Genomic DNA, 1,153,433 nt, shown 5'->3' on the forward strand with positions numbered 1-1,153,433 from the left:
CCTAACACTCTTTGTTTTTGTCCCACTCAGCTGTTTTCACCTTCTCAAAGGTGCCATCGTCCTCCTACCATTTTGGCACTGTCCCTGCTTTCTTTGCCCTTGGCCTGGGTGCACCCTCACATCTTCACCTTGTCTCCCCTCCCTGTAGTTTGAGATGGAAGCTCTTCCCCTGGGAAAGGCAGATGTTGCCTTTTCAGAAAAGGCTCCTTGTCTCCCCTTGAGGTCACCCCCCCCCCCTGTCATCTATACCATGAACACCTTGGATGTTTCCTTTGTAGCATTTATTCAGGTGGTAATTTGGTGTTCATTTCTGGAACTCTGATTTGTGTCCATTCCCCCAGTCAGACTGTAGTAGGCTAGGGAGATCTGGGGCCATTTGGGGTCAGGGTGGGGGGTGACGTTGCACTATTTTCTCACCACTGGGTACAACTCTAGGGCCACCCCCATGAAACGTCCCCTAGCAATCTACATGCTGTGTGCATAAGGCTCTCAATACATGCATTATAGACTGATTTCTTTTTTTTTTAATCTTTCAGCATTTTATTAGAGTTAAAAGTAATTCACATGCCACCATCACCATAGTGTTACATTATTCTGTATTTGTCTTCTCATTCACCCTTACCAATGAGATTTATGCTTTCCTGTGTGTTCCTACTCTCATTCAGCTTGTTTTCATGTCAATCTGGAGAACTTCCTTCATCGTTGCTTATATACCAGGTCCAGTGTGGGCAAACTCCCTTAGTTTTTGTGTCCTCTAAAAGGACATTCTCTTCATTTTTAAAGTAGAGTCTTCCCAGGTACAGTATTCTTTATGGACAGTTTTGTTTTACCTTTCAGACTTTGAAAGTATTCTTCAACCCTCTCCTGGCCTGCGATATTTCTGCCAAGAAAGTCACTGATAGTCTTCTTGCTGCTTTCAGAATTCTCTCTTTAACTTTTGACAATCTGATTACAGCATGCCTCAGTAAAAATAAATAAAATAATTTTAAAATAAAATAAAAAGAAAGAAACTTTACAGGATTTTTGCAACCTATGCATCGCAGGAGTCCCAGAAGGAAAAGAGAAAGAACAAGAGGTAGAAAGATTATTTAAAGAAGTGACCAATTGATATTTGAAAAAAAAAAAAAAGAAGTGACCAAACACTCCCGAATATTGAAAGGAAAATAGGCATCCAGATCCCAGAAGAACACAAGACCCCAAATAGGTTGAACATACAGTGGATTGATTAATTTTTAAAATAATTCAAGAGAGTGTGGGAGGTTTAGGATAGTAGAAGCCTTTTCCTATTTCTTAGAAGCTCTAGAATTAGCAGAGTACCTAGACTCTCTCAGGCTTTGGGAAAGCAACTCAACAGAGAAAATGTAGGCAGGGTTGTATAAATTTTTTTCTGGCAATTCACTCGTTGTGCCTGTTAACCTTTTTATCAGCAGAGCTAGAGCAAGGGGAGAAAAGGAGGTATTTCAGGCGGCCGTTGTGGATGGGAAGGATGGGTGGGAGGAGACAGGGGGCACTGGAGCAGGAAGGGTGGCCTGGGTAGAAGGGACGTCTTGGTGGGGATGTAGAGTAGAAGACTTAGTGTTACGAGTCAGGCCTGTCCATTCAGCTCCTTCTAAGCCCCAGCTGTGCTGGTCTACTTGTGGCTGGCCCACTTCCCAGGGCACTTTCTACCCTTCAGCCTCTATTTGTGGTCCTTGCCATGTTGTTTGGCCTCTCGCCCCTTTCCTGGAGGATTCCTAGCTTTTGAGATTCCACTCAAACTTCCATCTGTTGCCTTTCCTTTTCAGGCAAACTGACCCTTTCTTGTTTATGCCTGTGTTGTATCCACATATAATTCTATTCTTCTAGTTGTGTCTATTATAACTCATTGCTCTGGTTTATTTCCAGGTTTTCCCCTGCTGCTAGACTGTAAACTCCTCTGGATAGCTCCAGGTTTTATTTACCCTTTGTCCCTAGTACTAGCTCAATGACAAGCACACAGTAAAGGTTGCAGAAATGGTTATGGTTGGAACACATGAATCAATGAGGAACAGATGGTCAGGTGTGGCTTAGGTGGCTGGAACACCACCATTGATGTAAAAAGGGTGGAGAAGCCTTATGTGACGCATGGTAGGGATGACAAGCTATCACATAGCTATCAAATGTCAATGGAATGAATGCAGTAATGAAGGGAAGATAAAGAAGATTTGACTTCCTCTGTGGTCAGGGTGCTGATGGAGCAGAGAAAGATTGGATGGGATTTGTTAAGAGATAAAATGTGAGGCATATTTGAAAATCATTTGAAATCTTTGTACTGGAACAAAAAACTCCTATTCAGCGACTTTGCACTAATATGATCATGAATGCTATTACGATATGAACTAGTTTCAGACCAATTGGCTGATAGATAGTGTAAAGAATAAATATAATTGATATCTGCATGTAATTATCAGTATGTGGTGTGACCAAGTTACCATTCAGTGAAAATCAAAGCGATGTCTGGGTACAGAAGGTAGAGACTCTCCAATCCTGCTGATAGAGTGTAAATTGGTTCCATTACTTTGGAAGACAGTTTGGCAGTATCCATTCAAGTGAGCACACATATATTTTATGCCTCAGCAATTTCACTCCTAACAGTAAAGTGTGAATGTGGGCACCAAGGGATGTATATGAGAATGTTCGCAGTGGCGAACCATTCATAATGGTCCTATAAACTTGAAGCAATTTGAATGTCCATCACTAGTAGAATGGATACATTTTGGTAAATTTATGAAATGGACTTCTACATAGTCATGAAGACCAGTGAAATACTGCAGCATGAAACAACACAGATAAATCTCACAAACGTAACGTCAAAAGAAAGCAGCCAGACAGAAAAGAACACCATACTGGGAGATTCACCATTTATATGAAGCATAAAACAAGGGAAACTCCAGTGAATTTAAAGTCCACAAGTTATATTTGGGGGGACATTGGGGGCAGTTACTGAGATGAGGCTTGAAGGGGCTTCTGGGGCTTGGAGTTGTTCTATTTCTTGACTCAAGTGACAGTTACGTGGATGTCTTACTTTTTGACAGTTCATTAAAGTGTACACATGGGCCTTGTAAGGTCTCCATATATGTGTTGAGCTGCAATGAAAGAGCTTATCTTAAAAATATAAATGACATTTTGTATTTTAGTATGAAGACAGGTACCATCCTCAGGTTTCTTAATATTATTTCTTTGTGATGAACCAGTTCTTTGATGTTGTTCATAATTTTATTGACTTTTCTTCCCCGTATTCCTTTTCCTTATTTATTTGCAAATGGGTTTTCAAATGACTACTTTGATAATTCTAACCTGTGTTTTATACTTTATATACGTTTATCACGCAAAGGCTCTCCTTCCTTCAAAGATTAATTTGCTACAATGTATTCCTCCTCCCACCCCCAGCTTTTCTGACTCAATGGCACATATTTTTCTCCAAATTAATTTTCAGTTGATCAACCTATTCTTTTTCTCTTAAAGGATAAATTTACATTTTAATTGAATGCTGGTATAGACCAATTGATGGAATCGTACCTTTTCATACTCTAGCTTATTTTCCCCTCTGACTTAGACCATATCTAGTTCAATTTCTTAAAACACCCAAACGGAACACCACCACATAACTGAAAAAATGTTTGATCAGAGTCAATTAGAGCAGTGTTGCAGAAACAAAGTTATGGTATATTATAGCAAGAGATTGGATTCTACTACACTAAATAATTTGTGTTGCGACTACAGTGATATCTACATAAAGCAAATGAAAGGAATTAATATTCTCTCTAGTTAGCCAAGTCAGCAGCCTTTGAATTTCAAAGTGATCACAAATCTTGTGTTTTTAACCAAATGGCTGCATTTATATTTAGCTTTCCTTTAAAAGAGAAATTATAACTTCATAATGATTGTCAAAAAAATCAAAATCTCTTTGAGTATCTATAATGTATTGAACATTGGCGAGGGAGTATAGGGTATAGTATAGTATAAGAACACAGGCTTGGGATCACCCTGCTGATGTTTGAATTCCAGCCCATCGCTGAGACCTTGGGCAAGTCACTTACCCTTTTGATATTTTAGATTCTCTGTCTGGAAAAATGGTTCCCTGGTCTGTAAAAGATGAAAAGAGTTATCCATGCATAGCCCCTAGAAGAGTGCCTTGAATACAATGGGCACTCAGGAATGCACGTTGTCTTGTTGGTTTAGTTGCTATTGTTATATCTGTGTTATGACTGGTACACTATTATTTAGGACAGAGAGTGACTGTCAATTTAAAATGTAAAGCCACTTTAATTTGTGTGTAGTAAGAGTCCATGTGACAATAAAAAGGACAACTTGAATGATAGAGAGTGTATAAAAAATTTTTTGACGTACAGCTACTTCTTAGAAAAAGGTCAGTTATTTTGGAGCTAGCATTTAAATAAGGGTTATTAGCTGAAAGAAGGAAATTAGAGTTGGCAAGTAATGACTACTGATTGCCATTCTGACAGCCTAATAACAGTTGGGGTGACAGGACAGACGGCATCTATCCATTAGGATTTCTGCGGAATGGTACCTTAGTAATCGATAATAGCAATTTATGTTTCATCATGTAACAGTTAAGATCAAAAGGTATCAAGTTGCATATTCCATTATATTTACCCTAAGCACAGGAGAAAGTCTGGCTAAGAGCCTCAGAGTTGCCTCCCTAACCCACAGCTGACCATAGATGCATGTGTAAGCCCAGGCAAAGCCAGAAGAACTCGTAGCTGACTTGCAGACTCAGGGGAAATTAAACGCTTCTTGTTTAAGGCCCTCCTTACAAAGCCATGGCTCACTGATATAATCGATTTCACAGGGCTGAGGAGCTTTGCCTTAAGATATTGGTGATACGTCCTGAAAGTCTTTGAATTCTCCAGTGTCTGTGATCATGTACATGATGTCTATGGCATCAGTGCGAAGAATGCTCCTGGATCCCCCAGGTGCGCCTTCTAGTTTGTGCCTCTTTTGAGCTCTTACCTGACATATGGTATCTCTGATGATCAACTTGGTGTTAGTCTCTCCTTGTCAACAGGTATGCCTTTGTTTTGTATGCCAGACATCCCTTATCTGCCTTGGAATTCTCAAGATCTAGTTTTGGGCTAGCCCTTGATTTTAACTTTGCTACCCCAACATTGGCACTGGTAGCTGGACGGAGTCGGTGTTGTTGTCCACACCACTGGTTCATATCCAGGGGCAGTTTGGCCACTCAGCAGACATTTGGAAGTGTCGAGAGACATTTTTGGTTGTCACAGCTGGGGGAGATGGTGTCATTGGCATCAAGCAGACAGAAGCTATGGATGCCGCTCAACATTCTACAATTCCTAGGAGAGCCTCTGTACAACAAAGAATTACCCTGCAAACGTATCAGTAGTGCTGAGATCAAGAAACGCTAGTGTAGATCTAGCACAGAGAATGGTCCCCTCAGCAGTGAAGCCTTTAATCTCCCACAGCTGTGAGGTTGAGGCTTCCACCTCTGTGGCCCTGCTATTCTCATAGCAAGGCGCAGGAGCAAAGGTTCGCTCTTTCTGGTAAGTTGTGCTTCATCCAAACTGAGCCAAAACTCTTCACAAAGCAGGTGTCCTCCCCAGAGACCGTGAAAGTCTTTTCATGATCCCATCTCCTACTCAGCTCCACGACTCATCATCATACCAAAATTACTCAGAGACTAATCCGTAATTCCACAGCCTGGGGCCTCTGGAAAGATCCTTACAGACGCTAAACATTTTTACCTCTTTAATTATATTTTAAATATGACTGAGCTTAACAACTGGTTTAAAACACAACAATCATAGCTTCCTTCAATGGGGTTCAGGTTTGTGGAGTTTGAGTTTATTAATCCTTTTTCAGAGGACGATAACTTTGTTTTGTATTGCTGATAAAGGAAAAACCACACCAAACTCTGAAGAGGGACATCTCTGTCCCATTAGAGGGGTAGGGACATTCTGAGGATCTGTTTTTAATCAGTTATAAACAGTAGGTTCCACTGATACAGAGCCTCTGGTTATCTAGTGAGAGAATGCACATCTTGACCCCGTCAGAGAGATGGCTCCCACAGGCAGAGAGAAAGCTGCAGGCTTTCACCACACGATTTTACCTTCCTGCTCCTGCAACTGGTGGTGTATGCGTCACTGACATGCGTGGATGCGGCCGGAGTCATCTGTGCCCATTGCTGCCACCGCGTCTGGTTTCTGCAGGGATGGCTGAGCATGAGGCCACTGTAGGTCCACCAGGATGACAGTGGGAAAGGACCGCTGGATGCAGACAGGAGTTGGAGGAACTCAAGAGAGGCAAAGTGAAGCTTGCCCATGTCCCTTCCCAGCTCCATCCACACCAAGGGGGGACCTGCAGGAGAAGCAGATGCCCTCCACCATGAAGCTGCATGTGTGCCTGGTCTAGGCTTTGGACAAGCTGAAGAAATCTGCAATAATTTTTATTTTTTTCTTACTTTTACTATTATTTTTAAAATATTTTATTCCTTTATTTGGGAGAGAGAGAGAGAGAATTTGACAGCGAACATGAGCAGAGAGGAGGGGCAGAGGGAGAAGCAGATTCTCACTGAGCAGGAAGCCTGACGCAGGGCTCAATCTCAGGACCCTGAGATCATGACCTGGGCTGAAAGTAGATGCTTCACCAACTGAGCCACCCAGCCCCCCCCCCATTTTTATTTTTTATTTATTTATTTTTTTAAATTTTTTATTTATTTGTAATAGTCACAGAGAGAGAGAGAGAGAGAGAGGCAGAGACACAGGCAGAGGGAGAAGCAGGCTCCATGCACCGGGAGCCCGACGTGGGATTCGATCCCGGGTCTCCAGGATCGCGCCCTGGGCCAAAGGCAGGCGCCAAACCGCTGCGCCACCCAGGGATCCCCCCACCCTTTTTATTAAAAAAACAGTTTCACATTAATATATTATTTATATTGATTACTGAGTTTTGGTTCCTCAGTAAATTTTGCACCCTGGGACAAATGCCTCACTCTGCTAGTGAACACTGGGGAACTACCATCAAGGTGAGCCAGGAGGTCAGTGATAATGTTCATGTGCAGTCGCTGTGCCTGGACCCCAGCATGGACTCTCAGAGTGTAAAAAGATATAGCTGCTACTTCACTTTTGCATTCATTCCATGGCTCATGCAAAAATGTCTCTGTGGCCAACACTAGCCCAGAACCACATGGGGAAGAGAACACTGGGAAATGTGCTCTTAGCTTAGCTTAGCTGATGCAGTTCAAAGGCACTACAACATCCTGTTTTGCCCAATTTTATTTGCCTGTGTGAAAGATGCTGATGGGTGTCTCCAGGCTCCAAAAGTTTCTCTGAAAGCACATTCGCAGGATGTTGAGTTGCTCCCTGTATTCCAAGCCTTACACAGCCGCTATGTTTGGAACCTATTGTAACTAACACTTTTATAGCTATGAACCAAGAAAGATGATGTAATCACATGACCTACACAAAAATGACCCCAAACTAAAGACAGATAGATAGGTTCGAAAGGCTCATCTCATCTAAATGATTGACAGCTGCTGCTTAGATGCAAGTGTTCTTGGATCACGTCCACAGGCTGGGATTCCATGTTATTTGTCCAGTTCTGTTTAGATGCTCATGCATGTGGAGTCTGGTTAAGTAGCTCAAGGCGCTAATGTGCAAAAAGCAATCTAATGATCTTGATCAGTCTTCCAGGGACCATGTTCAATGACGTATCCTATAGGTGCTGGTGCTGGCTGTGGAGTAGAGTATCGAAAGGGAAACCTTCCAGCAAAGTGGAGAAATATTTGAAAACCTCTTGGTGTTTTACCAGCTTAACACCCTGGATGCAGTTCAAGATGAACCATTTTATAATGCATGCTACTCTCTGCTGAATTGTGCGATGTGGAGGTGATTGTATTTGTTTTCTGAACCCATGAATTGAGTGAGAGCCCCCAAATGACTCATGTTCCCCACACATGGCAGTCACAATGCTTCCCATTATTGGCTTTCTTTGGAGCCAGTTTTTGTGGATTATGCCTAATTCTGGGGGAAGAAAATGACAGCCACATGCTGTAATGTGTCCTCTTCCTCTGGTTCTTTCCTGTGGCAAGATTTTGATCCATTTCTATGTTAGGAGGTGAAAAACAGCTGAATTTAGGGCTCCTTCCTTCCCCCTCAACCTCTCAACCTATGATAGGAACTTGAAAGATGTGATACTCTATTGATGTTCAATTTGGGGAGTAGAAAGGAGTTGCCTTACCAAAAAAAAAAAAAAAAAAGAGGAAAAAGAAAGAACAACTTTTACACTTTTATCTCAGTGGGAATTTCATGCTGAGTTCTGATACATTAAGCGGTCCCTAGACAGAAATTTGAAAATACTTCCAGCTGTTTAATTTCAGTTGGCTCTGTGGAGATGAGAGCTGCCCAGAGCACATGCAAGTCAGCCATTCACCCAGAGGACAGCAGTTAACACGCCAGATAGCCCTGAGCAGCATGTCAGGGAACACTGTCACTGCCAATGACAGAATTAGTTCTGGGATGTACCCCTAAATGTATTAATCAGGAGACTGCATGTGTGTATTCTAATACCTATAGTTATGGCTATTCAAAGAGTACAAAGAACTGAAAGAGAGAGGTATATTTTGCATATATATTGAATTTTATTCACAGAGACAGTACTAAAATTTACTGGAAAGTTGGAAATATTTCTAAAATTTCTTTTATATCCAGAAAGAAGGAGGAAGAAGAATTAATCAATAGTTGGAAGTATGGTTTAGTGAGAAACCCAACTACATCCTACAACAATGAGAACATGCCTAAGTGTTCATTCCTCATGAGCAGTAGATTTCAAGAGAGGCCAGTTGTGAAAATATAGACCTCTGTGTTAAATTCCCATTTCAGGAGGAGTCTAACATCTGAGTAATTATATTTGAATCAGCAGCATTTGCAGACCGTGGTTTCCTATTCCTGTCTGAGGGGTTGTGCACAAAATATGGAAGAGGGACATTAAATGTGTATCTCTAGGACTCTATTCCTCATGGCATGTGTTGATGCATTTGGGAATACTTTGTATCCTGAGTATGCATCGTGCTTTTGTTCCTTTCCTTTACCTGAGTAAACGCTTCAGAACTGAACATGTGTGAGTGCTCAGTGCACTGCATTTGAACATGAGGAATATTATTTAAGATCTCTGCAGCTCTACAGCCTCCCTTTAGTTTCTGGTCCCTTCCTACTTCTGATGCATCTTCCACAGCTGTTGTCACTATCTTTTTTAGTCCCTCCTGGGAAGTGGTACCCATAACTTTTAAAATTAAGAAGTCATTAGGATGGTATGATTTGCATTTTTAGGTTAGCTCCTTCCATCTGTTTTCCATAAAAGATAATTCTGCAAAGCAAATTTGGCAAGATTTTATTTAATAATAATATATTTTAAAACCCACTAGCAAAGGCAATGATCATCACAAATAGAATGGGAGAAAGACGGTTCTGCTGGAATGTGACAGATTTTGCTTTAGGACTAGATGGAATGTTCCATGTGGCTTCAGTGAAGGATGGATTTCCTAGCCAAATTTGCAAGAGAACGATTATGGACATCAACAGTCATCACTACAGGGGAAGGAGACTGGCAGATCTGGAATTCCCATTTTAAGGATAATATAAAGAAATAAATACAGGAACTATCTTATTTGCTCTAGCCGGGTGTCCCCACATTATTTGAGTGCAGCAAGTCCACTGGTTCACTGTCTCAGAATATTGGCTGAATGTTTAAAACTTTCAAACATCCTTGAGTGTCATCCTTTCCCCCTATGCTTTGCAGGGGTTAGCTTCCCCAAGCACATGGCCAGTTTCCATGAGTTCCAGGTTCCTTGTTCTTCTGGAGTGTCTAGGCAGGATCTTTTCTTACCCTGTCCACTCTTCCCTGGATGTAGGGTTTCTGATCAGCACTGGGGGCTCTAGGTGCCTGGAGAGGGTGCTGCTCTCTCTGTATGTCTCATCAGACAGCTGGAGTGGGGCAGGGTCCCTTTCTTTTTTCTTTTTCTTTTTTTGTTGAATATGTTAATGTTTATTGAGTAAAATAACTAGCTGTTCCTGGTGTACCAATTTGATTAATATCTAAATTCTAATAAAGAAATGAAACTTGCTTATTATACAGTTTAAATATTTATGTTGGTAGACCAACAGAAAAGTTTTTTTATTTTTATTTTTATTTTTTTATTTTTTAATAAATTAATTTTTTATTGGTGTTCAATTTACCAACATACAGAATAACACCCAGTGTTCATCCTGTCAAGTGTCCCCCTCAGTGCCTGTCACCCACTCACCCCCACCCCCCACCCTCCTCCCCTTCCACTACCCCTAGTTAGTTTCCTAGAGTTAGGAGTCTTTATGTTCTGTCTCCCTTTCTGATATTTCCCACACATTTCTTCTCCCTTCCCTCATATTCCCTTTCACTATTATTTATATTCCCCAAATGAATGAGAACATACACTGTTTGTCCTTCTCCGATTGACTTACTTCACTCAGCATAATACCCTCCAGTTCCATCCACGTTGAAGCAAATGGTGGGTATTTGTCATTTCTAATAGCTGAGTAATATTCCATTGTATACATAGACCACATCTTCTTTATCCATTCATCTTTCGATGGACACCGAGGCTCCTTCCACAGTTTGGCTATTGTGGACATTGCTGCTAGAAACATCGGGGTGCAGGTGTCCCGGCGTTTCATTGCATCTGAATCTTTGGGGTAAATCCCCAACAGTGCAATTGCTGGGTCGTAGGGCAGGTCTATTTTTAATTCTTTGAGGAACCTCCACACAGTTTTCCAGAGTGGCTGCACCAGTTCACATTCCCACCAACAGTGCAGGAGGGTTCCCTTTTCTCCGCATCCTCTCCAACATTTGTGGTTTCCTGCCTTGTTAATTTTCCCCATTCTCACTGGTGTGAGGTGGTATCTCATTGTGGTTTTGATTTGTATTTCCCTGATGGCAAGTGATGCAGAGCATTTTCTCATGTGCATGTTGGCCATGTCTATGTCTTCCTCTGTGAGATTTCTCTTCATGTCTTTTGCCCATTTCATGATTGGATTGTTTGTTTCTTTGGCGTTGAGTTTAATAAGTTCTTTATAGATCTTGGAAACTAGCCCTTTATCTGATATGTCATTTGCAAATATCTTCTCCCATTCTGTAGGTTGTCTTTTAGTTTTGTTGACTGTATCCTTTGCTGTGCAAAAGCTTCTTATCTTGATGAAGTCCCAATAGTTCATTTTTGCTTTTGTTTCTTTTGCCTTCGTGGATGTATCTTGCAAGGAGTTACTGTGGCCAAGTTCAAAAAGGGTGTTGCCTGTGTTCTCCTCTAGGATTTTGATGGACTCTTGTCTCACATTTAGATCTTTCATCCATTTTGAGTTTATCTTTGTGTATGGTGAAAGAGAGTGGTCTAGTTTCATTCTTCTGCATGTGGATGTCCAATTTTCCCAGCACCATTTATTGAAGAGACTGTCTTTCTTCCAATGGATAGTCTTTCCTTCTTTATCGAATATTAGTTGACCATAAAGTTGAGGGTCCACTTCTGGGTTCTCTATTCTGTTCCATTGATCTATGTGTCTGTTTTTGTGCCAGTACCACACTGTCTTGATGACCACAGCTTTGTAGTACAACCTGAAATCTGGCATTGTGATGCCCCCAGCTATGGTTTTCTTTTTTAAAATTCCTCTGGCTATTCGGGGTCTTTTCTGCTTCCACACAAATCTTAAAATAATTTGTTCTAACTCTCTGAAGAAAGTCCATGGTATTTTGATAGGGATTGCATTGAACGTGTAAATTGCCCTGGGTAACATTGACATTTTCACAATATTAATTCTTCCAATCCATGAGCATGGAATATTTTTCCATCTCTTTGTGTCTTCCTCAATTTCTTTCAGAAGTGTTCTATAGTTTTTAGGGTATAGATCCTTTACCTCTTTGGTTAGGTTTATTCCTAGGTATCCTATGCTTTTGGGTGCAATTGTAAATGGGATTGACTCCTTAATTTCTCTTTCTTCAGTCTCATTGTTAGTGTATAGAAATGCCATTGATTTCTGGGCATTGATTTTGTATCCTGCAACGCTACCAAATTGCTGTATGAGTTCTAGCAATCTTGGGGTGGAGGCTTTTGGGTTTTCTATGTAGAGTATCATGTCATCAGCGAAGAGGGAGAGTTTGACTTCTACTTTGCCAATTTGAATGCCTTTAATGTCTTTTTGTTGTCTGATTGCTGAGGCTAGGACTTCCAGTACTATGTTGAATAGCAGTGGTGAGAGTGGACATCCCTGTCTTGTTCCTGATCTTAGGGGAAAGGCTCCCAGTGCTTCCCCATTGAGAATGATATTTGCTGTGGGCTTTTCGTAGATGGCTTTTAAGATATCAAGGAAAGTTCCCTCTATCCCTACACTCTGAAGAGTTTTGATCAGGAATGGATGCTGTATTTTGTCAAATGCTTTCTCTGCATCTAATGAGAGGATCATATGGTTCTTGGTTTTTCTCTTGCTGATATGATGAATCACACTGATTGTTTTACGAGTGTTGAACCAGCCTTGTGTCCCGGGGATAAATCCTACTTGGTCATGGTGAATAATTTTCTTAATGTGCTGTTGGATCCTATTGGCTAGTATCTTGTTGAGAATTTTTGCATCCATGTTCATCAGGGATATTGGTCTGTAATTCTCCTTTTTGGTGGGGTCTTTGTCTGGTTTTGGAATTAAGGTGATTCTGGCCTCATAGAACGAATTTGGAAGTACTCCATCTCTTTCTATCTTTCCAAACAGCTTTAGTAGAATAGGTATGATTTCTTCTTTAAACGTTTGATAGAATTCCCCTGGGAAGGCATCTGGCCCTGGACTCTTGTGTCTTGGGAGGCTTTTGATGACTGCTTCAATTTCCTCCCTGGTTATTGGCCTGTTCAGGTTTTCTATTTCTTCCTGTTCCAGTTTTGGTAGTTTGTGGCTTTCCAGGAATGCGTCCATTTCTTCTAGATTGCCTAATTTATTGGCGTATAGCTGTTCATAATATGTTTTTAAAATCGTTTGTATTTCCTTGGTGTTGGTAGTGATCTCTCCTTTCTCATTCATGATTTTATTAATTTGAGTCTTCTCTCTCTTCTTTTTAATGAGGTTGGCTAATGGTTTATCTATCTTATTAATTCTTTCAAAGAACAAACTCCTGGTTCTGTTGATCTGTTCCACAGTTCTTCTGGTCTCAATTTCGTTGAGTTCTGCTCTAATTTTAATTAACTCTCTTCTTCTGCTGGGCTTAGGGTCCATCTGCTGTTTTTTCTCTAGCTCCTTTAGGTGTAAGGTTAGCTTTTGTATTTGAGTTTTTTCCAGTTTTTGAATGGATGCTTGTATTGCGATGTATTACCCCCTCAGGACTGCTTTTGCTGCATCCCAAAGATTTTGAACGGTTGTATCTTCATTCTCATTAGTTTCCATGAATCTTTTTAATTCTTCCTTAATTTCCTGGTTGACCCTTTCATCTTTTAGCAGGATGGTCCTTAACCTCCTCCTGTTTGAGGTCCTTCCAAACTTCTTGTTGTGATTTAGTTCTAATTTCAAGGCATTATGGTCTGAGAATATGCAGGGGACGATCCCAATCTTTTGGTATCGGTTCAGACCCGATTTGTGACCCAGTATGTGGTCTATTCTGGAGAAAGTTCCATGTGCACTTGAGAAGAATGTGTATTCAGTTGAGTTTGGATGTAAAGTTCTGTAGATATCTGTGAAATCCATCTGGTCCAGTGTATCATTTAAAGCTCTCGTTTCTTTGGAGATGTTGTGCTTAGAAGACCTATCGAGGGTAGAAAGAGCTAGATTGAAGTCACCAAGTATAAGTGTATTATTATCTAAGTATTTCTTCACTTTGGTTATTAATTGGTTTAAATATTTGGCAGCTCCCACATTGGGGGCATATATATTGAGGATTGTTAAGTCCTCTTGTTGGATAGATCCTTTAAGTATGAGATAGTGTCCCTCTTCATCTCTCACTACAGTCTTTGGGGTAAATTTTATAAGGATATAAGGGATATAAGGATGGCTACCCCTGCTTTCTTTTGAGGACCATTTGAATGGTAAATGGTTCTCCAACCTTTTATTTTCAAGTTGTAGGTGTCCTTCTGTCTAAAATGAGTCTCTTGTAGACAGCAAATAGATGGGTCCTGCTTTTTTATCCAGTCTGAAACCCTGCGCCTTTTGATGGGGTCATTAAGCCCGTTCATGTTCAGAGTTACTATTGACAGATATGAGTTTAGTGTCATCATGATATCTATTCAGTCCTTGTGTTTGTGGATTGTTCCACTGAACTTCTTTTTAAAGGGGAATTTTAAAAGTCCCCCTTAAAATTTCTTGCAGAGCTGGTTTGGAGGTCACATATTCTTTCAGTTCCTGCCTGTCTTGGAAGCTCTTTATCTCTCCTTCCATTTTGAATGAGAGCCTTGCTGGATAAAGTATTCTTGGTTGCATGTTCTTCTCATTTAGGACCCTGAATATATCCTGCCAGCCCTTTCTGGCCTGCCAGGTCTCTGTGGAGAGGTCTGCTGTTACCCTAGTACTCCTCCCCATAAAAGTCAGGGATTTCTTGTCTCTTGCTGCTTTAAGGATCTTCTCTATCTTTGGAATTTGCAAGCTTAACTATTAAATGTCGAGGTGTTGAACAGTTTTTATTGATTTTAAGGGGGGATCTCTCTATTTCCTGGATCTGAATGCCTGTTTCCCTTCCCAGATTAGGAAAGTTTTCAGCTAGGATTTGTTCAAATACACATTCTGGCCCTCTGTCCCTTTCGGCGCCCTCAGGAACACCAATTAAACGTAAGTTTTTCTTCCTCAGGCTGTCGTTTATTTCCCTTAGTCTGTCTTCATGGTCTTTTAATTGTCTGTCTCTTTTTTCCTCAGTTTCCCTCTTTGCCATCAACTTGTCTTCTATGTCACTCACTCGTTCTTCCACCTCGTTAACCCTCGCCGTTAGGACTTCTAGTTTGGATTGCATCTCATTCAATTGATTTTTAATTTCTGCCTGATTGGATCTAAATTCTGCAGTCATGAAGTCTCTTGAGTCCTTTATGCTTTTTTCTAGAGCCACCAGTAGCTGTATAATAGTGCTTCTGAATTGGCTTTCTGACATTGAATTGTAATCCAGATTTTGTAACTCTGTGGGAGAGAGGACTGTTTCTGATTCTTTCTTTTGAGGTGAGGTTTTCCTTCTAGTCATTTTGCTCAGTGCAGAGTGGCCAAAAACAAGTTGTATTGGGAAAAGGAGAAAAAGAGAGAGAAAGAAGCAAAGAAAAGAGAAAAAGAAAAAAGAAAAGAAAAAAAGAAAAACGAGAAGAAAAAGAGAAAAAAAAGAAAGAAAGGAAAAAAAAGGGTGGGGGAAGCAAACAGAAATAAAAAAAAAAAAAACATGGGGGAGTATCTTTTGATTCTGTATACTTTAAGTCCCTTGACTTCCCCTGGAACTTGTCCGTCTAGCTGGTCTTCTGGGGGAGGGGCCTGTTGTGCTGATTCTCAGGTGTTAGCACTTGGGGGAGCTGCTCAGCCCCCTGCCTGGTGCAGGGCTCAGTGGGGGTTGTTTACCCCGTGAGGTCCCAGGAGGAACAACCGCAGTGGCGGGGCCAGCTCTGCAGCCCTGGAGTCAGCCCCCGCAGTAGCTCCGGATCTCTCTGTCTGCAGGGCCTGGAGGCTCCAGGCGGGGCCGCTGATCTGCTCAGCTCGGGGCAGGAGCGTCCTTGCTGTCCTGGGCCCTCCCGGCCTCTGCCTGTCCCGGGGGGAGGCCGGATCCTGGGCTGTGTCCCGGCGCCCTGTGCTCCGGGGCCTGCGCTGTTGGATTCGCGCTCCCGCCCGCAGCCCCCTCCGCAGTGCCTCTTCCTCTGCCCCAGCCCCTCCGAGCTGCTCCGGGTCCCGCCGTGCGCGTTGCAGCCCTTAGGGAGCTCGGCGCACTCTCCCGGGGCGCAGGTGTCTGTTAGTGTCCCCGGGAGTCCGAGGGCATCCCCGCCCTCCTGGGTCCTGCTCCACCTCCCTGCGAGCCCCTTTCTGCCCAGGAAGGTTGGTGCAGCTCCTGCTTCTCCGGGACGGGGCTCTCCTGTCCTGGGGACACTCACCCCAGCCTTAGCCTGGCTCCTCGCGGGGCCCCTCCCCCTTGGAGGCCTTTTGTTTCTTTATTTCTTTTTCCCCATCTTCCTACCTTGATAGAAGCACGAACTCTTCTCACTGTATCATTCCAGCTGGTCTCTCTTTAAATCTCAGGCCGAATTCGTAGATTTTCAGGGCAATTTGAAGGTTATCTAGGTAATTTGATGGGGACAAGTGACTTGGGGACCCTACTCTTCCGCCGTCTTGCCCCTCCCCCCTTTCTTTTTTCAACCTGGCTTCTTAAGTGCTCAGGAGCCACCACACTGGTTATATAGTGTCTTCCCTGAAGAGCTGGGGGCAATTTAAGATGAGAATTACAATGCAAGAATGGAGAGGTTAAATGTAGGTTCACCGTAGAGCAGTTGCCAGAGGTCTACAGAGAAAGCATGTAAAGGGTTAAAGCTTCTCCAAAAAAGTTCACCATAACCATCCTGTCCTCACTCCAGGGCTCACCTGTCATCCTGTCCAGTATGTAACAATAAATAAAAATCTCTTTCTTCTAGGGGTGCCTGGGTGGCTCAATCAGTTAAGCAACTGATTTTGGCTCAGGTTGTGACCTTAGGGTCTTGAGATGGAGCCCTGTGTCAGTCACCACGCTCAGCGGGGACTCTACTTGAGATTCTCTTTCTCCCTCTCCCTCTCCCACCCTGTCCCGCACATGCACACACTCTCTCCCTCTTAAAAAACAAAACAAAACAAAAAACAAAAAAAACCCTCTTTTTTCTAGCCTACCACAAAAATTGTTATTCCCTTTTGAGGAACAGTCATACTCCTTGTTCCTATGCATCTCCCCTCCCCTCCCAGCAGCCCTCATGTCTGAGACACTGGGTCATGGCTAACACCAGAGTTTTGGCAAGATGGTCAGGGCTGGCACTAAATTCCCCTTCTTCCCCACAAAGCCCAAAACAGTTTTCAGAGGGAGACTAGGTAATCTCATGCTACATAATGGACTTTGTGGCTCCCACAGCCCTCTGAAGCCCCACATGTGAATCCTTTCCTTATGCAGGAATTGGATCAAGCTAACAAAAGAGTGTGTCTCCCAAGGACCAATAACACTCTCAGTGACCAGTCTAGATATGAAGTTGCAAGTTGGCAGCAGGGGGCTGAATTCAGGTGATAGAATGAAGTTGTAAAAATATCTGAATTTGACTTTCTGTTGGCAGGTTGTCCCCTTTCCAGTTCACTATGGTCCTCACCACTCCCTGACGACTCTTGCTTGCTCCCCTGTTGATTTTACCTACCCAGGTCCTAAAGTCATTTCAGTGTGTGATCAAATGGAAGAGGAAGATGATGTCTAACTGCCTCCCCCTTCCATGAAGCCTGTGAAGGCGATGTGCACAGTAGGATTTCTTGCTCCTATTTGGACTTCACAGACCCAGAAAAGAGCCACCTCCCCCTTCGTGGTGTCTCTCTTAGAACAAGATATTTCGGAAGGGTGGTTATTGTCTGAACAACAAAAATCCCAGGTCTCAGGGGTAAGAGTCTTATGCTTAATGGACTGATTTAGTTTCAAGACCAAAAGTTGACAGAATCATATAAAAGGTGAGATCAAAGTATGATCTTTAAAAATCTTTCACCTGGACTTAGAAATGGAAACAGAGAAGATGAGGGAGATTGATCGCTCAGACAGAGTGGAGATTTCATGTAAAACTCCAAGTCCAGGGCTTTCACTTGTGTATCAGTAAATCTCCTGGCATGGGGACTCAGACACAACATGAACCCAAGTAAACTTTGGACCAGGAATAAAAATAATTTAAAAAAAGAAAAAAAAAGGGAAACCATCTGGCAGTGAGCTCTTGGTAGGACTTTGAGATTCCACTCTGGCCCTGATGGTCTAACTCAGAGCACAAAACACAACCTGAGTGTCAGCCTGATAAGTGGATACAAGGAAGCCAGTGAAGAAAAATGCAGTAGTCCTAGAAGTCTAGACTTCTAGATTTTGCAAATTTGTTTAAAGACAATCACAACAATAGTTCTTCCTGATGGGTATAGCATTGTCAACAACTTACTTTGCCGTATAGGCAAAGTTAAAAACAAAACAAAACTAGTGCCACCTACTAGCTCCATGATTTCCTAAGAGAAACGACTTTTAAAACCAAAGAAGTAGGGTTGACATAATCTGAAAGTGAGAACAATTCTTACACAGAAAAATAATTGTCCAACTTATACCAATAAGGTAAGAAAAATGAAGGGCACAGTTTAAAATATCAAATGTAAAAAAATATCAAATGCAGAGAAGATGCATTACATGAGTTTATGTTGTGTATTTTGCTTTTACAATAATTTTGTCTGGGAAGATATCGTAGATGCTATAAAATAAGGTGACCCTCAATTACCCAAATTGTTCCATGTTTTTATCACAGTCACTATTGAAGATGCAGTTAGTATGAGAGTTTTGATAGTATTTGCATATTTGGAATATTCTTGCAACCTGAGGGGAGGTCAAACAAACAAACGAAACAATAGCCCTTTTCCTCCAGTGGCTTCTCTGGCTCTCCCTGTGCAGAGCAAGAAAAAAGGAGGCTAGATACTTAGGGTTATTACATAGAATCCAAGAGGAGCCTTTTAGGATTGCCAGTCTGGAGTCCTGAGGGCCCTTTGGAGACAAAGCGAATATGCCAGCGAGATATGTTGGGAAAGGACTGTTGGGGGTAGCAGAATGATTTGCAGAGACATCTGCCATATTGACTTCAGGACTGCCACTCATTAGTTTCAAACTCAAGACAAGTTATGTAGCCTTCCAAATTCTTTGTTTCCTCAAATATAAAGTGAAATCCAGAATAGTCCTACCTCATTGGGTTGCTGTGAGGATTATCTGAACGGTGAAGTCTTTGAAGTTCTTAGGGGTGGTCCTGATGTGCCATAAACCCTCAAAAGATGGTTGCATTTATAATTAGGCCAAGTGTTATCTGACATATTAATGATTAATGGAATTAATGGATGACTTAACGATAACAGGGCACCAGTGAATTTTAAGATTAGACTTGCTATTTCTCCAAGTCAACATGGGTGTGCCTTGACAGGTAATGTGATTATGTCCTTTGCCTACATATATTAGTTCCCCAACTTAATTAACAAATTATTTCTTCATGTGCCAGAATTAGACTAATTAATCTACCTAACTAAACTTTTATTAGTTGTCTGAGAGTGGGATACATGTACAGGTGAAATTTATTTCCAGACATATCTGCCTTTCTTTATATTCATGTATCATATTTCAATTTTATTATTATTATTTTTTTAATAATAAATTTATTTTTTATTGGTGTTCAATTTACCAACATACAGAATAACACCCAGTGCTCATCCCGTCAAGTGCCCCCCTCAGTGCCCGTCACCCATTTACCGCCCCCCCCCCACCCTCCACACCTTCCACCACCCCTAGTTCATTTCCCAGAGTTAGGAGTCTTCATGTTCTGTCTCCCTTTCTGATATTTCCCACACATTTCTTCTCCCTTCCCTTCTATTCCCTTTCACTCTTATTTATATTCCCCAAATGAATGAGAACATATAATGTTTGTCCTTCTCCGAATGACTTATTTCACTCAGCATATTTCAGTTTTAGATAGAAAATCTCAAAGTTGTTGTAAAGGCAGTAGGAAATAAAAAGGGTGAGGACTATTTGAATATACCAAATTGAATGCCTAATTCTAGCCCATTTATTCTGCTTTCCAGGTTATAATAAGGATTTTGATTTTTAAATTATTACAATTATTACACTGGCTTCAGAAGAAGACTTTTTCAAAGGGGAAAATGATTATGAAAATTAGAACCTGTGGCCATATATATGATTCTGTCTTTGTTGATGTGAACTGCTCTGGGGGAATTCATCCTTCAATCTAGTTCATGGTAACAGTCTAGAAAGTAAAAAGTTACATAGTGGGGTGTGAATTACATTGCCATGTCTATATGCTGATTGCTAAGTTCTCTGAATTACGTGGAAACTTTTGAGAAAAATTGCAGGAAATATTTTCTTGTTTTTTGAGAACACAATACTATAAGAAGTGTCCATAAGCCTGGAAACAAAGATAAGTATATGTAAAGTTATTTTTGTTGATCTAGAGAAAAAGACTATCTACTATATTAGTATATTTAGATACACACACATACATTTATAACTTTATTGTATTTTTTTACATTTGTTTTTATTTAAGTTCGACTTACCAAAATATAGTATAACACCCAGTGCTCATCCCGTCAAGTGCCCTCCTCAGTGCCCATCACCCAGTTACCCCATCCCCACCCACCCACCTCCCTTCTGCAACCCTTTGTTCATTTCCCAGAGTCAGGAGTCTTTCATGGTTTGTCTCCCTCTCTAATTTTTCCCACTCATTTTCTCTCCTTTCCCCTAGAGTCCCTTTCACTATTTCTTATATTCCCCATATGAGTGAAACCATATGATGATTGTCCTTCTTCGACTGACATATTTCACTTGGCATAATACCCTCTAGTTCCATTCACGTCAAAGCAAATGGTGGGCATTTGTCCTTTCTGATAGCTGAGTAATATTCCATTTGTGTACAGACCACATTTTATTTATCCATTCATCTTTCGATGGACTTTGAGGATCCTTCCACAGTTTGGCTATTGTGGACATTGCTGCTGTGAACATTGGGATGCAGGTGTCCTGTCGTTTCACTGCATCTGTATCTTTGGGGTGAATCCCCAGCAATGCAATTGCTGGACCATAGGGCAGCTCTATTTTTAACTCTTTGAGGAACCTCCACAGTTTTCCAGAGTGGCTGCACTAGTTCACATCCCCGCCAACAGTGCAAGGGGTTCCCCTTTCTCCACATCCTCTCCAACATTTGTGGTTTCCTGTCTTGTTAATGTTCCCCATTCTCACTGGTGTGAGGTGGTATCTCATTGTGGTTTTGAACTGTATTTCCCTGATGGCCAGTGATGTGGAGCATTTTCTCATGTGCTTGTTGGCCATGTGTAAAACTTCTTTGGTGAAATTTCTGTTCATGTCTTCTGCCCATTTCATGATTGGATTGTTTGTTTCTTAGGTATTGAGTTTGATAATTTCTTTATAAATTTGGGAGACTAGCCCTTTATCTGATATAACTTTATTATATAATAATATAATCTACATTTTTAAAGTCAGCAATGAGTCAAGTTTATTTGCAGTCACTTTATTTCTATTCATTTTTTTTCTGCCCTGAACATATGTCCATATTGGAGATTTACTGTTTAATCCTTGTGTTTGTTAACAGTAGATTAATTATAATATTTTGGTTGAATTGCTCATTTCCAAGGATGTGGGCAGAGATCATGTCTTAGACATATTAAAATACTCAAGGCATTTTAGTGTGGTCATTTGCCCATAGAAAATGCTTGACAAGAGTGCCTAGATGGCTTAGTGGTTGGGCATCTGCCTTGGGCTCAGGGCATGATCCCAGAGTCCCGGGATCGAGTCCCACATCAGACTCCCCAGAGGGGGCCTGCTTCTCCCCCTCCCTGTGTCTCTGCCTCTCTCTCTGTATTTCTCATGAATAAATAAAGAAATAAAATCTTTTAAAAAAGAAAATGCTTAACAGTGGTTAAACTGAACAGCCACTATCAAGCAAGAGTTCTCCTCTGTCTGGGCACCATTTTGGACAAAGAAAGAATTTTAGGTGACACTTTTTCACACATGAAGAGACAAAATTTGTGAGGCAAAATTCCTCCCATAGAATGTGCTGAGTCTGAGCAGGGAAGGGGGGACAAGAAAGAGGGATTCTGTTGTTGCTATGGGGAGTTAGAACACAGGATCCTTATATCTGTGTCCAGGAATGTAGTTGAGTCAGGCAGAGTGGACACTGTGGCATGATTTGAGGGTTGTGGGAAAAGTCATTCATCATCTACTGGCTACAGGAAAACATGATGTTGATATGAAGGCAGCCAACCTCTGAAATGACAACTGTTCTTTATCAGCCTTGGAAAGGGCATGGTCAAACAGAGGCACTGCTCAAGTGCCTCTCCTTCCAACCTATAATCATCAAGAATTGTCCTAGGAAGAGATCTTACCTCTCCAGTTGGGATCTTTGGTTGGCTTCCTTATCTTAATTCTCCCCTTTTTAGGATTTCCTCTGACAGTCCTTTTTGCTCTCATTCCCTTAGTTGTCTCTAGAGCTTGAGTCTGACTCTTATCTTTTACTCTCATGGAAGGGAGGGTGCATACTGGCTGTTCTCATGAGATCTGACAGAGATAGACTTGTCCAGGGACTTAAATCACTCAAACCCTGCATCATTCAGCAAAAGTCTAGGAAACTATTTCCTGCTTATTTCCTTATATTCTTTTGATACTTGGGTTTTCAAAGTAGTTCTGTTTAAAGAAAATTAATAGCCTGAATTTTAAATTTGTTTAGTTCCTGCAATATTTTCTGTCATGGCTTTCCATAGGAATGGTGACTTTAACATGTCCCTTTCTGTCCATGGTACATTTCATCCTCTCATCCATCCTATCTTTATGGAGAAGAGCCACTGAACTTTCAAAGTGTAGCTCAAGCAACTTTTCCTCCATCTTCTGGGAAATCTGATCACTTCCCCTTTTGTGGGCTCACAGTAATCCTGACTTTGTTCTGTAATCACATGTATCATACTTCATGGTACTTATTCACTTGTATGTCTGCTGTTACTATTAATCCATAAAGTCCCGAAGATTAAGTGAGTCCATATATTAATCATTTTCATATTCCTAGTGTCTAGCAGAATGTATATAGTAGACAGTAAAGTCTTATTGTCTGAACCTAGAAAGCACCATTTGATAGATAACACTCAGGAGACCAAGGATGCAGACCTGTTGAGGAACAGAAGGCAGGGAAAAGTGGAAAAAGGAGGTGCACTGGGGAGAAGCATTTGGTTTGGTCTTTTCTGAGAATGCTGGCATGATCTGGCATTGGTAGTAACTCTGAGATTCCTGAGAGAGGCAGGCTGGTGGGGATCCTGATAGAGCCTGAACGGGAGAAAGAGAGATCAAGGCCAGAGCTGTAAATATGAAAATCCTTTTCCATAAGAGGTGTTTGAAGCCATAGGTGTGGATGAGATTGCCCAGGTAGAGAGGATAGAGTGAGAAGAGATGAGGAACCAGGAATCTAAAGCCATGTGCTTGCAGGTTTGTCAGAGGAAGAGAGCAAGGAGTAAAGCTGGTGGTAACTATGCTACAAAAGGGAAAGATAGTCATGTTTCTGAAAGAATGGATGGTCAATGATGTTGGTGATCCAATGAGAACCAGAGAAGTACTTAGTAAAACAATGAATACTCTTTCTTGGGGGCACCGGGATGGCTGAGTTGGTGAAGCCTGAAGCCCTTCTATCCAGGTCATGATCTCAGTGTCCTGGAATCAAGCCCCATATCGGGCTCCCTGCTCAAAGCTCCTTGCAATGAGCTTGCTTCTCCCTCTCTTTCTGCCCCTCTCCAGCTTGCTTTCTCTTCCTCTCTCTCAAATAAGTAAATAAAATCTTTTTAAAAAATGAATAAATAACAGGTCAAGTAAGAAAAAGAGTACCTCGAATTCAATGTATCCAAATCTGAAATCATTATTTTCCCCAATAGAGTTGATCTGTGCTGAAAGGTCCTCAAGAGCAGTGATGAACTAGAAAGACTAAGGGGCTAGCATGTAGTCATACCCATGGCTATGATCAATTATAGAGAAAGAATATCAATCATAAGTAGCAAAGGAACTTTTCCTTTGCTTCACATGGCGTGAAGTCTAGGGGAAACCAGGTGCCAGCTTCAAGAGTCCTCTCCCAGTGGATGCACACAAGATGCACTTAATGTCTCCCAGCAATGAGTTATGACAACACATGTGGAATGTTGCCATCCAGGGAAGCTCATTAGAACTTTAATGCCCAGGGTTTTATTGGGAGCTGATCACAATGTACTCTGTGTCTGGCATATACTCCAATTCCAGACTCCAAGAAGGAAGGCAGATGTTCGGCATAAACCAATTGTTATTAAAACAGTTTGGGCACAGTGAGTCACTCTTATCAGTTAATGGCAGGAATCTGCCTGAAATCAAGTTCCCAGATGACAGCCAAGGGCCAGCCTTGTAAACAGGCCTTCCAAAGGGCAGCATTCAGGCCTGCTATGTTAACTCTTCTCTGTACAGAGTTTTTATCTAGAATTCCTTGTTGTAGTGAATGAAATTATCATTAATTCTACCAAGCAAGTCAGAAACCTAAGTAAGCATCATCCTTTGCCACGATCTGCTTTTAGCTGACTGGGTGGTTTTGAATTTATGAGGAATAATGAAACAAAGCTAGAACACACATGCCCATATACATAGGCAGACCTACATTTGAAGGCTTCAAAGAGCTACCAAGGCAATGAGCATTTCTAGGACTAAGATATAGAAAAAATGAAAAATGAAGAGAGGTGTGGGTGCATTGCCCACAAGGCAAATGCAAAATCGGAAAAAAAAAGTGGCATCTGAGAGGTTAACATTCTGAGCAAAGTTTTTGGTAATGTCACAAGGCTGGACGATGAACAACTATAGTGTAGGACCTTCTTAGAAGTAGTCAATTACTCCAGATTTTTTTGTTGTTATGCTAATGGCTGCACCCTCAGAATAAAGCTGGACTGGAAACATTGCACAAGCTGCAAAGATTAAAAACCAACTTCCAACCAGCTTAATCCCCAAACAGAGATGATCTGTTAGAGGAAAAATTAAATCTACTCTGGAGGTGAAAACCTTGTCCAAAGCCTTGAATGTCTACATAATTTTTCATACACAACATTGGCACTCAATTAAAAAAAATTCTCCAGATAAACAAAAAGGTAAGATCTGACCAAAAACAAGAGAAAAATGGAGTTCTTGTACAGGAACATTAAATACATAGATGTGTTCATATGTTCATTAGGTATATATATAACATGTTCAAAAAATGTAATTGCAAGATGAAGAATTTCCCCAGATAATTCAGAACTATGAAAAAGAGGCAGTGGAATCATATAATGGAAAAATAAAAATAAATGAAATTCATCTCAATCAATGGGCATAATATTATACTGAAGTACTGTAGAAAGAATTGTTGAGCCAGAAATAAGTCTGTGAAACACATCCAGACTGAAGTATGTAAAGACAAAAGACCAGACAGAAAGAAAAGAAAGTAAGGGATGCACGGAACATAATGAAAAGATGTAATTATAGCTCCAAAAAGAGTGGAGAGAGAAGCAATAGCCAGAAGCAATATTTGAAGAAATAATGGCCAATAATTTCACAAAATTTTCAAAAACTGTTGAACAACATCAATCCTCAAAATCATGCCTGTGGGCCCCAAGAGGAAAAATATAAGGAAAGCTATGCCTTGGACACATCGCGGTAATTCCCACAGACCAAAGATAAAAGGAAATCTTAAAAGTGTTGGAGGTGTTGAAAAGACAGGTCTTTGAAACAGCAAGAACGACGACTGACTTCTTATGGGAAATCATGAGAATCATGATGCAATTGAACGATTTCCTCAAAATGATGAAAGAAAATAGCTATGAGCCTGAAATTCTTTACTCATCACAATATTCTTCAAAAATGAAGGTGAAATAAAAACACTTTTAGAGAAGCAAAAATTAAGATGACTTGCCAGGAGTACATCTGATCTGAAGGAGGCAAAACAGGGAGTTTTTATTCAAGAGGAAAGTGATCCTGGATGGAGACATGGAATTCTGACAGGAAGACCAACATAAATCGGAATGGGTATTGACAAAAATCAACAAAAATAATGTATTGAGATGTTTAACATACATGCTAATTACAAACATGAGAAGAACAGCATAAATCTTGGGAGGTAAGTAAGTAAGTGGAGTGGAAGTGTACCAAGGTCCTTGATTGTGAATCCACAAGCTGAGTGGGAAATTCGATCCTCCACAATGCATGACCTTGTTTTCTTGGTCTCCCATCCTGTATGTCTCTTGAATCTGTGTCCTCTTCTCCGTTCTTTCACCCACCCCAGTCCTGGCAGCCACGTTTCCTGAAAGACTGCAGCCATGTCCACCAGCTTCCTGCTTCCCCTGGGCACCTCACAGTGTTCTTCACCCTGCAGCTGGACCAATCCTGCAGAATTGCTTCTCTCAGTCCAGCCCCTGCTCTTCCTTCATCCCCCTAGAGGTGGTCACCCCTGCAGAGTCCCCTGACCCGAGGACAGGAGAAGAAATATAGAGGCCAACCATCCTCCTCCTTTGCTGAGTCACCACAAGGTTGCACCTTGCTGGTGCCCTTGTGATCACAGCCCAGGTCGGCAACTTGGCCACAGGGCAGTTTGCTTTCCCTCTCTCCACTTCTAGCAGGCCTTCTGTGGGTCTTGCTCCTCCACCTGTGCCCTGTGACTTGCCATTTTTCTGGAATACCTCATGGTTTCTGGTGTAACAAGAGTCCTTTCTTCTTTGCAATTATTATGTTAATGGGTTTAGTCTTTTCCACATGTAGAAACTGGGTCAGATGGTGTGCTGGCTGTAAGGCATGTCACCTCTGGGAGGGAAGGGAAACTTCTGCAGAAGCTACCTCTTCCCGCAGGGTGGGAAAGGTGGCATAAATATTGCCTCCCCCCTTTGGCGTGGGTGGTGGGCCACTCACCGACAGAGCAAGTCCCCCTGGTTGCACCCTCATGTGTGTGTTCAAGTACAACTGGTGGTCTGAGTCTTCTGCCCAGAGGAAAGCATGGCAGGATGGGGTTTACTCTTCCTACCCATAGGGGAAGTTGCCCTTAGCTTATTGTGCTGCAGCTCAGTCTTGTGAGACCAGTTGTCTTCAACTGGGTGGGGGTCAGAAAACTAGAGTTCAGATTAGAAAATCCCTATTGGCCTCACCATTAGGCTCTAGCTTTGGCTAGAGAACCCAGTCCTCTCTGCCAGTTGCTGGGGACTTCTCAGCCATTCATGAAGACCAGACCCTGGGCCCTATTAGGCTGACTGTCCTATGAGTGTGTTCTTTATTGACCAGAACTTTCTGAAGGCAAGGAGTGTGTTCATACGGGCCCTTGCATACCAGCGTCACCACCAAGGTGATGCCAACAGAGTGATAACTGTTTATATGAATATCTCCACAGTTTTCTCTCATTCCTGGGCTTCCAGGTTTGAAGCCATGTGTTTAGGAAAACAGAATATTGAGGATTGAGTACTGAGAGACCAATCCTCAGGAAACTGAGTCAGAAAACACAGGGGTAGTTCCCAGAAGTAGGGAGAAAAGGTTAGTGACTGTCTTTGGGCCTCAGCAGCTCTCTGTGCAATGAGAGAGGCTGAACTAGGTCAGCAGCACCTGCATCAGACTCTTTTTTGGAGGAACATGTTTAGTTTAAAAAGTCTACTTAATATTGCAGTACATTTTTAATTTAGGAGAAAACTGTTCCTTGCTTCCGTTATACACTCTATAGAATATAAAGCTCTAAAATCTATTGGCTGCTGTGGATATACAGTCAAAAGACTCTTTCAAGACAGAGATGGGGTAGAGCAAGGAGACATGTTGGGATCTTTTGAAGATGTGCACTTTTTTCTTATTAAAAGGTGATACGGTTTTAAAATAGGTCAAAGAGAAAGATGGTCCAACTGCTATCCAACTGCTAAGATTCCTTCTGTTCTAAAGTTGTGGGTTCTTTTAAATGAAATTAAATTAAATAATTTAATTTGGAAAGAACAATTCACATGAGATCTACCGTCTTAACAAATCTTTCAGTGTACATTATAGATGACTGTGGGTACAGTGTCACATGGCCAATCTCTAGAGCTCTTCATCTTGCTTGACTGAAGCTTTATGACCACCGATTAGCAACTCTCCACCACCTGCTCCTGGCAGCCACCATTCTGCACTTTATTCTATGGGCTCGACTATTTCAGATACCTCATGTAAGTGGCATCACGCATTATTGTCTTTCTATGATTGGTTCTTCTCATGTAGTATAACATCCTCAATTTTTGTCCATATTGCGTATTGCAGAATTCCTTTCTTTTAAATGGCTGAATAGTATTCCATTGTATGTATAAACAGAGTTTCTTTACTTTTTAGGCAAGGCATTGGAAGGGGCACAGGGAGAGGGAGAGAGAGAATCTTGATCTTGGGATCAAGGGCTTGATCTTGGGACACTGAGATCATGACCTGAGCCGAAATCAAAAGATGCTTAACTAACTGAGCCACTCAGGTATCCCTGTATATACAGAGTTTCTTTATCCATTCATCTGTCGATGGACATTGAGGTTGTTTCCATATCTTAGCTATTGTGGATAATGCTGCAGTGAACATGGGAGTGCAGGTATCTCTTTGACATTTTTTTTAAAACATAAGGTATAATTGACATATAACATTATATCAATTTCAGGTGTACAACATAATAATTCAATATTTGTATGCTGTGAAATCCTCACACAATAAGTCTAGCTAACATTTACCGCCACACGTAGTTATTTTGTTTTGAAGAGAACTTTTAAGATTTACTCTCTTAGCAACATTCAAATGTACAGCACAGTATTGTTAACTATAGTCACTATGCCGTACATCATATCCTTAGGACTTATTTATTTTATAACTAGAAGTTTGTACCTTTTTGATTCCCTTCATCTATTTGGCCCATCCTCCAACCTCCTCCCCTGTGGCAACCACCAGTCTGTTCCTTGTATCTGTGATCTTTGTTGTTTTATTTTCTATTCCACATGTAAATGAGATCATATTGTATTTACCTCTCTCTTTCTGACTTATTTCACTTAGTGTAATGCCCTCAGGGTCCATTCATGTTGTCATGAGTGGCACGATTTCATTCTTTGTTATGGCTGAACAGTATCCCATTGTATATATATATATACCACATCTTCTTTATCCATTCACCCATCAATGGACACTTAAGTTGTTTCCATATCTTGGCTTCTCTGAATAATGCAGTAGTGAACATAGGGGTGCATATATCTTTTCAAATTAGCATTTTTGTTGTTTTTGGATAAATATCCAGAAGTGGAATTGCTGGATCATAGGATATTTTAAATTTTTGAAGAACCTGCATACTGTTTTCCACAGTGGCTACACCAGTTTGCATTCCAACAGTGCACGAGGGTTCTCTTTCATCCCACATCCTTGCCAACACTTTATTTCTTGTCTTTTTGGTAATGGCCTTTCTGACAGGTGTGAGGTGAGATCTCACTGTGGTTTTGATTTACATTTCCTTGATGATGAGTGATGTTGAGCATCTTTCCATGTACCTGTTGGGCATCTGCATGTTTTCTTTAAAACTAGGTCTATTTTGATCTTCTGCCCATTTTTAATTGGATTGTTTGACTTTTTTTGCCATTGAGTTTGAGTTCCTCTATGTTTTGGATATTAAGCCCATATCAGACAGATGGTTTGCAGATATTTTTTCCCCATTTAGAAGGTTGTCTTTGAGATCTTGATTTCAGTTCCTCCAGGTAAATGTCCAGTGGTGGACTTGCTGGATCATTTGGGAGTCCTATTTTTTATTTTTTGAGTTCCCCTGATACTATTTTCCATAACAACTGCACTATTTTGCATTCTAGTGGATTCCTTATAAACCTCCTTAACCGTTGAACAGGAATATGTGACAAAACATATGCAAAGGCCTCTGTAGTCAGACACTTTGAAGGTGTTCTGCCAGAGTTACTGCCCTCTCTCCCTGACTGATTTTCTACAGATGAGGCCCACAGAGCAAGTTATCCAGAAACAGAAGGTTCTAGCTCTCTGCTTAGATCCAACGTTGATTTTTAATAGCAGCAAAGTGGGGTCTCAAAGCACAAACCTCTACTCATTTAGCTGGAAATGGATGCAGCAAATATAAGTGAGAAATAAGATGAAAAATGGACTCATTTTTAAAAACTTAACATTGCTTGTTTTTAGCAAGTAAAATGGACTTGAAGGAGCCCTATTTGCTCCTAATGGATTTGCCAGTCCCTCCCGCTATTCAGATGTATGGGCCTGCTGGCCTTTGTCATCTGTTAGTCATTTTTCAGAACCTAGTGAGACACCACGGGGGACTTGCCTCTGGCAGGCAGTTCTGCCCTGATTTCCACCATTTGTCCATGTGCCATTTTATGCCATTGGAGGCCCGCACATCACATCATCACAGAGCTTGAGTCTTTCCATTACACTTAAGCGTGTGTTAGCTCTGCGGTGAGGACCCCTCACACCCAGCTGCCCTGGAATGTGGCCCACTAAGTATTTTGTAGCCATGCTTCAGGCTGTGTAGGGGCCAAGGAAGGAGTGGAGATAAGCATGGTCTCCCTGTGCAAACCAACTCCTTCTTCCTCATCATGGGAGAGAAAGAAAAAATTCCTGCATGAGAGGATAAGATGTGCAAGGGTAGAACTGTTGCTGTGGCTCATACACCCTTTCTGCTCCATCCAGGGCTCCACATGTTCCTGAGAACAAGAATACTCCACTGCCGTGTCGGGGCTCTCATCTTCTTTCCTAGCTGCCGGCTTGGTCGCGGGTGTGTTGAACAAGGTTATGTCCTGACAAAACTTGGAAACAAGTGCTTTTTCTTCACCACTGCCAACCCAAACATTTCTTCCAACGCTCAGTGATGGTAGCACAACACGCCATTGGACAAATACTTACTTAGCAGCTACTATGTGCCTGGCATTGTTCCAAATCATTGATTGACATCAGTGATCCAATGGACAAAAGTATGCCCCAGAAATGCTTCTGTTCTGACAGTGACACACTCACAAATGCAGGCAATTCAAAAGTTCAAGTGACCAGCGTGAAGTGAATGGGTGGCATGGGCTAGAGGAAGCATCCAGGAGTGGCAGGGGTGGTGGCCTGCTGGACAGTGAAAGTACACCCAAGGGGACACTGATTTTTGGCTAACACAAGGGAATGTCAGCCTATGCATTTCATTTCAAGAAAAGTCTGGAAATCTGGATTTTTAACAGCAAAAATCTCTTGCTTTTAAAATGTTGATAAGTAGCTCAGAAGTTTTAAAGAACATCATTCAATCCTCAGATCCAAAAGAAGACAAATGGCAAAAATTAAAAACTGTTTTTCCCAGATTCTGCTCATTGCTGTCAGTTTGTGACCTCAGTGCTATGGTTTAAGCAATAAACATGGGCTTTTTAATGTCAGGTTACTAATAGATAAAGGAACATCTTTTTTTTAATTTTTAAAAAATATTTTATTTATTTATTCATGAGAGATACACACAGAGAGGCAGAGACGCAGGCAGAGGTTGAAGCTAGCTCCCCACGGGGATCCAGATGCTAGACTTGATCCCAGGACCCCAGGATCACACCCTGAGCCGAAGGCAGAGCTCAACCACTGAGCCACCCGGGTGTCCCAGGAACATGTTTCTTGAGAGGCGGCTGCCTGCTCAGACCTCGTTCTGCTGTAGGCAGAAGCAGCACTGAGTAGCGCTGGTCTGCTGCCCCTCCGCGTCTCCCCCCATTTGCACCACAGCGGGCCTGAGGGGGGGGGCGTTGAGAGGACCGGTGACCCGGCATGACCCCGGGCTCCTCCGGGGGCGACATTGGCTCCAGGACTGCCCGTAGTCCTGGCCAAACCGTCTTTCCTGCAGCCTGAGACCCCTGTTCGAGTTGTCCTCCTCCCCTGACCTCCCCCCACCCAGCAGCCCTGCCCTGCGGTGTCAGGCCTCCCGCTGCCTCCTCCCGCGCTCCCCACCGCACCCCCATCCTCGGCAGCCCCAAGCGAACCCAGGCAGCAGGAGCTCTGGTTGCAAGGGAGCTTTCTTCCTAGCCTGGGTTCCGTAGCTTGTTATTTCCTATTCGTTTTCCTATCGGGCTTGTCATTTGTGCCCTCGGAGTTTCCAAGGCGTCCGGAGCCTGGGGAGATGGTGCGGGGCAAGCAGAGGGGCGCTGGGAAGGAGAGGGGGAGGGCAGACCCGCCAGCCTCCCGGGGTGGGGGGCTGGGCGAAGAGGGCGGGGAGGCCAGACCTGGACCCCGGGGGCCGATGACCGGTGGTGCCTCTACTCGCAGAGGGCAGCGAAGCCTTTTCCCCAATACCCAGCCTTGGCACCGGATTCCTCAATGGTTCAACGGAGTGTTTGCTTCTGTAGTCAAAGGGTAGTTAGATCATGGTTTCTCCTTTATGTGTTTCTTCTTTGGATTCCTTTCCTGCCTTTCCTGCCCCCTCCGCCCCCCGGGCCACTTCCTTCACTTAAAACTAAATACACACACATACACACACACACACACACTCCTGGATTAGGTCTCTGGGTGTGCACAGCCTGCCGGACAATGTGTTACACTCCTAGGGTGGGCAATACACTATGGGATTGTTGACAATTGTTGATATTCCACAACAATGCACATGGTCCTTTTAGCTCCTTTTTTTACTACTGTTTTCAACTCATTTTTACTTATTCAGTTTTTCAGTGAATCCTGTGAGAGGAATGGATTACCGTCCTTGTCGTTCTAATTGTGACTCAGATGTCCACCCACTCGCTTGGGTTCTCAGGGCCGGGCATGCAGACAGTGAGAGATCTGTTGTCCATATATGTTTGTTGACAATAGCTGGATAAATATATTCAATTTTTGGAAGACATAAGCAGCAACTGAGGTTTCTAATGGCCAGCTTTTATCCGGTCCCTCGGCATTTTGCTGCTGTTGTGTGTGACTCAGGACAGAATTGCTTTGAAACCAAAACAACACACACTCAGTTAGATTAGATTCCAATAGATCTATGCTTGCAGGGAGCAGAGCACGATAATCAATGGAATGCTGTCCCAAAGCATCTGGGGCCCTTACATCAACTTGAAAATAATGCACCTGAGAAAGAAAGCTGAATTTTCAGTTCGTAAATGTGGATGAACGCACGGTCTGAAGAGCAAAACAGTTTGCAAATGGAAGAGTATCTTGGCTGTAGAAAGTTCTTTTTGTTGCTGTCACTTCCTGAAGCTTTCTTTTCATGATATCTCCTATGGCTCCGTATCTTTGCTTTTGTTTGATTGTTGTCGAGGCTTTCTTTCTCAACTACTTTGACCACATGCTGATTCCAGCTCCAGTTGGATAGGCCTGGAGGTCTATGCCAGGGGCCCAAGGGAGGGGCTGATGGAAGACCTTGGCTGCTGCTAGTGGGGGGGGGGGTAATTATCTCTGATAGATAGGAAAATAGAGCATTATAACGAAAATGTTCTCCAGTTTGGAGAGAATTGGTAACAAGTAAGATTATTACAGTTCTTGCATCTGACACGTTAAACACAGCTATTAAATCTGTCTCCCTCTTGGTGGCTGGGACGAAAAAACCAGCAGCCGACACTACGTCAGACACCCAATTAGGCAAGATTACACAGATTACCTGCTACCTACAAACTCTTGCTTTCATTTTTGAAGTCCAAGGCTTCCCAGACACATTCTTCTTATGTCAATTATTTTTCCTTGTTTTATTTTGAAATATAGCATATAGGAAGTGCATACAATCCAGATGAATTTTTGTTTGATGAACCCTTGTAAAGCAGACATCCCCATAACAGCCACAGAGTCTGAGAACATAGAGACTTACCAAGCTTCTAATTTCCTCTTCAAATCTATTGCTCCCTCAGAGGCTACCCCTGTCCTGGTATTTTCAATAATCACACCCTTGCTTTTTAAAAGGGTTTTTGTCTCTTATAAATGCATCCCTAAACAATCTAGTTGAGATTATCCTGTTCTTAAATTAAACATAAATGGAATCATAGTGAATGTATCCTTTTGTCTGATTTCATTTATTCAAAATTGTTCGCAAGCTGCATGAAGATGCTATGTGGGGCTGTTGTTCACATATTCTCATTACTATAAAATAATATTCTATCAAGTTAATATAGCACTTTTATTTTTTATTTTTATTTTTAAAATTTAAATTCAATTAGCCAACGTTAGTTTCAAATGCAGTGTTCAATAATTTATCAGTTGCGTATAACACCCAGTGCTCATCACATCACGTGCCCTCCTTGATACCCATCACCCAGTTGCCCCATCCCCCCACCCACCTCCCCTCCAGGTACCCTCTGTTTGTTTCCCAGAATTAAGAGCACCATTTAAAAAACTCTGGCTGAGTTTTGTTGGACTTTTAAGTTGCTTCCACTTCTACCTATATGGATATATATATTCTAGAAGTTTCTCTGGGTTTATGTCTAAGAAAAAAGCTACCCAGTCACAGGATATGTTTATCTTCAATTGTATTAGAAGATACAAAATTGTTTCACAAAGTAATTGTACCATGTACACTCTCTTCAGCATGGTCTGGGATGCTTCTTCACTGTACATCCTCATCAGTACTTGGTGTTGTCAGGCTTCAAGTCTTGCCAATGTCATTTGCATTCCCTGATTAGGAAGGAGCTGGAGCACCTTTTTTCACTGTGTATTTTGGACATTTGATTTTTTTTTCTTTTTGAAGTTCTTGTTCTGGTCTATCACTCTGTTTTCCCCTTTTGAGTTGCAGAGATCTTATATGTTTGTGGGTTTTTTTCTTTTTTCTTTTTTTCTTCTTTTTCTTATTGGTTTGTAGAAATTCTTTATATATTCTGTATAGCTGTTCTGGGGTATAAATGTAGCAAAAATCTTCTACTTTGTCTTTTTATGAGCCTTATAACAAAAATTCTTAAGTGTAAATCAAGTATTTTTATCAGTCTTTTTATGGTTTTTGCATTTTATGTCTTGTTTAAGCAATCCTTATCTACCTCAAGGGATCTGTTATGGGCTGAATTATGCCCCCGTCTCCAAACTTATACCTTGAAGTCTTAATCCCCAGAACTTCAGAATGTTGCATTTTGAAATAGGGCCTTTACAGAGGTAATTAAGGCTAAATGAGATCTTATGGGTGGGCCCTAATCCAACCTGACTGGTGTCCTTATTAGAAGAGGAAATGTGGACAGACACCAGGATACCAGAGATGCACACTGATAGGTCTGATGAAGACGCAACAAGAGGATGGTCGCCTGCAAGCTAGAGAAAGATTTCGGAGGAAACCAACCTGCTGGCACTTTGGCTTCAACTTCCAGCCTCCAGAACTGCAAGAAAAAAAATTCTGTTGTTTAAATCATCCAGTCTGTGGTATTTTGTTACTGCAGCCTGACCCGACTAATGTCATCAAAAATATGCACACATTATCAACTAAAAGTTTCATATTTTGGGTGTTGGCACTTAGATTTAAATTAGACTGGAAAAGAAAAAAGAAAAAAAAGGGAAAAAAGGGAAAAAAATAAAAAAAATAAATTAGACTGGATTTTGTTTTCTGTTTGTGGTATGAAGCAAGGGTTCCATTTCATTTTCCCCTATGGATATCTAATTCTCTCTGCATGGTTTGCTGAAGAGTTCATCTCCTCCTACTTATTTGCAATGCTACGCCTGCCATTTATCTGTCCACATGAGCATGTGTATGTTTTCAGGTTATATATTCCATTCCATTTGTCATTTTGTCTGTGTCCACAATCAGCACTGGTGGTTTCGTTACCTGAGATTTATAACCAGTCTTGATATCTATAGAGCACATCTTAACATCTTGTTCTTCTTTATCAGTGTCTTAGCTATCCTTGGTCCTTTGCATTTTCATCTGTGTTCTAGAATCAGCTCATCAACTTCCACTCATTCTCAGACCCCGATTAACCTGCTAATGTGTTGATTGGGGTTGCATTCTGTCTATCATTAATTTAAGGAATTGACATCTTTGAAATTCTGTAAAATATTGAAGTTTTTATTCCATGAACATGGTAATTCGCTTATTTAAGTCTTTCAATGTCTTTTGATAAAGTTTAATGATTTTTCTCTAAAGAAGTCTTATACATGTTTTGTTCTGTGCATTCTTTATATTTTTTGATGTTATTGTCCATGGCATCATTTTTAAAAAGTTTTATTTTTCGTTTATTGTGACATATGTGTAAGACTATTTCATATGTATGTAAGATAGATGTTTTACAACTGAAGTAAAATAACCATATGTATTTGAAGTCTACAACCTGTGGGCGCCTGGGTGGCTAAGTCAGTGAAGTGTCCGACTCTTGATTTTGGCTCAGGTCATGATCTCAGGGTTGAGATCGAGCCCTGTATTGGGCTCCACGCTCAGCAGAGAGTCGGCTTCAGGTTTTTCACTCCCCCTCTCCCTCTGCCCCTCCCACTCATGCTCTCTCTCTCTCTCTCACTAAAATAGATAAACGAATCTTTAAAACAAAACAAAACAAAAACCAAACAAGATCTTCTGGAGTTTGATTGGAAGTGCATTAGATCTTTGCACTAATCTGGAAGAATTGGCATTGAACTATACTGACTCCGTTGACATTATTGGGTTTAAATAATTTATTTAAAACATTTATCTAATGTTTAAGAACATGGCATATCTCTCCGTTAATTTATGTCTTTGATTTCTCTCAGCTATGTTTATAGTTTTTATTGTAGTGATCATCCTGCTTTTTTTAAAAATAGTTATTCTTGGTAATATTATATTTTTTGATCCTACTATAAGTGAAATTTTTAAAGAATTCATTTTTCAAATGTTTGATGCTGATACAACATACTAATTATATTAGTACAATAGAGCTTAGGTGGTTTTGATTTTTATATATCCTTTTATTTTATATTCAATTTATTTTTATATGGCCCTCATTGAGCAAACTTGCTAAACTCATTCATAATTTCTAATTAGCATCTTTACTGTATTTTGTGTTTTCTACAAATTCAATTATACTCTCTTTAAAGAAAGAAACTCCTTTTTAAATTTTTATACATTTTTTTATAGTATCACTATGTTGAATAGCACCTAGAATATAACTTTAAGCAGATATAGTGCTAAGAAGAATTATTTTTCTATTCCTGATTATAAAGCAAAAAATGTCATCATTTTACTTCCCAGTAGGAAGTGGATTTTAGATTCCTCTTATCAAATTCAGGAAACTCTCTCTTATGCTTTGTTTATACACGTGATTTTTTTTCTTTTTTTTTTTTCTTTTTTATTTATGATAGTCACACACACACACACACAGAGAGGCAGAGACATAGGCAGAGGGAGAAGCGGGCTCCATGCACCGGGAGCCTGACGTGGGATTTGATCCCGGGTCTCCAGAATCGCACCCTGGGCCAAAGGCAGGCGCTAAACCGCTGCGCCACCCAGGGATCTCCACGTGATTTTTTTTCATGATTAGATGTTGAATTTTGTCAGCAGCATTTATTGGGATAAGCTGTTGAAGATGAGGTGCATTAATTTCTAATATTAAATCAAGGTTGCTTTCTTAGAATAAACACACTAAAGGGACACCTGGGTGGCTCAGTCGGTTAAGTGTCTGACTCTTGCCTTCATCTTAGGTTATGATCTCATGGCTCATAAGATCAAGCCCCCCATTGAGCTCCTCCATGCATAGTGGGGAGTGTGCTTGAAGACTGTCTTCCTCTGCCCCTCCCCCTCTTCTTCACAAATAAATAAATCTTTTCTTTTTTCTTTTTAAGAACAGTCCCAGTGGGTTTATTCTTGAACATTAGGTACTCTATTTAAAAAAATAAATCACTGGATCAGTGTGCTGACATATGTTCAGAATTTTTAAGTCTTATAGTAAGACTTTGGGTTTTCTTGATTTTAATGATTTTTATTCATTCTCAGGAGAAGTTTTCCAAATAAGGTAGTATTTACCAGTTCTTGACATTATGATGGGGCAATATCTTTTTAGGAGCTATCATTCAGCCCACTATAGGCACATATGAATTAAAATATTTATGTCTTCCTGATGAATTAAATCCTTTATAAGAGAACCCTCTTTATCTGTAGAAATATTTATTGCCTTAAAGTGTATTTTACTTGGTGTTATACGAGCTGTAGATTTTCTTTTTTGGTTATAACCACATGGTATATATTTTTGAAACCCTTTATCCAATCTTTTTGGATCCTTATTTTGGATGGATCTATTATGCACAACATACAGAGGGATTTTAGAGCTCTATTGCATGATCTTTGCTTTCTCCTGGAATGTTTAATCCATTTAATTTACATTTAATGTATGTTAGAATTTAGATACATCATTGATTTGTTGTACTTTCAATTTGTCCTTTCTTTTTCTCTTATTTATTGTCTTTCATGTGATTGAATATTTCTTATCAATATATTTTTGTATCTTCTTGTTTTGAAGTGAAATATTATCGTTTTAAAGAGATTTCATAGAAATCACAACCTACATACTAATTGCAGTATGAACTTAGTATCTATCTTTTCTTTTAAGAGTCAGTGTTTGAGGATTTGAGAATATACAGCTCAACTCCTGTTATGTAGGATTCTCAACCGTGGTTGAGATAAGCTGGATATCCATCCATAAAAGCATAAATTGCCCTTTGGAGTGAGAAAATGCCAAAACTTTAGTTTGATAATTACACTTCATTTATTTACCCTTCCCTGCTTTTTGTATATTTATGTTGAATCCAATTTTACAACTTCCTTTATTCTTAGCTTTGATACTTGTTCCTGGTCCTTTTGGCTTGGTAATACATCAGACTTTCTTTTTTTGCTAGTGGGTTTCTGATTTCCTTTTTGCTTCTGCAGTTTGAGCATGTCCCTGAATCTGTGGTCTTATATTACATCAAACAGCCTCTATCCTTTATTATAACTCTGATTAAAAAGACCCTGATCCCCTGGCCTGAGAAGGAAGATACAGACTGTTATAGTTATTGTTAGTTTTTTAGGAAGAGTTATGAGTTGAATAGCACCCTCTTCAAATTTATATACTGAAGTCCTAACCCTCAATACTTCAGAATATGACCTTGGAAATAAGGTTATTGCAGATATAATTGGTTAAGATGAGATCATAATGAACAGAGTCAGCTGCTAATTCAATATGATTGCTATCCTTATTGAAAATTTACACACAAAGACACACACACAGCGAGAATGACATGTGAACATGAAGACAGAAATCAGAGCAATGTTTCTTTGGTCAAAGAACACCAAAGATTCCATCTAGCTGATCTCCAGTAGCCAGGAGAGTGGTCTGGTGCAGATTCTCCTTCATAGCCTCAGAAGGAGCCAACCCTGATAACATTTTGATCTTGGATTTCTGTTCTCCGGTGTTGTGAGATGACAAATTTCAGTTGTTTAAACCACCAAGTATGTGGTACTTTGTTGCAGAAGCTCTAGCAAACTAATATTGGGAGATTGCATGAGTTATGTTGAAATGAAGGGTGATTAAAAATAGGGAGAACCCTTTCAATTTAGGCCAATAGAAATTATAGGGACGTGGATTTGGGATTCAATACTTGTCAGTACCTTTCACCTCATCACTCTCAAGCATTGTTTCCTATTGTAGCCCTCCATTATTGGTCACTCTGCCTCCATTCTTCTGCCTTAAATACTTTTACATACCCACTTGCATCCTGTCAGGAGCCTCTGTTACCCCCAACAAAGTTACATTCCTGCGATGCCACCACTACTTTCCCAGTTTGAGGATCTAGAGACTGCTGATGGTTTTATGTGTATCCAGGGATGCAACAAATTTTCCATCCTAGAATATCAAAGATTATGTGGACCAGGAAAGGCAGAGCTATTTTGTCTTGAATGCCCTACCTTCCCTCCAGGCACAAAGTAAAAGAATGATTTTATTACATATTTTCCAATGCACCACATTTTCTGCACTAACTAACTCAGAAAACTTTGAGATGGTTACTTGGGAGAAGTGTCATCCTCATTCATTGACTGGGAATAATGCCAATGGAATAAATGAAGCATATTTTTGTTGTTGTTGTTTGCCTTCAAGAAGGAAGCCAGAGATAGAAGCCACCAGTTCAAGTCAAGTCAAGGTTGATAATCAGTGTCATCTGTCATCATCTGAAGCTGTGCAGGGGTGTCAGTGCTGTGGGTGAACCCACCAATCCTCATGGGCTATTCCCTAGCTGTCTCATTTTAGATAGGATTTATATTTTGGAGTCTTACTAGAGATTACTTCTGAGACAGATGAAAGGAAACAATTTATAATTGTTTAACATGTGTGCACAGGTCAACATATCTGCCCAAATTATCTGCCTTCTTAGGAATCACAGTTGTCTGGAGATTTATGGAAGGCACAGGGTTTCAATCACAGTATTAAATTTAGTGACCTTCAAGGGAAATGGGGAGCAAATTATAGCTTCTTCAACTTGTACATGCCAGGAGTTGGCCATTCATCCTGCTACCAGACAAATGAACATTGTAGTGACTTCCTTCCAGAGAGAGTAGAGGATGAAAAAAACATTTTGGCAGCAAAGTTGAGTTTGGAGACACTTATGATCTACAATTAAGTCATCCAAAGATCCTAATGTTAACCTCTTTGGACTAATTCTAACTGAAAAACGAATGAGTTCTGAATACTTTTGAAGATCTAAAAATGCATGTATATCAGTAAATAAAATTAGAAGTAAATTTCTTCAAAATCTTCTAAGTAAAACATCCCAGAGGTTAAGACTTGACTCATTATTAAAAATAATTCTTTTTCTTGCAGAAAAAGCTTTCAAGTATGACGGTGATGCACTGTAGAGCTGTATATTACTCTCCATTGTTTAAGAAATGGAGTATCTCAAGCTGTCACAGTGAGATATTCCTTCTACAGTGGGTGTTAAAACTTTTCTTCCTTTCTCTCTTATTCTTTCTTAATATCTCTGAACTGCATTCACAGTGGATACTTAATCCCCAGTCCAGCCTCTGGTGCTGTCTAGAAACAAAGAATGACTTTTAAAAAGCAGACAGTAAGTAGACTGGATGGATTTTATCTACAGAGAAGCACCTGACACCCCTAGCGTGACCAGCAAAGCCAAGGTCTTTAAGGCTCTCAGCTTCCAAATGGTATGGCTCCGAATGAACATTTATAGCCCATTTCTGGGATTGAGCACCTTCCAGTACTGGGCAGCATAGTGGTCCAACAACTGGGTCACCTGCTGACCATTGGACAGTTGTTTTGCCAGATGATCTGTTTTCCATTATGTGGCTTCCCCATGGTCCTGTAGCTATTTGGCGCATTCTGCAGATGACCGACTGGGAGACTCAAGCTGCACTTCTTGTGTTCCAAATGAGTCATGGGTACATTAGAGTTTGGAAGGTAAAAGCAAAAATACAAATCCCAGTGGAAGAAATTACTTTGAGATCTGCCCACTAAGTAGATCGATATTGTTCCTATCTGTCTTTATCGTCTCAAAAAAACCACACGACAAATCAAAACCGAAAAACAGAATTAAAGTGCTTTAGGTGGGATTATTTCTTTGTCAATTGCAAGCTTTTAAAATTGTAATATCCTCCAAAGGCCACATTGGCTGCTCCCGCAGCTGACTGTTTTGTCTAGCCAGCTCAGGCCATCAGACAATTAAGATAATCTCTGTGTTAATAAAGGTTTTCAGCTTGAGTTTGGCCATTACTGTAACCAGGTTCTCAGAATACGGTGGGCTATAGAATGCACTCTTCTCTCTAAACCTACACTGTTGGAATGTGGTTTACAGATCTTGGCTCAGATGGAAAGAGTTTAAACTTTTATTCACCCCTGTGTGAGGATACGCATCAGTCCCTGAGAGAAGTGTCTGGTGTCCTGCTGCCTTGCTGGCAGCCACAGGAGCCCCAGTCATGGATTTAGCTGCTGCTTAAAGTTGTGTCTTAAATCTGAACTCCACCTGGAAGGAGAAAGCATCTCTGAGCTCCACAGATGTCACCAATTCACACTTTAAAGGGAGATGGTATTTTCTTTCAGCTCTTTCTCATCCTCTCTCCCACTTCCAGGTCTGGGACTCTTTAATTAATGGACTCCAAAATTAGAATTCGAGAGTAATTCCTTTACAACACCTCATGTGACACAGCAGTATGCTTTTCTGCATGGATGGGGTGATGCCATGTATGAGAGACAAATCTTTTATTGGGAGCTCCAACCTGATGTGCATGCTTGCTACCCGGCACACTTACATTTGTGCCCATCTGTTTGGGTGGCAGGAGGCCTTTGGAGGGTGGCACAAGCCAGTTCTGAGAAGGCTCATTTGCCAACGGAGGTGCTGGCTCAGGGGTGCAGCCTGCAGAACACAGAGTATGCCAACACTCCTGCCAAGAGAACCTTCTGTTTGGCAACGGTACCTGAACAGGACCACGTGCTGCTCTACAATGGGCAACATCTGCTGATGGGAAGCTGGCGTTGATGTGCCCTCAGTGATTGATCCTGCTGCACGCTGTCACTCAACTCCCTTTAGAACAAGCTAACAGTGAATACCTCATTTAAGTAGGCGAGTTTTAACATCACTTATTCATGGTGGAAATATTTATCAAATGCCTACTATTTGCAAGTCATTGCACTAGCTGCTTCTGGATGGTATAGATGAATTTGACATGGATCCCAGCTTTAAGAGGCTGAGAGCAGCAACAGAAAAGGCATACATGTAAAACATTGGTTGACTTGAGAGGAATGCCATGAGCTAAACACAAACACACCAGAGTCAGAGATGTGCTGTTGAAGCCCAGAAGGGGGAAGAAGATTCTCAGCTGAGGAGAGGAGGCTGAAGGACACATGTGTGGACAGTGCTTTCAGGGTGGGAAGCATTTGCACCTGTGGTTAGAGTGGGAAGGGCCACTCGAGCTGAAGGAAACTGCAAGTTCTAGAGAGAACGTTGTGCTTGAGTGGGACATGGAGTGTTTAAAAAAGTCTAAAATAGATCCACTCGCCATGTATAATGTTTGATGTAAGATTAGATGTGGGGCGAAGGAAAAGATGTACAGATGTTTTCAGGTGGTTGAAACCTGATGTTTGTGAATATGGTAAGCCTCTTTGTTATAATGAGTGATTTGAGAAGGTTGTTTTGAGAGAGGAAGATCAACTTGGATTTCAGCTTATGAGGTTTGTGTGTTTTGGGGAAATCCATGAAGTTTCCTAAAGGGACCTACATAAATGGAATCTGAGAGAGGGTGAGTGGTCATGGCTAGGCTGTGGCTTTGGAAATCATTTGTAGTTAGACATTGGGGTTAATGATGCTATTGGGACATTGAGCAGCAAAAAGCAGAGGATCTGGTACAGAAATTTTGAGGCTGCCCTCAGTTATACCTGAAGGAAGCCAACTTTAGGAGAAAGTAGATAGACTCTAAATAAGATGGAAGGTTGGTGAGGCAGAAAAATGTGGCCCCAGTTTTGTCTTCAGTTGACCAGCTTAGTCTGGCACATATTGAAATATTGGTGTTATGAAGTTCTGAGCCCTCAAGAAATGTTAGGCTCTGTATGCGGTGTTCATTTTTGTTTGTTTGTCTTTGCATACATGTGTGTGTGTAGTGACTAATTCAGACTTGAGTAAACATTTTTTCTTAAATGCAGTTTCCCAGCAGAATGAAAAAATGTATTCGGAGAAGGTAAACGCTGATCACTTTTGCAGCGAAGATAGACATGCATGGATGGAAAGATGTGGGAAGGTGATGTGATGGTCTTTATTCTTGCCACTTCACCTTATTCCAAGAAGGAGGGGAGGCACACAACAAGGCAAATCCACAGAAGGCAGTGTCGAGGAGGCACAGAGAGCATGGCTCGGGGTTTGTTGGACATGAATTGTGTGTGGGGCACTGTGCCAGCCTCTGAGAGAGAGTCCAGGATGTGTAAGGCATGCTCATTGCCCTCCACGAACTTGGTTTCTTGACCCAGAGTGACAGAATCCTGTGCATGGAGACCACATCCTGTGGGCCGGTACTAAGTGTTCGTAGTTTCAGGACGTTGTCAACTCTGCATCCTGTTGATCTCCCCTTGCCATGCCCATTTTCCACATTCAAAGACCTACTTTTGTCTTCTTGCCTTTCATTTGGAAATCTTGGTTCATATAAAACTCATCTAATTATATTTATGTCCCCCCGTCTTTTTTTTTTCTCTTTTAAAAAATAGTTTATTGCTTCCATTTTCTCACTCCTTCCTTGCAGTAATTGGTCCCAGAGTGAAACATTATCTTTGAGCTTATGCTAATACATGAATAATATTTTTTCATTTCTTCTTTTAGATTTTATTTAGCATCTGACATTGCCTCTCATGTCTCTGTTTGGTTTGGTTTTATTTTTGTTCTTGTTTTGGATTGTTTTCCCAGAATGTGCCTCTTTATTTCCCAGGAAATGCTCGGTGCTATTATCGATAATGATTAAGTCCGTTAGTAAGCCAAATTAAAAAGAATAACAGTAATAATCCGTTGCATTTGGAGGACACTCTAAGCATTTTCTCATTTCATCACTTGCTCTGGACTTTAATTGAGGCTGAATTTGCAAATGGGCTCATTTTATTTTGGCTTCAGCCTCTCTTCTTCCTCTTCTCTTTTTTGCTCTCCTGTGTGGTGTCTAGTGCCTGTCTGTCACATTTCTGAGGTACTTGAGGCCTACTTCTACTTCAATTAATGCACCATCTTTGGCACCTTGTGTCTCTGTCAAATTTGACAGCTAAGACACAATGAATGTCTTTCGTATTCCTGGAGATGAATAACGTTACTTCTGCCTTCAACTGGGGCTCTCCAGATACTGATTTCACTTGCGACTAATTTCTTCAACAAATATTATTAAAAGTGCACTGGATAGGAAGCATGAGTCTAGGTTCTGTGGGGGAGATAAAGCAAAGTGGACTGAGACTTTGATGTAATAACACATAAAAACCTGGCAGACACATGTGTCCATGATACTGGGAACAAGGCTATATGGGTCAAGGCTCTATGAAAGGTACAAACTCCATGATATTGATTGCTGAACAAAAGAAATTGGTGGAATTCATTGATAGTGATTGTTTCTTCGCAAACAATGGAGGTGTTCAGCTTTGTTGTCTTTTGGGTCAGCCGACCCAGCCCATTTATATCTCAGTGTAGACAGTGGTGTGTTGGTAAATGTTGGCTCTCTGGAGTGTGTGGGAGTTCCTGTTGTGGCATTTGTCCATTTCCATGATGTAAATTCTTCCAGTATGGCTGACTTCAAGCTACCCGTGGGGTGTTACTAAATATGCAGTTGGGAAGAAATGCACAGAAGTGCCTTTTCTGAGCTAGTGGGAAGTGGCTTCAGTGCACCACGGGATGTGGGCCAGAAGTAGCTACTAATAGAATATTTTGAATTATCTTCCAACTTTCTAAGTTCTCCTTTGGTTCCTTGTAGGAACCAGGGAGTTAAACAAAGAAAAAGAATGCCATGGCTTTTGTAGAAGCAGGGGCGTTGTTTACCACTTTGTATCCTGAGAAGTGGCCTGCATGCAAACAGGGGAATAAGTGAGGGCAGTGGACCTAATCTGGAGGCCACTGGGACTCCGGGAAGAAAAACTGATGCAATGTATGACACTTGTGATGGGAGTGAGCTTTGGGGTTTCATCAGGCCCTAGATCACATTTGATGTTGGCCACTAAAAATGGATAAGATTTATTATTGTCAATTGTAAACAATTTTATTCTGTATTTAACAGTGGGGGGAAAACCAAGGTTCCATATAAAATGTAAAACCCCCCCTCTGAATATCTTATGATAGTCTTTTTTTACTTTTATTTCTATATAATATACTTTAATGGTGGTGACATTCACAGAGAATATAATATTTGTGTGTGTGTGTGTGTGTGTGTGTGTGTGTGTGTTTTAAATCAATTGCTGTTACTTTGCTTCAAGATTCCCAAGCATCCTCACAGTTTGCATTCCCTTCTTAAGGATTGATGTAGGTCGGTATGAGCTGAATAGTGAGAAAAATTCTTATGACATGGACACAAGTTGATAGACATGAGAATGAGCAAAGGCATCGAAATGGAAACACCTAGTCTGTGTGTGAGGAGCAGCAAAGTGCCCAGGAAAGCCTGGAATTTAGAGGAGTGTGTCTTATTCAGCTGGGGCTGCTTTATCAAAAGACCATTGACTGGGTCATGTAAAAGGCAGAATGTCATTTCCCACAGCTCTGGAACCTGGGTAGTCCAAGTTTGGAGTGTCCGCAGATTCGGGCCCTGCCTTGTAGACAGCCACCTCCTTGCTGTGTGGTCACATGGCCTTTCCTCAGAGTGTGCGGAGAGATGGAGACAGAGACAGAGTGAGCAAGCAAGCACATAATGACAATTAAGGATTTAACCCAAGAATAAGAATTCCAGGGGAACACAGATGTTCAGTCTGTAGCAGAATGTAATAGGAGATAAGTTTGGAAAAACTGGTTGGATCTCAATTAAAGAGGCCTTTTCAAGTCCAGTAGGGAATGTAGAAAAAAATCTGAAGATTATCAATGCTATTGAAGCCCTTGATCATGATGGTATCATGATCAGACCTCAGCTGTGGGAAAGTTTCCTGGCAGACATTTTCTTCTCAGACTCCGTTTCATCCTGGCTCTGGTCTCAAGAACCAGAGGGCTTGGGAAGTACTCTGACGAGATTCTTTCTCTTGTGGAAAAATGTATCTGCTGCAAAAGGCCTCAGGGATACACTGGACAGTTCCACAGAGAATACAGAATTCAAAGCCACTGAGGAAGCAGACCATGGTGCCAGTCAGATCTGTGCTGATCTACAAACTGTCTGCTACTGGTCTATAGTGACATAAGTATACTAATTGAGAGTAAGCATTTAGAACTGTTTGGGATTTAAAAAATATTTTAATTATTTATTCATGAGAGGCACAGAGAGAGAGGCAGAGACACACGCAGAGGGAGAAGCAGGCTCCTTGTGGGGAGCCTGATGCGGGACTCGATCCCAGGACCCTGGGATCATGCCCTGAGCTGAAGACAGACACTCAACCACTGAGCCACCCAGGTGCCCCACATTTAGAAACTTTTATATTAATTTGAGAGGACAATTTTATGTTTGCTGAATCTAAAAAAAATTCATATTTAGTATTATTTTATTTACCCTAATAGTTTATTTTTGTTGTACTTTACAAAGATTTTGGTCCATGGTTTCTTGGAAATTAAGAATGATCAATTGGACTACTGAGAGTTTGAGAAGCACTGACCCAATGGATCCATTAAGAGCAGACACCAGTGACTCGTGGGTGGCTCACTTGGTTAAGTGCTGGACTCTTGGTTTTGCCTCAGTTCATGATCTGAGGTCATGATCTCAGGGTTGTGAGACGGAGCCCTTTTTTGGGCTCTGCACTCAGCACCAGGCCCTGTGCTTAGCACAGAGTGTGCTTGAGATTCTGTTGCTCCCTCTTCCTCTGTCCCTGCCTCCACTAGCATTGTGCACTCTAAATAAATAAATAAATAAATAAATAAATAAATAAATAAATAAAATCTTAAAGGGGAAAAAAAGCAGACACCAGCATTCTTTCTATTTGTGTTCAAATCCTCATGCTGTCACTTGCTATCTGCTTAACCTTAGTCAAATTATTTAATTTCTGTGACTCATAATTCTTAGATAATAGTACCCATTTCATTGGATAGGGTTAATGTGAGGGTTAATTGAGATTATCTAACGTTGTCACTCCAATGTTAGGTGTTGGGCATATATTCTCTAATAGGTATTGTCTCAAGTACATGCCTGAATAGTGAAAAGAAATTTAGCAGAACCTGGATATTTTTAGAGGTGAGGTTTTCATCACAGAAATGCTCAAGTCTTTCCCTGATAATTATACCTTCTCCTTATTAGGTTCCTGTGAAAGTAACATCTGGAAATATAGTTAATTAGTAGTTAAAACACCACTTTATTAATAGGTGCACATACCTGATGCAGATAAGGTAAAAGCCCGAGTTCATCTGTTGACCAATTATTCAGTGAATGCAAATGAATCCTGAGGGTCTCCAGTATGCAAGATACAATGGACTGAACCAAGGACAGCATCTGAGTTTTATGGAGTTGAGTCACTAGAGGAGGCAGATGAAATGAAACCATGGTAAATAAGTGGATGCTATATCAGAAATCACAAAGGAGGTATATTTGGGAGTATGTAACATGGGATTTTTTCTCCAGACTAGGAATGTCAGGGAAACCTGCTAGAGGAAGTTAGGCTTAAATGAAAACTTTAAGAACTGGCACTTCCTAAGGAAAAATTACTTAGGAAGAAAAAAGAATGGTAGGGGACACACCAGTAGCATAGGTAAGAGACAAAATGGTAATGCTACAGGAGATGGAGAGGCCTATGCAGAGGTCCTGTGATAAGAAGGAATAGGGCAAACATAAAGGACTTAAAATATTGCTGGAGTACTGGTAATAAGGGGTGGCACAGCAGAAGATGAAAATAGAGGGCTAGGTTTAGATCACATGGGTCTTTATAAGTCATTCTAAGGAATTTTTTCCTAATAGCAATAGGAAGCCATTGGAGAGGTTTTTTGTTTGTTTGTTTGTTTGTTTTTAAGTAGACTCCATACCCAGCATGGAGCCCAATGTGAGGTTTAAACTCATAACCTTAAGATCAAGACATGAGCTGAGATCAAGAGTCAGATGGGTAGCCAACTAAGCCACCCAGGAGCCCCAGGAGAGTTTTAATCTGAAGAGGCTAATGTCATATAATTTGTGATTGGCAGACTTCCAAAATGATCTCTGCCCTGTGGTGTTACACCCAGTATAGTCTCCCTCCTTGAGTGTAAGTGGAACCTGTGACTGGCATCTAGTCAATAGAATATGGAAAAAGTGATAAGATGTTACTCTTATGGGGATCCCTGGGTGGTGCAGCAGTTTGGCACCTGCCTTTGGCTCAGGGCGGATCCTGGAGACCCGGGAACGAATCCCACGTCGGGCTCCCGGTGCATGGAGCCTGCTTCTCCCTCTGCCTCTCTCTCTCTCTCTCTCTCTCTCTCTCTCTGTGACTATCATAAATAAATAAAAAAATTTTAAAAAGAGTCTGTTTAAAAAAAAAAGATGTCACTCTTATGATAACATTGCATCATATAAGACTCCAACTTAATGAACTAGAGCAAGAAATTGTTCTTACTGGCTTGATGAAGTATGTAGGCATGTTGAAGAAGGCCACATGGCAACGGACAGAGTGAGACTCCAGAACCCTAGGGCAGCTTCTAGTGATCAACTAGCAAAAACATGGGGCCCCCTCTCATCCAGCTTCAAGGGAACAAATCTCACTAACAACTCGAATGATCCTGGAAGAGGATTCTTACCCAGTCAAGCCTTCTGATAAAAACACAGCCCATGTGACAATTATATTGTACTGTGGTGAGACCCAGAGCAGAGAACATATCTGAGCTGTGTTTGAACTTCTGACTCAGGGTAACTGTGCATTGTATTGTGATGCAATGTATTGCGATGCAGTATATTGTGATGCATTGCATTGACGATGCATTATATACATTGTATTGCTTAAAGGCCCTAACTTAGTGGCAATTTGTTACACAGCAGAGAAAACTAGTACTTTGTTTCAATGTAAATCCCTATGGTTGCTCTTAGGGAACAGATTAAAAGAAAAAAGAATGGTAGGGGACACACCAGTAGCATAGGTAAGAGACAAAATGGTAATGCTACAGGAGATGGAGAGGAGTGGAATGACTGGAGAAACATTAAGGAAGTACTGCACATGGAAGGTAAAGGAGAAGTGATATCAGAAGTGACTCATTGGTTTCTGTCCTGTGGTAGAACAATGGTTTCCTGAAAAATTGAGAAAAGATAGACTGGATATATTTTTTTAAAATCTGATTAAAGACATTTAAGAAATGCTAAAGCAACTAAGACTTGAAGGCAAATAATTCAGAGGTAAGGGACATAACTGAGAAATAAGTTAACACTTTATTAGCCACTTCTCTACTCAGAGCATTTACAGTGGGTGAGGAGTTGAGAAACCAGAACAGAGCCCTAGATAAGAGGCAGAAAAAGCAGCTGAACTTTCAGCGTGAGGCTGGAGAACCAAAATTTGTAATTCAAAGTTGCCAATAAAGGTAGAATGAAAGATACCAAGGTCCTGGAACTAAGCACGGCATGGAGAGGTTAAGTCCAACCTTTAGTGGTTTCCCTCTTTAGGTATTTACCTGATTATTAAGCCATACTGGGATAGATCTAAGAAGCAGAGTAGAAAGCTACTGAAAGCAGAGAGGAGGTTTTGGCAGGCTCAAGGTACTCAGGACACAAAAATTGGAGGTCAAGACTTATCAAGGAGGAGAGGCCCAGGTGCACAAGCTTCCATTCAACCCATGGAAACCTATAGCCCAGAAGCAGAGATGAACCAGAGATGACAGGGACTTAGAAAAACAGCAACCTTGCCTCAAATGAGTTTAGTGTCTAGTTGAATTTAGGTGGTCTGCTTCCACACACAGTGCCTACCAGAATATAGGAAAACTTTCCCTGGAGGAAGAGAATGTGTTCTAGAACCCTTGCTATTTTTAATAGATAATGTCTGACCTTCAAGAAAAAATTACCAGACATATCAAGAAATAGGGTCAAATAAAAAAAGAAAATAGAAACATACCCACAGATGATAGAGTTTTCTCACATGGACATTAAAATGCCTATGCTTGATTGTCTGGTCTCAAATTTGATTTTACCTTACTAATGAGCTCCTGTAATCTGCTATGTTTCGTGGATGATGGCAGAAGACATGAGACTCCCAGGTCAGAGAAAGGGCTTTACTGCACTCGGCTCAGCAGGCAGCCCCGGCATCGCATATTTACATTGCTTCTCCAGTCCCAAGTTCCACAGGGCAAGGTGACACGATTCAGAGGAATGCTACATGTGCAGTGGCCTTGCACGGCTGGCTGAGGGACACTGAACCTAGGGATCCACCACTTTATAGCTGGCAGTAAGAAAACCTGCTCTCTGTCCTGGAGAGAGCCACTAGGTCATCCCTGAAAATTATTGGCTGAAAACACAATCTTGAGAAATAGCCCGGGTAAAGGTTGGCCAGTGCCTTTTGTTTTTGGCATCTCCAGCAAGAACAGAAGATCATGCTTACAACCCATGAGAGATTGTCTGTCCCAACATGTTATGTTCTGGAAAATTGATAAGAGTGGAGAATGTTGTTAAGAACCAAAACTGAAAAAAAAAAAAAAAAAAAAAAAAAAGAACCAAAACTGATAGAATGGAATTATGTGGAGATTCTAGAACTGAAGTATTCAACAAATAAATTATAAGCTCATTTGATGAGTTTAATAGCAATTAGAAGCAATTACAAAAGGGAAGCAGCAAACTCAGACTAAGAGAGCAGAAAATATCCAGTCTAAATCACAGAAAAGCAAAAAGTTGAACGTACATAAATAAAGTCAGAAACATATGAAATACTGTGGAAAGCACTAAATAGTAGGTCACTGTTGTCCTGGAAGAAGAGATTAGGAAAGCGTCACCAGCAATATTTCAGGAGGAAATGACAGGTGACGCACATTCAGATTGTATTCAAGAAGCTCTGTGATTCTCAATCTAGACAAGTTCGAAGTAAAATTTCAGAAACCAAAAGACAAAGGGAAAATCCTTGAAAACCTCCATAGGGAAAAATTGTACACATTGTGCTCAAAAGAGCAAAATAAGGCAGCAACTGGCTTCTCAACGAACATGGTAGGATTCAGATGGTAAGAAAAAAATGACATCTCTAAAAGGCCAACCTAGATTTCTGTGTCTTGTGGAAATGTCTTTTAAAAGTCTATGTGAAATAAAAACATTTTAAGATAAATTAAAGCTGAGGGATTTTGTCACTAGCAGAACTTCACTGAAGAAATTCTAAAGGGAGTTCTTCTGGTAAAAGAAGACGAATCCCATCAGAAACAAAATACAGTAAGAAATGAAGACCAATAGAAGTGATAAATATAAGTGAATATCGACTAAAGAGAACAATAGCAATGTCTTGGGGTCTAACATGTGTGTAGAATACATAGAGTTACAATGCATGACAACAATTATTCAAAGACATTAAGCAACAAATGGAGTTCATGTGCTGTAATTGTATTGGATACTGGCAAAAAATCGTAATTCATGTTAGACTTTAAAAAATCAAGGGGACATGCACTAATTTTTAGAATCACTGCTAAAAGATAATGAGGTAGCTAAAACTAGAGGGGATAGAAGAAATTCGAAAAACAGAATGAATATTGGTGCCATTCATTGGGTGGTGAATTCTGGAAAGTTTTAAGAAGAGGGGTAAACTTGCTGGTTGGATAAATTCACTTGGATCTCAGAAGAGATGTCAGAGCTAGAGACAAAAATCTTTTGAGGCATCTGCTTTCCAGGGAAAATTGAAGAAGAGTGAGGAATATTCCATTTGTTCAGGGCAGTCTTTATTTTATCTCACTTTCTCTGTTGCTTGCATCGAAGTGATGAATGGAAGAGGTAGCAGATCCCCAGGAGGGAATTGGATGCAGCTGAAATACAAGGCAGTAAAGGACACAAGAGTCTACAGCTTTTACTGCATACTCATCTCGTTTGCTGATAAACTTGGTCCATCCAAAGGTGAGCAGAACTCACCTGACAGGGGACAAATGTCATAACACATAGTATATCACATTAAATATTCCGTATTAAAATGGCCAGAGTATGGATGCTTAATTGTTAAATATTCGAAAGCAAGAATAACAATTATGGTTTTAAATATATAATCACTTATAATGGCCTGCCTTTTTTTTTAAAGATAGATATGTTTATCTTTATTCCCTCTGACAGCACTGTACATAAAAAAAAAGTACCCATCTCTGGTTCAGCCTTACAAAATGCTCAGTACCTCTGATGTTAAGCCCATGAAGAATTTTGCTCATTCATTCTTTATTGACGTCTGGGATCGAGCTTCTAGTCATTTTGGATGTATTGGGTTCCTTGAGCACAATTTGTCATGTTTCAACATAGAAAAACACCCTCCCCATCGTGAGACTGTCATAAGTGTTGTGATAGTAATTTTAAGGAGTTTCATCACTTCCCTGAAAGCTTCTCTTCTTTATTTTGTCTTAAAAAAAAAAGAGTAATGGAATAGATTTCACTCACTCACAAGATCTGCTAGGATTTATAAATGACTAAGGCTGGTCTTCAGTGTATTGCATTGTTTTATAAAAAACAGGACGTTAGTTTTTGCTGGCATTATGTCTAAATTCTTACCCCTTGCCTCCTCATGGCTGCTAGGGTGTCACCAACTCGAGAATTCGGCCTAAATTATTTTTTCTTTGTGGGTGTCTGTGCTGGGTTTCCCTGGTCTTCTCCCACGTTCTCCGCTGCCCCCTGCTGCTGTGGCAAGACCCGGTTGTGTCCATCTGCTGGGACTCTGCAGGCGGCACACAGCCGCTGTGGGCCACTGCCGAGCAGCTCAGGTTCCAGCACGGTGGTGGTGACCCTGGCTGTCTGACGCTGCCCGTGCAGCAGACCTGAGCTCAGGAGTTCAGTGTGACACGTTAGGTCTTTGCACCGGCTCCTGTAGTCAGCGCCCCAGCCCACTCTTATCTATCCAGTAAGTCCAGATCTGAAACCCGAGCCTCTCGAGCTCCCACTGTGGACCGTGGGGTTAGCCTGTGGCTGATGCTTACGAGCACAGCAGGGAAAATGCTGAAGGTCAGTGTTCTCAATGTGAATCGTTTCCAGCTCTGCAGATGACCTCGAGGGGCTGAGCTTCCTTCACGATGAGATCACTGAACCTTCCTCTCATCCTAAAATATTCATATCCAAGAGTCTCTTCCCTGGGCTTGATATGATGCGATGCAGAGGACAGCAATGCTTTCAGGATGAAACTCTTATTCAGCTCTTAAAGCTCTCAGAACCTCTGATTGATTCCATCTTGGGAACTGTGGATGGGAAAATTGGAGGCAAATGTCAGTAATGACTCCAAGTTGCTGAAAAACAGGAACCTCTGCATCTCGAGGTGTCATATCACTTCTGCACAACTGTCACACCTGCAAGTGCTAGTTGCAGCTTTTTCTTTGCATATTTGGGGGTGAAAACGAAAGCCACGGCTCAAGAGCTATCTCAGCGGGCACGATGGGTGGACTTCTCCAGGCACACTTAGATTAGTTATGCTTCTACGGTTGAGGAATACTCTGTCCTCTTCTCCAGTCTGTTTTGTTCCCACACACTCTTGGTCCTTCTCAGACTTGGGCTCTGGGGAAGAAGAGGGAGTCCATGGACGCTCCTAGGAAAGAGCAAGGATAGAGTGAGGATGCCAAGTGTGGGTGGGCTGGTGCTCAGCTCTGGGCCCTTTGACAGATTCCTGGGCCCCACCCCAGAGAGAGAGAATTAGAACGTCAGAGCACTGTACCCCAGGATCTGGGCTCTTTCAAGCTCCCCTAAGTGATTCTGATCATTGTCCTGATTTGGAAACAACTTTCCAGGGCCACTTGTCCCTGTATAGTTGCCCATGGACTTGACAGCAATGCTCACCATAACCAAGGCTTGGTCAGTGGTATGATCAGAGTGAGGAAGGAAGCTGGGACTCAAAGATGTTAGTGCAAAAGGGAAACCACGAGAGACAGACTCTTCTCAGCCGCAAGCAGATGATCTAGTCATTCATTCAACACTTATTTACTGTGCATCTGCTATATACCAGGTGCTTTTCTTTTTTTCTTTTTTAAAAGATTTTATTTATTTATTCATGAAAGACACACAGAGAGAGGAACAGACACAGGCAGAGGGAGAAGCAGGCTCCACACAAGGAGCCCGATGTGGAACTCGATCCCGGAGGCTCTGAGATCACGCCCTGGGCTGAAGGAGGCGCTAAACTGCTGAACCACCCGGGCGGCCCACCATGTGCTTTTCTAGACACTGAGGATGTAGCAGTGAACACAACAGACAAAATCCCTGCTCTCCAGGACTATACAATCAGGGAGATACATAATAACCAGCCAAATACAGGGCTGCTCTGCAAGGGGGGGATTCCGTTTTGTTCACTTACAGAATCCCCCAAACTAGACAGTGCATAGAAGGCTGTTGCTGAATAAAGGAAGAAAGTATTTCAGATAAAGATAATGTTCCAGAGGATAATAGAACAAAGAGGGAGGCTAGGAGTCGGGGGTGAGAGGGTGGGAGGAGCCAAGTTTCTAGGTAGAGCTTCCCAGCAGGTCCTGAGCTCGGAAACTGGGTGAGGAGCTAACTCTCCATTTCGGCCACCATTTGCTCCAGTTATAAAGCTCAAGGGTCAATTTAGGGCACCACTCATCTGTTTTCTTGTAAGAGATACTCCGATCAATTAGCCACCACCTTAGATTCCTCTGGGTCAGACATTCTGACGACCACCTTATCCCTGCTTCCCGCGTGTAAATATGTCTTCTAGCGAAGTGCTACCACTTGGCCTCTGCCGTTCTGGGATCCCATCATGCCCATCTGAGTCACCCTGCCTGGCCTACAGAGAACAGCCACTGCAAAACTTTTTGAGGACATTGGTGTTCTTCTCATTTCTCAGTGACTCAGAGTCTTTGGGCATTCTCTGTGGATGCAGTGATGTGTGTGTGTGTGCTTGTGTCTGTGTGTGCATGTGATGCTCTCCAATATTCTATTTTCCTAGGCCTTTGGATTTGTCCTCTACAGCTTTCCAGGGGAGTTCTGATAACTCAGCCTCATTAAGAGTAGTCCATGGTTGAGTTTAATTTTAGCCAATACACAAAGTAAACTGTTAGAGCCACATTCATCTGCATGAATTAACACATTAAATTTGGAATCACTCATCAGTACACCCTGATTGATAAATTAGGACCGACCCAGTGTGTGTTCCATGCTCCCTAGCCTCCTGCCATCAGAACCTGTTCTCATGTACATTCTGCAGGTTTCTGATGTAAATGGGCAAAATCTTGCAATTCTTTTTGAGTGTAAGTCATTTCCTCCTGGCCAGACTTTGCTTTTGTCTCTGGAACATGCTGAGGCCTGACCCCAGTTACGGGTCCAGGGGCAAGCAGTGGCTTTCTTATTTATTTGTTTGTTTGTTTTTTATTTGAATTCCAGAATAGTTAATGTGCCATGTTATATTAGTTTCCGGTGTACAATACAGTGAGTCAACAATCGTATGCATCACTCAGTACTCAGCAGGATAAGTGTACTCTTTAATCCCCATCACCTGGAAAAGTTACTATTAACTATCAAAAAAAAGGCAATTTCCTGATTCTACTGTTATCTCAGTGTGTTTAATATGCAGTCTTTGGGAGTAAAGAATATTTTTTGCTGTCAACTTCCTAGCATCCCATGATAATATAAGGTGGTGGTTCTCAGCTGGGAGCAATTTCGCCCCATAGGAAACATATGGGGCAATGTCTGGAGACATTTTTTGTTTGTCACAACTTGGGGACAGGCATGGCACTGGCATCTAGTGGGTAGAGGTCAGGGATATTGCTGTACCTCCTATAATCATGGAATAGCCCTTCACAGCACAGGATTATTCAGCTCCACTTGTCAATATTGCTGGGGTTGGGAAACTGAGTATAAAGGGATTTAATGATAATAGAATTTACTCACTGTTGAAGCTCCAAATGACACACAAAAACTGGCTTTATCAGGGCTCTGATGATGAATTTATTCTAGAATCGGCTTGAACTAACATTTGCTGGCTTCCTACTGGATGATCCTTCCTGCATAATCATCCTGCAACATGAGCCCCTTTTTATAAAAAAGAACCGTAACTGAGAGAGGGTCTTGCCCAATGTCAGAGTGTCAGTGCGGGGGGGCGGGGGGTAAGGATCCTTTGAACTCAGGATCCTTGCTCCCGAGACCCGGCTCAGTGGGCAATAGCCATGGTGGTAGCACCGCAGTCCTTACTTGGCAGTGTTCATTCACGAAGCCTCGTTGGTGCTCAGGGTCTGGCTATATGATGTCATTCATGGTGTCAACACCCGTCTGAGAACTAGGGCTGAATTCCTTTCTTTCCAAATGGGCTCTGTTAGAGAGTGAATGGGTGACAGCAAGCAATTATTTCTTTCCCTCTTTTGCCTGTGTTCTCTGGTCTGATTCAGAGGCACAAAGGGAAACATTCTATAGGCATGGAGTGCCGGCGGGTTGCTGCCAATGGGTCTAGGCCACATGACATAGAATGAATGGGGAGCGGGCCGTTGCGAGGCATTTCTCACGTGAGGCTCTGTCCACTTGCTCCACTTCAAGAGGATGGTGGCTGAGGGGCTCCTCCTGGTCGCAGGGGATGGACACTCGGGGGCCCTGGCTTGGCCAGACCTTGGGCCCCAGAACATCACAGATCCTTGTGTGCACGTGTGTCTCCATCCCTGGACCGAATGTGGTCCGCTGCTGCTCTGCGCGGACTCCTTGAACCTTGCCACTGCCTTGGGAAAGGAAACTTTTCATTCCTTGGGCATTGATGAGCTTCTGAAAGGGGCGCAGATGTTTCTCGGAGCTGCAGCCCTGCCCCTAGGAGCAGGCGGGCAATCAGCGTCTCACCTGTTGCCAGGCAGCTCAGGCATCGCGAGGGAGACTTAATCTCCAACGATTAAACATTAAGTGCTTTCGAACATTTAAGCATTAGGCTCGTTTTATGATTGTGAGAGCAGCAGTAAAGCAAGAGGGAGAGAAGTTTACTGCTTCTTAACTTGAGCAGCAAATTGAATTTCTATCGATGAGGAGAAGTGCTTCTCCCTCTGGATGGAGAAGATGGGCAGAGGTTTGTGGGTTTAGAAAAAAATACAGTAATAACATTTATAGAGATGAAACTGTCAACACTACCCCTAATACCGCAGATTAATTTTGACAGTCATGTTTATAATGCAGGGGAGAGAGGGATCACCTATGTCCCTGAGGAATGTCTAGAGATGAAACTAGAAAACACAAGTATTTGCTGTGGTTGCTTTGCTGTATTTAATGTTTAATTTTTTTTCTCATTGTACAGACTTTCATCCATAGGTGTGAACATATTAACATAAATAACTCTGTACTCTGGGCGTATTTTTGTATCTGTTCTTACCAGGCACAGTTTTCTTTTCTGGAACTGCACATTCGCAGAAACGGCTAGCGTTTCTGGGTTTCTTCGTGTGCCAGGCACTGTTTGGTTGAGGGGCTCTGTGTGTGCCGACTCCACCAGGACTCCTGTAACCCTCTGAGGCAGGCTTTCTGTGGTTCCGTTTTCCAGGAAAGGAAGTGCAAGCAGGTTGTTGTAGAAATGCTGGGTAGCAAGCCGGGGACTTGAACCCTGGCACTCTGGCTCTTGGGTCTGCTCTCTGAGGGCCTTAAATTGGGCCCTGCTCCACTTGCTTCCCTCTTTCTACATGTGAGGGGACTCTGCTCCTACAGATTTGTGGGCTCCTGGCCAGGGGGTGGAGATGCGGTGGAGATTAGGGGTCATTGGTTGGGAGCCAAGTAATCTTCACATTGAACAATGGAATCGCCATCCAGGAATCACTCACTTAAGATGCCCTGCTTTGCTGCTTTACTTTTTTGGGGGCCAAGCTTGTACGTTGGCTTCACCCCAGGGAGTTTCGCACTATAGCAAAAGGCTCACCTTGAAGGATCTCAAAGGAAGTGTTTACACCTCATATATTAATTTATTTGGTTATATCTTTTGTAATCCTGCTTTATCGTCTTATAATTAACAGAGTTTGTGAGTTTGTCTCGTCACAACTTGCAAAGAAGAATCTTATGCAGCAGGGGATATTTCTAGCAACAGTGTTGGAAAAGTTTCAAAACCGCTTTATACATTGAGAAGTATTTTTAAAGCCCTTCGATTCTTTTATCAATATTTTGGCTTGCTGTGTCCTTTTCATGTCTTTCAACTAATCTTATTTCAAAGTCTGCCAGCTTGCATGGAATCACTTCCTTCGTCGACAAGTTTTGCTCACTTTTGCTTCTTACATGTGTGCAACGTGTCCCACAAGGGAGACCCTTTGAATATCTATGGTTAACTTTCTCTGCTTCAAGGAGTACTTGAGAAGAGGGGGTTCACGCAGAGAAGGCCTGGAGAGAACCAGCCTCAGGTACAGAGTAGCTGCTGGGAGAACCTTGGCTAAGAGTAGATGATGGCAGAAATGACCAGCCTTCCACTTTCTTGGGAGTTTTGCTTTTGGCCTCAATTCATGATTCGTCTTTTTAGTAAAATTGCTAACATCTATGCATAGCTATTTTCAATCATGAGTCTTAGACCATCTTTCAGGACAAGCACAATTATCCTTCAAAGGATTCTGTTAAAACCTCTCCAGTCTGTGAATAAAAAGGATGTGAGTGTGTCTAAAAAAATGGGAGGGAAATGTTGCTCATTATCTTGTTGAAAACCGGTGGACTGCAAGATATGCATTTTTTTTTTGCCCTTCTGTTTCATAAATATGTGAATGATGAGCACCAGACCCAGAGTAGGCTGTAGATCAGAGAGAGAAGGAGAGCCCAATGTGGGGTGCCCTGGGCTTGCAACAGGTCATGTAGGCAACACAGTAAGGGGAGAGACTGGCCACCATGCTCATTGGCACTTTGTTTCTCTCAGCCTCGATTTTTTTTTTCATAAAAAAAAAAAAATGTCAGAGTTAAACGGAAATAAGTCTAAGAATTTCCTGGCATCTTAGAGATCCTATGAGCTCTCTCCTAACATGTTAGAATTTTCTTCGGAAAGTTCTTAAAGAAGGACTAGAGACCTATCAGAGAAGGGTACCAAATGTAATTAAACACTTGGTTTGGTAAGACTGGGGAGAAAAGTTTTAAAGAGCAAGAATTATTTTGCCTCGGCAGAGGAGAGACCAGAGGTTCATAGTAGTACTCCACATTTAAGTGGTTACGCTCTCCAGCAGAAACACGAGGGGGAGAAAGATGGGCCCCCTCCCACCACCGTGTATCCCTCCTTGAGCCCTCTCACCCTTTTTTTTAATGAAGCAGAAACAAAAAAAACGATCGCATTCATGTGAGCAGTTGCATCTAAGCAAACTGGCTTCCAAAAAACGCTGAGTTTCACACTTGCTCCTTCTCAAAGGGGAATGCAGTGATCCTGCCCTGCCTTCTTCCACGAAGAAATAAAAAGTCTCACTGAAATAGTGTCATTCTGGTCTATGACTTGTTGAAATATGCATACAATGGACAATTAGCAGAGGATCTGCCAGCAAAAGCTTTAGCAAAAAACTTAGATTTAATTGCTTCTTCAGAGATACTTCTGAAAAAAACTAATTCTTAAAAATCACAAAGTACCTAGTACAGTAATCTAAAAAAAAAAAAAAAAGAATCTAGTAAGAAGCCTAGCTGTTCTTTAAAGTTAATATGTTTTGCTTTGAAAAAAAAATGCAATAAACTCATTAGAGAGAATTATAAATTGCCAAAGAATTCACATACACAAAAGCAAAAGCATAATTGTATCCCTCAAAATCACCTTTTAATCTTTCATTGGATTTTTCTCTTCGTATGGTTCTCTAGTTTAAAATAATCTGAACAGTGTTGCATGTTAAACAATTTGCTATCCTGTTATTTCAAATTTATATTAAAATAAGCATTTCTGGGGCAGCCGAGGTGGCTCAGCGGTTTAGAGCCGCCTTCAGCCCAGGGCGTGATCCTGGAGACCCAGGATCGAGTCCCACATCGGGATCCCTGCATGGAGCCTGCTTCTCCCTCTGCCTGTGTCTCTGCCTCTCTCTCTCTCTCCCTCATGAATAAATAAATAACATCTTAAAAAATAAAATAAGCATTTCTAAATGTTATCATTTTTGTAAATATTTTATAGCTCCATATTATTCTTTTGTGAGATTATTCTATAGCTTTTTTTTTTAATTTTTATTTATTTATGATAGTCATCAGAGAGAGAGAGAGAGGCAGAGACACAGGCAGAGGGAGAAGCAGGCTCCATGCCCCGGGAGCCCGACGTGGGATTCGATCCCGGGTCTCCAGGATCGTGCCCCAGGCCAAAGGCCAGCGCCAAACCGCTGCGCCACCCAGGGATCCCCAGATTATTCTATAGCTTATACAGCTATATAATCTTTTGCTTCTAGTCATAACCCTGTAGAAGACATCTTACATAACACTTTGCTCCCTATTTTCACTATTTCTTCTTAACAGAATCCTATTTCTGGGCTTCCCAGGTCCATGGAAATGCGCATGTGTGAGTCTGTCGATAATATTGTCCAATGGCCTTTTGGATAATATTGTCCAAAGAATTTTGTCTAGTTGCGTTTTCAACAGCGGTGTGCTTCCTAGTGTATGCTACAGCAGTTATAATTATATAATTTTATATTATATTTTAATTATATAATTATGTTATAATTACAGGCTAATTTGATAGAGAAAACTATTACTTGGTTCAATTCTTTTTCTTTTTTTCTCTCTCACACACATAGACACACACACCCTTTTCTATGTGCTTGTTAATAAGGTTTGGTTTCTTTTTTTTTGTTAAGTGTCTCTTCATGACCTTAGTCCATTTATTTGTTGAAGTCCGTGATTTTGACCAATTACCAGATGAACTTAGATTTTTTCCAAGGACACGCAAGCACGGCATAATTTTTCAAAAATCCACATGCATTGGAATGTGTTGGAAAAACTTATACCTCTGAGTGAATGCAGCCTCAAGGAAGATGCCACAGCTTGAGTGAGTCACTTTGCTTTTCTACAGAGTTGAATTCAACTGTGTTAAATAGGCATCAAATGAAATTATCTTTATGACCATGAAAATATGCTCTTGGAGAAGAAGGAGGCAAGAGACATCAGAGCTAGTGCCCTGTTAGCCAGAGATACCAGAGCAAGGACTCTGAATATATTGTCAGATAGCCTCCTCCAGATGCCTTCCAGCAAGTTTTCTACCAAGGAATTTTCTAGCAATAATTCAATAGTTTGATACTTATATGTGTGCCTTGCCTACCTCCATCATCTATCTATCGATCGATCAATCATCCACCAAATCCACTTCTGTCTTTACTCAAGAACTTTTTTTTAAATTTTTATTTATTTATGATAGTCACAGAGAGAGAGAGAGAGAGAGAGAGAGAGGCAGAGACACAGGCAGAGGGAGAAGCAGGCTCCATGCACCGGGAGCCCGACGTGGGATTCGATCCCGGGTCTCCAGGATCGCGCCCTGGGCCAAAGGCAGGCGCTAAACCGCTGCGCCAGCCAGGGATCCCTCAAGAACTTTTTGAGCAGACCTAGTGCACTTACAAGCCACGTCCCTCCATGGCTACAGCTGTGGTAGTCTGTATAACAGCCCCCTGCTAGCACACCTGTTGTTCAGGTAAGCTTCCCTCTCTGTCTCTTCTGAGTCCCCTTTTCCCTTCTGGTGTGCTGCCTATGGTTTTGACTTACACTTCAACTATATCTCTCTGTCCTAATCACTGAAGAACATCTTGCCTGAGCTAGTTGGACCATTCTGAAGGGGATGGGACTGCTCCCTGTCACTCCTGGGCCCACAGCCTGCCCCCTCAGCTGAGATTTAGCAGAACCAGCTTTCTGTCTTCTCAGCAGGGCACTGAGACAAAAATCACTGGCAGTCATTATTCTCCCTTGCAATTGAAAGCAGAAAAAGAAATATATCTGGATTCTAATTGCAACAACCAATGAAATTAATGGTTCCTCAAGAGATTTTCATTTTGAATCACATAAATGATTTTGGAGGACGAGAACTTTCCTTGTCTGTGATTGCAAACACAGGATAGTCTTGACACCCTGAGATGTTCTCAGAGGAAGAACCAGCTGGTATCTCTGGGTCTCTTCCCCATTCCACAATTCTTATTTCTCTTACCCATTTGCTATGGAATGGTGAAGGTCTGGCATTTTTTGTTTTCAGTGAGATTTTTTAGACCTCTGAGTTAATAAAACAAGAGCTGGTGAAGTTAAAATTTTAATGCTTTTGATTATTCAAAAATTTCTATTTCAGAGCTTTCGCAGAAATTTTAGCCTCTAGCTAAACAATCATTACTTCACAGTAATTTATTTTTCCCCTAGGAGTATATAGCCTTATATTCTCTGGCTTACCTTCCAACATAAATGCATTTATTTCAAGCTCTTAATGAAGCTGAGGTTCTTTATCAATCACTAATTATCACTCACACTATGCAGAAACACATTTCCTCTGTATTCATGACATAGCACTTCTATAATCTCAGTCTCATAGTGAATGTTCTGACAGAGAAAGGTCCGTATGCCAGGTAGATGTGATAAAGCTATTCTCCACCAACCTGAAGTAAAATAAAAGGCTATGACTTGTTTGGGGGTCTTGTTGTTATTAAGAATGATGTTTCAAGGCTGATACATCATCTCTGATTTATAGAAGCTTGACAAAATGAATCTATGATAAAGCATAATTTATAGCATTTAAGAATGGACAGCTGTTTACAATGCTCTAGAATCCAACTGTATCATACAGAATGAGTTCTGCCCCCCCCAACTTATCTCTACATGACTCTGCAAGTCAGGAATCACATGTGTTTTAGCTTCAAGCACATAAGAGTGAAGACATAAATCAAATTAAATCAAAAGTAATTGATTAATCAGATGCAAAGTTATCGATCTTAAGGAAAAATTCTGTTTGGAAAATACCTTGTTACCCATGAACTACCTAAATAATATTAATAGCTAACAGTTATTAAGAGCCTACCTCAGGTCAGTCCATCATCTTGGTGCTTTGGGGACATTTAACATTATATTCACGATGCATAATTCCCAGGCCCAGTTGTAGTAATTAGGATGAGACCTAAAGAATGAATATGAGCCAAGCATTTGAAAGAGGCGTAGAGGAGAAAAATTATACTCTAGGTAGAGGCAATAGCAAAAATATAAAAGCACTAGAAAATATTTGGAATTCTAAAAATAAAAGTTTAGCAAAGCTGAGTTGTAGAGGGGCTAATTGTTTGTAAATGGATAAATTAGTTTGGGGTGTAAATAGGTAAAGTTTGGACTTTATTGTAAGGATAAGTTATTGGATTTAAACCAGAGAAATGCTGAGATCTGGTTTGTGTGTTAAAATCATGATTCTAAGTACAGTGTGGAGACTGAGTCAGAATGAGAACTGGAGCCTGGAAGGGAGCCCAGTGAGGAGGTATTGGGGGGCCCAGACAACAGCTGATGCCCGTCTGCCCCAGCAGAGGGGCTGGGCCAGGCCAAATGGATGGGTTGTGATGCGGCGAAGCAGCTGGGATTGAGAGCATTTGGGATCAGCATGCCCTGAAGGTGGCTAAGAGAGGAGGTGACGGCACAAGGGAAGTCTGATGCTGAGGCCATTAGGTGCCATATCTGACACCAAGAAGACTAGGGGACAGAGGGAGGGGGGCAGGATGATGAACTCAAGTGGGTGCATTCTAGATGTCCAGTGTGTGTGGATGTGTCATGGAGACAGCCTGAGAGCAGTTGGATACGTGTGTTTGGGGCCCAGGAGTTAGGTCATGGGTAAAGTTACATAATTTAGATTCACTAATACATAGGTGGAGATTGAAACCAGGAGAGTGGATTAGATTGTCAATGGAAGGACTGCAGAGAGAGAAGCCTGGAGGATCATGAAGTACACTGGTATTTAAAAGATGGTGAGAAGAGAGCCTTCAAAGGAGCCTGAGTATCTGGGGCAGGAAAGTCAAGGGGTATGTTCCATGGAAGGGAAAACAAAAATGTTTCCAAAAGGAGGAAAAGCTGAATGCTGCCTTGAGAACACACTAGGTTAGGGCTGAGATGTGTCCATTAATAAAACAAAATTTTAAGTATGTTTTAAGATCAGAATTAGTGCAAGCTCACTGAAAAAAGACACCACAAAAAAACAAAACCAAACTTCTGCTTAGGTATAAAAAAAGATACCCTGTATAGGTTTTAAAGAGATGCTAACTTATCATTAACACATATTAAATGAAAATTCTGCTGTCTAGTAAAGTTAACTTTGCCAGAATAAGTAAGACATATTCTTACATCTTCTGTACATAGTCATGAAAACAAACAGTAGAAGAATAAACAAGAAACCCATGAAAATAGTTACCTACTGAGACATTTCGGTGCGTTCCTTTAGCATTGTTTTAACTTTTGACTTATAAAGGTATTAGTAATTTTAAGGCAAATTGAAACAGATATAATTGTCAAATTGGCGGCGTGACAGAGAATGGATTATTTCAAGTGACTTTAATATATAGTACTAAGTGTCAATCTTTAGTATGATACATCTAAAGAAAAAGAATTATAAAAATCGCAAACTTCAATTACTGGTTTTATTAATATTAGTATCATTATTTAGGAAGTATCTTATAAATATTGTAGGATAAAGCTAAGAACATTGTAATGGTAAAAATAAGTAGAATATCTTACCTCTTCAGTATTTTGTTTTATTACTTTAAAATTGATTACTGCAGTACAGTTGACGTACAGTATTATATTAGTTTCGGGTGTACAACATAGTGATTCGACAATCTATACCTTATGCAGCGCTCACCATGATAAGTGCAGTCATCACCTGTCACTATACAATATTATTACAATATTATTGACTGAATTCCCTGTGCTGTACTTTCCTTCTCCATTTTTAAAGTATGTTTTCTATTTCTGACCACTGAAATGGCCTAGAAACAATATCACCCCAACAGTAGTGAGCACCCCACCCACCCAGCTCTTGGCCTTATAACTCCACTCATCTCTGTAAGTAATTGAGACTCCTTAGAGAAGAGACTTATTTCAGGCCAGGAAAGATACTAGCTGAGGCTGGAACGGTTTGTGACTCTGGAAAATGACGAAGGGTTCTCAGATTGGTGGACATAAAGGGCATAGGATTAAGCTCAAAAGTGCTCCCATTGGCCAAAGTCATAACAGCTTAAGGATGAAAATGATTTTAGCTGATTTCTACAGAATGCCTATGTGAAAATCCATGAGCCTCTGATATCATTTGTGCGGGAATGTGTGGGAAAAGTCTTGCCGCTGTGTAGAGTACAGCCACAGACACACGTACAGCACATAAACAGGTACTCAGCACACCTGGAGTTTTCAAATCTCACGAGGAGAGGCGATTAGGGAGAAAAATGTCTAAAATGTCTAAAACGGCTCCCTATGCGGATGATGATGAAACAAGGAGGACACGCTGGGAGGCACGGTGACCTACTGCCAAACTGCCCAGAGTTCTACACTCCCACCAACAGAGGGAGACTCGTTTCCTTTCTAGCAGGTCTTCTAATCCAGAAAGACAGAAAATCTGTCTTGTGCACATTTTTTTTGCTTTTCTTAGTGATGTTTTATCGTTATTTTAAAAATGCACAAGTCATGTACCGTTCCTGTTCTGTGTTTCCAAGTTCAGGCCTTTGAGGGGGTGGAGAGGGTGCTTTCATTCTGAGAGAGGAGTCTGGTTAGGGCGCACTCGTCACTGTGATTAGGTAGATGGTGTTTCCCTGGCTTGCAGCTTTAGCCTTGCATTGAACCCTGAATCTCCTGCCATCCTATTCAGGCGTCTCCCCTTTATTATCAGGTTCTTGTTTTCTCATCTCAGATCAATTTAACTTCTGGGTATTCTGCAGGTATTTCAAAATAGCCAGGCCTTCTTTCATTCTACTGAAGAACAGTAACCGCAAGGTTTGCTGTCTAATGCAGAAGCTTCATCAAAGATCTGTTCGTGTATTGATCTTTCCAGATTTGAAGTGGTGTTTTCATTAATACTCATGATCAAACAAGGAAGCAGCTGTTCCAGTACAGTGCTTGCGAGGAGAGAAGGCAAGGGGGGGGGGGGGTGTTGTGCTTGAGACTTCTCTGCCCCTTGTGAGATGAATGGATCCCTCCTCCAATCCACAGATGTGCGGAGTTCCTGCTAGGATTCCCAGGCTCTAAGTCTTTCACCTAATGTACATCTGTTCTCCCAAGAGACCCCCTCCTTTGTGGTTTTCTTGTCACCAGACCCAATAAAGTACATGAAAAACTACAATTCTTGGCCTGTGCTGCTGTCAGGACTCCCTGTCTCTACCTATAAAGCTTTACCCCTGAAACATTATCAACCAGGAAGCACCGAGATTTTGCTGGCATCTCCTCCACCTTACTCCCTGCCAAGTTGTTTCCTAGATTTGTATTTCTGTGTAGATACATGTGACAATGGCAGGAGACTGCAGTAATGTTGGTGGCAAGTAAAGTCCGTTCATCTCCCAGTGCTTCCAGAGTGGCCTGGGATTATGGGCCCAAATGCTAATTAGTTCAGTGGTTTGGGACAGATGTCTGAAGGACGGAAAATAACTTCTTGTTTTACTCTTTTGTTTTTATTTTTAGGAGGAATTTGTTTCATAATGTAGAGTTTGAATTGGACATGAACTAAGCCTAGATGGATTTATCTTAATCATTCTTTGTGCCATCTATGGTTATTTCCTTCAAGATTGGAGATTTGGTCTGTCTGTCAGTCTATTCTTAGTACTTTGAGCTTTTGTGTTTGTGGGTATTTATGAGAGAGGGTGCAAGAGGCTAGACATGGTCTCAAACTGAAAATGATTTTGTAGTCTTGGTAACCATGCTTCCTGATGATTATATATTACTTTATACTTTTTAAAATATTATATATTATTTATTACTTTATATATTACTTTATTATTTATATATTACTTTATTATATATTACTTTATTATGATATACCATAATGACTTTCCTATGGTTAACCATTTAATGTTTTTCTAAATATTTATTATCATAATTGGCCCTTGAACAACACAGTTTTGAACTGCAGGGGTTCACTTATATGTAGATTTTTTTAAATAAGTACAGTACATTATCGTAAATGTATTTTCTCTTCTCTTGCAGTGTTCAAGGGTGAATTGTATTATCAATAATTCTACAATAAACATCTTTGTGCCTAAAACTTTTTCTAGGTTGTAAACACAGGTTTGATTATGGCAGGGAGTTCTTGTCCTACAATTTCTGTTTCTCCTTTTTCAATAGAAATTCAGCTCCCATGTCTGTCTAAAATAGAGATTTTTTAGAAAAAGATTTTATTTATTCATCAGAGAGAGAGAAAGGCAGAGACACAGGCAGAGGGAGAAGCAGGCTCCATGCAGGGAGCCCGATGTGGAACTTGATCCCTGGTCTCCAGGATCACACCCCAGGCTGCAGGTGGCGCTAAACCGCTGCACCACCAGGGCTGCCCAATAAATTTATTTTTTATTGGTGTTCAATTTGCCAACATACAGAATAACACCCAGTGCTCATCCCGTCAAGTGCCCCCCTCAGTGCCCGCCACCCAGTCACCCCACCCCCCACCCACTTCCCTTTCCACCACCCCTAGTTCGTTTCCCAGAGTTAGGAGTCTTCCATGTTCTGTCTCCCTCTCTGATATTTCCTACCCATTTCTTCTCCCTTCCCCTCTATTCCCTTTCACTATTATTTATATTCCCCAAATGAATGAGACCATATAATGTTTGTCCTTCTCCGATTGACTTACTTCACTCAGCATAATACCCTCCAGTTCCATCCATGTCGAAGCAAATGGTGGGTATTTGTCCTTTCTAATGGCTGAGGAATATTCCATTGTATACATAGACCACAGCTTCTTTATCCATTCATCTTTCGATGGACACGGAGGCTCCTTCCACAGTTTGGCTATTGTGGACATTGCTGCTATAAACGTCGGGGTGCAGGTGTCCCGGCATTTCATTGAATCTGTATCTTTGGGGTAAATCCCCAGCAGTGCAATTGTTGAGTCGTAGGGCAGATCTATTTTTAACTCTTTGAGGAACCTCCACACAGTTTTCCAGAGTGGCTGCACCAGTTCACATTCCCACCAACAGGGCAAGAGGGTTTCCTTTTCTCCGCGTCCTCTCCAACATTTGTGGTTTCCTGTCTTGTTAATTTTCCCCATTCTCACTGGTGTGAGGTGGTGCTGGGAAAATTGGACATCCACATGCAGAAGAATGAAACTAGACCACTCTCTTTCACCATACACAAAGATAAACTCAAAATGGATGAAAGATCTAAATGTGAGACAAGATTCCCTCAAAATCCTAGAAGAGAACACAGGCAACACCCTTTTTGAACTCGGCCACAGTAACTTCTGGCAAGATACATCCATAAAGGCAAAAGAACAAGAGCAAAAATGAACTATTGGGACTTCATCAGGATAAGAAGCTTTTGCACAGCAAAGGATACAGTCAACAAAACAAAAAGACAACCTACAGAATGGGAGAAGATATTTGCAAATGACGTATCAGATAAAGGGCTAGTTTCCAAGATCTATAAAGAACTTATTAAACTCAACACCAAAGAAACAAACGATCCAATCATGAAATGGGCAAAAGACATGAACAGAAATCTCACAGAGGAAGACATAGACATGGCCAACATGCACATGAGAAAATGCTCTGCATCGCTTGCCACCAGGGAAATAAAAAATTATTTTTAAAAAAGTATTCTGTTTTGGGGTTTTTGCAGCTGTGTGCAATCCTACAGTACACTTACACTAACATGAGGATCCTAGATTTCAATAAGTGATCAGTAAATGGCAAAAGACTCAAAGTAGAGATCCTAGAAAGTAAGGTAGGGATGTGCCCAATATATACTTGCCTATCTCAGGTTTTTACTTCTGTGATTGGCCAGATTTGTGGGATCTGCTTAGATGCACCTTAGACCAACATGCTACATCCATCCATGTCTACTGGTATTTCCCTTCAAACCAGATGGAGCCGATACAAATATCCCCATTTTTTACTTAATAAAATCAAACTCCCCCAAACAAACTGGAACACTTCCTAAAATTACTTTCCCATTAAACCCTTGAATTTAATGAATCATAGTATCTTAGAGTAGAGCCCAAGAAGTATTTGTAATGAGTTTACTGAATGATTCTGATGTGCAGAGATATTTGGCAAGTTCAGGTCTTCTTTATCTTAAGTTTATCATTTTGTATTACCAGTTATTTGCCCTCACTATATAAAATTAAGCAACATGAAATGGACCTGAGAAAACAGATGGCCTGGCCTGGCAGTCTCATTTTTGAGGGACAGAGAATGCAAGCACATAAATAGTTCTTTGCATTAAGAGCCAAACCCCAGCACTTTCCCTTGACTTGAACTCAGTGAATGTCTTCAATGGTCTAGCGACCCTCTCCAGATCTCTCTGAAACCCTCATCTAAAATCACATAAGGACAATCCCCTTTCTGTTGGAGCAAGCTCCCTTCTACCCACTTGAAACAGTAACTGAGGTGTTCTAAAGAGAAGTGGGTAAGGGATACAGATGTATTTCCGTTCACGCAGGGATGCTTTCCCTAGTGAAAACACATTCTCTCTGAATGATACATGGCTGTGAAGTCATTAAGTCATCATGGGCCTCACATTCCTCTGGGAAAATAACCTCTGTGAGTTCAGAGCCCCTGGATATTTATTTCCTTGTGTTCACAATTTTAGTCTCTGTTGCTAGAGTTGTGTATTGGTTGTTCTTGAAAAGTGGCCACCATTATTCCCATCCCTGTATCCCATGTCTGGCAGCATGACTCCAGGATTCACCTCCTATAGGAAGTGGAGCCTGCTTCCCCACCCCTTGGGTCTGGGCTGGCCTTGGGACTCAATCAGAACAGGAAAATGTGGATGAAGTGGACTTGCATGCTTCTCTTGTTCTCTCAGAAGGCTGCCCTGTGTGAACAAGCCTGGGCTAGCCTGCTGGACGAAGGACATGTGGCCCACTCACCTTGTCAGCCCAGCTCACAGCCAGTTAACCTACCTGACAGGCCACTGAACATGGATGCTGCATGAGCCCAGCTGAGCCTCAGCCCAAAAGGCTGACCTGTGGAATCATGTTATTGTTTTCAGTCACTACATTTGGGGATGGCTTATTCTTCACAAAAGCCAGCTGATCCAGGCATCCACATAGTTCCAGAGAGTGATGAAAGGCTTGGGGTGATCATATCTCAGGGATAATTTCACAAACATCCCCAACTCCAAACATCCCCTCAAGCCAGTGAGGATGTTTCTTGTCCTGGTGAGGTAAGAAAATGTCTTCCTTAAGAGTCTCTCTTGAGTATAGCCAAAAATATCTCCCTGTATGATGCAATTTGATTTAAAGAAAAGTCCTCCTCATGGGTAAGATGGCCTTAGGAAAACCATGGCCTCTGCTGGTTGTCTCAAGCGTCCAGTGTCTGTCCCCTCATCTTCTACTTTTGGGCTGGGAGGAAACATAGTGGTTAACAGTTCCAGATAATTCAGCCCTAAATCAGTGCTCCTTCCTTAGTGCTTTCTGGTTTTGTTTTGTTTCTGTTTATTTTCTGATACCTAATTCACAGAGGGTAAAATTCATAGTATATTCACAAGGTTGTGAAATTGTCACTACTCTAATTCTAGAACATTTCCATCACTCCAGAAAGAAACCCCAACTCATTACCTCAGTGACTTCTTAAACTCTTTTCAGTTTGCAGTTTCAAAGATTAATTTTTTCTGCATCGGTTCCCATTGTGCAATCAGAAAATGTGTGCATTTGTGAATCATGCAGGATTTTCATTAAAAAGTCAAACTTTTTCAAGGAAAACAGGAAGCTTTTTTTTAATAGAAGAAATATAGAAATAAAAGCAACACAGAAATATAAAAAAAATAGGTATGTGTAAAAGAGAAAGTAAAATCCACTCGCACTCCCATCTCCATGGAGACAACTGCTGTTTTTCAGTTTGGGGTATATTTTTCTAGGAGAAGAGGATGTTTTTACAGATATTAAAGCTCATCCACAGTGAGTTTTAATAGGACATGTTCCTTTGGCTTGGGACCTGTGGGTTGAAAGTAATTTTCATGATGTTCTGCTTACTTTTGTAGACCTCAGAATCTTATTGAAGACTTTGACTCACATAGATAAAGTGCCATATTTAGGGCAAAACTATTGAGATAGTGAAAATATTAGTAAGTTTGGAAAAACTCAATATGATATTGACATTTTTATTATGAAAATATTAACTACAGATTATAGAGAATGTGGAAACTCTGGAGAATTAAGCTAAAAATGGCCCTTAACCAGACCTACCCTAAGTTAACCACTGTTATTGTGTTGGTGTATTTCAACTTAAACATTTGTTTTGCACATTTTATTATTTTATGTTTTTATTTACTTATTTTTAAAACTTGATTTTTTATTTTTATTTTTTTAAAAACTTGATTTATTTATTTGAGAGAGAGAGCCAGAGAGAGAGAGAGCATGAGCAGGGGAGGAGCAGAGGGAGAAGCAGACTCCCTCCAGAGCAGAGAACGGGAAGTGGGGCTTTATCCCAGGACTCTGGCTGGGATCATGACCTGAGCAGAAGGCAGACGCTTAACCAACTGAGCCATCGAGGTGCCCCTTTTGCATATTTTAATTTAAGCTTCAACTTTAAGAATTATGATGAGCTTGGTAGAAAATTATATTTAAAATGTATACATTATTATAATTATTAAAATCATGAACTTCTTTGTTGTTTCTCGGTTCTCATTCATACTTGTGGGCACCTTTTACTAAAAACTTTTCAACAGACCAAGAGAACTTGATTACAATGCCTGTAGTTATATTGCTTTTCACCACCTAGTAATGAAATGTTTTTCCCTGAGAAGAATTATTTCCAACTATTTCTGATAAGCATCTCTTATGAGTGGTGGTATGTCATTATCTTGAGAAATGTCTACAGAGAAAAACAATAGATTTTTCAATTTATGCTTATTTGTGACTCAAGGCTGTTTTTATTACAGGGGTTTTATGTTGTGCTTTAATTCTGCTCCACTCCTGATTATTGTTTCATGCTTATTTTGGTTTTTAAAACCTTTTTTTAACAATAGAATGTTTCAAATTCTTACTGTCTTTGTTTGAAAGACGACGAGCAAAAACCCAATTGTAATGGTTCATCCTGCATAGTAGTATGTTATTTTATGGGCAGATTAACATGGTATACCATCTTTTCAGAACTAATGTGCTTGAATAAAACAACATATTCATATTTAATCATGTTGAAAAAGAGGAAAGCAAATAATCAAAACTGGTGACAACTGATAAATTATAGATTACAAAATATTCACTCGATGGAAATGTATTACTTTGTTTTACAACAAAAATATATAACCCTTGAGAGAGGACATTTACACCTTGATCAATTCATCCCCATTGACATATAAGAGTTAATTTCATGATCAACTTAGAGTAGGATTCCTTTACAGTGCTGAGTTGAAGTATACATGTATAGTAAAAAAGGATACAAATACTGGTTTCTATGATGGGTAGACTTTAAGAACGTTAATGACTTTAAAAGGGTGGCCACTTCTCATGTCTATAATTTCCAAGGAAGTGGGAGTATTGAATCCTGGGAAATAAATATTGATTTCCTTTAGCCTGAGCTTCATGAAGAGGGAACAATTTTGGAACAAACCCCCAAAATGTTCATTTTGTGGAGTTTAGTAACTAGTGTGCAAATGTAACCTGACAATAAGCTAACAATTTATGTGGGATGTTAATATTCATATTTATGTTTGTCTTTGTTCTACTAAGGTTCATTTGTTTGTTTGTTTGTTTGTTTTTACCAGGGAGCAACAAACAATACAGACTTCTTGAGACATTATTAATTGCTATGGAGCCTCTGCTATCTTTGCTAGCATGCATATGTAGTGGGGGCACTCTCTCACTAGGGGTCTGCAGATGTGTATAGCTTTCTCTCTTCTCTTTGTGTGTGTGTGTGTTTTAAAAGATTTTATTGTATTTTATTAGAGAAAGAGCACGTAGCAGAGGGAGGAGCAGAGGGAGACACAGAGAGAAAATCTCAAGCAGACTCCCTACTGAGCTCAGAGCCAGATTTGGGGCTCCATCTCACAACCCTGACATCATGATCTAAGCTGAAACCAAGAGTTGGATGCTTAACTGACTAAGCCACCCAGGCACCCCGCTTTTTGTGGTTTTAAACTGATATCTTGACCTTTTGCCATTACACAGAAAATAAGCTGTATTGTATTGTATATTTAGTTGTACGTGAGTGAAGAAGAGAGAGAGAGAAAGAGAAGTCACTTATACTAGTTGTCATCAGATCCCAAGGCTCCAGACATGGAGTTTTTTTCATGGATGTTGACAAGCATCTTCTCCATACTTCTGGTGCTTCTTCTCCATCCTATAACATCTTTGGATCACATCACATTAACTCTTTGGTGGTATCCCAATACACTCGTCATCTCCAGTGTCAAGAAATGTGATATACCACTTTGATCGGTTACGGCCTGCTTTCCTTCTCCTTCTTTAAAGGAAGTTTATTTTTGAAGGATTTTAGGAAGCTTAATTACCTTTCCTTTTTTCCACTTCAAAATAAATTAAAGAGCGTTTCATTTACATCGCCCATGTGTTCCCCATTCTGTCTTGCCTCCTCCGACATGCCATGTAAAGGGAGAAGGAGAAACACTGCATTAAATTATATATTTCATGCAGGAATTTCAAAATGTCCTGACAGATTGCAGAAATAAATGCTAAACAATAACAATGTTTACACTCAGTAATGAGATAATTTATTAGTAAATTATGGGACTTTGTTTTCCCTGTTTTGCAAATGAGGAAGCAAAGTCCCGGGAAGGATATTTTCTTTTCCCAAGGTCACACACTCTTTCTCTGACCAAAGCCAGGGAAAGAAGTATGATTTTTTCCATATTTTTCTTTTCTGCTTAGTCCATTGATAGGCTAAAATATTGTGAGTAAAAGTAGATCATAGGGAAGGTAAGTTATGTCATGGTTGAATGATTCAAATGTATCCATGTTACCCTTGATTCTAGAGCCAAACAGAATGTAGGACTGGCTGAAAAGTTTGCATCCGTAGACAAGTGCTTCAGTGAGTTTTAATTTTTATCTGGAATGTAGAATGGATCCTCTGTGTGAACTTTCATAGGATATTTGCTTGAGAAAGAGGTCAGGAACAATGGAATGGATCATAATAAAAACCCTGAAGCAACCCATGTTTGATGTCTCCAAATTTTCACTCATATATTCCAGCTTAGATAAGAGAAAATTCTTGCCATGGAGTTTCCTTAAAGTAAGACAGAATTTAATTAGCATTTTGTACTAGTATATTTTTTGCCTCTTTTTCTTTCACTTCTATTGATTAAGAAAAGTCAAGCATGTAGATATCAATTAACAATGGATCTGAATTTTAATGTTAAAAAAAGGCCAAAAATGTTCTAGCTGAATCTCATTGCCTCTGAATCCTACCTCAGGAAGAAGTCCTTCCTGTTTCAAGGGGTTCTTACTGCAGAGCAAAAGACATCAGAGTAGAGGTAGACTAGTGTTTCGGGAAAGTGCTTACCTATAATGAGGATGGCTTAGTCACATCCAGCTGTGCCTGTGTTGAAAAGGAAAGAAAAATAGAGCAGTGTCAGACTTGTGTTCCAGAAAGCATTTTGAACTTGAAAACCAGGTTGGAGTAAAATAAAGGGAACATCATGGCTGAAGGATAAGAAGGAAATATCTTGGAAGAGATGTGTTGAGTGGTTTGCAAACAGGCAGGGCAGTGCAGTCGACAATGAAAATGTAAGTCAGAGTTGATGAAATAATGAACCTGGAGATTTAGGAGACAGCAAGAGATATGACAAAATGCACTTTAAACTTTATAAATATGACGTATAATGTATAATAATGATGATTGGTCAAGTGTAGTTCACTTTTAAGCTTTCCTTGGCAGTAATGTAAGTCTATGTAGTGGACTGTGATGTAAGTAATGATAGTACTGATAGTCTGTTTACGGCTAGCCATGGCCTGTGTGCAAGATGTATAAGTTAGGACACAGGTTAAGCTACTGTAACAAAGAGACTCCAACACAGTGGCTTAGAAAAGATAGATTTTCTTCTATATGAGTCTAGAGGGGATCAGTCGAGGGTGCTCTGTCAACAGTGGTATGGCTCTGCCAAATCAACATGTAGCTTCCATGTCTGATCCAAGATAGCTGCTCCAGGTGGGCAGAGAAGGAAATGAGCCAGTAAGTTCACCCATGTTCCTTCCTGGGGTTATGAGCTGGAAGTGGTACTAAGTTGGCTAGGGCTGCTGTAACAAAGTGCCACAGAATAGGTGGTTTAAGCAATGGATGTTTATTCTTTCTCAGTTCTGGAGACCAGCAGTCCAAAATCAAGGCATTGGCAAGGTTGGTTACTTTGTAGGGTTGTGAGCAAGGGGATCTGCTGCAGAACTCTCTCCTTGTCTTGTAAATGTGCATCTTCTCTTTTATCTCTTCATAGTTTTCCCTCCATTCATCTGTGTCCAAATGTCCTCCTTTAATGAGACACCAGTTATACTGGATAAGAGCCTACCCTAATAACCTCATTCTAACTTGATTACCTCCATGAAGATCCTATCTCCAAATAAGTTCACATTCTGAGGTATGGCAGATTAGGACTTCAACATATGAGTTTTGGGAGTGACACAGTTCAGCCTATAATGGAATTCATCATTTCTGTTCTCATATTATTAAAACGGCCCAGGTCCACACCAAACTACAAGGGACACTAACACTTGCCCTATCTTGTGGCCCTAGAGCTTATATATTTTGTCCCTCTTACTTTTTACATTTAGGAGGATAACACCCACTCTGTGACCAGACCTCATGCTTTAGGTTTATGGGGCTTCTTAAAACATGGAGTCATGAGATGGAAAACAGACATAGTCTTGGAGCATAATTTGGTGAGTCAGTGTGTAAGGTGCTGGTGTGGACAGAAAAGATTCTCTCTGGTGTAGGTATAGACAAATAGAAGAGATCCATGTACAGACAAATGGAAGAGATCCATGTACAGAAAATTCTCTGTAGAAAGAAGCCTAGATGACTGTTAGGCAAGACTCAGCTCTTGATGATGCCCTGGGCACTCAAACAATGCTCCTTGCTGTGGGCCTCTGATGGGCTCACTTTCCCAGGGCTGCCTGGATTGTGGCTCTTCCCTCTTCTCACCAGTTCCCAGATATCAGCTCATCCCTACCATGGGTCCCATCTGGTAGCAATTTCTCCATTGCCTCCTTACCTCCACCAGTTCCATGTGCTTCCTCTTCCCCTACCCTCTTTACACCCCCTAATACCTAGAAACCTACTTTCTTCTTACTCGTCATGGCTCATTAAACTCAGAACCAGAACAAGTGAAGGTATGGATGATTTGCCTTTCCACAGAGAAGAGGGAAGCCTAGACTTCTAACCTCCCCTGGAGGTGAGGGGAAGCACTTGTATTTCTTCCCATTCATGCAGCATAAAATAAGTAGAAAAGAATGGCTCCAAGTCCATATTCATACAGGCTGAAACTTTCATAACCTGCCATAGTGGACTCTGCTAAGAGAGCAGAATGTTTTCCGAGATGGGAATGGGCCAAATAGTAATGAGAAATCAAGTAATATTCTCACTCACTTCCTCTGGATTTGACAGATGAAGGTTTTGGTGACCTTGTTGAGAGAAGTTTCTTTGGATGGCGGAAGAAGACAGATTTGGGTCCTTTGAAGATTGGTAGGAGTTTAGCTTTGTCTAGCATACATGCTAAAAGTGTTAAAAGTGTTAAAAAGTCTCTGTTGCAGAGACCAAAGAAAAATCAACCTGTGGTTCACATGGGTTCCACACACATGTGAATCAATAATAAAAATCAGGGATGAGTGAAGGAGAGGCTCCTTGGAAGGTTTAAGATCATGAATCAGCCTGATTGTATATCCAATAGCTTTAGTTGTTCAATTGTGGGCATGTCAGATAGTTGGCATCATCCAGGATTAAGGTTTGTGTGTGTGTTTTAATCAGACATTTTATTTTGAGACGATTATAGATTCACACGCAGCTATAGGAAGGAAAACAGAGAGATCCTATGTAAGGATGAAGGTCCTGATAGGCCTTGGTAATGAAGGGAGAGAGAAGACAAGACTGGAGGATGTGATCAAGGTGGTGGTTCTTATTAGTGGATGAAGGACTCTAAGCCAGACATACAGAGAAGTGAAAAGTGTAGAGGGTCAGTGGATGAGGTTACATGAGAAGACTAGATGCTTTGGTGCATGAAGAGTGCTGAACAAATATTCTAGAAGCTGAAGAAGAAGAAGTCTAATAATAGATGATGGGAATCAGGAGTTCTGATCAAAATTTCTGGCCATGACAAGGCATGACTATTGTGTAGGTGGCCGAGGTGAAGGGAAGAAAGGTCATTAGAGATGAGGAGACCAAGGGACCAACAGCAGATCAGGAAGTCTCAGGAGTTGTCCACAGGAAGCAGCAGTCATCCAAGCCAGAATTTTGGAGGTCATTCTAGAACCTTCCATTTCTTTACTAGGTATGTGCAAATTCATCAAGACTTTACCCTCCTGTTTCTTGTTTCTGAGCCTCCCTAACCACTACCTGTAACCAGTTTCTCTCCCACCCCTGCTGTAACTGCATACCTGGTTTCCTTGGCTCCAAGCTTCTCCTCATATTCATTCTCCACCCAGGCATCAGGATGATGACCTTTAAGTCACGACCCTCACAATGATGACCTGCTTGACAAAACCCAAGCTTGGCATCCATCCGAAGTACTGCAGGAGCTGCATTCCATCCCCTTGCTTTCCATCTGGTAAAGCAGAGCTGCTTGGAGGCATCCACACATCTGCTGACTCCTTCTCCTGTCCTATACTTGGCCAGTTCTTACGCATCCACTGCAGACCTAAATTCTCTGACAAGCCCTTTCTTTGTCCTTGACTATGTCAAGTACATTCCCCCTTATTCTTGACAAGATAGAGTCTCCGGTACAGCACCCCCAGTTTTGAAGAACACTTCTGTATTACATTGGAAATATGGGTTTGTGTGTCTGCCCTCAATAGACTATAAGCTCAGCATAGGTAGAAAACATGTCTCATCTACGATGATGTGAACCTAGATAAAATTATCTTCTGTCTACACCAGATCTCTCAGCCTCAATACTACTAACATTTGGGGCTGGATATTTCTGTTGCTGGGGGCTATCCTGTGTGTGGCAGGATGTTGAACAGCATCACTGGCCTCTATCCACTAGATGCCATTAGCATCCCCATTTGGGACAACCAAAAACGTCTTCAGCCACTGCCGGACATCCTTCGGGGGACAGAATTACCCCCAGTTTAAACCTCTGGTCTATGCTGGGAGTACTCCGAGGAGGCTGGCCGAAGGAGGAGTGAAAGCTGGTCTGTCATAAGGTTCGCAGCCAGGGCTGTGTGCGCAGGCCCCCCTGAGCAGTTTCTCCCTTTCCCCGTGGGCTAAATCTCTGTCTCACGTAGGCCAACCCATATTCAGGATGCTTGTTGGATATTTTTATGATAACAATGTAATCTTAAAACAAAACATTTCCACTGAAATACTGTGTCAGGAAGTTTATGATATCCTCAAAATGCCATCAAGAGGAAAATGTGCTTGAGCACAAACAGCTGTTGGCTCGTTTGAGGCTGGGATGGCCCTCAGGATCTGGCGCTCACCGTTGGGCAAGAACAGGTCTCCAGTTTCTTTAAAACTCAGCAAAAGATGCCACAAGATGCCTCTTTCTTTCTCCTCTTCTTCTTGGACTTACAAGCTTAATTAGGAGAATTATGCCCCCTAATTTAGTAATCAGTAACTGGCAAATTATTTCAGAGGATTCATGAAGTAACATGGTATAAAAAGACCCGGCTGGATTATTTCAGCAGAAGAAATAATTTGTTGTTTCCCGATGGGTATGTCTTCTTTGTTGCTCTCGTTGAAACAACAGGCTCTATGCTAACTGTGGGTCACCTGCTGGCACAAAGGCTGGACCCTCTGGCTCATGATGTAGTTACTTTGGGCCTTCTTAGCTCATCCTCCTGATGTGGTGCCACCTGGTCAAGTGTCTCTCCTTGCTTGGAAGACTATTGTGTTAGATGAATGGAGGGATGTGGTAGTCACTGATGCTTGCTGAAATAGTTTATACTATATGTGATATGGGTGAAAATTTCGGAGTGGAAGGGACTATATTTTGGAAAATATTTTGAGTGTGGGTGGCCCCCACTTTTTTTAAAGACCTAAAAAGGATATGAAGGAAGACCAGTGCTCTTCTCTCTATGCAGTGAGAAGGTATATTTGAGAAAAGCAGATGTACAGAGCTCTCCTGGCTGCTCATACATAGGGGCCAGTAAAATAAAATTGGCTTTCCAAAATCTCTTATGAAAGGACTTTGTCTTTGGCATCATTTGAAATCACTGCAAAGATGCCCATCAAAAGTAACTCGAGGGTGGGGCCCCAGGTGGCACAGTTGGTTGAAATCTAACTCTTGATTTCGGCTCAGGTCATGATCTCAGGGCCTGGGATTGAGGCCCGAGTCAGGCTTGCTGCTCAGGATGGAGTCTGCTTGTCCTTCTCCCTCCCCTAAAATAAATAAATAAATAAATAAATAAATAAATAAATAAATAAATAAATAAATAAAATCTTTAAGAAAAAAATAGGTAGAGCATAGTGAGAAGCAAGCACATGCACAGTGAAGGGAAGGTGAAAGCAGGCTCAACAGGAGAGGCCCGGTTGTACAGTTTGACTGTGAAGGTGAGCGCGGACAAGGCATCGTCTGAGCAGGGCACATGTAGGAGTGGGGTTTTGAGAGGCAAAGCAGGGAGGGACATGAATCCTAGAGCATACTGGGGAGTCTAGGAGAGACGTAGAGCCAGACCTGCCACTACCCTGAGTTCTGGGAGGCTTTCGTGACTTGTTCTACTTCACAGTGAGCCTCAGTTTTCTCATCTGTGAAATAGGGAGAGTAGGATCTGTCCCGTGAGGTCCTGCAAGGATCTCACAACTTGGTGATGCGGATCAAGGACCAGCGAGGTGCTCTGCCCTCCGGTCCCACGGGGCCCTGGTCAGGTGTCCCTCTGCAGTATGAAGGGATCTCAGCTGGACCGAGAGGCATGGTTATTTGAAAAAATTCACATGAGGATTTTTGTATTTGACTGAAGGAGAAAGAGGTAATTAGGGGCCATTTGGGAGGGGAGGAGATTGGGATGGGAACTGGGTCAGCCAGGAGGCGTCCAGACCCTGCTCAACCACCGATCCCGAGGCAGCCGGAGAGGGCAGGAGCAGTTGTTCCTGAAGTCCAGAGGACACTGGGGAGGGAAGGTCTGATGCTCCACAGGTATAGTGGTACAGCAATGCGCAGGGGTCCCCCTGGTCCCTACAGTGCCTTTGTTCAAATTAGAAAAAAGTGCTCCTCCTCTGCATCATCCTACATGGGGGCACTGAACTTAGCAAGCAGAACATGGAATGGAGTTCAGCTCTGACTTCCATCCCCTTGACTGGGTTTTGTTGTACAGTCAACAACCTGGGCAGCTGCATATGGAAGCTCTAGTGACCTAGCCCACCTGATGAGACTTAGTGGTGAGGGTGGGAACAGTGCTGCCTGGGGACTCCTCCAGATACATGGTGTGGACTTTTCCTGCTTCCTCATTGAGCATGCAGGAATAGAGCGATGGCAAGGGGGCTATAGTCCTTGATCCTTTGAAAAGGTGGGAGTTCTCCAAGGATGACCCTGCTTCCTTGCCTGCAGCTTGATGAGGGTGAGGCAGGCAGTAGGGTCCGAGTTTATGATGCCAACAGCAAGGCTGTTATCCAACGTGGGGGAAGTGGCACCACGGCCCGACTTAGAAGCAGAAGAGAAGCCCCCTCTGCCATTTGTGTACCTGCTTGAGAATTGAGGAGGTCAGAGGAGAGAGCCCACCGTGGCCCTGGTCCTTCCCTGGCCAGCTGCAGACATCCTCTGTGACTCTGTGAGACGCAGTTTGGAAGGAGAGCCCCTCCTGAGCGCTAACAGGGTGAGCCTGGGACGGAGAGTGTGTCAGCTATGTACGTGGTCTGGGGCCTGACTCACTGGGCCCCGGCACTCACTCCTGTAAACCAAAGTGAACTTCAAACACGGTTTGATGATTCTAAAGCAATGACGCAGGCCCATGAGTCAAGCTGGATTTGCTCTTCCTATTGAAATATGAGTAGTCCGTTAACCAAATCTCACAGCTTGAGAGACACAGAACCTGAGGGCTCCCATCACTTTACAGTTTGGGAAGCAGCCAGGAGCATATCGGTGTCTTGTCTTCAGTAATTCAGGTAATTACAGGTGGAATCTGGACTAGGATATGATGTCCCCACCCCACACGGTGAAGGGTTCTCTCTCTCTCTCTTTTTTTTAAAGATTTTATTCATTTATCTGAGACAAAGAGAATGAGCAGAGGGAGGGGAAGACGGAGAGGAAGAGGGAGAGGGAGAAGCAGGCTCCCCCGCTGAGCAGGGAGCCCGGTGTGGGACTCGATCCCAGGACCCCGAGATCATGACCGGAGCTAAAGACAGATGCTTTACCCACTGGGCCACCCAGGCGTCACTGAAGTGTTCTATCTATAATATTCTCTACTGAATACCGGCAAAAATGATCCTTGCAAGTCTAATGGATTTTTTGGTAAGAGCTTTAGTGAGGTATAATTTACATACCATAAAATGTACCTGTTTTAAATGTATAACTCGAGAGTTTTAGTATATCTATGGAGCTGTGCAACTGTCACCAAATCCAATTGTACAACATTTCCACTAGGGTCCCAGAAAGACCCTGCATGCCCATTGGAGTAAATCTCTGCTCTTGTTCCCTCTCACAACTCCAGGCAACCACCAATCTGCTATTTTTATAGATTCGCCTTTTGTTAAAAAAAACACTGGGGGTTATTCTGTATGTTAGTAAATTGAACACCAATAAAAAATAAATTAAAAAAAATCAAACAAAACAAAAAAAACAAAAACAAACAAACAAACAAAAAAACAACAACAATAACCACACATTTCATGTTAGTTGAATCGTATAATACATGGTCTTTTGTATCTGGCTTTGTTCGCTTAGCATCATGCTTCAAGGTGCATCCGGGTTATGGCCTGTGTCAGCACTTCACCCCTTATTACCGGATCGTATTCCGTTGTACGGACAGACCACATTTTGTTTATCCCTTCATCAGCTGACGGGCATTTGGATTGTTTCTAGTTTTTAGCTACTATGAATAATACTGCTAGGAACATTTTGAACCGGTCATTATGTGGACATATCCATAGACTGTTTCTTTTACAGTGAGTTTTCAAAGTGTTCCAAAGAGAGTTCAGGGGGCAGCTGGGTGGCTCAGTCAGCGAAGCCTCCGCCTTTGGCTCAGGTCATGACCCTGGGGTCCCGAGGTCGAGCCCCCTGTCATGCTCCTTGCTCCAGTGTAGAGTCTGCTTGAGATTCTCTCTCTCCTTCTCCCTAGAGTCTGCTTGAGATTCTCTCTCTCCTTCTCCCTCTGCTTCTGCCTCTCCCGCCTGCTCATGCTCTCTCTCTCTCTCTTTCAAATAAATTCTCAAAAAAAAATCTTAAAAACAAAACAGAAATAGAAAACTCAGAGTTCAGTATTGTGCTAAAAACTGTGCCCTGCACAACATCCTTTTAGCTTGTTTCTCTTTTAGTCATGGGGTGACATACAATTATGACAGAGAGAGGGGTCGCACAACCATCTGTGAGATCATTAGTGTCCCTAGTGCCACCGTCAACAGCCTTTCTTGGACACTAATTCTTCCTGGTACCTGGGATGGGGAGGGGATTTTTTTTTCCTCCATGGACAAGAATGTTTTGCTTTTAAGTCATATGCTCTTCCGTCTTTCTCTAAAAGGAAGGTGGTTTTCTCAGCCTTCATTAGAGAACATGACGAATGTACAAGCCTTGGGCCATGTTGTCCTCAAAGTCCCCTAAGGCTGAAGGACCAGTCTCCAAGAAAGCCTTCATCCCATCAACGCTCCTGACAGTGGATTCTTGGCTATGGGGGCCTACTAGCATTGCGGGGTGTGTTAGCAGCATCCCTGACCCCTACCCACTAGGTGCCAGTAGCAAACTTCCTAGCTGGGACAGCAACGTCTCCCAACATTGTTCCAGGGCAAGGGGCCTGGCGGGAAGCCCAGATTAAGGGACAAGTGTGAGGCTCACTTGTACCCTGCTCTTCCTCTAGCAGGGCTGGGGAGTGCGAGCCTCTCAGGCCCCAGGGGAGGATCCGGGGGTGCTGAAGGCTCCTAGATAAGACATCTATAAATGGAACCATGTCAGCCTGTGACTGTGGCAGCATTAGCTTTTTTTAAAATACAACGTCTGCCAAAAGGAGAGTCTTGTGGAGGGACACATGTTTAGGCGAGGAGGAGGTTGTTATGGGAAAGAAGGGGATGAAAACATCACAGCCTGAAGGACAAATAACTTTTCCTTTAACAGATTTGAAGCCAAATGCTGGCTGAGTCCAAAACAGCCGCCGACCGGATGACCGAATCTGCCACTGAGCAGGGGATGGCTGCCGTGTGCCCCAAGGGATGCTTCCATCTTTTGCAGAGAACAATTTTGTTCACACAGAGGTTTTTGTGTTTTCAAATGACACATTTTTTCAAGGACTTCTAGGCCACTCCCTTCGTTGGGCTTAGGAGCTCTGAATACTCCCACAGAAGAGGGAAATTCAGGGCTTTTTATTGGTAGGAAACAAAAGCATCCCAATTTTCAGGGTTTGAGAGATTTCCCAGGATGCAGGACTTGCAGAGCTTAACCCCACAGTTGGTCACCTTGCTTGGAAGAGACGGTGCGCTGCATCAAGTCCTACCCATGAGTCTGGCTGGCCCTACCACCTTGAAGAGTCCCCTCCCTACCCTGAAGCTGCAGCTCTTGTCAGGGAGGGCAGGTGTGCAGACACATCCCTGTGTCCCACTGAGGCAGGCACGTGGGAGAGGGGGGTGAGCAGTGAGTCAGTGGAAAGGGTTTTGTCCAGAGTGGAGGGCCATGGAAGACACATCATCTGTTCAGAAGGTATTTGGGTGCCTCCTCTGTGGTCTTGTCAAAATTAAGTCATCCTACTACACTTAACTACTCAACCTGTCATCTTAAAACACCTTTGATAACTGTGTCACTGTGCCTGACATGTCTCATGGTTGACTCCTTCACTGTGTAAAATTGACACTGGATCTTGAAGAGTAATCCTGAGGTCCCTGGCAGCCCCTGACATCTCTGTTAAGGCTTCTGTATCTGCCTGCCTTCAGAATCAGTTCAAAGGGATCCCAGGAATGGGACCGAGGTAAGGACATTTGGACAGTGAGGTAGAGCCAGAAAGTACCCATAGTGGTCGATTCCAACTTTTCTGACCATGGAACTGCTCAAGAATAGGATGGCAGCTGTGGATCCTCTCACCATTTACCCCAAATTTGGCAAAGAAGGTCAAGGATTCCCCTTGAGGGCCATTCATTGTCCACTGGGTACAGGGATCAAGTTAAAGTCCCTGAAACAGAGCTTAGGGGCTTTGACAGGCTGGACAGGGGTTCCAGATGGGCACAGGGAAAATCAAAGGAGAGGAATTGAAAAAAAGGACTAAAAAGCATTCTACTGTGCCAGGGATGGGTCTTCCAATGACTGAATATAACCAGGGAAGGCAGGTTATGCGTGAACCCATAGAGCCGCATCTTCTAAGCCTTAGAGATGCCGTCTGAAGTCCTCCCAGGGCTCCTGGCCTCCCAGTCTTGGCCATGTTTTTTCTTTTGAAGGAGTAATGCAGTGAAGGCTTGAGGCTAGAGCCTAAGAATAGGGGCCCATGTATGTGGAGCCCCAGCCTTGTGTACGCAGGGTGCTAAGCCCTTCTCATGTTAAAGAGCTTTTAGCTTTGAAGCCATTGCTTTTCTCTCTAGCTTCAAGGGGGAGAAATCTCCTAGAAATGGAGTGGTCTTAGCTGTCAGGTCCAAGGACTCTTGGCAATGATGTAAGTAAAGTGCCGAGCCTTCAGGTTTCAAGTAGACACAGAGAAGAGCCAGAATATAAATTGCTTTTTGGTTGCCATGTAGAAAACACTGATTAGACATGCCAGGGGGCATGCTTTTAAAAACCCAACTGCTAAAAATATCATTATTGCATTGTTGTTGTATGTAAGTTGAATGATTGCAACCTAGATGCTGTACTAGAGAAGACCGTCTTCAGTGTAGTAGGGACTTTAAAAGGAGCTGCAATGTTGGGATTATTCTTTCTCACTTCCAGTGGCTACTCAAGAAAATAAAACAACCCTACTTTTATTTCAAAGCAAAATGTGACACCTTTCTGAGCCTATTTGAGGTTTATAGTAATTTAGATTAAAAATAAAACATTTTAGTGAAGACTTTGTCTCAGAAAATACTATTTAGAATAACTTTTGTATAAATCAATGCTCAGTTTTTAATGCTGAAAATCAGTTTTCAAGTTAAACAAATGAGATTCACCTAAGTAATCAACCAAACTTAGAAACTTTCTTAAATTCCCTAAAGCATTTTAAAACTCTGTTTTCAAAATTTAATATGTCCAAAGGACTTCATATTTCTGTCAGGACAGACTTACAAACCCAACAAGCCAATTCCTTCTAAGCATTTACCTCTTATAAATGTACAGGTGGACACATCAAGCTCTCTTAAACCATCAAACACTCTTGGCTAACTTAATCAAATTCTCTTATTCCTTTCAAACTAAAACCACAAATCTACCATCAATTGAAAATTTCAAATCATACCCCAGGGCCAATATGTCACATATTCTAATATGCTGAAATCCTGTGTATGTTTCTAGTGACTTAAATGACACATATTTTGTTTTAAATGATGATTATATAGTTCATTCCTAAATTCTACACCAAAGAATTAACACTGTGAGTTAGAGCCACTTCGTTATCTCTAAGTGTTTTGATTCCTGTCCTGATTACAAAGTTGCTCAGTTGTCTGAGGGTCAGGGGGTGGGCAGCCTGTATCTCAGGCTCAGTAGTGGGATGTGGCTCAAGATCCAGGGAATGTTCTCAGGGTGTGGACCCAGACGCAGTATCTGGGCACCATGTTCAGAGCGATGTGCTCATAGGGTGATAGGACTTCTCCAAGCCTCACTTTTTATGCCTCTTGATGTTTTATGCTGTCTTCCTACCCAGTTTTTAAAAATAGCAACCTAATTACTCACAACTTTTAATTCCCTGACTTAAATTGATGAGACCCTGCTCCTCTTCAGGCTTGCATCTGGTTTCTTTTCTCTCTGACCACATCATGCATCTGAGGCCAAAGAGCTCCTCACTTCCAGACTGCAGGCTTGCTGATGTCCTGAACTGAGAACTGCAGCAGAGAATCTATACCACAGGTGCATAGATGGTATTTGGGCTCATTTTATTGTGTCTTCTGAGGGCTGTTTTACTTTACTACTACCCCCTCGCAAGCTCATAGTCTCCTCTCCATCTGTCCTCAAGGTTTTCCCATTTGCAGTATTTGGTTTCCTTTGAAGTGATCAAAGCTTGGTTTTTCTTTGTTACTTGAGTTGAAAGAACTACCTTTTACTGATTATCTCTTAACACCACAGATAGTATTGAGTTGTTTTGCAAACAATGATTCCCTAACATGGGTGTTTTATTCCCTTTTATCTTTACTTACCTTATGTAACTCTTAATTTCTACATTGTAGCTCAGTACATGTCCCATCTCTGTGAACTCACTATGACTCTCCTCCCCAAAAAATCCTACAAAGGAAAAGAATGCTTCCATTCTTATCAATAGCTCTACTTTCTGCTCTCTCTTTTCAAATTTTCGTCTGCTGAGCGTGGGTGGTCCTCTGCAGAGTCTCTTGACGGCCTTCACACTCTCCTTGTAGACAGGCCAGAGGAAAGTGGGCTTCGTGAGGGTGGTCTTTAGTGCTGTGCCATCCCCACCAGCACAATGAAGAAACTTGAGCTTCTCCCTTTTAGCTGTGGGGTCATCTTTCACTGCTGAGAACATATGGTTGGATTTGACGTAAAATGGATATATCTGATCAGAATATCACTAGTTTAGAGATGAAACGTGGAACTAGGTGAAGGAAGAAATATCATAGGGGGGACTTCATCCTCTTACTCCCAGTGAATCCAATTTTTTGTCTCCCAAAGTAGAAGCCAAGATTCATGTACAGATGGGTTTTTTCATTATGCTTACCACTTTCCCCATGAGATTAATGATCACTGCCACGCTTCCTCCTCCAGTGTCAAGCAGGAGTAGGCATTAGGGAACGTCCCAGAGATGTAGTATTGACACCTGAGCAAAGAAATATGGGCAAGCCAACATTCATCCTCACTTTTGAATTTTTTATCCTTTTGGATGAAATTTTGGATGAATTTTTTATCCTGTTGTCAGTAGCTCCAGTGAAAGTGATTTTTTTCACTTCAAAAGTCTGGATGATTGTTGCCAACATTTGTAACCCAACCTAAGATGGTTAGGCATTTCAAAGGTAGGATATATGAAGAACGTCTACTTGTTCCAGTAATGATGCCATCCTCTCCAGCATTTATATTTATAGACACCCAGACAGGACGGTGGGTTCACTCCATGTTTATGACTCTGACAACACAAGAGGCTTTTAAAAATGGCAGAGATTCACCATCTCCTCAAAATTACCACCTGTGATTATGAGTCTTCATGCATGTGTGTGTGAACACGCACATGTCTGAAACTCTCTTAAATTGTACTGCTTTAACTACCTGCAGAAGCAAGTATTATCAATCATGTATACGTAGTAAAAAGTCCTTAAATGGACAGAGAGAAAAATGATAATAACAACAAAACAAATAACATTCCAAAATCCTGCCCACTTGTGGTAATATTTTTACTGCTTATTTTCTAATGTAGTTTTAGGCTTCCCTTACATAGAACCACACATGTCACCATAAGATGGAGACATAAATTGGAAGCTGAAGAAGACAAACCAAATTCAGATAATATATCCTCTTATAAGTTCATTACGGGGGGGGGATCCCTGGGTGGCGCAGCGGTTTAGCGCCTGCCTTTGGCCCAGGGCGCGATCCTGGAGACCCGGGATTGAGTCCCACGTCGGGCTCCCGGTGCATGGAGCCTGCTTCTCCCTCTGACTATGTCTCTGCCTCTCTCTCTCTCTCTCTGTGTGACTATCATAAATAAATGAAAAAAAAAATAAGTTCATTACGGTGTGGAAATAAAAAATTGCCAACCCCCCACCCCAACAACAGCAACCCTAGATGTACTTGAAAAATACTTTGTGGAAGCCAAACTTAGTAAACTCCAGCGCCTCAAGGAATCCAGTTGGAAACTCCTAATTTTGGCTTGTTTACCCACATTCAAATGATATAAGGTAAAAGGCAACCTCTTTTTTTTTTTTAAAGATTTTTATTTATTTGAGAGAGAAAGAGAGAGATAGAGGGAGGGAGAGCATGAGCAGAGGGAGAGGGAGAAGCAGACTCCCCGCTGAGTGCGGGGCTCAATCTCAGGACATTGAAATCATGATCTGAGCTGAAATCAACAGTCAGATGCTTAACCGACCGACTGAGCCACCCAGGCACCCTAAGCCAATCTCTTTTTAACTTAAAATGATCAATAGCTCTTTAGAGGGATAAAGTGAACTAAAAACCATTCTAAAAATGTGTCCAAAAAGTAACACCTTGTCTCTCTATGGCACCTTAGGAAGCTTCAGGTCATAAAGAGCAGTTCTGTAAACCTCAAAAAGTATGGAGGGAAGACAGCAAGTGGCAGTTATTACTTTTAAGCCCATTTAACAAAATGGGGCACTGAGGCTTGAGGGCATTTAGCTGGTTTATTTAGGATTAAAGAAGAGATAATCCGGGTCTTTGGACTTGAAGTTAGTGTGGTTTCCTCACATTAGGTGTGGATGGGCTGTTTACACATGACATTGCATTCATATCAAATCCAGAGTCATTATGCTACTCTGATCCTAACTCCTGTCATCTCTAAACCCTATGTAACACATCTGTCTCTCTCCTGCCCCTAATTTGGGACCTATGCACACAGTGGCCCCCATGAAGGTGAGGACACTGATGCTCACAAGAGAGCTTGACGGCTCTGCTCCTAGCTCACACATAGACCTTCCTTCTGTGCCCTGTTGCACGCAGACCTCTGAATAGAAGCCCACCTGTACCCCACGTTAGTCAAGTGTTTGGTTTGGATACCCCAAACCAAATGAATCTCTGAGAGTGAAGCCCAGATATCAGTATTAAAAAAAAAAAAAAAAAAACTTCTCCAGGTGATTTTCATGTGTGGCCAGGGTTGAGATATCCAATCTGTCCTTGTCACCACACTCATCTTGTTGAATGGAGTAACCTCTGACACTCTCCTCTTGCCCCATATGCTGGAGCTCCAGGATGCAGGGAGGAGTGGGGAGGCAGCCCATTGTCTCCATGATCTGCGTGCATGCAGGTATGTGTGTGTTCACTCTGGTAGGGGGCACTTACAAGCTATGACACCAATGTCACTTAAAATACTACTTACCACTTAAATGGGCATGAGATCATCTGCAGATTTTGTTAATGTTCCAAGTCAGTGCGTCTTGGTTGCTGTGGGCAATTTTGCATTCCTAACCAGCAACCCAGGGGCATGAATAGCTCTGAACCACAGACTACACTTTGAGAAGCAAAGATGCAGAACATTTCAGAACTGATCACCCAATCTCCTTTTATACACAGCTACCACCAAATATCATATTTCATTGATTTTAATATACCTTTTTTTCACATCTCAACAAATGTGCAGTTGAAACACGTCTTCCAGATAATGATGTCTCAACACTTGGTGTTGACCAGGAAACAGCCGACACAGTTCCCATGGCCAGAGTGCGAGCAGACTTAGTCTTGGCTGTCACACTGATGGTGCTTCAATAAGTCCTGAGTGTGTTGGTAGCTCATGAATGGGCTTAAATGACACTTAAAATACCTCCAAAAATCACATATAATTTTGCATTTAAAGGAGAAGTTATGAAATACATAGAAATGTGTTATTGGTAGAGCAAATATTGCTCTTTGGTAGAATGATCATAGTCCCTAATTTCTTGCAAAGTGACCACCAGAGGTATATTGACAGATTATAATATTTGTTCAAAAGATTCGCTCCCCCTCCATTGGACCTCTCCCTATAGGGCCCCTCCTTCTAGTATCCACCTGTGGGAGGCACAGACTCCACACCCAAATCATGTCATGAGCCACTGACATGTCAGTAGAGTCATGTCCATAATTCTGAGCAGAATCCACAGGAGCCACCACACCCCTCTGCCCTTTCTCTTTCCTGCTGCTCTGAGGACAGTGTGGACCCCAGGATGAGGATCTGGGGAGCAGAGGTGCAGCCAGTCTGCAAAGCACATTTAACACAAATGAGAATGAAACCTTTGCTGCATTAAGCCTTTGTAATTTAGGTGGTGCTTGTCAGCATGGGATGATTTACTGAAAGCTGACTAACACAAGGACCTAGGAAACAAAGGAGGTGAAAGGGAATTAGCACTGTGATATATGCAGAAGGATTGCCTAGTGCAGGGTGACCAATGCAAGCAAAGACAGGAGAAATCCCTGAGGAAAGAATAAAGGTGCTTTGTTTTGCTTCTTAAATATGAGTGAAATCATCTGGTATTTGTCTTTCTCTGACTGACTTATTTAGTTTAGCGTGATACTTTCTAGCTCTACCATGTTGTTGCAAATGACAAGATTTCACTCTTTTTTTATGGCTGAGTGATATTCCATCACACACACACACACACACACACACACACACACACACACACACTTCAGCTGCTCCCATAATTTGGCTATTGTAGGGCAGCCCCGGTGGCTCAGCGGTTTAGCACCGCCTTTAGCCCAGGGCGTGATCCTGGGGCCTGGGATCGAATCCCACGTCGGGCTCCCTGCATGGAGCCTGCTTCTCCCTCTGCCTGTGTCTCTGCCTGTCTCTCTCTGTCTCTCATGAATAAACAAAATCTTTTTTTTAAATCTGGCTATTGTAAATAATGCTGCTATAAACATCAGGGTACATGCATCCCTTTGAGTTAGTGGTTTTGTATTTAGGGGGTAAATACCAGAGGTGCAACTACTGGATCATAGGGTAGTTCTGTTTTTAACTTTTGGAGGAGACTCCATACTGTTTTCTGCAAATGGCTGCACCAGTTTGCATTCCCACCAACAGTGCACAAGGGCTCCTTTTTCTCCACATCCTCACCAACACTAGTTGTTTCTTGTGTTGTTGAATTTAATTTTTCTTACAGTTGTGAGCTGATACTTTATTGTACTTTTGATTCGCATTTCCCTGAGGATAAACGATGTTCATCATCTTTTCATGGATCTGTTGGCCATCTGCGTATCTTCTCTGGAAAGATGAAGACATGAACAAAAAACATTTTTTAAAAAAATCTATTTTTAATTGGATTATTTGTTTTTTAGGTGTTGAATTGCAAAAGTTCTTTATATATTTTGAATACTAACACTTTATCTGGTATGTCATTTGCAAATATCTTCTCCCATTCTGTAGGCTGCTTTTTAGTTGTATTGATTGTTTCCTTTGCTGTGCAGAAGCTTTTCATCTTGATGAAGGCCCAATACTTCATTTTTTGCTTTTGTCTCCCTTTCCTCAGGAGACATATCTAGAAAAAAGTTGCTATGGCTAATGTCATAGAAGTTTATGAACACTGCCTGTGTTCTTTTCCAGGATTTTTATGATTTTGGATCTCTCATTTAGGTCTTTAATCCATTTGAATTTTTTTGTTTATTTAAAAGATTTTATTTATTTATTCATGGGAGACACAGAGAGAGAAAGAGGCAGAGACATAGGCAGAGGAAGAAGCAGGCTCCATGCAGGGAGCCCGACGTGGGACTCCATCCCAGGACTCCAGGATTATGCCCTGGGCCGAAGGCAGGAGCTAAACCGCTGAGCTACCTACCCATGGATCCTCCACCCCCCCCCAACTTTTTAAAAAATATTTCATTTATTTATTCATGAAAGACACACACACACACACACACACAGGCAGAGACACAGGCAGAGGGAAAAGAATTTATTTTTGTATATAGTGTGAGAAAGTGGTCCAGTTTCACTCTTTTACATGTTGCTGTCCAATTTTCCCAACACTATTTGTCAAAGAGATTTTTTCCCCATTGTACATTTGACTCCTTTATTGAAGATTAATCAACCATATAATTGTGGGTTTATTTCTGGTTTTTCTGTTCTATTCCATTGCTCTAGGAATCTATTTTTTTTTAAGATTTTATCTTATTACTTATTCATGAGAGACACACACACAGAGGCAGAGACACAGGCAGAGGGAGAAGCAGGCTCCATGCAGGGAGCCTGATGCGGAACTTGATCCCGGGGCTCCAGGATCACACCCTGGGCTGAAGGCAGGTGCTAAACCACTGAACCACTCAGGGATCCCCTTTATGAACCTATTTTTGTGCCAGTGCCATACTGTCTTGATGGCAATAGCTTTGCAATATAACTTCAAGTCTAGAAATGTGAGGCTTCCAGCTTTGCTTTGCTTTATGGAGATTGTTTTGGCTATTTGAGGTCTTTTGTAGTTCCATACAAATTTTAGGATTGTTTGTTTTAGTTCTGTGAAAATACTAGTGGTATTTTTTTAAGATTCTTAAAATTTATTTATTTATTTATTTATTTATTTATTTATTTATTTATTTATGAGAGAGAGAGAGAGAGAGAGAGAACGGCAGAGACATAGGCAGAGGGAGAAGCAGATTCCATGCAGGGAGCCTTGATCCCGGGACTCCAGGATCACTTCCTGAACTGAAGGCAGACACCTAACCGTCAAGGCACCCAGGCATCTCACTAGTGTGGTATTTTGATAGGATTGCACTAAATGTGTAAATTGCTTTAGGTAGTATAGACATTTTAACAATATTTGTTCTTCCAATCCATAAGCATGGAATGTCTTTCCATTTCTTCATGTCATCTTCAATTTATTTCATAAGTGTTTTCTAGTTTTCAGAGTATTGGTCTTTTGCCTCTTTGGTTAAATTTATTCTTAGATATTTTATTTTTGGTGTGACTAAATAGGATTGTTTTCTCAATTTCTCTTTCTGCTGCTTCATTATTGGTGTATAGAAATGCAACATATTTCTGCACATTGATCTTATATCCTGCAACTTTGCTGAATTCATTGATCAATTCTAGCAGTTTTGTTTTTTTTTTTTTTTTTGCAGAGTCTTTAGGGTTTTCTGAGAGCTTTTCCACTAAGGTCAAAGACAGGGACATCCACTCTCACCATTTTACTCAACATAGTACCGGCAGTCATAGCCACAGCAATCAAACAAGAAAAAATAAATAAAAAGCATCCCAATTGATAAGGAAGAAGTCAAACTCTCACTATATGCAGTGATATAGTACTATGTATGGATGGCAACTCTATTTATTTATTTATATTTTAATTCAATTAGTCAACATATAGTACATCATTAGTTTTAGATGTCGTGTTCCATAATTTTTCAGTTGTGTATAATACCCAGTTCTCATCATATCAAGTGCCCTAAATACCCTCCCAGTTATCCCATCCCCTCACCCACCCACCCTCTAGCAAACCTTAATTTGTTTCCCAGAGTTGAGTCTCTAATGGTTTGTCTCCCTTACTGATGACTTCCCATTCAGTTTTTCCTTCCTTCCGTTATGATCCTCTGTGCTGTTTCTTATATTTTATGTATGAGTGAAACCATATGGTAATTGTCTTTCTCCACTTGACTTATTTCACTTAGTGTAATACCCTCCAGTTCCATCACATCAATGTAAATGATATTTATTCTTTCTGATGGCTCAGTAATATTTCATTGTGTATATAGACCATATCTTCTTTATCCATTCATCTGTCAGTGGACATCTTGGCTCCTTCCAGTTTGGCTATTGTGAACATTGCTGCTATGAACATTGGGTTGCAGGTACCCCTTCAGATCACTACATTTGTATCTTTGGGGTAAATACTTAGTAGTGCAATTGCTGGGTTGTAGGGCAGCTCTATTTTTAACTTCTTGAGGAACCTCTGTAACATTTTCCAAAGCAGCTGTACCAGTTTGCATTCCCACCAACAATGCAAGAGGGTTCTCCTTTCTCCACATCCTCTCCAACATTTGTTGTCTCCTGTCTTGTTAATTTTAGCCATTCTGACTGGTATAAAGTGATATCTCATTGTGGGTTTGATTTCTATTTCCTGATGACAAATGATGTTGAGCATTTTTTCACATATCTGTTGGCCATGTGTATGTCTTCTTTGGAGAAATGTCTGCTCACGTCTTCTGTCCATTTCTTGACTGGGTTATTGTTTTTTTGGGTGTTGACTTTGATAAGTTCTTTATAGATCTTGATAGTAGCCCTTTATCTGATACGTCGTTTGAAAATATCTTCTCCAATTCTGTAGGTTGCCTTTTAGTTTTGTTGAATGTTTCCTTTGCTGTGCAGAAGCTTTTTATCTTGATGAGGTCCCAATACTTCATTTTTGGTTTTGTTTCCCTTGCCTCTAGAGATGTGTCTAGCAAGAAGTTGCTGTGGCTGAGGTGGAAGAGGTTGCTGCCTGTGTTCTCCTCTAGGATTTTGATGGATCCCTGTTTCAAATTTAGGTCTTTCATCCATTTTGAGTTTATCTTTCTGTCTGGTGTAAGAGAATGGTCCAGTTTCATTCTTCTGCACGTAGCTGTCCAATTTTCCTAGCACCACTTAGGGAAGAGGCTGTCCTTTTTTCATTGGATATTCTTTCCTTCTTTGTCAAAGATTAGTTAACCATAGAGTTGAAGGGTCCATTCCTGGGTTCTCTATTCTGTTCCTTTGACCTGTGTGTCTGTTTTTGTGCCAGTACCATGTAGTGTTGATTATCACAGTTATGTGATACAGCTTGAAGTCAGGCATTGTGATGCCCCCAGCTTTGGTTTTCTCTTTCAACATTCCTTTGGCTATTTGGTTTTTTTTTCTGGTTCCATACAGATTTTAGGATTGTTACAGCTCTTGAAGAATATCAATGGCATTTTGATAGGGATTGCTTTGAATGTGTAGATTGCTCTGGATAGCATAGACATTTTAACAATATTTATTCTTCCAATGTATGAGCATGAAAAGGTTTTCCATTTTTTTGTGTCTTCCTCAATTGCTCTTATAAGTGTTATGTAGTTTTTAGAGTAAAGCTCCTTTGCCTTTTTGGTTAGATTTATTCCTAGGTATATGATGGGTTTTGGTGCAATTGTAAATGAGATTGATTCCTTAATTTCTCTTTCTTCAGTCTCAGTGCTAGTGTTTAGAAATGCAATTGATTTTTGTATCCTGACATGTAGAATTCCTGTATGAGTTCTGGCAATTTGGGGGTGGAGTCTTTTAGGTTTTTCACATAAGTGAGGTGGCAAATCTTCTTAGATGCTATATGCTTCATGGAGGTAGGAAAAGTTGGGCAAGAGGATAGTATCTGCTAACTTGTTGCATTTTCTTTAGAGTAGGAAAGGACAGGTAGTATCATTATGAAATCATGATACATATAGGACATTGAGATTTAGGGTACATGGGTGTGTGTATAAATGCATTTGTTGTCCATGCATGGCCCTTGTGTATGGGTCGAGGAGGCAATAATTAATGAGACCATACTTCCTTCTTTCTTTTCTTCTCATTTTTTCCTCTATTTGGTGAAGAAAACTTACAAAGAAATTTTTTTCTAGTTTTAGAACACAAAATATTTTTTTACTTACAATTTCCACTCTGTATTCTTCTCTAAAATAAGCCTAATAGCTTTGAATGAGTTGTATGATGTTCAGCTGAAATTAAGCCACTGCTATACAAGACTCACTTTTCCCTCTGAGATGTAAGGCAAGACAAAGAGAACTATGATTATGTTTTCTTTGGTTCCTAGCTCCTCCTTTATCCCCCCCCCCTTTTTGTTAAAGAGACACAGATCTTAATAGAAGTGCTTCTCTCACATACCTGTTGGAAACTCTTTACATTCCAAGAACTAACTCTGGAAAATTTTTGGGTCAAAGATAAGGGTCGACCAGACTTGGTGAGCGACAACAAAATAACTGGATGCCGGCAGGGATTACTTGGTGGCTTTGAACCATATTAGGGATGCACAGTGGGAGCAACTGGATATGGACCATTCGTACAGCTCCAACTTGACTTGCCCACGTTGATAGAATCAGTTATCTCTAAGCTGCCCTCTAGGGCAAAGAATCAAATGAAATTCTGAAAATCAGCTGGTGTGTTTGGACAGTATAAGTAGCCAATTTAGATTATGCAGGCAGAGGACGCCAGTTTAAGCTCCCACATTGGGATTGGACATATGTATACCTATTCATGTGATTCTCCAGCAAGAAACCATTATGCTTTCTGGTCCTAGTTTCTCTACAGTATGATGGGCCTGAACGAGATGATCTCTTAGCTCCCTCTGAATGCTGACCACCCCACAATACTGTTCCCTCCTCACCCTGGGTGGCTGTTGACAACCCTCAGCAGGCTTGCCACATGCTTGGCATAGCAGAATTGCCTGGATTGTACCACATTAAACTTGACAGTGTACATAAAACATCTGCCATCCAGGCTGTCTTGGTCAAATTGCTGTCATTCTGCAAAGTCTAATTCAGAGTGCCACACGATTGCAAGAAACCCCCAACAAGAACTCCATCTTTCACAACATGTGCCGCACATCACTGGAGAACTTTGCCCTTTGCTTTGGCACCAGCACCATTTGCTCAAGTGCAGATACTCTCCAGGGGCCTCTTTCAGACTTGATTGTTTGTAAGGAGTTCTGACAGTGTCTCTTGTGAAGTTGCTGGATAGAGTAGCCTGAGGGTTGCTTAGCACACAGGAGATGCCAGGTCCTTAATTGTCTGGGAAGACAGTCAAGGAATAAATTACCAGGTTCTGGTATTTCTGAAGTGTCACTGCCATTTGGCTACTGAGCTTGCAAGAAATTGATTAGGGTGGGCAGCCAACATTTGCAGCTACATATTAGAGGGCATTGCAATCTCCCAAAAGGAAGGGGTTTCTTCTGTAGGACCACTTGTAGAAACTATCTTGTGTTTCCTTCAGTCTGGAAAAAAATACTGTGGCTACTAGGACATCTTTATGTTACTTGACGTCCTACAATAAGGACAAAGGGGGAAAATGCAAACAGATTTATAAACACCATATAAGATACAATTAACTTTACATCGCCCCCTTTCCCCATAGTGTTCTCCTTTAAGCTTTTGGGTGCAATCATTAACAAAGCAATTTTTTTTCTTAAACGTGTATGCCTGTCACTCATACTAAATGAGTAACTGATGCATGCTTCTTACCCCTGCCCTGCTCCCAGGCTTCATCTTAAACTCATTTACTTTGGTGTTTGTGATCACCAGCTACTGGCCTAGGAAATGGGAACTCAAAATGAACGGGGCAGCTGCTTGCATTAATTTTTTTCTTTAAGACTTATTTGAGAGAGAGAGTGAGCAAGTGGTGGGAGGGCAGAGGGAGAGGGCGAGAGAGACTCTCAAGCAGATCCCACACTGAGCATGGAGCCTGATGTGGGGCTAAGTTCCAGGACCCTGAGATCGTGACCTGAGCCAAAACCAAGAGTTGGCCACTTAACCCACTGAGCCACTCAGAAGTCCTGCAGTCTCTGCTTTTATGGTGACTTCTAAGGTCAAGTGGAGAGGCATGCACAAAACACATCATTAAATGCAATCCAGTGGGTCCAGACCTTAGGGGATCATAGGGAAGTCTCACTGAGATGGACCTCTTAGGCTGAACTGCAAAGAATGAGCAGGAGTCATTTAGGGGAAATTTCCTGGAAGACAGAAATCAGCAAAACAACAGAAGGAAAAAGTAAGGTGGTTAGGTGGCGAAAGTTCACTTCCCCTGCAGCAAGAGGGCGCAGGGAAGCCCCGGATGGAAGGCTGAAGAGCAAGGTTGGGAACAGACCATGGAAGGCTATGTTGCCACACAAACGAAGCTATTTCTCACTCTCAATCTTATCTTTTTTCGTAGACAGCCCTTCTAATTTTTAGCAAATGTTATCTCTTCCAGTTGAATCTTCTAGGGATGTGGGTCTCAGCCTCTGCTGAAGGTTAAGAGCCACATGAAGAGCTTTAGAGACGCTCAACGCTCAGGTGCATCCAGCAGCAATTAGTTGAGATGCGGGCATCAGCTCTCTTACAGCTTCCCAGGTGGTTGCAGCGTTATCCCAGGCTGAGAAGCACATCACTGTCTGCTATCTAAGGAAGGTAAGAAAGGCAAATTCTAGACACGACTCACTTTCCTTTGAAATTCACATCCCGTCCACTCAGTATTTGTCACAGTCACACACAAATTAATTGACAACTAAAGGAAACAGACTGCAATGGAACTTTCGTTTGGGGTTTTTATCAAAGACTCTCGATGATCTTTCCAGGAACGACACTGCTGGGGAGGGCGGGCACGCAGAGGGGCGTCCTGGTATAATTTCCTAGGTCACCGCTGTCCTCCCTCAGTTCAGTGCCTGGTATCCCTGGCTTCTGCCTCTCTCACCACTTCCCGATGACCCACTGCCCAGTCGCGTGCGAGCTGTTTCTCTTCCGTCCTTCAAAATTAGACCCTTACGTGTGACACATGTGAGTTGAAAGTTAAATCAACAATTTAAAATAAGCAAAGGAGGGTTAGAGCAGTTCTCTGCAGGATGGCTGGGGTCGTGGATTGGCTGAAATCATTTTTTTGGTCTGCTTCATTGCTTTATCTGTTTTTTTTTTTTTAAGTTTTTGTTTGTTTGTTTGTTTGTTTATTCATGAGGGACACACACATAGAGAGGCAGAGACACAGGCAGAAGGAGAAGCAGATTGCCTGCGGGGGAGCCCGATGAGGGACTCGATCCCAGGTCCCCGGGGTCATGCCCTGGGCCCAAGGCAGGCGCCACACCGCTGAGCGGATCCCCTGCTTTGTCTGTTTTCAATGGTCATGACATTTCGGAGCATGGATTTGGAAACAGGCACATCTCGACTTGCCGAGCCAGTTCTAGCAAAGGAAATGCTGTCTCTTACGAAAGCAGGTGCGGAGGAGAGAGATGGTCTTGGCGGGTAAACAGACGAGGGTTTGAATCCCGTCTATCTGCGAGCTGCACAGCTTGGGGCTCAGCCCTCCGAGCCCGCGCTTGCCCGCGGGAACATTCTGACGCCGTCAGGCTGGTGGGGTGACGGATGTGATGGCGTGTTTAGAGCACTGACGTGAGCCTCCGGGATGCTGGAATGTCGGTGTCCTTTCTGGGCAGGGGTAGCTTCTGCCCGCGGCGCGGGTTCTGCAGGACCTTCAGCTGCGGCGGAGAGCGCGTGCCTGGCCCACACGTGCTCCCATCTCGGTCCCCGGAAACAACGCGCCCGCCCCCGAGAGTCTTGAGATAAACGCTTAATTTTCAGCTAATGTCCACGCTGCAGAATATATCATATGCTCATTAAAAATAGAGACTTAGAGGTTTCTTAGTAAGTTTGGATAGCTTCTGCCCGATGCTGCTGTGTGAGAAAAGCAAGATTCAGAAAAGGCACCTGAAACGCTCTTAAAAAACAAAACAAACAAGCAAACAAAAACAGCGACAAAACCCTCCCCGGGACATGCACATTCACGTGAGTAGAGACCTACAAAGACGTGCGCAGGAGTCTTGGGTAGGTAGAGGCAGGTTGAGGACCTCCGCAGCCGGGTGTCAGCAGAGCTCGCCGCGGGGCGCAGGGTGGGGGCGCGGAGCACGGAGGCCTGGAGGATAAGCTCTGCTTCAGGAGAGGGTTACCTGCGCGCGCGGTTTCGGGAAGAGACGCCGTCGTTCGCTGTTGACAAGCTGCAGACTCCCCGGCTTCACACACGCCGTCACGGCTGAATCGCGTCTCCCAGAAACTCACACTGAAGTCCCGGCCGCCCGCGCCCCGGGCTGTGCCCTCGGGGACGGGGTCGCAGGTGCACAGGTGCACGCGCTGAGGCGTCAGGAGTGAAGGCGGCCGCGGGGGCAGGGCCAGGCAGGCGGGAGGGCGCTCGGCCTTGGGGGCAGCCCCGCCCTGCAGACACGGACTCGGGGCTGCGAGCAGATACACCTCCCCGTTCGCAGTCACAAGGTGGGTGGCACTTTGTCACAGCCGCCCTGAGAGGCCCACAGAGACGCAAGTCTTGATTCTGTTGTATGACCTGGCTTTTTTATTTAACAAAATATTGTGAACGCCTTTCCGTGTCATCGAAGCTTCGGCCGCAATAGCCAAGATTGAATTTTATTTCAACTCTGAATGTGCGACTGCATTTTGCATCCTGTAAACCGACCTTACAAAGGAAACCCGACCTGGCGGCTCCAGTGGGCTTCCCGAGGGCTGTCTGGGGGTTCGTGGCCGGGCGGGCGGTGCCCACAGGCCGGTGCGCGGTTCTCCTTTGCCTGCATTGAGCGCGGGCCACTCTCCGGGCCTTCTGCACACTAGTGGGAGGATCCCGCACGTGCCACAGTGTCCCACGTGTGCCCCGGCATGTGGCTTCTTGGGAAACCCGACCAGAGCCCAAGGCCCACACCAGCACAGGAGCCCTGGACCCACCTGCAGGTTGGGGGCCTAGCAGGGGTCTGTGTGGACAGACCCACTGACAGCCCAGCGCATCAAGGGCTCTTCCTTCCCCAGAGGAACCTCTGAAGACCAGAGCAGGTAAGCTTCCTGCTAGCCTGTTTAGACAGATGCTCAGAATCCCAATTATATTTACTTATAGAAAATTAAGAACTAGAGGTGCCTGGGTGGCGCTGTTGATTAAGCATCCAATTCTGATTTTAGCTCAGGTCATGATCTCAGGGTCTTGGGATCAAGCCTCCCCCATTGGGGCTCTGCACTCAGCACAGACACTGCTTCATATTCTCTCCCTCTCTCTCTCAAATAAATAAAATCTTTAAAAAAAGAAAATTAAGAATTAATGTTCATAGTAGACTTTTCTATGGCACAAAATGTTTAGTACTACCTGTATTCTTAGTTTATTAGCTTATTTAACCTCATGTTATGCTAATGCCCTACATACCATTATCATCCTCATTCTACTGCTAGATAACTGAAGCACAGAGAGGCTGAGCCACTTGCCCGAGGTCACAAAACTAATAAGGGATAGACTGGGAATTTGAGTGCAGGCAATCTGGCTATACGGGCTGGGTTTGCAACCACGTGCCTATGTGTACTTTCAACAATATTCTGGGCTTTCTAATGTGCTAACATACAATTTTGGTCTTCACATTTTAAAGTGGTAGAAATAACCAAGAGGAAAATATAAAAGGAAAAAAATGCAATAATGTTATTTCATTAAAAAGGTACAGAATAATTTTACTCTGGAGGAAGTCAGGCTAAAAGCTTGTCCAGTAATTTGAAGTGCAAAGGGGAGGGTATGGGCTTGAGGAATTTAGGTCAGACACGGGGAAGGACTTCCTGGTGGGCTGGCGCCAAAGGTCATTAAGTAGAACCCGGGGCTCCCCAGCCTGGCCAGCTGAGCTGAGATGGACACCCTCGAGGCCATCTGGTTCTGGAAGAACAAGTGTAGCTGGGGCGTTCTCCAGCCCCCGTGAAGCTGACCAGATGTTCTTAGGAGCAGCTCCTGTTTCAAGAGCCGGCTGGGCCAGTGGATGTCATGGCCTTTCTTACCTGCCAAGGAGCCACGGCAGCGTCATCGACATTGTCTCTCCAGAGGTCTGCGTGAGATGAGTTGAGTGTGCGAGGAGCCACAGGACGTCCTAACGGTTCCTTGGGGTAAAGGGGAGCTAGGCCAATGTGAGCATTTAAATGGCTGGATGTAAAGGCTAACCAGGTGCTCAGAAGCCACTAGGGCGAGGAGGAGGCGGAGAAGGCAGCGGGGCTGCAGGGAGGGGACTTGGCGAGGCTGGTACAGGCCTCCTGCGTGGCCCGGGGTGGAGGGTAGGGGAGAGCAGTCCACAAGGTTGCACTAGGGCCCCCGGAGCTCCAGGCTTGCTTAGAAGCTCCTGCCTCCCCCTGGCCTCCTTCTGACAGCTCGTCCTGCCTTTTACTGCCGCTTGTAAAATATGGCCCTATTGGTTTCCAGATAAGAATCTCTCCCTCTTCCCCCAAAGGAATTTTTTTTTTTAATAACTAGGAGTCCTTTTCCTGGACAGTGCAACACTGAGTTCTAGCATGAGAGAGGGGAGAGAGGGCTTGTGCCTTCCTGCGTGTTAGGGAGTCATGGGTGAGGTGGATGTGAATTCTGTTACACGTAACGTTAGTGTCCGGCCAACACGCACATGGGTGTGGGAAGGCCGAGGTCCCGGTGACCCAAGTAGGAGCAGCAGCCAGACCCGCGGTTCTCCACCCACACCCGATTCGGCTCCGTGGTGCTCCCCGATGTGCCCTGGGGGCCCACGTCTCAGCGGGGTCCTGCCCATGCCCGCCTGGGAGAGGTCGGCCTAATGTGAGCATTCGGAGTGGAAGCGGAAACGGTGGCCAGGGGACATCCATGAACTGGTCACTGTGTTGTTAAAACAGTGCTCATTTCAAAATCTTCCAGAAACCAGCCGAGCCCAGCCCCCTGTGCTGGGGGAAGAAGCTGATGGGAGAGCATAAGTGGGAGCAACTGGGTCCCTTTTCATCTCTGAAGACCCCCAGTGGTTGGAGAAGCTCTGCCGTGGTCTGAAGGCTTGCGACACCCCGAATTCACGACCCTAGTCCCCAGAGGTGACGGCGATAGGAAATGGGCCTTTGGGAGGCACTTGAGTCGTGAGAGTAGAATCTCATGAACGGGATCAGTGACCGTTAGAAAAGAGGGTCTAGAAAGATCCCTCACCTTTTCTGCCACATGAGGACAAGGTGAGATGTTTGCGACTCAAGCAAGGCCTTCACCGGACCGAGCCGCCTCGGGCACCAGACTCCATTTACAAGCCGCGCACTCTCGGGTTCTGCTGCCCCGATGCCGATGCGCTAAGACAGTGCAGAAAGACCAACAACTATATTCTATGGGGAAGGTAGACGGTGCCTGTAATGAGAGCACATGGTGCCAGTGAGATGGCTGTGAAGCCCAGGAAAAGTGAGAGCAGGGTGACGACGGTGGGGGCTGTGGCCGAGAGAAATAACATGCTCCCGGGGCCTTGCTGGGACAAGACATTCAGACAAAGGGCACCTGGGTGGTTCCGCGGTTGAGGGTCTGCCTTTGGCTCAGGTCATGATCCCGGGGTCCTGGGATTGAGTCCTGCTTTGAGTTCCCTGCAGGGAGCCTGTGTCTCCCTCTGCCTGTGTCTCTGCCTCTCTCTCTGTGTCTCTCATGAAATAAATAAAATCTTAAAAAAAAGAAAAAGACATTCAGACAAAGACTTGAAGGAAGCAGGGAGTTAGCATGTGGGGATCTGGAGAAGAATGTCCCTGGCAGAGGGAATATTCTGGGGTGCAGGCCCTGGATCACATCTGCTGTATTTAGGGAACATGAAGGCTCAGTGTGGTGAGAGTGGTCCACACAGAGGGCAGAAGGCAGTGGGGTCAGTCAGGAAAAGGGGATAGCTTCCTTGAGGCTGGCGGACCATGCTGAGACCTTCCCTCTTATTCTGGGCACAACACGTAGACATGGTGTGATCCACAGCAAAAGAATGGCTTGCCCCGGGTTGTGCAAGCACTGCTTCTGGGTTGAGATCGGAAGTGAAGGTGGGAGCCCTGAATTCAGAAGCTACTGCAGCAGTCCCGGGGAGAGGGGATGGGGCTGGGGGCAGAGGAGGAGGCTGAGGAGGGCAGGGGGCAGGGAGAGCCAACAGGACTGTGAAAGAGACTGTGGGCTGTGAAAGAGAAGCGTTAAGGATGACTCGGAGGCTTTGAGAACCAGGGACTGGGAGGATGGAGTTGCCGCCGAGTGAGGTGGAGAAGATTCAGCCTTGAAGGGATCCTTGTGTTGGATATCCAAGTGGAGGTGCCGAGCAGGCAGGTGCATACACAAGTCTGGGGTTCAGAAAACTGACCTGGATGAAAAATAGGAATCTGGGGGTCATGGCACATGGAAGGTGTGATGGTTATTTTGCATATCACCTTGGCTCCCCTACAGGATCCAGTTATTTAATCAAATGCTCACTAGCCGTTGCCATGAAAGTTTTCTGTAGATATAGCTAGACATAGCTGTGGTCACCCTTGGTACTGTGGGTGAGCCTAGTCTGATCAGTTGAAGGCCCTAAGAGCAAAAACAGGTTTTTCGTAGGAGAAATTCTGCCTCCAGACTGCAGCATCAACTCCTGACTGAAAGTTAGCTGATGTTTTATTCTTCTGTAGGATGAGATGACCAACAGCAAGTTTTTCAGCTGATGGGAGTGAGCTCACAGAGAGGGTGAGGTTGGTGATACAGGAGCAGAAGGTGGCCTTGCTGGAGCGGAGAGGGGTGTAGGTCGGTTTCTGATTGAAATGTGGACTTGTCTCCCGCAGTAGTTGTCAAATTTGCAAGTGCATCAGAACTGACCCGAGGGCTTGTGAAAACACAGAACTGTGGACTCCACCCCAGGGTTTCTGGCCTGCGATCTGACCTGTGAATCTGCATTTCCTCCAAGTTCTCGGGGGGGCCCCTGATGCTGTGGGTGCAGGACCACACGCTGAGAACCACAGACTTCCAGTGAGAACACGGGAGGCGGAACAGTAAACACAGATGCTCGGCAGCGAGGTGTGGTGGGGGCTGACGTCCCTCGGGGGCTCCCGATTTCCCAGTCAAGTAGAAAGCCGGGCCACTCGCTGGGCCGGGGGCACGAAGAGAAGGTTGTGGGAGCCTGAGGAGACAGGAAACCCTGGGGCAGAGGTCACTGAGGAGAAGCGGGACAGAGAGTAAACCGGGGCAGATAGATAATATGCTTGACCTCATGACAGTCCACTGGAGTGGCTCCATCCTGGATTTCAAGTGAGCTCGCAGCGCGCTGTGGTCTCTGCAGCGACATTCAACTGGCGGAGGGCTGCGTTTCAGAGTATGGCTCTGCTGAGTGAGAATGAGCGAACGTGATGAAGCATGAGGGCCAAGAAGAATGGCAGTGGGTGCTCCAGGAATGGGAGCTAATTAAGGAATTAAGGAGCGGGGAGGAGAAGGGAGGGAGGGAAGGGGGGGAGGGAAGGGAAGAGTGAGGGAAGGGAAGAGTGAGGGAAGGGGAGGAGGGAGAGAGGGAAGGGAAGAGTGAGGGAGGGGAGGAGGGAGGGAGGGAAGGGAAGAGTGAGGGAAGGGGAGGAGGGAGAGAGGGAAGGGAAGAGTGAGGGAGGGGGAGGGAAGGGAGTAAGGGAGAGAGGAGGGAGTGAGGGAAGGGGAGGGAAGGGAGGAGGGAGGGAAAGGAGGAGTGAGGGAGGGGGAAGGAGGGAGGGAGGGGGAGGAGAGGGGAGGGCAGAGAAAGGAGGAGGGATGGGAGGAAGGAGGGAGGGAGGAGGAGGAAGGGGGAGGGCAGAGAAAGGAGGAGGAGGGGGGAGGGCAGAGAAAGGAGGAGGGACGGGAGGAGGGAGGGACGGGAGGAGGGAGGGAGAGGAACAGTAAGGGAGGGGGAGGAGGGATGGAAGGGGTGAGGGAAGGAAGGAAGAAGAGAGGGAGGGAGGGGAGCAGGGAAGGTGGTAGGTGAGGCCACCGGGAGGGAGGAGTTCAGGGAAGTAAGCAAGACCTGGGGGCTGGAGGCAGGGCCTCTGCAAACACCGAATCAGCCCAGAATGAAGTAGGAAGGAGCGGTTTGGGACCGGTGACACTGATGTCGGCCGGAAACTGCAGGAAGGGTCGGCAGCCTGTCTGGGTCAGCGGGTAACATGAGCGGGTGAGGTGAGAAGGGAGGCCGGGGAGGAGAGGGCCACCACACACAGCAGGGACGCGGAGGCAGCGCCCGGCCCGCGCAAGTGGCAGGGTCCCCGCAGGGCCCTCTGAGCAAGGGACATCTGAGCGCTGGGAGGAGGCGGCCGGGTGAGGACGGCAGGTGGCCTGGGCAGCAGAGAGGCGCAGGCTCCTGGAGGCAGCCGTGGGGGGCTGGCCCGCAGGGCAGGCCCGTGGCAGGTGGGCTCCTGCGCCCCAGGAAGCCGCGTGGACACGATGCTCCAGGGCGGGGAAGCCAGGCCGGGCTGTGAGGCAGGGAGCCCTGGTTCGGGGGGCCTGGCCCCGGCTGCGCAGAGGGGGTGCACTGTGAGGGGCCAGAGGACGCACAGAGCCATCTGCAAGGCCGCTGAAGACCAGGAGCCCTGGGGACGGGGCTCCCTCTGTGCCCCCATCGTGCTTGGGCCTGTCAGAACCTGGGAGATCCCCAGCTCACAGCTGGGGAAACGGGGGCACAGAGATTTTCCTCCACTAAGTGGCAGAACCAAGGCTCACGCCTGGGCCCACAGTCAAGAGTCGGGCCCCCAGCGAGGCTGCATCTCATGGGCTCAGATGAGGGAGGAGAGAGGAAGGCTGGCCCGGAGACAGCAGGGGACAAGACGTTTTGAGGACAGGTCCGGCCACTGTGTGGGTGGTGCTGCCACCAGCCAAGGATAGGAAGTGCAGTGAAAGGAGCAAATTTGGAGGAGAAAATGATTGGCTTTGAGTATGAAAAGGTAGGAAAAAAAAAGAAAAAAAAAATAGGAAAAATAAGAAAAAAAAAAAGAAAAAAAAGAAAAGGTAGGGATGCCTTCCAGAAACTTACGTGCATCTGCGGGGTAGACAGTGGGATACGCTCCCAGAAGCTGGGGAGCAGCAGGTGCTGGAGAGGGGGCCTGAGGCATTGCCGGGTGCGGGCGGGGGGGTGGGGGGGGTGGGGGGGGCTGTAGACTGTGGGAAGGGAGGGGCGTAGCAGGAGAGCGGAGAGGAGGACTGGGCCTGAGCACCACTGGCCTGAGCCAGGGACGCGAGGGGCTTTCAGTCAAAGACAGTGAGGAGGGGTGGCCAGGCCGTGGGGAGAAACCAAGGGACGACTGTGAGCTCCTGGCCCTGGCCAGCCCGCCCCACCCCGTGGGACTTGCTAACTCCCTGTGTCTGTGCTGTCACCTCTGCCGAGGGGCCCTCCAGCGGCCCAACTGCGCCTTTCTGGCCGTGGCCGGAACAGACAGCAAGGGCCACCGAGCGGAGTGGAGCCTCCAGGGGCAGCCGTCGCCAGAACAGAAGGGCAACGCAGGCTCGGGCCCACTGTGGGCATCAGCCAGTGTGCAAGGTCTAGCCCACCTGGGGAAGGCCGCCCTGATGCGTTTAGCTGCCTGCCCTGTTATGGGGGCCACCGCAGGCTGCAGGATGGAGACTGATCCTTGATCGTGGTCTCACTGGGGGTCCTGAGACCCTTCCCACCAAGGTGGATCCTGGTATACTTTGAGGGGTCTGGAGGAAAATCCTGCATCATGGGCTGTTTCATGTTTATTTTCTGCCTCTTACCTTCTTTCAACATCTCTGTTTGTTTTCCATGAAGAAATCCCCAGCGAGGAGGGCCTGAGGTCTGCTTTCGTCTTGATCCTTAGCCAGCTTCAAATATTCAACAATATTCTAGACCACTCTTCCCTACATGTTTTGGTTTCACATATAAGCTGATTTGGAATTCAAAGTAAGCATTTGTGAACATTTATTTAACATTGTTTTGGGTTAAAAATATTAAACACCTACATAGTCAAGATTATCTACATTGTTGAAGGTTTTCACTGACAGAATTTAAATATTCCATTATGTTGCTTCTCTGGATGGATGATAATTATTTACTCCAAAAAAATACATAAGATCTTTGGCTTTTGTGCTGCATTCCTGCATAAAGCTTAACTATTTTATTTGGAAATGCAGAAGAATAAATCTGAAAGGCTAAGTAGCATTCTGGCTATGAACAGTTCAGCCCTCTGTGATCACAGAACCCCAGACAACAAGAAATGCATTCAGAGAAAATATTAATAGAATGAAAAGAAAACATATTTCTCATCGCCTTAGGCCGCCTCTACGTGCATTTAACACACTGATGCTTCTGTCTTAGGGTGACCTAGTCTGTGTCCTTGTGGGACATGAAAACACAGTTTTAATGATACGCTCTAAATTTATTTCAGAGGTACTGATGTGATAATTTGCTATTGAATTAGGTGCTGGATCGTTTATTCTTGTATTAGGTCTTCCATTATTTTCATCTGTTTGTTTTGCTGTGATGTTTCCGCTCTCGCCATGAAGGATCTCTTCATTGCTTTCCACGCCGCTAGCATCCATCAACAGGAGGGTTGTTTCCTGCATTTGGAAGCACCTCGCACATGGGAGGGGGTGCTACAGATCCACAGTGTGGGTGAGATATTTCTGTGCAGACAGAGAAGGAGCAACTGAAATACTCATCTGGAATGGGCTTTTTTTTTTTTTTTTTTGACAGATCACTGACTACTTCCATTGTAAGTATTTAGATTTGGCTACAGAGTATTCATACCTACTTTGTGCTAGAGTTGTATTCGGCACTTAAAATATGTCATTTTAATTGAATTATTCCACGTAATCTCATCCCAACCCAGGAGACGTCTATTCTCGCTTGAGATTCAGGAAAGAGCGATGAACTTGTCTCTGTCGATGCAGGAATATGTAATGGTCTCAGATCCAGGTTCAGTGTTGTTCAAAGCCTCACGATGGGCACTCCATTTGTGTTTTGTTTAAATAATTGAATACCATTTTTATTATTATAAAAGCTACATTATGCTCATTGTAGACAAATTTTAATGGTATAAGAGTAAAATTAAAGTTGTATTTCTGCCACCCAGAGACAACCACTGCTAACTCATTTATGTATTGACTCAGGCTTGTTCTAGGGGTGTGTTTTTGTGTGTATTGGGTGAGTGTGTGTGTGTGTGTGTGTGTGTGTTATTTTAACGTGTTTGGGTTTGTACTGTAAATAAATTTTATATTCTACTTTTTAATCACTTGAATCTGTATTGTGAGCATGTTTTCATGTTGTTAAATTTTTTCTAAAGCATGGCTTCTATAAGTAACTTCATGGCTATGTCATGATTTCTTAACATTCCCCTTGCTGATGATTGTTCAGGTGGTTGCCCGTTTATTTTTTGATTTTAAGAAGCTCCCATAAGCATATCTACCCATAAATCTTGGTCGAAATCTCTGGTTCCTTCTCTAGGTATGGTTTCTAAAACTCGGATTCCTGGATTCTATGCCATGTGGTCTTGTTTGAGACATCTAGAAAAAATGTTTATCATACACGATACTTCTCTGAGTTTGGACAGAGAGGCTGTGAATGACCTGGTGTTTTCTCATCTTCCTGGAGGTGGACAATGTTTGCATGTACGTTTACACATGTAAGGGACATACATGTTATGAACAGGCTAATTCTTCTCAGATTTCCCTCTTAGCAGAAATTTTTTCTAGACTGAAGTCATAAGCTGACTGTGAGTCTTCGTTTTGTTGGAAATGCAAGTTTTGCCTCAATAGATGGTCTTTGCAGGTATTTTCGTAAGATGTTGGGAAGAGCTCAAAAACTCTAGCCAGAAATTATTTTAATCTTAAAAACCCCAATCCTACCAGGGCACTTTAATCTGAAAGATACTTTCAAAGGTGATCTTTGAAGTTTCCATAGAACTAAGCATTTTCCTAAAAAGCAAACATGTGACAAATATGAGAAGTAAGTCCTAGAAGGGTACAGAAAAGTGACTGGCACACTGACACACTTCTGTGAAGATTTCAGACACATAAGTGATATATAATCCTTCTGGAATTAGGGGAAAATACGATGAACTTTTCAAAACCTTTGTCTCCTGTACATTCTCTATCATCCCCGTTTTCCCCAGGCCCTTTGTTATCCTTCCTGTCTGACTGGTTAAACACATAACCTTTTAATTTCTTTTTAAATAAATCCCTATGGACCTCTAGGAAGGATAAAGGCTAGGAGGTCATTTCAATTTTCTCTTCAATCTTTGTGCCTTCTCTTTTATCCTCCCTAAATTGTAAAGTAATTAGATTCTTGCATTGTTTTGCTTTTTGAACTTCTACAAACATTCACTTTTATTTTCCATATTGTTTTACTAGCTACACAATGCCTCTCTAGATTGGTTAGGAGTGCACAGCAATTCATTTGAAAATGGCCTGTTTTATGTTTATTTCCTCCTCCTCTTTTCCTTGCAGAGTCTAATGCCCCATCACTGTGGTTTTCATGGCTTTAATTCTTTGTGGTATGCTGGGGTTCACAGCACTTTGCTCTTCCCCATGCTTTCCTTTGTTCTGGTGCTTGCCTTTGCTTCCCACTCTGCCCCTTGGCAGAGCAGGTTTTCAGCTGTTGTTGCACATCTGGTCCATTTATAGACAATAACTTCCGACTGTTTGTTTCCTTTTCTAGGTTTTCGTTGGGATTCATGGAGTCATAGAGTGAATGCTGGGGTTGCTGTTTTCCCTCATACATAATATTTCTCACACCACTTTTTGTGACTTTCTTGATTCTACTTCTTCAATTTAAGTTTAAATCTACAAAATGAATCCTCCAAAGGGTAAGCTTAAGCAAGATTTTGATATGGGCATTACTTAGGGAGAGGGGCAATTTATACTTGCTCCTCAGTGGCTTCCTTCTGTTTTTACAAGTTCGTATACTTTTTTCTGTGATTTGGCTATGTATGAAGAAGGTTCCTGGAATATTATCTTTTGTTATCCTGGTGTGCATTTCTACAAGAGTATTCCATTGAGAAAAGGCAATAGGACATATTTTTTTCTTTCTTTTTGATAGGAATTCCCCGAAGAGAATTCTTTTCTGTTTCCAATTCAGACAAAGCCTCTCATCCCTGAGGAAATATTTCCTGTGCAAGGTTAGAGACAAGGAACTCTCACAAATTGCAATTCATTCTCCATTACCAGAAGGGTGTTTTTTGAAAGACATCCTCTCCCCAAGTGGTGTGAAGTTTGTCACCCTTTCTTTTCTGGATTCCAACAAGTAGGTGTCAAGCCTAGATTTGTTAGCAGCTTTTGTGCTATGTTTTAAAAATGAGGAATGAAAGGAAAAGATTCAGATCACTGCAAACTTTCACACAGAAACCCATTTTGGAAAAATGAAAGTTTTCAGGACAACTCATCAGTTCTATGCTGTGATGTACTCAGACACTCACCCACGTAGTAACACAAATGGTGTCTTTGTTCTGGTTGGGAAGGGCTGCATCACCAGCAATATAGTTTAGTTTGAAATGCTGTGAAATCTAATATTTTTCCCTTGGGAAGCTGGTGATATGAACCAGGTTTTAGTGATATTAATAACCCAAATTTGGGATCCTTTGACTCTCCCGAGAGATATAAAAGGTACGATATCATGTTTTGTGCATTTATATGCAGAAATTCTTTGAATAGATCTTTTATTTCTTAGGGTTATTTTATTTGAGAAGCTGTGTAGGTAGGTGTGAGAACAGTGAACAGAATGTTGGATAGGCTGAAGACCCACCTCTGGCAGGATCAGCATGCTCAGTTAAGTGTGGAAGGAATTAAGACAGGATATTCTTCTATTGTTGTCAAAGTGGGGCTGGTGAAAGGGTTTCCACATTCTTATAATGGAAGAGGAGGATGTGGTGCTCTGCTGTACACTTTTCACTTTTCAAAGGCTCTGTGCATCCAGGAAGATGATGGCGGGTGGTGCGAGGCTCATGGGAATGCACATGAACCAGCCCAAAGGTAGTGTCACTTAAAGTCATCCAGGTTCCCCTTGCTCAGTCTCTCCAGAGGAGTACATGGGACTAGCCTCGGGATTTGGAAATGTTGTCAGATCTCAGGGTTCTGGAAGATGGTTCAGTGGAGCTCCACAAAAAGCTGGGTAAAGTGGCCTTCACAAGCAAACACTGTCTGGAGCCAGAGCAAGGTGTAGTCTGAACAATTATGCCCAGTTTTACTGCAGCAATTACTAGCTGTTCAGTAACAGGGTAGTAATTACTATTGCAACCCTTGCAACTCTTATATTTGATGACACACACACCGTCAGGGAGTGAGCACAGAGAATCACAGCCCCCTGGATAACAGATAAAAGGCTATATAAAAATATTTCAAAGGGCAGAAGGAGTTTAGGGAAAATGACAAATAATTCTTCTTTAAAGTGAATACATAGCGCTGTTTTCTGGCTGTCACCATGGTGGGTGCAGAAGAGAAGAAAAAGAAGTTTCCTGCTGTGCCAGAAACCTCTAAGAAAAAGCGAAGGAATTTTGCAGAGTTGAAGATCAAGAAGCTGAGAAAGAAGTTGGCCCAAAAGATGCTTCGAAAGGCAAGGAGGAAGCTAATCTATGAAAAAGCTTAGTGTTACCAAAAGGAATATAGGCAGGTGTACAGAACTGAGATTCGAATGGCAAGGGTGGCAAGAAGAGCTGGCGACTTCTCCATACCTGTGGGATCCTAATTGGTATTTGTTATCAGGATCAGAGGTATCAATGGTGTGAGACCAAAGGCTTGAAGAGTTTGGGAGTTTCTTTGCCTTTGCCAGATCTTTAATGACACCTTTGATAAGCTCAACAAGACTTCAATTAACATGCTAAGGATTGTGGAACCATAAATAGCATGAGGGGACCCAAGCCCGAAGTGAATGAATTGATCTACAAGTGTGGTTGTGGCAAAATCAGTAAGAAGCCGATTGCTCTGACAGATAACACATTGATTGCACGATCTTTTAGTAAACAGGGCATCATATGCATGGAGGATCTGATACATGAGATCTGTACTGTTGGAAAATGTTTCAGAGCCTCAACTTTTTGTGGCCCTTCAAATTATCTTCTCCATGAGGGGGAACGAAGTAAAAGACCACCCGTTTTATAGAAGGTGAAGATGCTGGCAGTAAGGAAGACTACATCAATCAGGCTTATTAGAAGGGTGAATTAAGGTATATACCACAATTATTTTTGTAATCTGGTGCATGACTACTTTCAAACTGAAAAAAAAAAATAAAGTGAATACATAGGAAAGAAGAAAAGTATCAAAATTATTTTGCAAAGGTATTAAGGTAATATAATTAATTATATTAATTTCCTCTACCCTAAAATTTTAAAGTGACATAGAGATTTAAGTCTTCCATTTGTATAAAGGAAGGATAAGTTCCTATTTTCCTGGATCAAACTGTGAAGGGTTTTTTTGTTTTTTTTTTTTTCCTGATACAAAAGTATAACCATCAAGACCATCATTTTTAGTTAGGATATTTTCCCATTGAATCTTACTCTTAGATGACATCCTTCCTCTCATCCAATTCCAAAAAAAAATCTGAAGTGAGGAGTATAAAAAGAAAGAGCATATGTTGCACTATTTCTTTCAGAGGATTATTAATTTGTCAGGGTATTTTCTCCTCAATTTGGCCACAGCCTTCTCAGAGTGGCATGCCCATTTGTTTGGATTAACATTTTTCCACAATGAAAGAGAAACTATTAAAGAGAAAGAAATTTGCCTTTTGTGTATTAATTTTCTATCCTATTAGTTTGTTATGTTCTCTTATTAGTTCCAGGAGTTATTTCATGCATTCTTTGGCATTGTCTTTATAGACAATCATACTATCTGTGAATAAAGACCATTTTATTTCTTCCTTTTCAATACATATAACCTTTATTTTTTTTTTCTTGTCTTATTACACTATTAGGATTTCTAGTATAGTGTTGAACAGGAATGGTGAGAAAGAACATTTTACCTTTTTACTATTTTTAAAGGAAAAGTATCCAATCTCTCACCATTAAGTATGATGTCAGCTACTGGTTTGTTGTTGTTGTTGTTGTTTTGGAAATGTTATAAAATAAAATTGAGGAAGTTCCTCTTTCTTTTCAGTGTGCTGAGGTTTTTTTTTTTTTTTTTTAATCATGACTGGATGTTGAATTTTATTACATGCTTTTTCTGTATCAACTGACATGATTTTTCTTCTTTAACCTGTTGATGTGGTGGATTACAATGATTGCTTTTTATTTTTTTAAAGATTTTATTTCTTTATTCATGAGAGACACATTTATTCATGAGAGAGAGAGAGGCAGAGACACAGGCAGAGGGAGAAGCAAGCTCCATGCAGGGAGCCTGCTGTGGGACTTGATCCTGGGACTCCAAGATCATGCCCTGGGCCAAAGGCAGATGCTCAACTGATGAGCGACCCAGGCATCCCCACAATGATTGCTTTTTAAATGTTGAAAAAGTGTTGCATATCTGAAATATTTTCACCTGGCTGTAGAGTGTAATTCTCTTTACACAATTTTGGATTTTATTTGCTAACATTTTGTTGAGGATTTTTAAATCCGTGCTCATGAGAGATATTGGTCTGCAGTGTTCTTTTCTTGGAACGTCTTTGCCTTGCCTGTTTTGGCTATTATGATAATGCTGACCTCACAGCATGAGTTAGGAAGTGTTCTCTCTACTTCTATCTTCTGGAGGAGTTTTTAGAGAATTAGTATTATTTCTTCTGTAAGTGCTTGGTATAATTCACCAGTGAACCAATCTGGGTCCAGTGCTTTCTGTTTGGAGAGGTTATTAATTATTAATTTAACTTTTAAGAACAAATATATGCTTACCCAAACTACTTCTCATATAAGTTTTGATAGTTTGTGTTTTTTAAGGAATTTCTCCATTTCATCTAAGTTATTAAAATTGTGGGCATACAGTTATTCATAGTATTATTTTATTCACCTTTTAATGTCCATGGGATCAGGAGTGATGGTCCCTCTTTCATTTCTGATATAGATAATTTCTGTCTTCTCTTTGTTTGTGTTGGTTAGTGTGGCACAGGACTTATCACATTTATTGGTATTTTTAGAGAAACAGAATTTGTTTTTATTGATTGTCTTTAAACCATTTATAAGAAAGAAGGAAGTAAAAAGGCAATGTGGATGAGCATAGTGAATTGCACATTTATTCACAACTATTCTTTAGTGAGGCTGAGTGTATGGCTCAAATCATATGCCAGATATAATGAGCCATGTATCATAGAAAACTACCACTTTTGTTTATTTTTTATTTTTAAAATTATCTATCTATCTATCTATCTATCTATCTATCTATCTATCTGAGAGTTATCAGCATAGGGGTAAAGGGAAAAAGTGAATCATAAGCAGGCTCCATGCTCAGTGTGGAGCCTGACACGGGCTCCATCTCATGACCCTGAGATCATGACCTGAGCCAAAATCAAGAGTCAGACACTTAACCAAGGGAGCCACCCAAGTGCCTCTGAGAACTACCATTTTTAAAATAGTGACAAACTTATTTCTTCTCAACATTATTTCAGACATGATTCAATGTAGACGACCTGGGATCCCTGGGTGGCGCAGCGGTTTGGCGCCTGCCTTTGGCCCAGGGCGCGATCCTGGAGACCCGGGATCGAATCCCATGTCGGGCTCCCGGTGCATGGAGCCTGCTTCTCCCTCTGCCTGTGTCTCTGCCTCATTCTCTCTCTCTCTGTGACTATCACAAATAAATAAAAATTAAAAAAAAAAATGTAGACGACCTTTGCTTTGAAGGCAGTGAATAGTGTACCATTTACCAGAACAATTCCATAACTATTCTTTGATCATAACTGTTTTCTTCTCAGGAAAAAGTCAATACACTAAAGATTTTCCAACTTTAGTTTGTATAAGAATAATGTGGAGATTATTTAAAATGCAGATTCCTGGATCCCACCCAAATTCTGTTTGCTGTGTCTGTGGAAGGGACCAGAAATTTATTAATTGCATGGGCACCCAGGCATATACAACAGTTGCCTGATGACCTTTCATTAACAACATTCCCATTGACCTTGGAGCCAGAAAGGCCCTCAGAGGCCGTCTATGATGACTTTCATTTTATGAATGAGATACTAGACCTCTGGAGTTGGCCATGTAGAGTTTGTCAGTGTCAGTGTTGGAAACTGAGCCCCCGATTTCAGCCTCCCAGTACAGTGATGTATATCACTGCAGAACACTGGTGATGCTGGTTCAGCTTGATCATCCAACTTATTTAGTCAAACTTTGAATGTATTTTGATGATTAAAAAATCAAATTTTACATAATGAATGTTTTTAATTACTGCCAAAATTGCAAAGAACATGTGATAGATATGATGTTTCACACTAGGATAAGGGAATGGGTCACCAGTGCCTGCTCTAACATCTTCATTCCCAGTAGCTACAATTAAACGAAGCTGTGCAAAATTTTGTGGCTTACCAATCTGGCTGAACATTCTAAGCATTGATGCTTAACTATCAGAGTTCCCTCATTAATTGAGGAGAAAAACAAAATCTTTCACACCTGTTTATATTTCATGAGAGTCATGATTTGACCATTTGTATTATTATTTACTAACTTGAAGACACCACTTAGACATGAAGATTTACCTGACAAACTATTGATGGAGAGGTACATGTCATGGACTGTTCAAGCCTGTATGAGTTTTTCCATAGTTTCTCATCTGAGTTCAAAGTGACTTTAACATTGTGGATGCTCTATTTTATTTTATTCTTTTCCCCTGATTGAGTGTTTTTTGTTTCTGGTTCACACAGGTGGTCCACATGGGTGCTAACTTACTCTCCAAAGGAGACAGCAGTGATTGGAAATTTGGATCTATCATCTAGGATTTGTTGATTTCTACAGGTGGAGGGTAGTGATCTATTTTCTGTTGGGTGACAGACAATACGGAATTTTGTTTATTCACCTCTTGTGTTTGTCTATTCTGAGCTCTAATCAATTAAGACTTTCTGGAAAGGAGAACAACTCTTTGAGATCGAGGCCACAGAGTTTTGTTGTGTGTGTGTTTACTTAAGACTTGAGGCTGCTATTGTGGAACTGAAGCTACATATCCTCTATGTTTCTTCATGTCCATGTGTCTGAGAAGTAATTGAGAAAGGCTTCTTTTTGTCATGTTAGTCGGATTTTTATCCATCTCCAGAGGATATTAACAAATTAGGTTGTCATGTATCTTAAAGCAAAAGAGATCTCTTCTGATCATTTATTGAAATAAACACATACTTACATAAATAAAATATTTCTGAATCTTCCCCAAATGTAATGAAATTGAATTTCTAATAATTTAAGAAAGTTATAGTTAAAATGATTATTCTGCTGGATCAGAAACATTTTAAGAACTCAAGTTTACATAATTAAGATAAATCTTTGGTGAATTGGACTGGTTCAATCATTATGGTTTTCAAAAATAAATCTATGTTTGGTCTGATTTGTCAGTATTAAGCTTATATAAGCACATTTGTTATTTTACTTGGTTATTTTCTCATTCATGAGGAAAATAGTCAGTCTGAACTTCCTAAAATTATGGAGGTTTCAGGATCAAATACTCTAATAATACTCCTAACACATTGTTAAAGATTACAAAAAGTAATTTGTGCTCAACTAAATTGAGTCATTATTCTAACAAACTTTTTATATCAATAATAATTATGTTTTGTAGTGTGTCAGGTCTTCAGTAATTTAAAGCTTTAAACTGATATTAAATTGAGCTAATTAATACCTTGGGTATTACTTTGATATTTTCTTGGACACTTTAATATTTTCTATGTAATATGGAATCCTGAAATATTAATATCTAAGCATAATTTTAAGCTTCATGTGTTATCTTTGGGTCATGTTACTGAACAAGTTCACTTTTACCACTTTAAGAAGATATAAAAGAGATGGGTGTCGGTGTAGGATGTGTGTTGAACATATTTACAAGTTGTTATTCTGCTTAAACACTGCAAAATGACAGACAGTTCTCAATCATATACCCTCTAATTTTCTCTGTGAAATAGGAAATTTTCACATTGATACATTATAATTAATATACATGGTTGAGACTATACTACAAGCAATAATGACATTGAAATGCAAATGGATATGTGGTTTTGTTTTATAAGAAAAAGGAATAATTTTGTTCTACTATAAGAGTCTGTTTGTTCTAGAATATGAAAGAACTTCGTGCAAGACAAGACCTGGGCAATAAATTCTATTTGCCTTGATTTAAAACAGCTGAATCTAAAAAGAAGTCTTAAAATAAGTTAAAATTTTAGCTATGTTTGCTCATTTTTTGATGGGTTTGTTTCACTGGTTTGCTGATTAATACAATCATTTACAAGATAAAAGAATATTCTTTACTTTCTGTAAAATCTGTCTACATAGCAGAGAACTTGGGCCTCCCAGAACAATTTTCTGTGCTTTATGTTGACTTTATTATGTCCTTGATTGTTTAAAAGAAAAATCCAAAGAACAAAGTTCTCTCACTTGTGAAAGAGCTAAGGTTCTTTATGAGTGTGTTACCTTTTATGTGTATTTCAAAATATTTTGTTGTCACTTTGATTAAATAGGTCACCATGCAGTTGGTTCTCAGGCACCTGTGATCCAACCAAAATCAAGTGCCGTAGCTCTCCTCTGACCACTCTTTTGACTTTTCTTTACTAAGACTGGTTCCTAGCTTTAGAAAAAAAAATAAAAGAAAAATTTCAGGGTATCTTTTACACCTAAAACTATCATTGAGATTTCCCAAAGGCCCAAAGCAATCACAAAGATTTAGTTTTTACCATATAAAAAGAGAAATACTAGAAACAATTAAGTTTGTTTAATGTGCTAGGTATCTCTTAAATTAGTGCAATGCTACTGCAAGAGCTACAGGGGAAAAGTCATCAAATTAGAAGAGATGTTTAGCCTTTACTTGCATTTGTTCAGATGCAGTGTTACTAATATAAATATTTCAGAAAGTATATGCTTTATGAGAAGACTCTGGGGGTTGGTTTTACTCTCAGGGGACACATTGATCAAACCCTTATGAACTAATTATGCATCATACTCTGATAGGAAGTTTATCCTGCTGCATTCTGGTATTATTGATGACAGTAATAAATTAACTACAATCATTAAGTATTTGTCATCTGCAGATAATTTTTGTTTTTTTCCAGTGCTTGCCTGAAGACCTTCTCATAAGTCTCATTAGTCTTAGATCCTCGTAGAACTATAGCAGGTACTTTGAACTATTGATGCTTCTAAGTAGAGATACTTGGCACAGTATGTCTATTTCTGAACAGACATCACTTAGATACTGTCAAGCTGTACCACCAGATTGAGACAAGTTCACCTGGTTTCTCCCTCATCTGAAAGTAAATGGCTTCCTGAAAGCAGGCTAGTGACCCATGATCTAGCAGAACAAAAGAACAACGGAACCAATGACAAAAATTTTGTTGTGATTAGTTGCTTGGAATTTTTTGATGTTTTGTTAATGCTCTATTTTTGTATGTATATATTAAGAAGCACTTTTTCTGAATCATTCCTAAAGACATTTAGTTAAGTAGACTCTTCTTATGTAAAGGGAAGTGAAACATTTTTATTTATTTATTTATTTATTTATTTATTTATTTTTGTGAAACATTTTTAAATGATATCTGATTCCCACTGATCCCCCCAAATTCACCAACTCCTATCAAGTGCCTTTACTTCTTTTTTTTATTTTAAAGATTTTGTTTATTTATTCATGAGAAACACTGAGAAAGAGTCAGAGACACAGGTAGAGGGAGAAGCAGGCTCCCTATAGGGATCCCAATGCGGGACTTGATCCCAGGACCCTGGGATCACGACCTGAGCTGAAGGCAGATGCTCAACCAATGAGCCACCCAGGCACCCAAGTGCCTTTATTTCTCATGGCGAAATAATTAATTAGCTAGGTTTCGCATAAATCTATCCACTGTTTGACCAGAATATGACTGAATTGTGCAACCGAAGCCATTGAAGGAGTGTAATGTCTGAAAAGAATTCTTGCTTAATCAGGAATAATGACCAAATTTAAAGAAAAAAAAAAAAGGGTATCTTTCAGGGTTTACTTGGCTTAGGGTCCAGACCTACAGATGGTAAGGAAGGTCACTTCCAGGCAGGCCAAGAACCCTAGCAAGTTTGAAGGACTGTGAAGGGCGGAAGTCACCCAAATTTGCAGGTGCGGTAAGTGATAGTTGGTGGACAGTGTTTTGGATCTGGTTTCGTAGCTTCAGGATAGCAAATGGCACAGGCTTTAAAAGATAAAATTCCATCTCCTTATGAAAACTTCCACACAAGATTTAATTCTGTGGCCTTGGTAGTAACTCAGAATGGCATGGTTCTCAATTTACAAAGCAAATATATGGCTAATTAGCATTCCTGCAACAGCCATGGAAATAAGCAGGCCAAACCCAATGAGACCAGCATTTTTGTGATCAAGCGTAATTCTAGGAGACGGTGTTTATGATCTCCTGGGCAAGCTTATTGGGAAAATTTTTGAAAGCCTTTCAAATGGGCAGCAGATTACAGATTGCCATTTTAACAGTATTATGGAAATTGTCTAGCAGATCTTCCAGGGTTATCTCATTCTATAGGGGGCTGTGCTTTTGATTGTCTTTGACTAGACTATACTACAGCTCTGTAAATCATATAAAACTCGTAGAAATGCAAATTAATTTTGTCTGGTGGTGAGACAATTGATTTCTACCCTGCAAAAAGAAATGATCCAAGCATCATTAGAAAGATTACATTTTGTGCCTCGTTTTGCATCTATCAGAAATTCATTTCAGTATTTTTGATGTTTTAGATCTGTTTATCGCATTCTTCTTTGAGTCAGTTCAATATGTCCATTTAATATTTGCACAACAGTTATTACTTTGTGAATTTTAAAGTGATCCTTTTGAAAAATCATCTTTAACCCTTTCTAAGTAAACAAGGGCCTCCAGTTAATGGTCTGGTTGTACAGAGAACCAGAGGCCAGGCTGGAGCATTCTGATGTCCTAAATCATAATCTGGTGATTTTGTCTGGTTCACACTGCTCATCCAGTGCCAACGAGCTCACTGAATTTGCATGTTAGTCCATTCTTCAAGCACTCTTCCAATAATTCTGCTTTTGAGGCATGTAGGATTGGGGTAAGAACTCATAAACTTTGGAATTAACCCCCCTGACCAATCCAATGGCTCATCAAAACAACTTTAAAATGTAAGGTGGAAATTATAGGAAGATAATGGACAAGATTTTATAGATGATATTTTAGCTAAGAACACCCAAGTGGGAGTTCTGTGTTCAATAAAAAAAAAAAAAAAAAAAAAAAAATGTGTGTTAAGTGAGAGGCTTGAGCTGTGACACAAAGACCAATATTCACATGGGGGGTAGGAAAACCAGGTCAGAGAGAAGAGAGTGTAAAGGAAAAACAATTTTAGTCTCTAATGTATGTCCGTGGGTCCTGATCCTGTGTTTAAGTCACTTTATTTATTTATTTTTTTACTTTATTAAAATACTGAGTTTATTTCACACGTATATTTTTGTCTCCCCACCATTTCCATTTGTCTGACCACCACTACTACTATGTCCTATCATAACATTCCATACATAATTAAAACCAAGCAAAGGGTGGAGTTCCATCTTTAAAAACCAAACAGGCATTTTGGACAACACATTCTTGGCAATGGAACCTGGACAACATTTATCAGACAGGGTAGGGAAAGTGCTCACTCTGCATTATAAAAGGGACAGCCAGATATCAACTGTTACAGAAATGAAAGAAGACGGAAAATTTTAACAAACTGTTTAAACTATTTTCTTAAAGAGACTTCCTCCACTGCCAGAGATCTTGAATAGCCTCTTGGTCAGTCATCCGGAAGCAATTCTTCACATAATTGATGAACTTGGCTTCCACTTTGGGAAGAGAACCACCTTTTTCTATACTTGCTTGCATTTTTGCTTTAATGTCTTCTACAGAACTAGATCCTTTCGGTGTTTTAGGAGTCTTTTCCTGTTTTTTGAAAGATTCTTGACCTTTTGTTCTTGGTGTTGATGGTTTTGAGTCTTTTCCATTCAGGTTTGATTTTTGTGCATTTTTGGCTGGAGTATCTCGTATAGATTTCTTTACTGGAGCCTTTTCTTCAGCTTCCTCATCATCAAAATCATCATCATCATCATCTTCATCATCGTCGTGATCATCATCGTCGTCATCATCATCTTCATCAGCAGCAAGTTTTACTTTTTTCTGTGGAATCTTGCTACCACTTCCAGGGACAGAATGCTTACTAAGAAGTTTCACATCCTCTTCTTCTTCATCTTCTGACTCTGCATCTTCCTCTACAGCTACTAAGTGCTGTCCACTAATATGCACAGGACCAGAACCACACTTCAACCGTAAGACCACAGGTGGTGTTATTTCAAAGCCCCCAAGGGACACCTGGGTACAGACCTGTACAGTTGGCTGTACAGACATTTTCAAAGTTGCCAGTGTGACTTTAATTGGACTGCCTTCATAATTCATTGCCTCTGCTTCAACAATGTGCAATTCATCCTTTGCACCAGCTCCCAAACTGACCGTTCTTAAAGATAACTGGTGCTCATTTTCATCATTATCCACCTTAAAGTGGTAATCTTTGTCAGCCTTTAGTTCACAACCAAAAAGATAGTTCTGGGGCCGCAGGGGGCTCATGTCCATGTCCATCGAATCTTCCATGGGGCGGTGGCACGCACTTAGGTGGGAGAGAAGGCGGACGGAGATACACGACTACTGTTCCTCAGAACAGCCACGCAGGACGGAATCACAGCAGGGAATTAAATCACTTTAAACTTTATCATATTTCCTTTGTTTGCTTGGGAAACTATCAGCCATAATAATCTGACATTTTAAACTTTCCCAGATTGAAATTGGGGGAAATGAAGGCTGTGTAAGATTGTCTACACTGTTCTGCCAAGTATTTAATGCACAATTAGTCAAGGACCCAATTAGACTGCAAAGCAAAACTGAACCTATGGTTAATTAAGGTAAGTGGACAGTGACACGGAGAGCTGGCAGTTTAGGTACCTCAGGACATTGAAGTTAGAAAATTTGGTCCATTAAGAGTTGCTCATAACCATTTTAAAGTTTGTTCTTTGGAGAAGAGTTTGTGCAGAACAATCGCTAGTTATTAAAATAGGTGTTTTAGAATCTTGGCTCAAATTTGAGTTGCTTAACTAAAATGTGTCCTCTACCTTCATGTGGACGAGATTATCATTAACCTCTTGTTCTATAGTCCCTGGGAATAAAATGGAAATGTGGGATGTGAAGCAAGTGAAGGACTCATTATTGAGTAAATAATCAGAAAGAAAAACCCAGAAAAGATCATTTATATCAGATGTTTCTATAACCTTCTAGAATGACATATTCAAAAATTAGGAAAAATCAGATGCAGATTCAGGCTTACACACCTCTATTGAGCACCAACTGTACACTGAGTCTTCATACTGAGGCAATTTCATTGTTTTATGAGAATATATTGTGTGTTCTCATCGGATGAATATATTGACCAGAAATGACCAAAGGATCATCAAATGTTGGATCTGAAAGAACCAGTGGAAACCATCTAGCCCACTTTGTAAGCTTTTCCTTGAGGGGAGAGGTATGGGATGTTTTGGTGTCTTATGAAGCCTATGATTTTTTTGTTTAAAAAAGAAATACATATGCAGACATATTCTAAAATTTGCAAAATTTTACCAGAACTCATAAAATATATCCACTGATCTCAGGTTAAAAAACCCTTGATCCAGTTGCCTCAGCTTACATGTAAGAAACCAAGCTCATTGTGGCCCAGGACTCCCTGCTAGTTCCTGGAGAGCATGGACTGGGATCCAGAGTCTAGCACAACTCTCACCATCCTGCGTGCCTTCGGCATTTATGGACTATTCAGTGTTGGGTGTTATGTTTACCTCTGTTAGATTGTTTTAACCAATCAGCAGATAAAATATTTTAAAGATAGCGTTGTATTTCTGCCCCTCTGTGACAGTTGTATAATAGCTAAGTGAAAGCTACTCTGTGGCATTTTGTATGTGAGGACACATCCAATCAATATTGCATAAGGCCTGTGACTTGCCCTGCTTATTCTTCTAAAGAGCTAATGGGCAATCTCCTCTAACCTGAGAGGAAACAGCTATCTCAATCTGATTGCCAATTGGGTGGTTAATTTGGTAATTTTGTATTTGATCACTGCTTTTGGAAGTGCTCCAACTGTCTGCAGTCACACCAAAAAGGAATTATGATGAGTTATGTGCTGTTTCTAATGATGAAAATGGCAAAGTGACCATTTTTTCTCTAAGTATCACGTAAATCATGTTACATCTATTGCCGGGCCTCTGTGATAGAGACTTCTGGTCTTCACCAATATTGGGTTCTTTTTTCTCCTGGGTTATTGAGAGGATTCAACTTCCCCATCCCATAGGAGTCAAGCAGGGCATGTCTGGTCCACGATTCCAAGTGAAAGTGATGAGGGTCATTTTCAGAACAGAATATTTAAAATCTGGGTAATGAGGCAGGGGGCACCTGGGTGGCTCAGTAGTTGAACAATTGCCTTCGACTCAAGTTGTGATCCTGGGGCCCTGGGATCGAGTCCTACATTGGGGTCCCCATAGGGAGCCTGCTTGTCCCTCTGCCTATGTCTCTGCCTCTCTCTCTGTGTCTCTCATGAATAAATAAGCCAAACCTTTAAAAAAAATCTAGGTAATGGGAAATAGTTTAATAAAGGATGGGCTGGATTTTAAGTTGGCAATGGTTTTTGCAAAGGTGTGGGCTGGGTTTTAAGAAAATAATAAGGGATGGTGGTACACACTGGGTTGGCGACATTGGGGAGTCATTACAGCATCTAGGCTTTAAGAGGCACTAGAAAAGGCAGTTACCAGAACACAGAGAGAGAGGGAAAAAGAGAGCAAGCTCTGGTGCTCAGAAGAGGGATGCAGCAGGCTCCTGTGACCCCAGGGAGAGTGAGTAGAGAGATAACACCTGAAGTCACTCAAGTTCTGTCCTTGGATATCCTGCTGGAGTTCCCCACTGGTCAAGTCCAATGAGGACAAGATCACACAGATCAGACTTCTGTAACTCAGAACAGGCTAGAGAGTACTGGTGAAGGGTTCTGGAAGGGCAAAAGGAAATGTCTAGCACAGAAACCCTTCGTGCTCTCTTCCCCTGGAGACTCAGATTCACAGCAGTTGGAGGGCTAAGCCCTCACGTGGAAGATGGAGGTCCTGAAGGATGGTTGGATCCACCAATGACTTTGCACAAGCAAGAAATACTCCTGGTGTGTTAAGCCAGTGAGATTTTGTTATTGTTTGCACTTGACTGATAAGACAACCTCTCTGCATTGGCACTTTGATGAGAAGGGCTTTGATGTTCTTCTTGTTAATGTGCAAAGACAAGAATGCCTTCAATGCCTGGGTGGAGGAGTTAAATGCATCTTCTTATTTCTCTGTGGATTTACTAGCTTTATTAGCCCACACAGGTATTTTGTTACTGGTCCCACATAACCTCAAGTCTCCAATGAGTCATGTGGTCAATATTCTTGTTCATTCCTTTTGGAACCTTTTAGTACCTGGAGATTTAGTGTCTAAAAAATGCATATGCCATACATGGTCAATAATTCAAATTTTGTCCAGTGTCAGCCACAGCACTGTGCCACAGTCAATTTTTCAGAGTTATTGATCACCTTTTATCCACTTAACCCCTGTCCTTCTTTGGAGGCAGCCTTCAGGACTAGGGTGTACACTCCAGTGGGGATGACCATGCTGGGCCATTCTCCAACACTGACATCATATTTTACAAAAGCAACTCTTGTCATATTGATGAGATGGATGTGCCACAACTTAATAATGTGTGAGTTCTTTTTCCCTGTTCATTCTTTTTACTTTCTATCCCAGGCTTCCAGAAAAAATTCTATACCTGTTAGACCTGTTCCTGAACCATCCATGATGCAGATCTTTGAATCTGGAAAATGGATAGAGAGAAGCAAGTTTGAGAAGTAACGGAGAGAGAAAAGGATTTCATTCAAGAGCTTCAGTTTATCTTCATAATTGAAAGCTAAAGAGCAGGAAATGGGAGGAGGGTAAGGTAAGTGATCTCAAGCTGGATTATGGGGGACATTTTTAGGGTCTGATATTTGAGAAGCTCTGGAGAAGCTATGGGCATGAAAGATCTGTGGAGGAGTAGAGGGATATGAAAACTTTTTTCTGAGTATTGTAAATGAGTTCTTCCATAATGCTGAGCATCACATATGTTTGGAATCCACTTTGAAACTACATCAAACCATTGTATTATGGTTTTGAAAATTCGAATCTGTGCTGAAACGGTTATCACCTGAGAACTTTGGATTTGTTTTAAAAATTTGGTTTATGTGTTGGAACACCTCTTTTTGAAATTAAGCATTTAGATAACTTCATCATCTACTTAACAGAAGAACAAAAAGCCAGAAGATAGCAATGGCTTCAATTTTCCTCCATCAAACCTAAAAATTCACCTCTGACCACCTATATCCATCCTTTCCTCCCTCCCTCTTGTTACAGTGGAAGACAGATCTTATACCATCAGCCATAGCACATCCCTCCATCTCTGTTCTGGATTCATGCCATCTCCTTAAGGACCTTATGACACCTGTTGTCTCCTTGATGACATGAATTGTCAACTTTGTCCTCTCCACTGGCCCCTTCAGATCAATACTTTTTCTTCTTCAAAACAAATTTTCTTACAATTCCCTACCATTCCATTTCTTGCTGCTCTTTTTTAGTCCAGCTTCTTGAGAGAGGTGTCTCACTTGTTTTCCCTACTTCCTCACCTTATACTCACCCCTCCTTAACAAATTCTGGGATAATCTCCTTCCCCATTTTTCTACTAAAAATATTCTTATTCAGGTCCCTAATGGCATCAGCTTCATAAAATCCAATGCTCATGTTTCCACCTTGCTCCACCTCTTAGCATCATTTGGCACCTTGGATTACATCCACCATCTTGAAATCTTGTCTGTTAGCTATCATGACACTGAATTTTCCTGGTTTTCTTTTGCTCTGGCCATGGACTTAGTCTCCTATGTAGATTCCCCTGTTGTCCTGCCCCTTAAAATTAGTGTTCCTTGGAGTTCTTTCCTAAATTCCCAATCTATACACTTATCTTGGGTGTTATCATACACACTGACCTTTGTCTGCATTCACATATTGATGACTTCCAAATCTTTGTTGCTAACAAAATCTCTCCCTTGAGATGCAGACTAATATATCCAATTACTTATTATTATCTACAACAATCACTTACTATCACCTCCCCATTACAAACACAACACGTCCAACAGGACTCAACTTGTATGACCAACCATAACATAGCTCATAGTCCACCTGAATATCCCATACTCTGCACTCATTGAATGGCCATCATCTACCTGGTTGACCAAAGCCACTGTGATTCCCATTGACTATTTTTTTTTCCCTCCTCCAGTTGCCAACCCCTGTCAATATCACTTTCTAATCTTTCTTAGAATTTATCCACATTTATCCATGCCCTTGGTCATGATCCAAGGACAGGCCACTACCTCTCTCATCAGAGTTCCTACCTTGTCTGCCCACAACCTTTCTCAACCGAGTCAGTCTCTGTACTGTACCTGGAATGAGTTTCCACTAACACAAATATTATCATATCAGTTGCTTGGTGATGAAGTTTGCAACTTCTATTTCTGGCCTCATCTCTTAAACAGAAATCTATATTTTGAACTCTGAACAAGTGGATTTATCCTTTATCTAGTACAGTCACAGATTTCAAAGTTTCTCTGAAACTTCACCATGACATTGTACAAGTATTTAAAAGACATAATAATTGAGTCAAAAATGGAGAATTTAAACATGATAAGCACTGAATTTTGAGGTAGGGGTAAAATTGTGTTTAGGTTTTATTTTTGCCTAACATGTAACCTAACCCAGTCACAGGATCCAGGGTTTAGGACATGGGCATCTTTGGACATCATTATTCTGCCTCCCATAGCTATGAACAGTCAAACAAAACTTTCTTCCCCAATGGAGCTGTAATCTAGTGATACTATGTGAGATTCAGCTGCTTCTCCATGTACACCCAAGCTTATAATAAGTGATCTCCTTGATTACAAAGGTATTTCCAGACCCACATTGGCAAGCTTCAGTGAATATACTATGATGTGTGTGTGTGTGTGTGTGTGTGTGCGTGTGTGTGTATCTGGTTTTCAGGGTTGTGATCCCACCCTGCTGAAAAGAACACCTAGGCTTTAGCCAATATTTTTCTAGTCCTATTTTATTTCTATAGGATCTAAAGAATATGACATTTAATTTAATAATTTTCCTTACTCATACGTAATGAGTACCTCTGGCCTCTGAGCCCTATTTTGGACACAGAGGAAAGAGTCTGCAGAAGTATGGAAATTGCAAAAGATGCAACAAATACAGACAAAAACAGTTTGATAGTTATATCTTATAGAATATAAAAAGTGTCCAAGTGTGTGCTTCCCAGAATCCAAGCTGAAGAAGTTCAAAAATGAGAGAGAGCAGTGTGGCTTGAGCTGTTTTGGGTCAGACAGGAAGAAGGAAGACCATCGTGGGTAGAGGAATTCAGGCAACTGGGATGGGGTTGCAGAGTGTTCTGGCCCAACATTTTCGGCAAAAGTATTCAAACTTGAGTGATCCCGAGTAGTAGGTGATAGCAAATTAGATGCATTTGGCTTTAAACTCTGTTATTTTAAAAAGACTTTCTTTCGAAATTATATTCCATTTAGGAGAATATAAAAATGAAATTGCATGTCCTAAGTATAAAAGACACTGGCAATTTCATGTATTTTAAAATCGATTACAAAGAGAATATTTTCCCCCTCTCTTCCTCCTATTCACCTGCCTTCTGTAACATCTACCCAGGATATCTTTCTAGATTTCTAAATTGACAGGGTTTCCTTAGTCCAGAGGAAAAATCTTGGGACCCTCTGGAGGCAATTGCCAATTCCATGTCATGTACAATTTGTGACACTGCATAGGTCGCATAAAATATTCATATTTATGCAATTTTGTGTTGTATAATCCACACTCATTTATATTTCCATGACTTACTGGTAATGACACTAATTATGCAGTTGGCAGAGAGGCGTGAAGTGACAGTTATGATGATTTTGTCAACAGTGGGGTGTTTGACTGTAAACTGTTCCCGTCAAGAAACCCTCCACGTTAATTTGTTTTTTTCCTTATTGCCATTTGAAAAGTCTCAACAGAGACTGTGAAACTTAAAATCTCTTACTTCGTTAGCATCCAGAGTGAAAATCCAGGGAGAGAGAAGAGGGAAAAGAAGGGAGTTGCCTCTGGCTCTAATTAATGCTAAAGACGAACAACATAGTTGGTAAAGTTAATCTGGAACTTTTTGCAACTATAGTCTCTTTTGTGGATTGTCTGGTTGGAGAAAATGGAAGAGAAATGAGCTCAGGTGTTTTTCTGCATTACCTGTTGTCTTCACGCATCAGCGAATGCGGGCATCTCTTCTGAGTGGTCCCTGCCAGGATCCTGTTTTTGCTAATCCTATCGCCCAGGCAATGCCCACAGTTGAATTTGCCACTCTTCCTTCTGCCTCTCTGACTCTACCTCACTGACTTCTTCTTTTCAGGTCGAATCTAGACATGTATCTTTCCTTTATCTTTTGGGTTTTCTCCTCCCCTGCCATGTACAGCTTCAGGCAGGTGAAGTGTTTTAGGCACTTCTTGTGAATGACATCCGGTGAGAATCAGCCAAACCTCCCAAGACTGATGGAAGATTCCTTTTTAAGTCTTCTCAGCCCACAAGGTTATTAAAGTGGCACAGCAGGAATTTGAGTTAAAATAAAGTCATCTATGGGAAATAGAACAATGCAAGTATTTTTGTTTTTGTTGTTGCTGTTAATCAACACTAAATCTGTGGTAAATCTGTGTTGTTTTTCTTAGCTATAGAAGTGAGAAAAACTAGGAGCCTAGGGTCAAATTCAAAGTATTTGGCCCTTCTGAGATATCTGTCCCCAACCCTGAAAGCTTAGTGTTTTTTTCTGTATTAGCCTGTGACTGTATTTGCCAAATATTCCATTAGGAAGACTGAGGTTAGGTGTACGAGTATTTCCAGGAGAGTACAACTGTTTTGCGAAGGACTCACAGTCTGTATTTTGCATGATGCTTCAGGGGTAGGCATGCAGGTAGGAGTTTATCTCTATGGCACCTGGCTAAAATTTCGGGGTGGAGGGGTGATTCTCAGCCAGTGGGTGAGGTGGGTGAGTGCCCCCTTTCCATGCCTATTCATCCGAGATCATGTGTTAGCAAAACACTGAGAAATTAACAGGAAATCTTTTCTTTGAAATCTTGTTTGTGCAGCCATATGTTATGCGACCCAAGGGAGAAAGCCTCAATAATGATGTCATTTGCTCTGAAGACACATTGCACCTACAGACGGGAGCATATCTGAGGACCAGAGGAGCACCTGCAGCCTGAGAAGCTTTCTGGGGTTGATTGGCTCATTTCCTCCCTCCCCAGCTGCATTCGAGTCAGAAACTGGTTGGCCTATTTCACAGATGTGGGACTGAGACCCTGACAGGTATGGCATTCGCTGGGTAGCCTGGACCGGGTGAGGATAGATGACAGCACAGGTGTCCTGTCGGCCCTAGACGCCGCCAATCAACTCATAGTTCTGTTTTCCAATGTACACACAATAAAATCACTATTTTTTTCATGTGAATCTTCCTTTTGGTAATTTCCTAAGATCCCACAAATATCCTCATCTATGCATGTTATGTCAACATTCACCATTAATAACATTTTTCATTCTGGAAAAAGAATGGATGTATTGCTGTAGATCAGCAACTTAGAATGGCTCAAATCTGTTGGCAACTTCCAGGCACTGTTTCACTGAGACACTTTGGAGGGTTGTGGGCTGAAAAATTCACTGGAGCAGGAGATGGAGGGTATGGGTCACATTGACCATCTGTGGGCCTTTGGGGAGTCTCTTAATCATTTACTTGGATTTCAGTCTCTGATGAGTAAAACGAGGAGATTAAGGTAGACGGTCCCCAAGATTTTCTTCCGATTTTAAAGTTCTGTGAGTCCATGGATGTGGAAGGAATGTATGGTTGTCTTCTGGCCACCCTCTGGGACTCTGCATTAGCAGTGATTTGTGGTATTTTAGTGGAAGGAAAGATATAATGATCCTACACAAATGGCAGGGGCTGGCTGATGAAGAATGGCATGGGAAGAGAGAAATACCCAATTCCTGTTCAGGATTTAATGAGAGGTTGCTTTGGGGCTAAGCTCTGCTTATAGTGAATCCCACCTGGGACTGATTGTATTGTTAATAAATGTCTTTGACTTCCGCTTTTGCCACCAGGATGCATCAAAAGAACTAATTACTCAGATTTTTGTTTAATGGTGCTTATCTAAATAACTTAGGAGCTTTTGAGTGAAAACAATAAAAATGCAAATGATTATGGTGCAGTGCAGTGTAATAAGGATATTTTCATAATCAAAGGCAGCGGCAGTAACTGGAGGGTATTCTCAAAAGTTTTGCCAGATTCAAGGCACTAGGGACCTGTAGTAACAGGAGGTATTTCTGACTGTCTCTTAGCTTCTGCCTCTTAACCTCCATCTGCTCCAAAAAGCATGGATGCTCCCAAAACTGCCCTTGGGTCTTCGGAGGCAATTGGGTGACAAATTTCGTGGATATCGCATGAACTAAAAAAATTCCACAACCTAAGTGGTTGTTAATCTCCAGTGTAAATATGTCTTTAAGTTCCACTAATTTGAGATTCTTTGAAAAGTGCATTAGCAAAGAGACATCTATACCAAGGTGCCTTCCTTAGCTTCATTGAAAAATGCGTGAAATAGTGCGCGTGATGGAAGCATTGCTGGCTTTCTTATTATCTGAGTGTTTGGGGCAAATTGCATAATCTCTTGGGCTTCTTTTTCTCAGCATTTCTATTCACTTTCAAATTGGTCCCGGGGAAAAAGGCTTAGTGGTAGGGAAGTCCTGAACCAGAGAACACCCTGTTAACAAACACCTAATTTATTTCATTGTATCGTGGTGATTGAGAAAACTGATACATTTCCCGAACTTTGTAAACAATGGGATCTCTGAGAAATGGCTGGATGGCCTTTCCAATCCCTCTCAACGCCATGGGTTGGTCCAAAAGGTGAGATTTCTGCAAGTTTTGAAAAAAGCTCCTGGGAGATTAATTAAATCCCATACCAAAGTTAACCTGCTTTTAAAAAGACCTTGAATTCTGGAAGGACTCATTTAGTTACTGTATTTCATAGAATGTAAAATGCCACTGGTTATAAAAAGCACCATTATTTTACGTACTTCTAAGAAAAAAAAATTCTGCTAGTTAAACTATGACACGGCTTCGGTTGTAAGACTCGTCGTGATTTAGAGATATCTTAAAATCTCCGAATTCAAGGAGTGCTCATGGATTCAAAGTCAGGAAAGCTTGTGCCATCAGGCTTGAAAGGAGGAGCATTGGAGGGATTCTAGCACTAAAAGACCTTTATGCTCACATCTTCTACATAAAATTCTTGCATGAATGAATTTCACCATAACTCTACGAATCGCTGGGCATCTTCCTGGCCTTTTACGGGTGAAGCCATTAAGGTGTAACAAGGTTGTGCAGCACCAAGGATGACGGAATGAACTCCAGCGGGTTTTTTTGGATGCTGGTGTGGGTTGATGTGGCTTGGTATAATTGTAGCTACTTTAAAAATATCATTGTTTATTGGGGCGCCTGGGTGGCTCAGTTAGATGAATGTCTGACTCTTGATTTAGGCTCAGGTCATGATCTCAAGGTTGTGGGATTTGCCTCATGTACGGCTTTTTTTTTTTTTTTTTTTTTTAAGCACTCAGTGCTTGACTTACTGGCAAGATGTCACAAAAGTAGCATTCTCCCCTGTTTTTCACTGATCTGATTCAGAACATCAATAGTATCTCTGATTAAGGTCTCAAAGATCCCATCAGCTAGCTGCATATTCACACACAACTCATCCTCCTCATAGTTCACCCACGCACCCTGTCTCCTCTTCATGGAGCTCCCGGACCAGGAGTCATGGTGTCTGCTTGGGATTCTTTCCCTCTCCCTCTGTTCCTCCCGCTGCTCGCTTGCTCGCTCTCTCTCTCTCTCTCTCTCAAATAAATAAAATCTTAAAAATATATATCATTACTCATCAGTCCTTAGCTTTACTAATTCCTTCTTCAAGTGAGTAATCTGGAATCTAGTTTAGATTCCCCACTGTCTAAAAAATAAAGTCCCTCCTAGGGCAGGTTAGGGAATGCCCCTCCCGGGAACGTTAGCTGCCCAACCTGGGGAAGTTGCCTGGGGTCCCATGAGTCAAGAGGCCACCCGCTGTTCTCTGTGAGAGCTACCATTCACCAGGAAAAAACGCCAGAGGTAAGACAGCTTGATTTGAATGCATAGGGACAAAGGGGCCTGTGCTCTACAAATCAGGGAATATTAGTTGGTCTCTTGGGAAAGGAATATGAAAGTAAAGTGACCAAACTTCATTACCACAGCAGCTAAAGGCAGTCTTCTGTGTTTCTAATTTCTAGTTAGCTTTTTCTAGAAATAAACAGGCGTTGAAGAAAATTTGGTGGTTTTGTTTGTTTGTTTTTTCTGAACCAAGTTAAAATAGCTAGAAAAACATGATGACGTTAGATTGGCTTTTTCCAGCAGCTTGACATGGGAATTACTGATGGAGATTACCTCTATAGCATGAGGGAAAAAAATTAAACACAAGCTTTGGCATATGTGAACAGAGGGAGCAAGATTCCCAGAGGAATATTCGAGGGTCTAAAGACCCATCTATGCTGAAACTCGTTCTCTGTGGGCCTCCTGCAGCTACCATTTGGTTTATAAGTAATTCTTTTGAATCAGGACATGAGAGTTTAAGGTGGGTATGATTCCTATTGCTACCTTAGCATGAATTGGTCACCCACTAGTGCACTGAAGAAATAGAAATGATAAGTTTGAGTAATATGATAATCTTTGCTAGATGGGCTAGTGACAGAAGCCATTCTCAATTAGATGAAACAAATATGACATTACTAAAATAATTGTGGATTCAATATGCGGACCCAAACTAAGAAATGTGCTTTGGCCTCAAAAGACCATGGAGTGAGGGACGTGAAGGATGCAGGGGTGTTCTTTCCCCTGACTTCCTCTCTCCGGTCGGCTTCTTCCACTTCTCTGGTTCATTTATCAGAAAACGAGGCATCTGCCAGGGGCCCTAGGGCTCCCAGCCCAGCCCAGGGCACAGAGACTGGCTTCTCCTTTCCACTCGGTGCTTCCACCTGGCCCTGCTTGGATTAGGTTCTCATCCTTGAACTTAGAAACTCTGATGAGGGGTTGGGGATAACTCCTGGAAAGGCAGTCATTTCCCAGGAAGCAAAAAAAAAAAAAAAAAAGGAAAAAAAGGAAAAAAATGGACTGCCAAATCGGATGGTGAAGAGAAAAAAACTTCGAATCTTGCAGGAGGAGAGAGAGACAGAAAAGAGGAAAAAAGGCAGAGTTAAGGGATGATGGATGTTCTTTCAACAGGAGAATGAAGGCAGCTGGAGCATCGTAGGTCTGCCACCGGGTGGGAGGGTTGGAGACAAGGCTGCACTGTGCATGCTCTTCTCTGTGCTGTCTTGGGCTTGCAGTGGTCCGGATATGGGCTGTGGGGCAGGTGGGCAGGCTCCCAGTCCTGGCTGCCTTGGCCTCCCACGTACAAACCTGAGATAAAACTGCATGTCCCTCTGGGGACTTGGGTAGTGAACATCAGGTGGGGATTTTGTGTGCTAGCACTTGGTAGATCATGAGGGTGTCCCACATGGTAGATAAATCACCAGAGTTAATATTTGACCAAGTATCGTGGGGTGTTTTGTCTTTTATAAAAAAATAATTTTATTTTATACCGCTTCTGCGGTATATTGTATTTTCTTACACCTTGGGGATAAAAAATATCTTAGAAACTTCTCTTTCAGTCCATATGTACAGAAGTTCTCAAACAGAATTTTGGTTCAAATACAAGGTAATGAATTGAGATATCGATGTCGGTTCATTTCAGTGAAATCTATGCCAAAAAAAGAGCGGTGCGGGGGAGAAGTTTCCATTGATATGACAAAATGTTTCAAGATATCAAATGGTAGATGAAATTTGGGAATAATTATGTGGCAAAACTACCTCATTACAGTTTAAAGCTTCATAATATGCTCTTACCAGAAAAAAACAGCAATGTAATTTTTTTTAGTTTTTTTTTTTTTTTTTTTTAGCAATGCAATTTTTTAAAGGCTATTTTCTCCCCCTTTTGGAGATGATGATAAGCTGCTTAAAAGTGGAGTGAAAACCTGAGCCCACTTGCTACTTGCAAAAGTGAGCATGGTAGCTGTGGCTTGCCTTCAAGTGCCATTTTCATGCTCATGCAAATCTCTGCATCCTTCCTGTGAGATTTATTAGGGATCAGATTTATGTGCCAGAGGCCCCAAGCTTCAGCTTTTGAGCAGCAAGCTAATAGTTGCTTAAAGGTGAGCTGTTTTGAAGTCAAACGCAGACATTATGGGTTTCTTCTCCCCCAAAGTCATGTTTCATTATTCTTTAAAAGTTTTCTCAGATCTTCGCTGGGTTCAGACGTGCTAACTACTTTTATTTATTTATTTATTTTTAATAATAGGCTCCATGCCCAGTGCATGATGAGGGGCTCAAACTCATGACCTGAGATCAAAACATGAGCCAGGATCAAGAATCAGATGCTTAACTGACTGAGCCACTAGGGTGCCCCCAGACCTGCTAATAAGTTTGAATCCTGAATCTTGTCCACTAAGCCTCACAGTTGCTGTAAAGGGCCAGAGAGTAAATATCTTTGCTCTATGGGCCTCATTTCGCTTCTATCACAACTATTCAACTCTGCCGTTGTCACACAAAAGCTACCACAGACAATGCCCATATGAATGGGCGTGTTTGTGGTTCCAGAAAATTCCATGTGATAGGTGGTAGGGGGAATTTGGCCCACTGACTGGAGTTTGCTGGCCAACCCTGGAGTTATACCATCAATAAAATGTAGTGGTTTCTATCATACAATCACTTGGAGCTGTGTCGATGCAAAATAAACAAACCTCTTAGAATTTCTAAAAAAAAAAAAAAAAAAAAAAGGAAGAGAGTTTGATTCAAGACCAAGTGAGGACAGCTGCCCAGGACATACTATCTTCACAAAAGAGAGAAAGCCCCAGGGAAGGATGCTTAATCTGGGTTATGTATGGTTTTTTGTTACATCAAGAGTTACACTCATCACGATGAAGGACATTCCAGAAAATTACAAACTTTATCTTATGCTTCTAGTACGAGCAAGGTTGCAGGCTTTGGAAGGATAGCAATGGAACCTCATCAGATTTTCTCTTATCTTCAGTTTGAAATGTTTCTTTTAGGTGATTTGCTAACCACGCAGATGTACAATGTGTGCCCTGCAGAAATAGACACATGCTCTGAAGTTTGGTTAAGTCACTCTGACCTTGGTTAATGTTGAAGGGTAGCTTCCCTGGGAGCTCAGGAGCAGGATCCAGGAACATAACACGTTGAGAATTTCCTTTATCATTTCTCTCTTTTGAGCAATAATCTTTCCTCAGAAAGCATTAATGATCAACCTTATTTTTTTATGTCCCTTGGTGCCAGAGTGACTGCCTTGTTGCTAGAGTTCACCACTGTGGGGAAAGTCACGTAAATGGTGGGAAGCTTAAAAAAAAGATACATCTTTTCCTATTAAGTCCAGTTGACAGGCAAACACAGTACACATGTGCTTGGTTTAGATCCTCTAGTTTTACAGTTGATACAAAATTTATAATAAAGATACAGGACAGTAAAATAATTCCAATAGGTACAGTTTGAAGGAATGAATGTGGTGTTGGAGTATCCTTTATCAGCTGTGATGCTTTTTCTTATGGGTCAACTTAGCTAGGCTATAGTATCCAGTTATTTAGTCAAACCCTAATTAAGTTTTACTGGGAAGGGCATTTTGTCTGTCTGATGTGGGTAACATCTATGATCAGTTAATTGTAAGTAAAGGAGATTACCTTCAATAATGTGGGTGGGCCTCATTTAATCAGTTGAAGATTTGATGAAGGAGAAGAAGGAGAAGAGGAGGAGGAGGAAGGGGAAGAAGAAAAAGAAGAAACAAAACAACAACAAACCCTGAGTTCTCTCTAGAACTAAAACTTTTGCCTCAAGACTGCACTGTCTGCATGAGTTTCTTGCCTGCTGGCCTGCCCTAGAAATGTCGAACTTGTCAGCCTCCACAGTCACGTGAGCCAATTCATAGATACATCTCCTATTGATTTTTTTCTCGGGAGAACCTTGTGTGATATAGAAGAAATATGCCTAATGAATTACTTCTTATCCTGAAGACTCATTCTCCTCCGCTGTGTTATTATCTTTACATACTCATTTGTTTACTCATCCAGCCACCCCTCCATTCTTTTAACAATCTTTTCCATCTCAGTAAATGGAGCCACCATGTACAAGTTATTAAAACCGGAATCCTCAAAGGTACCCCAGTCTCCCATCTTTGCCTCTGAAGCATATCTCCTTTCCACTGTCATCTCATTTCATGGCGCCACCCTCTTCCAAGCCCCCGCTGAGGTCTGTACTTCTTCTGCTGCTCTGCACAGGTGTGGCGCACCTGCCTGCATTGGCTGCTCTGTAGCCATGTGTAAAACACATTTGATATCAGGCTTTGTGCTTTCTTTCCAGAAGGTCATCTTGTGAAGATGGAGCATTTGTCTTAATTTCCCTTTATGCAAAGCCAAGATATAAATATCTTCTCTGGGCCTACTTGCCAAACTCACTATGAGAGTCAAAGACAAGGCAATGGTTGCCATCCAAACCTTGGAGGAAAGAGCCTCGGGTATGATTTTTTCTCTGGGTTCTGTCTGAGACTCTTCTACATGTTGCCATGACATTTGGAATCCATATGCATTGAAATCACCCTTACATCGTGTGCAAAATTAATATCTAAAGACATATGTAGAAGAATAGCAATTATTAGCACCCTAAGCTATGATCTGATATTAGTATATTGCACAGTATGCCTTCTTTAAAAAATAAAAATAAGGAGTTAGTATTTGTATTTTTGTCATCTAAATTTCCTCCCCTAGGATTTCCTCATCTGAATTCCTGCCTCCTTTATCTACCTGTCCACCGTTAGAACATTTGGCACAATTTTTTTTTTTTTAAGATTTCAGTCATCTAATTCATGAGAGACACAGAGAGAGAGGCAGAGACACAGGCAGAGGGGGAAGCAGGCTCCCTGCAGGGAGCCCAATGCGGGACTCGATCCCTGGACCCTGGGATCACACCCTGAGACAAAGGCAGATGCCCAAACACTGGGCCACCCAGGTGCCCCATTGGGCACAATTTCATCACCCAAAATTATAAGACTAGGTTCATGGGTGTCACCACCAAAAGTGAGAAGAGGGAAAAAAGCTTAACTCTGCTCAATAAACTGTAACTCAAAACATGATACACTTTCCACTTTTCAGCAGAGGGGTCACTGAATCAGCCCACACACTGGCAGATTATCTTGCTCTTTCTGTCAAGTGAGTTGTTGAGGATGGAAGGGTCAGTGTCACTCTAAAATAGCAGGCAACCATCACTAACTTTTAAAAAGAACTGCTGGGCAAGCTGGACTTTCAAAAAACATTGGAAACAATGTGTGTGCCTACCTGCCACCTACTGTCTCTGGCTTTACTTACGTTTATTGTAACCTACTTGTCTCCATGCCAGTGAACAAAGGACCCTTTCCTGATTTTTGGTTTCTAGAATCTTCTTTACAACTTCCCAAACATTCTCAGCAAGGAGGACAGTGTAGCACGTCACCGGGGGCATACCCAGGAATAGAAAGGGGCTCCCTATTGAGGACAAAGTGGTGTCACATATGGTCAGAAAAGCAGAAATTAAAGCTGGCCATGAGCATCAGTTTCTCCAAACTGGTGTCTGGTCGAAGACAGAGCCCAGGCTACTCTGCCTGCCAGCCCCACCCTTGGGACAGACCCTCACTCTTGAGTGATGACCCTGTGATGTTGGAGACCACAGACCTCTCCTTGGGAGAGGCTGCCCCTTGGGCAAGAGGATGAGTTCCTTCTTTCTTAGACCCCCTGTTTCAGTAACGGACGGCCACCCCTGCCAGACAAATGCACACATTCGCGGTGAGCTGGTCTGTGGGTCGGTCAGACCTGGGTCCATCCTGGCTTCACCTCTGAGTGTGAGTTTTGTAAGATTGGATGAAAAGGCAGGGGTCAGAGGGTAAGAGAGGTGGGGAGACCTCGGTGGCACAGGAGGATGCTTGGTTTCCTCCTCCTGGCACCTGAGCGGAGTCCTGGTCTGGTGTCGCTGGCCAGCACTGCTCTCCCTCCTACCCATGTTAGGGGCGCTTTTAGGGTAGACAGGAGCAGATCCGAATGCCCCTGAGGGCCATCGTTTCTCTGCTGGATTCTTCCTTCTCTGCATTCCAGGAAGCCCCTCGGTTCCTCCAAGAAGCGAGTGTGTAGAGTCTTTCAAACTCCAAGCTCCTGGATCTTGCCACTCGGAGCTGGGAAGAGCACAGAAGAGGACACAGCTCTATTTCAGATGTACCACCTCTCCTTTGTCTCCACCACTTCTGGCCTGGGCCCAGCTGGGAAGGGGCTTCTCTATTCTTCACCCCCTGCCCCCCAGAAGCCCCCACTCCACATTCACTATTGCCATTTGCACAACATGGGCCACACTGAGTAAATAAGTTTTGTGCAAACTTGACTCCTACCAGACTTCTTAAAGAGTGCTGATCTTTTTTCTCCCTCGAATATTTGAAAGCACAAGCCCCACAATGCATCTTTGGCAGTGATGGTAGAGGGAAAGTTGGACTGTTCTGTCTACAGGTACTTGAATGTCAGGTAGTGAAAATCCTACGTAAACAGAATGCTGTGTTAGGATGTTGTTCATCCTTCCTCTTATTTTTTAAATGTCTCAGTTACAACTCCAGTGGACGCTGTGCTCAAATCAGATCTGATGTACCTTCATTTGCATATTTCAGGCGACATAGTTGTCATCACCATGTGGGTGTATTTCCATCAGCACAGTCCTTGTGTGCCCAAAATAGTATTTTGTTATTTTTATGATTTATAATTTAACTTTGGGACTCTGTTCCATTGAGGTGGTAGAAATTTTCCCAACCTCCGGCTACCTCAACATTTCTGGGTGTACTTAAGCGCTGATTGTGAGAGAAGACGGGGGAGAAACTTCCCGGCATTTACTCATCCAGAATTCTCAGCATCTCCTGTTGTATCTCTGGCCCTTGCATGCCAGCCCCTCCCTCCTGCTGCACACCAGCCCCCCACCTGCTCCTCCCACCCCCGTTTGCATGACTCATCTGTAGATCTAACGACGGCCTTACATCTGTAGCCAGGATGTGGCTGTGAGGTGACTTCTATGCCACACTTGGGTGCACGGAGCACTCAGCTGTGCTGCACCAGAACCCAGGGGCTCTGGAAGGTGCTGTGGGCCCTCGAGCAGGACACCTCCTGCAAGCATTTCTATCCTGGCTCTGGCTGCTTCCTTGGCCTCTGCCTGGGGCCACTCAAACCCCCAACCATCAGGAATTCTTGTCAGCACCCCTGAGGCTCAGTCTGAGGAGAGCACCGTGCCATCCTTTGCTCAGTGTCCGGAGGCTTGCCCTGACTGTCCCCCTGCAAGCCTGGGGATCCTAACTTCTCCCGGTGGGGAGGGTAGACAGGCTTTTTTACTTGGAACTTTGACTTGTAAAACCCCAAAGCATTTCACTGCTTTCTGCCATAACATGGCTCTTCCCTGAGCTCACACGCCCTGCACCCCCGGGGCCTCAAGGGGTCCCAGCCAATGTGGGGGGCTGGGAGTTGGGTCAGTTAGTGCTGAAGATATTATCTGAGACAGTTTCTTTCCCTCCTCAGCTCTGTCTGTTAAATGACCTTCACTGACGTCCTCTTCCTAATGGAAATGTACTAGAGTCTCAGAAAACACAGGTGAACCTAAGACAATCCCTCCATTCTGTAAGGCGAACAATTCAGGATGAAAATAAAAAAAAAAAAAAAAAAAAAAAGCAAACCCAGCTGCCTCAGTGAGACAAGCCTGATGAGAGGGTGTAAACCAGCACCCCGGTAAGCAGGTGAGGCCCCCGGCGTGCTATGCGAGCGTCTGCACTGTTTCTTAAGTATCATTTGGTGCTCGGGAATCGCTGTGTCCAGAATTCGAAATTACTGCTTTCACCGCTGATGCAAGGCAATTGGGTCATTCTTCCTGAAGCGATGGAGCAACACAATTTGCAGATCCCTTTTAAACGCTGCAAATGTGTCCCGCAGCTGCTCACGGTTTGCATGAAAAACTTTACCCGTAAGTAGGTACCCCAGCATGGGAACGGGTCTTGAATGCGTTGAGCAGATTAACACTTTCTTAGCAAAGAAAGCCTGCCTGATGAATCCTTAGTGTTGAGTCCCTGGTTTAAACTTGAAAAATCAATGAGAGATCACAACCACTAGGTTCTCGGATGCCATCACCCAGCTTGCCCATTTGCTCGGGGGTCCCCCATCACTGTGTACACCACATATTTAGGCAACTCATGGACCCAGGTGACCCATGACACTGACTTATTACAAAATCACACAAGCACCACACTGTGTTCCAAATGGACTGCCCAGTACAATGCCTTCCCTACTCCCAGGGATTAATATATACCTTCAGAGGATTCCTTAATTCTGAATGTATTGATTTTATCTCTGCTTCTGGAAGAATTACATTGCAATCAGTGGAAAGTCCTTTGAGAGAAGTTTCTCAGTAACTGTTTTCCAATTCTTTGCCCAGCATCTAGCCAGGTGGCTGCACATGGTCTGTGCTTCGGATTTGGCCCTGAAGCCATACTAACAGAAAATGCTTGCTTGTAAAACTCCCTCGAGGAAAAGTCATTTATGTTGAAGAAATGAGGTCATTCTTGTACCCAGTCTGATTCTGTGATACCAGGGACTTGTCAGTTACTACCCGTGTTCTGCACAAGGATATAATTTGCCTCAGTGGTTCACTAGAAAATGCTATATCTCATTGATAGATTTGCTTAAGAACAACACAAAGACTACATTTGTAGCTTATACATGAGGCAGAATTTAAAATAGATTTTTCCCTTGGAAATAACAGTTATGGAAACAAATTTCCTTTTGCACCTCCAGTTATTTATTTATGTTCTGTCTCATTGCAAAGGAAGATAGGAGATGGCTTAAGAAGATACAATATTTCAACATAATAAAAAATTTAGGAATATCTAAGAGGCATTTTTTAGAAAGCCAAATAAAGGATCAGGAGTCTGAAATTAAAATAAAGCCAGAGGGAGGGTCACCTGGCTGGCCCTACAATCTCATATCTGGTGGGAGGTGGACCACAAATTTGGTTCTAACTCTGAGGCTGGCGAAAAGATGAAAATGAAATCAGCCACAGTGTTGAATTTCAGAAAGTGCTTGAGTCAAATTTTAAAGGATGAGTAGAGTTTGCCAAAGATTCAAAAGCAAGGAGCATGGTTAGTGAAAGGTGGAGGGACCAGATTTTAGCAGAGGCAAGAAATATGCAAATGTCTTACAGCCATTCAGAGTAGGGAATAAGTACGACAATCCATATACAACACTTACACACTTAGTATAGTACCTGACAAAGAAGACATTGGTTTTATTTTCAATGGTACTGTTTGATGGTGATTGGTCCATTCGAGTGATGATGGTAGTGGTTGTGCTGTTGTCGTGGCTATTGGTGATTTTATTGCGGTGGTCAATGGAGGCCACGGTGGTCTTATTGTCACTGATGAAGACCAGGGTGATGGCTTTGTTATTGCTGTTCGTACTGACGGTTTTGTTACTGGTTTCAGTGGTAGTAGTGTTGGTGGTAGTTGTGATAATAATGGTGGTGGTTTTGTTGTTGATTTTCTTGGTTTCAGTGGTGATCATTATGTTATTGTTCTTGGTGGTACATACTGGTGGTGGTTTGGTTGTTCCTGTCATTGCTGCTGATAATGGTTGTGATGGTAGAATAATGAATTCTCCATGGCTGGACCATAGGGCACAAGAATGGCTGGGATTCAGGTTGGTTCAGGTCTTCAGTTTGATTGTCTAAATGTTCATAAAAATGTGCTGTTGGCCTATGTGACACGATGTGAAAATGAGTAATAAGATTTTGTGCTTCATGATCAGCGGCCCCGCCCCCGGAGCATCCAGGCCCCTGCAGACGGAGAGCTCTGTAGTTACTGCGGGAGCTGAATCAAGGGCTCCAGAGCTGACCGCCGCCACTGTGGTTGTTCCTCCTGGGGCCTCACGGGGTAAACAACCTCCACTGAGCCCTGCACCAGGAGGGGGCAGAGCAGCTCCCCCAAGTGCTAACACCTGAGAATCAGCACAGCAGGCCCCTCCCCCAGAAGACCAGCTAGACGGACAAGTTCCAGGGGAAGTCAAGGGACTTAAAGTACACAGAATCAGAAGATACTCCCCCGTGTTTTTTAAAACTCTTCAGAGTGTAGGGATAGAGGGAACATTCCTCAACATCTTAAAAGCCATTTACGAAAAGCCCACAGCAAATATAATTCTCAATGGGGAAGCACTGGGAGTCTTTCCCCTAAGATCAGGAATAAGACAGAGATGTCCACTCTCACCACTGCTATTCAACATAGTACTGGAAGTCGTAGCCTCAGCAATCAGACAACAAAAAGACATTAAAGGCATTCAAATTGGCAAAGAAGAAGTCAAACTCTCCCTCTTCGCTGATGACATGATACTCTACATAGAAAACCCAAAAGCCTCCACCCCAAGATTGCTAGAACTCATACAGCAATTTGGCAGCGTGGCAGGATACAAAATCAATGCCCAGAAGTCAGTGGCATTTCTATACACTAACAATGAGACTGAAGAAAGAGAAATTAAGGAGTCAATCCCATTTACAATTGCACCCAAAAGCATAAGATACCTAGGAATAAGCCTAACCAAAGAGGTAAAGGATCTATACCCTAAAAACTATAGAACACTTCTGAAAGAAATTGAGGAAGAAACAAAGAGATGGAAGAATATTCCATGCTCATGGATTGGCAGAATTAATATTATGAAAATGTCAATGTTACCCAGGGCAATTTACATGTTTAATGCAATCCCTATCAAAATACCATGGACTTTCTTCAGAGAGTTAGAACAAATTATTTTAAGATTTGTGTGGAATCAGAAAAGACCCCGAATAGCCAGGGGAATTTTAAAAAAGAAAACCATAGCTGAGGGCATCACAATGCCAGATTTCAGGTTGTACTACAAAGCTGTGGTCATCAAGACAGTGTGGTACTGGCACAAAAACAGACACATAGATCAATGGAACAGAATAGAGAACCCAGAAGTGGACCCTGAACTTTATGGTCAACTAATATTCGATAAAGGAGGAAAGACTCTCCACTGGAAGAAAGACAGTCTCTTCAATAAATGGTGCTGGGAAAATTGGACATCCACGTGCAGAAGAATGAAACTAGACCACTCTCTTTCACCATACACAAAGATAAACTCAAAATGGATGAAAGATCTAAATGTGACACAAGATTCCATCAAAATCCTAGAGGAGAACACAGGCAACACCCTTTTTGAACTCGGCCACAGTAACTTCTTGCAAGATACATCCACGAAGGCAAAAGAAACAAAAGCAAAAATGAACTATTGGGACTTCATCAAGATAAGCAGCTTTTGCACAGCAAAGGATACAGTCAACAAAACTAAAAGACAACCTACAGAATGGGAGAAGATATTTGCAAATGACGTATCAGATAAAGGGCTAATTTCCAAGGTCTATAAAGAACTTATTAAACTCAACAGCAAAGAAACAAACAATCCAATCATGAAATGGGCAAAAGACATGAAGAGAAATCTCACAGAGGAAGACATAGACATGGCCAACATGCACATGAGGAAATGCTCTGCATCACTTGCCATCAGGGAAATACAAATCAAAACCACAATGAGATACCACCTCACACCAGTGAGAATGGGGAAAGTTAACAAGGCAGGAAACCACAAATGTTGGAGAGGATGTGGAGAAAGGGGAACCCTCTTACACTGTTGGTGGGAATGTGAACTGGTGCAGCCACTCTGGAAAACTTGGAGGTTGCTCAAAGAGTTAAAAATAGACCTGCCCTATGACCCAGCAATTGCACTGCTGGGGATTTACCCCAAAGATACAGATGCAGTGAACGCCGGGACACCTGCACCCCGATGTTTCTCGCAGCAATGTCCACAATAGCCAAACTGTGGAAAGAGCCTCGGTGTCCATCGGAAGATGAATGGATAAAGAAGATGTGGTCTATGTATACAATGGAATATTCCTCAGCCATTAGAAACGACAAATACCCACCATTTGCTTCGACGTGGATGGAACTGGAGGGTATTATGCTGAGTGAAGTAAGTCAATCGGAGAAGGACAAACATTATATGTTCTCATTCATTTGGGGAATATAATAGTGAAAGGGAATAGAAGGGAAGGGAGAAGAAATGGGTAGGAAATATCAGAAAGGGAGACAGAACATAAAGACTCCTGACTCTGGGAAACGAACTAGGGGTGGTAGAAGGGGAGGAGGGTGGGGGGTGGGGGTGAATGGGTGACGGGCACTGAGGAGGGCACTTGACGGGATGAGCACTGGGTGTTATTCTCTATGTTGGCAAATTGAACACCAATAAAAAATAAATTTATTAAAAAAAAAAAGATTTTGTGCTTCAGAGTCTACAATGGCCCGTGAGCTCTCCCCTTAGGAAAAGACTGCAGGCCCATAACAAATAGGTGGTAAAGTCTTGGAGCTACAGAGCTCTAGACCTCAGCTGTTGTTTGATAAAAAGATGCACAATCTTTGTGGCAACAACCGAGAACCATTGAAACTCTTCCCAAGATCTAAGAAATTTTAAAATGTCAATCGATCTGCAAGATGGCTTAGCAAGCTCGGAGCCCTGGGTCAGCAGATGGTGACAAGCTCCCAAATGCCAATTTGACCCCAGACTGACATATTTCTGTGCACGCTCCTGATTTCCATCTTACTTTCATTCAGGTCCATCTGTTTCGGAGGCAAGTTGTTCACTCAAGAAGTGGGCGCTATCTTTGTAATGCGGCAGAGGCACAGAGCAGCGGCCTCTGCAGGGATCTGTAGGCCCATTTCGCAGCATGAGTGGCAACTTGTGTAGGCAGGGTAGGGAAGGCAAAACGGACAGCAGTTGTCCAAGACCTCATCCAGAGCAATGGTGCCGGGCATATTCCAGGCACCAGTTTTTCAGCCTTGGCATCGCTATGGGCTATGACTATACTTGCTCAAGTGTTTCTGATTTTCTAAACACTAGGTGGTATTTTTCTGTAGTGAGCTTGGATGATCATGCAAAGGATAAATAATGTAGAAAACAGCTCAAGCAGTGAAAAGAAAGAAGGTGCTGAATACATAGGTTCTGAATACAAGTAAAAAGAGTATGGGAGTTTAAACTTTAGCTTTGCAGCGTTGAGGACCAAGGTGATGCAGAAGCGTAGCATGCCTGTGTTTCAGAAGAATCCTTCTCCTTCATGACAGGCCCTGCCCCAAAGGCCAAGCATGGCAAGTGTTTTGGTGAGAAAGTGATCTACTGGGTTTCTCCAGGAAGCAGCAAATCTAACTTCATCATGTCTTAGAAATTAAACTCAAACTTTCCTATAGTGCTTACTACAATGCCGAAGGTTCTTTATCTACCGTTGCAAGAAAATCACTCTCAATCTGCTAGCCTAAAATGACAATATTTGTTGGCTGACTGTTTCTGTGGGTCAAGAACCTGGGCACGGTGAGGTTGTGTCCAGTGGCTCAGAGTCTCCGAGAGGTTGCAATCCGGGTCTTGGCATCAGCGGCAATGACCTCACAGCTCAACTGGGAAGCATCCTTCTGGGCTGCTGGTCTGAGGGCCTCAGATCCTCCACCCTCGGGCTTACAAAATGGCAGCTTGCTTCAGCACAGCAGACAAGCAAGAAGAACCAAAGAGAGATGGTGGAGACAGGAAGGAAGTCATAGTCTTTCAGCCTCATCTCAGGAGTGATACACCATCGTTTTTGGGACATTCTCTTTATTAGAAGCCAGTGATTGCCCGGCCCACCCGCAAGGGGAGAAGAGCAGCCAGGGAGGTAGGGATCCTTGGGAGCCATTTCAGAAGCGGCCTAACAGAGAAGCGGGTCAATATTTGACTGTGATTATTATGATTCCTTACCAGGTGCTATTTCGTGTAAGCTGAACATACAGCAAAGCAGAACAGTAAAAATAGTTCTTTCTTGAAAAATAGATTAAATTTTATTGAAATCATTTGTTGGACTTATTTGATAAATCTTTGATTATATCCTATTTCTTTCTCCTTCCTTTTCCTATTCCCTTACTACCCAGGGCAAGAGAAGGCCTTTAACCAGTGAATGTAAATTCTCCCTTGATTAGAGATATTCATTGTCCTTTGTAGTAGTGAGTTAAAATATTCAAAATCGAATTTGTCAAAATTGAGAAACACATCTGTGGAAAATAAGCAAGAAAGGAAAAAAAAAATCCTGCAACACTCAAAACATGATGATGATGGTACCTTTTGTTTGACTTTTTTTTTTTTTTTTTGAGATTTTATTTATTCAGTGCATACTATAGGTTAGTCTGGACACTAAGAGTTTTTGATAATCTTTTGTTTCACCCTTGCTAGAGCTCTGCAAGGTTAGGAAAGGCCTTATTTTCTAGATGAAGGAGTACAATCTCAGGAGAGTTAAGATGTGGTTAGCATCACAAGTGTTGTAACCCGGCCTAACTCCAGAGGCATTGTGTTCTACAGCTCCTCCACATTCTGGTTTGGGAATACACTTTCATACACAATTTCACGTGCAATTGGCTTCTTGACCATTTAAAAAAAACAAAAACAAATGCATTTAAAAATGTATGTAGCCCCAGTGTCAGACATGCTGTTTTCACAAGAACCTCCAAGGAGCCACTTCATGAAAAGCTCCTTTGCTCTTTCCTGGCATAGACTCTGCTCCTGGATGTCAGAGAATTTCTGCCAAAAAAAAAAAAAAAAAGCTTAATTAGTTATATAAATAAGCATATTACTCATTGGTAGGAAAAAACTCTCACAATCCTGGTTCTCTGCTACCACCATGGCAGAAAGAAAGGGCACCCAGAGGCCTCAGCCAAGCAGCTGTATCACCCTCAGGTTCCAGAGCATCACAGCAGCCACTGCACCTGCCTAAGGGAATGCACAGCGTCAGGAGAGGTGGGCGCAGCAGCCCCCCAAGTGGGGTATAGAACTCAGGAAGCTCCCCAGATATCTCCTCATGATTATGATATCAATTCCTTCAGTTATTTAGCCAGGAGTGGGATTGCTGGATCATACTGTAGCTCTAGTTTTAATTTTTTGAAGACTCTCCATACTATTGTGCATAGTGACTACATGAACTTACATGCCCACCAACGGTGTGCAAGCATTCTCTTTCTCTGCACCCTTGCCAGGCCTTCCTAGATCTCTTGTCTTTTTCATAATAGCCGTTCCAACAGGCATGAGATAACATCTCCTTGTGGTTTTGATTTGCATTTCCCTGGTAATTACTGGTGTTGAGCACATGTTCATATACCTGTTGGCCATTTGTATGTCTTCTTTAGGGAAATGTCTACTTAGTCTCTGTGCCCAGTTTTGAATTTAGTTATTTGGATTTTTTTGCTGTTGAGTTGTAGGAGCTCTTTATATGTTTTGTGTATTAAACCTTATCAGATAAATTATTTACAAATATTTTCACCCATTCTGTAGGTTACCTTTCCATTTGTTGATTATTTCCTGTGCTAAGCAGAAGCTTTTTACTTTCATGTAGTCCCACTTGTTTATTTTTGCTTTTGTTTCTTGTGCTTTAGTGTCAAGTCCAAAATATCATTGCCAGGGCATGTAAAAAAAATTTCCTTATATTTTCTTCTAGGAAATTTAGAGTTTCAGGTCTTATGTTTAAATCTAATCCATTGTGAGTTGACTTTGGACATGGTGTGATATAAGAGTTCAATTTCGTTCTTTTGCATGTGGATATCCAATTTTCTCAAATACCATTTATTGAAGAGACCATCCTTTTTCCATTATATTCTTGGTATCCTTGCCAAAGGTCAAATGGCCACATATGTGTGGGTTTATTCCTGGATTCTCTATTCTATTCCTTTGGTCTATATGTCTGTTCATATGCCAGCATTATATTGTTTTGATTACTGTAGCTTTGTAATATATTTTGAAATCAGGAAGTGTGATGCCTCCAGCTTTGTTCTTCTTCCTCTAAAACAATCTGGCTATTCCAGGTCTTCTGTGAATTTTAGGATTTTTTTTCCATCTCTGTAGGAATTTCCATTATGATTTTGATAGAATTGCATTGAATCTATAGAAGATTTTACAACTTTACATATTTTTAAATAAATTAGTTATACAAATCCTTTATTTTATATGTGTGTTGTAAATATTTTCATTTAGTTTGTCATTTTTTGACTTTGCCTATGTTGTATTTACAGCATCCAAAATTTTTATTTTATTTTTATGTAGTTAAATTCATCAATCTTTTATTGCATTTAATTTTAAGTCATAATTTGCAAGCTTTTTACTATACTCAGGTTATAGGAGAATTGACCTCTATTTTCTTCTGGTATATGTAATTTATTTATTTATTTATTTATTTATTTATTTATTTATTTATTTATTTATAACATTTAAATCTATTTGGAGTTTATTTTTATGTAAGGTTTGAGGAATGGATCTAATTTTATCTATTTTTCCAAATGACTACCTGATTGTATTGTCATTCATTAAAGAGATTATGGTTGCCCCTGTGATTTGAGAGACCTGTTTTGCATCTTTTTCTTTATTTTCAACTCCACTGTCCTGTCTGTTCACATGCCAGCCTTTCACTGTATAGGATTTGTATCATGTTTTACCGTCCAGTAGGCTTATTCCTCCTCCCACTCACCCCCACCCACTGAGTTAATTCTTCTGTGTTTTCCTGGCTTTCCTTGTGTGTTTATTTTTCTAACTAGCCTAGCTCCATTAAAAAGCTCCTTAGAATTTTTACTGGAATTGCATTACATGTGTAAGCTGACTTCCGGAGAAATGACATCTGGATCACATTGAGACATCCCAACCAGGATAAGAGATGTTATTCCGTTGGTTCAATTATTCCGCTGGAGACTTACTTTCCTCTTCTTATTTCCTTCTTTCCCTTCACTGCCTCATCTCCAAGGGGTACCATGTCTTCTCCATATACCTCTTTCTCTCCCACAAGTAATGCTTCTTCCAAGCTGCCCCCTCTGGTTCCACCCACTTGCCAGTGTCTTTTCCACAGCAGGACGAGGAACCTCCAGCTCCTAACTGGTGTTGAGTCATTTTGTGTGTATTGTTTCCCTTTCTCCTTCCGGGGGTGGTTTTGTCTGTAGTTCTTCTCAGCCCTCAGGTCCCTCTGCTATCCTTTCTACTCTTTCTGGCCCCCTCTCTGCTCCTCTGCATTCAGAGGCTCTCAGCAGCGGCGAGTGGGTGTGGGAGCTCTGTGGGAATCTGCTGCCTTTTCCGTCTACGATCAGGTAATGCAAAGGTCGCAGCATTCCCTCTCTTCTGGTAGTGCCAAATGCATGAGTCCTTTTGAGTTTCATCTGTTTTCCTTATTGACTTCATGGTTGTTTGGGGAAGGAGGTTGCAAACCAGACCACCATTATTCTCCCAATCCTGAGGGCTGTATTTTAACAAGCTTGATATCTAGGCAAATCTAGGGGTAGATCTCACATCAGAAGATGTCATTTCCCATTAGATAACTTGAGTATGTTCATAGACTATGGTATAAAGAGAAATACAATTTCAACTCATGAAGAAATCTGTGCCCCAAAGGGAAAGGGGTTCGTTGGGAGGAAAGTTTGAGGGCAGAAAAGAGGGAACACAGTTCCCAGGGAACCTAGATTAGTGATTAAGAGGAAAAGAATTTTGGAAGGAAGAGTAAGCGAGAGTTCTAAAACATTGGGTGGAAATCTGATTTTGACTTAATTTGATTGCAGTCCCTGGGGCTTTGTTCCATTATAATATAATAATTTAGACATTCCAAGTTAGGTTGTGTTTCAATTAATGTGATAGTCTCAAGTAAATGGTACAGACGAACTGAAGAGACCCCCCCCTCCCCGCCATGCCTTGGTTGTTCACGATAAAAAAGTATCTGACCTCTGAATTTGGGTCTGCTTGTCCCTGTCTGGGGGCTGCCATCACAAGATGACAGTGTATTTGGGGACTGGCTTATTGTGGCCTCTGAACTCAAAATATACAAGCAGAACATGGATTTATTTTTCTCCCACTTCTATTTTTAATTCTGCTTTGTGGGATTTCCCTTCTCTGCCCATGGAAGACGCCTTAGACAGACCCATACAGCTTTCTCGATGCTTCGGCTCACGTGACAAAGAAGGTCCATTGCTGGGCATTAAAAGTTCTGGTTAGACTGAACTCTTCAATTTCACATCTGGTGCAAAGCTGCTCCCAACCCCAGCTCTCATTGCTTCTCCGCATGTCCCCAGGACAGAAGCAGGGAAAACTTATTGGTAGAAATGGGACACATCTCCCCATGCTTGGTGCCATTGTGATCTACCTGTCCTGCACACATGGTTGGTCCCCCAGAGCTGGCACTCCCTTGGGAGGTGCCTCTGTGATGGTCTGGCAGTCCCACAGAGATCACAGATTTGTGATCTTCCCTCTGCTTTTGTCCTGATGTATACCCACAGCCTCCTGGTGATGGGACCGCTCACCACCGTACACTGCCCTATCAAGTGGGTGCTTCCAAACTGCTTGGCTTGACCATCTTCTCTACATCCTTGCCATTCAAGGGGGTCATGCACTGGGATCCCAAATGGGTCCCTTCTCTTTAGCTTCCATAGTATACTGCACCAGCCAGCTCTCTTTTTTGGAATTCTCAGGAGAGAAGCAGGCAATAGTCTCTACCTACAGGTACTCTCGAATTCCAAGAAACATACATTTAGCTCTTCCAGGACCACCACCCCCCACTTCATGTTTGCTCAGCATGTGGTGCATTGGCTGTAGGATGCCAATCTCCTACCCTTAATTATATATACTCTTTTCTGATATCTCTGCTGGAGCCTCCTTTCCTTACTTTGAGAAGGTGGTCAAGCACCCTACTTCCCTCTCATGATGGAGAATACATACTAATCTGCCCCTGGCTGGCAAATCTTGTTTTGGCTTATTGCCTTCAATAAACTCATTTCTTGGGGGATCCCTGGATGGCTCAGTGGTTTAGTGCCTGCCTTTGGCCCAGGGTGCGATGCTGGAGTCCCGGGATCAAGTCCCACATTGGGCTCCCGGCATGAAGCCTGCTTCTCCCTCTTCCTGTGTCTCTGCCTCTCTCTCTCTCTCTACGCCTATCATAAATAAATAAATAAATAAATAAATAAATAAATAAATAAATCTTTAAAAAAACCAACTCATTTCTTTCCATATATGTATCTGTGTATGTAAAGATTACATATTTTATATTACATACATACATTATATTCTGTATTATAACATTATGTTATATTGTATTATATACATATAGATATGGAAGTTGCAGAGTGCACACAAATTGAATACATCATGCTAGATACATAGTTGGGTTGCTAGACTGGCTTTTCAACATTTTGTTCATCTTTTATTTTTTAAATATTTTATTTATTTATTTACAAGAGACACAGAGAGAGAGGCAGAGGGAGAAGTGGGGTCTGTGCAAGAAGCCTGTTGTGGAACCCGATTTCAGGACTCCGGGATCATGCCCTGAGCCAAAGGCAGATGCTCAACCCCTGAGCCACCCAGGCACCCTGCTCTTCAATCTTAATAGGTCCTGAAGGAATGTGTTTAGAACTTTATTCTGGAATGGGAGGGGCTTTCCGCCTATTTGTTTGAAGCCTCCGCCAGAATCCTGGACCAGGGGGAATGGTGTCAGCCATATTTAGTTACCAACACTTTCTACCATTTGTGATCATCTACTGTGTGCCAATTCCTATTCTAAATGCTTGAACTAATTTCATCCCGTTCCTGTAAGAGAATGTTTCTTTACTTCCTTTTACAGAGTAAGGTATAGGGGTTCAGAGAGGCAGAACATCTTGCCCAAGATCACACATCTGGTGAGGCCAAGCCTGGGAAGGACTGGAGGGCTGTCTGATTGCCAAGCCTGCATTCTGTGCCTCATCACGGCGTCAGATGGTTAGACAGCATCAGATGTGTCCACTAAACTAAAACAGGCCTCATTCTCCCGAAAGTGCTGATTAAAAAGTTCAGTTGGGATGTTGTGTTGGCTATCATGAACATCGGTGTGGATAACTCTATATTCCCTAGAAACCATGGAGATATTATCTACATCCCGTTTACAAATGCAACCCCAAGCAAAGACTGCAAACTACTGCTCCTTAGGGAGGAAAACTAGCCAATCCATCACTAGAGACCTGTTCAAATTTCTAGTGTCTTAGTGAATGTCGGGTTTTGACATAAAGCTATTTGTGCACATGAGGAAGATGTTGTCAGTGGCCTGTGCTGCATGCAGGGCTCTGTGCTAGGTGGGAAAACTGTTGAATGTATAGGTCTGTCATTCAAAGAGCAGACCCAGTCACCACCAAAGCTTGCTTTATTTATTTATTTATTTATTTATTTATTTATTTATTTATTTATTTATTTTGGACATGTAGCTACCCCTCTATTGGTCTTAAATAATTTTTTAACAAGTAATTATACTTACAATAGGAACAAAAGGAATTCTATTTCTGAATTTGCTATTTTGTGGATACATGCCAGTACTTGGTCTTTAGTTGAAACAGACATTTAGCTATAAACCACTGGCCAGAAAGATCCTAAATGATCAATTTCCCCTGTTATTTTAACTCCCTTGTCTCTCCTAACTGTACCACGCACATTTTTCCTCACTGACCTTCCAACACATTCCCAGCTTTCATGAGCTTTGTACTTCAGTTATTAAATTACAAAAGAAATGGGGCAAAAGGACTAAAATATATTTCTCAGAAATACAGCTGTGCTAGCAACGGGCGCCGCATGTGAAGTATGTCTCTTATCCCACTTCTCCTCATCACATTTCAGCAAATAAATCCGACTCTCTGTGGAACAATTTTGGTGTTAGCACAAAGTAATTCGAAACAGTGGGGGGTGGGAGACGCATAATTATGACCAGCAGAAGATGCGTTTGCAAAAGCCGTGCATGAAATGATTGAGTTAGGAAAAAGCTTTGCCAGAGGCCCAGAAAATCCTTCTGTTTCCCCCTAAATTACAAAGCATTTATTCTATTCTGTAGTGATTTACATGATAATTCCATAAAACTACTTTGCCTAAAATTATTCTGTCTGTTTGTCCTCCTCAGTAATAATATGTTAGGATTCATCTGGCTTATTTATTCATTCATTGGATAGAATAAGAGAGAGTTCCTACTCTGGTGGGCCACATAAAGGAGGTCATTATATTTCAAGTTAGCACGTGGATCAAGAGGGCTGCAGAGCAAGCATCATCGGGGAGGACCACATATCCCTGTCTGCATGGTCATGAGAAGCTTCCTGGACAAGGTGATGGCAAGGCCGAGTCCTAGGGGAGGAGCCGGCATTGTTGAGGGTGAGGTAGGACAAGGTATCCTGGGTGTAAGGGAGTGGCATGACCAAGGACCATAGATAGGCATGGCCAAGAACATGGAAGATGGAGTCAAGAAGTATAAGGAACACAGTGGGTGGGTGTCTTAGTTGGCTTGGGCTACCATAGCAAAATACCATAAGCTGGGTGGCTTACACAGTGACTTACACAGTGGCAATCTGTTTTCTCACAGTTCTGAAGACTGAAAGTCCAAGATGAAGGTGCCAGCAGGGTCAGTGTCTGGTGAGGTCCCTCTCCTTGGATTGCAGATGGCTGCCTTCTTACTACACCCTCACATGGCCATTCTGTGTTCCTATGGAGAGAGAGATTGAGATCTCTACACTCTCTAGTCCTCTTCTTAGAAGAACTCTAATCTCATCATGAAGGCCCCAACCTCATGACTTAATCTAATTATCTCACAAAGGCTCCATCTCTGGATACCATCATAGTGGGCTTAGGACTTCAGCATATGAATCTGGCAGGACACAGATCAGTTGATGACAGTGTGTATATTAGTCAGGGTTCTCCAGAGAAACAGGACACACACACACACACAGACACACACACCACACAGATTGAAAGACACAATGTGGGAGTTGGCAAGTCAAAATGTGTTGGACAAGCCAGCAAGCAGGAAATCCTGATATGAGTTGAGGTTGCAGTCTTGAGTGTGAATTCTGTGTGGCCGACCAGGTGGGCTGGAAACTCAGGCAAGGTTTCTACATTTGAGTCTTGAGGCCAAATTCCTTCTTATTCGGAAATCTTTCCTCTTCAGGGCTTCAACTGATTAGATGAGGCCCTTCCACATTATGTGGAGCAATCTGTATTTTTCAAAGCCCACCAATTTAAATTAATCATATCTAAACTATATCTTCACAGCAACATCTAGACTAGTGTTTGACTAAATAACTGGACACCATAGCCTAGCCAGGTTGACACATGAAACCCTCACGGTGAGCAGAATGGGATGAATCAAAGAGGGGTGAACATGAGAAATTAATGGTCTGGGGCTGGATTCTAGAAAAGCTGGCCTGTGCTAGCTAGTGAACCACCACTGCCTTATAGATCTGGGATCATAAACACAGATGCCTAAGGGACCAGACAGGTAAGACAAATGAATGATTTGAGACCTGCTTATATTTCTTATATACACACCAAACACATGAGAATATTCTATTCTATTTTATAAAGAAAGATGTGCTTTCAATTTCTTTTTTAGTAGAGCCCTTTTGATTTATCTCTCATTTTCTCTCTTTTGATAGGGACAAGGATACACAAAAATATCTCTGTTATAACCAAATGATGGTATAGGCAAGGATAAAAAATGGCAACTGTCACATGCCCTGATTCCTGTTGATGGAGGAGTATTGGAGGACACTTGATATGTTGGAGGGAATCTGCTTTCTAAGGGGGATGGCCAGGCCACTGGCCCAGCTCATGGTACACTGTGGACATGTGGAGCTAGTGTGGCCAGATGTTCTGATGTTTATGTGACATGTTCTAATTTTGAAACATCAAAATATCTTAAAAGACTCTGTAGCCAAACTCCTCTCCTGGAAATGCCAAGCCTTCTGCTGTTCATGATGAGACCATTTTCAGGTTTTAGGTAGTGTGCTTTCAGGCGAAGTGAATTCAGTATCTATCACTGAATAACAGATTATCTCCCAAATTTTGTGGCACAAAACAATATTTATAAGCTTGCAATTTCTATGGATCAGAAATTGGAGCATTTTAGGTGGGTGGTTCTGGCTCAGGACTTCTTACAGGTGCTAGTGAAGATGTCAGCTGAGAGAGGCTAGAGGAACCACTTCCAAGCTCACTCACGTGGCTGTTGGCAGGAGGCCTTACTTCCTCATTATGTGGACTTCTCCACGGGATTGCTGAGCATACTTAGAACCTGGCAGCTGGCTTTCCTCAGTATGAGGAATGAGAGAGACCAGGATGGAAACCACAGTGCCTCTTATACTCTAACCTCAGAAGTGAAATCCCGTCATGTTTGCCATCTTCTCTTGACCGCATTGACCACCCTGGAACAATATGGGAGGAGACTACATAGCATGTGACTCTCAGAAGGCAAGGATCACTGGGGGCCATGCGTAAGGCTTACTACACAGTCGATTTGGGGTTGGTATGTGTGTATAGGATAGATTTGAGGTAGGGACCTTATTTAGGAGGATATTGGTTTGATAGAATGCTGATGAGGGCATATGGCAGTTAGAAAAAGGAAAAGAAAGTAAATTCACAAATACTTAAGGAATAAAATGTCTCTCAATTTTCCTGCCTTTGAGAATAACTGTGTGGGAACACAATGTATGGAGTTGTTGCAGTCATTTTGTGATAATGAGGTGACAAACGATTATGCTTGATGTGGTATGGTGGGCGGATGGACAGACCCTGGCTGCTTGATGACATTGCTGGGTCACCAATCACCCTTAAAATATCTCATCACATTAACAATAAAGACCTTAAGAATTTAAGCCACCATGAATGGGGCATTCTGTTATGGGCTGCTTTAAAAATACAGGGTGAGAGACAGAGGCATGAGTTCAAGCTCTGAGATTGAATGGTTTAGTGGAAAAACTATGAAGGTTTTCATTTCACAGATGATTAGATGGCAGTGATGCCAGAGGAAGTAAACATGATGGGAAGAAAGCAGATTCAGGGCCATGTGAGTCCTGTTGACCCTGGCCTGCTTGGGGGGGTAACTGCACAAGAGGGACCAGCACGCTTCATTCACCTCTATATTCCTCGTGGTGAGCATCATGCTTCACATATGTGAGGCCTCTAATAAATGTGTGCTGAGGAAGTAAACAAGTGAGTGGTTGGAAGGACGATGAGGCCCACACAGAGGTAGCAGTCACAGGTCTATGAAAGAAAACCAGTTATCCGTGTTTGGTGACAGAGCCTCAGTGTAGATGGCATGTCACAGATCCTGGCAAAGCCTTTAATGGTGTATTAAAAAGTTAGACTGAGGGCACCTGGGTGGCTCAGTCGGTTGGGTGACCCACTCTTGATTTCAGCTCAGGTCATGATCTCAGGGTTGTGAGATCGAGCCCCATGACCGGCTCTGTGCTGGACCAGCTTGGGATTCTCTCGCTCGCCTTCTGCCTCTCTCCTACACTGCTCGTGTGAACACTCATGCTCTCTCTATATTTAAAAAAAAAAAAGGTAGACTGTATGGAGAGACATCACTGTGTATGAAATGGATCATTCTATGGGGATGTTCATTTCTTTCCCCTCTATGTACGTATTTCTTTACATGGTAAATTGCCTTTGAAGAAAATACTGTCTCCATTTTTGCAGAAGAAAATTATATAGAAGAGAAGAAAATTAAGTGAACAAAATCAAACCTGCCACATGGCACAGGGTTTTCAAGGATTCTCATTTAAGAACAAAGAGAAGGTGATGGTCTGTAGCCACGTGGTGCCTGCCATCCATGCTACGCGCTTGCCCATGTAAACCAAGTAGCCCAGAAGCCTCAAAGTACCTGTTGGTCAGCTATTTTCATTTGAAGAGTATCCCATGGGTCCTTCTTTCTTCTCCTTTAGACTTTGAAGTTTATTTCCGTTTTCTGGGCTGCCTTCAAATGATGACATGCCCTCGCAGAAGCACGCGCCATAAAGACAGAATATTTATGGTTGAGTCCTTTGCCCTCATTTTCAGTAGACACTAGAAATAGGGTTTCAGACGGAGACCCCATGAAGGAGCTCAGCCAGCAGCCACGGTGAGCAGCACTGCAGGCAGTGCTGGCTGGGAACAAATGAGGTTTGGCCCAGAAAGTGCCATGGGGTCTTGGCAGGGTCTTTGCACTAGAGTTGGTTTCCATGGCTTCATTCCACAGTCAGCCCTGGTTCCAGAACTTTACATGGTGCAAAAGCTTGGAGGGCCTGAGCCAAGAGCTCCGTGGAGGCTGTACAGACATCACTTATCCCCCCATGGTTCCTCTGGGTGGCCAGGCTCTCTGGTCTTCTAAGTCTACTTGGGGTGTGGGCATGTTTGAGGCCATCTAGGGTCCTGAATGATGGGACCAGACTGCCTTGCCATAGTTCCCTCTCTGTGTCTGCCAGCTTGGCTTGGAATTTGGAGTGCCCTTGGTGGGGAGGTTCTCCTTGTGCTCCTATGTCCTTGCTCCTGTCCCCATCCCTGACTCTACCACCAACCACAGGGAGGGAATCCTTCCCTAGTCTTGAGGAAATCTTTCTCCTCTCAGGATTGTTGGCTATTCTGTCTCTGGATTCCTCTCATGGCTTTGGAGCAAGCCTGAAGACCCCTCCTCACTATAGCCAGGGTGTGTTTGGCCTTTTCTCTGCTCTCCTCAGAACTGTGGCCCAGCCATCTGAGGCTCCAGAAGTCACTTAGCATTCCCCATTGATCTACCTGGTGGTTCCTCCTAGGGCATGTCTTGGCCTCAGTGGAGCCTGATGGGCCTAGTGGTTTGGGTTGCTTGTCTTGAAGGCCACACCAATTCTCATACCTGTTTTCAAGTATGAGACCAGCTTGGTGCCTTTCTCCCCTCTGGGTGGGTGGTCTTGACATCCCGTCAGCCTGGGGTGACTGCATTTCAACTGTTAATGTGGAAAATGGTGCTGATTTATAGCAGTAGCCCCAGAATTACTTGTTGGGGGTAGAGGGAAGGCTTAAAGGTAAACACTCATCTTTGGGACCTAAGTTATGATACATATCAAAACATTACACGTATTTCTTTTTATCTTTCTTTTTTTTTTTTTTTTTTTTTAGATTTTATTTATTTGAGAGAGAGCAAGCACAAGCAGGAGAGGGGCAAAGGGAGAGGGAGAAGCAGACTCCTCACTGAGCAGGGAGCCCGATGCAGGACTCGATCCCAGGACTTTGAGATCATGACCTGAGCCGAAGGCAGATGCTTAACCTGAGTCACCCGGGGCCCCCATTGCATGTATTACTAACAGAGTCAATTGGGGAGAATGTGACTGAAGTATGAAGCCGAGGAGCTTGCCAACTCCTTCCCTCAAACTTGGACATGGCCTTAGAGAAACCCACCAAAGGAAACTCACTTATCTATGTCCCTGCATCTTCCCGGGCCAGCAGGGTGGCCTTCTTGTCACTGGACTGTCATGGTTTAGCACTGAAAGCCCTGTACCCCCCAAAACCTCTTGATCCCAGCAGGCAGGGTGGAGGGAAGGGGAGAGGGGGACAGGAAGCAAGTTGGTCATCGTAGACCCCTCAGCGGCCCTGGGCTCAGGACTAAATTGATCAAAGTGATGATTAGGATTTAGAGGCTTTCAGACACTGTCAATCAGCACCAAATTTCATTTTTAGCTTACATTCCTGACATGATATGGTATGGTTTCTTTTCATGAAATAATTGGATATTAGGAAAGTAATGTATGCATGCTCATAGGAAATCATCTAAACAGAACTGAAGAGTACATGTAGCAGTTAGAAGTCAGCCTCTCTGCTGACCTTCCCTGTTTTATATCTTCCAGCCAGGGACAGCCACATTCAATAGTTGCCAGGTGTTAGGCTACGAATATTCAATGCATACAGATGCCTCTTTATGCACAGTATAGGTGCATTGCAACTTCCTTTTTTAAATTTATTTTTTTGCTGCAACTCTGTTGTGAAGTTCCACCTCTAAGAACACCTATACATTTTTTTATTTAGGTTTTTAAAAATGACTATAGTTTTCTTCCCACCAAAAACCAACGTCCAATTGGCTTCTAGTGGATGTTTAGCTTATGCTTAGGTTCCTTCGATTTTGAACAATCTGCAATAAATAAACTAGAAGCACATTTGTGCACACATACCTACTGGATAGATTGCTACAAGTGGGATGGCCATACCACAGGGTATGTACGTTTTCCACTCTGATAACTAAGAAATGTGCGTCACTACATTGCATCCATTTACACTCAGGTTCACAGTGTGTGTGAATGTCTACTTTCAAACTTTCTTATCATCTCTGGGTATTATCAAACTTCTCAACCTGAGAAGCAAAAGACTGCAATTTTATTTGCATTCTTTTAGTTCTAAACAGATCTGAACTTCAGTTATATGTGAATTGGACACTTGTCCAATTTTTGTGTGTGGGCACTAATATTTCCTATCCTCTGTCCATTTTTCCCCTTCTTTTTTGAAATTGGCATGTTTCTGCTTCTTAAGAGAAGTGTATAGTTTTTAGATAATTTCATTTGGTTTCTTCATCATGAATTGCCTTTTGTTGTTCCTTGAGGGTATTAACTATGTACATTTAAATATTTAAGTCTTGGTGCAGGTCAGGAGCAGCCAGCCTGCAGCTCATGGGATCTATTTCGCATTACCAAATTAGATTTGTAATATCTAAATTTTTTTCTCAGTGGAGCTGTTGCTGCAGGAAGTAGATAAAGAACAAGGGTCAATTTAAAAAGGAGATACTCTGGGGTGGGGTAAGTTTTTGAGGGAAGAGATGGTAATAGCAAAAATAGCAAAAATTGGGATAAGCATAACATAAAAAGCTAAGGCACTCTTAAGCCCGTGGAATTCAACACTATGATCTGAATTCAAATTTCACCCCACCCCCACTTTTTGAAGTTTTAGGAAAATCATTGCATTTGTTTATGTCTCTTCATTTCTTTACCTATTAGGGTGTCACTTAATATTTCCTATTTAATCTAAATAGAACACAGTGCCATCAAAAAATTTCTAGAGTAGTTCAGGGAAAATGAGTATTTGCGTGATTTTTTTTTTTTTTACTACAGACCAGCATTATAACTTTATGATAATGGAAACTGATTGCAAAATGATCAAAATTGAATCTATCAGCCCTAAAATCTTGGTTTTAATGGGATGTCAGTGGTTCTTACAGCATGGATTTCATCTAGTGCCTAAGACACTTTGTCTTTGATAAATATGAGCATCGCTCCAATTGTCAGCATTGCCCCCGCATTCACTCAGAGCTGAAGCAAGGCAGCTATGGGCACAGCTGCAATGTCAGCAAGGTTCAGATCTTCACCCAGAGAGTGACATAAATGCCAGGTTTCCCCAAAGACCTTGTTCTTTCATGTTCTGAGGAAGGTTTCTTGGTGTCCATGTTAGTTCTACTCACGAACTGGCCATCCTGGCTTTCCAAGGATTTGTCTACCCTCTCCTGTTGAGTGAGGTGATCCCTTCTGCTTGGCTGTTCCTTTCTTGTCTCCATGGGACCCCTGTGACTTCCCCTAAATGCTTGCTGTATGAAGTGCAGGCCCCTAAATGACTGTCCTGCTATTGGTTGCCCAATGTGGCCAAGAGCTCCATTTCTAAAGCACTCATCGCTGTTATAGACTTGTTTATTCATTTTTTCCCAGCCTTCCCTTTGGAGGATGCTGGTTAGAGAAGTTCCAGAGTCTATGTCCCTACCTAACAGATTATATCACAAAGCTCCCAGGCCACAGATAAGCCACAGACGCTGATAGAATCTCGGAGGGATCCCTGAGTGGCTCAGCGGTTTAGCACCTGCCTTCAGCCCAGGACGTGATCCTGGAGTCCTGGGATAAAGTCCCACGTCAGGCTCCCTGCATGGAGCCTGCTTCTCCCTCTGCATGTGTCTCTGCCTCTCTCTCTCTATGTGTGTCTTTCATGAATAAATGAATAAAATCTTAAAATAAAAAAAAAAAGAATACCGGAGCCACCTCATCCTTGATATATTCCCTACCCAGAGGAGCTGCACTCTCACTGCTGGCAGAGGGGGTGCCCTTAATTGTGTTATTATGGGCACGGCTTGACTAGAGTCCCAAGTCACACTTACATCTTCTTCCAGGAGGCCAGCCAAGTCTTCAGGCCCACTCTGGTCCACGTGGCTAAAACCCAAGGCTAGAGTCTCACTCTGTTTTCCTCTAGGTGACACCTTAAAGGAGGTACTGCTTAGCTCCCTTTCACCTCTTTTCTCACCTGTCTCTTGCTTCAGATTATTTTCCCCCTCTTTCTTTTCACTTTCTTTTCACTTTCTCTTTTTTCTTTCTTGCCTCTCTTCACCCTCTTAGCTTGGTCTCCTTGATTTCATTCCCTCTGTCTGATGTCTCCAACACTTGTGCTGGCTCTGTCTGTCCACTAGCCCTTAATACTGCCTTTCTCCAGAACACCTTTCTCCCATCCTCATTTCCTGTAGCTATACAAGGTCATTCTGGGCACTGTTATCTGGGTGGTTTTATTTATTTATTCATGAGAGACACACAGAGAGAAGCAGAGACATAGGCAGAGGGAGAAGTAGGCTCCCCATGGGGAGCTCGATACAGGACTCGATTCCAGGACCCCAGGATCACAACCTGAACAAAAGCCTCAACCACTGAGCCACCCAGGTGCCCCTGGCTAATTTAAATGATCAATTTGTATCAGTTAGCTTTTTCTGCATAACAAATCACCCCAAACTTGAAATAATAGCTATTTAACTCATTGTTCTTCTGACTGGTCATTTAGGCTGGGCTCAGCTGCGTGAGTTTCTGTGCACTTTTAAGTTTCTACTAATCTATGAGTTTCCTTTGATTTCCAGAATTTTTTATCCCTGGCCCTATTGGAGTTTTAGACCAGATAACTCTTCACAGGAGAGGCTGTCCTGTGCATCGTAGAACATGGAGCCGTCTGTACCTGTTAGATGCTGGTAGCAAATCCTCCTCCTCAGTGCAACAACCCAAACTGTCTCCAGACATGGCAAATGTCCCTTGGACATTTGAGAGGTGGGGACATTGTCCGTGGCTGAGAAGCACTAATCTAACACAATACCCAGAAGAGTGAGAGCCAACTGCATATTTAATGAAAGAATTTTTTTTTTTACTCCTGCAGATGCAAAACTTTTAGAAGCGTTTGACACTTACCAGACAGACCTTTAGTAAGTAGGTTCTTACAAGGGTGAGTATTTCAAGGAAAGTGGAAGGAAATAACCTTACAACTGTCTGACTTGGAGAAATGTTACACCTAGAAACATGTAGCTCCAACAGTAGACCCGATGCTCAACATCCCTTCTAAGCTTTTATTGAGACAGGATATCTACATTTCATTTTGTTGTCTACAGGAAGTGATCCATTGGCCAGTTTTGCCCTCTGCAAGACAGATCCATGTCTCTCTAGCAGCAATTTTAATTATAATAGAAGAATAGTCCATTCTGTAAGAGGCTTTAATTTTTGTGAAGTGTTTTATCACGAACAGTAGCGATGTGATTGTGAGAAAAAAGAGAAATATAACTATCATGTGTGAATTTGATTTGGGAAATATCTCATAATCTTTCAAAACATATAGAACAGATCAAACCTGTTGTGATACAAATTGGAAAAAATTACTTTCCAACATACGAAGACATGCCTTTACAAAAGTATCAGGGGTTGGTACACATATAGATAGGCTCCAAAATTAGTATTTGTCAAAGCATCATTGATTCTGGCATTTAGATGTCCTCTAATTCATCTCTATTGATCATTGTTTCCTTGCTCATCTGAGAAACAGGTATCTTTTTTCTTTGTCATTGTACCAGGTTATGCTCATATGCAATATGAATAAGGCATTGAGGAGGACTTCTGAAACACCCAGTGTCACCCCATCACATTTCATTTTTCTTGTCAGAAAATTAGTTTGCTCCATGCGGTAACTCAAAGTCATTCAACCTAGTCTCAGAAAAGCTGCCATTCATCTTGTTGCCAGACTAGAAAGAGAAGGATTTCAGTCAAAGATGAGTTCAGGGAAGAAGCAGATGAATATCATTATGGGACTCCCTATGTGATGTGTCCGCCATATTGCCAATGAAATAGTAACCCCTTTCAGCAAGAACTGCTCACCACCCATGCACATGAAGAAGCACATTTTTCCCCCCATTTCTACTTTTTAGAGACTAATGGGTCAGTGATGTTCACCTCTATGAGAGGTACTGAACAGCCTCATCATTCCTTTGACAAATGTTGTAATGCTGATGCTTCCTATATGCTATGGACTGAATTATGGCCCCCACCAAAATGCATATGCAGAAACCCGAACCTCCAGCACCTCAGAATGTGACTGTACTTGGAAATAAGGTCTTTACAGAGATAACTAAGTTAAAAATGAGATCATCTGAGTGGGCCCTAATCTAATATGACTGGCTTTCTTTTAAGAAGAGAAGATTAAGTATGCGGACATACACAGAGGGAAGATTATGTGAAGACACAGGGAAGAAAGGCTTCAGAAGAAACCAACCCAACCAGCACCCTGATCTTGGACTTCTCACCCCTAGAATTGTAAGAATATAAACTTCTGTTGTTGAAACCACCAAGTCTGTGGTACTTTACTATGGCAGCTTGAACAAACTCACATGCTATTTTCCAAGACTGTTGCATGGTTGTGTGATATAGATTTGAGTTTCTTAGAATGGCCCTCCCAGTCTTTTCTGCTGCTTCCTGGCCAAGTACACAAATTGAAAATCAGAACAAAGATAATGAAGGGCATCTCCATGGAGGCATTTATATCTATATCCTTACATCTATGACTGGTCTGTAACTGACTTCTACATTGCCTACAATCATAATTTTCATTATTTGTTAAATTGTACCTACAGTGGAACTAGACTAGACACATGGTTTCTGGTCCAGGAACTTCATTATTTCAAAATTGTGAACATGATGATTGATTCCATTTCAATCATAAAAATATACGCGGGATCCTGAATCAGAGTCATTTTTAAAATGAACTCACTTAGAATCTTTTTTTAAAAAAAACTTTATTACCCAATTTTTGGGAAAAAAATATAAAAGATATTCCAGCACCGTAGTTCACTTTGTCTGTAATGCAGGAGGTACCACTTACGGTTCTTCAAAAGCAGACAATGTGGCTGGTGATGTTAAAAGCCTCAGTGTTCTATAAATAGAAATAAATTATAGAATCAGAATGGTGGTCAAATGACCTTTTTTTCAGAGATGAGAAAACTGGAAGAGACATAAAATGAAGGCTACCAAGATTATTTCTTCTCCCAAATATCTTTCCTATAATCTAAAATTTGGAAGGAAAAAATTTTTCCTCAATATCCTTTAAACATTTGCTTAATTTCATACAAAACTCTTCACATCCACAAAAGATACCCAGGAAGAGTAGAGGTAAATATAGATTTACACACATTGTTTGAGTTATTAAGATGATTGAAATTTGGCCTCGCCCACCCAGGTTTATTGAGAAATAAATGACATACACTGTGTAAGTTTAAGGCATACAGGATAATGGTTTGATTTACAGATATTATGAAATGATCACACAATAAATTCAGTTAACATGTCTTCTCATATATATATATATATATATATACACACAATAAAAAGAAAGGAACATTTTCTTCTTGTGATTAGAACTCTTAGGATTTACTCATTTAACAACTTTTAATAAATCTCACAGCAGGGTTAGCTATAAGCATCATGTTGTACATGACATCCCTAATACTTATTTACCTTCTACCTAAAATCTGTACCTTTCACACCCTTCCTCCAATTTCCTCTCCCACCATCCTTCAAGTTTGGTAACTATATACAGTCTGATCTCTTTTTCTTTGGTTGGTTTATATATTTATTTGGATTCCACACATAAGTGAGAACAGAACTTTCTCTGTCTGACTTATTTCACTTAGAATAATCGCTTCAAGTTCCATCCATGTTATTGAAAATGGTCAGATTTTCTTTTTTTTTTAATGACTGAATAGTATTCCATTGGCTATACATACCACAGCTTCTCTATCCATTTATCCATTGGTGGACACAGGTTGTCTCCATGTCTTGGCTTTTGTAAATAATGCTGCTATGACCGTGGAGGTACAGATATCTTTTCAAGTTAGCGTTTTCATTTCTTTTGGATATATTCCCAAAAGTGGAATTACTGGATCATATTGTAGTTCTACGTTAAATTTTTGAGCATCCTCAGTAGTGTTTTCCACAGTGGCTACATGAATTTTCAATCCCACCAACAATGCACAAGGATTTCCTTTGCTCCACATTCTTGCCCACATTTATCTCTCGTCTTCTTGGTGATGGCCATTCTAATTCACATGAGATGATATCTCTGTGTAGTTTTAATTTGCATTGTCTTAATGACCACTGATGCTGAGAATCTTCTCCTGTATTTGTTGGCCATTTATATATCTTCTCTGGAGATATATTTATTTGGGTCTTTTACCCATTTTAATTGGGTTATTTGTTTTTTTGCTATTGAGTTGTATGAGTTCTTCATGTATTGTGGATATTAATCCCTTATCAGATATTTGATAATAAACCCATCCCATGGGTTGTCTTTTTCACCTTGTTGGTGGTTTCCTTTGCTGTGCAAAGGCTTTTAAGTTTGATATAGTCCCATGTGTTTACTTCTTATTTTGTTACTTATGCTTCCTTATGTTGGTAACTACACGTTTGAGTAATCGGGCTCTTCTTCTAGACTTTGTAGGTTTACTTTGGCAGAGATAGTTCTTCACTAATTGTGCAGTTTGGGTGTTTGGGTGTGTTTGCTGGTAATTTCCTTGGCCAGATGGGCATTGCTATTATGGTCTATTTTGGGGTGAGGCAACTGAGCTCCAAGGATAGGGTGGGGGTGTGCCTCTGGCTGAGAACCACTGGACAGGACTGCTGGCTTTGTTTCCTACCCAAGGCAGGCAGTAGGATGGGCTCTGTAGTTGCCTAGATTCTCTGGTCAGGCTTATTCAGTAGTAGGTAGGGCTATGAATTAGTTTCCCTGCCCTGGCAGGGCAGCAGGACAGGACACAGAGTCTGTATAACTCATTGTTGGAGGACCTGATTCAGGCCAGAATGTGCACTGAATTCTGTGGTCAGATGAGGCCACCAGTTTTGCTATGCAAATAGCAGAGTTGTGGGCTATGCTCTCTGTTCAAGCACCTCCATATGTATGGCTATTGAATTAGCTATACAGCTTGAGGTGGTCTGGTTAGGTGCTCAAATTAGACAGCCTGGAGGCTATATTCAGCATGAACCAGGCTATGGGTGAGATTCTCTGCTGCATACAGTGGGAGAAGCAACCATAAAGCTGGTAAGGCTCTTGGTTCACTGTCTTAACCCAAGCTGACCTGCACCCCAAGTTCTCAGACAGAACAGGGCTACTGGCTATGCTCTGCGCACTGTCAGCTCTGTTCACCTGCCTGTTGGCTTGAGTGCTCCTGGACCACACAGGCTTTCTGGTCAAATGGGTCCAGAAGACACTCTTCATAGCAGGCAGGGCTGTGTCTCAGCTCCATTGCCTGGGCAGGAGGTAGAGGGGCAACTCCAGACTACTCCCCAATTCTCTGATTGGTGAGGCTGGGAGCTACCTCAGTCTTGGCTGTGAATTAGTCCCCCTGCCTGTGTTTAGCATGGGCACACTGGATACCTGTTCCTGGCTTTGGTATGGGGGCAATCAGCTCTGCCCACCTCTCTGCTCAAGCCCCACTGAGCTGCACTGCTTCCAGGAGTCATCACCAGCCTGTCTGATCAGAGGCTGCTGGAAGGCACTCTCCATGGCAGGTGGGGATGAGTCAGCTGTTTGCCTGGCTGTGGGCAAACCTGGATTTAGGGCCAGCAAAACCCCTCATTTGTGGACCTGAATGAGGCAGATCCGCACCTTGCTGAGCTTCCTGGTCGGAGTTTGCCCCTAACTTGGTTCTGCAGATGTTTGAGATTACTGTTTGAGCACTGCAGAATGGGTCTGCCAAGATCTGTGTGCTGGTTGTTGCAAGTTCTTCTCCCTTTCTCTCATCACACTCAGATCCCCAGTGGTTGAGTTCTACAGATTCCCCTGAGCCCATGGTAGGAGAACAGACTAGGGATTTCTGCATAGTGATCTAAAATGCAGGGTCGGAGGGAGAACTGGTTGTCCCCCTGGGTTCTCTTTACCCTCTAGAGGAACTGGAGGCTCAGTGGGGAGACCTCTCTGCCTGTTTTTGGGCTGACCTGGGAGACAGGCAACGTGATCAGCAGGTAGCCATTTCTCCTCCCTTCTAATAGTCTGGGCTTGGTATCTGTGGTGCAGGGGGCAGCCTCACCATCTGTGGCTGCAGACTTCAGCCTCATCCCATGTTCTCACAGGAGTCTCACAATGATGTCTTATTCTTGAATAGTTGTTAGTTTGTGTGTGTTGGGGTGGAGGTGGAGACAAAGTCAGGGACACCCTATATCACCATCTTAGAATCTTGATGAGATGACAGTGATGCAAAAGTTGGGGGGAAATCTCATTGTGTTCAGAATTTTTTGGATTAGTTTTATTTGTTTAAGGCAGAGGGAAGCTCTGTTTTTTTTACACATTGGGATTAGGTTAAACACCAGAATCTCTTTGGAATTAAAAAAAAAAAAAACCTGAAATAGGTTACCTGAGAAATAATGAGATATCTTCCTCTGAAGAACTTGGAAAAAAATTGTCTGATTCTTTTCTATCAAAGATTTGTAGTTGTGTTTCTTCCTTGGGCTGTTCATGCCCCAGAGACCCTACTAAATTTTTGTCAATATAAGAAAAAGGTGAATTATTACTTCAAAGATGCTACAGGCCTTTAGTAAGCAATGTCTTTGTAGAGGGCAAGTCGAGAACCAGAAACAGCATGTTGCAATTAAAAGAATATAGGCTTGTAGAGAGAAGAAAGGCAAGGAGGCCGATGGGCAGTCGGCTTGCAGCACATCAGGTTCCTATCACAGCTGCCCACAAATATGGCCAAACATCAGAGCACTTGCTTTTCCCATGAGTAATTAAGGTCCAAAGGGGAAGCGTGTTTAGATAAAGAATTTTAGATGCTAGAAAAAAAAAAATCACAGCATCCCTGAGACCATGTGAGTCTTGGTGATAGAATCTGACTTTGGCCTTTGGTATGAATCCCTTCTTTTTGGTAAGTGGTTCAAGGGCATTAGGTACAAGTAATAAAACAGGATTGTATTGTTTCAACTCATGAATCTTCACCAGAGGAGTAAACTATTCTTACAAGCCAGAAAGCTGTATCAGCTGCATGTTAATGGGAGCATGAAAGCGCTGAAGGGAACAGCTCATTCTGTGCGTGTTCAGCTTCATCACTTTGATTTTGGTCCATCGAGTTAATTGCACCTCTGATTGGACTTACATGTTAGATCACTTAGTATGTTTACATGAACTGGAGGCTAATCATTGTGTTTATTCTATAGTTTGCAGGTTACTGAAAGAACAAATTGGTTTTTTCATGTCTTGGTCTATTCTCTGTGACTTCACAGCTTACCTATATTACTTTTTTTAAAACAGCTTTGTTGAACTATAATTGATGTACAAAAAACTGCATATATTTAATGTAGAACATGGGATGAGTTTGAACATATGTGCACATCCAGGAAACTATCACTGCAATCAAGGTAATAAGCATATCCATCACCTACAAAAGTTTCTTGATGACCTCCCCTCTTTTTGGTGGTAGGAACACTCTGCATGAGATCTACCCTCTTAACAAACATATTAAGTACGCATTACAGCATCATTAGTTACAGGCGCTGTTTTGTACAGCAGATCTCTAGAAATTGCTCATTTGTGTAGCTGAAAGTTTATGCTTGTTGAACAACTCACCATCTTCCCCCTTCCCACAACCTCTGGCAACTTCCATTCGACTCTCTGATTCTATGATTTTGATTATTTTAGTTACCTCATGTAAGCAGAATCACATATTTTTCTTTCTGTGTCTGGCTTACTTCACTTAGCATAATGTCCTCTAGGTCTATCCATGCTATTGCATATGGCAGGATGTCCTTCTTTTTGTAATATTGAATAATATTCCATTTTAAGTGTATTTTCTTTATCCATTCATTCATGAGGAACACTTGGTTTGTTTCCATATCTTGCCTATTGTCAATAAAGCTGCAATAAACGTGAAGGTGCAGATATCTCGTCAAGATCCTGATTTTGATCTATTCTTTTGTACTGTACCATCTGACATTTCTCTTGACATTCTGATAGTTTAGCACTGTGCACACTGGTAAGCCAGAACCTGTTTTCAGCTCAGTTCTTAGGTGGGCAAGTAAAACTCATTTCCTGCAAAAAGAGTAAGATGTCACTCCATTTTCAATGGAAATGTTGTGGGATAGGATAAATAAATTTGGAACACAAAGACAAAGAACATATGTGAAATTTTTCTCTTCATTTTTCATTTAATTTTTTAAAAATGATATTCTTTCATGAATTCTGTAAAGTCTGGCCATATCTGTAAGCAGTGTAGCCACTTATCGCTGGTATTCAGAAGACTCACAAACTGCCAAAAATGGTGTTTCCAGAATATTCTCTGCCTTCATAGGTGTAATTACTAAAAATATATTCTTGTTAAAATAAAATTTGATGATTTCTCAGGTGGGTTTACATATCATATAGGTACCTACTTCCCCTCTTTTTGTGTGTGTGTGTGTGTGTGTGAGAGAGAGAGAAAGCCTGAGCATGGGGTGGGGGGTGGAGGGAGAAGGAGAGAGAGAATCTCAAGCAGACTCCGTGCCCACCATGGAGACTGACTCAGGGCTCGATCTCATGACCCTGAGATCATGACCTGAGCCAAAATCGAGAGTCAGATGTTTAACTGACTGAGCCCCCAGGCACCCCTCTACCTCCCCTCTTTTATGTTTTCCTGTGACAGCACATGTTCTAACTTTGAAAGTCAATGGAAAAATCTGCCTCTAGTTTACTAAAAACAAAATAGAATACTACAGCTTTACAGAAAGGTGATTTTTATAACCAATTATTAGATTAACTAGGAACTAAAGAAAAAATTAACCAGGAACTTTGGGATTTCAATTTTAACATAATATTGAAAACATTTGAGGATAGCATATATATTATTTTATGATATTGCTATAGCAGTCAAACCTAGATAATTCATTTGAAAACTACTAATGTAGAATATACCTAAGCTATTTGTACAGGCTTATTTTTTCAGGAGGTTTTGAATCATGTTTTCAAGTCCCAAGAAAAAAATCTATTGGGATTTTTATTAGAATTCCATTAGAACTATATACTCACTGAGGAAAATGGGCATATTAAAATATTCATCATGGGGACCCTGGGTGGCTCAATCAGTTAAGCATCCAACTCTTGATTTCACCTCAGGTCATAATCTCAGGGTGGTAAGATCATCAAGCCCCAGGTCAATCTCCACACCCGGCATGGAGCCTGCTTAAGATTCTCTCTCTCTCCCTCTCCCTCTCCCTCTGCCCTTTCCTCATTCTCTAAAAAAAAAAAATTCATGTTCTTATCTATAAATATAGCATATTGTTCTTTTATTTAAAAAAAATACATTTTCACAATAAAATTCTTCCTTTAATGAGGCTATTCCTTGATGCTTAGTGTTATGAATATGCTGAGAACAAGATCCCTACTTATTAAGACTTTTATGTTTCTGGGGCATAAGTTAAGGTGAATTTTTTCAACTTTATTGAGTTTCTTTCTTACACTTTAAGATTTTTCTCATTGATTGTTCTAGATTTTTAGGTCTATTTTTTGCAGTTTTTAATAACTTTTGCTTTATCCTTCCTTTTTTTAAAAAAATATTTTTATTTATTTGAGAGAGAGACAGAGACAGAGATAGTGAGAGAGTACATAAGGAGGGAGGTGAGGGAGTAGCAGACTCCCTGCTAAGCAGGGATCCTGACCTGGGCTCAATCCCAGGACCCCAGGATCATGACTTGAGCCAAAAGCAGACACTTAACCACTGAGCCACCCAGACACTCCTGCCTTATCTTTCTTAATGGTTACATTTTTATTTTTGTTTCAGATTTTATTGCATAAACCAGAACTTTCCGAATTATATAAAATAACAACAATGAAAATAAAATAAAATAAAATAAAATAACAATGATGATTATTATGTTCCTGACTTTAACCAGAACATGTTTAGCATTTTAAAATTAAGTGTGATAGCTGTTGGTATGAGACTTAAAAAAAAAATCATCCGAAGAAAATATTCTCTTTGTAGTTTACTGAGTTTTTTTTTTTTATACATATCAAATAGTGTTAAAATCCAATGAAATTTTTTTTTTTTTTTTTTTTTTTTGGTAAGTGATAGGAACCAGTTTTTCATACTGGTTCTCTTAACGCATAAAATTATATTAACAGATTCCCTAGTACTAAGCCAGTTTTGTGTTAAAGGGCTTAACCTTCTTTTATGAGGTGGATAAATTTTTCCTGTATAATTGAACTGTATTTAACATCCACGTGAAATTGGACTTAAGTTTTAATTTATTTTGCGTTATATTTTTAATATATTGGTCTAATGCTTTACTGCTAGCTTGAAAAAAATGGACTGGATAACTTTGACTATTTTTCTGTCCTTTGAAATCTTTACATGTTACATGGACTACTTCTTTAAAGTTTTGAAGAACTTATTTATAAAACAGTCCGGCTCCAAAGACTTTATGGTGTGTAGTCCATTGGTTGGTACACACATGTGTACTTGTTGTTTTCTCAGAAAAAATCCACTTATCAAAAAAACAATCAAGCTCCATCATAGGATATCACATGCAGTAATTTTTGCCCAGCGTTATTGAGATAGAATTGACAAACAACGTTTTGTAAGTTTAAGGTGTACAAGGTGTTGACCTGATTCACTCATGTATTGCAATATGATTACTACCATTGTGTCAGCTAACACCTCCCCTACATCACATAAGGATTTTTTTATGGTTAAAACATTTAAGATCTATTCTCTTAGCACCTTTCAACTATACGCTACAGTATTATTAGCTATAATTACTGTGCTGTGCATTACATCTCTGGAAATTACTCGTCTTGTAATGGGAAGTTTGTACCCTTAAACAACCTCTCCCCATTCCCCACCATTCCCCCCTCCAGTAACTACTATTCCATTCTGTTTCTATGAGTTTGGATCTTTTAGATTCCACATATAAATGATATCACACAGTACGTGTCTCTCTCTAACTTATCTCACTTAACATGATGTGCTCGTGTTCCATCCATGTTGTAAATGGTAAGATTTCCTTCTTTCTCATGGCTAAGTATTATTCCTGTGTGTGTGTATGTGAATATTTATCCTTTGACTGACATTTGGGTTATTTCTTTATCTTGGATATTGTGAGTAATGTTGCCATGAACATAAAAGTGCAGATACCTCTTCAAGATTCTTTTTCACTTTTTCCTTTTTTTTTTTTTTTGTATATACCCAGAAGTGAGATTGCTGGATCTCAGGGTAGATCTGTTTCTAATTTTCTGAGGAACCTCCATACTGTCTTCCACAGTGGTTGCATCAATTTACATTCCCATCAAGAATTCACAAGGGTTCCCTTTTCTCCATATCTTTGCCAACACCTATTATCTCTTTTTTTAAAATAAGCCATTCTAACAGGTATGAGGTGATGTTTCATTGCAGTTTGATTTGCATTTCCCTGCTGATTGCTGAGTTCATGTGTCTGTTAGCAATTTTTAGGTCTTCTTTGAAAAAAAAAAAGATGTCTATTCAGTTCCAATGCCCATTTTTAAATCACTTTTAAATAGTGCTTCTTTTGTTTTTTGTTTGTTTGATTTTGCCATTCAGTTGTATGAGTTCTTTATATATTTTAGATATTAATCCCTTATTGGATTCACGATTTGCAAATGTTTTCTCTCATTCTACGAATTGTCTCTCAATTTTGTTGATTGTTTCTTTTGCTGTGCAGAACCATTTTAGTTTGATGTAGTCTTGTGTGCTACAAAAAATATTGTCAAGACCAATGTTAAGAATCTTTTTTTCCTATATTTTTCTAGGAGTTTCACAGTTTCAGATCTTCTATATAAGTCTTTATAATTTGTTTTGAATTAATTTTTAAAAGATTTTATTTATGTATTCATGAGAGAGAGAGAAAGAGAGAGGCAGAGGGAGAACTAGGGAGCCTGATGTGGGACTCGATCCCAGAATTCTGGGATCACGCTCTGAGCAGAAGGCATATGCTCAACTTCTAAGCCACCCAGGCATCACTTGAATTAACTTTTGCAAGTGGTAAAAGGTAGGCATCCAATTTCATTCTTCTGTATGTGGTTATCCAGTTTTCCCAGCACCATTTATTGAAGGGAATATCTTTACTCCATTGAATATTCTTGATCCCATTTCCCAAATAATAGTTGACCCTATGCCAAGGTTCATTTCTGGGTTCTCTTCCATTGGTTACATTTTAATGCTGGGATCAAACTGTTATGATAACTATAGTTTGAAGTATAATTTGAAATCAGGAAGTGATACCTACAGCTTTGTTCTTTTTTCTCAAGATTGCCTTTGCTACACAGGATCTTTTGTAGTTCCATATCAGTTTTAGGATTTTTTCCCATTTCTGTAAAAAATGCCATTGTAATTTTGATAGGGACTGCATTGAATCTATAGATTGCTTTAGGTAGTACAGACGTTTTAACAATATTCATTCTTCCATTCCATGAACATTGGATATATTTCCATTTGTTTGTGTCTTCTTCAATTTCTTCCATCAAAGTCTAGTGTTATTTTAACTTGAAGTAAATTTTCTGTGTCTTGGGGAACAATTTCCTCTTCTTACTTTCCTGAAGTATTTTTTTCTAGAGGCTGTCTTTTTTTTTTTTTTTTTTAAGACAGCTTTTAGATTTGAGTTCAAATATATCCATGCAATTATATGTTCTTCCCTCCTCTTTCCTGTCATCTTTCTCTTCTTTGTCTTCTTCTTCTTTTCCTGGTTATCATGCTTTTTGAGTTTCTTTAGTTGATGACTTAGTTCACTTATCTTTGTTTTGTCTCATTCATAATGAAAGCATTTAAAGCTGCAACATTTAAAGCTGCAAATTTTCCTCGGATTATATACTTGGTTAGATGCTGTGCTGTTTTATATGTTCTATTCTCATTTAGTTATTATATTTGTAGCGTATAAATTTTATTTTGTTTTTAACCAAGGGCTATACAGAATATTTTATAATTTTGAAGAATTGGGAAAGTTGTATTTTCAAAAGTAATACTAAAATTTCTCCTTTACCCTGACTCTACTAGAGGTAATAGGAGAAAAGAATGCAACTGGTTTACTCTCTCCCTGCATTTAGTAAATACATTCTGAGACTTACAAAACACATTATTATCATTAGATTATTATTTTCAATCTTGCATATTTTTAAAAAGATTTATTTATTTGAGAGAGGAGAGAGAGAGAGAGAGCAAGCACATGAGTGAGAGTTTGGGAAGGGCCAAGGGAGAGAATCCCAGGCTGACTTCCCACTGAGCCAGGGTCCAATGCATGGCTGGATCCTAGGACTCTGAGATCATGACCTGAGCCAAAATCAAGAGTTGGGTGCTTACCTGACCAAGCCACCCAGTTGTCTCTTGCATATATTTTCTTCTGCATTGCCAGTAAGCCGCTTAAATTCATCTAACCATAAAATTGCTATACTTTCCACCCTGTTAATGTGGATTATTACTTTCTCTAGTATGTACTTTAATTTACCTCACTTAATTTTTTTTCATGTAATATGTCTTCATTTCATCCTGTGTTCCTTTCCCCAAAGCCTTTCTCTTCATGATTCTTTGTGTTGTTCCTCATTAGTGACGTCTTCTAGCTTCCTGCCTGTTTGGCCTGCCTCACACTCCATTTCCTGAACCCTGCTTCAGTGGCTGTGGAAAATATTTTAGTGAGATATGTCCCCTACTGAATCTTCAAGATGGTGTTCCCCTCACCTCATGTGGAGAGTTTTCTCACAGGCCCTGTCGAACACGAGGGCTTTGCTTCTAGTGGTCATGGAGACCTGCCATTTCCCTCAGTTTGAGTCTTTGTACACCAGATGGCCTTATGCCATGTCCTTGATACACCCATGCAGCTTTGTAGATATTCAGAGGGAGATTTTGTTGACCTTCAGAGCTTTAATACCCAGCAGCAAAGTCGATCTTTCCCTGGTCCCCCTACATTCATTCTATAGAGAATATAAAAGGTCATCCAAATTTTCTCTAAGCTTGAATGTAGCTCAGCCCAGTTCCACCTGTCTTGGAGTTGGTATAAACCTTTTCCCAATGCCAAAAACAGAAGCTCAACTCTGTCAGACCTGGATCTAGTTTATGGGTTTCCATGTTCCTCTGTATCTTCGTAGATGTTTTATTGAGAAGGATTTGAGGCTTTCTCAGGCCTGTGGCAAAATGACAACTGAAGCAACAAAAATAATAATAATGTTATTACTGGTTACAGTAATAATGGCAACAGAAGCAATCATTTTGTTAAGCGCTTTGCTGTACTAAGCACTAGGCATGAATTACTGAATTACTCTCTTCAAGGCACTCAGTGTGATAGATAGTATCATTCCCTCCTATTTACAGATGAGGAAAGCATCTCCAGAGATGAAGCAGGCCCTGCTGTCACAAAGCAGGTGGACAGGGGTGCTGGGAATTCAGCCAGCCAGCTTACCTCCAGAATCAACACTACTAACCATGCACTGGAAGTAGAAAGAGTTTTATGTGGTACTTAGTCTACTTCTCGAATTCAAGAATAAAACTCTGAACAATGTCACGGAATTGGGAAAGGTCCTTTAATGGTAAAGAAGTGAAACCAAATTATGGAACAATAGATGAGAAAGAGTTGAGGAATAATTGTTTTACCAATTTTTAAGTGAGTTTTCATATACCATCCTCTTCAGTGCTTATATTGTAGCTGACTGGACTTTCTTATCAAACATCACAACCTACAAAACTGGATTTAAAAGAGATTGAAAACTGAGATCAAACAGTTGAAACTCATTAAAAAGAAATTGGCCTTGTGACATTTTCTTTCTATTGATTCATGGGTGGCAAGAGGAGGTGATACACTTCAAACACAAGGTGACACCTATTGGAAGACCAAATGTTGGAAGCCAAAATTAAGAAAACCTTTATTTGATAAGTAGGGTAACAGACTCATTTTTTCTTCTTCCACCTTTATTTTGGGAAAACAAATGTTTGTGTTCTTCTCTTGTTTGATTTGCAACTACTGAAATCTTTTCTGATCTCATCTTAATTTCTTCCATATTTTTATGAATTAAGAACTTGTTTGATTTTGTTTTCTCCAATTGTTATAATTTATCATTGGCTTTCTTATTGTCAACAGCTGCAAACATCTTAGATGCTGTACTTAAAAGGGTCAACTTTGTAATTAATTTGTGTCTTAATTTTGGCAAAGGAACATAATTAGTTATAACTCTTCCCTCATGAATTACTAAGAAGCCGTCTCCCTTGTGTACTAACACTAGACCCGGGATAGCTTTATTAAAATTGGATGCCTCTCAGAGGAAAAAATAAAAAGCTAGTAATTCCTTTGAAGATAAACTATGGTTGATTCTTGGAGGTGAGGGTTATTGAGTTATAATAGTGAGTTTAATTCTAGTTGAAATGTATTACATCCCAAAGTGTTGTTGAGCATAACAACTGGCCATGTTTTTACACTGCTATCTGATGGCTGACATTATATACAAACCAGTCTCTAAAAGGACCCAAGCATTGGCTAACTGCTGTCTGTGTAATAAAACATTTTTAAAAAGGCAATGTAGTTAGCACACTCGGTTTGGGAACAGAAAGCTTCATGCGAGAGGTCATACTATAATTCGGCAAGAAATACAAAGAACTGTAAGAAATGTATTTGCCTCTTTATTGTGGCTCTCATTTTATTTTATTTTATTTTATTTATTTTTTTTATGATAGTCACAGAGAGAGAGAGAGAGGCAGAGACACAGGCAGAGGGAGAAGCAGGCTCCATGCACCGGGAGCCCGACGTGGGATTCGATCCCGGGTCTCCAGGATCGCGCCCTGGGCCAAAGGCAGGCGCTAAACCGCTGCGCCACCCAGGGATCCCTGTGGCTCTCTATTTTAAAAAAAGAGTTTTGGGGAAGCTTTTAAAATGCCTGTAAAAAGCCAAAAGTTTTAAATGGTCGCTGTATAATTTATTTATCTGATATTTATATATGTTTATTTTTCATTTGATAGACTGAAGGCAAACAGCCACCTCTGCTTCACTGTAAACCTTTGTGAGTGCTTTGCTTATTTCCAGAGGTGTATCCAACAGTAGGGAAAATAGTCTTTAAAGGCTTTTCCAGTAGAAGGAGTTGGGTGGGGAGTGGTGAGAGGAAGGAGAACAGTAAGAAGAGGAAGAAAGAAAGAGTGTCGAATTAGGGTTTCTTTTTTAAGATTTTATTTATTTATTTATTATTGGAGTTTAATTTGCCAACATATAGTATAACACCCAGTGCTCATCCCATCAAGTGCCCTCCTCAGTGCCCGTCACCCAGTCACCCCCAGCCCCATCCACCTCCCTTTCCACCACCTCTTGTTCGTTTCCCAGAGTTAGGAGTCTCTCATGTTCTGTCTCCCTCTCTGATATTTCCCACTCATTTTCTCTCCTTTCCCCTTTATTCCCTTTCACTATTTTTTATATTCCCCAAATGACTGAGAACATATAATGTTTGTCCTTCTCTGATTGACTTACTTCACTCAGCATAACACCCTCCAGTTCCATCCACATCGAAGCAAATGGTGGGTGTTTGTCGTTTCTAATGGCTGAGTAATATTCCATTGTATACATAGACCACATCTTCTTTATCCATTCATCTTTCGATGGACACCGAGGTAAAAGATTTTATTTATTCATGAGAGACACACAGAGAAAGGCAGAGACACAGGCAGAGAGAGAAGCAGGCTTCCCGTGGGGAGCCCAATATGTGTGACTTGATCCTAGGACCCCGGAGATCACAACCTGAGCCGAAGGCAGATGCTCAACCACTGGGCCACCTAGGTGCCCAAGAGCTTCCGAATTCAATACGAAGAGTCCCTATAGACAAGAGAAATGAATCCTTCTTTATCATAGGATTCACAGGTCCTCAGTGAACATCTTTCTTAGTAAATAAGTTTTTGAAAAGTAAATGAGAAAATCAGGATGAAGGAAAAACAATGATGAAGCCAATATGAGGCTTCTACAGGGGTGAGATGAGCTGCAAAGCCAGTTCCATGACAGTCAGGGAGGAGGACATGTTTTGTCATGTAATTCTTGATGCCTGTACTGCATTTTAAAACATTTTTAAAAAATAAAAATAAAAGAGAAAATCCATAACTTGATCAGGCTCTCAAACAGTATATGACCCCAATTTTTAAGAACCACCAATCTGGAGGAAAGGTGGTGTGGAACTCTCAGGCAATCCTGCCTAAGTATTTTCCTTCTGACTTAACCTGTTGTTCACTGTTGGCTGGTAGTAGGTTCCAGGGGCTCTCTGACAGGCACTTAGGGTGTGGATGCTCTTTGACATCAACCAAAGAAGGAGCACAAGCATTGGTCATCACTACAGCTGGGATTGGTATAGCATGTAAGCTAAGAAGCCACACACGGATACAATCCAGAGCCAAGGCCACTGTCCCTCTTCACGAGGGTCAGGAGAGTAACTGAGGACAGAGCCCAGACTTGCTGAGAATGGAACTCCATCGACTGCAGACAAGAGAGAAAGGAGGGGACAGCGGCAGCTTCTCCTGGGGTGTCAGAATGATTGGAGTCCAGACCCTGGGGCTGGAGGGAGGCTTCATCTCATGTTTGTTTTATCCCCCTGGAAATTATCATCTGATCTGCCTAGACCTAGTTCTCAGCTGCATTATTAAGAGATAGAAACTCTGCAGATTTTTTTTAAGTTTAAATCAAATAAGTTCTTAATAATTGAGTCAGAAACTAAGACTCAGATGAAGCACTACATATCTCGTTTTGTTTCACCAAGTAACGGGCATTTCAGCATCCCACATGTCCAACATATTCCCTCACTGGCACATTGCCTTCACCCCCAGTCAGCTCTAGCACCTGCTTTAGCCTCCTTCAGTCCACAAGTGTGTATTAGTTTCTTGTGGCCACCAGAACCACACTGGAGTGACTTACAGCGCCAGAAATGTATTCTCTTACAACTCTGCAAGCCTGAAATCTGAATTCAGGGTTGTCAATAGGGCTGCACTCCCTCCAAAGTCTCCAGTGGAGAGTCTCCTCTTCCAACCTCTGGTGGACTCAGGGGTTCCTTGGTCATGGCTGCATCACACCAAGCTCTGCCTCCATCCGCACATGTCCTTTCTCTTCCACCCCCTGTGTATCTGTCCCCTTTTGCTAGTCTTTCATACAGACACTTGGAAGTGGATCTGGGAGCCACCAGCATATTCTAACATGATCTCATCTTGAGATCCTTAATTATATCTTCAAAGACCCCTTTTTCCAAACGAGGTCACCCTCACTGGCCCCAGAAATTAGGACATGAACATATCTTTCTCGGGGGGGGGCATCATTTGACCCACTGAAGTACACAGCCCCACACCTCCTGCAGGACCAGGTTATCTGAGTTGCACACCCTTTTATAAAGAGTGTACCATGGTGCTAGATGGAAGGGCTTTGACCTGAGTTTGAATGGTCAGAGTTCAGATACATGCTAGACTGGGTAGTGAGGAGGGTGTGTTTTGTTTGTTCTGTATGACTCCACTTCTATCCCTTGATTGTTGTTGTTCTAAATGCCCCAGATTAGCAGGTGCAGGTGATGCTGATGCACTGATAGTCAGGGCCATCTTTGCTGAGCACGTTTTCCCAGGGCCCAGTTCAAAAACCATTTGTATCCAACCCCAAAGCAGCCAGTCCCCAAGCATGAAGCTGCTAACACAGGAAAGGCTCTCCAATTTTTCCATTCTTGCCCTGCTTTGCTTCTCGATAACCATCGTCTTTACAAAGTGGTGATGCAAGTGGGCTTCTGGAACTGGAGGGGATGATGATTCGTGGTGCATCCATGGGGCAAGGGTCTTTACATTCTCCAACTCCACCGCCATTGATGTTTTCCCGATCATAACGATGTGAACGTGAAGCCATCCAGAACCTAGGGAAGTCACCTTTGCTTGCAGGAGTGTGGGAAGGTGGACATCTACTTGATACAAAGATCCATCTGTCTGTCTTTCCTCTGTCTGCATACATTGGAAACACCCACATCCTACTCACTTATGGTCCTTGTTAAAAATGAAAATTCCTGGGCAGCCCAGGTGACTCAGTGGTTTAGCGCTGCCTTCAGCCCAGGGCATGATCCTGAAGGCTCCGGGATCGAGTCCCACATCGGGCCCCCTGTGTGGAGCCTGCTTCTCCTTCTGCCTGTGTCTCTGCCTCTCTCTGTGTGTCTCTCATGAATAAATAAATAAAATCTTTTAAAAAATGCAAATTCCTGCCTTGTTCCAGGTCTACTCAATCAGAATCTCTGAGAGATAACTGGGAATCTCTATTTATTTTGGCAAGCCCAACAAGTGATTCTTATATTCTGTAGACTTCAAGCATTCCTTTTTTTCTGGAAAAAAACCCCACATTTTCCCATAACCATGTAGGATTTCATTTAACCTGCCCAAGTGATTAATCAAGTCTCTGTCCATAGCAAGAATTTTGAAGCTTAATAAAGGTCACCCCATTAGTGGTTTAAAGGGTTCCTAGATTTCTATGGATAGCAAATTAGTATCACTTAGCATAGTCATCTCAGCACAGAGTCAAAAATTATGTTTTTATTCTGAGGTTTCTGGTACTCAAATCTCCTAGGCAAGGAAAAATACCTAATTTGCCACCTGAAGTCTTTGGTTACTTTTTTCCTCTATGAAGAGTCCATTCTACTAAGTCAATGACTTTTCTTGGGTTGGACCTTGGCACGTGTAGCACTGAATACCCATGAAGTTACCATGGATTCCTATTGATAGAAGGATTGCAGGCTTCTATTCATTACTCGCCTCATTCAATTAGAGTTACACAAAGCAAATACTAATTAAAGATCTACTGCAGGCAGAACATCCCAGAAGGCACTGCAGGAAACTGTTAAAGGGGAGTCTGACACAATCACTGCCTTCTGGAAGCTTGAGAGAAAGTACATGGATGAAGCTGGTGACACTGGAAAATTTATTGTCATTAGTTGAGCCTTTCTGTCCTGCTCTGTTGCATGGCTTTTGAAGATGCCTGGGGAATAAGGGGGCAAATGCTTTTGACTCTGGTGGCCACAGAGAGTAGAATAACAGAGAGTAAAAAGAGAAAGTCCATGGTGGGATCCTTAAATTTTCATCTGTGCACATGGCATGCTTTGCCTGGCCCTTCTGTTCACCACGACCATCAGTCAGGCTCCTCAACCATGGGGCTGCTCATGGGGCTGGCTCACTCACAGGAGGATCAAAAGATAAAATTGCATTGTAGACACCAGCATTACCTAAAAGTCAAAAACATTTTCCAAGTTGGGTGAAAGCATTGTGTTTCCCTCTTCACTGGTGGCTCTTGTTCCATCTGGCAATAAAAATAAGGAGTATGAGTAATAAAATCATGGATAGGATTTTGGGGAACCAGTGAATATTTATGTTTTTATGGCTCATTTTTAGTGATATACTGTTAACATAATGTGTTAGCTTCAGAGAGCTCATTGGGTATGCTAGACTCTGTAAATAGGCATACCAACTCAAGTTCCATTTGTTCTGTGGTTCCTATTTAAAATATATGCTATGTGGAATTAAGAAACAAAACAGAGGATCATAGGGAAAGGGGTGGGGGAACAAGACAAAATCAGAGACAAGCCATAAGATACTCTTAATCATAGGAAACAAACTGAGGGTTGCTGGAGGGGAGGTAGGTGGGGGATGGAGTAACTGGGTGATGGACATTGAGGAGGGCACTTGAGGTAATGAGCACTGGGGGTTATATGCAACTGATGAATCACTGAACTCTACCTCTGAAACTAATAATACATTACGTTATTAAGTTGAATTTAAGTAAAGAAATATATGTTAATGATTCAATTAGAATATATTATGTTAGAACATACAGTTGAAATATGTACTAATAATTCAAGCTATCTTTCTGTCATCTATTAAAATAATCACAATTTTCCATTTTAAAGGAATATTTTGCATGTATTTAAAACTCATGCAAAAAAGTAACTAGATATTTTGAAAATATATAGCATTTGTTATTTTACTTTTAAAGTAATACATGTTAATTTGAAGGGCAATATAGTATAATAACAAATACAAGAAAACACATAGAAGGAAATAAAGATAATCCACAAGTATTGTTACTAAGATATAGTTATTATTAATATTTAGATTCATATTTATAGTAATAATCAACGTTTTAAAATGAAATTGGAATTATTTGATGTGTACCACTTTAAATTCTACTTTTAAAAAGTTGACATTTTAACCTGTAGAAAATTAAGTTCTGAAGATATAATGCTTACGGACAACAATTCTGTATTATAACTTCAAAGTTGCTAGGAGACTAGATCTTAATTGTTCTCACCACAAGAAAGATATAAGCATATGACAGGATAGAGGTATTATTTAAGACTACATTGGTAATTATATTGCAATACATAAGCGTATCAAGTCAACATATCGTACACTTCAAATTTATTTAATGCTATATGTCAATAATAGCTCAATAAAAACAAATTTTAATTTTAAATGTTAAGATTTTGTTAGAATTTTTCAATAATATAAAGTTTTTGAAAAGCAAATTTTAGTAGGCATGTATTTTCCATTACATAGAGTATAATTTGCTCATTTCCTCCTATGATTCATTTCTTTTGACTTGTTTTTTCCCCCTTCAATCTTAGTCTCTTTTCTTCTTTCTCTCTGGTAAATAAAACTGCACTGAACATCAGATTACAGGCCTTGTATGTGATTAATTACATGACAAAGTACGTCCCAAGGAATTTCTTGGAATTAATGGCCACTAGGAAAGAGTTCACCCTGGGCTGGACCTCCCATCTGGTGACCAAAGCCTCTGGGAAATGCCTAGGGATAACATCCTTCCTGCTGAATCAACATTTTTTTTTCTTCCTCAAGAATAATGTATTTTTCAAAGTGAGATTTTCCCAGGGGCAACAGCTTTGTTGTGTCGATGACATGCTGGTACTCAGGGTGTTATCTATTATTGAGGTACTGATAAATAAATCCAGGGATTGAAGATTTTATAAAAGAGACGTATTCAATTGTAGTTTAAAAGACACAAAATGGTTTTCTCTACCTAAAGAATTTGCTTACAGTACTTAACAATATTTAATTGTGTATATAACACAATGCACTATGCTTTTGGTAAAAGTAATTGCTAGAAATAACTAGGCTTCTTCCTTGGCACTGTGGAGTGTGAATTATGCTGGAATATGTCATTTTATCAACAGCCATCAGCTCTGGCTGGGTGGTTTCCACAGATACTACACAAAGTCCTCAAGATCTGTCGTTACCATGTAACAACATCACTAATCTGAGTAGATTTTGACACAACTATTAAATATGTAAGCAATCACCATGGGCTGATGGTTCCTATACCTGATATCCAAAGGATGTTTTGCCCAATTCTATTTTTATAAATATATTTATGATATACTATAATACAATATAATGTGATACTGTAATAGATGTTACAAATATAAGCTGTATTAAAAATGCAATAATAAATTATTGTATCTAGAGCTCTCCAGAAGTGTTTTCCCTTGACATATGTTAGTCTAGATGGGACATTTTCTATGCTTCTGGAGTGTTGTATTATGTGGCCAATTAATCCACTTCAAAGAGCAGAGGTCCACTTTTTTCCAAGTCTCGCCTTTGGCTGTGTAAACAATTATGCTCCTCTACAGTGCTTTCACAAGTAGGGAAGAAATATTACCAGGTTATTTCCTACCCCATCTGTAGCTTTACCTTGATGCTTCTCACATCCCTGGTGCTGACCCGGACCCATTTTGTTCTCCAGACTCATACATGTGATGGCCCCTTGGGTGTCCCCTGCAAATTCATACTCTGTTCAGCAGAGACGACCTGGGTATGAGCCATGAGCTGCGGAGCCTGTTCTGATCTACACAAAGCCTCTGTCCCCAGGGTCCAGACTTCAGTGGAGGAGGATGGAAGGGGATGATGTACCAATACTTCGGACTCACTCAGTCCAAACCTGAAGTTATTCTGGCTTTGCCCAGACCTGCTATTCTCCCCTAATCTCCATTACAGGTTTTGGTGCCACCCTTCCCCTATTCTTCCATTCTTATGACAAAAATGTGCACCCTCTTGGCTGGATGCTGGGAATATGACAGTAAAGACCTTGAACTGACATCCAAAAGGGTGACAGTGACAACACGGTTTGCTGAGGCAAATGCATGCAGCTGTGTTTGCCAGCAAGAGGGGTAAGAGAGGAAGGACCCAGCTCTGGGATATCAGGCAGTTTTCATATTGTGCACAGAGTCCAATCAATTAATTGAGGCTGCCCTGAGCTCTGGGTTGAGGAGGCTAGTCTAGGTGGAAGCAGAGGACTGCTGTGATCAATTAGTAATGTCTGCCACGGGCAGTAGCTAAAGGTATATGATCATGAATGTTAAGCATTTACATCCTCTATTGCTAACAGGGGTTTCTTTCTTAAAGAATCAGGGGAAACCATCCCTGGGTGCTTGCCTGAGTATCAGATGGTTTGCTGGGTTTGTTTAAAGCCACCTGTGCCTCACTAAGGAGGGCTGTGCTCCCCCTGGGGTTCTTATATCAACAATCAAACCTTCCAAAATTGTAGCTGTTCATAAACTACACTGTGTGAGTTTTTGTTTTTGTTTTTTAAAGATTTTATTTATTTATTTGAGAGAGACAGAGATAGTCACAGAGATAGTGAGAGAGAGCACAAATGGGGAGGAGAGGGAGAAGCAGACTCTCCACTGAGCAGGGAGCCCAAAGTGGGGCTTGGTGCCAGGACCCCGGGATCATGACCTGAGCTGAAGGCAGACTTAAACCAACTGAGCTGCCTGGGCAGCCCCTGAGTGTGTGTTTTTAATGCACGTGCCCAGTGAGAAGCATCACTTTAATTTCTTAGGATAATATACACATGGGTCTTCAATCATGTGTTAAATGGATTTCCAAGAGACTTGGAGACTTACAGAGAGCAGTATTCTGTCTAAGGATTAAAATAACAGATTATTCCATGAGTTATTATGAGTTGTTATGTTATATATAATATGTTGTATACTTTAATAACACATCTTATACTATAACACATATGGCCCAAAGATTTTTGGAGAAAAACAAATTTTGTGCATTCAGTGGTACAGAAAAGGCAAAGAATAAGTAATACTTCAAATGATGTGGCTTTGAGCCCTTGCAGTTTTATGTTAGTCTACATTAAAGGATCTTTTCATGTTCCTGGCCCCATCAAAATTCTGCTTATTACTGCTGGTTTCTTAGGGTTCATCCCTATTCAATGGATTAAAGATGCCATTATATATCATTTTATGTAATTTTCTGGTCAGTAGAAGCAAAGGTGCTGGAAAGTGAGGCTGCCACAAGGGATGATACAGGGACAGTCCCCATACTCTTCAGTTTGTGTGGCCTAGCTGGGACTCTAGGCTGAGCTGGGCATTACCCACCATGCCTGGCTCACCTGGAAACCACAGGAGACAGATCAGATCAAGTTCAGTTCAGTGGCGGCAGGTCCAAGGGTCTCATCGTAAAGTAGGCAAAATTCTGCCCAGGCGAGCCCTCTTCAGCGTCCCATCACAGTGTCAGTCACAGGATCTTTGCCTGAGATTTTAGTTCTTCAAGATTGTAGCTCAGGGGAACCCTGGGTGGCTCAGTGGTTGAGCATCTGCCTTCAGCTCAGGCCGTGATCCCGGGGTCCTGGGATCGAGTCCCTGTGGGTAGCCTGCTTCTCCCTCTGCCTGTGTCTCTGCCTCTCTCTGTGTCTCTCATGAATAAATAAATAAAGTCTTAAAAAAAAAAAAAGATTGTAGCTCAAGTATTACATTTCTCTTTTCTCCCTTAGTTCCTATTTGCTCCTTTCCCTCCTGAATGTCCTTCTGTGAGTGGGGGTCCTTACCATTTCATCAGGGTAACCTACTATCCATGCACCACAGGCCACAGGGAACACAGTTGCCTGAGAATTTGGGAGAGGACCCTGAGCAAGTTGAAAGTGCACCTCTACTATATCCACTCTCTTTGGACTCTGCCCAGAGAGAGCAAGGTACAGGTCTGATCCTCCTCCATGACTTCAGTTTTATAAGAGCAGATTCCCACTCCCCAAAGGGAAGCCTGGATAAACTTTTTGTCTGTCTAATTCTGGGCAAAGTATAAAGAAGCTGGTTAGCTGTACAGCCAAGCCATCCTCTCCCAAATCAGCTTGGTCAGCAATAAATGGGATGTTTTGTACATCATCCGTCTGGCCATTGCCTGTCTCTCAGTTATTCCTAAATTTTGGCAAGGAAAAACGGAGTGTTAGGTATTCACCTGTGAAATTTATATAACTTTCCTGTACAGCCTCTCATTTCATAAATCCATTCAGTCCAATTTCCATGAACATCCCAGATACTGTGAAAATACTAGAGATAAAGGGAAAAAAACACAAATGAAACATGGGGCCTTGTCTTCGGTGACTTCATAAATTGGCGAGGACACACACAATTAAAAAATATCAGAGAACTACATGCTAAGGGCTTGGGGAGAACTAAATCCTGGTGCTCAAACATTTCCAAATGTAATATGGCTATAAATCAACTGGAGATCTTGTTAAAATGCAGATTCTGATTCTATAGGTTGGGATGAGGTGAGGGTCTGCATTTATTTATTTATTTATTTATTTATTTATTTATTTATTTATTTATTTATTTATTTTAGATATATTTATCATTTGAAAGAGAGAGTGCGGGAGTGGGGGGCAGAGGGAGACAGAATCTCAAAAAGACTCCATGCTGAGCATGGAGCCTGACATGGTGTTCCATCCCATGACCCTGAGATCATGACCTGAGCCAAAACTAAGATTCAGATGCTTAATCACCCAGGTGCCCCAGGGTCTGCATTTCTAACAAGCTCCAGGTGATTCCTTTGCTGTTGGTCCATGGACCACACACAGAGTAGCAAGTAGGAAGGCAATACACTGCACTTACTCACTGGTAGCCATGTTGCATGGAAGAGAGGCACCCAATCAATGTATTTTGGGAAAGCCTGAGAAGACTTCTCTGGAGAGGGGACAACTAAGTTAAATCTTCAAAGATGAGCCATTTGTCAAGAAAGATCTAGAGGAATGGAATGTCCAGAGGTGGGGAACTGTGGAAAGACTTGATGGTTTGCTGTAATTGTCTGAGGAGCCATGAAATGGAGAAAATAAGTTGGAAAGAGGAGAAAATAAGAGCTGGTATTCAGTGCTAATGATGCAGTTTTGATTTTATCCTGCAAGTAATTGGGACTATTTAAGAATTTAAAGTTTATTTTCAGCATTTAATTTTAATCTTTAATAGACTTGCATTTTTGAACAACAGTTTCAGATTCACAGAAAAATGTAAAAGATATTACAGAGGATTCTCATCTATGGAAACCCACTTTCCCCTATTACTAACATTTTACCTTAGTATAGCACATTTGTTATAATTGATGAACCAATATTGATACATTATTATTTATTAAAATCCATGGGGCACCTGGGTGGCTCAGTCAATTGAACATCAGTCTTCAGCTCAGGTTGTGATCTCAGGGTCCTGGGATCGAGCCCCGCATCGGGCTCCTCACTTGGAACCTGTTTCTCCCCCTCCCTCTGGCCCTCCCTGCCATTTGTGTTCTCTCTGGTGTGCTTACTTTCGTGTGTTCTCTCTCTCAAATAAATAAAATCTTAAAAAAATCCATACCTTGTCATATTTTCTTCATTTGTATCTAATGTCCTTTTTTCTGCTCCAGGATACACTAGATTTAGTTATCATGCCTCATTGGTTCCTCTCAGCTCTGACAGCTTCTGAGACTTGGCTTATTTTTGATGACCTTGACAATTTTGAGGAGTACTGCTCAGATATTTTGTAGGATGTCCCTTTGTTGGGATTTTTCTGACATTTTTATCCTGATAAGACTGGGATTATGGCTTATCCAGAGAAAGACCACGGAGGGAAAGTGCCACTTTCATCAGGTAATGTCAAGGGTACATAATATCAACATGAGAGGGAGAGAAGAATGAGTGGATGAAGTACAAGGATTTTAAGGCAACAAAACTATTCTGTAAAATACTGTAATGGAGGGCAGTCCAGGTGACTCAGCAGTTTAGCACCACCTTCAGCCCAGGGCGTGATCCTGGAGACTCAGGATCGAGTTCCATGTTGGGCTCCCTGCTTGGAGCCTGCTTCTCCCTCTGCCTGTGTCTCTGCCTCTCTCTCTCTCTCTCTCTCTCTCTCTGTTTCTCTCATGAATAAATAGAATCTTTAAAAAAAAAATAATGGTGAATACATAACATAGACAATTGTCAAAATCCATAGAATTTTATAGGACAAGGAATGAACTTTGGTGTATACAAATTTTAGAAAATCATTTGGAAGGTTGGAGGGGATCCCCATAAGAAAAGCAGATGAGACTAGGAATCTAAATATATTCTAAATGAATGAAATAACCATACTGAAAGGGGTGAGGGCAGGGGCACCTGGGTGGCTCAATGGTTGCGCATCTGCCTTTGGCTTATGTTGTGATCCCAGGGTCCTGGGACAGAGTCCCACATTGGGCTCCCTGCATGGAGCCTGCTTCTCCCTCTGCCTGTGTCTCTACCTCTCTCTGTAGGTCTCTCATGAATAAATAAAATCTTTTTTAAAAAGGGGTGTGAGAGCAAAGATGCTGACCTAAGTCACTCTGGAAATGAGCAGAATCTATAAAACTAAAAGCCAAAGGAACTGCACAGAAAGCCTGTCCTGTAGTTGATAAAGTTGTTTCCCATGGAGTGCGAATCAACCTGTAAATAGGTTACCTTACCCAGCAAAAGGGACTTTGAGATGTGGATTAGGATTCCCAATCAGCAGACTTTAAAATATGGAGATTATGCTGGGTTATCCAGGAGGAGCCAAAGTAATCACAGGAGCCCTTAGAAGTGGAAACAGGAGAGAAAGTCAGAGATATTCATGCACTGTTGCTGCCTTGGAGCTGGAGGAGGCCGTAGTCAGGGAAACCGGGACCTGGGTCCTACAGCCACCACCAACAGAGATGCGTTTGCAGGCAGATGCTTCCAGGAAGCCTCCAGAACGGAGCCCAGCCCAGTCAACACGTTGAATTTAATCTTGTAAGATTCTAAGCAGAGTAACCCGCCGTGCTGTGTCAGACCTCCGACCGAAGAGCTGTGGGATCGCAAACGAGTGCTTTAGCGTGAGAGGTTTGCGGAACTTGTTGCACAGCCCCCCATCCTAACATCCCGAGGGGAGTCGGGAACCTGATGAGTCAGGTTCCTCATGTGCAGAGAGGAGCTAAGGGAGATGTGCTCCTGGAAGGTTAAAGCAAGTGGTTAGGTGACAGTGCAGCGCGGTGCCGCAGCTCGGCAGACGTGCACCGAATGTGGGCGCGCTTCCCAGGTGCACAGAATTCACCGTGGGAGCGAAGAGCGAACCGAGAAAGTCTCCGTGGGAGAGGAGGCCCTTTAAGTGAACTTTGAGGGACGGACAGACTTTGATAGACAGTCCAGATTAAAATTAAACCCGTAGAGACTAGAACGGAGAAAACCCCAGGTTTACCCAAATCCATCACACGTTCCATTGAAAGATGAATTTGCATTTTAATAGGTAGAAGAAAATTAACTGATCTCAGACGGTGGCAGCTTCCAGAGGCAACTTGCAATCCTGAAAAGTGAAACAGGAGACAAAAATGAAGAGCAAGAAGGAAATCGGTGTAGACGACATACACGGTGCGGACAGCCCACAGCCCCGAGGCCTCCTGGCAGAGGCAGGGCCAGCGCGGCCCGTTTAGACTTGACTCTGGCTGCGGTGTCCTCTCAGCTCCAGCCCAGAGCTGCGAGGCTTCGTGGGACGCACGCGAGCCCCCTCCGCGCGGCAGGAGCCCCACATCCACGCTCGCGACCAGCCCCCGATGCGTGGGATAGAACGACCTCCGCTGACGCAGGACTCAGAGGCAGCCAGGCCGTGGAGGGCAACCACTGAGACTTTAAGTGTGAACTAAGTGTGAACTCAGAGACTACAGTTCTGCTGGCTTGTCGGGGAAGGCCACTAAAAAAAGGAGGCCTGGGGAGGGCGATCCTGGGTGACATGGGACCGTGCCAGGCTCCTAGGGTTGCCACAACATAATCTCCCAAATCGGCTGGCTGGAGACAACCTAAAAGAATCTGGGATCCCTGGGTGGCGCAGCGGTTTGGCGCCTGCCTTTGGCCCAGGGCGCGATCCTGGAGACCCGGGATCCAATCCCGCGTTGGGCTCCCGGTGCATGGAGCCTGCTTCTCCCTCTGCCTGTGTCTCTGCCTCTCTCTCTCTCTGTGTGACTATCATAAATAAATTAAAAAAAAAAAAGAATCTCTCCCGGCTGGGGAAGGGTGAAGCCTGGAATCGAGGTGTTGGGTGGCTGGCTCCTGCTGGAGGCCCTGGAGGAGAACTGGACCTCGCTCTGTCCCCACTTCTGGTGGCTGCTGGCAGTCCGTGGTGTTCCTCGGCTTGTACACACATCACTCCAGTCTCTGACTGTTTTCACGGGATCTTGTCTGCTCCTCTTCTCTCTCGTCCTTCCTTCGGTGGGAGTTTTCTCATGTGCCCAGAGACAGGGGAACTCAGATATGTTTGATAACAAGCAGCACAATATATATGCGCTCCCCCCCCACATATATACACCCCCTGACACACACATATATATGCACACACACCATCAATTCACATTGTTGTGTGACACAGACACTTCAAGTATTTCCTGCTATGGGGAATGCCATCACTGTTCCAAAACATTTCCTCTAACTATCAGTAAAGAAAGAACAAGATAGGCTGTTCTGTTCCTTTCCACGAGAAATTTTCATAGGACTAACTCTATCTTGTCTGTTCAAAGACAATAATTTAAGTTGAATTTCCCTGTCAAGGCCAGATTAGCTTTGATTAGAGGAAGTCCTCCCACTGCCTTGAAGGCAGGGGTGGTCATATAGCTGACTTTGGACAGTGACCTGGTTGGGAGCAGCACATGTCACTCTCAGACCGAAGCATTTAATTATCTAAAGACACTTCATTGCTATTTTTCCCTCGCTTATGATAACCAACACAGTATGCTCTGCGTGGAGGAGTAAATCCATCAACCTGCATTTCCAAATGAGGAATAACATGGAGCCGACCATGACGGACAGGCAGCGTGAGTAAAAACAAACCTTTGAGATTTGGGATTTTGCCAGATGATGAAAATAGCCATAAGTTCCTCCATCATCTTTGTAAGGTGACTTGTTGCCCTTCTCATCGAGGAGTGGATTTTCCTCCTCCACCCCCCAAAAGTGGGCTGAATGTGTGGCTTGCTTTGATCCGTAGACTGAGGGAAGCAAATTGGGAAATGAGAAAGGCCTCCTGGTAACCCCTCATGCTGCCCTCAGACCGCCTCTGAAGCCAGCATCCGTGAGGAGGGACCAGGTGCAGAGAGATCTGGCCGATGGCCAGCATCCAGCTCCGGGCATGCAACAGGCCCGCCTTGGACCACTCAACCCCAGATGACTGCACTGCACGAGTGACCCCAGGCGAAACCCACAGAACTGCCAGCTCAGCCCAGTCCAAAAGCTGTTGGACTGTGAGTGAAGAAAGTTTTGTTGTTTTGAGTCAGTAAGTTTGTGTGGTTTGCATGTGGCAATGGATAACAGATGCAACGGCAACTAGCTTGTTCTGATTCATGCATATATGTGCGTATGCACGAGTGTGCACACACTTGTATGTGGGTAATTTAAATCCTTGTCTGTATGATATACATCTCCACACACAGTGATATGTGGATATAGCAGACTGATTTTTATCAGCAAACTGGGTCAAGAATGTGATCCTGTTTTTATTTTATAAACAAAGAAATTCAGATGTTCCCTCAAATTTTCCTTATTTCTGTCAACATAATTTCAGCAGATGGTGAGATTAAAGTGGTTTTACAAAACGGACTTGAAGAAATCATGCTCTAATAGTTGATTTTTCCATAGACAAATGATATTAAAACCAGATTGTGAGGTTAGAAGATCAGTACCTTTGTGTTTCCCTCTTTGTCCTGATGCATTCCAGAATATTCTATGCAGTCATTGCCAGACATCGTGGAGACCACCTTCAGGATCAGAAATGATAGCATTCATTCGCCTTTTGGAGGTTAGGATTACATCACTCCTAACTGACACTGCTGTGATTAGTCAAGCTGGAATCATTTGGGCTAAAATAGAGCACGGAAATCCTGATGTTTTTAATACAGAAAGGTTAGTATAAAAAGTTATAATGACCTTTCTAAATTATTTCATCTGAGGAAGAGGGTTGCTTTACAAGAAGGCACCAGAATTCAGAACGATTAGTGTCTGTGGCTAGAAAGAATCGGATTGCCTAAAGTGGAAAACTTTTCATTTAAAAGGAAATTTGCTTGAAAACTATGTATTCTATTGCTGCCATAACAAGTGACCATTAACTAAGTGGATTAAAACTACATGGATTCATTTTCTCCCAGTTCTGGCAGTCAGAAGTACAGTGTGGGCCTCAGTGGGCTGTGACGGGGGTGTCCAAGGGGGAGTTCCTCACTGGAGATACTGGGGAGAACCCGTCCCCTTGCTCATTCAGGCACTGACATAATTCAGGTCATCATGGTTGTAGAACTGGGACCTCCATCTCCTTGCTGGCCATCAACTGGGAGCCACTTTTACCTCCCAGAATCCTCTCTCAGATGCTTTTTTTTTTAACATTGTATAAAACTTTATTATTTACAAATGTCATTTTGTAAGTAGTGAGGTCTATATATCTTAAATTTCCATCCTAGGACTACAGTTTTGGCATAGTAGCTCTGGGCAAAAGCTACTCTCTCAAGCTTAAAATTCAGATAGGCTGTGGACTCCTGAGGCAGCACTCTGGGCACTTATAAATGCTGTAAGTGAGGAGAAGAGAATGGGGCATGAGCCAGGACCTGGTGCACACCACCTGCCACGTACCAAGGCCCTAAGGAATTGACCCCACCTCTTGATCCTTTTCTTGCTGCCATCTGATTCACCCCCTTGCTATCTTCTTCCAACTTATGATGTCGTGTAATTAGGTTGGACCCATTCAGATAATCCAGGTAATTTTCTCATCACAAGGTGTGTTACCTTAATCATGAGTGTAAAGCCCTTTTGCCATGTAAGTGACATATTCAAGGGTTCCAGGGATTATGATGGATATCTCAGGGAGCCATCGTTCTGCCCCCTACAGCCTACAGGGAAGCATAGGGTCATTAGAGGTACATGTTTTGAGCATCTCGAGACCACTGGGTCTCACTTCCGGGGCTGGGCTGTTTGGGATGTGAGCTCAGGGAAGGAGTGCATTAGAGATCCTATGTACCTCTGTGATTGCTAGGGCATGTTCTGTGTGAGGATAAATGAGGTTCCTATTTTGTCAGTTTATTTAGAAATATTTGAGACTTTTCCATACCTTTTATTTATTCTTAAAAAGTATTTTTTAAACTGCTTCTATTTAGGGACTGCTTTATAGATGAATATTGACTGTTCATGTCCCAGTCTTGAGAAACTCACTGGTGAATCCAGGGCTCAGAGAATATGTGTGTCTTAAAGTTTGGTGTCCCTTCTGCAGAGTGGGACAACCCAAAGGATGTCACAGCCCCCTTTTCTGACTCTTGGGAATGGTCCTTAACCCAGAGACATTCTCTTCTTTTGTGGTGAATATAGAGGATAGGAGGATGCTCACAGGAAGGGAACTCATTTGGGGCTGCTGTATGGATCTCATTCAGAAGCAGCGTGATATAAAAGGGAAGCCAGTAATAAAGTGAAGATCTTCTATTGGGCCTGACCTCTTATGACCTAACAAAAGTGTTCACATTCTGTGTTCACATCCTTCTAATAGCTTAGGATGGTTGCACTATGGGGCCATCACTAGGAATGTGCCCATTCTCCGATCTCTCATGCATCAGATAGACCTGATGGGGAGCCAAGTCATGTCATGTGACTGTGTCTCCTGGCCACCAGCTTGCTAGCTCTCTAAGGCGTTCATGCAGACAGAAGACCTCATGACGAGAGGAACCAGCTCCTGTGCTACTGCTCTGGACTGATTGTTCCAAGTAGAGGAAGGTCCCCCTGAGACCTGTTATTTTTTTTAAATTTTTTTATTTATTTATGACAGTCACACAGAGAGAGAGAGAGGCAGAGACACAGGCAGAGGGAGAGGGAGAAGCAGGCTCCATGCACCGGGAGCCCGACGTGGGATTCGATCCCGGGTCTCCAGGATCGCACCCTGGGCCAAAGGCAGGCGCCAAACCGCTGCGCCACCCAGGGATCCCGAGACCTGTTATTAAACGTGGTACTGTCACCTTCCCCAGAGGGCAGCTAATCTAGGTCTTGAGGTGAGTCAAAATTAGGGATGTCGAAAAGGCCTTTCCAAAACCAACCTCCCCCACTGCAGTTCCCATGTTTTCAGCAAAGGATACTCTCCATTTCCTGGGGCAACAGTTCAGTGGTTTCTGTGCTCCTGGTGGTCACCCAAAGTCTGGGCTCAGCAGTCCACTTTGAGAGCCCAAGAACTGGTTTTATCAGTTTTCACAGAGGTTATCAAGCTTTGGGGGCTTGAGCCATGCAGGAAAATTAATAATAGACAGATTTATTAAATCTGAATGCTGATTTGCTAATTTGCCACAGGGGATAGACTATGCAGGCATAAGGATACTTGTATCCAAGGCAACCTCTTCTGGAAAAGCAGCTGTAGAGTGAGAGCAAGGGGAGGGTGAGGTTTCGTGGGATGCTATATTCATATTGTGTCTTTCGTGACTTCTGAAAATGAAGTTTTAGCGATTAGAAGGCCGTGTTGTGCTGTTATGGTGGTTTTACAGTAAATGATACTCCTTGGTTTGCCATTGCCCTGGACTCCCAGCAGGCTTGTCACGGGCACGCATTGCCTCATACTTGCCGCAATATAGTTGAATAAGTAACAATTTTTAAATTGGATTATCAGCCAACTTTGCTACCAATTACTTCTATATCAATAGCAAGTCTTTGGGGTAAATTAATTTGATCCACAAGTAACTCATGCATTATTGATTGTTTACTAGTTTAACTCCAGGAAGTAGCTGGTGTGCTTTGTTGCAACACTTGGAGGGTCTGCAGCACTACTCATTGCGTGGGCCTCAGCTCAGCACGGTCGGCACCGCCTGTGAGCTTGACAGATATGCAGAGTAATGATCTACTGAATCAGACTCCCTGAGGACAGAGTCCAGGACAGAGCTTTAAGGAAGCTTTTGGGTGATTCTTCTGTCCATGAAAGTATGAATGACATGGCTGTGATTGTTAAGAGTGTGGACTGATGGCCAGATGGGTGAAGTTTGTATTCTGACTATATCCACTGCAGGCTGGATGCCCTTGGGAACATTTCTTCACCTCTCCGAAACTCAGGCTTCCTATCTGTAAAGTGGACCTAATTATGATTCTTACTTCACAGGGCCATCGTGAGGGGTATCAGACACTCTGAGTGTTCTGAATGGCACCTTGCATGGGGAAGCAAGTTCTAAGTGTTTGCCATTATTTTTGCTTTCATTTGAGGGGTGATAGAGAGAGAATGGAGAAGTGTCTGCTCTACTTGCTCTGATTTGCTGAGTGCTCAGCATCTGAACAGTGGTGGGATGAAGGCAGAGGAGCCCAGGATGGGGCACTGGGAAGATAAGGCTTGCATCTTGGCCACTCACCTGTTCCATGGCCTTGACAGGATGACTGAACTTATCTGACTCTGGTTTCTTCACCATTGCAGGCCTGTTGGTTTTTAAGATCACTTTTGTCTTTGAAATTCTGCACCTAAACAACATCCCAGTCTCTTATCCTGCTAAGGCCACATTACGAGAAGTATAGGCGAATCAGTGTTGAGACCAATCAGAGCAGGAATATTTGTAGCAGAAACAAATGGAACTTTTTAAGAAAAGAGTGAATTTCAGCGAACTGCTTTTGATTGTGATCCAGTGTACACTGGAACCTCAAGGTGAGGTCTGTCTATTTAAGAAAACGGATCTTCCAAAGCACATAGTTAATGTTTTCTGTTCTTTAAAATTACACAAATGAGTCATGTTAACTGACATAAAAACTAGGAAACTCCACATTAGCAAAAGGAAAAAAATCGCCCATGATTCTGTTGCCCCAAGAAAATAGCATTTTTTAGATGTATGTTTCTCCAGCTTTTTCTGTGTCTATATTTCAAATTAAAATTGGATTATACTATAATTCTCCTTCTAACCGGCTTTTAAAATCTAACATATTGTGAGTGAGTGTTTAATATCAATAATTGTAGGTTATCATATATCACTGTTAATTATTGAATTATGTTTCATTGTAATTTATGGTTTATTTAATTACTCCTTTACATACTTAAAAAATATCTTTCCATCTTATAACCAATAAGCAATGAGGTCTCATGTACAAATATCTGACACTTATCTGATAATTTCCTTAGAGCACATTCTTAAAGGCTCAATTAGTAGATCAAGAGGATAATGCATTTTAATGGCTTCTATTAAATGTTGCCAAATCACCTTCCAAAAAAGTTTATGTCTATTTATACTTCCACCAGGAGGAGATAAAAATGGCACAATTTAAAAATTTTGCCAACACTGGATATTTTTCTTCATTTTAATCTTTCCCAATTTAAAAATGCTATCTCACCCTACCTAAAAGACACACAAAATATTTACTGAGTACTTGCCTGTCCCAGGCACTGTGCTAGGCACTCGGACTGTAGCCTCGTCCTTTCAGAGCTCCCATGGAGGCTGTTGGAAGACTGGCTGTTCATTACAGTAGGATGAGTGCTCTGTAGGAATCATGAGCAACACAGCAAGATGAAGCAGGCCTTCCTAATCAGAACAAGAGTCACGAGAAACTACCAAAGAATTGGGATCTTGAGGACGCATAAGACTTACCCAGACATCAAGTTGGGAAATGGTGGTCCTGGAGAAAGAATGGAAACGCCAGTGCTAGGAGATCACAGGGCAAGGTCAGGATGTGGCATGCAGTCATTTAAATTTGTCTCTCCTTGATTTCTAGACAAATTGAACATTTTGAATATTCATTGGTCTTTTTTTTCCTTGTGAACTGTTTCTTCATATCTCTTTTCTGTTTACTTATCCAAGTACTCTATTTATTTTGCTTTCTAGTTCTAAGAATCTTTCTATAGTAGGGATATATTAGCCCTTGGTCAACCACGTGACACATTTAAAATAGTGTTTCAGGCACATTGGCTTCTTTAATAAATTGCTTATCTTTTTAATCTTTGCTCATTTTCCTTTTGAAGTGTGTAGTGGGGTTTTTTTGTTTTTTGGTCTTTTTAGTTTTTTTTTTTTAATTTTTATTTATTTATGATAGTCACACAGAGAGAGCGAGAGAGGCAGAGACACAGGCAGAGGGAGAAGCAGGCTCCATGCACCGGGAGTCCGATGTGGGATTCGATCCCAGGTCTCCAGGATCGGGCCCTGGGCCAAAGGCAGGCGCTAAACCGCTGCGCCACCCAGGGATCCCGGTCTTTTTAGTTTTGAGATTTGTTTCTAAAATAAAGATATTAACTCAGTCTCTTATACATAATGATTTCTTTCTGGTCGTTAACTCATCTTTTAATTATTGTTTGTGGTTTTTTTGATCCTCTAGAAATTTAAATTAAGTAGTTATATTTGTCAGCCTCTTCATTAAATATTACACCCTCCACTACTTAATAATTTTATGAAGATATAATTGCCACTTAAGGTTTATAATTGAAAGAATTTGGCAAATCCATGCACCATGTAACCACCACTACAACCTAGACATAAAATATTGCCCTCATCCCAGAAACTGCCCTCATGGCCTGTTCCAGTCAATTCTTTCCACATCCCATGCCTTGACCACAGACCACTGCTATTCTGATTTCTGTCACTGCAGACTCATTTTGCTTATTCTATTTTACTTCATATAAATGCAATTATACATTAGGCACTCTGCATCTAGCTCTTTCCACTCAATGCAATGTTTTTGATATTCATCCATGTTGATGTGTGTAGCAGTATTTGTTCCTTTTAATTCTGAATAATAAGTCATTGCATGACTATATTTCCATGTAGTTATCCATTTATCCAAATGTCTCTCAGTGGACATTTGGTTTCTTTTATGTTTTTGGCTATTATGAATAGAGCTGCTATGCACATTCTTTGTATAAGCCTTTTTGTGGACATATGCTTTATTTCTCTTGGGTAAGTAGATAGGAATGAAATCACTGGATCACAGACTATGTGTATATTTAACTTTATAATAAGCTGACAAACTCGTCCAGAGTAGCCATATCATGTTCTAGTTGTTCTGCATTTTTACCAACACTTGTTTCATCTTTAATTAATTTCTATGTAAATTCTGAGATAATAGGTATTTAACTTCACTTTTCCTTGGGTGGTTAGCCACTTAACATTCATCCAATAGTCCGTAATCTCTCCATTTCTTTAAAGACAAGAATGATTTTATATACTTTTTTCTTTTTATGGACTATCCATTTATTCTCCTGGTTTTTCTAAGGCCAGCATCACTTAGTTTTAGTCATTACTGTTTCATAATATATTTCAGTATCTAATAGTGAAAGACCATTCTTCCTTACTTTTTCATTTTGTTTTTCCAAAACTTATCTGACTATTCTTATACATTTAATCTTATTTGAAATTCAAGATAGTTTTCTTAAAAATGTCATTTTTGTAAGTCAAGGGATAATGGAGGGATAGAGCATAAAATTGAGATTGTTCCATTCTTCTGTAAACTTTTGCCCAGGAAAATAACAACCCAACCCAAAGTCTTATTTTTTTAAAAAAAGTATTAGATATTATTCTTATACAACAAATGCAAGAGGATATATATTTTTTTAATTTCATACCTCGCTGAAGTTCAAGAGTCCTTTTAATTAGAGCTTCAGGCATGGAAATTCTTATGGAAAGTAATTTTAAATGTTCTAACTTCCTACAATCTATTTTTGGAGGGGAATTTACATTTCTTGTTAATCTGCTCCAGATATGGTTACAATGCTCTCAAGGCTTGCCACTAAAGGTCCCAAGTGCTTGGTGTATTTGCTTCACACAGCACTAAGTATGCTGTCAGACTCAGACCGAAGCTTGATGTTCTAAAGTTACCCACTAATGGAGCAAGTTTGTTACCAGAAGATCATTTACTAACCACAAAACCAACTGCAACCTTACCTTCATGCTCACAAATCACTGTATAACCACGAGCTGGGTTTTAGGAAAGTGATTGTGGCTCCTATCAAGGAAAGAACAGTGGACTTTGAATAGTTGGGAATTATTCTGCATTTGGGACTAATTTTCAGAGATATTGATTAAATTTAAGACAGTAAATGATGCAATACCATTTTGTTTCTTTTCTTGACATGTTCTGGAGGTTAAGATCCTAGGAAAGGAGACTGTAGAGAAACAGGAACACTGATGCCATATTGGTGAGAATGTAAAATAGCGCACCTGTTATGAGAAACATTATGGCCATTCCTCAAATAGTTAAAAATAGAACTATCATATGATCGAGCAATTCCACTTCTGGATATACACCTAAAATAATTGAAAATAGACTCTCCAAGAATTATCAGTACACCCATGTTCACAGTAGCATTATTCACAATGGCCAAAAGGTGGAAGCAACCCAAATGTCTATGGACAGATAAATATATAAACAAAATGTTCTCTCGACATACAATGAAATATCATTCAGCCTTAAAAAGGAAGAAAATTGTGACACATGCTATGACATGGATGAACCTGGAAGATATGCGAAATGAAAAACTCAAAAGGCCTGCCACGTGAGGAAAGCCATTTTAGATCTCTTTCTAAGTCAACATGACTGTACAGAAACTTTATGCAAACCAAAAGCCCAATTTATGGCTAGCCACGCATGTATTGTACATCTGCTTTGTGAATGACTAGCCTAAAGGAAAACCATTATGTCCTTGAGATATCGATCAGCGCTCCTACTTCTGCATTCCTTTTTGATAAAACTTGTGATTCCTGCCTATAAGCTAATCTATAATCTTTTGAGCTTTTACAAGATGTAAAAAGTCTATAACCCTGTAAAAATAAAAACTGTTCATTCTCCAGAACACTTTCTTCCCTTCGAAGAGCATGTTCCCAGGCAGCTGTCCTAACTTGGGTGTGAATAGAACTCTTTCATACTTTTACAGATTCTAAAAGGCTTGCTCCTTTTAGGTGAACACCAATCACAAAGGTTAAATACTGCATAATTCTACTGTCGATGGTAGTTAGAATGGTCAAATCCACAGAGGCAGGAACTACAATGATGGTGGCCAGAGGCAAGGGTGTGGTGGGGATGGGGAGTGACCATTTAATGGGGAGAGAGTTTCACTTTTGCAAGATGAAAAAGTTCTGGAGGTGAATGATTGCACAATAATGCGAATGTGCTTAATGCCAAACTGTACAGTTAAAAGTGGTTAAAATATTAACTTTTATATTCCTTATATTTTAGCATACTTAAAATTCATTTTTAAAAAGTAAATGAGACAAAAAAAGATCCTAGGACATTCAGATTCTGAAAAACCATGACAGGTCATTATGTTCGTCAAGGTACATCAACTGAACAAAACAATCCCAAAATGTAGGTGGTTTAGTGCAATAGAAGTTTATTTCTCACTCATATTTCTGTCCATCACGAATCTAGTGAGGGCAGTTCGGTAGTCTATTTGCTTCACACAGTCATTCAGGGAACCATACCCTGTGGTCTTGTGGCCTCATCCTCCTCTAGCTCCTTGGCATACTATTTACTGGGGAGAAGAGGAGGAACATGAAGACAGAGCTTGGGTAGTTTTTATGGGCCAGGGCTCAGAGTGGCACACATCAGTCCCAGTTATGTTCTACTAGGGGGTACTCTGTCACAGTGACACATATAACATGAGGGACACTGGGAAATAGAGTTCAGCTGCGTGTCCAGGACAAAGAGGGGTCTTAGATATGAGAACTGCAGCTCTCTGCTCCAGGTGAGTCCCACTAGAAGGGTGTATTTGAGAAATGTCTTGTGGGAATAAGATCTGTAATATTCTTAGAATCCTGTAGGAAAGATACTTCTTAGGGGAAACAAAGATTTACAATGTCTACGTGATTGGTCCCAAGTGCTTAGAATGATAATACATAGTCATGTGAATATACATATAATTATTTCAATTAATCCACACTTTGATCTGAAGATAGATCATTTCAATAACAGACCTCTAAATTGTCTCCTGACATTCAGGTGAAGAGTGACTCCTATGGTGATAATCATTACTAAGATCAAGTTTAGAGACGGGATGGTATGGAAAGCTAATTTGCACCACTGCTCAGCTTGGAATATAGAAACCCAGCCACTATGAACCAGCTCATCGTGAGGTTCTGGACGACATTTCCATCCTAGATGCCCTAGCACTGAAGTGAATGGGAGTGGACGGAGGGCTTCGAGAAGGCTACTGAGCCCCAGCCCCAGCTTCAGTGAGTCATAAGTTGGCTTCTGGCCTCTGGAGTGTTCTTCATCCAAACCTTCACCTGGGCTACTTAAGAAAGACCTGTGCAGGGACGCCTGGGTGGCTCAGTGGTTGAGCATCTGCCTTCAGCCCAGGGTGTGATCCTGGGGTCCTGGGATCCAGTCCCACATTGGGCTCCCTGCAGGGAGTCTGCTTCTCCCTCTGCCTGTGTCTCTGCCTCTCTCTATGTATCTCTCATGAATAAATAAATAAAATATATATAAAAAAAGAGAGAGACCTATGCAGGCATACCTCATTAACTGCATTTCACTTTATTGCACTTTATAGATACTACTTTATTTTTTTTACAAATTGAAGGTTCATGGTATCCTGCATCCAGCAAGTCTACCTGTGTCAATCATCCAACAGCATTTGCTGACTTTGTAACATCGTAAAATTTCTTACAATATTTCTAGGGTTTTCATCTTTATTGTATTTATTATAATGATCTTTGATCAGTGATTAGGACTTGCTGAATGCTCAAATATGGTTAGAATTTTTAGCAATAAAGTATTTTTTTTAATGAAAGTATGTACATTGTCTTTTCTAGACATGATGCCATTGCACATCTAAAAGGCTATGGTACTGTATCTACATGGAGCTGGAGTTGCATTTACTCAAATGGGGTGACTATAAATTTGCCTGTACTGACATTATATGTATATCCATAAAATCTTGGGTTTGGTTATACTCTTTTAAAAATGAGGTCTCTAGGGGCACCTGGGTGGCTCAGTCAGTTAAGTGTCTGACTCTGGATATTTTCCTCAGGGCATGATCTTGGGGTCATGAGATAGAGCCCTGCATTGGGCTCCGTGCTGGGCATGGAGCGTGCTTAAGATTCTCTCTCTCTATCTCCCTCTTCCCCTCCCCTCACTCTCTTTCTCCTTCTCTAAATAATAATAATAATAATAATAATAATAATAATAAAATAAAAACAAGGCCTTTAAACTTTGTTATAGATTTCTCTATTAAATGTGCCTATGTAAACTTGAACCATCTTCATGATATGCGAATCACTTCCCAACTTATCTTGTTCATCAGATCAGAATTTAACACATTGGGTGATTTTTAAGTAACATGAATGTTATTGAATTTTTTCACATTTTTCTGCTGGAAATTCTTTCATTGCCGATTTCTGGTTTGGCTATATCCTTCCCCAATCTAAGCCCTTATCTCCTTCCATACCAGCACCTATTCAAAGAATGATTGGTTCCATTGTTTTCCATCTGTCCAGATTCATATTTTTTTAAAAAAAGATTTATTTATTTATTTATGATAGACATAGAGAGAGCGAGAGAAAGAGAGAGAGAGAGGCAGAGACACAGGAGGAGGGAGAAGCAGGTTCCATGCCGGGAGCCTGACGTGGGACTCAATCCCGGGACTCCAGGATCACGCCCTGGGCCAAAGGCAGGTGCCAAACCACTGAGCCACCCAGGGATCCCCTGCCCGGATTCATCTTAATGAAATTCAATAGGTACACTGAGGATCAATTTAATGATATATTTATTAAACTGGTAACGTGTTCCTCCCTCAGGCTGCCCAGTTGACCATCTTGAGAACACCAGTCTGATAGAGTCTGATGATGGAGCATGTTTAGTTTTTCTGTTTGGGGTTTCTCCACACCACAGCATAACACAGGCTTTGACACTTTTCATACTTTGAGTCTGTCAGAAGCACATAGAAGTCTTGATAATTCCTAAGTGTTCAAAACAATAGCCATTGTAGGAAATGTTTCCCAGCCAATCTGCAAGCTGCATTCTCTCCTGGACCTCTCTACAATGTCACTGATGAACAGATGTATTTTTATTTTACTCATTTAGTTATGCAGTCATTCAACAAAGATTGAGCCCCTCTGGGTACCAAGCAGCATCTAGTTACTGGGGATACATTGATGGACAAAAATTATCTCTGTTCTAATGGAATTTTGGATGCTAGGAAGAGGAACAGATAATAAAAATTAACATGTCTAATAGTGATGAAGTGTTAGCGAAAAAAGAAAACAAAAAACAAAAGGAGATGAAGCAGGGGAAGGGGGTGGGGAGTGAGGGTGGTATGGTGGAGGAATCAGGTATGGCCTGAGGTAACACTTGATCTGAATTAGGACAGGGCACAGATCTTGAGGGTAGGGAAGAGTGCTCCAGCATTCTAAATCTCAGACTCTATAGAGGGTAACCTGTGCACATCATAGGGTCCATCCTAGTATTTGCACTGGACCCAGCAAAACCCAATGTGAAACTGTAGGCATAAAGTCACATGATCATCAGTGTAACAGAGCTGGGGTCCGCAGAAGATCTAAACCGTGCTATAGAAATGCCAGTGTGGATCCCTTAACCCTACACAGCCAGTAGAGCACAGGAAAGATGTCATACACATGCCACTTTTATTTTGTTTTGTTTCATACCATTTTTTTGCTCAGTGTTTTCCAGGGCAAACATGGATGCTGAATTAGCAAAAGCCCAACTTCTTTAATTTGGAAAAAAGTTTCCTTTGGTGAAGGCAGCCATAAACGAGTTTAGCATGTATATAATAAGATTATAATTCTTTTTTTTTTAAGATTATAATTCTTAAGTTATGTTAGAGCAGATTTTCTTTCTATTATCTAACTTAGAAACTGCAAATTTTTCTATAGCTATACACTTTATTTGTATATCTTGGGTAAGAATTGGCTGTCTCTAAAACTCATTCTTGGAAATCACTAAATGTCTTTTATTCCTCTATTACTAATTTTATTTTTCATATAAAAATTTCCAGGACCAATTGCAGACTGTGTAACTATTTCCATGTCGGCTATAAACTGCTTATAATTAAGTTTACTTTTTAATTGCAGGCCATTATATGTAGGCCATTATACCTGGTTCAAAATGCACATTTGGTAAGTATTCTCAGTTTTAGATAAGAAATAAATGCCTACTATTTTAAAAATGCAGACTTTTCCCCCAAAATGAGGGATATTAGCTATTCTATTGGTCATGAACCTAACTTTAATAAAATTTTCTTTTGCTCAAAGGTATTGACAAGAGTGGATGCAGTTTGCATATTTTGACCTCTTAAATAACAAATGCAAAACAAATGTAAATGTGGTTCCACTTTTAATACACTTTTGCATAGTGCAGAACAACTCACTGGAACATGCATGTGCATATTTGTGTTTCATTAAAAAGCATATTTGATATAGAACTCGCCCTAGGGCATGTTACTGCTGACTTCTGATTGAATTATAGGAAACTGAGAAAATAGAAACTGATAAACTTACATTCCATAGAGGTGATAGAGAAGCCATTACCTAAGAGTATTCTAGAAAGATAAGATGTAGCTAAAGTCTCCCTGAGACTGAGGTCATAAAATTAGAGTCAGCAAATTTCTGCACAAGTCTTTTGCAAATATTTCTAACTCTTGCTATTATATCCTCTACATAATATTTGCCACATTATGGCAGAAGCTAGTGTCAGATAACTTGCTTCAAATGCACTTGTGAATAGTTCCTTGGGTAGCTATATTAATTTTCTTAACATTCTGCTCCTTCCACACATTGCTGATGATACATATGAAGAAATGTGTAGGGTAGTAGCTGCCCAGTAAGTATTTGTTTGTTGGACAAACAAACAAGTGCAATGTCAAAGATTGGGGTGTGTCAAGATACTTGTTATATCTACAAAATTAAGTGGTGGAACTTGAAGGTTGCTCTGAATTGTAAAATTGCTCTTACACTGCTTGAGTCAGGTGTATTTGTGATGATGAGCCTCAGACGAAGGGAGTATTTCTAGCTTTATTCCAACAGTTGGAATTGTGGACATCACATCAAACACTATCAGAACACAAGATGAAGGAGTTTCACGTCACTCAGGAGTGAGCTGGTGGGAAAGGGGCTTTGGGGAGGAGAAAAGCTGAAGAGATCCCTCAGTGATGCCTTAATGCTGGTGCTGCTCCCTCCCTCCACACGAGAATGTGGGCCTTGCTGGGGCTGAATTTGGCTTGAGATCCAAATGTTTGCCAGGTGTCCTGGGGCATAGAATATGTGCTGCTGAAGCAAGTACTGTCCTGGGGCATAGATTGTTAGTCTAGATCCTTCCTAAATGATGATACAAGTTCCTAGCAGAAAAGGGCAGGGCACTATAGGAAATTGAGGTTTTCGTTTTGGCAAGACTCAGTCTTGCAAACAATGTGTCATTCACCCCTTGCTGCTGCCCCCACCCTGCCCCCAATATTAGCAGGTGTGGGACCAGTGGAAACTTACCTGAGGTATATGCTTCAGCTTGAGGGAACCATATCGTATCCCACAAAGCTCAGGGCATGGGAACTTAACTTCATCTTACAAAGGGCATGATTATGGCCTCTTCCTGTCAAACCAGTTCAACTCTTCCTCCCCAACCAGAATGATGCAAAAATAGTGCGGATCAACCTTATTGTAGATCCGATAGATTATTGGGGAGAAAAAAGTCATGATTATTTTTTCATAAATCAGTTTTTAAAGTGATTGGAAGCCAAAATGAGGTTTAAATGTTTGTATTCAGCAATCTGGGTCAACATGAGAAATTTGAGCTGTACTAATTATCAGTCCATATAATTAAGATCTTGTTTTTCTCACCCACGTTGGACTGTTCCCTTCTCCTCCTCCACTGCACACCACCATGGCCATGTTTCCACTGTCATACTTACTTTTTCTGTTTTAAAGCAAAGCATGTTGCACTTTGAATATATTTGATAACTATTACTTTTGGAATATACTTGATCTCATCTTGTTTTTTCAACCAAAATTGCTTATTTCATGGTTCTGTGAATTCTGAAGAGGAAGTCAGTTTTGTAAATCACTGTGTGAAGTCATACCCAGAAAAAAGAGAGTCCACTGAACCTAGGAAAAACCCTATTCCTGATTGCTTAATTGTTAACATTATCCAAATCTGTGCTGCAGTAGAATCTGTGATTGCCTAAATTGTGTTTCATACCAGGCAGAAAGAATAGATTTGAAAAATGGGTATTATCTACTTAATTGCAATAAGACCATACTCAGATTAGTGGATAATTGAGGAAGCATAAGATTTCATAAAATGAAACTTCTATATTATCACTTAATATGTATGGAGGGAGTCTTAAGTGTACAAAGATAATTATTAATGATGACAAGAAATTGGAATTTAAAGTTTCCCTTATGTTTCCCTTTCTAAATATATTATGGTTGCAATTTAAAATATGTTGGAGTTAAGAAAAATATGTTGGACCAATTTCACTCTATACAAATACCTGAAAAGCCTTGGGTACCATTACTGGATATTCTTTTCTTTTCCCTCATTTTGAGGAAGGATTGCAGATTCCTATGTGTATCCTTTGCAATCAATAGCAATGGGATACAAATACATGGGTGTGGAGTTTCTCCAGGTTTCCCCAAAAGTATCATCATTAGACATGTCTTGGGTGGACCTATAGGGACCACTGTCCCATCAACCGACTGCATTTTGTCATGCTCCCATGGAGGCTGCACTAGTCACAACCAGGTGAAGTAAATCCAGAGTTTGCCTTCTTCTAGAATACACATCTGACTATTCCCTAGACCAAGGCACAGGGCGTTATGCATCCTTTCTGAAATTCTATTTTCTCTTCTTTCATATAATAAAGAGCCACACAAGTCATCACTAATATCCTTTGCAGATATGACATAGTGTGGTTCTGCATTAAATTTACTGTATAAAATTTAAAAATCCAAGTTCATGTTTTTTCACACCCTCTGAATTAGTGAGATTCGCTTTAATTCCTGGTCACAGACCTAATTTTTCATCCTATTTATTTATCCCACAAATGCCCATAAAATGATATTAGTTGATGATGGGTCAGTGGAATTATATTTTCTGCTGTAGGAAAGACATTATGAAGTTTATGTAATACTCAATTTTTAATAACAACATCTTTCTAAAGATGAGAAGCTTTATTCATTTTACTCATTGCTGTTCATTCAGCAATGCTTATAGAGCATCTTCATATATATCCATACATAAATATCTGTCCTGGTACAGGGAATGGGGACAATTTCCCTACACCATGAAGTGAGAGACCATGAACCTTAGTCCCCGCTACTGGGGAAACCAAAGCAAGGAAAAATCATCTGGGTTTTCTAGGAATTGATAAAATTATGTCTGGAGAAAGTTGGCTCAGGGAAGAGAAAGAGAAACCAGGTGCCAGATAGCCTTGTTTTCAGGAAAACCTGGAATACTCAGTTTTAGCAAAAGAGATCTGGCTCCTAGGATGAGAGAGAGAACCATTCAAGACCAGACCAGGGCAGAAATGGCATTATGGGTTTCCAGACCACACGTGCACCTTTTCCAATCCTACAGTTGCAACCAGCATATATGTAGATGAATAGGTACTGTGTGGTCCAGTAGAGCCATAGATCCATCGATCTACTGGACCACACATCCTCTGGACAGAGGAGAGCCAGTCGGCATAGAATACCAAGGGTATCTTGTGCATTTGGAATGAACGAACCTTCTAATGCCCATATGGTGGCCTTATGCTTTGTTAACCCTTCTTATAGCAAATAAAATTTTGAGCTGTCAGAGTGAGTATATGAGGGGAAAGGAATAATTAAATATATAAGGGACACCCCAAAAAAGAAAGTTGTATTTTTTTCTTAAGAGTTCTTTTACAAATATGTTTGAGAAAACTATGGGTTCAGTGAATGGTGCAGTCAGCTCTAATTTAGAGATCACAGGTTTGGGCCCTGGGTATATCGTTAAATTCCCTGGCTTTGCGCAAAACACTTCTCTGGCTCCAATCCCTAAATGTGAAAAGTGGAGAGCACATCTTTGCCTTCCTATATAACCTGCAGCTGTTATATTCTAATACACCCAAAGTGACAAAAACCCACTTCAAGCTCACTTCAGCAAATGCTGGAAATTTATGGGTTCATTTAAATGTCAAGGCCAACAGGAAGTGAAGGCTGGCACTGAGCCCTGGTCTTGCTTTCTTTCTCTTCTCTGAGCCCTGCTGCTCTCTGCACAGAATCCATTCTTAGGTGTGTTCAGGTCTGCCTCTCATGGTGGCAAGACGGCTGCAGCAGCATCAGACAAACATCCTATCTTTGACAGAGAGGGACATTTTGCTCAGCCTGCTCAAGCAAAAGTTCTGGGATTACTTCTGACAGACAAAATTTGGGCCTTGAGCTCATTCCTGAACCGATCGCCCCTTGTCAGGTGAATGGAAATATTGGTTGCCACATCTGGGTCATGTGCCTATTTTTGGATTTAGAGATGGGGAATCCCATAGGACCCAGAAACAAGGATCGAGGAGAGGTGGTTCATCCAAAGAAAGTCAGGGTGAAGGCAGGGGGTAATAAATTCTGGGCAGAAAAAAATAGCAGTTGTGCAACCTTCATGTTAAAGCGTGGAAAGGAGTCTTCACTGTGGTTGTGAGCGCTAAGGTGAGAGGCCAGGGTACTGAGTCCTCAAGGACACACACATAGCATTTGAAGTCAGATTGTGGTCCATATCATGGAAACACTGTTTTCTACTTGCATGACTGGGGACGATTTCCAATCCTCTGTGCACCTCAGCTTAATAGAGTCTAAAGTGGAGATAATATTGATTCCATAGTGTTGTCAAGAGGGAAACACAGACTACGTCTGTGACTTGTTTATCGTTTTAAGAACGAAATAAATGGCAAATATTCTTCCCCTTCCCAAAAGCCCCTGGCCTCATAATCTTTCACTGTGAATTCTTTCCATTCTCCAAGAAACAGATAATTCCTATGCTATTTAAATTGTTCCGGTGCATAGAAAATAAGAAAAGCTTAACAATTTCTAGATAAATCCAGCATAACATGTATAATCAAATTTATCAAATAGAGGGCCAGAAAAATCTACAGACCAATCTGCCTTATAAATGAAGAAGTGAAATTTCTAAATGAAATAGCAAATAGAATCAGCCACATATAAAGAGATTAGGGTACCATGACTAGGGGGGTTGACTTCAGGGAAGCAAGTGTTAACTCATATATTTTGCTTTCATCAGACTTCCTTCCACAAAGAGGTGGCATCAGACGGTACAGTCAGGGTGACATGAATGCACAAAATATTCTGTTGCTTCTTTATAGGGCTCAGACACTCCTTTTGGCAATCTCTTCCCTACATAATCTTATCCAGTGTCATGACTTCACGCATAGACTGTCATCTATATGCAAGTAAATTCCAAATATGTATTTCCAGGTTTTGTGGCCCCGCAAATTCCAAATTTCTCACTCACTGCTTACTAACACCTCAACCTGAAATAAGCATTTCAGACAGATCATGTCCAGACCAGAGCTCTTGATTTGAATGTTCTTCCAATCTTCCCCTTCTTGAAAAATGGCACCGTCACTCACAAGTGGGTCATGCCAATGACCCAAGAGTAATTCTTATTGGTCTCTTTCTCCATCAAAGCCAAGTGAAATCTCCATTGGTCCTACCTTCAAAATATATTACAAACCCAGACACTTCTTTCTACCCTGTGCCACCGATCTAATTTAAGTCAACAACATTCTTCGCCTGGTCTACTGCCATAAGCCTTCAGATTGGTTTTCCTGCCCCCACTCTCGCCCTTTCCTGACTCTCAAATCTGTTGCTCAGAGTAAATGTTGTTTTTGGTTTTACAACAGCCAGAGTAAATGTTTTAGACACAGATCTGGTTATGATGAATCCCCCACCAGCACACACACTTGCACGCAAACCTTTCGATGGTTTCTCGTCACACTGAGGATGCAGGCTAATTCTTACTGTGACCCAAAGCCCTCCGTGTCCTGGCCATTCCTGCCCCCTCTGCTCTCCTCTCCTTGGGTCCTTCACCTTGCTCATGCTGCTCCAGCAACTCAAAGTTTGGCCCTCTGTGTTTCTGGAACACTTCAAGTTCTTTTTTTCTTTTCTTTTTTCTTTTCTTTTCTTTTCTTTTCTTTTCTTTTCTTTTCTTTTCTTTCCTTTCCTTTCCTTTCCTTTTCTTTTCTTTTCTTTTCTTTTCTTTTCTTTTCTTTTCTTTTCTTTCTTTTCTTTTCTTTTTGACTCAAGAGGGAATTGCTATGTCCCGCCCTCTCCATTTTGAATGTGTACCCCCTAGATATCCAGAGATTATTCCTTCTCATTCAATTCTCTTTTCAATGATCACCTCCTCTTGGAAGAAATCTATCCTCCCTGACCATGCTCTCTAGGATAGCATCCCTCTCTGTGTCCCCTGGACATATTGCTTTTATACTTGCTTAATTCTCATCTTCCCTACCAAATTTCCAAAATGTAATTTCCAAGATGACAGAGACTCTGTCTTGTTCACTACTATGTACTCAATACTTGAATAGTGCCCACCCCATAGTACACATAGTAAATACACGTTGACATATGGATAAAAGGAGGAAGGGAAAAGTAAAAAAAAAGAGAGAGAGGTAGGGAGACAACAGGGGAGGAAGAAGGGAGGGAAGGATTTGAAGTTCCATAGCTCACTTTTGAGCTGAAGACAAAATCATGAAGACTAGAGATCATTCGTGGGATACATGAAGCCTCTCTGGCTTGCCTTTCCACATCGTCACCAACAAGGGATTCTTGTTTGCCAAGCACTTTGGGTTCTTTACGTGTAGGACTTGAATTCAATGTATTATCACATTGCACCATGATTCCATATATTGCCAGGCAAATAAATGTCAGCATATCCAGCAGAGTAAGGAAAAGCCCAGAAATACACCACCAGGATACATAAAGGAAGAGAAGGGATAAATGAATGGGAATGACCTGAATATCAGAGACAAAAATTTTAGTCCGAAAGATCAAATGCAAATTCAAGTGGAGAGAAACAAAAGAACAGATTTAAAGAATGATTAGTCCAAAAGAACATGGAGCTTTTCACTTGAAACATTGTGAATTTTAGATGCCATAAAGTCTACATGCGCTTCGGCAGGCCTGAGCTCTGGTTCAGGAAGGTTCGGCAAGTATCTGCCCTGGTTTGCACAGGGTATGTTTCTTTCTTATTTGAACGATCTTATTAAATATACAATAATGTTAATACATGCACACGCTTCTAAGAGCAGGAATTGTTCCCTTGATAATGAAATGGGAAGACACACTGGGGAAAGGTATTAAAACTATCACTCACTCTCACGATGACTCTAATCTCAAAGTGAATGTCCGCGTGCCACTGGAAAGCAGGAAGATGATCACAGCAGCCTCCTACCTGGTGAAAAGCTCGCCACTGTCAATCTAAATGCCTGTGGAAAAAAAAAATCACACTTTATTTTGAGGAGCCGAATGGTTTGAATATAAATAAGCAACTCTTTCCGCCTGTCAGTTACCTTGAGAATATTTAGTGTTGTCTCTTTTAATGATCGCTCATTACAGATGAGTGCGAGTGAGCGGATTTAATCAGGGTAATACGGGGTAATCATCATGTGAATTTCTCCACATCGGGATTTGTTTCATCTGTTCCAAGCCATTTGTCCATGTAAAACTGTCACCACTTCCAGCCGATGACTGACAGGTGAGGCCAGACACGTTCGTTTTTCAGCTCAGACCCAGAAATTCTCTGACGTGTCCTTCTCACTGAAACAAACTGCTTCAAAGATGCAAACGGGTCCTGTATTCAGGACCTTTGTCTCTTCCGGTTTGTTGGGTTGCTCATTAAAATACTTAGCTCACTCTCACTTAGCACAAGAGCACAGCTAAGGTTACAGCTGTCTTGACTGATGCGCTGGCGTCTGGGGGCGGGCCGGGGTCCAGCACCTCGGAGAGCTCTCGGCAGCACCCACACGCAGCCCCTCCCGGCTTGGATGGGGCACCGGCTCAGCAGCCGCACAAGTGCTGCGCTCCTGGGACCAGACATCCTTTATTCTGCTTTCCTCTCGTGTAAGAAGTGCAAGTCTCGGGCGACGTGGTGGCCCTTGTCAGCCGCCTTTGTGTGTGCTCACTGAAGGGATTGGTGATGGAAATTATTTAATGAAAAAAATGTAGCTTAAGCCTCATGAATTTTTATTTTTTCCCTCAGTGGGATTTCCGCGTGAAAAGACCTCTATGAACTAAAGTTCTCTGTGAAGCATTGCCTTGACTCCCCGAGCTAGCTCTCACAGAAATTATAATAGAATATTTGGAAACTGCATATCCCCTCAAGATGCTTGAATCCAAAAAGACAAACAGCGGTCAATAGACACAAGTAGACATAGTTATTTCCTGTAAGTGTTTGGCCTACCCTGCGTTATCTCTGCTCGTTTGCGGTCACTGTTGAAACACTGGACTATGGTTTTAGACTCCATTGAATGTTTTCCCCTTTTTCTTTGCATCACCATGACTTTTCTGCAATAGCGAAGTGCCCAGATTTGCTTTTGGTGCATAGGGCACAGTGTGAAGGGCTCGGTGCATAAATGTCAGTATTGGGGTGGCAGGGAAGGGCTGGATGGTGGTCCCATAACCTGATGTCTCTAGGAATGGACATAAACCCAAAACTCTCTAGGTGACTTTGTAACATTTATCTCTCTTTTCCTTTGTTACAAAAAGCCTAATATAACCCGCTTTGGTTCTACTTTACGAAATACCCATATACCAAACGCCAAAGGAATGAGCGGGGCTCAGGGGCTGAGGAGAAAGCCCAGATGTGCCCTTAGAAAGCTGGGAATCACAGGCCACCATGTGACACGTACAAGCATGGGGTTTGATGGAGAACCAAGAAAGAGGTAGTTGCCACTCTTTCGAGAGTTCTTGGCTTCATCATTTCCTAGGTGGAGGCCCTTCTGTTTGTGCTTTTCCAGCCAACAGAAGGTAAAACCCGAAAGTACTTTTGAAGCACCTTTTTCTTTCCACCTGAGAGAGAAAAAGAAGCTTGACCGTGATTGTCATGCTTGAATCAGGATCCTTTTTGATAGAATCCACTCACGAACTGCCTCCCTTGGTGTCTCTTTCATGATGTTCCTGCTCCTTCCCTTCATCTCATTGAAGTTGCAACAAGAACAAAGTAGAGTCCCACACCACACAGACATTACACATTCAGAGAAGATTGATAAAGTAACCTAGAGATTTATTCTTACCACTAACGTTTTCACATGGTTTCTTTTCCAGTTTTCTAATGGTAAGATTCATTCTAAGCATCCTTTAGACACCTTTGGCCAGAGTGAAACATATCTGTAAGGACATGCCTCATTAGGGGGTCTGCTGGGAACAGTATGGTCAAGTGCTAAGTTGGAAAAGCTTCAATCCCCCCAGTGTGTAATAAACTGTTCCCTACTTTGCACTCTGGTGGTGAATTGTCCAAATACCTAATTTGGTTTTATGTCACACTGTACATGTGGTTGGCCTTTAGTCTCTGAGAGTTTTAAGGATAAAAACCATGTTCCATTCATCTTTTTCCTCCTAATATCTAGGACAGTGGTGTTCAACTGGAAGTTATGTGGCCACTCAGGGAGCATTTGGCAATGTCTGGAAGCACTGTTGGTTGCCCCACCAGAGGAGTGGGGTGTGTTCCCTGAATCTAGTGGGTAGAGGCCAGGGATGGTGGACATCTCACATCGCGCAGGGCATCCCCCCTCCAACAAAGAATTATCCAACCCAAAATGTCAACAGTGTGGAGACTGAGAAAACCTGGTTAAGTTCAACCCCCAGCACAGTATACATGCGAATCAATTCCAATTTAATTTTTCCAAAAATAGTCTGTTTGACAATTATAGCAGCAAATTGAATCAGATAGTCTTTTTTTAAATTTATTACTATTCCCCTGGAACAACCAGCTCATGTCACAAAAATCTCATAATATTGAGAAAACAACAGGAAGAGGTTTCAAATCCTGTGTTATCCCACGGATGGTTATGTTATGAACCGTGCTATGATTCTCTCAGTGGTACATTACCTTCCTTCAGACTCTGGACTGATTGTATGCGCATACATGTAAGCCTAATTCTTTGTCTCTACCTTTTGTGACCTTTTCTGTTTATCACATACATTTTATTACGCAACTGCTTTAAATTTTCAGTGGTCCTGAATCACTGAGTCATGGCATATTGGATAATTACTACTCAGAAGTCCTATGTTGCTGACCATCCTACGCAGTTACAGCAGAAGTGATCATTTCAAAGACGTGTCTTTTTAAAGAATGCCTCACTAACAGTAAGCGAAATTACACCTGCAGGCACAGTGCAGTGTTCATGGTGGGGATGAAGGATTGAGGAGCTTCCACTGATTATGTAGTGAAGGAGCCCTTCTCCCAGCCTGAAGGTGTCTGGTTCCATCATTTGCTTGGGATGACGCTGGAAGATAAGTAGATCTGGAAAATGCAAAAACTGTCACCAAGAAGAAAATTGTTGCTCAAGTATCTCTTTCTTATTTGACTGCCTTGGAACCAAATTGAGTAAAAGGTGATATAAGCAAATGTACACCACCTTCTTGCTTTATTGCCTTTATTGTCAGCGTCATGTTCCCCAAAGGGCTTTCCAGTCGAGATGAAGCAAAATAGAAAACTTGAATAATCCAAACTGTTCAAAAATCTATAAATACATCAATTTTTAAAGTAACTTATTTTTTTCCTTTTCAAAATGTTAGAGTTTTACCTTATTATCCATTTTCTTTTCACAGTGATGCAATTTCTCATCGGGGTTTTAGCAAATGGCATCATTGTGGTGGTGAATGGCACTGAGTTGATCAAGCAGAGAAAGATGATTCCCTTGGCTCTCCTTCTTTGCTGTCTGGCGATTTCCAGGATTTGTCTACAATTGATCATCTTCTTCATGAATCTGGGTACTCTCTTCTTGATTGAAGTCCCCCTACTTGCTGATAATTTTGTAATTTTCGTGTTTGTAAATGAATTGGGACTTTGGTTCGCCACATGGCTTGGGGTTTACTACTGTGCCAAGATCGCCCCCATAACTCACTCATTCTTTTTCTGGTTGAAGATAAGGATATCCAAGTGGATGCCATGGCTGATCCTCGGGTCCATGATGTATGCATCCGTCCCTTCTGTTTTCTGCAGCAAACAGATATGGGTTTATTCCCAAAACGTTTTGTCCAGCCTTTTTTCCCCAAACGCAACTCAAATCAAAGAAACATCTGCTTTACAGATTGCCTTTCTTATTAGGTTATTATTGCCACTGCTTATCTTTCTCGGTTCCACCCTACTTTTGATATTTTCCCTGGGGAGACACACCTGGCAGATGAGAAACACAGCAACAGGCCCCAGGGACCCTAGCACAGGTGTCCACGTGAGCACGATCCTGTCCGTTCTATCCTTCCTGGTCCTCTGCCTCTCCCACTACATGGCAGCTGCTATGCTCTCTTTTCAGATCTTTCAGCTCAGAAGCCTCGTCTTTCTGATCTGTCTCTGGGTGTTTGGGTCCTATCCTTCTGGACACTCTATGATCTTAATTTTAGGAAATCCTAAATTGAAACAAAATGCAAAGAAGCTCCTCCTCCACGGGAAGTGCTGCCAGTGAGAGAGAACTTTGATCCATGGGAAGAACAGGGGAGTCTATGTGTTCACAGTGCCTGCCATGCTTCCCTCCGTCAAACAAAGCAGTCTGCGCATAAATACACAAAACATCATCTAAAGACCGTTAGTCCAACCTCAGGCATTTTCATGGATTTTCTTCTTTTACAAAGGGTTAAATTGATTTTCAAAGCACAACACACACTGGCAGATTACATCAATGTCAATATCCTGGTTATGATATTAGACTGTCGGCTTGCAAGATATTACCTCATTGGGAAAGCCTGGGTAAGTGGTACAAGGATCTATCTGTTTTAGTCCTCACAACTGCATGTGAATCAACAATTATCTCAAGATAAAAAGTTTAAAGAAAAAGAAAAGGATGTTTGAGCTTGTAATGTCCAAATGCATGAATGCCATGGGGTGCCTGCACATCTGACACCTCATCTTAGATGCTCTATCCTGCAAGGCCTGGCTGCTCCTTCCTTGTCTACTTGCAGATTATTTTTGCTCTGTTTGTTAGTCACAGACAATGGAACCATTCTCCCTCATCAGATCTGAGAGGAAGCTGAGGACAAGCTGGCTCTCTCTGTCCTGTGTAAGCTTGCTCACTGACTCCACACTGCTGAGATGCTAGATGCCATGTTGACATGTCCCATCAACTGCTTAAAAAAAAAAAAAATAGGCAGATGGAAAAGGAAGAGGAATCCAGGGCTGGATTTTCCATTTCCCCTAATTGGGCACACTGACCAGAAAATAGCTTGCAAAGATGTTTCCTTTTGCATTTGCGTGGTGAGCTTTGGGACCTTTTCAACCGATGGTAACAAATTAGAACTCCTACCACATTGCATGTCTTCCCAACGAAGCAACATCAGTAGGTGGGTGGGCTGGGGGTGTCTCCATCTGCTTCAAGTCACAGATACATGTTCTATTTGAGTGATGATTTTAGATGCTAAGATATATATGTATTCCTAAAACAGCTTCAGAACCCTTTTGCTTCCAGCAAAGAAAAAAAGATGTTCTTCAGTTTGGCTATAGCTTGCAGTTCACGTGATGATGGAAAGCGTGTTTCGGTTTGGGTTTGCCAATTGCCAAGAATGCAGATTCAAAGAGTAGTTACAAGCCTAAAACGTGCAGGCTTGGTTGTACTAAACTAATAGAGGTCTTTGCTTCAGAAGATGCAGGAAAGCATTTATCTTCTTGGATGTGGAAACCGAGTTCAGAGACTGCTGTCCTCTTCCATGCATCTCATCCTTCATTCCCCAAGGAGCAAATTAACAGCCTTCATCTTCCTGCCATTTCATTTTCCTTCGTCCCAGTAGGTGAGAAGGTTTGTAGCTAATGGTGCACACAGGCAGCCAGCTCGGGGAACAGCAGTTGTGTCCTGCAGGTGATTATGGCTCCTGCTTTGAGAAGACACAGTGAAGAGTTACTTTTATTTTCTGTGCATCTCAAGTTTAGATACCGGCTCTTTGAATCATGCATGGTGTGTACACAAGTAGGTGGATAGAGAGAAAGAGAGTGGGGGCAATTTCAAACATTCCGGAAGAAACTCGTAAATATACAACTCTCGTGTGCTTTTTTCCTCAGACCAAATTCTGATTCCATTTCATGCAACTTATGCTTTTATAATCCTAGTAGATGAGATGAGTATTAAGGTAAAACTATTTGTATCCTTAGAAGTTACTAAGGAGTTATAAAAAAGAGAAGGCATGCTAAAGAAAACTATTCTAGAAACCTTTTCACAGTCTACTTTCCTAGAAATATTTCTTCCAGAAATGTTGCCTAGCTATCACATTGATGGATATTGTGTGGGACGCTAATTGCTCCATCATAGAAGCAAAACAGACTCAGCCTGTGGTTTCTCTCTAGCAGCCTCGTCTGGATTCCTTAGCCTGGACAGATTGTTTTCATCCCAGCCATCTAGCATGGGTTAGCCTCTGTAGTGATGCAGATTCTTCCTCTACCCTACCTCTCCATCTGTAAGGGTGGACTGGCCATCGTGGCCCCTGTGAGCCTTGGTTGGGGGGTCACATGTCCGTGTGTCAGGGAAGAGTGCTATGCACTCTTCACCCCCTGCCTAAGGCCCCCAGTTTGGAGGAGATCCAGCACCCCTACTCAGACAAGGGCAGAGGAGGATGGACTATCACGCAGGCTCTTACTGAGATGGGAGACAGCACAGTACCCCATTCCATTTCAGATAAGGGCTCAGAAAATGGGCCAAACCAGAATGCAAGACTTGCTGCATCGTGTCCCACTCCCCTTTCTGACATTGACTTCTTTGGGGGTCAAAATTGCAGGGTTTCTCCACAGCTTCCCATGACTAAACATGGTGGTGAAAAGGCACACAGATTAATATATTTGAAGTATAAATGCTGTAACAATTTGAATATTGTTGATGGTGAAAAGGCGCACAGATTAATATATTTGAAGTATAAATGCTGTAACAATTTGAATATTAAAAAAATAAATGCAATAGTCTTAAAAGTCTCACAAATTACAAATGCCTTTTAAATCATCCCTCATTCGAATATAATAACTACTTAAATGTAGAATGATCTGGACCTGAACATGCTAGGAACATATTAGCTTTTAATGTCTACCAGTCTTTAGGCTGATGACCACTCATTCCAGATAGATCATATGCCATGTATCCTTAAGTATAGTCATACTCATCAGACTATGAATATTCTAATCCTAGGCTTGGGGAACATGGTTGCCATAACTTTTGCCCACATAGACTTACATCTCTTTGGATAACAAGAGGGACAGGTAGTCAGAAATATCCAAGAGAGAAAGAAGCCAGGCAAATCGTCCAAATCGACTCTGGCAATCAACAGGCTAACAGATGTTACAAACAGATGGCACCCATACTGGAGAAAGCTCCAAGCGACAGGGGTAGGGAACCCCACATGTTTTAAAAAGTGTCCAGCTAGGGTATGAGTTTGGAAATCAGATTAGAGATCAAATTAACACGAACCTAATATCAATAGTATATTCTTTTAAAAAATTATTATTTTGCAACCCAATAATTGCAGACTGTCATCTGAAACCTTAATGCCAGGGGAAAGGGTAGGTGCTGGGGAAATCTGCTTCAATGAACAGAAAATATTAAGGTTTGGGGGACAGTCCACATAAATTCAGATGGCTGGTGGTCATTTGCTTCACTACCTTTCTGTAGAAAGACAGCATCTCCCTCTCCTCCCTTGCTACATCGAAGTACCTGATTTATACCTTCACAGGATTAAATACTGATTGCTTTTAAGATATTGATGTAAACATTTGGCTTCATATCTGTGACATCTGGATCTACTTCATTCTGGCTGGAGGTCAGGAGTTGGTGATTTTATCCTATAATTTAAAACATATTCAAATCAGTGAAGTGTGGGTTTCCTTTTTTCGGTTGTTTTATTAGTTTCTATTTTAAACAATTCTCTACAAGATCATCAACATGACATAATATTAAGTAAAACGGCCACTTATATGTCTGAAAATATGTCCTTTTTTAAAGATGATGACCAAGAATTCATTTTGTGTAAACCTCAACATTCTTGAGAAAAGAGATTCACTGTGACTCTCTATTTTTGAGGCTGGAATGCATGTACCTAAGTGAAATCTTCAGCTTCTTATAATAAACTCTCCTCTTCTCAGAGATTTGTGTAAGCAATTCATATAAGTACCTGCTGATGAATAACTGGGTAGAATTGGAATTTGGGAATATCTGAGGTCCTGTAGCTAAACAGGGCTAAGCACTTGGTAAGCCTACTCTGGATGACCTAAATTCCAGAACCACTGGGGAAACCAGATTCTTCTGAAAATAGGCAGGTGGATAAGGATTTGGAAAATAAATAAGTGGCTAACAATGGGATAGAATATTACATTACTAAATATATGGATTGCCCTCTGGCAGTAAACCCACTCATTTAGAAAGCAGATGTTGTACTTGTGATTGTAAATTAATGTTTTACTCCACTTAAAACCTAGGCAATTGGCTTCCAGAGAACATTGACCAGATATGGCCAGGAAGCTCAGTTTCATGATAAATATTCTCCAGCACATTCACTGCTCCTTGTCTGCTCTAATGCTTGGAATTCTTGAAATAAGGACTTGTGCCTTTGATCACAAAGGCATGATGTTTTTAATGGCACTTGTTGATGATAGATCTGGAAAACAGGCTCTGTGGAAGGAGAGAGGAAATCTTGAGCATAATATTTTAGATTCGGGAACCTAAGTGGATTTGTATATAATACCATAAAAAGATAGATAATTCGTCCACACACAAGCCAAACCACTGTGTTTCCAGGCTGATAACCTGGCTTCCCCTGTTCTCGCTAAAACCACACCTGCTGTTTTGGTCATTTAAGCAACCTCTGTGCAATGCAGTAAGCATAGTCATGAGCTGGTCCTCTCTTCCTTGATCTGTGAAATGGGGATATAAAGGATGGAGACCATGCACAAAGTTCCAGGTATATAACTGTGATGTAACTCCCAAGCCATGGGGACTGAAGTTTGTACTATCACAAGGACTGTCCAACAGTAGTAGTCTGGGAGAGGAGGAGAGCACATGGGAAGGAGCATGTTGAACAAAAGAGGGTCAACACGGAAGCTTGATTTGGAATCTAAATCCACCACCAATGAGCTGGGTGGCCTAAAAGACCTGCACATCATGTTTCCCCATCTTTGAAGAGGGGGGTGAATAATTGATTGATTCCAAGCTTTACGAGAAGAGTCGACGAGCTAGTGGAATCCATGCCTTGTTGCTGCCAGTGTTTTCAGTTGTTAAAACGTATACAACTGCTGATACATGATCACTTCTGACCTGCAGAAATAGTAGTTTTATATGTTTCATGCTAATCACCAATCAAACAATCGATCAGAGGGCTTGGAGGGGAGCTAATTCCAGAGAGAGGAAATAGCATGTGTAGAGTTACCTGGGGAAGAAAGGACATGCTGTTCTTGAGGCGGAGGGCAAGGAACAAAGCCTAAAGTTGTGCCATAATCACTCCCATGTCCAGGTGGCCAAACTCCAAAGAATGAGAGGAGGACATCCCCTCCCTTAGAGAAGGCAGCAACTATCTGGGAATAAGACCAATTCTACCAAACGGGTGAGTAATGACTTTGCTGTGCAAAACAGCTTGGTATTTCCTCAAAAAGTTAAACATAGAATTATGATATGACCCAGCCATCCCACCCAAGAGACTGAATACAGAGACTTGAGCCAACATCTGTATACCAGGGTTCGTAGCAGGGTTATTCACAACAGCTAAAGAGTAGAAATAACCCAAGTGTCAATCAACAGACGAACAAGTAAACTAAATGTGGTATGTCCATACAACGGTGTGCTATTCAGGCATAAAAGGAATAAAGTCCCGACCCATGATACATCATGGGTGAACCCTAAAAATACTGTAAGTGAAAGATGACAGGCACGAAAGGATCAACACTGTATGCATCCGGTTATATGAGGGACCTAGAGAAGGTGAATTTATAGAAACAGAAAGTAGTATGGAGGGTACCAGGGGCTGGCGGTGGGGAGGGCTCATGGGTACAGAATTTCTGTCTGCAATGATTATAAGTTCTGGAAACAGCAATGATGGTTACACAAAATTGTGAATGTACTTAGTGCCAGTGAATTGTATACTTAAAATGGTTAAAATGGTGAATGTTGTGCTCACTTCAGCAGCACATATACTAAAATGCTGAATGTTATGTATATTACCACAATAAAAATATCTACTGTGAAAGGAAAGAGGCAGAGGCTGGGCAGACTCCTGCTGCTATGTTCTGGTGCTGCTGCTCACGGGCAAACACAGGTGCCAGTCTCCCCTGGGGATTCACTCACTAGTAAATCAGTGCTCCTTAGAATCCACTTGCACTCAGGGTAATGGATAAACATTATGAACCTGGATACCTGAGAATCCAATAGATCATTACCATTCAAACACAGGCTCTTCTCCCTTCAGAGTCCATAAGGCATGTTACAGGCCACCAAACCTAGGAACGTGTGCTGGTTGCTAGAATAGAGCCAGGAAAACCTAAGTCCTTTGACATCTTCCTTAAAAAGAGGTTGGTTAGTGGAATTTAAGAAAATAGATGAACATAGGGGAAGGGAAGGGAAAATAAAACAAGATGAAATCAGAGAGGGCATAAGCCATAAGAGATACTTAACTCTGGGAAGCAAACAGGGCTGCTAAAGGGGAAGGGGGTGGTGGGAGGGGGTAACTGGGGGATGGGCACTAAGGAGGGCATGTGAGGTGATGAGCACTGGGTGTTATACACAACTGATGAATCATTGAACTCTATCTCTGAAACTAATGATACATTATATGCTAATTAATTGATATTAGCAAAATTTAAAAAGAGGTTAGTTTGATATTCATCTCAAAGATGGGACACAAATAAACCAAAAAAGTAGATGTCACTCTTTCTTTCTTCCTTTCTTCCTTTCTCTCTTTAATGGGTACTGACTGGGTCCTCAGAGGAAAATGACAGGGAAGAGAAATTCTAACCCCTCAGGGCATTGGAGCTGTGCTTGATTGCCTGTAGTCAAGAATTTTGAAGCCTGATTCAATCATTGGTGGCTAATTCACAGGGAGCAAACTCATTATGAGTGGTATGTTTCCAGAATGTTAAAAAGAAAAATGCCTCTGCCCTGGATGGAACCAGGTTCAGGTGAAGCCCCCCAGGGAGCATGCTGTGGGAGCATCTTTGGGGGGGTGGGGGTAGCCGTCCCTTCCAAATGGGAACCTGACCAGAGTTTAGCTCAGCGGGGCAATTTCATCTGAGAACAAACTACACTTTATTTTCCCGTGTTCTGTGTTTTGTTAGGCTCCAGGACTCCACCCCAGCAGATCACAGCGGCCTCGTCACGCTCCACGCCCAGATCTCCCAGGTGTGCTCATCAGGTGCAGGCTGAGTGCCATGCCTCCCAGAGTTCCCAGGGGGGTCCCAGGCATGAATAGCAACCTGTCTCCCTGTTTTTCCAGGAAGAGAATGAATGGGCCTCTCGTGAAGTCACTCTTCAATCTTTGGGATTTTAAATCGTATCTGAGAGAGCAAAAATTTTAAAAAGCAGAACAGTGTAGACAAGACAGCAGAGCCCTCCAGGGGAAGAAGCCTCCAGCCGGTGGGGCTAAGCCCTCTCAAGGCCAAGGCTGAGTGAGACCGGGCAGTTCCTGCCTCTGGAGTGCAGATCATCCTGAAGTGTGAGGTACAGAGAAGTCCTGTGATTCTCTTGCAGGGCGGCAGCAGTGGGAAATCTAATTTCTAATTATATTTCTTACGTATTGCAAATAATGTAAAATTGAATAATAGATAATGAAGAAGAAAAGCATCCAAAATTCATCATCTTAACATATCAGCAATTTTGATTTGCCCATGTGCCCATTCAAATGTTGTAAATAAAAATATTTAATTTTATATCATTATAATCATGACAAAGGTATATTTTTATAGATTTCATTTTTCTTATTATGTGAAGTATTTTCTCGTTGATCATTTTAATAACTACAGAATATTCTGTTGAGCTGATATAGAGCACTGTGCCCAGAAACAGGCATTTGGTAAATATTTGTTGAAAAGATGAATTAATGTACTTTACTTATCTACTTCCTTATTTGGGGAGCACTGGATGTGATTTCATTTCTACTATATGAATAATGTTTAATAGATATCTTTGTGATTATTGTTTTTCCTACCTTTTGCATAATTTCGTAGGGAAGTTCTCAGAAATAGGATTCCTAGGTCAGCGGCTATAAAATGCATCAGCAACTTGCCTTTTAAGGGAGACTGTACGGATTTGCTGTACTGCCGGTTAGCAATGCACGAGTCTGCCAGGTTTTTCATACCTTGACCGGCACTGCTATTTAAGTTTTGTTTTGTTTTGTTTGCATTTACTAATTTAACAGGTGTGGAAATTTTAAAATCTCTTTCTTCTAAAAGAACGATGGAGTAACTTTTGCTTTTTGTCTTCATTTTATGAGCCTTTTCCTGTGACCTGACACAGAGCCTAATCAGCTTTTAATGTTTCTCAATAAACTTCATTTTATTGCGTTAGACACCTTCCAAGGGAGCTCGTGGGGCATCTGGCACCCGCTCCGTTCTGCAAAGAGGACAAGTCTAGTCACTGGACTCTTCTGAGCCACCCTGAGCACAGAGCCTGTCATTGCATGTCAGGTAGGGCGGCTGCAAGGTGGCAGAAATGCTCTGAGGACAGAGCAGAGGCTGAAGACTCCGGACAGCTTGTGGCCGGCAGAGACCAGGTGGGCTGTGCAGTGAGGCCCTGAGGTTGTTACAGACGACCCTCCCTGGGGTGGGTCTCTTACTGTGGGCTGGGTTTGATCCTCCCCATGTGAAGGTTAATTCATCAAGTTGCCCCAGCAGTGTTAACGCAGCCTTATTTTCATTCTGCATTTCAAGATATGGAAACAGGGCGCTGGGAAACATAATTTGCCCACAATGCCTCAGCTGTCAGGATCCAGGCTCCCGAGATGTGATTCCACAGTCCCTGCTCGGGGGGCAGTCCTTGCTAAACTGAGGCCCAGGGAGCCCCTAGACTAAGGTGTGAGTCCTTCTGAGTATTAAGTGTAATAAAGTTTACACAGACGGGAGGCACAAGTACATTCCATGGTTATGCTCTGTCTTCCTATTTGTTTTTTTGTTGTTTTTGTTTTTGTTTTTAAGAAATTAATATTAAGGGGCACCTGGGTGGCTCAGTGGTTGAGCATCTGCCTTTGGCTCAGGTCATGACCCCCGGGGTCCTGGGATCGAGTCCCACATCGAGCTCCCGACAAGGAGCCTGCTTCTCCCTCTGCCTGTGTATCTGCTTCTCTCTGTGTGCCTCTCATGAATAAATAAATAAAATCTTAAAAAAGAAATTAATATTAAAATACGCACAATGATGATGATGTGCTCTGACTGGCTTGATCCTAATATTTTAAAAACTGTGACCTAAGGCAGGTATTGTTGATCGCATTAGCAATGAGGAAACAGAGACTCAGAGGCTGGTCTAGTGGCACCTTGAAGCCAGAGCTTCTAAGTCAGTGGTACAACGTGTTGCAGACCTCCGGGGTGTGCTGAGGGCCAAGTGCTCAGTACAGGGTACTCAGCCCAGTCCTTCCTGGAGACAATGAAGGGGATACAAGCAGAAGCCACCTGCACAAGAAGATGGACATGGAGGTGAGGTCCAGGGAATGTTTAGGGGGAGGAGGAGCCGGCGGGGAGAGGTTAGACCAACCCCACAAGTGCTGCTGGGCCTGCTGGAATGAGAGCCCATAGGACCAGGGTCCAGGGCCGGCTGCACTTCACCTTGGTCTGAGAAGGACCTGAGGAAGGAGGTGGAGCGGGGGTGGGCAGAACCACCTGCGGGGCAGGGAGCTGAGGATGGAGCCGCGAGACAGCGGGCGGCCTGGCACCCAGGAGCCCCTGGCACCCCAGCCACGGACAGGCTGCGACGTCCCCAGGCGTCAGCGTGGAGGACACTAGAGTCATGCTCTGTGGGTGACAAGGCCTGGAACGCGGAGCTGGCAGGTACCCCAAGCTGAGCTGATTCCCCTGGGCGCCCCCCACCGGTTTATGGACACCCCCCCAACACACATGGGTTTCCTTCCCCCTCCGGGTTGTCTCGGTTCAGGTCAACATTTTCCATCTTGGATTAAACTGGGAGAAAGTCTAAAGGGGACATGGAGGACACCTTCTCCTCTCTGTCCTAGACCGGTGGACATGCACCGGGGAGCCTGTGCTGCAGTGGCAGGCGCGCCTCCGGTGTCACCTGTTAGGGCGAAAACTGCGAAGCCTGGGGGACGGCGCGCTGCTGGTCCCCCAGCCCCCGAGCACACCGGCCCTCCTGGGGCAGAGCTTACAGGCCCTCTGTGACCCCGCTGTGCTCCTGCACTTACACCGCAGAGCCTCCCGAGAAAACTGTGAGGTGTGTCATTTGAACCCGATTCAAACCCAGTCCGGTTTCATCTTTCTCCCCGAAAATATCCCCAGGACGTGTCCTCTGTGGCTTTCTACTCCAAACCACCGCTTGCACCTCTAAACAGCAGCTGCCAGCCCCCCAGAGTGAGGGCGTCTCAGGGGTCGTGGCCGATCCCTGCATCTGGGGCTGATGTAGGGTTTAATAAGTTGGTGGGTCCCAAACTCAGAGCTGTTGGGACAAATCGAAAGGGAAGGACAGCTTTCCACGTGGATTAAGAAGTCTGTGGAGGAGGGGCATCCGGGTAGCTCAGCGGTTGGGCGTCTGTCTTCAGCCCAGGGCGTGATCCCAGGGTCCTGGGATCGAGTCCTGCATCCGGGACTCTGCTGTATCTTCTCTTCTGCCTGTGTCTCTGCCTCTCTCTCTCTCTGTGTGTCTCATGGATAAATACATAAAATTAAAAGAAAAAAAAAAAGAGGTCCATGGCTGAAGAACCTCTCCCTTTCATCTATAGTTCTGCTTAAGGAGAATGCTGTCTTTAAATCCTAGACCATATTCTCTAATGATCTGGGTGGGTTTTAGAGGCCACAGTCCAAATGGAGGCGACAACAGCTGGGGACGAGATTCTCAGCTCCTCTTCCAGACACCTGCGTGTCTGTTTGTAGGTTCACTGGGGGTGCAGACCAGCTTCTGCCCCGACTCAAGGGTGTCTCCGCCCGGTCATCCATCATTTCTTTAGACACGTGGAGGAAGATGTCAAGCCAAGCAGGCAGGCCTGTTGGTCATCTCCTGCCTGAGAAGTCATCTGTGGCCACTCCAGGGCTGGGGTCAGCCCTACCCCTGAGCAGGGCTCACAGCTTAGGGACAGAGCCTTAGGTGATGGGAGCCGGTGCGGCCCCTGCCAACAGAGCTGCAGGGTGGCTGCCCTGGAGACTTGACCCCAGGAGGAGGGCAGGTGTGCTAGGAGTGCTGGGGTGACGAGGAGGGCATGGAGTGTGACTACGTTTCACATTTTTCACACCAGAATACCACTGGCACTAAGACAGCCGGCTGGGCTAAAACGTAAATACAAGTCTTTCACCAACAGAAAGATAAACCGCATATTGGTGGAATTGGGGGTGGGGGAGGTCTCTCCGAGCAGAACCTTAAAGTCAAAAAACCCATAGAGGTGATGATATGAACATTTACAATCTCTCTGCCGAAAAAAATAAACTCAATGACAATCATCAGGATATTGGGAGACCAATCTCAACAGATAGAACAGAATTCATATTAACGTCGGAAGAGCTCCCAAAAGCAATCAGAGGAAGACAAGCGTGCCCGACAGAGTAGGCAAAAGATATGAAACAGGAGACTCAAAAAAAGCCAGAAAGTGCATGAAAAAATCATCACCAAAATGCAGTGGGAACAACAGCTGGGTGGCACCGTAGCTCACTGGCAGATGAGCCAAAGGGGAAGAGTGTGGCTGCCAGTGAGGGAGCGCGGGGGCGGCGGACCCAGCGCACCCGAGGGGGGACAGCAGCGCCGGGCCCACGCACCCAGAGATCACCGCGTGGGGCCTCCCACTTCGCCAGCCACAGCTAAGTACTGACTGTCAGGAAATAATGAGATCAGTGCCCCCGATGAGAACTTAGAAAGCCTCATCCCGTTGACATTCGCTGCTGGGGGGCTAACCCTTCAGGGGTGATGCAGGCTGTCCTGACACACGCCAAGCATGTGACAGGCTTTTTTATTAAAGTGAAAATGTGGAAAACCCTCAATGACCAGGAGAGTATTTACATAAACTACAGCCGAACCGTACACGCAATACTCGGGCGTCTATTACAAATATTTATCTTGACGTACGCGAGGATGTTTGTAAAACACTAAATGCAAAAAAAAATAGGCAGTGAGGGAAGATATATGATGATATTTATTTATTTATGGCTCTTTCTGCCTTCTGACTTTCTGCCTTACATTCAAAGCTGGGCCTTGGTCTGAATTTCCCTGACTCCCATGAGGCGCTCTCTCTCTCTCTCTCCCCCTCTCTCCCCCCCCTCCCCTCTCTCTTATTTTTCTCTTGCACACGTCCCATGTTCACTCCTACCCACCTGTTCCCTGGGGATCCAGCTCCTTCAGGCTTTTGATAGGACCCCAAAAACAAGTTCCCTGAAAGAGACTTGAAAGTAAAGAGGCCTATCGCACACTAGCGATCGTTTTAAAATATGTAGATCTGCTTTCTCCTGCTCCTGTTCAAATCCCTCCATTGTCTTTCTTTCATATTCAGAATAAAAACTACTTTCCCTGTACTTTATAAGATCTCATGAAACGTGAGCCTTCTCTGAGCTGTCTCTGAATTCTTTCCCCTTGTCTCTTTTCCTTACTTGGTCTACATTGAGCACATTTCCATGCTGTCCTTACTTAATATACCAAGGCTATGTCCACCCCAGGGCCTTTGCACTTGCTTCCCTTTACTCAGAATGTGCAGCCTGACTCTCTCCTTCACTTATTCAGGTCTCTGCTCAAACGTCACCTCCACGAAGAAACCTCTCCTGATCATACCATGTAAAACAAAACCTTCCGCCATCCTTCTGTGTCCTCTAACTCAGCCTTATTTTCCTCCTAGCACCTCAAATATCACCTGATGATAACTTATGCATTCAGTTTTTCTTTTGTTTATTACCTTTTCCCAAACAGAACAAAAGCTCCATGAAAGGGAGGCTTTGGCTTGTTCTTTGCTGCATCCGTGGCTCTGAAAAGAACATCTGGTCCATATTTTTTGGTGGAAAGAAAGAGAACAGTAGTATAAATGAAGAGACCAGAAATGAATTTTATCAGTGGTGACAAAGCAGGCAAAAGTCATAAGGGAAAAGTTTTAAAGATTTTGAAAGAGAGCCCTGACCAAGCTCGTATCAACAAACTAGAAGGCTCTGCTGGGGCTGGGACCCTGCTCTGCCCCAAAGCTCCCCTGGCAGCCCCCGTAAGCAGTGGGGACCACACAGACCAGCTGGGGTGGGGTTGGCCACTCAAACAGCATTGATGACCCAAGAGAAAGAATCACACAAAGGTGCATGCTAAAAAGCTGACAAATGCTACAAACACCGTAAAATCCAGACAAATAGCACGAAATTGTTATTAGTAGTAGTAACAGTAATTGACTGCCTGACACCCTCTGCAATGCTCATTTCTCTGTTTTTTTTTTTTTTCCCGGCATACTCTTTTATTGCCTCCTCCTATGAAAATAATTTTGTAATATCATTTTCTGTAGAGAGAATAGAAAACTAATTCCATCTTTCCTCTAGCAAGGCTGACAGAATTTGCTTTTTACTATTGAGAGTTTAGTAAAGCTCCTTGGACACCCCCTCTGATATGGGGCAATGCCACAGTGGTGACTTTCCCTAGAGTTTCTTGCTCCATGGGTCCTCCCAGCGGGACTGGGGAGGTATGCAGGGTCACGGGAAGCTCTCCGAAGACCTGGGTCTCTCTGGGGACTGGCATGGTGCAGGATCAGGCCAAGCCTCCAGAGCCCTCGTCCCCCAGGCTCTCTGGATAAGGCCTCCTGTGGCCACTGCCTGGTGGCACGTCCAGCCTCCCACCCCCAGGCCTTTCCTACCCCCCCCCCCACCAGCAGGGTGTAGAGGTGACTGTTAGGCTGAACCCCTGAATCCTCCCTGCATTGCTGAAACAGGACGCAGCTAGGGGAGGCCTTGTTCTCCTCTTGGCAAGCCCACCTTGAGTGGGAGCCAACCCGGGAGCAGGTGGGAAGAGCTGAGGAGCCCCACGGGGAGCGGTGGGACTGCCTGCTGGTTCAGCCTTCACTGCGGTGCTTCTGCTCCTTCCAGGTGTGTTCTCTCCGGCCGTGTCCTCACCACAGCTGCTCCCCGGGTGCTGGCCACCCACCGGCTCCCTCAGTCCCCTGGCATCGCGTACTGTGGGCAAGAATGTTCAGTCGGTTTCTACTTCTGCCATTTTACTGTTTGGTTTCTGTATGTTTGATGTCTTTTATTGTTCCTCCATCCCTCTATTACTGCCTTCTTTCATGTTAAGTATACATACTTTAGGGTGCCGTTATCATTCTCTTTCCATTTATTCACCTCTACGTGCTTTAGTTACTTTTGTTCCAGTTGCTCCAGGATTACAATTTATGCCTTAACCTCTACCAGTCTAGTTTGGATTAATACCAAGTTAATTTCTATAGTACAGAAGGATTTTGTTCTTATATAGTGCCTTTCCCTCCCTCTCCTTTGTGGTATTATTATCACAAATTCCGTCTGTGTAAGGGCACATTTCAGAGATATTGCGGGTTTGGTTCCAGATCACCACAATAAAACAAGAATGGCAATGAAGTGAATCAAATGAATTTTTTTGGCTTCCCAGTGCATATAAAAGTTATGTTTACACTATACTGTTGTCTATTAAGCGTCCAAAGGCATTACGTCTTAAACATGTGCATACCTTAATTAAAAATTCTTTTATTGCTAAAAAATACTAACCATCATCTGAGCTTTCAATGATTTATAATCACTGACCACAAATCACCATAACAAATATAATAATAATTAAGAAGTTTGAAATATTGTGAGAATTACCAAAATGTGACAGAGATGTGAAATGAGCAAATGCTATTGGAAAAATGGTGTGATAAAATTTACTCAACCTAGGGTTGCCATAAACTGTCATTTTACAAAAAACAACAATATCTGCAAAGTGCAATAAAACAAGGTATGCCTGTACATTCTATGCCCACCAACACACATTTATAATTATTTCTTTATGCTGTTGTCATTTAAATTAGATACGACAAGGATGCCTGGGTGGCTCAGTGGTTGAGCATCTGCCTTTGGCTCAGGGCATGATCTCGGGGTCCTGAGATTGAGTCCCACATTGCCCCCCCACCAGGGAGCCTGCTTCTCCTTTTGCCTATATCTCTGCGTCTCCCTGTGTATCTCTCATGAATAGATAAAATCTTAAAAATACACATATAAATAAATTAGATAAGAGAAAAAGTTGTAAGTAAAACATAAACATATATTTATGTATGTTTTTAACTTTTATTGGTGCTCTTTATTTCTTTTTGGATTCATGTTGCTGCCTAGTAGCCCTTCATTAAGGCCTAAAGAAATCTGTTTATTATTTTTTGTGGGGTAGGTCTGTTAGAGACAAATTATCTCCAATTTTCAAAATATGAAGGGGATCCTGGGTACACAGTCAGTTAAGTGTCCAACTCTTGGTTTCTGCTCAGGTCATGATCTCAGGGTTGTGAGATTGAGCCTGATGTTGGCCTCCAAGTTCAGAGGTGAGCCTGTTCAAGATTCTCTCTCTCCCTCTCCCTCTGCCCCTCTTGTTCATGCTCTCACTTTCTTTCTAAAATAAATAAACAAATCTTTAAAAATAAAATAAAATATGGGAATATGTTAGTTTCTCCTTCATCTCTGAATGATAGTTTTGCTAGATATAGAATTTATCATTGACAGTTTTTTCCTCAGGGCTTTGAAAACATCGTACCACTGACTCCTGCTGTTCGTGGTTTCTGGTGAGAAATTTTCCATCAATCTAAATGAGAATCCCTTGTACAAAATGAGTCACTTTTCTCTGCCTGCTTTCAAAATTCTCTCTTACTCTGTGGTTTTGGACAGTTTCATGATGATATGTACGAGTGGATCTCGAGTTTATCCTACTTGGAATGCATTGAGCTACTTGGATGTGTAGATTTCGGGAGTTTTTGGCCATTATTCAAATATCTATTCTGTCCCTTTCTCTCTCTCCACTCCTTTGGGGATGGCCATTATTCATATATTGAGAATCTTGACTGTATTCCACAGGTTTCTGAGACTCTGTTCAATTTTCTTCATTTTTTTCCATTTCTCAGACTGACTACTCTCATTTGGTTAGCTTCACATTCATTCTTTCTTTCTCCTGTCTGCTCAGATCTGCTGTTGAGCTCTCTAATTTTTCATGTTAGTTATTCTACTTTTAGCTATGGACTTTCTATTTGATTTTAAAAATTATTTCTATTTCTTTATTGCTATTCTCTATTTGGTGAGGAAGCCTACTTTCTTTTAGTTCTTTACACGTGGTCTTCTTTAGCTCTTTGATAAATAACTTATTTAAAGTCTTTGATCATTAAGTCTGATGTCTGATCTTCCTCAGAGACAGCGTCTATTGGTTACTTTTTCCTCACTGTGTAGGGACAATACTTTCTAGTTTCTTTGCTGGTCCCATAATATTTTCTGTTGAAAATCAGACATTTAAAATAATACAATGTGGCAACTTGGAAAATCAGACCTTTCTCTGCCTTGATCCTGATTTGTTATTATTGTCACTGGTTGCTGTGCTTATTGTTTATTTAGTGACTTTCTGTACTAATTCCACCCCTAAAAACTTGTGTTCTTTTTCATGTGTGGCTACTGAAGTCTCTACTCAGGTCAGTCTTTGGCTAAGGATTGGACAGATTTCCTCAAATGCCTGGAGCCAATAAGTCCCCCAGATTTTTCCAAAGGTTCTATACATGTTTTGGGACAATCCTTCGACACTCAATCAAGCAGTTGACAATATTGCCTTTGCCATCCTTTCCTGTCCATGCAAAGCTTCAAGGTCAGCCAAAGGTGAGAGTTTAGGACCGTCTCAAATTTTTCCAGAGCATGCACAGTACCCATGTGCGCAGCTCTAACATACACATGGTCTTCTAAATTCCCAGGAACACATCAGAGTTTTTCTAAGCCTCTATGAACTCATTTCCTGGCTTTTCCTCATAGGTTTGGTCAGTCTATAGTTTGTCCCCACTGTATCCACCACCTCAGGCAATGAAAAAGTAAACATCTCCCTTTAATGGTTTTCAACAAATACTCCTTGGGGAGGAGGATCTTTGCACTGGGCAAGCTCTAAGTCAGGTCAAATGCAGATAGCTTTGCAAGTAAGATCTTTACAGAACCATAGGAGGGGTCAGGTAGTGATAGTTCTTTGGAACTGGGGCTTTACAAAAGCTTCAGCTCTGTGTTGTTACCTCCAGTGGCTGCCAGGTTGCAATGGAACAAAGGCTTCCATCTCACATGGTTGTTGTAGAGCTAGAGAGCAGAGGATGGGCAAATGGGCAAGTTGAATGCTACAGAGATCACTGATCTTACTGAGATTTAGCCAGTTATTCTCTAATATGCTCCTTAGATTACTCCACACCTTTGGTTAATTTTCAGAGTTCTTTTTTTTTTTTTAAGATTTTATTTATTTATTCATGAGAGACACACAGAGAGAGAGAGAGAGGCAGAGACACAGGCAGAGAGAGAGGCAAGCTCCATGCAGGGAGCCCGACGTGGGACTTGATCCTAGGTCTCCAAGATCACACCCTGGGCCAAAGGCAGCACTAAACCAACTGAGCCACCCAGGCTGCCCAATTTTCAGAGTTCTAATGAAGTTGATTCTGACAACTTTTGCCATCTTTCTCATTGATTTTATGGAGAAGAGAATTTTTGGCAAAGAGAATTTTCTGCTTTTTTTATTGATCATTTAATTATGAAATTTCTTGATACATGAAATATCTTAATTGTGCTGCTTTTATGTAGCCTCAGCCTGACTTGATAGCTCTCTTTCTGAAAGGGGTTTACCCTGATTCTTGATTCTTAACTACTTATCTCTAAATCTAAGTTTTCATTGTTCTATAACATGAATATACCACTAAACTAAGTTGGGGTAAAATGTGTGCTTATTGAGGCACCCAAAGTAATATATATACATATTAGTACTGTTATTGTTTGCATACAGAAGTTTTACAGGAAGGATTATTCCAACTGAGGCTGCAACCAACAACGTGAGCAACACCTGTGAGTTTATTAGATATGCACATTCTCAGGCCCTAACCTGATGTATTAAACCAGAAACTGGGAGGCCCAACAAGAACTTCGGGTAACATTTATGCTCAGTAAAGTTTAACAACCACTAGAAGAAAGAAAAACATGTAATTTACACCAGTTAAACATGCTGATCACCTGAGTAGTCCTTTATTTTATTCTTTTTTAAGATTTTATTTATTTATTCATGAGAGACACACACAGAGAGAGGCAGAGACAAAGGCAGAGGGAGAAGCAGGTTCCATGCAGGGAGCCCGATGTGGGACTCGATCCCGGGACTCCAGGATCATGCCCTGGGCCAAAAGCAGGTGCTAAACCACTGAGCCACCCAGGGATCCCTACCTGAATAGCCCTTTATTCTCTACTTCCACGTAGTTGAGTGAACTTGAATGAATTACTTATTTTCACTTATAAGCTTTATATCTAAATCTATAGAGTGAAGAGGTTAATATATGATCAGAGAGACCATGGGGTTGTTTTGTTTTCTGTATGGCATTTGAATTATCAAACTTGTTTAGAAGTACTTCCCCATTAGATAGTTAAAAAACAAAAGCATAGCTCCTATATATAGTATCATGTCATTAAATGAATTTTATTTTCATCTAAATCTTTAATCCATCTTGAAATCATTTAAAATTTTGCATAAATGCATATGTATACCTTTAAAAATTTTTTAAAACTATTAACTATTTGTCCAAGTATCATATATCATATATCAAAAACTCAAGGATTTTTCGTTTGGTTTCTGGGTTCTATGTGCTTTTTTGCTCAATTTGTCTAATGCCATGACATATTGTCTTGGCTGCAGTGGCTTTAACATACATTTAAGTATTTGGAAAATAAACTCCCTATAATGGACATTCCAAATGTCCATTCTGAGAACATTCCAAAATGTTCTCAGAAATTATCAAGTTTTTTCTTCCACATAAAATTTATAATCAGTTTGTCTAATTCCAAAAGCCAGATCAGGATACACAAACAACTATTAGAACTCTGATTGGAGTTGCATGAAATGTATGCACTGATTTGAGAAATATTTACAACATTCAGTCTTCCCATTCAGGGATATGACATGTCTTCATTTACCAAAGCCTTCTTTTATGTCTTCTGTAAAATGTTAATATTGGATGATGTGTTCTAGTCTTATGACCTCCTTGATAAATTTATTTTTAGTCATTTTGTAGTTTTTAGTAGCTGTCATGAGTGGAATCTTTTGCCATTTCAATTGTGAAATGGTTGTTACTAGTACTAAGGAAAGTTGTTAAATTTTTCAAGTAGTTATCTTACAGACTGACATGTTCATGTGGTGGGCTTTTTTTAAATGAGTTCAAAGATGTTTTCTTTTTAGTTAAGCTTCCTGAATTTTCTAGGTATAAAATCATATTATCTGCAGAAAGTGGTACTGCTTTCATCTCTTTTCTAAAATTTACACCATTCACTTGACTCTGTCTTATCGCAGTAGCTAAAACTTCCCAAATAAGATTGAATTTTAGTGGGAGGTACCCATTTCCTTGTCTTGTTTCCAACTGCTGTAGGAATATATTTAGGATCTTACAATTTCATATCATGTTTTATAATGATCTCTGGTATCATTTAAAAATCATTTTAGGAAGTTTTTATTTTATCAGAAGTACTTAATAATTTTATCTTACTTAAAGTCTTTAATCACACAATTTTCTTCTCAATTAGATCAAATTTTCTCAGTATCTGAAAATTCTTTACTGAAATTACTTATTAATGTAATTAACTATATTACTGGATTCCTGAATGTTGAACCATTCCAGCAAGTGTGGACCTAGACTTTTATGTAGTCAGTATAGTAGAAGGTATCACAAATTATATTAAAAGATCAATGAGAGGCTCAGAGAAAATATTTGTAATACAATGCATACAAATGCAAACAAATGTATATGTTACATATGTTATATATATACATATTTATATACACACAATGAAAATATAAGGTCATCTTTACTGATTAGTAAAAAAGTAGAAAATAGGCAAAGGGTATGAATATATAAAGTACAAATGAAAAATACAAATGACAGGTAAATATGAGAAAATATACTCAATCTCATCAATAATTTTTGAAATATAAATTAAAATGAGATGCATTTTTGCTTTTCAAAATGGCAACATCTAAAGACTATTCATTTTCTCTTTCTCCCTCTCCCTCTGCCCCTCCCCACACTCGCACACTTGCACACACACTCTCTCAAATAAATAAATAAGTATTTAAAAGATTATTCACATCAAGTGCTAGAGAGAATGGGAAAAATTGGTGTCTTCATGCATTTATAGTGGGAGTATGAGTTAGGCAAGAGAAACAAAAGCAAAAATGAACTATTGGGACTTCATCATATCTTATCTAGAAGCTTTTGCACAGTAAAAGATACAGTCAACAAAACTAAAAGACAACCTACAGAATGGGAGAAGATATTTGCAAATGACATATCAGATAAAGGGCTAGTTTCCAACATCTATAAAGAACTTCTTAAACTCAACAACAAAGAAACAAACAATCCAATCATGAAACAGGCAAAAGATATGAAGAGAAATCTCACAGAGGAAGACATAGACATGGCCAACAAGCCCATGAGAAAATGCTCTGCATCACTTGCCATCAGGGAAATACAAATCAAAACCACAATGAGATACCACCTCACACCAGTGAGAATGGGGAAAATTAACAAGACAGGAAACAACAAATGTTGGAGAGGAGGTGGAGAAAAGGGAACCCTCTTGCACTGTTGGTGGGAATGTGAACTGGTGCAGCCACTCTGGAAAACTGTGTGGAGGGTCCTCAAAGAGTTAAAAATAGACCTGCCCTACGACCCAGCAATTGCACTGCTGGGGATTTACCCCAAAGATACAGAGGCAGTGAAACACCGGGACACCTGCACCCCGATGTTTCTAGCAGCAATGTCCACAATAGCCAAACTGTGGAAGGAGCCTCGGTGTCCATTGCAAGAGGAATGGATAAAGAAGATGTGGTTTATGTATACAATGGAATATTACTCAGCCATTAGAAATGACAAATACCCACCATTTGCTTCGACATGGATGGAACTGGAGGGTATTATGCTGAGTGAAATAAGTCAATCGGAGAAGGACAAACATTATATGGTCTCATTCATTTGGGGACTATAAAAAATAGTGAAAGGGAATAAAGGGGAAAGGAGAGAAAATGAGTGGGAAATATCAGATTGGGAGACAGAACATGAGAGACTCCTAACTCTGGGAAACAAACTAGGGGTGGTGGAAAGGGAGGTGGGCAGGGTGTTGGGGTGACTGGGTGACGGGCACTAAGGGGGGCACTTGATGGGATGAGCACTGGGTGTTATTCTATATGTTGGCAAATTGAACACCAATAAAAAATAAATTTATAAAAAAATAAAAATAAAATATAATTTCATTTCATATATTAAAAATTTTGTATGTATATATGATAATCCAACAATTTTACTGCTAGGGACCTATACAAAACCAGAATGTGAGATGGTCAAGATAAACATGTCAGTAGTAGATAAACTGCTACCTTGCATATAAAAGTTAAAATAGGAAAATCTCTTAAATGTAAATGAGTGGGGGGATCCCTGGGTGGCTCAGCGGTTTGGCGCATGCCTTTGGCCCAGGGTGCAATCCTGGAGTCCCGGGATCGACTCCCGCGTTGGGCTCCCGGCATGGAGCCTGCTTGTCTCTTTACCTGGGTTTCTGCCACTCTCTCTCTCTATATATATATGTCTATCATGAGTGGATAAATAAAATCTTTTTTAAAAAATGTAAATGAGTTGGGGGGTTGCTTGTTTAGCAAATTACGGTGGAGGGTATAATGCCACAGAATATTACGGAGTGGTTAACAGGAAAGGGTGGGTCTAAGCTAACTTAGTGTGTATATCAGAGTTCCATTCTTTTTGTTTGTTTGGTTTTGTTTGTTTGTTTTGTTTTGAGTCCAATTCTTAAATATAAAAATACATTATTGCTTTTATGTGTACTGTATATAGACTCTGTGGGCATGTTTTCGAAAGGATAGGATAGCCAGAATCAGAAAAGGTTATTAGCTGTAAGTAGTTAATTATGGTAGATTTAGCAGAAAAGAGTAGGCTGAAGAACCCACAGTATCCTTGAGAATTCTGGAGAAATAAGCTCACTGCTTCCAGAAATTGTGCCCCACACCAGTTACAAGAATGGCCTGGCAGTGGGATCTCTGCTGTCACTGAGCTGGGCATGCCTCCAGGCTCACCGCAGTTGCTGCTGCCCCACGTCCCATGTCACTTTTGTTCCAGGGACCAGCCAGGCACATATTGCTGCCCCAGGGGCTAGATACCTCTTCTGAAATCGGATTCCAGTAGAGCCTCCTTCCTTAGTCTGCTTCTCCCCAAAGTAGTGTGTGAGGACTAGCTTGGTAGAGCCTAGAAACATTTGGGATTCCACTACCAAGAGCTGGGACATCCCAAGTCCTCTCAGTTCTGCCTTCCGGAAGCGAAACTCACAGCAAACTCTCTCTCCTTCCTCCCCCCACCATTTCTCCAGCCCCTCACCTGCTTTACAGCAGGACCACCTGCTCTCCTACCAGAATCTTAGCTCCACAAAGAAAGGGACTCCTGTAGTCTGAATGTATGTATCTCCCCAGAATCCGTACATTGAAATCCTAACCTCCCAAAATGACAGTATTTGGAGGTGGGGCTTTTGGATGCACTTAGATCGATCATGCAGGTAGAGCCCTCGTGAACAGGATTAGTGCCCTTATAAGAGGACCTCCCACCCCTTCCATCATGTGAGGATACAGTAAGAAGGTGCAGGCTATGAATCAGGAAGAGGACTCTCGCCAGAACTTGACTATACTGGCACCTTGATCTTGGATTTCTCAGCCTCCAGAACATTAGATATACATTTCTGTTGCTTGTAAGCCACCTAGTCTGTGGTATTTTGTTACAGCAGCCTGAACAGATGAAGGGAGAGACACTGTCTAAGTCACTGACAGCATCAACACAGATCTTCAGTAAACAGGGATCGAAGGGATGATCTATGGCATTAGTCTGTGAGCTCACCATCTGGATTGCAGTATTGAATAGATTTGCTTCCTTTGTAGTCCTTTCCAGGCTTCTTTCCCATGGAATCCACCTCCTGTTGAACTCCTTATCACCCAAAGGTGTAAGGAAGCTGATCGTATTGCTGGTCCTGTGAGTACAGAGACCCTCTCTTCACCCTGTTTCTTCCATTGAGCTCCAGGCCCCCATTGCCTTATCCCACTTACAAGCCTGCTTAGGACAACCAACCACACAGACTCATCATAGGTGCCTCGGGCATCTCTGCACAACATTGTCAGTGGCTCAAAACTCTTTTTATCTGCCTCCTTGGGGTCACATTATCCACCTACAGTCTTCTGATAGCTCCTAATGGTGCCTAAGTAGGTTCTGCTCTTTGCTCTACATTTTCCAGTGTAATTCACTTCTAGATGTATAGACCTCAGATCAGCCACAAAGAAATTTCCAGAATTCATTCATTTTTTAACCAGTTGAAACCTGTATATGAATATCCACCCAGTTTATACACACTCAATATCTGAAAACATAGCTGTTGTTGGAAGAAAGTGCCGTGTCGTACAGTGTTCTTGCAGAGAAATTGCTCCTGGGCTTGCAGACCCCTCTCTCTGACCACACCAAGACTGTTTGCCAAGAAAATGCTCCGAACTTTTCCAGTTTTGATGGAAGCAAAAAAACCCAAATGCTTATATTTCTTTGTCTGATGTCTTATGCAGCAGAAGACACGAGGCTGCTTGAAAAACATATCCTGAGTCACTGTTGGACTCTTCCACTGTGTCAGTATAGTTCAGAAGTTGGCACCCCATCTTGGTGCAGCCACCTCTTTGATTACTGAATCGAATGTCTTATTGTGCCTTCACCTTCTGATGCCAATTGCTACAAGCCACTACAGTTCTATCAAGCGTGGAAAATAAAGGTGAGCATTGTTTCCATTATTCATTCTGTGCTTGACAGAGGGTGGAACATCACAGGAGAAATGAAAAATAAGAACCTTCACCACAAAGAATCTGTGGTCAGGGAAATCAGGAGTATGGCTGGATGATGTGGTTTATACAGGGCACTGAAGGCAAACATTCTCTCGGGATAGACCTTGAAAGAAGAGGACACCTGCTCCCTGCTGTCTCTGCCAGGGACAGGAGCACCAGGGTGGAAAATAGAAAACCCTGGGCAATCACCCATCTGGTTTAGAGTGAGTAACAGGACAGCCACTGCAACCAGGATCTGAAAGGATTAAGGGACAAAGGAAATATGACAGTTTGTAACTAGATGGCTTCTGCTTTTGCAAGGGTCTAGGCATAGGGGGAAGGAAACACAACCTACTTCTCTATCTTGTTTTAGGAATTCCATGACTTCCAGGCTGCATGCTGGGCAGATGAAAGAATGAAACCCATGTCACCCCCGAGGGAAGCCCATTGCCCAGCACGACAGAGCCATGCAGACAGAGGGGTTGCTCAATGTAATCATCGAGGGCTGTTTTTAAAGCAAAGATATTCTCCCTATGAAGAGGCTTCAGGGTCCATCTTCGGAAGTTCCTGGCAGCGCACCAGTTCTATTCCATAGCTCAGAGAGGTGACCATCTCTCATCCTTAGTGACCGCCAAGCATCTACACTCGTCTTCTAGGACTGGGACTTGCCTCCTGTGGTAGATGCCATGGTGGTGGCTGGTCCAGATGGCCTTCCTGGTGCCCCCCACTTTCCACACCTCCCGCTGCCTGGAGCTTGCATCAACCCCTAGAGCAGCCACAACAAAGTATCACGGACCCACGACTCTTATAAGGAAACTTTCTAAAGCTATCTGGAGTCTGATCGTTAACATCCTCTGAGTATTTGATCCCCCGAGGCAACTTCCTGGTCCCTACACCCACAACCACAAGAACTGCACTTCTAAAACTATAGCTACTTCCCCCCAGAGAGCAGCATCCTTCCCCCAGGGTCACTGAAGATGTGGCCGGGGAGGAACAGGATGTGGACAAGGAATAGCTTCCTCAAGAGCAGAACGAGAGCCAGGGAGACAGGGGACATGACAGACAGCACAGTTGTCCAAGAGCTCACTTTGCTGCCAAGGCAGGGCTGCTCTCACCCAGCGGGGGGGTGGAGGGTGACCTATGCCACCAACCAGTGACCTCCTGGGTGCCATCCCTACTCACCCCTTTCCTGAATAGGAGTTGAAGATGAATAAACAGCAGAGACTAAGTAGGACCCAAACAGACCCAAACAGTCCCATTTCCTATAGCTCCCATAGCTTTTCAGCAATTCCTTACAGAGTTGAAGGTGCACCTCAAAGCCTTGGGGTCCTGCGTGGGTATCAGGCTGAGACTGAGGCCTAAAGATGCCCAGGTCCTAATCTCTGGTACCTGTGACTATGTTACTTCATGTGGTGAAAGGGACTTAGCAAATGTGACTAAGTTAAGAAATTTGAAATGGAGAGATTATCCTGGAATATCAGGGTGGGTTCCATGTAAGCACAGGATCCTGATGAGGGAAGCAGGGGGTGGTGGCAGTGGCTAGAGTCAAAGAAGCTGTGACAAAAGAAGCATAACTCAGAGAGGAGAGAAAATACTCTCCCACTGGCTGGGAAGATGGTAAAAGAAGTCCCAAGCTAAGAAATGTAGGTGGCCTCTAGAAGTCGAGGCAGATTCTGTCTCCAAAGAAATGCGGCCCTGCCAACACGTCGACTTGGGCCCAGTGAGACGCATTTGGGGCTTCTGACCTCCAAACTGTGAGATCATCAATTTCTGTTGTTTTAAGTCGCCAAGTTTGTGGTAATTTGTTACAGCCACCATGGGAAACTAGTGCGGCGTGTAGCAGATATAAGTCTGTGTTACAGAGTTTAGTTCAAGAAACATCACATTATTTAACTTCCAAAATGTGCATCTTATTAGAAATATAAAATGTCATCTCATATTTAAAGCTAGAACTAACTGGCAAGAATGGGCATCGTGGAAAAATGTGGGATGCTGTCGTGATCAATCCCTCCCTCGTCCTAGGATCTGATCAGTACCCATGAGGACTGAGCGATCCAGAGAATTACACAAGATCTCCTAACTTCAGGCCATGATGGGGACAGCTGCACGCTCATCCTCTAAATCTGAAGTTCAAGCTCACAGTTCAGGGCTCAGCGCTCTTTTTTTGGGTGAAGAGCCAGAGAGCAAATATTTCAGACCTTGCCATCTCTGTCTGTTCTCTGCTCTTGGAGTGTGAGAGCTGGCGTAGATAGTATGCAAACCAGTGGACCTGGCCACATCCCAAAAAACTCAGTTCACAAAAATAGGCTGCAGGCTGCCTGTGGTCAGCCAGCCACGGCTTACTGATCTACCATAGGCCACCCAAAGACAGGCAAACTGCTTCTCACAACCTCCACTCCCCTTGATGAATTTGGCGGCTTAGATCTTCTATGCAGCCTCAAAGGGCACAGGTCTTAGGGGTAAGTCTTCAGGCCACCACAAACTCCTTAAATAGGTGACCGTCACCTGGGGTGCTGCCAGGGGCCCAGGTCTCCCAGCAGAACTCACCCCTCAGGCCCTGCCCAGCCCCAGTGACACCTGTCTGCGTGGGTTGCTCTGCTCTCCTCCACTACCCCTTCTTTACTCTTCTTCTTCTGCAAGAATTCAGCTTTCCATCCAAGAGTCCCTTTGCCTTTTGGGAAGAGAAAGGGAAAGGAAATAAGCTTCTTTTCCTTTCATAACCAGAGAAAAATTATTACTCTCCTCAATCAGATTATCCTGTACTTCCATATTATTTACAGCCTGTTGGATTTATGGTTAGACTTTGGTTTATTGTTTAGTAAACTATAGATAGTGCTCAGTCTACGAGAATGTTCAGTCAGTATCAGCCAATCCTTTTGTTGCCTAAAAAAATCCCAAGTCACTGAACCCCACAGACAGCAATACAGATAAACACCTAACTTGCGAGTCATATTGTTGAAAACAATGGCCTGGGTTCTCATGGTGGGAACTGCGAGGCTACATGACCAGCTTTCCTTCATGATGGCCCATTGACCAGGTTCGCTCCTGTCGGGTGCCCCCATCATATCATCCTTGACCTTTCCCTGCTCCCTTGCTCTCCTCTGCAGGTCAACTGCCTGGTTTTAGGATTCCCCACAGTCTCTGGTCTGGCAGGGATTACAGTTGTAGATGTGAACAATGCTGCGCTGAATAGGCTTATGCTGAGGAGACAAAGGGACTGTCCTGGGTTTGAACCACCTGCCTTTTCTTAGCATCAAAACAAAACAAAAATGAGCTCTTTGGGGCTTAGTACATAGACATCTATTCTTCGGCTTGCTAGTTCGTGCTATGCTGAGAGCTAATTTTTAGCATTTGGACAAATCTTTCCAATTGCTGTGTACTGGCCTTCATTAAAATAAAGAAAATGTTTAATAGGTTCATCTTGAACAAAATGGCGCACTTAATGGCAATTTTAAGAATGTTTTTACTCAACAAAGCTTTCTATTTGAAAGAAATACATGTATAGCTTCAAAAGAAAATTTTTAGTAAAGGTTGTAGAAATGGCAAAGTATGCTATTTTCTTCCCCTTTGTTCTCTTGCTATTCAACCTTCCCTCCTCCACCTGCACTTACTAAAGAAGAGCCCTTGCCTAACAACATGCTAGCTTACCTTCCCTGGCAAGAGCTGAGGAAGCAACAGGAGGGGAAGCAAGGCATCTGGAAATTATAGGTAGGTTTATCATCAAATCATATTTCTTGAGCATCCAGGAGGGGAAAAGCACTGTGCCAACGAATGGATGAGCTGAGTGAATGGGAAAACAGCAGAGACACGAGGGAGGCAAATTAATCTGTTGACCAAGGAAACAAGTTAACAATTGCTGCTTCTACAAATTTTATTTTATTTTTCAAATTTTAAAAAGAAACAGTACACATGTCTGTGATGTTAGCAGAAAACGATTTTTCTCATATTATCTAAGAATTTGCTTCAATTAACTTACCCGGTGAACTAGAAAACTTGAATGTTTGAAAGTAGGAACAATGGACTGTCTCCTATTCTTTTCTGGTTCTCCATCATCGTTCAATTTTTCTTTACATGGACTTAGAACAGGACAGACAATATGACAGAGTCGTGATGACATTGTTGATTAATTTTGTCACTCAAATTAAGGAGGAAGATAAGTATTGATTGTCCCATACAAAACACCAGGAGTATGTCTCACCCTGTTTTTATTAATTTAAAAAATAAATCTTATGGTTTCTCTTCATCTGGCAATCCAGGAATGCACTTTGCTGAACACACTGGTACCCTCAATTTAATGTATGTTGTATCAATAATCACTGAACAGAAAACTAGGATTGGAAAAGCAGACACTTGATAAGAGTATTCATTCCTCACAAGGCACCTACCTAGTTCCCTACACAAAGCTGGACACCACTTGAGGATCCTTCATTTTTTCTTCATAAAGTAGGAGCTATGGGCAGTAGGATAACTTATTCCCATTACTTGGGAATAGGCCAACCTTCTGGATGCTGCTGCTCAGGTGAGGGAGAGAAACTGCCAGGCCATTCAGGGGTGCAGAAGCAGTGGGGTGTCCAGGAGAGCTTGCCATGTGCTCCTTGCCTTCTCAAGAGGCCACTTGTCATCACGGAGAACGTTTATTCTTTTTTTTGCCAGAAACAAGTAAAAAATAGCCTTTATTTGTTGCATTACAAAGGCTCATAAGATTTCAATGCTCCATGAGAAAAATTAAGGACTGGGACACTGATACTTAATAAATCAGAATACCCCTTAAAATACATGTATTTGCTAAAGAAGGGGGAAGGTGCACAGAGGAGAAGCAAAATGTAAAATGAGAGGAAGAGGAAGAGAAAGAGAAAGTTCAAAGGGATCAAGGTGGGGTTAAATGGAGAAAAAAAAAGCATGTCTCTGTCTGTTCCAGCTGCTGTAACAAAATACCATGCCCTGGGTGGCTCTAACAACAGATATTCACTTCTCAGTTCTGGAGACTGGAAGCCCAAGGTCAAGTTGTTGGCAGATTCCCTGTCTGATGAGAACCCAATTGCTGGTTCACGGATGGCCGTCTTCTTGCTGTGTCCTCACATGGCAGATGGGACAAGGTTGCTGTCTGGGGTCACTTCTATAAGGGCACTAACCTCATTCATGAGGGCTCCACCCTCATGACCTAAGTCACCTCCCAGAAGGCTCCACCTGCTAACACCATTGTGTCGGGGGTTAGGTTTAACGTATGACTTCTGGAGGGACACAAGCATTCAGTCTGGAGAAAGGCTCAGAGAAATGGTGAGAGGGAAAAAAAGCAGAAGCTAAGCATAGAGAAGCCAGTAGTGGTGAGGGGAGGAGTTCCATGAAAAGGGGAGAATGAGCATAAGACAAGACATAGATGCTAATAGGAACTGGACCTGAGGTACCCCGGCTCCCCACCCCCACCCCCACAGTCTTTGAAGTAAATTAGAGCATGTTGTTATTAACAACTACCACATTGACTTCCACAGAGAAGTTCTGGGAAAACTGGTATTGGTATTCTGATTTATTAAGTATCAGTATTATTCATCCAGCAGATATGGACAGGTGTCTATTCTTCACTGGATGGTGCTTGAGGATCTGGGGTACATCGGTAAGGCTCACAGTCTTGTGCGGTGGGAAACTAGAAATGCTGCTTTCATCACTGCGAAATGTGGTGCATTTTTGCCAGAAAGTTCTGGAGTTTATATTCTAATAAGGATTAATTTACCATAAGTTACTTTAGCTTTCATACTCATAAGGATGATGGAGGGTTTAAAGTTGTAGCTTGGAACACTACCGAAGTCTAACTTTTTGGTAGAGATGTAAAATATTCCTTTACATTCGAAAACAACCAGATGGGTTTGTGATTGGATTAGGGGGGTTGCAGGGAGTGGGGGATGGGGGCCAGGATGGAATCATTCCAGGAACCTAAAGGTTACATTTGGAAAAACACTCATTTCATTGTCTTGGTCTTTTTTCCTCTGAAATCAAATCCAGATGTCTTCTGAGTCCAGTCAAGTGTCAGAAAGCAGAGCTCTTGGCACTATTTGGCGGGATATTAGGAAAACCTTCAGGTTAAATAAAGGAATGAAACTCAGTTCTTACTTTTGCAACTGCTCTTATCAAAATGTCAAGCTTCCCTGCACTGCAGCAGAGGGGATGCCAGGCCATACCACTGGGTCCCTGTGACAGATGGGGTGGTGGGGGGTGCACTGGACAGGGAGCCACCCAACAGTTCATTAATGGTGGTTCGTCCTTTAGCTCTAACTCTGTGCCCAGGACAGAGCACTCTGGGCTGTCCCCCTGGAGCTGGCCTGGGGCCAACGTGGCAGTTCCTTGGCCAATAGGATGGCGTTGCCCCAGAGACATTCTTGAAGGAGTATACACTGGAATGTGGGTGGTGAATGGGATTTCCAAAGGAAAATCCCTATGATTTCCTGTCCCCATGCTCCAGTAATTATTTTGATTAAAAAAAAATCATTTGATAAAATCATTTGGCAACAGACATTCATTTTCCCTGGGAAGCAAGATTTCTTTGAACTCTTAGAAGCGTCCAATTTTAGTCAGTAAAATTCTGGAACTAAATAGAGGTCCTGATTGGCACACTGTGGCAAATTGCATACTTAAAAAGGGTTAAAATGATTAGCTGTATATTATCTTTATTTTCCCACAATAAAAAAGTAGAGTTGGTCAATTTTATTATGAGACAAGCTGCAGCAATATTAGGCATCAATATAATAATACCTTGGTTTTAGATCAATGGGAGGAAAAAGTAAAATTTCGCCAAGTTTTGAAACAGTTGGATCCTAAACATTTCTGTATGATTTAATAATAACTGCAATGAGTTCACAATGGAAACTAATTCCTTAGCAGAACCAGAGCTTCTGAGGTCTTCTGATGCAAGAGTATTGAAATTGGGATGAAAACAAAGAGACAAAAGTTACCAGTAAAAATCCAGAGCTAATCATTTGTATCAGAAACTCAGAAGCAAGCAACTGAGCACCCAAGAGATAAATTGCACCATTTGGCATATAATCACTTTGTTTAGGAAACAGTAGTTCAGGGCGAATGGTATCTGCTACGGGAAAACATCCTTTTAATCTTATCAGAAGCCGCTCTGCACCTGGAGTTTCGAGCCAACCTCCTTTCCCTTCATTAGAGGCTCAGCTTCACAGTGAGGAACTCCGTTTGAGAAGAAGCAAAGCCATTTACAATAATTTTTCTCCCTTTGCAAGCTGAGAAGGGTGAGTATTGAGAAGCAGCTCTATCAGATCCCCAGGCAAAATAAGAGTTTCTAGAAAATGCGAAAACTTACTTTTATGATAAAATAATTCACCCGATAAAATTAACAGCTTACAGTGAGCCACCATCTGCAGAATAAAATTGATTTTTATTTTGTTTTCTTTAAACTTTATAGATCTGCAGGGAACATGCATATGCTCAGTGGGCTCCTCCTATAAAGAAGAGATGGACTGTTACATAACGAGCAAGGCCTCACTCAATGTTCCCAAGTTTGGCTGGTGGTGGGGCTGGAGAGAATCCTGAGATTAATTCGAAGATGCTCCATTGACCAGGATCTCAACATCTCACAATCTCCTTAGACAATGAAATGCGAAGTCAGCCCTTTCTAATGTGAAACCTAAGGTGACTCTGCTGTTAAAGAAATAATTTCTTTTTGTCTTCTTTCTAGGAAGAACAAGGAAAACTATTAACATATTATCAAGTCACCTACTTAATGGCTGCTGTTTTTTACCTTGAAGCTAATAAATACAGAACCCCTCACATCTCCATAAAGAGATTATTTCCCAATGTTTTGATTAGGTAATTCATCTTTATGTATTCCTTAAGGGACTCCAACTGGACAAGTTACATGTTGAACTAAGTTACTGTTGAACATCCACAAGCCCTTTTGAGCTTGTGGAGTTAATTCAAATACATTTATCTGGATGGACTATCAGCCAGTGTGACAACAGTCACCCACTGAGGACCAGGGTTGGGTCCACTGACCTGGCTGACTGGGTGTACATCCTGCCCCTCACTACTGAACGTGTTCCTATCTCAAAAGGACACCTGGGGAAAACATGTACATGATTACTGTCAACATCTGATGTTCCCTCTGTAGTGCCTCCCTCCCTTCCTCCTACTTCTCCCTGTAGAAGACTGCAACACACTCATTCAGTGGGCCTCTCGTGGAGGACAGACCATCCTTGAGGAGACCCATATGACTTGCCTCTTTGCCAATGAAATATGAGTGTTCTGGAGGGAAGCTTTAAGAGTCAGCATCTGTTCCCTTTTCCCTCATCTGTGATGATGGAGGGAGAGAACCCCTGGAAGCTTGGGTTCATGAGTAATTAAAATGAGCAGAGTCTGTAATAGGCAGTGTGAACAAGAAATAAACTTCATCAGTTAGCCACTGAGATGAGTGGCTAACAGTTAGCCAAATGAGATTTTTCAGGTTGTTTCTGTAGCATTACCCAATCCATCCTGCTACCTCACCAATCACAACTGGAAATATTGGTGAGTTTGTCTCTTTGGATTCCCTGGAAGAGTAATGACCGTCAGCAACTTTCAAGTTCAGTTGGTATCAGTATCTATTTGACCTACTGAGTTAATTGAATGAGGAGCTGGAGCATCTGGGATCAGCTCAGATGGCAATCTTCCACCCAACAGCAGCACAGATATGGCTTGATAGATCTCTTGTTTGACGAGACAATAAAGAAATTGCAAGTATAAAATAGGGCAGGGAGGAGGGCATCCAAAAGGAAGTCTTATGTGGGGTAGCAGCCAGAATGGCTGCAAGAAGTTTTAGGGCAGGATTGCTATTCTAGAACTCATGAAAATTTAATGTGGGAATGTATTAGTCAGGGCTCTCCAGAGAAACAGAGCCAATAGTTGATAAAAATGATATAGATAAAAATACAGATTTATTATAAGGAATTAGCTCATGTGATTGTGGAGGCTCAGAAGTCTGTTGTCTGCAAGCTGGTGACTCAGGAAAGCCAGTCAAAGTCTGAAGGCCAGAGAACCAAGAGTGCTGACAATATATGTCCCAGTCTGAGGGGCAGAAAACTGTATCCCAGCCAAAACATCCGGCAGAGAGAATTCTCTCTTCATTTGCCTTGTTGTTCTATTTAGGCCCTCAATGGATTGGATGATGCCCACTCACATCTACCAAATTAAATGCTAATCTAATGCAGAAACACCCTCACAGAAATACCCAGAAATGACGTTTAACCAAATAGCTGAGCACCCTGTGATCAGCCAAGTTGACATATAAAATTAGCCATCAAGGGACATTAGGACTATTTCCCAAGTCTGGTACTAATGAAATTGGGTGTGTATATATGCACATATGTTTTCACACATACTTCAGTGGGGGGCTAAACTTTTTGCTGAGGCACAACACACACCCAGAAATGCACACAGATCATAAGGATATAGATCAGTGAATTTTTTGCAAAGTGAACACACCATATAAGCAATACTTAGAAGAAACTCACTATTACCAGGACCAGAGGATCCTTTCAGGTCTCCTTCCCCTAATTAAGACTAGTTTCTTTCCTTTTTTTTTTTTTTTTTTTAAGATTTTACTTATTTATTCAAGAGAGACACAGAGAAAGAGCAAGGCAGAGACACAGGCAGAGGGAGAAGCAGGCTCCATGCAGGGATCCCGACTTGGGACTCGATCCCGGGTCCCCAGGATCACACCCTGGGCTGAAGGCAGCGCTAAATCACTGAGCCACCCGGTCTGCCCATCTTTCCTGACTTTTAAAGCAGATGACCTCTACCTGCTGTGTCTACTTCTTTTTCTCCATGTTGTCTTTGTGACATTCACGTGCACATAGATGTTCATCACAAGGCTTCCTAGCATGGCATGTGCACACATATACTGCAATTTATTTATCCATTCCACTATTGATGCCGTTGGAGTAGTTTCTACTCAGGGCCATTGGAGTAGTGCTGCTATGAACATTTTTGTACATGTCTAATGATGAACATACAAGTCCAGCTGTATGGGGTGCGAGGCCTTGCAGTAGAGTTGCTCGATCACAGGGTATGTGGCACCAGTTGGAATATTAATGCCAAGCCACTTTCCAAAGGATTTATGGTTCCATCAGTGGTATTTACCACTTGCTTGTTCCACATCCTTTCTAACCCTTGCTGTTTTTGTCCTCACGAATTTGAGATTTGAGATCCTGAATCACCATTTGGGTGATACCTTATGGTGATTTTCATGCACATTTCCCTGTTATTTCTTAAGTATCTTTTCATGTGTTTATTTGCCACTGGGAGTATCCTTTTAAAGTGCCTGCTCAAGTCTTTTGCCCATTTGCCCTTTGGCTTGTCCGCCAAAGATGATTGGCAGAATGATGATTCGTAGAAGTTCTTTATATATTCTGGATACAAGTCCTTTTTCCGATATATGTTTTATAATATTTTCTGTCATCCCATGGGTTTTCCTTGCAACCTGTTAATGGTATCTTGATATACAAACTTTGCTAATTTTAATGTATTCCAACGTATCATTTTATGATTAGCATACTACGTGTATTAAAAAGCTAAGTCTACTCCACAGTCATGAATATGTTTTGCTACAGTGTCTTCTGAAAGATTTATTATTTTTATTATTCACATTTATATCTGTACTCCATCTGTAATTGATTTTTGTGTTTAGTGGGACGTGAGGCTGAAGAATCATTTTTTCCATATGGATATCCAGTTGGCTCAGTGCCAACAATCAAAAAGGTCATCTTTTCCTCCTGCCTGGCAATGTCACTTTTGGTCACATACCAGGTGACTGCAGAAGTGTGGGTCTGTGTCTAGACTTTATATTCTGATGCATTGATTAATTCATCTAACCATGCACTGCATTGTCATAATTTTATAATCATGATACATATTGCATTTTTAAATTATTTTCTTAACACAAATTCACAGGAAAAGATGCACTGATTCAAATGACAGGGATCCTATTTTGGGAACTGTTAGCATAGTCAAAATGCCCTCAAAAGATTACACATCCCCTGACACTATTATTATTATTATTATTAATTTATTAGTATAATTATTATTTTACTTGTTTCACCTGATTTTGTCCACTTTTAGTTCTAATGCTTAAAAATAATTACACCAAATGCACCCTTCACCACTTAGGCTACTATGTGCAGGGTAATACGTTAGTGATTCTTTCAACAGATCTGCATGTTTGGTTTTCTGTTCCCCATTTTCCATGTTAGGAAACCAAGGTTCTAGACAGTTCCCTGACTCATCCACAGCTGCCCTGATAGTAAGCATCAGAGAGGCACCATCTGCCTTTCTCCAGAGCACTTCCCCCCACCGTAATATTGTATTAATTTGCAATTCTTTAGTTTCAGGTAGATGGAACGGCTTTCTCCTTATGGATGTAGATGTTCTATTCCCTCCTATTCTTCTGTCTTTGATCCTTGTACCTTTTTCAGGAGGAATGACAATTCGTTCTTACAGACTAGGGAAACCTTGCATATTTTATCCCCCACCCCACCTCTGGCCAGGAAAGAACAATTGTAAAGATCCCTTTCACATGGATATGCAACCCATTGGGGGGCTAGTGGTCTAAGGGAACTAGTTAGGCACAAATTTGGAAGATTTGTTGGCATTCTTCACATGTCTGGTGAAGAGAAAGATGTGTGGGTCGGCAGTTTGCAAGGGAAATTGAGAACACGTAGAGAGACAGCTATCCAAATAGCTGAGCATGGGAGTTGCAAAGGCTTCTAGGAGAAGTGGGCTTGAGGTTGGTTGGTTGACCCCAGAAGGAATTCTCAACAGACAGCATTCAAATAGGGAGGGCGAGCGGGGCCACCTTGGAAGTCCAAGGGTCACTGCCCACCCTGGAAACAGGCTTCAAAGGAGCATATGGACTGGTTCTTCGTCTAACATATATATTCTCTTTCTCACACACGCATCCACAAATCTCTCCCTGTCGCTCCCCTACACACTGACATTTGAGATCTCTGCCAATATTCTAAAAGGAATTTTGGCAAAAGAAGGCTCCGGTTCCTTCCGCAGCCTCTGACATATGTGCCTTGTTCTGAGCTGAGCTGTGCGAAGGCAGGAGGATGAAAGTGGGTAGAAGATCAGCAGAGGCGTGTGCCCTCTTTCCAGCTGCTTCATTATATAATTGCCATGGATTTGTATATTTTCCCCAGCAAAATTAATGTCATTTTTAGAAGAAGGTTGTGATGTGTAGCTAAAAAATATAGAAAACATGGTTACTAGATCTGGGAAGAACAATATCTGCAACCAACCCCTGTTCTTGGAGCAGATGTCAAGGGGCTCTTCTCCTTAAACTGAATCATGTGACTCTCAGAACCAGGTTTGTAAACTCTTTGAGCTCCTCCAGCATGTTGGGGGCTGGGGAAAGAAAGCAGCTAAGGGCTCCCATGGTCATCAGGACAGCTCAGCTTCCAGCTTCCTTAGATCTGACGCTGACATCTGTGAGTGAGCGAGGTTAGAAGCTGCAGGTTGCTGGGAGGACAAGAAAGACCAGGGGTGCCTGTGAAACTGGCCTGCTGGCTTGAAGCTCCCAGAATGGAGGGGTTGTTTACACTATTTTATTGGGGTAGCAGAACTAAGCCACTGGCACATCTGTAATTTTTTCTCCCTCTCTCACAGAGTCCTGTGTCCTCAGCACCAGCCATGTCGCTTTACATTTTCTTTCAATGTCAATGAGATAAAGATGTTCCTCCAAGGAAGCAGAAAGAAAAAATGAAGAGCGAGACCAAGTCTGGGCTCAGCCTGGGCTTGATGAAGTTTTGCACTGATTATAGAACTGGGGCTTTTATTTTACTACATATATATTTACAGAAATTGGAAGGAGGGAGTCAAAGTTGTTCAGGTCAGAGCATAAAATTGTGCCACCTGCCTAGAATGTGCCTCCTGCTTTTGCTGAATCAACTTTGGAGCACTAAGGAAATCCCCATTTGGAGAATGTACAATGCTCACGCCTTGGTGCTTTCCCATCCACTAAAGTCCTTAACCCTCACAACCCTGGAAGGCTGACATTACTTCCATTTTACAGTTGAGGAAACAAGCTCAGAGAAGTCTTTCCTTCCTTCGTTCCTTTCTTTCTTTTTTTTCTTTCTTTCCCCTTTCTTCCTTCCTTTCTCCCTCCCTCCCTTCCTTCCTTCTTTTCTTCTTGCTGACAATCATGCAAATAGTAAACAGTGAGGTTAAGATTTCTTCTAGGTCTGTCCAGCTCTAAAACTGATGTACAGTAAAGTTGATTCTGGTCTCAAATACAAGAGTCCTCAGGACGTAGATCCCATTAACCCTGTACACAATGTACGTCTATTTTACAAGCAGCTGTAGGTTCTCAGCAGATTGGTTTTCATGCTGGCTTTCCATATATTCCCATTTTTTACAGAACTTTTAAAATATTTTATTTTATTATTATTATTATTATTTTAGAACTTCTAAAATATTTTAAAGGATTGGTTTTCCAATCATGGATATATAGACAGTCTCAAGATTTCTGGGAGAACTAAAATATTCTTAGCACGCTGGTTCATTTTGACGTGAGTAGTTTAATCTCCTACCTTCACGACAGCAGAGCAATTGGCAATCCATCCCATTGTATGTTTAACCGTGCAGGAGGTCCATTCTGAAAGAGAAGAAACAAGTCAGGTGGCACAATTGTGTGGCAGGCAAAGTTGCCCACTCTGTGCCAGCAGGGGTAATCCCAGGAGTTCCTCCTTCACACCTCCACCCAGATCTGAGATCTGGAATCAAACTTGCCAGAGCTCTGGCTCAACTCTCTCAGTCTTGTCTAATTCACACAAAGTGTCCAGAGAAATCTGCCTCACTTGGCTTTGGCTGCAAATTTTAATAAATGAGTTTCTTAAAATTTGAGTATATCTGAATCCAAACAATTCCTTGACGTTCTGAAGCTGCTGAGTCTGCAATTCCTCAGATGCCTGGACCGTGAAAGGCATGGCAGGAAAGAACATTCCAAATGCACTGGCTACACGGTCTACACCTGATTATGTGTGATGTACAGGAGTCATCAACAGAGGAAGAAGGGGATGGACAACGTTCAGAATGTGAGGACCTGGAGGGCTTCGTAGTGAATTCTCCAATACCTACCATCGAATGGAAGTAGCTAAGCTTTGTTGAAAGTGGATATAAAACCAAAGACTGTAAGTAACTAGCCTGTGGCCACACAAATCAATGCTGGAAGCTGAGAATAGAAACCAGTCTTCTGACCTCTAGTCTGAGACTCTATCCATCATCGCTGTCTCCCTGGAGCTAAAATACACACTTCCCTTTAAAAAACAAATGGAACAGCATGACCCAATGAAATGGAGTCCTGTTGTAACCATTGTCATAGCAACCGGATTCAGAATTCAAGGTACAAACTTTTATTTTGTGGGTTCTTGGAGTGTGGGGGCCACTGGAGAGAGAGTGGTCACCCTGTTTCCAAAGACATAAAGTTGAATTCTTCTATGACATGATTCTTAATGCTGTCATAAAAAACTCCAGTGATTTGAGTTTTAAAACTTCTAGATGGATAAATATAATTTTCTCTCATAGATTTTTTTTGCTATTTTTTTTAACAAAATAAATTCCAATAATGAAAAGTATCTCCACATAGCTTAGTGAGAATCTTATTTTAATTCTATGGTTATCTTTATAGTGTCAAGGTTTTTTATAAGCTTGATGATTCAATATATAATTAGTACATTTTATAGGATTTCAAATAATCTCTAGCCAAGATGTAATTCTATATATCATCATAATGAATAGGCCAATGTTCTTCATTTTTTTTTTGTTTCTAGGGTTATATGATATGATTGCTTTCAAAAAGAAAATTGTCCTCCAATAGCAGTCTCTAATGCAAGTGCTTTACATGTGAAGAGGATATAGTTATATGCAGCAGAAATTCCCACTGTCCACTCCCCCATCGTCCTAGTTCTTAGAACCCCAATTTCATCCTCATCTCTTTGCTATCAAGCCAAATGACTATGTGGCCATGTCCATCAAAACAAAATGTGGCCGTGCATTTTGGCCAAAGAAATGTAAGTCAAAGTGCTTGTGCAATTTCCAGGAAGTGTCTCTAAATGGAGGAAGGTGACCTTCCTCCTTAGTCTCTGGCTGTGATGGCTGGAGCTCTGGCATTCAGCCAGGATGCTGAGGCTATGGGACATATTCTAGAGATAGCAGAGGTGTGTCTTAAAGACAGGAGAGCAGTCCCAGGCGAGCCCCCGCAGCCTATCTCGGGACTGTTTAAATAAATAAGACAAGTAACATTTCTACTTTGTGTAAACCACTGCCAGTTTGGGCTTTCTGTCCCATGGAGTGGATACATGTAGATACATGTAGTGGCTACCACATGTAAAATGATACTATCATTATTGATTGGATTATTCTGTTAAAAACTAACCTTCCAGAGCTAAAGAAAGGAAATAATCTATCCAGTCTTTTTTCCACCATACTCCTCTCCAACCACATCACAAACAGCACCTGGAGTCCACCTGATGTTCACTCAGGCGTCTCTGCGGCCATTTACTCAGGGAACGGATAAGAGGAGTTTTCAACCCTCTCTGCAGAAAGCAAACAGCCTTAGATGACAAAGACAAATTCCTAATAAACTAGCTGTCCACGAAGTGTGAGGACTGCCAGCTACTTCATCAAGGTGCAATCTCCAGCCTGTGAAGCAATCTTGTCCTTTGTCCTTTGGTACCTTGGTACAATTAATTTATGACCGTTTCTGAGCTCAAGTTCAGAACAACCACAGAAAGGGCCATCTAATGCAAGTGGGTGACAACCTGTGAGCACAGGTCTGGTGCACTTCTCGTCTCCTGGGGGAGATCATTGAGGTCTGGCCTACATCCCCAGACAGCACTGGGAGAGGCCCAGTACTGGTTAACTAGTTTGTTGACCCCTTGCATTTAGGAGTTGACCTTTCTATTTTTTTTTTTAATTTTATTTATTTATGATAGTCACACAGAGAGAGAGAGAGAGGCAGAGACACAGGCAGAGGGAGAAGCAGGCTCCATGCACCGGGAGCCTGATGTGGGATTCGATCCCGGGTCTCCAGGATCGCGCCCTGGGCCAAAGGCAGGCGCCAAACCACTGCGCCACCCAGGGATCCCAGGAGTTGACCTTTCTAAAGAAATACATTACCTTTATTAGATAACAAGTTACAAACAGACCTGAATTTTCTGAGCAACTTTATCAGGGAGACTGTCTCAGGCTTCATGCCTGAAAGCAGGTGGGAGAAAGTGAGGCCCAGCTGTGACCTGCGCTCTGGGCAAAGGTGGAGGTGACTGCCCAGAGGTGGATGTTGAAGCACCTCTCTAGGTGCTCTCTGAGTGCAGACCTCACATAAGCAGTTGGCAGCCCTGGCACAGACATGCCACCATCCACCAGACCCGGAAATTCTAATCCACAGCAAATCACAGGATTATTTTTATTGTCAATACAATTCACCTTTCAGATGAGAACATCTAGAGGCAAGTAACCCTTCTGGTGTTTTTTAGTACAATAAGATTGAGCAGAAAATAAGCATTTCTTTTTAATGTGAAAACTTCTCTTATTTCAGAAACAATCTTTTAAGGCAAAAAAAAATTTTATCAACAATACTACTTAAATATATGATCTCTGCATGAACCTCAATATGCATTTTATACAATGTTCTTGATGTTAACTGCTTATGGGGCAAAACATACACTTATATGTGAAGCTATGTCACAAATACCAATATTAACCTCATTTCTTCATATTAACTTTATTAATATAAAACCATAAGCTTAAAATCTTGGCCTTTAACAACTTATATTTCAGGAATAAGGGAATGCTGTTCCAATTTAATGATCAAACTGCTTGGGGTTTATATATGAATGATTATTACTAATCATTCAGATGTATCACAATTGTGGTTTACAGGTTTTCTGGGAAGACATTAATATATTTTCCTTGAAATCCTCGGGTGATATTTTAATTGAGTCTTTTTCTGCTCTTTCTCCTTGTTTTACCTGATTTAGCAAGTGGAGTGCAAGCTCTGTGTGAAACAAGGAGCCCATTGCTGTTGGTACAAAATCTACTGACTCTAGAAATGTTGCCGAATTGTACATTCTTCCAACGTGTTATGTCATAATATCAGTGCATTGCAAATTGATTACGCTTGTTCAGATGCACCTCTAGGGAGCCCACTCACACATCATTTTAAGTGTGTTTGGTTGTTTTCGCTGGTTTATAAATGTTCAGAAGAAAAAGAATCTGGATTTTGTAGAAAGCAGCATTCTAAAATGGAAATTTCTCACCAGGAAGGAAGATTTCTGAACCAGTAAGTTTTGCAGAAGAGGAAAAAGAGTCAATTATCAGTTCAGGTTGAGTAGTCGATGGTGCAAACACATGACCAGCAGGAAGAATTAAGAGGAGCAGGAGAAACCTTAGAATGCACTTGGCATTGAAAGGGACCATATGTTGGCTAATTGAATTTAAATTTTGAAAAAAGAAGAAAGAGACTCAGAATTGGGAGCAATAGGAGCATTAAAATGGTCTGTAGTGTCCTGGGAAAGACAAAAGATGATAGCTAAGTATAAAAATATATATATTTTGATCAAACATCTGATAAGCATTATTTTGTTATACTTTGTTATTAAAGCTTATATATTCCTTTTACCTTGTGCTCTCATTGAACTGTCCCACCTTTACAAGAGCATCTACTTTAATGAATACATATTTTATTTTCTTAATAAAGGGAATTGTGATCCTCTTAAAAGATGAGCCAGGAAAAAAAAAAAAAAAAAAAGATGAGCCAGGGAAATCGAACTGGCAGTTTGTTCTTCCTATAATTCAACAAAATTAATTGAGCAATATGTAGTTTTATATCTGTGTGTTTGACTGCTGAGTGATTTTCATGAATACTCAATAGTCTTTGTATCACCTTGAGTAACTAATGCAGTGTTTTGCTGCTTTATAAAGATTTGTGAAATGTATCAAATTTTATAGGGAAAAAAAGCACAAGTTCATGTGTAACCTCCTCTCACTTGAGAAGAGACTACTTAGGTTAGGCAGCTCCAATGATGGCTATCCAACATGAGACTAGGGGGGCCTGGCTGGCTCAGGTGGAAGGACAGGTGACCCTTGATCTAAGGGTCATGTGTTTGAGCCCCACTTTGGGTATAGAGATTACCAATAAACAAACTTTGTAAAAACTCCATAAAGCAAATCATATTTTTAGTGCTGCAAAGCTTACCTACCCGAGTTTAAAGCCAGGCATCATGATCTATTAGAACTATTAGTTCTATTAGTGTGACTTCAGAAAGTTAAATCTTTCTGGACCTCTTTTTCTTCATTTACAAGCAAAGGATAATTGTAGACACTTGCAATATGGTAAAGATGAGGTACTGGAATCATTGAGAATGACAAGTTTCTACCTGGTAGGTGTGTTTGGGTGCAAAGCCTGATGTTTGGGATTGCCCAAAGGACAGAGAAGAGGATTTCCTTGCCTTGAGAGAGCTTATGATTTAGTGTGGCAACTGGAAAAGGTACAGGGGTGCCTGAGTGGCTCAGTTGTTTAAGCTTCCAACTCTTGGTTTCAGCACAGGTCATGATCTCAGGATCATGAGATAGGGCTCCGTGTTGGGTTCTGTGCTCATCGCTCATCCAGAGTCTGCTTGAGATTGTCTCTCTCTCCCTCTGCACACATGCTCTCTCTTTATCAAATAAATAAATAAGTCTTAAAAAAAAAAAGAAAGAAAGGTACAAAAATTATAAGAAAAGATGCCTGACTGTGCAAGGATGACTATGAAGCTGCAGGGAAAGTATGAGAGGTGTTTCAGTGACAGCTTTCTGGAAAACAGAGTATTTCAGCTGGGTTATTTTTTTAAGATCTTATTTTTTTTATTTAAGAGAGAGATAGCAAGAGAGCACACAAGCAGGAGGGAGGAGCAGGCTCTCCACATAGCAGGGAGCCGATGTGGAGCTCAATCCCAGGACACCAGGATCATGACCTGAGCTGAAAGCAGACACTTAACTGAGCCACCCAGGTGCCCCTCAGCTGGGTTTTAAACTGAGATTCAGATTTAAAATCACTATGTGAGTTATACATATCCACAATTCTAAAGTTCAAAATTCTCCAGAAACCATTCTGTTTGTAACTCATGTGACTAACAACAACAACAACAACAACAACAACAACAACAACAACAACAAAAATGACCTAATGAACTCTTTAGGGAACACTTGACATGAACTGATGTGAGGCTCTTCACCATCTCTATTGCCCCACATTGTGACTATTTCTAGATTTTTCTGCAGAAATATTTGTGTGTTTGGTGATAGGGTGCTGCCCTAGACCCCACTGGTAGCATAGATTGGTTAGGTCTTGCTATCCATGAGCGACTACGAAACCTATGGCTGAAAGCAACAACCACCATTTGTGGTCTCTCTCTCCTCATGAGATCAAAGGTTGATAGGCAAGGCTGGGTAGTTCTTCTGTCCCACCTGGTGTCAGCTCTGAGTTGTGGTCATCTGGAGGCTCACCTGGGCTGAGACTTCTCAGATGGCTCACTCACATGGTTGGCAGTCAAGCCTGAGTTGGGCCCTACTGAAGATGAATCAGGTCTCCACCATGACCTTCTCCATATGATTCATTCAGACTCCTTCAGCAAGGAAGTGGGATTTGGGAAGGGTGAACTCTAAGAAGATTGAAGGAAAGCTGTAGCTTTCCCAGGGTGCAGGCTCAAAGTTTACAACGTCATTTACATTGCCTTCTAGTGGCCCCAACAAGTCACACACCAGCCCAGATTGAAAGACAAGGGAAACCTAGTACCACTCAGTGGGAGAAGTGGCAAAGAGTCTGGCTATTGATAACCTACCACAGGATGTTACGTACTCTGTGGAACAGAGTATGTAAGGCACCACCTTACCTTTGTAATGTATGATACGTTTCCAGCCCAGGAGCTTTGAGTAAGAGCGAGAAGATCTGTATGTCCTCCCACTGTGGGCTTTTAGTCCAGTCTGGTCCACTTGAACATGGAAATACACCAGTGCCATGGCTGGCACCTTCAAATATTTTTCCTAAAAGAATGATGAATGTATGAATGTTTCCTTTTGTGTATGTTAAACTTAATATCCAAATGTACTATCACAAATTTAACTAATTGCAAGGCTATAGTTTCAAAGGTCCTGTATATATTGGAAACTGAAAATATAACCTTAATATTTTCTCTTTTAAATGTATCCAGTGGAATCTAAATTCCTAAGTGATTTGATATCCACCATCGACTATTTTTAAACTATATGAACAAACTCTTCTTTTACCGGAGAACTTTTACATCATTTCTTTTGCTCATTAAATTTGCATTTCCATTATACTTCTCTACAATATAAATATGGGTATGTATTTAAATTTAATTTTCTAAAATATCATGTGATATTTTAAATACCCTGCTCTACAGCTTGAATAATTACTTCTGGATTTAGTTATCATTACAATAATTACCATTGCATAATGGAACAAAAATGAAAATGTCTCACAAATTTTGATAATTATATGAAAGAACATAACATTTTATTGAAAAATGCATCTTTAGTGAGATGGTACTTTTTTCTTCTTTTCCCTTTTTTTCTTTTCTTTTTTCTTTTAGTTCATATGTCTCTGGATGAAAATCACTTATTGCTAAAATAAAAAAACATTCAGTTCCATTTTCCATTTCTGTTTTTCAGTTTTATAAGTTCAAGTGCTTGGAGAATGCATCCACATAAATAGATGGAAATGGAAGAAAATTGTTCCAACAATGTCACTCAATTCTTTCAACTCTTTAAAGCTACCCTTCAGAAATCGTGCTATCATCTATCATCAAAAATTACTTTTAATGTTCTATCAGCTGACAATTTAATTAAGTTCTTTTGCAATTTGGCTGAAAACAGAAAAGATGAAATCTACCTGACTTATTACCAAGTCATTAGTATAGATTTCTTTCTCCATTTCTCACAGCATGCTCTCTGAGCTGGGCACATGGGAAGATGAAGGAATGGTGAGAGGAAGTCTTTTGTTCAGTGACATGGCTTTTCCTCCCTTCTAGGGCTGAGGAACTTGATCTGTTAGGTGAGTGGAAATCACAAGGAGTTGGGAGGATGTAGGTGAGGAATGTGGTGTCTGGTCTGTGAGTCTCTGTCCCACACTAGGAAAATCAGCTTAATGTTTATGCTTTAGTAAATAGAGCACTTCTGGGAGAATAGCCCCTTAGTTGACTAATAAGAACAGAGCATTTGGATATATTGGAGAGAAGGGTACAGAATCAATTAATGCAATTTATTTCCCTTTGAAAAATTCTTAACAAATTTACACTAGAAGTTGCAGGTAACTAAATTAAATATTTTACACTAGCAGAAATATGAAATGAGTCTTCATAGCTGGCATCTAGTAGAAGAGTAGTTAAGTGTTTCTGAATGAATGAATGAGATAACTGAAAATTATCTGGATTCTTTCTGTGTGAATAAGTTGCTGAAGTCATCAGATTTAATATTTTAATGCTATCTGAAAGAAGGAGTGTGTGATTTGCAAGATATTGTTTGCCTTCAACCCCAAATCATGAGTATAGACTGACACTCTCTGAGTCCAGTGATATTAGATGAATTTTAGTTAGCGAGTGTTACCCAACAGTGTTTTGAGAACTATAATACAAATTTTGTGTGTAGAAAGATAGAGTCAGATTGTTAATAATTCAGTGCTGTAGGGAGATGTTGCCTCTTGAATTTTGAAATAGAATTGACATAACATTGATATAAAAAGACCAATATGTTTAAATATATGAGAAGAAAACTTTCAAAATGTAATATCCTACAAGGTGATCGTGGCAGAAAAAGCTAGCTCTGAACCCAAAATGGTGCTGTCTTCCACAAGTTGATGCTTTCTGTAGGTAGTTGCCCAACTTAGAACATTTTCCAGATCAATTTTATACTTAGGTCTGGCCGTGAACCAGTTCTTTTCAATGAAGTATGAGTGGAAGTAATGTGTATCACTTCTTAGCTAGGGTATTTAGAGGCAGATGAGCCTTCTCTACTGTCTTCTTGCCCTTTTTCTGGTTGGAAAAAGAATACTTTGAGCTATCATAGCACCCAGTTATGGTGGCCCCACAAGATGGAAGATGTTAAGGTCTTTGAATCACAAGTTGGAAAAAATTGCCTACCAAACCAGGAATTTGCATTGGACTATTATATGAACAAGAAAAAATTCCATTATATTAAACAACCAAATGTTGTGTTTATTTGTTACAGCAGCTAATATTGCTCTAATAAAACAGACGTATAGATTGACTATATAACCACTTAAGTAAATTAATGCATGGTAGGTTTATATTTTATATTTAAGAGAATATAATATGTTTATGTTTAAGGAAACACTAGGTACCTGTGTGCTTAAATCTTTCCTATCAACTTAAGGGAATTAAAACATGCCTGTTTACTATTAGGACTCCATTCATACATGCTAACTTTCCAAACACCTGCAATTAAAAATGACGGGCACTGGGTGTTATTCTGTATGTTAGTAAATTGAACACCAATAAAAAAAAAAAAAAATACCAAAAAAAAAAAATGTTGAACTTGCAAGAGGAAACTATGGACTTTATCACATTATGAATAATTATTTGGAAAATGTCATTCCAGCATGCCTCCAAAAAAAAGTGCCAAGCAGCAGCATGTCACATTACTAAAATGATTAAGAGTTAGCAGCAAAGTCAGAGTGGTGGTATTGAATGAGACGGGAACGGTTGGTTGTTCTGGCTGTGGCATCTGTTAATTGCACTGGGTCGTGCTGCCACTGGCAAACACATCAGCATCTACAATTGGCAGTGGAAGAGGCTGACTGGCCGGAGCCCACCACCCATCCGTCTTCATTCAGCCTTCCTTCCCAAAGGCCAAGGTTATTGATGCTTTAACAAGCACACTGACAGCCTTTATCAAACTTCTGTTTAGAGTCCACTGATCACAGGAGGGCAGCAGTTCTCCCTGCAATTTATACAAACGGCTTTGAATGTGTTAGTTTTAATGATGATTTTTTTTTTAAGAGAACCTGTTGAAGTCTTCATATTTTTATTTGGTACAAAAAGAGAAGAATAGAACAAAGAATACCAGTCCATCAAATTCTCTCTGAAACTAACTTGTACTAAATAGGAGAGAAGTCAAATAGCATTTGAACCAGTTGCAGGTAGACACTCCATTCTAAATTGGCAGATAATTCAGCTAATGGAACTTCTGAAGTTTGCTTCACCCTTGAAAAGTCAGTTTTGATTACTCCCCGAGAAAATCACATGCAGCATACATTTGAGTTATATAGAGTGCAAGCGAGTTCTAATTACTATGATACCCCGAAATTCAAAACCATTACAAATTCTTATAACATCTGATTACAGTCAAACAATAGGAAGGCAGGCAACAACTTTAACTCAGCCCAAATTTCAGTCTGTAATCTGGATGTTGTGTTTACATGCTGCTAACCTTTCATCTCTCAGATTTTTTAAACTTTAATTGATGTAAACCTTTGACCATATTGACCTGATGCTTCACAGGCTTCCCTCTCCTTCTGTGAATAATCAACTACACAGAGTTGATTATAGAATCTAGCCATCAGTTTTTAGTCTATTTTGCTGCAGAAATGACCCATGTCTCTGGTTTATTTCTCGCTCACGGTCAGTGTCATTGGTGGGTCAGCTTCATGTATCTTCATTCCAGGATCAAAACCAGAGGAGCCGGCCCCTCTTGGGACAGAACATGGTCATTGCTGAAAGAAAATAAGGAAGGTGAGGCAAACACTCAGTGGCTCTTAAAGCTTCTGCTCAGATGTAGCCTCTATCCTACAGCCTCACAAAGTCAGATGGGGGAGGACTCTCACAGTGCAAAGGAGCCAATAGTTGGCAATAAAAATACTAGCTCTCAGTGGAGTCTCTTGGTCACAAATATTCACTTACACCTTCCCACTCCCACACCGCCGCACAAAACATACATCATCCTCTTGCAGAGGAAAATACCCTTCAAGTCCCCTTCACTCTGAGTCCAGGATTTCATGTGATCACTCCATCAGCTCTGCATCTGACTCCCCTTGATCTGGTTGCCTATGAACTACAACAGCAACAATGAACACATGACAGAAGTTATCTTTGAAGAAAAATGGCACAGTAATCAATATCATTTGTCAACGTGAAGTACTACTGTTCTGTTCCTTGGGCAAAATCTCCCATCCTCCCAACCTGGGGTAGGCTATTATGCTCCTTTACTGATAATTACACTTTGTTGGAACTTTGTTATTTCTCTTCCAATGGTGGTGCAAATGCAGATGGACCCTTTAGCAAGTGTTACAACTCTCATTTACAACTCCTTAGTCTGCCTTTAGGACATTTCCCCAGTAGCGGCTGGTCCGGTCTGCTGAAGCATCTCTTTCCAATGTTATGACAATAGACGATATGGAAGACTGACATGTGATGCATGGCAAGATTGTTTAATTATGTGACCTTAAATATTTAAGGGGAAAAGGGGAAATCTTACGATCATTTCCAGGCAATGACAATTTTGGGGGTTTATTTTAATATGTTTCATTCTCAAAGGTAGAAATGATAACTCCTTGGTATGCCTCTCTTTCCACTTTGTATCAAGATTGAACTACAGCCACGTCCCTAAACCACAGAGAGGAATCCAGAGCAGGAGATGAAACACTGAGGCTTTCATCACAGTGTAGGGAATCCCTAGTTCCAAAATCACGACTGTCAAGTATATGATTGACTCATACTCAGAGGACAGGTGAGTGTAGGATTGGATCAGATGAACTTATATTATTTTCTCTTTTCCTTTTTCCAACTATTTTACTCTTCTATCTTCTCCTGGCAGGTGGCGATGAGAAGACCCCTAAGTCAGACATAATCTTGGTTTAGAATTCAAAAAGATAAAGACACATGGTAAGTTCAGTTCCATGAAACTTACTCTGGTGGATCATAAATGTCTGACAGACCACAGAATGTGGCTACCCAGCAAGGAGCTCTTCATCCGGCTTTCCCCTCTATTTCTGAAGCTTGATAAACAGACCCCAGAAGAAAGATGAATTGACAGGAGGCTGATTTTTATCCATAAACCTGAAATGAGATCCAAAGTCTGTGCTTCCTAATTAGATTACGGTGATCGGGCCTGGAGCCCAGGAGCCTGGGGGAAGTGAAAAGACCTGTATTGAGGCCCTCTTCTGTGGTAGCTGGGGCGCAAGGAGTGCAAGAGCACCTGTCTCCGGGGCTCCCAAACAGACCAGGTCTGGCCACTTGCTGCTGACAAAATCCAAAGGTGAAGAAATGAGTGGCAGTAAAATAAGAAAGAAATTTATTTCAGAGAGGCCAACCCCTGAAAGACACCAGACTAATGTCTCAAAGACTGTCTCCCAAGTGCTGAAAATACCTGCAGGTTTATGTAAGGAAAATATGGGGCAAAGGTGGGTGGGTGCATGCAGGTGGGCCGTGAAGGTCAATCCATCATTATCTTGGAGTCACCCACAGGCAAGTCTTGCTGGCTGGGGGCCGTCCTCATGGTCTGTCTGAGGGATGGTGCAGGCTCTGGACGGCTCTCCTCGTGGTCTGAGGGATAGTTTCTGTTGCCATCAGGGGATCCTTTGCCCTCCGGGTCTTCCACCTGAGCGGAGACACCAGCGGGACAGGAGAACCCAACTGGGAAGTCTAAGGTCAAAATGGAGGCAGCCCAAGTCTTCTCACCCTATCTCCTCCATTCTGGCGCCAAGCATTTAAGCATTTTTCCCTTCGTGGTAATCTTCTTTCCCACTGCCGCCCGCCTCCAGCCCTCATCCTTCATTCTGCAGGCACCCTGGTCCCTCTAGACAGCCCATGAACCTCAGGTTCCCCAGAGCGTACCCTCTTAGAGACAACCACTCTCCTCTTTAACAATCAGAGTAAGAACTACCTGAGAATCAAGAGTTCAAACCACACCGTGGGGCGTGATGACTTCTTTTGTGAAATCAGCCTTAAAACATTGCATATTCTCCTGCTCTGTCACCCTCTCACTTTTTCTTTTTTCACTTTTCTACTTTCAAGACGACATTTTCACCACTGCTTGCTTCGTCATGAGTCCTTCTACCATCTGGAGCCAAAAGCAGTAAAATGTTGACATAACCTGAGTGTTAAATAATGTTCGGCCCTTGCAATGTTTGCATTTTAAAGGGGACCGCAGAGAGAGGAAGGAGCCGCATTCCGCTGGTGGGATTTAAGACTCACACTCAAGAGGCGATGAGATATTCGGCAGTTGGGGATTTTTCCAGTGAGCTCTCATATCAAGGCTGATTTGTGCAGTCCTACTTTACCCGTCCACCCACAACCGAATATTACTGAGCACGAAATATGGGTGAGGCACCATTTTCAGGACAAAACAGAGAAAAACTCCTGTCCTTATGAGAGCTTACTTTCTAGTGAAAGTATTCATTTACTAATAAAAGTAAATTAAAAAAAAAGTAAAATACATAGTTTGTGATAAGAAGATATGTGCCCTGGGGATGAAGGAGCCAGATAGAACATAGAAACAGAACTAGATGTATGGGGAGAGGGGGTGAAATTTTAGATGGACCCATCAGGCTTGAAGGAGGCGAGAGCGTGGAATGAAAAGTCTGACTCCACTTCTGATGTTTGCTGACAGCGACCAGGCCCACCACCTCACATCCTCCCATTCTGCCCCACATGTGGGTGGGACCAGAGTGCCAGTAGGAGGTGCAACCACACAAGCCCAGACCCCCTGCTGGAAGGGGCTGTGCAACCCCCATTCACATGGGCCCAGCCTCACACTGTCTCCACACTTGATTTAATGCTCTGCTGTCAACATCTCAAAATTCTTCATCATTTTTGAGCATGGGGCCCTATATTTTCATTTGCAATGGGTCCTGCAATTTATATAGATACCCCCTTTCTCCCAGATTGGAATCAGAGCTTAGAGGAGTTCTCATAGCAAATTCAAACTTGGTCTTCCAGGTTGTTAACAAAAGCATCACTTTTTAACTTTGGAGATAATTGTAATGATAACTTTTGAGATACATACAGAGAAAATTTTAGGTTCACATGCTTGTAGGAAAATCTTCAGAGAGATCCTAGATATGCTTTCTTCTAATGGTAACAGCTTGCATCAACAATATCTTTTTTTCAAGGTAGGAGGATAGAGCATCTATTCCTTAACAGCTTGTTAGTTGCATTTATATTTTAAATATTGAATCAAGTGAGCCTGTTTGTACTGTTCATTTTGTCTTAAACGTTAGGATTCCAGCCATGACCACCACCTTTTGCAGGAAAACTTCAAAAATAACTCTACACTCTTCTGTTTCTTCTCTCACCTCCACTCAGACTCTTGCCCCTCCACTCCCAATAGCTACTCCCAGCTACACACAAGGTCAAACCCAGCAGGCAATTCTCATTTAGCTGACCTCTTGGCAGAATCGGTAGAGCTGATTGCTCTCTCTTCCTGGACCTGCTTCCTTCACCAGGCTTCCAGCACACTAAGCAATCTCAGTTTTCCTCCTGTCTCATTGGACACCCCTCCATCCATTGCTGGTTTCTCCCCTCACCCCTCACCCCCCATTTCCCACCCCTCACTGTGTCCCCAGAATTTTAAGCCCCAGGACTCATTCTACACTCTGCTCTTCCCCTACCCTCTTCTCATCCTTTGAACTGAAGACTCTTAAACTCTCCTTGTGACTTTCAGACTTGACCATCCCAGCTACCTTCAGGAAGAATGCTTTGTATCATCACTTTGTGCCCAGAGAATGGCATTTCTTAAACCAAGGTTAAAGGTAGTATGACAGTATAAAAAGGATGGAGATTATATTAAGTAGTACTTTTTCTGGCCCATCTGCTAATCATTGTCCAAGAACAGCTAACACGCTTTGCTTTTGTCTCTAGATTATATTTTATTTTCCACTTTGCAAACTCCAGGAATGATTTGAGATGCATATTGCTTCTACTCCAATATGAAATACGTATTTTAAAATAGGATTTTCTGTTTCTATGTTATTTCCAGTCATCTGTAGCTTTTAACATTTGAATTAAAACATATTTCAAAATACCTTGCAAATCTAATCAACTTATAAAATATTGTGAAAGTTTTCGCTGCTTTTTCTTTTTAGGTGTATTGTTCTAAATTAAAGGCCAGATAAAACTGTTCCTTCTTATGTAAATGAAGCCTATTTCATTGTCATTACTCCAGTTGGACCTTCTAAATTGGTGGTTTAGATTAGTGGGAAAGTATTATTCTAAAACATTTAAGGGGTGGCATGCCTGGGTGATTCAGTAGATTAATCCTCTAACTCTTGATTTCAGCTCAGGTCATGATCTTAGGGTTGTCAGATTGAGCCCCACATCAGGCTCTATGCTGGACATGGAGTGTGTTTAAGATTCTCATTCCCATAAATAAATAAATCTTTAAAAAAAAAAAAAAAAAAAAGGGATCCCCGGGTGGCTCAGCGGTTTGGCGTCTGCCTTTGGCCCAGGGCGCGATCCTGGAGTCCCGGGATCGAGTCCCATGTCAGGCTCCCGGCATGGAGCCTGGTTCTCCCTCCTCCTGTGTCTCTGCCTCTTTCTCTCTCTCTATCACAAATAAAAATAAATAAATAAATCTTTAAAAAGATTCTCATCCCCCCCCACTCCCCCATTTTTCCCTGTCCTCCCTCTCTAAAAAGAAGAAAAAAACAAAAAACAAAAAACATTTGAGGGGTGCCTGGCTAGCTCAGCATGTGGCTCTTGATTTCAAGGTCATGAGTTTGAGACCAGTTGGGTGTAGAGATTACTGAAAAAAAAAGTTAAAAAAAATAAAAACATTTAAGTAAAATTCAACCAATCTGTGCTCATGTGAAAGCATTACTCAGAGCCTGTATAGCTCTGCCCAGCACCATCACCTGCATAGGGCAGCCAGTTAACAAGAATTTCTAATCAGTCAGGAAAAAGATTTTTCCACTAAAAGGGAAACCGATATAACTGAGGTGGATTAGAACAGTTGAAAATGCTTTCTATGGGGACACCAGAGTGGCTCAATAGGTTAAGCGTCTGCCTTTAGCTCAGGTCATGATCCCGGAGTCCTGGGATTGAGCTCCACATGGGCCCCTGCTGAGCAGGGATGGAGCCTGCCTCTCCTTCTCTCTCTGCCTGCTGCCCTCCCTGCTTGTGTTCTCTCTCTCTCTCTCTCTGTCAAATAAATAAATAAAATCTAAAAAAAGAAAGAAAGAAAAGAAAGTGCTTTCTATGGAAGTGAAAAATTGTTAAATATTGTCACTTTCATCTGGTTTAACCTAATATATACAGGAAACTCAACATGAAGAGTGATGGAATTGTTAACTAGCAGAACAACTCTGAAAGAGATGCTTCCAAACAAAGGAAAAGAAAAGCATAACAAACAAAACAAGAATGAGAACAGATCAGGGAACGCCCCAACCAGAAGTGGGGCTCCTCCAAACCCAGAGCCAACATGGCCTCCAAGGACCCTCCTGGGTGCTGGCTGCCCTCCCCTTGAGCATCTCTCCAGATGTGTGCATCAGGGAAAATGGGAGTAAAAACTCTAGAGCCACAGAAACCCAGCTGATAAAGACCATATAATCATAACAATGACTTTTATTGTCCTTTTCAATGAACATAAAGATAACCCATGTTTACTGTGAAAATTTTAGAAAATAGAGAATTTCACCTTGGAGAAAGTGGTGATCACTCGCGTAAATGTTCCCAGTTGTTTTCATGCACACATATGTAAATATATAAAAATCAGACTGTGCACTTTATATGCTATCTGTAACCTATGTTTTTCATGTGTGTCATAATTCTGCTATAAGCGATTTTCACAAGAATGTTATAAACAGTTTTCCATATCTTGAAAAAGGCTTTGAGAAGAACGTGAGACTCAGATGACGCCATCATAGCTATGTAATGGATGGAATAAAACCTATTTGATTATTCTATTGTGAGATACTTGTGTTTCTTGGGTTTCTTTATTGTGTATAAGAGTGCCACAGTGACAATCTCCGTCCTCAGCTTTTGTAAGTCTCTCATTATTTCTTTAAATTAATTTAGAATGAAATGGTATATCCATTTTAAAAGCTCTTCCTAAGTATTTGCCTTCGTAAAGTTTATACAAATGTACATTCCGACCAGTCAGACAAATAAGAGGGCAAACTTTACATTTGATCTTCTTTGTTAATTTGGCAAGATAAAAACAGTATCTTGTTGTTACTTTATTTTTTAATTTTTTGCAAAATTAGTTTTTATGATTGGTATCTATTTTATTATTCCTTTTCTGAATTATTATTTATTCATCATTTATTTGGGATTTTCTTTTTCTTAAGGACTCTACATATTTAGCATCACCCAGATCATCCATGTCTTGAAAATATAAAGTCACCTTAGCTTTAGGGGCTCAATCAATCAACGATGAGAGTTCAGTCACCACTAACTGATTGCCAGGAATCAGGTCACTACAAAGATTCCAGTCCCCATTACTTTTGGGAGACCCACATACCAATAATCCCAGCTAATGAGCTGCCTTCACTGCCTGCTTTCTGACTTCCTTGGGCTCCAACTTACCCAGTTATCATCATTGGTACATCATATTAGAAAGTCACACTGCTGCCACCAATGGTCAGGAATACTCTTGGAAGTTAACAGAGAAACTGTCTTCTCTATGGTAGGAAAACAGTAGTGCCAATCCCATCCTTAGGGTGCAAGACTTTGCCAGGCTTCAGAGATGAAGTGAGTAACTAGGGATGGGGGCATTTAGAGCTACTGTTTACCTCGGGGCATCTGGGATCCAGCTAAAATAACCAAATGTCCCCAGATACACAAGTATACTAAGTCTTTGTCTATAACAAATGTTGCAAATATTTTCTTTTCAGTCTGTTCCTTTCATTACAATTTATTAGGTTAAAGTATGTAACTTAGTTTGCTTCTACATAATTAAAGTGAGGAGTTGACTTCTTTTTATGAAAACAAGGTCTAGTAGATAATCTAAAGCCCTTCCCTCTACAGAACACCTGAAAAAGCTGGATAAAAATAAAGTTCACTCATAGTGGAATACAAGAAACAGCGCAGAGGATCGTAGGGGAAGGGAGAGAAAGCTAAATGGGAAGAAATCAGAGAGGGAGACAAACCATGAGAGACTCTTAATTTTTAAAAATATTTTATTAAATTTGATTTGCCAACATACAGTATAATACCCAGTGCTCATCCCATCAAGTGCCCTCCTTAATGCCGTCACCCAGTTACCCCATTCCCCCTCCTTCCCTTCTGGAACCCTTTGTTTGTTTCCCAGAGTCAGGGACTCTTAATTATAGGAAACAAACTGAGAGGAGAGGGGGTTGGCGGGGGGGGTGGGGGGGGGTGGGGGGGGTGGGCAGGAATGGGGTAACTGGGTCATGGGCACTAAGGAGGGCATGTGATGGGATGAGCACTGGGTGTTACATGCAACTCATGAATTACTAAACTCTACATCTGAAACTAATGATATACTATATGTTGGCTAACTGAATTTAAAGAAAAAAATAAATAAAATGCACACCTGAGCTATCAAGAAAGTGAGAAGACTCATAAGCACTGAAAATAAAGAGAATAGAATCTCACTGGGTTGTGTTTTATGAAATGGAGGAGAGGACATGTGGGGCATGCTTATCTTGGTAACCAATGATCAAGGGGCTCAAACTGTAATGGTCACAGAAAATAAGGTGTTGGGACATGCAGGATGATGAGACAAAATTGCTCCCCCACCCAACCCTGAAGGCCAGCCCTATTGATTGGCCACATCCTCAGTGAAAGGGTGTGTAAAACACCCATTGACCAGCAAAGAGATAATAAAGCTGTTTCCTCTTGGGTTCATGGTGGGAAAAACTCTTTCCTTCCTTAACAATTACAATCATGAGATTTATTTCATGAAGATTTTGCCTGATGTTACAATATTTGGGATCTCCAAAGGAAGCACTTAACAACAACAAAGGAGTCCCAGTCTAGGAGACTAGGATGCGCAACACTCTCTCCAAGGGACATATTTTATTTTATTTTATTTTATTTTATTTTATTTTATTTTATTTATTTTTATTTTTTTAATAAGTTTGAATTATATTTTTTTAATTTTTTATTTATTTATGATAGTCACACAGGGAGAGAGAGAGAAAGAGGCAGAGACACAGGCAGAGGGAGAAGCAGGCTCCATGCACCGGAAGCCCGACGTGGGATTTGATCCCGGGTCTCCAGGATCGCACCCTGGGCCAAAGGCAGGCGCCAAACTGCTGAGCCACCCAGGGATCCCGAAGGGACATATTTTAATTCAGGATGCTCAGGATTTAAACAGATAAAGCCCCACTGAGCACAGACTCAACAATCTAAACTTAAGAATCAGGAAAAGAACAATCCACCATATGCATGAGCCAGCAAAACACACAAACAGATTTCAGACACTGGAATAATAGGGCACTGATCATGAAATTAGCATACTCGAGAAGACTGATGCCACAGAGGACAATAGAAAACAAGCTCAATATTTTATAAAAAGACCATTCTAACAATGAGAATTATGTCCATTGAAAATAAAAATAAGTGGTATTGTATGCATCCAAAATATGAACTTTGAACAGTTACCTAAAGATTTTGTCACTCAACATCCTTTGTGGCACAGGAAGAGTAGGTGCTCATTGTTTGGGAATAAAGGGAAGCTCAAATGGTAGTAAAGGATCAGGACACCCTGATTTCAGTTTCAGATAAGGAATTTCTCACAATTTCCTTCTTGGCAAAATCACCAATATTCTAGATAGGGGAGATTTGGAGGTAGACAGTATAATTATGCTGCAATGACATCTATACACTAATTATAGGTTGTTTTCTAGATATTTATGCCTAACCTTAAACAGATTCCATAGTGCGGCAGAGACTGCTCATTTTCCACAATACTGACTTCCCCTCCTTCCATAGCAATAAAAACCCGGAGTTTTGTCTGGGCACCAAGCCATACATGAAGAGCAAGTTTATTCTCGAGATTAAATTCTGAATAATGGGATTGAGCAGAAAAGCTGTGTGAAATCTCCCAGTTGTGCTTAACAGTTGTGCCTCCTTCTGCCACCTTAGTGGTGAACATGATGGTAAGAAAGGTTGGATCATGAAGGCAAGACAGTCACCAAAGCACGGCAGAGCGACCAGAAGAAGGAGCCTAATGACCCTAGTGGAGCAGAGACCACAGTTCAGATGGTTTGTGAGAAAGAACTAAACTGTGCTTACACCATCAAAACATGGGGTGCTCTCTCCCACACCGCAATCTGGAGAGTAGAATTCCATACCTGGAGATACAACCTTGCCTTGTTAGAACCTAGAATGGATGTCGTTGGCTTAGAGGAAACATTCTGGCTGTGGGTGGCACAGACAGACCTCGGTGGCTGGGAAGCCAGCGATTCTTGCTCCGTGTCAACATGGTCATCTGCAATAGCTTGGGAGGGAGAAGACTTACTGTCACCAACGGTTAGGGACATGGTCAGAAAATTCAGAACGTTGGTGCATCCTGGCTGCTACTCGCCACACAAGAGGGAATTAAAACTGAAGGCAGCCAGATGTTAAGCAAAAATGGGAGGAACACAGCTCTGCTAAGTCCTGTGCTCTCTCAAGGAACAAACTCGCTTCCACAGAGTCAAGTGAGTTGAGTAAGTGTCCTCTTGGGACTCAGTAAGGGTGATAGATCTAAACTGGACCCCAAACTGAAAGGGTAACAAGAGGCAGTGCGGTGACACAGAGGGGCAGGAGGCAGGATGACAGAAGCAACAATTGTTCTCACGTTCCTCCTACGAGATTTGTCCTGTCAGAGAATGGGACATCGAAGAAGGAAACTTCCTTCCCATCAAGACTATTGTTCCAGACACTCTCCACACAGTCACCATTAACTTGAAATTTGGCAGAGCACAGAGGTGAAGAAATATAAAATGCTGAATTTTAAGGCTGCAATGGCCGTCACTGCTGAGTTTTTGAGGATGTTGCGTTGCCAAAGAAGCCACCAGGGAGCCTGCATACGGATGTGCTTGGCGGCCCCCACCCCCCGCCCGCTGAGGTGTGCATATGCCGCACAGGCTGAGGGACCGGCAGGCCCGCTGAGCAGGCCGAGCCAGGCGAGGAAGACAGTGGAGGCCACAGTCCTTCGCGGGCGCCCAGAGGCCTTCGCAATGACCCAGAGGCCACGCTGTGCCTGTGCAGAGGCTCTTCCGGAGGATGTAGACACTGGTCAGAACTTGGGACTGCCCTTTGTCTCCCACTAGGAGATGTTTTCTCATTGATGTCTTCTGCTCCTGCTCCACCAGGAAACACTGGATGGGTTGGGTGGGCAGAGACCTTAACCTTTTAGTTTCTAGCGAGTTGAGGGGACCAAGCCTGTGGAGCATAGCCCAGGGGAGAACCATGCCTATGGTGCAGATACCGTGGACTCAGGCCCCTGCCCATGATGTGGATACCGTGGACTCCCCCCCTGCCCATGGTGTGGAGAGCGTGGACTACCCCCTGTCTATGGTGTGGATACTGTGGACTCACGCCCCTGCCCATGGTGTAGATACCATGGACTCACGCCCTGCCCATGGTGTGGATACCGTGGACTCCCCCCCCTGCCTATGGTTGGATACTGTGGACTCACCCCTTGCCCATGGTGTAGATGGCATGGCCACATGGGAGAGAACGTGTGCTTCCTCCTCCGTCTCCCCTCTCTTCCCTCCTGGTACACTTTCTGGGGTGCGGTTAGCCGTGTAGGAGCGTGAAGACCGGGAAGCCCTCTGGATGGCAGAGCTACGGGGAGCAGGACACAGGAGGCAGCAGGTGTGTGTGAAGTCATGTCAGGTGGCCTTCCAGCTCTCCTTGCCCCGGGCACCTCTGGGGTTTCAGCCCCCCTGTATTTGGGGGTGTGTCCTATACGGCCCAATCCAATCCTCATTTGTACTCCACATGGCGAGGTTGAGTCATTCTTGATTAATTCTATTAGGGATTTTGTTTGATCCTGGGTTAGCAGGTCAAAGTAAATTGTCAAATTTCCCAAACTGGTGGACGAAATTAGCCTGGTGGCCCGGCAGCTACGGTGGCCAAGCTCGCTTGTGCTTTGGCGTCGGGGTGCGGCCACGCACGTGGGGGGAAGCAGTGGCGGAGGTCCTCTGTGGCGGGAAGGACAGCCGTCACTCCAGCCTCACGGTCCTCACGGGTGATGAGGCTGGAGGTCAATGATCTTGAAAATCCCTTCTGGCTCTCCCATCTTCTCTTGACATGAACAAAGTAATATTAATTTTGCAGTTTCATAATCTGCAATTATACATTCTCGTCTTCAACTCCATCTGCTTGCCGACCTCAGAGTGGGAGCCATTACACTTGGAATAAAAATGCTTAGAAGTTAAGTTTGCCTTTTCGTTATGAAATAAAATTAAAGTGCCGAGAGTGCTTTGTCAGTTCGAATTAACATCTGGACGCAGGAAAGCCGCGATGCGTGTGTACCTCGGACAGCAAGCGGTCTTTTCACGCTGCGGCTGTGCTCGGGCTTTCTCAGAATTGGGGTGAGTGGGGCGGGGGGGGGGGGAAGAAAGGTCATGCTTTGAAACTCAATGAGGTTCCCTTTTTTGAAATTCAAATCGTTTGGAGGACATTTTAATTTCCCACCCATTTTTCTAAATAAAGGCAACCGCAGAGCTCTGATGCCTTTATGGTCCCGCCAGAGCCCTGAGATTTGTAAGTAGCTTGGTCCTCGCCGGACACCTGGCTATTTACCCCGAGGGGGGAATCGACCCGGGCAGCCATCCTCTGTTCGAGCTATTTCTCAACATGTTCAGTCAGCCTGATCCCAATCCTTTAACTATAAGATCATTTATTGCCTAGGTTGATACTGCCTTTTCTGAGACCTGGAGCCTGCACCTCCTTCTATCCCTAGTCCCTGAGGAACAATATCTTGACAGGCAAGGGCTGCTTCTTATGGAGCATCTAACTCAGGGCAGGCTCCATATCATGTGACTTGGACAAAACTCAGGACTGTCTTCAAAATGTAGATTTTCCTTAAATGTGTGAACTGGAAAAAATGAGCTCCTTGTTCAATACAAATTATTTTCCCACACCAGGTACTGTCATTCTCTGAGTCAGAGCAATTTACCCAAATCCTTAGTATTTTTATCACATTTTAAAATTGTTGGAAATAACCTAACACAGCAGTACAGTCATTCATTTTATTTTCATTCTACAAGCAAACATTTTGAGCACCTGGTAACAGAAGCCACCGTGCCAGGCACTGTGAATACCAAGATAAAGTCCTGTCCCTGTCTGAAGAGCTCAGGTTCTAGAAAACAAAATTGCTGAATAAAGACTGCAAGGAAAAGAAAATGATGGGAACTCAGGCATAAGAATGGCGATATTTTATATTAATTCTGATTTGCTTTCAGAAGGTAATGGGCAGGCTGGTGTATTTGTTCACATTCCCCTGAGCCCCTAAGCCTGACTATCATCACCTGGAGACAGACTGAAACTATCAAGTCGTGGGCCTCACTCAAGACCTACTGAATCTGAAACTCAGGAGTTCTTGGGCACCTGGTTGATTTTAATAAGTCCTCCCAATGATTTTGAGACACTCTCAAGTTTGAGCACGCATGGTCGAGAGCAGGTCCCAACAACCACCCGGAGGAGGTGGGGGGCAATGTGGCTCTCCTCCTGCTTTTGTAAATCCAGTGTTAGTGAAACACAATTAGTTTATGTATTGGAATTGCAGTGGAGACTGTGTATTTACACAGAGCCTAAATATTTACTACTAGTGCTTTATAGGCAAACTTCTCAAATCCTGATCCAGGAGTGGAGATGGGGAGGATCCAGCCTCCAATGCCCCGAGTGGTGCCATCTGAATCCCATCCACCCCTTCTACCATTACATGAATGACACATTGCAAGACACTTCACTGGGAGCGCCTGAGCCTCAGATGTTTGTGCCTTCACCGATGCAGTTCCCACATTTGGATGATTCATGGAACATGCACTGTACAAGGCTCGAGGGAATGAAATAGAAGACAATCCAGCCTGCTCAGCATACCATTATTTAATTTGGTGGAAGTTGGAAGGTGTGGCACAATTTTTTTAGGAACGAGGTATCTACATGCCAATTCCTCACCTGCCCCAGGAGCCTGACATGTTTTCCTGGGGTGAGCAGGAGTGACATCATCTCCTGCGGGTAGGGAAAGGTGAAATAAATATTGTAGCTCTCATACTGGCGTAATTAAATAATCATGTCTGTGCTGGTTGAGCTGGGAAGTTAGGTAGAAGGGAAGTAAACTGGTCAAAATGGTTTTTGAGCAACGCAGTGGGGGAATGTTCTCAGTTCCTATCCCTTCCATTCATGCACAAACCTGGAAAATCCGATCTTAGCAGAAAAGAAAAGTTGCATGTGTGTGTTCGTGCGTGTGCGTGTGTATGTGTGTGTGTGAGAGAGACAGAGACAGAGACAGATAGACAGATGGATGAGAAATCCCCTTAAGATTGGCAGTCTCTAAAGTAATAAACTTGACAACATTTTACAGAAGGTATTACAGATAAGCAAAAAATTTTATAGAAATCTGTTGATGAAGGTTGATATTTCAGCGAATCTTTAAGCAAGATAAGCAACTACCAAGAATGTTCTGTGATCACATGAGATTCTGAACAGGAAAACATATCTGTTAATACAGCTTAGTCCGGAATGAGTTGTGGTGTAGGGTACTCAGAGCAAGAACCACAGAAATAGAGAAACACAACTGGGCACTTAAGTCTTTGTTCTCTTGGATCATTTCTTTCTCAGGATTGTCGGGACCACTCATGCTGTGAAGACAGGTGAGCTTTTTGTACTGACAATAACCCGAGGTGAATGGTTGTTAAGTACCTGGGTGTCAGACTCATCTTGGGAGCTTTCACAAAACCACATGTCTGCAAACATCCCCTGGAGGCCGATCACTAGGTGTCGGGGCAGCCTGGGCTTGTGTATGTTGAAAACACTCCCCAAACATTCCTGATTAGTCACATTGGTTAAGGGTTGTGATGACCAGAGCCGTCTAGAGAAGGTACTGGAAGGTTAGCATCAAATTCCATTGTTTAGTTGTTCAAGTTTACTGTGTTGAAACTTGTATAAGAAGATTGGTTACAGGAGAAAGGATATGGAGTTTGGAGTCCAACCCTTCTGGGTCCCTCTGCTTGTTAGTTTGGGAGTTGCTTCATAGAAGCATATTCTTTTTGGACCACATTTTCAAACTGTAAAATGAACAAAGCAGTGCCCTTTTGTTCATGGCTGCTGTCTCCTGAATTTCCTGTGTCACACTGCCTCATTCACTAAAGATTCCTCTTGGGGGCTTCTCCATCTACATGCATCACACATGAAAGAGGCTGGTCTCCCATGACCCATCTGTCCTTCCTTCCTGCCACAACCATTGACTTCTCCAGCTCAGGTCCCATTGTCATGGGCACATCTTGGGCCTCTGTACCTCCTGAATCTACCCTGCCTCATGACTTTTTCTGGTTCATCTTTTCCAGGCTCCCAGGGCAATGGTTCCTTGACCTCATCTTGTTCTCCATTGACACCATCTTTACCTTTGTCCCCATGTCCTTTTAGATAACTTACATTGTATGACCACCCTGAAAGTCACTTCCTGGCTAACAACCTCAGCTCTCCTGCTTCTCTCTTCTCCTGTTGACTGGCAACCATCTCCTGGTGGGACCCAATCGCCCTCTCTGCACTAGGGATGAGCTGCTAAACTTTGCTGGAGATGATCCCACTGTCAAGTGGATGGAGTTCTTTTTAGGAAGGTGAGCACAAGCCTTGGCTGGTCATTGAGTGCAGCATGGAGATTCCAGTAAGTTTGTTTTCTTGATTTCCAGGATGTTGACCTCATAGCTTCCCCTTTTCTTCTCTAACATTAATGCCTCTCCCAACTCCTCATCTGAACCCAATCCTGTACGTTATTCGGAAACAAAAGTTCTCAGAGAGGCCAGGCCCTCATCTACACCAACACAACTTCCATTCCCACCGGGCTCAATCCTATGACAGTCCTGTGACAGCCCCTGCTCTCTCCAAACCCAGATTCTACTGCCTCTTGTGTTTCTAAGGCCTTTGTTCCTACAATTAGCTTGTTTCTCTAGTGTGTGGTCAGTTTCTCTGTCCACAAAGTTATTTCAGTCAGTGTCTAAATATGCCTCAAATGACCCACTTTAAAAAATAGCCCTCTGTGCTCATGTCCCTCCAGCTGCTAGCAGGTTCTTTGTTCTTCTTCAGGACAAAACTGCTCTAATGAGCTTTCGCCCACTGTCTGTACTCCTTACTTCCCATTAACCTTCTTTACTGAATTATGAAATCTTGTGAGCGTACGGAAAAGGATAATCATCTAATGAACACCCACCCAACCGGCTCTATCCAATCTTAACATTTCTTAATATTTGCTTCATATCTTATTACTTTTCTCATGGAAAACAGAAGCACCATTAGAGTTGGCGGCCCGTATCTTTCCATGATCTCCCTCCCACCCACCCGGAGATAAACAATCTGAATGTAGCGTTTATCAGTTCTGTGCTATTGAACTGCTGTGTAGGCATCCGTGCATTATACAGATATGATGTTCGTTGTTGTTGTTTTCATACTTTACTTAAACTGACAGTATATTACCATGCTATGTCCTGCGCCACTTTGCCAACTGGGCTGTATGGAATGCACGCTTGCAACTTTGCAAGAGTGGCCAAAGTTCCTTCCCAAGTGACGGTACCAATTTACACCTCTACAGTTTCTCTCGCCAATATGTGCTAACAGTTGGTATTGCCAGACTTTTTCACTACTGCCAATCTGATTGATATGACATGGTGCCACGTTGTTCGAAACACACTTCCAGCAACATCAGGGAGGTTGTATTCTACTCTTCTGCTTGTTGGCCACTGAGCTTCCTGTTTCATTTGTACATTGTTCTCTTGTTTCCTCCTTCTCCAGTGGATTAGTAGGAGTTTGAAAGCATATTCTGTCTACCATCTTTTGTCATTCGTATGCATGAAATTTTCCTAGATATGGCTTGCTTTTTAAGTAGTATTTCATCATATGGAAGTTCTAAACTTTAATGTTGTTTGCTCTATTGATTTTTTCCCCTTTTCTTTATGGCTGGCCTTTGTATCTTATTTTGAAAACTGCTTCCCTACCCAGAGGTCATATATATAGCTTCTTATAGGTTTTCTTAAATGTTTTAATGTTTTGTTTCTCACTTTGGCTTTAATCTACTTTGGAGTTATTTCTATAAATGGCTTGAGGGAGGTATCTAATTCAGTGTTTTTCAATCAGGGTTCTCAATTGGCTTAGATTCATTTGCTGAGTTGTGCCTCTCCTCAGTGGCCCCCTTTGTCACCCATCAAAGATGGCATACATGTGGGCCTGTTTGTGGGCCCTCTGTTACATTGTTCACTCTGTGCCAATATCTCAATGCCTTAATCTCTATGGCTTTAAGAACAATGAGGACTCCAACCTACCCTGTTCATTTTCTGCAGAAATTCTTTAATCACTCTTACACATTTGCTCTTGCTTTGCTTATAACTTTTAGGATCTACTTAAATTCCATCTAGCCACTTGAGATTTTGATTGGATCTCCATTGTGAGAAAGGATGAATTTGGGAAATGTGGATATTTCTGAATAGTTCATATTCAGGATGTTACCTACTGAATCACTCTGCACATAAATGTGGGATATCATCAATTTATTTTGAAATTCATGGGGCGCCTGGGTGGCCAGTGGTTGAGTGTCTGCCTTCAGCTCAGGTCATGATCCTGGGGTCTTGGGATTGAGTCATATTGGGCTCCTTGTGGGGAGCCTGCTTCTCCCTCTGCCTGTATCTCTGCCTCTCTCTCTCTCTCTGTCTGTCTCTCATGAATAAATAAAGTCTTAAAAAAATTCATTGGAATCTTTAACTTTAGTTTTATACGTTTTCCACAGAGAACCAACATACCTTTTGCCAAAATTCCTTAGGTAATCTATCAATTTTTGTTGTTGTTGTTAATGTTATTTTTTCTAAACGTATTTGCTGCAGATTTATGGGAACAGAACTGATTTATATACTGAGATTCTACATAGGAAACTTGCAAACTTTCTGTTCTAATTATTTATCTGTAGATTTTTTTTATTAAAATATTTTATTTTTTCATGAGAAACACACATGAGAGGCAGAGACACAGGCAGAGGAGAAGCAGGCTCCATGCAGGGAGCCCAATGTGGGACTCAATCCCAGGACTCTGGGATCATGCCCTGAGTCGAGGGCAGATGCTCAACCACTGAGCCACGCAGGCATCCCTCTGTAGATTTTTTTAAAGGGTTTTATTTATTTGAGAGAGAGAGAGAGAGCGAGTGAGAGCATGTGTTTCCAAGTGGGGGAAGGGCAGAGAGAGAGGGAGAGGCAGACAATCTTAAGAAGACTCCCTAGTGAGCATGGAACCAGATGGATGCAGGGCTCCATTCTAGGACTCTGAGATCAGGATCTGAGCTGAAACCAAGAGTCAGGCGCTTAACCCACTGTGCCACCCAGACCCCCCTATCTGGAATACTTTTAAGTGGCTTTGTTGGAGACAATTCCATCGCTTGGGGCTCAGTTTGTTTCTTCCTTTCGACCATTGTTTCGGTTTTGAATGGAAGGGTGGATGTATGCTTGCTTGTCTTGATCTCTTTCAACTGAATGTCTCCAACTTTTTATGATTAAATGTCAAATTTTTAGTGGATTTTGTTTTTGGAAGATAGTCTATCAAATTGGGTAAACTCCCTTCTATTACTAGTATAATAGCCAAGAAGTTTGTTTTTAATTTTTAAAAGATTTTGCTACTTTATTTGACAGAGAGAGAGCGAGAGAGCACAAGCAGGGGGAGCAGCAGAGGGAGAGGGAGAAGTAGACTCCCTGTTGAGCAGGGAGCTCTATGGGGGGGGCTCCATCCCAGGACCCCAGGATCATGACCTGAGCAGAAGGCAGAAGCTTATGCTTAATGGCCTGAGCTACCGAGGTGCCCTAAAATGTTTTTTTTTTTAGATGATAAGTGCACATTGAATTTTATCAAAGTATATTAAATAGCTATTGAAATAATCATATGGTTTTTCTTAATTCTGCTGATGAGGTGATTTGTATTAGTATATTTTCCAATGATAAAGCATCTTTGAAGTTTGATGACTTTGGCCTATAATTTTTATATTCACTGGAATAACTTATAAAATAGGGATTAATTGTGCCTTGAATATTTGGTAAAATCTTTCTGGCAAACCATCACTTGGTAAGTATTTACTGACTCAGTTTCTTTAATGGTCACAAATGTATCTAGATTTTCATTTCTTTAGTTTCCTAGGCTAAATTTTCTGAGTGAATTATATAGCCTGTCAGATGTTTGTCTACTTTATCAATCTTTTATTTTTTAAAATAGCTTTGGTATTGTTGATTCTATTGTAACTTCATAGTTTATTTCATTAATACGTGATACTTACTATGTGATTACCCTTACTTTGCTCCTGACTTTTGAGCTGGCCATTGAGCTTGCTAATTTAAGTCCTACTTTCCTAAGTACTCAAGGCTTAATTTCTCTGTAAATACTACTTTAGGTTCATTACTTAAGTTTTCACACAGCATATAAATTTTCCTGATTACCATTACAACTTCTTTGTCACACATGCTATTGGAAATGTGGCTTATGACAGGCAGATGTAAAGTTTTCTCAATTAATTTTTAAATTATTAATTTGTAACCTAATTGTATGATGCTTATTCAAAATTCACCGAGGCTTGCTTTGTGACCCCAGACTTGCTTAATTTTTGTAAGTCTTGCTTGAACATTTAATATTTCCATTAGAATAATCTTGCTAATTGCTCTCTTAGGCTGTCTAAATTCATATTATCTTTCCCTCCCAGGGATTTATCAATTAGTGACAGGAATGTGCTTCATTGATGATTGTGGATTTGTTCATTTTCCTAATCATTCTGTAGATTTTTACCTTTCTTATTTTGAAACTCTTTTGTTAGTTGCATACACATTTATATATCTTAATGAACTGAATTTTTTCAATGGTGAATATTTTTACTGAAAAAGATTTTCGCCTTAGAATCTGTTTTTCTGATTAGTGTTTGTAAACTAGCTTTATTTTGACCGATAATTTGTCCGATGTTTTTTATTCCCCATTGTATTACTCTGCTTTCTGCTACAATGCAATTTTATATGGTTACTGATTTCTACTAGTTCTTCTCTATTTTTTTCTTTCCATTTCTGTCTTTTCTATTACATGATAGATCAAATTGTCTTTATTTCATCTTTTTTCTTATCTAACGTTTAATAAGATTGTACCTGTTGCTCTTCTTCTGCAATTACTATTACTATCCCTGGCATTTTAACAAGTGTGTTTGAGTTAAATTCTAAAGTTGGTATTTCCACTCTTCCCTGGATGTCACTCTTTTCTCCTTTTTTTTTCTTCTTTTAAAGATTTTATTTATTTATTCATAGAGACAGAGAGAGAGGCAGAGACACAGGCAGAGGGAGAAGCAGGCATCATACAGAGAGCCTGACGTGGGACTTGATCCAGGATCTCCAGGATCATGCCCTGGGCTGCAGGTGGCGCTAAACCGCTGCGCCACGGGGGCTGCCCCTCACTCTTTTCTCCTGAAGGACCCCTTCCCATTTTGTTTGTTGATAATCATCCTTTAAATGCCAGCTCAAATGCCACCTTTTCAATGACACCTGGAACTTCAACTACCATAATCAAGTTCCAGGCAGGAATCAGAAGACGGAAGGGCAAGAAAGACCATGCTGCTAGTTATTGGGCCCTTCTGTGCAGCCTTTCTTGGAACTGCACCAACTTTCATCTTATTTGTCACAGCTAGGTTCTGTGGTCTCACCTAGCTTCAAGAATTTTTTTTTTTTTTAAGCTAGGCAGAGTGCAATTCAAATAAAATCAGGAGGTCAGTGTTATGAAGGACGATGGGGATGACTATTTGGGGATGATCACTGCAGTGTTTGCTTCGGACTGGGAGTGGCAGGGAGACCAGTCAGTACGAGCTGCTGGGATTTGGAGTGAGAGAAGCTGACATTCTGAATTAAGGCGGCAGCACTGGAATGAAAGGAAGAGTCTGAAATGAGTTTTGGTGGATGGGAGACAGGACCTTTGACAGCTCGTCTTCCCACTGATGTACTTCAGGAGACACTTTGCCTATTGGTTTAAATTAACTTAGTAGATATTCTTTTCATTGAAGTCAAGATCATTAGGAGTTAATCTCCCAGGGAAATGATGGAATAAATAAAGGTGACTAATTTGTGTTTTATTTCTAAATCTATGCTGGACTAACATTGTTTTTGAAAATATGTTTCCAAAGTGACTTATTTTCCCCCAAAGCTCTATTTCCAAAGACAGAGGAATACAGAGGACACTGATTAAAGTATAGCCATTGTTTGCTTATAGACACTCAAGATATACTCGAGGCCCAATGTCAGAAAATGACACTTAGAAAACCATACGGATGTTTATTTCCATGCCACAAACCATCTGCATTTCCTCTAGGTATTCCAAAAGTCTTTTAAACCTAGCATTTTTCCTCTCTCCATACTAATAAAAAAGATGACTGAGGTGTTTTGAGCAGAGTTTTTTTTTTTTTACTTTCTTTTTTTTTCTTTGTTTTTGGGTAGAAATTGGGTTGCTAGAAATTTAACTATAAGAAAAGGCAAAAATACTTCCAGATTTCTAGAATACTTGGGTCTTCTGGATACACAGCTAAAGTAAAATGCAATGTCTTTTGTTAATAGGCCCTTACTGGAAGGGAGATGGGTTAGTAAACTTTTCTAAGTAAAAAATAGATGAGCACTTCTAGTTGAATGCATGCTCTGGCTGTTGTATCCTTGTTTTGGCTGTGGCTCCTAATGGGTAGGCTTTAAAAAGGCTGCTCCCCTGAATGTGGCCATGAGGTGTATCTTTTTTTTTTTTTTTTTTTTAAGGCTTTATTTGAGAGAGAAAACGAGCAAGAGACAAGAAGCAGGAGGAGGAGGAGGAGGAGGGAGGGGGACAAGCAGACTCTTGCTTGAGCAGGGAGCCCAATGCAGGGCTAGATCCCAGGATCCCGGGATCATGATCTGAACCAAAGGCAGATGCTTAACTGAGCAACCCAGGTGCTCCCAGGCTGCTGTTTTATTTATTTATTTTTAAAGATTTTATTTACTTATTCATGAGAGAGAGAGAGAGAGAGAGGGAGAGGCAGAGACACAGGCAGAGGGAGAAGCAGGCTCCATACAGGGAGCCTGATGTGGGAGTCGATCCGGGACTCCAGGATCACACCCTGGGTAGAAGGTGGCGCTAAACCGCTGGGCCGCCTAGAGATCCCCCACTGGCCTGTTTACCCCTGCCAGGGGAGTGAGCAGCTATAGTAAAGGGGGCGGCGTGAGCCTTTCTTGGGTAAAACCTGAAAGAGCTTCTGGTAAAGCTCAAGGGACTTGAGTCAGGGCTGAAGGCTCCCTGATACTCTCCCTACTTAGTGATTCTTTGTCAAAACTTAGGTTAGCATCCTCTGTAGCCCTATTCAAGGGTCTTCCAATACTTAGAACACATGAACAAAAAGCAGCAGCCTAGGCGATGGTAGTGAGGCATAAAATGGCACATCTTTTTACCAACATTTGGCTGCTTAAAAACAAAACTGATGGGGTTGTTCAGATGATCTAGCAGTTTTATTTATTTTTATTTTGTATTTTAAAAAATATTTTATTTATTTATTCATAAAAGACACAGAGAGAGAGGCAGAGACATAGACAGAGGGAGAAGCAGAATCCCTGTGGGGAGCCTGATGTGGGACTCAGTCCCAGAACCCCAGGATCATACTCTGAGCTGAAGGCAGGTGCTCAACCGCTGAGCCCCTCAGGCGTCCTGATCTAGCACTTGTATTAATTGTCAAATGCCATGGATCTAAAAGAAGGAAAAGCCAAGTAAAAGAATACTTGTGGCTCATGATTGTGATGTGTCCCCTGGCTCATCTGTAGGAAAATCCGGTTAAGATGTAAATGCCTGGAGGCTAAGATTTCTGGACTGAGGGTTTTCATGATGTTAATACACTCTTGTCCCGTCATTAAAGATCACAAATATCCAGGTTTCCCTCTAAGGGCGCGCCTGACCTACAGCGGCCTCTTCACTCTTCCAGGTCGTGTTCTGGGCTCTTTCAGCCCCTTCTGGGCTCTGCTACGCTGAGATGGAGGTGTCAAGAGCGGCGTGGCTGGAATTCAATCAGAAGGGAGGGAGGTACAGAGGACACAAAACTGGTTACTTATCTCAGTGACATAAGAGATCCCTCCTACCTCCACACATACATTAAGGTGAATCAGGAAATGGATGGCGGTTTTCAAGTCACGTGATCAGCGCCCCAGGGTTCATCATTTTCACCATGTGTTTGGCTGGGTTTCTCATTTTGTTTACATTATGTGCACAGCTCATCAGAAACTGTTCAGGGAGAGCTGTAGTTTTATCTCGAAAAGAAGAGAACCAAACAGTTTGGGTTTGAAATTATCACCTCTAGTTTTTTTTTTTCTCATTTAAATTCAATGAACCAACATGCAGTACATACTTAGTTTCAGATGTAGTATCACTTCTAGTTTTACAGGGATGAGAAGCAGCCCAAAGTAGGAGGAAGTCCTTCAGTGAGGAATAGTTTCTCAAGGAAAAAAAAAAAAAACCCAGAAATTTCATTTTGAAAAAGGAAACATCTGTGGATTTTTTTTTAAAGATTTATTTATTCATGAGAGACAGAGAAAGAGAGAGAGAGAGAGAGGCAGAGGCACAGGCAGAGGGAGAAGCAGGCTCCCCACAGGGAGCCCTATGCAGACCCGATCACGACGAAGGCAGGCGCCCAAGAAGGCAGGCGCCCAACCACTGCCACCCAGGCGTCCCAACATCTGTGGATTCTTTAAACTAATTTTATTTGTAAAGAGCCTACTTCTGTGCTGGGCCATGGCGAGGGTCCGCCTTGCCTCCTACCTCCTTCATGCTAAGAGAGGACACACTTGCCAGCAGGTTGGTTCAAGTTCCAGAGGAAAACAGTAGCTCAGGAAAGTAAAGGAGCTTTCCCCAGATCACAAGGTGAAATTATGCCCTCAGTTTGGGTTTATTTCTCTTTAAACTAAGGATGCACTCTCAATTATTATTTGGTTTCTCCTCCCCTCATCTCATTCTCATTATTAGTTTGTAATTCATCATCATGAAATATATATATTTTAACCATGCTTCCTTATAGCCTGTAAATTGCAGTAAAATTGACACTCCCCCATACACATAAAGTTACATATTAAACATTATGTTATGATCGCTCCTGGGTTATGGTGTAGAAAGCTATTTTCTTCCCAACGCTTAAGTCTCTATGTGCCATGAATTTTTTTTTTTTTTTTTGTTCTTTTTAAGCACACATGCCTTTACCTGTCCTATGGAGGGGCAATGACAAGAATTAGCTAAACACATTTGGGTCCTAATTTCTGTCCCCCTTTTTCCTGATGGCGAGGGGCCCTACAGGTCTGCCCACCCTGCAAGGTCAAGTGTAAGGCAGTGTCCTCCCTCCCCTTCCTCCCCCCCCAGGAGCACAGCGTCCAGATCTTGGCCGCCTCCTCCTCCCAGGGAATGCTCCTAGGCGGTTGTGCCACGTAGGCAGAAGAATCAATGGGAACGTCAGGAAGGAGCTAGTGCCAGGCACAGGAGAGAAGTGTTAAGCTTTTCACCATGGCTCGAGGAGCCAAGCAGCTGCCCTGCACCAGGCTGAGGTCCCCAGCACAAGCCAGGGGAGAACGCTTCTACAAAAAGGCCGTAGGACACTGACATTTCCTCTGGATATCTTACAGGAAACCCCAATGAGGCCTAGAGTACCCACAGTAGCTCCATCACTAAAGAGAGAGAGAAACTGGACGTTTGGGGCTGGGCTTCCTTCCATGCAAACCTTCAGAACTGCTTCTCTTTAGTTCTTTTATATAAGAATATTTCATTTGGAAATATTCTATAAAGACTATAAAGACAAATCAAGGTCACTTTGTATTTCTATGGTCCTCCTCTTGGATCTGCGTGGCTACTGTGTGAGCCATGATGCCTTCCAGCCAGTGACCTGTTTTTTGTTTTATAGATGAGCTCGATGGCACAGTTAAGGCACACTGGGGCCTCCTCGGTGGGACAAATCCCAAGAACCAGACTCGGGAGCGATTTTGCGAATGTGGGCCAAAGGCCCAAATGTGTCACTGCGGTAAGGGAGGACAGCGCTGGGGGGCGCGTTCAGGCGTTTCCTTACTCAAGGGAAACTACAGCCGCGGCCTGAGGCCGAGATCGAGGAAAAAAGGGCCCAAAGATACCGTTCCCCACCCCTACCCAGAGGGAAAGGGTCAGGCGGGGCCCTTCAGGGTTCCACGCGGAAGCTTTGCAACAAAGTATCCAAGTCTAGGCGCCTTAAAAGGTACTATGCTTTCCAGTGATGAATCTTTACACTTTAATACTTGCTCCCTGAGGCCGAAGGATCCGCGCAAAAGTGCAACAAGTTACATTTAGTCCAGAATTGGACAAGTTGACTTTGTCCGTTGGAGGGTTCCTTTCTTAAGGCTCAGCGTGGCTCTTTGGGGACCCCCTGACTCGCCTCCCTTGGTTGGTCGGATTTGTTCATTTCTCTAACTTCATTCCACTGAGATCCAGCCGAACTGGCCGGGAGGTGCACCCTCAAATAGCTCCTCCAAGAACCCGGAGCAACTCTCTCGGTCTTTTAGGAGTTTCCAGCTCAGAGCAGCAAGGCGAGGTCACACAAAGCAAACCAAATCTCACACTCGGCGTCCGGACGGCCCCGGCGGCCCCGGCCCACCCCCACCCCCACCCCCACCCCCACCCCGAGGCCAGATTCGGCCGGGGGACGCGCACGTACCTGGACGAGAGGCCGGCAGGGTGGGCGCGCCACGTCTCGGGGCTCGGCCCGCGCAGCCTGCGGCCTTTATAGCGCGCCCTCCCCCGCCCCCTCCCCCTCCCCGACAGCCACGTCGGAGCGGCCGGAGGCGGGGGCCCGGGAGCCACCGACGGTCTGAGGGCCCGGGAGAGGGAGTCACCGAAAGTAACGCTCGGGCGCGCGCGCGCGAGGGAAGGAGCCGTGGGGCTCCTGGGGCGCAGAGGGGCCCCCGGGCGCGGAGGGGGTCCCGGGCCGGGAAGGGCAGGGTCGGGGGCGGGGCCCCGGGAGGTCAGGCGCCGGGTGGGGCGCTCGGGTTTCACCCGGGCAGGCAGGAGGGGAGGAGGCGCGGCCGAGGGGCGGGGCGGGGGCGGGGCGGGGGCGGGGCGAGGGCGGGCCGGGCCGGGCCGGGGCGGGGCGAAGCGGCCCCGCGCTCCCCGCCCGCGCTCCCCGCCCGCGCTCCGCGCTCCGCGCTCGGCTCTACTCGCCGGGAAGGCGGCGCCGGCGGCGGCTGCTCTCGCTGCGCCCGCTCCCGCGCGCTGTCCTCCCGCCGCGGGTGGGCTCCGCAGCCCCCTGCCGGCCGCGGCCGTGCCCGGTGCCCGCTCTCCGCCTCCGCCTGCCCTGCGCAGGGGCGGCCCGGCCCGCGTGGCCCTTCCCGGGGGCTCCCCGCTCCTACCCGAGGCTCCGCTGCGGGGCTGGCTCCTGCACCCAACTTTGCCTTTCCTCGTCGGTCGCCCCCGCCGGGCGCGACCCTGCTCACCCCCGGCCCGGCCGCGCGCCCGGGGACGGTGCGCCCCGCGCGCACAGCGACGTCCCCAGCCCGGAGCGCCGCGAGCGGTGGGCGGCCCCGGGGAAGGGGCCGGGGGCGGCGGCGGCCGCTGCCTCGACTTCCCTCGCGGGCGCTGACGAGGGCCCACAGCGCCGCCCCGGAGCCCCCGGCGCTGGATGACTGGCACGAGGAGCGCGCCTCGCCCCCGGTGAGCGACCCCCGCCCGGTCCCCGTGGCCGCGGCCGCAGCCCCGACCGCGACCCGGGGCGGCAGTGGGCGGCGGGTGGGTCGTGGGGATCGCAGGCAGGGTCGACCCGCAGGCGCTGGGCGGGGACAGGACTGCCGTCCGTGCGGGCGCCACGGCTGAGCTAGCGCGCGGGCTGGAAGTTTGTGCCCCGTCGTGGCCGAGGTCGGCGCGTGCTGAGGTAAGGAGCAGAAGCGACGGGGTGGGCGACCTGGTGGTGGGCGAGGCGGGACCCCCGCCACACGCCTCGGGAAGGGGCGCAGGGGGCTTTGTGCGCGCACCCGGCGCGCGTCCAGGAGCTCGGTCGCGAGCGGTGCGCGGGGGTCCCCGCGGCTTGGGCTTCGCCGCCCCACCGGCTGGGGCGGGTTTTCGTGTTCGAGTTACACGGGGGTGTTGCGGCGCGCGCGAGAACCCGGGAGGCAGAGGGACTTGGGCTCAAGTCCGCCGAGCGCTTTGGTGGAGGGCGAGTGAGGCTGGGGATGCTGGGGATGCGGTGCTCGGGCCGCCTGACGGGCTGCGGCCGGGCGAGTCGCTTTCCGCCGTACGGCTTCGCGGCTGCACGGTTTCGCACCCCCTGGATCGGGGCTTCGGGGCCGGAGGTGCATTTGGTCCCCGGAGGGACCTGGCGCTCTCGAGATGTGCGGGGAGACCGCCGCCAAGGAGTGGAGCGGGCTCGCTTCCCGCGGCGCCGGTGCCCGGCTTACCGCAGGCCGAGCCGGATTCCCGGGGCTTTGGCGGGAAGCGCGCGCACCTCCTCGCCCTTTCCTTGCTTTGTACCTGGATGCGGCGGCTCAGAGTTGGGATTGAACTTTCCTGCGCCCGCGGCGGCCCGGGGATCGCCGGCAGGGGGCGCTGCGAGCGAGCGCTGGAAGCGGCGGAGAGGCTGCTGAGCGGTGCCGGGTCCTGGAGTCCCGGAGTCCTGGGTGGGTGGGTGGGTGGGGGTCCCGGACCCGGACCCGGACCCCGCGGATCCGGCCGTGATTTCAGAAGGGTGGGGGTGGGGCAGCGGATCCGTGAACCAGGGGCAGCTCTCAGCGTTGCCAAGGGAAGGACACGAGAGGTGGTTGCCGAACACAAGGTTTCTTCCAGAGACCAACGTATCCCTGCAAACTCCTCCTGTCTGTGCAGCTGTCTTCCTCCTTGTGAGTATTTTCTCAAAAATGAAAAGCAGTAACAGCAGCAATAATAATGTGAGTTATGTTTAATACTGACAAGGTTCTGCTCCTCGGGAGCCCGTTAGTTAAAATGCCAGGAGTTACAAATGGTTGTTGCACCTTGTTTTTAGGAAAAACAATCGTGTGTCACAGCGTATCCAGAAGAGCTCCGTCATATTGGCCAAGTTTGGAAAGAGCAGACACGTTAGTAATTTTACTGTTAGTCTTTGTTAAGTAGACACAGAAAAACAAGAACAGTCTTTACTAGAGAAGATTGTCACATCTAATTAGGATTGCCAAAGTAATTGCCAGTTGTGCTGATTTTATTATTGAAGAAGGTGTAATGTTTATCATGCAGTACTTTGGGTGACCAGTTCACAATTTCAGTTTTGGGGGATAATACCTTAAATTGTGTATGACTTAAATACATTTTTCTTGTCTATGCCTGTATTTATACCAAAGGAAACATTTTTTTTTATCCCAACCATTTTTCATTTTTGTTTTAAAAGAAAAAGCAGTCCATGATATAATTGTTTGAGCTACTTGAAACACAGATTTCTTTTCCCTTGAATTTCTTTCTTGTTAAAACTTTGCCACAAAATAGCAGCTCATCCGTGGTGTTGCAAGGTCACGTAGTTATTTGCCCGCTCCTGGACCCCCAGGGGTGATGAACTGGTACCTGCTTTTACGTGTGTTTAGCCTATCTATGCGTACTTGCCTTAATAGGGAGAAGACGGATGATGCTAATCATTTTATGCCTTTTGCGAATTGTGCTAACTTATTTGGTTGTTTTAATGGCAAACAGCTGCAAGATCCCTGCTGAGAGCAAAGACTTTGGTCTCCTGGGTGGTAAAGCTTGTCTCTGTCCAAAAGAAGTTTTTGAGATGTTCAGGATTCGGTAAAAATAAACCTGCATTCTTCACTGCTGCTTCCCTTTTAAAATTATTTCTTGACTGTTTCTGGACAGAATGAAACGGAAACATACAGTACAGTGACTGTTAAAAGTTGTTGGCTATGTGGCTATAATAAATATACGCACATTAGCATAAGCTTTTGCTTAAGCTCTAGAGGGTTCACAAACCTTCTGAAGCCCAATCCATGGCTTTGCAGTAAGAAATTTTGCTTGAGAGGCCCTTTGGACTCTTAATTCAGGGACAAATGTTAAAACCGCAAAAACTTTGCTTTGTGTTCTATGCCAGCTCCTTGGGACTATGTTGAATGCTCCTGGTGTTAGAGCCGCTTAACTGAACCTTCACTGCGTAGCCTTTACTAATTTGATGATTATTTTGAATGATTCCAAATGTCTTTCTTTTTGGTTACAGAATCATTGAAATGGAGGCTTTGTTTCTGATAAAAATAAAGGAAAGTCAGGGAGGGAGAAACAGAACTTTGGTAAATGTCCAGCCAAAGTTATAAAGGCATTCCACTGTATAAACAAGTAATTATGAACTCTAGAAATCACTAAGATAAGAAAAGAATCCCTACAAGAAGGTTTGCCTTGCAAATCATATAGTTTGCAAGATAGAACAAACTAATTAGGTAATTCCTGAGTCAAGGAATCCAGTTCTGTAGCAGTATATGGACAAGTGTTTGAGAAAAGTAGCCCTACATCCTGCAGTAAATCCTCCATAATTCTTGATTCTAAAATTATACCAAAGTTGTATTTGCAAATGCTTCTGAAATTGTTGCTATAGTTACTCAGACAAATTGCTTAGGGTATAATTATAACACCAAGGTGACAGATTTTTATGTTTAATGTTAAATAATTTTTAAAATGTAAATTACAGTGTCTAACAAATTGAGTTACACCCAAGTGCAAAGTGTGCGGTGTGGAACCTTGTACATTTCTGTCCGCCTGCATCCGTTTGCAAATTTATACAGTGAAAGTGAACTATTTTCTTGAGTACTAAGATATATATAAGTGCTTGTAGTTGTTTGTATTATCTTTTTGTACTGTTGTTGACAACACAGACATTTTCACATATGTTTCCAGCAACCCTTTAAAACTGAGATGCAGAAGTTTTGTTGAGAATTACTGGTGTTTGTCACTTTGCCTTGCTGCCTTGTAGAAATGATCTGCTGTAGATAGGGGGCAATCTGCTGTCTCTAATCCCTGCCCAAATTGGTAACGTCGTAATGATAAATTCAACAGGTGAGGAGTAGCTCATTGGGAAGCACTTTGAAGAAGCAGCTTTTTGTATGCTTGATAAATAGATCATTTATTTCTTTGATGAATTTGTTAGCTGGATATATAAAATCTATTTCTAATAGCAAGACAAGAAGAAAAAAACTAAAGTGGACTGGAATGTACATGGATAAACTTTTCACTTTCAGTGAGCTTACCCAAAACTTGTTTTGATTCAGAATTTAAGTCAAACAGAGTAAAGCAGATGAAAATTTGATCCAAGAGAATATAGTGTATAAGTAATTTATTATAATGTACTGATAATAGCACAATTAATCTATGCTGTCTAAAGCTTGTAGAGCTAATGAAACCTCCCTCTGAATTTCAGAGTGTTTTGAAGCCAGGCAACTTCAAAGACAAGTTGCATTTCACCTGGGGCATGGCATTTACAGTAGGGTCAACCCAACAGTGCACTCAAGAAAACAGAATTTTTTTCAAAAGAATTGCTGTTTTCTTTTTCTTTTCCTTCTTTTTTTCTGTCCAAGATTAATGGTTGTCTGACAAGAGCAAAGATGGACATACTTTATTTCTCTTTTTCTGAGTTTTAAAATTTATTGGCATAGTACTGTTGCATTTGGGAAAAATAAAATCATTCCATTCTTGGCTCTTTTTTTTCCCCCAGTGTGCTAGAACTGGTTTCCTGATTAATATTGAAAAACATTGTATTTTGAAAGAGAATACATTTTTCTAGGGCTGAATATCTTTTATTTCTGGAAGGCCATGAACCCACTAATCCCTTATCTTCCCATCTTTCATTCCTTATTTGTCACTGTGTCTCTGGAATTGGCCATCCTGTGGTTCATGTAAGATGATGAGGAAGTATATGTTGGAACAATTTTATTTTATGTTGCATTTTTATGTACATTTGTGAGTAGATCACATTACTGCAATAGGTAATTCAATTACAGATATGTATGATAAATAACCAGGAGAGTGATGGTTTGAGAAGCCAGCTCTACTGGAGAATAATGCTGTATTTGCTGAGATGTGAAATTAAATAAGTTCAAGGCAAGTGACAATCAGGACTGAGCAAGGACAGATTGTTCACAGGAAATAGAGCCTCTTTCAATCAGTTCAGATTCACCCAACATTTGACAACGATTTATGATGTGCCTATGCAAAGAAAAGCAGAGTCAAAAAAAAGTAATAAGAATTCTGCTAAGCGGTTTCTGTTGAGTTGTCTGCAAAATCATAAAACGGCTAGCGCTTGGCTTCAACTTCCTGGAAGAAATGTGTTCCTCACAGACTGACTCCAGATAAAATTCCACACAAAGAGCTTCCCTTTCTGTAACAAAGCTGGAGATGTGGCGCATCTGGGAGAGGGCATCCGAAGCTGTTCGCAGCCAGCCGCCAGGGATGCAGCTGCCGGCTGCCTGCACCGCTCTCGCCTTCCGCCAAAGGAAGGCATCGGATGCCAGGAACGTCGGCAGTTGGACATCCTGCGACCGAATGGATTCTAGAATCACGACTGGGGTCTGGGATTGCCGTCGTGGGACCAAGATTCCGATCTGCCATGAAACTTTACAGAGTTTAGAGGCGACCACGTTGTAACTGGTGGCGTAAAGCAAAGACGATCACTGCACGTTACGCCTTCTCTGTCCAGCAGATCTCGTGGCTGAGCCATCGGTAATGTCCGCTGCTGTGCAGCAGGAACTAACTAAGGACTTGCTTCTGAGATGTCTGTCGTGTAAATTCCCGGGTGCCGTCGCTGTGGGTGGACTTGGCTTTAAGAAAGTTCGAGGGAAGCTGGGTAGAATAATCACCAGTGGGTTCATGGAGCTGCTGGCCTCACTGGGCAGGGCAGTTGGGGGGGGGGCATCCACATCCGAGGGGGCACTCGCTGGCACTGGGGGGGTCCCACGGGGACAGGCCTGCATGCTGGAGACGGCTCTGCCGTGGGATCCGGGCCCGAGTGGCAGCTGGAGAGGGGGTGGCGTGGGCAGCAGCAGTTGACAGCGGTAAAACTGTCCCCGTCTGACTTGGCTGTTGATAGAGGTTGTGTTGAGGCCCCCACACGGAGTCTGCAGGTAGACCGTGTGGACGGACTTGGAGGTGGCCAAGCCTTGGTGCTGGGTCTGGGTCAGAATCCGACGTCTGCAGCAGGTCTTTGGGTCCTTATAGACACGGCTCTTCCAGAAGATAAAGGGGAGGTGGAGGGACTAAGTGTGGTAGGAGTGCCCTGCAGGAGTGGTTAGGGTGTTTGGTTACGAAGCTAGAACCTCAGGAATGATAATATGAAACACTGCTAGAACTAAGTCATGGCTGGGAGGACAGCTCAAGGGACAAGTCCACCAATTTGCACCCATTGACAGAACCAAGCGAGCAGGGCTAGCTGCTGCTGAGTGTGGGGCCAGGGCTTCTCAGATTGTGGCTGCCTAAGTGCAGGATGGGGTCCCTGGGCCTGGGACCTGCAGTGGGCACCGAATGATCCCAGCTAGGGGGAGATGTGTACCCTGGGCGGGGAAGCTTGACTTGCAAATTATCATAAAAACACTTTGTGTGTGTGTGTTTAAGATTTATTTATTTATTTGAGAGAGCACGTGCATGAGCACAAGCAGGGGCAGAGGCAGAGGGAGAGGCGGACTCCCAGCTGAGCTCAGAGCCCCACGTGGGGGGCAGTCTCACGACCCTGAGATCATGACCTGGGCTGAAATCAAGAGTCAGATTCTTAATGGACCGAGCCATCCAGGCGCCCCAAACACTTTATGTGTTTTAGAATTTTTTTAAAAAAAATTTTAATTTATTTGAGAGAGAGAGCGTGCGCAAGCATGCAGAAGGAGTGGGAGAAGCAGACTCCCCGATGAGCAGGGAGCCTGACATGGGGATGGGGCTCTATCCCAGGACCCTGAGATCATGACCTGAACTGAAGGCAGTTGCTGAGCCAGCTGAGCCACCCACACACCTCACTTTATGTGTTTAAGACATATATTAAAACATAAAAAATGGAAATTCAAGGACATTGTTTACTTATTTAAAGTAGCACCACACACAAAATTTTCAGGAAACGGGTTGTATCCTCATTAGATATCTTCACGCAATTACAGAGATTTTAGAAATTCTAGAATATTTTAGAAATATGGCAGACTTTCTGATTTTATTTCTGAGATTAGACCAATAAGCCTGGTCACTTAGTTGGATTTATAGATTTAATAAGCTGAAACAGATGAGTGGATAAACAAAACGTGGTACAGCCAGACAGTGGACTAGTATTCAGCAATAAAATTGATGAATTCTTGATATATGCTGCAGTATGTGAACTTGAAAATATTATGCTTAGTGAAAGAAGCCAGTCACAGAAGACCACATATCCTGTGATTCCATTTGTATGAAATGCCTAGAAAATGCAAGCCTATAAAGACAATGCAGGTTAGTGGTTGCCTGGGGCCAGAGATGGGGATTTGGGAGGCACTGACAGCGGATAGGCGGGTCTTTTTGGGATGATGGAAATGTTCTAAAACTGGATTGTGGAGAGACTCCTGCAACTCTGTACATTAACTAAAAATTATTGAATTGTGTACTTACAAGGAGTAAATTTTATGGTATGTAACTTATGCAGCAATGAAGTTTTTTTTTTATTTTAAAGAAAAGGAATCTGGGACATAATCTCTATAGCGAGAGTGCCTTAAACTGCCAGTGGCCTAAACAAATCCTGCTGTTTAGTGGGAATTGTATTCTGTGTTTCCATGAGTTTCACAAAGACAGGTACTGGGGCCGTAGAATGTTGAGGCTCTCTTTCTGGGAAGTATGTCTGAACGGTGATCTCTTTTATGAAAATGAGCAAACCTGGTTGCTTTCAGATGAGACCGTAGAACTGAATTAAATCCCTCCATGAAACTAACCGGCAAACCTGGTTTGGTACAGCTCTGTTCCCAGTCATTTGTTGTGTAGACTTCTCTTCTGCTGGTTTTCTAGTGTTGTGTAGCTCAGGGGGAAATCTTTCGAAACAGAGTCTCCTGGTATTGTCAGGGCTGCAGGGGTCTGAATTCCCAGAGTATTGCTCTACTTGACAAACTGTGCTGCTTTCCTGTGGCTGGGGAAAGCCTCATGATGCCTGCTGCTGCTGCTGCTTTTTTTTTTTTTTTAAGATTTTACTTATTTGAGAGAGAGCACAAGAGAGCATGAGCGGGAAGAGGGGAGGTACAGAGGGAGAAACAGAAGCAGACTCTCTGCTGAGTAGGAAGTCCATGGGGACTGCATCCCAGGACCCTGGGATCATGACCTGAGCTGGAGGCAGACGCTTAACCACTGAGCCACCAGGGGCCAGGAGCCCCATGATCCCTGCTTCAGTGTCCTTGTAAATTTCTGTAGCAGGGTACTTATTTTAGCTGCTGAGGCAGGTAGCTTCCAACAGCCCGGTCGAGGGGCAGAATGCAGATTTTTATTATTATTATTTTTAAAGATTTTATTTATATATTCATGAGAGAGAGAGAGAGAGAGAGAGAAAGAAAGAGACACAGGCAGAGGGAGAAGCAGGCTCCATGCAGGGAGCCCGATGTGGGACTCGATCCCAGGACCCTGGGATCATACCCTGGGCCAAAGGCGGGTGCTTAACCACTGAGCCACCCAAGGCGTCCCAAGAATGCAGATTTTTAAATGCCCAGGGCCTGAGCACTCAAATGAGAGTGTGCTGGTTTTTCACCCCCCCCCCCCCCCCCCCCCGCCTTTAGTAGGAGAAGAGTCCTAGAATTGCTTCTAGCTCTTTCTATCCTCCTTTGACAAGTTTTGCAGTTAAAGCACAAGCTGAAATTAGGTTATGCATAGAGATACATATGAATTGCCTGTAATTTCCTTGCTCTTTGACTGTTGTCTCTGGGTGAAAGTGTGTCTTTAGCTCTTCCCTCTTGTTTATTGCGACTTCCATCTGTTGAGTGCATGAAAATCCTCTCTGCCTCCTGCCATGGGGCTTCCTTGGCTGTTTCGTGGGCACCTTGCTCTCCCCCCACCAGTTGGTTTCCACGTGGTGACTTGCCGTGGGAGTGTTTACTTTGGCGCAGGCTGTCTGAGGCGGTCCAGAGTCCCCCAGCATGGCTTTCTGGAGCTGCTGTGACTCGCCAGCCTTCAGAGCTCAGAAGCCTCTCTCCGTTTGGTAACGAAGGATTTGTATCCAGCCCTGTGATGTTTCGGGCAAGCATTTTACAACGTCTAATTTCTTCGGTTCCAGTAGTTGTATGCAGAAACCGCGATTGACAAAAGTTTCAAATCCTAGTGCAATCGCTTTATTGACCTCATACCAATGTAATTTCTAACTGGCTCATTCTGAATTTGCCTCCTTGAGAACTTGCAGCCTGACCTAGACACAAATTACGAGTAATATTTATAAAATGACCATGTTTTTCTATTACCAATCCTAATTTATTATTACTCACCCTTGGTGAGTGGCAAGGAATTATTTTTGAGATTGCTTTAGTATTTCCTGCTGCTTATTAGAGGGCAAAAGGGTGGGTGAACTTTTTATTTTTGTTTTCTGACATTTTTATTTTTGATGTCACTTTTGATGGTTTTAATTGGTCGGTAATGTATACTGTTTAGGTGGGTATTTTTTAGTGGTTATTTTCTTTCATTTTCAATGAGCTAATGTTCTCTGGATTTCAAGAATAACTGGTTAGGCATTCTGTTAAACAGACTGACTGGTTACATGATTAGAGCAATTTCCATGTTGCTAGGACCGATATTTCATTTTGAAACATGAGGAATAAGTAATGATGTGATGTTCTCTTTGTTTTAAGGCCTCCTTTGGGGTTACCGTTGATTTGTATTGGATCTGATAGTTGGAGGTGATCATAATGAAAGTAACACAGAGTGTGACATAGAGAATGACGCGAAGACAATGTCCTCAGCCGGGGAAAATATATTAGACCTTTATTTTGGAAGAATTTTTTACTTTTTTCTAAACCATTTCCTCTTCTGGAAAGCATCCAAATGTTAACATCAAATACTGATTTTGGACACTAAAATGTATAGGTTCTTAACTTTATTCGGACAGTTGGGAACACAGGGAAGAGCCTGGAATGTTCACTTTATAGCCTGGGGCTGTGCTGTCCCTCCTCCCTGCTGGCTCCTCGGTACCTTCCATCCTGTCATTGCTCTGAAGTTTCAGATTGGGGGATCTTCACCAAACCTGTCAGTGAAGGAAAATGCCTTTAAAGTCTGAGCTAGGAGGTAAAGATAGGTACATTCATTACTTACGTTTGAGATTTCTGGGCTGTACATATAAAAGAAAGACCACATTTTCAGAGCAGGGGTCCAGTGCTCAGATGCCCAGTGTGGGAAGGGGAATACTGGACTCTGGTTTCCCTCTGTTCTGACAGGACTGCTCCTCACTTGTCCTATGGCTTTTTCAATTTCTCTGCTAACCCAGCAGCCTTTTAATTATTATGTTTCTCCCTCACCAGAAAGTTTTGAGCCTAGCTGTCTCATTTCTAATAGGACCCATCTCACTCTCTTTCCTTTCCCTTCTGTTTCAGTGCCCCCCTCCCCTGCCACGTGGGAGGGATTTGCCAGGTTTTGTCCCGGCTCTGATACTGTGTGGCGTCTCCACTATCTGACCCTTTGCTGAGGGGTTTCAGGGCTACTGCTGATGTGACCTGACGATGATAGACAGGTTCTCTCATGTTGTTCCCGTCATGTTCCACATTGGCTTGTGTAACCTAGACCTCATCTAGGTCAGTATGAGAGTCACAGGAATGTGATGGCTGTTAAGCCACATCCCAACATTTGTTTCACATGATGGTCTCTCAAGTTGGGAAAAGCATGCTTTTCTGCTTATCAGGTTTAAGGGGGAGAAGCATTTGCTCCAAGGCAGTGGGAAGCCCTCCCTCCCTGGGTCACTGTCCAGATAGAAGTGATCTGAAGCCTTGGAGCTATGCTCTCAGCCCCTCCCATTCTCCACCTTTGAATCTCTCCCATTTCCTTGGCCACTGGTCATATAGGTGATGCTCAGCAGGTGGGGATGCCTAAACCCAGGTACTGGAGTTGAAAGTATTTCCCCCTCTACTTGTTTATTTTATTTTATTTTATTTCATTTTTTTAATAATGCGTATCTTAAACAAGTGTTTTCCTTCAATTTTGTATATCTAAAAATGCCACCCTTGGATGTAAACTGTGTGGTGGTCGGAGGATGGGGCTGGGCGGTGAAGATGGGGAGGTGTGGGAAGGGGGGAGCCCTTTACAGAGCTACAAGCCCAGGCAGTGCCTCTTGGCTGTCTTCGCTTTCCAAGCAGACTCCAAAGTCAGGCCTGAAGCCAAATTTACTCTCCGTCTGCCAGCAGTGATGGAATTCCTAGGTCCTATCACCAGCTTGTGAAAAGAAATCATTCAGAAAACTGCAAGCTGGCAAGTAAGAACTGCAAAGATTCATTCACTCAAAAGCTTACACCCGCAAATGTTATTTAACTTTGAACAATTTCTCCAGGCCCACCTGCTGGGTTTCCATCTCATTGAGGTTTATCTTGGTACAGGGAAAGCCTGCGAAGGATTCACAGTGTGGCTCTGATGGAACATGCCCCAGGGGTGATCAGCAGAAGGGCCTTCCCCTGGTCCTAGACCTCACTCATCCCTGACCCGAGTCTGTGCACTTCTTCTAGAGAAGAATTTCATGGAGTGAATATAAATGCATGGACTTCAGTGGCTAAAGCTACAAACCGTGGGACAGTAGAGGGGAGCCTTAGTCTTCATAGTGGTCAGATACCCTGCCAATTAAAATACCTTGAAGACATTTTTTAAAATGAGGATCCATTGATGAATTAGTTGTTTATTGAGGTAGGCCCAAGGAAATCAATGCTTTCCACTTAGACCATGGTTAGGGAGAGGATGGACTTGACAAGCATGGGGAAGGGACTACAGGGAGTCATGAACCATAAATTTTTGGGAAGAAATGCATTTCCCAATGTCTACATAGTATTTACAGGGACTTTTTTTTTCTTATATAGTGGAAATTATAACCCAAAACCACACCCTACAGATTCGAACATAGTTTAGAAATGTATTTTATTTATTTCTTTTGGTTGCTAGAGGGGAGGAGTGCAGGCTTTGATGTGAGTTTAGGGAAAAGAAGGCCAGATAAGCATTTTTCATTTGATCTCTGTGACCTTGAGTTTCATGATAATTTTTCAGAAAACCCCAGGTGTTTTGTTTTGTTTTGTTTTTGGTGACCAATTACTATTCTTTTCTCTTAAGAGAGAAAAGAGTCATCATCACTTCTCAGCCAAGGCTTGTAGGTTAGAGAAGCTCAGTATGGTGCCGACCGGGTTTCATAAGGCTCCACGGTGTCTCTTCTCATGCTTTTCCTGCTTTAGGACATCCAACTCCATTGGTGGTTGGTTTGGGGTCAACATGCAGGAGGGACACAGAAAGGAAAGGATCACCGTGAGTAATGGAAACCCCACTGAGCTCTAGGGGATATTGGTTCCATTTCGTCTTTTTTTCTCATTTATTAAAGTCCACACTGGCCTTTTCTGTCCTCTTCCTGTGTCCAAGGCAGTAATCGTTTGCAAAAGCTGTGAGCCTTTTGGTTGTCGTTGAGCTAGTGATTTGCAGAAGAGCCACGGAGCATTGTGACAGTTTGCATGGGAACATGGCCCCCGTGGATTGAAACACTGGCCAGCCTGCCCCTCCGCCCCCCCGCCCCCGCATGGGCCCCATTGGGCCCCATGGCATGGGGCTATGAGTTCGCCCCCAATGATGTGTAATCAAGAGTCTCTTTAATGAGTGATGGTTGTACATGGACTTGAAGGCAGTTTTGGATTGAAAAGTAAGTGCTTTTCAATGACATTAAGAGGTTTTATTTTTCAATTAAAGTGTGTGTTCCCCAAAGAACTGGCTTTGGGGTCCAGATTTCCTGCCGTGGTCGTTGGAGGGAGTGGTAAGTGGGAAACATAGGACCATGACTAGAGGCTTGGCAAAATCTTTATCAAGAGGCCTGGACAGGGGGCGCCTGGGGGGTCTCAGCTGGTTAAGCTTCCATCAGGATCTCAGGGTTCTGGGATCAAGCCCCACATGGGGCTCCCTGCTCAGCAGGGAATCTACTTCTCCCTCTCCTTCTGCCCCTCCCCCTGCTCACACTCCTGCCCCCCCCAAAGTAAATAAATAAAAGTCTTGAAAAACAAAACAAAACAAAAAAAAGAAGCCTGAACAAAGTGTGCAGATAGTGAATGGCTTACTTTGGGGACTGATATGGGGGCCCTCAGGGGATCTTCTTTAATTGTACTTTTGAATGAACAGCTGGTTTAGTTAAGCCTGCAGGGGTAAATTTAGGAAGACAAATCAAAAGCACCTTTGGGAAGGCTGCTTGTTTCAAAGTGTGTAGAAATGCTCATGTTTACCTTTGTTCCTCTGCAGGGAAGGGCCAGGGTCTCTTTTTAAAGGTAGCTCTTGGTGTTGACTTTGACTTCTGCCAATTAGCCATTTTGCCTGATAATGTTACAGTGTATGTATATATGTATGTTACAGATGTGTTACAGCTTGTATCAAGTATTCATCAGTGCCAGACAGCTCAGTTCTTGTGTTCTTCCTTGGTGTGGGAAGAAAAGGATTTTGTAGGTATATTTCTATAAAAGAGTTTGGTGTTAGGTTTTAAGAATTGGTAGACAGCTAAAGGAATTCATATAAAGACATAATTAGAGTATGCAGGGAACATATAAAATATACATGTTTGAAATGCTTTGCTTTCTGAGCAATTGGGAGGTTGTTGGCTGTTTCTTTTTCTCACATTGGCTTCCAGATGATTAATTGGATTTACTTAATTAAACGCTCCACATTTAAGTGGAGTGGAGGCCCAGGCAGGGAGCATTCTGAAAATAGCATCAATTGTTTTCTATTGATCTACAATATATGACATGATTTGCTTATACTTAGAGCAAAGACATTCAGTTCTATATTAATAATCTTTCTTTTTAAATTATTTAACTTTAAGTTCTAAAGTGAATAATCTATTTAAAATATCTTATGGATGATCTCAAAAATCCTGTATCATGAAGTTCTATTCTTTTACTGTATTCCAGGGGAGTAAGCCAGCTTTGAAACTAGAAGCACGTTTCTGTTGGTGCCACAGTAAGTTGAAGTGTTTGGAGAGGGAGCTGGGCTATTTTTAGCAAGTTCAAATGTATCCTGTGGTGGCCAATTTCCAATGATCCAAAATTAGTCATGGGATCTTGGACAGCACAGTGTCAAGGGCTCAGAAAACCAGCCTGCTCAACATCTTTGCATTGTCAACCTAAATCTGACAGTAGGATTGATTGCTTTGGTCAAACAATACATCATTCTTTGGAGAAAACAAAAGGATAACCTCTCACTGTGAACAAAGGGGTCAGGAGCTATGGAATTAGGTGCTAGACAAAGTGGGTGCTGAATAAAAATGGCAGCAGTTCAAGCTACTGGAAGATGACAGGTTTTTGGTGATGAGGGCAGTTAAAAACTTAACAGGGTTTTTTAATTAAGTTAAATTAACTTTTTTATTGGGAGGGGCATAAAAGTGAATAGCTGAGATTTTTTCCTCTCCTTCGGTTTTGTTTACATGAAAAGAAGGTTAAAGTGCAACCCCTAGGGCAGGAAAATCTTGCTTATCACAGTGGCCTTTCATCTGTGGAAAAATGGAGAGAGGATACAGTTACCCGCCTGAAAAGATCTTTTACACAAGTTGCTCCCAATCATCTGAGAGCCAAATGACCTAATTGCTTTGAAAGAATCGTATTTCCATTTCTCCATGTCTAGAGAAACACTTCATTTTTAAATATATATGCAACATACAATTGTTCTTGGCAGTGATGTTGATGACTGTTTTTCCTTAAGGTTTTGTTGTTGTTTGCTTATAAAGTAGTTGGTAGTTTACAAGAAGATGGGCTAAAATTTAATAGAATTATCCTCACAAACTTTTTTTTTTAGAGAGAGAGCGCATATGCATTTTTGAGGGGAGAAGAGATGGAGGAAGACAGAGGGAGAGGTAGAGAGGTAGAGAGAGGCTCTCAAGTAGACTCCAAGCTGAAATCAAGACCTCCCCCTTTCGGTTGTCTTAAATCAAGTTGACATGGCATATGGGAGGTTGGTTTGATTCAAAGGAAGGACAGTGCATTTGGTTGAATCATAACATCCTATTTCTTGAATGTTGAGGCCTCCTAATGGATATAACCATTCCATAGAATTCCAGAATTTGGGAGATACTGAAGCTGTCCGGTATTGGTCTCCAGGCAGAGCCTTTTCTAAACCCCCATAGAAAGATGGTGATCTATTATGTTCTTAGAGAAGAGTTTATGTGGGGGCTCCATTATTGTATGGGCAGTTTATTTTTATTGTAGTCCAGGGGAGCCCAAGGATGAAAGGTAGGTAGGGTAGCATTTGGGCAACTAAAAAGTGTTGACCAGAAACTTCCTTTGGGCTAGAGCCCAGGCCCTGCCCTGTGCATATGCTGTGTTACAGGACAGAGAGAGTTTCTTGGTGCATGCTCTCTTGGTGCATGTTTTCAAGAACCTGGATGATGCTTCAGGTTCATTCAGACATTGAGGAATGTCTAGAACGCCAAAGCAGGAGGGCTGTAATAGCAGGTGGAAGAGCCAGGCGTGGGTGCAGTTGAAGTTGGAACAGTCTCTTGTCTCCGTGCCCTGGCTGAGCTTCCTCACTTACTGGGACTCAGGGAGCATGGAGGTTTGGAAGGTGTATGCCCAGGTGGCCTGGACCGCCGATGGGTACCCTCTGCCCAGGATGCTAGCAGCACTGTCAGAGCACCAGAGCACTGTCAGAGGGGTGTGGGGTCTTCAGACATCCTTCTCTAACAGCAGAGAGGGCCTGAAAATCAGGAGCGTCACAATAAGTAAGGATCTAAGTGTTCCCGCACTTCTTTTAGGATCTTTGAGGAGTTTTTAGTCATCCCTGTGGGATCCTGGATGCGGAGACCCCTGTTTGACCAGCTCACCATCTCACGGAGCTGCAAACTGTGTGGTGTGTTTCCTGATGTTTTCCAGGACAGAGTCACACAATCTACCCCCGATGCAGGACTGCCTTTTCCGGTGTTTAATGCACTTTGCTGTGAGGCAGAGAAAGTAGCCTTTCCTGAAATGGAAGAGCCTCAGGATATGCAGGGGAGAGTTGGTGCTGGAGCAGATTCAGGGAGGAAGGCTGCCAGCAAGCTGCTCACCTGCCATGCAGGTGGACTCCAGGCCCCAGAGCTCCTGAGCACCTCTCTCTACTCCCAGGTGTGTCCCTGACTCCTGAGGAGCTAAAGCTGCTGTCTCTTTAGAGGTTACACAGACCACTGGCTATGTTGGACCTATACTGAGTCCATTTGATCCTGATACTTTGGGTTTCACGGTGCTTGAGAGATAACTCCAGATCACTCTTCTGAAGATCCCAGTTCCAGATGATCCAAGGGGGAGTAAAAGCAGTGAGAATCTGGGTATCAAAGTAGCAGAAAGGGGGCTTAGCAGTATATTCAGTTGCCAAAAAGAACTTTTATTTCTCAATCCCCACTTCCTCTTCTTGCTGAAGAGCTTTAAAAAGAATGAATGATAATTGAAGGCTAACTTCACAGTTTCTTTGAAACATACCCATGGACTTTTATAGGGATTGAAATAGGAGGAGGAGGAAGCCAGTCTTTGAAAGCATGTTACTAGTTTATAATTTGGAAAAAAAAAATTCTGGCACCGGTTCAGTAGATGTTGGCAGAGGCCTAAGGGTCAATGTCTGAAATATTCCTGGCGTAAAGAGCTTGCGTGTTTTATTTTGTTTTAATTGAAGTTTATTAGTGGTAATTTCGGTTTGGTAGCTTAGCATGCAATGAAAGCCATGGTCCTGTATCCTGAAGCTGTTGGGAGGAGTCGCACAGCCAGTGGGGGAGCGGGCAGGGTGAGGGGGGGTGCTCTGCTGCCAGCAAAGGCAGGCTGCCTCGTGGGGCTCACCAAGTGGCATCCTGACCTCTCTGAAAGGTGCTGACAAGCCTGGCTGCCAGAAAGAAGACTGTGGGGACTTTTGTTTCAGTAACGTGGGCTGGAAGCAGTGAGAGCCGAGCTGACATACTGAGGCGGGCAGCTCTTCTCACCCAAGGCCTGGCTGCCAGCCTTAGGTGGTTCCTCAGACTGTGATGTGGATGACAGCTGCTTGTGCTTTCAGAACTGGGGGGGACGATGTGTAGTACCAGAGCCGCCTGGAGACAGTGCTCCCCTAGGCTCAAAGCTCGGAGAAGCTGCCTTTCGGCCTCTCTGAGGATTTCCGGAAATACAAAGACTTGCAGGTATAGTCATCATATCTTGAGAACAACCTAAATCACAAAGGCTTGCCAGAGCCACTAGATTTGGGTCCCCCCAAAATCTATAGATGCCTGGCCTCCAGGTTAAATTGTTTTAATACCTGGGATACAGGTAAATACTGTAGTTGTCTTTTTTCTAGGGCTCGCTTATCCTTGCTCTCTTCTCAAAAGTAGATATAATAAACCTTTGAACAATGTGGGGCCTGGGGACAATGACCCCACCATCAAAAACCTGCATATAACTTTTGACTTTCCCAAACTTGACTGTTAACAGCCTACTGTTGACCTGAAGCCTTACCAATAACATAAACAGTTGATAAACACATTTTGTATCTTTTATGTATTGTATACTGTATTCTTACAATGGAGTAAGCTGGAGAGATGAAAATCATAAGGAAGAGAACATATATTTACAGTTTGTACTTTAGTTACCAAAAAAACAAAAAAACAAAAAAACTGAAAAAAACAAACAAACAAAAAAAAAAACAAAAAAACTGTTCCAACCCATGGTTAAGGGTCACCTGTAGATTACATTTGTACATTTGTGTATTTCCATGCTCTATACTGTGCAGCACATTATCCCCTAACTGAGAAGCCGAGGACATTAATTTGTTATTTTATGACTCAGTCCTCTGGGTGGCTGGGCTCAGCTGGGTGGTTCTCCTTGGGTCTCTCATGCGGTGGCTGTCACATGGCTGGAGCCAGAATCATCAGAGGCTTCCCAGAGCTGGATGTTCACCATGAGTTCACTTGCACATCTGGCACCGAGGGTCCCTCTCTGTGGCCTCACTCCTTGTACCTGGCCTTCAAGGACAGGACACACAAGTTTCCAGGCCATGTAAGGCTGTGCCCAGCACTAGCTCAGACCACTTCCGCTCTGGAACATTGGTCTTGGGAGTCCTCGGGCTTGCCCACATTCCAGGGTAGGAGAAATCGAGTGCGTAGTGATGGGCAAGTGCCAAGGCATGCTTCAGAAGAACACGTGGGAGGGGATGTTGTGTGGAGGCCATCTGTGGAAAATACCATCTGCCACATCATGCCTCCTGTTCAGTGTATGGGAACCGACAAAATAAATGTGTAATCACTTGCTAAGGTCAATCATACTTGACGTCATCTCTATAAAGACAGGATTTGGAAGCTAACACGTGGGGTACTTCAGCAAATGCAACATGCAGAAGTCAAACAGAGATTACTAAATGAGTAGTCTTTTTTTTTTTTTTTCATTAAAATGGATTTTTTTTAACTCCACAGTGAAGATTATTTGCAGGATATCCTTAAATATCAGAGTCTTGTAGATCTTTTCAATATGATCATGAGGAGTGTAAATGTAGCCGTTACCAGAGTAGATTTTGGATCGGAGTGGCTGGATTTGTAGCTCAGTTCTATGGGAATTTGAGGAATGTCTCCATCTCTCTGGGCTACACTCTCAATTTTAAAAGAGCAGTTCCTGCCTGGTAGGCGGTCTGTGAAGATTCGAGACTGCATGTATGTGAATTGCCTGCTCCATAGCAAGTGAGCACCCTGTAGTGTTTGCAAGTGTTTGTGTCCTGAATAGAAATTCCCTTGACAAGCCCAGGTGTGGGTTAGCATCTTCCTCTACCTAAATGCACATTGCATGGTGCACTTGGATCGGCTTCTGTTACATCACCTGCCCAGGAATGCCCACATAGGAGTGGGGTGGGCAGAAAAAGGCATTTGCCAAAAATAGAAACAGGGCTGGGCATTGTTACTTGACTTTGCAAAAGAGCAAATATCTCTTGGTGTTGGGACAAAATTAAAAAAAAAAAAAAGATTGGTGATTTCAAACCTGTTTGTGGCGCGTATCTTCTGTTTCCCTTGTAGATCCTCCCTGGAATGTTCTCCAAGCTCAGGAGGTTGAGCTGCATGAAAGGCATCATGGGCTTGCTAGCCTTCTGCTTCTGGCTGGCTTCCTCCCATGGGAGCCCTGGAGGGGACAAAGGAGGGCTTGTGCCCTGAGGAGTGTGCCTGAATGGCCCCATCCTTCCACTGAGGCCTCTGTGCCCACCCGGGGGATCCTCTACACAGCCCCTTTGGGCTTGGCTCTCAGAACTGGAAAACGCTCCCTCCTTCCAGCCCAGGAGGCTTAGAGGTTACCACCTGAGCTGGCTCAGGCCTCAGAACTGTGCCTTCTGTTTCCTGCCCCTTTATCAATCCTCTCATTGGTTAGATACCCAAGTAGAGTGTGGCCTGAGTCCCTCAAAGCCCTGGCTACTCCACTTGCAGAATGATAACATTGACATCCTTTTTCAGTTGGTTTTGTGGTAGCTGCTCCTGCGAGCAAGGGGAAGAATGTGAGAAGTTAAGAACTCCATTATCTTTCCTAATGCCTGTAAAGAGCTGTTGAGATGTCCCGTTGAAGTCACAGACAACCCTCTATGATAGGTTGTTGTACATTATTTGAGAGTCCTGTAAGTCACACAAAGCTCAGCAGGGGTGAAGCAGATCGTGTGCCTGGAAATAGGATCATGCGCTGAAATGGGGCCAGAATCCTGGCCATCTGATTGCCATACCTCGCCAACCACCAGCGAGGAGGCACCAGGGATGAGAACTTTCTGTTTGAAGTCAAGCTGCCCCAAGACTTCCTGATCTTCTATCACTGATGAGTCTCTGGGAAGAAATTGCCTCTGGAGCTTGACTAGAGGCTGACGGTATTTCCATTAGAAAATTGAGAGTTTCTAAGCTAGACAATTCTTGGTGTGCAAGCTGATGTCTTCTCTGGGTAGTGGACAGCTGGTTTACATGATTAAAGACACCTGTATATGCTATGAATTAGTTTTGATAAAATCAGTAAACTGTATTATGCTGGGACAGACTTCCTAAATGGGGTCAAAGATATACTTAATCTCGGATATATAAACACATAAATATCTGTTTACCTATTGGTTTATACACACACATCCCACTTGGCTTTCTAGCTTAATCCTTAACTTTAAATGTTTGTTATTCCCGTTTTAGTTAATTGATGTGCGTGGAGAAGAAGAGGACTCTCCCGAGTTAGGCACATTCCCCCTTCCTTTCAGTATTTATATGACCGTGGGAAGCATTTGGTACCAAGAACTTTGCAACTCAACGTACAATGCAAGTTTTATTGCAGGTCACATTTTGGATGAAATGTGTGGCTTCTAATGAGAAAGAAATGCTCCTTTTGATTACTTTTCTAGTTATTAATAACCACAAAGGGATTCCCAATTCTCTGGAACTCCCCATAATTTTTAAAATTATAATTACTGCAATCATTGGAGTAATTATTTTTCCATAATGTGGCCCTATAAAGGACCATAAGGACAGATATTCCAGACAGTACAATTTTTGTTCAAGATTCAATTATTTCCCATCTCTAGAATTTAATCTTCTAATACAACACTTTTGTCATGCTGTGTCCTGCCCCTCTACTGATTCATGCTTAAAGGAAATAGATGCCATTTCTCAGTCTGCTTTGCGAGGAATTTCAGCCTCTTTGAAAACCTTCCCAAAATTTTCTCATTCTTGTTCCACTTTCCTGAGGAGTCTCAGCAGAGACAGTGCTTAGAAGTAAGTGGGGACATTTTTTTTTTTTAAGATTTTATTTATTTATTCATGAGAGACACACGTTGGGGGGGGGGGGCAGGCAGAGACACAGGCAGAGGGAGAAGCAGGCTCCATGCAGAGAGCCCGACGTGGGACTCGATCCTGGGTCTCCAGGATCATGCCCTGGGCTGAAGGCAGGTGCTAAACTGCTGAGCCACCTGGGCTGCTCAAGTGGGGACATTTTGGATTGTCTCAGTGACCAGGAGTGCTCCTGGCATCTGGGGCCCTAGGGCCAGCAGAATCATTATCCGTTGCCCTCGCTTGAAGAATCCTGGTACCTTTGGCTCAGAATCCATCTCCTTTTCAAGTCCTTGCTCAAGCCTGGGCTCTCAGGGAATGCACTGCAGTTACCTTGCCTGCTCCTGAAATTCTGTTGCCTTTGCTGTCTTTGCCAGTCATTTGATGTAAACACTAGATTAGCCAAGGGTTGAAAGAATTTTTTTGAAAAGGGTCAAAAGCACATATTTTAGGTTTTGAGAACTACATGGTCTGTGTCATGACCATGTAGTTGTGCTGTTTTCTGAAAGCAGCCATTGGAGCATGCAAAGGAATGGGTGGGCATGGTTGTGTTTCAATAAAAATTTATTTACACAAATAGGCAGGTTTGGCTCACATGCTAGTTTTTGAATCTTGGCTTTGAGCTTATATGAAATAGCTATTTTTGTAGTTCAAAAATGGTCAGCTATTGGAAGTTTCATATGATTCAGTGTAATATATAGCATATCGTGTTGCGAATCTCATTATCGTCTGAATGTGTGTCTCATTTCTACTCCAAATACATCTGTGTCTCTCTTCCTCTTCCTCTTTGTATGTTTGGTATCAGCCTGTTTTTATCCTTCTATGGTGTCTAAGTCAAACCCTGAAATATTTCGGTCATGCAATAGTTACACGTTTAGTAAGTATTTGAAATGCAGAGCCCTAAACTCAAAATCCCATCACTGAAAGAAAACTCATAGTTGATTAAATATTCTCTCGGTTACTCTACAAAGTATGTATGTATGTATTTGTACTTACATTAATAGCAGTTGAGATTTGCTGAGTCCTTATACTGTGACCAAGGGGATGTTCATTATTATTGTGGTGGTGGCTGTTGCCATCTGTACCTGTTTTCCTAGAGCTATCCCAGCACACACCTGGGGGCTTAAAGCGCGGGGGCTTTGTCCTCTTACTGTCTTGAAGGCCAGGAGTCTGAAATCGAGGTGTGGGCAGGGTTGCTTCCTTCCGGAGGCTCTGAGGCAGAATCTGGTGTGTGCCTCTTCCCAGTTTCTAATGGTTGCCCATGGCCCTTGGTGTTCCTGGTTTGCAGATGTATCCCTCTGGATTCCACCTCAATCGCCATGTGGCTTTATCTCTGTGTCCCTTCTTAGAAGGACACAGTCGCTGGGTCAGGGCCCACTTTCTTCTGGAATGGCCTCATCTTCATTTAGCTAATTACATCTGCAGAAACCTTGTTCCCAAGTAATGTAATGTTCTGAGGTTCCAGGTAGACACAGATTTCCAGGGACACCGTTCTGTCTGCAGCCCAGTGCAGCATCTGTTAGGGAGTGATGCAGAGTGCCGGGCGCCAGAGTCGGCACCTGCTGGCATCTTGACAGAGGCTGGCGGTTGATAGTGACCTTTCTGCCCCAAGGGGTGGTCCCGAGTTACTTGCTTGGGACCTAGAATGGAAGGTTGAATTTTTGAGTGCTTAATCAACATCTGCTGATTTCAGTTTGCCTGCAAGCTACTTCTTCCAGACCCACAGTCCACCAGGAGGTGGTTTGCTGTGGCGTTGGTGACTGATCAGTGACAGCTCCCTGCCCTGAGACAGAGTCAGGTCCCCTTGTCTTTGGGCCCTCCTTTTATCTTATTATATATTTAATAGTAATAATTTAGATGCTTAACGTAGATTGTATTTAATGGTTTTGATTTATGAGATTTTGTAAATAGTCTTACATAATACAGAATACTTGCAATTACAGCTAAGATTTGAAAAATATGCTATGAAGGTTTCTCACTTTCTAAACGCTTACAATTCCTGCATTTTTATGGGATTCATGAGCATGATTAAGTTTGTCGTTTTAGAAAATGAAGCCACCTTCTTTTAAGAGAGATAATGGTACAGGAGCTTGCATCTCCCACGGGACTGTGATAAGATAAGGCTCTGCCAAAAGAGGCGACATTTAGACATTGAAAATAGTGAGCCACAGCCAGTGTGCTTCATTTACTTCTACTCAAATCATAATTGTCCTTTGTGGGGACTCAGTGTGGCGATTACACAACTCCCTTATGTATGTTTCATTTATCAATTTCATTTTCCTCTTGAGTGGGAGAGTTAATTCCCATTTTATCTAAATAAAGAATAGATTTCTTCAGCTTATAATAGATTATAAACATTCTTGTATTAGCTATATAAATCAAATCACCTTTATTGCTTCCTAATTGCTTTCTTTTATAAAATTGTTTATATCTTTATCTTACTTAAGCTCAAAATATGCGTGTGCACAATAGTTTGGAAAAGAAAATTGGCCTCTGAGAAACCGCTTCAGTAGTGTTAGGAGCTGCGCCCGTCCAAACTATGCAGAAGGCTGTGTGAATTCAGTTTCAGTTGAAGATCAATCCCATCAAGAGCCATGTAGAAACTCTACAACTAAAACAAAGAAGGAGGAAATGAAATTGTATTAAGACTAGTTGTTGGAGACACTTTTGCTGAGTAGTGTTAATTTCCTAGTTATGATGAACGTCACAGGCACAGTTTAACTTTCCAGGTTAAAGCTGTTCATTTGAAAGTCCAGGAATTAAAACCATTTGGGAGAATGAGGCACACCTCCCTTTGTTTGCTCCCTGCCCGTGGTCTGTGCCCCATTTTCTCCCTTGTACATGTAACCTGGCTGCTCTAGATGTCTGAGATCCATGGTAGCCCAATCTTGCTTTTCTCCCCGGAAGTTGGCGGCACCCTTTGTGGAGTAATCCACGCATGTAGATGCTGTGTTAGGCTGGGAAGGTGCTGCAGGAGGGAGGAAGTGAGGCTCTGGGGAAGCTTCCCTCCCTGTAGATGGGGCCTCTTAGGGTGAGAGGCTGTCTGAGCCTGTGTTCTGGAGCCCCTCACAGTCTTGTTTCTCAGGGAACAGGTGTAGCATTGAGGGTGCTCTGGACCCCTGGGGAAGGTGAAGGGAGTCCTGAGCATCCACTCAGCATCCACTCAGATATCCCTGCCACCCTGCAGGGGCATCGTGCAGGCACTGCAACCTGTCACCTCCTCCCTGGAGGATGCCAGGCGTCCACCCTCCTTGGAGAGGATGACAACCACGGACATGCCAGGGACACACCGACACACACTGTTGGTATAGGCAAGCTCAGAGCTCAGCGGAGGCCAGGACCTACTTGAGTTGAAGATCTTTCTCACCAAAGAGATTGGTTGAACTGGTGAGAAGGAAGGGAGGTTTTCTTTGTCACTCGTGGCCTCCTAGCAAAGAATGAGGATCGGCGAGGGGAAAAAAACCTTAGTGATTTAGAATTATAAAGAAATGGGCTGGCTTTGAGGTCTCAAATGGGATTAATAAAGCACTTGGCAGGAATAAGCAGAGAGGCGTTAAATCCTGAGTATTTGGCCTCCAGTGTTGTTGCATATTTACCATTATTTTTTGTTTTAGTCTGTATTCCAGAATCATCATTTCTAGACAGAGGGCCTTTGCATATTTTAAACAAAATAAATTAAAAAAATTTAGGATAGTTTTGGATTTATAGAAAAGTTGCCAAGATACCACAGAGAGTGCTTGTATGCTGTGCACATGGGTCCTTCCCTGGAAGTGTCTTACCTCTGCATAGCCACAGTGAAAAGCCAACACAGGTACATTGTATGAATCAAAGTCTGGACCTCATAGGCACTTCCTCAGTGTTCCTCTTTCCACATCCTTTCTCTGTTCCAGGATCTTATCTAGAATCTCACATGATACCTAGTTGTCTCGTCTTTGCATATTTTAAACAAAATAACCTCACTTCCTCCCTCCTGAGTACCTTCCCAGCCTAACACAGCATCTACACACGTGGATTACTCCATAAAGGCTGTCAGTCTTGCCCTTGTTCTGGATGACCTTGGCGGCTTTGAGGCATGCTGGTCAGGTGGCTTGCAGAATGTCTCTCAGTTTGGGTTTGTCTGAGGTTTTCCTCATGACTAGGCTGTCGTTTGTGGGTTTGAGGAGGCAACCCGCAGGGGACGTGCCATTCCCATTGCATCTTATTGGGTACATATTATCAACTTGGCACTGATGATGCTGACCTTCGCTCACCTGGCTGAGGCCGTATAAATGTGGCGCTCCAATAGTAGTCCAGAGACTAGTACTAGTACTCCAAAGATGGGAGGCGCTGTGGGTCCTCAGTGAGCCCTGCCCTGGCCCCTCCCTTCCCTCTTCACCCTCCCTATCACAGCCCCTCTGACTGGCCCCAGAGGGCTGTCCTTCCAGAGGTTGTCTCAGGGCCCATTGGCCTCCTCCCCACCCCACTCTTGCTGCCCTTTGTCTTGCTCCATTTCCCCTTGGGCATCAACATAGGCATCCTGTGTAGGTCTGTCTCTGTGCCTGATGTCGCCTTCCCTAGAGGGTTGGCCCCAGGAGGGTGGGGAGTATACTTTCTCCACTTAGCCCTTGCTAAGGCGCCTGGCACATAGTAGGTGCTCAACAAACATTGAATGGAAAGCAAATGGATGAATGCTTTGCAGGAAGAAAGGTCACAGCATTTAGACCATGATCATCTACATTGGAGGTTACAATTTTGGGGTGAATGAAGACCAGTGCCAGATCATTGTGATGGGCCTTCACCAGGTACTATTCGGGGGCACCCATAGCACTTGCTATTTTCTGCCCTCTTTTCTTGCAGGATTAGGCTTTGAGAGCTGTGGGGTTTGATGATACCCTGTATACCCTCAGCACTTTTCTTCACAAAGGTTTGAACTGGCAGTTTTTGCATGAGTTGTGACTGTAATTGCAGAGGCGCATTGTCTGTGAGGGTTCACATGGGTTTCAAGCTGGGAAATGTATCAGAGTCCATCAAAAACATACTGTGATAGCAGAAGGAATAGGATAATATAATCAAGGTAATAAATAATGTATTAAAATACAATAATGATCTGGGACGCCTGGGTTGCTCAGTGGTTGAGTGTCTGTCTTCAGCTCAGGGCGTGATCCCGGGGTCCTGGGATCGAATTCTGTATCGGGCTCTCCACAGGGAGCCTGCTTCTCCCTCTGCCTGTGTCTCTGCCTCTCTCTCTGTGTCTCTTGTGAATAAATTAAAAAAAAAATGCAGTGATGAACTGACAGAATGCACTGAAACTCAGTTGGAGTTACAGGCCTGAAAAACCAGCCTGTGCAGTTCATAGCCTGGTCTTAGTGTGGTCTTAGTGTTAGGAGTTAGTTGGACAGTTAGGGGGTCTGGGTCCCCAACAAGAAAATGTGGAATCAGGATAGCTAAGATAAAACAGAAATGACATCCTGTTTTGCAGCGTTTGCAGAAATGACTTCTGCAGAATGTCCTAAAGTAAGACAATTAACCATAAGGCATTTGTCAGTATCAAGGGCAAGGGGCAGTTAAGACCTAAGCCCCCGATGTCAGCAAAAAAGGACCCTGAGCACATGGACATTATCCTAGTAGGTAGGCAGATAGAGACCAAAGCCGTGATTGGCCTGACTCAGCATACCCTGATTGCTGAAGAGAGTTCTGCAAAAGAGCTCAACAAGACCCTAAACTAGGAGACACTGGGGCAGCCCTCTCAGGCCCCCCTCCCTCTCTGGGAACTTTATACTCTTGATCAATAGACTTTGCTTTGCTGCCCAGCACTCTTGTTCTGCTCTACGTCCTCATTCTTCAAAGTGGTGTGACCAGAAACCCTGGGCACTAAGGGGACACAAGTCCTGCAATATTAGCAGAGTCTTAGAATGATCTTAGCAGTCTTAGCATGGCCTTAGTGTGGTCTTAGTTCTCTTACTATGGTCTTAGCGTGAATCTTAGCCCTTGCTTGTTTCAGCACTTAATTATGTGGATTTTGTGGTAGTTCATGGTTCTGGTTTGCTAGTCCTGGGCTTCAGTACACACATGGCAACTGGACACATCTAAACACTTTTTCCTTCCACTAAGACATAGAGTGCTCAGTGGTAAACCCTAAAAAGGCTCCTTTCAGCATTAATTATGTGACTAGAGAAAATAAAAGAGCAAATGAGAGAATTAACACCAAACTAAAAGGATCCTGGCATGGTCAAACAGCTAGTTCAGGTTGTTGTTGCATTTTGGTGATGGGAAGCTTTTTCTCACTTTGCAAACAGAACGGAGCAATGGAGGAGGTTCAGGAGCATTGTCCTTTTCTAATGCTATGTAAGACGGTATCAAACTTAAATCTTTTTGTTATTAATCCATCAACAATGTGCTATGCACAAAGTAGAATGCAAACATTTAACTTTGAAATGTTTTAGAATTCTTTAGACTTGAGTTGAAAGGAGGACAGTTACTTTAAAAAAAAAGCCGCGACCAGGAGGGGCTGTGCAAACAATGCCAGCTTTTCTTTGCACACTCTGTCAGTGCCTAATAACGTGGTGATAATTAGCAGTGATGTGTTTTACAGAGGAAGGAGGGAAACCCCAGACAGTCACACAAAATGAGGCAAAAACTCATATAAATACGCTAAGACGAATGGAGCCCAACTTTATATTTATGTGTTTATAACATGCCATAGTTATTAATTTAACCCTGAGATAGTAATTCGAGTGGCAACTGCCCCCAAATGAGCCTTCACTTATCAAGTTCAAAAAATATTCTCTACTCTGGTGTGGAATGAAAAAAAAATAGGTGAAAGATAAACATGTCATTCTGGGCTATAAAAGTATCATTGAGACTCCTATTTAAAAAATCTTTTTACCTCCTGTTGTGATTCAGTATCTGTCTTTTTTTTTTTTTTTTTAGTAAACGGTCATTCTCTCCTTTGGGGCATCCATTAAGCATCAGGCAGTGCATAAGCTGCTCTGAAAAAGAGTAAGTAATATCTGATCTGAAAGTAAGAGACAGCATCCAACAGATAAATAGGAAAATCTACAGGAATACACGGAGGCGGGGAGCCGTCTATGGCAGTGGAGCTGGATGGACCTCGCTAGGCCGCGGGTGGTTGGCGTCAGTGCTTTACGCCTCCCTGCCTTGTTTTCTGTCTGTGAATACTGTGGGAATGTATATTGATCCTTACATAGGAAATCTGCAGAGGACCAGCTCAGTAAACAGGTAATAGTCAGGGTCGTTGAGATCATTCGTCTTCCTAAGGTGTAAATTGGGTATTTTAGGAGTTACATGAATTTCTTAAGTCTCGAAAATTGGTAAGATCCCACTCCACTGACCTTCAGGCGTTGGTAGGGAATGTGGCTCACTGAAGGAATTAGCTGACTCAAGTAGGGGCCTTTTATATTTTCAGAATGTATGAAAATCTAGATTGAGTCACACGTAACCCAGTTGTTACAACGTGTGATTTAACAATTCCACTGCAAGCCACACAATCCGGGATGGTGCTTGCGTAAAACATTTGTGTTACCGTCTTCCTCAAATTCAGCTATTTCTGGGAATTTGCCCATAGTTAATTTTTTTGCGACTGAAATAGAGTTGCTTTGCCCTTTGTAAACTGTGGGTCATTTCTGAAGTTTTTGTCTGGTTTCCATAGTTACTGCTTATGTTTCTTTTTTTATGTGATGATGTAAATCATTGCTTTTCTTGACCTTTCTCACCTGTTGCTACCATAAACCATGACCAGAAGGGAAAAAAAACTCCTTTGTGTTAGTTTGCTTGCTTTTTTGTATGCATGTTCTCTGTCTGCAAATTTGAGTTGCTACGGTTACGGGAAATTAGATTGGAGGGAGTCAGCTCATTGGTAAGGTGCAGCCCCTGGATTCTTTTGTGACATTATTTCCTTCATAATGAGCTGGGGAAGTAGACTTTGTAAACTTTTTAGGATTACTGATGCATTAAAACTGTTTCACAGATTAATTATATTAAATCCCTTCTGTTAGCCAAATGATTCCAAGTCATAGGTGGGCCAGCTTCATGAATTGCAGAGATTAATTATAATCAATAGTACGAAAAAGTGAGCCACAGCAAGCGACTCTTTGTACTCCAGGTTGCACTCCTGGTGTTTACTCCACTGCTTCTCCTGAACGTAGGTGCGTGAAGAACATCCCAGGATTGTGTAAGGACGTGGATCCCAAAGCGTGGTACCAGGGTGCAGCCTGAAATTCTGCATTTCTGACCAGCTCCCCGATGATGCTGATGGCAGGGGCCTGGGGACCCCACTTTGAGTAGCCAGGATTATGCTGCACAAAACTGCAGAGCCATTTAAAACCTTGGAGAGAAATTCCTTTTTCCTCCTGCATAGATTTTAGTAAGCAGGTTAGGCAAGATTTCAACTGAATCTCACTGTTGTTCATTTAGAAAAACACATGGCAGGGGTGCCTGGGTGGCCCAGTTGGTGAAGCGTTCAGCTCATGTCATGATCTCAGCTCATGTCATGATCTCAGGGTCCGGGGATGGAGTCCCATGTTGGGCTCTCTGCTCAGTGGGGCATCAGCTTCTCCCTCTCCCTTTGCACCCGCCCTCCCTAGCTTGTGTGCTTTCTCTCTCAAATACATAAAATCCTTAAAAAAAAAAAAAAAAGAAAAAAACTCATGACAATTATCAACAGGCGTCAGAATTTGTTTTTCTGTTGATGCTGGTTTATATATGTATGTATATGTGGTATGTGAGTGGTGTGCGTGTGTGGGGGGTGTGTGTGTGTGGTATGTGCATATGGTATGTGTGATGTGTATGAGCAGTGTGTGTGTGTGTGTGTGTGGTGTGAGTGTGGTATGTGTCTGTTGGAGGGGTTTGTGTGGTGTGAGTGGGGTGTGTGTGCACGCACATTCTTGCAGGCAGGGCTGACGTCAGGTCCAGCTGGGCATCCTCTGAAGTACCTTGCACAGGGTTTTACACAGAGTAGATATTTAATAGATTTGTTTGGATACATTGAATTGAATGTATGAGTGCTGCGTTTGAACAAAAAGTGATAGTTGTTATAAGGAATTCACAAATCTCAAATAGCTGTAGCTAAGAAAGGAGTGAGTGAATTACTGAGAGAACAGAATTCCTGTACCCAGTTCTTCTGTGGGATCCCAGGGGCCTCACGGGGGGAGCAGTGAGGTTTACTCTGGCCTCTGCGCCCGCCAGCACAGCTGGATTCTTAGTGTACTTTTTGGGGGCAGGTTAAGAAATTGGAATTCCTATGATTGATTTGCTTCCAGATTTTATATTGCCATTAACATATTTACCTTTCCCTCTCTGATCAGTGGTTGCTAAGGAGTCCGACCCGAAGGGGATCCCGCAGCACCTTGCTGAGAGCTGGTAACCCCGGCCCAGTGCTGCTTAGCCCATTGCGCTCTGGCCTGCCCGGGCCCAGGCTGCTGTGAAACCTGCGGGTTGCATTTTGCTAGGGCCTGGGAGCTCTTCTGTTTGTGCAGCTCTTAGATGATTCAGGGTCATCGGGGCTGCTGCCCCTTCTCCCGGGTTTTCTGTTGAGCCCCTGATTGCCGTAACCGTGGCAGGCATGCATTTTCACACTTTAAGAAAAGGTTGCACGCGCTCGTGCGGTCACAGGAGCTGCCCTGTATCAACTTTAAAGGATGTTTCTGCTCAAGTTTTGATTGTGTGATGGACGAGAGGGTTTTGAGCTTGTACCCTCACATGCGCTATGCATGGTGCCTGTCTCCTGATAACAGGAAGTTTTAGATGCCCATCTTTTGGAAGTGGGGGGCAGGAAGGAAAGACCCTGTATTGTGGGGTGTGTGAGAGGAAGGATGAGCAGCTGCACCTCGTGCTGTCGTCAACATCTATGAGGACTGGCTCGGCCGGGCAGACGTGCTGTCCATCTCCTGAGTCACCAGATGCCCCGATCAGGTTTTGGGTTCTAGGGGAACCCTCCTTGTCCTTGAACTGGGAAAGGCTGATTTAAGAAAGAAATTAAGGGGCGCCTGGGTTGCTCAGTGGTTGAGCATCTGCCTTTGGCTCAGGGCATGATCCTGGAGTCCTGGGATCGAGTCCTGCATTGGGCTCCCTGCAGGGAGCCTGCTTCTCCCTCTGCCTGTGTCTCTGCCTCTCTCTCTGTGTGTCTCTCATGAATAAATAAATAAAATTAAAAAAGAGAGAGAGAGAGAGAAATTAAGTAGGAAATACAGGCATACTGTGGAGATACCAAGGCTCTGGTTCAGACCACCACAATAAAGCAAATATTGCAGTAAACGGAGTCAAATGAAATTTTTGGCTTCACAGTACATATATAAATTATGTTTACACCATACTGTAGTCTGTTAGATGTGTGATACTATCTAAAAAATACTTTAATTAAGGAATATTTTATTGCTAAAATTTATTTATATTTTATTGCTAAAAAATGCAAACTGTGACCCAAGCTGTTAGTGTGATATCATCACTATTATTTATAACTAAATTAATAGTTTGAAAATTTCGAGAATGACCAAGATGTGACACAGAGACACACAGAGAGCAAATGCTATTGGAGAAAGGGTGCTGGGAGACTTGCTTGATGCAGTTGCCACAAACCTTCCATTTGTAACAAATATGGGGGCTGTAAAGTGCAGCAAAGCCAAGCAAAACACAGTAAAATGAGGACATTGCCCCAGGAGAAGCATGCCACAGACATCCTCTGCAATGCCCAGGGGGATTCCGTACCCCCGTCGAGCTTGCTCCTTAACCTCCTAGTGTATGGCCAGTTAGAGATGAAAATACCTCCTTGCTGTGTACACCTTCTATAGAGATGGGAGCCTCAGCTTGGTGAGGCCACAGTTCCTCAGGTCAATGGCAAGACTAGAAATCCAGAAGCAGCTACACCTGACATTAAACATAATACATGTTTTTTCTCCAAAGAGCGTTTAAACCTTGTTTTAAAAGTTGAATTAGAATTAAAAGGTTTATATTTCACGTTATTTAAAGAACTATGTTATAAATCTATGCATGTAGGTAGATGTAATTTGAAATAAAATTTCCAGAAAAGAACATTTTGGAGTTTTGTTTTTAAAGCTAAAATTTTGTATTGAGGCATTTCTAGTTTTGTATTTGAATTTTGTGTAATAAGGAAGAGTATGAATCTATATATGTAACTTTTCTTACAAGTGAATCTGTTACCTTTTCTGTTCTTCCATGTTTTTTCTTACTTACTACTTATATTTTATTTCATTAGCTTAAGACCCTAGAATCTTTTTTTTTTTTTTTTTTTTTTTATGCCAATGCTAAGTGTGGTAAGTAAAAAAAAATTTAGGATAACACTTACAAGCATTCAATCTGGACACCGATTGTCTGGACCTGGCTCTGCCATTTACTAGCTGTGTGACATTGGGCAGGTGAGTTAGCCTCTCTGTGCTCAGTTTCTTTATCTGTAAAATGCAAAACATAGTGCTTATCCTTTATGAATTTTTTTTTTTTTTTTTTTTTTTTTTTTTTTTTTTAGGACTCACTGAATTAGTGTAGGAGTTAATACAGGAAAGCATGTAGAACTGTGCCTGGTGTATTCTATGTATGTATGTATTATTATTAATTATTGTCATCAACAGCAACATGATTCATCTTATTAAACATTAGAGACCACCGGTTACATAAAATATTTTGAGGGGGACTTCTCTTTGGAGCAGGAAGTATATTTCAGTCAGTTGTCCCTTAACCTAATGACAGTTATGTTAGACCTTGGCATCCAGGTGAGAGCCAGAAACCTGAATAGGGTTCTGCTTCTGCTCGCTCTGTTCCAGGAACTGCAGGACAGGAGGGGTGTTCTGGGCAGAATGTATGTCTTCTGCCCTCTGGAACTCAGCACAGAGCTGAAGAGAAGAGGTTCTCGTTCCAGAAACAACTGAGGACAGTGTGTCACCAAGGACAAGCAGAGCACTCTGAGGAGCAGGGACATTTGTGATAACAGAATAAATGCCACCAGAATGCTGTCTGTCCCTGGGGGTGATGGAGAAGGGGGAGAGAGTTTGTGTGGTGGGCGCAGGCGTTCAGATGCTCCTCAGCAGGTGAGGTGCGGGGACAGCTCATGCATCAGCCTGCGCCCTGGGAGACCAGCTCCAGACCTTCTGTGTCTCCCTGGGTTGTGACCTTCCTGTCAGAATGAGCTGGGGGCTCTGGAGTGGTTCACACCAAAGTTGGTTATTTCATCTGACCTTTGCTGAAATAACTTAAAATTAAAACTGGAAGATTTTATTTTTGCTGACCTGTTAATTAAAAATATGTTAATCAGCTTAGCAGTACCTTGAAGATAGCCAAGGGTCTGAGCTCAGATGTCCAGTTACTTATTTTGTGACCCAAATACCCCCATGATCACATTCAGATGATTATTTTTACTCTTCTATCCCATGATTGTAATGTCTTTGGGCAGTGGGTTAATCAATTTGACTGCACAGGCTGATGTTAAATTAGCAGACTTTTAATTTTTTAAACTTGAGATATAGGACCAATTTCAAGTTAGATTTTGGCTGCTGTTATAGAAATACAATTTGAATGTGGGAGAAAACATTTTGAGGAATCTGATTTTAAACTTTTCAACATCTTTCTTTTAAGAATGAAGGGATCACAGGATCCCATCCTATAATTTTTCTCCATGAGTTTCAGAATGTACAGGGCTAATGTTTAAGTTCAAGTGGAATGTAAACTAGCCAGGGGCACCTGGGTGGCTCAGTAGGTTAAGAGTGTGCCTTCAGCTCAGGTTGTGATCTCAGGGTCCTGGGATCGAGCTTCATGCTTGGCTCCCTGCTCGGTGGGGAGTCTGCTTCTCCCTCTCTCCCTATTCCTCCCCTCTGCTCAGGCTCTCTCCCTCTCTTTCTCTCAAATAAATAAAAAAAAAAATACTAATAAAAATAATCTAGCCAAAGATTTCAAAAACGCTGATCATTATGAGGGATTCTTAGAAAGCATATATCCATTTGTGAAGGTGATCTGGGAATAGTTGGGAGTGATAGGTGTTGCACCATAAACATCCTCTGCTATGTTGGCAGAATGGTGGCTCCCAGAGCTCTGCTGTCCCAGTCCCTGAAACCTGTGCATGTTACTTGGCAGATATGATTAAGTTAAGAGTCTTGAGATGGGAGGTTACCCCGGATTGTCCATGTGGGTTCTGGATGTGACCAACAAGAGGCCTTATGAGAGGGAGGTGCTGGAAGTCTCTCAGGGAGGAGGGGATGTGAAGGTGGGGCAGAGGGATTTAAAGATGCTCTGTGGGCTTGGAAGCAGAGCCCAGCCGTGGGATGTAAGAACACAGCCCTGGAAGCTGCAAAGGCAAAGAAAGGGATTCTCTCGTAGAGCCTTCAGAAGGGAGCATGGCCCTGTGGAGGTGTTGTTGTCATGGCATAGAAGCACTTTTTAGATTTCTAACCTCCAGAAGTGCAAGGGAAGAAATCTGAGTTGTTTTAAGCCACCTAGTTTATGATAATTGGTTACAGTGGTAATTGGTTTCATAGGAAAAGGATGTGCCACTCCACCAATTAGTAAGCTTTTGGCTGAAGTGCCTTGTGTTTTTAAAAGTAAAAGTAATGCCCCAAAGTATAAGGGGCCTGTATGAAACTGGAGTAGCTTTAGCGATTCAAATCAAGGAAGAATTAAAATGCAAGAAATTTAGATGTTGACTCTGGAGCATAGATTGTTTGGAAAAGCTGTGGGAATTGATGGAACTGGTGATTCTTTACTTTCTTGGCGTTTTATGACACAGCTGTGCGCTGTACCATCTGTTTTGTGGAGGAGCTGCTACTGCCGCAACGTTGTACAATCCAAGACTGTAAATTTTGCTGAGGACATGATGTCCTTCTCGACCTTTCCCTCCTTTGCTCTGTGTTCTCCTTCCAGACGCAGATACGTGTTCCCAGTGGCTGAAGTTTTCTGGAAGATGACTCTATAGGGTGTGCATTTGATTGTGATATTCTAGGGTGTGATTTGATTGAGCTATTCTAGAAAGAAAAGGAATTCATTTTTAAAGAAATTTGATGGAATGTCAAGGATTTGACACCTTCTTGGATGAAACGGTGATAGAATTCCCTCTGGCTTATTTATTTATTTTTTACTATAAAGATAGTGAAGTTCTCCAGCTTAATAATGTTGTAAGAGTGAATCGTTCACATCCTTAAATTTACTAAAAGCTACCTTTACCCCAGTCTTCTTACATTTTTTTCTTTATCTGTTTTTTTTTTTTTTTCGTTCTCGAGATGGGAGATTTATTTTCCTAAAAAAAAAAAAAAAAAAAAAAAAAATTAGTGGGAGAAGTCATGCTGCCACGTTGACAATACCGGACTTGATGTTAATCCCCACTTGCATATTTTTCTTTTGCATCTCATTTCGATGAAATAGGCAGAACATTTTTACTACTTGAACTTGGCTTCATTTTATGCTTTGTTTTCATTAATGCTTTTCTTGCTTTGGCACAGAACATTATTTGATTCATAACACTCTAGGAGGAATGCTTAATTACTGAAAAACTTTGACTGAAATGCAGGAAGAACATGCAGGGGAACATATTTGTTCAGGTTTGGTTTATGTGACTTTCAAAAATAGATTAAATCATTGCATCTAAACCAAATTGGTTCTTTCATTGAAAGGATTTGATTGTGTGTGGAATAGAAAGAGATAGTGTCGAAGGCTTCTTCTTTTAACTTCAAATGCCTTAAAAGGAGAAACAGAATGCATCACAGTGCTCCTGCTGGCAAGGGACCAGGGTCTTCTTGAGGCTTTTCCAGAATACTTTACATAGTGTGGCAGAACTGAACGTGATAATTGACTTTCAAATCCATTCTGTGTTCATTGAGACCGCTCAGTTACTAAGAACACCTAATTTAAAAACAAAAATAAAGAAAGAAAAACAACACTGGATTATGAATTAGAAGGCTAGGATTTCTGGTTTTGGAGTCATCAGGATTCATCACTTCCTGTCCACGTGACTCTAGACAAGGGCTTTCAGTGCGCCAAGCTTCCATTTTTTCATTTGCAAAGTAGCAATATCTGCCTTGCTTCCACTCAGGATTTTTTGGAAGATTTAGAGATTTCGTATATGGGAAAATTTCCTAAAATATAATTTTATATAAAAAGAAAAGCTTAATCATGAAGGTGTTTTGATCCTGCTGAAGTCAGAGAAAAGTAAACTTTTCACACACTTGTTTTTGGGTGGCATGAAGAAGAATCAGCTCTACTTTTAAGCTGTGAAGGGGGGCTGTGTTACCTCCTATGTCTTCTAGGAGCCACAGTTGTGATTTCCTCTAACTTTGGCACCAGGAACCTAAGATTGATGAATACCCTTTAGCCTTCATCCATCTCCATATGATGATGAAGGTTTCCAGATTCTTCCAACTTAAATCCCTGGCTAAGAGAGAACAAGGTGTCTGTGCAAAGAAGAACAAATGGGGAGAGAAATAAGATTTTTAAAAGAGATTTATTTATTTATTTATTTTAGAGAGGGGGAGAGAAACAGCATGGAGAGGAGGGCAGAGAGAGAGAGAGGGAGAATCTCAAGCAGACTCAGTATTGGGCATGGAACCTGATGCAGGGCTTGATCCCAGGACCCTGAGATCATGACCTGAGCCGAAACCAAGAGCTGGACACCTCACTGACTGAGCCACCCGGCACCCAGAGAAGTCACATTTTGATATAGGATAGTATTGTTTGCATTTGTGTTGCATACTGTTATTTGTCATGACTGTCCCTCAAATTGTTGGATTCCTGGTTATTAGCTGGGTGATATAGCTTTGCTTTTAGCTGATACCTGGGCCGCAGGTTCTGGACTAGAATATTTGCAGGTTACAGAGCTAGGTGTTCTCAAGTTCTTTCATTAGGCTGTTGTCTCCAGTACATCAAGATACTGTTTCCTTTGGATTCTGAATAGTGAGAAGCGATATTGCACAAGTAATTGTGGCATCAGATAGTTTTTACTCTTGACATTGGCTACTGAATCAGCTACATGAAAAAGTTCTGTCATAAAAAGAATGTATTTCCTTGACTTAGTGTAAACTAAGAACGAGATGTATTCCAATTTTGTATCATAGTGAATAATGGAGATGAGAGGAATTAATCACTATTACCACATCAGAAGTCTCTTGAACGTGATACACTTTTGACTGTAGGAGTATGTTGCATGGTGGGAAACACAGCTATACTGTTCATCACCTCAGGAGTTAAGGAATCTATTGTAATTATTTACTGTATGTGAATTCCATAAGGGTTTGGATGAGTTCATGAATTAAAGAGCCATTAGTGGCTACCAAGAGAACTCAAGAATATTTCCAGCTTTTAATATTGATGTGAGGAAAGACCGTATTTGGTACTCATGACCAGAACGTGGAGTGACATTTGAATGACTTAAGACAGCAGCAGCTTCTAATTATGTGTCTGTTGGAATTGTCATGGTAGACTAAATGGTTCTGATTCAGTTTATTTGGCAATTTTGTGTGTTTGTGTATAATGATTGTCATCAAAAATATGTTTCAAACCTGTTTAACTAGGTTTTTGAATTGATACTTGAAATTATATTGTATAGCATTCCAATCCCTCAAGAGGGATTGGAAAGATAATCCCAGGTTAAAATCCTAGTTGGAAGGTAAATGGAAAGGAGTCTGATATATACCAATACATGTAAAATATTGTGAGCTTTGCAGTAAATTGGAAGAAAGGTCTGAAGTATAAATTTAAGAACACGCAATTTCATTTATTTTAATGATCAGCTGTAAATGGAACAAAGCTAACAATGATTCTTTTAAAAAATCCCATAACCCAGAGATGAGACTCCTTTGCAACTGAAAACATTAGACTCTTGTAAGGATACATAAATGAGCAGTTACAAAGGACTTGAAAATGCACGTATTTAAACCATGTTATTTACCTACCAGTTGTTTGTACTTACCAATCCAGAATTAAAGCATCACATGTGAATCATGTGAAATTGCCATTTTGTCGGTCAAAGTCTGTCCAGTATTGGAGTACTTATGTGTTCAAATTCACATAATTCTTTCAAATTAAGCAACAATCATTTATTATATTATTATAATATAATAATGCCACAGTGCTTGGTGTCTTATAAATCCTTACTAGCCCTTTGTTAAAGGAATGAATGAGACAGTAAATAAATGGAAGTTTGAATGAGTGAATGAGTGTGAGTTTTGGGCTGGGCGTTGTGCTGGAGGTTATGGGGGATAAAATGGAAAATGGCATGCTTTTTTTTTTTTTTTTTTAGGATTTTATTTTTAAGTAATCCCCACACCCAACATGGGGCTGGAACTCACAACCCCAGGATCAAGGGTTGCACGCTCCACCAACTGAGCCAACCATATGCCCCTCTTAAGATTTCTTTCAAAGTTCTTTCCAGATTCCATGGAATTATTATTATTATTATTTTAAATCATTCTGGTCCTGCAGATGTTGCCTCCTCAGGGGGTCCGTTCCTGGGTGTCCTATCAGGAAGAGCCCATTGCCATGCCCATAAGAAATCTGCTTCTCAGTGTGTCTCTAGTTCCCTTCTGTCTCTTACCACTATTTGAAACAATATGCTTTCCAGTTTATAAAGTGATACATAGTTTTTATTTACTCCAGTGAGGTCCATGATTGGAATCACCTTGCTCATTCAACAGTGTATTCATTTCTCAAATAAATGAATAAATGGATTGTTTGAAAAGAAACCATCTAGTGAGATCTGCTGATTTGCCTAGAGGCATACCCAGAAGCGAAGTGTTAACGTGAAATTCTGACTTTTTGCAGAATTTAGGATATTAGAATGATGAGGCCTTGGGCCCATGTGAGTGGACTGACACCATAGTGCTGTAGGGATCCTGGGACTCTAGAACCAGTATTCACTCATTCAGCAGTTGTCTGTTGAATGCCTACTAAGTGCTCGGCACTGGATATTAGTGGATCATGGAAGAAATCTAAAAGTGGACTTTCCTAGTTCCAGCCTATTGCTCCTGTCATTGGTTGCCATGGTCACCTGCTTTTGCAGCTCTGGAGAGTGGTTGTAAGCTTCTGCTGACACCTACCTGATACCCACTGCTTGGCCAGAATTGGTACATGGTTGTAAGATTGCTTGGCTTCTTTTCTTTTTGAGGCATTGATTTCATTGCCACTCTATTCACTGTTGGACCTACAAGGGTTCTGATCAGCATCCTCTAGGGTTACCAGTGAGACTCTGTTCTATGGTTCAGTTCTTCCTTGTAATTCACTTTCCATTTGTCACATATCACTAAGCTGTTACTCTGTACTATGTACCAAGAGCATGGTGATGGACAAGGCAGACATGGCTGTGGAGTCCCACAGCACTTCCTTCATGCCAATGAAGATGGGAAGTCATAAAAGTTACAGCAGTGAGGTGGGAGGAGGCTATGGAAAGTCCAGAAGGTTGTGGGGTAGATAGCTAGGGGATAGCAATTGGAGGAGTTTAGGAAAGGCCTCACAGAGGCTGTGATGGGACACCAGGGGGAGGCAAGGGCCTGGGTGGGCTGGTGGGGAAGGCTGCTCCGTGCAGAGGGAGCTGCATAATGGGAGGCCAGGGTGCAAGAGAGCTTGGGGCAGTGCAGAACTGGATGCTCTCTGTCTGGCCAGTATCAAGCACTGTGTCAGCAGTGTGCCTTGATGGGAGCTTTACAAACCACCCATTTTGTAGCCTGGAGAATGGGCTGGGGGAGGACGACATTGGAGGCAGAGAGACCAGTTTGGGAGCATCTTCAGTGGCCCAAGTCTGATATGGTGCCAGGTGTTATTAGCAGCAACAGTGAGAGGGAAAGAGGTCTGTTGAACAGGAATGTCGGGGGCTCAGTGTATAGGATGCTGTGAATGCTGGATGTTGTAAGAGGAGGAGGCTTCATGATGAAGAGGGAGGTGACACTGGCTTCTTGCTTCATCTTTCAAAGAAGAGATGCTCCATTCCCAGGTGAGAAACCAGAGAAGGCGTGTTCATCATTGCTGGTGTTGGGGATGAGGGGATGAATTCAATTCTTTGGATTTTAATACTTGACCCACTCCCAGTGACTCATCTCTCCTCATTTGTTACCATGACCTCATAATCCAGTTCCAGAAGTGCTTCCCCACACTGCCTTTTGTACGTTTCCGCAGCCTTCCGTGGTGGCCTCTTCTAGGATGGAACCTGACTCCTGCCTGCGTCACTATCTGGCAGTTACAGGGCCTGTTTCCTTCCTTCGTAGGCTGACCTAGGGCTTACGACGTAGTCTTTACAGACGTCGCATCAAATTTGGAAGCCAAGGAAGAGGAAAGATCTCAGGAGCATCTCCTGTAAAATGTTATAAGCATCTGTAACCATCTGGTGGAGAAGGCGTGGCAAAGCACGTCTGATAGGAGAGCGGATGTACTCCTGTGGAAGGTGGTTGAGGCACGCATAGACCAGATGTGATGGTGGCATTGGGTAAACTGTGAATGAGAAGTCATACTGTGCCACATGGTATTTCTTTCTTTCTTTTTTTTTTAAATTTATGTATGAGAGACATAGAGAGGCAGAGACACAGGCAGAGGGAGAAGCAGGCTTCCCACGGGAAGCCTGATGGGGACTCAAACCCAGGACTCCAGGATCACGCCCTGGGCCGAAGGCAGACGCTCAACCATGGAGCCACCCAGGTGCTCCATGGCACAGCTTTCTAAGGCTGTGGACATCCCCTCTCTCCGAGGACCTGGGTGGTGTGTAAATCTGCACCAGGTGTTCTGGGATGGTTTTGACTTGAAAGTAACTTGATGATAATAGAGCTAGAAACCAGCAACTCTAGAGCGATGGTGAAAGAGCCACTGCTTCCTCATCAAATCACGTGCCCTTTTATTACAGTGATAAAACAGTGAGATCTAATTGTGGGAGAACTCCCCCACGTAGCCTGTTAAAATTATTTTATTTCGAGTAAAATAACACCTATGCTACCTTACAGATTTCATCCCACCTCTAACAGGAATAGACACTGATCGTTCTATGAGAAATTGACCCCCCTTTCATTGTTAGTTGTGCCAAGCATAACAGTAAGATCAGCTTTTAATAAATACTCAGTAATTACTTAATTTTGAAGATTATCTTGGCACAAGCCCAGGCTTCAGAACAGTTGCAGAGAAGGGCTGTCTGTAGGTATCATGGCAATCCTGGGGCAAGTGTGTGTGGTTTGGGGGGCATGGTGCCCACATGGTGGGGCACTTGTGGGTATGGAGGCTGACTGTCTTCTAGGACCTCAGAGCTGGGACCTGCTCTTCTGGGAGCTCGCCATTGGCTTTGGATGTAGAGACTTTTTTATTTTTCTTTTAAGATTTTATTTATTTATTTATTCATGAGAGACACACAGAGAGAGGCAGAGACACAGGCAGAGGGAGAAGAAGGCTCCCTGCATGGAGCCCAATGTGGGACTTGATCCCAGGACTCCAGGATCATGACCTGAGCCAAAGACAGATGCTCAACCACTGAGCCACCCAGGCGTCCCCAAAACTTTGTTTTTATGGTTTCATCACTCTCTCCACATGGCTGCTTGCTGTATTTGCCCACAATTAGTAAGGGCACAACAGACACACACAGAGATTTCCCACCCCATCAGCCTCTGATCCCTAATTTTGGTGTGCAAGAGACTCAGGGCCTTTGCTTTCAACCCTGCCCCGTGAGGTGCACTTTGTTGTACGTTAGACTTGGCCTCCTCTTTAAATAGGATTCTTGACAGTTGTCTCTCAAAAAACTGGGTCACGTAAGATTGATGATAGTTATTAGCAGCCCAAGCCAAAGTTTTCAAAAGAGACCCTTTATATTAATGTTTTGCTTAAAAAATTTGAACTTTAAGTATGTATGAATACATTTTATAGCAGTTAAATGTAGATCGGAACAAACTAAGAAGAAGTCAGGTAATTTTAGCACCTTCTGACCCATGGTTTGAAGTTAAAACTACATGTGTAGTCTGCTGAAAGAGTGTCCTCATTACAGCCAATATAAAATTAAAATTTTACAACTAAATTGACCCCTGTCTAATGCTAGTTCCATCTTTAAATGATTCTAAAAGAAAGTCTGAATTACCCGGTTCCTTCTATTCTTTCCTCTGTCTGTAGCCATCATGTAAATTATTCTGGTTAGATGTGTTAATTTAATTATACTGGAAACTTTCTCATGAGCTTGAGAATCCCTTCCCTCATCCACGATGCCATTCCTCTTGATATCTACTTAGGCTTTTTGGTTTTATTTTTGGAATGTTTCATCTGGCTCTGTCCTTGATGAATGTGGAGAGTAGCTGCTAGGGTGACAGTTAATCTGCCAGGACAGATTTCTGATTGCTCATTTAAGTCTCTTCTTATCACTGATCACTGAAATGATCAACCAGGAAGTCAAAGTCGATGAAGAACACCATGCCACCCATCCGTGAGCCTGCACTGTATCTCCTGGCAGCAATTAGAGCATAGACCACTGTCCTAGCTTTACGAATCCAGTCCCCCTGTTGGGAAGATCTGCTGGCAGAGGTATTTTGGGTGCTATTGTGCTCCCTCTCTGGGGTCCTCCCTCAGGGCTCAAGGTCTGAGGCTCTGTGTGTGAGGGCACTAGCACTCAAGCTGCTCTGCTTTCCTGAAGAGGGTGATTAACTCTTCTCCAAGGGGTTCAGGGAAGGTTTAACCGCCTCCCTTGTGTCATCAGAGTGTGTTCTGACAGTCTGTGTGCCTCCCCACAAGGGGGAGATGAGGCTGTGATCCATCTGGTAGCCTATTACCTGTTCCCCCAAACACGGAGGCTGCATCTGAGTTCTCCCCCTGGTAATTAGTAAAATGGCTGATGGAGTCAGGTTGTAATTTGAAAGTTTGAGTCACAGAAATGTGAAGTATAATTTAAAAACATTGCACTAAATGGATTTCTTCATTGGTTGAACCACACCCAGTGAGCTGTCTGTGGAAAGCGAGATGCTTTGGTCTTTTGGGAACTAATAAAGTGAGCGCTAGATCCAGGAGGGGAGGAGGGAAGTGGGCATCATATCCGTTGTCCCCCTGCCATATGAAACTGCTTATTACTATAATAATGTTGGATGTTTCTAGAACACTTTCCTCCTTTAAGTTGTATTTTTCTGCCCAAATAGAAGATGAACGGTGAAGCTAATAATTCAGACTTTTAATTCTTCAGCATTATGAAGAATGTTGCAATTTTTGTTCAGGAGAAATTATGAGGTGAAGAATTTTGATTTCTGTCAAAAATGCAGTTATAGGAATGCTGAAGATGGTTGGGCATCGGGCTGTTACACCAAGTAGAGGGGATTAGGAAAACAGAGAGGAATGTCTAAGCCTTTGGATGAGGTCATAGATTGAAAGAAAACCAACAAAATGCCCCTCAACCTTCAGTTGGCACCATGATGTAATCCACTGATGGCATCAGTAGCAATATGGCGTCTGTGCTCAGGACCCACCAGTGATGGAGCTTCACGTGGCCTGGCCCTCGGCCCTGTTTGTCTTCATTCACCACTTTCTCCCATGCTTCACCCTCCCGCTGCGGTCACCAACATGCTCTTCCTTTAACTGCTGAGGGATGCCCATGGTTTTACCTTCCCCTCTGCTCCAGCATCACCAGCTCAGGAGCATCACTGCTCTCTCTGAGGTCAGTCTGTCCCCTCACTGTCCTCTGTTCTCCTTCACACTTGTTATCACCCGCTGTTATAGCACGTACCTGTATTTATTGATTTGTTCTCTGTTCCCTCTCCTGCATCCATTCCCGGTGAGAACAGTGACTTCGTCCTCCTCCACTGCAGAAAGTTTCTGGGAAAGAATGGAGGCTCCGACACATCTAAAATGAGTACTGCATTTGTAAGAATTAACATCCTTTGTGGAAACTGTATTTGTGAAAAATAAACATTTGTGTTTCTTTGGTTTAATAACAGTAACATGGGGGAAGATTGTAATTCATGATCTGGGACCAATTAGTATGCTGGGAGAGTTGGCATCAGCTGCCTTTCCTTGAGCACTTTCTCTGGGCCTGGCATGACTCTGGACATTTACTGTCGTAAATGATACCAAGTGTTGGGTTTTGAAGAAATGTATGACTTGAAAGTAATCTTGGTCCCAGGACAACAAGCAGTTTTGTACTAGCCCTGGTGTCTGGGAAATGGACTTGTCTGTCTATAGTCAAGAATGATGTCACTCTAAGAGTGGGACCCTTGTGCTGACTTTCATCCATGACAAGGTATCCAGTGTTGGAAGTGTTCATAAACTTCAAATGTACGCAACTGTAGGATGGGATTTAAAATACAAAGGGATGGCTTCACGTGAATGTCAAACCACTTAGGGTTAGCCCTAGGACGTGGGCTGCAAGTCAGTGCAGTGGCATCTGATGGAACAAGCAGGCATTGTGATGCCGTGATGCCTGGCCCTGTGTGTGCTCTGCAGTCCGCCTGGTGGGACCTTGTATGGGAGACAGTCTCTGGGGACACCAGCTCTCAGGGGCAAAACAGGTGTCACCCATCAGCCTGCTGTGTGTTCAAGAAATAACCTGTGTCTGGGCCCTGGGGCTGTTTTAGTGCTCCCCCTCTGCTGGAGCCCTCCCTGCTGCCTTAGATCTCTCTCGATGTTCTCATGGGAACATCAGGCCCTGCGGGCACCAGGCACGGTGTCAGGGATGTCTCTCCCTCGTGGGGCGTGGAGGCCAGGAGTGCCCCTCTTGCCTGCTCTGAGTCTTGCAAATGGGTGAGAGCATTCAAACTGCTTTGAGTACTCTCCCTCTCTTGCTCCTTCTTCATTTAAATCCTGGAAAGGCCAGAGGTGCTATTCCTTTCAATGACAGCTGTATCCCAGGGATTCACGGATCTCCCAGATTATTATTTGTGCATGTACCGTATGCAGAGTACAGTGCAAAATGATCAAGGAAAGGGACGGGGAGATGGCCCACAGCTGCCCTGGTGCAGGAGAGGAGCGTAGGGGCGATGGCCTTGTACAGGGGGTGAGAAAGGGTACTGCTCCTGTTCAGAAACCTCCAATTCCCCACATGGATTTTGGACACTTCCTTTGCCACTTAATATTCTCTTTTTTATTCTGCACATAGAGAAGCACCCAGAAGAGTGCATGGCTATGTCTGTGTATATAGACATTATAATGTATATATAACGTATATATACATTACATTATAATTATTATGTATAATATACATTATATAGTATTATATATATACACACCTTATAAGAGTATTTTACACACATATTTTACACACACATTTTCTCATTCACACATACATATGTATATTTCAATATCTGTGCATGGCTATGTCTGTGTGTGTATATATATAATATACTATTATATAAGATATATATATTATATAGTATTATATATACACCTTATAATAGAGTATTTTACACACGCATATTTTCTTTCTCGTTCAGACACACATATGTATATTTCAATATCTGTCTTTAGGGTAAAAGATAATTTATCAGCAATTTAAGCTCTCTTATCTCAGCCACCTATAGTTAAAAATGTAAATATATGTGGATTTTATTTTTCTATGGTATATTAAAATGTCAATAACAGGCTAGAGCTTAATGTGTATTCTAAACATTTCAACACAGTTCTATGAAACTGCTAATGTATTTTGTGAATCAAATGTGTTTTAATTGGAGAAAACCTTAGTAGAAGGTTGCTAATTAATCTTTTTGCCTAGTCTTTGTAATATATCATCATAAATATCAGGAAAATCAGAGTAAGAAATTCTAGCCTTGCACAGTGGCCATTTAGATCAGTGTCTGTTTTTTTTTTCATAAAGGCAAGGACAGTTAATTTTTTTTTACTAGGGCTTTAGTTTGATGTTTGATGAGCAGTTTAGCTTCTTCTTTTTTTTTTTTTTTTTTTTAGCAGTTTAGCTTCTGAAGATGTTGATGAAAGATTCCTATGGAGTAAAGATCCAGCTTAGAAGCAATGTGTTGGCAAGAGCAAAAGGCAGGGAGAGACCCATGAGGGAGTAAGCGTACTTGACCCTAGACTGCAAATGTGTTCCTCTCCTGAAATAAATGCAGTGTGGGTGGGGCCAGGCATGGACCACAGCCTGGAGCTCTGTGCACAGAGTTGCCAGGTAGCAAATACTTTAGTGTAAGTGTTGCTCAAACATTGCAGGGGATATAGTTCTACTAAGACATTGTTCACTGGTTATCCCATAAGCAAATTTAACTGGGGGTCTTGGATTTTATCTGGCATCTGCTACTCAGGGCACCACTGTGTGGGCTCTTGTGCTTGGTCAGCCTGGATTAGCTCAGTGTCGTCCCTGGTGGCAGAGTGTTGAAGTCTGGATCAGCCTAGAGAAAATGAGTCATCTTGGTTGTATAACAAGGCACACATTGATGAAAAATGCATACATCAAGAGCTACCATGGTTAAATATTTGGTTCAGACAGCTCTTCACATGTGTCTTACAAGCAGAAGTTGCCTTATCATTTGGAAAGAATATTGCTTCAGAGGCCTCATGGGGATAGCATCTGCCCCACTGTCATGATCAATATATGGCAAATTTACAAATGATCGAGTCCGAACCATGTGTTGCATTTAGTAATGTATTATAGTAAACAAATTGAATTGAGGATTAATCAAAACTTCATAAATTGGTACTAAATTGACTTAGTGATTTGCAACTGGCTCTGTTTGGTGGTTGGCCTCTTGACAATAACTTATTAAAAAATAGCGATTTCTTCTTAATTGCATATGTTGTGCTGTAGGGTGATGCAGAAGATATTAAAATGTGAGTAACAGATGGATGCTTGCTAATGGTGCTTCACATCCTATACATTTTTTTCATTCTTGTTTTCCATTTATTTATAAACCTGTTTCGGTATAATATAACCTTCATTTTGCTAGACAGCACTAGCTTTGGCCTTTTAACTCACTTTTCCTACACTTTCTTATCCCAATTTCTTTTTGTTGTGTTATTACATGATGGAAGAATTTCTGTGCTCTGGAATCCATTTGGAGTTCGGTTTTTGTTATAAGTGGATGGAAGTTGATACATAATGAGGTTGAAACACTTTTAAGATCATGACAGTATTGGCATATTGATGATTGTGGCTTTGTTATTTATCTGTTATGGCTGTATTTTCTTTATCTGGTGATAAAAAATTAAAGAATCAAAGCATCCATTCTAGACCAGGGGAGAGAGGTCAGTTGTCAACCTTTGTTCTCCGATGTGAGCTTATTTGTAGGGCCTACTGTGCATAAAGCATTGACTGATATTTAGAGATATAGAAGGTATTTCTCTGATTTCAAATAGCTTGCAGTTTAATGGGGGGAAGAGAAAACATATCCAGACAATTAGATCAATGAGGCATTATTCATATTCCATTGGGAGCAAGGCTTCTTTGTGCCATTATTAATAGTACAATTTCTGTGATTTTGTACTGCATTAATTACCAAATACACCCATCATTTCTATCCATTTCTTGCCTTTTTTTTTAAATTTGGCATTCGATGACTTTTTTTTTAAGTAATGGAAAGTTGACTCAGATGGGGACAGAAAGAGAATATAGAACCAACAGTAACATATTTGATGTTTTCCCTAAAAATAATTGTTTTTCAATTGCCTCATAAAGGTTTGTGAAATTTTAAGAGTAGTAACACTTGGGACTCTTGTGAAGTCTCCTATTGGTGATGGTCGGGCAGTCATCCATTTTTGTGACTAGCTGGTCTGGTCTCTCTTGCTCCCCAGCAGGTGGCACCACCAAAGCACAAGCATCCTCTTCCCACCAGAGGGAAGGGCTGGGACCTTTCTATGCTTATGTTTATACCCACTGCTTTGCGTTTACTCATTTGATTGTGGCATTATCATAATTGCAGCATGCATACATTTTCATTATGTTCCTTTTAGCTTGCAGTAACTGATATATCTATTGATAGAGCGAGTTCTGTAATTGTTAATCACATACACAAAACAAACACAAAATACAGAACAAAAACACATGCTAACACTATTGAACCCAACCCAGGCCAAAGCATGGTAAACATTGGCTCTTAATGTTTGTGGTTTAAGTCCAACTCTAACACCAGTCTTGGGTCTCATTGGCCCCAGGCCTGACAAGTTCATTGGGTCACAGTTGGTTATTATAGCACATGTATGGCATACCCATGGGAAGTGAGCAGCTACAGAGAATATATGCTGATCGTTTTGTGGTATGAGGCTCATCTACCATTCCATGATGTTTTGCTCCCTGGTGCCTTATTGTGGGCTGAGAAATAGACTGGTGAATCCCATATCTGCATTGTGGCTGTGCCTCAGTGAGGATCCACACAACAGTCTGAGAGCGCTGGAGTATAACAACTCTGTCTTAAAAAAAAAAAAAAAAAAAAAAAAAGGCCTTAACTTCCAGAAATTTGTACGAAGGTTTCTAACATTTATTCCTGAACTGAAATAAAATAACAGCAAAGTTTGTTGTAATTTTCTTAAAAGAGACGGATGGATTGTGAATGAAAGTCATATTCCTTTAGGGCGGCAGTGCCATACTTTAGAGTCTTTATGTTTGTTTATGATAATGATGTTCTGAAATGCAATGTCGTGATTTTGTTGTTATTCTAGAAACTCTTTGGTATATAGGTAACAAATACATCTTTGAGCGTGGGCCCAGATTTTGTACTCTGTGGGCAATAATTGCATCCAGTTTCAGGAAATGGTTTCTCATTTCTGGATGAATGGATGAGATACTTCATCAGGGTTAATTTTGTATTAAGCATCGTAAGCTATGTTGGTTGATGGCAGGAAGCTTAGGAACACTTGACTCCTATTTCTGAGCATCTACCATCTGCCAGGATCTGGAAGGAAATAACAGTGCAGGAGCCAGGGCCAGGTACAGGAGCACTTTACTGGGCCTTTGCCCCAATTCCAACTTACTAGCTGCTGCCTGCCAGGCCCCTTTCCCCTCACTTCCTCTCCTTTCACCCCTCACCTTCATCTGAAGCAAGAGTAAATGTGTTGCTGGATCAGGGCCTAGATCCCAAAGCAGGCCACGTTTTCCTCTTTCCCCATTTCCCTGCAAACCTTTGTCTGAATCTTGACCTGACCCCTTTCACTATGGAGGAAAGGCTGACCTCCCCCAAAACATCAGCCCAGTCTACATAAAAGAAGGAAATATGGAACAAGCTTGCAGTTCCCAGTGCCCAGGACTTCTCTGGCTTTAGGGCTGATGCTTGGCTTCTCAGGCTGTGTGAATCCAGGTGGTCATACTGGTGCTCCTCTGGGTTCCAAAGAGGGGTGAGAGGCTGTGTGAGCCTACTCCTCACCTGGTGGACTCCTGCCCCTGTTTCTCCTTTCCCATCTAAGTCTGACTTTATGGAAAAGAAGCACTTGTCCTGGGGGCACAGTGAAACATTGATTTCGTGGAACACATCTGTTAAAAATACCTTTGAACTTGGGCACTCGCCTAGCAGACTGGGAAGGATGGGTGGGAGGAGCCATGAGCATCCTGAGCCAGCATCCATCAGCTGTGGCGTCTCTGGCCCTCCTGAGTGAGGGCAGGCCTTGAGAGCTCTGTGGTAGGTTGGAACACGTACGTGTAAGGTGCTCATGACTCTCTGTGGCAGCAGAGTGGTGAGAAGTGGTTCTCTCCAGCTATGCGCGTGACCCATCAGGTTTTTTAAATAATATCAATAGAAAAATGTTTTGGGGGCAATAGAAACATCAAAGGCACAGATTTATTCAATAATTTAAAAATCAGCTGTTACGTGTTTCTGTTGAGGTGACCAAAGGGACAGATCAGTGAACATTACTGATGCCTCCCATTTGGAGGTACAGGCACTTTAGTGACTTACAGGGTCAGCGGGACTGCATTGGGCGCGGGGGCCCCGGGCTTTGGCGGGGTCAACGTTGGCTGGCCTCTTTGTGTTCATTCCTGTTTGCAGCTTTGCCTACGCCGGTCTTCCAACGATGAACATCTAGTTCACCAAGTTAGAGCACAGTAGAGTGCATCTGCCTTTGAGTGCCAGCCAAGAGTCAAACAGGCCGTTACACAATGAGGAAAGAGGGACTGAGTCTGACACGTAGAGGCAAGATGTTCCCGAAGGCAGATCAGCCCAGTGGTTCAGAGCGGCAATGGCTTGAGAGAGGCTCGTGGCTGAATCACGACGCATCACTGTATTTGCTGTGTGACCCTGGGCAAGACACTGACTCCTCTGGCTCATGCTCCTCTTCTGCAAAATGAGGACATCTTTTGGGGCTCTTCTGAAGATGGATCATCACCCGCTGTAACATGCTTACATGCCTGGTGCCTTCAAGTGCTGGCTCAGTGTTAGTGGACACAGCCTTGATTGTGAGCCTCCTTTAGCTGGCACTATGCCACTCAAGCTTAAATCTCAGATATCATGAGGTGTGCCCGGTTATCGAGATGTCTGAGCTCCGGCTGCTTCCCCATCATCTCTTGCAGACTTCACCCCGAAGTAAGTGTGTCCAAACACGGTGGGCTCTGTCTTTGAAAATAACACAGGAAGGCAGCAAGCCTCAAAATGTGCAAGGCTTTATTATTATTTTTATTTTAAATAAAAAGATACTTGAGCAGAATGGTTTTTGAGGCAGTATGAACAAAATGGTCATGATTTTCTTGGGAAACCACTGATGTTAAGTATTTCTGGGCCGGTTATCTTTAGGAGCTCATCGTTCTCCGTCAAGTGTGGAAGCTGATTGTTTCCTTATCATTGGCTTCACTGGCTCCAAGTGTTCCGGAGAGAAATATCATGTCCCTAGAAGTCTCGAATACACTGAGCTAAAGGGGGAAAGACAAATGGCACCATATGATACTCTCTTTAATAAGGCAGTCCATTTAGAAGACCATACCAGATTAACTAATTTAAAAGACAAATATTGGATTCGTATGCAAGGCTATTTTAAGGCCTTTTTATTCATGCATATTAAAACACAAATGAGCAGTGATTATCTCAAATAGGCTGCTCAGAATATTGTCCTTCCTGGTAGCTGGTTGCAGGGTGTGTGTGGTTTTATGGGCTTTAAAAATATCCTTACAGAGTAATTTGTAAGTTATGGAAGTGTATACCCATCAATAAAAAGTGAAGAGTCAAAGCCGTTCTTCTAAAGACCCAGCCTTCTTCGGGTGGCTTACCAGATATTCCAGGATGATGGTTTTGGCCTGACCACTAGCAGGCGGGCTGGCTTGTATAGGGGAGAGAGCATAGGCTTCAGATTTTAACAACTCTGAATTTCAAATTTGACCCTGCCACTTACCAGCTGGGTTAAATTAGACATTTTTCCAATGTGAAAAATGGATATAATAATATTTATTTTGGGCTGTATTCACTGCAACTTCAGTCTGCTTCCAAACAGTCATGGCAAAAACAAAACAAAACAAAACCAAAAAACAGTCATGGCCTGAGTAGACAGTCTAGGTGGAAGTTTTCAGTGCTTCCTTCTGGAATAAATTGAAACAATTATATTACCCTTAAGCTTCCTCTAAAATGCATCTTATTAAAGCATGTATTAAACACATTCTTCCATAGTGGACTTTACTTTTGCTTAGAAGTTAATTGGAGAAATATTTAGTGCCCCCTATTAGGGCATGCTGGGGATACACCAGCTGACCTTCCTCCTGAAGCTTCCAATCTAGTTAGTGTGTGTGGATGTGGGTTGGGGAGCCAGTCATCCCTGACTATGGTTTGGTACAGTTTACAGTTTGGGAAAATTTGAATTTTGACCAGATGTTGGTTAGAAGACATGAGAAGTGATGCATTGGGCACTTTGGCTCAGGCTGAGTGGTCTGAGGGTGCCTGTGCTGGGCGGGAGCAGAGCATCTACTCTTACCTCTTATGCTTATGAAGGCACTCCTATGGCTATGACTTAGAGAATTGGTGTGGATCAGCATTATTTTCGCTAAGAAAGGAAACACTAGAGAAAAGCCCAAGGACACTCCCTTGTAGTGCTCTCTGTTGACCACTTAGCAACTAGAATGTCTTAGAAACCTTCAGCTGCTCATGAAGACAGTCATAAAATGGGAGTCTGTTAAATGGCCTCTTGGATTTTTGCACGAGCTGACTTCCTTCAAACTGGATGCTTCTTTTGACATAAAAGGATAGATAGTTTATTTGCACATATGTAGAGAATACACTTAGGGGTGCCTGGCTGGCTCAGTCAGTAGAGCAAGGGACTCTTGATCTTGGGGTTGTGAGTTCGTGCGCCATGCTGAGTGTAGAGATTACTTAAGAAAAAATCTTTAAGAAAAATAAAGAAAGAGAATATATTTAAAACTAGATTGGCAGCTCTGCCATTTTGGTGTGAAAACCAAGAATGTTTTGTGAACACCCACAGCATTTCATTTTTAAGTATCAATGGGAACATACTGAGTTCCAAGTGAACACTGTCCAGAATGAAGCCAGCATTTCTTCTTACCTGCACTTTCACAGTCAGTCAACCTTCTTTGTCTCTATAAGATATTGCCGTGCCCAGAAGAAAGGAAATACTAATTTTTTTCATCCTCAGTTTCTTTTTTAAAAATAATCTTACATCCCTTATACCGTGGTCTGAATGTTTATGTTCCTCCAGAATTCATATGTTGAAATCCTATCCCATAAGGGTGATGATAGTAGGTGAGGCCTTCGGGGTATGATTAGGCCATGAGGGTGGAACCTGTTCCCTCCCTCCCTTGAATGTGATGTGATTAGTGCTTTTATAAAAGGGATCCCACAGAACTCCCTGGCCTCTTCCATCATGTAAGGATACAGGGAGAAGTCTGTAACCTGGAAGAGGGTTCTCATCCCACTGTGATGGCACTCTGATTTTGGGCTTACAGCCTCCAGAACAGTCAGAAGAATATTCCTGCTGTTTCTAATTTTTGGTCTGTTGGTCTCTGGTATTTTGTTACAGAATCAGCAGATGAAGACACCATAGCAAACACTGCATACCTCAAACCACTTAGAAAGTCTAGTGGCTAGAGAACTGATTTGGGTTAGAATCTGATACTCTAGCCAGTTGGATGTCCCGTGTGGATATGAGGCCACAGTGCTAGTCCTTTACTTAGTTTCTATGAATAGGAATTGGTGGATGTGGAATGCAGTCACTGGCTTTCTGTCAAAAACTGTGAAGGGTCTGGGGTTTGGCCCTACTTGCAAGCTGATGGCTAACCTGCCACAGCTTCATGGATGCTGGCAGAAGGTATGAGACTCCTGGTTCAGAGATACAGAACTTCATTTCTATCAGCACAGCAAGCAGCATGAACCTCATGTTTGCACTGACTCTCATTGCTGACCCCAAACTCTAAGTCTCACAGGGATAGGCATGGAGGGTCCAGGTAAATTTTGTACATGTGGTGGATGTGCATCATGGCTGAGAAACCCCAAGTTTAAGAAATCCAGATCACTGATAACCACATGCAAATCCAACCAATGTTTGCCCCAGAAAGACATCTTTTATTACATGGGACAGTGATCAGATCTGCCCTCTGCTCTTGGAAAGGGACACTATCTCTGTCTTCCAAGACTTGTTTTACAAACATCCTTGGAAAGATGGTTCCGAACAAACTTTGTCAGTGCCTCTGTTGTTAAGATGTTTAGAAACATGAGATATCCAATGGTGGATTATTTACGAACACTCATATATGTGCATTGACAGCTCTTCAAATTTTAAAGGTTTGTGACTTTGTTTTTGCCCTCTTTTTTTTTTCTTTTAAAGATTTATTTATTTGAGAGAGAGAGAGAAAGAGTCCACAGAGGGAAGAGGCAGACTCTGCACTGACCATGGAGCTGGATGCAGAGCTTGATCTCATGACCCTGAGACCATGACCTGAGCCAAAACCAAGAGTCAGATGCTCAACTGACTGCGCCACCCAGGCCACCCCCATTTTTGCTCTCTTGCAAGTGATTATTCCTAACTTTAAAAATTAACTTTTTTTTAAAAAAAGATTTTATTTATTTATTTGATAGATAGCACGAGGCAGGGAGAGAGGCAGAGGGAGAAGGAGAGGGAGAAGGAGACTCTTTGCTGAGTAGGGAGCCCAAGGGGGGGTTCCGGGTGCAGTAATGATCCAAGGAGGTTCAGGGCTTGATCCCAGGACCTTGAGATCATGACTTGAGTCAAAGGCAGATGCTTAATGGATTGAGCCCCCCAGGTGCCCCTAAAAATTAACTTCTTTCTTAATTCTCCTTACATAGCTAGTCACTCTCTTCTTGTCCTTATACTGTATCATATTATGTATTTCCTTTTTATTCACACCAACTGATATGTTTTTCTGATTTTCTTACTAGGCCATGAACATCCAAAGGATATTCATGTCCAATGTCTAGTACTATACTTGCTGCCATAGCAGGTTCATGCAAATAAATGTCTGTTGAATGAATTGATGCATAGATGCATTCTAGATTCTCATTAGCAAAAAGAAAAATTTGGAAGATCCCGTTTAATTATTGATTCACAGCATAAGTAAAATAAAACAGAAGTATTAGTAGAAAATTATTTTGAAGGACTTGCAAATATATTTCAACTATAAGCCTTTAGCTAGACGTGTTAGATTTTGAGAAATGGCTAGGTTTTGCTCCCACATTGATCCCATACTGGTGATGTCTCATTGTCCTGCCCGCCTTGGCAGGCAGGAGCGTCGTGTATTCTGGGACTGTTAGCCTTCCTATTTACGGTGATGATGGGGAGGGTCTGAAGAGGTGGCATCAGGTACTATTTAAGACTAATGGGCTTATCCCACATTGTGGAAGGCAAACTTCTCTGATCCCAGCTTCTGCAGTCCATGACAGAGCCACAGGGCAGGGCGATAACTACATACTTTCTTATAATTCATGTGCGACCTCCTCCTCTTTCTTACTTTTACTCTGGGAATAAATTCTCATCTGTAGCCGTAAGTAAATATGCAGAAGAATCTTTGCAACTTACATTTAAACTGTAGCTTTTGAAATGGTAAGATGGAAAATTTAGTAAGAAATAATTATTACATTTTAATGATCAAATAACAAGTCACACATCTTCTACACATTAGCTGAAGAGCAGAGAGATTCAGAAATACAAATGAAGAAAATTACATTCTGAGTTTATTTCCTAGTTCTTGTAAGTAGCGGTCGGATAAGAAGTACAGATTGCTAAACTGGAAGATATAAGGATGACTTCAAATCGATTGATTTATTACGTACCTATTACCGTTCCTTTTTAAATGCAAAAAAATACTAGTTTGCTTTGTCAACTTTACAATTTATGAATATCCTTGGACCGTCCTGGCTTGGAGTGGCCCTACTGGTTCTCTCCTCACCCTCTCGAGGGCACATTCCATTTAGTGTGGCTTGTCTTGAGGAGGTAACATCCACTGGCTGGTTACTCAACCATGTAGGCTCAGTCTCATTCCCTCATATCCCAGCCTTTACTACAGCCCCAGACACTTAGTAAGGAGGCAACATACGTATTGATGATGGAACACACATATTCTATTTCTAGGCATGATCCTTACTGCAAATGGAAGACTGAACTTTCTAGCTTTAGGAATGTGTGAATTTTTTTTTTTTTAAGATTTTATTTATTTATTCATGAGACACACAGAGAGACACAGAGACACAGGTAGAGGGAGAAGCAGCCTCTATGCAGGGAGCCCGACGTGGGACTCGATCCCCGGGATCACAACCTGAGCTGAAGGCAGACACTCGACCACTGAACCACCGAGGCATCCGGGAATGTGTGAAGTTATGGGCAGTAGAGCATCGTATAAGAGCCAGTTTTTCCCACCCAGAACATTACCAGTTTTGGCTCATTTATCTTCTCTCCTGCGAGAAGGCTTCACCTTGAATTTGCTCTTGTGGGCTGTTGTTATCAGAGACCCCTGTCCTTGACCATGCCTACCCACCAATCCCTGGCAGTGGTCGTTTACTCCCGGACTCTGCGTAAGTCATCATCTAGTAGAGACTCCTGTATATTTCATGTATGACCAGAGGTGACACAGCCCCACAGCAGAGAAGGAACACAGATTTTTGTTTTACCTAAAATGCTGGCAGCCTCAAAGGGAATAAAGATTTGAAGCACTTTGATATAACTTACAACTACTTTGGTTTTGAGCTTGGTGCCCACACACATGTACAAATAACTCTTCTTTTTCTAGTGTGAACCAGGATGAATATTTTCTTATATATAGTCAGTTCACCAGAATCTTTAAAGTAAAAAACGCCAAGGGGTGCATCTGGTATTTTGTAGGAGCCTGAACATTCTAACTAGATACTTGGGAAAGGATAACTTTTTGTATTCTACTTGATGCCCTTAATACATGCTTATCTGTAGGACAAAATCTTGGAAATATATCTTGCACAATGTCTAACCTTAACCTGTGGTATTTATTATTTACTGGTTGCAAACAGGAACATGTCATATAGCCTGCATTTTCTCATCTAAAAAAATGGCAATAATCTCACACAAGATGAAAAATTAGAGCAAGGAAATTTTGCAAACTCTGAAGTGCTATGCACATATGTGGTTAATGGAAGGGAGGGACGCATGGGAGAGGCAGGAATTGATGGAAACTGACTCATGGAAGACCTAATAATTTGAGAGCCACGCACAGAAGTCTGGGCACCGTGTGAGCCGGGCTGCTCAGACAGCCTCTCCAGTGAATTGCCTTGGCTCATCAGCCCAGGTGAGTGGCCAAATTGGGGAACCACTGGCTTAACCTCTGTCTCTGCCTCCTCCATAAATTCTGTTCTCATCAGGTGTCCAATCTTTGGAAACTCACATGGAAAGCAGAAAGATTATATTTAGAAGGAGTGGATTTTACTACTTTCATTACATACTTTGTCAATTTTAGAGTAAATATTGTATTGCCTTCAAGTTCTATTTCCGATCGTCTTGAGTTTGAGAATTAACAGATTAACTGTATGTATCCTTTCGTCTTTCCTTCTGCCTCCATAAGAATGTATTTGAGAACAGGTTCTGTGTCTTGGATTTCTTTTATTTATTTCTACTACTGTAACACCTGGCTAATTCTGAAAAGGAAAGAGCTCTGTGGATAGTTGCCCACTTAATTTGGGTCTGTTAAAAGGGGATAATTAAGCTCAGTCTTCTGGAGAACATTTGGACATACAGACCCAGATAAGAACATGGCCCCCACTCACTTTTCAAAAACGTATTTTTAAAAAAATTTAACTATAAATAGGCACAATATTTAGCACATGCTAGTAATAGATAGTCCTTGTGAAAGGTATAATAACCCTGCATCTGTCACATTGAACCTGAGCACATTGAGGGAGAAATTCAAATGGATAATTTGTTGGGTCACTGCAGGGAAAATATTCTTTCAAACATTTCATTTCCATAAAGGTCCATTCTGAGCCCCTCCTGGTGAGTGTCCCTTCACGAGTTGCGGGTGTCATGCTGACATTTTGTCAAAGCTGTCATCCAGTTAGCACGTTGCATACTTTTTCCTGTGAGTCACAGACAGTGTAACAGGGGAGAAGTTCCTTACAAAGCCGCAATGCACATTTCTAAGAGAAGAGAAGACACAACGATATTGACTTAATTCTGTGTACTTGTAGTGGGAAGGAAAATAACTTTAATCCCATTATCAAGGGCTGTCAGGCCCTAATGAGATTTTTCTCTCCTCATTCGCTTGTCTCCTTAGTTAGTTCTGTTTTATAAATAGAAAGACTGTACGGACATTCTCCCCATAGAAATAAAGAAGTTAATAATTAATTATTAATGCTACCAGGGCATCATTATTGAGGAGTCTTGCAGCAATCAAACTAGGCATGTGTGGGTGAGATAAAGAGGAAGCCTATTTAAAAAAAAAAAAAAAAAGATGGGTAAGATTCTATAACTTCTGAATAGACATTAATAGTGATGATGACAGTATGCTTTTTAATGTTTGTTTTATATATTTTATTAATTGATAGACTTTAGTTTTTAGATTCACAGCACAAAGTCCAGAGTTTTCATATGCCCCTCGGTCCCCCTACGTACCCACCGGCTCTCCAGCATCAATATCCCACACCGGAGGGACACATTTGGTACTTTGATATATCGTTAACACCAAAAGTCCGTAGTCTACATTAGGGCTCACTTTGGTGCTGTACATTCTCTAGGTTTTGACAAATGTATAATGATGTGTCTTTGTAGCATCATACGGAATTGTTTCCCTGCCCTAAAAAATCCTATTCTTCCCTATACCCTAACCCCTGGTGGCAAGCACTAATCTTATCATCTCCATAGTTTTGCCATTTCCAGAGTGTCATCTACTGTAGTTAGAATCATACAGTACGTAGCCTCCAAAGATTGAGTTCATGCATTTAAGTTTCCTTGGAGTCTCTTTGGCCTGACAGCTCATTTTCTTTTTGCCCTGAATAAGATTCCATTGTCTGGGTGGACCACAGTTTATCTACCCATACACCTGCTGAAGGATATCTTTGTTACTCCCATGTTTTGGATATTATGAATGACAGTATGCCTATAGAGGAAGTCTTTTTATGCTGTTTTCTTCTAAATAAAGATTTCTGTAAAAATGAAAAGCATATGGAATTAGATTGTTGCAGACACCAAGGAGATGGTGAAGAGAGCTTGAGTGTTGGGGTGGTCAGTGGGCATTGATTGGGTCATCTGGTGTCCAGTTCCCATGTTGTTAAATTCTTCCCCCGATTGCAATGAGTAAAGCCTGGTTTCCCCATTCAGGTAGTTAATGAGGTCTCTTTCAGGATTGCCCAAGAGTCCAGCAGAGTAATGATTAGACAAATACTCTCTGATGTTATGCAGATGTGCCTTTGAATCCCTGTGTCAGCACTTAACCATTTGCTTGAAGTTAAGCATGTTTCTTAATCATCCTGAGCCTCAATTTTCTCTTCTAGAAAAGGTATCAATAGTGCCTTACTGATGGTAATGTGTACTCAAAGCCTTGCATAGAAAAAGTGGTCAGTGGGCAATTACTTTCCTCCATTGGACTTACTACTTTCCAACTTACGACATTTAGTTATTATCTTGTTTATTCCTTTTCCCTTACAAAAATATGAGCTTCATGAGAGCAGATATATTTATCTGACTTGTTACTTAATAAAAAGCTGTTGAACGAATGAATGAATTTTCCAAATGAACTGATGGACTCTGTAGAAGCTACTGTGTGCCTTTTGTCTGTATTCCAGGAGCACTGGCCACAAATTTGCCAATGAAAAGCATGAGTATTAACAAGTGGTGTTTTTCTATGAGTTGAGGACTACTACTAGCAAATCAATTAATTTTACTGTGATTCTTTCTTTCAATAAATTCATTGTTTTTTTTTTTTTTTTGTTAATAAGATTTTATTTATTTATTCATGAGAGACAGAGAGAGAGAGAGAGGCAGAGACATAGGCAGAGGGAGAAGAAGGCTCGATCCCCGGTCTCCAGGATCACACCCTGGGCTGCAGGCGGTGCTAAACCGCTGAGCCACCGGGCTGCCCTCAATAAATTCATTGAATTAGGATCCCTACTCATGATTGTAGAACTATCGAATTTAACCATAAGAAATTTGGGCACCGTGCCCTTTTCTGATGAGTGAAATGACAATGGTGATGGAATTTTTTTTCCTCCCTTTTTATTATTTTTGTGCTTTTAAAAAATATTTTAACATTTTTATAGTGGCAAGTTAAAGGTGATCTGATTAAAACCAAACACTAAGGTTGATGGTAGGCACCTAGGGGTGCCTGAGTGGCCCAGTTGGTTAAGTGTCCGACTCTTGGTTTCAGCTCAGGTCGTGATCTCAGGGTTGTTAGATTGAACCCCGCGTGGGGCTTCATGCTCAGCGGGGAGTCTGCTTGAGATTTTCTCTCTTCCTCTGCCCTTTCCCTGCCTGTCTCCCCCGCCCGCCAAAGGAAAAAAAAAAAAAAAGAAATCTGAACCTGACTTTAATCAAAGAATTTGACAGTGCTTACTGTCTGTTCATGAGCTTTTACTTTTTTTTCATAATTCCCTGCGTTTGTATCTGTTCATGACTTTGAATTATATGTACAGTCTAGGTATACAGATATAGAAGAACTTCAAAGACCCTGTTGAAGGTTAAGTGGCTGCTCTGTCCAGAGCACTGTGATGGGCTTCTCAGGTGGAGAAAACTGAGGCAAGGGATGTGTGGTCCAGGCCCAGCCCCATCTGACCGAAGCTAAGCTGGGGGGTGTCATGAGCCAGGTGCAAGCCAGGTGCAGGCCACGTGCGGCGGACCCCTATGGAGCACGGCCTGTCACTGGTTTGGGACAGAAGATTCCCCCATTTCTCTCCTATTGATCGGCCCCTAGGTTCTGACGCCTCAGGCCTCCTAGCCTCTGCTATACTCTGTTTACCCGGCAGAGGCCAGAGGGCAAGGCGGGTGGTGACAGCGGGGCAACAGGAGCATTGGCGTTGGGCTGACTGCCTCTTCTCACCAGATCTGAGAACGAAGCTGGAAAAAGGCCCGCGTCAAGGTTTGGGGGACACAGGAGGTTACCGCCAAGGACGCTGTCCCCCGGGGTCCTGGGTGGTGTGCGCAGCTTCTCCCTGCCAAGAGCAGGGCCTGGGGACGGTGCTGGGGTCAGGTGTCCGCGTCAGGTCCCCACGGCCCGGCCCTGTCGGAATGTTGTGCTCCCTGCCAGCCCGTGTGAGCGCAGACTGAAGGAGGAATGCAGTTATGTATGTATTACACATCTGTCTGAACAAATGCTTTTGAGATAAGCCACTGATGGCCAAGACACAATTTTCCTATAAAATTATTTTAATGGAGTGGTTTTTGTTATCCCCCCCACCCCCCCACCCCCGATGCGGAGAACTTAATTAATGATGGATCACATGAGAGAAGAAAATGATCTACTTTCCTATCTGACTTGTTTTGGAGAATCTCAGAATCTGTAAAAGCTGCTTTGTAAGGATAGGGTTGTGGCAGCCAAATCTTGTGTCAATTTAAATAAGATGTATTATGCTTGCCTTGTTTCTCTTCTCTGCTGTGTGGGACCTTTAAGGAATTTAAATTGGGCCCTTCTTAATGTTCTCAAATTGCAAACGTAGCTTTTTTTTTTTTTTCACATGAGCAGAAGAAAGTTGACAATCCTATTTGTTACGTGCATTTATGTTGAAGAAATGTGCTCAGACATTTTACATATGTTGGATTATTCTATGGACACATTCTTACCGAGGAGTTCAATTTCTTTGGGGAGCAGATGAGATTCATTCCCTTCTTTAATTATAAACTCCTCATATATTTATTTTGAGTAGACTGTGCTGAATGGCTCACTTGTGTAGCTTTTCCATGATCACATAGCAAGAAGAGTGTCAATGACAGCATAGGAGGGTAGGGTGGTGCCAACTGAAATTCAGCATTACATAGCTAAAAATTGGGTATCTTGAGTGGTGCTTGAAGGCACTGGATTTAAAGCAAATGATCACTTGAGTAGCCTATTACATAGAAATTTGTGCTTTGAATCGTAATGCATAATAATGTTAGAAATAACAGATCTGTCAGTACGTGGGGTTGTAATACCCATTCCCTCATCGGGAGCTGCTCCTGCCCTCGTGTCCAGGCTCTGTTTCAAGGGCACTTTCATTTCTGAAGTGTTAAGTACCTTCTTCACATTTTTATTCTGTTTGAATGATTTTAAACATGTTATTTGAAGAGTGGTTTTCCTCAAAACTTGTGCTTCTCAAATTGGATATTATGGACCAGACATATTCGCAGTGTAATCCACAATATCTAGTATGGTCCATTCAGTCGTGGCAAAATGTGTTCACCATCATCTCTGCGGTTCCCCTGGCTCTCTTCTCAATGGTGGCTTCTCCATTACCTTCTGTCTCACTTGACGTAGGGCCTGTCTCCTAGGAGGGCCGGAGCAGATCTGTGCTTTATGAAAGGGGGGTGGTGCACAGTTTTCATTAAAATCAAAGAAACTCTTGTGTTCTGGGCTTAGCATGGCACCTGCTATTGGGTAACTATCTCTGGATAAGTTTTATGAAAAAACTAACATATTGTTTTTTTCCCAACAATTTTCTTTAGACCTATGAGGAAACCTGCTTTGTATAGGTCTCAGCCTTTCGATAGGAATGCTTTTCTAGTATCAGCTAGATGTGCCTGGGGGCACCCACCTGGGCCCCAGTGAGTTCCACAGATATCCCCCTTTCCAAACCAAGACTGGACTGGCCCTTGTGGCTCCTATTATGTGATTGCAAGATGTTCCTCAGCAACAACCACCAGGAAACTGAAAAAATAGAGGTTTAATTCTTAAGAGGGGAAATTATATAACACAGTTGAGGCCACCCAGTGAAGTCACGGGTAGACAGTGTGCGGGCCTGGGATCCTCCTTTGACTGGGGTCGAGGGTGTGGGCCTACGGTCTTATGGGCTCATTTTTTATTGGTGGATTGAAAGCATAAGAGTGTGAATTTAAGGTGTGGGAAGAGAAATGATGAGTGGCCCAAATTGTGATCGAAATCAACCCAGATCTCTGAAACAAAGGACCCTTCAACTCGTGGCGGGGGAGGTGGCCTGGCTCTTGATCCACTTCTGTGTCTGGTAGTGTATGTTTATTCGAGAGAGTCCTCTTTGAGGTGGATGCCCAGGCAAACAAAGCTCAGTGTCAGGGCTTACACTGCAAACTCATTGTCGTTTGCTTAATTCTGCATTCAAATCTAGTTTTTTCTAGTTGGCCAAAGCTGCTGATGGACAGACACTCTTTGGATATAATGTTTGTCTGTGTCACCTGCCTGTCTGGCACTCAGGAAAGCCTGTAGAAAAATGCTGTGTGAGCCCCGCCTGAGATTTCAGGTTGTTGCAAGTGGGCTGATCATCATGAAACTATTAAGTGATTTCTCACTGGAGCTAAATGCAAAATAAATAACAACCAGAAACACCAACCAGTGAACATTTCAAAAGATGCTTTTTGCAAGCAAGTCTGTTTTGAGTTAAAATGCAAAAGAACACAAGAGGATTGTTCAAACTAAAGTTTATTGAATTCGGAAGGAATTTCATAGATTTTAAAAAATATTTTATTTATTTATTTGACAGAGACAGAGAGTGCATGCACAAGCAGAGGGAAAGGGAGAGGCGGACTCCCTGCTGAGTAGGGAGCCTGACTCTTGGATCCATCCCAGGAGCCTGGGATCATGACCTGAGCCATCCAGGTGCCCCAGGAAGGAATTTTGTAGATTTCTAACATTTCCTTTTGCACAATTTTTAAAATGCATGGTGGATTTCAAATAGACCTAAATATCTTTCTGTTTGCAGAAAAGACTCGGAAATGGGGAAATTTTATTCTAGAATACAACAAGTGAATATTGTACATAAATACTGTGATCAGACCCACAAACACCATGGTAGAGAGCCAGACCAGGGCAGCTTGGAAACTATTAACTTGAGAGGACATTGAATGCAGGTGTGTGCAAGAATATGCCCCCCCATGTGGACGATGGCATTCCATAGACACACGGTTGAGATTAGTCATTGATTTTCCTGACCTGAGGATAATAACGAATCCTGTTGGAAAGAGCAGAATATAGTCACATCACAATATGATAGGCCAAAGTAGTCTTTCACAACAAACTTACCTGTGAAAGACCGTGTGTATTTGCACCCGAGTCATGGTTCTGAATGCGGCTCCCCAGGTAATCCTCATGGATTTTGCTTTTCATGCTCATTGCTTCTATTGCTTCTGAACTTGGAATAGCTCTGGAGGGGAGGCACCACAGAGTTCCCCAGTAATCGTTTTTGTTTATTGTTGAAGCTGTGGTTTCTTTCTTCTGAGTAGGTGAGCGGATTTCCTTCTTGTCTTTCAGAGATTCCTCGCCTACATTGCCATTTTTCCATGTTTTCCTCTTGCACTTCCACGAACACTTTCTTTTATTTATTTTAAAGATTTTATTTATTTGGGAGAGAGAGGAAGCACAAGCAAGGGGAGGTGGTGGAGTGTGGGGAGGAGAGGAAGGAGTAGCAGGGTTGGGGCGGGCTCCATCCGGGGATTCTGGGATCATGACCTGAGCCAAAGGCAGACGTTTAACCTCCTGAGCCACCCAGGCGCCCCAACTCTTTATTTTAAATGCACTTATCCTTTGTCATTTCAAGGTCCACGGATGGGAAGAGGAGCCAGGTTCATGTACTCAGAGGGCCACCTTGGTCCCACCCTGGATCAGGACCTTGGGTTATACAAGCGTTCACACAGGCTTTTTGGATCAGGGTTGCCCAAGTAAATACAGGGTGCCTATTTGAATTTGAACTTCAGATTAACAGTGCATAATCGTGTCCATATAAATCTGTCTAAAAGTATCCGCTGTTTATCTGAAATTTACATTTAACCTGAAAAGCCCTGTGCTTTTTATCTGCAATTCAAATTCAATTGCACATCATGTATTTTTATTTGCTAAATCTGGCAACCCTCCCCCTGGTGTCTGGTGAATAGAAGCCACACTGCCTCCAGAGGTGCATGTGTGGTGGAGGGTGGGGGTGGTAGAGAGAGTGATCCACACCCAGGGACCCTGCAGCAGGGGCTCCTAGGGTCCTAATACTGCCGATGCAATAGGTGTCATCCACCTCGGGAGCTGGGTCAGATGACAGTAGTTGAACTTGAATGGACTTACCTGGTATCACTCCGATGCTTTCTTAATGCCAACTTCCTAATTATCTTAAGTTCATTCAGGCTGCTATAACAAAACACTGGACCATACTAGGTGGCTTATGAACAACAGAAATTTCTCACAGTTCTAGAGCCTGGGATTCAAGATTGAGGTGCTGGCAGATTTGGTGTCTGGGAAAAGTCTGGAACCAGACAGAACTGTTCTGTTCATAGACAGCCCTTCCTTGCTGTTTCTGCAAATGGCAGAGATAGGCTGAAGGATCTCATGGGAGCCCTTTCTGTATGACCTGGTCTCACTCCTGAGGGCTCCCCCAGGACCTGATCCCTGCCAAAGGCCCTGCGTGCCAACACTATCACCCTGGGGGTTAGGCTTCAACAAATGAATTCAATGGGCTGAGGACACAGTCAGGCCAGAGCCATAAATAACTGTAGGAATGATGCAGATACTTCACTGAAAAAAATGAATTTCTAGCAAGAAACATACCAATATAGAAGAATAAATGTGATTAGTTCAGATGTGATCCCATAAAGTCTACGGACGTGTTTCGAGCACTTTGTTTGAAATGCAAAATAATTCTCCTGCAGCATTATTCAAGCATGCTCTTTAATGACCGTTCTTTTAGTGTTTTCATTTAGTATGGTTCACTTCGAAGGTATTGGATGTTGACTGTGTCAGCCAACTCTGTGCTCACAGCGTCCTGATGATATGCTAAGTAAGAAGCGGTGTTTTGACGCTGAGATCACATAAAGAATTTTTTCTATCTCCCTGACCATGGGAGGCCTGTGAAATGATATTAGGGGCTAATGATTGTTGACATATTTGTCCAACGATTATAAAAACCATAGACCTCGCTTGCATTTTTATGAAGCAGAGGAACATGGGGACAGGCTTTGCCTTCATCTTTTCAAAAAAGTTTCTTATAAAATTGCTTGCATTTGAATGGTTTCAACTTGTGAATCTGTTTCTTCTGAAAAATCTGCAGATGTCAACAATTTCCAGTTTCCAGTTGTTCAGTTGTACATGTTCATTCTCTCTTTTCCTTATTCTTGGGAGTCAGAATTTTGACCCGAGACTTCCTGGGACTCCTGCCCTTGCAGAATATGACTCTGTGAACAGAGGATTGGCTCCCAGGAAGTGTCACATACAGAGTCCTGTCACCTGCTACCTGTCCCTGCACACGCTGGCAACACAATCTGCACTGGCTGAAAGCTGCAATCATCCTTGACATCATCTGTATCTTTAATAGGTCTTTATTTTCTGTCTGATTTCCTCCACAGCTACTTTTTTCCCTCCCCCAAGTCTTTGAATATTTATTTTTGTTGAACTGCATTCATTTTGTTACTGTAGCTTTGGAGTCATTGGGTCTGATTTGCTTTTCTCTTCTGCAACTTTTGATACCGAAGAATGTAATTTAAGAGCTTGGCTAGTGCACACCTTGGTCAGGGGACACCAGGATCTAAAGAGGAATAACCCTCAGAATTCTTACTGCAGCATTTCCAGCTAGCTTTATTTAAGTGGTTGCTAATTTACTCACCTGTGTAAGTTATAATAACCTTATTGTCCTGCAGGACTTGTTTTTGATACATACTATTAAGTCTGTAAGAGTACGGCAGACTTTGTTGTGCACTTAGAGCTTTGTTCAGGCTTTTGTTAGGGGTGGTATTTTGCTGTGCTTCCGTTCATTTACTTGTTCCTGTTCGCTCTGTAATCTGGCAAGTCACTCCTTTAAACATGCCTGGGAACCAGGGCCTGAGTTTCCAGGTAGTTTATGGGGATGGGGATCAGGATTATTGCCTCCCTGAGAAGTTGAGAGAAGGGTGGGAGAGAGGAGCGGGAGGAAAAGAGGGAGGGAGCCGGGAGGGAGACCAGAGTTGGGGAGGAGGACAGGAGAGACAAGGGAGGATGGAGAGAGAGGTGGGAGGAGTCTAGGAGTCTCCAAAGGAGAAGGTGAACCGCCTTTGTCAATAGAGGCCATTAACTCAAGTGCTTCTGAATCAAATTAGTGGCATGATAATTTCATGCAATATTTAATACAATAGGGTCACAACAGGAAAAATAATGAACAGTCCTCTGAAGTTGTGATTTAAGTTAATATGTGCTCTTCATGAATTTTTAAATTCCTTAGAATTTTATAAAGGCAAATGGAGAGAGATAAAGGAAAGAGGCTCCATTTAATTTCCTAGAATAAATGATCATTGTAGCTCCCTGTGTTGAAGCCCAGTTGAAGCTCTCTGCAGAGCAAATCTCTAAACAAGGGAAGTGGGTCTCAGGGCCCCGCCCACCGTGTGAGCCTTTTCCCCACCTCTGTGTTGGGTGGCATCCTCTGGAAGCCAGAGGTGGGCCATGGTGGGAGCAGCATGGACATTGGCTCTCTGGAAATCTAGTTATGAAACATTGACCAGCACACCACTGTATGCCCTCATGCCCTTCCAGTGACCAGTATCCATGGCGCTTGTTACTGGATGCCCATGATGGGCTATTATTCCTCTCACCTCCCTCTCGTCCAGAATGTCAGCTCTGAGGGTACCCACTCCAAGTCATGTCTTGTGTTCTTGACTGTCTTCCCTTTTCTCAATCAAGATGTATTTGTCCTGAGTTCTTTTCCTGTAAGCTGCTGCTCTAACGAGGACCCCCAGTGCTCTTGGTATGAGGCCCTGTGACTGTGTTGAATCAGTAGGATGTTTTCCCAGGTGACACAGGTGACAACACGGCCAGGTGGTCTGGACCGTCCGGGGTCCAGTGTATCCATGACCGCGGTGGAGGGAATGGCAGGCCTTGGCTCAGTCCTAGGTCACTGTGCTTGGCCCCTGCATCGGCCCATGTATGCCACTGGCCTTGGCGATCACAACCATAGCACGCTAAAGGACAAGAGAAAAATATGTTTGGGTTGACCAAGGTAATTTGGGGGGTCAGTGAAATTTCATGAGGAGCAGAGACCCTGCGTTTTGTTTACTGAATCATCAGTTCAATTTCAGTGAAACAAGATAGTTTGGAGATGTGATTTCCATTTTGTGTCTTCATTGGGGGCATTTCATTGACCCTCGTCCCCAGGGAGGCTGAAATAGATGTGTCTGTGCATTAGGATCTTTCAGGGGGCCTGGGGGCGGGGAGCTGTGCAGGGCTCTGCTCTTTGTTTAGATGGGAGGATGAGTCTGTGATAAAAGGCACCTCCTCACTGGAGCCTTGTCTGTGGCCTTTCGGTGAGCCCCTGGTCTCTGTGGACAGCTGACCTTCTGGAAGTTCAGAGCTTGCGGGCACCTCTGTCATTGTTCAATCTGGCTTCTAAACAAATGAGTGGAACGGAAAGAAAGGTCAGGGAGAGAGAGAAAGGGAAGTGGTAGTGAAATATAGACTGGAAATGGAAGGGCTCATGTTGTAAGGCCCAAAGAAAGAAAGAAAGAAAGAAAAGAAAAGAAAAGAATATCTCTAAATTTCTAGCAGTTTAGACAGAAATCTGTAAAATTTCCAGTGGTTTGTTTAATGAACAGAGCTATGTAGGTGTAGATAGATGTTTTTTTTTAGTAGCAATGTTTTCCCCTCCAGTTTGGCCATCAGAGTGTGCAGGACTCAGAGAGGACTCTGGGTTGACAACCAGAAGGTGACAGGCATATTGTGACCAATGCAACAGTTGCCCTGCCTGCCCCTGAAAAGGTCCCCTTCAGGGATCTGTAGTTCCCATACCCTAAACTGTGAAGGAGGCATACAAAGGATGTGTATATACCCGATGTATACCTCGTATGGTGTTTTCAGTCTCTTAGATGACGATTGTTCATCTCTAAATGGTAAAGAACTGTGTCTGTCCATGGGTGAGTGGATCTAAATTGTACCTGGTGTGATTCATCCTGTCTAGCCCGGGGTTGAGGCTGGAAGGTGAGACAGGAGTGGCGGGCAGCCCAGGTAATGTACACACTTGTCCTGCATCTCTGTTTCATGCCAGGTGGGTAGTTACCAGTCTGCCCTGCTTGTGAGCTGGTTTGTCCCTCCTCTGCAGGCTGGAGGACCACTTGTCCTCGCATCTCCCAGACGAAAGGCAAGAGGGGCAGACTGGTGATGTACAGTTTCCTGATTGAAGAATACACATGGCTTAGTCATAGTCACAAAAGCAGGGTTGCCACCCAAACCGAATCTAATTGGCTAAATAAATAACACTAAGGTCTTAGTGCCTGCAGCCTTTCCTTTATTGAATTATTAATGCTGGGTCCCCCTCAAGATCAGCAGCAGCTAGTGACGGATTTGCCTCAGGCGGTTAGTATTCTCCAATCAGTTGTAATAGACCTGATGACTTATTTTGCTAACTTATAGCTTATATCATTGGCTCATCTTTTAAAACAGCTTTGGAATTAAGCAATTTTCAGCATTGTGTGTGTATATATATGTGTGTATATATATATATATGCTGAAAAAATATATATACACACATGTATATATGTATACACATATGTGTATATATATTCTAATAAATATATCTGGTTGTTTTCCTATACTCTAAACCTGATGTTCTTAACTGGGAGTGACTTCTTTTGTGATGTCTAGATGCAGTTGTAGTTGTCACAACTTGATGAGAGAGAGCGTGTGCTAGTGGTGTTGAGTGGTTATAGGACAAGGATGCTGCTGAACTCCATCTAATGCACAGAATGGCCCCTGTCCCCCACAACAGAGACTGCTCAGACTCCAAATGTCTGTAGTGCTATGGTTGGGAACCCTTAGTTTCAACAGATTCTAAAGGAGAAAAAAAAAAAAAAAGCAATTCTCAGAAAGCTTCCTGGTGGACATGTCACTCATTCTTTCACTTAAGAGGTATTTTGTGAGCCCAGCTATCCTGAGGCACGGTGCTGGCCCTGGGGGGAATGATGGACGTGAGCACAAGTGTTGCCCTGCCTGCCCCTGAAAAGGTCCCTGCAGACATTCTGTTGGCAGCTCTGTCTGCACTGGGAGATGACCATCCCCCGGATGACGCCCCACCTGAATGCCACTTGAAATTAATAGATTGTAGTCATGATTCACGGTAGGGGCAGATACACCTTTCGTTCTGTATTCCTGGTGTGAAGTGAGAAATAACGCCCAAAGGGAGATTTTACAGTTTCACAGGGAGGCCCTGCTTTCTACTGCCCATAATAGGCACTTCTATTTTGTGCTGTTTGTGCATGAAAGTGCCAAGCACTGTACTTATCCATGCAGCATTCCTGCAGGGTCGCTGTTACTACAGATGGTGAAACTGAGGCTCAGGAATGGGAAGCTGTGTGTCCTACACTCACAGCTCACGAGCAGCAGAGGTGTCCACTACCTCTAGAGCCTGCCCCACTACCACTGCTCTCTGTCCTACCTTTGCGCCTTTGGAAGGACAAGCTGTGTTGGTTTCTAATGACAACTGGCATCTTTATTTGGTCTCATTAAAGGTTATGGTGAAGAATAATGGAGGGTGATGTCTGCTGGGATGATAAACATGCATTTAAAAAAGCAATAAAGCATATTGTCCAGCAGCCTAGGTAAGGTTAGGGATGAGTTAGGCTGGTTCAGCTCAAGAGGCAGAGCTCAGGGTGGACTGGACACTGACTCTGTACAGCCTCCTGCTCAGGGGGCTTGTTCTCTTCCAGCACCCCTCTCAAGTACTTAGCATCTTGCTTAGCATAGATGCATCAGAGAGTCTTTATTACTTAGAAAAGAAATATAGATGGCAGCTAACAGTAGGAAAAGCTGCTTAGCCTCACTCATAATGAAGGCAAATTTTAAAAAAGATTTATTTTAAGAGAGAGAGAGAGAGAGAGAGTACAGACAGGAAGAGCAGAGAGAGAGGGAGAGAGCAAATCTCAAGCAGACTCCATCACAGAGTCCAGTGTTCTGCTCGATCTCACAGCCCTGAGGTCACCATCTGAGCCGAAACCAAGAGATGCTTAATGACTGCGCCACCAGGTGCCCTCATAATTAATGTAATTTAAATTATCAACTGATTTTCACCTATCAGATTGGCAAAGATTTAAAAAAAAAAAGATATCACCAGTGTGTACAAGGGTTCATGTGAATATCACAGCCACTGGATGGCTTAAGAAATATCTAATATTAAGTGACCTGGTGATTCTACTTCTAGGAATTGATCCTGTATTTATGCTACATAATTGTGCCATGGTGGAGGACATTCATTGCTTTCTTTTTTATTTATTTATTTATTTATTTATTTATTTATTTATTTATTTATTTATTTATTTTTAAAGATTTTATTTATTTATTCATGAGAGAGAGAGAGAGGCAGAGACACAGGCAGAGGGAGAAGCAGGCTCCATGCAGGGAGCTCGACGTGGGACTCGATCCACGGTCTCCAGGATCAGCCCTGGGCTGCAGGCAGGTGCTAAACTGCTAAGCCATCCAGGGATCCCCCTGCTTTTTTATTTTTAATGGTGGGAAAAACCTAAGTGTCCAGAAGAAGGGACCTGGTTAAATAAAGTGTGGAGTAGTATATGGCCTTTTAAAACAATGGAGCATATCGATATTTGCAACATGTAGACTTATATCTGCAGTGTACTGGGTGAATGTCAGTTAGGAAACAGCATGTGTAGGCCCTTTGTGAATGTGTTTTTGGTCATAAGTGCATGGAAAAATCAAAGAATATACATCAACCTGTCCTCATTGGCTGCCTCTATAAAATGAATTGCATTTGGGGGGAATGGAAGGAAGGTTTTTTCACTTTCTGTAATGCTATACTTTTAACAACTATCACCATGTATTAGTTTAAAATGAAAAAGCTGCTCATTGAAACCACATTTATTGAGTATCTGTTAATTGCCAGGTGCTCTGCTTGGCACCAGAAACATAAATATGAACGAGACATTTTCCCTGCTATAGAAGTAGCTTCCACACAAACTAAAAAAAATAAAATAAAAATAAATAGAAATAATGGCCAGATAATCCCATTTTCTAGTTTTAGGTTAAAGTCTAGATAAAATCATTTGATAACTGTGCAGGTGAATTATTTTTTGCATTCTTCTAAAACAATTTTTGAGTCTTATAAAATAAGAATGCTTTTTATCTTATTTTTTTTCAAAGAAATGTTTTAAACGCTGTATTTTTCCTTAAAATTCATTCAGTGTGTATCATGGTCTGAGGTATTCTCTCGGACAATGTGTTCACAGAGAGTCGGCCACGGCATGGGCACCAGGGATATCTTGATGCCCAAGATGCATGTGGCCCTTTCTTTTTTGAAGCCTAGTTGGAGAAACAGAAAACAAATAAGGAAATATCTCACTAAACTTGAGATAAGGGCTGTGGAGCACATGTGTGGCGGCAAGATCTTGGCAGGGCTATCCACAAGGGCTCCTCTGCGGGGACGGCATTTCAGGTAGCCGTGAAGAAGGAGAGAGAACCATCCACAGAAGAAGGAGGTTGCATTCCAGGATGTAAGATCGCCGAGAGAGGCAAAGGCTGCCCATATTTCTGAATCCAGTGACCGGGAGGGCTGGCCAGGGTGGAGTAGCAGGAAGGCAGGGTGAGGTGACACTAGCACAGCCCAGAGTGGTCCAGCCGTTTTACCCTGAGGGTGGAAACAGCTCTGCCTTAGAGGGTTCATCCCAGGTAATGTGCAGGGAGATGAGTGACGCAGTGCTTTGCCCGTGGTGGGTGTTCCTGTCCTGATTACTTAGTAAGTGGAACATCATTTGTTTGTTTGTTTATGTATTTAAATTATTTTTAAAGATTTTATTTATTTATCCATGAGGGACACAGAGAGGTGAGACACAGGAAGAGGGAGAAGCAGGCTCCCTGTGGGGATCCCAATGTGGGACTCTATCCCGGGACCCCAGGATCACGGCCTGGGCCGAAGGCAGGTGCTCAACCACTGAGCCACCCAGGCGTCCCCAGCAGATACATCTCTTAAACTCATAGAGACACTTTCAGATGAAATGCCAGCATGTCTTTAAAAAAAAGTTAAAGTGCTTCTTGGACTTGCGTCGTACTCCCTCATCTGACTCCTGTTTGCTGGTGGGAGGGTCTGTCCTTGCCTTTGATTCGTGTCTGCTGCAGCTGGTGAGCCCCTGTGTCTAGCCCCTCCCCTTGAACCCCATTGCTGGCAGCGCTCTGGTTTAGCCTGGCCCGCAGGCTCAGCCCTGCTGTGTATGCCGCCTTCTGCGGTGGCCTAACTCTGAGGAGCCCTGACTCAGTGGAAGGTCACCTCTTGTGCCCGCATCTGACCTTTGGGGAGTCAGCCTTGAGGGGCCTGACTCTTCACAGGGAGACAGCTTCTTGCTCTCAACATCCACAGCGTTTTATTAGCATCTCCTTTATCACTTACAGTTTTCTAGTATTTAAACCCTTTGGCTTACTATTATTATTTTTTTGAGGGCAGAGGTCACTGGGGTCTGTCGTGCATGCTGCATAACTAACGATCGCACGTCTTGTGGAAGGGGCGTGATGATTGTGCTTTTCACCAGCTCCTTTGGACTCCTCCGTGTCACCGATGGGCTCGTCACTCTGTCTTTTGATCGCTTATTCCCGACTCTGCTATTCCAGCTGCCAGCATCTGGACTCCTGCCCTCTAATCTGACCTCCTGCTCTCAGGCCATGAAAACGTATCGCTTCTCCACCGCCTGGCTGTCGAGGCCCTGGGAAGGTGGGCAGATGTTCATGACCTTGCCTCGAGCCAGCTGGCCAGGCTGGGCTTTCCGTGGGCGCCCCGTGCCAGCCCAGCACGGGCCGTGCACACCACCTGCCGCAGCCCGTCTCCCTAGCTGCCTTCGTCCGCTCTTGCCCTCCTGCTTTCCCCACACCTTCTCCTTCCTTCTTCTTCTCTCATCTTCTATCTTCTACTCTCTCCTCCGTCTTCTCCCCTCTCCCCAGTTCATATACTGCATTGTGGGCTTGGCCGAAATATCACGGTCGCATCTTGGTGCCCCGCCTGCTTACTTCCTTGGCGGGGCCACCTGATCTCAGGAACTGGTCCTCTGGTGTCTGTCCCTGGAGAGTCAGAACCAGGACATGGTTCCTGGTGTTTTCCTGGTTCTCACTGGGCCTGCTGGTCTGTGAGTGTTCTTCATTCTTACTACTGATTTCCAAATTCAACCAATAGGTTGTATTAATGAAAGCTGTATAATTTGCTAGCAAAAATCTTGTCACAACAAGATTTTTAAGGTTCTGTTTATTGTTAAGTCATTCATGACTAGGTGACCTGGTGGTTCTTTCTCTGTTGACTTTTATCCTACTTGTTAAATATGGGAGTAGACAGAAAGAAACATAAAACAGGGAAGAGTTTAAAATATAGAGCAAAGAATTGCTCAGTAGCCAGGACACGGATGAACAGTGCTGCATAAATAACACGAGTATTATGCAGTTGTTGAAAATCCTGCTTTTCACAGATTTCACTATGTGTATGGAAATGTGTCTTATCCAGTAAACATCAGTTGTATAGACATTTGTATATTTCAGACATATTACATATATTTTAAAAAATAACTGGTTACTATAGGCAAGAGGCCAGAAAGAAACGTGTGGAAGTGACAATGGTGAGCATCTTTTGGTGGTCAGATTATGAATGTTTTTGTTTTTTTTTTGTATTTTTATACATTTTGTGCAATGGGTATGTGCAGATTACCCACTGAAGATAAAGAGACCTGTGAAAACGCTAAGTACATTTATGTAAGTAACCAAAAATTATTGTGCATTATTTAGTGTATTGTTATTTTTGTTTGGTTGGTTTGCTGCTTTCGCCCATCACCTAAAACCCTCTTCTTCCCCCGAGGGTCTGCTGTTTTAGTGAGTTCCTTCCGCTTTTGCCCCACCCCGTGCTAGGGATTATTTGGTGCCTGTACCCGATACAGGGAAAAATGTAGTAAGCTGCAAGAGAACTAACCCTGTCCTCTGAACACAGGGCAGGAACTTTTCATTTCATACCTTACTTGCACAGCACAGAATTGATTCCCTTTTTCTTTTTTTTTTTTAATTTTATTTATTCATGAGACACAGAGAGAGGCAGAGACACAGGCAGAGGGAGAAGCAGGCTCCCTGCAGGGAGCCTGATGTGGGACTCGATCCCGGGATCTCAGGATCATGCTCTGAGCCAAAGTCAGACTCCCATCGGCTGAGCCACCCAGGCATCCCCAGAATTGATTTCCAAAGTCACATAATGCTATCAGGGGGTGCTGTAAGAGAACGAAAATCAAAACAAAAAACTCTTCTGGAGCACTGTATGTTATTTTTTCTATGCTCAAGAGTGTCAAGAGGCAGATAGAAGAAAAACAAAAAGCAAAACCAGAACCAAACACTGCCAGGCATTTAGAGAAAAAGCAGAAGAAAAATTTCCCAAGGGATCGATGCCTTTACAAACCACATGACAGACTATGTATTTGAGAGACAAAGGCAGTGAGTTGATACCTTTTTTAAAATTCTGATTAAATATGTATGGCTCCGTTTGTAATAATTTTGTTATGGGTCTTATACTATAAAGAGCTTCATCTCATTTTACTAAGAATAACATGTAGGTACTTTTTTTCTACTTTTCTGCATTCTTGCTTCGAGTAAAAGTGTGCCACAGAGCATTTAATTTTGAGTAACCAAATTTGCTTGTAACTATATCCTTCAGGTAAGTGTTTAATGACTCTTAGCAAAGGAAACAGATATAAACTAACTGGTTGAGAAAATGGTTAATTAGCAACAGTTATTCAATATTATGCACACGACTATAAAAAGTTAGGTATGGTGCATGTTTTGGATTTCTACAAAAATCTCTCTGGCTTATTATTATTATTTTTAAAGATTTTATTTATTTAGTAATGAGAGACAGAGACAGAGAGAGAGGGAGAGAGAGAGAGGCAGAGACATAGGCAGAGGGAGAAGCAGGCTCCATCTCCATGCAGGGGGCCTGACATGGGACTCGATCCTGGGTCTCCAGGATCACACCCTGGGCCAAAGGCAGCGCTAAACCGCTGAGCCATCCGGGCTGCCCTCTGGCTTATTATTCTCATTGACCCAAAGACCTGTTACTTTGTTATCGATCTTCTGGAATTTCCCAAGGTCATGGCTAGTTCTGAATGAAGCGTTTCTCTTGGGACTGAAGCGCTGCCAGTCTTTCTGGTGGGTATGGACAGGGTCGGGGGGTGAGGGAGGCCACATTGTTCTCTCCCTTCCTCATTCACTCAATGACTCAGAACCTTGAGAGGTAGCTGTGCACATAGAGCAGGAGGAAATCTTATATCTCTGAGGAGCTTCTCCTGGTCCCCCCTCCGTCCAATGCCACGGGCAGACCCACACGTGCTCTCCTGCAGGGATCAAGAAATCAGCCTGGTTGTTTTCAGACCCCACCACTGGTCCACCCTCAAGCACGTACATCAACATCATGTAGATTTAGGGGTGTGATCGGTGGGTGTGACAGAATCAGGTAAAAGTAAGTAGAGTAACCCCAAGTTTACAGACTAGAAATATATTTGCATGCGTACAAATTCACAGGAAGCACGTATTTCCACATGCTACCAAGAATCACTTGCATCTACCACTGAGAGATCACTATTGTCATGTTTTTTTCCTTTTTTGTGTTTTTCAAAATGTATTACAATAAGTAGATATTCTGAAAAAATGTTGTACTTTATTTAAAGGAAGATTTCAAAAAGCACTAAGGAATGTTTAGTACCCATAGCTAAACTTTTTAGATTGCCATGGAAAGCGGTAGACTGCTAGAGGAGACCCAGGGAAGCTGCCCCAACTCTGGATGAGATTTGTCACAATCATAGTCTTCATTCCCATAGTGGAAGGGTCGGCCAGCATCTCAAGTCAGACATTTCTAATTTTGCAGAATTACTGTCATTTACTGTTATTAAAGCTACAGCAGAAAACAATGTCTGCTTCTTTATTTTGAATAAAATCTAATCACAAGTTTCTTACTGAGTAATGAAAGACTCTTGAGCTGACCCTCCCTACGTTTTTGGTAACAGCATGAGTCAGTGGAGCGAGGGGCAGCCTGCTGTTCTGAATCTGGACTCGGTGGTTACAGAGATGTGAGTAACACTGAGCTTCCCGTAGCCTGGAGCAAAGCTGCTTACCTCTCTGCTATCCATAAAATGGGGATAATAATGCTTATTTGCTTACCTAGCTCACTAGAGTGTTGTTAGGATTAGTTGGACTTTGTTAGTAAAGAGGCTTTGAAGTTTTAGTGCCCTGAATGGTGTTATTACTAATAAGCCTATAAAACCCTCCTCTGCAGTGTTCCCCTATTTGTAGCGTTTAGTAATTCTGCACAAGGAACCGGCCTCCTGCAGGCATGATGCCAGGCCCCACTGAGCGGGTCGGGCTCAGGCCTGCCTGGATCACACCGCCCACCTTGGCTCCCACCTCCAGGCACAGAGCTGCTGCTACCTGTCTTGGCTTGATTCTGGCTTGGAGGCTTCTGGGGCTTATTTACCAAATTCTGTCAAGGTAGAAAGCCACCCATGCTCACAACCCTCCTTTCTGTGCCAGGAAACAAACTTTTCCCCCATGTGCACACTTCGCTTGTTGTCAATTCTGCAAAATAGTGTGGCCAAACAGAGCCTGGGCATTGCCCAGCCAGTGCCATAAAGCTCCCACCTGTGGAAGTAGAAAGTGTCCAGAGTCATCATCTGGGAATAGGTGAATGCCCATGTGGTCTCAGAACAGTTTATGAGACTCACTTCCCTGTGCTTGGCATCTGGGTCCTCTTGTACATGTGGCTCATGAGATGGAAGGTCTGAAGCTTTGTGTCTGCAGAGGAGATGGATGTGGACAGTTGCCGATGAGGATGATTTTGCCCGTTGGTATCTTTGGTGCTCCCTAAGAATAATGAAACTCCTCTCTGCACTATGTTTGCCAAACCTCGTTCTCCTTTCCCCTCACATCTGCCCACTTGTGATAAATCTGAGACACACCGATCTGAAAACACAGCCTTCCTCCTGGCAGTGACTTTGGAGAGTATTTTAGAAATGCTTGTCGGGGGTGGATGCCAATTAATGCTGAGTGGGAAGAGGAGGAATGAGAAGAATCAGCCAACTACCCAGGTGAGACCAATCCCAGATCATTAACTCTGAAATATTTATGATAAACATTGAAAATAAGCACTTTATTGTAACATAAGAGCAGATTGTACTCATTTAATGACTCTTTGGTAATTGGATTGTCTTATCTTTGTCTATAAATACGTTTACCTACCTTCCCAAGCTAGAAATCTCAGAATCATTCTAAATGCTACCCTTTCTTTCATTCACCTTCTCTTATAGTTAGCTGCCAAATTCTGTCTTAAAAATACCCCCCACCCCCAAATATTCTAGCCCTTCCTTTCCATGCTCTCTAACCACATTGATACCTCTGAGGCATAATTCCTTCATGGTCTCATGACTGCTCTTACTCCCATTGGGTTAATCCTTGCTTCCAAATGATCTCTCTTAGTAACCAGGTTAAACTACCTCTGTCCACAGCCACTCAGATCCCAAGCTCACACAACTCACTGGTTTCCCAGTGCCCTTGAGATAAAGTAAGAAACAGATTGTCCTTACGTGCAGGTCCTTTCAAGAATGTCAAGAGAACACTGCCCTGGAGAAGTTCAAGACTTTGTAAGACTTTAGGTAGGGGTCATGACTGTTGAAATAGGTGTCAAGAGAGAGATTGAACTCCGTTCCACTCAAACAAAAGGGGGAAGTGTTTTAAAAACCTGGCGTGAGCTAATGGGAAACTACTGAAGGATGTTGAGGGGAGGTTGGTCAGTGGGATTGGGCCATCTGTGTTTGCTAATTGGTGCTTTTCAAGGGGAGGCTCCCCCTCATCCCACAGAGCCTGGGAGATAGGGGCCCTATCTTTCTTGATGATTACATTTCAAAGGGATGACTCCTAGGGCCTAGAGAAAACCACTCCTGGGTTTTAAAACTGGCAAGAGGCTGCTAAAAGATTTACATCTTGAAGGGGCAGAGAAGGAATTTACAATGGCAAGTTTTTCTAAAGTAAATGCTCTAAGGAAAGGGCCTAGATCAGGGAGGAATGGACCTACTGTTAGTCGAGAGAGGGGAAAGAACTTCTTTTGATCAGTGGCCTGACATCACTTTATCTCAATACTTCATCTGAATTCCCATCAAGGTCCCCTGCGTTGAAGCCACACTGAGCGTCTCACTGTCCTATGCTCGCCTTCCCACTCCACGGACTCGCACACACCCTGTCTTCATGCTTCCAGAACCTTTCCACCGTGGCACTCCAGGCAGTGACTAGTGCTTCTGCCCAAGGACCCCACACGGTGTAACGTAATTACGTATCTACACCACACTCAGCCCACTGGACTGTAATTATCTTGGCACATAGTGGGTGATTGAAACACCCTTTTCTGATGAGTAAATGTCTCCCAACTGTTTCAAGATTGATACATGGAGACTTTTAGAGAAATCCTTAGATTTTATACCTTGGGAAAGTCATTGTAATGTATATAAGATTCTGATTTTGACCCCTCAAAATCAAAGAAATTCGCAAATAAGCAGAAGGTTTATATGAATCACCTGTTGACTTGTGAAAGCTGAGACACCCAGGCCCCAGCCTAGGGATTCTGATTTAGTGAGCCAGGGGCAGGCCTGGGATATTTCCCTAGCCATTCTGATGGGGAACCAGAACCCAGACCCAAATGACCTCATGTCATGAAGCTTTAGAGTGCGCCTGGGTGATGGGCCTGGCAATCCTGAGACTAACAATGCAATGAGAGGTTTGTGGAGAATACTAGGAAATGTTTGCGGTGTGGACCCCTTACCCCATTAACCCAAGACCACTGCACACAGGCAGGATACCGCAAACTCTGGTCCTGAGTGAGTGTAAAATAACAGGTAGGATTTGCTGCCAGCATCTGTTCTAAAGGAAGCCTGAGTCCATTAGTCCTAAGGATCTTGTTCCAGGGCTAAGGTTGCCATATAGCAGGTCATCATTCCTGGGCACTTATGGCCCTCCCTGACATTTTCTCCTGATTTCCACTCAATGGAGGCAGTCTCAAACTTCATGCCAGGCCCCACTGAGATCATTGAATCTTTGGGCCCAGCTCCCCCACCTGAGGCTTTGGAGGTTCCAGTGGATTGGAGGGTCCTATTTAAACTCCAAATTGACTATAAAATAAAACCAAAAAATGAACCCTAGTTTTCTTTTTTCTGTTTTGAAAGCCTGTTGAAAGACTTCTAAAAATATGAGAACTTAATGAAAATTATTTCAAGAAAGGCTCTAAAGGAGTATAGAGTGTAACAAGCAATGCAAAACAGTAGAAAAGTATAAATGATCATTGCTCTTCAGAAGCAAGCACATTAAGTGTTTTTTGTTTCTTTCCAGAGGTTTTCTAAGCAGCTCGGAACATGCATGTGTATACATAGTCTTTATAAGAAATGAGGGCTTAGATATTGTTCTGGCCCCTGCTTCTTTTCATGTAACTCTATCTCAGAGAGCTGTAGGGCAGCATGTAGACTTACCCTATGCTCTTCAATGCCTGCATTTTGAAAGTTATACCATTATATGGATCTAGCACAGTGACTCTCAACCAGGAGCAGTTTTGCTCCCCAGGGGACATTTGGCAATGTCTAAAGACATTTTTGTTTTCACAAATTGAGAGGGCAGTGCTGGGTGTTACTGGCTTTCAGTGTAGGGGCCATGGATGCTGCTGATTCATCCTCTAGTGCACGGGCGGCCACTACAGCAGAGGATTAGCTGGCCCTCAGTGTCGGTGCTGCCAGTGTTGATAAAACCTGCAGTGGCATCACTAATTTTAAGACTGATGGATTTTGCCTTCAGAGTATAGCTTATCAACCAGTAACAACAATGTAAAGCAAAGTCACAGAATAAACACAGTGAAATGCCCTTTGGGGATGAGGGGCACTGCTTTTCCAAACAGAGCTGTGTGAGGAACATATTCCAGCGTGGGTTTGGTTGTTACATCTGTTGGTTTGGAACAGCCTGGGTGGTCTCAGCATCTACTACCTGAATATTAAATATACCTTGCCGTTTCCTGTGGCGTGGCTCCGGTGGAGGAGAGCAAGCTGTTTTGGGACAGAGGACTGCCGCGTTGGCAGCTGAGGCCTTGGCGGCTCCATGCACCTGCCGAACGTATAATTTTGCAGGCAAAATGAGAGTATCCGTTTTTAGCTCTAGAGTTTTAATTTTTTTTTTTTTTATGGTTTGGATTCTGAATGCTTTATTTTTGTAGTGGCTCCACTGTGTTTCCTTCATGCTCAGGATCAAGTCCTTTCTTTATACAATGATTGCAATGGACCAAACTTAGGAAAAAACCAAATTAGCTTGCTAGGAAAATCATACTTTACTATTAATAATATTGCCCTGACCTCCTGCCCTTCCCCAATATGCTGTTGAGGACATTTACTCTTTAGGCAATACCTTAAGTTTAGGTGTGGTTTTGTTTCCTCTTGTATGTAAATAAAGCAAGTCTTTGACAAGCAGTTTATCACCAAATCTCCCTTTCTCTTTGGTTGTTTGAAGGAGCTGTTAGTTTTATCAGAGAAGCTTGGCTTAGTCTTTGAGATCCTTTCTCTGGTTTTATTTAATTAATTAATTAATTAATTAATTAATTTATTAATTTATTTATTTATTTATTTTTCAGGCTGTGTCTTTCCCAAATAAGACTACCTTATTTAAAATAAATTAAGAGAGTTCCTTTTAATCTGAGTCTTTATGAGAGCTCATATGCGAGGTGCATCCTTATTTCTCTGACAATTTACCATCCATTAGTTATGAGATTTGGGATACAGATGCTCCCAGCACTAGAGTAGAAGAATGTTAGGCAGGTGAAGTTGGTCATAGCAGCCTTTACTCTGTAAGCCAAGATTATGTGTAGCAATGCAATCAATCATCATAACAATGGAAATAGGTAAAGGAATAATAAAACATTTGTGTGTGTTTTAACTTTTATGGTGTCATAGTCCCAGTTTGTTCTTCGTCTTTGGTTTCCTGGTTAGCAAGTCTAATTTGGAGATTATAGGATGAATGGGAAGTTATTTTCTAGCCGCATAGAATGGCAAATGCCAAGTATTTGGTACTACATGCATGTGTGTGCATGTGTAAGTGCACCAGATTATTTAGACTACACTTATATTTTTGTGAATTAAAAAAAATTGGTTGCCTGCCTTTTACTTGGCAGTCTGTGAAGGTCTGTGCGACGACAGTGTGCCCCATGTATAGTCGTGCAGTCAAGTGTCTGTAAATACGCCACTTTCTAAAGGTGTGTCTTTCAGGGAAGGGAAGTAGCTAGGTGTATTGGAATGACATTGTGGGGGCATTTCTGAGCAGGTATTGATGATCTGCATTTGGTTCTACTGTGAAAACCAGGTGACTATAGATGTTTACTAGGAAAACTGTTCCCCATGGCTTTGTACTGTTGGGTCCAGCATTACTTGGCAGCTAAGAATTGCTTTTTCAATTTCCAATGGAAGGTCTTGCTTTCCTTGGGTCATTAGTAGTGTTAGGGCTCAGCTAAGGTTTCCATGTGGCTGACCACTACTGTTGTAGATGTTCCCCTGTGGTGCCAGCTAAGCTGGCCCTTGATCATTACATTTGTTTTATCCTAAGTGATACCTTTGTTTCTCCCATGCCTCTGGGACAGTCTGGAAAATTTAGTGGGCACTCTGTATGAACCTGGAGGAGAAGGATAGTGTGAAATAACATCTAGGATTCAGCCTTCCCATCATTAGTTGAGATCTTCCCACTTTGCCCATGTAGTTCCATAAACTTTAAATATCGTTTCTGTGTGAGGAAATTTCTATGCATGGTGTAGATGGGAGAAGCCCATGACTAAAGAAATAAGCGTATCTGTGATTGATGTAAATTGCAATGAGACTGGCTGTATTCAGGTTTCTTAACCATCTTTGGGGTTAGGTCCAAAGAGAAGCCATATGCTACTTGTTCAGCAGGGTTCAAGGAAATCTAAGACAGCAAATAGAAGGAATAATTGGTAGGTACTCTTTATGAGAATGGCAAAATAGATAGTAGAAAACAACTACATTTAAGTCCTAATGCAATAAGTAAGCTATAATTTTTCAAAACACAATTACAAAGCCTTATTGATTTCTTATCAGTAGAAGAATATAAGTCTGGAATATAGTGCAGTTGACCCTTGGACAATATGGGTTTAAACTGTGATGATCTACTTAGATGCAGATTTTTTTTTTTTTTTTTTTTTACAGAACAATACTGTAAATGTGTTTTCCTTATGATTTTTTAAGGGACATTTTCTTTTCTTTGGCTTACTTTATTGTAAGACTACAGCATATAATACATATAACATACAAAATGTATTAATTGACTGTTTATGTTATTGATAAGGCTTTCTGTCAATAGTAGGCTATTAGTAGTTAGGTTTTGGGGGCTCAAAAATTATACATGGATTTTCAGCTGTGCTGTTGGGGGTGGGATGGGGTCAGCACCTCAGACTCCATGTTATTCAAGGCTTAACTGCATTTATTTTCATTTACTTATATTGTATATTTTCAGTGACAAGAGAAGAATGGATTTTACAAAACAAAGAATTTTATAATTTCTAGGAGCTAGAAAATATAAACTGGGAACATTTGGTTCTGTTTCAAATTGATAAACATGTCAAGATGAGGAAAACATTTTCCCCTCCTTACTCCTTAAAATGAAGATGTGATTGAAAACATTTTGCTCTGTATATGTAGCAAAATTTTCCTACTTGGATGTCTAGCATACTGTGTTTTATTACGTGCATTTTTAACTGAAGACAGAAAATCATTTAAACATACCAATCATATTTAAATTAACTCATAATTACGCTTTTAAAAAATAGTTTGATGTGTATTGCTGTGGATTGAATTGTGCCCTCTGAAAATCTGTATGTTGAAGCCCTTCCTCGCAATGTGATCATATTGGAGATGGGGCCTTTGGGAGGTGATGCAGGTTAGATCCCCTCACGATGGGTTAGTGGCTTTATAAGAAGAGTCACCAGAAAGCTTGCTTCTCTCTCTCCATCATGTGAAGGCACAGCAAGAAGGTGGCTATCTGTAAGTCAGGGAGAGCACTCTCACCAGGGAACTTAATTGGCTGACACTTTGATCTTGGATGTCTAACCTCCAGAGTTGTGAGAAAATAAATTTCTGTTGTTTAAGCCCTTGTGTGTGGTGCTTTGTTAGGCGAGCGCTAATTGACTAATACATTTTCATAATGTTTCATGTTTGGGAGTATATTTAATCTGCAGGATATGTTGAAATAGTGAGATGTTTGCTTAACTATAAATGGCTTTGTTCTGTGTAAAATACAAATGTCTGCATTCATAATTTTATTAATCTGCATTCCTGTGAATTTGTTTACAGTTATTCTAACCCTTGAACTGCTAACATAATGCAATTTAGCAATACCTAGCTCATGGCTGTTCTAAAACCCAGATCCTGGGGTACCTGGGGGGCTCAGTCAGTTAAGCATCAGACTCTTTTTGTTTTTAATTTGTTTATTCCTTAGAGACAGAGAGGGGGCAGGGTAGAGACATACATAAGCAGAGGGAGAAGCAGGCTCCCTGGAAGGGAGCCTGATGCAGAACTCAATCCCAGGACCTCAGGATCACGACCTGAGCTGAAGGCAGATGCTCAACCATTGAGCCACCCAGGCATCCCATGTATCCAACTCTTGATTTCAGTTTTGGCTCAGGTCATGATCTCAAGGTGGTGAGAAGGAGCCCAGCATGGCCCAGGATTCTCTGTCTCCTCACCCTCTACTCCCTGCTCATGCATGCTCTCTTTCTCTCTCTTTCTCAAAACAACAAACACCCAGATGCTTTATTTATATTATACTGTTGCTGACATGAAAATCAGAATATTCTAGGGATGATTTATGACCTATCAGAATTTTGAAAATAAGTTTTGACAATATTTGATGGAATACTTTATAATGATTATAGGTGATTTTGTATATTATGATTTTAAAGACTGAACTATATCTGTGGTTAGTAACTCATGATCCAATGTTGATGTTTTGATCTTATGTGACTTTCTTTCTCTTACTTGGTTAAAGCCTTGCTCTCTGAAGAACAGCAGAGTGGTAGATGGAAAATGTGGATGAGCCATTTGCAATGCTTGATTTTGTGTTGTAGGTAAAAGTAGTCTTATTAAAGTTTAGTATTTAAAAGATATATTTATAGTTTATGATAGACAAGTTCAATTGAGTAAACTTTCTTTTTAAAGATTTTTTTTTTGTTTTTATTCATGAGAGACACAGAGAAAGAGGCAGAGATACAGGCAGAGGGAGAAGCAGGTTCCTCAATGGGAGCCCAAAGTGGGACTTGATCCTGGGACCCCAGGATCATGACCTGAGCCGAAGGCAGACACTCAACCACCCAGGCGTCCCCCATTTTTTTTTTTTAGATTTTATTTATTTGCTATATATAGAGAGAATAAGGGGGGTGAGCTATTGGCAGAAGGAGAGGGAGAAGCAGGCTCCCCAGTGTGGGGCTTGATCCCAGAACCCTGGGATCATGACCTGAGGATAGATGCTTAACCAACGAAGCCATCCAGGCACCCCATGACTTATCTATCAATATATTAAAATATCACAACAAACTTAGTGACTTAAAAGAACACACATTTGTTATGTCACTGTTGCTGTAGGTCTGGAGTCTGGATATGGCTTAGCTGGGTTCTTCCTAATGCTGCAATCAAGGGCAATTGACCGGGGTTGGGGTTTCATCTGAAGGCTTGACTGGGTGAGGGCATGCCTCTAGGTTCACTTGGCAGATTCATTTCCCTGTGGATGGAGGATGGAGGGCTTCATTTTCTTACTGGAGGCTTCCTGTAGCCTTTTGTCACATGGACTCCTCCAGCATGGCTGTTGGCTTTCTCAAAGTCAGCCAGGGAGGAGACACCAGAAGGCGGGTGTTGAAATCTTGCATAATATAATTATGTAATCACTCATATCTTGTCACTTTTGCTGTGTTTTGTGGGTAGAAGCAAGTCCCAGGTCCCACTTACCCTCAGGGAGAGGAATCAAATCATGCCAAGAACATGAACATGTGGAGGCAGATATCCCTGGGGAGTATCTTAAATTCTCTCTGAAACAGGGTCCATCAGTAGCTTCTGGGAGACATTTCTAATTTTTTAAGGAAATCAATGTAATTATGGGCAAATTTAAAAAAGTAAGATTGGATATTAGATATTAACCTTATATATAGCATATAATAAGCACTATTTATTGATAAAAAACTTCATGGTCCATATTTTCTGTTAAAATAGATCAAATCAAGGGCTGAGTCTTTAAAAACTGCCTGAACCAGTTTTCATTCAATGTAGCTTATCTTCTCCTAAATGAAGGCTAAAGGAGCCTTGAGGCTTTAAAGGAAGCCACTACTCACACAACTTTGATTGTAAGATGTGTGCAACTCTGGGGCTCCCTGCCCCAGCTTCTCAGCCTCTTACGTTTGCCCATGAACTACCATTGAGTCTCCCAAATGTGAGCAAACTGCACGTGTGCTCTGTGCAGTTCAGAGCTTCCTGCGATATAGATCACAGCAAACTTGGCTTTTAACATGGAGATCCAGCCCTGTTTGGAGACTTTCCCTCATCCATCCTGGAGCTTCAGCTTATGGACTTGTAATGCAGGCCCAGACAAGTGGTTTGATGGGCAGCCTGAATTTACATGCTGACCACATGGAGATGTGTGCTGCTCTCTATATCTCACTAACAGGTTTGTGATTGATGTGCTTACACAGTGGAGCAGCTTAAGATTTGAGGAATGTGCATCAGTGGTAGTTGCTCATTTAGTTTCAGACCGTCACTTCAGGCTTATGTATACTTTCTATATTATTCTGAAATTTTGAGAAAGATCGCAAAACTGGTCAAATCAATTTTTAAGGTGTAGCCGACTTGAAGATTTAGAACAAAACTACCATCTCTAGGGAAAAAAAAATGGGACCCATCTGTCAACAGCTCTTTGGACCTCTACACTTGGCAAAAACATTCTCAAATAAAAGGAGACATGCTGATTTTTGAAGAATAAGTTTTCTTTTCGTTTTGTGCTTTATATCAAAAACTTATCCTGTGACTTTTTAAAAAAGCACCACAGTGGGCATCAAGTTATTGTATTTTAGTGGGTTTTTTTCTTTTTTTTGGAAAAGTTGCTAGGAGGAAAAAAATGTCGGGGTAGGGATAGAATGAGCCTTTACAGTTGCAAAGTACAGAAGAAACCAAATTCCCAGACATCTTGATTTTTTCTTTTTTTAAATATTTTATTTATTCATGAGTGACAGAGAGAGAGAAGCAGAGACACAGGCAGAGGGAGAAGCAGGCTCCATGCAAGGAGCCCGACGTGGGACTCGATCCCAGGTCTCCAGGACCAGGTCCTTGGCTGAAGGCAGGGCTAAACCGCTGAGCCACCTGGGCTGCCCTCTTTTTTTTTTTTTTTTTTTTTTTAAATATTTTATTTACTTATTTTAGAGAGAGGGAACATGAGCCGGGGGGAGGGGCGGGGGGCAGGGGGGCGGGCTGCAGAGGGAAAGGGAAAGAGAATCTCAAGCAGATTATGCACTAGAGTAGAGCCTGACGTGGGGCTCAGTCTTATGATCCTGAGATCAGGACCTGAGCTGAAACGAAGAGTTGGATGCTTAACCGACTGAACTACCCAGGGCCATGTGATTTTCTACAGCCGAAATGGGCATTAAAGAAATTATTTGACATACTAACTTTATTTTATAAATTGAGCCATGAGGAGGAGTTGTAGATGTAGGCAGATAGGATAGATTAACTCCAACACCCTTGGCCATCGGGACTGGCACAGTGATAATCATGTTGAGTAGCACTTTGGAGTCAGGAACTTGGGACACAGGGTTTTGAAAACTCAGCTTTCCTGTAACCTGGTTGCAGTTATTATCCTGTTTTTACAGCAGAAGAAACTTGGGAGGAATTAAAAAAAAAAAAAGTTCCTGCTCTCCAGAGAAAGTAGTAACAGGCTTTGAACTCGGGGTATAGAGCCATTTCTCCTCATGGGGAGGCTTTTTAGAAGTTTTTATAAGAGGGACGTCTGGGGTTGAGCATCTGCCTTCAGCCTAGGGTGTGATCCTGGGGTCCTGGGATCGAGTCCCACGTCGGGCTCCCTGCATGGAGCCTGCTTCTCCCTCTGCCTGTGTCTGCCTCTCTCTCTGTGTCTCTCATGAATAAATAAATAAAATCTTAAAAAAAAAAGTTTTTATAAGAAAGAGAGCGCGAGTTGGAGATTGACTCACATGTAGCCATCCCAGGTAGATGACAAGATCTGTTTCTTTTAAGTTACTTGGGAATTTCTGGGCCACAGTTTTTACTTGTGGGAGTCACTGTCCGCAGCAGCAGGTTTTAGCACAAGCAGGGAGACTGCTTCTTTTACAGAAGCTCTGAAATAGGTACCCAGTTGGGCTAATTTGCTGGTATTGATCTAGAAAATTTAGGGGTGACAGTATTAAGCTTTCAGCGTCCTGGGGGCTTAGAGGCCTGCTGGCCACTAAGGAGGTTCTCCTGGGGAGATAAAAGTCAGTTGAGTCTCTTCTTGGAGCAGGATCCTTCTGAGGATTTCTCCCTTTGATCCTCTTTTCTTCTAGCCGGGTGGGCCTCTATTGTCATTTAAACACCTCATTGAGAGGCAGTTTCCAAATGGTTTTGAAAATGATGTCTGGTGAGATCCCTGCTTCTTTAAGTTCTGGGGGGTGCGGGGTGCTGGGGGGCGGTGCGGTGCTCAGGGTTTCCCCTGGCTTTGAATCACAATGTTTGTTTTTCGAAGCTTTGGTGGTTGGGCCCTTCTGGATTTGTTATTGCAGCTGGGCCAGCTTAGACCTTCCTTCTCTGCCCTGTCCTTTGGCGGCTCGTGGTAGCGTCCAGTCCCTTAGGATCAGGCTGGGGGGGTCTGACCCAGCCCTGGACCCTGGACGCGTGCGCCTTTTGTGAGCTCCCGCAGTCACGCGTGTCCCCGGCTGCTCTCTGCCTGCTAGCCAGAGAGAGCCCTTCCTCTCTCGCCCTCTTCTCGCCTCCTGGTGTTGCCCTTGAATTCCCTTACAAGTTAGGGTTTTTACATTTTCTCGTGTGATGCTGTGTCGTCTGCCTCCAATCCCCCCTTCTCCTCCCCTAGCCAAATCCTGCCTCTCACCTGCACCTAGCGCCTGACGCTTGCCTTTCCAGAAGCAATTATTTGCAGCCAGTTGCAGAAGAGAGATGAACCTTCCCAGAAAGGCAGGAGTGCTCCCGGGACGCACACTCCCTCCCTGGCTGGGCCAGGGACAGAGCCGAGCTTTGTCAAGCCGGGTGGCGCAGAGATGAAGCTGGTGAGGGGAAATTCTGCAGGGAACCCAGAAGGATGTACTTTAATTAGAATTTATGCCCCAATCCCAGTCCTGTAACTGTTGGCTTCTGGGAAACAAAGAGCCGGCTCCTGCTGTAATTGGCAAACAGAGGCCTGTTTCTTCGAGCTCCTTCTCTGCCTTCACCAGGCTCCTTTGATCAGGTTCTTCCATAAGTGCTTTGTGCATTTCGGGCTCTCCAGATAATGTGTCCCCTGCTGACCTCTCTCCCTTCCCAGAAGGGTCTTCTGTAAGTTTAGTCAAGTACCAACCATTTCTCTGCTTCTCAGTTCACAATTCTAGTGGCGCTAAGCCCCGCTTTCATGTTGCCACCGGATCTCTTTAAAGCTCCCCGTTAACTTATATACACACATGCACATCCTTATTTTAGCATCTAGTATTCTGAGAGATCAGGGAATTTATAGAACCAGATTTGGCCGCAAACGCAGATGGAATAGTCATTTTTTTAAAAAAAAGTCCCACAATTTCTTATTACAGGATTGCTTGATCCCACTTTGAAACCCCCTTTCCTGTTCTAGCCTGTTCCTGTTGGCACATTGCCGCCCCGTCTTGGTGCTTTCTCTAGAAATGCAGCCAACAATATGCTAACCCACCAGGAAACTCCGTGAGACGTGTGGTTAGTTTGCAGTATTCACAGCCTCGGGGTGTAGGCAAGAGGAAGCCCTGTCTGATGCTCGTGGGATGGAAATTTTGGTGCCTGACTCATGTCCATAACTCTTGGGTTTGGTTTGTTGCTCTTACAGACTACTCTGTTTTTCTTTGTGAATTCATTTGTGGAGGTTGCCAGCTTATCTTTTCGAGATCGTGGTAGAAACCATTCTTCTTAAACTTGGAAACAGTCTATTTTATCAGTATCTTTTCTTAGTCCAAAGACACAAGTGAACCATTTCTGTTATGTTTACTCTCTTTTGATGGCTGACAGCATACACGTAGAAGTGGAGAGAGGTGCTCAGTTCTTCTTCTTCTTTTTCTTCTTCTTCTTCTTCTTCTTCTTCTTCTTCTTCTTCTTCTTCTTCTTATTATTATTATTATTATAAAGGCAGGAAAGCAGTTTAAAAGGAAGGCAATTCTATTCCAAAAGGTGGTAGTTATAGTTCTTGAGATTATAATGAAAGGGGAGAAGTTGCTAGCATAGAGCTGTGAGGCCACCAGGAAGCAAGAAGGGAAAGGCTTTGGACCTTTTTATTTTTGGGAAATTATGGATTGCATTGCTTGTTTTATTTTTAATGTGAAAGATTTTGGTGTACTAAGAGTGACTCCGTTCAGTTAAGACTTTCCTGGACTTGAAAAGAACAGGAGTCACCGCTCTGGACCAGTTTAACATTTTCTCCATTGTGTGCCGTGTAGTGAGGACACACTTTCCTATTTGACACATGACAGATGGGACTATGTCAGAGGGGGCCATGTGTGACATGTGTTGATATTTGGAAATTCAAGTTAATAGCCTCAGTTGTCAGGAATATATTGTCACAAGTGTAACGAGATACAATCAACTCTTTAGACTGTAATCATCTCCTAAATCTCTGGAGCAAGGATCATTATCTGACACAGAAGATGGGGATCTGGTTCACGTTTATGTGGTGGGAGCTCTAACAAGTCCTGTGAGCCAAGGCCAGAGCCTTCAATCGGCAAGTGACCTTGGCCACCAGCTTGTCATCCCTGATGGCCGGTAATTGTCCAGGTTTCTGTTTCTGAGGGATCTAATTTTCACTCTAGAATGACTTCAGAAAGGTCTCTGCCCATGGTTGTTAATGCCAGACAGTCAGGCACCACGGCTCTCATAGTTTGCAGCTAGTGTGATGAATTATGTGCCCCTCTGAAGCCAGAGGGCCCACATTTTGCTTTTCAGGAATGATCAGATCGCTTGTATCTTTCAAGTTTCTAGTGCCTGGTCCTAATCTCCCTCCACGAAGTGATAGGCACTCCACACACACAGTCCCACAGCCCACCTTCATGCCAGTCAGCCCCTGCCATTCCTGGTAGAGCTGGGGACACTATTAGGGTGTTGTTCACATTCTTCATTTACAGTCCATCCTCCTTATTGATGGCACTCTGCTCTGGAAGTTCATCATGAACAACGAATCTGTTAAAACCGTACCATCACTCCTAGGGGCCAGACCCGGTTAGGCTCCTGTAAGCTTCTGGTCACAGCAACCTCATCAACTCATCAGCAAAGAACCTTGTTTCATGGGTGTTTCTGTTTAAAGACACCTTATTTAATAGATAGTTGATTCAATAGCTTTGAACTCCCAGACAGTGGCACATTTTGGGTTACAAATAAATTTTAGGCGATGTGTGAATTCACAAAAATGGACTCTGTGAATAATGAAGATTGACTCTCTCTCTCTTTTTTTCCTTTAACGAATATCAGTTATCATAAGAAAGAAGTCATGTCTGGAGTTACCCGACTTCTTTTGTACTCGGAGTCTCACAGGTGCAGAGTAGATGTGCAGGGCAGGGTTTTCTGCTACCATGGTTTTGGTGGTTGCAGCCAAACTGATGGAAGACGTCACAGCCTCCGAAGCTGTTCTCAGGATGTCCCTTCTTCCTGGGGATGAATTAGACCCCTTTGGAAGCTTTCCTGCCTGTCCTTCTTTTGGCATCATTGAATCTGGACGATAGTGCTTTTGCATTAAACTGGAGAAGAACAGCGATTTTGAAGCTCTTGTAATAAATCTCACCTTGAATAACCAGCTGGGTGAGGCATGAAGCACATCTACCTAGTAAGGTGTGAATAACAAGTAACGTCGATGGTTATTTTACGGTTTAACACTTTACTGCCAGTTCTCTTTTTGAATTTGGTTTAGGAGAGTGTGGCTGGAAAGCTGAAGGAAAGGGTCATTTGGTCTGCATTTAAGGAATGTGGTCTGATTTGAGGGAGCCCACCGTGACTTCCCTTTTAACGTGTTTGTGAAACCTCCTCCTGAAACCCAGCGCCGGCCTCCATGGCTTGGTGGGAGACACTGGGTGCAGGGTTGGGATGATCTGGGGTGGAAGGCGTTCTGCTGGTGAGATTGTGTATTGTCGGGTGCTGTGCCACGTTGGCTGGGATTCTACAGCTGTTTCTTCCCAAGCTGCTGACTTCTGTTGACAAGCCAAGGCCGACTTAGGAATTTGTGCGGAGCATCTCCCTCAGAGGAGTGTTTGGCTCCTTGACAGCCATGTGTCTGTCACAGCAAATTGGAATTTTGGAGAAGGAGGGGGTCCCTCTAGTGAATTTGGCCGCGATGAAGATCTCTTCTGCGCGGTGACAGTTTCCGGAGTGACTGTCCTTGAGGGAGGAAAGCTCACGTCCTCGTAACTTCTCTGCCCTTCCTTTTCTGTAAGGGTTTGTCATTAAGAAAGGGGCCCAATGTGCTGATCTGTAGGGCTGACAAATGGAAAGGCGCTCGTGGAAGAAGTGCAGAAAGGGGCCAAGGGGAAGATTCTATTGAGTCGTTATCATTTGAAGGCTGATGGATTCGGTGTAGTGCCAAAACCATCCAGCTATTCAGATTCCCGTCATGATTGTTATCTTCGTCGCCTTTACTGAATGGGTCAGATAGAACTATGGTCGTTACTTGCTGGTCAGGTGGATATGTGTTGTCTGTGAAGGTGAATGCCTGTCTGTCAGCCTTGGTGGAGCCAAGAAAGGTGGGAAGGAATTTGGCATCTCCCAAGGTTCCCAGCAGAGGGAAGTCAGTAAGCCTGGGCTCTTCTTGACCCTCTCCTCTCTAGTCCTGGGATGGTTATAACCCCCATGTGTCTTTTTAGCTTCTGTTAAAAGATTCATGTGCACCCCAGAATAGGAAAATAGGAGAGACCTAATTGGAAGGGGGTGAGGAGTGTGTTTCTATCAAGGAACAGCATTAACACCATGCCAGTGCATCAAATCATGGTTTATTGGTTTACCTTATGAGTCTTTGAGAAAAGCAGCTGTCACCAAAATTTCATGCCACTTTCCTGATTCATAGCTCTTTTGCCATCTTGGGAAATGGGGCACGACTTGAAAATTGTCAATAAATAATGAATAGCCATGCCCCTACTTCCCAGGGCAAGCTGAAACATGTGAAAGAAGTTAAGGACCAACAAGGCAAGACATTTTGTTCCTTCTACAATAACAAGTCTTATCACCTTCCTCCTCCTCTAGAATGTGATCAGCTTTCCCTTCGAATGAGGGGTTTTGTTTATGGTTTCATTTCCCTGACGTTTACAAGGATTGTGCACCGACAGGACGGTCCCTAATTAGGTACTAATGCTTCTCGTGGGATGGATGGCGAGCTCGGCTAAGAGGCTGGATGCCTGCCAGCCCGGGAGAGGGGATGAGGATGAGAAGGTTAACTTGACCAGAGTGTCTAACACTCGAGTCTCTATAGTTTGGGGGAAAAAAAAAAAAAACCCAAAGCAAGGGCAAGTCTGTGTGCCACTGTCACTTGACTTTATTTTCAGCATCATTGTTTTGTCTTCTGTGCTAGAGTTATGCAGTCTTTACTTAAAGCTCTGGATTCAGTTAGGCTTATTACCCTCCTTGAGTAGCATCGCTTCCATAGGCCTAAAAAAGAGGTCATCGGAGTCACAAGTATCAACTAAATAGAGTCAAAAAAAGTAACACTGAGATTAAAATGCACATTTTGAAGTCAAGCATAAAATGCCCTCAAGAGCATAGTGATTTTCTGGTGCTTAATTACGTAAAATGCTTTTAAGTTTTTGATTTGGTAAATTACATCGTAATTGCATGTTCATGTTGGTCAGAACACATACGTGTTTTCTAAAGCCACATATGACGTTGGCAGCTGGACAGTGAGGAGGGAAACTCCTGGAAGCTTGTCTTTTCTCTGCAGCTCCCTGGGGACCCAGGGACCCAGGAGTGAGGAGGGACCCAGCAGTGAGGAGAGTGAGGCAAGGTGGACAGACTCAGCCAAAGGTCAGGTGTTTTCAGAACGTTTATATGTGAAGGGGCCTGAAAGCCCTGGTTGTAAAGCGAGAACAGAAGCCCAGGAAGTGAAAATCTGGATTTCGTTTTGATCAGCAACTGCAGAGGAAACACTTCTGTTCAACTGAACATCATTGATTCACGAATTGGAGTACTTTTTATTTAGTAATTCTCCTGATATCTATAAAATATGGGTTTACCAAGGGAATTATCAGGATAAGCCTGAGATTCACAAAGATAGTGTCCATATTCCCGAGGAAAAGTATTTTCCTGACTGCTCACCACTGGCCACCCGGTTGGCCTTGCCCCCCTGTCTTGACTGTTCACGGGAGCCGCCGTCAGTGCGAGGAGACCTCTGTGAGTGAGCAGAGAGGTTGTCGGGGGTGGTGGGGGAGGAGGCTGTGGAAGGTTCCTTGAGTGTGCCCGCAGGCCCAGCAGGTGGGAAGGGGAGAGATAGCGGCAGCTAGTGTGGCAGGGTCTGTGACAGATTTGGATTTTACAGGAGTACAAACAGGGCCTGGGATCTGTGTGAGTAGCATCAGAAAACTTCTTCGGAGACTTGAAAACCTTCCAAAGAGATATGAAAAAAGAATTTCATTTTCAGCGAAGGTGGGATCAAGGCTGGCCTTGTGCCTCGGGGCCGGGAAGGTGTGATTTTTCTCTCCTTAAGACTTTGGCTCGGGCACAGCCTCCATGTACCTGCTCCCTCCTGAGCACCTGCTGAGGGCCCAGCGAGCTCTGGACCTGGAGGAGCGGCTTAGCTTCTTGGGTGACTGTGATGAGCGGGGCATGTCATGTAGGAAGGATGGCCCTGCAAGCTGACTTGAGGTCGTGCGCCTGGTCTGTTAACACTGCCACGCACCCTGATATAAGAGAAGGAAGGCTCCTTGCATGTCTTTCTTGAAGGTGCTCATTGACGGAGGCCTGGCCTTGGCGGTGCAAAGCGGACAGGACACGATACCTGCCCTTGACACGGAGGCCACCAGATGGACGACAGAGGGTGATCTGAGGAAGCTGGAGGCAGGGCCGCGTGTCCTGTCCACGGAGCTGAGGCAGACCCACCACAGGGAGACCCCGAGGGCACACGCGGATCGCGGAGCCAGCAGGGATGCAGGCGCAGCTCTGGCTTGAGCGCTGGTGGCCGACGGAGCAGATATAATCGAAAGGGCAGGCGGGACACGGCTCGACTCAGGTCAGCTTTGTCCGAATCACAGGAGGGCGGTGACCGTCCAAGCTGCGCGTAACATCAGAAGGACAAAACAAACCAACACCAGTGGTCAGTTTAATGCTGTTTGCTCAGCGGGGGGTGGGGGGTGTTTTCTTGATGGTTTATGAAGAGGAAACACAAACCCAACCAGACTGTCGGGCCAGGGCGAACTCTCCCAGGCACCGTCCTCCCCACGTCACCTGTGCTGACACGTCTGCTGGCGGAGCTTGTCAGCGCGAAGTGTCCTCTTGTAGAATGTGGTCTGCATTTCCTAGTGGGCTTGTTTACCTTCCGGCTGCTTCAGTGGAATGGGCTTTCACTGAGTGAAAGGTTAGGTTGTAACGGTGGCTGCTTTTACAGTCAGTACGCTCGAGAACTTTCCCGGGTTGTTCAGCGCTGCTGTCCCGGGTTCGATGGGTCTCTCCACCGGGATGGTGGCAAACGGGTGCAGGCAAACGGGGCGCCGTTAAGTCAGCCTCCTGGGTCGAAAATTTTCAGGGTGTGTTTGCAAAAAAGAAAAAAAAATATGAAGGCTGTGTCTGGACTCCTACAAAGAAGCAGCAGGTTTGCATCAGGGCCTCCTGGTTCCACTTAGTGAGTCCGACTGGTTCAGATGGTCTCTTTGATGGAGCTGCAGGATGGGCAGCGTGCTTCAGGACTGACCTAAGGCAGCTGACGTGGTTGTTTTTAAACCTTAGGGAAGCTGCACTGGTTCTTCATGGGGAGGAAGTTTCTGTACTGTTCATCCTGAAATGGACAACCTGACTCACTGCCAAATGTGAAAAAAGAAGATCTTTTTACTCCCCCGCATGTGTAAACACTAAACACAGCAGTGTTTATAGGAAGGTAAGACACCATCTGGTTCACTGCGTAGTAGCCTAGTTCTTATTTTTATCACTAATTTATACTGAGAGGATGACAGAACAGAATTAGATTCTTGGTTATACAACACACCCAAGGATTCTTATAGTGATAAGCCTTCTGTTGTCTCAAAACCATGAAAGAGACCCTTAGGTGGGATGAGTGCCGTTCTTGGGCACCGTGGCCGACCCAAGATGAGTCACGTCTTCCTCGTGCAGCCCCTGCTGCCCACCTTTGACGCTGGAAGATCCAACAGGTAGTTGGGACTAATTTCAGCTGGATTTAGCAGTCTTTTATTCTTCATATCTTTGGAGAAATGGACATTTTGAAAAGCAACACCGTAGACTGCCTTGCAAGTAGAGACCCAATTTGCTTGGCCCCGATTACCCTACCCCATGCAAAACAGCAACCTTGGGCTTGAGGTACATAAAATTCATAAAGTCATGGAAAACCCAGAACTGACACAGACCAGCGTGCAGATTGGGTTGGGTTGGCTTACATGGATCTGTATTCATCAGTTGCCCTTCCTGAATTCAAAGAGGACGTCTTTTCATTTCTCTATCCTCAGTTGGAGAGAGAGCCTCTTTTATGGCTAGCAACTCCTAAAACCTGCTATCTTGTTCTTTTTTTTTTTCTAGGAAAATATTTTTTTTCCGAGTGATTTAACACATCTCCATTTTGCTAACAGTTCTTTGTGAATCCCATGTCCCCCGTCTTTGCAGGGATGAGCTATCCTCTTTTCTCCATGCTCGTGCAGCAGACCTTTGTCTGCCTTAGTTCTGCTCTCTTCTGGGAAGGATTGGGTGCCACTTGCGGGTTTAATCTGTGGCAGACATTTCCCTCTTCCTATGGAATGACCAAAGGACCCATCTAAGAACCCAAGCCCTTCCTGTCTGCTTTAATAAAAGTTAAGCGGGATCCCTGGGTGGCTCAATGGTTTGGTGCCTGCCTTCAGCCCAGGGCGTGATCCTGGAGTCCCGGGATCGAGTCCTGCGTCGGGCTCCCCGCATGGAGCCTGCTTTGCCTTCTGCCTGTGTCTCTGTCTCTCTCATAAATAAATAAATAAACAAATAAATAAAATCTTAAAAAAAAGTTAAAAAAGTTAAGCAACAACAGTAGCTAAATAATTTTTTTTTCAAGTTAAATTTTGATCTAAGAATTAAACCTCGATTTGAGATTTAGAATTGAAGCTTGGCTGTCTTCTCTGGGGGTAAGCTACTTACTGCTTCCAGGGTAAGTCTTGTTGGATGCGTTGTTCTGAATCAATAGGAATTGAGAGACCACATTTTTCAAAAAGCCTCAGACACCCTTCTCTTTCTGAGTGGTGAGATTGTAGTCTACAAAGGATGGATCAATTTAGCTGTCAAAATGAAAGCTGAGAGGCCAATTGCCCATGCAAATCAGCCACTTGTGCAAGCCCTTCGAAATTGCCTGCAGGAAGAGCGAGGCTGCCCTTTGAAAATTTGGCACATGGTGACAGAAATGAGAAAGTAGTCACTCTTCAGAGATGGTGATGTCCTGAGAGAGCCGATTTTAGAAATTGCTCATTTTGAGCAGTTGCTTAGTTTTTGGCAACTTGTTTGCTTTCATAAAGAAGTCATTTTTTACCCCTCTCTTTTTCTCCCTCTGTTCCCATGTGTCTCGGCAGCTCAGAACACCTCTCACTGTCTGATGTGGAAACTAAGGAATAGGAGGCGTTCTGTGCCAGCTCTGTTCCCGTCGCTCAGGCGATGCATCTATTCCAGGGCCAGCAGCTCCGACCAGCTTTCTGTGCTCCGCAAAGGATGACTTTGCACAAAGACTAAATGGAAAACAATTGGGTTGCATTCTTCCTAAACATTGTTAGGATTAGTCAACACTTTGAGAGATGAAATCCCAGTTTTCCGCCTTCCGTTTTCTGTAGGCTTCAGCTGTGTTTAATATTTCTAAACCAGCACATTTCCCAGTGACCACCACCTGTGTGATGGAGGGAGCGGGCTGGGCGGATCTGGGTGGGAGAGCTCCAAGTACAAGTGCATTTCTCTTTGCCTTTGGGTTCAACTTTTGGAAGCGTCTGCTTTTCTGTTCAGGGAGGTAGGATTTGCCTCTGTTGGTCTCAGAGCCAGGTGATTGCATCATGAAGGGACCCAGTGTGAGGCCCTGTGTTCCTGTGTGAGGACACACTGTCCACACAGCCACGGCCATCACTGGGACTGGTCTCCAGGTGTTCCTGCGTTGGCCCTAAGACACCCAGGGATTTAAAGAAGGGAAATGGTGACATCTGGCACTTGTCTTTTAAAATGCACATGAGATGACTCTCGTAGAGATTCTTTATTAGCTGTTGTTGATCAATATATGGCATTATTTGTACAGAAAATAATTAGCTGGTGACTAAAGAGATCATGTCTGATGTGGGGAAAACTTTTCCAAAGGAGGAATTCCTTGAGCCCAGAGCCCCTCAGTGCGCTGTGGCTTTATGGCTGTCATTCCTCTACATGTCCTGTGCTCCACTGTGATGCAGGAAGATGCATCTGATGGGCCACATACACTGATGAGGAAATGAAGGCGAACCGTTTCCTTTTTCGGTGCAATGTCAAAACTCTCAAGCCCGGATTTAAATTTTTCTTTCCTCCCTGTACATTTGTCCTGTCAAACACTTTTGTATAAGATCTCTAGCTTCGTTTGAAAGCCCCAGCTGTTTGCCCTGATGCCCTGCTGGTGGCGACACTACCAGCTTCTGGCTGTGTGCCATCGCAGAATTGGGCAGGGCAGCAGCACAGCTGCCGACGGGCGAAGAACACCTTTCAGAAAAGGAAAAAGTCCTGAGCTGGGACACTTTTTAATGCTGCTCTCAGCATTTGCAAATCGTAATGTCCAACAGTGCTTCAAGTTTTGGTGGCAATATTGAACCGAACCAGAGGCCTATCTTTAAGAAAAAGAAGCAAAGCTAACTTTTAAAGTTTGAGTCCTGGCCCCGGCTTGAAGGTGAAGCAGTCGGTGGTCTTCTATTTGGGGACATCAAAATGAGGCTGCTCCACAGCCAGCCTGCGGCCCGGCCCGCATCAGCCTGCAGCCGAGGGGCAGGGGCTCTGCTCAGTCGCCCTTGCGATGGCACTGGCCAGGCCACCCCGGCACCGTGGACTTTCCGTCACCTCAGGCTCTCTGGGCGTTTGCTTTGGATCTTCATGTGGTTTTCCCGAATGCTGGAATTTCTGCTTAGGAATGTGGTTGTAGCTGGGAGCAAGGTTCTGCCCTCCTTCCTCTTGGCAGGGGCCCAGGCTGCCTGCCATGGTTTATGTTCCTGAGAGTCTGCGCACCTTGTCAGAGCACCCAGGTACCTGCCTGCTGCTTCTTGCATGCTTGTCCCTTCCCCCTCCTTCCCCCTGGGCCCTTCCTTCCCCTGCCCCGTCCTACTGTCCTCTTCGCGGCCACCTTTGCCTCCTCAGTTCCTCTTTTTCTGTTCCTTCTGTGGGCACCTCCTTTTTGTTTCTGAATGGCTGGGGGCTGCCTTCCCTTCAAATGACATCTTCCTTCCTTCCTTTCCTTTTTTTTTTTTTTTCCAGATTTTATTTATTTATTCATGAGAGATACAGAGAGAAGCAGAGAAACAGGCAGAGGGAGAAGCAAGCCCCCTGTGGGGAGCCTGATGCAGGGACTCGATCCCAGGATCCAGGGATCACACCCTGGGCCTAAGGCAGGTGCTCAACAGGCACCCCAAACAGTGTCTTTCTTTACCCTAAAAGCCCTCTGTTGATCTCTCCAAGCACGTCCAGGGGGGGCACATGTGTTGGAGGCGAATGACAGAGGTTGTTGGAGGTAACTTCGTGTGACAAGAGCAGAGTTAGGGACAGTCTCAGAAAGGGGCACTGTGTGTGCAGAGAGGCTGCTGATTCTCTTCAAGCAGATTCTATAGATTGTTCTTCCCAGCCATACTGCTGGCCCTGGACTGGTGAGAAAAAACGATGACATCCTTTCCCTAATTTGTACTTTAACTCGCAGTGAGGAAGTTGGGATTCTCATTGCTGACATTATTGTCTTATATCCAGACACGCTCTGTTTCTAGACTTTCTGTACCAGTAATAGTTTGTAAAAATGGGGTGTGATTTATAGTTGTGCAATTTTTTGTTTTTTTTTTTTTTTTAGTATTTTCAAGTCTGGAGTTCCCAGTGGAAGCTGCTTGTGGCCTCTGGTTTCTCCCAGTCCCGCCCGTCTCCCTGCTCACCCGCCGTATGGATCTTCCTAAATCTCCCTCTTGTGCTGGTACTCCATGGAGCCTTCAAGGCCCCCCTCCTTTGGACGAGATCTTGTCTTTTTCTTGTGAGAACACTCCCTAGTTGGCTGCCTTTCTAGTGGAGGAGCTCCATCTAGGAGTTCCGTGGAGCGGCTCCTTGGAGCCCTCTTCCCACTTGGCCGTGCTCCGCAGTGGCCGTGCTCACACCCCTCCTGATGCCACCCCTTCCTGCTCCTCAGCCTTGGGTTCCCACTTGGAATTCATTCTCCTTTACTTTCTTGTTTTCCTCCAGGGATTGGAGTAGAGGACAGCTTCCTGTCCGTGGTCCTAACAGTCCTCCAGTCCTGTCTTTCCACCTTTAGGTCACTTGCTATGTTTCCCCGGACCCCGTTCAGTTGGCATTCCTGCAGACTCCTGTCTGCTGGCCCCACAGTTGGGTTTCCTCAGTTCCTCCCACCCCAAGTGTGGTACCGGACATTCGTGGTCCAGCCTAGGCTGCCTCTGGCCAAATGGCTCTTCATTCTGTCTAGGGTTTTCAGGATTCCTGCCTTATCTACCACCAGCTTCACCTGTATTTCACCCCACTTGAACACACTTCATCGTGTCTCTGAATATCATACCTGTCCCTTAAATCCCAGATCACATTTCTCTTCTTCTGGGAAGCTCTCTTTGACTTCTTCCTCTCCTCTAATTGCAGGCTTTTATAGAATTGTGTAGGCCCATCGTAGAGTGTCTTGGATGAGCTCCCAAGTGCACAGTGGGTTCTTGCTTTGTCTTCTGACCACCTACCAAGCACGGGGCCGTGTGGCAGTTAACTGACTGATTGAGTGCAAGATGTCTCTTAGTTGAGCCCCATGACCACCGGTAAAATTCTTACAAGTTGGGACATTCTGGTCCAACAGTTCATAGGTTTTCTGAGCCTATATCTGGTGGGGTTTCTTTCCATGACTCCATTCAACATCGTTATGATGCCAGGTGGTGTCATCCGTTTTCATTTTATTGTGATTTTACTGTTGCACAATTTCTAAATTGAGCTTTTAAGACTGGCCTGAAATTTTAATTTTTCTCCTGTATCCATAGGAGAAAGGCCACTGCTCAGCTGACCTTTGGTTTCTAGAAGAATGTTTAAATCTACATTTTTCCTCTTTCTGAGGAGGTCAGGCTGGGGAGGTTGCATATTTTAGCAGAAAGCGTGTGCTGATGGGCACTTAGGAAGTTATAATTGATGTTTAAATTTTATTTATGCATTTCAATTAAGAGTTTTAAGAGCCTGTGAAGGTGGCCTGGGGTGCAACTTTTAGGGAAGGTTTATTGTTTGTAAATCATGAAGGACTGCTGCAGGGGCAGTGTTTTCTGGAGTGAGGCTGTCACTGAGAATTCTGATGCGGAGGACTTAGGCCATTGTTTCTACTAAAGTGGAAACCAAGCTAAAGGAGAAAAGAGTAAGGATAATACAGAATTGAGTCAAATGGGAACTTTTTTGTTTTAATAAAACATAAGCTATTTCTTATTTGATGGGTAGTTAAATATCTATTTTAAAATATTCCGACCTACCGCCCGAGGCAACCCTCTGGGGCTTTGTCATTTCTTTACCTTTTGACTTTCTTCTTAGTTTTCTGGAAAATATGTCAGTGATTTATGGTTTATACATCAGGGAATCTGTGACCTTATGGGGGGAGGAGGGGAGTGCTCAGCCCATGGACCCGAAGGGGCCTTTGTCTGTGACTTTAACTTAGCTCTTAGACAAGGTCACTGCCTTGTTGCTGTGGCTTCTCCTGCTAAGTCTACACTGCTCGGTACATGTGGGTGTCGTATTGAGTGTGGTGTATTCCTTCAGAGGGTGGAACGCCAACCCAGACAAGGGTTGACCTCCTAGTATAGGAGGTCCCAATGTTGTTTGCTGGGTTATCAGGCACCAAGGTGGGAAAAGATCTTCTTTACCACTGATGTAAACACAGACAGGGTAAGAACCTTTCAAGGTGGATGCCCCTGACTCCTCCTGTAGGAAGTGGTTTCCAGTTTAAGCTTTGGATTCTAAAGGGAGTTTTGTTGTCCACCATGCCGTGTACACTCTGCACTGCGCGTGGTGCCACTTGAGTGGTGCCTTTTCATAAGAGAGGGGCTTGATTTTGAAATCAGAAGTTGGCCCTGGAGCATCCAGCGGTCCACACTGTGGGCTGTTCCTGCCTGGATTGAAGGGGGAGTCCTCTTCTGCACTATTTATCTGGTTGAGTCAATGATTCTGAATTCCCAGCAATGCCCTTTTTGGCCTCTGAGTCTTTTGACATTTCAGAGGATGGCCATCCTCCGCAGGTGTGACTCTTAGATCTTATAGCTGGGGACCCTATCAACTAATTTATGACTGCACTGACGGAAGATAGGAGAGCTCAGCCTCTAGACCTAATTATCAGCCCTGTTTTATTTTTTATTTTTATTTATTTTTATTTATTTTTATTTTTTTTTTTAGCCCTGTTTTAAATTTAATTCTGACACATATGAGTTTATAGAAATTGCCAGGTATTCCTGGCAATAATGAGTGGGTCTGTCCAACCTTGTCCCTTAAATTTTAACTAAGAAATAAACAAACACAAAGACATTTTAGGGCTAATTTTAAAACATTTTGGGGCTCAAGAGAGGATGTGGGTGTATTCCAACATGCCATCGTATAAAGAAGTTCAGACTAGCATGTTTGTTGCCACAGCCAAAGGAGAGACTGGTGGTGGGAGAGAGGAATTAGCTGCTCCTACGAAGTTTTTCTGGACTGAGTATGCCTCCTTACCTTGGAGAGAGCTCCCTTACTCTTCTTTTGGCCTCAAGAATTTGCATCTGCACCTCCTCTTGTCCAAAGGGTGATGTCACGGGCTTTCAAAGACTCAGCTGGGACCATGTTGGGCTTGGTGATGCTGTAGTGTGTGTGTGCGCACCTGGGCTGTGCGGGCTTTCCTGGGCAGTTCTGAATATGTTGTTTGGGATTGCCCCCGGCTTCCCGTGAACTAACCAAAGGCACCCGATGGAGGCAAAGAGCCTCATGGAGAGACAGTGTCACTTAGTCTGCCCTCTGGCCTCTGGGCCTCAAGACTTCCAAACGGCTGATTTCAACAGATATAAAATTTTACAAACTTCCAGATGCCGGAATTCAGTTTATTTTCTGCAGGCAGATGGCCTTTAGATAATTACTGAAGTAGTGTGGGAACCACTGCATAGAGGAATAGCCAGAATGTTCCAGAATGTTCCGGGAAGTTCTTCTTCCCTTTTTCTCATCATCATTCTAGCTGCTACCCAAGTGTATGTGTGGGGATAGGCAACGCCATTGTGTTCCAGGCTTACTGGAAGCCAGAAGCTGCAGAGCAGGGAGTAGAAAGAGACTATGTGAACTAGGACAACAGAACCTGCATGAGCGCTGAAAGGACAGTATTTGAAGTAACAGGTGTCCCTCACTACAAATTCATTCTTTATGAATCAGAAAGGGATGGTAACCCATTTCTTGAGTTTCTGGCATATATGGTTCTAGCGAGGCTAATTCTTGTAGTAGTCTTTCTGTCACATTAGAGTATCAGGTTTTCAGGATTTTTATATTAAATTGAAGAGATTGGGGGGGTGATTAGTTGGTGGAATAAGATGAATTCATTTTAGTGAAGTGAATGCTTTCATGGTTTACAGTTCTTTTCCTAATAAAGTTTCTTCTGCACCAAATAAATTAATGTGTAAATAAAAATACAAGTTCAAATTATTGGTATAGTTTATTCTCTGCCTTCTGCCTTTGCTCCTTATTTTTCAAATGCATTACTTAAAGTGCAATATATACCCCACAACAGGATGAAAGAGCCCTCATAAAACTGGTAAATTCACACAACCAATCTGAATTTGATGTTCAAAATGCTTAAAGTAATTTACATGGGTTTGAAACGATGGTCCTTTTGGTGTTTCATGAGATGTGTTTGCGTATGTTAACGGCGTAGGAATTGTTTTTTTCTTTTTCTGAAGAAGGAAACCCATCCGTATGTGGGATATAAGGCGAGGGCTATCTGTTGTGATTTCCGAGCTGTCCTGGGTCACTTTGCTCTAAGTCTTACATCACTAAAATAGCTTGCTGGTTATGCAGGGCCTTCCTGGAAGTTTCTAGAATTGATAAGCAATGACCATAGCCTCTTTTAAAATGGATTAATAGGATCTGTTTTTTTCTTTTGTTTTTTGAAGTGCCGGCATGTGAGGTGGGCTCGAGTGCCCAGGTGCTGTGGATCCGTAGTGTGATACATGATCCAGGAAACGCTCCCCCCTTTCCCTCCTTGGTAAGTCAAACACCTCTGTGGGAAATGAAGACACCGCCAGTTTTACAGATTGAGACACAGTTATAGCTTATGAGTGTCACTTATCTCTGCTGTTAAAAATGGCAGTGAACGACCAAAAAAACGCAGCCCCAGAGAGGTGAGGCAATCTGCTCACGATTTCCCAAGTAATTGGAGGCAGAGCTGGGATTTGAACCCATGTTCTTTTTTTTTTTAAATTTTTTTTTCTTTTTTTATTTATTATTTATGATAGTCACAGAGAGAGAGAGAGAGAGAGAGAGAGAGGCAGAGACACAGGCAGAGGGAGAAGCAGGCTCCATGCACTGGGAGCCCGACGTGGGATTCGATCCCGGGTCTCCAGGATCGCGCCCTGGGCCAAAGGCAGGCGCCAAACCGCTGCGCCACCCAGGGATCCCTGAACCCGTGTTCTTAAGCCTAACATAATACTACCTCATAGTGCTGGGAATACTTTCTGAGAATCAGGCAGACACGCTTTTTAATTTTTTTTTCCCTTACTGAAAAAAGAGAAGCTCACAATAAATAGTAAGAAATTAGTTTTTCAAACAACTGTCTAAATCAGGAGATGGCAAATTTTTTTCTGAAAAGGGTGAGCTAGTCAATATTTTAGGATTTGCTATTTGATTTTATAAATCTCTGTTTCAACAACTCAACTCTATGTTGAAGCACTCGCGCAGCCACAGACAATAGGTAAATGAGCAGACATGGCTGTGTTCCAATAAAACTTTATTTACAAGGACCAGAGGCCAGCTGAGCTGGATTTTGCCCATAGGCTGTAGTTTATCGAGCCCTGGTCTGTATACTTACAGCACTCAGAGATCTCACAGTATGACGAGTAAGTGTGTTTTAGTGGCCAGTAGGTATGAGTCCTTTAGCAAAATTTCGCTTGGATGCTCTGAATTTAATCTTAAGTGACTTTTAATGAAGTCTCCTGTAATTGTAAAAACCTACTCTTTATTTTTTAATTATGATTTTTATATTTATTTATTTATTTATTTATTTATTTATTTATTTATTTATATATTTTATTTATTTATTCATAAGAGACATAGAGAAAGAGGCAGAGACATAGGCAGAGGGAGAAGCAGGCTCCCCTGCAGGGAGCCTGATGAGGGACTCCATCCCAGGACTCTGGGATCATGACCTGAGCCAAAGGCAGATGCTCAACCATTGAGCCACCCAGGTATTCCAAAACCTACTCTTTAGAATAAATGCATCTGCTGTCATAAGTCTGTAGGCCCCAAGTGTATTAGCTTAAGGCAGGCACCTAGCTTGCAGCTTTGCTCCAAGTAGGCTTGATAAACACTGTTCTTTCAGTGTATTTAGTTAGTCTAGAATGTATAACTCTTTATGAAATAAGATCAGATGGCATTTCCTCTTTTGGTCTCTGTGTAGTTTCTAAATGTGACATTTTTATTTTGCACCCTTAAAAATGCTATTGCTTATACTTATTAGGGCAAACATGCAATTATTTTGGGCTGTCTGATAATTGTGTTGCTCAAAAGTGTTCTGGTATCACATCTTCCTCTTTTATTATGAGCAAAACCAGATGTTTATAAGAGTCAAGTTTGAACAAGGTTGATGCACGTAAATCATGGGATAACATGGTGATCTCCTTTGCCACATACGTTAAATGAGGTGGTTCTATGTTTTTTGTACTTAACTTTTTCTATTTTATTTTATTTTATTATTTTATTTTATAATAAATTTATTTTTTATTGGTGTTCAATTTACCAACATACAGAATAACACCCAGTGCTCATCCCGTCAAGTGCCCCCCTCAGTGCCCGTCACCCGTTCACCCCCACCCCCCGCCCTCCTCCCCTTCCACCACCCCTAGTTCGTTTCCCAGAGTTAGGAGTCTTTATGTTCTGTCTCCCTTTCTGATATTTCCCACACATTTCTTCTCCCTTCCCTTCTATTCCCTTTCACTATTATTTATATTCCCCAAATGAATGAGAACATACAATGTTTGTCCTTCTCCGATTGACTTACTTCACTCAGCATAATACCCTCCAGTTCCATCCACGTTGAAGCAAATGGTGGGTATTTGTCGTTTTTTTTTTTTTTTTAAAGTGTTTTTATTTATTTATTTTTTTCTTTTTTTTTTTTAATTTTTATTTATTTATGATAGTCACACAGAGAGAGAGAGAGAGAGAGAGAGGCAGAGACACAGGCAGAGGGAGAAGCAGGCTCCATGCACCGGGAGCCCGACGTGGGATTCGATCCCGGGTCTCCAGGATCGCGCCCTGGGCCAAAGGCAGGCGCCAAGCCGCTGCGCCACCCAGGGATCCCTCGTTTTTAATGGCTGAGTAATATTCCATTGTATACATAGACCACATCTTCTTTATCCATTCATCTTTCGATGGACACCGAGGCTCCTTCCACAGTTTGGCTATTGTGGACATTGCTGCTAGAAACATCGGGGTGCAGGTGTCCCGGCGTTTCATTGCATCTGTATCTTTGGGGTAAATCCCCAGCAGTGCAATTGCTGGGTCGTAGGGCAGGTCTATTTTTAACTCTTTGAGGAACCTCCACACAGTTTTCCAGAGTGGCTGCACCAGTTCACATTCCCACCAACAGTGTAAGAGGGTTCGCCTTTCTCCGCGTCCTCTCCAACATTTGTGGTTTCCTGCCTTGTTAATTTTCCCCATTCTCACTGGTGTGAGGTGGGATCTCATTGTGGTTGTGATTTGTATTTCTCTGATGGCAAGTGATGCAGAGCATTTTCTCATGTGCATGTTGGCCATGTCTATGTCTTCCTCTGTGAGATTTCTCTTCATGTCTTTTGCCCATTTCATGATTGGCTTGTTTGTTTCTTTGGTGTTGAGTTTAATAAGTTCTTTATAGATCTTGGAAACTAGCCCTTTATCTGATAGGTCATTTGCAAATATCTTCTCCCATTCTGTAGGTTGTCTTTTAGTTTTGTTGACTGTATCCTTTGCTGTGAAAAGCTTCTTGTCTTGATGAAGTCCCAATAGTTCATTTTTGCTTTTATTTCTTTTGCCTTCGTGGATGTATCTTGCAAGAAGTTACTGTGGCCGAGTTCAAAAAGGGTGTTGCCTGTGTTCTCCTCTAGGATTTTGATGGACTCTTGTCTCACATTGAGATCTTTCATCCATTTTGAGTTTATCTTTGTGTCTGGTGCAAGAGAGTGGTCTAGTTTCATTCTTCTGCATGTGGATGTCCAATTTTCCCAGCACCATTTATTGAAGAGACTTTCTTCCGGTGGATAGTCTTTCCTCCTTTATCGAATATTAGTTGACCATAAAGTTGAGGGTCCACTTCTGGGTTCTCTATTCTGTTCCACTGATCTATGTGTCTGTTTTTGTGCCAGTACCACACTGTCTTAACTTTTTCTTCTTTTTTTTTTTTTGTCTTAACTTTTTCTTTCAGAAGGATACTTCTGACACCTGAAGGCCTATCTGATTATTGTACTGGTTATCATCTAAAAAGATGGGTGTGTGGGGGGCACCTGGTTGGCTCAGTTAGTTAAGCGTCTGACTCTTGATTTCAGCTCAGGTCTTAATCCTAATCTCAGGGGGGTGAGATCGAGCTCAGTGTGGAACCCACTTGGGATTCTCTCTCTTCTTTTCTGTCCCTCTCCTCTTTCTGTCTTTCTCTTAAATAGATAAATAAAATCTTAAAGATGAGTGAGGGAAAACTGAATAGTTTTTGTTTCTTTAAGGATTTTGAGCAGAAAAGTGCTCTATTTGTTTAATCATTTATCCTTTCCTTAATTCATAGAAACACATAACTTTAGCAAGCCCATGAGCCTGATACAGCCACTGGTCCCTAGGTATTTTTTCCATGAGTATTGAAAGGATTCTTCACTTTAATAGCAATGATATAAAAAGGTAAATTTAGATTCAAAAGTAATGGAAAACTATATATGGCATCTTATTAACTGGAAAAAGCAGGTTTCAAAATAATGTATTTAATAAAATCCCATTCATCTTAAACACATACACATAATCTGTACACACAAGTGCATGTGTGTTAAAAAGTCTACTAGAACATATACCAGCAATATATGCCAAACTCTAAACAGATTATCTCTATGTTTGAGGACGTTTGTACTTTATGAGTCACATATTCACTGCTGTAGTTTTTCAGCAGTATTATACATGTGCAATCTAAAAACAATGAAAAAGAAAAGATTAAAGTAGTGAGTGTTCATCATAGATATTGTGTAAAAGAAGGGGAAAAAAATTCACCCATAGTGCTTTTGACATGGACTAACAGTATTGCCATTTAATGTAGTCTTTTATAATATATTTTTGATAAGGAATTTACAGAGTGGAAATAACGGTAAACATAAAATTTTTCCTATTGTTTTTCCCCTTGTTATATACTTTTTATTATACATATATGATATCATATTACTGAAAATTGTTAATAAACCTCATTTTAATGTCACATAATAGTCCATCATGTAAAGGCAGTATAAAGCAACTTATTTCTTTTTTGCTGGATATATATACATATTATTTTTAGGTAACAAAAATCATAGACAGTGCTTAAACGATCATGCCAAGGGGAGGGTAGCTCACACTCATGTACCTGGATTTGAATCCTGCTTTCCAGCTTCTTATAGCTCACACTATGATCTACATTGTGGAAAGGAGACATTTAGTGCATAAAGTATATGCTTCATAAATGATAACAACCACTATTATCAAGCTTTCTTTTAATTGAAGATTCATTCATTAGGTCTGATTAGCTGCCATTGACTTATTATTTTAAAACCAACCATTTTCAGTAAGATTGCTAACTGGCTTTGCAAAACTGTTGTAGATATTTATACTTCACCAATAATATATTAAGTCTGTTCTACTAAAACTTCACTATTATTGAGCATCATCATTAATTTTTTTTTGTCTATTTGATAATATTCCTTCATTTTGATATATTCCATTATTTACTCATTATGTTGTTTGGTTGGTTTTCTGTTTTTTGTTATTTTGTTTTTTTAAGAGGGGGAGAGCATATGTGAGCACAGGGGAGGGGCAGAGGGAGAGTGAAAGAATTGTTTATACCTGTTTACTATTAAGATTCAGCACTTAAAGATTTTAACAGAATTTGTTTTTAAGAATATTAACTCTTTGTTGTTAGTATTTCCTTACTTCATTTGCTTGCTGACTTTATCCTTTTTTTTTAAAAAAAGATTTTAGTTATTTATTTATTCATGAGAGACAGAGAGAGAGAGAGAGAGAGAGAGAGAGAGAGAGGCAGAGACATAGGCAGAGGGAGAAGCAGGTTCCATGCAGGGAGCCCGATGCAGGACCTGATCCCGGGACTCCAGGATCATGCCCTGAGCCAATGGCAGGTGCTAAACTGATGAGCCACCCAGGGATCCCCTGACTTTATCTTTTGAATTAAAAGTTTATTACAGTGTTGCCAGATATTTTTTTCATCATGATATCAGTACTTAAGGAATTTAATAAAAATTTTCCTTCAGAGAGAAAATGAGTGAAAATATCAGTGAGGGTGACAAAACATGAGAGACACCTAACTCTGGGAAAAATGAACAAGGGGTCGTGGAAGGGGAAGTGGGCAGGGGTTGGGGTGACTGGGTAATGGGCACTGAGGGGGGCACTTGGCAGGATGAGCACTGGGTGTTATGCTATATGTTGGCAAATTGAACTCCAATAAAAAAATTAAAAAAAATTCCTCTACTTTCTCCTGATATTATTACAAATATTCATCTCTAGAATTTGGAGAACAGTTCAGTTATTTAAAAATGGATCCTGTTCTTTGTAATTTGTCTCATAGTTATAGTCTGCCTTTCTTTTCCTTCCCTGACAAAAATCTACCCCCAATTTTACTTTAATGAGGATATTCAGAGAATTAAGATATTTGTATGAATGAGGAATCTCAGCTGCACATTACTTCATCCTACAAATAGAAATCTATTTTATGGCCAGGCACCTGAAATTCTTTCATTCTTTCTTTAATCCCCTTTTGGTTGGGGGAAAGGTGGAAGTTTCACATTTTGAGATGTTCTCTAGCTTTTACCTATATTTTTAACTACTGTGTATCGGTACTTTTTATGTAGTAGAACCTGATGTATTATGCTGGATATGATTAAGTCATTATCACAGTGCTTTTCTTCTTGTCTCATGTTCGTGCCCAACTTCTGGTGTTTGTGTTCAACGTTATGTAGTGTGACTGTGGGACAGAGATGGTACTGGTGGAATCACATATGCGTTGGTTGGTATCCTCACTTGTTGAGTTTAGAGCAGTCACCTAAATTATTAACTTATTTATGAATTATCATGTGCCTGCAACAATGGTTTCCTAATTTACACATTCCAGAAGGTAGAGAATTGGCTAGATTTCTCTTTTCGAGATCAAGATTAACCTGGCTTTGGACAGATTTAACCACAACTCAGGTCTCTAGCTTTACTTTTCTTGGTTTTCTAGATTTCTTTCACATAAGGAAAGTGAAAGGGCATCAGTTTAGAGTGGGAAGAGGCAATGAGACACTGGACTGGGTTTCTGGAGACAAAAAGACTAAATAAATAGGAAGCCACATGCTTACTGAGTTGCTCTCATTGTTTCAATTGGTGCCACTGTGCTGATTGGAATTTTATTTTGTGTTATTTCTGGTGCATTTCAATGTATATTATTGACACAGGTACATCAGTTGCTTAAACATGCTGAGTGGTTATATTTTGGAATAAAGATTAGCCTGTCAGTCTTAATAATGTCAGAAATACTAAAGCTGTGGACTCCACTTCTTATTATTCCTGTCTTGTTGCCTTGTCAGCCTGATGGAAAATCTCTAGGAGGTGATCTGGAGAGGCTCATGCAGGTCTGATTTCCTTGGTCACATGCACTTCACTCCTCATTTCCCAAGTTCGCTGACAGGACAATTGTCTGCCTCTACTATCCACACTAGAATGCATTGGAATTCCCATTATGGAGCTGGGGAAACCTTGCTTTCTCTCCAGTATGGGATTTTGACGTTTTTCCTTGTTTGTTTAGGTGAGTGTCTGCCAAGTATGTTTTGTTCTGGCTTTATGACCACTATAAATATTTGTGAATCACAGATGTGTGGTCAAGTTCGGAATTCATTTTCTTTCCTTTGCTTCATGTTTGAGTCAGGGTAGTGATGGTATATGTGTGCTGTTCATTCTCACACACCCATTAGAGGGGCAGATGTATGTAGGGTTAATTGCTTGGATTTGAAGATTTATATGTGCCTGTAAGGATATTGGTCCCCTGATTAAACTGTGCGTAAGATCTTTCTGGCAGAACTTTCCTAAGGGCATAAAAATGACCCTGTGTTTGGATTTTTGAATTTCATGGGACTTGGGGTTTTCCTGCATTGTGGCCTCCAGATCAGAGGGTTGGAGAGGCTTCTGTAGCTGCAGGGTTGCAAACCTAATCAGTTCGTGTTCTATCCACTGGAGCTTCTCATGTGGTTTTCATGTGTGTTTGTGTCTCTTTTAGCCTTCCAGGCCACTGTGGATCGAGTCATTTTGCTTCATTTGCTTTTGCTTACAACTTGGACAGTAACCATGATTGGTTAAACCAAAGCAGAAAAAGCAAAGGTTTTGGAAAGGAAAGATGGTCAGGAGATTCTGGGAAGCAAATACCACCATGTTTTCAAATAATGGTATCTAAGAATAGTGAAAAGATTTTATGTTTCCAACATTCAGAAATTAGGTGGGTGCATCTAAGTTTTTACAAAACTCAGATTATTTTTTGGGTGGGTAAGGGGGTGACTGCCTTGCTCAGAGCTCTCATGTGCCTTTTGAGAACTGTGCCTCCTCTTATAGCAAGCCACCTCCCTGCCACAGTGATGGTTTGAAGGTGCAATACCTTGTCAAGCTAGCCGATCATGTGTCCCACCTGGTGGCCACCCTGACTAATTCTAGTTTAGGCCATGCCTTCATTTCGGGCTCTAATATCTCATTCCTTCTCTCCAACTCAAAGATAGCAGTTAAATGTTCTTCCCTCTCTTTCTAGCATCATTGGTTTTTATTTTCCCCTTTCTGTTGGATCTTTCCAACAGGAATGGAAACATCTGCCATCTTTTTTTTTTCAAAGATTTTATTTATTTACTCATCAGAGACACACACACACACACACACAGAGAGAGAGAGAGAGAGAGAGAGAGGCAGAGACATGGGCAGAGGGAGCCCAACGTGGGACTCAATCCCGGGACTCTGGGATCATGACCTGGGCCAAAGGCAGATGCTCAATGGCTGAGCCACCCAGGTGTCCCCCATCTTTTTTATTTTTATTTTTATTTATTTATTCATGAGAGACAGGGAGAGAGAGAGAGAGAGAGAGAGAGGCAGAGACACAGGCAGAGGCAGAAACAAGCTCCCTGTGAGGAACCAGATGCAGGACTCAATTTCAGGACTCAAGGATCATGACCTGAGCCAAAGGCAGAGAGACTCAAGCACTGAGCCACCCGGGAATCCCAACATCTACCATCTTAAAAAAAAAAAATTACCTTTTGATTTTAATTTCCCTTTCAGCTACAACCCACATCTCTCCCCCCCCCTCTTTTTTTTAACAGAAAAACTCCTTAAAGTCACTTGCCTCTATTTCTTTTCCCCAATTCCTGTGTTTGCATTTCCTCTTGAACTCATTTTGACCACTCAGTCTTCCATCAGTACTGCCTCCTCAGGTCACTGTCATGTTACTGACAAGGGGGTCAAGGCTGCATCAGCATTGTACTTGGCAGTCAGTTGGTCAGCATTCCTTTGCTCATCCCTCCCTCTTCTTCAAAGCACTTTCTTCAACTGATTTCAGGGCACGTTTTCCTGGTGTGATTCCTTAACATTTCTAGCCATTTCCTCTTAACCTCAGCTGCTCATCTCCTTGCCCTCTGAGCCCTGGAGTCCCTGAGGATTCACTACCTTGACCTTTGCCTCTAGCTTTGCCCATCATCCCCACCATTTGCATAATTTCTGCCCTCCCCATAATGTAAACTCCATGAAGGCAGAGATTTTTTACCTATTTTGATCACCGGTCCATCTCCAGGCATAGAGAAGAGCCCAAGAAATAAAAAGCTATCAATAATCATTTATTGAATGGATGGATTTATAGAGGTATGGATGGTTGGGTGGATGGATGAATGGATGGATGGAAGGATGGATAGATCTTTTGGAATTTTCCAAACTGAATGAGAAAAACCCTATTTCTAATTTGAGTACAGGGCTGGAAGTCTTTGAGCTTGTCTACATGAGGAAGGAATGGGATTATTCCCCTTCCACTTCCAACTTCAGTTGGTATGTTTGGTATAATTTTCCCCTTATTTTCCGACAGGTAGATATTTGCCAGTTCACCATTTCTCAGCTCACATGTCACTTCTCTGGATTTTACTCTTCCTCTCCATGATCAGATGAATGAAGTTGCACTTCCTCTGTGTCCCCGCACTCCTGTGCATGCCCCCACTATGGCAATTTAAAATTGGATTCATGGTAGTATTTGTTGTGTACATGTAGTCTTTTTTATTCATATTGCAAAGCCCTTGGCTTGATTGCGTTTCTCTTCTACTTAACACTCTGGCGCGCAATAAGCACTCATTATGTATGTGTTATTTAATGAAGTGATTTAGACTGAAATTTTGTAAAACATAACTTACTCTAATGGTCCTTAAGAGTGCAATAAAAATGTGCCTCTCTAGCCTTCTGATTGTGCTACATTTAAGATGTTTATTTCACGATTTTACAATAATTAAATAATTAGATTTGCTAAAGCCATTATAGCCTGCCCCCAAATTGTCCAGCTGAGGCCTGATAACCCAGTGTACTGCCTTCTGAGTAATCTTTGCCAACTTCCAGTATAACTGAATATTATTCGTACTGTATCTTGGAGAGGAAAGAGTGTGTGGTTGCTCTGAAGTCTCTTTCTCCCTAATGGTTGTCTATAAGATGTGAAGATGGCTGAAAAGGAAGATGACAGTGGTTAAACAGCACATGGGCTGAGACTAGCGGCCCCTCCCCTGCACTGTAGGATCAGATGTCAGTTCCTTCCTGGCATTTACATTTCTTAAATTCAGCATTTGGACCTCCTGTCAGTGTCATGGAGAATTTCATCAGTATCATCTTCAAGGAGTACATATTCTTAAGTGTAAAAATAGCACAGCACAGCATGACTATCAGGTCATGGTGTTGAGCCTGGCTCAGCACCCCGAAGTCCTACTTCCTGTAAATTTAGTTATTGAAATGTACATGTTTAAAAAATAACAATGATGTGTCTTTACAGAGTCCCTACCATGCTGGGAGCCCAGATCCATGTCAGTTGAATGTACATATATATATTTATAGATAGATAGATGTACATAAAGTCATAAATGTAGGTAGCTGTAGGTATATAAACATACAGATATAGCTATAGATGGGCATAGATACAGATATAGACACAGATATATAGATGTAGATACTGATATATAGAGATATACATGTAGATAGGTTTATAGATACAGGTATAGACAGAGATCATGCTATTTTTAAGACTCATGAAGGCCACTATGTCAGGATTGCCATCAGTGACATAAATGTCTAAAACAGTGTGCTAAAGCCCGGCATTGTGGCTTAGCTTTGAATTTTTAGTAAAGTAATGCAGGGCTGCTAAAGCATCCACCCAATAGAGGAAAACCACAGCTATGCTTTTAAACCTTTTTAATTTATTTAATATATTAATTTATTAATTAATTTAATTAATTTAATTTTTAACCTTTTAAATTAGTGATCTTTCACTAACCTGGTGCTACAAGCACTTGTGAGTGTGTATGTGCACACACACATACACACACATATTTTTTACTGCACAATGTGGACAGTTGCTCACCGTTTTTATCAGCCATTTGAGCACATATACCTGTACCATGCTGCCATTGTGTTCACAGGTGGGAGCATGAGAGAGGATGCATCTACAGGGCAGGCATACAGTAAGCAGCAAATAAGAAGGAACAATAATAGTGAAGCATGTGAGTGACCACACACTTCCTTGATTAGTGCTCATTGTAAAGTATCCTCACTGAACCAAGCATCTTTTCCGTAGGATGGTGTAGTGCTTTTCTCTCAGATAACTATGACTTTTTTTAAAAAAATTTTTCTGGAATGCCGTCCTTCTTAACTTAATTTGATACATAGTTATATGCTAGCTTTATCATTCCACTACCATATGTTCTAGGAGCTGATTGTGTCTGCTTATAACTTTCTATTTTATGTACTATATTATGCTCTTCCAACATTATTGCATAATCTAGGTGTAAAAAAGGTCTGTGCAAAGGTCTTAGAAGTTTCTTTTGGGATGTCACAGTAATTATGAATTATGACAGCTTTGGTGATTATAATGTTCAGTGTCATATATATTCTAGCTTTGACTTTTTATTTCTTTTCTTTTCTTTCTTTCTTTCTTTCTTTCTTTCTTTCTTTCTTTCTTTCTTTCTTTCTTTCTTTCTTTCTTTCTTTTTTTTAGAGCTATAACCCATGCATGAGAGCAGGGGTGGGAGGGGCAGAGGGAGAGAGAGAGCATCTCAAGCAGGTTCCATGCCCAGCATAGAGACTCTGGTGGGACTTGATCCCAGAACCCTGAGATCATTACCTGCGCTGAAACCAAGAGCTGGACCCTTAACCTGAGCTATCCAGGTGCCCCACTGACTCTTGTTTTGTTATTCACAGTCTGTCTCAATGGCGGAGCATTTACAAAGTAATTTTTGTTTTCTTAAGCAAACCCTAAATGATCAGATATACCTACAACTAACATTTCTACCCAAAGATGCTGGGTTTATGGAGATCTGATGGATTTGGAGTAGCTTTTTCTCCTTTTCTGGAACTCAGGCCAATTCCACATGTGTGGAAAGTGCACAGGGTAAATATTCCTATGTCAGCCCCACCTAGCAGCAGTACTCACCCCTGTTTGGGTATGAAGGAGGATTTGGACCAGTTCTCCAGGGAACATCATTCAACAGTCCTTCCTAATGTAGCAATGACAGTACAAATTTAATAAAGATTCTCTAATAATAGGAAACATTATATAAGTCACTGGTAATAATCTGGTAGTAATTCATAATATGGCTCACATCACTCAAGCCTTTATCCCAGGCCCTGCTACAACTGTTTTACTTGTATCATGTCATCTTCTCAGTGATCATGCAAAGCAGGTTTTAATGTTATCCCCAGTTTAGAGGTGAGAAAACTGCGAGGCATAGAGAGGTTGAGAAATTCACCAAGGTCACACAAAGATCACCTGGATGGCTGTGGATAACATGGACCTTCTTCTTCTTCTTCTTCTTCTTTTTTTTTTTTTTTAAGATGTTTTATTTATTCATAGAGACACAACACACAGAGAGAACACAGGCAGAAAGAGAAGCAGGCACCATGCAGAGAGCCCAATGTGGGACTCGATCCAGGGTCTCCAGGATCACGCCCTAGGCCGCAGGTGGCGCTAAACCACTGTGCCACCAGGGCTGCAGCATGGACCTTCTTAATCCAGTGTGGATTTCAGTCCCTTTAGTTTGTAAAGGTCACCAAGGAAGCTCCCATGGCAGAAAATTATGGACAAGAATTGTAAAGCAGTAGAACCCACCTATTTTAAATGTTGTAAACTAAAGCTGCTATAGGTTTCTGCAAATAGTGTCTTGGTTTTATTTCACTGAGCTAGCAGATATTTTGAGGGTTAGAACCCACTCTCACTGTGTAATTTTCTGCAGAAAACACATGATTGGTGGTTAATCTCAAACAAAGATCCCTCATGGATAAACATCTGTATAAACAAAGGGTTACTCTCCTACATCTTTTCCTGTATATTGGGGTCATTGAGGACTAGCGGGCATCACAATTAATGTCTGATTGGAAATTACGTTTCTATTATTGATGTAAAACGCTAACCCTTTTTCTTGAAAGTTGTGACAAAACTGGTAAGGTGAAATAATCTGTATCTACCCTACCTCCCCATATCCAAGCAGACATTTATTGAGGACATACAGTGGATATGACTGTTTTGGGCCTTGGAAATACACTGATAAACAAGACAAGCTCCCAGTTTCATGGAGCTTACATTTTAGGTGGGAGAGTTGGACTATAACCAATAGTTATATCACAATAAAGAAGAAGAGTATCATGTAGTGGTCAGTGCTGTGCAGAGAACCCAGACTGGGCCATGTGATAGAGAGCAAGTTGTGGGCAACTTTAGATTCGCCTGTGTGTAATGAGGAAGGGGAGAGTGGTATGAATTGACCACAGAAGTGGGCAAGAGTTAGAGCACGTAGGGCTTTGTAGGGCAGGACACCAAATATGGATGTTCGTCATGGGCCTTGAGAAGCCTTGGTAGAAGCTGTGCAGGGACTGGATTTGTTTGCATTTTAAAACTGTCATTCAAAATTGTCAGAGTTACCATTAGGAAAGTGGACTGTGGATTAGCAAGAGGGGAAGCAGGATGACTAGCTAGAAGGCCATGGCAGGTGATAAGGTAAGGCATGATATGGCACAGACTAGGGAGTGGTTGGTGGAGGTGGTAGAAGTGGATGGGTTTGGTGTGTTTTTAGAAGCAGAGTCAATGGTACTCTGATGGCTTGGCTTTGGGGAAGAGAGGAAGAAAAATTAAGAACAAATTGTAGGTTTTGGACTTGAGAAAGTCAGTAGATGGTACACCACTTATGGAGACAGAAGTCCTGGAGTCAGGGGAGGCACAGGTTTTGGAGGGAAAAATAAGAATTCTCTTGGGGCCATGTTAATTTTGGGTTGACAGCTTTCTTCTTATTATTTTTTTAAATTTATTTATTCATGAGAGACACACACACACACACACACAGAGGGAGAGAGAGAGAGAGGGGGGGGGGGGAGGCAGAGATAGAGGCCGAGGGAGAAGCAGGCTCCATGCAGAAGCCTGACGTGGGACTTGATCCCTGGACTCCAGGATCACGTCCTGGCCGAAGGCAGGCACTAAACTGCTGAGCCATCCAGGGATCCCCGATAGCTTTCATTTTTCATCCAGTTAGAGAGAGTAGGCAGATAGATATGTGAGTCTGGACTACCTGCGAATGCTTGGAACAGGAGGTAGGTTTGGGAGTCAGACATATCAACAGTATTAGAGTCCAGGGCTGTCCAGTAGGATACACTAGCGAGAGGGAAACAGTGTCGCAGACAGACCCATGGGTGCTACAACGTTTGGGGAGGGTCTTAGCATCTGTTGGAGAGCTCTTCCTAATATCTCACTTGATACTATGGTGCTTTGATACTTGAAGTCCCAAAGGTAATTCTCCCCTTGAGAGAGATTTCATTCAACATCTTAGCAGCAAAATTCTCCACGGTTGTAACATTAAATCCCATTCTGGTTATAGAAATAAGGTCAGATTCTCACAATGAAGTCTGCGATGGTAGTTTTTGTCAGCATTTATTTTGCCTTTTTTCTTTCAATTAGCAGTTCAGGCTGTTTTTTGTAAATGCAGTCTCTTCCCAGTTGAATCTTTGGAGGCGTGGGGCAAGGCGAGACACGGGTTTTAATGATCTATCCGGGTTTCCTTGTTACCAAAATGCTACTCTCTGACATAAAAATCTGCCCTACTGTTTTCGCATCCTGCTCTTTTAATTACTGTATTTTTTTTCTAGGAACCTTGAGCTAGTGAAAGTTCAGTATTTAAGAGACTCGTCGAATATTTTTCCCAACATATTTCATGTTCTCAGTGGCAGTGCTGGCAGCAGGCAGTGTACTTATTGACTAAGTCAATCTCTGTGAGCATTTGCAAAGTGCTGGGTAGGAGACTATGACATGGTGTTAATAATAATGCAGCAGGTAGAGATGCAGGCCAGAGAGCCACTCTGGGTTTGATTTCGTGCAAGGAGTTTATTTACCCCCCTAGCATTGTGGACACCTTTTTGTAAGAGGATCAGAGTGATGAAACTCAGGGTGTCATCAGAGTTTTATCAGTGGCTTAGAACTTTGATTTTTTACCAAGGAGAAATGCATTTGGCTTATTAATGCGAAGTTGAAAGCTCACCTTTCTCATAGTGAAAATAAGATTTGACACTGGCCATTAAGATTCCCCAGGGCAGCTGTGTGTACAGTAAACCAAGATATAGGGCTGAATGTTGAGAAGGAACAGGTTTGATCCAGCATCCACATGGAGACCCTGTGAAAAGGACATCGATGACTTGTAAGGCACGGTGATCCAGCCATGGATTCTAACAGTAGGCTGAACTGAAGAATCAGGCATTTATTGATTTATTTCCCAGTGGAGCATTTCATGGGGAAAATGCTGATTTATAGAAAGGAGTTGTTGTATAAGTAATCTAAAAGATCTCATTTTTTTAAAAAGCCACTTTGTGGGATGCCTGGGTGGCTTGGCGGTTGAGCATCTGCCTTTGACTCAGGGTGTGATCCGGGATTCCCAGGATCAAGTCCCACGTCGGGCTCCCTGCATGGAGCCTGCTTCTCCCTCTCCCTGTGTCTCTGCCTCTCTTTCTGTGTCTCTCATGAATAAATAAATAAAATCTTAAAAAAAAAAAGTCACTTCGTTGAGGTATTGACTTAGAAAAGCCAATAAAAAGAATATATCTAAATGTGTATTTACATACATTGATGAGTTTGTGAAACCACTGTAAGCATCAAGGCCTTAAACATACCCAAGACCTCCCCAAATTCTTTTTTTTTTTTTTAAGAATATTTAACCTAAGATCTAACCTCAGCAGATTTAAATCTACAACACAGTATTATTATTTTAGCTCCAAGTACTATTGTGTATAGTTGATCCCATTTTAAAAATTTGTGTTATTTTTAGAGATTGAAAATCACTTCTCAGGAATGCCTTTTGGAACAGGTCAGTTGGGGTCAGAAGTAAACTTGCAGCACCTTAACTCAGTCAGCCTGAATTTTAATGTTACATGATTTCCCTTCTCTGCTGCGCCATGGTATTAAGATTTCAGAGATAAGTGTAGTGCTGCTGTGTCTTCTCAAATGAGTAATGCGAAGCTCACTGAGGGCATTAAATATAAAATGTGAAATTTCCCCCAATTGATCAGGACTTTTAATACTTGCTTACAGGTTGTCTGTGAGGCCAGAGAACATATGACCTGTCGTTATGATGAGATTTTACAGTTGGCCCAGGCTTTCAGATGGGGTTGGTGAGAGGAAAGGGAGTTCTGTTGTTCTTTTTTTTTCTTTTTTTTTTTAAGATTTTATTTATTTGCGAGAGAGAGCGCACAAGTGGGAGGCAGGGAGAAGGAGAAGCAGGCTCCCTGGTGAGCAGGGAGCCCGATGTGGGGCTCGGTCCCAGGACCCCGGGACTGGTGACTTGAGCTGAAGGCAGATGCTTAACCAACTGAGCCACCCATGTGCCGCTCGCTCTGTTGTTCTCTCTCTCTCTTTTTTTTTAAAATTTTATTTATCTATTCCTGAGAGACACACAGCCAGAGATGCAGGCAGAGGGAAAAGCAGGCTCCCCATGGAGAACTGGATGTGGGACTTGATCCCAGGGCCCCGGGATCACGCCCTGAGCCCAAGGCAGACGCCCAACTGCTGAGCCACCCAGGCGTCCCCCTCTGTTGTTCTTCTTAAGAGTAATTTTGTTCTACCGTTTTTAGAATTAGAAACATGGTGAAGCATCTTCCTTATTGTTGTCAACAGTGACATTCTGACAGAAATCCAACAGGATCCCAAAAGCCAACAACACTGAAATGTGCCTGAGAGGGTCAGGTGGAATGAACAATATATTTCTCTGCCTCTTTACCACGTAACAGGAAAGCCTATGACTTTATCACTTGCAAAATTCTGGAAGATGACAGAATGGGATAACAAAATCTCTTAATGACAATGAAAGAGACCAATTCTCCGGTGGACGTGTCCTGTTCCTGCTCTTGTTGCTTTATCTCTAAAGCAGAGAAAAAAATTCCACCTACTGGCTTTAATGAAATGGAGAGTCAGTCGTCTGTCCAGATTCACCCCATGTCGCGTGTGCAGCCCCACTGCCCCCTCTCTGGGTGCTGCTGCTCCCCGTGCCAGACATGAGGGTTTCTGGGTGAAACATGTCACCCAGAGCTCCTGAGTACTGCTCAAGGAGTCTATCCTCCCATCAGCACAGAGTAGGATTTGCAGCTGAAAACTCCCCAGACAAATGTCTTGCCCAGATTTCAGAGTTGCTGAGTGGCACCTCGGTGGCATCCACTGGAAGGTGTTGGACCAGCCATGTTACTGACATTCTATGCATCGAGCTCCTGTCAGCCAAGGAAGGGTCAAGACAGCCTTTGTGCCAATGACGAAGAACGCATTTTTGGACGTGTAGTTTTATTTATACTGGATTCCGTTCAAGTTTATATTTCAGTGGATTTTTAGTCTTAATTTTAGCAGTTGCAGATCGGGAATTTTCTGCTTATTTCTTCCTCTTTATTGGCAATGTAAGAACTAGAATATGATTTGGATGTTATTAAGAAAAATGTATGCTAAAAGATGATGGAGACAATCTAACAAGTCAGAGATTACATAGAGACAGTATCTGCAAGGCATGTGATAGACCTAAGGTTACCATCTCTAATCTACAAAGAGGAATTGATTGATAAGAAAGATTCAAATAACCCACAAATGAATGGGTAAAGATATGATTGGCAATTCAACTATGAGTGAATTCTGATGTCCAGTAAGTAGATAAAATAATGATCCATCCACAACTGAAATTCCATTCTTCTGACTGGTGAAACAAAAATAAAATAAAACCCCTGCTGGTAAAGATGCTGATAAAGGGGACTCACCCCCATTCCTGATGGAAATGTGAATTGTTTACATTTTTGGGAAAGCAGTCTGTCTGACAGTTCCTACTAAAAATATACACACTCTGACCCAGTTGTACCACTTCTGGGAATACAGATTACAAAAATAAAAATGCAAGCACGGATAGAGAAGACTACGTGTGTTGAGTGTTTATAGTATCATTGTTTTCAGTGCCCACTCCTACCCCCAAAGCCCTCAAAAAACTACCTTGCATGGTGAGTTTATGTATCAATTAAATGATGAGAATGCCTCAGATATGGCGCATCCATTTAAAAATTAGTTTCAATCACTCCTGGTTAACTTGGAGAGGTTTTGATACTATTAAGTGAGCAAGATAGATCCTATTTTATAAAGCAGGAAGACCTCATCCTCCAAGCCTGTATACATATGTTTGGATGTAATTACGTGAACACGGAGAAGGATCTAGAAGGGTATCTGCTAGACCATTAACAGTGGTTATGAAGGGAGACGGAGAAGCAGCTTCTAAGAAATGGCCCAGCAGTTGGCACCGAGCTTGCAAAGGCATGAAGGTGTGGGAATTTGGGGACCATGAGTTCCAAGCCAATTGTACTGGATGGACTCTGTTGAGATCCGGATACAGGTCAGATCATCAGAGAGCCTTTGCATTTCTTTCAAGGGCTTCAAGTAACTCCTGCAAGGGTTATAGACTCTTCTCCACCCCCAACCATCACTTCCTGATGTGAGGCATCCTTTCTGAGGGTCTTCTATAATATTCGTTCTCCCTTTCCACTGCCTCCTCTTAGCAGATAAATATTCACCAGCAGTGAATTAGAAATCCTGAAGTCTGCCCTTAGGTATTTGATAGAAGATATTTAATATTTCCTCTTCTCTCCAGCACATGGGGAACCCAGGACAAGTAAGACCATGCTTTCCTGTGTCTCAATTGCCTTTTCTACGTGTGCAGATGCTGTAATCACTGGTGTATTATGGGTAATGGCAAATACTGTAACTAAGGTACAGTGTCACGGCAAGGGCTTAACTTTCTCTTCGAGAGGTGCTGTGTAGACAGGCCCCGCAGCAGCTCGCCGCTGGCACCTGCTGCTGCTCTGACTTACACGGAGGACAGCAGGTGGGTGCCAAAGGGGGCAGAAGTAACTTGCGGGGCGATAGATGCGTGGGCCCGTGGCAGAGGTGAGGGTTTCCATGACCTTCTGGAAGCCGCTCATCTGGTCCCCTGTTGGAGGAGCTCCTGCGCGGCCCAGATTCCAGGACCAGGCCCTGGAAGGAGCCGTGGGGGGAATCCGGTTGGGCTGCGAGGATGCGCGTCCCGTCGCCAGTGGTCTAGTCGTGACTTTTCTCTAGGTGACACTCCGGACAAACAAGGGTCGTTCCTAATTTTCTCATCTGGAAGCTTGATTTGTGTTTGCTGGAGTTGAGTAGATGGGGTTGAGCTTTCTCCCGCCCTTGGCTGACCCCGACTCTTGAGGGAACACTGTGCTCCCCAGACGAGTCCACAGAGGGTCCTTGGGTGGCATTTCCCGACGTGTAAGGTGCCGGGACCGGGGTGCGTGTGCGTGCGGCCCCCGCTGCGGAGTCAGCCCCTGAACGCCGTCACCGCCTCGTCCCCTTTGGTCCTCGGCTCGGAGCTGCATTTCCTCCTCCCCTGGCAGGACCCGGAGGAGGGTCTTGCCCCATCCTGTCTCTGCCTCTGTCCTGACTTCCCAGGGGAGGCACAGAGTCCGGCCGGAGACTCGGTCCTCTACTGGTCTTGAGTGGTTAAGATGCCCGTTACTGGTCCGAGTGCCTCTTCGCACCAACAGTTGTCTCTAGGACTTTCTATCCCATTACTTGTCTTCAGCATGTGGAGCTGTGTTTGCTACTAGCTTCTTATTCTCTGCTGTATAAAGACATAGAAATCGGAGTTCCCGTTTCTGGGGAGCTTAGCCAACTGTGCCCCCAGTCTCTGTCATCTACAGGGACAGTTGTTGTGTGCCAAGGATAAGGATCGCTTCTGTTGGGTGGCAGGAGTTGTGAGCAGCGGCAAGCAGATTGATTGCAGTCATAGGAAGGGGTCTGACAATTACGTGCTGAAACCAAATACCACTGGTTGGGAGGCGAGGAACATGGGCAATGGAACGTGTGCCCTCATTTCGCACCATCTTGCATATAGGGCGTGTTTCAGACTGCGTGTTTCTGTTCCCACTAAAGTTCATATTCCTGTGTTGAATTTCTAACCTCCAATGTGATGATGTTAGCAGGAGAGCCCTTTGGGAGGTGACAGTCAAGCCCTCGTGGATCGATTAGTGCCCTTATAAAAAAAGGCATAAGAGGGCAGCCGGGGTGGCTCAGCAGTTTAGCACCGCCTTCAGCCCAGGAGTGATCCTGGAGACCCAGGATTGAGTCCCACATCGGGCTCCCTGCATGGAGCCTGCTTCTCCCTCTGCCTGTGTCTCTGCCTCTCTCTCTCTCTCTTAAATAAATAAATAAATAAAATCTTAAAAAAAAAAAAAAGGCATGAGAGAGGTGGCTTTCTCCTTTGCCACCCCTCTCCGCATTCTGCTGTGTGACAACACAGAGGGAAGACAGCAGTCTGTGAACCAGGAAGCGGGTTCTCACCGGACGCCACATGTGCTCGGACCTTGGTCTCGAACTTGCCAGCCTCTGGGAGTGTGAAAATCAGTGTTTGTTGTTCAAACCTCCCAGTCTGTGGTAATTTATTACAGAAGCCTGATCTAAGACGGGAGGCATGTGATAAATTTTAAAATGATGTTATCAGTCAGAATGGCTAGTAGGCAGGGGAGGTGTGGATCCCAGGATCAGTGGTGATTATGGTATAGAGGTGAAGGAAGATGTCTCAACAGAGGAATGCAGTTATGGAATCAGGTGAATGAATTCAGGCTTCAGGATCGTTCTTCCTCCCCTTGAGTTTGAAAACCACAAGCAATGAGAGCCAGCTTCGACTTTGCAAATTGTAGGCAGTGCCGGGCAATAACTAGAATCGGTGGGGAGCAGTGCACAAACTGGGATCCCACTTAAGGCTTAAATAAATACAGATCTATGTGAGAAATTGAAAAAAAAAAAAAAAACCTATTTGAGCAAAGCAGATGATGTGCGTAAGTGGAAATGGGAAATATATTCTGCGCATACAATCCAGTAGGATAGCATATTTAATTAGAAGTTGCAGTTTATGATGTTAAGAATATGCTCTTTGAAAAACTTGTCTGTGAATTCTGTCCAACTGTTTTTATTTATTCAGTGCAGCTTCTTATGGACAAAATGTAAAAGCAGCAGCATCTTAAAATAAACAGTGGAGAGTTGAAATGCCTGCTATAAATTGCTTCTTATTTTTTACACAGCAGAATAAAGAGCGACTGTATAGTATGTAAAAGGTAATTAGAAAATTGTCCAGTGACTCTCCCAGGCTTCCTGTTTGAGGAGCTGAGACAAGTTTTGGGGGCTCGGGCTTCCAGCTCAGTGTGCCCTGAGTATTTGGGGACCATGGAGAGCAATGTCAATGTCAATGATAAAGGACATTTCCTCTTGCGTGGCAGGAATTTCCAATAAGTGGCTGGACTTTGGTTGGAATCACGGGAGGGGGCTGATGGTAATTGGTCTCACCGGTTCCTTTCCTCCTTACAGTGCATAGTGCAATGTAATTCCATCATTTTTTTTTTTCTCTTTAATTTCACCCTAAAGCAGAGTGTCTCAGCCTCAGCACTATTGACATTTTTGGTTGGATAATTTCTTTTTTGGGGGGAGGGGGGCTTTCCTGTGTGTTACAGGATATTTATCAGCATCCCGAGCCTCTGTTCACTAGATGTCAGTAACATCCCCTAGTCATGACAGCCAGAATTGTCTCCAGACATTGCCGCATGTTCCCAGGCAGAGGGAGCGAAATTGCCCTTGGTTTTGAACTATTGGCCTAAACCCACTCTACTAAATCAGAAGCAGGACGTAACAAGTCTTGAAGACATGTGCGTGCTTGTGTAACCATGTATCTGTGAAGGCCAGGCCTTGGGCTTGATGCACTGCTATTTTCATGTTGCCTTTGACAGTATTCCTGACCTCATGCCACTAGCTTCCATCCAGGAGATAGCCCAGGGTGGAAGCTGGAGAGCAGGACCTGGCATTGACAACATTTAGTCTTTTTCCTGGAGGCTCCTGGAGGCTCGCCTCCATCTAGATCTAATTGCTGGGAAATGAGGGGCCTGCCCTTTTTTTTTTTTTTTTTTTGTAAAGATTTTATTTATTTATTCATGAGAGACACACAGAGAGAGAGGCAGAGACACAGGCAGAGGGAGAAGCAGGCTCCCTGTGGGAAGCCCGATACTGGGACAGGATCCCAGGACCCAAGGATCACACCCTGAGCCAAAGGCAGACACTCAACCACTGAGCCACCCAGGTGCCTCAAGGGGCCTGCCTTTGATGTGTAATGACTTCGGGGTTTATCCTGTAGTTACCAGTGATCAGAAGTGAGTTAGAGTCCACAGACACTGCCACGGGTTAGCTTCTATCTACCCTGGCCTCCCAGCTTTCCAATTCAGCCTTTCCCCCCTTATTTATGTGCTCCTGGACTTTAGAGTGAAACACTGGAACAGATAAAATCCAATCCCCCTGACTGAAGGCAAAAGAAGAGCTTTGAGAATTAGTTTATGGTATGATGACCCCCGACCACCGTTTGATTTGTCTTCCGTATTTTTACTGACGACTTTCCAAAACAATACAAGGATTAGAACAAAATATATACTTCGGATGACAGTGAAAATCTTTTTGCTATTATCCCTGAAACCCACATTGTTTATTGAGCTGAGTGAGTGTAGGTTAGACTTGCCCTTGAAAGGGTGCAATTAAAAACTTATAATTATTTTGCTGCTCAGCTTTCTCAGCTGTGATCCAAAGAAGAAAGTTGTCTAACAATGGAGGATTTCACAGTCTGTATCTCTGAGCTGAATCAGAGATCTGATGCCAGCTGTAGCACTGCAGAACATTACATGAATTTGAGAAACTCCTTGAAATAGAGTGAGGCCATAAACCAGTGAGTGAATTATAATGATGCAGACAGTAGTCATTCTGATTTGATAGGAGTTCTGCAGGGCTTCTATTGCATATTTTTCCCATTTTGTTTAAAGGTAAATTCCACCCAATTTGCTTAGACCAACCATCTGGAAGTACTTTTTATTGTCTTTTGACATCTTGCCAACTGGAAGAAATACTATAAAAATACTGAATTTAATGCAATTAAATTATGGTTAAAGAAAATGCTAATTTTTCATCTTCCAACACATGCATTATGTTAAATTAAGTTTCTCCTGGCTTTCTCTGGTAACTATTTGTCCTCTGGGGTGTGTCACAAAGTATGTGGATTCCTCCTTCCATCATTTGACATCTCTGAGGCCCAGCGACCCTTACATGTGTCTGTGTTCAATGATCATGGACACTTGATTCTGTAGAAGAACTCTCATCTTAACATGGAGAAACCCTCCTAGACAATGAGCAGTCAAGTTCTTATAGTTGGTATAGCTTCCTCTATACTGGTCAAAGATTTTTTTCATTCTGTAATGAAATTCTGTTTAAATAAAGCAGTTTTCTAAAAGCTGCATTTTTAATCTCTTATGGAAAGCACTTATTATATAAATCAAGTGGTGGTTGCTTTATCACTTGAAAAATACAAGTCAGGATTTGTTTAGGCCCATTGTCTATCTGCTTAAAGATCCATCTTGTCTCATGGTGACCAGATCTCCTGTTTGAATCAAGTGGACTGAGCTTTTTGTGGTAAAGAATGACTCAAAATTGACACCTACCTATGAAATGGAATAGTATTTACCAAACCACCATCTATGAAATGATGTATTCTTTATAGTGATCTTGCTTTGTCAGGCACTGTATTTGGTTGTTTTTGAATGTTAGGTCAGTCATGATAGAAACCTGCAAAGTTTGAGTCCCATTCACAACATAAAATTGAGACCTAGAAGTCATGTAACTTGACTAAGGTAGAATCTTGAAACTGGGATTCATTCCAGGATCTGCTAACTCAAAACCCCACACCCTGATTCTGGGAAAAATTCTTCTTTTGGTTGTCAGTAATACCTGTGGTTGATATGTTTTCCTAATGAGTTGATCATTGGTTTTGCTGAGGTTTCTGGATGAGTTTCTCATTACATCTTTGTGAAGACTTCTAGTAAAAAATGTTACCAATGCTTTTATGTTATGGTTAGTAGACACTAAAAGTATTTATTAAGCCCAGTGACTTATAAACATTTGAAAATGGATGTATTTCCATCTAATACTCCTGCAGGATCCATGATATTTCGAGCACTGAATGGAGATCTATGTTATAAAATCTAATCAGAAGGACATTTTAAAATATTGTGCCCATTTAGAGAGAATATATTGAGTGGGCATCAGCAAAAGAGCTAGAGAAAAACTATCATCTTAGATGAAAGTAATTTTTAAACTTAGTGAATTGCTAAATCCCTAACACAGCTGACTAAAGTCTTCCATATCTTCTGCTTCATTTATTGTAGATGAAATTAATTTTATTTGATGGTATCCTTTAAAGTCTCAAATATTATTACAGTGAAATATGATGATTATAATGATGTCTATTTATGCATGTAATATGTGTCTTCCAAAAATAATTGCATAATAAATTTTCATTTCACCGTAATAGGAGAGTTGGGTATCTGTTCGGCTCTCATAGTTAAAAAAGAAAGACATTGGATGATGATTTTTGAGCCAAATCCCACTAGATAGAAAAAAATAATGTTAGGAAACATTTTCTCTTAATTTTTTCAGATGAGGTTTGCTTACTTTAGAGATTTTACCTACCTACTTCGGTATACACCATGCTTGCATGCAGGAAAATTCTTTTAAAGGAGGATTCATAAAGTTTGTCAGTGTTAGGCTATCGGGGAGATTCAAGGTACAGGAATGTTTCAGGAACATCTGAGCTATTATGACTGTGTAATTTGACTTTTGTTAAGTGTGTGGAGCTTTTGTTGTCTGTGTATAATACAAACACGATGGAGTAATATCTGCTATCATTTGCCTTCTGAGGTCACTGTGTAAACTGATCAGGGTGAAATTATGTAGTGATTAAGTTTCTCCAATTTCTGCTACTTTCAAGCATTCTTTTTTTTTTTTTTTTAAGATTGATTGATTGATTTGAGAGAGAGGGAGCAAGCGAGAGTGGGAGGAGGGACAGAGGGAGAGGGAGAGAGAGAGAGTGAGTCCTTGAGCAGACTCCCCACTGAGTGCAGAGCCTGCTGCAGAGCTTGACACAGGACCCTGAGATCATGACCTGAGCCAAAATTAAGAGTTGGGTGCTTAACCGACAAAGCCACCCAGGTGCCTCTTCATGCATTCATTCTTCCCCTCTGTTCTACCTCGCCTTCTTCTGCCCACTTCAGCCACACATGTCAACATGCCATATCACTCTTTCCAGTTCATGCTACTTGAAGGGAGGATGCTTCTTTCATTATGAAATCCTGCTGAATGTACTGGAAGGTTTTGCCCCAATATATCAACATACACCAGTGCATTTATATGAGTCCTAGCTCCACTCTGCCCCAATACTGTGGGCATGCCATTAAATCTTGGATATTCTTTGCCTAAATTTTCCAAATCTTGTCCAAGGCTTCTGACGCTAGTTGAGGTCCTTTTGTCTCTTCTCAGGTCGACTTCCCTATGTCTAGTTATTCCATCAATATCTAGCGTATACTTTTACACTAGTGTATAGATGATACATGCTTGAGTGATGCCCTTTCTCCTTCTCTAGAGTACTCCGCTGTTGGTTTGAGAAACATTTTGCCCACTCTTCTGTCTCTGGCTAATTTATTTCCTATTATCCTGGGGACATGACATTCACTCCCAACGTTCCCTTTGCTCTGATTCCTAGAAGTCCAATACCTGACTGTCTGACCTGGTGGTAGCTGGTTGGGACTTTAGATTCTCTTTTGCCTCCTGCCAGCAATCCTTCTACATACATTTTATGTGATGGGTTCTATGGATCAGTTGACATTGTTGATGGAACAGCAGAGATTGCTGGTAGATGGATATATAAGTGCTGTGTTTTGGTCATGAAGTTTCTTGATACAAGAAAATACTAAAAAGGGGGCCGTTCAGTGTAGAAAACAATAGTAAAGTGGTAGAGGAATTAGAATAAAAGCAGTTCACGGTTCTTTGTTTCATAGGACGTTCTTGATCTGAAAGTCTAAAGAATATTATTAGTCGATTAAGTTAGCTATTCCAAAGAGAAGTCATTTAAGGATAGCACAGTCCAGAATGTGGTAGGCTCTATTTTCTTTCCATAGAAATAATTATCCAGGGCTTAATTAGAACAAGCAGAAGAAGGGATGAGCAAAGGAAAAGGGCACCTGGAATCCAGGACACAGTTGATTTTCTGCGCATCGTTTACTGGGACAGGACACTGCCTTCTTGCAGGAGACAGAGTCTTTCATTTCAGAGAACACCATGCATGAGTTTGGCTAAGATCCTCTGTCTTGTTCTAAAATAAAACTCTAATACTGACAGTCACAGTAGTATTTGGCCTTAATTAGCCTCTGTTTATACTCCTGTAAGTTACAACTTGTGGCGTTTTCTAATCATGATCACATATTTAATGTCAAGGTTTTCTATTTGGTGGGCACAAGATTAATTTTATTTCTCCCTTCTTCTGTCCCTTCCTTGTGGGTAATTCATCAGCACAGTTTAATTCTTTGGGTTGGGGATGAGCTATTCTTCTAGCAGTGGGTAATGATGTGACTTGACTCTCAGCCCACGGGTGACATAAAAGAAGTGCCTCAGGCCTATTCTAGTTGGAGAAATGGTGTACATGAGACTCAGGTGTGCCTTTATCGGTGTGCAGCTAGCAACACACTGTTGCTTCCACTTGATGTTGCTTGGATATGAGCTGGAGATGCATCAACCCTGAAGTGGTTAAATTTGAAGGACCCCATGGAATAGATAAGGCACAGAATGCATATCCACAACAAAGACTTGTCTTCTGTTTGGCTGCTCTAGCCCAAGGCTAAGCTAATTGTCCAATTAAGAAGATTTATTAAACTCCAGAGCCCCACAAGATAATCAGGAGCATAACAGAGAACATGCCAGAGACATGCCATGTTGTTTTTTCCTTTCCACTGTACAGCTGTCTGACTGGATTTCTCTGGTCCAGGCTGCAAAAACAAGCTTAATATGCAAGGAGGTTGAGAATAATTTCTGGAGTGGTGCTGTAAGCTATTTTATTCATGGTTACACAGTGTACCTAGTTTTTCAGATTATCACAGGATGAAATGAGAAATGCTTTTATGAAAAAAAAAGTCCAGATGGAAATTGTCATTTGCTATAATTCAAGAATAAATATAGTGAGTAGGTACAGAACACTCTGTTGTGAAAATGTAGGCAGCTTGTATGTCTTTCTTCTTTCCTTGTAGACTGTTTTATTTACTTATTTATAATCTTTGAAAAGAGTAGCCTGGATGCTTTGCAAAATTAAAGACCAATGAAATGGAAATCCCAATCCTGGAGAGATAGACAGCTGACTTCTCAGGGAAATCACACATTAAAGCAATCCTAGGAAAATGGAACAGAATGCTCTGAAAAGGTGAATAAAGACAAATCCCTTTAGAGTGCCTGTAATGTCAAAGAAAGTTCATTAGTTTTACATGTGATGTTTTACATAAGCTATTAGTATCTCCTTGGAGTTCCTTATTATTATTGTTAATTAAAAAAAATTTCCTAATTGGTAGACTCACAACATCATATGATTTCTTTTGTACTATTATAGATGTAGATGCTTATCTGTTATTTACACACTTTTCAATTTAATAAAAACAAGAGAAAGATACTGGTAGATAAAACTGCTAGCATTAACTTTTAATGAATGGTTGCTAAAAAAATTCTCATGATAAAACAAAAGCTGGGAGAGTTTTTTCCTATTGAATTATTATTTTCATAGGAAGATACATAAAATGTTTTATTAGGATTACATGATGCCTGGGTACAGAAAAGAGAAAAAAGCCTACATGGAGGCTGTAGCATCATACTTAACATGAAACCAGGGAGCAGTAGGGGTTCTTATTCCTTTGTTAGAAACCATTTTTCCTTGAGTTTTTTTTTTTTTTTTTCCTCCATGGAGACTTTGATTCGAGTAGCTGCAGGAACAGTCAGCAGAAGCCTTCCTGGTAATGACCCAGCCTGCCCCCCTTGCCTCCCCTGTGGGGTGCTTTGGCCCATGGCCAGGTGCATTTAATAAGTTTTTAACACCTCTTTGGGGAGGGAAGTATATTTTCCGAAGGGAGAAAAAGTTAGTCATGGAAAGGTTTAGGATGTGAAGGTCTGAAGGTCAACCCATAAATCACATACAGGCTGCTGTTGAGGAGCCTGTGTCCCTAATGCAGGTAAAGGTGTGGGCCGGGAGGGGGAGCCCAGAGCTGGGTGTATGTACTGGCTGCCGATGGACAGATGGACTGAGAGACGTGGGGTTTTCATTCTTGCTTGGCCCTGAACTCAGATTGCCAGTAACTTGGCTGCCCAGGTTTGCCAGAAAAGGGCTTTGAACCCCACAAATGAGAAGTGCAGCCCAAATCCCAAATTCGACTATCAGGATACGGCTTTAGAGGCACATTTCTGTGATTGATTACTGTATGGCTTTCCTGGTGAATTATTTTCTTGTGATTTTAGCCACGTTTCTAAACAGATAGATATTAAGCCATACTTTTCTATAAAACACTTATTTGGGGCTTAAACAGGGTGCCAGGGTCTAAGTGAAGACCAGCTGGTTCAGTGTCCAGACTCCTGGGTCCTGCTTTCAGCTCTGCTATCAGTGTTTCTGGGGCAGACGACTTATCCTCCTGGGGCCTCAGCTTTTAAATCTGTGAAAAGAGAAGGTGGAAGTAAAATTGATGGTTTTAAAACTGTGTTTCAAATGGCCCCAGATTTTCCCTGAAGTGCTCTGAGAGGGACTAGGGGCTGGGGTCAAGGCTTTTGAAAATCATGGTCTCTTGCTACAAAAAGGCTGAAAATCTGCAACCAGATGTTCCTGGAGCTCTGTTTGACTCTGACATTTATTTTTTTTTAAAAGTTACTTTGACATTAAGTTTGACTGGGAACTGTTTTCAGGTTAGAGCGACTGCAGAGTAGAGAGGTTCAAAGACCTGGGAGAGCCTGCTGCCTAGGTTCAAATCTCAGCTCTGTCTCTTGTGCCATGCTATGTATTTGGGCACCTTTCTTAACATCTATGTTCCTCAGCTCCATATCTGTGAAAAGAGGATAATAACTTGGGCAACAATGATGTGTCAATGTAGGTCCATTGATTGTAGCAAATGTACTCCTCTGGATGGGATTTTGATAATGGGGAGACTGTGCATTTGTGTGGAGCAGATGGCATGGTAGGAAATTTCTGTATCTGTCCCTCCATTTTGCTATAAACATGAAGCCACCCTGAAAAATACAGTCTATTAATAATAAAAAAAAAAAAGATAATAAAAATAGTAACTGTTTCACTGGGTTGTTTTAAGGGCAAGATAATTAACGATTGTAAAATATTTAAAACACCAACTTGGTGCCTATTAAGCATCATAAAATATTAAAATATAAAATATTAAGTGCATGCTTATCCATTGGAAAACTTGTTTGCAACATGAAGCAATTTCTGCAATGTTTGAGCAATTTCAGTGTTTTCTTCATGTCCAGTGTGTTTCCAGCTTGACTGAATAAGATGGCAACCCACATCTTAGGTAGAGTGGTTGTTTCAGGCCAAGAGAGCAACTTGAGCAAGTTTTGGAAACAGAAGTTCTAGAAGTAGAAAAGTGTAGTTAGTGTTGGTAAGAATTGTGTTCTGAGAAAGTTGTCCAAGGAGGGGTTAGGTTATGCTGGAGCCCAGTGCAGGGTTGGGGGAAATCCTTTCTGTAGGGATGAGATTTCCAGCTAATGGTGGTGATGATGATGGTGGAGGTGGAGGTGGTGATGATGGTGCAGATGGTGGTGATGATGGTGGGGGTGGTGATGATGATGGTGGAGGTGGAGGTGATGGTGGTGGAGGTGGAGGTGATGGTAGAAGTGGAGGTGATGATGGTAGAGGTAGAGGTGGTGATGGTGGAGGTGGAGGTGATGGTGGCAGTGGTGATGATGGATGTGGCAGTGATGGTGATGAGGCAGGACAGGAGATTCCTTTAGAAAGGAAGCCATTTAGCTACAAGGCAAGGAGAGAAGTGGGAGACAGACAGACTGAGGAATCCTTCTTTCCCTCATTCTTCATGACCTGTGAAATTCAGCTAGCCTCTCTCGCAGGTGCACATTTGGCTCGTCATTCCATTACTGCCTCAAAGCAAAGCAAAAGCAGCCAGATAGCTGAGGATCAAAGCATGCTTTGCTAGGACATTTGGGGTTCCTGTTCAGGTTTTTGAGGGTTTTGCTTACAGATGTTGGCAGTATTCATTTTATTTCCCAAACTCTGCTGTCCTCGTTACTGTGGTAACTGAAGCTCACTTAATCTGGTTTCCATTATATAAGTGATTTGTAAAAGCCACGTTTCATTGTGATGAAATTGTGTGTTGTTGTGGTTCAGGATACAGATTTGTTAGTAGGTGTAGTACTTTCTAGCTATAGGATCATACTGACATAGTAAGTAGACAAGATTTGAAGTATGGAAAAAGATAAGATGTTCCCTTTTTACATGCCATCCTTCTGTTAATGCCACAACTCAGCATTGCTTTGAGATTTAACTTTGTATCTAACAGAGATTCTCAATGTGAGGGAGGGTGATTTGCCCCCACACCTCCCACCCCAGGACAGTTGTCAGTATCTGGGGCCATTTCGATGGTCAAGCCTGTTATCTTGGGCTCCTGGCATCTCATAGGTAGAGGCAGGCAGTGCTGCGCAGCACTATCTGGTGCTCATGCAGCCCCCAGCACAGCGAAGTGACCTATCCGAACACCAGGAATGCTCAGATTAAGGAGCTCTGGTGTATAGTGTTCATTTCATGAGAAGTTTTATAGAATATACATTCCTCATTCTGGAATCTCTTCCTTTCCAATTCCCACATCCATGACAAAGCCATCTAACATTTACTTAAAGACCTGTTTGAAAATCGTGTACTGTGAGAAACCTACTTGCATCCGGCCAGTGTCTTTTTATATCTTTTCTGTACATTCTCTTGATACAAACATTTCCAGATTACCCCTGCAGATATCCTGTGTTTCTCAACATGGCATTTTTTATCACTTCTTACAAAGCAGCTTCTATATATGTTTCTTCTCCCTAAGTTTGGTTTTAGACTCCTTAATACCTTGTGAAATTTCTTTGATTTATGTGAAAAATGTAGTTTAGCGCTATCCATGCTTTACATATCTGGTAAATACTTAATGTTTAAATTTGATACTTGATGCATTTATATAAGTCAAAATATTATTTTATTGACATCTGTAATTCCTTTCACTGAAGAGAAAAGAAAACAATGTTTCTTCTTTTATTTTCCCAAACCAGACACATATTTAAAAATCATTGGATTTGAATACAGACATCAAAGAAGGTTGTTTCACATCTGAGAAAATATTTCCAGCTTTCTACTTATCTAAACTTTTCTTATTGTATTTATTTGTTAATAAATCTAGGGTAGAGTCTTTATGACACTATTCTCACTGGCCAGTGTTTTAAAAGCCTGTGTTATACTCTCTTTTTTAATGATATTATAAATAGATATTTATGACTTTCAAAAGTTAACAGTGAGTGAGCAACTGCCATTAGGAAAATGTTTCCATTTGGACAAATCCTGCCATCAGGCATGCGGGGTTTTTTGAGACAACTAATTTGGTGATGTCATTTTAACTGTGCTCTTTTTATTTGATTTCTATCAGGTTCTTCCATGTTCATTTCTTTGGATAGATAAGGCAGGAGGCGTGTATTAACATCATCTTGGAGAATTGGAAACCCAGAGTTCTTTTCTTCCTGGTAGGTAAGGACAAGGCCATGAGCCAATCATGTGGATGGGTCACCTCTCACAGGAGTGTTTGAGATGCAGGCTGGGTGCTTACCCTGGGTGAGTTGATGTCCTCTCTTGTGGACATAGATGACCCACACATGTCTTTTGTGTGGTCAGTTCAATGGTCAGGGCCAATGGTGATATGGAAGAGAATCTAGATAGTTGAAGTCCCCCTTTAGAAGGCCATGAAAAGAAATTCATGAATATTGCCCATCAGCTGGCCACTGGGCACCTTGGTGACCTTTGGTAGGTATTAGCTCATTCTTGCCTTGCAGTCGTCCAGCAAGGTGGGTGTGAATATCCTTATTTTGCCCACAGAGGACCGGCAGCTCACATTGTTGATTTAATTCGGCCACTGTTTTTATTTCCATATTTGACTGAGGTCTGCCCAGCTCCAAATACGTATTCTCACTGTATCCCACTGGCTTTTATGATAAACCGTCTAGTTCAGTGTGCATGAATGAAGGTGACCCAGGCTCAGAAGGGACACTGTCCTAGACCTTCTGGAAACATGACCTTAACCATTCTTTAAAATTTCAGGAAGGTGCTGCTTTAAGTTTGACAAGCCCTGAAGTACAATACATGGCTATTGGATGACAGGGAAGATTTTTATGGAATCATGTAGGACAGCCCCCATTGTGGGATTCCTGTGGGATTCCTGTGGAATTTTGAATCTCCAGAGAGTGGAGTGGGTGGGTCCATTTTTCCGTGAAGCTATTTCTGTGTTACTCAGATTCTCAGAAGGGGCAGAAATACTCCAACAAGCAGGGCATTTGGAACACCCTGTTTTGTCTCCTGACGTGTACAAACACAGTCTCAGAGGACATTCCCAGAGTGGGCTGTTTGGGCCTGTTGTTTCATGGTGGGATATAATAATGAATATCTTGCTTAACATTCTGTAACTCTGGAAGTTGCTTCCAAACCACATGGTTTTTCATTAAACTGGGTGAGACAACATGCTCAGAACGCTGCTTACCCTGTGTTTGGGCAGCTGGATAATCCGTTTTGGAACCTAATACCTGATCAAAAAGAAAGAGACAACAACACAGCTCAAAGCTGTTGCAATACTCACCTTCTATGACTTACCCTTTGGAGGTTGTCTAAGATAGTCCACCCGGGAGGTCGTTGTGTTTGTTCACTCATGTGTGGCTACTCCTTCCTCTGACCTCAAGAACTAGCTGTCTGAGGTTGGTCGGATCATGTCATCAGATTATGTGCCATTGGGACACTGGGGAAATTATTTGTCATCAGATTATGTGCCAGTGGGACACTGGAATGATCCTTTGTAAGTGGAGCCCTCTAATTACCCCTTTTGCAAAGACATTTCAAAATAATTAGATTAAATAAGGAATCAGGTGATATAGCATTAGATACTTTGAGCTATTATCAGGTCTTCTAAATGGTTTAGCCTTGGCTTAAAGATTTATTGCTGATATTAGAAAGTTCTGGCACAGAAGCAGCAATTTGAGTCTTGTTTTTCTCCTTCACATAATGTATATAAGTACACACACACACACACACACAGAGCCCTATAGTGGAGAGCGTATGTTGAAATGACTTGAACCTATGACTTTGATTAGAAACAAATCATTGATGTGTTCTTCTTACCCTCATGTCAGGCAGCTAATAAAAGCATGTTTGGGGAAATACAACAGTCCTGGATTTCATAGTCTATGAAATTAACATAGGGATCACATGTATGTCTTCTAAAAATGATTCCCATGCCGAGCCTGGCTCAGGACTTGGATGTAAACACCAGGTTGTTTTATAACCAGACCTTTACTGTGTTCCTGACCAGTTCCAATGGCAGGAGAGCTATGTGTATACAGTTTCTGTTTCTCTTTTCTGTCATCCTCTTTTAAAAATTTTATTAAGTTGTTTGTTTCTAAGGCTAAAACCTTTGAACATTGCTGAGGAATACTCAGCAAAGCAGATTGGCCCATTTTTCAACAGAGTATGAGATGGCTTAAAATTAGGGGTTCCAAGTTTCATTACAATGTGACAGCAGGTACATGTTAATCATTGCATGCTAGTCAGAGAGATGATGCATGTAAAGAATTCAGTATTATAAAATTCACAGCAACCCACGGGAAAACACAGTTAATATCCTTGTTTTGTAATGAGACAATTGAGCTGTGGAGAAGTTAAGTAACGTGCCCCAAGTCACCCAGTCAGCAAGGGGCAACACAGAGACTTAAATTCAGAAAGCTTGGTGAAGGAGTTGGGCTTCTTCACCCCCTCCTGTTCCTCTTCTTTATCCCACAAACATTAGCTGGGTCTTTGTAATATTGAATATCTAAGTTCTCTATTGTGATGAAAAGGTGTACTAGTAAGAGCGTCTCTGTCCATGGGTTTGTGTTATGTTGGGGGAATTAAATTCATGAATAATTATATCACTTTGTAAGTAGAATGATAAAGAGCATATACAATGGGCTTTGTTTGAGTACAAGGTTAAAGGAAGAATTGGTTCTCATGAATGACAAAGCTTTTGCAGGTGCATTTGAGGTAGGCCTTCACGGGATAGATGGAAAATTGTAGTTTGGGGAAGGCATGGTGAGCATAAGGAGCAAAAGGGTGTATGGACACCAAAATGCTGGTGTGTCTCAAGAATGATGAATCATGCCTGGCGCATATTGGAAGATGAGGCAGGGGCTCGCAGTGAGATTGTGTTGCATCTTGCAGGCCATGCTCAGGGACTGTCCACAGGATTAAGTCCAGAGGATCCAGACAGAGGCGTTTAAGCCATGTTGCAGGTAGATGGAAGAAAGAGAGAACAGAGCCAGGGATGTTCAGCTAGGCCACTGGTCAGGGCAGAGACAGAAAGGCATTTAACAGGTACCATTTTGTGGCCACTTAATACATATCTGTGTTGGGAACATTAAAAGAATGAGCTTATGTGGTCCTCATAAAGACAGGTAGATGGTATTGGTATTTTAGGTGAAGAGAAAATGTTGGCAAAGGTTTAGTATACTTTCCCAGAGTCACCAAGCTAGAAAGCAGGGTTGAATTCAAATTCACATCTGCCTAATTCCACAAATCTCTCCAAGGACCTTTGGAACAAACCCTTTTGCATGGGATTGGTGATAAAGTCATAGCATCTCTTCTGAAATTGAGGGTGAGGTTGAGATATTCTACTTTGAGAAAGCCTTGCGAGAAGTGTTGAGAGCAGAGATTAGCTGTCAAAGTCCTTTTTAGCTCTGTCGTTATATGTTTACAGTAGAACTGACTAGTCCTTGGCCATGAGCAAAATCACCTTATTTATTGATTGTATGACTATGTGGACATTTTGCAGATCCTTCTTTACAGGTTAGGGTTAAGAGAATAGAGCGGACTAAGAGTAGTGTTTAGACACTTGAGTCCAGTGTGTGTGCATGCACTCGTGTGTAGTTGTTTTAAGCTTGTGCTTATAGCCCAATAAGGACACGATTCTCCATGCTGTAGGCCAGTACGCACCACTGTCTAGAGATTCATATGTGGGGTCTGCTTGGACTGGAACAAGCTGATATTTGATTTATCAGAGCATGCTGAAGACAGTGCGCTGACTTGCTTGTGGGCACTGGTATGGAGGAAATGGGGACAGTCAGGAGAAGAGGCAGCTGTTTGTTATGACTCTCTATTGTGCTTAGCTAGCAACCCCGGGCCAGTTCTCATCCTTGACATTTTTAAGTACAACTCCCATGGGATAAGAATCTTGCCCAGAGAACCCCCCCCCATAGGGTGAGAATCTTGCTCAGTGGTCTAGGAATTATGTTCTAAAGTTATGTTTGCTAAAGATTTATTGGATTGTGATTTGGGGAAAACATAACTACTTCATGATGTGAAATGCTAATTTGACAGTTCACAGCACACTTTGTTCGACCTCTGGCTGTGGGAACAGCACAGGGGGGTGGTGATTCTGATATTCTGATATTTCTGAGCTGAGAAGAGGACCAGGAGGGACTGCTGACCTCGGGTGATAACACAGGTGTTGTGCGATAGCAGCTTCATTAGGTGGTGGAACCTGTGATCTCTGGGATACCTCCCGAGATCCAGAAAAGCATGTGTAATTATGGATGGTGGAGATGGTGGGAAACACTGTCTTTGGCTGGCAAATGGCACTAGATCCTGAGTCTTCAATGGAACTAAGTGCTTGGAGCAAAATGGTATCAGAGCATTTGTCATTTATACATAGTTAAAGTAACATGGCCAAGTGCTTGGGCACAGCTTTCATGCCCATGGCTCTTGCATCTTGCTCTTCTTTTGAAGAATGACCAATGCTGGAAAAACTTTCCTTCAGCTATCTGATTTAACCGCTTTAACTGGAAAAATACTGGGGAGGAGTGGAAATTTCTATCAAATATGTCTGGATGAAGAACTGTGTGGAGAGTCTCTAGGGATTGTGGAAGGGTGTGCATGGAATGTATATTGGAGATGACACTGAGTTTGGTGCTTGGAGAGACCTCTCTCTACACAATTCCTAGGTAAGTGTGAGCTAGAAAACTATATTAAATTGTTAAGTAGAAGAGAAGTACTTTAAACCATGAGGTAATTTATATTGATAAATCATATAGATTCTATAGTAAATGATAATTATAAATAGTATAACATATTTCAAGTTATTTTGGAGTTAGAGGCTTCATGAATATGTGTGTAGCAACAAACTATCTAGGTAACTAGTCCATTTCAGCCTAAAATTACTTTGGGCTCATTTCTGGGTTTGCTATTCTGTTCTGTTGATCTGTGGGTCTAATTTTGTGCCAGTACTATACTGTTTTGGTCACTAAAGATTTATAATATAACTTCAAGTCTGGAACTCTGAGACCTCCAGCTTTGCTTTTCTTTTTCACAATTACTTAGGCTATTCAGGGTCTTTTGTGGTTCCATACAAATTTTAGGATTGTTTGTTATAGCTCTGTGAAAAATGCTTTTGGTATTTTGATAGGGATTGCATTAAATGTGTAGATTGCTTTGCATAGTATAGACATTTAAAAAAATTTTTTTTTTACTTATTCATTTATGACAGACATAGAGAGAGAGAGAGAGAGAGAGAGAGAGAGAGAGAGAGACAGGCAGAGGGAGAAACAGGCTCCACGCCAGGAGCCCGACGTGGGACTCGATCCCGGGACTCCAGGATCACACCCTGGGCCAAAGGCAGGCACCAAACTGCTGAGCCACCCAGGGATGCCCAGTATAGACATTTTAACAATGTTTGTTCTTCCAATCCCTGAGCATGGAATGTCTTTCCATTTCTTTGTGTCCTCTTCAATTTCTTTCATGAGTGTTTTATAGTTTTCAGAGTACAGATCTTTCAACTTTGTGATTAAGTTTAATCCTAGGTACTGTATTATTTTTTGGTAATTGTAAATGGGATTATTTTCTTAATTTCTCTTTCTGCTGTTTCATTCTTAGTGTATAGAAATGCAAGAGATTAAAAAAAAGAAATGCAAGAGATTTCTGTACATTGATTTTTGTATCCTGAGACTTGACTGAATTTATCAGTTCTAGTAATCTTTTCATGGATTCTTTCAGGTTTTCTATATATATTATCATGTTATGATAATTGTGAAAATTTTACTTCTTCCTTACCAATTTAGATGCCTTTTATTTCTTTTTTTGTCTAATTGCTGTGACTAGGCCTTCCAGTACAATGTTGAATAAAAGTGGTGAAAGTGGACGTTATGGTCTTATTCCTGACCTAGGGGGAAAGCTCTCAATTTTTCCCCATTGAGGATGATGTTTGGGGTGGATTTTTCATATAAGGCTTTTTATTATGTTGAGGTATGTTCTCTCAAAACCTATTTTGTTGAGCGATTTTAATGCAAATGGATGTTGGGCTTTGTCAGATGCTTTCCCTGGATCTATTGAAATGGTCATATGATTTTTATCCTCTTACTGATACGATGTATCACGTTGATTGATTTGAGAATATTGAACCACACTGGCAACCCAGGAATAAGTCTCACTTGATCTTAGTGAATAGATAAAGAAGATGTGGTATATATATACAATGGACTATTAGCTATAAAAAGAATGAAATCTTGCCATTTGCAACCAAATAGATGGTTCTAGAGGGTATAATGCTAAGCAAAATAAGTCAGAGGGAAAAGATACCATATGATTACATTCATATGTAGAATTTAAGAAACAAGACAAACGAATGATGGAAAAATAAGAGAGACAGACCAAGAAAAAGACTCCTTTTATTTTAAAGATTTATTTCTTGGAGAGGGAGGAGGGAGAGAGCGAGCACGCATGATTTGAGGGGATGAGCAGAGGGAGAGGAGAGAGAGAATCCTTAAGCTCACTTCCCACTGAGCATGGAGCCCAATGCGGGGCTCAATCCCAGGACCCTGAGATTGTAACCTGAGCCGAAACCCAAGAATTGGATGCTTAACCAACTGAGCCACCGAGATAACCCTAGACTCTTAACTATGGAGAACATGCTGATGATTACCAGAGAGGAGGGGATTGGGGCGATGAGTAATAGGTGATGGGGATTAGGGATTGTACCTGTCGAGATGAGCACCGGGTGTTGTATGGAATTGTTGAATTGCTACATTGTACACCTGAAACTAATATAAGATTGTATGTTAACTACACTGAAATTAAAATAAAAACTTTACATCACATGCACTACTTAATGCCCATTGCCCATCATTGGGTATTATGTGCTATAGAAAAATTATTGAACACAACATCTGAAACTGATGATGTGCTATATGTTGGGTAATTGCATTTAAATAAAAAATTAAAAACAAATGAAAAACAAAAAAACAAAAAACCCCCACAAACCTTAATTAAAGATTTACTTTGGCCTCCACCATCGAATAAGAATGTCAATTTCACCCATCTGTGTCAGGCCAATGGGAATGTGGCCAATGAAGAGCTCTCTCCTTACTGGCTCCCCAGTCACCAGTATCACCTAATAGCCCTGCTGAACCCTTCTTACCTGAAACTGAAAAGGTCCACCCACGTCCCCTCTTGGAATGAGCCACACTCCAACCTTCTTTTTTTACCTCTAGATTCTGCTGCTGGAACCATCATCACAACATGGTAGCGTGAATTGGAGTTTGGAATTGGCTTCTTATAACCACTTAATTTTTAAAAAAATTATTTTATTTTTTAAATAAAAATTTTTTTTGCATATGTATTTTTAAAGATTTTATTTATTCATGAGAGACAGGGAGAGAGAGAGAGGCAGAGACACGGGCAGAGGCAGAAGCAGGCTCCATGCAGGGAGCCCGATGTGGGACTTCATCCCGGGACTCCAGGATCATGACCTGGGCTGAAGGCAGGCGCTAAACCACTGAGCAACCCAGGGATCCCCCTGCATATTTTTTTATTGGAGTTCGATTTGCCAACATATAGTATAACACCCAGCGCTCATCCTGTCAAGTGCTCCCCTAAGTGCCTGTTACCTAGTCACCCCGTCCCCCTGCCCACCTCCCCTTCTACTACCCCTTGTTCATTTCCCAGAGTTAGGAGTCTCTCACATTCTGTCTCCCTCTCTGATATTTCCCACTCATTTTCTCTCCTTTCCCCTATAATCCCTTTCACTATTTTTTATATTCCCCAAATGACTGAGACCATATAATGTTTGTCCTTCTCTGATTGACTTACTTCACTCAGCATAATACCCTCCAGTTCCATCCAGGTTGAAGCACATGGTGGGTATCTGTCCTTTCTGATGGCTGAGGAATATCCCATTGTATATATAGACCACATCTTCTTTATCCATTCACCTGTTGATGGACACTGAAGCTCCTTCCACAGTTTGGCTATTATGGACATTGCTGCTGTGAACATTGGGGTGCAGGTGTCCCGGCGTTTCACTGCATCTGCATCTTTGGGGTAAATCCCCAGCAGTGCAATTGCTGGGTTGTAGGGCAGGTCTATTTTTAACTCTTTGAGGAACCTCCACACAGTTTTCCAGAGTGGCTGCACCAGTTCACATCCCCACCAACAGTGCAAGAGGACTCCCCTTTCTCCACATCCTCTCCAGCATTTGTTTACCTGATATGTAATTCACATATAATATCTCATTCTTTTAAGGTTTACTGCACTTTTCATATATTCTCAGAGTTGTATACACAGCTGCTATTTAATCTTATAATGTTTTCATCACCCCAGGAAAAAAAACCCGTACCTGTTAGTGAAAACTCCCCATTCCCCCTTCCTAAACCCTTGGCAACCACTAATCTATATTCCATCTCTATGGATTTGCCTCTTACAGACATTGCCTACAAATGTAATCAAACAATATGTGGCCTTTTGTGACTGGCTTTTTCCCCTTTGCCTAGGGTTTTCAGAGTTCATCCATGATGTGGCACATGTCAGCACTCTTCCTTTTCCTAGCTGAGTAGTGTTACATTGTAGGATATATCACATTTCTTTATCCATTTGCCATTCATTTGTTGCTGGGAATTTGTATTATTTCTACTTTTTCAGATCATTATGAATAGTGCTGCTGTTACCATTCATATACAGGTTTTTGTGTGGAAATAAATTTTTATTTTTCTTCGGTATATACCTAGGAATGAAATTGCTACGTCATAGGAATTTTTACAGAGAGACTACTACTTTAATAGTGTCTTACATTTGAGATGTAGCATACACTTCACAGAGTTTAAAAATGTAGTGCGTCCTCCATTGGTGTTGGCACGATATGGTTGCAAAATTGTCAGCCAACCTAAAGCACTGGGGGCATGGGATCGCACAGTGGTTTTTGAGTCAAACCCAAGTGAATTCAAGTTCTGGCACTGCTTTCTAGACTGACCGTAACCCTGGGCTAGAAGGTTGAGTTCTTTGAATCAGTTTCTTGTCTGGGTTAAACCCAGGTCTGTAATTCTCAAGCTGTCATGGTTTTTATCCATAAGGTTTTCATGTCATCGCATGTAGAAAATGGTAATGTCTGTGTGGATAAAATTGGTGAACTGGGGAAATTTTTTCACCTGGAGGCTGAAGGGTTGGTCCCTGACATACCTGAGTTGGAGTTCTCCAGCCATGTTGAATCCTTCTGTGCTGCAACTCTCATCTGCTAGGAAATTGTTTCTTCAATGTGTCTGTACTCAAATCTTTAAAAAAATCTTTTATTTATTTATTTATTTATTTATTTATTTATTTATTTATTTATTTATTTAAGACACACAGAGAGAGGCAGAGACACAGGCAGAGGGAGAAGCAGGCTCCAGCGGGGACTCCATCCCAGGACTCTGGGATCACGCCCTGAGCCAGAGGCAGACGCTCAACCAGTAAGCCACTCAGGCATCCCTGCACTCAAAAATTTTTTTTCATTTATTCATTAGGGAGTGCGTGTGCACGCGAGAGCACACAAGCAGGAATAAGGGCAGTGGGAGTGAGAAACAGACCCTCCCCCCCCCATGCATCCAAGGACCCTGGGATTATGACCGAAGCCCAAGTCAGATGCTCAGCTGGCCGAACCACCCAGGTGCCCCAATGTGTCTGCATTCTTGTCTTTTCTGTAACCACTCCTGTTCTAATCTGTGAGAATCTCCATTAACCACCAGAGAAAAATGTTGGACAAAAAACTAAGCTTTGGAAGGGTTATGAGCTTATTGTGTTTTATCTTCACTATTGGGTGTGGGGGGAAACACACAGGATGATTGAAGACTGGCGATGGTGCTTTTGGACACTTTAGCTCTGAGTTCCACTTCAAAAGTTATGGATGACCTCTACCAAAGCCCATCTTTTGCTCTGGCATTTGGTGTCACACTGTTGTCATATTTTTTCTTAGGCTTCAGAACATTATATTGTTTTTCTTGATTTGTTTTATTCTGTGCTTGCTTTGGTCAGTGGGTCTTCAGTTACTGTATAGCTTAAGTAAAAAATTGAATTTAAATTCTGGTCCTGCTGTGAGTAAAATCGTTGACTGTTTTCAATTTCCTCTAGAGAAGTTGGACTTAGCATCTCTTTCTATTTGATTTTTCTCTGGGGAGTATAACTCTGATTAGCTCTCCCCTTAGAACAGGACCACGCATATGCTTTAGGTGCTCCTAAGTGTGGTGTCCCTCTAGCCCTGATCAGATGAAGGAATTCTGGTCCTTCTAAAAATAATTGAAGGTTGTCTTTGACACCATCTCTTTTCTTCTGGCTGGTGTTTTCAAGCATGACCACGTGTAACAAATGTGTCAAGGCTGGACTTAATAGATAGAGCTTCTTCTGTCCTGGGGTGATAGAAATGAATCAGAGAGGGGGCTTACGTCAATTCATCTTGATTCTTCTCTGTCGCACTTTTTAAGCAAATAATATGTATAATCTTTTTGCTGATGATATTAATCACACATTCCTATTTGCAAGAAACTTGCAAAAACAGTCCCCAGGGGATCCCTGGGTGGCGCAGCGGTTTAGCGCCTGCCTTTGGCCCAGGGCGCGATCCTGGAGACCCGGGATCGAATCCCACGTCGGGCTCCCGGTGCATGGAGCCTGCTTCTCCCTCTGCCTGTGTCTCTGCCTCTCTCTCTCTCTCTGTGACTATCATTAAAAAAAAAAAAAAAGTCTCCAAAAGTATGAAACAATTATGCAGAACCACATATCTCAGAACATTCTAATGATTTGGTGTATTTTCCTCCAGCTGTTAATTGTAACAGTGAAGATCTGCGTGGTCATATAAGCCATTACTGTACACTAACTGGGGGCCAGGCATTGTCCTAAGTGTTTCATATTGATGAGAACAGTAAATCTTCACAAACTGTATGAGAAAGGCACAACGGTGTCGCCACCTGAAGATGGAAATAGAGGGCACACAACCAGCTAGAGGCAGAGCTGGAATTTGCATCCAATTGACACGGAGTTACACACGGAGACCAGGCTTCCGGTGCTCATGTTTACCTTTCACTATGAGAATGTGTGTGTGTGCAGGCAGGTGAACATGCATTGAGGGTGTGGCCCTCCGTCTGTGGGTGTGCACTTGTTGACCTGTGCCACACAGAGAGACCGGTTTCTGCCAGTCTGCTTAATATTGTTTCTCATGGCCCTAACGTTTCCTGATGTAATTAATTTGTGAAAGACCATTTTCTTCTTTCCAAATAGAAGCTTCCAGATCATGATTGTAACACAACAATCCGACTAGGAGGAATATAATTCAGTGCGGATCTTTATTAACATAAAAGATGAATTCCTTTGGAGAGTGTTCAGCAAAGTGTGTGAATACTTCTTAGCCGGCTAAGATACCTGCATGTCTGTGTGGGGGTGTTGGGTGTGTCCAGTCAGTAAAGCCTGTTGTGTCAAACAGCCATCACTGCTGCCAACTGCCTCATGGTTTTTTTTTTTTTTTTTTTTTTATGGTTTTGTTTTAAAATGGCAATCGGAGCCATTCTGGATCCCAACAGGTAGAAACAAACTTTCTTTTTTTTCAGACTTTTCAAGTGAGCAGCTTTGTTCCACAGTTTGCCAGTTCATTGTGATCTGAGATTAGTTACTGAACTAGATAGATCTGTCTGTCTGTGCTTCTCCACGAGGTGTCCTCAGACAGCGAGGTCCGTGCCCGGAACATCTGATTTTCCAGAACCAGTGTTTGTGCATGAAAGCACAGGCCCATCACCTCCAGTCTCATCTCCGTGGTTAATGAGCTGCTCTTTGTGGCGCTGTGGTTGTAACCAGAGAGAACTGCAGGAATTTTCCAGAACAGTGAGAGTAAGCATAATATTTGCCTCTCAACATATGATGTTAGAGAAAGTACATCACTTTCCTCTCTCCACTCAACCGGAAACACAACCTTGTGCTTATCAACAAAGCAAACGTGTGTGCAACCTTTCCTATAAAGAGTTCACAGGTATGTTATTCACCAAGCTAAAGTGGCAGCCTGGAGGGGAGAAACCCAGTATGGCTGTGTCAGGATGGAAGCATTTGTCGGTGCCTGTGTGCCTGGGCATTTGTCCTTAGTATAAGCAGGGAGCTTTGCATAATATGGTTTATTGGTCAAGGCTGATAAAACCCATTTCATTTCCTTAGGCAAGGGTGAAGAGTTCTTTTTCCCCTGGCACAATGAATCTGGAAGGTAAAGGAGTAGGAGGTCCCGGTTGTACAAATGCCTGTCACTGAGTCCCAGTTCACACCTGCGTGCTTCACTCTTCCTCACTGGACTTTATTATTATTATTTTATTATTATTTTTAAAGATTTTATTTATTCATGAGAGACATAGAAAGAGAGAGAGAGAGAGACAGAGAGAGGCAGAGACACAGGCAGAGGGAGAAGCAGGCTCCATGCAGGGAGCCCAACCTGGGACTCGATCCTGGGTCTCCAGGATCATGCCCTGGGCTGAAGGCAGTGCCAAACCGCTGAGCCACTCTGGCTGCCCTCAACTTTATTTTATTTATTTATTTTTTTTAATTTATTTTTTATTGGTGTTCAATTTACTAACATACAGAATAACCCCCAGTGCCCGTCACCCATTCACTCCCACCCCCCACCCTCCTCCCCTTCTACCACCCCTAGTTCGTTTCCCAGAGTTAGCAGTCTTTACGTTCTGTCTCCCTTTCTGATATTTCCCACACATTTCTTCCCCCTTCCCTTATATTCCCTTTCACTATTATTTATATTCCCCAAATGAATGAGAACATATAATGTTTGTCCTTCTCCGACTGGCTTACTTCACTCAGCATAATACCCTCCAGTTCCATCCACGTTGAAGCAAATGGTGGGTATTTGTCATTTCTAATAGCTGAGTAATATTCCATTGTATACATAAACCACATCTTCTTTATCCATTCATCTTTCGTTGGACACCGAGGCTCCTTCCACAGTTTGGCTATCGTGGCCATTGCTGCTAGAAACATCGGGGTGCAGGTGTCCCGGCGTTTCATTGCATTTGTCTCTTTGGGGTAAATCCCCAACAGTGCAATTGCTGGGATCGTAGGGCAGGTCTATTTTTAACTGTTTGAGGAACCTCCACACAGTTTTCCAGAGTGGCTGCACCAGTTCACATTCCCACCAACAGTGTATGAGGGTTCCCCTTTCTCCGCATCCTCTCCAACATTGGTTGTTTCCTGTCTTGTTAATTTTCCCCATTCTCACTGGTGTGAGGTGGGATCTCATTGTGGTTTTGATTTGTATTTCCCTGATGGCAAGTGATGCAGAGCATTTTCTCTTTTTTTTTTTTTTTTATTATTGGTGTTCAATTTACTAACATACAGAATAACACCCAGTGCCCGTCACCCATTCACTCCCACCCCCCGCCCTCCTCCCCTTCTACCACCCCTAGTTCGTTTCCCAGAGTTAGCAGTCTTTACGTTCTGTCTCCCTTTCTGATATTTCCCACACATTTCTTCTCCCTTCCCTTATTTTCCCTTTCACTATTATTTATATTCCCCAAATGAATGAGAACATATAATGTTTGTCCTTCTCCGACTGACTTACTTCACTCAGCATAATACCCTCCAGTTCCATCCACGTTGAAGCAAATGGTGGGTATTTGTCATTTCTAATAGCTGAGTAATATTCCATTGTATACATAAACCACATCTTCTTTATCCATTCATCTTTCGTTGGACACCGAGGCTCCTTCCACAGTTTGGCTATAGTGGCCATTGCTGCTAGAAACATCGGGGTGCAGGTGTCCCGGCGTTTCATTGCATTTGTATCTTTGGGGTAAATCCCCAACAGTGCAATTGCTGGGTCGTAGGGCAGGTATATTTTTAACTGTTTGAGGAACCTCCACACAGTTTTCCAGAGTGGCTGCACCAGTTCACATTCCCACCAACAGTGTAAGAGGGTTCCCTTTTCTCCACATCCTCTCCAACATTTGTGGTTTCCTGCCTTGTTAATTTTCCCCATTCTCACTGGTGTGAGGTGGGATCTCATTGTGGTTTTGATTTGTATTTCCCTGATGGCAAGTGATGCAGAGCATTTTCTCATGTGCATGTTGGCCATGTCTATGTCTTCCTCTGTGAGATTTCTGTTCATGTCTTTTGCCCATTTCATGATTGGATTGTTTGTTTCTTTGGTGTTGAGTTTAATAAGTTCTTTATAGATCTTGGAAACTAGCCCTTTATCTGATATGTCATTTGCAAATATCTTCTCCCATTCTGTAGGTTGTCTTTGAGTTTTGTTGACTGTATCCTTTGCTGTGCAAAAGCTTCTTATCTTGATGAAGTCCCAATAGTTCATTTTTGCTTTTGTTTCTTTTGCCTTTGTGGATGTATCTTGCAAGAAGTTACTATGGCCGAGTTCAAAAAGGGTGTTGCCTGTGTTCTTCTCTAGGATTTTGATGGAATCTTGTCTCACATTTAGATCTTTCATCCATTTTGAGTTTATCTTTGTGTATGGTGAAAGAGAGTGGTCTAGTTTCATTCTTCTGCATGTGGATGTCCAATTTTCCCAGCACCATTTATTGAAGAGACTGTCTTTCTTCCAATGGATAGTGTTTCCTCCTTTATCGAATATTAGTTGCCCATAAAGTTCAGGGTCCACTTCTGGATGCTCTATTCTGTTCCATTGATCCATGTGTCTGTTTTTGTGCCAGTACCACACTGTCTTGATGACCACAGCTTTGTAGTACAACCTGAAATCTGGCATTGTGATGCCCCCAGATATGGTTTTTTAAAATTCCCCTGGCTATTCGGGGTCTTTTCTGATTCCACACAAATCTTAAAATTATTTGTTCTAACTCTCTGAAGAAAGTCCATGGTATTTTGATAGGGATTGCATTAAACGTGTAAATTGCCCTGGGTAACATTGACATTTTCACAATATTAATTCTGCCAATCCATGAGCATGGAATATTTTTCCATCTCTTTGTGTCTTCCTCAATTTCTTTCAGAAGTGTTCTATAGTTTTGAGGGTATAGATCCTTTACATCTTTGGTGAGGTTTATTCCTAGGTATCTTATGCTTTTGGGTGCAATTGTAAATGGGATTGACTCCTTAATTTCTCTTTCTTCAGTCTCATTCTTAGTGTATAGAAATGCCACTGACTTCTGGGCATTGATTTTGTATCCTGCCACGCTACCGAATTGCTGTATGAGTTCCAGCAATCTTGGGGTGGAGACTTTTGGGTTTTCTATGTAGAGTATCATGTCATCGGCGAAGAGGGAGAGTTTGACTTCTTCTTTGCCAATTTGAATGCCTTTAATGTTTTTTTGTTGTCTGATTGCTGAGGCTAGGACTTCCAGTACTATGTTGAACAGCAGTGGTGAGAGTGGACATCCCTGTCTTGTTCCTGATCTTAGGGGAAAGGCTCCCAGTGCTTCCCCATTGAGAATGATATTTGCTGTGGGCTTTTCATAGATGGCTTTTAAGATGTCGAGGAATGTTCCCTCTATCCCTACACTCTGAAGAGTTTTGATCAGGAATGGATGCTGTATTTTGTCAAATGCTTTCTCTGCATCCAATGAGAGGATCCTATGGTACTTGGTTTTTCTCTTGCTGATATGATGAATCACATTGATTGTTTTACGGGTGTTGAACCAGCCTTGTGTCCCAGGGATAAATCCTACTTGGTCATGGTGAATAATTTTTTTAATGTACTGTTGGATCCTATTGGCCAGTATCTTGTTGAGAATTTTTGCATCCATGTTCATCAGGGATATTGGTCTGTAATTCTCCTTTTTGGTGGGGTCTTTGTCTGGTTTTGGAATTAAGGTGATGCTGGCCTCATAGAACGAATTTGGAAGTACTCCATCTCTTTCTATCTTTCCAAACAGCTTTAGGAGAATAGGTATGGTTTCTTCTTTAAACGTTTGATAAAATTCCCCTGGGAAGCCATCTGGCCCTGGACTCTTGTGTCTTGGGAGGTTTTTGATGACTGCTTCAATTTCCTCCCTGGTTATTGGCCTGTTCAGGTTTTCTCTTTATTCCTGTTCCAGTTTTGGTAGTTTGTGGCTTTCCAGGAATGCGTCCATTTCTTCTAGATTGCCTAATTTATTGGCGTATAGCTGTTCATAATATGTTTTTAAAATCGTTTGTATTTCCTTGGTGTTGGTAGTGATCTCTCCTTTCTCATTCATGATTTTATTAATTTGAGTCTTCTCTCTCTTCTTTTTAATAAGGCTGGCTAATGGTTTATCTATCTTGTTAATTCTTTCAAAGAACCAACTCCTGGTTCTGTTGATCTGTTCCACAGTTCTTCTGGTTTCGATTTCGTTGAGTTCTGCTCGAATCTTTATTAACTCCCTTCTTCTCTTGGGTGTAGGATCTATTTGCTGTTTTTTCTCTAGCTCCTTTATGTGTAAGGTTAGCTTTTGTATTTGAGTTCTTTCCAGTTTTTGAATGGATGCTTGTATTGCGATGTATTTCCCCCTTAGGACTGCTTTTGCTGCATCCCAAAGATTTTGAACGGTTGTATCTTCATTCTCATTAGTTTCCATGAATCTTTTTAATTCTTCCTTAATTTCCTGGTTGACCCTTTTATCTTTTAGCAGGATGTTCCTTAACCTCCACGTGTTTGAGGTCCTTCCAAACTTCTTGTTGTGATTTAGTTCTAATTTCAAGGCATTATGGTCTGAGGATATGCAGGAGACAATCCCAATCTTTTGGTATCGGTTCAGACCCGATTTGTGACCCAGTATGTGGTCTATTCTGGAGAAAGTTCCATGTGCACTTGAGAAGAATGTGTATTCAGTTGAGTTTGGATGTAAAGTTCTGTAGATATCTGTGAAATCCATCTGGTCCAGTGTATCATTTAAAGCTCTCGTTTCTTTGGAGATGTTGCGCTTAGAAGACCTATCGAGTATAGAAAGTGCTAGATTGAAGTCACCATGTATAAGTGTATTATTATCTAAGTATTTCTTCACTTTGGTTATTAATTGATTGATATATTTGGCAGCTCCCACATTGGGGTCATATATATTGAGGATTGTTAAGTCCTCTTGTTGGATAGATCCTTTAAGTATGATATAGTGTCCCTCTTCATCTCTCACTACAGTCTTCGGGGTAAATTTTAGTTTATCTGATATAAGGATGGCTACCCCTGCTTTCTTTTGAGGACCATTCGAATGGTAAATGGTTCTCCAACCTTTTATTTTCAGGCTGTAGGTGTCCTTCTGTCTAAAATGAGTCTCTTGTGGACAGCAAGTAGATGGGTCCTGCTTTTTTTTTTTTTAAATTTTTATTTATTTATGATAGTCACAGAGAGAGAGAGAGAGAGAGAGAGAGAGAGGCAGAGACATAGGCAGAGGGAGAAGCAGGCTCCATGCACCGGGAGCCCGACGTGGGATTCGATCCCGGGTCTCCAGGATCGCGCCCTGGGCCAAAGGCAGGCGCTAAACCGCTGCGCCACCCAGGGATCCCCGGGTCCTGCTTTTTTATCCAGTCTGAAACCCTGCACCTTTTGATGGGGTCATTAAGCCCGTTCACATTCAGAGTTACTATTGAGAGATATGAGTTTAGTGTCATCATGATATCTATTCAGTCCTTGTTTTTGTGGACTGTTCCACTGAACTTCTTCTTAAAGGGGAATTTTAAGAGTCCCCCTTAAAATGTCTTGCAGAGCTGGTTTGGAGGTCACATATTCTTTTAGTTGCTGCCTGTCTTGGAAGCTCTTTATCTCTCCTTCCATTTTGAATGAGAGCCTTGCTAGATAAAGTATTCTTGGTTGCATGTTCTTCTCATTTAGGACCCTGAATATATCCTGCCAGCCCTTTCTGGCCTGCCAGGTCTCTGTGGAGAGGTCTGCTGTTACCCTAATACTCCTCCCCATAAAAGTCAGGGATTTCTTGTCTCTTGCTGCTTTAAGGATCTTCTCTTTATCTTTGGAATTTGCAAGCTTCACTATTAAATGTCGAGGTGTTGAACGGTTTTTATTGATTTTACGGGGGGGATCTCTGTATTTCCTGGATCTGAATGCCTGTTTCCCTTCCCAGGTTAGGAAAGTTTTCAGCTAGAATTTGTTCAAATACATATTCTGGCCCTCTGTCCCTTTCGGCACCCTCGGGAACCCCAATTAAACGTAGGTTTTTCTTTCTCAGGCTGTCGTTTATTTCCCTTAATCTATCTTCATGGTCTTTTGTTTGTCTCTTTTTTCCTCAGTTTCCCTCTTTGCTATCAACTTGTCTTCTATGTCACTCACTCGTTCTTCCACCTCGTTAACCCTCGTCGTTAGGACTTCTAGTTTGGATTGCATCTCATTCAATTGATTTTTAATTTCTGCCTGATTAGCTCTAAATTCTGCAGTCATGAAGTCTCTTGAGTCCTTTATACTTTTTTCTAGAGCCACCAGTAGCTGTATAATAGTGCTTCTGAATTGGCTTTCTGACATTGAATTGTAATCCAGATTTTGTAACTCTGTGGGAGAGAGGACTGTTTCTGATTCTTTCTTTTGAGGTGAGGTTTTCCTTCTAGTCATTTTGCTCAGTGCAGAGTGGCCAAAAGCAAGTTGTATTGGGAAAAGGAGAAAAAGAGAGGAGAGAAAGAAGGAAAGAAAAGAGAAAGAGAAAAAAAAAGGAAGAAAAAAATGAAAAAAAAAAAAAAAGAAAAAGAGAAAGAAAAAGAAAGAAAGGAGAAAAAAGGAGGGTGGGGGAAGGAAACAAATCAAAAAGCAAAACAAACAAACAAACCAAAAAGAACCACGGGGAGTATCTTCTGATTCTGTGTACTTTAAGTCCCTTGGCTTCCCCTGGAAGTTGTCAGTCAGTCTAGCTGGTCTTCTGGGGGAGGGGCCTGTTGTGCTGATTCTCAGGTGTTAGCAGTTGGGGGAGCTGCTGTGCCCCTGCCTGGTGCAGGGCTCAGTGGGGGTTGTTTACCCCGTGAGGCCCCAGGAGCAACAGCCCTAGTGGCGGGGCCAGCTCTGCAGCCCTGGAGTCAGCTCCCGCAGTAACTCCGGAGCTCTCCGTCTGCAGGGCCTGGAGGCTCCGGGCGGGGCCGCTGATCTGCTCAGCTCGGGGCAGGAGCGTCCTCGCTGTCCTGGGCCCTCCCGGCCTCTGCCTGTCCCGGGGGGAGGCCGGATCCTGGGCTGTGTCTCCTGCGCCCTGTGCTCCGGGGCCTGCGCTGATAGATTCGCTCCCGCCCCGCAGCCCCCTCCGCGGAGCCGCCCCCGAGCCCCCCGAGCTGCTCCGGGTCCCGCCGTGCGCGCTGCAGCCCTTAGGGAGCTCGGCGCACTCTCCCGGGGCGCAGGTGTCTGTTAGTGTCCCCGGGAGCCCCAGGGCATCCCCGCCCTCCTGGGTCCTGCTCCACCTCCCCGCGAGCCCCTTTCCGCCCGGGAAGGTCGGTGCAGCTCCTGCTCCTCCGGGACGGGGCTCTCCTGTCCTGGGGACACTCGCCCCGGCCTCAGCCCGGCTCCTCGTGGGCCCCTCCCCCTTGGAGGCCTTTGTTTCTTTATTTCTTTTTCCCCGTCTTCCTGCCTTGATAGAAGCGCGAACTCTTCTCACTGTTGCATTCCAGCTGGTCTCTCTTTAATTCTCAGGCCGAATTCATAGATTTTCAGGATGATTGGAAGGTTTTCTAGGTAATTTGGTGGAGACAGGTGATTTGGGGACCCTCCTCTTCCGCCATCTTGCCCCTCCCCCCTGCCCTCAACTTTAAGTGAGAATAGGAATGTCCTGAGGTTGTGGAGAATACCTGTGGGAGATTGGCCTCTGCTCTGTCAGCATCTATACCTTCTAACCATCCCTCCTTCACACCTGTGCTGCTTCTGCCCTGCACGTGCTCTCTCCAGGGTGTCCTCTCCCCTGCACGCAGGGAGTCAGCCTGAACTGAATCTAAAAACGTGCATTAGTGCTCGTCTCCTGAGTTAATCCACACAGCTAATCTCACTTCACTCATTTCTTTTAAACTTGAATACTTTGGGATCCCTGGGTGGCGCAGTGGTTTGGCGCCTGCCTTTGGCCCAGGGCACGATCCTGGAGACTCAGGATCGAATCCCACGTCGGGCTCCCTGCGTGGAGCCTGCTTATCCCTCTGCCTGTGTCTCTGTCTCTCTCTCTCTCTCTCTCTGTGTGACTATCATAAATAAATAAAAATTTATAAAAAAAATAAACTTGAATGTTTTTACCCACTTTAAATTATTAAAAAAAAAGTGCTTCTTGAAAATGCAAGCTACCTGGAAGCATATGAAATACTTCCACTGCCTAGGAGTAATGCAGGTTTCCTCACATCTACAAAGATAAACAGAGATCATTTGGTTTATTTTAGTCAAAAGTTGGTCCTTTCTCTCTTATCCCTATGTAGAGAAGTAAATGTGTATATTGTATTATTTTTTCACTCAACATCATTAATAGAGTTTTTAAAAACTGAAGTATAGTTGACATAGGACATGCTATTAATTGTAGACATATATTGTAGTGATTCTGTATTTTTATACATCATGAAACAATCCCCATGATAACGCTGGTCACCGTCTGTCACTATACAGTTATATTTTTAGAAATTTTATTTTATTTAAATTCAATTAATTAACATACAGTGAATTATTAGTTTTAAGTGTAGTTAGTGATTCATCAGTTACATAAAACACCCAGTGCTCATCCCATCATGTGCCCTCCTTCATGCTCATCACCTGACCCCTTTCCCCACACCCTCCCCTCCAGAAACCCTCAGTGTGTTTCCTAGAGTTAAAAGTCTCTTATGTTTTGTTTCCCTTTCTGATTTTCTATTGTTTTATTTTTCTTTTCCTTCCCAATGATCCTGTTTTGTTTCTTAAATTCAACAAGAGTGAAATCATATGAAGATTGTCTTTTTCTGATGGACTTTATTTTGTTTAGCATAATACCTTCTAGTTCTATCCATGTTGTTGCAAATGGTTAAGATTTCATTTTTGATGGCTAAGTAATATTCATATATATATATACACACACACACATACACACACACCACATATTTATTCATTCATCTTTATCCATCTCATTCATCTGTCAGTGGACATCTTGGCTCTTTCCATAGTTTGGCTATTGTGGACGTTGCTGCTATGAACTTTGGGGTGTAGGTGCCCCTTTGGATCACTACATTTGTACCCTTGGGGTAAATACCTAGTAGTGCAATTGCTGGCTCATAGGGTAGCTCTATTTTTAACTTTTTGAGGAACATCCAAAGTTTCTTTTTTTTTTTTTTTTTAAAGATTTTATGTATTTAAGAAACAGAGAGAGTACAAGTGAGGGACATCTGATTCCCCACTGAGCACAGAACCTGATGCGGGGCTCGATTCCAGGCGGGGGCTCTCGATCCCAGGACCCTGAGATCATGACCTGACTGAAGTCAGACACTTAGCCACCCAGGTACCCCTCTCACCATACAAAGTTATTACAGTATTATTGACTCTATTCTCTATGCTGTCCATTACATCCCCATGACTTACTTACGTTATAACTGGAAGTTTGTACCTCTTAATTTCCTTCACCTATTTCACCCTCCCCTAACCCCTTCCTACTCTGGTAATCACTTGTTTATTTCCTGTCTCCATGAGTCTGTTTCTGTTTTGTTTTGTGTATTAATTTATTTTGTTTTCAAGATTTCACATACAAATGAAGTCATATGTTACTTGTCTTTCTCTGTCTGACTTTTTTCACTTGTCATAGTACCTTCTAGGTTCATCCGTGTTGTGGCAAATGGGAAGATTTCATTCTTTTTGTGGCGGAATAATATTCTTTCTATATATCAGATCCTTTTCCATTCATCTATCCATGGACACTTAGGTTGCTTCTATATCTTGCTGTTGTAAATCATGCTGTGATGGACATAGGCGTGCATATTTTTATGTCAGTGTGTAGACTTTTACTACGTTGGATTTACAAGCTGCATCATATTTAATAGTATGGATGTATCATAATTTATTTGATCTCATTACAAATAACTTTGGTCTTTATGTTTCAAACAGATAAATGCATTTGCTCCCTTATCCTCATTCTCAGTAAATTCAACCCTGAAACATTTTCCATTTCTCTGTGAAAAGAGTGTTCTTTTTATTTCCAGTGCATTCACCTGATGCCTGTGCCCCCAAAACTCACCTGATCCCCAGCCTCCTCCTATATTAGCCTGGCACTTCATTCCATTATTTGTTAATGTTTAGTGGATGCATTCAACAAATAGTAGGTATTTTCTATGTGCAGAGAACTGTGAGGTCTTTGAGGGGCCATAGTAATGAGTGAGGGTCTCATGACCCTGCTGTACCACAGGGATGCCATGTCACAAGGCAGAAGAAGCCAGACTCTGTGGCAGAGTGACCTGAGGGTTCTGGGCATTGCATCTAAGGAGGCTTGGGATGAGGTGTCCTTGCTTTCTCAATGGGGAAATGGTCACATGAATAGGAGCCAGTGCTCCTAAGTTTGATCTGGAACTAAGAGGGATTTGAGGTTCTCATACAGACCAGGAGGGATGTGTTGCAAGCAGAAGGGTGGATGTGGGAAGTGTGGAGCAGAATTAGTGAGTGCTTGAGTTTGATCTGGGTGGTTTGATAGGGGAAGTCGAGGAAGAGCAGACCTATTACCTTAGTTGCCCATTCAACATCTGCTCATTTTCCCTTTAGCATCACTGTGAAGTTTCTGTTTACATTCCCTGGCTTTCTCATACTGCTTTATCACATTCAAAATATTATGTACTTTTTTTTAATTTGCAGTGATACGGATTTACTATGCTCTTTTTTTGTTTAAGAATTTATTTATTTATTGATGAGAGATACAGAGAGAGGCAGAGACACAGGCAGAGGGAGAAGCAGGCTCCCTGCAGGGAACGCGATGTGGGACTTGATCGCAGGACCTGGGATCACAGCCTGAGTCAAAGGCAGATGCTCAACCACTGAGCCACCCAGGTGTCCCTGGATTTACTATATTCTATATTATTCTTGACTCTTTGCCTCCCTGTGTTATGTATCTAATATTGATTTCTTTTCTACATGGCTGGTGCAGTTCACGTTCCTTGTGATCTAATATACCCCACGAATTTGTGTTCTCTCAGTGGACACCTGTATTGTTTTCAGTGTCTTACTAGTATGAACAAGGCTGCTGTGCACATTTTCTGACATGTTTCCTGGGCAGGTGTGGGATTGTGCTTAGGCTGAGGCAACCCACCGTTACAGTGCTTCTGAACCACAGGCTGAACTGCTTGTGTCATCTCCTGAGAGATAGGAAAGCACTAATTTGATTTTTAGAGATTTTTATTTCTATAAGATGTAAAACATATTTTTCTTTTTTAAAGTAGTCTTCATTTGTTTCTATTTATTAAAATGTTTTTAGTGCCTCCTAATTGCTAGGGATGACTCTACATTATGCCAAAGTAATTCATCTAATTCTAAGCCATCGTTTTTTATCTCCGTAGTAACAGATGATGAGAGCGGAGGTGTAAGGCTCATGTTGGAGCTAATGAGGACCCAGGCGCTCTGGGTCCTGTGTCCCCACAGTGCTCCTCTCCTACACTGGGGTTGGGGGGTCGGGTTGCTAGGTGCTGTAGGCAGAGGAGCACTGTAGGCAGTTCTTAACCTTTTGCAAGATAGAAGCAGAAATCAGACCTCCTGCAACTGTGTCTAAATCCTTTTCTTTTGGGGGATGTCTTGCCAAATTGATGCAATCTGATGTTCCTTTTTCTGGACTTACACTTAGGAATTGTTCCTTTTGTGTTTTCATGAACATATGCACCGCCTGACTTTTAAAACACTTAGGGATGACTTTTCCACCATGGAGGCCTTTTCGTGATGTCCTGAATGACCTTTCCATATCTCCAGCTAATGAACTGAAGGATAAAATACCATATGTTCACAGTACGTCTGCATTTCACAGCATCGCATTATGTGCTAATCATTTGATGCTTCTGTGGCAGCGAATTCAGGGTTTTTATTGACTTGTTCTTGTGAAATCTCACCTAATAGGCTGATTCCCTGCCAGTGAAATTGTAGTTTTCCATACAAAATCTCCTGAAACTTGACATAAGCACTACTCAGTGGCGCTGGCAGAAAGTCTGCATGATGATGGTTTCCATCACTTGGACAAAGACTGTCTCTGTTTCTATCCCCTTTAGTAGCTAGTCAATCAGTCAATAATATTTATTATATATCATACTCTCTTCCAGGCCCTGGGGATATCAAGTGAACAGAATGGAGGTTCAGTTCAAGGCTTATATCCTAGTAGGTTAAACGGGCCATAAAAAATATGTCAGCTGAGTGATTTCAAGTAGTTTCAAGTGCCATGAAGAGAAAAATCACAGAATCTGGGGTGGAGAGTAAGACACGGGTAGCTGGCCTGGTTGGGGATGCCTTTGAGTGGATGTGATCCAGTTGGCATAGTTCCTGGATGGTTTACAGTGTCCTGTGGGGAAAGGAGAGAAAACAAAATGCCTCTAGCTGTGACAGGAAATGGAGGCAGGAAGAAGATTTGGGGAAGGGAAAATCATTGGTAATTTCGTCCATGTTTGGTTGGAGGGAATTCTTTGTCACTCAGGTAGACGTGAAAAGCAGATGGAAGTTGCAGCTTTTGGGACAGATGGAGGAGGCTCAGATAGGAATTTCTATTCACCAGGTGATGGATGCTCCTCTACATCATGAGCCCCCACGAGGGAGTAGGGATGGCAGCCAGAGGAGGCAGGACACTGGGAAGGCTGTCCCAGGTGTGCAGAGTGCTCTTTCATCGCTGGCTACACTAAACCTTGCTCAGTGAGGTACCTGGCCCTAGCATCCATGAATGATGCCACAGCTAGTTATTTTGTGAAATTTCTGTCGCTAAGGAAACACATATTCCAGGCCATCATGAAGTCAGCTGGTTAGAAATAGAGCATCTGATCCTTTCTGCCAGGTTATCCCACAGCTCCCAATCCCTAGTCAGTAAGTGATCAGTGCAGAAATGTGGGAAAGACATGATCAGTATCTGCAGTACAGCAAGATGAATCGGGGCTTTGAGGCCGGGGACTTACCTGTGAACATTTTTTAGCTCTCCCATTTACCTGTGGGGCTTCTTTGAATCTCCATATCTATGAAATAGGAAAGAATGGGAATACTTATTTTACAGATTTATTTTAGGAAAAATAGAGATATACTAATACTTTATATAAGCACAGAACCTTCTCTGCAGTTTCTTAAATTTTATTATTCTCTGATTGGTGGAATCTTTGATTTTGATATGATATGTCAGTATTTTTTAATTTTAGCAATGATTTCTTATTTTTGTTTTTATTTTTATTTTTTTTCAGAGAGGAGAAGAGAGAGAGCACAAGTGAGAGGGAGCAGGGGACGAGGGGTAGAGGGAGAAGGAGAGAGAGAATCTTATGCAGGCTCCACGGTCAGCATGGAGCCTGGTAGGGGGCTCCATCTCACCACCTGAGACCATGATCTGAGCCAAAATCAAGAGTTGGATGCTTAACTAATTGAGCCATCCAGGTGCCCCCCCTTATTCTTATTTTTAATAAACTGACCCCCAAATAGCAATTAGAGTAGTGCCCCTATTATTTCCAGGGATATGTTCTTTTTTATTTATTTTTTTTATTTTTTTATTTTTTTATTTTTATTTCCAGGGATGTGTTCTAAGATCCGCAGTGGATGCCTGAAACCACAAATAGTACTGAACCCTATCTATTCCTATGATCGATAATACAAATTGATGATAAAGTTCAGTTTATAAATGAGGCATAGTAGGAGATTGAGAGCAACAGCTAATGATAAGAGAGCAGTTATAGCAACATATTGTAATAAAAGTTACGTGAATGTGGTCTCTTTCAAAATATCTTATGGTCCTCAGCTTCCTTCTCATGATGGTGTGATGTAGTAAATGCCTAACTGATGAGAGGAAGTGAGGTGAGTGACATAGGCACTGTGATGTCCTGTGAGGCTACTCTTGACCTTCTGACCATATGTCAGAAGGAGGACCATCTGCTTCTGGGCTATGGTTGACCATGGGTAGCTGAGGCTGCAGAAAACGGAACCATGGATAAGGGGGAATTACTGTAGTGCTTTTGAGGCCTGCTTGTGTTTTTTTTTTTTTTTTTTTTTTTTTTTTTTAAGACTAAAGATAGTGACAGATTTGGATAAATTCAGGTGTATCAACTATGACATACCTGATCCTTTGGGTTGAATAGGTATCATTGGATATCACACACAGAAGTCGTTCCCAACTAAAATCTGAAAACAATAAATCAAGAGCCTTTTTATGAAATAATGCTAATTTTTTGAAATGCACCAGCAGTCCATTTTCTGTAAATATATCTGATAGTATTTCAAGGTATCTTTATTTTCACTCTAGAATAATGAATTTGATGAATTTATTTCTCCTATAAATTATACTATCCTCCTTTTTCTGTCCTTTGACTTTTCAAGTGGCTTCAAGGAATTATGGTGTTCCAGAGTAACTTATTTGAGCCCCTCAGGGTTCACACACTTTGGTTATATCTTCCATGTGCTTTCGTGTTTCAAGGCCCAGGAGACTTCCTCTTTTCAGCCAGTCTGCCTATAGTAATCCCTTCATCCCTTTGACCATTAATTGGAAAATTATGACATTTAGAAAGGACATTTCTCAAAACCATGGGAATCCTTGTATTTGGACCAGATGTTAAGAGAATTTTAATAGAGGAATAAAACATCTGTGACAATGAAGAGCAGAGTCACAGACAAAAAGAGAATGTGAACAGCATATTAATGGGAGCATAAACATTGTGAGGAAAGTAGAGAGGTGTATGTGGATTTGCATTATTTTTTTCTCATTAATTCATTTCTCAGGCAGTGATTGTTCATCTCTACTATGTCCTGTATTGTCCAGAGATTGAAATTTCCCACAGCCTGGTTTAGGATGAGGCAGAAACATAGGTAATGGTGGTTTCCAGTGATTAAGGCTGTAATAGAAATGAGTATTGATGTACAGTGGGTCCAGGTGGGGAGCATGAACTCCGAGATGAAGCCTAACGATTTGGATGAGAGGCAAGGAAACCAATCAAGAAAGATCTGATATTGCACAGGTGAGAAATAGAGGGGGTTGGCTCAGATGAGGGGGAAGGGCACGACTCTGGATATGGGTAGGGAAGAATTGTCAGGATGTAGTGACAAAATGTCAGGGGGAGATTTGGGAGGATGCAGGTGGGAGAAGAGGCAGGTGAGTCTCCAGATGATGGGTCACATATCTGAGTAAATGATGTAGCTCACCATGAGATGAAATAGGCACAAAGGAGACAGTTGGTAAAGGCATATAATGGAGTCACCTTTAGATGAGGTACCTCTGCTTTATGTGAAGATGTATATTTTGGTTTATGTATCTGGGTTATGTACAGAGGTCTCAAAGAGAGCTATAGATTTGGAAGTCACCAGGTTTTAGGAAGTATTTAAAGTCATGTGAGTTTGAAGATACAGGCCACTGAGTGTGTGCAGGTTGAGAAGAAATGAATGTTCAAGAGAGTTTGAGGTGCAGCAGTCAGTGTTTTGGCCATACAAGAACAGAGAGATTGGGGCATTCAGGAAACCAGGGAAGGAGGGGTTGGGAGATATTCAAGGGAAAAGTCAGTGGGCACAAATGCCATGGGAATACCCAGCTGCGTGAACTCACTGGGTTGGCATGACGAGGTGACTGAGCAATGTTGGTCAGTCATGAAAACACAAGGGTAGGTCCTCTCTCCTGCTACCATTTTGTACTGTTGAATCAGTTGGAATGGATGTTGCACCTTCTGGGTGACAAGGTGGAATGTGGCACTCCAAACCTGCCCAGATGAACTAAAAACCAGTGGGAGCTGTGAATAGTAGTTTCTCCACCATGAGCCATTTATCATTTGATTTCTTATTGTGTCCATATGAGTTTCCTGCCTTGGGGAAACATCTCTGGATAAATCTTTTAGAAATTGTTGATATAATTGTTGCCTAAAAGGGCCTGTTGTTTTTCGTTTCGTTCTTTCTTTCTTTCCTTCCTCCTCCTTTCCTTTCCTTTCTTTTCTTCTTTCTTCTTCCTTCTTTCAGGCCTCTGGTTGCTTTAGCTAGCACAGAGTGGATTGAGTGAACTTTCACTTAGTTTTAAAACCTGCTGACAGATAGAATTAATATTGCCTTTGTGTAAATAATAATTTTATCTAATGGACTTCATTTATTTTTATGGTTCCTCCGGGCGATCTGGAACTAAACAAGGGGGAAAAAAGGCAAAATGGTAATAAGAGTTCCCTTTGAAGAAAGATATAAAACAAGGTCACTGGAGCTGAACCATTATTGAAATGTATAAAATCGTTTAATGTTTGGTTTTTCCCATTTTATATCATGAGGTCATTTTATATAGTCATAAGATTCCATCTTATGGAATTTTATCATTCAGATACGATAAAAATCTATGAGTAACAGAGCCCACTTTTTATCCAGTTCCTTGAAGGTGGCAGCTGGCGGTGCCTCTGTACGTACAGTGTTTTCATTAACACGTTCCTGAAATGTTTCTCTAATTCATTTATATAAAATCTTTTTTGGCTGAAGCTTGGCAGTCAAGGTACATGGATTCAAATATAAAAAAGGTCCAATTTTTACCCAAAACCATACGTAACAATTGGAGATGCAATATGTTTGGGGGACATCCTGAGTCTCCTCATAGACTCAATGCAATAACAAGAAAGCTTTAATTTCACTTTATTTCCTGGAGAATAAAATGTTCAGTTATTGGTTTTGAAAAAGGTTAGAAGAATCTATTTACTCAAACACTGTGTGTTAACGTAAGTTTATTGTTTTATTGATTCTTCATTTAATCCCATTTCCTGTTCAGAGCTTAGAATATCCGATACTACCGTAAAGAAAGACCTTAGATTCATTCAAGATATGTGCCTTCCGGCCCTGAGCGCAGCCCACGCTTTGATGCTCCTGGATCGTTCATTCCTTTTTTCTGCACACTGGAACTGGAACCTCCTCAGAAGCCGTAGCTTCTGTCTTCTTCCTCCCTTTGGAGGGAGTTCTTCCTCCTGTGTTTCCTAAGACTTTGCTCCGACTTCTGTTTGACTGTTATCAAAAAAGGTAGACTCTCGCTTGCTTGACTGTTCTTGCCTGGACTGTGGACTCTTCATCTTCGCCCCACTGTTGGAGGGCCACCCCTGGACCACAGGTGAACCCCTTCCGTGTGGTTGGCTAGAGGCCGCCCCTTGCTTACCTGGTCTGACATTTCATCCACCTGTAGGATCCTTGACCCTGGCCCAGCCCCCTGCCTTCTCAGCTGCAGAGTGATCTCACCTCCCCTTCACCTCCGATTCGGTGGGTTGTTGACTCATTTCCTGTCTCAGTGTCAGGGGGCCGCACAAACCACCGCCTGGCGTCGTGTGCTCGGGGCAAGGCCTGGGCGAGTTCTGGATGCTAACTAGGATGTCAGCCGCGCGCTGCCCGAGCCCTGATTCGGCGGACGGCGGGAGCGTGTTGGAACACGGACACTAGGGGGTCAGAACTCTGTTCAGTCCATAGCTCGCTTATAATGAAATCAGTCAAACTCTGAAACGGGATGGGGCACGTGAGCCTACGTGCCACCAGGGATGGGGACGCAGGTGCAGTGGCTGGCAGCCCGTGGTTCCCGGCGGGGAGTTGCCGGGTGGGCTGGCATCGTGGCCGCCGGTGCGCAGAAGGGGAAGGCAGCCGGAGCCCGGGGGGGGGGCGGACAGGAGACTCGGGGCAGGCATGGGGCCCCCAGCGCCGGCGGGGGTAATCCTGTGTGGGCCAGGCCGACCCTGAGGACCCTGGGCAGGCCAGAGAGGCGGACGGGAAGCCTTGGCAGTGGGGGCAGTGGACGTGGAATTAGTGGACGGGTTATTGGTGAAAGGGCACCCTGCTTTCTTTGGAAAGCCGCAAAGGAATCCTGAAGGTTTTTGACTAGGGCAGGGCTGTTTACGCAGCAGCGGATGATTGTGCAACAGATGCCGTATTTGGCAGTGCCAGGGGTGCTGGACGGTGGAATGTGGCTTTCAGCTCGGGCGGGGACTGTAGGCTCTGGGTGAGCAGTTCACCTGATGCCGTGGAATCGGGCCAAGAGGTGGAAACATCGATGACGCATAAACCTTACAGGAAAAGCTGTCTGTCCATCCCTTCCTAGCAGTCGTGCTGTTTGTGTTTCTGATGTGAGGATGGACTGACTTCTCAGGATTAAGAGGCACACGTGCAGCAGTCCTGCTCGACCCTGGCCTCTGCCCTTTGATACAAGGGCAGTTGTACGGCGGGCAGGCGTGGGGCCCAGCTACCCGAGTGCCGTCCATCAACTCCATGGCCCTGTTCCCCACCCGACTCCTCCGGCTTCTCTCCAATGAAAGTCCTTCAAGCCAGCAGGTAGGAGCCGGGCTGGAGGGTTTCTGTGGATTCTGAATTGCACCCGGGGTCTGGCCAATTGCAAACAGTGCAGTAGGTCTGAGGCTCAGGAGAAACACAGCCTCCCCTGCACAGAACCACGCTAAGCCTATTTTCGGTCTGTTTTTATTAATAACTGGTTAGACTTTGTTCCCTAAGCAAAACTTTTTGTATAAGCTTTAATTCTTTTGATTTCATTTTTATTTGACAGCATTTTGTTTTAAAAACTAAAAGGAACAGTCATTTTTTTGTTCGCCAGAGCCTATTCATTTGCAGTGTGGGTGTGAATGGGAAATGTTATTTATTGCACAAACACTTATATACAGAGATTTGCTTATTTAGATTGAGCTTAAAGAGAGTTCCTCCCACATCACTAAACTAAAAGAAAGGCTTCAGGGATTTTGGAAGGAGATGCAACAGAAATGTTATATTTTGTAGCCCAAACCATCCGGTTGTGCTAAATCTTCCTATTGGCAAAATCACTTGTCATTAAATAACCTAATATATTTTCAATTTCCTAGAGGTGCTAGGCCGAAATCAGAACAACTTTTATTGAAATTGATCCTTTGAAAGTTCCTTCCTAAGGTATTTCCCCAATGTAGCAAGTAGTTGTAATTAACGTGACTTTCATTTTTATTGGAATTTTGCTGAAATGAATCAATACAAAGTCAGCTGGGTGATTTATGCAAGCATTTTAAAATCAACTTTCAAGTGATGATAGCTTGTTTAATTTCTAAAGAGGAGAGGGATTATGATCTATATAAATCAGAAGTTCTCCACTGGGGGCGATTTGGCAGCAGAGGCAACTTTGGTTGGCACACGTGAGACTGAGGCACTACTGGCATTGAGTGGGTAGAGGCCAGGGATGCTGCGAAATACCCAGAGCCGCTACCCGAACAAATAATTATCTGGCTCTAATTGTCAGTGGAGCTGACAACTGAGCGCTGAAATCCCTGGTATGAATATGCCCCCCAAGAGGTGAGAGCTTTCTTGTATTCGGAGGGAGTTAGAATTGCGAGTCCAGGGTGAAGCGACCTGCTATTGAGATCTGAGCTATTCGGAGGAAAAGACTATTCAAGGAATTAGCCTCGCAGGGTGGCAGGCTCAGAACAGCCCACGCTAAGTGAAGACTGACTGCCCTTCCCTGGCACCTTACCAGGACGACTGCCTATAGTGTCTTTATTTTGAGAAAAAAGGTAACATGTTCTAGTCTGAAAATTACAAACTTCTAAAAATTACCTGGTCTCATTAAAATGCTTTCCTTCGGTTAACGTGGCAAACGTGTAATTTTGTCTCCTCCCCATGGAACCGCGTGTCCCGTTTTAGCTGCTCTTTCCCTTGACAGGCATGTCCCGCTTCTCGAATGGTCACTTTCCAGATCCCAGGGAGGGCATGTTCCGGGCCCGCGAGTGGTCCTTCTGTACCTTTCCTTCGGGAGGCCACCGTGTTAGCCCGCAGAGGGGAGTGACGGCCGCTGTTGCCGCCGGGCCCTTGCAGGTGGCAGTGGGTCTGGCGGACCTGCTTCACGGTGAGCAGCGGGATTGTGTGCTGGCGTGGGCCCGACGCGTTGAAGAACTGTGTGCACGGAGTGAATTTCGCCCTTAGCCGCGGTTGGCCGCAGCTCGGCGTCGGACATGGAGTCAGGGCCGTGCCCCGTCCGTCTCTGCGACGCAGTGTTGCTCGGGGAGTCCCTGGGCTGGGGCTTCCGCCCTGGGGTGGCTGCCCTCCCCTGGTATCGTGGTCAGAGCCAGTTTGTTTTGACGTGGGGCGGTGATAATCTGCTTGCAGCCTTCCCTGGCCGACCGGTGCCGCTGGTCCACATCTCCTGGCTCTGAACTGAGGGAAATTGCATCTGCAACACCTCTCGTGGGCCTTCTTGTGTTAAGATATTTCATTTGATGCAATTTTGTGTCCCAGTCTCTGGTCTGAAGGATAAGAGATGAACTGCTCCATGTGTTTACGCCTAGACAGGAGCTGTAGAGCCGCTGCCAGTTCTACAGATCGTGCCCCCTTTGCAAGAATGCAGTTAATCATATGTTTAATTTTATACCCCGGGGAAGGAAATGACGCTTGTGCCTCCATCATCCATTCTGATGTGCTGAGCCTGGGTGGGGACACCGGCCCAGTAGACAGATGCACCCCCACAGCCAGTTTACCTCTCTAGCACAGGGTTTCTTGCTCCTACAGAAGCCATACTCTTGCCTCCTCGTGATTTACAGTCCTGACTCTTGTTTCTCTGCCCAACTTGAATATTTCTGTGGATGGGGGCATTGACTCAATGGGACTCAAAATACAGAGACTGGAATTTGAGGAACCTTCAACTCTCTGTTTTCTCTCTCTTGGCATCTGACCATATGTTCATGTGTGCATTCTTTTTTTTTCTTTTATTTTTTATTATTTTTTAAAGATTTTATTTATTTATGAGACACACACACACACCAGAGAGAGAGAGAGAGAGAGGCAGAGACACAGGCAGAGGGAGAAGCAGGCTCCATGCAGGGAGCCCGATGTGGGACTCCATCCCAAGTCTCCAGGATCACACACTGAGCTGAAGGTGGCGCTAAACTGCTGAGCTACCGGGGCTGCCCTCTTTTTTTCTTTGAAAGAGAAGTCCTCTTTTCTTCATTCAGGACCACTTTCTTTATTAGGATCCTAATAGCTTCCCACCTCAGTATCCTCTGGATCTTCTTCCATTGGATAGTTCCCCCCACCCCCGCCCAAATCTATAATCTCTTCTTTACCCACCACGGCTCAGAAAAGCAACCCCCGTTAGCTGTGGGTTTTCTGATCCTGGACTTTTCCTAACTTTGGTCTTTCAGTGCTTATGTGATTTGATTGAATTTGGGGGGTTACCTAGCGTTCAAGATGGCCATGCACATTCTGTCCCACTTTTGCTCCATCCAGTCTCTTGGATCTTTGCTGTATAGATTCTGGCTCTCGTTGTCCCAGGTTGATCACTGACTGTTGACTAAAGCTCATGGTCTTTATTACTCAGGCATCAAAAGGAATGAAATCTTGCCATTTGCAGTGACATGGGTGGAGCTAGAGGGTATTATGCTAAGTGAAATAGTCTGTCAGAGAAAGACAAATACCATATGATTTCACTTATATGCGGAATTTAAGAAACAAAACAGATGAATATCAGGGAAGGGGTAAAAAAAAAAAAAAAAACGAGAGGGAAACAAACCGTAAAAAGCTCTCAATGGTAGAGAACATAATGAGGGTGGCTGGAGGGAGGTGGGTGGGGGATGGGCTACGTGGGTGATGGGCATTCAGGAGGGCACTTGCTGTGATGAGCACTGGGTGTTATATATGTGAGTGACAAATCACTAAATTCTACTCCTGAAACCAATATTACACTATATGTGAACTAACTAGAATTTAAAGAAAAATTTGGGAGGAGAAAAAGTTAATGGTCTTTGCTGTGCCTCCCCAGGATATAGTCCAACAGGCCTCTTTTTAAAATGTGTAATGCTGGGGCACCTGGGTGGCTCAGTCTGTTGAGCATCAGCTCAGGTCATGATCTCAGGGTTGCAAGATTGAGCCTGGAGTTGGGCTTCATGCTCAGGGTGGAATCTGCTTGAAGACTGTCTCTCTCCCTCTGCCCTTCCACCCAACTCTAATGCACTGCCCCCCCCCGCCCCCAATAAATAAATCTTAAAAAAATTAAAATAAAATGTGTTATGTCTGTGCTCCAACCTAGCTGGACGTCTGTGTTGCCCTCTGCCTTGGGTGCTCCATCTCTATTTTCCTTTTCTTTGTGGGGGTCACTTGTTAAATTACAGTTTCCCAGCAGATGGTTTGCCCTTTCTTTTCCTTCCATGCTTTCCTCCAATGAAGCTTAGCCACTCCCAGAATGTGAGTATTCCAAACCTTGTGTGCTGTCTCTGACTTCCTGGTTTTCTGAGTGTCCAAACTGGATTTTCGGCAGCCTGCTACATGCCCTTAAATATTCTCTCAGCATCTTAAACCCAACACACGTAAAAGTAAGTGATCATATTCTCATCTAAACCAAGTTCTTAAAAAGAAAAAAAAATAAACAAGGTTCTTCTGTTGATTATGATATTTAAATGAGGGGCATCACTAGTCTTATGGTCACTAGTATTCTCTATCTTGAGTCTGTCTGTGCCTCTTTGCTTTCTTTCCCCCCAGACATAGCAGATTAGAACAAACACCATTTTGTTATATGTCATACTTTGGAGGTTAGGAATTTGGGCAGGACTCAACTGGGTGATTCTTTGGCTCTCATGATACTGAAGTTACTTGGTGGGGTTCAGCTTTACTCACGTATCAGGTTCTTTGGTGGGGAATGCCCAGCCAGGCTCAGTGGGGAATGTCACTGGGTATCCCTGTGTGTGGTCTCTGTCATATGGCTGTCTCAGGGTATCTGGACTTCTCTCGGGTTTCTTAGCACCCCAGAGAATGTATTCTAAGAGACAGGAAGTGGAAATTCCCAATCTCTTAGGGTCTGGGCTTGGAAACTAGCATGCCATCGCTTCAGTTAAATTCGACTGAACAAAGCAGTTACAGAGCCAGTCCAGATTCAAGAGAATGGGAGTAAACCCAGCTTTCATGGGAGGAAAGTCGAGGAAGCAGTGGCCGTGTTTAATTTGCCATACGTCCCCTTACCCCTCACATTGAGCGTTTGCTGTGCATGCTTGAATTTTTATTCAAATTGGTAACACCCGGAGTAAGTCACAGCTTCATTTATTTCTCATCTGAACAGTTCCTGTCATGTCAAATGAACTTCTCTATCTTTATGCTCTTCGCTATCCAATTTCCTGTGTACGCTATTCTGAGAACAACTGTTTAAATTTCTTCTGCAGTTACTCTACCATGGTAGCTTGTTGAAGAGAAATAGAGACCTCAGACTGTGTTGTAGAACCCCTTCCAAATCTTAGCCCAACCCCCTGTCTAAATTGCTTCCCAGGAACGCCTCTCTATATCTCCTGAGATCTGGCTCAAGTACAGTAAACCGTTCCCCAAACTATCGTGACATCCTCCTTCTTCTTGCCCGTCCAGTACACCTCTTTATCCTCTTCCCTTGGCCTGGGATGCACTTCCAGAATCATCTATCTGTTGAAATCCTCTTTAGCCTGCAGTATGAAACTCAAATGTGAACAACTTATGGGACCCACCCTGGCTTCCTCTAAATGGTGGTGGCTTTCAAGATCCTAATCCTATAGCACTCCTGCCCCTTTCCGAGGTTTTCTAACAGCTTAGCTTACAGTTATTTTTTACAAGCCCATCTTATTTTAAAGCTTATTAATCTTTTAAATTATTCATCATCTTTAAAGTCTCCCAGCTCCCAGCATAGCAATTTCATTTCACCCACTAGGTGCTCACTATGGGTTTTTATTTGAACTGTGCTTGATTTCTGGCCAGAAACTTTGCACGCAGGTCATCTATAAATTTCAAAGGATAAATGCACCAAACATGGGCAGTTTTTAAGAGTTGGGTAGCTTAGTATCAGTCAGGTTATTGGGAAAAGGCAGTGGTGGAGGCTTTGGATTAAATGGAGACTTTGGATATCAAAAAGAAAAGAGCAGAGATCCTTAGGGTTTCCATGTGTAGATCTGTGCTAGCACGAGGGGGTGAGGAAGATGTTCCAAGAGAAAAATGATCAGCGATCACAACTATTAAACTGCTTTCTTGGGGTGCCTGGGTGGCTCAGTCAATTAAGCATCTGCCTTTGGCTGGGGTCATGATCTCAGAGTCCCTGCCCAGTGGGGAGTCTGTTTCTCCCTCTCCCTCTGCCCCTCCCCTGCTCATGCTCTCCCTCCCTCCCTCCCTCCCTCCCTCCCTCTCTTTCTCTCTCTCGAATAAGTAAAATCTTGCAAAAATTTAAACAAACTGCTTTCTTTAGGAGTGATGACATGGTGCAGCTTAAACCTGAATATTTGTCTTTTTATAATAAATGGGTTATTTTGGAAAATTATGGGCAGGAAGCAAGGTCTGCCCTGGTACATACTCACACATATCTGAAACATCACCTAGGAAAAAGATTTGTCCAGGCACTCGAACACTTTTCGTTTTTAAAGACAGTGATGCAGCTTTCCTAAAAGACCACCCACCAGAAAACCTGAACTCATGTTCATCTAATTTTTCTCTTTTGTGTGTTTTAGGCACTTTCCCCACATGACAGGAAGAGGAGCTTCTGGTTAGAAGACAAGTGCCGGGAGTCCAAGGCTTTCTGCTCACCATGAAGGGGACCTGCGTCATTGCGTGGCTGTTCTCAAGCCTGGGGTGGTGGAGACTCGCCCAGCCAGAAACAGATACATCCCAGTGCCAGAGAGCGGAGCACCCGGTCACTTCCTATAAAGGTGAGGGACTGGCACCCTTGGACTACAAGGGCACCTCCTTTTTTTTTTTTTTATTGGAGTTCAATTTGCCAACATATACCATAACACCCAGTGCTCATCCCATCAAGTGCCCACCTCAGTGCCCGTCACCCAGTCACCCCCAGCCCCATCCACCTCCCTTTCCACCACCCCTTGTTCGTTTCCCAGAGTTAGGAGTCTCTCATGTTCTGTCTCCCTCTCTGATATTTCCCACTCATTTTCTCTCCTTTCCCCTTTATTCCCTTTCACTATTTTTTATAGTCCCCAAATGAATGAGACCATATAATGTTTGTCCTTCTCCGATTGACTTATTTCACTCAGCATAATACCCTCCAGGTCCATCCACGTCGAAGCAAATGGTGGGTATTTGTCATTTCTAATAGCTGAGTAATATTCCATTGTATACATAGACCACAGCTTCTTTATCCATTCCTCTTGCAATGGACACCGAGGCTCCTTCCACAGTTTGGCTATTGTGGACATTGCTGCTAGAAACATCGGGGTGCAGGTGTCCTAGCGTTTAACTGCATCTGTATCTTTGGGGTAAATCCCCAGCAGTGCAATTGCTGGGTTGTAGGGCAGATCTACTTTTAACTCTTTGAGGAACCTCCACACAGTTTTCCAGAGTGGCTGCACCAGTTCACATTCCCACCAACAGTGCAAGAGGGTTCGCCTTTCTCCGCATCCTCTCCAACATTTGTGGTTTCCTGCCTTGTTAATTTTCCCCATTCTCACTGGTGTGAGGTGGTATCTCATCGTGGTTGTGATTTGTATTTCCCTGATGGCAAGTGATGCAGAGCATTTTCTCATGTGCTTGTTGGCCATGTCTATGTCTTCCTCTGTGAGATTTCTCTTCATGTCTTTTGCCTGTTTCATGATTGGATTGTTTGTTTCTTTGTTGTTGAGTTGAGTAAGTTCTTTATAGATCTTGGAAACTAGCCCTTTATCTGATACGTCATTTGCAAATATATTCTCCCATTCTGTAGGTTGTCTTTTAGTTTTGTTGACTGTATCCTTTGCTGTGCAGAAGCTTCTTATCTGATGAAGTCCCAATAGTTCATTTTTGCTTTTGTTTCTTTTGCCTTCGTGGATGTATCTTGCAAGAAGTTACAGTGGCCGAGTTCAAAAAGGGTGTTGCCTGTGTTCTCCTCTAGGATTTTGATGGACTCTTGTCTCACATTTAGATCTTTCATCCATTTTGAGTTTATCTTTGTGTCTGGTGCAAGAGAGTGGTCTAGTTTCATTCTTCTGCATGTGGATGTCCAATTTTCCCAGCACCATTTATTGAAGAGACTGTCTTTCTTCCAATGGATAGTCTTTCCTTCTTTATCGAATATTAGTTGACCATAAAGTTCAGGGTCCACTTCTGGGTTCTCTATTCTGTTCCACTGATCTATGTGTCTGTTTTTGTGCCAGTACCACACTGTCTTGATGACCACAGCTTTGTAGTACAACCTGAAATCTGCCATTGTGATGCCCCCAGCTATGGTTTTCTTTTTTGGTATTCCCCTGGCTATTCGGGGTTTTTTCTGATTCCACACAAATCTTAAGATAATTTGTTCCACCTCTCTGAAGAAAGTCCATGGTATTTTGATAGAGATTGCATTAAATGTGTAAATTGACAAGGGCACCTCTTACGTGCACTTTTCCATGTTCAGTTATTGCTCTGTCATTCTGTGACTCTTGTTTTAGACATTGTTTAAAATATGAGCAAAAATACAAAATCTTCCATTGTAAGAATTGGCTATCCCAAAACTGATCACTACTCTCTCAAGAAGAATTCAAAATCAGAGTTTCACAGGTTGAAAATCCCATTCTTGATGAGGTCACCTTTACTTAAGATGTGCTGAGAGTCTCCGAGGCAATTGAACCATGCACTAAAATTATGATCTTCAGAAATAGCAATAAAACCAAGTAAAACAAAAAATTATTCACTTCAGCATTTCCCAACAAAGCCTTATTAGTCTTACCATAAAACTTATGCTTTGGTCTTTATCTGACACTGCATGGCAGACAGAATTGATTTAACATCTTAAGAATGTCAGTGGATCTGTAGGATTAATTAATTAGTATGTATATCCAGTCATTTACCCCTTTATTTATCAGAATTTACTTAGGGCAGTCTCTACCCTGGGCACATTAAAGCATTCAGGATGAAAAATAAATCAGTCTTTGTCCCTGTCCTCAAGAAACTTAGCATTATATTATCAGGCCAACTATAATTAATCAGATATTATATTTTAATAATTCATGCAATTAATAGCTTTATGGTTTGTTGTGTTTTAAACTTTATATTGTGAAAAATTTCAAGTATATGCAAAAATAGAATAGTCTAAGAAACACCCAACCCAACATTTATTAATTCATGCTCTGCCTTTCTTCTTTTAAATCCTCATGCATGCTCCACCCTACACCCACCAAGTTATTTTGAGGCAAATTCAAAAAATCATATAATCGTATTTATAATATTTCCTTTCATGACTATCAAAGCTTTCTTTCTCAGCACCATTATCACATCAGTCAAGAAACACAAAAAAATCCCAAAACACCATTTCCATAAAATCATTTGACATCCAGTGAGTATTGTGAGATCCCTGATGGTCTCGTGAAGGCCGATGCATTTCATTAACAGTTGGACTGACTCAGGATCTAAATGGAGTTCATACACTGCAGTTGGTTGGTGTGGCTCTTGACGCTCTTCTAATCTCCCTTTTGTTGTGGTTGCTGTTGCTTCCCGTGCAAATTAGTTATGGAGGAAATCCAAGCTCTTTGTCCTGTAGCCTTTCTCACTTTTGCCAAGTGTATCCCATTGGTGTTCAAATGTTCTTTGGTCACGAATATTTGTATAAATGCATAGTAGATCAAGAGGTGGCTTAGATTCAGGTTTGAATCTTTTTGTCTCGCCTGTGGCATGGATGCTGCAGTGTCCTCCTGTGGGGAGCCCGGTGATGTCCAGGTGTGAAATTAGCAGTCACTGATGATTGCGTCCTTAATCTACTGATTTATTGAAGGGTGTAAAGCTGGGATTTCCTAATTTTATTATTATTTCTTCATTTTAACAGCAAGAATATTTTATATAAGGTAACTTTCCTTTATCAACTATTTGAATATCCTGAGGGCCCAGCTCATATAGGAAAGGCAAAATAAATCCTTTTTTTTTCCTTTTCTAGCATTTGTTTGTTTTTTAGACTAGTTAGTTGGTTCTCTAACGTTATCCACAGGGGGCAATAATATATTATGTTTACTTTTTGTTTTGCTTTATTTTCTTATGTTGGTTATTAGAATCAATGTTAATGTATGGATTTTAACATTTGAAACATTTCAGGCAATTCCAGTTTTGATGCTCATAGATGGTGAAATCATCTCACGTGAAGCCCATGGTAGCCTTTTAAAGTTGGTTCCAAAGCTTTTCTGACATAACCCATGGCCGCCTTTGATGGCTTGCTTATTCTGGGACAACAAGATGTTCCTGGCTCTTCTCAGCCACTTTCTTCTGTAGACCTGAGAATCAGCCATTTTGGCTGATTTGAGCGTGGAGGTCTTCAGTGTTAGGTCTTTTCAGTGTTCAGAGCTAAGGAAAAATTTTTAAAATGCACCGTAATTTCCTCCAGATACTTCCATTTCATCTCCAGGACTCTATGACTTTTCTGACTCTCTTCCACCTGATGTCTGTGTCTTTTTGTCCCATGCATGAAATCCTGAGTCTATGCAGCCAACACAGTTGTTCCTTCGCCCTTCCTGCAGTGTACACCGCATCATTTCAGAGCTAGTGTCCAGCAGTTCTAGTCATTTTTACTACTGAAAATGCTGTAAGATGATCTGCTTCTCTTCTTGTAGTCCTTCCCTTCTTGGGAAATTAGAGCAAAGTGACGACTTTGAAATCACTTGAAGTGATTTCCTTTTTGCATGGTTATGCTACCAACTCGAAACCCAGTTCATTTCATTTGTCTAATTTAACTTTTGATTTTTAGAAATTTTAAAGATTTACCTTATTATATAATGCTTCAAAGTTTCATTAATGAAAACAAGGAATGTTTGGAAAAACTGGCTTCACTTGTGTTTTCTCTACCCCGTTCTCTCTCTGCACTTATCTAACCTTTCACTTATATTTTATGGTCCACACTTCTTTTCTCTGTCTGGCAGTTTTGACATGGAGATATATCTTGGAGTCCACTCCCCAGTGGCAGACTCTGTGCCACTCCTTTTTTTTTTTTTTTTTTTTAAAGATTTTATTCATCAGAGACACACAGAGAGAGGCAGAGACCAGGAAGAGGGAGAAGCAGGCTCCCCATGGGGAGCCCGATGTGGGACTCGATCCCAGTACCCCAGGATCACACCCTGGGCTGCTCAACCACTGAGCCACCCAGGTGCCCCCGTGCCACTCCTTTTCATAGCACATAGCTCTCCACTGTAATGAATCATAGTATACTCAACAGAACTCCCCACTGAGAGAGATTTAGAGTATTTTTTTGACCATTTTTGTGGTCATGGGTAGTGTTATAATGAGTAATGCCTACTACAAACATCTCTTAATCCTTTGCAAGGGTACCATTGGGAGAGGTTCCTAGCACTGGGATTGCTAGGTCAGAGGGTAAATGCATATGTGGTTTTGCTAGATATTGCCCAATACCCTTTCATGAAGGTTGCACCATTTTGTGTTCTCATTTGTCTTGGATATGAGGATCTGTCTCCCACCAGCCTTTTCAGCAGAGTGTACTAGCACTCTTCAGGATGTGGAGTAATCCCATAATTCATAAATGATATCTCAGCATAATTTTAATTTGCTTGTGTTTAATTTGGAGCAAATGTTCAACAAACATTTGCCTTTTATGTAACAGGGTCTCTGCTAAATATTGAGGAGATAAAGCAAAAAACAGAATCCGCATTAAAGGTCTAGAATAGCTCTAGGAATATAAACCGGAAGGAACATTGCATTACATTCTATTCAGGGTCCTAATAGGTGTCTTCACTGGGTGCTGGGGGAGCCTGAGAGAGGAGCATCTGAACCAGGCAGCCTAGGTTTTAGGAGAATCGTTACAGGTTTCTGGGATTAAGTAACAGCAAAGCTGAGCCCCAAGTGATTGTTAGAAGGTGTTTATGAGTCTGATGAATGGAGAGGTGTCTCAGGGAGAGGAAAAGAGCAAGTGCAGAAGCCCTGAAGTGAGGGAGGGGAGCACAGCAGGTCCTGGCAAGTCTCCTCCACAGTAAACCATGAAATTGTAGTTCAGGTTATGAAGACGAGGAGGCTAAAGTAGTTGTAGGGCTTCCCTCTAGCCCAGTATCTAAAAACCCTTTAAGAAGTTTCCCAGCCCGTATTTAGAATAGCAAAGGCAGCACAGAGAGCCCAGCCTGGGATTGCTGCTGTGATCAGAGGGAGCAATCATGAGGAAGTAAGCTGGAGGGATGGTCACAGAAATGTAAAGAATTAGGCGAGTTCTAGAAATGCGTAGGAGGTATTGATGATTTCATGGATGTAGGACAGGAGGGAGAAGGAGACACTGAGTATGATCCCTAAGTTCTTGGCTGATCATTGCATATAGAATAAAGGAGGGAATCTAAAATGATGATTTGAGATTGAGAAAGCTGAGATCCTAGCTGCCATCAGGTGGGCTGTCTAGTTGAGAGTGAGGCACCATGGGATCCAAGGGGGGAGAGGCTGCCCTCCGAGTATCTGATAATACAGAGTTTGAGGCAGATGTGGTGCAGACGGCAGAGTGACAGACTCGTCCTGGTTTGTCCAGGACTTCGCTGGGGTAGCACTGAAAGTCTTATAATCTGTGTATGAGTTTCTTAGGGCTGCTGTAACAAAATACCACACACGGGGTGGCTTAAAACACCAGGAATATCTGGTCTCACAGTTCTGGAGGCTAGAAGTGAAAAAAACAAACCAACCAGGGTGTCAGCAGGCTCATGCTTTCTCTGACAGTTCTAGGGGAAAAACCCTCCTTTAACCTCTGGGAGTTGATCACAGTCCTTGGCATTCCTAGGCCTGTAAATGCCTCACCCCAATCTGAGACTGCAGCCATGTGGCATTCTCTTGGTGTAGCTGTGTCTTTTTGTCTGCCTCTCTTTTTATACAGACTCTGGTCGTATTGGATTTCAGGCTCACCCTCACCCAGCATGATCTCCTTTTAACTAATTATATCTGAAAACACCCTATTTCCAAGTAAGATCACATTCGTGGATACTAAGGTTAGGACTTTGACATACCTTGTTGGGGTGGGGTGGGTTAGGGACACAATTAAGCCTGTAACAAATGGCATTTATCAGAGCAGTTTCAGGGCAGTGCCAGGGGTAGAAACTGCATGGTAATAAGCAGAGAAACAAATGTGAGATGAAGAAGTAAATATAAAAGAGACAGTTATTGACTTAGCCAGCAGGGATGTGAGGGCAGGGGACAGCTTTTAAGGGAGCATTACTTAATCATCCTTAAGTGGTGATGGGGAAAGGCCAGGTGAAGGAAGGGGGTGCAGAGAGAGGGGGAGAAAATTGATTAGACAGGGTCTCTGGGGCTGTGGGAGGGGATAGGATACTGGGCACAGGTGGGGGATTAGTTTACAGGAAGGAGACCCCACCTCCAGTGAGTCGGAGGGAGGGAGACCGGGGCACCCAGGCTGCAGGAGAGTTAGCGGGTGGAGGTGGCTGGAGGGAGAGAGGGTCCCTGAGGACCTCCCCTCTCTGTCCCAGCTCAGGAGGAGCCGGCAGGTCTTGGACCAGGAGTATGGGGCTTTAGGAAGGAAGGCTTCTCTGAAGAAGGGGTGAGGCTCTTAATCAACACACATGGGAGAGTCCCTGGGGGATGTTAGGAGCCCAGGCCGTCCTTGAAATGGCTCATGTTACAGCTGAGCAGGTGGCCATTGCTGGGCCACATGGACACTTTTGTGTAAAGCGTGACTCTCCAGGAACGTTTGAGAAAGGAAGATGGAAGGCTGATGTGGGAGAGACAAAGGAAGTAATCTGGGTAATCTTGAGTGTTAAATTCCTGATTTCTGCATACACTTAAAATTTCATGATTTAATGTCGTGCATCGGAGGCACTCTGCACAAGAGGCTGATGAGTTGGACCAGATGCTGCCGTTCACGTCTTAGTACAACGAAGCACGTTTTATTGAAGTCTTGATTCGATTTACCTGGGTAGGCGGAAGGTGCTGGTGGGATCTTCTCCCCCGATCCCAGGTAAAATATTTGCCACCGTGGGCTTCTCTTGTCTAGCAGAGTTCATTGCTCAACATGCTCTAGCAGCTTGCTGTGTTTGCAAGGTTACTCCCATGATGCGTGTTCTGGAATATGTTTCTGTGATTGTGCAGGGCCTGCTAAAACACCCCGACCCATTGCAGACACACTGTTTACACTTCTGTCCTTGTCATTTGCTTACATGTCTGTTCCAATAAAGAAGGAAAAAATAGTGACCCTTTAAGACAGCATGTTTCTCAGCATGCTTACTGAGTCTCATAACCATCTCTGAAATGAGTTTTAAATGTTTAATGTCCACTTAAGGCAATAGTGCCATAGTCTGCCTTTGTTTGTTTATTGATTAAAGTTTACCCAGCATGCTTGCTATTCAGAGTGTGCTCCACTTATAGGAATTGGTTTATGGGCAACAATTTCACAGTATGCGCAGAGGACGACCACCAGTGGGGTGAGTCATGCCACACATAGGCCTCCTTTGGCTTAGAGCCTTAAGATCATGACTAATCTGGAAGCCTTTCTTCAGTGCCTTAGCTGGTAGTGCTTAGTATTAATGATCACTAAGATTACTCGTGCCGCAGAACCAGGTGAGGCACTATTCATTCCACTCTAGGGTCTCCAAGATCTTTATCTCTGACTCCTTGGTGTCCACTTTGACTGCCTTCCTACTTCCGGATTCATCAATTGGCCAGAGATTTGTTTTTGGAACTGAGGAAAGAGTGGTGTGAGTGCTTCGTACAGGATTAGCAACGTTTGGCCCCAGATCTTGGGAGGGGCATCTGAGGGAATCAAATTGGGTGTTCCAGCTTGGGCCATCCCTGGGACAGGACTGGGAGTGGCACTGGGCCTTCAGTTTAAACAACTGTCTTTATCTCCACGTGTTGTCTTAGGAGATTGAAGGAACCAAGATTGACAGGGTACAACAGAGGATTTTGAACTAGGGTTCTATTCTCTTAGCACAGTATAAATTTTTTTCACAAATCCCGCGTCTTTCTTTTGAATCATAATTATATTCCATTGTATTTGTGTGTTAGAAGCATTGATTTGTTAAATATTGGCAGCAGTGACATGTGACATATTTGTAACTGTCTTCTTCAGGATAACTTAACTGGGAGGCCCAGCCTCTTCCTACCTGGGAGAGGCTATCTTTCTACCAGTCTGTAGGTTGGCCAAGTTACACGTTTCTTACTGCCCCATTAGCCATCATTCCTGCCCATTATCCCACCAATTACTGCTCTTCTCATGGCTTCCTCAGTTCCTGGGACCACTGTGTTGCTTTGTGCTTCCCTCGGGGCTGAGGAAGCTATAGCCTGGGCAGCCTCAGTTACCCTCCAAGGCAGAAGGACGGGGATGCCAGAAGGGAGCCACAGGCCTTGTTTCTGTGACATGACTCCCTGTGTCCCATGGCCTCATGCATGTCCCAGGACCCAGGAATGTCCCACAGTTCCATGGTGTCCCACGATGTTCCATTTCTGCTCTGGATTTTGACATTCTGGTGTCCAGTACCCGAGTCAGCCCTGTGGTATTATGGCCGTGCCTGGATTGCACCCCTTCTCTGGGACCTGGTCCTCAGCACTACAGGAAGGGCTGCAATAGATGATTTCTGTTTCCCATAAGATTTTAGAGACTTGAGAGTCTTTGAGTACATAAACCTTGATTGAAATTGCTTCTAGTATTTCTCCCCATTCGTCTAGTCTCAGATCTGCCATTTGACCTTTATAAATCATAGATGTGCGTGATTGTATAACACTGGCCTACTTTCTCCAAGGAAGAATTAGGAAAGTTTATTTTAATTAAAAATAGATTGTATGAAATTCATTTTAATATTTAGTTTGAATGTTTTCATATGACTGATTAGAGTATAGGTATAGCAAGACACTGCTAACTGTTGAAAACTCTTGAATGCAATGCTTTTCTTTATGAAATGTAAAATCTACATAAACCAAGTATGATTCTTTTTGGTTTCATAACAGGATATGAGTTATCCTCCTGTGAGTTTCTTTGGGGAGGAAAATTGTTGTTATGGATCCTTAAAAGTTCTTGGTTCCATAAATAATTTGACTTTTGTTATCATACATATGACTGAATGGTTTGTATAATGTACTGTCAAAATCACACGGGCAAAATATTCCAATCTATTTGCAAGTGAAGCCACTATGGCACAGGCACACTGCCTGTTTTGTACATTAAAAACTGCATTTGGGAATACATTTTTTATTTCAGAGTCTGTTGCTAGCTTGCTATCTGAAAAAGTGAATATTTAAAAATACACAACTTTTCAAGTCTCTAATGTAGGTATATCATGATCATTCATGGATGCACAGAGGTGTAAGGAGAAAACACAGTGTAAAACCGCTATGTGTTACTCAATGGGTGATTTGGTTCCAACACCAACACCCGCTGAGCAGGGAGCCCAATTCAGGACCTGGGATCCTGGGATCCCAGGAACAGGGAGCCCAATTCAGGACCCTGGGATCATGACCTGAGCTGAAGCAGATGATTAACTGACTGAGCCACCCAGGCGCCCTGCTACATTGAACTTTGATGTCATTATTGGTCTTTGACTGATGAGAGTTGGGAGAGCCCCCCCTCCCTTTTTTATACAAATAACGCTTAAGTTCTGATGAAAATGATTTCTTGAGTTTTGAGAATTATCAACAACTTCTGTATTATTTTTTGTGTTCCAGGGCCACTAATGAAATAGTGTATAAGACTGAATATTTATATTGTATCTTGAGATACAATTTCAAGTGTTTTGATGGATTTGGCTAGGCAGGGAAATAGTTCCTGTTATTTTAAGGCTGCAAATGGAATGCCTTACAAGTGAGGTAGAGCAATGTGATTGCATTAAAACTGGGAATAAGATTTTGTCAAGTTACTGTCAGGGTTCTGATTCAAAGCAGTCATTTCATTTGGCCTCAAATGGTATGTTACTCTATTTATCTCTAAGCATATTCTCATCTTTCTGAGCGTTAAATGGGCACTTCATCTGTTCTCACAAGGAAAGTAGATAAAAATCATATCCTTCTTTTATATGTAGTAAGAGTTGAAGAGTGAATGTAGAGTGTATAAAGTTTTTACTAGGTGGCATTCTTCTTGGATTTTGGTTCTCTTGACTTCCTTGAATATCAAAGACAAGGCAAGCAACCGTGGTTACATGAGGGGACGAAGCATTAGGCCAGCTCCAGCAGACAGCGGTGCTGCCATTTTCCTGTTATCGATGACCTAGAATATTAATGACATGGAAGGGACTCCAATGAGGTTTTTAAATTTAGCTTGCTTACTAATTTAATCATCACACTAACCTTTTATTTCCCGAGGCTTTATTATGGTAGAGTGAAAAAGGTTCAGAAATAGACTCTGGCTTTGTGGGAAGACTTATTCCTTAATTTCCTCTCTGCTCTCCTGTCTCCCTCAGGTGACTGAGGGGTGGACTCAGAGAGCCTAATCACACGTGTTGCACTAGGCAGGAGGCGTTCTTACTCCTGGTCAAGAGCGTAGTGTTGTGGACCTTGTTGAAATGAATGCATTCCTCCAGTCTGCTGTGTGACAGAGTTGTGGTAAAGCAGTTTGATCATTCCCTCTTTGAAAGCACCTTTGGACCACATGTTAGGGAGACCTGCAAACCCTATTAAATAAAATCAGTGAAGTGGGACCCCAATGCCAGGCTAGCAGAGAGCCTGTGGTAGCTCCCAGAGTGATGATTAACGATTGTCATTCGCCTTTGTGTTTTTTATTTTTGTGCCACTCGATTCCCTGGCTTCAGCACCCAGAGTGTTTTAGCTTCTGCTTGTTTGAAGAAAACGCTGAGTCCAGCTCACTAATAATTTAATCAGGATTTATTGAGTGCCCATTATGGGCTAGTTCCAGTCACTGGGATTACTTACCCCAGTGAGCAAAACAGGTAGAAATCTTGGAGTGCACGGAGTTTACATCCTATTAGGGGAGACAGGCAAGAATAAGATGGTGTATTACAGAGTGGATTACATGAGAGCTGCAAAACAATAGAAAACAGGGAACAGGTTCAGTATGGGGTCTTGCAATTTTATCAAGATCAAGGTAACAAGGCGGGCCTGACACTTAACCTGTTGCCTCCAGACACACTAGTCAGGGAGTCTGAAAGATTCCTCAGGCTCCTGTGCCAGCGGGGCTCCTGTTCTGCGGGTGTGTGAGTGGGAGGAGGCAGCAGGAGCTGGGGAGGAATAGGGAAGTGTATACCTCCGAGTGCTGAGTGCAGCCCAAGAGTGAGGCAGTGCTTTTTGGCAATTCCCACTTAGGTCAGAACTGCTGGACAAGAGCACAGCAGCAGATGCAAGCTTATGGGCTCAGTCCAGCTTGTTAGAGCAGCTCATCTCTGTGGGCTATGCATTCTTCCTTCTGGCTTTCTCAGGCCTAGTCCTTCATCCTTCAGTTTTTTTTTTTTTAGTTTTCACGTTATCTTTACAATGAATTCTCTATGTTGAATTTTCTCTAATCAACTACCTTGGGCAGTTTGTATTTTCCTGGATGGATTATGATGTATACGGCAGGAGGCACTGAGTCTAGATTTAAAGGAGATGAGGGGCAGAACATGGGGATAACTGAGAAAAGAATGGTCCAGGTAGAAGGAGAGCAAGTGTAAAGGCCTTGGGGTGGGATTATGCTTAGCAGGTTTGGGTAACAGCAACAAGGCTAGAATGGCCAGAGTGGAGTGAATCTTGGGGGAGAGTAATGGAGATGAGGTCAGAAGGATAACAGGGACCAGATCCTATAGGGCCTTGAAGAATTTTGGTTTTTATCTTGAGTGAGGTGGGAAGCCATTGGGAGATTTGTTGTAGAGTATTGATATGATTTAACATGACTTAGAAGGATCATGCTGGCTGCTGTGCTGAGGATGGAGTGAATTGCAAGTGGATGGATGGGATGCAGGATTGGGAGACCAGTTTGGGAGCTGGCGAATAATCCAGGCTGGAATTGGTGGTGGCTTGGATGAAGGTATTAGCAGCAGACACAGGAAGCAGTGGTCATGTTCTGGATAGAGCTTACTTTGGAAGTCAAGTCCAAAGCATTTTCTTTCAGACTGTGTACATGTTGTGAGAGAAAGAGAAAGGCAAGAGGGACTCTGAGGGCTTTGATTGAGCAACTGGAAGAGTGGAAGATGAGGAAGTGTGTAGGACAGTCACATTTGAAGGAGTATTGGAGCTCCATTTGGGGCATGTTAAGCTTGAGATGCTTCTTTGGCATCCAGGTAGAAATGTCAAATAGTTGCATACACAAGTCTGCAGATCTGGGGAGCTGTCAGGGCTGGAGGTGGACATTTGGGAGTTATTAACATACAGAGAGCATTTAAATCTCTAAGTCTGGCTGAGCTCTCTAGGGGAAAGAGTGTACATAGAAAGGTGAAGAGGTGTAATGAGCAAGCCCTGGCGTAATTCAGTACATAGAGTTTGGAGAGATGAGACAACAGATAAGATGGAGAAGGAATATTCAGAGATGTCCTAGGAGACAAGTGAAGGAAAAGTTCTTTCCATGGTGGCCTAACAGGTTAAAAACTAGAGACTTTGCTTTGAACACCAGGAAGCAGGAGGCCAATATTAATATTAGCAGGAGGTGCTGAAGTTTCTAAGCAGTAGAACTCTTCAGATACTTAGAGGACTGTGGGACATGCCATGTAATTTGAATGCGAATATCCCTTGAATAGTGGCCAAAGAAAGAATTGCCCTAGTGATTTGTAAGAAACAGTATTGTATGAGGTTGCTATATGTAAAAGGAGAAATCTCAGAAGTTGGTCTTGACCCCTTAATTGAGATCATTATTAGCCAGCTGTTGAGTAGAAAGAGCAGCATGGCCAGGAGACAAGATTTTGGGTTTGTGTCCTGTAACTTAATAATCGTGTGAACATGGGCAGGTTAATAATTCTGTGTCTTCTTTAGCATTTAAAAATATGGGGATGATAGTGCCACCTTCTTAGGGTTATTCAGTAGGGGAAATGACAGTTTGTGTGTGTTTATGTGTATGTGAAAGTACAAAGACTTACAGAGCCAGCTGTCATTATATCTAACATTAGAATTAGCTGCCTTTGAGCTTAAATGTAGCACTCCTATAGCACTCCTAACTATTAGGAAGTTTTTCAAACTCTTTGAGGCATAGTAATTTGAGGAGCTAGCCATGACGAAATGCACAAGAAATCTGAATATTTGGTCTTCATGACTTTTGTCTGGGTTTTAATGTTAATCACTGGATAATGCAAACATATGTTGAGAACTTCTCATTTGGGAGTTAAAGGCAAAATTTAAGTCATTACACAAGTGGTCCAAGTCATATTTAAATATTTTCTGAATTAAAAAAATGGGCTAGAATAATGTAAGCACAATTCAGTAAAATTTAGAACTCGTTTGCATGCTTTTATTTTTTTAATTCCAAAGGTCAGCCCTACTTTTAAGAAGCATATCTACAAAAATAAAGCCCCAGCATGGAAATCATAAATCCTTCATTTCATAGTGTGGAAACAGAAGCTTACATGATAAACTCATGGAGCAAGATATAAATCTGAAATCTAAATTAAGTAGTTTGGAGACTAAAAGTGTAAATCAGAGCAAAATTTATAAATGTGGGCTTTCTTGTTTCTTGTTTGAATATATAACCGTAGTATCTAATACTAATTTTAGAAATTGTATACAGACTGTTAGAGAGCTTCTGTCATATATAGCTGTTGTTTGACCAAGATTTGGTAAACAGATTATTTTTATTTTTAAGATGAAACTTTATATATGGGACTTTACCAACTAGGCATGGTGGAAATATTGGATTTGATTTACCCTCTTGCTTTAAACAAGAAAACCAGACAAAATATTAGGAACCATATTTTTTAGACAATGGACAATAGGCAGAGGGCAGAGCAGGACTGTAATTCTTAGACAAAGGAAATAGATGAGTCCTATGACAGCCTTAGTTCACTGGAAGTAGTTTCCAAGGCAGAGTACAGTAATGGGGAATCCAAACATAGACCAGCATAGATCAAGTCTCATACATGTAAAAGCATTGAAATCATTTCTGTGTGATCTATGAGCACATAAGACCCAAACTAAAAATCAATAACAGAATGATATATGGAAAACAATGTTGGACTTTAAGCAATATGATTCTAAGTGATGCAGAGGTCAAAGAACAAATCAAGAGAGAAATTCTAAAATATTTTCATCTGAGGGACAATGAAAGCACAACTTACCTAAATTTGTAGGATGCAGCTAAACCTGAGCTTACAGAGGAATTGGTACCTTATTTGCTTGTATTAGAGATAGAGCATAATCTGCTATCAATGATTTTGGGATGTTAGGGAAGTATAAAAAAGCAAATTAAATCTGTGGTAAACAAGAGGAAGAAGAAAATAAAAAAGAGCGCAAATCAGTTAAGGGGAAAATTATAATGAAGATCAATTAAACTAAAGCTAACACTTTAACAAGATCGGCAAAATCAATAAGTCTCTAAACAGTTTGGTTAGGAACAAGAGAGAAGTCATATTTGTCAATATTAGGAATGAATGAGGAGACATCTCTACAGAGCCTACAGAAGTAAAGAGACCAGTAATAGAAAACAGTGAGCAAGTTTATACCAATAAATTTGACAACTTAGATGAAATGGGCAAATTCTTTGAAGATCCAGTCTATCCAAGCTCACTTAGGAAGGGACAGATAACCTGAATAATTTAATATCCATTATGGGAATTCAATTTATAATTAAAAACCTTATAACAAAGAAAACACCAAACCCAGATGGCTTCAATAGTGAATTTGAGAAATATTTAAGGAAGAAAAAAACAGATACCCATTCTACTCTTCCAGTGTAGAAGAGGTTGGAACTCTTCCAGAGTGGAATAGGTTTTCAGCTTTTTAAAGAAGTCATCATTACTCTTTTACCAAAACCAGAGAAGACATTCCAAAATATAAAATGACACACCTCTCACAAACATAGGCACAAAAATCCTTTATAATATTTTAGCAGTCGAATCTGGTAATTTGTAAGATGGATAATATATTATATCCAACTGGCTTTTATGCCATAAATGCAAGATTGCACAGGATTTCTAAAGTTTTGTACTTGAAAATCAGTCCATGTAAATCAATGTGTTAACTGACTAATTAAAAAAAATAATTGTCTTGGGGCACCTGGGTGGCTCAGTCAGTTAGGTATCCAACTGTTGGTTTGGCTTAGGTCATGATCTCAGCGTCCTAAGAATGAGTCCCACGTGGGGCTCTGCACTTAAGACAGCATCTGCTTGGGATTCCTACCCTCTTCCTCTCCCTTGCCTCTGCCCCTCCCTCTGCTCATGCATGCACTTTCTGTCAATTACATAAATAAATAAAATCTAATATTAAAAAATAACCTCAATAGATATAGAAAAATCATTTGATAAAGTTTAACACACATTCATGATAAAAAATTAGGAATAAAAATTACCTAGAAACGAAAAAAAAAATTACCTAGAAACGGACAAAAGGTAGCTTAAAAAAGTCAGAATCTAATATGATACTTAATGGTGAAAGGCTAAATGCTTTCCCCACAAGGATGTTCATTCTTTCCACTTGTAGCCTAACGTTTAGGTACCATTATGCTAACCACTGTAAACGCTAATAATAGATAAATGCTATAGTATAATGGAACTGATATAATAAACAAATGACATACAAATTAGAGAGGAAGAGTTAAAGTTGACTTTTTTCTTCTTCTTTTTTGCAAACAAGATTATCTATATGGAACATCCTAACTAAAGTTTTAAAATCTTTAACAAATAAGTGGGCTCCTGATTTTAAGATACAAAGTGATTATAAAAATATTCAATTGCATTGTGACATCAACTAATAATTAGAAAATGAAATTAAATTCTATCATTTATAGTATCATCTTAAATATGAAATAAAGATACATTTAGCTAAATATGTGCAAGAGCCAAGCATTGGAAGCTGCGAAAGCATTACTGAGAAAATTAAAAAGACCTAGACAAATGGAGCTAAATATTCATAAATCAGAAATTCAGTGTTGTTAAGATATCAATTCAGCTATATCATATGCATTGGAATCTATATGTTAATGCAAATCGAATCAAAATCTTACTGTGCTTTTATTGTGTAAATCAAAAAGCTGATTTTAAAACTTTTATGGAAAGGCAGAAGATTTAGGAAAGGTGAAATAGTTTTGAAAAAAGATTACAATGTTGGAAGGCTGGCAATACCTAAATCGAGACTATGTGGTGTTTACAAAAGGATAAACATGTACATCGATGTTACAGAAAACAGAGACCAGAAGTAGATGCATATATATATTGTCAATTACTTTTCAACAAAGTAGCCATGGTAATTTAGTGAGGAAATTATAGTTCTTTCAACAAATGGTAATGAAAAAAATTTGATACCTCATATGCAAAGATGACCTGAAATGGATCATTGACCTAAAGTTCAGAGCTAAAAATTATAAAACTTCTAGAAGTAAAACTGTGGAAAAGATTTTGAAACCTTGGATTAGGCAAGGATTTCTTAGGATAAGAAAAGCACGAAAAGCATATGTATTTTTTTCATATAAATTAGTCCACATCAAATTTAAAAATATCTGCCCTTCAAAGATATCTTTGAGAATAAGGGAAAGCAAGCTGGATGCTATATGGAAATGTTACAAAACATGTATCTGTGAAAGGTCTTGTGTCCAGCATGTATAAGGAAATTCTTCCAATCTAAAAAAAATAATCCAAATTTTAAGGAATGGTCTAGAGATTTAAACTATTTGAAAAATGCTAATGGCAGCCATGGTGTGGTGTCTCTACACATGCAACAGAGCGACACTTAAAAGACTGATAGTGCTAGGCATCAGCAAGGATTTGGTGGAGCTAGACCTTTAACACCATGCTCTAGATAAAGCAAGATGGTACAGCCACTTGGGAAGACACACAGTTGCTTCAAAAGTTAAACATACACTTACCATAAATCCCAGCAACACTGCTCATAGTTCCTTGTCCAAAGGTAATGAAGCACTGAATAGTGTCTACAGGAAGACTTGCATGCAAAGGTTTATAACAGCTTCATTCTTACTAGCCAAGACCTGGAAAGAACTCTAAGGCCCATCAGTAGGAGCAGCCAGATTGGTTATGTGAACTAGATATGACTGGGCAGTAAAAGGAAACAAAATGCTGATATAGACAGATGGACCTCAAAATACTATGTTAAGTGAAAGATTCCAGGTATAAAAGACTACGTATATTTTGGGTTATCTCAGTTTTATCTTCTATAGAATAGAAGCTAAAACTAAAGTTACAGAATATTTATTAATGAGTTGCCTGTGTGCAGTCAAGGGAAAGAATTCCCTGCAAAGGTTCGAGAGAAATCCTGTGAGTTGGTGCATGTATTTTATATCACAATTAAGGTGATGGTGACAGAGTTTATACATTTGTTGAAAGTCGTTGAATTTAAATTAGTAGATTTATTGTGTCTCAGTTATACCTCCATGAAGCTGCTTTAAAAGGAAATATATATAAGTTCTAACTCTAATAGAGAAGCACGGGCTTGTCAAGAATGTAGGATTCAGTAATCAGATTGCTTAAGAAATAGCCTGAGTTTGTCAAAACACTGCTACATTTCCTTGACAATATGGGCAAGCATTATGTGAGAACTTTACAGTGAGAAAGATAGTTACGAATAATGTGTTATGTGACATTTAACAAAGTGTGTATGTGTGTGTGGGTGTGTGTGGGTGTGTGTGTGATATGCATCAGCAAAGCTTCTTAGAATTTAAGATACTCAGGTCTTTAATGAAAAACCTGCCACATAAACTGTTTAACCAGTTAAGTTTTTAAGCCAAAGTTACATTAAGAGACAAGAACCCTATAGTTCAGGTTAACTTGATGTAAGATAAGTAACTTATATAGAAAGCTTTTCTTTCAAATACTATTTCATTCAATGGTAATTTTTGTTGTTTTTTTTTTTAAGTGTTATTTATTCATAGAGACACATAAAGAAAGGCAGAGACATAGGCAGAAGGAGAAGCAGGCTCCCCACGAGGAGCCTGAAATGGAACCCAGGACCCTGGGCTCATGCCCTGAGCAAAGGGCAGACTTTCAGCCACTGAGCCACCCAGGTGCCCCTCAATGGAAATCGTTGCAGGAAAATATTTCTGATTCGTGTATACTTTGATAAGATGTCATCACATCTGAAAATTGCTCATTTTTAGGTAACTTTTTAACTAAGAGATAAAACACTTCTTGGAATTAGCAGCTATTAAAACTATAGAGAAGAAACAAGAGAAACATACATCTAGTATTTTTGATTGCAATACAAGCATACAACTCTTCTTTTTCCTTTTCAAGGCTGATTTTCTAACATGGTCATTTACTTTTTCTTACTTCTACAGCAATAAGAGGACCATTAGTATAAAGGAGCTGTGTGCAATAGAATCTTCCTTGATGATGGAAATGCTTATATTCTGTGCTGGAAAATATAGCCATTAGCCATGCATAGCTTTTGAGGACTGAAATGTTACTAGTGTAACTAAAGTAATGAATTTTTAATTGTACTTAATTTTAATTTGTTAAAATACAAATAATCATCTATTGGTGGTGGAGTACCATATTGGACAGTGCATGTGGGGACCTTTGGCCTTTAGCACTGTATAATAACTACTGGTATAGGTTTTTTTCCCCACGTCTATTCAAAGGCTCTTCTGTTCTGGCATCTCATCCGAGTCAGGTTTTTGGAAAGTGTCATTGTTTATATTTAAAGACCAGGCTGAGAAGAGGAGAACTGTGTAATTGTTATACGTCTGCTGTTAACTACTTCTCTGATGTAAAAGGAATCTCCTTCTGTCTTTTGTTTTGGTCTCCATTTATTCAAGTGAAAAATGAATGTAGTGGGGTCTTCTATCAAAGACTACCACCCCAGTGATTTTGTTGCTCTTTAAACCAGGATAACAGGGGAGGCCAAGGGATATTTGGGACATTTGTTAGTTCTTCAAGAAAACTCCCTCTTAATCCTCAGAAAAGAACACTGTAAAATTTTGTATTGTAAGAGCAAAATATAAATAGAGATTTCCGTTGACATTGTTGACATCAGCAGCATTTTTATCACAAATGTGTAGCAGGAAACATTAATATATTTTATGTGAAGAATGGTTTGACCTTTCATTTTCATCCATTTTCACAATTAATTAACATATAAAAAGGTTAGTTTCATATCCAAATAGATTTAGCAGTTTTTCTTGATACCTAGAAGCAAACATTCAGAGATGAAATGTTAATATACATTTTAAGTCATCAATGCAGTGAAGTTTAGAAACTCTTACTTCAAAAGCTCACTGGTAAGCTTGCAGCATCAATTAGAAATTTCTTGGCTACAAGGTACAGAAAACAGACCTAACAGTGGTTTAAATAGTAAGGCTGTTTCTTGTTCCCCAACTAGAAGTACAGAACTAGGCTGGCTTAGGAGCTCGGGGGTGTCAGCAAGGACTTGAGCTCCATCATTTTGCTCAGTCACCTGCAGAGATTGGCATTCACTTTTGTTTCTATTTCATGTTTGGAAGGCAGCTGGCAGCATTCAAAGTCAGGTGGTGATGAGAGGAGGCAGGATAACCAAGTTCTTGATTCATGTGTTTCATATCAGAAATCAACAACAAAAGCAAGATTGCTCATGGAAACCAATGTTCGGAATTGTTTACATGTAAGTGGCCAGAGCTGTGTCACCTGCCTGCCTCTAGGTACAAGGGGAAAGGAAGTGTCTGGCAAATGACAATGGGAAAAATCAGGACTGAACTCTTGAATCCAATAGGCCTGGTAGCAGGGGGAAGACAGGAACTCACCTTGGATGCAAATTTAAGAGGTAAAAAACCTCCGTGGTCAAAATAAATATCATAGATGTGTGTGTGTGTATGTGTGTGTGTGTGTGTGTGTACATCTCTATATAATGCAATATTTACAAAATTGGTATTAATGACAAAGAAGAATTCACGATGAACACATTATCCAGATTTTAAATGAAGATAGGATTAATATAGTCAGTCCCCTGCTGAGCCCTGCTTGGAGCTCCATTGTCTTAATTTAAAATGTTGACAGTTTGTTCATCATGGATTTTGGGGGGCATTAATTAATTAATTAATTAATTAATTAATTTTTTAAAAATATTTTTTATTTTTTAGATTACTTATTTATTTGTTTGTTTATTTATTTATCAGGGACCAGAGAGAGAGAGAGAGAGGCAGAGAGAGAGAGAGAGAGAGAGAGGCAGAGACACAGGCAGAGGGAGAAGCAGGCTCCATGCAGGGAGCCTGATGCGGGACTTGATCCCAGGTCCCCAGGATCACAGCCCGGACCGAAGGCGGCGCTAAACTGCCAAGCCATCCGGGCTGTTGGGCATTAATTTAGAATGTAAAAAATATTGCCTCAAAATACTATGTCACTGAGGTTTTTTTTGGTACCCGGTTAAATTTTGTGCAGTATATGAAAGCTTACTTGCCTTACTCTTGTCCTGGCCCTTGCTCTTGAACCAAATTTGGGTTCCATTAGCAAGGAAGAAGTGATGCGCAGTTAACTGTGTCTGTACAGCTGTACAGCTGTAGCTGGTTCTGGTATGTCTGCCCCATGAATATTCATAAATGTAAGTTTTTATATATGCTTCACGGAATAGGTCTCTCTTTTTATATTTTAACACCCTGCTTGATAAACAGAGTGTATATTGTACCTTGCACTTCGCACAAGGACTCTTTGTGAATAATGGGGACTCAGTACATTTTTGACTGAATAACTAACCAGATACTCTTGATAAGAAGCAAAACTTAGCCCCAGCAGATTGTTCCAAAACATATCTGAGATACCATTATGAAAAGCAGGAATTTCTCATTTTTGTATTTTCTCATATTTTAAAAGACATATTGTTGGATTACTTGAAATTTTAAAATGATTCATAAGAGACTAAGAGGATAGAAAGATCTGTTGATGCTTTCTTGTGTCTCCTGAAATGGACAATGGGAATTCGGCTGTCTTGGAGAATGACGAAGTATGTTCTCAAAGAACTCATGTCATAAAATTATGGAAATTGTCATTATGTAATATGAAAACTGGTACAAAAGAATTCATCTTTCCTATAATTTTAATCTTGCTCTAGCTTTGGTCTGATTAACTATGAGTTGATGTTGGTAAGTTTGTTTATTTGAAACCTTGTAAGCCCTTTTTCCTAAGGGGCGTGATACAAAGCCATCTCTCACTGGAAAAGCTTTAAAATTCTAGCAGGCTTTTCCTTGCGAATACAAGTAATTCTCCTACAGTGAAAATTTCTTATGAAAAAAATTCATCTAGGCCTGTGAAGCCTGAGTGATATAGATATGTAGTAGGAATTTCATGCAAGGCTATAAAAGAAGTTTGTATTAAGGGCCAAATGTATTATTCACACTATTTATAAGATATAAATTCTTCAATCTCAAAAGTGTCTGCACAAAATTGTTCAATGTCTTGTCTGATTTAATTCAGCTTTTGAAAGCTCTTGAGAGCAATGTTTGGAATTTAGAGGATAAAAAGGGAAGAACATATGGAAATAATAAATTTACATAGTTGGTTGTTAAAGATGCCTGCTATGAGAAGGTTTAACGTGCACAGCAGTGATAGAAAAAGTGGGAAGGTTATAGTGAACTTTGCATGTGTTTATCATTACTGCTCCTATTTAAGACTTCCCCTTCTCCCTGAGCCAAACCTGAGCACCCCAGTTTTTCTAAGCAACTTTTTTTTTTTTTGAAGCAACCAATGAAATACTGTTTTTCCTAGCCATGTCTGGCCTCACGACCTGACTAATTCCCTATACCCCTTTTTTTTTCTGGCCGCTTGAGATGCCTTTTGATTTTATATCATTTTTATTTTTTATTTTTAAAAGGTTTTATTTATTTGAGAAAGAGAGCAAGAGGGAGCATGAGCAGGGGAGAGGGAGAAGCAGACTCCCCACTGAGGAGGGAGCCTGACATGGGGCTCAATCCCAGGACCCTGGGACCATGATCCAAGCTTAAGGAAGATGCTTAACCAACTGAGCTACTCAGGCGCCCCCATTTTATGTAAGTTTTTGATTCGGCCATCCCATTGCATGAATGAAAAATTGTTTTTATTGCAACTGAGCAATGACCCTTTGCTGGTCTGCATCTCTTGGCCAGAACCATGTAACCCCTGCTTGGCGTGAGGGTGGCAAGCCAGGGTACGATGGTTGGGTAATACCCTGTCTGCAGTATGTTTTATACTTCTTGAATGCCTCTGTTTCCTCTACCTCCCTACCTATGTGAAGCTTCAGTTGTTGTTGCCAAGAATTTCACACTCCAAGTAAGAGAAGAATATCTCCCAAAGGATGTGTAATTCTATTATGCAGCAATAGCTCTTCCCATGACTTCAAGCCAAGCAAAAATATTTGCTAGTGCCGGAGCCATTTTCCAGCCAATCCAATCATGTTGACCTTCTAGAACTTCTCTCGTCCCAGAAATTTGCTTTTGACCTTTCCTGCCCTACCATTAATTGTGACCTTCCTCTTCTACTGCGGTAGGTGAGGGTAGCAGCCCTATTTTTAAGTGCAGATCTAGCACACGACCACATCTGCCTTGCTGCTCTGTTTGTTTTTATCATCTGTAGTACATTAACAGGCCAGTGTGCATGGATGGACAGTAACCATCTTCAGACGGGGTAAAACAGAGAAGATTATATCAGCACTTTGCAATGATTTCCTGTGTGCTATATCTGTCATTCATAGATTAGAAGGACTTATCCCTTTCATAGCCTGTGACCGAACTCCTCTGGCCGCATAACCGTACAAACAAAACGATGTCTGAAGAACCTAATGTGATTATAAGATCTCATGAAAAATCCTACTCTAATGAAATGTATTATAGCATCCTGGAATCTTTAATTGGTGGGGTTTTCTAACCACGTTAAAATAAATAGAAGTGCAAAATAAAAAATGAGGTGCATTCCCAAATACCATGCCAAGATGCCCGGGCAGTCACTGAGAAAGTCTGCCGAACACTCCCCAGGGGCCAGGTGAAGTGAAGAATGGTTTCTGGACAGCTCATCATCTCTCCTCTAAGTATTTACAGATGGTTTTGCATGTAAAAATTAAGATTTGAGTTGGAGACTAAAAAGTTTCTGCTTTAACCTCAGCTTTAAGCCAGTGAGATTGCCTCACTTTTGGGATTCTGCTAGTGGGGAGGCTTAGTAAAGAGATTCGGTTGTGTGTGGGCTGGATCCCAAAATGATAGGGCAAGTAGACTGTGTTCATTTGGGTTTTTATGTTTTTTTTTTCTTTTTGGATAGAATTAATGGTTAAATGAGATTTACCTCAGTAGTTTAAATTCTATTGTGAAACGTCTAATATTAAGTAGGAAGTAGGACTTCAAATTACATACTATGTCCCTGAAGATTTAAAATGTCAATATTTATCCACATGGAAATGTGGAGTAGCATTCAAACTAATTGTCTATGTTCGCTAGGTGTTGTCATCCTAGTTACTGAGGAAGTGATGTGAAAATGTAAAGAAGACACTTCTTACCAAGATTTTCAGCAAAATGCTGAGTGGATGGGAGAAATCCATCACCATAATATAATAGCATTAAAAAATACAGAGCTGCCTTAAAAAGAAGAGAGGGAAAGTCCCAGGGGACAGTTTTATAAAAAAATCCAAGTTGAAATGCCTTAGGGACTTGGTTTTCAAAACATGCTCGAGGACAGGAGAGGTGGGTGGTGGGTGCTGATTGGCATGGACAGCAGAAGCTCAACTTCCTATACGATGCTGCAAGCCACAGTGAGCTATCCTACCTTTGAAGTGGAAGTCCAAAAGAAATACAGATCAGCCGCCTAGGTAGAGGGAAGAAGGAGGGGGGAACGAGGGGGGAAACAGAGTCTTGAAAGAGAAATTGGAACATCAAGCCTGCTCTGTAGGCCCCATGGGGGATCTAAACAGGCACTGTCCTTGCAAGGGAGAGCCCCAAGCAAAGAGATCAACAATGGACTCAAACACCAAACCACAGACCCAGAGCGGGCCCTCTCTGTTCTACGGTCTTGTGGTGTCTCCATAGTTCCTGGGTCATGGGTTCTTGTGAGAATAACTCTTGCTGCAGAGGAGCTCAGAGTCAAGGAAAACATACCAGTGACATGATGGGTGGCTCTAAGAGTTGGCAGACACAATCAAAGCAAAATGTAAGGTCCTCGGCCCATGAATAGACCAACCCCCAGCAGATTTTGAAGTGTGTAAGAGATACAGGTAGAATCAGTATGGCCAGAGCAAGAGGCCACAGAATAGATGAGACAGAGAATAGATGTAGTGAACAAGAGTATTGTGAGTTGGGAAAAAAATTCTAAGAAATCTGTGTGAGTATAGTGCAAAACAAGGAATAGATTAATCGACATTTGAATTCAAAGCAAGAAATTCATTTAAGTATTTACCTACAGCTCATAACATGTGAAAAAGAAATGGCTCTCTCCTATATCACAGAAAAAAATAGAGGTTACAATGGTTTAATGTTGATCATTTTCCCTCCTTCCCCCCTTAAAAGAGCCATGCATTCTTCCTTTCCTTTCTTTTGTTTTTTATTTTAAGATTTTATTTATTTATTCACGAGAGACACACACAGAGAGGCATAGACACAGGGAGAGGGAGAAGCAGGCTCCCCACAGGGAGCCTGGTGCAGGTCTAGATCCCAGGACCCTGGGATCACGCCCTGAGCTGGAGGTGGACACTCAACCACTGAGACACTCAGGTGCCCTCTTCCTTTATTTTCAATGAGAAAGGTATATGATCCTGATCCTGCATGGACTTGTGTTTTTAGATGGTGAACTTTCTGTTTTATTCATTGTTGTACCCAAAGCATGAGCTCTATAGATGTTGGTGGAGAGCATGTCTTCTATTTAATTCTCTACTTTCAAAGAGCTTACTCTCTCCAATACGAATGAAGAAAACAGAAAATTAAGCATTCAAATGGTAAATTAGAGATTGATAGATAAAATTTTAACATAGAGTATTCATCATTTGTGGTTTTTTCTCTTCATTGCCTTTTGGCTTTCGGAGTTCTAGTTTTGCTGCATGAATAATGTGGATAAAAATATCTGCCCTTTGGGGCTTTTTGAAAGATTCAGGAATGTATATGTAAAATAACCACCCTGTTGCCTAGCTTAGTACTTAGAATACTGTGTGTAATCAATACATAGCATCATTGGTGTTATCATTTTCATTGCAGTTTTATTTGCACCATCATCTGACATAAAATTCCTCAAGAGTGTGTGCTAAAGCTTCATTTCTTCGGAAGCTATGGCCTTGTTATAAAAAAGCATAGTATGGGACATAATAAAAATGTATTTGTTTGGGGGAATACTATTGAGAGAGTTCTTTTTTGGGTCTCTGTCTCTTAATCTAACCTCTCTTTATAGTCATCTTTATTTTAGTAAGAGTTGTATTCTGAAAAACATCTTTACTGATTTTTAGACTGTTAAAATGTTGTCTCTCTTGAAATATATCCAGTCTGTCAAGTTTCTTAAGATCTTGTTTGCTGGACTCTGTCAGGGCCACTAACAGAATTCAAATCCCATCCCAGTAGGTGATTCCCTATATGTTATCTCCAAGTAAGTATGCCCATAATTGAAGCTAACTTCTGATTAATGTCCAAACTACAGATGAGACGTGATGATCTACTACAAAGGTGAATCATGGTTCATTTGGTGACTAGTTCTTTGACCTGCCCAAAGGGTTCACAGGCCATTGCTGGAAGATGATCTCACAGTTGAAATTCTTGTTTACCTTGAATTGAAAAGCTAAATAAAACCAGTCTCCTTCATTATCCTTCTATAAAATGAGGACAACAAAAATCCTAAAATCTGTTATCATGACCTTAAGATAAACAACCAGGAAATGTTGTCAATGGAGTAATTTTTAGATCATTACAGTCTTGAATTCCGGATCATTCTGCCTCCCCTGCCCCAGTGATTCTTATGAAATGGGGTGGACATTTTGCCCTCAAAGGGTAACTTTTTCATGGTTTTCTTGTTTGCTTTTTTTCCTTGCCCTCAAGAAAATGGTTGAGTTAGGCGAATGTGGATACTTCATTGCTCAACAAGCCAACGTGATGTGGTGCCAAATATAAAGACAGAATAAGCTGAAGTTGATGAAATTTTGAAATTTTCAAAGGAAGGACAAAATTGGGTATAGAAAATAATTATTATAGGCATAAAAGTTGTGTCATGTCCTTGAGAGTAAGGAATCATTTTAGATCCCGTGGATGTCAATTTGTCATAAATTCAGCTTCAATCTGAACATGTTGAGAAGTCCCCACTCCAGCCACAGTATTTCAAAGGGACTCTATTGGAGCAAAACAATGCTGATAATCACGACAGGCTATGAGAAAAGCAAAAATTAAAAGCAGTCTTAAATTCCAATAATGCCAACAAACACCATGTTTTTTTAGTCTTTATAAAAATTCTATAAAGTGGTTGTGTCTCTGCCTTTTTATGTAGCCCAGGAAACAGATTAAGAAGAGTGAGGTGACTTGCCCACAAGCCCATGGTGCATGTGTAGCAGAATAAGGACTAGAATACTAGAATACTGGCATGTCAGGCTGAAAAGGCCAGGCACTAAAATTTTACAGGCCCTCGCTGTGATGGGAGGAGGCTGCACCTTGAGGCTACTACCTCGTGTGAATGTCTTCATGTGTGCATGTGTGTGCACATGCATGTGTGGTTTGGGTGCTGAGCTGAGGATCTGGGAGCTCAAATGGGAGGGAAAGCATGCTGTTCCCTAGTCAACACATTTATACTCCCCCTCCTCAGTTTAACAGAAGCTTCCTAAAGCCCTGCTGGCTGTTATATTTACAAGAGGGCTCTGAGCCAATGCTTTGCTCCTTGAATCCAAAAGTTTTAAGGCAACGATAACTCGGTTTACCTCAGTGCCCAAAATAAGAGATTCCTTTTCTAGATTCCAGATGTATTTAGTATACTACCGAGGAGCAGAGCACCCCAAATTCAGTTGAAAGAACTCCAGTTTAATAACCATAGCTTTCTCTTACATTCTAGTTTCATTGTTTTCATTATAGACTTGGTACCTAAGAGTAATGTTAATTCATTATTCTTCATGTCTAACATATATTCCTTCAATTATTCATACAACCAGCATCCATTCATTCCTTAAATACATTTTTTTAAGGCAACACCTGCTTTGTGTTAGCCTTCATGTTAGGTGCTGGGAATATGGGAAGCAGAATGATGTGTAAATAGGCAAACTGAGCATGGCATCATGGGTTCTCATAGGGCAAAGCTTGTGTGGTGTATGCTCGTGGCCAGGGGCCTTCATCTTATTTATGGAGACTCAGAGAGGCTTTCTGGAGGGGCTGTCACAGCTGGCAAATGAAGAGCAGGCCATATAGCACCAGGTGAGAAAAGGGAGGTATGGGGACTTCTGGATAGTCCCTGGCTCACAGTCCCTATATAGTCAGAGCCCAAAGTGCATACACTATGGATGGCAGAGAGAGTGATGGGGTTGGAGATTAGGATTGGAGGTCCCAGACTGGGATGGTTTATGTTGAGGTTCATCTAGGGATATTGATGTGGAGTCGCAGGCAGGGGACGCTGGAGGCCGAAGCAGTGAGGGAGAGACAGTTGGCTTAGCCAGGCGAGCAGTAGTGCAGATGAGAGATTGTGGTGGCCCAGACCCAGGTCATGGCACGGGGACAGAAGGAAGCACGTTAAGGAAGTAGAAGCCAGAGGATTCCGTGAATGGATGTGTGTGTGTGTGTGTGTGTGTGTGTGTGTGTGTGTATTGCTGCTCAGCGGGTATCGCTCTAGTATATTCAGAGATGATCCATTCTCTTCAATCCAGTTTGATTAAAACCTGATAATTCCTCATTTGTGGTTGAGTTTCAGCCCTGGAAAAGGCCTCCTCACAATTCCTGTCCAAATAACATTAAACAACTTCAGCAAAAGAAGTGAGATTAGAAATTTGTCCATAAATATTCATCTGTATTGTCCTATATGATGTGGAGATAAATAATTTTTGCCTTCTTTAAGACCCAAAAGTTCTAAGCGATCCCCTCATCTTTACACGGGGCATTACCCCTCTGCACATGTCTCTTCAGTACAAGCTACTGGCAGTCAAAGGACATGTTTCTTCCAAGGCTTTTTCTCTTGATGTCACCACCTAAATAAACGTGGGCTATTGAGTACTGGTTCCTCCCATTCTCCCTTGTCATCCCAGTCCCAGTTCACAGATTCAGTCTTTGAAAAGAGTTTTATATTTGTTCTCGGCGTTTATAAAGATACTGTCAGGCTCTCCTCTCCCTGGGTGTCTAATATAGTAGTGTTTATGTTTGGGGAAGAACAAAAATAGAAATGTTTATAGCTGGTGGGGCAGAAAAAGAGCAAACTCAAGTTGGAGTCATCAGCGTGGTCGTCCTGTTTGTGCAAACAGTTCTCGCTAATTATAGCCCTTCCAGAAGGACAGCATTATTATACTGACCATATGCAATTAACTTGACTTTTCTTTCTCTATGTATGAAAATAGAGCACACTGCCATTTTCCCGAGCAAGGACTGCACATCCTTTCCTGGACACAGTCCAGCATCAGTCTTTTCTTCGGGAGCTCTAAAATCTCTGTATGGCATTAAATTTAATAGGTCTAGTATATCAAAAATAGAATTATAATTATGAAAAGTCAGTTAAAAGGAGGGTGAATGGTAAAGTGAAATGAGATTTTTAATGGCTTGCCAACAGTTATAATAATGAGATGGAGGTCTGGCCATACGTGTGACCTTCAAGTAGGAAACAGAGCCCCTTGCCCATAGACCTCAGGAAGGAGGAGGATTTTTCAGAAGAACAGGACTGTACACCCTGCCAGATACCACCACCTTCTCTTAAGGGCTTCTGGAAGTTGAGCTCGTTGATGTGTTCAGGAGGCAACTAGGTGGGCACACCAGGTGGATGAGAGCTTCATTGGAAGAGACCACGCAAGCCACACGGTGGAACCCCCGGAGAAAGTTTGACAGCTGCTCTACGGTGACTGCTGTGTTTGATAGGCCACTTGTTATTTTGCCTGTAACAAGAAGCTGCTTTCCAGGACTGTGTTAATTCATGGGTCTGATCCACTTCGGTATCTGTTACACAGTTAATTTCTTTGAACACTAGTTGCAAACAGAGAATAGCACAGACGTACGCTGGCTTCAGCCCCTAATACCATCCAACTGTACAGCTTCCTCGTGCACCCAGTGGGTTCCTGAGGCTATAAAAATTGTTTTTGTCTGATTAAACACAGGTCCCTTTGAACTCCGTGGGGGGTTCTTTTCCGCTTGCACTTTCTTGGGCAAATCTCTTTTTTTTCTTTGGGTCTGATTTGGAATCCAGAGTCAGCCCACTCCGCCTCCTTCATCCTTTTGTAAAGCATATATTCGTAGTTAGGATCCCATCTGTTACATTCCACAGCCCGGGGCAGACAGGCAAAGCTAAACTCTCTCCACACACGTACACTAGCCTCTCTTCCTGCTCCTGCCCCTGACGTGGGTTGACTGGGAGGCAGGAGCTAATCAGAACCTATAACTAGTAAACCGGCTAGTGCAGGAGGTGAGTTACCCGTGTAATTACCAGTAATAGAGCCTCTGACTTTGCCGGGAGCCCGTGGGAAGGAATTGCGTCTTCGGTGAGGCTGAGACATAACTAGGGCCATAAGCTGTCTCTTCCAGAGAAAGAACTGGGGCGAAGAGGCAGATTAGAATTTCTGTTTATGGGGCTGGGAACGGTATCCAGTTGGGAGACACTTAAAAGCAAAGGCACATCAGCAGGTAAATGGCTAAGTAGTCAAATTCGCTGTAAGACCAACACCCTCATGATTCTGAGCTGCGAGTGTCTGCAGTGAACTGTTGGAGGTACAGATGATTGGCCATGGATAACATGACCCTCTGGATGAAGAAAATGGGATTTCCTCATTTATCATTTTGTGTGTTTGTGCCTTTGCTCAACATTCTCAAGTCTTTCTGCTGACTTTCAGCGTCTGGACCATTTTTTTCTTGTTCTAACTTGCTCCCTTTAATATCCCAATTAGACCTGCGGTCAATACAATCAATGTGGTTATGTCTTATCAAACTTTTATCTGGAGTTCAACCCCAGAACTGCCCTGCCACTACCTACTTATATCTCCACTGGGATTTCCATTGGGGATTTTCACTTAGGCGTTCATCAAAGCACTGTTGGCTTGTTCTCCAAACACCAAGCCTATTTTTCTTCCAGTCTCTCCTGTCTCAGAAATGGCCCTAGAGATGGAGTAACTCTTGTGGAAAACGTGGGTGGGTGTCATCCTTAATTCCTCACATTTCCTTAGGGCCCCAATTAGTTGCAGACACTTACTACCTTTGCCCCTCAGTGTTTTCGGACTGCTTGGGCGTATTCAGTTCCTGTATTTCACATCCTCTGTGGTCCATCCTCCACATAAGAGCCATAGGAGCTTTTAAAAATGCAAAGTAGCTTATGTTCCCCGCCCTACCCACCACCCCTTCCCCACACCTACCTTGGCTTCTTAGTGGCATAGAACGGAGGCTGGTGAAAATGACAGCCCACAGCCAAATCTGGCCCACCTCCAGGTATTGTGAGCATGGTCTTGTTGGAACCCAGCCATAACCACAAGTGTATATTTATCTATAGCAACAGAACCAGAGTTAAGTAGTTGTGACAGAGACCATATGGCCTGCAAAGCCTAAAATACTATCTGGCCCTTTGCAGCAAGAGCTTTCCAATTGCTCCCATAGAATAGAATCTAAACACTTTTCACCTTTACCTGCAAGACTCTACCTTAACCGGCCCTAGCTCCCTCTGGGCCCTGCCTCCCTCTGGGCTCTCCCCTCACCTTGTCTCTCACTGCACACCTGCCTTGTTTCCATTGCTCAGTTACCCTGCTTCATCCCCCACCCTCTCCTCAGGCCTCTCCTGGACAGGTCTCTCTCCTGGAATGTGCTTCTCCCACATCTCTGTGTGGCTTTTTGTTGTCACTCAGGTCTCAGCTTAAATATCACCTCAGTGGAGTGGTCTTCCCCCAAAACTCTAGAATGTCACTCCAAGCCCTACTCTCAAAAGTCATTCTGTTTTATTTACCTTGTGGCAATAACTTACTACTTTTATTACTTATTTTATTGAACCCGTCCTCCTCACTACAGTATACCTCTAATGCGGGAGGAGCCTTTTCTGTTCAGAGTGGGAACGCTTTGTCTTTAATTCTAAGAATAGGTCCAGGCACGGAGTTGATAAGTATCTACACAGTGAAGGCTGTCACATACCTGGTGGTGGATGGTCCGGTGAGAGAATGCAAGGAGGTCAAGCAAGTAGTTAGCGTTGGCCATGGAAATGGGGCTCAGATCAGGAAAGGTCTCTGAAGTTGTATGGGATACCTCAGGAAATGGGTGTATGAACTTGTCAAGAAAAATCAAAAACAAGATTAAAAACATGACTGTGACACTGAGTTAACTTCTCTAAGGAATTCACAAATGCAGCTCTGAACTTGTCCACACAGCGGCTTTGCTGCAGGCTGGGAACCCGAGCAGCTTCAGACAGCCAGGTCACCATCGGGTTAGGTTAGTCCCTGGAAATGAAAACTACTATGGTTTCCCCAAGTACACCCATGTGGGCCAAACAAGAGGAAACCTAGCCTTGATTTGCCTGTCTCCTCTGTCTTCCTTTTGTGAACCTATCTTCACTAGGGTCGGTGTCTCAAAGGTGTGGAGGGCTGAGCTCTCTTGCAAAGGCTGGACCGAGGCAGGACTCTACTTCCACTGGAAATAAAAACCTCAGGCCACAAATGTCAGCTTTGATTTCACATTTAAAACATGCTGTTTTTTTTTTTTTTTCTTTTCAGTCCAACATCTTGAGTGACTTGGGGCTATTGGGACCTAAGGGACCCTGTGAGGGAGGGCTGTCAGTTTTATGGGATCATAGGTAACACTAGCTAATGGAGAATAGGCCCTGCTAGGATTTCCAGAAGGTTTGCTTTTCCTCTTGGAGGAGATGGAAGTATAATAATTAGCTGGGTTATCAAAATGATTTTGTGTATAGAACACTCAACTTTTTTCTATGAGTCACGTAATGAGTTTCTGTATACCTTTTTCATTTTAGTTGAAAGGTATTAAAGGTCATAAAAAACTAATGGAATAAAATATCTTGGAAATGCTAGTACTTGTTGATGCTGTGTGATGTAGGGTAAATCATGTAGGGTGAATGACCAGGGCTTCTTCCTAGATTAATCCATATTGATGTGTGGCTGAGTGAATTTCAGCAAGTCCCTTTGCTCTTCTGGACTCCAGATTTCTGATTGTTGCAGTGAGACATCTGAATAGGCATGTCTTGAGTTTCTGCTCACTTTGAGAGTCTGTATTATTATTATTTTTTTTGCTATTACTAGAGAATTATACATAGTATGTTTAGTTATCTGGTATACATGTTTATTGAGCTCTCACTCTACGTTCTAGAGAAGAGGTTGGGGCAAGATATTTTAGGTGTTGGAGGTCAGACAATCTGTATAAACTCTGCCAATGTAGTGCAAACGCAGTCCTAGAATATAGGTAAACACCTGGGCAGTGCTGTGCTCCATAAAAATTTATTTATGAGCAAGGGCCACCGGCCTGATTTGGTTCATGGGCCACCATTTGCCAATCCCTGTTCCAGAGCCTAGACACTGAAAATTATACTACATAAATGTTAAAGTTAGCTTTCTTTAATAAATTCACAATGTTATTTGGGCATAAACTCATTCATATGTAAAACAACTAAAAGAATGGTAGGATATAGTTCATAACTCCAGCTTAAATACAATCAGCCATCAAGCTCTATTATGCAGGCAGTATCTTGGGGGACACAGGGATGGAGAGCTACTATTTAGGGAAGGGTGCAGGTAGCTTCTGGGACTGCGTCGTGCCTTGGAATGTTCGACATCCTAGCCAACGCACATTCATTGGAGAGGGCTATCGTCATCCAGAGTAGAACACAGATACTGATGAACTTGCACCCTCCTCTCTAGTGGCTCCCAGCCTGTTCATAGTTGTTAGAGAGCAGGCCGGCTCGTCATGAGAGGTTGGAATCCTGTTAGCATAGTGGGGCTGTGAGAATGAGTCTAGTGAAGTGCTGGTGGCAGCACCATTGCGGTATCTGTGTTGGGGAGAGCAGAAGTGGAGAGCAGGCAAGTTTGCTGGGCTGACCGCCAGGCTGAGACCCTTTGCTGTGGCTGTGGAAACTTGCAGACAGAGACAACCCTTGTGCAAGTGATCACATGACTGCAGCATGGTCAAAGGTCCCCACCATCAATCGCATTGCTAGTACATTCTATCTGGCAGGGCCCAAGGCCCTCTGAGACGCAGAGGTACTCTTATCTTATCAGGCAGGATATTCCAAGGTCTTAGAGATTATCTCTAGGAGTCAGTCAAGGGTCAAACTTTTCTTTGGAATTTGCAGGGTTTGCACCCCCCAGACCAGCTGACTCAACTGGTTACAAAACAGTCGCTCACTTGATTAATAGATTTCTGCCAGAGTGTTATCTGTTCAGTTGGTTTTGAACAGTTGTTGGTGGCCCTTCCTAAATGTGGCAGGGCTCTTACAGCCTTCACAGGTAGACCAGGGTTTACATGAACTCGCGTATCATTCTAGAGGGGGCTAAAATTAATGACATATATTCTGCTGGTACTCAGGATATTGTCACCAGCTAGAGTAGGGCCACAGTGGACTTGTGACGTAGGCGAAGATGACCATTTACTGCCTGCAGTGGTGAGGGTGGGGACCTCACAGTCTCTCTGCTGAAAGCTCTGAGTCTGAGATTCAAACCCAAGTCAGTTCAACTCCAAGGACTGTGTCACTTTTCTCAGCAACTGGGTGAACAGAGGGCAGTTTTGTTGGAAGTGGTCTCTGATTCAGTTGCCGAGTTAATGGCAGTTGTTTCTGAGAAGACTCAGTTAATTTGTTTTTCAATAATGGATATAATTGGTATCACCAAGGAAGCCCTGTTCTTAATACCTGAGCCCCACGCCGTCTGCGAGAGTAGCCGGGAGCCGTGTTTGGCTGTGGAGCTCTTGAATGTGACTAGTCCACATCGAGATGTGCATCAGTATTAAATACACACAGGAATTCAAAAACCTAGAATGTGCACATGAAGTCAAACTATCCGAGCAGATTTTATTTGGTAACATATTGAAATAATATGTTGGGTATATGGGGTTAAATAAACTCTATTGTTGAAAATCAATTTTACCTGCTTCTTAGCATTTTTTTTTAAATATAGCTACTGGAAATTTTGACATTACACGTGTAGGTCATGTTATTATTTTCACTGGATAGCGCTGCCTTAGAGCACTTACCATCACACTTTCTTGGGGCCAGCTCATGTTCCTCTTCTTCAGTTTAGCTCTCTTCTGTGTATATCTTACCCTTTCAGCTGAATTATACGTGTCTTGAAGGCAGAAGTCTGTCTTATATAACTGTATCCTGGCCAGTACTCAGGCGGGGTCTTCCAAGTAGCAAGTACTCAACTGTTTGTTGACTACGTAAATGAATAATTGTGTTGTCCAGTTGGATGTATATCACCCTATTGCCGAATCCTGAAGTTTCTGGAAGAATCTGGGTGGGTCTTGGAAAATGTTCTAGCTCAGGTGAATAAGATGGAATCAATAGTTTGGCAAAGAGACCATCTTGAGGCTTATTTAGAATGCCTTCAAGCAAGGAGACTTTCTTGCATGAAGGGCTTTATTTGTGCCCTTCAGACTTCTGGTCATCACTGCTTACATAGCAAGCATGTGGCCACTCCCGGAATAATCTAAGTGCCCGTTGAGTAGAAACAGTTCATTTTTATATTTTGAGTCACATTAACATCATTTGTAATTCTCAAGTTGTAAATCTGAAGGAAATTACTTTTTAATGTCCTCTGGCACAACATTAAGATTTTGCAATTAGATTTTATAGCCTGTAGTCATATGCCGCAGGTCACAAGGCAAAATTAAGACCCTTCTGCACCAACAAAGTTTCCTGTAGGAAAGTTGCACAGAGTTTAGGGGCAGGGCAGCCCTGGAACACATGTCAGGGCCTGGAGGACAAAGCTGGTCACAGTCCAGGGGTTTGAAGGTCTTGCCTAGTTTACATATGCATTTGCATAATCTTTTAAATTAAAAAAATATGTCTTGATGGATGGATGAATAGAAATTGCTTCTTGTGTGAGTTATCCAGCAATAAAATCCTGCTTCTTATCAGCTTGGTTCTTATCCTGCAGCCACTAGGAATAATTGCTCCAGATGGTTTAATGAAATAGGAGGTTTCCACGATCTTAAAAGTTATAAACAAAAGGGAAGGCAACGCCAGCCTGCCAGGCAGATTTTGAAAACTAGTTTACTGACAACATTCCAGAAACTTCTCTTTACGCCTTGCCAGGTGTGTCTCAGGTAACCCTTGGATGACTCAGAATTTCTTGGGCCCCATTGGCTTTTAGATCCTGAGATTGAACAGGTTTTCCTGGTATGGCCAGAAGATCACGCACACAAATGAAGATTTGGGGAAATAGTAGAAACTGTGAATCCCACCATTGATTCAGAAAGGGAGTACATTTCAGTTGGTTATGAAGATGGTGGTTGATTGTAATGAAGTTTTGTCTAAGATTTCTCTTAAAATGTATACCCAGGAAAAATAGAAACCATTTATCAGTTCTATATTATCTTGCGATAATCTAGCTTGGAGAAGCAACATGTCTGAAATTCACGCAGGAATCTCTTTGAAGGGTGAAGCATGTCCTCAGCCTCCCCCCGCCAGTCTTTATCTACAGCCACCTTCTCAAGATAGGCTGTCCGGTCCTGCCCTTACAGGAATAGTGCATGCTTTCCTTCCTATAATTTTAACAGATTTGTGGCTATTATTTAATGCTTGTTTACATTTTGAATCTATATTATAATGGAGCTTCCAGGCTGTAAAACAGAGCTTAAATGACACTTGTGGCTTTCAAATTGTGTTTGAGTGGAGAACACCCAAATCAGGGAATAGTGTGAGTAAAAAGTGCACGATCACAGCTCTTTGGGTTCTTAAGAAATCTACCTGGCAAGCTGTCTGAGGTGGAGCAGTGAACTTTAGAAGAGCCCAATTCCAGAGCACAGATATTTTGCAAAACTTGCAGTTAGTGGATTTTTGCAGTGGTGAACCTGTGAAAGAAGGATTAAGTATTAAAATGTCATTGCAGAGGAAACATATGAAGAGGCTTGATGGAGCATCTGACCCCTGTTGAACAGATACGTGATTGAACACAGAAAGGATGGGAAAAAGCACTGTTAGCATTTCAAAACTCTGTGTTTTATGTGTCATGTTTACAAATAAAAATGGAAATGAAAGATGCTTTACGCCTTCTTAGTGTACTGGATCCTTTTTGCTTTTACCGGCGTAAAAATGCTTTATGGAAAAAAATGTTTTACTTTCCCTAATTGGTTACTACTGAATATTTTTGTTTTAGTTTTAAAAAGTAATATCAGTTGAAGGTGCCTGGGTGGCTGTCAGTTAAGCGTCTGCCTTTGGCTCAGGTCATGATTCCAGGGTCCTGGGATGGAGCCCCCGTGGTGGTGGCATCAGACCCCCTGCTCATCAGGGAGTCTGCTTCTCCTTCTCCCTCTGCTCTTCCTCCTGCTTGTGCTCTCTGGTGCTCTCTCTCCCTCTTTCTCTATGGCAAATAAATAAATAAATAAAATCTTTAAAAAATTAAATAAAAAAAAAGCCATATCAATTGAACATTTTGATCATTTCCTGTAGCAATCTTTTGAGATTTTTTCCCTCTAATTTAGTGTCTTTAACATATATATATGTATATATACAGATATATAGATCTTATATACATTTTTGCAAATACATATGTGTAAATGTATGTATTTACATATACACACATGTATATATACAAATGAACATAGTGATGCCTCTAGATACATGTATAACTATATAAATCTGTATTCAGGTATACATGTATATGTAAAAATACACTTAATATACATATTTATATATCTATATATGTATATATGTGCAAATAAACACACGGTACCTATAATTTATACATGCCAACATACAGATGAATATATTGAGATCTAAATCAAGATATAGACATTTTAGGCCCTTGAAAATACTATGATTTAGAAAGTTTTGTGTGCTCAGAGACCACACGATGGTATTCCCATTTGGATGGATTTTCTACTAGTGCTGTGATGAAGAAGAATATAGATTGGCAAAGAAATCACTGGACTTGGGATTTTCCACTTCATCCTCATTGGCATGTAACTTTGGGTGGTCATGGAACTTCTTTGCCCTTAGTTTTATAAGCTATAGAGTTGGGCAGTGGATTGCGGGATAGCCAGTGTCCTGTCCTACTATACCTACTTTGACTCTGTGGAGTTCTAGATAGCAGTTATAGAGAAAATAATTGGTCTTTACATTTGGAGAAACAAAATTGGCCTGGTATTTTTCAGTCTTTCTAGAAAGCTAAAGTAAGGTGAGTAGAATATTGGCATATTTCTGCATTAGCTGAGGTAGTAAATAGGACCTGTCTTGGAGGAAAAAATGACAGTGTATCTTCCATTGTTGGGATCTTCTTCCATGGATGCCTGTGGAAGGACCCTGGTTTCTTTCTGCTTTTCTCTGGGACCTTCTTTCTTCCAGCTGTGCTCTGCCCAATAGGCAGCTTGCACTGGAACATTCCTGCCCCCCATCTGAAAATTACCACCTCTTCCATTCTATCTAATTTTGCTCTCTTTCGGTGGGTGGCAGCTACCATTTCTGATAGATTAATCCATGCTGATATATTACTAGGTGCTAAGGATTAATGTGCTTTATACATTCTTGAGAAAATTGATTTTTAATTTGGACCTCATGGCAACACTGCCTTAGTCCTATCCTGGGTTTAAATTCCAGCTTAGCCACTTACCGCTTATGTTACATTTGGCAAGATGTGTAACTTGTCAAAAACTCAGGGTTTTTTTTTTTTAATTTTTATTTCTGCACGAAAGATTATAGCTCTAGCTTCACAGGATTATAAACATTAAATGAAATAAGACACTGTTAACATGTAAGGGTATCTCCTGTAGTTCCTGAAACTAAGTAAACACTGATCATATAGACAGTAACCAAAAGGAAAAAAAAAGTGTTAATAGGAGACATCAGTTTTTCTGATATATATTTTTTTCATAAGCATAAATGATGATGAACTTGCATCTTTCCTACCTGGCGAAGTGTTTTCCCTGGCTTGTCACTCGACAAACACGTGAGGCTTAGAACTGAAATCTATTCTAATCCCTTAAAGGATTTCGGGCAGGACTCCGATAACTGAAAACCTGGATGTATCTTATTTTGGGGGTGAAACATGGCATGGGGTGCTAGGACCTGCTGCCTGAAGCACACTTACCTTGCTCTGAATGATCGCGGTTGGAGGAACATGCCTGAAAAAAGCAGATGAGAAAGGAAAAGGAAGAAAATTGATAGCGGTCCAGCGACGGTGCAGTAAACCAGCACTGACCTGCCTTGCTATTCTTTTTATGGCTTCTTAAAAATTCCACTCCTTTGTTTTCCAATCATGGTTTAGCTAAGATTGTCTTGCTAGATTGGTCATGTAATGCACTGAAGCTGAAAAGGACGTCCATGGAAGGGAGATGCATGCCACCTGTAAAGAGTAATAGGTATCTTTGATGTAGAATGGTTTCTTTCACAACTTGGGGAAAGGTCAGGCAGGGAGAACTTCTAGAATGCTCAGCCAAGAGTTTACTCTGCACCTCTCCTCCTCCAGCCAGCACGAATGACCTTCTGGGGAAGGTGAGGACCCAACCCTTGAGTTTTCAGGACATTGTCCTGTCCCCTTACATCAGAGCTGTGTAACCTAGACTGCTGAACCATCCAGCCGAAAGACTCTGCCTGCATCCTCTCTTTCTCCTTCCAGAATGTTCTCTGCTTTAATAAAGCTGATCAGTGCATGATTATTGACATTTTCTCCTGCCTTCATTGCACCAAGACCCTTGGAACATAAAACCTAACCGGTGGCAATGGGAACACTCTTTTGTTTAGATCTTAACTGACTTGTAGATCATTGTTATTCATAATCACAACAGCAGAAACAATCGATGCATTATTTATTAAACTGAGTGGGTGGCAGTTTTTATTTAACAGTATACATCCCTGGGAATCAGTTCACTTTCAAAATGAAGAGGATGTTGATTTTTTTCTTTCGTCTTATTACTTTTCAAATGTGTAATGTGTTGCTTGGGAAGTTACCTGTTAGGTTTTTCCAGTATGGGTTTCAAGGCTTCCAAAGAAGTTTCTCAATCCTGCTTTCTGGACTCCTTAATTGACTGACGTTTGGAGTGAAGAATGGAACAGGCTACCCGGAGCCACTCTTATTTGACCCGAAAGGTTTCACTGCTCAGGTTTGCCCACCAGTCAGCATGGTCTCCTGACAGCGAGTGCTGTAGGCTTCAGCTCTCACAGGAGCCATCGATCTGGTTTTCCCAGCGACTGTCAGGTTCTGGACCTGCCCTGGGCTTCCACACCAGAATCCCCTGTGATACTTATTTATCAGGATCTCAAAAGCTTCTTGGCTTATAAACATGACTACCTTCAGTATCTCTAGAGTGTTTGAATCTTTATTTGATAGTAACATTTATTCTTTTTAAAAAGATTTTATATCTTCTTCTGGGGCTAGGTAGGGGGTGACTAACTTGAATCTGTAAGCTTAAGTTTCTAGTTTATCTATACCATCATTGGGACCAAATTTGTTAATGCTGACACTTTCATAAAAGATATTTCTTAAAACTGTAACACTGGGTTTTTTTCCTTTTTTAAAAGATTTTATTTTATCTATTTATGGGAGACAGAGAGAGAGAGAGAGAGAGAGAGGCAGAGATATAGGCAGAGGGAAAAGTAGGCTCCCTGTGGGGAGCCCAATGCCGGACTGGATCCTAAGACCTGGGATCATGCCCTGAGTTGAATGCAGATGCTCAGCCACTGAACCACCCAAGCGTCCCAACACTAGGTTCTTTTTAAAGTTGGATCAGTATACTTTTTAGTAGAATCTTTACAAAATGGGGTGCGTGGGTGGCTCAGTCAGTTGAGTGTCTGACTTTGGCCCAGGTTGTCAATTCCGGGGTCCTGGAATTGAGCCCCACATCAGGTTCTTTGAAGAGAGCCTGCTTCTCTCTCTCCCCTTGCCTGCCACTCTGCCTGCTTATGTTCTGTGTGCTCTCTGCCAAATAAATAAATAAAATTTTTAAAATCTTTGCAAAACAATCATATGGGTGCTTACATAGTGGTAAGAGAAAGAACAAATGTATCTTTGCAGCTACTTATGCAATAGAAAGTCATTGCCAGAGGCCCTGTTTAAAAAGCCCTATTTGTGTAAAGAATAGATTAGCTAGAATGATTGCTATCAAATATTAAAAATTATCTACAAAATATTGAATTTGAAGTTATAGGCTTCATGTTACTACTTAACTTCCAAACACGGTGGTATTGGCTGCCGTGTTTAAGTTCCATTTTATCAAGTGTTTTTTTTTTTTTTTCCCAGCAAGATCAGAAGAGAGAAAGATGAAAAAGGTAAACCCATTATTTGGGAGAAATGAGCATCTATTAAGAAAGTTCATGTTACTGAAAATTATATTCTCAACCTACCAGGTGCTATGTGCCGTCCCCTGCTCTCTTCTGTCACCCTGACCTTTCTGTGGCTTTTGCTGAGCTTGTTTCCCACCACCTGCCTCATGGTCAGACTGTCCTCACCTGCCTTACTTGACACTCTATTCTTCTCGCTTTCTGTATCCCTAATGGTTCTTTTTCTTTTCTTTTATTTTTTTTTAAGATTATTTATTTATTCATTCATTCATGAGAAACAGAGAGAGAGGCAGAGACACAGGCAGAGGGAGAAGCAGGCTTTATGCAGGGAGCCCGACGTGGGACTCGATCCCGGGTCTCCAGGATCAGGCCCTGGGCTGAAGGCGGCGCTAAGACTTCTGACATTAAGCTTGTTGATCCATTTTGTTTTTCTGGAATAGACCCTATCTCATATGACACACTGTGTGTGTGTGTGTGTGTGTGTGTGTGTGTGTGTGTGTGTATGATTTGCTAATACACAGCTTTCCTTAGCGATGTTTTCAGCCATGTTCTTAAATGAGGTTATACAATGATTTTCCTTTCTCATAATGTCTTTATGCAGCCTTACTAGCAAGATTATCAGGATCACAGTTGCCTCCCATCTGCATTAGGAAGCTTTATCTCTTTGCTCATCTCTGAAATAAGCTGTATAGAGTTGGGATTCCATGTTCTTTAAGGGGTTGTTGGAATGCACATGTGAAACTGAGGTACAGTTTGTCAAAGAAGGCACAGGCTCAGAGTTTACTATACATTTTGTCTTGGGTGTTTGACACTGTCATAACAAGAGTGTAAGGAAAATGTATTTTGAAAGGTTATTTATGTATACTTCCAGACAGGGAATTTATGTATACTTCCAGACAGAGGGAAGGAGCCTGGTAACATGGGAGATATTAGAAGAGAGAACAGGTGATTTAGGGAAGGGACCAAAGGAGAGGGAAGAAGTGGGATGAGCAGAGGAGGAAGGGCTGGTCTTGGCATAGAGGAGAGAGCTCTGGCCCCTGATCTTGCCAGGAAAGTGGTGGAGAAGGGGTGTTGGGACAGGCGCATTCTCAGTTAGGGATGAGTTGGTGCTGGAGCTTTCTCCCCAGGCCTTCATGGTAGTCCGTCAGGTAGAGGCTGTGTGATATGCAAAGTCAGGACAGCCAGACTTGGGGGAATGCACAGGAAAATCAAAAAAGAAAGAAGAGGATGTGCAGATCACTGAACTGTGATCTAGTGCTGACCATAAAAATCCCCTGGAAGCATTTTGGAAATTAAAATACAGAAAAGGGAACAATAGTGATAAATCTATATGTTGTTCGCTTGTCTTTCCCTGTCTGTGTGCCTCGTTTTATTATTCGACGGTGTTTTAGGAAGCAGTGTAGCCCTCCTCCTTGCTCAGTGTAGGAACCAAACCTTAAGTGCGTCTCCTCATCCTGGTCGCTGTTGGCCACTCTTCCCGTTTGTCTAACAGAAAAGAGAGACTCATGCATGAGAGACAGGTTCACTGATGCTCTTCTAATGTCTTTTTGCAGCCCCCTCTCCCCTTATATGGCTCATGTTTCTACCCCTCCAGTGCAAAGGTCAGCCTGTGCCTCTCTGTTCTGGCCTCATGAAACCTCCTGTTCTTCCCCCCTTGAGTCAACATGTGTGCCTGGCTCTGGGAGCTGTAAGTTTGGGAGAAGAGAGCCCTAGAGGGACACTCAGGAACAGGGACTCAGTCCGGGGCAGGGCTCCCTGGGCATGAGTTTCCTGCCTGTGTGATGAAGCTCTTGACCTAGAGAGCTCTCCAGGCATCTCTAGATGTTAGCCATGCTCAGCAATGGCTCTGGGGCCATCCTTCACATGTGACCTTTCCTGCTGTTGCAGCTGAAACTGTCCTCTCTCTCTCTCAGACCACCCTCACCTCCTGATGCCTGTGTCTTGTCATCATCGTCTTCCTCTCCATTCAGTCTTGGAAAGATTTTGTTATCTTCAGTTTGTTACCTGAGCCTCACCTCCAGTTGGTTATCAGGCCCATGAGGCTCCCCCACCACATCTTCCTTCCATTCGCATAGCCGCTACCTAGCGTGTATGCTGGTGCTTTCCAACAGCTAACATTCCTGCCCCCATCCTGCCCACCAGTGGCCCAGGCACTTTCCTAGGATACCTGCTTTCACCTGTCAAGTACTTGCTTGAGAACATTTCAAAGCCTCTCTGGCATGGGTGAAGCCAAGTCCAAACGTGTTAACCTGTGAGCAGATATTTTTACAGTTATATTTAAAGACGCCTGCCAGTGGTTTCTTGAGTTACTGTCCCTTTCTCTCTTCTCTGTTTACCTTCTCTCCTTTCATTGTTCATTCTTCTTCTCTTGAATTCACTAACCATTGCTCTTTCATTATTGCATCATTCATTCTGGCCTCCCACATTTAGGGTACTGTGCTGTGTGCTTTGCAGACAAAAGAGCCTTTGGCTCCCTCTTCCAGAAACAGAACTGATGAGGCATGGTGGGCAAGAGGGTGAGCAACATGGAATATGGCCTAGGGGCACCATGGCATCCCAAGTCTGACTGTACATATGCAGTCAGATCTTTCCTTTCCTCTTATCTAGGGCCCCCATCATCTCTTCTTTTTATGTGTGAGTACTTCCTATAATATTACAAATACCTGTAAAGATCTTCTATTCAGGAGATCCCTGGGTGGCTCAGCGGTTTGGCGCCTGCCTTTGGCCCAGGGCGCTATTTGGAGTCCTGGGATCGAGTCCCACGTCGGGCTCCCGGCATGGAGCCTGTTTCTCTCTCCTCCTGTGTGTCTGCCTCTCTCTCTCTCTATGTCTATCGTGAATAAATAAATAAAATCTTTTAAAAAAAAAAGATCTTCTATTCATAGACACTGTGCTTAAAGATACTAGCGCTAGTTCCCTAACTGAATTACGAACTCCTGAGCACACCATTTATTAACAACTTTTTATAGCTCCAGGGCTTTGTACATATTCTACTATAATTAAGTGTTTTCTTTTAAATGACTTGGCTATAAAATGAGTAAATTTATAGAAACTTCTAAAAAGAATCAAGACACATATTAAAATTTCAAAGCCCAAATACAAGTCTCTATAGAACTCAACCCTGGTTTCCTCTATGTGGACTAGAACAGCTTTCCATCCATGATCTTTTTTTCCCTCAATAACTTGTAGCAGAGAAGTGCTATACAGAGCCAATCCTAGAAAATAATCCATCTCAATCACATCAACAAAGGTGTTTGTGTGGGACACGTTATGTGACGTGGGCATATTTCCATATTAAATCTGGTTTTGGCATCTGCTTTTGTTAAAAGACATTATGCCTGTGCGATACCAATGACTTTGTGGATATGACATTTGTCATGTGCCTCTTTAGTCAGTGTGATATCACTCAAAATCGTAAATTCAAGAAAAAACTGACAGATAACATGGCTAATTGTCAGGAATAATGATAAGGCGAGGCACAACTGGCAGGCAACTCCCAGAGTATTTTTGTGGTATTAAAAATGTGCTAATAAAAATTGCAAAAATGGCTCCTGAAGCAGCATTCTCTTGCTCTCCAATGCTGTCATGTTACAATAAATGGACTCTAGGCTGGAGGCCGTATCATAGGAGTCTTGTGAAACAGTCTTGTGAAAAACCTGTTTCTAAAGGGTGGCTATTTCTTGGTTTCCCTTAGGAAAAAAAATGCCAGCAAGCCCTAGAAGTAACTAGATTTCTCATCTAGAAAGTTCTGTATGTGTTTAACATGCCTGATCATGGGGCCAAAATAGAACCTGAAGACAGGGACCTAGACTGTTCACCTCCAAGGAGGGCTCCTGGTACCCCTGTGTTTGTCCTGGATTCCCCAGGAGGGCTTTGTGATTCTCAAGTCTTCAGTTCTTGCCAGTGAGCACACACAGGAAATGGTCTTGTTGGCATTCAGTATTCCCTTGATGAAGCCTGTGAATGCTGCGTGATTTTCGGGCCAGGCCAGAGCCCAAAGGAAAATGCACCTCTGGCTTGTAAATCACACCCAAGCGCGGATGCTTTGCTCACTCTTTATTGGGTGGCTGCCCTCTATGTTTTACACATTCTCAGTATGGATTATGTGACATTCTGATGGAAACTTCCAGTGGCCCCTAAGCGCTCACGTTAGGGGACCTCCAAATCCTCTCTGAAATGTAATGTTTGCTACCTGATGTGCACTTTTTGTGGTCCCTGGAGGAAAAAAATCATTCATTTTTATCTTTTCATTTATTTATTTTTCCTATTTAGAAATTGGCCCCTGGTTACGGGAGTTCAGAGCGAAGAATGCTGTGGATTTCTCGCAGTTAACATTTGACCCAGGACAGAAAGAACTTGTTGTAGGAGCAAGGTGAGAGATCTTAATGTTTTGCCACCACAGATAATTTTGGATTTCATTTGACATCGATGCAGCTATACATGAGCTTCTCTGCCATAGTTGATGAGTGCTAAGTAATACTTCTAAGAATGAAATATGGAATAAGGGTACCATAAAGTATGCTACTAATAATAGGATGACACCTGCTCTTTGTAGCAAGGTGCTACACCCATTTATTGGGTGCTCCTCATGTGGCAGGAACTGTTCTGACAGGAACTAATTCATTTTTTTCCATGAAAGCTGAGAGGTAGGTATTGTCAACATTCTGATGGTAGAAATGAGGACATTGAGGCAGGACATACTATGATGTCTAATAAAAGCTGGACTCAAGATTTCAGATGCAGGCATTTTTTACTCCAGTCTCAGTATGTTCTTTAAGAAAATTCTAGAGTCAAGAGGTTCATTTGACATCCATTCCAATGCCTATTGTTACCTTTCTCTGAGACCATGATTACACCATTTACCAGTCTATTGATAATTCAAGGAAATTGTTATTATTTACCTCTTTTAAGGTCCTATATCCAGGTCAACACTTGACATTCCAGTTTAATGAGGAGGCTGCTAGAACACCATCAGAACAGATCTTGAATTGTTGCTCTTCTATTTATCATTACTTCTTCAGAAAACAGGCATAATCCTTGCATTCAAATCACTTATCCTGCCAATGTGTTTTGAGGATGATGTATGAAAAATACTTCATACCATTTTCTTTGGAAGAATGCTAACTTTGAAGAAAGAGGCCATTTGGACTCTTCTGGCATTCTAGCAAAGCACTTTGGGCACTGGAATGGTTATATCTCTTTTGGTCAATTTTACTAGATTATAAAACATACTTTTCATAGCAAGAGAGTATATGCAATTTCCACATATAGCTGAGTGAAGCTCAGTCTGACTTATACTCTGGGCACTGTAGATAAACACTGAACAGTTTCTAGAATAATCGCTTTGGCTCTCAGATCTCAAGGAGCCCTTGTGCATCCACCTAACCCTTGAAGACATTGAGGTGTATGGGCACAACTTCAAAAGCATAGACAGAAGTTGGCTTAGTTCCTAGCACTGAGCATGTCACCTGCATTTCTTTTGATATTTTGGAGTTGACAGTGAGGACAGAGTGGTTTGGTTTACTTGGTGTACTTGGACTTACTTTGGCATGTGAGGAATACATGGGGGACTTCAGGTGCTGACTTCCAACACATTTCATCACTGGGAGCCTGGACCGTATGTTGCAGGGGTTTTAATTTGTCCTCTAGCCTCCAGATTTTGTCCTCCTCCTGTGTACCATGGCCAACGCCATCTTTTTTAGAATGCACCCCCACACACTTTGGTAGCTCCTGTTGGATAAATGCTCGCGCTTTGGTGTTGCCCACCACACCCTCTGCCTTGTGGTTGTGGTTCCACATCCCTTACAAACTCCGCTTTTTTTCATTCTCTCATAGCCCAGACATGTGGAGTTATTTATATTGCCCACCACTGTAAAATGATTCTTTCTTATTCTGGGATTTGGTAACAAACTTCTTTGCTTTCCTGGAACATTACCCCTTCCCCCAAGTTCTCTTACTTGTTGAGCTCATATTTGTAGTCAAGAGTTCTGGCTCAGGAGTCTTCCCCTGGGCCTGAGTTCCTCCATCCCCTGCTCTACGTGGTCTTGTTAGCACACTTCTCATCTACCTTCCTTAACTGCATTACTGCATTATTTTTTGTCGGGTACCACCCACACCCCACCTGCCATTATCAGATACTGACTTACCAGATGGCGGAGGATGTGCTGGTCTTTTCTTTGTTTCTCTAGAATGTAGCATAGTTTCTCCCCTGGCAGAAGCGTAGAGATACCTGTTGAATCAATATATCTACTTCAAGGATGTGATTTGTATCTGTGCCACTCTGCGTCTGGGAAGATCCTCAGGGGAAAATGGATTGGGTTTTGCAGATTTATCCCAGATTCCCATGTCTGGGCAAGGACACAAGGGCGTGGCAATCTTTAGCCCCAAAGCTAACCCTTAGGGAAAATGAACTCTTATTCTTAGGCAAAGGGGAAGGAGTCAGCTGCTGGTGTAGAAGGTGCAAATATGACCTCAGTTGGAAGAGCTGAAACTTCTGTCCTTCATTCAACCCTAAAGAAATTTGGAAAAGTTTTGCCTGTGAGCTTGACTTGAAAGACTCTCCATTGTTTCTGGAGGTGTGTGGTGCTGCACGAACAGGACAGCAGCACACACATGCTACACCCTGCGGGTGTTTGGCTTTTGGCGAATGACAGAGATTCTCCTAATGGATGTGAAAAGGCACTGAGCACATTGGCACTTGGAAGAGATATGTCATGGTCCTGTCCTGATGGGAGACAGCCCTGGGGAACTGTCCACAGGGACACCTGTCCCTGAAGGTATCCATCCCAGTGTCCCTATGTCCACATTCCCAGTCCAGCCATGCTGGAGAGAGATCAGATTAACCACTGAGTCCACTTGGCACATGGTATGGCATGGTGACCAGGAACAACAGGATCCCCGGACTTAGCACATAAAAGTCCAGGAGGCACAATTTAAATTTGAATTTCAGGTAAGCAACCCCAGGAACATAGGCTCTATTTTCTGTTCCGGAACACTAGTACATGAACCTCATAGGCATTTGATAAACAAGGAAAAGGAAGAAAGAGACAGACTGGACTTGCTCAGTTGTGTGACCTTAAGCCAGTTTCCATGTCTAATTTTCTCATCTTTAAAATTGATGTAATTATTTCTACCCCTGTCAGCTGTTGTGAGGATTTAATAAAATAATCCATGAAAAGTGATTGTCATAGTAAGAGGCACGCAGTAAGCGGGCAGCAGTGGGGTAGCTCTGCTGGATGTCCATGGATTTTGGCATACGTGTGCATGCACGCTTTTGGCAGACATCACTGAGTGAGGAATTTTACTAGGAAACTTGATGGGATTAGGCTCAGAAAGTTTGAGAGGGAGTGTGAGCCAGTTATAAAACTTTAAAAATAACTCAGCCCTCAGATTCCTGTTTGGGAGGGTTTGACCTGGCAAAAAAGTATACATAGCAGGTGCATATTTAAGAAATCTGTAATGGTTTAAATATGAAACGTGGGAAAATACGATAATAGGCTTTGTTTTCTTATGATGAACACTTGGCATTGCAAAGCCATTTATTGGGTTGTTTCACTTTATGCCAGTGACACTTTGTTTCTGAAATTGAATTCAGTTAAAGATTCTTTGGACTCCTCACAAAAAGTTCATTGTGCTGCAAAAGGAAGACCTCCCTTTAAGTGATTTATGGTTATATAGTCCCAGAAGGTACTTGCATCTTGAGTTCGTGGAGATTCTGGAAAGATCCCTAAATTTACTATTTCCAGGGTGCACATTATCTTTTATATTATTTTAATAGCATTGACATTCATATGTTGTTTCACCAAAGGGTTCTATGAAAATTAAAATAGCATTTGGGTTTTTAATGATGAGACTGAAGCTTTTTAGAAAATACAGTTAAAGCATAAAGAAAAAACCACAATTTTGGAAATAATCACAGTTTACCTTTTCAGTTATTTTCCCACATTATTTAATTTCTATTTGTTTCTATGATTTGAATAATATTTCAAATGAATATGAATGATTTCTTTGTCAAACAGCCTACTAAAGGCAGTTTCCATGACATTTTATTGTATTTTTCGTGATCTTTTATATATAGGAAGAAAAATTCCAAAGTAAAGAAATATGTTTTGGTATAGAGGTTTTGTATAATAACTATAAAAATATTGATATTAATAATAGTTCACAAAGTTGACGTAAGTCTAAGTTCTGTTGCAGATAGAATTGTAATGCTGGAAATAAGCAGGTGATTATATTTTTATTTTCCAAATGAATCTGTCTTTAGTGTGCCAAGTTCACTGCAAGGATGATAAGTGATTCTGCACTAAATTCAAGATATTCTAAATGGCAACAAACTTGCTTTGCATCCAACCTAGTGTTTGATTATAATCAAATTATAATTGGGGCATTTACTGATTAACCACATTTTTATAAAGCATAAAGCCATATAGTAGTAATGAAAAAAGCCTCTCATCAAAGAGAAGTGAATTTCTTTCCTCTCTTTTTTTTATTTTTGGTCTTTCAGTTGATTTTTTTTAAAAAAATAAAAGATTTATTTACTTATTTTAAAGAGAGAGAGAGAAAGCTCAGGGGTGGGGAGGGGCAGAGGAAGAGCAAGAGAGAGAATCTGAAGCAGACTCCGAGCTGAGTGCAGAGCCCAGTGCCAGGCTCAGTCTTACAAAACTGAGATCATGACCTGAGCCAAAAACCAAGAGTTGAACTCTTAACTTACTACACCAGCCAAGCGCCTCTCAGTTGATTTGTGACTATTTTACTCTTCTCTAACTAGCTTCAGTGCAATATAAACATATAAATTGAAGGGCATAGTCTCATAGCCTGTGATATTTCAATAAGAACCCTCACCCATAAGCTTTCATACAAGCACCTTGGCTTCCAGGAGGCCCAATCATTTGCCGGTTGTTTAAGGTGGTAGATTGAAGCTCATAGACTCAATACTTGGGTTGGGTCACAATCACGATTGATGATAATTGTAACAACTTATGACCTTGGAGATTTCACATTTTAATTCTATTAAAGTCACATAATGAAATGGATGCATTAGGGAGAGATCAAGGGAAAGGGTAAATGGGGATGAATGAGTCTCCTTGTACACATGACCTGACATGAGGCCCAGCCCAAAGCTTTGCACCTTGCCCAGAGCCTTTTGCCTTTGCCTGTACAGTTAATGGATATATGGACTATCTCCATAAGTGGGAAGATATTTCCGTACATTTGTCTATATAATAAATTGTATAGCTTTCTAATGAGCATGTTTATTACTAAAAACTAAAACAGAAACCCTAGTGCTTCCAAGGCAGAACTTGATCTTCCTTATAGTCACAAAAACTAGCCTTGAAAATTTTTAATGTTTTATTTTCAAGCATTGTTTTTCCCATGGTTTGAATCTGCAAAAATAAAAATAAAAAGGAAAGATGAACTTGCTTTTGTTATGCTCCCACTGAATTTGCTTTAAGTATTCAAAGCATCTGTTCCCATAAGATCACATTGAATGAATGGGCAGGCTTTTATTTAATTAGACTAACTTCTCCTTTAAGAATGATTTTGCCACTGGATCTAAACAAAGAGCTGAATTTTAGATTCATGTAAAGTCTTTTTTTTTAATTGACCAGTGTTATTCACTCTTTTTTTTTTTTTCCCAAGGTAGTGGTGATTTTTAATTGCTATTTTCATTTTAAAGTTTTACCTTAGAATTAATCTGTTGGAAGCAGCATATGATTAAAAGGAAAAATGGAGATTTTTTAAAAGATCAGCAGTTCTGCTTCCAGTAGCCACGATGTTTTTCTGTTTTCCAAAGGATACTTTCTAGTTAAGTTTGCACATTTAAGGTGAACTCCTGCTGCGTGGAGTGAAGTCAGCAATTGGGAGTGAATCCAGAAAGCAGTAGACCCCCATAATGCAAAGAAACCCAGGGTAGTGATGATGTTTACATTGTATTTATATTAATTATGATTTAGGGAAAACAGCTGGTAATGAAAAAAATGGATGGCACTTTTCATTCCTGATCTTCACCTGGAATTTTTTTTAAAAAGATTTATGTATTTATTTGAGAGAGAAAAAGAGGAGGAGGACAGTGGGAGGGAGAGAGAGACTCTCAAGTGGACTCTCTGCTGAGCACAAAGCCCAACTCAGGCTCGATCCCCTGAGATCCTGACCTGAGCCTAAATCAACAGGTAGACTCTTACCCGACTGAGTATTTTTTTTATCCTTTAGTTTGTTGTTTAAATGTTTTCTTTGTGATTTTCCTTCTCAGTATTGGCACAGGATTTGTAGATGTGTGTTTCTCTTAGGATTCTCTTGGCTTATCTTCCTCCTTCTTATACCTACTAGTCTCCTTTCTTCCAGGAGGCTCATTTGATTAATTAATCTGATCTGTGTTAAAAAGTCCTACTCATTGTCTCCTGGCTTTGTTACCTTTTGTCCAGAAATATTTGCCAGACTTCAGGGTACCTGAGTATCACCACTGTTCATTCAAAGTGAAGCTTCTTCTATCCCTTGTTCCCAGTTCTGCTGACACAGTGGGAAAGAAGGGGACCAGGAGTGTGAGCTCTTAACCAAGAGGTGGTCTACAGACACTCTTGTGGGAAAGACTTTTGCACATCCTGTTCTTTTTGCTGTTAAAAGAAAAAAAAAAAAGAATAATCTCTGTGTTTTCTTCCCTGCTAGAACTGGGGAACAGTAAGTCTAGTGGAACAGTTATTTATTTAGTTATAAAGTCCTTTTTTTCCAAAATGCATGAATGAGCCAACAAAGCAGTGTAATAAAAATTAATCATCCTCTTTACTTTGAGTGTATGTGTCTGCTGCAGTGTTTGAGTGTTGAGAGCTTTGCTCCCAGCCAGTCCCACGTAGGGTCCATCAGAATTTATTAGTTCACTCAGTTACTCTTTCATGACTGTTCATTCATCAAATATTTATTGAACCTACTTTATGCCAGGAAGTATCTAAGGCACTGGGGAAACAAAGATGAAGGGTAGTCTCCACCTGATGAAGACTTTATAGCCTAGCAAAAATCTAGTGCAAGGCTGGCAAGCTGAGGCACCAGGGTTGGCTCCTGTTTTTGTAAATAAAGTTTTATTGGCACGTAGCCACACCTATTCAGTTGTGTATTTCCTGTGGCTACTTTTGAGCTTTACCGGCAGAGATAAGTGGTTGTGACTGAGACTGTCCTTGAAGGCAAAGCATTTGCTCTCTGGCCCTTAAATAAAAAGTGCTGACTCTTGGCTGGTGGCTATAAGGGAAACACAAGCAATTGGAGTTGCCCATGGAGGCCTGGGTCGGAGCCCTGGAAAGCCTACAAATTAAGACACATGATGATCTTTGGGAGTGAAAAGGATATACTGAGAAAGTGCTCTTTCAGGTGGGCCTTGGAAATGCAGGAGTCTGGCAGATGGAAGAGTCTTCTTGCCAGAAGGTTCGTACCCTGGGGAACCTTGGAGATCCTGATGAAGCTGAGAAGAGCTCAGCTTGACTGGACCATTTGGTGACTGAGAGGGGAAGTAGTTGCAGGGGAGGCAGGAGTTTTAGGTAGAGTCAGATCATGGAGGACCTTGGACATAATCCTCCAGACCAGTGATTGCAGTTCTGGCAGTCATGAGAGTCGCCTACAGGGCCTTACAAGAACGCAGATGTCCAACTTCAGTTCAATTGCAATTAGACTTTCTGGAAGTAATGTTGGAATCTTTGGTTTAATCAAAATTCTGAGGATCTACTAGACTGGAAGATTTGAGAACTTGTGCTAAGGGCATTAGAAATTTGGACGATTTCTAAGCCTACATATTTAAGTGCTCAGATTTGCATTGGGAAGATACTTCTACTGTACTATGTGCAGAGTGTTCTAGAGTTTGAGGATTTCACAGGTAGGGATGGTACTTGGGAGCTGTGGATCAGGTGTCAGAATGTTACTCAGGCAGTGGTGGTGGGAATGGGGAAAAGAGTCAGATTTGAGACATATTTCAGAGCTGAGTTTGACAATGATTGATGGTGACTGGAATGGGGTGGCAGAGAGCAAGGCTCAAAGGTGAGATTTGGAGCAAGATTTGGGAGTGTGGCTTGTTGTGATGCCATTAGCTAGCCCTAAGCATGTGGAGAATGAGCTACAATTTGATTATTTGAAGATACATGAAAAAAAAATTTTCCACTTTAACTATGAAAATGACCCAGAAAAAGAATTGTATATGGAGATCACTTGAGGAGTGAATATTCCTAAGAAAGCAGAGGTTAAAGGAATCATAAGATAGTTCAGTTGGTATTTTTTCAAGTGAAATATGATCTCTATCAACTGAAAAATGGGAAGGAACAAATCAAATACCCAGTGGACTCACAAAAGCAGAAGTTGTGAGTTAAATTTGGAGCAATAAGTCATTATCTGTAATCTTTAAAGCACTGAGGGATTTGCAAGTAATATTTAGAACATAATAAAATTTAAATTATCAGCGTGATTATTAATAATATTGATTAATAACTTTGACCCTAAATGTGCTTATGGGAAAAAGTTTATGATTTTATGTCTCTGCAATTTGCTAACAGCATTGGTCTTAATTATTGCATAACTTTCAGAATCCATCTTTGTTATTTCATTTTACTTACTAATAACAAGAAGCTCTCCCAACTATTTCGGTGCCTTTTTTGTCTTTTTTCTGTGCCTTTTAATATGGGTGTTTAAACATACAAGAATGTTATTAAAATGATTTGTTCTTATTTTTGATGAATTCTTTGAAACTTTCCTAATAACCAAGATTTTTAAAGGGTTTGAAGTAACCTTTTGGGGATAAGGAAGGAAATAAGTTGATGCAATTTTGGGGAAGTTTATACTGGACACGTATGTTCATGACAACAATAATAAGATCAGAATTTTTAAATTTTCATAGCCTAGAGTACATATACTTATTATTTTTGAGGAATAATTTTGACAGAAGAGGTAGCTCATAACATGAGTGTATTATTCAAACTGTAATCTAAATGTAGTCCAACTGAATAATTAAAAAAATAATTAAATCCTTCAAAATCTGTGGAAAAAGCACACAAAAGAGATATTTTTAGAATGGTTATAACCTCAGAGAACGTAAAGGCTCCTGGAATTTGTTTGGATAATGAAAGTCTCTGGAAAAACAATTTTAGATGGATTGGTGAGCTACCTGAGTTGGTTAGAGGATGAAATTAAATCTTCAAATTCTTTAAGGTTATTGATACGATTTATATATTTTTTACATTTAAATAATACAATAATTTTTATAAACGACTTTTTAGTTTTGCTTTAAAAGATATAGTTATCACTTTTCCTTTACTTCAAAATCATGAGCTTATATTTTAATATTCAAGCCTACCAGTGCAGTTGAAAATTTGGGCTTTGGGGGGGATGCTGCTCTTTCAAGCTCTGTGCAGTCACCAGCTGATGACAGTTATGATGGAACTCTGCTGTGGTGAAAAATCAGGGAGGAGAAAGTTGACCCAGGTATAGGTGAGGCTGGCCTCTCAGTTGACGTCAGCTCCAGGGCGTGTTTTGTCTTCAGATTGTTTCATGATTGGCTATGGTCTAAGCTTTTATTAAAAAGAAAGAGAAGTCATTCTCATCATTGTTTAAATGCATTTGATGGATTTAGTTGCTATCCTGTCTTCACCTTCTCTTAGTGCAAAATGCATACCTGTCTGTCTTCATTATTCGGTCTTCTGCTCCTCAGTTATAAGCAAGCCTCTAATCTACATGTTCAATAAGAGCCTGGAGTTTTCTTCTTTGATTTTATAGCTATATTCATCAGAGACCAATTGAGTTATTCTAAGAGAATGTCATTTTAAAACACCTGTGTCTTTCATAATTAATGGAGGTCAGAGTTAAGTTTTATAGAGTCTCTAGATAAAATGAGTCATTTAGTTAATATGCTCGTGATGGCTCAACCTTTTCTTTAATGCCGGCTGAATTTTATTACTTTACATGAAGACGCAAATGAACTTCGTCTATTAAGGCCCGCACTGCTCCCTCTGAGAATATATTGTTGTGCTTAGTGATTTGTTGCTAATAGGCCACTGGGGGATTGATGGGAGGCAGAGATGAGTTATGCAATCCTACAATCAATAAGAAAGAAACTCTGGTGAGGAGGGCGAAAACACATGCAGATGTCTTGTGGGGAGACTGTCAGTTTTTGTCTACCAAATTTAATGGCTTTGTGATTTGAATTATTCAGTCTGTTGGGTCTATGTATCTCTCATATATTATTACTCCTAAAAGTAATACAGTTATTACATTTGAATGCACAATGTCAAATTTTATTTCAAGGCGTTTGAAAAAAAGGAGATGCATACCAAGGGAAGAAAAACACAGACTTTTATTTAGTGTCGTCATAAAACCGAACCTTTGCAACGTGGCAAACTCTTGCTGTGTACTTCTGTTAATGAGAGGGGAGAAATGAAAATACAGAGTAGTTCCCTGTAAGCTGTATAACTAATACATTCTAAAAATTCTGATCTCTTAACCTCTTGCACCAGTGCCTTTGTCCCTGAAGAATGGCAATATTCCTTATTACTACCTATTTACATCTCAGGGTGTTATGAAGATGAATGAGACCACTTAAATGCTTTGGGTGGCTCAAAGCATTGCTCTAACTAGAGAAATTGAACCGGTATGAAACATTTTGTTAGCATTCCCTGTTGGCAGGGAGCCAGAACCATTACTCCTTTTCTTTGGAAAGGTTGGTAGCCTTTCTCGTGAACCTCACATATATTGTTTTTCCTCATCTGTGTGCTCACAATTGCAAGATAAAGTGGTTGCCCCTTCTCTAATTCCCTGGAGAACAGCCACTTGCAGGGGACCATAGATCTTACTTTACTGTGCAAGTGGCCCAACATCTGGGAATATCAATTTTTTTATTCCCCTTAGAAGATTTTCTTTCTTTGTGTAATCTTTAACTTCGTAGGTTGTTGACCTCAACTGTGATGGATCAAGCTATCTTGGGAGATTTCAGGTCCCTCATGTTGCTAGCTGGATTGGAACTTTTCCAATAGCAAAAATGGACTCAAAGTTGTACTTGGAACCAAATAGTTTGAGGAAAGGCGTTTGCGAATAGTAGAATCCACACAGTGTTTTATCAGGTTCTTAGGTTCCAGGGAGGTGATTAGGGAATTCCACAAATGTTTCATTTGTATTTCATTTCTTAAAGGTATCTTAAATGTTTGAAAATTATGATAGATAAAGTGAACACTAAAATGTTCCATGTTACATATTTCTACCATGGGAAGGTCCAGGAAGGCATTAACTTGCCTACTTGGATTTTGTGTAGACCACAGTCATGTATTAAACAAATATTTGAGCGCCCCTACCAACTCTTTGTCTCCAAAATCAAGCAAAAATTAGCAACAAAAATGTAACCAACCAATGCAAAGATCAACCTTAAACAGATGTTGAAGCTCTGCAAAGTTACAGATAACATATTTCTAATAATTCTAGTTTCAAAATTTTTAAGTTAGCTTATTCAGTTGACTATAATTAACAAATATTATATGTAGGTACTTGTTGAATGAGTTTGTGTTCATAAAGAATTATCCTTCCAGGGCACCTGGGTGGCTCAGTTCATTAAGCATCTGGTTCTTGATTTCGTCTCAGATCGTGATCTCAGGGTAGAGAGATCGAGTCCTGTGATGGGCTCCAAGCTGAGTGTGGAGCCTGCTTAAGATTCTCCCTCTCCCTCTGCCCCTACCCCTCTGTCTCCCTCTCTCTAAAAAAAAAAAGAAAAAAAGAAAAAAGTATTCTCCTTCCTTTCTTACATGCTAGATTTCATTTAAAATTATTTTGAAATATGAAATATTAAAATTATTTTAAAATTATTTGAAATTTCATTTAAAATATTTGAAATACTCAAAATATTTCTCAGGAATTTATCAAAATATGTCAGGATAATAAGTCATCCAATGGTCACATATTTCTGTAGCTCTCTTAACTATTTCATATCTAAAAAGGGTCATGGTCTCTTAGAAACTAAAAGATTTAAATATACTTAAGGTGTGTGACTTAAATATATTGAGAGGTGGTATAGCTTAGCTCTCTCATGTCCTAAATGAAGAAACATGGGCACTCTTAAAGTATGGGCAGGCAGTTTCAGGAAGAATTTGTGGGAAATAGGGAGAAAGAATGCACCATTTAATCAGCCAGACCAGTAGCATTAACATGTTCGACTAATGGGGAGACATTTGTCGCAGTCAGATCTCATCCCAGGGCTGAGAATCAATTACGCAGGATCAAAAACTGGCCATTTGCAGCGTAAGACTTGAATCATCTCAAAATGATATGTAGATGCACCTGTGAATGAACAATGAAGCCATGAAATAATTGTGGTTTAAGAACTATTACTGTGTGTGTCTGTGTGTGTGTGTGTGTTGTGGGAGTGGGTGTGAGTGTGAGTGTGCATGCTGGTGGAATTAGGAAGGGGTCATGGGATGACCGGTTGGTGAAGCTGAAAGGCACAGTGGGTCAAGGGGCAGCACGGTGTGAGAGGTCTTGATACTAATCCTGGCACTTTATCTTGTCTTAATAATCTTGAATAAATCACATCACTTCTTAATATGCAGACTTTTCCTCATTGGCAAATTGAAGGTGTATACCCTCCAATGACGACTCAGCTTTAGAATTCTTGAATTCTCTGCCTGTTTTTTTTTTTTTTTAAGATTAAAAAAAAATTGAGGATGGTTTAAAAATAATGACGAATTTGCATCTTGCAACCTAGAAAATATCAAAAGAAAAGCTCTTGTGTTTTTTTATTGCTTCTCTTCACTGGAGCACTGGGCATAGTGGCAGTAGTGGTGGTGGTGGTAGTGGTGGTGGTGGCATCTCATAATTACTGTGGCTCTTTCTCTCCCTTTCCCTTCGATTTACCTATTGTATGTCTCTACCAGACTGATTTCTTACTGACCAGATGGTAGTAAGGGCACCATAGTTGGTAGGAGTTCAAATAGTGAGAGCAAATGGCTGGAATTCACCAGCAGTGGTGGGGGCAGGAGGGCTAGTTTTCCAGCCCGACCCCTGATGGGCAGAAAAAGCATGGTCAGTGCAGTTAGTTTTGCTTGGGGGGATGTGGACTGAGAATGTGGCGTGTTTCTTAACACAGATCAGTGTCTTCCTGTCTTGGTCTGTTGGGGCTGCTAGAACAGAACTTGACAGACTCCGGTGGCTTATGAACAGTGAAAAATTTATTTGTCACAGTTCAGTGGTAGGGGTCCGAGAGCATGGATGGCTTCTGGGGAGGGCCCTCTTCTGGGCTACAGATGGCCGGCATCTTGCTGTGTCCCGTCCTTGAGTGGTAGAAGGGTGAAGAATCTCTGGGCCCTCTTTTACCAGACCATTAATCCCACTGATGAGGGCTCCACCCTTCTGACCTAATCACCTCCCCAAAGCCTGCCTCCTAGTACCATCACCTTTGGGGGTTAGGATTTCAATATAGGGATTTTGGGGAGATGTGGACCTGAAAGCTGGACCCATAAGTTTCAGAGAATGATCTCTATACCTCCTCCAATCCACTCCTTTGAACTTTCCTCTCCACTTATCCTGTCCAGAGCTCTACAGAGCATGGTGGACACTCCCATCCTTTTTCCTCAATGGTGAGAAGGTCATTCCAGCTCTGAGTGTGTGTATGAGAAGTGCCTTTCTAGAAAGTTTCCAGATACAGATGCATGTGTGCATGTGTACCTGTGTGTGTATGGCAGGGGGGTGGGTGTATGAGAGGGAGAGAGAGCGAGAGAGAAAGGGAGACAGGGGTGGGGAATGTGGTGGCCTTGCAACTCATCAGACCCCTTAGGTACTTAATTGGCCAAAAATATAAGAATATTTTTGAATAAAAAATAATTAAAATAAAGAATAATTTCTTTTACTGAAAGTATTTACAGAAGAAGTCTTTCTTAAAAGAGCTAGTGAGTTGAAGCATGTGATGATTGTAACCCAGAACCATGACAAGATGAACAATGCTGTCTTCTGTTCTAAAAAGCCCGCAGTGCCATACCATCCCTGGTGACAACAGCCCCCGCACCTGAACAAGAGAGTCACGCTGCCTTTTACCTCAAATCCGAAAGGGCTGGACAGCAGAAGTTCTCTTTCCTTCTCTGCTCAATGGAGAACATACTGGGAATTTCAGTGTGTCTGGAAATTTCAGTATTTTCAGTACTTTCAATAAACTGTCTAGAAGTGGCTACAATTGATCGAGTGCCTGCGGTGGCGCAGAGACCACTCTAACTGTTCTCCTTGGATGTAAGGCTCACAGCTGCAGGGAGTATGTGGGCGATTAACTCCCCCCCCCCCCCCCCCCCCCCCCCCCCCCCCCCCCCGAGAGAGAAGACCGAGGTGGGAGTGCTTCCCGCACGAGGCTGGCACAGCCTTGGCTCTCGCAGAGCTACTCCTAGGCACACGGGGACCCTGCTCGGGCAGGAGGGGCACAGGCCCGCGGGGCGCCTCCTGCAGGCCAGAGGGCAGGGAGCCCGGTGCTCCGTGTGCCTTATGGCCAGTCATTGCCTTCTCCTGGGAGTCGCGCTGGCCTCGGGTTCCCAGCAGGCGGAGGCCGGGCGCTTCTGCGAGTGCCCGCGCCCCGACGCCTGTCCTTCCCCTGCAGGAAGAGGTTTCTGTTGGAAGCCTTGCCTCAGCTTGACTAAATACAAATAGATGCTGCTGTCACGTTCCCTCGTCAAAGGCATCCTTAATCCGGGTCTGCACAGAGGGCTGCGAGAGCTGTCTGTGATAAGGGGGTGGGGTGGGGGGGTGTCTTCCACAAACAGCTTAGCGGCGGAGGTGGCATGTGCCAAGCAATGCTTCTGGGAGCTTCTCTGGCACTATTTCAGAGAGTAAATTGGAGGTTCGGAAAGAGTATGGTGAAGAGGCCACTGAAGTGGTTTGGCGAGGCAGCTTCCACTGAGTATAGGATCGTGGTACCCCCCGTGCTGGGGGACAAACCCCAAGAAAGCAGGATTCCCAGGGGGCGACACTGGGGACACATGAGACCACTGACAAAGTGAACTTGTGGGGCACCCGAGTGACCCCGTGGGCCAGGTGTCTGCCTTTAGCTCAGGTCATGATCCCAGGGTTCGGGATCGAGCCCTGCATTGGGCTTCCCCCTCGCTGAAGGGCCTGCTTCTCTCTCTGACCCTCCTCCCACTCATGCTCTCTCTCAAATGAATAAATAACATCTTAAAAAAATAAAAGTGAACTTGTCCCATTTCTTTCTCCAAGCATGCACACGCATGCTACTGGACCCTGGCTTCCATACTGGCTTTGTCCTCGCATCCCTGCCCGCTCAGTAAGGATGTTTCTCAGTCTCCCCAAGGTCATGCCATTGGCCTGACTTGGCCATCACTTGTCACTTCCACTAGGACAGCCTGGCCGCTTCTGACATCTACGCACCTCCCCAAATAATGAAAATAATCTACTTTAGCATCTGGGTGGTTGGGAAACTTTCTTTACTCTCAGTGCCATGGAAATAATCCTGGGGCAGCCCATGATACAAAACCACAGCTTCTTAGAGATCCTTCCCACACTCATGCATTCATAGGGTCTGCTCTCTGTTATGTACGCCGGGTCTCCAGCAGTTACTGTTTGCATCCGGTCTAACCTTCTCCTCCATGGTCCCTGGCATGTGGCTCTGGTCACACCAGCTCCTCATCTGCATGATGTTAGGGTGGCATTTGTGATTTGAGTCAGAGGCCAGAGCATCTCCCAGGAGGGAGGCCAATTTGTTTCTGAAAGTTATAGCGGTCAAGTCCAAAGCCTAATTGTGATGGATATTTGTGTTCCCCCCCATTATGCTGATCTTGACTGCATATTTCATTGTTCTTCACTGTCATTGTTGAAAACAGATAGTTTCCTTTTCTCTGATTTCTTGTTTCACACTTGGCCAGCCAGAGGGGACTTTTTCAAACCTTTGCTGGCAGCCCAACAAGTTTCTGCTTCTAAACTTACACCGAATCCATCCAACAGGAGAGAACACTCTAATACTCAGACTGTGGTTGAATTCAGAAGCTGGACGTGCTGTAATTGTAAATCATGGTGAATGTAGGTGATCTGTAAGAATGAAGACTCATGAAGAATGGTTTTGCATTGTCTTATTTCAACTCGGATGCAGAATCCATTGCCTGTGTCCTTTGGTCCATTCCAAGTAGATCAAGAGTGTCAGTTAATAATTGAGACTTACCTTAGTGTCACACACACACACACACACACACACACACCATTCCCTGACTTTCTTGCCAATCCCACATGTATACCTGTTGACATAATGAATGCCTCTCTGAACTCTGAGGTGCAAAGAAAATACATTCTTAGCCAGAGGATGCTTTGGAAGCCAAAAATCATCATTACTTTGTTTTCCCTTATTCTCATAATTTTAATGACCTGTAATATTCTAAGTCTATTAAAAATAAAACTCCTCTCTTTTTGTATTTTGTAGAAACTACCTCTTCAGGTTACAGCTTGAGGATTTGTCTCTGATCCAGGTAGGTGCAATTTATCTTTCTCAAGCTTTCATTTCCAGCCCCAATTAGCTTACTGTTTGAGGGTATGAAGACAGATGCGTGCAAAGGTAGTAATCATGACTGAGCGGGGGCTCATTTCCCCAGCAGGCCAGGCTGCAGGACTCTTGGCTGCCCTGCTTGACATGGGTCATCACCTGCTGATATTCCTCATTGGCCCCTTCCTCTTACTGTGCGGCCTCCCTTCCTTTCATGGGCATCATCCTGATTTAGTCTTCATCAAACAATAGACAATTTAAAGGACACCCCCTCAATGTCTGGGAGCACCTTTTCTTGCTCGTTAGAATAATTGATTATTTAGTTTGCTGCCTTCAGCCATCAATTTTTGTAAAAGTCAATTTCTTTAGAAAAAGATCTTTGTTTCCTCCTTATTATTTATAATGAAGTAAATATAAATATGATGGTTAAAAGCCACATATAGCAAAGAATAAGTGATGATAGGTAAAAATGCAGTTTACTTACTTGCGATTACATAGTTTGAAGAAGGAGTCTGAGATCCTTCTGCCTGAATAGGATATTTATTTTAGTGGCAGATATGAGTCACAAAAGCCCACTTTGCCCTCCAGGGTTTTAGAATTGTCTGGTAACCAGGGTCTCCTTGGACAAGGCAAGAGTTAGGACATGAATATCTTCCTTGCCAAGCATCTGGAACTCCCAGTGGCATATGCCAGGACTCTTGGGTGGTGTGCAGCTTGGGACAAGTTCTTCAACCAATTTTAATGTTACCCTCGTGTACTAGAGCTCTAAGAAGTAGTGGAGAGAAGTTTATGTTAGTTTCTTCTCTACATAATGCTGGTATTTGCAAGTATCCAGGAAACTTTAGAGCAAGTGTTTAATATTAGACCTTTTATTCACCAGGGCTTCAAAATAAGCCAAAGCTAATTTTGGTAAAAAGCAAGGGCTTTGAGGATCTGTAGACCTAGTTTTGGGATATAGCTTCAAGCATCCCAGAAACTTTGAGTTTCCTCATCTGGGAAATGGCCACAAGGCCCTACTATCCTCATGCTGTCACAGCTAAAATTAAATGAAGGTGTGCAAAAGGGAGAAGGCATAGTGATTTCTCAACAAATGTTAATTGGTTTTGTTTTTAAAAGTGATAGTGATAAATAATGACTTATCATAATCATTTCATCCCACTGTCAGTGAATTAATGGTCTTGCCACTGCAATTTAGGATGTAAGTCTTTTAAATGAATTGATTTGTTGGTAAAATCATGAATGTATTAGTAAGAAATCAGAATGATCAGTTTAACCAAAATACTGTATTTTAAAACTCTGATTTTCAATAATCATTATGAAATGTATAGATCTTGAGATAGATCGGAACTATATATTATGCTTGTTTTGATTCTCACGGTATACTAGATTGTCTGCCGCAGTGTGTGTGTAGGAAAGTGGAGTGCATAGACACATTTGTGGGTACATACTCATTTTCTCGTCTTTTAGTTGTCTTGGCTGAGAGGGTCTGGAAGCATTGGTGTCCTAGTAGCAATGAGCACTATTTAGTGTATAATTCTTGGCTTCTTCTTTTTTTTTTTTAAGATTTCATTAATTATTTGAAAAAGAGCCCAAGAGCAGGGTGCGGGGAGGGGCAGGGGGAGAGGGAGAAGCAGACCCCCTGCTGAGCAAGGAGCCCCTTGTGGCTGGATCCCAAGATCCTGGGATCATGACCTGAGCAGAAGGCAGAAGCTTAACCGACTAAGCCACCCAGGCGCCCCTACAGTGCTTGGTTTCTAAATTTAATTCTCCACTAAAAAGAACCAAATTTCTTGGAGAAGTAGCTGGTTCCAGGGCCTGGGCAATAAAAGTCCCAGAGAAGCCTGGAGGATCTTGTTGTTTCAGAAATTAAGGACATATTCAAAGCATGTTGAGTGCAGGTCAGAAGTACCCAGGAGGCAGCTGGAAGTGGGCTCAGTAAAGAAATCTGGGACAATGTGATTGCTAAAACAAATAATGATGGTATCAGATCATAACACGTTGAATAAACTAAGAATCAATGAGGACGATATACTAACATCGAAATAACTGGGTATTCCGATGAGGCAGAGGGCCCATTCTTCTTCTGTCAAATGCCGGCTGACAAATACTGAATAAATGACTTAATTACAAAATTAATATTTGGCAACCACGATACTAAAAATTGATTCAGGCACAAATGATCAACGGCTGTGAAATCTATGGATGAGACTCAGATGATGACAAGATATTTATATAGTCTCAGAGTATTTACCGGAAACATATGTATTAATCATAAGAGGACAATTGTCACTTGATGGTGAAGAAACCCAGGCAGTCTCACACCATAGCCGAGTACTCAAAGGCCCCATGGTGGGACAAAGAGCCAGAAAACGTGTCCTTATTCCATGTATGGAGAAGGACACAGCAGGATTTCCTTGATATTCGGACTACATATTATAACCAGTTTGTCAGGAGAAACCATCACATAGACCAAAACTGAAGGGCATTATATAAAAAATTGGCCTCTGCTCTTCAAAACTCACTAGGCCATGAAAGGCATAACAAGAAAGAAGAACTAGTCTCTCATCAAGGAGAAAAAAATGTCATGGCAATCAAATGATACACTGGGTCCAACTTGTATCTTGAAACAGAATTTTTTTTTTTAAATTATGGATGCTATTGGGACAATTGACAAAATTTTAATGTCTGTAGCTGAGGTCATAGAAGTGTATTAATTTTCTGATTTTGATAACTGTGATGTGATCATGTAGGAGAATGATCTTGTTCTTTGGAGAAATCTACTGAGATAAGTCGGGGTAAAGGGGATCATTTAACTTATTCTGAAATCATTGAAAAAATGGTAATTCATGCCCATAGAGACAATCAATGATAAAGCAAATGGGGATAAAATAATTAATGGGGAAATCTAAGAATTTAGGTGAAGAATTTAAGATAGTCCATTATGTTTTTCTTGCAACTTTTCTTTAAGTTATTTCAAAATAAAGAGATGCAAAGAATGGGACCATGTGTTTGCCGTTGACCTGTGTACACTATTGCTGGGGGAGTGGGGATGAGGAAACCAAATTGCTTTTCCCATAGTTGGTTCCCATTGTTGTGGTTGCCTTTTGGTGGAAATCAAGTTTATGTTATTGATGGAACTGTGGAAAACCCATCACCATCACCTCCTGGTGAGAGAGCACAGTCTTACTCGCAGAGGACCCAGCAAGGAGACCGTGACTTTCTGAATGGTGGCTTTGACCACCCAGCCCTGGTGACAACTGTCAGATGTTGCTGTGTTGTTGGTGCAAAAGAGTGCAATTCTCCTCTTAACACATTTTGTGGTTGTGTGTGCTGCTTGGTAGTCTATTGTTGACTCAGTGTGGAGAGAGAGAGAGTTGGCAGTTTTTCCCTACAGACTGTTCTTTCTTACATGTCTTCAGTAAAGCAGTCTTATTGATTTCTATGAATAATTTATTCTAATCTAAATGACTCTTTCCAAGAGTGACCAAAAAGGGATGCCTGCCAATAAGGACAGGGTTGTACTTGTGTTATGAACGGTGCTGTCCAATAAAACATAAATGTGAGCCTCATGGGTAGTTTATTGAAGCTGGTGGCCACATTGAAACCAGTACAAAGAAACGGGAGTTATTTTTAATAATATATTGGTCTTAACTCATTGCATCAAAAATATCATTTCAAGATGAACTCATTACCAGAAATGAATGAGATGTTTCTTTTCTTTTCTTTTCTTTTCTTTTCTTTTCTTTTCTTTTCTTTTCTTTTCTTTTCTTTTCTTTCTTTTCTTTTCTTTTCTTTTCTTTCTTTTCTTTCTTTTCTTTTTCTTTTCTTCTCTTTCTTTTCTTTTCTTTTCTTTTCTTTTTTTTTCCTTTCTTTTCCTTTTCTTTTTTCTTCTTTTCTTTTCTTTTTCTTTTTTCTTTTCTTTTCTTTTCTTTCTTTTCTTTTCTTTTCTTTTCTTTTCTTTTCTTTTCTTTTCTCTTTCCTTTCTTTTCTTTTCTTTTTCTTTTTTTTTTTTTGCACTAAATCTATAAAATCTAGTGTGGATTTTACACACATAGCACATTGTGAGTCAGACTGACCACCATTCAGGAGCTCAGCATGGCAAGTGCTCCTCAGTTGGACCATGCTGTTCAAGAGAGTGTGTGCAGAAGCACTTATGACTTGAATGCATTCAGTTACGGCATAGAAATGTTATTTTCTATTAGGATCAGCTGGATTAATTTGAATATCTCAGGCTACTAATTGTTTCCTTCCTTTTCTCACTAAAGATAAAAAATGAATGTTTAAACATGAGAGAATAAGGGGCCTGAGATGAGGGAAAAACAACTTGCAGCAAAGTGGAAAGAATCAGAATTGAGAATCTACAATGGCCCTTTTTTCCCACTAGGCAAGGCTTCATTTGATCTTGCCCTCCTCTTCATGACAGCGGGTCTGCTTCCTGGTGGCTGTGTGTCTTGTTCGTGTCCCTCTCCATCACCTTTAGGCGCCTCCACCTTGTCTGTCATGTCAAGCTGCTTGTAGATTCCTAGCCTGGAGGCTCTTGCCCAGTGTCAGGCATATTTGCTCTTGCTGTTTGTCCTCCTTAATAAACACTTTAACCCCATCATCATCTTAATCTAGGAAAGGCTACCGATCTGGAGTCCCTGAAAGTCCCAAAGGCTGCTGATCCTGAGTTACCTCCTCTTTGTAACTCATCCCGAATCAATTTGGACCGGTGACCCTCTGATCATTTCACAGGCTCATGGCCTCTATTTCTGATGAGTCCCTATTGTATCACCTGGAAGTTGTCTCTGTGTCGTGAGGAGTGTTCTCTTGCTGTCTTGTTGATGTTGGGTAGGAGTGGATCATTAGGTTACCTGGCAAGTGGTAGACTCAAGACAAATGTCTGCTTTAATCCCTTGATTTTGAGTAATAGGTTCATTCTTTAACTTTTTAAATTTCTCATTAGTGGGGTTATAGGTGAAGTTCAAGAAGTTCAAGAGAAGGGAAGGAACACAACCCAGAAACTAGAGCAATGCTAAACCCTTGTGGAAAGAAGCATCCAGGAACATGTGCGTACATCCCTTTGCCCCAAAGCGTGATTCTAGGATGAAACAGATAACTGCTGGCTGACTCGTTCCTTTCTGACACACCAATCACCTGTGTGCTCAGTATTGCTCTACACTTTTCCTCTGCCCCAAGTTCATCTCCCGCTTTGACAGGGTTTTAGGATCAGTAACAAGAAAGAAGATGCTGATTAGTGTTCCTTTTGCTCCTCCTACCAAGTGATTGATAGAGAATTTTAGAGACTGTCCCCCATCAATGTTCCCTGAATTCACGGTGCTGTTTTATGGAGAGCAGCCAGTACAGCTCCTGGCCAGAACAGGAGTACAGTGAACACCCTGTCCCTCTCCCCTTCCTGAGGTCCCCACAGTGGTGATCCCAGTTTATGTTGTTTGGTGAGACGGGAAGGGGAGAGGCCTGGTCTTACTCCTGCCAGAGTGGTGGAGCCAGCATTACACATGGGAGTCCAAGCACATTGTCCGTGCAAACATGGTCACGCCTTGTGACTCGGCTTGTGGAGCTATGCCCAAATTCACTGGTGGGAAAAATAGACTTTGGTGGGGTGGCCTCAGAATAGGAAAACTCAGATTGCCTGGCAAGCCCGATGCTGAAAGCATTCTGAAACCAGAGTCAACAGAACCCTGAATCAGAATTCTCTTTCCCCAGGGCACCTGGGTGGTTCAGGGGTTGAGCGTCTCCCTTTGGCTCAGGTCGTGGTCCTTTGGTCCCGGGATTGAGTCCCGCATCAGGCTCCCAGGCTCCCAGCAGAGCCTGCTTCTCCCTCTGCCTATGTTTCTGCCCCTCTCTCTCTCTGTCTCTCATGAATAAATAAATAAAATCTTTAAAAAAAGAGAGAATTCTCTTTCCCTTTGCCTCTCAAGCAAAGGTGAGACACCACTGGGAGGTTTTCTGAAGCAGTAAAGATTTGAGCTGGGATCGGGTTGGGGCACAATTCCTCTGTTACCCTGAGTGAACGTGATCTGTTTGAGGAAAATCTCTTGGCATCACCACAAAACTATGCACATATAAATACACCACGAGGTAAAATGCCTGTACTCAGAATATTTGTTATGATTTTCAAACAGGCATACCTTATGTATTAGAGTGAGAGATCAAGAGTTGCTTTAATTTAAGGAAATAAAACCTGTTTTTTATCGGTGGCTAGAGAATCAGATTTATTGATGTGCTATCCTTTATGAGGCATTTTTCCACTCAGAGGCTGTGATGAGTTTGCTCGTGGCCCCCAAGTGCTGAAATTTAGCCATGGCATCCGGGAAACCAATCAGGCATAGTGATAGAAGACACGGCCGGTCACCATTATGCGTCTCTCCTACTTGTTGTCATGATAACAGATTCAACTCTTCAATATCGCTTTTCTTCTTGCCTTGATCACAGCAGTTATTTTGCAAGAACAAAGAAGCTTTTTGAAAAATATAAAAATGCAGCTGGCCTCAAGATTAATTGACATTTGCCCATCTGGGATCGTACCTCGGATGGCCCGAGGTAGACACTCCCTGAGCAGTGTCCTAAGAACACAAAGCAACTGCAGTTCATTTAGCCTCCCTATCTTTCTAATATTTTTTTGGGAAATTGCTCAAAATCCATTTTTATATTGTTTTGTTACTGAGGAAAAGGAATTCGCAGCCTACTTCTCACTTAGAACTGCCGGAATGAGCAGAAAAATTGAAATTTGTGTTCCAATTTGCCACCTGCCTCTCCACGATTTGTGAGTTAAAAACTGTTAAGATTCTGACAACGTGGTCAATATTGGTAGAGATTTCTCTTGGCAGTTAGGGTAAATGTTGACTTTGTTTCCTGAATCTTTAGGTTTGAGTTCAGTTTCAACTCAAGACAGTTTCTAAACTGGGGCTTCTCAACTGGGGGCTGTTTAACCTGCTGGGAGCCTCTGGTTTTCACCACAGATGGGGGCTGCTACGGGCATCTTACAATGCACAAGGCAGCCTCTCCCCACCCCACAAAGACTATCCTGGCTCAGTGTGGTAGCAGCACCGAGGTTGAAACCCTGTGTTAAATCATCGCTGCCTCACTCCCACGTGCTCTGAAGAAGGTGCTTTTCTAGTCTGTGATGTTAAGCTTCCTTGATTAAATCTGTGAGATCTTTGATGTGCTTAAGGAACTTTTCTCTTTCGATTTCTTCATATGCTTAACCAAAAGCATGTATGAAATTTTAGTGTCTGTTTCTAAAGACGCTGCTGAAATTCTTGAGTTTAGATGGCTTCCTTTTGTCAATATGCGATTGCATTTAAAAATCAGTTCAGTCAATAATACCAGAACCTCTCTGATGGGTGGTGGTAACAATATCAGGTAACTACCCTCTGTTGGAGTTCTTTTATATAATTTAAAAAATGATATATTACTTAATTCTGGATAACTATTCAAATGGTATTCATAAAGACTAATTTTTAAATCAAATTTTATATGATATAAGGATAAGGAGAGACCAATCTCTAATGTAGTCCTCATGTATTGTAATTCTAAACTTTATTTTTGCCTTTCTTTATCAAACATGTTCCTAAAATCATGGTATTGTAGAAATAGAGGGAATCACAGAGATCATTATTATTAAAACCTTTCTTCAGGGGTGCCCGGGAGACTCAGTGGTTAAGCACCTGCCTCTTGCTCAGGGCGTGACCCCGGGATCCTGGGATCGAGTCCCACATCGGGCTCCCTGCAGGGAGTCTGCTTCTCCCTCTGCCTGTGTCTCTGCCTCTCTCTCATGAATAAAGAAAAGAAAAAAACCTATCTGCAAACCAGGGCTTGTGTCTCATAGTTAAAGTTTTCTTGGAACATGACCATGCTCATTCATTTGATGTTGCTTGCCTGGGATTATAGTTCATGAATTTTTTTGGAGCACAGACACACCTATGTATCTTATATATTGTCTCTTTCTGCTGTAGAGCAGGGTTAACCAATTGTCGCAGAGACTGTCCTGCCAACAAAGCCAAAACTAGTTACCAAGTGATCCTTTAAGAAGAGATTTGTTATGGGACCTGGTACATAGCAAATTTTCCGTGAGTGTTTCTTGAATGAATGAGTGAATACGGGATCCCTGGGTGGCGCAGCGGTTTGGCGCCTGCCTTTAGCCCAGGGCGCGATCCTGGAGACCCAGGATCGAATCCCACGTCAGGCTCCCGGTGCATGGAGCCTGCTTCTCCCTCTGCCTATGTCTCTGCCTCTCTCTCTCTCTCTCTCTGTGACTATCAGAAATAAATAAAAAAAAAAATTAAAAAAAAAAAAAAGAATGAGTGAATACAATATAAGGCAGTGTAATTTGTTTTCTTTTGTTTTAGTTTTTCAGGTAGTATTTGGTTGCTGTGTTCATTTGAGTCCATGTGTAATGCCTTACTTGGTCCCAGGACGCCTTGACCTCTGAGCTGAGAAACTAAGTATTTGGAGACCTTCGCCCCAGATTCTGAACCTTTGGTGAACATTCCCTGTCAAGTGCTATTGATCTACCCATGTATTCAAACACCTTTACTTTCCTTTTCTCATAATTTCCTGGAGGACTTGTAGTTGTTTATGTGTATTTTATAATGACATCTAGGATTTTACTAGTTTCAGAGTCTCAGTGAGATTGAGCTAACTGCTGTCAGTAGACAGTCCTGTATACTCAGTGGCTGAAGACACACACACACACAGCCTTATTACTCACTTGCATGACAGGCCAGCACAGAGGCTGTGGGGGCCCTGTTCTATGCTGCCATCCAAGAGCCCAGGATGTTCTGCATTATGTACCCCATCTTCTACCCACATCTGCAGGGACAGCATGGAAGAAAAAATGGAAACTATGCAAAGGAGAGCATATGGGCCATGCCAGGTAGTGGCACACCTCCCTCTGCCCATGTTCCAGTGGGCATAACTCAGTCCCATGGCCTCCATCCACTGCAAGGGTGGTGGTGGTGGGAAGTATAGTTTGCTTTCCCAGGAAGAAGCAGAAAACTGGGTACATTAGGCCAGTGGCAGACTCTAGCATTTTCTCCTAGACAGTGCTAGGGAAAACAAGTCTAGGCCCTAGAGATGCCCTTACTACTCCCTGTTCTCCACACTCCCCTCCCCACCACTGCCATTCTAATTTTCTGCTACCACCCAAACAGATTGATTCATGCTTCTAACATTTTTGTAAATAAAAAGGTGAGAGACTTTGAATAAACCACTTAGCCTCTTTGGACCTCAGTTTTCTCCACGGTGCCTTTTGGAGAGGAGAGCCAAGAAGAAGAGTGGAGTATCCCTGCAGTCCCTTTCAGCATTAAAATCTCAATGTGCACCATCCTTCTACTTTCTCTTTCTTCTGTCATTGCTTAAATGACTCCTGGATTCCTTTTCCTTAAGGGAAACTCCTACAATTGGAAACTTGGCATTGTGCTTATTTGAGTCAACTACAATGACCCAAATGCTATAAAATCATGGTGACAAGAGCAATAGCAATAGCAGGTGGCGCTCACTGTACCCTTACTTTGTACTGAGTTCTTCACATGCATTGTCTGTCTTGACTTTCATCCTCTCAACATCACCAAGATTGACATTATATTATTTTTAATATTTTATTGAGGAGGAGTTGAGGTTTAAAGAGTTTGTGTGATTTAACTAACTCTACCTAGCTGGCATGTGACCGAGCTAAGATTTAGATCTGGATATGTTGGTATCCAGAGGACTGTCTCTTTATCATTAACCAATATGTCACTTTATTCTACTCATTGGTACTGACTGCCATGACATCTATGGTGGACAGCGGTTTCCAGTGAATGTAGTTGTTAATTTATAATGATAAGTTATATCTGGATTTTAGGTTGGGTTTCCTGGAAGTCAGAGACAGGAATTTGTATACTTGTGTTTTATTGAGGGCATGTGCTCAGCAGGGAAGAGTGAGGGAAATAGAGAATGGAAGGAGGCAGGGATTTGCTCTCAGCTGGAGTCTAGTGTCCCAAGAGAATTCTGGAGCCTGGATAGAATCTCAGTTGGTCACCTTTGAGGCCAGAGGGATGATGATTTATCTTCAACTTCCACTTCTCTTTCAATCGTTAGCTACTGATTTTCATGTTTGGAGAGGTGTGGAAACATAGTCTCCTAACAAGGCCGCTCTCAGCAGCTAAGAAGGCAACAGTTGTGAGCCAGTATTGGACAGCTCTCACAGCAGCAGTGGAAGGGCCACTGTTCTGAAAGGAGAACCAGGTAAGATACCAGGAGCGCCCACTGTGATGTGTACTACTCAGTATGTTTGCATATTTTACTTAGGCTTGTCCTCATGTTCTAGCCCTTATGTGCAGAGGCACCAGCCACTGCCACCAAAGAAGCAAACGATTTGTATGTCTTTGAAAAGAGAAGGTAATACATACCTGATTACTGAATGCATTCTCTTGTGTTGTCCATGCCTTGGTCTTTAATGATTTCCCCCTATCCATTTCTGAATAATTTATGCATCAGCAACAAAATTGAAGATGTGTGAATATTTTTTCTTAGTTGCGTGTATCCTTTAGTCTCATGAAATAAAGTCAGGAAGATTCTGTGAGCCAGCAGCAAATACTGTATGGCAATGGCAGGCTGCTAGATAAACGGAGGGGTCCATTTCATTTATCTAAAATGCATTTCTACTTCTATTTCAGAAAGTGGCCCCAGCACCTGACACCACTGCTGAATGATGGGCCTGCTTAGATTCCCTGCCCTGCTTTCAGTTTCCTTATTCATGTGCCTCATCCCCCAATGCTGACACATATAGATAAGTCAACACACCAGAAGAACCCTTTGTTTCAGAGGGAAGTAAAGGATTTCTTATTTGTGTAAGAAATTAGGTATTCAGTGACCTGGGGCTGAGTGAAAATGAACAGCAAGGGAGAAATATAAATGAAAAACATGTGAGTCCCAATGACCTGCCATTCTCAACAGTGCCTGTACTGAATCTCCTGATTGGGTGATTCTTCAGTTAGGAGCACTTTGTCATCCTGAATTTATGTGATGGAGTTGGATAGATTAAGTGTGGGTAGGAACACCTGGGTGGCTCAGTGGTTGAGCGTCTGGCTTCAGTTCAGGTCATGATCCTGGGGTTCTGAGATCGAGTCCCACATCAAGCTCCATGCAGGGAGCCTGCTTTTCCCTCTTCCTATGTCTCTGCCTCTCTCTCTGTGTCTCTCATGAATAAATAAATAAAAATCTTTAAAAAGAAAAGAATAAGTATGGGTAGAGGCGTGATAGGCACTGCCTTTGTTTAATGTATGTTTATCAAGTCTCCTTTTGTTATTCTTTAATAGCTAACCTTTTAGAGTTGATATGTTACTTTCTCATTAGGTCCAATATTTCATCAGTGTGCATCAGTTCTTACTGCCCTAGGGACTTGCCTCTTGAAGGATACAGTCTTTGCTGTGACTTTATGTGGGTTGATTGCCCAATTTAAATCTTGAAGTTCAACCCTATTTTCAATTTTGAGGGATAGATACTCAATGATTGTGTACGTGTTTTCTGTAAGGCACAGAGGCAAGTTTCCCACTCAGATATTTGCTAGAGAAGGGGTCTACTTAATAACGAGATAGGTATAGGTGTGTATGAATTGAAGTCCAAAGACCTCATAAGGTTCTTTAGCTGGAAATTTTTAATCATCATTTGGGGTCAGGTTGGAGTAGGTGGGACAGTGTCAGAAGGTATCCTCCTGGCAGAACTATAATGGAATACTTGGGGTGTTAGAATGTATCTGGAGAAGGGGTGTCTGGGTGGCTCAGTTGGTTGACGTCTAACTTCTGCTCAGGTCATGATCCCAGGGTTCTGGGATTGAGCCCCGCATCTGGCTCCCTGCTCAACTGGGGTCCTGCTTTTCCTTCTCTCTCTGCCTGCTGTTCCCCTTGCTGTGTGCACTCTGTCTCTCTGTTTCTCACTCTCTCTGTCAAATAAATAAATAAAAATCTTAAAAAAAAAATAAAAAGAAGTTAACCCTCAGTAGGATGGGGTTTGAACATGAGGTCTTTGGGAGATGCGTAGGTCATGAGGAGAGAGCCCTCATGAATGAGATTAGTACCCTTGTAAAACAAAAACAGAGACACCTCTTCCCCCATGTGAGGTTATAGAGAAAAGCAATATGTGTGAACCAGGAAGCAGACCATTCCCCCCCATCAGACACCAAATGTGCGGGCGCCTTGATCTTGGACTTTCCAGCCTCCAGAAGTGTGAGAAATGTTTCTGTGTTTTATAAACTACTCAGTTTATGGTATTATGTTATAGCAGCCTGAAAAAAACTAAGACAAGACCATTATTAACTCCAAGAAAAACAGAATTGTTTTGAAAAACATTTCTTACTTTATGGCACATCTGTGAATAGTATTGACAAGTCATAAATATGTAAATGCCGAAGATCCAAGCAGAATTACGATAAAACAATATTGAGCAAATAGGGACACGAGGAGTTATATGTATTGATGGGGGAAGAGGGATAGTTTGAAAAAGGAGCCAGTAAGTGGTATTTTCAGCTGAAAAACAATATTAAGAAACAACAGTAAAATTATATTATTTAGAGATGTGGAGATAAATGTCAAATAGGCCATAAAAGAGTTGAAAGCTCTTACCTTGAGCAGTGTATGGGACACAACATAGAGGGCTTACTTGAGTCTTTTATTTTAGCTCCTGTAAATTTCTATATAAATTAAGTGCATGTTTAATTTCAGTTAGAAAATAATATCAACATGATATTATATTCATAAGGCATTAGGAGGCTGCCATGGAAAAAAAAACAACAGAATTCAGAGGAATTCACAGAAATAAAAGTATGAGGTCTCACATATACAACTCATCAGAAATTATGCAAAATGGAATTAGAGGGTTCCATGAAAATGCCTTTAAGAAGAAAGCAGATCATTTTAATTCAAATCACAAGGTTAACAACTGAAAAGTGGTTAATTATATGAAGATTATTTTTAACAAAAGGAAAAGTGGAAATGTAATTAGAAATTCTATGGGGAAACCAAGATAAATAATAAGTATACAAGTAAATGGTGCTCCAAATATAAAACAAACTTGGAACAATTTTGAGTATAAAAAAAGCAAAAGCAACAAATGTGGGTGGAACATAAGGACTATAGTTTATATTTGCGTGTGATTTCTTAGGTTTTATTTATAGCTCACAATACATCAATTTTCAATGATGCTTATTCTATTTTTCCCTAACAAGTTATTTGTCTCATGAATGGGATATTTTGCTGGATAAATGTTCATCTTCTCCCTTCCGGTTTTCTTTGAGTATCACGCTAAAAGCAAACTTAGATTTCAAAATTTGTTCCTTTTCAAAATATTTTATACAAGAGTTGTTAAACTTTGTAATTGTCAAGAATTCTTTTTATAAGTTCTTATCTATACTCCTGTTGTTAACCTATAGTGTAACATTGGGTACACAACATAGTGATTCAGCGCTTCCATATATTACCCAGTGCTCGCCACAAGTACAGTCCTTCATCCCTATCACCTATTGCTCGCATTGCCTTAACTCACCTCCCCTGTGAGACCTGAAAGCATAAAAAATCCAAAAAGAGAACATAGGCAATAGCCTCTTTGACATAGGCCATAACAACTTCTTTCTAAATAGGTCTCCTGAGGCAAAGGAAACAAAAGCAAAAATAAACTATTGGGACCTCATCAAGATAAAAAGCTCCTGCATAGTGAAAGAAACAGTTGACAAAACTAAAAGGCACCCTATGGAATGGGAGAAGGTATTTGCAAATGACATATCTAATAAAGGATTGGTATCATGATATACAAAGAACTTAAAAACACCCCCAAAATGAATAATCCAATTAAAATGGGCAGAAGACATGAATAGACATTTTTTCAAAGACATACAGATGGCTAATAGTCACATGAAAAGGATTGTTTTTTATTTGTTTCTTCTGATTCTTCTTAAGCAGCTGGTCTAAGTTTTACTATATGGGCACATGAATGTGCTCTTTATTTTTTTTTAATTTTTAATTTAAATTCAATTTAATTGACACATATACTGTTAATTAGTTTGAGAGGCAGAATTTAGTGATTCATCAGTTGCATATAACACCCAGTGCTCATTACATCAAGTGCCCTCTGTTTGTTTCCTAGTTAAGAGTCTCTTATGGTTTGTCTCCCTCTGTTTTCTTATTTTATTTTTCCTTCCCTTCCTCGATGTTCAGCTCTTTTGTGTCTTAAATTACACATGAGTGAAATCACATGGTATTTGTCCTTCTCTGACAGACTTATTTTTCTTAGCATAATACCCTCTAGTTCCATCCACATCATTGAAATGGCAAGATTTCATTCTTTTTGATGGCCTGAGTAGCATTCCATTGTATATCTAGACCACATCTTTCTAAAGGAATGTGGTTGAAAATTAAAGAGCTACATTGCTGACCTCTTCCTCTACATGTTGACAACTTTTTTTTTAATGGTCCCTTTTAGGAACATTTTGGGGTTTATAACCTCAGTTAAGAAATAGGAAGTTCGGGCATTCCTTCAGTTTGATCTCAACTGCTTTTTCTTTTGAATGTGTGACTTAAATTTAATTTTGGGATAAGTAAATTAGCAGTGGTGATCTTCATGCGGTGGGTGGTTTAGATTTTCCTTTTTATACTTTATTGTAATTTTCCAGATTGCTGTGTATATGCATTTTTTTTTTTTTTTTTAGTATGGGCAAAAGCTAATCAATTTAAATAGACCCATGAAGAAAGCAAAAAAAAAATATTATACTTCATTTCAAAACTCCTTTCTGTATTATAATTAGCGTTTGTTAAGGGCTTCCATTCTGTTCTCTTGGCTTGAGCCTCATATGAGTCAGGGAAGAAATGCTGAAAGAATGGGTGTATATCTTCTTTTTCACCATCCACACAGTTCCCTGCTATGCTAGCAGGTGCAATTCAGATTTCTGAACTTTGTAGCAGTTGCTTCTGTGTCAGTGTTTAAGGCATTGTCTTTGTCTAGATTGGCTAATATTCATATTATGGAGCCTTTGATGCCTCTTTGGTGGCTGGAATCATGCCTTGGTGATCACTGCACGCATATCTACTCTGAGAAACAGCCATGAATTGAGCCAGGTTCATGAGCATGAAGGAACACTGAGTCTGAAATGAAGCACACTATTTTCATCACTCTTTCCCTGTAACCTCTCTGTGAAGATAAAGCAGGTATGAGATTCTGTTTGGCTTATGTGGTATTTCAAACGTGTGATGACTTTACTGTATCCAGAGGATGAGCAGCAGGGATAATAGAGCAAGCCCATGCTCTAGGCCTGTAAGGGACATCTGTTACTGCTTGCTTCTCTTCCTTCTAGGATAATCAGGGCCCTACTCTGATTCTGGCAGTGTTGCTGGTGACATGATGTGGTAGGGTAAAAATTGACTCTCCAAAGATGTCTCTGTCCCAATCCCTGAAACCTGTGAATGTTACCTTATATGGAAAAACTGTAGTTAGGTTAAGAATCTTGGGATGGAGAAGTTATCTTGGATTATATGAGTATGTCCTTAATGCGTTTGAAGTGTTATTTTAGGAAGGGGGGCGGTAGAGTGATATTTGACGCATGCATGAGGAGGAGAAATCTATGTGAACACGGAGCAGAGCAAGACTTGAGGAGGCTGGCCTTGAAGATGGGAATGATGTGGCCACAAGCAGCAGCCACTAGAAGCTGGAATGGATAAGGAAGGTTCTCCCCTGGAGCCTCTGCAGGGAGCATGGCTCTGCTAACACTTCAATTTTGGTCCAATGATACTGATTTCCGACTCTGACCTCGAGAATTATGAGACATTAAAGTTCTGTTGATTTAAGCTACCGCGTTTATGGTAATTCATTATGGCAGCCACAGGGGACAAGTACATATGGCTTCTAATTCCTGTATCTTACAGGTGGGCTGCCGGGAAGCCTAATAATTGTATCCCATGTCCTTGGTCCAGGGTTCTGAAAACAACCAAAGTGCAGCTAATTAGTGGCCTTTTAGGATTGTGGAATATGCCCTGAGAGAAATGAGCATAATCTCTTTTCTTGGCAGTCATGAGTGGGAAGGATGATATTGGCTGTAGGCTCCTCGTGGCCATCTTGTCACTGGGCGGTATCTGCCCAAGATTAAGCCCCAGCAGGGGCCAGCATAACTAGGACTTGACCCGTTGGATTCTTTTTTTATTTTTTATTTTTTAAGATTTATTTATTCATTGAGAGAGAGAGAGAGAGAGAGAGAGAGAGGCAGAGACACAGGCAGAGGGAGAAGCAGGCTCCATGCAGGGAGCCCGACGTGGGACTCGATCCCGGGTCTCCAGGATCACACCCTGGGCTGCAAGCGGCGCTAAACTGCTGCGCCACCAGGGCTGCCCCCGTTGGATTCTTAATGGTGTGCTCTGAATCTTTGAGCTAGTCTGTGGTCATATCTGGTTTTCTTACACTTTCCAGTCAGAAGGGATTTGAAAATTTTAGCTTTAAACTGATTGGAGTTGAGTTTTTATCACTTGTTAGAAAGAGAGTCCTAAGAACATGGTTAAAATGATTTTACTTCTGTCTTCTGCTCACATTAAACCTTCTCAAGACAGATTTGAATGCCAGTGTACACTTAGTTTGAGACTCCTGATGCCTGTGAATTTGCTGCCTAAAATTTGTCTACCCTTTGGGAGAAGAGGCTGTCTTTAGAGTGTTGGGTCTGATGCATATACCAAGTGTGATTTTCTCCTGTTTAAAATAAACATTACCGTTGGTTGACAGAATCATTTAATTCATGAGGCACATGCTTGTATTATAAATATAGATCTCACCAAATTCATTTGGAAGTCACATGTAAACCAGGTATTTCTGTCCATTAGAAAGAATACAAGTTATGTCTGTAAATTATTATTTAGTAGTTTATTAGTTTCCTAGGGCTGCTATGATAATTATTATAAGTTTAGTGGCTTAAAAAAGTAAAAATGTATTCTCTTATAATTCTGGAGGCCAGTAGTCTAAAATTGAAATGTCAGCAGGACACACTCTTGCCAGAGATTCTAGGGGAGATTCCTTCTTTGTCTCTTCCAACTTCTTCTGGCTCCAGGAGTTCTTGGCTTGTTGGCCCAAACTCTGCTCCATCTTCATATGGCCTCCTCTGTGTCAGAGTATCTCAAATATCCCTTACCTTTTGCTTATAAGGACACTCACCATTGGACTGAGGACCCACTGGGTAATCTAGGATGATCAGAGATTGTGAGATCCTTAATTAGATTTGCAAAGATCCTTTCTCTAAATAAGGTCACGTTCACAGGTTCCAGGAAGGTGACCATTCAACCCAATGCAGATGGCAGGTGGGGGCTCTTTAGAAGAACATTCCCTAGTATATGCATCATTGTTTTTAAGAGGTCCTACCTATTTGTGGTGCCGTGAAGTTTCTGCTTGTGCCATGACTACAAGATTTTGAAAAATGACGATTCCTCTATTTCTCTACCTCAGGGTTTCCAAACAGTAACACTATTGACATTTAGGTCAGATGAATCTTTGTTCTGGGGAGCTATCCTGTGCATTATAGGATGTAGGGCAGAGGGGCAACTCTGACCTCTGTTCACCGGATGCCGGTAGTACCTTGCTCCCCAATTGTGACAACACGAATGTCTACGGACATTGCCAAATGCCCTTTGGGAGGCAAAATCACCTGTAGTTGCAAAGCATGGCTCTATCCTCACATCACACAATGATGGTGATGAATGTTTTCTGACAAAAAGGCAAAGAGTTAAGAGAACAGGATCAGAGAAAACAGAGACAAATGTCAACTCTGCCTTTCCCAAATCTAAACGGGAGGAATGTGTTGTCTCTGGCAAAGCAAGTGGACAGTGGTGTATGGAAGGAGCTGTGATTTGCCCATCTACCCCTTTCTTGAGAGCACATTATCTTAGATGGATGAGGGGGTCAGTGACCTTGAGAGCTCATTTGTCCTAACACCATCTCGGTGCCATCCTGGAGCACACCTCCCCAAGAGCTCCACAAGGTGATCATAGCTCGCCTTGCCTTACAATGGCAGCAGGTACTACACAGCATCACAGTACCACCCACCAAAGCCCTAAGGTGGGTGAGCACAGGATCCTTTGGAAGTGGGGGAAAGTGAGAGGGTGGGATTGCAGTTTTCTTTCTGTTCACATTTTGGATGTCGTTTTGGTGTTGTGGTGATGTCTCAAGGTGAGAGCATTGGGAACCTGTGGTTTTCTGGTGAGCTTGGCCCCTGAAGAAGGGCTTCCAGAGCTCACTGGCCGTTGTAATTCAACTACATTAGGGCATCCATGGTCCTGCCATGTATGGGAGAAAGGAAATGTGAAGATGTTGCTCTTGTCCATTCATACTCATCACTGCCAAGGTTTTCTTGCAAATATTCTTTTGCTTTTTATAGTTTCACATAGGAAGTTGGAGAAAGGTGTTACATATTTATGACCTCCTTCCCCAAACGTGTTCAAATAACAGGTGTTTACAAATTACAAAGGATGAAGTTCTGCCTACGGCTATGCCTAAAGAGAAGGTTACACTTGGCACCTGAGCCTCTCCCTGCCAGGGTGACAAGGCTTTGCTGCCCAGCTTCCTTGCCTACTGCCCCATTTCCTCGCTTCACTGGGGACAGGGAGCTGATGCAGATACCAGGCCAGCTCTGAGAAAGTCCCTGGAATGTGACAGCCACCAATTCCTCATTGCCCAACTTGCTTGGGCTCATGCAGTCAAACCCAGACCTTCCATCTGTGTCTTCACTTGTGTCTCCTGCTCTGATTCTTTGGGCTGCCTGTCTACACTCTCCCCCAAATCAGATGCTGGCAATTTTACTTGCATTGTCTGCTTCCATGCAAGGCTGTTTCTTCAATATCTCCTGCCGGTATTCTTATTTGCTTTGTTCCATCTCAACAGGATTGGACCAGATGGACGGATGATCTCCAAGGGCCCTTTCAGCTCTAAGAGCCTGAGGTTTGCATGTCCAGTTGCTATAGATTACCCTTCTTCTGAACAGTTAGGCTCACTTTGGCTATATAATTAATATTAATGTGCAGAAAATCTCACTCACTCTGTGCCTTCAGTGGCCATTGACTGTGAGCTTGGCTTGTCAAGCCTGTCCAAATGACTAACTGGTTGATCCCACACTCCTAACAGCTCCGCAAGAGGAGGATTTACTTAGGCTAATGGCCTCCATTGCACAGTGGGCAGCACTGAAGGCTGGGAGAGCACATTACTACAATATTATGGTATTTTGAAATCATACAACAATGAGCCCATTGTGAAGTATTTGAGTATCACCATCCTCCTTCACGAAAAAGGATCACTCCATATATTTGCGACTTCATATATGTCAGCCAGTCTCCTGGTCTTGCAAAATAACCTTAATCACAGATATTTTCCATTAGCCCCCTTGTTCAAAATTCTATTCCAGACAGAGAACAGATCCCATATTTAATATTCTTTAAAAAAGATGGAATCAGGGCAGCATTAGAAAATTAAACTACCTAAACATTTTTTATTATTTATACGTTTATGTTTATTTTGGGAAGACCGTTCAACAACTCTTCAGAAAAATATTAGGTTGTGATATTTTTCTTCTAACCAGGCTGTTACAGAGTAACAAAAACGGAGTGGTTTTACAGCAACATAAATTTATTATCTCCTGGGTCTGGAGGCCAGAAATCTGAAATTAAGGTGTCACAGAACTGTGCTCTCACTGAAGGCACTACAGGAGACTCCACCCCACCTCTTCCAGCTGAATTCAGCAGTTCCTCACCCATCCTTGATGTTCCTTCCACGGTGTGTCACTCTGATCACCTGGCTATCTTCTCTCTCTGTGTCATCACACCAACATCCCTCTATGCTTCACTGTCTCAAGTTTCTAGATTTTTCTTTTTTATAAGGATGCCTGCCCTATTGGATTAGGGCCTACCCTAAAGAATTCATTTTAACTCACTACTGGGGGTGAGGAAATGTCAACATCTTTTTTTTTGGGGGGGGGAGTATAATTGAGCTTTTAACACCGTCAATACAATTTTTAATCATAGGTGACATTTTAGTCACCTAAGTTCATAATGATATATTCTTTATGTCTGTGTGCGCGCATGTGCAAGTAAATGCATTTCATCTTTTTGTAGAACATTTAGAAAAAAGTATGTGTTTCTTTAGTTGAATTTATTACTCTTCAACATTCAGCTGTTATTAGATTTTCTTTTTCTTTTTTAAGATTTATTTATTTGGAGAGAGAGTGTGCGCATGAGCTTGGGGGCAAGGAGGCAGGGAGGGAGGGAGAGAGAGAATCCCAAGCAGACTCCACACCCAGCACGAAGCCCAACATGGGGCTTGATCTCATGACCCTGAGGTCATGAGCTGAGCTAAAATTAGGAGTAGGGGCTTAACCTACTGAGCCACCCAGGCACCACTGTTGTTAGATTTTCCAAGGCAACCACCATGCTTCCTTGTTCTTCATTCCTTTCTGCCGTGCTCTCCTTTTCTCACAATGGAGCATAAGATGCTGGTTATCTTCTCTGGACTTTAACTGCACATTGTTCTTTTCCATCATGTGTCACTTGGAGCATGGTGTCTTCCAGAGGGAGATCCTGAAGCTTCTGCCATAATTTGATCAGAACTCCCTGAGCAGAGGAGAGTGCTTTTATATATTTTTTGAGCCCATGCAGTTTGAAGCATGTCTTACATATAGAAAATACTCTGTATTTCCCTCCCCATGTTGCTTTTTTTTTTCCTTTAAGATTTTATTTATTTATTCATGAGAGACACAGAGAGAGAGGCAGACACAGGCAGAGGAAGAAGCAGGCTCCCTGCAGGGAGCCCGATGTGGGACTTTATTCCAGGACCTGGGGATCATGCCCTGAGCCAAAGGCAGAAGATTCTCAACCGCAGAGCCACCCACGTGTCCCCTCATGTCACTCTTTTGGACCAGGTTACTTCTTTGTTTTGTTTTGCATTTATATTTGCTTCAAGACTTGCTAAAAGGCAGATTTCCATTTGTAATTAGAGAAAAACAAGTAGCTAAATTAATTGAGCATAAAAGTTAGAAAATATAAAATTTTAAAAATAGGCAGTATAAAGATCTGACCAAGAACATAATATGATGCCTTTTGGCAACTAAGTATAAAATGGAAGGTGCACATAACCATAAATGTAAATGTGTTCCTTGAGTCAGAAAAGAATTTACAATTTGTTTACCTTGGTAAACACAGATTTTACATTGATGGCTTTTTTATTAGATTTCCATGTATGGATAAAAGTATAATTCTAATAATAAATTATTTCATTTTCCTCTAGGAAATCATAATTAAAATGGGCTTGTCATTTTGAGGCATGACTAAAGCAAATATATATAATCTCAAACTCATTGCTCATGATCAAGGACACAGGTAGAGTTTATATGAAAAGAAGAAGAGTGAATGAGAGCAGCAAACTTGAAAAGATAGTATGTACTTGAAGCTACTTGGAAAGGAGTGAGGAGGTCATTCAGTTTGGAGAAAACCCTCTAGCATATGTGGCATGTATGCAGTAAGGGAATTCCTGGTGAAATTATTTAATAATTTTACTGTAGCATTGGTATCTTCCTATTAAGTTCAATTAAACTGTTTCAGGTCCAAAGTCAAATTCTGGACCTGCATTTTTAGTTTTTTTCCATAACATTCAAAGTGAGAGTGAATTTTGCCAGGAAGGCTCATTATTTGCTAAGAAATACATTTGTGGAAAGGAAGGTTTTACAAATAGAAAACAGAGACTCTTCTATTTTCATGCAAAATGCATATTTTGTAGTCACAGGGTGTGTTGCTTCATGTACTCACACCCTGATGCTAGGAGAGCTCTGTATAAATAAATATACCACAGTTAGCTCTTTTAAAAAGAAAACCATTTTACCAGTTTTTGACAAATTTCCCTTTGTCACTGAGGTTTAAATATAGCCAACATATTTGAAGATTCATAGATCAGCCTCTCTGGCACCGTAAGTCTATAAATGGATGTACGGATAATATATTAACTCTACATATTCTACACTAATGACCTTTTTTTCCCTGACCTTCTAAAATAACTGGTGTTTTTAGACTGTATTCCTTTCTGCATGGGAGTCAGCTCTTTATTTTCTTGCCCCAGTTCTACAGCCTTTTAAAATTAACATGGTAACATTTGAGATTTTAAGTCCTTAATTATCATTCATCACATTAAAATACCCTTTAGATGATAAATTGTAATCTGTTTGCTCCACCGGTTGATCAGAGTTGGTATTTGGCAAATAGAAACTAGATTTTCTGCTCATTCTACCTAGAATCAAAGGAAGCACTGAGTGATATTTGAATGAGTACGTTGATTTCAAGCCAGATGTTTCAGATACGTGCATTGTCAATGCAGTGTCATTCTCTGAAGATATTTAACAAGAGAAAGAGGTTAAATTTTCCTGAATCTTAGATGTAACAGTGATCTTAATGAATATTGTTATATATATATCGATCTGTATGCTGAGAGCATACAGGGCATGCCTTGAATCAGAGCTCCTAGTTGATAGGCACCAACTTTATCCTGACTTTGCATATGATGAATCCTTTTTTTTTTTTTTAAGATTTTATTTATTTATTCACGAGAGACACAGAGAGAGAGAGGCAGAGACACAGGCAGAAGGGGAACCAAGCTCCCTGCAGGGAGCCTGATGCAGAACTCGATCCCAGGACCCTGGGATCACATCCCTAGCCAAAGGCAAACGCTCAACCATTGAGCCACCCAGGCGCCCCAGTGTCACATGTCTCTGTGCTGGACTCCAGAACAGACCTCAGCCTTCCTGGCTGCAGTGTTCCTGCTATTAACTTTCTACCATAAATACTGAAGAGCAGTTCGGGGGCGGGGAGGAAGCAACTCTTCCTTCTTCCTCATTGCTCCCCTCTCCCCCTTGAAACTTCTGTGTACCATCTGAACCATTATAAAATTCATTATTGAGTCCAAACATTCACCAGGAATTATTTGGTCTCTTATTTCTCACTGTGTTAATTAATTCTAAAAACCAGCTATCCTTAACTAGCCTAGCAAAGCAAAGTTATTTCTCTATGCTCCCTTTTCCAGTAGAATGAATATTACAAATATGAGCCAGGATAAGAGGCTTACTGACTTTTTAACACACTGGTTCTAGAATCTGATAGATCATCAAGTTGAATTGAATAGACTTTCATAGATGGAAATCCCCAAATATCTTTCATGTCTCTGCCTTGAACCCAAACTCTGGGACAGCACACCTCACACTTGTGGGGACAATCCAGGCGTGGACGGTGAAAACAGTGCATCTAATCACAGAGCGGCTGAGAGCAATGGGAGAGGAGCTTTTTGAGGAGTGGATGTTTAGGTTGGTCGAGGGGATGGAAGAAGTTTTGCTCTGACCCTGGTGACCTTGAGTGACGGGGAGGTATCCAGTTCACTGTCCTGTGGGTATCTGAAAAAGCAGTTTAAACTCTTGGTGGGTTGGGGATGAGGAAGGATAGGGAGGAGGAAAACAGAGCAAGTGGTGGTGCGACAGTGATGGAGAGAATGACTGAAAGAGTGGATAAATGAACAAGTGAATGTGGAACCAGGAAGGTCTGGGAATGGGGCCACTCCCGCATTTTGGCCTCTCAATGTAAAGGAAGAGTGGATTGCCTGCTCTGCGGGGAAGTGTTGAGGAGCCCGGAGGTCCTCGGATGAAGCAGATGTCAGGTGTGGGGCTGGGGGTTCGGAGCGTGCAGCAGGTAAACTGGCTGGGGATCTGCAGAGTGCTTCTTGGCAAGGTATGTGGCAGCCCTGGGGGCTCAGATATGCCAAGCGGGGAGTCAGCACTGATACAGGTATTGATATGAGAGAGGCGTACTGTCAACTCTTGTGCAAGAACAGCAGGAGGAGCCCAGAAGAGAACGGAAGGAGCCGAGTTTGTATCCACCTCCTGGCATCCAGCAGAACTGTGGGTTTTGAGCCCAAGGCAAAGATCCGCTGCCCCAGTTTTGGGCATATCTGCTGATGTCAAGGGAACTATCTCTTGGGTGTTTGCAACTTTCTGAAGTGATGCGGGGTGCATCACTGGTGCCTGCTCTGGCGTGTACCTCAGGAGAAGGCCCTCCGAAGAGTCGCGATGCTTGCAGCTCTCCGACCCCGAGTGCCTGCCGTGGCGGTGAGCTGGGGGCGAGTGTGTGCCCGAGGGCCCTGCGCTGCAGATGTGTGGTGGGAAGCCCAGGGGCTGTCTGGCCACATATCAGAGACAGATAGACAAGATTTGGGGATTATCCACTGATGTCTATGATCTGAGCTTCTGTTGCTCATTTCAGGTGCTTGTCTCTTCCCTCCTTTCTATTATATGCTTAATTAAAATCCAACGTGTTTTCACACCAGTGATGCTTCTGTTGGCAAAGGTATTACCAGGTAATAAGACAGGAGGTTGGAATATAGAGACTGGAATTGTGATATTGCAAATAAAGAGACAAATGGTTCTTCATTTCTTTTCTCTTTAGAGAACAGCATAGAGCTAACACAGTTAACATAGAGCTAACGTACGGTGCCAAGAGCATTCATCTTTTTATTTAGTTCTTTTTTGATTTTTTGTAAAAAATACTATTATCTCCTCCACCTGCACCTGAATTTCAATTACTAATTTGGGTTAACACTTTCTCAACACCAAATACTGGGTGTCATAGGGCAAACTCTAGGCATATGGCAGATTGCTAATTGATCTAAATAAACTTCGGTTTTAGAGGAGGAGCAGAATGAAAAGTGAAAAAGAAATTAGATGAGCAAATAGTCCAGGAGAGGTAGACATGAGAGAAAAATTCTATAAATGCATCCTATGACCAACTAAGATTATGAACAGTGTAGAATTTAATGACATGCTTTGGATTTGCTATTATTATCACAAACAAAGCCGCAATTACCGTTGGTCCATGCAATGAGTCTGAAGCAGCTGGAATGTCAGCACTGAGCGTTCAAAAATTGGAATTTGTGTTTCTCTGATGATAACTTTCTCTTGCAATTTAAAATGGGAGGAAGTTTATTTTCCTCCTGCCTCTGGAGCGGGAGGTACAAAGGACGGCATCGTAAACCCTTAAGAGGTAAAAAAGACATTTAAGGAAGACATTGTCTCAGAAGGAGGCAATTACCTGGATTGCTTTGAGGCTTCCATTTCAAATTTTCAAGAAATGGAAATTATAAGGTAGATCATACTGGCAAATTCTGCTGGGAGAGAAGGGGACCTGAGAGCTCACTAGAAACTTATGTTCTGGTTGACAAGATAAGATTTATGCTCCTGAAAAATTAATGGTGATAGTGGAGTGCTGTCCCAGGCACTCTGTGATTAATTGCTGGTGTGTGACATAAACCAGCACTGGAGTTCAGAGCCCGGAGAGAAGATGCTCAGGGACAGAGACTGTCAGAGGAGACACAGGACGGCTCTGATCACCTTCCACACCTGGGTTTCCCACACTGTTCATAGTTTGGGCCAGATCATCTTTTTTTTTTTCTTTTCTTTTTTTTTTTTTAATGAATACTCCCTGTGCATTGTAGGATTTTTAGCATCGTCCTTGACATTTAACCACTACATGCCAGTGCCCCAGCCCTACAATTATGGCAACAAGGATGTCCCCACACATTTCTATATGTTCCCTGGAGGGAGGCAGTTAAATAGCCTCCAGCAGACAGCCATTGGTCTACACCAGCAGCAACTTAGCTGCTAAGCAACTGCTTAGCTTTTTGAATTACACGTATGATCCATGCAGTTGAATACCCACTGTATTATTTGAGGATTACAAAGAAGTATTCTTTTCCATGCTAGTTTTTGTTTAATAAAGCATCAGGAAAACTGATTGTTTAACTTATAGGGAATCCTAGAAGAGTTAGTCTTCCCGTAAATTCAGCAAAGTTTAGTTATGTGGCATTCTGTCTATAACTTCTGTGTTAGTAACTAGAGGCAGTGAAGAAGAGATTTGGAAAATACTGTCTGGATCCCATGCCTCAGTTTCCCATGTGCATGGCCTTGGGCAAATTACTTAAACTCACTGTGTCTCAGTTTCCTCTCGGGAAAACCCTTCAGATTTTCATGATGAGTAAACAAGCACCTGCGGGTAACACTCTGTGAATGCAGCCTGGTGTATTGTTAAGCACTGGATGAAAGTCACTATCATTTTATTAGTATAGTTCTGAACTTTACAAATCTCTTTCTCTCCCTCTTTCTTTCTCCTCTTCCCTCCTTGACCCTCTGTTGGCATTTTATACTCCAGGGCCTCTCCTGCTGGTCAAGATAGTTGTACTATGAGAGGCAGGAGGCTAAGCTGATGGGCCAGGTAGGGCTGGGCATGGAACTCAGAGGGACAGGGTTACTTATGTCCTATTCCATTGGTCAGGAGGGTCCTAGGTCTGCAGGGGTTCAGAGTGGTGAACTAGACTCAGTTGTGGACAGAGGACAGGCAAGTCCTTACAGAAGGAGGGGAGAAAGAGTGGGGGGCCTTCTGAGGGGCATGGTCAGCCACACCTCCAACCTTGTTTCAACCCTGTGTTCTGCGACTCCACCTCCCATTGATTCTGACCTCCATGACCAAGAGTCTTCGTCTTTTTTTTTTTTTTTTAAAGATTTATTTATTTATGCATGAGAGATGAGACACACACAGGAGAGAGGCACAGACATAGGTAGAGGGAGAAACAGGATCCCTGCGTGGAGCTCGATGCGGGACTCGATCCCAGGACCACGGAATCACGACCCGAGCCAAAGGCAGATGCTCAGTCATGGAGCCACCCAGGCATCCCAAAAGTCTTCATCTTTAACACCCATATGGACATGAGTCTGATGCAGGGAATCTGGACTCAGAAGCTGTGGTTTCAAAAATGGATGGGAAATAATACCAGAATTTCTGTTTCTATTATTTTTATATAAAAGTTGGTATAAAACTTGCTAATTTGTACAGTTGATGCTGGTGCCCTGGCTTTCTCAATATGTCAAGCTACTGACACATGTCAGAGTTAATTTCTGAGCCATCTTGAGGGAGTCATGGACAAATTGGAACAGATTTTGGTTTATAAGTGCCAGTATAGTGGAATTTTGCATTATGTTATTTAATATGATAGGATTTTCCTAGTATTTTGTATTGAAGTGCAAAGGGACTGTTACTTTGTGTTCCATAGAGAGGTTCTCCAGGTATCTAGTGGCAACATATTTTAAAAATCATCACATACATTTAACATTAAAGTCATCAAGCTTAATATATGGGTGTGTGTATATGTGTCTGCACATATATGAAGGTGTCCTTTTTTTAAGATAAAAGTGATCCAAATTTGCTGAACTTTCTGTAATTTTTAGTAGTATGATAAATAGTAGGTAATTATAGAAAAAATAACCTTTTCATCTCAAGGATGAGTGAACCAAAAAACCTCTTGTGTGTCTTTGGCTCAAGTCGTGATCCCAGGGTCCTGGGATCGAGTCCCACATTAGGCTCCCTGCAGGGAGCCTGCTTTCCCCTCTGTCTATGTATCTGCCTCTCTCATGAATAAATAAAATCTTAAAAAGAGAAACAGTAAAAAACCAAAAAGCCTCATGCAATGGAAGTCATTTTTTAATCAGACACTTCATAATAGTTCTATCTTTATGTGAATTTGCTATTGAAAATGATACAGGTGTCACTGGATAATGTCTTATCTATACTTAAGAATTAAGAATTTAGAACATTTAAAATTATATTTTAACATACACTTCTAACTTGGTTATAAAACTTCCAACTGGAGGCTTTTGGTGTGTTTTCTGTTCATTTAAAAACTCTTATGAGTTTTCAAGCATGAGATTTTGTTGTCCATGAGGATGGAAATGTACTAGGCAAATTTTGACAACAAAAAAATCATGTAATTGGAAGATAGGTCTGAAAATATATAGCAGATCAAAATTTAGTAAGAACAGTCAGAGATGCAATTGGATTTATGTATCTGTTTGAGATACTTTAGCTGTAATACTTTTAAACCAAAAATCAAAATAAATTGAATGTAAAAACAGACTCCCTAAACAATTTTGAATCACTGTATCACTATATCATAAATTACTAAGCCAGGATTTAAGGAAAAAAAAAACCCTTCTGTTCAATTAGAATATAAAACAACATTTATTCTGCTGCATCTTTCATTTTATCATTTTGCCATTCTTTAAAAATAGAATTAAAAAATATATATCTACATACACAGCTGTATGTGTAGATAACACATAAATGAGGAAATACACACTGACAGGGAGTAAATGTTGAGTCTTAGTGGTAAGGATGTATAAGCAAAGCATTTTGAGAAATACTGGAAGAGTCCTATTAAAGATTTTTTGTGAATACCACAGTGTACTGGTTTCCAGTCAGCTTAAACAATTGAATAAAATATTACTTACAGCTACGATTCTCTTTCTAGCAAAAGAGGCATTTGATTTAAAAATATTTTTTAGAAAACCAAGCCTTTGTTTGGAGAACATGATTAAATGTTTTACTGTTTTTCACTTGTTTTGTTTGTCTTTTCTACTCTGATAAGGAGATGTGGTTTAAAACTTGAGCATTTAGCTTCTGCCAAGTGAATTGTTTTCTGATCAGGACTGCCTTTTGATTCTAGCCACTTCATATGCAACCAGTTTGTAGTAAAATAATTTTTTTTTTTTTTTTAGTTTAATGTTGGAAAAACAGAATCCCTCTCAGGATTAACTTTGATTTTTAGAAAACAAATTTCATTCATGATACTTGCTAAAAATGTAAATGCCATAGAGAATGGTTTCACATTTATCTGCTCCTGTTTCATCGCCCTTGAGAGAACGTGTACCTGTGATGGTCACCCTCACTAGTACCTTCTAGTAAACTTTCTCCTTCTCCAGTGGGCCCAACTGCATGGACTGCCTCCATGCTCCTGCTCGTCAAGACTCCAGTTGGATGAGGCCAATGGAGAAGGTACATAGAAAGGCAGGAGGGAAGAGAGAGGACTGGGGTTATGATTCTCTTCACTTGTGCTCACAGAGTCACCTTGGACTGGCTGTGACCCTTGGTCAAAGGTCAGCTCCATCCAAGGACTCAGACTACAGAGCTCCATATGACCTGGCTTCCTCTTATGGTCCCAGTTTTCTCCCACTATCCATCTGGACTTCTTGGGAGCCACTAGAGACTCCTGTGTTTCCCTCTACCCCCCTCCCCCCTCCCACATCTTTCTTCATAGTTCTCTTATTATGTCCTTCTTACCTTCCATAATGATATTACTCATTGTTTTCTAGAGGACCATCATTTAATAAAACATTCTACAGATTTATTTTATGACTTTCCGAGGCTTTGGAGATATCTTTAATTCTATTTTAGAACACATCATATAGGTCATGTGTTTCTTTTAAACTTGTCTTATATTGCTTGCTTACACTCTTTACCCATTGATAATTTCAAAGAGAGACAGACATTTTAAGAATACACATCTTTTGTTTGAGTTCGTTTGACTGTGATGGTATTTTCTTTCTTTCTTTCTTTCTTTCTTTCTTTCTTTCTTTCTTTCTTTCTTTCTTTCTTTCTTCTTCTTTCTTTCTTTCTTTCTTCTTTCCTTCCTTCCTTCCTTCCTTCCTTCCTTCCTTCCTTCCTTCTTTCTTTCTTTCTTTCTTTCTTTCTTTCTTTCTTTCTTTCTTTCTTTCTTTCTTTCTTATTTTAGAGCAAAAGAGAGCACGCTTGCATGCTCTCCAGTGGGGAGGTGAGGGGCCGAGGGAGAGAGAGAGAGAATATCTTAAGCAGGCTCCACACCCAACATGGAGCCTGACATGAGGCTCAATCTCACGACCCTGAGATTGTGACCTAAGCTGAAATCAAGACTTGAACACTGACTGAGCCACCCAGGCATCCCATAGTTTAATTTTTTAAGTCAGAGTTTGAAGAGAAGAATTTTCAAACTGTTATGGTATATTTGACTAGAGTATGAGTTAGCATTTTTTTTTCCTTTAAAGGACCAAGTACTAAATTTTGAAGCTTTGCAGACATGTGATTTCTGGTGCCAATAATCAGTTCTGCCATTTGTGATGCAAAACTGGCCACAGACAGTATATAAATGAGCAGAAGTGCCTGTGTTCCAATAAAACTATTTATAATAACAGGTGGTGGGCCAGGTTGTCCTGCTGGTTGTGATTTGCCAGTTCTTGTAGGAGACTAACAGTGTAAGGAAATGGATATGATTTCTTTTAAAAGTATAACATTTTTAAAGGTAGATAGATTATAAACCTTTACAGTGGATAAAATGATAAAATCTTTGACATTTAAATTATTGTTTAAATTCTCTTTAGAGAAAACTACTTATATTCATCTAAAAATAGTTACAGTGTACAAAGAAATACTTGGCCATAAGAATTACATACACATGAAAGAACGAAGCATCTAGTCTTTTTTTTTTTTTAGATTTTTATTTATTCGTGAGAGACACAGAGAGGGAGAGAGAGAGGCAGAGACACAGGCAGAGGGAGAAGCAGGCTCCATGCAGGAGCCAGATGTGGGACTCGATCCTGGGTCTCCAGGATCAGGCCCTGGGCTGAAGGCGGCGCTAAACCGCTGAGCCACCTGGGCCGCCCAACATCTAGTCTTTTTTGAATCAAGTAATATTTAGTGTATTGTGTGAAACCTAAAAATAGTGTTTGATACTTTTTCTGACATTGAAACCACTTAACAGACATTTAATTGACCCTAGTGACTGTTGAACAAGATGACATTTTCCAGATCATGCTGATGTCTAAGTTAATATAAAAATGAATGTCTTTCTTCATTTTACACATGTGTGCATGTGTGTCTGCATGCATGCATGCATATTCATTTGTCTTTGTGTGAAATCTAGGTGGATGAGGAAAGTGGATCAATCCATCTGTTAGTTCTGGGTCTTCTGCACTGCATGCTGTGTCAGGGCGTGTGCTGTCTCCTCCTTGCATAGGGTGCATGAAGATCCAAAACAGAAGGCTGAAACTGACTGTGATTGTTTTCTGTGCAACTGAAAAAGGAGAACGTGTTCAAAGAAGGAAGTGTCCAGTGTCAGCTGGTGCTGGAAGGCCCTGGCCCAAGACCTTAGGAGACTCCTATAAAATAGAGGAAGAGATAAAATATGAATATTAAGTGAGTGATTATATGGGAGGACTGGCTGGCTCAGTTGGCGGAGTATGTGACTCTTGATCTTGGGGCCGTGAGTTCGCACCCGAAGTTGAGCGTAGAGCTTATCTAAAAAAAATAAAAATAAAAAAATAAGAACCTAGGATCCTTTATTTTAAAAAAAAAAAAAAGTGTGTAAAAACAAGTCCTAAGGAATATCTTATTTGGACTGGAATGGATTAGCTGTCCATTCCTGGTCCAATAGGCTATGACCAGGAGGCAGATCATAGTAAGACTATGTCATTTGGGGCTATTCCTTGAAGGGGTGCTTCTAAGGCAGTGGGCATGGTGAGCTGGGGAGAGGATCACAGATGTCTGCTGTGTAACCCAACGCAGTTGGTGAGAATTTAGAATCAGGCAGCAGAGAAAGATTGCTGAGCCTTATTAATGTATTGGATTGGGAGATGGAAGGGTGGGGTGAGCACCAGATTCTATGGAAATATAGCTATCAATAAAATGATATGAAAACCCATTTTGTATGATGCTTACATTTGTTGAATGTAATGTAACCTTAAGCACTTAATGTAACCTTAAGCACTGTAATGATTTGAAGATTTAACTTTATCTTGGTACAGTCAGGTGACAGTGACCCACCTACATGTAATGCAAAGGTGCATTGTCAAACACAACCTGTAAGAAATCTTTGTAATTTCTTTTTTTTTTTTTTTTTTTGTAATATTACAGATGGAATTGTAGCACCTTAGTTAATCATCTGTTTTTGGTCAAGGTGGGGAAACAAATCCCTAGTGTTCCTGGAAGCTTTATACAAAGCACTCAGTATTTCTAGTGTAGCTCTCTACTCTGTAAAGGATTTGTCTCAAAGCTTGTGCTGCTTGCCTTGGCTTTCTTGGAAACATCCATACTTTTTGACAGTATTTTCTTTTTTTTTTTTTTTTTAAGATTTTATTTATTTGGGAGAGAAAGAGAGAGATTGAGCAGGGTTAAGGGCAGGGAGAGGGAGAAGCAGACTCCCTGCTGAGCACAGAGCCCAACATGGACCCTGAGATCACGACCCAAGACAAAGGAGATGCTTAACTGACTAAGCCACCCAGGCACTCCTGACAGTATTTTTGGATTCCCCATGAAACAGCCACCAGCAGAGCACTTGGGTCTAGATTCACTGTAGCACGCCACCTCCATGGGGGAGAAAGTTGCTCTGAGACCTCCCTGGGAGTGTGCTCTTCCCCTGGGCACTCATGGATGGCTGTTTGGCTGACGAGTCAGGCACCGGACACAGCTGTTGTGGAAACTTGTGAGCTCATGTTGAAGTTTCACTTAGAGAAGAAGAAGAACCAAGCCTGGCTGCTTTTGAGTGTCATGACTCATGGCTTGACCAGGGCGACTACAGTTTGAATTAAATGATGTGTTTAATTTGGATGGTAATATGTTGAAAGACTAAGTCAAGAGTTCCTTATTAATCCCATGTTCCTTTGGGGAGGAAGAGCTCTAGGCTTTTCTGGCCGTTCAGGCTGACTCACAGAGGCACAGTCTTGGCGAGTCCCCAGAGCAGAGACTGATGCTCTGAATTCCTTGCAGGCCAGCTTCAGAATGAAACCCCGCACCATCGAGTTAGGGCAGTTTCCAGGAATGCAAGCATTTTGCAGGCAGGAACACTTTCTAACAAGAAATGTTCCAAATGCCCGATAGGGTAGCCTCGTCAGTGGATGGAAGGAAAAAGCGTCTGCAGTGATGTGCAGATGCTTCTAGTCAGAGGGAGGGAACTTGAACTGCATTGGAGGCATGAGGAATTTCGCACACACCACAGATGCTGCTTCCTCACTTCCTCTACTTTGGTGTTATTATTAGAATAGAAGGCTTCTTGAGTCGTCCTGCTGGGCCCGCTGCCCCAGACTGGCAGCGTTTATCTGGCTGGCCAAGGGGGTGCCCTCCTCCTGTGTTGTCATCACTTTTCCCAGGGCTGGGACCTGGCTGTGAAGACTGCTCCTTCCTTCCCCCACGGCTGGGGTAGAACTCTAATTGAAGCAACATGTGACGTGTTGGCACAAGGAGAGCTATTTATTAAAGCACATCCGTTTTATCCTGGTAGGCTTCTTCCAACTGAGTGCTACAAGAACAAATAGGAGGGCTGTTCCTCATTTTATGCAAAAAATACCCAAGGTCCACACTAGCTCATGATTTCCATTTGTGACTTCCTCAAAATTTTACCCTGTGCAAGAGTGGTAGAGTTGGGAATTTGAAAAAAAAAAAATCCCATCACTGGTGATTATTAAAAATAATTGATAAATAGTGTTGAATGTGAATCAGCCCAATCTGTCATAAAAACGGAATGGAAGTAATTAGATTCCCGTCTTTCCTTATTCGCTGGCTCATTGTTAACTCCCACATGGCCAATTTCTCTCCATAATTCATTCAGGATGTGTCTACATTGATACTTTTCAGGCAAGCAAATCTAGATTTGAGTTTACATTATGAAAATGAAGATCTTTTGCTTTCCCCTTGTCACTATTAGTTTCTTTCCGAATTCTATATTAGCTATCGTGTTATAGTCCTCTGAAAATTATTACATTGCTGGATATTCATTACAATGTGCTTTCATTTGGAATTGGAACATTCAATCAGGAAAACATAGCTGATACGGACAAATTCATTATATACATATTTTTAGTAAAACCATGGATCATGTGCATTGAGGTGCATAGTAGTTAATTCCACACACCCCCTGTTTTGTTTGGGTACTATGACCATGAAAACGAAGTGATGTTAGGCGTTGAGACAAGTAAGAAGGAGCGGAGAGACCAACTTGGGGGTAGTCATGGGGAGGCCTGAAGGAACACGTGTTCTGTGTAGCAGTGAGCCTATTCTGGGCGGTGCCTACAATTCACCAACTGGCCTGTGTTGGGGGATTTGGTTAAAGATAAGTTGGCAGGGGCAAATTGATGAAGTACTCAGTTTTCCCAACCAAGAAGGGTGGGGGACAGAATCCTAACATGGTCCCCAGGATTCTTCTGCCTCCCACACTCTCCATTTTATTCAGAGTCCAGAGACATGATTGCTTCAGGTTAACTTGTGAAATCTTACTCAGATTTCTGGCCATCGATTTCTGAAAATTATCACTTCCATAAACATTTATAGAATGACTGTGCTGAAGTTGGAGCAGGGTTGGGGGGCTGGTCTTCAAGACCGCCCAACCTTTCATAGTTCTCTAGAAGGAGTCATAAGACTCAGCAAATGGTCAGGCTCACGGCTATGGTTTCTTTCTTTCTCTCTAGGTCTGTTTTTTTGTTTTTTGTTTTTTTTTTAGATTCATTTATTTATTTTGAGAGAGAAAGGGTGCGAATGAGCAAACATGAGCAGGGGAGGAACAAAAGGAGACCAAGAGAGAGAATCCTCAAACAGACTCCTCACTGAGCATGGATCCCAGTGTGGGGCTCAATCCTAGGACCCTGAGGTCATGTGCTGAGCCGAAATCATGAATAAGACACTGAACAGACTAACAGACTGAGCCACCCAAGCGCCCTTCATGGCTGTGGTTTCTTGTGAAGTTTATGAAGCCCAATCTACAGAAGAAAAAGGCACATGGGTTGAGGGGAGGTCCAGAGGCAACAGGTATAAATTTCCAAGAATCTTCTCACAGGGGAGTCACAGAGGATGAGCTGAATTCCTCCAGCAATAAACTATGATGATACATGTGCAGTGCTTTCTACCAGGGAAGCTCAGGGCCCATGGTTTTTATTCAGAGCTGGTCACATAGGCACCCTCTGCCTGGAACATTCTAAAATTCCAGACTCCTTGAAGCAAAGCAAGTTTCAGCATAAACCACCTTGTTGCATATGTGGTTTAGCTACAGCGAGCTGTTCATAATGGAGAATGGTGAATACTCTCCTGAAATCCAAGCTCCCAGGTACCAGCTAAAGGCTGCTTTGCAAGCACATCCTTCTAGGGGTCAGTCCCAGGCCTGCTGTGTGGACTCGTCATTATAGGGGGCTCATTGTCAGATGGGGTTTAATAGCACTGGTTTTCTGGGTCAGAAAAGACCCCTAGAACTAATCCTTACTTTTTAAACATTTATTATTATTTTTTATTTCTTAAAAGATTTTATTTACTTATTCATGAGCGGCACAAAGAGAGGCAGAGACACAGGCAGAGGGAGAAGCAAACTCCCTGCAGGAAGCCTGAAGTGGGACTTGATTCCAGGACCCTGGGATCACAACCTGAGCCAAAGGCAGACACTCAACCACTGAGCCATCCAGGCTCCCTAATCCTTATTTTTAAAACCATTATATTTTAGTACTGTATAAGTGGAAGTCTGGAGTGTAATTTGAGAAATTTTATACCTATTTACAGAAACCTTAAGGTCACCCTTTGTCATATAAAATCTTACATCCTATATTTGGTGCCTCCTTTTTTTTTTTTCTATCATTACATAAGTAATTATAATGGAAATGTTTCTACTCATTCTAGTGTTAACAAGAGTATTTTTATTTTCATGGATGTTACCTCTTTGAAACTCTACATCACCCTATTTTGGTAATTAGGGCATTTATTGTGGTTTTGTCCCCTATTTCCAGATGAGCAAACCAACTTAGGTTAGGTGATTTGCTCAGGGTTGAATAGCTAATACTAAGAACAAAGCCTGAACGCAAATCACATGTCTTCCTTCGTGAACTCCATGGCCATCTCTAGGGTGTCGTTATTGAGGCAGGTCAGAGTCCCACCTACAACACAAGAGGCTGTTACTAGCCTTAATATCTACTGTTACTGCTTCCATGCCTACAGCATATAGGATTAAACTCTCCCTGAAGTGTTGTTGACCTGGCTGCCCCCTCCCCTGAGATGCCACCTCACCATCTCCGACTGCAGGTGGGGATTCTAGGCTAGGTAATTTGTTGCGGGGTGGGGGGTGGGGGGACTTTGGGTGACTCAGTGCGGTAACAAAGTAGAGGCACAAGGTTCTCAGCTTCCCAACCAACAATTATCCCGTCAGTACAATCTTTTCCCCGTGTGACTTTATGTGATGATTTTAAGCGATGTACTTCGGGTAGTTCCTTTAGTCTAAAGATCTGATCTTAACAACCTAAAAGAAAAAATAAATGTATTTTGCTGGTCTCAGAAGATAACTGTGTGATGCAAATGTGGTACTCCTTATTGCCTTATTTTTCATGAAACTGTCATCATTTCTAAAACAAATTGAAATATACCTATTTCAAAAATAAATTAGTATGCTTAAAACAGAGATAAATATAATTTATCCCCAAATTATGAAGCAATTACAAATCAAACAGTTGGTGCTGATTAATTATCTATATGCAAGGTAGTGTTTTAAAAAATTCATGATAAATTGCAGCAATCTGTTGAAGTGTTGAAGGTGATTATTTATAAAGTGTGATGTAAATGAAATTTGTCACAGCGGAAGGAAAATAAATTCTTTATTAACATCCAATTATCTCTTTCTCTCACTTCTGGATTCAATATGTCCTTCCTCTATGTCAACTCTTATTGCTCCAGGACAATCCTATTTATTAAGGTGGCCTTTTTAGACAGAGCATTATTGGTGTTTTTCTCGTCCAGATCAGCATCATCACATTATCAACAAATTCCAAACTTGATTGCAAAAGAAGGATGCAAAAACAAGCTGTACATTTCCTTCCTTGAGAGCTCCATAACCTCACTTTCTGGATTTTTCTCAATGAATGGATGGTCTTATCACTGTTCAGTCATCCTTCCAGACTGAATTGCTATCTGTGAACATCCTCCACACACAGAAAATGCTTTGCAAGATCATTTCTAGGGCTTGCACCACAGCCTTAGTGGGTTTTGTTTGTTTGTTTGTTTTGTCAATGATTCAGATTAGGATTTAAAGGATATGTGGAAAATATTTGTGGATAGTCCCAAGTGAATAAGTTGATTGGCAGTTTTAGCTTCTGTTGGTTCTTTATAGAAATCTACCAAAATAATATTTTCAAAGGCAAAATAATAAGCTCTCCAGTTGGAGATAAATCCATCACCAATAAAAACCAGCAAGAGCCAACTATGTTAATCAAGAATGAGAAATAGCCGAGTTGTTTCAGAAAACACAAAACAACAGATTTTGGTGGCTCTAAAAAAAGTAATCATTTTTTATTAATCAGGGTACAATACTCTGATTCAGAATGTAATCCCTTAGCTTTTTCTAACTAATCCTATCATGTAGAAGTATTATGAATATTTTTGGATGCTATACTTCTAAAAGCATTTTATTATGGAAAGTTTGAGATAGATAAAGGTCCAGAAAATTCTATGAAACTGTATGTATTCAGCAGTCAGTTAAAAACATGTATCAATATTTTTGCAAATCTTGTTTCTATTTCCTTATCCACTTCCCCAGTGGCCACCCAAGCCCCAGAGGATCCTGAAGCAAGTCTTAGAAAATAGGTCATATATCATCTTTTAGTATTTAAGTTGAATTCTCTACTTTTGAGTTATGGGCAGTCATAAAAAGGAGAGAGGAAAAAGGGCCAGAACAGTCAGAGGAATCAGATGCCTTAGTATCTGAAAAACAAGAAAAGGAACTTGGGCACACAGGTCTAGAGGGGAGGAGACCCAGGAGGACAGTTTAGGGGTTCATAAACAAGAAAGGAGCAATAATGTGGAGGAAGGCAAAGATTTTATCCCACTGTCTCTAAGGCGCAGAACCAGAACTAAAGGATAAAAGCTGTTGGGGTCATAGATATCAGCTCAGTTTAAGAAATAACTTCTAGAGTCGGGCCAGAGATTCAATGGATGGTCACAAGAAATTGGTATTTTCAGCCAACCTGGTTTATCACGCAGACAGAGCCACAGCTCTTGCCTGTAGAGAGGGTTTAGGTGAGATTTGGTGTCATGTGGCTTGCTCCAAAGAGCCCCCGGAGGTGTGATTGAATTCTCAGCTCACCTTTCTCTTGGTTTTTATGAAATAATAGTTGAATCTTTTCTAAATATGAAAGCTGGACAAGAGCTTCATTCATTTGTAGTGTGGACATGGAGGCCATGGACAGATCCTAGTGCTTTGAGCCAACAATCTGGGGATCCGCCTGGGTTCCACCACTTTCTAGTTGGGCAGGACTCAACGAGGTATTTACCTTCAGCTTCAACCCGAGGTTCTCAATCTGTAAAAGGGGTTTTTGAAGGGGTTTTCTGAGAATGACATAGGGGGCCATAATTTAAGTTTGTTTCCTTTATTTTGTACTCAAGTTAGTGCTTGATATTAAGTGCTTGATTTACTGTTCAAATGTCCAGAGCTTCACAAACTTCCACGTTAATATTGTGTCGAAGTCGTCGTTTTTGTATTAATTTATTCAGCAGTCTAACTGGGGGTACAATGATGAAATGCACATGATCTTTCCAGAGGGAGGCTAGAATTTGGTGGGCATTCTGGGCTAGGTCAAGTTCTCTTCATTACTTTGAAGAAATATGAATATTTTTTCCTTTTTTTTTATAAATTTATTTTTTATTGGTGTTCAATTTGTCAACATATAGAATAACACCCAGTGCTCATCCCGTCAAGTGGCCACCTCAGTGCCCAGGGATTCTTAATTTAATCATGTTTGCTTCCTCCCATCAAAAGACAATTGTAGTTTTTCCATTGCTACGTTCTTTCTCTTAGGGGTGGGAAGAAGTTGTTTTAAAAATAAAACGTTTTTTTCTAGTGTTGTCTTAAGGGACCTGATAGAAGTTTCCATTGTAGCTAAATATGACACTGAACAATCATGGCTCATTTAACCAAACGTTGCATCATTTTTTTGATAGAGACTTTGTAAATGTGTAATAGTTGTTTAGGGAATCATCGCCTTCTACAGGTTGCTACAAACAACAGGATGCCCCCCAATTCATGTTTCTCTTCCTCCTCTTTATTAATAGTATTTACAAGTGGAGGTTTGCCCATGGATTCAATTGAGAGCATACCTAGAAAGTACAGAAACGCTCTTGAGCTTTGAAAAGTGCCCTGGCTCACTGACGTGTCATGTTATCCGAAACATCAAAACACAAAACTGTGGACAAGAGTGTTCTCTCCTTGGAAACATCAACCTGTGTTCAGAGGCTTATACCATCCCTGGTACCCTAAAATGCCCTGAGGGCAGACACAGAGCCAGCAGCATTTGGAGCTCACGCCCTGTGAAACAGCACTGGTGCTCTCTTTGTCCACCAACAGGTTGGGAAATGTGAGATAAATGGATTTATTTTTTATTTTTTATTTTTTTGGTGGTGGTAGGAGAAAATGTGGGAGAGGCCTGGAAAGAAAGGGTGCTGTGGGACAAGGAATGTTGGAATTTAGCAATTCCTCTTTGGTCTTCCTCCGCAAAATGCTGCCTTTCTCCTTCCAGCATTTTTTAGATGCCAGGCCCTCACCATGAAAACACGGCATGCCATCCAAGTGCCTGACATTCCCACTGAGCGCGTGGTGTGGAGCTGGCCAGTGCTGTCTGGAGCCCAGACATTCAGTGTGGGTAGAAACCAGTTCTGGGATGGCCTGAAAGGAAGCCGAGGGGGCAGCTCCCTTGAACTTGGTTTCACTTAACGCAGGAGGTGATGACTGGTTTAGGAGCCCTCGTTTACCTACATGGTGAGGGAGGAAGTCCTCTGCCTCAGGGTTCTGGGGACGTAGGAAACCTGGCCCTGGACAGGTAGGCTGGCAGCAGTTTGTTAGTCATATAGAAACAAAGCCCAGACCAAATGGGGCACAGAGTGAAGAAACCAGACTGTGGGTTCAGGCTTCATGGTATCAAGAGGTTGGGGTGCCCCCCGGCTCCTACGGCAGGGGGTGCTGGGTTTGCTTGAAGAACTGTAGGAGCTGACAGCTGAAGCCACTACTTGGGGATGAATAGGAACAGTGCCTGGTCCGTGATAAGGAGGGGACCTTAGCCATGGTGACACAGCAGGGAGGGGAATGTGCAGTTTGGCCATTTGAGATGCTCCCAGTCCTCCAGTTTTGGAGGCAGCACGAAATAGGTCTTGAGTTTAGACCTCATGCCATCATGACTGGGAAAAAGAGAGAGAGAGAGAGAGAGAACAAGAGAGAGAAAAAGAAATGCACTCATTTGTAACCCCGGTGGGCCACTCGCTCATTTTTTCACTCACTCAGCTCACATATGAATACTTTCTCCCTATTTTTCTTTTTCCTTTCTTGCTTTCTTTCTTTTTTTTAGAGAGAGAGACAGAGAGAGCACTTGAAGTGGGGGGGGTGGTCTGAGGGAGAGAGAGAGAGAATCTTAAGCAGGCTCCACACTCAATGCAAAGCCTGATGTGGGGCTCAGTCTCACCACCCTGGGATCATGACCTGAACTGAAATCAAGAATCAGACACTCAACTGACTGAGCCACCCAGGTGCCCTTTCCCCCAACCTTTGTATTCCTAAATATTAATGAACATATAATTACAGCAAAAAAAATCCCAACAAAAAGACAGAAGGAATTTCAGGTCAAAGACAGTCTTTATTCACCTTTTGGGGGGCTCAAAATAAGGGATGAATTATTATTAAGTAAAGATACTTGGTTCCTGGCCACATGGCACTCTCCCTTTCTTCACCTCCTCACTCATAAGAGGTCACACATTACACCTCCATGTGAATGTTCTCTGCTGTTATTGTTGTTCAAAGACTGTCCTCATTATTAAGAGGAGGATACCCTTTGTCCTCAGTAGGATATACAAAATGATAAGACTAGAGATGCACCTCCTGCTTTGTTTTATTTTTTTTTTGTAATAATAAATTTATTTTTTATTGGTGTTCAATTTGCCAACATACAGAATAACACCCAGTGCTCAGCCCGTCAAGTGCCCACCTCAGTGCCCGCCACCTAGTCACCCCCACCCCCCGCCCTCCTCCCCTTCCACCACCCCTAGTTCGTTTCCCAGAGTTAAGAGTCTTCCATGACCTGTTTTGTTTTCCATCCTGGGTCTCCAAGGTTCAACTGGATGTCACCCACAGGTGAATCCAGAGGGAGTGTGGTATGAGGGCATCACCCTTCTGACCAGCCTAGAATCTTAAGCTGAGAACTGGAGGCTGGGCTCTACTCCACCAATTTATTCAACATCACGTTGGATTAATTTTCTTATAAAATGGTTCCCTGAATGTGTGGTCATATTTTAATTTCAAATGCTTGGTGCACTGCTCTGGGATTTGCTTGGAACGTTATTGGAATACAACCGTCCTTTTCTTGGAGGCTTCCTCTTCATCACAACCCCCCTCCCTCCTTCACCGTACCCATCTCCCCTCTCCTTCCTGGTCTTCGCTCCCCGTCTCCCTTCCCTGTTTCACTGTCCCTGTTTGTCACTCCTCTGTCTTCCTGCCACACAAGTCCCGTCCCTCTTGGCTTATAGATGTGTGTTGGGCAAATAGGAAATGCTCTTCAACAGGAAATAATAGCCATAAACTAAAACTAAGGTGATCTCTTTTAATGGTATTTTTTTTCTTTCTGTCCCCTCTTACAACATAATTCCCCAAATAGACTTGAATTTGAGTTTGTTTACATCTTTCAAGAGGAGTCCACATTTCCTAAAAAGCAACCAGGCACAAAGCCACCTTTTGAGAGTTTCTAATCCTCCAATTAGTTCAAAGTCAACAGCAAAAGTAGATTTACAAGCTAAGTTCCACTTATCAATCTCTGCAGGGAAGATGGGGAGGGATGAGGCGAGCGTGTGTTTGAGAAAAGATAAATCATCATAGCACTCATGGTTGGTTTCTGCAGGGAGACATATTGAGAAACACCCAAGCCAAAGAGGGAAAATGTGGGCCTGGACAGACCTCTTTTAGAGCAGCTGTGAGGTTAACAATCCAGGTGTAATCAGTGAGAGTGATTGGACTTTTACCAGGTAATCACATGATGAGGAACCAGTAGAGGTCACAGGCATTAAAGACCATATTTTCTTTTGTTTTGCATGAATCAAATCGCATGAAATTCAAGTCATAGAAAAAGCTTAATGACAGCATGCAGGTGTCAGGGCAGCTTCTGTGGCCCTGGGGCACAGAGTGAGGAAGCAGGGGCTGGTTTGTTTGTTTGTTTCTTTTTTCCCAGGGGCTGGTTTTATTCCTTTCACCATCCAGTCTGTTTTGTTTCTACTTACAACACCTCAGACACCAGTGGGTGTTTTTCGCACACTGACCAATTCTCTGATTTCCTGGACCCCAACTGGGTGTCCTGAAATGCCATTTGATTCTCACTCTAGCTTCCTGGAATTCCTCAGACCCCATAGAGTAAGTCAGTTCCACAAGAGTAATCTCCCCTTCAGATACCACCCACAAGTCCACCCACAAGATGGTCACTTGTACTTCTGACCAACCTGCTCTCAATCAGGGCTTCTCTCTTCCCTCTCCTCAGGTTCAATAATTTGCTAGAAACGGCTCCTGTACACTCAGGAAAACACTACTGAAACTTCCCAGTTTATTATAGAAGATAAAATTCAGAGACACCCACATGGAAGAGATGCATGGGACAAAGTAATGGGGGGATGTGCATGGTGGGCTCACCACCCTCCCAGTGCCTCAGTGTGTTCCCCCACCAAGAAGCTCTCCAAACCTCATCATGTACTAGGTTTATAGAGGTTTCATTACACCAGCATGGTTAATTAAATCATGGTTAATGATGAGTGAACTCAATTTTTAGCCCTTCTCCCTTCCTGGAAGCCCACGGGTGGGACTGTCAATTCCAGCCCTCTGCTCGGGTGGTTGCTTCGGCTGAGCCAGCCCCCATCCTGAAGCTATCCTTGGGTCCCCAAGGGGCACGACCTTAGCACCGACTCAGGTGTGGTTGAAAGGACCTTGTTATGAGTAACACACGATGTCCCTGTCAGGAGTGTGTCTTATGACTCCTGAAATTCCAAGAGTTTTCAAAGCATTGTGTGAGGAACTAGGAGAGGAAGGAAGCAAAGGCCAAGTGTATGTTCCTCGTGGTATCACACATTGATAACAAATTTTCAATGATTCCTTAATGCACAGAACTATTTGTTCCAGCTTTATTCAGATATTGCAATCATCAACTTCACATTCTGAACAGATTTTTTTTTTGGCAGGGGGGCAAATATCTGTGTCTTTTTTCCCTAAGTGACTGAATGGATTAAGCTTTCCTAGCCATTTGGAATTCCTTAGACATTCATTCATTCATTCATTCATTCATGTAAAGATTTTATTTATTTATTCCTGAGAGACATACAGAGAGGCAGAGGGAGAAGCAGGCTCCTGCTGGGAGCCTGATGCGGAACTTAATCCCAGGACCCTGGGATCACACCCTGAGCTGAAGGCAGACGCCCAACCACTGAGCCACCCAGAGGCCCCTCCATAGACATTTATATGAAATTTTATTTTCAAGGCTTCCCCGGAGCAAAAACAACAACAACAACAAAACAACCAAACACACACACACACAAAAAAAAGCATTTCTTGTCAACACACATGGAAATATATGTTATTATGAACCTTTTAAGAATGTTAAAAGCAAACTTTTGCCCAATAGCTGTTGACATTCCTCCCTTTCATTGTAGCTAGGTTTCCAGGCTATACACAGATACCTGGAGAATTAAGATGCGACGAGAAAGGATTCTTAAAAAATAATTCAAATCATTAATTAGTTAACAATTTGGCAGGCTTACTGTGTACATGCTCTATATTCAATGCTATTTATAAATTCTCCTTAGTACTTGCCACGGCCCTTCGATGCTATTGATTTTTATTATGTCCATGAGGCAAATGAGGAATAATGAGGGTGAGAGAAAGACAAAGATTCTCCAGAATCACATAGCCAGGATTCAGCCCAGCTCTCCCTACCCCCAGCACCCAAAGGTGGCTGGAGCAGGACTTGCACTGTCTTGATGAAGGAGAGAGGTACCTGTGACTTTGCCTTTGAATCTGCAAGTAGAAAAGACAGACTGACAACCAGACCTGCTGTTTCCCCTTCTTGATCAGCAGCCTGTCTGCATGGCTCTCTGTCTTCATTAGGTAACCAAATACCGTCCTCAAGACTGAGTAGGTTTGATCAATACATTTTTAATCCAATAGTCAGGATTTATATTGCACAGGAGACTTTTGCTTCACTGAGCCTTCTAATTTAAGAACACAAATGAATCTGTAGAATTATGCCTCAGACTAGCATTTGAGAACCCCATTGAAGGGAAGAGGGTTAGACTTGTAACTTCTCTGGAGATTCTTTCCAAATCAGCATGAATATATCTATTTTATTTTTTCATCGTGACATCTGACAACTCTTCTCCCCAGTGTTCCTCCTCAGCCATTTCTCAGTGTTCAGTATGAGGATCTGATAGATGCAAACCTCTGGTTTTTGCTCTGGGTGCCTTCAGGCTCAGTGATCTCAACCATGACCACCCTGACCTTTGGCTGCCCTTCTCTAAGCCTCCTGGGGACCTTGGCGGCTGGGTGCAGAGCTGTCAGGGGGCAACCCTCTCTGCTTGCTCTTGGATGTAACTATTCATGAACCTTGTTGACACATCCCATTCATGCTCCTTGATGTTGCCTCTGGGAAATGTCTGGAAGTCATGCCCAGCACGAGGACACAAGGCTGACCATTCTTGTGCCTGGTTTCTGAATCACTAGGGATGCCTGACAAGTAAAGTGGTGGAAGGAAGAGGCTAGGGGGCTTCATTTATTCTAAACAGTGTTCACTGGCCTCCTCTGCTGCAAAGAGAAATGATAATTAATTTTTTAGAGCCATCCAGTCTCTGTCCATAATATAAACCACACGTTTTATGATGGAGCTGGCCCTGTTGATGGCCATTTTCAGGTATAATACAGAAGCTGTTATTTCATTTGACTGACTTTCAGTTAACTTGGTGTTGAAAAAAAGATTATATGTGTGTGTGTGTGTGTATGAAATTAGGTATACATATATATGTATGTAAAATATGAAATACATAGTTTGTTTGCCAGGTATTATGAGCTTTACTTTTCCCCCTTAGAATTGTTTTGTGGCTGTTTCTCCAATGTGATAGTACATGTGCCGTGGATACTATGGAAGCAAAAAGTGACTTGATTTTCATCCCTGGGGCAGTCAGTCTGAAGACCTTCAGTACAGGCTGCTGTGCAGAGTCAATGAGTGCGATGGTGATGAAGGAGTTTTCTCTGGGTTTCTTACCTGGTGGAGGAGTCATTCTCTGGATTTCTGTTGGATGCAGAACTCTTCAGGGCCAAGTGTTGACTCCCACTACCCTGCTTATGCCTCATCCATTTAATGGGTCAACACATCCATCAATGATAAGAATGAGCTTTCCAGTTCCTGATGAAGATCAAAGACTCCAGGCCCAACTACTCCTACTGACTGACTTTGCCCTAGAATTACAGAGAGCTTCCACATCTCTTTGTATCTCACAACAATCTTATGCAACAGGAAGCACAGGCATTATTGTTCCCATTATAAGGATGTGCAGATTGCATTTTAGAAATGCACAGTGGGGACCCCTGGGTCGCTCAACGTTTGAGCATCTGCCTTTGGCTCAGAGCGTGATCCCAGTCTGGGGATCAAGTCCCACATCAGGCTCCCTGTGAGGAGCCTGCTTGCCCCTCTGCCTATGTCTTTGCCTCTCTCTCTGTGTCTCTCATGAATAAATAATTAAATAATTAAAAAAATAAAAAAGAAAAAGAAATGCACAGTGATTTGCTTGAACTTCACTCATCTTGAACCCATGGCCGGTTTTAAAACCAGTAAGGAAGTTTAGCCTTGAAATTGTTGCCCTCTGCTTAGAAAGTTTCTGAAGGTAAAGTCAGTGTGCCTTTCCGAACTCGTGGATTCATTAGTTCTTTCAACACATATTTAACTAGGATGCTCTGTGTGACCATCAGACTTCTAAGTGGGGGAAGTAAAATGGTGATCAAAGAAAAGGACTTTTTTCTCTTAGAAATTTGGTTATAGTGGAGACAAACATTCAATCAATTAATAGTTAAGGAAAGGGTTGGAAAATGATCGGTGTGCTGTCAAGAACGTGAATGCAGTTATCCAGTAGACAGGGTCGTCATGGCTCCTGTATGGAAGGTGGGCAGCACAAGCCAACTTTTAGGGAGTGATGTTTGAGCTAACATGTGAACAATGGGGCATCAGGGCAGAGGTGAGAGGAAAAAACTTTATGGAGAGGGAGACCAGGAAATCCAAAGGTCCAGAAGAAGGATTTATCTTGGAAGGCTAAAGGAACATAAAGAAGTTTAGTGTTGCTGGATCATAGTGTTGAGGGGCAGAGGAATGATACTACCCATGGTCCAAGAAATGGGAGCAAGAGCTCATGATATGTGTGAGCAAGGCTGAGGACTCCAGGTTTAAAGTACAATGGCAAACCAGTGAAGATATGAAAAATGATCTTGCCTGTGTTTTTCCTGAGTGGATGGTGATATGAACAGAACATGGGGAAAAGCAAGCTGGAACACACTGAGAGGAATCATGTGTGGTGATTTGGGTACCATGAGATGCATTTTGGCTGTCCCTAGGGATGTACTCAGGGGAGAGAAGGATGAATAGTTCCTGGCAACAGACAGGAGTAGAGGCACAGTGTATGGATGGTATTTACCCTCACGGGACCAGGTGACACTCCCTGAGGAGCAAGAGTCTAGAAGAACCGTGGGAGTCTCAGGCAGATGCCAGAGGCATACCACCATCTGGGGAAGACCTAGCAGAGTGGTGGGACTGGGAAGGAGACTCATAAGGAGCAGCTAGCGAATAAAGAAGAAAACCCAGGCATTGTGGGCTGCAGACCAGGAGAAGAAAGTGATTCTAGAATGAAGGAGAAGTCAACTCTCTAATGCTTTTGAAAAGTCCATAACAAATTGCCTGGATGAAGTAACAGTCAACAAAACTAAAAGACAACCTACAGAATGGGAGAAGATATTTGCAAATGACGTATCAGATAAAGGGCTAGTTTCCAAGATCTATAAAGAACTTATTAAACTCAACACCAAAGAAACAAACAATCCAATCATGAAATGGGCAAAAGACATGAAGAGAAATCTCACAGAGGAAGACATAGACATGGCCAACAAGCACATGAGGAAATGCTCCGCATCGCTTGCCATCAGGGAAATACAAATCAAAACCACAATGAAATACCACCTCACACCAGTGAGAATGGGGAAAATTAACAAGGCAGGAAACCACAAATGTTGGAGAGGATATGGAGAAAGGGGAACCCTCCTGCACTGTGGGTGGGAATGTGAACTGGTGCAGCCACTCTGGAAAACTGTGTGGAGGTTCCTCAAAGAGTTAAAAATAGACCTGCCCTACGACCCAGCAATTGCACTGTTGGGGATTTACCCCAAAGATACAGGTGCAATGAAATGCCGGGACACCTGCAGCTCGATGTTGATAGCAGCAATGTCCACAACAGCCAAACTGTGGAAGGAGCCTCGGTGTCCATCGAAAGATGAATGGATAAAGAAGACGTGGTCTATGTATACAATGGAATATTCCTCAGCCATTAAAAACGACAAATACCCACCATTTGCTTCAACGTGGATGGACCTGGAGGGTATTATGCTGAGTGAAGTAAGTCAATCAGAGGACAAACATTATATGTTCTCAGTCATTTGGGGAATATAAAACATAGTGAAAAGGAATAAAGGGGAAAGGAGAAAAATGAGTGGGAAATATCAGAAAGGGAGACAGAACATGAGAGACTCCTAACTCTGGGAAAAGAATAAGGGGTGGTGGAAAGGGAGGTGGGCGGGGGGTAGGGGTGACTGGGTGACGGACACTGAGGGGGGCACTTGATGGGATGAGCACTGGGTGTTATACTATATGTTGGCAAATTGAACTCCAATAAAAAAAAAATCAAAGCAAACAAACAAACAAACAAAACCAAATTGCCTGGACAGACTAGTGGTATGATGGCCCTTGTACTCTGTTGTCCAGAAGAAACTATGGAATTTTCTTGACTTCAGTGTCACAGTCCTCAAGCCAGGTGTCAGTGTGTTAGAGCGAATCATCCCTCGAACAAGGGCATTTCACATAAAGGTCTTGGGGTTCCCTTCATCACACCTGTAACACAGCCAGCACCTGGGCTCAGCCCCTGCATGTGGACCAGCTCTGGGGAACACAGGCTGTTGATTGAGCTGTTGTGACTTCCTGTTCCACCCCCTTCCCAAAAAAGAGAAAGACAATAGCCAAAATGAAACATGTGAGCCACACTTTCATCACAACATGCCCTTTGTTTCTGAGCCAAGATGAGTACAAGGGGCAGAAGAAACCGTGTTTTGTGTTTACCTCCAACCAGCTTCTTTCCTGGAAGGTAGATGCTTTTTCACACCACCAGGACCATTTGAATGGAGTATCTCAAATGGACCTCAGAGAACCAACTCAAGACCTTCTGTCCAGAGCACGTGCAGCCTTCAGTAGATCCTGTTCTAGTTAGCAATGCTGGTACCTACACCTGTGCCTTCTGCTGTTTCTAAAAATTTTTTAAATTTATTATTCATGAGAGACACAGAGGCAGAGACACGGCAAAGGGAGCAGCAGGCTCCACGCAGGGAGCCGGATGCAGGACTGGATCCCAGGAACCCGGGATCATGACCTGAGCCAACGGCAGACACCCAACCACTGAGCCACCGAGGTGTCCTTATGCTCAGAATTTCTAAAGTGCAGGAGGCTTTAGGAAGAATCGTGTTGTAACCCACATTCTTTCACATAATAGGTGCTCAGTAAATATTAGCTGAATATATTTACAAGTTAAGATGGATTACATAGAAATATACTGGATAATTAACATGGTCTGTTTTGGGGTGTTTCCTTGGCATAGAACCAATTAACGTGATTACAGGGGCACGAGGATGGCTTAGTCAGTTAAGCGGATAACTTGATTTTGTCTCAGGTCATGTCATGTTGGGGAGTCTGCCTGAAAATTCCCTCTACCCCTCCCTGCCATTCATATGCGCTTTCTTTCTCTCTGTCTCTGCCTGTCTCTGTCTCTGTCTCTCTCTCTTAGATAAATAAAGAAGTCTTAAAAAATGACTACATAAGATAACATAGAATTCTCTCTGTATTTCATATATTGTGAGTTTACCTAATATTAAACTCAGACAATCCTCAATGACTGTCCTTCGTGTTTTTACACATTGGAGGAGAAACTGCGTTGTCAGCTTAGAATTATTATGCTGTTGTACCATTGTTGTTTATCACTGATGTAGAGGGAATATAGAAGCTACTCACTAAGCCAAGAGTTTCTTTTTCCTGGGATTCACCATTATTTAAAGAAAAAGCGAACATTGGCAGAGAAGGCCTAGGGATGAAATCTTTGTGAAATGCCCAGAGTCTGGTGCCTAGAAAAGGTAAGATTCAGAGATTTTCTAGATCACTTTTGGACTTGCTGCGTCCATTTTTAAAAATAGATTAAATTAAAACTGGGTAATTAAACATTATGTGTTGGCTGAATCACCCAGATTATGTGTTGATCTGAACACAAATCTAAGTAATTAAGAATGACATTTGTCAAAATACCATAGAAGGTAACCCAAGCAAAATAGTTATAAATAGACTGATAAGGTCTTTGAATATGCAATGAAAATGATGAACACACTGGGACAGAGATAGTTCTCAAAACCAGAAATCATTTCTAAATTAAAAAGCAATTAAATATTTTATAATTGCTATTTGGATGTATGTGTATATGACTTGATTTTCACAGCTACAATAATCCTAAGAAAATAATTAAGAGGCCTAATTATCCATCATCGTAATCCATTAAATCAGTTGCCCTTGAGAGCACATATAGATATGTATAGGGAAAAGTTATCTTATTTATAAAAACAAAGAAAAAAAATCTACTCCTCTTAATATTCAGCCTAACCAGACCTGTAGGCCTTAGGAAGTGAGGATAACTCTGTTAGCATGATTTATCTCAGAGACATTAGCACTCTTAGGGCATGATTGTCCTAGAAAATATTAAATTGAAAGCACAGTGCTTCTCTGCAGCCTATGTAATGGCTCTGGGGAGAATGCTTGGCTTCCCTGTTTATTAGTGGTGCTCTTGCCATTCTTGAGACCATATAGGGAGACTCTGAAAGGCTGGCCCCTGCATTAAGAAGACAGCAGTGGGGTTGGAGCAACTGTTTGGGGTCGGGGAATAGAGATCTGGAGAAAAGGCAGGCTAGCTCCCCCCAGGATAAGAACCCAGGAGTGCCTCTTGTCCTTATCTCTCTGGGACCTTGTGGTGATTCTTGGATGGTCTGTTACCTCCTCAGAGTTCCCCTGCTCTGTGCTATGAGAGAAGGAGGTTGACCTCCATGTTACACATGGGGAGGTAACGACCCACTTTTCACCGGAGTGGGAGGGTCATAGAACCTTAGAAGCTCAGATTAGAAATTCAAGTGTGTTTTCCTGGCTATGCCTGCATAATGTGGGTCCATGCCATATCCAGGACCCTGGGCTCTGTTGACCGTGGTGCTTTTCAACTCAACCTGCCTGGTATCTCCGTGGGATAGTGTTTCCTTTATTCTCTCGAATCCAATACATAGACTCACTTTGGGAATATAACCCAGTGTGAATTACTCTGTAGGTAGTTTAATAATCTTTACCCCAGCGTAATGTCCTGGAAGATGGGATTGTATGCACACTTATTGCTCATACATGCTCTTTGTCTTGCTTTTGATATAATTTCATGTTGGTTTGGATAATTCCACAGCATTGCAGAATGATAAGCTATTTTCGATTAAATTTACTTTTGTCTTATCTATGTCCTTTCAGAACTCAGGGTAGGAGGGGTTGCCAGCCCAAAAAGTCCAAACGAATGGGTTCATATGAAATCTACAATGGAACCGTCAAAATCTCCGTAATGACAAAGTGAAGAAGCATCGTCTGTTCAAACTCTTTTATTTCTCATTTCCCCACCAAAGCCCTTTTCCCATTTATTACAAAGAGAAAGCAACGTGTTATTTCTTCTGACAAGTTCAAAGCAAGCCAACTCAGTCTTTCGGTGGGACCTTGGTGAGACAGGAAGGAATTAGAAATCTGGGAGGTCCTTGCGTTGCACTCCCTGAAAGATGAGGTCAGAGCACATGGTTTAAGACAAATGGATGCTGAAGCTGGATGACCTGAGTTCAAATCCTGCGTCATCCACTTGATAGCTTGGTGACATTTGGCGAGTTACCTCTTCTGCCACCTGCTGTGTAGGGTGAATCTGATAGCAGTGCCTGTGTTTCATGGCTGTTGGGAGGTGAATGTGTGTAGTGTTGGGTAGAAAAGTAGCAGACATCATCCCCATCAGGACCTCCAGGATATTTTCCCTGATATATCTTGCTGGCGCTCTTTTAGGGTATTTTACTGTCACATGTTGTCTGATTTTCTGGTCTCTGTTGTTACCTTGCTGCTCTGTTTACCACTTATGCCTGAAACATTGTGTCAACTCCAGAGTGAGCCAGAGCTTTCTACAGTACAGGTTTATCTATTGGGTTTCTTTGAACTCACTATGTGGATCCAAAGGGTGGGCACCTGTGAATTCATCCAGTCAATACTTGGAAAATCACAGACTCAAAGTAGCATTAAATTTCCTCTGTTGATATTGAGAATTATAATGGAGACCCTAATATACCTGAAACTCTCACATTAATTCTGAATGTGGCTGGTTTGGAAGCTGCATAAATATTACATTTTTAATAGCATATTTCTTTCTGAATTTTCCACACATGTAAAAAATCTAAGAGAAGTGTAATCCTAAAAGATATGAAAAACTTAATTTTCTTCTTTTCCATTTTTCTTGTTTTCTTCCACTTATTAATTTCAACTTCTTTGCTAAATGTCCTATATGTCAAAGGTTATGAGTTTTCCCTCATTTTGCATTTCTGTTTTTTATTTAATCACATTTGCTTGACTCGGGACACAGAATTCCAAGCAAGTCAGTCATGATCATATGACTTTAAAAGTGAAGTTCCTGTACTGAACTAGTATGAATTTCTCATACCTCTCATGTAATTAATTTGATTAATCATGTAATTAATATGATTTGTTTGGGTGATTTATTTTCAGGTAGTTTTGTAAAACCAGAATTTATTACCAATGAACTAAACATGTATTTAATTCAAAAGTATGGTGATCCAAATAGCCTATGGATGTGTGTGTGTGTGCGCGGGGTGGGGGGTGGGGATGAACTACTCTGCTATTCGGGAAATCCATTTATTATCCTATTGTGTTTTTCTTCAGCCAGCATGGTAAAGGTAGTGTTACTTTTCTAAGACTAGAGTTACTTCTGGGGGTCTGGAAGGCAATCCAGAATCATGCATGGTGCCCAGTCCAGCCACCGGAGTGGGTGGGACAGGCTTTTCTGTTATATATTAGACAGACTTGGCCAACTGATGTCCACCCACTGTCAGGCTGGGTCGAGTGTGTGGCATCCCCTCACATCAACGTCTGCTTTGACCATAGGTAGTGCTGTTCCCACTAGGGAGGGCGTTGCCCATCCTTTTGTCCCTGCTTGTATCAGCATCTGCCTGCTGGTTGCCTGCCACAACCTCTACACCAGAGTCCCGTTCACCCACCACCCGCCCCCGAGGCCCAAGCAGCCCCAGAGGTCTTTCTCAGTTACTCATCTCACTGTGCTGGCATCTTGTTTACTATCTGACCCTTGGCTTTTCTTGGCTCATGAAAACTCTGAACTCAGGGGCATAGCTCGTGAGTCCTGTCTTTAACTATATGCCAGCCTGTAAAGCCATATCCCTCTCTGTTCCCCGCCTTAGCAACTTTCAGTTCCTCACACAAATATACTTTCTTAGCATTCTGGGCTTTGCACTGGCTGCTTTCCTTGCTTGTCATGAATGCCCACCCCTGAATCTCCTCATTCACTGGTCAGTCTCTTCACATCCAGCCCAAGCATTGCCTTCTTGGGACCTGCCCTTCATTCACGCTTATCTATATCTGTGTTCCCCTTCAGTACTCCCCAAACTGCAGCATGAACTCCCCAGCAACTCTTTGGGATCAGGGATGCATCTTTCCTATTTATAGGGACTGACTCAGATATTTGGCAGAAACATGAAGATGAATTTATCCACCTGTTAACATGAAGATCATCTGTACGTGTGGGTGTGTGTGCATGTGTGTAGTTCATGTATACATATGCCTCTATTATTTTTCTATCACTGCTGTGACAAATTAGCACAAACATGGGGACTGGAAACAGCAGAACTTCATTCTCTCACAGTTCCAGAGGCCAGGAGTCCAAGATAAGTTTTATGGCGCTAAGACCAAGGTGTCTTATAGGCCATGCTCCCTCTGGAGGCTCTAGGGGAGAATCTGTTCCCTGCCTCCTCTAGATCCTGGCGACTGCTGGCCTTCCTTGACTTGTGGCTGCATCACTCCAGTCTCTGCCTCAGGGCCGCTCTGCCTTCTCCTCCGTGTGTGCAGACCCCTCTCTGCCTTCCTCTTCAGGGTATGTTAGATTGTATTTGGGAGCCGCCCGAATAATCCAGGGTAATTTCCCCATCTCCAGATCCTTAATGCAGTCACATCTGCAAGTCCTTTTTTCCCCATCCAAGGTACCATCCGCAGGCTCCAGGGCATAGGATGTGGCGATCTTTTGTGGGGCTGTTATCAGTCTACCACAGTCTCACCCTGACGTGCACAAATGTGTGTTTCTGGGTGCGGCCAGAGCCATAGAACCCAGTTCCCTCATAGGAAGTTGGGTAAAGTTACAGCGTTTGGCAGTGAATTGCCAATTCCCGCTGATTGGGATAGCAGTAAAGCTACGGAGAATGGACCAAATTGGGGAGGGGGACCATGAGGGATGTTCATCACAATTTCTTGTAAAATTATACCAAAAAATTTCCATTTTCAAACAAAATATCTTAGACATCACGTGTACCCAAAATCCACCTGCTCTTGGCTGCCTGAGGGGCTCATTCGGTGGAGGATCTGACTCTTGATTTTGGCTCAGGTTATGATCTCAGGGTCATGAGATCGAGCCCCACGTCAGACTCTGTGCTCAGCATGGAGTCTGCCTGCGATTCGCTCTCTTCTTCTGCTTCCCCCTCAAATAAATAAATAAATAAATAAATAAATAAATAAATAAATAAATAAATAAATAAATAAAATCTTAAATAAAAAAACTCACCTCTCATTCTCAGACATGAAATACTTCTGAGGTTCTTTGCTGGATAGAGGTCTTTCTCATCTAAGATTTTAGTAATAGTGGTGATAAGATTTTTAGGACTTACCTCTGGTAAATAAACTCTTTAGAGAAGAGAGACAAATGTTTGAGGAAATAAATGGCAAACTCAAAAAGTATTGTTTAATGCTAACTTATTTGATTTAATAAGTTGCAGCAGATATTCATAAAATCATGAGAATATTAAATATTAACTGGAAATGAATATATCAATAATGTTCATTAAGTTCTCATTTAACATTGTGATCATATTATAAGTAATGTTTCTTGAACAGAAGTATATCATCCAGTTTCACATTTTCTTTAAAATAAGAAAGAAATGTAACTGCCCAAATGTACACCAGAAGACAAATTTTAATGTTCATTTTTCTCAGCTGCAAACAAAAATTTATGGAAATAATGCTGAATAAGGCTCATAAAAAGGGTTTTCAGTATATCCTGAGATTTGGCAACTAGATCGATATGTTCTGAAACTGGAAGTAAAGTCAATCTTGGTAGTGGTAGGATGCATCTCAGGAAACCAGCATCATAATGTGAATAGTAAATAAATTCTGAGTGGTTGGCTCAGTGGATATAAAATAAGTCCCCAGTAAGCATCTATAATCTGGGCTTTCTGTGTACTCCAGTGAATCTAGTGCACATATTCTAACGCAGGACTGCAGAGAAAAGTAATCAGGTATGAAGTGTTGTTTGTTTTCATGAAGCCAGTTTCAGAAAAAAAAAGAAAAGAAAAAATATTGATGGAAAAACTAAAAACAAACACTCATCTATTTAAATCTATATTGGCGGGATGCCTGGATAGCTCAGTGGTTTAGTGTCTGCCTTCAGCCTGGGGCATGATCCCAGGATCCGGGATCGAGTCTCACATCGGGCTCCCTGCATGGAGCCTGCTTCTCCCTCTGCCTGTGTCTCTTCCTCTCTCTCTCTTTGTGTCTGTCATGAATAAATAAATAACATCTTTAAAACTAAATAAATAAATCTATATTGGCTGTTAAGCTGACAGTTTATGTGGAATGTCTTCATTAGGTTTCAGCCAGAATTTACAATAATGAGACCAAAACTGAATGACTGTGACATAGGTGACCTTACAATTCTAGCAAGAGAAAGCTAACACACAAAAGTCATAAGTAGTATGTAACTTATATAAGAATTATCATGTGTCTGCATCTTCATTTATGTTCAAGCTGTGATTGCTGGAATCTTTTTCTACATCTGTTTCATGTTGTCTCAAAATAAATACCTTGGTCCTTCATACTGCTTGTGTGATAAATTCCCTTTGAACCATTTGACTACATTTCCAAAAGAAATTTCATTATATGGCTCATTCTTGTATTTGGGCCACAGTTGTCTCTCTTCACTTTTCCCAATGGCTTTAGAATATGATTGCTAGTCGTCAAGTGCTGTGCATAGGAATGTTTTGGTCAAAGCCATGCTACAATGTTATCCTTGCAAAGACATTTCCAGGACAACTTTTATTATATAGCAAGTTGTTTGTCCCTAGAGTTGCTCTGTATCTTACAAATCATCCCATGCCAATATGCTATTCATTCTTTTTTTTTTTTTTTTTTTAAATATTTGCAAGGCCTCACATCATTGTCAAGAAAGAAACCCAAAGCAGAGCAGCTTTTGGTACCAGGCTTACCTTCCAGTACCACTTCTGTTAATAGCATCATTGTTTTTTTTTTTTTTAAATTTTTATTTATTTATGAGAGACAGAGGCACCACTGAGCCACCCAGGCACCCCATCTTATATTATATCTTGATCATATAATTGTTGAACCTAGAGTTTCATTAGTGAATCATGTCCCATCCCACTTAAGATCAATACTAGCATCAGTCCGGAAACTTTAAAAATGAGTACACTCATTACAAAGGAATCAAAGTCTTTTTTAAAAAATTTTTATTGTATTTGAGATAGTGAGCAAGTGAGTGAGAGAGAGAGAGAGAGGGAGTACAAGTGGGGGTGGTCAGATGGAGAGGGAGAAGCAGACTCTCCATTGAGCAGGGGCCAGATGTGGGGCTAGATCCAGGACCCTGGGGTCATGACTTGAGCTGAAGGCAGAAGCTTAACTGAGCTACCGAACTACCCCAGAATCGAAGTCTTTTATGATTAATTAATATTTACTGAATGCCAGCAGCTCTGAATTTAGGTGTGCACAAATTTGTGATGTAGACATATATCTTTCTAAACCGTGGGACAAAGAAAGTTTGACAATCAGAAATGAGGATCACTTTCTTTAACAATTTCAGTAGCTGGAGAGCACAGGCTTCAGTCCAAGTTACCAAGTTCAAATCTCAATGTCCCAATTACTATTTTTATGGCTTTTTGGTAATTCAGTTAGCCAGTGTCCTCATCCAGAATACTAGAGTAATGTTAATCCCCTGCATAAAATTATAAAGAAACTTAGAAAATGTATAGAAAGCACCCAGCTCTGTGGTCAGCATGATGTAAGAGTTTTGTAAATTGTCAGTATTTTGCCTAAGACTTGGCAGCTGATTTCTGGTGAAGCAATGACCCTCATTTGTGTACTAGCAGTTGTCAATCTCAAACTGTTACTTTTATATACACCGTCTATACCTGGTTGAATGGTATCCTTTCAAAATTCATGTCCCCCCAGATTCTCAGAAGGTGACCTTATCTGGAGGTAGAGTGTTTACATGTGCAATAAGCTAAATGAGGTTTTCTTAGCATAGAGTGGGCCTTAGTCAAAGACCGGAGCCCTTATAAGAAGAGAACATTTGGACAAATGGAGGCAGAGGCTGGAGTGATGCTTCCAGAAGCCCTCAAACACCAAGGCTGCTGGCCTCCACGAGAGGCTGGGATGGGGAGCAGGGGGCAGACTCTCCTAGGGACTCCTGAAGGATTAACTTGACTGGCACTTTGGTTTCAGACTTCTAGCCTTGGGAACTGTGAGGGAGTAAGGTTCTACTGTTTAAAGCCACCCAGTCTATGGTACTTTGTTATGACAGCTCTAGGAATCTAATATACTGTCTACTCGATTAAAAAGCAATGCTCAATTTAAAAAGATCCAAAGAGGGTGCCTGGGTGGCTCAGTTAGTTAAACATCTGACCCTTGATTTCGGCTCAGGTCATGATCTTAGGGGTCTGTGCTCAGCACTGAGTCTTCTTCTCCCTCTCCTTCTGCTCCCCCCCCCATTCTCTCTCTCTCTCTCTCTCTCTCTCTCTCTCTCTCTCTCTCTCCCTCCCTGAAATAAATAAATAAAATCTTAAAAAGATCCACCAAAAAACAAAAGGTCCAACAAACATTTAACAATTTGGGAACTCGAGTGAGTAGCTATCAAAGTAAGTCTGATTTGATATTCGGATGTGGAAGATCTCAGACTTTCATATAAGGATTTTAAAAATGGTAGTAACACATTTTTATGGGATTTCTATGTAATTGTAGATGATGTCAGTGTCATGAGAATCAAAAACTAGTCGTTAGGTAATAGGACTAACGTTCCCATGTAGTTCTCTGATTCGGAAGTCACCAGTATCAATGAAGCAGACTTCTATATTTGCCATGAACATGAAGGCAAATGTACTGCAAATTGATATTGAAAGCAAATATACAATAGACGCTACAAAGTAAAGGCAGAGGAATGTAGAACAAATTCCTCCGAACTGACTAAACTCTTTACCCCTCTGTCTTTCAATACCCACCATTTCCATCTCAGATTCCACGTGTTTTGATCCTGCCATGTGTGGCCCCTAAAGGTAATTCGCGGACATGTCCATGCTTAAGGATAACTGGATTAACACTTTATTGACGTTACATAAAAATCAGTTATTTCAAGTTCCAACTCATTTGTGTTTTGCTTGTCTTGTACAGGGGTATGGTCTCACATTCCCTGGCAATTTGTTTACAGTTGCCACCATGATTTAACATTCTCCAGTGTTTCACAGAAATACATAACAGAAGAATATGAATGTGATGTCAAAAAAAAAAAAAGAAGAAGAAGCCCTCAGGTGGTTGCTAATTTTTGGCACTGTGTAATTAAACTAGTTTTTTTAATGTTATCTTTTGCCAGTATCTAATTAGCAAAGCCATCTGCTGAAAGAGTAGTGGCCCATCTGCCTAGAATGTTGTTCTCTTCATTTTTATGAAAAGTATCTGCCTTTGCTGGTCCCTGTCTAATTAACTCCTCTCGCTGCGGAATGTGATAATATGCAGCTTTGTTTATATACTTCTGAGAACTGTGGATTTAAATGTATGTAACACGTACATACAAAGAACCAACCTTATTTCTTTCCCACATTTGATTTACTCCTGAGATCAGAGCTCCGTTTATCACAACTTGAGCATGTGTATGTGCGTGATGGTGAGGTATGTACTGTGTCACGCTTCCTTACATCCCCAGGGTTTCTGCAGATATGAAATGATTTTCTGTAAACCTACTCTATTTCCTTTTCCATCTATAGCACTGTGACTTCTGGAAAGCTGATGATGTTGTACGTTCCAGGGTATCCCTGGATCGGAAATGCACTTGGCTATTGGAACGATGGAAATGACCACTGGAAATTCTCAGAGCTAGAAAGATGTTGTCCAGACTGATGGAAGACACTTCTATTTTATCATAGACTTATCCGACATGTGCAGATATCACCTATGAGTCTATTTCTCTTCCACCAAAATTATGTAGTGTAGTGTCTTGCACTTGATAGGTAGATACTTCACTATGTATGACATGAGAGAGAGAATGAGCATATGTGTATAGCAAAGCTTCTGTAAGTAGTTGAAGAGCACAGATGTTACCGGTATGTATTTACAGACAAAACAAAACAAAAAAAGGTTCCATAAATGGGATTCCTCATGTCTCTTAAGATATAGATGCTTCCCCATCTTTGCCTACTGTGGATAGTCTTTGGATAGCCAAGTAACCACAAAATTACTGCTACATGTCTGCTGCCAAAAAGTATAATGAAGATTAAATGCAGAATAGAGAATTGAGATTTTTTTTCTCTACATGGCTACTGCGCAATAGAAAAAGACAAGAAGTGATAAAAATTAGATTTAAAAAAGAACGCAAAGACTCAGGAAATAAGATCATGAGTGCTGTACTGAGATCTGAGATGTAGAATGTTAACGCCTTCGCATTTGTTTTGACTGTCATAAAGATAGGTTTGTGTAGATAGAAAAGTGTCTTAAAAGGTAGTCAGCTGGAAAGACAGCTTCACAAATCAGTAGTGGGATTTGTTCCAAAATTATGATGCATGAAAGAAGAACAATGAATCTCCTGTGAGAATACAGCAAGGAGACTTGATTAAAAGAAATTTAATTGATTAGAACAAATCTTGTGAAATAAAGAAAGTTATGACCAGGTTAAAACATAATAAAATTCCAAACAGAGGGAGTAACTGAGAAATAAACTCTGGTACAGGAAGATTTTGCTGATACTCGTATTTCTTTCTAATGAAAGTGATATTATTATTTTTTATTTCCTCCTATAGTTGTGATGTGGTCAAATGGGTAAAGTCCAGTGTACTGAGAGAATAGAAAGACTCTATAGGATTAGCAGGAACATCTGATTTTAGCCCAATCTGGGAAAGACGTGTTTTCCCCACTGCATTCTGTGATACATTTTGTGATCAGAATCTGTGATCCAGTAATATTTGTCCAGCCCTGCAATAGGTAGTTCAGTCCATTTCTAGTATAAATCATGTCTATCCTGTCCTCTCTTCAGGCAGGAATTGAATCAACAGAAAAGGCGTACAGTCTTGGTCTTCAATTAATTCTGGATTTGAATATTATTGGAAAGCCGGTTATACTGTAATAAAAATGCCTCAGAAGTAACTTTGCTTCTTTTAATAACTCTTCAGAAATATCTGTAAGATTTGTCCTATTTTCTGTTGGTCTAATAAACTTGTGTGTGCAGGTGCTCTTTCTTGCTAAACTGGATAAAGTAATGCAATATTTTTGAAAACTTATATTCTTTTTTCTATTACTTTCCCCATCCAATCCTTGGCCTCTGTTTATCTGAAAACGCACAGGCTACTTGGGTATCAGGCAGACTGGGAAGACTGTTTGTTTGCCATTTCGACAGAACGCTTTAATGAACAATTTTGATGGCATTGATAAATATTCTTGCTGCCTTGGGTCTAACCATGCTCCTCATAGATCTTAAATTGACTGAAAAGGGAATTACTATTTAACTTTCAGTAAAATCACTGGGCTAACAAGAGCCCCTACAAATACCTCTTTATTTAAATCTTTTTTACTTTGTGGTCATCCTTGCAATTATATAACCACATCCTCCTGGTGATGGTAAGTCAGAGTTGCAAATGGGTCAACTTTGTAAAAGACCATATCATAGTGTATCAATTCTGTTCTTAGTTTCAGTAAGGCAAAATATGGATATCTTTGTTTAAATACAAATAGCAAAGTGAGTTTTATAAAGAGACCTAAGAAAGGAAAGGTCCATTTGGAACAATAGTAATGCACTTATTTTAACCCCCTGGGGGACACATAGATCTGCCACTACATGTGAAGCCCTTATGTCTGCTCAGGAGGTGTCATCCCTTTTCATGAAAGTATTTGTCATCCTTGCACAGAATTCAAGTCATTTGTTTGGATCAGATGTTGACTAGCTGTGATTTTATTGCTGCCATTAAACATTATGAACAGGAAGACATCACAGAAAATTAACAAATTCTCTTATCAAATGTTGACACTGATAAAAATCTCTAAGTCTACCCCCCGGGAAAGCAGTTATAATATTGTTTCTCTTTGAAAGACACGGAAGGAAGTGGTTCTCTTTAGAATACTTTACTTATGGACTCATGTTTGCCAAGGAAGATAAGTTATACAAGATACAGTGCTTTGTGTTTTAATCTCTATTATGTAACATTCTTTGGAGGACAGTCAATACTAGATTATGATGCACCATTACTTTGTAATTCTCTAAACCTAAGAGAATAATATCTTCCTAGAAGTAAGAGTGAAGCCATTTTTCTCCTTCATATTATTTGACAGTAGCTTATTTTTAATTTAGTTTAGTTTATTATTTAACACTAGTTCAAATTCACAAAAAAATTGCCCCCTACTTACTTTTTCTGATAATGGGGTGCCTAGTTGGTTAAGCATCCAACTTTTGATTTTGGCTCAAGTAATGATCTCAGGGTTGTGAGATTGAGCCTCACATCAGGCTCCACGCTGAGCTTGGAGCCTACTTATGATTGTCTCCCTGCCCACCCCCTTCCCCTGCTCAGGCTTTCTCTCTCTCAAAAAAAATTTTTTTTTTTGAAAAAAATCACTCATAATGATTTAACTGGTCCTCCAGAAATCCTAAATTCTGTGGAAATCTAGCTCTAATAATAAGCTAAAACATAAATCCACATTTCATGCAATAATACAAAAGATAACTCAGTTTCTTAAATTTGCTCAAAGAAGTAATTCACAATCTCAGCATATAGATCGTTAATATTTGCAGTCATCATCATTTCTTCCTATGAAGTAAGGGCTGTATACTATCTCAGCTAATCACAGATTCCATATGTGAGGCAGCTGCATATGTGAAACAGTACTCATCAACTTGATCATTATGAGTTAGATTTGGAAAGTTTGGGAAAACATGCTCGAGAGTTGTGGCTCTATTTAGTCAGAGCTCCTAACAGTGTGAGAATTCTTGGTATTGGATGAAGTAGTAGATGTGCTCTTTGCAGGAGTTATTTCTCTGATTGACTGTTCATCATTTATATATGGATCTTGGGAGTAAGAATGTACAAAATCATCCTTGCTCCATTATCTTTGAATATTGATAAATGACATTCTATTAACAGAAAATACAAATGTCTAAATGAGTATTTATATCATTTTGTTCCATGGCTTTTCTTTCCAGCATGCTGGATAGATCCCATGGATCTATCCTGTGATTTCACTGAAGTGATACTTTCAGTAATTAGCACAGTAGCCACCAACTCCTTGCATGTACCTTTCTTACAGTGATCTCAATATCACACTGTGCTTAGTACAGATGCTTAGGGGACAAGTCCTTGAAAATGCTTTGATTTCAAAGCTAAATATAAGCCCCTATGAGTGAATTTCATAAATTTTGTGTAAATTCTGTTAGTATGAAAACTTTGTTGCCATATTATGCCCACATTTCCTACTCTAAGTACCGATGCCTTATTTTTTTCCCCCTCTTATTCAATCAAAACCATATTAAGTCACTGTCATTTTGGTGTTTCCTACAGGCTGTGGAGTGGGAGTGTGACGAAGCCACCAAGAAGGCCTGTTACAGTAAGGGTAAATCCAAGGTAAGGAGCATGCAGGTATGTGTAGTCACTGCTGTTTGGCAGGACTATACGTTCCTGATGATGGTGCCTTGTAATTGAAAAAGATAAACAAAGTAGGATTTAAAATAAATGTACAGTAGGTTCTCAAGGTTTTAACATTAAATCAAGATTAACCTCAGTTTGCAAAAAAGATTCAAAATGCAAATCAGATCTGATTTGCACTATTAATCATTAGGCTAAGTTAGAGAGAGATTCAGTTGGTCATGATATCATTTGGAAATATAGGCCTGATTTTTAAAAATAACATTTTAATTTCCCCCAATCGTATCTTAGGGATGATTCTATAAAGTGACAATATGATAAATAGATAGATGTGTAGTGAAATGACGAGATACCTGCACCCCAATGTTCATAGCAGCGATGTCCACAATAGCCAAACTGTGGAAGGAGCCACGATGTCCTTTGACAGATGATGGATAAAGAAGATGTGGTCTATATATACAATGGGATATTACTCAGCCATCAGAAAGGATGCACACCTATCATTTATATCAACGTGGATGGAACTGGAGGGTATTATGCTGAATGAAATAAGTCACTCAAAGAAAAACAATTATCATATGGTTTCACTCATATGTGGAATATACAAAATAGTGAAAGGGACCATGAGGGAAGGAGGGAAACTGAATGGGAAAAATTAGAGAGGGAGACAAACCATGAGGGACTCTTAACTCTGGGAAACAAAGGGTCGCTGGAGGGAAAGTGGGTGGGGGGATGGGGTAACTGGGTGTCAGGCACTAAGGAGGGCACATGATGGGATGAGCACTGGGTGTTATACACAACTGATGAGTTCCTGAACACTACATCTGAAACTAATGAACTAAACAACTATATGTTGGCAAATTGAATTTCAATTTAAAAAATCGTATAATTATATCTAAAATGATGAGCTTTCTTTATAATCAATCTTAAAATATCTATAAAATAAACTCCCTCTCTCTTTCTTTCTCTCTCTCTCTCCTCTACCCCCTCCCTTCCTGTTTGAAAATCAGCATCCCCAAGTTCCTAAAGAAAGAGTAGTTTATAGCTAAGGTTGGAAATGCATTTCTTGAGCAACTGTGAATAGGGTAGACCTGCTTCCACATGTATAGCTGGCTCCATAGAAGCAGAATTCCTCCATCCAGGAAATCTGGTTCTGAGAAAGTGATACTGGATCATCTTGAGGAATTCCTTTGCAGCTGGTACATAGGCTCATCAGGTCTTATCTTGAGAGGGATGGTCCTACTGTATTGGAGCACGGGCCTTTCCAATATGAATCACAACTTGGGTCACACAAGAAAGCAGATACCCAGAGAGTAGCAAGTAAGGCTCCCCATGTACATGTGATCCCAGAGCCAAGAGCTTGGGGGAAATCTAGCCTATGAAGCGAGTGATCCTCTGTTGTTTGTGAAAGACATTAAATGCTTTATTTCATCCAATTTAATTGCCCGTTTTTCTTTTAACTGAACAATTTTGAGAGTCAGACATGGAGGCAGATGTCAGCACACTTAGTTATTGGGTTTTCCAAAACCGAGTAAAGAACCTGGGAAGAAGGAAAGGGGAAGAAATAAAATGCAGTCTTAGCCAGGGAAAACACGTGGAGACAAAGAAAGAAAAAAAAGGCAGAAATTGATGAAGGCAATTTACTGGGAGATCTTTAACCTCAGAAAATGCTTCTGAGATAAATCATCAGAGACACAAGAAGATGTAAAGATAACCCAGGTTACAAAACCCAGGAAAATTGTCTTTTAAAATGCCCCACAAAATAAATGATAAGTAACTAATGAATTATTACTGAGTTTGGAGAAATTATGTGTAAAACTCTGTCTGAAAAGGTGCTTTTTATATGGTTTGCTTTTCCTGCCTGGAATGCTTTCATGTCTTGCTACACCAGATGCATTGCCCCCTGCTCACCAGAGCACAGGGAGTTCCTCAGATAAGATGGCCTGACCGTGATGTGGAGAGGCAGGACTACGCAGGGCGCTGGGGGCAAAGACTGTTTCCTTCTACCAGCAGAAAGCATTGACCTTTGTTTCCATGGTTCCAATACCCTCATCATCCCCTTTGCCCGGCATCATAGGTGCCTTCCAGGGTCTGTGGCTATGCCTCCTCCTTCTTGTTTTTCCTCTCCTTCTTCTTGTCTTTATCTTTTTCTTTTCTTTTCTTTTCTTTTCTTTTTTCTTTTCTTTTCTTTTCTTTTCTTTTCTTTTCTTTTCTTTTCTTTTCTTTTCTTTTCTTTTCTTTTTTTTTCTGGCTTTAGCTCTTCCTTGTCTTCTTCCTTCTGGGTCCGTGAGCATGCCAGTCAGCACACTTCAGTTTGGGGAAACCCAGCAACAAACTTGGTGGACACCTACCTCAGTGCCTATCTCTCAGCATGGGTGTAACCTGGACCTGTGGGGGGCCGTGCCTTCCTACCCTTACAAGGGGCCTCATCTCAGGCATTCCCCTGGTTTCATCTTGCCTGCACTACCCCTTTGCCTTCCCTAGTTACTGCCTGGGATTTGTATCTTTTTCTGCAGGATTTCCTGCTCCTGCTGCACCCCCACATTACACCAGTTACCAATAGCCATTTGTATTTTCGCTGTCATGCTGCATTTTCAATATGCAATCCATGGCCCTCTGCTGGGAGCTGGGCCTGATGGTTTCTTGTTGAACCCAGGACACAGCCTCTGTTGAAAGTGTAACCCCAGTGTTTTGATGTGTGACCAAGCACATGAGACCCGCACTTGGGTGGTGAACATTATTAATTCAGGGTTTCTCACCATGCCCCCTCTTTTTAAATAATTATTTATTTATTTATTTTAGAGAGAGAGAAAGAGAGCCGGGGTGGGAGAGGAAGAGAGAGAAACTCAAGCAGTCTCAGTCCTGAGCACAGTGCCCAACACGAGGCTCAATCTCATGACCCCAAGATCACAACCTGAGCCAAAACCAAGAGTTGCTCACTCAACTGACTGCACCACCTAGGCGCTCCTCATCCTGCCCCTCTCAATGTCTAGGGGCAGATCATTTTTAGTTGTGGGGTCTGTCCTGCTTGTTGTGGATGTGTAGCAGTGTCCCCAGATACCCACTAGGTGCTAATAATCCCTCTCACCCTGTCATGACAACCAAAAACAACCAAAAATTTCTCCAGAGATTGCCAGATACTGACATGGTTAAGAATACCTACTGTATTTCTTCAAATGCTGAATGTGTTGGCAACTTTTACACGGTCCATTTCAAATGATTTTTGTGCTTCCTTTAGATCATATTTATTCATTTCATGGACTTTTTAAAAAATAACGATTTCCTTCCCCTCTTTGGACCGTCAGTCTCCTGGGTCCCTTATGTATTTAAGGAAAACATCTGATTATTTATGTAGCCTTCTCCTGCTGATAGTCTCTGAGTCAATTTTTTTTTTTTTTTTTATGATAGTCACAGAGAGAGAGAGAGAGGCAGAGACACAGGCAGAGGGAGAAGCAGGCTCCATGCTCCGGGAGCCTGACGTGGGACTCGATCCCCGGTCTCCAGGATCATGCCCTGGGCCAAAGGCAGGCGCTAAACCGCTGTGCCACCCAGGGATCCCTGAGTCGATAATTTTATAAGAATTAGTGTGGTAGCCTATTCCTAGCAGATCTTTACTGCTTGGAGTGAAAAATTGCTTCTGCTAAATCAAAACTGACCCATGCTTTGCCTTAAGCTGTGACCATTGGTTGTTTGGTGCTTAGAAATTAGGCAAGTGAAAATCAGAAACAAATAGGAAAGAGCATCTTTCATTCCATTAGGTAACATACACTTGATTGACAGAAGGGGTCCGTCATTACACCCTCAGCTGGGTCCTCTGTGACACAGAAGGCAAATGAGCAAAACAAGTATTATTGCCTAAAGTCAGACCATCAAATTTCACATGTTCCTAGTTTTTTTTTTTTAATTTTTAAAATTTTTTTTTTATTTACGATAGTCACAGAGAGAGAGAGAGAGAGAGAGAGGCAGAGACACAGGTAGAGGGAGAAGCAGGCTCCATGCACCAGGGAGCCCGACGTGGGATTCGATCCCGGGTCCCCAGGATCGCGCCCTGGGCCAAAGGCAGGCGCCAAACCGCTGCGCCACCCAGGGATCTCCTGTTCCTAGTTTTAATGGGCTAAAACCAATGGCAAATCTCAGTAGTTACAAGTTGATTCAAACTGCATTTGTAGATGGCATTTTTTTAAGAGGAATATGTTAACACAGATGAAGATGAATGGCAAGTGCCAGCCCTCTAAGGAGAGATCGCGTGTTATTTTAGGTTGCATTAAGTGTATTGATAGACCCATATACACTTTTGAACAACCTGTACTCAGTTGAAATGGAATTCGGTTTTGTCGCAGAACCGTGTGAGGTAGAAGTTCATGTGCATAAAATGATGTGATGGGTTACAGAGGCATCAGCCTAAGCAGCGCTGTTGGGATGGTCCATGGGTAGGGAGAGCAACAGGACATCTGGCTCTTCATCCTCTTTCACTAGTTCCTTTTTTTTTTACTTAGCTTCTCTGTTACCTTCTTAGATTAGCCCCTGACATAGTGGCTGTCTGTGAGAGGCCTGAGCCCAGCACCAAGGACACAGAAGAGAGGGAAGCAAGGTCCTTCCTACGAAAAGGAGCGGTCAGGCCAGACACCACCTGCCCAAGGGCCAGTCCCTGAATTCACAATTCAGACAACCCAAATTTCTCTGACAGTTCAAGGGGCCAAATCCGAAAACATTTTCACAGAGTCAGCTTACCTAGAAGCAATCCTCTTATCCGCGGTGTTGCCTCTTGAAGTTTCCATTATCCATGGTCAACCACAAATCCATGGTCCAGAGGCAGATGATCCTCTCTGTTTGATGTCATGTCAGAAGGTCAGTAGTACTGTAACACTACGTGACGCTGTCTGCATCATTCACCTCGCGTCCCCTCATCACGTAGGCATCTTATCTCACATCATCACTCACAGAAGGGTGAATACAGTACACAAGACGTCTGGAGGGAGGGAGAGACCACATTCACAAAACTTTCACTACAGTGCATTAATTGTTCTGTCATTATTTGCTGTTGTCATCTCTCCCTGTGCCTAATTTACAAAATCCACTTGATCATAGGTATGTCTGTCGAGGAAAAATCATAGTACATAGAGGACTTGGTACTGCCCGTGGTTTCAGACATCCCCCGGAGGTCTGTAAGGCATACTCGTGGATCAAGAGGGACAGCTCTAACATCTGTTTGGGGGAGCCTAATTCAGGCTTTCCGTATGAGCTGTGAGCTTAGAAATAAGAATTCGGCTTTTTCATATTTTTTGTTTGTGCAGTTGTATTATGACAACTGCACCAGAATTACAAAGTTTCCCTTCTCCCCAAAATCAAAAGAATAATGCAAAATGTGACATCTCAGAAATGAGAAAAATGCCAGCCACGTTGACTGATCTCATTTTTCCCTCCAGCCTGGGAACAGTGGCGTCGCTGCTCCGCATACTGCAGCGCATGCAGAGCGGGGGTGCCCGGCGCGGGCGCGGGGCGGGGGCGCTGCTTCCCGGGCCCACTTGCCGCTGTGATGAGGACATTCCTCAGCCGGCTGCCGAGCAGGGCAGGGGGGAGATGACACTTTTCCTTTTGTTTCCCTGCTATTGCTCGGACCCACACGGGCACCATGTCACGTGTCGTCCATTAAAATGACAGTTCAGGGAACCAGGTCAAGAAAATGTCACCAGATCTTTGATTTGGGCCCATTTAGAAGACAAAGGAGGTACTCGGGCTGCCAATTCTTTGTGAGGTTTGAGTTCAATCGTATTTATAAAATTTTCAGCTCATTTGGAGAAAGCAGGTGACTTTACCCACAATGACTCAAACATTTCATGTATTAAAGGGGGGAGGAAACATCGTATTATGTATTTTAAAACTTTTTATTATAAAATGGGTCATATTTAATTCTTTTTGGAGCACCATTGCAGAAATGGGCTTAAGAATTATGTAAATGTGTTTTAAACAAATAGTATTTGAATCATAAACGGGCAATTCTCCTGTGCTCTAGCAAGAGTTGCATGTCTGGGGTCAGTGTATCCGCCACGCCCTTTGGGAAAGGCATTGCTGTCCCCAAGGCGGAGGGCCTGGTTGGCCTCAGGCACCTGTTGCAGCGTATGCTTCTCAGACTTTTCTTGCTCGTGACCTCATTTCAGTACTTTTAACACCAAGTTCCTAGAATTAGTTTGCTATGTAGTGGGAGAGTTTTGATGGACATCCAGGACTCTGTAGATTGTCCTTCCTGCTGTTCTGGGGTCCCACTAGCCATGTCATCCCCCTGTGCAAGGAGATTGGCCAACTCCAGATGGTGGGGAGAAGCCAACTAGACACCATCCTGCCTGGGAACCTGGTGGCATGCGGGGGGAGGGAGGGATCTTGGACATTTTCTCCCAAAGTGCCATTATTTGGAATTCTTGAGTTAATGCATGCAGCACACTATCGACCTGAATTTATATAATTGCTGCAAAAATTGAGGACTTTTTAGGTTAGAAACACAACCTGTGTAGGTTCTGTGCAGGAAGTTTTAGTCTTGTTTTGTTTAATTGAGGTGTCCCCAGCAAGTTTTCCATGGAATTCAGTTGAAAATAGTCACATTGTGTAAATATATGCATAATAAATACACTTTAATTTATCCATACACTGTATTACGTAGCATACAATAGATATATTAACATATATTCACATACATCTGTGTGTATTTATGTCTACATATTTATAGATATGACATCTACATATTCACATATAAATATGACTATAATAGCATGTCTATATATTTATTTAAACTTACGTAATCTGGAGGTGCCCGTGTGGGCTCAGTTGGTTGGGTGTCTGATTCTTGATTTTGGTTCAGGTCATGATCTGGGTGTTGTGGGAGCTCAGCATGGAGTCAGCTTGAGATTCTCTCTCTCCCTCTGCTTCTACTCTTCCCCTTGCTCATGCTTATATGCACTCTCTCTCAAAGCAAATAAATAAAATCTTTAAAAAGAAAAGAAAAAAAAAACTTTTGAAACCTGTATGCACATGCCTACCTATGTAATACATGTGTCTCTTACACACATATAGGATTTACACATATATGTCTCATTTGTGTATATGCCATATATATAAATATATAGACATCTGATTGGGTGATACAGTTCCTCAAGATTCACCTGGTAATTGTGACTTTCAGTAAGTATACAGTCAGCATAAGAAGCACGTGCAGTTACTATAAATTGCTCTTCGGTGCTCTGGATGCTCGGAAAGGTGATGCATCGCTTAGGGAGACATGCTGCTGTCACTGGGAGCGCTGTGATTAGCATAAACGCTGCCAGGCTCCCAGCCCACATCCCCTACTCCTAACAAAGATGGGCTGGCGTTGCTGAGACATTTACCCTGTTTACAGATCATCCGCCTACACAGTGACAATCTTTCTTCAAGCAGAACATACCTGTTTGGAAAGGGGGGAAATGATGAAATACTATAAGGGAAAAACCAGTTAACTCATTCAAAACAAAGGTCCTAAAGACATGTGTTTTCTGTCCTGGGGTCAAGGCCATATGTCCTTGAGACCACGTGGACCTTGGCCTGCCTCTGTCTCAAAGCGGTTTAGTGAGTCAGCAACTATGCACCCCAGCTATCAATTCAAATAAGAATTGGTTTGAAGCCAAGGACAGGTTGACCCGCCTGTGGGATCACAGGCGCACATGGGTCGTTTCAGTGTTCAAGTGGGATTATCAAAATGTAGATAGATGACTCTCATTATCAACAACAGAAGCCGTGTGGTGGGGGCTGCTCGTGGCCTTGGAAATGAGCACTATGACTTCTTGGAAAACCAGAATTCATTAAATTCCTTTAAACCATTTTCAAGATACAGAAATGGGATAAAAGAGAAAAAATTCTTAGATGAGAAAGGGAAATTCAAAGATATTTAGGTAAGTTGAATTTTAAGACAAACCTATGATTGAATTTCCTAAAGGGACTTCTCTGTCATGCCTGTACTTCTAGGACTTTAGATAACCTGTAAAACAGCCACATTTGTAGCCATGACCAACAACGCGATCCACCAGGAGATTTTCCGCAGGAGAATTTGGGTCTTAGATTTTCAGCAGGAGACTGATTATTACAGAGCTGGGGCTTCATTCCTTTCATTCTTAATTTTGACTCTCTGATTTCCTAAATTTATCTGTTGGTTGAAAGCTAAGTACCTCTACTTTCTATGTGGTCTGCATCTGTTTTGTCTGAACTTACCCCAATTGTTCTTTAAAAACATGATTTTAGATGCACTTATTTGTTTAGGATTCACATCCTGCCTGCTTCTAGAATCAGTGGAAGCAGTCTGTGAATTAAACATGAGGGGACTTTTAAGGGAGTGAGAACAGGGAAAGCTCTGAGATGAGTTGAGCCAGACTTTGGGCAGATGACTTCAGCTCTTGACAGTTAAGAAGCTCTTGACACAGAAGTGCACCTGCCTCCAAAGTTCCTCTTACAGAACACGAGGAGCCAGCATACCGTCCTAGCCTCCTTAGTGATAGTGATAATGCTGACCTCTTCTTCTCCTCCTCCCCTCCTCTCCTCCTCCTCCAGTGCACCCTGGTTGGCATACTGGACTCATCTAGAACATTACACTGGTCAGGTCCCATATATCTCAGGCAACTCGGGACCACAGGGCTGGGTCTGTCCTGTATCCTTGAGGGAAGGACTGCACAGAGCTCCATGTCTGATCATCCTGGTCCCTGGCCTGTTCCTCCATACCCCCGCTCTGCAGACTCACTGAGCTGGGAGGTGATCCATGGTGCATGGGCACGTGACCCTTCTCAGACAGTAGAGCCGCCAAGGTGTTCTCACATGGTCCTGGTTACTCAACCAGGCTTATTAACACTTCTCTGTTCCAATTGAAATAATATTGTGCCCGCCCTTATTTACTTTTTTCCAAGATTAAAAAAAAAAAATTACAAGTTGGATTTGTCCTGCCTCCCTGGAACACTTCTGCATCCTGGTGATCACCCTCCCTAACCATCCTTCCAGTTCTTTGTCATGTTTGTGATGGGCCTTCATGGGTGTTAATGACCTCTGGTCCTATTTTCACTTTTGTCTTTCTTTTGGGAGATAAACATTGTGTTGTCCTGTGCTCTGTCCTTCCCAGAACTGATAAGAGGCACTTGCTTTCTCTCCCCCAGGTCTATAAACAGCATCTTTCACTTGGGATCTTGGAATAACTTACCCCTGACTGTGTTCATGGATATGTGTTAGTCTCTTGATTTAAAATGACAGCAAAAGGGGCACCTTGGGCGGGGGGGGGGCAGGGCTCAGTCAGTGAAGTGTCCGCCTTCAGCTCAGGTCATGATCTTGGGGTCCTGGGATTGAGCCCTGCATCGGGCTCCCTGCTCAGTGGGGAGTCTGGTTCTCCCTCTCCCTCGTCTCTCCCCCTGCTTGGACTCGCTCTCTCTCACTCTCTCTTTCGAATAAAGCAATAAATAAAATCTTTACAAGCAAAAGGAAAAAAGTAAAATGACACCTTAAAGGTTCTTGTACATCTTCACTCCTCCTGGAAAGAGTTCTAAAAGCACAACAGAAAACAAGCCAAATCCCTACCTCTCTCCACTGTTGGGAACTTCCTGTCTCCTAGGCATGGCAGTGTCATTTCTGTGTCTGTTTTATGTGCTGAGGCACCAAGCCCTCTCTGCCCTGTGTGCTCCAAGGTGCCTTTTTGGAGTCTCCCTCCGACCTTGCTTAGGCTTCGGGTTTCCATCCTCGCCTTTATCCTGTCTTTGCAGACCCCGGTGCCCCCGTGCTCCCTGACTTGGCTGGGCCGCCGCGCCCCTCCTCCGTAACCTCCCTGTGCTCCCTCAGCCTGGGAAGGGATGACCGTGTGGCTCTTTGAAGCCATATTTTGTTCTTTCTCTTTTGAACTCTCTGCCCTTTCTCCAGTCACAAAAACAAAATAGAACAGAACAAAACAAGCCCCCTCTCCATTTCTCAGCTACCCAACGCACCGCCCACTGTTTACATTCATTTGTTAATTCTTCTGATATCAAACTTAGAGCTTTCATTCCTTTTTGTTATTGTTATTTTTCTCAACGTGTGTTCAGATTAGTCGCCAGTGATCATTTCTTACTATTCTTGCTAAGTTATGGTATTGGGAGAAGTATCTACCCTTGACATTTTACTTCATATTTAGAAAGCAGATCCCCAGACTTAGCTCTTTTCATCATCCTTAGGGCCAGGGCACCAGCAGGCTGAGTTATGGCAAATCAACACCGCCTGGAGGTGGGGGTTCCGCTCAGATTGAAGAGAGCGTTGCCAAGCCATCCGATCCAGAGCTTCTTACGCAGGGCAGTGTGCGATTCAAATCCTCATGGATCACACGACATCTGCTCTGGCCCCTTGCTTGGTTCCTTACCGCATCCTGGTGGCTCACTGCACTCTGGTCGTGCCCTTCCACACCTCCCACCCAGTCCGGGCACTAAGGGACAAGGGCCCCAGTTGGGGAAGTGGTTTCCTTGCCCGTCTCCCGAACTGTAATCTCCCTGTCACAAGATTAGCTTCTACATGGAGTGCTCCTTCAACACTGGATCGGGTCAGACTTCATGCAGTGAAAACAGAAAATGAGTCCTTTTGCTTTCGGAGTAAAATTCAAATTCACTAGGCACAGCTGGCCCTTTCTGACTCCATGGTGTATGTGTTACCTCTTCCATACCCAAGGAAAGCACCATATTTTCGTGAGGCACGGTGCCTCGGCACGGTCCATCCCACCCCCCACCCCGAATGTCTTTCCACTTTAGGCCACTAAAATCCTATGTGTGTCAGGTGGCATTTCCTCCAGGAAGCCTCATTAAATTCTGTCCTTCCTTTAAAACTTACATTAGATGTCACCTCCTCTGGGAAGGCTTCCTGCATCTCTCCCCTTCCCCTTCCCCTTCCCCTTCCCTCTGGAGGTAGCGACATTCTGTTCTCTGCACAACTCTGTAATAGTTGTTATGGCCCTGTATTTTCATTTCCTGCTAAGTGCCTGGATTGTGACCTCGAGCACAATGTCTGCCAAAGAATATCTAATCAGTAAATGCTGGCTGAGGCCCATGCGCTATGATGACAGTACCCCATATTTTCTATGCATACTTTGCAAGCACAAAACATTCAACTCTGGGTCATCACTCAGCATGGGGTTTTATCCCACATGTTCTGGACATCCTTTCCTTATTAGTTACATTTTTACTTCTCCATCAAGACTCAGAAATGTTCATAGATTCTTACTGTGTATGGAACAGCAGTTGAAAACTTTCTGAAAACTTGTTCCAATTTGTTTACAGAGCTTCACATGTGACCCTTGCCTTTGCAGAAGCATTCGTAACATTTTTTTTCAAAGTTCCAGAGAAGATTTCTAAGACATCTTTTCATGAGTGGCATCCAACAGTTTCCTTTTATTTATTCTCCTAACACATATCAAAGGAGATTTCCAGTTTGCACTGTTAACAGGTACAATTCAAAATGAAACCACATTCATCAAAAAAAGATACATGCTTTGAGATTTTAAGTGAATGTATATATTTATCTTCATTAATATCTTCTATTGGACAGGTGTACAGATGGAGAAGATCAGATTATTTAACAGTTGTATTGTTTCTTGGGGGGGGTCAATATCTAAGAGGTTTTTTTTTTTTTTCCTTTAGTGGTCAATTACCATATAATTTATTAACCAGTCAAAATATATTCAGTTTCACCATTTCTTTGGAGCTCAGGCCTTGTTAACATGTTTCATGTGGACTTTTTTTCAGGAGGAATGTCAGAACTACATCCGGGTGCTTTTGGTGAGTGGTGACTGGTTATTTACCTGTGGGACCAATGCTTTCACACCTGTCTGCACCAACCGCACGGTAGGTCTTCATCTTGAGCCCTGACACAATCTAATACCAGGAAAATCCAAACACTCTGTTAAATCTATAGTTTTACATGTATTTCTGTTCTCTAAGGACTTGTTTTTTAAACCAAAGAAAAAGTCTTTTTTCAAATTGAATAAATATTTGATGTATTGATTTATTACTAATCATACTGCCTATGATATAAAGAGCTGGAAGTAGCTATAGCTTGTTTAATTAAATCCAAATATGTTTCTCGACTGTTTCTACCAGCTTTTCCCCACCAATGATCCCAAACACTAATCCTCAACATACTCTTCATTTGTTCTGGTTTATTATAGAGATACTGACAAGTATTAAAATGGCCTTAAAATCATAATCCAGGGGCACCTGGGTGGCTCAGTCAAGTTAAGCATCTGCCTTCAGCCCAGGTCGTGATCCCAGGGTCCTGAGTTTGAACCCCATGTCGGGCTCCCTGCTCAACGGGAAGCCTGCTTTACTCTCTGCTCCTTACCCCACTTGTGCTCTCTCTCTCTCGCTCTCGCTCTTTCTCTCTCTTTCCAATAAATGCAAAAAATCTGTAAAAAAATTATAATCAAAATGAAGAAAATATAATTTATAAATTGGGTAAGAACAATGTCAAAAAATTGAAGCTAGCCAGCAAATGAAGCCCTGGCCAAAGTAAAGTTCCATCCTGACCTCTTTTTTGTTTGTTTGTTTTTTAACCCGTCCTTATTGGCAGAGGGCTTTCCAGCGCCTGCCTCTCACACCTGTAGATCTGCAGGGTTGCCACAGCACACATGCAGTCTTCCTAATTTGAGATATTAGTGGGATGTTCTGCAGGGAGGATAATAAAGAAATATTTTATGTTGATTTCTTGGTTGCAAAACTCTCAGAGCCTGAATTTATCATCTGCAATATTTTCAAAATAACATTCGGTTATTGGAAGTATAAGGGAGATGAGGAGGAGGGTAAGTGTTACAGAGAGAGGCCTTTGTCTCATGCCCTGTTCTCAACACTTTGCACCTACTCAGGTGGTGGTTATCTATACCAAGTGGTGCTGAGCTTTTTGGTCCCTGTGTGTTAAAACAAGAGTTTAAGGTGCAAGGATTTTAGTAACTTCCCCAGAGCTAACCCTCTGACAGCAGAGCAAACAGAGTGTCTAGATCCCCTGTCTAGTCCTTCTCCTCTATTACGACCTAGGTCAGGATGAAGAAACTGGTGGAACTTTTCTCATTCAGTGATTGGTTGGGAATCTAGCCACCAGATGCCTGGGTTCATACCAGATGCCTGACTTGTCTGTCTAAAAACTGATGATATAAAGTCTTGGAAATTTGGGTTGCACAGTACAAAATAGCATGTATCCTTATCTGTGAGCACAGTTTTGGGCTATTTGTAACATCTTAATTCCCTTGTAGTGATAAAATTGTACATAGTCTTTATTGTGGTTTGCATTTCAGTAAATATTGAAGTTTTCTTTATTAAAGTGGAGGGATCTGCAGTGCCCATACATCATAAATAGGCCCCATGTACAATCGGGACGCCTGGGTAGCTCAGTGGTTGAGCGACTGCCTTCGGCTCAGGACATGGTCCTGGAGACCCAGGGTTGAATCCTGCATCGGGCTCCCTGCATGGAGCCTGCTTCTCCCTCTGCCTGTGTCTCTGCCTCTCTCTCTCTGTGTCTCTCATGAATAAATAAATAAAATCTTAAAAAAAAAAAAAGGACCCATGTACAATAATCTTACTTCGCATTTTGTGAGAGTTTAATGGTTTGAGGTCCAGCAAGCGTGAAGGGACGATGAGGGAGGTGGGTTCTCTGTCCATGTCCACCAAAGAGTGTTTTCATCAAAGTCAGAGTGCACACATCGGTCTTGTCTTATCCTGAGCCCCAGAAAGTTTATCACTTATGTATCCTTTGCAGTTTGGGCAGATGTAATCCGTTAATGCTCTTAAAGGGCTTTCAAGGGGATAATCGGTTTCCTCTCTCTGGTCCTCACCCACAGTTGAGTAACCTGACCGAGATCCATGATCAGATCAGTGGCATGGCCCGCTGTCCCTACAGTCCCCAGCACAATTCCACGGCTCTTCTCACAGCCGGCGGGGAACTCTATGCTGCCACAGCCATGGATTTTCCGGGACGGGATCCTGCCATTTACCGGAGTCTGGGCATCTTACCTCCTCTCCGCACGGCCCAGTATAACTCCAAGTGGCTCAATGGTAAGTCTTATGGTCACTGCCCATGGTCCACCCTGTTTGTCTGTCATGCCTGGTTGCTTGGTAACCAGCAAACTGTCACAACTCAATTTCTTTGTTTTCTAAAGAAATCAAAATGTCACTTGTTTTGTACATCTGTGTGGAAGGCATTGTATGGGGCTCTTTCGGAGTAGAAGGGATCAGATACTGTCAACACTGTGAACCACAGGTAACAGGGCTAACGTTGATAGGACCATTCGTCGAACTTACGATGTCTCAAATAATGCTATTGTTTGACGTTCAGGAAATTTGATATTGCTTCAAGGATATCTGTAGATTCATGTATGTTCTTTCTTAACTTCTCATTGTATATCTAAAAACAGGAAATTCCTGGAATTTCATGAATTTTTCGGACACTGGGTAAAAGGTAGCTCCAAAGAGCTTGATCGATTTAAAAAAAGTATCAAGTCACATAATTAGAACACCGGGGGAGGCATCTTCAGAGTTACTTGGTTCAATGGCACCAGAGTCCATAAGCTCTGTCCCTGGTCTCTCTGCCACCTACACTGTTGTGCCATCCACAGTCCTCAAGCTCTCTGCTGGGGATGCAGGATCAGTGATGTAGTTCCTGGCCCTGCATCCAGGTGTGACAATATCCAGAAGAAGAAAAGGATATTCCTCGTATTTTGGGGGGTTTGTGGTGTTTTTTTGTTTGTTTGTTTTGTTTTATTTTATTTTTAAAGAGACCAGAAACCCCCAGAAGACTTCTTTTCAATCTTGGACTAGAAATTGGTCATGTGCTCACTAAGCAGACCTGAGTGTGGAGTTCCAGCAGAAACTGAGCTTTCTGTATACGTAGGTGTTCATGTGTGAATGTGCCTGTACACACAGTGTTTTAACACACACCACAGGACATCCCTTTATTCAATAGTCTGCATGAAGATGAAATCTTGAAATTGCCCTTATAATATTGATTATTTTGAACTTTCAAATTCTACAAAGGTTTACTGGCCTTTTGTCAAGTACAAGCTAACTATATAGACCAGAATTTCTCAACCTCAGCACTGAGAAAAAGATAATACGTTGATATGTGTGTGGTGTGGGGCTGTGCTGGTTATCATAGGATGGATAGCAGTATCTCTAGCCTCTACTCGCTAGATGCAATAGCACCCCTCTACTAGTTGTGATAGTAAAACAGTTTCCAGAAGTTTCTAAGTGTCTCCTGGGGGAGAAAAACGCCTCTGGCTGAGAACCACTGGCTTTGGCTCATTATTTATGCATATTTATTTGTATGTGTATATAAACATGACACAAGCATTTTTCCAGATAATATGGTTCAACTAGCCACCAGGTTGCCTTTAAAAGACTCCATCTAGAAAAGAGAATCTCCTCATCAACTTTCTCCAGTAATTTAAATGATTCTGTAGCTTCCAAAGGGCACCATGAATTGTTTTCCTAAACTGCAGCTGTAACTAGATTTTCTTCATTAACATTATTTCCACTGAACGGTTTTAGACCCCTTTGGGCCCTGGAGCATTCTTTTGTTTACTTAAAGTTCTTCTTTCTGTTCATTTGTTGATTTTTACTGACCAAGCAAAGTTTCTAGTTAAAAATCAGAATCACCTGCCCCCCAACCAAAGGCAGTGTAATTAGAGTTTGTCCAAAGCAAAGTAAAAAGTCATTAGGAATACCATCTCTCTCTCTCTCTCTCTCTCTCTCTCTTTTTTCCCAAAAGTGACCCATTGAAGAATATCCTGGAAAAATAATTCAGGTCATAGCATGAGTTGTAAATGTGGACTGTTTCTTTGCATGTGACTCCAATACCCACTGGCTGATCAGATGGTCTGATTCCATTAACCTCTGGGTGGAACCCTTTCTGTCTGAGAGCCAAGTGATGTGAGAAGGGCGATGGGAGAGCTAACTGTGCTTGTTAGCACAGTCACCGTAGGCGTGCTGTCAGTATTTGTCGAACATAATGAGTAATGTTTTAGGTTCCTAAAGTGCGCTGCTGTTTATATATGATAGAATCCAACTACTGAAAAATTGAAGAAAAGTCCAAGGTAAACATGGTAAAGCCACCCTCGACTCACCTTGTCATCCTAATTCCCATGGCACCAGATGGTGCTGCTGCCCTCCCCTGCCCACCAAGGAAGGCCCTCACTCCCAGGGCAGAGAGCAGAGATTTGAGTGTTGAGTGTTTCTTCCGTCTCCTGGTCCTGTTGGAGCACTGCATTCTTCTACTGAGCCCCAAGATACTGTCTCTACTCCTGGTTGGCCCTGGTTTTCTGCTCTGATTGACCATCCAGGACAGATTCTGGTCTCTGACTCCACTTAGTTCTGCTTCTGTCCCCTACCTGAACCTGGAAGCAGGGGCCTCTATTCTTACTGACCTCGCTGGAATCTGTCCTTTGCATCCCACCTGCTGTGTAACCAGACGCCCTGGTCTCAGTTCCCTGCTATGTTCTGGAGAAATTTTCTTTCTTTACTTGAGATTGTTTGCGTATCTGTTATTCCTCCCCCCGCCCTTTTTTTCCCCATAGCCTCAGATTTCTTCCTCTCTAGTGATGACTGCCATCTTTTTATAAAACTGTGCAGATGTCTTTCCCCTTAAAGGATACAAAAACAAATAAAGAAACCCAAACAAGCTGAAAACAAAGTTAGTTCTGCAGTATCCAAAAAGGGTCCCATTTCCTGTTGTGATTTTAGCGACCCATTCAATGAGGCTCTTATATTCTTCTCCAGAGTTCTCAGCTGATTGAGAATCAAGGCACGCAGGAAACAAATGCAGAGCAGAGGTTTGGATTTACTGTTGATAGAGCTGAGTGGGTGCTCTGGAAAACCCGGAGCTGGTGTGGTCAGCTACGAATATGCAGATGATGGCCTGCTGAATGAGGAGGCCCAAGCCCGCCTCATGACAGTCATCGGGAGCTCCCTCCGCATTGGAGAGCCCATTCTAGGAAAGCCCAAGCCTGCTGATGGGAAATGTGGTTTCATGACACTCACTCATAGACGTGAGCAAACAGGGTTCATTACTTACACATCTCAGGCTGTCGCTCAGCTAACAGCTGCTTGCATATGAATCAGGACTCATTTCTTTGTTTTGGCCATTTTTTGGTTTTGCCAACAGTTTTGTTTGACAGAAGAGAATTGTCTTAGCAGGAGAGAGGTCTAGAATATAGGACCTTTTAACTATGGCATGCACAATTTTTGTGTCCAGATGTGGTACTTGTGATTAAGTTGCACCCAGGACAATTTGCCTTTACACAGAGGTGGCCCTTTTCATAATTCAGTTAGTTGCCTAATACAGGAAAAACACAGTGGTCTTTGAAGATTGTAGGAGAGGATGCTTCTTGTCTCTTTCAGCACTGGTCACCCCAGATATTCCTCGGCTTGTGGCAGTATCACGCGGTCTTTGCTTCTGTGTTCACGTGGCCTTCTCCTTGCGCGTCTCTGTCCTCACTTGGCCATTTTCATGTAAGAGCACTGGTTATACTGGATTAGGAGCCCACCATCCGCTGGCATGAACTCCTCTTAATTCAATCTACCATGACCCCATTTCAAATAAGAGTTCATTTAGTGCTGGGGGTTAGGACTTCAGCATATCTTTTGGGGGGAGTGGTGGATATAATTCAACCTATAATGGTGCACTGATCAGGGAATGCTCAGATGTTGCCATCTTACACTGCAGTGTCTTATTTCTGATGACAACTCTACTTTTCTCTCTGTGCTATATATGAGTCAATCCTCTGTCCCACTCCTCAGCCTCCTTATCTCTGCTCTAGTATCTCATGCTTAGCAGGTTGTGCTGTCTCCTCTTTGCCGAAGGCACGGCTGGTTTTCCCCCATTTCTTCCTTGCATTCTCCAGGCCACTGGTGTGGACAGTCTGTTCACTTAAACTGTGGCCCTGTCTGCTGTATATCCCTTGTCCTCCCCGTGATCTGTGCGGGGAGGGGTGCCCGTCTCCTAGGCAGCATGCAGAAGTGCATTTCATCTCGCTCATTCTGTGTTGGGGATCTTCCCTCAAAGGTCTCTAGTGAAGGCTTGACAGAAATAAGCACACGGACACCCCAGTCTGAGAAGAGCAAATAGACACAGAGTGCCTGGACTTCAGGACATGTGGACAGAGCACAGCAAGCCAGGGCCCTTTGGTCACCCCATCATCCCAGGAACCTCAGTGCTTTGGGGGTAATCTTCAGGAAAATGGTGGCATTGGCCTGCCCAGGCTCACATCTGGCCAGGACACAGGGAACCCTGAGTGAGCACCTGCCAAGCCTCTCATGCCCCCAGGGACCCAGCATAAACACCTGCTCTAGTTCCAATAACCTACTTTGAGCAAGCTATGTACCCTGGATCTAACAGCAGAATTCCAGGCACAGTTTCTTATTACCACCACCTCTATGGTCTTATGGCAGTTAGGTGGGTACCCCAACAGCATCGCTGTCTGTGTGCACCAAGACCCGGGTGCTGGCACGTGCCAGCAGCTGTCAGCAAGGGCTGACTGTGGACACCTTCATCGGGGTTGCTCTTTTCTCTTTCCTGGTCCATGTGGTCTGGCTCCGCCTGTTCTTTCTGCCCTAACTCCTGCAACTTTGCTCGTGTGCACCTTTGGTGACCTTGCAGGGGAAGTGTGCAGGGGCATGCCTTCCTTACCACGTTTCTTTGTACACGCTATTTATGCTGTCCTCACTTCCCTTGATTTTTTGCCTCCTCCCAAATGCTGCTCTCCACCCCCCATCCCCCACCCCCTTCAGCTACAATTAGAGTTTCGGTTTCCTAGATCTCCTATCCCTTCTTTGCATTACGCAGGACTGTGCTTGTCTCACGATCCTGGAGCTCTTGGCCGTTCTTCTGCTTAAAATCTAGAGTCCCCATTCCACCTGCAGAGAAAGCTGAAGGCCTACCCACTGCCGCCTGTTACCTCTGTGTTTTCCCTTGCTCCTTCTGCTTTGGCCTCTTAAATGTTGCCCAGTGCTTCTGGCTCTTCACTGGCTCTTAGGGATCAGCAAAGGGCCAGAGAGTAAAAGCAGCGTAAGCTTTGCAATGCATGTTGTCCTTCCCTTCTTGCAACACATGTTCTCGGTCCCTCCCTCATAGTGGCCATCACCAGCGCCCACCTGATCGCGGAGGCTGTGTGCTCGTGGGTAGGGTTGGCTGGCAGGCCATAGTTTGCCGGTCCCTGTTCTATCTGAAAAGCTCCTTCCCGCCAAAAGCCACTTGGCCAACTGGTTTAGTTCCTTCCAGTCTTTGCTCAGGTGGGGCTTCTCAATGGGACCCTGCCTTATGTGAAGTGACACCCTGTCCCATCTGAGACTACTTTGTCCCTCTTACCACGCTCAGCTTTGATCCTTAACTCCTATGCCCTTTGAATGCTGGCCTCCTTCCTCCCTGCCCCCCAGAATGGAGGCTCCCCAGTGGCTGGGCTAATGTATTTTGTTCAGTGATGTGTCCTGCATGCTTTCAACAGTGTTGGGTACATCATAAGCACCCAAAAATATTTTTTGACTAAATGAGTTACTACTTATTAGTTTGCTTCTTTGCTTCTTTCCTTGAGAGAAGGGATTATATGCGAGCCATCTTTGTGTGCTTAATATTTCACTAAGTTAAAAAAAAAATTTCACTAAGTTCCTGAAACACAGTTGATGTTCCATCAATATTTTTTGAATGAGTAGGAGATAAGTGCGTTTCATAAATAGTAGAAATATGAATGGTGTTTTTTTTTTTTTTTTTTATTGGTGTTCAATTTACTAACATACAGAATAACCCCCAGTGCCCGTCACCCATTCACTCCCACCCCCCGCCCTCCTCCCCTTCTACCACCCCTAGTTCGTTTCCCAGAGTTAGCAGTCTTTACGTTCTGTCTCCCTTTCTGATATTTCCCACACATTTCTTCTCCCTTCCCTTATTTTCCCTTTCACTATTATTTATATTCCCCAAATGAATGAGACCATATAATGTTTGTCCTTCTCTGACTGACTTACTTCACTCAGCATAATACCCTCCAGTTCCATCCACGTTGAAGCAAATGGTGGGTATTTGTCATTTCTAATAGCTGAGTAATATTCCATTGTATACATAAACCACATCTTCTTTATCCATTCATCTTTCGTTGGACACCGAGGCTCCTTCCACAGTTTGGCTATCGTGGCCATTGCTGCTAGAAACATCGGGGTGCAGGTGTCCCGGCGTTTCATTGCATTTGTATCTTTGGGGTAAATCCCCAACAGTGCAATTGCTGGGTCGTAGGGCAGGTCTATTTTTAACTGTTTGAGGAACCTCCACACAGTTTTCCAGAGTGGCTGCACCAGTTCACATTCCCACCAACAGTGTAAGAGGGTTCCCTTTTCTCCGCATCCTCTCCAACATTTGTTGTTTCCTGCCTTGTTAATTTTCCCCATTCTCACTGGTGTGAGGTGGTATCTCATTGTAGTTTTCATTTGTATTTCCCTGATGGCAAGTGATGCAGAGCATTTTCTCATGTGCATGTTGGCCATGTCTATGTCTTCCTCTGTGAGATTTCTGTTCATGTCTTTTGCCCATTTCATGATTGGATTGTATGAATGGTGTTGTTAAACAAAGGGAGCGTGTCATGGGAATTGTAACCTAGAATTAAAAAAAAAATAGATTTATTACATTTGAAACTGATTCACATCAAAACATCTGAGAAAACTTCCTTTGTCCTCTCATTTGGGCACTCCTCAACCGTTAGTTAGTTATCAAAGGCAGTGCAATTGATTGGATAATGTTCTGGTGGAATTTGAAACACTGAGTCATGTGTTTGGTAGTGAATGTAAGTTTCAATATCAAATTTATGCCCTGTGCTGAAATTACTCTGAAAAAAACTTATGTGTTTAGAGAAATACCTTAAAACCACTTTAATGCATTAAAATACTAATCATTACTCTTATTAAATGATTACTGTAAGGCAGGATAATAAATGTTTAATAGTCAATGCTTAAAATAGAGAAGCTGTAAAATTTGCTTTCAGAAACTTGCCAAGAAATTGTCGATCAAATTGGGGAAACAATAAACCCACGACAAAGGGGGAAATGACATTTCCAAAATAATATTGTGCAAATTGAGATTATGGGTTCTTAGGGAACTACATGTTCCCTACAGAGAAAAAAAAATCTCACTAGGAACTTGGAAAAACTAATTCATAAATGAGCCTTAATAAGTCAGCATGGATGTCTGTGTGGACATAATCTCGTTGACACTCGATGACCTGCTTGTTTTCCTTCTCTGGGGGGAAGTGTTTGCTTGTCCAACGAAGTTGTCCCGATGAAGTCCGCAGCTCCTTCTGTTTCTGCAGATTCCCACCATGACCTCATATGGAAGCAGAAAAACCTGATAGCACAGGGGTTTTCATCTTATCCACACAAGATTGTTTCATATCAGCTATTATGTTTCAGGCCAAGAGACTTCCTCTTGTAACAACCTCAACTTCTCCTGGTTGGAAACACTTTAATGATGTGCCCTATGCATTAAATGGACTCTTTGAGGTATTTAAAATATAATGATTAACCTCTTAATGATTAAAGATAATTTACTTGGAGAGAGAAAATCCTCTCTGTGCTTAACTCAAGGAGAAATGGTTGTCCTAACCGTGAAGACAGGTGCCTGGTGGAGGAGCGCAGCGCTTCTCCCTGAGAGCAGATGCCGCCTCTCAAAGCTCTAGGCATGGCCATGCCAGGGTGACTCTTTCGGGCTCATCCTGGTGACAATGAGTTCACTTTTGGCAGAGTCTAAATAGCACAGTCCCTAACGGTGTGAATCATCTGCTCCAGGGGCTCCCTGGATGGGCAACATTGCTAGAGCAGGAATTTCATAAATTGGAAGCAGTGTTCACAGAACAAGCAAAATAAAGACAAGTGGAGCCTAGGAATTTGTGTAGGAAAACTCAAGTCTTTATCAAGAAGAAGCTCAGTAAAACCAGAACAAAAATCACGATTGCATAGTCAGCAGCCTAGTTTTATATGTTACTAAACAGGCATCTGGGGAGATGCTGAAAAGGGGTGTCATCGCGAACAGTGGGCTTCTTCAGCACTGCAGCTGTGAGGCTAAAGCCTGACATCTAATGTGTGAAGTTTCAGCTGGCTAGGATGATGAGTCGTGGGCTTAGAGCATGTGAGCAGTCAGGTGACGTGGGACCCAGCACGATGAGCCACCGTTTCTGATTGGCGGGATATCAGGCAGATTGTCTGTCTTGTGTGGGATGCAGGTATACTGGAAATTGTGTTGTAAACCAAATCTGATTATCTTTATAGGGTTGCAATGGCCATTTCGAACTTGCTGGGTAGATGGGAGACTCCATACACATGCCTTCAGTAATCCTCCACAGAATCCTCCAAGGGAGATGACGCTGTCCTTAATTTACAGATGAGCAAGCTGTGGTCAAAGGGACTAGCTCCCTGAGCCAGAGCCTCTAGGCAGATGTGTACATGAGCCAGGGTTTGAAGACACACCCACTCCGGAGCTTGCATCTTTGCCCCTCCACATGCTCCCTCATCCCATTTGCTTCATCCACATCTTAGGAAACAGCAACATCATAACCTGCCTCCATCTCCCTCCTAACATACACATTTTTTTAATGCATAAGCTACCATGGAGGAGGGATAGGAGAACCCTGGAGTTTAGGAGGATTTCCTTTATTTGTGAAAGTTTGCAAAAAGAGGTGAGATGAATGGGGATTATTAAACCCAAAGTAGAAAAGCCTGTGACATAATTTAAAACAGCCCTTCATGGGCGCAAAAGCTTGTTAAGTGACATAAAGGAATCGGTTCTTCTGGTGCTCTTTGCAAGCAGTGTCATGTACTGATGGGTCTCTGTGCTGAATGCCTGAAAGTAGGGGAGTACAGAACCCCTTCAGTCTTGTGGTGACAGCTCTGTACTCACCAGTCAGTCATTAGGACTTTCAATTTACACATTTCAGAAGAGAATGGATGAATAAGCCCTTCTTTCCTCCACCAAGGCATTATGTGGCCAAAGGCACAACGATATACACTAAGTCATATGGAGACCTGCATCAAACAGAGCAGAAATCCACACGGAGAAGTTGTGTCCCATTAGAAAGAAGACAATATATACTGTATGGAAATTTTCTAGTACTTAATCACCAGGCAGGAAAACGCTTCAATGTATTATTGTCTAGACATCATGAGCGGTTTCCTTGCGACAGTCCTAGGTCACTCCTGCCTCCCTGGCATGATTATAACATTGCTTCCTGTCCCTCTCAAAAGTGTTCCTATTTGGCTCATAAATCATATCGTCATCCTGTTTATAAATCCCCAGGTCTATGTGTTTCAGTAAATTTGTCTCCAAATTATTCTGTTAAACTCTTTGCATCCCCTCAGTGGCCTCTCACATTTTATCTGCATGGCTGCATATTAGACAGTTGACTCTGTTCTTTGGGCTTCTGCGTTGCCCTGGCCCAGGTCAGCTCAGGAGATGAAGACCACAGCATCGTTGAAGTTTATGTCTTCTAACTGCATACTCTTGCAGCCCGGTATCTTTTTCCAGTGAGCTCTCACATATTTTCCTCTTCCTCTTTAAAACTATTTATAAACATTAAAATAGTTCTAAGATCTTTGAATTCAAGTTATTATTCCAATTAAAAGAATTCCTCTCAGCTTTGATTCATGATTCTGCAGGTTAAATGATTCATTCTTAAAAGAAGTGAACCACTGCTTTTAAAAGAGAATCAAGAAAAAATGAGCATAGTAAATTGAAACTTTCCGTTTTGTAAATGTTTAAAAATGCATATTTGTGAAATTAGTTCGAACGAATTGAGCCTTGGAACATGTGGTGTGGGAGACGCTCTCAGAAGAAGGGAAAACCTGCAGAGGCTCTGTGCTTGGAACAGATTGAGGGGGAACAGACGAAGGATGTCTTTGTCACTCTGAGCGAGAACGTCTAGACGACAGCCAGTTAGTGAAACTTCTCTAGACATAGAGGGGGCTTTGGGGGACAGTCTTGGCCTTGCAGGGTGAGCGCTCGTGTAGAGGAGCAGATCTCATTCGGAGAGAGATGGCACAGGTCTACTTGGTACTGGTTGCTCCTGCTGGAATCAGCAAATGGTGCAAAAAAATGTTCATCAGGTCATATTCCCCTTGAAGCAAGAAGGAATCAAGTTGGCTGGGACTCCATTTTTGGTTTTATGCAATGGTTTTCTTTCTGCCAGGTGCTCAGTGAGCGAAGGGCTTGGGGATCCAAGGCTGGCCTCACCCCACTATTACCTGACCACTGCCACCCCTCACACACAGGAGCCTGCATCATGAACTTTTCTTTAAAACTCCTCGGTGACTGACTCTCCAGGGGCACTTGACATCCCTGCTCCCGTCTGGATTGCTCTCCTGGCTTTTCCCCTGCCCGGCTGATTCCTTTATTCCAACACGAACTTCATTCCATTCCTGGCCACTGGTTGGGTGTCCTCTTAGTCCTCTTAGCTGGTGTCTCTCCTGCTTTTGGCCTGGCGGTCCCTCCCCAACCTTACATCTGCCTTTTTTCTGATCCTCTCCTTTCTGATTCTGGAATTCACCTCGCTGCTGCTGGTCATCATTGTCCTTGTCATCATTGTGATTACTTGTTGGTCTGTGTTGTTGGTTTCCTCACACTGTCCCTGAGGACATGAGCTCTTTCAGTTACCGCACACGCAGAGCTCAGCACTGTCCCCACCGTAGGTGGTGAGTAGCTGATGACGGAGGAGGACTCTATCTATAGCACCTCCACTATACACTATATCTGGTGCCACATCTGCTGAGGGGAACAAAGGCCCTAATTTGTTACATAGAATGCAAAGTTGATGATGTAGCTTTTTAAGTAAATACTGACTATAAGTTTACCAATATATGTGTAAATATTGATTTACATACTTTGTGTATATGCATATTTATTATATTTTAATTTGCACATACAAACGCATGGTGATCTACATTTCGATGATTAGCAATTAAGTGCTCCGCACTTGTCATGCATCACCTTTAATTCCCCTAATGATACACATTGGGTGGGGTCACCACCACTCTAAAACCGACACAGAATCTGTGCTGTTAAGTGACTTGACTAGTTCACGCAGCCAGTAGGTGGAGGTATTGAGCCATATATACATATGCCTCGGTACCTTATGTATGTGTGCGTGGGACACACGCACAGACACGCATAGACACAAGGACACCAAACACACATGTATTATCTACCTATCTGTCTGTCTTCCTTTTACTGGAAATCTTCAGGAAAGCTTTAGTATGTCAATGGCTTTTAAACCATATTGTACTTAATTTAATTTTAGTGTAATTATCCATGCTTACTAGATACCGGATGAAATTAGTTTACTTTGGACCACTCTGCAGCACGTTTTCATGTCACTGTGACAAGGGGAAAATGTGCACAGTAAGAGGGCGTATGAAATCTAGGAAGATATATGGAAATGTTTTGGGTTTTTTTTGTTTGTTTGTTTTGTTTTGTTCTGGTAGTGCCTGACAGCAACAAATTAGAGGATTAAAAAAAGCTGGCTTACTGTGTCATGTCTAAAGATTGTTTCCATTCATTCTTTCCTTTTTGTGCAATGGCTTGCTCCTTTAAAAACTCAGCATGGCTTTATTTATGTTTCTCCAATTTTGATCATCTTTAAGCTTAACATTTGTGTGTTTGATAACATTTGTGTGTTTGATAATTCATTATAATTATGTGAAGTTCTACTAAACATAAATTATTAAGAGGGAAATCAAGAATAAATCATGAAATAATAATTATAGGCACCATTTATTGGGATCCTACTGTGTACCAGTCTCTTGATCCTTAAGGCAAAGTAGGTCTTTTGTGACCTGAATTGTCATCCAGGATAAAAGAGCCCTCCAGATGTCCATGGTCCAGCCCAGGATTTCAAGCTGGGATGGTCAGAGCCACAGCCCATGTAGGCTCCATGCCCAGCCCTCTTCCAGTCAGCTTTTGATGAGTGTATTACAAACTGGCTGTTGATTGAAAAAAGGATTTATGATAGATGTTGATTCTAGTAAGATTTTTGTAGAGCTGACAGACTGGAATTCCTTTGTGTCTTCAATATCCATGGGCATTAATTTGGACAAATAGTTCTATATCAAGAGCTTGTACGTGATCTGGTCTGTCATCTGACTGAACCACGGGACATAAGGCGCCCCCAGACTGACAGAGGAGGTGTTGCCTTAGAAAGACTACAGAATGGAAGGATCCATTTGGATGTTCAGCCTTTGGTTTCACCTGGTCAAAGTCTTCTCAAAAATGTTGAAGCTTTTGTTCTTTTCATTACTCCTATTTATTATCTTATGGCTCACTTCCCTTACCCTGATCTGCATTCTGCATGGTCACTGATAAGTAAATGTATAAAATGAAAGTTCCTATGTCATGAAACATATCTGCTCTTATGATATGACATATTTTGTAAAATGCTTTGTAATCCATAACTCAAGATGTTTTATAAACATGAGAAAAAACAGCTTCTCCATGCATATAATTATAATAAGCTGCCATATACTCATGTCTGCTTTATTATTTTTTTTCTGAACTGGCAGCACCTTCTATTCGTGTGTCGCTCTAATGACAATAAAGAATAAAGGACCTCTCAGATCTCTCTTTCACGCACTTATATTCATTGTAGGCAAGAAGGCGAGTGCCTGATTTATGACTTGTTCAGTTCACTCAGGAGTGACAGATTACTAGTATGTGGTGAATTGCATTTTAACAAGAGACAGAACTTAAATAATGAGAGGGAAACAGTAGACATCTTATTATACTGCCTGGTGAGAGTCAAACATCTCCTACCTCCGGGGTTATATCTATAAATGCAAGAGATATTTGGCTGTCTGTCTACCAATTATTCCAGCTTTTTTATTGTCTTTGGAAAAGGAACAGGATGCTGGCTGACTTTCAAAAGGCTGTGCTTTCCAGGAAATGGAGCTTCCTGGTTTTACAGCAGGTCGCACCATCAGGGACCCATCATGGTCCTAAAGGGCCACAGTGGGACAGCAGGATGTGTTTCCAAGTGTCAGTTAGTTCCCTGTCTAAATGGAGCTGTAACGGGTGGTGAGTTAGAAAATGGGACACACGACCCACTGAGCATGCATTCTTCCCCCATTTGTACTCAGTAGGAAAAAAAGTGTTTGAGCGTTTCTGTCTGAAGTGTGCTTTGTCACCCTATCATACAACTATCTCAAGGTGGTTTGGAGATACAGTGGAAGTCTGCTGTGGAGAGAGGAAACTGTGGGCCGGTCTGCATGGCATTGGCCAGTGTCCCCTCCTAGGAGACATCCAAGTGAAGCTGTTCATCTTGAGCAGATGATGGACATGGAATAGATGTCCTAAGTGTCACTCCCTGGCTCTCTGGGGCGGTGGTGGCACCTCTTGAAATGTGTCTCTGGAGTTGGGCAGGTGCTTCCCAGCAGCACTCTTGCCTAATGAGCCTTTGGATTATTGGCTCCTTCTCCCACTTTTTGTTGCCCTGTCATTCCTCATGTCCCTAATAGCAGCAGGGTAAATTCAGTCTGGACACTTGTCTTCTGGAGTAAACCTGCTCCCCACTCTGGTTTCTAAACCACCATCCCGAATACTAAGTTTTGTGAATGTTATGAATATAGTCCATTGTTCCTTTGTAGCGCGTTGTTTTTTTCAGGGGAGTGCAAGGCTAAGTGCCTAGGCTCTGAGGTCAGATGGTCTGGATTCGGGATGTAACCCCCTCCCGAGGCTCCCCACTGCTAGTTGTGTGAACTTGGCCATTTTACTAATAACTAGTAACACAGTACCTACCTTTATGATGCCTGTGAGTTTAACGAGCACATGAATGGAAGCCCCGAGTGGAAGCCTGGCGCAGTAGCATTAGCACTCTGTAGATATTTTTTAAGTTACAGACTCAGCTCTGACTGGAAGAAACCGTGACAGATCTTTTTACCTTTGCAGCTTCTCATTTCCTCGGTCCAGACCTCCTAGAGACATACACTCTGGTCTTCAGGCTGTTTGTCCTCAAATTGGTAGCAGGAATAGGTCTTTGTGAGGGTGTTGATAAATGCTGTGGCCTCTGCCCACCCCTCATCCACGTGTGTTGGTGATCATAGCCCCAAGCTGGACACTCCAGTCCTGAATCCTCTTTCTTTGCTTTCTCCATCTTATGTAAGCTTTGTGGTTGTTGTTTTCATGATAATCATGATGATTTTTATTGTTTGTTTTTAGCAAAATTATCAAATTACAATTTTGTTTTAGAGCCTGGGTACAGGGCATATTCTGAACTGATTTAGCCTTCTCTTTAGAATTAGCTGTATAAGTGAATATTTTCTTGAGAAACCAACCAAATATAGTTTTGTAATTGTTCCGTATCTTTGCTTTTTGGGGTCTTCCTCAATGAGTAATTCTCTTTTGGAAGCTCAGTAAACACAGGTTCAAAAACATCCGCATTATTTTGCTGAATGTTCCCGAAACCCAGGTCACCTCCTGCTTCTCTGTGAGCATCTTTCTTGATATGAAAGCTTGCTGTACAGAAAATATGTTTGATTTCCATTTCATACACTTTTATGCAATCTAGTTTCCTTTATACCCATTTCAGGCTAACATAATAGTGATCTACGAGGATGTTTGACTGTGTATAAATGACAAATAGTCCTTATTGAAGTCTCTATTACCTGACGTGCTTAAATTACTGAAGAACAATATCACGGACCAAGAAGAACACATTGCATGCACAGCTTACACAGCCTAGACTAGTTGTTACATTTTTATGATGTAAAGTTGAATTAAAATGAGGCATTTTGTGATGATATCTAATATATGTGTTAATTGAAAACTGGTAACAGTTTTTGGATGGAATAGTAGTCATCAGGATTACCTCCATGTTTATATTTCAGACCTGAGGTGAGCTTGTTGTGTGTCTCACTTTTAACAATGATGGGTTGTCTTGTAGCCAAATGTACTTTTAGTTGTCCTGCCAGTAACACATCTGTTGGTACAATCTGATTGGATCTGGCAAAGTACAAGGCCAATTGAATTGCCCCCAAAAACTAATTGTCCCTGAAATGTGTCCTTGTGGATATAGTTGTTGTATGTGTCTTTCCATTAATTTTGAACACAAAAGGTTATTGCCATATTATTGTAATGGCACCATAAAATTCAGACACTTGCTAATTGAATAGAAAACCCCTGGCAATAGAGGAAAGAGTAAAAACCAAACCTGGTTATTAGAATTTTTTAAAGATAAATGTTAGGGCATATCCATGTTTGAAAGAGTATCATTTCTACCCTGAATGGATTCAAACAAGAAGCTACAAAGATAACACTTTGAATACTATTTATGAAATTCATTTGACAAACTAAAATTCCTAAGCTCCCAGTGGGCTTGGTGATAAAGTAAAGGTTTTGCCATAATCTTGTCATTTCTGAATCCTTATTTTTAAGCTAATTATGAGACCAGGAAGCTGGAAGGCATTGACCCTATCTCCATACACTCCCCTCTTCTACACGGATTTCCCAGCAACCCAGAAATAAGAAAATGAGGCTTGGTCCTCACAGTGATGTGGTCACCATAGTAACTGGAATTGCTAAAGAGAATTCAGGACACTAACCTGATAGTCTCAATGTTTGTTTCAGGTTTCACAAATGAAAACCATCTTCACGTTCTCACTAAAAGCACATAAATTATGTCAGTCATATGTATTCAAGTAAGATCAAGGAATTTTGTCGTCTTCTATACAAACATGATAATAGACTCCTATATTCTCAATCACACGTATGTTTAATCTCATTTTGCCCCACTCTCTCTGAAGGTCACATGAGAATATACAAGTAACTAGTATGTGTTGCTTTAAAGTGTATCACAAAACCCTGTTCTCCCCAGTCACACATTAATGTGTGACTCAAGTGCGGCGTTAAATCAGGATGCTTTCGTGTGACATCATGTGGGCGATTTCTTGTCACCTGGAACTTCTGTCCTGAGTTCTTCCCTCAGCGCAGATCATGGAGCTGTTCCCAGGGATCCCACTCGTCCCTCAGAACCTGGGTGGTGTCTGCACGAACCCATATCTCCTTGGAATAAATAACCGAGGAGGTAAGACATAAAGAAACATCATAGGAACATTTACATGTTTCTTCTTTCCTCTGATCTCCAGAACCAAACTTCGTGTCATCTTACGACATTGGAAATTTCACCTACTTCTTTTTCCGAGAGAATGCCGTGGAGCACGATTGTGGGAAAACTGTGTTCTCCAGAGCTGCCCGGGTCTGTAAGAATGACATCGGGGGCCGGTTCCTGCTGGAGGACACCTGGACCACATTCATGAAGGCTCGCCTGAACTGCTCCCGGCCCGGGGAGGTCCCTTTTTACTACAACGAACTGCAGAGCACTTTCTTCCTGGCCGAGCTGGATTTGATCTATGGCATCTTTACCACCAATGTGTAAGTAACTGGAAAAAAATTTCTTTCCCTGCTCTTCTGTTCATTGTGAATGAGCCTACTGTTCTCTGACCTTTGTGGTTGCAAAGTTGTTTTAAAAGAAATCTTTCTTATTTTACTGGGCTAATGGCCAAATAAATGTTTGAGTAGGAATTAAATATTATGCGACAATAATGTGATTTCTGAAACTGGTATTCGGAAAATACAGTGAAATGAAAAAGTTTCAATCTATTCCTTGCGTAATTGTAGCATCAAATTACTTTGACTATAAATTTCTCCTTCCTGATGTGCCAGTGTGTTCTGGGCACTTTCTGAAATGCTGGTACATATCAGATGCATTTTTTTCCCCAACATGCAAGTCATGCATTTGTGCAGAATGAAAGTAGTGTTGTCTGAAGAGTCTGATCTTTGAGATAATGTAACTCATGCCTGAATCCCTGCTCAGATGTAAAATGGACATTCTCACTTTCCTGTAACTATGTTTTAACCCTTTGTTCCAGGAGATGGTTAACTTGGGCAAGCATTTCTAAAATGATAATTATACTTTTAAAATATAACTGAAAAAAATGATAGCGTCTTTTTTTTTTTTTTTTCTTGAAGAGAGATACTCCTAGCTCCGGAACTGACAAAATTTGGTTGAGGGAAAGCACTTGATGTTTCCTGGTCTTTCGTTCACTCTTAGCCTGGAGGAGTGTGTTGTGACCCACACTTATTTCATATTCGTAGCGCATGTGCCCTGCAAGGGCGCACAGGATCACAGGCCACCCCAGGAGTGACAGATAGCCTTTTCATACTCAGACAAGGTCTGGGTTCCCTTTTGCTGGTGGTAATGCTGGTCTGCAATGTGGGTTCTGCTTTGGACCATCTTTGAAATCTCTAATCGGGTGGCCTAACAGTCTGGAGAAAACCTAGATCGGGGTGGGTTGAAAGTGCTTATAACGGGGTTGGGTGAGCAGCTGTCCTCGGGTGTCTGGGATTGCCCTGGCGTCAGCCCTGTGTCCCAGGAAACCTCACAGTCCTGGGAGAATTGGGGAAGCCTGTCGAAATTGCTAGAGACTCACTTCATCTGCTCTTCCTTCCCTGTTACTCTTTCTCTCTGTTCTTTCCCCTGCGGAGCTTAAGTGCTAACAGCCGCTCGATAATAACATTTACTCCAGAAGAGTCTTCTTTCTGACATGAAGTTAGAAAAATAAGACAGAAATGGAAGGCTCCCCACCCACCCCTGCCCCACTATGACCATCTTCATTGTAAGCCTGCTTTTCAACCCTAGAGGTTATTTTCTGTCTTTGATAAGTTTCTTTTAAAAAATCAATTTATAGTTTCTCAAGTTGATTTGCTTTCCAAAACCTGGTTTAAGAAATAGTGTTGGCGGCACAAGATGGATGTTCAGTTGCTGAGTTGACATCAATTTTATACACAATGGGAGCTTGGCTTACTTAGCTGTTCATTCCCCTGGCTCTGGGCAAAAATGAACAATTTAAAAAGTTATATAAGTATCGCATCTGGGCCATTCCAGTGGTGAATGGTCAATTCAGATACTCACAAAACCAGGTTTTAGACTATTTCAGACCATTTGTTGAGTCTTGCAGATCCCCATCAAGTTGGAAATCACCCAGTCTGTAGCAAGTATACTAGCAGAGATAGAATCGCTGGATCTTCCCTTTCTCCCTCCAACACCTAGTCTTACCAGGTCTTAGGAACAACTTTCTAATACAGCCATTTCGAATCCCACAATATACTCCATCTCTCCTCCCCCTCATATCTCAGCCTTGATCTTACCTTCTGGACAGATGACTGCATTTTTTTAAAGATTTTATTTGTTTATTCCTGAAAAACAGAGAGAGAGAGAGGCAGAGACACAGACAGAGGAAGAAGCAGGCTCCCTGCGGGGAGCCCGATGTGGGACTCAGTCCTGGGACCCTGGGATCATACCCTGAGCTGAAGGCAGACATTCTACCCCTGAGCCACCGGCATCCCAATGACCACATTCTTTAAAAGAATTGCTCCAAATTGAAAAAGTGAACGATCAGAGACGGCCAGTTGTTGCCTGGCTCTACATTGGGTGGCTGCTTTGAGGCCGAGCTCCCGGTGCTTCTGCTCTTGGTTTTGGTTGGCCTCTGTATACTCATCATGGCCTCTTAGCACTGGGAGTGGGGATGACGGTCATCGTTCTAGCTCCTTCTGACCTGGGACTGTATGGTTGTCTTACCCCTTTGGCCATGGGTTGGGCAGCAGGAAATGGGATACTACTGTAGGGTGGGGGTCACTGCAGCCCTTTGTTCCCAGATGTCTAAAAATGGCGACTCACAGATGGTAGAAATCAGAGCTGTGCTCGAAAATGCAGATTTATTTAAGCAGACAATATTTTGCTGTTAACACACTTAGTGAAAGGGCACCGAACTCCTAGGAGCCTCCCATTTACAGCTCCCTCTGCAGAGCTTGAACTCTGATTTGAGGTTTCAAGATTTTCCTCCGTCAAGTTTTTCCCACTGACCCTTTGAATTTAAAATGCTTTTTAAATTAAAAAAGGAATAAAAAAATGTGAATGGTCTCTGACAGGTACTTTTTGCAAAACGCTTTTAGTCAGTTATTATTTGAGGGGTTGAAAACACACACAGCTCTGTGAGGATTTGAGAAGAGCAGGAGCAGTGGGCCCCACTGGTGTCCAGGAACTGGGTGAACAGTGGGGTTGAGAGCCCCCTGGACTACAGGGAGGCTCCAGCCCCTACAGGAAGATGCCTGCTTCCTCCAGAATTTGAAAGGCCTAACATGCAACTCTTCACAGTCCTTTGTCACCCTCCTTGTGGCTGAGTGGATTAATCCCATCTGGCAGGATTAGAAGTGTCATAACTGCTAAATAGTCTCGCTTCTACACTGAAGGGTTTGTTTTCCACAAAGAAACCACGGAGACGCCCAGTCATGTCCTCAACTTCCTCCTCACGGTGCTGCGGAGCCAGTGGTCTGGCGGTCGCCCAGCAGGCACCTATGCTGCACAGCGTCCTTGTGGGGCTCTCTGACCGTGTCTCCCCCCATTTCTTCCTCGGCCCCCCAGGAACAGCATCGCTGCCTCAGCCGTGTGTGTCTTCAACCTGAGCGCCATCTCCCAGGCCTTCAACGGACCCTTCAAGTACCAGGAGAATTCACGCTCTGCCTGGCTGCCGTATCCCAACCCCAACCCCAACTTCCAGGTAATATCTGGGGGCCCAGGGCCACTCCTTCCCCAAGAAAGCAGAACCCCGTGTAGACGGCCTGGCACAGTTGAACCCCCCCACACACCCCTGAGTGTGCACAGTGCAGCTGGGAGCCCCCCAGCCGTCGCGGACAGGCCCCCACTCAGCTTGGCTCATGGAAGGGGGCCGAGGCCTTTTGTCAGCCGAGGTGCCTGGGCCGTAAAGGAGCTTTTTGTTGGCTGGAACACCCGAGGCCGCACTGAGAAAGGCCAGCATAAAGCAGCAGGCTGGGAGTCCAAGCTTCAATTAGTGCTAATGGTGGTGGATTCTGTGTCCCCAGAAGCTCTGATCCCTAATGAATGACACTGTAGTGAATGGAGCCCAGGGCACAGAGCAGTGGAGACACATCAACAGAACTAGAGCACTAATTGGTGAATGTGGCGAGATTTCCCATCGGGGTGAGCAGGATGTGATGGTACAGCCTGGGGTGGGGCGGTGGGGGGGGGGGCGCGGGAGTGGGCAGAGCAGATGGTGGCCGTTTGCTTATGAATCACAAAATTACAGGATGTTTGAGCTATAAGGGGCTCTGTATGTCATGTACTCTCCTCTCCCAATTTCAGAAGAAGCTGAGACCCAAAGAAGTTATTACTTTTCTCACATTTGGTCGGCAGCCGGTGTATTAGTCTGCATGGGCTGCTGTAACAAAATGCCCCTGACCAGGTGACTTGAATAACAGACCTGTGTTTTGTCACAGTTCTGGAGGCTACAAGTCCTAGATGAACTCTCAGACTGATTCAGTTTCTGGAGCGCTCTCTTCCCTCGCTTAAATGTGACTACCCTCACCCTGTGTCCTCATGTGGCCATTCCTCAGCGAGTGGGGAGAGATACTAATCCTGTGGGATCAGGACCCCACACCTGTGACCCCATTTAGCCTTAATTATCCTTAGAGGCTCCATCTTCTAAGACTGCCACACTGGGGGGTTGGGGCTTCAACCTCTGCATTTTGGGAGGAGACACACATTCAGTCCACAACAGCGGGCTTGCCTTGAGGGCCTCCCTTCTGACAAGAATGCTCATAAGATCGCCGTCATCCTCAGCATGGGTGTAGCTTTTAGTACCACCAAGTGCTCGTCATGATGCATGCTGGCCACGATGCCATGATCGTGGCCATTGATGTCCCCTTGGACAGAGGGGCGCCAAGCCTCAGTGCCGATCATCAGGCTGAGGACACTGTCTGCTTAGCATCTGAGCTGAGATCTCAGACTCGGTCCCCAGCTGCAAAGCCCCAACATCTTCCATCTAAAAGACCATTCATTAGCACGAGTCAGTGCTAGAACGTCTCCTGTAGCCAGGCTTCCGAGCTCTGGTTGGTTTATCATCTCAATACATCGTACCTTCTAAGAAAACTGGAAATAAGAAAAAATTCAATTATTTTATACTTTACTTAAGACTAAGCCAGAGCCATTCAGCTCTTGTCATTTTGAAAGAGGTTTCTTTTTTTTTTTTTTAACTTAAATTTTTATTTTTATTTAAGAGCATGGAATTAGCAGCAAATGGGTGGTTTTTACATGCTCTTTACCATTTGCTGGTTTACTGGAACATTCAGTTAGCACCCTCCATCTCTCATTCTCACTGATCAGAAAAGGAAGGTGGGAACACAGAGGCACAGGATTATTTTAGGGATAAACTTTGATAATATTGATTAATGTGCCTTGCTAACTGTAGAATATATTTGAACAAGATGACTTTCAGGGACCATTTACTGTGTGCCTTCTGGGTATCACACATGGTGTTAATGCTTTATTATATGCTTGTTACCGTTCGTCTCCCCAGCTCTGTAAGGTGGGCATCATCTTCCGCACGTTAGAAGTTGGGAAACCAAGTGATTAGGTTTATATGTATTACGCCAGCCCTGCTGCTAAGAAGGTTCAGTACTAGACAAATTCCTATTACAGGTGAGGTGAGCTAACAGTTTAGTGGAACCGAACCTGCAGTAGCTCCAGCTCCTCATGGCATAGACAGCTTATGTCATTATTAACTGAACACTGATCCTTTGCCCCTCTGCTCTTTGCATTGAATTCCCCTCTGCCCCCAATGCTGGGGCGGAACATAACTGTTTAGGAAGGCCCTTTGTGAAATCCTAAAGGTGAAATAGATCATTCCCTTTAAGAAAATTCTTTGTTGGGGATTTACCACAAAGATACAGATGCAATGAAACGCCGGGACACCTGCACCCCGATGTTTCTAGCAGCAATGTCCACAATAGCCAAACTGTGGAAGGAGCCTCGGTGTCCATCGAAAGATCAATGGATAAAGAAGATGTGGTTTACGTATACAATGGAATATTCCTCAGCCATTAGAAATGACAAATACCCACCATTTGCTTCGATGTGGATGGAACTGAAGGGTATTATGCTGAGTGAAATAAGTCAATCGGAGAAGGACAAACATTATATGTTCTCATTCATTTGGGGAATATAAATAATAGTGAAAGGGAATAGAGGGGAAGGGAGAAGAAATGGGGAGGAAATATCAGAAAGGGAGACAGAACGTAAAGACTGCTAACTCTGGGAAACGAACTAGGGGTGGTGGAAGGGGAGGAGGGTGGGGGTGGGGGTGAATGGGTGACGAGCACTGAGGGGGGCACTTGACGGGATGAGCACTGGGTGTTATTCTGTATGTTGGCAAATTGAACAGCAATAAAAAATAAATTTATTATTTTTAAAAAATTCTTTGTAAAATCCTGAAGGTTAAAAAAAAATTAACAAAGATGCTCACTATATTTATAGGGTACTTTTAATGCCTTGATGTTACTATTGCAAACATCTTCACAATGAACGGTGACTTAATAAACCCGTGATGCCTTACCACCTCCAGGCAGTGGATAACTTTTAGCCTCTTTGTCTGAATATATTTGTAGCACACAGCAAAATCCCTCATTTCCTAAGGCCACAGGCGTCTGGTTTTATAATGCCAGTGTCACACTGAAGGGCTTACTCACGTTGATGAGATGGGAGTAGCTCTGTGCCATATAACAAATGAAGCTTGCAGAGATGCGGCGTGCATTCCAGGCAGGAAGCTTGCTTAGCTGGCCTTAACTTGTTTGGGCAGAATTTAAGATTCGCAGGGAACTAAAATTATAGATGATGATGATTCCTTATATAATCTCTGGTATAAATATGTACCAAGGATTTTCTTTTGGTTTACCATATTTGATAACCGTGTTGGCATAGGCATCCTTACTGACATTTCATGAGACTGTCTAGCTGGCACAGGGTGGGAATATATTTTGAACCAAGGATCCCCTCACTAGTCAGATATAAATGGTCTTATGTTTGCAGCAACCAGCAGTGAGAAGTTTTTTTTTTTTTTTTTTTATTCTTGTTTGCCTACTGACATTTGGAATTTTATGCAGCTCTTAGAACTAGAACTAGCAAATAAGTTAGAGGAGTAGAAATATGATTCAGGTTGAGGAAGGAGAATGGATTAAGAACAGTGCATCTTTTTTCAAGATTTAATACAGAAATCTCAATTGAAAACAACAAAACAATGAAAAATATTTAGTATTTTTATCAGTTGCCATCTAGAAACCACTGTAGGCAGTGCTGTGAAAGCCTACCTTGTTAGAGCCTGCAGTCCCCAAAGTCATCCCAGCCCTGAGCTTCACAAGGAAAAAATGAGTTGGTCAGTAACAGAAAACACCATCTAGGTCCAGTGGGCAGACTCCAGAATTTTCTGTGCAGTAGTTTTGATAACCACCAATCAGAAATGATGGAGCCAAAATGGAAAACAGACCCTTAAAGGTGGTCAGGCAGGTGAGGAAGCCGTTGCTGGACCAAATGAAGGGGTTGGCAGTGTCATCAGGACCCTTCGATACACAGTGCATGTTTGCAGCAAGATAGGAGAAAGAGGGTCATTAAGATCAGGGATTCTAAGCCTGAGGCTGGATGATTGTGGACTCGCACAAAGCTCCGGCAAGCTGGAATGAGGATGGGTCTACTGTCCCTGAAACAAACAAAAATGCAAGTATTATTGCATTAAAAAAAATAGTAGAATGATTACCCTTATTACTTTCAGAAGCGTTAGCACGACAGCCATTGTGGTTTGTAACACACTCGAAGACAGTGACTCTTTGTATTGTTTCCGTCTTGCACAGAGTCCCCAAGGTGTCACAGAGACACCATGGGAACCCAGCGTATCAGACACAGCTAGAGAATTTGCTGCCCATTAGAGAGCGAGGTGGGTTACTTACGAGCCAATAAATACATACTGTAAATCTCTATAGCTTTCAGAATATTTGAAAAAGAATCCTTGGGTGAGATATTTATCATAGGCAGGCAAAATAAACCAAGATGTCATAGAGGAGAGTTCTGAATTCGTTCTTGGCCAAAGATGTTACCCAATTCCAATGTGGGGGGTTTTCCAACACCAGCTGGGTGTCCTACGATTCAACTCAATTCTGACACCGTTTGCCAGGAGAGAACATCAGCTGTCACAGGTACAAGGATCAGTCCGACTCCTCCCCACCCCTTCACCACTTCAGATGCTGATCTTAAGTCCAGGTCCCCACTTGTGCTTCCGGCCCATTGATTCTCCATGGAAAGTTTCAATGACCTCTCCCTTGGGTTCAATTAATGAGGGCCCCAGTAACAATAGTGGGGCTCACAGAACTCAGAGAAACATTTTAATTACTAGATTACTGGTTTATTTTAAAAGGACTTAACTCTAGAACAGCTAGCTGGAGGAGATGTGCAACACAAGGTCTAGAGAAAGGTATGGAGCTACTCCATGCCCACTCTGAGCACCACTCTCCCCAAATCTCCACCTGTTTACCAACCTGGAAACTGTCTGAATCCTGTGCGTTTTGGGGTTTTATGGAGGCTTCATTACAAGGCATGATTGACTAAATCATTGGCTGTCGGTGATTGAATTTAACCTCCAGCCTCTCTCCCTTCGCTGGCGATCAGCAGTGGATTGAAAGTTCCTGCCTTCTAATCAAGCAATTGGATCTCCTATCAACTGGCTCCCCCTCCTTAGGTTACCTGGGGGCTGTGGCCCAAGGGTCACCTCACTGACATGACAAAGGGCACCTTGACTCCTCATAGCACCCAGAAGATTTCCATGGTTTAAGGAGCTCTGTGTCAGAAAGACGACAAAGACCAAATATGTATTTTGTACAAATCATATCACAATGGTAGTTTTGGTTTGTGACTTAAGATATGGGGACCAGGGTAAAAAGGACAAAGGCAGATCAGGGGTCCTACCACCCAGCTCTAGCCCACCAAGGCCTCCCAGGTCTCGCAGACCTCCCAGTTCCTCAGGAGCAGCACAAGGTCCTCAGTTTTGTGTTATGACTCCTGGTTTTCGTGATGCCAATTTTTTAAAAAAACACTGTGCCAACAACACAAAGCCTAGGTGTAAAATTTCACCCAACAGGTAGATAGCTGAGTGCCACCTGTGCTTCAACACTGCCATTGACTTTGGGAAGAGAAAACTGCCAAACACAGAGTCTCAGAACTAGAGCTCACCTGGGTAGACCTCAGACCAAGCCTGGGGAGAGCTGTCATTTTGTAACACATTTGTTAATAGGCAACATGCCTGTCCTTTAAGTGCTACTGATACCTAGGATGATAGTGTGAAACCTCCTAGCATGCCCCCTGCCCTACTGGCAGCTGCTTGTGTATTCACCCACGGATTCTATCCTTTATTTATTCATGCATTTCCCCTGGCCACTGCAGCTCAGTGGACCATAGAATTGCTGTCCTGCTACAAGACAAATAGACCACTGGGTGAATGGCTTCTCTGTGCCAGGCACACTGTTTTGTTCTTGGCATTTACAAGCACTTTCAATTAATTTACAAATGCCTTCCACTGATGATCTCAGTTGGCTTCACAACCACCCGCAGAGTGAGAGGAGTAAGTGTTTTTCTAGCTTCTTTATAGAGACAGGTGGAGAGGCAGTGACTTACCTGAGTTTGCGTGGCTCCCTGGGCAGCAGAGCTGACCGTTCACCTGACCCCAAGTGGTGCCGTCCCCTGGCAGATGGGCTGCCCTTTCAGGGATGTGTGACATCGACTCTACACTGGACAAGACTTGGAATCCATTCCTCTCTGATAGTCTCTGATTTTACAACCAGCGTATCATTTTACGGCATGTAGGGCACTTTATCAGGTGCTACATAAATATCATCTATTTTAAAAAAAGCCATTTCCATCTTACAGTTTTGCACCTCTCACTTGTTACAAAACCAAGTATTAGAGATGACGTGTTATAAACAACAGTCTCAGGTGGTACGGGCAGGGAGATGCATTTCCATCAAACTTGCTCATGGGAAGTGCTGCTGAGGATCAGCCTTTGTTGGCACCGGGATTTAAGCTTATGAAAGCGATGAGAAAGGTTGATGAGGATTTTCTGATCATGTGCTCTGCCCCAGAAAAGCTTTTCTCTCTTTCCCACCCCTCTTTCTACCTCATCCTTGCCAAAACTCATCCTACACAGTACTTACCTGCCCACCTCTCCACACCACAACGCAGGATTCACTTCTCAGCAATTGCCAGGCCTGATGTTTCCCTGAGCACAAAGCATTGAGGCCAGCAGTGTTTTGTACCCAGGTGGAAAATACTGGAATAATATTACATAATTTACAGATGAAAATGGCCTAATTCTGTCTCCATGGAATCCCTATCTTGCTTATAGACTCGCCATTCTAATAGGGAAAGTAATAGATCTCTGCGATGTTCTCAATTGCTGCCTTTTCAATTTGGGCACCGATTTATCAGCTAGATGTAATAGTGGGCACGTGGCCGGACAGCTCCCATGTGACTCACCAGGTGATGAGGAGTTGTATGCACATGTGTCTGAGTTAAAGTCAACACTGACTTCCACTTTATTTTTAGCATCTAATCATCCACTTATGATGGAGTTTAAAGACTCCTCGAATGTGATGAGCTCAAATCTAGAATGGGAGGGAACACTGAGGACGGGGACTTGGGGGCAAACGGAAAAGATCCAGCTTCCAGGGTGCCCTCCAGCCAGAGTTTGGGCGGGGGGGGGAGCAGCTGTGGGGGTCCAGCTGGCCCGTGGGGGTCCCAGTCACAGCCTGCCTTCCCTTGCAGTGCGGCACGGTGGATCAGGGCCTGTACATGAACCTGACAGAGAGGAACCTGCAGGACGCTCAGAAGTTCATTCTGATGCACGAGGTGGTGCAGCCGGTGACCTCGGTCCCCTCCTTCATGGAAGACAGCAGCCGCTTCTTCCACATGGTCGTCGATGTGGTACAGGGTAGAGACACGCTCATCCACGTCATCTATCTGGCCACAGGTAGGAGTTGCTTCCACCGAGTTTTCTGCCATGTTTTGCTTTCATGTTGTAAATTCTAAATTTGCAGTTTTGGTGACAAGCTGTGAGTCTGTGTCACACCCAGCAAAACCCACAGAGCAGCCTGGTCCTCATCATCCTCTGTGCTTCTCACAGGAAACTTGGTTTCACTCTCTTTTTGTCTTACCTTCTCCTAATTTTAGTTGGGAAGACAACGCCTGATTTCTTAACTATTATTCCTGCACAACTCATAAAATAAGTCTTTTCTTAGTGAGACCATTTTCAGTTGGATAATTAAAGACAATGGAATCTGTTAGAGGACGTTGTTGGGTGCGATACTATCCTGGGATTGTCATCGTGATATTCATTTGGTTCAAAACAGTGCTCACAGGATATTCCTGTTGTGGGATGTAGCTACAAGCATTTTGAGGAATATGTTTTGAGGCACAAACAACAAGTTGTTTTAAAGAAAACATAGGCAACACTGTCTATCAAATTATCAGTGACAGCTAGAATGACTGTTTTCCAATGTCCCTAGCATATTGGAGGCAGGTCCTGTCTTGGTTTGTGGCACAGACAGCAAAGGGTGCCTTAGGCCAGCCTCAGTGATCCTGTCCCGGTTCGTACACTTGTCCACCTATTCCTTGCCTTCGGGTCCTCCCACACAGAGCTCCCTCACCCTGGAGCCTGCCCCCATCTCTACATCCTCTGCCCAGCACCCTGTGTAATGGCCAGTTTCTCACAGAACACAATTTCCATTGCAGTTGCTGTTTATAATATCCTATATACCTATCAGTTGGTTTGATTCATGAAGTCACCAAGATTTATTGAATATTTACTATTTTGTGGTTCATATAAGCAATGGTGGTCAGACGGTGAGCAGACAGGCAACATCCTCCTCTCCTGAGGACAACACATATCAACCAGCTTCTGTGGGAAATGACAGACAGGTGTAATAGGCTTATGTGGAGGATGTGAATAGAGCCACGGGCTCACAAGAGCCAGGGAGGCTCCTGTACTTGGTTGGTGAGGGTTGGCCTCCCCCAGGAGGTGACACTTAAGCTGAGAACCATCTAAGGAGGGAGACCTGGCCTTGTAGGAGGAGGGAAACAGCAAAGGTGCAGGAGTGGTCAGCTATGGGCGGTGGCACCATGGTGTCAGGTAAGGTAAGGACAAAGATGTGATCTTGGGATTGCCAAAGGAGGCCATCGGTGCCTCTAAAGGTCAGTCTGAGGGAGGAGCGGGGAGGAATTGAGGTGGAAAGTCCACGATGAGCAAGGCTTCAAAGAGGATTGACGGGAGCCGGAGGGACTGGGAGGTCAAGTTTATTGTGTTTTAAGAGAAGACAGAGAATTACCATAGCAATGTGCATCTTGTTCACTAGAGCATAAGAAGGAATCATGGCTTGTTTTCTGCCATTTTTATCCTTGATGCCTACAGGGTGCCAGGCATGTGGTATAGATTGAGGAATGAGTGAACTGGATCTTTCCAAAGGTTTCCCTAGGTTCGTTGGTTGGTTTGTTTGTTTTCCATAAATGTTTTGGTTGGTGTCACAGAGAAGAGAGTCCTCTTGGAATTCCAGGAGGCCATTGAGTGTCTCATCAGTATGCAGAGTGGGGATGGTGAAGGGGAGATGAGGTCATCCTGAGCAGGCCATGGAGGGTCTGGATGGTGAAGCCTGAAGCCTCAGCCTAGGAATTCCGACTCTTCCACAACCAAAGCTGTAAGAAGGTGACATCTGTTTCCTTGTGTTTATAATGATTTGTACTGAGCTATTGAGGATTTCTAATGGCACTCTCCAGGTACTTTAATTTTGACTTGTGTCTCAGTCAGTTCAGGTTACAGTAACAAAATACTATAGACTGGGGGTGGGTCAGGAAGAGTAGTTTAAAAGACAAATCTATTTCTCACCATTGTGGTCGCTGGAAGTTCAGTATCAAGGTGCTAAGCCAGCTTGTTTCCTGGTGAGAGTCCTCTTCCTTGTCCCTAGATGTCCATCTCCTTGTTGTGCCCTCATAGGATGGAAACAGAGATCATCTCTCTTGTGTCTCCTTTAGTTTTTTTAAAGATTTATTTATTTTAGGGAGTGAATCTGAACAGGGGAGGGGTAGAAGGAGAGAGAGAAATCTTCAAGCAGGCATGGAGCCTGCTGAAGCATGGAGCCCCCACTGAGCATGGAGCCCAACCCAGGGCTCCATTTTATGACCCTGAGATTATGACCTGAGCTGAAACCAAGAGTTGGCCACTCAACCAACTGAGCCACCCAGGTGCCTCCCCTCTTATGTCTCTTTAAAAGAGCACTAATCCCATTCATGAAGGCTCTACCCTCATGACCTAAAGAAATCCCAAAGGCCCCATCTCCAAATATCATCGCTTTGAAGATTAGGTCTTTAGCATGAATGTTGGGAGCACACACACATTCAGTCCATAGCAATGAGAAAGTTGTTCTACCACTTTATATATTTATTTATTTGAGAGAGAGAGAGCATGCATGAGCATGGGGAGAGACAAAGAGAGAGAGAAAGAAAGCAGGCTTCCCACTGAGCAGGGAGCCAGACACAAGGCTCAAGGACCCTGGGATAATGACCTGAACCAAAGACAGATGCTTAATCGACTGAGCCACCCAGGCACCCCTCTACTACTTTTTAAAAGTTACCCACATGAATAAAATATTTGCAGATTTTTATTACAAACAATAAGCTTTTGCAGAATCTAAACCAGTCAAAACAGACCAATTTGGGTAAATTACAGATTTGAGATGAAATTATGGTCAACATCCATGACTTTTTTAAATAGTATATCATTCTAGAAACTTGCTTGCCCATGTCTGTGTCATAGGACGTCAAAACTGAGCTACCGCTCCCCTCTGCACCCCAGCCCATCACCTCCTACAGGATAAGGAGGGGATTAGCTCAGATCTTGGTAGCCAGCCATCCCAGGCTGTCTTGTCTTGCCTCTAGGTTTGCAGATCTGATTCTGAGAACCATATACCATGTGCCCTTCAGCAGATATGTCTATGGAGGTTCACTTGTTTATTCTACAGGCCTGATGTTTTGCTTTTGTTTTAATATACTGACTCTGGGCAAATTGAAAATTGGCATGCATCAAGATGTTGCTAACTGGAGTCACAGGTTGGGATTATTGGGGAAGATGCCGTATAGAGAACTCTCTTGCAGTTTCCATGCATCACTAGGCAGGATGTTTGTTAAACTGTAAAAAAAGAGGAGGTTCTAGTGGGTGAAGGTCCCTTCCAGCAGAAACAACCATGGATACATGGGTTCCTAAAGTGAGGCCCCCTCAAACCATGTACAGGGACTCGGAAGCTTGAACAGTTCCACTGGCAGCTGGATGCGTAGATGGTATTTAAGTTTGTTTAAACGAGCTGGGTAATTCTAATTGTAGGACCTCTGTAAATTAGAAATGTCATGTCTCAACCAAGTTCTGGATCTCTTCATGTGTTGTTCTCTCTTTTTTTATTCTAAATATTTTATTTATTTAGTTTGCGAGTGATGAGAGGGGCAGAGGGAGAAGGAGAGAGAATCTCAGGCAAACTGTGCTGAGTGTGGAGCCTGATGCAGGGCTCGATCCCATGATCTTGAGAGGACTACCTGAATCAAAACCAAGAGTCCAATGTGCTCTACTGACTGAGCCACCCAGGTGCCCTTTCATGTATCTCTTATAGCACTGATCAATATATTTTGAAGGAAATGCCTTCTTGTCTATGTTTTTGTTTAGAATAAAATTCATTTTTAAAAGATATATCTTTATGATCAAATATTTAGGTTTATTCTTTATTTCCAAGGAATTGAAATGTAAAACTGGAATATGAATACTGGAAAGAATTGTCCAAAATGCCAGTCTATTTTCACTTACCCTGCTAAGACCTGAGCAACTTCCTGACAAGGAGGGATGACAAAGGTAGAGATTTTGACTGAAAATTCTAAAGGCTCATGTTGATGTGGTCTTTTATTTATAACTTTCGAGTAGAAAGATATAAATAAACTCCAGTAGAGTTCCATCAAGACAAAACATGGGGCATTCCTCCTCTTTGATGCTAAAGCTAATACTGAGCACACATAGTTGGGGTACGTCTGGTCCCATTCCAGCACCTGCTGGACTTCATCTGGGAATTTACAAGCCTCAACTGGTAGAGCGTGAGTGTAGCATTCCTAACCAGCGAACATGAAGCAGAGTGCTTCCTAACTTGCTAATAAAATCAATTTGCTCTCTTGGCTTTGGGAATCCAGGTCTGGTGATACATTTATTTACTCCCTCCCTTGATTTTACTTGAATTAACAGGAGTTGGAGAAAACCTGCCAATGGCCATTTGAAAGTTGGTGTATTTTATTTGTCAGTATTATCTAAAAATCGAAGTGAAATAGACCTTGCTAATAGTGCTGTTGATGGTGCTTCTTGCAGCTTGAATGGCTTTTCCCTGCCGGCTGCCACCCCACTGAGGCGATGGGCCTTTCCCGGACACCTCCCGGGTCTGTTAGCTGCTGCTCCCATTTCTCACTTATTGGAAATCCAGCCAGGGCGAGGCTCATTAGCTGGGCCACAACTGTGCTGCTGTTTTATAAGCTCTTTCTTTGAAGGTCTTCTCAGAGCAAGAGGCAACACGGCAAACGGTCACTCCTTTGGAACATGTGTGCCTGGGGGCACCTGGGTGGCTCTGCGGTGAAGCGTCTGACTCTTGATTTCTGCTCAGGTCATGACCTCGGGGTCCTGGGATCGAGCCTTGCATTGGACTCCATGCTCAGCGTGGAGTCTGTTCGTCCCTCTCCCTCAGCTCCTACACCCCTCATGCTCTCTCTCTTTCTCTCTCTCTCTCAAATAAAAATAAAATAATAATAATAATAATAAACAAAATGATAATATGTATGCTTGGACTCTGTAAGTGACTGAGTCTGCATCCACACGGCTGCTCAGCTGCCCCTGCAAAGACAGAGTTAGAGTCGTGCTGACCACCCTCTGTCCTTGGTTCAGATCGCCGCCTCCCTGCGTCGCGGGGGAGGCCCCCCGGCTGGCTCCACCTTCCCTGCCTGCCCCTCGTGTGGCTGTTACTCAGGCTCTAACCCCAGTGGTTCTGTTTCATGCTACCGCCCTGGAAATACCATTCAGTTTCCGGGTTTCTACTCTGCCTTCCAGGATGAAGTGGGTTACTTTTATTTTTCCTTTGTCTCCATGCCAATGTGTCTCTAATCAAGTATGTGTCTTTGCCGCACAGATTGCTTCTGCTCCCTATTCTCTCCTGTTCGTGATCAGGCGGCCCATCCTGGAGATGTGATCCCTCCACCACGTCTGCTAACCATCTGTTTTATTTTTCCATAAGCCATTCCCTTATTTCAGTCTCTTACTATTTCTACAGTACTCTTATTTATTTGATTTTTTTTTAGAGATTTTTATTTATTTATTTATTTATTTATTTTATTTGAGAGAGACAGATAGAGAACATGAGAGAGCAAGCACAGGTGGGGAGAGGGGCAGAGGGAAAAGCGGGCTCCCCGATGAGCAGGGAGCCCAAGGTGGGGCTGGATCCCAGGACCCCGGGATCATGACCTGAGCCGAAGGCAGATGCTTCACCGACTGAGCCACCCAGGCGTCCCTCCAGTACTATCTTATACCAGTGTTTGTTCAGCTTGAGAATGAATAAGACCTGGATTCTGATTTTTAGTACAGAGATCTGGCATTTTATACACATACACACACAGAGAGAGAAAGGAATATGTGTTTAGAACAGGGAAAGAGCTAATCACAAATTACAAATTTTATTTTAGTTTTTAAATTTTATTATTTTTTATTGAAGCATAATTGATACACAATGTTACATTAGTTTCAGGTATACAGCATAGAGACTCAACAAGTTTATACATTATGCAGAAGGCTGGGATTTGTAACAGGCTCCCAGGTCAACTTAATGCTGTGCATTTCTGGACCATATTCAAGTCATGCCATTCTGGATGAAATAATAATTTTCTTGACCTAGAATCTGTCTGTAACAGATGTACCTTACCTTTCTCTATGATTAGGCGCTGACATCATCATCATTCCTAATTGTTTGTGATGCAGATGTGAAATCTGTTATCCAACATGAGCCTAACAGATATGTTTTACTGTTTGTTTCAGTGGCTGCTGGTATGATTTGCTAACTAGTACACCAAACATCTGGGACTTGATTTGAAAGAAAATGTCTAAGATGCATAAGCTAGTACAGAATGATGAAAATGTATCAGACAATGGGGAGCCTGGGTGGCTCAGTCAGTTGGGTTTCTGACTCTTGATTTCAAGTGCAGGCCGTGATCTCAGGGTCATGAGATCGAGCCTGCTTTGGGCTGTGCTGGGCATGGAGCCTGCTTAAGAGTCTCTCTCTTCTTTTCCCTCTGTCCCCCACCCCAGCCCCACTGGCATGCCTGCTTGCTCTCTCTCTCCCCTCTCAAAAAAAATTTTATGTGTGTGTGTGTCTGAGAAGAGAGAAATGGAAATTTAGGGATCAGATTCCATGGAGAAGTTTCATCCGTGAATACCACAGGCTCCCTGCCCTTAAGAAGCTTGTATTTTAGAGAGAAATACAATTAAACAATTATATGCAATGTCACTTGGAGAAAAAAAAATAAAGCAGAGATGGAATGTGAGAGGCCAGGGTATCAGTCACTTCTAAGTGTAACGAATGGGATCCATTCTGTTTATTGATTATCAGAAGGTAGGAGGTAGAGCTTGGGATTGTACTTTCAAGGACTTCTGTGTTTTGGAAGGCATCATCCTGAGTCTTTTCAGTAGAAATTAGACCCCATAAATCTGACTTTTATGAAGTTCCCAGCTACTGAAGGGAGTCATCTCACTGAGACTGCCTACTGAGCAGGGGAAGGGGTCACTGAACGAGTGATGTTCTGAAGGCTGCCAGAGATTGGGGTCACATAACTCCAGGGAGGAGAAAGGAGACACCTTGATGCAGATGGAACCCAAGCACCCATGCCTTCCCATAGCTTTTCTGGGAGTACCATGGAGAAAATAGAGCCAGTGCTCCATCCTACCTTCCCATTGTTTCCTTCCAACTATGTATATACATTTATTTTTTAAGATTTTACTTATTTCTTTGGGAGAGAGAGCTTGAGACAGAGAGAGATCATAAGCAGGGGAAAGAGGTAGAGGGAGAAGCAGACTCCCCACTGAATAGGAGCCTGGTGCAGGATTTGATCCCAGGATCCTGGGATCATGACCTGAGCCGAAGGCAGACGCTAAACCAACTGAACCACCTTAGCGCCCCTAGATATGTATATATTTTAAAGATTTTACTTATTTATTTTCAGAGAGAGAGGGAAAGAGAGAGCATGTGAACAGGGTGGAGGGACAAAGGGGGAGAGCGAGAGAGAGAATATCTCTAGTAGACTCCCAGGTCAGCGTGGAGCCCAATGTGGGGCATGATCTCATGACCCTGAGATCATGGCCTGCGTCGAAATCAAGAACGGACACTTAACTGAGTTACCCAGACATCCCCCAAGTATGTTTTTAACACAGAACATGGCATCTTTATTGTTACTTGTGACCGACCATTATTAAAATCCAGAAATCAGTAATGCTTCCCAGATGAGCCAGTAGGAACATCCAGAGAGAAACAATGTTCTTTATATTCTAGAATTTTTCTTGTATGAGTAACAGTTGGCAGCTGGCTTAGCACATGCTGAAATCCCAGTCCTGACCTTATCTCTCTGTGTACAATTTCTTCTAGTACCTTCTCTAGCCCCACAGGGAGGAAGATGAGGTTGCTGAGTGCAGGATGGGCCCCAACAAGCCCTTGGACTGAAGTACACAAAACTTGAGAGACTCTAGAGAGACTTCCAATGGGTACCAAATATTAACTGACACACTTCTTTTCTTTTAAATGTATTTATTATTAATGAGAGACAGAGGGACATAGGCAGAGGGAGAAGCAGGCCCCTCACAGAGAGCCCGCTGTAGGAATCAATCCTGGATCCTGGGATCACACCCTCAGCTGAAGGCAGGCGTTCAACCACTGAGCCACCCAACTGACTCACTTCTGTTGCCATTATTAATAGCTGTCTCCCTTAATATTTATAATCAATTTGCAACTACTTAGGTATCATGAGCAAGCTTAAAATTGTGCAGATCCTGGGTTGGAAAGATTTTTCAACAATCACCCCTAATTCTGTCCATTTTGCTGGAAGTCGGAAATCCAAACTTGAGCTGAACTTGCTCTGTGTGTGCCCATTTGGGTTCTCTCTTGTAGGCTAGAAGGAAATGTTAAGTAGTTTGAGTGTTCATTAGATAAAATCTAATCAATTTTGTGTTTGATGATAAAATCCTTGTAGAATTGTAGAGAATAATAGCAGTGTGGTAAAATCCCAAGGTGATATGGGTTGGATTCTGTTCCCCCAAAAAGACATGTTGAAGTCCTAACCTGTCAATATCTTGGAATGTGAGCCTATTTGGAAATAGGACTATGCTGAGCCCTCATGCGGGGGCGGGGGAGGGGGAGTGGTGGGGGGGTAAAGGACCCCAGGGAAGGGGGCAGCTTTGTGGTGCCTTCATGTAGAGACCAACGAGATGTCCCATGAAACGTGTTTTCCTGACGAATTTCTCCCTGACTGGCCTTTTTAAAAATAAAAAATAAAAAAATCTCTATTGCTCTAAAAAAAAAAAAAAAGGGAAATAGGGTATTTGCAGATGTGAGTAGTGAATATTTAGTCATACTGGAATAGAGTGGAATAGGGTAGACTCTTAATCCAATATGCCTGGTGTCCCTTTAAGAGGAGGAGGGAGAGAGACACACAGGGGGAAGGACATGTGACAACAGGGTTGGAGACTAGCCTGTGCAGCCGCAAGCCCAGGAACACCAATGATCAACAGCCACCACCAGAAGCTAAGAAGAGACAAGGAAGGATTTTGCCCAGAATCTCAAGGGAGCACAGCCCTGTCTATACCTTGATTTCAGACTTCCAGCCTCCTGAGCTGCAAGACCATAAATTTCTGTTGCTTTAAGCCAGCAAGAGCGTGGTGTTCTATTACAGTAGCCCCAGGACACTAATCCACCCGATGGTACTTTGCCACTTTGCATGTGATCTTGCAACCAAATTTCAAGAGTCGCCTGGCTTTCTCTTGTTCCCTTGATGTTTCTCAGTGACCAGAACTCAATGAACAGAATTGGTATTTTAGTATTAGTCTACGTCCGGCCCAATTAAAATGAAAAGTGTGCTTTGGAAAACAATCTAATATATGCCAAGCCACTTTAAATGGTTTAAGAACGACTAATTGTTTGGTTTTACTAACTACAGAAACATTCATTCTTGTATTTTAATGTGTTTTGTTTTTAAACATGTTTTCCAAATAATTTTAGTAGCTCATGCCTAGTTCCCCAACCACCAAATAATAAGGAATTCTGTGCTGCAAATGAGTGGATGTCCCAGTTTCCCCCAGTTGTGGGGCAGGTATTTGTGGAATGACCCATTTTCTCACTCTCCTCTTCGCCTTCTCTGGGCTGAGACCTTACTGAGTCTTCAGTCTTCTCCTGCTTGTTTCACATGATTTCTACTGATCAAAAGTTGCCCCAGGTAGTAAAGCACTGAGATCTGTGGACAGAAATACAAACCATTTCTCTTTGCTGCATTTGTTCATATAAATCCCAGCTGCTGCTCATGGCTGATGTATCTCATTAAGGTTTCACGGTGGCTACTAGAGTTTAAGTACAAGGGCTCCTGTTCCCAGACCTGCTGGCCTCCTGTTTGTGAAGAAATCTGGGTAGGATCTCATTGTGTCTGTGGGAAATGATGTCATAACTCCAAAGAGATTTTAGTGAAGTCTACCCAGTACCCCCAATCTCCACTTCTACAAGGGGACCCTTTCTCTGTGGAACCTTTGCAAAGTGCTGACATCAACAGTGTGCCACCTCTTCTCTCTCTCCTCCGTCCTTTCTTCGTACCGTGACCACGATACATGTTCTTTGCCTGACTTGAGGAAGGAACACACACCCTGGCAGGAGAATGGTCCAGTCACCCCACAGGCAGTGAGGTGGCCATGTCTCTCCCCTAGTGAGTACCACCTCTCTGACATTCGGTGGTTCCAGGACCCCTGGGCACATTCAGGGGTCCCTCAGGAAGGGACTGTCCACTGCCCCGGGATCGATGTGGACCTCTCTGAACACAGAGGATGGGGATGAGGTCTGGGATTCCTTTGAGAATGCAAGGGACAGAATTTTAGAACTCTACCCACTGCATGTCCACATTGCAGGTGGGCATTAGAATAATATGTGAAATTGCTGTCAACAGGCCCAACGCAGTCATTGTCTGCACTGTTAAATCAGAAGAATAAATTGTTCATAGCTCCATAAAATCTGGAATAATTTGATTCTTTTATGTTAACCAATTGAATCTGTGCACCAGGAAAACTCAGATTCCACTCAGATAGCCACAGGGCTGTTGTGTCTTGTCCCTTGAAAGGAATGCTGTCTTCAGAGTAAATCTTTCTGTAACGATTTCGTCTAACATGATGTTGGCCATGGTAACAGGGGCTTGGAGTGCCCATTTCCAAGCAAGCGGCTTGGAGCCCCATCTGATCAGGCAGGCAAATTGCTCACAGGATTGCTGATGCCTTAGTTTCGCACGTCTTCCTTTTTCATTCTTTACCTAAGCACCTCCTCGCTAACTTGTAGATATGCTGCTTGCCTGGTGATGGTGATTAGCCACTCCTGAGCATGACATTTAAGCCTTGGCCTAGGTAATGAAATTCTAGAGCAGATAGCAGGCACTCAGAAGGACTAGGGAGGAGTAAGTGCGATCTCCACTGTATGACAAAATGTCATCACCAATGACATTATATATAAGCTTTCATCCAGAAGTGGTTACACAGCAGAGGGACGGGAAGAAAACACACCCATCATTTCTTCGAAAATAAGCCTTCTGAAGAGGAAATGTGGATAGAAAAATTCCTAGGGATTTGCCAGACCTGGTGGGAGGAGATAGCCAAGGTATAGGGAGAAGGCTGTATCGATTAATATTGTAGTTCCCCCCCCGCAAAAAAAAATTGTAGTTCCCACCTGGAACCCATTAGAAGAAGTGGGCTCTCCCCAGATCATCATGGCAAATTAGCACAGCACACTTCCTTCCACCAGGATGCCCGCAGCAAACTGGGATTTGAGTAAACAGCCTGCTGCAGTGGTGCAAATATTGACAGTGTGCATGTCTCCAAACAAACCTGTTCTGGATGGAGGGAAACAGTGTTTGTCATGTGCAGAGATGTCAACATAAGCATTTCTTTTCATTTTTGTCTTTCAAAAAATAGCATAGTTTCACAGCCAGGTTGAAAGAGTGTTAAATTATCGGTTGGCTTCTTCAATTTCCACCCCTCTTTCCCTTTGAAACCTAGAAATAGCCACATCGATGTTTCTTAAATAGGGTATTTTATAGTATTTCAATAGAATTGCCCATACAAAAAGATGTTGCAGGGATTCTTATCAAGGAACCATACAATTCTCATGGTGTCAAGATTGGGATGATGTTCCAAGCTAATGTCCTTAGGGGCAAATGCTGCCCTGACCTGATTCAATCTGACTTACCCATTCCATAAAGAAGTATCTCCTCAGAGAAGCTGAGGACATGACTTTTACTGATGAAACCATCTATGAAGAATCAAGACTGAGCACCTAACCAAACCCTAAATCAGGAATACCTGAAATTATGATTCTGTGGGTGATTACACATGTAGACCAAAGGAAAATCAACGTGAAGTAAAACTTCTTTCCTTTGTATTGCATCAGGTGACCTTAGGATATGCCAAGTAATTGCCAAATGTACCGGCAGATGGAAAGTGAGAGGCCTCTGTCCTTCTGTCCATCCAGCTATTGTTCTCATCAGCCAGCCCCACTGTTGTTAGTTTTAACCCCACAGAGGAAAGAAAGAAACTCTGAGCTTCTGGTTTTGTCTGACCTTTTAGGAATATTCGATGCAAATTAGGTAACTTTCTGACCAAGGGAGTAATTATCATCACTTTTTGGATTTCTGAAGACTGCAGAAGCTTAACTCAGTTTGAAATTTTTAAAGCATTTTGAGATTAAAACAACATCCAGGAGAGTGGTTCTTGTTATCTGTTTCTAGTCTAACTCTTGTGTTCCAACTGGGTATAAACTGTTGGAATATGTGATTCTTTTATTTGAGGTATTAAACTTGAAAGAAAGGAAAGGAGAATTTGCTCAAGGAAAATTTGTTTCTTTAACCAGAAAGCATATGTGCAGCTATGTACCATGTGAGGCTGAAACACTGAGTGTTGTCTATATCAGTAGAAGTCCCTTAAAATGGCCCTGAGTTGGGGCACCTGAATGGCGCAGTGGGTTAAGCAACTGACTTGGTTTAGGCTCAGGTCATGATCTCAGGGTCATGGAACAGAGTTGTGTGTCAGGCTCTGAGTTCAGCACAGAGTCAGCTTGAGATTCTCTCTCCTGCTGCCTCTGCCCTTCCTACTTGAGCACTCTCTTGCTCTCTCTTTCTCTCTCTCTCTCTCTCTCAAATAAATAAATAAATCTTAAAAAAAAATAACTCTCAGTTAAGACCAATAGAAGTTGGTTTTCACAGTCTAGAGAACAGATAGGAGGTTTTTGAGGCCTCCATTTTCATGTATGTGTGCCAGTAATCAAAAAGTCCAATAATTAATTGTCTAAGTACTCAACTACATTTATGGGATTTTGAAATTAAAAAAAAAAATCCACCCTTAGTATTGAAAGTGATCTCTAAGATTAATTATCAGGGCAGGGGTTTCATTTAGGTCCTCAGTGATATGATCACTTAATTAATTTTAAAGTATGACCGTGTCCTTAGCAAAAAAACACTAGTTCAATGTGAAAAATAATGGCCTTGACTTGTCCTTGATAAATTGGGTCTTTAAAGGCAATCTTCACAATGAGTTGCTGCATTTTGAGTTAAACAATATTTTTTTCTTTCACTTAGAAATTTTATTGATTATACAATGTTGGCATTTTTAAAAATACTTGTGGGCAACCTTAATTCATTTCTGAATGGACTGGATAAGAACCAGTTGTCTCGGTCTTTATTGAATTGCTGACCTGTGGTCATTCACCTGGCAGCTTATCTTCAGGAATCTCTAACTTTCAAAGGTGGGTCCTTAACCTGCCTCTGTGGGCTCCTCAGATCCCTTCCTGGCCTCAGGCCCACAGCATGCAGGGAGCAGGAGGGCGTAGGCTCGGTGCCAGCTCATCTCACCCTGGCTGCTCTCTGGCCCCTCTCGCTTAGTTTCAGTGACGAAGCCTGACATCTTCTGTCCTGGGCAGTGTTTCAGTCTTGTCTCCAGTGTCTGAGTTTCGTCCTGCCTCCTCTGACACATTCCCCTCCCAGGAATCAGGGGACTGCATATGTGCCCTATGGTGGGTCCTGCTCCATCTCCAGACACCTACCTGTTGCCCCCTCCCCCACCAACCCTAACCCTCATCCCCAGTCCTTAGTCTCCTACTGTGTGATTGGGACCCTCACCATGGCCTTCATGGTTCAATGATGTATCACTGGTGTTAGGTTCAGGCTGTCTCTCAAATATTCGGATCCTACTTATGGAAAAACATTGAATTTTGTTAAGACTCATGGTTTGCCTACTGCATGAGTGAAAGCTGGCTGAGACACCACGTAGATCACAAACTAAACCCACCAAAGATTCAGGGAGCCACACTGGAAAGTCAGCATGCAAGCCAGCAGGCTGAAGGACTCTGGATTTGCCCATCAGTGTGGGGCCTATCTCAGAGGTGGAGCCTGTTTCCCAGTGCAGGAACATTTGAGAATACGTGTCACACCAGCAATTGGGTCCAGCTGGGGCTGTCCTGCCCCTTGGATGTTTGGTTCCTTGTTTCACATCCTACTTTCATTTCATCCTACTACCATTGTCGTGTTTTCGGACATCTACAGTTTTCCCCATAACTTCTGTCAAGTGATCTCTGGTCTTAGACTCACAGAGTCCTGTCTATGCTCAGGTGGGATGAGTTTCTCACATGCTGTCAGTATAGCTTGAAAAATAGGGAGATGATTGCCTGGTGAGGAAGGACAGATGGATCTTCCTAAGAGAAGGCACTGAATATGGAAAACCTAGAAAGAAGTGAGGCATTTGAAAGGTGAGAAATTTAAATTCTCTGGGGTTGTGGGTGGAGAGACAGGAGATGAAGCTGAAAGATAGGATGTATCACGTTGAAAATTTTATCCTAACAAATGAATTCAGGATTTCAGAATTTTTTTTTGAGCCAAAGAGGAACCGACAGAACTGTTTTGAATATGCTGTATTCCAGTTGCATGTGGGTGGTCTGGTAGTTGGAAATCCGTTTTTGAAATTGAAGAGAAAGGTTTGGGTCAGGAAAAGAGACCTTGGCTCAGCTTGAAGTAATAGGAACGGATAAGGTCATGTCTGAAGACAGTGTGTGAAAATTCTAGCTACTGAATAGCTTGGAGCATCAGTCACTTGTTCATAATTAGTATAATGTAGCAATTCAGAAGAATGACAAAATAATTTTCTTATTCCATTGAGTAGAAAGCTCTCTGTTTTCTTTTAAATTAATGTTACAAAAGTACAAAAGTGCTTAGCATAGATTTTTCTCAACCATCCCAACTCACACTAATGGGACCAGATGAAGTGTAAATTTCACCACTGGGGTGACAGGATGATTTAGACTCTGCGTTCCCACCCGGTGACTGTCAGGGAAGGGCTGCCGACTCTGCCAATGGGGTGACTGTTGTGTAATTTAGATACAATAAATCTAAGGCAAGTAATCTCCTTCTAGAAGCTTGAATTGCCTCCTTAGCAGAACGATGAGAGTTAGATGTAAGTAGTGTGGTCAGATGAGAGCTTTGAGAGGACACCCAGAGGACTCGATGGGTTGCTCTCATTTTAATTGTGATACTGGTTTTATTCACAGGAAACTCCAGTGATAAACTTCCTATAAGCACCAGCTTATGATTGTACATACAGAGTGTTTTGTTTGGTTTTGTTTTTGTGCAGGGCAGTGGAGGTTGTTGGAAGAGAGGTAGCCTCTCCCCTCCAGCTGCGGGCATGGTGAGGACTGACAGCAGCTTGCTCTTTCTACACAGAACTTGAATAGGGCTTATAATCCATGGGCTAGAAGTAGCAAGAAAATACTAATTATACGCCTGTGTGCCAGACATCGGCCAAGCCCTCTGCAGAGGGACGCTCCCCGTGTGGCCACCAACCTATAAGCTGGACCCCAGGGTGAAGGAGACACAGAGGTGCGATTGGCCCAGTCTTGGCCATGTGGCCTGTAAGCGTTGGAGCAGGGAGTCTAACCTGGGCCACTGAGCTCCAGAGTCCACACTCTGAGGCCTATGCTTTGCTTGAGCACCTACTGTGTGCTAGACACTATTCCAGATGCCAGCGAGATCACAGTGAACAAGCCAGGCTACATCCCCCAAGACTTGCCAAGGGCGAGGATGCAGGAATATGGTTTAAAATGATACTTTGGGATAAAAGAAGTTTGCATGCAATTTATGACAAAGATGCTTAAACAGACTAACATATTCTCTTTGCGGGGGAAAAAGCCATTAGTTGAATCTGATACACTGAGTTGATTAAAATCTCCATTTTAAGCAAAAAGTAGCCATGAAGACCTGTTTCTTTTCCTCTTTCAATTCCCTTTTACTTACATAAATTCCGTACTGAGCTCCCAGTGCCAAAACCAGTTTAATTCACTTACCCAATTAGGAGTTCAAAGAAAGAACTTTCATGCCATATTAGCAGTCTGCTACTTTGAGATAATGACCAGCTGAATTGATGAACTTTATATAATGATCTGTTGCTATGGAAACATGCTGCCCAGTGAGTGGAAGAGGGCATTTCATCATTACCTCACTGATAATGCTTAGAACAGTAACAGATGCAAATACAAAAGGTTTCCTTTTACTCTGCTGTAACTCTGGGTCGATAAAGACAAAACACTAAAATTGCCTCTTGGTTACAGCGGCAGAGAATCAGAGAGTCAAACGCCCAACTAGAAAGAAAACAGTGTAGCTTTCCTGGCTAGTGGTCTGATGTCCACAGTGAGCCTCCAGCCCCGTCGCAGGAAACCATTGTCAGAATTGCCGTGTGCCCATTTCATGGGTTTAATTTCTATGCTGGATTCAGCACACGGCAAGCTCAATAATAATAAACATTTCTAAAACATAACAAAACATAGAGCCATAACAAGATGAGCCAAGATCACATCTATCCATCCAATGCTCTACAATAATCTCTGCATCTTTATTCCCCATTTTTTCTGAACTGGCTCTTTCTTTGCTTTTTATGACTGTTTTTTGTTTGTTTGTTTGTTTGTTTATATAAAAGAGAACTTTATACACACACACACAGTATATAGTCTGTTACAACTCCACCTTCTAAGTTTTCTATTGCACTTTAGAATAAACATATATTTATTTTGTGTTTTGGAAGTGCTTCTGGCTGCTGTTCTTAAGAAGAATCAGTTTCTCTGAGTCTTTTCTCATTGGTCAGGGTTCTCAAGTTCATCAGATTAAAGCCACACCCCACACATAGAGCATAAGGAATTGTCCAGGCTTTATGAGCTGCAGAAGGCTCTCTGATTATATAGAAGTATGAAAATTCAAAAAATACCATTTTTCATCACAGCAATAATGATGGTTATATTGAACTGACCACTTATTTTCTTCTCTCCCTTCCTCCCTTCTTCCTGCCCGCTTTCCTATAAAAAGATTTGTTTTCATAAACTTCTGAGATTTTGATGAGACTAAAATTCTAGAAATCCGCCAAAAAGAAATTCGTTATAATCAGTGACCTTTTCCTCAGATACCTGAAAGTTCATTCTTGAGTGCTCATTCAGTTTTCTCTGAATGTTCCCCCAAAGAGCAGCAGAGCCATTAGCATAAAGGTCGGGAGCAACAGCACCATCTGTATGAATTATTTTATAATCCTTATCAAAATGCATCCATTTTTCACAATGTTACATGCCCTATATCATCTCCTGCTGCTTCACTAGCTCAGGATCATATACATAGGGGATTAAGTGAAATAAATGACAGGATTTGAAAATACTAGGCTGTTACTAATATGATTCTTACATTGTGATCATACAAGGTAAAAAAATTGAATCAAACCTATAATTTATAGTGTCTTTGCATTCAAATTTGAATTATGATATCTTAAAGAAATATAGAACAATAATTCATGGTCTAGTTGTAAAATTGTTTTGAGAAAATTATCTGGCTGACAAAATCTGATTTTTAATATTTTCTATTCTTGACATAGAATGTCTCTGCCAGCTTGCTAGAACCACCCTAACAAAGATCACAAGTTCTAAGGATTGTGTGGGCTAAACAACAGAACCTTATTTCCCACTTATTTCTGGAGGCAGAAGCCCAAGGTCAGGGTATTGGCAAACGTGTTTTTGTCTGAGGCTCCTCCCCTTGGTTTGTTGATGTGTCCTCACATGGGGATGTACGTATCTACATCATTTCCAGTTATATTGGGTAAGGAACCACCCATATGACCTTGTTTTGTGTTAACTACTTTTTGAAGGGCCCTATCTCCAAATACAATCACATTCTGAGGCACTAGGAATTAGGACTTCAACATGAGTTTTGAAGGGACACATTTTAGCCCATAATCCTCCCTATCTTATTATAAGGCTTATTTCCATAGCAAATGAGAGATTGTTATAGTTGACCATCTCTATCAAGATGCAAAATTGAAATCTCATTAAAACTATTCAGTCAATTTTAGTCAGCAAAGTGAACACTGAAAAGTAGAAAAATATCAGCTATTTGCCCTCAAAGTTAAAAATATGACTAATTTTCAACCAGTAATAACTGAATGATGTGCAATAGAGCTTACAGTGCTAGAGCAACATCATATACAACAAACAGTGGCTTAAGGGTCTTATTTTTATTGTAAATTTTTTTGTTTAAATATCTTTTGGGGCACCTGGGTGGCTCAGTCCATTAAGCATCTTGATCTCAGCTTCTCAACTCAGGTCTTGATCTCAGGGCTGTGAGTTCAGGCTCTGTGTTGGGCTCCAGGTTGGGCATAGAGTCTACCAAAAACATTAATAAATTAAAAATAAATATATATCTTTTGTCCTCTCATAGCCTCTTTTTTTTTTCTCCTCTTGTTTACTTTCCAGGCTCTTATAAGTGAGAGCTCCAAGCCTGATAGAGAAGTCAGATCAATTCTGGGCTTGGCACCACTTATACATTAGTTATCTGTGCAGTGAATTCTATGGTAAGAGAAGCACATGACCATAGATCATAGCTTAATCTTTGTCTTGATTAACAACTACCATTTCATATCCTGCTTACCATCCCCCTGATATTTTAGGACTCATGAACATACTGATCTTGATGCACTATTATGGGGATTGCATATTACCCCTCCCATACTTTTAAAACAAAAATAACCAGCACTTGATTGGTAAGAAGAGGATCCAAATTCAGGCCCAAGAGTGTGAACTTAGGCACTCACTTAACCTTTCTGGGCTTTGCTTTCCTCACCTAGAAAATTCAAAATATTGTTGTAGGTCCCATCCATCTCTGATGTCCTGTAACCATTTGGAATTTTAATTCAGAAAAAATAATGATGATAGATCATTTGCAATTAGAGGTGGCCCTTCCAGTGGGGTCTCTCATATTCTCCCCCTTGGATTTGTCTTGCTGGATTTGGAAAAATGAACTGATTTACGAAAATGAAGGTGGTCTATATTTTCCTATTGATACACCATGCTATACACCTGCACTTCTCTTTCCTTGTTAGCTTAATTTGGGTTAGTTCTTTTCTTCTTCTTTGCATTAGCTGTAACACGTTGATTCTTTAGGCTGTGGGTGTTAGAAGATCATGTTACCCACACCCTTTCTGTTCAGGAGGTCCTCAGGGTCATTTATTTTCTCAGAAAAGTGATATAGAGACTACACTCCACAGAAGAGTAGAGACTAGCTTGAGCTCTAGTTGAAAGGAAAACTCTGCAAAGCAGACAAAGAACAGGAAGGAGCCTTCTCTAATGGTTATGATTGCTTTGTGGCAATCTATATTGCCTTGCATGCTCCTTGTTTCTTGGGGTAGCTATCTCCTTCTCTTATTCCCAGAAATACCACCTTGTAAGTGTATGTACAGCTTCTGCTCATCTGCAAGCACTTATTTGAATTTGACTCTGCATGCCTCACTAGAGGTGGCATAAAGGAGCAGGAGTGTCAGTCATTGTGTTGTCCCAAGTATGCCTGCATCAGCAAGGTACACAAGAGAGGATAATGTGATCCTGGTGACCAGGGGAACACATGCCTTTTGAAGCAAGTACTCCCAGTGTGTGTCCTTCACTTAAACATCAGGTGGTGGCTCCCATTGGATGGGAATGTTGACTTCCTCCTTGCTACCTCCCAACTGGTTAAGTTTTATGACTTCCAGCAGAGTTCCTGGAATAAAAAGAGAATACAAACAATTTCCATAAAACTACCTCTTTCTATACATGACACTGCTTCCTCAACAATAGCTTTTCTTTTTTTTATTTAAATTCAATCAGCTGACATATAGTACATCATTAGTGACAGATGTAGAGTGTAGTAATTCGTCAGTTGTGTGAAATACCCAGTGCTCATCACATCACACTGTCACCCAGCAACCCCATTCCCCAACCTACCTCCTTTCCAGCAATCCTCAGTTTCTTTCCCAGAGTTAAGAGTCTCTCATGGTTTGTCTCCCTCTCTGATTTCTTCCTATTCAGTTTTCCCTCCCTTCCCCCATGATCCTCCATGCTGTTCCTTATATTCCACATATGAGTGAAACTATATAATAATTGTGTTTCTCCAAATGATGACTTATTTCACTCAGCATAATACCTTCTAGTTCCATCCATGTTGATATAACTAGTAGATATTCATTCATTCTGATGGCTGAGTAAAATTCTATTGTATATATAGCCCACATATTCTTTATCCATCATCTGTCACTGGACATTTGGGTTCCTTCCACAGTCTGGCTATTGTGGACATTGCTGCTGTGAACACTGGGGTGTAGGTGTCCTGTTGTTTCACTACATCCATATCTTTGGGGGAAATACCTTAATGGTGCAGTTGCTGGATAATGGGGTAGCTCTATTTTCAACTTTTTGAGGAACCTCCATGCTATTTTCTGGAGTGGCTGCACCAGTTTGCATTCCTACCGACAGTGCAAGATGGTTCCCCTTTCTCTACATCCTCACCAACATTTGTTGTTCCTTGTCTTGTTAATTTTCACTCACTGATATAAATGCTTTTTAATTAATGTTTACTTTGGAATTCCTTGTTATACTTTTTGATCACATAGGCACTGAAGTGAAATCTTACTTCATGTCTGGACCCCTTATAAGAAAGTACAGCTTATGAGAAAGATGTAGGAGTTCTTCTACTCTCTGAAACTCAATTGTCTCATGTATGAAGTGAGAATAATCATACATGTCCACTTGAGCCTTGAATGACAGGAGGCTAGAGGCACCCACACTTGAAACCCTGCATATGACTTTTGACTTCCCACAGACTTAACTAATTAGAGCCTACCGTTGACTGGGAGCCTTACTAATAATGTACGTAGTCATTAACACATATTCTATTATATGTAAGATATATTGTATTCTTACAATAAAGTAAGCCAGAGAAAAGAAAATGTTATCAAGAAAATCATAAGGCAGGGGGTGCCTGGGTGGCTCAGTGGGTCATGTCTACTTTGGCTCAGGTTAGGATCCCGGGATCCTGGGATTGAGCCCTCATCAGGCTCCCTGCTCAGTGGGGAGCCTGCTTCTCTTTCTCCCTTTGCCACTCCCCCTGATTGTGCTCTCTCGTGCTCTCTGTGTCAAGTAAATAAATAAAATCTTAAAACAAACTCAAAAAATTGTAAGGAAGAGAAAATACATTTATAGTGTTGTACTATATTTATTGAAAAAAAATCCATATGTGAGTGGACTTGCTCAGTTCAAGCCCGTGATCAGGGTTCAGCTGTATTCCCTACATCTTAACTAGCTTGCTGAGATGATCAAATGAAATGCGGGTGTAATAGGTTTGCCAGAGTTAGCAAATAAAAACACAGGATGTCCACTTAAATTTCAATTTCAGATAAATATGAATACTATTGAGTAGGACACACTACTACTAAAAACAATCATTCATAGTTAATCTAAAATTTAAATTTAAGTGGGCAGCCTTTATTTAATCTGGTAACCCCCTAGGATATAAACCTACTGCTTGTTCTGCTGAAACGAGGCAAGTATAAGTTACTCAGTACAAGATATAATGAAATTTCCATGTGATTACAACTATTCATGTCTTTGGAATAACAACCGTAATATCAGCTTTGATCAATCTTAAAAATCTTGGAGTAGCTCTGTCTCTTCCACAATACACATGGTTTACAATCTGAGAAAGAAACTACAAAAATATGACTCTCAGATTTGTGTCCATGACAGACTTAGTAGTTGACACTTGCCAGAAAAAGCAACTGTTAGAAGATTTGCAGCAAGACAGTGTGAGTTCTGTGTGTTCTGCTGTTAGCTCCTTGGGGACCTCACCCACTGGTGACAGAAAGTGCCAAATTTTTCTTTTCTCCCTACCCATCAGGATTTTAAAGAATGATTGAGAAAGTTGTATGGATTTCTCGTCTTACAATAAAAATCAACTAGAGACTAATCTCGAAACGTTTCTGAACAGACAAACAAATAAAACTTCATCTGCTACTTTTGCGAGGCTGACTTGACCTGGGTCATTTCTTGCTTATGCTCTGAAAATCTTAAGATAACTTGAGCTGTTGCCCAAGGTTGATATGAGGAACCAATAGCCAATTGCCTATTATTTAAGAAAATCCTAATATTATAACCAATCCCCGTGAAGAATAAAGTCACCAGCTTCCAGGACACAAGCTGTCGTATAATAATATTCCTCTGAGCCTCATTCCGAGAGTTCAAGTACTCTTGGTTTGCACACTGTCCTTTTAGTATGTGCACAATACACTTGTACTAGTTGCTACTTCGGTGAGTCGCTGGCTTTACTTCTGTGATTTCTGAACTTTTGACAGTGGCATCTGATCTTTTTTCCCTTGCAAGTCACTTTGACTAGAGTATTGAATTTTCAGTGTATGGAGGGCATATATGGTTTTATTTTAAGACCACGATGGGAAAAATATTAACCAGGATGTTTTCTACCAAATGCAGAGATGATAGTGACATTCCCATTGCTTTTTTCTGCCTTTTCATTCCTCACTCATCTCTGAGCCTGTCCCCCAGCATGGGTTTATTAATCTCCACAGGCCATCGCAGTGGCTACTCTGCATACACCAGAGGACAGAAGTGATGTAGTGTCTGCCCCCTTGGTGCTTCAGGTCAAGCACAGAAGCCACAAAACAAGTAAATGAGTAATTAAACTGTGATAAATGTGATGAAGCAGAAACAACAGCAAAAAATTAAGCGCTCTCTGGGACCAACCAGAGTCCTACTGTTTTTTGAACAAAATAGATGTTTGCCCACTCATCTCTTTTATGAGCCAGGCTCTGCCTTTCTGCCATGGAAAGCGACAAATACCTTTGCCATATCTTTGTTCCGGAGCAAGTGGGCTTCAACCATGTGTCGGGTAACTAGGAGAGAACATTCCATCAGAACTTGAGGGTGCATAAAAGGTCGATTGGCCACCTACCAGTGAAATGGTGGCTGGTGGGGATTCTAGAATCTGATTAACCTCCTTAAAATAACAGTGGCATGTTAATGTTGTAGGATTCAGAAATGTTGCTCCTTTTTCTGAAACACGAGATTACTCAGGCTTTCTTTTTCTTTGTTTTGATGTACTCCAAGGAGAAATAGATTGCTGGGAATTCCACAGTTATTTCATATTTCAAAATTTGTATCAAATTATGTGACAGGATAGAAGTGTCAACTGACACTGTGCTACAGTGGTAATCATATTGCAATGTATGAATAGATAAGATCAACTTGTGTGCCTTCTACTTACACCATGTTCTACACCTCAATAAAAATTGGAATATGACTAAGAAACTCAGTCAATTGTTTAAAAAATGAAAAGAAGCCTGGGTGGCTCAGTTGGTTAAGTATCTGCCTTCAGCTCAGGTCATGATCCCGGGGTCTTGGGATCAAGCCCTCTGTTGGGCTCCTTGCCCAGCCAAGAACATGTTTCTCCCTCACCCTCTGCCCCTCCCCCAGCTTGTGTTCTCTCGCATGTTCTCTCTTAGATAAATAAATAAAATCTTTTTTAAAAATGACCTAATCATGCCCCCCAAGAGAAGTCTTCCCCTGTGGACAGAGAGGTGGGCGAAAGACATGGTGAAAGAAATCCCTGACCGGGGAATCATAGACACCCCGGAGGAAGCATCTACCTGGGGGTGTGCAGAGAAGAACAGAGAACACCCCCTAGCTATCGGAGCAGGGACGCAGGACAGCAGTCAGAGGCAGCAGTCAGAGGAAGGTGTCTGGGCAGCCACTTCAGGCAGAGAACCTATATGTGCAGAGCTGAGGTCCTCCTGGGCTCTTGGAGCTACAGGTGGCCCCTGTGACTGGTGCACAGGGAGGTGAAGGTATGAGGGAGTCTATGGTGAGGGCTCAAGCCAAGCACAACCCACAGGTGGCAGCTCACGCAGAGGATCTGAGTGTGTCCTGATGCTCACATGTGTGAGCACATGTGGGTCCTGATGCTCACTTTAAACACAGGAGAGTAGAGCAAGCATTCTGGAGGCACCCACATGAGGAAGGTGTTCTACAACAAGGGAGCAGGGTGTGAGCATGAAACAAGATCAAGGCGCAGGCCAGGAAAGGAAAAGCTTCACAGAAACAGAGGCTCCTGCAAGACGACCCTGGTCCAGATGGACTGGCCAGGTGGAGCTTCCAGAGGCTTCTCACATGGCCAGACAGTGCAAGTGAAGGAGTCCCAACAGAGGTACAGATTCCATGCTAAGTTCTGTTGTCTGAAATGTTAAGTCCCACAGTTGTGCTAGATCCAGGCTGCCGGAAAGCAGTACAAGGTGTGCAGAGTTATGCATTGAGGTGTTTTGACCAATGATGGCTATTCTTGTAAATCAAGTTATTAAACATCTTTTAAAATTTGTTTTTCCCTGTAGTTGCTTAACAATTTGACATGCATGTGAGCATGTTGACAGCTAAACTATTATTCATTTGGGTAGGTTTCTCAGACTAGCAATCCATCAATATAAATATTAAACATCAAGGTCTTTGTTCAACTGTTGAATAGCATTTTGTTCTGTAACACGTATTTCCCATGAATATAGTGTAACAGTAGTCTAAAGATGAGGATTTTCCTGTTGGACTCCCATCTGCTCTGCCCCTACCCCTCCCTGCAGTGCTATAAAATGCTCTTGTTTCATCCCAAGGGCCTCTCACTTTCGCCCTCATACCAGCCTTGCTGCCCACTGAGTGGTGGCAGTCCCTGGCTCCCCCTCCTGTCCTCTGGCTTAGATGATGTCTTCTGTTATCATGGTGTCCCAAAGGGTGGCTGGGGGCTCCATGCATGTCACCATTCTATAGGAAGGCTGGCACCTCCATCTGCTGGTGGGGACCTCTTCTCAGGGTGTTATGGTTGAGACACCTGCACTGAAGTCACCTTCCTTGAAGTTTCCATCTTGTCCCCATCATGGCTTGGTTCTATGCATATTTGTTGATGCTTGTCTCTATGCAAGGGAAGGAAGACCCCAGAACACTGAAGTTAAATTTCCCACCAGCTGGAAACCAACCATGGTCACCAAGTCCAAATTAGGTTGACTTTCATAGCAAAGGCATACATATTTTTTTACACACTTAAATCTGTGAGATGTTCATTTATAAGAATGTCTGCTGCCTGCTGTATAGGCTGTCTGTCTCTCTCTTCTCTCCCTTTCCCTCTCTCTCTCTCTCTCTCTCTCTCTCTCTCTCTCTATCTCTGTTTTACACACACACACACACACACACACACACACTTTCCTCAAAGACAGGCACTACATTTTTTTATCTTCCCATAATATAGCATAATTCTGTTTATGCTTGAACTTTCTCAAAAACACATGTACCTAGCTAGCTCAAGGGAAACTTAAGCAATGGTTTACTAATACTGCATACCTTATTATGAAGTCAATTCATAATCAATAAATATTCACTGGAGATGTGGCTCAGATATACTTTTTAAAATAAATTCGGGATAATATATGTCTGCACATGTATTTTCTTTTTAAATGAAACTTTCTAAGTCTCTGAGGACTTCCATTAGGCATGGAAAACTGAAAAATATTTCTGTCCAAAGTTGTCTTGAGATTTATGAATTGAGAGGAAGCCTCAAAGCCAAAGTTTCTTGATTTAATTCTGGTTTTGGGCCAACACCTTGGCCTCATTTTCTGTGTTTACAGGATGAGAATTATGTTTTAAAACTCAGGATTCTGATGAGTTGATTTGAGGAGCTTGATGATGACTTTAGGAGATATTCCTAGTGGTTTGGTTTGATAGGATAGATATTCCTAACTTGCCCTGGATTTGTAGGCTGGCAGCAAGGGCCTTGCCCTAGTGCACTGGGGCCTTTAGTGTGTTTTTCATGTCTGTGTCCCTGACATGTGGCATTGGCCATGCTGTGCCTTTTCACTGGCTGAAAGGACTCTTCTCTCTGCTCTTCACAGCCAGTCCAGGGAGATGCCTGGTTCAGAGGCCATACTTACAGCCATGCTTATAAATAAGTGAGCAGAGGGATCCCTGGGTGGCTCAGTGGTTTGGCACCTGCCTTTGGCCCAGGGAGTGATCCTGGAGTCCTGGGATCGAGTCCCGCATCAGGCTTCCCGCATGGAGCCTGCTTCTCCCTCTGCCTGTGTCTCTGCCTCTCTCTCTGTGTGTCTCTCATGGATAAATAAATAAAATCTTTTAAATAAATAAACAAACAAACAAGCAAGCAAGCGAGCAGAGACCTGCAGTGAGCAGAAGCCCTGGGGCACAGAAGAAACCAGGCTGAGAACAGTTGTTCACTTGTACAGGAGAGACGAATTCGGATCTTTGAGACAGAGAAGGGCTTCCCAAAGAACATATATTAGAGAGAAAGAGGAAGAAGGCCTTCTAGACAGGGGAGGAAGAGAGACAGAGGAGGATATACTTCCTAGGCAAGAAGGAGAAGCACATCCTTGCTGTCCTGCATACCTGCAGTTAAGGTGTCTGCCCTGAAGGGGAGGCAAGGTCAGTACCTCTTTCTGACACTAGGAATCCACCATGGTTTCCTGAGGACTCCTCTCATCTGATGATCTCCACAGGATGAAGCCAAGCTGGCTACTTTGAGCCTCAGTGAGCTTTACTGTGCTCTGGGTATCTGGACTTGGAACTTGTTGAGACACATGGTAGCTGAGTGATTCTCATCCCAGGCTACACGCTAGCCCTGCCGAGAGCTGTACCAAGGGTTGGCATCTGCCCCATGTCCAGTGCTGGCCATGGAACAGGCCTGGGGTCGGATTTGAGTGCCAGCATTTTTAAAAGCTCCTCAGATGATTCTGTGTGCAGCCAGGCTGGAGAAACATGATGAGTGGCTGGTGAGACCTGCTAACCTTATTCCCCTTTTCTTGCTTTCCTGTTGGCCTCACAGGTTATGGCACCATTAAAAAAGTGCGGGCGCCCCTGACTCCAGCTGCCGGCAGCTGTTTGCTGGAAGAGATTGAGATCTTCCCCGAGCAGCGGGCAGAGCCCATAAGGAGTCTGCAGATCCTCCACAGCCAGAGTGCCCTGTTCGTGGGCTTGCAGGAGCATGTGGCCAAGATCCAGCTGAAGAGGTGCCAGTTCTATCGCACCCGCAGGTAGGGCAGCCTTGGTGGTTTATGGCATCAGGACCTTAACATTCTTGTGAACCCTGGATCCCAAGATCCAGAGTTTTGATGCAAACTGATTTACTGTGATGAGAACAACCCACAGTATCTGCAGAGGAGGAACTGCATCATCACCCCTGTGAACAGTTGTCAGGGTTAACATAAACTATTTGGTGTGTGATAACACACAGTGTTAATGCTGATATTTGGTGTTCCTGCATTCTTCTGTACAAGTTTATTTTTAATGAGTATTATATGTAATATATGTACAGAGCAAGCATCATCTCCACCCAGAACTAATCCCCTGAGAAGGATCTATGTGGTGTCCCCTCCCTAGGGCTGTCCTCACAGTGCTATCCTCAGCACCAGCTCCCTTGGGATCCTGCCTCTCTCTTGAGCTCCAGGACCTTGTAGGCCACCTGGGAGGAGGGAAGAACAAGGAAGCCCTGCAGGTGCAGGGAACCCCAAGTACCATCACCTTTCCTCATCCCTACTCCATTCTCATTGGCCATGGAGCATCCACTATGGACCACAGTGGCCTTTAAAGCTCAATTTGGAAAAGTGCAGGTGCAGGTACTCAGGAAACTGAAAGGTAGTGTACAGACTATCCATTTGACCAGCCCTTGAATGATGGAATATTGCAAAAGTGCTCTGACCCCCAACAAAAGATAGCCCTTGGGGCAATCACAATCTCAAACGTTTGTAGGGATCAGTGATCTCAGTAACTCCAGCCCCCAGTGCAGTGCATAAGGGCAGATCTGGTATAGAAATGGACTGTTTGGGTATATCACTCACAGATGTCATTCTCTCCCCAACAAGATGCCCCATGGCATGAGCTCTGGGGCTCAGAGACTGGCAGTCACATGACCGACTACACATGCCATTTTTGACCTGGTCACTAAAGTATTTTAGAACTCACTTTTTCATCTAACACATGCAAATTGCTATTGAATCAAATGGGATAATGGGATAATGCAGATGGTTTAAAACTTAAAGCAGTTTACAAAGTAGGTATCTTTTGTAGAAGGAAGGTTTTTATCTATAATAAAAATCATGACAATATTCCTTTTCAGATGATTCTAGACAATGAAGTATATTATATGATGCCTCCTTTGGGATCAGAGTGTTGAAGAACAGAAGGGACTTTCTCCCCAACAGTGATGCTGTTGTGAGCAATAATAACAAAGGCTGATATATATCAGCAACTATCCTTTATACAGTGTCTTTTTCCTAAAATTAACTGATAGCTGCTTGAAATGTGTTCTGATTTGTGTTCCTTGGAAGGCTGACCTAGTGCAGGAATGATTCTACCCAGTTGCTGATGGTCAGTGGGTGACAGGGAGTCTTGGAGTCTCGCCAGTCAGTGTCACCAATTGGAATGCCCTTGGAAGGGCACCAGTCTTCCAACCACAGCCCAGTGAGCTCTGAGTTGTAACGGACTTTTGGGGGCATAACACAGGATAACACGCAGAAAGACACAGGCCTGTGTGTATGTGGGGTGTTTGGGGGACCAAAATGAGAGTCCATGGCTTACTCAGCAGGGGAAAGCTTATCCTTCCCATGGTGCGTTGCCTCATTGAGTTGGGGTTACGAGGCCAACTCCGGGTACAACCTGAAAAGCTAACTCCTGCATCAGGTCAGGGAAGCGAGGTGTCATCGTGCCCAACTCATCTCCTGCACGGCTGGACATGGAGCCCAGTCAGGAAACCATGGGCACCAGCCACCACCAGGCACAGCAGCCCAGGAGGTTTTCATAGTCCCCTCTTTCTCCTATAAGGAGAATAGGGCCACTTGACTGTCTTCATCATGCTCCTGGGAGGAGAAAATGATACAGTTATACCCAGAGCTGAATCTCCCTGCTGTTAACTTGTCCACCCATTCAGAGAGCAGCCACGAGAGATTATAACTTTATTGTAAACTGATAAACTGTGGTCTTCTGTGTCCCCACACTCAGAATGGGTTAGGTTGTGTTTGACCCTTCAGTATTCCATTTGAGAGAAGAAAATCTGAAAACTTAAACCCAAGCGTTTCTGTGGATTCTTCCCTTTATGTTTCTTTGCTGTCCTCTTCCTACAGAAAGATGAGAAAACCTCCCTCATGAACACTAACTGGAGAAAAGCACTGATTTTTAAGGAACTAATATCTACATAGCCAGATTTGTTTTTGATGAATTATGGGGAAAGATTTTTTTTTGACAAAAGCAATTTTAATTTTCTAGAAATATGCCTAAAGAAGTAGAGTGAATAGGAACAGGATAACAACTGAGTGACAACTGACCAGTAATTACTTTGATAAACATACTTTCCATATTCCATAGTATAATATAAGTAATTTCATTCATTATTGGAAAAATCAATTTTATAAATGAGCTTTGTAATGTTTGACAAGAAAGACTGAGGTTAACTAAAGTACCTGTCTCCTGCCAAATCACATTAACATTTTTTTTTAGTGTCCATTTTTCAAAAGCCATGCACAGTTTGGTGTCTGTTCAAATGTTTATAAATGATGACAGTTGATTCAGTCCCATGAGTTTCTTTTACATATCTGGCGCAGTGCTAGCTCTTACCATCGTTTCCTGTCACCGCTACACCCTGAGGAGCAAGTTGCCCATCATCTCCATTTCTCAGATGAGGAGATGGTGGCTCAGGTTTTTTGGATCCTGCCCGACATCACATATACCTTCTGCAATATGAAAGCCAGCTTCAGGACTGGAGCCCTATCCCCAAGGCCCAGGCTTTCTCTTGGGTTCCCTGTGCTGCCCCTGGGACAATGAGGACATAAGCCTCATGGCTGGGTGTCAGCTGCACCGTGGCACTGACCACGTGTGTCTCTGAGAGCTGGTAAGCACAAAGGCAAGCAGAAGTCAGGCATGTCCGCTTGATGATTAGCCATCGCCTCTCCCCATCATTTCCTCTTTATTACACTTGCTGTCAGGCTTCACCCAGCACACCCAAGGGAGGTTGATACCCTTTGGTTATTCCACAGTGAATTCCCACCTCCACTTGTTCTAGAAAGGATTCTGGAGCCTTGGGGGAGGCGGAAAAATGTGTTGGGTGTGCATGCCATGCTGCACATACCTTGTAACTTGGAACAAATAGCACCATGTTTTTAACTAGTCAGAGCCATTGACCTCAGAAAGTTATTTTGGAAGAACAACATTTAAAAAATCCATGTTAGTCCAGTTTTATCTCAAAAATGATTGAAAAGATTTTGTTTTAATTTTAGCTTTTTTTTAATTTGCATAAGTATTTAATGAATAGCATGGGAAAATTAGGCCAGTGATTAAACCCAGCTCGTCAGGTGGTTACCACTAGGGATGTAAAGTGCAAGGGGAACTTTTCCTTTTTTTATATATCCTTTTGTACTCCAGGACTTACCATACATAGGTATTTGTTTCATAAAGTAAATTGCCATTTACTAATTTTGAGGAATGTGGGGATCTTGACAGGCCCAGACGTGGGTACCGCATGTGACAGTGGAATATAGGTGAGCCAATGCCATCCCTTGGGCCACATCACATGCACGTGGCACATGGGTCAGGACACCCCCAAAGCAGCATGAGGCCTTTCAAGTGGGCAGAGGTCTCTACAGGGATGCAAAGGATAGAGCAGCCAAGACTTGTGCTACCTTAATTCCTGCCTGACATGAATATGAATGTGATGTTATAACATGCCCCTTGAAGGAAAACAGACTCTGGTCACAACTGATAGAGTCCTCATCTCGCTACTTCAGAAAGGAAGGATCACAGGATCTGGGCTATTACCCTTCCCCGGGAAACAATGTAGCTTTCCAATTGATACAACTGGTTGACACTCCTCAGCCTCAGGAAAAGCAAGTAGTGATGGGAAGGCTTTTGATTTGGACTTGAAAGTCAGCATAACGATTACACAGTAATTACATCAGTGGGTCAGCAAACTGCCTCTGTCAAGAACCAGATGAAGATGTTTTAGGCCTCCCAGACTACATGATCTCTCCCTCCTTATAGCATGGGAGCAGCCAACCATAATGAATGGAGGTTGACAAGGGTAACAGATTCACCAGGCCAAAGGAACAACTCACTTTTAGGTGCAAACACTTTATTACTTTTATAGACAACAAATACAAGACCAGAAAAGGTTTTAGCCACCCATGCCCTTTGTCCCACGGTATGACGGCAAAGCAAAGGGCCAGATGACCATGCAGCACAGAACGAGGGCGACATGATGCTGAGGATCCAGCTCTGCTGCAGCTTAGCAGCTTCATAACCTGTAGTTATGTAGTACTGGGGTGAGTGTAGGGGGTGAAGGCCTTCAACCTCTTCAGAGCCTGGAACGTGATGAGAAACGATCTCATGATAGCTTCCCTGGACATAGGGTAGTGGGAGGGAAATGGCTTTTTAACAGCTTCTTGGAATCCTCCCGTGTACCACGATTGGGGAGATCACTCAGCATTCCACCAAAGTTCAGTCAGCTGAGGTTAGGTCACCAGGGCGTCAGGGCAGAACATTGCCCTACATTGCATTTCAGTAAAACTTGAGGTGGCAGTCTGGACTTGGTCCGTGGGCTGTCACCTGCTGACTCCTGAATTTGAATTTTATCATATATGCCTTTTGAATGAATGTACCTTCAATCATCATAAACTCTGATTTATAAAATAAGGTGTTTTATTGTTTTGGGGTTTTTTTAAGATTTTATTTATTCATGAGAGACACACAGAGAGAGAGCAGAGAGAGAGAGGCAGAGACATAGGCAGAGGGAGAAGTAGGTTCCCTGTGGGAGCCCGATGTGGGACTTGATCCCAGGACCCTGGGGTCACGCCCTGAGCCAAAGGCAGGTGCTCAGCTACTGAGCCACCCATGTACACATAAAATAATGTGTTAAGTTATTATGTTAATTATTAAATTACATGAACTAACTCTATACCTTACTTTTTCTGAATACCAGGCATTTTCTTCTCTTCAGACACTTAAATATTCTTTATTTTTTTGACATCCATCACAATTACAAGGTAAGGTGAACCTCTCAAGTTATAGGGCTAACTTTGTGTAGATGAGGGATTGGTCCAAACTGGAGAGAGAATGTCCTGAGAATCATCAGGCCTAGACCAGAAACTAGAATTCCAAGCACTGCATGCCAGGCCCTATTTCCTTCAACCCATCAAACCATGAGTCACAACCTGGGCATGTCTTTCCAGGTCTGTGCAGTCTTAAGCATGGTACCCAGCCCAAGACAGGGTCAGTAAACATCTGTCAGATTTACTAATGGACACTCCCTTGCCCCTCTCTGCTATTTTACTTCATGATCTATAAAGTAAACCCCAATTCTCACAAAATAGTGAAACTGTCTATAGAAAAATGTACTGATACGAAACATTAGATAAAGGATCAAGTGTTCCCAGGCCTTAGGTGTTTGTTGTTTCATTTTGGGCTTATTATAAGAACTAACTGTGGAGAGAAGAAAAGCTGGAAGCCAGGAGAATCATAGTCTTCATACAAAACAGAAGAGACATGTCTTTTAAGTTTTGCTTAATGAAACTAGGGAAAGATGGTACGATTAAGAGTGAGATCAGCTCCCTTTGCAAATGGATGTCTAGCCATTTTTAATTCATTTAGCTTGTAATAATGTCATTTAGTTAAAGAAATTAACACTCATTAAGAAAATTAGTATGGAGATTAGGTTACTGCAGAACATTTATTGCTTGAAAGAGCAAAGTTTCAAAACGTGGAGTTAATATGTCGGCACCTTTATTAATTAAATGTTGCCTACAGACAGCATCTGCCTGATGGGAGAAATACCATGTACAGAGAGAAATTGCAGGACCCCCACAGGTCTTCCAGCATGACAACTTTAGCCATTCAGTTATGAATCATATAAACATTCAGAAGAAATTTTAACATATACTCAATTTACAAATTAAATATTCTCCCTTCAAAATGAATTTAATATTTTCCAAATCTCGGTGTCTTGAGTTTTTGTTTGCATTGACTTTGGATTAGCTTCTCAAGACTGGCTTTTCCTTAGTTAATTCATTCATAATATATTTATTGATCTTAATATGTGCCAAGTCCCTGGGTATAGATTGATAGATGAGGCATCCCTGACCCTATCTTCATGGGGCTCAGAGTCTAATGAGTAGTTCTGGCATAAATAAAATCTCCTGAATATCTGTTGTGGATTTGAGCCAAAGGACCTTAGAGTTACCTTAGACTTTATCCCAAAATCAATTTGTCATTAAAATCTGATCCTATACTATCCTAGGACCTAATCTTCCAGCCTGACATCCCTGTCTAATTATTTCTTAAGCGCTATTTGAATCACAACCAGTGTTCCAATCATAAATTTCTAATAGTAAGAGAATTAATCACCAAGTTGCAATATACTCATTCAATGGAGTATTTACTCTGTGGATTATTCTGAAGCCAGTAAGTGATGACTGTGAAGATATATGCATGATATGATAGTAACTGAAAAAGAACAAAATAGCAGTATGTGTATGTCATCATTATAACTTCCAAAAATAGGAGAAAAAGACAAAGTACATTCACCAACGTCTACTTACTATTATGCAAAGCACACTATAAGAGAGGCTTGGCTGAAATACTGCTTTTTAGTGAAATCCCAAGTTAATATCCCCAGGTCCTGGGCAGATTGGAAAATGAACAGTTGAAATGTGATAGAAGATGAACATACATGAACTTGACTAGTAATTTAAGAAACACAATTCATACTACTGTTTGCTCTGTAATAATTAGGGAGAAATGCAGATTTTGTGGGGTCTGAAGCTTATACAATTTGATAGGGGTTCCAGCTAAGAAAAGAATATCAAATTATTAATACAAAATGCTCTCCTAATTGATACAAAAGCTTTCCTTGGTTATGCATTAACTAGCACAGTTTTGGGTTTAGCTTTCTGTTCAGTTTCCTCAAAGAAGATGTTTCTGTTTCCTAAATGACAATCTGTGTTCCAGTCACTTGGATAAAGTCATGTAATTGGTGTAATTACCAACCTTTTGTACCTCAGTTGAGTTTGAGAAACACAACCAAAGAGCTCACAATGTGAGGTTTCACTATTTAGTGTCTACTCCACAGGCTTCCTGGGTTTGCACTCCCCAGTTTAAAGCTGCATAGAGAACTCCATGGGTAAGCTTGGGCTGTAGCAGTTTTCCAGGCTCCAAATCGTTGCACCAGAGTTATCCTGGCCAGCAGCATCTTGGCTTTTATACACCAAGCTTCCCTTAAGATTTTTATTTGTAGCATAATCCAATGAATTAATGGTTCTTAAGGAAATAACTAACCCCATGTCTACAAAACAGTTTACATATGGAAAGATCATAAGCTTCAGATTCAGGTGGATCCTAAATAAGCCTTTACTTAGTATGTGATTATGAGCAAGCCACTCCGTATGTTACAGCAAGCACACGGACAAAGAGTACATAATGAATCTGGCACATAAAAAGAATTCAGTCCATGATTTGTTTCCCTTCTACTTCCAGTATATCCAGTTCATGTCAGTCCTGCTGAGCTGACATTGCTTGTGGATGGTATTTCTTGATTCATTGCACACTCTGTTGAAGGCTTGGTTTCAAATTTTTTCTCTGTCTCAAATGAAAGTCAAATGCAAATATATGAAAAAGAAAGGATGGAAGGAAGAAAGAAATAAGGCAAAAAAGAAAGAGAGAGAGTGGGAGGGAGAAAAGGGAGGAGAGGAGCGGAGAAAACAAAAAATCAAATGGCTCTTGTATACTGCTTTGCCTTCTTTGCTGAGGTATACTTCACATTGCCTTTGGACCAGTCCATCTGGACCTGTCAAGAATTTACTTTTCTCCTTTAACAACTACCCTTTATCTGAGAGGGACAGGGCTGATCAGGCCAGACTCTACATGTATTATATTATGTACCTGGCTTTGGTCTGTCTGGCAAATAAATTTTCTGGCAGTTTGTGAAATTCTACCCTGACAACGTTCTATGTGTAGATGAGTGATGTCAACATGGCTCCATTCAGTTGGCAGGAGCATCTGTCAGTGGATATTTGGTAATTCCCTGTCTCAAGTCCCTCACTGTGTCATTTATCTCTATATCCAAGAGGCTGAGATTCAGTCACTGATGAGGGGAGGTTGGACAGGGCCAGGTGTGAGGAGAGCCAAGGGCTTACCCTCCTTGCTGTTGTCACCAAGTTGGAGAAGGCACCAGAGTGTCCAAATTCAGGGTAGATGCCACCCTCACTATAACTGTTCTGCTGACACAGACAGAAATTCTTCCCTTGAGCTTGGCTATGCTCTCATGGGGGCATTTTCTGGAGTTTAAGCCTCCTTCACTCAGTCATGGGAAAACTGTTAAGCTGGGTGAATTATAAAGAGTCAAAGTAATATAAATGTTTTCTCTGGATTTACTGTCCTCTAATATTTTAAGTAAAAATTAAAACTACTTGACCCCTTGTGCATTCTTCATGTGTAACTGACAATTCTTCATATTCTCCTGTGTCTTCTGATTCTGTCCATTAAACCCTCATCTCCTGGTCCACAGAAAGTTTCCCTTGAAGCAACATCAGATGGCCAAAGAGTAATTGTGTCTTCATTTTTATCTCTGATTGGTGGAGAAGAAGAGACTGTGGACCTTTCATTCCCTCTGGTTTATAGAGAACATAGAATACCAAAAGTGCAGATTTTTCCCTGAATGAAGTGACCATAGATTCATTTCTTTCCTTCTTGGGCACTTGGACATAGTGTTTTCTGGTCCTCACTCCCAGCAATTACTTCATCATCCCTGGGCTGTGAAGGGTTCATGTGGAGTCACCGATACTCCTCTTGTCTTCTTTGTCCTGATTTTGATCCCTGAGAAGAAAACTACCTATCTTGGAGAGCTTCCTCCTGGGGGCCGACTTGGCCTCTCCAGAAAGATATTATGCTTGTTAAGAGACAAATTTTGCGATGATTGAGATCCACCCAGAGGGCAAGATAAACAGCTCAGGTTCTGTGCATGATGAGTCAGGGAAGAAGGATTGTCTGTGTCATATCAGAAACCAAAGCTGATGCCCCAAGTTGATTACAATTGCTAAATTCCAGAGAGCACTTTTGTTTTGCTTATTTCAAATACTCTACTCCTTTCACTATTTCTTTTTTACTATCAATTTTCCCAAAATTCTTCACTGTAAAATGTGTGTCAGTTCCATTCAGTTTGAAAACAACTTTTTAGGAAAATTTGAGTGTTCCATCCACCTAATAAGACTTTAATGAAAAACCATTCACTTAGTACTACTGGTGATACATATTAAATGTTCTAAATGAATATTAAAAGAAAAATTAAATGTAAAAAATCCTCATTGTATTTAATCAGTGTCATTTAATGATAAGCCAATAGTGAATAGTTTTTAATGTATTAAAAGTTAGTGACTAATTGAAATTCTAGTTCACTTATCTCATCTACAAATCATAACATGCAATGTGAATTACTATTAAATGTCTTTAGCAAGTGATGTTGATGAGTATAAACATGTATTTTTACTAGTAATTATATCTTTGTTTACTTGGCATGTGTCTTAAATTTAAAAATTCCATTATGCTGTAGCTGTATCTCAGTTCTTGGGAATTATAAATTAATCTTCTAGTAGATTTCACAACTAGATACATGCTGCACACCGCAGCCAAATCTTTCTTGCTGAAGCAAAACGCCAACATTTTATTCGCATCAGTATGTTTCCTAGGAATCTTATGGAAACTTCAGCCCAGCCATGCTGCTGTGCTTATCATCCTGATCCTGCCTCATGCACATGATTCTGTCATCCTTCCTGGGACCATCATGACCAGGGATGCTTATCTCGCTCAGCTAAGCTCCAGCTTCATTCAAAAGCCAGTCTGCACATGGCATCTCCCGGGAACTCGTCTGGCCTACTGCTCTTTCCTCTGACCCTTGTAGCATCAATTGTCTGATATTCTCACTTAGTAGTTACCTCTCCTTATGTTGGTGGACAGTGTTCATGAACATAGTCTTCCTCTCTCACAAGACTGCATGTTCATTCCTGGTCTTTGTGTCTTCAACACGTGGCATTTTGCCAGGTAGTCAAAAGAAATTGTGAATCTATTCAAACTTGTAGTTAAAATACTTTGTACCACTTAATAGAATGTGCTGTGGTGTGTCACATTGCCTGCATAAATAAAGAGCCCAGGGCATTGGTAGATTTAGTATTTTGGATATAGAATGCTTTCAAACATTCTATACCCAAAAGTTGATATCATATTGTAATATGTGATTATGTTTTTTTTTTTTTTAAATATTTTATTTATGTATTTATTCACGAGAAACAGAGAGAGAGAGAGAGAGAGGCAGAGACACAGGCAGAGGGAGAAGCAGGCTCCATGCAGGGAGCCCGACGCGGGACTCGATCCCGGGTCTCCAGGGTCATGCCCTGGGCTGAAGACGGCGCTAAACCGCTGAGCCACCCCGGCTGCCCTGTGATTATGTTTAGAGATTAATTAGAATAACATCTATAGTTATATAGAATTACTATATAATTCTATATAGTTATATATAGAATAATAATCTATATGTATCCCATCCCCCCAAATTACTTTTTCTTATTTAATACATGATATAACTTAATCCTCAATACCTTATGAGGTAATTATTATCATTCCAGTTTCGTGGGAAGAGAAACTGAAGAAAATATATGTTTCAGGTGGATTCACCAACTGAAGGACGGATGTGTGGGTATCTTATAATGCATTCCTCAAGTGCTTTCTGGTCTCATTAGAATTTTTTCAGCCTTATTTCTAGTAAAACGGTGTTTTTAATACAAATCTTAAAAGCATATTCTAAGGTATAGAGTGACACTGGTCATTAGGAATAAGGCACCTCAGATTGTATTGGGACTTAAGGCAAAGATCCTTCATGAACAGAGAAATCCATCTAATCCACTACTGTCATGATAATAGTAGAAATAAGTTAAGTATAGACACATGGTTTTTGCACAGTATTTTAAAGTTTTCAGCACTTACTAGGAGACCCTGAATCTTGAATGGGTACCAGGGTTCTGCACATTCTGCTCCTCAAGCTTCAACCAAAGTCTATCCTCCACTTTTCTCATCCTTTAAACTCCCCAAGTTCCATCCAACTAAGTGCCTTCTCCATGTCCATCTTGCCGTCAGATGTTCTGTTTTTCCTGAGCCATGTCAAAGCTGATCCTATTCATCTCACTGCTCCCAGTTTAAATGCCACTCCCTGTGTATGTCCTGACCCTATCTAAACAGGAGTTCCCTCTTTGGGTTTTTCCTTTGGAAATGGTTGTTACTATTTATCAGTGTAACTGCTTAGTGTCTATTTCCTTTGCTAAAGGGTAAATTCTGTAGGTGCAGTGAGTGTTGCTGTCCATGGCACCCCCCTAATTTCAGTCTAGTTCATGGCAGGTGTCCTAAGTATGCGCCCAGTGAATGAATGATTAAAACATTTAAAATCTCATGCTTAATGAATGCATTTTCTTAATATGGCAAAAATTCTTAAGATCAAAAATAAGCTGATTTAATGACAATTAGTGTAACAGAAACAAATCAGGTAAATCATCGACACTCGGATAATCTAACATGTGAGGGGAACGTATTCAGTAATCAGCTCCAGCTGTCTAGAAATACAATGAGAAGATTTTAATGAATATATCTCTTTTCCCTCATACTTAAATTAGAAAATAGAACTACAAACTTTAAAATTTAAAGGAAAAATTTAGCTAAATGTTAATATCACTGTCCTAGAAACGGGAAGAAGTTTATTCTTCTTCTAGAATTAAGGCCTGTCTCTAAATACACATTGAGCTCAAAAACATATTCTCAACAAATGTGCTTTTAAATTAAACTTTCAGATTCTGACCAGCATATTTTCTGAATTCAGATCCTCTCAAATACCAAGGCAATATATCAAATGAGAATAATCTGAGGTTATTAGCAAAATAAGAAAATTTTTTATTAAAAAGATTCATCATACAAAGAAAAACATTTTCAAAGTGTGGTGAAGAAAAGCTGCTTTCCTGATGGCCTCATTAGTAAGACATCTGTTATTTTCTACATGGTCTCTTTAAAAGACCTACCTTCCCAGGGCAATCAGTTATGATGATTGGGTTTTCTTAAAGCATACTTTAAAAGTAGGGCTCATCAGAATTTTGCTATGGTATGAAATATTTTGACTGAGGAAAACATATTTAGATATAAATGGAATTTTTAATGAATGGGCATTTGTGCTTGTAGAGAAGTTTTAATAGTTTAAGGGATAAGTGGAATGTTAAGAATGTGCAAAGCCGCCAACATTATGGGAAGACAGAGATGTTTTTACAAGCAGCTTTTCATTTAAAACAGCTTAAAATATCCTGTGTAACCCTGTGGCATTGTTTCAGCCCTGCAGGCAGATTTGCAAAGAGAAGCCTAGGGCAAAGTGAAGGGGGTTTGGTGGAATTATACTGTTTTTGGAATTTTAATTTTGTCTGATGGTCAAGTTGCTTTAATAAGAAACATGAAAAGGAATTCAGGCCTTTTGAATCATTTTGTAAATATAGCTTTGCCCTGTTTACCCGCCAGTGTGAAAATGGGCTCACACACGAGAGGATTCCCATGTGTGATACAGGCTGTGGCATTCCGTCAATGTGGCAGATGCGCTGAGACCTGGATGCTGTGAGTCAGGTCTCACTGTCCCAGCCAAGCAGGGTCACAGCAGGAAACAGAAAGACTCCTAGTTCTCACCTGTGCCCAGATCTGTCTCATAGTTGAGGGGTCTTCAGATTTCCACAAACTTCCTACAGAACAACATCTGCACAGGCAACATTTCTCAGGGATGATTTGCTGACCTTGAAACTAGTGACAATATGTGAAATATCTTATTTTGTAGATGCAAAAATGCACACTTTCCTGACTTACACAGTCACTGGTTTATTTTCATCTCTCTTATTCCCTAAAACAAAACAAAACAAAAAAAGGTATTAAATCAATTGTGTGTCTTTAAAATGATGAGTTCTTAAAATTGAGAAATGTGGGTTATGCTTTATTTACTATGAATACAAGTCAAGTTCCACTCTATGGAACTGATCACTGAAATGAATTTTTATTTAAAAGTAAGTTATTAAAATATTATATTCCCCAACCTCAAAAGCTAGAGATTTCAAAAGCTGATGCTCACGTACTGTGTTATAAACTTGTGTTTTAAAAAGATGTTGTCTGAATTCAGTAGAAAAAGGAAAAAGAAACCCGACAGCTTCCTGGTTGTTACTTCTAAGCCCCAGATCTGTTTGTGTTGGTATGAGGATGGAGAAGTTTAGATTAAAAAAAATACATGTTTTGTTTGTTTGTTTGCCTGTTTGTTTTAATTCAACAAATGGAGGGAGGAAGGGATTGTTGCTAGAGATACATTTCACATGGATCACGGGAAGGCAAATGAAATGATACTATAAAAGGATAAGAAGAAATCCTGCATAAATGTTTTTATGATTTTAAGTGTGGAAGCTCTTTCAAAATATGGCACAAAATTCAGATGCTGTGAAGGAAAAGATGCATAAACTTGACTGCATAAAATTTTAAAACATTTGTATCTCAAGAAAAAATATTTAATGACAAGTAGGAAAAGTATTTGAAATATTATTGAAAGGGGGTTAATTTTCTGACACCGAAATTTTCACTTGCAATGACTACATAAAAACGGTGAAGCCAGTTATTCAATCAAAAAGAAGCACAAAGCAGGAATTGGTTACAAATAGGAAATTTACAGGAATGGAAATTTAGGTGATGCATAAATGCATACACATATACTACACTTTAATCTCACAACTGAACAAATAGAACGGATGACTAGAAGAGTGTTTTTATCTATTAGAAAGGGCTAAGTTAAAAAAAAAAAGGCAGCATTCAACATGAAAGAGGGAGAGTAGTTACCCTCCAAACTATTGATGATACAAAATTATTAATACCCATAACTTATGCCTCATAAGTTCCACATATGGAAGTCTATCGTGTAGAAAATACGTACAAAAGTGCATTACAGCCTTGCTTTTGAAGGATTCAAATAAATATTGACTCATCTAGAACAGAACACTATACAGCCATCTAAGGAACAAGGTAGAGCTATATATGCTAACAAAAAAGAAGTTAGAATATATTTTTATGTGTAAAAAGCAAAATAAGAGGCTATGTGTACAGTTCCCTTTGTGTGTGTTTTATTTAATCGTAATGATAAACACAAACAAAAATATGTAAGTATATATAGACGTAACCATGCATGAATTCTAATTTGTGAAGAAAAAATATATTCCAAATAAATAACAGTCTGAATAGTGCCTAGTTCTGGGGAAGAAAAGCGTGTATTATGTGCATTATAACTGTTTTGTTTGATCTTTCACATGCAGGCGCTATATGCCTGTTTAGGTAGTTCAACAAGAGGCTCTTAGCCTGGGGTGGCCCTAAAAGCCTTGTAGCTGACCTCAGCAAACTAAAACCAATGTCAGAGTCACTGCCCTTGAATCTGAGAAAGTGAAACTTGTGAACGACCCATCCCAGTCAACCAGGCTTTCCCAAATAAGGCCACCACTTAAGCTACAGGCAATAAAATAATTTCCTTGGTTTGCCTCCGAGTCTTCTCTGTAAAATTCTCTCCCCTGGCTCCCAGTTAGGGGAGACTCCTAAGCCCTTTAGATTTGATGCTACCAGATTCGAAATTTCAATGTGCCTCAGTTTACCTTTTAACATGTGCCTTGTCACTTACCAACAAGTGCTTATGAGGCAGTGGTGACAGGTGACTGTCCCATACCCCTCTCCACCCAACCTAGTCCTGCTGGGAGAAGCAACAGTGTTAACCATCTCTGTTTGAACTTCTCTGGGTGGTAAATAAATAATAATTCCATAATAACAATAAGTAATAGTTTTATACCATTATTGCTTGATTTATTGTCTTTAGAGTTATATGCCCCTGCTGTGAGACTTCTACTTCAGCTTTCTCTGCTTCAGCTTCTTTATTTTAAAGCAACTACATTTATTTCATTTAGAAAGGTTCTGTGGGCTAATAGAAGTCAGGCTCTTAAAATGGTGCTTGATATATGGTAACATATTTGATATGTTAATTAGGATTATTTTATATCATTGATATTAACAATTTAATCTTACTTATACTACCTCTTTGGCCCACGTTTGATAGATATGCCATTATTTCTAGGCCTACTCTTGGTTAACTGGTAATCAATCCTCTAACAGATTCTCCCAGTTGGAAGGGGCTCCTTACCCCTAAGAAGACATTAGCACTTCCATGCTGCACTAGCCTGCCTTTCCTCCCTCCCATTTACTGCACATCTGGTCTCTTGACCCCTTCAGAGAGAGAATTCTCAGGTGTTCAATGCCCTGCTTGCCTGCGGCATCATCTTTTGTATAATTTTGGCTCAGTCATTATCACTCTGTCTGCTTCTCTCCACCCTCGAATACCTTATCTTGCATTTATAACATAGGGGCCAAAGTCTTCATCTAATGATGCCCCTGTGATGTATGAACTCTTTCTTGGAGACAAAGCTAAAATAAAGCATCTACCACCTGCAATCCTTCTGAAATAATGTGTTTAGTATTGCAGTTGGAACTGTATTAAGCTACAATTAAATTGAAAATTTTAATTCCTTTTTAAGCTACAGCACCCAAAAGATTTTCGTATTTTATTAAATTCAAACTAACCATGTTGAAGGGTTTTGGGTATATTTGCTTGTCCTTGGGTCAATTTCTTAAATCTTCTGTGCCTCAGTTTTCTCATCAACAAAATAAAAATAATACTACCTTCCTCATTAGAGTTAAGTGTCTAAATGATACAATAAATTGATATATTACAGGAGATGTTCAACAAATAACGTCTGGAATTAAAGTGATGATGATGGTGGTGGCGGTGATGAGATGATGGTGGTGGTGGAGTTGGTGGTGGTGTGGTAATGGTGATAGTGATGGTGATGATGGCAGTGGCGATGATGGTGATGGTGGAGGTGGTTGGTGCTGGTGGTAGTGATGATGGTGGTGATGGTAGTGATTAAGATGATGATAGAGTGAAAATGATAATGCCTTTTTATAAAAGTTGTATCTGAAAGATATAACAGGTTTTCAGCAAATACTACCTGTTGCTAAGGGGGTGAAGATGATGATGGTGGTGGTGGTGGTGGTGGTGGTGGTGATGATAATGATGATGGTGGTGGTGGTGGTGGTGGTGGTGGTGATGATGATGATGATAATGATGATGGTGGTGGTGATAACAAAACCTACTGTTTTTGAGCATTGCAAAATTCTGACTAGCTTTATTCATGACACCAAAAGGTTCATGTTGGCACACATAGTTCTTTAGTTGTCCAACCTGTATCTTAAGAAAAATATAGATATTTCAACCAAAATTAATTGATTCAGTTAGATACTTATGGATGTATGCATACATTGTTCTCCAGCGTGCAGACTAAAACTTTGTTTCTCGGAACTGGTTCCCATGTCAGTTCGTGAGGGCCAGACTCCTGTAAACTTGGGTCTATTGTAGTGTGGGGAAGGCTGCCTTGCCTCTCTGTTGACCTTTGGGTGTATGTTTGCAGCGCCTGCATTGGGGCCCAGGACCCTTACTGTGGCTGGGACATGGTGATGAAGAAATGCACGAGTCTGGAGGACAGCCTGAACATGACGCAGTGGGAGCAGATCACCTCCACCTGTCCTGTAAGTGTGCATGTTCTCCAGCCTCAGAAAGCACTGTCCATAGGAACCCAGCTGTGCTAAATCTGAGCCTAAAGCTCAGTGGTGTCCACACATCTGGAATCTTCCTTGCAAACCCCGTCTGCGCTCTCTCATTCCGCTCAGATCTTTCACCAGAGCCACACAAGATGTTGCCATAAACTTTTTGTCTGCTTTGAAGAGACATGTCTTAAGAGAAAACACTGCTGATTTGAAAATGGAGTGTAATATCTCTGTACCATTCTTGGATCTTCTCTCCAGAGGTTGGTGTGGACTATTATGCCCTTTTTAGCATTAATAAAATAGTGACATCCACACCCATCAATTTCCCTCGGGAGCTATAATTCTAGAAACTGATATAAGTAGAGCTTTTAAAAGAATAAAATAAGGGATATTACTGTTGGAACCCATGTGGGACAGTCTTCTAGATTCTGCTCAGGAGCAGGGGAAGGTCTGAGAGAAACAGTATGATGGCCATTCCCACTATGAACCCACAGAATGAAGAGAGACTCACTTCCCTTTAGAGCCAGATTCTCTAAATTTAGGAAAACAATTTCCTTTGCCAATTTATTTGTTTGAGGCCCTGCTTGCAGGAACCAGCTTATTTGTTTTCTTTTGTCTTTAGAACTCTTAACGTAGTAATCTCAAATTCTTCTGTTCTCAGCCCATATGAGCAATGGCTATGAACCTCCACATATTTGAAAACTGATTGAGTCACTGTGCTGTCACCTAGCTGCTGATCTCTGTGACTGTCCCCGCTGACATAACCTCTGCAAGACAGAGGAAGGAAAAGAAACAGCACGTTCTGTTACCTGAAATCTGTGCTGTTTCTCTGAGGCAAAACTGCTTGAGGCACCCGGACCGGACAGTCCCTGTTTCCTATCAAGGAACCTGCGCTATTTCATTACTTAAACCATCTATTCACAAGCCTGTCCTTCGGTTTTTAAAGGGAATTAGGCAACGTGGAGTGAGGAAGGCCTGGGTTAGTAAAAGCAGCATCAAATCCCAGATCTGGGCACAAAATCGAAGCTGTTTATTGCAAAGGTGTGTGATCACCGCCTTGGGCCTTCCAGCAGAGCTTTGCCGTGGGGTTCACTGCCAGTCCTTTGGTTTGTGGAGCTTCAGCTCTCTGAGGTTAGAAGCAAACTTTTCTTCAGTGTTTCTTGAAATTGATTAGAAAAATGCTGGTATTTGTGCTAAGTTTTCTCATTTCTGAAGAATGCTAAAAATCACAGAGATACCTTTGTAGCTGGAGAAAACATAAATGTAGTTCTAAATTACGAGCATATACTTTAAGGACCAATCTTCTTAGAGGTGTTTGACCTTGCATTTTTAATGGCAAAAAGTGCAAAAGAAGATCATAACAGTTTTTAAGCAGTAAGGGCATCTTCTGTGACTGTGGTTTAGTGGCTGTCTGAGACATCCACTTGTAAAAATAGCTTGCAAGATATCTATTTGTAAAAAGATAAACTGAGGTGTGTTAAAAATTTTAAGAGTTTATTTGAATAAAAATCAGTTCCAATCAAGCAACATCCAATCTAGCAGATAGAATAGAGCTCTGAGGAGCTGTACAAAATCAGACTTTCATAGGCAGAAGTAAGTGAGAACAAGGAAGTGACACTAGGCAACAAGAGCAGGTTGATTATTAGATGGCAAGGATCTATCAGACAGATGACCTAACTAGTGCTAGTCAAGCATTTCCTGATTAGTTGAAGATTCCTCTTCTAGAAGAACCAAAACTGTAATTAAGTCAAGTCTCAGTTTGGTGACATGGGGCTTAGCATAAGAAACTCCATTTTGGGTCTGTAGGGTTTTTTTTGTTTGTTTGTTTGTTTTTAAGCTTTATTTACTTATTTGAGAGATTAAGGGAGAGAGAGCATGAGTGCGCATGAGTGGGGGGAGGGGCAGAAGGAGAAAATTTTCAAGTAGGTTCCCCACTGAGCATAGAGCTGGACTCAAGCCTCCATTTCATAACCCATGATATCATGACCAGAGCTGAAACCAAGAGTCAGACACTTAACCAACTGAACCACCCAGTTGTAGTTTTATTTTTTAGCAGCTATATTAATTGTGTATCTCTTTCTAAAAATCTCTTAGAAATGAGCTAAATGAAAATTATTAGCATTATTACAGAGCTGTCTTAGAAAGATTTTTTAAAAGCTATTAAAATATAATTTTGCTCTATGATATTTGTTTATTTTGACTAAAATAGAAGAAAGGTTTGATTGTATTGGTCAAACCTACTGTATTTCATCATTTCTGATATGCCCTTGTTGTTTTATAAGGGAAAAAAAAATGTTGCCATGTGCTGCAAGATGCAAATTGATTTCAAAGATGTATACTATATAAACATGCAGTATACATACTATATGCTATATATATAGTATACATACATGCACACACATATATTTAAAAATCTTATAATCAGTTAAATAATTTTACCTACATATCTTTATCCAAAGGAAATTAAGCATTATAAGGTGAAAGATTTTTGAATGAGACCAGAGCATCTTATATCCAATGTAAAGACCCAAGTTGAATAATGAAAGTGGATATGCTACTAACATGGAGCTCAGTAGGAGTTAGACAAACGTGAAGTACACTGAGGGTCATAGCAGACTCTGTGGGAACCAAGTAAATCTTCATGAACTTCAGACCAATGACTCAGCACCACTGAGTTCTCAAAAGTCAATGCTGTGGTCAAAACCCAGGCAGATCCTCCACTGTCTAGAGAGTTCCACCTGGTAATGGACTTAGTGCCCTAGGAAACCTGTTTTCCACTAAAAGATCCCTATTTTAAAATGTTTATGGATTTCTATTGTCCAGGAGACAGAGCAATAGTTAACTGATGTATATAGATTAACATTTTGGTGGCTTATATAAATTATATTGAAAACATTATTCTCAGTTTAAGAGATTTGAAGTGCTCGAATAAGATCTGAATTTACAGATCTAGAGTGATTTGAATATTATTTATATTTTACAAAGCTTGCAGTGACACTTAACAAGGATAGCATAGTCTTAAGAATGTACTGAGATTTATTTATGCCCAAATTCCATCCACATCCCTTGTGGGTACATGATCACCAGTATACTATCTCATACGATGGCTCCCTGTTCCTAAATACATCATGCAACAACTAGGAAAACACGTATACTAAATAAGCACCTCAATGTCTTGCAGTAACTGGCTCTCTCCCAGGATACTAAGTAATACCTTCTCAGTGAAAAGATACTTAGCAGTGATTAAGCTCAGAGCCCTCCATTTAGATAGCAGCACCACAGACCAGAGTCTAAAGGGTTTATAGAAGATTCTAAAACTACATTGGGAAAGAAATCAGGACTTAAATCCAGTGGTTCTGACATTATCCTCAATCTACAAGACAATGACATTTCCAGCTGTCAGCATCTCCCCGGAGCTGTAGCTGATAGGTGCACCCAGCAGGTGACCCAGTGGTCACCTTGCAATATTATGCTCAGATAGTAGGTGAGACATTATTTCTGAATTTTATAGTGAAATATACTATAAAAGAAGAAGAAAGGAGCTAAGGTTAATTGTGTGTCTACACAATGTGCTGAGTGCCATGTTAGGCCATTTCAATGGATTATCTCATTTAATGTCATGATCACACTGGGGATAAGTATGAGTGCTTCCATTTTAAAGACTGCCCCTATTCACCCATCCTATCCGAGGCCAGTAGTGCTCCTATGTACCCCTCCTCAAAGGTAGCTAGCTTTCCTTCATGCAGTTAATTCATGGACGGAGATTAGGGATATTAAGTTGATGTCATATATGAGACACTCCTTTCCAAGGAGCACATCCTGTTGTGTTACAATCTCTGACCAAAAAGACATGAAACTTTAAAAATAAATAAAGGAAGATATTTTGATTTCTGAAAAAGCACCCCAGTAGAAAATAGAAGACTTTGATTTAATTATTAGAATAACAGTTGGAGTATAAAAGAACCTAAAGATACACTCCAGGGATCTCTGTACCCATCAAATGTATCCACCTCTTTGGTTTCTTGGGAATTAATGAATTGACATGAGTGAATCAAATGTGGGATTATAGATTATGCTTGTGAACAAAAATTGAATCTTGCTTAGCTACCATTTGTAAATACATTATTTCCTAGGTGAAGGGAATTTTGCTATTATACAATTAGGGATAAAAGTGTACAGTGCCGTTTTCCATAAGACTCTCATCAGGGAAGTGTCTATGAATCACATTATGGAATGAAGTGACTGAGATCACAGGCTCTGGATGAGCTTATTGGGACTGATTCTTGGGTCTTTACAACCAGTGAGACTGGGTAAATTGAGCCTCATCTGAACCTCAGTTTGCCTCTCTGTAGAATGGGATGTGGGTACCAGGACCATCGTGAACATTGTAGAGTTAACACATGGACGTCACTCATCACAGTGCCTGACAAACGCTAAACTACCTATATGTGGTATATGTCCTACTGTGGCTTAATATTTAATAAAACAAAGCACATACCTCAAATAGTCTCTTGGCAGAAGCCTAGAGATAGCACAACCACACGTAATATATTCTAGACGGCTTTATTTCTAAGAAAAACTAATAAAATATAAAAATAATCATGTGGGAAAGGGGAGCAGCAGAACCTGCCCCATTATTCACAGATTTGTTCTGTAGGCAGATTCTCAAGCTAATACAGTCAGGGTCAAAAGGAGCATGTGGTTAAATGCAATGCAGAGTTTGACTGCCCACGTGCTTTTCTGCATGTTGCAGGTTCTTCTTGCTCTAAAAGTTAATAGAACCAGCTGCTGTGGTCCTGGATTGAAAATGCTGCCCCTCAACGTCTACAGCTTCCCCACCCCTGGCCAAAACAGAAAGCCCCTGCTCTTACCCTGAGAACTGCAATCACTAAGTTTCCTTACTACCAAGTACCCAGGGCAATGCCTCTTCTTTCTCAGTGTTTTTGCTGTAGTAACCATTTTGTGTTTTTCTACCCCATTCCACAGAATTCTCTCATTTATCGTCACTTATTTCAAATTCGTCCTCTTTTATTTACTCTGTTGTATTAGCTCATCCCTTGCTCATCCAGACATGTGGATGAGAACATGTACAGTATCTCTTTGCCTGAAGACTATGATCTTAGACTAGTGCCCCAAGTGGACTGGCAGGGGTGGGGGGAGCGGGGATGACTAGTGCAGTGGATACTTTCTTTCCCTCTGCGTTTTACTGAGATATCATTGCCAGCACTGTATAAGGTTAAAGTGTACGGCATAGTGACTTCCCTACGTATGTTGTGAAGCGACCACCACAGTAAGTTCAGCTAACACCCATCATCTCATATAAATAGCCCCCACCCCTGAACGTTTTTCTTTTCCTTGTGAAACAAAGGATCTCCTCTCTTAGCAACACTCAAATGTCCCATCCAGAGTGTGAATGAACTCTAGTCATCGCGTTGTGCAGGACAACCCCCAAGACTTATTTATCTTAAAACTGGAAGTTTATACCTTTGACCCCAGCTCCACACCTCTTGTAACTAGAAATCTGACCTCTTTTTTTGCTCTTTTTTTTGATTTCATGTATAAGTGATATTGTTCAGTATTTGTCTTTCTCGGTCTGACTTATTGCACATAGGATAGTGCCTTCTGGGTGCATTCATGTGTTCCCAAATGGCAAGATTTCCTTCTCTGTTGTGGCTGAATATAGTATTCCATTATATGTGTGTGTATACGTATACATGATATTTTCTCTATCCATCCATCCAACCGTCGATGGGCACTTGGCTGTCTCCATGTCTTGGCTATTGTTTTGTTTTGTTTTGTTTTTAAAGATTTTATTTATTTATTCATGTGAGACACACAGAGAGAGAGAAGCAGAGACACAGGCAGAGGGAGAAGCAGGCTCCATGCAGGGAGCCCGATGTGGGACTCGATCCTGGGTCTCCAGGATCACGCCCTGGGCTGAAGGCAGGCGCTCAACCACTGAGCCACCTAGGGATCCCCTGTCTTGTCTGTTGTAAGTACCCCTGCAGTGATAACAGGAGGGCCACAGGCTCTTCAGCATAGTGATTTGTTTTCCTTCAGCTATAAACCCAGAAGTAGAATATGCTGGATCTTATGGTAGTTTACTTTTAACTTCCTGAGAAACAATGGTTCTAATCTGGAGAAAGTTTTGCCCCCAGGGACATTTAGCAATGTCTGGAGAAATTCTGTTTTTGTTTTTGTTTTAAAGATTTATTTATTTGAGAGCGACAGAGAGCATGAGCGGGGTGAGGGTCAGAGGGAGAAGCAGACTCCCCGCTGAGCAGGGAGCCCAATGTGGGGCTCAATCCCATGACTCCGGGATCATGACCTGAGCCGATGGCAGATGCCCAACCGACTGAGCCACCCAGGCGCCCCTGGAGAAATTTTGGTTGTCACAACCAGGGACGGTGGGGTGCTAGCATCCAGTGGGTGGGGGTAAGGGATGCCACTAACGTGCAGAGCAGCCCCTACAACAAAGAATTATCCAGCCCAAATGTCAGTAGTGCTGACATTTTAAAACTCTGGTCTCGTGGAAAGGAAAATGCTGACTAGCACTTCAGATTACACCTCCTGAATCGTGAGTTAGGCAGTCTTTGGCAAGTTATAAAATTTCCTTACATCTAGGTTTGCTCTTTCTGTAAAAATAGTATGTAATAATTGTGTCCAGTAGTATAGCACCTGCCTAAACAGAATTGAATTCCCTGTGAGTAGGGTTTTAAGAAGGACCGGGTTCATCCTAGCGACGGGGAGGCAGCAGGGTTGGGGCTGATTCTGCTGCCCAGTCTGGGGAGGTGGTGCGCGAGCAGCTGTCTTACATGCTGGGCCTTCTGTTGATCTCAGGAGCACCAGGCACAGAGCCCTCACATAACAGAGAGAGTGTGTGCTCCTCTTATCTGGAGGAAAATCATTTCTGGGATTCTCTTCCAGTCTCCTCTTGAGTCCCATTGACCAGAATCAGGTCACACGTTGTTTCTTGGACCGGACACTGGCCCAGGTGGGTGGGGTTCCCATGATAGTCTTAGGCTAACTCCTGTTAAGTGCGTGGCTGGTGATGCTCACCCAGCCCTGCCATCTCCCCAGAATGGTGAGGAATAATTCCCAGGACGAACTCTAGACCCTGTGTATTCAAAGTGACTCTTTCATAAATACCCACCTACCCCGGCAGGTGTTCTTGCCCTTTGGGCTGAAGAAACAGATTTCCAGGTTCTCTCCAGGACTTGAGATTTATTTCAAGAGAGCATACGAATTGGACAGGAACCAGACAGTGGCTGTGATCCCTCCTCTCCACATCTGTCTGTCTCACCACCTGCCTGTTTCTCTCTCACACACTCTTGGTTTTCTACTTGTCTCTCTCCTTTTCTAACCATCCACTGATAAATTTAGCCTGCACGAAGTTTACTTGGCTGTGAGTTTGACTCATGACCACACAATCTAAATATGTTTCCATCATAAACGGCCCTCTTTCAACAATCTGGATAATTTCTGTTTCCATACGCTTTCATTTGTCATCATCACGATGTATTTCTCACAGTCTCACCAGTCTTCAGTCTCTCAGTGTTCTGTGCCGTGGGTTTCAGATTTCCTTTAAACCTCCTATTGCTAAAGAGATCCCAACAGTCGGAAGGCGCGTTTCCCTCCTATGTTAGGACGAAGGAACAGAGGCCCAGGGGGTTTGGAGAGAATCTTGTTTGCCCTACTCTGCCCTACTCTATCCCCAAACAGTCAGACCTTTTGAAAGTTTCTGGTTAATAGTGTGGGGATTCATAAACCTTCAGAAATCACGGCAGCGCCCCCTCCCTACCTTACCCCTCGTATCTCCACACAGAAGAGGCAAAGGGAAGGGACAAGATGTTTCACAGAGCCTCTTCTGATAGCGCTCTGTGCTGGGCGGTCCTCACCCCCTCCCCATCTACTCTGTGGCCCACAGGCCCCACCTGCCCCACATCTGGCTGCCTCCCACCTAGGCTCCCCTGTGGTCTTGGGTTTAGGCCACAGGAGGCATGGGCAAGAGTGGAGAGTCTGGGGTATTTCTTCCTTGCCCCCTCCAGCGTAGACTGCAGCTCTGTCAGGCTACCCTCCCCAGGCTCTGCCTCTGGCCCAGCTGCCATAACCTGTTCCCTGTCTCTGAAAGTCCTACAATTGTTACAAGTTTGGATTTAAAGGCACTTGGGGCTTTGTTAGCTTGAGTTCCATGTTCAGTCACAGTGAAGGCCACAGCTGGTCCTCCCTGCCCCAGAGCCCGATGGGCCAGAGGTGAGGGTGGATGGAAGATGGACTGGGAGCTCCCAAGTGGCAGGGCCTTTGCTGCTTGAAGGACACTTTTGTGTGAGGAATTAGTGGCTTGGCTGTCATGTGAGGCTCGGTTCTCCCAGAAAACACTGAAGACTCCAGGGAAAGTTAACTTCAGAGTGGGAGCCGCACTTTTATCCTGGCTGGACGGGGCGGTTACAGGGACCTTGGAAATAGGGATGTTTTCCTCTTGGGAGAAAGGTGCCTTTGTGTGTTCACTCTCTCTCTGGGTCGGGTCCAGAGAGTCACCTCCAATCCAGCGCCATTCCCTCCTCTTTGCTTCTTATGGAAAGAGCCAGGCATGGCAGGGGATTCTGGGTTTTCATCCACCTCAGGGGACATAAAAGGTTAGAGTATTGACAAGAAAGGGGGAGGGAGAGGGTCCCACTGTGGCAGCTGGAGGCGACCAAGCAGACAAGTCAGAGCAAGCGAACATGTTTCATGTGGCCTCTTTCCTTCCGTGTTTGGAGAAATGATGCAAGAAAAGTAAAGCTCCCCTGTGTTTTTCACCTGGTGCTGGTGTTTTTCTGAACTGATGAAGTACAGGGAGAGTTAGAAGCCTCAAAAGAATGAATTGCTTTGTCCATGGAGTCCTCTCTTGGGAGGATGATGGGTCTTTAAAAGTGTAAGGACCAGTTGGGGGTGGGAGTGGGAAGTTGGGTCAACAGGCAGCCGAGGGACAAGGGAAAGCATGCTATCATGTGCAGTCAGACCTCTTCGTTTGTCATGTTTTCTAGGAAACACCTAAGTCCCATATGCAATTTAGAAGGTGTGGCGTCTAGGCCTTCTGCCGGCCGTTGCCTTTTTGGGCAGGGTGACTGACAGCTCGGTTCCAGGAGCCTGGGGTGATGGGAATACCCTGTGACTTCTAAGCAGCTCTACTGTCAGATGTGACCTGGAGTCCTCCAGTCTCTCTGCCTGGTCCCGAACACCGTGTGCCTAGGCGAGGGCCAGCGCTGGCCCCTGGCGGCCTCCCCAGATCCTGCGTGTAGGCTGGGCCACACAGCCCCGCTCAGAACTCAGCCCTTGGTCCTGCACCAGCGTGAGGCATCAGATTCATGCCGGCCCTTCCTTGCCCACTTGCCAGCACTTGCAGGGTGGTTACGGTGTGGCTCTGGCCGGGGTGTGCCTAGCCATCAGTCCAGTTGCAGTTGTTTTAATAAGCTGTAAGTTAAATGTCAGTTTGCGGTGACATTTGAGCCAGGCTAGGTCTTAAATGCAACTATTTGAACTCTCAGTCTTTTTTTTTAAGGGATGTAAAGATGGAACAGAGTTGTACATCTGTGATTTTTCACTCTGGCTCTGCTTATTCTTTGGGTTTCTCAACATTAGTGGACAATTCTGGGATGACCTGATTGCCAAGCCATTAGCATTCTTCACTCCTGTCCCCCTCCCCCTCCCTCCTTTTCTTCCTCCTCCTCCTCCCCCATCCTCCTCTTCCTCCTGCATCCTCTTCCTCCTCTTCCTCTCCTTCCTCCTTCTCCTCTTCCTCCTTCTCCTCTTTCTCTTCTTCCTTCTCTTCCTCCCCATCTACCTCTTCCTCTTCCTTCCCACTTCCTCCTCTTCCTCCTCCTCCCCATCCTCCTCTTCCTCTTCCTTTTCCTCCTCCATCCTCCTCTTTCTCCTCCTCCCCCTCCTCCTCCCCAGTTCCTCTTCTTCCTCCTCCTCCTCCTCTTCCTCCCCTTCCTCTTTCTCCTCCTTCTCTTCCTCCTCCACCCACCTCTTCCTTTTCCTTTCCATCCTCCTCTTCCTCCTCCTCCCTCCTCCAGCACTCTCTCCACCAATGACCTCTGCTGCATTATGTTATCATGAAATACCTCCCCGTTCATCCCTCTTTAACTGTAACATTAAAACATTCTAAACGTGTTCTGATTGTGCTAGGAGAGGCTTTCAGTTTTTCTGTTTCCAGCCTTAACCCTTGCTGACATCCTCACTTGTATCCTCTTCCTAGATAAGGAATCTCACCGTGGACGGGCACTTCGGCGCGTGGTCTCCATGGACACCCTGCACGCACACCGATGGCAGCGCCGGGGGGTCCTGCCTGTGTCGCACCCGCACCTGTGACAGCCCGGCCCCCCAGTGCGGCGGCTGGCAATGTGAGGGCCCCCGCATGGAGATCGCCAACTGTTCAAGGTGTGTCCCCCCAACACTGGTGCAGCTCCGTGTGGACGTGCAGACTGTGGGGGGTGGAAGTCCTTCGTAGTGTCCTTCCCTTTTCAAGAGAAGGGTATCAAAAGACATACACTTACTACAGAACACATAAAAGTTATGTGATCTACAGAAGGAGATTTTAAATTATAAATTAGATTATAATTTATAATCTAAACCTGTGTAATATGTTCATTGCTAGATTAGGAAAAATATTTTTAATGGGCATACTGTTATTGACTTGTTTGAGGGAAACATCCATATCAATTAAAATCCTCTTCAGGAACATCTAGCCTAATAGTCCCTTCTGGTAGGACACGATACATTTGCTGTGAACTGACCTAACCCATGTGGCTCTTCACAGTGGTCCCTTTCCTTTGCCAACGTCAGTGACCCTAGTGTCTAGAAGCATGAGAGTGCTATCAACCCTCCACCCTGACTTTGCCATTAGGTGGTTCCTGAGAATTAAAGTGAGTCTGAAATCAGATTTGGCCACACCTTGACACAGCCGATTCTTACAAATGGAGTTCCAGTTCCCCATCCCTCGGGCCTGCTGACATGTATGCACATGGAGGTTCTCAGAAGGCAGATGTGATGCTTCTGGCAGCACCTCAGCCAACCCCTTAGTCAGACTGCTATCAAGGCAGACACTTCATGAAAGAGAGCCCCTAGCCCTGCACCCAGTCCCTGCACAGACAGAGGTACATGCATAGTGTATCAGCCCACCCAATCCTGACATCACTTAAGGCATCAAACAAAAATTATTCCTGCAGCACAGGTACTAAGTGCCCCCTCATGCAGATTCGGGAAGTGACATGCACTTGGCCTCCTTTGGAGTGTGAGCAGCAAGGTGGCATAGTTTTGACAGTCTCAGAAGCTATCCATAGAGTCAATATTCCCGAATATGATGTAAAGGACAGATCTGGGGTGGCTGCTAGATTTCACATGCCTGTGCATGACTTGGCACATGCACCATGTCTGTACCTGCACAGTACAAGTGTCCTGGGGCAGTGGTCCTCACAGCAACTTGCTCATCTGCCCCCTAAAAGAATATTGCTAAACTAGCTACCCCTCAAACACTTGTAGATTGGCATATATTTTTTTTTATCAAAAGTTTTAACAGTTGCAGAGAAATAATCTCTGTTACGTCACTATTTAAATGTGTAATGGAATCCAAATGCCTTAGTGATTTCATAGCTACCTGCCCATTTAAAAAATCAATCAGCAGGCTCTAATTTAACATTTAGAAAATGTATGTTTTTCCTTCTGTGAATTTCCTATTTCTATTCTCTTTCTCTCGTAGAATCTTATCCAAATATATTATGTTTCTATGTTTAAAAGTCTTATATTGATTACTATATCATACCTCTCTGTGACTACCACAATAGCAAATTATATGAATGGAATTGAAAAACCAAATCTTTATTTCTGATAACCATAGGCTTTACATTTTAAATATTTATTTTGAAAATTAGCTTACTATGAATATTAACATCATGAATGTTACACATTTTGACAATTTTTTGAAACTAAAATGTCAGATTTTATTGGAAATCCATTACTTCAGGCAATTGTTTTTAACTCCCAACTATTTTTCCTATTCAGGCATGAATGCAGCCTCTTGTCTGACTCGGGGAGGGCTTAGCATCAATTCCATTCTTACTAGTTACAAGCACTGACAAGTACGGCTCCCATAAGTAGATGGAAATATAAGATTACAGCATTTTCACTCACTTTTCTGAATTCTTTTGAAGTCATCTGCCAAAAGTATGGTAATCTAATAGCCAAAGATTGCTTTTATTGCTTCATATCAATTGATGACCTGTTTATGTTGGCGTTCAATTTTGTTGGAAGCAAAAAATTGCAACCCACCTTACCTGCAAGCCAACTTTTTTGCTCATTCAGTACTGACAGATACTTCCTCCGTTTGTGCAAAGCACATCGGAAAGCCTTTCAGAAGGCCAACCAGAGGATTACAAACTAAACCTGTTATTGTTTACTCATAGGCATCTCCTCTAACCCCATATACTCAGAAAGTGTCGAGAAATTCAAAATATTGCTAATTCAGTACATCCTGAAAATATATTTTTGGGTTTTTTTTTTAAGGTTTATTTATTTATTCGAGAGAGAGAGAAATAGAGGGAGCGGGAGAGAAGCAGACACCCCGCTGAGCAAAGAGCCTTTTAGGACCCTTAGATCGTGAAATCAAGAGTCAGGCGCTTAACTGATGGAGACACTCAGGCACCCCACAAATATATTTTTGATTAAATGCTTTTATCACATCACATCATTTAAATATGTTTTCTTACTACCCTAGAGCAGCAGATTGAAGTCATTCAATGTATGAAAGGAAATCCACAATATAAAGTAATTAGCTAAGCCAGACTTTCAAAGCAGGGCCATGTCAGCCTATCAGTCAGAAAGATTTGGTTTTATTTTATAATTAAAATGAACATTTGAATGTGCATCCACATGATACCCTGTCACTTCTGAATTCTAATTCTTGGGGAAGGAGGGGCAGAACCAGGTAGATAGGAAGAAGAGAGAGAAATACGTAGCCAAATAGGAAGGTAGAAGGTCCAGGGAAGGGAGAAATGATCTGTGCGTGGGCCTGAAAGACTGAACAGGGAGCCCCAGAGCTGGGACAGCCCTGGGTGGTGGTTCGATCCTCTCAGCTGCCAGTCCTAGCCACCGGCCCTCTGAGCAGCTGGAGAAACGAGGGCCTCGGTCCTTGGGGCCACGACAGGGCACGGCACCCATCCTATGGGCTTTGACAACTGGAGGCTAGAAGAAGCCCAGTCCTTAACAGAGTCCTGCTCTGCGCTGCAGCATGTCAGAACGCAGAACAACCCAGCTGGCTCAACATCCTGGTCCTGGTCCTGAGTAACCAGGAGAACAGTTCAGACAGGGATGCGCTGAGTTTCCTGTTTCCTCTGCTTCTTCTTCTGCTCTCCCTTGATTGTGTTACTACACTCCATGCTCCTGCTCCCCTGCCCCTGGCGTGTCATGACCACAGCAGCATCTTATATTTTAAAACAAGTATCAGGAAAACTTCTCAAATCAGTCTTCAAGCTCTCTCCACACTTGCTTGTTAATTTACAGTATTTTTTTTTTAAAGTATGGTCTTGTTTCCATGAGCCTGTTTAGCATGCAAAAACCATTCTGGGCAGGTCTTCTATGACATCCCTAACCCTGCAGATCAAATGGGGGATCCCACTCTGTGAGAGCGCAGTGTGCGAGGGCGCTTCCTCCCCAGGAGGAAAGGCCAATCAGAGTCTAGCCACCAACAATGCCAGGACCCGGACCTGCTGTGCCCCTGCTCCTCTTCTCAGGCCAGCCCGGGTCACTTCACAAGATTGAAAGGAGTACAGCAGGGCTCCACAGATTAGATTATTTGTGTGAAGGACGCCTGAGTGGCTCAGCGGCTGAGCGCCTGCCTTCAACCCAAGTCATGATCTTGGGGTCCCGGGATCGAATCCCACATCGGACTCCCCGCAGGGAGCCTGCTTCTCTCTCTGCCTGTGTCTCTCTCATGAAAAAATAAATAAAATCTTTAAAAGATTTGTGTGATTACAGAAAACAGAGGCATATCAGCTTTGCAGTCTGCACAGCATTCTTTTTATGAAACTGAGATGGTTGCCATCGAGGCATGGGAGAAACTTTATAAAAGTTACAGAACTGTTGCTATTTGAAGGTTGTGATCAGTGATGAATATTCTTTTTGATACTATTTATGGAAAAAAGGACAGTCAAGTGCATGACTGCAGCTTGTTTATTGATATGTCTTTGGCTTTGGTTCCTGTTGAAATGTCATCCTCTGAGCAGACCTGCAATATATTTAGTGGTTATTTTAAGATTAATAATTGAATAACTGAACCCATCTTAGTGATGCTTTAAATGCATAACTGGCCTGTTGTGGATTGGTTTAATCCTCGAAATGATTGGTATGCTGATACATGCTTACTTGGTGTTAGTTAACGGCCGCCAGCTACAGTGTCTGCTTCTAAGAGACATTACAAGCCTGCAAACCCAGGTCTGAAGAGTAGACACACACGTAGGTAATTGCACTCATGTAGTTCTAAACTTAATGTATTTCTGTTATTTATGCATACTTCCATTTACCCACTTCTCTCTCTACAACATGTTCCCTATATTGTAAATAGAATATATCACAAGATGTCATATTAAAAGGTTTAGGAAACTAAAAATTTCCAAACAATTTTGGAAGCAGTGTTCCCTGCAGTATCTAACAGTTTTGCCGACATATAAAGAAACTTTGAGAGTCAAAAGGTCATTTTATTCATGTTGAAATGGCTGTTTTTTAGAAAATTCAATGAATTTTTGATATCTTTTTTAAATTGTGTGGGATAACAGGGTATAAGATACTAGCTAATTACCTTTATGAGCAACTTGGGAGGATTTGTCATATTTTGTCATTCCTTGGTTGAATTACCTTAAAGCAGCTTTACGATAATATAATACATCAAAGTATCACTATGTATTTTAGTTATTTATATCATGAAGAAGTTTCAGAAAATAGAGAAATATGAAATATACTAAGAATTTTCTCAGAGGAATTTTCACTTGAAATTATTATAGAAATTATATATTCAAATTATTGTTTATACCTTGAGTTTCAATGGCACAGGTTCCACAACTACATATTTTTAAAGGAATGTATAAAGTAAAAATAAGAATGATTTTTTTCAGTTGATTTTTTTTTTTTGAGTGGAAATGAAAATCCTATGAGGACAACATATCTATAGAAACGCATATGTGATCAGAGAAGTATAAACATATTCCAATTGAAGTAGACTGTTCACATGGGAGTTTGGATGCTGAATTTAACAGATCTTTTGACAGTTAAAATCTTTAAAAATGCCTGCAATTTGTTTTTTAATATCAGGGACTCTACTAAGGGAGATACTTAAATTCTAAACATTCTGAATACAGACATTTTAATACAGGAAAAGTACAACATTAAACAACAACAAAAACTTCTATCAGTGGTGGTTCATTTTATAAAACACTTTAATACAAACTGTTTTTCATTTTAATTTTATGGTTTATATGCCTATCATATTATGTGTAGGATAACATAAATACAGTCATGTGCAATTTGTACTTTTTGTTTATATTCCATATCTTCGTCAAATTCTAAGAAAATAGCCAAGAATCTGAATTCATAGTACCCTTCCTTCATTTTTATTGAAGTTTGTTTTAAAACTTTGGACATTACGATGCTCTTTATCAGTAGGAATGCTATCAGAATTACTGATCTTTGTTGATATTACTAGATTTTAAAAGTAAGCATTATAGGTAGTTTTGGATGATATTTTGTTCAGATGTGCCCTTTTTATACATCAGAAATGATATAGTACAAATCAAATAGAAGATAAACTCCAGAGGTTCAGGGCATATCTAATTCCTTTTCAACAGAATAAACTTATTCTTCATTACACTTATTCTTCATTAATTTAACATTTTCATAACGAAAATGTTTTAGTAGTTTCTCTAGCCCATTTTAAATTATGTATAGTGCACTTTAAGCATTAGTCTCAAAGGTCCTACCTTGACTCTAAAATCAGATACCGAGGAGAAGGATCTCACGGGACTGGATGTGTCCAGTCCTGTCCTATGGCTCCTCTTCCCCGTCCCTTCCCAGCCTGGGATCCAACAGTCCACATGGGGGACGCGTGGAGGAATTTGGAGGTGGGCGCACACGGCGGGAGATGCTGAGCTAGTTTGACTCTGTGACGCCACTGCTTCCTCTCCCCAGGAATGGAGGCTGGACACCCTGGACCTCGTGGTCTCCCTGCAGCACCACCTGTGGGATCGGCTTCCAGGTGCGCCAGCGATCCTGCAGCAACCCCACTCCGCGGCACGGGGGCCGGGTGTGCGTGGGCCAGAACCGCGAGGAGAGGTAGGCGCCGCTCTGCCCCCAGCACTGCCATCCTCACGCTTCCTGCCATTCCAGCGCGGCCGCGTTTCTCTGCGGTTTCAGTTTGGGATGTAGCTTAGCTTATCTGTGGCATCCCTTTCTGTCGAGCCAAAGCGTCCTGTTCTTCTCCTGACATCCTCTACTTTTGATCCAAGCCTCATGTCGACAAGCATCACTGTGCCAGCGTCCGCCGTGCCTGCATGGTTGGCTCGCTGAGCAGTTCCCAGGGGAGCAGAGGTGCAGGGACAGGGGGCACCTCTGTGCTGGGCTCCCTGGGGACGCAGAAAGTGAGTCTGCTGGAGGAAAAGTGTTCGTGTTAGAATTCAACCAGACCCAGTCTCAAACCCTGCGGTTCCAGGTAGGACCTAAGGCGGCCTTGGGTCCAGATGGTAGTCGGATGAAGTAGTTTCCCATCAGAACTAACTCCAGCAGCTGGAGCAAGGTGAGAACATATTCAGGGTCAGGGTGCATTTATAAGGACACCCTCTTCTCTTAGCCCAGATGCTCGGGGAGGCCGCCGCGGAACACAGACGGCGCCGTGTTCCGTGTGTGCTGTAAGCTTTCGGTTCCTCGTGGGGATGTTTCAGTTCAGCTTGCATTGAACAGTTTGTTGCTTTTTCTAGAATCAAACATTTGGCTTTGGCTTCATAAAATCTACAGTTGTGACGGTTGGCTCTTTCCTGCATATGTAAAGTACATTCTAGTTTATGACTGTTGGGAGAAAATCCAAGTAGGTGAATTTCACACCACCCAGGATTTCTATTTTTTCCCACTTATATAAATGTATTGACCCATGTGAAACAAAATGGCTTTTGATGCCTTTTAATTAAAATGTAGTAAGGATTGTATCTGTCATATGGGTTCAGTAAGAGCCTCTTAGAAAACTACTGTATGCAGCTCTTTGCTATGTGATCAATATTTATATAGACAAAACCAACAGGTTTACTGTACAGGTCCTTCCCTGCTAGGTATTTATTACAAACTCAAAACAACCGGGGAGAATCGTGCCTTTCTTTCTTCACTGTGATCCTAAATTGCCAATTAGGATGTCATTCCTTTTGACTCAGAAGAAAAGGAAAGATAATTTTTACGAAGCAAGGATGGTCGTTTTTGAAGTGGTCCCCTGAGACATCTATCATTTCCAATCCAATACCAGTTGATAAGTGGGAAAGCTGGTTATGAGCGAATTGTCTCCCTGCTATTTCTAAACCTTGTAAGATTTAAAATTGATTGGAAGTTTTAAAATGCCTTACATTGTCACATAATACAGCTCTTTCAGGCAGAGTCACCTTCATCAGTGTGAAGTTGCCCTAGGATCCCAGCAACTCTGCAAATGTAGCACCCGTTAGCCCCTTTCCTAGGCTGAGTGCACAGGAAGGAAGTTGCTGTTTAACTCCATGGCTAACAGATATGTACATTCTGTATGCACTTGTGATGGTAAAGCTACGTCTTCAGGGAAAAATCAGGATGGCTAGCATGTTTGGGGGATTTACACTTAAAATGTTCCCTTTTTATGTAAAAAAAAAAAAAAGAAAACAGGCTTATTTGGGCAAGATAAATATTTTGTTAGTGGAGGAATATTTGAATATATATAATAAATGGGTGGATGGTAGGAACAGAAACTCTATAAGATTTTTATAAAATTGAAGCTTCCCTATTGAACAGCCTTTCTAGATTAACAGGCTATCAAGAGATTAATAAAACTTAGAAAAAACAGTACAGAATACCTGTTTCTTGGTCTTCACAAGCAAATAGTTCTGAGATTTCTTTGTTGTGTTACATGGGAGGTGTCTCTGCCTGCACAGTATAAGGGAACACCATCCCCTAGACATATTTGAGAACTAAACTCAAGATTCCAGGAGACTCTGGTCTCCATAGGAGGGCACAGAAGGACAATGACAAGACATATACACAGTAATACCATTGTACCTGCTGCTCTAAATACCATCAGCCCTAAAGAACTCCCAAGTGGCCCCAAGTGAATAGATTGATTCCCCCAGAAAAGTCCCTAAGTTAAGGCCGGGATTATAGTTAGTGACTTCGTTTGGATCAAAATGTCCAGGATGGAGTGATTCAATGGTAGTTTTATGGCAATAAAAATCTCAAAAGTATTCACACCATTTTTTCTGACATACTGGATTTAAAAAAATAATCTAACTTATCTTGTACACTTACTTTAGAGGGTGTGGACAGTTTTTCTGTTCTAAAAGGTACCGGAAAATGATGTTCTTGAGTACCAAGAACCAAGTGGAAGTACTGATTCCCAAAGAGGCCACTAACAAGGATGAAGCAGTGGACCTCTGTGTCAATACTATCAAAATGCAAGTGTCATTATCTGTATTAGTTTTCTCTTCGTATGTAACCATAGTTGCAAAAAATTAGTGGCTTAAAAAGGCACACATTTATTATTTCACAGTCCTAGTGGATGAAGAGTTTCAGTATGACTACTTGGGTTCTCCGCTCACCCAGAGCTGCAGTCTCATCTGGGCATCAACTGGGGATAGACCTATTTGTAAGATCACATGGTTGTTGTCAGCATTTAGTCCCTGGGGGATTGTCAAATTAAGAATCTCAGTTTCCTGCCAAGTGAGCTATTCTGACATGGTCACTTTCTTCCTCAAATCTGGCAAGGAAGAAAGTCTCCTCATGGGATGGGCAGTATGGTTTTATATAGTGCAGTTGCAAATTGACATGCCATCACCTGGCTATATTCTATTGGTTAGAAGTCACAGACCCTGACTTCACTTAAGAGAAGACATTACACAGGACATGAATACAAGCAGGCAAGGATCACTGGGGTCACCTTGCAATATCTGCCACAGTCAATGACATGTCCCTCAGTCATTCATGTCCTTTCCATATGCAAAACGTATTTCACCTATTCCCAAGGCCCCCAAAAGTTTCATACCATTAAATCATCTCCCCAAATTCCAGAACCTTACCATTTCAATCAGGCTCAGATATGAATGAGGCTTTCTGGGTGTCATCCCTCTCATCCTTTCAGCCTCTAAAATCAAAGCAAGGTATCTACCACCAATACACCCAACTTGTGGTGGTGGGACAGGCAATGGGTAACAGCTATTGACATTTCTGTTCAAAAGAGCGGGGGGCAGGGTTGGAAAGTATAGAGGAATCACTGCTCCATGGAAATTCTGAAATCTAGCCAGACAAGTGTTGGGAGTTGCTCGATTAAGTTTCAAGGCCTATGCATAATTCTGCATGGTTCTTGGCTCTGCCTTCTAGGCTCTCATTGCTGCTTCCTGATTCATCTTTTCTTTTTCATGAAAGCATGTGCTTGCAGCCGGGTAGTTTTATCAAACTGTTTCCTGCCAGTAGGATTCTGAATTCCAGCAGTCTCATTCCATTTGTATTTTCTCTGTACGGTGCAAGCTGGTATTTTTGCTGAAATAAACTTTATGGGTCTTTTGTGGATTTCCTTAAGGTTTACTCTAGTAAACAAATCCACACCCACAGACCTTTTTTGAGATAGCTCTCTCTAGCCAGGGATCCTCCTGATGGTGCGGGACCCCACCCTGTGGCTTGCTTGTGATTGAGACCATCTGTGAGGCACACCCTTGCTCCTGACCTCTGGAGAGCACCCTTTGTGTAACTGAAGCTACTCTGATCCTTTGGTCTTTCTGAGGTTTTAGCAAGAGGTTATACCCTCACGCCTCCAGCGTTTTCCTCCATGCCAGCCATTCCTGACAGTACTCAGAAGCTATTTATCGATTTGAGCATATTTGCCATCAGTAGAGACTCAGAATTTCCAAAACTATTCCATCCTGGTCCCTCCTGTTTGTTATTCCTTCCCACAATTTTTTTTTCCTTTCCTCATACATTTTAGCATAAGCAGCAAGAAGAAACCAGGCTGCACCTCCAACACTCTGTGTGGAAATTTTCTTGGCAGCGTAACTCACTTCACACTGACGTGTTCCGCTTTCCATAGAACCGTAGAGACAGCCTGGAAGCTCTCTGCTGTGTCACAATGTTCTCCCTTACCCCAGTTTCCAATCCTGGGCTCCTCTTTTCTTTTTCATTTTGATGGTGGTAAAATATATTTACCAGGGCAACCCCGGTGGCTCAGCGGTTTAGCGCTGCCTTCAGCCCAGGGCCTGATCCTGGAGACCCAGGATCAAGTCCCACGTCAGGCTCCCTGCACAGAGCCTGCTTCTCCCTCTGCCTGTGTCTCTGCCTCTCTCTCTCTCTCTCTCTCTCTCTCTCTCTGTCATGAATAAATGAATAAAATCTTTAAAAATATATATTTTATTTAACATAAAATTCACCATTTAGCCATGTTTAAGTGTTTGATTCAGTGGCATTAATTACCTTTACTGTATTGTATAACTATAAAACATTACCTATTTCCAACCATCACCCCAAACCTGTAAACATTAAGCAGTGATTCCCCATTTTTTCCCTCCTCCCAGCCCCTGGTAACCTCTAATCTATGTTCCTTCTCTATAAATTTGCCTATTTGAGATATTCATATAGATAGAATCACGGGATATTGGCATCCTTGTGTCTTGCTGATTCCATGTAGCATAATGTTTTCAAGGCTCATCCGTGCTGGACCATGTGTTAGAGCTTCATTCCTCTTCATAGGCTGAATACTACTCAACCGTATGGCTTTCTCATGTTGTATTTATCTCTTTAGCCATCAGTTGACAGGTGGGTTATTTCCACCTTTTGGTCCTTGTGAATAGTGCTACAGTGAACACTAGCATATGAGTGTCTGTTCAAGTCCCTGTGTGAGTTCTTTGTGTAACTGACAGTGCTCAGTGTATAAACCTGACAGTGTATGAACCTAGAAGTAGAATTTCTGGGTCATATGGCAATTCAGTGTTTCATTTTCTGGGGAGCTGCCAAATGGTTCAACACAGTGGCTTCAGCATTGTACACTCCCACCAACAGTGTGTCGGGGTTCAAGTTTCTCCACAACCTCGCCAGTGCTTGTTTGTTTCTTCCTTTCTTTCCTTTTTTCTTGCCATCCAGCAGGTATAAAGTAATTATCTCATTGTGGTTTTGATTTGCACTTCTGTAAGGACTAATGATGTTGAGCATCTTCTCCTGTGCCTACTGGCCACTTGTCTACATTTTTGGAAATGTCTGTTCAAGTCCTTTGCCCATTTGCTTATTGAGTTGGTTTTGTCATGAAGTTTTAGTGCTTATTCTATTTCCTTCTAAAGCCTCACTGGCAGCATCCTCAAAGTCTCTCTACTACGATCCTCAAACTTCTTGCTTCTACCCATTACCTGGTCCCAAAGTCATGTTCACATGTCTAGGATTTTCTGCAGTCGCACTGCACGTTAAGGCGCCAAAATCTTTTTCAGGAGACATTACATAACACTGTTACCTCTGACTCAGGGCCTGAAGCACTTCGTGTTTATTGGCTCACAGGTTCTGTGGGTTTGTAGCTGGGACACAGTTGACCTGGGTCCTTTGCTTCTGGATCTTACGAGGCTGCCACACACCGTAGACCATGGCTGGGGTCTCATCTGAGGCTGACGGGAGGTGTGCTTCCCACATCACATGGTTGTCAGCAGCATTCCGCTCCCCAGGTGCTATCAGACTAAGTCTCTGAGCCAGAAGTTCCCTCAATCCCTCACCACCTAGGCCATTCAGGTCTGACTGCTTCATTCCTCAAAGCGGTGGCATGGGGAGATGGGGGAGAGTTTGCTAAAAAAATGCATATTGCAGTCTTGTGTAGATTTAATCATGGAAATGATATCCTGTCATTTTTGCCATATTCCCTTGGTTAGGAGCAAATCACGGGTCCTTCCCACCTCCTGCTCCCCACCACACACACACAAGGTGTGACGTCCAGAAGGGGGGACCACAGGGACCACATTAGAGTCTGCCCCCACTGCATTATCAAAGTTAAGAGGCCCAGAACCAGTAGGGACTTTACTATGTGATTTTTATTATTTGATTTCTTTTATCATATGATTTTTTATTATATTTTTCTCTGTCTCTCTGGAGTGTGTTTGCTTATTAGCAAGCTAAAGTACTGCTCCTTTGCAAACCATTCCTTTCTCCTCCTGGGTTCTCCTAGCTCTCTCCTGGGGTAAAAATTAATAGTGTGGGGGACTTATTGTAGGTACAGTTTCTCTGGTGCCACAGAGATTTGATTATTTCAATATGGCCCAGGAAAGGGATGGTCGCTTGAGCCAATCCAGGAGCAGAGGCTCAGACAGGGCACTGACTAGTTCAGGCTGACAGACACTGCAGTGAGAAACTAGCACGGACCAAACCAGAGCAAAACGCAGCTTGTAGCATGAAGAGATATGACCACCTCACACCAGTGAGAATGGGGAAAATTAACAAGGCAGGAAACCGCAAATGTTGGAGAGGGTGCGGAGAAAAGGGAACCCTCTTACACTGTTGGTGGGAATGTGAACTGGTGCAGCCACTCTGGAAAACTGTGTGGAGGTTCCTCAAAGAGTTAAAAATAGACCTGCCCTACGACCCAGCAATTGCACTGTTGGGGATTTACCCCAAAGATACAGATGCAATGAAACGCCAGGACACCTGCACCCCGATGTTTCTAGCAGCAATGTCCACAGTAGCCAAACTGTGGAAGGAGCCTCGGTGTCCATCGAAAGATCAATGGATAAAGAAGATGTGGTCTATGTATACAATGGAATATTCCTCAGCCATTAGAAAGGACAAATACCCACCATTTGCTTCGATATGGATGGAACTGGAGGGTATTATGCTGAGTGAAGTAAGTCAATCGGAGAAGGACAAACATTATATGGTCTCATTCATTTGGGGAATATAAATAATAGTGAAAGGGAATAGAGGGAAAGGGAGAAGAAATGTGTGGGAAATATCAGAAAGGGAGACAGAACATAAAGACTCCTAACTCTGGGAAATGAACTAGGGGTGGTGGAAGGGGAGGAGGGCGGGGGGGTGGGGGTGAATGGGTGATGGGCACTGAGGGGGGCACTTGACGGGATGAGCACTGGGTGTTATTCTGTATGTTGGCAAATTGAACACCAATAAAAAATAAATTTATTATAAAAAAAAAGATATGACCAGAAATGATACAGTGTTGAGAATCTAGTTCACATTGGGTTATGAAAGGCAGTTCTTTTCACAGAGACTAATTTGTGGAAAAATTGATAATTTATGGAGAAATATTGCTGGGTTATTAATTCACTTTTAAATGCAAAATGAGAATGAGCAGTCAAGGGCAAAATTAAAATCTTAATTTTTAATGCATCATGAAATGCATCTGTGACTTTCAGTGCTTTAAGATACTAGAGATCCAGGAAAGCCTAAAAAACTTCAAGAATGTTCAGCTGTTATTGGGCAAAAGCTAGCTGTGTATAGAGGGCTAGAGAGATGAAGAACCACTGGCCGGTCCATTGTATAGATATTTTATCCATAAATTAATAAAAGTCTTGGAACAAGCAGAGTTGCCAAGGTATCTAACTTCTAGTCCCCATTGTCGTCTGTGACCAGGAAAGACACTGGAGACTCAGTGGGTAGTTTAAGAAGATGCACTTCTGTCGGGAGCACATGCTGGTTGGAGTGAGGGACCTGGGGGTCAGAAGGACCCTGCTTCCTTGAAATTGCAGAGAATCCTGTGTTTGAGGATTGTAAAGGAAGGGCTCTGCCTCTGGGCCAACTTTCCTGAGGTGGATTTGTGAGTGAAAACCCAGACGTAAAGGGGGCATTGCTGGCTAGCCTAGCAATTTCTTTCCTTTCCGACCTGCCTTGCAGAGGGTGACAGAGTCACATATCTTGGTTGAAGCTCTTTTCCCAGGACTGCTGTAACAAGAGAAAGAGCGAAAAATGGAAGGCGCATGTGGATAGCTTTAAAATGCAGTCAAATTTATTGACCCTGGTTGCAAGTTCTGTGCTACATGCAGTTTTCAGGCTCTCCTGCAGTAGGACGTCAGCTCTGCTAACAGAGTGATTTCTGACGTGGCCTGCCATAGGTAAATATGAGAAAGTATTTATGTTCTAGGATGTATTTTGCTATGGGAAGATGGTAGCTGCCTTGCTGTGCTTTTTATTAAAAGTGTTTTATAAGTATATTTAGCAAGATTTTCCTTTATCCTCCCTATTCTTCTATTGCTTGTTTTTGTTTCTGAAAGCTAAAATGAGGATAAAGAGTCCTGGCGGTCCATACATTTTACATGTTGGCCAATCGGCCCAGCGGGAGGTGGCCTCCTACCCCTCAATCTATCACAGTGAGAGAAGTTATATGTGGATATTTTGAATCAAAATCTGAGAGTTCTAAAAAAAAAAAAAAAAAAAAAAATCTGAGAGTTCTGATGTTCTGTGTTTTCTTTCCTCCCAAACATGTTCTTGAATGGCACCTCCCTTTTTGGATGCTCCATGTGCTGACACATATGTTACTAATCCCTGGGTAGGCAGGATGTTTTCCTTATTGCAGTTGTGCCTGTTGGCACATGCTTCCTGAGATCAAATGTTTTTCATCTGTTGTATCCTCAATCTTGTTTTGGCTCTCCTACCTAGAAGCCACACTCTCTTAATTAGCAAACCCCTTCCCTTTCTCACCTACACATACGCATGTCCATCGCCCTGAACTCTTGAGAGCCAGAGCCCTGGGAGGCTGTGTATGACCTGGAAGAGCAAGGTTATATGTTTCTCTTCCTTAAAAGTTGAGAAGATGAAAGAGCGAGGACTATTTGGTTCCGCTGACTACTCATCTATGTGAACATTTAGAGAAATGAAATGTGCCCTATGGTTCTTGCCTTTGAGGCTTCTTCTGCTATGACACATCAGCTGTCTCCCCCCCAGAATTACACGTGCCTCCCTCCTTCCCACAAAGGAGAGGCTGACATATGACTCTACTGTTCATCTTTATGTGTTTCTCTGCACTCACACAGATGCCCCATCTTCGCCCCACTGCACCAAGCCCAAGCCCAAGTGTGTTACTTTCCATCGTGTTTGTCCAGCTTGGAACACCTCTCCCTGGCACTGTTGCAATCCAGACTCTCCTGGTTGGCATTTGCTCCTTCTGCTCTTCCTGCTGGTGGAGTCTTTGGAAACTGGACCTCACATTGACACAGGGAGTGCTCCTGATATTTCAGGGAGCTCCGGGCCACCAGTGGGAATGAGACAGCAACCCCTGGAGACCAGTCTTCACTTTCCAACCTGGATGGTACAATTTTGTTTCCTCAAATGACTTGTTCTGGTTTCTGGAAACCAGCTACCATTTGTCCTTACTTCCTACTCATTAATAGTATTTTCTGTTCTGGGCTTGTGTCCATTTCCCTGTATTCATCTTAGGTTGTAAACACCTGTCATATGGAAACACGTTTGGAATGCCCTTTGCATAATGCCCTGCAGGATTTAGCGTTTATTAAAACGGTGGCATTACGGGTGACTTAACATAGCCTTGCAGATGAGAGTCTCTGCCTCGTGTCTGGATACAGATGGGGTGGGGAGAGACATGTTAGAAAAAGTCCTGCATGCTTCTGTCCTCTAGAAGCTAAATTTCTGTTTAGTAGATGGAGAACTGAATTTAAATAGTGCTTTAAATTGCCAGATATGTTTCACGAAGTTTGACCATGGTCAGAACAATCTCTTCCTCCCTAGAGGCTGTAACCTGTAGAATGCCAGGCTGCTTCCTTCTTGCTTTTTGTTTGTTCATTTGTTTCTCTCACTTGGCTTCATTTCGCTTATAGTATTAAAAACTGGGGAGAAATTTAACTCATTTAAGGCCAGAGAAGGCCTTGTATAGTTGGCTAATAATTGACAATATGAACATATATGTAGAAGGACAGGGTGTATGAATAGGACCAGTGTTTGTAAATAGTTATTCAAGTTGTCAAGGATAACTGGTGGTCTTTTAGAATTAAGGTTGTGTGACATCACTTTGAGAGGTTACAAATACATTTAAAAATACAATAACCTAAGGAAACATGAGGCTTCCTGCTATAATCAAGCTTTAACTTTTCTTTACTTTATATTAATAGGATTGTGAGCCTTATTTGATTCAAGAATGAGAATTGAATTCCAAAGACACTTTTGCTGCCTTTGTGTCCATAACCTACTTTATCTTTCAGTGTTTGTGTTTAGAAGATAAATGCCCTACCTAGCTATTCTCTGTGTGGTCTCATTTTTGAGTGTCTATTTGAAGGGTTCTGTTTTGTTTGTTTCTTCTCTAATTGGCTGCACAGGAAGCTCCATCCTGCATTGTGAGTTGAGCATCTTCTTCATTGTCTCCTGTGCATCTCACTGTCTGTGCGCACACAGCATGGCCAGTACCCCACCTGCCCCCATGACTGTGCAAACCACTCCGCACACAAAAAGCCCCTCCACATGGAGCATGCCCATGTATTCAACATCTGGTGCAGGGAAGGACCGTGGAAAGGTCTGTGGCTTCATGTTGCCCTGAACAGTTTCCTTTTCCTCTTGATTTCCCCATCACAGATACTGCAATGAGCATTTGCTGTGCCCCCCGCACATGTTCTGGACGGGCTGGGGTCCTTGGGAACGGTGCACAGCCCAGTGTGGCGGTGGCATTCAAGCTCGCCGCAGGACCTGTGAGAATGGACCTGACTGCGCGGGCTGTAATGTGGTGAGTATGGACCTCTTCATTCTCAGCCCATGACCTAGAGCTGGGAGTCTCAAGCCAGCACATCCTGGGTACTCTGCACACACTTGATATACTGCAAGCATTAGGTGTTCTACAAACACTACATGCTTTGTAAACATGACATGTCTAGACACTGGATGCTCTGTATACAGTAGATGCTCTGCAAACATGAAATGCTCTGTAAAGTGACATTTGACAAGATGCTCTGCATGTGCTATGTGCTGTAAATCATGTAAGTTTCTCTAGTTAATGAGAATATTTGGAGGAAATACTGGAAATTCATAGTAGCTTGGAGGCTTCTTGAATTAAATATTCACTTATGGGATAAACTGCCCCCGGAGTTCCCAGTTCTGATTTCTAAGCTATGACAGAAGCTTCAATGTGCTTACCTCTGGTCACTGTATTCGGTTTGGGAGAATGGCATAAGGTCTCCACACTGAACCATACGAAGGTATAGAAAGCAGAAGAAACCTGAGACACTCTGAGGATCGAGAAACTTTATGGGGCTGTCGTCAGAGCACACTGGTGCCCAAGTCAGAGCGAATAAAGGACAACTTAGAGTTTTGTTTTTCTTCTGCCTTCACAGGTCATATTTCTTTTAACACTCTAAATCCTTACAAAAAATTCCACTTGTGCAAGCACCATTCCAAAGGCTGCTGCTGCTCTTCCTGTGGTACCTGTAATGATGACTTAGTACTGAGGGCTGCTGGGCCTCTGCCTCGGCCAGCTCCCCCAGGGCTGGCGGCATAGCGTGCACGCAGTGGGTGAGCATGTCCTGGGGGAGAAGCTCAGCATGAGAAGGTCTAGCTTGGCATTCTTCCTCGCCGGTCTTTCCAGTCATTCTTTGCATCGTTTTCATAACCGTGGTCCATGAGGCTGAGCAATGTTTTTGTGCTGCAGTAACGCTTGTTTTTGTGAAATGCAAAAACCACACACTCCTGAGAGCCTTGGAAAATTCAGAGAGGAAGAAGGCATGGGCATTTTTGTCAGAGATGCCCAATGCAAGGAGATTTCTGTTACTGGGATTTGCAATTAGATTCCTTCCCCTTCACCTGGCAAATATTGCCATAGCTTTAATAGAAGCTATAACTGATTATAGAAGCACTTGTTTCTGGGTTGGCCTGCACTGAATTATGGCCATGAAGAATCTTAGTGCCAGTTTAGAATGATATTTATTGATATTTCAGATGCTGAAACATAAAATTATTTGTTAAAATGAGCAAGGTAATTCCATGAACACTCACTTGTTCTAGGAAGATGGTTTAAATGGGTAGCTTCATTTTCTGCTGAAATACATCATTTCCTATTTCTGGTAGATCAGCATCAGGGACCGGGATCCCCACTCACATATGAAGGTTTGTCTCATCAGCTGGGAAGGTGCAGGGAGGATGACCTGGGTTGATCTTGCACTTTAGTTTCTAAAACTTTTCAATACAAATAACTCAGAAAACATTTCAGGTCATTCATTTTCAATAATTAGGTCATTGAAATGAATGAAAATGAAAAACATTTCAGGTCATTGACTTCAATAATTAGGTTTAAATACAGTTTAATGAAAAAAAGAATTATATTAAGGAATCCCCTGTATAGTCACTGGAGTGTGTGTGTGTGTTACATCTGATTATAAATGTAAAAACCAAATGTCTTCCTAAAGTGTTAATGTATTTATTGCTTTGTGTCCAAATTTACAGAATTATGGTTTATGAAACAAATACAGCATCACTTCTCCAATCCAGAAAAATGTCATGCCTGTCTCCAATGAGCCTAATGTCAGTTCTTAGGTATTTTAATTTAGGGTGGTTTTTTTGTTTGTTTTTTCTTCGTGGTCATGTACTTCCAAGAAGGTATCACTGTGGTACAGTCGTGCAGTCTGCTCTTTTATGATAGAGGCACAACGTTGATTTTTCTTCTCATGTAGCTTTTCCCACTTATTCCAGTTCCTGTCTCTCCGAAGACACTAATGCCAGCTCATGCCAACTGAGCAACATGAGAAGGATAAAGGAGGGGCTTGGCTTTGTTGGATTACTGAGAAAATGTATCCCATCCATTAAATCCCTAAGTTTATTTAAAAATGACAGTTACTTAAAGTAACATGTTGATTGTCGGATTCTTGCTACAGTTTTTTGTTTTTTTTTTTAAGATTTAATTTATTTATTCATGGGGTGGGAGGCACAGACACAGGCAGAGAGAGAAGCAGGCTCCATGCAGGGAGCCTGACGTGGGACTCGATCCCCGGTCTCCAGGACCACACCCTGGGCTGAAGGTGGCGCTAAACCACTGAGCCACCTGGGCTGCCTCTTGCTACAGTTTTTAAGTCTTGAACCTCAAACTATGTTCATTTTTTACGGAGGTCTTCTATACAATAATAGCTGTTAAGCATAGGTAACATTTTGATTTTGGAGTCATGAAGTTGATTATACACTTGCCAATATCTAATATGGGTGATGAGTCAGGTGGCATTTCTGAATCTTGGTCTCCTCCTCCAAGAAGGGGACAACAGTCCCTTCCTCCCAGGGTAGCTGTGAATGTCAAAGCTGGTGATGCCTGAGGTTCTGGCACTTTCCTCACCCTTGTTTCTGTTTGTTTTTCCTGGACTACAGCTGCTTCACCAAGCTCAAACTTACTGAACATGACAGTATGCTAATGAAGCATTATTTACACAGTAAAAGACGGGTCTGTGGAAACGATGACTCAAATTTCCTGAGTACTATAGCAATTTATAGAAAAAGAGTTGATTTCAAGTTCCAAGTATTAACAAGTTATAAAAGACTTGAGGATCTTCTCTTGCTCCACCATGTTAAAACCGAAATACTGCGAAAAGATTTCCCAAGTATCATCTGTGAAATTCATATATCCTTATCTTTGAATAAATCTCCAAGCCTTTATTTAAATCTCAATAAGAACTTGAGTGCAGACAAGGTAAGGGCCCTCTTGGACAGCTATGAGCTTTTTCCTCAAAACCCTGCTCTTAAAATTTCCAAATGTTCACATTTCTTCAAGATCTCCATTTTCAGTTCTTTTGGGTAAACATGCAGAAATGGGCTTGCTGGATCATATGGTAGTTCCATTTTTAACTTTTTGAGGAACTTCCATACTGTTTTCCATAGCAGCTGCCCATTTCTCATTCCCACCAACAGGGTGCCAGGGTTCCAATCCCTTCACATCTGAAAGAATCGAAATCAGGATCTTGATGAGATTTCTGCACTCCTGTGTTCAATGCAGCACTATTCACAATAGCCAAATGTGACTATCTCGATGTCCATTGACAGATGAGTGGATAAAGAAAATGTGCACATACGATCAAATACTATTCAGCCGTTTACAAGGAACACGTTGCTCAGCATGTAACACGTAGATGAATCTTGAGGACATCATGCTACGTGCACTTAAGTAGACACAGATAGAGTCTATCAAATTCATAGACTCAAAGAGGAGAATGGTGGTGGAATCAAAGGGCCCCTTAGGGGCTGAGCAGGGAGGGAAATGGGGAGTTCCTGATCAATGAGCACAAAGTTTCAGTTAAGCGAGATGAGCAAGTTCTAGAGATATGCTCTGCATCGTTGTACCTGCATCGTTGCACTTAAAAGTTTTGGGGGGTAGGGGCACCTGGGTGGCTCAGTGGTTGAGCATCTGCCTTTGGCTCAAGCCATGATCCCAGGGTCCTGGGATCGAGTCCCATATCGGGTTCCCCACAGGGAGCCTGCTTCTTCCTCTGCCTGTGTCTCTGCCTCTCTCTGTGTGTCTCTCATGAATAAATAAATAAAATCCTTAAAAGAAAAAAGTTTAGGGGGTAGACTTCATGTTAAATGTTCTTACTACAGTAAAATAAAATAAAATCAAATAATAAAAACATAAAGTTCAGGGGGAAAAGGTCCAAGTGTTGAAGGCGTGGTGGCTGTAGAGCCTTCAGTCGTATGGGGAGCTGATTGACAGACTCAGAGTGGAGACCTGGATCTTGTGCAGCCACTTAATTGTGTGAACGTGGGGCCCACCCAGTCCCGGACCTCTGTCTTCCTCCGCATGATCTGAGGCAAAGCCAGCCGGTGTTCAAGCTCCCAGGGCCCTCAAATCACTGAGTCTGTGATCCTGGTATCTCATCTGTGGACCTTGGGGTTACATATGTCCAGCTGACTAGGGGACCACTTCCAGCAGGTGTCCCTCCCCAGGGCCTGAGTCCTCTGATAAGTTTAGAATGAGACAATTGATGACACATCAGGACATTTAAGGGACAGACATTTCCTCTCCACATTCAAGTAAGCCTCTTTAGAACCAAAGGAGTGTCTGGGCTTCTCTGAACCTCAGTGTTCCTCCATGATATCCCTGCACAAATGTGACCTCACAGAGCAGTGAGGGGAGTGGAGGGGTAGAGTGGTGGGGCCTCTGAGTCACCAGGACGCTGCCCGTGCTATGCCACGGCATAAACACCCAGCGGTTTGGGTGATTACATGTAATCTCACCCAGAGTAAATGTTGCTCAGTGACAAATGTAACACAGGCATTCATAAAATAGGAATTCCCGTCATCATCATATTGGCAGCCATTGTACAGTTTCTGTGGGAAAATATTCTGTTCTTGAATAATATAACAACAGCAACAGCTACCATTTTATATTTTATTATATTTTAGATCATCTTTATATTAAGTACTAATACATGAATATTATCGATATTCTATGTTAATATAATATTATTTTACACTAATTGTATCTGGCATGGTTACCTTTCTTTTTTTAATGAATATAATCCACTTTAATCTTTTTAAGACAGAAAATACATGCAAGCATGGGGGGGGTTGGGGAAGAGAGAATCTTGTGCAGGCTTCATGCTCACTGCAGAGCCTGATGTAGGGCTCGATCTCACGACCCTGAGATCATGACCTGAGCCGAAATTGAAGTTGGATGCTTAACCAACTGAACCACCCAGATGCCCTGGTTGTCTTTCATTTCTAATTTGCTTTGATACTACCTAGTAACCATAGTGATAATTATTATATCAAGTCTTACAAATGGTAACTTACTGGGTAACATCAAATGAATTATTGAATGAAATTATAATTAAACATACTGCAATTATTATTATTTAAACCTGTTATGGTAGACAGAAATCTTGTATTACATAATAAAATGCTCATAGTAACCCTGAATGGCAGTGGAGAGAAATAAAGATATTTAATGCATAGCCACCAAGAGCCAGGAGCATTCTGTTTGTCTTTGGTTCTGTGACCACAGCTCTGTGAATGTGACTTTACTAATGTTTATGGGTGAGGGAGGTGAGACAGCGGAGGGAGGTAACCTGCCTAAGGGTACTGAGCTGGTAGGCAGAGAAGCGGGGCCCCCGGAGAAGTTGTCACCAGTATGGTCCCTTGTCCTTCCCATCCCACCTGTGAGAAATAAGCTGAGGGGTGACAGTTTTCCTGCCAGGATTTGAGCATACATCACATCAGTGCCCTGACAATCAAAGTGATAATTATTTAATTTAAAATAATTAGCCAGATCATTTTAGAATAGCCATTTTGGGGTGAATGATTGTTGGCCTATTTTCATTTCCTGTTTAACCTTTTCTGGAGAATAACTAGTAACCATAGTGATAATTGTTAAATGGAGTCCTGAAAATCCTAACTTACTGCACAATGTCTAATGACATGCTGAAATGGAATTATAACGAAGCATACCGTAGTTGTTATGTAGGTGTGTTATGATAGAATGGCATTCTGTGCTACATAAGACAACAGTGAACTTTTATTGAGCACCTACTACATGCCATAAATTACACCAAAAGCAATTAAAATGTATTATGTGTATTCTCCCTTGTACTCCTGCTGGCAGTTTTCATTAGTACCTCACGTGGAGATAGAAAACTCAGCTTGAGAAAGATTAATGAACCTGTCCAGTAGCAAGTGGCGAGTGGGTGTTGGGGCCAGCATTTTGAGCACTGGCTCACTGGCACACACAGAAGTAAATGACACGACCCCCTTTGCCTAATTTCTCTGCTGGATGCCCAGTAGTAAATGATAAGACTTTATTTCCTTTTTCATTTTATCTAGTACAAAGTATATCTGAAAAGAAAGAGGGCCTCTTGTCCTTCTGTATACTTCTGTGTTCATGAGCACCCTTGATTTTCAGAAGCCTGTGCCCATGTTTTCAGCTAACCACAAGAGTGCCAGTGGGAGATTTTCATGACCGTGGAAATTAACTGAAGACAAATGCATAACACAAGTCTTAACTCTGTGTTTTGGAAGAAAATTACAACACATGAAAGGAAGAAAGACCTGACGATGTTGTGTTGTATAAATAGAATTGCTTCCCAAATTAATGTAACTCAAACCTCCCCAAAGATTTCAGCGGATGTGTGGAAGAATAGAGCTAAACACGGGGTCAGATACAGGAGAGATAATTCAAAGACGGGAACAGACGTAGCGCGGCCCGCACTGTATTTATTACTGAAATGTCACACAAAGTGTAAAACAGTTGACCAAACGCTGTGATTTATGCTCTCAACAGGAAGCATGGGAGAGTATCTATTTCCCAGAAACAAAAGAGCTAGCCTCCAGGAGACCCAGAAAGGTCAAGAAGAAAGACGTTAAGATTAATACACCCTGTCAAGGGGATTCAGGGACGGTTAATCAGAGTTGGCGGAACACACTGAAAATTGTTGGTGTCAAATGATGGCACTATGGGTAAATTTGGGAACACATGAAACCCGGCAACCGGAAGTTTTAAATAGTTTGTTACAGACGAAAATAATCGCACTATCGCAGAACACCTCAGGTTTTCCATAGCACGTTGGAGTTTGCAAAATTTTGAAAAATGTCATCTCGCCCATTCCTGGTTTTCCAAACGGGAGAATCAGGGCCTGGATAAAATGATGTGCGCACCCGAATCCTTGCTGCTGGCAGAGCAAGGCCCTGCTCCAGGTCTTCTCAGCACCTAAGGTGCTGGAAAGGTCCAGATGCCGTGGCCTCCTCAGGAAATGGGGCAAGCCCTGCGACATTAGCCGCCAGAAGCTAAGCTCCTCCCACCCACCAAACCAGACAGGTTCAGAGACTAATTAGAAAGGCTCATTTCCATTCCTCCCAGACTGCTGCAGTGATCCTCGTACCCCACGTATCGCCTCGTGCTCAACCCTCACCAGGGGAACCCGCCTCCTTGAAGTGGCACCTGCTTCTATGCAGGTAGGCGGTGGCACCTCCGCTGCTCTCGGCCGAGAAGACGCCTCAAGTAGTTGGAAGTTTCTCCTTGCTAGTTTGTGATTGTTGATTTCCTTTGTGCTCACATGTAGCGTCTCCATTTCTGAACATTGTTTACCTGGAGATCTGTGCTTCCGCCGTGGAGGATAGGCACATTTTTATCAGGAGGTGTGTAGGAGGTGTTCCCTTTGTTCTGTTATTTTTGTTTTTGTTTTTTAAAGATTGTATTTATTTATTCATGAGAGACACACAGAGAGAGGCAGAGACACAGGCAGAGGGAGAAGCAGGCTCCATGCAGGGAGCCTGTTGGGGGACTGGATGCCAGGACCCCGGGATCACGCCCTGAGCCGAAGGCAGACACTCAATTGTTGAGCTACCCAGTAGTCCCTACTCTGTATTTTTGTTCGCTTTTGTTCCATGTGTGCCGTGTATGCCCAGCACAGGCCAGGCTGCGGGTAAGTGGTTACTTCACTTTGGGACAAGATCCATATCCCCATTTCCATACGATCATTTGCCATCGCCAACTGTACCCTGAAAACTCATCATAGGCGCTGATCTCTCACCTGGGTCCCTGCGTGGGCTGCTTATGCAGCAGTGTGGAAGCTTTTGTTTAATAAGCCAGTTGGCCCTTATACAAGATACAACTAGTTTTAGCCAGTTGTATCAGCTAGTTTTAGATACAACTAGTTTAGATACAGCTCGTTTAGATACAACTAGTTTTGTGCCTTGTTTACCCAAATACCATTCTATAGTTCTAAAACAACCCAATCTTCTTAAATAAGAATAGATAAAATCAAGTAAAATCAAATAACTTGATTCCAACTCAATTGAAGGCATATAGAATTTTTATAGAGAAAATTTATATGTTTCATCATCACCATCATAATTTCTGCAGGCTGGGTATTGTTGGAAGAACTTCTTAGGGATTTTATTATGTATTCCTGCTAGTGAACCAGGGATGTGGCATTATTATTAGATTAACCACTTCACAGGTGCGGAAACATGATACAAAGAGACGTGATAGCTCAGCTCACACAAGGGGTGGCCAGACTCAAGGCCAGGCATTTGTACTGATGGCCTATGTGTTTCTAGCTACATTCTGTAGCCTTATCTGATATTTGAAAAATAACTTCAAAGGTAAAGTTTAAAAGACTGCTGTTTTCCTGATGCTACCATACACACGAATGTGTTTATGGAAATGTTTTTACCCAACTGAATATGAACCACAGCAGATTTGATAAAGTGGATCATTCGAGCTAAAAGCTGAAAGGAGGCAATCAGTTTTCACTTATTGAGAGCAGCAGGTGACTCTTGGTGGCTTCTGAGAATGCATGTAATGAGGAGCTAGAGGGACTAGAGGATTCTTGGGGGAGGCCTAGACATCCAGATGCTCTTGGGAGGGGCACCCTCCAATACCTATTCTTCAAAGCCACTATATACAGTTGTACAGGTTGTGTACTGCATAGTTCTAAGGGCTGTTGAAGATCATCTACATGTGAGTAGTACCCCTATAGAAAGCCAGTGTGCAGCCTGGGTGCTAATGGTAGAACTGCAGGGCCACCTTAGACCTGACCTGCATACATAAACACTATAGTTCTTCAAAACCTCTGAAATATATGTGGCAGTTGCCACCTGTCATTTTGAACTTCGTTCTGCTTCATGGCGGTGTAGAAGCTGAGGGGGGCAAGCTGCACGTCTTAGCCTGAGCTCCATTTAAAATAGGGCTTGATCACAGAGTTAATTCTGGAGATGAATCTACAGCAGCAGGTAAGACGGATGAGGAGAGCAAGGCAGGGAAGAAGAAAGAGCCCATGTTAGGGTTTGCTGCCAAGGTCACCTTTGTGAACAGCAGGGCAGATTCTCCCCGGGATGGCTGGGAAGCCTGCAGGATGGCTGTCAGAAGCAAGCCTCATCGGCTCCCCTTGGTGGAGGGCTGCTCCTGGCTACACCGTCCTTGGGGGCCTCAGAGAAGACCCTGATAGGGAAAGTCACAGGAAGTGAGACCTGTGCCCCTGGTGGGTGTGGCTGCCACACGGCTGCCACCACCATGCCTGCAGCTGGGGTCCCCACTGGAGGCCCCCAAAGCACTGGCTACACCTGGCTAGAACGGGCTAGCGAGCACAGGAATTCTGAAGCTGCCGTCCAATAATTGGAGCTACACCCTGCCTTCTAGGGTCCTCTGGCCTCCTGAACTTTCCAGCCATCAGATGGCTGTAGATGCTCATTATTGGGCAGATTGCACCTTGTTTTCCAGCAGACATTTTTATCTAGTTCCGTGGTTCTCACCACGTGGACCAGTTCTTCCCTTGGGAAAAGCCGTTAGGGGGTCCTGGGAAAGGTTTCTGCATCCCCTCAGTGCGAGACGCAGGAAGGGAGGGCTCCTTCCCTCTCTGGATACTGCTGTGTGGGCAGGTGAAGCTGGAAGGCTGCTCCCCAGCTGCTGAGGGCCTGAGGGGTCACCAGGTTGGGGCCCAGGGACGCAATAGCCCAGCAGAGAGGCAGAGCTGGGAGCACCGATGCGCCCGTGTGTCTGCTTCCCCGCCCGGAGTCAAAACTATCCTAAGGTCTGTGGCTGCTCCTGCCCTTCACCATCCTCCTCCTCAGAAGCCAGGTCCTCAAGGATGGGGAGGGCGCGGGCACCCCCCCCACCAAGCTTTCTCGCTCCTGTCCAGTCTCTGGAAGCTGCCTCTTAAAACCACTTCACAAAGATAGTAAAAGCCATGCTCTTTCTTGATTGTTTTATTTGTTGCAAGTGGTCTGAAATTTTCATGCAATCCACATGAGCTCCACAAAAGCTCAAAACTGATCTTGACCTTCGTGAAGAAGGTCACAGTATGAACTCTTCTATTGCACCTTGCTTGTAGAATGCATTCACTTGTATTTCCAAATATCCTTCCCCAGAGAAATGATTGATCTCCCTAGCTGAAACTTGATATTACACCTTCATTAGCATGGGAATGCAAAAATTGCTTTCTTTTGTTATGAGCTACCTCAGTGAAGGGCTTGCAAATGGGAAAGACTGTCAGAGTAAAAATACCCTATTTTGTGAAAAGAGACTTGAGCATTTTGAAGAAGTCACTATCAGTACACAGAATCAGGTGATATGGCGGGTGGCCGCAGAAATGTGGGTTTGCTGAAATGTAGCCCTGCAAGCTCAGTGATCGAGTTTAAGAATGGTGCACGACACAGACGGGGAGAAAAGAAAAATGATGGATGATAGGAATTAATCCATCAAAAGTCTGCTTCTAGGACATATAAATTATCATCTACAATCTCTGGAAATTGCAATTGGTATGGAGATCTGGAGTGTTTCACAAAAATGTTTTATTTATAGTGTTAGAAGAGTCTGTTGCACAGATTTCTTTGCCTTTACCAAAAAAAAAAAAAAAAAAACAAAATCAGGTTTGTTCCTGCCTATAATAACTCAAATGCAGTGATTGCAAAGTTAATTGAAAGGAGAAGCTTCATGAAGAGAGGGTTCTGCTGTGGAAGTGACTTAGGTGAGACACACCCAGATTTTTTTTTCCTTTCAGTTTTCCAATAAATTCCAGGACAAAGATTTTCCAATACCTGACATTAAAATATCTACAACCTACTTATGGAAACATAGTAACAATATTGCCGGTCATAAGATTTTCACCAAATGGCCATGAGTCTAAAAATCTTTGCAGGCCTGTATGAATGGACAGTATACACAGAACTGACTCTAGAAGACATAACACAGGTACCTGAGTGGCTTAGCCGTTTGAGTGCCAGACTCTTGGTTTCAGCTCAGGTTATGATCTCGGGGCTCAGGTCATGATCTTGGGATCCTGGAATCAAGCTCCACATAAGGCTCTGGGCTCAGTACAGAGTCTGCTTGTCCTTCTCCCTTGGCCTCATTCTTGTGCTCTCTCTCTTTCCCCCCTCTCTCTCAAACAAATAAAATCTTAAAAAAAAAAAAAAAAAAAAGGCATAACAAATTCTCAGCTTTAGGAAACCCAGGTCTCTTACAAATGATGTCAGATCTTTAACTGCAATAATTACCTGTGTAATTAAGTGTTACTTCCTAAATGTTGGCCTAAGTAAATGTTCCTCAAAAACTCTCAGTGAGTATTTTTTTCCAAAAGCATCTTCAGTCTTTGATTGTTGCCCTGCTGACACCTGTGGGCTAATCGTGGATTATCCAGAGAGAAGGTTTCTGGGGTCGCTTAGTCAGTTTGGTGTGCTTACGTGTGGTCGATTCCTGTGGCTCACCCTGTCTGCTTCTAGGTGCATCAGGCGCTTGCCCTGCTGTTAAAGAGAATGTTCTCTTGGAGTATGAGCAGACATTGCATTGCTCACAGTTGTTTTCTTTTTTTTTTTTTTTTAAGATTTTATTTATGTTTTCATGAGAGACACACAGAGAGAGGCAGAGACACAGGCAGAGGGAGAAGCAGGCTCCATGGGGAACATGATACAGGACTCGATCCTGGACCCCGGAATCATGCCCTGAGCTGAAAGCAGAGCTCCACCATTGAGCCACCCAGGTGTCCCAGCATTGCTCATAGTTTTTAAAAAGCAACTGCATTGTCCAGCCAAACTGCCCTTTAAATGATAGGCTGTGACGCTGTCCCTCTCATTTGGAGACAAGGACCGTTTGTAGCATCAAGGACGGGCCCTGGCATTTATTTGCATCTTTGGGTCCTGCTGTCTACCCTCCACTTTGGAAAAGTTGTACTTCATTGCAGACCTCACTTCACAGGCCAGGGCTGTGAGAAGAATGCACAAGAGGAACACCCCACCTGCCCCACCATCCCAATCTGGGGCTGGGATAGTATACTCAACCATCTTACGGAAAAACTGGAGAAAGGTGGGGCTCTGACCCATTGCAGGTTGACATTACAGTGGCCGACAGTCTGCCTCAGCTGACTCATTTCTAAAATGCCCTAAAATAAAAAAATTAATAAGCAAACAGAAACCTGGAGAGAAATTATTTGATCAAAGGCTTTTGTCATCTACTTGAGTTTACTTCTTGTTGTGTGATCTTCATTTGCTTTGCTCAATTTGCCCCACATACATCACAGTCTCAGTAGAGGTTTGTCTGAACTCACACTGATGTACCTAGACTGTAAGCACCTTGATTATTATTTTTTTTTTACCCATCTTCATTCCACTATGATCGAATGAATATTAAGCTCCTACCCTGTGATGGGCTCTGGGAACAGCAGGGTGAATAAGGGAATCACTATCCCTGCTCAAACTTAGGAATAATGAATCTTACCCCGAAACGGTCTCTGTACTAGTTTGTTCATTGCCTTACTCTTGTTTGTGGGTGCTATGGTTCCCAGTGTGCTTTGATACCCATCTTCACTAGCAAAGATGGGGTGTGTTGTAGAAATAGTTCACATGTATCCAAATGTAGTCAGAGGATTTTAAAATGAGTTTTGATCACACTCTCCTTGTCATTTGGTTTGGCTCTCGGCAGGCAGTTCTTCCTTTTGGAGAAACAACATACGTGTTTAATTATATCAACAATATGTTTTAATTTGTGTTTTGCTTAAGATTTGCATTTCCCATTTTTTTATTATTTCATCTGAGCGCCCTCAGTGGAATTATTAAACATGTATAATTTTGGTTGTTAAAACAATCCACATACATAATAATTTTCAAAGCAACTTGTAATTAAGTAAGGAAGGGAAGCAACAGATGTTGGAACATGAAAAAATGGTTTTAAAGCATTGACTGTTTTTCACAGATGCCAGAATTTCTTCTTCCCCAAGTGCTACCCCTTTGGCAATCCCAAAATGTGTAAGAACTAGAGCCCAGATCAGAACCCTTTTATGTGAATACATGAAAGACCATAAGAAGTTCCTACTACATTTAGATTTTTTTTTCCTTTAATAGTTCTAAACAGAAATACAAGGTTATGTGTAGAAGCCTTCTAAAGTTGTCAGAAAAAAAAAAAAAACGTAATTACTTTGCTCTGTGGTCTGGTGCTGTGCCTCAAGAACAGACATTCTTCGAACAGTAGTTCTTCGTTTCACTCCTCAGCATGGTTTTTCAAGATCTGTTTGACTTGCAGGATCTCAGGAGGCTCTGGTTTGAAGGGAAGAGTTGCACTAAAGACTAAAGATAAAATGGGCTCATACCAGGCCACATTCTTGTGTTATTTTATAAGCCATGCTGCGTGAGAAAGTAACGTCCCCCACACAGCCATTTATTGGGCATCTTGCTTCGGTCATGATGGGAAACATTTCCCACATCTGTTCCAGTCTCTCTGGGTCCCGTGAAATTGCCCCAGTGTGAGACTATGAGAAAGCAGTCCTCAAAGGAACTCTGGTGTCGTCGCATGGGAGGAAGAAACGGCCGCAGCAGAGAGAAGGAAGCTGTGGCTTCTACCTTACAAAATTATCCAGCCTCCGCATATGTGAAGCCAGAAGCACGTGAGCTGTAGCCTCTCAGAAGAGGGAGAGACAAAAATAGTAGGGCAGACAGATGGCATCCAGACACGAAGAGGAGCCCTTTGACGTTTGCCAGGCAGTTTTTGTTATGAAGCTTCTTTAATTGATTTCTTTCTCTTATCTTTGCAACTGCTAATAGCTTTTAGTGATAAGACCTTGCCATCTGTGCCTGTTACATGAGTCTTCTTTGATAATTAATTTCTCTAACGCCTGGTGGAATTGCCTACGATATTATGAATTTCTGAATGGCTTCACATGTGGAAAGAAAAGAAAAGTCTCAGCAACTTCAGTCACCAATTTGTGTCGGTCATCCTGTCCTTTGTAGAATTTTCGGAGCTTTTCACGTATAGGCCTGATTGACCAAAAATACTGATTCTCTGCTGTGCGTAGGTAGAAGTGCATTAGGTAGCAGGGAAGATACGCAGATGAGTGCAGTAAAGGTTCTAGCCTCAAAGAGCTGACTTCCTAGCCTGGGAAGGGAACCACAGAGCACGTGGCTGGAATTAAGGAACAAGGAGGAATGCCGATGGAACAAGGATGAGGAACCGGAGTCCAGAGGATGCAGAGGTCACCTCTGGCTGGGTGGGTCAAGGGCCCCACGAGGTGTGGCCAGGATCTGGTCCAGTTGGGATGGAGTGGGAGTGTGAATGGAACATGTGTGAAGGCTGGGGGTCAGAGGATGTGGGGAATTCACCAGGACCTGAAGTAGCATCATATGAGTGGCCTGAGGATACGTACAGAAATGCAGCTGGACGCTGACTTGGAAAGGACATTGATTCATCCCTACAAGGTCCTCGACATCAGGCTGAAGGTGTTCGGCACTTGGCTCTTGCTAGCTTGCTGGGGCAGCTCTGTGATTGGAGATGGACTGATGTTATTCGGTTCGTATTGCCACAGTACCACTCCTTTATGACTTCCAACATTTAAGCTCCATGATGTTTTCAGTTGTTTTTCCTTGCCGTGAAAAAACAAAATGTTGGTTTTACTAAAAAAGACAGACACCATCTAATCCAGAATAAATACATAATGTTGTGGGTGCAAATATGTGAGGGTCCATCTGTGTCCATGTGGTCCTTATTCTGACATGCGTTGCTTTCCCAGTCATTGCTCAACCTTTGCAGATGCTTGCTCCTTGACCTAAAACACTTAAATTTCAGGTCAGTGTTGCCCAAAAATATGTTATGTAAATGTGGATTTAGTCCCATCACATTAACACAAGATGAACTAATTTGGTCTTAAACCAACTAATAACAACAACAAAAAGATATTTTAAGTTTTTAAAGTCAGGGACAGAGGGACCTGTTTTATTCATGATTGTATCCTCAACACCCAGCAGAGTGCAGGATAAGGGGTAGATAAACCTAGTTATTAAATTCATGTATTAATCTTTTTAAAGATGGTGGCAGTTTGGGGAAATATTGTCAACGTCTTTTCAAATGAAGTGATTATTCTCGTGGATTTTATCACCCTGTCTGCTTTGCGGTTTCCCCTTAGTCTTTTACAACAAAAACATATTTTGTGGCTGGTCTTCTCTCGCAGAGATTCTTCACACCCTAGTGGAGTTGCCTCGACTTCACATTTAATTTTTCTTCCCATGATGTTTACTTATGAACATTTTATTTCTTGTTCATATTCTTAAATTATTTCAAATTCTTTAATTAGCTTTACAAGGCTGCTCCAAGTGAGTGAAGTTTAGCACCGAAAACAAGTTCGCCTGCAGTAATAATGTGTGAAGTTCATTAAAATTGGTTTTGATATTAGATTATACTTGGCAGTGACCTTCCAAGACTTTATCAGATCCCCACAGGCAAGACACAAGTAAACTAATGCCGAGCATCTAATTAGAAAAGAAAATCTGAATTTACCATTTTAAAGTGGCACAGATTCCAATATTTGAGCTCCCTCCTATAAGTAAGAATTCCATGTCCTAGTGATTCTGAGCCCTTTTCAGACCATCAACCTGCTTGCTAATCAAATGTTGTCTTATTTCCCTTGCTATACTTCAGACACACCAACTCAAGTCTCGTCCAGCTCTGTCCCCTTAACAAGTCTTGAGTAACTGTGAGTGTGAGCCAGCACTTGGGGTGTGAGCTGGGCGGGACGTGAATCTGGGTAGGTTGCTGTCCTCAAGAGCTCTCAGCCTCGGGGGAGAAAGTTACTGACAACCAACCACATAGCATTGACTTCAGGTAGAAAGTGTCATAGTTGAATCCAAGCTGCAGGTGTCCAGGGAATGGAAGAAGCCAGTGAGTCTCCTGTATGGATGGCTTTTTCTGGAAAATCCCCCATGTCATTTTAGCATTTGGCTAATTGGAGGGCAGTCATTGAGACTCGGAAGACCAGTGTTCAGTGGGACGTGAAATATAAATAGTGTCCCCAGCAGTTAGCTCCAATAAGGGGCACTGACTCTGGTGTTAGCCAGCATCTAGTGTTTCCCAGGGGATGGCCTGCCTCTGTTGCGCCCCCCTGCCATGTCCATCAAGGAACCCTCAGCGTTTACACTACAGGATAGAGATTTGCCTGTGGACCTAACAGCTTTGTTGCTTTCTGTCCACTGTGAATCTCTTTGAGACAAATGGGTCGTTTAGCCTACCATCCATTAAACTGCAAATGTAAATACTTCTGGCCTGTTGGGACTGATCTAGTATTTTGTAAACCACAGTTTACACGGTTTGGGAGACATGATTCTGTGGGTGTGCCTTCATGAAGGGATTTGGCAGGCTTTTACTAGGGTGCCCATATTTTATTTTATCTTCTCAGGGCTTCTCATGCTCTTGCATTGTCTTGTCATCCTTGGCATTCATAGATCTCATTGTTCTTAGATGTGCCCCATTAGTCACAGCATAATGAGAGGAATCTGACCAAGTGAAACCCTATGGCATCCTGATACAAATTGTTATTTTTTAAAAATTCTACCATGTTATTTGTACCTTTTACCTGAGTCTTTGAAAAAAAATGTAATGGATAACTTTTTTCCCAGCAGACATTACTTCTTGTTCCTTAGTAGAATTTGTAACCCCTTTTGTTGCTTTCATACTGATATTTGGATAGGGAGGCCCCTGACCTAGTGCAGCTGTGAGTTTACTGTAAACTTACTGGGTTTGCCTCATTTGTTTGAAAGGAATCTGAAGTAATCTCCAGCATAAATACTCATGTTAAAGACAAGTTTTCCACATAAATATTTACAGCAGGACTAGTATTACAAAAAAAAAAAAAAGTTTTATAATCCTGGCACTTTGCAGGCATTTTATTTACATCTCAGTGGAGGATAGATATTTGCTCAGCCCGGTTCTTAATTGTAAATCATGTCCTGTAACAATTTCAAGATGAAATCATTGGTGAGGCTGAAGGTAGAGGAAGCAGGGTGATGCTCGTTCGCTGTCTCCCTACCACATGACACGAGGATACTTGGTGGAGAATGCCGTGAGATTCCCAGCCCCCAGTTGCAGATACCTTGTCTCTGTGGCTCTCCCCTGCATCCTTAGCACCTTCTCAGTGCCTGGCACAAAGTTGCTGCTCAATGAATTCTGTGAAATGCACCGGCAGCGTTCAGCTCCAGGGAGAACTGTTACATTTTTGGATCAGTAGAAGAGATGAAACGGTCTCTTGAGAAGGCCCCAGACAGTCCTCGCATTTGTTGGAATGCATGCAGGGAAGAGTCAGTTCATCAACATGTTAAGTTTCATTTGTGTCTCTCCCCCTCACTTCAGCCTCTGGATGGTTTTTCTCATGGCCACCTCCCTGAGTAGAGGACAGGCATTAGAGGTTCCAGAGTTAGCACGGACTCCCAGCAGAGATTCTGCACATAGAGGATGATGATGTCAAAGCAAGACTTCTATAGTGAGTTCTCAGGAGAACATGTTCAGTGGTGGAGTCACTTGGTAAATGGTGTTGGCTCTGACGATTAGACACGGTTGAGAGCCGAGATCTTCTTTTGTGCCATCTTGTACAATGTCAGTTCATCACGCTTTTAGTGCAAGTATAAATTATACCTGTGTATTTACATTTCACTTATATTCATGTGTTTACACTCATGATTTGACATGAGAGTGATCAAGTGGAGAATCTGGTAAGTAGGACATTTTATGTTAATAAGATTAACAGAAAGAATGTTGAAACCATTCCTATAGAAGCAGAATGAATGTTCGATGAAATCCAGCACTCATTCATAATAGTTAAAATAAAAGTCAACACAGCGTGGATGAGAGCTTCCTTAACCTCCAAGGACAACTGTAACCTCAAGGATACCTATTAAGACGTTCTAGCAAACACCATCATACTATGTGGTGAAAGATTGGAAGCTATTCCATTAAAGTCAAGAAAAAGCTAAGGATTCCTGCCAGCACTTCTAAAGTTCAGTATTGTACTGGAGAGCACAGCCAGTTCAACACAACAAGGCAAAAAAATTAAGAGTTAAAAGGTCAGGGATAGAAATAATTAATCCCAAGGATTCTTGCCAGCTCTGTTACCTGTGCCTCAATGATCAGACGCTATTGGGCCACCTGAGTGGCTCAGTCAGTTAAGCATCTGCCTTCGGCTCAGGTCATGATCCCAGGGTTGTGGGATTGAGCCCCATGTCGGGCTCCCTGTTCAGCTGGGAGTCTGCTTCTCCTTTTCCTTCTGTTCCCTCCTCCACTTGTAGTTCTCTCTCTTTTGCTCACTCTCTCTCTCTGAGGACTCAAAGAAATGAATAAAATCCTTAAAAAAAAAAAGGTCAGACACTATCAGTTAATGACTGGTCATTAGATAGAGAGTGACATTCACTCATTGCTGTGTTTGCCAAATGCTGAGCCCTTGCAGATGGTGGTGGAGTGGGCGTGCTCAGCTGGAGGGTCACTTGACCCCCGCCCCAATTGAACCAGAGCCACGTGATTGTTACCTGTTTATATATTACTTATTGATTGAAAGGTTATTCAGTATTTCTAAAGATTTTGGACGCCAGTGAGGAAAAGTTATCAAAAATAATCCCAAGTACTGTCCTGGGTTTTGACATGTGAAGCCCGTTAGTGTCGTGTTTGCCTGAGGATGTGCTGACAGTTCTGATGTCGTCTGATCATCTGCTGTTTGACAAATGGCAGGTGTCCAGGCCTGGGCGAGGAGCAGGAAAATGAGAAATAGGAAGCAGCCCTCTTCACAAATGTCACAGACCTGTGCAGACAGGTCACTGCAATTGTCTGTCCTTTGTCTGTGACTCCCCAGGAGAAAGTACAGTGGTAGCACCAAGGAGGGAGTAGTGTTTTGGGGTCAACTGAGGAGAAGAAGCATCTCACAAGAAAGGTGGTCACAGTGAAGGCTCAGTGACGGTCGCAGTAGAGATCTGTGTGTGGGTCTTCGAGACAGTGCCAGGGGCTGGCATGCAGATCGCAGGGCCGAAGGGTTGGCCTGAGTTTCTCAGTATCTGGAAAGCTGAGAACTCTCCAGCCTTTACCCTTGGGGAACATGAATCCACAGAAATACCATTAACACTGTTGAAGTCCACATCCCCCTAGGTGGGCACCTCGACCCACCCTTCACACTCTCTTACACCGGCGTTCCCTCACGTGCTAATTTCATTATGACTTTGTGGCGTTATATATATTTTATATGTAAGTTTATATTATAGGTAATAAATGAATATTTAGGCTTCCAGCTGCCAATGTCATTCTTGCCTGACCACGTGTGTGAGCACACCTGACATCTCCCTCCCCTGCCTGAAATGTTCTAACGGAACACAAATTAGGACACGTAGTGGCGCAATAAAGCCAAATAACCTTTAATGTTCTAAAAGAAGAAAACTAAAATTATTCCTGTCACAGTACAAAACTTAGATGTCTACATTCACCCCAACGTATCACTTATTTTTTTATTCTATATACTTGTATTTGTAAGAAAATCCAGCAACTTAGAGATGCTTTAGTCGTGTTTTGGAAGGGCATTTTTCTTCTGCCAAGCTATAGAAGTTTTTGCCTAAATGAATAGAAATCGAAGCAGAAAGCAATCAATACTCTTGCTTAAATTTTGCGATGTTTCATAGAATAGAAAAATGAATTTTAAAGTCATCCACAGTACAGAATTCTAAAGATTATAACTGGGGCTTTCTCCACAGGCCTGAGAGATGGCTTTGAATAAGAAACACCTCTTCTTTATTAAAGAAGCAACGTTCTAGAATGAGAGAATTATAACTGTTTGTTGGTTCAGATAAGTTTCACTTAACTTCCAAATGAGTGACCTCCATCATGAGCTTTTATATTTTCATATATAAAAGTGTGTCTACGTAGTACCAATAAAAGGGAAGGGTTATGCAACATGCATCACGATAAATGGCATACCTGCGGTTTAAAATTTGGATTTGGGAAATTTCCCTACATAATGATTCAATCACCATTTTGTATTTTAGGAATTTCCAGCAGGATGACTTTCTAATTGTATTTAAACAGATGAAAATCTACAATGCTGTTTAGTCTTTAAACATTGATGTGGACAATTATTTTTTATAGGAAACTTCCAGATGAATCAACTGTTTTATGTCATTGCCATATGTTAAGTGTATTTGAGTCTATAAGTGTTTAACTTGTGAGTTTGGTTTCAACATCTTGAATATTTAATTCCACTGCAGTCCTCATTTGTGGGATGGCAGCCACATCGAAGCTAGTGACCAGGAGCAAGACCCAGTTTAGGCAGCAGGTGAGGTGCAGGGATTTTCCTGTCCAACCTGTGGCCAAGACTCTGATGTCCTCACAAAGTCTTCTGATTCTCTTGATACTGGCTCAAGCTTGGTCATCTGCTGTCCACACTGTCACAGAGATGGAAGTAGAGAGAGAGGCCCATGAGAAGTGGGGCATCGAAAGCCGCAGAGTAGTGGTCTAAAACTTTGGTTATAGGTAAGAAAAACAGACAGACAGACAAAATATAAGCAGATGTGAGAAATGTTTGTAGGCTATAGTAAAAAAAACAAAAACAAAAACAAAAAACAAAACTCTACTACTGCATCAATAGTATTGTCAGTAATAAGCAAATTTAATTATAACCCCAAGAAATCACTAAGCCATTAAATTAAGAGCTGAGAGACAAGGTGATAAATCTTAGAAATAAATCTATCAGCAGTCATAGACAAATTGTTTTTTTTTTTTATTTTTTTTATTTATTTATGATAGTCACAGAGAGAGAGAGAGAGAGAGAGAGAGAGGCAGAGACACAGGCAGAGGGAGAAGCAGGCTCCATGCACCAGGGAGCCCGACGTGGGATTCGATCCCGGGTCTCCAGGATCGCGCCCTGGGCCAAAGGCAGGCGCCAAACCGCTGCACCACCCAGGGATCCCATCATAGACAAATTGTTGTATGATGTTGTCACCTCATTTAGACAGAATATTCACTTTTGTGATCATTTGGTTGGAAACGATCATATTAAAGCCATTGTATGTTTAGACTACTACACTAGGATGGTGATTCTAGCAGGAAAGGACAAAGCCTTTATCCTCAGATTGGAAATGTATCTCTTGGGGTGCCTCACTGGCTCAGTCATGATCCCAGGGTCTTGGGATCGAGCCTTACATCAGGGTTCTTGCTCAGTGGGGAGCCTGCTTCTCCCCCTCTCCCTCTGCCTGCCACTCCCCCTGCTTGTGCGTTCTCTCTCTCTCTCTCTCTCTCAAATAAATAATGTAAAAAAAAAAAAAAAAGGAAATGCATCTCTTTTGCTGGGAGACTGGGAGCTTCTTGTTAATACCACTCCCAGCTTTGGGAGGAAAGGCAAGAGAACAATGATGGAGGACAGGGAGGCCATCCAGGCCTTGGGTCTGGGAATTAAAATGGCCAACACTTGTGACCACGTGTCCTGGGTAGGCCCTCCTAGTACTTTACCCTTTTCACTAAAATTACTGAAAGGACCCTGTTCATATATTTTGATCTTTTATAAAACTGAGGCACATGGGGCACCTGGGTGGCTCAGTGGCTGAGCGTCTGCCTTCAGCTCAGGGCATGATCCCAGGGTCCTGGGATTGAGTTCACATTGGGCTCCCCGCAGGGAGCCTGCTTCTCCTTCTGCCTATGTCTCTGCCTCTCTCTGTGTCTCTCATGAATAAATAAACAACATCTTAAAAAAAAAAAAAAACTGAGGCACAAAAACTTCTCACTGTATTAGGAAGAAAATTAGGATAAATACTTAATATTTTTGACAACTTATATCTTAACTAGTAGATCTTTTTGTTTTCTGTGATTAAGGTGTTATACTTTTCTTAAAGTAGCTAAGATTGCATTTGGGTTTTCATTTTGTTTTGTAATAGCAGTGATATTCTACTCTTAAGGGCATAAATAATTTAGCCAGAATTGGTTGCTCAAAGCAACTAAAGCACGGAGTGTGCCCTTCCTCTGGTGATTTTGAGGACAGCACCCCTTGCTATGAAACTGGTTGGTCAGACACAGAATCCCAGGCTGAGTAAGCCCTTGGGAGTGGTCACAGTGCAGTTAGTTACTAGATGTTTGTGTTATTTCTGGTTTGTTCCTTCTGCATCTTGACTCCCATAACACATAGTTGATGTGGGCTGAAAGCTCTTATATATGTCTCCTTTGGACTTCCTGTGTTTGTTTCACCAATAACATCCAAAATTCCGAAGATATAGCTTAGCATCTTGTACATGGCATAAATGCTCCAAGAGCGATTATTGAAAGATGGATGAATGGGTGAGCAGATGGATGGATGGACAGATAACATGATACTTCTACTCTCATAACTATAATGTTCATTGAAAACGTCATTTGGACAATATTACTGCGACTCTAAATTTCAAAAATATAAATGCTTTAAGATATGTAGGTCATAAACATTATATGGTCTCATTCACTTGAGGAATATAAAAAATAGTGAAAGGGAATAAAGGGGAAAGGAGAGAAAATGAGTGGGAAATACCAGTGAGGGAGACAGAACATGAGAGACTCCTAACTCTGGGAAACAAACAAGGGATAGTGGAAAGGGAGGTGGGCGGGGGGGTCGGGGTGACTGGGTGACGGGCACTGAGGGGGGCACTTGACAGAATGAACACTGGGTATTATGCTATATGTTGGCAAATCGAACTCCAATAAAACAATATACAAAAAAAAAAAAAGAAAGAAAAATAAATAAATAAGTAAATAAAATCTAAAAAAAAAGATATGTAGGTCATTAACCATAAATTCTGGCAGGAAATATTTGGGAGGTAATAGGAATCTAATTAAACAATCTGGATTATTAAAAGAAAGTAGCTTAAGTATCTTTATTTCAGGAACTAGTTGTTTTCCCACAGTAAAGAAGAGCAAAAAAAAAAAAAAAATCACAATAATAATACAGTCCCTTGTGATTTAAATTATTAGCAAAAGATGCTTATAAGACATGTTTTCCATTTCCCAGACCCATTAATGATGGGATCCCAGCTTGGAGAGCCCCAACAATACCCAAGCGTTCTATTTCCATACTGGTTAGATGAAATCAAAGAAGGACTTTGGCCCTGCCAGTGAATGTTCCAAATATATCATTAATGATGTAAGGATTTTAGATTAAATGAATGTTCTTACTACTATTTTTTAGAGCATGAAATCTTGGCTGATTATTTAAGGAACATGAACTGATAAAAACCCAGTTTTATGTAAACTCAGATAAGAACAAATATTGAAGAAAATTTTCCACTAGATGATCACATTACAGGGGGAGTGAAATGATATATATATACATGGAAACTTGAATGGAAGTTAAATTTAAACTTGTCTTACCAGTCAGATAAATCCATTCCCCTGAGTATGACCTGCTGGGATAATTATGGGTTATTGTGACCATCCACTCTGAGAGATGATGATTTCTCCAGATTGCTAATGACCAACTTTGGAGAGCCTCTAATATTTTTATGTTCAGGATCCTGACCAACTTTGAAGAATTCCTACTGTTTTCGTGTTCTGCAACCCACTTTCATTTCCAGGCCGCTGTGCAGAACAAAGATGCCCCACAATCCAGGCTCCCTGCTAACCACTGTAAACATATTAGCTCGTTAACATTCCCAAATTATCACCATGTGTTGCTTTATATGCCCATTTTACAGATGGGAAACTAAGGCACTAGGTTAAAAGATGGAAGGGAGTAGACCCCCCTGGATGGACTTGGTAGCCCTCCTGGTTATCACATGGGACCATGAACTTGGAAGTGAAGAGAGTTTCACAGTAAGAACTGGCCAGCCCACGCATGAATAAACTCAGAGAAGACATTGCTTGAGGAGCGTGACTAATGATGTGCCGGCTCCCTCTGCATCATACACTCACTGGAAAGCCCTCCACCAACAGTCTTGAAGGAAGAGGATATTTGAGGTGGCTTTCCCCATTAGATCATGGAGTCAAATGGGCTACAGGTTTCATGAAATCTCAGTCTTTCCAATCCTAGTAAGGTTTGGCAAAGAGAAGTGACTGCCATATAAGATACACCCCTATTTTCAGTTTTGAATCAATGAAGTCAGTTGTACAACCAATCATAAACAACTGAATCGCTCTCACCTCTGAGAACTTCAATTCCAGGCAGCTTCCCCCACAACAGGGGGCGATGGTAATGTGAACTCCACTCAGTTCTGGTTTCTCAATATAAGCCCTGATCACTCGTGGTTTGGAGAAACCCATTTAACTTTGTTGAACCCATGGCCTCTCTCTTTCCTGAGAGCAGAAGCTTTTCTCTGAGGCACCCACCAGCACCCTACAGAGGCGCACTTGGGGAAAAGCTCATTTTCGGAATGAATAGAACAGCACTTTAAATTCTGCTTATGCCCTCAAAGCAGAAAGCATTAACCCAATATATTTCCCTCAAACACAGTGGATTTTCACTAAATAGAAAGCTTTAATGGAATCGTGAATTTGTGATACAACTTGATCATCTACTCGTGTATATTTTGTCACTATTCTGTAAAGTTGAATTACAAAAAAATTAACTCTGGATGGTATCAGGCATCTTTACTAAAACCTGACCTGTAACAACCAACCTCAACTTAGTGCATAACCTGCAGATCTCTCATTCACACCTTGACTTTCCTAGGTATTATTAATAATAAGCAACGGTCACTTTTTAAAGACTGTTAACCAAGACTTTCACATAAGAAAAAAATGGAAGAGTATCCTACATAGCAGGATGATAATGAGTTTTCCATGAAGGAATCTAATCCTTCCAATTTCTTGCCTTGGGGAATCCAGATTAAGAGGCAAAGAAGGCCAGAGATAAGGAAACTCAACTTCATTTGAATCATCTATTAAATTGAATCTTTGGAGTATTAGAAAAAAAAAAAAAAAAGCAAGGTCATGGAATAGATTTCTTTTGTGTACAAATACCAAATAAATGCATATTGACATAGGTGTGCATTCATTTTCTTTTGCTGTATAATAAATGAACACAGATTTAGTGTTTTAAAACAGCATGATTAATTATCTCACAGGTCCATGGGCTGAAAGTCCAGGACCAGTTTAACTGCCTCCTCTGCCCAGTGTTTCAGGCTGAAATCAAGATGTTGACCAGAGTTGCAAATATTTCTGGGGTTTGGGGTCCTCTTTCAAGCTCTTTGGTTGTCCGTAGAACTTAGTTCCTTGTGGTTTAGGAAGGAACTTTTTTTTTTTTTTCTGGCTACAGGCTAGAGGACATTCCTAGTTTCTAGAGGCTTCCCCAGGTTCTAGCAACTTGTCCCCTATAGCATGGAAGCTAACTTCTTCAAAGCCAGCAGGAAAATCCCTCTTTGGTCCACCACAAGGAGGTCTTAGGAGGGATCTCATCAAGAAAACCACTATCCCATCAGCTTCACAAGACCCATCCACATTCGCCAGGAGGGGATTGCACCCAGGTGATGGGAATATCAGGTGCTTACTGTCAGAGTACTCTTAAGATCAAAGCTGTGCCACAACTGAGGTAACAGAGTGCAGATGACTAATGGGAAACAGACCAGGTATTCCCAAGGCTCCACATAGGACGACTCAACTCATGGTACTCAAACACACAATCTTAACGCCTGATGGAATGTATGAGAGCTGAGTGCTCTGGGATCTTTGTGAGATAGCTTCAAGGAATTTTGCCAATTGAATAAGCAGGTAGCAGGTATCACAACCAAAATGGAGGACTGAAAGTAAAGGGTGGGGTCCTTTGCTCAAGGCCATTGCAGTTGTTGATTTGGGAAGGAAACTTTTCCCCCGATGATAGGTTCTCACTTCCAGCTAAAAGTAGTCTTTCCTCTCGATGCATGGTATTTGACAAAAAAAAGCTGTCTGAATTCTTGATGTTCACTCTCAGAGACTACGAACTTAAAGGCATTAGAGTGAGAGAATAAAATAAATAGATGGATCTTCTCATTTGAGATGTAAGTTTATAGATTGCCCACAAATCACAGTCTCTGTAATAAAGATTTCCAACAACAGCACTGATTTTCTTATTCTCTTGGGCTTTCTACAGTGTTATAAAAAAGAATGCCTGAAATAATGTGTAAGGAGGAAAGCCAGTTCCATTTATATATAAGCACACACATATATAATCTAGTACATACACAAGCATATCTCTTTTTTAGTAAGACAGCAGAGGAGTATTTGCTGCTTTTCTTCACTTAAAAACAAAACAAAACAACTCTACAGGATGACCACTGCTGAAAGTGAATTCATTCACCCATTGGAGAGCCCCTGACATGTTCAGCCCAATCCTCTTCCTCTTTAGAGCCAAAGATAGTGCCAGTCACCCAGTGAGGAAGAAAGTTGTGTCATCCCAGTGTTGAAGAAACTCACAGGCTGGGGCAACCCCATGCAAACAACTGGTACCCTAAAGGTTGGTGAGAGAATGAGGGCGAACTCAGGAAACCCACTGAAATGCAAGCAAGTAGTAACAGTACAACTTTCTACTTCAGAATATGCTTTTTGTTACAGTGTTTCTTTCCCATTTTAAAAAATTGCATTTTTTTTTCACTGAGCCTTTAATGGCTAGTCCTAATAATGGAAAGAGCTCAGGAATATTCATAAAAATCCCTAAATCATCAGCCTCTCTTCAGAGTAGCTAGTGTAGACTATTTGTCATGTAGCATTGGAGTATCAAACCTTTTTAAAATGGATTAATATGCTCTGAATATTATTTTGGGCCACTGGACTAATCCAAAACAAGACTGGATTCCAAACTGTGTGCAGTGTCATGAGATCACCTTGGTCCTGATTTGGCCTTTGTTGGGCTATTGTAGGCTGAACGTTTGTGTCCTCCCCCAGAATTATGTGTTGAAAACCTAATACCTAAAAAAAAAAAAAAGAAAGAAAGAAAACCTAATGCCTTAAGGAAAAGGTATGAGGAGATGAGGCCTTTGGAGGGTGATTAAGTCATGATGATGGAGTCCTCATGGATGGGATTGGTGTCCTTACCAAAGAGGCCCCAGAGAGTTAGCTCGCCCCTTCTGCATGTGAGGACACAAAGAGAAGTTTGCAACCCAGAAGACCTGACCATGCTAACACCTGAGGTTAGGCTCCCGGGCTCCAGAGCTGTGGGGAGTACATTTCTGTGTACCCCTCTGTTTCCTTAGAGCGGCCAGGATGGACTGACACACATTCCCAGTGTTTATAGATTTGCGGAGGGCTAGACAGTAAGAAGCTGGCCTTGGAGCGCATTCTTCCACCAAGCCATCCTGTGAGTCCAAGACTTCTCCAAGGCCATGGAACAATATTTTAACTCCTTCGTGTTCTAAAAGCCTGTACCAGCATGAAAATGCACTGCAGCTAAAGACACTGGTTATAAGAGAAATAGGATTATAATAGTTTGCAGCTGATACACATGTGTATATAGGCTGTGACAGGTAGTTGCTACATTGGCTGTGGATAGAAAGTAGCATTTGGCAGGCATGTATGACAAAGGACAGTTGGGCTCCATGGTGCCCATTTTGCATTTATAAAGCATTTATCCACAAATACTTAGTGGTCACATTCAGTTGCCAATACTATGAAAAATAGAACTGTGATTTTAATGTGTGCAAGTATGTGCAGACAGGACTGTTTTATAGATCACTTCTAATCAGCAAGGTAACCACTATTTATTAGGAAGAGACTTTTCCTGTGGACATATAATTTTTAATACTTTCCTTGAAGTACGGTTGGCATACAACAAACTGCACGTTTATTTTTTTAAAGATTTTATTTATTTATTTGACAGAGAGAGAGAACTAGCAGAACGAGTGGCAGGCAGAGGGAGAGGGAGAAGCAGGCTCCCCCCTGAGCAGGGAGCCCGATGTGGGGCTCATTCCCAGGGCCCTGTGATCATGATCTGAGCTGACGGCAGTTGCTTAACTGACTGAGCCCCCCAAGCACCCCAAACTGACTGTTTAAATATAAAATTTGACAAGTTTTGACAGGTGTGTACATCCATGAAACCATGACACCATTAAGATAATGATCATGTCCATCACCCCAAAGTTTCTTTTTGTAACCCCTTCCTCCTCCACCTCCCCCATCCCAAGCAACCCCTGATCTTTCTGCCTCTACATTAGTTTCCGTTTCCATCATTTTATGTGACCAAAGCCACACAGCATCACTCATTCTGCTGACTTCTTTCACTCAGCATTACTTCCAGATTCTTTTATGACGTATACATCAACAGTTCATTTCTTTTTACTGCTGAGTAGTATTTCCTTATATGGATATAGGATGACTCGTTTAGAGACTCACCTGCTGATAGACATTTGGATTATTTGTATTTTGGGCTATTGCCAGAAAAGCTTTTAAGAATATCCGTGTATCTGTACTTGTGTGAACATCTACTTTGTTTTTTTCCTGGGTAAATATCTAAGAAGCAGATGTCAAGGTCACATGGTAAGTATATGTTTCATTTTTTAGGGAAGCATCAAATAGTTTCAAAGGAATTTGTGCCATTCGACATTTGTACCAACAGAGTAGACCAGGGGGTTCCTGGTCCCCGCAAGCTCACCAGCATTTGGTGTTGTCAGGTTTGGGGTTTATGATTAATTTAGCCATTCTAATAGGTGTGTGGTAGTTTCCTCATGGTTTTAATTTCCTTTTTTCTGGCAAATGATGTTGAGCATTTTATATATGCTTTTTTTGCCATCTATCTTCTCTTATGACATGTCTTCTATCATTTGACAATTTTTTATATTGTCTTTTATTAGTGAATTTTAATTTTTTGAATATATAATGGATATGAGTCTTTTATCTGATTTGCAAATACTCTCTCAGCGTGTGGCTTGCCTCTCTTTCTCCTCAGTGTGTCTTATAGAACAGAAGTTCCTGATTTTGAATAATTCAAATTGTCAGTTTTCTTATATGAATAATGTTTTTGGCATTGTAGCTAGGAAATCTTTGCTTCACTGAAGGTCACAGAGAGATTCTTCTAGGTTTTCTTTCTAGAAGTTTTATGATTCTAGACAGTTGGTCTATGATCCATTTGAGTTTGTTATCAAAGAGATTAAGTTATGGGTCAAAAGTCTTCTTTTCACAGATGGGTATCCAATTGCTGCAGCTCCATTTGCTGAAAAGTCCCTACTTTCTCTGCGGAATTGCCTTTGCTCCCTCATCAAAACCGAATAAACCATATATGTGCAGGTCTATTTCTGGACTTCCAGTCCAGAATTTCTTTGCTCAGTCTTTCTATCTTGAGGCTGACACCACAGCATGTTGATTATTGTCGTTCTATCATGAATCTTGAAGACAGGTTCTGTAAGCCCCCCGTCTTTGTTCTTCCTTTCCAAAATGTTTTGGGTAATCTAGATATTTTTCTTTCTGTACGAATTTTAGAAGCAGCTTGTCAATATTTACCCCCCCCCAGAAAAAAAGCCTTCTAGAATTATGATTAAGATCACATTGATTCTATAGATCACTTAGCGGATTTGGTTTCCTATAGTGTACAAGTCAAGTATACACTTTGTGAGATGTATTGCTAAGTAGTTCATATTTTTTATATGAACTGTAAATGGCACTCTTAATTTCTGAATGCTCATTACTAGTATGTAGGAATGAAATTAATATTTTCTATTGATCTTGTATTCTGAAACCTTGATAAATTAACATTACTTGGATCTAGTAGCTTTCTGGTAGATACTATAGTATTTTCTACATATACAATCCGAATGTTTGTGAATAAAGAGATAATTACTTTTTCCTTTCTGCTATAGATGACTTTTAATTCTTTTTCTTTCTTAGCCGTACAAGTTAAAACTGTCTAATATTGACTAGAAGTGGTAGGGGCAGATACTCTGGCCTTGTTTCTAATCCTACAAAGAAAGCATGTAGGCTTTAACCACTAAGTAAGATGTTGCTTGTATATTTTTAATACATGTCCTTCATCAGATTTGGGGAATTTATTTCTTTTCATTGCTGGTGGAGAGTTTCTATAAGGAATGAATTTTGAACCTTATCGAGTGATATTTTTCATCTATTGAAATGATCATATAGGTTTACTTTCTAGACTGTTAATAAATGGTGAATTACACTGAACAAATTTCAATGGTTAATGCAATATAGTATCCTTGACATTATCCCCACTTAATCCTGAGATATTAAACTTTTTGTACAGTTGGGAGTTTTACTTACTAAAATATTGTCAAGAATTTTTGTGTCTTAAGTCCATGGGACATATTCACATGTAGTTTTCTTTTCTTGTAATGTCTTTGTTTCTGAAACCAGATTAAAGCTGGCCTCATAGAATGACTTGAGATGTGATCTCTCCTTTGCATTTATCTGGAAATGTTATGTGTAGTTGATTTTACTTCTCCCTTATGTCCTCTCTGTCTCTGCTTAACATGTTCAATCTTCTAGCTTCTTGAACACATGGGATCCAGTTATCATAACTGCTTTAATGTTCTTGACCACAAATTCCATCATCTGTGTCATTTATGTGTCAATTTCAATTTACTGATTTTTCTCCTCATAATAGCTCCTATTTTTCAGCAGCTTCTTTGCATATCTAGTCATTATAAATTAAGTACAAGACACTGTGATTTTTTTTTCCCCTTGTGTCCTGGAAACCTTTGTGTTCCTGATACTAAGTTAGAGCTCTCCTTGGGGACACAATAAAGTGGTGTAAAACCAGAGTGATCATTCTGGCTTTTGCTTTAGGCTTTTTTAGTTGAGACCAGAACAGAGTTTGGGGTAATTTTTCCCAGTGCAGAGGCAAGACCCGTCTTCGCACTCTTATGGATGCCCAGTGAATTGTGAGGTCATTCACTCTTGCTCTTAGGAGTGAACACCATGCCTGGCCCTGGGTGAGTGATGTGTCCTGTTCCCTTTGATCTTTTCAGGTGGGTCTTTCCCTACCTGTGTGGTTTCCTCACATTTCATGGATTTGTACCCAACCAAGTGATTGAGGCAGGATCTCTGGATAATATTGGAGTTACTTTGTGCGTCTCCCTCCTGAGAATCTTAGTCCCTTTGGCTTCCTCCACTCCTCAGCCCTGTCTCCTCAGTCACTCAGCTGTGTGTCTGGGTCTCGCCTTCCCCCCACCAAGGCCTGGAACCCTCATCAAGGTTCAGGGTGGGGTTGTGAGGCTCACCTCATGTTTCCTGTCACTTGATGATCACTGTCCTTTATTCCCGGGTGTCCAATGTCTTCAGAACTATTGTTCCATATATTTTTTTTAGTTATTTTTGGTGAGAGAGTTTATCCCCTTTCTGTTACTCCATCTTGGTCAGAAACAGAAGTCATTCTGTGGCCATATAATTCTGAATCCATCATCTCTCTTACTCCTCTTCCTTACTGGGTACCACTAAGCTGGTTTCCAGGACTTCCTGTCGGTTTTTGCTCTGTTTGCCATGGGTTCCAGGGGGCACAGGCCTACTGATGTGCACATGCTTGAGCATTTTGGCCCTTTGCAAACACAGCTGTATTTCTTCCTTGTTTGTTTTATGCAGAAGGCTTTCTGTCTCAGCAGGATAACCTTTGTTGCTAAGAGAGAACTTGATAAATGCATGTGAAAACCATGAGTATTCCATATGAGAATAAATTCAGTTCATATATCCAGCTATTGATGAAATGACTTTAAGGGTAATATTCTTAGTTTGTGCTGAGCACAAGCTATCAAAATTTTGCTTGAATTGTCACCATTTATTTTACTTTCAACCTATGGAATATAGATACTTTAACGTTTTTCAAAGGAAAAATAAACAGCAAAAACACAGAGCCCCTGTTAACCACCTAAATCTGTTCCCCAAATTTATGCACATTCCCTCAGAATACACTTATTTGTGAAATGATCAATATGATTTATACATTCACCAAAAAAATACTATACTTAAGATTGGTAATACAAAGTAAATGTGACAAAAGTCTTCCTCTTGACAAACTTGCAGCCTATGGGTGAAAGCAGACTTACAAATAGACATACTTCAAGGATGCCTGGGTGGCTCAGCGATTGTACATCTGTCTTCAGCTCAGGGTGTGATCCCAGGGTCCTGGGATTGAGTTCTGTATTGGGCTCCCCGCAGGGAGCCCGCTTCTCCCTCTGCCTTATGTCTCTGCCTCTCTCTGTGTGTGTCTCTCATGAATAAATAAATAAAATATTTTAAAAAACCAAATCGACAAACTTCAATGAAATTTATGCTTTGATTCTGTGAACCAGGTGTGAGGTGACAGTGGCCTGAATTAGGAAAGAGCCAGTTCAAATGGGAGGAGAGAATGGACTCCATAGGTCCAGCTTCTGGGTTGAACTCTAATTTTTTTTAAGATTTATTCTTTTTTTTTTTTATTTGGGGGGGTGGGAGGCATGCAGAGGGAGAGAGAGAATCTCAAACAGACTCTCTGCTAAGTGCCGAACCCAATGCAGGGCTCGATCTCACGACCCTGAGACCATGACCTGAGCTGAAATCAAGAGTCAGATGCTCAACCAGCTGAGCCATCCAGGCACCCCTGGGTTAAACTTTAAATGGATGGTTCTTTTACTGTTGACAGGGAGAGACAGTACATGGGGAATGTGTCTGGAGAATTGTGCAAAATTGCTTTAGAAACACTTGGGTTTTTTTCTTGTTCTTGACCCTTTGTTTGTATTTTGTCCTTAGTCCTCAACTGTTTCCTGTATTTATTTTTATGCTTTTCCAGCTTCGTTTTTTTCCAGAAATAATCAATACATAACTCTGTGTAAGTTTAAAGTGTATCGTATTTGATTTGATACATTTATATAGTGCCAAATCACTGCCACCATAGAATTAACTACCACCCCGGTCCCATCACATGGTTACCATTTCTGTTCTGAGGTGAGAACACCTAACAACTCCTTTCTTAGCCATCGTCATGTTACATGATACAATATTATTAGCTATAATCACTGTGCTATCCATTAGACCCCCAAACTGGTTAACCTCATGGCTGGAAGTTTATACCCTTTGACCCATATCTCCCCAACCTAGTAACGACCACACTATTTATGTTCCTCTGAGTCTGTCCTTTTTAGATTCTACATAGAAGCAATAGCATGTCAAATTTGTCCTTCCCTGCCAGACTTGTTTCACATAGCATGATGTCCTCGAGGTCCATCCAGGTTGTCACAAGTGGCAGATTTGTTTTTAGAAAGTCATTGTCTCATGGGAGTTTTGACTCCAAACAAGGCTTTTATGCTCTGATTCCTCACCCAAAAGGCTTCAGAATATCCTTGGTTCATTCACATCCAAGAAGCACTGAGGCCCCATTTGCTGTCTTTCAATAACCATCACCCTTTTGGGCAGTGTCAGCCCCGCAACAGGGCTGTTGCTCCTCCACTGTGTTCTGTGTTCTGCGGTCCAGCCTTCTCTCCCTGGCATCTCCTCCCAAGGGTGCCCATATCCAACTGCTGAGCAGAGCAGCCTTCCCCCTGAACACACCTGCTCTTCTTAGATGAGGGTTTTCTGCCCCTGCCGCCATTAAAGTTTCTGATGTCCTGGAACACTGGCTGATGATGGTGGCCTTGAAGTTGGTATTTCAGCAAATATTTTCTGAGGGCCTGAGCTAAACCATGATGAGATAGCTCCTCTGAACATTTCCATTTACTCTTTCTTTTCTTTGTCAGAAAATATCATTTACTCTTTCCACTTATTGCAGGGATTTTCGGGGACCGAAGAAGAGATTTCCATTCTAAATGATAATATTGGGCCAATCTGTTTCCTGAAATAAATTGAAAGCAGTACTCAGGTCTTGGGATCAGTTCTTTAATTAAGGATTTTCTCAGTGCTTTGATGTCAAGAAAAGTGACATGGGACAGAATATCCATGTTGGACTTTGGCTTCCCCATAGAGTAATAATAATGACTTATATTCATAGAGCTTCTCATGGCTTACAGAGTATTTGTATATTAATGATTTCATTTGACCCTCATAATCACCTTGTGATGTACACATGAAAGGTTGGTCACGAGAAAACGTGGGGAAGGGCAGCCCCCGTGGCGCAGCGGTTTAGCGCCACCTGCAGCCTGAGGTGTGATCCTGGAGACCCAGGATCGAGTCCCACGTCGGGCTCCCTGAGTGGAGCCTGCGTCTCTGCCTCTGTGTGTGTGTGTGTGTGTATGAGTAAATAAATAAAATCTTAAAAAAAAAAAAAAAGAAAAAGAAAACGTGGGGAAGACCTCCAAGTTTGGGTAGTATGCTCCTTCACATGTTGCATGGATTATCATGATACTACCTGTGTGTGACTGTAGGAAAATTAGATTTAAATGTAGGATGGCTGACAACCTAGTGACTGTGTTCCCCCTTTGTTCTTCAGGAAAGCTAGAGAATGTTCTAGAATGAAATGTATACAGGGGAAAACAACTTTTATCACTAGTCATAAGCCTTGAGGGCCTCGTAAGACCCAAATAATCTACCCTGAGGCATAAAAGCCTGAATCTATGGGGAGATTTCCTTCCTTTTTATGGTTGCAGAGTATGTATTATAGTTTATATTAGATATTATTATAAATTGTATTGTATATTATATATTATATTGACACACATACCACATCTTGTTTATCCATTCATCTGTTGATGGATATTTACTGTGTTCTCGTACCTTGGCTACTGTGAGTAATGCTGCAGTGAACATGGTAGTCCAAATATCACTCTAAGATGGTGACTTCAGTTTTTCAGATATATACCCAAAAGTGGGATTGATATTAATAACCATTGTTACCTAAATTTTCCACCAGAATATTAATCCTATGTGGCAAGTAACAGTAATTGGCTCCCTGAAATTTCTTTGAAAATAATTTCTATCTTTAGCATTGGATGTAATTTTATTCACATTGCATTCAGAGTTGGGTATTTACTGCCATGAGTCATCAGCACATTGTAGCATGCAGATTCAGCTGAGCCATAGAACTACTTACCATTGAATCAAATCACTGAAGTGGTCATACTTTTGGTCATTGATATGAAACTGAGTGGTCATACCATTTCTCAGCATTTCATAATTTGACATCTTAAATGAATGCATCACAATCAACCCTCAAGAAGCAGGTGAAAAGGGAAGTTCTGAGTCTCCTGGTAAACCTTATACCATGAAAAGACAATGAACAGAAGAAAAAACTTTGTTATCAGAGGCTAGGTCTAAGAAGCCCGAATTGATTTTTATCCTTGAGCCGTGCCCACCACTGAGGCACGTGAGCCCCCCATTCGGCTTGTCACCAGCACACAGAGACCAACTCAGCTACTTGAGTTAGCTTTAAAATATATTTGCTATTCATGTATTTCGACACTGAAACTTCACTCCACAAAAAAGGTGAAATTTCTAGTGTACAGAGCTAGGAGTTATTGGGAGCCTCCTGTATGTTTGTTTCTTAAGATGTGGGATCTTACTGATGAACTTGTTAATCTTAAAGACCTGTACTTTGTAGCCAGGGTCTATATACCACGTATATTCAGAGTCTGTTCAGCAAGGATCCCTGGACACCTGCCCTGCCAGGTTGTGCCGGGTGATGAAGGGGAAGACAGTGGCATGTGGCATCTTCAACCTGAGACTGGCAGTGCTGTCACACTGTAAGCCTGGAAGAGCCCAGATGAGAGTTTATTGTGTTCCCATCACGTGGCCTCCATTGCAAGAGGAAACGAGAGGGCTCCTGAGTGTCCTGTCTGGTTTTTCACATGATTGGTTTTATGGCATTCATTGGGCTATTTTTTTCTTTTGGGAGGCAGCATCCAAATAATACCATAATAAAAGATGCCATAAACACAGAGAAATGAAGTCATCAGTCTTCCTGGTATGTGTTGGTGTGGAGACGAGGTGCACCAGTACGCACAGGAAGGAATGGCGAGAAGATACGGAATCAGACGCAGTGGTGACCATTTTCCATGATTCCTGCTAAATGCCTATGACACAGACACGAAGAACTCCTGAATATTGTTACTTATGAATTTTTTAAAATCTGGATTACTAGTAAAAAAAAAAAGTAGTTATAGTAATTAGAATAATGACAAAATACATATTTTAATCAGCTTCCAGATAGAGGTGGCAGTGGGGACACATGCAGCTACTTTCTCTCCTACTGGAAACTCATGAATATCATATTAAAGGAGTATTCTTTCAAAGCATAAGGCAACAAGGACAGTTCTTACGATGCCTAAATCCCTGATTGGAGGGAGGATGAATTAATGACGAATTCATAGAATCTAAGTGACTACCCCCCAAAAAACTTGGTGTGCGAGAGACGTGGATAAGAACAGAATCCCATCAGTTCACCACATCCTTCAGCTGTGGATGGTGTTATGAGTGCAAACACTGGATTTGGATCTGACCAAAAGAGCAGTGTGACTGCACTGAGATGATGGGAGATGGGAAGTCTTCATCGATGTTGCAGACACAGGGATGGGTTAGGCAGTAAAGGGACAAACCCTCTCTTTCCATAGAGCACAGTAATGGATAATGCTTGATCCTGGAATATCCTAGTGGTTAGATCCAGGGAATAAACATGCAAATATTTAACTAAAAGATATGGGGGAAAGATAGAGTGGTTCTCTTTTTCATAAAAAAGCTGAGAGGGCTATTTAACACTTTATATATATATATATATATATATATATATATATATATATATTTAACATTGATAAAAATCATTTTTCAAGTATGGTCATAACTGAGTCCATTATATGTTGTGAGTTTCCCTCTAATGATATGACCTTCCCTCAAATGGAAGAACTAACAGTGCCGTGTCCAAGGTCAAACCTTATACCCCTCATATGTGGCACTTTTTATGGAGATTCCATGTTTATAATTCTTGCCAAATCTTTAAGAAACTTTATCATTGTAGTCCTAAGTTCCACACACAAACACCCTCACCTCACGCCCCATTTGCCAGACCTTCAAATGTACACTGCTCAGTAACCAGGACGCTCCCACCTGTGCTTATAAGGGAGAGAAGGGAGGAAATAGAGAAATGCTTCCCAGATATTAACCAGGGAAATGTTGTGAAAACTTACATACAAAAAGCTACTATGTATTGTGTGTGGTATTTGGATACCCTTCTACCCTAATACTTAGCATCTGTGATCCCTGAGCTTAAAATACTCGTTAATCTCAAACTGAGTATCCTGTTGTCCAAAAAAATATGTATTTTTTGATCCCATCATTTTAACTTTGAGCCTTTTTAAAACAAAATGGCTCAGCTTAACATCGGAATAATCAGCAGTTAGGGTAATTTCTAAAGTGGGAAGTAGATGATTTTTTAAAATTTTTTATTTATTTATGATAGAGAGAGAGAGAGAGGCAGAGACACCGGCAGAGGGAGAAGCAGGCTCCATGCACCGGGAGCCCGATGTGGGATTCGATCCCGGGTCTCCGGGATCACACCCTGGGCCAAAGGCAGGCGCCAAAGCGCTGCGCCACCCAGGGATCCCGAAGTAGATGATTTTTATAGGCTCATTCTTTTTCACATGCGGTTACATTTGTCGTCTCATTCTCCTCGTTGGCACAGGAGAAACTATGCAGATTCTTTCTGTCAGTTGACCTGACCACTGAACATGCTCTTAAATGCCCAATTTGACAAAACTGTGTTTTTCACTTTGTAGAGTAGCAGATAGGTGTCAGGATGGGACGTTGGAGAGAGCCCTGTCTTTCTTAGAGAAAGGAAGCTCTGGACTCTGTTGGTGCCGCACGACAAGCCCATGTCATTCCTTTCTCTTCCAGGAGTACCAGCCTTGCAACACCAACCCATGCCCCGAGCTGAAGAAGACCACGCCCTGGACGCCCTGGACACCCGTCAACATCTCAGACAACGGGGGGCACTATGAGCAGCGATTCCGCTACACATGCAAAGCCCGCCTGCCTGATCCGAATTTGCTGGAAGTGGGAAGGCAGAGAATCGAGATGCGGTACTGTTCCAGCGATGGGACCAGCGGCTGCTCCACAGACGGTGAGCGGAGACCCCCCTGCCCCTGCCCAGGACTGACCCACTTCCACAGACAGGCATCGATCCCATCTCTCAGGTCGCAGGAGAGCAAGAGGATGTTCTCCTTTTGATTATTTTTGGCTTTGCTGTCTTTGTAACGATCTCACTAGTGCAGAACTGGCTTTATAGCAAATTGATGGGAAAGAATGATATACTGAGGTGGTCCTGGAAATTCAGCCCTCAAAATAACACTATACTCTAATAGATCCAGAAAAGTTTGTTGCAGATTTACTTAATGTCAGAAAATATATTGAGGAGGGCTCAGTGGTCTTCCATAAATCTTCTGGCCCAAAAAACATAAGCTGCAAATAAGCTTTTACTTTAATTATCCCCAAACTGAACAAAGAAAGGGCACCTGTCTATAGAAGGGTCTTTCTGCTCAGAAGTTCAGCCTGTGAAGAATCCTCTGATAGTCTTTGAAACTGCTCTGTCCTTTTAATTCCTTCAATACTATGCTAATAGTGTAAGGAAAGCTCTGAGACAGACTAAGAGATGCACCCCCATGCCTGCCCTGGGGCTCCGTGGGCATCTCTCCCCCAACAACGCACTTACTCCGTCTGGAGCTCAGCTGTCTCTACCACAGGAAGGGGGTGAGTCTGGTCGTCCCAAAGAGCTCCATTTCTGCTTTCTTCTTCATCTCCTCCATCTCTCTCATCTACTTTACCAAGATCTGTCCACTTCTAACAAGAAGATGGGCATTCACAGATGGTTCCCAGAGCATGGTGTGATGAGAACAGTGATAGTAACATCATGCACTAGGCCACCGGGAACATTTTCTCAGCACGTTGTATTTCTGATTCCACCTTGTTCTCCCAACATGAATGTGACCTAGAAAGCACAGTCACCGTGAGAGAGGGTTCCTTAGATCTAGAGTGGGTGGCCTTGATGAACCACAGAGGTAGTAAGCCGCCCCCTTGGGCTGCCATGGGTAGGATAAATTCATGGGAGTGTGATAAATGTCCTCTTGCATTGCCAGCGGGAAGCTCTTGCATGGGGTGGCTCTGAGTGAGGGCCCCATGCCTCCTCTGGAGGCTGCTATCGGCTGGGGCAGGTGGATCTGCAGCCTGTGTGCTGGGAGGCCTGGCAGCTGCCATCAAGAGCCACTCCCAGTTGTATGTCCTGACATGACTCACCTCCTGACCTCAAATTATTCTGCTCACTATAGTTCAGCAACTAAATATTAGCTGGTTCGTCATTTCTTGAAAAAGTCCACTTTAGTGAAAAATTTTGTGTGACTAGGTCTACAATTTAAATAAACACCTATACATGTAGAAAATCAAGCAAAATTATCTTCACCCTTGCTAATTTTGTAAACTCCTGCTTTAGTTAGAAGAAAAGACATATGATGGAATACCAAGGGGGAACCGAGACCCCATTATAAAGATTTACAAGGGACGATCTTGTGATCGTGATTGGGATTGTGACATGAAATACAAAATTCTCCGTTAAAGATGAATTTCAGATATTTCTCAGAATTTTCCTGAGTATAAGTATGCCCCATGAATCTGTTTTAGGATAACTGTGCCCCATGCAATATTTGGGATGTCCTTACCCTAAAACATTATTTGTTGTTCATCTGAAATTCAGATTTCACCAGGCTTCCTCTATTTTATTTGCAAATTCTGGCAACCCTGTCTCCAATTTATGTACTTAAATCTCTTATTTCAGTGCAGGTGGTGAACTGTCTTATTTCTTATGACATCAAAGTGAAAAAGAAACAATGAGTGACAGTGTTTCCCTACATAGGAATGTCATTGTCTTTTTTGAACATACATCTTTTTTTTTTACCCTTTTATTCTCAGATACATACAAAACCAAAAGCTGGAGTTTGTTTTTGATGATAGCAATATAAACTAAGAAACAGTTTGATATACATTTATGAAAGATACCCTGTATTTCCTCCAAAAGTATATCATGGGCAAGACTTAACAAGTACTTCATCTTTTTGTGTCTTGAGGGCTTCAAGTCCTAATGACCATCCACACATTTTGGTATTGACATCTTGAAAATACAAAATTGAACTTCTTTGCCTCTGACCACACAAAATGAGGTTTACTTGTGCAGAGCTGTTCCGTATTGATTAGCCACAAGGTATTGGCTCATCACAGAAAGACATTTCGAATACATTTTCTCTAAAGAGCATCTTACTGAGGTTTCTGGGCCTGAATTTTTTAGTAAACGGCAAAGGCGCTCAGCCCTGGACAGGACTCTTGGGGTGTTTGCCTTCTCACACTTCCCCAGTGAACTCCATGGCGTATTTGGAGAGTTTTTTTGTTAAAACCTGAATCACATTGCTAGCATTTGAGAAAATTCAAATATTTATTAATATTTTAAGTGAGTGGCCATTTTCATCAAAGCAAACAGGAATTTTGACTATGGCCAATTAAATGAGCTTGGGAGCGTAGAGTGCTCAGAGTTGGCCAGATCCACATTAGGTATCCAGAGCCTTTTCCTACCCAGACAGCTCCCAACTGCTGCTGCTTCTATGGCCATATCTGTATCTGGGGAAGCGTAGCAGGCCCTGAACTTCAAGGGAGCGTGTGCCACTGTGCAAGTTCGTTCAGGGATGTGTTCAGTTCTGGGTCATGAGCTCCGCCCCCTGCATGGTTCCTGAACAGACAGACGCCTGTCTCTGTGGCCTGTGATTCAGAGGCACTGAGCTCTGCACCTTTCACCAGGCTGAATTCACTTTGGAAAGGCTCACCGGTAGAGAAACAGGTTTAGAATACCATCTGAATCATGCTCCAGTGATAGAGGTCCCCGATGGTGAACATCCCCTCATCCGATACAGCACCATTTGCTATAGAATTCCCGAGGGAGGGATCCCAGGATGGCTCAGCGGTTTAGCGCCTGCCTTCGGCCCAGGGCGCGATCCTGGAGTCCCGGGATCGAGTCCCATATCGGGCTCCCTGCATGGAGCCTGCTTCTCCCTCTGCCTGTGTCTCTGCCATTCTCTCTCTGTCTCTCATGAATAAATAAAATCTTAAAAAAAAAAAAAAAAAAAAGAACTCCCGAGGGAAGTGAGAAAGGTGTGTTTTCCTTGTAAGAAGTTTCTCAGAAAAATAAGTGACCTACAAACCTAAGATCTATGACTGACATAGGATGTTACCACATTTATGAATCAGGTTCTTAGTTGCATCCTATATAAGAGCAACTGCGGAGGAAGGAGCTGGAATTATAGGAGATTATCATCCCGAAGTAAAAGAGGTTTTTTATCTTCTAATGCATAGGAAGTACTCAGCAGATCTGGGAAAGGTAATGATAGAATGAAGCGGGCAGCTGATATAGAGTGAAAGTTAGTTTGGACCGCAGTGGCTCGAAGAACTTCTAACAGAATCACACTTGGGCCATTTCGTTGGCAGGCCTTTCTGGTGATTTCCTGCGTGCTGGGAGGTACTCCGCCCACACCGTCAACGGTGCTTGGTCAGCCTGGACATCGTGGTCACAGTGCAGCCGTGACTGTAGCAGGGGCATCCGGAACCGGAAGCGTGTTTGCAACAACCCTGAGCCCAAGTATGGAGGGATGCCTTGCCTGGGCCCATCCCTAGAATACCAGGAATGCAACATTTTGCCCTGCCCAGGTGAGTTGATTGACTGGAAATAATCTGGAAAACATCTGAAAGATCAAGGGCCTTAGAAGACCTTCTAGTTCAGGGAGGCTTGCTCAGCTTCCCTGGCTTTCTGGTTGAGATTATAGGTATGTAAAGTCACAGATTATATTTTTCAGTGTCATTGGTAAAAAGATAGATATAACGTAGGCTGGGTTATATTCATTTATTTCTCCTAATTTTAAAGAAACTAAAACATTCTCGTGAGCCCCTCTAAGGATCCTGGGCCCTAGGTAAGGTATGGAGAGGTGTGCTGTGTCATCGAAACTAGAGGCTGGCCTCCTCCCAAACTGATGGGCCCAGCCCTCTGGGGACTGCCTTCTCTCCATACCACAGATTCCTCCTCTAGAATGACAGGTGTCAAGAGTGACCCACCAGGGGCCTGTCAAGCCAGCCCTTCCTGTCCCCACTCAACAGGGCTCCACTTAGTCCTGAGTTCACTCCTCAAAACACAGACTCTTCTCTCTCGGAGGCTGACAGAGGCTGTGTTGTCTGGCTCTTCCTCCTGAGACCTGGCATTTTATTCCAGATGAGCACAAGGTTAATAAATGAGCTTAAGGAGCCTCCGTCTTCCTGGACAGGACATTGTGTTCAGACAGTCCCCAGGGCTGCCTGTTGTAGTGCAGTGCTCTAGCCGTCTCTGTGCTCCTCCCGTCACAGCTCTGGGCACAGCCCTGGCACCTGATTTGATTCCACCTGATGTTCCCATAACCATAGGCTCTTTCATGGATGCCCCGGAGCCACCAAGCGCTGTTTATGGCTGGGCATGTTGCCTTGGACTCTGCCCGATGAGGGTTCCAGACACTTTTGTGACTATCACGCTCACTGCGGTGCCCCCAGCTCCCAGCACAGGCCTGGTGCGCACAAAACAGCTATCAGTGACCGTTCGCTGAATGATGAGAAAACAAGCACTTGGTTACTTGATCTTCCTTCCTTCCTTCCACTTTGTCAGCAAACATTCTTGGGTAGCTCACTGTGCACCATCCACAGGGTAATACGCGGGCACAGTGATGTGGTCCAGGTCAGAGAGGAACCCAGAGTCCATGAGGAGGCATCCTGTGAAGAGTGTCCACCCAGTATGGTCACTGGCTATTGGGTTGGTGACAAGATGTAGTGACTGCATCAGCCAAGGACCCATGGAGCTGGAGTCCTGGCAGCTACCCTCATCAGGTGGCCCCTGAGCTGGGTGGTGAAGGACAGATAGGAGTTGGCCCACTAGAGGAACAGGGATAAGGAGTGGGGGAGGGGTCATTCCCAACATCAAATAACAGTGTTTTTAAAGGTACAGAAGCCTGGGAGCAAAGCATTTTTTTCAGCAGGTACAAATAAGGTTCTGAGTTCCTTAAGCAAGGAACCTACTTGTAGCAGTGTTCAGTGAGTATTTCTTGGATGGATGAATGGATGAGTGATGGATAGATGGATGGATGGATGGATGGATGGATGGATGGATGGTAGGTGAATTGGTGGATGGAAAGATAGGTGGAAGAATGGGTAGATGAAGGATGGATGAGTTGGCGGGAGGATGAATGGATGATGGGCGGATTGATCGATGAAAAGATGGGTGGATGAATGATGGATGTATGGGTGGCAGGTGAATTGGTGGATGGATAGATAGGTGGATGGATGAATGAGTGAATGTACCTTAAATGGAAAATACATAGTTCTCAGCTCTGAGGCAGAGGATCCTAATAATGCCCCTGCTCTCATGGCTGTTCCGCTCCTCCTAGACTGACTGTGCCGGAATTTCTCCAGCCTCAGGAGACTCTTCCCTCCAACCACTTGGCTCACCCAGCCAAGTGATGCTGAGGGGGTGGGAAAGGTCACAGAGCCAGTTCTTTCCCACAGCCCCAGCATGGAGAGTAGGATTCCTCCCTGGTGCTAGGAGAGTTCTTTGGTGACATCATTAGATTTGGATCCGTGTTAGAAACTGAACAGGGAGGGCTACAAGGGAATGTCAGGATCCCTCCATCCACCCTCGCCTCCCTGCACTCCAGACATGCTGTCAGCAGAGCATGCAGACTCCTCCAAATATTTGGACGCCACTCTGGTCCTTGAGTGCAAGACTCAGGCCCATCTCAGAGATACCACTTAACATGACCTGGTGGCCGTTTTTATTTAATTGATTTGATAGTCAAGCCAGTATTGTGTATACATAACCTTAATGTCTCAAAATAGCTCCATCCTCATTTTCTTTCTGAAAACCAAGATTCCAAAGAGGGTTGTGGAAATATTTAGAGTGGCCCCTGTCACTTTCCACTCGGGAATGAGCAAGTTCAAGGGATTGAGTTGAGCAAATATCTATCTTTTCTCCCACCTTCTAGAAAATTCCTAAACACACGACAGAGTGTAACTTGGCAAAGAGGGGCTGGAACCACTCCGTGATGTGGATGCTGAGCTGCTCTGCCAGTGAGAGTGCCATTTTTACCTCATTTAGGACACTGTCCTCCCTGTGAATGTACTCATCTTTAGTCCCATTGGGTCCATAAAGAGCAGTTACACATAGGCACTGTATCTTATTTAAAAACCACTTTTGTCCTGATTAAATTTGAAATCTAAGGCTAGATGAATGTAAAGTCTTTTAAATCAATCAATGAAAAATTTGATCTCTAGTCCAATTTGCATAATAAACTTCCATAAGGTTTTAAAGTCAAGATTATGTTGAAATGATCCTTTTTCCCTTTCTGTGGATTTATCTGATAGTAACTTCACCTGTATAATTTTCCTCCAACATTGAGAAATAGCTTGGTCTTTCTTCTCTCCTGTTTTTCAGTCCATGTTTGTTTCAGAACTAAGGATTCCAGACCTTGGCCTACAAAGGTAGAAACAATACATAGTTTGTGTTACTGAAAAATATTCAAATTCAAGTGAGAGGATAGATGATGATAGATAGATAAATAGATAGAAGATAGACAGATGGCTGAAAACCATCTGTATGAGGGAAGAGGGGCACTGAGTGACAATGTAATAGAGTGCCGACTCTGAATCAAAATGATGAGTTCTGGAAGCTGTGTGTTCTGTAGATAACGTGTGTTAGACACCAGGGCTGAGCTGAGAGTGCTCCATGCCTTTCTCTTCATGAAATCCTTGAGTCCACACTGTGTTCTGTAAGCCTTGAGTGACACTAAAGGATCCTAAGACTTATATTTTGTCCAGAGGGAGCGCTGAGGCTACTTGGCGGGGTTGGGGAAGGGCAGCCAGTGTAGGACGGTTCTGCCCAGAGGTTCTTGGAGGAGCCCAGAGCACTGCTGTCTTACAGTGAAGACCGGTGTGGCCGAGGCCTCAGGACTCTGGGGAAATAGTGTCAAATACACCCACGCCCTGGAGGAATATAAATGCAGAACTTTCTATCTCTCACAGCCCACAGGATGCCTGACACTCAGACAGTAATCATTTTGTTTTGCTTTGCTCTTCAGATCGCTAGTAATTGTCCTTTCTGTGGCCATCGTTCTTTGTGTGTGTGTGTGTGTGTGTGGCCATCATTCTTATTTTCCTGTGAATAAGAATTGTCATCCTCTTCTATCAAGTGTACCTCATGTATTAATTTCATTTTATCAGAAATAATTCCCTGCAATTAATTGCTTTGATCCTTGCAAGAAACTGGGATCTGAGCCTTTGTGTATTTGTCTGATCTTCCTCTGACCTGGTCTCTCTTGGCCATGAAGAGATTCCCACAGGACTTCTAGCAATGTGACCGGAGCTACGTGAAGCCCTGAACTGGGCCTGACCCTGGGCTCAGCCTCCTGGTCATACAATAGTTCCCCACCCATCCCCTCTGCGTCCTCACCCCTCTGTGGTTCCATCCATATTACTAGAACACCCCCCATGGTGGTGGTGCAATACTGAGTTATTATTCCCACCAGTGTGGTTATCCGGCTAGACTAGCATAGTTTATGCAGCAGGAAAGGAAAATTGCAGGTGCCCAGCCCCTCTCAGTTTCCTGTCTGTGCCATGCCTTGCATCCTGGCTATGTTTGTTTTCTCTCCTTGGCTTCAGTGTTCCTCTTTCCCCACCAGGCTCTGCATCTCCCTGGCAGTGAAGGCTCTGTCCTGAAGCTTCTTAATACTCTATGATTTCTATTTTGGAAATACTTTAGCGTTCCTAATATGAAACATTACTTCAAAATGCAGTATCATTTTTCATCCAGTACAAAGCACCATACCCCCTGAGTCCAGAGTCAGTGCTCTGAGAAGAGGTTGAGGTCTCTTTCCCCAGTTCTGACCATATCCCTTAGGACAATGAAATTGCAGTTGAAATTGGGAAAGGCAGATGTGATCTTGTGGTTTAAACTGGCACATGGGAATGTTTTAGCAAACAAGTTCTGTGCGAGGGGACTTTTTCATGATACCAAGAGGACAGGTGGTGTGAATGGGCAGGGTAGCATTAATTAGGCTAGATGAGATAATGCTTCGAATATTAGTTGAAATGTGCATGGGAATGAATACTGTTTGAAATTTCACAAGGTAGGTTGCAGACATTAGCTTATCGGCTTCCTCGTGTGTGAGCATTAGATGCTGCATGATTAGAAAGTGATCATGGACTTTCTTCAGAGAGTTGGAACAAATTATTTTAAGATTTGTGTGGAATCAGAAAAGACCCCGAATAGCCAGGGGAATTTTAAAAAAGAAAACCATAGCTGGGGGCATCACAATGCCAGACTTCAGGTTGTACTACAAAGCTGTGGTCATCAAGACAGTGTGGTACTGGCACAAAAACAGACACATAGATCAATGGAACAGAATAGAGAATCCGGAAATGACCCCTCAACTCTATGGTCAACTAATATTTAACAAAGCAGGAAAGACTATCCACTGGAAAAAAGACAATCTCTTCAATAAATGGTGCTGGGAAAATTGGACATCCACAAGCAGAAGAATGAAATTAGACCATTCTCTTACACCATACACAAAGATAAACTCAAAATGGATGAAAGATCTCAATGTGAGACAAGATTCCATCAAAATCCTAGAGGAGAACACAGGCAACACCCTTTTTGAACTCGGCCACAGTAACTTCTTGCAAGATACATCCATGAAGGCAAAAGAAACAAAAGCAAAAATGAACTATTGGGACTTCATCAAGATAAGAAGCTTCTGCACAGCAAAGGATACAGTCAACAAAACTCAAAGACAACCTACAGAATAGGAGAAGATATTTGCAAATGACATATCAGATAAAGGGCTAGTTTCCAAGATCTATAAAGAACTTATTAAACTCAACAGCAAAGAAACAAACAATCCAATCATGAAATGGGCAAAAGACATGAACAGAAATCTCACAGATGAAGACATAGACGTGGCCAACAAGCACATGAGAAAATGCTCCACATCACTTGCCATCAGGGAAATACAAATCAAAACCACAATGAGATACCACCTCACACCAGTGAGAATGGGGCAAATTAACAAGGCGAAACCACAAATGTGGGAGAGGATGCGGAGAAAAGGGAGTCCTCTTACACTGTTGGTGGGAATGTGAACTGGTGCAGCCACTCTGGAAAACTGTGTGGAGGTTCCTCAAACAGTTAAAAATAGACCTGCCCTACGACCCAGCAGTTGCACTGCTGGGGGTTTATCCCAAAGATTCAGATGCAATGAAACGCCGGGACACCTGCACCCCGATGTTGATAACAGCAATGTCCACAATAGCCAAACTGTGGAAGGAGCCTCGGTGTCCATCGAAAGATGAATGGATAAAGAAGATGTGGTCTATGTATACAATAGAATATTCCTCAGCCATCAGAAACGACAAATACCCACCATTTGCTTCAACGTGGATGGACCTGGAGGGTATTATGCTGAGTGAAATAAGTCAATCAGAGAAGGACAAACATTATATGTTCTCATTCATTTGGGGAAAATAAAAAATAGTGAAAGGGAATGAAGGGGAAAGGAGAAAAATGAGTGTAAATATCAGAAAGGGAGACAGAACATGAAAGACTCCTAACACTGGAAACAAACTAGGGGTGGTGGAAGGGGAGGTGGGCGGGGGGTGGGGGTGACTGGGTGACGGGCACTGAGGGGGGCACTTGATGGGATGAGCACTGGGTGTTAGTCTATATATTGGCAAATTGAACACCAATAAAAAATAAATTTATAAAAAAAAGAATGATTATGAATGAAAACATCTTATCTTTGGTTTGTTTTTAAATTTTTTTAACATTTTTTATTGTAGTAAGAATATTCAACGTGAGAGCCACCCTGTTAACAAATGTTTATTTTTTTAAAGGATTTGTTTATTTACTTGAGTGACAGAGCAAGTGAGAGAGCAGGTGGGGTGGGGGAACAGAGGGAGGGATAGAGAATCTCAAGCAGACACCCTGCTGAACACAGAGCCCAACACGGGGCTCGATTTCACGACCCTGAGATCATAACCTGAGCCGAAACGAAAAGCCAGATGCTCAACAGACTGAGCCACCCGGGCACCCCTGTTAATAAATCTTTAAGTGCACAAGACAGTACTGTTATCTAGAGACACAGTGTCGTACAGCAACATATGGTGGCTTTTGTGAATAATCCTGCAATGGGCATGGGAGTGCAGATATCTTTTTGAGATCTTGATTTCAATTTTTTCAGCTGTCTATACACAGAAGTGGGATTGCTGGATCATACAGTAGTTCCTTTTTGAATTTTTTGAGGAACCACCATACTGCTTTCCCTAGTGGCTGCACCAGTTTGCATTTGCGCCAACCATGTGCTGGGATTCTGGTTTCTCCAATTCCTCACCAACATTATTATCTATCGCTTTTCTTTTTAGAATCTCCTTCCTGGCAGGTGTGAGGTGATGTCTTACTGTGGTTTTGAATTGCATTTCCCTGATAATTAGTGATGTTGAGCATTGTTTCATGCCCCTATTGGCCACTGGCCAACAGATCTATCATGAGATACAAAAGTAAGAATCCTCCAGTCACATGGTTGGTTCTAAGTTGGGTTCCAGCACCATCTAGATGACACACTAGACCTTGATGAGCTCCAGACTATCTTGTGTACATTCAGACACCCAGGCTCTTTGATACCTGTTATTCTAAGGCACTATGTCTTGTGAGCACCTTCCTTTAGGGTGTGCAAGCATATGTGCTACAGACCAAACTTCAGCTCAGGTTACAGAGGAACACTGCCAGCAAGCATCCCTCCAGTAAGAAGAGACATGGGAGGAGATTTTTGAAACTTTGACAGTTCTGCCTCCTTTTACTAGTACTTCATCCAGTGACAGATACGTGCCTGGTTCCCCCTTTCTTCCTAGTCTATCTCATTGCCTATTAGGGGTAATGTGTGAACTTTTCAATCATGAAGTTCCCAATTAGGTCACAAACTCACTTTAAAATTAGGTTTAAATGTTTGATTTCTGTTTTGTTTCTACTTTTTTGCAGATACAAGTATCCTAAAAATGAAATTCCTGCTCATGTTTCTCAAAAATACTTTCTTTTTACCTATGCCTGTATCTGAAGAAAAATATTACTCCATAAAGATGTGTTAAATCATGGTGGATATATTAAAATACAAATGATGTGATTCTAGTCAAAACAACCTTGCATCCTGAACAACTTTAGCATTGCTTCTCATGATTGCTTCTGTTTTTTTTAAGATTTTATTTATTTATTTGTGAAAGAGAATATGAACAGGGGGTGGACAGAGGGACAAGCAGACTGCCCACTGAGCATGGAGCCCCATGAGGGGCTCGATCCTTGGATCCTGAGATCATAAACTGAATGAAACAAGGTCAGATGCTCAGCCAACTGAGCCACCCAGGTGCCCCGTTCTGTTTTCTTTTTATGTAGGATACAGAGAAAATAAACTATATACATATGGTAATAGTAAGTCTCTCATTAGCCTTTTAATTTAGCCGGCTGTGGTGATGCCTGCTTTTGCCCACTGATGCGTCTAATGCCAGGTTGACAAAGTCCTGCAGCTTTGTTCTAGGCCTCTACCAAAAAAAATGGGGCTGGCTAGCAAGAGGGAGCACTCTTCAGGAATTAGATAAATAGCAGGTCGGATGGGACAGTATTGGAGACTGAAGCCAGGGTGAGGTGCCAGTTTTAGCAACATCAGTTAATGCAGGACCAGCACCGAGGTCCCAGATTGAGGCGGGCTGCCGATTCCAGCACTCAGGAGGTCTATGCACAAGTGTCAGGAGCCTGGGCTGGAGCAAACAGGGACACGCTCTGGGTTACCAGTGGCTGGCCCTGGAACCAGTTATGCCTCATGTCCACATGGTAGGACTCACCTCCATAATCATCCTGAAGTCTGGCTGTGAATACTGGGGTTCCTCTCGTATGGCTCCCCTGTAAGCACACCACCAAGTCCACATGGTTCATGCTCAGTTTGGTTGTTTGAGGCCTGCAGCTCCGGAGCACCCCTCACAGTTCCTCCTGGGACCCATTAGCTTTTCTCTATCCCCCCGTTGTGGAGCACAGCGTAACCCAGTTGGAAAGGAAGCCTGTGACTACAGCTGCTTTTCCTTGACCCCAGGTAGACTGTGTGCTTAGCAAAGGGGAGAAGTAGCTGGCCTTCACCTGAATGACTACGGAACACAGCTTGTGGTCCTTCCCGGGAACTGGGATCCTGTATTACATACATAGCATCCCTTGGCTCTCTTCATGCTTACATATTGTATGTTTAGAAATATTTCCTGAAAGAATAAGTAAAAGGAACTGAGAAAGCATAGGGAGAAATGTGCAAAACTGGTTTCCTCCCCAGGAGGAAGACCACAGACAGCCCCGTGAGCAGTCAGGGGTGTGCACAGATGCCCTCCTGTAAGGCACATCCCATCTGCAGCCGCATCGGATTGCTCAGATTTGGACTTTCAGAAGTGATGTGAATTTGTGTCCCTTCCCAGTGGATGGCGTGTGGTCTTGCTGGTCTCCCTGGTCAAAATGCTCAGCGACATGTGGCGGTGGACACTACATGAGGACCCGCTCATGCACAAACCCAGCCCCAGCCTACGGAGGAGACATCTGCCTGGGGCTTCACACGGAGGAGGCAGTCTGCAACACGGACCCCTGCCCGGGTAAGCAACCTGACCGCATGACTGCGGTAGACTCACCCCTTCCCAACCTTGATTTAGAAACCGTGAAATTGATGATAGCTCATAAGAGCAAATACTGAAAGAAGGGAACACCTCAGTCCCGCACTGTTTTCCACCAAGTGACTTCAGACCACTTTGTTCTACTATAGAAGAGTTCTCACCATGCCATGGTTTCACAACTAGTTAACAGAAACTGGTTCTAACAAGGCATTATTAAAAGGTTTAACCTGGTAATGGAATCTGAAAATCAGGGTGGGGAGCAAGGAGAACACTTGTGAAGGACCTGGCCTCAGGTCCAAGGGTTTGGGGGAATCCAAGCCTCGAGGCTGGCTAGCACAGGTGCCCAGGGGATACACTGCAACAGCTTCCCCATCCAATAACCCGTCTTGTCCAGAGACATGGAAGCCAGTTGGAATGAAAATGAGACACCCTCTTCTGAGTCTAACTTTGACTTTGAAAGTCATACTTTTTATTTTCTAACTTGCTCCTGCAAATCTTTCTGGAAGCTTCCCTCTGTATTGAAAAGTGCCTAGAAACCAGATACTCACAGTCATCCCCAAACCTGGTGCTTTACCCATTTTTACAGAAAAAATGAAACCTCTTTACATTGAATCAAGGCACAAGTTTGATTTCTGAATTTTCCCTGTACTGCAAAGATGATGCTGAAATTTAAAAAGAAGGAAAAAAGCAAACTGTGTGCAAAAATATCTTTTTGATTTGTTTAATAATACTTCCTAATAATGCTGAGAGCACATTTTTTAACCTCCTTACTTAAAACATGAGTATTGTTCTCTTTTTACACATCCATAAGCCTGGGTGAATTTAACAAATCCTAGCAAATTTTCCACTTCAGGGTGAAATGACCTTATATCACTCAGCTTTGGACCTTAACCCAAGTCGTGCAATGATCTTAGGCACACAGGCAATAGTAAACATGGGATGAAATAAATTCTGCAAGTACAGCCTGACTTCAGTATATTGACTCTGCAGAATTGTTTTTGTAACAGAAGGGAAGGTATTTGTAGTAGCTGGAAACTCCTCTCAGCAACCAGGTCTTTCTCATTCATGCACTGTCACTTCTCTTGCCCAAGCTCTAAGACCTGTAGGAATTTTTGCAGGAAAGCATTTAAGGGCTGCTCTTACAGAGGAGCACAGCCCTGTGGGAAATGGTGTCTGCCTTGAAGATTTCTTTCCCCTCACCATGACCGTCTCTGCACAGCTGGACCTCATGAATTAGCTTATTTAGTGTCTAGTAGTTACTTTAAAACATTAAAATAACATGGATTTTAGAAAATGTATTTTAAGTATATTAATTTTTATCAAAGGTCTACGAGCTCTTTTATTCATGCCCTATATAATTTATCTGAGTGCTCAGAGGAGGCGCATTCATCGTATTTATACATAGACCCATTAAAAATGTAATATGAAAACTTAAAGTAATGTGTGTGACCTACAGTGCTTCCAGGTTGATTGATCGCAGTGGCTTTGTTGTTGCATCTCCCCTCTTCTGGTCACTGCAGAGAGCTGGTCAGAGTGGTCAGACTGGTCTGAATGTGCCGTGTCTGGGGTCCAGGTCCGTGCCCGCCAATGCATTCTTCTGTTCCCTGTGGGCAGTCAGTGTTCTGGAAACACCACAGAGAGCCGCCCTTGTGTTTTCGATTCCAATTTCGTCCCAGGTAAGGGCAGAGAGCCTTATCAGTGTGAACAAAATCATTTCCATCATTTAGAAAGGAAATGATTCACAGATGGAAGTTTTATCTGTCCTTCGAGGTCTTGTTTGGTGAAACAGAGATGATTCTATCAACTCTGTGGTTTCAAGGTAATTAGTCAGTAGATTTACAGATAACTGTGGGTTGAGGCTTGAATTTACACCATGAATTTTAAGATTTTTTTTTAACACGATGCCTTCTACAATTTACTGACTATAACATGGTGTGACAATTTTGCTCAAAAAATCAAAATAGATTATTTTGTTATTTTAACATTAGGTTAAATGCTTTTGCAGTGCTGTGTGCATGTGTTTGCACAGATTAAAAAGGCCAGTTCTTCATGCAACCTTAATATACTTGGGAAGATGGAAACCTACCATGGCTCTCATCTTGGAGAAGAGACTGGCTGGCTCTTTGGCTATTGGCTTTTCCATGTGAAATTGATGGTCAGTTATTGATCATAGCAAGTCATCTGTCACATGTTCACTGTAGGCATGGTGTTAGGTACTTACAAATCATTTGTATATGTCCAGTGTGGGTTAGGACTATGCTATAGACCAAAGCAGAGACCAGCCTCTTACAAGGCAATAATAGATAATTGCCTTGTTTTCTTCCACTTTTGTAAATGGTAACTGTATTTCAGAGAAAATTATTAGCTTTAGTCTTATAAGGCGCCTCCATTGTGTATGGTATAGAAATGCTGTTTATTGTGATGTTTTCCTTTTTGACCATAGACATATTGCACACTTTCTTGTTACCCACTGAAAAATCAGTACAGGAAAGAATAATGTCTCCAATCTCCTGAAATGGTGTTTGACCCCTGTGGGTTAAAACATTTCCAGGATCTGTTTTTTTATTGGCATTTTACTTGGGTATTTAATGTGTGTCATGGCAAAGAGTTATGGCAGTTTCCTTCAAGCTCTGGTGGGTTGGTCCCCCTGTGCAGAGAATTTGACGATGCTGGCTTTGATCAGAGACAAGGACACCAACACCAACTCTTTGGGGTCCACAACTGGCATAATATATTGGTAACAGAAAATCAGCACATACTCTGGCCTTATTTTGAAATTGTGCCCTGGTTTCAACCCAAAGGACCATCGCGTTTTCTTTCTGTGATAATGAATCTCACTCCTTTCCAATCCAGATAACCTTGGCCAAATACATCTCAGGTTGGTTAAAACAAAGAAACATGCAATTTTTTTAAACAATTTATCGGGCTTTGAATTTTGACTCACATAAAACTTGAAATCATTAGACATTCTGTAAGTGAATCAATCATTGATGTGGTCTTTCTTTCCAACACCCTTTACACATCATGATTTAATTCTTTTTCCAGAAGTATCTGTGGCAAGATCCAGTAGTGTAGAAGAGAAAAGGTGTGGGGGTAAGTTCTCTTTTTAACTAATTTTTAATTGATTTCTGGTATTTTCTGATCATTTCTTTCCCCGTATGTGTCATATGATGCTTGGCCCAAGAAAAACAGAATGGAGAAACTCTTGATCCAAACACCTTAAACTTTGGCAGTACAAATGCAAAAAGTCAGTATTTGACATCTGGGTCAGTGGTTCTCAGGTGTGGTACCTAGACTAAGCATCATCAGCATCCCCGTGAGTGCTGATAGGAATACAGATTCTCAGGTCCTGCTTCAATCTGTAGAATCAGAACCTTTCTGAGGGGGGCCCAGCACTTTGTGGTTTAATAAGCTTTTCAGGTGATTTTGGTGGATGATAATAAGCTTTGTGAAGGAGTGATCTTGATATTAGCTGTAGTTAAATTTCTCATGAGTAAAACTCAAGCATTTTTTTATACATATAGTGCAAATACATGGCAGCCAGCCTCAGACTTCCAGGCTGGAATGACAAAATTGTAATGAGGCATGAGATTATACCTACATCTCTAGAGGTGTTGTTGAAACTTTCTGCAAACCTGGATGACAAAAATTACATTCTCTGGTTCCAGTTCATGCTAAATTTGGACTTTATGTCTGTGTTTACTTGTCTGGGCAGGAGGGGCTAACTGTCCATTGATCAAAGCCCATTCTCTGCCCACCCTTGGTAATCAGAGCCAATATCCACACCAAGACCACGTATTTATACATTCGGCTGGTGACCTAAAAATACCCATTCCTGCCATAATCCATGCCACCAGGGGATTCCCAGCAACTCAGCCGTAGGCTCTGGTCTTTGTTTATGTTCGAATAGAATCTGGAACTTTGTGGGTGTGTTTTAGGAATGTACTTACTGTTTTTAACTACATTAATTAAGAGTCCACTGTTGTATTCTGTCTGTTTAGTTGTTGATCTGTTCATTTAATAATCTTTGCTGAGCACCCCCTCCATGAGCTCTGTGAGGGACACTGAGTTTACCACGGGACACAATAGCCACAGTCCTTCTGGAACTAGCAGTCATCTCATAAAAGACCCCAGTGCCTGAAAAATGCAGTGTCTGTTGTCTGACCTACATTGGTCCCAGGAGTTCACAGACTGGCACTAGATAACTTGGGATCCAGCTGGAAGATGAATATATACAAGTTCCCATAAAAATAATCATAGCTCTAAGTGTCCTTTAATATTTTTAGATCAGTCACTATATGCCACTGTATTAAATTGCAAGAAGTATCCTATTTGATCCTCACAAAGAGCTTACGTGTAGGTGCTGCAGCCCACAGTTCCTTAATGTAAAACCTTTGGAGATACGGAAGAGTTTTAGAATTCAGCATTTTTCAGATTTCAGAGGGGTAATATGGGGCATAGGATGTCTATTATGTAACACTCTGCAGTGTCCAGGTCCACATTCTGTAACCAGTCTCTTTAATGATGCTTTGTGAAGTGTGGACAAAGTGAAGATGCTAATACTTCTGCAGTTCTAGTTAGTTCTGCAGGAAAAGGGTCAGGTCAGGTCAGGCTTTGCTGCCAGGTGAGTGATGAAAAATCCATTTCCAGAAGTTTGGGTTTCACAAATTGTAGAAAAGGGAGAGCAGCCATGCACTGTCATCTACATTAAGGATGGTGAGAGTCAGAGATGAGGCCACTGGCCAAAGTTCACACAGGTAGAGAGCAACAGAGCCAGAGTTTGAGTCTAGGCTGTAGGATCCGAGTGTGAGCTTCAAGGCCAGAGAACCACAGGGAAAGGATCCTGGCAGTGAGTATCTGAGAGGATGGTGTCTCGGGGGCTGCAGCCACAGCAGCCCTGGTCAGGTGACAGTTTTGGACGACACTCAGGGGCTGGGGACACCTGCTGCCCTCAGAGGAAGCCCAGATCAGAAGTGAAGCAGAGCTCTTAAGGAGCACCTCCTGTCCTATGTGAGGCCAAGACAGAACTTGGGGTCGGCCAGCTGATGTCTCTGCAGAGTTGACCTCCAGGTCTGCCAGAGATTTAAAAACCATTTTCCCCAGCCAGCTGTCTCTGGGTTAGGATATAGGAGACTTTCAAGGGCCTTAAGCACCTGGGAGAGCAGGGTTCAAAGTCCATTCCCATCCTTAAACTGCTGCTTCCATGTGTCTGAGTCAAACAGGCTAATTGGCTACCCAACTACAAACCAAGTGTTGATGTGCTGTTGATTAAATCACAGAGATACTACTAACTGTAATATTCCGAACTGATTTTTTTAGATCATTGACACACCAGGTTAGGCAAGTCAGAGGTCACATGGATCTAATTGTAGGACTGATGGGTAAAAAGAATCACCTAGCAAATGTTTAGGGATACAGCATCCCTAAATGGGATGTTTAGGGAGACAACACAGATGTCTTTTTTTTTTTTTTTTTTTTTCCCCATTTGAAGAGAAATCAATCACATTTTTTACAGGAAATCATCCAGTTGAGCCAACGGGGTAGTTGGTTTCTATTTCAGCTTTACTGACCAAAAACAACAGAAAAACATATTCGAAGCAAAGAGCCACACCAAGCAGATTCAAAAGAGATTTAATAGGCACTGTTTTTCCCTATGCAGAAAGTGTCGGCCTTTTGAAATTTTTCAATTTAGCTATTTTTAGTTTCATGAGACACAAAGACTATATAATCCTCATAAAGATGTCAGCTGGCCCCGGCCTTCCCCAGGCACCTGCAGGCGTGATTCATTGGACTAATGACAAAGTATCTGCATATGGAGAGCATCACACATCTTTCATATATTATAATCAAATGTTATCAGTGCAGCAGGAAGTCCTTTTATCGGTAGATGGCATTGACCCTGGGACTCAAAGTGGCTAAAGTATAAAACAATGACAACACGTGTGAAATCTGCTCTTGCTCACCTGGAGCACAGCTTCAGTGTTACAGTAGACACTTCCGGTGGCTGCTGGTGGGATGCTCCCCTGGATGCTTTGTCCAGCCAGCCCAGGCCGTCCAGCTCTAGAGCTTCAGACAAAATCAGGACAGGCTGGAGATTCATGAACTGCTTGACCAAAGAACCAAGAAGTGAAAACCAGGTGGATATGGGGAAGCAGGTGATACTTGTGGAATATTCTAGTAACATCCACCTGGATTATCCAGGGCCTAGTGCTGCAGACATTGGACTCCTGTGTTAGGAATGGGGTGGGAGTGAGTGGGTTGCAGCCTACAGAGAACCCAGCCTCTGCATGCTTCACTCCCCTGGGGAGGCAGTTCAAGCTCTCAGGGGTCCTGGGAATGCAGGATCTGTGAGCAGCAAAGGGTCATGGCCTAGAGGGAGACGTCAGGGTGTGGGGACAGTGAGGGTACCCCACCTCTGCTGCGGATCCAGGCAGGGGCCAGGGTAGTTGAGGGGCAGACACCCCAAGGCTTGGATGCAAGGAACAAACTTGCAAGGCTTCTCACCCTGAGAGCCTGGGAGCCTCTCTCTGTGGCTCTGGGATTCGCCGGAGATCTGTAGTGTGCCTAGCAGGCATTTCCAATGGTTCTGTTTAGATGCAGGATGGACAGACACATCCAGGAAGAGTGTGGGTGACTGCGCCCCCTGGTGGTGCCTTGAGGGGACACGATGGGGGAAAGCTGGTCCTCAGGATGGGTCCTGGCACAGGTGCCAGAGGCCAATAACCCACAGGGGACAGGGTAGCCACATGGCGCCAGCCCAGCATAGAAAAAATAAGGTCATGTTCTACTTCAGCATTGCCCAGATGTTGTCTTTATTCCCTGAAAGGCTGGAAACTTTCATTGTACGGTGTTTTACCAACACATGATGAACATCTATTTTCCTGTGTGGTTATTTGCTCAGACATTACAAAGTTCTTCATTATGTTACCTTGATGTCTCTCAAGCCAATCCCATATTAGAGACATAAATCCACATCTGCTTATTTTTTCAGCAATTTGTATTCAAAACTCAAGGAAAATAACTCAAAGATGCTATTTAATAGAAAAAATATGTAAAGGAGGGTCATTTCATCACCATTAAAAGATCATATTTTATTCCTTTGATATAATTCTTTTATTTCTTTGGTGTAAACCATTGTCTTTATAAGGTCTCCAAAATACAGTAATTTTGAGCAATTAACTGGAAGTAGTTAATGCATTCTCACTTTTTTCATGGGACACAGCCAGGCTATTGGCTGGGATGCTCTACCTGTTAAGAGCATGGAAAAAATGTTCTCTAGGAACCCCATAGACCAGAGATCATGCTGCATGTGAAACAGATGAGCAGACTTGTACAATCCTTTAATGAAAAAAAAATGCTTCTAGTATATTAAGGTGATCTCCAAAAGACGGATTGTAGTCCATAAGAACATTAACTTAAAATATGCTGTGCTCCCTGTGGGGGATGACATTTCAGAGGAAGGTCATGGGCCTCTTATGTTGTCTTTCTCTTTTTACGCAAGTGCTTTGAGCTGTTGAGTAGTGTGTTCTTTTCCAAAGTACCGTCACTTTTGATGCTGTCTTCCCAGAGTTCAATCTGTTCCACATGCTTGCTGTGGGGCTGAGCAGCTCCATTCTAGGCTGCCTCCTTACACTGCTCGTCTACACCTACTGCCAACGGTACCAGCAGCAGTCCCACGATGCCACCGTCATCCACCCTGTTGCTCCTGCCCCTCTCAACACCAGCATAACTAACCACATCAACAAACTGGACAAGTATGACTCGGTGGAAGCTATCAAGGTAAGGAGTTGGCAGACAGATGTGAAAGAAGGGCCCTAGGGGCTGTTGGCAAAGCTCAGAGGCGGTGGCTGAAGTGACAGAGTGGAGAACAAGGCAATGGGTGGCCCTTATGATGAGCTGCCTTGTTTGCTTTGCCTGCAAAAAAGATGGTGCCTCAAATTGGGAAGTAGGTTACAAATAGGACTCAGAAACAGCAATGAATAAAATACTGGAAAATATTGAGTCATTGGCCAATGTCCAGCTCTGCTTCCACTGTGCCTCCCATGTTCAAAGAGAGGAGCTCTGGGCTGAGGCCCTGTACCCATCTGACAGTGGTAATGAGGACCAGGGTGGGGTAGTCTGATATCCAGGTTCATCCTGAGAAAAATTGTTATGTTATTATAAAAACGATCTTAAAATAATTTGTTTGCATAATGAAATTTCTTCAGCTTTGCATGGTGTGTGACTGGTGTGGGGTGAAGTGTTCTGCTAAATTTTCTCAATGGGTGATTAATTCAGTGCCTGACCCAGAAGTAGAGAGTTGATGGCCAGTCTCCTCATTCTGAGGAAGAAGGAGTGGAAAGGGCATCAGCTCTGGACCAGGAAGACCTGTGTCCATGAGTCACCAGCTGCGTAAACGTAAAGCCAGTTACACTCACTGAGCCTGTTTTCTCCTCAGTAAACAGGAGATCATGAGAAACAAATGAAACAGCTACACTAAATGCCTTGAGTAGTGCCTGGCAAAATAAATGTGGTTTTTATTTGAGGCATTGTGCATCAGGGTTTAAAATGCAAGTTAGTTAATTCTTTGAACCTCAGTTTCTTCATCTTTAAAATGGGTAGAGCAATATGTAACATCATCTCTCTGTTGTGAGGTTTAAATGGGATAACACACAGGAGTCAGGGGTGTAGCTGGAAGGACATCTGGGGCCATCATCTGCTTCACCCAATGTGCCCGACCACCCACGTGAATGAAGGATATTATCATTTTGACATTCCTCTTAAATTGATGGTTCTCCTTAACATTCTCAGGGAGCATTTTGATGCTTTCTCTGCCATGATGATTTCCTTTGAAATTTGATTTCCTTCCCATGTGGGAACTTGGAACTTTTTCAACTCTTACAAGTTCAAGTGGTTGGGAGGTCTTGAGTCCTGGGAGCCACAGTGTCCTCTCTTGTTTTCCCCCTACCACGAGGCCTCCTTCTCCACCCCTTGGACAGAAACAGAGCCAGTTGACTTTTATCCATGGGCCTTGCTTCCACCAGGATCCAGAACCCATGAGTACCTTATGCTAATCAATGCTAGGGCCAAGAAATAAAGCACTGCTCACTAATAACACACCCCTCACACCTTGTCAGAACTGAGCTTCTGGAGTATGAGGAGGAACATGAGCTCCTTTTATGAACAAGAACAAGCCTTTAGATCCCAAGAATGGGGCTCCTTGAAATGTGATTCCAACCAATCAACTTGGTTCTTACTTCAAATGTCTCAAGATAATTTGACTGGTCTTCTGTTCCCACTTAAGATCCAAGAGCCACTCAAGATAATAAGAAATTTAACTGCTCGGAAGGCAGAGGGCTTTGAGGGCACTGACTGCTGCCTAATCTCTAATGATCCTTCTGGAACTTTCTTCTGATACCTTGCCCAGACCAGTCTTGGACAGTTGGCCTCTGCTGACCATCCTACATCCTTATAGCAGCCCTTTTAGTATTTACCCTCCACTTGGCATAGTAAACTAGGTTTTTGAAAGCATAGGTGGCTTTAATGACTTAATAAGGATGGGTGTCTGTGTCAGAAGTGGCTAGAGTAGGCTTTTGGGGGGCCCATAGCTGGTGTGTTAAATTAAGAATATGCATATTGTGGACGGCTGAAGAAGAAGGTACAAGCTACACGGGATCAGCAGGAAGCTCCCTGAGCACCTGAGCTCCCTCTTTGGGGAAGGGGAGACCCTGGGGTTGTTTTGACTCAAGGTGCAATTTCAGTACACTCACTTGAAGAAAGTCAAGTCCCAAGGTTTATTACTTACACTGCCAGGGAAGGGCAGTCCTCTGGGCCTGGTCAGCAGTGAGCAGGAGACAGAGAGGGTGGCAGGCACCTGTTACTTAAAAGGTGATTGAGGGAGACATCACTCACGTTTTGTGGGCTCAGCTCTAAGTGCTTATTTTATTTTTTAATTTTCTCAAAGATTTTATTTATTTATTTATTTAGTACTCAAGTAGGGGGAGGGGAAGGGCAGAGGGAGAAGGGGAGAGGGGATCTCAAGGATACTCCACGCTGAGTCCTTCCCAGGACCCTGAGATCATGACCTGAGCCCAAATCAAGATTTGGACAACTGAGCCACCCAGGTGCCCCTGTAAGTGGCTATTTTAGCAGGTGCTGCAAGAAAAACAAAACAGGAACTTGGGGTGGGAACCTGAAGCTCAGGTCCTCATGTAAATGTGCAGACTCTGTGGGTCTGAGCAGGCTTGTCAGGCTGAAAAATGCCCAGGTGGCACCTGAGAATGGCTGTTTTCTCATCACAAGCTCACCTGCTAACAGTGTAGAAAATGAAAAGAAATCAAGCCGTTTTAAATTGCATGCATTTACTTAAATAAGCTCCTTCAAAATCTCTTATCAATGTACCTGTCCATGATAATCAGAAGGCTGCTTAAATTTTACTGTTATGTAACATTCAAAGCGACTGTTGATTTGAAATCACTAGTGAGTTTTAGGTTTGTTGAAGATTTAGATTTCTCAAGATCTATTTATCAAAGATTGCCACCCTCATTCTGGTCATGAGGCAGGTCCTCAGTAAGGCAAATAAGGTGAGGAAGCCAGTAGGTGAGGAATCACATTTTGAACAATGGAGCCTCAGAAGGGAGTTCAGATTCAATATAATCGTCCCCTCATTATGTTCTCTTTCCAAAATGCTACTTATGGAGTCTTCTTAAATCCTTTTTTTTTTTATTTTACTTTTTACAGGCATTTAACAAAAACAACTTGATCCTAGAGGAAAGAAACAAATACTTCAACCCGCATCTCAGTGGGAAGACCTATTCTAACGCCTACTTTACAGATCTCAATAATTACGATGAGTACTAATAGCTGTTATATTTTTGGCTCCTTGTAATCCCCCACCTCCTCAAGCCCTGCTCCATGACTTCCCATGTTTCCAAGGCTTCAGAGATGAAGTTTGGATACATTTCAAGTGCATTTCAAGCCACCAGTGTCCCATTGCTGCCAAAAACAGACATCCTTAAAAGCAACAAAAATCTAAATATGATGTCTTGAAAATCTGGTCTAAATGCTTGATCATTGTTGAATGAGCCATGGCGTGAAGTTTTGTTTTGTTTTTATTGTGTCCAGTCCATTTTTCTAACAAGTCGGTTGTTTTCTTGAGCTTTTTAATATATGTGCCACCCACATGGGAAAGGAGTCTTTAGAAATAGGAATGTCTTCCTGCTTTTGAGCATAAATCTTCATGATGTTCTAATTCAAGAAAACAGACACTTCAACTAAGAATCTCCCTCCCTCCACAAGGAGTGTTAGGTCCATAGTATTTGATAAAATGAAGGATATGAATGTGGCTGTATAGTTATTCACCATGGATCTCCCATCTTCCCAACCTGGATAAGTCTGTGGAATCCTTGAAAGCAACTTGCGTGTTTGGACTTGGAATGGTTCTCGCCTGAGCAAAGGCAGGAAATCACCCTGGCTTGTGTCTGCAGAGGTGATGGTATGAGGAGTGACACACTCTTGACCCCTGGTCTTGATGCAGTTACTGTGTTATCCCTGGTGGAGGTGAGCTTGAAGACCAGAGGCACAGACATGATGAAGGGTCCAGTGTTCTGCATGATGCTGCAAGGCTAGCCATATTCTCACTTCTGGATTTCACAGCATTCCAGGGAGCTCCTCGCCCTGTGGTAGGCCCGGAAGCTCACCTGTCCGGTCCATAGTAACAGCCTGAAGAGACATCTATAAAACCACTACTTATTCACCATTGGACATACGCCCTGTCTAATGTCCCTGCAAGGAAAAATCGTGAACATTCATGACACCAATGAGGAAAAGTATTAAATATTAAAAATACTTTGAAGTATAAAATGGAAACCAACTTTTTTTATTTCCTATGTTACAGAAAGGATTGAAAGAAATGACATTTAAGGAGAAGCAACTTTTTATTTTCTATCTCCCGATAGAACTCATGTATAGCAGTCAGCCACTTCCCAGAGCATTACTGATGCGTAAGGCTGGCTTTCTGCAGCCCATCGCTGTACATATTGAAGTGCTCCCCGAGTACCCAGCTGTCATTTGCTGCCTCCAGGTCAGGCAAGGAGGAGACGTTTGGTTCTGGTGCCTTGTGTTTCTATCTCAATGCTGCCCTCCCCTCCACCCCTCCCTCTTCTCCTGCATGGAGGCAAGAGCATTTCAAGATGTACCTGGAGAAAGCAGGGACGTAAGGTTTTCAGTGACCCCTGTGGTTCTGAGCACTGACACTGCTAAGCATTTCAGAGTGTTATAATACTATTCATAGAGGTCCCCAGCAAGGAAAAACAGCAGGATGAATTACTCATAAACAGCTGATAAATAATACATGGCAGCTGGTTGAATAATGTTTGAAAGTCAGAACCGGATTGAAACTGTTCATCGATGCCCTTGGGCATTGCAATAAAGACCTGTGTGGATGGTGAAACATTCTTATTGCACAGTGAACCTTCAGATTTGTGGAAATACACAGCACGGGCATTGAGGAACGCAGACTTATCAGCACACGTGTTTGTGGCCTATCCAATGTAAAGAAACAATTTCAGAAAGTGTTGGGGGAAAAAAATCCCATGTTGAGTCATGAGTATTGCTGTATTGAAAGTATTCTCATGCACCCAAATTTTCAGAAGCGACTCTACAAAAAGTCAAGCTTAAATGGCAGGTGGTTTCCAGGAGGTCTAATAGATTGCAACTGAATGGTGTTCTGGGTGTTTCCAGCAGGGAGTTCATGTTGCCTCTCTCCTGCGTGGCTGGTCTGCTGTGGGGGGACTGCTTGGTCTGGACACACACAGCTGAAGTCTGGACTCAGGAGGTGAAATTCGGCCAGATGGTTTCCTCATTGTCCCCCAACTGGTTTTGCACTGGATGCTTCAACTAGTGTCATCACCTTCCTTTAAGAAAAATGTCCCTACCATGAAGCACATCACAGTTGTTTTTGGATCCCTCTCTACAGTGTTTTCTAAGCTTAAACGGTTATTTTATTTCCCTTAGGAAAGAGAATACTAATATTTTGAGAAAGCATCCCTGGACCTGATTAGAAATGTTTTCTAAATGCTCTCCACGCTGGACCTCAGTCGGTGTCCTGTGGTGACTGGAGACAGTGCCCACCCTCCCCACGGAGTCACATACCTCCAGGAACTTAGCACGGCAAAGAAATGCTCTCATTTTTGTTCCCTGCCTCTCTACTCAGAGCAAAATTGCACTGGCTTCTCTTTCTGTCTGTTTGTCTCTCTCACATTCTCATTTCACAGAATTTCAATTTGTTTAGAATAATTTTAACTATATTCTAACGAGCTATGGAATAACTTTTGCTTTTCCATCATTGTGTGGCTGTTGCTCATGGGTGTGCCTCCCCTCCATGCCTCTGGTTGTTTCTTGAGCCCCAGGTGGGCTTTCGCAGGGGTGCCTACCACCTCGCTGGCATCTCCTCCTGAAAGTAGCTCCTGGGAGGCTGCGGGCTTTGCTATTTCTCTGGGTCAGATTTTAAATTTCTAAATGACTTATTCTGTCTATTTTTTTCCCCTTTCCTTCCTTCCTTCCTTTCTTTCCTTCCTTCCCTCCTTCCTTCCTTCCTCCCTCCTCCCTAGTACAAGCAGCACCCTCTCTGAACCTAACATCAAATGACAATAGTCACGGCTTAATCTGGAGGGCTATTTCTGGGTAGGGGGGCAGCTGGCCCGGTGTTCCCGAGGAACCTGGCCCTGGGCTCACGCTCACACTCTGGGAGGGAGTCCCAGGGGCAGGGCTGCTCAGGGTCCCGTCCCCAAGGAGCGCTGCGGGCCAGCGGCCGGAGGAGCCCGGCTGTCACCCTGAGGACGGGGCTGGGACTCGGGACGAGCTGGGCCCCCGCCAAGCCTCGCCCACCCCGCGGCCCCCGGACCGGCGGGGAAGGGGCGCCCCGGGGCTCGGGGGCGGGGGCGGGGGTGGGGGTGGGGGACCCGGGTCTGGGCCCGGGGACTCGCCGAGTGATGCCAAGGAGAGGAGAAGCGACGGTGGGGAGAGGGGGCTGGGAACGTGGGGACCCGGTGGCTCCGAGCTGAGCGTGGGGCGGAGGCCGGACCGTCCGGGACCCACCGTCCAAGGGCAGGAGGTGGCCCGACGGTGGCCGCAGGTCCTTACAGCTCTGCACGTGGGTGAGAGCCGTGGGACTCCGAGCCCAGCGTGGGCGGGTCCCCTGGAGGCCTGGGGAGAACTCGTGGTCGGACCCGCTTCCAGTGAGGGGCAGAGGCCCAGCGGGGGGCCCCGTGTCCCGGGCTCGGGGAGGTGGGAGTGCATCGGGTCAGCACTCAGCTAATCGCTGCATAAACTCCCCCTTAATGCGCACTGAAGATACAGTCTTGATAGTGTCGGAATTCACAAATAGCTTTATGCTTCTTTATGATATTTACTTATTTCCAGAGTAAATCATGAACATGTCCCCAGCACTGTCAAACCACCTTCGGCAGGATGTCCTTTACACTCCGTTGGGGTTTTCTGGTGTGTGGCAAATGGGGGCAGCTCCATTGCATTTAGCATTTCTGCCTCACAGGATGGCTCTGGGGCACCCATCCAGGGACGAGAGGTACCACTGGCGGGTACAGGGAATGCTTCTGCCTTAAAGCAGCCATTCTCCACTGAGCAGGACTGTCCCTAAGCCTCCAACAATCCATGTTTGTGAAGGTGGGAATTACAGTGGGAACCATAAATCAACTCATGCAAACTCTCTGCTATTCTTTTTAAGATGATACAAAGTGGAATTCACAGATTGTGTTGCCATGCCCAATACATCCCTACTACTGCTTCCATTATGTCACAGCAACTCTTGTCATGTGGTGATAATATGTTGACACACCATTGCAAATTTGAGTACCTAGGATGATCTGTTATCAGAAAACAGAAAGCCATTCTGAACACCTTGCTTCTCTGGACGATGGGTATGAAATGGGAGAAGATAAAGTTACAGTCACTTTGACCAGAGAAATGCCTAAAAAAGAATGCCAATTATTGCACAGCACGTCGCCATGTAAGATAAAAGATTTGGAAACCAGAAAACATTGTGGAATTTATCTCTGCTGTTCTTCCCTACTGAGGTCATTAATAATAATTGATTTAAAGGCTCTTTGTAATTCTGCATATACTGACAAAGTATTCATATTATCTGTTTTGCTAACCTGGTAAAACACAGGGAAATAAGTTGCTAGAATCCTTGCTTTTCCTTTCAGAAACTGAAAAAGAATTAACAAGATGCAATGTTGGATTATTGGCAGGGATTTCTATGATGACTATTCTATATTCCTTTTTTTATGGACTTATATTAAAGATGTGTTATACCTATTTTGAGGAACAGATGGATCAAGGTTTTTTCATCTATCATATGTCACATTATCAAATTATTGGTACATTTTACAAAAGCATCAGGAAGGGAGATTGTTCTCCTTGAAAACATAGCTTACACTGCACAGGAGACTTAGAGCATCATCAAAACTGAAAGCAGAGCCTGACACAGCGTGTATAGTTCCTAGTGTAAGCTGCCTCATAGTATTTGCAGAAGATCATACTGGTTCTGCCATAGAAAGCAATCAAGCTGATTACCCATGACCAGAGTCAGAATTGATTTTTGTTCAGGCAAACAGGTTTTATTGTATTGACATGATGAGGGTAAATAGCTAAGGATATTTTTAAAACCTGGAAGGAACAGAGTAGAGATGGAAAACTACTCTGTGGCACTTCTTAAACCAAATTTTGGACAGGCAATACCATCCATTCCATCTCTTTATATTGAGTAAGATGTCTGAGCCCAGCAGTTGGAACATGATCCTGTTCTTTTTCAGCTTCATGGCACCTTAATGCCAAATAGTCCAAATGGAGGGTGAACGGTAGTTCAAAAGGTAGTTCAGACTGGTTCAAATGTGCGATAAATACAAGCTGGGAGCAAAATTTGGATTCTGAAAAAGCCAAACTGTACTATCATGTTGCTAAGAAGAGAACATTGTTAGCCATCCTCTGTTAGTGCACATAGTTTCATTTCCCTATAAAAAGTTGCCAGTGCCTTGTTTAAGATGGTGATTTATCATCTCCTCTGGATATTAGTGGTTCCAGTGCCAAGCAGAGGATTGATTGGCTACACTTTGAAGAAAATCATTCTTCTATGTCTCTTTGAACTCAGGAATAGAAAACGGCCAAGGAACACATCACAGATGTGATGTCTGCCCCCTACCAGGGAGGGCGTGTGGCATCAGAACAGGTGCAGACAGGTGTTCAGAATTCGGGTTATTGCCTTCCAGAAAGTGACATCACTTTACTTTTATATCGTCCACAAAACACCTTAGTGACAGTGTTAGTCTGTCATAGGGATGATGCCCTGCCTCTAGAAGGTAGAGTTTTTGTTACTGTCCTTCAGGTAAGTTGAGAGATACAGGAAAATCAGGCTGCTGACAGCTGAATGCAGATACAGAATGGAATGAGGACCACCTAGAACTTTGTGGGCTTTTTTTTTTTTTTTTGAGTCAATGTCAAAATTGTTTCACAAGTACACAAAATTGTCAACCTTAATTTAGGTTAAGAAAGTTAACAGTATTTTCTCCACTAAGGGTGTTTCTTCGTATAGCATGACTGTTGGCCAAAATCAAAGTTGAACTTCTGCACCTTGAAAGAAAGCACAGGATGAAGTTTCAACGTGAGCACCTGCATTCCCCGCTGAAACTCTACACCGTCTGCAAAGAAAATGCACCAACTTGGTCCATTGTAGGATTCTTCAAAAGTGGGTAACAAAGCTTGTGTGCTGCACCCCTTGACTCGACTTTGAAAATGTTATAAAATGTTAAATGCTTCTTTCTGTGTTAATTTGCTGTTGCTGTTTTGTGACACAAAATAAACTTATTTGGGAGTGTTTCATTTTTTTCACTGAACCTTCTCCAAAGCCAACTTCAGCCCTTGGTAAACCTGCAGCAAGTTACTGACATTAAAATTAATTTTTAAAAGACAGTATGTGTTAATCATAGTGGGGCTTCTTAGATGAGGTAGCATTGCCTTTCCCTTCCTTGAATGAGGAAATGGAGTGCCAGTTGCCCTATTGGAATCCTCATGGATTGCCAGAACTTACTTCACTGGGCCGTTGGGTGCACTCTTTTTCAGTCCTTAAATTTGGTTTCAAGGTTACACTTGAAACCTTGTTGTTAGAAATGTGTAATGCGACTTTCCGGTAGTCTTCCCTTTTATGCTTTCTGTTCATCAATTCATTGGTCTTAAATGCTCACTTGAGAGCTGTCCAGGTCTATACCCAAGAATATTGTTTAATGACACCTGACAGATCCATTGCTTTGAAAAATTAGTTTGAGATACCAACTGTGGCATCCCAGGCAGGGAGCTCATGAGCTGCTGCATTGGATCAATTATGGAAATTTGAGAAGAGGAGGGTCAAGGGTTACCTGCCGATCAGCAGAAACCAACTCACACCTGCTGCATGCCCCAACTCCGAGAAGAGCAAACATATTTGTAAGATAAAATGAGCTGTTATTACTGAAGGGGAAATGCCATGCTCACTCACTGCTCTTGGTGAATTGCCAGCTTCTATAACCCAGACCAATTAATCTTTATTTTTAAACAATAAATTCATGAAGAATGATCCTGAGTTCCATTAAGAGTGTGATCTCCCTCCATAGCATCCCCTCTGCACCATCTCTATCTGCTAACATTTTTTGGGACAAAATAAGAGAATCCTGATTATGTACAGTATAAATTGTATTATATTTTTTGTACTTATGTTTTATGTAAATAGTTTGTCTCATTCGATTGTATGTGAGCATTGAAATAAATCCTACCATTTAGGAAACAATTTAGTGGAATTGTTTTCTTACCTCTATGCCCCTTTGCCCCAGATGTGGTAGGGTGTGACAGCACCTTGGAGTGAGTTTCATCAGAGTGAGACCTGGACAGCCTTCTGGCCAAACCCCCTATCAAGCTCCTGTTTGTTCTTCAGACCCCAAGGCCTCTGGAGTGGTGGCCAGAGACTGCCCCCAGCAGCTTCACGATGATCCTACCATATAGTCAAGGAGTGTTAGAAATGTTTCCATGGGCAAAAGGACATATGTGACAAGGAAAGCCAAACAGGGTTTTAATTTACTAGGATTTGCTATCAGGCACTGTTGATGCTTAATTCATGAAGTTATATTCATCTTCTCTCCAGCACATCATATTCCATTATTTCTTGCATAAAACAAGGTTTTTCTAGAATGAAAGCTGACTTTCAGCTAACGTGAACACAAAAGATACCTGGCCCAGGAAAACCACTTTAGAATGAGAGCCACATTTCATTTGGAATATCCAAGATCCAAGATCCCCTTACCTCTTCCGCTCTATCTTTTGCAACTGTTCAGTACACAGCTAAACAATGCAGGGTTTACGGGTATTGACTCCTGCAGTTGAAAATCCCTGTATAATTTTGAACTCCCCTCCCCCCAAATTTTACTAATAGCTTAGTGTTGACTGGAAGCCTTACCAATAACAGAAACAGTCCATTAACACATGGATTTTTTTTACGTTGTGTGTATTATCTACTTTATTCTTATAATGAAGTAAGCTAGAGAAAAGCAAATGTTATTAAGAATATCATGAGGAAGAGAAAATTTACAGTCCTGTATCAATAAAATATGAAAATCCATGCATAAATGGACTGCACAGTTCAAACTTGTGTTGTTGAAGGGCCAACTGTATATATGCATATGTATATACACTGTGTATAAAAATGTATAATTTCATATGTATATATAATTTTTAATTGACTAAGATGTTGATAAAGCCCATTTAATATGGAGGCCAAAATTAACATAATAAAGTAAAAATATATAGTGAAGCATGTTATTCTTATTAAACTGTTCTTAACCCAAAAAATGAAATACTAATTTTTAAATTTTAAAAAATCTGTATTTTGCCCTGGTCACACAGACTGACTGCACAGTTTAAAGACCTCTCTCCTATTAGAAGGTTGGATGTCCTTTAATGTGAAGAGAGTCCCAGAAGAATAATTTCTTAAAGCTTCGTGGGGAGTTCTGTTCTCCCCCAGTTCAACACATTAACTGTCCAGGAGTTTATTAGCTCTGGCTGCGCATTATCTGGAGAGATTTCTGCTTTGCTTTTAAATAACACCCAGGTCCCTTTCTCAACTAATTCAGTTTGGAATCTGAGTATCTCTAGTTTATGAAATATTAGAATTTTAAAACATTCTGTGAAGACCCTACGTTTGGCTGTCAGTTTAGAAAGTGAGTAAAATAAGTAGGTGTTGTGTCACAATTTTCTTGTGATTATTTCACAGAATCTTTGTGTTTAGAGAGATCCATTCTGCTACTTAGACATTCTCACATGATGCTAATGTAACCAGCTCTTCTTTTTATAGTCTACTTTGTTCTTTAAAAAAATAAAATTGAAATACAACTTAAAGTACTTTTTTGGGACCTATTTGAAATATATAATGTAAACTTCCATTTAAAGTGTCTCCCAGCACCCACCTTGTGAAGGAAGCAGAAATGATTGAGTGTCCTGACTGCAGGAATGTAGCTATTTAATGTAAAAGGAAATTGTCTTTAAAATAATATCCAAAATTGTATTATTTTTCCTGAATTACACTTGGTTTGTCTTTAAAGTATACAATTTGTTTATACAACGAAACAAAACAATGCTGCCAAGCTATTCTCTCATTAACCAGCTTGGCATCCATTTTCTTGGGAAGCATCTGAAGCTCTCACCTCACCCCTGCAATCACAGTCAGAACCAGAACTGAAACAAGACAGCATTTGATAAACGATAAATGTGTGTGTGTCCTGGGTGGTGCAGAGGTCTTAAGACTAGCAACCAAAAGTGTAACAGAAGACATAAAATCCTAAAGTTACCCTTGTTAAAGTGACCCTCATACAATACACAGAATTGTTTGTGCTCACTTCTAGTTTGAAAAGTTTCTATTAATGTTTTGAAAATGAGTTAACTCCGTAGAGCACAGATAAAACCCTTCTCAATTGTGACTTCCTGATCATCATGGATGTGGGCTTGATTTGGGATGCCCAAAGTCAACTGCTCATCACAGTAGTGGTGTCAGAGGCCATCCTTCCTCAGAAAGTCAGGGTAACATTCCAGTGCTCAGTGAGTGCCCGGCCACAGTTCTCTTCCTCTTCAATTTTGTCCCTCTCCTCTACCTCAGATTTGCTGTTGCTCCCCATTTCTTACTTAAAGTAGATGCTCCTTACAGTGTCTTGCCCTCTGAGGCCTTGTGCCCCCTGGTGGCCCTGCCTCACCTTTCCCTGAGCGGATAGTGACCGCCACATCAAGTCACCAGGAAAGTCCTGTCACTGGGTAGCAGAGGCCAAACAGCCCTTCAGAGAGTGAGTGCAGGGGCCTCCTTCCCCCAGCACATCAAAACATACCATTCTCCTTTGTGATTTTCTTCGTATTTTTATCTTCCTTTCTCTGTTTCCTTCCTTGCTGGAAGTTCCAAGAATCTAAGTTCTGTGAAAGAGTGGAGTTTTTGAGTGTAAAGTTAAGTTTGAGAGAAAGTGATGAAGTCACCTAATTGTACAGAGAGGGAAGGACCCTTGAGGACCCTGGGGAGGGGTATGGCACAGAGGCAGGTCCAAACTTGGTTCAGCAACTCGCCATCGAGTGTGCTCTTGTCTCCAGCCTTCCTGTCCGCAGGCTTCTCTTCACCTGGAAAAAAATGCAAGGTTCATCAAGCCCCTGCTCAGAATATGTCATCATTCTCTTTAATGTCAGTGAGGTCCTTAGAAAATGTTTCAGGCTAATGATTTATCCATCTCGCTTTGCTCAAACACTGTCCTGGTTCTGCATGTAGGAGGTTTTCCTACTCTTATTCTAGAATCTAGAGATAATCTAAAAGTAAATAAGAACGAGACATTCACATGTTCACACACAGTTGGAAATCCCACAGTATCCCACCATGGTGCCCAAAGGTAGGGATGAAATGACAGGTGCTGTGGTTCATGTCAAGATCTGTTCCCTCAAGTGCTCTGAGTCTTCTTTGGAGAAAGGAGTTTAAGGAATAAATGTATGAGATTGAAGAAGGCACAGACTCAGTACACACACAGTTCCAAAGAGATCATCACACCTTGTGTGAAGGATCATCTGATGGCTCCACATTTTGTTAGAAAATGGAGCAGAGGGAAAGGCATGTTCAGGCTTCACTTCCCACCTTGCTTCTCCTCACCTAGCTTCATAGATCTCCATCTGTCTCGAATAAAAAAAAAAGTCTGTTTCTGGTTCTTCTCTTTCCTGAGACCAGAATACTTTGTGAGATCCAGGCTTGGTGTACCTTTCTCAGAAGAAGAAGAGGGTGTCCTTTCACCAAAATTGGCAGTTACAATTCATCAACATAATTAATTGACACAAGTTCCATTTGTTTTTTTTTTTCTTCTTTTTAAGTAGAGCCCAATTCATGACTTGAGCTCACGACCCTAAGATGAAGACATGAGATGAGATCAAGAGTCAGACACTTAACCTACTGAGCCACTCAGGCACCCCAACTCCCATCTCTTCTAAATTTGGGTAAATATGACCTGGTGTTTTAAGCCAGTTAATCCCATAAACAAGGAAAATGCTCATTTTGCCTGAAAAAAGACAAACAGCCTATTTTTAGCAACAGTTAGTCTGCTGTTGGGGAACAATCCTATTACAACTGACCATTACTGTGCTGAGTAACTCATAAGATTTGTATAAAAGTTATACAATTTGGGCTTGTCATTCTCCTCTTTCTGCAAGCAGCATTGCTGCCCATACCTGAAACCAATTAAGGCCTAATTCTTTGGAAACATTCACTAAAACAGGCACTTAACGTAGATTGAAAAATTAGAGTAAATTATAAATATTTTGCTAGAACAACTGGTATATTCAGGAAGGAAGTGACCTGGACAGGTATGAGAATTGGAAAAATGGGTGTAAAGGTTCTAACTGAAGCAGGTTTCCTTTGTTCTTTGTGGTGAGAGAGGCAAGTGGGAAAACAAAGGACTGAAACAAAAGGATCATTCTGTCATCTCATTCAGTGCATATAGACTTCTAGTTTCTCTGTTTTTCTTTCTGAAAAATGCCACATCTTCTTTTAGGAGCCTTTCAAGAAACAACAAATTGTTTTGTTTTTCTAATTTATGTTGAAGGTACAAAAACCTTGCCAAGTTATCAAACAAATATGAAAATGAGTGAAGGGGCTTGTACCTGTGTTCCCAAAGCAAGAATTCTACAACATTCTATGTAGTTTTTCAAAAGGTTTTAAAGTGATAAGTTATTATACCTTTTTATTTATTTTTTATTATACCTGTTAAAAATATTTTATTTATTTACTTTAGAGAGAGGAGAGTAGGGGGAGGGGCAGAGGTAGAAGGCTAGAGAGAATCCTAAGCAGACTCCAGGCTGAGTGAAGAGCCCGACTCAGGGCTCAGTCTCAAGACCCTGAGATCATGACCTGAGTTGAAATCAAAAGTCAGAAGCTTAACTGACTGAGCCACCAAGGTGTTCTAGTTATTTTACCTTAATGATAAAAATAAGTGAGATTGACATTATTTAGGTCTGTTTTCCTCAAAACACACAAAGGGCTGAAAATAAGATAAAGTAGTATCCAGTCCAGGGTGGCATGATGCATTTCTATAGGGTCTGTACTTATTTTGCTTTTAAAGGGAGGTTGTTTTATTTGAAGTCTTTGAGCACAAATTTCCTGAATCACAAAGATGATATAAACTCTGCTGATTTTCATACTTGTTAAAAAGTCAGAATTCAGAAATTATATAATGCTATATATTTAGCACTAATTAATTAGTTAAGTCCAAAGAAGCAATCACATATTTCAGCATTGAAATATCTGTCATTTTGATTTCCACTCTGGTACTTGAGTCAAACTATGGAAAACACAGTTCACCATTTTTTTTTATTTTTTTTTTTAATTTTTTTACTTATTTATGATAGTCATACAGAGAGAGAGAGAGAGAGAGGCAGAGACACAGGCAGAGGGAGAAGCAGGCTCCATGCACCAGGAGCCCGATGTGGGATTCGATCCCAGGTCTCCAGGATCGCGCCCTGGGCCAAAGGCAGGCGCTAAACCGCTGCGCCACCCAGGGATCCCCAGTTCACCATTTTTATCTAACATTTCAAATGCCATCAACTCCTGGTAGAAAATTTCTAAAGAAATTTCATTTGTCAGTTCCAGAAAGATGTGAAAATAGATGTTGACTTTTTCCCATTATATACGCAGTAGTTCTGAATCATTTATACATCTTCTACTTTTTTTCTATTAAAGATGATGTTCTTTAGAATTTAAGAAGGCTTGCTATTTATCTCCCTTGCAGTTTCAGCTGGATGGGAGGGAAGGACACTAAGGTAGGATGGTGCTGATCCTGGTAGGTAGTGGAAGGGATGCTCCAGGATATCTGAGCTGCATAGGGAAGGAGCTAGCAACAGGCAGAAGCTGAGGGGAATAAGAGAAACATTGAATGAATGCCCAGAATTGAGGACTCTCAAATATCACTGTATTCCACTCCTCAGGTTCTCCAGTGACCATTTAGAGATTGTCTATTCCTTAAGCTTCACAACCCTTCCCACTCTTTCCCCTCATCATTGCCCTCCTCCCCTCTGGCTTCCTCTCCTTGCCCTGCCTCTTCATCCCTGTATTCCTCATGTTGAAATAAACTAATATGTTTGTAATAGGTCAGTTCAGTCATGGAGCTATATTGTGGTCATCAAATCTGGGATGAAAATTGAGGTGGCATCTCTTCCAGGAGGCCCTCCTGACTGTTGGGGTCATGAGATACAGTCCAAATTAGACCTGGTCCTCTCTGGGGTGCCCCCTCTCAGAAACCTTCCAGGCAGATCAACTTTCCTTCTGTCTTTACTTGATTTGCTTTCCTCATCACCTCTAAGCTGAGACCATTACTAAGAGCCCTCCTGGAGCTGATGCTTTTCTTGACAAGGTTAGAACCAGAAACCTGACCTGGGAGGAGGGGAGGAGCATGCCTGACTGAGGATTCACCTGTACCTCTCAGAACGTGTGAGACCTGTGTCCAGGTGCTGTCGGGTCAGAAGGTGTAGGCAGCAGCTCCTTCTAGAGCAGTCTACCATGATATATATATATATATATATATATATATATATATATATATATATATATAGTCCTAAGTCTTTTCCAGCTGTTCTGGCCCAATGAAGAGCCCATTATGGATTCCACTGATGGGCACTGCCATGAGGGATGATATTCCATGGTCCTCATCGTGCACCTGTCCAAGACAGCTCCACATGGGAGTTACAGCCTGTTGGATACATCTTCAAGACACATAGGCCACAGAGAAAGTAATTTGAGCTTTGCTTGATGGATATTTCCCAATGTAACAGCCCCCAGTACTTAGGTTTTCATAGTGAAATAAGAATTTCATGTCTGGGATAAGAAATCAAATGAGTCTTCTTTAAATTCACTCCAAGACAAGTTTTCAGCATTACAGACATGAATCAGCTGAACAGCAGGCTTGTTACATGCCAGCTGTGTGTGCTGGGTGACCAGATGTCCATCTAGCATACAGATATCCTTTCATGAATACACTCTAAAGACCAACATTCATGCCCTGGTAACTGTTCTACAGATCTTGAAAAAGGGCATCCAAAGAGGTTGCTGTTTGTTTGAGAATTGCAAATTCAGTGAGGAATACTGGAAAGTCTGAAATGAACATGAGTCCGGGGGACAGGATAGTCTTGACCTCTAATGATGGGAGGAACAAGAAAGAAAACCACATAAAATCTCACCCAACACAGATTTAATAAAGTGAAAAAAATGAAAATACAACATTTTCAAAATCAACGTATCCTTGAACTTCTGAGATTGAGATAGTAGTGGCTGAAGGAAGCTCAGGAGACAATGTTTTCAGACGTGCGACATTTTCTAGATTGGAGAAGCTTTTGCTAACTCCCCCTCAGACTAAGGAGGACGCCATCCACAGAGTAATACGATGGCAAACGATTTATTTCAAAAAGGTCTGTGAGGGGGAAGCATTGTCTGAGTGGATGGCCAGTTCCTAGGGCACAAAGTAAACAGTGAAAGGTCTCTGGGGTCAGCGTTCTCTGATGACCTGGAACAGGGGACAGGTTTCAAATGGCCCAACCTGCTGAGGGTGCAAAGGTGTTTAGACCAGAAAGGACCACAGTGAAAAATAGAAAGGCTCCCCTAAAACCCAGTAGGTCATAATCCAGGGAACCGATAGGCGATTGCCAAATAGCCATGCAGGCATTAATGCTCTTGGAAGGCGTCCTGTAAGCTGTGTGCCAGGCTGGGGCATTCTCCATCAGTTCAGCCTCCCGATAGAAGCTGTAGGCTTCAGCGTCACTGAGCTTGGCATATGGCAGCCCCAGGAGTGTGTGCCTGTGGTTGAAGACAGGAGGATGTATTGAGAAAAGAATAATGTGGACAAAAGTTAAATGCTTCTAGCAAGACCACGCCCATCAGTTATGAGGTCCATGTCTGGCTCTCCTGCTGAATAGTTTTTTGGCCTGAAGGAAGCTGGGGGAACTTGAAATCCAGCTCGTGCCATCAAAGTGCCGGGAGCAGTAGAAATGAGGACACACATTCAAGTCTCAGCTTGATGTGAAAATATGACTTTGTGTCTCATTCTGCCAACTTAGTTATTATGGACTGAATGCTTCTTTCTCCCCAAATCGATTTATTGAAGCCCTGACCTCCAGTGAGGCTGTATTAGGAGATGGATCTTGGAAGGAAATAATTTATGAGGCTATAAGTGTGGGGCTCTGACCCTATAGAATAAGTGTCCTTATTAGAAAAGACACCAAACAGTGCTCTCTCTCTCTCTCTCTCTCATTCCCCCTCCCTCCCCAGTGGCCAGCTGCACGCCAGCACTGGAGGGTGCTCGGGAGAGGTCTGCTGGGTGCACGGGATGAGGAGAGGAGGCTCCCCCACTCGCAGCTGAGCACAACGCTGGAAAGAGTCTCTGTTCCGAATCTCGAGGCACTCCTATTTGCTGAGGGGACCGGGGGACACATACTTGCTCACACAGCGTGACAGCTAGAAGGACTCCATTCTGAATTTGGAGCAACATCTTTCATAGTCATTTCAACTTAACTCACTGTGAAATACGCATTTCTGTAAGCACATACGTAGGGGCAGATCCCATTTTCAAAGCACCTGAAGCATATATAATTCAGAGGGCCTTTTGAAAGAAAAGGAATACAAAATTTCCAGTACAAAACAAAGCACGAAAATATTTATTTGGAAAAAAAAAGAAAATATTTATTTGGATTTAGAAATCAGTACAAAATTTAAATGTAAAAAAGAACAATCCGGTAGAAACTACATATCTAACCAAGTCCAGAAAAACAATAGAGCCCTCGTGTAAATCAACTGCCTCGCACACACCTATCATAGTTGCCCGTGTGTCTTGTTGGCACCCTGTGTGACTCACCACAGGAGGACAGTTTTGTAATATCTTTCTCCATTGCGAGAACGCAAAATAATTGCTAGTCCAGATTGACTTATCTTTCAATACTTTGTTATGAGGAAGCACATGTAAAATTTTAGGATTTCTAATTCTTTCAAAACTTTCTGAAGGGTCCACACCTTGGCACACTTGTATCAGCTCTCATTTATGTACAAGTGGAGGGACCAGATGATTTCTCGCACAGACCAGAATTTGTCCCCTGCTACTGGCAGATGTCGGGGCTGTGCTCAGCAGGACAGCCTTCCACCCCTCACCTGTGCCTCAGCACAGGACACGGTGGAGGGAGGGGACCTGGAGGTGACTGTCACCCCATACACACATTGTCCCCAAACTGAGTCCCCAGCGCAGTGTCCCCATAGAACCCCCAGTGATGCCCGCAGCCACTCCACCACCTGATAGAAGCAGACGTGACCTAGAGAGGGAGTCAGCAGGGAGAGAGAAAGGAGTCTCCACTGCGGGGCATCACTGATCTGACCACATTTCGAAGCCCATGCGGCTGCATGCAGGTGATCCGTGGGCCTGCGCCTGCCCCCCGCAGGCTGTGAGGTCTCAGCTGGATCCTGGGAGGCCAGAGTCTGTGAAGGCAACTGTACAGTAGTAGCTCCTTCCAAGGGCCTGGATCCGGGGTTCCGACAGCAGCTCCCCGCCCTTGCTGGCTGATGACCTCGGGGCTGCTCATCTCTCTGCGCCTCGTTTCTCATCTGTAGGGATAATGATAAAAGCCTCCATAATATAAGGTTATGTTGATGATTCATTGAGTTAATACAAGGAAAGTACGTAGAAAAGGCCTGGACACATACAGATCGTTCAACAAATATGTCATTGCCTTTATTACAAATGGGAGAATAACGTGAATTGTATATAAGGAATTTTACTAAACAGTCTTTGTGGCAACTGGGATGTTGTACAGTTAAAATTTTCCTATTAAACATCCCATGGCAGGGGCACCTGGGTGGCTCAGTGGTTGAGCCTTTGATCCTGGGGTCTTGGGATCGAGTCCGACATCGGACTTCCTGCAGGGAGCCCGATCCTCCCTCTGCCTGTGTCTCTGCCTCTCTCTCTCTCTCTCTCTCTCATGAATAAATAAATAAAATCTTAAAAAAATAAGTGTCTGAATATCAGAACAGATATGTGTCCATCATGGGGAAATAGTGAATCTGTTTGGTCAGATGCATATTTGGGGGATGGTTTAAGAGTCCCACAACAGCTAAATAAGCTCTGACTATCGATTGCTGAGGTGCCCGTGGGAAGGAAACATTGAGAGTCTCGACCGTTCTGAGGAATACAGAAGAAGCTGTTGGAACAGAGCTGTTCCCGGTCCTCACATCATGACAGAAAGACTTGTTCAAACACATACTATTCTTACAGCTCTTAGGAAGGAAGGCTCTCTGTGGATCTAAGGTAACATTCTCCTGGAGTATATTAGTATTTAAACAAAGAGTGTGTGATGCTTTCACCTGTTCAAGAATTCCAGGAGAGAGAAGGTTTCTGTGGTCCAGGGCAGGAGCTAAGGTTGCTGATGGTCTTGGGCTGTCAGCTCTTGAGACAACTGGAGAAAGAAGAAAGGGTTTTTTAAAAGACAGGTGGTTTGAGTGCTTTTGTTTCTAATCTCGTTTTCTGTTGTCAAAAAGAGATGAGGATGGAGGGACGCCTGGTGGCTCAGCTGTTGAGCGTCGGCCTTTGGCCCAGGACATGATCCCGGGTCCTGGGATCAAGTCCTGCATCAGGCTCCCCACAGGGAGCCTGCTTCTCCCTCTGCCTGTGTCTCTGCCTCTCTCTGTGCGTCTCTCGTGAGTAAATAAATAAAATTTTAAAAAAAGAGAGAGAGAGAGAAAGAGATGAGGATGGAAAGCCTCAAGGTGTAAAAAAAAAAAAAAGCCTAAAGTCCAGCCTCCCAACTTCCGTTCAGAAAATGGGAACCAAAGTCCTCACCACCCCAACCCCAACTATTTGAGAGGATGACGGGAAAGTCCGCCAAGGAAACCGTATTTCAAGGTCAGGATATACAAATTATCTTTTGGTCTTTTAGTCTGATTTTTCACTGTTGCATATTTTCAAAAGGTTTCTGGAGGTCAGGATGGGGAAAATCTGTAAAATGTACCCAAGTTCAGAGAGCATGGGTCCTGGATCCTACCAGACGGCTCTTACTGGGATTGAGAGGCCCACGGGACAGAGGCAAGATGTGAAAAGATGAAGTCAACTGGAACTAAAAGGTGCCCATTTCATGCCCATCCAGGCGAAAACGGTTTGGTGGGACTTTCCCTGCACACACGAACAGAAAGACAAAGGAGCCTTTGCCAAATTCTGCTGTTTGAAAGCAGTGGAGAAAGAAAATTTCTTCTAAAACAAAAGTAAAAGTAAACATGCATTTTTAGCTGCTGTGATTCAGTGCAAGGGCGAGCCACCAACAAAAGAATCAGAAGTGTGGAAACCTATGACTGAAACCCGTGGAAGCTCGCTGCACTGGTGTCCTCCCTGGGGATAGAGCCAGGTCCACGCGGCAGGCAACACCACCAGCTTGGGGAGCAGAGCCGGTGGCCAGGCAGCCGTAGCATCCAGCGTCACCTCGCCGCCCGTGGTGGTGGAGTGAATGTGGGGCTTTGTCCGCAGGACACAAGGACACAATCCCTGCGCACGTGGGGAGGGGCCCGAAAGCCCCTTCAGGACAGTCTGGCACAGGCGGGGATGACAGGAGGGACGAGGCCCAGTCTGAGCTCCCATTTCAGGCGTGTGGAGGGTTTAACAGTTGCCCCCACACGGATAGGATCCGCATTCAGTAAGGAACACCCCAAATTAAACGCTCTTTTCTTTGCCCCCTTCTCACTTATCCAGGTTTTATTGTCCTCTCAGAGGGAGGCACCTGCCACACCATCTTCACTGACTCCATCCAACCACTCACCACGGACCAGGGACCTGCACCTACTCAGATAAACATAATTTAGCAAAAAACAACCTTTTCACAGCTGCCAGGTGTAAATACGAATCTACTTTTGGGTAGGAGCAATCTCATAGGAAGATGCGTTTCTGAAAATTCTGATCTTTATGTAACATTACATGGAAAGAAGACTCTGTGAGGCTGGAATTAGTTGTCAGTGAGGGATTGGTTCCTGGGTGTCAGCGCTGTCGGGGGTCAGGGCCCAGGGAGGCCCCTGAGATGGGAAGGGGCCCTGACCAGAAAAGGCAGGAATGGAGCAGATGAAGGGTGGGGGTTGAAAACCAGCAGTTGGGACATTTTAGGCAAAGCAGGGGCAGGGCCAGCAGAGGAAGTGAGGGTGTCCCAGGATGGTGCAGGGAGGCTGGGGAATCTGGGGAGCAGCACATGTGTGGGGAGGAGCTGAGAGGAGTCAGGTCAGGAAGAGCCTGAACAATGAGGGGCTTTGGGTACTTTTGTCAAAACACAAAAACAACTCTTATCCTGGGGCCGAGTGGCTTTAATCTCTTGTTGTCTGTTGTGGGGCTCCCTTCTTTTTGTTAGGTAAAACACTGAGGTTAAACAGGGGTGTGTAGAACAGTGAGGGGGGACAGAGGTATGCCTGAAGCTGAGGTGTGGGGAAACCTGCTTTTGCTGAGCTGTTACCAGGGCCAAGGGCACTGGTCCCAGTCTAAGCCTCCAGGTCAGCCTGCTGCTGAGGGATGACTCTGCTGGGCTGGGGTGGTGCATCCACAGAGCCGGAGGTGCCCAGGTGAAAAAGGGGGTGCAATTCTAGAGAGAGAGAAAGAAGGAGGGAGGAAAGGTCAGGAGAGAATGAAGGGCCCTGGGCAGGGCTGAGGCCTCCATTAAGGAGGGCCTTGGGGGTTGGCAGTCAGCAGCTGTCCCCCCGACAACCTGGAGAGCAGGATGCAGGGTGAGCTCAGGGCTTCGACTGTGGCCAACTGTCTTGTGCATCTTCAAACCCATCACTGTCAGCTTTCCAATGTAGTCAGGCTATTTTCTGGAAGCTTCTCAGAAAACAAGTTTCAACAGTATAATAAAATTAAATTGGGGCCTAGGTAACAATAATTCTTATTGTTGGGCTGTATTAAAAGTTTTCTGGGCTTGTGAAGGTCATCCGTTTTGAGACAATGATCAATGTCTTTTGACTGTGTTTCTAGTACCCTTAGGGGTGACAGCTCACCACCTTGCCAAGTTCAATGTGGCTAATGAACAGAAAAGGATTAGACGCTTGGAAATAATGGAAAGGAAGGGATTTAGGGAGAAAATCCAGGCGTGTCTCACTCCTACATCCACACTGCCATAACTGGGCATTTTTATTTGCAAAATTTTGACAACCTGAGGCAAGTTAACTCAGGAAACTCACAAATGGGTTCATTATAGAGAATATTGCCAATATTGGGTTTTGTTTGAAAAGATAATTGTTGTGTTTCTTACATTACACTGGAAAAGCTGTTCTGCGTTGCTCTTATAATACCTGAAAAGTAGTGTGACCAGTGTATCCTAAATCCCCTATTTTCATACTGTCTATTCGGGACATACTCAGAGCATTACTAAGGAAATAAAATAAATTTACACAAAAAAATGTCATACTTAAGATTTTACCATCCAGAAAGTTCTAACAAAGTGCCCAATGTCCCTTAAACTAAATATATTATTTATTTATTTTATTTTATTTTTTAATAAGTATATTTTTTATTGGAATTCAATTTGCCAACATATAGTATAACACCCAGTGGTCATCCCGTCAAATGCCCCCCTCAGTGCCCGTCACCTAGTCCCCCCGTCCCCCCGCCCACCTCCCTTTCCACTACCCCTTGTTTGTTTCCCAGAGTTAGGAGTCTCTCATGTTCTGTCTCCCTCTCTGATATTTCCCACTCATTTTCTCTCCTTTCCTCTATAATCCCTTTTACTATTTTTTATGTTCCCCGTATGAATGAAACCATATAATGTTTGTCCATTTCTGATTGACTTATGTCACTCAGCATAATACCCTCCAGTTCCATCCATGTCAAAGCAAATGGTGGGTATCCATCCTTTCTGATGGCTGAGGAATATTCCAGTGTATGTATAGACCACATCTTCTCTGTCCATTCATCTGCCGATAGACACCAAGGCTCCTTCCACAGTTTGGCTATTGTGGCCATTGCTGCTATAAACATAGGGGTGCAGGTGTCCCAGCGTTTCACTGCATCTGTATCTTTGGGGTAAATCCCCAGCAGTACAATTGCTGGGTTGTAGGGCAGGTCTATTTTTAACTCTTTGAGGAACCTCCACACAGTTTTCCAGAGTGGCTGCACCAGTTCACATTCCCACCAACAGGGCAAGAGGGTTCCCCTTTCTCCACATCCTCTCCAACATTTGTTGTTTCCTGCCTTGTTAATTTTCCCCATTCTCACTGGTGTGGTGTGGTATCTCACTGTGATTTTGATTTGTATTTTCCTGATGGCAAGTGATGTGGAGCATTTTCTCATGTGCTTGTTGGCCATGTCTATGTCTTCCTCTGTGAAGTTTCTGTTCATGTCTTTGGCTCATTTCATGATTGGATTGTTTTTCTTTGCTGTTGAGTTTAATAAGTTCTTTATAGATCTTGGATACTAGCCCTTTATCTGATAGGTCATTTTCAAATATCTTCTCCCATTCTGTAGGTTGTCTTTTAGTTTTGTTGACTGTTTCTTTTGCTGTGCAGAAGCTTTTTATCTTGATGAAGTCCCAATAGTTCATTTTTGCTTTTGTTTCTTTTGTCTTCATGGATGTATCTTGCAAGAAGTTACTGTGGCCGAGTTCAAAAAGGGTGTTGCCTGCGTTCTCCTCTAGGATTTTGATGGATTCTTGTCTCACATTTAGATCTTTCATCCATTTTGAGTTTATCTTTGTGTTTGGTGTAAGAGAATGGTCTAGTTTAATTCTTCTGCATGTGGCTGTCCAATTTTCCCAGCACCATTTATTGAAGAGACTGTCCTTTTCCCGTTGGATAGTCTACATTAGTTACTAGCAGGGAGCTGACTCCAGAGCTGGATAGCTGGCCTCTGCCAGTGTTGTTGTTCCTCCTTGCATCACCCTGTGCCTGGGAGGGGTGGGGCCACCAGGGAACAGAGGCCTCATGGGGTCAACAGCTCCCACTGAGCCTGGCACCTGGCAGGGGGCAGGGCATCTTCCCAGGTACACACACCTGAGAATCAGCACAGCAGGCCCCTCCCCCAGAATACCAGCTGAAAGGACAGGGGAAGAGCAAGTTCTTGACCAAGCAGTGCTGGAAAGCTCCAGGGAAAGTAGAGAGATTTATAGTATATAGAGCTAGAGCGTACTCCCCCTTTTTTTTCCCTTTTTCCAGTGCAACTCATTTTTATATCAGACTAAAAATTTCCAGTATTTTTTTCTCTTTTCCCGCCTTAACTACAATATTTTACCACCTCTTCATTTTTAAGTTTCTTCCTTTTTGACTTTCATATTTCTACAGTTACATATCTTAGATATATTTTCCACTTCTAGATTCCCTTCAACATACTCAATTTAATTTTGAGAGATATACGAGATATGTTTTTTGTGTGTGTGTGTTTTGTTTTCTCTGCCTCACTTTGTTCTACAATGGCAGAACTTAATACCTTCTAAAACATGACCAGCATGCACCCAGAACCAAGTGGAATACCATGCTGTGAGATTATCTTCTCTCTTCATTCCCATTCTGCCCCCCTCTTTTATCTCATTTATGTTTTGGTGGTCAATATTGGGGTTTTCTAAAAGTATTGCTGGTTTATATAAATTTGGGATTAAGCATCTTCTAACATACAGAATTTAATACACTCAGAACCAAGAGGATCACCCTCTAGGACCCCTCAGGTAGACTACATTCTCCCTCCACTACAACTTCACCACCACCATCTCCCAGGTCCCCCCTATGGATACCTTGAAACCTAAATGCGTTGTGCATTATTATCATTTCTTTTTTTTCTTTTTACTTTTTTCTCTTCTTTTTTTTCTTTTTTTTTCTTCTTCTTTGGCATTCTTGGCCTTTTATTTTTTACTACCTTGTTTTAAATTTTGTTTTTCACTTTAGTAGTCCTTTTGTTTTATTTTGTTCTGATCTTTGTTTTCATTTTCTGGGTTCTGACCTCATCAGAATCATCTAAGGTGAAATTTACTTAGGTCGTGGTTGATATTCTTGATTCAGCCTGCTCATACAGCCACGCTGCACTGAGCAAAAAGGCTAGAAGGAAGAATGCACCACAAAAGAAAGAATCGAAAGAATCTGGTACAGAGCTACAGATATGAATTACAATTCAATGTCAGAAAACCAATTCAGAAGCACAATTATAAAGCTACTGGTGGCTCTGACAAAAAAACATAAAGGAATCAAAAGACTTCATGACTGCAGAATTTAGATCTAATCAGGCTGAAATTAAAAATCAATTAAATGAGATGCAATCCAAATTGGATGTCCTAATGACGAGGGTTAATGAGGTGGAAGAAAGAATGAGTTACATAGAAAACAAGTTGATGGCAAGGAAGGAAGCTGAGGAAAAAAGAGAAAAACAATTAAAAGACCATGAGGAAAAGTTAAGAGAAATAAATGATAGCCTCAGAAGGAAGAATCTACATATAATTGGGGTTCCAGAAAATGCAAAGAGGGACAGAGGGCTAAATATTTTATTAAAACAGAAGATTGGGCAAGTTATAACTGAGGTAGTAAATATCATTGTGGAGAAGGGGGGTAATACAGTTGGAACCAGATGATGCTTCCTCAAAGATTGTATTTTTGTTTTGGAAGGAATTGGAACTGAACCTGTTGTATGGATTTGGGAACTAAGAAGGCAGTCTTACCCATGACATAAAGAGAAACAACATGTGCTCACTACGTAGGAACCCCATATTTATGTGGGAACTGGTTCTGATCTATGGTTGGAAAACAGTAGTGATGAGAAAGAAGAACCCATAGCCTGTGTGATGTGGAAAAATCTAATACAGAAATAAAGTTTGAAAGCTAGTCTATAATGATAAAATCATCTCTGTACTCAAGCTAACAAAAGTTAAAAACAAATCCTGAAATGATTAAGGTAGTTTAAGACCAGGCCACGACCTAATACTCTATATAGGAATAAAATAAAACTCAACATTAAATAACATAAATCTGCAATTTTCAGTACCCATTAATAAAATATCAAGCATGTAAAGAAGCAAGAAAACATGACTCCTCACAAGGAGAATAACCAATTAATGAAAAATCAACCTGGACATTATAGAGAGAGATAATAAAATTATCAGATAAGAAAAGTAAAACAGCAACCATAAGTAACCTCTTAGTGCTCAAGAGTAAAAAGGAAAACATGCACATGATGAGGACAGCAATATAAGGTATAGTCATAGTTATATGAAAAAGATATAAATGGAACTTTACCTGGAATGAAAAATAGGCTTCAGAAGAAAAGATGAGTGAATTTAAAGACATAGCAATAGAAAGCATCCAGAATAAGGGAGGAAAAGAAAAGAGGGAAAAGACTGGAAAAATGAGCAAAACACCAGGGACTTGTTCATCATAGCAGATTAGTCTCACATGTACATAATTGTTCTCTGAAAAGAATAGGAGAAAAGAAGGGGAAGAAAACTATTTGAAGAGATACTGGCCAAACATGTAACACCTTTGACGGAAATTATAAACCCACATAGTCAGGAAGATTAATAAATCTTTTGAAGTAGAAACCTGAAGAAAATGACAAGGAACATTGTAACCAAGTTTCAGACCACCATTAATAAAGACAGCATCTTAAAAGCACCTAGAGAGAAAGAAGACATTATATAGAAGAACAAAGCTAAGAGAACAACAGACTTCTTGACAGAAACTATGCCAACAAGGGAAATGGGATTATATAGCTGAACTACTGGTAAGAAATCTTATCAACTGAAAAGTTTATTTTTAGGAAATATGTTTTAAAAACAATGGGCACCTGGGTGGCTCAGTGATTGGGCATCTGCCCTTGGCTCAAGGCATGATCCCGGGGTCCTGAGATCGAGTCCCACATCTGGGTCCCTGTGGAGAGCCTGCTTCTCCCTCTGCCTATGTCTCTGCCTCTCTCTCTGTGTCTCTCATGAATAAATAAATAAAATGTTTTAAAAAAAAACAAAAAGAAAAAAAATTTTTTTCATGCAAAAAAAGATAAGAAAATCCATTGCCAATAAACCTTCACTGCAGGAAATATTCAAGAAAGTTCTTCAAAAAGAAGATACCAGATGGGGAACATGGTTCTAAGTAAAGGAATGTTGAGTTCTGGGAATGATAAATGTATGGGTAACAGAAAATATGTTTTCTTATTTATTTCCCTAAAAAATAAATAGCTGTTTAAAACAAAAATAAAAACAGTGTATTGTATGTTTATTACATGTGTAGTAATAGTATATGTTACTGGGCATCAGCATAGTGGAAGGGAGGATGGAACATGGAAGTATATTATTTAGTCCAGAAACAGACCCCTAGTAAAGGCATTTTATGAAACAAAATTGTATAATTCTTTCCAAAAATGATTCAGAAACAATTGGATATAACTCTGTTTGTTTTTGTGTATAGAAAAATGTCACAATAATTAATTATACTTTATTTATAAATGAATACAGAATGTATCAGACCTAAAGACAATAGCTACACCTATGAAATTCCTAGACTAAAATGTTTTGTGACCTTGAGTTAGGCAAAGATTTCTAGGACACAAAAAGCACAACCTATGAAAGAAAACGATAATAAATTATACTTTGTCAAAATTAAAGACTCACTATTTGAAAGACAGTGTTAGTGAAATAAAAGAGGCAAGCCATATTGTGGAAGAAAATATCTGCTAAAAGAAATCTAAGAAGTAATTGTATCCAGAATATGAAAAGAAATTTAGAACTCAATAAACCACAACAAATAAGTCACAAAATTTGAACATGCACTTCACCAAAGAGATACAGATGGAAGGAGACACATGAACAAATGGTTGACATCTTTGTCACTAGGGACATGCAAGTTAAAAACCACAATGAGATACCACTACACACCCATTGCAGTGTCAAAAATTAAAAACACTGACAATACATATTGGCAAGAATGTGGAGTAGCGAGAACTATTTTATAGCTGGTGAAAATACAAAATGGAATAGCCATATTGGAAAATAGTTTGGCAATTTTTAAACACAGCTAACCATATGTTTATTATGAAACTCAAGTACCCATCCTAGATATTTACTCAAAGAGAAATGAGAACATATGTCCATGAGAAGATTTGTATGCAAAATTCCTACTGGATTTGTTCATTGTAGCAAATCAGTGAAAATAGCCCAAATGTCCAGCAACTAACTAGCAAATGATAAACAAATTGGGATATATTGATAAAATGAAATAGGGCTCAGGAATAAAAAGAAAGAAACTACTGGTACATATGACAACATAAATGAATCTCAAGAGCATTAGACTAAGTGAAACAAGCCAGACACACACAAGGGACTCTACATGATCTATTCTTCCATTTAATGAAATTCTAGAAAAGGCAAAATAATAGTGACAGAAAATAAATTTGGGGCTGCCTGGACCTAGGGGTTGGGGTGGAGAGCTTATTGTTTCCAAGGAAAGTTTCAGGGGTAATAGAAATGACTTTTCTGGTTCTGTTAATGTATATTTCTGTCAAAGATTATCAAAGTTTACCCTTACAATTCATTTTATGTCATTTATATACTTCAGTAATGCTAATGGGAAAAAAAATTAGTCTGTAACCGATAAAATATGGTAGACCAGACAGAGATAAAAGTAAAACTCTCTCACTACAAGATACCACAATTGGAGGCAAGTGTGTCTCCCTGAAACAGCTCCCCATTCCCCCACCCCTGCTATAAGGTAAGGAAAGAACATAAACACACAGAAAACATCCCTCTGGGAGGGATGGTGAACTTTTGGATTATTTCTAGTTTTCAGCTATTTCGAATCTGAAGGAAAGATTTGAAGACAAGTATACTTAATATGCTTGAAAAGTTATTAGAAAGGGGAGAATCTGTAAGTCAAGATAGGGCATGGTGCAAGGAGAAGAGAGTAATTAAGAGAAACCATAAAAATTTTTTTAAAGTTATGTGGAAAAATATCTCAAAGGGTAACTGATAAATTAGATATTCATGACAGGAAGTCAGTAATTAGAGGATAGAATTGAGGCCATAGGTGAAAAGAACCACAGAGATGAAATAGACAATGGGTGTTAAGAGTCATGACACAGGAATGAGAGGATTTAATGTATACCTAGGGCTGAAGATGAGAATAGAGGGCAATAGTAAAAAGTGGAATCAGAAACCACTGTCAGGTACTAGCTTTTATACTCTTTTGCCTAGATTGAACGCTGCTGATAAAAAGTATTAGGCACTTGGAAAAAATAGGGAGGAAAAGATTTAGGAGAAAAAAAAAATCAAAGACCTGTCTTGATGTCCCAGCATATTCTAGAAATCAATCAAACAAATGACAAATTCTTTGAATGATAATTTATCAAGAGCTTACTGTCCATCATAGACTGCTGTTCCCCCATCCATAGGTTGGAACTGTTCCTGGGCAGCGGCCACTCTGGGAAGGACTTTATTTCCCCATCCTGATGTCTTTAAGTGGGGCCACGTAACTGGCCAATGGAACATGAGCAGTGGAACATGGACTGTGTCACTACTAGTGTGAGTCTCTCCCAGCCTTGCTCATGTGCTGGTTGGAGGTGCTCCATAAGTCCTTATAAATCAGGTGTTGCTCAGTCAGGGGGGCTCCTGCCACCTGGGAGCCTAAAAGACTCAGCATGATTAGTCTGGGATTCATTGATGTTGCTGATATATCCACAGTTCCTTTCCTAGCCCCCAGCCCCACCTCCTCATGGACCTGGAAGGGTATATGCACACCTCAGACTTTAATGGTGTTTGAACCATTGTGCAATTTGAGGTCTATTTGTTAAATCAGCTTATCCTAAATATGGCAAAATGTCATCTAAAATATTTCTAGGGGCACCTGGGTGGCTCAGTCCATTAAGTGTCTGACTCTTGCTTTCAGCTCAGGTCATGAACTCAGGGTTGTGAGATAGAGCCCCTGCATCGGACTCTGTACTCAGCATAGAGTGTACCTAAGATTCTCTCTCTCCCTCTCCCTCTGGCCCTCCTTGCCCCACTCCCTCTCTTAAAAAAACAAAACAAAACACATTTTCATAGCCCTATAGAAACATGCTTTCTATATGAGGATCTTACCTCTTTGAACTTTTAAAAAGATAACTGTAAAAGTCTTTTTTCAAGACTGCTGTTTGGTAAGTTCCTTCCACTGTATCAACAGGGATAAATGAGGTGAAAACCGCCTTCTATTCATAAGCAGATCTTGAGCTTATGCATTATATGTTTTTTCCAAACATTTACCAAAAATAATCAAAGTACTCTATTAGATAAAAAGATGTTATTTTCTTGAAGGAATGGAGGTTCTATATTATAGTTTTGAAATGCTCAAAGTCAGATACTATAAAGACTTCCAGTATCTAGAATGTCAAGTATCTGTGAAAAATCACTGTTGGGCTCATGGGAAGTATCCATTGATGAGAAGTGGAATATAGGAGTTTTCAGCAGATACTTTAAATATTAAGAAAGTACTTTAAGAAATATTCCAGGGATTGAAGCCATGATTTGAGATTTTAGCAACATCAATTACCAAGTCTCCCAGAGGTTACCCTATCTCACCGCATTTCTGCTTGTTGCTGGCTGTGGAGCCTCCGTGGACCTACTTGGGCATCTCACTATGTTTCTCTGACTTGGACAAGATGGAAATGACGTTGAGTCCCAGATTTAGGAGACGAGAAAATGCTGACACCTCTATGTGGAAATATAATAAAATACTAACAAATGTCAGTCATTTTATGACATTCATTCAGTAGAGTTATGTGAAAAAGTTGTGTTACAGTACATATGAATGTATTGAAAAGTAAATTTAGAAGAGGGTAATTTTGAAGAAAGATCTTTTGATTTGCCATCCATAGATCCAGCTCCAGGCCTTCATCAACGGTTGTATACAGGAACGCAAAATGGTATAGCTTCCAGGGAGAATGATTTATCATTTTCTTATAAATTACATATGTGTTTTCCATACGACCCAGTGATGGCATTCCCAGAGCAATGAAAGTTTATATTCACACAAGTACCTGTGCACAAATGTTTATAGCACCGTATCCAAAATTTTTCTAGTCTTAGCATGTAGTCTTTTCCCTCTTGCAACTCCAAGTGCTGTCTCTACACCAGACAGGAAGAAAGTGAGGGGGTGACGAGGACTGGTGGTCCTGCAGTACAGCTGCTGGCAGCCTGCTGCACCATCTCTTCTGGTTAGACTTCTAGGTGCAAGAGATTTTGGAAAATGTTCTTTACCTGGTACATTGTAATTCCAAACAAAGGAAAGATTATTTCAGGGAAAAGTACAGAATCAGGAATGTGTAGATAAAGAGCAGAGTCTGCCGTATAAACCTGTCATTCAGAGATGACCACTAACATCTACGTTCATTTTATTAGGAGTGAACACATATTTTTATAAACATGATTTTGAATACCATTTAAACCATTTTTTCTCTCTTAACAATGGGCATGGATATAGTCCACACAACAAGCTGTTTGCTTCTCCTTTGTGTTAATTGGTTCCATAATTCCCCTGTTGGGAATGTACCGTGTTTGGGGGAATTTAGGTGGTTTCCAAGGTCATTAGAAACAAGACTGTGAAGAGTATCTTTGTAAGTATGTCTTAGGGTATTTCCTGTAAATGAAGTTACTGGGTCAGAGTTAGGTAAGTATGGCAGGCTTTTGATTTGATTGCTAAATTGCTCTTTGGAAAGGTTATTCTGATTTCCATTTCCATCCTGTTTCCAAGTACCTTTACTAGTGCCGGGATGGAGGAATCATTTAAAAAGAAAAACTCTTTGGTGAAAACATTCTAAAATTGTGAAGCCTGCTAAAAAGATGCAGATACTTCACTGGGAGAATCTGAGGCCCGTTTGTATAACTGGTATAAACCATCTCAATTGAAAAATTATGGGAGGGACACCTGGGTGGCTCAGTGGTTCAGCATCTGCCTTTGGCCCAGGGTGTAATCCCAGAGTTCTGGGATCGTGTCCCACATCAGGATCCCTGCAAGGAGCCTGCTTCTCCCTCTGCTTGTGTCTCTGACCAACTCTGTCTCTCATGATTAAATAAATAAAATCTTAAAAAAAAAGAAAACAAAAATTATGGGAACCATTTGTGAGGCAGTACAAGTGAGTAAACTATTTATATAGTTGGCAGCCTTAGGATTGCAGAGTCCCGGCTATATTCGTGATGAAGCGTCGCTCCTTTGCTCCAAAGACCCTCTCCACCCCAGTAATTTCTTCAAGGACTTCCATGTGTCCCCACAAATAAATGAGCCTCTCCCTTTTTTCCATGTCTGGGCTAACCCCCACTGCCACATAAGCTCTTGCTGCAAAGCCCCTAGAAGACTCCTCTTGCAGTTTGGACCTCATGAGGACACTGAAGACTCCTAGCAGGTCTCCAAGCTGTAGGAGCTCTGGACTGCAGGCTGGTACAGGGCCCAGGCTGGGAGTGGAGAGGGTCTGTCTGTCATGGTGCTTCCCTCTAAAACTCTGGACATAAGGTGAGCTGCCAAGCAGCTCAAATAACTGAATCCTTCAAACAGGTCAGTGATCTGGAGCAGGTGAAGCTCTCTTGTTTGTAGGATTAAACCAGCATAGAAGACCCCAGGGTGAGCAGGTGCCCCTTACTCCTCAAAGTTCTCTTCTTATTTTATTTCTATCTCACCAGAACCTCCCGTTTACCCTTCTCATTTTTCAAAATCAGGCACCATGCATGCAAATAGAAAAGAAAGGATCCTACCGAGGGCTTGAGTGGGGCACTGATGTCCCAGAGAACCTGGAGCCAAGTGCTCTCCCATGTGTATTTGCCCACAGCTTGCTTTATTTTCTGCTTCTGTAACTTCCTTAGACACACTTGGCAAGTGCTCAATCCCAGGATTTGCTTGACAAAGAAACAAAGTAAAAATGGTGAACGCACAATGAATGGAATAGGTTTTAAATAAAAGAAGAGACGTGGCTAGTGTTGTCATTTCACCTTGGAGCTACCTGGAGGTATAATAAAGGCTAGTGCATAGCAAGGAGCTGTGGTAAGGGACACAGTGAAGCAGAATGGTTAAAAGGTGGAGCTTGCCCTCTTTTATTTTTTCTTTCTCTTTCTTCTCTTTCTCTCCTTCCTTCCATTCTTCCTTCCTTCCTCTTTTTACTAGCTCATAATTTTGACAAATTTACCTAACATCTGTATTTCCTTATTTACAAGATGAAGATAAAACTATAGTCTGTGTCATGATATCTTTGGGAGGATTTGAAGAACTAAAGCCTGTAAGCCTCCGATCCCTATTTGACACTTATAAATGCTCAGTTACTATTAGATGTTCTTATTTTTAGATGATTTCTTACTGAAAAAATCAGTAAACCCCAAGCTTTCTGGCCCCATTATTTCTCTTGGCCCATTTAGCACATGCCCCAGACCTTCTCACTCTGGGTCCCAGAACTTTCCTCTCAAAAGGTCCCTCTGTCCTTCACAACACAGGTGGGCAGTCCCCATTTTGTCCCCTCAATTGTTGCATGTAAGTTGCACATAGGCTTGCTCCCCTGCTTCCATCCACATCCTTCCTTCTACTGAGGTTGTGGATGGAGCCCTCCCCTTAGGCTGTTCCAGGATATTAACCCAGAATAAGGAGGCCAGGTACAAGCATCTATCTGGCATTGGCAGTTAAGTGGGCTGGGTATAAAAGGGGAAGAACCAATCCTCCTGAGGCAGATTTGCTCCTCAACTGGGTGGCTGCTCTTCAGGTTCTGTATATTGTCAGCCTGCAAGAAAGCAGCCAGTATTACAAAACAACTATCACATGATGTTTATTTGTAAAAACCTGAGATCCCTTATTTTTCAGTATTAACAGATTAAAATTTTTGAAAAAAGATTTAAAAAATCAGGGAAAAGAGAACATCTCTATATATCTTCAAGGTTGAAATGGCTGGTGGGCCACTAGATTTCAATCTTTGGCCGCATTGGACCCACTTATCTGTCCTATAATCTAATGTCTTTTGGAAGATATAAAAAATTGAATGCTATCAGGGTTTGAAAGCTAAGGTTTTCAGGTACACTTATCATTTTTTTTCTCAAGCTACAGTCAGAGTGGCAGCTCAAGAAGTCTGATGATGTGTTCTCTTGTTTTTTTTTTTTTTCTTTTTAAAGTAATCTCTACCCAATGTGAAGGCTCAAACTCACAACCCCAAGATCAAGGGTCACATGATACACCAGCTGAGTCAACAAGGTACCCCTCTGTTGGTTATTTTCAATTCCACAGTTTATTTTTTTTATTTTATTTTATTTTTTTATTTTATTTTTTTAATTTATTTTTTATTGGTGTTCAATTTACTAACATACAGAATAACCCCCAGTGCCCGTCACCCATTCACTCCCACCCCCCGCCCTCCTCCCCTTCTACCACCCCTAGTTTGTTTCCCAGAGTTAGCAGTCTTTACGTTCTGTCTCCCTTTCTGATATTTCCCACACATTTCTTCTCCCTTCCCTTATATTCCCTTTCACTATTATTTATATTCCCCAAATGAATGAGAACATATAATGTTTGTCCTTCTCCGACTGGCTTACTTCACTCAGCATAATACCCTCCAGTTCCATCCATGTTGAAGCAAATGGTGGGTATTTGTCATTTCTAATAGCTGAGTAATATTCCATTGTATACATAAACCACATCTTCTTTATCCATTCATCTTTAGTTGGACACCGAGGCTCCTTCCACAGTTTGGCTATCGTGGCCATTGCTGCTATAAACATCGGGGTGCAGGTGTCCCGGCGTTTCATTGCATTTGTATCTTTGGGGTAAATCCCCAACAGTGACTTTCTTCAGAGAGTTAGAACAAATTATTTTAAGATTTGTGTGGAATCAGAAAAGACCCCGAATAGCCAGGGGAATTTTAAAAAAGAAAACCATAGCTGGGGGCATCACAATGCCAGATTTCAGGTTGTACTACAAAGCTGTGGTCATCAAGACAGTGTGGTACTGGCACAAAAACAGACACATAGATCAGTGGAACAGAATAGAGAATCCAGAAGTGGACCCTGAACTTTATGGGCAACTAATATTCGATAAAGGAGGAAAGACTATCCATTGGAAGAAAGACAGTCTCTTCAATAAATGGTGCTGGGAAAATTGGACATCCACATGTAGAAGAATGAAACTAGACCACTCTCTTTCACCATACACAAAGATAAACTCAAAATGGATGAAAGATCTAAATGTGACACAAGATTCCATCAAAATCCTAGAGAAGAACACAGGCAACACCCTTTTTGAACTCGGCCATAGTAACTTCTTGCAAGATACATCCACGAAGGCAAAAGAAACAAAAGCAAAAATGAACTATTGGGACTTCATCAAGATAAGAAGCTTTTGCACAGCAAAGGATACAGTCAACAAAACTCAAAGACAACCTACAGAATGGGAGAAGATATTTGCAAATGACATATCAGATAAAGGGCTAGTTTCCAAGATCTATAAAGAACTTATTAAACTCAACAGCAAAGAAACAAACAATCCAATCATGAAATGGGCAAAAGACATGAACAGAAATCTCACAGAGGAAGACATAGACATGGCCAACATGCATATGAGAAAATGCTCTGCATCACTTGCCATCAGGGAAATACAAATCAAAACCACAATGAGATACCACCTCACACCAGTGAGAATGGGGAAAATTAACAAGGCAGGAAACAACAAATGTTGGAGAGGATGCGGAGAAAGGGGAACCCTCTTACACTGTTGGTGGGAATGTGAAGTGGTGCAGCCACTCTGGAAAACTGTGTGGAGGTTCCTCAAACAGTTAAAAATATACCTGCCCTACGACCCAGCAATTCCACAGTTTAGAGGTCTGTGAAAGTGATTTGTCTTGGAGGCATCTAATCAACCATCTGGTTCTCTTAAAAAAAAATACTATAGAGTTGAAATAATAAGTCATCATATTAAACATAGCACTATAGTTTTTAATTAAGGAAATTCAAAATATCTTCACAATGGGTTTGATTTAATATTATATTTGATACTTTGTATTATCCAGATATAGTAGGCAGAATGACACTTCCCAAAATATGTACACATATGAATCCCCAATACCTGTGAATAGATTACGTTTATAGTAAAGTGGAGTTAAGGTGACAGATAGAATTAAGGTTTGTTAATCAACTGATCTTGAGATGGAATTATACTGAATTATCCAGATGGGCCCAATATAATCACAAGTGGTCTCAAAAGTAGGAAGAAGAAGGAAGCGAAGGAGTCAGAACGTGTGATGTGAGACTCAACCAGCTGTTGCTGGCTTTGAAGAGGCGTAAGAGGTCATGAACCAAGGAATGTGGGCAGCCTCTAGATGCTAGAAAATGTCAGTAAATGGATTCTCCCCTACAACTTCCAAAAAGGTATGCAGCCCTGCTGACAGCTTGATTTTAGCCCCCTGGAGGCCATGTTGGATTCTTGATCTTCACAACTATAAGATTGTGTGGTTTACGACATGAAGCTTCTGGTTATTTGTTACAGTGGTAAAAGGAAACTAATACACAAGATGTTCCTCCTGTCTTATTCTGTACTTAATACTTGAAGTTTCTGATCCTTTGGAACTGTCAGTTTTCCTATCTTTAAAATGGGAATAAATTCTATCTCCTGGTTTGTAAGAATATGAAATGAGGTTGTGTTTCAGTAGAGTTTTTGCTAGAAACTTACAAGCTCATTCACAGCATTTAAATTATCTGTCTTCTATTAGGCTGACAAAGACCATCATTTTCAATTTTTTTTCCTTTCAGTGAGAAATCTTATAGACTCCTAAAATATGAAAGTTTGAGAAACTTTATTACTAGCCTGAAGCTATATCTCTACTTTAGCGTTTAACAAACAGAGACAATAAATGTTATATATGTGTTTGGTAAATAAAATTGAATGGGGAATTACAGAGTACCAGGCTATAAATTCTTTCTCAATATTGAAGATTTATTTATTTATTTTTGAGAGAGAGCATATAAGAGCACATGTGCATGTAAGCCAGTGGAGAGGGGTGTTTCGGATAAGAGGCAAGGAACAGAGGGAGAGAGAATCAAGCAGACTCTCTGCTGAGCAAGAAACCCATTGTGGGGCTCTGCCTCACAACCGTAAGACCAGGACCTGAGCAGAAATCAAGAGTCAGATGTTTAACTGACTGAATCACCCAGGTGCCACTGTTTCTCAATATTAACCCACATATGCTAATTTAATTCTTCCATCATGCTTACTGATGTATGTTCCTTTATTATCCTCACTCTAAGATGAGAAAATTGAAGCTACAAAATCTTTAAATAGTTTTCCTGAAGTCACATGGTTAATAAGCGGGCCAGGCAGGGAGGATGGGACAATAACAACAACAACATCAATGACAATGTTGGGGTGGGGGGGACTTGGTGGTATCAGGATCTCTGCTCAAGCGGGTCTTCCCCACAGTCAGTGCTCCTAGCCACAGTGCTTTGATCCTTGTAAATTAGATTTTTTTGTTTATTCCTCAAAATTAAGTACATTTCCCTGCTACCCAGGGCACAGTGGGTTTTCCTAACCAGGCAGCTGGAATAGGTCTTGATTAGGACCAATATTCATGGTCACCTATTAATTCCTCTTGCTGGATATTGATTCAGGTTGGGCCCAGCCAATGTGCACCATTGTGATAGAATTGATTGATTATATTCGATTTCTCATCTTACAAAATGGGATTGATAATTGCAAGTACTGCTTAGGGTTGCTAATGAGTATTAAATGAGTTAATTTAAGAGAAAAGCTGGCTCTAGATAAATGTTAGCTCTTATTTCATCTGCAAATTAATAGTTATTGACAATTACAATGGATTGAGCTTTGTGCTATGTTTGGAAGAAATATTTTAATAAAAAAAAAGTCACTTCAGGTGGTGAGTGGCACTCCGGAAACATGCTCATGTAGGAGAATAAAGGACAGAGGGATTTGGGATTCTTTGAGAGAAACCCAGGAAGGGAGCAGAGGAGCCCTGAGACCCAGGACTATGAGAACCCAGCTTAGCTGGAAAAACTGTTAGTTAAGTGCGTGGACAATGGAGTTGGATCCTTAAGTCATTCATTTAGGGGATTTACTTGAAAATTCTCTTAATTTTAGTTTGATTCAAAGATTGGTCAAAAATGATATTGGAAGAGTTCTCTCTGGGTCAGGAGCATATCACCAGACCAGGGTCAAAGGACACATAGCATCAAAGACAGGATTTAGGAGAAAATAGGAAGCTTGGAGTTTCTTTTTTACAGATAAACTTCATTATGATATTGTCTCTGATTGAGGACATGTAATAGTAATGAATGACAGGGAAATGTGATATTCTGAAAACCCTGAGAAATTGGTCTTAGGGAAACACTAAGATGGTCCCCTGAAGTAAACACAGAGCTAGTGGCCTATCTGGAAGAACCAAGTCCTATGATATTTATTCTTCTCCACTCAATGAGAAGTCCTTTTATAACATAATATGAAAAATGATTATTATGCTGTTAGATTATACATTTGTTCAATCAACAAACATTCATTGTATATACCTTATGCCAGGACCTCTGCCAGGTGGTGGGGAGGCACTGATGAATAAGATAGCATCTGTCTTCATGGCTAGGTCACACTGAGCAACTCTCCAGGTGGGAAACAACACAGTGTGGTCAGTATAAGGGGCCAGGGGAGCAGCTGGCCTTTCAGAGAGGACGGCCTCATTGCAAAGGCGGCATTCTTGCTGCCACTTGAAGACTAATCCCCTTGTAAGTGAAGGACAGCAAAGCTAGTGTGCTGGATATCCTCCATGTGCTCCCCCAGACCGGTTCCCTCCCCCTGCCCCGCCCCGTGCTGTACTTTCCTCGGCTGACAATTTATGGATTGTTTCAATAGGCTCCCTTGTCATCAAGCTTCCAGTTGAACTTGTGCAATGGAGTGGATCATAATCTGGGAGAAAAAGGTTTGCTTATTTACTTTATTTGCTTATTTACTCCTACGGTTCCTTGCCTCCTAGTCTGTGTGGTGGCAGTGACTGTGATCCTTCACCTAAGTTCATTGCTTCTTTTAGGTGTTCCTTTTTTTTCTTTTTTTTACATTTTTAAATTTAAATTCAATTTGACAACATATAGTATAACGCCCAGTGATCATCCTATCAAGTGCCCCCCTTAGTGCCCATCACCCAGTCACCCCCAACCTTCCTCCCACCACCCCTTCGGCAACCCTTTGTTTGTTTCCCAGAGTTAGGAATCTCTCATGGTTTGTCTCCCTGTATAATTTTTCCCACTCAATTCTCCTCCTTTACCTTAGAATCTCTTTCACTATGGGCAGCCCAGGTGGCTCAGTGGTTTAGCAACACCTTCAGCCCAGGGTGTGATCCTGGAGACCCAGGATAGATTCCCACCTCAGGCTCCCTGCATGGAGCCTGCTTCTCCCTCTGCCTATCTCTCTCTCTCTCTTTCTCTCTCTCTCTGTCTGTCTCTCATGAATAAATAAATAAAATCTTGAAAAAATCCCTTTCACTCTTTCTTATATTCCCCATATGAGTGAAACCATATGATGATTGTCCTTCTCCGATTGACTTCTTCCACTCAGCGTAATACCCTCCAGTATCCCTTTTCTATCGCTACAACTCTCTTCAGGTTCTGGGAGCAACTCTTTCCCCATGTCCTATGGCTATGTTTGGTCATAGATCCTTGCAGTTGCTAAATTCGAGGTATTAAGACATCCCTTTTGGCTTTATCTTAAGCTTGCACACATCACTATACATATCCCATCTCAGTGCAATATCAGATTCCTCGTGGGACACCCACGGATGCAGTGAGTACACACCTGTCTCTGAAATGCACAACTTCCACATAGTGGTAATGTGTGGCTTTCCCCAGAAAGATGTGTCCTCTGATTACAGAGTCTCCAAGGCTCTATCATGCACAGTCTTGTACTCCATGCCAACCATGACCTGAGGTCTCAAAGAAAGTAAACCTGCAATAAACTAGGAATATGTAGTATCTTTTTATTTCTATTCAAACTGCATATTTCCTACTCTGTCTATGGTTTTAGGAATAACTTATGCTCTATTTTTAATTGAGCAAACAGTTATGATAGAGCTTGAAGAGGAAAAAAGATATTTAAGCATAGTCTCTAAGCAGTAATGCAATTTAAAAACAAGAATGTTAACTAGGATATTAAAGATACAGTTGAAATTATTAAGTGTATTTACTATCTCTTAAATTATGCCAATAGAGAAAGCCAACTCAGTGGTTCTTGTAATGGTCTTACAAGACCATTACAATAATTAGTAATTATGAATCATTTAAGGATCAGGGGAAAGTGGCCATTATTAAAATTTAAATTACATTTAAATAACATTTAAGGAAATATTTTGCATTTACTTTTACTTATAAGAATTAGTATACTAATGAGTCTTAGTCTATGCATCATGTGAATGATTCTCAATACTTACCCCACCATGGGAAGAATCAAATGCTATGTACTTTCTATTATGAGATCATCTCTTCTTTTGCTTTTGGTGTTTTCACATTTTATAGAAGCAGGTGTGAATCTGTAAGCAGCAAATGGAGTAAGGTCTAGGAATATTTAAAGCAAATTATTAGATGATCTTCTGTTGACCTCTTGATAGCTTTTCTTAAAAGAAGGCTAATCAGCAATCTGGCAACAAAAAGAAATAAAAGGCATTCAAATTGGCAAAGAAGAAGCCAAACTCTCCCTCTTTGCAGATAACATGATACTGTATATAGAAAACCCAAAAGACTCCACCCCACGATTGCTAGAACTCATACAGCAATTTGGCAGTATGGCAGGATACAAAATCAATGCCCAAAAATCAATGGCATTTCTATACACTAATGATGAGACTGAAGAAAGAGAAATTAAGGAGTCAATCCCATTTACAATTGCACCCAAAAGCATAAGATACCTAGGAATAAACCTAACCAAAGAGGTAAAGGATATATACCCTAAAAACTACAGAACACTTCTGAAAGAAATCAAGGAAGACACAAAGAGACGGAAAAATATTCCATGCTCATGGATTGGAAGAACTAATATTGTGAAAATGTCAATGCTACCCAGGGCAATTTACACACTTAATTCAATCCCTATCAAAATACCATGGACTTTCTTCAGAGAGTTGGAACAAATCATCTTAAGATTTGTATGGAATCAGAAAAGACCCCGAATAGCCAGGAAAATATTAAAACAGAAAAGCAGAGCTGGGAGCATCACAATGCCAGATTTCAGGTTGTACTTCAAAGTTGTGGTCATCAAGACAGTGTGGTACTGGCACAAAAACAGACACATAGATCAATGGAACCGAATAGAGAATCCGGAAATGACCCCTCAACTCTATGGTCAACTAATATTTGACAAAGCAGGAAAGACTATCCACTGGAAAAAAGACAATCTCTTCAATAAATGGTGCTGGGAAAATTGGACATCCACATGCAGAAGAATGAAATTAGATCGCTCTCTTACATCATACACAAAGATAAACTCAAATTGGATGAAAGATCTAAATGGGAGACAAGAATCCATCAAATCCTAGAGGAGAACACAGGCAACACTCTTTTTGAACTTGGCCACAGCAAGTTCTTGCAAGATACATCTATGAAGGCAAGGGAAATAAAAGTAAAAATGAACTATTGGGACATAATCAAGATAAAAAGCTTCTGCACAGTGAAGGAAACAATCAACAAAACTAAAGGAGAAGATATTTGCAAATGACATATTAGAGAAAGGGGTAGTATCCAAGATCCATAAAGAACACATTAAACTCAACAGGAAAGAAACAAAGAATCTAGTCATGAAATGGGCAGAAGACATGAACAGACATTTCACCAAAGAAGACATACACATGGCCAACAAGCACTTGTTCCACATCACTTGCCATCAGGGAAATGCACATCAAAACCACAATGAGATCCCACCTCACACCAGTGAGAATGGGGAAAATTAACAAGGCAGGAAACCACAAATGTTGGAGAGGATGCGGAGAAAAGGGAACCCTCTTACACTGTTGGTGGGAATGTGAACTGGTGCAGCCACTCTGGAGAACTGTGTGGAGTTTCCTCAAAGAGTTAAAAATAGACCTGCCCTACGACCCAGCAATTGCACTGCTGGGGATTCACCTCAAAGATACTGATGCAGTGAAACGCCGGGACACCTGCACCCCAATGTTTCTAGCAGCAATGTCCACAATAGCCAAACTGAGGAAGGAGCCACAATGTCCTTCGACAGATGAATGGATAAAGAAGCTGTGGTCTATGTATACAACAGCATATTCCTCAGCCATTAGAAACGACGAATACCTACCATTTTCTTCGATGTGAATGGAACTGGAGAGTATTATGCTGAGTGAAGTAAGTCAATCGGAGAAGGACAAATGTTATATGGTCTCATTCATTTGGGTAATATAAAAAATAGTGAAAGGGAATAAAGGGGAAGGGAGAGAAAATGAGTGGGAAATATCAGAGAGGGAGACAGAACATGAGAGACTCCTAACTGGGAAACGAACGAGGGGTAGTGGAAGGGGAGGTAGGCGGGGTGACAGGGTGACTGGGTGACAGGCACTGAGGGGGGCACTTACGGGATGAACACTGGGTGATATGCTATATGTTGGCAAATTGAACTTCAATAAAAAATAAAAGAATGTTAAATGTCATGATTTTTTTCTGTTCAGCAAGAGTTTGAATGAGTTATCTGTCTATAATTTGTGTGTTGGGAGATTGGAGATGAAGGCGGAGGGTTGTGTGTTCTCATCAGATCTAAAAGGAAGTGGTTATTCTGGGAAAAATATTTGAGACATATGATATCGTATAAGATGTAACCATTTTGAATGCTAAGGATTACTATTTGCTTTTCTCTCATATAAATTCTGGCAATGCTATAAAAAAAGATAGATAAACTCTGAGCTCCCAAAGCTTATATAGGTATAGAAAGCAGAGTAAGACAAGACCTCAAAAGGGACTAACAGTGGATAGAATGTTAACCAGAAATTCCCTGAAGGTAGGACTATTCTGAGAAATATCTGCTTTGCTGTTTCTCTTAAGAGAAACAGGCAAGTGCTTCTGAACCTTCTGTAACAAAATCATTATTTTCTTACTGCTTTTTTTTTTTCTTAAATAAGCAAAGGTTTTTCCTGGGGGAAATTGAAAACATTTGCTGGATCTATCTACCAGTTTGTAGACATGTTCTTTACCATTCCTCATCTTGCATTGTTGACATATTTAGAAAAAAACAAAAGCACAGCATTTTCACTATAAAAAAACAACAACGAATCAATGAGATCTGTTTTTATGAGATTGACAAAGAAGGGGGCCAGCACTCAATGAAGCTGAACTTTTGTATCCCTCAGTCAAAGAAAATGCTTGTGGGAACAATCTCTCCAGCAGAGTAGGGAGTTGACCTTATAGAGGATTCTGAGGACTGGGGAAGTTAAGAGATTGGTGGACTTTGAAAGGTGGCACCCAAAGGCATTTATATGGTTTGATTATCTGGGCAATCCATGTTACTTAGTGGTATGTATATGGTGCCGACAAGCTGTCCTTCACAAGGGTGGTTCCTGACATGTTTGTGCTGCCAGCTGGTGGACTTCCAGAACTGCATCCTGTCACTGGCTGGCTGGCTTTAAAAAGTGATATCATGACATTGAGGTATCATTAATCCAGTAGATTTTGGTAAAACTGGTTCTGGCGGTAACTTGCCATCATGGTTACAGTATATTCCACGCTTTCCAGAAGGTAAGATAACTCTCATTCAGAATCTCCCTTTTTGCTCATCTCTTGTCCAAAGTTATAGGCAACAGTGTTGATTGCCCTCAGGGTTCAGGTTTTATTTACAAAAGTCTGATTTATAGTTTGTGGGTCAATATTTGATCCTGTGTTTGCCTTTGATTCATTACTGGCTAGTTTGGTGTGGCAAGCATATTTTTATGTCATTTATTTAGTTTTCTATAGGCCTGAACACATTTTTACATTTCTTTTATTTTATAGCAAAAAATGTGGTTGCAAATGTTTGAATCTTTTGGGATTTTGACTTGTAATATTACCACAAGGTAAAGATCATGAATAACCATCAAAATATGATAAGGAACAGATAAAATTGCAGGATTGGGTTGAGTTACGGTTTTTATAGAAGTAAGATTATAGCCACCCTGTCTCAAATGTTAATCAGTCTACCATTTAAGAATAATTAAGAATTTAAATATCCTGATCAAGATGTACTTTAATAACCTCACTTGAGATTATAATCATTATTTGAATTTTCCTCGGAATTGGCAAAGAATGATATACCTGATACTTCTTTAGAGTGTTTGTGCTGGCAGTAGCTTGTGAAATCTGAATTTTAGAGTTACGGTAGTGATTGTAGTAAAACACAGACTTGAGTAAGTTGCTATTAAGACAGAAGTGTGTACCATCAACTGTTTCAAGCATATGTTCGAAGGAAGTATGCAGAGGAGGGCACCTGGGTGGCTCAGTGGTTGAGCATCTGCCTTTGGCGCAGGTCATGATCCCGGAATCCTGGAATCGAGTCCTGCATCAGGCTCCCTGCTCTGTGGGGAGCCTGCTTCTCCCTCTGCCTCCTTCTTTCCCTCTCCCTCTCTCTCATGAATAAATATTTGAAATCTTAAAAAAAAAAAGTATGCAGAAGAGAATGTGATAGTCCATGGCTCCAGGAAAGCAAGAGAATCTTTTTTGATAGCCTTAGGCAGAAGCTGTCGACTTCGTACAGTTGCCAGCTTGTTCTGAAGATCCTACATCATCATTAAACTTCCATAGACCCTCTGCTTCTAGAACTCCTTGGAAAGCCTCAGTTTAAGATATCTAATTTTCCCACTTTTGTCATTTGAGAATGGGCAGTGTTGTTTTAATTGGGAAACATGCTTTTAAAAAGGAATTCCTTGAGATTTAATTACGATGATGCTAGGCATGAGTACAGGATATGGTGCTTACCAGTGAGGGCAGAAGAGAGCCCTTCTCTGATGTCTTTTTCTGACATCAAATCGTCTACTTTTAGATCACTTAGGGGCTAATTTAATGATTGGTGAAGGAAAACAGCCTGTAAAAGTCCACAAGAGGACTGAGCATGCAAGCTGCTCCTTTGCAGTATTCAGTTACATCAGCCATGAAATATATGAGCCGAGGGTCACTGGAGGCATTTTTCAGACACAGCCCTGCCAATGACCAGTTCACAGAGAGAAAATATATAAATTCTTGAGGGGGAATAGTGCAGGACCATGAAAGCTAAGGGTAGTATTTTAGGCCATGAGATTTCAAAGGTGTCTGATAGTTTAAATAATTTTAGTTTCAAGAGTCTATATGTTCATTTCACTTTTGCGGAGCCTCTCAGGTTATAAGGACAGTGGATTTTCTGATAAATGGAGGAAGCTTTCACTAAATCACAAATAGGTTTCCCAGAAAAATGATTCCCTCTGTCACTATACAGTGATAATATAAGTTTTAACTCCCTAACTGGAGGATACATTGTTTTATTTTCAAACCACTGAGTGCTAAGTCTTTTTTTTTTCTTTTTAAGATTTATTTATTTTGAGAGAGAGAGTTCAAGCATGTGGGCATGTGAGCAGGGGTGAGGGGGAGAGGGAAAGAGAAAATCCCAAGCAGACTCCATGCTCAGTGCAGAGCCTGCCCTGGTGCTTGATCCCACGACCCTGAGGTCACAACCTGAGCCAAAATCAAGAGTTGAACCTAGGTCCCCCAAGCCTTTTTTTTTTTTTTTAAACGAGATTGTTTCAATCTATTTAAGAGACTAAGTATATTAGGACTAGTCTATATTAGGACTAGTCTACATCCACAGCCCATAGAGGGAGGCGGTTGTTTGAAATCCATTTGGAAGTATTTGCTGAAAAGATCCCTTAAACAGTACTTCCTTACAGTTTTTCCATGAATGTCTTTCTGTTCTATTGAAATTCCTTTAGTTGAAAGAGCATGTTCAGCATAGAGGTCTGCTAAATTATTTCCTCTTCCTTTTTCTTTTTCTTATGATGGCAGCTTTTGGGGCTATAATTGAGAGCTCAAGTAATTCTTGTTTTTTTTTTTTTTTTTTTTTTTTTTTGGTCATTTTCACAGGGGTGCCAATGGAAGTTAAGAACACTGATTCCACAGAATTCTGAAACCTTGAACTATTCCCAAAGCATAGAAACTATGAGTGTATATATTTACTGTTTTTACATTTAACAATTTAACATGCCCCAGAGAAGGCCATAGGCTTAGCCATTTGAGACGAGTTATAATCTTATAAGGGACTGACTCCACGATCCCTCTTGGTGTACCATTGCAGAATAAGCCTGCTGTTATCTCCTTTCATTTTAAAATAATACATAAGCAATATTAAGTTAGAATTTTATATGAAAATATCTGATGTATCTGTTATAGGAGTAGACACTTTTCAGATTTCAAAACCGTAATCACCATCATGAAATTTCTGTGTTGTCCTGTTCATAGCCCTAGAGCAGAGTATATCATCTTTCATGTGCTATTCAATGAGAATAGTCATGATTACCTCGGAAAAAAATCATTCTTGTGTTCTAAAGTCATTTTTTTTTCTTAAAGATTTTTTTATTTTAAATAATCTCTGGGGACGCCTGGGTGGCTCAGTGGTTTAGCACCTGCCTTTGGCCCAGGGTGTGATCCTGGAGTCCTGGGATCGAGTCTCATATCAGGTTCCCTGCATGGAGTCTGCTTTTCCCTCTGCCTGTGTCTCTGCCTCTCTCTCTTTGTCTCTCATGAATAAATAAATAAAATCTTTAAAATTTTAAATAAATAAATAAATAAATAAATAAATAAATAAATAAATAAATAAATCTCTGTACCCAACAAAGGGCTCAAACCCACAACCCTGAGATCAAGAGCCTCACGCTCCACCAACTGAGCCAGCCAGCCACCCTGGGTGCTCTAAGGACTTTAAAAAATCATTTTGCCTAGGTCTGGGGAGTCTTTTGCTTGGAGGTTTTCTGGGAATATAACTTATTCTTTATCTTTTGAATCCTATATAATGTTATATTAATATCTAGATCGGCCATAATTTGGCCAAGTATAAGAGAACTTTCAAATTCTTCTAAGGTAAGTCCTTCTGCAATACATTTTGTTGGTTGTTCCCTTTGCAGGGTAGGTCTCTACTTATTAAATTTTATAGAGGTCATACTTCAGGAAACCCTGCATTTGCCTGATGATGATCCCAAAATAACAGTTGCAGTTCATGCTATGAAGGAAAGACACAACCGTTAGACATTTCCACTACTTGAGTGATTAGAGAATTCTAATGGATCTGATTGTACTGATCGTGTGTTTTATTTTCTATAGGATACAATGTTTTGATGTCTCTGGGGGGCCTTCTGGCCAGACAGGCTAGCTAATTCCCAGGGACTTGTCAGTAAGCCTGCCTTTCATACCCCCTTTCCAAGCCCATGCCCCAAGCAACCTCCTTTGTCTGATGCTCACACACCATGCCAGAGTCAGCCCTGCCCTGAGTGGACCCAGCACGCATACCAGACAGCTAAAGGCAGCCCTGATGACCAAAAGCCAGCTGGAATTATTAAAATGAGCAAATCCTAAACTACTTACTCTTCTCTGCCATCCTTCCTGTGGAAACCCCAGGAAGGACTCTGGTCTATACTTTCCCCTCTCTCGCCTCTGCCTCCTGGCTGCCCCTGGTGCTCCCCAGGATGGCCCTGCGTGGCATGCATGCTCTTCCCTTCTATGGGAACTTATATAAGTAACATTAAACTTTTCATTCAGTGGCATTGACCTCTATGTGTCCTCACTAAGTCATTTGTATAAATTAAGAACTAGGCAAAATCAGGGATACTCTAAGTCATCATTGATCTACATAGATGGTAGGTATAGAAGCACTCATGCCTACAGAAAGTCATGTTATTTTAACTTAGGTTTATATACAAGTCAACATGAGGTTTTGGGAATACAGACAAGGAATCTGGTTGGGGGGGGGCTTATGTTTTCTTTGGCTTAGAATATTTGGAAACATTTTGGAAAGTTGTCCTTTGTTTCTTAGTGTGGGACAGGAGTCCTTCCAGTAGTCCTTGTACTTATTCTATCTATAAGTGTCCAGATTCATAGCCTCCTAATTCTTAAAGAGCAGAGGACCTTCTAATCTTGTTTTTATTTTGGGATCCAGGTATTTTTTGAAATAGAAGGCTATATATTTGTTCCCCAGCTTGCTTACTTTCTAGGGCTTTTAAAAATCTTTGCTTTATTTTTTAAAGGTTCTATTTATTTATTTGAAAGAGAGCAGGAAAGAGGGAAAATGGGTGGAGGGAAGGGCCAAGGGAAAAGCAGGATCCCAGGATCCTGAGATCACCCTGAACTGAAGTCAGATGCTTAACAAACTGAGCCACCTAGGCGCCCCTTCTTTTATCTTTAAAAAATTGTGGAAAAATATACATGACATAAAATTTGGCAGTTTAATCCCTTTTAAGTGTTCAATTCAGTGTCAATAGATCCATTCACATGATGGTAAGAACAAAGGCAGGGGAGAAACAAATGGTCATCTGATACAGAGTGCAGCCCTGCAGGACCTGAAACTCCACTATAGTTCATAACTGTCTTCATGATTTACAAGAAAAACACAATTTCATAATAGCCAGACCTCCAGAAAACTATAGACTATTTCCCAGAGCCCTAAGCCACCTTCACTTCCATAGGATGGCAAACCCTGTATAATCAACCACTCCTCACGATCACAATGCAACTCTTCCTGCCCATGGGTTCCAGCCCCAAGCTATTATAAAAACACCTTTTTGCACCATAAACCATCTCCAGAATTCTTTCTTGACCATTGTGCTCAATGACTCTGTGTCAGTGGCCACTATTCTATTTTCTGTCTCCACATATGTGGCTTTTCTATATACCGTATTAATTCAAGTCATATGATATTCATCCTTTTGTGTCTGGCTTATTCCACTTCTAATGTTTTCAAGTTTTATCCATTTTGTAGCATGTGTCATAACTTCATTCCTTTCCAAATCTTTTTTTTTAAAAGATTTTGTGTATTTATTCATGAGAGACACAGAGAGCGAGGCAGAGACATAGGCAGAGGGAGAGGCAGGTTGCCCGTGGGGAGCCTGATGCAGGACTCAATCCCAGGACACTGGGATCAGGACCTGAGCCAAAGGCCAATGCCCAACCACTGAGCCACCCAGGTGCCCTAACTTCATTCCTTTCTAATATTGAATAAAATATTCTGTTGTATGGATATACATTTTGCATCCATTCACCTGTCAATGGACATTTGGTTGTTTCTACCTTTTGGCTGTTGCAAATAATGCTGGTGAACACTGGTGTTTTAATTTTCTATTTGACTCCCTGATTTCAATTCTTCAGGACACGTAAATAAAAGAGAAACTACTGGCTCACACGACAATTCTATTTAATTTTTTTTGAGGAACTGTCTTCCACAGTTTCTGCACCATTTTGTATTTCTAGCAGCACTACACCAGGGTTCTGATTTCTCCATATCCACACCAACACATATTTCCTATGTTTTGGATAATGGCTATTCTAATAGGTCTGAAGTGGTATCTCACTGCAGTTTTGATTTCTATTCCCCTCATGGTTAGTGATGCTGAATATCTTTTCATGTGTTTATTGGCTATTTGTATGTCTTCTTTGGAGATATGTCCATTCAAGTCCTTTGCCCATTTTTGACTTGGGTTGTTTGTCATTTCACTGTTGAGTTTTAAGAGTTCTTATATATTCTGAATACTAATGTATTATCAGATAGTGATTTGCAAATAATTTCCCAGGCATTTGGAAAATGTTATCCAAATGTTCAAAATCTTCTAAATTGGCAATCTTGAATTCCATTTTTAAGCCTCATTAATATTTGAACACGTTTTAAGAGGAACACATCTGTCTTGACTTCAGCTCTTTCTGTGCTCCAGAATACTGTTTGAAATTTTCTGAAGTCCATCTTAAAAGATATTCATCTTTATTTTGTTTATAACCTTTGTCCAATCTGAACTTAAGGGAAAGACTTCAGAAACAACCTTATATAATAAGCTCCTTTTTAAATGCCATTTTTGGATTTATGTGCAGCTAGATTAAATCTCCTGGCACTTCCTCACTGTGCTGTTTCTAACCATTTTCCCTTTCTCAGAGCCTAAGATGAAAGGAGTCAGTTGGTGCAGAAATGGTAATCCAGGACAATAGTTTTCTAAAAAAAATCTTGAATCCTGTCACTGATTTGTCTGTCTTCATGAAACAAGTAGAAATACTTTTAAAGTCAGGAAAATAGTTTTAAAGCCCTCAAGTCCTCTCCCGACCAGGGTTTGAGTTCACCTTCTAAAGATCTAGAAATTTAAAGGGAGGATTATTCAATGTGATTTTTTTCCTGCTTAAAAGTAGAAACACATACAGAACCCTGAAGGAAATGTAGACCTTAAGAAGGTCAGGAGGAGTAGCAGGAGGAATGGAAGTGGTGTGAGTGGGTGATGACAGAGCCGGTTAAGGAGGGATACAGGGAGAGTACTCTCAGGGAGCTCAAGTGGCAGTGAACCCTTCCTCCTGATGTTTCTCCTAGAATCTTTGAGGGAGGCTCTCCTTCAGTCTTTCTTTTGAGGCTTTAGCATCCAATCAGAGAAAGCCGACCACACTATGCTTTACATTTTGTCTTTTTTTCTAAAGTTCCCAATAAATGTATCTTTCGTATATCAAAACACCTCTAACACTTCCTGAGTCTTCCTTAGTGATCTATTGCCAGTTGCCAGGGTAGTCACAAGGATTAGTTTGAGATGTCATATGGGAAATTGGCTTTCTGTTGTGGCTTTGACAAATTCATGACAAACACAAAGGAGGCTATACTCTCAGAAGTCTGATGAATGCTGTCTTAGGCCTTTGAAGAATACAAGTTAAGGAGAAGGCATATGATATACAAACTATACAAGCTGGCAAACTGACTTCAGAATATGTAGTTAGCAAAGTCGTCTCTCATGACTTGGTAAGATAAAGTCCTCACATATATTTGGTTCATGGTGGGGACAGGGACAGAGGAGACCCAAACATTACTGACCAATTACCTTTGCACCGGTTGGTTGCCATTCTTGCAGACCTTCAACTATCAGTCCATGGGATTCACTTGAATGGGGGCTTATTCGGTCTACACCTCCATCTCTCCATATGGATCACTCCCTTGTAGGCTCAATGGACATAATATAGAACAAAATTAAAACACAGGACAAGACTTGATAAAGATGCATAGAAACAAAAAGTGAAAATGAAGCAAGGAGTAGGGAAATAAGATTAATAGTGACAATATTTACCAAATGTTGCCTCTCCAAAAAAAGGTCAAATTGTTCTTTTGAAGACTTATTTTTTAAACAAATCACAGAATAACCAAAGAAATTAAAAATACCAGCACAATGAGAAAGTCATATCTAATACTATTGTTTAGAGAATCATGAGCAGTTTGAGGCTTGTCAGAGTGTGGGGATCAAAAGCACCCTCTTAGATCTCCTACCATTGTAGGATTCTTGGAATGACACCAAATGAGGTTCTTCAAAGGAAATCTGGTGGAACCTCCAGTTGTCAGAGGAAGAGGCAAAGTCTAATATCCATGCAACATCTAATATATATATATATATATATATATATATATATATATAATTATATGTATATATATATACACACACATATATATATATATGAATTGAGATTCTTATTTGCTTAAGAAAGATAGGCAAATGTTTGTTAAACCCAATTTATCCAACTGGGATTGGTCAATTTTATTTTTGGAGTGGTTAGGACCTCTAACCGTAACTAGATGTAAAAGTGAAGCTAATGCTGAGTTGCTACTTGATCTCAATTGAGTTTCTTTTTTCTCTAAAGATTTTATTTATTTATTCATGAAAGATATATAGACAGAGGCAGAGACACAGGCAGAGGGAGAAGCAGGCTTCCTGTAGGAGCCCGATGTAGGACTCGATCCCAGGACCCCGGGATCACGCCCTGGGCCAAAGGTAGACGCTCAACCACTGAGCCACCCAGGTGTCCCTCAATTGAGTTTCTTATCCTCCTTGCCCATTAATTCCCAATTCACTCCAACCTTCTCCCCTTCAGCTAGATTATTTCAGGGCGAATCTATAAGATGCTTCCAAGTTACTCTTCCCAGATCACCCATTTGATTGATCACTGGCTTGCTGGAATGTTTCCAGTGATTCTCAATCTCCAAGGAATAAATCTGCATGTCCAAGCTTGACCTGACATTCCAAATCCAACACATGCTACCTTCCTTTCCAGACTTCTTTGCCACTATTCCTCCCTAGGTACCTCACACATCAGTCAGTGGCTTGCTTGTGAGTAACCTGCGTATTCATTAAACTTTATCATGTGTGTCCTTTTGCCTCTGCTCCTTCCTCTGTCTGGAATGTTCAACAACTTCTAGTCCATTAAGATAACTCACAACTCTTCCTTCTTACTCAAAATCAGAACCTTTCTCTTGTTACTAATCTTGACAGGGTAATATAATAACCATCCTCACCTCTGACTTTTAAGTATAGCTTGGTGTCCTGGCAGTAAGTTAAAACCCTCCATTTCTTAGCTGCTGACTCTGCCCTTGGGTGATTTGAGTTTATATATTCATTGGTGAATTTGGAACAGTATCATCAACCCTTTTGTCTTCTATAGATTTGTAGAGAGGATCATAAAGTTAATGTTTAGAATGAACAATCTAGACCAAGAAACTCCATTATATGTATTTATCTCTCAGTGCATTATTCAGTGGTTAGTTGTGTGTGCAATATCTCTCACAGATAGATAGTCTTTCTCTCAGAAGAAAGACTGAGGTGGCAAACATCCTTAGATCACCTCGTAGAGCAGTGTCTTGAACGTGTAAGTGACTTGTAACAATCTACTATATCAATAACTGAATCATAGAAGAATATTACAAAAAAACAGCTACATCTTATAGTTAATGGCACTTACATTTTACACATGATTTGTGTTAGGGATTTGTATCTTTAAAGAAAACTGAATTCTACATTATAGGTGACAACATTTTCATAATCATTAGGAAGAGTGACATCTATAGCAAAATCAATGTGAACTGTGGCTATGCTTTAAAATGACCAAACACACAATAAATATATTTTGATATTCTTTGATTTCTGTCACCTTGTAACTTTTCTCCTGGATTTTAAGGTGATGCTTATGTGAACTAGCATCCTTTCTGTTCATTAACAACAACAACAAAACCCCAATAAGACAAAACAAAATCCCACAAAACTTCCCTCAAATTAAACTCACAATTCTATTTCAGTAACTACTTGATAAAAAAAAATAACTACTTGATAGATCAGATTGTGCTTCTTTTTGGCACACCCCTTCCTTTTGTCTGATTTAAAAATGAAATCTATGGGCTTTAGCTTCTGTAAATTCTTTGTAGAAAAATAGAAATCCTGAGACACCATGCCTTTTGTTTCCTCACAGTTATATGATCCTTCACATTCGTCTCTGAGTTTCTTGGTCACAGGATACTGCCAGCTGTGGCTGCACACATCTGGTGGTAGCTCTTTACCTAGGCAAAGGTGCATCTTTTACAGTCTTAACCGTCTTGAACATCTGATAGGATTAAAGATGACTTGGATTTGTCCCTAATGTTTGAATGAAATGAACAAAGTACTGAAGCTGACATTGCCTTTCAGGCCAATCTAGGTATAGTCCTCTCATCACACCCTTAAGGAAACCACAGCAGGAGTGGCAAAGTGTCTTTCCAGGTCACAGATCTCACCGGGACAGAGTCAGGGCTGGGACCTCCATCTTCTTTCATTCAGTGTCCTGGGATGGGGTCTCCCGAGTGTGTATTTGTCCGAGCACCTGGAGCAGCCTGTGTGTAAAGATCCATGTGGGCTGTCTCCTCCCAGTGTCATGCAGGTCCCTAAGAAGGTCCTTTCTCTGTTCAGTCAGGGAGTGGACATGAAGTGCCCTAAGCCACATGAAGCCATAGCTACTCATGACTTGTCCTCAGCACTGTCTTTATTCTGACCCTTGTTGCCTATAGACTATAAAGCTGATTTTCTGGCTAGATTAAGGAGATGTATCAATACACCTGTCTCCTGGGGTCACCATAAGTTCATGGAACACTGATGCACTTAATGTGGATTTGAAGTATTCTACAGAACCAGGAGTGCTGAAATAGAGAGCATGCCATCAATAAAATCTGGTAGATTGGGCAAAGTATATTTCATCAACAAAGCAGAGAGCAGATCTTTATAGCACAATTGTGTATTATGACAAGTAAAAAATTTTTTCATGTTCTGGAAAAATTTTATTAAATACAAGGGAACTGTATAGGCTGCTATTGCCCTGGTGAGGATAGAGATGTGGATTAAAAGCTTCTGTGAGGATCCTGGAACTAATCCTTTCACATTTAAGAAGCCACTGTGCAGAGTCAATCTCAGGCCAAGCATTGTTACGGGGGTTGTTTGGGATCTGCAATGATCACAGACTCTGCTCTCAAGGAGCCATAATTAATGAATTATGTGTTTCTGGAAAAATGTGAGAGAGATACTAATAAATACCAAGAGAAAGGTAAAAAGTGATAGCAATGCAGAGGAAGGGGCAGCCAGCTTCCCACTGGGTGTGTAGAAGGAAAGAAAGAAGACCCTTTCTTACATCTTCTGATTTCAACAAATTTTATCAGAAGAGGCCAACCATACCATGACCTTTCCTGAGACTCAAGCAAGGGAGTTTCACCTGAGCACGCCAGTGTCAAACACAGATGCTCATCACAGTTCTAGCAAGTCCCTTCACTTAAGTACTCATTCCTCACCTGTGAATGATGGTCCCAATGGGTGTCTTGTAAGAGATTGTGAATTAGAATACTTCAAGGCAAATAAACATTGAATCCTTGGGCACCTGGGTGGCTCAGTTGGTTAAGCATCTGCCTCTGGCTCAGTCGTGGTCCCGGGGTCCTGGGATTGAGCCCTACATCCAGCTCCCTGCTCACTCAGCCTGCCCCTCCCCCTGTTTGTGTGTGTTCTCTCTCTCTGTCAAGTAAATATATAAAATCTTTTAAAAAAGAAATAATTTATTTAAAAAATCACTTAATCATTCATTTGGGGAATATAAAAAATAGTGAAAGGGAATAAAGGGGAAAGGAGAAAAAATAAGTGGGAAATATCAGAAAGGGAGACAACATGAAAGACTCCTAACTGGGAAACGAACTAGGGGTGGTGGAAGGGGAGGTAGGCGGAGGGTGGGGGTGACTGGGAGATGGGCACTGAGGTGGGCACTTGACGGAATGAGCACTGGGTGTTATTCTATATGTTGACAAATTGAACACAAATAAAAAATAAATTTATAAAAAAAATCACTTAATCCTTAAAATTAGGGAGTATAGTTGAATACACTGAATAGATTTTTTTTTGAAAAATTTTAAAAACGATTTTATTTATTTGAGAGAGAGAAGGACAAAGCAGACTCCCTGCCAAGCGTGGGGCCCAATCCCAGGACCCCAAGATCATGACCTGAGTTGAAGTCAGATGCTTAACTGACTGAGCCACCCAGGTGCTCCAAGATGTTTTTAAATTTAAGATTTTAAATTTAAGCTGGATTTTAAAAAATGCCTTTGTTTTAGCTTCTTTAATCCTCAACAATAATCCTCTCCCCAAGCTTCTGTGATGACCTTGGTCCTGTTTCCATTACAGATGGCCCATCATGTGAGATGCAAGACCAGTACTACTACAGAATTTGGGCAAATGAAAGAGCTATCTGAAGAAGGGAGATAACATAGGGTGGCTTTAGCCTGAGGATTATTTTCTCTCTAGTTAACATCTATTTTTTGCTCTTTTAGACTCTGCTTATGGGAGAGGATTTTATTTTATTTTTATTTCCTTCGCATCTAACGTGCCTAATATGAGATGCAGCAGGTCTTCTCAGAAAGCTAGATTAAAAATTAAATAAATAAGTGAATAAATAAATTAATAGAATATTCATTATTTCCACTTTTAGTAACAGTCTGTTCAAAGCATTGAAGTCATATTATAAGAATCCCTGAGAACATACAACTTGAGCTCTACTTAACATGCAGGCTGATAGTTTGCTACCCCAGCTCTAATTCAGCTCATTGTAAAAGTGTGCCACTGACTTGCCAGTGACCTCACTGACAGCAGGCCCTGTCCTGGCATTTGGTAAATACGATGGCATATAGTCATGATGTTTTAAGTCTCCAGATTTTTTTAATTGAAGAAAAAGAAAAATGGGAGCAGAAAATAGGTATGAAAATATAGAAGGTTGGAGAAAAGTTTCGCTCTTTTCGAGAGCGGCACTAAACAACAATGACATGGGAAACTTGCGGGGAATAAATACATGTTTTTCCCCCATACTGAAGACAACAACATAACCAGTCACAACAGGAGAGATACTATTAGGCATTCAAGAAAAATTTTTATCACTCAAACTGGGGAATTAAATGTCCAAGCTTTGTTAACACCAAGGGCAACTTGACTCACTCCATCTTCATCACCTTGATTATACACCCCAGGTGTTCAACCTATCTTCTTTTATATCACTCTTTCTTGTAAATTATGATACCAGTGAAATTAAATTGGCCTCAGCAGAATCCATAAGAACCATAATTTTAGCACAGCACTGAAATTTACCCCCTGAAGTCGACTCTGAAAGAGTCTGTGTCTCATGTTATCATCTACAGAAATGCATACTTGACACCTCAAGTGAGGAAATCAAATCAACATGATATGTCAAGTCAGTGAATTAGAAATCTGAGTCTAATGAAAATATTAAAAAGATACAGCCATGAACCCCAGTGACAAGCAACCACAGACAGTCATGCAGTTTGGGCTGCCACTTAGGTGATTGAATTGCCTTTGGAATAAAGGGCATTATGGTAAAAATGCTAATGACTCCAAAAATATTAATTTATTCATAGAAATAAGGCTGTCTAAAGAACAGCCTACAATATCTTTATATGACTCTAGAATTTATATAAAAGCCTACTTTCAAGTAAATTAAAAAAAGATTATGTATTCAGACTAGAATTCACTTTCCACATACCTTCTGATTTCTGGTTGATATGGAAATTACTTAGACTTGGTCTTAGAACTCTACTTCTTTTGAAGACAAGATTTGATGTGTGGGTGGAGGCAGAGAGGCAGCAATGTGGTGAGGGCACACCGCCAAATGCTTATACAGGCACCAGGGGCCAATTAAACCTTGGACTTGGGGAGTATATGAGAGCAGGTGTGAGAACACCATTCTCCCCACCTCACCTGCCCCTAATAGTTACAATAAATCTTGATGAAAAAGATTCTGAAAACCCTGGATATGGAAAAATACCTAGAATTTATTTATATAAAGTTAAATAGCAAATATGTATCTATCTCCTTAGATTATTCCCTAATGAAAAGAAAATGTTGGGAGAAAAGTAGTAAATCATATGCTTGTCTTGAGCTATGGAAGCCAAACTAATCAACACTAGGTAAATTATAAAGGAATAAATTGTGAATGGTTACTAAAATTTTGTAACAAATACTCTAAATCTAAAACTCAGCAGAGTAAAGCAAACATTTATTATGATGATAGATTCTATGGGTCTGAAATTTTAATAGCAACAAACATCATGGACAACTTGTTTCTGCTCCACAATATCCAGGTTCTCATATGGAAGACCCAACAGCTAGTCACCTGAGGATGAATTCACTCAAATTGCGTTCACTGTGTCAGATGTCATGTGAATAAATGATTGACAGGTACAGGAAGTGAAAGGAGTAATGCCTGGAAGCAGCCTGGTCACAGCAAAAGTTAAATAGGTACCTTTTCTTTTTTCAATGTTTAGTTTTCTTTAACTTCTTTTAGATTAACAGAGGCAGAGGGATAACAACGTTAGGAAAATCAACAAATGGATTTCATTTATAGGAAGTGAAAATTATAATAATGCATTTATCCATTGATTAAATGAGATAGAGAGCTTCCAAGTCAGCAGATGGATAGCTTCCAAGACAGAAGAGCAAGTGTAGAGTCAGGACCAGGTCCTCCTCTAACACAATCACGAATGCACCTCTACCCCACAGGACAATTCGTGCACCCAGTAGGCATGTGATAAACATTGCATTCAATATATTAATCAAGTGATTGAGTGGTGAAAGCTGCCAAAGTGTAGAGAACACGGTGCTGGGAATCAAGACGTGGGGTTGCACACGAGGTACGGACACTACCTGGCTGTCCAACCTTGTGAATATATTGAACTTTCTGGGACTAATTCCTACAAGATGAGGATAGATTAGATGATCTCCAGGGCCCTTTAGCTCTTACAAAGTGAAGTTAATGAGGCAACTAAAAAGTACGGCCCAGAGGTAAACAGAGCAATGTTCAATCTTTGACAAGCATATAGTAGCTTCCCCTGCTCAATCCCACAGAGGTTCAGTAAATGAGCCACAGAGTCACCACAGCTCAGAAGCTGAACTCCAGCAGCTCCCACACATGTCTTGTGTCCTCAAGCCCAAGAAAGTGAAGACAAACCTACCAATTAGGAGAAGAAGCTACTTTCCCTCATCCTCCCTACTCTCCCTGCTTGGGCTACTCTGTCCTTCACTCCAGTGACAAGCATCATGTGTTCACTGATGAGGACCAAAGTAAGAGAACAATGGCCCTGAAAAAGAAAGCAGAATGTCATGGGTACTTGGAGGCAGAGGGCCCTGCCTAGCTGTACATACCAGAGATCCCCAGGGCTTTAGCTGAGGCTTTGCTTCCTTTCACTTTCCTTGCTGAAAGCTGCAGGGAATGAGGTCCTCATGGGCTGCCTTTTTCTCTAGCATGCGTTTCTCTGTATGTCTGCTAATTTTGGATTGTATCCTGGATGTTATGACTGAGACATCATAACAATTATGAATGTTTCTCTCAAAAGTGTTAAATTATTTTTTTGTTTTGAGTAAATTCAAATTCCCCACCCTGTCACCCTAGAAGAAGGCAGCAGCTGAAATCTCTGTTCTGTTCATTGAGACTTAGCTGAGCTGAGCTCAGTCTACACGTAGAACTACATGGGAGTAGGCAGGCAGCTGCCAGGAGTGTGCCCAGAGTTTATGCACAGAATTTGTGGCCCCTCCACTGTGGTTTCTCAGCATTGCCTTCCTCTCTTTCCATCTGCTATGTTTACTTTGGAGTCTGTCCTCTCATTTCTCAAGCTCGTAAGACCTTGGGTTTCTCTCTGTTTCTATACCAGCATGGCCTGGACTGAAGCTGGCCCTCACCTGCACGCTGTCAAAAATGGGAGCTCAACTAGTAATCAATCCCCTTCTCTTTGAGTTTCTACTTGCTGTTATTGGGTCCTTAGAGAGCTCAGCCAGTCACAAGCAGATGAAAACTAAGAATTAAAGCAACCAATTTTCCTACAGTTCAACTAAGCTTTCATGATCTATATGTCTCTATTTCAGAGATTTAAAAAATCTTACCCCTTCATACCAAGATGCTGTTCACTTTCTCTCTTAATTCTCCCTTCCCCTTACTCGCACCCACTTAAGAAGAACGACATTTGGAATTAACAATTAATTAATTGTTGCTAGATGCAAAGCATAATACTTTAATCCAAATCAGGTCACTTTTAAGAGTTAAGGAATGTTACTAAGAACTGTTCCAAGATAACCAAAATCAAATGGCAATATCCTGGGCAATTGTATTGTTGAGGTTCATTTGTCATTCCCCACTTGCATTAGTTTCTCAGAGCTGCCTTAACGAAGCACCTCACAACAGAAATGTGTTGTCTCACAGTTCTGGAGGGTAGAAGTCTGAAATCAAGGTGTTGGCAGGACCAAACTCCCTCTGAAAACTGTAGGGGAATCATCCTTTGCTCCTTCCTAGCTTTTGGTGGTTGTCTGGTAATTACAGGCACTCCCTGGTATGTCAATACATCATTCCAACCCTCTCACATCACATGGCCTTCTCCTAGTGGCTCTGTCTACTCTTGGACAACCTCTGATGCAATCCTAACTCTTTATGTCTCCTTTTTCCATCTGCAGTAGAAAATTGGTATGAATTCATGCAGTCAATATAATGTTTTGTTGATGTAAGATATAGACAACAAAAGCAGCTGAAGTCCAAATTTAAAACATTCTTCCTTCCAAAACAGTGATTCTCAGAGGTAGTCATGTTGTGAGTGATCACGACGGTACATCCCAGTTGCAGGTGTACATTTACACTGCCCCCTAATATTTACCAATGATGGTAAATAGAATCCTTAGTCATCTTTGATGCATCACTGAATATGGCACAATTTAAACAAAGATGGATTATAGAAGTGAGAAATCTTATTTTCCTTAGTAAACATGCCACAGAATAGAGTCAAATGCTCAAGGAGTTTGCACGAGTTGGATATTCCATTTTGGCACAGCTGGTTTTGCATTTTTAACAATTAAGGTCATTCTCATCAGGTAAGAACAAAGGACTTTAACCTCTGAAAACTTGGAGTTCTGGAGCAGTAGCAGCATTAAAAATGCATTTAATTAGAATATTCATATGACCCAATTATTATTTCACTACCCATCAGTATAATGGCCTGGTTTTATTCTTCCATTCTAATAGTTTTCCTTTTCAATCTTGTGAAAGATTATCTATGTATACTGTACTTACTTAGTACCTCAAAGTCTGAATCTTCACTATCTGTGCTTGGAGCAAAATTTTAACTGAGCAGTCTTACCAACTGATTTTACTGCAGACATCAGATCTAGGGTCACAAGCACTTGCCCATGAGAACCACCTGGATGACAAAAGGCTTTTATCTGATCAGTGTAATGTGTTATCAAAGCATATTTGAATGCTTGGCCAGTTTGTGTGTGCGTGTGTGTGTGTGTGTGTGTGTGTGTGCACTGGCCTCTAGTATCTCCTTATATTCAGGGGACTCACACATGCAGGTTACCCACCTGGCCCTGAGGACGTACACTCTAAACCCATGCTACAAAAGTTGACTTAAGTATCTTCCAGAGAAAAAGACACACAGAGTAGGGATTTTCTACAAATATACAAGTCCAATACCCAACAGAGGTATAATTAAAGAATTTGCTTTCAAGAAACTTCTCAGTGTTTGAATCCCAGGTAATAAGCAATGGGAATTTGGGAAGTGGGGACATATAGGTACACAGTGCTTGGATCTGGGGTCAAACAACCTGATTTGATCATTGCCAATACCTACCATGTATAGTTTCGACATTTTACAGACACTAATGGAATCTGGATCCTTTGTAAAATCAGAAATTGTGAGAACATCATCATATAATCACATTAGTGTGATTATGTTGTGTGTTAAATGGCAGATAGTAATATTCCTTTGATATTAGTGGTAATAATAAAAATAAGAAAGTTATTGAATTCTCAACTAAAATATAAGATGAATGAAGATGACTAAGTCATTAAGATGCCAGGAGATGTCCCAATAGAGTTATATTAATGCAACTCAATTTATTTCTTTTATTTTGCTTGATTTCATTGAAAACATTATTGAGAAACTCTTCTTAAATTAGTTTTATTTTGATCAATGTTGATTTTCCTAGGAAATAGTTGATGGCAATTATATCAGGTTTTCTGGAGACCCCACAACCATGTCTTTATAGCCACATTCTTGGCAGACTCACAAATAAAAGTTCACTTGGGGCTCACAGATTTCTCATGTGTCATGCAAATGAAACCTTAATACACACATTTCAGATGATTCCCCAAGAGGGACCCTTTTCACTCTGCATATGGCTGGCTTCACCTCTACCAAAGTGATGTCCCAGCTCAGAAAAGATCTGCATGACCTCTGACTAGCCATATGACCTCCACACTGTGGGAAAGAAGATCAAAGAACAATTTGATTATCATTTAATCTTACACACAAACTTTTTCTACCTCCTGGATCCCCAAAGAAAATAAGACAAATCACTGAATGTGGCTTTAATAATTGGTTCTAATAGTGTCAATTTAAGGTTGATACTTTTCAACAGTAATTTCGTTAAGTGGTTCTTAAAATCTGGTGCAGAACTAGTTAGAAGTAGAAACCATATGGCCTGTAAATTAGCTGTTACTTTTGGATTTGAAGGATGCTAAGTGCCAGCAGAGAAGGAAGTCTGGCGAGATGGGATAATGTCCTGGTCAGAAATAAATGCTCTAAGAGGTGGTGAGACATTTGAGACAATTAACAGAAATTTAAGCTTTTCCTGGTAAATACAGGTGTGGGAAGGAGGGCAGAAGAGTCTTATTTCATCAGATTTAAAGTTCTGGGACACAAGGAATATAATTTTGGAAAATTATTCAAGGAGTAAAAGAACTCAACATTTATTTCTAGATGTGTAAATTTGCTTGTCCTCAATTTATGCTACTAAATTACTTTCTGAAGAATAAGACTGGCAATTTGTGTATGGAATATGGAATATATATACATCATATAATCAGGCGCTTTTCTTGTCAATGTGAAACATGGCCAATGAATTAGAAAAATCATAAAAGGTTTTTTAAAAAGGGTGTTTTAAACATAGAATAAATTGGTTGTATTTTAAGGTGACTGCATGTAAGGTCTTAGTGAGAAAGCTGAGTTCATCCTCACAGTGAGACAGAGAAGAGGAAGGCTTCACAGTGAGCCAAGTAGGAGAGAAGCATTTTTTTCAAGGTGTCATCTCCACCATTGCGGTGGGACAGACTAGAGCTGTCAATGTGACCCAATCGTATCAGGACCGCCTTATGAAAGATTCTGTGTGTTACCGCAGATTGAAGCTCAGCTTATTTTCCTGATGTGAAACTATTTAATGTGGTCTGAGAATACCAACTATTCTAAGAATCTGAATTTGTTTTACATCGACAAAGAACACCAAAACAAACAGATAAAACAGAGCTAAAGTGAGCAAATTTTCCAGATAAAAAGAGTATAAATCTGTTTTTCCAAATCATGACTTCAAAATTATCTATGCAGACTCCTATAGGAACAGTTCTCTGGTGGCTGAGAACTGTGTGTTAGTGAATATATGCACATTTTATTTTTTGTAATAGTTGCACTTGGCCTGTTCTTCTTTTCCCTACATTGGGAATGGCCCATATATGCTGAAAGAAGGATCCCCCCAAGGGATCTACTTATCAATTTGGCAAGTGTGGAAGAAGAGGTACCTGTTAAACAGAGTTTAAACTAGCTTAATATAAAATGAGAGTTTAATGCTTCCCAGAGCAGAAATAGCATCCAGCATCACTAGATCAGGGGTTCTGACATTGTCAGTGGGTACCTCTGTCCCACCATCTCTCCCTCCCTGCTTCTGGGTGGATATAAACACACATATTCTGTACACCCCTACCCTCCACACTGCAATTCTTATGGCTTTTCTTTTTTTTAAGATTTTATTTATTTATTCATGAGAGATACAGAGAGAGAGAGAGAGAAGCAGAGACACAGGCAGAGGGAGAAGCAGGCTCTATGCAGGGAGCCCAACATGGGACTCGATCCCGGGATTCCAGGATCACTCCCCGGGCTGAAGGCAGGCACTAAACCACTGAGCCACCCAGGGAGCCCCTCTCATGCCTTTTCTTTCTCAGCTCACCCCCTGCCATCTTCCTGCCACCCCCTCACCTACTCTTGCACCGTGAGACCCAGTGGACACAGAGAGGATGGAAGACTTTCCCAGGGCTACATGCTGACCCTGTGAGCACTTCCACACACTAGTCAGCCTCTGTTTGGGGATTCCCTTCCAGATCACAGCTCCCTCTTTGAAACACCATAAACATAATTAATCTTAGCTTTAACTATGAAATTAGTTAGTTATGCATTTTTAATTCATGTCCAGTGTCAATTGTTAAACAAAAATGAATACACAACTATATCTTAACCACAGAAGAAACTGTGAAAGATATTATGATTGGTTTATCCAATATTTATTACCCCTCTTCTTCCAGTTGTAAGGAAACTCCTATCTACTGGAGCAGATGTGTGTTCAGCCTAACAATCTCAATTTTCCAGGTTCCCTTCTACCTAGTGGTGACCATATGACATAATTCTGTCCAATGAGAAGTAATCAGGATTTTCTTGGAGGTGAAGGGGACTTCTGAAAGCCACTATTTTCTCTGATAAAAAGGGTCAGAGTTAGCTGGCACATTCTTTTGGCTCCTTTCTCCCTTTCCTTTTTGCTGCCTGGAATATGGATGTGATGCCTAAAGGCATGGCAGTCATTCTGTGAGTATGAGAATGAAAGCCCTACATTAAGGAGCACAGATCAGGGAGGTAGGAGGAATGTATTTCCCTAGTTCCTTTGGTGATAATCTTCCCATCCAGAATGGATCCCTCTTCCTTCTGTTGCCTACGGAGAAAATATATTTGGTTGAATCACTTCATTCAATTTTGTATTACTTGAAGCTGAAGGAAACTCTGATACAATGTACAAAATAATCTGAAGAAAATTGGAATTCGACATGTTATCATCATGAAAGACAGCAACCAAATATAGCTATAAGTACTTCTTAGAAGATAAATCAAGAAGGAACCACAGAGCTAGATAGATATATGGTGATCCCTATCTACTCAATTTTTCTTTAAACTCACCTTGATTGTATTCAATTTTTTGTCTTTCACCCATCTCGCCACACACACACACGCACACACACACACACACAGATACTCATTTTCTGTTGATACAATAGTCTCAAAATTTTTCACTGGTTATTATAAGTTTGGTGAAGATATTAAAAGAAAACAGTCAATCTTTACCTCATTCCCTTTTAGAGAAATCAAAGAAGAAATGACATGCCCAAATCAGAGAGAACTAGCATTCTCAGCAGTTATCTTTATTGTTACATGGCTAGACTGCATAATTTTCTGTCTCATCTTCTTAAACACAAATTGTAGAGATCAGTGAACATTGATAATCGAGGCATGAAATGGAGGCCATTTTTACCTGAATTATCCATTTCAGGGATTACCATCTTTCACAGTAACTGCATGGTTACAAAATTTCCTCCTCAATTTGATCTAGATAATCAGACTTCATAAGAAGTGACTATGAATTAATCCGTATGAATATAAACTGTTATAAATGTTTAATATCTTAACTCATAAACCAAATATTTTATCAGTGTTTTATGTTCTATAATCATTAAGAACTAATCAGCAGCTTCTGTATTCGAATGAGTTAAGCAATTTTTTCCATTCTCAAAACAAGGTGAATCAGACATCGAAGTACTTTTGCCACCTGGCTTTTCATTTTCTCTCATACATGCCTCTTCTTATCTAAGAATCATGTGTGCGCGTTGAGGGGGTCAGATGTAGAGCAGCAAAATGGGGATTTGGTTTCTCTCCTTTTTGTCTTGGAATCCCAAACTCAAACTGTTCATGAGAAATGATACACGCAAAATAATTTCAAGGGCCGAAGAAGACAAATAGTTAATGAACAACAAAAATGAAATCTGTGTCCTACTTAGGAATGTTGCATATGTGAAGTGTCTAAAAATAAGAGTATCATTCCTTACATGGTTACCCTTGACTAAATATAAACTTGGAGGTTTGCCAAATGATTTGACACAGACACAAAGAAAGCAAATAATACAATAGCATTCTTATTTCTAATATAGTGTTACAAGCAGTATAAAATTTTACAACAGCATGAGCTCCACTTTTGTCAGCTTGGGTGAGGAAAGTAAATCCATGGTGGCAACCAATTACTACTTTGCTTACCCTGATAATCATTATCCCCTTCTTTATTATTAACAAGAGTCTCTAGTCTGGAGTGAGGGGTGTGTGTAACATGTTCCCGGCTAAAATAATCATCCATCTTTACTGTGTAAGCTGGGGACACACATCCGGACAGTCATGCCCAAATGAAGCCACGAAAACTCATGGGAAGAAAACTATTCCTCTGTGCTTTTCCTTGCCCAGAATGTGAATTGGCTGCTCTCATCACTTGAGGCTGGAAGCTACATGCTGGAATGAAAAATCAGAAGGACCCTGGGCCCCAGAGGAACTGGACTACACCCCTGGACTACACCCCTGGACTTCTTATCATTTGAGGAAAGTAAACCCTATTGTGTTCACACCAATCTTAAGGGTATTTGGAACTAATAGCAGTGACAATTTGCTTTTGCAGACACTTAGGAATGCAGGTGGTGTTGGCTTTACTGGAACAAGTCATCTCAGGTGGATCATACCCCCAAATAAAAGCTGAGATTTCCCAGTTGCTTAAATTGCATTTTCTGATTGTACTGTCAGGTAGAGGAAGGAGTCTCAGAGAAAGGACACTCCTATGATTTCTGCTTCTTCAAGCTACTGCCTTCTTCCATACACAGGAAGTGCTCAGCAAAGGCAGGTTGCTCCACCAAATTCCTTCCCCTTTAGAAGTCTCAGAAATCCTGCCAGTGGGGCCCCTGCACACAGCAGGTGACCTAGATAAGCCTACATTTACTCATCACCTAGAGAGCAATGAACCCCAGGGTGGGCTCTTATGGTTGAGCAGGGACTGAGTGACAGACTATGTGGGAAGATGGAACCTTGGGACTCAGAAGGGATGTGAGGGAATCAGGTGGGAGGTGGTCAGCTGCAGCTCCAGATGAGTCAAGGAAGCAGCCTTGAGACCTGTCATCCATGAGGCCAAGTGATGGGGTTGGGATGCTGATGCAACTAGTGATGCAACCTAGTTTTGGATCTGTGACCACTGCTCAGGCCTGAAGTACCTAGGAACAAAGGGGGAGAGTTGACCTGCAGAGAGCTACCCTTCTAGAAACTAGCTAATAAAACACAGACAACAAATGTCTAGTCACACGTAGAAAGTGGACATTGTTAGATTCTAATCCAGGGTCCAGAGTCACAGCTTCCCTGGGCATGTGGGGTCCTCAGGGACAGCGGGGATGGAGGAGAAACAGGGTCAGGGCACAGGAGGAAGAACACACAGGGTTTTCCCAGCTTGGGGTATGAGGTCCCAGTAAAGAGCCAGGATACCAGGAAACGCTGAAAGTAGAGCCAAGTGTGGTCCTTTAGGGATGGTGGGTGAGTGGGGCTGTGTCTGTGAAAGGGAGGCGAAGATATGTCTGGGAATGGAAGGCCCTTTAAGGGGGGTGCTAAGATGCTTCAACCTCCCCCCCCCCCCCGCTGTGTAAGAGAGAGTTCATGGAATTATTATCTTTATAAGTTTGGAAAAGGAACTAATACTTTCTTTGTGGAATAACCATAGCCTAAACCTACCCTTATTCTTTAGGGTGTGTAGAGTGATAGAACTGAAGTCAGGGTTTAGGAAGACTTTCCAGATGACTTTGTTAGAGGCTAGGGGTGAGGGGGCCATGGAGGCAGGGAGGCTGGGAGGTTAGTCATATCTTCCAGGCAGGGGTGGAGAGAGCTGGGATGAGAGCAGCTGTCTGACAAGTGCCAAAAACAATCCCTCGTCTGGTCCAGATTTCTGCATATCACTGCTTTTTAGCACTGATATTATGTAATAATTGTAAAGAAAGAGTAAGTGTTAGGTGGTCATGGGCACTGGGGGTTAATGAGACGGCCCTGCTGTTCGTTTCTGCACCCTGTCCCTCGCGTTCCAATACTGTCCCCACCTGGAACCAGCAGGAGGAACAGACGGACACTCATCAAAGGGACAGTTATAACAAAGTCAGAGAGATGGGAAGTACCTCACAGTTCACCATAAAGTAAGACCATGATCTCTTTGCCTTGAGGACTAAAATCAATAACTGAACTTCACTGAGAAGTCATAGTCTGTCTAGAAGGAACTAGTAAAACATAGACCATAATCTATGGCTCACTATTGTCTTCCTAGCCCCAAAACTAGGTTTATGATGATGCTAATATTTTTTAATGACAATATTGTGATTTTCTACTATACACTGAGCTATTTTTTTTTATCCTGTATATGCATACATAGACTTAACACAGTGTATATTTCATTGGTAAACAAAATATTCAAAGGATTCATATCAATCTTTAGAGTGTTGACAAAACAGTAAGAAGTGGGCATAATAATAAGTGACTGAATCAAGTGTGAAAATGCAAACACTCAAATATACTAAGGTCAATGGCTATGTGGAAAAAGAATCAAGTCTTACTGGAAAAAGAAAAGAAAGAAGACCATTTCTTACACACTATGTTGGTCAAGACAAAAGAGACTGAATATATCCTGACATCAGCTTTAACCCTTTTGTACGGTTCTAGAATTATAAACTGATACAACATTGTTAGAGATAATTGACAAACTAATTTAAAATCCTTAAAGATGTGCTTGGCGCTTGGCATTTACCCCGTCTATGAAGCATAGTAGAAGTCCATGAGGAGTAGGCAGTGAAACAGGACAGTGATATTTGCTCCCCTCTCAATGACACTCCTTGCTAGGTTCCTGGCTCCAATAGCTGCAAAGAACGTGGTATCGCTGGGAAAGGAGGATCAAGTTTGGGGGCAGGGAGGAAAAGTGACACATTCATCGGGTACAGCTACATAGAGTCTGCAGGGTCTTACGTATGGTGGTTATAACTGTGTGTTGGTAGAAAAGAGAAATTGAGTGATTTGGGGAGTGGTGGTGAAGAAATGGAGGAAACAAACATTGGCAAGTTCTTGGTGGGAAATGAGAAGTGGTAATGGCAAGAATATATAGGGCCAAGGGCAGTTTTTTAAGGATAGGAGATTTTTGAGCATTTTACATGTGATGAAGAAACAAAGAAGGTGAGGTTGACTATAGAGCAGAAAGAAGACATCTGCTGGATCTAGGCTGCTGAGGACTGAGGAGGTGGGATGGATGAGTCTGCAGGAGGGATATCTGGGGAGGGATTTTGCTTAAGCCAGGAGCACCTGCTTCCAATGGATAGGATGGAAGAAAGAAAGAGTGAATAAAATGAAAGCAACTCTGTATTGAATTGGTGAAAAAATATGACATAGATCTAGTGATGGCTAAATTCCCAGTTGTGGTAGAAAGAAGAGCTTCTGTAGAAATGGAGGCAGTTTTAGGAGAAGGGAAAATACTCAAAATAATCCAAGGAATGGAAAACTGAATTTGGTATTGTTTAGAGATTCAAATGGCCTGGAAGGGAATAAAGTTTCATTTTATTCTGGGATGTTTATTTTATTTTACTTTTTTTTATTTATGATAGTCACAGAGAGAGAGAGAGAGAGAGAGAGAGAGAGGCAGAGACACAGGCAGAGGGAGAAGCAGGCTCCATGCACCGGGAGCCCGATGTGGGATTCGATCCCGGGTCTCCAGGATCGAGCCCTGGGCCAAAGGCAGGCGCCAAACCACTGCGCCACCCAGGGATCCCTATTTTACTTTTACTTAGAGAGGGGAGAGGGGAAGAGGGAGAGGGAAAGAGAATCTTAAGCGGGCTCCATGCCCAGTGTGGAGCCTGATGCAGGGCTTGAGGTGGGATTTGATCTCATGACCCTGAGATCATGACCTGAGCCAAAATCAGGAGTCGGACACTTAACCACCCAGGTGCCCTGATGTTTGTTTTAATCTAAAGATGTCTTCTCCTAAATAATTGCCTTCTTTACTATAAAATACACCATTATTTAAATCCACAATTTCAGTAATGATTTTGAATAAATATAGAAACTGTCCTCTGAATATGCTGTGGCTCCTGTGTCTACTGCTTGTAACCTTTACCACATACTATTTTTGTAGAATTCTAGTAGAGTTAGATTCTCTCATAAAGCCCAGGAGAATCATAAGACAAATACATGAGAGACCAAAGAAATGAGCAAAAGCACGAACTCATGATGATATAGTTCAATCCTTACTTTTGATTTGGAGGAAAAACTTTCTATTCTATCATTTCTATTCCAGACATCATTCCATATTTATAAAGGGCAGAGAGAAGGTTTAAAAGAATAAGGAAAAAGCTAACTTTATAAAAAGCATTACTCATACTTTTAAAACTATATATTCTCTATTTTATATCTTACTAGAAATAACCTCAATGATTGATTTTTGATCTTTTAATTCAGTTGCTAAAGCATTGGAAACTCATTTCAACTGAATCTTACCCTATGGATGTTGTTCCCAGGGAAGTAAATTTATAAGAGAATAATGTCACTGTTATTATAAATATGAGTAATACCATTCTAATATATAAATTGAATTCTGAAGCATTTTACTTAACATATGCCAAAGTACTCTCACTTAACTGCCTTATAAGCACAGCACTACACCCATCATATGGGAGGTCTCTACTACATGGATCACCCTCAAGGCAATCCCACACAGATCCTATTGCTTCCTGTACACCCTCTCCCTTCTTCCTTCAGCATCACAGGAAAGATAAAATGTCACTACGGGGAAAACAGGCAAACTTGCCAGCTGGAGTTTAGCAAAAGCAGATATTTTGGTGCTGCAGGACCTCCAGCCTGGTACAAATAGTGTGCCTTTTGCAAAAAGGCACCAGCTATTATTCTGGGAATCAGGGACCTCAGATTTTCATTGCTTGCTCATTTTCAAAGACATCTTTGCTTTTTTTAATTGGAGTATACCATATGTATAGAAAAGTAAAGAAGTCATAGGTATTCAGTTTAATGAATTATCATAAAGTGAACACACCCATATAAACACCCATATCCGGAAGTTGAGCATTCACAGCACACCAGAGACTGCCCTCTACCGTTCCTTAGCACGAAGCCTTTTCTGGTTCCAGAGCTGGAAAACACTGCCTTCACTTCCCATGGCATAGCTAAGCTTTGATGATTTTTGACGTTTTTATAAGGAAAGTAGTGAAGGATGTATTCTACTGTGCTTTGCTTCTGTGTTAATGAGACTCATTCATGTTGTTTTGTGTTCATTCTCATTGTTGTATAGTTTTCCAACTGTATGAATAAATAAAACATACTTTGTTTAGACATCCTACTGTTGATGACCACTTGGGTTGGTTTCAGGATACAAATTTAAGTATAAATTTAGCAGTGATGGCACATACCTATCATCAGGTTTTTTCTCTACTCAATCTTTAGTGGGTACTCTAGAGAGAGCTGGTCTGTTAGCTTCAGCACAATTAACATTTTGGACTTAATTTCTTTTTGTTTTAGGGGATGGTTATTTGTGATGCAGAAGGTTAAGCAGCATCTTTGGCCTTTACCCAGTAGATACTGGAAGCAACCACCCTCCTTCCAGTGGCATCAACCACAGATGTCTACAGAAATTTTTATCTTCTGGGAGGAAAAAAATCATCCCTGGTTGAGAACCACAGCTCTAGAGTTTACAACATGAATCTGTGATTTCAGCTTTTACAATGTCAAGGAACTCAGAACTTTTTATTTCCATTTACTTTCCTTTTATATTTTGTGCTATTATTGCCACATATTTTAATACCCTAGATATTAAAAACTCAATAAAACATTAACTTAGAAAATTAATATTCATTTAGAATTCTTCCCACATAATCTTTCTGTTGTGCTATTCTTACTGGTATCTCTGTAATATATAGAACTTGGGGCTAGTTTTATTTAGTGTGGAGCTTACAAATTCTACCAGTTTTTGTCTAAAAATTTCTTTATTTTGCCTTTTAAAATGAATGGTATTTTAGATGTATATAAAATTCTAGTTTCATTTCAACAAGTTGAAGATTTTATTATCCAGTTGTCTGGCTTGCATTGTTTCAATTGAGAAGTCTGCTGTGAAACTTTTTGTCCTCATTGAAGTTTTATGTATTTTTTCCACTGGCAGCTCTTACAATTTTCTATTGTCTTAAATTTTAAAAACGTTCATGTTGGGGCGTGTGTTTCTCTCCATTATGGTTTTCCTAGTATGTATTTTACATTGTGAATCTGTGGTTTGGTGGCACTCATTTTGAAAGTTCTTGTCATTGCTGTCCTTCAATTACTGCTTTTTCTTCATTATCTTTCTTTATTACTTTCTGAGACTCTACTTAAATATGCATTAGGGCTTTTTAAAAAAATAAGGTACTATATATCTCTTATACTCTTAACTTTGTTTACCTTACATTTAAAATTATTTTTTGACCTGTCTTCAGCTTAATAACTCTCTTTTTGGCTGTCAATATCCTGTTATCATATCAATCTAATAGACTGATTCTAATTGATTGTTCTTAACTATATTTATTGTATTTTTAATTTTCAATTTTCTATTTGATTTGTTTCTATGGTTTCAATTTCTCTGTTGATAGTTTCCATTTTTGCCTCCAATTTCTTGATCATATTAGTATGTGTGTATATATAATTTAAAGTTTGTGCCTGATAGCTTTAATATCAATATCTGGATTCCCCATGAGTCTCTGTATTCTTTTATTTTCTTTGTTTTCTGTCATTTGGTCTTATCTCCTGGTATGTTAAGTAATTTTAATTTAATGCCACACATATTTTAAAATGTTGTAAAGATAATTTGCTTCATCCTTAGAGACGATCTATTTTTACTTCTTTTTTTAAATTTTTATTTATTTATGATAGTCACAGAGAGAGAGACAGAGACAGAGAGAGAGAGGCAGAGACACAGGCAGAGGGAGAAGCAGGCTCCATGCACCCGGAGCCCGACGTCGGATTCGATCTCGGGTCTCCAGGATTGCGCCCTGGGCCAAAGGCAGGTGCCAAACCGCTGCGCCACCCAGGGATCCCTATTTTTACTTCTGATAGGAAAATAACTCATCATTAAGCACAAGTTTCCCCTAGAGACTTCTGTGAATTAAAAATTTAAAACCCAGTGGCTCAGAAGCCAATCATAAATTAAATCTGATCAGGGATTGACTGATTAGCAATTGGGCTTTATTATCTTGATGTTTGATCCATTTGTTTGTTCTTAACTCATGTATGTAGCCCTTCAGGATTTCCACTGAATGGCTGGGTTAATTACCAGGAATTCTCTTCTATGCTGGGACCTGAACTCCATTTTTAGTCTCCTAATGCAATGAAACCTCTGGAAGCTCTGCTCAGCTTCTTCAATTCTCACTAGTTACCTGATTGGCTTCAGAACCAGTGTAAACTGACTCTTTAATTCACAAATGGCTGATGGGGAAAATAGTGCTTCATGATGAATTTAATTCTCGGTACTTTGTCTATGGGTTCTCAACTTATACTGTCTTGATAGTTCTGCAAAGCTTCAAACAGGTATTTCCATATCTTTTGTCATTGTTTCTAGTTGTTCTTGGTGGAAGGGTTGGATTGCAGAAGCTCATCTACAATTATCAGAAGAGTTAAAATTCACTGATAACTATTGGAAACATAGCCAAGTCAACACAAAATAATATAATTGAAAAGTCACTAATATCATTTAAATAAATTTGTCATTGTCATTACCTTTATCTCTTAATCAAATAGAATTTATGTGAATCCTCTGCCCCAAAGCACCGTGAGCCAATGGGGAGTAAGGGGCGACAAGGAGGCTCATGCTACTGTGGAAAGAGCGTGGAACTAGAAGTCAGACATCTAGGCTTACATCTGTCTCCGCCTCTTCTGGGCTTCAAGCCTTTAGGAGATCACACAACTTTCCTGTCTGATCTTTCTCATCTGTGAACCAGAGCTGATAACAACTCTACTTTCTTCACAGTGTGTCTGGGTGGATAAAGTAAAAGTGAGAGACTGATGAGGTCTATATCGCCTGTCTAGAATTAGGCATCGTTAATTTTAATTTGTGTCTTTAGTAGAAGACAAGCTACATACAATATCTCCTTATAATTGTGCTGTTCAGGAGAGAGAATATAACCATGAGAAGAAACAAAATCAGGCTTATTTTGGGGGGTAATTTCATACTATCTATAAACCAAGTCTCTTCAACATGCTCTGTTTTTACCCCTAGTATTTGAAGTTACCTGAATTTAAAGGGCCCAGAGGGAAGATAAACACATTTGGCGTCACTGATCCTAAGCGAGTGGCTTAACATTCACTTGGTCCTGACCAATCTGAAAACATTGAAGAGAAGTGGAAATAATTTATTCTCTGGTTCTTTCTTCCTCAGGCGTGCCCCTCATGGAGGGCTAAGTGTCCCAACAAACTCTTGGGAATTTGAAGGCCTTATCCCCCTTAGTCCCCTTTGGGGGCTTTGTGAAGTTCCTGGTAAGAAGGAAACCACGAATCTCCATAGAGTTTATTGATTCTTAATTATTTACTGTTTTGGCCACAATACGAAATCTTAAGATACATGAAACTGATATAAAACTTGACTAGCGCTACTGTTAGTATCAGTGCATTGACTATGAACTGGCTGATAGGCAGCACCTTCAGTGGTAGCACATAGTGGTAGCTGTGCTCCTATTATTGATGCCATAGGGCAAACTATAAGTTATTTTTATGTGTACCTGGGTGAATGAAAGATACATTACAGAAAAAATTAGTCATAGGATAAGTTGAAAAGGAGGGAGTATATGGAAACCTTTACTGGGAGAAGATCGCCAAGAGGAAGAGGAACTACAGATGGCTTAAGCACCTTGTGGGACAGAATATGCATCCTTCCACCCTGTCCAGCTCCCCAGAAGGGAGTACTATGAGCACAGATGAAGCTGGAGGAGGGATAATTTGGTTTGTGTTAATAATGCAGGGGAGATAACAAGCTTTTAAGTGTGCTGATGACTAAAGCCTGAAGACATTTATCGCATATGCTGCTAGCTGGCCAATTTACTTTAAAATCCTGTATGATTTATGCATATAATTTGTGTATCTATACTGGAAAGTTCTCTTTCCTCACTCCCTTCCTTAACAAACTAGTCATAATGCTATTATTAGTATATCAAAATTACATGGAAATATCATCCTACAAACCCCTATTTTTGAAATGATGAAAACCTGCCATTTCTTATAACATTTTTCCTCTAAAAGCAAATAATAAACAAAAAAAATAAGACAAAAATACAAGTAGAGGTGTGGGTAATATAACTATGGGTATTTAATGTATTAGAAGACAACATAAAAACCTCTAGAAAATATATGTAGGGAAACTAGCAAAGTAGAAGTGGCAAATAAAAATGTCTAATAATCCTCTTGAAATAGAATCACAAAGCCTTCTATGATAAAAATTATTATGATAGAGCTATGATGACAGTAGTTCAATGTTTGGATAAATGAAATGATAACATTGAGTACAACAATTACCAATAACCACTCAGCATTGCTCGGTACTATAATATTTGTTTTTGAAAAATTATTAGAATTTTATTTTTTCCTTTGAGGACAATGGAGAGTTATCCAATCATCTCAGAACATATTTGCAAACAATTGTCAAAGGCATTCATCCAGCAGAATCTCTTCTTTGCAAAGATTCATGATATATCTTCTTGCTTATACCATTTCTTTCTCCATATAGGGAATTGACCCCTGCTGCCTGGCTGTTACTTAAGCAAATCAACCTGGCCATTCTATCTTAAAATATACCCCTACTCTATCTTCTCTTCCTCTGGGTCCAGTCTTCCTTCCTCACATCCCAGTGGCCAGAATGTTGTCCTCCTTTCTCCCCTCACAGCAGTGAGATGCTGTCCTCTTTCTCACACTGGTATCCAGGAAGCCATCCTCACCTACCCTCCTTCACCCACCTGTTCCTCTCCTGCGTGTCTGTGCAGAGCAGCCAGCGTGACCTTGCCACCCTATGACTGGATCCTGCCATTCCCCTATTGTGAGCTCTTCATGGATTCCCACTGCAAGTGTGAGAAAATAAATAATCCTTCGTGTGTCATCGCATGATTAGGCCCAGCCCTCTCACTGCCCCCAACTCTCGACACTCCCTCTTTTGTTGTTCCTTCTGTTGTTTCAGTGTAAACACATCCTGGCTGAGACTTTCGGACCCCCGTCTAAATCAAAGCCCTTTCACCAGGTATGCCTTTTCGTAACTGCCTACTGTTTTCATTCATAAGACTTATCACAGTGTACAACTAAAAATTTGCTTCTTTTCCTGTTTGGTCTATGACTGAGGGTTCTCTGAAGGCAGAGTAATGTTCCTTTTGTTTATACAGGTGGCTAACCTACCTGTCACCTAGCCCAGTGTCGAGTCTGCTAAATAGTTGGTTGACAGAATGCGTGACATGGAACGCTCAGTAATGACATTCTAGATTCCTCCGGAGAAGCCATAGAAAATTATGAACAGTCAGAGTATTTTTATAGTTTGTTGAATATTTTTCATTGACATTATAATTTCTGTTTGATTCTCAGAATAAAATCAGTATCTTTCAGGTGCATATACATGTGTGTATTTAAAAGTACTTTTGTTTGTTGCATCTTAAAAACATCTGTGGGAAAAGAAACGAACAACTATGCCCATTTCATTGATGTCTCAAATGTAGTTGTTTTGTGTCCACTTGCAGTAATTTTCCTTATAGCAATGACCTGAAAGTGAATAAATACTGCTCATTGTTTAATTCACTCTTTGCCTACGACATCAATACTATATTCTCAATACTTTAGTATACAGGAGGAAGTAGGATCACCCATGCAGCCTCTACAATGTCTGGGATACTAGAAATCTATGACATTCAAAGAACAGGAAAAAAAAGAAAAAGAAAAATAATGATTGCTTTGCTGGGCACTCTGAACACTCACATTTAGCTTCCTCGGCAATGCAAAGAAGTAAAAAATCTCCTCCTCCTTTGGAGATGAGAGAAACCAAGTCAAAGAAATGACTGAAATTCCCTATAGCCATACATATTAGAGTGAGAATATGTAGACAAGTGTCCATAACCTAGTCCAAAGGCAATATTTATTCCTTTAAAAAATTAACACATTTATTTGTTTATTTTTAATACCTCCAAAAATATTATTTCAACATGCAATCAGTATAAAATATTATGTGAGCTATTTTACACTGTCTTTTCATTTTTGGTCTTTACATCTCATGTGTATTTCATGTTTATGAGCACATTTCAGTTAGAACTAGGATATTTCAAATGTTCATTAGCTATATATGGGTGGTGACTCCCTAATAGGACAGTGCAGGGTCTGTTGTGCAAAAGAATTCATACAAACTTCTAAATTGTTATAAACAACATAATGTCAGGCCTATGATAGTATGCTTTCATGAGTGTAAATCATTCAATTGGACTAAATATATTTACAGCAAATCAAAAGAATGATCACATAAAACACTTGAGTTCCACATGTCCCGTGATATGGCCCTAGATTTTTTTTTACAATGCTTACTGGTTTATCTACATATTAATTAAGATAACTTATATTTTACTTGAGAGAGAATGATCGATTTCAATGTGAAGTAAAACAAGCTTGAGTTAAGGCAATCAGATCACATCTTCAGTTGATTTGTTTTTATCTTTTTAAACGTACAGAATCTGGCCTTCAAAGAACTGTTTTCTTACAGAGACTAGACATAATGTAATAGTTTTGTAAGTTAACAAAATTAGAAAATGCTTCCCTAAATTATACATAAATTCATTTAGTATTTTAAGAGTATATTTCTTACTGATTTCTTCTGTCATTATATTGGGCTTGCACCAAAAGAGTGAAATGACTCTTTACTCAAATATTTTCCCCTATTGAACCCTCTTGCACTGTTGGTGGGAATGTGAACTGGTGCAGCCACTCTGGAAAACTGTGTGGAGGTTCCTCAAAGAGTTAAAAATAGACCTGCCCTACGACCCAGCAATTGCACTGCTGGGGATTTACCCCAATGATACAGATGCAGTGAAACGCCAGGACACCGGCACCCCGATGTTTCTAGCAGCAATGTCCACAATAGCCAAACTGTGGAAGGAGCCTCGGTGTCCATCGAAAGATGAATGGATAAAGAAGATGTGGTCTATGTATACAATGGAATATTCCTCAGCCATTAGAAACGACAAATACCCACCATTTGCTTTGACATGGATAGAACTGGAGGGTATTATGCTGAGTGAAATAAGTCAATTGGAGAATGACAAACATTATATGGTCTCATTCATTTGGGGACTATAAAAAAATAGTGAAAGATAATAAAGGGGAAAGGAGAAAAAATGAGTGGGAAATATCAGAAAGGGAGACAGAACACGAGAGACTCCTAACTCTGGGAAACAAACAAGGGGTGGTAGAAAGGGAGGTGGGCAGGGGGTGGGGGTGACTGAGTGACGGGCACTTAGGGGGGCACTTGATGGGATGAGCACTGGGTGTTATGCTATATGTTGGCAAATTGAACTCCAATAAAAAATATTTTCCCTTATTAATCAAAAAAGCAATATAGTTTGTTGCAATGTCTTGTCATTTTGCATGGTACCTTTAAATACCAATGACACTGCTATAGAAGATCATCTGAGAATATATCACTTTGTGGACAAAATGTTCTCAATTTGGTTCAGGAATAGTTCTATGTGTCAAGAACCAGTGGGGCATGTTCATATATAACAACAGCAGATGTTATAACAATTCTGTAACAAAGGAATCACAGAGGGCAATGTTGGATCAGAAGATGGGGCACTGATTCTGGCTGTAAGTGAGGCTCCTGATGAACTAACACAGATGTTCTATTTTATCTGGAGGGAACTGGAGAGGGAAGGGCATGAGCTGGGGAGTAGGACAGCCAGGCAGAGGATTCACCAAGTCTGTCATACCATGGGGTGATGGGAACTAAGGCTGGAAGAGAGCGGGGCACCAGATTATAGGGGGCCAGGAGTGTCCTGTGGAGGGTACCAAAACGCTCAAGTTTGAGAACCACAACCGTAAGGAAGATGGTTCTGTTTTGATCCATTCTGGCCACTAAAATGCTGCTGACAGGGAGCACTGACTGTGTTTCTCTCTGTTTTGGGTGCTCCTGTCAGATATTGCATTTCATTGTCCTACAACTCCATGAACTAAGTACTGATATTATCCTAACACATAGAGAGAAAACTGGCAGTTGGCACGACTTGTCTAAGTCACAGCATGGTTATTGGCAGAGCCACGACACCAGTGGAGGGAACTCTCATCCCAACATTCATGCTTCATCTGCCAGGACATGCATGTCCTGCTCAGTGAGCTTCCCTCAGGCCAGACTGAGCCCACATCACATGGTGAGAACCAGTTTCCCTCAAGTAGGGTTTACACTGCACTGGGTCAACCATATTCCTGTTAAAATGGCTCCATGTAAAAAAGATCGGTTATGATATGAATTTCCAGTCCCTCCTCACTATGGTGCTGATGAAAACCCTTAGCCAAACTGAATTAAGAAATTGTCTCTATTTCGCTGGTCCGACTGGGGTTTAGTTTCCACTGACCCTCTTCTGTTTTCCTGCAGGAGCATATTACCAAATTTTCCAATGTTTGGATTTCAGGGCCCCTTCATACACCCAAAAATTTAACAAAGCCTCCCAAACAGCTTCTGGTAATGAGTGTGATATCTATTAATAGTCACTAGATTATAAATACAGCACAAATAATCACGTTTGTTAATCTGACTCTCAGTCTCACAAGGATATTTTTTAAACGTTAGGAAATGATCAAGCTCATGATGGCAGACACAAGTTTTCCAAAATTCTAATTTTCACTTGAAAGCTCAAATTCTATCCTTGGAAACAAATATTGTCAGCTGTTTCTTTTAAAGCAAATGTCTCATTTTATTCATTTTAAAGAAAATATCTGCCAAATATCTGTGTTTGAATAACCATAGTTGGTCTGTCACTTATTTCTTCAACTATAAAAGGTGCTCTGTGGAAAAAAAATAGCTACTATGTAATTTGCTCTGTAATTCAAATAATAACACAAGTGGTTTTTCTTGAGACAACCATTACATTTCTCATTTTAACACCCCAAATATTTTTAAAGAGGATATATACTAAAAGTTTGAGATTTTGTAATATTAATAATTTTTACTTCTTCATTTGGAACATTCTTAAGTATAACCTTTTACATTCAGTGGGAGCATGCAGCAGGGAGAAATACATTATCTGCTAGCATGGCTTCCCACCCCTGCTCTGATGTGTGGGCCAGCGCTTTTACCCACCACTGCTTTCACATCCTCAGTGAAAATCCCAACAGATTTTTTCCCTGAGGTAACCTATGAGATTAAAAAAGTCATTCAATACTTTGAATATTTTAGCACCATGTAAATTTCATGTCGAGAATATGCATACTAGGGAATCTCGCAGTAGAGAGTTCCCTTAGGTGCTCACACGAGCTACATTCGGCTTAACTGTCTCCCCAGACAACCTCCATCTGCCATGCATAGAAATGTCATGTGACCTAAACCCTCCTCAGCTTCTGTGTCAATTAATCATTGACCCAACTGAACATATGATGCCATCAGAGCAAGATAGAATCACGTGTTCGAACTAATCTTAACATTTGCTAAGGTACAGTCGAGGGAGTCCTCAACTTTGTTTTATGATCTAGTTTTATTTAATTCTCTCTCCCCCTGAGTGTATTTTCTGCTTGGTCATTATGCCACACTAATAATGCACAGGTTGCTTCGAATAACTGAAACTCTTTGGCACATATATACGTGGTCCACTGAGAAACTCTCACTTTTCTTCCTGGATGGTGGGGAGTCATTTATGATACCACCTCATTAAGCCAAGTTTCAGGTCCCCTGCTCCTCCTGTTGCTGACTTCTGCCTTTGTTTCATTGAGAAATCCTGAAGGTTAAGTGTGACAGCCATGCACAATCCTTAGTGCTGTGCCTGGCATATGCTCAGCATGGAATTTTTATGCACCATTACTGCCTATTTTTCATGAAAATATAAAGATTACTGCTGTCATCCCTCTATGGACTCAGCCTCATGACTTCTATGGAAGGGGTCTCGGGTTTTGTGTATCAGAGCTTTGCTGCCCTGGACATGCCTATATCTGCTCTTCCTGTTACCTGATATCATGCAACTTAGATTAATATTTAAGTATATAAACTCCAATGCCATACATCCTACTTTATTGTATTCAGAATTTATGTTAAGCTATAAATGTCACCTCTGCAAAATCAGTGTTCCAAAAATCTATTAAAACATTTATGCCATAATATCCAAATTGTCTAGTGTTTTTCTCCATTTATGAGAAGTGTTCCTCAATGCATGCAACTGAAAGGCATTTAAATCAAGAATTCAATTATAAATGTTTAATAGTAATAATATATGGATGAGACAATTGCTTGTCAGTTTGATTTGTAAACCATTCTGAGGCACTGTTTCTAACCACATCGAGACTTTGATTGCATCTCACTAAACTAGAACTTGTGAATTTGGCTAAGTTACAAATCATTATTCCTGGTTTGAAAGACTTTCATTGCTGCCAACAAATGCATTCTATATAGAAGGTAATTTCAACTAGAAAGTAAATTTTCCCATAATAGTGTCCTCTCACAACATCCAGAATAAATTTAGTTGTTCTATGATAAATATTGAAGTAAATTTCATTAAATTGGCCAATTTTCTGTCCCATTTTCTGTAGTTTCAAATTCACTAGATGAATATTTATTTCTTTCCTTTCCAAAAATGAGAAAGACTCTCCTGTAAAGGCATGCACTTACGCTGGCCAAGAAATGTTTTGGCAGAGACTAAGACCTGACATATGGTGAAGAAGGCAGTATTTTACCAGGTAAGTGGTTGTGACTGAGAAGCATTTCATCAAAACCCTTCCTTTTGATGGGCCACCTGTCAATTCATCAGGAGCTATAGGGGCTGGACATCCTTCTTTGGCTCCAAGCTACTGAGGAGAAGAATGATCAAGACCTTGACAGGAAGAAAGGAAGACATTCTTTGCTTGTCCCAATGAAGGAGATACTCTCCCCAAGCCCATGCTTTGTGGCTTTGCAGAGTGACTGTCCCCCAGTGACTGCAAGTGGGCTGATCCCCTCATTTGCCAGGGAGATGCAGGTTTTTCCAAAAGGTCTTGTCTGAACCCAGCCAACCTGGAGTAGTGTACACTCTGTGTGACTGGCAACATCACTTATCTCTTCCAATTTCTTCTTTCCAGGCGCCACTTAGAGTGGCTTTTGGAGAGGTTAATGGAAGAAGCCAGTGTCTGGGGATCACAGTTCTTTCCATTCCCCTCCTGATTCTCTCCTACACTCTCAACCTCCCCCTGTGGGGGAAGATGGAACCGCTCCCCAGTCTGTTTTACTCTGGACAAACCCCAGGAAGGCACTTCTGCTCTATAGCCTTTCAACACTTAAAAGAAAGAAGCCCTGATGGAAAACATGGGTACAGACAGCACATGTTTTCATGGCAGACGTGTCTTCTGGCACCTCCTGTCCCAGCACAGGGCAGTCCAGTCCAGGTGGCTGCAGTCAGGTGGTTGTGCGTCCAGGGAGGCACAGAGGAAAGAGAACGCAGCAGACACAGGATTCCCACGATGCTGCGAATTCTCATTTCATCCTCATGGCAGTGCTGTGAAGGGTGGTCCCATTGTGCCCATGTCATGGGGGAGGGGGCGGCGGCAGGGGTCAAGATTCCTAAACAGCTTTTCACCTCTACCCCAGAGTGACTGCTCTCTACCTCTGCCAACATGGGCAGCATGTAACAGCAGAGAGTAAAACAACCCTCCTTCTTTGTGGGTTCTTTCTCATCTCCTGCCTATGGCCCCTGCTCACAGCAAGTACAGAGGACTGAACCACAGTGCCACGACACTGGCTATTCCTGTGCTCCATGAAGGGACATCCTGCTGGGCACGGGAAGCTAGGGAACAGTAGGAAGAGTTGAAGATCCAGAATCGTGTGCATTCTTTTTTTTAACAATTGCCGGTCACCCTTTTCTAGCAGAAGCATGTGTCTTTTTTTTTTTTTCATGGATTTTTCAAGACAGTGGCAACATGCACATATGTGTCTAACTCTTACACGAAAAACACAAATCAAAAGTGATTCATTAATATTTAGCTTAAGGACATTTGAAAGGAAAAAAGCCACTTTTCATCCTGGTATCCTGTTTGATTGAAATGTGAATTCCAAAAAGCCAGCATTACAACTAGACTACAATAAGCACACTTCGCTCTGTTTAAAATTTGAGCGGTTGACCCAGTGAAAGTCTGTCACTAGGAACATTTTAATTTAAACATATTGCTATACATTCAACTTCCTGATAGACCTTTGTGTTTCTAGTGTAGTTCAAAGTTCTCACACATCTTTCATGTAAATTATTTTAGTCCAAACTCTCAATACATGCAGGAGGTAGTGAGGGCAGCTGTTTAATTTGTGTGGTGTTCAATAAAGACAATGAGTCTCCTGAAAGAAAATTACTTTTTTTAAGGTCGTGTGGCCAGTAATTTTTTAAGCAGGATTTAGAGTCCAGGTTAATATTTTCTTACAAAACCATGTTGTATAGACTAGGTAATTTAAATAGCAGTGAAAGTAGGCAGGTTACTTTTTAATTAATTATAAGTTTCTGGGTTTTCTGGAGGAATAATGTTCCTAATTGAAAATACAAACTGATTTTCTAGATTCCACACTTAAGGAAAATCATGTTATTTGTGTTTCTCTGACTTATTTCATTTACCATCCTTGTCGCAAACAGAACAAACAAAAAATAGAAACAGACCTGTAAGTACAGCAAACAAACTGATGGTTGCTGGGGGCGACGAGCAAAATGGGTGAAGGGGAGTGGGAGGCACGGGCCTCGGTCATGCGATGAATAAGTCATCCAGGTGAGAGGCAGAGCATGGGCTATTTATTATTTTTTTAAAGATTTATTTATTTATTCATGAGAGACACAGAGAGAGGCAGAGACACAGGCAGTGGGAGAAGCAGGCTCCTCACAGGGAACCCTACGTGGGACTCGATCCCCAATCCTAGGATCACACTCTGAGCCAAAGCTGGACGCTCAACTGCTGAGCCACCCAGGCATCCCTGACACCTTTTTTCCCCCTAAGATTTATTTATTTAGAGCATTGCCATTTAGTCAAGAGTATTGTGTAGCATTGTACAGTGGCACACAGAAGCTGCACTTGTGGTGGACAAAGCATGCTGTATAGAGTTGTCCAGTCACTATGCTGTACACCTGAAAGTAATGTAACATTGCATGTCAACTAAAAAATGAAATAAACTAAATGAAATAAAATGTAAACTGAAAGAAATCAAGTCATATCACATGGAATATAGAAAATATAATGTATTATTTTCAATCACCGTTGGTTTGTGGAAACCTATTTGCTGTCAATGGTGGACAGCTGTGGTATTTTGCTTATACCACAACTTGCCCACTTCCAGATCTTTCCTTGGGGCAAGTTATGTGTTACCTGCCCCCTAACCTTGCCCCCTTGTGGAGGATCCATGTCATTGCACACTGCAGGGCAGTGATGTCCATTAGCACCTGCCACCTCCAGGGCCTGCGTTCTAAGTGCTTCAGATGGGCCACTCATTTGATTCTCGCCCACAACAAGCCGAGGTGGTACATACTATAATCACCACATTTTACAGATAGGGTTATGAGGATCATCAGCTTTGATTAAGGAGCTTGCCTAAGTCACATAATTAATGAGTTTAGTTTTAAACCAGGTGCTCTAGATCCCCAGGCTACCCCATTTACCTTGGTGCTACCCAGCCTTGCCATGACAATAAAATGATGCCCATAAAATACCAGGAGTTACAAAAAATTCAGTTGCTCATCATGACTTTGAAAACAGTTTTGGAATATGTCCTGTAGCCAATGATCAGTTTTGATCTTAGACTTTCATTTTGTGGTTCATAAAATGCAAAGGTCCAAATTAAGAAAAGTATGGTCTTTGTCAAGTGTGTCCTGTTTAATAGAGAATGTAGTGCTCAATTACCAAAGCAGAGAGAGAGAGAGAGAGAGAGAGAGAGAGAGAGAGAATTAATCTGTCTAGTGTCCAGGATTAGGTGAGGAATGAAAACATTAATGACTAGACACACCCCAAGTCCCTGTGGATGCTGCGAGAGAGAACACTTATTTTTCTTCTCTGCTCTCCAGCAGCCTAGTGCGTAGTCATCCCGAAAACAGACATGTGAAGCTGAGCCACGGAGGCGGACCCCAGGAGTGAAGGCAGAGAGCCACGGAGGAAGCTCAGGACCCACACAGAATGCCCAGCTCTGCCTGCAGCCCAATGGACAGCTGCAAGGGTGAGAGAAGCCTCCAGCAAGGAGCAGGCTGCAAACTGGCTTGCCAGGGTGTCTGAGCCAGAGAGGATGGAGACCTGCCAGGGTGGGGGGGGGGGGGAAGGGCAGAAGCATGGATACAGGTGGTTACCTGCAGTGGGTGGCAATGGCATCCAGAGGTGGTTCTGGAGAGAGTGGAGGACTTGGTAGGAGAAGAGGTGAAGGTCAAGGTAAAGATTAAACTGGAGCCGGGATCCCTGGGTGGCGCAGCGGTTTGGCGCCTGCCTTTGGCCCAGGGCGTGATCCTGGAGACCCGGGATCGAATCCCACGTCGGGCTCCCGGTGCATGGAGCCTGCTTCTCCCTCTGCCTGTGTCTCTGCCTCTCTCTCTCACTGTGTGCCTATCATAAATAAATAAAATAAAATAAAAAAGAGAAAAAAAATAAATAAACTGGAGCCAAGCTGAGGACCAACTTGCATACTGGCCTGAATGGCTGCTAGGTTTAGAAGTCTATGAGCAGAAAAGAAGGTGAACCCAAATAGCAATTGCATATCAATTGTGAGACATTCACGGTACTGTGCATTATAACTTTCATCTTATTTAACTCCCCAAAACCTTGCAATTAATTAATTTTTCCCATCATATAGAAAAGGCAACTAAGGCTGAAAGATGACCATTAGCGTAGCCCTTGCCAACTAGTAAGAGCCATGTGTTTTGAGCTACATTGTTACTTGACTTTTTTTCTCCTGAAAGTAGAGAGGTTTCATCCATTAATTTGGGAAAATACGTATTAGTTCGATAAGTTTGTTAGAAACATGAGTAGACAAGGATTAACTGATTGGGAAGTTGAATTTTAAACACCTTTCTAAAAAGCGATTTTCTTGATATCCCATGTGAAAGAGGCCTATGAAAATTCCACGTTATTTCATTTCCTCTTACTCCTGTCGAGGAGCTCCTCTAGATGGCTTCCAAATGGAATGCATTTTAATCACAGCCACTGGCTGACTTAATAGTGCTTTAAGGGAAGGAATTGGAAACCAAAATTCTATTCTAGAATTAATTCAAAGTTGTGTGAGAACTTACTTTCCATAATGATTCAGGCCAAGCATGATAAATTTAATTATAATTAACTTTGTGCGGGTATTGACATTCATTTGCATGTTCACTAAGTCCCATGGAATTTTTCTTACCTATGAATGTTAACAGTGAGGAAGGGTCAATGCATAGACAGGGGAAATAATGAATTTGCCTATAATGAAAAGCCAAGCTGGTCTCAGGGAGCAGGTCTCCTATTTGGAGCAAATTTCCCAAACCCAGTGCATTGGGCCCTTCTGTTTATCAATGCATATTGTCCATTTAATTGGAACAACCTGATTCAGCTTGGAGGGCCTCTGAAACATGCGGGAGTATGTCAGCTGTTAGAAAGCAAAAGTTACCAGGAACTGCTTAGCGAGGAGGTCAGGAAGCCCCCAGACTCACTTCCAGGAGGGCCGAGGAGCCACTGGCCTTGATGCTGATGAGTCCCCTGGCTCAGAGGAGTGACAGGGCACCCAGGCTTTCTGTCTCCCCAGTCCCTGGCCCACAGTCCAGCTCCTCCCGGGGTCCATTCCCTGAAGGTAGAATCGCTAGGCCCTGAGGCTCTAGGGATCCTCATTCACACCTGCGGATGGAAAGGGCTGCTCCTGGGCATTCCCAACAGGGCCTGCCTCTGAAGCCAGCAGCAAACCTGTCCCTACACGTCATTGGTCCACGTGGTACCACGTTTCCACTCTGGATCCCAACAGTGGCAATGGGCTGAACCTGATTGATTTGGATTAGTTAGGGGGCATGTCTGCAAAGGGGGGTGAGTTATTGAGTTGATGTTTTTTAAAAAAAAATCTGGAATGACATAAGGACTATGGGAGAATGTGTTAAATGAGGGAATGATGAATGAATGGATGAGGTTAGAATAAACTTCTGATAAATCACCTGAATATATGACCATCTGAATGAAACTAAAGTTCTGGTAAAAGGGACTAAATGAAGAAATAGATGCCAGGTATGATGTACATCAAACGCATTTATATGTACCATCTCTATATGCATGCGACTAACTGAATTATCAAAACGAAAGAACATCAACTAGCATTATTTAATCATTGGTGGCAGTGGTATTTGAGGTGCTGGGGCTTCACCAGGAAATGATAAAGCAGAACCATCCTTGACTCTTATCTTATTATTTAAAGGCTTCCATTTGGGTTCTAAAGGTCTGAGGTTTGGATGGTATACAGTGGGAATAGATTCGGTGCTTCTGGTCCATTAAAGGCCATGATTCTGGATTTTTCTACAAGTGAGATGCACGCTTAGCTTTGAGGCAGAAGAATTAACCCTGATTCAGGAAAGCAAAGGTGGCCCTCCCAAACTTGGGAATGAGCTGAGCATGCTGAAATGTACTGAGGTATCAGGTGCCGTGATATGTGGGAGGAGTTCACACATTCAGGGGCTGAAATCTGAGGGCTGGGAGGAAATCCCATGCTTGGGTCAGAGTGAAGCCCTTGATTGTAATGGAGCAAACAGACTCTATCTGTGTCTGTATCTTTAAGAGGTCACTGTGGCCTTAGGATCTATCAGCAAGCCTGGCTTATGGTAACACAAACCAGGGATCCTGCAGAACCTGTACAGGGAGGGGTCAGGGCAAAGGACACTAATAGTCACTAATAGTGACATGACTGAACTTCCCAATAATCAGCAGGTAAGGGGCTAAGCATATTTCACTGAGATGAAATAGAGGAATGTGACTTTTTCTGTCATTCTATGTTTGCAAGGCAAAGTGCACATGGAATTAGATTTATTCTTGGTCTAACAGACCGATGCCCAGGCAATCAAAAGAGAAATGAAGGTGTTCAGTGATTAGGTGTGCGCACTCTCAACATTTGTCTTCTGACAATTGGCCATTGTTTGCTCCAATATTGTCTCCACCCCTTTGCCCCTGCTCCTCTGTAACTCCTATTGTGCGTGTGTTGCTCTGTTTAACACTGTCCCACAGGTTTCTTTTTTTTTTTTAATTTATTTTTTATTGGTGTTCAATTTACTAACATACAGAATAACCCCCAGTGCCCGTCACCCATTCACTCCCACCGCCCGCCCTCCTCCCCTTCTACCACCCCTAGTTCGTTTCCCAGAGTTAGCAGTCTTTACGTTCTGTCTCCCTTTCTGATATTTCCCACACATTTCTTCTCCCTTCCCTTATATTCCCTTTCACTATTATTTATATTCCCCAAATGAATGAGAACATATAATGTTTGTCCTTCTCCGACTGACTTACTTCACTCAGCATAATACCCTCCAGTTCCATCCACGTTGAAGCAAATGGTGGGTATTTGTCATTTCTAATAGCTGAGTAATATTCCATTGTATACATAAACCACATCTTCTTTGTCCCACAGGTTTCTATGGTTCTATTTATTTCAATTCATTTTTTCTTTTCTGTTTGTCAAACTCTCCTTGAGCTTACATTCATTCATTCTTTTGCCTTCTCTGTCAGAAGACTGAAGTTCAGTCCCACTAGTGAATTTTTAAAATTTCAGTTTTTATTGCATTTCAGCTTGAGAACTTCCATTTGAATTTTCCATCTCATTATTGACCTTCTTTATTTGGTGAGACATATCCCATTGTTTCCTTTATTTCTTTAGAAACAGTTTCCTTAAGTCCTCTAAAAATATGTAGCCATTGCTGCTTTAAAGTGTTTGTTGAGTAAGGCCAGTGTCTGGGTTTCTCCTGGCTGCTGTTTTTCCTCTATATGGGCAGTACTTTCTTGTTTCTGTCTATGCTATTTTTGTTGAAAATAAGACTTTTCAGATAATATAATACGGCAACTCTAGAAATCAGTTTCTAGACCCTTTCAATGTTTGTGTTGCTGCTGTTTGTTGTAGTATCATTTGTTTATTGACTTTCTTCATTTTAAGATTTTATTTATTTATTTGAGAGAGAATGAGAGAGCACAGGGAGGGAGCAGGGTGGAGGAGGGATAGGGAGAAGCAGACTCCTTGCCAAGTAGGGGCCTGATGTGGGGCTTGATTCTAGGACCCTAAGATTATGACCTAAGCCTAAGGCAGATGCTTAACTGACTGAGCCACCCAAGAGTCCCTGTTCATTGACTTTCAAATCCTTTTTTGTAAAGTCTGTATCTTTCCTCAAGACTTCATTTAATTAGCTCAGTGGTCAGCTAAGGATTGTGAAGAGATTTCCATAATTGCCTGGAACCTCTGGTTCTTCCAATGAACCACCACTCAGATCAGAATACCCAAATTCAAATGTAATTTCTCAAATGAAAGATTTCTGGTGCTGCTCTGCTCCCTCTCATACTGGGAAGTTGGGCAGTTCTCTTTCAAGGCTGTCATGGAGCTGGGCAGCATGAGATGGGAGCAGTTGAAATGTCACAAGTTGAAATATCACAAATTTCACTGTTCTTCCTGAGATTTAGCTGTTTTTCTTGAGTAAATGTTCACCGGATTGCTGCAAGCTATTGCTTAATTACAGAGTCTTGAAAAAGTTGATTTTGACCATTTTTGCCAGATTTTTCATTGCTTTTATGCAGAGGCAAACTTTTGGAAGTCCTTAGTCCAGCATTTTTGCTGACATAACTCTCACACTGCTTTTATGCCTCCATATTTTTGACATGCTGTACTCTTGTATCCATTCACAAGGAATGGTGAAATTGGCTTAACATCTAAAAAAGGTAAAGAGAACTTTAAGGCATATACGAATAAGAGATATAAATTGCAACTACTAACTCTAGGGCTGAGGGGAATAGCCTAAAGAAAGAAGTAACTTGGAAGAGCCTAGGTGCCAACCCCCAAGGCTGAGACTCAAACTTTGAAAAGTGTACCTGTGATCCATTATCTCCTCTCTCAAAATGACAACTGAAGACAGTAGAGTTACCTCCAACAACTGTTCCATAAGAATAAAACTGGAAAGAAGAGAGAAAGAGAAAATATTTAACATATACAAATAATATAAATATATATAAAATATAAGAAAATATGCAAATATATGATAATCTTCATTTTAAAAATTGATCACAAGGCTGTAGTTGATATCTCTGGCTTTTTTCTTCCATTGAAAATTTCACACTTCTCTTGTTCTCAGCTATAACCTAAGCTGGTCAGGATTCCCTGTCCATGGAGTGATCCAAACTTTCATCCCTGTATAGTATTGATACTGAAAAGTTCTACCGTGTTGATTACTGTCGTTTTTCATTCAGTTTTATTGTAGCACATGACGGTATTAAACATGAGCCCAGAGAATCCCTATGAGTTCTAGACACAGTCTTTCCTGCCTGCAATCATGTAGCAGCAGTCAAATTTCCCCCCTGATAATGAGAATCAATTATTTCACCCAGTAGAGTAACTCCTTTTATCTCTGTTGGTTCAATGGCATAAAAAGACCAAAATGTCCAGATGGCAAGTTCATTTTCTAATTCAATGAACCATTGTTGTTTCTCCTGGTGCAACCATTACCCGTTGGGAAATAAAACATCAAAACTAGCAGAACTCAATGACAGAAAGTAAAACTTTTGTGAGTTGGCCATTAGGAATAACATTGGCAGGAAACACACTGACATCCACCCCTTGCTTCCCAGACTCATGGATTCTGATTATGAGAGAGAGGAAATGATCTCTGGTTCAAAGAAAGTACTGCACCCTATAAGACAGGCATGGTTCTCTTAGAGTATTGTGTTCAAACTGCTGCCATAACAGAGGCCCCAGCTGACAGCTCTGCCATCCAACTAGTTCATCTGCTTCCAAGTAATGGGTTATATGATAAAATCAATTCCTTCCATGGACATGAGCCCATTGTTATACTTACTACAGTGAAGTGAGTTCCTGTTTAGATGTGTCATTGTGCAGAACACCATGATGATAAATTAGGATTCTGTGAGTCAGTGGGAGGTGGTGCTTATGAGGCAAATCAATATCCAGAATGTGTCTATTCCAGGGAGGAATATAGGAATGTGTATATTATTGGATATATATTTATATTTATAAATATGGAGCTTTTTAACCTGTTTTCCAACTCTTAACATCGTATATAAAAATGTTTTGGGGCATCTGGGTGGCTCAGCCCATTGAGTGTTGGTCTTGATTTCAGCTCAGATCATGATCTCAGGGTCATAGGATGGACCCCCACATCAGATTCTGCACTCAGCAGGGAGTTTATTGAGATTCTTTCCCCCTCTGTCTTCCTCTCTTCTCTCTCACCCTCTCAATTAAACAAACAAATAAATAGATAGATAAATAAAATCTTAAAAACAAAACAACAACAAAATGTCTCATGCAACACTGTTGGATATCCCCATCATGTCAAGTGGCTTCAGAGTTTCCATGTCAAAAATGTGAAATTCAGGGCACCTGGGTGGCTCAGTGGTTGAGGGTTTGCCTTTGGCTCAGATCATGACCTGGGGGTTCTGGGATCAAGTCCTGCAACAGGCTCCCTGCAGGGGGCCTGCTTCTTCCTTTGCCTCGGTTTCTGCTTTTCTCTCTGTATCTCTCATAAATAAATAAATAAATAAATAAATAAATAAATAAACAAATAAAATATTTTAAAGAAATGTGAAATCCTTGCTTACGAGAAGTGAGATGGTTTCCAAGTGCAGTGTCATAGTATGAACAAGGCTGAGATTAATAGCTCTGTAAGTATGTCATAAGACATTTCTTGTAAATGAAGTTATGGGGTCAAACCCAGGCAATATTTGAGGCTTAACATCGCTAAATTGTTTTATCGCTAAATTGTTCTTTGGAAAGGTTATCCCAATTTGTATTTCCACCCTTTTCCCAAGTGAAGAGAAAGTGAAGCCCACTGTATGAATGGTGCACACCATTTCAACTGAGATCACAGAACTACTCATGGAACAGTGACTTGGCCCTCTGAAATAATAACATAGTCAATAGCCATTACCTTAATAAATTCATTCTGTGTTAATGATGGAGTATCAGTCCTCCTCCCCAAGCATCTCACAGTTATTTCTGGAAGTTCTTAGGGGATGCTCTATGTGTCTCCACAAACACACAAGTATTCCTCTTTGTTCTTCTCTCTATTCTCCTTTCTTCTTTTTCTGCCTGGAACTCTGAGTGCAAAGCCTCCTGAGGACTCTCTTACTGCACTGCTTTGTGAGAAAACACACAGCAGTTCTCAGAGGTTCTGGATGTCTAGATAGGCTACTGCTGGGCAGAGGTGAGAAAGAGAGGGGCCTCCTGCAACACTTAGAGGATCTTGAAGGGCAGTGGTGAAAGGAAATTCTTCAAGTGGGACAGTAATAGTGCAGCAGTGATTTTCAGGTGATACCAATTACAGTACTGTATAGATCCCCTTGTAAATGACGTTGGAGTCTTCACACTATCAGTCAACTGGATGTAAGTAATTCCCCAAGAAGCTGTAATGAATTGAAGGAAAGGAAGCAAGTCAACAGAGTCAGTAATGAAGGATTCTGAGCCACCTGCTCATAGAAAAAAACTCTTGTAAAACTTTGTTACAGAAAATCACAGTAATTCACAAAGAAAATGATGTGGATTACTCAGCAGTCTTTTTTTTAAATTATTTTATTTAAATTCAATTAGTTGATGTATAATGTATCATTAGTTTCGGATGTAGAGTTCAGTGATTCATCAGTTGCATATAACACCCAGGGCTCTTTACATCACATGCCCTCCTTAATGCTCATCACCCAGTTATCCCATCCTCTCACCCATCTCCCTTCCAGCAATGCTCAGTTTGTTTCCAACAGTTAAGACTCTCTTATGGTTTGTCTCCTCTTGTTTCATCTTATTTTGGTTTTCCCTCCCTTCCATTATGATCCTCTGCACTGTTTCTTATATTCCACATATGAATGAAACCATATGATAATTGCCTTTCTCTGATTGACCTATTTCGGTCAGCATAATACCTTCCAGTTCCATCCATGTCTATGTAAATGGTAAGATTTCATCCTTTCTGATGGCTGAGTAATATTCCATTATAAATATATACCACATCTCTTTTATCCATTCATCTGTTGATGGACATCTGGGCTCTTTCCATGGTTTGGTTATTATGGACATTGCTGCTATGAACATTGGGGTGCAGGTGCTCATTTGGACCACAATGTTTGTATCCTTTGGGTAATTACCCAGTGGTGCAATTGCTGGATCATAGGGTAGCTCTATTTTTAACCACTTGAGGAACTTCTATACCATTTTCCAGAGTGACTGTACCAGCTTGTATTTCCACCAACAGTGCAAGAGGGTTCCCCTTTCTCTGCATCCTCATCGATATTTGTTGTTTCCTGACTTGTTAATTTTAGCCATTCTGATGGTGTGAGGTAGTATCTCATTGTGGTTTTGATTTGTATTTCCTTGGTGCCAAGTGATATGGAACATTTTTTCATGTATCTATTAGGCACTTGTACTTCTTCTTTGGAGAAATGTCTGTTGATGTCTTCTGCACATTTCTTGACTAGATTATTTGTTTTTTGGGATGTTTAGTTTGATAATTTCTTTATAGATCTTTGATACTAGCCCTTTGGCTGATAAGACTTTATTTTTTTTAATTTGTATTTATTTATGATAGTCACAGAGAGACAGAGAGAGAGAGAGAGGCAGAGACACAGGCAGAGGGAGAAGCAGGCTCCATGCACCGGGAGCCCGATGCGGGATTTGATCCCGGGTCTCCAAGATCGCGCCCTGGGTCAAAGGCAGGCGCCAAACCGCTGCACCACCCAGGGATCCCTGGCTGATAAGACTTTATTTGTAAAATCCAAAAGACTCTACTCAAAAATTACTAGATCTCATACAAGAATTCAGTAATGTGGTAGGATATAAAATCAATGCACAGAAATCAGTTGCATTTAACAATGAACTAACAATGAGACGAAGAAAGAGAAATTAAGGAATCAATCTCATTTACAATTGCACCAAAATCATAAGATACCTAGGAATAAACTTAACCAAAGAGGCAAAGGATCTGTACTCTGTAAACTACAGGACATTATGAAAGAAATTGAGGAAGATACAAGGAAATGGAAAAATATCCCATGCTCATGGAAGAACAAATATTGTTAAAATGTCTATGCTACCCAGAGCAATCCACATATTCAATGTAATCCCTACCAGAATACCACTGACATTTTTCACAGAGCTGGAACAAATAATCCTAAAACTTATATGGAACCAGAAAAGCCCCTGAATAGACAGAAGAATGTTAAAAAAGAAAACCAAAGAAGGTGGTATCACAATGCCTGACTCCAAGCTCTATTACAAAACTGTACTCATTAAGGCAGCATGGTACTGGCACAAAAACAGACACATAGATCAATGGAACAGAAGAGAGAGCCCACAAATGGAGCCTCAACTCTATGGTCAACTAATCTTCAAAAAAGCAGGAAAGAATATCCAATGGAAAAAAGACAGTCTCGTCAATAAATGGTGTTGTAAAAATTGGACAGCCACATGTAGAAAAATGAAACTGGACTATTTTCTTATACCATTCATAAGGATAAACTCAAAATGGATGAAAATCTAATCTAATGTGAGACAAGAATCCATCAAAAACCTAGAGGAGAACACTGGCAGCAACTTCTTTGACCTCAGCTGCAGCAGCTTCTTGCTAGACACATCTCTAGAGGCAAGGGAAACAAAAGCGAAAATGAACTATTGGGACTTCATTAAGATAAAATGCTTTTGCACAGCAAACACTCAACAAAACCAAAATGCAACCTACAGAATGGGAGAAGATACTCTGCAGTCTTAAAAAGGAACAAATAAAGAATTTTCAGGTCAGTTAAGAAGTGAGTGAAAACAGCCTATACAAAACCAGCTCTTCTCTTTGAAAACTAATTACCCAAATAAACTCAGTTATTAAGATGAAAAAGTATTATACTTATTCATAGGAGGAAAAAATGCACACCTTTTTTATTATGTAAAACTGGTTCTTACCTTCTGTGCTGTCTGTCCCCTGGTACTGTCAACACTGTGATTGGGGAACATTAGGAAGAAGGGCTAATTCTTCAGGAGGAATCAAGCACTGTTACAGATCAAAGATATACTCATGGTATCATTTCCTAGATTTCCTGGACAGACCATGCCCTTTAGCACCAGGTCATTGGAAGTGGAAATGGTTTGTCTGAATGGTTCACCTAAATCAGAAAATCAAGAAGAACAACACCAACAACAGAACAATATTGATCCTGGTAGATAACCATGTCCAAGCATTGGATTAGGAAGAAAATGTGATTTAGTTGAAATGATGGTGGAAAAAAAAATAATTGCAGGGAGTTAAAAGAAAAGGTACAGTTGTTCAATATAAAGAATTTTTTTCTTTTCTTCTTTTCAGAGCAGTGTATTTTTGTTAAAGAAACAAACTGATATGATCAAGCTCTATCCTTCATAATACAGGCCATCCAGAGGCTGAATGTTTGGTATCTCCAATTCAAGACCTGTTGGCAAATTTCTTGTTTTATGTGTTCTGATGGTTTCCATTCAAGGAATGGTCACATCCTCCTTGGTACCTTTTCAAGGCCTTGTGACACATTCTGGTTTTCTTGCTCTCCTTCTGGTTGGTGTAGAAACTGCACTGGAATTTTCCTATGGTTAAGTCTCTGGTTTTGCAGATTGCCTGGGATACACCCAGCCATTGACTGTTCCTTATACACATTACATTATCTCCTTTGGTCTTGGCAAGAATATTCAGCTGGCTTTCTCATGAATCTAATTTAATTGACCATCAGTGTTTTTGTTCTTTTTTATTGCTATTTTATATTTACTGGATTTCATTGTATTTGTCATGGGTTTCCCTCATCTTCAGGAAGTTGATATCTAAGGATTTCATTTAAAGTACACAAAATTATATTTAAGACTGCCATTATGTATGCCACTGTTTATCTACAGATTAAGTTACTGCTTATTTCAAGCAATTCACTTGACTTGAATTTTCAACTTCAAATGCAGTATGTGTGCTATTGATATGTCAATCATCTTGTTTCAGGATAGAAAGTACTTTAATGGACTAAAATCTCGTTCAGAAACCATTAGCTCAGAGCTCATGGTAGTCAGGCATCCAGTGTTGAATGTTACTTTACAGCCTCCATGAGAAAAGGAGGCCCTGAGAAAATAATAATGTAAATAAAGAACATTTTCTTCAAGTCAATAATGACATCATACAAGTTTTCTTGGCTTAGCTTTAGAAGTATCTTAAGTCCCAACATGGAGGTGTAATGCAAAATAGAATTAAATGCCTAATAGGAACAAACTCAAATGTCTACAAAGAATTTATTCTGGGTGTTATCCTAAGCACTGTGAATACAATGGAAAGTAACATGGTATCCTTAATTTTAAAGAGACCATATTCTAGAAAGTAAAACAGATAGGTATATTTGTCATTACTTACAATAAGGATGTTAATAAAGTGCTATAGTTCTACAAAGAAATGATAGATAAAAAGGCATCACAGATGATATCTGAGTTGTCTTTCAAAATAGCTTGAGATTTAAAAGGAGCACCAGAGACATTTTTTTGGAGGTTTTTTTTTTAGACAGAGGGATATATGAAGATGTGTACAGTATGCTCAGATGAAAGTAAAATACTATGAGGGCCCCTGGGGTAGGACACATGGGGCAAGCAGGGCAGGGAAGTATTCAAATACAGGGCTCAAATATTGGTATTATCACTTAGTTAGATGCCCAAAAACCTCTCTAAGAATCACTATATTTACTCCACATTCAATAAGAGCTACCAGAGCATTATAAGCAGAATGGTGATGTCCCCAACTTCATATCAGAAAGATATTTCTGGCAGCCAATTTGGAGTTGAAAGGAAGCGAAGGTAGTAGTCTGGAAGACAGATGATCTGGGCAGACTCAGGTGGTGAGAATTGGAAGGAGAGGTAGAAGGATGCAAGAGAGATTTGGAAGGTAAAGGAATTTGGGGGAGGTGAGGAAAAAGAGGAATCAAAGTCTTAAATGGCACAGCTTGAAAAGCTGAGTGGAAGGTGGAGAAGGACATTGGCAGGTAGACAAAGTGGGTTTCATTTGGATATGATGAGTTTAGGCACCTGAGCACATGCAAGTGGTGGCTAGAGTCCAGAGGAGGGCTCTGGCTCCCATTTTCCACCTTGATGGCTGGAGTGCCTTCTGATATGGGGAGTTGCATGTGGACATCTAGCCAAAGGGTGTTGGCCAGACACCCTAGAGTCAGGGGCAGAGCTTGAAAGAGAGCCTTTGTTGGGGACTAGTCACAGAAGAAAGGCTTAGCAAGAGTCCCAAACACACAGAACGGGTTCCTTCAATGCAGCAGAGATTGAACTTGGGGTGGAACTCAAGTCTTCCATGACATGGATAAAAGAGATAAGATATGGTGGGGATTGCAAGTTTTTTTTTTTTAAGTTTATTCTAGGAAATCAAAGGAAATAGTTGAGCATGAAAGAGACATGGAAGCCAGGTTGCTGTGAACGGAGTTGTTAGTGAAGGAATATGGAACCTCACATTTGGAATGGTGTCTTCAATAACATGCATGTGAATCCAAAGGGATTTGAAGCTGGCTGGGACTCCTGGATCAGAAGAGCTTGAAAAAGTGGATAAGCCAAGGAAAAGAATATGGAGAGGGGCAGATAGACCCCAGGACAGAGAGGCAGGGAGGGAATGAGAGAGAGACGCTTTTAAAATAGGAAGCAGACAATTTTAATAACCCGCTCTCCCTTCTAAGGAAAGGAGATCATGGTAACGGGTAGCTCTGAGTAGATTACCCAGAAGTTCACAAAATGATGCCTGGTGTGCCAGGCAGAGAACACAGAATAAGGAACGCACATCCTGAGGTGGAAGAGGAATCCCATTGGAACTGGCAAGTCACAGGATGGGTTGGGTGATTAGGCTTGGGGAAAGGTGGGTGAAATGTGTCAAGAGATGAACTTGGAGAGCTATCATAGATCGTAAAAAGCCCTATATATTTGACCCTTTTTTAAAAAGTTAAAGACCATTGAGGGACTTTGAAGTTTGTAACGGTTTTCATGATTTTTATTATAGGAGGAATATTCTGATGGACAGTGTAATGGTTAATTTTATGTGTCAAATGCCTGGGCAGATAGCTGGTAGATCATTATTTGTGGATGTGAGGGTGTTTCAGGAAGAGATTAGCATTTGAATTAGTAGACTGAGGAAGGAAGATCCGCCCTCACCATGGTGAGTGGGTCTCATCCAATCTGTTGTGAGCAAGAATAGAATAAAATAGCTGAGCAAGGGCAAATTCTCTCCTGAGCTGGGATGTCCATTTCCCCCTTGTCCTCAGAATGGGGGCTCCTGGACCTTAGGCCTTCAGACTCTGAGTCTTGTACCAGTGACCCTCTCCCCTTGCCTTCAGTCTCAGACTAAATTATACCACTGGCTTTCCTGACTCTCCAGCTTGCAGGTGGCATATTTTGGCATATCTCTGATTCCATAATTATGCAAGCTAATTCTCATAAAAAAATCCTCTTATGTATCTATACATGCTATTTGTTCTGCTTCTCTGGAGAACCCAGACTGATACATTGAGCAATCAGAAAGCAGAAATACCAAGGAGGTTCAGGTGAGAGATGCTAAGGGCTCACAGTAAGCGATGATGTGAGGAATGAGAGAAGGAGGTGGGCACAACACATACTTGGGAGGAAGAATCCACAAAAATGATGAGTGGCTTACTCTGGGAGTCCAGGGGTTCCAGGTTGACTTCCAGGTGTGTGGGTGGATTTTATACAGAGCAAAGAATCTGAAATATTTTTTTCTTTTATTTTTATTATTATTTTTTTAATAATAAATTTATTTTTTATTGGTGTTCAATTTACCAACATACAGAATAACACCCAGTGCTCATCCCGTCAAGTGCCCCCCTCAGTGCCCGTCACCCATTCACCCCCACCCCCCGCCCTCCTTCCCTTCCATCACCCCTAGTTCGTTTCCCAGAGTTAGGAGTCTTTATGTTCTGTCTCCCTTTCTGATATTTCCCACACATTTCTTCTCCCTTCCCTTATATGCCCTTTCACTATTATTTATATTCCCCAAATGAATGAGAACATACAATGTTTGTCCTTCTCCGAAGAATCTGAAATAAATCAAGGTGGAGAAAGGACCTGCCAAGCTTGAGGAACCTTTGACACCTATAGGGAAGATGTCAATGGGCAGCTGGCTGTGTGCATCTGCAGCAGGTGTACTAATTAAGAGGACTCTAGCTACTGTATCAAACACAAACACACAGATGTATCTCAAGCATGAATTAATTTTTAAAGATTTATTTATTTATTTGAGGGGAGAGCAAAGGGCGAGGCTAGAGAGAGTGTTAAGCAGACTCTGAGCACTGAGCAGGGAGCCCAACACAGGGCTCAATCTCATGACCCTGAGATCATGACCCTGAGCTGAAACCGAGAGTCTGACACTTAACTGACTATACTACCCAGGTGCCCCTCAAGCACAAATTAAAAAGCTAGTTCTCATTCATGTAAATCCCATTAGTGGTATTCTGGAATGGCAGAAGGCTGTGCTTTGACAGGTGGTCCAGGAGCCTAGCCTCCTTCCATTCTGTGCTTCTGTTATCTGGAACATGTGATTTCCAAGGTCCATACACTTAGTGATGGGGGGAAAGGACATGAAGGATCAAACGAGAGAGGTTCTGATGGGCCATTCCTCTAAATCTCAGATATTGGGCATGCATACCATTGGCTCACACCCAGTTATATGGCTACACCTAATTGCAGAGCAGGCTGGGGAATGCAGCAGATAGAGCCAAGAGAGCCATTAGGTTTATGTGGCACTGTGTTTGTATAGGGCAGAAGAGGGCTTGGGCTGGGGGTGGGTGGCAATGGTCATGTTCTTTATCTTTATCCGGGTGGTGGTTTCCTAGGATGTTCATTTTGTGAAACTTCATTGATGCACACACTTATGATTTGCACATTTTTGGATATTACATTTCAATAAAACACCTGCTTAACAATAAATTTTGTACATATTTTAAAATTCTTTCTCAAACATCCTAAGCAAGAAATTAGTCAATCATATCCCGATGAAGAACTCTCCCTAATTGGAAATATTAGCATCTGCTCCCTTTTTCCTCTTTCTCTCTTCACATCCTATTAATTTTTGCTTATTGCTCTTCCCTAAACGTGGAAATTATTTTATCCTCAAAACAAGTGTGTCTAGAAGATTGTTTCAGACAATCTAATCTAATTATTCTGGATATTTTGATTTGCAGGGCAAGCATTTTTCTAGTTCGGACCCCTGAAAGAATTTAACTACAATAAAGTCTTGAAAATAATTTCAAAGACTGATTTAAGGTCTGTGGTTGTTGAGACAGCTCTCCGACCACCAAAGACATGCATCTTTTCCAAAACGTAGCTATTTTTGTGGGCTCCCCCCGCTTTTTTCAAATGGGGCCACTTACTTCTAGCAAATTGCATGTGGGCAGATGTAATTTATGCTTCTTTATGCTTCTTCCAGTCCTGACCCTTAAGAGTTTTTAGACAGGCTGTCCATTCTTTCTCTTTCTCCATCAGTGGGGAAGTCGCCAATGCAGTGTGACCTGGGGATGCTTGCACATGGCCGAGCTTCCCATGGCATGGATGTCTGCATGACTGCACAAAGTTGAATGCATCCATTGTCCCTTACAGAAGCTAGAAATAATTTTCTATTATGTTGAGTCACTGAGATGTCAATTTTATCTGTTCTTCCTCTAAATATTTTGCTTGTTTTGAAATTGTTATGAATGGCTCACTTAGAATATTCATGCATGCCTCCTTGCAGGATCATTGGCTCATAGGGCCCAGGATTTCCACTCTCCACACTAGCCAGCTACGTGGTCTCTCTCCCTGAGTCCGTCATGATAAGACCAGAGTCCGTAACTTTCCAGTCTGCCCCATTCGTTAGAAGTCCTATATTAATTTGCTTTGCAAGGAGGACAAACAAGCCTATCTGTGTGGGGAATAGCCTTGCAGTCATTTAGATTTTGGTTTTCCTTAGTTTGCTGCTGCTTGGAATATTTCTTTTGAATGCAGCATCAGTTAAAAGTGAAAGACGATTCTCAGAGAGAGAAGTGCGTCCAAGTGGGTCCATGATCCATAGTGATCCAGGTGGTTAAAAATGTGCCAGCCCATACAACGTGCAAGTGGGATGCCGGTATTAAGTGGTGTCTTCTGCCGTCAGATACTGTCATAAATAAAGGTGGACACATTGTGCTCCTGGGCACACTGCCTGTGGCTCAGCAGGTGGTTGCTACACCTTTCAGCAGAGCTCCAGGCCTGGGTTGTGGGGCCTTTCATTGATGAGGAATGACTTTATTTCTCTTCTCATTAAATTGGATCTCACATGACCACTGAGCTGTGTGATGAAGCAAAGCCTGCCCGTTCCTTATCCCAGTTTCAGATCTATTTGAAAGAGGAAACTTTCTTATAGGAAAATAAAATATTTCTAAATTTAATTTTGTGTTTTCTTTCACCCAGCATATCTAGCCAGACAAACACTCCCAGACTTTTTCTTCTGCTCTTTTATCAAGGGAAGCATGCATCAAGTGAAGTGCACTAATCTTAAAGGTGTGACTCAATTAATTCTACATCTTTACACAGACTCGTGACCTGAGAACATGTCTAGCACACTGAAGGTGCCCGAGTGTCCTTTCCTGCTGAGTTGCCTCTGACAGCAACTTCTATTTTGACTTTTGTCACTGCAGATTCAGTCCAAACCAGTTTCTAAATATTCATCAAACATTCATCTCACATTTGCCTGTATCTCCACTCATGGCTTTAGAAAAATATTACCAAGCTTGTTCTTATTATTCAGTAACCAAACCCTACTTTCTTCCCTTATATGTCTTTTTTTTTCAGTTTTCTATGCATAAAACATGCCTCTGCAATTTTTAAAGGAAACTATTTTGAATTCAGAAAATTTTGAAAAGACTCCCAAGGGCAGGTAATAAGAGATGAGCAAAGTAAGGCTAAAGGAGGGTTAGCTCCTTGGAAGCCCATGAGTGTCCAGGCTGCCAGGGCCTCTGCCCTCGGATGTGCTGTGCCTTCAGCTCCCCCCACCCCTCACCATCCATGGTGCAGTCTGAAATACAAGGGAGCTACAGCTATCATGGAAATGTCTTATGATTCCCAGTGTGTCAGTGGCTGAATCCTATTATGTGGAATATTGATTTTAAAAGTTCATAATTTCTGCAGCCTCATGGCTAAAATGCAGCTTCATGTGGGTTCATCTACCTGGTCCCCAGACACTAGTCAATGCTTTTTATCTATTTTTTATTTTTTAAAAGATTTTATTTTTATTTAGTCTTGAGAGACACATAGAGAGAGAGGTAGAGACATAGAGAGAAGGAGAAGCAGGCTCCCTGCAGGAATCCTGATGCAAGATTCAATCCCAGGACCCTGGGATCATAACCTGAACCAAAGGCGGATGCTCAACCACTGAGCCACCCAGGTGCTCCAGTCAATGCCTTTGACAAAGCTCTATCATGAGTCTTTTTTTACATTTAAATTCAACTAGTCAACATATAATATATCATTATTTTCAGATGTAGGGTTCAATAATTCATCAGTTGCGTATAATACCCAGTGCTGATTGCACCAAATGCCCTCCTTAATGCCCATCACCCAGTTACCCCATCCCTCCAGCTACCTCCCCTCCAGCAACCCTCAGTTTGTTTCCCAGAGGTAAGAGTCTCTCATGGTTTGTCTCCCTCTCTGATGACTTCCCATTCAGTTTTTACCTTTCTTCCCCTATGGTCCTCTGCATAGTTTCTTATATTCCACATATGAGTGAAACCATATGATAATTGTCTTTCTCTGATCAACTTATTTCCTTCAGCATAATACCCTCCAGTTCCATCCACATCTATGTAAGTGGTAAGATTTCATCCTTTCTGATGGCTGAGTAATATTCCATTGTGTACATAGACCACATCTTCTTCCATAAGTCTTGAAACAAAGTCATGTAAGTTGTCTAGTTTGATAGTCCTTTTTAAGAACTGTTTGGGCTACTGTAATTTATATGCATTTCCACATACATATTAGAAATAGTTTATCAAATATCTTTAGAAACTCCCTAGAATTTGATTTGGGATTGCCTTGAGTCCATAGATCACTTCATGGTGTGTCGACATTTTGAAAATATTGGGCTTTCCAATCCAGTGACAAAATATTATCATTCATTTATATAGATCTTTAATTTCTCTCACCAATGATTTGTAGTGTTCAGTGTATAGGTCTTTAATATTGTCATTATATTTGTCCTTGTTTCATGATCTTCATGTAATTTTGAATAATTTAATTTCTTTTTCTTCCAAGGGTTCATTTGTTTATCTCTCTATATAATGTATTTTTGTATACAACATATTTATTTTGTGTGTTGAGTTTGTATACTACAACTATGCTAACATCATGTGTTAGTTCTGCTGGCTTTTATGCAAATTCTTTAGAATATTCTAGGTGATGAGTTCATGTCATCTCAGAATAAGGGCAATTTTACCTCCTCTTTTGCATTCTATATTTTAAAAATGTCTTTTCTCTGCATTACTCCTATGGATGAGGTCTTCAGTATAATATCTAATAAGCTGGTGAGAGCAGCCCTGCTTGACTTATTGTCAAACTTAGGGAGGATTTATTCTTCCATAATTCTGTATTATGTTAGCTAAATGGTATTTTTTTGTATATTTGTTTGCTTTTTGATTTTTGTAAATGATCTTTCTTAAGGTGAGATAGTTCACCTCTAATTATAATTTTCAGAGGGGTTTTTAAAATTACAGATAAGTGTTGGATCCTGGCCAATTTTTTTCTGCCTCTATGGAGAGTAATCTTCTATATTACTCTCATATAGAGAATTTAAATAATTGATTTTTAATTTGTAAATCATTTTCACATTCCTGGGGAAAATTTCACTTGGCCATGAGGTATTAAGCTTGTTATGTATTTCTGTATTTGTTTTGCTAAACAATAATATTTTGTAAAGGGATTTTGCACACATGTTCTTGAGAATTGTAGATTTATTTATATATATTTATCTATTCTATTTATATTATTTAGCTTGGAGTAATGGGCCTTATAAAATGATTTGTAAATGTTTTGTTCTTTTATTTTTTAAAATATTGAGTATTTTTTGTTATATATTTGATAGAATTCACCAGTAAGATCATCTGGGGCTGCTGTGTCTTTGTAAAAAGGTTTTTAGCTACAAATTCCATTTCTTTAATAGATACAGGGCTATTCAAAATGTTCTTCTCTTCTGTCAATCTTATTCTTATCTTTTGAGAAACATATTAACCTATTTAGGCATACCTATTTTTTGGCATAAATTTGTTCATAAGATTAACTCATATCCTCCTAATAGCTGTAGGATCTCTGATATCACCTTTTATTTCTGATGGTGATTGCTATGGACTGAATTGTGTTTTCCCAAAATTCCTATGTTGAAGCCGTACCCTCAATGTGACTGTACTTTGACATAGGGCCTATGTGTGCATAATCAAAGTTAAACAAAGCCATAAGGATGGGGCCCAAATCCCATAGAGCTGGCATCCTTGTAGGGGAGGCAGAGACACTGGAGATTTGCTGTCTGCGCTTGCCCAAAGGAAAGTCAGGAGAGCACATGATGAGGCGGTGGCCACCTGTAGGTCAGGAAGAGAAGGTCTCCTGACCCCAAGCCCGAAGGCATCTTGATTCTGGACTTGCAGCCTCCAGAACTGAGAGGAAATACACTTTTGTTGTCCAGGTCCTCCTGCCTGTGGTATTCTGTGATGGCAGTCAAACCCGGACAGGATAATGCTAATCTTTGTATTTGCTCTCTTTTCTTTCTTTTACTTTTTATTTTTTTAATGTTTATTTTTTATTTATTTATTTATTTATTTATTTATTTGAGACAGAGAGAGAGAGAGAGAGAGACAGGCAGAGACATAAGTAGAGGGAGAAGCAGGCTCTCTGTGGGTGATGTGGGACTCGATCCCAGGACTCTGGAATCAGGACCTGAGCCAAAGACAGGCATTTAATCACTGAGCCACTCAGGGGCCCCATTTGCTTTCCTTTCTTCCTTCTTTATTATAGCTAGAGTTTTAGTAATTAGATTCATGTATTCTAAGGTCCAACTTTTGGTTTTACTATTTTTCTCTACTGTTTCTCTTTCATTGTTTTGACTCTCTATTATGCCCTTCAATGTATGCATTTTGGTTAAACTTGCTCTTTTTCTTCTAGCTTCTCAGGTGGCAGCTCACGTCAATGACTATGAACCTTTTGTATTTAATACACTTTCTGAGATTGTTGGGCTTGTGTGTGTATTACTACATGTTTTCCATTTTAGCTGCTTGTTCATGTTTACTTTTTTCTTTTTATCCTGTCTTCTTTGAGAATAAGTGAGCTATTTTTAATATTATTTTTTATTTCCACTTTGGGACTATTTGCTAAATCTATTTCATGTGTTCATTTTTTTTAAATTTTTTATTTATTTATGATAGTCACACACAGAGAGAGAGAGAGAGGCAGAGACATAGGCAGAGGGAGAAGCAGGCTCCAGGCACCGGGAGCCCGATGTGGGATTTGATCCCGGGTCTCCAGGATCGCCTCCTGGGCCAAAGGCAGGCGCCAAACCGCTGCACCACCCAGGGATCCCCATGTGTTCATTTTTAATAATGGCTTTTAGGGTTTCAGTGTATATATTATCACTGGCTACTTCTAAATTATATTTTGCCATTTCAAATATAATGTGAGAGCCATATCCAACTTTCCTGCATTTCCTTCTTCCCTCAGACATGCTGATGCTCTCATGCACTTCCATATATGCTAGACACTTCAAGCTGACCATTACAAGTTTTCATTTAAAAGAATGGTTTGCGAAGTGCAGCCTGAGGTTCCCGGTGGTCCACAAGGTCCTTTTAGGATATCCATGAGACTGAAACTCTTTTCATAATTATAAACCAGGGCTTGCCCTTTTCACTCTCATTTCTCATAAGGAGAATTTTCCAGAGGCTGCATTATGTGTCATATTACAACATAATGAATGTGAAGGCAGTTCTGATACTTTAGCTGCCTTTTATTTAGTTAGACATTAAAAAGATCTTCAAAAATATAAGACAATGCCACCTTGCTCACTCATTATTTTTTTCTTTTGGAAAATGTAGTTATTTTTCATAAAATGATACTATTTCTGTTAATATAGCATAGGTTTATATTTATTACTTTAAAAATTAGTAAATAAATATTTTCATTAATGTGTATTAATACGTATGTCAACTGTGATTTTTAAGATGGCTAATACTGATAGATATATAATCCACATGACTAAGCTCCCTGAGGTTCTAAAGTTTTGAGACTGTAAAGGTGTCTTGAGACAAAAATACCTCAGAATTGTTTTTTAACTGTTAATTATACTTTATATATATATATATATAAAATATATTTTAAGATTTTATTTATTTATTCATGAGAGACACAGAGAGAGGCAGAGACACAGGCAGAGGGAGAAGCAGGCTCCTCGCAGAGAGCCCAATGGGGGACTCGATCCCCAAACCCAGGATCATGCCCTGAGCCAAAAGCAGACACTCAACCGCTGAGCCACCCAGGCATCCCACCTTAGATATATTTTTCAAAAATCTCTTATTTCCTCCTATGTTTACTATTTCTGAGCGTCTACATTCCTTTATGTAGATACAAGTTTCCATGTAGCATTATTTCCCTTCAACCCAAAGGAATGTCTCTAACATATCCTGTAGAGAAGGTGGGCTTGCAAAAACTTGTCTGTTCTTGTTTGGCTAAACATGTCTTCATTTTACCTTCAGGATGGAATGTTACCTGGATATGGGTTTCTGGGTTGGTGTCCCCCCCCTTGTAGTTTGTACATCCACTGTATCATGCTTCCTGGTCTTCTTTCAACTGCAGCTGAAAACAGTGATTTGAGAAGGTCAGTGTGAACTATGTGTCAAGAAAAGAAGGCAGTTGTAACGGGAGGATAGATAATAAGCATTGACTCCACGTTTAATTCAATGTGAAAACTGCCCTTTTTACCAATTCATGTTCCCATCAGCAGAAGCTAGGCCATCTCCACTTGAGTTGCATTATTAAGTTTATAATTTTCACCTAACCTTAAATCTTTAAAACCTTTGTTCAACAGTCCAAAGGAATTTTTAGTTAAATTAAAAATTCTACCTTAAGTCAATGGTATTACATGTTTTGGGGAAGAATATATAAAGAAGCAGTTGTGTGACCTTTCTCATTCCCTCCCCCCCAGGATTTATTCTGCTGAAGTGATATTAGTAAGCCTTCCTAGAAAATGACAATCCTTTATAGAATGTCACATTATTATTATAGAGTTGGCATTTGAACACAGGTATTTTCTTAGAAAATTTAAAGAGAACTAATCTTTTCTTCTTTGAATGCTGACAACTTTGAGCCTATTCTATGCAAACTCCAGAACTTTCAGAAGAAAAAGCACGAATCCATGTGCTGGAGGAGAAGAGGTGACACCTATCCATTCCTATTAAATACCAAGCAAAATTTATGAGAAGGTTTAGGAAAATGCATCCTATGAAAATAAAGGAATGCTTAATTATGTTTGTACATGTCTGGAGGAGCTCAAGACTCCCATTTCGAGGAAGCAGTGCATTTAAGGAGAGGCGGAAAACCTTTGGGTGAAGAGAAAAAAATATTAGGAAGGGTTTTTGGTCCACTTCGGCTCGGTGTTCTCGGATTTCCTGGTGACCACTGTCCTGCAGGTGTGGGTGCCCCTGGGAGGGTGGTGGCGGCACCTCCCGATGCGAGCCCTTTGCTCTCTGGGCAGATGTGATCCACGAGGGCACATACCTCCGACCCCTGCAGGGCTTCTTACCACCCAGGCACCCCACACTGCTCCCCAAGCCCTGCCTTCGCCGGGGACCTCAACACACTGGTGTGTCCAGCTCCGGCGCGGCCTTCAGGGCCCCACCTGCTTACCTGCCCCCCGTGGAACCATCCGCGGACCCTGGGTAGACATCGTCCTCTTCTCCCCATGGGGCAGCAGAACCATGGCTTTACTCCGGGTCAACCCTGTCTGGGTTGGTGGGTTGCTTGTCCGCACACCTCCTGGGCCCTGCACATAAGTAGAGGGAGCCTGGGCCCTGCACAGGGGTGGCTTTCAGACAGCGTGAGCCCCTAGTGCAGGTGGAACGTGGGGCTTACCTGGCAGGACTCAGGTGCTCAGAAGAACACACATCTGAATTGTCACACCCCACCCCGGTCTCCACCCAAATGACCAGCCTGTTAAGTGTATAGTGTTCCTGTTCCTCTCATGCTTTACACATTCGTGGTCCAGGGAGCAGGGCACACTTGTGTCACTATTCCCCATGGACGCCTCTTGGCTGGACAAGCTCCCTTGTCAGGAAGGGTGAGCCGCGGCTGGCTTCAGCCTCTTCTGTTGAAATAACCCTGTCCAGCTCTGTCCTCTCTATGCTGGGCTCCCAAAGATAGGAGAACATAAGCCCCAAGGGCCACCCAGATTTGTCTCCCTGAAAAATAAAGGTCTTGACCTTGTTTATTTTTATATCTCCAGTAGCATTCTAGCACACGGTAAATGCCCACAATGACCTGAGTGAACGTCCCTATCCAAAATGTCATTGAGCTTCTGCTGCTGTGGCAAGAACTCTGCCTGCAGGACAACACAGATGCTAATGTTTGAGATGGAGGAAAAAAATCCTTGACTTAAACTTTCAGAATGTTTCAACAGATTCCTGTTTGAATAACAGCCCAGGGGTGGGGGGAGTGGCATCGGGCCAACCCATAAAGGTGTGAGACTCCATAATCACCTGTCCTGGGCTGAGAACAATTCTTAATAGACCAGCCTTCTGTACCTCATCCGCATCCTCTCATTGGCTCGGTTGGCCTCTCTGTATTGTGTGCTCCTGCCTCGAATATAACAGTCCCAGTGATTATCATTTTGTTACTATTGATGTTGTACTTATTCTTGAAAGATCCTTTGGGATAACAAAAATAGATTATTTTTTCTTCTATTTTACCATGTATTTCTATAAGACAAGTCCACCCCACTGAGTACGTTGAAACAGATACAGATGAGCTTCCAACCACCAGACAAGTTATAGGCTGTGCTTCGACTCTGGCAGCTAACAGTATTTTAGTCTCTTCAGCACAAGAAACAGAACAGTTTTGCTTAATGTGGTTGCTGCTGTCACTGCTGTTTTTCTAAAGTTTGAGCACGGTTTGGTATTTCAGCGCCCTATTTTGGAATACATGAACCAAGAGGAGAGCAGAAGGAGATGCATTTTAAAATGACAGGAACACTGCGCAAAGTACACTGGCAATTTCGAATTCAAGTTATTCTGGGATGATATCAGTGGAGGGAGCCTCGATTCCCCTTTCCAACCATTGAACTTTCCACACAGTATCTGAGGTTCACCAAATGCCTCACTGATGTTTAATTGGAATAGTTCCTCCTGTCTCTGTCCTGGTTTACTCATCTCTTCTGGATTTTCAGAGCCTCAGGTGGAAGTTCCTGTTAGAAAATAAATTTCTCCATTAGTAACGTGTCTTCATTAGCAAGCAGCTGTGCTAAATGAACCTTGATATTTCAATTTTTCATCTAATTCTGTGCATATGATCTCAGCTGAATGCCATCCACCTAGTTCATTGCCACGAGCATAAGCTAATAACAAATCTCAGGTATGGAATTAAGTTAAACCCAAGAACATTAAATCTCAAAGGGAGAAATGAACTTCCTCTGAAGCTTCTCATACAAGGTCTGGGATCTTTGATGTCCAAATCGTTGATCACTACATCTCAGAAAGTGCTCTCACTGCATCCTCGACAGCTGTCACTTGGAGTCAAAATTCTTAAAGAACAGGGATCCCTGGGTGGCGCAGCGGTTTGGCACCTGCCTTTGGCCCAGGGCGCGATCCCGGAGACCCGGGATCGAATCCCACATCGGGCTCCCGGTGCATGGAGCCTGCTTCTCCCTCTACCTGTGTCTCTGCCTCTCTCTCTCTCTCTGTGACTATCATAAATAAAATAAAAATGAAAAAAATAAAATAATTAAAAAAAATTCTTAAAGAACATAATTGTAAAGTTAGCTTCAGAATCAGAAATCTCTGGATCACATTAGGGTCTCTCAGTCACACTGGCCCGATCCCAGAAATTGCCACGTGAAGTCATGAACACATTTTATAGCTGTCACACATTAAAAATAATCTCTTTTTTGGTAAGTCAAACAGGCTGCTGTATCAGAATGGGGATGATATCACATACTTGATAAAGTCATTCTCAGTAGATCACAAAGCATTTATAAAGTCCTTCTGCAGATTTTGAAAACTAGGATACATTGTTCCAGACAGCAACGTGGTTAAGCTGTTGGGAGAAATGCAGACTGAAAAGACTTCATGATAGTACAGTTTAACTCTTTTGATTGACAAGTTTTAAAACCACAAGTGTTGGAGAATAAGGCTCCGTGGCCAGCCCTCAGGCAGCCTTATGGGTTCTGAGGCTTCCCTAGGAGACCTGCTTCCTGGCAAGTAGTGAGGGCACACCTGGGAAAAGAAAGATGCTAGGATGCAAACCAGCATCCTCCTGAACTCAGAAAACTTTGCATTTACCCAAAGCTAGTTGGAAACTTGGAGTGTGGGCAGCCCGGGTGGCTCAGCGGTTTAGTGCCGCCTTCAGCCCAGGGTGTGATACTGGAGACCCGGGATGGAGTCCCACGTCGGGCTCCCTGTGTGGAGCCTGCTTCTCCCTCTGCCTGTGTTTCTGCACCCCCCCCTCCCGTGAATGAATAATAAAATCTTAAAAAAAAAAAAGAAACTTGGAGCATATGTATGAACAGAACTCCTTTACTATTACTATTTTTTAAAAAGATTTATTTATTTGAGAGAGAGAAAGAAAGAGAGAGCATGAGAGGGGAGGCAGGGGCAGAGGGAGAGGGAGAGAAAGAATCCCCAAGCAGACTCCCTGCTGAGTGTGGAGCCCAACACAGGGCTCAATCCCATGACCCTGAGATCATGATCTGAGCCAGATCAAGAGTCGGATGCTCAACCGACTGAGCCACCCAGGCGCCCCTACTGTTTTTTAAATCATTCTTCACTCCAAGTCTCAGAAGAGAAAAAGAGCCTTTGGAACAATTGCCTGAGACTTAGCCCACCTTGCGTGATCCTCAGGGATAGATAATCCTGACTAAGCTTTTATCATCCCAATGTCCAGGCTGGTCACAGAACAAGAAAGTTGAAATTTCTGGGGATATGTCTGAGATGTGGGAATACTGTATCCCAGCAAGGATTTTAGCTACATGAATTCCTGCACACAAATTCTCTATGATGTCTACCCAAGGACCAAAAGTACAATAGCAACAGTTAATCTTCATTGTCACAGGTGCTCCACAGGAGGGAGGTGGGTGATCTCCATGGTAACTGAGCCTCAAGCTTGGAGACTTCCGGGGTTGGATGCAATCATGTTCTTGGCTCCTGTGCATTCCAGCCCAGTGCAGAATGGGCTCAGTTGACAAACTAATAAGAAAGTATTGCTTTTCAAAAACATGTTTTTCCTGGAATGTAATTTAGCCTCTGGTAGACAATAGGCTTAAACTATTCAAAAAGATGAGGATCCTCTCAAAGAAGGTCCCTGAGGATGCTCATGGCTCCCAATGACCACAATGAAAACAGAGCTTCAGAAGCAAAATCAAAACATTGGGGATTTTTGTTCAAGCTGATCAGACACTGCTGCGACCTCCTCTAGGCTAAAGTCTAGATGAAAAAATGTAGGTCAGAGCCACTGTCCAGGCACAACAGATGAAATGAGGCTTGCTGACCTCATTATTTCTAACAAATGAGTGGGGACACCAGTCCAGACAGAGCAGCAGCAGGCACACCATCATTTGTTTTCACATCTATCAACAGATATATCAGGTGCAGCTGTCTCTAGAAATGCCAGGAAGGGAGGAACACCTGGACACCGGTGTCACTGGGATGGGAGTAAGGTTCACAGCATGGCCCAGACTAGAACCAGTAGCCTTCAGGCAGCAGAGGAAGCTGCATAGGAGCAGCCAATGTCTGTGCAGGAGCGAATCTCCCCACGCAGGTATCCTGTGCCTCACAGCAAGCTGGGACAGTGCTTGTAACCCAGCACCCCAACATGAACACCTGTAGCTACAGTGAGCCTTTTAAATTCCACGTGGGCCACTGGTTCTCAGGCTAGTTCTGTTCTTCTGTTACAGCTGCCTAAATATTTCACTCCAGACTCCTTCCCTGCAGGCCCGGTGCACGATGCAATTGGCTAGTTCCTCTGTTTGATACCAATTTAGTAGTATCACTTTCCTTATCCGAAGCCCATGTTGGCTCTCTACTTCTTCTCACAAAAAAAGAAGTGCTGCTTTCTCCACCCAGGCAGAGGCCAAGGATACATGAGTGTTGGCAAGAACTCAGCCATCCCTTGCATGTGGTCATCTTGAAACTCCAACCTGGTCTCCTGCAGATGAGAGAGGGACCCATAAGGAATAAATCATCCACACACACCCTGCTTCTTATGCCTGGTTATGCAGAAGGGCACAACGAGATAGCATAGAATGAAAAGAACAAAATGTATAACTTACTTGATAATATGAAAAGCTATCCACTATCAGAGACATAGCCATGAAGATTATAGAAGTAAGAAAACTATTTCTGTTAACCTTTGAAAATTATTTTGATATGTTTGTGTCCCTGTACACCTGTGTGTGGATATGTGTGTGCCCGTGATCTAATTCATCACTCATCCCAGAGCACTCAGGGTGCATAAAGACCCAAGCTCACACTGGGTTAGGAGCAGAGATAAGGGGATGTGGCCCCTGAAAAGGGTGGACAGAGAGTTTCCCTGGCAGCTTCACAATCTTTTGCTGTAGTCAAAACAACACAACTCTTGCTGGAACATTCTTCATCCCTTGGATGGCAAAGGCCATTCTGGGGTCAGACTTTGATGTGTTGTTCTGGGAGTGGGGATGGATTATTATCCACCCTGTGAATCTTGAGTTCCACTTCTGGAAGGGTGGGTAGGGACTATTCATCATAGGCTTGAGGTGGTGCCCTTTCCTTGGAGCCATGAGCCTGTGAAGAGGAGGAAACTCAGTGTAAGGAATTTGAGTTTACCCTGGCCCACCTGGGGAGCCTTGGGTAGGTTTCTGTTATAGGCTTAAAGAAAGAGAAGTCAAAGCAGATGAGGCCTCCCCACTTTTACCTGTGAGGAGGAGTGATCTCCCACCCAGGCTCCAGCCCTGTGGGGGAGTTGTGGTTGGGGGAGTGAGGGGAAATCAGTGGAGGAGTGGGAGGATGAGATCAGGTAGGGAACAGCGAGGAGCATGGGGAGGGCCAGGAATGGACCTGGTGGGGAGAGAATGGTTAGAGGATGGTGAGGTGGAGAGGTAAGGGGTAAGGATAGGCTGGAAGGGACTGGGAGAGAGCAAGTGAGCCTAGAAGCAAATGGGCTGTGAAATAAATTCTGTCCTCTTTCCATTTATGACCTGGAAAGATTGGTTTCTGGAAAAAGGAGAAGAGGATGCTTAGATTATGCATCTATTGAACAGTGTAGGCTTTCTAGAAGGGCCACTAAGGCCATTTTCAGCCTGAGTTCACTGTATGTATTTAGCCTCCACTGCTCTCCTACACATACCCGATTCCAGCTGATGTTAAACACTGGTGATTTGTATTGAGATGATGAAAATCCCAAACAGACAATACCAAATGCTATCTAGGATGTGAAGCATCGTGAATGCTCATGTACTGATGGTGGGAATGCAAAATAGCACAGCCACTTTGAAAGACCGCTTGGTGGTTTCTTATAAAACGAAACATACTTTTACCTTATGATCCAGCAATGTCATCCTTGGGTTTTACCCAAGTGAGTCGCAATCGTACATTCATACAAACACCCACACGCAGATGTTTATAACAGGTTTATTCATAAATGCCCCAAACTGGGACAATCAAGATGTCCTTCAGTAGGTGTATGGATAAACTAACGGTGGTTCATCCAGACAATGGAATATTACTCTTCACTTAAAAGAAATGAGCTATCAAGCCATGAAAAGACATGGAAGAAACTCAAATGCATATGACTCAGTGAAAGACGCCCATCTGAAAAAGCTACATACTATTTGATCCCAACTGTATGGTATTCTGGAAAAGGCAGTAAAAAGATCAGTGGTTGTAAGGGATTAGGTGCGGGGAAGAATGATTAAGCAGAGCATAGAGGACTTTTGGGGACATGAGATTATTCTGCATGATATTATAATGATGGGCACATGCCAATACACATTTGTTAAAACCCATAGAATGTCCAACACCAAAAGTGAATCCTAATGTAACCTATGGACTCTAGATGACAAGATGTGTCCATGTAAGTTCATCAATGGTCACAAATGTAACTACTCTGGTGGGGAATGTTGATAATAAGGGAGGCTACGCATGTGTGAGGACAGGGAGATATTCTCTACTAACACTCACTTAAGGAAAGATCTAGCAAGCTTCTTTATACTAAACTGTGACTGATAAGCCATGCCATGGTCTGCCATAGAAGGGGCATTCCCAAAAAAGGAAAATGAAGAACCATAAGCTTTTAGTTTGAAAAATAATAATAAATAAATAAAATGGGACCCATACATGTTAGGGAGAACAGGAAGCTATTTTATAAAGATAGTGAATTTCCAAGTAGAATTGAAGATGTGCTACACAAAATATTATTTTTCTAAAAAATGAGTATGTAATGGCACATGCTACAAAGTTCATGAGACATTTACAGATGAAACATGAGGGTTCAAATATGAATTTCAGTTTTTCTGACATCCCTACTATTTACTCCAGTATCTCTTTCAGCCCTGAGATTTGGGTCTAGAAAACTTTGAGAATTTTATCTTAAGACAGAGAAATGGTTCTCATGCAGAAACTGACTAGAAGCAGGGCAAGTGTTTATTTTTTAAATAGGTGGATGAAAGCTGAGTTTCTGGGTGATGCAGTAGTCACTTCACCTCATTAGTAGCCAACTGTGCTCCCAGGGGTACAGGGAAATACGCTGGAGTCACCGTGCCCTGGAAAGATCATGAGGGGGAAGTGCCAAGGAGGGAAAGTCTTCATTTCTCCAAAGACATGGAAGACAAAGAAAGTCTTCCATCCCTCCAAGACATGAAGGACTGCTCTCCAGAAGCACTATGTTTTAGGGTTCAAGACGTTTCCTTATGGCTGATACACTCTAATGATAATCCTGCTGCAAGGAAACAGGTGTTCCAAAGGGAAGTCTTGAGTAATGATGGCAGCTTGGAAAGTCTGCAGTATTATATCCATTATTTCTGCTCAAAATGAGGCTGAGAAGTCTTAAATAACACACAATAGCTGAAAACAGAAAACAGGAGGACCGTGGTTCACTTCCAGCAGTGTCTGCAGCAAACGCCCGGATGAACCATAAATTCACCTGGGGCAGAAGAAAGCTTCACTCTCCCACACGTTGCTCCTCTCATCTGGCCTTCTGGGAAACGTGCTGAGAGGAGACAGAGGTCCGAAAGTTTGGGCAACCTTCTCGCACCTGCTTTTTGCAACGTGAGCACGCTGGTTTCCTTTATCCCTCGCCCCTAGAACAAAGGTTACCTGTGGGGTCCTTATGACACCTGTGCTGCCATCCCAGTGGGTCAAGGGCACCCCTCTCCTGAGAAGGGATTCGGGCAGTGAGGTGCTGAAAGGTGGTGGGCTTACACTCTAGCTTTGAATTGTCTTCACTCCCTGAATTATCTTTCTTTCTTTAAACCTGTAACATTCTTCCTGATTCTCTGACCCATCAGGAAGCTGGTTACTACAAAAATGTGGCTGCCTAAGGATGAGAGGAAAGAAGGCACCGATTTCTCTCTCCTTAAGACCCAGGGTCACTTGGGATCACTGATTTCTCTCTCCTGAGGACCCAGGATCACTTTGCTCCATCCCTGACCCAGCCTTTGCTGAAATGAATATAGACTCCACCTCGGACACAGCATTTTGCTAAGAAGGATGCAATGGTCTGTAGGCCCCATGGTGTCTTTTGGTTGCGGATTCAGAGACACATAGAAGCGTGAAGGTCAGTAGCCCCCAGGGGTCTGGGTGGCATGTCGGAGCAGATGGTGGCATCCACAAGAGGGTTTCCACCCCTCTGCCTGGGTGCTGGGGAGCATGAGAAGTGTAGAGAAAGCCAGACTCAAGGGTGACAGAGTTGTCTCCATCCTTCTTCCCCTAGCAACCCTATGCCTGACTTGCAGTTATGGGAAGCAGGGACCGGCTGTGACCTGAGGCCTTAGCCCAGGGGGGAAGGGCAGTGTGGGAATTCAGAACACCTGCTCCTCTTCTTCCAGGTGACTGGTAACCTGTGCAGATGTCTGTTCAGCAAGAGTGTCTGCATGTTAGCAGGGGGAGGGAGGGCTTCCAACAGCTGATACATCTGAACCCAATAAGATGTGTTTCAGGGATTCCCAACTATGGGACAACTCCATCCTCTGTGGGAAGAGGAAGCGAGGGGGCTGGAAGGGAAAGCACAAAGCTCAGAGTGGATTGAGTAACTGACTGCAGACTTTATTCGTGTAGCTGCTCACAAATAGGATGAATTTATCGTAGAGCCTCAGGATGTTCAAATATTCTCAGAGAAGTGCTGGAGAGAGGCCATGAGAGCAGTGGTTCTGGGATCAACAAAGGTAGGAAAGAAGGCATCGTTTTCTCTTAGGACCCAGGGGGACATTATACATGGGGTTAGGGATTGAGGGTTTGATAGCTAATAGACGACTCCCTTTCCTAAGGCCTGCCGCATGGGGGGAAATAAATAAACTTTAACATTTCATTGTAACAAAAAAATCATAGCACCTGGGATTTTTATAAAGTTTTATCATTCAGGTAGTAATTCTGTGTGGTAAGTAAAGCTGAAACATATCCTCCTGCTAGAGTAAAGATACAGAAAGGACACAAAAAATCACAGTGAGCAGAGCAGTAAGCTGTGGGGGGGGGTACAAAGGGACAGCCCGTTCGAGACACTGGGACACGTGGTGGGCACAGGAGTCGGGGGCGGGCATCTTCAGGCCAGACAGAGCGGAGGGGGTGGGCTACAGGGGAGAACCCCAGAGAGATCTTCACGCTGAGATTCTGCAAGAATAGCATTAGACATAAACGTCTCTTATTTGTAACTTTTCTGTTCTTTATGCATATGTATGTCATAGGAAATATATGATTTATAAAAATATTTATGTTTTAGTTTCAGAAATAGGCTAAGGATTGAATTAAAACTTATATAAAACAATACTAGTGAGAATGATGCATCAAAATATAAAATAAATCTCAGATATGATTTAATAAAAGCACTATAATCATTGTGATATTAAATTGGCCAAGCCCCAGGCTAAGGGCTTAACATTATTATCCCATTTAATGTTTAATACATTATTTTGGGCAGAAATTGTCACTCTGTATTCTACAGCTAGGGCTATTTTAAAAGGTAGAAAATAATATCAAAGATGTTAAAACAAAGAAAGTTTGAAAAATAAGTGTGAATTGAAAATAAGATTAGAAGAGAAAGGGGCACCTGAGTGGCTCAGTGGTTGAGCATCTGCCTTTGGTTCAGGTCATGATCCCCGGGTCCTGGGATGGAGTCTCACATCCGACTCCCTGCAGAGATCCCACTTCTCCCTCTGACTATGTCTCTGCCTCTCTGTGTCTCTCATGATTCAAAGACAAAATATATTTATCACTGGTTATTTAAAAAAAAAAACACTTGTTAATTTAAAATAAAAAAAATTAAAGCATGGATTAAATTTGTAATATTATAGTAAACAGCTATGTACATCTCTATACTAACAGAATTAAGATATTCAATGAATGAATGAATGGCATTATGAATATATGATTCTCTGATAAAAAATATTGCCATATATAGCTCAAAAGCAGAGAACTTTAACATACCAGCAGTCATGAAAGAATTCTTGAAAATTGGCAAAGAATTCATTCAAAAACGTCCTAAGAACTTTCTCTTCTAAATGGTAGGTAGTAAATAGTGACAAACTACCGCCCCCTACCGCAAAAACCAGAGAAAAGGCGGACTCGTTAAGAAGTCAATTTTAAAGATGAAAGGGTCAGAGCGAGGACTAGCTAATAAGTTAACACTCTGTGGAGAAGCACTTCCATTCAGTGGCTGAGATACTGGACATTATCTTCCTGGGGGCATTTGACAATTCTTGGAGGAAATAATCATGGGACTTGGCTCAGAGCCCTGGACTCTACCAGAGAAAGAAACTAGCAGAGTTGGCCTGGCTGCTTGGGCTGCTGGGACAGAGGTGGAGGGGACCTCTTGTGCCACGGTTTTCCCAGCGGGGGGCATTTGCTGAGCCTTGGGCTGGCAAGGGAAGGTAGGGAGCGGGGCTGCATTGTCTCCATCTCCTGGAGACCAAGTCCTTCTGGTGGGAGGGGCCTGCAGTAAACACAGCAGCAGACTCACCCTACAGGTAGTAGAAAGCAGATGTGGACTATTACTAAAGTTGCTACCACTGGGACCACCTTCAGCTCCTGATTGAATTGAGGGCAGCCCCTTATTATAGCTGCATAACAGGAGAGGAAATCATCTTCTCTAGGAAAAAGCAAAACAAAATATAACAGATAAATCCTGGACTCTACAGTCTTTTTATACAGAACTAAAGACATACAGGGAGGTCACCAAACATCCCATATTGTTATTAATTATGATTAATTCCCCTCAAATAGAGCTGTGGATTCCAAATCACAGTGGGATTTGTCAGTGTTGCTATTTTTATTTTTGTTGTTAAACTCTCAGGTCCACTCTATGTTTTCTGTGGAGATGCAAAGGATCTAGAGTACAAAATCACCTTGACTGGGAACCATTAGGTTCCAAGTCCTATGACACAGCAATAAAGACTGTTTGATTAAATTCAGCATTGTTTGTGATTTTTAAAAATCTAGCAAATAAAGTAGAAATAAAAATGAAATTCTGTTACCTGAGAAAAGTCAGCTATAAGAGCCCGACAGCAAATGGAGTACTTTTTGGAGATACTTATTAGCCATTACATTAAGCAGAGACACAAGTCAAAGACACCTCCTATCGCCTTAACATCCAATGGATGTTCAGCACACACGCAGTAATGCATGGGAGGCTCTTTTCAATGCAAGGAGATGGGAGGTAGAAAGTACAAGTGTTATGGAGTCTGCAAAAAAGGAAAGAAACTTTTACTATGGTTATGATAGTCTACATAGAAAATCTATTGGGAAGGTACTATATTAATCAGATTAGAATAAATTATGCTGAAGAATGGCCAAATCTCTGAACTTTGACACCAAAGGCTTCCTTCTTGCTGATTCAGTGTCCATTGTAAGTAAGTCTGACTTTGTCTCCTGGTCAATTACCCTGGGACCCATTTTTTTACCAACATTCCAAGCTGGAGAAAGCACTCTCCAATAGCTGCCATGTGTAACATGAGACATCCTTGGTTGCTGAGTTTGTTATAGGATCATGGGGAAAGGGCTATTGGCTCTTAATGCTTCCATCTAGAAATGACAGACTTCCTTTTTGTTCATACCTCATTGGTCAAATCAAGACGTGTATCTACCTCTAACTTTCAGGTGGGGTTATTTAATCCTTCCAAGTGGCTGGAGGAGAAAATGGGAGTATGAGCAAGAAGCAGAAAAGTCTATTGCAGTCACCAAGGAAAAAGAAAATTTAAAAAATATATAGAAATAACATATGGAAAAAATTGTGAAATGTGATTTTTTAGAAAGTGAAAGAAGAGTAATAAGATGAGAGATATGAGAATAATCAAAATAAGACATTAATTTTATCTGATATAATGTATGTGTAATAATGTAATGTGTAATAAATTCCTAGGAAAAAAAGTAGCTTTGAGAAAAGTGATATCCAAGTGGGGAAATATTCTGAATGCATTTGAGATAGACTAAAAACCTAGAGGTTAAAGCAGCACTTAAAATGTTAAAAAAAAGGGGGGGGATGCCTGAGTGGCTCAGTTGGTGAAGCATTTGCCTTCAGTTCAGGTCATGATCTCAGAATCCTGGGATCGAGTCCTCCAACAGGCTCCCGGCTCAGAGGGTAGTTTGCTTCTCCCTTTCCTTCTACTCCTTGCCCTGCTTATGCTTGCTCTTTCTCTCTCTGTCAAGTAAATAAATAAAATACTTTAAAAAATATATAAAATATCTTTATGACCTTGTGATATGAGATAATTTTATACAAACAATAAAAGGCATGAACTGTAAAGGAAAACTTGCATTAAAATGTAGAAAATGACTTCTATATGACATGAAACCCTTAGCGAAAATCAAACAAAGATTAGAAGAATATATTTATAATGCTTATTACAAAGGATTCACATTCAGAATATATATAGATATTTTACAAATTAATAAAAGAAAACAAAGCTTCTTTTGCCACTTTTTTAGTGGCAAAGGACCTGAAAAAAATCAAAACAGAACACAAATGCATTAATAAACATATGAAATGATTCTCAACTTCATTAATAGAGAAAACAAGTTTAAAAATACAGCTAAAGTTTATTTTTTATTTTTATTTTTTTGTATATTTTTTAAATTAGAGATCAATTCGATTTGCCTACATATAGTATAACAATCAGTGGTCATCCCATCAAGTGCCCGCTCAGTGCCTGTCACCCAGTCACCCATCCCACTACCTACCTCCCCTTCCACTACCCCTTGTTCATTTCCCAGAGTTAAGAGTCTCTCATGGTTAGTCATCCTCTCTGATTTTTCCCACTCATTTTTTCTCCTTTCCCCTATAATCCCTTTTACTATTTTTTATATTCCCTATATGAGTGAAACCATCTAATGATCGTCCTTCTCTGATTGACCTACTTCACTCAGCATAATACCCTTCAGTTCCATCCACATCAAAGCAAATGGTGGGTATCTGTCCTCCCTGATGGCTGAGGAATATTCCAGTGTATGTATAGACCACATCTTTATTCATTCATCTTTCGAAGGACACCGAGGCTCCTTCCACAGTTTGGCCACTGTGGAGATTTCTGCTGTGAATCATTGGGGTGCAGGTGTCTTGGTCTTTCACTGCATCTGTATCTTTGGGGTAAATCCCCAGCAGTGCAATTGCTGGGTCGTAGGGCAGGTCTATTTTTAACTCTTTGAGGAACCTCCACACAGTTTTCCAGAGTGGCTGCACCAGTTCACATTCCCACCAACAGTGCAGGAGGGTTCCCCTTTCTCCGCATCCTCTCCAACATTTGTGGTTTTCTGTCTTGTTAATTTTCCCCATTCTCACTGGTGTGAGGTGGTATCTCATTGTGGTTTTGATTTGTATTTCCCTGATGGCAAGTGATGTGGAGCATTTTCTTATGTGCTTCTTGGCCGTGTCTATGTCTTCCTCTGTGAGATTTCTGTTCATGTCTTTTGTCCATTTCATGATTGGATTGTTTGTTTCTTTGCTGTTGTGTTTAATAAGTTCTTAATAGACCTTGGATACTAGCCCTTTATTTGATAGGTTATTTGAAAATTTCTTCTCCCATTCTGTAGGCTGTCGTTTAGTTTTGTTGACTGTTTCTTTTGCTGTGCAGAAGCTTTTTAACCTGATTAAGTTCCAATAGTTCATTTTTGCTTTTGTTTCCCTTGCCATCATAGATGTATCTTGCAAGAACTTGCTGTGGCCAAGTTCAAAAAGGGTGTTGCCTGTGTTCTCCTCTAGGATTTTGATGGATTCTGTTCTCATGTTTAGATCTTTCATGCATTTTAAGTTTATCTTTGTGTATGGTATAAGAGAATGGTCTAGTTTCATTCTTCTGCATGTGGATATCCAATTTTCCCAGCACCATTTATTGAATAGACTTTTTTTTCCCAGTGGATAGTCTTTCCTGCTTTGTCGAATATTAGTTGACCATAGAGTTAAGGGCCCATTTCTGGGTTCTCTATTCTGTTCCATTGATCTATGTATCTGCTTTTGTGCCAGTACCACATTGTCTTGATGATCACAGCTTTTTTTAAAAATACATTTATTTTTTTATTGGTGTTCAATTTATCAACATACAGAATAACACCCAGTGCTCATCCCGTCAAGTGCCCCCCTCAGTGCCCATCACCCAGTCACCCCCACCCCCCGCCCTCCTCCCCTTCCACCACTCCTAGTTCGTTTCCCAGAGTTAGGAGTCTTTATGTTCTGTCTCCCTTTCTGATATTTCCTACCCATTTCTTCTCCCTTCCCTTCTATTCCCTTTCACTATTATTTATATTCCCCAAATGAATGAGAACATATAATGTTTGTCCTTCTCTGATTGACTTACTTCACTCAGCATAATACCCACCAGTTCCATCCACATTGAAGCAAATGGTGGGTATTTGTCATTTCTAATGGCTGAGGAATATTCCATTGTATACATAGACCACATTTTCTTGATCCATTCATCTTTCGATGGACACTGAGGCTCCTTCCACAGTTTGGCTATTGTGGACATTGCTGCTAGAAACATCAGGGTGCAGGTGTCCTGGCGTTTCATTGCATCTGAATCTTTGGGGGTAAATCCCCAACAGTGCAATTGCTGGGTCTTAGGGCAAGTCTATTTTTAACTCTGAGGAACCTCCACACGGTTTTCCAGAGTGGCTGCACCAGTTCACATTCCCACCAACAGTGTATGAGGGTTCCCTTTTCTCTGCATCCTCTCCAACATTTGTGGTTTCCTGTCTTGTTAATTTTCCCCATTCTCATTGGTGGATCACAGCTTTGTAGTACAACTTGAAATTTGGCATAGTGATGCCCCTGGCTCTGGTTTTCTTTTTCAATATTCCCCGGGCTATTCGGGGTCTTTTCTGATTCCACACAAGTCTTAAGATGATTTGTTCCAACTCTGAAGAAAGTTCATGGTTTTTGGATAGGGATTGCATTAAATATGTAAATTGCCCTGGGTAGCATTGACATTTTCACAATATTAATTCTTCCAATCCATGAGAATGGAATATTTTTCCATCTCTTTGTGTCTTCCTCAATTTCTTTCAGAAGCGTTCTGTGGTTTTTTAGGTTATAGATCCTTTACCTCTTTGGTTAGGTTTATTCCTAGGTATCTCATGTTTTTGGGTGCAATTGTAAATGGTATTAACTCCTTAATTTCTCTTTCTTCAGTCTCATTGTTAGTGTATAGAAATAGCCCTGATTTCTGGACATTGATTTTGTATCCTGCCACACTGCCAAATTTCTGTATGAGTTCTAGCAATCTTGGGGTGGAGTTTTTTGGATTTTCTATGTACAGTATCATGTCATCTGCAAAGAGGGAGAATTTGACTTCTTCTTTGCCAATTTGAATGCCTTTTATTTCTTTTTGTTGCTTTATTGCTGAGGCTAGGACTTCTAGTACTATGTTGAATAGCAGTGGTGGGAGTGGACATCCCTGTCTTGTTCCTGATCTTAGGGGAAAGGCTCCCAGTGTTTCCCCATTGAGAATGATATTTGCTGTGGGCTTTTAGTAGATAGTTTTTAAGATGCTGAGGAATGTTCCCTCTATCCCTACACTCTGAAGAGTTTTGATCAGGAATGGATGCTGTATTTTGTCAAATGCTTTCTCTGCATCTATTGAGAGGATCAGATAGTTCTTGTTTTTTCTCTTGTTGATGTGATCTATCACGTGATTGTTTTATGAGTGTTGAACCAGCCTTGCATCCCAGGGATGTATCCCACTTGGTCATGGTGAATAATCTTCTTAATGTACTGTTGGATCATATTGGCTAGTATCTTGTTGGGAATTTTGCATCTGTGTCCATCAGGGATATTGGTTTATAATTCTCCTTTTTGGTGGGGTCTTTGGTTTTGGAGTCAAGGTGATGCTGGCCTTATAGAACGAGTTTCGAAGTATTCTATCCCTTTCTATCTTTTGGAAGAGCTTTAGTAGAATAGGTATTATTTCTTCTTTAAACATTTGATAGAATTCCCCTGGGAAGCCATCTGGCCCTGGACTTTTGTGTCTTGGGAGGTTTTTGATGACTGCTTCAATTTCCTCCCTGGTTATTGGCCTGTTCGGGTTTTCTATTTCTTCCTGTTCCAGTTTTGGTAGAAATAGAGAAATGTGTCCATTTCTTCTAGATTGCCTAATTTATTGGCGTATAGCTGTTCATAACATGTTTTTAAAATCGTTTGTATTTCCTTGGTATTGGTTGTGATCTCTCTGCTTTCATTCATGGTTTATTAATTTGAGTCTTTTCTCTTTTCTTTTTAATGAGGCTGGCTAATGGTTTATCTATCTTGTTAATTCTTTCAAAGAACCAACTCCTGGTTTTGTTGATCTGTTCTACAGTTCTTCTGGTTCTATTTCATTGAGTTCTGCTCAAATCTTTATTATGTCTCTTCTTCTGCTTGATGTAGGCTTTACTTGTTGTTCTTTCTCCAGTTCCTTTAGGTCAAGTTTAGCTTGTGTATTTGAATTTTCTCCATTTTTTTTGAGGGATGCTTGTATTGCAATATATTTCCCTGTTAGGACTGCTTTTGCTCTATCCTAAAGATTTTGAATGGTTGTATCTTCATTTTCATTAGTTTCCAGGAATCTTTTTAATTATTCTCTCATTTCCTGGTTGACCCATTCATCTTTTAGCAGGATGCTTTTTAACCTCCACCTCTTTGAGTTTCTTCCAAATTTCTTCTTGTGATTGAGTTCTAGTTTCAAAGCATTGTGGTCTGAAAATATGCAGGAGACAATCCCAATCTTTTGGTATCAGTTGAGACCTGATTTGTGAGCCAGTATGTGGTATATTCTGGAGAAAGTTCCATGTGCACTTGAGAAGAATGTGTATTTAGTTGCGTTTGGATGTAAAGTTCTGTAAATATCTTTGAAATCCATCTGGTCCAGTGTATCATTTAAAGCTCTTGTTTCTTAGGTGATGTTGTGCTTAGAATATCTGTCATTTGCATAAAGTGCCATGTTGAAGTCTCCTACTATTAGTGTATTATTATCTAAGTATGTATTTATTTTGGTTATTGATTGATATACTTGACAGCTCCCAAAATAGGGACATAAATATTCATATAGTTAGGTCCTCTTGTTGGATAGATACTTTAAGTATGATATAGTGTCCCTCTTCATCTCTTACTACAGTCTTTGGGGTAAACTTTAATTTATCTTATATGAGGATTGCTACCCCAGCTTTCTATTGAGGACCATTTGAATGGTAAATGATTCTCCATCCCTTCATTTTCAGGCTGGAGGTGTCCTTAGGTCTAAAATGAGTCTCTTGTAGATAGTAAATAGATGGGTATTGCTTTTTTATCCAATCTGAACCCCTGCGTCTTTTGATGGGATCATTAAGCCCATTCACAGAGTTACTATTGAAAGATATGAATTTGGGATCCCTGGGTGGCGCAGCGCTTTGGCGCCTGCCTTTGGCCCAGGGTGCGATCCTGGAGACCCAGGATCAAATCCCACGTCCGGCTCCCGGTGCATGGAGCCTGCTTCTCCGTCTGCCTGTGTCTCTGCCTGTCTCTCTCTCTCTCTCTGTGTGACTATCATAAATAAATAAAAAAAAGAAAGATATGAATTTGGTGTCATCCTAATACCTATTCAGTCTGTTTTTGTGGATTATTTCTTTGGTCTTCCTCTTTCTTTTACAGAGTCCCCCTTAATATTTCTTGCAGATCTGGTTTAGTGGTCATATATTCTTTCAGTTTCTGCCTATCTTGGAAGCTCTTTATCCCTCCTTCTATTCTGAATGAGAGCCTTGCTGGATAGAGTATTCTTGGCTGCATGTTCTTCTCATTTAGGACCCTGAATATATCCTGCCAGCCCTTTCTGGCCTGCCAGGTCTCTGTGGAGAGGTCTGCTGTTAATCTGATATTTCTCCCCATATAAGTTAGGGATCTCTTGTCTCTTGCTGCTTTAAGGATTTTCTCCCTATCTTTGGAACTTGCAAGTTTCACTATTAAATATTGAGGTGTTGAATGGTTTTTATTGATTCTTTTGCGGGGGCGGGGGACCTCTCTATCTCCTGGATCTGAATGCCTGTTTCCCTCCCTAAATTAGGGAAGTTCTTAGTTCTTAGTTCAAATATGCTTTCTGGCCCTTTGGCCCTCTCAGCATTCTCTGGAACCCCAATTATTAATAGATTCTTCCTTCTGAGCCTATCATTTATTTCCTTAACCTTTTCTCATGGTCTATTAATTGTTTTTCTCTTTTTTTCCTCAGTTTCCTTCCTTGCCATCAACTTGTCTTCTATATCATTCACTTTTTTTTTCCACTTCATTAACCCTCGTCATTAGGACCTCCAGTTTGGATTGCATCTCATTTAATTGATTTTTAATTACAGCCTGATTAGATCTAAATTCTGCAGTCGTGAAGTCTCTTGAATCCTTTATGCTTTTTTCCAGAGCCACCAATAGCTTTCTAATTGTGCTTCTGAATTGGCTTTCTGACATTGAATTGTAATCCATATTCTGTAGCTCTGTGGCAGAGAATACTGTTTCTGATTCTTTCTTTTGTGGTGCCTTCTTCCTTCTAGTCATTTTGCTCAGTGTAGAGTGGCTGTATGAGTGGGCTGAGTCAAAAATATCAACCACAACTTAAGTAAATCTCACCCTAGATGATTCTGACTTAGTTCAGAGACCAGAAAATGAAAACAAAAGACCACTAAAGTGAAAAACAAATTTTAAAACAAAGTAGTAAAAAAATAAAAGGCCAAGCATCCCAAAGAAGAAGAAAAAAAAGAAAAAAGAATAAAAGAAGAGAATAAAGAAAAAGTACAGAGGAAAAAATTTAAAAAAGAGAGGAAAGAAAAAAGGGAGGGCCTGGGAGATGATGGTGGTGAAGAAGTTGTAGTGGAGGGAGAATGTAGTCTACCTGAGGGGTCCTAGAGGGTGATCCTCTTGGTTCTGAGTATATTAAATTCTGTATGTTAGAAGATGCTTAGTCCCAAATTTATATAAACCAGCAATACTTGTAGAAAGCCCCAATATTGACCACCAAAACATAAACGAGATAAAAGAGGGGGGCAAAATGGGAATGAGGAATCTCACAGAATGTATCACGGTATACCACTTTGTTCTGGGTGCATGCTGGTCATGTTTTAGAAGGTATTAACTTCCATCATTGTAGAACAAACTGAGACAGAGAAAACAAAAAACACAAAACCAAAAAACATCTTGTATATCTCTCAAAATTAAGTTGAGTATGTTGAAGGGAATCTATAAGTGGAAAATATATCTGAGATATGTAATTATAGAAATATGAAAGTCAAAAAGGAAGAAACTTAAAAATGAAAGGTGGTAAAATATTGTAGTTAAGGCGGGAAAAGAGAAAAAAATACTGGAAATTTTTAGTCTGATATAAAAACGAGTTGCACTGGAAAAAGGAAGTAGAAAAAGGGAGGGGTGCCCTGTTTTTATATACTGTAAATCCCTCAACTTCCCTGGAGCTTTCCAGCGCTGCTTGGCCAAGAACTTGCTCTTCCCTTGTCCTTCCAGATGGTCTTCTCAGGGGAGGGGCCTGCTGTGCTGATTCTCAGGTGTGTGCACCTGGGGAGCTACCCGCCCTCCCCTGCTGGGTGCCAGGCTCAGTAGGAGCTGTTGACCCCATGAGGCCCCTATTCCCTGGCAGCCCGCTCCATCCAGGCACAGAGTGACACCAAGAGGAACAACCTCACTGGCTGCGGCCAGCTCCCCAGCCCTGGAGTCAGCTCCCCCAGTAACCATCGCAGCTCCCAGTCTGCACTGGCCTAGGTGCTTCCAGGGCAGGGGGCGCTGACCTGCACAGCTGGGGGCGCTCGGCGGCAGGAGCGTCCTCGCAGTCCTGTGCCCTCCCCATCCCCGCCTGTCCCAGGGGGAGTGCAGGTTCAGGGGCTATGTCCACGGCGCCCTGGGATCTGTGGCTGCTAGACCAGCGCACCTGGAAATGGGGCTCAGTCACCTCTGTCCATTGCTGGGCTCTAGTGTAAAGGCTGCTCTGGAGCCGCTCTCCTGACTGACCAACTTCTCCCGATTCTCCGAGGGCTGTGGGACCCCACTTCAGCTCTGCTAGTCACAGTTCCCCTCCCCCACTTTATTCTTTTTTATTTTTTCCTCACCTTCCTACCTGCTGGAAGCGAAAACCCTTCTATCTGTATAGAGTTCCAGCTGTTCTCTCTTTAAATCTCAGGTGGAATTCATAGTGTTCAGGATGGTTTGAAAGTTATCTAGGTGAGTTGGTGGGGACGGTTGACTTGGGGACCCTACTCTTCCACCGTCTGGCCCCTACAGCTAAATTTAGATGGTATGTATATCAATAAGAAATAATAATAATATACTAAGGATGTATATCAAAAAGAAATAATAGAGAGTCAGACTGCCATGTGTGAGTTCAGGGAACTGAAGTCTAAACACTTTGGAGAATTATTTAGCCCCATAAAAAAATAAATAAAATAAAATAAGAAGATGCATTTGTTTCATGATCTCAATTCCACTCAATTCCACAATTCCACTTTTTTGTAGAGACCAAAGATAAATTATATGTTTGCAAAGATGTATGCACAGGCATGTTAATTGCAGCCTTATTTGAAATAATGCTTAATATAAAATTCTGTTGATAGAAGAAAACAGGAAACACAAAAATGTCTAAAACAAAAAATATTCATGAGACGCCTGGGGAAATTTGAGCAATTAACAAATACTACACAGAATTAAGGAAGTAGTATAATTTCGTTAATAGCATTAGTGGTATGGCAAGGTATTGAATCCTTAGAGGTTCTGTGGTGGAGAATTCATGGGTAAAATGGTCTGATGTTTGGGGTTTGCATTAAAGCACTCCAATGGATTAGGGAGTGTGGAGAGTTAGAAGGTAAAATAAAACAAGACTGACATAATTTCTAACTCAGCAACAGTCAAAAACTGAATGAGTATGCATATACACACGTATGTGAATATATATATGAGTGCATGTCTGCATATTTCACTGTTTTGGTTAAAAATATGTGTGTGTGTGTGTGTGTACTATGTATATACACATGCATTTTATACACTTTTTATTTGCAGGAGTGTCTTTACCAACACTCACAACACATCCATGTTATCTATCATCCATCTCGATGTTTTTTTTTTTTTTTTTTTTTTTTTTTTTTTTTTTTCCATCTCGATGTTTTACTGAAGAAAAGATAAAATTTAATATTAAGGTTGCAATAAATTACCAGTATAGATTTATTGCTAGAGGGAGAGTAAATTCATGTAATTTTTCTAAGATATTATTTTGACAATAATCAAAAGTTTAAAGATCATTATTATCTTTAATTTCATAGTCATACTCTATGCATTTGTGATGTGAGATTAATTAAGTCATGTCAAATATTTAAGCAAAATATTTCATTATACTACTATTAATAAATTAAGGATAAAATAATAAGTTACTCTTCGTTAGAACCAGTTGACGTTTATTATGCTATAACAGATGCTAAAATGCCTCTTTGATGGCATAAGGGAAGATTTACATAAATGGAAAGGCACTTTATGCTCTTGGAGAGTACAATTCAATAATTTAAATGTATCTGTTACTCTGAACAATTTCATATGATTAATACAATTTCCCCCAAAATTTGATGGAACACAATTAAAATAGGCTAATTATTCTAAAATTGTAATATGTACATACATACATATACTACCTGTAGTATCAGTCAGGGTAAACTAACAGTGCTACAGTAATGAGTGACACCCACATTTCATTGATTAAGCACCAACTGTTTATTTTCACTCTGATCATTATAGATCTTTGCTTTGCATGGTTGTCATTTTCACGCCACACTCAGCCTGATGAGACTTCAGGTTTCTGGAATACTGATGGGCATCCCAGCAGAGAGAACAGAGAGTACGATGAAGGATGGATGAGGTTCTTACAGAGATGCCTGAAGTGTCACGTATTGTCTTCACATTTCATTGACGAAAGAGGGTCAGACTGCCATGTGTGAGTTCAGGAAACTGAAGAAATATAATTCTACAAAGGAAGGACAGTAACTGATTTAATCTGCCAGAAGATAAAGGAACTAAGTCTCCTAGTTATAAAAATGTGGTATCAGTCAGGGTAAACTATGATACATATGATATTTAAAGCAAAAATAGTATCCCAGAAATATGTGCATACAGATGGTTACCTAACATCATCGATATTTAAATAGTATAAATATAAATAATTGCATATCAAATTTTAAATAAATAATAGACAGATATTACAATATTTATATACTTGTTTATAATAAATTTTATGTTATATAAAATAGTATATATACATCATAATTATTTTATGTATTATATATAAAATATACCATGTGGCATATATATTTATATGTGATACACATTACATATAAAATACATATTTTATATATTTGCATATTTAAAAGAAATAGAATATATAAATATAAACATATTTATATATAAAATAATTATATATTTAATGTAAAATATATTTACTATATTCTATATATTCTATATGTAGAATATAGTTGGCCCTTGAATGATGTGGAGATTAGGGATGTCAACCCTTGTGCATCAGAAAATCCTTGTAAAATTAATACTCGACTCCCCCAAAACTTAACTACTAATAACCTACTGTTGACTAGAGGCTTTTCTGATAATATGAGTAGGCTATTAACACATATTTTGTATGCTATGTGTATTATGTACTCTATTCTTAGAATAAAGTAAGCTAGAAAAAAAAAAAGATTAATAAGATCATAAGGAAGAGAAAATATATTTAGAGTACTGTACTGTATTTATTTTAAAGAAGTGGTCTTAGGCAGTTAAAATCAGTGTTGCTCAAGGGTCACTGTATATATAATATATAAATATATAAAATAATGTATGTAACATTTTACATATGATACATAATTTTATATACTTAATATTTATTAAAATATTTAATATGTTGAAATACATAAAATATTAGGTATATAATATTACAATATAGATTTAAATATAGAAATTTTCCGATCTGAGGATTAGAGAGAAGTAGATTGAACAAGAATGGCCAGATCTTCAGGAAGAAGTAGATCATATCAAATGACCTAGCATACATGTGAAATTGTCCCTCAGAAGGAGGGTAAAACATCAGAACATAAAAAAATATTTGACTAAATAACAGTTAAAACCTTTCGCCATTTGATGAGAAAGTTTACTTATGTGTACAAGAATCTCAGCAAGACTCAAGCAAAAAAAAAAAAAAAATACGAAAAGAACCATACCTAGATGCACCATAATCAAAATCCTTCAAACTGAAGTGAAAGCAAAGGAAATAAAAGCCCTTGAGTACAGCGAGAGAAGAAAAGCCACATTATGGACAGGTGTGCAAGAGTAAGAATAAATGTTGATTTCACAGAAGATAGCAGCGATGCATTTTTTGAATTGCTGGAAGTTAAAAAATAAAAATTTATCGGCCAAAAAGACCCTTTAAAACTGAGGATGAAATCAAGGTTGCATAAACGAACCCAGATGCTTTGCTGCCAGCAGTTTGCAGCACAGGCGATGCTGTTGGAGGACCTTTGGGCTGCAGGACAGGAGGCCAGAGGGAAGCTTGGATCTGCAGGTAGCAGAGAGGAGCACCATAAATGGGAAAGGGATGAGGAACTGCAAAGGATGGTGTGCTCTTTCTTCTTGTATTTAAGGTACAAGAAAACTAACTTTTAGGGGTGCTTGGGTGGCTCAGGAGGTTGAGGGTCTGCCTTCTGCTCAGACTATGATCCCAGGACCCTGAGATCCAGCCCAGCATCAGGCTCCCCGCTCAGTTGAGAGTCTGCTTCTCCCTCTGCCTCTGCCCAACTCGTGCACTCTCTCTCTCAAGTATATAAATGAATAAAGTCTTAAAAAAAAAGAAATCTGATTTTTAAAAGAATAAATAATAGGTTTTCAGACATTTATAGGCAAACAATCCTATGTAGAGTGTACTTCATTATCTCCATGTTGCAGAGGAAGCAAACAGTAGGCACCACAGATTGGTTCAATGGCTTACCTAAAATCTCATAGCAGATGAGTAGGGTGAGGGCCAGAGTCTGACCTACCACCCAGAACTATTTCTCCCTGTTATTACACCAGTCTCTGTTAAGTAATGATTTATAGCAATTGTGTAATTAAGTACAATTATGTTCATGTGCTGCGCATGGAACTGTCAAAATTTTGAATTTCATTAAAGGTATTTAGTATAATATTTGATTATAGTTTGTACAACATTATCCAAGGAAAGGAGCAATATTTTTCTTCTGTTTCACTAACCATTTCCAATCCTTTGGAATCCTTCAAAATTCACTCAGATTTCACTGTAATATCTGTTCCAACTTAAATTTCATCCTCAGAAACCACTGAGGCACAGAAAATTCTATAAGCCATGGAAGACTTTGATGTGAAATATTTATCTACTTTTGTAAATCGTACGCGGTGACTTCTCACAATAATAACTCATTGGACCAAAGGAATAGTAAAGGAACATTTGCTCTCTTATAAATATGTAATCAGCAGTTTTATGGCAGTAGGTGACCAATTTGTATTATAATAAAAATAGAGAATGATCCTTCAATTTATAATATCTATATCCAAAGGAGAGCTTAAATGTATTACATAAATCCATATCCTTAGAAATTTTTTTCTTTTTTTCCCCTGAATATGCTTTTGAAAGTGGGATCTTTTTAGATCTAAGGAACAATGTGGAAGGTTGTAGGTATATGCCTCACTCCATTTCCCTTATTGCTAACATCTTACATTAGCATGGTGCATTTGTCACAATTAATGAACTGATATGAACAGAGATAAAGTGTCATTTTCATCACATTGTATCAAAAGCATATACTATCAACATGACTAATCACTACTGATGTTAATTTTGATCAACTGGCTGAGGTAGTGCTTGTCAGCTCTCTTCACATGAAATTACTCCTTTTTCCTTTTTCAAAATTGTACTCTTTAGAAGGCAGATGTTATATGCAGCCCACACTTGTGGCATGGGAAAATAAAATCCATATCCTTAAGGGGGGATGATGAACTTTTTGGACCTTAAGGATTTCTGGAGACTAAGAAATATGCCAAGGAAACTCAAATCAACAACTATGTGTACATATACACATACATAATACACATATATACAATTACTTCTCCCTCCATATGTGTATAAGAGGATAAAAATTACTTCATCCAATTTAAGAACTTCTGGCTTTTGAAAAGTAATATTAAAAGAATGAAAACAGACACTGCATATGTGAAGAAATTACTTGCAAGATACATATTTGGTACTGTGCTTGTATCCAGAGTATATAAAGAACCCTAGAAACTCAGTAATAAGGAAATAAACTGAATAATGAAATGGGCCAAAGATTTCAAAAGACACTTCACCAAGGAAGATATATTGATAGCCAATATGCACTTGAAAAGTTTTCAACTTCTTCGGTGATTAGGGAAATGAAAATTAAAGCCATAATGAAATATGCCACATACTCATTTGAATGGCTAAAAGTAAAGAGATGCCCTATCAGATACGTGGTCAATGATGCAGAGTAACTGAAACTCATACACTCTCAAGGAGCACATAAAATGGTACAATCACTTTGGAGAGAACAGTTTGCAATGCTTTATCTGTTAAACATTCACTCTATCATATGACCTAGCTCCACTTCTAAGTGTTTAGACAAGGTAGGTGAAAGCTTATGTCCATGCAGAGACCTTTATGCCAGTGCTCATAGTAATTTTATTTTCAATAGCCCCAAACTGGAAACTATCCAGGTATTTATGAACAAGTGAATGGATAAACAAATATTAATATAGCCATACCATGAAATATTTGGAATATTACTCAGCAATCAAAAAGAATGAACTACTGTATTGATACCTACACAACACTGATAATCACAAAATATGCTGAGTGAAAGAAGTGCTTTCTGTGTCTATCTACCTATCTATCTATTGACATTAACATCATCATCTATATAATTATATATAATTCCAAAAAATTCAGAAAGTAGGTCAGTGTTTGCCAGGAAATCAGAATACTAAAGGAGGAAGGAATTATGGGAAGGCATGAGGACTCTCATGCAGTTGGTATGTATGTTCACTATCTTGATGATGGTGAGAGCTTTATGTTTATGCACCTGTTTCACAGTTTCCATATATGTGGTCTATTGTATGTCCATTATACCTCAATAACACTTAAAAATATATATATATTTCAAAATGCAAAAGTTAGTTATCTTTACTTTTTTTTCTATGTTTTAACTTTCATATATCAAAATATTTCTGTGATGAATTCCTAATGAAGCCCATAGTCGAAGCATCAATGATTGCTTGCAAATATTTTTGTTAGTTATTCCCTTTATATCTCATGTTTAACATTTAATTAGGATTGATTTATAATTTTATAATAGATAACTAATTGTTCAAAGTAGTATCCTGCTGAGTAAAGCATGCTGTTTACTCCGGTGGAGGCTGCAGATGTTATGCTTTGCTTTGTCATCACTCTGGATAATTAAATATTGTTAGTGGTTATTAAAGAACATGCCTTTATTAAGAGTCTTTGGTAATAAAGGTTTATTTAGTGTAACTACTAAAAGCTTAAATTCTCACACTATTTAGAAAGGAAATCCAAATTTATGAGTGACATCCTCTAAAAGAACCTGCCCATTTTGTAATATTTCATACATGTTATAATAAAGGTTCCTATCACGATGCCTTAACATTAGTCATGAGCAATGGAAAAACTATTAGATGCAAATGATTTGGAGGTTGAAACTATGATAATGATGGATACTTAACATTTTCTTAAATATACTGATGACTACTCTTAATTAACTATCTGTTTAGCATGAGCTAACCTCACTTTATTTTTATTTCCCAGTTCACGGATTTAGATTTGAATGTATTGCAGTATCTCTGATCTGATATACCTTTGACAATGTTCTGAGTATCAATAGGGAAAGAGAAAAAAATTAAAACTTATATACTTTTAGTCATTTGTATTTTTAATGAGCATTAATTTTTTAATGAACATTTAATTTTACAATAGTTTTACATTTCAAAAATTGTTGTAATGTTAGTTTGGAGAATTTCTGTGTCCTTGACACTCTTTTCCCTATTGTTAACATGTCACATTCTGTGAAATATTTGTCACAGCTAAAGAAGCAAAATTGATGCATTATTATTAACTTAACTTCGTACTTTATTTGGATTTTCTTAGTTTTTTCCTAATGCCATTTCTGTTCTAGGATCTCATCTAGGATAAAGCATCAGATTTATTCTTTTTATTTTTTTTAGTTAATTATTATCATTATTATTTTTGGTAAAGCAAGCTCTTTCTAGTGTTGAGAGACAAGCTTCCTCCCTGAATTCCAAATGCCCTCCTGGTTTTGTTTAGTGGAGCAAGACTAGTCAGATTTGCAATGCAAATGTCTGGCTACTTTATTATTTTAGTATAACTATAGTTGAACAGAATCATAAAATTTGAGAGACATTTAAGACCACAAATCATCTAATCTAATACCCACCCCAAATCTAATCTAATCTAATCCAATACCCTCATATCTCTTCAATATTTTACATATATTAATATATTCAGAGTTAAAGGTATTTTTTTCTCCACCTACATTCAAGGGCCAGTGCTTGTATTTTAGGACTTCACAAAACAGACCACCCTGCCCTTTCAACAACAGATTCGTTTAAATCTGTGAGATAAACTAGAAAATTAATTTTAGACCTCTACTATGAGTAGACCATCCCCTGTTGTAACTAGTATACTGAGACTTCCAGAACCACCCACCCCCAGGTGATGTCCTGCCACCCTCCCCAGGAATTGTAGCCGCTCACAATCCACTTTTATATGGCAGAGTGGGCCTCCGGGCATATTTGGATTTTAGCTCATAGCTCTTCTCCCTGTAAGAACCCACATTTCTGCTTAGCCCAAATGGCACAGACCTCAGTAGGGAATCTCTTGTAGCACATTTACGGGTTTCTTAGATGCATTGAGGTTTAGAGTTAAGACTCCGACAAGCAGTTTCAGACCCTGGCTCAGAAGTGGCTTGCTGAAGATCCAATGATTAATCTGGTTTTAGAAGCCCAAGTGTGTTGTTCAGTACAATAACGCTATATGTAGCCAACTAAATGCATGTGGAATGAGAAAGCAGAGAAATTACATGTGGAGATAAAGAAAACAAAATGAGAAAAGCACAGGCCGTTTGTTCAGCGCTTGGTTTAGCAAGGGAGTTGGCCACTATCACTTGAGTTTCAGCAGAGACTCAAAGGCAGGCAGAGGAGTGGGAAATTTTATAGCGGAGGAGGGGATGGCTTCAGGTGTGCCCTGTATGGAGGCTGTTGGCATGGAGATCCTGGAGGTGGGCTGACTAGATACGGGCGACCTATGTGGGTAGTTAGGGGGAATATTTGGGTTCCTCTTGCTGGTCTTAAATTAGAAGCAGGGACAAAAATTAGGGAAGCTGTCAATTATTAATCAACTTCTGGCCAATTGTTCCAGGGATTATTGGTTGGCTTCTGGGATCAGTTACCAGAGATAGTGGTCTGGCCTCTTACAAGTCTGGCTGATAGATAGCAGGCTGGCTCACTGGCCTGGTTATGAGATAATGGGTTGGTTTGCTGGCTGGTCGCTACAGACTGTAGGTTAGAGTTCCATTTTCATATATGATGTGAAATTGTGCTTTTGTATATTCAGTCTTTCACATAATTGATTTCTGAAAATGTTTTCATGCCTCTTTTAAATTCTGCTCAGAGCTGTGGATCAGGGAGATTTGCCTGGCTCTCCAGTGACACCCCAGATGCTGAGGTGATCCACAGGACATCACTCACAATCTGTGATTCGTTAAGATTTGCTTTATGCTGTAGGATTTCATAAAAGATGTGGCTGTAAGCACAATCTGCACGCAGATTGCAGTTGGCTTTTAAATTAAATGAAGTAAGTATTGTTTTTGGTGGTACACAATAAGTCTATGGAATATCAAATTTAAATGTATTTCTGCTATAGGAAATATTCAGTGAATTGGAAAAAAGAAACATATAATGTAGTCAATTTTCAAATACGTCTTGCTATATTGCTACTCTGGTGCTTGTAACCGAGTACACACTTATCTCCTGTATGATAAATCAAATTAATGAAAAACATGGATGTCTGTCCCCCAATAGCTGTGAGAAGGCAAAGCTTTGCAGGACCAACCATCAAACAAGCTTAAGAAAGTCAATCAGAAGATGAATAAAACAGATTTGCAGTAAGAGTAAACTCACAGGAGATAATAAGTATTTATTCAAAAATCACATTTCTGTGTTTTTAATGAGAAATGACCATGAGGTCCTTCCTTCCTTAGCTGACACAGACACATATGGTATTGCAGAACCTGGTTGAAGTCTATAGTAATTATTCATTTACCCTCTTCTGTGATTGAATCTGAGCTGCTCAGAAGCAGAAGCCTTCTATCCCTGTCCACTTTCCTCTAATTCCTCCTCTGTAGAAAAAAGGAGAATTTCTTATTCATGGAGGTGCTAGTAAATGTTTGTTAAACAAATGGGCACAGGCAGAAATGGATGGATGAATGATTTTATTGCCTTTCTCTGGTTTGTTCAAAGCATTAATAAGACATTTTGCATTCTAGAGCTATTTTACCCTTGACATACCCTTGTTTAGAATTGATTATGGGGATCCCTGGGTGGCGCAGCGGTTTGGCGCCTGCCTTTGGCCCAGGGCGCGATCCTGGAGACCCGGGATCGAATCCCACGTCGGGCTCCCGGTGCATGGAGCCTGCTTCTCCCTCTGCCTGTGTCTCTGCCTCTCTCTCTCTGTGACTATCATAAATAAATAAAAACTTAAAAAAAAATTTATAGAATTGATTATGTACTTAATACTTAAGATATCCTTCTAATATTAAATTCAAAGAATGATATTGGCAGAAATACTACATTCAAACTGAAATGTTAGTGTATATTTCTCATTAGGGCTCATTAGGAATGTTTGGCTGCATGTAACTTATCAGCAAAGGTCTAACAAACAACAACAACAAAAGAAAACCATTTTGTGTGTTTAAAACAGAGACAAGGTAAGCAACATTGCTCATACATACCATGGAAACACTGAGAATCCAAATGAGTTGGTAAAGCCATCCAGAGATGAGTCATACAGGTTTCTACCATCCCCCAGGTGGGAGACTCAAAGACAGAACTGGGGTCCCCCAGAGGCAGAGGTAAGCACAGAATTTTGTGTACAGAGATGAGATGCAGCCACTGCCAAAGACTCCATCGAAGATAGAGGGAAGGGAAGAAATGCTCTGGTTTCTCTCATTTCCTGTTGGAGCCTCCTATTCACAAGATCCTGCCAGAACAAAGCTGTTCAGGGATGAACCCTATGATGGACAGTAGGAGACAAGAAAGAAGGATGAATGGATGAGAACCAACAAGTCCAGAAGCAGTCCAAAGTGAAGGAGAGGGAGACGTTCATGATGAGTATCCCTGAGTCTAATGTAACTCAGATGGCTGATTGTGATCAAGTTGTTAACTCAGATGAGGAAATTCACTATTAAAGGAGTTTTCTTAGCCTCCTCGTCAGAAAAAAAGTTGATTCCAATCCTCTTTCCAACAACTGTTGAATTCTGAAAACACCTCCCAGATCTCTCCAAACTTTCATCAGGGTCTACACTGTCTTGTCTTTGTTGTCATTGTTTTACCTATATGAATTCAATTGTCTTTTATATTTTAAGATTGTCCTTATAAGATGGTCATTGTCCTGGTATCATTCCAGACCCAAGAAATAATCTCCTCTACTTTATTCACACATTGAAGTCTATTGCTAAATGTGGGTAGAAGATTCTTTACTGAAGAGCTGGGCAGATCACCCTGCCCGTTGGATGAGCTGGAACTTATCATGACCTGTGCCTCCTTTCAGCTACCTTGACACTTATAGTCTTTTACTAACCTCTTTTTACAAGTTCAGATTATACTTCATTGTTCTAACTCCTCTTTTCTCTTCTTCCCCACTCTAGTATTAAATCCTCACTCTCTTTCTCTGCAATAGTACCCAAACACTTGCAATTCTTGTTTATGTCAAGCATTTAACTCATCTCAGCTTTATTGATACACTACACTTCACATCCACTTAAAGTGTTTTGTAGATCAATAAGAACTCCTCTCTTGTGGGATCTTATCTATGGAGAAATGATAGTGATTTTAAATAATTAATAAACCATTATTAACCAAATAATCTTGGTTCCATAAGGGATGTAGGATGAGTGTGTTTAGGTAATGACATCAGGTTTAAGAAGTTTAAATTTCAATTGTCTTAGGATGTTTTCATGAAATTTTTCTGTATATAGCTTGGAAATGTAGAACTAAACCTCAGAAAAATGTCAAATTATTGAAGGATATTAAAACTTGTCAGTGGTAGCTAAAGACATGGGAATGAATAGTACTGTCTGCAGATGATATGGATACTGAGAAGTAATTGGGTATCCTGTCAGACTTTTGAGTAACAGCAGATAATGGGAGAGAGTGGGAAAGGAGGAGCAGATGTAGACAACCAAGGGCTGAACTGAAGAATCAGTGTCAGGAAAAGGCATCAAGGACTCAGTGAGTATTGTGAAAGAGTAAGGAATCCCTAAACATACTTTAATGCTGACTTTGAAAATGTATCTTGAGGGGCACCTGGGTGGCCCAGTCAGTTACTCATCTGCCTTTAGCTCAGATCATAATCTCAGAGTCCTGGGATTGAGCCCCATATCAGGCTCCCTGTTCAATGGAGACTCTGCTTCTCCCTCTCCCTCTGCCTTCCCTCCCACTGCTCATGCTCTTGCTCCCTCTCTCTCAAGTAAATGAATAAAATCTTTAAAAATAAAAGAAGATAAAATGTCTCTTAAAAAATAGTTTCATTGAATGTGGCAAATTATAGGCCAATGTTGACCTTGGCAAATGCAATTTCCAGAAAATAACAAAGAAGTCAATTTGATTACTTTGCAACTTGGCCAATGAATGAGAGGTAAGGAACTACATTCAGTGGCTCTAAATGGCTCTTTGTAGGAGTTTGGAATTAAAGGGAAGATCAGGGATAAGTCAACTGCATGAGAGGGAAAATTGATGGGAACATTTGGAGAGATTTCTTTCAGAGACATGATGAATTGAGCCTGTATTTTGCTGAGGGAAGAAGACAAGCAGGAGAAAGGAGACACAAGAGATAGAAGTCATGCTTACTGGTGTAAGATAAGATAAAGTCACAGGCACTAGAGAGGAATTGGCCTTCTTCAGGAGGTGTTGATTCATGCTGTCTACGTAGAATTATATGGAGAAATGAGTAGGATGCAAGATCCTTAAAACCTCCACTAGTTGTCTGCCTCCCACTTCTACAAGGATCTGAAGGAGACCAGCAGAGAAGATTGAACAAATATTTAATTAATGTATAATTTTCATCTTTGATGAAGGAACCCAGCATGGAAGCCTTGCACCTGATGGTCCAGTCTGGCCTGGATCTTAAGTCCACACATGGTTGTAAATTGGACATGAACGAAAACCACTCATCTTTACCCTCTTTCACATTCCTAGGCACACCCGTTCTTTAGGTCCTCCATAGTGTTCTCACTTCAGCAGGGAGAAGAAAGGACAGATTTCTCATGGGACTGAGATGCTGATTTCAAGTACTATGCAGCTGTTCAAAGCCTTAATTTTTTTTTCTTTTCTTCTCTGGATTCAGCTTGTCTGTTCTATAGCTCCAGCTGTTGGTTTTGTGCAGATGTAGACAGCTTTAACTGAGAATTAAATATGTGAAGGCCAAAAAGAGAGGATAAGTATGACATACAGAAGGCGTGAAGACAAACATAGGGTCCAAAAGAAAAGAAATCAAAGAAGGAAACTTTAGGAAAAAGATTCTCAAAGGAATTCCCCAAATGGATTCTACAACTTTCATTTTTTTTTATTTTTTAGAAGATTTTATTTATTTATTTGAGATAGAAAGAGAGAGAACGAGAGAGAGAGAGAACATGAGCAGGGGAAGGGACAGAGAAAGAGGAAAAAGTAGGGTCTCCACTGAGCGCGGAGCCTGATGTGGGTCTCGATCACATGACTCCAGGATCCTGACCTGAACCAAAGGCAAATGATTAACTGACTGAGCCACCAACGTGCCCTGGATTCTACAACTTTTAATCTTTACACTGAGAATCTACTGGTTGCACAATTGTGTCACATGGTGACCTTGACTTTGAGTGTTATGCTGGTCATTCCAGATAAAGAAGTGAATGCCACTAATTAAAGTAGGGGGGGCGGAATATACAGTATTGTAGAGGTTCATATGTGGGATGGGAAAGACAGAGATTGGGACAATAGGAATACTGAATCAGGCAGAGGAGAGTCACCGAAGTAATGTCACATACTTTCATCACCTCATTCATTCACTCATTCATTCTTGAGTCATTCTTGAGAAATGTTAATTCAAGACACAGTATGTACCTTGGACCTGGCAGTGAGAACTCTCATGAAATAATTTGCTCTGGGTTCTGGAAGACTCGCCACTCCAGTGAGAGAGGTAGCTAAAAATTAGATTATAACATAGAGTGAAATATGAAGCTATGGTTTTAAGGGTACCTATTCTAGCTTTGGGAGGTCAAGGACTACTTTTCTCAAGAAAGTCCTGTCTAATCTGAGGACCGATGAAACTCACTTATGTGAAAAACTAGTAAAAGTCAGGCAAGAAGAGGAGGGTAGTGTGTAGATGAGAGAATGCAAAGGTCTAGAGGGTGGGCACAGTGAGAAAACTGATCCAGCCTAAAGGTAACATCATTGGAGCCCAGGAGTCCTGAAGTGACTATGTTTGACAAAGTTGCAGAGTGAAGCAGAGCATAGATTTTGTGTTGAGGCAAAAGGAAGTCCTTGAATTGATGCATATTTTTAAAATAATGGCTCTCAATTAGCTGGGTTAGAAATTAAAGGAAATAGATCAGTGACCAGGAGCCTGTGTAGGAGGACAGGTGAGAAGTACCTACACCAGGGTTGTAGGGGGAAAATGAAAAAAAAGGTAAACAAATCTGAGCCATGGTAAGATGGTAAAATTGACAGAAGGATTTTTTTAAAAATCTGGTATCTTAGTCTATGTAAGCTGCTATAACAAAAATATCATAGACAGGTTAGCTTATAAACAACAGAAATTGATTTCTCACAATGTGAAAGCTGAGAGTCCAAGATGAAAACACTGGAGGATTTGTGTCTGTTGAGGCTGCTTCCTGGCTCAGAGATGGCCATCTTCTCACTGTGTCCTCCTCTGGTGAAAGGGATGAAGGAGCTCCCCGAAGCCTCTTTTATGATGCAATTAATCCCATTCAAGATACCCCACCCTCATGATCTAATCACCCCCAAACAGCCCACCTCCTAATTCCATTACATTATGAATCTGGTATCAATATGGTACGTATTTTGGGGAGGTGCAACATCTAGTCTAGAGTATCTGGCTATAACCTGGTTTCACCTTTCTCATTTGATTGAAAATATTCCATTATTTTTGTTCAGGATGTTTTGGTTTCTCTCAGAATAGCTATAGACAGATGGAGTGGACTGGCAGTGTGCTGTAACCGTAACCAGTCAAATGTTAATATATGAATAATGATCAATTAAACATTACTGACCAGCTACACATTTGGCTCAGAATGACAATATTTATGTTAGCTTCCATTACTTAAGCATCTGCCTGGTACTTTATAGATTGATCTCATCTTAACTTGGTGCTCATATTTAACTGCTATGCATTTATGTATGAGGAACTGCATCTCGTGGGAATCAGGCAGCTTGCCCACTTTATAGGCTCGTAAGTCTTGGATCCAGAGTCAAGACCAGGAACGTCCCACCCTAGAGACCTTATGCTAGGGGCAAAGCCTTGACCAACCCTGAATCTTCCACCTGAGGAAAGGTGCTCCTTTAGTGTGATCCCTGGCTTCCCTCCACTCTCCTCACTGTGCCCAGGACAGAGCTGTGTCTGAACTCTGGGAAGAATGAGCTGAGCAGCCCAGTGCTGCCTGTCTCCTGTCCCCTTTGGGGGCACCTGCTTGGAGCCAGTGTCCCCACACAGCCTTAATCAGGAATGGGTGTGATGATCCAATCAGACATCTGCCCATTATTCCCCAGTCCACGCAGAGCCCAGTTTGGGGAACAGATGCATTGTGTGTGGGGTAGGGGGCTTTCTGACATCCAACACCTGGTCTCGCCATCACAGCACTGCCTGTCACAGTGAGACAGAACAATGTGTACCACGTCCACTTTGCTTTATGTGACCTCGGTGCTGGCAGCGAGGTTGGAGCCAAAGACCCACCCTCACCCTGTCCTGGATGACATACTAGCCAGTGGCTGCAGCTCGCTGACATCATGCCCTTGTGTGACTTCTGAGGAAGACCTGTGGTTAGGGGAGGGAATCGGGATCTGAGGCCATGATGCCAATTCTGGTGCCATAGCTTCCACTGGTGGGTAGTCCTCTAAACCTTGCCAGAGTCTGTTGGATTCCTTTGAAACTATTAAAGGCAATTTGTAAAACATTTTTACAAATGATACTGAAATGCTATAAAATCAAGACATCAATGTACGGTATCTGCTCAGGGCAGGTTTTCTCATATTTAATACTTCCTCTCTGTCATTTTCCTTTCATGGTTCCTTTTCATGTAACCTTTAGTGCTCCAATTCTTCTTCACAAAGCTTCATCTTCACTAAGCCATGCTTTAGAAGAAATGAAATAAATTTATTTTGTTCTATATTTATCTTACACTACAACATTTCATAACAAATGAGTTAAAGTCAGCATTTTATTTTGAAAAGAAGTTGTTACTTTGTTTAGAAATGAGGACTAACATGAACAAAGGTTTCTCCTACCTGATGTTAATTAACTGTGACAAATTATTAAGGCGATGAAAATCGCTTTGGCTTTTGAGGGTTTTGGTATATTTTCTCTGTTGCCCAAGAAAAACCAAAGGCTTCCTATAAGTGCAGGTATCTTGGGTACTTTGTTACTCTCTTAGTCATTGATTGGAATGAAGACTTCTGAAGCATCGTGCATTAGTACCTGGCTCTGGTTTTGCAACTATCCATCCTCTGAGGAACCATATTGGAATATGTTTCTTAGAAATCAATCCCATTTGCAAATTGAAAGTTTGATTTGATTCTAATAAGTATGAATGCAAAAAGTTAATGAAGTGACTTACTGTAAAAATAAATGAACTGCAAACCATAATAATTTTAGTTTCTTCTACTAACTTATATTTCCTCTATTAATAATTATAGTATTTGCTTTGAGAAGTAAACACATTACATTGTGGAAGAGCCCTCAAAGAGTTCACTGTATTATAGGGGAAAATATATAGAATAAGAGCAGATCTGCTTTACATTTACTAAGCAGTTATTTTTCCCCCAGTGAAAAGGACTTTAAAAGTTTTACCAATGGGAGTGCTGGGTGGCTCAGTCAGTTAAGTGTCAGGCTTGGTTTTGGCGCAGATCATGATCTCAGGGTCACGGGATCAAGTCCTGTGTGGGTCTCTGTGCTCAGCGGAGAGTCTGTTTGAGATTCTTTCTCTCCCCCTCTTTCTGCCTGTCCCACCACTCACACACACCATCTCTCTCTAAATAAATAAAGTCTTGAAAGAAGTTTTATTAATGGTTTAGGTAATAAATGCTAATTATTACAACAAAAAAAGAACAAACACTGAAGAGTAGTAAAAAAAGGAAGGTAACGAATCATCAGAAATTGAAATAGTCAACACTGATATGAGAAATTCAGTGACCATAACTTCATAACTTTAATATGCACATATTGATCTATTCAAATACGACGTATATGGTATTTTTTTTAAAGATTTTATTTATTTATTCATGAAAGACACAGAGAGAAAGGCAGAGATGTAGGCAGAGGGAGAAGCAGGCTCCAGGCAGGGAGCCTGATGTGGGACTTGATCCTAAGACCGCAGATCACGCCCTGAGCCAGGGGCAGGTGCTCAACCGCTGAGCCACCCAGGCGTCCCAACATACATGGTATTTTATATGGAAGACAAACATACAAACTATGCATATGCATGGAGTAAAAAGTATAAGCAAATGGAACCAATATGAGATATATATTCTCACCAAATGCTATAATTCAGTATTAACCAATCCAAATACTTTGAGGTCAAAATTCCAATATTTGATTCTCAAATAGGCAGATACTTATATTAGGACAATTGTTAAACCTATTCTATTGTTTAAAAACTTTCTGAAATAGAAGGAATACTGACCCCACAAAGATGAGCATTCCTGGTCTCCGAGACCTGTGAATTTGTTATGTCACATCTTGTTCAGATGGCCCAGGATTATATTTCTTTTGCTTACCCTGTCCTCTTGGGCTCTAGAACATCCCTATAATTATGTAACAAGAATAATGTTGCACTATAATCTATCCTATAGAACTGAAGTTTTTAAAGAAATGTATCATTATCACAAAGGCACAATATAATTGTCTCTTATGGACTGTGAGTAACAATGCTAACAGTAAACTTAGGGAACACAAACGATATTAATATTCTTGGTTCATTTGTTTTTGGAAAAGTCTAGCATATCCAGTGGTTTCAGGGATTTCATTTTAACCTAAAAATTTCTGATTTAACAGGTAAAATTCAGACAGATATAATAGAGTTTTAGAAAAGTCTAAGAAATGCTTTGTTAATATGTGTATTCCTATGTAAAACACATAGCTTCTTTCATGTATTTTTTATAAAAGAAACAATGCGTATTTTAAAAAAGAGATTTACCAGATATACTTAAATTTATGGACCTTGAGATGGTTGATTATCCTGTATCATCCAGGCAGGCCCAATCAGATCACATAAGCCTTGAAAATCAGAGAACTTTCTCCAGCTGAAGCAGACAGGAATGTCAGAGAGATTTCAAGCCTGAAAGAAACTTGACTTCAGCTTTGAAGTTGAAGGGGTCATGAACCAGAGCATTCAGGTATCCTCTAGAAGCTAAGACAGACCTCTGGCAGAGGCTGGCAAGGAAATGGGGATCTCACTGCTACATCTACCTAGAACTGAATTGTGTCATCAGTCAGCGTGAGTCTAGAAGTGGGTGTTCCACGGCCTCCGGCAGGAATAGATCTATTAATGTCTTGATTACAGACTTGTGAGGACAAGAACAAAGAAATCAGCCAAACAATGTGGCTTTTTTTTTTCTTTTACTTTTTTTAAAGTAGGCTCCATGCTGGCCATGGAGCCCAATGCAGGACTCAAACTCATGACCTTGAGATCAAGATCTGAGCTGAGATCAAGAGTCTGATGCTTAATTGACTGAGCCACCTAAATGCCTCCCATGTGGATTCCCGACCAGAAATTTCTTATCAGATTGTGAGATAATAAATTTAATAAATTTTCTGTTTTAAGCCTTTAAATGTGTGGTGATTTGTCATGGCAGCAATAGTAAAGTGAATACAATACTTGTATTATTTTTATTTTTCATTTCTTCCAAAGCAATTGGAATATCTAAGCAGTGTGGCCCACCTTCCACTAGGCCATCTTATATTCTTGGCTAAAAAATGCAGCAGCATGAAGGTGTGTTTAGGAGTACCAAATTTGCCTCAATGGTAATAATTTTTTTGAGTTGTAGGAAGGATGGTATGCTCCCCTGACACCACAAGCTTTAAGTCCAGCTACTTGTTTCAGAATATGGAGAGCCAGTAGGAAATCCTCCAAAGTCATATGGAGACAGAGAATACAAAATGAAAATGGTTGCAGGACATTTAGAGTAACTCAAGAAATATTCTTATTTGTTTGTTCTACTTTTTAAAAAAATGTGCTTCTGTTGAGATGGGTGGTGAATTTATGGCTAATTGCCACTTAAGTTGCTTTGTTTCCCTTCATGTATCTCCTTCTCCTAATGTCTAAACTGATAAATTTGGATGTGATCTTTCTCTTTTTCTTCATTTTTCTGGTCCTTAGGTTAGTAGGATAACATAATGCTGTGCTTACATTTTTCCCCCCAAATAAGATATTTCAATCAAGTCAGGACCCACATGTTTAAATGTGGTCTTGGTCTTAGTTTTCACTAAAATCCCTTCACTTCCTGGAAGTTCTGTGACTCCTGAACACACCATTTTGGAAGTCTGACTTTTTTGTTTAATTTAAACTTGACATTGATTGATTTCAACATTTTCGCAGAACTGGCAACCTGGTTTTTCTTCAATGAGTAATAAATCAAAGCAGCCTAAACTGAAACACTTACACTTTGCCTCATGGAAGGAGATGCATTTCTCATTGGGCACAAAGCCTGGTCATCATAAAGCAATGCAGGAATTTTCATCATCTGCTATATTGACCTAATAATGAAAAATACCCTAATGCCTTATGTAGAATCTTGCTTTTGTCTCCCTTCGTTCCTTCTCAATTCTTTGTGGCACATGCTGAACAGATGAGAATTTTGGGTTGCTTCTCTGAGGGTGGAGGAGTCCCTGTAGAAAGATTAAGACAGGCCCTCCAGGGTGACCCAGATAATTTTCCAGAGGTGTCATTAATATGTAGAACTGCACTCTCCCTCACATTCTTTAATCAGGAGGTTGTAAAATCCTGCCAGGTCTCTATTTTAAGGCAGTAGGAAATGCTCAGGGGTAAGAGTCTCTGCCGGAGGTGCTGTTCTCGGAAATGAAAGTATCTTGGCATCCTGAAATGTTAGAAATGCCAGTAAAAATGTCTTTTACCTAGTATTTTTCCTTTGGCTTTGGGTTTACTCTTAAAACCACGCAGATCACATAAGTGAAAATTCATAAAAGAAAACAAATCAGAAGGAATATTCTTCCAGTTGGTTCAACCGTATTAAGTTTGACACAAGGACTGATATGAATAAAGGACAGGCATCACTTGCATTTTTCAGGAAAGAAAAAGCAGCCAGTACCCTGGGTGGAAAGTGTGGGGTCACAACTTCTGGGAGCGTTGAGACCCCGGATTTCACTCTGTCTTCTCTTTGTAGGTCATCCCCTGACGTCATGGCAGCAGGGCTACTGCATGCAGCTGCAGAATGGAGCAGACACAGGGTCTCCATCCCTGTTCGCCCGGGGCTGTGGCTCAGTATCACGATGGTCGCAGGAGCCCATGCACCTCGAGGTGTCACCACGGACAGCTCTCAGGGTCTCAGGTGCGGAAGTGAACAAGCTCCCCGAGGTGCTCCTTCACGCTCCCGGAGAAAGACAGGTTTTCTCAAACTAGTCATTGAATGCATCTGCATGGGGCGTCAGGATTTTTCAGCGTGGACACTGGGGACGAAAGCCTGAAGGTGAGGACTGGGTTGACTCCCTGCCGCACGTTCTCACCCTCAGCGTGGAGGGCTCCGGCCGCCTGTCCTCTGTCCGTGTTGCGGCATCTCTGGCTTGTCCCCAGGTGAGCGCTTCCTTCTCGGCCTTGAGAGAAGCCGAGCCGGGGCCCGTGGGCTGCCCCCCATTTCCTCAGAGAGACCTGGGGGGCACGGCCGTGGCTGCTGCGCGCACCTGCCCGCGGGGGACCGTCCTGCCCGCAGGGGAGGCGGTGCGGGGCGCGCCCAGGCCTCGGAGCGGCCCTCGGGGCCCACGGGAACAGCCAGGTCAGAGACCCTTCTGGGCTCTTCGCCGATCCTGCTACCCGAGCTGCTCGCCCAGGTGGAGGGAGCAGATCCAAAAGCAGCAGAGAGACCTTTCCCCAGTCATTTCTCCTGGAAAGTCACTGACCCGAAGCGATGGGCCTCACGGGGCCTGGAGGCCTGCGGGGGCGAAGGGACGGGCTGCAAGGACAAGCAGCAGGGACAGGAGACCTGCGGGCGCCGCGGGTCCCGCGAACTGTGTGCCCCCCCCCCCCCCGCAGCCCCCGGGAGGCCGGCGGCGCGGAGGCAGGTCCCCAGGGCGGCGGCGAGCAGGAGCACCAGGACGCTGCACCCCGGGGCGTCGGGGCCCGCCTCCCCCCCCACCCCCGACAGGGCCTCGCACCCCCGGCCCGGCCCTGCAGGGGCGTCCGTCCTCGCGCCGCGTGTGCCCGTCGCCCGTGTCCCGCCCCCAGCCGGCGTCGGCGGGCGCACCTGCGCGTGGAGGGAGGGGCTCGTGCGCCTGGGCCCGGCTCGGGTTCGGCTCCCCCGCCCCGGGGTCCCGCCGCTCAGCTGGGGCGCCGGGGACGGGCTCCCGGGAGCGGTGCGCAGACCCCCTGCTCACGCCCCCCCGCCGGGACCGGGAAGTGGCAATGTTTTTTCCAACAAATGTTAAACCTGATCTCCCTTTAATATGTCAGCATCATCAAACGCAGGGATGGTTCGTCGGCCGCGGGCCGCGGGGGACCAGGCCCACATCCTGTCATCCTGCCGCATCAGGCTTTAAAGACTCACGTGGAGTAAGTGAGAGATGCGGGAGCGGAAGAGCCAAGGGCGGCGGGCGCTCTGGCCCCGGCATGGGCCCACCTAAACGCCACCGCCACCGCAGGTCGGATCTGCTAGTCCCAGCCCCGCGCTTTGCGTTGAGGAGCGTGAAACCCAGGCTGGAAGTCGCGAGTGTCTGCAAGCAGGTGGGGAGGCCCCTGGGGGCTGCGGGGTCCCCACGCTGTGATCTTCTGCAATCCTGGGCGATCCTGGGCACTAGGCTGTGGTACCAGTGACATCGTGGGGAAAGGACGCCGCTTCTGAACAGCCAGAGGTCGCGGTGCCCGTGTTCCCCACGGGCCTCCCTGGGGCCACCGCTCCTGTGTCCACACGGGAGCTCGGAGTCACCCCAGGCTTGTGTCCTGGGCCTGTGGGGACACCAGGGGTCGGGGTGTGCCCCTTGGGCCACTTCCTGCTCAGGCTCAGGGCGCCTGGAGGAGGACGGATGGTGGGCCCTGAAGGCACAGGACAGGACCCGCACACCCTCCTGGGAGGTGACACAGGGCGTCGTCCCCTTTAGGCCACACAAAGAGGACTTTAGCTCCGGGTGGCTGCAGGGGAGGGGCTAGGACCTGCCCTCAGGACCCCTTCCTCTTTGATAAACTCCCCTAGAGGCTTCGGGTGGGCCCTAGGCCCCCTGCCCGTGGTGGGCTGTGGAGGGGACAGTGGGTGCCCCCTCTTTCCTGAGGCCAGGGATGGGTGACCAGCACTAGGACCCAGGAAGGTTAGGAGCCTTCACAGAAGGTAAACTCTACTCCCAGACCCCACCTCCCCATCCCCCACCCCTATGTGCTCTGGATGACCTGATCTCAGAGGACCAGACTAAGGCAGATTTGGAAACACAGAAGAGCAAATGGGGTCATGAGAGATGCATATTCCCCTCCCCTTGCCCCTACTCCTCTAACCCCTGCTCCTCTGGGGGCCTTGGGGCTCTTTGGCCCTTCCAGAGTTTGACTGTTCCTGCCACCCACAGAGCCTCTCCCTCCTGAGATTCCTTCTCAGGAGGTATTTTCCTTTCCTGGTTTACACTCTGGCATGGGGGTGCTCGGTGTTAGTCAGCGGCTCCCACCTTCCCTGCAAGTGTCGCTTAGGTTCTGTTGGACATGAACTGATTTGTCTGGCAGCCAGTGAAACAAGGCGGTGCTTTTAGACCATTTTCAGAATTACTCTTTTTCTTTTGGCATTCAGCTCCATAATCTTAAGACTTTAGCTACCTTTGGGGTGCAGCACAAGGCCATGGGGCTTTTGAGGTTTCTGGAGCAATTCCAGTGTCCAATTATATCAAAGAACAAGGTCAAAGGGGAGAAACAGATCTGTTCATTGTGGATAATTTATACAAGGCAGCACATTTTACAATATCTCAAATAGACACCTTCCCTTTCTTATCTGTGATGGCGGCAAAGTGACATTTCTATTTCCAGATAAATCAGCCAGTGGTTTCCCTGATTTCTGGAACTAACCAGGGGTCTGATTGGTTCTAAGCACTGGTCTGGTCCCTCATTTCCTGATGATAAATCACAGTTCCTGAAATTTTATCTGGTAAATTTAACCTTCTGACTCCAAGAGATAGTTCAGTTATTATTTTTTCTGAGAGCAAGGAATAACAATGCTCAGTGTCCATGTTACTCCCTGTCCTGCTTCTTCCCAAATGTTAACAAATAGTAATAACAATATGTGAATTCTCTCTTTAATTAAACTGGCTTCCCATGTAGTATCTGTTCAATGAGCTATCACAGACCTGATCTGCTGTGTAACACACAGCCCTCTTATTCAAAGGAATTGGGCCCAAACCCCTAAACTCCCTTATTGTCACACACTTCTCTCCGTTATGCCCCCAATACATGATGTAACCTCCTAGTTACTAGTGTCTCAGATGATTCCATGAACCCTGCTTCTGGTATGCACAGTGTTAGGTAGCCCCTCCCACAGCAAATCCTCCTGGCCTATGTAACCAGGAAAATGTGTTATTAGTGATGTTATGTGACATTTTAAAAAATTTATTTATTTGGGTGACAGTGTGCACTCATGAGTGGGGGGAAAGGCAGAGGGAGGCAGAAAGAATCATCAATCAGACTCCCCACTGAGTGCAGAGCCCAACGTGGGACTCTATCCCAGGACCCTGAGATCATGACATGAGCCAAAAATCAAGAGTCTGGGCACCCAACCAAGTGAGCCACCCAGGAGCCCCATGCTGTGTGATTATTGAGACTTGGCTATAAGAAACCTAAATGACACTACAGAACTTTGGCCATGATTTCTCAGACCACTTTCCTTAGGGTAAATAGGTGTCATCTGTTTACCTTGAGACTATGACTATGCTTCAGGGATCCCAAGATGTTTTCCCACATTGAGAGAGAGGCCTGGTCTACCCCAGATTTTCCAGCTATCCCAGGTCCAGATCCAATGCCAGGCATGCGAGTGAAGAGGACTTCAGGTATCTCCAAGCCTCAGCCTCAATCTGCCAGAACCACAAGTGATATTAATACATTGTTTTATTTCAGTAAGTTTGTGGATGGTTTGTTACACAGCACTAGATAACCAAAACACTATTTCACAACTATCTGAATGAGAGGAATGTATGAAGTTCGTGCTTTCATGGAACAAACTCAGGGCAACTTTGTTAATTTTCAAAGTTGCCCTGAGTTTGTTCCATGAAAGCACAAACTTAGTTCATCCACTCAACTCCTTTTAGCAAATGACCTTTATGGAAATTTTTAATTTTGGTAAATGATCAATATAGATCACCTGGTCTTGAGTTCCTACGGTGACCTACATTGCAATTGTCACATAAACTTTCTGGAAATCTCGCCATTCTGAAAGGCATTCCAAACAATATAGATACCCTGTTGGGTGCATAATTTGTTGAATACATCCTGTTTGAACTTGTGGTTGGTCTTTTAGAGTTTCTGATGTCTTGCAAACTCAAGCTGTTCTGTGTATCTTTGGAAAATATAAAATCATTCTTTGAAGAGTTTTCACAGAATTTAACTTTTGGTCAATTTCATGTGACTCATATAGAAGAAAGAAAGACTGTCTAGAAAGGCTGAGACTTTCATATTAGAATTGTGACATTTAATACCAAAGAGAAATGAAAATAGACTAATCCAACAATGCATGCATTCCTGATCCTCTAATCCATTTTCTGTACTCTATGGGGGATAGTATTTTAGATTTAGGAGTAAAACTAATCATGTCTTTCCTCTAATAAAATTTTTCAATGACTTTTTTTTAGTGCTTATAAGATAAAAAGAACAAATTCTCTAATATATACATTATGAGGGTCTCATAATATATTTCTTATTCAATTAAAATATTGGCCCAATTCCATATCCCACTAGAAAGATATCTGCCTAACAGCATACAAAAATAATTATGCAAAAATTAAAAATCCAAATATTTTATTCTCCCATCTCTCCTTTTTTCTCTCTCATGTTAACTTTCTGTTTTCTAGCCAGTAATTTCAGAGTAAAAATATGGGCTTCTGTCGAGGGCTCTATTCTCTCCGGGGGTCTGGCACAAGTTTTGTTATATGTAGAACTTTGCCTTCTGTTATAACCCAAATATGCTTAATTAGATGCATTTTATGTGATGTTGTGTGATTTTTACACAAGAGACTGAGAAATCGATGTGTAAGTTAAAAAGCATTCCCAGCTATCGTCCATGAGCTGGTTGCTCACATGGAAAGCTGGTCGCTGCTCTGATATTACATCTTTGCTCACCTGGGTTTGGACCAGGGTCCATGGGGTCATCACTGCAGAAAAGGGATGTTCTTATCACCTCACCTAGAAACAAATGAAAGCGAGGCCTAGCTATCTCCAAAAATGACTGTCCCCGTGAATGAGTTGGCCTCCCTCCTGTGAGTCTCATAAAGCCGTAAGGTGGAGGCTTGGAGGCTTATGCTGCTCATGGACTTTTATGAAGGAACAACTCTGTGACCATACAGGCACAACTGCACCCTGGTTGTTTTACTGGACACTTCTAAACATCCTTCACCCCTTGTCAATATCCACTTCTCGTGCAAGCCTCGGTTTCAGACACCTCAGGGGCTCCCTGCCGACGTCTTTCTCAGGTGGATCCCTGGACTGGGATACCTTATTCTTTCTCACCATCACTGCATAGTATTCGAGGCAGAGACCTACTTGCACCCATGGGCAGTGTGGGGGCCATACTGAAGCTCCAGCCTTTGTGCCGTGCCTCTCCAGGTCCTGCTGCAAAGTGCTGGGCTGGCTTATGTTTCACACTCTCAACTAGGGAGGGTAATGACCACACACACCATAGTAGAATTCAGTGTTAAGTGCGCAGGTTTCACAAGACCAAGTTATTATGGGAGATGCCTTCAGTACTGACATCCAGGAAAAAGTCTATGTTTTAAAATCCATCACAACACATAGCATTTTGTTTCAAAAGGCATCATCTCTCTCTGCCAGCTTCTAAACCCTTGCCTTCTAAACCCTTGCCTTGGTATCCAGCTTTTTCTAAAGGGGTCAATGTCTACTATTTGGGGCTCTTGGTTCACATCCAACAGTCAGGAGATGATTCTGCCCAGAACAGATCCCTCCACATGTGTGCACATTTGTGCACTCAGTGGAACATGTAAAAAATTTCACTTGAATAACCATGGCACAAAGATGTAATATTTCTTTTTAGCTTAGATTTCATCTCATAAAATTTCTCTTGATGTTAATTCCTCAAATGATTTTACTCAGCTTCTACTGTAGCTCTGTGAACTAGGACGGTAATCAGGGTTTCTACTATGAGCAAAGAGTGCCTTTTTTCTAATTCATCAGGAAAACAGGATAGATATGGCTCTCAAATAAATATACATGGATTTAATGGAAGCAGTAAGTAGTTCTTTAATCTTCTGTCTTTTCCCTCTTTGGTACTTAGCCTCCCTTGAAGGGGTCTGTGTATATTTGCTTTAGGTGGATGCTCTTTCATTGCTGTATCATTTAACTCGGGTTTCTTCTCTCACCCCTTGTAGCTATCTCTGCATTCAACATGGGCAGTGTTGGGATGATGGTGTCAGTGTACAGATGTAGCTTTTATAATTCACCTAAGTCAAGGTTATGTTTCTGTCTTCACATGGTTTGGGGACACATCTTTTCCATAGAACTTTCTTCCTCCTGGTCCATGGTGCTTGTTAATCAACTCCAGATTGGTACAATACCTGTACATTATAATCTGACATGAGGTGCTTTCCAGGTCACTTGTTACTAGTTAGAATCGTCCGATAATACAGTTTTATCATACATCATAGCAGATTGAGTGTGATCCTTAGAATATGACACTCTCTTCACTCAAATTCTGATGCTGTCTCCAAGTGATAATAAAGGGTTGGTATGGAAGTCAGCAAATGCTCTGATGGTAGCAGAGAGCAGGAAGGACTGGAGTTTAATTGATTAAAAGTTTCTCCAAACATCAGTTGAAGATCTATTTTGCCCCCAGGATGTATGTTCTGTGCCAGGGAAATAAAGATGGAAGGCTCAGCCCCCACATTCTGGGATTTCACTGCTCAGAGGCACAGAAGAACAAGATAATGATGACAATGTGACAATTGCCATGACAGTGGTTTGGGCGAAGTCTCACGTAGAAGGATTCCCAGGCCCCTTCAGTGAGGGTCAGTGAAGTTGTCTTGGAGGGAGTATACCTAAGCAAATAGGAATTAACCAAGCCAGCCAAACAAAAATAAGGCAACTTGGGCTGAGGAGTGAAAAAACAGACCAACTGGACAGTGTGTGCATGGGTACCAAATAACACCTTAGCAATGCCCTGGGAAGCAAAGGAGTACTGTGCTCTGGAAATCGTGGCCTTTAATGTTTGGGATTTGTGTATCTAGGGTAAAAGATATATTTTCATTCAAGCCCCACTTACCTCAAGAATCCTACTCAGGAAGGCCCCCATGCACGTGCTCACTCACTTCCTCCCATCCTCGGCTTCTAGGTACCTGGGAAGTAAGGTCCTATTTCCTTGGAGGCAAAAGGAGAGCTCTGGCTTTTGAAGGGCGATTCTGATGCATCTCTTAATCCTCATCATGTAGCTATTTATCCATTCCATTGAGAACATTCTTGGTAAGTGGCCAGAATTAGACCGTCTAATTCCAAATATTTTCTTGGCACAATTGTCTTCCTGTGTGTCCTGGTTCTGGAGAGATTTTAAAAAAATAGATTGATTGATTGATTTGAGAATGAGGGGAGGGAGGGTAGAGTGGGAAGGACAGATGGGGAGAGAGAACAGACTCCCAGCAGAGCGCAGAGCCTGGCAGAGGGCTTGATCCTACAATCCTGAGATCATAACCTGAGCCAAAGTCAAGAGTTGGACACTCAGCTGAGCCACCCAGCCAGCCCTTGAGAGATGTTTTTGTTTTAAAAAGTCTTTCTTATCTGAAAAGTTCAAAGATGTGTTGAACCCAATGGGTGATGACAGCATCCTTGTCCTGTGACATTTACAGACTGGTCACTAGTCAGTAGGCTTCGGAGGCTGAGAGTTTTGATGATAAATAACTTAGATGATCTTTCTTTATCTAGGCTGAGATTTATGAGATTTTTATAGACAAGTCAGTTCCTCTTTACAATGTGGAGGAGTTGGCAGTAAGTAATTCTTCCTGCTTTCCATCATAGGTAGAAAACTAGAAATTAAAGAAATGAATTATAGGAGAGAAAAGTAAGCAAAAATATCCCATCGGAGTGTACACGCTGCCAGCCTGGTCTAGTCTCTCGACTTTCCTTGATGGTTTTCAAATAAATCTGCCACTTGGATTCTGAAAGAAGAGTCTACAGGGAGAGGTCACATCACTCTAGAAAGTGCACTGATCCAGCACAGAGTTCCATTTTTGACTGTAGCCAGGTCGTGCTGCTAACTCACCAAGGGCATTCAGTACAAAACAAATAATTTTCTCCTAGTTTCAGAAAATGAGGAGTTGGGATCAGATCGTATCCATGGTTCTTTCTGTCCTAAAATTGCATGCATCTAAATCAATGCCTTTTAATTGGCTGCTCATGTTTTTCCTCTGAATTTTTCCCTTGGAGATAAATGTCAGAAGCTGTAACTACCATGAGAAAAAACCATAATAGCAACACTAGTTTACTGGTCCCAGTTTTATGCCCATTATTATTCTAGTATTATTCTAACATTCACTTATTTAATTCTCATTTTAAACATAGAAGGTAGCTACTACTTGCTATGCCCACCTTAGAGATGACAAAGCTGAGGCACAGAGAGGCTCAGTAAATTGCCCAAGGTCACGTCAGAGGTGATAAGCAGAGATGGCAAGCCCAGCAGATCTCCAGAGCCTGCGGGGTATCCCTTGCAGGTCCAGCTTCTGCAGCATAAGGAAACAATGGAGAGGACAGTGACCAGGCTGAGGTATCAAGTGCCATATACCCCCTGCCGTATATTCATCACTTGCTCGGGACAGGTGCAGGCCCAGCGACAAGGAATAGGCCAAGAGGTAAACGTCTTTCTGATGTAACCCAATCTTCCCCAGATTCTTAATCCAGAGGAGCCTGACCAGTGCTTCTAGTTTTCTCCTACAAAGTACAAAGTGGGCTCCGAACCTCAACATGTGCCTATCAGGACTCTTCCTGGTCATCACCCTTACCAGAGCTTGCCTCCGGGGACCGAGGCATGCTGTCCCTGTCACCTTCACTATCTCCACAACTCAGGTGACAAGGATTATCCATCCTAATTAGCATTGTTGGTGTTGAGACCCTACAAAGTCCATTGTAGTTTGTGAAACTTCATATTTTCTTGCTGCCTCGACTGTGAATACACCTCCCAGGTGGCCAGTGCACCCATGTGGCAAGGGAGGCCCCTGCCAATGTTCCCCTTTTGCCTTCTCCTGACCATGATCTGGTCACACACTGTGATTCACATGTACCAGGAGACCCCTTGTGCCTTGTGCACTTCACCCTGACCGCAGGAAAGGTGCTTGTCCCAGGGGCCTCACTCTGGGCTCCCACTAGTTGGGCTGAGTCTGCTCCCTTGGTGCTCCCTGAATGTGGCCCCTCATGGCATGTGGTGACTCTGTCCCTCCAGGACCTGTGAGTGGAATAAACTTTGTATTCCTGCATCTCTCCCGTGTCCCCTCTTTTGGCCATACCGGACTGACCATGTCATGAAAAACAAAACGCCCTCTCTCTAATTCCAAAGCCAGCAACACTGTGTTTTTATGATTTGTTTTCTGTGGCCACAGATTTCTCCAACCACAGCCACAAAAGGTTCTCTGGGCTTCAAGGACTCATTTGATTAGATTGGGCCCAATTGGGAAATCCCACATCATATGCCCATCTCAAGGTCCGTAACATAATCACATCTGCTAAGTCTCTGGTTTGCCAAGTCAGGTGATATTCTCAGGATGTAGGGATTAAGACATGGACATCTTCAAAAGCTGTTATTCTGCCTATAACACAGATTTATAGTAAAAATAAAATAACTCTCACCAGTGGTGGGGATAAGAGTATATCACACCTAAAGTCTGAGGACAAGTTGTCAGTAACAGCAGAATTGATGGCCCTAGATTGCCTGTGATTGGAAGCACTGGTGGCAAATCCTTAGTTAACAACAATGTACCTTCATCAGTAGAGCAACGTCCCTGAAATGGCGGCAGGCTGTGTGCTGGTCTGTTGTACTGGCATTGGGAGGGACATTGCTCTTTGGACTGCCTCCTTTCCCAGTTGGGTATGTCAGACTCCTGTGACATTGACTCAGGGGGATCTTGGGCTGAAGTCTTTGTTCGCACCTTGCCCGTATTAGGTGAGCTTTTATACAGGGTTCCAAGGGGCATCAGTTTAGAAAAGACGTAAAATGTAAAATGAGTCCTGGGTCAGCACCAGTGAATTCTTCCAGAAGAGAGAGAAATGGCGGATTGGAACATGTGAGCGGGCGAGAAGTGCATTGTAAACATGCAAGCAAAGAAAAGGCGAGGTAAACAGATTATTAGTATTTACTCATTCTTTCTGCACTATGTTCCGAGCTGCATAGCCACAGTGTGAGCAAAGAAATCAGAGGCTGACAGCCCAGAATCACAATTAGAAGTCACTTTCCTTTCCTAATCCCTGAGCTCTTCTTCTAGCTTCCTTCTCTGTTGGGGAATGCCCTGTGCATTCCTGAGCCCACCCTCCAAGGGGCTTATGGGGCTCACTCTATACCCCTGCTCTCATCCTTCTTATATTCTCTGTCTCAGAGCTGCTTATGGCTTTTATAACACACACCACAGTTTCTAATTATGTCCGTATTTATTTTTACTTCCTTGTTTAGACTTTCTCCCCGGATGGACCTGGAGTTTCATGAGCACCTACACTGAGTTAAGTCCTGTTGGGTTTTATATTTCTGGGGCCAGTCCTGCTCTGGCACATTCTAAGTGCCTGGTGAATAACCATTGACTGGAGGTCTGCAAGGATGAAGGAACAGAATAGAATGCAGGGCAAACACAAAGATCTAATGAGGTTTTCTGGGCTTTACTCATGTTACCAGTTTTGGGAAAGAGAAAGGAATATCACTGATTTGTCAAGATGGAAAATTTGCATCCTGTGAAAATTTTCATTGTGTGTCTTTTGAGATCTGGAATAAAACTACACATTCATGAAGCAAGTATATTTGCTGAAGTAACAGACTTTTATCAGAAAAATTTTGAATATAGTTTCATTGATTATACTTTTAGATGCTGTGGTACAGAACAAATCAAGTAGTTGTATGTAACCATAAATGATCCTAGGTTAGGCTCCATTTGAATAGCTCTGTGAGACAATATATAAGGTGGTGGGCTGGCCCAAGGCATGGGCTTCCTCCTGCCCTGCTATGGTGTTTATGGGCATTTATCTTGGGTGGCCATTGTATGCCTGGCCCACAGCAAGGAATATTTTAGCATTTCAGTGGGCATTTACCAAGCTCCCACAATAGTAGCATCACAAATGTTATTTCTTTTGTCTTCTGTGTGAGTTTGTGATTAGGAAGACGGCATCTTCACTTTCAAAAGTAACAGTCTACAAAGAGGTATAATAAAAGAATTGTTAGGAGGTCTCATGTAAAACATTGTCCAGATGCAAAACTGCCCAAAGTACAGACCCACAAGTGGTCAGAATTCCCATGGTTGAAATTCTAGAACATTCAGCACTATGTTGCTAGATAAGATTGGATTCTCTTCAATAGGTCTTTTTTTCCCCCTCAAAGAATAAGGGTGTTTGACAAACATTGTGTGACATACAAGGAACACATAAGGACACACAAGTGGAAGAAGAGCCCAATCTCCAGACTCAGTTGAGTTTTAATCATATTTTATCTTTAATACACTCTATGTGTTAATGTGAACTCCCCTGAAGCCTTTCTGAAGGTAGATATTGCATAAGTCAATCAATCAATCAATCAATCAATCAATAAGAAAGCTATAAACAATAAGCAGCTTAGTGTGTTGTGTCTGAATTTGAATTTGTTGGGATATGAGCTATTTAAATGAGTGACTGAAGTAAATATTGTTAAGCTACACTTGGGGAAATATATGTGAGTAGGAAATATTCCAATTGCATCAGCATTTAACTCTGTAATTAATTAGTGAGAAAAAAATCACTGGAGAGGAATTTTCTGGATATGTTCTCCTGTTATAAATGATAACTTACCAAGAAGTTCACATCATGAGCCTAAAGAAATATTTGGTTTAATAATACATGATGTTCTGCAAAAATTTTTCTTAATGACAAATACTTTTACTTTAACAATTGTTATTTTATGGTATGTTTAAGTAGTATTGCAACTGACTTTATAGCCTAAAACAAAATAAAAATATAACTATATGCAAAAAATAGTCTTAGAGAAAAATGTTAATACGTGTAAGTGAACTAATATTCTATTTTTTGGTTTTGTATATTAAATTGCATTTACATATTTTATGGTATATTCATCAAAGGGTAGCATCAACCAGAAAGATAATTTTACCCATTATATGCTTTAGGGAAATATTTTTGTGACATAAAATTTTGCAACTTTAATAATAATAGAGAATTTCACCCTGAACTTTTTATGTTTTGTCTGTAGGGTGATAATATAACTACTCTTACACCCAAGCTTTATTCTAGACAGAATCTTAGCCTAATCTATTCTCAGGTTTTTAAATCTTTTATATAGAAAATTAAAAAAAAATTAAAAACATCTGAATTCTTTGGATGACGCAAATATTTTAAAAGACACATTGCATATGTATTCACTATGAATACATAATTAAGGACTTTAGGTGGAAATCAGTGCATTGCATTTATCTTATATAGCCAAGAATACAATAACACAATAAAATTAAATTAGATTATTAATTAAATTTAACACAATATAATTAGAAAATAATGTGCGTTTTAATCTAAATAATTCAGTGATCACCATATAAACTTTGTTTCTTTTTCTTTACCACTTCTGAACAATTAATATAAGATGCACAGGGGATGAAGTTTGATTACATTTTCTAGTTTGTGTGTGTGTGTATGTACGTGTGCATATGAGAGAGAGAGAGAGAGAGCATCAAGGAAAAAGGAGAGCAATGTGAGGTTAAAGATTGAGGACATCGACTTGCATCTTGCCTTTTAAGTACAAAGATATTTTGGGGGAAGTCAATAATGATGTACCCACATACGGCCGTCACTTTTAAGAGACTCTAAGTAAATCAATAGTCTGATTTCTTTACATATTGCACAGAAGTTTTCTTTTTATTTTTTTAAACTACTTTTGGGGATACATTATTTCAACTCAGGTTCTGGTTAAATGAGACAAAAGCTTTTAAAGAGATAGTATAATTGGGAACTACTTTTTCAGAGAAGTTCCTTTGACTTGAATTAAATCTACAGCTGAGTGGCCTGGTATGGAAGATTCTCCTTTTTCCCTGGACAGAGGGCTCCATAGCAGCACTATCCTTTAAGATGTAATAGTCCCCCAAAATAAGAAATGTTCTCCTTTACTAAACCTCTTTCTAAAATTAACATAATTATCATCAATATTTCTGATTAATTTGATGCTTGTTTTGAAGAAAAGCTGCCTCATAAACAGAATCAAGTTTCAGATGGGATCCAGATTATATATCCTCCATTTCTGCTATGGTTTGATTCTATGTGTGTAAAGACTCTAAAAAAGAAAAATAAATTTTATACATATTTTATAAGATGATGCTGGATAAAGTCCTATAAGTTACTCTTCAATGTTGGCTATAAACATAATTATAATGCTCAATGGAATATGTATTCAATGCCAAGACTAATAAATTCTAAATTGCATGGTTTTTTCAAATCACATATATTATACCAGAAAACAAAATAAAAACACAACCAAGAAACCAGTGCATGCATTTCATAGCTCTTTAATAACAGCATTTAAAAACACAGTGAGTCCATATTTTAAAGTTGCATTCCTTTACTTGAGTAAAGGTTAATCTATGAAGGAGTATAAAAATCAAAACTGAATCAGAGACTTGGTTTCTAGCCTGGTGTGTAGGACCGTGGAAGTTACTACTCCTTAACAACAAGTGAGAAGTTGAACAATCTGAAAAATTGAAGAATGCTCTTAGATCCTTCAGAGAAGTGAGGTCACTGGGCAAACTACTGGCCTTCAAATCTGAGGGACAGATAGGCAGACACAGAGCTCTCCAGAAGGCAATCTGATACCTGACGGAGGAGTTCAATGGGGGAATGTTAACTCAGGTTTCATCTAAAGTGTTGTGTGCGAAGGCCTTCCTAGCCCATCTTTACTAAAGCTCTCTTTCATCTTCATGAATCTCTGGCATTATTTCCATTTTATTTCCATTATGCTCACTAATCTTGTCAGTTATACTTTGTTGGTGTTTTATCTCTCCCACCTGAGACATGAGCCCCTTGAGGTAGGTTCTGTGTTTGAAGATCTTATAGTCTGGAATGGTGCCAGCCACAGAGTGATAAATACTGTGGAATAAATGACTGAAAAGATAGTGGTATAACAGGAGAGGCATGTGAGCTAGAGTTAATGATTTTTGCACAGTTGATACATAGATAACCATTTAAGATCTTGAAAAAAATGAGATCGTCTGGAAGTAAGATGAGACTAGGATCCACATAATTGTCTATCCTGAGCATACCATCTTCTAAGAGATGGGAAGAGGAAGTAGCGCTCCCTTAGGAGGTGGAGAAAAAGCAACAAGGACCTTGAAGAGAGAAGAGGAAGAGGGCTCCCCTCTCATCTTGGTTTGAGTTTTCCCAAGAGATGAGCCTGAATCAAGAATTTTTGATTCATTCATTTTATCTGAATGTGATCCCAGGAAACACACAGAGGGAACAGGGAAATCATTCAGGAAAGGGAGGATGGCCAGTAAGGGGTTCATTACTGAGTGACTGACTGCTATTGGCCACAGAGTAGAGAGATATCACTGGACAACATCCAAGAGAATGTATAAAACACAACTCAGAGCTATCCTACTGAGGGGCAAGGACACTGGAGTCTTTACCTACTATTCTCCATCACTCTATCTATGGTAGGGGATTGTTTTATGGAACATTGCTCCCTGTCACTTCTTTTCCACCTCTTATGTACATCTAGATGCTCCTGCACCCATGGACTGCCCTTAGGCAGAAGACATAGGTTCATAACAAATGACACCATAGGTGTATTTGGAAACTATCCTCCAGAGCTATAGGTAAGTTCTGGGTGGGCTAAGGGAACATGGGCAGGGACCTGAAGCATCTGCTACATTCATGTTGGCCAAGAATAGAAAGTGTTTCAAGGAACTGTTGGTGAACCATGTACACATGGTGAGGAGGTAAAAGTTATCATATAGAAATGAGAAGAACCATGACTTCAGGGACTCTCCTTGGGGAAAAAAAAAGTAAAAACACTCCCCCTTGGTTACCTTAAGAGGTAGTAAAAGAAAACAATTCAGGAGTTATGAGACCCAGAGGAAGAGGAATATTTGGAATAGATGTTCCTGGAGGATTATTTTTTTACTGGAAAATGTTGCTATACATATATAAAAGTATAGATGTAAGTGGAGAAGCAGGGACTCTAAAGCCAGACTGTCTGGGTTCATTTTTAGTTTCTTGTTTCCTTGTAGCCTTGGGCAAGTTACTTTGCTACTTGGTGCCTTGGTTTTCTCACCTGTAAAATGGCAATAATAATCCACTCACTTCATAATGTTATTGGAAAGATTCAGTGAGATTATATTTACTCCCTTGCATGTCTGTATCTCCAGGCATTGTAGCTTTACTGTATTATTTCATACTAAATTTGGAATTTTAAATGCTATTTTATTATATTTTATCAAACAAGGATCAAACACAAACTTTTCCAGGATGAGTGGGATTAAATTGTTAACAGTTGTGTATGTTAAATGAAGATTACCAGAAAAACAACTTAACAATCAAGATGGAATAAGCATCTCTATTTGGTGAACTTTGTCAGTAATTGACAGTAATGTCAATTTTGTATGCACATTGTCACCATGGAAAAATGTAAAAATATTGATGTCTCAGCCCATTTTTTTTTCAGCCCTATTTTCAGTAGATCTTATACAATTGAGAATCTGTGAGAACTGGCAGGTTGAGAAGCAGTGATTTGTCTAATAGTCAAGATTTTGCAGGGTCTTAGAAACATCAAATGCTGTGATATATCCCCTGATACTCCTCTCCCACCCCGATACTTTTTAAAGAGAATTTTAAATAAATAGAAATTTACTACAATATTCCACATATATTATTTTTCTGAGATAAAATGTATGCACTATTTTTATATTTTAGAACGTCAGAAGAATTTGTCATCCTACCAAAAGAAATGGTAAATTTTCTGCTTTATAAATATAAAATATTTTCAAGTATTAATTGAATAGGAGGAATCTGAAAGTTATTACATTCACATTCCATTGACTAAATCTAAAACTTATGTCACAGGAGAGAAGAATAATTATTGTTATATCAAGGCAGACACACTTTGACAATGTACAGGCATATTTCTAATAACTGCCTTAGGAGGATTAGGAGACTGTATGTAATTTCTGGATAGTGCAAAAAAAAACCCACCTATTTTCATCTTATGCATAGTAATGATAGTTATAACCATGAATTTTATTATCATAAAACACTTTAGGAATCAGTGAAGAACAAAACAATTAGAAATATTTCAAAATTTTAATCATGTATTAAATTAATTTTCTATGTGACTGCTTATGCAAAATGAGAAATTCAATGGAGGGCTGAAATAAATAAAATTGTTTTCTTTAATTCTCCTTTCTTTAATTTATTGAAGAACTTACCTTCATTCCTAGTCCAGTTGCCATAGCTTTCTTCTGCAATAGCCCCTTACTCTATACACTTTTAAGAAGTACAGACCTATTTTCCAACCTCTCTAAAAAAAAAACAAAAAACAAATAAACAAAAAAACACATTTGGAATATTCATGGATTATGTATTACAGAAGTAAATTTAGATAAATAAAAAGTCAATTCTGTTTACAAAATTATCATTGCACTCTGCTGCTACATTATTTGTCATTAGGAAATCATCACTTTTCTCCTTTACTATCTTTCTTAAAACAAACTCTTTAATAATACTCTTGGTAGTAGAATATTCTTCCCTAAAAAATAAAACACCATAAAAATTTCTGCCTCATATAATAGCAGAGTAACTCGTGTTGGACTAACTTACCCTCAAATAGTAATGATAAACTCTTGGGGAAAAAATGAAAAAAAAAATCCAAAGGAAAGCCATCTAAAGCAAGTAGAAAGGAAGTTGACATTTGAAAGAAGATCATAACACTGAGTAAGTTTCCAAGTTTGTGGCTTAATGCCTGAGGGCAGACCATAATTGTTCTCATGTGGCGTGCTCCAGTCCTGGTTAAAACCTACAGTTTTACTGGCTGAGAAATAAGAGCACAAAGTAGGAGGGACCACAGCAGTTTGAAAATTAGAGGATAAATTCTATTCAGAAGCTAGCCAAAGAAGAGAGTAACAACAAATTCTGTCTAATTTCTGGCCAAATCATTGGTTGTACCCTTAACTAAGTTTATATAGAATAGACTCCAAATAATCCAGAAAACGCTAAAGGGACATAGCAGGTGTTAGTTTCTGATGATTGTGGGAAGACAGAATTTGGAGCTGGGTCCAGCTGAGGTAAAAGCTTGTTATCAAGGAAAAAAATAAATAAACACTCTTTGAAGGAATATAACAGAATCTGATCTCTACAAGGTGTCATTCACATTATCTGGGGGGTCTAATCCAAAATTAATAAACATCAAATAAAAGAAAGAAAAAGTAAATCACAAGAAAGAGAAAAGTCAGTCAAGGCAGAATAAATGAGACATGTCCCAGATGCTAGGATCAATGAATATAAATTTGAAGATATCTATTATAACTATGCTCAAGGACATAAAGAAAATAGGTTGTAATGAATTATCTAAGGAAATCAATGTGGAGACATTGAAATTTTATTAAGGCTATTCTAAATTTGTTTAAATAATTAATGGAAAATATTCAAAGACTTGAAGAAAAATATGGTCTTGATGAGGAAACAAATATGAGATTTCAGTAGAGAAAGGTAAAGAAACTAATGAAATTTGAGAATCAAATAATACAAAAAACTAAAGTCTGTAGGTGTGCTTAACACCAGAATGAAGAAGAATAAGAAAAGTCAGTAAATTTTAAGATAGAAATTATTCAACTTGAAGACAGGAAAATGTATAAAAGACTTAAAAAACATAAAGCCTCGGTGATCTATGTGACAATATCAAGTTGTTCAACACTGCAGTTCCATAAGGGGAAGAAAAACTAGAATAGAAAATAAAATTGTGAAAATAATAACTTATTTTTTGTGAAATATATACTTGATATGCTCAAGTCACTGAGTAATCTGAAAGTAAAATAAATAAAATTACACTAATTACCTTGGGACCAAAAGAGTTACATTGATGAAGACCAAGGTGAACTATAGAAAGTAGATAGAAAGAAAAAGTATGTGTACCATGCAGAAGAATAAAGATATGAAAAAGAGCTTATATCTCATTCAAAACAATGAAGAATTTGTCAACAGAATAACTATAGTCTAAGAAATCCTAAAGAGAAGTTAGGCTGAAGAAAAATAAAGCTAGATAAAAAGTTGCATTTTCCAGAAAACATGAATAACAATGAAAATGGGAACATATGATACATGTAAAAATTAACTGTTGTTTCTCTTCTTTAAAACACATGAGTATAAAAGCAAAAAAAGTTGACATTGTGTTTGAAGTTTATGTGAAATGAACATGTAATATATATGGCAACTGAAGCATAACAATGCAGGCAAAATAAATGGAACCTTACTAGTCCTAGATTATTATATTTATAAGAAGTAAAGGTATTATTTGTGAAGATCTCTCACAGTATGAACTCTAAAAATCTTTGAAGAATCAAGGATGTATACTGTAATCCCAAACACAGTCACTGCAAAATATGATGCAAAAGAGTACAGCTAAAAAGTCAATGAATATTCGTGCCTCACATTACATAAAAATGAACTAAAATTGGATCAGGGACTTCAATGAAAAGCCTAAAATTAGAAACTTTATTTACAAAAATGAATAGAATCTTGATGATTTTGGGTTAAACATTTCTTATCAAGAATATAATATAAATGAACCATAAAAGAAACAAATTTTATTAACCCATTAAAAAAATATCTGCTCTTCAAGTTTTATGAAAATAAATACTAAAAGGAGTCACAGACCGAGAGAACATATTTCCAAACTATATCCCTGATAAACAACTAGGTAAGAGAATATGGAAAGAACTCCCAAATTGTAACAAACAAACAAACAAAACAGACATAACAAAACAATAAAAGTAAAAATGAAACAAAAAAAGTGATATAGGAGATAAATTTATTTAACACTGTTAGTCTTTAGAGAAAAACAAGTTAAAATCACAAAGAAATATTACTGCATGCTTGTAAGAACAATCCTGTACCTCTCAAAGCAAAAACAAAAATAAAAACAAAGAAAATCAACTACTGGCAAAGGTGGACCAACTGGTACTCAGACTTTGCTGATCCTCTGAAGTCCTTTCATTTCTACTGTCTCCCAAGATAATAACACTAACGAAAGAAACACACTAGGAAAAGAACATTGAAAGTTGGTAAGTGTGCTTCCCATCCGTATTTTAACTGATCCAGTTGAAAATGGTTTTCAGGGCAGCTCGGGTGGCTCAGCGGGTTAGCGCCAACTTCAGCCCAGGTTGTGATCCTGGGGACCCGGGATCAAGTCCCACATGGGGCTCCCTATGTGGAGCCTACTTCTCCTTCTGCCTGTATCTCTGCCCCTCTCTCTCTGTGTGTCTCTCATGAATAAATAAATAAAATATTTAAAACAATGGTTTTCAAGAAGTAATTTTACTTTCTGTTTCATATACATTGAGATAAAATATATTTTATTTAAAAAATTTATTTTCATTTGTTTTTATTTAAGTTTGATTTGAAAACATATAGTATATAACACCCAGGGCTCATCTCATCAAGTGCACCCCTCGTTGCCCGTCACCGAGTCACTCCATCCCTCTGCCCACCTTCCCTTCCACTATCCCTTCATTTCCCAGATTTAGGAGTCTCTCATGGTTTGTCTCCCTCCCTCATATTCCCACTCATTTTCTCTTCTTTCCCTTTTAATCCCTTTCACTATTTCTTATACCCCCTGTATGAGTGAAACCCTATGATGATTGTCCTTCTCCATTGACTTATTTCACTCAGCATAATACCCTCCAGTTCCATTAATGTCGAAGCTAATGCATTTTAAATTAAAATGACATCAGGGAAGCCTGGGTGGTTCAGTCAGCTGACTCTTGGTTTTGGCTCAGGTTGGGATCTTATGGGTTGTGAGATCCAGCCCCATGTCGGGCTCTGTGCTCAGCAAGTAGTCTGCATGAGATTCTCTCTCCCTCTCCCTCTGCCCCTCCCTCTTCTCAGGCATATTCTCTCTTTAATAAATAAATAAATCTTAAAAAATTTTTTTAAATGACATCAATATTCCCAGGTTTTTGCTATATAATTAGGTATTCCCTTTTTATTCTTAGAAGATACTGGCTATTACTCTATATTTCATTTTTGCATGATTGATATATTCACATAATTTAAAATTCATGAATGGGTATACAATGAAATGTGATTTGGTTACCTTTACACATTATAATTTGTTTACTTAGGCAGTCCCATTGGGAATATTTAGGCTGACCCCCATATTTTACTATCACAAGCAATGCTTCTTTGTAAATATGGGACCCCTGGGTGGCTCAGTGGTAGAGCATCTGCCTTTGGCTGAAGTTGTGACTCCAGGGTCCTGGTATCAAGTCCCACATCAGGCTCCCCACAGGAAGCCTGCTTCTCCCTCTGTCTGTCTCTGCCTCTATCTCTGTATCTCTCATGAATAAATATATATATATATATATTTTTAAAAAGAGAGAGAGTCTTTGTAAATACATATTTTTACATGTATACAAGAATATTAAGAGAATGCTGTATAGAATTGTGAGATCAAAGGGCATATGCACTTGCAGTTGTGATATCTATATTTCCAAATGACCCTTTACAGAAGTTGTACCAATTTATATTCTTATCAGCAATCTGCTAGAGGCTGGCTTAATTTTGAAAAAAAATTTTGATTCTCCAAAGTGAGAATTTCTGCCATTCTTCAGATCACAGCAAACTCAGTTTGGTTAGGACAACTTCCAGCTCCTCTTGTACATATAGATGTGCTGTGAGGGTATAAGGCACCAACTCCTTTGTGAGTTTTAAAATTCTTGAATATGCAACTATAAGGCATGATGCCCCCGTAGCATGGTACTGGGGAGCTTTCCCTGGCCTGTTACTATTTCAGCTGTGGGAGGGAATCCAGTCCTCTTTGCAGGAGACCCATACGCACTGAAGTGTGAATGGAGGATAAATAAAATGAGGTCAAAGAAGATTGGTCTAGGACAAGAGACTCAGTTGATAAGATCTGCATACAGTTGTTTTTGGCACAGCTCTGAGAGGATTATCCTACTAGCATCTGCAGGGTAGAGGCCAAGGTGCCACTAAACATGGATAGCAGTCCAAAGCAAAGAATGATCTAGTGCCAACACGAGGTTCAGGAGTTCTGCTACATATGTTTATACACACACACTACACACACCCCACACAGAAATTGTGAAAAGTGAGTGCTCTGTTTATTTGCTTGTTTTTAGAGAAGGGATTAGAGTCATTAGCATTGGTTGGAAATTACAAGTAAGGAGAGTGAATGCAGACTTTTTCTTGTTTAGAGTCTGTACGTCTATATCTTTCAAAAAGGTAATAAACAGCATAGTGGCATCTACTTTTGTAAACAACAACAACAACAAAAAAAACCATTCCCCAAACCCCATACAATATTTTTGAGTTGAGTAAAAATATTTTATTGATTCAGATTGTGGTTGACAAGAATTATTTTTGCAGCATTAGCTATTAAATCCTTAAACAATTTAGCTTCAATATGTCTCCCAAATGGAGCAAGTTGCCCAACTGTTTTTATTCTTTTGGCTACCGGTTTGGTATTTACCTTTCTTTGTACTCTTCAGGATTTACTTCCCAGTTCCAGTAGGTAAACATGCTGCCCTGTTTAGTTTTAATTATCATCGAATCTGTGGACTGAGTTGCTATGGCAACAGCATAAGAACCTCCAAAGGGGGAAAGGTGAAGATAGAATCAGTCTTGCTTTGTTTTCCATCTACAGACAACTGAATTAACCTTGGAAAATAAAGCAGCTCTTCCACAGATGATTCATTCTGGGTTTGCTTTATATATTTACACAAGCAGGATGTAAAGAATGATTGGTAATGTCCTTCCCTATGCTGTAAGATGCTTTCCAGAATAGCTCTTCCCACACATCAAAGGAGAGATGGTAGGCTCTTAATAAGCTCTTCCAGAGCCTCTCCCACAGTTGTTTCCTGGAGTCAGCAACCCAGACACCTGGGGTGGTTCCAGCATCCTCTCCTCCAAACCCCCACCCCCACAGCATCCTAGTCTACGCACTTGTGAACAGCACTGTGGCTCTGCCCAGTGCAGTGGGGTGATGAGCATCACTTGTTACTCATCCTTGCTCAGGCCCATTCATCTTCCCCATCCCCCTGCACCTCATCCACACCCATTGTGGGCCCACTCAGCTCAGAGTGTGGGATCAGATATTGAGTCACAGGCATGACTAGAGGCTTGGCCAAGAGACAGATGCATGAGTAGGCTTAGCACCTCCATCTCACAAGCCAGGACCTTCAACATCACAGTGAGCACATAGGGAGGGAAAACCTACCTATGTGTCATGAAGTTTCAGGGGCCACTAGAGCCACAGGCCCACAAGGTCAAGGGTTTTCCTCACTGGCTTTATCTCTACCACCCCAGTGCCTAAAGCCACCCTCCACCTTTGCCCAGTCTTCAACTTTGCTCTAGTCCCCAGTCTGTGGGCTCCAAAATGCTCCACCTGCAACAGGCAGACACAGGTCTTATTTGGCTCCATGGGCCAATGCTTCCTAAAGTAGCCTATTGATTCAATGTTATTCCAATCAAACTCCCAGCAATATTATTTTGTGAGTACTGACCAACCGATTCTAAAGTTTATACAGAGAGGCAAAAGACCCAGCATACCCCAGGCAATATAAAGAGAGGAACAAATTTGGAAAGCTGATGATATCTGACTTCAAGACTTACTACAAAGCTACAATTATCAAGATAGAGTGACACTGGCAAAAGAATAGACAACTAAATCAGTGCAATAGAATAGAGAGCCTAGAAACAGACCCTCATAAATATAGTCAAATGACCTTTGACAAAGGAGCAAAGACAACACAATGGACAACAATTGGTGCTGGAAAAACTGGACTTCCACATGCAATAAAAAGAATCTAGACCCAGGCCTTGCATCTTTCACAAAAACTAACTCAAAATAGATCATAGACTTAAATATAAAATGCAAATCTATAACTCTAGAATATAACGTGGAAGAAAACTTGATGACCTTGGGTAGGATGATGACCTTTTAGATATGACACCAATAGCATGTCATTTTACCAAATGAAAGAAATAATTGATTTCTGGACTTCATTAAAATGAGAAACTTCTGGTCTGTGAAAGACAATGTCAAGACAATGAGAAGACAAGTCATAGACTGGGAGAAAATATTTACAAAAGACACATCTGATAAGGGAACTGTTATCTGAAATACACACAAAATAACTCTTAAAACTCAACAGTAAGTAGAGGAAACAATTCAATTAAAGAGTGGGCCAAAGACCTTAACAGATATCTCACCAAATAAGATACAGGGATATCAAATAAGCATAGGAAAAAATGCTCAGCATCATATTTCATTAGGACAATGCATATGGAAACAATGAGATGCCTCCACACACCTATTGCAGTGGCCAAAATCCAGAACAGACAATAACAAAAGCTGACAAGGTTGTGAAGAACATGAACATTCATTCATTGTTGGTGGAAATGAAAAATGGTACAACCACTTGGGAGACAATTTGGTGGTTCTTACAAAACTAAAGACACCTTTACCATACAATCTGGAAACTGCACTCCTTGGTAATTATTCAAATTTGTTGAAAATTTTGTTCACCAAAAACTTGTGTATAGGTGTTAATAATAGGTTTCTTCATAATTGCTAAAACTTGGGAGCAACTCTATGTCCTTCAGTAGGTGCATGGATTAAAAAAAATGGTTGTATATCTGCACCATGGAATATTATTTAGCACCAGAAAAAGAAAAGAGCTATCAAGCCATGAAAAGACGTGGAGGAATCTTAAAAGTATTTACAAATAAAGAAAGCAATCTGAATGTGCTACATAGGGTATGATTCCATAAATGAAATTCTGGGAAAGTCAAAACTATGGAGAGAGTAGAAAGATGAGTGTTTGCTACTAGTTAGAGGTTAGGGATGAGGAATGAATACACAGAAGGCAGAGGATTTTTAGGGCAGTAAAAATACCATGTACGGTACCATAATGATGGATAGTGTCGTTTAATATTCATCTCCATCCATAGAATGCAAAACAGTGAGAGTGAACTATAATGTCAAATATGGACTTTTTTGTCAACACAGGTTAATCCATTGTCACAAATATACTGTTCTGGTGGGGGATATTATTAACGGGGAAGGCTATGCATGTGTGAGGGCAAGGTGCCTATGGGAAAGTTCTGAACCTTCCCTTCAGTTTTGCTTTGAATTTTATACTACTTTAAAGTAATAAAATCTTTTTTTTTTAAACTTATTTATTTATGAGGGACACAAAGAGAGAGGCAGAGACATAGGCAGAGGGAGAGGCAGGCTCCTCAGGGGTGCTCGATGAGGGATTTGATCCCTGGACAGGGGTTAATGGGATCACGAGAGGAGCCCAAGGCAGACACTCAACCAATGAGCCACCCAGACATCCCTAACAGAATAAAGCCTTAATGGAAAAAGGCATCATAATCTAATGGAGTCTAAATAAAGACTTTTTATAAGTAGATTAAGGAATGGTGGAAATAAATTGATAAAACAGAAAAAAGGGTGACTAATGTAGGTGATGGGTGTGTTAATTAGTGAATGGGTATGTTAATTAGCTTGATTGTATTGATCACTTCACAATGTATACATATAGCAACACATCAAGTTGTATACCTTAAGTACAAGCAATTCTTTATGGGTCAATTATGCCTTAATAAGACTGAAGATTTATCCAAAAAAGTCCTTTAATTAATTAATTCATTCATTCATTTTAATTTAATTTTATTTAAATTCAAAATAGTTAACATATAGTGTATTATTAGTTTCAGGAATAGAATTTAGTGATTCATCAGCTGCATATAACACCCAGTACTCAATACATCAAGTGCCCTCTTTCATGCCCATCCTCCAGTTACCCCATCCCCCACCCATCTCCCCTCTAGCAACCCTCAGTTTGTTTCCTATAGTTTAGAGTCTCTTATGGTTTACCCCTCTGTCTGTTTTTATCTCATTTTATTTTTCCTTCCCTTCCCCTAGGTTTTGTTTCTTAAATTCCACATATAACTGAAATCATATGGAAATCATATGGTATTTGTCTTTCTCTGACAGACTTATTCAATTAGCATAATACCCTCTAGTTCCATCCACATCCTTTTTTGGGGGGGAGGCATTCATATCCTTGCAAATGGCAAGATTTCTTTTCTTTTCTTTCTTTCTTTTTTTTTTTTTTTTTGCAACTGGCAAGATTTCATTCATTCTTTTTTGATGGCTGAGTACATACCATCATATATATATATACCTCACCTCTTCTTTATCCAGCCATCGTTGATGAATATGTAGGTTCTATCCATACTTTGACTAATGTGGACATGCCTGCTATAAACATTGGGGTGCAAGTTTCTGTTTGAATCACTATTTCTGTATCCTACGGATTAATACTAGTAGTGCAGTTGCTGAATTGTAGGGTAATTCTATTTTTAACTTTTTGAGGAACCTCCATACTGTTCTCCAGAGTGGCTGCACCAGTTTGCATTCTCATCAATTTAAGAGGGTTCCCCTTTCTCCACATCTTCACCAACAGCTGTTGTTTCCTGAGTTGTTAATTCCAAAAAGAAGTCCTTTAAAATTCTTTAGCGGCACCTGTGTGGCTCAGTTGGTTAAGCATCTGACTCTAGGTTTTGGCTCAGGTCATGATCTCAGGGTTTTGAGATCAGGCCCTGCTTCAGGCTCTGCACTGAGCATAGAATCAACTTCTTCCTCTCCCTCTGCTCCTCTTCCTGCTAGGCTCTCTCTCAAATAAGTAAATAAATAAAAATCTTTAAAAAAAATAAATAAAATTATTTGGCAAGATTGACAGATGGTGATTTTTTTTTTTTTTTACTTGTTGGTAATCTGAAATGTATTTCACTTTCATTAATAAAATGCAGTGCTACTGCATAGACATCTCATCTCTAGGATGAGATTTATTTTCTCTCAGCACATTGGTGAGACAGTTCTCTGCTTTTTGGCTTTGATATCGTGTCTAAGGAGCCATTCTTTGCATTGTTTCATTAGGTAATTCTTCTGTCCTCTTATCATCCTAAGAATTCTCTCCCTCTTTTCTTTTGTTTGTATTTTTAATTAAATATGCAAAAGGTATATATTCTTTTTAAAAAATTCTTGTTAGTGTAGGTTATGATTTCTCTCTGGTGGACTTATCTATTCCATCTTTGTGAAAAATTCTGTTATTTCTTTTAATTGTTTCTCTTCTCCATTTCTGGGATTCTGATTGTTTATATGTTAGACTCTTTCAATCTCCTCCGTGGATTTTAACCACTCATGACAGAGCTTGTTTTCTAAAGATGGCCCATGAGCTCTTGTATAATGTGATCTTGACATTTATCCTATCCAGTGCTGGGATATATGCATGCTTCCTGCCTTGGAAATTGGGTGGATATTTGTGACTGTCTCAGTCATAAAGGTAGAGCAGTCATGATGCTAGCTGACAACCAAGGCTACATTGTAACAATGACACATGCTTTTAGAACACTTGCTTTTGGAGCCTAGCCTCTGCAACGGTGAGGAATCCCCAAAAATGTTTGGGTGTGCAGATAAAATCCCTTGTGTAGGGGCCATATGCAGTTGTTCTGGTTGACAGCTCCATTTGGGTACAGGCTGATAACCATTCTTACCCATCAGCCATGTGAGTAAAGATGCCCCAGATAATCTAAGCTACCAGCTAAAGTCATCTATCTTTATGAATCTTCCTGATGGAGGTTGTGACATCGCTGGTCAGAGACAAACCTCCCCTAAACAAAATACTGACCTTCAGAATCTATGAGTATAATAAAATCGTTGTTTCAAGCCACTAAGTTTTGGGATGGGCTATTAATGCTACAATAGAATCTGAAATATTTCTGTAACATCTGTTACTGTGCCTTGCCTCACTATATATTCTGCATAATATCTTCAATTCTATCTCCAAAGACACCAACTGCTTCTTCAGCCTAGCCTAATTGACATTAAATGCATCGGTTGAGATTTTATTACTAGTGATTACATTTTTTCACTGTCATATAGTTTAGTTATTTTTCAAATCTACTTTGCCATTTCTAATAGTATACTGCTGCTTAATATTTGATTTCATATTCTATTTTTTAGATCTTTTATACATAGCATTTTACATTCTGGTTGTAATTTTGATATCTGAAGCCTTTTGAAGAGTTTATTTACTTTGGATTGTTTCTACTGACCATGGCTCACTGGTGGCTTGTTTCTTTTTGCAAATGGTGGTATAAAAGTTTCTCCCTGGTTATTAAACTTAGTCATGGAATGCTAAGGGGGACACCGCGTGTCACTGTATCTTAAAGAGTGAACCTTTCACAGGTTCTGGCTTAATTTCCTAAAACCAGACCTAGGGCCAGCACTTTTCCACAGCAAACCCAGGCTTTATATTTTGGGTATTCCTGAAATTTTAAATTTGTTTTTTTTTGCTCTTTAGATATTTACCTTACATGTAGGAGCTCCAGAATACATTTAAAGTGTATTTATTTCATTTTATCTAAGACCTAAACGTGTTGTGTTTAGTCTGCCATATTGCTGGAAGTACAAGACCAGGGTTATCATTAAGTACAGATGCAGATATAGACACATAGGTTAGTTATATAGAGAGATATTTAATGCAGAACCTTTCACAGTGAGTGTTAATTACATGGCTCATATCTGTGCATCAACAAGGAGAACATAGAAGGATTTGCAGATTATTTAGTAATGACAAATTAAAGCTCAATGGCTTGTTCATGTGGATTAGTAAAGAATACAAGTTTTGATCAATAAAAAGGGCAGAAGGCTAAAAGTTTGAAAGTCCATAAATTAGACATTTGGTATTGGCTTTATTCTTTAATGATTTCTCATTCCTTTCTCCTAATTTTCTAATTGTACTTTTAGGAGAATTTGAATTGGATAATAAAAAATGGATTATAAAATTCACTTGAGGTGTTCCTGTAGTTCTAAGTACATGAGAACTGGGAAGTCACCAATAATTATCCTCTTCACACACGGGCATTTAATAATTCTCTTTTAGTTTATATTTTTATTTTATAGGTTACTTTAATTATGCATCTTACTGCGTAAGAGATTAAATGATTTTTTAATTTAACCTTTACAATGACACAGGAACTTTGATGCATTAGTACTGCTGCTTTGGGATAGTTTCTTTTGTCTTTATATAAAATACTATTCTGTCCATTATGAGTAGTTCTGCAGTGCTTAGTTTGTTTTCTGCTTAAGATGATAAGGAATACACTGTGTCATTCTTGGTTAGATTTTCTTTGCCCATTTCAGCCTTGCAGAGCCACTTGCAAAGGAAAGCTACTTTGCACTCATGTTAAAGATTATACGTAACTTCTAGGATAAATTGGAAGACTGAATTCAAGCAGTTAGAACTTGTTGGGTGCTGCTCTCAGCCTATTGACAACCATGGTCATGGCTGGACCAGCCCTTAGGATTGTAAGATGTCCTCAGCAACAACCATCAGAAGTGTTGGGGGGGGGGGATGGTTTATTAGTCACAGGGCCTGGAAATTACAAGGTGGCCCCCGGGGCCAAACAGTGTGGTTGCTGTGAGAGAGAGAGAGTGTAGGCCTGGGGTTTTGCTTTTATCCTGTGGAGTGTGGAGACCTAGAGTTTCATAGATCCATGAACTTATTTATTTATTTTTTAATTTATTTTATTTTATTTAGATTCAATTAATTACCATATAGCATATTATTAGTTTCAGAGGTAGACTTTAGTGATTAATCAGTTGCATAAAATACCCAGTGCTCATCACATCACCCAGTTACCCCATCCCCCCACCTACCTTCCCTCCAGGGACCCTCAGTTTGTTTCCTAGAGTTAAGTCTCTTATGGTTTGTCTCCCTCTCTGATTTCATCTTATTTTATTTTTCCCTGCCTTTCCCTATGATCCTGTTTTGTTTCTTAAATTCTATATATGAGTGAAATCATAAAATAATTGGCTTTAGATCATTAGAGAGAAAATTAGAGCATGGAAAAGAGAAAAAAAATAAGTCATCCTAAAGGTCAGTTATGGAAATCAACCAAGATCTCTAAAACAAAGGAGCCTGGAGGGAGGTCAAGGCAGAGGCGAGCCCTCTTTGAGTAATGCCTGGCAATCAAAGCTTAAGTCAGGCACTTACATTTCAAAAAAGAAACACCCTACTGGCTGGGTTTATGTTGCAGAATTAAATCGGTTCCTTCCAGAAATCACTACCAGACTAGTTTTTCAAAGACACAGAACACAAATATGGTGAGCACACGAGAGGTGACAGCAAGGAGGCTTTGGAAGCTGGAAGAAAAGGTTAATACCTGGCTGACTGAGGCGCCTGAGGCTTGCAGGTCACAGTGTTGAATGAAGTAAAAGTCCTCTGCTTTAAGAGGATGAGGAGAGCAGCTAGGAACCTTGGCTGACCCAACTCACAGGGTAGATTCTTCACATAACACAGCTGGCACCACCAGGTAAGTCACAACATGGGGCCCAGGGGACAAAAAAAAGGAAGGCTGAAGGAAGATTTTTCATACATTGTCACTATGCTATAAAAACTAAGTCAGTCGGTGAAGGACAAACATTATATGTTCTCATTCATTTGGGGAATATAAATAATTGTGAAAGGGAATATAAGGGAAGGGAGAAGAAATGTGTGGGAAATATCAGAAAGGGAGACAGAACGTAAAGACTCCTAACTCTGGGAAACGCACTAGGGGTGGTGGAAGGGGAGGAGGGCGGGGGGGTGGGAGTGAATGGGTGACGGGCACTGGGGGTTATTCTGTATGTTAGTAAATTGAACACCAATAAAAAATAAATTAAAAAAAAAAAAACTGACCTAGGCTTGGGGCCACCAGCTTCAAGAGGAAAAGTGAATACAGCTGGACTGAAAGAGCAGCTAAGAAAGGGGGACAGGGAGGAGGAGGGAGAGGGAGGAAGGAGCAGGGAAAGAAGGAGAAAGAGAGTGAGAGAGAGGGAGAGAGAGAAGATTGATCTGCTGCCATAGTTAAAAACAAAGAAATGCCCTTTCATAAGGTAAGACTTCCACTGTGGTCTGGGTGCCATGGAGAAACTGTGTGGACCCATATGGAATCTGATGTTTATACAGAGAGGCCACAAAGGCACGAGGCTGCAAAACCATGGCCGCTACTCCCCTTGACTTACTTGGATGCAGGTATGAACAGAGAAAATGTTAAAAATAATTCAGGCAGCAACCATGCCAACTGGAGGGCAATTCAGTGGGAACCATCTCAAACTAGCCATAAACAAAAGTCTTTAAATGTTTTCTCTCTCCCTCTCTCTGTGCATGAAGAGCCACATTGCTTTAAATATTAATAACTGAAAGGAGCTGAGTATTTTTCCTTCAAGCTTTTCAAATAAAATTCATTGTTGGCTTGAAAACAGATAAAGAAATTTTAGGCCAAAGGCTATTTTTTTTTTTTCAAGAAGTTATCAGTGGCTAAGAACAAGAGTTTAGTTAAGCTAAATTCTTTACTCTTCAAATGTAGCTAATTGTAGTTCATAGACTTTTCACACACGTTAGCAGCAGATTGAAGGTAGCAGATTAAACTCTGAAGCACTCTGCGGGAGGAAATGGAGGATTTTTATTTTTAAGATTTTATTTATTTATTCATGAGAGGCACAGAGAGAGAGGCAGAGACACAGGCAGAAGGAGAAGCAGGCTCCTTGCAGGAAGCCCGACGTGGGACTCGATCCCAGGACCCCGGGATAACGACCCTGAGTCAATGGCAGAGGCTCAACACTGAGCCACCCAGGTGTCCTAAAAATGGAGAATTTTTATTATATAAGATCAAAGTTTTCTCATTCAAACCTAGAAGTTGAATTCATTTGTTGATATATCTAAGCAGATGACTACCTCTATGTTCCAGAAGTGATATATTTATACAGTTTTATAAATTATAAATTACATAAACTTAGTTATATAATATTTACATACATTTCTGATGATAAATAATAAAAGTCCAATCAACACAGAGAAAGTAACAATCTTTCATAAGCAGCATTTCCAGGCACTCAAACTCCCTCTCCCTTCATGCTCTTGGATGATACAATTTTTCTCTTCATGCTATTGTGAAAAAATAGTACATTTTATTGCACAAATGTATAAAAATATTTTTAATATAATATAAACATATATTTTAAATATATTTTAAGATATATACATATACATTTTAGATAACTTTTATAAATTTTATAATTTAAATAAATTTTATAAAAACTATGTATATTTCAGAAAAGGTGGGGAAGGGCAGAGGGAGAGGGAGAGAATCTCAAGCAGACTCTGGGCTGAGTGCAGAGCTTGACGCACGACTCCATCTCATGACCCTGAGATCACAACCTGAGGGGAAATCAAGGACTGATTGCTCAATGGACTGAGCCATCCGGGCACCCCTGTACAAAATACTATGTAATCAGTATCTTATGGAAAGACATTTAGGTTGTTTCCAATTTTTGTTGTGATGGAATATGTTGCAGTGAAGTCATTTTGCAGCTCCTTTGAGTACTTTTTCTATTAAATGACAAGAGGTACAATTTTTGAGTCAAAGGGCAAATGTGGGGCAGCCTGGGTGGCTCAGCAGTTTGGCACTGCTTTCAGCCCAGGGCGTGATCCTGGAGACCCAGGATCGAGTCCCACGTCAGGCTCCATGCATGGAACCTGCTTCTCCCTCTGCCTATGTCTCTGCCTCTCTCTCTCTCTGTGTTTTTCATGAATAAATAAATAAAATCTTTAAAAACAAAAACAAAAACAAAGGGCAAATGTATTTTTCTATTGGATTACTATTTATTTTGCAGTTTCCTTCCCACCTCCTGCCTGGACCTATCCCAAATCCCCTGGGCTCCAGCATTATCATGGCCTCTGATGAAAGGACAAAAGAGGAATCCATTAGAAGCCCCAGAACTCTGTCTCTAAAGTGACCTCTATTTTGATAATTGGGATAATTTCAGTATGGACAGAGGTTGGGGAAGCCAGGGAAGCTGTGACTGGGGTGAGGCTGGAAAAGACTGGAGGGATGAGCACATTGTGGTTCTTCCATGCTACATCACAGTACAGGGCTTGACACTGATAGTCTACAGGGGGCCCCTGGCAGGATCCTGAACTGCCAGGGATGTGATCACATGTCTGCTCTACACTTATTGCCATGGCAACAGTGTGGCACAGTGTCTGGGTGGGATAAGATGAATGGCAGCGAGGTGGAAGGAGTCTGTTCCCCTGAGAATTTCTGAGGGAGCTGGGAACACAGAGGTGAGTAGACCTAAGACATTTTGGGTGGATCATCTACCATTAGCACCAGTTCACAGCACTTGGAGAAGAAGACTGCCCTACGAGCCCACAGTACACATGGCTGAATATAAACTGAAGTAGTTTTAAAGCTCTAAGCCTTGGCCACCCCACTAGTGCAGAAGTGATACCTGAAATAGTGTCCAGGGTGTTACTGGCTCAGATGTCTCCTCCTGTCAGCCCGGAGAGCAGAACAGGTTTGCTAACAGTCCTGCCAGCAACCATGAAAAGGGAAGAAATGAGCCCCCCACCCCCGCCCGCCCCATGTGGATGGCCATTGTCATCTATGGCTGAGGAAATAGATGCTGGGTGCCCACAACCCTTCAGCATCCGGTGGAGGATCAGGTCTCACGCCACACCAGTGTTCAGGTGGTACAGACCAAGAAAAACTACAACAAAATAGAGAACATTCAGTGGCTGAGCTCAGAGAACAGACACCCTGAAAGAAAAATAAAATTTTAGCTCCTTAAATTATGAGTAACAGTCTATCCCAATCATATCCCTCATCTGGGACTCATTGCCTTCTCTATGTATTAATCCACAATAACAATTTATTACAGCAAGATGTGGGAAGGTGGAGATGGTACCCATACATGAAGATGGCAGAAATGTTGCATGTACTTGCAGTAGATTGATGGACTGAGTTGAATCAAAACTTGCTTTCTAAAAACAGATGTGTCTGTAAAGACTGAAAACAGAGATTAATAGATAAATGTCATCTAGGACATCTTCTACTATGAAAAAATTATCTGTATTTCCAGACTTTCTGGACACCCTGAGGTGTGCTAAATAAACCATAACAAAAATGACCTTAATAAATTGCTTAGCTTAAAAACAAGGGAAACAGTGTGGTCAGGACATGTTACAGAATTCAAGCAAGGTGATATAGGAATTGGATATAGGCATGCAAAGGATAAGATTCAAAATCCCAAGGGGGGACAGGTTCTGTGGGCTTGAGTCAACCCAAGAAGGGGAAATAGAGCTGCCTCCCTGGCATACAACTGGGGATTTTCAGTGCTACCAGTCTAATCATTTAAAGAAAACCACCACCCCAAAAGAGCTTGCTCTTGTCCTGCGTCTCCATGATAAGAGGCCCACTCTCCTTGAAATTTAAGCATCCTGAGAACAGGCTTGTTGACTCTGGTTCATGCTGTATCTCGTCTAAAGCAGTATCTCACACATGGTTGGTGATCAGCAAATAGTTGTTGAATTCTGGAAAACTCTCTATTGAGTCCTTGCCATACAGAGGTGTGTAATCTGAATTTGCATTGTCTGCATGGATCAGGAATCCCAACCTGAGACATAACAATAAAAAGTAGCCCTGGATTGATGAAAGCAGTAACTCTAGCAGAATCAAGGTTAAAACCCCTGACTTGTTCACTTCCATGGAGCACAACTTAGTAAAGATTATCACCGCTAAATCCACCTAAAGAAGATGATGAAGAGAAAGGAGCTCTGCTTTGAGACAAAAGAATTAAACCAGAGGGGGAAAATTGCTCAGGTTTTGTGTTCTGTACCTGGTTTAAAAACCAGTAAGTAGGAAGAAGTGAGGGACAGTGGAAGGTAAAGATACAATAGATCTTTGGATGAGGAAATGTGGTCATTGAAAGCAAGGTGGCCAGGAAATTTACATCTATGGGATCAGGGACAATCTGCAACAGAAGAGAGGGAGAAAAACAAATAATTACTCAGTGGTCATCAAGGAGCTCACAGCCTGGTGGAAGAGCAGATATTGAAGGCTAGTGGAATAGGCAAGTCGCAGAAGCTCATAACACTGAGGTTGGCATCTTACATGGGTTCTTGAAGGAGTGTTTGTGAGCAGATCATGGAAGAGTTACTTGGGGTTTGCCAAGAGAGAAAAGAAAGCACAACTCGGAGGTGGATGTGTGTGTTGGGCCTTGGGGCCAGGGCAGCAGGAGGGTGGTCTTACTTATCACAGGGCTTCTCATATTTTCCTGCGGAAATCCCTGATAGTGGTGGGAACTGAATGGAAGTGGGGACACTCCACAGAGATTTTGAGGATAAAACTTAAGCAGTCCTTATGCCTAGGGGTCAAGGAATTTCTCTTTACAATTCTGTCTTTTATCACATAAATTCAAGTGCAGATGCATTCTACTTCCTAGCATTCCGGGTATTATTTTATTTTATTTTTTTTCCGGGTATTATTTTAATAAAACAAAAAGATATACCTAATACTTGTAAGTTTAATTGCCTAACATTTTATCCAAAATTTTGAGACAGATCAGGGCTGTAGTTTATAAACCATGTTTATCCTGAGGCTGCTGGCCACCTCACTGTACTCTTGAACTCAGAGGCCACAGTTGGGTGACAGTGTTTTCAGCACTGTTTCCTTTCTCTTCCATCATCCACCAAACTCTGGCAACATATTTAAGTCAGGCTAATTGTCTGTGGGGCATGAGTGTAATGGAGTCAATTTGATAAGCGACCAATTTAGCAAGAACTGATTCTGTCGTTCAGATCAAATTAACATTTTGCTTTTCTTGGGGAAGTAAAGGAATGTTATCTTCTTAGTTTACACATTTATTCTGAAATAAATTGATATTGCGGCCCATCTACAAATATGCTGCTATCTTTCTAATGAGACTCCATATTTTAGGGTGAAATGTTCCCCAGCAGAGAAGGAAATGCCTCCAGTTGAAGAGAAGTCTAAGCTTCTTTTGATGATGGCAGGTGCACTAATCTCCGTCCTGAGGCAAATAGGACAAATGGTTTCGATACATGGGGATGGTACACTTACTATTTTTAACAATATGACAAATTGGGTTTGAATTTTCTGAAATAATGCTTCTCAATTCAAAACTTAAGGAAAAATTAGGTATATCAGAGCAGCTAGTAGACAGTTGCCACAGAGGCATTTTGATGGAAAGATTAAGAACATTACTTGTTATTCCCTACCTAAGTGGTACAGCGAAAAGAAATGAGACACTTGGGTGATTCTTGAGTGTCATATATTACAAAAAACCTCAAATCTTGAAAACTTTGCCAAGTGCAATTCCAAGGTATTGGAGAAATGACAATTAATTCATTCAAATGTGTTGTGAGTTTCTAGGTGTCAGATGCTGTCAAAGAGAACAGAGCCATTTTTCATGTGCTTTAATTCCACTTGGGAGAGACGCCCCATAAATAGCAAATGTATCAATAATCATGCCAGTGATGATAACCATAATGAGAATTTCAGCAGGGTTATATGATGCAGTGGCCATTTTACAGAGTGTGGACAGAAATAATTTCTCTGAAAAATGACATTTAAATTGTGATTGAATGACAGGAAGGGACCAGCTATGTAGAGATGGGGCAGAGAAAACAGTTATATCCAAGGTCCCAAGAATGGCTCTTTGAGGAGGCTGAAGGGGAAGAGAAGTCTGTCATGCAGGGTGGCACTGGGAGAGGGGAGTGTGGTGTGGCTGGAGCATGAAAGGATGGCAGGACCAGACATCCAGGTCCTGGATAAGCCAGGGTGTGGCATTTACCCGAAGACTGATAGATACTCGGTGGAGGATTTTAAGCAACAAAATGATAGGATCTGATCTGCATTTTCAAAGTTCATGCTGTTTCATGAGAAACGGAATATGGACTAGAGGTGAGCAAGAGCGGATGCTCAGGCGAAGATGATGGCTATGTGGGAAGTGGCTACTAAAGTGGGGCAATGGGGAAGGATCCATCAGACCTCCTCATGGATGAATGGGGGTGGTGAGGAGTGGGGCTCTCTCTTGCTTTCCTACTGCACTTTAGCTTTCTTGTCCCACCTCCCTCCACCCAAGTCCATGCCCAGGCAAGTTTGCTCCCCACAGAGCCTTTCCCATTGCAGCTGCTAACACCCAAAATCCAGCTGCTCTGGCCCCAACACCCACCGTCTTTGGTTCTCTCTTGCTGGCACCCCATCACGTCTGCTTTGGCAGCACATCTAGTTGGCTTTACATTCGAGATGCATCCATCATCCATCCACTTCTCATATTGCAAATGGTAATTACATGGTCCAGACCAGCATTATGTGGTGCTTGGGGCTCTTCCACGCATCCTCGAGTCTCTGTGCTCCTCCAGTCCTACCTCCCTAGAACCTACTGGTAACCCAGGAGGAAGCCTGACCTTCTTAAACTGTCAATGAACACTGACACACCACTGTGATTTCAGGCTGAAAGGTGAGCAGGAAGCAGACTCCGCACGGTCTAACGGGGCTCATGGGGGCTTGCGTGTGTCTCCCCTCTTGGTCCTTTAGATGCCCTCCTCCTGCCTGTCACTGCCTTCCAGGGCTGCTGGCCTTTCTGCCCTCAATCTTGCCAAGTTTCTTCCTGCCTAAAGGCTTTCACACTCAACACTCCTTCCAACAAAATGCTCCATCTCCAAATACCCGCAGCACCGTCTTCTCTCATGATTCATGTCTCTTGTGCCCCGCTCTCTCGTGGGTTTTCCTGAATCACCCCCTGGAAACATTTCCCTGTGCCATTACATATTTTGGTTGCTCAAGTGAGTGCATCTTTGGGACTCCTATTCTTTGCTCTACCAAGGCGCCGCCTCAACTGCTTTCCTCCATTAACTCTCCCATGATCACTTTATAGAGGTGCAATACATGGATAGCAGCTCTTAAACGATTATGAGAGATTTAGTCAAAATCATCCAGGATGCCTCTAATGCATAGCTTGTCTCCTCTTCATGAGTAGTGACCCGAGAAGAGATACTCGGGAAGATCAGGAGTTCCGAGCAATCAAAGGAAAGGACTGGTGCCTAACTTGCAAAATAATAGTTTTCTGATTTTCTTGAACCTTGGAAGGATAAACTAAGTACTTTAACTTTAGGTTCTGTCCCCCCACCTAGACATCGCAGTCACCTCCGTCCCTGGCTGAGCTTTGTTTTATTTTCTTTCTTGGTAGCTTGACTACCTTGTGTGTTGGGCGGGAATGGATGGAGCGCGGCTCTACAGGTGAGGAAAGTCCGCTTCCAGAGACACGGAGAGAGGACCCAGGGGAGCCCAGGCCTTCACCCCGGTTCTCCAGAGGGAGCAGGAGGTGGAGAAGGGCCCCGGCTCCGGGGTCAGACACGTCCTGGCCCGGGGCCTGCCGCCGTGGGCCCCGAGCTGAACGACCGGGCTCACAGGGTCCCCCTCCCTCTACGGTCAGAGGCAGGTCATAGAGCTCAGAGGTCGGGACGGCAGGGAGAGTTAGAGGCAGGACCATGCGCAGGGGGCTCTGACCTCGCGACCGGCAGGAGCCACGCAGGGCTCGCCTTCCCCTCCTCCGTCCAGGTCTGTGCTCCAGGTCTGCGCCGGCTCTGCACCCCGCCCCCGCCCCTGGGCCGCCGTCAGAGCCGCGGTGCCACCAGCCGCGCCCCTCTCCGGGGAAGGCGCCCCTGACCTGGAGGGCGTCCTGGAGGCCGTCCTGGAGGCGGTGCGGCCCTGGGGGCCTCCCGGCGGGGGGTGAGACCGGGTGCAGCCCGGGGCGGGGGGGGGCGTCACCGCGCAGACTGCGGGGCCCGCGGGGACCCACGGCTCCGCTTCGGGGTCGTCCCGTGGCCCCCGCGGGGCCTCGGCAGGTGCGGGGGGGGGGCGGGGAGGGCAGCCTGGGGCGCCGGGGACCCCACCGCCACCTGCACGGCCGGGTGGCTGGGAGGCCTGGGATTCCTGGTTCCCATCAGCTGCGACAGTTGTCCAGGGTTTTAAAATACAGAATTTCAGCCGTAGCTCTCCAAGGATCCCTCTTTTCGGTTATTATCTTTTGATGACTTGTAGTGGGTGGGAGCCGGCAGTTTGCAGAATGATGATTTGGATGTTTGTAATAGTTTTTCATCTCAGATGATTTATTTTTCATGCTGTTGTGAAACCTCTGCTTATTAAACTTTGGCAGATTAGCCCAGATAGCACATCAGTCCCATAGAAAGAAAATCTGTGGACTTAACTATCAGTCAAAACAATGGCTAATTAACTCGCTGTTAATGTTCTCCGCAGAAGTTGTGTAACTGTGTCTTAGGAGACCCAGCAAACAGTTATGTTTTATGGCATTATCACTTTGCATTTGTTTTCTATTTCTAAATATTGGGCTAATGGTAACTGAGGCGGCACCCAGTAAAAAAAGAAAACACCCAGGGCTTCACTGGGAGAGGGTTCTAGATGCAGCCAGCCGCTGTCCCTCTGGGGAAGCTCTGGGGGGTGGGGGCACATCGGGACCAAGGACCTCCTGAGCAGATGTCCTGTGTCAGAGAATGATGGCAGTGACAATCTATGATAAATGAGGAGGAGGAACTCACGCTTCGCAGCCCTCTGATCTTCATGCCCTGTGAGGAACCTCTGTGGCAAGCAGCGTTTCCAAATCAAACCAAGGGAAGCCTCCCTCCCGAAAACAAATGCAACACCTTTCCTGAGGTGGTTTTTATTCTCTAGATGGTTTCTGATTGAAGGCCACAAGACATGCAAACGTAATTTCATGGAAAAAGGAAAATATCTTAAAGCCATTTCATTCCCTTCCACCTAAACCTTGACACTATCCAATTGAATTGATTGGGGTGACTTTATTCTTTTTTCCTTAAGTGAGCCTATTTCCTCTCTATTGCTTCACAAACCAGATTGTTATAACAGAAAACAAAATGATAGTAAAGCTTTGCTTGTATTTAATATCTCCTAAGCACTAGCAACATGGGTACTAATTTTATAGGGAAAGTGCAGTAAGATTATGGGATAGGAATCTATAGAAAATGCATAAAAAATACTTTTGGGACCTTCCTAAAACAATAGCATGAAAGGTATTTAATTGCAAACAAATTAATTTGTAAGGTCAGTAATTTTATTTCTGATTGTTGCATAGGATCACCACCTGGTAGATTTACAATCAAAGTAAGTAATCAAAGCCCCGTCCACTACCACTGAATCATTAACAGACCTTCTTTGCCTATAGATCAGAAAAAGAAAAGTTGTTCACAACCCATTCACAGTAATCTTTTTCAGAAATAATTTATTCAAACCTAAGATAATTTAATATGGTAGATATGGAAGGAGAGTGATTTATGGTTCAACCAAATGTACAGAAACAAAACTCTGGCTGAACCCTGTGGCAGCCTAATGGGTCACCTTGTACAGCAGCCAATCCACATTATCACCATACCAGGAAAATCACGGAGCAGCCACAGTTTGAGTGATGGCACCAGGAACATGTGAACTTCAAAGTCACTGAGGATGAGGGCTGGAAATCTTCATTGCTTTCCACCTCTTCAGACTTCTCATCCCAGCCCTGGAATGTCATCATGGCACATCTCCTTTTAGGAGAATCACAGAAACACAGACACCAGACCTCATAAAAAAGACACATTGGATCAGAACACTCACATTCCCAAATAGTGCTTTGTTTTCTTATTTCCAAGGGGCAGCAACTACAATGGTGGACTTCAATGTTGATTTACGTCATAGAAAGTGGTATTTCCACAGCCCATTGGTAGAATACTATGCTTAACAAAGGAGTGGGCTCTTATTGGTTTAAAAAAAGGTTGTGAAATTTATCCAGCATCTGAGTGAATTTCAGAACTGAATTAAATGGAATGCATGAAAGTGGAAACAGGTGTGACAAACTGCATCTTGTTGAGAAGGTGAGCTTTTGAGATGCCCAGATAGGAATTCAAATCTCATTCCTGCCCATTAATTGGTTAAATCCCCAGGCACAGAATAAATTAATTGTATTCCTCTGTAAAAAAAGATGAAAATAGCATAGTATTCAGATCTTGAGTTTTCTGTGAAGATTAACAATATACAGGAGGGATTTTGCATGGTGCCTGGGAAATACCAAGACTTGTTAATGTAACACTTTATTTTTTTTAATATTTAAGGATTTTAAAAATATATATTGACAGAGAGAAAGAGAAGAGAGTACAAGCAGGGAGAGCAGCAAGCAGAGGGAGAGCAGGTTCTTGGCTGAGCAGGGAGCTCAATGTTGGGACTTGATCTCAGGACCCTGGGATTATGGCCTGAGCCAAAGGCAGACTGAGCCATTCAGGCACCCCCTAATGTAACACTTTTATAATTTCTTTTTACAGTGATTCTTGGAAACAAAGAACAATGCCAGGGTCAAGTAAAGATGCTAGAGTTCTACAAACTCTTAGGGAAGATAGGTTTTGTTTGTTTGTTTTAAGGAAGATATTTCAACTCAATAAATGACCTCATTTTTTTCAAAGCCAATTTCATGACTACTTGGGATTTGAAATTTTTAGCCCAAGATGAATATAGTATAGACATCTCTCAATATTAATAAGATCTCCTGTGTAAGTTGGGATCATACCAAGGGCAACGTATTTTTCCAGTTCTCTAATCTTTTTCATATTAAATAGCCTCAAGTATATTCTTTACTTGCAGCAGGAAGATATAAGGAGCATTAGATGGTATTTTCATATTCACGGGTTGTATTAAAGGAGAGGAATCCTGAATTTAGGGAACCTGAATATTTTATAATAGGCAGTAAATGTGCCTGCTTTTTGTTTGGTGGAAGACACTCTATCTTTCTAGGTAGTAAGGAAGCCTACCCTCTATCACTATTATTCCAAGTCGTTTGCTACATAAACATCCTTGGAAAGACAGTCCAGAATAAAGTCAATTATTGTTCCTGTTCACAGACTTGCAGAAACTTGAGAAACATATGGAGGATTATCTCCCAACACTTTAGTTAATTCTGATGCTGAGATGGATTTCCAACTAATCAATAGATGTATATTTATTCACTCATCCTCCCAACAGCTTTGCTCTGCTTTAGTCATATTCTCTTTTCTCTGTTCAAACTGATGAATACTGAAAGTGAAAATCAGGAATATTACCTTCCTTTGCATTAAAAGCATAAAGATTGATAGTTTCCCAACACCAATTAGATTTTACTGTTAAATTTTAGTTTTAGTGCTTATTGTTAAACTTTAACAAGTATTGATTTTAGTATTTAAGAGGATGGCCAAATGAAAGACTGTTAGGTTGAAATCCTAGAGGTAAGCTGCTTAGCTTTACTAAGCAAGCTGCTTAATATCACTGAGTTATATGCCAAAGTTCTGGGAACAAGAAGTGACATAGATGTGTATATAGCAGAATTCTCCAAACTTGAGGAGTGATTTCTTTTTTCTTTTTTTTTTTAAGTTTATTTTTATTTATTTATGATATATATATATATATATATATATATATATATAGAGAGAGAGAGAGAGAGAGAGAGAGAGAGAGAGAGAGAGGCAGAGACACAGGCATAGGGAGAAGCAGGCTCCATGCCAGGAGCCCGGCGGGGGACTCAATCCTGGGACTCCAGGATCGCGCCCTGGGCCAAAGGCAGGCGGGAAACTGCTGAGCCACCCAGGGATCCCCTGATTTCTTTAAAGATAAAATAAAATAGCAAGGACATACAATCCTACCTTACAAGAGTCTAACTGAAGAATCTAAGGGTCCATTTTTGAAAAAAATGCTTCGACATGTAATATCAATTTAAAAAGAATGATTTTTCTTAATATAATAGGGGGAAAAAGACTCTCAGTGAGATAAACCCACAACCTGATAAAGAAGGATTTTATAGAATTCTGATATGTGAGAAGATACCAGGCACCAACAGAAACATAAAAGCCATGGTAATATTGTGATTTACAATACGAAATATGCATTTGGTCTTCATCTCCATTCCTGGCACAAAGCTCCTAAAACCTTTGGATTTTATATTCATAACAAAGCGTTTCAACTACACCTGAGTTTATGTTAGTGAGATGAGCTTTAGAAAGCACCTAGGAATTGAATCTGGCTCTCAGCCAAGAGTGGTTCCATAAAAACCCAAAAGAACTGGGTTCCAAAAGCTTCTAGGTTGGTGAACACAAGATTTGGAGCCAGTTGCATGCTCATGGAGCATGAATGTTCCAAGGTCTTTCAACTCCCCTGTTCTATGCCTTTCTCCATCTGGTCTGTTATAACCTTTCATAATAAGCCAGCAATCTGGTGATTAAGGTATTTCTCTGAGTTTTGCGAACCACTCTAGCAAATTAATGGAACCCAACGAGGGGGGCATTGGCACCTTTAATCTATAGTTACTAGGTCAGACACAGGTGACAACCTGGACTTGTGATTGGCATCTCAAGTCGGGGGAGAGACATAGGACGTGTAAGATCTGATGCTAGCTCCAGGCAGACAGTATTGGAATAGAGTTAATGATAGGATACCCAGGTATTCTAAGAATTACTTGGTGTCTGGAAAAATTCCATATTTTAGAACTGTGTTTGGAATTGTAGCCACAGCTTGAGAAGGCCTACAAATGCAGAGTTCAAAAGCATTTTTTTTTAATGGTCTGTAAGGTAACTCTGGCCACATCTAAAACTGGTTTGTGTAAGCCTCAACAGGCAAGTTGCCACTTTAGTTCAGACAAAACTATGACAGAAGAAAGGTCCTAAAGAGCACAGTGAAGTTTCAATGCCTATGTTTCTGATTGTGGCCACCTGTGTTTGCGCAAGTCCCAATCTGAGATCTTTTGTTTTTATTTTCTTATGCCAGTTAAACATAAGACCAAAGAACTAATGAAAGGGAAACAATCTTTTGCCACCCAGATCTTTTTGTTATTGAGATCCACACGATGGATAGATGATTAAAGTTTTTAGAATTTCAAAGATATCTTTCCTATGATAATAACAAATGACTCACATTCTATACAAAATATGAGTTACCTGGAGGTATTTCATTTTAAAATACCTGAACTTCAGTTCAGGTATTAAAAATTAAGCAAAAGTTAAGATTTTTGCTTCCCAGCAGCAGCTGGCAAAGCTTCTGATCAGTGCTTTATACAGAGTGAATGTGTGATTTCCCAAGTTTCAACACAGCAAGAGCAGGAAACGATGCTGCTTGAATTAGGATATCCATCAGCGGCCCCACTCCCCATAACCCTGGACCTGCCCAATAGTCTCCATTCAACCATTCAACAGTTTGGATGTTCTCAAGAGTGTCATGCATGGAGTTAGGGAAATGAATTATCCATTTATACCCCTTAGCCTCTGTATTCTGAATTCAGAAGGAAAACCTGCTGTGATCCATTTACCCTTGGGAATGATTGTCCCTCCCACCCCTGGCCCAGTAGTCATGGCATGCAGAGCTCACAGAAGCATCCAGACATGCAATATTCTGCTCTGTTGTTCCCAACTGCTTCACTTCGGACAAAGTAATAGCTTATTTCCTGACTGACACCTGAAAACGTATTTATGATTTATTCTCCCACAACTCATCTTCTGAAAGAGCTCAGCATTATTGACAGGGTGGTATTTGCCTTACATTCTTCAAATAACTAACTCTGGCAGCATCCTCCCGTGGGGCCTCCTGGAGCCCAGGTTATTACCTGCTGTTTTTCTTTGAGGGCCTTTTAACCCCAGCTATATTGGAAATGTAAATAATCCTCTGGAGGACATTGACATCTCCCTTTGAGATCTTCCTCTCAATTCAGGAACCGAAGTGTGGAAGAATCATCCAGCAAAAAGAAAATATTACCTGTGGAATTGATTTTTAGTCCAGTGCCTCAGTGCACAGGTTCTACCAATTATTCAGCATTTAGTGAGCTTCTACCACATGAATAGAACAAATAGAAAGGTCTCTAATCACTCAGGATCTTTCATGAGTTATTAAATGCTGGATGTCCTATATTTATGAGGCCTGCTGGCATTTTACCCTAGATAAATATATAAATAAACAGACATTTTGGATCATTCTGGGAGAGAATACTATATTTTATTTTATTTTTTTAGATTTTATTTATTGATTCATGAGAGACACACACAGCGAGAGGCAGAGACACAGGCAGAGGGAGAAGCAGGCTCCATGCTGGGAGCCTGATGTGGGACTTGATCCCTGGACCCCGGGATCATGCCCTGAGCTGAAGGCAGACCTCAACTACTGAGCCACCCAGGCATCCCTATTTTATGTATTTTAAACAAAATAAATTACTTTACTTGATTTATTTTTATCATTAAGTTTGTCATATTTAAAAAGAAATGCAATTATTGAACTAATGATTTTTCTATTTTCCCGGAATAGACAACTGGTAGTACGAACTACTGAATGGCTGAATGAGTCCCAAGACCAACAACATCCTCTCCACCCTTGCTTGGCCCTCTTCTCTACATCTCCTTTCTCTTACACTTTGGGTTTTCTCTTTCCACAGTGAAATAGTACCCAGTCCAACAAACTCTGAATACCAATTAGGAAACAACCTTTCTTGGGAGGAGTGTGGAAGTTTCATTTATTACATAGATTATGGCAACTCTTAGCATCCTGCAGCACATTTTCAGAGGATTCCAATCCAGGCTCTTGTTTGGATAAAGAATTGCTGGTTTATGTGGTGAGCTTATCTCAATAATTGTGGCATTGCTTCTGCTAGGTAAAGTTAAGACCATCTTTCATCCTGTCCTCTCAAGACAGGGGAAAATAACTATAAAGATAATGTCCTGGCATTACCAATGAAGAATGACCTGAGTTCAGTCACAGTCACAAATAGAAAGGCAGGTGATTTTCAGTATATTTGGTACAACCAGATATGATTACTAGTTTTATGAGAGTAAAGTGCTACAGTTTTGAATTCATGAAAATAATTTGTGACATTATTCATATTATGAAAAACTTTCTAAGAGAGAGAGATTTACTTTATAATAATGACCTCCACAATGCAATGTAGAATATTATTCATGGTGGTTAGAAATAACTGTAGAAGCACTGATTATACATGATTGTATTCCTTATTCTCAAAAATCTGTTTTTTACAAATATTGTTAAAATGACTCTACTACTGAAAGCAATCTACATATTTAACACAATCTCTATCAAAATACCAATGGCATTTTTCACAGAGCTAGACCAAACAATTCTAATATTTGTATGAACCACAAAAGACCTCAAATAGCCAAAGCAATGTTGAAAAAGAAAAGCAAAGCTGGAGGCATCACAATTCCAGACTTTAAGTTATATTACGAAGCTGTAGTCATCAAAACAATCTGATACTGGCACAAAAATAGACACATGGGTCAATGGAAGGGAATAGAAAATCCAGAAATAAATTTACAACAATAAAGCAAATCAGTTTTTGGCAAAGCAGGAAAGAGTATCCAATGGGAAAAGGACAGTCCCTTCAACAAATGGGTTGGGAAAATTGGACAGCAACATGCAGAAGAATGAAACTGGACTGGTTTCTTATAATAAAAATAAATTCAAAATGGATGAAAGACCTAAATGTGACACCTGAAGCCATAAAAATCCTAGAAGAAAACATAGCAGCAACTTCTTTGACATCAGCCATAGCAACTTTTTTTCTAGATCTATCTCCTGAGGCAAAGGAAACAAAAGCTAAAGTAAGCTATTAGGACTATTTCAAAATAAAAAGCTTCTATATGGTGAAGGAAATAATCAAGAAAACTAAAAGGCAACCTACAGAATGGGAAAAGATATTTGCAGGTGACATATCCAATAAAGGGTTAGATTGGTTAGTATCCAATCTATCCTAACCAAAGATTGGTTAGTATCCAATATAACCCTTTTGGGTGTTGATAAAACTCAACACCCAAAAACACATAATCTAATTTAAAAAATGGACAGGAGATATTTACAGACATTTCTCCAAAGATGACAAATAGATGGCCAAAAAACATGAAAATATGGTCAGCATCACTTATCAGATTAATGCAAATCGAAACTAGAATGAAACATAACTAAAATCAACAACAGGTGTTGGCCTGGATGTGGGAAAAAAGGAACCCTTGTGCACTGTTGGTAAGGATACAAGTTGATGCAGCCACTGTGGAAAACAGTATGGAGTTCTCTTAAGAAGTTAAAAATAGAACTACCATATAATTAGCAATTGCACTACTAGGTATTTACCCAAAAAATTCAAGAACGCTAATTCAAAGGGATACATGCACCTCAATGTTTATAGCAGCATCATTTACAACGGCCAAGATATGGAAGAAGCTCAAGTGTCCATCTGTTGATGAATGGATAAGGAAGATGCGGTATATTATTCAGCCATAAAAAGAATGAAATCTTGCCATTTGCATGATGGATGGAGCTAGACAGTAGAGTATTAAGTAAAATAAGTCAGACAGAAAGATAAATACCATTTGATTTTGCTCATATGTGGAATTCAGAAACAAAACAGATGAGCAAAGGATGGGGAGAAAGATAAATAGAAACAAGCCAAGAAAGAGGCTCTTAACTACAGAGAACAAATTAATGATTAATTAGCAGAGATGAGGGGAGTGGGTGGGATGAGGGAAATTGGTGATGGGGTTGGAGGAGCGCACTTTTGATGAGCACTGGGGGGATGTATGGAAGTGTTGAGTCATTATATTGTACACCTGAGACTAATATAATACTGTATATTAGCTAACTGGAATTAGAATAAAAACTTAAAAATGTTATTTAATGTCTGATTCCTTTTATATCAAGTACAATGCTCACTCTTTTCCCTGACAGCCTGACACTAAGCACGGAAGTGTTGTTGAGCAAATGAATTCCAGGACAGGTGTCTTCTCATTCACAGGTATATACTACGTCCACCTGCTATGTAGGGCATTCCCCTTTTTGCTGAACCAGTTCTCAGTCTTCTAACGCTGAGGTGCACCACCAGCAGTCAGATTTAAGCACTTTAGAAGAAAGAAAACAAAAAATGAAAATATATGAGCTGATAAAATATATTATAGGCAATGCCAAGAAGTCAATTGTGCCAGTTTGTCAATGTATCGCCCTTCCTCTTTAAATACACCCTTGTCTTTCTCTTTGATAAAAGAACTAGTCCCACTGCCTCTCCTCTCCAGCAGGGAAGGTATTAAACTAGGTCAGGAGAGCAGGTGCTAGAAGAACAGTGCATTAGAAAGGGACTTATTTTGATTCCAGAATGCTTCCCTTTATAATTTCTTCAAGGATGCCAAAGATGTGCCTGCAGTACACACAATGATGCTTACCTTCTCCCAAGTTTGTTGTCACTCCAGGAATTCTCACCGTCAGTCCCACCCCACCTTGTCAATTATAGACCAGCTCTCACAGGGGCTGGCATCCAGTGGACTGAGTTCTTGCTTGCTCCAGCAGGGTCCAAATGAGCAGTGGGGAGGGTGAAGGGAAGAGAGAAAGAGAGAAGCTGAGAGATGGTCAGGCAGGAAATTGGTGGTCAACAGGAAGTTGGTCAGGGAGCTGGTTTAGTCCTGAACTTGTGAGATTGGAATTAGGTGTGTTAAACTAAAGTGACAGGAAGATCTTCCAGAGTCCTGACTATTGTGAGTAGCACTGCAATGAATGTGGGAGTTTACATACCTCTTTTGTGATTCTTATTTGAATTCTTTTAGATGTCTGCCTGGAAGTGGGATTGCTGGATCATGGTGATAGTTCTCATTTTTTGAGGGACCTCCATACTATCCATACTATTTTCCCTACTGACTATACTATTTTACATTCACACCAATAGCATATAAGCTCTTCCATTTCTCTACATCTTCACCAACACAACTTTTTTGGGGCAGGGGCAGTAATAGCTATCCTAATAGGTAGGAGACAATATCTCATTATGGCTTTGATTTCCATTTCCCTAATAATTAGTGATGGTCAACATCTTTTCATATACCTGTTGGCCATTTGTATGTCTTTGGAGAATGTCTGTTCAAGTGTTTGCCCATTTTAAAAATTAGATAAGTTGTTTTATTTTTGGTTTTGGTTTTGGTTTGCTTTGCCTTTGTTTGAGTTGCAGTAGTTCCTTGTATGTTTTGAATACTACTCCCTTATCAGATAGATGGTTTGCAAATATTTTCTACCATTTCATAGATTGCCTTTTCAATCTGTTGATTGTTTCCTTTGCTGTGTGGAAGCTTTTTAGTTTGATGTAGTCTCACTTGTTTGTTTTGTTTTTGTCACTTATGCCTTTGGTGTCATATTCAAGAAATCAACCTAAATGGATATCAGTGGATTAAGAGATAAAGAAAATGTGGCATATATACACAATGAAATATTATTCATCCTTGAAAAAGGAGATCTTGCCATATTTGACAACATGGATGTGACAAGAACACATTATATTATACTAAGTGAAGTAAGCCAGTCACAGACAAATACTGCATGATTGCACTTACATGAGGTACCTAAAATAGCCAAGCATAGAAGCAGAGCATAGAATGGTGGTCGCTAGGGAATGAGTTGAGGGAGAAATGGGGAACTCATGGGGGTAAAGTTTTTATTATGTAAGAAATAAAGTCTAGAGATCTGATGTACAATATTGTGCCTATAGTTAATGATACTGTATGATGCACTTAAGATTCTGTTAAGAAAGTAGAGCTCATGTTATTCTTCTTGTAGACAGTAGATCTCATGTTGCTCTAATTGTTCCTACCACAAAAAAACAAATTAAAAAGAAAAATGGAACCAAACACCAAGGAGCAGGAGAAAAGTTTTGCAGGAGATAGATATGTTTATTACCTGGATATCATTGGTTTTGCAGATATATATGTATGTTGGGTTAACTGGGTTGTATACTTTAAATATGTGCAGTTTCTTGTATATCAATTATACCTCAATAAAGCTAATTATGAAAAATGACCTCCCAGAACCATTCCCCTGGTTCCAGTTCAAAATACTAAAAAAAAAGACCTCTAAAACGATTTGGGATTTAACATTACCTAATTTAGTTTAAAAAAATCCATGGAACATGTTGAATATGAACACTTAAATCAAATTTAATTTTATTGGCCTGGAGGCCTTTTAGTCCAAATTATGTTTAACTATACAGTCAAGATGTTACCTGAACAAATTCTAATATTAAATAACCAGTGGCATTTTCTAAGTGATTATCACATGTTATTTTCTCAAATATTTTTATATACCTAGGGAAATGGACAAGCCATGGCACATCACAGGTCATGCTAGCAGTTCAGATCACTAGAGAGTGGTATTGTTTCTCTTATTTCAACAAACTGTAGAATATGTTAAACAAATTATCATAGTGATTCAGTTAATCCTGTCTTATGTCAGAACCCAGGAAATGCTAGGTCACCAACTGAGGATAAAGTAAAGCGAAAACGGAAGGGAGGTCGAATTAGACCTTCATGTCTGTCACAGAAGTTTTGCTCTTAGGTAGTTTGAGACAGAGTCTCCTCTGAACTCATTCATGCAGCTGGCACATTCATCTCCTTTCTTCCCTTCTCTGCCTTAAGACCCTTTCTCATTGAAATGCAGCAGTGCAAAAAAAAAATGCAGCAGCACAAGTAATACTCATTGATGAGAGAGTGTCTCCCCTCGACATATGGCAGCCTCCTCTCATCATCCAGGGATGCTTTCTAATTCTGAGCACAGGTTCTTCTTCCTGTTCTCTGTGCAGATAAACTAGGTGGTACTACAGCTCCCTCCCTAAGTAAACCATGTATCACCAGCAATATTTCCAAAGAGTATTAGGTGTTTCCCCTGATGTTCTCCATTTACAACTAGCGTCTACATATTCTACAGCATGATTAAATACTCTTGTTCCATAGTGTGGCCTTTTCAGCAATATTATCTGCTCATTGCTTCTCAGAGTTTGGCACTGGGGCTTCAATGTGCCTACCCACACAGACCTACACCTCCAAACTCAACATCACAGGTGTAACTCCAGGTGTTAGGGGCCTCACAGAGGGTACAAATCCCCCTGGACTCTTCTGGGTTCAAATCCGCATGACTCAGGTATGTCTTTACAGGTACTCTAGTAGAAACTCCTAAAAAAATAGAGGATATATCAACAGCTAGAAAATACACAACATTATTTCAGAGAGCAAATACTCAACAATGTAAGGAAAACACCAATGTAAGGTCAAGACACTCACATGCTCTTTCAATATTAAAATGAAGTATTTAGTGAGTGTATTGACTTTAGAAGAGCAGTTCTCTCTAGAATCACTGACTCAGATTCAGGAAATGCCCTAGGTTTTTCGTGACTTTATTATTTTTTTTTTCAGTGATATCAGCCTGCAGCTGCATTGTCCACTGTGCTGTCTTCTCCTGGGCAGCATGCAACACTGGCTTCATACTCTTCCCTGCTGGCTCTGCTCCAGGGTCTTCACACTCTTCCAGGGCAACTTATCAACCCTCGCTGGGTCTCCTTCCTCATATGTAAGATGGGAACAACAATACCAAACTAAAGGGGTTCTTGTAACAATTTAATAAGACAGTATATTGGAAATACGTATGGTAGGTGAGTAATCACAAAGCCAGTAACTGAGCTCTCGTTTCACTTTCTTTGCCTTCTTCCTTGTCCTCTTCTCTGTCTCACTCTGTAATACTAACCTTTCACTCCATCAAGTTCCCTCTGGTTCCTTCACTTTCTTCCTGCCTTGAATCATTCTCTTCCTCACTGCTCCTTGCTTTCCTTATAATGAGGCACTACCAGCCATTTAAATTTGCATAAGACTGAATTATTTGCTGCCAAATTTGAATTTTTTGACCTCAGATCTCGAGAGATCGTCATCCTAACTGCTGGAGTAGAAACTAGAAAGCTATATGTTTAACAATCCTCCCTAGAGATGCTGATATAATTGGTCAGCTATTTGCATTTTGAGGAGGGAAACACAGCTAATAACTGCAATACAAAACAAACAAAAAGACTTCCCAACTTTGGCTGTACATTGAAATCAACGTGAAGTGTTTAAAAACCCTCTTGTCCAGCAACACACCAGAGCAAATAAATTAGGGTCTCTCAGTGATGGATCCAGGGATAGGTGGTATTTTAGGGAAACCCAAGTTCCTAATTTTCTGAGATTCTAATAGACGTTAGTGACTCTCACATTTAAAGAGATAACAATTTAAAAAGAGAAATTATATAACACCCTCAATAAATAATAGGGAGATTTAGCATACTTGAATATTATGAAATAAACTGTTGGTTTCTATAATAAACTTTTATTTTAAGATAATTTTAGACTAACAGAAAATGGCAAAGATGGTATAGAGGGTTTCTGAATACCCCAATCTGGTTTTGTGTAGTGCTAACATCCTTTATTAATTCATCACCACTAATGAACTAGCATTAAAAAAAGATTATTCTTAACTGAAGTTGCTTCATGCAGATGTTCCAATTCTTAAAATTTTCTTTATTTTTTAATCCAACATTTAATATCCTTTTATTTTCCAGGATTTCATCTAGGATTCCATATTTAGCTGTCAAGACTCCTTAGACCTTTTTTGGCTTGTGACAGTTTCTCAGAATTTCTTTGTTTTTTGATGCCCTTGACAGCTTTGAGGAGTATGGGTCAGGTTATTGGTAGAGTATTCCTGTTTTGGTTTGTCTGACATTTTCCTCATGGTTAGATAGTGGCTATCAATGATTAGGACAAAGACCACAGAGGTAAAGTGCTATCCTCATCACATCTTATCAATGGTATCAACATTATTTATGGTTGTTGATCTTTGACCTTACTCAGGTCAGTAATTGAGTCAGTCAGGTTTCTCTACTGTAAAGTTACTCTCTTATCTCTACTTTCTCAACTGTACTCTTTGGAAGTAAGTCACAATGTGAACCCCACTCGAAGGAGTGAGGAGTTATGGTTCATCTCAAAGAGGACAGAGGATAAACATAATTTATTTGAAGTTTTTCTACATGGGAGACTTGCTCTTTTCTCCCATTTATTTATTTATTCAATCATTTATTTATATTAATATGTACTTATGGATATTTATTTTATACTTCGGATTATAATCCATTAATTTCTTATTTTGTTGCTCAAATTGTTCCAGCTTTGGCCATTAGGAGCTCTTTTGGTTGGCTCCTATGCTCCTTTGACAACGAAGTGGTGGTTTTTTTGTTGTTGTTTTGTTTTTTTTTAGCACTTCTTTACTTTCTGGAACTACGAGATACTCCCAGCCCTCTTTAATAGGCTAGATCTAACTTACTTTTTTCCTGTACTTTTAGTTTAGTCATAAGGTTTTCCAGAACAGAACTGACACACCATTGGAAAAAAATCCCTCAATAGACAAATATACTTGACATCAGGATATGCCAGTGGAGAGAAAGAAGAGAAAAACCTAAAGAGCAAATGTTGTGACTTGAAGAGCATAGGACCAATAACTCCTGAGACTGGTTTTGTATTGTAGAAATCATTCGATATTTGATGTCTGTCTTGACATCTCTGTGCCTTTAAATGCTAAAATGTTTGGCCAGTTCTACTACGAATACATTCACACATACAATCTTTTAAAAAAACTATTAAAAGTTTTTGAAAAGTACCCATTAGAAATTTTAAATGAAAAAATAACTTTGTTCTTTGGGGAGTTATATTCCTTATATTTCAACAATCTATTGAATCCAAAAGAGATACAGATGGTCAACAGACACATGAAAAGATGTTCAACATCACTAGTCACCAGGGAAATGCAAATTAGAACCATAGTGAGATCTCACTTACATCTGTCAGAATGGCTAAAATCGAAAACTCAGGAAATAAGAAATAGGGAAGCCTCCTGCACTGCTGGTGGGAATGCAAACTGGTGTATCCACTGTGGAAAACAGTATGGAGGCTCCTTTAAAAATTGGGAATAGGGGATGCCTAGGTGGCTCAGTGGTTGAGCATCTGCCTTTGGCTCAGGGTGTGATTCTGGGGTCCCAGGATCGAGTTTTGCATTGGGCTCCCTCTGTGGAGCCTGCTTCTGCCTCTGCCTGTGTCTCTGATTCTCTCTGTGTGTCTCATGAATAAATAAATAAAATTGTAAAAAAAAAAATGGAAATAGAATTACATATGATCCAGTAATTCCACTACTGGGTATTTACCCAAAGAACATGAAAACATAGATCAAAAAGATATGCACCTGTACATTTATTGCAGCATTATTTACTTTTGTAAATGATATAGAAGCAGCCCAAGTGTCCACAGATAAATGTAGGGATAAAGACTATGTGATATGTATAATGAGATGTTACTCAGCTATAAAAAAGAATGAAATCTTGCTATTTGCAACAACTCGATGGATCTTGAGGGTATGCTGCTAAGTAAAATAAATCAGAAGAAGACCAATACCAGGGACATCTGGGTGGCTCAGTGGTTGTGTATCTGCCTTCAACTCAGGGTGTGATCCTAGGTCCAGGGATCAAGTCTCACATCAGGCTGCAGGAAGCCTGCTTCTCTCTCTGCCTGTGTCTCTGCCTCTCTCCATGTGTCTCTCATGAATAAATAAACAAAATCTTTAAAAAAAAAGAAACATACGAGGTCAAAAGGGTGTCCTAAACCTGTGAAAGATAAACATACTTAATTTTTTTTAAGTACCAAAGTTAGGTGAAGATGGAGTGAGGGCCACTGGGAAAAATATACTTATCATAATGAGCATTGAGAAATGTATAGAATCACTATACTGTATACCTGAAGCTAATGTGACACTATATGTTAATTATGCCAGAATAAAAACAAAACCAAAAAAATCAATCAATAAAAGCATAGAATTCATGGCCCAAACATATAAGTAAATAAAAATAAAAATAAAAATAAAAACAACTTTTTGAATCTGAACGCCAGAGTTAAAAATTCTTATCAAATAATACGAAAATGTCTGGAGGTCAGGACATTTTACACATAATCGTTGTTGTTGGGTAGAAGTGTGGCACATGTTCCAGTGTCTACTTACATTACATCTTAATACATATATTTTCAAATTAACCATTAACTGATGGTGAAATCAGATTAAAGAACCCAATCTATTCAAGCCAAGCTTGATGTCCTTGAAGACTGAGCACAGCTCACCATTCTCATGGTCTCTGAATCAAACACACTGTATAAAGCAAACTGGAATGATGAGAGAAATGTAAATAGGAACTAGATGTGATGCATTTTAAATATATCAATCACAGCCCATAATATGTATTCTGTAATCTATAAAACTATTATGTGCTTATGCAAATTTGTCACATATCCTTATTCCTTTAAATAATAAATATCAAACTCATAAACATGTTTATAAACTCACTATACTTCACTTTGTGCATTTTACACAAGACTTTTATACTATGAGAACCAAGGTTATTAGTTTAATAATGTGATTAATGCAAAAAATAATGTGATTAATGCATAATAGTCAAGAAATAGTATGGCAAACATTTTCATATTAATAAATAAATATTGCTTTTTATTTTTCTTGTTCCTGAATAAGTTGATTTCTTTTCTTTTCTCTTTTTTAACTTTGGGGAGTTAAAAAGTTCAGCTTTATCTTTTGGGGATCTTGTTACCTGAAGAGAGTGTGAGGTGACTACTTTTGGTTGTAAACATGGTGTAGCTTTGTGTCCACTGCTCTGCAAAGAGATAGGAGATGCTACATCTCCGTAGGCTGATGGGAAAGGCTTCCTTCTTCTCTTTGTTAAATTATTTAACTTGCTCTTTTCTCAGCCCCATCGGAGAACCTTCTGTCTTGTCCTTTGGGGTGGATTTGTTCCCATATTCCAACCCCAGGGATACTTCAAGTCCAGGAGCACAGTGTTATGGTTAATTGGATGGAAAAGCATTTGGAAGGTCCGAATAAGTAGGGAAAGAGGTGAAAGACAGGGATGGAGAAACACAGTCACACAGAGGGAGGGGAAAGAGGGGGACCTTTAGATTTGCATGATGTATATTCTTAATAACGAAGCAAAGAGATCAAAGCACTAGTGAATAATGAAGCAAAGTTTTCCCAGTGGAAAACACCAAACGTTTTCACAAAAATCCATCTCTCAAGGCATACAAAATATAAACTACACCCCTAATAACAATCATTACAACTAGAAGTCAATGACAACACTCATTAATGAGACAAATTGTTTCTATTATTAGCATCACAAGTGATTTCTCCTTTGCAAAACTGTTACCCAGGAACAGAGATAAGATTTGCAAATTTTTAGTTTTTCTATTTATGTGGGCCTTTGTCCCTGATCACTCTGAGAAACCAAAAGGCAAAGCATTACTAAGTTAAGAATATAATTTGTCTTGTTTCGGAGGGGATAAAAAAAATAACGTTGAGTCCATAGAAAGCAGGACCAGATTAAATACACTATGAACTGGGGAATACTGTGGCTGCTGAGAAGAGTGACAGTGGAGGTTATAACATTTACTTTCCAGTAAATTCTCCAACATGGCAGACACTGCTGAGGAGTGAGCCCTAGTTGAACTGTGTAGAGACAATATTTGCATTTAACTGGAGCATAAACCATTATTAGAAGAATAAAAACTGGTAGAAATATTTGATGGAGAAATAGAAAATAGCATATGGGAAATGATTACAAGTACCTATATGTATTGGGGAATAACATTCTCTCGGGTTTGTGTACGTTTGCACATGGATGTTCACATATACACACATCTAGAATTATGCTGTGTCATCAGATAGAAAACAGAGCATCAGATAGAAAACAGAGTATGATACTTCTCCAGTGTATAACTGAAGTAGGCTTTTTTTCTTTCCTTTTATTCCATCCATTCATTCATTCTCTCATCCATTCATTCACTCATTCATTCATAATTTCATATACATGGATGACTACACCATCCAAATATGAACTAGGCAACATGGCTGATTATTTAAGGTTAGAACTGAAATGAGATATGGTGCATCCTTTTGCATCAAGAATGATTACTTCTCTTTGATTATGAACTATGTGTGAGTGAAGATGATCTATGCTATTTGGCTTTACGATATAATGATAATCATTATAAAGCTAAAATTAAACTGGATTGAAACTGTAATACATTCAATCAGAGCAAAAGCACATTATGGGATGAGTTCTGACTTTGAGAAGTCACTCTAAAGATACATTATGGAGACCAAAGTGTTTCTTAGGGTAGGCAGGTTGAGCCAAAACCTCCATGCAAACAGACAACAGTGACTGGCATTTTTCGGTGACAATGTTTATTTTTTGGTGAGTTAAATTGTGAAGTAGAAGCAGCCCACACACCTGGGAAGTCAAATTGTATCTTCTATTTATGAAAACTGACATTAAGATCCAAACTTTTGTAATGAACTTATAGCAAACTTTTAAGTGAGGACATCACTTTAAAAAAATGCAGACAATTAAGAACTCACTGTTGTAAAACCAATTTAACCCCCCATCGGGTCTCATGTTAGAAAAATAACCTGAATCTATTCTGGCTGCGAAAGGACAGAAATAGAACAACAAAAAAACCTCATTCTTTAGAGTGCCAAATTAGTATAGATCAAGATAACTTTCATATGTCTGAAATGGATCATAATAGCTGTTAAAAAATTACTTCTAAGTGCTGCACAAGATAACAGTCTGTGACCGTTACTTGTGAGTATCTGCCTCTTACGCAAGTTTATGAGAATAACTTCAAGTTTATGCGAATAACCTTAGGCCATTCTTCTGGTTTTCCTTCTAATTTTTTTGAGTATTATCAGGGTGTTCAGATCAAATTACAGATATGATGTTTGAAACACTCCAAAAAAACATTCTTTTAGGACGAAATATAATGAGGAGTGCAAGAGCTTTTATTTATTTTTATTTTATTTTATGCTAATTTAATGTAATCTTTGTGTATTCTGGAATCTATGCACAGTGATCAGAACACAAGATTTGGATGAACTTAAATTTCTGTCTTCACCCCAAACATATGCTTATGAACTGGTTCCTAATCCTCTGTAAACGTTCTTTATGTGCACAATGGGTGTAAAAAGAGTGTCCACATTGTAGGTAACCAGGACGGTTTGTGACAAACTGAAGGTGCTTGATAGGTAAGAAAGGGTGTTGTTATTCTGGGGTAGTCTATTCTTATATATTAATTATTTTGAGAAGTCAGAAACATTTAAGCATTTCTGGAAAGGAGGGCTTCATTTATTGTGGTGTCTGTTGTCTCAAAGTTGGCCGCACCTTGTTAAATCAAGTTGTAAAAATATAGAGATATAAAGATAAACCAAAATATCGAGAGCTGGAGGGTACAGAAACTAAAACATACTGTAGAGTAGAGAGGAGATCAAGAAGAAAATATCTTTCCATCAGGATTTCACAAATTCATAGGAGATTTTGAGTAGGGGTAGTACACAGTCAAAGGAATGCATTATACTGATTTATCTTAAAACATACGGGTGTAGTTGTTACTCAAATAACTTGAAAACATGAGTGGTGGGGGGGGGTATGTTTGCTGAGAGACAACTGAATGCCCTTTTAGACCTGTCACCAAAATATCTGCCTTAATCCACATACAAACTCTATGAAGCAAATATAGCATCCCTCATTTTATGAAAAGAGTACAGGACAAGAGAACTGCTGTAGGTATCAGACCACTTTCAAGAGATTAAGTGGATTCTATAACTGACATCAAAGGGGCTCCTTCCTTTTTGTGATAGTGGGAATGAAACCCAAGCCCCTTGATGGCATGTACAATTGACTTACAGTCTCATCTCTTCCCTTACACCATCTTATCACCTGCCTCGGTTGGGAGACCAACAGTCATTGCAGGGATTGCCTGGCTGTGCCTCAGCAGGGCAAAGTCACAAGCATTACTTCTTGCGATGCTGTCAGGAGGTGGGTCTCTGTGGAGGTGATTGTATCATGAGGGTAGAGTCCCTGTGATGAGATTTGTGTCCTTCTAAGGGAAGACAGGAGACTTTACTCTTTTTCTCTGCTCTCCTTAACCTTGGGAAGATAGATAGAAAAGACAGCTGTCTATGAACCAGGAGGAGGGCTCTCACCAGAACCATGCTGCACTCAGATTTTGGACTTGCAGCCTCAGAACTGTGAGAAACAAATGCTAGTTGTTTAATACCTCCAATCTGTGGTATTCTGTTAGAGAAGCCTGAATGAAGACATTATTCAATGACATTCAAGGCTACCCCTGTGTGGGCATCAAATACCATCTCCATGTTGGTGACTTCTAAAGGCCAACCTCCAGCCTTGACCCCTTCTGTGAGTGCTGGACTAAAGTCTTGAGCTGCCCCTTGATGTCTCCACTATGATATCTTACTGACAGTGAGAGTGGCTGTAGGCATCAGTCACATGAGATGGGAACAAAACAAACAGAGAAGATTGATTATATCACCTTACATTTGATAAAGTCTTGCCCAGTAGGATGATTTGGGAAGAAAATCCTCAATAACTCAAGGATTCAATTTGGTGATGGTGAGGTTTAGAATATGGGCTAAAATAGCTCAGGAGCAGAGGTAAATACAAGCTAATGAGAACTGGGGCATATTTGAAAAGCCTATAGCTTTCAGGACATCACAAAACCAAAGGTTCACAGAAACATCCTCAAGTCATTAAGGAAGGGTGAATTATGTTTGCTCTATTTAATTTAAGCAATTAACCTGGGAATGCTTTTGGCACTGGTTATGCAAAGAGGTTATGTTCTCACTATATTTAAAACTGTCTAGAACACCTTCGTATGTAAAAATCAAGATAATATGAGCATTCCTGCTTTTGACCAACTTTCACTTAGCAACAAATTTATTAACATGTGAACTTTATTAGATCAACAAATCAGCAAATTTATTAATCATGTGAACTTTATTAGAAATTTAGTCATGTTATATTATCCATATGCTAGAAAGGACAGGTATCTTTCTATATCTGTTGCTCACTAAATACTCTTTTTGGAGGGTCTGACTGGGTTTCTCTATCATTCCTCCCTCAGTGCCTCTGTTTTTGCTTTCCTGTGATATAGTCACATGAAAATGACAAATTAATGTCATTTTTATTAACTCTTCACCCCCAAAACCAAACCTAAGGAAATATTTAGGAGAAAGTTTATAGTAAGATATTTGAGTGTAGCTTTTGATAGGATCAGTTAATACACATTTCTTTGGGAAATATGTGAAGGGTATATAAACATATTAAATTGAGCCCTCAAATATTCTCCAAGCGCCTATATGTAGCAGTGGCCTAGAAGAGCATTCAACTGCAACATTTCACTTTCAAATGCACGCACTAGTGACCATGAAATCTGTAAAATAGTCACATGATATATATGTGTAAATACCTACTACCCTTTCCACACTAATCAGAAACACAATAGGTGCCTGCGGGTGTTAGATGCCTTGGGATGCCAGACACCTGTTCTACCAAAGAAGAGGAACTTGGACTTGGCTAGTGAAATACAGACCCACAAGAATTCAAATCGATGACATTATACAAAGCAACACGCTGGGAAATGACCATGTCATTATAAAGTGTCTCTGTAGTCCGATGGAGCTGCTATGACTCACCCAGTCAAATAGACTTCATGGATGGCCCAGCACTGGTGGCTGTAATGTAAAAGAATCTAGCATTACTGCCTCTTACTGTCAGTGAAAGACAAACAGGCCGCTCCTCCTCTCTCTCCAGATGTCCGTGAACCTGTCCTGTCCTTCTATGCAGACACGTTACCGCAGCAACGACTGCCATCCCTTCGATGGTACAATCCCTCAGGTGGCCTGAGACATTTTATATTTGGAGTGAAGGACTGTGTCTAACCTGAGGATTCCAGGCAATGACATAATTTTATAAATCATATTGTGAAGTGACATTCATTTTACTGTATTTTATTTAAAAATAGGATTTTTATCAGAGGTAAAAGCAGAGCAGAGAACTGACATATTTATCAATATCTTTGTACTGAAGATTGATATTTTTTATGTCACTAACACAACTGTATGTAGTGATGCTCCAAACAGCCTCAGAAAAAGATTTTATCTTAGAAATAGTAAACATTATCTCGAGTATGCTGGATAATTTTAATGGAATACAGACAATGTAAGGAAATGAGCATTCATCAAGAAAAGTTTCTAACTTCAGTGAGTTGTCATTAGGACAGCGGTTATGTTCAATGTCTGAAAATATGCTTATCACCAAACAGTAATGTTCAAATAGCAACTCTGCAGTCTTTAACAATGGAAGAGCAACTTTTTAACTCCTAGAAATTTAACATGAAGTATCTATCTTCAAAATATATACTATTTTCTTTTTTTTTCTCTCTTTTTTTTTTTTTTTTTTTTTTGAGAGAGAGAGAGAGAGCCAGGGAGCATCCATGCACGAACAGAGGTGGAAGGGCAGAGGCAGAAGGAGAGAGAGAATCTTATGCTGGTGCTGAGCATGGAGCCTGACTTGGGAGTTGATCTCATGGCCCTGAGATGAGCCTGAGCAAAAATCAAGAGTCCGACACTCAACCAACTGAGTCCCCTAGGCACCCCTTGTCATATTTGTTTTAATACCATAAGTGACTTACTTAAAATATGACATGGAAATCCAGTAGAAAGTTCAGAAGCCCCTCACTCTTGAATTCTCATTCATAATGTTTTGCTACAGATGCCATTATCTCCAAATATGGAACATTTCCAAGAAAATTTCCTTTTAAAAGCACTTGGTCTTTTAAATTTTATAAATAAGCTTACAAACAGAAAACTGGCTGCAATTAGCATATTAAACAAAGAAATATATGTTTTAAGATTTTATTTGTTTATTCATGAGAGACACACAGAGAGAGGCAGAGACTTAGAGAAGCAGACTCCATGAAGGGAGCCCGATGTGGGACTGGATCCCAGGACCAGGATCATGCCCTGAGCCAAAGGCAGACGCTCAACCACTGAGCCATCCAGGTATCCTCCAAAGAAATATATTTATATGTAATTTTCAGTTGGTGACTAACCAATACTCAGCCCAGGAAATTAGAAGAATTAGGAAGTATCTGGGTTTAAAAACAAACTTGCATTGACCAATGGTATCCACTGTACCTGTTTGTACTTATCACCATCTTTAATAAATTCTTAACTAGGAGAATTAAATGATTGTTTACCAATTTAAGTAGAAAAATCATTTTATATTTATAAGCATTTAATGATATCTCAAACTTCAGTGGAGAAAACATGGAATAAGATGAGGAACCATGGGAAAATCTAATGTGTATATAAGAGATATATTCAGGTTTCAAAAGTATTCCATAAGCTTCCTCCAAAAATTAAAAATAGAACTACCATATGATCCATCAATACCATTTCTGGATATATGTCTGAAGGATAGGAAATACTATGTTGGAAAAATACCTGTACTCCTATGTTCATTGCAACATTATTCATAAAGCCAAGACATGGAAATAACCTAAGCATCCATGGATGGATGAATGGATAAAGAAAATGTTGTATGTATATGTTCATATATAGAGAGGTGTGTATGTGTGTGTGTGTGTGTGTAGTGGAAGTATATTATTCAGCCATAAAAAAGAAGGAAATCTTGCCATTTGCAACAACATAGAGAGACCTTGAGGGCATTATGCTAAGCAGAATAAGCCAGATGAAGAAAAACAAATACTGTATAGTCTTACTTTATGTGGAATCTAAAAAAGCAGAACTCTGTAGGAACAGAGGCTAGAAGTTATTTGCCAGGGTGGGAGGTTGGAGAAATGGAGAGATGTTGGCCAAACAGTACAAACTTCCAGTTGTAAGATGAGTAACTTCTGGGGAATCTAATGTTCAACATGGTGTCTATAGTCCACAATTCTGTATACTTGAAAGTTGCCAAGAAAGTTGACCTTATATGTCCTTACTTCATGCAAAAATGGTAATTATGTGATGTGATAGAGATGTTAACCAACCATATTATGGTAATCACTTTGCAGCATGTTTGTGTATCAAATCATCACATTGTATAATTTAAACTTACACAATATTATGTATCAAATATATATCAATAAAGCTGAAGGGAAAAAAAAAGAGTGTTCTACAGTTTCCGAGCTACTAAGTCAAATATTTGAAATGAACACTTGAAAACTCCATTCCCTCTCAGTGTTTGGCCTTGTTTATCTATCTTACCTGTGAATTGCTTCAGAGAGACAGACAAAGAGAGAAAGAGAGAGAGAGAGAGAGAGAGAGAAACACCATCAAAGGTGAAGAACATTGGGCAGCCCTGGTGGCCCAGCGGTTTAGCACCTGCCTTCAGCCCAGGGCGTGATCCTGAGGCCCCGGGATCGAGTCCCACGTCGGGCTCCCTGCATGGAGCCTGCTTCTCCCTCTGCCTGTGTCTTTGCCTCTCTCTCTCTCTCTGTGTGTGTGTGTGTGTGTCTCCCATGAATAAATAAATAAAATCTTAAAGAAAAAAAAAGGTGAAGGACATCACAGAGGATCTGAAACCAGATCATCAGCAATGAAAAAAAAAACCTATATACTTATCTCATGCAATAATCACTAAAAGAGCTTTTAAATGCTCACACAGATAAAATAATGACATTTTATTTGGATCATTTACATTTAGATAATATCAGAGTTAAAATATAATCTTTCCTTGGGCCCTCAATCCTCAGATAGACTCTCTTAGAAGATATGAGCCACTTTGATATTTGTGTTAAATAACTAGGAGATGAAGCAGTGACAAACTAAAAACATCAAAAAGCCAAATAACCCATAATTCACATGTGGATTTTTATATCCATTTTCATAACCACTAATGTATTTACATTAGTATACATAACTTCCTTTTTGCTTCTTTTTGTTTGTTTTTGTTGTTAACTCTATCCTTTCCTGAGAAGACTTAAGGAACCTGTGGCATATTGTGAAATTGTCCAAAATTCTTCATGTCTCTCTGTATGCATGAACTCTCCAATGTAACATTCCAAATTCTTCTTCAAGAGGTGGGCTCCACTTCTCTACCTCTTAAATCTGCCCTGGTCTTATGGCATACTTTGGTGAATGGAATTTGGTAGACTGAAGGTGAGTCAGTTCCAAACCCAGGCCTCAAGAGACCTTGCACTCTACTCACTCTTATGGAAATCGCCACTTCCATAGGTAAACAGCCTCTAACTCACCTCTGGATGAGAAAAACACATGCCCCAATCACCTTTTATTGGCCAACCAACAGCCGACTATCAAGCGTACAAATGAGATCATCTGGTCCAGCCAGAACCTAGCCACCTCTATAGCTGAACACAGATGTGTGTGAGCCAGTTCAGCAAAGAGCAGCAGAACCACCAGAATGAGCCAAGTCTAAATTGGTTACTCACAGAATCATGAGTCAAATCAATGATTGTTCTTGTTTTAAGTGGTTCTTATTATATATATGAATATGTGCATGCGTGTATGTGTGTGTGTGTGTGCGATTTGTTACACACAGGCAGCCAACCAATTCATCAGTTTACAAAGATATATGCAGTGCAATAAGATGAAATACTGTAGAAATAAGTAACACAAATGAATGGTAAAGAAAACTAGCATATAGAATCTATATCTTAAAGCTCGTATCAGTTTTTAATAAGGGGAGATCATCAGAACTACTTTAAAATGTGACCCAACATGTGATAACCAAAATTTCTCATCACCTGAATCACATGCAAGCAAATCTTGTTTCTTTATTATTAGGTTTGTTTTTTTGTGGTTTACAGGTACAATGATCCCGAAATTATTTTGTGTATGTTGTAGAATTGAGCAAATGCATAAGTGTGATAATGTTATTATAAGCCAGACTTCTCACTGTGGAAATAGCAAAGGGACAACAGTTAATTATACAGTGGAGAAAATAGATAAGATCTTAACCAGACAGTCCAAATTCAGATTACCAGTGTGAGTGTGGACAATGTTTTGTGGGCATACCATCATGTCTGATCCAGCTGGTCATGCATAAACTGACTCAGGTTACAACTACCTTTCAGATAAACTCAGATTGAGAAAAATTCCTAAAATACCTGGCTTGCATTCCAAATATCAATCAAGAGATAATAATGATCTGAAAAAGTAAAAGAGTCAAAAGAGAAGTGACAAAAGCAATTAATAGTCATAGACTAGATCTGTACCAGGGAAAAACAGAATATTAAAAATGATACTGTTGGAGAAAATGAAGGAATTAGAACATGGAATGTAAATTTGATGAAATTAAGTAAACATGATCTTTTTTGAAGTTGCTAACTCTACTATGGTTATGGATGAGAACATTTTATTCTCATAAAACATGCACTGAAGTAGTCAGAGAGAAGGACATGATATTAAAAATATATTTCCAAATGGTTCATAAAAGTAAAACACACATAGTCGTAGTATAAATAAATTAATGAAAGATGAGGCTTTCATAAAAAACTAAATGAGAGATAGTCATTATGGATCTGTTCTAATTATCCATCATTACTCAGGCACTGAGACTTCATACTAAGAATTAAAGTTTAAATAGTAAAATGTGTATATTGTGCATAACTAAAGTTAATAAAAGAAAATGTTATCTACTCACATAAAATTAACAAATTTCAGTCACTTGGACAGCTACGCTCAGCTTCTCAGAGAATACGTTAATATTCTTGGTAACTCTTTTTGATCCATTCAGTATGTTCCAGATCTATACCTCTTTGACTTCTTTCTATTCCATGTACTCTCTATAGTTCATAGCTTTGCATTTAACAGGTTCAAAAATATTTTTGCTAAAGGTGCCCCATTTTACTTTTTAAGTTGAAATGGTAAAATACCTTCCAGGGATAATTAAATTTCACCTGGTTTAGCAAAGGACCAAATCGCTGAGGCAGAAGCCATCAATCTCCAACATCATTGAGTTACTTTGCAAAGGACTATCTCTTTAAGGCTTACCATTATTTGACCTTAATCCTGCAAAATGCCTATATTTTGGAAGACATTTTATCCTTTGGAACATTAAGTTGTTTTAAAGAGTTCTAGTCTAATAAAAAAGTGATGCCGAGGCCCTTTAAAATCATAACTGTCACAAGAATATTAAATGCTATAATTTAAAAGTTTTAAGGGCTCCATTGCTCTGTAAAACATATGCTTGGAGAGAACATGTGGGAAGATGTGCCCGAAGCTCCGCAGACCTATTTAATCCAGTGGGTGAAAGGGGCGACAAGGCTTTCACTGTGGTACAAGGAGAATCTCAACTAAGAGATGTGAATAAAATGGTTGTAAAGACTTCTTTAGACGAGGGGACTCCACTGTAGGGGGTGCGTGTGGTTTGGGTCCCCGTGTCCACACATTCCAGACCCTGGAGCAAGAGGGCACACATCATGAAAGGACCAGAGTTTCTTAAGTCTTAGGTGTAATACTGTAAAAATAACAATACCTTCTGTTTTGGATATGAGCTGCACTATCAAGAAAAGATTCTGAAATTTAAAAAATATAACAAAGTACATCCAACGAGATAATTGAGCTCATAAATTGTAGGATTTTCTTTCATCAGTGTTGACCCATGAGGAGGCACTGATAAAGTGTTTTGAGCAACAGAAGAGGAACTTATTTGCTCCTCACCAAAGATATTTAGAAAAAGGCAAATCTTGTGTTATAGTTAAGGTTAAAGATTTTTTTGATGTTGCTGAGTTCACAAAGCAGGAAAGATGCATTCAACATGCTTTCATTAAGTGCCCACCACATACCAGGCACCATTACATGCAAACAGCAAGTGGTAGAGCCCCAGACCTCAAATCATTTCAAGTCTATTAAAACACATAAACTATTATTTATGCCTTGATAGGAAAATATATACCAATGGGGAGGAGGAAGGGCAAAGACTTATCTCTTCTCACAGTTGAGTGATATTATAAATTCTCTGTAACATTAAGCTTTTGATATACTGTCTAATGCTCAATTTATAGTCATCCCTATCTGGTGCTCAGAATTCACCAAGGAAGAGCCATTAGTTTATTTTCACTTATTAGGCTAAAAAGAATTTTCCGCCACTACATTTCCCCTCTTACTTATAGAGGAATTTTATTACGTATAAAACCACTCCTTCAATTTTGTTCATCTTCATTTATCACCTATATCAATGCAAGAGACCCTAGTAAATAATCCCTTTACAAGTAAATATACTTTATGCCATACATTCTGGTAAGAGAATGGGTTGATTCAGTCTTTGGGAAGAACAATTTAGCAACACATGTCAAAAGTTTCGTTAATGTTAAGACTTGTAAAAAAAAAAAATGTTAAGACTTGTTACACAGCAATTACTTTTTCAGGATTTTATGTCAAAGACATAATTGTAACCAAAAGGGTAGACAATTCATGTTAAACAGGACAAAATGCTAGAGAGAAAAGTGCTAAGGGGTAAGCTCATACTTTGCTGCATGCCCCTCTAAGCATTTGCAAAATTCTTTCACTGCGCAGGTGCAGTGCATGAGGAACTAGGTAGACAAAAACCAAACATTAGGGTGTAGCTTTTGGTAGATTTCCAGGGCATGGGAGATAGAAATCAGAGCTGAGGGATCCTTGGGTGGCGCAGCTGTTTGGCACCTGCCTTTGGCCCAGGGCGCGATCCTGGAGACCCAGGATCGAATCCCACATCGGGCTCCCGGTGCATGGAGCCTGCTTCTCCCTCTGCCTGTGTCTCTGCGCCTCTCTCTCTCTCTCTGTGACTATCATAAATAAATAAAATAAAATAAAATTTTTTAAAAATCAGAGCTGAGCACCTAAGGTGGGTTTGGCACTCTGGCACTACCATAACCCTGTAAGTTTGGTCTTGGTGGGGAGGGAGGGCTATGCAGGAGAAACAGTGGAGAATCAGAGGTCAGGAGAGGTTTCAGAATTTCAACCCGAGTTGAAACTCAAGGGTTGAGTTTGACAGCTCAGATCTACATTGGGATGAAATGTTTTGTTCTACCCCAGCTGTCTACTGCAGGATAGGCTAAAACTTCTGCCAAACCAGAGAATGTCTAGAGCTTCCAAGTGAGGGGTTGAGCCGAAAGGTCTGACTTACATATACTTGGGATCCCAGAAGAAAACAAGAGACCAAGACAGAAATGTGATAATCTCCCCAAACCCAAATCAATAAGGAAATCACTCTACAGATTTAAGAGGTTAAGGGAATGGAAGCAGTTTCATACAAAATGACCACATCTAAAGAAGTCATAGCAAAAACACTATGACTGTTACTACAATCACTAGGGCTCCCCTGCTACCACCAACTGCTGCTGTTACTACTACTGCTACTAGCACCACCATCGCTGCTACTATGCTACTACTACTTCTACTGCTGCTTTTACTTCTGCTTCTATTAACCTAGTAATTATTTACTGCAATTACTACTGTTCTGCTTTTACTAGCTCCTACTACTATTCCCACTATTGCTAATACATCAACTACTGCTGCTGCTCCTATTATTACTGCTGGTACTGGCACTACTGCTTCTCTTACTCATGCTAGTACTATTACTACAACTATTACTGTTGTTACTGCTGCTATGACCAATATTACCACTATTGCAAATATGACTACTGCTACTATCTCAGCCACTCCCACCACTACTATTATTACTACTAATTAGCTTAATAATTATAAAAGTGGACAGGTTATAGTGCTTACTATGTGTCTGACCCTATTTGCTTTACTCATATTAACTTACTTCATCCTCAAAGAAATCCTAGGAAGTGGGTGCCCTAAAGTATTGTAACTCTTCTACAACATGCCAAATATTGAAATATGTTAAATACTGCTATGGCTGATTGATATGTAATTTTGCATTGAAGCACAAGAAGGGCTACACAACACAGCCTGTTGCTGAGCCACGTATCTACTTTTAGTCACTGAGCTGCAACACATACATTTGACTGCCTCGGCTGGCATGGCCTCAGCCAGTATGAGATCTCCACTCACTCTCTGCTTCAGTGATGGCAAAGGTCTCACGTTCCAGACGTTGTGGCCAGAAAATGGTGAAGATGAATGATTCTTTGGGTTAAAGTCCCTGAGTGATCCTGTGGAGTGGAGCACCTGGCTCAACAGCTTTGCCTCTGTACCTTAAGCTAAAAATTGACCCTTCTGGGGCACCAAGTGCTTGGTTTTTGGGTCAGGTCATGATCTCAGGGTCATGAGCTTGAGCCCCACTTTAGGCTCCAAGCTGAGGGCAGTCTACTTCAGATTCTCTCTCCCTCTCTCTCTGCTCCTCCCACTCATGCTCTCTCTCTCTCTCTCTCAAATAAATAAGTAAATAAATAAATAAATAAATAAATAAATAAATAAATAATATTTAAAAAAAAATCAACTGTTCTCGGTTAAGCTACCGACACTAGGGGTTTACTCATTGTTTCAACATACTCTAGCTCCTCCAGACTAATATAAGCTAGCACTGAAGTCTGAATTTTTATAAGATGGAAAGCTATAGAGCAGTTTATGAATATAAAGACAAGAATCCTTAAAAACTTTAAAATGGAATCCATAAGATATTAAAAGGACACTCCATAATGACAAAGTAATGTTAATTCTAGAAGCAAACGTGGTCCAATGTTAATAAAGCTATTAGTGCCAGGCAATAGTTCACGGTGTACACTGAAAAACATTTCCTAGAACTCCATGCCCATTCTTGCATTTAACCAACAGTATAAAACAAACAAACAAAACAACCCCTCTCACTAAGCCAAGGATTTAAAGGAAATAAGAGTGCCACACTAAAATTTATCTAGCCTGCATCTCTTCTTTGAAGACTTTTAGACACAAATGGAAGCTCAAGTGTGCAGAGTTGCTGGGCTGCAGAGTTGCACGTAAGCAGAAACCCAGAAGTATCTATTCTCAGCTACTACATGAATTGAACTGCACACCAAATATGACCATAAGAGCACAGATTTGCATCAATTCTAGATTAATAAGACATATCAATTTACCTAAACTAAATTAGAAATGACAATGAACAAATCAGTTAAAACCAGGCACATAAATATACTATGTAATGATGACTTTACATTTATTTGTTACATATGTGTGGATCACTTTTTATATGCTAAACATTATACTAAGTTCTGGAAATGTAAATAAGAATATATAATAGTCCCTTGAAAGAAAATGACAAAATCACCTTGGTTGAGGGATAGATGCCAACCCAAATAATCACAGCAGGATACCCCACTGGGGGGTCTGTTAAGGATGCCGTGAAAACACAGAGGTGCCAGTAAGCTCCTGGAGGAGAACGTTAAAAATGACTTGAAGAAAACATGTCATTTCATTTCTGCTGCTTCCTGTGCAATGAGACAAGTCTTTCAGCATCTTTGTACCAAAATGACAATGAGGCCCCTTTTAACAATTGCCCACAGGAAATAGAACTTGAGTTGACAGCACTGGGAAGATGAGCTGATCTTGTGGATTTTCTTGGTGCCATATCATCCTCTGAAGAGCTTGCCTTTTTCCAACAAGAGTAGTTACAGATCACAAAAGTGTAATTAATGTCAAGTATTTTCATTCGATATGACAAGTGCCAAAGACAAAGTTGTTTAAGAAGTCAGGGAATATGGCAAGTTATGGTCCAGCACTTAAAGTCTGTGTTCTCCTCCCTCCACCGGAGAGTGTATTGGTCTTGTCAGAACACTGTTGGCTATTGGTGAGTAGAAATATCTAAAGCATACACTCAACAAGCACTGGTTTCCATGTAATATTAGATTATATGAAGACCTTCAGGACACCATGAATTAAGGAATACAATTTATTTTAAAAATTATTATGATAATTTTCAGAACTTAAAGCTTTACATATGAATTTATGTCCTGATAGTAGCAAATGTAATATATAGTTGGATAAACTTGTTTCAGAGGAAGCTAAGATACCTATGGCATGCTGGCAGTTTCTGGACTCAAAGGTTATGAGGAATGGAGGTGTTTGCCCTAGAGATGTCTGTAAAGTCATTAGGGGGTAAAGGTGTAGATCAGCCTGGATGATGTGGGGCTTATCATAACAATCCAGACCAATACAACATACCTAATTTAGGAGAAAATATTCCACAAGACAGTAAGACATCAGCTGAAGACCTCGTTTAGATGTAAAAGTTGTGCCTTGCATGTCGCAGATATGAAGTCAATACTTGGTAACTGACTGAATGAATGATGCAATTCAGATTAAACACACTTGAAAATACATCCAGTGAAACAGAATTTGCTGATAGGCCAGACAATCCAAGGAGCAGAATTCTTTGGATTTGACAGCTTCACTAAGATACATTTTCAAAGCACTAAAATCTCAAACTGGATCGAGAAGATAATTCTCAGATCTTTTTCTCAGTAAATTTATGAAGAAAATATTGAGTAGAGTTATGGATTTTGAATGGCTCAAGGAAGCCATAGGCAACTCAGAATCTTCAGAAAACCCGAGACTTACATAATAAACAAGACACAAATTTAATATCATGCCATTTTCACTATAATACACACACACAAAAAACATTTTGGCAATGGGTTCCATGAGTCTCAGAGAGTTAATTTAACTTTCTTGGTATACAAAATATTCAATGGGAAGGATAACGGAAGTGGATAGTACTGTTTTGGTGATTTAGTCACTTTATTTTAATAGCAGATTTAATGCATTAATAATGTATTTGTGGCAGAAGCATGAGGGGAGAAACATGCTTGCAAATCACGAGTAATTTACAACGTTGCTGTTGAGAACATTATTACCTCCACTACAGAAATATCCATTTTAAGCACTTCGTATTTCACTAAGACTCTGAAGTGCATCATAAGCCTTTATTGGGAAATCAACAGCCATTAAAGAAAATTAATTTCTATGAGTTGTTGACACTTTATAACTATTTAATAGTCCAATCACTATAAACTTTATACCCTACATATAGATAGGTATAAATATTTTAATAAATCTTATGAATAAATATGCAACTTTTGGAATAAATCAATTTGCTAGGGTTGGTAGACATGTGACACTGTTAATGACCTGAATGTATTATAAATCACTGGTGATTTACTATCTTATTGTTGAATATAATCAATAGGCTGTAAACAAAAGAGTGTGCAAGTCCCTCTCATTGATGCTGTAGACCATCCTTAGTTCTTTACCATTTTTGGTGGCACTGACATATGAGGGCTGGCATTTCTTAAAAAAAGGATGTATGTGTGGTAGGGAGGGGAGGTTTTAAAAATACCAAAAGAGTGATTTGTGAAACCACTATATTCTATACGGGTTTACAAACCAAAATCTGGAAAATGATCTGCCTCAAAGTGAAATTATTTTTTGGGAACTTTAGCATTCTTCAAATCTATCTTTAATGAATCTTTTAAGAACTTTAGGAAATAAAATCTGTTTTCCACATTGTGCTCATTTTCATTATAAATATTTATCTTTATCTCATTTGCTGTGGTGTCCACATGAAGGAATATGCTGACAGCAACGTTCCTTCTGCCAGGAATGTTGATGTGAGAGCAGGAGGGTTGTTGTTTTAGCTGCTGTCCTGGTACGTGAGGCGTTCTGACTGCTGGAGGTGAGGTACAGATGGAAGATTCAAGTACATCAGAGCCTATCATATTTGCAGAGCTTTTTTCCAAGCCATGGACAGATGACTTCCATGGTCCTTTAGTGTGAGGGAGTGAGTCCCCATGAGTCCCGAACTCTGATGTCAGGCTTTGTTATTAGTAGCTGAAACAAAATCCTGATATAGGAAAGTCAGAACACTATATATGGAATTCACATAAACTATGATCATAACCGAAATGAATTAAAGATATTTTTAGCTAGGAAAAAGAAAACTTGGAAGCTATCCAAGGAAGTCTTCGTAAGTCACTAGTAAACGTGGCTGTAAGTCACTGAAATCATCAAGGTAAAATATTACCTTGTTGAACATAAAATGTCATGACAAGAAAATCTTAAATAAGTATTCCTAAAAATCATCTTAACTCTGAATTTATAGAATGTAATGACTGTATAATGCATTTGGTGGTTAAATGGTTTCCCTACACTATTTTGGAAAACTATAAAATATCTCTTCTAGGAATCATCACTCATTTATTAGTGAGAACTTAAAATACTACTTTATGAGAAAAATATACAGTGAGAGACTTCTGCATTAATAATACCTTGAAAACACCAAATGTATTAGAGAATAATGTTATAGATGTTTATTTTCTTACCCAAATATATAGTCTAATTACTACTCCTGTAAAGACCCTCCAGCTCTGAACAGCGTTCTAGTGTAGGAGGGCAGCTGTCTTCACATGTGCCTTGAAAAACAAATGAGTAAGGCAAGTGGTGTTTTGACATTTTCCCAGATTTCAGAAGTATGTAGACTGAAGTTTTTCCTTCAAGTCCTAGAGAGACAAATTATTTATGTGCATTCTTTTTTTTTAAGATTATTTTTTATTTTTTAAAAAAGATTTTTATTTATTTATTCATGAGAGATACAGAGAGAGGCAGAGACATAGTCATAGGGAGAAGCAGGCTCCCTGCAGAGAGTGCGATGCAGGACTGGATCCCAGAACCCCAGGATCATGCCCTGAGCTGACGCTCAACCACTGAGCCACCACTGAGCCACCCAGCCGTCCTTTTTTTTTTTTTTTTTTTGAGAGAGAGAGAAAGAGAGAGAGAGAGAGATTAAGAATGTGAGCTAGGGGGAAGAATAGAGGGACAGGAAGAGAGAGAATCTTATGCAGACTCCCAGCTCAGCATGGACCCAGATGCAGGGCTTGATCTCACAACCCTGAGATCATGATCTGAGCTGAAATTGAAAATTAGACACTTAACCAACTGAGCCAATAAAGTAAAAGATTTTTATTTTTAAGTAATATCTACACTCAATATGTACACTCCATATGGGGCTTGAACTCACAACCCTGAAATCAATAGTCACATGTTCCACTGACTGAGCCAGCCAGGCGCCCTATTTATGTCCATTCTTAAGCCTCTCTCATTTTGCCACTAAGGTGATGTGGGGTGGGGTTGGGGGGCAGTTAAAAGAAAGAGCAAACTTTTATGACACATACAGTGCATGAAACACAGGGGTGTCATGTAACAACCCACAACCCTATTTGAGTATGGAAAGCTAAAGTACAAAGTGCCACCAATGAGGCACTAATCGAAAAACTCATAATCCAACCATTTTTTCCAGTTTCAGTCATTTTTGTATATTTATAGCATTTTTACTTAAGTACTTTGAAGCCGTTTACAGCAAACTACCTCAAAACAATAATATTCACAGAGAAATTTTTAAAAATCTGGTTAACAAAATGAAGGAAGGGAAGGAAGGACAAAATTTAAGAAAATACTATGAAAAGAATCATCTTCAACTGAAATAAAATTTGGGTCAGTCATCAGAGCGCTAAGAAGTTTAGTGTTTTTATTCTTTTTGATCCTTCCACATCAACTATTTGCTGGATTCAATTTTTTAAAATTTTTATTTATTTATGATAGTCACAGAGAGAGAGAGAGAGGCAGAGACAAGGCAGAGGGAGAAGCAGGCTCCATGCACCGGGAGCCTGATGTGGGATTCGATCCCAGGTCTCCAGGATCGCGCCCTGGGCCAAAGGCAGGCGCCAAACCGCTGCACCACCAAGGGATCCCTGGATTCAATTTTAAATAATTCTTAAATAGTATAGCTAATTTAAGGAGAAAATTTGAAAAATCTGCAATTCCAAAAACACATGAAATGTATTGAACATTTCAATATATTCGTTGATAAGGAAAACAAAGAAAATAATGGTCTAATTCAGGGTGTGTTTGGTTTTCATTTTAAACCTCTTCATGAGGGGATCCCTGGGTGGCTCAGCGGTTTGGTGCCTGCCTTTGGCCCAGGGTGCAGTCCTGGAGTCCCGGGATGGAGTCCGGCGTCCAGCTCCGGCATGGAGCCTGCTTCTCCCTCTGCCTGTGTCTCTGCCTCTCTCTCTTTCTCTATGTCTATCATAAATAAATAAAAATACAACTTAAAAAAAACAAACCTCTTCATGGAAGTTGAGTAAATACATTATTTGTATTCAGTAAATACATTGTTTTGTTTATTGCAATGGTAAGATTGGTCTCTGAAGAGATGGTTTTGAAAATAGAACTAAATTTTAGTTATTTTGGCAAATAATGTGGAATAGGAATCCGTTTAGATAAGAGCCATTTGGGAGAAATTGTTTCAACTATCTCTAATAGGCACAACTTGTCTCACAAAAATAACACATTCTAAAGATTTGGAATAATGTTCTAATTGGGTATTATGGGAAAGCCGTTACCTTTTGGAAAACAAACAAAAACAAACAAACCTAACCTTGTCATTTAATGCAGGTGTTGGGAGAGAAAAAACACATCCCTAGTTGTTATAAAAGTGAACAACATTTTTTGGAAGATAATACCCATTGCTCATGGGTTTACATGAAGATGCTCAAGGGATTAGATGTGTCAGAGCAAGGACAGAGTGCTCTCCAGAAGGGACACTTATCATCCAAATCATTAAAAGTCAAGACAATGCCCTCACATCTCCTTCTCGCCCCTTATATCTCCATGCTTTCTCTCTTTCATTCTCTTACCCTCCACCCCATTCCTACCTTGTTTCCCTGTCTTTTAGCTTTACCAGGGGTAGACTAATAAAGTTGGGTCTCAATCCAAAGTCACCATGGGTCCCTTCTTTGTATAGAAGAATGTAAATCCTGCCATACATAAGTATATGACTTTGTTACCAAAACCTGTAAACTTACTTACTATGGAAAATGCAAATATTTAAAATATAAAGAAACAAAAATAATGTTTTTTAAAAGTTAATTCTTATTATTATCAATAAAAATTTTAACTTTAGGAAAATTTGAGGGTTGTCGGACAATGGTTGGCATTATTAGAATAATTCACAGCATTTGAAATCTTATTGTTCTTGCAGGTTGAACTCTTATACTGACAGGTACTAACACTGCTCGATATTTTTTAACATAATGTCCCTAAGGAGTTTTACAATTTAATTCATGAAAAAAAGTTCTCCTATGTAAATATATTAAGGAACTGGCAAAAACACACATCAGAAAATAAAATACTCAGATAAGGCGGTATTAAACACTGAATAGTTCATCCATTTGCATATTAGCTTTTTTCAATTTTAGTAATGATCTGATGCAGACCAGAGGTTATACTGGTATTGATTCTGCTGCAGTACTTAAAATTTGAGTTGCACATTCTATCTAGACTTTTCTGTTGACTTTCAATCATTTGAATTGATTGTTTTGAAGTAAAAAACTTTACTAGTTTGCTTTATTGCCATAGGGAATATGGAACTATAATAAATGCTAAGCTATAATTTCATTAATCTAAAAATCTACGAAAGAACAGAAAGTTGGCTTACCATTGTTTGTATAATAACATAGTGAAACATAACTGTCAGTGATGCTTTAAATATCATCAAAAACTGTAGATAAAAAGTAGGCTAACAATTTAGGGTACGAAAACATTAATTTTCATTTCTTCATCAAGACAACATTTTGTTTTCTGCACAATGTTACATAGCTCCATAAAGCAAGATATTTCCTTGGTGGACAAATGTCAATTTCCTGGTGTTTGATTAACAGGTGCAACAATCTATTATAACATTCCTTTTAAAAATATCTATACTTATTAACATATAATTTAGTTTTCAAAATGTTTGGTCATCTGTGAGATAAAGTGACAAGACTCACTGCTGCATACCTTACATAATAATTTATTTCTCCATAGTTAATTAGAGAAAAAGCATGGATATCTCATATAACAGGGAATTTACCTTCCCTCTTGTCATGGAGGCCTAGTGCCAAATTAACAAATGTGCCAGTGACGGAAGACTTTGTCAGTTAGATGTTCGATTAAAATAGCAACATTAATCCAAGTCATTTATTTTTCTTATTTACTTCCTATGTCATACTCATTTTAAGATGCAGAATAATTTCTGTGACCCAAATAAACACTGCTGTAATAAAAATGCAAGAGCTGCTTAGGGCCAATGGTAGTCCTGCCCAAGATGCTGCCCCTAACCCCAAGAATCCACCTGCGTACCTGTAAGTCATAACGGAGAGTGCACCAGCTGTCGATTCTTCCTGCAGCCCCGTTTGAGAAGGCGTCTCCTCTCGAGGTCTATGCACAACATACATCTCATGTTCCTTTTTGGTAAATTCTACTCCATTTCTAGTCTTATCTCTCAGTCTCCATTTCTTTCACAAAAACAAAGTGGTAAGCACTCAGTGTCTCCCCAATTTCCTATAAGCTAAGATAGTCCCAACATGACCAATCCCAAATTCTATTTGTGCCCCCTTTTTAAAAATATATATTTTAAAAGATTTTATTTATTTATTCATGAGAGACACAGAGAGAGAGAGAGAGAGAGAGAGAGGCAGAGGGAGAAGCAGGCTCCCTGCAGGGAACCCGACGTGGAACTCACTCCTCAGGCTCCAGGATCATGCCCTGGGTGGAAGGCAGGTGCTAAACCGCTGAGCCCCCCGGGCTGCCCCTATCTGCGCCCCTTTCATTGGGCATCGTGAACGCCATTATACAGTCACATGCTTGAAAACTCCATGTATATAAAGTTGCTTTGCACAAATTATTTATTTTTTTTTTAATTTTTTTTAATTTTTATTGATTTATGATAGTCACAGAGAGAGAGAGACAGAGAGACAGAGAGGCAGAGACACAGGCAGAGGGAGAAGCAGGCTCCATGCACCGGGAGCCCGATGTGGGATTCAATCCCGGGTCTCCAGGATCGTGCCCTGGGCCAAAGGCAGGCGCCAAACCGCTGTGCCACCCAGGGATCCCTGCTTTGCACAAATTAAAAGACTACTCTGAACATTGAGTTATAAAAAAAATGTGCTTTTTATTATCTTGTGGATTTTTTTAAAAAGATGTTATTTATTTATTTAACAGAGAGGGAGAGAGAGAGAGAATGAGAGAGAGAGAGAGAGAGAGAGAGAGAGAGAGAGAACACAAGCAGGGGGAACTGGAGAGGGAGAAGCACGTTGCAGCCAAGCAGGGAGCCTGACTCAGGGCTGGATCCCAGGACCCTGAGATCCTGACCTGAGCTGAAGGCAGACGAATCACTGACTGAGTCACCCAGGTGCCCCTTTTTTGTAGTTTAATTGACTTTTAAATACATCTTGCCTAAAATTTTTAGATGCTGCATCTACAGTAAGACCTTTTTGCTAAGCTTATTTTAGAACAAGAAAAGTGTTTGAAAATCTATGATCTGTTAAATATCTTTCTCAGAGCTACAATTATGACCTAGCACAGTGCAGTTCTGTTAATTGTTCTCAAACATTAAACAAATTGCAGATAACCCCTGAAGAAGCTATAATTCAGGCAGCCACTAATGGTTAAATCTATTTAGGTGATAACTCAGATGACCTGGAGACATACAGTAAAATTCTACTTATGCCTTTAAAGCAGTAATGCCTCTTTGGGGGAAACACAGCATATCTATCTTCATAAACTTTCTTTTTCTATAGTATTAACACACGTGACATTGCCGACTACAGGAGCCCGGGCTTGGGTACCATGAATGGTGTGCATTTATTTCAATAGCATCAGGGGACTGTGGCGTCAGGGAAGAGCATTGCTGTGATGTGAATGCACAATTAAGATCTTTTTGCACAGAGAATTAGCATTTTCATTTTAGAAGAAAAGAGCTGATCAAGCACATCTGACAGTAATTTCCACTTTTATTCATTCACAAAAATTAATGTAGCAGATATCGTTAGGTGCAGGCAGTAAAAATAGCTGATTTTAAGAGAACTGGATGGAGACAGAAGTAAACACTTTACATAAATAATTCACTTCATTCATTCATTTGGAGACTATTCAGTGAGATTTATTTAGATGAATAAAATACATGACATGCTCCTCGCTCAGGTAATTCCTCAAATTACCTTCTAGAGTTAACTTCATAGAAGGTACTTCAGAAAACATAAATGTGTTCGATTTCTTGCTGCTTACTACTCGTTTCCAGTAGAAGTTCAGGTAACCTCTAATTTTTTTCATGATAATGAGTGCAAGCCAAACTTTCTTTTTTGCCAAAACAAGATTATAAGATGTGTGTATTTGTAAGATGTCACATAGACTTGCCACATGTGATTGAATACAACTCAAACGGGGCTCCTCTATGTCCCTATTAAAATCGCTTTCCCAAAAAACTTCAGAAAACTCATCGCGTTTTAGTAGATGTAGATTTTCTCTCAATTCCCAGTGATCTGATCATTTCCTTCAGGATGAGCACCAGTGTGATTGTCAGTAGAGCAAAGTTAATATATCAGTTCGAGGCTCTCATACGATAAAATTAGGGATCATTTTATCAGTAATATTCGCATCCTAGGAAAAACCCTAGAATGTTACAAAGGTATTGAAAGTAATCATTCATTAAATGAGAATATCTAAGATGTCAACAATATAATTTATGTTGACAAACTATGGTTTCACATTACATCCCAGGCCCAGCATTAGTCTTCTTCAACTGTAAAGTTTAACTGAATCTTTTCTGTAAATAATTTATTTGTGAACAACCTTTCATCCACATTTATGTTCCTCTGTCAGTCATATGAGTAGCCACTGAGAGGCAGCTCCTCTTACAGCCTGGCAGGCCATGTGACCTGTCCCCATCAATGGAAAATGAATGTGGAGTGGACAGGAAATATCATCCCTATCCTCCCAACTGTAAGACCCCACACCCACCAGGATCGCTCACATCCCTTTGCCTTGTTAGGTGAATATGCATCCTTCTCTGTTGTCTGCTACCCATTTATGCTTTGCTAAAGTATAGAGTGCTGTTCCTTGTCTGGGTCTAGGTTAGAGTTTGCCATCGGGAGAATAACATGCATGATTTGGGAGGTGGGTAGAGGAGATGCCATTGTCCCCAGAGCTGGCTGCAGGCAGACTCTGGCAGATGCAAGGTTCACTGTGACTCCCTGGGGACTGCCTGGGGACCCCTCTCTTTGCTGCCACTGCCTCGGAGATCAGACAGGAGCTTCTTAGAGATTCCTGAGAACCTCTACAGCTTCCAGGTGAGTCTGAGAAACACCCACTTCAGGGCATCAGGCTGACTGAGATGCCCATGGCAGCTTCCCTGAGGGTGCGCAGCAGCTTTCCTGAGCTTCTGAAGTCACAGAAGATGCAATTTCCTCTATTAAATCTTCTACCCCAAATGCTTAGCATACCCTCTGTTCTCCCAACTTATCCCTAAAATGCATTAAAAAATTTCTACGGTAAGCTGCTAACATTTTAGGTGTATGGGTTATCCCCTATAGCATTAATCTGATTAAAAGACAGCACAATGATTTCAGAAAATTTCAAAGAAGTGTTAGAAGTAAAATAAAAATGTTCACCCACATAATATTCAGCACATCTGCTTTCTTTTAATTGTGTCCTTTTTCAACACCCCGCATTAGCTGATACATATTTGAATTTGAATATTTCTCTAAGCTATGTACTTAAACAACTTCTCCTAATTTAAATGATCCATATTAAGCTAGAATCTACAATTCACACACACCGAGTTTAAATTCTTAGCACACATGAGCCCATTTACCATTCTTATGTCATCATCTCCTATTTTTGAATGTTTATAAGATAAAGCACTATGCTGTATCTTAATACTTATGTGAAATATCTTTCTTGAACAGTCTTAATTATTTTAAGAGAATTATCTTATAAATTCACATAACACTTCTTTGAAGTAGAGAAGAACTCAAAGAATTGAGAGGAATTCTCAATGAGATTTTTCTTAAGTCACTTTTTAATTGACATAGCAAAAAATAAGAGGTAGAACTGGAATCTGGTGAATTAATAAAAAATAATGTCTGTCTAAAACCAAAGGGACCTAGGCTACATGCATATTGAAAAGATACAAGTGAATAATGAATCATTTGCAAACAGGTATTTATGAGAGATAAAACTATAGATAAGATAGCAAAAAATATTCAAATAAAAACTCATGAATAAGTAATACAATTTAGTAAAGTTCCTGGATACAAAGTTAATATGCAAAAATTAGTGACTTTCCTAAATAGAAACTGTTCATAAATATATTGAAATAATATGATCTATTTTCAAAAACAACAAAAGCAGATAAATAGGAAGAAACTTTATAAGATCTAGTCACAATATACACAATAAAATTTATGTTCTTATAACATGTATCTTTGTAATAGAGTGGAAAGGTAATTTTGCTTCTCTTTTCTGTAATTGTTAACCCAATGACCTTCGGCCACTCCCCTACAAAATATGAATGACAGCCACACCAGCCTGCTGTCTCAGCCAGAGTATTGCTTCTCTGCCTAAAAGGGACAGAGGAAGTGTTCATAATTCTCAGGGCCTTGTGAATGTTGAATAAGATTTATTTAGAGCCCTTGTGAAATGGCAGAAAAACCATCAAAGAACTTTTGGACAGTCATAATTTTTTGGCTTTTAGAAATTGATTATATCTGGATGTACTGTATTTCTGAAAATTTTCATAAATAGTTACTTTTAGGCCTAATTTAGCAACCAACAGCATATTGATGTATTTATATAGCTACTATTAGATAACATTTTAAAACTGGAAATCACCCCGATGTTTATAGCAGCAATGTCCACAATAGCCAAACTGGAAGGAGCCTCAGTGTCCATCGAAAGATGAATGGACAAAGAAGATGTGGTCTATGTATACAATGGAATATTACTCAGCCATTAGAAATGACAAATACCCACCATTTGCTTTGACGTGGAGGGACCTGGAGGGTATTATGCTGAGTGAAATAAGTCAATCGGAGAAGGACAAACATTATATGGTTTCATTCATTTGGGGAATATAAAAATTAGTCAAAGGGAATAAAGGGAAAGGAGAGAAAATGGGTGAAAATATCAGTGAGGGTGACAAAACATGAGAGACACCTAACTCTGGGAAATGAACAAGGGGTAGTGGAAGGGAAGGTGGGCGGGGGTGGGGGTGACTGGGTGATGGGCACTGAGGGGGGCACTTGACGGGATGAGCACTGGGTGTTATGCTATATGTTGGCAAATTGAACTCCAATAAAAAAATTTAAAAAAATAAAACTGGAAATCTTTTATAGACATTTTTAGTTTATTCCTAAAGGCTGACTTCTCCTAAATTAGTAGGAATAAAACATAATGATAAGATAAAATTCTAATTGAAAGAAAAAAATATTATGAGAGGGCACCTGGGTGGCTCAGTCAGTTAAGTGTCCTAAGCACAGAGTCTGCTTGTCCCTTTCCCTCCCCCTCTGCCTTTCTCCCTTCTCATCCTCTCACTCTCTCTCTCTGTCTCAAAAATAAAATAATAATTTTTTTTAAAAAGTAAGTGACATAATACATAGGTTACCTATAATCAAATACCATGATTTGGCACATCTGACATAAGAATATGATTCTAATTAGATGCCAGTTACAAATGTGGTTATGATAAGGTTTATTTTATTGATCTTTCTCAAAATTTCACTTGCTTTTGATGTCTGAGCATGAATTACCTACTAGATAAAATTTCATCTTGTCTGCTCAGTGACTTTCACCTATGAAGCCTAGAGAAGGTATGATGCCCACCATAGGTAGATTTTTAATAAACAAGGGAGTTTAAAACATGTGTTCTTTCCCAAGATATGGAGAGTCTACAAATCAACAGAGGAGGGCACCCAGGAAGTCAGGTGTATGCCTGGCACCTACTCGGGCAGATGAAAACCACATCATATAATTTGGCTTTGCTAGAGACATCCCTGAATGAAGCCAACTCAGATTTAGGACTCTGGGAGGAATAGAATCAGGTGTAAAGTTGGAAGCTACCATCTTTGTAGAAGTTCAAGGAAATGAGAGGCTACCTAGGAGCTGAGATTTCAAAGAAAGACTGCAAGAAGGAATGGAGACATAAAATTGAACCATGAAGGTGTTAATGATACCCAGAAAATACAGGAGCAAAGCCTGGTGTGTGCACATGAGGGCAGGGGGAGGAGGAGTGCTTGATGATAGCCAACAACATAGAAGTATAAGTAAGGCCTTTGCATACACTGATTCATTTCATCTTCTCACCAGCTCTGGGAGACTGGAACTATCATCTCCTTCAGAGTTTGGTCAACTACCTTCTCCATGGCCACACTAAGAGTGACAGGATCAGATCCTACATCTGTAAGAAAAAGTAGCCCACGATCCTCCTACCAACATTTTCAAGGTCAAGCAAAGGTGGGAGAGTGGTGGTAATGAGGACCACATGAGGGCACAGCTGGGAGAGCCTGGTGTGATGAAACAGAAGCCCCACATCAAACCTGATGAGGCCTGATGGAATAAGAATGACCACAGCTGGATGGTAAACAGAAAGATCCCATGACAACTTGATGAGCTGCCCATCCTTAACGCCATCCTAATTTATTGCGTGTTTCATTCATACACAGAGTGAGAGCTCCGCAGCATGTGTGGCAGTGCCAGTCATTACAATGTTGAGAAGATAAAGCAAAAGAAGGGGGTGCACAGGATGCATGATTGGGACAGGCAATTGAGTATTAGTGAGGTGGTGAAATTGGGATAATACGCCTGGTTGACTCCCATCCTCTCAGCTCATTCAAGAAAATTAATAGTATCAAGATGAGAGGGAGTATCCCATTAAGTCTGTTTTTTACTAGAAAATTTCTCTCAGCAGTGAAACAGTATCACCAGTGAGAAGTGTTTGTAACCATCATACTGCTTACCTAGTTTATTTATTTACCCCAGCTGACTATCTTGGAGTAGAGCTCCAAATTAATAGGGCATTCAAAGTACAGTCTTTCCAGCAAACAGAGTCAGAAGTGTAAAAGTGATATTATGCATTTAGCCTCATTCCAAGTTTGATTAGGAATTAATGCTCCCAGTTTCTCGTGGACAATTGCTCCCCAGATCCAGGTTAACATGCTAAGAGTAAATCACAGAATTTGATTTCACTCAGTGGGTTAATGAGTCTCCAGCTCTATTGACAGGAATTCAGTCTACAATGTAAGAGATAAGGCATTCAGTACTTCATTCTTTGTCCTGCTTTGTGCCACACCCCACATTTATTTGCTTTCCAAGATCATCCTCAATTAGTTGAAATGTTGAAATGTAGACTGGGCGACACAAGAGCTTGGCAGGAAGTCAGAAGGGTTCATTTCATCAGGAATAGTCAGAAGCATTCATTTCATCCCTCCGGGTCTTCTGGACTTCCTTTGGATGACTAGGCTCATTTCCCATCTGACTCTTCTCTGCCGCAGCACCAGAGTGGTCAGGAAGATCTTCAACTCAGGGCCAGGTCAAGATGAAAGGGTGTGCAGGGAGCAGCTCAGATGCCCCGGGTGCACGTAGCCCCGGAAAGTGCATCATCTCCATTTCCAGTTCTGAGAGGATAGCACCAGATGATACTGTGCTATGGAGTGACGCCTGTAGGTCCGGACCTCTCCAGATTTTCTTCAGTTGCCATGAAAAGAAGAGGATAGGATTCAGGGACTGGAGATCTCCCTGGCCATCTGCATTCTGTACTCCTCATTCCCCATTCAGGACGTTCACTTACTACAGGAGATGCAGCAGAATGAAGATGAATTCCCATGTCTTCCAGCTCCAGAACCCTTTCCAGGATGTAAAAGTCCTAGGGTATTATGGGGAAGCCCAAAAAAAATCCTTGTGGATATAGTCAACATTCACAGGTCCATAATCAGTTCTGAAAATTCCCAATCACCTGGGTCCTTTAATGTCAGGGGGCCCACACTATCACATGCTTTTGTTTTTACTATAGGATTTAAGGCTTTTATTTTATTAACATTAAAAGGCAGGAAAGGGAGCAAATAAAATATAGAATCAAGTTCCTAAAGATTATTCAAAGTAAAACTGAAACTCTACATTTTGGCAACTTCATTTGAAAACAGAGTTTGAACTATTCACTTTTTCATAGAAAAATAGTGACATCAGAATGCTGATAGCTTATCAGAACCTTACCTTGCTGTCTCAGCCCCCATTATCTTGGGTATGGTGTTCATATGTTTCTTATTTTTTCAGAGTTGTTTTTAATAAGTTATAGAAGAATATATGATAAGGAAAGTTTAAATTTAGAATATGGTACCAGAAAGGCTAAACATTCATGAGCAAGACTACAATGAACCTGGCTTTTTTTAACTTTGCCAAGAGTCACCAGGCAGGATCCCATTCATGAGCCACAATTCAAAAGTTTAAAATTACTCATTGAATTACTTTTTAATCATTTGTCACAGCAGCTATAAGTGAGTCAGCTATGAGAAATGGTGGCGTACTGCAACATTTTTAATATCTCTAGGGGATTTATCTAAAGGTATCCATATTTAAACATAATTGATTATCTGAATATCCTAAATGTGAAGAAAATTCCATTGTCTTCATTTAAGCATGAAAATGTTCTAAGAGAAATAGAGTGAAATTGGGTCTAAATTTCTACTTTGAAGAGTTGATTAATTTTGATCATCTATTATTCAATCTCAGAGCTTGAGCTGACATTCACTGCATTGACATAATTTTATTTGCAGCAAGCCTGTGGAGGGGGGAGGTAAATCCTTTTGTACGTGATATACAGCTGATGTAATTTACTTTTAGTTACTTCAACAGTGAGGAAAAAATAGCTAAGTTATAAAGTATTTTCAAATATTAGTCTTCAGTAACCTGTCATTTCTACAGATAATTTTACCCATACATACTTTTACAGTTTAAAATAGGTCCAAATAAAAGAGATTCACTTGAATCAACTTGACTCTCTCTTCAGTCCCAAAAGATACGGTGGATGCTGATTCTTATTCAAAAGGATACAGGTCTGTTTGTATCTAAAATAGTTCAATCTAGTCTTTAGGCATATGCCATTCTTTTGTAGAAGAAGTATGGGAAATATCAAAGATACTGTACTATGAAATTATTAAGATAATTCCAAGATGTTAATGCATCGATTTAAATAACTTGAAGGGAAAGAATAAATTGTTTAAATATCTCTGCTTGTTGACTAGTTCATGACTCTACTGAGCAAACATGAAACAAACAAAAAAGGAATAGAAATCTAAGCAAAGGATCATCACTTTTTTTTTTTTTTTCATAAAGTAAGACTTAGAAGTGGCCACTACCAGTGAGGAGGAAGAGAGGATTTAGGTTGCAGAGAAATCCTGCCAGGAAGGGAATTTTATATACTTAAAAATTAATAGAGATATAAAAACAGGTGAGCACTGATAGTATTCATAATGTACTTTTACATTATACTAACCTTCTATGTAAGGTAGTATTTCTACATATGGTGAAAGCTAAGTATAAAAGAAATGAATTGATAAAGTCTTCTAATTACAGATGTCTGATGTTTTAGGCAATTATTACATATGTCTAAATGTAAACATCATATCATACCATGGCATATAAGTGAATTGCTATGTAATATGTTAGCTCTTACACATAGGTAAAAGGAAATTATGAAAGTTTGAACTCACAGGGCCAGCAGTCTTGTGGAAAAGTTGATAGCCCTTAACGGGTTAATGAAAAATGGCTTCTGCTTTTATTATATTCTTGGTATATCAACTGATCAGTCTTTCTGGTCTAAGATCCAACTGTGCCTTTGTCAAGTTGGCCTCCAGAATGAGAGATCATGCTGGAACTTTCTACTTCTTTGCATTGATTATCCACCCAAGAGCACAGAGAGACATTACTCTTACTTATTATCCACCGACTTTTCATCTGGCTCAGCCTCAGCTCAGAAAATATTTGGTAAACAAGTGAGGTTTCATATTATTGAGAATAACTGTATTTTCTCCAATTCCTGTTAAAGCCTAGCAATTTCTCCAGGGCAGTGTTTAATAACACTAGTTTTTTGTTTTTTTTTTTGAAGCCTTTAGAAATCATCTTGATGGAGATCTTATCTGCTTTTGTCATATCACATTTGGCTACAGAATACATTGTTATTACCCACATATCATCCAATTTTGTGCTATTGTCTTAGACCAGGAGTAGGCAAACTATGGCCCATGGGCCAAATCTAGCCATACTCCTTGGTTTATGTATTGTCTAAACGTGCTTTCATGCTGCTATGACAGAGTAGCTGCAACAGACACTGTACATGCCTCCTGTAGTCTAAAATATTTACTATATAGGTCTTTTCAGAAAAGGTTTGGTAAACCCTGCCTTAGACTAAAATTGAATTATAACATTGCTATCTATTACTACCACCACCACCACCATTTCAAAGTGAAGACAAGGGACAGTTCTTATTCTTTGTATCTTTCATAATAATTTGCACACATCATGTTGATAGATATTTATGATTTCCTACCATACACATATGCATATAAGTTAGTAGATCACTGAGTAATGAGCTACAGGGGTACTAGCTTCATGGTATTTGTGGGGAAATCATGACAGACAATCAGGAATGAACTTAGAGCTAGAGCTAGAGGAGAGAGTGAATGAAGGTAAAAATACAGAAAATCAGAATATGTCAATATTTTAAGGTCTTTGATTTTTTTTTCCAATTGAAACTACTTTTAAGAATTCTAAATTTTCACTTACTCTTTGGAATAAACATCTGATTTTTCTAACTCATTTAACAATAACATATGAGTCAATATCAGAAAAATAATTTCAGATTTTAACCAATCCTCTGAAAATAGTTTTTTTTGCCCTTTTTACAACCACATTTATTACCCAACTCTTTAATATTCATAACATATTTGAAATTTGTCCTGTAAGATTATTTTTCTTTAATGATCTTAATATAGTTTCCACTGAATAAGATTAAAAGTGATGTAAAGGTGCAAGTCAACAAAGTTGTGTGTTGGGATGTGGAGGAATTTAATCATTTTCAAAAATTTAAAAATAGTAGAGAAAAAATAAGAACCCATGAAATGCTATTTTACTTTAAAAGTAAAAAGTAGGGTAGTTCTATTTTTAAATTTTTGAGGAACTAGGTATTTACCCAAAGAATATAAAAACGCTAATTCAAAGGACTATATACACCTCAATGTTTATAGCAGCATTATCTACAATAGCCAAACTATGGAAATAGCCCAAGTGTCCATGGACTGATGAATGTATAAAGAAAAAATATATATGTAGTGGAACATTACTCAGCTATCAGAAAGAATGGAATCTTGCCATTTGCCTCAATGTGGAAGGAGCCAAAGAGTATAATGCTAAGTAAAATAAGTCAGCCAGAGAAAGACAAATACCATGTGATTTCACTCATACGTGGAACTTAAGAAACAAAACTGATGAACATAAAGGGAAAAAAGAGAGAGGCAAACCATTAAACAGACTCTTAACTATAGAGAACACACTGAGGGTTGATGGAGGGAGGTGTGTGTGGGGATAGGCTAGATGGGTGATTGGTACTAAGGGGGCACTTATTGTGAGGAGCACTGAGTGTTGTATGGAAGCACTGAATCACTAAATTGTACACATGAAACTAATATTACACTGTATGTATGTTAACTAACAGGAATTTAAATAAAAACTTAAAAAAACAATAAAAGACAGATTTGGATTTTTAAGAATTCAGCTTTGCAGATTACAAGTGATATATTTAGTAAAATAATGCATACAGTTAGAAGATAAAGGAATTTAAAAGATGCATTTGTTAAATGTAAAAAAGTTGGAGGTAGTTATGATGAAATTCTATAGCACTTAATGTTAAATAAATGGATACATTAAAATATAATATTAATTGAAGTACAGCATAAAACAAGATTATTGTATTAAAGCAATAAAAGTAAAAAAGTAATTTGCCAGAAAAAATAAAGACAAAGGATAAGATTTTTAAAAACAAATATGTAATTTGTTTTTTGAGGAACTAAGGATGCTCTTTTTAGGGAAAGTCATCTTGCCATAACATGAACTACTTGACATGATATATTATATTAAAATTTGCAAATCTCTCTCCCTTCCTCTCATGTGCCTCCCCAGTTTCACCATGAAGACATTATTGCTTGGGTCTGGAAGAAGAGTTCTTGAGCTGCATCTCATAGAAAAGTTTTACATCACTTAGCCATTCATCATAGTCTTAGTGTTGAGTTTTTTGCCTCTAATTGGTTCTGACCAATTCATCATTTTACTAAATGACCACTGCAATTTGTTTCACTCTAGTTACCATACCCATGGCAGTAATTTATTATATGTATATTAGAAAGCACACAAGGAAGTCTGAGAAAGACATTCAAGTTTGAAGAAAGAGGTGCCAATTGTGAAAGTCTTAGGTAGACTTTGTCTTAGCTCTCCTGCGGGAGCAAGAGTAATGTACACGCAGACCCAAATAAATCAGCTGCTTAAGTCCTGCAAATATATGTTAATTTCCCCTTCTGTCTATGAAAACTTAAAATTTACCCTGAAAAGCCTGAAATGAATACTGGCTATCAGAGGATACCACATGTTCCCACTGTCTTTGGACATTTCTTTCAGTAATTCCTTTTTATTTCTCATTGCTGAGTGTTTTTTCTCTACCTGAATAAAAACCATATGTCATTTTGTTTTTGTTTAACAAAGCAAAATCTCTAATTACCAACTGCACATGAAGGCGGTTTCATTCCATATTTCCAATCTTCTTGAATTGCCTATATAGACAGATGTTTACTCATACCTTCTTCTGGTTTTAATTTTAATTTTACGGTGTTAATAAGAATCTGAGCTCATTTTGATGTACTTCTTAAACATTGTCAGAGTAATTTGACAAAATCTTGAGAGTGTTATTCATATATGAGGGTGACAGTGGTTTTTCTTCCAAGATCTTAAAATGATGGAATATTCCATTTTGCTAAAAAGTAGAAATAGTGGGTAAGGTATGTTAGATCTGTGCTAGGTTTCAGTAAGGAAGAATGGATGACCCAAGTAAACTGTGTCTCTGCATAAGGCACTGACTGATCTTGTCACCTCCAGATTGAAAGCAACACCATCCTTACACTGGCCACCCTCTAGTAAAATCCATCTGGCTCCATCTACATGTCTACTGTCTGAGACACAAGATAAAAACTATGGCTGCTCATCTGGTTATTGATGAACCTGGGGTATTTTGCCTCTATTTTTCTGGAGTAGAGCAGCTGAGTGCTGGTCAGAGACACCTTCCTTCTGCTAAGTCACTTTGATCAACAAGAAAAACAGCAATAAAGGTCTATGTGGGAGAGAGAAGAGTGAGGGGTCAGGCACTTCTTCTGAGACCCCTTTCTGGGGAGAATGAGCAGGAAACCTCGAGGACACATCACAGAGTCACTCTGACTCAGTATCTGGTACTGTTTTGCTCCAAGGCCTTCTCTGTCTCAGCCTTCATGAAGCTGCTGGAGCCTTTTGTTTGGGGCTTTTTCAAAAGCAATATGATCCCCACATGTCAGTGATCCACCTGAATTGGGACTGATGTGTCTTTCCATGGTGGGGAGGTGGGGAGGAATGAAACATGGGGAGTGAGTGTTTTTTTTCCATTTTAGGCACTTGTTTTACCATCCCAGTAAGTGATGACAGGCTCACCTTATTAAGTTTGGGCTTCCTGCTTGAATCAGCTACTCCCACACCTGACAGCTTAGTTCTCTCTCCCATTCAGCTGAACTACTGATACCATGCTTGCATCCCACTCTCTCCCGTCTTGCTTCTCTTTCCTCTTGTTTCTTGCTGCATATTTTAAATTCATTACATATATAATGTGTTTATCATGTATCTATCTATGGACACTTGTTTCCACATCTGAACCTGGAGGACATTCAGCTAAATGAAATAAGCCAGACACAGAAAGACAAAGACTGCATGATTCCACTTCTAGGTAGAATATAAAAAAGCTTAATTCATAAAAGCTGAGATAAAATGATGATAAAGGGTTAAGGGTGGGGAAAATAGGGAGACTTTGGCCAAAGAGTACAAAGGTTTGGTCATGAGGAATGAGTAAGTTATAGAGATTATATGTACTGCATGGTGATTATAGTTCACACTGTATTGTATACTTGAAATTTGCTGGGACGCCTGGGTGGTTCAGTGGTTGAGCTTCTGCCTTTGGCTCAGGGTGTGATCCCAGAATTCTGGGATCGGGTCCCGATCAGGCCCCCTGCATGGAGCCTACTTCCCTCTCTGCCTCTCTCTCTCTCTCTGTCTCTCATGAATGAATAAATAAAATCTTTAAAAAAAAAGACATTTGCTAAAAGATTAGATCTTCAGTATTCTCACCACAAAATAAATATTTATACCACATGTGTTTCCTCTATCTTAATTCAACTGATGCTCTTTGTGGTAGGGAGAGCCTAGTTGTCATACACGGTTGAGGCTACGACTGCATCAAGGAAATTTCTCAGTATATTAAAGAAAGGAAGCAAACAAAAACAAAAGATAGTTCACTTTATTTAAAATAGGGACTGGTGGGGGGTCACCTGGGTGGCTCATCCGTTAAGCATCTGACTCTTGATTTTAGCTGAGGTCATGATCTCAAGGGTCCTGAGATGGAGCCCCAAGTCAGGCTCCTTGCTCAGTGCAGTCAGCTTGAGATTCTCTCTCTCTATCCCCTACTGTCCCTCCCCCCCACCCCACTCACATGCTCCCTCCCTCTCTCTCTTTCAAATAAATAAATAAAATCTTTTAAAAATTATAATAAAATAGGAATAGGGATTCTCATTATTTTGGGGTTACAAAAATCTGAAAGAATTATCAAGAAAAAAGTGATAGATGAGAGGAAAGACAAAAGATAAAGGGGCAACTGATGGCTACAAGATCATAACTGATTAAAACTTCCTGGCTTCTAGAATGAAACAGGAGAAAATTGACCTTTATTTCTTTCATCCATAAAGTAATACTGATAATTGGACTCCATTAAATTAGGAGAAAATATTCACAAATCATTTATCTGGTTAGGAGTTCATAGGATAAAAAAAAAGCACTGTTATAATTCAATAATTAAAAAATAGATTAAAAATGAGTAAAAATTTTGAAAGAAAATTTTACTGAAGAAGATATGAGAATAACTAAAAAGCATATGAAAATATGTTCACCCTCATTAATCACTTGGGAAATGCAAATTAGAATCGTAGTGAGGTACTGCTATATACACACTAGAGAGGCCTTAATAAAAAGATGGAATATACCAAGTGCTAACAAGATCTGAAAAAACTAGATTTATCACTGATTGCTGGTAGAAATGTAAAATGGCACTTTGGAAAACAGCTTTTCAAAATATTGAACACGCATTTATCAGATGACCCAACAGTCCCATTCCAGGTATTACTCAAAAGAAACAACAACCTATATTCACACAAAGATTTGTAAGTGAAAGTTGACAGCAGCATCATTCGTGATAGCCAAAAATATGCCCATGCATCAGTAACTGGAGAAATAATATGAGGCATACCCATATATGGAAATACTGCTCATTAATAAAATAGAATAAACTGATATGCATGACAACATGGGAGAGCCTCAAGAAGATTATGCTAAGAGAAAGAAGCCAGACGCAAAAACTATCTACTGTATGATTCTATTAATATGAAATTTCTAGAAACAGTACAATTATGGAGACAGTCACCAGATTCATGGTTGTCTGGGATGGAGGTTAGCAGTAAGGATTAACTGAAAGGCAGAGACAAGAAATCTTCTAAAACTGAGTTGTGCTAAAAATTGCATGACGCTCTGAATTTTCTAAAAGCATAGAATGATAGATTTTCAGTAGGTAGAATTTTGCTATGTAAATTACAACTTAAGAAGTGGTTTAAAACCATAGCTTGGGCAGTGTAATTCAAGAGAATTAATTGCACGATAGCAGGGATCCTGTTTAATCACCTTTGGGTCTTCAAAGCACTGTCATCGTGGGGAAATGACCAGCGTCGAAGCTCAAACTACTTCATTTATCCAGTGATTCAAACTATATTTTTGAGCTGGTTGTTTGTTTGTTTGTTTTGTGCCAGGCATTGTTTTCAGTGTCAGCAAATGTGACCAGAGTGGATCAGAGATACATTCATTTGTTCATTCATTCATTCATTCATTCACTTATTTGTTTGTAAATCCCAAATAACACAAATATTCCTCTTCCGGTTACTTTGTATTTCCTCCCTGTATATATGTGGAGAATGATGAATGACAAAAAAGGTATCCTGAGAGAAGCAGGGTATTAAAAACATGTCCTCTGTGGATTTGGGTAGCATTTCGAGGTGTGGACTGGCACTCATTTCTCCAGTGGAGTGCATCCCAGTTCTGTGTAGACAAATGAGAGAGTTGGGAATTGGGCTTTTCACCCCAGGTTGTCTTTGGCTCAGCCCAGGCTATACCCCAGGACCACTGAGTGCTACAGGGTGGAGCATGTGAGAGGTCACCTGCCCTTACAGAGGGGAGTACTGCTACTGTTCACCAAAAGCTGTCAACCCTGGTGCAGTCCTAGAGCAGAAATCTGCTCCACTGAGACCAGGGTCACCCTTCCAGGGGGTGTGGGGATGGGTGGCTTCTGGTGCTTTTCTGAGGACTAGGGAAGGTTGGAGTGTAACTATCAATCCAGAACTGAGTTAAATGAACTTTGGATTTTACTCACATGACAATGATAGTTTATCATATACTTGAGCCAGAGAAAAGCACGTGCCATCTGATCATGAAGTCCAATTCTGATGGGGCTCCATTAAATGATCCCCACTGTACACTGCCTGGCAAGAAGGGATGCATTTAGCCACACAGTAAAATCCATAAAAAAGCAAATTCTCATTTAAGGCAACACTCTAGCAGTCTCTCTTCTCCTTTTAGCCCCTGCGGTCAAGATGTGGTTGGGCTCACGCTGTTGACTTCAGGGAACTTGGTAAGAAAGTGAATGCCCCCGGTCCTGTGGCTTTCCTCAGGTCAGAAATGTTCCATGTGTGCCTTGTGCTTTACTGTCTTTTCTTTTGAGCTTTCTTTGTGAGAATATAAACTAACAGAAAATTTTTTCTTCTGATCTTAGAAAAATGCAATCTGCATTTTTACATGATTGAATTTGCTGGGCCTTACTTAATGGCAGATGACTTTATTTGATCCCTAAGGTAGGGATATGATCTTCTTAGACCATTCTTAATGAGTTTAAGAATTATAAAGTAAGTAATTCTTTCATTTTAATTTATAATTAGTGAGTAGGTGTAAACTCTATGTCCCTGAACTTCCATCCTGTAAATACTTCATAACAAAGACATTTTATTCAGTTTAGAAGTTTCTGTACTAACATAATAATGTTGGTCGATGCCTTAGGGCAATGATCATTTTCTCTCCAGAACAATTAACCAAGTCTTGACTGTACCTTTGGCTGACATTTACTAAGGACATGGAGCCATTTTCCAAATGCTTAACTTTTTTGAATGCTTTTAGAAAGCTAAAGTGTCAATGAACTGTCTTTATTAATGTACTTATGAAAGACATTAAAATACACATCTCCATGGCATAGTGGGCAATATGGCCAGTGGAGAAGGCATTAAATATACTCCCTTTGGGACACCTGGATGGCTCAGCGGTTGAGCTTCTGCTTTTGGCTCAGGGCATGATCCTGGAGTCCTGGGATCAAGTCCCACATTGGGCTCCCTGCAGGGAAACTGCTTCTCCCTCTGCCTATGTCTTAGCCTCTTTCTCTGTGTGTCTCTCATGAATAAATAAATAAAATCTTTTAAAAAATTAATAAATGTCCTGTCTTTGGTCAGGAATTTGCTCATTATATGAGCAAACATTTATTGAACAGTAACTTCGTGTAGTGACTAGTATTTTATTTTAGTTCTAAGTATTTTTACATGTGTATTGTATCATTTAGTTTGTCTTACAGCAACCTTATCAGGAGACACCATCATTACTTCTGTCTTCTAGATGAAGGACCAATGCTCAGAGAAGTGAAATAATGGGCCAAAAGGGATATAATGAAGTTGTATTACAGCCGACATGAAGCCAGTGTCTTAACCATTCCTATAAACCAGTTCTCAGTAATTATGAATTTTTGTCCACCCAGTTTTTAAACTTCATTACTAAATTTCAAATTCAGGAAAGTTTTATTAATCCAGAACTCACTCCAGTTCCACATGGCGAATGGGGCATAGGTTTTGAATTTTAGAGTTTTTCAATATTTCTCTAAAATATGTTATTAGTAGCTCTTTTGCTCTTTATTCTGAGGATATTCCATCTCAGTGGGGGCAAGGGGGTGTTTCATTGATGGCAACATTTCTATTCCCATCTTCCCATGGCAATGCCTCCACATGTGGCACTGAATGACTCCACGACCCTGTAGCACAGTGAATGCTACTGACTTTAGAAAAAAGCCTATCTGTTCCTCAGAAAATTCCCATTTAAAGCAGATAGCATACTTTAATTCATACTCACTGTGCTCTAAATTGCTGGTTTTCATTTTAATTATCTTCAAGCATTTCTGGGTATATAAGCTTCATGCTGAAGCGAATTTGGGTGATTGCAAATGATTTTTTTTTTAAATCTGTGTGACAGATTGTCAAAGTCTGGGCATATGGAAAGCTGTAAACAAAACTCAAACCATGTAAGTAAAGGCTCTATGGGCTTCCTTCAGCTAAATGTAAATTTTCTTTAAATGACCCTATGACTCATTATAGGCATATGTGTGGAAACCAGTGTAATAAATGTGTAAACCTATATATTGTGGTTCTCAAAACTACAACCAGAAAATGTAGGACCATAGACCAAGGGGAAATTATTCAGTTACCAATGTTATGCCTTACCATTGGGATTGCCCATAGTGAGTACAGGAAGTAGTATATTTTGCAAGACTTAAAAAAAAATTAAATTTCCCTCCATTGTACTCACTTCTAAAGAAGGCAAATCTCATGCATTTAATGATTAAAAATCATTTTCTTTGCTGCAATTTTTGTCTTCCAGCTAGGACAGATGAGGATGCTCATGGTTTGAGAAAGTCCAAAGCTTCCTAAATTCCCTCAAACTCTCAGGCACCCCCCATGGTGATGGACAACACTGATTGTGTCCTTGCATTTTGGTCATCTCTGAGCCTTAACATGGCAACTCAAACTTGAAACTTAAAACTCTTCTGAACTGAGCAGAACGATGCTATTCGAGCAGAGAGCGTTAGTATAAAAGCAGACTGTAATGTAGATTTGATGGGTCACTTTTAGGAAATATTTATGCCATATACCCACAGAAGATACAGTTCATCATAGACATTTCAGCTCTGCAAGGTACCATTTTGCCCACCTTGCCACTGGGCAGCCTCTTTGTCCTCACTCTCAAGAGAAGTCTCCCTAATATGCTAACTCCGCTACCTGCCCTCAGGGCTTCCCCCAGGAACTTAAATTGCTTGTCTCTCCCTTAAATTACCAATTTGTTTATATGAACTCAAAGGTCTTCAACAAAGAAGAACAAAAAACAAGCCTTTTAAAATATGCTCAACTTCACTCAAGGACAATTGAGATAATAGATTTTTTGGTTCACTTTTTCTGATTACCTTCAGATGTCTAATCAACAATATGACACAATAATTTATACATCCATGCATCCAATTATAGAGTCGTAGAAAGGAGAAAGACACATCCACAATTATAGTCAAAGACTTCAACATCCATCCTCCCCAAATTGAGAGACTAGGTAGACAGAAAATCAGTAAGGACAGAGAAGACTTACAGAAAAACTCTTAACAAACTTGATCTGATTGACATTTCTAGAATATTCCATCCAACATTAGAAACACAGTCTTAGTGAACATGGAATACTACCAATATAAATCATATTGTGAGCCAATACCAAGCATCAATAAGTTTGTAAGGATTTCAAAGATACATACCATGCTTTATGACTCAAATGAAATTAAATTGTAAAATATTAACAGAAAGGTATCTAAAAAAATCCCCAAACATTTAGAAACTAAGTAGCACATTTCTAAATAACCCATTGTGCAAAAAAGAAATCAAAAGGGAAATTAAAAATTATTTTATACTGAAAGAAAACGAAAACACAACATAAAGAATTTGTGAGATACAGCTAAACCAGTATATATATGGAATTGTATACTAATAAACTCTCTAGTAAAAAAGAGTAAGGCCTAAAATCTATGACCTCAGCTTTTACTGTACAAAGCTAGAAAAATACCAAATTAAACTTAAGTCAGCAGAAAAATATGATCAAGATAAAAAGCAGAAATGATGAATTAGATAACAGAAAAACAAAAGGAATTCTCTATGAAATAAAAACCTGGTCCCTTAGGAATATCAATAAAATTTATAAACTTCTAGCTAGACAGTTTAGAGGTAAAAGAGAAGATGAAAATTATCAAAATACTCACTAAAAAAAGAGATATCACTACAAAATCTTTAAATATTGAAAGAATAATAAAGGAATAATCTGATTGATTTTGTGACAAATTTGTTAGCTTAGGGACACCTGGGTGGCTCAGTCAGTTAAGCATCTGCTTTTGGCTCAGGTTGTGATCCTAGGGTTCTGGGATGGAGCCTGTGGCTGGCATCCTGCTCAGCAGGGAGCCTGCTTCTCCCTCTGCCTCCACCCCTCCCCTCATCTCATGCTTTCTCTCCTGTTCTCTCTCAAATAAATAAATAAAATATTAAAAAAATTTGTTAGCTAGATAAAATTGAATAATTACTTAAATAAACAACCAAACATATTTAAGAAGAAGTAAAAAATTGAGTAGACCTTTATCTGTCAAAGGAATTGAATTGGTAGTTAAAATCCTTCCAATAAAGTAAACCCCAGATCCAGATGGCTTCAATGAAAATTCTATGAAGCATCTAATGAAGATAAAATACTAAATCTATGCAAACTCTTCTAGAAAACTAAAAAGGAGGGAATACTTCTCAACTCATTCTATAATGCTGAATAGTTCGATATCAAAAGCAGAAAAAGAAATCACAGGAAAAGAAAACTATTGACCAAGATCCTTTATAAACAGAGGCAAATATTCTAAAAATTTTACTAAGTCAAAGTTATATACATATATGTAGTTTTTTTGTGTATATATATTATATATATTATATAGTGTCTATATATATATATTATATATATATATATAATATATATATATATATATAGTATACATATTAGGATCTTCTAAAATAGCTAATGAATCCCTGGCATTCTACAGGTAAAGAAGCTAGACTTCCAAGAGTTGAGTGAACTACTGATTGTTTAATGATCAGTTAGTTGAAAAGCCAATGGCTTTTCCAATGGTACCACTTTCTAACGGCAGGTGAGCCTTGTCTACCCCCACCTCTGTAGACATATTGGCTATCTTTCGACACACAGATAATAGTCTTTACCTCTCAAATAACAGCCACTAGATTTGTTCCCATGTTTTTCTATCTTGCCTTACCAGCCTGTGTGCATCCACTGGGACTTCTGAATTTCTGGTATTACCTCATCGTTTTACATGAGTTCATTTCTTGACAGTTTTCTATACCTTATCTTTGTTTTATTCCTTGTATATTGTGTGTGGGAGGGCTGTAGGGGGAGTATAGATAAATACTAATAACTATAGTTCTACTTCCACAAAGTACCTATAGTTAGGAATTTTAGTATGGACCATGGGCTAGATTTCAGCAAACTCCTGTCACTCATGCAGAATAATACCAAGAAATAAAATGTAATAATAATAAAGTCCACTAGAAAAAAATCACTAAAGTTATTTGCTTTATTCTTGAGAAGTAATGACTATCCAGATAAAAAATAATTTTTCAGATACTAATGTCCAACTGATATTTGGTAGAGGTAGAGGGATGTTTTTGTGGAACAATCCAAATTGGTAAAATTAAATACTTTCAAATCAGAGCCTCATAAATGTTTATAGCCTCAAGTGTGTTTTCATGATTTGGCTTTTATGTTGGGGTTGGAGCTTTTAATCAACTAACACAATAATTTTATACATAGCAAAGACAGTAAAAAGGTGTTTTGAACCTTGTATATTCCATAATATTTTTGAGATGAGAAAAATCCATTTGGAAAATAAATACTGCAGAAATTTGTATGTGCAGCGGAAATAGCTTTGAAAGGTTACTGCATTATTGCACTTCTTCACTCTCCACAGATATTCTTGGAATGTTAAACTAACCCATTAGCTTTACATGTCAAAGCAATTGAATGTAACTGAATATATTGCGTTTATATCTTATTTTTATTCATAGATTTGTGGGTACATACACAGAATATACATTATGTAGCTATAAAATGGATGATCTAAAATGAATGGTCTTTATATATGCCTTGACAAAAAGGTACTGGCAAATGTTACTGCATTAAGAAGATTTATCTATTTGCATCATGTCAAAGAAATATGAGGCATTGTCAAAGTGTAAAACTGTATTCTTGGAGTAGAGGGCTTTGAATTCATTAAAAGTATGAAAATATCCTGTTCTTTTAGTAGGAGAGAGAAAGAAGGACATCTGATGGACATCTCTGCCAAAAGGCTTCCTGGTGAGCTATGGAGGATGTCCTTCCAATGGAAGGCAAAAGATGGAAGTGTTTCCCCTTCCTTCCACTAGAACTCCTATTCCTTAGTCTTAGGGCAAGTCCTTCAATTTGGAAAACTCTCTACATTACCTTTTGTTTCCTTTCATTTTGCCAGTACTTTAAGATTCATACTTTTTGGCTAGTTAAGTTTAATATTATTTTCTTTTTTAAACGATGTTATTTATTTATTCATAAGAGGCACAGAGAGAGAGGCAGAGACACAGGCAGAGGGACAAACAGGCTCCCTGCTAGAAGCCTGATGCGGAACTTGATCCCAGGACCCCAGGATCACAACCTGAGCCCAGGGCAGATGCTTATCCACTGAGCCACCAGGTGCCCCTATGTTTGATATTCTATTTAGGATTTAAAATATTTACTTTCATTTCCTATGATAATGAAAGGGATCCTCTTTTCGGTCTCTAAACCAACTTTTCTTTGTGTAGCTCATTTTCCCTTAGTCAAGGACCTGGATCTCTTTTCTGACTTTACTAAGTCCTATATTGTCAACTTGTTTCCAGACTCCATTAAGGAATGTAAACATGCTAAAGTATGTGCTATCTTAAAAAAGAGTAAAATGAAAAATCAACACCTTCTTTTGGTTTCATATTTGCCTGAAATTGTGGTTTTACTTCTCAACTTCACAGCTAAAATCATGACTTAGCTATGCTCATTGTCTTTATTTTTTTCTATCTTATTAATTCTTCCACCCACTGGTTCTCTTGAAATTCCATTTGAGGGTGCCTCACCAAGGCTAACACCAGCCTTATCAAAATGGCCTGCTGTCTTTCTCATTCCTCATCTTTGTAAACATCCAACAGCACTTGATGCTAATCACTGGACATTCACCTACCTGGATAATGAGTGAAGGATAACCTTAGAAAGGAGGACCAAGGATTTGTTTACAAAATGTGTCTCAGATGATCCTTAAGGGCTTTATCCCATCTCCACTGTTATCTAAAAAGGAAAAGGAAAAGATATAATTATTTAAAAATGTAAACAGAAACTATATTTTATTGAAATTAAATATGTTCAAAGCATAGAAAAAAGTGTTTTAATACTCCATTATCAATTAGCTAATTGAATTCAATTAAGATATGGGAAAAAGTGGGCAAAAGGGACCTATGGTATCAATGGATTAATTGGGTTTTTAAAAAAATTTATTTATCTGAGAGAGTGTGGAGGGAGGAGCAGAGGGAAAGGGAGAAGCAGACTCCTCGCTAAACTTAGTGCCCAACGTGGGGCTCAATCTCAGGACTCTGAGATCATGACTTGAGCTGAAATCAAAAGGCCAATGCTCAAGTGACTGAGCCACCCAGGCGCCCCTAGATTAATTATGTTCTTAAGAATGTATTTTAGAGGGATTTTAGTTACTATGACTACAGAACAAATGAACACTTATTGGGATATAGCTATCATTTTTTATGCTTACAGACTCTGTGGATCAGAAATTTGGACAAGGTAGAGAAGATGGGGTCATCTCTGCTAAATTTGCAGTAACTATCACAGCCTTGAGTCCTGGGGCTGGAAGTTGCTGAAGAGGGTTGATGCTCAGTCAGCTGGGCACTGATGAACCTAGGGCATCTATCCTTGTCCTCCTCATGAGGCCTCTTACACACAGTGGCTGTAGGGCAGGCAAGAGTACTTCCCTGTTGGCTTAGGCACATATCCGAAGAGGGGAAGAGTGCCATGCAAAAACAGTATCATTTTTTCTAATGTAGCCGCAGAAATAATGCAATCTTATTTTTGCTTCCTTTTTTTTCATTACAAGTGTCCATATTCAAGGGAAGATAAATTAGGCTCTGCCTTTTGTGGAAGGAGTTTCAAAGACTTTACAGCCATGTTTAAAGCCATCACAATAAAAGAGCCACTGAAATTCGAAGACAGCAGCCTCTCCAGGAGGAAGAACAATGAGCCAGATGACCAGCAAGGAAGAACCAGATGCTATGTGTTCAAACTATTGCTGCTCAGGAAGATCAATTTGGATTTTAAGAATATTCTAAACAAGAATCTTGTAATGATGATGGTAATAGGAGTGGGGCAGTGACCCAGCATTTCCAAATCTCCCCTGTTTCTGTAGTTGAATACTGACACATCAGCTCAGGATAGAATTTTTTCAGATACAATTAATGTTTGCCATAAAAATTTCATAATTTTCTGAATAGTCACTGAATATACTGGTCCATACCAATATTTAATTCTAACAAAGCAAGAAGTTTTCTCCTACACTTTTGTTAAATGTCAGAAAAATACATTTCTACTTCACTTATGAGCATGGATAAAGACTAAAGCACTAATTAAAGGAACTTAGCGATACCTTTGAATTTGAGCTGTTATAACAGAAAGGTCATTTTTTTCTAATACCGAAAAACTTTCAAATTCCAATAAAAAATTAAAAATGAAAAACATTAACTCATGTAATGAAAAAGAATATTCACGGTTTATCCAGTGTTCATAGATTTTTAATGGTGCAGACACTTGGAAAAATTGTAATGGAAACTGTAACCACAACCACAGAACAATAACAGCCAAGACTAACACCATCAAAAACAAAGGTACTATGTCATTCACGTCTATAAGTATTGGTTTATTAACTGTAAGAATAAACCCTACTCAGACATAACTAATACAAATGTAAAGCCAGTCAATTTATAGCTGCTAATATTGTGAATACTGACTTGATATACCTACTATAGGAGAGAATTCAATGCTCAAATAAAACATAAATATTAGACTATTTCAAATAATGTAGGTGAAAAGTTATGAAGCAAAGATATATTTAACAAATTAATTATATAATTAATTCCAACAGGCTTCTTCTTTTTAAAAAAGATTTTATTTATTTATTTGAGAGAAAAAAAGTGTGAACAAGCCAGGGAGAGGGGCAGAGAGAGAGGGAGAAGCCGACTCCCCGCTGAGCAGGGAGCCTGACTTGGGACTCCATCCTAAGACCCTGAGATCATGACCTGAATGGAAGGCAAACACTTAACTCACTGAGCTACCCAGGCGCCCCATCCAGTAGGCTTTCTCTTATAAGTGTTTTTTTTAGGGAAAGCAGAAAGTCCAATAATGGTAGGCAGACAGAATAAAGTCAGTTGTAGAAAACAAAGTCATATAAGTATCTCAACATCCAGGAAAGTAAAGAGTGGTATTCATGACTTCAATTGAAAACATGATGATATTCCATGCAATTTTATTTTTTATGAACACTGGACTAAAAAGTACTATAGTGTCATGTACAGTGAATTATACATATTTCTACATTTCCAGAAAAAAAATGAGAATCAATGAAGTGAATAAATGTTTAAAAAATCATGAGAAACAACACTATCAGATCTGTGTTTCAAGAATATAGAAGCACATTTGTTTATTTCCTGCATAAGATTTGCTCAAATAAGATTTGCTCATATTATCCTGTAAATGGATTTAGTAACTTCTTTCCCAATAGATAAGAGATGCCATTAATTGGACTGATCAGACGATTGCAAACATGTAGAGCCAAATTTTGCTTAGCTGGTTCATGGGCTATTGTTGTTAGGACTTTTATGTCATGTAGGCTCTTACTGCCTCTTAATGCCCCAGATCTCCCTGTTTAATTTAAATATTGAAATGCAGTGTGTTGGGATGCCTGGGTGGCTCAGTGGTTGAGTGTCTGCCTTCAGCTCAGGTTATAATCCTTGGGTCCTAGCATTGAGTCCTGTATCAGGCTCCCCGCAGGAAGCCTGCTTCTCCCTCTGCCTATGTCTCTGCTTCTCTGTGTGTGTCTCTTGTGAATAAATAAATAAAAACTAAAAAAAAAAATGCAGTGTGTTTCCATAAATCCATAGCCTCTGATTATGGCAAACTATAAAACATCTGGACTTAAAGTTTCTCATTTGGAAAAACAATGGTCATACTTCTTGACTAATAACTTCCTTTTCAGCTGTAGATAAATTTATAAATAGATTTCTAAGTAAATTCAAGAATAGAAAAATTCCTAAGGGGTTTCCATTGGAAGACATACCTGTTGAAATTTTATTTACAGATTAGAAAAGGAAAATATCACAATCTTTGCGTAAGGGCAAAATGAGAACCAAGCCTTTAAATAACACATACTACACACACACACAAAAAAATAAAAATAAATAAATAAATAACACATACTAGATTCTGAATACCCCTTGCTAAAATGTCATCCCTGGTGAACGTTCTATTGGCCATTTGACCTAGAAATTGCTATGCCAAAGAACTCAGCTGGTGATCTAGTCAACAAATTTTTCTGCACACTGATTTCATTCATGCCTTTAATACTTCTAAAGTTCTGTACCTTTAAAAATTTGGCAATATAGCTTGTAACTTGTATATATTTCTAGTTTCACCGGTTTATTGAGGGAAAATGTCCATACCACTGATTATCAGGGAAATGCAACTCAAAACCACAATGAGATAACATCTCATACCTGTATTTTGTGCTAGTCTCAGCCTATCGACAACCCATGTAGTTGATGGACTTGTCTCTTGTGGTTCTTATGAATCGAGATGACCTCAGTAATAACCTAACAAGAAACTCTGGGGAAAATAAGTAATACACCTTAATTTGGGGGGTATGAAAAAAAATTGGGGGTATGGAAATACACAACACACCTAGGGCCACACCTAGGAAGAGCCACCACACAGGAAGAGAGAGCACAGACCTGGGGCTCTGCTTTCATTGGGGTCAAGGCTGGGGACTTAGGCTTTTGCAAGCTCACTTTTTATTGGTGAATTTGAAACATAAGAGCAGGAATTAAAGTGCAAGAAAAGAAAAAACAAGCAACGCAAATGGTCAGTTATCAAAATCAACCAAGATCTCTACAACAAAGGAGCCTCAGAGTGGTGAGGCAACCTGGCTCTTTAGTGTGTGGCCAGCTGTGTGTTTAGTCAAGATAGTGCTCTTTGAAGTGGGTGCCTTAGTGTTCAAAACACAAATCAGGTACTTACATTATAAAACAGAACACCCAACTGTCAGATAGGAAGTGTATCACAACCTGTTCGGCATGGCTATATATAAAAAGAAAAAACAAAATGTTGGCAAGGATGTGGAGAAATTGGATCCCTTACACAATATTGGTGGGAAGGTAAAATGGTGCAGCCACTATAGAAAACAGTATAAAGATTCCTCAAAAACCCAAAAAATAGAGCAACTGCGTTATCTAGCAATCCTACTTCTGAGTGTTTATCCATGAAGAGGAATTTGAAAAATATAACACAATTTAGAATGCAATCAATCTCTTTTTTTGAGAATCTATTCTGAAGATAAACTGGCAGAAAATTAAAGACATATCCATAAAGCTGTTTATTGCAACACTATTCATAATAGCAAAAACTATGAAAAGTAGGTCCATGTGCCGCATAAACAAAGGTGCATTCTCCAGTGCAGAACTCTCATGGCATGAAAATGACGGAGAAAACAGCTCTCCGTCGGTGGAGTGATCATCTCTTATATATTAAGTATGAAAAAGCAAGGTGAAAAAAGTGTCCTCGGGATGGCATCAAATATCTAATAGGAAAGTATGAATATAGTAGATACATTTTAAGCTTTGTCTCAATCTTTTAATGAAAGGTAAGGACTGCATCATTCTGAAGGCCTTGAAGCATTGCAACTTGATTAGGCAATTCTCATCGGACTTTGATATAAGCCGAGGTTAAGAAATGCCTCAAACATGGCTTTTAAAGAATTATCTAAATTGGATAATGTGAATGAACTCAGTAAGGTAAATTTTACCAGAAAAAAAACAAACTTTTAGAAAACTGATAGCAATTTTTGTAGCAGATTTGGAAGTGAATTAACATGCATTGTTTCATTGGTTCAGCCAAATAACATATTTGAATGAATGTTCCTGTTGATAGAAAATTATTATCCATGGTGGTAAGTACTGGGAATGGAAAGATGTTCACAGAATTAACCCTAGAATGGTCGAGGGCATTGACACATGTATGAACTGTAATAACATGGGATGGCATAAAGTATACATAGTAATAAAATATAGATGAAGAGAGATAAGAGCAAGTAACTTTTGACCCCGCCCATTCTAAAAGAAGCAGGACTGCATCAGAGTTTTATTTGGGTAATTTGCAAATTCGTTCTGAAAAGACGGATGTTCTTTAGACAATGTAGATATCCGCATGAATCTTGATTTCTCATGAAGATGTCCTGACCAAAAGTAATACATTTTTTTCTCGCATAAAAAGGATTTTATTACTTTCAGTTAGGCTTAGATGTCACCCGTGTACCTAATTTTAATAGTTTAGCTTTTTTTTTTTTTTTTTACTTATTACTCCTTATATTTAAATAAGCCAGTAGCAAGTACAACCCTACTGCTTTATTCAGTAACCTAAAGGACAGTTTAGTCTAAATAAATATATTTTAGTTGTCTATTTTATCAGATAAATCATATTTAACAATCCAATTAATTACATGAATATATTCACTTGATCAATAGAAATTTCGTAAAAGGGGAAGGGAGTTTTGCTTGGTAAAAAAACACTGCATGGTAGACTTTTGTATGTTTCCATATATCCAATATATGTTACATATTTTTAAAATTCTATGTAGTATGCTAAAAATTACAAGCTAAGCAAAGCAAATTGCTCTCAGTAGACACTCCTCTGTATTCAAATTCTTCATACATATGGACACGAGAGTCAGCAAATGCATGTTGTAGCAGGCTCTTGAATATTTTTCTTATAATAGATTTTTTTGATACAGTATCAATTCAGAGCATATAGAAAAATTACAAAATATCACATATTTTCCCTGTTTTATCTTAATAATATAATTACATATATATGTCACCAATGTACGTATATAAGTTCATACATACATATAGTGTTCTAGCATGATAGCTCCATTTTACTTAGAAAATATCTCACCATTTTTTGTCTGGAGCTAAAATCACTGACCCTGAATTTCATCTCCAATGCTATAGCTTTGCTACAAACATGTAATTAAAATATGGATCGTCTGATAAATAATTCAGAAGCTATTTCAAGTATAAGCCAAGTTCCAGGTAGGAGCCTCAGAAGCTCACGGCAGAGTTCAGCATCTTAGTGCTGCACTCATAGGCATGGTTTAATATGTGGTGTGTGAGTGTGTTCATATGCATGGGACCACGCACACTGGGAGATGGAAGCAAATGGTAATAACATTCAGGTCGCTGATTGCAATATCCAAGTGGCTCCAGCATTATTGCCCTTCCCACATCTTCTCATGCTGGGTGACCTCATCACTCTTCACAGCAAGAGGTTGGGTTAGGTCTCTTCCCTTCAAGTCTGAGTGGGCTTCTGTCTCCTGTGACCATCAGAGTACAATGGATGGAATTAACACTGTGAATTCTGAAGCGAGGTCAGAAAAGTCATGTAACCAACACTTTGTGTCATTAGGAAGCTCTTCCCTGAGGCTCTACCACAACATGCTGTTTCTTAGAGTCCAGTTATTATGTTGGAAGAAGCCCAAGTCGAGGGAGAGGCTGTATTTGTTTGCTTTTAAATAAACTCCCCAATGTGGAGCTTAAACTCATGACCCCTTGATCAACAGTCACATGCTCTACCAGCAGAGCCAGTCAGGTGCTCTGGAGAGGCATCTGTATACTCAGGTAAACATTCTCGTTCTGCCAGCCTTCAGGTTGTGCTCATGCAAGATGTCAGAACTGTGGTGGAGATGCCAATCTTGGAACTGAGTTTCTTCTCCAGGTGTTTCATCTCTCAGCCAGAGTCTTTGAGCCCATAGACATCCTGGACAGAAATTGTCATTCTTCTTGTGGACTTCCTGAATCTTTGGGCCATGGAATCCCTGAGAATAACAACATAATACTTTTGTGCAACAAAATTGGGAGAAGTTTGTTATACAGAAAAAGATAATGAGGAGAACAAGTAAGCCTAATTAGACCTAATTTTTATTATCATATATTACTGTGGAGAAATCGGCTGGAAGTACACATCACATCACATCATTGTAATGCAGACATATCCATTTATTGTTTAGTTTTGGTGGACATGAAGGTCACATTGAACTATGCAATTTCAACAGTACATATCATTTTGTTTCATTTTCATTTTTGTGATATTAACTTGAATTTATGAAGATTGACTTTGTGTTTAAATTTTTTTAAAGATTGTATTTACTTATTTGACAGAGAGAGAGCACAGAAGCAGGGGCAGCAGGAGGCAAAGGCAGAGAGAGAGGGAGAAACAGACTCCTCCTTGAGCAGGGAGCCCAACACGGGACTCGATCCCCAAACCCTGAGATTATGACCTGAGCCAAAGTCAGATGCTTAGCCGCCTGAGCCACCCAGGGGCTCCTGGATCTTTGACTGTACTTCTTGAGCATCATGCATAGAGTAATGAGGTCGTGGTCATGTTTAGTCTTTATTTCAGATACTCATGCTGGGGCAAATCAGAGCCCCTGACTTCAAAGTTGTAAACCCAAGAAACTGAAAGTAGCCAAGAAACAGGTATATCTTCTTTTCAGAGCAAAAGCTAAGAAATACACAGTCAGCAAAGACATCAAACAAATATGAAACTCTTTTTAAGAGTAAAAGTCCAGGATCCCTGGGTGGTGCAGCGGTTTGGCGCCTGCCTTTAGCCCAGGGAGCGATCCTGGAGACCCGGGATCGAATCCCATGTCGGGCTCCCGGTGCATGGAGCCTGCTTCTCCCTCTGCCTGTGTCTCTGCCTCTCTCTCTCTCTGTGTGTGTGTGTGTGACTATCATAAATAAATAAAAATTAAAAAAAAAGATAGTAAAAGTCCATTATCATCTTCAAGTTTACCGATGATTTAGAAACTATATTCTTCAAGTGAAAACTAAAAATAATTTAAAATTTTATACAACAGGCAATTGAAATAAAGGTGCAGACTGTTTTCCTGTTTTAATCATAATGAGTTTTAATTATAATTAAGTTTTAATTATAGCTTCATTGTGTTCATTGTATCTGGATGTGCCAGTTAAACATTCAGTCTCACAATTTAAAATTACTAGACAAAAATTTGAACCAAGTGACACCTACACAGCCTCAAACTCCTGCTGGCTTATCCTTAATGATTTTGACAAAACATCCTCATTTTACTGCAAAATTATGTTACACAGTGAAAAACCGTGCACACTACAGCCAAATGATCAGATGTCCAGGAGACTTGGATAGAAATAATTGCTATCATTATATTTTAAAACTTGTTGATTTGGCAACTGCAACAACAACAACAACAACAAAAAAACAGAATAAATATTCTCACTCAAGGAAATAAGGTTGAAAAGAATGATTCATAAGTTGAAAAATAAACGTGGCATTCCACATAATGGAAAAACATTATTCAGTATTTGAGAAAGAATGATAAATGAGCATATGCTTACTCAATGAAACTTCGATTAAAAGAGTATTCAAGAGTACTTTTGACCAAGAAAGCATCAGTAGCACATTTGCCAGGTGCATTATCTCTGGCCCGGAGCTGAGAGGTTGGCCCCAAAGCAGCAACCTGTGGTCAGCATAGACCACAGGGGTTGATGGCACCAACTTAAACATTTGGTATTGCAAGTCTAATTATAGGCAAAATATAGAATGGTTGTAGAGATATCTGATTATCAACAGAACAAAAAGGAAATGTCTGTAACACAGAAGCTTTATGATCAGATAAGAGTGTGTCTTAACCCCTCCAAGCTGTGCTTCTTACCCCTAGAAACAGAAACAGCGATTTAAAAACAATATCAAAAGAACCCAGTGACCATTAGATGTAACAACTACTACCATTAATGCATGTGAAAAAAATTGGTAATAAGAATGAGAGTTATGAGCTTCCATCTGTCTCTAGTTGTGGATTGAAGAGCATCCAGCTATCAACCAAGCATCAGGGACAAATCTAAGGTGCATTCTGATAATACTTCCCAAGATTGATCAGAGACAACGTACCAATTTTTAAAAAAGATTTTATTTATTTATTCATGAGAGACCCAGAGAGAGAGGCAGAGACACAGGCAGAGGGAGAAGCAGGCTCTCTGGGGGGAGCCCGATGCAGGACTCAATCCCAGACCCAGGGTCACAGCCTGAGCCGAAGGTAGATCTCAACCACTGAGCCATCCAGGTGTACCTGTTTTAAGATAACTGAGGAAAATGAGAAAACAAAAAAAACAAAACAAAACAAAAAACAACCACTTTTCTCAAAAAGTGAAGAACAGCAAAAAAGATAAAATCCCTCTCAGAGAGGACAGATTCTTTCCTAGAGCTGCGTGGCATCTCTCGACAAACATATGCCACTCTGAAAAGAACAAGATATTGAAAGGAAAGATGTAAAACAAGAGATGAAGTTAAAAATATAATCCTAAACTAAGACAGTATAATTATACTGTTCCTGCATCATACATCTTTTACATTCTGGCCCCCCTTTTGCTTTGCTCTGTGCTGTGCCGGCAGCTTTCTGCTTGCTCTGCTATGCACGCTCACATGCATTTGACCAGAGCTGGATAAACCTGCATGGATGCCCTGGCTGCTGGTCTCTCTGATTCAGGGTCATCAGCAGCACCGGACCCTCGGTGCTACCTGGTGATTGTACTCCACATCCCTTCCCACACTCTCACGTGACCGTTTCATACCTTATGCCCTCTTCTCGAATGTCCCACTTCTCCTTTCCCATACTTGCTCGGCAGACGACCGTGACTCTTGACTGATAAGAAAAAAAAAAAAGAACTTCCACAGACACCCACCAGCAATTGCACCCATCAACTATCATCTATACCCACATACTCCAACCTCCTATTATAAATAGAAACCCTGCAGCTCCCATCCTGCAGACACCTCCTCTGGTATATATGACTTCATCCTCTCTCAGCCACACCAGGTCGAACTTGATGGGTCCCCCATACCCTCTTGCTTATATCCAAGTTTCTCTTTACTGGACCATTCATAAAGTTACTGGACCATTCACATTATCACATAAACATGGTGTTCTGTCTCCCATCTTAAAAATGTTTTCTTTATGCTGCTTCCCCATCCACAATTGGCCCTTTTCTTACTCCCCATTATAACAAAATTCCTCCAAAGAATTTCCCATATATGTTATCTAGGTTTCTTGCACTCTTCTTGTATTTTTTAAAAGATTTATTTGTTTACTTGAGAAAGAGAGCAAATGAAAGAGAAAGTGCAAGCAGGGGGAAGAACAGAGGGAGAGGGAGAAGCCGACTCCCCGCTGAGCAGGGCCCCCCCCAATGCAGGACTCTATCCCAGGACCCCGGGACCATGACCTGAGCCAAAGGCAGACACTTAACCAACTGAGCTACCCAGGCACCCCTGTTGTGCTCTTACTGTCTTTTAAACACCCTCCAAGCAAGCTCTGACCACTGCACCAGGACTGTTCTTCAAAATAAGCACTAAGCTCCACTTTGTGAAATCCAAGGATCTATTCTCAGTCCTCACACTGTTTGGTAGCTTTTCATATAGTTGATCACTCCTTCATCCTTAATGCACTTGGCTTTGAGGACATCACATCCTTAGTTTCCTTGTTCAGTACCTCTTGATGTACCTCCTTTTCTCCTCAAGGTTTAATTTGGAGCAACTCTGGGCCCCAAGTCTTTGGTTCTTTTTGTTTTTCTATCAATAGATGCCCCTAGATTTCCTCTACTCTCCTGACTTTAAAACCATCTGTGTATTAGATCACACCCCCCTCAGACTCCCGGGGTCGTATCACTGAGTCCCTGTTCAACATCTCCACTGGAACATCTTAAATAGAATTTAACCTTAGCATGTACAAAATGGAACTTGATTACACCCCATGTCTTCTCTGCTTTCCCAACTTCTGTTGGTAGTAACTCCATCTTTCCACTTGCTCAAGAAAAAAAGTCTGGCTTTCATCTTTGACAGTTTTTTTTTTCTTTAGCACTCCACACCTGAGCTGTCAGGATATATTCTTTGGCAGATCTATCTTCAAGATTTATCTATGAGGGATGCCTGGGTGGCTCGTGGTTGAGTGTCTGCCTTTGGTTCAGGGACCCTGGGATTGAGTCCCACACTGGGGTCCCTGAGGGTAGCCAGCTTCTCTCTCTGCCTGTGTCTCTGCCTCTCTCTGTGTGTCTTTCATAAATAAATAAATAAATAAATAAATAAATAAATAAATAATAAAATTTAAAAAATACATCTATGATATAACCACTTATCAGCACATTCCCTGCCATTACTGCATACATGAATTACTGAAATAGTTTATATGACAATAATAATGGTGTTTGTTTCCAACTGCTGGAGTCCTCTGTCCACTTAGCAGCCAGAATGATCTTCCAAGGACCTAATGTAAGTCCTCTGTTTAAAGCCTTCCAAATGTCTTTGTATTTCACTTAAATTAAAATTCCTGGCTTCCTGACTATTTAATCTTGTCCTCAGTATCCTCTTACCTAACTTTTTCTACTCTTTGAAATCTGTATGAATATACTCCATTAAGAAATGGTAGTGATTCTGAATATTACCAAAGAATTATATGATGGTTTCACTCTAAATTTCTGTTAAATAGATTAGCCTTATGGATTAGAGTATCAATTAAATAAAGAAAATTAAAGCCAGTTTATACCTTTTTTTCCTGGATTTATTATAGGCTGACTTGCCTGTTTTTTTTTAATAGTCTTTGAAATGCATGGCAATCTAAGATATTAGATCAAAATACTCAGGTTGTCCTGGTCCAAACTGGTGTGGGAGAATTATGAGCTGGCTATATATACTACCTTGTTCCGTAAACTCCAGTTTTTTTTTATTGGTTATAAGAGGTCTTATATACAGTCAGAAAAGTCCCTCTCACTATAAAGTTTTTTTTAAGATTTTATTTTTAAGTAATCTCTACATCCAGTGTGGGGCTTGAACTCACAACCCTGAGATCGTGAGTCACATGCCCCACCGACTGAGCTGGCCAGGAGCCCCTATAAGTTTTGATTCTTTTAAATATTTTATTCATCATTCTATAGATGTTTGCCATTCAAATCCTTGTTACCTATGCTATAGTTGATATTGTGTGATCTTATATGTGTTTCATAAGGCAAGATTTTTTTATAAAGTACAATTTGAGACCAAAAAGTTAAAATATACCAGAAATGACTGAGAACAGTGAGGGCAAATACTTAATTCTTAATGGTTTCCAGCCTCTCACACACCCTCATTTCTAAGTGTGAAAGAAATCCCACTCTGATCCTGAATGGAACAGCAGAATCCTATTCAACCACATTCAAGACACCTCCAGCCAACGCTTTGGGCCCAGGGTGCTCTGGAGAAACTGGTTGGTAAGCCTCAGTCCAGTGCTTTAGCTGAAAGGTCTGTGGCGTGAGGATATTTTGCTAACTAATAATCAGAGACTAATCACAGACTGTCACAGACTGCCATTTAATCCAATAACCATAACAAGTACTCTGTATATATTAAAGATTGAGTGGGCCCTATTAATAGTATTATTTTTGAATATTATAACATTTCTGAATGTCAGCAACTGTCAGATTTTACTCTATTCTCAAAATGTGAAACCTTTCAGAAGCTACTTTATGGACTCAATGATTTTTTTAAGCCCTTCATATTTGCTTGCATTCACCTGCATTTGTAATTCAGTGAGGAAAACTCACAGGCTGCCTAATCACATATATTAAGTTCAATTTTACCAAGTCATGCAGTTTTCTTTTGCCAGAAGACTGGATAAAAGTTTCAGTCTCTTATGTTTACTTAACAAAATTCTAAATTTTAAAATTCTTTCCTTATTTCCATTTGTCATATCTATGTGGCTAAAAATGCTATATTGTCTTTTCTAGTATATATTTATTTATTGGCCCAAAATTGTACCTTCTTGTTCTTCTTAAATTAAAAATATATTACCTTATGAAATGTGTATGAGGTCACACAAGTGAAAGCATCAGTTCATTCATGCCCATTTTTTTTATCGCTCTCAACGTATTGTAGATTTATTCCAATTCAACCACAGAAGTAAATTATTGTATATATTTTGTCATCTTGCTCTCAACGATGAAAAATATAGAAACATTGTAGATGGCTTCATCTGAACCAAATACAAATCATTTATTTTATTTACCTGACTAGTGAAGGTAACTTCACAATATTTGCCTGGATATATCTGTATCAAAAAAGGAATGAAAACAACATCTTGTCTGCATTACATACATTTTGTTTCACAGATTTATTTTCGTTTTTAATTTATGCTGAAGATTGCTGACATGTTTCTTTTTCTTGGGTATTAACGAATGTTTATGATAAAGAGGGTAAGCATAAATATTCAGTCTTCAGTAATGACTATGTGCTTAAACCAAGACAGTAACTGGGCTGGCATGAGTGGCCCAGGGTGAGCAAGACATGGGCCACCTGGTCTACTCAGGAGAAAGGATATATATATGTGTGTGTTTGTGCATGCAGTCACACATGCAATTCTTGTAAGAAAGAAGCCATGCTAGCAGTGGATACGTGGCACACAGAAAATGGTCAATTCTTCCTGATGATAGTGAGACACTAGGGAGTCTCCAAGAGGAAGAAGCTCTTAGAGTTTTGGGAATTCAGTTGCTGATGCATGGGAAAGATATTCCTGTAAGAGGGAGGATTTTTCAGACCTGAAGCAATTCAACTGTCTGACGTATCCAGGGAGCAAGGAGCCATTTGACATGCCGCTACCTATGGGTGGGTCGTAGGGATGAGTTCAGACTCCACAAGCAGTAAGGTTAGAGATAGGGGACCTCCTGAGACATGTCAGAAAACTGTCATTCAAGGAGCTTTGGGAAGGCTCTCAGAAGGGCACACCATGATTATATCTGTGTCTTCCAAGGATTTTTCAGAAAAAAATGTGAAGAATTGATTATGTGCAAGACTAGAGCCAGATGGTTGCAGATGGAGAGTCCTACAGCCACACCAGGGATAACATTAGGACCAAGCTGAGATAATAGGAAGGCAGTACTAAAGATAAAAATGAGCTACATTTAGGAATTAGAGTCATCTACAGAGTTATTTTGAGGATGGAGAGACAAAAGTCAGGGAGGTAAGCAGTGATGGTCTCCAAAAATAGAAACCTTGGAGATAAAATAAAGATTTTTTTAACCCATGTTACTTTCCTATGGCAGCCACTTATGCTAAACATGATGACAAAAGAGAGAAAAACAGAATAATATGTGGTGGGTTCTCCTTTCGGTTTTAGTTATTTGCCAATAAGCCCAAAGCAGAGAATGGTGGTAAAATGTACACAGGAGAAGTGAAAACAAAAATAAAAAGCAGGTGATGTAGGGTTGTATAGTGTTTCTACTCTTCTGATAAGAACAAAACTTGCATGTGTATGAGCTATATAATGTGAATTGTATAATGTTGGTGATTTTACAAATGAATTGAACGCTTTTATATTTGCATTTAATGCTGGTGTTACCTAATATGAAAATTGAATGTTAAGAGTCCTAGTAGCAATTTATAATTTGTATTTTCATTTCTTAGAATGACATTAAATACAAAAAAGTACCATAAGAAAGATACAGAAGAAAAAAGCCTTCATTTTAGTACTTTACATATTTTTCCTTGCTTTTTGAACAAGAAGCCTTCATTTTCCTCTTGTACTTAGGCCTACCTATTATGTAGCCAGCCAAATATGTTTTTTATACACTTTCTCTGAAATGCCAGAGCTCAGATAATAGATAGGTATTGCATACAATACATATCTTGAGTCAAAATGAGACCTAATTTCACTATTGTTCATTCTTTATTCTAATACACAATTTTTAAAGGCCCTTAATATTTTTTTAAAAATTAGACTGGTACTTTATAATTGATATATTATTTGTAGTATATTTCTTCTCCCAACAAAGCGTTGATTAAATTAATGAAGGATCCTAAAATCAATCTTACACACAAGGAGATCCACAATATTGCCTAAATTATCTCCCTAAATTAGACAAAGCAGTTGAGACCATGATAAATCTGTGATTTCTTTGTGCATCAGGTATAAAGCTCCTCATAGGCTCATTCCCCAATCTTCCCCCATCCTACCATAGCAATGATATGAAAAGCAGAATTCAAGAGGTTCAGAGAGGAATCCAATCCTGTTCCAGTTAACTGGAGCCCTGCTTTGAGATGGAGGAAGAAAGCAGTGTGTACTATGGGAAGGAGAAACCCCAACCTGGAAAGCTACATGGAACTCATAGGGAGTGCTTCCCGTTCATTTCAGGTAACCACATTTCCCTTCAAAACTCTTCCTAAATGAGCAACATAAGCAACGCAAAATTGAGATATGAGGTGGCCAAATTTTGTTTCAAGAGGAGTCATTTGATATCCTGTTATTGGTCTTGCCATCAGTGCTAGGAAAAACATGTAAGTCATGAAATTATTTGGCCTTACATCCATCCCTGTACCCAGCCGTGCATACTTGTTGTTAAATAGGGATTACCTTGTTCAAAGGAAAATGTAGGCAACTGAGAATGAGTAGAGAATATAGCTGAATATCTGAAAACAGTCCAGAAGAAACCTTACAATAGCAACCAGATAGAAAATCATCCAAAGCCAACACTTGGTTTTGAAGTTTGATAACCTGCGAGTTTTTAGGTCGTAAACAGTAAGTAATAATAATAATAATACCAATAATAATAATATTGTGTATGAGAAGGACATGTAAAGAACTAAGTCTGGCCAATGTAATACAAGCAGCTTGGCACTTCCTGCCATCCTCTCTGATGCCCTGGACTGCCTCACTGCCCTCTGGGGAGTCCTGTGAGATCCCGCTTGGGGTTTTGAGAAGACAGTGTCCCTCTGGTACCTTAGGTCCCTCACACATCTGAGACCACAAAGTCTCAGATGGTATCACTACAGAACTGTGAACATTATTTTCAATTTGACCAGTATGTGCATTCTTCCTAGGTATAAGCCCTTCACCCAAAATCATGCTAATAATGCAAGAGAATGCAAAGGAATGGCTAATAAGAGCCACTTTTAGTAAAAGAGGAGGTCAGGCCAGTGATTTCCATCCTACTCCCAAAACCAGCCTTGCCATTCAGTTGTCTGAAGGAATACTTGTATTTTGGGAACAAACACAGAGATTTGGATTGGTTAAGACATCCAGATGGTAGGAAAAAGTATGGGAATGAATATGCCCCTTTCAACTAAGAGACACTCTGGAGCATAATGTGCCTTTGACTGACATTAATTAATATGCTTAAGGAGGCTTTTATACATTGTATCACTTTGCTTAATTTAAGAAAAAAAATCTAGGATGATATGTGTACATATAAGTGTAACATACATATTATGTCATATATGTTAAATATAGAAACATCTTGCCTCCTTGATTCTACTACTTAAATATGAGTCAATTTTCATTTAGAATATCAGAATCTTCTAACACAGGGAATGAAAAATTACCTTATATTTAATTTTGTGGGGAAATAAAACCCCACTGTTTCCTGTCAATTAAAAGCAATTATTATGGAGTGCAGAGCCATGAACTGACTGTCAGGTGACTAGGGCTGACGAAAAACACTTCTCATTCATCTGCAAAATTTCACAATAATGAAGCTGACATTTCATGCAAAAAAAAAAATGCACCAAAAATCCAGAATGCAAAAAGAATTGGAATGAGCAATTTTCCCAATAATTAGGCAAGGACAAATGCATCACCTTATCTATTAATTATTTACAATTAGTTTTCTCATACATTACCATCAAATACTCTCACTTCTCTCAAACTTGGCCAATTGCTGTATCAAAACAAAAGTTCATAGACACTGCTAGAGAAAAGTAAACAGAATGGGCTAGTTTCTATAAAATAAAAATAATTTACTGGACAATATGGTGTCTCCAAATGCTGGGAAGGAATGTGTGGATTCTGTTTTTCCATCTGTCATATACCAAGATGCCTTTCTTAAGGGTCTTCAACATCAACTGAAGAATTTTTGTATCTCAAGAGAAATCAGTGAACTCACGCTAATGAAGAGTAGGACTTTGCAACCTGGTTGCCATATGAGAGGATGCCAGCACATTAGCATGACAGGTGGTGCCCCACATGACTAAAATGCCAAATGCAGACATGCTGGATGCTTCCCAGCTAATGGACCCTCATGTGGATGTACCAACACAAACACTGAAAATGAACCGTATGGAAGACCCTCAAATCCCCTGAGCTGATTTAATACTTCAGCTTTGTTATAAATGATGAAGGCATACATTTGAAAGAGAAAGAATTATTGCAAAATCTTCCAGAAGAAGAAAATGACTTGAGAAAGAAAACATATAATCTAATCGTATTTAATTATATGGAATTGCTGCTTTAAGACCTGCGATAAATAATGAATTAGATACAGCTTTGTCAATTCCAACATGGAAATTCCTTTTCTTTTTTTTTTTTTAAATTTTTTAAGGTATTTATTTATTTATTTATTTATGATAGTCACAGAGAGAGAGAGAGAGGCAGAGACACAGGCAGAGGGAGAAGCAGGCTCCATGCACCGGGAGCCCGATGTGGGATTCGATCCCGGGTCTCCAGGATCGCGCCCTGGGCCAAAGGCAGGCGCCAAACCGCTGCACCATCCAGGGATCCCCAACATGGAAATTCCTTGTAAATTATCTTCCCAGGAGAAATTATAGGTTATTCAAAATTATTTTTTTCAAAAGTATGGTACACACTGTGGTCATAAAATAATCTGTAAAGCTTTTCAACTACTTTTCCTTGGAAACACTCTTTCTCTGGATAATTTCTTGAGAGGATAAGTACAATATTCATAATCTTCCTTCTTTTAACTAATTACTGAAAATACTCAGATAATAGTTTCTAATCATAAAAGTGTTTGCTTTCTATTTATAACTCACTGTTTCCACAAATATTTTAAGAATTTTTTTTTTGCTATTATAATACTGAAATCAGCAGCTAAATGTCAGAAAATCCCAATGACGTTAGCTCTGGAACAATCTTTTATATACCTTTATTTGCAGGGGCACCTGGGTGGCTCAGCCAGTTGAGCATATGACTCATGGTTTGGGTTCAGGTCATAATCTAAGGGTTGTGAGATTGAGCCCCACATGAGGCTCCCCACTCAGTGGGGAGTCTGTTTGAGATTCTCTCTCTCCTTTTCCCTCTGTCCCTTCTCCACTCTCTCTCTAAAATAAATAAATCTTTTTAAAAAATGACTTTATTTGCAATAGTTTAAGAATCATACAAGTTTGCAAAAAGAGTACAGAGTTCTTGCATACCCTTATCAGGCTTTGTAAAATAGCATCTCTTATACAACCACAGTGCATTGTCAACACCATAAGGATGAGGTGGATATGATACTACCAAAACCTATGCAGACCTCACTGAGATTTTACCAATTTTTTTAACATGCCCTTGGTTTTTTAGGGGAGAGTCAGTTGTGGGGGGAGGAGTAAGGATATATAGCTCTAAGATTTTAGCACATGTATGTATTTGAGTAATGGTCACCAAAATCGAGAGATCTAGTATATCACCTCAAAGAAAACTCCCTGTATCATCCATTAACAGCTACAAGCTTTCTACAACTCTAACTTCTGGCAGCCACTGTCCTGTCATCCATATGTAATTTTGTCACTTTAAAAGTGATCCATCAACAGAATCACACATTGCATGAACCATTGATAGTGCCTTTTTTTCCCTCTTGGCACAATTCCATTGGTACTCATCCAAGTTGCTGCATCAGTATTTATGTGGTTAGGCATTCCTATTTGCCCAAAAACTTGACATCTGTTTTCAAGGCCTCATAAAATTACAGCAAAGAGAACAAGGTCTTGATTTCATAGAAGGAATTATATACACAGGATTATATGGATTTAGCAAGCAGACAGAGAGGGAATGATTGAAGTCAGGTCAAAGGCCCAGGTCTTTATTCTCAGGTGGGACATAGTTTAGGCAGGCGAACATTATTATCAGGCTTGCATGTTAGGATCTCTGATGCTCTGTGGAGAATAGTTTGGAGGGAAATCAAGAATGAGAGATTAGCTGCCGCTGACAGGTAGCTAGCATGCATCTTCCCTGACAGAGCTCATGGTGATGAAGAGCATCCAGCATCCTCCTGCTCTGGAAGACAGAGTGGTTAGTGATGTTTGCCATGTGTTCACACATTTGCCATCTGTTTGTCAGTCCCAAATGAGGAAAACCTGTCCTCTCTGACTGTCATGGTTTCAACTGAGTTCTGGTCAATCAATGTTGATGAGATGAAGGAATAAATATGTTAAGATGTCATGTCCTAGAGTTCTTGAGAACACAAACAATATGATATTCTTTAGTTATACCTTATGGCAATTAGGAACCATTTCTATTAAACAGCAGGAAAAGCTTGCATGAATAGAAGAACAGTTTAGGATAAATTTAGAGTCTAAGCTCTTACTATTAAACTCACTATTTGTTTTGTTTTGTTTTTAATTTTCATGTTGGAACCTTTTGAGAATTTGATCAGAATCAATGGCCTTCTTCAGTGGAAACTGCTTATACAACCATGGCTTTCTGTAGACTTGAACTTAGACCCCTGAATGTCCACTCATGAACACCCTGCAGTTTTCTATGGAATAAAAGTTGAGAACCTCCATTTTATATAACTAGAAATTTTCAAAGGAGTTTTTTAGGCTGATCATGCTCATTATAAACACTTTGCATTGTTTTCTTATTTCCTCATAAAATACTTTTAATTCTCAAAATCTTTAGAGGATAGGTTTGTACACTGAGATAAATAGAACTGAGATTTATGAACCCATTAGATTTTCTCAACCTAGAAAATCTAGGTTTTCTCTCTGTATTGTGGTACAGAGAAAATGGGGAAGATTACAACTGTAAAATTCAAGCAGCAAAAATGACCATGAAGATGAACAAGGTGATTCTCCACTGTGGCCCCATTCCCTAATAAAAGTCCAACACGGGAAGATATCCTCATTTGGGAAGATGCTTAATACATATAAATACACTTTTATTTCTAAGTTTACTTTGTAAAAGGTTTTTAATAAAGTTATTAATAAAATGTCCTTTAGTTCTTAGAAGTATATTTAAATTTCATGATTTTTGCATAACAGTTTTTTGAGCTAAAATAATGTGTCCATTGTTTAGAACTAATCTGGGCTTATGGACAGGAAAAGAGAAGTATGAAGAGAATATTATTTAAGACTAAGCTATGTGAACCTCTTTGCTTTAAATATTACACAGTGCAATCATTTTCACCAGGGTACAGGGGACGGGAGGATATTGCCTTCCAGGGAATCTTTTACAATGTCTAGAGACACTTTACATGGTCACAATGGGGGAAAAGGCATACTCCTCTCATGTACTGGGCAGAAGCCAGGAATGGTGAGCCATCTACAATGTGGCCCCCTACAAAGACTTATTTGACCTAAAATACCAATACTGCCAAAACGCCAACCTAGGATGACATAACATATCCCTCTAGCTTAATTTAGGATCAAATTATCTACATGATCGGCAATTGTACCACTCTGTTCAAGTTGTCATAACAAAATACCATGGACCAGGTGGCTTAAACAACAGATAATTGTGCTCTCACAGTTCTGGGAACCAGAAGCCCCTTATCAGGGTGCCAGGATGGTTGGTTTCTGTTGAAAACTCTTCCAGATGGTGCCTTCTACGTGTGTCCTCACATGGTAGACACGAAGAGCAAGCTGTCTTGTGTGTCTTCCTAGGCAAGAGCACTAATCTTACCATGGGGGCCCAACCCTCATGACCTCATCTAAAACTAATTACTTTCTTAAAGCCTCACCTCCAGATACCATCACAAAATTAGACATATGAATTGGGAGTAATGAGGGGACAGGGGACACCATTCAGTATATAGCAGTAATAAATATATATATATATATATATATATATATATATATATATATTTAAATCAGTAATAATACAGTCAAGCAAACATAGAATACCTTGAAATCAATAAATTAATAGTGAATACCTAATATGTGCACTTTAGTTCAAACATAAATATGAGAAATACATAACCCTGAATAAGACTGCATTTGTTTTTCAGACCTTGCATAATTAAGATAACAGAAAGGTTAATTTATCTGTGAAGAATGTCTTGCAAATTTGTTAAAACAAAGATCCTGAAAACTATGGGTTACCAATCCCAGATTTTCTATATAATTTAAGAGAATTTAAAGTGAGTCATAAACTTGAATTTTCTTATACACTTAAAGTATTTCCAACATGGACTTCTGGCTGCCAGGCTATGGATGGATAGCAGAGAAGCTGCTTTTTTCAAATCCAGCTACTGCTTTGAAATTCTGCTTCAAGATTTCTATAACTAATTTGGTATAGGATTGATATTCCTTTCCTACTATATGTATGTATCACTATTTGATTTTCCTGTACCACTAGCATTAAAATTTTATAAGCCACCGAACAGGTAAATTGAAAAGGGAAAGAGAACTTTCTCCAGAAAGTGATAAAATAGTAATTGCATTAGGGAACATATAAATTTTCAAGATGTTTCCCGAAAAATTTCTTCTCTGAATATCTTTCTCTATCTGCTCATACCCTTTTGATTTGAGCTAGTTCAAGTGAAACAGAAATGAATAGTGTATGGGATAACACACTATTATTACACAGAACAGTATGTATCTGCTTTGACAGGAAGCTAATTGCTTCAATTTTGCTTACTTAACCTACTAAAGAAATATTACTCTTGCGTTGCATTTTTAAAACCGCTCTTTGCTCTTAACTTTCTCTCAGCTACTGTCCTACCCCCCCTACTGTCCTCATCGTCTACACTACCTGGATTCTGCTCCTCTTCCCAGTGAAGCTGATTCTAATTAAGCCACTCTTGTGTCCTTATACCTCCTGGACACTCCTTTTACAGACACAGCTGCTTTACCCCTTCCTCCCTCTCTTCCATGAACCTTCTGTCCTTAGCCTTCCATGGTCTCTCACGTCTTCTCCATCCTATGCTTCTCCCTTAGCAATAAATGTTGCAGTCCCATAGGTTCTTTGTCCCTACACTCCCTACACTACACTTGAGACTCTCCAGTCTCAAGAAACCCTCTTCTTTCATTATCACCTGGATACAGAGATTTCTCAAACTTACCTCATCATGCAAGTATCCTGAAGAGCAGACACACATGTGACTAACATCCATCTCCACTCAAATGCAAACTGCTTAGCTTTCGACTCATCATTTTCTCCTCATGACTGCTACCACTACTCACCTACCGATCATCAACCCTGATTTCCCTCCTACCTGACAATAAATGGCATCCCTATTTATTTGCTCAGGATAGAGACCAAGACCCTCTTTCATCACTGGGCTCTCAGGTTCTACCATATTGCACAACTTCATCAGGAGCCTTTCTTAGAGAGGTGATGACAATGACACACCCGAGTTTCTCAGTGTATAACCTGCACAACTATATGGGCTATGCAGGTATTCTTCACTCTCCTTGTCATAGCTCAAACAATCACCAAATATGGCTAGCTCTACTGCTGGAATATTGGAATTTCTCTTGCACCTACCCATTTTTCCCAGCCAGTTCCTAGTAGGACCTATAATCCTCTTTTTCCTGGACTATGGATCCTTTTCTAACTTATCTTGTGTCTCCAATTCTACCTCTCTAAAATCTGCAGCCACAAGGATTTCATGAATGTAATTGTGGTACTTAAGCTCTTAATGGCTCTCATCATTGCAGATTATGTACAGACCACCTGGCTCTCAAGTTCTCCAGATCTGGCCAGATCTCACTCATAGTCACCATTCCCCTAGGGTTTGAACTTGCTGGCATCCTTCATTTGTCCCAAAGGCACCATGCACTCTCTCAGCCTTTCCCCTGGTCCTCCACTCTTTCCCACTTGCAACCTTCACCCTTGGTTGAGGTCTCAACTTAAACATCCCTTTATTAGGGTGCCTTCCTCTGGCCCCAGACAGGCTAAGTCAGCTCCTCTTACATTCCTCAATTCCCTGTACTTCTCCCATTATGACAGGATTTGAATGTTACAGTGATTACAAGTTTCATTGTCTGCCACCCAGGAACACGAGATGTATTGTTCACTAATATCCAACACATCACTTGGCACATAGTAACCACTTAGCAAATTATTTGTTGAGTGAATATGCTCTATCATCTCCTTAGAATCTCAAATACAGGTGAAAAATGCAGAAATAAAAACTCAAAACATTTTAGGATGCTGTCATTTCTAAAATATTTTTGATAACTGAGAGTGTCTTTTCCTAGGAAAATTCTATAATTAACATTTAAAAATAAAAAATATCTTTTCCCAAAAAAGATTTACCACCTGTAAACTCAAGTATTACACTTATAAGTGTTTTTGCTCATATAGAGAATCCAGTGACAGCTTTTCTGAGAAAGATAAAGTGGTGTTTTTTTTTTTTTAATTTCAAAATGTGTTTCACATTGAAATCTGTGAGATTAAATTTCCCTAAGGGAGGAAAATCTAGATTAATAAGTGAAAAGACTCATCATTTACAAATGTTGTGAATTTTAACATTTTTACTGTAGACTATAGACACCTGACATTATGGTGATGCATATGGCACATTACCCCAAGGTTTTTTGTTTGGTTTTCCTGTCCAGGGGGGAATTGTTCATATTTTCTGACACCTTCTCTCTCTTTCTTCATAAACCATGCTCAGAATCTGTAAACGAACAAATATAAAATTGCATGCTTGCCTAATACTGGATTTTAAAGGGGATGTAATGCACCTGCCTCAAAATGTAATAAAACATTTCTCAAATGAGAATGCTTTCTTTATTCAAGATTACTGGGTAATTATTTTGAACTGCCAATTTGTGAACAAGAACTCCAGCCAATGACATGTTACCTAAAACAAGTGTATATATTTGGAGGCCTTATTTAGGTTCTCACACTTTATCTCCTAAATTTAGATGAGAGCCTTGTTAGGTTCTCAGCTAGGTGGAAGCTTTCACCTGTAATATTGTCTGTAATATTGTGTGGTGAAGACCAGCTAGTACATAGAGGGCCCCATCTGTGTGCAGGGCTGCAGGAACCCAGGTACCCTCTTCTAGATGTGGTCTAGCCACTAAGACAGATGGCCTACTGGAAACGGAAAGTAGCACGTGACATGGAACTAGGTTATGCTGTGTAACTAAATGCTCAGGAAATTCCTAAAAGGGAGGGGACTGCAATAGGAGGAAAAGAAAGGCTTTTGAAAGGAGAGAATCTTCAGTGTTTAGCATTTGCTTTAACTCCCCAAGAATGCTGGGAGCCCATTTCAGGTGACTGGTTTCGTGTATGATGATAGTGGCAACTACAGCAACCTCAGCTCGGAGAGTGGACACGGGTCCCTGGAGAGAGTCAAACATAAGCTAGGAGCACAAGAAAATAAATCTTCATGACATCATTGCCTAATGGTTACCCAAAACAACCTGGATATTGCTCTACTGAGCACTCCTGGTAATATATAAAGGTAGATAATTTTGTGTAAAAATTCTTTTATGTTGGTAGGAAGAAAAATTTATTATGTCTGTCTCTGAATTTATTTTCCAGAGTGGATTTTGGAAGGCAAAACAAAACACTGTTCTTTATAACAGAAAACTAATGAGCTTTTGCAAAATATTTAAACATAAATAGATCCAGTGTAATTTAAATATTTATTTATTTATTTGAGAGAGAAAGAGACAGCACAAGTGGAAGGGGCAGAAGGAGAGGGAGAGAGAATCTCAAGCAGGCCCTGCATTGAGCAAAGGATACCAATGTAGGGCTCGATCTCAAGACCCCCGAGACCACAACTTGAAATCGAGAGTTGATTGCTTAACGGACTGCACGACCCAGGTGCCCAATCCAATATAATTTAAACAAATTCATTTAAGACTTACATAGAACAGTAGTGTTGAAGTTAATACTGGAAAGAACATCAGCCTTCCATCCACAGGACTGGGTGCTAATGCTTTTAGAGCAAGATGGTAGCTTCTGATGGAGATCAATTTAACCAATGGCCTTTAATTTGGTTTTAAGGAAATCCTATTGAAGTATCCAAACTTTAAAACAAATTCAATATTTTGACAGGTTTATAAGTAGGTTGATATTAACAAAATAATGAATTTAGGTAAATGCAGGTGATATATAAGAAGTGTAGTTTTCAGTAGGCTTTTAGAAATATTGTTCTTTCTCTTACTTACCAGGCCATGGGTAACCCTAATAGTGGCAATGGTTGGCTACAGGATACAGTCATTTGGAAGGCTCAGGGCTCTCTAGTCCTCTAGTTATTTTCATATCTCCACAAAGTATTGAAACAACCCTGAAAAGGAGTGCAAGAGAACTCAATAGAAATCATGTAATGACAAAGGATATAAGGCTCACTCCCAAACTAATTAGGCAAATTTAGCTGGTTGCAAAGGTGATAAGTAGTAGCTCTCACCTTTATATTCTGTATAGATACATACCATTAGTATTTGCACAAGAAAGCCTGCATTTTTTTAAGATTTTATTTATTTGTTCATGAGAGACACACAGACAGAGACAGAGACATAGGCAGAGGGAGAAGTGGGCTCCCTGTAAGGAGCCTGATGTGGGACTCGATTCCAGGACCCTGGGATCATGACTTGAGCTGAAGGCAGATGCCCAATGACTGAGCCACCTAGGTGCCCTGAGAAAGCCTGTGTTTAAGGTCATTTATTCCTATAACTTAGCTATTCGTACTTTCCAATTTCTGTGAAATTGTCATTAACCATTCTATTCTTTTTACTGTTAGAGATACATACTAACATCAGTTTTGTAAAGCTAAGTTACTTACTGAAACTAATTAACTCTATATTTCTATTTTAGAAATTAAATGCATGAGCATAAAGATTTACATTCCCAACACCTAGAATATTTTTGTCATATTGGCTTCCAGTTTTCATTCTTTAGTGTATTCAATTATTGAAGTGATCTGTGATCATTACAAAACATTCACATTACAAGGCTGAAATTTCTGTAGTTTTGTAAATGTTCTGTAATTTAGTGTTACTGTTAACTTTATTCCAACATATTTTTAAGATATCATATGAATATATTCGAGTACCATCTTGAAATGAATTTATTATTCAACTTCTTATGATTTCTATATCTCTAAAGCATTTATTGTGATTTATCCCTAACTGAAAAAAATCCATGATTAAGTCAGTTTTGTTTTTTTCCAGGGTTTCTAGAATAACATTTCCTGAGCTACTTCAACCTTGGCCACACAGAGTATCCTCAAGTCACACAGACCCAGAGCTTTATATTGCCCCTAGACCATATTTAAATCTAGACAATAAGTCCAGTCTAACAGTCTCCCTGGATGCATCAAGAATTTTTTCCTTGAACTATAATTACTTAACTCAAATATGTGCTAGTGTTTAGCATTTTTACATCAAGGTACCATGAGCATGATATTATTAACTGACCTATTAATTCAGTATTTCAGAATTTCTAGAGAAAATTAATGTATCTCTAAGCATTGCTCTATTTCATTTGCTGAGATACATAATTTAGGAATAACAATTACCAAGGTCTTCCGTATTTATTCACATTCTGAGTTTGTTTTCATGTATCTTTTATTATTTCAAATCTTTCCTCTAGGTTATTAATTTTATATTTCATAAGACTGTTCTGTTCCTTGATCTCGTTCATTATTTGGTGTATCATCACGGTGTTTGAAATATAATTTTATTAGATTTCATTGGAAATCTCCTTTGCATTTCATTTTCCTATTATCTTTTTCTAAGCTCATTTTAATATAAATATTTTTGAGTTTCGTATTCAGAAATAATTATGAGCACTTTCCTTCCATTCCGAGTTTGAGTTTTCTTCTTTTTCTTTTTTTTCCTGAATTATGTTTTCTGCTAAGTGGTTGCCTCCTGTCCTCTATGATGCCTATTTTTGGTGCCATGTGTTTGCAAATTCAGCATTTTATTTTGTTCATGATTATGGAAACTGGGCAGAACAGATCCTATTGGTTCTCTTGAGGTAGTATGCTGACTTCATGCTTCTTCTCATCCTGTTGGGTAGTGGTTTATTTTCTCCCCAGAATTTCAGCGTACTTGTATGCACTCCAGGGGAGTAACTGGGTTGCTGGGGATGTTTGAACCCCACTGTGGTGGTCTCCTCTTCATGTAGGTCCCTTGGCCACAGTCTTGAGTTTGTTAAATATCTTAGATTCAGGTCAACACCACACATGGGTCTGTGTTTGTGAGGGAATGTGTGTGTGCCCATGGGTAATATCCTAATATTTCAGATCATATCTCTATTCACCACAGAGCAATGGAGCTTCAAATCAGACAGAGGTGTGCAGTCTTGTCCACTTTCCTTATTTTCACTCATTTTTCCCCCCGGAAGAGGATCAAGTTAATTGTAAACCTTCCATTTTATTGTTTTCAAGTCTGAAGTATTAGTGAGAACTGCAGGGATTAATAAACTCACGGTATGGCTCCAGGGCACAAATGGGACACACCCATGCTGTGTTATCTGCTCTTCTCCAGAATATTTTTATTTCCTTAGCCATACTTGAAAAAGTTATTATCATCAATATGAGGTTATGTCCCTTCTCTGGTTCAGCTGCTCTAGGTGATATTTTTTTTCTCATTAACCTTATCTCATTTCAGAGACATCCTTCATAAATAGCCCAACATAGAGAAGGAATCATAAACCTCATTTTAAGGATTAATAATACATACTCTGAAATAAGGCAAGGCTCAGTAGAAGCAAATGAGTCTGCAGAGATAGATTTATGCCTAATAGAATCCCTTTTTTGTACAATCATGAAAACTTGTTGAAGAAAGCTTTCAAACTTCAATATTCCAATATTTTTTAAGATGAAAATTGCTATTTCAGTAAAGGTAAAATCTTATACCTCAGTCTCAAACAGCTTCTGTAAACCTAGAGTGTCTTACCACAGTGATATATGTTATTAACTTGTGGCTAAAAGGAATGAAAACTTTTGCTAAAATAAGCAGCCCTACAGGAGTTTTGTTACAGTTTGGTAGTTAGCAGGAACACCATTTTGCATGACTTCCTCATCATTATGCACATAGGAAAGCAAAGTGATGAAACAGAGCAGAATCTGCACAGGTGACATGCAAGATACACTTTAATATGCAAGACATGAATCATGAACTACAAGGCACAAGTTTATATTCATGGATCCATCTACTGGGATTGCTCATAATGATTAATAACAATGCAAGGTGTGTTACTTGGAACAATGACAAGCATAAACACACATCCCACTTTGGGTTCTGAGCTGATCTGAAAGGAAAAGGAATAAGTTGTACCCTGGCTCACCACCTAACCAAGGCGCAGTCACTCACAAGCTGTGAAGGGGAACGCTGAAGACTATTCTTTAACAGACAACATAATTACGTATAAGGAAAATCTATGCTCTGAACAATATTCCTAAAGCACTAGGTGTTTCAGGAGACAGAGGGATCTCAGGGATCTGGGGTCTTGGCTGATTAGTTCAGAGGCAGAGGGTATAAACCCACTGTGCTCAAAATTTCCAGTTTTTCATGGGAAGAATAGGATACATAGTATTTCATCAATGATTTTGTAGTTCAAGATGTCTATATAATATTTACTATTCTCAATTCCAATGATTGGGGTATCTCCAACATTTAGCATTGAGGATACCCAGTAACCTCAGCTGAGTCTTAAAATAAGAACATAATATAATAATGTGAATACGTTTTCTGCTTGTTCTTTCATTCAACATTGGTCATTGCACTTAAGAAGAGTAAAAATGTACCATGAAGACTGTGGGCTCTGGAGGTTGATGCACTGTATTCAAATTCCAGCCCTGCTTATTAGCAATGCTACATCCTCAGCAAGCCCGTGAATGAGTCTGCTTTTAGACTCTCCTCTGTAGGTGATTTTAATGTAATAGTCTGAGCCATGTCTGGTTCATAATAAACACCCAAATATATCCCCTTTTCTGTGTCTCATGTGACAGGACCCATTTTAGGCAACATTTTTGTTATATGAACAAAAAAAGATAGTCTTTGTCCCCATGAAATGTAATTCTAGTGGATTAGAGAGAACACAGATAATTTTAAAAGGTAAACACAATAATTGATTATAAAAATAAAGGAAACATAAAAAAATATCCAGGCAATGTGAAAGCAACTTGGATGTAGGAATGTAGGATGTATGAGAGTCCTGCTTCAAGTTGATTATTTAGAAGTCCTCTCTTTGAAGGCAGCATTCAACCTGAGAACTGAATGGCAGGCTGGAGTCCCCTGTGTAGAGGCACAAGGGAAGAGGCTTCCAGGCAGTGGGAATTAGAGCAGCCAAGCCACACAGCAATACACTAACATGCTATGTGTGCTTGGAACAGACCATCAGCAGAGAATAAGTGAACAAAGGACAAAGGTCAAAACATCAGATAGTGGCCAACTGATATGGACCTATAATTTTCATAGTAGGAGTTTGTAGTTCATTCTAAGAATGATCAGAAGTCCTGGGAGGCTTTGAAACTGGAGAATGATTTAATCTGATGATCATTTTTAAGGGTCATTCTGAGTATTGCAGGAAGAGGAGACTGCTGGGGAGAAAGGAGTGGAAGCACGACCACTCCCAGTCAGGGGTTCAAGAGAACCAGCCAGAAACACAGCAGTGAGAAGACAGAATTATGGATAATTCAGGACCTAAGGGATGGGGCAGGCTGCCCTTGGTCTAGAAGTGGACAGCTAAGGAAAGATGAATCAAGTTTGGAATCTGAGCACTCCACCGATTCGAGTCCTTAAGATAGGAAAGCAAGAGCTATACATGGGTAATGTTAACTGTGATGCACTTCTCTGATGTTCAAGGAGAGACATCAAATTTGTAGTGGCCTGTGAAAGACTAGGGCTTCAGAGCAAGTTAGGACTGTAGATACAGATGTGTGAGTCGCCGGCATCTGATGCATTTAAACCATGGCACCAAGAAAGCAAACAGATGGAGAGGGGAAGACAAAAGAGAGAACAGAGACCCCAGCAGGTTGAGAAGGAGAAAAGCCAACAAGTGAGACCAGAAAGACACACATATGGAGATGGGGTTGCACCACACACACACTCCCGGAGGGTGTTATGTGGCACGATGCAAGAGGAAGTGTTTCAGGAAGGTGATCTGCTGTGTCAAAAACACATTAAGATGAGGAAAGGGAAGCCACCATTGAATGTGAATATATGGAGGTCATTTGAAATGCTGATAAGAGTTGTCCTGATTCAAGAAAGTATGTTCCTCTGCTGATGGCTTAAGTGAAGATGTTATTTTATCATCTAGGAGTCACATGACATATCGCATGCCTAAATTGCAGTTCTCATTTTGTCTATTTTTTATCTTCATGTGAAGTTATGAATTGCTACAAACGCCACGAGTATTACCAGATTTGTTCTCATCTACATGGCCCCAGATATTGCATGTGTGTTAGCCTTCAAGTGGTATTACTTCTACCATTTAATATCTAAATTGACCTTGTCTCTATTTAGAACACAATTTTCTTTACGTTTTCATAAATTCAACTTGCTAGATTAAAATCACATCATTTTGTCCTTACCCTCATTTTTATACTCCCCCACACACATATTCTTGTACTTGATCTATTTTGCACACTATTAAATTGTTTGAATTCATATATTATAACCTGCTTGTCCTCAATGGTAGAGAATTGAATTTATACTATCAATTATAAATCTCTGTATTGGATATACTGTCCAATGTCTCCATCCATGGAGAGCCTTATTTTTTATCCCTTCATCAGCATCTTAATTTTATTATCCTTTCTACAGTGATAGCAACTTGAAAATATTTTTTTCCTAACATACTTTCCATACACTGTATACTTATATATAAACAATAAGTGTTCCTATAAAAGGCTTATATAAGAACTCTTCATAAAAGAAAAATAAATTAATATAAATCTAATTGACTACCTTCTATGGATTGAATTTTATCCCCCTGCCCAAATTCCCATTCAGCCCTACCTCTCAGTGTGATCATTGGTTTCCATTAAGTAATTAAGGTTAAGTGAGATCATAAAGGTGGGATCCTCACCCAATAGGGTAGGCAGCCTTATAAGAAAAGAAAGAGATCTTTCCTTCTTTACACTTCATGCATGGAAGAAAGATCATGTGAGCACACAGTAAGGCAGCTACCACCCACGAGCCGGGAAGAGAACTCTCACCAGAACCTGACCTCGCTCGAACCCTGATCTTGGACACTCCAGCCTGAAAATAAATGTCTGCTGTTTAGAGCCACCCAGTCTATGGTGTTTTGTTAGGTCAGCCCAAACAGACTAAGATACAATATGCATGTTACTAGTGAGCACATTATGTTGTTTTGGTGTGTATTATATGCATGCATAATGTATAAACATATCACAAAAATGCTTTCATTCTAAATTTGCTTCTGAGATAAATCTATATTGATATGTAGATAATATACTACTTTGGACTGTTCTATGATATCTCAAGATATATTTACATACCGGAATTTAGTCGTTCATTGTTTTGGTAGGTCTAGACTTTTCCATTATTCACTAATATAGACAATAATGAAATTAGCATTCTTTAGAAGTCCTTTTGAACTTGCTGGAGATTTCCATGGGGAAGGTGACCAGACAGATACCCAGCTTTGACTGGGGAAGCCATGCTGTTGTAGACCAGATATTATTTATCACTCCCTTTCATTCCACAATGCACATGAATTATTCACTGAGAGCTCCTCCTGAATATGAACCTCGGTGATGGAACCACTGGGTTCTGAGTGAAACATAGACCTCAGTTTATTACTTGCTTCAATTTTTCTTCAAAATCGCTGCATTATTTCAGGCTCCCACTAATTTTTTTTCCATACTGCCAATAAATTTTGTATTTAACTTTTTAAAACTTCAGCAATTGGGAGACATATAAAGGTATTTTAATTTTCAATATACTATCTTATTAACTGAACATTTATAGTTATCAAGTAAACCAGATTTTTAAAAGTCATGTATTATCTTTTCAGATGCTTGCAGTTTATCTAATGGATCATGGTGCTTTATCCATGTTGATTTTAGGAGTTACTAGGACATTTTATATACAGTTATTGGTCAATTATATGACAAATATAAATTGCTGGTTGATCAATTGCCTCTTTTTTCTTCAATTATATCATTTTTCAATTATAGTGTAGCTGAATCTATAAGGATTTCCATTTTAGATACTCCCATTCAATACCATTATTGAGTAACATATAACATAAGGATGAGAAGAAAAAAGGCAAATGTCATTATCTGCAAGGGATACTTAACTATACATATAAAACTCAGAAGTATCAATGGCAAAATTAAGATAAAATGTGAGTACAAAGCGACTGTAAAGATAAAACATCTATGAAGATTAATAAAATGTAACTAGAAAATGAAGAAAGATACTGTTTGCCCAAACACTACATTATTACATAGTCAGGAATTGCCCTTGGTATATTGGCTCCCAGAGAGTAAGTTTTAAGTCAACTAGTGAAATAAAAAAGTAAATAAAAGAGTCAGAGACAAACATTAAGATATGCATCCTTCCTAAACTAAGCAAGAAAATTTAATGTGACACTGGGTGAGTCACATTCGGGGATGAGGGATTGAGTAGTTTTCAAAATTTATGACAGTATATTTCTCTCAATATTTATAAACCAATTCTGAAAAAGAAAAAGAATATGTATCCTTCTATAGAGAAGATATTATGAAGCCAGCGTCTGGCACTCCCAAAGATGTAGGTAAACAGACCAACATGAAAGGAGTGGAGAAGTCTAGATTGTGAAACCACAGCTGTCTAGAGCCCAGACACCACAAATCAAGGTCATTAGCCTGGGAAAACTTGCTTATTGTATAAAGAAAATAAAATTAAATTAGTCTCTCGATTTAAAGTTGTTAGAAAAACCATCAGATGGAATATGTTGTATGAACATAAAAGGCAAAGCTGTGGAATACTTGTGAAAACATATAGGACAATATTTTTAAGAAAACTTCCCCATCTGAAAGTCATAAACAAGTTGCAAATCTCAGAACATAGAGAAATTGGCTGATAGTAAAAATGTTATTTATCTTGTCACTTCACTAAGAATAAAGCTTTAACAGTATCATATTTTCTACCGGATTAAGTAAGAAATGTAGCCTATTTTTACTAAATAGACTAGTGTACTGACATAAAATCAAGCCATCAAGTCTACTCTGTCCTCTTGACCTGGTACAGGGTCAGTCCATAGCCACCACAGGACACCCTATGCTCACCCAGCACTTGCCACATCTCATGGAGCTTCACGAGTTCTCTCTCCTACCAGATAGTGCTTCTCAACCATGATATGACCTCTCAGGGACATGTGGCAAACTCTAAAGACAAGTTTGGTTGTCACAACTGTGGGAGAGGAGTCTACTGGCATCTATCTAGTGGGTGGAGGCCAGGGATGATGTTGAACTTCCTGCTCCTTCCTATTGTACAGGACACATTCATTGCACAGGCCAAGAATTACCTGGCCCCAAATATTACCAGTGGTGAGTTTGAATAATGTTGTACTGAAGTAAGAGTCCTTCTGGGCACAGATTGTGGCCTTCATATTTTTATACCCAGCAGTGAATACAATACACTTGAAACCCAACTACATTTTATTGAATAAAGTATTAAATTAATTGATTATTGTTAATGAACCTAGTATTTTTTTCCTGATGCTTTTACCTCCTTCGCAGACCTGCTATTATGACCATTTATGTAAACTTCAGCAGATGGGTTGTGCTGAAGTTTATTTCTACCTCTCAATTATCAACTTCTATAGAGATTATCATACTATGAAGCTATTAATATGGCTATTCTAGTAAATGACAAGGGAACTCATCTGAGATAAATGTAACTGAAGGATACAACCTTGAGACAATAATCCCATAATCAAAAAAAAAATTAAAAACCTAAAAAACACCTCACAAAATAGCTGAAATCAAGGCATTCTGAAGGGAAGAACATTTAGCTCTTCTTCGGATTTACTGACACGACACCATAAAGGCTTTCTAATAATTCCTTCATCAAAAATTATTCTTCAGAACCTTGCTTACTTTCAATAGAAGAAGTACAGAAGTAGGAATGCCTGGATAGCTCAATGGTGAGCATCTGCCTTTGGCTCAGAGTGTGATCCCAGAGTCCTGGGATCGAGTCTTACATCAGGCTCCCTGCAGGGAAACTGCTTCTCCCTCTGCCTATGTCTCTGCCTCTCTCTCTCATGAATAAATAAATAAAATCTTCGAAAAATAAGAAGTGGTACAAAATTAGCTATTAAAAGTCACTGTTCTACTTTAGATAGCTTGTATAGCAAGGTATCTATCCTTGTATAAGGATGATTTGTTTCAAGGTCTATACTTTTGAAATACAAAATGTGAAGTAGAAGTGCATCTAGAATCTCCAGTAATATTTGTAATCAGAACTGTTTTCCTGAAAGCTTTGGTCTTGCTGTATGGTAAGAGGTGACAACTTTTGTAATGACCTGAATACAACCTTTGTGGCTCAATTATGCAATGACCAGTTTCACTGAGATAAGGATAAGGACTTCAAGGCTGCTGGTTTGGGCATCAACTCTTACTATTTTCAAGAGCATAGGTTCTTTTTGTCAGTAGCTTGTTTAGAGACCAAACAGCATTTCATACTCTCGTGAACCTCTGAGCACTTAAATTTACCACTACAGACACCAGTCTCCTGTCTATGAGACAAAGGTGATAGATCACAAGTCAGTTTTATTGGTGAGGATGGGGATGAGAAACACAACCGTGCATCTAATTCCCTTGAAATACCAATTGCCTGTAGAAGTTTGCTTTCTTGCTCATTTTTCAAGGAGCATGCCTTGAGGATGGTGTTAGAGATTCCAAGAATGTTTGTCCAGGCCATTTAACAAGGATGATCTGTGGGGCTAACTTGATGGATGGGAAGGTCATTCTAGCAAATTTAGCTTCTGGGGACTTTACTCAGCAAACTGTGCTAGTAGCTCAGCTGTCCCACACAAAGATTTATAGCATGGGTGGGAAGAGGTGAAGAGGGCTCTGGGAAGATAAGAAAACTTACAGAGCACATGGATTGGGGGTGGGACAAAGGGTTCTTCAGAGAGAACATCCTCAGGCATACAGCCTGGGATCCACTGCAGAGCACAGACTCCTCCAGTTCTACTTGTGTGTGAGACAAAGCCCCTTGTGTTGCTGAACACTGAGGATCAGATTTTAGACTGTTTAATGCAGGCAAATGTGTTTATGAAAAGCTATATAGGTCAAATTCCACATCGTATTTATCTGAAAAGTTTAGTCATAGTATTAGTTAAGGTGATTGACACATCTTAAAGTGAAATTTTTTTAATTGGAGACATGAGAGGACACAAATCCTTTCTCACGAATCTAAGTCAGTACTTAACCCACTTGTGGGGAACAGGAGGGCAGAATAAGAGAATTCATCTCACTGCCCTGGAGAAGTAGAAGGCCAGTGTTGCCTACTAATGAAGTCTCAATTCTCAAATGAACCATGAAGTGGGAACTGCATGTTCAGCATCAGAGCCAGAGTCCACTAGCCTCCCCTAGGGAGCCAGGCATCCCCACACCTGTACAATCAGCCTGAACTCCCAATGAGCACGTGTGTTGTGCAGCATTAGGAGTGAAGCCTGTCTGCAAGTCTGAGAGGAGACCACAACTACCTCTCACGTTGAGGACTACAAAAAATGGAAAATCCAGCATCTTTCAGGATGCCATTTCTCTACCAAGTAACCCCCCTGCTCTAAAGGTCATTCCAAAATAAGTAAGCCAGTGGACAACTGGAATGTGGTTAGCCTCATCAATACTAACCCACTGCTTCCCATGTAGACAGTGCACTTATGTTGCACCTGCGGCAGATCCAGACCCAGTCCTTGGGGAAAGCCATGGGCCCTCTGGTCTATCTCTGTCTTTCCTCCCACCTGCTACTCATCCAATATCTAGGACCATTTCTTTATTTTTTTGTTTGTTTCCAGTTTTTATTTAAATTCTAGTTAGTTAACATGTAGTATAATATTGGTTTCAGGAGTAGAATTTAGTGATTCATCACTTACACACAACACCCTGTGCTCATCACAAGTGCCCTCCTTAATCCCTATTACCCATCTAGCCCATCCACCATCCAACTCCCTCCATCAGCTTGTTCTCTATAATTAAGAGTCTCTTATGGTTTGCCTCCTTCTCTTTTTTTTCCTTCCCCTATGTTCATCTGCTTTGTTTCTTAAATTCCATATATAAGTGAAATTATATGGTATTTGTCTTTCTCTGACTAACTTATTTGGCTTAGTTAGCATAATATACTCTAGCTTCATCCACACATCATTGCAAATGGCAAAATTCATTCTTTTTTGTGGTTGAGTCATATTTTATTGTATATAGATATCACCTCTTCTTTATCCATTCATCAATCGTTATACTAGGACCACTTCTTTACTTTTTTTAAAGATTCTATTTATTTGAGAAAGAGAATGAGTGACAGAGACAGAGCATAAGCAGGGGTAGAGGGAAAGGGAGAGGGAGAAGCAGATTTCCTGCTGAGCAGGGAGCCCAACATGGGGCTTGATCCCAGGACCCTGAGATCATGACCTGAGCCAAAGGCAGATGCTTAACCGACTGAGCCACCCGGGTGCCCCCTAGGACAACTTCTTTAAAACTCAAAATGTGCTAAGCTGTTTCAGGAAAGTCTATACAACATGGATGGCAAAATTAACCTTGTAGATGGTAGACTCCATTATATCAGCTGGCTCAATCTTCACGGGGGAAAATAAATTTGAGAAAAGGAAAAGAAAAGAAAAGAAACCACATATTTGTTTCTTCTTCCCTATGCCTACTTTCATGCAGGTGAGAGACAGAGACATCCACTGACCAGGAGTGAGATCAGTGCAAGCTCCTGTCTGTACAGGTGGGGACAGAAGGATCTGAGAAGGCATCTAGGCAGCTAGAATGCCATCTCTCCTGCCTGAATGGAATTTCAGATTTATAGAGAAACAGAGAAGTTTGGAGAAGAGAAGTGTCAGATCTAAAAGAACTTTGGGAATCTACTGCCCAGCTCTAGCCACGTGGGAAGCACTATAGAACCTGCCTTAAAGAGATAGAGAACCCATGGTATACATTCCAATGAGTGGTCCAAGGAAGAAGACAAGCCTCAGACAAGAGTTCCCTTGAAGGTACAGAGGAGCATAAGACCACTTCATAAAATTCCCAAGGGTCTCAGAAGCGCTAACATGTTAGAAGAGAAACAAAAAGAATGTACCTGCCCCTCACTGCTGGGATGAGAAGTGACTTTTGAAGGATGCAATTTGGAAGGAAAGTGTGTGTAGCATGATGAACTGTGATGCGTGGAGCCTGGCCAGTGCTAAGGCAATACTTGAGGCAACACCAACGGAATGAGTCACCAAGCAAGAGGCAAGCTGAGACTAAAGCCTGCGTGACCAGCATGGGATCCCAACACCCCCTCTGCACCATGTTGGCATGTTGGCTGAGATGTCCAGCGGTGGAACCAGTACTATCAGAACCAGGGCCAATGGCCACCATACTACGGGAACTACGACTATGGGAGCTACTCTGGGAACACACAGGGAGGCATGAGCACACAGTAGCCAGTGTGCTCTGGAGGCCCCTGCTGGCTTCATCCACCAGCGCCCACCTCGGCCCCCTCATCTACCCACCCTGGGTCCTGTGGTGCTGGGGGACAGGTCATCCCAGGGCTGCCTCCTTTCAGCCCACTGCCTCCCCTCTGAGGGGCTTCTTCCCCAACACAGGGCTGGGCATTTTTCTCTGGATTCAAACAGGCAACAATGACCTTTTATTTTCTGTTTGTCCCCTTACCTTCTTCCTCCCCCTCTTCCTCTTCCTCCTCTTCCCTTCCTCATTTTTGACTAAAGACACATACCCCCCTTGGTCATACAGTGAGGCTACAGTGGCTGAGCAGGGGCCCTTCTGCCCACTTCTCCCAGCCCTGCTCCAGCCCCTCAGCTTCCAGACCCTTATGCAGTTGGTTGTACATTCTTCCAGGAGCTATTTTACTGTCTACTTTTCAGGATTAAAGAAAAAAAAATAAAAAACTTAAAAAAAACCCCCACAAGTCTAAAAAGTAAAATGTGGAGGGAGGAAGCAGTGACATATTTTTTGGTAATTATGCTTTTTTTTAATTTTTAGAATATCTGTTTTTACTGTGGCTGTTGATATTTCATCAGGATAACCACTTCTTTGCTGAGTTCAGGTGACTGAGGAAGAGCCACACCCTCAAAACAAAACAAAATACACACAAAACAAAACCACAGAATCATCTTTAACCTAACTTTTTATACGATGTCTCAGTTTCCCGTAACCTTGCACACAAGCTTCTGTGTTGAGTTGAATTGTAACTGCTTTTTGTATTTGGAGAGAGTGTGACTATTGAACTTGAAACCTTTTATTCCGGGCGGGCGTCTTGGTAGTTTCTGGTGGGATTAAGCGGGTGAGAGGGAAGAAGGGGAAGTTAGGGGGGGGCTCCTTCCCTTCAGAACATGAAATTTCTCCCACCACCTCCTCTCCAGAGGTCTCCCAGGTGCCAGACCTAAAGGTTTTTCCTACAATGATCCTCTGATTATTTTTACTCCCCCCTTGACCCATATGTTTTAACAGGATTTTAACAAACTGCACTTACTAAGAAATGTGTTTGCTTTGTTTTGTTTTCTTTCAATAAAGGACATGGCACCTCCTAAAAAAAAAAGAAAAAAAAGAAAAAAAAAAACCTCCCTCCCAGCTCAGCTTCCCTTTAAGAGATGATGCTGAGAACACCAGGGTGGTTACTGTGACTCTTCCCCATCCCCAGCAATGCACAAACCTTCATGTGGATTGGGGTCAGCTGAGGACCTCAACTCAGAGTCTGACTCCATCATCAGAGAAACCCTAAAAATAATATTGTTTCTGTAAATTACAATGCAAAGCCAGCAGGGTACACATAGGCTTAGGAATAAAAACATGAAGAGACATGCCAAAAATAAAATGGATTGCCCATAATCTAACTATAGTAAAACAATTTTGGCTGAAAAAGAAGTCAAGTGTCATGGTGTCCACACTGTTCTACTCTGAGCACACACTCCTTCACAGGGCAGATGGTCACCCACCCCCCTCTGCTGTCACATTTTACACTTTCCTGAAGTGAATCTAACCACCTGATCTCTTCCAGATGCAGCAGCTCTGCAGCGACCTAATCCTCTCCTTGTAAAACTTATCCCACTCAAAGCGTGACGTAAGATAATGAGGTGCCCCTTCTACCCCCACACAACTCACCTGCACGGATAAGCATCCATTTACTGATGGGAGAATCCACCTAAAACGTTCAAGACCTGACCCCCATCTCAGAAAGAATGAGCTCATGGTGGTCATGAAACTCAGCCTAGAAGCTTCATTTCCACCCCACACCAGCTAGTTTCTCTATTCCCTGAACCATATGCTCATTTCTTAGCTGAAATACCCTGTAAGTGGTTGTCAAGAACTAAGATTTGTTAAATTTGTGTATTTTTGCTTTTCTCCTAGCTCAAAATTAGAAACATATGTTCATCACCTCTGCCTATAAATAGTTCAGCATGAACTATTTTCCTCATTTTATTCAGAGTAAATCAGTCAAACAGTTATCACTTCAAAGTTGACCTGCCAAAAAATGCGACATGCACAACTTATTTTATTAATTGTGTTTCTTTGCAAACTAGCAAATGAACTCAATTAAGTGATATATGGCCATGCGTCTGAGTGCCTTAATTAGCGCTGCCTTCAGGTAGGAGATGCTAATGGTGTCATTAAGCTGTGGAAGCCACATGAAGAGACTTCACGACCCAGAGTTCATGTTTGAAGTAGAGACTGATAATGGGATCTGGGACTTTTCATCTCTAGACTTCTCTCTTTAATGGGGCCACGGCTGTAGCCAAGAATAATTGTCATCTGAAGACACCTCCCACAGTGCTCCTAGGAGGGGTGAAGGAACTGACGTAAAAATCACTCCTGGGTCAGCACAGTGGGCATTGAGCAGTGGGCATCAAGTGTAGCATGGAAACAGGTGCTTCTCTGCAGGGGCAGGGATCATGAGCAGTGAAGGTTATCAGAAACTCACGTCATTTAGGGGCATTTAGGAAGGCAGATGGCCACATCCTGGCCCCAAAACAATGCTAGGCATAGAATTGTCTTTACAAAAGGTAGGGGTCAGCTGTCAAGAGAGTTAGATAGCAGTTATCACTGTCCAGGAGTTGAGAAGAAAATAAAGAAAATAGGCCAAATTTATCCATCATAAATCAAGATCTATCGTACTCTGTGTGTGTGTGTGCCACATGAGGTCACAAGAAGATAGCCATCTGTGAACCAGGAAGAGATACCAGACCTGCCAGAATCTTTGCAATGGACCTGGGACTCACAACTATGAGAAATTGTTGTTTATTGTTTAAGTCGCCCAGGCCATGATATTTTGTTAGAGCAGCCTGAACTGACACTGTATGTGAACCTACAATCAGTCTCAGTAGTTGAAGGAAAGGAGAGATGTCTTTTTTCTGATTTAGGTTCAGTACACTCCCCTTGCCCCAACACATCCTCACCCACAGGAGTCCCCAGGTGATGAGGGAAACAGAGGCAAGAAAAACGTAGCTTACATTCTATCTCCTTACAGCTTATAGCCCACTGATAGATCCCTGGAACATGTACTGCCTGACCTTCCTCAAGGAACTCATGGCTGCCTTAACGCCTTCATATTTGTGCTTTATTAAAGACTACAAGTCACCTTATCTTAACAGCAGCTAGCCCCTCAAGGTCTTGGAAGCCTTGCTTCCAAATTCCTTAGAGACTTCCACTTTGCCTAAGCCCCACAAGCTAAAAAGTCTAGAATCAGCCACTCCTCACAATCCCAGGGCAGCTCTTCCTGCCCACAACTCCTGTCCCCATCCTATAATAATAAAGGCATCTTTTGGTACCAAAAACGTCTCAAGAATGCTTTCTTAGCTGTTCATTCTCAAATCAAAAACTTACAAATTTTATCACCAGGAATATTTGTGAATCCCTAGACTTATGCACAGGTTAAGATCCAATCCCCATTCTTTAGGAGCAATGATTGCAAAGCATTGCACCAGAGCACCAATTGCAGCACCATGAGATGTCAGTTCATGACTATGTGATATGATCTAATTAAAATGAGTATTATCGGGGGCACCTGGGTGGCTCAGTGGTTGAGCATCTGCCTTTGGCTCAGGTCATGATCCCGGGGTCCTGGGATCGAGTCCAGCACCGGGCTTCCCATAGGGAGCTTGCTTCTCCCTCTGCCTGTGTCTTTGCCTCTCTTCCTGTGTCTCTCATGGATAAATAAATAACACCTTTTAAAAAATGAGTATTACCCTAGTGTGAAAACTTCTTGAAGATAAGGTCATTTTGACTAAAAACCCTGCAAAGTGAGACTAATCATTTCTACCTTACAGTTGAGAAAACAATGCTAGAAAAGTCAAAGGGCTGCCCCAAGAGGTACTATGGGAAAAACAGGTCTGGGATTGCCTGGGCCTCTCATCTCTTGCTTCCCTGCTCCTTCCACCAGCAGAGTGGCCCATCACACAGCCATGTGTTACTTTGTATGCTGTGCACATACTCTCAATTGAGAGGTCTGCATGCAAGAAGGTGCGGCAGTGAAACTGTCCAGGTCAGGAACTGAGTTGGAAAAAGACCCAGAGCTTCTGCCATTAAGACACCACGATCAAGTATCTTATCTCTTCATTTCAAATATGCCTCGTGTTGTACTCTATTCAGAAGGCTGTTTCTTAGAAATATCTTCAAACCCACTGACAGATCTCTCTGCAGTGCTCATCTGCCGTTTAAATTATTTTTTCTCCTCCTTGGAATTAGTAAAGTGCTACTCATATGTCTCCTGATCACTGGAGGTACTGGAAATATAGGCACAACTTTAAGTCTGACAGCATCTCCATGGTCCTAACCGAAAGAGTCCCAAATATACTAATTAAAAAATAAGCATAATTGAGGGGTGCCTGGGTGGCTCAGTTGGTTAAGGATCCAACTCTTGATTTCAGCTCAGGTCATGATCTCAGGGTCATGAGATTGAGCCATGTATCTGGCTCCGTCCTGGGGATGGAGACTGCTTTAGATTCTCTCCCTTTCCCACTCCCAGCTCTCTCTCTCTCTCTCTTTCTATCTCAAAGAAATAAATAGATCTTTAAAAAAATTTTTTAAATAAAAAAATAAGCATAGCTGAAAATCACATATAAGGCATCTTGGCAAAATATGGGGAAGAGAGTGACATTATCATTGCTGGAAGGAGAGTCTACTTAGAAGTATTTGCCTTCTATTTTATTTCATATGTTAGGCCTTGATTATCAATGTTTATCGCATGGTTAAATAAAAGAATGAAGGGATTAAAATAAGTAAATGATGATGTTCTTCTTTTTGGCTTCAAGTTTATAGAAAGTCTTCACTAAAGTAACTATATTTGTTATGTACAGGCATAAAGCAAAATTTCCAATGGGAAGCTTAGCAATTAAATACACATGCATGTGAGGATAAGCATCTTGAGTCCATTTCCACTCTTTTCAGGTTGACCTGGGGTAAATTAATTAAGCTAGAGTCCTGCTGGGCAAAGTCCTTCCTTCATTACTCTGTTTTTGCCCTCTCCTCTTTCTATTGTCACAGAAAGACCTCAAGGCCTAAAATAGATACTAATTATTTTCCACCTTTACCCCCACTGTTCAAAGCAGTGTGTGATGTTTTGACTGTGACATTAACACAGAGCTCATTAAAGCCACACAAAATGAATGAACTCGCAAGAGCAAAGATTTTGTGCTCAGGGTTAAAACTGAATAAATAACCCTATCTCCACAAAATAAGAACTCCAGGCCAATATCAGTGTTAGTACTAATACTGGTAAAATTGAATGCTAAAGTAGAATAACAGTATTATATCACAAATAATCAACATGAGCAAATATGCATTTCTAATAGTAAATGAGCACATGCCTCTGTTATATCATGAAAAAAATATAAAAAGGCATCTTTTAAAATATTGCTGCTTATAGTAGGAAGAACGGTACTAGAAAAGAAAGCCACAGGTCAGTCTCTTTCTTGAAAGTGATTACAAAAATTCTAAACAAAATATTAACACATTTGTTAAAACGAATAAAAAGTAAAATGTACATGACCAGTTATGATTTATCTTGGAACATCGTTTTGTTTATCAATTAAATAGTCTACGCAGACACAAGCACACATATATCCATGCAAGCACTTGCACAGACACATGCACACTCATGACACATACACCCAACATCATTCTCCTGTAGTGAATTAGTCTCCTTATGGTCAATTAGTAGTTTTTAAACCAAGGTTAATACAAGTAAGAAAAAACTGTGTGAGTTATCATGGGACTATCTCCACTACCTGTTAATAACTAAAAAATACAAATTATAAAACATACACTGTGTCTTGTGTTTAGAAAAATATATACAAAGCAAAATTATTATATATATAACCATGTGTATATATAAATGTTTACATGTATACACTTGTGGGTACATATATAAATTTGTGTATATGCATATATATATATATGTAGTTTCCAAACAAAAAACTAGAAAAGTTCAAAAACAGAAACCACACTTTAGCGGAGTTACCTTTGAGGAGTCTAGCCCTGGAGAGGAACTGGTTCATGGATCAGCAACAGTGCTTTGCCAGGTGGGTGCAGGGTAGAGCAACCATTCGCCAGAAGAGAATATCAGGGTGCCCCCCACACACCTGCCATCCACTCCATCCACTACTGGTTTTACTAAGTAAAAAGATGCACAAGAAAAGTTTTGTGACTATGTTCCTTTTCCCCATGTGAGTATGTCATAAGATTTGATGCTGAGGAGTAATGATGCGTCAGGAGTGAACCACATTGATCATGACAATAAATACTTACAAGTTGTCCTTTGAAGACTGGAATGATCCATCACCAGTGAAAGGACAGTGACTGTGCCCTACATTGTCCACAAAATAAGATGGTGCCATTCTTCTATTTTTCAATCTTGAAAATCTTGTGGGAGAAAACTTTTACCCTAACATGATTTTTACACATCCTCATGGTTTCCTATTCTCTGAATTCCCAATCTCTAACCTTGGTTCACTGGTCTATTGGATTTTTATGTTTTTATGAATATTTACAGATTTTTAAATATTCAAATAAATATTATAAATATTATTCCTCTATTGTCATCCCGGCAGCAAATACGCCTTAAGTGTTTAACATATATTTTAATTTTACAGTGACTTTGTCACATGCAAGCATATTTTTATGATATAATTATTGTGGGACCCAAGAAATTTAACAAAAATCCCCTACCCCTGGACAAGCAGAGCAGGACTAACTCCATTTTATGCTACACCCGCCACCTCCTGTACCACCCCCACATGACCTGCTTATTGCTTAAGGCGCTGCCCCACCGTAGTCAAGCCCCTGGGGACACTCTAATCGGAAATAGGCTCATAACAATGTAACCCTGCCTTGTGCCCGCCACAACTGCGCGCCGATTCTGACCAAAGTAATAGGCCAGCTCAAGGGGATCCTATAGGGTAAGGTGTAATTCAATCGGCCACCTGTGTGTGGACCGACATGACTGTGCAACTTTCTGCATATCCCACTGGCCACTGGCCCCTATAAAGCTGCTGTGCCTCTTAGTCTCGGGGTCCAAGTCCCTGCTCCGCTGTGTCAGGTGCACTTGGACCCAAGTTCCAGCTTGTAATAAACCCTCGTGTGTTTGCATCAGTGTCGGCTCCCTGGTGGTTTCTAGGATTCGCAATCTTGGGCACAACATTTATCATTATTTCTGCTATGGTTTTTGCCATAAAAGGAAAAACTCTCATTTTGTGATTTGGTGGCAGTTATTTCAGATCCCAATGTTAAAAATTATGTTTTTTTAAATTTCCCTATAATGCATTTACAACTTTCTTTTGGGTTTATCATTTAGATGTTTCTGAAAATATTTATTTATTTATTTAGATTTTATTTATTTATTCATGAGAGACACAGAGAGAGAGAGAGAGGCAGAGACACGGCAGAGGGAGAAGCAGGCTCCATGCAGGGAGCCTGATGAGGGATCACACCTTGGGCTGAAGACAGGTGCTAAACTGCTGAGCCATTCAGGGATCCCCCTGAAATTTATTTTTGTGCTTCCTTATGTTCATCACTGATTTGAAATACCACCTTTCTGATAAATTGTGCCTCATACATACGATCTCTTAATAATATCTAGTGTGTCTCAATGACTCAATATTTTCATATCAATATGATAATGTTCTAATTATTCTGAATTTATAACGTGCCTTCTTACTTGGTAAGGCAAGGTCCCTTATTGTTTTACATGTCTTTGATTATTCTTGGGGCTTTTTCTCCAGATGAATTTATAATTAGATTATTAAGATAAATAAAAGTGCTCTGGGGAAAATTTTTATTAAATTTGCTGAGTTTATGTTATATTTAGCACAAGATTGCCCTCCCTCACTCATGAGTCTGCCCAAATAGGAAGCCTACACCCCTCGCCATGTGTTCAGGGCACAGACAGGTTTTGTATGGTTATATATATATATATAAAATGAAAAAAGCTCTCAACATTCCCTGCTGGGATTCCTTTGAGATACTTTGTAAGCTTTTTTTGGTAATTGTTATTTGCAGAATTGTTTTCTTCTTCTAAACGGCTCTTCCTTTAATATGACAATGCTTTCTCTACTTAATGCGACCTACCCAAATTGAATCTTGGTGGTTGGATGATCAAGCTCATGACTGCAGGTCTCAGGGACTTGATTATACTGGGACCTACGGACAAGTGTACAGAAACCATCTTTCATTGTCCTCCTGAAATACAGAAGGTTGAGCTCACACCAATCTGGCTTCAACCAAAGCTGGATTGATGGGGTACAATTTGGGCACTAAACGTACTTTACCTCTTCCAAGAGTGACTTCAAAAACGCTAATATCTGGCCACACATATGCATCTGCTTAAAGAATATCACTTAGTTTTGTTATCACTTAGTGTAATAACATTACACTATATACTATATGTAGTCTTCCTATTACTTGCTTTTTTCTTTCCTCCATCTTGTTATAAAATTTAATTCACATGATTGCTTGTAGCTGAATTAAAATCCTTTTCAGAACTGTTCAGTATTCCATGCTGTGAATCCATGATCCCATTGCCTTCTGGATTGTTTGCTCTTATGAATGACCTCTTGAATATTCTTAATCCTGGCAGGATGAGCTGCAGTTTATATATGGGTGTAATCACTGGGCCACAGAGTATGCAAAATTTCAACCTTACAAAAAATGGTCAAAATGTACCTAAAATACATTTTAAACATCTTTGTGCCAAATTATATTCAAAATAGTTATCAAATAGAGATTGCATTAAAGCAAATTATCCCCAGCATTAGAGGATTTTAGACTTCCTTATTTATTTAACAAAATTGTTTTTAAAATACTGAATACTTAAGGCCAACATTTTAAACAGTCAGCCCAGGTTTCAAAATACTCTTTTTTTTCTTGTTTGGATTCTTATGTAGAAATTTTTTCTTTGAATTTCATTACTATTTAATCTCAGATTTAAACACAGTAACAGAGATCTTGAATTTGCCCTGTTAATCACATTCACCTTTTGAAAATATTAACAGGAATTCCACAAAATGTTATATTTGATAGAAAATTGTGTACTCGGTTTCTTCAAAAAGAAATTCATATTTGTGCATGTGTGCTCACATGTTGCCTCAAAAGAGCTTGTGGAGTTTGGTATAAAACAGCAAAATTTAGAACATATGACCATATTATTACAAATATCACTGAAGGATGTTGAAATAAATGTCATGCTTTAATAAGGCTGTGGCTTGCATGGCAATGTCCATCACTTTTTAAAAGACAGCTTGAATACATTTTGATTTGCACGACTTTAATGTGAATATCATTCCTATCATGTTCTGCAGAAAACATTCTTAATTTTTGCCAAAATGTATATTAAAATAATGAAACACATAAGAGTTTATTCTGGCATTGTATTTGTGTGAAGCATTTTTGTAAAAGCAATACATGCTGCTTAAGTTTGCCTGCATGAGACAATTACATTAAAACAAGCAAAAGGAATATATAGATGAATTGTGATATTTCTACATCGTGTAATCCTTTGATCCTGGTCGTGCACAGACAGCCTAGTATTCTTCTCTGAAGGGTCATCGCAATGACATCAGCCTGTTTGCCTAATATCTTTGTTTTGTTTTGTTTTGTTTAAAGATTTTATTTATTTATTCATGAAAGAGAGACAGAGACAGAGACACAGGCAGAGGGAGAAGCAGGCTCCTCACAGGGAGCCTGATGAAGGACTGGATCTGGATCCCAGGATCATGCCCTGGGCCAAAGGCAGATGTTCAATCACTGAGCCACCCAGGCATCCCACGCCTAATATCTGTTATAATAGCAACAACAAAAAGTTTATTTATTTATTTTTAAAAGATTTTATTTATTCATGAGAGACACAGAGTTGAGAGGCAGAGACAAGGCAGAAGGAGAGACAGTCTCCCTAAAGGGATCCCAGACTGGGATCATGACCTGAGCCAAAGACAGATGCTCAGCGGCGGAGCCACTCAGTCGTCCCAAAAACAAAACGTTAAAATGAATTTTTCCATTGTGTATGTTCCTTCATTTGTGTTGTGTCAGTTTAGTGTGAGAACTAGTAGTGCATTTTTGTTTTTAATTTCTGGTGACACAGGACAACTTACCAGTATCTTCACCATGTCTACTTGGTTTCTGCCTCTTCGGCTGGTTCTTTCCACTTGAGAATCCCTCAACTTCTCAATTCCATTTCCTATCTCCTCCCACTCTATCATCTGATCCCACCTATGATCTGAAGACTCCATATTTCCATTTTCTGTGTTCATCATTTCAGTGATCAAGAAAACCCAATTTACCTATAGACGGTGGGAGAGGAATGGGAATAATAGTTCTTCTACCACCATGGTCTGAGTTAAATCCTTAACCCCTGTCTATGGCATGGTTTCACACATAGGATTATGGTCATTCTTGTTTCATTAGATCTTGAATATCTGCATCTTTAGTTCCCATAAATGTTTGTTTTCATGCATTAACAAAGACAAAATTTCCTTAAAGATTTTATTTATTTATTTATTCATGAGAGACACACAGAGAGAAGCAGAGACAAAGGCAGAGGGAGAAGCAGGCTCACTGAGGGGAGCCCAAAGCAGGACTCGATCCCAGGACCCCAGGATCATGCCCTGAGCCAAAGGCAGATGCTCAACTGCTGAGCCACCCAGGCACCCCTGCAACAAAGACATTTTTTAAAATGAGAACAGCATATCAGCATATCATTACATTGCTTCTGCGAGGTAATGACGGGGTTGTGGGTGAGGGGGCTGCAGTGGGTAGGAGAGGTTCCCACCTACATTCACAGTGAATTTACTGTTTGCAACTTCCTTAGCAAAGAATACAGAATGTTGTCACAAGTGAGGTGGCACGTGGAGGAGGATCAGACCCCACATTTCAGGGCAGCTTTTCTTGGCCACGGAGGTCCTGATGGGGGTGGACTCAATGACATGGTGGGAGCAGGGAGAGTTTGATGACATCTGGGAAGTCCCCTTGTTGCTTTAGCATAGGTGCCTTTATTCAGGGCTTCCATCCCCACTGGAGAACTTACACAAAACACCCATGCACTTCATTTAAGAGGTTTGCAAACACTGGGGTCTCCTGGAGTTACAAAATAATATCCTCATTTAGTGGAGAAAGCAGAGTCAGTATCCAGGTGAAAATCTTATGGTATCTTCCCAATTTATTCCTTAATTTAAAATAGAAGCAAATTATTTCAACTTTAAATTTTTTTAATTTAAATTCAGTTTAATAAATTATAGTATATTATTAGTTTCAGAGGTAGAATTTAATGACTCATCAGTTACATACAATCCCATCACGTGCCCTCCTTCATGCCCATCACCCAGTTACCCCACCCTCATCCACCTCCCCTCCAGCAACCCTCAGTTTGTTTCCTCCCACTCTGTTTCATCTTATTTTATTTTTTCTTCCATTCTCCTATGTTCATCTGTTTTGTTTTTTAAATTCCACATATGAGTAAAATCATATGCTGTCTTTCAACTATTTTTGTATGCCTTTACCAGCCAAAAGTTTAACTAGTTTTGAAAGAGAGTTGAAAGATTATCAACAGTCTTAAGGATATATTCATTCTAAGGACAGAATGGGAGTCAAGAGGATGGATTTCTAAATAAAGAAAATGTGTCCTTGCCTTAACAAACGTATCAGTGACAAATCTGTAGATGTCTATCAAAAAAAAAAAAAAAAAAAAAAAAAACCAAACCAGATTATTTCCAAATTTGGGAAAATGTAAACAACAACCAAAAAAAAAAAAAAATGTGGATAAAACCTGAAGTTAGAGCTCTGCTGTTCTGATAAGAAAAAAATCATATCACTGAGAATTGAACGAATTCCCTAAAAAATAAAAAATAAGTAATAAAGGAACTGAGTGGCAAGGTGAATCAGTGGAATGATTGTGGCACTCCCAAAAAGATAGGTCTGTGCCCTGATATCCAACCTGGCCTCTGTGAATACAAACTTATTGCTTAAAAGGGCCTTTGGAGATATAATTAAGATAAGGGTTTTGAGATGAGATCATCCTGGATTATCCAGACAGGCCCTAAATCCAATCCTCAATGTCCTTGTAACACAGAGAACACAGAGGAGAAAGCCCTGTGGAGACTGGGACAGACTTGGAGCGAGGCTGCCAGCAGCCACAGGAGTGCCTGGAGCCCCCAGATGCTCCAAGACAAGAGGCAGGCATCCCCTCTAGAGCCTCGGCAGGGAGTGCAGCCCTGCCAACAGCTTGGTTTTGGACTTCTGGGCTCCAGAACAGGGGAGAATAAATATCTGTGTCTTAAGCCACCTTGTTTGTGGTTATTTATTGCACAGCAACCACAAGAAACTAATACACAGAGGTTAATAAGTAGCTTTGTTTTTTAGCCTTAAGTATATCCTTAGCATGGTTCCAAGTGATTTTTCTTTTCATAGCACTTAGAGAGATGTGCTTTGATTACCTCCGTATAATGATGGAGGAAAGAGAGGTACAGGGAGAGTATTAGTCAAGGTTCTCCAGCCATATATATATATATGAGAGAGGAAGGAGGAGGAGGAGAAGAGGGAGGAGGAGAAGGAGAAGAAGGGAGGAGGAGAGATTTTAAAGAATTGCTCCCAGGATTGTGGAGGCTAACAAGTGTGAAATCTGTGGGGCAGGCTGGCAGGATTCAGGGCAGCAGGGAAGAAACTCAGGTAGGGTCTCTATGTTGCAATCTTGAGGTAGAATCACCTCCTCCTCAGGAAACCTCACCCTTTGCTATAAAGGACTTCAACTGATTGGATGTGGCCCACCCACATTAGGGAGGGTCATTTTCACTATTCAGTCTAGAGATTTAAATGTTGATCACATCCAAAAAAGACCCTCACAACAATATCTAGACTGATGTCTGACCAAGCTTTTCGGCATCACAGCCTAGTCACGATGAGGCATAAAATTAACCGTCAGCCACAGAGACATGAAGGAACTTTCCCCAGGTTGCATAGCCAGGAAGTCCAGAGCCATAATTTGAGGCCAATCGGTCCCACGTGGAGCCCATCCATTGAGCCACGGAGCTGAACTAGTCTGCTGTTGCAAGTTATGGATGAGTGGATTGCCCTGTTTTCTGTTTTAGGAAATCAAATTTCAAATACCAAAGAGAAAATTTAAAAAGACCCACTCACAAACATGAAAAGTGAGCTAATCACGGACGTGCACGAGGTTAGAAGAAACCCAAACAACTTGAAAGCAGTGAGTGACAGCTCCCAGACTCTAATGAGCAATAGGTATTCAGAGTGTCCATTTTCTTCAATTAGTGATACAGTGGCAGAAGCAGCGCCGTGTCACAGAAGAGTGACAGATGTGGCCACAGCAGGCGGCTGGGATACCAATAAGGCTGTGGATAACGTTTACTGCCTCCCTTCCTCCGATTCATAGGAGATTTAATTACTGAGGCCTTTGCTCCTTCATTTTACATTTCATGAATTAGACATTGCATTTCAGCAACCATCCTCAAGTCTCCTACGATTCTCTGGCTAGAAAACCAGCTACGAAAATATCTGTGTTTATCATAAAAATAAATCTAGAGAACACTTGAGTCACCTAACGGCTTATGTATGGTAAACATTTAGGTATCTTTTAACAGCATCATATGTTTCAAATAAAGGTGGTGTAATTATGTTCTAAATCTTTCTGGAGAGCTGTGCACCCGCATAATGAGGCCTGGAGAGACGTGAGGTAGCAGGTCTCTTAGTAACCAAACCTCCACCTAATAACTGAAGATGAGAAGCCACTGCAGGTTCTGCTGGTTAATTAATATGGTAGAAAATGGAAGTATTGTTCTCAAGCAGAAAAAAAAGTGGAAAGAATTTTTCTCTCCCACAATGAGCAACACACACACAGCAGATTCAGAGCTAATCATCTTGGATCTAAATTGTGTCTTCCTCTCACTGCGTAAAGGACTTTGTCATTTTTAGATGGACAACCAGGAATCAGTTATTTCAGCTGAAATCAGTGAAAAGGGAGATAAGAAGGTGAGAGAGATCTTTTCTGTTACTTTGATTAGTTTGGAGTTTAATGACTGATTTTGTAAGAGCTTCATAGGTTCTGGGCCCAGGAAAGGCCCGGGAGGTGTGCACAAGGCCCCTGCTGCCTGGCCAAGCAGTCTGGTCCTTCCCAGCCCAGGACCGGGGCTGGGGGTCAGAGGGCCTCCTCCTTCTTGGCACACCTGCCCCAGAGTCCCCCGGCACCCCTGAGAGCACTAGCCCATCAGTGGGAGCAAAGCTTTAGTGGAGGCGCTGTGGGGAGGAGTCAGGGGTCCTGGCCGGCCCCCGACACAGGCTGGTGAGGGGAAGGGTCAGAGGTCCTGAGACACGGGGAGAAGGGGGACAGGGGCCAGTAGATCCAAGGAGGGAGCCGGGCCCAGGGGAAGCAACAGGTCCCAGCACGCGGCCCCTCGCCCTCCCGAGCCTCAGGTGAAGCCCGGGCCTCGCGGGCCTCAGGGCCCTGACGCGTCCCTTCGCCCTGCAAAGTGGGCAGCTCCGGGGAGGGTGTCCGCGGTCCAGGAGGCTCCCTCCCGGCTGGGGCTCCAGGTCCTGGGCCCCGCAGGGCTGCGCACCAGCGGGTCACCCGCGGGGACCATCAGGCGCAGGGGCAGCAGCGGTTCAGGGGGCGTCGGGAGCTGGACCCCGTGGTGCACCTGCCCATTTGGGACCCCGTGGTACACCTGTCTGTTCGGGACCCCGCAGTGCACCTGCACGTTCAGGACCCCGCGGTGCACCTGCCCGTTCGGGACCCCGTGGTGCACCTGCACATTTGGGACCCCGTGGTGCACATGCCCGTTTGGGAGGCAGCATACCAGGGTCCCCGGCTGTCCCGAGAGGGACTCCTGCGGCCAGGCCGCCCTCTTGGAAGGTGCAAACCCAATCCTGATTGGGTGATGGAAGGGGTCCCGGCTCAGGCAGTGCCCGCCGGGTGGCACAGGTGGTCTGCAGGAGAAGGAGCGCGACCTGCTCTCGGTGGCCCAAGGCCACCTCTGCCCCGTCTGTGTCCTCCACGCTCAGCTGTCTCCTACAACTGCCGGCCTCCCTCCCCTTGTCTTCTCCCAGCAAGAAGAAATCATGAAGGAGGACGCGGGAGAGCTTTCCAAGGTCACAGGCAGCTTGGAGGGTCCCCATCTCAACCCCTGAGAGGCTTCAGGGAAAAATCTCCCTCCGCACGGATACCTCTCTCAGTCTCAGTCTCTGTCTCTGTCTCTGTCTCTGTCTCTGCCTCTGCCTCTCATGCACACAGACATCCACACACACTTCAGTACTCTAGGACATTGTTTAGAGACTACAACAGAGTTTAGTTTGTGTTCATTTGAGAGTTTTAAAAATACAACTTGTAAGGATGAGCTTTATTCTATTTATTTATTTATTTATTTATTTATTTATTTATTTATTTATGAGAGAGAGAGAGTATGAGTGGAGGGAAAGGGGCAGAGAGAGAAGAGAGAGATTCTTAAGCAGGCTCCATGCTGAGCTCAGAGCCTGACGGGAAATCATGACCCAAGCCAAAATGAAGAGTTGGATGCTTAAGTGACTGAGCCACCCAGATGTCCCTGAAAATTGGACACTTTAAGTAATATACTGCGGCAACTCTGAGGATCAGATCCTTCCCCTTCCCAGGGGTTTGTTGATGGTTTTGGTATTACTTTTTGGTTATTTACTGACTTTCTTAAATTTATAGGGAAGTCCATATTCTTTATTGTGTGTATTGTGTGTAACAGCTGAAGTCGGCTTAGTAAGCTTGGTGGTCACCTAATTATCCAGCAGAAATTTCCTTACTGTGCCTTTCAACCAGAGAGTCTCCCAACCTTTGCTGAAAAGCTCTGTATACAAGTTGGGGCATGCAGCTTTAACTGCTCCAGCAGGCAGCTTATAGCTGTCTTCCCCTTTAATTCCTTGAGCAGAACCCCAAGGCCAGCCACAGGTAGGAGCCCTGGTCTTCTTGGGTCTTTCATATGCATGCAGACAGCTGTTCCCCATGTATGTGGACTTCTAGTTCCTCAGAAATATGTGAGACCTTTTCGAAGTCTCCATGGGCATCTCATTCCACAATTTTTCCCTTTTAAATTTTTAAATTTTTAGCCAGTTTCTTGTTTGGTCCAACTGGATCATCTCAGGGAGCTGCAATGTTTAAAATTATTGCTGATTGTTGTCGAAGAAAAAAAAATAAAATCCTGGGGGAAAAAGCTGTTCATACTAATGGACCACTCTGAGTAGGTCTATGAGATGGGGGATCCAAGGAAATTATAAGTCATATAATAACCAGTTCTATGGGATAGGGCTTGGGGGAACTCTTAACCTAGTTTGCCCCTTCCAGTGGCTCCCAAAATGCTGTTTATCACGGCTACCGTGCTTCCCACTTTGTTGGTTTTCAAGGCTATCTTGAAGTTTCATGCAGCTAAGAAGAGGGTGGTAGGGATGCAGCAAGCATTACAAATATCATTGTTGTGGGATGCCCGGGTGGCTCAATGGTTTGGTGCCTGCCTTCAACCCAGGGCATGATCCTGGAGTCCTGGGATCGAGACCCACGTCGGGCTTCCTGCATGAAGCCTGTTTCTCCCTCTGCCTGTGTCTCTGCCTTTCTCTCTATGAATAAATAATAAATAAATAAAACCTTTTAAAAAAATATCATTGTTGTGACCAATATTTAGCTATTTTTCCAGAATAAATGCTCCTTGAATTTTTAAAAGGTTTGCTTAGTGTCCAGAGTTTTGAGAATGTTGGTTTTGGCAATCGTTGTTTGTCCTCTTGTTGTTACATGGAGGAGCAGATTTTGGAGAGGCATTGATTGTCATTACAGAAGTGGAACTTACAACTGATTTTTAAAATGTGGGATGCATTAAATTGTTTGAATACCACCTTCCTAATGGATCTCCAGCCACAGATGAAGCGTAAAGAAGAATCATTTCTGTATAGTGTATAAAATGTTTACCTTCTGAACATCAGATGGTGAAAAATCTACGGCCTGCATTAGCAGAGGTGCTATCACCTCTGGAAAACCTTGAAAATTTGCAAAAACTTACAGCTCAATATTCTTCTTCAGTTCTCGCTGTCAAAATAAAACTTTCTATAATCACTTCTCCAATGCCTATTTTCTTTTCTCCTTATCTGTGAAAAGAATTTTGTCAAAAATATTGTAAGGTGACTGAATTCTGAGGAAAGGAAGCTGACTTGTAATATTTTTATAAAACTTACAGAAAGTAGAAGGAGCCTTTATATCTACAAAGACACAGGTCCATTCTCATGGGGAAATTTTTAAATTACACAAGCCATTATTCTTTTTAAGTTCAGCAGTTAGATACTGAATAGATAGGCTTTTTGTATTATAAAGTATAGGCCTTGTTTATAAAGCTTTATATATTTAGTTTTTGATCGAAATGATAGGTATTTATTTTACTTTTCTTGCATATAATGCATGACAATGCTTTGTGAGTAAGCTCTTTCTGAAATAAATTATTATAGGGCTGTCAGATCAACACTAAAGCCAACTTAGGAAAAATTCAGCTAATTTCAGATTTGAATCTAAAGTTAAAACTTGGTTTTATCTCACTGCATTTATTGATTAGCTCAAAGAATGTCAGTCAGTGTATGTGGGTGGGGTGAAGAGAGGGGGTGTATTTTCCCTCCCATCTAGATAAGTGCACATGATTTCAGTTTTCCTACCAAAATTTGTGAGAAAGGGTTGCAATCTTTTCTAGGGCGAAGTGTAGCTCCTTGTCTTCCTGGGAACTTGGCATATTTTATCTTTTTCTGGGAAGTTCAAAAGACTTGCCTCCAAAACTCTGAAACACAAAGCCATGAAACACATTGATGTTTGTTATTTTAGCTTATTCAGCAGTGTGGGCTAAAACATCTGGCTTCTTCTTATGTATATGTCTGTCATAGTGGCTGTGAACGAGTTCTCCATAAAGCAGGACCTCAGGTGGGCAACCTTCTCAGCCCTGACCCTTGCCCCCTGGAAGCAAGCGGCAGTGAGATGTTTTGTTGTTGGTGCTTGTTTGTTTCTTCCTGCTTCTTTCTAGAGAACAGATGAATGGGTGGCAGTGGCGGGCAGGGGAGGGGGGATGCCCAGATGAGAGTGAAGGCCAGTGGGTATGAGGAAGGAGGGGGCTTTGGCCACTGGGAGAAAACTTTTGAAAGTAAATCTGATTCCACACAGCCCAGCTTTCACTGGCTGGGCAGCCGCACATGCTGATGCATCTGGACTTGAAATTTGTCTGTACTTTTAATGGGTCTTCAATGCAAAGAATTGACAGGCAGGATATACCATTTTCAATTTCACACAGGAAGTCCTAGAAGCCACTGTGCCTGCAGTGGCAGAGGAGCTTTGATGAGAAGGTGACCTGTCCCTAATGCAATACCTGTATTTGGTCGGTAAACGACAGGGTGGGCACATTTCCCAGCAGAGAAGCGATGCTGGCAACATCTCTCATGCTGAAAACTTGTCAGGTCACATCATATCAACTGTTGTTTGCTGTGCTGCTTGTTGTGTAAGATATCCTAAATTGCTATGTTTTGACACTTAATATGTAAAGAAGTGCCAGTGTTGTGTCTTTGTTATTCCCACTGAAAGGAGGTTCTAATACACACAGAGCTTAGTGCATTTTTGCTGGAGTCATCTTAACTTGGAACCACTGTGTACTCTGCATGATTTATGAGAGGTGATCACTTAGCTCTGCATATGAAAATGATAGAACCCTCTTTGACAAGAGAGGTGAGATAGATCTCAGAGAGGTTAGTAGTTGGTAAAGTAGGAGAGAATATTCCAGAAGGAAGCCTTATATTGGCTGGATAGGGATGTGGAGATCTGATAATATAGATGGTTTGAAAAAGATAAAGAACATCGGGCTCAGTATCATTTACATTACCTCTTGCCCAAAGTAAGGAGTCTCTTGCCTTTTTCCTGAGTCAAGGTTTCATAAAAAACACTTTCCAATAAGAAGAATGAAAGTGCAAACAAAAACACATTCTCTCCTTTGCCTGAGGCATCTTTCTCTGGCTCCTGAGCCTCATTCCCCTGCTTCCTGCCCCTGAGACCACACCCCTGGCTGCCCATCTGGCCCCAACCAGCCCGTATCTCTCTGCTAAGTCACAGCTGTCTCTGATCTGGCCTGCTGCACCATGACAAGGATGACAAATCTATTTCTTCGGGAAGAACAAACTTTACTAAGACCAAAGGGCAGCTCTGTGAATAGGTCTCGCAGGGAAAGTGTAGGTTATAAAGAAGTGGGGAGTATTGATGCTAAGGGGAACAGTACACATGTTTTCCAGTCTTTGGAAGAGCAGCAATTCAGCTCTACAAGAAAAAAGACTTCAGAAAGACCATTTAAACACAAGGGGAATCATTGATGTTTAATAGATGCTCTTTTAAAGTCTGGGATGAAATAGAAGAAAGAACTCTCTAGAAGGGAAGAAGATGCAGTGGCAGTTGAGGTCCTCCCATGATCCTGTACTAACAGAAGAGGTATCTTCTCCATTTCCACCAGATATGCAGTTGTTCTCAGCCCTGGCTCCAACTAACCCAAACACAATTTGTATTTACCTTTGTAGAAGGTGCTGGTGACCCCTGCTGTGTATACAGCTAGGGAAGATTAACAAGAGACTGGCTGTGTGTCCAGTGACTTATCACACCTGAGAGTTCCCTGTGAAGGCAAAACACCACAGAAGTGCCATTCTGCGCCTCTCATCACCCCTGGCACAGGCCACCTTCCCGGGGGCGCAGGTGAGGAGCTCCTGCCCCCTCCTGGTGACAGCATGTCTGCAGTGTTTACAAATGCAGGATGTTCCCACATCTCTCTTGCGTATGTCCCCAAAGTAGAGAATACCAGAGATGACCATGTGTCCCCAGTTTTCAGCAGGAATTCAAACTTCAATTCAGTAAGTATTTCATTCATGATAATATTCTATTTAGTGAAACAAAAGTTTTGCTGGTTCTCTATATTAATACAAAAAATTCCACTTTCAAAAGATTCTTGCTGTGTAGACAAAATATGTTCTCAAGGGTTTCCCCACCTCAGACTATCATAATAGTGTTCTTTTGAACACCTTGAAATTCAAAGGGATGCTCACAGTGTAAGTGACTTCTAGCTGAGCTCCATTGAGCAGATGTTCCATTTTAACTCCTACTTGTATTACTAAAATCCACATGAGACATAATTGAAACTTGAGCCTCATAAATACCTGCAATATTGTTTAGCCAATTTTGATCTTGATTTTGCTGAACCAAGAATTAAACGTGTATCTGGTTCCTGAGAGAAATATCCTGGCTAGAATGAAAATGTGGCCAAGCTAATAGAAATAGCCACCATAGAGAGCAATTTTTTAGAAGAATTTATCCCAAAGTGATTGAATGCTACTGTTTCTCTGGAAGCCAATATGACACCGTATTGTGCAGAATTTATATTTATGGAGTTGTTAAAACATACACTGGCCTTTAAACATTGAGCTTAGGTCCAATTTATGGCCCAAACAAGAAAACACATTCTTTGGTGTAGTTGATATTAGAAACTCTTTAACCCTGTAGATCAGGGTTAGGGTTATAGGGTACCAAAAGGATTTGAGACACGATAGACTATAACATTTGAATAGTGGTAATCCATAAGGTCTTCCTTCAAAAGCATGTTAAAATTCTTGTAATTAGAGAATCTAACTGGTACCTAAAAATGCTAGTGTTTTTCCAACCACAAGGTCTTGTGTATGGAGTGGCAGCTGCAGTGCAGCCTGCATCAGCAGGCAGTCCTGGCCACTAGGACTTCCCCTGTGTTTTCCTCAGGAGCTTTACAGTTTGAGGTCTTGAACAATCAAAACTGCAATGATATATCATCTCACAAAGTTAGGATGGCTATTATCAAAAAAAAAAAAAAAAAAAACAGAAGACAGCAACATTGGTGAGGATGTGGAGAAATTGGAACCCTTATACACTAGGTGGAAATGCAATGGTGCAACCATTTTGGTAAATAGTATGGAGATTCCTCAACAAATAAGAAAGAGGGCAGCCCCTATGGCCCAGCGGTTTGGCGCTGCCTTCAGCCTGGGGTATGATCCTGGAGACCCAGGATCAATTTCCACATTAGGCTCCCTGCATGGAGCCTGCTGCTCCCTCTTTCTGTGTCTCTGCCTCTTTCTCTCTCTGTCTATCATGAATAAATAAATAAAATCTTTAAAAAAAATAAGAAAGAGAACTGCAACATGATCCTGCAGCCCTATGTCAAAGTACTTATCTAAAAAAATTAAAACCAGGATCTCAAAAATATGTTAGCACTCCCATGTGTGTTACAGCACTACTCATAATAGTCAAGATATGGAAACAGCCTAAGTGTCCTTCACAGATGAAATGATAGAGAAAATGCAATTTGTGCATATGTGAGGTAATAGAAAATGCATATATTGGTCTCTGCTCCCAGTTCCCAGCATAGAGCTCCTAGTCCCCTGTTAAGTTCTTTTTTAAAAAGATTTGTTTATTTATTTGAGGGAGAGAGAGAAACAGAGAGAGCACACGTGCATGCACGAAAAGAGGAGAGGCAGAAGGAAAAGCAGACTCCCCACTGAGTGTGGAGCCCAACTCAGGGCTTGATGCCATGACCCTGAGATCATGACCTCAGCCGAAATCAAGAGTTGGATGCTCAACCGACTGAGCTACCCAGGCACCTCTAATGTGTGTGTGTGTGTGTGTGTGTGTGTGTGTGTTTAATAAAATGAAGATTTAAGTGAAAATAAACTAACAATGTCGTTGTAATCAAATGCCTGACCACATTTCCTTCCCTCATCCTTGGACTCTTGGATAGACCCTTTATTTAAGTACAGGCACTGAGTCCATCTTGGTGGTTCTACTAATATACTAGGATATGACTGGAAATGACAATAGAGGAGAAAAAAATAAATATCACAAATTAAAGAATATCTTTAAAAGCAGAAAAAAATCTTTATTTCCATCCCTGCTTTCAGCTCTTCCTAATTTAATTACATACCTTTCTGTTTGAAAATGAAATCTGTTTCTCCAATGCTCTTGTCTGGTTGTTATTGTCCAGTCCTGAAGAGTTCACATACATTTAGGTCTAAAAGTCTTTCATTTCCTAGGTCTTTATAGGATCCTGAAAAAAAATTTTCACATTAGTGCACTGATTGAGACACTTTACCATATCCTTACTAAATTAGAGTCCCTCCCTGTAATCTGAGATATTAATCTATAATCAATATCAGAGCTATCCTATAACTGTATCAGAAGTAAAAAAGAAGCAAATATAATAAGTTTAGACTGATGATCAGATATTCCTTTTATTCCAATTTAAATAGTTTCCATTTGGAACTGGTTCATTTTAAGAAAGCTATCAGAACTTAGAAGACATCCTGCTGTATAGTAGATATTCAAAACAAATTATTGAATAAATGAATACAAATGGAGAGAAAAATTGCCATTCAAAATTCCAAAAGACAACTTTTAAAGACAAATACAGAACTTTCCAAACATCCTATGGTCATCCTTCTAAGTTATACACATAGACTTTATTTTTGTTCATTGGAAAATTAAAAATAAAATCCTTTCTTTCACTTTAGATATTCACCTATAAATTCATTATTTTCATCAGGATTGCCCACTTTCCTGATGCCATAGCCTGTAGTAATAGAAGCTCTTCATAATACCAAAGAAACTACAGAATTAGTTATTGTTTGTTAAAAACAGGCAGCTATTGGGAAAGAAAGGGCATGTGGCAGCTTTCTCATTTTAGAAGCTTATGGAACCACTTTAAAGAGTAAACAGCTCATGCTCATAGACCTGATGAACAAACCGGAGTAGCATTTTTTTTAACAACTCATTTATCCATGGGTCGGGTTAAAATGGTTAATTGACTCTGAACATTGAAGTTATCATACACTAAATACCCAGGATTTTTAAAAATCCTAAGTAGTTATTGATCATAAATTACTCCAAAGGTCAGAAAAAGAGTATAACTCAGATGTGATTAAAGTTAAAAACCCAAAGAAAGTAATTGATAACATGTGTGTGCCACTTACTACCTTTCTTTCCCATGGCCCAAAACAAGATCAACGAATTACAACCCTACAGTCAGTGAGGGTGTTTCCAACGTTTGTAGTATGTGTTACTTAAAATTCAGTTTTGCTTCTATTTATTTATTTTTTTACCTAAAAACATCTGTATGATTTAAAAACTGGTTGTTTTTGAGACAATGAGCAACAGTTTCGAGAATCTTTCCAAATGTGTAAAAATAGCTATGTGACAAAATGTTATAGGAATTTGAAAAAGAATGAAAAGATAAAGGACCCTAGCTGCCACTCGTCTCACTTGCAAGAAGGAAGCAACTTTGAGCATTATTGCCTATTATTGACTCTGTTTTGAAGGTCTTTCCTCATGCTACTTTTGCTATTTTCCAATTTATTCCTTTCCCCACCATAATTTCCCAGTGATTTCTTGCTTTCTGTGGCTAATCTTAATTGTCTATATTTAGGAAATGTAGAAAACATAGTTGAAGAAAAGAAGAGGTGTGGGGACTTTCCTCATCTCTGTGATTTTATTTTTTTTTAATTTTTAAAAATATTTTATTTATTTATTTGTTTATTTATTTATTTATTTATTTATTTATTTATTTATTTATTTACAGTATGTGTGTACTAGTGGGGGAGGGACAGGGAGAGAGGGAGAGAGAGAGAATCTCAAGCAGACTCTATGCTGAGCACAGAGCCCAATGCAAGGCTCCATCTCACAACCCTGAAATCATGACCTGACCCAAAACTGAGAGTCAGAAGCTACCCAGGGCAGCCCCAGTGGCTCAGAGGTTTAGCTCCACCTTCAGCCCAGGGCGTGATCCTGGAGACCCGGGATCAAGTCCCACTTCCAGCTCCCTGCATGGGGCCTGCCTCTCCTATTGCCTGTGTCTCTGCCTCTCTCTCTCTCTCTCTCTCTCTGTCTCTCGTGAATAAATAAATAAAATCTTAAAAAAAAAGAAGCTACCCAGACTCCCCATTACCTCTGTTACTTGAAATGAAAGTTCCATAAACAGGTTCATAGTGATGCAAATGTAGAGCCAATTGTGATCCTCGTTTCTCCAGCTTATTCTTGCTCGAGCATTTCTGAACTGTAAGGGTTGGATAAAAATGTAAACTTGAAATCCCGAAGATAAAGAAGAGATCAGCTAGATTAGGAAATGTAAAGAAGTACTGAAGGAAAACCATGGTAGGCGACATTCATATCAAACATATCCATTTTTATGTTCTAATTGGTTCTGAGTGTATTTCAAGGGTATATTAATCAGAATATGAACAGATAGGTTGAATGTCTAAAAATGTTTTCTGTCACACAATTTAATATGCAGACTGTAAAATCATTGTCTGTGCTACCAGTTTTCTTCGCCAACAGCTTAGAAGAAGTGGTCATTATTGAGATGACAAATTCCATTTTCTGCTTTGTATTGAGAAGCTGAGATCCTGCTTTTCAAGGTCCAATCTCATGAACTGGTCTCCTTGAGCTGCTATCCTGAAGCACCACAGACTGGGAAACTTGAACAATGGAAATGTCTTTTCTCACAACATGGAGGCTGGAACTCTGAGATGGAGGTGTCCACTGGGATGTTTCTTCTGAGTCCTTTCCTGGAGGAGTCCTGGAGATGGCCATCTTCTCCCTCATCTTCACGTCACCTTCCCTCCGTGCGTGTCTAGGTCCTAATCTCTTCTGGTAAGAACACCTGTCATATTGGATTGGGACCTACCTTCATGGCCTTATCAAGCCTAATTAAATCTTTAAAGCCCATAATCCTAAATACAGTCTGAGGTACTAAGGAGTTAGGACTTCACCATGTGGGGTGGGGTAGGGCTGGGAACAGAATTCAGCCCAAAATATCTAGCAACATATGAATTTCTAAAATTCTCAGTACATTTGCTTCCTTTATCTATGTCACTGGTTGTATGGATATCTGAAAAATTAATTCACTCATTTGCATAGGATAGAAATAGAACTCAACCTCTCAGTAAGTTACTACTAAAAAAATATGTCCGCACGGTATTACAATCTGCTGTGAAGAGGCTATGCTGCATTTCTCACTAATTTTCTTAAGAATACCAGCAAATGTTTAACGATGGAACTTGTTTCTGGAAACTTTATAAGATTGGTGACACCAATCATCTTGCCCTTTCATTAATATTTATAAGAACTGTATCATATGACTGATTTATACCTTCATAGTTCAGTACAGGATACGGGGTAGACAACAGGAATGTGCCACTCTGTTATGCTCACTAGAAATATCACAGATACGAGGCAGTGTTTCCCAAACATGGAATGTATATGGAGCACTTCAAGGATCATTATTTTAACCAAACATAAAAAAAATGTTAAATTTCCGTGAAAATATAAACAGAGTACATTATGGTAGGAAAAATTTCCCACTGGTCTAATTCAACATAATAATTTAAAAGTCAAGGAACTACTACACACTCCCTGTAATCATATGCATGCCTGAAGAAGCAGTTGATTTATCCCATATTTTATGTTACACAGATGATTATGTTTATCTGGTAAATTTCTTCAGGCTTTATATTTAAATTTTTTTTCATAAAGAGAGAAACACAGAATAGGAGTCAGTGGTTGTGTCTGTAATTCTATGTGTGATTAGAAAGGGAAAAAAATTCCTCAAAGCTAAGAAGAAAGTACACTACAGATTTTGTCCTTCTTTGCCTGAGAAATCAACTGTAAGTCAGTGCAATCATCCGCTGAGAGACTGACGGGCTGGCTCTCTGAAGAGGGCACAGCTCAGAAATGTCCAAGCAGGATACCCTGGAGCCTCTCCATGCCCAGTGTTTAGGCTCCTGGATTATGATAAACAGCCACGAATGCCAACAGAAAATTTTAGAACACTCACCTGCACACACACACATGCACACACAGATATAGAATTACTATGTATTATTTGAAGAAAAGATGAGGTTAATTTGCAGGCTTTTGCATCCATGTTCCCATGACAAGGAGCCTCCTTCCTGGCTGTGCCCAGCACCATGTCCTCACGGGCTTGGTACTCTTGCCGTCCCCCCTAGTCAGACTCACTCACTAGCAGCAGTATCTGCCCATGACTAGAAAGCTCTGTTTGAGTCACTACTGGATGGTCTCCATGTGCCTTTACCTTTATCATTGGATAACTTTCCTATAGCTATTGTAACACATTACCACAAATTTAGGAGTGGAAAACAAGATAAATGTATTTTCCTACTATTCTGGAGGCCAAAGGTCTTCAGTGGGTCTCACTGGACTAATATCAAGGTGTTGGCTGGCCTGGTTTCCACCCAGAGGTTGTTTTTTTTTTAAAGATTTTATTTATTTATTCATGAGAGACAAAGAGGCAGAGACACAGGCAGAGGGAGAAGAAGGCCCCCTGCAGGAATCCTATATGGGACTTGATCCCAGGACTCCGGAATCATGACCTGAGCCAAAGGCAGACGCTCAACCACTCAGTCACCCAGATGCCCCTCCACCTGGAGGTTCTAAGGGAGAATCCACTTCCTCTTTCTTCCAGGTGCTGGAGGCTGCCAGCATTCCTTGTCCTGTAGCCCCTTCTTCCACCTCCAGAGCCCGCCAGAGTGTGTCATGTCCCTTTCCCTACTTCCCACTCCCCCGGTCCCCTCACTGTCCCATCTCTCTCCCTCTAACTCACACTCTTCCTTTTCAGCTTTCAAAGGCCTGTGGGATTACACTGCACCCACTAAAATATTCCAGAAAATTGAAAATTGCCCTAGTTTAAGATCAGCTTATTAGCAACCTTATTTCATATGTAAACTTAATTTTCTTTTGCCACATAACCTACCATTTTCACCAATTATGGGAATTTTGACATGGAGATCTTTAAGGTGAATGGGGGGTTTTGGTCTACCTACCTCACTCTTTTTTTTTTCATTACAAATAAATATATTGGCCAATGCCTATCATCAGTGCTAATAAATAAATTCAGGAAGCGAAGAAGGTCTGCAAAGAAATAGATGATGTGAAATGGCTGAACATTGGTATACTGGATGGGATGGGGATGGCTCCAAACCCAGGAAGGAAGGGATAAAATTGATACCTGCAGAAATAGAGATATGGACTGTGGCATCCAGAGATCCCATCAGGCACAGAAAGAGGTATCAGCTTTAAGTCACAAATAGATTCTATAGGAAAAATAAAATACAAAGAGATGATGAATAAGTAGAGCAGGAACAGATAAGGCAGGAAAGTTTCCCACAGACAAATGCAGTCAAAATTAGTTCTAGTGTGTCTTTCAAATCTTCCTTGATACAACAAAAAAAATTAGGGTTCGCAAAAGTAATAGCAAAAATCAAAGTTCATTGTTGTTATTTGTCACAAAATAAATTTAGAAGCAGTGTCATTTATTACCTTGGAAAAAGAAAATACAAGAAAGTTGGAAGTGGTGGTTTTGCTTCCTTTGACTTTGTTTACTTGCAAATATCATCCCGTGATATTCTTATGAAAATGCAACAGTGAAAGGCAAAGGAAAATTTTTCATTGAAAAACAAGAACATGAATTCTCTGTGAATAAATGCAGTGCTTTCCTTAAGATCAAATCTTTCTGAGTCACCACACCTTCTGCCCAGGACCCTGAGGGCAGATGCTGGAGCTCCTGGTGTGCACAAACCCTGGGCCCCATGAGGTTCTCCTGAGGAAGATAGAAAGTGGCTTGTTGCGGCCTGAGCTGGTCACAGAACCCTCCCCAAGCCTGCTGAGGGGGGTTTGAAGAGTGAAGTCAGAGGTCCTGAGTTCCCTCAGATAGGCTTCCAACTTCTCCAATCTGTTTCCTCCCCTAACAGTTGGGATAATAATAAGATCTGCCCTGTGTCAGTCCCTGGAGTCAAATGAGACCAGGTAAGTAGAAAAAAATCTGAGACACAGCGTTAAGGTCTCTACAGAAACAAGAGCAATTTTATATATACATATTAAGGAGGAGATTGAGGATAGGAACTGGTCAGTATGGTTATGGGAGCTGAAAAGTCCCACAATCTGTCATCTGTAAGCTGGAGAACCAGGAAAGTGGGTCAGGTCATTCAGTTCAAGGCCAGGGGCCTGAGCACAAAAGGAACCAACAGTGTGTGTTCCAAGAGGAGCCCATAGGCCTGAGAATCAGAGGGTGGATGGTATAAGTCTGGGTCAGGTCTGAAGGCTGAAGAAGCAAGGGCACTGGTGTCAGTGGGCAGAAGATGATGAACATTCTCGCTCAACAGAGAGGGCGAATTCACCATTCCTTCCATCACACCGTTCCTCCCACCATTTTTTCTATCAGGTTCTCAACACATTGGGTGATGCCCACCGTCGCTAGCAAGGGTAATCTTTACTCAGTCTACTGGTTCAAATGCTAATCTCCTGAATGCCCTTCATAGACGCACCCAGAAATCATGTTTCACCAGCACTCTGGGCATCCCCCAACCCAGTCAAATGGACATATTAGCTACCACAGATGCAAAGTACCATACAAATGTTGCCATTGATTTGAAAATGATACACACCTTCTGGTAGGTAATACGGTAGGTACTACAGTTGTGTAGGAATATCAGGGCAGCCTCTACCTCATCATTAACATCCTATTTGTGTGGAACACCAGACACATTTCTTAATACATCAAAACATTAGGTGAAAAAGATTATTCCATGCAGGAAATGACACCTTCCACCCTTCAATTTCAATCCGGCCACACATGCATGCTAGGAGCATGCACTGTTCCCTAATTACCAAAAAACTAACTTTACATATTCTGGTCTGGTAGCAAACTTGCAGAACAATAAAAGGAAGTGAATATTTATAAACAAGAAGAGCAGGGGCTAACTATGCATTACAGCATCATTAAATATATTTTCTCTAAACATTTAATATTTTGCAGGTAATTAGAGGTCGTGAAAATGTAAAACATGGCAGCATACACTGAACAATACTACAAAGAGAGTGTGTATGCACATAAAATCATGATTTCCTGGACCCCACACTAATTTAAGGAAATAAATATGAGAATATGGTCATAATTATAAATCCAGGAAGGCCTTATACCCTCAAACTTCCTAAGCCATAAAAATGTGATTAATTTTTCATTTTTCTTGCTACCTAAAACCTTTAAAAAGTTAACCTTGTCTTTCAGAAGATGAATGTCTTGGGCAGTGAGTTTGGTTTAGGAAAATGACTCCCTCGTGTCTCCTATTTATATTTCATTTACATCTGGGTTGCCACTGACACCTGCCCCTTTCAGTAACCAATGAAAATTAATTATTGAGTCCCCCAAATCACAGGTTTGAGTGTATAGTCTGGGCCTAGGCTAATACTGTCCAATGAGGCCCAGTGTCCCTTGAATTCTCACTGTTCCCAAAGATAAGTGATTTCTTTTTCATCTTCCCCCCACATCACCTCACAAAAGATGCCTTCAGAAATTAATCTGAACTCTTGTTCAGAGCTAATCACCAAAATGCCAAAAAACAAAATCCTTCTGAGCTCCCCAATCAATGGTTTGGGATTAAAATAAAACACAATGATATAAAAACAAATCTAAGAGGAAGGTCTTCAAGTCTTGGACTAATTATCTATTTGGCATTAAATTTCCTTTGTTCAGTTTGTCATAGAATATGTTGTTGAACCTGATCGTGGGCTGATATGAACCTGCTAAATTTCTGATTCCTTTTTCAACCATGACTTATCACTGGTGTCCCCTCCCACTTGGCGGGCAGTGGAGGGTGAGGGGTAGGGAAGGGGCACTTGAAATGGCATATCCCAGAATGAGGCTCCTCTAGCGCCTGTTGAAATCAAGGGTTGAGAGTACAGGGGATCCGAGGGGCAGATGGTGATAAAGTCACCAGAAGATGGAGACAAATATGTGTCTTGCAAGAGAATGAATACTTTGGGTCCATCTTCACAAGCAAAGCTGGCCTTACTTGTGATTTTTGTTTCCCCGTCCACTATGGTCCATGTCTAGGCTGGCATAGGGTGTATTACAAATAAGGTCCAGCAGCCATGATCCAAGAGATATTTTGCCATAATTAAGTGAATTGTTGACAAGAAAATTGGTGCCTTGTCTGTCATTGGATTGTTTGTTCTTAGACCTTCTTCACAATCTTAGCAAACATGCATTGTAGGACAAAATTGTGAATGGGCTATAATGACTCCAAATGTAGTACATACCTACAACACAGCTCATGACATGACCCCATAGAGGCTGTCTGATAGCTATGTTGATCACCGAGTCAAAGCTAGTAGCTAGTAGACGGTGGCTTGAAGCCGACAGGTATAATTCGTCTTTGAATGTCAAAGTGAGTATGAAGCTCCTCCCTCCCTCAAAAGAATAAGTCATTTCCCAAAGCATTAGTGTAAAGTTGATGCTTTACATTAACATGATGTAACATCATCAGCATGATGGTAAAGTTGAAATAGGTGGATGAAGTAAGGGGTTTTCAGTTTTAAAACTGAATGTTCCAATTTAAAATTTCATTTGACCAATTCATGTTTCTGTCTTAGTTTGTTTTTTTCAGACTGAGAAGATTGGTTGAGGTTTAAGGTATAAATTGGAATTGCAGGTCAACACCTATGAAAGGAATGGAGATGAGGCAGGATTGGGTGCAAAGACAGATGGAACTGCATAGCAGATCAACAAAGCTTTGGGCAACCTGGTGAGGAAATCTGATGCAAGGAGTACTTATCAGGCCAAAATGGAAGGCCATCACACACCTGCCTTGTTCTGTCTCCAGGGCTGCCCACAAAAGCAGACACAGAGTGAGGTTCCTCTCTGTAATTGAGGCATACCCTGAAGGAGCTGACTCCAGGTCACCCTGCCAGGCACACACAATCTTTGCAGTAAGGCAGCAAGCAAGGGCTTGCTAGAAGGGAGATCTAGGAAGTTTTATGACTAATAAAACTCCAGGGTTCTCCAGAGAAACAAAAACAATAGAATACATATTTATGCTAGGACACACACACACACACACACACACACACACACATACACACACTACACAGTCTTAAGTGTTAGTTGGCAGACTGGAGACACAGGAGAATCCATGGTGCAGATAAAGTCTGGAGATGCTTGTCTTTTTTGTTCTATTCAGGCCTTGAGCTGAGTGAGTGAGACCTGAGATTATTATGTTATAGAGAACAATTTCTTCCTCCAAAGTTCATGTATTTGTATGTTTAATCTCATCCAAAAACATACTCCAATTAGACACATAAAATTATCAAAAAAATGTATCTCTCTCGATGACATCTCCCCAAACTCTCTTCCTGAGTACTCACTCACTTCTCATTCTAAAATTTTTCCCACTAGAGGCCAACCCAGATCTGAGATGGGCTTTTTATTTTATCTGCAGACACTGCCCTCCTCCTCACAGTCCCAAGCACTATTTTGTCCCTGACTCTAACATACCAGCTGGGGTTGCCAGGCACTTTTTCTTGTGTATACACGAAAGCCACTGAGTAGCCTAAGAAAACACTAAGAAATGCTGAGCCAAAGAACTCCTTAATTTTAGAAAAAGGAGATGAAAAGGATAATCTAATCTCACTCCATTCCTACTGGCAGAAAAATAAAGAATTAATACATTCTATTATATGTAATAGTCAACTTCAGCTTTACATTGAGATGACTTAGGTCTCTATGTCCTTTGAATGTGTCCATTTGGGGAAGTCAAGAACCTGGGAAGTCAATCAGAAATAGAGAGATCCTGAACAAGTGTTTCAAAGCATTGATAATTGAAGGAAATATATTCTTATACTCTGACCTAGGAAAGAGTGAAAATAATAGTGAGGCCAAAGGACAGAAAAATCGATCAAAGAGTAGTGTCCACAAAGAGACCCACACTGTTTGACAATAGTTTTTTTTTTTTCATTTTTATTTATTTATTCATGAGAGACACAGAGAGAGAGACAGAGAGAGGCAGAGACACAGGCAGAGGGAGAAGCAGGCTCCATGCAGGGAGCCCTATGTGGGACTCCATCCCAGGACTCCAGGATCATGCTCTGGGCCAAAGACAGGCACCAAACCGCTGAGCCACCCAGGGATCCCCTGACAATGGTTTGTTAACAAGGTTTATAGGTTTTAAAGATATTCAATGGGGAAAGATTAAGTTTCTTAAATTAGTGGCAAAGAAAAAAAAAAGTGGCCTTAACAGTCCTTTCTTGTTCAGGGCTTCACTTTCTGCTGATTTAGTCACCCACAGTCAACTGCCCCCCACTACCCCCAAGGCAGGTAGATGATGCTTCTGCTGATTTAGCATCAGAAGGCCGACAGTAGCCTCACGTTAAGTCACAGTGCTTACATCATTCCCTTCATGTCACCTCATCACTCAGGCATCTTATCATCTCATGTCATTACCAGAAAAAGAGCATATGGTATAGTAAGACACCTTCAGAGAGAAAGAGAGAGAAAGAGAGCATATTCACAAAACTTTTATTGCTCTATACTGATATAATTGTTCTCTTTTATTTTTAGATATTATTGAATCTCTTAGTGTGCCTAATTTATAAATTAAATTTTATCATAGGTATTTATATATAAGAAAAAAACCCATAAGATATATAGGGTTCAGTACCATCCATGGTTTCAGGCATTCATTGGGGGGCCTGAAACATATCCCCCACAAATAAAGAAGGCTCTACTCTATATGGACAAAATTTACCTCCCATAATATATATGAAAATTAACTCAAGATAGATCAGATACCTAAATGTACAAGCTAGAAATTAAAAGCTTTTTGAAAAGAACATAAAAGAACGTCTTTGCAACATGGGACTAGGCAAAAGTTTCTTAGAAAGTCTACAGAAAGCACTAATTACAAGCTTTTTTTAAAAGACAAATTGGTGCTCATCAAAACTTAACACTTCTGCACTTTGAAAAGTTACTTTAACATAATGAGAGACAAGGAAGAGTTTAGGGAAAATGGTTGCAAAATGCATATCAAGTAAAGAACTTGTATCCAGAATATTGAGAGAATTTTGACTACTCAAAAATCAAGATAAACAACCAATTCAACTGCTACAAAATAGGCAAGATATTTGAACAGACAGCTCCCAAAGAAGATAAGAGAATGGCCAATAAGCATATTAAAAGATGCTCAGCATTATTAGTTGAAGGGAAATGTAAATAAAAACCACAATAAGACATCACTCCCCACCTCTAATATTAGAATAGCTAAACTTAGAATTGAATGCTCCCTATGTTGGTGAGGACAAAGAATGGCTGGAATTCTCATGCATTGCTAGTGGGAACGCACAATGATATGGCCACTTTGGAAAAACACCTTCAAAATCCCTTACAAAGGTAAACATATACTTACCATATGTGTATGAGACCCAAATATCCCACTTTCCAACATTTCCCTGGGAGAAATGAAAGCAGATAGCGACAATTACATGTGGATGTGTACATTCGTATTCTTTATTGTCAAAACCGAGAAAACTCTAATGTTCATCAACCGATAAGTAGACAAAAAATTATAGTATATTATATACAATGCCACCTATTCAGTAATACAAATGAACTACTTATGGACACATACAAAAACATGAATGAATCTCTCAGTCTTTTTATTATTAATACTTGGAGAGTATTCTGTAGAATACCTTGCATGGGAATATCCATCAGCTCTACTTACAATTTCCTCAAACAGAAAACAACCTTAATGCCCATCAGCAGGAGACTGATGAACACACTGGGAAGTACTAATTGTTACTGAGCACTTAAAAGTAACACTTCTGATACACAAAACTACATGGATACTCATACAAAATTTTGAGTGAAATATTCCAGACACAAAACATCACGTTATATGATCACAGTCATATAGAACTAGACTAAGATGAAAAAATAAGATTGCTGGTTGCCTCTGGTGGGATTGATTAGGGAAGAACAAGAGGGAGATTTCTAAGAAGGCAAGTGTTTTCTGAACTGCATAGTAAGACTGGGTGCATTTCAGCCTGGGAAGTTTATACCTCAACTAAAGAAATGTAAAATATAAATATCAAACAGTAAAGATTGGGAGAAAAAAGTAGCATTGCTTTAGTTGAGGTATGAAAACTGTGATATGTCCTGTGTGAAACGTTCTAACATTGGAGCCACCTAATATATTTGACGGGTGAGAATATTCCCTTAACACTCATCCTACATATCACTTACAATGTAGTAATCTCAACCAACTTTCACTTTTCTGACATGACTTTCCTCTGTATCCCTCACAGTGCTTATATGTGCCCAACACACAGTTGGTATTTGACATCTGAATAAACAATATACTCAGAGCTGCTCATTTGCCATGATTATTTATTTCATCGTGGAATATTTGTGACACCCTACTAACCGTTGTAGACTAACTTTGCACTCACTTCATGCCTTTTATTTTGTTCCTTCTGGCCTCTGGGTGTGTAGACTGGGTCCTGATCCATGTGATTCTCCATGTAATGAGGTTTCCCATCAACAGGATGTGTTGCTTTACCTCTTCCTGCCACCTTGCAGACATGTTTCCTTACTGAGCTATTCAACAGATTAATATTCTGATCAGGGAAAAGTCTTTGGAAAGAGACTGACAATTAGTGTACAAATCACAGATAAATGAATTTCCAACTTTATATGTAAGGGCAAAATGTGGCTTCGGATGGTCGCCCAAAGGAAGATACCAATACATCTCGTTTAGCCACCTCACAAACATATTCACTGTTCCCGTAGGTCTCAGAAAACACAAATCCCACACACCGTGACATGTGGACATTACAGTTACAAACACTGTCCTAGAGAGGACAGCACCATAGACTCCAAATCATCATGTAGTTGAGTAAAGATTGTGAAAGTTATTCACGAACTTACATGTGGTATTTAATAGGCATCTGGAATGCATGCCTCTGCTGCATTCTTTTTGATCACATTCTGAAGGCAGGATCCCAGCCCAGGGAGGTCAATGTCAGGTCACTGCCAGATCTCCCTGCACAGGCACACAAAGCTTCAGCCTGCCTCTGTGTTTTCTGTCCAGGTATAGCTCACAGAAACTCAGACAAAACAGGCCAGTAACGAGCACCCTCAAGACTGGGGTCAAGACACATATGGTCAAAATGCCAAACTTGTGAGCATCAGCATATCCACATGACACAGACAAAGCACACTGGTATGACAGCTTGCAAGATGAGCAATGACCTGCTATTTCTATAGTCAGGAGGAAAAATCACTTAATTACATATGTAATCATATTACAAATTCAGGTGATGTGGGGGATGTAAATCGGAACTCACAAACCAACTTTATTTCATTTTGCCAGAAATGAAGTAAGTCTGCTCTTCACTGACAAAACCTGAAATTTTCTTGTCATTTTGAATTAAAACATTATGAGTAAAATCATCAAAGGAAAGAGAATTTTTGTCTGCCCTCTTCCATCTATCAGTAGGTCCAGGATTTGAATAAACAGATCTCTCCTCAGTTAAACACCTACTTCTCCAGGGCAATGTTTTCAAACTAGAGAGAGACTAGTTCTGGGATATCAGCTTGTCAGTTTGTGAAGCCCCAAACATTGCTTGGAGCAGCCATGGCAAAACGGAGGCAAAGCGATGACCCCTGCAGTGTTTGACGTACGCATCGGACCCCTATCCTGTGCCTTGTGGAGGCTCCACTGTCTTCATGCTGAGAGTCTGAATGCATACACAGCCAGAAAACAGCCAGAACATGCATAAAGATAGAACTCTGAGCCACAGTCAGCTCCAATGAGCCCAGGAAACCAACCTGTCATCTGTGTAACCAGCCCAGGAAGCTGGCTTGCTCTCTGTACCTCAGACTTAGCAGGAAGTCAGACCAGTTTTTCTAGTAATAATCTAGGAAGAGCACTATCTCTAGTAATAATCCAGGAGGACAAACAATAACCCCTATAACAACAGGCCCTCCATGGCAAGGACTTGGTTAATAGCTGACAGCTTCCTTAATTTTTGTCCCTACAAAATTAGGAAAAATTAGAATCAACCAGGGGAAGACAATTATATGTACCCCTCACCGGTCACACGGATGCCCTGCTTCTAGTTAAATCCTCTCCGACTTCAGCCTCCAGCCAGGAGCTGGAGAAGTCTTGCCTGTTTTCCACTATAAAACGTTTTTCCAAATGCAAGTGATGATGACAGACTCCCTTGCTCAAGCAAGCTCTGAATAATGGGCCCTTTGTGTTTTCATCAGGTGGTCTTTGTTTCCGCAACTCCATCTCTGGCTGCCCAGAACTCCTTGCTTCTTCATTCAGGAGAACCCACCTAAGTCTGGTCATTTTGTAACCTGCTAACACCTCTAGCCACACACACACACACACACACACACACACACGTCTAGTCCATTTACATTTGCTTGTCCTCATGTGCGACCTCTTTGGACCCCAGTGGGAACCAGATAGACTCCTTAAAGGTGAATATAAGGTAGCTTCTCTCTAGAGAAATTGTGAAGACCCAGTGCCACGAACTAACAATCCAATAGCTGACAGTAGCATTGACCCCAGGGTAGATGGGTTGATGGAGGGGACATGAGAAAACAGGTGGCCTCAGATGAGCTCCTTCAACCTACATTGCTCAGTCCCCACACACTTGATCTAAGAAGAATCCAGACCGATGAAGGTGCATTATCTGGGCCTCCACCACCAACTCATTTTTTAATTTTGTCTCACCACTGAGAAAGCATAGTGTTTCTGAGATCTAATTAAATTCATCTAAGTAATATACTTATTATGAAATGTATAAGAAAATATTCAACTTCTAAAAATTAAAATCATACTTTTACTTATAAACATAAAAAATATTAAAGTTAGGATATTAGTGACAGTGGAGTAAAAGGGAAATGCATATATATAGCTATAAAACATTTTAATGGAGTCAGGCAACATCTTTAGGTGCCTGATTTTTTCACACTTTTTGGTCTAGGAGGTTTTTTCCGGGAAGCTAATTCTAAGAACCTGTTTTTGAAAAATTTAAAATATTTATACACAAAGAAATTAACAGAAGGTAATATGTCCCAGTGGTGGGAAAGCACATATGGTTTGTTGTTGGTAAGTGAATATTAGCATTCAGAGCTATTTACATAATACACGCACACATGACATACTCTTTGATCAATAACAATGCTAATCAATACTGCTGCAGCATATGGACTCATTCAGCGCTCCCAGTTATCCAGTGAGGCAGGTATTATTTCGTCCCCATTTTACATACTAATAGAAGTTAGGTTACTTCCTGAGAGTATGCTTTAGTGTGTATTCATTAATACCATCTGTATTCATTCATGCTAATCTACTTAAGACTACAGTGTAAGATAAAAGTTAACATTAATAAATCAGAATCTCCTTAAAAATATTTCCTCAGGGCAGCCCCGGTGGCTCAGTGGTTTAGTGCCACCTTCGGCCCAGGGCATGATCCCACATCGGGTTCCCTGCATGGAGCCTGCTTCTCCCTCTGCCTGTGTCTCTGCCTCTCTCTCTCCCTCTCTCTGTCTCTCATGAATAAATAAATAAAATCTTAAAAAAAAATATTTCCTCAATTTTAGTTGTAACTACTTCAGACTGGTTTTAGCCAGCAACAATTACATAGTTATTTAACTTCATAATGAACACTACTTTTTTTTTTCCTAGCAAGAGTTTTTAAGGAATCATATTTATAAAAGAAATCCTCCAAAGTAATTATTGACCTCAACATTATTTTGGTAAACCATATTATTTAGCATATTTAGCAACCATATTATTTAAACACTGCTCTGTTGTTTATTCCCCACTACCAGGTAAGTACATTGTCAATTTTTTTGTGAAGTTAAATGCTTTTGTTTTGATTAAGATCCCAATTCCTCTTTCTTGTCTTCTTTTCACCTCTTATGTGTATCTAATTTAATTTAGTGATTTATAAAATGGGTAAATTAACTTGAAGCAAAGTAGAGTTCTTCAAAAATTTATGTGTTTTGGGATCCCTGGGTGGCGCAGCGGTTTGGCGCCTGCCTTTGGCCCAGGGCGCGATCCTGGAGACCCGGGATCGAATCCCACGTCGGGCTCCCGGTGCATGGAGCCTGCTTCCCCCTCTGCCTGTGTCTCTGCCTCTCTCTCTCTCACTGTGTGCCTATCATAAATAAATAAAAAAAAATAAAAATAAAAATAAATAAAAAAAATTTATGTGTTTTATATATGTCAGTGCTATTTATTAGCAATAACAAAAAATACTTCATGCAAGTTAAATGCTGCTGTGAGCTTTTAAATTGATTTTGTAGTTACTATAAAGGAGCATAAAGTATCAAATAATGATGCTAGGGTTCATGCTGAATGGTGGACCCAGAAGTCTAAGGGTAGGGGCCCCTCCTCTGTGTTTCTTCAAAATGTAAAATTTGTTCTAAGTTTGAAAAGTTGTGTTCAAGGTTGGCAACAAACAAACAAAACTTGCTGAGCTGTGCATACGCTCTGATGGAAACTGGTAACACGTTGTGTGCTCTAATCATAGGTTGCAAAATAAGAATCCAAATTATTTCTCTGACGTCATTGCCTTGAGGAGGCCACCATCACCAAATACCACAGGTGACCCGCTAGAATTAGCTGAACCAGTCCATGTGCTTCAAGAAAAGGGTGTTCAGCAATGGAGCTATGGTAAGTCACCCTCTTTGGTAAGGGTAGCATGCCCAGTGGGGAGCTCTGCATTGTGCAGCCATCATAAATTCCCTAGGATTTTGTATAAAAGTTGGCTTGGTGTTTAGAAGACTAATGATGCCACTGATTTGATATGTCTGGTCAACATTAAACACAGTTTGTTTTTTTAAAAGTATAGCTCTCACTATGGACATGAAAATATTCACTTAGTCACAGTTTAGTATCCTCAGAGAGTTCTCAGAATACATTTTCTTCTCTTATTGGTTGCTAGGAAACAACATGTCACATTCTCAAATTTCAGTATGCTTCCTATTCTGGGTTACCCCAAATAAATATCAGATCATATTTACAAATGACACTGTCAGTTTAAATATATACATATACTATTTCTATAGTCATAAAAAGTCACTTTATTCTGGGCCTGCTGTTTCTCTTTTATAATGAAGGAGTAAAAGAGGATACTATCAAAGTTCTTCCTTGAGGTTTTCCAGACCTGGCTCTGTGAAAGAATAAAAGAGAGGGGGACACAGAGAGAGAGAGAGGCCAGAGAAAAGAAGAAAGGAAGGAAGGAAGTTAGTTCAATACTCAGTAGTTACACAGTATTTCTAATTATTAAATTTTAATTTGCTCAGTGAAAGACAAAGAGTTGATTCCTGATATCCTTCTTAATTTTTTCAGTTCTTAATTTAATACATTTGCATAAACTGAGGTGAGAAATGCTGGCTAAACTGTCTTATTCCTGAGGGAAACTTTATGGTTAGTTTACAGGACCCCAGGGGAGATGTTAATATCAAATAATGAGAGCATATGGCAGAAAGGCTGACTCATTGTCATCTACTTGTCATAACATCACTGTGAGGTTTAAAACAAATCCATGCGATAATTTTAAAGCAATACTCCTAATAGTACCAGAATCTCTTAAGCCTTATGCTGTTTGATTTATCCTCAAATTCTCTTTCCAATTAAACATACGGATAGCTGGAATTTTTAAAAGCCCCAGAGAATTGGAGATGCTCTTGTCTTTAACGCAATTTTAAATGCAGACATCCCTGATTTACCAGTTCCCACTAATGCTCTCCTAAGATCAAACACAGAGCCCTTTTGACTGAAAGAGAAGCAATCTCAGGAAGCTGCTGTGCAAAACTCAAGAACAATTACCACCAAGAAATATGGACTTGAGACCAGACAGCAGTAAAGTACAGAAGATTTCTCTCTCTTGGAGATCTACAGGAGATTTTGGAGTCGCAGAGACACAAGCCATGATTTAGGATTCCCACCCTTCATCTTCCTGCCTGCAGAAATGGTTCCTAAATAAATATAGGAGGTAAAACTACAGTTTGCATAAGGGTCTGTTGGTAGGATTTATCATTATAAATCTACATCTTTTTGAAATACCCTGCGGTCTGGGAAGAGGTGTACAATTCAGTCATTATTTTACAGTGTGCTACCACTGCAGGAAATCAAGACTGCCTTTTAGGGATTCCATCTGCGATGCTATCATTTAGCTGTGCCAAAACACCCGCGTAGTTACTGTACATGTTCTTCTTCAGGAAATCTGCCACATTGTGTTTGCATTTGCGTCCCCAGAAATAAATCCGGTGTCTAGTATGGAGCTGGTGCTCTCTGCATAACGGTGGGTTTTGAAGATGAGGTGTATTCGTTTCCTTGGGCTGTCAGAGCAAAGTACCATACCCTGGATGCCCTAAAACACAGAAGGTCACAGTTCTTGAAGCTAGACATCCAAAATCAAGGTGTCCTCAGGACTATGCTCCCTCTGAAACCTGTAGGAAAGAATCCTTCCTTGACTCTTGCCTCTGCTGGTGGCTACTGTCAATCCTTGAATTTCCTTTGCTTGCAGCTTTATTGGAGTCTCTTGCTCTGTCGTCACAGGTCTGTTTGTGCCTGTGTGTGAACTTCCCTAGTGTAAGCACACCAGTCCTACTGTATTAGGGCACACCCTGATGACCTCACTTTATTATAGCTGAAAAGATATTATTTCCAAACAAAGACACATTTACAGATTCTGGAGTTCAGTGCTTCGATGTCTTTTGGGAGGACAGAACTCCTCCCATAACACAAAGCGCTATGTCCCAAATGTTTGTTACATCTTCCTTGTACCAAGTAATATACTGAAAATCTACCTGCCTCACAGAAATGTGCTGGGTAATTGCTGGCTCTGCTCACTCTCAGTAGGTTTTGACTCTTTGTGCACTAAAATGCAAAGCAAACAGAATGTCCTTCATGCTCCAACTCATCATCAAGCCTGCTCTTACCATTCACATGTGCAGGCAGGGTGACAGCTGTAGTCCTTGCCTCAGTTTCTTAGGAAGACATAAATGGAAGATCATCATCTTGCTCCAAACAAAAATTGGGACAATTGTACAAGAAAGCAACTTTGTGCCGTTTCCATTTTAAGAGGTTGTCCATGACATGTGCTTTGAATGCTGAATAATTGGACTATCTGGTTAATTTTGCTGATGCAGAAAATAATGTAAAGTGGGACATCCCCTACAAATTTGGCAGGTGCTTGTCTTTAGCATTGAAAAGTGTAAATATTATCATAAGATGATCTATTTTATAACAACTAAGAAGCATCTGGACGAGGCTAATTCACACACATACACAAAACTCAAAACTTGAAGGAAAGATAAGTAAATTCTCTTAAGCCTAAAAGGAATAGCTAAGGATGTTTCAGTTTTTATATTTCAAAATCTTCTCTGAGTAGAGCATAACCTAACATATGTGGATGGAGCTAGAGAGTCTAATGCTAAGTGAAACAAGTCAGCCAGAGAAAGACAAATACCATATGATTTTACTCATAAGTGGAATTTAAGAAACAAAACACACGAACATAGGAAAAGGGGGAAAAAGAAAGGGACACAAACCATAAGAGACTTTTAACTATGGAGAACACACTGAGGGTTGCTGGAAGGAGGGTAGAGGATGGGCTGGATGGGTGATGGACACTCAGGAGGGTGCTTGTGATGAGCACCGGGTGCTCTATGTCAGTGATGAATCCCTAAATTCTACTCCTGCAGTCAGTGTTACACTGTATATTATCTGACTGGAATTTAAATAAAAACCTGAAAAAGGAAGAAAAACAAACAAACAATGGAGGCTTTAAAATTGTGGTTTTGTTACAATGTTCAGGTATTTTGGTATCCCCAATGTGGCTATTACAGTTGTACATATTACACTAGAAATTTCTAATGCAACAGGAGATAGAAGTGAAGTAGGGGTCTGATGAATTGTGGGGTTGAAGTACCATTCGACACTGGTCACCCGTTAGTCCTAAAATTATCATCATGGTGTAGAAATTATGCTTAATTCTGCAGCCTATGAATGGAGCGGTGCACTTTCAGACCCAGACTAAGGAGGAGAGTTCTATAAAACTCTCAGGAGAGGTGGCAGATTTTCAATGACCTGTGGAAGCTCCTTTCTCTGGACTCCTGGAGGCTCACGAGAGGGAGGTTTGCAGCAGGCAGAGGTGGCAGCTGTGGCCACAGAACGCAGCAAAGTTAACTGATCTTGGAGAAATTGCTCCCATGACTGGGACCCCTTGACCACATGCCCCTCAGAGGTGTGGTCTAGATCTTGGTCGTGTGTCAAACTGCAGAGGATTGTCGGGGCCCATTATTGAGTAAATGCTCAATTAGAACCTAGAGAGCCTGAATTCACTGGCAGCATCACAATGTGGTCAACACGGGACTTGTACATACTGGCTTTCAAAATTCATGATTTGGAAGGACGTTGGTTTTAGAATCAAAAAAAATATAATGAAAGATCTAAGGAAAAAGGCGATGACAGTGCTGCAACATTCCTGCCTAATTAATGAATCCTCGTCCTTTATTTATTTACTTATTTATTTACTTATTTATTTTTGAATCCTCATCCTTTAAAAGGACTCCAGAGCTCTTTGACAAGAACAGGAAACCAAATCCACATATTGGACCTCCCATTCTCTGTCATATTTCCCACTGCAGTGGCCCAACAGAATGTAGATAATCATATACCACAGCTAGAATAAAAAAAGGGACTGATTGGGCGCCTGTGGGGCTCAGTCAGTGAGCATCCAATTCTTGATTTCAGCTCAAGTCATGATCTCAGGGTCATGAGATCAAGCCCTGCATCAGGGTCCAAACTGAGCATGGAATCTGCTTAAGATTCTCTTCCCTCCCATCACTCACACTTATGCTCTCCCTCAGAAAGGGCTGATGTCAGTACCATTTTCGGTTTGCTCAACCTTGCCCATATGTCTAATAATAGAACCTTAATTTTTTCTGTCATGGCTATTTACTGTTTTAGGGCAGTGCTACCTTCATCTTGCCTTTAGTAATCATGCCTCAGTTCCTCTAAGCCATCCTTAGGGGACACCTTTCTCCACTTTTCTTGAAACTGAAGGAGTTCTTAGAATGTGGGACTTTTAGCAATAAAATGAGATAATTTCTGGATAAATCAGGAAGAATTGATAAACCCATTTCCCCAGACCATGTACAGGGAGACTATCTATCAACTTGCCTCCTCTTTAAACCCCTAGCCTATTCAGGGGAGGTAGCATGTGATCGAAACCAGGTCAATCAGAATCTCTCTCTTCTGGAACGTGAATCTTGACAGGGAGAGAAAATCAAGGATAAAATACTTGAAACTCTGCCCCCAGAAGGAATTGTCCATCGTGTCTCACTTTCCAGGACCCCTGTGTTCGCTGGCTCTGGACCTTCTGAAAACTGATTGTTCAGCCACCGTGAACCATGTCAGCAGATTTCCCCTTTGCTCAAGTCAGCCAGAGTGGGGGTGTGTCAGTGACGCCAGACAACTCTCACAGGTGCCCAGAACGGGCCCGGGAGTCGAGGTGGGACAAGTGAGAGACGCTCACTGTGGGGTCAGTCCAGGCAAAGTCAGTGTGGAGGCAAGAGTTCTCTCTCCCTGCTTATATCAAGGACAGAACAGGAAATCCTGCTGCCGACACAGCATTTTGTTCAAGTGTTTCTGTTGTGCTCTGTGACTCACACCAACGCTTGTCCTGGATGAACCTCAAAGGGCTTGACAGAAGAGTGTTAAAGCCTTGGAAATACATCAGCAGAGGAGGAGCATTTTGCCCAGAGAGGAGCTGTCTCCCCAAGGCCAGGACTCCAGGATGACCCCCGGGACCACAGTGTTTAATGTTGGAAAAGCCCAGCTCGCCACCCTTATATCAGCAGTTGCTGCCAACAGAGGCTTAGCGGGGGTGAGGTGGGGCAGGGGACGGGCACTGGGCCTGGCCTGGTGCTCCCAGAACCCGCCCCTGTCGGCCGAATGTGGGATTGCACGTGGCCTCTCCAGGGACTCCTCGAGGCAAAGTGCAGCTCTCCTTTGTTTTGAATCACCCAAAGGTGAACAGGATACCTACTAAACTGAACTGTGTGGAGCTGGGCCCCATGCTCGGGTCTACTGTAAGAGGCAGAGTACCCCAACTGGACCTCAATCCGGGAGCAATATCTCCACATGGGTCCCTATTTAATCAACTTGCCCAAGTGCAAATCGATAGGAAGCCAGCTCTGTTCTAGAGGCAGGAGCTGTGTTCTCAGAGACACTGGGGCTCCCCTGCAAACAAGGAATTGGGGTTGCTTAGACCACCTGGTGACCCCGAGGCCCCACACCTGGGGGAAGCAGGTTTCCAGGTGGTACTGCTCAGAAAGGACAGCCTCCCATCCCTCCCTCCAAAGGGTCCAAGAGACAGAGGGGAGGCCAACAGGCAGAGGTGCCACCTCCGACCCCTCCTCTATCAGCACGGTAGGTCCTGCTCTTCTGACACAGCAGGTTGTGGACATTGTTCAGGACCCAACACTGTCACCTGGGTCTGCGGGGTGCATCTCCCCCTTTCCCAGTGACAATAGAAACAGTATCTGGGTTCATGAGGGCTCTTGGCTCTGGGAAGGGTAGTAGAGGGAGGAAACTGGGAAAGGTTCCAAGGCACCAGACAAAATGTAGACTTGCTTCTAGATGCCAGGGGAGGTGATTTGACAAGGTGGAGTTAGGAGCTTGCCTCAGTTGGTCTCCCCCCTTCCCACAGAGGCTGGGAGCCAGGGGCAAGGACTGCATTTCAAGGATGTGGTGCCCAGGTTCCCTGAGAAAAGAATTTCTGCATTATAAAACTGTAGGCTGAGGTTTGAAAATGTTTACATCTCAAAGAGTCAGATAAATAATTTGCAATTGAAAAAAAACAAAAAACAAAAAAAAAATAATTTGCAATTGCAAGTCTTTGAATGTAAATGCTTTAGGAAAAGGGAGGTGAGACCTGGAATCAAGGAAAAACATCTACCTTGAATCAAGCTGAAGGAAAAGTCAAGGCCATTTTGGTCACAAATGAGATAAAGAAAAAAAAATGACGAGCCCATGTTGGAGTCATTTGTACCCCACAACAACAAAGACTTCATTACAGTATCAACCTATTCCAGAAATGTGACTGGACCTGAAACAATCCTTACCTTGCTTTTGCTAATAACTTCTTGCTCCATATCACCATTAACCCAAGAATTTTCTGAAAAGGAATTACAAAGGAAATTCCCATCTCTTTTCCTGATCTTACTCTAGGATGACCAAGGCAAGATGGAGAGGTCAGTCATGGTTTGCTTATACGATTTTCCCAGTAGAAGATCTTCTAGTCTCTTTAAGCTTCTCAAGAGATTTTTGGCTTGATTTCCTTGATAAGACTCAGACAGACATCAATTAGCAAACAATGCAGATCAATTATAAAATAATACAAGATAACCCACTGTTGATTTTGTCGATGATAGGAAAAGCCAAAGGATTTTAGAATAATCCCAAACCGAGGTGCATGAGAACATTGCAAAACTACACAAATCAGGCAAAGTCATGGATTTCATTAGTCTAAAAATTTAAGGTTTGTAAATGCATGAATTACTAAGGTGGTCTGTAGGATCAGCACTGCCATGAAAATAGGAAGCATTTATCTATTGACTTTGTAGGAAAGCCTCAGCTTGTGGGTCTTGCTTCTACATGGTCACTGTTTTCTTCCAGTAAAAAAAAATTAAAAAGTTGCTCTGCTATGTGTAGACAGATGGTAGAAAACTCTATCCAAGGGATTGGCTCATTGTGTCATGGGGGAGGGGACGAATCTGTCTGAGGAGGATTCATCCTCCAATACTTGAACCGGCTCTTAAGAAAAGTCAATCAAATCTGTCACTATTAGTTTATAAAACATGAATACTACCATAAGGACCACCAAGTACATGGTGTACCAAGTTTTCCACAAGAAGGTTAGGGCTGATACTGACTTGGTTAGTCTAGGACGGGGGCCATGATAGCACCTTACCAAACTCCCAGGTTGGGAGAAGGAGGATCCAATCCCAGCTCTGCAACTGAATTAGGCAGACTGTCTCTCAGGGCCTCAGGTGCTCACCTATAAAAAGGGAATTACAATACCTGTTGAATATGATTGTATTACAACACCTAGTTAGTTATGTCATCATCAAGTAGTTGTGTTACCATGCAAATGTAGAAACTGGGTCTCTGAAAAATTAAAGGGTTTTCAGGAGGTAGATCTCGGAACCTTAGGAGCCAGAGTCAGGTTGTTCCCTCCCCGCAGATGTGTGACCATATATAAAAGCCCAAGCATCCGGTGCTACTAGATAGTTCAGTAAACGGGACAGCATGTTGCTAAAGAGGATACAGAGTTTACAGAACACCTATGTGACTCAAATATAAAATAAAATTTGTAGATCTATGCTGAGAGCTGCTCTGTGCTCGGTGAGGGAATAAAATTCACAAGTATTTGTAGTTAAGAGCAGATTTTAACCCCATTTAGACTTCTGTGCCTGGCTTCTCTTTACTCCTGCAAGTTTGATCTATGTTCAAGAGTTTTACTTGCTTTCAAATGGCTGTAGTAAATTTATTGAAATGTTTGAGCTAAAAATCTCTTTGAAGAAGACCATTTATGTCTAGAAAAAGAAACTTAGGAGCACTATATAACCCCAGTAAGCTGTTGCAAGAATCCTAAAAATCAAAATTCTCACAATCCAGCAGAGCAGAAATTGTTCTCTTGGGCTAACTTCCCTGCAAATCTCCTAGGTGTTGAGTTTCCCCAAATAGTGTAGATTTGGTATGTCTTCCTTAATTCAGAGTATCACAAAGAGAAGGAAAGAACCACCCTAACTCAGCTTCCAATAGATATGTTCTATTGCTATTTTCCTAGACACAATCACACCTATTTGTTTAAGTAGGACTATATTAAACATGCTTGTTTTTTTCTATCTGTCTTGTATGGAGCCAAATGAATATAAAAGTAGACTTCTATTTAGTTACTTCAGTGTATTGATAGCCATTACCAGTATGAAACAGACTGAATAATATTTAGGCATGTCTCTGTATATAAATGAATGCCCTTAGGATATACATGCTTTGTTGAAATAAATAATTAATTATAGGCATAGACAGAATGCAAAGAATCAGTAGCTACTAACAAAATCAGGCTTGAATATGATATATATACACATATGATTTATATATTGATATGTAAATTTATTTAATTAGAGAGAGAGAGCAGAGGGGAGGGACAGAGGGAGAGAAAGAATCTCAAGCAGACTTCTTGCTGAGTGCAGAACCAATGTGGGGCTTGATCCCAAGACTCTGAGATCATGATCTGAGCTGAAACTAAGAACAGATGCTCAACCGACTAAGCCACATAGGCCCTGGCACTCCTTGTGGGTGATATATTTTGAATCACATAAACACAGATTGAGAATCCACATATTAGGCACAGGACTGCTGCTATATCTGCATTATGTATTTTAGTGAGTGAGCAATGCATGTCAGACATAAAAGTTGTGCAAAGCAGAAGAATTGTGGGCTGTTATCAGAGGTCCCGTGTGGGGCTTTGGCAGATTCAGGTTTTACATTTCATCCTGGAAAAGCAGTAGTTCAAACTGCTTTCCCTAGACATTGAAAAGGAATCAGTGAAACATAAATCAACAGTGGAAGCAAAATATACAAAACATTTTGCACAAACAAGACACTCAATAGATGGTGGATGAATACAATACTACTATATCTATGAAACAATATCACAGAGATTGAAGAAAAAGATGCCAACTATAAAATAAGGAATTTTTGATAGAAATTCAATTTGATGGCCATGACCACGAATAGCTTCAGCACTGACCATAGTATCGCAAGTAGAAAGGACAGAATATGAATTATGGTATTTTCAAATGTAGTAAGAACTGAAAACACTACATGGAAATAATTTCTGTGATTCCATTTAGTTTTACTCTTACTGACAAAGAATTTAGCAAGCCCTCTCAGTGCATTTTTTTAAAGAATTTACTTTTTAGATCAGTTTAAGCTTCACAGAAAAATTGAGGGAATATATATAGATTCTCATGTACGTTTCCTCTCACACATGCATAAATTCCCTCATTAAAAACATTCCCCAGCAGAGGGTTGCCTGGGTAGCTCAGTCCATTGACTGTAGGACTCTCGATTTCAGCTTGGGTCATGACCTCCAGGTCATAGGATAGAGTCCCATGTCAGGGTCCCTGCTGGGTGTGGAGCCTGCTGGGGATTCTCTCTCTTTCTCTCTCTCTCTGCCCTCTTCCCCCACTGCTCGCAAGCCCTTGTTTGTGTGTATTCTCTCTCCCTCTCAGAACAAAACAAAACACCCTGCCAAGTGGTATGTTTGTTATAACTGATGAACCTACACTAACACATCATAATCAATCCAAGTCCATAGTTCACTCCTGGTGTAGTATATTCCAAAACTTTGGAAAAGTATAATGACATGTATCTATTGTAATTGTATCACACAGAATATTTTCACTGCCCCCAAATCCTCGTGCTCTCCTTATTCATCCTTTCCCCCCTCTCCAAACCCTGGCAACTGTTGATATTTTTCCTTTCCATAATTTTAACTTTTCCATAGTGTCACATAGTTGGAATCATATAGTAAGTAGCCTTTTCAGATTGGCTTCTCTCAGATAATAATATACATTTAAGGTTTCTTTATGTTTTTTCATGCCTTGGCAGCTCATTTCTTTTTAATGCTGAATAATACTCCATTGTCTGGTTGTACCACAGTGTATATTTATCCACTCACCCACTGAAAGACATCTTGGTTGCTTCCATATTTGGGCAATTATGAATAAAGCTACTATAAACACCCATGTATAGGTATTTGTGTGGATACAAGTTTTCAACCTCTTTGAGTAAATACCCAGAAGTGTAATTTCTGAATCATATGGTAAGAGTATGTTTACTTTTGTAGGAAACTGTCAAAATGTTTTCCAAAGTTATGGTACCATTTTGCATTTCTACCACTAAAGAATGAGAGTTCCTGTTGCTCCATATCCTCACCAGCATTTGGTGGTGTCAGTGTTCTGGATTTTGGCATTCTAGTGGGTGTGTGGTGGCATCTTATTGTCCTACTTTTCATTTCACTTACGACATATAACATGGAGCATTTTTTTCAAATTCCTATTTGCCATCTGCATCTTTGTTGGTGGGCTGTCTGGTAAGGTCTTTGGCCCATTTATTAATTAAATTGTTTTCTTATTGTTGAGTGTTAACAGTTCTTTGTATGTTTTGGGTAGTGGTCGTTTATCAGATGTGTCTTTTGCAAATATTTTTCCCAATCTATGGCTTGTCTTCTTATTCTCTTAACATTGTTTTTCATTTTAATGGAGTCCAAATAATCAGTTATGCCTTTCATAGCTCATGTGTTTGATGTTGCATCTATAAAGTCCTCACAATACTCATGGTCACCTATGTTGTCTCCTATGTTCTCTTCTGGGGGTTTTATAGTTTTGTATTTTACATTTAAGACACTGATCTATTTTGAATTAATTTTTGTGAAGTGTGTGAGATCTGTGACTAGATTGATTTTTTATACATGGATGTAATTTCTTCCAGCATCATTTATTGAAAAGACCATTTTTGCTCATTGTTTTGCTTTGCTCCCTTGTTAAAGATAAGTTGACTAAATTTATGTGGGTCTATTGTTGGGTTCCCTAATCTGTTCTGGTGATCTATTTGTCTGTTCTTTCACCAATATCACATGTCTTGATTATTGTAATTCTTTAGTAAGTCTTGAAGTTGGGTAGTATCAATTCTCCAACTTTCTTCTTCTTTAGTATTATATTACCTATTCTGAGCCTTTTGCCTTTCTACATAAATTTTATTCTATTTTTTTTAAGATTTTATTTATTCATTCATGAAAGACACACAGAGAGAGGCAGAGACACAGGCAGAGGGAGAAACAGGCTCAATGCTGGGAGCCTGATATGGGACTCGATCCTTGGTCTCCAGGATCTCACCCTGGGCCAAAGGCAGGCACTAAACTGCTGAGCCATCCAGGAATCCCAACCTTTCTACATAAATTTTAGCATCTATTTGTTGATATCTGTTTGTTCCTGGTATTTTGATTGGGATTTCATTGAATCTATAGATTAAGTTGGGAGGAACTGACATCCTGGCAATATTAAGTGTGAATATGAGTTCTATCTATGAATACAGAATATCTCTGCATTTATTTAACTCTTTGGTTTATTGCATCAGAGTTTTATATTTTTTTGTATATTTATCTTACATATTTTGTTAGATTTATAATAAAGTTTTCATTGGTGGGGATTCTAACAACATAATTCAGAAAAAATTTAAAATAGTAGTCAAAAATTGCAAACTTCCTAATTTGCTAGATGTGATCAATTAGATAATGGTCACAATGAACTCCACATTCTTTTGAACTTGGTAAATATTCCAAAATGCGTTATAGCCCTTTTAAATAACAACCTATTCAAATATAGTTTCATGGGCAACCCCGGAGGCGCAGCGGTTTAGCGCTGCCTGCAGCCCGGGGTGTGATCCTGGAGATCCAGGTTCGAGTCCCACATCGGGCTTCCTGCATGGAGCCTGCTTCTCCCTCTGCCTGTGTCTCTGCCTCTCTCTTCACTCTCTCTGAATGAATAAATAAATAAATCTTTAAAAAAATATATAGTTTCATGAAGCAAAGTTCTTTCTGTGGAAAAAATTGTTGGTGTATTAGTTTTTGAGGGCTGCTGCAATAGGTACTACAAATTGAGTGGCTTAACACAAATTTCTTATCTCATTGTTCTGGAGACTAGAAATCTAAAACTAAGATGTGGGCAGAATTGGTTCCTATGGACTATGAGTTAAGGATCTATTCCAGGCCTCTTGCCTTGGCTTGCCAATATTCGTCTTCATGTTCTTTTTTTTTTTTTAAGATTATATTTATTTATTCATGATAGACAGAGAGAGAGAGAGAGAGAGAGAGAGGCAGAGACACAGGCAGAGGGAGAAGCAGGCTCCATGCAGGGGCCGGACGTGGGACTCGATCCCGGGACTCCAGGATCGCACCCTGAGCCAAAGGCAGGAGCCAAACCACTGAGCCACCCAGGGATCCCCTCATCTTCATGTTCATGTGGGGTTGTCCCTGTATCAAATTTCCCTTTCTTAGAAGGAACAAGCCATAGATGAGGACCTGTCCTAATGACCACATCTTAATTCAAATCTATAAAACACTCTACCAAAGAAGATCACATTCTGAAGTGCTAGAGTTTAAGACTTCAAAATATGAATTTAGGGAATTTAAGGGGAAGCAAAATGAACTATAACAGTATACTTAATTCAGTTGTTATTATGTAAGTCAAATCCTATGAAGATTCTACAACTAAAATATATAATTTTTAATTTTTAAAATATTATTGTAAAGAATCATGTTCATTACAATACTAGGAATATTTTTTGAGTAGATATTCCTGAGACTATTTCCACACAGTTCACTCTATTTGGCAGGGGCCTCTGTGCCTCCACCTAGAAAGACACCCAAAGCTATCATAGTCTTCTCTTCTCTCTTCTCCATCATTCTCAATGAACCTGCTATGAAGAAAGAGGATGATAATTCATATAGTATTTTTCATTGTAAAGAGGTTTTTTTCTTTGCCCAAATCTCTCTCTCTTTTTTGCAGCTGTTTGAGGTATACAATTGATATACAAAAACCCTGCACATAGTTAGTGTATATATTTTTAAGAGTTTGGACACATGCATATACTCATGATACATTTATTATCTTGATTGTGGTAATGGTGTGTCCATATGTCCAAACTTATCACATTGTAAACATTAGCCAGTTTTATGACTAGTTGTCTATCCAACATCTGCTTTCTCATCGTGATCTCTTCTAAATTTGCCATTCTAATAGCTCAGCCCTTTCTATATTGACAATTTCCATCCTCATTCTGCTCATTTACCTGTTCACTGGCTTCAAAACTACAGGGCAGCTGCTGTGTTCAGCCATGGAAACTTCTGCCATTTTTTCTGCCAAAAGCATTTTAAAACATCTATTTTGATTTATTTTAATGCCCTTCATGGAAGTCTTTTGTTATTTCTCTTACCCCTGGTAGCTTCTGCTTCTTTCTCTCAAAGTTCTCAAGGGTCATTCATTGGTTAGCATCTGAGGTGGATGGATGAGCAAGGTAGACCTTCTAAGCTCAGGTGTGCCTCAGGAGCTAATGCCATCTTCTCTGAAGCTAGTAACAAAGAATCAGAAGCCATTCACACAAGGAAAATTAGTAGGATATATGGAAAATATTGATAAAATAACATTTAAGGCTAGGCTCACTGCAGCAATATCTATAAAAATATACTGCTTGATATTTGGCACCAATGATAATTGTCATTGACTACTTAGAAAGTCAATGGAAAAATTAGGGTCCTTCAAAATAAGAATATCAGAAACATCATGTTTTATTCATGGAGAAGGTCAAGAGGAACCAGGGAATTCATTGAAATTTTAGCACTGATAATTATTTTTAAAAAAATCTCTGTGTATAGCAAGCTCAGACTTGGGTTTTACTTGACTCCCTTGAGATATCCTAGTGACTATAAAGTATCCGAAGAGCTTTTCATTCCGGTAATCAGCTGATATTTATTAACACTCACTAGAATCTAGATGCTATTCGAAGAGCTTCGTTATAGAAGCTTCCTTTCATGATGCCTACAACCTATGAAGAGTGGCAAGAAGAAAATAAGGAAGTACATAAACATGAAGATATTAGATCAGAGCTCTAGAGGATCAAGAGTTAGCCCTGCAGTTTGCAGGTAATGCGCTTTTGAAAACTAAACTTTTGAAAAAGGTAAATGTCTATTAATAAGCGAATTGAATTCATTTTAACTAGAGTGGAGAAATTATTTTCTCTTATTACAAAGTTGTTGATCAAAATGAACTCAAGTGTATAAATTTAAGAGAATAAATACACTTCGCTCTGATAAAGATTTTTGTAAAATTGCTCCACAGCATTGATGTTACAAGTCAGTGATTCTAGATTTCAGAGCAGTTTTTAGAAATACTAAAATTAGCCTTACAGGATCACCTCAGTTGTTTAAGCATCTGACTCTTGATTTTGGTTCAGGTCATGATCTCAAAGTCACGAGATCCAGCCCTGTGTTTGGCTCTATTCTGAGTGTGGACCTTGCTTTAGATTCTTTCTCTCCCTCTCCCTCTGCCCCCCACCCTCTGCTCATGCTCTTTCACTATCTCTCCCTCTCTCTAAAAAAAAAAAAAAAAAAAAAGAAGAAAGAAAGAAAGTTTAAATTTAATCTTCAATATTATAGGAAATTTCTTTAACTTTTGGTAAAAGATAAAGATAGAATTTCAAAATTGTAAAAACAGGATAAATAGAATATGAATAAATAAAATATGGAATATTATATTCATCTATAAAAATAATGAAATTTGCCAGTATGGATGGATCTTGAGGACATTATGCTATGTGAAGTAAGACAGGGAAAGATAATTATTATATTATCTAAATCCACAGAAAACAGATTAGTGGGCTCCAGAAGCAAGGGGGTAGAGGGGTGAGTGAAATGGGTAACAGGGGTCAAAAGGTATAAACCTCCAGTTATAAAATAAATAAGGCATGACAATATCATATACTGCATGGTGACTACAGTTAGTAAAACTATAGTGTATATTTGAATGTTGCTAGAGGAATAGATCTTACAAGTTCTTATCACAAGAAAAAAAAAATTTAACCATGTGTGGTAACAGATGTTAACTAGACCTATTGTGGTGATCCTTTTGCAATTTGTACCAATGATGAATCGTACTATGGCTGAAACTAGTATAATGTTATAGGTCAATGATACCTCAATGTAAAAGAAAATAATGCTTTTGAACCAAAAAGTCTATAATAAAAGCAGGTTTTGGGGTTCTTTTTTGAAAAATCAAATAATCTTTAAAAACGAATTAATAACAATAGGAACAACAACAAAAAAACAAAATATAGAGAAACTAGAGGCGTAATGTACTTTGTTATGAGAATTGAAGCCTGCATAGTCCCTGTATATCCTTAGCTAGTTATATAAATTTAAGGGTTAACTCAGCATTTTGTATTCTATTAACTCAGCATTTTGTATTCTAAAAGCTCTTTTATTGGTTTCTCTTTTTCTAGTTCCCATTTTTATTTCAAAATGTTTCCCAAATAAAAATAATTTATATAAATTACATATGCAAATAAAACAATAACACAATGCATACCATCTGCCCAACCAGATAGATGGAAAATCCCCCTACCCCAGAAGTTGTCTGTGCACCTCCCCAATATTATCCCCCTTTCCTGCCTCTGGAGGGAGCGACCATCCTGAATTTTATGTTTTTTTGTGCCTTTGTTATTGTTTAATTGTCAGGACCCAGTAGTCATGTATCTGTGTAGTTTTATGTAACTAAACGACGTTTTGAAGGTTTTTACATTTTACATACATATTCTTTTGGGATTTGTTTTATTCATTCTATATGATATTTGTAAGATTATTATTTTTTAAGATTTTATTTATTTATTCATGGGAGACACAGAGAGAGAGGCAAAGACATAGGCAGAGGGAGAAGCAGACTCTATGCAGGGAGCCTGATGTGGAACTCGATCCCAGGGCTCCAGGACCACATCCTGAGTGAAAGGCAGATGCTCAACCACCGAGCCACCCAGGAGTCCCATTTGTGAGATTATTCTTGTTGATGCATGTAGCTATAACCATAACCATTCCTCTGTAGAATTGCATACGTGAAGAAATTAACATTTACTTTTTTTATATTTTACTGATAATTTAGGTCATTTGCCATTCTTGTTTGTTTTTGCCTCCCAATGCCCATGTGGACTAATTGTACATGGGTCCCTGTGCAGGAGTGCAAAATCTGCCGGGGTATCTACCAGGAGGATGGACAGGTTGTAGGCTTTGCTCCTCTTCAACCCAATGGGATAATACCAAACCATTTAACAAGTGGTGTACCACTAACACTCATGGTTATGTCAATCAGCATTGGGGTTCTTCACCTCCCTTCCATCACTTGGAGTTATTTTAATTTGTTTCTGCTTATTGGTGATGAGATGGCATCTTGTTATAAAGTGGTTTAAATTAATATTTAAAGAGGGTTAGCATTCAGTCAGATAATATATTTAGTCCACTATATTTCTTGAAATTGAATCTTGATAGCTTCTACACCTAGTTTCTCTCAAGATTTTTTAAACAATTAACTACCATTTGTTTCCAGTTTCAACTAGAATTTTAACCAAGATTGGATAAAAAATCTTGAGGTCGTATCATTTGTTTCTGAACCACTAAGAATAAGGAAGGAAAACAGGGTGATGTCATAGAGAACATTAGGTGGCTACTTTATGTTGCAGAAGCAAGGGTCATGTCTCTGAAGAGGTCATGTTTAACTTGAGAACCAAACTAGAAAGAGGTGACCTTGAGATTTCTGGGGGTCACCTGGGAGCAGGAAACACTCTGAGTGAAACTCTAAGGCAACAGTAAGCTTGGGGATTTGAGGTTCTTAATGGACACCACTGTGGTAGGAGCTTCATGAGCAAAAGTAAATGTGGCTGGAGTTCGAGAAACTTGCACCTAATACAAGGCTTTCTCAGTCAATCTTTCTTTCCTCACTTTGACTATTCCCTTCAGAAACTTACAACTCCTGCAATTATATTGTTTGTTATTTACTGACTGGTTTATGATCCTCTGCATCTACACCCCTGGGACATCAGGTACTGTGTCTGCTGCCTTGACCACTGTGTCTATCCCCAGAGCCCTTGTCTGTCCCAGCACACAGCAGTTGCTCAATCATTAATCCTTGAATGAAGGAATGTGATGGAAGCCTGCTGTGCCTGCCTCTCTCATTTGTTCAGTTGTGAAGAGTTATAGATGAGTTCCTTCAAAGAGACTTGGTTTTCCAAAGATAGATGTGGCTCTGCAGTTGTCAGCAGAGGACTCATCAGGACCCTCCTGTGAGCTTCCCATTGGAAGTATCACTGGAAACAGTAATGAACAGGCAGGACAAGAGGCATGGCAATGGCTCCAGGTGGGAAGACAACAGAATGAGCTGAGTCGGGCTTGTGCAGAAGGCCAGCCCCAAGCCCTTGCTGCTGAGAAGCACCCCTGGTGCCACTGGTCACCGTACTCTGGGCTCACAGAGGTCATCTCAGGTGGAAAGTGTTTGCTGGTCATCTATCTATCAGGGACAATGGTGAAGAATGGGTGAAATGTGCTAGTCAGGGAAGCCGTAAAGAGGAGGCCTATAGAAAGAAATTTGTATTCTTCAATGCTCCTGTGTTTCTACACATGAGCGAGTCTACCAATTCTTGGCCTCAATGTTCTTTTCTGGGAAATAGGATAGTTGGACAGATTTTGTGAAAGTCTCTTTCTACTTGACCCTTCTAGAACTGAAAGGAAGGAGTCTGAATGGAACTTTGGTATGCCAAAATGCTGACATACCTGCTTTTAGTAACTGGTAAAGTATTAGGGTTTAAATGGTCTCTGGGATGTTGGTGCTCATACAAAATGAAGAGGTAGGAGAAGGGAGGTGCAAAGAATGGTCCCATATGACAGAAAAAGGGAGCTGCATGGTCTGTTTTATTGGTTTTAATGCTAAAGATTTGTGGACATGTGGAGGACACATACTAGGATCTATAAAATACAAGGGGTGAATCTGATAAAAATAGCACCTTTCTTATGTTTCTCAAGATAAAGAAAGCATTATGTGGTAGAGATTCGGCACACTTTGATAGTGAGATTATTTTCTTTTCTTTTCTTTTCTTTCTTTCTTTCTTTCTTTCTTTCTTTCTTTCTTTCTTTCTTTCTTTCTTCTTTCTTTTTTTTAAAGATTTTATTTGTTTATTCACGAGAGACACAAAGACAGAGAGAAGCAGAGAAACAGGCAGAGGAGAAGCAGGCTCCATGCAGGGATCCCGATGCAGGACTTGATCCCGGGACCCCAGGATCACGCCCTGGGCCAAAGGCAGACGCTTAATCACTGAGCCACCCAGGGATCCCCAATTATTTTCTATATATCTAATGTGATCTTACATTCTCAAATAATGAATTTAAATTACATATTACACTTTGCTGAGAAAGGAAATATATTTGCCTGTCAGTGATATACATTCTTGGTATTTGCCAGACAGCTTCTAGTGGACAAATGATAATGGATTCAGACAGGAAAAATCGCATTAAATAATTCTACCACTTAATTGCAATGAATTTATAGTAGATTCAAATCAAGGAGCACATTAGTAGGAACATTAAATTATGATGCAAGCTCCATTTTGCTTCATACTCATATTTTTAAAAACCTTCAGTTGTAGAGATTTCAAAATAACATCAGCTTAGCTGGCTTGGGGATAAACAGAAATAATGAGTGTGCCTGTTCTTAATTTTTCTACTTAAATGTATATTAGATTAAATTTCCATTTGACCTACTCTATCAATAAATGCATAAATCTAGAGGTATCTCCCATGAGAAGCCATTAAGTTGGATTATTTTCTAATGTGAAATGTAGATTTGTGGTGAAGGGGACAAGAAGGGAAAGGGTATGTTTATGTTTTGTCCTCAAAGGACCTGATAGATAAATGTGAGAGCTTCCCAGATGAACTCGGGCCTGCCAAGTTCATGTCCATTAGCGTTAAAACCAGGGCAGAGAAGTCACACTGGACTTAATTTTAGCTTGTTTTGTTGTTGTTGTCGTCATATTTGCAGTTTACTGTTAGTATTCTCTTTTGTTTCTCATAATGAATTTTTAAGAAAGATTTTATTTATTCATTTGAGAGAGAAAGAGAGAGTACAAGCCAGGTGGAGAGGCAGAGGGAGAGGGAGAAGCCGACTCCCCACTGAGCAGGGAGCCTGACTCGAGCTCCATCCCAGGACCCCAGGATTATGACTTGAGCCCAACGCAGACACTTAACGGACTGAGCCACCCAGGTGCCCCACTCACAGTTACTTTAATTTCATGTTCCTTCACAATGAAAGAGCATGGGGCTTATGCATGTGAACTCTTATGTAAGTACTCCAGTGAGAGAAGGAGTGTTGTGGGGTTGAGGGGCTGTGTGCCTGGAATTATATACTCAAGACCATATGAGTGTAGCTTGGTGTGCTTACCATTTGTTTAGAAGATTTAGTTCTTCCATCATAAAATCTATGCAATTGTGTAAATTTTTATATTTAAGCATAAATTATACCTCCAAATCCATTGGTCTTTTCAATAAATATGCAACCTCCACAAGCAAATGAGACTCAGCCCCTGACACACCTTAGGCTGGCTCTGGTTGGATATCATTCATTTGTAAATGTTCATAGTTAGTGGATTACAAACTGATTTTTGTTCAAATTTGGTTATTAAAAATCATAATCATTCTAATTCATTGCTTAACAATAATTTAATCCCATATATGCAACCTAGTTAAAGACATAGCTAACGCAGCTGGAGAGAAGACACAGGGAATCCTTCATAAGATGGAAAACATACCTGATATATCTGATTTTAAAAAATATTCTCACAAAATGTTTTTTTATAGTCATTGATAATTCTATACCAGAAAAACAGAGACTATTATAATTAATGTATTTCAAAAGCTAGTTTTGGGTAATGTAGGCATGTGAGTTTTGCTTCATTGACTTTGAAGTAGTGATTCCCTTACCATCCACTCAAGGTCAAGAGAGGGACCTTGTCCTGCAAAGTTAGAGTTTAGAAGACCAGATGGAGAGACCCTCAGTGCACCTGTGACAATTGCATGTCCAAGTTGAAGGATACAGATGATATTTCCAGTTTTGCCACTGATTAGTTATAGGTGTCAGGGTCAGTCTTCCCCTCAGTTTTATCATCTTCTAAATGGAGATAGTTACGGCAATTTTTCTAGAATTTGCATTAATCAGATGAATATCAACTATTGGCAAGCCTGTATGAGTGTGCCTGTGGTTGGGCAAGTGGATGGAAAGTTCAGACCCAGGGCAGCAAATGTACAGGTAAGGCAACAGGTGGTAAGTCAAGGAGGATGGACAGTGATAAGCAGAATGAGGAAACTTCTGGGGGAAAGAGAAAGAGTTATGCAGATAAGACACCACCCATATCCCCATCTCTACCCCAGCCACCACACACTCATGCCATAGGTAATGGTGCAGATAGACTGACCCAACAAGGTGTCATTAATACCTGTTGGGGCATAGACATAGCGGCCAGGCAGTTGAAAAATTTCCCTCAATTTGCAACCAATTACACTGCAACAAAATGGGACTGCTTGGTGATAGATTTTACTTGCAGATAATTAAGAAATTTAAAAGTGGCTCACTGGGGTGCCTGGATACCTCAGTTGGTTTGGACTCAGGTCATGAGACTGAGCTCCATGTTGGGCTCCATGCTCAGCAGAGTCTGCTTGAGAGTCTCTCTCCCTCTCCCTCTGCCCCTTCCCCCTGCTTGTGGGCATGTTCTCTCTCTCTCTCTGAAAGAAAGAAAAAAGAAAGGAAGAAGAAAGAAGAAAGAAAGAAAGAAAGAAAGAAAGAAAGAAAGAAAGAAAGAAAGAAAGAAAGAAAGAAAGAAAGAAAGAAAGAAAGAAAGAAAGAAAGAAGAAAGAAAGAAAGAAAGAAAGAAAGAAAGAAAGAAAGAAGAAAATCTTTTTTAAAAAGTGGCAGACTCACTTAAATTAAGCATATATAACTGATATAAATGTAACTTACCACAAATCGATGAACTTCACTTAGACCACAATTTCTTCTCACATAAGGAGCTTGGAACTGTGTGAGGTTTGTCCCTCCCTGGCCTGCAGAGATGGGCTGGGTTCTTAAAATCTATACTGTGGGGCTCCTGCTTTTTCCTGATGGAGTCACCATTGCTCTCACTGCTTTAGAGATGTTGAGGCTCTCAGGTGTCCCTGGGGTTCTCACAGTCTGTGCTTGCTTCCCAGGGTGCAGGGCTCCTTTGTTACCATATTTTTTTCTCTTTTTGTTTCTTTATATGCTTCTTCATTGATGGAACATTGAATGAAGGAGGTGTGTGATCTGCAGACATTGAATAAGTCTGTGCATTTAAAGGCAAATAAAATGGGGTTTCTGCCTCAAGGTGATCCAGTCAGTCAGCTAAGGCAGACAGACCAATGAACAGGGTTTCAGACCATGAGTAGACAGTCATGTGCAGGTGTGCTGCAGTTTAACTGGAAGATCACCCCATCTAAGGCTTGGGTGGTCAGGACCTAGGGTCTGTGACCCTTGAGCTGCCAGAGACATGAGAAGATGTCGCCCAGGTGTAGGGAGGAGGGGATCAGACAGAGGGAGCAGCTCAGAGCAAGGAAGCAGAGTGCTTCCCGTCCTAGAAACTGGAGGTCCCATTCTCTCTCTCTCTCTCTCTTTCTCTCTCTCTTACACACACACACACACACACACACACACACACACACACACCCTTGGAAATTCTACTGCTTTTGTGGAAAGACCCAGCATAAGCCTCATGCTCAGGAGCCAGCAATCAGCCCCTCAAGAGAAGCAATAACAATAACAATAACAACAAAATGGATTCGTGAGTTTGTCAATCTCTGCAGTGTAAATCCCCGTGTCTGATTTCCAACTGCCAATGACGTCACAGCTGGCTTGCCAATTTCCCTATTTAACAATCAGTGCTGAGCTGTTATTGGCTAGCCCCCAGGACAACAGCCTCTCACTGGGAGAGAGAAACCCCTCCTCTGTCACATGGTTTGGCATCTTCTCTTTGAAATATTCCTTGGTGGTCTCTGGATGCTGTCCCTTCTGTCTTTCAGAGTTTCTAGCTGGCAGGTGATTGTGTGCCAGGAAGCTCTACAGAGCTGACCAAGGACAGAGGGCACGCAGCTGTGACATTGGGACACACACACACTGAGAAACCCTCTCCCCTGTTTGACCAGAGGAATGGATATGCTAACTGGACCAGTGAATACTGAGGATGCCAACAAGTGAGACACAGGACAGTGAAACATGGAGCAGGGGCAAGTAGGCAGAGAAGAAGATGAACCCTGCCCTCTGGGCATGGATTCTCTCCCAGTTGTGGAGGAAATAGGAAGAGTGGGCATGGGAAGCAGCAGGGAAACTCTTCCCAGAGAAGATGTATGCTGGAGAGTTTGCACACAAACAGGAGGCTAGCTTTCAAGAAACTATACACAGGGAAGGCCAGATTATCAGTTTGATTAATTAATCCCTAAGAATGTAATTACTGTAAATCTTATTCCTCGGAATAAAGTATCTGAACAGAGATTTGTGTCTGCAAATAAACCAATATTAAGTGGGAGGTTTCTGAGATAATTAGGATCTAAAACTTTTGGAAAAAGTGAGTTGGGTTTCCATATTTATACCTGAAATCCTCACTCCCTCAAGTGCTGAAACCCTGACTATAGAAAAGGTTTAGATGGGGAAGAATGAACCAGTTCCAGAATAACAATGGGATTCAGGTGAGAAGTGTGGGTAATAGAACTTGCTCAAATGCAAAGCATGGAAGTGACGTTTTCCATGATTTCTATGTAGAAACAAAGGAATGGCAGAGCACTTATGGCCCATGGCCAAGGACATACTGGAGAAACAGGTTAGGAAACCATTCATGGGCTATGACTATTTGGGAAACATGTCATGGGGGTGGAGCATGAAGACCCAATAAATGACTTGTGAAGAGGCAGGTAGCTGACACTAACCACTAGGCAAGCAGGAGATGAGCAACTTCAAATGACTCACAACAAATATATAGCTGGGATGGTTTAAAATGGACCAAGTTAGTAGCCAGTTGGAACAATGTGTGCTCCAAACCAGGGACAGTACCTGGGGAGTGGGGTAGATAACATAGATCCCAAGTGGTTGATGTGAGGAGGGAAGCAGAGAAGGAGACAAACTAGAGATGGGCAGGTGTGATGTGAAACAGCAGGGACAAGCAGGTTCCTAGGGAGGAATAGGAATAGGTAATGTGGAGCCTGGTCTCTGCAGCCTCTTAAGGAGAGAGCATTTCCTGGGCTCAGAGAGAAAGTGGGGAATAAGGGGCCTAGAGATATTGAAGTAGATAAAGACAGGACGAAGAGGGAAAAAAACACAGTATAAATTTGTATTAGTCAGGATTCCCCAGAGAAACAGGATGGATGGATGGATGGATGGATGGATGGATGGATGGATGGATGGTTGGATGGATGAATGGCTGGATCAATTGATCAATTGATTGACTTGTCTTAAGAGTTGACTCACTGTATTTTGGAGAGTCCAAATTGTGATTAGGGAAGCCTACAGGTTGGATACTCAGAAAAAAAAAAGTTTCAGGTCAAGTGTAGAGGCCTTCCCCTGATAGAATTCCTTCCTGCTTCACAAAATCAGTCTTTGTTCTATTAAGGTCTTCAACTAATTATACAAGGCCCACCACATCATGGAGAGTAATCTACTTTACTCACAGTCCATCTATTCAAATTTTAAACTCACCCTCAAAAAAAAAAAAAAAAAAAAAAAAAAAAACCTTCATAGAAGCATCCAGAATATTGTTGGATGAAAAGTCTGGGCATTGGGGCCCAGCCAAATGGACACATTAATTGTCACAATTTGATTCCCATTCAGGCCCCTCAGAGTTAAGAAACAGAAGGTAAAGGCAACTCGAGACCTGGGAAATGTAAGAGATAAAATGAAAGGAAAAGAAATCATTTCAAGGTAATAGGGATGGATGATTCAGATCCCAGAGAATATGTAAGAGTAAGAGAATAATTACTTATTATGTAAGAGTAACAGAATAATTACTTATTATGAATGCAAGTTTGCATAAAACTGAAGAAAAGACTGTGGAGGTTTTGAAAGATATATTTATATATATATAAATATGTAAATATTTAAATATTTAAATATTTAAATTTATTTTAAAATAAATATATACATTTATTTTTTTAAGATTTAATTATTTCTTTTAGAGAGAGAGACTGAACACATGTGTATGAGTGGGGGGAGGGATCAAAGGTGAAAGAGAGGGAGATTCTCAAGCAGACTCCTCACTGAGCATGAAGTCCTTGATCCCAGGACCCCGAGATCATAGCCTGAGCTGAAATCAAGAGCCAGCCACTCAACTAACTGAGCCACCCAGGTGCCTCTGAAAAAAATATTTTTAAAAATAATATTTGCAAAAAAGAAATAGAAAGAAATTGAATTTATGGATTTGCCATTTTGGGAAGATTTGGGAGATTTGGGAGAACTTTAATTATAAAATGAATCCAAAAAGTAGTTAATTTTGAAGGTATATTAAGGAGGCTAATGACTGGCACCATCCTTCTGAGCTTGGTAACAGCTGAAGACATGGTACTGTACCAGAAGCTGTAGAACATTATATTGGGGAAATTGTACCCAGTATTCAAAGGGAGAAACTGAGACACCAGGTTGACCCATGAGCTGGCTTGTTTTCAAGGGCTCATGCTAGAGAGCTCAATGTGGAATGTTGAACATGCATATGCACTTTGGAGAATCCAGTAATTTTGCTTTGGAGTTACTATGTCCCAAAAGGCCCAGAACTCATTTCTTGGCACATCTGAGTTTTACTCTGATTCACATTTTGTAGACCAGCCCTTTAATTCTTTATTAACCACTCTAAAGTTGACCACATAGCATAAGAAATACTATGGGAAAAAAAAAAAAAGAAATACTCATGGGAAATCCAAAATAGATAATTCAGTTCATTCTGTACCTGCTTATTAAGAACACCTTTCATGCCCATCATTCAATTTGAATTAGAAAAATATACTGTTCAGACCTGTGTTCATGGAAATATGAACATTTATGCCTAAACAAAGTTCTTTTTCTTAGTATTTAAAGTTTAGAAATGATAGCTAATGTCTCTCTGGTGAAATATTTGCAATTTAGTCATTTTACTCTGCTTTGATTTTCATGGAAATGTATGACCTAATTGCTTTTGGATTACAACTGGTAATTGCAGATTTTACCCACAAAGATACATTTGGAGGAAGAGAAAATTTCAAATCCAGAATAATAAGAAATAAAAATAGCTGTAGGAATTTTTTAATTAAATTAAGAAAATATCAACTTAAGAAAAAATTTGAATGAGAAAACTTGTCCTGAGAAAGAAATTGTCCTGAGAAAAAATTTGGCTTTCCCTCATTGTTTCTTACTTCTTTTCTTTCTTACTTCTGTTTGAGCATGATGCACTCTAATGCACTCTGCATCTTGTCTATTGTATACTGTGTCTATTGTGTACTTGTCTACTGTGGTACTTTGTTCTCACAGTTAAGTAAAAAATAAACTAACAATGCTGTTTGATCTATGATTATGGTTGAAATGGCCATCAAGCTATAGGCATGAAAATCATAGGGTGACCGGTTGTCTTTTGCCTTACGGCTTTTTTACTTCGCATGAGGTTTTCAAAGTTCATCCATGTCAAAAGGTGTATAGGACTTCATTTCTTTTTACAACAGAAAGATCCCCTGTTCTATGACACATTTAATTTTTCCACCTATCACTTGATTGACATTTGGTTTCTTCTACTTTTTGGCTCTTATGAATAATCCTGCTGTTAACTTACATGTATAAATTTTCATGTAGACATATATTTCATCTCTTTTGGGTGTATACTTAGAAGTGAAACTTCCAGGTCATACAGTAACTCTGTTTATATTTTTGAGGAACTTTCATTCTATATTCCCAAGTAGCTTCAACATTTTGCATTCCACCATCCCTGTGGGAGGGTCCCAGTGTTTCCATATCCTCATCAATACTTGTTATTAGCTATTTTGTTTTGTGTTTTGCATTGTTTGCATTCAAGTGGGAGTGATGAAATAATTGTGATTTTGTTCACATTTCCTTAATGACCAATAATATCAAGGATTTTTTTCATGTGCTTATTGGTTATTTGTATATCCTCCTTGAAAAAACAACTATGTAGATCCTTTACTGATTTTCCCATGTGTCATTGGCCTCTTTTATTGAGTTGTGAGAGTTGTTTATATATTTTGGATACAAGTTGTTATTAGATATATGTCTTGCAAGTATTTTCTCCCATTCTTTATATTGTTTGTTCACTTTCTTAATGGCATCAAAGGTTTTAATTTCTATGAAGTCTAATTTAGCTATTCTTTCCTTCTGTTTCTTGTGGTTTTGGTGTGATATGTAAGACTGCCTGATGGAAGGTTACAAGTACTTACACCTATACTTTCCTAGGAATCCTATAATTTTAGATTTTACATTTAGGTCTTTGGTTCATTTTGGTTAAATTTTGTGTGTGGGGTAGGGATCCAAATTTAGAGACAATTATCTCTTTCCTTCTTATAACTTATATTCCCCTCAACTGCTGTTGTCGGTGTGTCTTGGCCTTCAAATACATTAGGCCAGAAACAAAATATCATGCGAAATATCAGACAAGAGACAAACCATGATAAGATGACAAAGGAGACTATTTTTTACTTTAGGGTTACCAATAGAAATGATAAAATAAAATAAATACAACTCAGCAGAGCATTTGGTTGCCTAGAGCACATCTCTCAATAGATCTCCTCCTGTCACTGCTTGAGGATTTACATGGTTGATATGACTGTGTGAGACCACACCACCAGCCTCACTACTGACCACTGCCTTAGAGGGTTTTCTCATGGTCATCATGCTATCTTTTTGCCTCTGTTTCTGCCAGTGGAGTGATGGTACAAATTTGAGTAAGAAAACAATGTGCAAAAAAATGTTTATCTTTCTTTGTCCATAACTTACCTTTTTGTACTATGAAGCTCCATACTCAAATGGCTTAATCTTTGCACCTCACAGAAGCCCAGAATCTAGGACAGAAGATATTTGGCTCCCATGTTATATAGTGTTGGAGGAGGGGCTTCCTTGCCTTGCCTTTCCAGGCGTGGGAGAACAGATACCCTCTTCTCTGTTCTGCCTCTCCTTTCCACAAGTCCTTCGCCAGAGAAGGAGAGACTTCTCTCTGACTTCCACTCTCATAAGTGGGAGGTGGTATATATTTTCAAACTAGAGAGAAATTCTACAGATCGGATTATCCAAGTTTACCCCTGAAAGTTTCTAAAGAGGAATTTCAAAGAAATATGGAAAATTCTCTTGTAAAACAACATTGCCAAAACTGTAATACTGCTTCTTAAGCACATTGAACATTCAGAAACTGAATTTTAATGCATCATCTTTTTCTTTCTTGTATTTTGCATCAAATCCTTCTATAGAGCAGATTTTTTTCAGAAAAATCCATAGTCAGACTTGCAATGAAGGAAAGCAGTTTACTAAGTTTTCATATCTTACCCTGTTACCTAATGCTTCTCTTCCCATATAGGAAACATCCCCTGCCTCCCTCCCAGACAGCTTCCCTGGTGCCTGGGCTGAGTTATAGTAACAACCTGGACCAACTGTTATGTTTGTACACAGTGCCAGGTGCTGGGCTAAGATAATCACATCCATCCTCACAACCTTCCTATAATAGAGGTGTTGTTAATTTCACCTTGTGGAGTAAGGAAGTGAACATAGATACTAGGTGAGGTAGAAATAATAAATGACAGAGCAGAGATTTAAATCTAGATGCACCAGACCCAAACCTATTATCACAGCACCCGGCTAAATCCTTTGCTCATTGAGTTGTACTTCCCTATTTTTATGCGGGTAGTCATTACTACATTGTGAGTGCCCTGGGACCAGGGGGTCTACTGTATTTCCTCTACAACTCCACTATCTCACAATAAATGCCTGATAGATGTATGCTGAGCTAATGAAGCAGCATAAATCGGTGATGATGAAGAGGGGAGACCCCACTGCCAAGCCCTGGATGGAAACAAGATAGTCTGAGACCACCCAGTGATGCAGTAAAGCTCATGTGTAGTTCTACAGAAGCTACAAAAACACAGGGACATGACTAAAAGGGTCTGTTAATGAGGTAGGCAACAATGTAGAGTTTAGAGAAGAGGACAATGGGGAGCTGGAGCATAAGGGCTCCTCAAGACGGATAAACTTTTGAAGTGTGAACAAGATTAATTTAAAAAAATAGTAGGAGAAGAAAGATACCCAAGACTAGGGAATAGAATGAACAAAAAGCACCTGGCATATTTTAAGGGCAAATTAAATCACTGAGCCTGAAGCAGAGATTTGGTGGAAGGAAGAGTCAGGAAAGAAAGATAAACATGAGGGCTGGAGCCATGTTGTAAATGGTCCAAAATCCCTTAATATTTTTAAAAAAGATTTTATTTATTTATTCATGAGAGACACAGAGAGAGAGACAGAGAGGCAGAGACACAGGCAGAGGGAGAAGCAGGGTCCCTGCGGGGAGCCCAATGTGGGACTTGATTCCAGCACCCCAGGATCACACCCTGAGTGAAAGGCAGACGCTCAACCACTGAGCCACCCAGGTGCCCTGGAATTCATTGACATTGACCCCGCTGATCAGAGTGGATCAAGGGGAGGAAGTTGGACAGCCTGAGGTAAGAAGGGTGAGGGGGGGCAAAGGGAGAGCTGGAGGAATAATAATGAAGTGGGGGCTAGTTAAGGAAAACCTGCAAGAGTCACAGTAGCAGAGTAAGCATTGGGGTGGGGGTGGTGGGACCAAAATTATAGAAAAGAGATTTGAAGGATTCTCTAGATGAGGAGGCTGGGAGTGCAGGGAAATGCTGACTCGAAGTCTAACTCCCATGAAGGCCCACCCTGGACATGTGCCAAACCCTGACATCCCTAGAGGAAATGATTACACTGTGGCAGATGGGGGCTAGTAGGAGCCACTGGGTTTGCCCTCAGGTACATGATGCGAGGAAGGCATGAGGGTCTGGCTGCAGTATTGAGCAGGACCCACCTGGGTTTAGGAATGTGCTGGAATCCATGATGCTGTGCACATGAATAAACTGCCCCAGGGAGATGGTATCTCCAGAAACAGGAGAGGGTCTTATCTCTACCACAAGGATGTGTAACTACACAAGGCAGGGTTTCAAAAATTATTTATAGAATGATTACATAAATGCAGTTGTTTCTGAATTCGAAGTGTTTCGATGTATTAGGTTTGAATGAACTACATCAGTTGAGACTAGTGGGTTTCCCCCTTCTATACAGTCATGGTCATAAACACCGTAAGGACCAGTCATATCACTTGTAATTTCTAACACACGATGTCCAAAAGATACCAGTTTATCTATGGCATGAAGTAGTACCTTCCACTTACATGTTCTTCAACCCAGAGGCCCAGGGGTTACTGACAGGCCTGGCACAAGGAATGGCCATACCTTTGTCCCTGTTTCATCACCTCCCACCATAAAGCTGGCTTCCACCATGGTCATTCTTCTGGAACTTTCCATTCCATGCAAGGTAGTTTTCCAAAAGTTAGAAGGAAAAAACAACTATGAGGCCATGGGAACAAAAGTTCTATTTTAAAAACTCGAGCTGCAGTGGAATTTGACAATTGAACTTTATAGAAAAACAATGAGTCAACTTTATCTGGTAAAGTTATTACCTGTAAAGGTTGATTCGGCCACAGTCCTTTATGAAAATGGCAGTCGGTAAGGTTGCAATATCGAAAATAAATTCGGTGAAGTGCATGCTCTTTGAAAAGACACAACAGAGACAGAGCCTGAAAGCCTGAGGTGAGCTGTGCCTGGCCCAACTCTTGACCTTTCTCAGATCTTCTGCAGAGGGGCCTCCCTCCAAGGAAGGAACTCCCTCTGGGTCGGTGGGGGTTGAGGGAGGGCCTACCGGAGGAGAACTACCAGGGCTGCGGATACTGCTGACCAAAGAACCTTGGGAGGGGGGCACTGTGGGCTGGGGACATGGCAGTTTGGGGACCCCTTAGGCTGAGGACACTGCAGGCTGAGGACATGCAGTCTGAGGACCCCGCAGGCTAGGACACTGCTGGCCAGGGACCCCACAGGCTGGGAACACTACAGGCTGAGGACACTGAAATCTGGGGACCCCATGGGCTGGGGACACTGTGGGCCAAGGACTTCGCAGGCCAGATATTCCATGAACTGTGGGCATCTCAGAGTCCAGAGAGTGTTCAGAAGGACACACAGACTGAACCACTGGAATCAAGACACACAGCAGCCCGGAAGGCTTCCTTCCCTATGTAATTAAACTGCATAAAGTGGACCTGGGGCAGCGGTTTCCACAGCTGGAAACCCTACACATCCCCTTTCTGCCCAGTTTCAGGGACACAGCTGCAGGGCGAGAGACTGGCCTGTGCCAAAGCCACCCCTGGTGTCGGAAAGGAGGCAGCTGCTGAGCCGATGGGCTGTGAAGGTCAACTGTGCAGGTGTGCACACGCGGTAAATGTCATGCTGCCTACAAAGATGTAAGGCTGCCTTCTATCTGATGCTCTCCTCTCTGGCCAGCCACAGCCCCCCATGTATTTCAAACCAAGGAAGAAACTTCAGGATTGTACTCAGAGCTGGACACCTGTGTCTACACCTGCCAGTAGGTGGCCCAGAGTGGAGCCACCACTGAGTTAAGCAAGGTGTCATACCCAACACTCCCCAAAGAGGGCACAGTCCTCCCAGGTGGCACTAAGATGCTGCAGCAGGGCATCTGGATGTTTTATATGTACATCTATGTAAACCTTAGACACCAATTTACTTCTCTGGTCCTATTTTTAAACAAAGACAAAGAAAAGAATAGGTTTTGTTGAGTGACTCCTACATTCACAGAAATAGAATGGAGATGTATGATTCAGCCAATGAGATGAGTCACATGAAGGTAGACAAAATAATCAGATGTGGATGGACTTGCACAGGTGCAAGTCCACACCATTATTAGCATTGACTTGTTCACTCATGAAACAAATTAACTTATAAGAGCGAGTATGGTTAGTATGGGGGCAATTATATGTAATTTGGGGAAACCTGGTAAGAGTAAAACTTTCAGCCAAGCTCAGTGTTATTGTATTGATAAGAAAATATAATTAAAATGTTAAGTACAATTCCTGAAACATAATTAGCTCAGAATAATTGTTAATGTTTTGTTTGTTATCTGCTTCAACCTCCTATTGAGGTCAATGTGGAAATTTAAGAACATGTTCTAGGAGAGGGGCTAGACTGTAAGAGGCAATACAGAGAGAAAATTCAGTCAAGGTCAATAAGCCCTTGGGAAAAATGTTAACCCCCTAGTAAAATGTTACAAATTTTAAACAATAAAATAAAATTTTTGTTCCTTCTTATGGGATGGGCATTTTTTAAATTGCCACATGCATAATAAATTAAGAAGTGTAGGAAGACATGGGTACACTCATGCACAGCTATTGGGAGGTGGACTAAGTTACCCATGAGCCATTTACCATCCTACACCCAAATTCTCAAACAGTATATATTTTTCATCCTGCCATTCAAGCACTAAAATTTATTCTAATAAAATTATTAGGAAGATATTATGTCCATCTACACTCTTTAACAGAAGACAAGTTATGAGGTCTGGAGTCCTGAAGGTGAGATTGTGTTTAGATGCCAGACATAAATGCTTCGTGTACCTGGAGGGAGAAGGCACAGGTAAGGTTGATGACAGGGCAACTGAGGGTGTTCATTTCAGATGTTTTCTGGTTTCTCTCTGGGCTGAGAGTGAGGAGAACAGAGGAAATTTGAAATGTTTGGACATAGATTCCCAGGGAAAGAGAAGAGAGAAAGTTAATAGCTATGCAGAGTAAGTTTATCCAGGGGTGGTGATGGCTTTGGTGAGTAAGCATGGTGGGAGGCATCCCAGGGATCAGGGGTTTCCACACGGAACACCTCTTTTTTAAAAATGTTATTTATTTATTTAAGAGAGAGAGAGAGACTGGCACATGCAAGTGGTCAGGAAGGGTCACAGGGAGAAGCAGACTCTCCACTGAGCAGAAAGCCTGATGCAGGGCTCCAGTTCAAGTTCTGCCCTGAGATCATGATCTGAGCCTGAGGCAGATGCTTCACCAACTGAGCCACCCAGACGCCCCACAGAACACCTCTACAGAAAGACAACTTGAAGCAGAGGTCCTTGTTTCTCATATGTACAAATCCTTTGTGAAATTGAATAAATTCAGAAGATTTTTTATTCATTTCTAAAAACTGACAAAATAAGAGGCACCGTTTTTAATGTATTTCCATTGAATGGTGGCCCATCATGCCAAGGCCTTCTGTCTGGGTGGTATGATGTGCCCACACTGGAAATGAGGTGAATCCTGGAGCAGGCTATAGGGACATTATGAGGAGCAGTGGGTTAACAAGCTTGTATTTTTTTGTTGGTCTCAGATCACCAGAGTTGTACAGGGACTGGCTGGAAAGACAATAACATGAGATGAAGAAGAAAATTGCAAGTCTATGTCTAAGCAAGTTGAAATTATGTTCATGTTTAGCTCCATGGGTCAGAGCAGGAGACTAATGAGGCTCTGAAATCTGGATCCCACATGGATCAATTAATTTCTCAGAATGCTCAGTAGTCCAAGTTCTGCCCAAGAAAGGGGCTCCTCCAAGGTTGGAGTTTGTCAGGGAGGCACTGCCAGAGGACCAGGGCCACTGGGAAAGGACCAAATCTATCAAGGGGAAAGGTAGCAGGGCCCCAAGGCCTGAGCCCTCTGCAATGGTGAAGGACTAGGCCATGGGGAGTAATGGAGCATGTGAGCCATCTGCCATATTACATGCAGCCTGTCCTGTATCTAGCTTAGAACTCAGCCCTGAGAGATCCCCGGTGGACCTCACAGTCCTGCTGGAACTCAGAACTAGAGACAGAGATGGCTGGGCGCCATGTTTGTCCATCTCACAGATGTGTTCCATTTTGAATGATCCAGGGGAATTTTCAACAGAAAAAAAGTATGATGTTACTAATATATCACTTCAAGAACTTATACCTGTGGGTTTTTTTTTTTTAAAGAATTTATTTGAGGTAGAATGAGAACAAGTTGGGAGAGGGAGAGGGAAAAGTAGACTCCCCACTGAGCAGGGACCACCATGCAGGGCTCTATCCCAGGACCCAGGAATCACGACCTCAGCCCAAGGCAGACATTTAGCAGACTGAGACACCCAGGGGCCCCCGTGGTTCTTACTAAGGTAGTGTGATGGATCGGCTTTCTCTAACTCAGCTGCTCTGACGAGGTGTTGCTGGGAAGGACAGCTTGCATCTGTGCTGCCTTCTGGAGACGTGCGCCAGAATTTGCATTTCTGAGAAGTTCATTGATCCATATGAGGTTCTGATTTCCAAGCCCTGTTAGTGCCAGGGTCTGACCCATGATGCCATGACATGACTAACTTGCTCAGAATTATGCTTAGAATGTATTTCTCTATCTCATTTCATTACATTTCCCATCAACCCCTGTGCAGTTCAAGGGCTCTGAGACCAAGGAAAAATATAAGCTTGTTAATCTGCTGTTGGGCATAATGTTCCTACACAAGCACAGATGAGAGTGTTTCCTACAGCCTGATTCCCAGTGTGAACCCATCCTATTGCACAAGCAGAAAGGCACTGGCGTGAGGCGTATTATGGCCTGAATCATGTCTCCAGCCCCCAAATTTAGAGGTTGAAGCCTAACCCCTAACCTGACAGTATTTGGAAACAGAGCCATTAGAGATGTAATTAACGCTACATAAGGACCTAAGGGTGAGGCCCGTAGGACTAGTGTCATTATAAGAAGAGGAAGAGATGCCAGGAGTGTTTGCTCATGGAACAAGGGCCACCTGAGGGCACTAAGAAAGAAGGGGCCATCTGCAAGCCAAGAGGAGAGGCCTCAGGAGAAATCAACCTGGGCTTCCAGCCTCCAGGGCTATGAGGACTTAAATGTCTGTTGTGTGAGATTCTGTTGTGTTAACCTGAGCACATTAAGATAAGGCACTATGGTTGACAGACCATACACCAAAAATGATTTTCTCCTTGTGTTAATTTATATAAATTAATAAAAACCGTCTGAATTTTTCAGTTTCATAAAGGATTTGTGCGCATCTTAAATAAGACATCCTGGCCTAGCATTTTCTTTTCTTTTTTTTAATTTATTAAATATTTTTATTTATTTATTCATGAGAGACATACAGAGAGAGGCAGAGACACAGGCAGAGGGAGAAGCAGGCTCCCTGCGGGGAGCCCAATATGGGACTCGATCCCAGAAACCTGGGATCATGCCCTGAGCCAATGGCAGATGCTTAACCACCCAGGTGTCCTATCATTTTCTTTCCTTCAAGGGATTTTCATAAGAGGACGCATAAGCTTAACCCTGGAATGGCTCACTCATCCTGAGTCTTATGAAGCTTATTCTTTGTGAAGACTGAAAATATCACTGCTTTCATTTCTCCCCAAGGCATTGGTGAAGAATGCACCATCTGGAGGATGGTGAGAAGAGGCAGTCTTCACTTCAGGAAACACTCTCATGGTCTCAAAATGCCAATGACACTAAACCCTCAGGATCTTGGTCCAGGCCCAGAACACAGAAGTCTCCATGGACCATGGGGGTCCTTCTCTCCGTGCCTGGGAGGATGACGCCTCTCAGATCTGGGCTGGCTATATAGTCAATAGGAGGTTTACGGTTCAGAGTGGTACTGCCAAGTGATTACTTGAGACTAGGTTCCCATCCTTGGTGGGATTTCAGAGGATTAGCCTAGAAGAGAAACTGGGACATTTTACACTGGCTTTTTTTTTTTTTTTTTAAGATTCTTCTGAAGATTAGAAAGTAAACCATTATGGGTCGTGTTTCACAATGACTACTCTGTAATAATTACCAATATCAATAGGTGGAGACGTTACTGCATGTTGACTGATTATCGAGGTTAATAGACTATGAATATTTATTTATTTATTTATGTATAGTCATCTCTACATCCAACATGGGTCTCAAACTCATGACCCTGAAATCAAGAGCTGCACAATCTCCTGACTGAACCAGCCGGGTGCCCCCATGAATATTTACATTGCTGTTGCTAATGTGGCCAAGAGGATATGAGTGAGTGGGAAATTGGTGACAATTTAATGAAAGAATTCCATATCTCAGTTTTTTTTTATTGGAGTTCAATTTGCCAACATATAGCATAACACCCAGTGCTCATCCCATCAAGTGCCCCCCTCAGTGCCCATCACCCAGTCACCCCCACCCCTCGCCCACCTCCCTTTCCACCACCCCTTGTTCGTTTCCCAGAGTTAGGAGTCTCTCATGTTCTGTCTCCCTTTCTGATTTTTCCCACTCATTTTTTCTCCTTTCCCCTTTATTCCCTTTCACTATTTTTTATATTCCCCAAATGAAAGAGACCATATAATGTTTGTCCTTCTCCGATTGACTTACTTCACTCAGCATAATACCCTCCAGTTCCATCCACGTTGAAGCAAATGGTGGGTATTTGTCGTTTCTAATGGCTGAGGAATATCCCATTGTATACATAGACCACATCTTCTTTATCCATTCATCTTCCGATGGACACCGAGGCTCCTTCCCAGTTTGGCTATTGTGGCCATTGCTGCTACAAACATCGGGGTGCAGGTGTCCCGGCGTTCCACTCATTCTGTATCTTTGGGGTAAATCCCCAGCAGTGCAATTGCTGGGTCGTAGGGCAGGTCTATTTTTAACTCTTTGAGGAACCTCCACACAGTTTTCCTGAGTGGCTGCACCAGTTCACATTCCCACCCACAGTGCAGGAGGGTTCCCCTTTCTCCACATCCTCTCCAACATTAGTTGTTACCTGCCTTGTTAATTTTCCCCATTCTCACTGGTGTGAGGTGGGATCTCATTGTGGTTTTGATTTGTATTTCCCTGATGGCAAGTGATGCAGAGCATTTTCTCATGTGCATGTTGGCCATGTCTATGTCTTCCTCTGTGAGATTTCTGTCCATGACTTTTGCCCATTTCATGATTGGATTGTTTGTTTCTTTGGTGTTGAGTTTAAGAAGTTCTTTATAGATCTTGGAAACTAGCCCTTTATCTGATAGGTCATTTGCAAATCTCTTCTCCCATTCTGTAGGTTGTCTTTTAGTTTTGTTGACTGTTTCTTTTGCTGTGCAAAAGCTTCTTATCTTGATGAAGTTCCAATAGTTCATTTTTGCTTTTGTTTCTCTTGCTTTCATGGATGTATCTTGCACCATATCTCAGTTTTAAGGCCAATTTAGTCACACACTAATCCAATCCCTATAGCACCCCAGACCAAACTAGTTGTCCTGCAGTGTGACTGCCTTCCAGAAAGTGCTGTGACCTGCCACCAAATGAGGTTCCAGAAGTCTTCATTCTTCTAAGCTGGATCACAGGTAAAATTTGATAATACTATAGTAAAAGTTGTCTCCTACTAGCCTCAAACAATTCAGGGAGACTATACTCTTTATTACCAAATTCCACAGCAATTCTCCCCAAATGTGATTTGGTCCTTCTGTGTACCTGCTGCATAAGGAAACAAATAAAGCAATATAAACTCATAAAGTCTTATTTTAACTTACATTGTAACTCTCTTTTATGTCTCATGTCAGATGTTATCTGTAGTCTTCGAAATCACTTTTATAAGGAAACAATTTAATATGAAATCATTGGCATTTTCTGTCCAAACTCTTACACTTTTCTACACAATGACATTAGTTGAGTTCCTGCCTCCATGAAGCCATAATCTTCCCCAGAACATTTCTAGCAGTTTCACCTGCCCTTGAAGGTTTGTGGGGTGCATTTTAGGTTAAATGAATGACACAGTATACACAATTATTTGCATGGATTAGAGAATGCGGATCTAACAAGCAAAGAAACTGATGGAGATTTGAGATCATACCCAAATTCTGCAGCCTTTCCCACCCCTTTCTCACAGGGGTGGGGACTGTGCCCTGTTACTTTAGGGACTGACAGTAATTGTGTACAACTATCTCTGCAGGCAGCTTGCTCCTGGACAGGGTGGGGTGGGGAGCAATTGAAAAATGTATCTTATATGGCATAGCAAAATGTGCCTCCTAATATTAAATTAATACCTAATATTAAATTAATACCTAATCCTGAACTGGATACAATTTCCCACCCAATCATGAGCAGAATTGAGCCTCCGCATGATGTGTGCTGTGGAAGAAGGGGCTCCTTCTTAAACATGTCAACCAAGAAGCCTTGTCTTCAGTCTTATAAGGATATTATTATAAGGAAAATAAACCTTGCTTGCTAAGCCCTCTGGGGACTACCAGTGTCTATTCAGGTGCCTTGTGGTCCAGTGCTTTTGCCCTTGTAGCTCAAAGTTTGTCAACAACTTGAATTCCCACTATTGCTTATGGCCACCCTCAAGACATACCCAAGGGCCATTTTGGTTTTGCTGAGAATAAGTGGTCTAGGCTTGGCCCCACACCTTTGTTGCAGCCTGTGAACCATGGTTCTGACTCAAATATATTGATCCAGCGCCTGTAGGGACCCTTTGAAACAAAATATCCTATAGCTTACGGTTTCAGATCTCTTTCCCAAAAGCTCTACATCAACATGGTCAAAATATCTACATCGCCTGGTCCCACCAAGAACCTTAATCCCAAGCATGGTTAATATTCCTCCTCTGTGGGATACCTGGAAATGTGCAGAGGTATTTTGGTAGTTATAATGCCTGAGTGGAACATATTATACTATTATAGGAAGGGAGTAGGCCTACTAAAAGTCCTACAATGTGAGGGACTGTAATCTACAATGAAGAGTGCACCTCCTAAAATGCCAGTAGAATTCCCACTGATTTCCACCATATCCTAACAGGCTTACAAATTGAAATCCTCCCCTCCTGAACAAGTTACAATTAGAACTAATGACTTCTCCCTCTGAGTGTCATATAAGAGTGGCCTTTTCTAGAAGGTAACATAAAACAGGTATCAAAAAATGCTAGCCCCTCAGTATGTAGAATAAAGACCACTCAAGGGTGAGCATCTCCAGGTATGCCTGCAGGATGCTATATTCTTCCAAAGGAGAAAAATAAGCAAACTTATTCCTGGCCCATGTACTCTTGGTGGATTTATGAAACCACCTACTCTAAATTAAATACTACAGTAACAGAGCCAATATTGCTTTACATTGAAGTGGAAGGGTAATCAAAACAGTTAGGAAATGTCTGCTGGGGAAAGTTTAAAATAAAGCTAAGTTTTTAAAAAATTGCAAATAACTGAAAAATCAGGAGTTCAGGGCTGGATAATAAACCTTGTGACCTGTTGGTGTCCAGCAAGATTTGTAAAGGGTCTATTTTCTTTCCTTCCTTCCTTCCTTCCTTCCTTCCTTCCTTCCTTCCTTCCTTCCTTCTTTCCTTCCTCCTCCTCTCCCCCCCACCCCCTTTTAAAAAAATTCTACAGTTTGGGACAGATCTTTTGCATATACTTAGATTAAAATCTCTTATTTCATTCAGTGTTTGTTTCCTTTTGGATTAGTGGCATTTGGCATGAACCATAGTTCCTATTAGCTCTGTTTGTACCATCTTACTTGATCTTTATGTCAACTCTGACCAAAGATTGTTAATAATCACATCACCAAATTTGCTTATTAAAAATTGTATCAAGTATTAGTGTTAACAGCATCAGAGGACAGTATGTCCAAATGAGAAGGCCATTTTCCCAATTGCTTCAAAAATCCAAATTAGCCAAAGAAACTCTGATTCCTTTTGATTCATAGCTCTGTTGGCAGTTGCTAGACTTTCTTCAGACAACACCCAGGACCACCTGAGCAAAAGAGCAGTCAGTCCCAAATGGCCTATGGTGTCATCAAAGAAGTATCTGCCAAGTGCACACTGGTGGCCAAATGCATGGTTCCACTTTCCACAAGTATAAGACTGAGATGGAAGCCCAGCTCCTTTCTGAATCTGATTGGAAGCTGCCATATTGGACTAATTTATGGGCCAATTTTACCTGTTTTTCCTTATGAAGTTCTAGAAAGTGTCTAGAGCTAGCTTTTAGGTAGACTTTCAGAGAGGAAGAATCATGTCTTGGTACTTCGTGTGTTCATTCTTTCCTGACTCCCACCCCGGACATACCCTCAGTGAAGGGTATGCTTTTTTCCAGCATTGATCTTATTTATTAAAAATGCCATCTCAGAGGGACAGGAAATACCCAACCACAGTAAAACTTGCTAAAAAGTCCTGGGTCCTACCCTAACCTTTGAAAATAATCCACACCAATGTGGCCTTTTGCAAATTATAAATTACAGAGCTGAGCCAGTAAGGATTCAAGGAATGGGGAAACAAGATTGGGAGAAGGGTGGCACAGCCTGCCAAGGCTGGGATCATACCCACGAGGTGGCTCCTGGGCCCAAGGCCAGCCCTGACACAGAAGTGTGACATTCATAGAAGCACAGACACACCAGTTCCATCACCTCTACATCTGAGACAGCTTTGGGACCAAGCAGGAAATGAATTCCATGTGCTCTCACCCAGAATGTGTTAGAGCTTTCTGCCTGACATTTTCTTTACTACAAGATGGTGTTGGCTGGCAGGGGTCTGATTCTTGGCAGCTACTTTTATGGGGGTAACAGCAATCCTGAATTTCTACAAAATATACCACTGCAGCTCAAAAAAAGAAGAAGAAGAAAAAACACATAAGCATGCAGATTATTTAAATTTGAATTTGAATTTAATTTTGAATGTGTATGTTTACATTCCCTAGACCTAAATTTATAATACTTTTTATTTTTATCAAGCAGGAAGACTCCAGGTTTTGTTTAACCTAGCCCTCACTGTCTCAGGACAGTAATGATGCATGTTTAGCAGCATGTGAAATTCCCAATTTGAGAAAGATTAGAGTCAATCTTAGCAGTAATTCACAATTTATTTGATGTGTGCATTCAAGTACACTGGGGGCATGTTTGAATACTCTAAATTATACATAAACTTTGTTTCTCTCTCTCTCTTCCCCATGCAATGAGAAACTGTTTATGTTAGAGATAGATAATGTAATATAAATATGTAAGAGTGCATAAATATGTCAGCATAAGGCATATATTATTTTATGATGATCAAAGTTATAATGACAGCCATCTGAAGATCAGGAAAACAGATGCTGTTTAAAGTGGTCACCAGTCGAGAGCATGATGGGGCTGATAGGCTCAGGACAAATCTCCAGACAGTCAAACACATGCGAAAACGCTTTTTAATTAAGATTCTGAATGATGGTTTGAATCTCAGTGTATCAAATGTATGTCTTAAACCTTGGCTTGTTTTTAAGGCTCTGGTTTCTTGTGGGCTTATTTTGCAACTGCTGCTTTTGAGTGTCTCTGAGTCGTGTCAAAGTCTTAATTGAGTCAAATTTTCTCTTATTTCAATTGCTTGCCATTTTATGATGACTAATGTCAGAAGATTGCCTGGGTCTTCAGATCAGTATCCAAGTGTCATGATTTCCCAGTTTCATGACTCTCTGCATACATTGATGACCTGGGAAACGATCTCGCTGACCATAACTTCCTGCCTTTCTAGAACATTACAGTTTCTCAGGGCACCTGGTGGGTTAGTAGGTTGAGTGTCCAATGCCTGATTTTGGTTCAGGTCATGATCTCAGGGTCCTGAGATCCATGCCCTATATGAGGCTCCTTGCTCAGCAGGATCTCCGCTTGAGATTCTCTCCCTCTCCTTCTGCCCCTCCCCCTGCTCGTGTGCCCCCTGTCTCTCTAAAATAAATAAAATATTTTCTTTAAAAAGAGCATTAATATTTATCAAGATAAATCATAGTCTTTAGCAAACCACCTAAAACTTGGTCTAGAAATTTTATTCAAAAACAGAATTCTTTCATCTCTTATGAAATTCATCAGACTCCAAGCCTGAGGCTTCTGCCAGAAAATTTTCAGTGCTTTTTATTTATCATGTCTTTAAAAACAGACCACGGAGGTTGCACCAAGCCTGGTACCACTTGCCAGGGAGCAGGTTGTTTTCTGTCCTCCAGATACCTGTGCAACCTTTTTCTGCAAAAAATATTCTAACTAACCTATGTTCACCTTGTTCAGCTAAGTATTTCCTGCTGCTTTCATCTACGGTGATGGCTCATTTTAGAGATATGAAGAGAATCATCTTCACTCTAGCTGGTTGTCTGCCTTTGAAACAGTTGTACCATATTATCTTTCAATGTTTGGACTCAAGCACAGCAGAAAGGAGAATTTAAGTGCAGAGGGAACCAGGGGCTTCTATTCTGCTGGCAAAGTAACTATGTCTGGAAGAGGTAGTGGCTGAGTCTAGAAGAAGGTAAGGCCTTCCAAATGTTTTGGGAGTGGAAGCCAATGCAATGCAGGTGAAGAGACAAACCTTGCCCCAGTGAACCTGAAGCACACCTCCTGGCTATGTGCACTGGTTGAGAATGCTATACCAGGCCCCTCCCCGCTCCCCTACACTGTTGCTTACTAATGAACTTCTGTCCATAAGGGGTTCATCTGGGTGGAGTAGGCCCTGTGGGTCAGGCTCCAGGCATCCATTATTTTCCCAACCAGAAGCCCCACTGCAGCCCCACAGCACCATCTGGGGGGCTATGTACCTCTGGAAAAGCCTTTCCCTTATTTTTCTACAGAAAACCATTGCCCAAGATGCATCCCAAAGAAAAGAATCTTGGGTGCAGAGATGAGGGGTAACTATGAATATTATGTCCTGCCCCTCAGAAGTTGATTCAATCTTCTGACTAAAATCATAACAAATAACTTGTTTTAATAATTTCTCAAATATGTTTAATATTTTGGGGGGTGATGATGGCTATGAATGCCCTGATAAAGTAGGATTTTATAGAATTGATGTGGGGAGTTAGGTTGTAAATGGAAACTCCTGGCCAAGTGGATTTAGAACATCAATCTATTGGGTAAAATATAATATAAACTATAATTTAGGGTACTAGGTATGGAGGAAATCTTACTCATTCTTTTAACATAGAGAATAAGTATCACAGATTACATTATAGGAAGCAACTCTACATTTACTAACATTTGATGTGTTTTAGAACTCATTGAAGTGGTCATTTCTTCTTCATTTTCCCCTGATATAACTGTTCTAGAGTACATCTTTGCTCAAGGTTATGAGAACAGCGTTGGATAATTGATCTGTGTTTTGGCAATTGTTCAAAATCTGTTGGTGAAAAAAAAAACACACAAAAAACAAAAACAAAAACAAAACAAAATCTGTTGGTGATTTTTACTACCCATGGTTGCTGATAGTTTAACTTGAGTGAGTCCCTGAGTCCCTAAAACATGAGAATCACATTATTAGTACCTACTTCAACAGAAGGGCAGGTAGCTACCCATAACCATCTCACCCTACCCCCAAAATATATGTAACTAGTACATTCAGACACATACAGGCCATGTCGGAAACAAACCATAGACAATTAAATTGAAAAGATAAAACCCAATACACTGTGAAGGATAAAACTACTGTGGGATTTTTGATGCCTTGAAGAAGCCAGGCACAATACATATTTTGGAGGACTCTTGTCTAGCTGATAAAGTTAGAACATGATTGAGATGAGTTTGGTGCTTATAGTGAAAGAAGCCCAGATTCCTGCTCACTACCCATTGATCAGAGTAGTCATTTAGAATCCAATCTACTAGTCATACTCTGTGTGGCGATCAGATTGTCTCTATTCATTACTGTCCCATCACAGTAAGATTATTTGTTGAAGTAGCAGTGCAGTGCCTTTCCCCATGGTGGAGTGCATTTCTCCACCAATGGGTAATGGAGTTGGCCACATGGCTTATATTAGGCAAGGAAAAGTTAGTGGACCTGACCAAATGAGGCTTTAGACATACCTGTGAAGTTTGATTTGGATCTTGTGCACTGGTGTCCACTTTGGCAGCTCCAGTCCCATTCAACTTGTGCTTCAGAATGAAAACATGGAGAGCATACCTGAAACTTTCTGGAAGTTTGGACCATATAACACAGCCAAACTCAGCCCAGATCAGTTTAACCACAGCTTATCTACAGACCCATGACCCTTGTAAATGATTAAAATTTTGAAGATGTTTCTTAGGTGGGAAAACAACATGGCTAATACAATGTAGTTAACTTATTGGTGAGGCTTAAGAAGAACTTGAAATTTAATAGCACCACAGGGGCAAGATGAGCGGGAGCAGCTGTTGATATTACAAAAGGAAAATAGATCTCTGAGATTCGGGAGATGCATGTACTCATCCATGCTTGTCCACTATGGAGAATGGGTACCTGCCTTGCCTGGGATTCCTCACTTTCCAAAGAAGTTGCCCTGAAGATTTCAGGCTTGAGAAACTGTAAAGAGGCCTGAAGTTAGAAGAACAACATAGAATATTTGCCCTCCATTATGTGTCAGAGAACATAACCTTGAACCCATTGTCACGTGATAGTCTTCAAAACTAAAATATCCCTCATCATCATTACTATTCAGACCCTCCTGGCCACCACCTCCCTAGCAAGAGCTGCTACAGTTTAATACAAAACAAAACACACATGTGATTCAAAATGGTTAAACCACCAGGCAAGGTACCCATTATTGTTCTCCACAGATGGGTCAGTTGAGACTCAGAAATACAAAGTGGCCTCTAAAATTTATCAAAGTGGCAAAACTGACATCTGAAGAGATCTGAGGGCAAGGGTTGGTTCTAGGAGGCCAGCAGAACTGCATCTCTAATGCATCTTCCAGGCCCCTGTTCGTCCCTCTGATACAGAACTGCCCTTGGCCTTTATCCTGGAAGAGTGAAGAAGAAAGAGTCACAGGAATCCTGTCAGGTATTTGTAGTGTAAACACTGACAGTTGGATTTTCTTTTTTTCTAAGGCCAGTCAAGGGCTTGACTTAAGCTTTGATTGTCAAGGCATGGACTTCAAAGGACAATCTTGAGTAAACACTGCCAGCCACAGGACTGGAGAAAGAGCCAGGCCACCCCCTCCTCACCGTCACCAGATCTTGGTTGATTTCAGTGACCATCTGGACCACTCATATTTCCTTTCCCCCCACTTTAAAATCCCTCAGCTCCATTATTATTTTTTTGTTTTGTTTTATTTTGGAGCCCAGCGCTAGGCTTGAACTCATGACTCTGAGATCAGGAGTCAGATGTTTAACCAACTGAGCCACCCAGGTGTCCCCCCTACCATTATGTTTTAAATTCACCAATAAAGAGCAAGTCCATGAAACCCTAGGCCCCATCCTCCACCTCCCAAAAAATAGAGCCCAGGTCCCTCTCTCCTCAACCCCATGACTGCTCTGTGTGGCCACAGGTGTGCCATGAAATTTCTAGCACTTATAAGTAATAAACCTCTGTCATCTTGCAATCCTAAGAACCACAAGGGCCAGTTGAGCCACTACTGTGGTTATGGTCAGGCTAAGACGGGCACTCAACAGGATTTATTGTGGGGATCTCACTGAGTACTTTATTCATGACTCTGAACCCTTAGGAGAAGAGTTTCAGCATGAAGCACCAGAAATAGACATGTTTCTATTACATAAATTATCTTTCTTTCTCAGGGCCATTAATAAAATGGGTCTCATTTCCCTCTCTGTTTAAGCTGCTAAGAAGTTCAGAATAATATTCTCAACCCACTGCTAATGAACTGTGTTTGTGCCGTGGTTACACAGAATGTCAACATTTGGGAAAAATGGGTGAAACTGACACTGGAACTCTCTGTATGATCTTGACAACTTTTCTGCAAACCTAAAATTATTCTAAAGTAAAAAGTTTATTTTCTAAAATGTTCAGATTTCACATTAAAAAAAGAAAACTAAAAACACAGGTGCAGGGACCCACACGTCTCAACCTGATAGCACTGATACAGAGAACAAAGACAAAAGGAAATGTAGGTAAAATTAAATTATCTTAGAACCTGCAGCCCTTTGACAAATACTTGAGATAGGCCAAGTGTGACATTCCTCCAGGAACTTCCAACTCTGTTAATGCTTTGCTAGAGGGAAAAACAACCTTAGCTTGACAATAGCTAAGCCTCTGGGGTCCTGTAAGTCTACTTTAACATATGGAAAACCTTCTAGAAACTTCCCTTTGTCTTTACTTCCTCTATTTCCAAAGTCTATAATCAGTTGCACCTCACAATACCCGGGCAGCCCTTTCTGCCCAGGGTCCTATCCCCATGCTATCATAAAAACACCCTCTTTGTGCCGAAAAGTTCTCAATAATTTTTTGACCATTTGCTCCCAAACCTCAACATTTTCACATCAACATGACTGTGGGTCACCCCTTGTTTCCATGTTGGAATCACCCATGGACTTCGGATCTGACTACGCTCCCTTGAGCACAGCACCCCCATGTGCAGGGTTTGTTCTAGAAGTATAACCAGCAGCCATAGAAAATCTCCCGCATTCCTCACTTCTATTATACGGCCCTGATGCCTTGGTGCAGTCCAAGCTCACCCTGCATTGGAGTCACCCCCTGGTGATCAGTAAGCTCTCAGGGAGGCCTTTTATGTTGCTTGCTGTCTTAAAACACTTGCTCGGGCAGCGGGGGAGGTGCAGCGGTTTGGCGCCGCCTGCGGCCTGGGGTGTGATCCTGGACACCCGGGATCGAGTCCCACATCGGGCTCCTTGCGTGGAGCCTGCTTCTCCCTCTGCCTGTGTCTTTGCCTCTCTCTCTCTCTCTCTCTCTGTGTCTATGAATAAATAAATAAAATCTTTAAAAAAAAAGAGAGAGAGAGAGAATCTCACTTAAAAAAAAAAAAAAAAAACACTTGCTCTGCGGCGAACTAAATACTGTTCTGTAAGGACACTCATGCAGCCCCCTGAGAGGCCTCTGTGGGTAGCAATGGAGGTCCCTGGCCAGGAGCCAGCAGCCATCGCACAGCAGTGTCAGGGCGACATCTCGAAACAGGATTCTCCAGCCCCAGTCACATCTTCAGAGAACTTTACCCCCAGCCAGCATCTGACTGGAGCCTCACAAAATGACTTCAAGACAAAATGTCCTTACCACACTGCTCCTGAATTCTTGACCAACAGAGACCACAAGATAACAAATGATATGAATTTGGGGTGGTTTGTTACATAAAAATAGGTAACTGGTACAGATTTTGGTACAAACAAATGAAGTAATGTGATAAACATTCCAGAACAAGTAGGATTGGCATTGGAACCAGCAGTGAGTGGAGGCTGCAAGTATATTGGGAAGAGCGTTAATGCAATCTGAAATTGCTTTTAAGAACCTGTTAGCAGAGCCTGATTGCCTTCAAGAAGTCTGCCAGCAGGTGTTTAACATAATTTGAGGAAAATATGTGATTTTTCTATACATTAAAATAAGTCAATTGCATGGTGCACAAGAGAGTTCATGTCAAGAGTTTATTATTTTTTATCATGAATTTAGTTATAGACCTGTAATATCATTAGATTTTCCTGCTTTCTTATCTATAATACATTGCTATAATCAATGATTTTCTGGCACTACATTTTCTGTTAACAAACTTGAATCCATGAGACAATACAAATTATATCAGGTCCTCTAGCTTATCCATTTTGAATCTACTTAACATACAGTTTGACAACTCATGGTATTTGATCAATTCTAGAAGAATTGTGTGCCTACAGAAACATGGGGAAGCAGACTATCTTCAGCCATGTTTTTGGTTTCTTTCAATGTATTTGAAGGAAGTCATCTTACTAGTCTACTGTTTGACTGTACATGTCACATCCTAGGAAATACCTAATAAGGCAGCTGAGTGTGTGGTTTATATTGTTCTCTGGCTGGTTTTCAGTAATAAAGCAACCCACTCACAGAGCAACAGTGAGCAGGACACTCAAACTATCTAGCAATGACTAGTCCTGATAATGAATGCAACTTTACCATGAGCATGATGACAATTATGTTTAATTGAATTAGAATTTTCAGTGACCATCATTTGTAAATGCAAATAATTTACATCAATAATTAGTATGTCACTGGGTCAATAAGGTAGTTGGGTTATGATCAGTATTACATCATAAGAAAGTAATTGCTCAGCATTTCAACATCATTTAAAAAAATCTAAAAAAAAAAAAATCTAAAAAAAAAATAAAAATAAAAAAATAAAAATAAATAAAAAAATAAAAAAATCTGAAATGGATCATAATATTTTTTCCTAAAGAGCTAAGTCAGCATTTCACCAACAAGATGAAGTTGTATGTGGAAATGCCTACTGCTTTGTTCAGGACCACAGAGAAAATTAAGAGCAAAATTGGGAACACAATCCTTATCTTCTGGAATGTAGTTAGGCATTCAGTCAACAGAGTCACACTTTCCAAAAGTAAATTCCAGAGTCTATCAGCTTCAGGAGGGGCTGATGGAATGCCTAACAGGAAGTGATGAAACCAGCAGGAAAGAAGGAGCCTCCCCATGGTTTTGACTATCCAGTGTTTCTAACATCACTTGAATAAAGAGTTTCCTTTCCTAGACAACACTCTAGCAAATGCAATCTAGTCCAGGTCTTTTCAAGTATTTAATCAACAAGGCTGGGGTGGCCTCTCCTCTCACTCCCTTTTGGGCTGCAGTAGAACTTATGGTCTAAAAGCAAAATGTATGAAACACATAGTCATGCAAGGTATTAACTAAGATCATAACAAATTTTGTGAAGTAAAACTAGAAAATGTTATCAGAATCAATAATGGCCTGAGGGAATTCAGATGTGGGAAAATGAGGAAAGTGACACTTAGTTGACACATGAAGGAAAGTAGGGGTTAGCTGGATGGAGCAAGGCAGGGGAGCAATCTGGGGAGGAGGGAGATATGAAGGCACTGGGACATGGGAAGTTGTGTTGGATTTTCAGGAAACAAGATACACATGCGGTACACAGTAAGCAAGTAACTGAGTGGTGGGAGATGAAGCAGTAGATAAATGTCATTAATAGGGCCAATTAGATGATATAAATGATTTGGGGTTTTATTTTCTGAAGAAGCCATTTCATAGAAATAAAAGAGTAACTGATCCATTTGATTTCTTGTTTATTGTTGTTAACATCAAGAGTGCTTTATTATGAAAGTTTCATCAACATAATCATATTAGTTTTAACTTTCTGAATTGAAAATTAGAAATTGCAACTCCAAATTGTGGTTAATAAATTTGAAATTGTTGACAACTTTAATGGACATTTTTCTATAGGTCATAATGGTTATGATAGAGAAAATATGATTTCTCTAAGTGGTATCATACCTGCTAACCTGAAAGGAAAGTCTATTAAATGGAGAATATTCTCAACATGAAAATATTTTAAAGTGAAATGTACAAATATTTTCCAGGTACTGAGCATCCTCAGTTCTCAAAAGTCCTAGTTTTAGTCTTCATGATTCTTTTGAAAAGTTTTGTTAAATCTTGATGCTGAAAATACACAGGTATTTTTGTATTGAGCTATTATGACACAAAGTATAAATATATCAAATTAAATATTGGAGTGCCACCAAAAGATTCTTCCTAGAAGGTGAGGTATTTTAAAGTGAAATTAAGTACTTAAGCAATAGATTATGTACCCTTCAATTCCTACTGAGTGTTTTAGTTTCTCTCTTATTTTTGTAGGGATAAATGTTTTCTGCATGCAAGCTTTTTATTTATTTATTTATTTATTTATTATTATTTTTTTCACTAACTGGAGCTCACTCACTTTTTTTCAAAAGATCATAGGTTAAAAAAAAGAGGTAAACCAAGCAACAGGCTCTTAATTATAGAGAACACAATGATGGTTACTGGAGAGGAAGTGAGTTGGGGGAAGGGCTAAATAGATGATAGAGATTAAGGAGTGGACTTGTGATGAGTAACAGGTGTTGTGTATAAGTGATGAATCACTAAATTGTACACCTGAGACTATTACACCATAAGTTACCTAAATGGAATTTATTTATTTATTTTTTAAAGATTTTATTTATTTATTCATGAGACACACACACACACACACACAGAGGCAGAGACACAAAGTGGAGGGGAGAAGCAGGCTTTATGTAGGGAGCCCGAAGTGGGACTCCATCCCGGATCTCCAGGATCACGCCCTGGGCTGAGGGCAGCACTAAACCGCTGAGCCACCCGGGCTGCCCCCTAAATGGAATTTAAATAAAAACTTAAAAGAAAATGAAAAAGTAAGCTTATGTTTTTTGATCCACCACTTAATTTAATATTTGATCAAATATTTCCAATTAGGTTTTAACAAAAACAAGAAAAACCTTTAGGACTTGTATCTAAAAAAATGTCTAGTGTCACTGTAGAATATACAGGTTTATTTTTGTGGTAAGATAGCGGCCAAAGGATGAGCTGGATGTACAATGTAGAAGTCTGGATCAAACATCTCAATTTATTTGTATACAACTATTAGTAACACTTTTTTAAAAAATGAAAAATCCAAGGCAAATTCCAAATTGGACAAGTTGATTGGACATTAAGCAAAATGAACCTGTACTGGGTAAATCAAAATGACAGGTGACTCTGTTTTGACTTGATACGGAGATGTGACATATGCTCATTATAGTCTCTCAGGTATGAAGTAATCTAATGTATTAGTTAAGCAGTTATCCCCACTTCCTTCTTCCTGTGCCGAACTGCAGAATGTGGATTAGACTAGTCTAAGTTTTCCCTGAGACAAACATATTCCTAAAATCCAAGGGATAATGTCAAGTTGCCTTCTTTCCTTCAATGATCTCAAATCCTTTCAGAAAATGAGAACCAAGAATAAACCTTATACATCATGAATTTGCTATCACTCTAAACTAATCTAATACATCCCATCAAAGGTTTCTAGTAAAGTACTTCAGACAAGTGCTTCTGGCTTTGGAATTGGCAAAATAATACCAATTTTGAACAATTTCTTCCAAAAAATATAAGCAGACAGAACACTAACTCCCTAAGTACAGCATTAACTCTAATAACAAAATTGGATAAAGAGTTTGTAAGAGAAGAAAACTACAAAATAATATCTCTCATGAATATGAACAAAATAGTTCTCAAAAAATATTTGCAAATTTTATTCAATGATATATAAAAATATTATATATTATGAGCAACTGAGTTTTTTCCAAGTGTACAAGACATCTTCAACAGATAAAATCAGTCAATGTCATTTACCATACATAAAAACAAAAATCATCTGACCTTATTGACCAATGCAGAAAAACCATGTAACAAAGTCCAATACTTGTTATAAAAACTATCAGCAAACTTGGACTAAAGAGGAATTTCCTCAGCTAGATAAAGAAGAAGTACAAAAAAATAGATAACATCATACTTAATGAATAGAAAGTGGATATGGCCCCTTAAGATTGGAAACAAGACAATGTCTTGTATCAAGACAGTCAAGACTGGGAAGGAATAAATGACTATCTTGATTCACAGATGACATGACTATGTATGTTTAAAATCTGAAAAAAATCTACAAATCTCACCCCCACAGAACTAAATGTAAATGCAGCAAGATCACAGGATACAAATCCAGTATATCAAAGCCAGTTGATCTCCAGCAATTAATAATTAGAATTTGAAATAAAAAAAAATAGCACTTATAAGCTTGCAGGAAAAGAAATATTTTGGCATAATTCTAACAAAATATGTGCAGAATCTATACACTAAATTCCAGAAAACACTGATAAAGGAAATGAAAGAAAATCTAGATAAATGGAGATATACTTTATGTTCATAGGTGAAAATAGTTTATATTGTGAAGATGGCAATTCTTTCCAACTTGAACAAGATGTCCTTCATCAGATAAATGGATAAACAGAATGTGATATGAAAAAACTACACAGTGATTGAAATGAATGAGCTTCTAGTCCATGCAAAGATATGGATGTATCTTAATGCATATTGCAAACCAAAAGAGAGCTAATTTTTAAATTTAAAACATTTTTATTTATTTATTTTAGAGAGAGCAAGAGAAAGAGAGTGTGCAAGTGGGAAGAGGGTCAGAGAGAGAGAGAGAGAGAGAGAATCTCAAGCAGACTCCTTGCTGAGCATGGAGCTTGATGTGGGGCTCAATTTGATGACCCTGAGATCATGACCTGAACTGATATCAAGAGTCTGACACTTAACCTACTAGGCCACCCAAGTGTCCACACCAAAAGAGCTAATTTGAAATAGGTACATACTATATCATTCCATTATGTGACATTCTAGAAAAGGCAAAACTAGGTATGGTAAATGGATCAGTGGTTGCCAGGAGTTTGGTGCTAGGGAAGGTTTGATTAGGTGAAGCCCAAGAGACGGTACTGTGAAATAATTTTGTATAATGTTTTAATGTTAGGTATGGGACACTATATATTTGTCAAAACCCATAGAATATTATAGCACAGAGTAAACTTTAATGTATATCAGTTTATAAAATTCTCTTAGAAGGTCAAGAGATCCCAGGATAGAATGTAGACAATGACAAAAGACTCTCTTGTATACAAATGTGTGATACAATGTCACTGATACATAGGAACACGTGGTACTGATCTTCATAATGTTGGGAATTAGTGGACTCTATAAGACTAAATAGGGCCAAAGCAAACCACAAAGAAGTACTGTAGTTGATAAAGTTGCTCCCTACAGGTTAATTACCATAGGTACTGGAATTGAACAATTAGTAAAAAACAGTTAAGTAAATAGATGGCAAATAGTTACAGCCAGGTTTCTAACTTTTGGAATGAAAGATCACAGACAATCATAGACACAAGAATGAATAATCAACGTGGTTATGGACTAAAGTTGGAGACTTGTATGAACTCAGGTCCAGTTATATGTGTGTGTATACAGATGGACACATACACAGATGCTTATGGATAAGTGCATTTACACATGCTAGTCTACACACGTGTATTTCCCTGCTCCTAGCTGAGAGGGGCTAGAAGCAATGACACCTCAGTCACCACAAGCACACCCATCAACCAGATCTTACTTTTTATGACCATTCTCCAATGAAAAGAACCAGGGATATGTCAAAAAATTGCTGATTTGGGGTAATTCTGGAACATTTTATGATGCCAGAAAGGAAAGAGGTCTTTGAAAAAGCCCACAGTGATGAGAACATATCAAAGAGACATAGGAGGCAGCTGACGGAACCCCCAACTGGTAGAAATGGAATAGTTTAAGCAACACAATAAATAAAGAAGGAGTGTGTTCCAACCTAAAGTATAAACTACATATCCATGAGTCCATACTGATACACATTAGTGGTTGTATAAGAAAAAATATTTGGAAAATAGATACATTTCCTTTCAGAAGAATTTCAAATAATGTATGTAGACACTTAACCTCAAGGAGATAGAGCCTAACTCTCCACTCCCTAAGTGTGGGTTGTGTATAGTGACCTCCTTTCAAAGAGTGGAGATGGGAGCGGGTAACTTTACCATAGAGAACCCAACAAACAGAACCACAGGTAGGCAATCAGGCATAATAGCCATTGTGGGAGTAAGTTGTAGGGGTGACAGTGGGTAGGTACCATAGATATGACATGAAAATGACTGAGGTATTGTCACAGCCCAGAAGAGCCCAGAGAGAAAGGATAACTTGATAGAATGTGGTATCCAGGACCTGCAAAATGACATTAGGTACACATGGACTTCAGCTAATATAAAATGATCAATACTGATTAGTGGTGATGATGTTATGTTACTAATATGTTAACAGGATGTAAAAAAAATAAGATATTAATAGGATAAGATGGGGTACATGGGAACTCTACTATCTCTACAAATTTCCTGTAAATCCATATCTATTTTAAAATAAAATTTTATTTAAAAAGATAGGCTTAGGGGAGGAGGGGCAAGATGGCGGAAGAGTAGGGTCCCCAAATCACCTGTCTCCACCAAATTACCTAGAAAACCTTCAAATTTTCCTGAAAATCTATGAATTCGGCCTGAGAATTAAAGAGAGAACACCTGGAATGCTACAGTGAGAAGAGTTCGCACTTCTATCAAGGTAGGAAGACGGGGAAAAAGAAATAAAGAAACAAAGGCCTCCAAGGGGGAGGGGCCCGCGAGGAGCCGGGCTGAGGCCGGGGCGAGTGACCCCAGGACAGGAGAGCCCCGTCCCGGAGGAGCAGGAGCTGCACCGACCTTCCCGGGGGAAAGGGGCTCGCGGGGAGTTGGAGCAGGACCCAGGAGGGCGGGGATGCCCTCGGGTTCCCGGGGACACTGACAGACACCTGCGCCCCGGGAGAGTGCGCCGAGCTCCCTAAGGGCTGCAGCGCGCACGGCGGGACCCCGAGCAGCTGGAGGGGCTCGGGCGGCTCCGCGGAGGGGGTTGCACGGCCCCGGGAGCACAGGGCGCCGGGACACAGCCCAGGATCCGGCCTCCCCCGGGACAGGCAGAGGCCGGGAGGGCCCAGGACAGCGAGGACGCCCCTGCCCCAGCTGAGCAGATCAGCGGCCCCGCCCCGGAGCCTCCAGGCCCTGCAGACGGAGTTCCTGCCGGAGCTGAATCCAGGTTTCCAGAGCTGCCCCGCCACTGGGGCTGTTGCTCCTGCGGCCTCACGGGGTAAACACCCCCCACTGAGCCCTGCACCAGGCAGGGGCACAGCAGCTCCCCCAAGTGCTAACACCTGAAAATCAGCACAGCAGGCCCCTCCCCCAGAAGACCAGCTAGACTGACTGACAACTTCCAGGGGAAGCCAAGGGACTTAAAGTACACAGAATCAGAAGATACTCCCCGTGGTTCTTTTTTTTTTCTTTCTTTTTCTTTTTTTTTTGTTTTGCTTTTTGATTTGTTTCCTTCCCCCACCCCTTTTTTCTCCTTTCTTTTTCTTTCTCTTTTTCTTCTTTTTTTTTTTTTCGTTTTTTTCTTCCTTTTTTTTTCTCTTTCTCTTTTCTTTCCTTCTTTCTCTCCTCTCTTTTTCTCCTTTTCCCAATACAACTTGCTTTTGGCCACTCTGCACTGAGCAAAATGACTAGAAGGAAAACCTCACCTCAAAAGAAAGAATCAGAAACAGTCCTCTCTCCCACAGAGTTACAAAATCTGGATTACAATTCAATGTCAGAAAGCCAATTCAGAAGCATTATTATACAGCTACTGGTGGCTCTAGAAAAAACCATAAAGGACTCAAGAGACTTCATGACTGCAGAATTTAGATCCAATCAGGCAGAAATTAAAAATCAATGGAATGAGATGCAATCCAAACTAGAAGTCCTAACGACGAGGGTTAACGAGGTGGAAGAACGAGTGAGTGACATAGAACACAAGTTGATGGCAAAGAGGGAAACTGAGGAAAAAAGAGACAAACAATTAAAAGACCATGAAGATAGATTAAGGGAAATAAACGACAGCCTGAGAAAGGAAAACCTACGTTTAATTGGGGTTCCCGAGGGCGCCGAAAGGGCCAGAGGGCCAGAATATGTATTTGAACAAATTCTAGCTGAAAACTTTCCTAATCTGGGAAGGGAAACAGGCATTCAGATCCAGGAAATAGAGAGATCCCCCCCTAAAATCAATAAAAACCGTTCAACACCTCGACATTTAATAGTGAAGCTTGCAAATTCCAAAGATAAAGAGAAGATCCTTAAAGCAGCAAGAGACAAGAAATCCCTGACTTTTATGGGGAGGAGTATTAGGGTAACAGCATACCTCTCCACAGAGACCTGGCAGGCCAGAAAGGGCTGGCAGGATATATTCAGGGTCCTAAATGAGAAGAACATGCAACCAAGAATACTTTATCCAGCAAGGCTCTCATTCAAAATGGAAGGAGAGATAAAGAGCTTCCAAGACAGGCAGCAACTAAAAGAATATGTGACCTCAAAACCAGCTCTGCAAGACATTTTAAGGGGGACTCTTAAAATTCCCCTTTAAGAAGAAGTTCAGTGGAACAGTCCACAAAAACAAGGACTGAATAGATATCATGATGACACTAAACTCATACCTTTCAATAGTAACTCTGAATGTGAACAGGCTTAATGACCCCATCAAAAGGCGCAGGGTTTCAGACTGGATAAAAAAGCAGGACCCATCTATTTGCTGTCTACAAGAGACTCATTTTAGACAGAAGGACACCTACAGCCTGAAAATAAAAGGTTGGAGAACCATTTACCATTAGAATGGTCCTCAAAAGAAAGCAGGAGTAGCCATCCTTATATCAGATAAACTAAAATTTCCCCGAAGACTGTAGTGAGAGATGAAGAGGGACACTATATCATACTTAAAGGATCTATCCAACAAGAGGACTTAACGGTCCTCAATATATATGCCCCGAATGTGGGAGCTGCCAAATATATCAATTAATTATTAACCAAAGTGAAGAAATACTTAGATAATAATACACTTATACTTGGTGACTTCAATCTAGCTCTTTCTATACTTGATAGGTCTTCTAAGCACAACATCTCCAAAGAAACGAGAGCTTTAAATGATACACTGGACCACATGGATTTCACAGATATCTACAGAACTTTACATCCAAACTCAACTGAATACACATTCTTCTCAAGTGCACATGGAACTTTCTCCAGAATAGACCACATATTGGGTCACAAATTGGGTCTGAACTGATACCAAAAGATTGGGATTGTCTCCTGCATATTCTCAGACCATAATGCCTTGAAATTAGAACTAAATCACAACAAGAAGTTTGGAAGGACCTCAAACAGGAGGAGGTTAAGGACCATCCTGCTAAAAGATAAAAGGGTTAACCAGGAAATTAAGGAAGAATTAAAAAGATTCATGGAAACTAATGAGAATGAAGATACAACCATTCAAAATCTTTGGGATGCAGCAAAAGCAGTCCTAAGGGGGAAATACATCGCAATACAAGCATCCATTCAAAAACTGGAAAGAACTCAAATACAAAAGCTAACCTTACACATAAAGGAGCTAGAGAAAAAACAGCAAATAGATCCTACACCCAAGAGAAGAAGGGAGTTAATAAAGATTCGAGCAGAACTCAATGAAATCGAGACCAGAAGAACTGTGGAACAGATCAACAGAACCAGGAGTTGGTTCTTTGAAAGAATTAATAAGATAGATAAACCATTAGCCAGCCTTATTAAAAAGAAGAGAGAGAAGACTCAAATTAATAAAATCATGAATGAGAAAGGAGAGATCACTACCAACACCAAGGAAATACAAACGATTTTAAAAACATATTATGAACAGCTATACGCCAATAAATTAGGCAATCTAGAAGAAATGGACGCATTCCTGGAAAGCCACAAACTACCAAAACTGGAACAGGAAGAAATAGAAAACCTGAACAGGCCAATAACCAGGGAGGAAATTGAAGCAGTCATCAAAAAACTCCCAAGACACAAGAGTCCAGGGCCAGATGGCTTCCCAGGGGAATTCTATCAAACGTTTAAAGAAGAAACCATACCTATTCTCCTAAAGCTGTTTGGAAAGATAGAAAGAGATGGAGTACTTCCAAATTCATTCTATGAGGCCAGCATCACCCTAATTCCAAAACCAGACAAAGACCCCACCAAAAAGGAGAATTACAGACCAATATCCCTGATGAACATGGATGCAAAAATTCTCAACAAGATACTGGCCAATAGGATCCAACAATACATTAAGAAAATTATTCACCATGACCAAGTAGGTTTTATCCCTGGGACACAAGGCTGGTTCAACATCCGTAAAACAATCAATGTGATTCATCATATCAGCAAGAGAAAAACCAAGAACCATATGATCCTCTCTTAGATGCAGAGAAAGCATTTGACAAAATACAGCATCCATTCCTGATCAAAACTCTTCAGAGTGTAGGGATAGAGGGAACATTCCTCGACATCTTAAAAGCCATCTATGAAAAGCCCACAGCAAATATCATTCTCAATGGGGAAGCACTGGGATCCTTTCCCCTAAGATCAGGAACAAGACAGGGATGTCCCTCTCACCACTGCTATTCAACATAGTACTGGAAGTCGTAGCCTCAGCAATCAGACAACAAAAAGACATTAAAGGCATTCAAATTGGCAAAGAAGAAGTCAAACTCTCCCTCTTCACCGATGACATGATACTCTACATAGAAAACCCAAAAGTCTCCACCCCAAGATTGCTAGAACTCATACAGCAATTTGGTAGTGTGGCAGGATACAAAATCAATGCCCAGAAATCAGTGGCATTTCTATACACTAACAATGAGACTGAAGAAAGAGAAATTAAGGAGTCAATCCCATTTACAATTGCACCCAAAAGCATAAGATACCTAGGAATAAACCTAACCAAAGATGTAAAGGATCTATACCCTCAAAACTATAGAACACTTCTGAAAGAAATTGAGGAAGACACAAAGAGATGGAAAAATATTCCATGCTCATGGATTGGCAGAATTAATATTGTGAAAATGTCAATGTTACCCAGGGCAATATACATGTTTAATGCAATCCCTATCAAAATACCATGGACTTTCTTCAGAGAGTTAGAACAAATTATTTTAAGATTTGTGTGGAATCAGAAAACACCCCGAATAGCCAGGGGAATTTTAAAAAAGAAAACCATAGCTGGGGGCATCACAATGCCAGATTTCAGGTTGTACTACAAAGCTGTGGTCATCAAGACAGTGTGGTACTGGCACAAAAGCAGACACATAGATCAATGGAACAGAATAGAGAACCCTGAAGTGGACCCTGAACTTTATGGTCAACTAATATCCGATAAAGGAGGAAAGACTATCCATTGGAAGAAAGACAGTCTCTTCAATAAATGGTGCTGGGAAAATTGGACATCCACATGCAGAAGAATGAAACTAGACCACTCTCTTTCACCATACACAAAGATAAACTCAAAATGGATGAAAGATCTAAATGTGACACAAGATTCCATCAAAATGCTAGAGAAGAACACAGGCAACACCCTTTTTGAACTCGGCCACAGTAACTTCTTGCAAGATACATCCACGAAGGCAAAAGAAACAAAAGCAAAAATGAACTATTGGGACTTCATCAAGATAAGAAGCTTTTGCACAGCAAAGGATACAGTCAACAAAACTCAAAGACAACCTACAGAATGGGAGAAGATATTTGCAAATGACATATCAGATCAAGGGCTAGTTTCCAAGATCTAGAAAGAACTTCTTAAACTCAACACCAAAGAAACAAACAATCCAATCATGAAATGGGCAAAAGACATGAACAGAAATCTCACAGACGAAGACATAGACATGGCCAACCAGCACATGAGGAGGAAATGCTCTGCATCACTTGCCATCAGGGAAATACAAATCAAAACCACAATGAGATACCACCTCACACCAGTGAGAATGGGGCAAATTAACAAGGCAGGAAACAACAAATGTTGGAGAGGATGCGGAGAAAAGGGAACCCTCTTGCACTGTTGGTGGGAATGGGAACTGGTGCAGCCACTCTGGAAAACTGTGTGGAGGTTCCTCATAGAGTTAAAAATAGACCTGCCCTACGACCCAGCAATTGCATGCTGGGGATTTACCCCAAAGATACAGGTGCAATGAAACGCCGGGACACCTGCACCCCGATGTTTCTAGCAGCAATGGCCACAATAGCCAAACTGTGGAAGGAGCCTCGGTGTCCATCGAAAGATGAATGGATAAAGAAGATGTGGTCTATGTATACAATGGAATATTACTCAGCTATTAGAAATGACAAATACCCACCATTTGCTTCAACGTGGATGGAACTGGAGGGTATTACGCTGAGTGAAGTAAGTCAGTCGGAGATGGACAAACATTATATGTTCTCATTCATTTGGGGAATATAAATAATAGTGAAAGGGAAAATAAGGGAAGGGAGAAGAAATGTGTGGGAAATATCAGAAAGGGAGACAGAACGTAAAGACTGCTAACTCTGGGAAACGAACTAGGAGTGGTAGAAGGGGAGGAGGGCGGGGGGGTGAGTGAATGGGTGACGGGCACTGGGGGTTATTCTGTATGTTAGTAAATTGAACACCAATAAAAAATAAAAAAAATAAAAAAAATAAAAAGATAGGCTTAGAATTTGTTATTTCTATCAAGCAGTTCAAATTGATGACTTTAATTAGAACAAAGAAACATAAATAAAAAAACTCACTGGGTAGAAATTTTGGATCATTTCCAGATTCCATTTAATTGTAACTTTCAGTCTTTGGCTTACTCTTATTTTCACCTCCTTTTTCATCTTATCAACTTCCTAATTACATTGCTTAATGAGATGAGAACTGAAGCTTGCTTTCCTTTCATTAGTGTTGTGGAGATGACAGTCATTTTCACAGGGATTCCTTGAACCACCTGCTTTCTACATCCTTGCAGGATGCTGCAAGGAAGGTGAGGAGAGTTGCCTGGAAAGCTGATCCATACGTTTCCTGTGCCCAGAGAAAGCTTTGCACTGAAGCACAGTACAAAGGCTCTTCCTGGACATTTTCTAGGATCTGAAAATTATAAAAATTCCTGCATATATTGGAGGAACATCTGGTGAAATGAGTACAATTTAAAATGCTCACTAATAATGTTGGCTATTTAACCATCCAGAGCATTCACTTGATTATTGATTTATTGATAACTGATTATTCACTTGATTGGGAGTCTATTATGGTTTGGCAGCTTTAGAGAAGGTAGAAAAAATGGCCTCCTTTGGAGATGGAGGAATTCTGGTTTCTCAGTATCTCAGAGGAACTGGACAGATACAGACAAATTTTGCAAAAGGCATGACATTGAATAAATCACCTTTGCAAGTGTCAGTTTATAAACATTCATGTTCACAAGCTGTTGAATGCATGTAGTTCATCTTAAAATTGCAGGATCTCAGCATTGGAAGGGATTTTATTGCATTCCCATTTTATTAAGTCATTGACAACTAACACAATGCCTAGAAGTATTTCTCAAAAGAACAAATATAACTTTATGTTACCAGTTTTGTATTTTAAGAAATAGAATTATCGTTTATAGTAATTTACATCTTAAACATTTCACGTGCTTTTCCTTTCTCCAGTTGCTCTTAAAGCCCAAGTGGGCAGGAGGGCAGCACATATGTACAAAAGCAGAGTGAACAGAGCTCCTCTGCTTGGACAAGGGCTAGAGCTCTGTCCATAAGCATAAAAACTGTGGCATTTCAGGAACAGCCCATAGAGGAAGGGAAAGGAGAGTCATTCAGTCTCGCAAGAATATCCAGGACACACTCTGGGTCTGCTTCTCAAGATTCCAGGCTCTTCTCTGAGGTATAGGTTTGACTTGTATAATTGGGGCCCGCCCTCACCTCCCATCAGAGAGCAGATTACTTTTGTGAAATCATATTGTGTGGGGATCTTTATTTATGGGCTTATAATCTTACTATGTTCCTCATGTACCTGCTCCAGCATTCAGTCTCCTAGATAGAAATTTCCTTTGGTTATGTAGTAACTCCCCTATAGCAAGGGGATGTAAGAAATCTTAAATTTTCAATCTTATGTATATAATGTCTTGCCTGGTTGTGTTACCTGGTTAATTTATATTAACAGCTCTTAAGTTTTGCTCTCTAATATAAAATATATGGAAAGAAAGCTGAGAGAGTGATTTATTCCAACTAAGTAGTAATAAGCTGAAATAGTAAAGTTTTCAGTGATAGTTTGCAACAGACCCCACTAGACTACAAGCTTTAGGAGGAAGGAGATACGTTTTATTTTTATGTTGCCCAGCCTTGTATGTAGTAGATGTTTAACAGACATGTGTTGAATTGAATAGTTCACTAGGGTCATGCACATTTTTCCACTTTGATGCTATAAAAGTACAAAGCATCTTTGAGGCTGATCTCATTTTATAAAATAGAAATGAGGTCCAAAAAGAATAGGTTATCTGCAACAGATGTATTCAGACCAGAGCTTCAGACCTGCTGGTTTCCAGGACACAGTGAGAGGCCAGTTTTTTAATAGCTTGACTGTTGATCTAAGCCAAGAGTCAGGAATATTCTTCTAGGCATCCTTTTGACCACTCTTTGTGATTTTATGTTGCTTGGCTTCAAAGCATAATTCTAATATCTATGTGTAATAAGATTCTGGGCTGATAGTAGCTTGTAGCTAAATCTTTAGGAGATAAGAAAAATCCAAAATAGTCTTTGGAAGTAGAACCAGGACACATTTTTCAATCCTATCAATTATCATACTTTCTTTCTTTATGGGCTTTCTTCGCTCAATTCTTAAAATTTAATATTCATCATGGAAGAAAACAAATAGCCAGAAAGTTCTCCATTCATATAGTATGCACAAGTTTGCATTTGAGAATGACATGGCATTGTTACTACTGACATCATAAAGAAGTTTCTGTTTCCTTGTTTGGACAGGGATGGCAATTGGGCGTGGGGGGCGACTTCCCTCTTTCAATGGAATTGGTACAGAGTATTCCAATGGCTGTTAAAGTTTTTTTCAAAGTAACAAAATATTCTACTTCATCAGTTAAAGACCTTGTTGGGCTTAAGGATTGTTTACAAAAGCTATCATTATAAGTTGTTAGTAAAAGATTTCACAAAAAAGTAATCTTGTAAATTTTCACCATCATGACATCAAGCTGGGTTCCTCCCCCAAACTGAAAGCCCAATCAATTACTCTCTGAATTTCACTCTATTCAAGTTGGACCTTGTGCCTGACTAAATGAGAAAGATATCCAACTGGGGACTGTCTAGGTCAGCAAGCACCAAAGCTTTCTTTCCCAGAATCATTAACCAAGATCCAAAGTTTGGTTTCAGTGTCTGACACTTTCACCCTAAAGGTAGTAGAAAGAGATACCAGGATACTAAAATCTTATTTGACCTTTTCCTAGAAGGCAGTGATAATTATTTCTGAAAAGACCCCAGTTGGAATCAAAATATAGAGCCAGGTTGACATTTTGTTTGGGCCCCTAGGACTCAAAAAACCTTAGTTCTTTTTCATGTTTTAACTATATGTGTACAACATACTATTTGCCAAGAACTCCTAAAGGTGAATGATCTTAAATGCATTGATTATAAGCAACACCATCAAAAGCAAAACTCTTCAATACTAGAAATTCTTGGAGACTTCTGAATATAGTGACATTGGAGCAGAATGCAAGGCTGATTACATAGTGTGACTGATCTTATTGGAACTGGTGGAATTATTTTAGACATAGTTCTTTCCAGGAAAATGAATTAAGAATCTACCCAAGGACTTTTACTTTGAATATTGAATTTGATTTCTAAATTATTTTTATTTATTTTTTAATTGGAGTTCAATTTGCCAACATATAGCATAACACACAGTGCTCATCCCATCAAGTACCCCACTCAGTGCCCATCACCGAGTCACTCCAACTGCCCACCCACCTCTCTTTCCACCACCCCTTTTTCATTTCCCAGAGTTAAGGGTCTCTCATGTTCAGTCACCCTCACTGATATTTCCCACTCATTTTCTCTCCTTTCCTCTATAATCCCTTTCACTATGTTTTATATTCCCCAAATGAATGAGACCATATAATGTTTGTCCTTTTCTGATTGACTTACTTCACTCAGCATAATACCCTCCAGTTCCATCTGTGTGGATACCCACATGGTAGGTACCCATCCTTTCTGATGGCTGAGTAATATTCCATTGTATACATAAACCACATCTTCTTTATCCATCATCTTTCAGTGGACACTGAGGCTCCTTCCACAGTTTGGCTATTGTGGACATTGCTGCTACAAACATCGGGGTGCAGGTGTCCCAGCATTCCATTGATTCTGTACCTTTGGGAAAATCCCCAGCAGTACAATTGCTGGGTCATAGGGCAGTTCTATTTTTAACTCTTTGAGGAACCTCCACATAGTTTTCCAGAGTGGCTGCACCAGTTCACATTCCCACCAACAGTGCAAGAGATTCCCCTTTCTCCACATCCTCTCCAACATTTGTGGTTTCCTGCCTTGTTAATTTTCCCCATTCTCACTGGTGTGAGGTGGGATCTCATTGTGGTTTTGATGTGTATTTCCCTGATGGCAAGTGATGTGGAGCAGTTTCTCATGTGCTTGTTGGCCATGTCTGTGTCTTCTTTGATGAAATTTCTGTTCATGCCTTTTGCCCATTTCATGATTCGATTGTTTGTGTCTTTGCTGTTGAGTTTAATGTGTTCTTTATAGATCTTGGATACTAGCCCTTTATCTGATATGTCATTTGCAAATATCTTTTCCCATTCTTTAGGTTGTCTTTTAGTTTTGTTGACTGTTTCTTTTGCTGTGCAGAAGCTTTTTATCTTGATGAAGTCCTATAGTTCATTTTTGCTTTTGTTTCTTTGCCTTTGTGGATGTATCTTGCAAGAAGTTACTGTGGCCAAATTCAAAAAGGGTATTGCCTGTGTTATTCTCCAGGATTTTGATGGATTCTTTTCTTTTTTCCTTCTTCTTTTTTTTAATTTATTTTTTATTGGTGTTCAATTTACTAACATACAGAATAATCCCCAGTGCCCGTCACCCATTCACTCCCACCTCCCGCCCTCCTCCCCTTCTACCACCCCTAGTTCGTTTCCCAGAGTTAGCAGTCTTTACGTTCTGTCTCCCTTTCTGATATTTCCCACACATTTCTTCTCCCTTCCCTTATTTTCCCTTTCACTATTATTTATATTCCCCAAATGAATGAGAACATACACTGTTTGTCCTTCTCCGACTGACTTACTTCACTCAGCATAATACCCTCCAGTTCCACCCACGTTGAAGCAAATGGTGGGTATTTGTCATTTCTAATAGCTGAGTAATATTCCATTGTATACATAAACCACATCTTCTTTATCCATTCATCTTTCGTTGGACACCGAGGCTCCTTCCACAGTTTGGCTATTGTGGACATTGCTGCTATAAACATCGGGGTGCAGGTGTCCCGGCGTTTCATTGCATTTGTATCTTTGGGGTAAATCCCCAACAGTGCAATTGCTGGGTCGTAGGGCAGGTATATTTTTAACTGTTTGAGGAACCTCCACACAGTTTTCCAGAGTGGCTGCACCAGTTCACATTCCCACCAACAGTGTATGAGGGTTCCCTTTTCTCCACATCCTCTCCAACATTTGTTGTTTCCTGCCTTGTTAATTTTCCCCATTCTCACTGGTGTGAGGTGGTATCTCATTGTGGTTTTGATTTGTATTTCCCTGATGGCAAGTGATGCAGAGCATTTTCTCATATGCATGTTGGCCATGTCTATGTCTTCCTCTGTGAGATTTCTGTTCATGTCTTTTGCCCATTTCATGATTGGATTGTTTGTTTCTTTGGTGTTGAGTTTAATAAGTTCTTTATAGATCTTGGAAACTAACCCTTGATCTGATATGTCATTTGCAAATATCTTCTCCCATTCTGTAGGTTGTCTTTGAGTTTTGTTGACTGTATCCTTTGCTGTGCAAAAGCTTCTTATCTTGATGAAGTCCCAATAGTTCATTTTTGCTTTTGTTTCTTTTGCCTTCGTGGATGTATCTTGCAAGAAGTTACTGTGGCCGAGTTCTAAAAGGGTGTTGCCTGTGTTCTTCTCTAGGATTTTGATGGAATCTTGTCTCACATTTAGATCTTTCATCCATTTTGAGTTTATCTTTGTGTATGGTGAAAGAGAGTGGTCTAGTTTCATTCTTCTGCATGTGGATGTCCAATTTTCCCAGCACCATTTATTGAAGAGACTGTCTTTCTGCCAATGGATAGTCTTTCCTCCTTTATCGAATATTAGTTGCCCATAAAGTTCAGGGTCCACTTCTGGATTCTCTATTCTGTTCCATTGATCTATGTGTCTGTTTTTGTGCCAGTACCACACTGTCTTGATGACCACAGCTTTGTAGTACAACCTGAAATCTGGCATTGTGATGCCCCCAGATATGGTTTTCTTTTTTAAAATTCCCCTAGCTATTCGGGGTCTTTTCTGATTCCACACAAATCTTAAAATATTTTGTTCTAACTCTCTGAAGAAAGTCCATGGTATTTTGATAGGGATTGCATTAAACGTGTATATTGCCCTGGGTAACATTGACATTTTCACAATATTAATTCTGCCAATCCATGAGCATGGAATATTTTTCCATCTCTTTGTGTCTTCCTCAATTTCTTTCAGAAGTGTTCTATAGTTTTGAGGGTATAGATCCTTTACATCTTTGGTTAGGTTTATTCCTAGGTATCTTATGCTTTTGGGTGCAATTGTAAATGGGATTGACTCCTTAATTTCTCTTTCTTCAGTCTCATTGTTAGTGTATAGAAATGCCACTGATTTCTGGGCATTGATTTTGTATCCTGCCACGCTACCGAATTGCTGTATGAGTTCTAGCAATCTTGGGGTGGAGACTTTTGGGTTTTCTATGTAGAGTATCATGTCATCGGTAAAGAGGGAGAGTTTGACTTCTTCTTTGCCAATTTGAATGCCTTAAATGTCTTTTTGTTGTCTGATTGCTGAGACTAGGACTTCCAGTACTATGTTGAACAGCAGTGGTGAGAGTGGACATTCCTGTCTTGCTCCTGATCTTAGGGAAAAGGCTCCCAGTGTTTCCCCATTGAGAATGATATTTGCTGTGGGCTTTTCATAGATGGCTTTTAAGATGTCGAGGAATGTTCCCTCTATCCCTACACTCTGAAGAGTTTTGATCAGGAATGGATGCTGTATTTTGTCAAATGCTTTCTCTGCATCCAATGAGAGGATCATATGGTTCTTGGTTTTTCTCTTGCTGATATGATGAATCACATTGATTGTTTTACGGGTGTTGAACCAGCCTTGTGTCCCAGGGATAAATCCTACTTGGTCATGGTGAATAATTTTCTTAATGTACTGTTGGATCCTATTGGCCAGTATCTTGTTGAGAATTTTTGCATCCATGTTCATCAGGGATGTTGGTCTGTAATTCTCCTTTTTGGTGGGGTCTTTGTCTGGTTTTGGAATTAGGGTGATGCTGGCCTCATAGAATGAATTTGGAAGTACTCCATCTCTTTCTATCTTTCCAAACAGCTTTAGGAGAATAGGTATGGTTTCTTCTTTATACGTCTGATAAAATTCCCCTGGGAAGCCATCTGGCCCTGGACTCTTGTGTCTTGGGAGGTTTTTGATGACTGCTTCAATTTCCTCCCTGGTTATTGGCCTGTTCAGGTTTTCTATTTCTTCCTGTTCCAGTTTTGGTAGTTTGTGGCTTTCCAGGAATGCGTCCATTTCTTCTAGATTGCCTAATTTATTGGCATATAGCTGTTCATAATATGTTTTTAAAATCGTTTGTATTTCCTTGGTGTTGGTAGTGATCTCTCCTTTCTCATTCGTGATTTTATTAATTTGAGTCTTCTCTCTCTTCTTTTTAATAAGGCTGGCTAATGGTTTATCTATCTTATTAATTCTTTCAAAGAACCAACTCCTGGTTCTGTTGATCTGTTCCACAGTTCTTCTGGTCTCGATTTCGTTGAGTTCTGCTCGAATCTTTATTAACTCCCTTCTTCTCTTGGGTGTAGGATCTATTTGCTGTTTTTTCTCTAGCTCCTTTATGTGTAAGGTTAGCTTTTGTATTTGAGTTCTTTCCAGTTTTTGAATGGATGCTTGTATTGTGATGTATTTCCCCCTTAGAACTGCTTTTGCTGCATCCCAAAGATTTTGAATGGTTGTATCTTCATTCTCATTAGTTTCCATGAATCTTTTTAATTCTTCCTTAATTTCCTGGTTGACCCTTTTATCTTTTAGCAGGATGGTCCTTAACCTCTACGTGTTTGAGGTCCTTCCAAACTTCTTGTTGTGATTTAGTTCTAATTTCAAGGCATTATGGTCTGAGAATATGCAGGGGACAATCCCAATCTTTTGGTATCGGTTCAGACCCGATTTGTGACCCAATATGTGGTCTATTCTGGAGAAAGTTCCATGTGCGCTTGAGAAGAATGTGTATTCAGTTGAGTTTGGATGTAAAGTTCTGTAGATATCTGTGAAATCCATGTGGTCCAGTGTATCATTTAAAGCTCTCATTTCTTTGGAGATGTTGTGGTTAGAAGACCTATCGAGTATAGAAAGAGCTAGATTGAAGTCACCAAGTATAAGTGTATTATTATCTAAATATTTCTTCACTTTGGTTAATAATTGATTTATATATTTGGCAGCTCCCACATTCGGGGTATATATATTGAGGATTGTTAAGTCCTCTTGTTGAATAGATCCTTTAAGTATGATATAGTGTCCCTCTTCATCTCTCACTACAGTCTTCGGGGAAATTTTAGTTTATCTGATATAAGGATGGCTACCCCTGCTTTCTTTTGAGGACCATTCGAATGGTAAATGGTTCTCCAACCTTTTATTTTCAGGCTGTAGGTGTCTTTCTGTCTAAAATGAGTCTCTTGTAGACAGCAAATAGATAGGTCCTGCTTTTTTATCCAGTCTGAAACCCTGCGCCTTTTGATGGGGTCATTAAGCCCGTTCACATTCAGAGTTACTATTGACAGATATGAGTTTAGTGTCATCATGATATCTATTCAGTCCTTGTTTTTGTGGACTGTTCCACTGAACTTCTTCTTAAAGGGGAATTTTAAGAGTCCCCCTTAAAATGTCTTGCAGAGCTGGTTTTGAGGTCACATATTCTTTTAGTTGCTGCCTGTCTTGGAAGCTCTTTATCTCTCCTTCCATTTTGAATGAGAGCCTTGCTGGATAAAGTATTCTTGGTTGCATGTTCTTCTCATTTAGGACGGATTTTGATGGATTCTTGTCTCACTTTTAGATCTTTCATCCATTTTGAGTTCATCTTTGTGTATGGTGTAGGAAAATGGTCTAGTTTCATTGTTCTGCATGTTAAAGAGTCAATCCCATTTACAATTGCACCCCAAAGCATAAGATACCTAGGAATAAACCTAACCAAAGAGTTAAAGATCTATACCCTAAAAACTACAGAATACTTCTGAAAGAAATTGAGGAAGACACAAAGAGATGGAAAAATATTCCATGCTCATGGATTGGAAGAATTAATATTGTGAAAATGTCAATGCTACCCAGGGCAATTTACACATTTAATGCAATCCCTATCAAAATACCATGGACTTTCTTCAGAGAGTTGGAACAAATAATCTTAAGATATGTGTGGAATCAGAAAAGACCCGGAATAGCCAGGGGAGTATTGAAAAAAGAAAACCAGAGCCGGGAACATCACAATGCCAAATTTCAGGTTGTACTACAAAGCTGTGGTCATCAAGACAGTGTGGTACTGGCACAAAAACAGACACATAGATCAATGGAACAGAATAGAGAATCCAGAAGTAGACCCTCAACTTTATGGTCAACTCATAATCGACAAAGCAGGAAAGACTATCCACTGGAAAAAGGACAGTCTCTTCAATAAATGGTGCTGGGAAAATTGAAGATTGAATTTGAAGGCAATTAACTAAAAATGGATTTTTTTTCCCAACGGAAGGTAATTTTTACTAATTCTATCATTCTTTTTTAAAGATTATTTATTTATTCATGAGAGACACAGAGAGGCAGAGACATAGGCAGAGAGAGAAGCAGGCTTCCTCTGGGGAGCTCGATGTGGGACTCCATCTCAGGATCCCGGGATCATGACCTGAGCCAAAGGCAGATGCTCAACCACTGAGCCACCCAGGTGTCCCCAATTCTATCTTTCTATGTGCCTCCATGGTTCTGTACACTTATTACCGTCCTTATTCTCACATCTTGTACCTTAGATATTATTTTCCCCTCTCTACAGGTGAGGAAAGGCAAGGTTAAGGAGCATTAACTCTCTTGCTCATTCTTACTCTTTTGGCAAATGACCTACAGTGAGCTCTAACCTTGGTTGTATCTTTGTTTTTGTTTTTTTGTTTTTTTTTTTTTTGTTTGTTTGTTTTTTTTTTTTTTTGGTTTGGTTATTGGGTTTCTATTTTCTTTTCTTTTCTTTTCTTTTTTTTTTTTTTGCCATTGTTGTTGTTCTTAGTCAGTAACTCCAAAAAGTTGAAGTGTCATAAAATGAGGAAAAAAAGCGTAATCACAGGAATACAAATTGGCTATTGTTATCCAGTTCAGTGGAAAGCAGTTTATCTAGTAGTTCCTAAGTAATTTATATTTACTACCAAGACCAAGACCATGGCCAGCTAAAGTTTCTTTAATTTTCAGATCTCAAGAATAAAATGATACCATCTTGCCTGAAAAAAATAAATTAATCAGTCAATTCTATCCTTCCATTCTGATTCTGACTCACCATCTTCTCTTCTCATTATCATATAATCCCACTCATAACTCAAGCCAACTATCTGTCGATAATATCATCATATTAATTAATATAATAGCAATGCACTCTTGCTCATGCATTATGTATGTGAAGACTTGGGTATGTTTTGAGTCCTGCTTTTCTTATTTTTAAAAGAAGCTTTATTACCTACCTTGCAATTTCCCCAAGGAGAACTTCCAACAATTTGTGTGAAGCACCTAGAACAGTTCTTAGCCAGAGAAGAAAGGTAATAAAGAGAGGTGGCTGTTATTATACTGTCTCTGGGATTATGTTTTCCATCATTATTATGCATGTCTTATCAATATATCTTATGTTCCCTTTGGAGCCGCTAACATAGTAGAAATGTAATAGATACTTAATAATGGAAGCCCAATACATATTTGTTACTGGATTAATTAGCTGCCAAGAACAGAGACTGAAGAATAAAAATCACCAGGAGCTTCTGGTGGAGGCTGTACTCTTTTGTCCATCTAATAAATTCTTCTGTTCTGGGCTAACATTTGTGCTTCCTTGAATATGGCACATTACTTGGTTGATTACAGAATTTTCTGCTAGACAACAGTAATCACAGAATCATCTGCATCAGAGAATGCTTGAAGTATCAGACTTGGAAACATAAAATAAAACCTGAATTCAGATGATTACTTAGAGATATTAGGCATTTCAATTCTTATGTTAAGTGAGTTGAAAGTAAATTAAAACTCTACTCAAAACAACCTATTTTGGGGACTAGTGACCCAGGATTGGTGTTCCAAAAGAGAGTGTCAGGAAGAATTTGTGCACGGTGAAAGTGCAGCATGGTATTTCCCAGGAAGTGTCCAGTATTTGTGCTAATCATTTTTTGTTGAAGATTATGAAATGAGTGTTCCAGAAGTGAATATTTTAAATGTAGGCAGTTTCTGAAACTGGCTCTTCCATTTGCTTCATATAATTTTCATTTAACTGCAACTGGCTGCAGAGAGAAAGTCTAAGTCCTTTGTGAAGGATGGGCTAAGACATTTTCTCATGTCATTTAATAAAATAAGAAAATAATATTTTCCAGTAGTCACTCTGTGCCTACTTTCCCCTTTGACCTTCAAACAGTTATCTTGATTGAAATCAATATTGCATTACTAGGGTAGATTTCTGTCATCCTGATATTTTAGTTTTACTCTTAAACTCTTAAAAAATCCTTGCTTTATAGAAATTCTTTGCTGGTGTTTTGGTTTTGACTGTTTACCTCACCTAGTCTTAGAAAATAAAATGTATTTTGTCACTATAAGTGAACATAGATGTTGAGGATCATATCCATTCAGAAAGACATCACTTGTCAGTATGGTATACTGGAGAATGTTTGATCTTTTAATATGATGTCTTAGCAACAAAGATGAAATACGAAAGGCAGTGAACACCTTCGTCATATTCTTAAAGTCTTAACAAACCTCTGAAACAATTCTGCTTCATGTCTATTCCTTCTGCAGTCTGTACCCTCAGAGGTATTTCTCTTGATGAGAGACTGAGAAAATCCTAAACTGGGATGAGGGGAGGAGAGATTCATCCTCAACACCAGTGAAATTTAATTAGCATCTTTAAAAGAAGAAAGGAAGATGACAGAAATTTAACCAGTAGCACATGGATGGAGAAGGTAGGGTCCTGTCTGATATTCCAGGCATGCTTGATTTCCAGTGCTTTTCCCCACAATGAGCATGGGAGATGGAACTGGAAAGGATGTATGTAGTTTACTGCTGATAAAGTCCCCTGAGCTGGGCTCCCAAAGGCCAAAATGAGATGAAGCTGGTGAATTTGCATTAAAATGATGTGTCTTTCTCACTCAGAAAACAAAAGCCAGAGAATGCTGTGTGTAGATGGGGAGTGTTGGGGCAGAAACTGAGTTTCTGAGTCAAAAGAAGAAGAAGAAGAAGAAGAAGAAGAAGAAGAAGAAGAAGAAGAAGAAGAAGAAGAAGAAGAAGAAGGAGGAGGAGGAGGAGGAGGAGGAGGAGGAGGAGGAGGAGGAGGAGGAGGAAGAAGGAAGAAGGAAGAAGGAAGAAGGAAGAAGGAAGAAGGAAAGAAGAAGAAAGAAAAGCTGGAGCCAAGGTTTTGGTAGTCAGCTGGTGCCCTGTGAAAGATGTAGGGACTGACCCCCATTGTTCTAAACATGAAATTGTAATGAATTCCAGAGGAGGATCTCCTATGTGTAGCAGCAGCAGGGGAACCAGGGGAAAGGCATTTTGAGCATTTCCAAATCTGACAAGTGAGGACTACCATGGCTCATGAGGTGGCAATTTCTGGGGGTAAGGTGGGCAGAGTTCTTAGAGAAGCAACAGGAGCAGGACAGAGGAAAACACTCTACTTATGTCTTCCAGATCCAGTCACTTTTCTCTTCCTTTGAGTGTGTCTGCCTTTAGGCCAATTGATCTTATTTATCAAAGTGTAGAATCAGTTTTATGTTGGGAGATATTTCCTTTGCCAAAAGGCCACTTTGAGAGACCATTACCTTAACAGAGGAATATGGGTTCAGAATCTGTGTTGACAGAAAAACATGATGGTCATATTAATGCCAGAGGGAGGTTCTGGGGATGAATGACGCTGAGGAGGAAACCCCACTGGCCACTTTAGGCAGTCACACAACAACCACACTTCATTCAGTTTCCATGGAAAAGAGTTGGCTCACCCCAGCTGACCAAGGAGGGAGTATCTCAACTTAACAAAATTCCAAGATGGAGAGCAACCAGAGTGTCGATTTAGTAATTTACAACAGGATTCGGGCTAGTGGTTTTGCTGGTGTTCTCAGAACACCCTCTTGTGATGGGTACATTCACTCAGGAGACCAAAATATAAATTTCAAGGTTATTTGGCGATCAGAAAGAGATCAGAAGGAAATGACTTTCTTTAAGGGATATGCCCACCAATCCAGGAAAACATAAGCAGTATATATTTGTCCAGATAATCAATACAAATTTCCTGGAGCCAAATCCCCATTTCTCTGGGATGGACTGGGTAAATCTGAGAACAGGAGTTTCCTTTTTCTAAAATGTATTCAATTCACTAGATAACAAATCATGGCAAATATGGAAAACTTTTAAGAATTATGGCAGATATATTTCAAGGTGGCATTCAAGGATGCATGCCCTTGCATAATTCCCTTCCCTTGACTGGCAGAAATTGGTTTTGACCAATACAGTATGACACATATGATGGATGTCACTCCTTTGATTAGGCTATGTTATTTGGCAAAATGAATAGATTTAACTCCCTTCATTAAGTTACAATTTATGGCAAAAGTGATGGGATTTTGCAGATAATTAAGATCACAAATTAGCTGACTTTTTGAGTTAAGCCGAACAGAGATTATGTTGAGTGTTCTGACTTAATCAGGTGAAAGTCCTTAAAAGGGAACTGGAGAGCATATGAGGAAGTAGACATTGTGTCTTTCCTTTGTGGAAGAGGCAAGATACCATATCACAACTTCCTATGGGAAGAGCCATGTGGCACAGAAACTGGGGGCAGCCTCCCTTCAGCACCCTGTGAGAAATCAGAGTCCTCAGGCATACAGTCCACAGAGATGCATTCTTCTAACCTGAATGAGATTGACAGGGTTTCTTCCCTAGTCAAGCCTCCAGATGAGAATGCAGGCAAACAGACGTCATCATCGTAGTCTGGAGAAACCCTGAACAGAGGATCCAACTAAGACATGATAACTTTGTGGTAATCAGTTGCACATCACTAGAAAGTGAATACGAGAATGCCATAAATTTTAAAAACCATCTTGTGTTCCTGATTGAATTACAAGCCACTCTAGTTTCATCAGCAGAAGTGAAAATCACCTCTGGGAAATTTCTTCTATTGCTGGCTGAGCTCCTTCAAGTGTAGAATTCTTCTTGTTTCAGTTCCAGAGGTGAGTTTTTCTACACCCATGAGTCCCCAGAAACTTAGAGCACCATTTGAATGCTCCATCTCTGCTAAATTTAGGATACATTTCACTGACAATCAGCTACATTTTCAGAGTAAAACCAGTGTAACAGTACAGCAACAAGTGATTCCTTAATCATGACATTACTGCCAAGACTGCCAATTCATCAAAAGCTCATCTCCATAACCCATCCTTTCTTAGGGTCACTGTTGGGTTTTTTTCTTCTCAGCTTTCTGCTCATTTGCAGTACTATCACCTATTTTGCATTTAGATGAGCCATGGATTAATTCTGAAATACTGGGATGAACAAAATGTAATAATGACAATCTCAAAGTAGCAGAGCACCTCCCTGTAGGGATGATGTATGGGTCACCACACACACTTGAACCCAGCAATTACCAGTCCACAAATAGCTGTCTTCATTTTGAATTTCTGCCAGAAACCCTGAAAGCAGGAAAGACCCAGAGGCTACACAGCCAACATGCACACATTCTTCATAATTGAATTGCCCAGAAAGAATCATTAACCAGTGCTTCATCTTCAAGCATTAACTAGCCTTAAAA

At 41.3% G+C, this 1,153,433-nt stretch overlaps 3 protein-coding genes, 7 long non-coding RNA genes and 1 other non-coding gene across 24 annotated transcripts; 4 read left to right on the forward strand and 7 right to left on the reverse strand.

Annotated features, from left to right (window-relative positions):
- Window positions 1-21,936: 21,936 nt before the first annotated feature.
- On the forward strand, window positions 21,937-31,437 carry LOC112662824 (uncharacterized). Its single transcript, XR_003138867.3, has 3 exons — window positions 21,937-25,894; window positions 27,775-27,944; window positions 30,442-31,437. It is a non-coding gene; the product is annotated as an uncharacterized LOC112662824 (long non-coding RNA).
- Window positions 31,438-34,009: 2,572 nt separating this feature from the next.
- LOC112662755 (uncharacterized) lies at window positions 34,010-49,114 on the reverse strand. The gene is made up of 3 exons (XR_003138800.3): window positions 49,000-49,114; window positions 47,612-47,751; window positions 34,010-35,039 (listed from the first exon to the last, which is right to left on the reverse strand). It is a non-coding gene; the product is annotated as an uncharacterized LOC112662755 (long non-coding RNA).
- A 72,375-nt stretch (window positions 49,115-121,489) lies between these two features.
- LOC112662773 (nucleophosmin-like) lies at window positions 121,490-122,660 on the reverse strand. Its single transcript, XM_035710402.2, has one exon. It carries the CDS (start codon window positions 122,539-122,541, stop codon window positions 121,648-121,650), a length of 894 nt encoding a protein of 297 aa, XP_035566295.2. The 5' UTR covers window positions 122,542-122,660; the 3' UTR covers window positions 121,490-121,647.
- Window positions 122,661-147,482: 24,822 nt separating this feature from the next.
- Window positions 147,483-158,590, reverse strand: LOC112662846 (uncharacterized). 2 transcript variants are annotated; one of them, XR_003138888.3, is made up of 3 exons: window positions 158,023-158,590; window positions 154,704-154,848; window positions 147,483-147,926 (listed from the first exon to the last, which is right to left on the reverse strand). It is a non-coding gene; the product is annotated as an uncharacterized LOC112662846 (long non-coding RNA). The 2 variants fall into 2 exon arrangements; XR_003138887.3 differs by lacking the exon at window positions 158,023-158,590 and having other exon boundaries at window positions 154,704-154,918.
- Window positions 154,909-164,751, forward strand: LOC112662847 (uncharacterized). Of its 2 annotated transcripts, none has more exons than XR_007408271.1 (3): window positions 154,909-155,640; window positions 163,308-163,373; window positions 164,606-164,751. It is a non-coding gene; the product is annotated as an uncharacterized LOC112662847 (long non-coding RNA). The 2 variants fall into 2 exon arrangements; XR_003138889.3 differs by lacking the exon at window positions 154,909-155,640 and adding an exon at window positions 161,341-163,201.
- Window positions 164,752-216,353: 51,602 nt separating this feature from the next.
- Window positions 216,354-217,552, forward strand: TAS2R1 (taste 2 receptor member 1). Its single transcript, XM_035710374.2, has one exon. The coding sequence runs from the start codon at window positions 216,354-216,356 to the stop codon at window positions 217,245-217,247; it is 894 nt and encodes a 297-aa protein (XP_035566267.2). The 3' UTR covers window positions 217,248-217,552.
- Window positions 217,553-246,497: 28,945 nt separating this feature from the next.
- On the reverse strand, window positions 246,498-255,304 carry LOC125754307 (uncharacterized). Its single transcript, XR_007408213.1, has 3 exons — window positions 255,108-255,304; window positions 254,561-254,625; window positions 246,498-248,672 (listed from the first exon to the last, which is right to left on the reverse strand). It is a non-coding gene; the product is annotated as an uncharacterized LOC125754307 (long non-coding RNA).
- Window positions 255,305-286,663: 31,359 nt separating this feature from the next.
- LOC118353242 (uncharacterized) lies at window positions 286,664-290,240 on the reverse strand. The gene is made up of 2 exons (XR_007408212.1): window positions 289,875-290,240; window positions 286,664-287,210 (listed from the first exon to the last, which is right to left on the reverse strand). It is a non-coding gene; the product is annotated as an uncharacterized LOC118353242 (long non-coding RNA).
- Window positions 287,310-287,378, reverse strand: LOC112662928 (small nucleolar RNA SNORD123). The gene has a single exon (XR_003138956.1). It is a non-coding gene; the product is annotated as a small nucleolar RNA SNORD123 (small nucleolar RNA).
- Window positions 290,241-290,723: 483 nt separating the features above from the next.
- On the forward strand, window positions 290,724-761,246 carry SEMA5A (semaphorin 5A). 12 transcript variants are annotated; one of them, XM_049105632.1, is made up of 25 exons: window positions 290,953-291,083; window positions 385,614-385,761; window positions 394,184-394,275; window positions 425,838-425,931; window positions 462,197-462,394; window positions 507,446-507,545; window positions 523,581-523,626; window positions 585,984-586,046; window positions 597,824-597,922; window positions 599,908-600,121; window positions 616,217-616,502; window positions 619,552-619,687; window positions 626,785-626,989; window positions 653,563-653,770; window positions 670,319-670,436; window positions 680,695-680,876; window positions 686,670-686,813; window positions 697,245-697,392; window positions 735,061-735,286; window positions 738,685-738,903; window positions 747,763-747,933; window positions 749,472-749,627; window positions 750,997-751,044; window positions 755,519-755,730; window positions 758,671-761,246. In XM_049105632.1, the coding sequence occupies exons 5-25, from the start codon at window positions 462,274-462,276 to the stop codon at window positions 758,788-758,790; spliced, it is 3,222 nt and encodes a 1,073-aa protein (XP_048961589.1). In that variant the 5' UTR covers window positions 290,953-291,083; window positions 385,614-385,761; window positions 394,184-394,275; window positions 425,838-425,931; window positions 462,197-462,273; the 3' UTR covers window positions 758,791-761,246. The 12 variants fall into 12 exon arrangements, with proteins under 12 accessions (XP_025307257.1, XP_025307262.1, XP_025307266.1 ...); XM_025451472.3 differs by lacking the exons at window positions 290,953-291,083; window positions 385,614-385,761 and adding an exon at window positions 290,724-290,866; XM_035710390.2 differs by lacking the exon at window positions 749,472-749,627 and having other exon boundaries at window positions 290,952-291,083.
- A 153,596-nt stretch (window positions 761,247-914,842) lies between these two features.
- Window positions 914,843-926,163, reverse strand: LOC112662780 (uncharacterized). The gene is made up of 3 exons (XR_003138826.3): window positions 926,067-926,163; window positions 920,791-920,882; window positions 914,843-915,529 (listed from the first exon to the last, which is right to left on the reverse strand). It is a non-coding gene; the product is annotated as an uncharacterized LOC112662780 (long non-coding RNA).
- Between the last annotated feature and the right edge of the window lie 227,270 nt (window positions 926,164-1,153,433).

Source organism: Canis lupus, chromosome 34 (genome assembly GCF_003254725.2).
Source record: "Canis lupus dingo isolate Sandy chromosome 34, ASM325472v2, whole genome shotgun sequence".
NCBI lineage: Eukaryota > Metazoa > Chordata > Mammalia > Carnivora > Canidae > Canis > Canis lupus.

Excerpts from the sequence above, each read along its gene's own strand:
- LOC112662773 (XM_035710402.2), bottom strand. The coding sequence starts at position 122,541 with ATGGAAGATTCGATGGACATGGACATGAGCCCCCTGCGGCCCCAGAAC.
- TAS2R1 (XM_035710374.2), top strand. The coding sequence starts at position 216,354 with ATGTTAGAGTTTTACCTTATTATCCATTTTCTTTTCACAGTGATGCAA.
- SEMA5A (XM_025451472.3), top strand. The coding sequence starts at position 462,274 with ATGAAGGGGACCTGCGTCATTGCGTGGCTGTTCTCAAGCCTGGGGTGG. Across the intron at positions 626,990-653,562 it reads CGTCATCTATCTGGCCACAG|GTTATGGCACCATTAAAAAA; the intron begins GTAGGAGTTGCT and ends TTGGCCTCACAG. Across the intron at positions 653,771-670,318 it reads CAGTTCTATCGCACCCGCAG|CGCCTGCATTGGGGCCCAGG; the intron begins GTAGGGCAGCCT and ends GTATGTTTGCAG.